Source organism: Rhyacophila brunnea, unplaced genomic scaffold (assembly GCF_057557595.1).
Source record: "Rhyacophila brunnea isolate RB1 unplaced genomic scaffold, BYU_Rbru_1.0 scaffold_6, whole genome shotgun sequence".
Taxonomy (NCBI): domain Eukaryota; kingdom Metazoa; phylum Arthropoda; class Insecta; order Trichoptera; family Rhyacophilidae; genus Rhyacophila; species Rhyacophila brunnea.
In genome coordinates this window covers 17234248-18387680 of record NW_028233276.1, presented here as the reverse complement: position 1 = coordinate 18387680, position 1153433 = coordinate 17234248, and the positions used below count along the sequence as shown (strand labels likewise).

Genomic DNA, 1153433 nt, shown 5'->3' with positions numbered 1-1153433 from the left:
ATAAAAATAATCAATTTTTAAATTTTATAGGTTTTTGACATTTTTGTTGAATACGGTTTATTAGAATATTTGCCACATAGATATTATTTTATTTCATTTAAAACCTTTGTATGAGCTTTTCTATATTATCACGGGGTCCCCCAGGGTTCTCCAGAAATTGGGTATCACTGTTGGATGGATACTATCAACTTTACTATAAACAGATATTGTCAATGTCCATTTAAATGGATATAGTATGTTATTGTATGTGTATCATCAATATATAAGGTATGCCAAATAAATACTTATCGAGGAGCGGACACGACAGCCCTTGGTGATTGAAGTAATTATTATGAAGAGTCGCTTTACGTGGCTGGGGCATGTGCTCCGGATGCCGCCAGAGATTGCTACAATATAGATCTACCCGCTTCGATGGACTGAGGGATATGACGCGAACCGTGCATTGTGCATCTATGCCCCGATGCTGGGACGTGACAGGGTGAAAAAAAGAAAAAAGAGAAGAAATACTATTACTATTCTATTTAGAGACTTTAAATTATATTCCGCTTTCGAATGTATGAAAGCACACCTACATTGTTTTTATTTTACTACCAAAATAAATTACATTGACATTTTATACAAAACCGACGGCGTAATATATTTTCAGGAAATTTATAGCTTTTATAGGGCAACACTGCGAACAACACACGAAGCGCTGCAGTCTTTCCGACCGCCGTTACTCAGGATAGCGCCGATAATTTTCGGGGAAACCCATTCGACTGAGAGTTTCACTTAACGTGATATATCCTTAATTTCAACCCGCCAAAGGGGTAAAAGTTGGCGGTAATTTTGGAGCAGTGTTCACTGGACAACCCAATTTTAAAAATAGCCACTTGCACTACACGTACAAAAATAAAACTGGCACACAAGAAAAATCAATTATTTGAACATCATCTATATTTTAATTAACTATTTCTTTTATTCAACGAATAATTCACAAGATTTTAAGAATGTACCATTCTAATTATTGAACATACATAATTTTGAAAACACTCATGAGAAAATATAGCCAATAGAAAAAATCTTTTTTGGAAAAAGTAAGACACCCGGCAGGAATCGAACCTGCGTTTCTTGGGTATCGCGCCCTGTGCATTAATACTATGCTATGACTGCCATGCTTAACTGCCGTAACTCAATTTGGAGAGCGCTTATGAGCAGGTATTAAAAAGGTCAATAGTTAAAATGTGTCGCAATTAAGTATGGTAGTCGTAGCATAGTGGTAATGCACAGGGCGCGACACCCAAGAGACGCAGGTTTGATTCGTGCTGGGTGTCTTACTTTTTTCAAAAAAGATTTTTTCTATTGGCTATATTTTCTTATGAGTGTTTTCAAAATTATGTATGATCATCTATATTGTTATCAATTAGGTTCACTATATAGCAAAAATGGGGTTTACAAAAGTATATTATTATCGTATTCCTCGTACATATATATATATATTTAGTATGTATCATTATTAAAATATTGTAAAATGATATATTTATTATTTATAGATGTTATAAATATTATCATGTTTGAAAGAATGTCTATGCTACGAGGATGCTACACCATAAATTATGCAATATGTGAGTAGAGCGGGTAGACAAGTTAGGGCTAAGATACACGACATTGCAAGTTGCCGCGTTGACGGATAGATAATGCATGGCAAGGCAAAACCAAACTGATCTGGTATCTGCGCCGTATGTTTTAATCATTTTAATCATTAAGTGAAAGTGGCAGAATGTTGAAGACATTCCCTGCAGCAAAACGCTATCAGTCGTTGTAATTCCATAAAACGTCAACACATCCATGAACTTGGTTTTTTTAAATCCTAAAGATGTAACTTCCACCCTATCCTGAGAGAAGTAGAGGACAGTGAGTTTTTAAGAGTCTTAATCGCTCAGAAGAGTACTGCACTTTAGTTCACGATTTACAGTCATGAGGGAACGACCAAGTAGAAGAGAGAATGATTTCATGTGAAAGCGTAAAATTCATGTCAACTTCGAAACTTCAGATATCAAAACTTTGTGCTCGCTATTTGCCAAAGCTTTTGAGACGGAAATAATATAATTTAAGCTAATTTTAAACATATAATGGCATACTTTGTGACTATGGATGGAACTTGTATTCACCACACATTATTAACATAAAATTGAACTACGATTGAGTTCAGTGACGTCTCGTGGGGGTAAGCGGATTGAGCTTCGCTTGAGGGCGGCAAATCGAGAAGAATCATTAAGTATATATATAGAAATAGGTACCTAAACTTAGTAATCACGGAAATATCTCTCCATTAAAAAAAATCAGCTCACTGGTTGGAAACAAAATGTATTAATTAACATAGAATGTTTAACCGGAGTGTATTTTTTGACGGGTTTGCGATGTCTAGTTTACTTCCGTTGTCTTTGGACGTCACATCCTTGATGACCAGCAATGACACGTGCAGATTTGAGAATTATAGTTAAATTATAGGTAGGTATATACTTACCTAATTATTTTATCCAAATATTTTTGTCAGTCACTCGTGAGTTTTGAAAGTTGTCAGGTAGGTGCATATTTAAATGTATCTGAAAACCGTGGACTCGCAATATTGTCTTTTGAAGTAGAGATGGCATTTAAATTAGACCTATATATTTTGTTAGTAATGTATACATATAATACATTTCTTAGATATTGGAGTCATGGTAGGATGAAAAAAAATATTTTATAAAATATGGGGTGGCATTTTGGCGCTGCCTAGGGGCGGCATTTTGTCTAGGGACGTCACTGATTGAGTTGATAAGATTCATACAATTAATAATGATTGTCTTAACTACAATTTATTAACGTATCGAAGCAGGTTGTGTTGTGACTTCATAAAAAACCTGGTTATGAAGTTAAAGATATTAATCAAAGATATTATAAATATAAAAAAATGAAACGTCGCCAGAATATAAAATAAACCTCAATGAATCACTGAGCTTTAAAAGTGCTACGTTCAAGTTTCTTTGCGGTAAGTAGCGAGAGAAAAAGGTTTTCTAATAAATTAGCGAATCGAATTTCGTAAATCGTCTCGGGAAATCCAATTACCCTATCAAAAAGTACAAGATAGAATGGTTGGAAGAACTTTTAACTGTGCATTGTAAATACGCAGGTACCTTACTGATTGCACAATTAATAGTTGAATCCAAGGGTATCCAACCCTTAAAGGCAAGGGAGCAGGCTCTTAACTGTAACTAGGTGGGGTTATATTAATTGTTTATAGTACATATTACGCTATATTTACAAATTGAATTGGTAACCATAAAAGTATTATATGTATAATGTTGATTCATTGAAAGATAGAAGATAATCGCCTTATATAAAAGAGGGAGTGATATAAATATTTTGTATTACAGCACTTGATATTGGTTCCTAGGGATTGCAATACCGAATGAATATATCAATACCGGTATTTCGGTATTTCTTAACGAATACCGGTATTCGTCAAACCAGTAGCGCACCCAGGGGGGGGGCCAAGGGGCCTTGGCCCCCCCCAAAAACATTGAAATTGAAAGCCAATAGATTAGACAAATAAAAACACGGCAAAAAAAATATTTGAAATTCTCCAGCACCCTCTAGAAAAATTTCTTAGATTTTAATTTCTAACACAAAAATTTCGAAACACTAATGTCGGGTTGTTTTAGAAACTCAATCTCTAATTGAAATGTCAAAAAATTCTCGGTGTCCATCCGAATTCCGGAGTGGTGTACACCGAGTGCAATAGACAAAAGTCCGATAAACGAGAAATTAGGCTGTGTTCTGTTGGGTAGGTTTGTGCACCTATAAGTTAAATGCAATAATACTTTTTTTCCATTTTCAATTAATATTTTGGAACTTCACTATTAAAAAACCCAAAATCGACGATAAAAATTCGGCGAAAAGTACGACTACACCCACCACCATGGGCTGACAGGGCTATAGCCTGGAGGCCCGGGCTTAAGAGGGCCCTGCGTGGCGGCTCGTCTAATTGTGAGATAAACACACACCAGAAATTTGTTATATCATAAAAAAAAAATCACATGTGGCGCTATATATACTACTTCATCAAAATTAACATAAAAAATATGAAGTATGATGAAAATAATATGATATACGTAACTACATGATAATAATTCACGTGTATCATTTTATATTACAATTATTTTTAGTGTTTCTAGAAAAATAAAAATGTTTATTTATCCAATATCGATGGGTCGAATGAAACTTGGCTACCACAAGAGGGGGTCGTGACCAGTGGTCTATAGTATGATAACGATCGATAATATGATATGAGGTCCGACAAATCAAGAATTCAAGGGAATTATTTAACAATATAGATAAATCCACGGAATACCATTTGGGAACATGTAACATGCATGATAAAAAATAAAGTATGAGGCGGCTTCTATTTGGAACAGCTGAACCCACGCCGGGAAGCAACTCCCTTGGCGTGGATTCCCAGACTCACAGGAGTCTGGAGTTAGGCTTGCACGTTTCCTTCAACCTTTGAGGTGCCCCCGTCCAACAGGGTTGGACGCCAGCTAGCTTTTCTTTGGGAGAGAAACAGCTGCAAAAGACCATGTGTTTACTGGGACTCTAGGTTGATAAGTGAAAGAGGTTTCAAAGTATGTCGCTGAAATGCGGTTACATTTAATGAGAGATTATTTCAGCGATGGTTTACAAAAAGATTATAAAGAAGTGGGACGGAGGCCCTCACAGGAGCGTCTCCGTCACCAGCAAATGGCACTAACCTAGACACAATTTATAATTACATATTTACATGCACCGAGCCCTCCTTAACGTCCTTCCATTCCCAAGTCCAAGGGGTGTATTCCCGGGTGAAGATGACACCAACACTTTACCCTTCGACACGGGTATGGAAATATGCCATCCATTGTTGAAGCGTGTGCTCCTAACACGACCGCGTTGCGCGGCACGAGCGCGTCCGCCCGGTAGAACGTTTGGAACCAGAAGAAGGAAGTTGCCTCCCACGCACTTGTGTTCTCGCCCCCGCCGCTACGTCCCCCCCACCTTGTCTGCTCCGGCCGTTGATTATTTGCAGCCAGCATGAGTTTGGTGTTGCCAGTTAAGAAAGTATATTTATGGTTTCTTTAGGTGACGAGTTCATCGCGTTACATCACCCGCTTGGTCAGGAAGAAATTGAGTCATGGGTGTCAATTTCCTGCCAGGGGCGTTCTCCGCTTCTTGGTGATGAGAAGTTTGTGCAGTAAGGTGGGACGGTCGGGGCAGGTGACGAAACTGCTGACGGCGGAGCTGCTGACGGCGATCCAGCGCGGACCCTCTTGTGTGCGGGTGAAGTGCGCGCCAACGTCTCCTCGTCGCTCCTTGCTCCCTTCATCCATCCTTCTGGGGGGGTTACCTTGCATCACATAGAAGCCTTTTTAAGAAATATAGTTTTGCACAGTACAAATTTTACAAATTAAAGTATCTGTCAACAATATGACTATTGTTCGGTAATCAAATTACAGTTTTTGACGGAACTCATCCTTGATGAGGACGTCGGCTACTTGGCTGATTACATTTCTTACAATCTTCTCCATTGAGAAGTTGTTTCCTAATTGACAGACAGTTGGACCTCTGTCTCCCCACGCGGGCCTTGCATGTAAGCATGTCGCAAGGGCAGGAATGATAGGTTTATCGGTGCTGTCTAGGCACGCTTACGACTATCTAGTGTGGTGGGGCTCTTCAGACCTCCTCCACTTCTATGGTATCCTGACCGATGCCAGACCTAGATGTAGCTTCAGTTTCCCATTCTAAAAGGAGTCTATCCTTCTTGAACTGGTACTTTTTGAGTTTGCCGCTGCTTCCTCCCACAGCTCAAAGCAAACCGATTGCTAATGCAACTTATTCTCAGCGCTTGAGAAGCTAATTCTCAGCGCTCCTTCTTCCGCGTCTGAGGTATGCCATTTCGGGCTCCCTCATGTTGACGTCTAAATTGCTTCTGGAGTGACCAACGTACGATGTCGTGACGCGAGCTTCTCCAAGCTCATCTTGTTTACTATCTGAATCTGAAAATGGATGGTTTACTAGACCATCGGATGCTTATCGTGGCAATTAAGCGGTGACGATAAGTGTGGTATTCTGAAAGACATATGCACAAGTGATGTAGCTTGAAGGGGAATCGCGTGAAGCGGGCCCGGACCTCTCTCTGAAAATGAATTTATTATACAAGAAAATACCATTCATTGCCACGTTGGCTTATTGAACTACTATTAAAATAATAAATTTCTGTTTGGGCGCGCAGAAGTTTGTATCTATCATGAATCTATAACCTATAAACTTCGATCAGCGTTGTCTAGCCGTGGTGTTGATAAAAACCAGAGCTCTATCTTCATCAGTACTCTATCCTTGTGTGTGGTGTGTGCTTATAATCTAGTTTATATTCTACTCCACTCTGGTTCCCACCAGACCACAACAGACAATCTGAGAGTTGCTCATGTCCCTTTAAGGCATATGCCCCCTTGTCGCTGCTTAAAACTATAGTGATCTTACTCTAGTGCGCCAAGGTGACAGATGTCCAAGGGCAACATGAAGCTGTAGGGAATTTACTCAGCGATTAGCCAGATCCACCACACCACGGCTCATCTCCAAATCTGCATTTGCCTATAATGTTAAATTTTGTGACGTGTTGAGTCACACATCTTGTTGACCGGTCTTTATGCCGAGTCGTTTTTTCCGAAAATTATTAATTCTAAATGCTTCCAGCTTATGCGGAATAAGTAACCACAAGCGTTCATATGTATTAGACAATATGAATTACTAAGCTATTAAGAGTTGGTTCTTGAGGTCCCCACTTGAGTTTGCTTGGTCGCGCACCCTAAAAATTTGATAGAATGGACTTTTCCAGTACCTTCCTATCAACAGTCATATCACAGCGCCAGGACACACTGCTTTTCCCAGCTGGATTGACCCTCTCCCAATTACACGACTCACAACACAGAGTCCGGTGTGTAATTAGAGAATTGACCAAACAAACAGAGCAAGTGAGACTAGACCTCTCAGTTGTTTTTCTCACAGCTGCCAAGCTCTTATACTAAATGCTTTAATTAAGCTATATTTACAAGTTTACAACATCTTAGTGTCCTTCATAGCGATTTCATCTGTATCGTGAGATCGGGTGTACATCTCTGGTACAGATCTCGTTGCGTGTTCGCAACATCAAGGTTACATTGTTGGAAGAGACACACTCTTTCTACGGAGTTGTGTCGTAAATTCCATATGCATGACTTACATGCAAGCTCTACGTTTACAATAGTTGGGAAACATTACAAAGAGGTCAACTTAACTTTCATCTGGTATTCACAGCACAGGCTGTTACGCAGCACGTCTCAGACCAGCAGGAGTTCAAGCGTATTTCATGGCCGCAATGGTGCTCATTACTTGCTGTCTATCCCCTGTGGATCTCTACGTTACTGCTAGCACACGAAATCATCGTCCAGATGTAACATTATGTTGAATACAGCAATTCTGAAATTGATAACAAACTTTTGTATGCAAAACAAACAACATTTCTTACATTAGTTAAGCTTATCTTGTTACGTAGAAACGCAACTATAGTATTTCTTAACAATAATATGAGAATTCATTTTTTATAAAAAATAGAATCTTATACATTTTCATCGTGCATACCGCACAATAATTTTCACATAGTGAGTACAGTTTTTCCATGGTATTCCCATCAGGTATGGATGTCTTTGAACAGACATATTTGTGCTCTTCCCATATTGAAAGAATTTACATTTTGCTTATAAATTACTAGCAAGTATGATCATTTTGTGATTCAAGTGTACTTGTTAAGACATAAATATGGATTTTAACCATAGTTTGTGTGGCACAGACCGCTACATTATTTTTGTAAGTACCATGACCAGGTGATGATGGTACGTTCGCAGTTGCATTTTAACTACATTGTTAAATGCTAAATTATAGTAAATTTAAATTATATTGTTAAATACTAAGGGGACGGCACATGTTACCCTATTTAATAATAACTAAATCCCGGTAAGGTAGATCCTTCATCGATACGATGCAGAACGCCATATTGCGGGTGTCTCTCAGTGAAACATAATGAATGCCGTGTACCTTGGAGGGGTACATAACTTTGTAAGTTGCAAGACAACCATTCGTGTCATTCCTTTACTGATGTTCCAAGAGACGAGACAGCTTTGGTGCTATCATGTAAAACATGAAAGTTTGAACACTTATTTAACTATACTTATTATCGAAATGACAACACAGTACATAGAAGGCGCTTGATGTTACCATCCAGCTTGTGTCGAACGCAGAGGAAACTGTTGTTCGAATTCGGTACAGACATGTGTACTTAGTGCGAAGGATAGGTTATATGCTATCGCTGTGCAATATGATCGTACGAGTACTTCGTTCACTATACTTATATTGAAGTGACAATACAGTATGTAAACAAAGACCGCTAGATGTGTACATATAGCATGTGTCAAACACAGAGGAATCTGTGGTATGACCATCACCCCTTTCGCCAAATGACGAAGAAGAGCATGAATGTCCTCTCTTGGAGTTCGTGGGCACGGATATACATTGCTTGGAGCTTACAAGGCTACTTGAACAAATGCAATTTTCCAGGATTAGACGCAGAGCGACGTCCGTTGTCTGGGAATCATAGGTGATTCGAGGCAGTTGGGAGTGCAACCACAGAACTCTGCAAGGAACGGGGTGGTCAAACTAGACACATATGACATGTCAGGGAAGAAGATAGACTGTAGAAAAGGGGTTCACATCCACCTACCATGTGAAGTGCCCGTGAAAATGCACAGACGGCTAACATGGAGACCTTATGTGTTATAACACGATAACGGTTCCGTTAGTATGTTACTTACAATGGTGCGATCAAAACGCACTTTACTTAATTTATGGATGTTTATGCCTATGGGACAACACACACAAAAACTTAAGTAAATAAACATGTAAGTAAAATTAATACAGACTTTGAGACATCAAGAAGATTCTCTCAGTAGGTGGAATAATATCCTAGCAACACTTGATGTGCGCTTGGAAATATTATTAAGGACTACTTGCACTGAAACGACGTGCAAATTTGCATTTGTTAGTGGTTAGTAGTGATGTACCTAGTGACACTACTAGATTTTCATGCTTCCTGCATGTGAAATCTGTGTTACGCTAGAAATGAGGAATAGACAAGTCTTTTTGAAACAATGAAGACCAAATCGATGCTTGTTTATGTAAGGTCTCACCAGTTGTGCTGCTGGCTGTCTGCTTTTAGCACACTTGACTGGCTCGAGAAGACGAGTGGACAAAGTCAGCGACAAGTTAACGGGAGTGTGTAATCATTAATTGCACCTCCTGAACATTGTGTTTCGCGACGAGTGTCAACTTGAATGAGAAGTATTGGACTTGGGACTCGCATTGTCAATTACCATAAATGTTAAATCGATCCATGGTGAATTGACCCGAGTTACGTAAGTAAGAAGAAAGAGATTGAATTGCGCACTGTGACTTTGGTGATGTTCGCGCACACCGTAGGCAGGCACAAAGTGACGCAAGTCGAAACCCCAAGTTGTATATATGAGACTGTTCCTCTGCAGCAAACAGAGAGCAGTAATACACCCCTTCAACACATTACTTGCCTTGGAATGTGATAGTGACCATGGAGCAAAAGATGAAAAATGAAAACTGCGTTTAGTGAGATTTCCGTTTTCATCGAAATCTCACACAACTCCGCAACCTCACTTGAGCGAAAGTTTGCTCACCTATCGAATTCCTTCCAACGCCAACAACCGCTATTCTCCGTGTGAACGCAATGGTCAATGTAGTTGGACCAAGGTTTCACTGTACTTAACTTAGCGACAAAATCTTATGTTAAAAGACTTATGTCAAAATATACTAGGCTTGTGTATATGACAAGGCACACTATGAAGTAATATATCTAACGATGATGTTGGACGAGACAATTACTAACTAATATTTGGCGATGTCCTTTATGTGAAATCGACCTAACGGCTTACCATTCAGATCACCTAATTCATAAACCAACGGAGAGATCTTAGTTAAAACTATATTTTCCACGTACCGTTGCGCGAGCTTGGTACTGAAATAATTTGCAGCATCTGAGAGTTTGAAGTTCCTCCTCCAGACCCTCTGACCTACGATGAGTTCAGTATCTTTCCTTCTGAGATTATACCTTCTGGCGTTCGATTGAAAATTTTCCAAAAGCTGAGCTTGGACGATTTCGAAGACGAACGGCAAGTTCTGTATGCGATCAACATACTGCGCACAGTCTGCTGCCGCGGGGAGAACTGAGTCTTTGGCCTTGAGATAGTCTTTTGGAAGATGAAAACGACCATCCAAGATTATCTCTCGACCATGCATGAGGAAAAAGGGGGAGTACTTGGTTGCTAAGTTTACAGATGCGTTTATCGCAGTCTGCACGCTTTGAAGATATTGCGACCAGAGTCTCTGATCCTTTCCTACGAGGATTGCCAGTGAGGTACCCACTGTCTGGTTATATCTCTCAACTGTGTTGCTTTGCGGAGAGTACACCGCATTAAGGAACAATTTGGGAATAGAATACTTTTTAGTGAACGCCTTGAATTCCTTGGATATGAATTGACGCCCATTGTCCGATAGAATACTGTTAGGTACTCCATGTTTAAGAAAGATCTCCTGTTCAATGAATTTTATGATAGGTGTTGCTGTGGCTTTTCTAAGTGGGTGTAACCACACATATTTAGAAAAGACGTCGACAACTGAAAGAATATGCATGTATCCCTCCTTTGATTTTGGTAGGGGCCCTATCAAATCAATCGACAACGATTGCATCGGGCGGTCGACTTCCTTCGGATTCGACATAAGTCCCGCCGGTGCACTAGTTGTGTGTTTATATGCTTTGCATATAGCACAACTCTTAATGAATAATTTAATATCTCTGTAAATCCCTGGCCAATAGAACAGTGAGGAAATGCGCTTGAAAGTTTTGAATGTGCCAAAATGCACAGAAGCGTTTCCACTATGAAACTCAGAGATCAGTTTTGTTCTATCCGCGCCCTTGACGCACTCTTTCCAATTAGAGTCATCAAGGGGCAGATCTCCTGCCTTGAACCTGAGTAGTTTATCTCCCTCAAATTTGAATCTCGGGAATTTTTCTGGGTGAGACTTCACGTTATTGACTAAGTTCTCGAACCAAAGGTCCGGTGGGTCTGCAGTGTTGCTAGCACTAACAGATGAAATTACGACTGGATTTCTTGATAATACATCAGGGACGGTGTTAAGCCTTCCTGGACGATGTTTTATTGAGAAGTCATATTGTGAAAGTCTCGCTGCCCAGCGAGCGAGCCTACCCTGTGGGCTTTCGAGCGTCGTTAACCATTTTAAACTAGCGTGGTCAGTGATCACCGTAAACTTATTTCCCTCTAGGTATCTCCTAAAATGAAATATACTGTCTAAAATAGCTAGTAGTTCTAGTTCAGTGGTTGTGTAGTTGCGTTGAGGCTTTGTTAAGGTGCGAGAGTAAAATGCAATCGGGTGCTCGCCATCAGAAAATTCCTGCGTGAGGACCGATCCTAGCCCTAGGTTAGAAGCATCACAATGTAAAGTGAACGGACTAGCGAAATCAGGACATGCCAAGACTGGGGCTGAGGTCAGTGCGAGTTTGAGTGCCTCAAACGACGCCTGAGCCTCATCTGACCAAGTGAACGCGGAAGCTCCCTTGCGCACACTTGTCAAGCCTGTCAAAGGACTCGCTACCTTGGCAAAGTTGTCTATAAACCTCCTATAATATGAACACAGTCCTAAAAACGATTTCACGTCCCGAGAATTCTTGGGAACGGGAAAGTTCCTGACGCTGTCAAGTTTCACTGGATCACAGTGTAATCCCTCCTCATTTACTACATAACCTAGGTATTTTAGTTCTTTTCTGCAAAATTCTGATTTAGAGAAATTTATAGTCATGCCTGATTGTTTAAACTTTTCAAAAACGCGATCTAGTAACTTCATGTGGCTATCAAAGTCTTCAGATATCACTATCACGTCGTCAATATAACAGAAAACCTTGGCCTCGAATTCCGGGCCGAACAAACTGTCAGACAATCTTTGTAACTCCGCGCTCGAGTTTTTGGTGCCAAACGGCATGACGACAAATTCGAACAAACCTCTGCGCGGAACCACAAAAGCCGTCTTTTCGCAAGAGTCCTCCGTTAGAGGAATCTGCCAAAAGGCTTTCGACAAGTCTATTGATGAAATAAATCTTGCGTCTCTTAAATTATCTAATATCTGCGAAATATAAGGCAACGGATAACTGTCTGGGACTGTGATCGCGTTCAGTTTGCGCGAATCCAAACAAAATCTCCCGGTGCCATCTTTTTTTGGCACGATTAAGATCGGATTGCTCCACGCGGAACGTGATCTCCTGACTACTCCAAGCTTAAGCATATCGTCTAGCTCATTCTCTAAAGTAGCCTGTTTTGCAGGGGAAAGCGGATAATAGCGTTGTTTGATTGGGCCCCCATTGGTTACAATGCGGTGCTGAATCAAGTGGGTCCTCCCCAAGCCACAACGTTCGAAGGAAATCGACTCAAATTTTTCTTTAACCGAGGCTAGCTGACTGTGTTCTACTTCTGAAAAGTTAGTTGAATTTTTTGATGTGATAGAATTTATTTTAAACGAGTCATGATTACGATTCTTGTTAAGATAGACTATTTCTGGTGCTATGTTGAACAACTTCCAAAAGTCGATGCCCAGAATGACATCGGGTTGGAGGTTAGGTATTACGGTAAAGTATACAGTTTTCGTTTCGTGGCCTACTTTAACTGGTATTTTTAAAGCGCCGAATGCGGGCTGGACTGTACCATCCACTGATTCAATCGAAATTCTAGACTTGTATAACTTAAATCCTTTCTCGAGCAAGGTGGCGGCAGCATCCTTACTCAAGCAGGAAAGAGAGGCACCGGAATCTAATAGACCCCGTGCCCCAATACCTCCTAACCAAAACTTCAAAAAAGGTCTCTCATCCACATACTCTTTTTTGCAAATAGGAGCGACTAACTTATCGTTCCTAAAAAAATATTTTGTATAGTTAACTATATCTATCCACTCTCTTTTACGTACTTGTTTGGACGGTCTGAGAGAATGGATGGCTACTCGTTTTTTGACGAGCCGCTGTGCTTGCTGGAAGTGCATGCGTGCTGGCTCCTGATAGACTGTTTGTCATCACTACCAATTCTCACTGACTTCGGTGAATGCGTGTCACTGCAACACGCGGCATGCTCGTTGCAACTGGAATTGTTGCGCGATTTGCTGAGCGGTTTACAGTGACGTGCGTTATGCTTATGTTTCTGAAACCGGTCAGAACTAATTCTGATCTTATCATTAACCGAAGTCGAAGGATGAGCGTGTATTGCCGTAACTTCGCGTTCTGAAGGGTTGGTCGAAATGAAAGAGATTGGAGCCAACTTTGATCTCTCAATGTCGCTACAAACTCTTACTAACTCAGTGAACGTCTTGGGCTTTTGCAGGCTGACACCTGTGCGAATGCGTTCTACCATTCTGCTCGTAATTATTTCCATTAGATCACTAACAGAGTATGCAGGTCTCAATCTACCCGCTAGCAATCTCATATCAAGTATGAAATCGCAGGCTGGTTCCTGCTCTTTTTGCCTTTTAATTAACATACTCTCTACCAATGCGGCGCCGACCGTCGGCCCTTCGAATTGTAAATACAAAGCTGATTTTAACTCCTGCCATGTATTTACTTCGCTTTCCACCAAGCGGAACCAACCCAAAGCTCTACCCTGTAATATCTCTGAAAAGTACACCATCATTGTAGTGAATGATAGCCCACGATTTCTCATAATGTCCTCGACTCTTATGACAAAGTCGTGAACTGGTGTAGAACCGTCATATTTAATGTGCATTGAATTTAGCACTTTGTAATTAATAGCAGGTTTTATTTCTACTATTTGAGAAAATGACGAGAGTGATTCGAGATCCTCAGCTTTTTCCTCAAGCGGTCCGGGACATAGCTTACTATTCCATATCTCCGCCTGCTCCTGCATTTGCGAGAGCTTTTTACTGGGTTGAATACCCCTGGCTTCTAGCGCTGACCTCAGGGTGTTCGCCTTGCAGCTTTCCCTGATGCCAATTGCAACGTTGTTAACGTTCGACCAAACCATCTTGAGAAGGCGAAATACGACTAAACGAGTAATCTTATACTAAATGAAAGATGACGCGGATGTCTACATCCATACCATAATTTAATTGCTAGCTGTGTACTAGCTATCACATATCTTTTTACGGGATATGAGTATTATTTGTTGCTATACTAAAACGTAAATGCACCAAGCCACAACGAACAACCACCGACCTATACACTGATCGAAACTGTGTAAACAAACTGGCACACAATTTACAGAGAAATACAATAATAATTATCCTGAAATAATTTCATTGTAAAATTATTCTAATCCTACCCATGACTAAACATAGCATGACGTAACTACAATGACATCACCCAATTCTTAACCGAATATTCTGGAATGACCCGCACTACAAATATTAAAACACTCGAAATTAATTACGGCACGGCGCTGTGAAGTTTTGTGAAAAGAAAAAACATTCCTTCGCGAGTCGATGTTGTTTTTGCCTTGTTTTGGCAAGAGGTGAGCGCTCGTGAATTTTGTAACAAAAAGTTGTTACGAAATTACGATTTCCACTGAAATTGTTATTTGGATCGAACCAAAAAATAAATTTTACCATTAATCTGAGGACGCACAAGATATGCTATGTGACCAAATGGAAACAATAGTCTGACTATCTTGTAAGTTTTCATTCAAGCTAATCTTTTTATAGACGAGAATTCATTTAAGTAATTGCAGGAAGACTTAGCTTTGATTGAGAACGTCGAACATCGTCGTGAACTGGAAGGCCACGTGACTTCTACGTCTTATCCAACATCCTTCAGAAGCGACTTCACGTTCCTCCAACGTGAAAAATCCTAGAGTGCCTCCTGGGTGTATGGCAGGGAATGAAAATAAAGACGTCCTCTCCGTCGTCTTTCACCATTAGTCTCAAGTTTCCTGACTTGATTATGATGATTGATATCCACGAACATGTGCTTTTCAATAAATTCTATAACAGTATATTGGAAGGCACAACATGTTAATTATACAAAAGCGCGTTAAATGATTAACGCAAAAGTTATAAGTGTGCATGGATTGCACAGATAAACGTGGATGTGAGGCGGATGTTGGATTCTAACCAACCATCCATGCGGGTAGAAAGCGGATATGCTCCCTCAAAAACTTCACACTAGTTCACAGCCGACAACGTGTCGTCATTTATTTGATAGTATCAAATAAATAAAAATTAATTTCCACAATGCAGAAACGTTTTCAAAACCACACTAATGTTACTATTATCAATACTAAAACTGAGTAAAGTTAACTAAGTTACTATGGCAGAGCGCAAGTAATGTGCGTCCTGCTATTGTGAATGTTCAACGAGAAGTTCCCGCATCTTTTTCAAGAATGCGCGCAGTCGCTCACTTCTGGTATACCCAACCACAAATGTTCCGTGATTATAGAACATTCCAGAACCGCTCGGCTAACTAGACAAAATGCACTACGGAAGAAATACATACAAATATAACATATAATATGATTGAATGCTGGTGACAAAAACTCTCGCAAGGCACAGGAAACATGAAACCAACTTCACCGTCCAAATCGCGTTGGAGGCGCCAATGTAACGTATTAAGATAAAAAAATAAAGTATGAGGCGGCTTCTATTTGGAACAGCTGAACCCACGCCGGGAAGCAACTCCCTTGGCGTGGATTCCCAGACTCACAGGAGTCTGGAGTTAGGCTTGCACGTTTCCTTCAACCTTTGAGGTGCCCCCGTCCAACAGGGTTGGACGCCAGCTAGCTTTTCTTTGGGAGAGAAACAGCTGCAAAAGACCATGTGTTTACTGGGACTCTAGGTTGATAAGTGAAAGAGGTTTCAAAGTATGTCGCTGAAATGCGGTTACATTTAATGAGAGATTATTTCAGCGATGGTTTACAAAAAGATTATAAAGAAGTGGGACGGAGGCCCTCACAGGAGCGTCTCCGTCACCAGCAAATGGCACTAACCTAGACACAATTTATAATTACATATTTACATGCACCGAGCCCTCCTTAACGTCCTTCCATTCCCAAGTCCAAGGGGTGTATTCCCGGGTGAAGATGACACCAACACTTTACCCTTCGACACGGGTATGGAAATATGCCATCCATTGTTGAAGCGTGTGCTCCTAACACGACCGCGTTGCGCGGCACGAGCGCGTCCGCCCGGTAGAACGTTTGGAACCAGAAGAAGGAAGTTGCCTCCCACGCACTTGTGTTCTCGCCCCCGCCGCTACGTCCCCCCCACCTTGTCTGCTCCGGCCGTTGATTATTTGCAGCCAGCATGAGTTTGGTGTTGCCAGTTAAGAAAGTATATTTATGGTTTCTTTAGGTGACGAGTTCATCGCGTTACAAACACTACTGTAGAACATCACATTCCCCTAAACCCTGGTGATAGGTAAGGGGGCCCGCCAAACATTCATGATGTGGGGGCCATGCCCACCACAGTCGGTGGTGGTGTAAATTAAAAAAAAAAAACATTTTTTCGGTGGAATTCAGCATAAATATTGTGTCTCTTAACCGGTGCACCGCTGGCTTGTTGCATGTGCACCGCGAAAATAATGATAAAAGCAGAAAAATCCGCGAAATAGCGAAAACCGAAAAAGTCCTTCGTGAAATTATGAAAGACGATGAAAGATCTAATGTGATTTCGATGTTGCCGAATCGATCGCACGCGTCTAAAATCTAAAATATCATGGAGGAATTTGTATGGATGGTGCTCCGTCAATGTTAGGCTCATTTAAAGGATTTGTTACCCTCGCAAAGACAAGAAATCCTAACATTATATCTACGCACTGTTTTATTTACACAGGGAATCTATAGTTTCGAAAACATTACAGCAGTGCTAAAACCTGTACTAGACCAATATTTCATCTAATCCAGACCTTTAAAAACAGGCATTTTAAAAAAAAAAACTTTGCATTTCTATGGAAGCTAAGTACGATTGTTTGCTTTTTCACACTGAAGTGAGGTGGTTACAGTGGCGCACCCAGGGGGGGGGGGCAAAGGGCCCTGACACCCCCCAAACATGAAAATTATCTGAATGATTTTAACCATTGAAATTGAAAGCCAATAAGCATTTGGGCTTAGACAAATAAAAACACTGGCAAAAAAAACACAAAAATTTCGAAACACTAATGTCAGGTTTTTTTAGAAACCCAATCCCTAATGGAACTGTCAAAAAATTCTCGGTGTCCACCCGAATTCCGGAGTGGTGTAGGTCATGGCTGAGGAGGGCTGACAAGGCTCTAGCCTGGGGGCCCAGGCTGTGGGGGGCCCGGCGTGTCGGGTTGACCAGATAAACACACATAATAAATTAGCTTTAATAGTAAAAAAAGTCGCCTGCGGCGCTAATATACTTCTTGGCCATGAACATTTCCAATTACTTATATAATTGTGCAATATATTTTTTGATTATTATGTGTCGATACTCGACAGCTCCATTATTAAAGTGGATGTATTGAAAATCGCCAATAATTCTTATGTATAAGTACCTTTAATTTGAACTAAAACACAATTTGAAAAACGTTAATGTAGTGTTTCACACTGCCTTTAATCTTAACGGTAGGTAGGGGGCCCGCCAAGCCTAGCATCAGGGCCCGTTTCAGGATGTGGGGACCATGGTGTAGGTACACCGAGTGCAATAGACAACGAGAAATTAGGCTGTTTTACATTCTCCTCCTTGGGCCCCCCCCAATATTAAATCCTGGGTGCGCCACTGCGTCAAACATATAATAGAAACAAAGAAGTGCTTATCAATAAATATAACTATTAAAATCTATTTCATACACTATTTTATCGCAACCTGAAGTACCTACCTAGATTTATTCTGTTGAAAGTTGTAAATATGCATAAATCATAATATTTTAGAACTGCTAATTTTTACAAAAGTCCGGGTACAGAAAAATCTTTCTACGAGTTATAGAATAATTGGAAATATTTGACACAAATGTTTTCTTTTTCTAAATATGTCAATTCACGATAATTCTATAAGTATATATTTTCAGGGATTTTGTTTTAATTTTATTTAATTTTTGTCGATTTCAGTCGATATATTTTGAGTTTTGGCAGAATAAAACTTATAAACTAAATTTAATATACAATATAGCAATAAAAATATTGAAAAATAACATTACATTCATTTTTAAAAAACGTATACGTGTATGCTTTCTTTATACCGAAAATACCGGTATTTTGAATTTTTGAAACCGGTATTTCGGTATCGATAAATAATTGAATACCGGTTGAAATATCGGTATTGCAATCCCTAAATGATCGTAATTAATCTATATAAAGTGTATAATCTATTTTCTGAGTTAGTAAAATTGAATGAATTTTTGCAAACATAAAAAAAACTCGATAAATCAATATTCAATTAACCTTCAAAATTAATAGTATAGACAATTCAGCTGAAACGGGAAATAAATTAATAATACAATCCATTTCCACCATGAATTGACAGTTAACACAACACAATAAAAGAAAAAGAAATAGTTTTAGTACATGATTAATAAACGTTCATCGTACAATAATATATCTACAAACAAACACATTCAAAAAGATATTTTTTTTAAATGTTACAGAGCATTATGAAATGTTTGAAATGAGAGGAAATGTGATACATGACAATTTGTATGTACGATCTAATTATATGTTTATTTTTAATCTGTTGTCTTCGTCGTATTCACAATGCCTTTTTGGCAACGTGAAATGCGGTAACAACTCAAAAGATTGGGGTCACGTGGCATAACAAAAGCCTTTTCTTTAACATGTTTAGTTTTTATTAAATACACTTTATTCAAGACGAATTCAAACACACTGTAAGTAGTACAAAATAGATCATATGATAAACATATATTGTTTATTGTAAGAATTATCTTCGTAAATTGGCAGGTGATTAATTTTAATGTCGTACAATCAAAGCTTATAGGAATGCTTTTTAGAGAAATGCTGTACTCAATTTAAGGCGCATACTGAGTAACATTTTCCAGTGCACATAATTAACATGCCTGAAGCTAGACCGTAAATGAAATTATAAAGCCCTGCTCCAAGAAAGATTATTTTATATGTTACGAAATATAGTGTATATAGTATTTATACAGGATGCATGACAAGTTTGGATTATACCTAAAGGAATTGACTCGTATGTACTGAAATTTATTATATCATGATAGTATTTTTTGTAAATATAAAATTAAATGCATTGTTGTTTACAATTTAACATGTTAATTAATTTAAAATCATAAATAGCTGACCAATTTGACGTAACATGTCTCTGATAATATTATATTGAATGTTTTCTAATATAAAAGCTTCTAAATTCAAAATCGTCAGAAAAAACATACGATTGAAGAAAATCTAAATTATTTTAATTGTCTCAAACCTGTATCTGCAATTATTGGTTGATAACAATTTCAATCAACAGGCAATTTCGATGGAATTATTATTGATTTTATATTGTAAACTGAATTTTCGAAAGCAGCGTAGAACGAATATTATGTTTTATGTAAACTCGTAGCAAACCAACAACGCACGGTAATGTTGGTTTTGGATCACACTGAAATCTTAAATACTTAATGCATTTTCGTTAAAAAAAAATGGAATATAGTCCCTCTGTGAACAAGAATATCATTATAGCTTTCCCTCCACGGATTGTTTAATATAATATTTTACGTACAAAAAATAGGTTCTACATTATTTAAAAGCACCTATAGTATTTTATTATTTATATTATAAAGTACATATGGTATTATATATATATATATATGTTACGCCGAATGTGCGAAATTGACTATTACATGAGATGGACAAAATTTTGCCTAAAACATGAAAATGCAAGCCCGTTGCCTTATTCATGAATAAGACAAAATATCTGGCGAGTGCGTGAATTCGGCAGTAATTATTCTGCCTAGTTCATGCATTGGACACATTAGATAGTAGCGCTGCGGTGGTATTTTTTGCAACTAACTAAATGTGTCAAATGCTCGTGCATTGGTCAAAATGTACGTATATTATCTATGGTCAAAATAGATGGTCGCGCTCCGTTGGTGTTTTTTGCAACTAATCAAACTAACCAAATGTGTCAAATGTCATTGATTATAATATTATAAAAATATACCAATCAATAACTACAATGACGTTCATATCCATTTACTATGCGCAAAAAAAATCTAGAACTATAATATGATAACGGAAGAATTTTATTGAAAGGTATTTTCGCGATTTGATTCGTGCTTGGGTATCAATCGTGCAATGGTCGATTGTATGTTTGTGATAGTTTGTTGATACTTGTTAGCTAACCTCAAAATGGACATTCAGTTGAATAATTCAGAATTACAAAACCAAACCTAACCTAACCTAATAATAATTATATTATATTATGTCCAATTATAACTAATAAAACCATCCGTATTAAATTTACTTTTTCTACTGTCATGTTGACAGTTTAAGAATTCCATACCCTGGCGAATTCACGTACTCGGCAGAAAATTTACCCAATTCATGAATAAGGCAACAAGCTTGACTATTACATGAATTAGCCAAAATTTTGCCCATTTCATGTATTAGTCAATTTCGCACATTCGGCGTAACATATATATATATATTAATTCTGTCATTCATCCTGTAGTTTAAATAAGCTTAGAAATGGCTAGAGCAATTTTGTATACGTTATAATGTCCTCGCCTCTCGAGTCTTTATGGCGAAAGCAAAAGGGAAAATGTGTAAATTGTGATGCCAACTTCAACATGCCCTCCTCTGTGATGTATTATTTTCTTTGAACATTTACTAAGAAGAGCAAGTTTTCTTTTAGAGTTAGTCCAACAACGTAGGTACACCCTCTCCCTGTTAATTTGTATTAAATTTTCCATTGCCAGTGTTGCAAGTTGCTCGTTCTCTCAGTGCCCAAGTACTGCCAACAAAATAATAATTAATGTTAAACTTTTTTTATACGCGGCAATAAAGTTTTGCCCCGTGAAAACTTTTTAGGAGTATCATATTGCAGTGTTTATCTGAGTACAATGAACAGGATCGTAATTCAAGCGAATTTGTTTTTACAGCGAATTGTAAATTTAATAGACAATAATAATGGTATAATTTTATCTTCAAAAGTTCCTACCAGTGTGTTTTTATTATTTATTACAACCAACTATTACTTTATGCGGTGAATTTATTATCTCTATATATATAAAAATCTCGTGTCACGATGTTTGTGGTCGAACTCCTCCGAAATGGCTCAACGGATTTTTATGAATTTTTTTATGTATATTTGTTAGGTATGAGAATAGGTCAACAAGTATATTTCATACCGCTAGGTGATTAGGGTATCTCTATCCAGAAAAATTTTCTTTTATTTTTTTGACAATTTTTTTTGTATTTTTTTTATTATTTGGCATAAAAAAATACCTATAACCCCAAATTTTCACCTTCCTACCCCCACCCTCCCATTTTTTAATCGCGATTTTATTATTTTTGTATGAACAAATTTAACCGTCGTTCGTATTTCAAACAGAACGAAATTATTTATGTTGTTGAATGACAGATGGCGCTACGTCCGAGAAGAATTCAAGAGAAGCGTCGCATCATTTTGACATTTCATTCGGCATACCACGACGCAGTGCGTGCAAAATTTTGTACGATTTATTTTATTTATCTATTTTTATGTGCGTGTATTACAGTGCACAATGCCAGCAAGACGCAAGGGGGGCCATTTGGGCTATAGAACGAATAAAGCAACAAACATGCGAAATAGTAGAGCAGAAAGAACAGACGAACACATCCAACAAGACAATAAAACCGTGCGTGTAAGCATGTCGCAATTGCGTGCATCTCAATCACAAGAGGCACGAGCTGAACGAAATCAACAACGACAATTGAAACGGAGCCAAGCGCGCCGGTTCGTAGTTAACACACGCAGAGCAAATGACCGACAACGCCAACAAGTACACCGAACATTTACATCCGCTTCGTTCCTTCGTCACGCATTCAAGTACGAGCCAGATATTGAATATTCCGCTCATCCGAAAGTGCTGATTGGTGCTATGGACAAAGAATTTCCCCATTGTCATGCGCTCAAATTCAAACATGAGTCAGGCGGGATGTGTTGCGCATCAGGAAAAGTGCAACTACCAGAAATTGAGATACCACCAGAACCATTGAACGGCTTGCTCATCGGCACGGTTCCAGATTCAAACCTGTTCCTGAAGTCCATTCGCACATTCAATTCATGCTTCCAAATGACTTCGTCCGGAGCAACAGAAATAGTTCACAATACTGCGGCAAATGGTCAACAATTCCATTCTACGTTCAAAATCAAAGGCCAAGTATACCACAAAGTAGGCTCATTGCTGCCAATGCCAAACGAACCACATACATTTTTACAAATCTACTTCATGGGCGCGGCCGGTGAGGACATCAATCATGTGGATGCACGTTGCGGCTACAATAGCCTCAATTCGCCTAATGCCAGGCGCATCGTCGGCGAACTGGACGCCCTGTTGAATGAGCACAGTGAATTATTGAAATTCTTCAAAGCACACATGCACGAATTGCAAAGTGACAATCACGCTATTGTCATCAATCCTCATAAAACACCAGCTGAAGAGCACGTACGTCGATTCAATGCGACTGTTGTTGACGACATTGCTGGAATCATGGTTGGCGACCGCACATCGACGCGAGAAATCGTGATTCGAAGAAGAAACAATAATCTGGAGTTCATCGCTGACACACACCATTCATAGGACGCTCTACAATATCCGCTAATTTTCTGGAAGGGACAAGACGGATATTGCATAAACCATAAACAACGAGATCCTGTCACAGGTAATTCATTCATTATGAACATCATTACTCATTTTGAATTGAGAAAATGAATGGTTGATGTTTTTTTGTTTTTATCGGCGGTCATCGTCTACAGCGCTCTATTCCTCTTTCTGTCATAGATCCCATCCCCACACACTTACGATACATTCGTTATTTTTTATTTAACAACCAAAATATTCACCAGAAATAATTTATATGGCAGAACAACGTTTGCCGGGTCAGCTAGTATATAATAAAATGCTGTGGATATACTTGCGGCTTCTCACGTGAGTAAGTCTTTTGAGCTGTTGGGTTTAGCTTAAATCAGTATTTCTCAAACTTGCACCATACTAGTACCCCTTTAGAAATAGATTATATAGTTTATCCGGTGTACCTCACGTTTATGATAAATTTTTATACGGTTGGAAATATCTGATGTGCAAATCAGTAATAATTACAAGATAAAAAGAACTTTTTATATACAACGTTTTTAAATTTTCTGTTGAATCATAGTAACTTGACTTGAGTAGCTTAAACAATCAAAAAAAATGTATTTGATAGAAATAATACTGAAATGTCATTTTGATACTCATATTGATTTCCATAGTAACGCACGTACATATTAATAATTTAGTTGTTAGGACCCTAGCAACCAATAATAGTGGATTGGATTACGGATTTCTTCCGAAATAACTTTTCATACAAAACAGAATTAACTGAAAATGAATTTAATTCTACTTAAAATGGCTAAAAGTATTAAAAAAATGCATTGGCATCGTGTTCTGGTATATTCTAAAAGTTTCAAATGTCTAGCTAGTCGGGAAGTTAGTTAAAATCGATTGCAAGATTTGTGCCGAATAAACAACCACCGGACAAATAAGAATACGACCTAATATAAACGTTGTAAAAAAGTACTGACACCCCTTCAAATCTTTGAAACAAAAAATACGACCACCAAAAAATTACGTTTTGCTTTGCCTCGGATTTGTAGACAACACAAACGAAGACCCCTCCAAACTAACCCACCCCGCATCATACTCAGTCTTAATCGAGCGTATCACGAGGCTCGACATTTGGATGTGAGGCATCAGCAGTTGTTTACGTTGGGATTTAAAGACCCTTCTGATGTGGGGAGGACTAATCGTCAGGTGGGTGACACTAAGATGAGTATGTGCAGCGAATATACATACAATGAGGTACATAATATTGTGTGATAGCTGCCTATGTTGCGTTGACCACTATACTATATGTGTCTTATCTAATTGCGACAAATAAAACTCTCTGAAGCGATTTTGTATTTTAAATCAAAGAATAAATTACCTTAATTACTAACCGGTGTCAGGATGACTCCAAATTTTTATAACGTTACACTTGCTAATAATTGAATAAAGATTTTTTTTTATTCAATGACTAATTCAATAAGTTTTAAGTATGGAACATTCTTTTTAATTGAACCTGCTGGGTGTCTAATTTTTTTCAAAAAGGTTTTTTCTAGTGGTTATATGTTTCTAAGAAGTGTTTTCAAATTATGTTTGTTCAATAAAGGAATGTTCCATTTTTAAATGATGAGAATTTTTCGTTGAATAAAAAAAATAGTTTATTACATCCAAAGAATTTGAAGATTATAAAATAACGGTGGAAACTTGAGCGAATACTGAATTAAAAATATTTTAAATTTACTACTACTTTCATTATCCTGTTTTTAGTAGATAAATAAAGAATACTTAATTTTAATAAACTGTATATAAATGTAACATTCTATATATTGAACATGCACAATTTGAAAATATCTCATATTTATCTACTAGAAAAAATCCATTTTAGAAAAAAATACGACACTACGAATTTATAAATAATACAATATAATAAGTTATGTAACCTATAACTACTGGTTTTTTTTTTTAAAAGATTTTTTCTAGTAGTTATATGTATGCATGTGATGTTTTAAAATGATGTATGTTCAATATTATGGAATGTTATATTCTCAAATCTTGTGTCTTATTCATTAAATAAAATAAATGGTTTATTAAATTATTAGCAAGCTTAGTAACTTCTTTATAAAAACTAAATAATGAAGCGATCGGTGATGTTGGTTAGTAATTAAGGTATTAATTGATATCAACCTTAATTTAATATACAAAAACAAATAGCCAACATAAATTATAATGCATTTTGATAAGTATTTCATGACAAATTGTAACAACTACTACGTCTTACTTACTTAATCGCCATAGTTAAGTAAGATACCCGTAGATGGAAAAGCACACTAGCACAAATCCAGCGGTTATAAGTTCAAGTTCCTTCGGATGTCGTATTTTTTTTAAGATTTTTTGTAGTGATTATTAGAGGTGGGAAAACTGGTCGATTTTGAAGACTAAGTATACTTACTACCAGTATAAAAAAATACATAGTATCAAAAATTGTTCCAAAATACTTACCAGTATTTGGAATACTATATAGAGCGTTTGGCGTGCGTATGCGACATAAGTCTCATACTCTACTGGAACTAAAACTTAACTCCATAATAATATTAGTATTTGAAATATCGGCTTCAATAGAATCGCTAAAAATACACTGAGCTGGGCTCTTCGAAATGTCCCATTTATTATAAAATTTTAAACACATTTTAAATTTATGAGTTGTTTTTATGTTACTCGTATGTTATAATATTCTTGTTAACATAAAATTAATAATAATGATTTTTTTTATTTTAAACTGCCATCACCTCACCACATTTCTGAGGGAATATGCTGCTACAGAAAATGTATGACCTATTGTTTATACATAAAATGATGACGTCATTCGAATGCATAGACTAATATATTAAAATATAATTATTGTATTCAAGTAGGTATATCTCACTCGCACGCATTTAATGTCAATAGAATTAAAAGTCTACCAACTAGCCAGCGACTCGCGTTTTTTGGAACAAGTTTATTGGGCCTCACGTACTGAGTTACTGAGTATGGGTAGTTTCATCCGATACTTGAGTACACAAACTGGTGACAGTATTTCCAACTCACCTCTAGTGGTTATATGCATGAGATGTTTTCAAATTATGTATGTTCAATATTTAATTCAATTACTATAAACTATTGAAAGTGAATTACTATGACTATTTAAATTCCATCAAGTACCTTCGGTCGACAGTATTAATATTGAAAGTGAGTATAGTTTTCGTCTTTCTTCAGAAGACATTGCTATATTTTGATCCATCGGCTTTGCTATCAAATTACACTCTCAAAACATCACATATATTGTGATTATATCTCGAATCATAATTAACTCAAATTATTTAATAAATAATAAATCTAATCTTACTTAGGCATAAGGCATAAAGCCCACCAAAAAAGCGCTCGACGCGCTCACTACTGAGTAGGCCCCCTCCCACCCGCGCATTACCCTTCACCTATGTAATAAGGGGCCCAAGAAGCACAAACTAATTATTATTACAGCGTCTCTCATAACAAAGCAATAAAAATATTATATTATTTCTCGGGGCTTGTAATTAAAATCGGACACGAAATAACTAAACAAAGAGTACACTGTTCTTATATAATGGCTTCTCGCCCGTCTTATCGACGACGCTTCGAGGAGCGTGATTTTGCTTGCCGTGTTCAATGAATAGACTACGTTGTATTTTCGTTAATTCGTATCGCTGAGAAGCGAAAAACGGTGACTAATGGGGCAGGCGGGCACAAGGCGTCGTCAAATCCAGTGTGCGCTGGCGAATTTGATTACGTTGTATTTCCGATGATTTACGCGCCACTTGTAGAAATTTTGCGCGAGCGCCCCACTCGCTGCGTCAATAGGCTTTATGCCTTAGAGTTAGAACTGGATGATTATTATTATAAAACATGAGAATATCTCTTATTCAAGATGACTACGGCATGTCGAATATCCGGAATATCGTGTATGAATTCAAAAATCTATAAGATTGTACTTGTTTGACAAGATGTTTCTGAAATAATCGGTTACTGAAAAATAATTACATAGTTTATCGAAATGGCCTCTCATAAAAATGTAGTGGAATTCAATATTTAACGGTATCCTCACATACGCACTCCAGTCACGTATTGTCCTAAAAGCATCATCAAAATTAGATACACATTGACGGAACTTTTGAGAGGTATAATGCATTACTTCGTATTCACAAAGAAGCCAGATCTAGGTATATAAAAAAAATGAAAGCATGATATTATGTCCTCCAAGTTTGCATGTTTTTTTTATCCATTTCGTACGTTATCCCCTGCAAGCTACATCATCGGTGTTGATTTTGACAATCTGTCAATTGTCTGTCATTGCTCTGAACAGGGGTGTAGTATTATTTATGAACCTGTGTTGTTTATTTATAATGCTTTCGTGGGGCCCAACAACTCAAACCTTGTCAGCAAAAGCCAGTCGAACTGCATGCATTGCGATATAGAAGCTGATCCCAATTCTATTTTCATCAACAGTCAGCGCAGTATCGAATTGTTGCGTACGTCAATAAATAGCTGATTTTAATTTATCGAATATTCATTTAATCCACTAATCCATTTAATCCAGAATATTATTCGATGGTAGCATACATCAATAAATAGCTGATCGCAAGTTATTATCCTTTCGCCATGCCTCGGACCGCTGACACCTCTCTTACATTATTTAATCTTATACAAACTGTACTTATATGACTCTGCCATTCTTGGTAGTATTAACCTGTGTGTTCCTGATCTCAAGCATCGCAAGCATCAGTATTGTTTGTTCTCCCAAGGTACAAAACTATCCTGCCATTGGTGATATCAATTAAGAGGTTACGTGTAAATTGTACGTAAAACATTTCACCGCGGCATAGTTTGCCGTGAGCTTTCTTATCGGAAAGAGATGACTGTATACTATATGATCTCCAATTTTATTAGATTCATAATTTATATTCAGGATTTTGGCAAAATTCATGAATTCAAGAATGAAAACCTAACGTAACATAACCTAACGAATAATCCAGTATATCGGCTATTTTCAAAATTCGTTTGCAGCTGGCTTCTTTTAAAGTGTAAACCGTCAAGAACCGTGTTTTATTTAGAAACGAATTTTATCTCAGTACCTACTATACGACCCAAAGAGGTTAGACGGTCTTTAACATACGGCCAAATTATATTTCCGATACAACATTTCACGGTGAAGTGTGTGTGGTACGGCGAACTGCATACGTACAAGTTTCCGGACACGCTATTAGGAGGGCATTAATTCTTTTTAACAAAATCGCATCGGATATTGATATATTCCATCTACGCCAGGATGAGAACAGGTGGGACTTGTTTTATAAATTCTTAAAATAGGGTTCACTTGGCTCATTCGGTGTACAGATGGCCAAATCATCAGGTCATGAAGTCTAGGCAAAGAAGAGAGATATTATAGATATAGGCAATACTTTAAGCAATAAACAAATATTTCGAAATAATAGCTAATGCACTTCAATTTAATTATTAATATAGAAAGAAAGTTTTAAAAAAACCCCACAATGTATGAAGGAGTATGTAGGGAGAGGAAAATAAAAATGTAAGAATATATATACATAGTGTTCGTCGGTCATTAAACTTTACGATAGCTTTTTTCGCAGGGGAAAATCGAAGGAGAGGATTACTACAGGCCCTAAAACTCCAACCCAATTCCCTTTAAACCTACAAGCGTAACATAACGGAAACATAATCTCTCCCGGGAACAAAGCATACGAAAAACATCGACTTAAATTGGTGTTACTTAAATACGATTTAAAAATGGTTCGTTTATTAGACACCTTCGAGGTGGTTTAAGTAATGCACTTAACAAGAATTTTAATTGTTTCAAAGCACACTTTTCCGCTGCCATTTTTCTAAGCGAGAAATAAATAAATGTCAATTTAGAGGGAATGGGAAGATTTGCTGACTTGAAAATGCCAATTGGATAACGGACATCTGGGCGCTGCACGGATTATAGAAATTCGCGGAGAACCAACAGGTAGGCGAGTCTAATATAACGTATCTATCTATATTTCATAGTAAAGCAAAGTAAATTGCTTAAGCAGAGACTCGTATTGATGTTGTATTATCACCAACGTGCCAATGTAAATACCATTGGCAATATGGCAACGTGTCGGACTTGTTTTATTCAATGTGTATTTGGACCCAAACTATGAACCTAATAAGTTGAACAAGTGGCTAACATTCATTTATTGTAAAAACAAAAAAATGTAATAGAATGTCAAAAAAAGCCCATACGGTAAAAATGATATAGCTAACTATTTTACGACAACATCTTCTTGGCTACGTGAAGGAAAGCTCTGTTGTCGACTAAATGGGAGGAGCTTGTTAGTTTATAATGAAAGTGCGGTTAAAAATGGGAGGAGCATGTTAGTTCACAGTTTTAACACGTTGCCTAGAAGATGTTGTCATAGAGTAACATTGTGTATATACCGTCAATTTTTAACGAAACATCAAATTATTATGTATATACCAATAATAAAATTGGTGTATCTGTCTGTCTGTCCATTTGTTTTGGTTATGATTTTAAAACTACTGATGAGACCTGTTAGTACAGCTTATAGACTACGTTGTTGGCACAATTTAATACGTTTAGTACACTTTTATCTCGATTCTCGATATCTCAAACAATATTCACGAAACTAACGTACTTGAAATAATATGATGCGACGCTCCTAGAAATTGAACAAATCGTTGGCTTAGTGCAAACATATTGTATGTTTTGAGAAAATCGAATTTTAAGATTTGAAATGCTTGAGAAACGGGAACATTATCTATTTGAATGATATAATATCTTCTCAAAAATATCCTATTTGGATGTACAATATTTTTACAGCGTGAAGATACGATGCATACGAACGTTTTGTCTATGTTAACTTAAATTCAGTAAAAACTGTACATAAAATATCTTTGCACTAACCATAGATTAATAGTGTATCAATAATTTGCAACAGTATGAGATAAAGCGCGTACCTAGAAATCGAATATTACGAACCGGTCTATTTCTTCATTGTGTATGTCTTTCTACTTTTTCTTTCCGTGTTTATATGGGAAATCGCTTTATAACTGAATAAGTATCATCATAATCATGAGCAAGCAACCTCTATCAATATATTGCCGGATGAAGGTCTACCCAAATTTTCTCGATGCTTCTTAACGGCCCACATGCTCAGCGTAGGTCAAAATGGAAAATTATGCTATTTTCAAAGCATGATCCTGGGCATTCCTTAAACTTTGTAAATAATCTATGTGTATCATTTTGAAGCCTTATTATCCATTATATTTATTTTAAACATTTGATGACTGCATAAAGTATTTTTATTACATAAAATAGTATTCTTTTAAACCTCTCGCTCTAATGTTTTAGAATATAGTCATATTTCAGTCCGTCCATGTGCAGTGGTGTTAAGATTTTTTAGATTTATCAATTTTTAAACGCATTTACAAAACCATTAGTAAAATTAATGTTAACATTGTATAGTGACATATTTACGATAAAAAATTATATTTTATAATCTTTGTGATCCCAAATTTGACAAGAATTAGGTATTTTATTATTCAAAAAATGGGCAAGATTTACACATTTGAAGATAATTCTAATGATATTGATTGTAAACTATGTTTTTGACCATTCAAATGTAATAAACATTGTACGAATAATGTTTGCTTTATAATAATTATTGACCTAAGAATAAGGTAGTATTTTTTTGAAATACGCCATTTCTATTGGCATTTTCCAGTGGTTAAGCTACAACATACGGCCGTAGCCATAAATTGACAAATGATAAATGCGCGTGTTTAATTTAACGACCAAATCAGAGACTTCTATTAAATTAGTTATCTATGGACTATGTGGTGAAAAGTATCGATGTATATAATTTACTTAAATTTGCTTAAGAACGCTATTTTATTTTCACTGGTACAAAAAAAATGTAGAGCTGCAGGATTGCTTAATGGTGTCTTTATTACCAGTTTCTTAATGAATACCGTATGTAATGTCTACACTACTTTACTTCCGTTTTGTTTTTTTCCCTCCCCATTTGTCGTTCAACCGAAAGAAATAGATTTATGGTAACACTCTGTTGTTAGAGTGTTAGACAAAAGAAAAATGCTACGGAAAGCCATAAAAGATAGTCTCCATATAAAATGGCTTAATGCGCTGCGGTAAATCAAACAATGTTTATATTATAGCCGATTTTATAGAATCTACTTAAATAATATGTTTTATCTATATTATGATTTAATTATTAATAAAAGCTTTTTTTGGAGACCTCGTATATTAATATGAATCGTCATTTTAAATAAGTAGATAAGTTAAACTACAAAGAAATCAACAATTATTATTCGGGTGGCATTTTATTTATCTTTTAAGTTAAAGCACTTTTAACAATATTCAAGGAAAATTATACTATTTTTATTGAGCGATGTTACTTATCCGACTGACTTTCTTTTAGGTATGCTTATATACTGTAGCTTAAAATTTAGAAGGGATATTTGGCTACATATTTTCTCCAACTTATACGTGGCGTAATGGAAACTCTAGCATTCTTGGTGGTGTGGACTTGTGTGTCTCTGATAGTTATCTAATGAATTGAGGGTATTCGTTGTTTTTTCTCCCAAGGTGTAGAACTAACCTGCCATTAGTAACCAAAAGTAGCCAATTGATAGAGCAATAACTATGTTTAATCAAATCGCATCAGATATTGTTATATTCCACTTACATGAGAGTGAATTTAGGTGGACGTTGTTTTATAAGTTTTGAGATAGGGTCTTTCAACCTAGTTCACTTGTAGGTGCTTCCATGTAGGTACTTTCATTTTTACCACGTTTTTATTAGCTCGTATTCTTGTTTGTCCGGTACAAATTTTTTCTTGTGTGTCCAGTATAATTTTTTTCTTGTTTGTCCAAGATTAGTATTGGACGATTGAAGATTTTTAACTAACTTCCCGACTAGCTAGACATTTGAAACTTTTAGAATATATCAGAACACGACGACAATGCATTCTTTTAATACTTTTGGCCATCTTTAAGCAGAATTGAATTCATTTTCAGTTAATTCTGTTTTGAATGAAAAGTTATTATTGTTGGTTGCTAAGGGGGTCTTAGCAACTAAATTATTAATATATACGTGCGTTACTATGGAAATCAATATGAAATGACAAAATGATATTTCAGTATTCTATATTTATTCAGTATTTCTATCAAGTATAATAAAAAGTTTTTATTAATACATAGAATTGTCAAGTCTATAACGATTATTATTATATTATATTATAACACTGCAGTTGAAACAACAAGTGAAACAATATGAAAATATTAGTCGTGTGTTTTAATACGAGTATAATATAATGTGCCTATCCAAAATCAAAATCAGTAATAACTAGTAACTAGTAAAAATAGATTGTATTATAAAAAACTACACACTAACCCTTTTCAACAATAGATACTATTTTCAGCATTGATCACTCCATTATTATTTATAGTATTTCCGAAACAATTAGTCCACGGAAATGCTAAATTGAATGATAGTAGGCATAAACCCCACCAAGAAAGCGCTCGGTGCGCTCACTACTGAGAAGGCCCCCTCCCACCCGCGCATTACCCTTCACCTATGTAATAAGGGGCTCAAGCAGCACAAAATAATTATTATTATCAGCGTCTCTCATAACAAAGCAATAAAAATATTATTAAATTTCTCAGGGCTTGTAATTAAAATCGGACACGCAATAACTAAACAAATAGTTCGCTGTTCTTAAATAATGGCTTCTCGCCCGTCGCATCGACGACGTTTCGAGGAGCGTGATTTTGCTCGCCGTTTTCAATGAATGGACTACGTTGTATTTTCGTTAAATCGTATCGCCGAGAAGCCAAAAAACGATGACTCATGGAGCAGGCGGGCATAATGCGTCGTCAAATCCAGTGTGCGCTGGCGTATTTGATTACGTTGTATTTTCGTTGATTTACGCGCCACTTGTGAAATTTTGCGCGAGAGCCCCACTTGCTGCGTTAAGTGGGTTTTACGCCGTAGTGTTCACGTATTATGCATATTCACTATCAAACATAATACGCGGGAAAATTATGTATTTAATTAAACTTATTATATTTTACTAATATAATAATTTCCAATATTGTGCGAACCACAATGTCACAAGTCAAATGCTTTTGGTATACAAATTTACCTGCGTACCTTTTCAAAACATTCGCACATCACCAAGTAAGCTACAGTTTGGTTGATAGGTGTTATCGTAATTAACTAATTATGTCATCATCATTAGCTGGGGTTGATTTATTACTGATGAAAACCTCTACTAGCTCCTTCCATTCCACGCCAAACTTGAGGAGTACGTAGACACTCAGCGGATAGTATGACAAGAAATTATAACTACTTGGTATTTGATGAGACGCCCAGTTTCAGTATTAACTTTATCACTGCCAGCCAATTTTTACTAGGTAGACACTCTGTAAGCCAGCAATTTTTGGAATAAAATAAATCCCTTAAAACTTATGAAATAGGAACAGAATGATAAATATTTGTAAAAACTTACCAAATCAGTATGTTTCTCGAGTTTATTGTGAATATTTTCACATTAAAATGATAAATATTGTTTTGAAAATATACACAAACAGTAAGTTTATTCAGAAGTTATGGAGTTTACAAGAACGCACGAGTTAACTCGTCCATGGCCTGGTGCGACATACATACTTTGACGAGTTAACTCGGCCTTGGCAGTGCTTAGTGTGTCTGGCATTATGTTTCCTATCAGAATATTTTTTTTTCACTTTAGTTAAATATTCCTATCAAATCAAACCATATTAGTAGTAGGTACTATACTTTGATCTTAGTCTTGAGGCCGAGAAGTGATTTCATTTGTATATAACTTGACAAGACCCCAATCGACTTATTTTCTGTTATAAAGCGGTTACATAGCCAGCCCGCCAATTGTCAGCCAGCCGCGAGTCTAGCGGGTTCTCCAACCCAAATTAGATTATCACGTCTCCATTTTAGTTTTCCTTTTGTCGTTGCGATCCAATCCAACATGTCCGTTGATTAATCAAAGCTTTCCCGCGTTTGGCATTCTGACATTTTCCGTTTCACCTGTCGCCCCTAAAAGCCGCAACGTGTCACGGCGCATCGAGCAAATTACTTTTTTCTCCCATAGTATTGCATTGATTACGTCACATTTTTTCTCATTAGCTCTAAAGTTCGGCGTTTATCTTGGCTACTCACGAGGGTTTTTAACAGTTTTTTTATCGATAAGTAGGTATATATTAGCCACTCTGTCGCTTACTAAATTTATCGGGTATATTTCAAGAATTGCAAACTTCAACTTTTGTATGCAAAAGTTTAATAGATAGTTGTATAATATACTTAATTTATCTAAAATCTACTGAATGAAAAAAATATTCCATTACTAGGTTGTTTAGCGGTGTTCGAATAGATTACGCGATAATTAGAATAACAACACAAACATGGAGCCTCTAAAACAAACGCCCTGTACCACACGAGGTCTTAATCGAGCGTATCACGTGACCGTACGTTTGATGTGAAGCATCAGCAGTTGTTTACGTCACGGGCATGTCTCAGGAGCAGGATGTCCAAGACTGAGGTCGCCACGCTATCAAGTAAGCTTTGATTGAGTTTACTGAAAGACGTAATTTAATAAAAGCGCCACGGGAGAGAAAGGCATTGAGACTTAATTTAAAATAAATGAATTTAATGATATATTATTTGATACAAAAAATAAAGCTAAAACAATACGGAAAAATAAAACTATGCGAAGAGATCTTCACGTCCGCAATAAAAAGCCACACATTTTAAAAATGCAATATAATTGGCCTTTGTGGCAACCAGGTCGGACATCCCGATGTGTCTAACAGCAGGTTGGACCGACTTGAGCTTCTCTTCTCTCTCGGAGCATATTCTTGGACATTCCCAGAGGATATGGTTTGCATCCCGTAGTTCTCCACCACGTAGACATGTTGGGCGGGTAAGTAATCCACGGTCACAGAGCTTGGCAGTGAACCTACCGTCGCCTGACAGAAACTGACTGGTGCAGTGGTCAGGAGTAAATTTGGTTATCTCCAATCGCCATTGTATAATATTCGGAAAGAACAAGTATGTGTACCTGCCCTTGGTATAAGCATCCCACTTTCACTACCAGGTCTTTGACGCCGCATCCAGCGTGACGGATTGTCCACTTCCTCATAGATACTTTTTCAGCTTCAAAGTTTGGAGGCAGGGCAAGGTGAAAGTCACCAACAATGGCCTTCTCACCTTTGAGGAGTATCGTGGATGCACCACGTACCTGTATGTGCAAGTCAAGAGGAAGATTTCCGACTAGGACAGGGAGCGCGTCCGTGAAAGTTGTGAGGTAGGTCTTTGAATTTGAACAGTTTTATAGATGACATATATGATACATACACTTATACGTTTAATTCTAATTTTTAATCATCAATTGAATTTTGTGTCATTTATTTTATTTGTTATTTAATTTTGACTCATAGTTTCGTTTATATTCGTTTGTCCATCAAGTGGTTATATTGTTAATTTTTATTGTAAATTTTATAAATGAATTATTAATCAAATTTTATTGTGATATTAAATATTGACGAATCGTAAATATTTGTTTGTTTATGGTATATTGAAATGTTATTGTAAGTGCTTAATTATGCTTATTACTTCATATTTTGTTTTGTGTTATGTTAATACTTTAGAATATTTTGTGTACCTACCTAGTGTCCTTAATGGTGTTGTATGAGATATTAATATTCAATCTCATTCATTTAAATTTAATTGTTAGTGATAAAGTATTATTGGACGGATAAGGCAATGTATTGGTAGATTATTTGTGTCGCCTTATGAATTTGTTTGGGTAAATATATACCTGTTTTATAAATATTATTCAGTTGAAAATGTTCCTCTGATGTGGACAAAACCGGTCCAGATTTATTAAATAATAAAAATTGAATAAGTACTAAAAAAAATTATGTTTTTTTAAATTAATCAATAATTATACATTTGATCTGATGACCATTGTGGATATAGACATACAATTCTGACATTTTTCAAAATACTGGAGTTATGTAAGCGACTTGACTTGGCGCTAAATCTGAGTTTAAATGCTTTAATCAAATGCGAGACGATTCCGCATACGTTGTCCATATTATAGTCGAGGGTTCGCGATAATTGTGTTGAACTTGCACAATCATGGACCTCATTTCATTAAATATAGCCTAACTGAAGAACCAAGACCATTAATATGGCAGTGTTGTCATTAACTCATTGAAACATCTAATTTCATGAAATCTACAATTAATTTGTCGATTCGGCTATCTGTCACTGCGATGGCGCATGCGACGCCCAGTATGTACAGTGGCTCGAATCTCGTCGATTATGTCGGTATAATTAAGTAGAACGTGTACCGTTTCGTCGGTCGCTCTTATAACCCTTTGCGCACCACGGCTCATTATCGAAATAACTTATGTCAGCGGAAGCGGAAGGGTTAAGCATTGGATTGATGACGTCACAAAAACAATGACCGGCTGGGGCGAAATAATTGGCGCCTATCAAAATAAATAATTCAGGCGATGAATAAAAGGGGATGAAATTTGATCTTTATGCAAACGTTTTTGTAATATTTATGACCACACATTGAATTTAATGATATACTGTGAACTGGAATTTCCAAACGAAAAGAACGTAAATTTATTAGGATTTTGAATAATGTCACCTATGATGCCGTTGGTCGCGGGTTTGATCACGGGTTTTATCAAACAAAATGGTCATTGCTTTGTCATATGGCATGTGTTTTTGATACAGTAACCCATCTAGACCCAGGACCCAAATGGGCTGGGTTGGGCTGGAACCAGTGACGTCCCTAGGCAATGTGCCGCCCTTAAGCAGACTTAGATTGCCATCACCTTTAATTTTTACAACGTTTTTCTTAGCTCATATTCTTATTTGTCCGGTGGTTCTTTGTCCGGTACAAATCTTGCAATCGATTTTTAACTAACTTTCCGACTAGCTAGATATTTGAAACTTTTAGAATATTTAAGAAGACGATGCCAATGCATTTTTTTTAATACTTTTACTCATTTTTAAACAGAATTGAATTCATTTTCAGTTAATTCTGTTTCGTATGAAAAGTTATTTCGACACCATTATTGGATGCTAGAGGTCTGGGGTGCTAGCAACTGAATTATTAATATATACGTGCGTTACTATGGAAATCAATATGACATGTCAAACTGACATTTCAGTATTATTTCTAACAAGCACACATTTTTTTGATCGTTTAAGCTAGTCAAGTCAAGTGTATATGATTCAACAGAAAATTTAAAAACGTTGTATACAAAAAGTTTTTATCTTGTAATTATTTAGTCTCAAATTGTATACAAAATTGTTAGGAGCATACCTACATAGTATCACGATATTATCACCATAACCTCCACATCCTCAAGCGGGCCCCCAACCTATCACTAACGTTAAGGGCAGTTTAATGTTCCACAGTAGTATTCCCCAAATGCTATTCCGAGGAACTCTACGATTCCGTGTAAAATAAAGGGTATTTCGCGTGTTTTTAGCGATTTTTGGGATTTTTAAGTAAATCCACTTGAATTGTTGGCACTCGGCATCAGGCCATGAAGCACTGATCGCCACCCCCTTTTGTCATAGTCAACTACAGTAAAAATGAAACAATGATCCGGTTCATCGATTGTATATGTACGTATACGTATGAATACGCGGTCATCGGCTGCCGCATTTATCACGGCTCCCCATACGCACGCACACTATCGACCGACCGCATTATTGTTTCGTTTTTACTGTAACATGCGACCATATTGGATAAATAGTCAGGAAACATATTATAAATAATCATAAAATAAAAATCTACGCAGGCGACTTCTTTTTACTATTAGAGGAAATTTGTAATGTGTTTATCTCACGTCTCTTACGGTATCTCACTGGTCGATCCGCCACTTCGGGCTCTCTTAGGCCCGGCCCCCAGGTTAGAGTCCTGTCAGCCCTCTTTATTGGAGATATGATTATCATCTATTGAGGATTAGAGAATTTCTATTAAATATACTCTCAAACAGCGGCGGTTTTAGGTACATGGTCTGAAGCGTTAAGTAGTTTAGAGCCCCCTTATGATTTAAAAAAAAACTAAGATGCTGGTACTTTCTAATTAGGTGACCTCATATCCGCTTCATGAAAAAAAAACACTACTTTCAAAAGTTTTAATGATCATATTCTTTCCTTCGTTTGTCGCCCCTAAGCAATGCATGACCTGCCTATCCCCACGGGTCTTTGGTGGCTGTGACCTAAATGGACCAACAACCATTCTTTATAAATAGTATATAACTTCTACCTTTCCCTCTGTATCCTGTGTAGATAGAACCATATTATACTTTGTTTAGGAAGTGAACATGGTAACTTTCATACAATATGATCAATTTTCTTGAATACCAATACTATACCAACTACAAAAACTTCATAGAGTTTGGACTATAATAACAGTGAGAAGTAGTCTTATGATTTTTCCTTGATGGCGATTCTCGAACGATATTAGTATGGTTCAATTGGTAGTTGCAGAAAAAATAAATAAATAAGCTGTACGTTGGTGCATTGAAACATGATGAAAATAAATTATTATTAACATAAATGTCACCATTTCGGGAGAATAATTTTCATGATTTAAAGTTCCATTATTACATACGTAGCAATGTGAGTTTTTTTTATTATGTATTAATTAATTAAACAATATTATCCTCTTATAACAAATTAAAGTTTCGGGTTTTCAATTATGGAAATTACCGATTAAATGAATCGTTTTTTTAATATTTTAATTAGATTAAATTGAAGTTGTTTAAGTATTCTTAAAGGCTAGTCAAGACCTACGTACTGTTATGTCCTTCATGGAAGAAGGCAAAGGAATCAGGTGGCTTCGGTTGTCATGAACCTGATGTGGTGTGATGGTGTTATCCTCCCTTCGTCTCTTTACAAAAAGCTGGATTTCTGTGCAACTCCTGAGAAGTATTTACAGCTGTCAGGTGATTTACCTTCAAGGATATATTTAGACTAGATGGCAAGAAGATGATCGGGAAACAATAAGCTTTCGCGAAAGTTAAAAAATTAAAGTTTATTCAACGGAAATGCATATACATATACATAACACAGAGGACAAGATATACGCGTTACAAAGAATTAAAAATAATAAACGAATGGCGCGAGGTGTGTATCCCTTTTTATACATTCTGGTGATATCATATTAATTAGTTTATTGACGTCTTGTGTGTGTTATCCGGGCGTGGGTCCATAGTACTGTGACCGTCTTATGACCTACACTTTGTGTTTGTCAAGATGGCTATTGGTTATTAACCCTTATTAACTTACAAAGTTTGATAAGTGTAACATACTCTGTAACTTGGGAGCTCCTATGACAATACGATATCTCCCAGCAAGATTATAACTATTGTTAAAAATACCCATGTTTTTTTTGTATTCACTAAAAATCTACTAACAAAAATAATTGTCGGAAGAATTGTACTCTTCTAGAAAGGAGCAACCACTAATCTCGTGGAGTGTTATTTTGATTAAAGCGCATATTTTTGATGGAGACTATTATATACACTCTAACTATATGATTTGATAGCAAAGTTTACAAGCATTTTTTATGGCGAAAATTTACAAACATTTATATAGATAGGTACCTACTTACTTATTTGTTTTCAGGAAAGTCTATGTAGGTCTGTTATTAACTTTATTTATCATACGTAATATTTATGTAAAAAAAAAAAAAAAAAATTATTTGATACAATATTCTTTATACAAAAATATGTTTCAAATATAGCGTCTAAAATAGGTATGTTGGCGAATTTCCACATACACTTCCGCCGTACCTTGTTTTAGAATAAAAAATGTATATTAGTCCACAGGGACTTCCCGGTATAGATTATACTTCCAAGGATGCCCACAGTCAAGCTTAACCCTTCGCAGGTCACAGCCCATCTCGCGAATTGAACTGCCCGCCTGGGATGGGTAGGCAAGGGGTTAACTTGCGGCGCGAATGAATGGATGGCGTTGCAGTGGTTTGTTACGTTAACGGGTTAACGTGGCCATATCGCCGTGACCTCTTAAAGCCATGCTTTAGTCCTTTAGTGATTCGATAAAAATCAGCGAAAACCTCAGCCCATTGAGGCCATATTCCTAAGCGTAGGTACTTACTGTAACCGACAAAATTCACTCTTTGGTAGACCAAAAACTCTTCGTCGGTTTTTTTGTTATTTTTTGCCGTAAAACATTTTATAATAATAGCCGTGTTTAGATTTTCGCCTAATCTATATTTGTCCATTCTTCTCCGTGCCGACTACAATTATTATAGCAGTGAATAATACATCTCTTGAAAATTAAGAAGTGTGCCTATACTATAAAAAAATAGCTATTAAAAATATGTAAAACTTATCAATTCCGGCCATGTCAAAATCACCTAAGACTTTCAAACTTTCACTATCTAAAATATTTAATATATCGTGAAACACTCACTACACGAGTACACGCTAATGAGCACACCACTCTTTATAAAGCTGTAACGATGTCTAATAATATTTTTTATTTAATTGTATCTTACAGGTTCACAATTCCAAGGCCCAAGACTAACTGCTACACAAAACCAAGAAAACCACCAGAAGTGGTAGAAGGATGAAAAGGTATGGATGTTTACAAGGACCGAAAAAATAAAATTTCTGCTACAGTCAACTTTAAGGTTTCTTTTTTTTCAACCGTTCCTAACGTAAATAGTTACAGCATTGAAATAACTATAAAAAATATCGCACAATATTTAACTTGTCGGAATGACGTTTTTCGTAAAACTTAAAAATAATGTCTCGAGAAAGAAAAGAAGCAATAGATCAATCTAGAATTTTTGAGAATCATATACTTAAGTAATTCTTTATTTTCAAATTCTCGAAAATCTAACCACACAAAAACACAAGCTCAAGAGTTAAGACCCAAACGCGTATTTTGAAAGTTCAACGCCTATTAAAAATACTATGTTTGGTAAGAAAAACTCTCATTTGGAAAATTTGCAGCCAATGGATTAAATAATAGCTAACCACAATAAAAAGATTTTGTAATTAATATTACTCAGTGTTTGTAATACAAAAATATCAATACAGTCCTTTTTGAATTATAATCGTATAATCTCTTTTGAACTATTCGTAAATCGCCTACATATTAGTACCTACGAATGAAAGTTCGTTATCGTTATGTACAATTGCCACAAGTCACGGAAAAGCTCATTGTGACTTTTCACGCGAGTCGAAAGCTGCTGAAACTAGCGAAACGTTGGGGTGGTTTAATCGTCATTTCCACGGCAGTGTGGTTTCGCCACTCGGTCAGCAAGCACGTGTTTCGCATCGCTCATTTCCCGCCAACCCGATGTTACGATCGCTTCCCGATTTAAATAGACTACTCCGAGTTGTGTTTGTGATCAATTATTGACAATTTTCGTGAGAGACTGTGTTGACTGTGGACATTTATCAACAAACTAAAAAGGTATCGAAAGAATATAATTCAGAATAATGAACGTACGCTCGTGAATTGGCGGCCAAATCGATGAAAAGGTAAATAATATATTATATTATGCTTTTTATTAGTTTACATAAGTTTCATAACGTATTCCTAAGTATTGGTAAATCTACAAATTTAATTTAGGCAAACAATATAATGCTTTTACTTATATACATATATAAATGTACTTATTATATTTATTATTGTATACAATTTTAGGACCATAAAGTTTTATTCAATTATTGATTAAATTATACTTACACTATTTATTTTTATTTACTTATTATATTAACACTATAATAATATGTAATACGTATATCACAAAATTTAAAAACATAGCATTCTCAATTAATGTTTTATTGTCTTAATATTCCGATAAAAATATATAAAGTTTTGTGGAATAAGTATTACATATTATGGTGTTTTAATTTAAAATTATACAACGTATTTCTTAATATGTGACAGTCAACAATATTGTTAATAGACCTAGATTCAGGTTAAATATATTTTTATAAAAAACCAGTCACCGAAACCTACTAAATACTAAACACTAAACACTAATGAAATATTTGTTTTATTTATCGAACCGAATTTAAAATTTTGAAATTAACGTTAAAAATAATCAAACAAAACTTATAATGTCTAGGCATATATATCAACGTGCTTTTCATCAGTAAATAGAGACAATCTTTCCTAGATAGGTTTAAAAGACAATGTGTCAATACTTACTGATATAAAATACGTTTCACTTAGTATTATAATGAAATACCTACGAATCTGTGTTTTTATAATGTTTCTAATCATAATAATATATTATTATATTTACCAATGTGTGTATTTACTTTGCCAGATATCTGTATAGCAATAATAATTTTGATATCAAGTTCTTTTTTTGTTTTTAATGATCCAACGTTTTGTTTAGATAATATTTTAAGCTAATTTAAACACTTTGTTTTTGTTATTTTGGAGATAAAAATACATCTTACGTTGAATCAGCCATTCTCAACCACCGACCACGACACTCTGGTGTATAGCCGTCAGTTTTGCGAATTGAATATTATAAATATGACAACGTGGATTATTTGCGATAGTATATTATTTGCACCGCAGGGATATTACGAATTATTTCGCGGCTAGAGAACTAATTAATTATCAATATTATTGACATGCTCCATTATTTTAAAATCACATATTTATTTTTTATACGCATATTTACCCATATGTACTTATCGCCATTATGGATGATACTAGTATAGTCATATTTCGCTTTATATGCTAATGAGTTATTTAATTTATTAGAATAACAATAAATAATACCTAACTTCATAGTAAGGATAATCGATGTATACTGAATGTATACCGACTCCCGTCGGAAAATTTTTGTGCTAAATTACCTAAAAAATAAAATATTAAAGCTAATGAGGGCTTAATAAATATATAATTTTAGATATTGATTCACATATTATCAGTTGGACTGTAAATCCTTTGTTGATGTGTCATAAGAACCTGAAGAATTGTGACCACTTGAACCTTACACCAACAATGAATGAAGTATGAATTGATTTAAAGAACCATGCAAATCTGTCATCTTTGGGTATCAAAAGCCGCAGATGCTTTCAAAAATTGCACCTGAGAAAGCGATCCAAAATTGGTTTGTAACAACATATCTTTGAGACCAAGTATTTTTTACTTTCAAGAACTTAAAAACTATGTGCAAAAATCACCTGAATATCAAAGAGAGTAACCAAATATTGCTTTGACATCAAAAAACCTCAATTTTTATGTTGTTTCAAAAATGAAACAAGATAAATTCTCTGGTGAAAACAATTTTTTTTATTAAAGATACATAATTTAGAGACATCTCAAAAATACAACCACTAAAAAAATCTTGAAAAAAATAATATGGCGCCTGAGAGAATTCAATTCATCCGATTTCGGCCAATATGCTTTACCAAAGCCATGCAATTGAAGTGCTTTGCAAAGTTCGCTAATATTATTAGCCACTGGCTTTTGGAGCTTAACTCAAGGAACTAATAGTAGATACTTACCTTGATTACTTGATATAATTTAATTTGATTTGTTATGCTTTTTGTGTCCGCCTATTATTGGTATTATCACATAATTTTGAAGTTATACTCCTTTTGGCGCGTTTGAGAAATCAGATCAGAGTGTATTTTTGGCGTGTGACACGTAACACATAATTAATTTTTTCACACGAAATAAACGCACTCGATTGGATTCAACCCACTGATTGTTCGGTTATCAGCCGAACGCACTACCATTATGCCACAGTATGATACTGCAATCGTGATGATTATACAGCATAATCTTATACTTAGTTTAGAATTGTTCCGTTGCCTAGCCAGCGAATTTATTATTGTCGGCCATTTGCAATTCCTTACGTTAACAAACGATTAAACGTCAGTTAGTAATATACGTTAAAGTGTATAGAAATAAACCAACCGCGTTAAAATAAGCGGTCCTTTTTCTTGAGTGTGAAATTTAACAAGATAATTAAGAGCTAGTCAAAGAATCTAGTTTATCACAAGTTTTGTTACGCCAAAGAAGTATAACTTCTAACGCGCGTACATACGTACACACACCGATTTTTTTATTGTATTCATTTGTATCCTATGTGATTGATCCTGTTGGTTGATAAATTTAAAAAAAAAAAAAACTTGCCAGTATCAGGATCTCTCCAAATATTAGTTCTGTCGTACTTGCACTTGCTAGTAACTCAATGAACTATTTTTTTATTCAACGAAAAATTCACAAGATTTAAGAATGTAATGTTTTTGATTGAACATAGATAATTTCGTATATATAATAAAACAACTCAGAAAAATACGCATTAGAAAAAAGGATATTTCTGAGGTGAATGAAGAACGTTAAATTCCAAAGTATTGTGAAATATTTGGTGAATAAAAAAATAGCCTATGAAAATCTTTAGTTGCATAATATGGATTTTATTAATTTTGCCCACTGTATGCTATTTTTATTTAGCATAATATATTTTACAAAAACTAGAATTAAGATTGCAAGGAGTGCCTTTCTCAAAATGAGATGCCTCCTTAGCAATCAAGACCTTAACCTAGATATGAGACTGCGAATGATTCTTTGTTATATTCTCTCAATTCTTTGATACGGTATAAAAATATAAGCTATACCAAGAGATGTCACGGATAATTCAAGCTTTCGAGATGTGGCTATATAGACGCATCTTTAAAATTTCTTGGACTGACCGGGTGACAAACTTTGAAGTACTCAATCGAATGGGAAAGCACCGAGAAGTTTTGTGTAGTATTAAAATCAGGAAACTACAGTACCTCGGCTACATTATGAGAGGACAAAAGTATAGCATTCCCCAACTTGTCATTCAAAGAAAGATCAACGGTAAGCTTAGCAGAGGACGACGATGCATTTCGAGGCTTAAGCCGTTATTAGTAAGAGTGTAGCTCCACTGAACTATTCCAAAGATCACCCTGATGGCGGCCGGCCTCCGCTACATGATGGCATGTTAAGAAAATCGTTTCCGTTTATTCATATTTATAACTATTCATAAATGTAATATCAAATGGTTTTTTTCCCAATTTTGTGGACTTAAAAACATATTTTCAATTCAACTCTAGGGGATAATGTCATTGTAAATAAATATATTTTGGGATAATACCCAAAAAAGTTCCCCAACTCCTGGTGTATACGAAGTCTCGCATAAATATTCCGTTATATAGCATTAAATTTTAGCTTAATAATCATATGCTATCTTATAAGATAAGTTACTGAGCTTATTCATACCTTCTCAGTTAGTGCAGAATTTAGGAGAATGAAAGGGTAAAGAGAAACAAGGTGTGAGATAGTAGTTAACATAGATAACAGATGCCTACTCACTTTGCTTATATACCCGGTATCAATTAAATAGGAAAACTAGAACACAGGGCTACCCAACAAATATACATTAATGTATTTCGTCCAAAGAGATTGAATTACTATACTAGCGGGATAATGATTACAATCGAAACTGGAAATGGAAGCGGAAGAGGAAACGATTCCTGGAACCCTGAGAGTCCCTTCATTATTTTGAATTAGGAACCAAAACGAGAATCAAAGTTCACTAATGTCAAAGTTAGTTATTTTAAAACAATATGCTAATAGTATAAAATACTAAAATATACCAAAATACTAAAATAGTAAAAAAAACACCCACGGTGGCCGCGCGGTTTAAGCATTGGACTATCACGCCGTGGGTCTCAGGTTCGAATCCTGGATCTGGCAAGTACACATATTGTTTTTCAATTTGTGTGTGAGTCAGGGTATGGACCTAATAGGTTGAGCAAGTGGCTGACATCCATTTCTCGTAAAAAACAAAATCTGTTAATACAAACCTATTCTGTGGAGGTCCTATTAGGATCAAACATGGTCGAAAAAAAAACTAAATAAGTATGAAACCCATTCATTTATGTACGAAAAAATATATAAATACTTGTTAATTAATAGGAATGCTGGTATCTACGATTTAGGGACATGCCCCATGTAAAATAACAGAAAAATATTTTCAAAAGTCCTCTTATAAAGTTGGTATGTACCTAATCCTATCATTTTATTACCACTGGCCAGAAAAAAGTTTTCCGTACCTACGTACAAGTATTGTATTCATAATTAATGAACTCTTTAAAATGGCCAGAATTCAGAATATCTTTTATCACCTTCTAATAAATAATTTCCATGCTATTCAAAATGTTCCCCATTATTTTGCACGTACATACAATTTAATTAATCATTATTTTTCAGTGCGCAATGCAAATGACAGCGACGCTATTTTCATTAATGTTGTACATCTATTATTATTGACGTCAAAATAATGTTTTAAAATTAGAATTCTGCAGAAGATCCGTGTGCATTTCTGGTTTATTTTAGGAAACCGTTAAATTATACAGGATATTGTGTAAAATAAAAATAAAATAAAATAAATTATAACATAATACAATATGCATATTTTATTTATTTACTAATGTTGTTAAATAAATAAAAATTAAGGGTAAGTATATGATAGTATTTCAACGATCTTGAATAAAAACCTATTTATATAATTTAAAAAACTCAGTGAAATATATAATTATTAGAAAAAAACTATTAGAAAAAACAACAGGACACGATCTCTCGTTCACTAGATCCTACTAGTTCAATTTTCTCTACCAACTAAGCTATGTGCATCCTATCTAATTACGAATAAATTATCTAGTAGTTTTTATATTTTTATGAAGCACTTCACAAATTGCGTTAATCTTGGCAGTCGACTTATATGTATTAAGTATTACAAATCAAAGTATCAATAATTACTTTCATTACTAACCGGTGTCAGGATCTCTCCAAAATCTAGTTATAACGTACTTGCACTTACTAATAATTTAATCAACTATTTTTTTATTCAACGAATACACTACACGATTTGAGAATGTAAGATTCTTTATTGAATATACATAATTTGAAAACACATGGAAATATGTATATGTTACGCCGAATGTGCGAAATTGAATATTACATGAAATGGGTAAAATTTTGCCTAAATCCTGAAAAATGCAAGCCCTTTGCCTTATTCATGAATTAGACAAAATATCTGAAGAGTGCGTGAATTCGGCAGTAATTTTTCTGCGTAGTTCATGTATTGGACAAATTAGATAGTAGCGCTACGGTGGTATTTTTTGCAACTAAACTAAATGTATCAAATGCTCACGCATTGGTCAAAATGTACATTTATTATCTATGGTCATCCTCATCTATCCGGTGGTGTTTTTTGCAACTAATCAAACAAAACAAATGTGTCAAATGTCATTGATTGTAATATAAAAATATACCAATCAATAACTACAATGACGTTCATATCCATTTACCATGCGCAAAAAAAAATCTAGAACTATAATATGATAACGGAAGAATTTTATTGAAAAGTATTTTCGCGATTTATCAATCGTGTAATGGTCGATTGAATGTTTGTGATAGTTTGTTGACACTTGATAGCTAACCTCAAAATGGACATTCAGTTGAATAATTTAATTCAGAATAACAAAACCTAACCTCAGCTAACCTAACCTAATAATAATAATATTATATTATGTCCAATTATAACTAATAAAACCATCCGTATTAAATTTACTTTTTCTTCTGTCATGTTGACAGTTCAATAATTCCATACCCTGGCGAATTCATGTACTCAGCAGAAAATTTACCTAATTCAAGAATAAGGCAACAGGCTTGACTATTACATGAATTAGCCAAATTTTTTCCCATTTCATGTAAGAGTCAATTTCGCACATTCGGTGTAACATATACATTAATTAAACAAACGAAATCAATCCCATTAATATCTGAAAAGCTTTAAAAATACGTTAAATTTTCTTAACACCACAAGAAAAATATCTGTAAGTATTTGGATATCGGAAATTACAGAAAACCTGTTTGAATTTTCAACAAAAATACTCGTCGGTACAGTATATTGATTGGTACGTGTACCCAAGTCATGTCTAACCAGATGTGAAGCAATTCCGTCGGCACATTCGAAGCCTCTGATATTGCTAACAATGTTACTGGGCTATTTTTTGTGTATATATTTTGTATGTAGGCTGCGGCATCCCAAAATTCCTGGGATCAATTCATGGCTGATTTTCCAACCTGATATTCTATGATAAAAGGATATCCGGTTGGAATTTGTTCGGGAACGTGAAAACGTAAGCAAAAAGAGTTTTCAGGAAAACAAACGTAGTTTTCACTCGATGAAATTATGGAGGTCCTGTTTTCATAAGGATTTTTTATCAAACGTTGGACCGGGAATTGCGGTGAATTTAAAGAATATCTTCTCGCAATTCGAATTCGAATAGTCATTTTGAATATTTCGTATTCAAAGTAGGACGTTTTTTTTCATTTGGGCATATATGTATGTACTACATAGATTTAGAAAACATGGTTTTATGTTAGCTGGAGTATGTCTTATATAATATAAATACATATATATCGTATAGTATCAGTGGCGAAGGGCGCCTGTTGAAGGTAGGTAGGCTGTGGTAGATAATTGAAAAAACGTACAAGGCCAACAAAACTTTTTATCTTTTCGTAATAAACATATAAATACAGATAAAAGTGACTAAACAATGAACTCTATCTGCATTGTAATAATTCAATTTCTAAACTGTGTTAATTTGTATACGTAAATTTTGTTTTTACGTTAATTTTAAATGAAATAAGTATAATAATTCAATTTTATAGAATATTTCTAAAGAGAACTGAACTAAAATTGAACTCTACCCACGTTATCATCGTGGGTCTCATGTTCTAATTCTGGGTCTGGAAAATTCACAAATGATTTGTGTTTTGTTCTAATAGATTGGGCAAGTGACTAACATCCAGTTCTAGTAAAAACACAAATCTGTTAATACAACCCCCACCCTATGGAGGCCATTATGCTTCACTTAAGATCGAACTTGATACCTTTGTAAGGGTGATTCTTACAGATTTTGAAATATTTGTATGGAATAGTGTATCATGTTGATATATCAATAATCTTTGTATGCGTGCAGTCTAAAAAAATGTACAAACAAAATATTTACACAATAATATTGTCACATCGGAGATTTTAACAGGTTGTCGATGATATATATTATATATCGCCACATTAGTTCTAACCTATCGTGAGTTCATTTTATTAGTTTCGGGTTAATCAAGTTTGAAGATCGGATCCAAATATACGCGGAAGGGTTGAATTCCGGGTAGCAAAGACTTAGGCCGATTGATAATAAATATATAACAATGTCTAAACTGAAGAGACGCCAAAACTACAGAAATTTGTGATAACTGGTTCCGTAAGGCCTATCGTAAACAAATGATAAAATTATTTCATTTATATCAATACCTACACATTTTGTTTTTATTGATATTTATAATTTTTCTTAATGATGATAGTTCGTTCAAAAAACTCATTTTAGCGTTGTAACACTAATGCATGGCGTTTTTATCACACCCCGTTTTCAGATGATCATAATATGTGCGATTTGTGTGAATCTTGTTACAACTGAATCTATCACAATGACTCGCAAATAATTTAATCAATAGTATTAGTGACCTAATAATATCAGCATTCCATTCATATAAAAATGCGTGCTATTCATAAAAAAAGTTTTTTTTTCAACATTTATAATTTTACTGAGAACGGTTGTTCGGATCAATATTTTAAGATTACATAATATTAGTTTTTAATAAAATGAACGGAGGGCAATGACTAAAACAATCTGGAATCTTAAAAATTAGTAACCCTTTTTTAGTTTCATTTGCATTTAATTTGGTCTCTATCTTCATAGATGACGGGTTTTTTCGACATTGTTAGTTAAGGGGATTGTTTTCATTTTTTCGCTGTCTTATTTATGTCTTTTATGTTTCAAATGACTTATACAATATGTTACTATTAGTCAATTATTTAAAGTATTTTTGACTGATAGAATAATATTCAAACTAATTCATTTTATATTTTAAAAGATGGTATAATAATTTTCAGTATAAGAAACTTCTTATTGAATCTTTAAAATAATAAATGTTATAAAAATTTAATAAAAAAGAAAACATGAAATTATGGTGGGTTATGACGATAATATAAAATGATTGAAGAAAGGCAATTGAATTGTTTAAACAGTAGATATAGCCCGCAATTTTGACCGCGTTAAATACTGAAGTAAAATAGACATATAGGTATATAGAATAACGAAATAGACCGATTCGACTTATTTTTTTTAAAAATCAATTAGATAAACAACAGTTAGATCTTGACCTGCGCCCCATCTCACACTGCTGCTATCTGACCACTTTACCTATCTGAAATTCAATTTTATTATTAGCTCTAACTTTGTGTGGTCGACAATGGTTGGATGTAGGGGCATACTACTCTGTCTGCACCTCAGCTCACCACTCTATCACTGCTATCTGACCACTTTACCTACTCATGAAATAACTACGATAGGCCACGAGGCCTAATGACAGTAGTGTAGTTAGTAATAGAAGTGAAACAATCACAAACACCCAAAGCTTGAGAAAATCACAAAAGCATATTACTCTGACCTCACCGGGATTGGAATCCGGAGTCCTCGTATGAAAGGCCAACGCCGTACAGATTTTTGAGATATAAATATGAAACTATATTAAATTGGTACCAAACATGTAGTATTTTGTGCTCAGGTATTATGGAAATAGTTAAAACGTCATTCAAAGTCAAAGATCCACTAAACATCCACTCTAATTTTATTATATATTTTTTTGTGATTTTACCGAGGCTTCGACTGCGACTCGCTGTCATATCGCCTCTTCTCTTCTAGAAGGGGATCCGTCGATCAGGTCCTCACTCCTATTCTGTTAAATAACTTTACACTTTTGCCTAGCTCTTCCGTCTTACCCACCGCCAGGACACCCTTCAATTTGTCGACATTCTCATAGATATCCGCAATTCCCAGCTGTACTCTGTGAAGTTCATATTTAGGGCATTGTAGTGCTATATGTAAAATGTCCTCTAAAACATGACATTCATCACAGAGTTGCGATTCGCTTCTTCCCACGAGGACATCAAATATTTTGCCCATTGTGTGCCCTGTTCTTAGCTTCAGTATTAACAATTTTATTGTATTTATAGATACATACTTAGATAATAAATAAAACGAATATATTATTAATTTAATTATATTCTTTACAATATAATATTAGTATTATGTTATGTTGAAAATTTGCATCTAAAGTAACATGGAAAAATATGGCAAGGCGTTTTTACATGTTTCTTTTCAGACTTTCTCGCTGTAGTGTGACTTTTCGTATTCGAAACTAATCTAAATTTTGTCCGTGTTTTTTTACACAATGACGTCAGACATTAAAAGCGTGTGTTTGGCTCATTATTTTTATGGCACCGTCGTAATTGCGGCCCGGTTAGGTTTTACCGTGTTACAGGCTATTCCGCGAATGGATTCCCATCACTGCATTTACCCCCATATTAAACTACCCAAAACAAATAAATATATTAATGAATAACAATGCAGCATTTGTATTGTCACAGTGTATTTATTTTTGGTTTATATTTGATAAAAAATATTATGATATACATTTTTTGAATAAGGTTTTCCAAATACTATCAGAATCACTCCGTGAAACGTAGTTTACCGGGTAACCGTGGCACACGCACCCGGCACGGTCGGCCCGGTCTATTACGCTCTGAACAAAGGACGTTTTTTACCACCGCCATTAAGTCATTTGATAGATATCCGTGGAGAGCTTCAGTATTTCACTGCATTAGCTAATTGCCATTTTGATTTCCAAGATGGTGGCGTGTATTAATTATTTTCTAGATAACTGACCCGGTTAAACCTTTTTAACTTATTGTGGACATTACAAATTATAAGTTTAAGACGTTCACAACATGACATTTAGAAACAAAGATATATAAAACAGTATTACATAAAAAAGAGATAGATCAGTAGATAAATTAGATAGATACAAGGAAGTACACCAGATGAGTTAAGCAGACCCTATTTTAAGAATTTATAAAACAACGTCCACCATTGATAATATACGTAAAGTAAGTACTTTAAGTGAAAGTAGCACACAGTTGTATTATAAATAAGGTTTTCGAACGTACGTGAGTTCTATTATGCAGCACCGATTTTATTTAACGTAGATGACGCAATTGATTCGGTATAAACTTTAAAGGAGGCTCTACACACTTCAAACCAGTCATACAATTATTAAATTATACCAAAATCTTATAAATTGGCGTATTTCTCACAAATTGTATTAAATATAATATTTTTAGTTATACACGGTGAGATTCAAGGAGGGATCTATATTTTTGAAGTTATACTTCTTTAGGTGCGTTTGGAAAATCAGATCAGAGTGTATTTTTGGCGTGTGACATGTAACACATATTTTTTTTTTCACATAAAAATAAACGCACTCGATTAGATTCGAACCACCGATAGTTCGGTGATCAGCCGAACGCACTATCTTTACGCCACAGTATGATACTCCAATCGTGACGATTATATCGTATAATATTATAGTTTAGAATTGTTCCGTTGCCTAGGCAGCAAATTTATTATTGTCGGCCATTTGCACTTTGCAATTTGCAACGTCATAGTGGCAGTTGTTACTTTAAAAATAAAAACAACGATAAATAATTATATAATTTAGTAATATAAGTTAAAGTGTATAGAAATAAGCCAAGCGCGTTCCAATAAGCGGTCCTTTTTCTTGAGTGTGTAATTTAACAAAGAAGTTGTGTAAAAAAGTGTGTAATTTAATTAAGAGCTAGTCGAAGAATCCACGTTATCACAAGTTTTATTTTTGTTTTGTTACGCCAAAGAAGTATAACTTCTAACGCGCGTACATAAGTACACAGACCGATTTTTTTTATTTAATTGGTAGTTTATTGGAGATATTAAATTATTATACGATGTTAACCCTTAATTGCATGATGTTTCAGTAACAAACTGTATTATTCTTTATATTTTTTGTGTGGATGAAATTTTATTTTAAAATTTGCAGCTATCTGTAGTGAACTAAGTGTACTGACGAAATAGATATAGTCTTTATTCACAGGTGCCACTTTTTATTTAATAATACAATGGTCGATCAGAAATAAGTGATACATACATTAAAGTGTTTCCATCATGTATGGTTAGGTTAGGTTAGGTTAGGTTAGTTAAGGGATGTATTTGAACATTATGACATGATACAAGAATAATAATTTAGAAGTGCCATTATAACCACGGATATTTTTTTTATCGGGACACGGAATTTGATATTATGCTGAAAAAAATGGCATCAAAATGACAATACGTAATATATAATAGGTATATAAGTTTCCCACAAAGTTTACAGATTGTTTATGGTTCGACTAATTCAAAATTATTCATTTTTTACCTTTACCTCCTGCCCTTAAAACGCTCATACATAATTCTAAGTCAATAATCGTATTATTTTCTTAATAAAGAGTCTCAAGTTTACTTTATGAATAATCACAAAACAATTTACATATTCAAGAAAAATAATATTGAAATTGCTTTCACTCGATTTACTTGTACATATCAACAACAACAAAAAATACAGAACATGACTTGCCCTTTAGCCTGTTATAACAACCTGACGTAAACAGACTAAAATCAAATTATAAAGGAGTTTGCTTTGAAGTTTCCTCCACTTATTTTTTTATAAAAAATATCTAACATATTTTCTACATATTATTCTTATGTATGGAAAATTAATCTATTGAAGTCGAGTGGATTTCGACAGGCAATTTAAATTTCTTACGAATAAAAGCTATTTATATAACAACTATTATATATCGTTAATAATGTTTACATCATTGAAATGAAATATTTAAATTTCTTCTTTACTGGCAAGTATTTATTTTTATATTCCCACTAATATCACTCATTACTCGTGTATCTTCAAGATGGGCTATCTCAGGATGTATGTGATATTTCATGATGCTGTATATCCTTGAGTTAACTTGAGTTTATAATTATTTATATATTTTATTAATTGAACTTTCCTGTTGCTTGAAACATTAATTTTCATCGTACTTCTTCATGTACTTACTTACTTCACCATTCATAATATGGGCCATGGGCCTCAACAGAGTGGAGATTGTATTAACAGATTACGAGAAATGGATGTTAGCCATTTGCTCAACCTATTAGGACACTTAATCCCGCTCGGCCATCGTGGGCGTCATAGTGGGCTTATGTAATAGTTTTATATTTTTATTGTTAGTAATTGCCTGCGGGGATTTCTGTAAAGCAGATGACGCAATTAATTCGTCAGAGGATTTAAAAAGGGTCTCGAAATATTTGAAACCAGTCATACAATTATTAAATTATAACAAAGTCTTCCTTAAAAAAAGATGCGTATTTCCCTCACACTGAGTAGGTATACAATTTATCCATGCATAACAACTTCTCTGCAACTAACATAACACATATCTATAACACAGCATAGCTAATCGGAATAGTAGATGGTTGGGCCAATTATGGTCGCATGCATTATGTCTTCCCACCAACCTCAAATCCGCAATTATTGTCACAAGACCAAGCGACCATCAGTCACGGGTCATGATCGACCGTGTTGACAGATAAGTTTAGTTACTTATAGACAGCTGACGTACGAGGCCGCGTTAACTACAGAATGATTAATCCAAAACGCATCTGTTTGAAATTCGTTGCGCTAAATCTGATACGGTTTGAGCGAACGTCGTTCATCCCAACCATTCGAATACCCCAAACCCAATTGAAACCGTGAGAGTAACATTCCGAACCGTCCGTTTACCAGTGAGTGAATGCGTGAACACCGAACCAGCTCCAGCGCGCTCTAGCCATCTTAACACAAAAGGTCAGTGTCTGGCATCCTGTTGAACCCCCCCTGGATCCGTAATCCACCAACCAGCGTCTTCAAATTACAGTCCACTGCAAAAAGCGCCACCAGTACACAATAAAATAAATCACTAATATTATTATTATCTTATCACTGTCGTGTTAATAATAATATTTCGTTTGAGTTAATTGCTAGCTACCTACCTGTTAAGTTAAGTGTAGGCCTATATACGAAAAAGAATTGCAAAACGAACAATTTTTATACAAATATAAGATAGTTGGAATATATTTTTTTTTATCGTAGGGACCTCAAAATCCTTTAGTGTGTCGGATTTTCGGGGCCCCTGATCCTCGTAATTGCGTATTTATTTTGTCTACGGCATGTTATTGTCTTTTCTAATAATAATTATTGCATACTCTGCACTATGTATGGAGCATTGGCTTATCGTTGTCACTCCATAATACTGCTCCCTTTTGCTGAAACGACCCTCAAACGATGACTTATTACGACATATCAAGACTGTAATAAAATAATAGCTATTCTAGGCTATTCTAGCATTCATTCATTAGTCAATTTAAATAAACCAAATAAACAAAAAAATATTCAATACTATCAATTCGTTAGTAATTGCTTTCTGCTTTAAAAAATATTAAAATATAAATAATGGAATAATTTTTGTTATCGTAATATAATATACGCTGTTATAAAAACAAAAACATTGGTCTATGTATCTAAACTTCAATCTCAAATTGAGGATAGGAATAAAGAAAATATTTTTTTTAATTAAAAAGTTCGGTTACAAGATAGTAAAAAAACTAACTCTGTATAAACATAGCTGCCTATTTAACATGGTTAAAAAGTTTTTATCCATTTCATTATTTTTAACCGTCGAAAAAGGAAAACTTCATTTTTTTTAGTAAGTATATTAAATAGAAAATATTTTCGTGTATTTTTCTCGTTTTTTTTTTTTGTTAAAAAAGATACCAAATTTTGGGGGAAGTATTATTAATAGATGAGCTCTTTACAGTGTTCTAGATTTTCCAGATGAGCGAGCAATTTTTTCATAGATTAACCTCTAATTTTGTCAAAACAATTTCGGGAAAACGTTTCGCAATATTAGTTTCTATTAAAAGAAAAACTATTTTCCCTTTTCATTTAATTTCCTATTTATTGTTATTAAATATATTTGTATATGTATATTATATCCTGGCTGTTTTATCGTTGGGTGGCTTATTAGATATTATATATTCTTTTTAATGGTCAGTTTTACACAGAAAATTTAAGAGTATTTTGATCTATTAAAGCTTTTTTAATCAGTGAGCTTTTAAAAGCATGCTTTAAATAAACTTTTCAATTCAGTGCTCACCTAAGCCTCGGAAATCTGGACAACAACACAGAGAAATGAACGACCCCTAAATATTATTGAAAGAAAAATTCTCAGGCGTATCTAATTGCTTATTAAGGATGGCATCACTTAGTCTTAGAGCAATGTATACAATGTTTTAAACGTTATATTATAGGTAAATAATAATACAGTGGTGTGGTGCCATAGGGCATTGGCATTGTTTGCTACAAGGCATGTTTTAATGCTAGCAAACAATACTACTACAATTATTGCAAATCGCTTTTTTGGGAGGTACCCATGGTACCTCAGTAGAATAATATACCTATATATCTACGTAAATTTCCAGCGGATATCAGGCTGTAAGTCATATGCACCATATGAACAAACCGACAAAAAGAATAATATCGTGCAATCTAATTATACACGGGAGAAGAGTCAGGTATATTATATTAAAACTCGCTATTAGTGACTGCAGTATGTATGTATATTGAAAAGCGTTGACTTTACTTTTGATATAAACCGGTAAAGAAAATTATTAGAGGAAGCTAGAGACCTACACTGACTTTAAACAAGTACAATAAACTGATGTTTTGCTCGGTTTGCCGTAAATGAACTTATACAGTCGTAATCAATATTTTTAAAACTTCAGTAACTTCTCAATTTCAATGCCAATACTCTCCAATTATTTTTTCCTAACATTTTTCTATAAGCCATGACTATTACGAGTCAGTCCAACTTCGAGGTTATTTTTCTGATTACTTTCGAAATAAGTAAATTTTAGGTTTACGGGGTGAGTTTGGTTACCCGATCTCCTCTATTATTTGGCTTACCAGAATTCACCACGAGGAAGTGGATGTATAAATTGGTTGAAAGAAACTATTACAGACTAGGTATATCCATACAGACAGTCCATTGTGGACCTCGGGAGAAATAACACGTATATTGCACAGTTTTACAAAGTTGTTCAGCGTTGCAACACACATGTTCATAAATTAGCATTACATATCGGCCAATAACGTCGTAAGTCCCAGGCTCGAATCATTAGTGTGTACACATTTTTTTTTCAATTTGTATCTGAGTCAGAGTATGGACATTTGTGATAAAAACAAAATCTGTTAATAAAAAACCTCTACTCTGTCGAGGCCCATATGATCTTATCAGGGCTCGAAATGGACCGCAGCGCACCGGAGCACCGTGCCGGTTCACGAAGTCCACAAAATTATCGCTCCGTCTCGTAGAAAAAATAATTTATATCATATAACAATAAATCTTACACACTTTTTTATAATCTATATATATTATAATTAGATATGTACCTAACAATTTTGGTATTTTCGGAAAATTATTGAGCGCTCCGGTTCGTAAAATTTCCCATTTCGAGCGCTGGATCTTATTGAGATCGGACATGGTCGGAAAAGCAAAAAACAGATTTATTGGAAGATTTCACAAGACATTCTTGCCATTTGGATAACTTCGTTAATTATTAATTGGAAAAATAATACTTTTACATGGCAATAAAATATTTTCCTTGGTAGTAGTAAAAACATTATCAACTTTATGGGGGACTTTAGGAAATCAATTTTTACACATGGGCTTCGTTTTTAAATTACGCATCAAACATTTCCTAAAAATTTAAACTATTACGATATTTTTTCGTCCATTATTGAATGGTCTATGTGCATGTGGGCGAAACCCGAGAGATGCAGGTTCGATTCCTGCTGGATGTCTTACTTTTTTCAAAAAAGATTTTTTCTTTATTTGTTATAATATATTTTCTCAGAAGTGTTTTCAAAATTATGTATGTTCAATAGTAAATAGAGTTTATTTCATTGTTATTATACAACTAACTTGTTTATTAGAACAAACTACTGGCATGTTCAGTGTGTTGTATTTTAATAATAACTACGTGGTCTTGTTGTAATGTTTTAATTGCTTCAGTTGAAATTTATTCGTCGTCATAATTTTGGTGCATGTTTTGAACTACGAATTTTAATGAACCTTCTGCATGCGATTGAAACAAATCTACGTTTTGCAACCCGCAATGTTGTGTGTGTAAACGGATAATCAGAATTAAATTCAATCTACTGCGAATCCAATTATTATTTCAATGTTTGTGAAAGCTCAAACTAAAATCTAGTTTCACTCGTTTGAAACAACAGTGCCTGCAAATAATTGATATTGATGATTGTAAACAAAACGACCTCTAATAAACATATTATTCGAATTTAAATTTCGAATGCTACTGCAGTAGTGATAGTGGTGTATGAATTTTTTTTTATTGACCAGTTCACATTTGCTGTACACACAAGCCTGTGAAAAAAATATGCATGGCAAAAATGTTATTAAAATCCTTATTCTATAGAGATGGAACATTTATTACAGTGATATTTAAATCATGTGTCGTGGCACGCTGGCTGTTTGAAATAAAATTTCAAGATAATCTTAGTACCGATGGTATTCAAACGGTGGCATCGCAAGCTGTTTGAAAAATTTAATAATTTCAAATAATCAGCGGCGCTCGTGGTGCAGTGGGTAAGGCACTGGCCTTCCGCCTGAGCGTTCTGGGTTCGATTCCCGGTCAGGACACAATATTTATGCGTTTTTCTCAAAGCCTGGGTGTTTTTGATTGTCCAAAATTACTAACAACCACCTTGTACGAAAAAGCAAGGACATGGTTATTAATAATTCTAAAAAAAAAAAATTCAAATAATCATAATACAATACAATGATGCACAACCAGAACGATAGCTGATTATAGTGTTGTATTAATTTGTGACTTTTTTCCATTTTTTTCTTCTTTCGATAAAAAATTGTTATAAAATAACACTTATCTTATCGTAACAACTGCTTTCATAAAAACTTTCATGAAGGTAATTTGGAGAAGTCTATATGGCGTATTCTGGATCTGACAAAAAATAAGGCAGTTGAAGTGACGACCTGCGTGGCTATGAGGTCATGCGTTGTTTAGAGGTGACGAATTTTGCCTACTGCACTACTGATTTGCGTATGGGTTATTATGCATATTAAGATTTTTTTTGTGTTTCCGTTTAAAATAGCGAATAATGGTGCTTTAAAAATACTTAAAGGCGACATTTTTTCTATGTAAGTCACTAGGTAGCTGTGTCAATATTGACTAATGAGAAACTGCATTGGAACATAGCAGGTCTCAACCATCCCATTTAATTGTGTTGTTTTAGGGCGCCGTGAAAAAATCTTTACACATGAAGATCACCACAAAATAGTACAGTTTGAAACCACTGCTTAAAATAATGCGCTAATGCACGATCACAATAATAGAAATAATTTTTGCACCAAAGTTAGTGAGCTCAAATGCTATCTTTCACGATGTAAAAAATGTTTTTGAACTTCTCTGCTTAGCAACTGGTTTCAACAATACTTTTAAAAATATAATATGGAGAAGTTTACATGGATTTAAGATATAAGAGAAATATAAGTAGGTCCAGCAAAGTTCGGTGTGAAAAAGCAAGTTATGCGTTGCTTGGGGCGATACATTTTAAGAGGGCAGAACATGTAAAAAGGGGGGAATACGAATCTGTGGAGTTGACCAAATTTTTGCATGGACGCTAACGAATTGTGTATGATTAAGGATTTATATAATATGTGTATGTACGCTCGAATCTCACTTAAAATTTGTTTAATCTATTAAAAGTGTTTTTCTAATAAAAATATTTTAAGGCTTTATCAAATTATATATTATCTAGGGTGCTAAATCACTAGGGCTTTGGGGATGTTATGGCGGAATTGAGTTATTTATGGTATTAAATTACTCAGAATGTCATCTTCACAAATTATTTAAAAGTGCCTTATATTTTTATTATATAACTAAATCAATAAAACTCTTTTTTCAAAATGCAAATTACTCTGTTAAAAATATACAATTATTAACTATTAATTCAACAAAAAAATATGGTACTGTTCAGTTATCAGAAATACAGCGGAAAACACATTTTGAAAATACCCGATAAACTGGATTATTTGTTAGGTTAACCTAACCAAACCTAACCTAAACTAACCCAAACTAGCAAATAATCCAATAAATCGAGTATTTTCAAAATGTTTTTTTCCGCTGTATTCCTGATAAACGAACAGTACCGAAAATATTTATCTTTTGTAACTTTTTATTTTTAGCTCCAGTTTGAATTTTCGTAGCTGGTTTCTTAATGTGCATTTTAATAATAAAAAACGGAAAATGTTGATGGCGTATATAGGATAAAGTGCTGTCATTTAAAATTCAAATATAATAAAAGCATTTGTTGTTGTCATCTTCTTCCGAAACATTAACAAACTCACCAAGAGAGTTTTTTTTTTAAACTTATCTCTACGTTTTACTTCTTAACTTGTGTCCCTTTTCCACTCGTTGGGTCAATTATTATTGTAGGAAGTACACATTAGCTTAGAAAAGCAAGCGTTTACATTATCTCTGCTGTACAATACAATGGTATACGCATTAGCTTTACGTTTAACCGTGAGCTAAACCTGTAATAGAAAGTTGGATTATATTCAAAGTTGTTATCTTCTAACGTGTCCAGTTAAAATTTTACAAGTTAAAAGTTAATTTTTTTTTCAGTGTAACTTGACGCTACAAGGGTACATATTATAATATTGTCATCTGCAGCTTCCTCACCATTTGTGAGATCATCAAAGTATCTATACTTGTTCAAAGTATCATTAGATTTCATTACCCGCCTGGCATCATTCTATATAACCACGTCGCGTGTCACTTTTCTACTCCGTTCGCTCCAGACGGGTTCACAACAGTATTTCAAACTTTTATCGGTAACAAGACGGAGTAAGAAAAAATGATATTTGTCAGGAATAAACGCTATATATTTTCAGCCGTTAATAAGATATAGCTAAAAAACTAAAAATCTTTCACGATTTTCTAAGATGGCGGCCATAAAACAGCATCTATGAGCGTTGATTTCTGTTATGTTATTACTGAAGACTAGCTCTATGCATAATATGGAAAACATCCCCTTTAGACAAATTATTTGCAGGGGTCGTTTTCACCTAATACGACTTGACTATTAAATGGGATGTAAATGACACCTAGACTGATTCTACCGTCAAAATTGAACAGCATAAACTCATAGTTTTATCAAAATTGAGTTTTGAAGCAAGGCTTTTGTTTTATGTAATTTTACAATACTGCTTACCAAAATACACAAAAAACATTTAGAAACGGTGCCACGGCTTTTTTAATTCAATAGCGATAGCTTTTTTAATCGATTAAACAAAATAAATTATATTATTTCACTGTATTCACATTTTTTTTTAAATTGTTATAAAGTTTAATTAGCCATATCAAATCCCATTAATTTAGTAATGCATTTGCACAACTATGACAGAATTTTTAAATCTAAACTTTATAACGATTTTACTACCTTCTAATCAATTAATTAAGATTCGTTATTTTGAAAAGAACATAACAGTTATCAATACTATCTCTCTTGTACGCAGTTCACTGTCAATAGTATTTTCATATATTATTATATATTATAAAAAACATATTATTTTCTTCGTATCTGGATATTTCCTGCAAGCAAACTTATATGATGCCATGAAGTAAATTTTATTTTATACATAATTTAAAAATCGAACGATCCTTTTCTAATACGGACTTGAAAAAGTTTTTTTTATGATCATACGATAAGCTTCTTTGCTTTTAGTTTTAGTCTCTATATCCCCTCAAAGATGAAGCTCAGACTAATCACGTAAAGTCGTTAAGATAGATTAGCTTGTGATTTGCTCTCAGATAAAAACTTGTTTTCAAAAATACATTTTTTTGCTGAGTCGTAGAACCATGATATAGCGCTATAAACTATGCTTCTTTATTTATATAACAACCGTATTACGTATAAATATATACGAAGAAATTAATCGACTGTCAAAATTAGACAGAAAGTAACACCCGATTTAATCTGACTAGATGAGATTGTAGTGTTCTTTGTGTGGGTTATCACTTTGGGAGTCGTCGATGTATCGTAGGTTGTGTGTTGAGGATGATAATGAAGAAGTCAAAGATGTATGCAGGAGCGAATTTTATGCAGGCGTAACGGTTGGTACAGTAGTATGTTACAGCAGTTATGTTACAATACTAAACTTATGACAGGTACGGATCCGAGGTCCGCATCTCTGTACAATCAGACGTTGGGCGAAGCGATATAGAGACTGCGATGGTAACAGACTGGAAACGTATATTCGAGTGACATTTTGATAAATCATTATTCGTAATTTATACAGTCGAAAGTAATACCTACACATTATATTCTAGTATATAATTATATTGAACGAGTCAGCGGTTTAGATGGCGGTAGCTGTGAATTTTATTTATTATTACAGTCACAATATAATATGATATTATAGGAATGGATATTAGACTAATTTTCCATTGCGATACCGTATTTCATATCGCCAATCAACCTGCTAACTCAGGTAAAGAGTTGTTTACCGGAATATGAGTCCGGAATTTATTATTGCGGTCGAATAATTTGATACATTAAAAATATATATTTGATCACTAATATACTGACAGCTACAAGATTAAAAAAATGTTAGGCCTACCAAATCGGAAAATCTGGAAGGCCTTTAAAAATGAAACCAATATACACAAAAATGCTCTATTTATACTGAGTCACTGTGTAAAAATATGCTACGCAAAACTTTCATGAACATACCGAAGTTTATGTTATAATAAAACTTACCCAAGAACATTTCCATAAAAATAATCTAACCATAAAAAAGAACGACAATGTAATATGGAAAATATTTTCGCTTATGGAAGTATATTGCAAGGATGGCGTCGGTTAGAAAAACGCTTGCGAGAGTGTACGTAATTTTCTGATACCTCAAAATCTCGCAAAATCACGAGAACAAGGAAATATGGTCGCGAGCTATTCTCGGTTGGATGAACTCTTATTTATTTTGTTCCCAACAGAGTATTCCATGTAATTTGAGAATGCATTTATTTTGTTTGCATGTTTTGCATTTAAGCAACAAAGGCAAAGGGTGCCGTGGTGTATGCATATAAAACTCAAATTGTAAGATGCTTTTTACGTATGACTTTTTACTGTGTTGCAGTTGAATTCACGGCATTAAATTTAGCAGTTTTCAATTTTTTTTTTTTAATTTTCAATTTTAATTTATTTTACATTACAGATTTACATTACAGATTTCTTCCGAACTTTTCATACAAAACAGAATTAACTGAAAATGAATTCAATTCTACTTAAAGATGGCTAAAAGTATTAAAAGAATGCATTGGCATCGTGTTCTGATATATTTTAAAAGTTTCAAATATCTAGGGAAGTTAGTTAAAAATCGATTGCCAGATTTGTACTCGATAAACAAACACCGGACAAATAAGAATACGACCTAATAAAAACGTTGTAAAAAGTGGCGGGTTTATTAATTTAAATTTATTTTGAAATAAGAACATGCGTTATTGTGCCCGGTTAAAACATGTGCGAATAGGTTATTAGAAAATGAGTGAGTGTAAAGGAAATACATAGAGTAGGTACTTTAATAACTTCTAAAGTAGGTGACAACAAGATGGAAAACTAGTTTTTTAATTTCAATAATTATGACATTAATGTAGACATAAAATACGATAATTTTATTTCTGCGATTTCCATCGATTCATTAGATTAGGGTTTAATATAAATCATCTGTAAGAGTGTCAACCTATCCGGCACACAGTAATTGAATCTAAAAAAATAAAAGCTTATATTGTCTATAAACTATTCGAAACATAATGCAATTAGGCTATTTTTAATTACTTCATCTTTACGTGTAGTATTACATTATAAGTACCATGTAATAAAAGTAAACAAAAAAAATATTTCGAGACATTTGTACCGTGGAGGCCGTCTGCTTTGAGGACAGTGACTAAGATTGGTCGTCGTTTGACTGATAAAACAGGTGAGTTCTGTTTAACTTAGTACCTACTTGAGACAGCGAATAAGCATAGAAATCCAAAGAGGTAATGCAGTCGCTGTTTTAAATACTCTTGATGTATTTTATATACTTGAAGAAACCTAGTAGTAATAGTTTTATAATTATTTATTGGTTTCTTTATATATGTGCTAATATCGTGTAATTTCACAGATTTTGTCACTTATTTTTTTATTATTATTATTTCTCTATATAATTTTAACGTAATATATATAATAATATGTAACTGTCTGTTTGCAATACAACAAAATTACTATTGTTTGTTATTTTTTGTGTCTCATGGCTTTTCACCAAAACCCAAATAAAGTTAATAATAATAAAAAACTTATTCGTTTTGCTCTTCTCAGCTATTTTCAATTAGGTAAACATTTTTAATGTAACTATACAATTTTAACAAATTGAGGTGTTTTCCCAGTAGTGCTTACATGAAACTTTATAGTTTATTCACAATTATTATGGGATTGGTAAAACAGTTCCCTAGGTGCCTGCCTATTCACGTAGCGCCCCAAATGCAAAATATCAACCAACTTTCAGAAACATACCGGAGTTTATTTTAGAATTGGGTGCATACTGTTAGCACTTAGTTCAACCAAAAGCGAAAACAAAAGACCTCGTTAAAATTAATTTTAGGACTGTTTATCTTTAGAGGACACTTGCCTGGCTTTCAAAGATTTTATTTTGTACCTTAATTTGTCCTACGTAAAATACCGGATTAACATTCTCTCCGGTAGAGATATTAGCATCTGTTTCAGTGATTCCAAACCTTTTTTGTTTGGCACAATGACACAATTGACACATTTTTTAAATCTCACATAACTCTTACCTAGCTGACACCTTGTTATGGTGCAGAGAGGTAAATTTCAAAAGTACTAATTTTAATATCATAATTTGTCTAAATTTAATTATTTTTACTGCGATATTAAACAGAATATGCAAAAAAAATCTTTGAAATGCTCAATACATAACTACAAACTCACAGTCTATTGCTCCAGAGGCGATATTTTTTGACATTTCCACGGATTTTAGTGTAAAATTTTCTTTTATTCATTTTCCTTTCTTAAATATTCGTTTATTAGCAATATGGGGATAAACAACTCAATCCGTATCAGCATATTGATCGGCGATATTAAATAACCAAACGCAATAACAAATTCCTTAATATCCATTTCCTGTAGTGTCCAATTATGGAAAACTCAGTAAATAGTTTACTGCAATTATAATTTCCGCATATCCGTTTTTCTACATAGTCAGCTATATCCGATGATGCAAACTCCATATAAAATAGTTGACACAATTATAATAGTTATTTGCTAAATATATATGTTTAGATATTATTTTGATTGTGAGTACGTCGATAAATAGCGCATCAATTATTGATTGAAAAGTAATTCGATTATTAGTTCCCGGTAGAAACACATCGCACCGTATTATATTGTACCGATTGTACCCCTGTACTTATGTAACAGTAAATAAATTTTCGCTTCTCCATCATCACGAGCAACCACGACTGTCTTTCATCTGCATCACCTATGCACAGACGAAGTAGTTACCTACAGCAATGTACGACCTGCATACCCGAATGGAATGTCACTGTTGGTAGATTTAATTAGTAGAGATAAATTAACCAAATTAAAAAAATATATTAAAAGGGTATATTCACTACACCTCGGATACACGAGTTATCCAAGCATATTTCTTTATTGTCATGTTATTAAACAAAGCATACTTATATAATACTTCGCAATAAATTAACTTTGTGTAAATATTGTGTTATAAATTTAATATTAAACACCGTTATACAAACAAAAGGAAGAGTACATAAGAGCTGTTGTTCCTCCATTCCTTGTTACTATAAAAATTCTACTCTCACTATTTCAATCGATTGATATTTAATCAAGCTAAAGTTTCAAAATACCTACTCCTTTGTTTAAAAATAGATCACAGTAGGTACACCATTTATATTCTATTACGATAAATCCTTAGTACATTTGATCGGAAGCTTTTGAAAATTCTCGTGGACCCGGTTGGGAATCAATGCTCTGTTACACGTCTATAAAAAGTTTTTCAGAATAAATCCAACATTACATTTGAATACCTAATTGTACATATAAAAAAGACTAAATACCTGCCCTAAATTTAAATGCCTGACATGAATTTATTACCATGAACAATGGGTTTTTCAGTGTACCTCGTCATTAATTTTCAATTCACATATACCTACACCATCCCTATTAATATTCACTTGAAGTTCGTCACGTACACACTTATATATTTTTATATTCTTACGTGTTATCTGTCATGCATATTAAATGTAATTTAAATACGTGAAAATATTCGTTTTAAATATTAATTTTTCATCCCTCTGTGATTGTTATTTCATCATTTTTTTTTTAAATTAATAATATAATAATATTAATTTAATAACATCTATTTCAATAAGAACTGACAATAAGCGAATTTATAGAACAGCCTCTTTCATATTATGTTATAAAAATAAAAATAAAAAATAAAAAAGCCTTTTTATTTCTTACAAACAAAAGTAAATGACAGTTAATTGACTATATCTAATGAATATATAATATATAACCTATGAATATATATTATGTATATATATATATATATATATATATATATATATATATATATCTATCTATGATTAAATTATCTACTTATTTTCTAGTTTATATAAAATTAATTATTATTATTTTTGTATAATACATATATACTTACCTTTATTAATATTTTTTTATTTTGTATATAATACTATTAGATAATGTTTATAAATTAGACAGAGGTATGTAATTAGTTTGTTTGGTTTGTAAGAACCCCTCTTCGGGTGAAGGCCTCCTCTAAAGAGTCCCACTGGACTTTTTTGGCTATTTGTAGCCAATTTGGGCTCGCTGATTTTACGATGTCTTGCCATCTCGCATGGGGTCTTCCTCTATAGCGTTTCCCTTTTGGGCCGTTCCATGAAGTAATTATTTTTGTCCACCTCTCATCTTGTAGTCGCGCTACATGACCCGCCTATTTCCATTTAAGTGTTAGAGCATGGATTAGAGCGTCTGTGGCTTTTGAAATATTTCTTATATTTGTGTGTCTTATTTTTTGTCTTTTGTTGATATTTAGCATACTACGTTCCATACCGCGTTGGCAGCTGGTGATTTTGTTCTTTACTATGCTAGAGTATCTCCAGGTCTGACTAGGTTAAGCATGGTAGGAGACATGAGTTCATCACTTTAGTTTTTATGTTTGCTGTCATATCGCCTTTAAATATTTCTTTTAAGCTCCAGTATTTATTCCAAGAACTTTGTATTCTTCTTTCTAATTCCAACTCATTGTTTTTTCTATCGAAACAAATTTGTTTCCCATTATGTTTCATATTATGTTACTTATAGAAAATTGTTTATTAATCCAGTATTTTTTTTATTGTCATACGTATGACTCGGTTACATGTAAGTTGTACGTATGCAGTTCATCGTAGCACACTTATTCGTGCGCCGCAGTATGTGAAACATGAGTTCGTATAACATTTTATCAAATGACGAGTTCTTCGTTGAACATTTCACCGTGGAATAAATTTGTACGTATCTTACAAAATGCGGCGATAGTTTGCAAATAGTACTGTTCCAATTAGATTAACCCTAACCTAACCTAACCTAGTAAAGACATCTCCACATGTTGTAGCATACGTACAAATATACTCCACGGTGAGATGTTCAACGAAGAACTCGTCATTTGATTAAATGTTACACGAACTCATGTTACCCGTACTGCGGCGCACGAATAAGTGTCCTGCGGTGAACTGTTTACGTACAAATTTCCGGATACGGTATGACTCATACATGTTGAGCAAAACGCTTCTTCACAAATTTTACATACAGTTTTAATCAATAATGTATCATATTATATCAGTACTACATTTTCTGGATTTTCATGAGTTTAAAAATATAATAGAAATTTTGCCATTATTATTTGATATCGACTAGTTGCCTTTCTTCCATAAACATAGTAGGAATAATTACATTCACTATCAAAAAATGCACGATGGTATTTAAAAACAATGGTATGTATCCATGCTTGTCACCAATACGAAAATACATATTATATTATATATTACCATTACAAAAAAATCACACAAACTCACACTAATACTGATAGCCTATCAGTTATCTACACTGGTTCAAATTGAGTAACGATGACTGTTGTCCATGCGACGGCAAAATATAACGGTGTGACATGTTATTAACTATTTCCCATTATTAGGCGGCGCTTTTTAGTGGAATGTAAGAAGAAGATGATTTGAATGCTGTGGTAAAGGGAGTTATACAGGGATTCATTCCAGGCGCTAACATTTAATGCTGATAATGCGGGCGCGCTGGGCTGGCTACATGTTTCCAAATTAACCCACTAGTACTACCATTCTCACAGTCACACTGTCTTGATGATGAGTTTATGATAGATGGTAGACGCGACGTTCGCTTAAACCCTAACAGATTTAGCGGTAATGAAGGTCGAACGATAATTTCTTCATGAGTCACCCTGTGTCACGGCGATCGAAAGGTTAAGAATTTATATTGGATTAGAGCCCGCATAATTGGCCCACACAATGAGCGATGGGCTCTCGGAGCTTTGTGCAGACAACATAATTACGAAATTGACCTACAAAAACTTCAAAAAATATTAAATAACACAAGAACACTACGCAAAAAATCTAATTCTGGCCATTAAAGATCAAAGGGGGACATGCTCAGCGTAGGTCAAAATGGAGCTTTTGTTCTATTTTCAAAGCATGATCCTGGACATACCTTAAACGTGGTAGATAATCTATTTATATTATTTTGAAGCCTTATTATTTTTTATATTTATTTTAAACATTTGATGACTACATAAAGTATTTTTATTACATAAAATAGTATTCTTTTAAACCTCTCGCTCTAATGTTTTAGAATATAGTCATATTATTTCAGTACATAACTGTGCAGTGGTGTTAAGATTTTTTACATTTATTAATTTTTAAACGCATTTATAAAACCATTAGTATAATTTATGACGAGATAATTTTTGTAAAATATTTACGATAAAAAATTATATTGATAATCTCTGCGATCCCAAATTTGACAAATAAGCCATATATTGACAAAAAAATGATTTGAAAATAAGCCATAAATTGACAAACTATAATTGAAGTAGGGAGTAAAATGATGTTTGAACATGTACCGTTTAAAAAAAAAAAGATTTTTTTTTCGGTTAGGCACATATTTAAACACGCGCGTTAACATAATTTTACTCCCTACTATTGATAATCTCTGTGATCCCAAATTTGACAAGAATTAGGCATTTAATTATTCAAAAATGGGCAAGATTAACACATTTGAAGATATTTCTAAAGATAATCATTAAAAGCTATGTCTTTGACCATTCAAGTGTGATAAACATCCTACGAATAATGATTGCTTTATAATAATTATTGAACTAAGAATAAGGTAGTGTTTTTTTGAAATACGCCATTTCTTTTGTCATCCCCCAGTGGTTAAGCTACAATATACGGCCGTAGCCATAAATTGATAAACTTAAATTGAAGTAGGGAGTAAAATTATGTTAACGCGCGTGTTTGAACATGTACCTAACCGAAAAAAAATCTTTTTTTCATGACATCAATATAAAAAATATAATATATATTGCAATCTGATACATTAAGATTTGGAGAGATAATAATATAATATATTATCAACACTAATATTATATTACTTATATTTTCTATACGATCCGCGCACGACCCGGTATATTATTTCTTTGACCCAGTACTTATAGGTTCGCGATTCACCAACTAGAAAATTCGGAAAGTTATTTGACCGACCACATAAATTTGTTAGCGACCGTATTTTTGATCGAAAGTTTTAATTGTCGGTTATAGCGGGTTACCGAACCATGCGATAGCTATTTTTGATTTTAAGCTGAAACAATCATATCGCCGTGGATTTATTGCTGTTGTGGTGAACGTAATTCAATGCAGGAGGTTCATAGCTGTTTTAGATTCATTGTGAAGATAATGGTGTATTTATATTATTTACAATGGCAGAATGTTAATAGTTACTAAGTGAATGAGAATCCAAAATAAATACGACTATTTAGCATTGACGATTTGTTTGTTTACACCAAAAAACATTTATTGAATTTCAGTAAGTAGTTATATCTAGTACAATAAATTTCAAGTAATTTTTATAAAAGCTTTCTGGTATCCGTTAAATTCTTTGAGCTTTCGATTCGCAAATTAGTAATTTTATGAGATTAAAAAAAGTCTAGAGTTAGAGTCTGAAACTCTAAGAGTCTAAGTAGAGTGTTTTCCAATCAAAATATTCTAATCTAAATAAGTACCTACAAAACCTAAAAAGTTTTGAATTATATAATATACAGTAGCTTTTAATAATAATGGGGAGGTTGCCAAATTGTTTATGTTGATGTGATTTTTGTACGCACGTTGTCTACACCAATATTGCCAGTATGAGCAAATTCGGCTGATGTGTAACTAACGAGGACGACTTTTGTCTATGAAATGATAAATACAAATGTGTTTTTATGTTAATTTTATCAAAAATAAAAAAAGTTTCATTTCAACCAAGCGTCACGCACTTATTTTCACTTAAAAGATAGTCGTAAGTTACCAGTGGCGAAGGGTGACTTTTTGAAAGAGGTAGGCTGTGGTAGTAACCATGCATGTCAGATATATTTGCGGGAAATAAGAAGATAACCCAATATGAATAGGTACGCTAAAACGTAGAAATTTCAAAAGCTTAATTGGTTTGTTATAATTAGTTCATAAAACTAAGCAATTAGCTTGAATTACTTATGTATTTTCCTAAACATTTATAAACGTAACATACGCTTAAAATATATTACCTATCATGTATGAAAATATCCGTTGTTGTATATGTATTATGTTCCATAACAATTTATAATTTGACCCGTAAAACTAGACATTTTAAAATACTTCTATATTTAAAACACAGACTTAGGTAGGTACAATATCAGATATCTAAATTGTCTAACGAGTGAACTAATGAATTAATAAAAATCACGAGATAAATTATTTTATATTTTTATCAATACATATTTATGTGATTTAATGGCATAGAAATTATTTTTTTAAATTATCTTTTTATTAATTATTTTGAATAAATGCGCTCTCGCGACGCAAGCGCTAACGAAACAGCTTGCACATTTGTATGCGGGACGCCAGACATTTTGAAATTATGAGAAAAAAACTTCATATTGAAAAACCCGTCGATTAACGCAAAAATAATCCTATACAATATGTGAAGTGAAACGCGGCGTGTTTTATTTTTTTAAACTTTCAAGAGATGCCATAGATGGTGCTTATTGAAATATGGGAAAAGATCGTAAAATTATGACAATTAAACGATAAATGTCTTTGGGGCATATTGAATATATTATTATTTGTGATTATATAAATAGTTAATATGAAAATAAAACTATTTTTCTTAAGAAGGTAGGCTTTAAATAATCGCCTAGTATGGAGTCTTCGCCACTGTGAGTTACCTACCAACATATATTTGCGAAATTTGCAAAAAAAATCGCCAAACAAATATGAAGCCTAAGAAAAGAAATATTTAAACGCCAATGATAGTTATAATGAGTCTGTACTCTATAATTATAGTCTATCTATGAGTAGTATGAATCACTATGAGTAAAAAATTAATGATAATTTGACTTTTCAATTTTAAATAATTCGACGGATTAGTACACAATATGAATATATTATATTATCATATGCTCAGTTTTTGTTTGTATTGTTATACACAAAACACCCGCATGCATCATACTCTTATGCCGTATAACTATTGTACGTCCAAATAGAGTATTATTTACAATAATACTGTCTTATGTAAGTGGATAACGTAGCATTGTCCAATCGAATCAAATCATTCATCGTTTGGGCCCCGCATCAGTTGAAGTACGGCCTTATTGTGGAGACAGTCCTTTACTTTCTTCTGTATGGATATTATCCGTGGCTCTATCTGACTGACTTTCTCTTAGGTATAAAGTGTAGCTTAAAATTTAGAAGGGATCTTTATTTAGCTACATATTTTTTCAGACTTACACTTGGCGTAAAAGTGAACTCTGCCATTCTTGGTGGTGTTGGCTTATGTGTCTCTGATAATTACCTTAAGAATCGAGGGCATCCGTTGTTTGTTCTCCCAAGGTGCAGAACTAACCTGCCATTAGTAATGCCAATTGGGAGGGCAATAACCATGTTTAATAAAATTGCTTCGGTGCACGTTGTTTTATAAGTTTTTAAGATATGGTCTATCAAAGTTCACTCTGTGTGCTTCCGTCTACTTTTGTAATTTTATTTTATTTCTTATTTTATTACTTATTATATTATTAACTCACATTTCTCTGTATTTTTATTTTTAAAATTGTTAACACTTATTTTATGTCATGTCGTGATCGCTTTAAATTTGTAATTTGTTATGTTCATTATATTATGTAAAATAAATAAATTTGAATTTGAATTAGAATTAGAATTCAAATATGCATACATTATATTCTGTGATATGAATCAGTCGATTTACAAGTAGTAAATTTAGATGACAGTTCAGCTATTCGTTTCAATAATTTGCATATTAAATAGTGGGCCAGATTATATTAGAAGCAAAATCTTCCGTACTCACATCTCAACGATATTTAATCTGGCCAAAATTAATGTGCGCAATTATTCAAATTGGCCATGTCCAAAAGAGATTCAAATATAAGACCGTGCTGAAAGTTTACTCAGACATTCTATTTCAGAACTACTCGTGACAGTCCTAACTCATACGTTTCTGCAAAAAGTACCCAGGAATAATAATTTCCTAAGAGTAATTGCTGCTTGAAATTCTACCTGGAAATAATATATGACTCGGGAGCGTGTAACCATCCCTTACCTACTGCTGCACAGGTGGGTCTATAAAAAGCATTTTTTATTAAGAGTAAAATGTTTATCGTCCAAATTCTATCAAAGATTTTATTTTATGGTAAAATTTAGGAAGCATTATCATCATATTTATAAACGCCCATAAATTTTCTGTCTAAAGAATATCTTAGATTATTTCTAGTGATAGATATAAGGATTATTTGATAACAGTTATTAGTGTTAGCACATAAAGTAAAAATAAACGTTTGAAGACACTTTTTGGAAACTCTCATATATATCTTTGGAATTATTTTAAAGTATTATATTGGATAAAATATTTCACCGTGGTACAGTTCACCGTGAGGTTTCTTATCGTTTTCAAATTTCATTAGATTCAATATGAACATTAATTCAATTTTCATAGCATATTTTGGAAAAATTCATGAATTCAAGAATAAAAACCAAACCTAACCTAAACTAACAAATTATTCAGTATATCGGTTATTTTCGAATTTTTTTTGTTGCTGGCTTCCTGTAAATTGTAAGCCGACAAGAACCGTGTTTTATTTAGACATGAGTTTTATGTCAGTAGTATACGACCCAAAGAGGTTGGGTGGTCTTTAATATACGGCCATATATTTCCGATACAACATTTTACGGTAAAGTGTGATACGGGAAACTGCATACGTGCAAGTTTCCGGATACGAAATATTATGAGCTACATTGTGTATGAGGGAGTACAAATTTTGTATACTCGGGATCTAACCTGAACATGTTAAAAACAGCTTTTTAGTAGGAAATAAATGCGTGCATCAATAGGTTGTGAAATACGATTTATTAAACAAACTTTTATAATATGTATACAAAATGTTAAATATAAAAACCCATGAGACCAGTAGTCACTGAATGCAGTAAAGCTTAGTTTAATATTGAAAGATAAGAATTAGTTGTATTTTAGAGATAAAATATCGCATTAAATCATCGGACGCTCACTTGAAAGTAAAGCCTGCAGAATTAATATAAACCATGAGCTGGATTACTTTTGTGCTGAGGTGCCAAAAAACTGAAAAAAATCTGATAACACGTGATGTGCCAAGACATTTAAAAAAACAGGATTTTTATCAGTTTTCCACCAACAAAAAATCCATAAATATTTTATTATTTTTAGACCTCTTTTTTTATTTTTTAACCATTTAAAACCATTTATAAATTCTGTAGAAGACAGATCCCCTTGCGGCGACTCCTTTGGGCAGATCGTGTATCAAGGATGAAAGACACCCAACTACCCAAGAGGCTGATCTTTGATAGACCGAAAGAGAAAATAAGGCTCGGGAAACTTAGACTCTGCTGATTGATGTTTATAAAAAAGCGAATGCAATCAAGGCCTGAACAAAAACGATGCATGAGTGCGAGTGAGAAAGTATTCGGCACCCTTACAATCTCTGCGACACGCGCTAGAGTAAGATAAAAGGTCTACATAAATCTGTGAGCTAGTTTCCAAAAGTATCGCCATCAAATCGGGGCGAAACACTTCACATAGCGTCGATAACTTGCGAGCTCGAGTTGCTAAAATTGATATTTTTTATGTTAAACATAAAGTCAATGGTAAATAGTTTTAGTTAATTAAGTAGAAAAGATGGTTCTGTGTCTTAAAATGTGGTAGCCGTACTGATAAGCAAGAAGATGGTATTACGTTTCATAGGTAAGTTGATACATGTTCGTGATAATTTATTTGTATTTTATTATATATTTTAATATCAGTGACCTAGTGCTTCTTTAAAATAACTTAACTTATGGATATATTTACCTAATGGTTGCATTTTGACCGCTTAAAAATACTATATAACGTAAAAAAATAGAAAATTATAGTTTAATTCTGAGAGTCTAGTGCAAGCACTTTGGGCGAGCTCTAGCGAAATGATCTATGGTCTCGAACATTTGTAGACGAATGCGTTCGCTCGCCCACAAACCAAACGCAAGGCACGCGGCTTCATTTAGCAATGCAACGGGTGGCGTCTAGATGTATATATAGTCTAAGAATGCAATAAAGGGAGCTTGCATCTGCCAGAGATGCTTGAAGACAAATTTTGGAGACGGCCGTGGCTTACATTGGGTTGTTTGTAGTGCCGATGATGAATGAATCGTTATAATATTATTACATAATATAAGTAAAAAATTCTTTTAGTTTGCCTACTATTATTAGTTACTAGGTGAAAACTCCATGCAAGAATGTACGAAAAAATATCTAAATATTTCTCAAACGTGCATAAAGAAAGTGCTTTATATATTATATAACAGTAATATTTTCACAATTAATAATTATTGAAGTCATCCAAATGACCAGAGTATGTTCCAAAATAAAATGTTTCCCAATATTTCAAGGAAATTTAATTAATAGTTTAATTAATTACTATTTTTCAGCATTTAATGCGAATGATATCAATCTAATTTTCATTTGTTTTGTTCATCTACCATCGATTTAAATATAACGTCTTTTTTAATTCGAACTGAGCATGTAAGATTATAACGATTATACAATTATTATGTAATAATATATAAGTGTATTGCAATGCATACAATATAAATCCACTCGAAATTTAAATAAACTAACCGTTATATTACTAATAGATTAACTTTTAATGTCAACTGACTATGTACGCAATGTAATAAATTGGTTTCAGTATTTCTCCTAAAAGGCAGTAAAAGCATTTTATGGCTATCATAATATCAGTGACTATCCATTCGTATGATTTTAAAGGTACAAGTATACATTTTCATCAAATTTATGGACTTTTTACTACTTATGTAAGGACATTAAAAATTTATGGCTAACGACATCTAACCATTTTTGTGACCAATTTCATATATATTTATTTACACATTATTAACATTCGCAATTTTACAAGTTTCTAACGCCTTTTGTACATGATTGATGGTATAATAAATATAGTAAGTTATCATTTTTTATCGTAAAACCGAAATAATCCAACCCACGCATTTTCAAAAAAGACGCTAATATTCTATGCACAAAAAGTTTTTTTAATAAATACAAAAAAAATACAACTAGAAATTTTATATTCGGCATATTAACCAACATTCAAAAAATTCAACTCCTTCCATGATAATTTTCAAAGAACAAAAAATATTAAAAAAATGCAATGCGTTTTTTTTCAGATCCATCGCTGTCTGAGCGTGGACGATGTCTGATGATTAGGTAAGTAATGGGTAAATTGGATACAAATGAATGTAGAAAATATTTAATTGTTCTATTGTCACCCCATTTCTAACTATTTTTAAGGTGATAATTATGTTTTTTATAATTGCTATCAGTCTCGCTTCAGGAGGCTTTGTCATATTTTTCAATGGGCTTAATAGTTAAGTCTTTATTATCCGGAATTCTATTCCTACATATATTCCAAAAAATGCATCGATTTATATTCAATCTTTATACTAAAATAACCCAAAACGAATACATTATAGCTATAGCAAAATATAACTGATATGGAGAAATTTAAAAACAGATGCATTGAACCATTGTTTACTTGGTATAATTCTATCTCAAGGTAACTGAGAGTAACGAGTTTAGCAAATATGTACTGTAATTTAATAAGGGAGTCCCCTAGAGTCATAACTCATATTTTGCAATTTCGTCATTTTTGAGTTAAATATACCATGTGATTCTAAAGCCATTATCAGCATATATTTATAAATAAAAATAGTTGGTTATCAAAAGTCACTTTAAGCCATGTGAAAATCGTTGACAAAGTTGACTGTTGGTGTCATAACTCACATTTTTCAATTAATAATGTGAGTTCTATTACCAAAGACTTTCTAACCAACCATTCAAGATATAAATCAACCCATTCACTTATTAATATTTAAGGGAGTTCAATACTTTTCTTCTAATTATCACAGAAACAGTGATCTGGTGGTTTTTTTGCGATTATATCAAAATTCGATTTTTGGAATATGCGAGTTATGGCTCTAAGTAATTCATATTTTAGGTACATATGTATCTAAAAACATAAAACATATTTTAAATCTATATCTATACATATATAGATAAGTATATACGAATGAACATTAAAGATTTTAAATTCAAAAATATAAGTTTTTCTAGAAAATAAAAATGTGTATATCTAGATTTTTTTATTTATAATCGATTGGAGCTGTCAAGCCACAGCTCGGGTTAATAAAAAATCATATTCCCAATGAACAAACATTGTATATAGTTTTTTTTAATTGTGAGTTTGTTTTTAGTTATATAAATCTTTACTAAAATAAAAACGAATCGACTAATTAAAATGAAAATTACAATCACCCTCAAAACGGTACAATCTCACGTAACAAATAACATTTCTATTTTTATATTATTATTATTATTATCATCTAAAATAAAAACCTTAATAAAGAAATATAAAGGTATCTGTAGAATTGATATTGAAATTTAGATAATCCTGGAGATTAAAAATAACATAAAATATGACGTACCTACCTGCCTTTGTGTAATATTGTTTTTTTATTAATAAATCTTTGTGTATAATTTTATTCAAACGAATAATAATAAAATATAAATTACCATTTCCTTTGTAAGACGAGATAAACTAAAAATTCGGTAATGCGTAATGGCGTGGAACTTGTAAATCGTGGTTTTCCTAACCTATATTCTGCTTCAACCATTGCAATGAAATAATGTGTTCGCGTCACGTACTTGGCGACCCCTCTAACACATAAAATAGTAGATTATGAAAGTTAGCTCGGCAGAAATAAATGAGACCGTTATGTTATGATGTTATGTTACATAAGCCGTATTTATAGTATTTATTTAGTTAATTCTGTATAACGTATTATTATATAATACAGCACGCGGAAAATTTACGTCTGCTGACACAGACGAAAAACTAAATTAAATTTTACTTTTTTACTTAAGTTGGCCGGCTGCACAACTGTCCTCCAGAATCACTATCCCGAGCTCTATCTCTCCAGTCGGTCACGCTCAGCATCTTTCTTCACGCCATTCGCTATCTTCTTCGGGGGTGGTTATGGGGTTTCTTCATAAACTTTATGGAGAGCTCTAGGTCAATCACATCCTATATTTTAATTTCGATAATTTGTTAAAGCAACACTTTATTTACTTTACGGTTGCTGCATTATTCATGAATTAGTACAAAGAAAAATCTACAGGTCTAATTTGTTTTATTGACCTTTAACTATAATTAATCAAGATTCTAAAAACACCCTAAAATTTGTATTATTAAACGTTATTTATTACTATAAACAGTGGTAAATATACAATTGTTGTTGTGTGATGCCATATTTGATGCACATCAATATTTCTGTTCCGCCAAAACATGGATCTGTGATTATCTTTCGGTATTATTTTTAACGTTTTATTCGCAATGTTAAGGATAAGATAAAAATTGTGCAGTTTATTTTAAAAAAAATCTTTACTGACATTTGTTCTGTTTTGTACTGTTCATATATATATAGCCACACGAGTATCGAGTGATTTACGCGGATGGCCGGCTGACTCAAGATCAAAGCAATCCATACTGTATGCTTACTACTACTACGCCTTATTAAAAAGGTTTAAATACTACGTTATTATAAAAAAATCCTGTTTACTACGGCCTCAGTAGTGCAATGGTAGCGCCGTCACTGTCAACTGAAAGGCTCATGGTTCGAGACCGAGCATGGGCGATTTTTATGTGCCATATTCACTCTACCGCACCTAAAAAAATAAATGAAATTTTCGGTAACTGGACAAAACAGAACATGACAAAACAGAACACGACAAAACAGAACAGTGACAAAACAGAACAGCCAGGGGAAAAATGAAACATTAATTTTTGTGGAATCTATTTAGGTTAGGTTAGGTCATTGTTGTACTTAGTCACCCAATCATTTTGAACATAATATTATATTGATTAAGATCATATGTGTCACTAGATTTCAAAATCAGCCAAGTCCATAAGAGATGAATATGAGAAAAACAGCTTTTTGTTTTCTCAAATACACAGTCACAAGGGTAAAAGTTTATATTATTTCGAGTATGGAATATTTAAAATTAATAAATTCCACATTTTGATAATACAGAAATGTTAGAAAGCAGTAGTTCTTCAGCAATTCACAAAAAAGTCAAAAATACCTAAATGTGGACTTGGCTGATTTTGAAATGTAGCACACATATATCCTAAGCTTGCCGACAACACCGAGCTATGTCCCGTTTATTTGAGGCTTTCTAGCGATTAGGAATGCAGAATTTAGGTATATAATTTGATTTATTATGGCGTATTGAAAGTCTGTGCTATTAAAAATCTATCAACATAATAGAGATAGGACAATTTAAACATTAAATCATATTTATATTTTTCCTAAAAGGTCATAGTTATATTTATCGTTGTTTTATTTTATCACTGTTCTGTTTTGTCATGGAACCGAAATTTTCAATGGTTTTGAAACAAAGTTTTTATTAATTCTAATTTTGTTTATGGTGCAGAAAGATGTTTTAGATAACAAACCCATCTTCATAACTGAGATTACCTACATAAAAGTAGTAAAATAATTTTGATATTGATTGAGGGTACAGGTGGAAACAAATTCGTTTTGTATCTTTATGTGAATTGACAAAATCATTGTTTGAAAACCATTTTACCACGTAAAAAGCAGTTAAGTTTTATAATTGTTCCTCGTAAGAGTAAATATGTTTTTGCACCCTGGTCCGTTACATAATCAGAGTATGTTCTGGTATCCATGGAATTATTTATAAAGCCCACTCACATTTTTCCTATCAATCAATGACAGCCAAGCAACGGTGTAATGCATGGCGTGAAGGTCTGATTGATATGTCTCACGTACGCGTGACATATTATGTTTGCGTCTAATGTGGAAGAACTTTAGCAGGTGGAAAGCATTTCGGCCTCAAAATTATGACAAATCTAACCGATATATCATTTTAGTTATCATAAACATTGTTTCATGTAATAGATAGTTAAATACCTGGAGTAAAACATTGATTTAGTTAGACAATTAAAATTTTAATGATTTTTTGTATTAACTAATTATTATTTCGGCAATGTCTAAGGTCGGTATTATACAATGGAAAATCTTTGATGTTTAATAGCATTTATTTAGAGAGCATTCTTTTATAAGAAAGGAGAAACATATTCAAAGTAAAATATACATAAAAATGGCTTTCTACTTTGAAACGAGCTGTCAATGTAATGGAAAAATACTCTTTATCATAGATTAATCTTTGATGGAAGATAATATCGTGCTATTTAATACTTTTTATGACATACATATTTAATAAAATTCAGACTATAAAACTGTAAAAGATTCAATATAATATTCTTCATAAAAGGTTTGATGCCGGCCTATTGGCCAGTTTATAAATGCACGATTTGGATAAATATAAATCAATCGATATATTCGATATATTGATTTATATGTGTAGTAAGTATATACTATTGTATTATTATTTCAAATGTATCGTCATTAATAAATAAATAATTTTTATTTGTACATTGTATGTTTTATCCTGTACTTTTTTTAAAATATCAATGCGGAACCGAAAATAAAGATATAAATCTACATTGTTTGGAAATGTCCCCTTTATGAAAGATACCCATTGAAAAAGACTTCAAAATTATCAATTGCCACTTAATTTTGAGAGAATGTAACCTACAACTATTATAAATTATAATACTAAATGGTTAAAGCTAACCTGTACTATGTACCTACCCATAGTGAATAATACCTATGTAGTTTTGTTTTTATAATCATTAATCTAATATAAATGTAATAACAGTGTATAAATGTACACCCAAAAAAGCTTCATTTGAGACTTCGTAACTTTTTATAAATTTTGCATATTTGGTAGTTTTACTGTCAGTTTTGCATTTACTGTTCCAATTACTGTTATGTCATAGTACTGAATAATTAAATAAATAATGGCTCTCGCTAGCTTTCCTGACTACCAAAATTTTTTTCTGAATGTATGTAAGTATTTTTTTAAAAGCATATCCTACTCGTAATATATAATATACTATATCATTATACAGTTTTTGGTAAATAATTACTTAGGTTAGAATATAAATACAAGGGCACCTGTAGAATTATGTAAAGGTCAGGTACTGGGAGACATACAAATAATAGTGAAAAACGGAAACAAATAAAACCGACATAGGTAGTGATTTTTTTTTTGAAAGTTCTTCAGATATAAACAGTATTTTTACTACCCTTATAATATTTACTTCAACTAGGCCATATATACATAATATTATAATATTTTTTTAAACAGTTCATTACTTTTTTGACTAAGTATTACAATTAGGTGCACAATGTGCTAATCTGATGGCAATTATATTGATCAATTCTGAATTAAATAACCTAATAGTATTATGCTAAGTTGACAATGACGCATTGCGCAAAATGACGTCCTCATCTATAGTATGACTTATTTTGAATGAGCGTATAATATAGTTTATGGTAGGAACCTAGGTAAAAAGTAAATGGTCATATTTACCCCTAAACGGAGCATATGGGTCTCAGAGTGTGTGGCGGTTATATTAACAAACTTTTTGCGAGGAATAGTTATTAACCATTGCGACCTTGTGCTGGATAAAATACACATATTATGTATTTTTTGACTAGCCAAGGGTTCGGACTCGCGACATATAGATTCAGAGATGGCCAACTAGGATTATTGATTCGATGAGTAATGATTTCTCAGGTCATATATTTCCATTTTCTGACGTGTTTGGCCCCTTTGAAACGTTAGTAATTTCGTGTACGAAAATTTGTACGTATGCAGTCAGTGGTTCACCTTGAGATTTTGTATCGGAAATAAATGGCCATATAGTATTGAGATCAAAAAATGTCTAAATATAACATTTAAAAATACATAATAAAAACCACCACAAAGCAAAAACAGAAGAAAATAGGTGGGTAAGTAAATTATAAATACAATCATAATATCATATAATTTATATGAAGCAAGTATCAAGTAGTACCTGTCAAATGTCTGATAATAATAGCGTTATTATCAGATATTTGATACTAATCAATATCAAATTACTGACCAAATAAAATTGGAACATTACTGTCTGAAATGTCCACGAACAACACGTATTTTTTATTTCAATGTTATACGGCCATATCTTTCCGATAAGATAGCTCACGGTGAACTGTGCTATGCAAAAATATAATTCGTACAATGAACATGTTGTGATTTATTTTTTTATTTCGCAATGTAAGCAAACATATAAATTACTGTTAAATTATGAACATATTTGTCTAAAATTGGGTACCTATATAATACAGTTTTCAATGTAGGTACTTTACTTAGATAGACAGTATATTCAGATAACTTTATTTATCATCATCATTATCAGCCTAAATCGATTCACTGCTGGATGGAGGTCTGCTCATAACTCATTCTACTCTTCTCAGTCACTAGTTCTTTGCTACTACGTACATCGGTCACGTTAGTTTGAAACTTTATATTAATTATAGCAATTAAGTACATGGAATATTATTTCCTTTAGACATATAATGTAAATGTTTTTAACAAACAATATTAATGTTGCATTCAAAAATTTTCAAATGAGAAGATAGAGTTTGAAATCAGCTGCATAACATTTCTCTTTCCAAACTCATTTTTAGTAAGCATAGCACTTTTTAACACGACTTTTTAAGCAATAAAATATCATTATTTAATTTAAATGAACAACCACGTGAAAATGTAAAAAGACAACAGTACGTAAATAGGGAACCAATACAAGTCTCAAACAGCAGGCCACCATTGTTTCGTTTGTAAACAAAGTATGCAATGCTGCCAACGAATAGTTACCAATTTAACCATACTAAAAACACAAATACAATATTTTGCACACCTCGCTTTATTTTAGTAGTTGAAATCTCTTCGTAATAAAACTGAACAAACCTGCAAATAAATTTATTGACATCATAAAAATACTGACCAAATATTTAAATACTTTTCAAATAATAAAAATATTGACTTTTTTTCAAATACTGACCAAAAAATAAAAATACTGCCAAAGTAATAATGAGCCGAAAAAAATCTCTCTGACTTTTTTCTTCTCAGAAATGCGATACGATTCGCATATAGCACAGCGTACGGAAAGCTCTTTTGCATAGCCGAGATAATCAAGTGCTAAGATGCTGAGATATTCAGTTATGTCCGTGGACTACAAAAGGACCCTCAGAAGTTCAGTAAATAATTCATATTCCACATAAAGTCTGCGAACAAAATATGCATGTGGCATTCCAAACAGGTTGTCCCATATGGCGTGGCTCATTTGCATTTATATGGGTTTTCTCCGACGCCATTATTTGTTTCGGAAAAAATACGTTTGCATTGTGCTTTGTAGTTTCTTGTTGAATCTGTACAACAATGTAAGACTAATAATAATATTTCTACATTGTATGTATATTCAAATTTTTCATGTTTTAACCGAGGTCGAAATGGAAAATTTCACGTACATAGTGGAACTCCTCAAATTATTTTTCCATCTACATCATTTAATTGCACATGTTATCCAGTTATGAATAGTTTTAATATTTTTAAACCTTTTTAACAGTTTTATAAATAAAATATTAAAATATTGCAAAACATCAGATGTATATTGGAAACCATGTAATAAACCAGATTTTTTTATCTGAGTTATCTATCATGAACTGAGATTTACATTCAATGAAATTCCTTATATGGCGGATTTAAATACCGCTGGCTAAATGATGTTGACACAGTATCATATGTGAATCAGGGGCAAGCAGGTACGTAAATGGCTGACTACTGACTCTAGTTTAAAATAATGCTAGATATTATGGTCTGTCTTCCAAATAAAATGAATTAATAACACAATCACTGCTAACCTTTTAATTACTAAATTTAAATAACACGTTAATTATATCGAATGGCCAACTACTCCAAACGCGCTAGTCGCGGTGTTAGCACTAAATGAGTTAACTACGTTTTAAATAAAGTGTCCTAAATAATTTTCTTCACACCTTCCTATTTCACTAGTAAATATAACATGAGTAAGTTAGTGTTTTAACACAATCACTGCTGACTTTTTAATTACGTTTTAATTACCACATTTAAATAACACGTAAATGATATCTAATGACCAACTGCTCCAAACGCGCCAGTCTCGGAGTTAGCACTAAATGAGTTAAACGAAGACATTGGCAGCCCGCCCCTACGTTTCAAATAATTTTGATAAAACGAGAACAATAAAGAATAAGAGAAATCTTTTAGTCCTTTTATAACCAAAATAAATTGAGTTATTTTAATAAAAATCATGAAATTCAAGCCGATATTAGCAGAATTAAAAACATAATGAGCGAAATCTTAAATATTAAGAACATTTTATTCTGGTAATTGTTCATGGAAAGACAATGTATCCACTTTACCATGAATCGGAATGATATAAATGCAATATTTACGAAGTGGTACATGTCCAATATATTATATTTCGAGCCCCGTATATTCTAATATTCATATTTTTATGATGTAACTATTCAGTATTGCGCTGGTTTGAAACATTTCATTCAAATATGGAATACTCTATTAGAAATAATAATAGCTCTAATAAATAGTTCCATTTTGAATTAGTACAACAGTAAGTAGGTATATATACCACTGATTGCCACATTGTATGTTCGAAATTTGAAGTTTTCATTATGGTAAATTAATGAATTTCATGTTTCATTGAATTCTAATGACAATGTCTGTGATAAAGTGAGTATAATTTCATTCCAAATTCGAAATGGTTTGAGTACCTCTTGAGTGACTTGAGTGTCCAACAATCTAGGTAAAATGTTTTAACAAATAAAATGATGTACTTATTCATGAAATACTACCTACATACTATGATTATCGTCGACATATTCGTACTTTAAAGAAAATATTTAGCGTCTATTTATACGAATATTTCTAGGTGTAACGACATTAATGATGTTAATTGAAATAAAATAACATATAATGTATTCATATTAATTATATGCATTGTGTATATGTTGGTGTATTCTATACTTATTGACCGCTAAAGTGATAAGGTGATAAATATTATCAAACTTAGGGTAGGTTTGTATCAAAGTATTAGCACTAATAACAAACAACTTATTGTAATTGTTACAATAAGTGCTAATACGTTGATACAAATTTACCCGAAGTTTGATAATATTTATCACTTTATCACTTTACGGGTCGATAAGTATAGAATAGACCCACTGGACTCCCATTTTAGTATATTTTAATTAATTATAGAAGTGTCGACTGGGGTTTTCAATCCGGGATTTGTCGGGATATTTCTGGATTTCTTGATTCCAAGATCCCTGAATATCGGGTTTAAATTTTATATGACGTTTATCTAAATACCTATCTGCATTTTTATCGTAAACGCAATAGTGGAATGGCAATGGAGAACATTAAGTATATAGAAGAATTATTTGTGAACTGCTTGATTGAAAGGTTTGATATCAACTAATCATTACATCTAATACAATATAATACTATAAGCTCGAGTGATGAGTATTAAATATTTTCTGAGATCGTTATTTTATGTTGATAGATGTTTCTTTAAGGAGTACTAAATGACCACAGGGATGCCCTAAAACCTGATGGATAGACGAACTCATAACATTTACTGAATGTACGTAAAGTGAATAGTAGAAGAAGCTAGAGGAGGCCTTCACTCAGGAGTGGATAATTTGTGGCATTTTTATTTAATTCTGATATTATTAAAATGATCCACTCCAATTTTACTAATTAATGAAAAAAACGCCTGGCATCAAAGTAATTCACACTTCTTTGACATTTAGATTTAATTTTAATATTATAATAGGTTCATGTTAATACAATAGAATAATACTTATTACCAAAAGCCATATTTTCGATTTCACGGTCTATAAATTTACTACGTAGTCTGTTATAATCCCATATTAATAATTTCAATGCTGCCCAATGAATTATAATGGTTATCGTGATTCAGCGGTGAATTTTCGAATAAAATTTTGAACGTAACAATTCATTATTAAATTACAGAATTGAATGTAAAGATATTATCGGTGGTAATAGAAAAATAGTTATGATTCTGGATTGTGTGAAACGTCCTTGGTTCGAAGCCTGGCCAAATCAATAAAATTATATATTTTGGTGGCGCTTTTAGCAGTGGACTGTAATTTGAAGGTGATGCTGGATTGGTGGATTACGGATCTGGGGGTGAGGGATTTACACAGGATGTCAGACACTGACCTTTATGTTTAGAGGGCTGGCGCGCGCTGGGGCCGTTTCGGTGTTCACCCACTCACGCACTGGTAAACGGACGGTACACTTTGGATGGATGATGTATTATGAGCTTGATGAATGATGATGATAAGTTCAGGATGGATGATGTAGATGCGACGTTCACTCAAACCGTAACAGATTTAGTACAACGATGGTCAAACATATGCGTTTTGAGTCACTCGGTAGTTAACGACGGCTCGTTTGTATCGTATCAGATATAGCGCGATAGCTTTAGTAAACCTACGTGCTCAGCTATCTTGTAGTAACTGAATGTTCTTCGCAATTACAGTCGATTTATGACCCGTAACTGTCGTTCACTTGGTCTTGTGTCAATAATAAATAAGGGGATTTGAAGAGGTGGGGAGTAAGGTTGACGGCCACCATAATCGACCCAAACATATTTTTTTGTTCAAATAATTTAATCACAGTGAACAATCTCCTTCTTAGTATCCTACTGAACAGATGGAGATAAAAAGGTTTTACGTGACACTGATGAGGGAACTTTAAGGGGCCAAAAATGCACAGTGCACGATATAAAACATCATTGACTCAAAACGACCAATGAACGGCCCCGATTGTCTCACGAGTAGTTATAAATTATATACGCATACAATATATGCGAATTTAGGGAAAAGCCTACCCTATATGGTAAATCAATAGTTAGACTTAAGTGAATGGCAATCTTAATTAAGGCGTTGTTAAGTTTCGTCCAATTCAATGATGTGCAACATTCTTTGTATGTAAAGGCCAGAATAAAAGGAAAACTACAAAGCATCGGATTGAAAGAAATCATCATCCTGTTAAGTTAAACTCTACCTACGGCATCTATTGTAAAATAAATTAGTAATTAATCTAATTATTTTATTGTTGAATTCGAAAATGGAAAGTCAAAGAGCGCCGTAGGAAAAAAAACTATCCGGTAGCTCTCCCAATTTCTTATTGTAACTTTTTAGAAATAACACTAACTATTAATACAATTGACCGAAGGTAATTGATGGAATTTGAATTTAAATTCTAATCAACTTGAGTTTTATACTATTCCATTTGAGTCATTTTTGCAACCAGGTTTCTTCAGGAACTTTGCACACTTACCAATGGCAAATACACATAAGCGGCTCTCATGGTGGCCATTCATCCGGGAGCTCTGTGTTCGATTCCCGGTAAGGACACAATATATTTATGTGATTTTCTCAAAGCCTGGGTGTTTGTGATTGTTCGAAATTACTAACAACCACCTTGTCCGAAAAAGCAAAGACATGGTTATTAACATACAAAAATGACAAATACACACCGACAATGAATATTCCGATGCAGCATGTCTAAAATACAAGACTGTGTGAACGAACGACACTAATGATTCTCATAATTATGACCGTTAAGTCAAGCGCATTCGACAACCACTCGTGGATATGACAACTCGCAATAACTTGTTGGTGAAGGAACACCTTAGTTTTACATGGAGACCAGGTGTTTGAGTAAAGGGAATGTACCCGAAAAGTGTTGGACTCCTCGGTTTGAAATGACGACAAGCATAAGGCGGGGTAAATGTGGCGGTCAGTATCACCTACTGAATTTTGTTAACCCGGCCTTCATAAAAATCAATAAAAGTAATATAGACATTCTTTCAAAATTGACCCCCCCTCAAACCAGAGCAGATACAATAATTGCATTTTTTAAACATGAGCAAAACAAACCCATACACCACGGTCCACAAACGAATGGATGTTGAAACATTTTGTAATCTAACTGTGTAAGCCACCAAAACTAAGTCGCCTCGCACATCGGAACTCGTGTCGCCTAAAACGCGTCGAATACGTCGATGTGACGTCATCGTTAGTTAACGAAACAACATAACACGCGTTGCCAAATTTAATGGAGCTTCGCAGATTGATCGAATGCAACTGTTTCGTCTGAAAAAAACATCTGGCTGTTGCATTCGACATGTTGCATCCTTCTCGGGCACCGACTTGACTTAATTTTGATATTCTTAGGTTATGGGGCTCCCTGCGTTTACGCGCTGATCCCCTTCATCTCTGGGACGTAATCTCTGGTATAGGTTTCGCTGAATTTACGTGTGCGATTTTAATCCGGATCTTGAGGAGATCCGTGTGAGGTTTTTGTCCTCTTCAATGCAAATGGTGTTGTTGTAAAAAGGATTTTAGGTAAAAAAGAGAAATTCTTGAAATTTCCCTCCATCATTCAAACTTGAGCCACCGCCTGGGCCACCGCAATCATCGTCCGTACCGTTCACCCACTCGCCGATAACCCGCCGCCACAGACCCTCCGGCACCTTGACATCAGTTCCGACGACTTCGGGGTAGGAGGAGTTTTGAGTTTGGCTTCAGGGCATTACCCCGGACATCTTGGGTCAGGACACGAGGCGAAGTTCGTCTTTTGAGTGTCAACCAAGCCAGTCGTCAACCAGGCCAGTTCCATGGGCGACCACCACACCAGCTCCAAGCAAAGTAGCTCCAAGTGAAGTCGAAGAAGGAAAGAAAAACAATAACGATACCTCGATATCTTACTTTGATACCATTCGGGACTTTACGCCCTTTGTTTGCTCATCAAAATTTGAGCCGCGGTGGGGTGAGACACTCCGGGCCAAAAACCCTGCCGCTGTGAGTATGATCTGCAAGGGAAGTAATGGTTATGGTCCGAATCTTGGATTCCTTGGTGGATCTTGTTTGCTCCGCTCTAGTCTTCTGGTCGCTGTAGAGGCCCTTGCACGCTCGACTCTGGTTTTGAGGACGGCTTGTGGTCTGAGTTGGACGGGTGTCTCTTGGTAGCTTGGGACTGAAAACAGAGAGGCAGCTTTGGATCTGGAATCAAAAAAGACTATTAGTACTGTTATCTTTTTCGTCGCCGTATCTGTTTCTTCTTGGTGGTTTTATCCTGGTATCTCCTGAGTATTGTCCTGGGTCTGACGTGTTCTATGAATGTATTTTCGTCGTAGTCTTTTAAATTTCTAATGGTCGCGTTTGGGTGGTTTTCCATCGACGCAAAGAATTTTGTAGCTAGTTTTTTTATATGCTCTTCTAGAGTATCGACTTCGAGGTCTCTGTGCAGGGTTGTGCCTTGGACAAAGAACGGAGCGCCTGTGATTGTCCTTAAGATTACGTTTTCGTTGAACTAATTGAAGTTTCTGAGTGAGATTCGGGCTACCGTGTGCCCATATGGAACACGCGTACGTCATTATCGGTCTAATCATTGCTGCATATAAAAGCAGTTTGCCTCTCATTGAGACTTTGCTGCGGCTTCCCAGCATTGGGCCTAATCTGGCTTTGACTAATCTAGCTTCTCTATCCTCTGCGTTGATGTGTTTTAAGAAGGAGAGATTTTTATCTAAATGTAGTCCTAGGTATTTAACTGATTTTGACCATGGGATTAACTTCTTATTCATGACGAGGTTTTCCCTGCATTTGCAGAGTTTATCGTGTCTATGGCGGAATATGATTGCTGCGCTTTTGTCGGTATTTATTTTGATGCGCCACTTGTCGCACCATTTAGCTATTTCGTTGGCGGCTAACTGAACTAGTTTCGTGGCATGGTTGTGTTGGATCGATCTAGCTAATATCGCGGTATCGTCTGCATACTGTGCGACTATGCAGGATCTTGCGGAATTGTTTGTTGGGATGGGTATGTCTCTGGTATATAGATTATAAAGTATGGGCGCTAATACAGATCGTTGAGGGACTCCTGCTTTGGTGAACCTAATGGAGGATTTGGTTCCATGGTATTTTACTGAAAATTGTCTTCTGGTTAGGAAAGAGTTTAGGATTTTGATCATCGGTAGGTATACTTCTGCTCTGGAGAGTTTGATGATTAATCCCTCGATCCACACCTTGTCGAAGGCCTTCGCTATGTCCAGGAACAGTCCTATGGTGAATTTGTGATGATTGAGTGCATCTTTAATGTACTCTGTGGTATGTAATAGCTGGTGGATCGTGGAGTGGCCTTTTCTAAAACTACGCTGCTTGTCTGGTATGAGTTTTTTCTCATCTATGATGATTTGCAATCTTGATTTTATGGCTCTCTCTAGTATTTTACTCATCGTGGGGAGTAAGCTGTGAGAGGGTCGAAGTCACAAAGAAACACCTACGAATTGGTCATTCCTATACCGGCTCGCCGATCACTGCATTGAAATATCAATACGTTTCAAAGGCTATGCGCGACTGCGCTAGATAGATGTGCGAGGTTGTGTCATGCAACACTGGCCAGCCGGTCTCGGAAGTTTTGATTTATGGCTCTCAGGCATACGAGGCGAGTTGTTATGTGCGAGCCGGCTTAGTTATGATATAATGACTTGTATATTGTGGCCGACATTTCACCATGGCCATATGAGGAGGAAAACATTACCCAAATACTACTAATAAGTCTCACCTCCGTTTCCCGCAAACATTACTATCTCTGCCACGTCCTTACAAACGCTCTGACGTGTTTGTTAATAAATATAATTTGTATTGCAGTCAGCGTATTAAATGATTCGTCAGTATAGTACCCATTCAGCATTGAAAATGAGTGATGCGTATTACCCTATATGCTACGTCTAGTAGTAATAATAATACAGAAATGCGCATTGCGCAAGGTATATTTAAATATAACCAAACATATAATTAATTACCTTCAGAGTTTAAAAAAATCCCAAGGGACATATTTTATTTCGGTGAAATTACTTGGCCCGAATGGTTGGGTCGGGTAATCGGATTAAAGAAAATGTAAATTTATAAAGCAATCGAAAATGGTAAGCTGTGTTGTTCCTTGTAATATGAATTCGTTATCCGTACATCCGAATCGTAAATCGAAATGGCTATATTCTCGCTATTTTTATCTCAACCCCTATTTTCGTTTGTTAAATCATTTATATCCTTCAACAGCATATGTCTATCCAGCGATGGATAAAAAGCTTTCTTAACCATTATTCGTGAAATTTAATACAAGTAGAATATAACGTTGGTCAGGACTTTATCAGTACCTAGTTATAATTCCGGGGTTTCTTTCCTGTAGCCATTAACCATGATAATATAATATAATATTATGTGTATATAGCAGGGATGGCAAACCTTTTTATGTACGCGTGCCAAAATTTCCCAAATATTATTTTTTGACTGTCTGACGTGCCGAGCAGTTTTTCAAGTAGTTCGAGCAGAAAAAAATAGTTATAAGAATTCTATTAAAAAGTTCAAAAAATATAAGCAATTAAGTTATTGAGTATTATTACTATAATACCTACTTTTTTTGGTTCTTTACGTACAAATTGACGCAAAATTTTCTCGAACCAGATGAGGCATCATGTGGTCTCAAAGATTGTAAGATGATTGTAAATCGATCAAAATCAGAGGTTCGCGATACGGCTTACCCTGTCTAACTGATACATTATTGATTAAAATTGTATGTAAAATTTGTGAAGAAGCATTTTGCTCAACATGTATGAGTCATACATATGACAATAAAAAAATACTCAATTAATAAATAATTTTATATAAGTAACATAATATGAGAGAGACTGTTCGATAAATTTGATTATTGTCAGTTCTTATTAAAATAAATGTTATTTAAAAATAATTACAAGATAAAAAGAACTTTTTATATACAGGTTTGTGACAATTAACAGAATTTAGATTTCCTTCAATCGTATATTTTTTCTGGCGATTTTGAATTTAGAAGCTTTTATATTAGAAAACATTCAATATAATATTATCAGAGACATGTTTCGTCAAATTGGTCAGCTATTTATGATTTAAAATAATTACAAGATAAAATAACTTTTTATATAGGTACCACGTTTTTTAAATTTCCGTTGAATCATATAAACTTGACAATTCTATGTATTAATAATTTATGACAAATAAGGCAATTGTCAACACATCATTTTTTTGCTATTTTGCAACAAACAAAAAAATATAGAATACTGAAATGTCATTTTGATTTCCATAGTAACGCACGTATATATTAATAATTTAGTTTCTAGGACCACCCCCTTAGCAACTAATAATAGTGGATTGGATTACGGATTTCTTCTGAAATAACTTTTCATACAAAACTGAATTAACTGAAAATGAATTCAATTCTACTTAAATATGGCTAAAAGTATTAAAGGAATGCATTGGCATCGTGTTCTGATATATTCTAAAAGTTTCAAATGTTTAGCTAATCGGGAAGTTAGTTAAAAATCGATTGCAATATGTGTACTGGATAAACAACCACAGGACAAACAAGAATACGAGCTATGAAAAACGTGGTAAAAATGAGCCCCTTTCGTTTGTAGTGTGTAAGCCAAATTTTACTAAATTATTTACAAGTTACGTATTAATAATTGATATATTCTAATAATCATTGTCCGGCTTTTGAGCTTTGAGAATCGATGTCTCCGCTGAATCTCGAATCATCGATTTCGTGAGCGGACACGGTAGCCCTCGGTGATTGAGGTAATCAAGAAGAGACGCTTCACGTGGCTGGGACATGTACTCTGTATGCCGCTTAATAATAAGACACTTCGTACACTTATGGCACAATCTCAAAGGTTTCGTCGCCGTGGCCGGCCTTTCTTCACCCGGTGCTAAAAAAGTGATCCACGCGCATCAAGTCTGGCTTGGAAGGAGGCGCGAGAGTTGGCGATGGGGTGAGAAACGTGGCGCGAACTTGTTCTTGCGTTATGCCCACAATACGGAGGCGTGACAGGAAGATAGATATGATAATAATATTATTATTCCAATTTTATGAAATAATAAAACTAAAACCGAACCGAAAAAAACACCATACCAATTTATTCCCTACCGCACCGAGTAGCTAATATTTTATTATTTTCAAATTGTCGCTCTTCATCACCGAGGACTGTTTTTGGCACCCACGTCTCTGTCACTCGCTGAAAGGTATTTTTTATGAGAGTTTCGAATCTTGGTAAATGCGGTACATCTAATCATTACACCTAATTGTCCACACACTAAGTTCACTTACAAGCCCGTATGTCAACCGAATCAAATTTACAGGAATCACAATAAAAAATGAAGATCATAACAATGTTGCATCCGCGTAATGCTTGTTTTCTATTAAACAAAATCCTTTTAATTTTGGATTCTGAAAAAATTCTTCCCGTTAAACCTCGTGACTGTACTGGGAAAGAAACAAGCGTAACGAGATTAAGCACTAGCAATAATTCAAGATTTTTCTTTTGTTTTTTTTCTCGGTGCACGGATGTAAACACCATTTTCGTATACATAATTATTATGTTGCGAGAACTGTATCCTGATTTTCAGATTCGTTCATTCTCTTTCCGGATTCCTTTTCACTTATTTGGTGTAGCATATTCTCTGGAGCGTACTGCTTTTTATTTACAAGACATATTTTTACTCCTTCCATTTCGGTTAGCACAGGAAAAGATCTACTTACTGCAGTCTGCAAACAGTAAAATTAAACAAAAGATTTTTCTACGCTAGGGTTAAAAGTAGGGTTTGCAGTCCCGGATTCTTGGAATTGAATATAATCGATCACTAGTTTTAATTAACTCTTTATAAATTCATGTTCTCATTGTTTATGGTGTATTAATTACATTCGTATTTGCATGTTTACTTGTTATATTTTTATATGGATAGAATTATTCTATATTTAAAATATTATACCTAAACGTTAAAAACACACAAAAAATCTGATTTTTAAAATAATTTATCATCATTCGGAATCAGGATTGAAAAAACAAATACCAAAATATTTTTTAGGTTAAAGGTTTAATACAAGAATATTGATTGCATATTTATGATTAAACTGTCTTAACGTTATTAAGGATATAAGTCCAGCTGAGGCATGGTCTAAAAAGATCGTGTCTAGGCGATGCTTGCATTGTGCAAATGATGCGAGCCGAACGAAAATTTGTCATAAAAATTCAACATGCGTCCTTTTATTGTTATGCTTATTATTATATTCGTAATAATAATAGTATATTCATTGACACGTTTTCTTTTTCAAGTACATGCGGAACGTTTTTTAGTCATCTTTACACGATTTAAGAATATATTCCTCCGACGCCATCACAAAACAAATTGACGTGCGAACAGGTCGACTATCGCTCTCCGACTAGCAACTCAGCCGAAATTACGTCCCACATACTGTTGAAAATTATTTGCAGTTTCACTTACGTATGCTCTTAATAAATATTACATACTTATCTACTAGAATAATGTCTGAAGTTAAATTGTATTACTACTTCATCTTAGAGCTAATGAAGGAGATGAAGGAGAACCTCAACGAGATCAAACCATGGACCTCCGGTATGAGAAGCCAGGGCCTTCCATATTGGATTGCGAGGACCGCACCTCACCATGTATGGTGAGTCAAACGACCTGACTTTTTATTAAGATTTAGTGTTTCTAATGGACTGGACACACTGTTTGCAAGCATAGCAGCTACTTTTAAGGGATTTATAGTCTTAAGGCCTGCAAGAAAACAGAGTGTTATTGAATTTGATGGTTGGATGAAGTAGAGAAAGAGAGAGAGAGAGAAAAGGGCTAAAGAAATGAGGCCTGGAGTCATGCCCCATTCCGGGTTGTAGAATTATGGTGATTTTAATAATAGTCTACATTAGTATTTTTTATATATAGCATATAGGTATAATATAAATGTCTCATCCTTATATTATATTGTTATGTATTTTCAGTGGCGAATTTAGGGGCACGGTTTCCCGAGGCACCAACTAATTGTGAGGTCATATACGACATAAACTGAAATAAAAACCATTAGTTCCAACTTCAACGTAGCTACTAAAACATCAATATGTGTATGTATCTCTTTCTCTTTCCTAGAATATCATGCTGCAAATAAAAATAGTTATTAGTGTACTGAGGAGATGTGGTTTATTTTTTGTATACAAGTGTGTATTTGTTTAAGTGCTTATATTATTGACCCTGTGCGTATTGGTGGTTGGCTGGTTGCAGAAATTTTATTATGGTTAAACCACAGAACCTAATACCGATAGGCTATATTCAATACGCCGCATGTTGATGCAGTGTTTTGAATGTGTGAGTGTCCTACGAAAAATGAAGCACGCATTATGCAGCTGCAATAGTGTGTGTAATACACCAACATTAAATGAGCGTAAATGCATAAACTGAGAGCAGTTTTCAGTATTCGACGTAAAACGTATTCTTGACACGTGTGTAAGATTAGCCCGGATTCTTCCTTACTCGTTATGTATTTCAGTTCCCTGGGTTAAACCTACGTAAATTGTAAAAAATACAGATCTCTTCAAGATGTTGGTATAATTTAATAATTGTTTTTAATGTTTTGTTTAATTAATTAAGTTAAGTTAATTGTACTGTTTTGAAGCCCCATTTTAAATCTTCTGACGAATAGATTACGTCAACTGTGTCAAATAGATATTCAAGACAAAATTATTCGCCAATTATTACAATGTCGCATAAGTGTAATTAGGTAAATAAATTAAGAGAAAATAGTATCGGCCAAAGTTAAACTGATGCTCTAATGAGTCTAATGTTACCCGGCTAAGTATCAGATACTTACCCCAAAGTTATTTTTCGTCTCTGGTCTAGTCTAGTCAAACAATGCGGTAGCCAATTGTAACGATAGCGAACTCGAAATCAGGCTGTTGGCTTAAAACGAGCTTCCGTGAATAATAGCCGCTGAGAGAGGAGTTAATACTGTGTAAATGAGGCAGGTCTTTGATATCCGTATTGTTTGCTATCTTAGACTCGGAGGAATGGTTGTGGAAATTGGGTTGTCCCCAACAAAGAGAGAGAGAGATTGCAGACCTCGGGTGAGGCGCATAAATTTTGCACAACTTGTTCTTTAAAACGTATTTCTTCGTTTGAATTTACCAACTAACAGAAAGTGATCTTGCGTTTAAAATATAGTACCTATTTTATTTGATGTAAGTGTAAGAATATTCCTACAAATTCAAATTGTAAGTAAACTCATTTTTAATTATTACAATATCTTTCTTCGTTTAATTTACTTCTATTATATACAGTGGTTCCCAACAGCGTGCCCGCAACACGAAAGGAAAAAAATGATACTATAAATTATATTAAATTCTACAGTTTGTTTTATCAACTCAATTGTTAATTTTTAAATGCTTATACAATTTTGAATGTTGTATTATATATATTATTATATGAAAAAATGTGTTTAACATTATAGCAAGAATATTAAAATGTATGTTGACATGTGATAAATGGGCCCGGTATTAAAGCTAAGACACACGGAACTGCAAGTTGCCGCATTCGCGCTGCGTTGACGGACACTAGGTCGGTTTGATTTTGTTAGATGTCTATCCATCAAGACAGCATAAACGCCATAGTTTGCAGCACCGAGTATCTTACCCCTTAGGGTGACTGTACCGAATGGCCCCAATCGGATTCACTCCTTACGTGACTTCGAACGTCGCAATAAAAAAACAAAACAAAACAAAAGATAATACAAGTGTTGTTGTTTTAAATAGTTTAAAATTTAAATCCTCTGTGGAGTAGTAGAATAATAGAATTCTTGATAAAAATTGAAAATATCTTCAACGTATTTTTAATAAAACTATTGAGGACCACTATCATAAAAAAATATATTTTAAACGAGCAGGTGTGTCTGTTTTTATTATACGAATTCTTGCAATTTGATATGTCAATTTTATTCAGTGGAGAAGCTAGGTACATAATATTAAAATGGAAAAATATCATCTTGATTAGTTAGGTTAGGTTAGGTTAGGTATAAAAATGTTTGATAACTTGTTATAAGTAATATAAAAATAATGAATATTTTACAAAAAATAGTAAAACCCGAATTCACGCAAACAGCTTTATAAATTATGCCGCCGCATAGCACAGTCTGTCAATATGACCTCTACTTTTATATAAAAGCGAAAATGGTATTAGTTTTCATTCATAAAAACTACTAATTAACTATTTCCATATTATAAACTAGCAAGTTATATTATCTGTCTAGAAACGAATATAGCATATATATTTTTTTGAAGTAGGGACGGAACATAACTAATAATATACTTCTTATCAACTGTGACAAAAATGTAAAAAATCGTGAAAGTTCTGTAAAACCATATCAACAGAGGCCTACGTTGGCAATGGCAAATACTTATGTAGCATCTTGAATGGATGAAGATACGAGTGCCAAGTTTGTGCAAACTTAAACTTTGCCAAGTTAAGTCTCGGTGGCTTGAAAGCCTCTCTGTTTGCCAGACTTTTCGTTGGATCGTTTGAATTGCATATTACGGCTGTAATGCATAATAATATTCAGCGCCTCTAACTTAAGACAAAAAAGTTTTTATACTGAGATTAATGCAGTGATTTCTTTAATGCCATCGCGTTGTAATTAGCGCATTTAGGTACGTATACAGATGACATGACGCCGTAACAAAAATCTTATCAGTTGATTTTTGGAAAAATATGTTGCCATTTTAATGCAAATTGTGTTAATCTTTTTATCGTATTTATAATAATTAGTATGAATGAGTCATAACTGACCAGTTGCACAATGTGTATTGTTTGAAGTGACCTTTAAGATAAAGTAAATCCCGCTAATCTGTGACAAATTATCGACAAACAAAATAAAAATCAAATGAAATGGGCGGGATCCACCGAGTGATATTTCGATTAGCAAACGCACATGCTTTACGATTGCGTAATTCTGACTAACGAGTAAGTGATAATTTTTATTTATATCATTTTCCTACACCCATTATGTATAAGAAAACTATTATTTTAGACGCAACCCAATAAATCATTAATATGTAAACATCTCATGGCACTAGAAACACACTAGAGAAAATCATGTTGTAGAAGAATAATTACAAGATAAAAAGAACTTTTTATATACAACGTTTTTAAATTCTGTTGAACCATATAAACTTGACTTGACTAGCTTAAACGGTCAAAAAATGTGTACTTGACATGTCATATTGATTTCCATAGTAACGCACGTATATATTAATAATTTTGTTGCTAAGACTCCAGACCCTAGCAACCAATAATGGTGTCGAAATAACTTTTCATACAAAACAGAATTAACTGAAAATGAATTCAATTCTACTTAAAAATGACTAAAAGTATTAAAAAAATGCATGCATCGTGTTCTGATATATTCTAAAAGTTTGAAATGTCTAGCTAGTCGGGAAGTTAGTTAAAAATCGATTGCAAGATTTGTACCGGACAAATAAGAATACGAGCTAAGAAAAACGCTGTAAAAAAATACGACACCCGACGGGACTAGTTTTAGTAGATTAGGACTAGTCTTAGTAAATTATGTATATTAAATATTATAGAATGTTACATTCTAAAATCTTGTGTCTTATTCGTTGAATAATAAAAAAATTTGTTTTTAAAACAATAAATCATTGATTATTCAAAAATTTTTAGTTTGCGTTACTATTAACAGCTGCTAATATAAAATTCTTAAGTTTATACGAGTATTTCCATTACATTCCAATTTTTATTTGAACAGATCAATGAGACTGATTAATTACAGCCACTGTTTTTTTACGTGGAACTGGTTAGTATCGATCAGTTCGCTGTCGCTGAAAGCTTTTTTAAGTGGTGGTATTAAGTTAGACTTTGCGGGGTTAAAAGCTCATAAGTGAAATATCATTCCGTGTCACACGCACACCGCTAAAAAGCTCTGACAGAATATTCGAAGCCTACTTTCCAGAATCTACGTACTGTGATTTATCAATACCATTATGTATAGGGTCTATCGATTATTTCGTCAGGGGCCACTTCTGTGAGGGTCTGACCCCTTTTTTTTGTCAACATTGCTAACTTTACGGCAGCACAGAAGACTTATCTAATGGAATTATTTGAATACAACTCACTTTGAAGGTTCAAAGCAATAATGCTATTCAACTGCTTTCTGCCAGTTTCTTTCAGGACATTTTCATAATAGAAAAAGTGATGCCAAAGCCCCACGCTGGCATAGTTGGCAGATCAATTATCTCTGAAACGTGTGTGTGGATTCAATCTCATGTATGGTCAGTGGCGGGTTTATGGAATTGAAGGCTCGGAGCTCTGATTGGTTTTAATAATAAAAATCATAAACCATACATTCCAACTATCAATGTACCTAGTAAAATATCAATATATCTTCTTCCTAGATTTAAATCCGTGATTAAAAATAATTATTATTGCATATGACAGTTTTCTTTTCTGTCACGTCCGTGTGAAAGATCGAGGTCTCATCTCGAAAAATTTTGAGAGTAATCAAAAAAGGCCAATCAATCTCAAAATCTCAATTCTCATTTCTCCAGAAATCACCAATAAGAATTTCAAGAAATCGTTACTAAGCAAAACTGCCGCCCGTAACTGGAATCTTAAAAAACAACGGAATATTTCAAGAAAATTTGATAACTCGGTAAAAAAAAAAGCCTCGACCAGCGTTGCCAACTTGACAGCCCTACATAAGCTCTGCGAATTTATCATGTTGCATATTATACAATGTATCCAAATTTTTTGCCAACCGTGACTCTGAATGCATTTTTTTAAATTCGCCAGTGTACATCGGCCACAATTGTATGAATTTTCTAATGAAAAAAAATGTGACCGAGAGAAATAAAAAAAAACTAATAAAAATCGGCAAGAAGAGATGATTTCCTAATAATGTTGATTTCTCAAGAATCTTGAGAATTCTTGAGAAATAAATTTTTCTTAATTTCGAAAAATCTCGAATCTCGTGAAATCCACAAGTTCTAACGGTGTAGTTGGTTGCAATTAACGGACAGAGCATCACCTGCTCCGCAGTTTCCTATATGCCTGTTTCGCGGTTTGAAGGATAATCGAAGTATCCCCACTTGTTTATATTGGTTTTTGGGTCTAGTGAAGATGACAATGATAACACATAATAATGTTAGTGGTTCATTTTTAGGTAGAAATACGTATCTGCTCGGGTGGTTATGTAAAATATGGGCCGTTTTGATGTTAGTTACAGGATTTTTTTATGCCATGGGTAATATTTTATACTAAAGTTGTGAAAAATCTGTTTAAGATTATCTTATACTTTAATAATTGTGTGACTGGTTTGAACTCTTTCAAACCCTCCTTTAAATTGACTGATAAATCGATTGCGTCATTTGCGCTATACAATAAGAACGCAAATAATAATTAACTATTTTTATAAACTCCCGTTTTGTGCCTCTTTTTCTCTCCACCCATAAGAACAAACGCACTGATATATTACTATTCATGGCAATGTTTACTTTACAAAAAAAACACGTACCGTTCATTAATACTTTCATATGTGGTGCATACTAGTATTCTTCTTCCTCTCTGGCAGTATAGCCCGAGGTGGATCTTCGCTTTTCTCCTTCAGCTCGCAAATCTCCCTATAGGTAATTAAATGATCGAAATCTTCCTGCACTTTGTTTTCTTTTTGACGATTCTATGTGAGTCCATCCATATAATATTATGTCACGTGACCGGCCAATCGCAAACTTTGGGCATTGATAAATTTTACGTAATCAAGTGCATATGAGAGTTTGTATAGACCAACTTCTACATCAAGTATTCAACGTCACAACTCATGCATCTGCATGCGCTGACACTGTTACGCCACGTGTTTTTTTTGCGCTGATACTATTACGTCACGTGCTCTTTGCGTATTGACTTATCATAGCAGATACTCAGGCACTAACTATTGAGCGAAGTCGAAAGCTTTCTTTTCTGTTTCTCCTCCTCATAATATTTTTACATTTTACAAATTTTGCTCTTCATCTCCTTCGCCCGCAAAGCTTTGGGCATTCCAGTGGCGAAGGGTGACTTTTTAAAAGAGGTAGGCTGTGGGAGTAACCATGCTTGTCAGATATATTTGCGGGAAATAAGAAGATAACCCAATATTACTACTGATGAATAGGTACGCTAAAACGAAGAAATTTCTAGAAGCTTAATTGGTTTGTTATAATTACTTCATAAAAATAAGCAATTAGTTTTTTCCTAAGCATTTATAAACGTAACATACGCTCAAAATATATTACCTATCATCTATGAAAATATCCGTTGTTGTATATATATTATGTTCCATAACAATTTATAATTTAACCCGTAAAACTAGACATTTTAAAATACTTCTATATTTAAAACACAGACTTAGGTAGGTACAATATCAGATATCTAAATTGTCTAATGAGTGAACTAATAAATAAATAAAAATCACGAGATAAATTATTTTATATTTTTAGCAACAATCAATACATGTCATATTTATGTGATTGAATCCCATAGAAATTATTTTTTAAATTATCTTCTTATTAATTATTTTGAATAAATGTGCTCTCGCGACGTATGCGCTAACGAAACAGCTTGTACATTTGTATGTGGGACGCCAGACATTTTTAAATAATGAGAAAAAACTTCATATTGAAAAACTCGTTTATTCACGCGAAAATAATCCTATACAATATGTGAAGCGAAACGCGGTGTGTTCTATTTTTTTAAACTTTCGAGAGATGCCATAGATGGTGCTTATTGAAATATGGGAAAAGATCGTAAAATTATGACAAAAATATGATATATATGTCTTTGGGCATATTGAATATATTATTATTTGTGATTATATAAATACGTCAACATGAAAATAAAAATTATTTTTCTTAAGAAGGTAGGCTTTAAATAATCGCCTAGTATGGAGTCTTCGCCACTGAGGCATTCTAATGTTAATAAAACTCCACACAATATCAAACATATACCAAATGAATAGTGCGGGTAATGTATTGCCGATGATAGTAAGTGCGGGGTAGTATTTTAGTTCCAGAAACGACCGTGATTACGTAGAAGACTCGATATAAAAGTTGCAATGTAGAACTACGAATCCTAAAACAAATAATCCTTGGAGATACGGAACCCATATTCCTTTCACAAACGTCGTAAATATTAACTATTGTATTTTATTTTACAAAAATACACAAGATTTACATATTTTTTTATTTGATGCTTGGGAATAAATGTAGGTATTAATTTCTTTTATAGTGTTAACACTGCTACCTGTCAATTCATGGTGGAACTGAATTGTATTGTTTGATTAATTATTTAACTAAATAAATAATTAATCAAATAATACTCGTAGTAGGTATTAATATTGTATCAAATATGTGGACAATCCAGATATAGTACCTATGTGTATAATTAATATTATTTGAATTTAAATTAGTATGAAAAACCAATCATTTTGACAGATAATTAATATAATATGGTTTGCGTTGCGCTGCGCTGCGTTGCTGCATCAATCATTAATTTCCCTGTCAAATTTAAAACCATTAATTTCAACCCTGGTATTAAATTATCGAATATTTTAAAAATATGTGTATTTTCTTTCTCGTATAAAGTCGGTTTGACAGGAAATATGGGAGTCTATGACACTTTACGATCGATACGAGATACGTACTCTATAATTATTATGTTGGTAGCATTTACATGATCGATTCGTCTCTACAACTTTATATATCGTAGGGAACACGATACCTACAAAAAAGACATTTTATAGTTTCTGGAATTTAATAAACTATATAGAGGCTTAACCAAATAATATAAATTAATTAAATACTTATATTTATTTTTTAATTAGTGCTGATTCAGTATGTTCAGTAAATTAATTTAATATTTAGGAATTTAGTTCTGTACAATTTCGTTCGAGTTAATCTTTCGGCATCTTTAGGCGCTCAAAAATGGCAAATGCACATTGATACAGAATACGATTAATTCTTATTTATAATACAACAAATTAATATAATAAAATAACGTGACATCGTTAACAATAAGTAATGAACCAAGACTTAGTTAAGTTAGTATAAGAAGTAAATTGAAGTCTTTGTAAATACTGTGTGTTTGGGTCAATTATGGTGGCTCTAATCCCATATTCCTAACCTACCTCCTACAGGCTCGTACAATCATTCTTTGTGCGCCAGGCACGCTATTAATAAGGCATTCATTGTTTAAGTTTATTGGCATAAAAATTGGTTTTGTAAATGCATTTAAAAATTATAAAAGAAAAAAATCTTAACACCACTGCACATTTATGTACTGAAATATGAATATATTCTAAAACATTAGAGCAAGAGGTTTAAAATAATACTATTTTAAGTAATAAAAATACATTATGCAGTCATCAAATATTTAAAATAAATATAAAGGATAATAAGGCTTCAAAATTATATAAATAGATTATCTACAACCTTTAAGGAATGTCCAGGATCATGCTTTGAAAATAGAAAAAAAGCTGCATTTTGACCTACGCTGAGCATGTCCCCCCAATTTTTTTTTCATATAATATATGGTATTTTAGTTTAGCAGGCACCTATGTAAAATCTTATATTGGGATGTAGAGAACAGATTCGTGGGCAATCGCTAGTTAATTACTTATATAATTATCAATGTTTTGTTTATTTTATTGTACAGCTATACCCTGACCAACGCTACCCTAACTTACCCTAACTCGGAGTTACGCGATTATTTATCCGACACTTCAGACCCAGTTCCACCAGAAGAGCACATGACAATTGCAAGCTTGGCAGAAGGTTTCAGCTCAATTGAAAAGGACTTACAAATTTTAGAAAAAATAGACTCCAACGAAGAACGCATTATAGCTACAAATCAAGGAATAAAAAAATACTAGCTTGCTACGAAGAAATTCTGCATGAAAAAAAAGGATGCATTGTGTCGTCAGATGAATTTGTTAGATTTTATAAAACCATAGACATCGAAATAAGTTTTTTACGTAATTCATTATTTTTTTTAATATGTACAAAGAACTACAATTTTATTAAATATTTTTCTTCTAGTTAAGAAACACTAGTTAGTTCAAAATGCGTTTTCCGCTGTATCCGCTTTAACCGAACAGTACCAATTTATATGTATATACATATATGTAAGGTTGTACAGCGACTTACGCGAATTTGACCTAAATGATTTTTGTCAGACGCACCTATCGTGTATCTTCGGGGACTGTACACCATTGTGGGACACCCACGATGGTCCCGCGGCTTAAACGTCGACCTAGTCGTGGGTCACAGGTTCGAATCCTGGTACTGACAAGTACACATATTGTTTTTCAATTTGTGTTTGGAGTTAAAGTTTGGACCTAATAGTTTGCGCAAGTGGCTGACATCCATTTCTCGTAAAAACAAAATCTCTTAATTCAAACCTCTACTCTCTGGAGGCCCATATAGTCTTATTAGGATCGGGACATGGTCGGAAAAAATGGCACTAGGTATTGTGCATTGTGGCCAGCTTTTTACAATTATTGTTATTTTGGTTCAATAAATAATGTGTAAAAAATCTTTACACGTACAGTGATACTCGGCCGAGTTGTCCATCGATCTATATTTTACACGATATAAAACTATTTTTTTCCTCTAGTATTTGCAAGATTGGATAACTCTCACGTATGCCTATATAGGTTTTAGGCATACAATTTATTTTGATGCATCGAAAATCATTGTGGAGCGGAAATACGAAACGAAAATTGGTGTGAGAAACCTTTGTCAGGAGCTGAGAGGAATAATATTTTTTCCATGCAAAAAAACAATCCCAGACAGTTTTAACGATAAACCAGAACCCACGTCTTGGTTTATTCTGACAGCTCGGATACATAAGAAATCGTATATTTTGTAAGGTTATCGGCATTATATAGTCAAAGCATTCTTTCGGAGATTCAGTCCATCGAAAATATACTTATTTATAAAAGAAAAAATATCTAAATAGGTATAGAGTCCAGTGGTTTTAAAAGTGGGGACAATTGTTTCGCTGGAAGACTCAAAGGAGGCGTTGGTGGGTGTGCTCACATTCTCAAAATATGTAAAGACTACACATCAAACCCCACACATGTGTCGATCTGACTCATTTTATGTAATTTAGAGTCATCAATTCATGAGTGATGTTGATTAGCTGGCATTTCTACCAGTATGGCTGTAAAATGTTCACACCTTCTACTTCTAGGCTGGTATATGAAAACAACTCCATTACATGGTTTTCACCAGTATGTGTTAATTTATGTATTTTGAAGTTGGTAGTTTGTGTAAGAACAAGCTCATTTTAATGAGATTAAATTAAATTAATTAATTATCTTCAATTTTCACCTACTTTATCGAAAATTAATGAAAAAATCATTTTATATATATTTTTTTCCAATAATTGTTATTTACTATGGTAGATGACCTCCACGCAAGTGAAAATATTAACTGTAAAAGCCATTCTACGCGAGCAAAGAAAACGCCACTATTCAACCACTATCGACCGCGTCATCAAACAAAACCAAAGGTTTGTAATAATTATCCTGTATACATAAACATTTTATTGGTCGCGAGAGAATGCGTTCGGAAGGGAGGCTGCGGTCGGAACGCCTCAGGAGGCGATAGTAAGCGGTTATCTCGTTATACGATCAGTCACAGTTGGTAGCCGGTAACCAGCAGTACTTTACACGTTCATGTAGAATGGCCCTGACAACATTAGAAGCAAGTCACTTTGTATTACGAATTATTGATGGGCTAATCATTAACTTCCCAATCAAGTAGTCCAATATGTAGTTTTATCTAGTTATTGATTCAATAACTAAAAATGTATCTTAAACAGCTTATTTTTAACCTAGCAAATTTTTCTACAGTGTAATTATTTTAAATCAAATGAAATCTACTTTTAAACCTACTAAAATACTTCAAATATATGGAAATTTTAGTTTCACATGTCTACATATTTTATAATATTCACGTCTGTTGATGTTTGCTACACCAAATTCGTTTAGCATGTTTTGACTCTGTATCTTACATATTGACTAGGACGTAGGGAATCAAAATGAAATGTCTATACATTTCATTTTAGACGTGTGTTTGGAATACATCAAATAATATATTAGTCAGTCATCAATCAACCACTAGGAGAAGAATCAATCATATACTAAAAAATCAAAAAGTTTTTTTTAACCGTGAATTTCATAATCCACAGATTTTTACCTCTGTTGTTTCTGCGATCTTTTCTCACAAACTAACAAACAAAATATTATATTGTAATAACTATTTTACATTACAACGTTTTTCTTAGCTCGTATTCTTATTTGTCCGGTGGTTGTTTGTTTGGTACAAATCTTGCAATCGATTGTTAGCTAACTTCCCGACTAGCTAGACATTTTAAACGTTTAGAATATATCAGAACACGATGCCAATGCATTTTTTTAATACTTTTAGCAATCTTTAAGTATAATTGAATTCATTTTCAGTTAATTCTGTTTTGTATGAAAAGTTATTTCGACACCATTATTGGTTGCTAGGGTCTGGGGTCCTAGCAACTAAATTATTAATATATACGTGCGTTACTATGGAAATCAATATGACATGTCAAAATGACATTTCAGTATTATTTCTATCAAGTATAAATTTTTTTGATCGTTTAAGCTAGTCAAGTCAAGTTTATATGATTCAACAGAAAATTTAAAAACGTTGTACTTATATAAAAAGTTCTTTTTATCTTGTAATTATTTTAAATATTTTTACATGGTTTTGTCTGTTTCGCCGATTTCACACAGCATATAATATGATTTATATTATGTAATGTATATGAAAGTGTACACGTTGCCACTATAGTAGCGTTGCTGGTGTTGCGTTGGCAAAAATAACGATTCTCTGATAAATATGACTTTCAAAGATGTGTGGGAATCTTGACATGTTAAAAGAAGTAAAAGAAAAACTACATGGCAGAAAAGTTTCGAGTAACGAAAAGAAAATTCGTAATAGCGATTCACTGGAAAACAATGGATGGTATGATAGACATAATATTATTTAAAGTGGATTAAATTTAAAGAGTTTCAGACAGTTTTAAAGTTAAAACAATGTTACGTCCAAGTTTCAATGTAGGTAAGTACTTCTTTCAACTGTCAACTTTATAATTATTATATTCTGTTGTAGTATGAGGAATCAAAATATTCAATCGATACATTTTTCAAAAAATATACATTATAAACGGTTTAAAAGAAAAGGTTTCCTAAAATATTTTTTGTCATTTTAATGTAGGTACCTATATTTAACAATGGGTATGTATTTCAATAAAAAAAACAATCAAACACAGTTAAGACGGCTGAGATATTCTTTAATTACGAATAATCTATTCTCATGATATACATGATTCATAAAACAAACTTGTGTGCTTGAAGTTGCAATAAAATGAAATCTGGGTCGCTTAATCAAACTACTAAATTATAGTGCTAAATGTAAACAGGTAATTTAGAATTTCAGTGCGTTTATAGTACGGCTTAGACAAGTGAACCAACGGCCAACTTGCCGTTAACAATCACCATAGAAGAGGTTTTTTTCTTGTCATCATTGGCTGAATTTTATGGTAACATGTAAATTGTACGTATGCAGTTTGCTATATAATAGTTCACCGTGAACTGTCGTACGTTAAACAGATGTCCCGATAGCATTGAGTTAAAAATGGTGCGTTGTTGGTGAAGCATTTCAGAAGCACCTACTTGTCATTCAGAAGTATATAATATAATTAATATATTATATGATTTTATTTCTAGTTTACTCAATTATCTTTTTTCCTTTGTGGTCCGGTGGTTTTTATTACGTATTTTTAAGTCTTTTATTTAGACACAAATTTGATCTCAAAACTATACGACCATCTATTTCTGATACAGCAGCTTAAAGTTGAACGGCATACTTACAATTTTCCGGACACAAATGTTTATAAGAAGAAGAACGCTGGTAGAAGAGAGGTAAGAGAGATGAATGGAGAAAAGGAGAGAGAGAAAGAGAGGAACTCCACATAAAGTTCGTAAAAAGCTATATGAGCTATTTAACAAATTTTGTGCGCTGTTTATTTAGCAATCGAACCATTTTCATTTAGACATTTTGGCCAAAATAAATCAACGACTGATTGATTGTTTCCTAACATAATGCAAAAGTAAACAATAATTGAAGCATTTAAACGAGAAAATAAACAGCCTCGTCCAATTTATTATTGGAAATATCAACAAACTGAGACATTTTTTCTTCTCCCAATAAATTATAATCGAACTGTGGTTGTTTTAAAAATATTAAAATTCATCCTACGTTTAAAGTAAACTAATAACGAAGATAACCGATGCATCATAAATTTAGAAGAAATTTATTTCATTTTGAAAATTATTATAAATTATTAATTAATTGCATAAATTTCACTTCAATAAATAAGTTTAAAATGTATATAATATATTGAATATTGATTAATAAAAATCATAACATAACAATAAACGTTGGTTTGAAAGATGGCTTGATAAACTTTAGGGTTACACAGAATATACGTAGAGGGATTAATTTATCAAAACCATCATGACAATTCACATAAGGCACAACAGCTCAAATCGAATGGATTTTTATTGTTCGAATTTGCCGAAGTTGTAATTTGAAAAAAATAAATAAAAAAACATTCCATTTATTTGAAAATTTGAAATCCACGTTGTTCTGCTGAGATTAAATTTATTAATTGCATTAAAATAAATTAAGACGGGAAAATTCTTTTCTGCGTGTATTGTATAGAAATATTATTTTCGTTTTTATAACAACATTTTTACAGATTATTTTACATTTGTCCAAAGCGGTATCGTTTACATTTCTGCGTATTTTTTTAAAATAATATTGTACCTATTTTAGATTTGTTGCATAAAATATATGTTTTTGGATTAGGCGCGCACACAAGGAGGGGTGGGGTTCGGGTCCTTACCCCCTTTCTTACCAGGAATGACAAAAGTACACACTGTTTTGGTGAATGGTATATTACTTCTTATTCGTCGGGGCCTCATGACCTTATGATGATTTGGTTGGCTCTCTCTCGGCATTTTATGACACGAAGGTCTGTGCTAAATTCTGACATGGCATGTATAAAAGATAAGACACAAACGGACATTATTATCGTTGGAGTACACGCATTCGACAACGACTTGTGGATGCGACAGGTCCCAATAACTTATAGATGGGATGGAATTTATAAGTAGATATAACATTTAAGCAAAAAAGGACTTCTAGTCTAACAAGTGACTTTTGTAGGTTCATTTCAAAAGAACTTCACACTTCCACTATAATTTCAGATTCACATAATCAGTTGATTATGCCTACATATGGTTATATAATTATGAAGATGTTGGCAAAATAAGTCTTGAATACTTAAATTATAGAATTAGACAGTGTACGTACAATTAAATTCGACTTCAATTTGACATTCCACTCATCTCATATATTGCCGTATCAAAGCAGATATTTGCATAAAAACACTAGTTATACATAACTGTGAAAAGACACTCTTTCAGAAACAATATGAATACAGCTAACTGCACTATCTATATTGATCATTATTAGTAAGATGAATATTCGCGTAAAATACAGAGAAATGCGTACGTAAGTTATATGAATAAAGAAATATATGTACTTCAAATCAGAACGTGAGCCACCATTTTGTTTTAAGGGCTGACATTCTAATATAAAGAAGAGAAATAATGAACTTGTTACCAATACAACCGAACGTATAATTATTGTTCGATTCAAAAATCGAACTACCTTCAAAATTCCTAACACGGAATAGCATATTATAAGACTCCTTCTATCTATAGTTCAAATTCTTCGTGTGCAACCCTTTTTTATAAATAATTAATCTATGTAGATAATAAGTAAGTAAAAATCATGTATCATTATAATATAAAGATATATATTTAAATATTTGCGGGAATAATTGTTCGGTAAGAATTGTGGTAACGTTCAATTGTTTGTAAATTAAATAGCATTGCAATTTATAGTTTAAGAACATGCTCCGAGCCACTTAAATGTCACTAATATATTATGTAGATATGCCCTATTAAGATTTTGTGTAGACTGACCATAAATTCTTGGCAACATTATTTCTATAGCCCTCTTCGCACATTTCTGGGTTACTTTTCAGATAAAGCATAATATATTGAACAATAAATGGGTAAAACCCTTTAAGAAGGCTAAAAGAGTTGAAGAATTCACTTATCTATATAGAGAGCTGTCGAAAGTAAGCGATGTAGGGATACAGTCCAAAATCCCAGCGTGTTTATCTTGGTACTTACACCTGACATCAATCAGTCACGGTCCAACAAACATCGCCGATATATTACTGTAACGATGGTCTGGGGATCGCGTGCCACGGGATTTTGGACTCAACGAAAACTTAAACAATACTCATGCAAAGTTCTGCATAATTATTCCGGCACAGCGCCGCTAAATGTGTCTGACTTTCGGGTCAGTCTGTATCTGTATTATGTATTTGAAATGTAAATTTTAACTGCAGTGTGCATTGATATCGTATGCTGTATATGTAACTAGAACTAGAGGTATAGAATTGTCATTCCGGGTCATTGATACCATTGCGATACCAACCACGTCGTATGATACGAGTATTTATTAATTGAACGAGGCAGAATTATATTATCTTCTTCTTGATATTATTCGTTCCCTCATGGCTGATATTAAAAAAACCGTTCTATGGTATTAAATTGAATAATGAAGTCTTAAAAGCAAGCGAGATCTCAATAATTTACATAAAATGTGGTTTAGAGAGTTAATCTATTCCCTCACGGATATGGAAAATATTTTCTTTTGGCAGCGCAAAATCAGATATTCAGTTCCCCATAAAACAGGCCCCCCCATAAAACACTCCACGTTTAAAGTCGCATAAACATATCCCAAACATCTGCGGACATTTTATATAACAGACCTTTTCCGCGGGAGATTTTCACAAAAGGAACACTTTTGTTTTTTTTGTTCTCCCATTCTTTCGACGAATAACAAAAGATCTTTGATTTCGTCAGCGTTTTTACTTCGCACTTTTGGCGGGAAAAGAAACGTCTTAAATTTTTATTCCTCTTCATCACTGCGGGATAAAAAGAATTTATCTCTTTTTTTAGTTGTAACTATGTCCTATCTACAAATAATATGTAAGTATATTTTATATTTTAAATAAAAAGCTATTATTTAATATTACGGTTTATTTTTCGCCTAGTATAATCGAACTGTCATAACACGACGGAGTACCACTAAACTACATAATGTATGTAATAAATCACTTTAGCGGCCTTGTGTATAGAATAGACCCCCAGTGGGTTGGCGGCTATCGAGTATAGTTTATCATATTTGTGTATTGAGGTATTATAATTGTTACAATAAGTTATCCGTCTAAACTGTCAAAACTTTAAAAGTTAACACAGCCAAGAGATGGGGTGTTAAAACAGCACTTTTGACAGTTTGTTTAGACGGTTAACTTAACAATTAATCGCCTCAATACATAAATATGATAAACTACCGTCGATAGCAGCCAATAACCACGTTTTGTATAGCTTCGCACTCAGCAAGAAGCAATAGCTTCGCATCTGGGGTTAACCTACTCCTTGATGAAAGCCTCCACTAGCTCCTTCCACTCTTGATCGGGTTTTAGGGTAATGCTCATTGTGTGCCAATATATTATGTGTATCGACTTTTGAATTATCCAGCGGCTTACCTGTTCGTCAAGCGACATTTTTCTCCTTTTGGCTTTTATATTCTTACACTACAACAGGCATCAGACCCAACGACAGTAGTGTAGTGAAACATTAGTGTAGTTAGTATTAGAAGAGAAACAATCACAAACACCCAGGCTTTGAGAAAATCACTCCAGACTTACGCACTGGATTATCAGTGGCGTTCAGGTCCTACAAGTCCGGAAAGTGTTTGATGCGAATCCATCTGGGCGGAGGAGTGTTGCGAGACCCAAATTTCCGTAGTTGGATGACGTGGTCCAGGATGCACAAGGGTTGCGGAGAATAGACTAGATTCAGTAAGACGATCGTAGGCTGCTGTGCCACGATTAATGATGATGATGACTATAATATCGGTAAGTGGAACCATTATTAATCAATCGAAATGTAGGTCACAACAATATGTCTGGCTTTGTAATTATTTTGTTTAGCATACATGCATAAACAAACTAATATTCGATCTCATTTACGGTTTGTATACAGAATCATTTATCAAATATTATTTGATATTCATAGATTAACCCCCATACAGTGCCTTTGGCTTCTGATAAATATTTCAGGGAATTCTATTTATACTCTGTCGGCTTGTCTGGAGATTTGGCTCGATGTAACCTCTCCAATGCGCCTGTATAGTATAGAATATATGCCTCATTCCCTGAGCTGCCGAATTCATGCCACTTCAACTTTCAATAACGGCATACACCATAATACAATGAATCACTCTTATGTGTGTATATTGGAGAAGAAATGATGATCAATGAATCGTTTTTTTTTTTTTATATTATTAAACACATATCCAAAAGAGCGTTTTCTTAAGACAGGGATTCCCAACCCCGTGACCGTGGGATTTTATGTGCGCCCGCCACTATTCGACCTCAACAGAATTTTTAAAATTTTAATTTTATTTTGATATTTTATAAATATCTAATTCGAACGTATTTTTGAAGTTATACTTCTTTAGGCGCGTTTGGAAAATCAGATCAGAGTATATTTTTGGCGTGTGACATGTACCTAACACATAATTTATTTTTTCACACAAAAATAAACGCACTAGATTGGATTCGAACCACTGATTGTTCGGTTATCAGCCGAACGCACTACCATTACGCCACAGCATGATACTCCAATAGTGACGATTATACAGTATATTATTATAGTTTAAAATTGTTCCGTTGCCTAGGCAGCGAATTTATTATTATCGGCAATTTGCAATTCCTTACGTAAACAAACTATTAAACGTCATAGTGGCAGTTGTTACTTTAAAAATAAAAACAACGATAAATAATTATATAATTTAATAAGTTAAAGTGTATAGAAATAAACCAACGGCCATCCAATAAGCGGTCCTTTTCTTGAGTGTGTAATTTAACGAGATAATTAAGAGCTAGTCGAAAAATCTAGGTTATCACAAGTTTTGTTTTTGTTTTGTTACGCCAAAGAAGCATAACTTCTAACGCGCATAAATACACAAACCGATTTTTTTCTGCAGAGGGGGCAAGACAGTAATTTTAACTATGACCTCTCATTTTTTACTTCACTTCACTTCTCTTCGTTTGTCATTGTGATTGCGATTGCCGCGCCAATCGAATCGGATCGGAACTGTAATCTATTCCACAATAATTCCTCTGCTTTCTTGAGCATCTTAATGATTGTTCACAACATGAATATCATCATACTCTCTTCATTATGAGGCACTGGCCAATGAAATGTAATGCCAAAGATCACACTTACTTTGAGATTGCCATATATTTAACATTTACTTTGTATGTATGAAGCAACCATGATGTGTATTCATTTTACAGAATATAAACAATAATTTTTATATTTTAAAATCATTTTTTTGTGTAAGTATAATTTATTATGTCCAACTATAAATTTGCTTTGAAAAAACATGTGGTGCCCGCCGCCCTGCCGATATTTTAAAATGTGCTCTACGGTACAAAAAGGTTGGAAAACTGTCTAAGATCATTGAATAGGCGGATAAAATCATCGCCACTCATGCTCATTGTTAATTGTAACTTGAACATGTGCCACTTTCTACAGTTTTAACGTTCCAGTAGATCGACTCCTCTGCAGACTTATCCATTTCAACTTGTGACACTCGGTATGCAGATACATAGGGCGCTTAACGTCAGCGGACAGCAGAGCCAGTTCAAAAAGATTTTTTTCCCATCCTTTATTTCTTTCTTTCTTCTTTAAGCACTACGGTGTATGGTTGTAGCATCAGTCCCGTGCGACTCCGTTTTGGTACGGAATGAGTACTTAAAATCACTTCCTTTCAGACACGTTTATAGTGTCATTGAAGGCGGCCGGGCATATCCACGGCTGTACATACATGACGGGTGGTGGTGGAAACAAAGTAATGCTTTTTTAAAAAATGTCCACCTTACACGTCTGTTATCAGCACAATAATCATCTTTTTACCTTTTCTACTTCGTTGTTTATCTTACTGTATACCTTGTCTTATTTTATATACATAATAATAGGTACCTCAATTATATATATTATATTAGGGAGAGATTTCACACAAACACCACAATTACTACGTAACATCTAGATTACTCTGAATATAATTTAGAGTTGTTTTTGCGATATTCTGCAGAATGTGTGGGTATGATATCATATAGGAAGGAAACGATACAAAACATTGCCTATAACGATAGTTAATAAATAGTAGAATAGGTACTTGTCAATTTTAGATACAACGCCATATACCTACCTATATATTATAAAATAATAATCTTCAATACTTCCTTCTTCAATCCAGTATTTTAAACGTCCCAATTTCGTCTGAAGGTTTAGAGCAGGGTTTTTTAACCTTTTGAACCCGAACGACCGACCCAGATTCAGGTTATAATTTTACTTTAATAAAAAACGAAAGGATAAATTAAATTACACATGGGTACAGATAGTCCTAAAATAAATGTTGTATTTGAATAATAACGTTAAATCTTATTAATGTGAATCAAGTTTTATATGTACCTATGTATATATTATTGGCTGCACTATTGGTCATCTTCAAGCAGCGATTTGTTTAGTCTAAAATTTGGTTTTAATTATGGTTTAGAAACTGCGAAACGAACGATCCTCGAACATCTTTAAAAGAAACAATATACACATCTATAGGCCAATTAGAGACGGCGACAATAGAAGGAGAAGATGCAATACTGATCCCTATAATATGTACAATGAGTGCAGTGCAGTTCAATAAATTAAGACTGCGACTGAGGAAAGATTAATATTGAAATATGTTGCAGAAAAAAAGGCAGGCCATAAATTTGTTGGATAGATTGAGCCGTCAATGACGGCCAGTGTGAATGGTGGAGGTATGCTGTTAAGATCCGACATAAAATAGTACATACTTAAGTTCGTCATCCATACGTATTTGTTTTCATTGAACTAAGACTACAATATGTGGATAGTGTTTGTTAGTTTTTAAAATTTAATTAAACCTTGCCTCAAGTCATAGTAGATAATAGTGAAATAGCATTCTATAAAATATCAAATATTATGCCATTAAACCATACATCATTTTAGATATTTTATAGTACTATGTTATATCGATTATGGTTTAGGTAGGCCTTAATGAATTAAAAAAAACTAACTAACACAAGCTGTAATAAGTGTAATCTTAATTCAACGAAAACAAATAGTACCTATGATTAAAAAACTCTGCACAATTTTGTCGGATCACCCATACCATACCTAAACTATTATGGTTTGGCTTAGGCAGGGTTTAATTGAATTTCAAAAACTAACCAGGATCATCTGAAAATTGTTTTCTTAATTCAATAAAAGCCAATAAGTATGACTCTCAAAGTTTAGTGTGCACCTACCTCCACCCCTCACCACTGTTACCTACTTTAACTAACTGAACTGTAAAGTGGCCGCTTTGGAATTCAGCGGTCGAAATGGACTGGAACGCACCGGATCGCAGTTCGTGAAATCCTCGAGATTATCACTCCGTCTCGTGGAAAAACAAAAGTTGCATTACAATTCGTGAATTAATAAAAAGTAATATAATAATTTAAATATTTAAATATAATTTTTAAAGTTTATACGAAACTTATCGGAATCATATTAAAAAATAATATTTATGACGTGACGTAAACCTCAATATTGTTATCTACCTTGCCGATTATGCCCAAATCTCGCATGACACAAAACTGGCCCAATAAACCGTCTAATCTTGGCTGGTATATAACAAAAAATCCAATACATACACTATTTTTATATAATACTTTCATAAAATTCATCTTAATCATCATTATTAGTCTGAATCTATCCAGTGCTGGATGAAGGCCTCTTCAAGCTGCTTCCACTTCTCTCGGTCCTTTGCATTGCGTTGCCACGTACTTCCGCAGAACTTTATCATTTAATCGATCCAGCGGCCTCTAGGTCTACCTTGCGGACGTTTTGTACTTCTTGGATACCACTGCATGACTAGATTTGTCCAACGATTGTCTCTTCTTTGAGCTATTTGTCCAGCCCATCTCCATTTAAGGCTTTTAATAAACTCTATTACATCGCAAACCCTTGTCTGCTGATATATTAATATTTTGTAATTGTGATCTTTGACGTCACAATTACAAAATAAAAGGATTTCTAGATTAAAGGTAAAGTAAGGTAGTTAGTTCAATAGTTAATAAATCATGAGCATGAGACCAGAGAAATAAGGGCCGTAAAGTTACCTGATCTTTTCCAAGCCGAATTCCACATTTCTTCGGAAATCTCGCAACTGACAACTGTAAATTTAATTAAAAAACAATGGATTACACGGCAGAAAGCTCGCGCAATCCATGGTTTAAGATATACTTAATAAATTTTTGGACACCACACGATCTTAAGACCGTGAAAGATAATAAATATTTAACAGTGTGGAATATAGAATTGGGAACAATAAATAAAAGAGCGATTTATAGAAACTATATTATCGCAAAGACAATAATTTAAAAATACATTAAAAAGTTATTAAGCGGCTCGATACTGAAATTTGAAATACTAACTTTAAATACAAGCAGCTAAGTTTGAAACAAAACATAGGAATAATGGTGAATCAAATAATAGTTTTAAAATACCCAAATTGGAACGATCAGAGGCTCCAGACACGGCACGGCGGCTGCATCGTGCTCCGTTAAGTGACGTTCATGATTAATGTTGGGTAAACTCAAACGGAGCACGACTGTACTAGACGGCAGACAGGATCAAAAAGCTCAGTTGCTTCTCTCACACCTCGCGACCTCCGTTGCAGCCGAAAATTCCATTAGCGACATCTGTCTAATCGCGTACGTTCTATCGACGTGACCATAGATAATGATCGGGGTTGCCAGCGGTATCAAATTTAGTTATGTTAAAAAATGAACATAACACTGCTTCCTTATCCACTCATTCCTCTTCTTGTCCTTTCGCGTTATGCCCAGCATGCACCTCTCCATACCATGTTGTGCTACTCTAAGTTTCTGGATCTCTCTTTTACTTAGGGTCCATGTTTCACACGCATATGTGATCACGGGAAGCACACACTGCTTGAACACCTTGCTTTTTTTGTAAAATTATTACATAAATATGCTAATATTTTCGGAAAATTATCGAGCGCTCCGATTCGTAAAATTGTCCATTTGGAACGCTGCTTTGAATAGAGACAAGCAGTGATGGTTATTTCATAGGACCACATGAGCACGTAAATCTCCAAGCAAAAATACAATAATATTAATACTATTAATTGACCTAAGGTACTTGATGGAATTTGAATTTAAATTCTAATGGATTTAAGTTTTGATACAAATATTACATTGTCGTTATATAATAGCACGTACTTTCTTTAAGTGTTTTTTTTTATTTTTGCAAGCTTATTTTAGTATATAATAGTATTTTTTTAATATTTTGTAAGGTGTGCAATGCGCCATGTCCTAGGATTTTTCTGGGACATAACATGATTGTTTTTTCTTTCTAGATCAAGAAATCAAAGGAAATTTGTAATGGCTAAGAAAAATGCCTTTTTGAATTGCTCATTTGAATTTGGCCAGGGCCTTGCAAAAACCCTGGAAAAATTTATATAGCGTAAGGTAGTGATTCTGATGAATATTTCGTCGTATTCATTGGAAACAGCTGAGAACTACGATTTATAGCCGAGTTTCTCCCGTGGAAAAAGCAATGGGGACATAACATGATTGCATATTATTAATATGAAACGAATATCACTCACATTGTATGCGGGACAATAATTGTAATCGTGGTACTTAATTTATTATTAATATTAATTTTTTGAAAAATATTTAAATATTTTTTCGACCATTCAGAAAATAATGTGAACCCCCAATTGTAAGGCTGCCACTGGGGATAGGTGTAAGAAGGAGGAAACCAGGACTCACCCCAGGTTGTCGCGCTTCTAATTATGACTATATGTATTTGAAATTATGATTGCTGTATGTAATATAATTATTATTGCTTATATTGGATAACATAATAATGAACAAAACCACAGTAGCGTAGATGGATTCCATAATTAAATTATGATCACAAACCACTATACATCGCTTATATTCTGTAATGTAATAATGATTGGGCCAACTTGTGCGCCGCATGTTTTACGGAAATAGGATTTCTGATTCCAAACCATAACCACCGCTGACAACAAAAAGCCGGGCTGTATATAAAATGGTTAAGATAGGTGTCGTCGCAAAACACACCTGTGACATAAATCGAACCCAGACCTTCACGGAGTCGCGTCGACTCGCATCGTGTCATATCGTGTAGTGTCGCTCGCCTGTCCAAAGGGGTAAAGAAAACCCTCCGTAGTAACCGACCTGAGCGGCATACGAATTGCCGCATTATAAAAAAAGTCACGCTACCATATGCGATCACTCATTCGAGTCACATATGAAAACGTATGTCGGTAGTTTGAGTTTTGTGACTATTTGGTCTCTCAAAACTCAGTAATACTATGATACTGTGTGTCTATTCTCCATGTGTTTTGGTTCAATATTATTTAAATATATATATATGTGTGTGTGTGTGTATGCAAGGCAAGCCTACGAGACAGAAGTAAAACTTGTCTTAAAAGTACCAGCCATAGTAAATTGCATAATATAAATGTGTTTTAATGCAATTGGTAAATCGTTTCTTTTATTCAAATGAATAATTCACAAGATTTTGTGAATGTAACATTCCATATATTGAACATACATAACTTGAAAAACACCGCAGATATGTACCCACTAGAAAAAAATATATTTGAAAAAAATACGAAACTCGACGGGATTTGAACCAGTATAACCATTGGTGTCGCGCCAATCTGTATAATAACCAATTATGCTTCGAGCCTCCTATCTAATGACGACAATTTAAACTAGTAGGTCATACATGAAATGCTTATCAAAGTGCGTTATTATTGACTATCGATTTTTGTGTATTAAGACTGTATTACACTGTATTACAGATTTTTGTTTTACGACAAATTAATGTTAGTCACTTGCTCAACATAAGGTCGTGAACAACATATAAATTTTTGCCAGACCCCGGGACTCGAACCTGGGATTCACGACACTATAAGCCTGACGCGTAACCATTGTAGTGTTGTGGGTACACACGAATACTTTTAATGAAAATTTAATAATTTATTGATTTGCGTCTACAGAAACAAACAGTTTTCTCTATATATGGATTTAGAAAATATATCATTCACTCGATGCCCGAAATGGCTCAATTAGTGGTGAAAGTGCTTGCTTACTAATTGAATAATCTACGGATCATGACTTCGTTTACAGTCATAATATAGCATGACAACGATGCATGGATACCACCATTTACATATATATCGATGGCGTGAAAAGACGCCTTTACTCGAGCACAATCAAGACGTAGGCTGTTTTCCCACGATGACTCCACTGAGAAATTCATCTATCTCCTCTCTAAAAAAATCATGTCACATATTTTGAACGTAATGCTATATTCGAGTTTCAAGGGGGTGTAAAAAATATTGCTGTACCTACAATAAAATGCCGAGGAAGTTGTAAAAAATTGGTAACATATTGTGTTGAAATGCTTATATTCTGTATTTCGTTCTTTATCCGATAATTTATTTAAAATACATGACGATAAATTGGGTGAAATGATCAGGCCGATTGACAAAAGGCAGAAAAGTATTCATACCGAATGGAAATTTTACCGATGAAGCTGGCTGACACGGTAATTTGTACGAATTTGAGATATGTCGATATATTTGAAGAAAATTGTGTTACATAATATGATTTGTTAGAATAAACTATTTAACTGGCAATTAATTTCAAATAAATATTTGATGATAATTACAGTAGGCATTTAGTTATTCTAAAACATGATTTATAATCATAAGAAAATAATATTTATACTTAAGTAATATTTAAAATCGTTTACAACAATTGTATTTTCTCATATTAAAAAAAATAAATGTTACACATTTCAAAATTCGAACAAATTACGGGTCGACAAAGATCTGATCAATGAAAATTCTATTCTATTCGGAAAATTCTCATTCGTTCAACTATTACAATATGTAACCATTTCGTTCGGTATGATGTCCTTTATTAAAAATTCCATTGTCCAAAAATTCAATGACGAATGAAATGTGCTACTTTATGACGATAAAGGTCATGAAAAGTTTAAAACAGTCGTATGATTACGTGTACTCACGAACATCTGTTCGGAAAAACATCAGAATATATCAAAGTACGATAAGGCTCGTCATCATCACAAAAAAGAATGTTTTAACATTTTGATTTGGTTACTTAATCTTCCTTAAAAGCCTATGTGATTCATCGTTATAATGATAAGTATATAAAAAATCTAGACTGTAAACTTATCAATGTATTTATTAAAAATACATCTCAGAGTACACTATTTCATATTGATTTCCATAGTAACGCACGTATATATTATTAATTTAGTTGCTAGGACCCCTTTAGCAACCAATAATAGTGCTTTACTTTTTACGATTTTTTTCCGAAATAACTTTCCATATAAAACCGAATTAACTGAAAATGAATTCAATTCTGCTTAAAGATGGCTAAAAGTATTAAAAGAATGCATTGTCGTCGTGTTCTGATATATTCTAAAAGTTTCAAATGTCTAGCTAGTCGGGAAGTTAGTTAAAAATCTTCAGCCGCCCAATACAAATCTTGGACAAACAAGAAAAAATGTGTACTGGACAAACAAGAATACGAGCTAATAAAAACAGTGCCCTTAAGTGCTCGGCCGTAGTCATTTGGCGGGCGCGGCGCGGCGGCGTCTTGCAAAACTCAAACGTATAACCGTGTGTATTATGCCCCAAAAAAGACACTGTCTACAAACATTTTACACACGGTTATACGTTTGAGTTTCGCAAGACGCCGCCGCGCCGCCCCCGAGCGACCACTACGTTCTTGCACTAATACTTCGCCGACGCACCTGGCGCGTAATGACCAGGCGACCGATCGATGTAATTAGAAAATCATATCATGACAATAATCATGGCCGACCACTAAGGCACATAATATTATAAAAAACATAAATCATGACATAGTGAAATCCATAGATAATGACATACATACCGTGCATGCGAAAGTAAGACGAAAAAACTCCCCTAACTCTGTATAAAAACCTGATATATATAATATAATAAAATTGATGTAAAATAAAATAAGTCGTAAAACGTATGGTATTTATTAAAAAAGGGGAGGTCCCTTTCTTTTTAAACCGAGTGATTATGTAATTCAGCATCAAAAGCCAGATCCCTGTCGAAATGATTTTAATATGAGTAAAACGCTATGCCCTTTTACGGGCAGTATGTACCTATATCGGATTGAAAATGCTCTCGTGTTTTACGGTTTAGCACGCCTCATAGAAAATGTACATGGTAGATTTATTATACGAAAGCTGAGCGATAGTATATAATTTATTATAATAGTAATATATGCCATTTTGGTAATTGAATATTTTACCTTCATATTACTGTGTTTCGTTTCCGTGTAACATTTATTATTAATAATTGAAGAATTTTTAATACGGTACCTTAGTAACAAAAAAACCCACGATGGCCGGGTAGTAGTGTCCTGTTCTGAAGCGGTAGAATACTCATGCTTGTTTTCAGTACGTGTTTAGATTCAAAACATGTTAGGTATATTACACACAATCACTGCTAACCTTTTAATTTTTTTTTCGACCATGTCCGATCCTAATAGGATCATATGGGCCTCCACAGAGTAGAGGTTTGTATTAACAGATTTTGTTTTTTACGAGAAAATGGATGTCAGCCACTTGCTCAACCTATTAGGTCCATACCATGACTCACACACAAATTGAAAAACAATATGCGTACTTGCCAGACCCAGGATTCGAACCTGAGACCCACGCGTGATAGTCCAACGCTTAAGCCGCGCGGCCACCGTGGGTGTAACCTTTAAAAAAACCCTTTAATTACCACATTTAAATAACACGCTAATTATATCTAATGGCCAACGACTCCAAACGCGCCAGTCGCGGTGTTAGCACTAAATGAGTTAATAGCGATAGGTACATAATCGTCACTGTTCTGGCAGAAGACACTAATTCGAAAAAATTACATATTGAGTTAGTTATACCAAAATGTTCCTTATTTCAAACTTTACCGTCTAGAAACCTTTTTAATAAATAAACAGTCTTTATTTTAAAGTCATCCTTTTTATGATTACTTAATAAACTCACATGACAGACCATTTCAGACATTTTAACAACTTCAAAGTCAAATTACTCAAAACTAGTATTCTCCAGTTAGTGTGTTCTGCCAGAACAGAGACGATATTATCGACTGCTTAATCTGTAAACCGGCTAACTCTATTTAGGCAAATTGTTCAGGAAGGAGAAAGAACTTAATAATTTAACTATCGAGCGGAATTTAACAACTCTAAATAAAATACACTTGGAATTTTTTTGTTTTACAAATAAGTTACATTATGAATTATTACTCTATTTTAGATTCCCTTTTATATATGAAGAAAATTTATATAAAGAGAAGAATTTTACGATTTACGATTTGACACCTGCAGTTATCTATTTTGTATGAAAAGCGATAACGCATTTATTTATATGTTTAGGAGTTTCAAATTTTGTGTGAGACTAGAAAACGTCACGCTATGTAACAAAATGCCATCAAAATTTCATTGTTGGTCAAAAGTGCAGTTGGCTGGTTGCATATTAAGCAGTCGATATGTTAAATAAATTACTAACAACCATTTTCATAAAAAAACAAAAAAAAAAAAAAAAAAAAAAACAACTACTGGCGAGTAACTTTTGTGGTTCGTATCTAGGTAATAATAATAGATGATATTTATATATGTGATTAAGGTATTGATAATAGGTGACCTTGATTACAAGCCAGCGTCAGGTCTCCTAATTTTAGTCTATAATTCAGAATGTTATATTATTTAATAGGTAAAATATGTCATAATTTTTATAATACTTTGTGAAGAAAATAAATAAAAATTACAACATTTCTTTGACCTCTGTCAGATTTTCACTAAAAATTATTTGTTTTATTTGGAGGGGGCGGCACTTTTAAGGTGGGTAGCACCCAAGCGGCAGCCACCCTTGGCTCGTCTCTGAATTACCATCTGCCACGACTTCAAGCCAGTAATTCATGATTGTAGACCACATAAGGAATGTATTTCATGTAAATCTCATGGACTATTATTTAATTACATAACATTTTTCAAAACCATTAAATGCATATTACTCATTTTTATAAAAATACAATTTAAACTAAAAATCAACACTTTAGTTTGGTTTGGTTGTATTCTGAATCTTTTGGAGATTATTTTTAAAGATTATGTTATGCATAATCTTTTCACCCTCAGTGAAAGCAGGTTTATTTATGCTGGCCTTAACTGTCGGAGGGTGGCGGATGCTTTCGACAGATAACACGTTATTGAATTTTATTTAATATATGTCGTGATATCATAGAAAGGACAGCGACGCCAGATTTCCGTTTTATTTTAGAGTTGCCCAGTGGCGCGAAAATCAAATTTAGGAATAAATTCTCTCAAAATTAAGTTGAAAATATACACAATGATCGATCTATCTATATACCTATATATAGTTATTCATACGTCTGATTATTATTGTTTTTAGATTGTTAGTACTACTTTACACCTTTTAGAAAGATGTTACGTCATTTGATTTGAATCTAAACACGTGCAAAACAATGGCTAGATAGAGCGGGTCAGGGCGTGACCTTGACAAGTATATTGCGTGCCCACAAACGGAGGAGGGGTCTGGACCCCCAACCGGAAACGTAAAAATACAAATTATTGACTAAAGATAACTAACTCGACTGATTTGGCTGACGAATAACCTTTTGAACGGGTTGGCCCCACTTCTCTAGGCATTCAACGACACCCAAAGCCTGTGGCCACTGGAAGACACACATACATTTCTGCGACTATCTGGAACATCTGATAATTGCTTTAATATTCCGGTGCGACATGTCGGAAAGACAAAACAGCGCAGACGATACAAATGGGCACTAACGACCAAACAAATATTACTGTTTAACCACGCATATTCGGTAATCACAATGCAGGCCAATTATTGGTAGACTCATAGTTCGGAATGGTTATGGGAAATGTCGTAATGTTTATGGCTATGGGAAATATGTAGGGTCCATGGTGGTTGAAGCGACGAGACGCTTAAGTAGTACTCGGGGTAAATGTGACACCTGCTAGATTATGTTAACACTTACCCCCTCCCGCCGCCTTAAAAATCAATAAAAATATAGTACCCCCCCCCCCCCTTAAACTATTTTTTCCATGTGCGCGCCTGTTTTCTATGAAAAATTAATTAAAGATGGTGATATTGTCGCGTCTATAAAACGTCGCCTATGCGCCGACGCTCAACCGGTGGTGCCATCGTAGCAGTGTTGTGCGTGAAGGGTTTGGGTCGAAATCCCGAAGGCTGGAATCCCGAATGCTAAAATACCGAATGGCCGAAATTCCAAAAGCCTAAATCCTGAAAGACGAAATCCTGAATGCCGAAATCCCGAATGGCCGGAATCCCGAAAAATAAAAAAATACAAACAGTAATAATTCTCAACAACTACCAACTCGAAAAGCAAAAAATACTACTTTTTATAAAAAAAAAATACGGGCTCATTAGAAATGATATGCGAACACTACTCTAATAAATTTGCGTGTGTAAAAAAAGTGTTCAGGTTAGCAGACAACAAACGTTGCTTACACTAAAAAGGCGATGTAGTATTACCACAGACACAACATTTCTTCCTTGGGGTGCTAATTTGTATATTATTTATGGTCACTACACCTGTTTGCCACATTGCTGATATCTTATTGGTTCATTTGACCCACCTCCCGCACTTTCTTATTACCCGCCTGAACAGTGACGTCCCGTGGTTGTAGGCAGATTGAGCGTCACTTGGAGGCGGCAGTCACTCGAAGGGCGGCAAATCGAGGAGAATCATTTGGTACCTATATATGGAAATATCTACCTAAACTTAGTAACAACGAGAATATCTTTCCATTAAAAATTTTAGCTCACTGTCTGGTTGGAAACAAAATGTATTAATTAGCATAAAAGGTTTAACGGGACTGTAACTTTTTTATCGGGTTTGCGGTATCTAGTTTACTTCCGTTGTTTTTCGGCGTCCTTGGTGACCATAACCGACAAGTGACTTATTAACCAGTGCGCACGGAAGTTGCGTTATCGAAGAGTCGCTCCGTCATTATGTCGATTATCGATTTAATATTGCTTAAACCTTTTAGATCTCAGGCTAAAAATATCATTAATATTGCCGAGTATAAAGAAGACAGCCACTGTATTACCAACAACGTGAGAAAAATCCCTACATTTGGTGAAAAAATATTTATAAATTTAATTTTGTATATTTAAGTGGTAGGTACTTATATATTTTGTAAGTAGTGTATCCATACAACACATTTCTTAGATATTGGAGTCATGAAAGGATGATAAAAATACTGTATAAAAATGGGGCGGCATTTTGGCTCTGCCTAGTGGCGGCATTTTATCTAGGGACATCACTGCGCCTGAACGATGGAACCTTATTCACAACGTGGAGTAATTTTCAAATTTTATCGGTCGATTTGATAAGAACATTTTAACTTGCTCTACGCCACTGATATTAGTATAAGCGAAAATATTTTTTGTATCTACCTACATTAAATCAAAAAACCTCCAAGGGAAGTCTTTTTGAATAAAAAAAAAACCTCTTACGATGAGTTTATATTGTGATTTGACTGAAGTAATAAAATTAGATGTCACTTGTAGAGATATAAAAGATTAAATTTATTGAATCTGTATTTACGGCTCCCGAGTGGTTATAAAATATATTTGTTTGTAGATTTCATAACATAATAATATTTTGGTTTACTACTTACTGTACATTAATAAAATAATTACAAGATAAAAAGAACATTTTATATACCACGTTTTTAAATTTTCTGCTGAATCATATAAACTTGACAATTCTATGTATTAATAAAAACTTTTTATTGTGCTTTATAGAAATACTGAATAAATATAGAATACTGAAATGTCATTTTGACATTTAGTATTGATTTCCATAGTAACGCACGTATATATTAATGATTTAGTTGCTAGGACCCCTTTAGCAACCAACAATAATAACTTTCCATACAAAACAAAATGAACTGAAAGTGAATTCAATTCTGCTTAAAAATGGCTGAAAGTATTAATCGAATGCATTGTCGTCGTGTTCTGGTATATTCTAAAAGTTTCAAATGTCTAGCTAGTCGAGAAGTTAGTTAAAAATCTTCAATCGTCCAATACAAATCTTGGACAAACAAGAAAAAATTTATACTGGACACACAAGAAAAAATATGTACGGGACAAACAAGAATACGAGCTAATTAAAACGTGGTAAAAAATGAAAGGACGTGTTTAAGTATCCTTATAATATGTTTAATAAATATTTGTTAAGTGTCGTGCTAAAACGATTTGAAATTTTTTTGCTCTCACAACACCATTACGACGATCTTCGCTGTATCGTTTGCAATCCTGAAGATGTCGGCGGAGTTGCATTTGCACAGATGACAGACAGGGATTCTTATATTATGAAATAGTAAATTTGTTTTTTCTTTTATTCAATAATAATCTAGAGTGTAGACCACTGTATTCAATCTAAATACTGTGACCAGTGTAAAATACTATATAAGTATAAAAAAATATTCTACGTTAGCAGTCCGCGAAATATTTCTCTTATTTTCACCGGTCCGCAGGTATCAAAAAGTTGGGAAACACCTAGACTCTAGACCAGGGAATGGTGTAATTTTATCCTGTCATAATATGGCTGAGCTACTATTTTTCCATGTGTAGATACTACTCAGATCTTCTGGGTGTTTTTCTATTGATTTGAGGACGTTAACTTTAGTTATCCCAACAATCCAAAGAATTTTGAAGAACAACACTGATACTCTAGATCCGGCATGTCCAACTTCGAGTGGGCTAAACTGTGATACCACACTCGAGCTTCAGCATTTTTTCTAGTTGAAAAAACGTATTTTATTTGGGTGATGGCAGTCACATCACCATCCATCCATACCATCACAAAGACATATTAAATATCCCATTCGCCATGAAAATGATAATAATTGGTCTTTTTAAGCACCCGTTGCACCAATCGTCAAATTATTCTACTACTGTCTAAGGAGCTTACTGCATGACGGTAAGGGTAACTACGTATCAGTTTAAAACGATAGGATTCGCATCATCTCCTGCAGCAGACCGTGAGTGATGCAATACGAATTAAGTAATCCAATAAGGTCCCGACGCGACGGCATGGTTTATTTAAAACTACAACTAAATGTATAGGCTTTTTAACTTTTCACAACTCAATTCCTATTATTCCCATCCGGCGATCTATGCGTTGGATATGCCTACTTTAGATTTCTAAGATGATCACGATGACTTATTTATATACCACAATTTATACCGTGATACTTCCACTCTCGCAATCAGCGGATCAGAGAATCGTGTTTGTACTCATATGACGTAGGTGTATATTATCAAGAAAGTCATGTTTACGTAAATAATTTGTTTTTTTTTTAATATAAGTATTATCGTAGTAATTATATTATTTTATTTTGACAATGTACCAAGATGACGTCATTCTTTATTAACCTCCGCCTTTAGTATGTTTTTTTTTTATTTTCGGGGATAACATTGCGTGACGACTTTTCTACTATCGATTGTTTTCATTTATATTTTTTGACCTCCCTAAAATTTCACCTTTTCCGCCAAACACAATGGCTTGTTTGACTTTTTTGCCGTTATCTTTACTTTGTGTTCTTTTTTCAATTACGATAATTATAAGAATACCAATAAAATAGATTGTGTATTACAGAAAATTCCAAAAATAAAATAATTTGATTTTTATTGAAAGAAATAACAATTCATTTTTAAATTTTAATTCAATGTTTGTTAAATATTTTCCACAATTAAAAAAAACGTGATAACGTAAAAGGTGATCATAGCCATAGCCACCCCCTTGTACCTTGGACCTATCAGTTTGGTGCAGCATTTTCATATATTGGGAACTTTTATGAATAGAAAGTAATAGTGGAAATTCTATCAAATTTCCCCTATAAATCCAGTAAACTCTATTAATAGTTTTTTTTTCTTTTTTGACCAGTCTGTATTAATTTGTTTAAGAAACAATGAAATGTATATAAATAGTTCTGGCAAAGATTCATTACTAGCTGATTTTGAAGATACATACCTTAATAAAATATTTTCCACAATTAAAAAAAACCGAGACTGATTTCAACTTATGTTCGTCATTATCAGTTTATATCAATCATCATCATGTATGGCACAAAAACCCTTGGTGGGTCTTGGCCTTCTTCAAAAACTTCCTCCATCATGGACGATCCAGCGCCGACACTTTCCAATTGCTTTGACCTAGCATTTTTAAATCTCCCGTGGCACAGTCTAGGTCTTCTCTTGCCATCAGGGACTGCGTACATAGCTCGCCTAACTGGTATATCATCCGGCATTCTATGCACATGGCCGATCCAGCGTAGTCTCTGCATATGCCACGTGACCTTTCGCCCCCACAAAGTGTCAATCAAAAAACATAATAACAATTCTGTTAGTATTTCTTTGTGTTTTCATCACGAAATAATACTAAAAAATCAATAATAAAAACAATTTGTTATCATCTACTTTATAAACCTTTGTAAGTAATCAATTACTTATACTATTTAAATTATATAAATGCTAAAAGTGATTTAGAATTAAAAGAAAATAACATTTTTTTTCACACTGCAACTGTCACTCATAGTCACTCATACATCACAGATAAAAAAGAGTTTTAACCATAATTATTGGTCATTTTGGTATTGGATATTTTTTTTATAAATAGGCTAGATTTTTGAAGTTCTAATATTATAGTAGATTAGGCTATTGGTTTCAAAGTCGGTTATTTCCAGTTGTATTTTTTAATCTTTATTGATTCTGGTTCTCATCGTAGGTAATTTTCATCATATACATCTTCATAAACTATCAAATTAGTTTGTCAGGAAAATAGTATTTAATCAGAAGTTTATTTTAAGGTGTGTTACATTCATCAGCTGTCATTTTTTTTAATATTATTCGACAACTTCATAAGTTTTTATTACCTTAAGTAACTTTTAGGTCATTTGGTTTCTTTATTAGCTTTTTCTAATTATAATTATTTACAAATGATAATATGTTTGTGAACGATATTCTATTTTTGCGATTATCTCAAATTAGCGAAATATAGAAGTAACCGAGTTTGAAACTAATATCATGACTATATTAATAAAATTAACCATTTACCTCTCATGTGAGGGAATCTTGAAGAACATTTTCTGTTTTTATCGCGCTTAGAATTGATAATATCTAATACCTTAACCTTAATATCTTAACCTTTTTCGGTTGGAGAATCCCTTAAAATGTTTTATAAAATCACGCAAAACCCCTGACACACAGGTTCGATAAGGGTAAAAAAGAAACGATAAATATTTATAGCTTATAGGTTACAAGCAAATATTCTGCAATGACTTTATAATAATCAAATTATTGTTTTTTAAGTAAACATTTTCAATCGTCATGCCAATAACTATTAACCATGTTAAGCTTTTCAAAATGCTTATGATCACGTGAAAAGCATTAATATTGATGTAGCAATCACACCTTTTAGCATTAAAATGAGTATTACACTTTAATATGTATGTTTTGTTGTCAGCAATAGAGCGATAATATTTTTCAGCATTTCTTCAATCATAACTAAATCAGTATGATCTATTTTGATGTGTTAATTGCGACGATGTCGCTTGTAATATATGTACTGAATTTGTATAAATTGGAAAAACAATGCCTGAATCGTCACTCACACATCAAGTCCATCACGAGATGCACTACTATCATCACTCCACTAGAATCAAGTCTCTCAGTTCATTAATATAATCAATATTTTGATCCCATCGATCTTACTAGTACATCATTACCCGCGATTATAATCTCACGTTATCATCCTTATTATTGTATTCAGTGTGTTATTGTATCGATCAATAAGCCCTCCTTTCAAAACATCCACGCAACAACGACCTTATATCTCCTCCACCTTCATCTACCGCAAAATTGATGTTTTTATGCAAGCATGCAGCTTCATCTTGGTTGTGAATGACTGGTTTAATATCATTTTATACCCGTATTTGAACCTTTTAAACGTTTATAGTATGCCCATTATATTAAAAAGTAAATATACGAGTAGGTACTTTAATATTAATCTCAAAGAAATACGAACTGCCAACTTCTTTTATGTCAAATATATTATTAACTTTCCCCAAATTGTTTTCATGATTTCCACATGCAACAGACAGGAACAAATTATCCAATAAGATTTGATCATAAGCTTTGTAAAAAATACATAGAATAAAGCATTTGCTCTTTCATAACAAACGGCATGAAATGCCCCTGGATACAGCTCGCGGCTCACATCATAATGGAAATGTATTTTTGTAATGTTTTTTTCTTCCACGGAAACACTAAGCACACGCGGTCGCGGGGGTAGGTTCAAAAAGTCGAGAAAATGGCTTCTAGAAGAATATATATTTTATTTATAAGGGTTTGGCCTCTAGCTTCCTTTGAAGAATGCTATTGCAGTAACATATTATTTTTTTTTTTGAGAACGTATTTTATATTTATGTTTGGAAGGTCCAAGTTAACGTACCAAAACAACTCTTCTTTGAGTGCGTCTACTTGTTTTATTTGACATGGATCAATTTGAATACCTAAACGTTTCGAATTAATTTTTTATGCTTTTCATACAGCTAAGGTAGGGTCTAAAATATTTATAATACACTGTCACGATTGCGACTATGTACAATAAGAATTCTTGAGCACTTCTTTGAGATTCTCAATTCTGTATATAAGCGGTTCTAAGGGAGTTAAAGATGATCATAGCCACCCCCTTGTACCTTGGACCTATCAGTTTGGTGCAGCATTTTCATATATTGGGAACTTTTATGAATAGATAGTAATAGTGGAAATTCTATCAAATTTCCCCTACAAATCCCATAAACTCTATTAAGAGATTTCTCTTTTTTGACCAGTTTGTGTTAATTTGTTTAAGAAACAATGAAATGTAGATAAATAGTAGTGGCAAAGATTCATTACTAGCTGATTATGAAGATACATACCTTAAGAAAAATAAATTGTATATTTAATTATATCACTTAATTCGTACAACTACTTCTTAAAAAGTAACTAATACCATCTATTTTCATTATTCTATGATACTATTCTACGTTGACAAAGAAATCTGTACACTACACTGTAGATATTCATTAATATGTAACTAGTAGTAATGCAACTGAAGCGCTTCTCAAATTTTGCTAATATTTGTGGTTTGAATCAAGGTGCCAATAATAGGTACTTTCATTGGTTGCTGGCCGGCGACAGAATATCTCCAAATTTTAGTCTTAAGGTACTTGCACTTAATAAACTATCCTGTTTTCAAAGAATTAATCACAATATTTAAGAATGAAATATTATTTATTGAAAATTGAGAATTGTGTGTTCAATTAAGAATATTACATTCTTATATCTTAAAAATGTAGTTTTTTTTATTTATTTCATGAATATTTTATACCTAACGCTGAATGAAATATTGCCCTTCGAATGCAAAGTAACTAACTCTATAGAACATTTAGCTAGTAAACTATTATTTTAGATTCCTTGAGTTAGTTAAATTACACTTGATAATAGTCAAATAGTTTAATTCAGGTATAATTACGCGAAGCTAACTGTGAAGCAACGGTCAAGAATTGCGCATTGCGAAAGGTATGTAGATAGCGAAGAACCCGACCACTGGACCACAAAGCTCTTCATCATGTGAATAAAACATTTTATTTCATACGTTCACCATCTGTATGCTTTTTTGTAAAGACCCCGTAATATGATTTATACTTTCCTTGTGTTCTCCATTGTGCTTTCTTGGCAAACATTCTTTAGTTTTGCTTAGAAAATAATAAGCGTGCTTTTTTCGGAAAATCTTTCAACTAATAGTCGCATTTAATCTTCTTTCTTACTTTTGGTTTATTTCGTGAAACCCATAAAACATTATTAGAGCAAAACTTTCTAACGAAGTTTTCGGCGCGTGTAAGTAGATAATTAATTATTTTGTTTCCATTTATACCTATCATTTCTCAGAAAAGTAAATAACAATATTAACTAAATGTATAAGCTTCAGTGAAACGCAAAAAAACACAGGACTTACAGACACTTTCTCTTATAGGAAACATCTAATACAGCCCTGGCCAAGACGTTGAATATAGTGAATTATGGTAAAAATTGTTATTTGAAACATCATAACGATTGCCTAAATTCTTAAATTGTCATATTATTGTCGATCATTTCGTAACTAGGGGACAACCTTCACAAAATATAGAGTTTAATGCCATTTTATACACAATTTCATGTTCTCCTAATTTTGAAGCCAGCAATGTGCACGAGTCTTCTGAGCAATTCAAAAGCATGGAAAAGATAAATATCGGAAGGGTTTAGATCACACCCTTAACCATTTGGGACCATTAATTATTAAATGTGGAAATAATACTTTTAGGTACATATCGACTATTGAAAGGGAAAAAGACGTAATCCACAAAAATGAAATTTTACTGGAGGCACAAATATGTTTTTATTATGGTTTTCGGTCAAAGTTAAGATATAAAATATTCATAAACTTGAAGCGTATAATAAATAATAATTTGGTTTTTATCATGATATTAATTATTGAGCTAATTAAAGAAAAACCAACATAAATGATAGTTAAGTCTTTTTTACCACTTCACTTACTATTTTGTTTTAAATTACAAGCTAAATTTAAATAATAATTCGGTATTTGCACATTACATCCTTTAGACATAACGTATAGTTAGACATATACAATGTCATTATCCAATAAAAACTATTGTGAAAAAATGAGGGTTGCATCCTTTTTGCATTTTATGCTAGGCACGTTGCACGATAAAGAGACACGCCTATCTTTTTCTATTACATAAGGCATTTTCTCAATTATGGATGAAGTTTCTAATAATTGATAAGAATTTAGATTTTTCATACATGCTTGTATTTACTTTCCACCAGGTCCACTGTAATGGTATATAATAAATGGAGCTAACTTACACTGTTTTATTTTTTGTATAAAACTCTTAAAAATGGAAAAGTATAATTAATAATAATAATGCATTATTTATTTATTCAGGTCACAAGATTTGATAATGTATGATATTTCATTGACTACCCTGATGATATCCTTCTCTCCATATCAGATCAATATATACCTATATTGAGCACACATAACTTGAAAACACCTCAGATATTATATACCCATTAGAAAAAATCACATTTGAAAAAATACGATGCTCGACGGAATCCCGTCCCATTATTTTTCAAGTGTGAAAGTCTGAAGTGTTTTCAAGTTATGTATGTTCAATATAATATGGAATGTGACATTCTCAAATCTTATGAATTGTTTGTTGAATAAAAGAAATGGTTTATTAAAAACATACCTATATATTTACCAAAACCATACATATCTAAAATCTTCATCGATAATGTCATCATTAAAAACCGTCAAACTAACAAGTCTTTCCAAATTCAAAAAACGTTCAATATCTGGCGGCGGGAAAAGAAAAACGAACGTTTCGGTTTTAGTTTGCGGAATAAAAGTAAAGCTCGCGCTCAAACGAGACTGTTTCCGTTCTTCGAAGGTTAACGAGCCTGTGGCGTGATGCCTCGACCGGAAAACATTATATACGCACCCGCGGAATTATTGATGGTCTCGATCCCTTTACGAGCTTCGTGTTATTCTGTTATATCATAGCGATGGATGACTGGATCCTCGTCATTTTTTGTTGTTAAGATTACGTATACACTTTTACTAACATAATCATGTGATACTAGTCTAGTAGTATCTTTCCTTTTTTGTGCCATCAGAGGTCGGCTGTCATTAGCACAATCTTCACTTTATTGATTACAACCCGAAACATACCAATTACAAAGATTCATATAAAAAATGCATACATCTGTAGCTATACCGTTGATCACAATTAACTGGGGGTGGTATATGTTTGCCTTATCGCAATGTAGCCAATATATTGCAGTGTTTTAGTTTAGTCCAGTGCTCAATTCCTTCGTTGGATAGAAAAAGATTACCATGTTGAGGTATCTGCTAAAGTTGTGTCTCAATTTCAGAATTTCGTGGCTTGCGATCTCTATTCTTGTTTTAATTATTTAAAACTGATCTCTTTTAATATTATAGGTCGCCAGATATTTATAGTAACTAGCTGAGCCAGCTGGCTCTCGCCAGTCTGTCTCGCTAGGTCTTGCAGACAGCTTTTCGTCATGATGACATGGTGTTGGATTTTAATATAATTTTAAAGTATGTATAGTTGTCCCTTCGGGATGGATTTTCATTCACGTCAGACAGTTTGACATTTCGCTGATTTGTCAGTTTTACGATTTGCATGTCGTCACTGCCAATACAAATTTGGAGTCATATGCGTAGTCTATTCTGGAGTCTGGCCTTCACAATATCGTCTGACACCACTTCAGGCTGCTAGGCCTAGCAGAACAGCTGTCAATCGCCGATTGCTACCAATGACATTTTAATTTTAATACAATATATTATTATGTGTAGGTATGTGCATTTAAATATGATAAATAATTATACATCTCATTCATTCGAATATACAGCAATATTATATGATAATCATAAAAAGCGATCAAATATATCCAAATATTAATCTCTTTTGGGACCCATTTACATAATAGAAAAAGGTTAGCAGCATAAAAAACAAATTTAAACATTGTTTTGTTTCATTGTCTGTAAAAAAATAAATGCTTGCAGCCATAGAATAATATTAATTAAAAAAACAAATTTTGAATACAAAATTAACCTTAAATAATATAGTTTCCCGGTGCGGGACATTCATATCGAGACAAATGTTGATAAATAATAAAGCAATACATATTATATCTGAGAGGAATCGACCAATTCTGATAAGAATAGGGATTTATAAAACCTAAAAATGTGGAATCAGCTTGAAGAGGCCTTCATCCATCAGTGGATTCATACAGGTTGATGACGATATTGACGATATAAATGGGTAGGTATATAAAATCACAAATTAAAAAAAATATAGCAGTTTATATGACTAAGAAGAGTAGAATTAGGTTGGGATAACCTTCATCCAGCAGTGGATTGATCTTGGTGGATGATGATAATGACGATATTATGAATATAGGTAAATATAATATCAGCAATTTTGATAAATTTAGCAATTCATATGACCGACAGTAATTCAAACAACTTAAGAGAGGCCTTCATCCACCGGTGGATTGATTCAGGCTCATAATGATAATGGAAATATAAATATATATAATATCACCGATTTTAATAAATACAGCAATTCAAATGACATAAAGGAGTAGAATCAGGCTTGGGAGGCCATTATCCAGCAGTAGATGGGTTCAGGTCAATGATGATAAGGACGATAGAAATAGGTATAATATAGTAGTAGAATCAGGTTGCGGAACCCTCCATCCAGCAGTGGATTGATTCTGGTTGATGATGATGACGATATGAATATGTAGATAAATGTAATATCACCGATTTTGATAAATACAGAAATTCATACCTCAGAAAGGAGTAGAATCAGGGTAAGGAGGTCTTTATTAAGCAGTGGATTGGTTCAGGTCGATGATGATGATGATGACGATATGAATATGTAAATAAATATAATACCACCGATTTTGATAAATACAGAAATTCATATGACAGAAAGGAGTAGAATCAGGCTAGCGAGGTCTTTATTAAGCAGTGGATTAGTTCAGGTCAATGATGATGATGATGACGATATGAATATGTAGATAAATATAATATCTCCGATTTTGATAAATACAGCAATTCATATGACAGAAAGGAGTAGAATCAAGCTAGGGAGGTCTTTATTAAGCAGTGGATTGGTTCAGGTCGATGATGATGATGATGACGATATGAATATGTAGATAAATATAATATCACCGATTTTGAGAAATACAGCAATTCATATGACAGAAAGGAGTAGAATCAGGCTAGGGAGGTCTTTATTAAGTAGTGGATTAATCCTGGTTGATGATGATGATGATGATGATATGAATATGCTGATAAATATAATATCACCGATTTTTATAAATACAGGGATTCATATGACAGAACGGAGTAAAATCAGGCTAGGGAGGTCTTTATTAGGCAGTGTATTGGTTCAGGTCGGTGTGATGATGATGATGATGATGATGATGACAATATGAATATGTAGAAAAATATATTGTAACCGATTTTGATAAATACAGAAATTCATATGACAAAAAGGAGTAGAATCAGTCTATGGAGGTCTTTATTAAGCAGAGGATTGGTTCAGGTCGATGATGATGATGATGACGATATGAATATGTAGATAAATATAATATCTCCGATTTTGATAAATACAGCAATTCATATGACAGAAAGGAGTAGAATCAAGCTAGGGAGGTCTTTATTAAGCAGTAGATTGGTTCAGGTCAATGATGATGATGATGACGATAAGAATATGTAAATAAATATATTATCACCGATTTTGAGAAATACAGCAATTCATATGACTGAAAGGAGTAGAATCAGGCTAGGGAGGTCTTTATTAAGTAGTGGATTAATCCTGGTTGATGATGATGATGATGATATGAATATGTTGATAAATATAATATCACCGATTTTTATAAATACAGGGATTCATATGACAGAACGGAGTAAAATCAGGCTAGGGAGGTCTTTATTAAGCAGTGTATTGGTTCAGGTCGGTGTGATGATGATGATGATGATGACGATATGAATATGTAGAAAAATATATTATAACCGATTTTGATAAATACAGAAATTCATATGACAAAAAGGAGTAGAATCAGTCTATGGAGGTCTTTATTAAGCAGAGGATTGATCCTGGTTGATGATGATGATGATAACAATATGAATTTGTAGATAAATATAGTATCACTGATTTTGATAAATAGAGCAATTCATATGACAGAAAGGGGTAGATTCGGGCTAGGGCAATCCAGCAGTGGATTGGTTCAAGTCGATGATGATAAGATGGATAGAAATATGTATAATATCACAAATTCGTTAAACCAATAGTAGTAGAATCAGGTTGCGGAACTCTTCATCCAGCAGTGGATTGATACTGGTTGATGATGATGATGATTATGATGACGATATGAATATGTAGATAAGTAGCATTAGAAATTCAATACTGTCAAGAATACAATCAACGTAGAGAGGCCTTCATCCAGCAGTGGATTTATTGAGGCTCGTGATAATAATGGCATTATATATAGATAGGTAGATAATAATATAATATCACTAATTTTGATAAATATAACAATTCATGCGTAAGTATGGAGTAGAATAAGGCTGAGGAGGCCTTCATCCAGCAATAGATAGGTCAAGATTGATGATGATAGGGACGATAAAAATAGGTAGATATTATACAATATCACACATTTTGATGACTATAACAATTCGTATTAATTTCTTGTATTGTTTGCAATGGCAACTTTGTTAGTTTAATATGACTATCTGATGTATGGAAATTAGTAGCCTAGGTAATTATTCAATAAAAAAAGATTGAGTGAACAGCCACAAAGTTTTTAAAAAAATCAAATTTGGAATATCACGTTATCTATGAAATGGCCGCCAGTGGCGTACACCGCTGTCAAAAGATATTATACGTAGTAAATTGTACCAAGATTATGGTTTTTTCACCGGAAAAAAGTGCGCCAATGCCTACATTACGATATTTGAATAAAAATAATCGAATCCGTTTGTCAAATAAAGGATTAGAAGGTCTTAAGCGACGAAGACGTCATTCTGCTGTATGTTAAAAGAAGTATGGCGAATTGTATACGCTATATGAGAAAATATCAGTTATAAACGTCACGTACCTGTAAAATCATTAAAAATTTCTGAAATGTGGTCAATTCAAACGGTAGATGAATCGGTAGCGCACATTTTGAAGTGAAGATGTAAAAATAACAATAAAATGTCGCTTAAATGAGCTGTTAGTGAATTTTCCAAAATCTCTTAGGATAATAATATATAGGAGACTAGCTGAGCCAGCTGGCTCTCGCCAGTCTGTCTCGCTAGGTCTTGCAAACAGCTTTTCGTCATAGTGACTTGGTGTTGGGTTTTGATATAATAATTGTAAAGCGTGTATAGACGGCGCCATAGTTTTCCCTTCGGGATGGATTATCATTCACGTCAGACAGTTGAAAATTTAGCTGATTTGTCAGTTTTACGATCTGCATGTCGTCACTGCCAATACAAATTTGGAGTCATGTGCGTAGTCTATTCTGGAGTCTGGCCTTCTCAATATCGTCTGACACCATTTCAGGCTGCTAGGCCTAGCAGAACAGCTGGCAATCGCCGATTGCTACCAATGACATATTAATTTTAATACAATATATGTGTAGGTATGTGCATTTAAATATGATAAATAATTATACATCTCAATCGTCATAAATCAATCGGATCATAAATAGCGATCCAATATAACGCGAATATTAATCTCTTTCGGGTCCCATTTACATAATAGAAAAAGGTTAGCAGCATAAAAAATAAATTTAAACATTATTTTGTTTCATTGTCTATAAAAAATAAATGCTCGGAGCCATAGAATAATATTTTAAAAATCATATTTTGATTTAAAAATTAACCTTTAACAATATAGTTTCCCGGTGCGTGACATTCATATCGAGACAAATGTTGATTAATAATGAAGCAATACATATTATATCTGATAAAAATAGGAATTTATAAGACCTAAAGATGTGGAATCAGCTTAAAGAGGCCTTCATCCAGCAGTGGATTGATACAGGTTGATGACGATAATGACAAAATAAATGGGTAGGTATATAAAATCACAAATTTAAAAAAATATTGCAGTTTATATGACCAAGAAGAGTAGAATTAGGTTGGGATATTCTTCATCCAGCAGTGGATTAATCTTGGTTGATGATGATAATGACGATATTATGAATGGGTAAATATAATATCAGCAACTTTGATAAATATAGCAATTCATATGACTGACAGAAATTCAAACAACTTAGAGAGGCCTTCATCCACCAGTGGATTGATTCAGGCTCATAATGATAATGGAAATATAAATATATATAATATAATATCACCGATTTGGATAAATACAGCAATTCAAATGACAGAAAGGAGTAGAATCAGGCTTGGGAGGCCATTATCCAGCAGTAGATGGGTTCAGGTCAATGATGATAAGGACGATAGAAATAGGTATAATATAGTAGTAGAATCAGGTTGCGGAACCCTTCATCCAGCAGTGGATTGATCCTGGTTGATGATGATGACGATATGAATATGTAGATAAATGTAATATCACCGATTTTGATAAATACAGAAACTCATATCACAGAAAGGAGTAGAATCATGCTAAGGAGGTCTTCATTAAGCAGTGGATTGGTTCAGGTCGATGATGATGATGATGACGATATGAATATATAAATAAATATAATATCACCGATTTTGATAAATACAATTCATATGACAGAAAGGAGTAGAATCAGGCTAGCGAGGTCTTTATTAAGCAGTGGATTGGTTCAGGTCGATGATGATGATGATGATGATGATGATGATGATAATGATGATGATGACGATATGAATATGTAGATAAATATAATATCACCGATTTTGATAAATACAGCAATTCATATGACAGAAAGGAGTAGAATCAGGCTAGGGAGGTCTTTAATAAGCAGTGGATTGGTTCAGGTCGATGATGATGATGATGATGACGATATGAATATGTAGATAAATATAATATCACCGATTTTGATAAATACAGCAATTCATATGACAGAAAGGAGTAAAATCAGGCTAGGGAGGTCTTTAATAAGCAGTGGATTGGTTTAGGTCGATGATGATGATGATGATAATGACGATATGAATATGTAGATAAATATAATATCACCGATTTTGATAAATACAGAAATTCATATGACAGAAAGGAGTAGAATCAGGCTAGGAAGGTCTTTATTAAGCAGTGGATTAATCCTGGTTGTTGATGATGATGATGATGATATTAATATGCAGATAAAATATATAATATCACCAATTTTTATAAATACAGGGATTCATATGACATAACGGAGTAAAATCAGGCTAGAAAGGTCTTTATTAAGCAGTGTATTGGTTCAGGTCGATGTGATGATGATGATGATGATGACGATATGGATATGTAGATAAATATAATATAACCGATTTTGATAAATACAGAAATTCAAATAACAGAAAGGAGTAGATTCGGGCTAGGGAGGCCATTATCCAGCAGTGGATTGGTTCAAGTCGATGATGATAAGATGGATAGAAATATGTATAATATCACAAATTCGTTAAACCAATAGTAGTAGAATCAGGTTGCGGAACTCTTCATCCAGCAGTGGATTGATCCTGGGTGATGATGATGATTATTATGCTGACGATGTGAATATGTAGATAAATAACATTAGAAATTCAAAACTGTCAATAATACAATCAACGTGGAGAGGCCTTCATCCAGCAGTGGATTTATTGAGGCTGGTGATAATAATGGCATTATATATAGATAGGTAGATAATAATATAATATCACTGATTTTGATAAATATAACAATTCATGTGTAAGTAAGGAGTCTAATAAGGCTGAGGAGGCCTTCATCCAGCAGTGGATAGGTCAAGATTTATGATGATAGGGACGATAAAAATAGGTAGATATTATACAATATGACTCATTTTGATAACTATAACAATTCGTATTAATTTCTTTCATTGTTTGCAATGGCAACTTTGTTAGTTTAATATGACTATATTGTGATCTAAGGAAATTAGTAGCTTAGGTAATTATTCAATAAAAAAAATAGTGCGTAACAGCCACAAAGAAGTATTTAAAAAAATAAAATTTGGAATATCATGTTATCTATGAAATGGCGGACAGTGGCGCACGCTCCTGTCAAAAGATATTATACGTAGTGAATTGTACCAGGATTATAGTTTTTTCACCGGAAAAAAGTGCGCCAATGCCTACATTACGATATTTGAATAAAAATAATCGAATTCGTTTGTCAAATAAAGGATTAGAAGGTCTTAAGCGACGAAGACGTCATTCTGTGGGTCGTAAACAGTAAATATGGCTATTGCATACGATGTGTAAGAAAATATCGGATATAAACGTCACGTACATGTAAAATCATGGAAAATTTCTGAAATGTGTTCAATTCAATCGGTAGATGAATCGGTAGCGCACATTTCGAAGTGAAGATGTAAAAATAACAATAAAATGTCGCTTAAATGAGCTGTTGGTGTATTTTCCAAAATCTCTTAGGATAATAATATATAGGAGATAATTATTCAAGTATTCATTTGGTTGGATATTAAGAAATTCACGTGTTTCGTGGCTATTTACAATTTATTGATCTTTATTTTTGGTCAACAATATTGATTGTGTTTTTACCTTCAGACACCACCAGGGAAAAATGGTCCCTAAAACAGTTTTTTGTTTCTACAATATTTTTAAATTGATTAAATGTTTTAACATTATCGTTTATATTTTGTTATTGTCTATTTATGCATTTATTGGGCATTTTCGAACGCATTTTTCAGACAAGTATTTTTTACTAGTTCCATGCAAATCTTGTTTGAACCATAGGTGAGTGATAAAAAATGCTGTATAGATTCTTTTATGTGAAGAAAATAATTATCACTTGTTAGAAAGTTCACTAAAATGTCAAAACATTGCAACATTATAAATTACAAAGACAAACATAAATGAGTTAAATTATTAAAACTAAAAATACAGACTTAATACTATTCAAAACACGAGGAGATAAATGTAAAAAAATAATAAGTGAAAAGATAGATTATAATATTGTTATCGTGATGATATTGATATGATCATTGTACAAAAACGGTTAAAAACTGAACTACTAAACGTCAAAATTATATAATTTCTATCATTAGTTTATTGGCATAATAATCTTGATTGTTCTTATTTTAAAATTATAATTATAACAATCGACGATGATAAAAAAAACATTACTATATGATGGCAATACATATAAATTATTACCGTCTTCACTAAGTGAAGCATATTGCTTACGAGATTATATGAAAGTAAGACTTGAGTCCTTACGCGTTTTTAGAAGCGTCATAATCGCTTCAAAAACCACCGGCATACGCGTGAGCCTAAAACTAATAATTAATAAGCATAAAACAGACTGAATTTTATTTACGAAGAGAATATAATTTTTCTATTGTTAACAATACAAACAACCCCATGCCTCTTATTCGACTCTTGTATTCTGATGGTGCTACTTTACGGCAGAGAATCATGGCACCGTATATGCTGAGCTTCGAGAACAAATGCCAGCGACAATAAATTAATACTGGCTGTGCGGTATGAATTTAAGAGTTATAAGCTGATAAGAGAGCAAACCAAGCAACCTCTCATCGTGCCGAGAGTAAGGAGGCGACATTGGACCTGGCTTGGCCACGCGCTGCCGACGCCTAAAGAGAACTTCAATCTGGCTTACCTATTCTTCAACCCAACTGGATTCCGTCATCCTGAAGAGTGCTAAATACTAGCTACAGAGTGTATACAAAGGAGCTATGGGATGCTGTCATGACCTGGAATGGTGCAAGAAGACTGGCGAGCGATAGGGAATTATTGAGGCACCGCACGGTCCCCATATTCTGTAGCCAATGGGCGGATATGGCCGAAAAATTTGTAATACTCTTTAGTCTTCATCAAAATAATGTAATATCTACCCCAAAATACGAAAAATATTTTTATTAGACCAATGTTTCGTTCTTATTATATAATTGGTATTAATTGATATTATCAACCTTATAATCTAGATTGGCATGACCCATTTTAGTTTTTTTGTTATTAGTTCTCTACTGAGTACGTGGTCATAGCGTTGGACTATCATGCCGTGGGTCCCAGGTTCGAATCCTGGGTCTGGCTAGTACACATATTGTTTTTCAATATGTGTGTGAGTCAGGGTATGGACCTAATAGGTTGAGCAAGTGGCTGACATCCATTTCTCGTAAAAAAAATCTGTTAATACAAACCTCTTGTCTGTGGAGGCCCATATGATCCTATTAGGATCGGACATGGTCGAAAAAAAAAAAAAAAAAAAAAAAAAAATATTATATTATATTATATTATATTATATTATATTATATTATATTATATTATATTATATTATATTATATTATATTATATTATATTATATTATATTATATTATATTATATTATATTATATTATATTATATTATATTATATTATATTATATTATATTATATTATATTATATTATATTATATTATATTATATTATATTATATTATATTATATTATATTATATTATATTATATTATATTATATTATATTATATTATATTATATTATATTATATTATATTATATTATATTATATTATATTATATTATATTATATTATATTATATTATATTATATTATATTATATTATATTATATTATATTATATTATATTATATTATATTATATTATATTATATTATATTATATTATATTATATTATATTATATTATATTATATTATATTATATTATATTATATTATATTATATTATATTATATTATATTATATTATATTATATTATATTATATTATATTATATTATATTATATTATATTATATTATATTATATTATATTATATTATATTATATTATATTATATTATATTATATTATATTATATTATATTATATTATATTATATTATATTATATTATATTATATTATATTATATTATATTATATTATATTATATTATATTATATTATATTATATTATATTATATTATATTATATTATATTATATTATATTATATTATATTATATTATATTATATTATATTATATTATATTATATTATATTATATTATATTATATTATATTATATTATGACTTTTGAGAAAATATCGTTAGTCCCACATAGCCGGATCGCTAAAACTTCTTCGAACTTTTTATAAGATATTTTCAAATAAGAATTATAAGAAATATTTTAGCTATTTACGAGTATGTTGGTTGCAAGGTGTTTTTAAACATTTCTAGATAATACAATACAATACTTGTACTGTTGTAGAATTAATTCATATTTTTATATTACGGCTGTCAGATGGACAAACCTTTATTTATTGTGAAAATGAGCCACTCTATAGTTTGGTTCCATTGAAACAATTTCACCACAAAACGACAGGTACACCAAGCTCAGTAATCGAAAAGTATCGCATATAGGTCATATTGGGTCAGGTCGAAGATCTGAGTGTAGAGGAGAAAACTGGCACAGGTTTCACAATGACAAAGCAAATGATTAAAGTCCCAGAACTAGCTTAATCTTAAATACACAGATTAAATATTATTTATTAGCAATGACAAAATAAATAAGGCATAATCAATATTTATATATATAACATCTTCTTTTCCTTACCATATAAGCACTATAAGCCCATGGGCTATTCGTTGTTTCTCTTTTATTCTCTTCTGTTTCCAGCATTCTCAGATCTCCCCCTTCACTCTATCAATTCAGTGGAGCTGTGGTCCTCTCATCTAGGTGTTAATTTCGGATTACTATGCAATAAAACCTTCAAAAAAGTGATATAATTATAAGTAAACCATTCTTAAATACAGATTTCTCTGAAATTCAACGCATGTCCAAACATGCAAATATTACTATCAAATTAAAATGTAGTTTGCGTAGTTCACATGTTGCGTGTTACCACTTTTCGAGACCAAAGTCACTACTTCTGGTGATAGGTTAAAAAAAAAACACCCTGAAAACATCAAGTCCATACTTGCTGTTTGTCAGTGCATTTTCACATGTTTTATATCTGCGGTGGAATACAAAAAAAAATACTTGTTAAATTTACTTTGTTTTGAATTTTATTTATTTCAGATAATTATAGTAAAATTGAAAAAAGAAAAATTAATTAATTAGAAGAAATTATAAATACACGACATGAAAATATAAAGAGGTAAGTAACAGCAGATATTAACAATATTTATATAAGGGCGTAAACAGAAAAGTAAATTTAAAAAAATCATTAAAAAAGTATATGGCTGAGCCTAAGTAGACCCTTATTTAAGAATATAACAACGTCTACAAACTCACCAAATAGAAGTGGAATATATCAATATCCGAAGCGATTTGGTTGAACACAGTTATTGGCCTGCCAAATAGTATTATCAATGGCAGGTTAGTTCCGCACATCGCACAATTGACACTCCCACTGTGTTTATACATTGTTTATTTTGTTTGTATGTATGTACTAGACTTTACCTTTACACGGTTTACTTATTATTCTGTTCCTTAGTTAAACTTACCTTCCATAGGTGAGGCAATCAGTGTACGTCGATAATTTTATTGTAATAAAACCACAACATCAAACGATTAAGTCGGTGCTCGTGGCCATTTTTATTTTTTTATTAGTGCCACCATAGGGTTGTCATATCGAAAGAAAAAAACATCGCTAGTTGGTATTTATATCGTATCGAATGAAAATTATCGATTCTTGCAAGTATTAATACCGATGTATCAATACTCGTTAAATATAGCAAAAAATCAGGAATGTATTTTAAAATACATTTTTATAAATATTTTCAGCCGGGGTCGATCCACTGCTGGATGAAGGCCTCCCCCAGCTCCCTCCACTCTTCTCGGTTCCTTGCTTTTCTCTGCCACCTACTTTACCAAACCTGACAAGTTCGTCAATCCAGCGGGTTTTGGGGCGCCCCTGTCGCCGCTTAGTGCCCCTCGGGTACCACTGAATGACTGTATTTGTCCAGCGGTTGTCCGTTCGCCGTGCGATATGTCCGGCCCACCGCCATTTCATCAATTTGATGGCTTCTGTCACATCTCTCACTCTTGTTTGCTTTCTTATCCATTGGTTTCTTCCATGCCACGTTGCGCAACTCCATTTTTTAAATAGTTATTTAACAAATTTTGAGGGATAATTCATTAATTAGGTACATTTTGAAATTGTCTGATATCATCTTATTCCTAAATAGGTACATATATTTCGTTATGCGTTAAAATGGTATTACATACCAAACTATGGTGGGATATTTGAATAAAACAGTTGTCAAAATATTAACCTCAAAATAATATATTTATTAATCGATTATTAATTACGATATCTATATTTATTGGAAAACAAGGAACAAAGAATACGAAAAAAAAACACATACCTACATCATGGCCGCCACATCCTGATGCGGGCTCCCATGTAAGAATCTTTGGCACCCTCCTCTACTTATCGCTAAGGTTAAAGACAATGTGACGCTCTACAGTAGCGTTTTCCAAATGATGATCGAGGTAAAATTAAGGGTATTCGGTATATTTAAGCGAATGTTTGTATAGTTAATACATCCACTTGAATTATGGAGTTGTCGAGTATTGACACACAATAATCAAAAATTAAATCTCATAACCACATATTTTAAAATATTAATATTCTTGAAGTAAAATAGTGATTTTTTTACCGTTAGAGAAAATTGGTAATGTGTGTTTATTTCATTTATATAGTCGACCCGCCACGCCAAATTTCCTCTTAGCCAGTGCCCTCAGGCTAGAGCCTTGTCAGCCCTTCCCTTGTAGGGGACATGATCTACCTACATAATATTATTACAATATACTCCATCTGGTGCAAAAATGAAAAGAAAATTTTCTGAAAAATTGTACATATTAAATACTACATGGTGGGAAACTAATCTGCATTTAAATATAACAACTAGAGAAAGGGCTATCTTATGATCTGATATTGACAAAAAGTACTGATTCTAGTATCGTCTCGGAAGAAAAGTACTGATACTATTTTGAAGGCCCTAGCGCCATACATAGCATGCCAACGACCACAGTTCGTTCGATAAAATGTTCTTTGTACAAATACACGACACGTGATAAATACTGAATATATTGCTTTTAAACTGTTTCGACATTCAATTTTCTACTTTTTTTGTTGCTTTTTAATGAAATGATTCATTTGTGTCGAACCCATTCAATTCCGAGCAGTTTCCTTCACGTTTTTCTTTGTGGTAAACTTTTTAATTAAATTACGCCATGTTCAACTAAAATGAAATTAAAAAGCCATCAGTAGTTCGTATCAGCTGAATATCAACGACGTGAATATTACTTACATATTATTGTCTTTTTCGAGCACAAAAGCGGCATGTCCGTTTTGATATATGGATAAATACATACGTCTCATTTAATTACTAGGGACAGATATGTTTCATTGTATTATTACGACATGGGTATAACACTGCAACATAGATGCTATAGAATAGAGTACCTATAGATCAGTGATTTTCAACCAGGTTCCGCGGAACTATAAAGAAAGGTAAATACTATGACCCTGTTAAATAATCAAATCAAGTCAAATCAAATCAAATCAAATTTATTTATTTTACATATAATGAACATAACAAATTACAAATTCAAAGCGTTCACGACATGACATAAAATAAGTGTTAACAATTTTTAAAATAAAAATACTGAGAGATGTGACTTAATAATACAATAAGTAATAAATAAGAAACAAAATAAGAAAAGAAATAAAATAAAGCAACTCAAATAAAAGTAGATAGAAAAGCACACAGGGTGGACTATCGATAGACCCTATCTTAAAAACTTATAAAACAACGTCCAACTAAATTCACTCGAACGTAAGTGGAATATATCAATATCCAAAGCAATTTCATTATAACATGGTTATTGCCCTCCCAATTGGCATCACTAATGGCAGATTAGTTCTGCACCTTGGAAGACAATCAACGGATGCCCTCGATTCCTAAGGTAATTATCAGAGACACACAAGCCAACACCACCAAGAATGGCAGAGTTCACATTTACGCCGCGTATAAGTCTGAAAAAATATGTAGCTAAATAAAGATCTCTTCTAAATTTTAAGCCACAGTATGTAAGCATACCTAAGAGAAAGTCAGTCGGATAAAGTCCCGGATAAAGTATTTTAATCGTATTAAATAAGAAATTTCTACCAAGCGAGAGTTTCACTTTCAAGAGTAAAATTTTTAGCAACAATGAGATGAAAGAATAAAAAATGACGAATTGAGTGGCTAGTAGTGAACATCGCCACCTACTACGCACTGTTTGTTTTTATGAAAGCATTTAAAATATGTACGATAACGTTATAGTTATATACCCATATCAAAATATGATTCAAAATGTTTAAATAACTCGTGTTCTCTATTTTTATTTTTTCAAAGATGTTAATTATTATCATTTACGCCAGTAACGTTCTGTGCATATAATTAGATAGATAATGTTTTTTTTAAGGGAAGCACAATTTAAAGGGGTAGTAAATTAAGAAAGAAATGCGAATAATACAACTGTTCAGAGTAGACTCCATTGAGATGACCAAAATTTTGCCTGCGACTCCAACATTATTAAATTTGTATAATTATGATGTGTACCTGATGTGATTTTTTTAAATTGCTTTTCATTGGAAAAATAATAAAATGCAGAGTAAGTAATCACAGAAATTTTGAACACAAATAGTAAGGTAAGGGGCGGCAATTTGAGTGTGTTAATGGGTGGCAATTTGCTTAGGTATGCCACTGCTTACTGATTTAAACGATTTTTTATGCCTTACCCAGGTAGGGGTTCCCCGAGATTTTAGAAAATGCTCCAACTGTTCCGTCAACCAAAAACGGTTGAAAATCACTGGATATGATGAAAATAATTCAATTAAAAACGTGTATAATTAAATGGACATTATGACCTTAATGCTCCAATTTTTTATATATAAAATAGAATTAAATTCAAATAGAGCGCTTATGCATTTTCTAAAGGTGGAAAGATATTTCATTTGCCGCAGTGGCGAAGAATACCTGTAGGAGGGAAATAGGACGGTCACAATCAAATTACATTAAGTTGAATTTTGTTTATTAAGTAGTTTTATCACAATTATTATTTACTGAACATACAAAATATCACTGGCGCCTCAGTCATACATATTTGTTTTCATTGAATTAAGACTTCAATATGCAGATAGTATCGATTAGTTATTAAATTTAATTAAAAAATGCGTAGACCAAGCCATTATTAGATAATAGTCAAAAAATTCTCATATATCTATAAAATATCTAAAACTATACATAATGTTGGATATTTTATAGATAGAATAATATTTTTAGTTTTATAGTTTGGTGAGGATGTGTAATATATATTTTTAATCCAACGAAAACGAATAAGTATGAATGAAAAAATGTGCACAATTTTATCGTATCGCCCAAAGTATACCATAACTATTATGGTTTAGCTTAGGCAGGGTTTAATTGATTTTTAAAAAGCAGCCAACACCATCTATTAATAAAATTGTAGTCTTAGTTCAATAAAAACAAATACATATGACTGACAAAATTTAGTGTGCACTATTTATATCGGATCTTATTAGCCTACCTCCACCCTTCGCCTCTGTAAAATATATATTATACCAGCTCCGGGATCAAACTTGGGTTCAGGCTACGCTTCTTTGACTACACGTTTATTCACCAAGTTACAGAGGTATTTCTAAATGCGCGAAAAAAAAATATATATATATTCGTATACAAAAACAAAGCTTGACAAAAATCATTGTTTGCCCAGCCGCTGAAACAACCCGCAGCCCACGGGTTCATAGACGGCGGGTCTATCAACTGACCTACCGTAGGCTACCCTACCAGGGTGGGAAGTTATATTAACTGACTTTTGTATAAGGAATAGTTATTACACGTTCTCACCATTCATTGAACCATTGCGTTTATTCCCGCACATCCACGACCTACGGCTCTAGAGTCTGTATTCTATAAACTGGCGTACACATCACACGGAAAACATCGTGCTATCGCATTCAACTGTAGCAAGTTTTAAATGGGAGGGAACGAGATGGATGCTGAATCGGGGGAAACCAGCACGACAACTTATAGAAGACAGACTCTAGCAATAATTATGCCACCACGGATGCATTTTATAAAAAGTTTTCCTATAATAATTTTGTACACAAAATCATTTCGCATCTTTTATAATTACTTATATTGGTGATAGTTTTAGATAAGTATAATATGAAAAAGTACTTATGCAAAACAGTTTAATGCTTCAATTTGTCTAACATTTTTTCAATACATTGGGTTATATGTACAATGTTTTTGATCAAGATTAATGGCCTTGTTTCTAAATATTACAACGACAAGGTACAATATTAATCGAATTCAAAAAAGAAATGACGTTTTATTACTCAATTGAAAGGAGATAAACCATCTGGCTCCCGGATATAAGATTCTAATCATTGTAGGAGAATAAAGCTTCTGAAGAATTCGTGATGAAAATTTTCATACATCACTGTAATAACAACAAAATTCGCTCCTGATCACATCAATGCCACACTGTATTAGTATATGTTTCTGGAAATTAGTAAACATGCAGATGGCTGTACCACAGTTCACCGTAAGTGGTTCTGTCTGAAATAGAAAGCCGTATAATGTTGATATCAAATTCATGTCTAAATAAAACACTTAAAAACCGGAATATAAGGGAAAGACAAAAAACGTAAGTAAATTATAAATACATTCACATCTTATATGTATATAAACATACTCTGAATGATTCAAAAGTAGGTTTTCAAATAGGTACTTGTATGTGTCAAGTCGTCGTACCTATCAAATATCAATATTTATAATGCATCTAATAAAATTAGAACATAACTGTCTGCAATGATCGAAGAACAATAATAAGTAATTTTGATATCTCAATACTATACAGCCATCTCTTTTCGGTACAACAGCTCACGGTGATCTGTGATACGGCAAAATGTAATACATACAATTTACATGTAACCATTAGTATGGCCGCCTATCTGAGTATAAGTTGTCATTGTATTCTCTCAACCCTTCAACCCGTATTCAGGAGTGTGTAGAGTAATCGGGGGGTAAATTTTGACAAAGTTAACAAACGATCATAGAACATTACGATATTATTCTACCAAATTTGAAGAATCCTCATAGCGATAGTCGTATTCTGGAACAACGAAGAAGTTGAACTAAAAAAAAAAGAGTTTAATACACTATAATATTAAAACGCACTACAGAAAGTATGAAGTCAAGTTGGTAAACAGATAAACAGATATTAATATCGCTAAATTAAAATGTCATATTACCTAACGCAAGCAATTGGATACCACTTTTTTTCTAATCATTATTTGTGTGCAGTTATACACGATTTGTCAGTTAAATAGTAATCCCAAAGTATTGTATTATTGACTGTTTCTCTACCCATCGTGATGGATTGTTTTTTTCATACGCCCTACATTTGGCAAATAAATTTGGCAAAAAAAAATGGCATATAAGTGAAGTTCTCTTCGAATTAATCTGCATTTCAAAGATACTTATAGCTAACTTAATCAGTCGATCTGGGGGGGGGGGTCCTTTTTTGCTTCACTTTCGTATGTTTATTAAGCTCTATTTAGAATAAGGTTTTGTTCAACATTCTTGTGGCAATAAATCAAAGCGATTGGGGATATGCCAGTGTTTTCGATATTAATTAGTATTTTACAAAATATAATATTCCAATATGTATTTAACATAATATATTTGGAAAGTAAAATGTCGTTTGTTGAAGATAGAACAAGGAAAAACTTAACATTGGTAGTTTTCTTTTGAGAGCTCTATAAATAGGATAGCTCATAATATGAACCGCCGAAGATGACCTGCTATTCTAACTTAACTCCAAAATCACGTCCGCTCATAACCGTGTTAACTGTCAGAGCGATATAGAGTACGACAATTACATATTGAAAATTGCGATGCAGCAATTTTAAATTTACCGCGAGCTATCAAGTGTCTCATTGAGTATGCCTAAGTAAACCGCAACATATTTTTAATACGTAATACTTGATATTCTAATTAAATGTATTTGGAATCAAGTAAGAGACAGTCCCGTGTGTTGCGCGCTTATCAATGTTTTACCATTCATTTTAGATAAACGCCTTGTATATAAAATTGCCGGAAACATGTACCGTGTTTAACTAATTAGAATAGCCCTACAGGAAGTGGATCCCCTGTGTGAAAAATGTGTAATTTAACCTACTTTGCGACGACTGCTCTCAAACAAGTGTATTTCCTTATTTTCGTGATGTTATATTTTGAATATTTTGTTAGACAATTAGGTATGTATCTAACTCAAAATCGAGTATCAAATAAAACTCTAAAACGTAAAATTATTATCGTACCTTACTTGAATGCCATGTTGTTGAAACACTAGCGATAAAAATGTGTTTGTTGAAAACAAAGGTTGTGATTACAAGCGAAAGTTTTCAGTTCGATCAATATCAATAAACGTAGGTCAACAACACAATATCACAGAAAATTTGGGTCAATATTGGCTAAAATAAATTTGTATTTACTCATCATTCTTTACCTATACATAATGTGTGCTTTGGTATTTTAGTGGATACACAAATCGTAAAATAATCGGTACTACATCGGCAACGCAGTAGACAAAATTACTTTGGAATGTAAAACATTCCGTTTATTAAAACTATCCTTCTGGGCAGAGAGCCACGACGGATGATTTTGAGGATGAGTGTGCTGAAGTAACAACAACAAAACTATCACGTAAATAGTTTGGCAAGTTCACGGACGGTTTGTTTAGTTAGACAGAGATGTCGACAATAATAATTACCTTTTATACCGAATCTAATATCGGTATGATCACAATAATTAAAGCTCGGTTTGATATATATACACATTTTTATTCTTTTTTATAATATTATCGCTGTATTAAATAAAAATTAATAAACAAAATTACAATATATATTTTAAATATGGAATCTTTTAATGAATTCCCATTTTGGAACGTTTTTTTTAAATTGTGAGTATACCTTTGACTTGAAATGAAAACACATAATTTTTCTTTTTTACAATTTACAGTGCTTTTCTTAGGTCGTATTCTTATTTGTCCGGTGGTTGTTTGTCCTTTTAGCCATCTTTAAGTAGAATTGAATTCATTTTTTATTAATTCTGTTTTGTATGAAAAGTTATTTCGATACCATTATTGATTGCTAGGGGGTCCTAGCAACCAAATTATTAAATAATATATACGTGCGTTACTATGTAAATCAACATGAAATGAAATTTCATTATTCAGTATTTCTATCAAGTACAATTTTTTTTGATCGTTTAAGCTAGTCAAGTCAAGTTTATATGATTCAACAGAAAATTTAAAAACGTTGTATTTAAAAAGTTCTTTTTATCTTGTAATTATTATGTTTTTAGATACATATTATTGATTAGGTAATAAAAACAAATTAAAATATAAATTATTAGTGTGGCGGTCAACGGTTCCTTGATAACCAAGCAGTGTCAGCAAAATCCTGACATACTAATAGTTCTGAAAGTTATATTATTTATTTATTCACATGCCGTCAGCAGTTTCCAATAATACTGACTCAGTCAGAAACGCCGACAATAACATTGTTCATCATATATATTTTGTTGCAAACAAATTTCACACAATCGAAATAGTATAGTCCGTATTCTTTATGCTGTGCATTGTGTCATCGCGTTCGACTGTTGCAAGTTTTCCATGGGAGGGAACGAGAGGGAATGCAGTGTTAAGATGCTGAAGCAGGGGGAAACCGCACGCCAGCATAAAGAATACGGACTCTACTTAGGTACAGTAAGCACTTTTTACCTCAGCAATATTATAATAAAAATGCATTAATTTTCTCATCGAAGGCCTGGGATACTCAGTGTAAGCATTTTCAATCGTGATGAGTTTCAATAAAAGCCTATCACGATTGAACAAATATCTCACTCCGCATTTTATCATGATAGAGCTGTCCACTGTATTACCGACCGCGCATCGAATAAATATGTACGTCACTGTTATTTTTTATCTTTTTACCTATGCAAACTGTACTTGTCAAGTCAAAAATAAACTCTCCATCTTCGCCAGCAACAACAAGTCTTTATACTCTTCACTCATCTCCTCATGGCCAAATTAGTATATTGTCTCAAATTGCCAACTTTGTTTTTTATGCGCTGGGTAGTTTTGGTAGACATTCACCTCAAATACAAGATTTTAAATTAGCTGTTCTGTCATTGATTGAACCTCGGTTTCTATTTTTTAAACGAAACGCGAAAGGTACAACAAAAATATTCATTTAGTTAACCACACAAATAAACTATTTTGCTTTCCTTACTGATGTATATTCGTGTCGGTTATGCTATAAGTACATTTCCGTTATTTTCACGTGGTATTATGATGTTAAAACGTTTCCGTGGAAACCACGCAGAGTCTTATGGTCACCGTCATTTACGAATACTTGGCGCAGGCATTTATCAAACTACTTTGACGTAAGTACCAACTGTTTGTCACGCAGGCTTATTTTGTCTTTGTTTCAGGTTTGATACAACACGACGCATAGCTATAGGAAAAGTTTAATACCGAGAAAAGGCCGCATGCAATAGGACAAACTGCTCGTAGACCGCTTGCCTCAAATCAATGCTGTCCAATACCACATAGGTAAGTTTGTAACTCAATAATATATTACTTTACACGTGAAGGTTTTTGTAGATTTTATTATATTATTTAACGTTTGTAATGATCTCAAATATATAGTTTTATATTTGGCTACCTTCGCTACCTTCGCTAGCTCCTTCCACTCTTCTGAGTACCTAGTTCTTCAATGGCCCTTATATCCACCAAACTTTATGGCGTCCTTGTAGTCGCTTACTCGTACCATTCTTAGTGGTATTAAGTTGTGTGTCCCTGATAACTATTTTAAAAATTGGGAGCATCAGTTGTTTGTTCTCTCAAGGTGCAGAACTAACCTGCCATTGGTGATGCCAATTGGGAGGGCAATAACTCTGTTCAACCAAATTGCTTCGGATGTTGATATATTCCACCTGCGTGAGATTGAGTATAGGAAGGTGTTGTTTCATAAATTCTTAAAATGGAGTCTACTTCGTACAGCATTCGGTGTGCTTCCATGCTTAATAATTAATATTTTTTTATGTTTGTACCTTTTACTTTACTTTTCATACTGTTTTTGTGATGATGTATATATTTATTTATTCTTTACACTGTTTATAACTATTTATTTGTTTTTAAATTTCATGTTGTGAATGTCTTAAATCGATAATTTGTAATGGTCATGATATGTAAAAAAATAAATAAATTTGAATTTGTCCATCGGTTGTGCATTCGCCGAGCAACATGTCCAACCCATTGCCATTTCATCTATTTGGCGATCTCTATCACATCGCGTACGCTTGTCTACTTCCTTATCCATTACTTATGGTCCTTTTGTGGTATACCCAACGTGCACCATTCCATGCCACGTTCCGATACTATTTGTATTTTTTTTGGATTTCTCTTACACCGACGATCCATGTTTCACATGCAAACATGACAACTGGTAGTACACACTGGTTAAACACTTCACCCTTAAGACACAATGGGAAGATGACACTATTCAGATGCGTGACACAGCAATGCATAATTATATATACAGGTAAAAAGCTTTAAAAAAACCACTGTATAATATTTGAGACGTTTATAGTATGTACATACTTACGTCTAAGAAAGGAGCACGCGCGCTGACAACTCAAAAAACTATTAAGAAGCCAGTGTTTTATCTAACCTACCATTTTAATCATTGTCAGCTTCGATCAATCCACTGCTGAATGAAGACCTCTCCAATATATCCTCTTATATATATTCCTCTTGGTTCTGTGATTTACGTGGCCGCATACATCCGCAGAATTTAACTATCTCATGAATTCAGCATCTTCTATGTTTGTCTTTCGGATGTTTTTTCGGACTTTGGGTACCACTGGATGACTAGATTTATGCAGCGATTGTCTCTTTTATATGTGCCTTGACCATTGTTTCAATACGTATAATATTATAGTGATCACTATGTTCTTAAAAGTTAATTTATATTTACTTGAATCAAGTGAACGGTATCATACTATGATCCCTACGTTTGCCGCTTTTACTATAAATGTTGGTTAGTTTTGAATGAAACATGCAAATATTTATATAACGAACACCCATTATTTAGATTTAGAACACATAACATTGCACGTATATAAGTAATTAACAAGCAATATGTCCAAACAAACAGAAAATTCCTTTTTGTTTACAAAAATATTACTAATGTAGATAATATTATTGTTTCTACATGTACCAATTACCCATACTAAAAACGTCAATATAATAATATAAAAGTTCGTATTAATTCATATATTATTATATTGATTCAATTTCTTTAGTTAGCTGAATATTTAATCATATATGTATGTATATACATAATATATTAGGACGTAATAAAATATATATTATATAAACTATTATACGCAAGTTATATAATTTATTATAGCGAGTAACGTTTTATTTAGTCCAGCGTTTCCCAAATGGGTTCCACAAAAGAAAAAAAATTATGCAGAGCTTGTTTACTAAACTACTTTTGTAATTATTGTAATCCACAATTACTTGGTTACCGGAAGCTATTAAATGATGCGCAAACCTGGTTACACTCTGTATTCTCAGTGAAACTCTCCAAGCAAAGTCATCAATATAGGTAAATTAATGTAGTAATCCCAATATGGTTACATGCGCTGTACACACACTAAAAAGTCGTGTATTTTAATCACCTGCATTGAAAAAACGGTCAACACTACTTGAATCAACCGTGGAATAGGATTTAGGTTTTTACTTAGGTACATACTTCTAAATATATTGTTCCACATTTACAGGAACTAAGAAATAGGATATAGCAATAAATAAAATAATTACAAGATAAAAAGAACTTTTTATATACAACGTTTTTAAATTTTCTGTTGAATTATTATGCTCAATATGCTCATACTTGTACTTGATATGAAGTGAATAAAAAACAAACAAATACAGAATACTGAAATGTCATTTTGATTTCCATAGTAACGCACGTAAATATTAATAATTTAGTTGCTAGGACCACCCCCTTAGCAATCAATAATAGTGGATTGGATTACGAATTTCTTCCGAAATAACTTTTCATACAAAATTAGCTGAAAATGAATTCAATTCTACTTTAAGATGGCTAAAAGTATTAAAAGAATGCATTGGCATCGTATTCTGATATATTCTAAAAGTTTCAAATATCTATCTAGTCGGGAAGTTAGTTAAAAATCGATTGCAAGATTTGTACCGGACAAACAGCCACCGGACAAATAAGAATACGAATCCTCGTCATCTTCCAGAAAAAAATAACTTACAATTTAAAGGTGTTTGACCTTGAAACGATAATCAATTATTTCACCCGTATTTTATGAGTTTCGAAATATATAGGTACTTATACAAAATTTAAAAGGGTCCTGTGAATAAATTCAATTGGGAAACACAGCACTACTCTAATCTATTCTAGCGTAAACCAGGCAAATCGTGAAATACCGTAATTAAACGCTTAACTTTACTGTATGATGGATAACGCCCTAAGTCCTAAGCACATTTTAAGCTATAACATATTAGTTAAATGCTACATAACTAATTGCTGGAGCTATAATGGTTAATGTTTGATGTGCTTAAATGCTATGTTAAAATAATTAATATATTCAGCTGTAATTGCCAATTCGGTAGGCGAACTGGTTCAAAAAAAATTATTCTATAAATTCCATTCACATATAGCAACACTATAATTATGTTATTATTAAATGTCATTCAATAGGTATGTTATTCTTTTTATGAAAGCTGGAATTTAAATTACAGACACCTAGTAACATTTATCTCCGGTACCAATTATAAACTAACTTGTAAAACAGTTGTAGCATTTTGAATATAGAAAAATTTATCGTGTTGCACAGTCAAATAATCAAAAACTGCTGTTTTTATAATACTCGATAATCGAATAATATTTTTAGATGGATTACTCGGTTATTCGGTTACAAAAAACTGTTTAAAAGAAATATATACATAAAAATACAATACATAATAATATTAACAAATTTGCAGGAAATAAGTAGCATTATACTTAATATTTTTACGTGTGTTTTTTGTGTGTAACCAAGGGGTCCGTAAACGAGCATCAAAAATTGCGGATTGCCGATGCTATTGCCAAAAAAAATGGGGAAACTATTGCCGGTTGCTGGGAAATGTATCGCCCGACATCAGTATCGGTAAAGTGAGGCCGATGTATTTTGTGCGTACACGTGACTTGAGGTAAAGCAACAGTGGCCATCTGCAGCATTCTATCATCCTAAATAATGAAAAGAATGATTTGGATCCTGTCCTACTTAAATCAACGTGAAACAATAAGTAATATAAGCCAAGAATTAGTTCTTGATAATTATTTATTTCAAAACTTTACAAGAATGTCAAAAATTTACTTTGAGTAGGTATTTGTTGAATATAATAATTAGTGCAAAGAAAATTAAAGTAGATTCACCGAATACTACAACATACTGCCTCTACGATTTTTGACAACTTTACTGGAGACTCGCACAGGTGTTAAATTTATTTATTCGGGATATTAAACTCTTCAATTCTTCATATTATTCTATATCCAGAAGTTGTGCAGCTTTGACGGTTGCCATTTTCATTTGTGAAATAAGTACTGGTAAGATTACAACTAAACATTCTGAAGTATTTGCTATTTTTAATATATGCCATATGCATAAACGTTAGTCTATGAATGCATCAACATTAGATTGATATAGAACAATAAATTCTTTTAACTATCCACGACTAATATAATAAAGCTCACCAGGCTTAGTAAGGTTTAGTAGCTTTCGTAAAAGCTCTTACGTGGATCGATTTACGTAGTATGACGTACTAATAAGCAGGTACCGTTTTGGTTAATCAACATGAACTTAGCTACGATCTGCTAACTACCCAACCGTATTGTCACGCGATCGCTGACGTATTGTTGTCACATATAAAAACCTACAGCCAGAACAGAGAGTGATTGGAGTAATAATTGTATTATTATAATATGGCCTGAATAAAATGACTATCGTACCCGTGCCGGACTTCCCAGAAGAAGAACATAGACATTATATTAAGTAATTATAAAACAATGCCTCGTGGAAAGATGATTATTTTTAACATCAATAGTCAATAGTAATGTAAAATACTGAGAAATATAAACAAAACAACAGATTACAAGCCACGCGAACGCAAGCTGCCATTTTGCTTTTGGTGCTGCTAATATAATAAGAAAATAATCAACTTGTTACCAATACAACCACACATAAAATCGCTTTGTTTCAAAAATCGAACTGTCTTCAAAATTCTTTACACGGAATGTATAAGACTCCTTCTGTCTATAGTCGAAGGGCCGTATGTATAAGATTACCAAATTCTTTATAAGCTATTTAACCGTTGTTCCACCATATAGCGTATAGCACTGTCTGTGACGTAAGCAATCTGACGTCACGCGTCATTCAAAATGGCTGCTTCATCTGTCACTTTCAAATGTCATTTTAATAATACATTCATTACAACAAACGTTTGCTTGAGGCCCTCGTTCATTTTGTAGACTCTGTAAAACATTTGCGAACTTTAAAAACAGTTCCTACTCGTGCTGTTTACAAAATACGTACCTATAATTTTAATCCGCAGTCTATAATCTAGATAGTAGGTAACTGATACAATGCCTCATATTTCGCTTACAAAATGCAGTATTATTACACTGGTAACATCAATAGTGTCATACGGTGATTGGTATAAATGATAATATTATACAGAGATCATTACATATTATTAATTAAATCCATTTGCATTTCTATCATTTATTTTTATTCTGTTTTGACATCTCTTAATAGAAGGGATTGAAGTGAAGTTAGTCATAATATATATGTATTGCAACCAAATGGAAATGTTTACTGGCAATATTCTATCCTTTCGTACAGTAGAATTATAAAATAAATGTGATAAAATAACTGATAAATTATTTAAAGTTCATAATAATTATTCATGTATAATTATTAAATTTATATGGTACCGTTCGCACACTTTCAGACAAATTTACAATTTCAAAATTTTAAATTAATGGTCGGGGAATGAAATTTTATAAGTTTGAAATTATTTGGACGCTATGACACATTATGACGTCACATCGTGACGTCGCTAAACAATGAATTACATTTGCACTCATACGTACAAATGAGCAGTATTTAGCCTATAAAGTATTTGGGAATCTCATGCATACGACCCTTAATGATTTGGTTTATTTCACAATAATGTATTAATTGAACTGGTAATGTCTCAATATAATAATAGCGAGAAAGGTCTTTTGTTAATTCAATAGATTTCTGTGAATTATTAACAAAATTTTGTCTGTCGCTATTGCGTTCATCCTATCAGCAGACTAGTTCACCTGTTCTGCAGTTTTTGAGAAATTAATAGTGAGTAGGTATGAGTCCATTCATAAAAAAATCTATTGTCATAGAGCGAGCACGAGTCTCGCGACGACGAAAATCGCTTTGAAAAATTATTGTGAACGTGGAGAAGTTCTGACATTCTATAACTAAACCATAACTGGGTCAGAATGAGAGGAATTGTTGTGAAGGGGTTTACTAGGGGTTAACATATCAAAAGAATTCCACTTCAGTGATAACATAAGCGCATGAACTAGTATAGTGTAAAATATGTCAAATAATAAATACTTTGAGTATTTATATCCAAACAGTTTGAGTCTAACATAATTCTTATAAAATATTAACCTTAAAACATTATTGATAAAATGAATGGACTTTATAATGTTTGAGACTTTTACGGTTGTTTGTATCTCTGCAACAAGCCCGAAAAGTCGAGGAAAAAATGAGGAAGACAAAAACGATGTGGAAATTTACAAATATATTATGAGTGGACGGTATAGATTTGATGGAGTGGCATGAATGAGGAACCATTAATAGAAAAATTATTAATTTTATCAAAATCGTCATAATTATATTATTTGAAATATGTCGCTAGAACAAAATTAACGTTAACGAAGAGTTCATTGTTTTTTAACTTATAAATAAGTCATTTGACTAAAAAATAATGTTTAAATATAGTACTTCGTAATATATGTACATTTATTTTATTGTTACTCGTAGGCACAAAATTCCAGCAAGCTATTAGCATCAGCTATACTATAGCTATCAGCATTAAGCAAATATTGTGAAATATTATAGCTTTTTAATGAGGTTTATAAGTTGTATAAGCCACATGCAATATGCGTATTTTTAAAGCTAGGTGCATATTAAAAAAATGATAGATCGGGCAATAAAAACGTTAAGTTGACAATTATGATGGCTTGCTTATAGCCGTTATTTTCCATTGTTTTGACATACATCTTTCGCTTTTATAATAAGTACGAGTATGTTTAGACTCTGTCTAGTCGACAATGTTTTCTTTGGGTATTGTTAATTTTCACCACAACTAATATAAAACGTATGACCAATTAATTAACCGAAAACCATCACTGTGATATACTATGAGATAGAATAGTATTCAGAACGAATGGAATTTTCATTGACAAAAATATTGTTCAAGCAGTAATTTTTGTATGAATTTTATAAATTGATCATTTATGTTGACTGTGTCTTATAATATAGATATATTCCATGGCGTACCTATCCGGAAACGTGTACGTATGCAGTTCGCCGTATCACACTTCACCGTCAAATGTTTTATCGGAAATATATGACCAACTATTAAGACTGTCCAACCTCTTTGGGTCCTATAGTACTGACATAAAATTCATGTCAAAATAAAATACGGTTCTTGTCGGTTTACACTTTACAAGAAGCCAGCAGCAAATAAATTTTGAAAATAGCCGATATACTGGATTATTTGTTAGGTAAGGTTAGGTTTTCATTCTTGAATTCATGAATTTTGCCAAAATCAGCTATGAAAATAAAATTGAATTAATGTTCATATTGAATCTAATAAAATTGGAGACTGTATGGTATCCGGTCATCTTTTTCCGATAAGAATGCTCACGGCGAACTGTGCCACGGTGAAATGTTTTAAGTAAACTTACGTGTAATGTAACCATTCCATGGAGATAGGCTAGATGTAGGTATAAATAACTTAAATTCTCAGGATACACTAATGTAGAAAGAGGAAGAAGGAACGATCACGAATAATGATTATTGTCATGCATTCATTGGATCTAAATACATGGTATTGAAAAATAACCTTAATTCATTAAAGTTGAGCCGTTCTGGGACTAAAATCCAGAATTTGCTGTGTAATAGTTTGCTACTTTTTGTCAATTGTGTTCAATCAGAAGCAAACAAACAAAGTTGTTCGGATTAAAATAACAATGGCTAAATGATATTATTATTTTGATAAAACTCCGACAAAAATAACGGAAAACAATTAGATTTTTTCCATTCACGTTATTACTGGCTCACGAAAACAAAACAAAAATGGGTAAGCAACTGATTTAACCACCAATAAAAAAATGGTAGCCAGATTTATTTTTAATTCAGATGCTTACATAAGTATTGATTTTTCGTGCCGAAAACATTTCTTTTCATTTGACCTTTGGCGTATAGGAGTGTTGTATTTCTCCAAAAAGATCGGTTTTAGTGATGCAGGTTTTGCTTTTCAGCCTCTTCATTTTAGATGTATGTATAGGAATATCTTCTCATATATCACACATGCAACTCACCAATCATATATTGATATACATATAGGTTGAAGATTCTGGTATATATAACTAAAGAGTTTTGTGGTTAATACTTTGTACAATAATTTAGCCATTTTTTTTTTAAATTGAAATACTTAACGCAAATGATGACAATTATTCATAAAAGTTGTATAATAATATAACCCAACATAACGACTACTGTATATCTTCTTCATCCTTTAGGTCGGATATATAGATACCTACCATGCGGTTCCTCCAAGAATAACTGTTTTTCCAAATCCTGCTAGCATCGGAAAACTCCGCATACATATAATATGCATACAAAAAACATAAAACGACTACAGGGTTGCACTATAATATCAAAATAAAGAGTGGAAAGCCTTCTTTCAGCAGTAAATCCACCCTGATTGATGATGATTTGTTTATTCAGAAATCAGGATTACAACATAACAATGTTTGACCAATGTACCACAATAATAATATATAGTAAAATACAAATTATACAATAATATTTTTGAAAGAAACCACGAAATAAACAAAAGATGGCTTAATTACTAATGGCATGATATGAAAAAGCCGAGTAATAGAGAAGAAATTAAATGACTAAATAACACTACACTTAATTCAATTTTCAATTTTTAACGGAAAACTTTGTATTAATTAAAATAAAGCATTTTTTTATCACGGCCGACCCTAATAGGACCGACCATATGGACCTCAATAGAGTAGCGGCTTGTATTGTCAGATTTTTATTTTTACAAAAAAATGATGTTAGCTACTGCTCACTCTATCAGATCCATACTCTGACTCCAAACACAAATTAAAAAACAATATGTGTATTTGCCACACGCATAATTCGAACTTGGGACCCCACGACACTATAATCCGACGCGTAAGCTGCTCGGACATCGTGGGACTGTATTTAGTAATTAATATCTAAATAATTGTAAAAACCGATACCTATTAGGTCCATACTCTAACTCAAGGGGTTCTTAACCTTTTTGCGGGAGCGGGCGCATTTGAGATTTGGGATAATAGTGACGGGCGCACATGGGATTTCTAAAAATTCGTCAAAACATTAACCAACTTAAAATCGTTCGATTTTAAGATAATGTCGTTTTGAATATCAAAAATTTCTTCTTAAATTTTTGGTGTGTCTTTTTGAAGAATATCTGCTATGGAATTACCAATTTTAGTAATGTCTGTATTGAAAATATTTAAAAAAAAATGTAGTATTCGATAATGAAAAATTGCTGGAATCTATTTTAGATGAGTAGGAATAAATAATTTTACGTCAAAAATATTTTCAACAATCACTTTTTTCATCCTTGGAAATGTACAAGAGAATTTTTCGAAAGTATGTTTATCCAAAACTAAATTTTAGCTTTGAAGGCTTTTATAGAATTAATCATTTTCCTATATATTTATTTTTGCCTGAAGTTCATGATTTAAATTGTTTTATTTTTCACATAATGTCAAAAACGCCAAGATCATCAGCCAATGATTGTTATCTAATTGTTCTAATATTTGATCTTTTGAAATGAAAAATTTTTTAATTTCAAATCTCAAAAATTTGGTTATTTTGTTGCGATTTCAATATTTTTTTTTTATCAAAAAATATTTTTTTTCGTTTTTTAATACTTTGCTGGGGGCGCACAAAAATGGCTTCGAGGGCGCACATGCGCCCGCGGGCACGCGGTTAAGAACCCCTGCTCTAACTCATACACAAATTGAAAAACAATTATACTTGTCAGACCAGGATTCGAACCTGGGACCCACGATGTTATAGGCCGACGCTTAAGTCGCGCGGCCATCGTGGGTGTATATAGTAATTACTTTCTAAATAATTGTAAAAACCGATACAAAATATACAACATAACAGCTATTTTAAACTAAAAAAAAATTATTCAAGATTATTATTTTTATATTGAAACTAAAAAATTCTCTGTTACAAAATAATTCAATTAAATTTACCTAGCATTTCTGAAAACATTTACATAATCGTATTCAGGTACAGCGTATAATGACTATTAAAATCAATATGAACTAAATGCAATCAGTATAATACACCAGCATAAGTTGTCCACTGAGTGAGAACGCCACGTCATGTTAACATTTGACATATCATTCGATACTTTGTATACTGTGATGAGCTTATTTCTAAATTAGAACACCGGTCAATTTATGATTATATATCATTCTATTAATTTCTATACCATATAATATTGTGTTTTTTTAATTAATACAATGTCTTTCCATCACGGAATTTCACCACTTCAATGAGTAATTAATTAATACGTCCACAAAATTTTAATAATTACGAAAAATTAGATCAATCTTAATGGGATGAAACATCTCATTTATCCTGCGATGAGATAAATAATTATTTATTATATTATACTATACTCTTTGAATTTCCCACACAATTACTGATGCAATTAATATTTTAAAGCGTTTTTTTTAATATAAAATACGAAATATATTACCCAGCTATAAGTATTCGGTATAATTAACGAAACCCACCCCTGATTTCTTTTGTTTTCGAGTAGGCATTATCAACAAAGTGGTATATTAGCGTTCGCGAGGATGATTGATGATGACAGCCACTCGAATCAAAACTGAAAGCCCAAAGTACTTTTTGCGACGGACCGGATATCGAATAAAGTTCACCGTTCATTAGTCGAGCAATATATTATTACCTATCTAAAGCTCTGGGTATGACGCTACCCTTCTATGTCGCTGGTGTGCTTTACCTAATGATGATAATTACGATAAGGAGTTAATTTTAGATACCGTAAAGTGGGTGGTTAGTATTATGTACATTGTACTAATTTTGACTACAGATTTTAATTTGTTTGTCGAAATATATGTTACACTGTAGTTAATTTTGTACAGTTATTATCTAGCAATTAAATACGTTTAAAACTATCGCTTCAAAATGGTCTATTGATTACTGTGGGTTCGGTGATTAAAGCACACAAATATATGTACATATAGAATAATAGCGCCTGTACACGTGCATGGATTTACTTCACAGTCGCAATAATAACTGTTTATACGTCAAAGTGCCGACTGTGTCTCCAATTTCATTCTTCAAGCGTAAGCGAGACATGATGTTGTCATTGTAAGGTTCGGATAGGTTCGTAGATAATCGGTAAATTTCAAAATTTTCTGTGCGGTGTAGTTCGTATTTCCACCGACAGTTCGAAACTATCGTTCAACTGTGCATGCGCACCCATTATGAAATTGCCTGATTAAGGAATCGAAGCGATAAGTCAATTCAGTCGAATTTACTAAAAAAAATCAATCACACAGATAAAGTATCATTTTATTAAATATTTAGACACTTCTTATCCTTGTAGCACAACCTCAAGGATTCCGTCGCCGTGGCCAGCCCTCACTCACCCTACAGTGGTGCTATAAAAGCGATCTACACACTGTGTGTCTGGCATAGAGGGAGGCACGAGAGTTAGTGATGGACCAAATACCGACCGACGTACCAAGGACCAAGTACCAAGACCGTATCGCAAATTTGCACTTGCCCTATGCCCTAATGCTGAGGCGTGAAAAGGTGAAAGAAGAAGAAGAAAAAGACATTAAAAATATGGTTATAGTGGAGCAATTTAACCTTAAACATGTGCAGATGATATTTCTTGTAGTACACCGGAATTACGCAGGGCAAATGAGATTATTGTTATCAAGCCTATGATAACGCTTTATCTCGCACGACTATGTCTTATTTTCTGTCAAAACTACCAAACTTTACACTAATATGGTATGTAATAAAAATCCCTTTCAATCTTCATTCCAAGAAAATGGTGCGTACCAAAAAGTCATTGCAGTAAAATTTCATGAAGCAGACATTTTGAAAAATGTGGTTTTACAGTGTGAAGCAATCACGGCAGTTTCTATAATTTTAGGTATTAAGAACTTGCAAGTGTCAACACACCATCGACAGCCATTTTATATTGAATGAGGTTGACCACTGTAGTGCTATTTACACCATTATAAATAATACAGGCCAACGGACTAACAACGTTGACAGGTTTAAATATTTTGCTGTATTTTTTTGACTTGCTTGAGGCACTTAGACCATAGTTGAAGTTATTGGCGTTAGTATGTAGAACATTTTTCTATAAAAATGTCAGTTTTTTTGTTTTTGGTACTTAGCGCCTTAATTAATACACGTATTCACATATTATACATGCGTGTTGTTCATACATACTAAGATAATAGTTAAGTACCTACTAATTGTAGTAGACTAGCTCTTAATTATCTTGTTAAATTACACACTCAAGAAAAAGGACCGCTTATTGTAACGCCGTTGGTTTATTTCTATACACTTTAACTTATATTACTAAATTATATAATTATTTATCGTTGTTTTTATTTTTAAAGTAACAACTGCCACTATGACGTTTAATAGTTTGTTTACGTAAGGAATTGGAATGGCCGACAATAATAAATTCGCTGCCTAGGCAACGGAACAATTCTAGACTATAATATTATACTTTATAATCTTCACGATTGGAGTATCATACTGTGGCGTAATGGTGCTGCGCTCGGCTGATAACCGAACAATCGTGGTTCGAATCCAATCGAGTGCGATTTTTTTCGTATGAAAAAATAAATTATGTGTTACATGTCACACGCAAAAATACACTCTGGTCTGATTTTCCAAACGCGCCTAAAGAAGTATAACTTCAAAATAATTCTCCAGTTACTATTCACAATACAATATTGTAGTTGATACGGAAGCAGGCAACTGATAATCAATGAAACGCGAATAATTGTTTAATATTTAATTTATTCTGGTGCAATTTAATCCCTGGTGGTACAGTGTATACACTGTATACCCACTTTCAGATATAAGAATCTAAAGCAGCGAATCCCAACCAAACGCCGAGAGAATTAGCGAAAACTTGCTCGATATGTTTTTATTGCGACAGCGATTACAACAATTTAATTAACGCAAAATTTACAAACCATTATAATACAATCAATAATGTTTATCTGAAAAAAACAAGACAGAATCATTATTTAGTGGTCAAATAAATGGAATAATCTGCAACATCTAAATTATTGTATGTTTTATTAATGTATTTTAAATCTGATTACATGCCGAGATCGAGGCTAAACTAATTCCGGGAAGTCAGGCCATATATTCGTCGCCTGAGAACTGTAGTGGGATATCTAAAAGAAACGTCTTTTTTATCTGCTTACATTGATATATTACTAGATGAGGAGTTCCCATACAAATGTAATTTTAAAAATGTACCACAAAAGAATATATTACGAATATCGTCTTATAATATTTCCTTGTAGGTATAATGCGTTAAGACCGTTAACATGGATTCCCGAATTTCACCCGTATTGCCCTGGCAGTAAAACTAAATTTTCGTTCTTGGAATAGTGACCCTAAGGGTGCTGCAACCCAAAGCTTGCAAGCTACCAAAAATTGTCTGAGCGGACAGAGCAAGTTGTCATGCGCTGACTATTAGTTAGAGTAAGATGCAAGCTAGATCGGGCTTACTCATAATTATTGCCAGGTCGTTTTCGAGACAAATATTAAGTGAGCTTATATCGAGTTAAGTCCGCTGATATTAACACAGTAAGTTTTAACACTGGCCGAGTCGCTGAAAATCGGGCGTCATTTTAAGAAGCATATGATTCATCCAGTAGTATATCAATGTCTGCTTATAAAATTCATTATTTTTCATAGTGTTGTGTGCTGTATTGAGATATTAATTGGTCTTACTGGTAAAACTTATTTGTATGGGAAATATACCACTATAACATTGAATAAAAAATTTCACTATGTTAAATGTTAAACTGGAGTAACAGACATGTCTTACTATAGCACTCAAACAATTTAATAAAAATATGTTACTGACAAAATATATGGTCGTATGCCTTCGGATTTTCTTTAAATATTTCCTTTATAAATATATGAAATGATCAGCAAGTTGTAAGAATATAAAAAAATGATTTTTTTCTTTTATTTTGTTAACTGTCAATTCATGGTGGAACTGCATTGTATTGTTGTTTTAATTTAATAAAACGCATTTTTTTTTGTAGTACTTATTCCACTTTTAATCAATAAATTAGGACCGGTTTCTTCCACCTCAGAGGGACATTTTCAATTTTTTTTTTGATCGTCAATATCTCAATATTATGTCCCACTACAGTTTTCAGGTGACGTATGTCCGGCCGTGCCAACTTATGTCGTGCCGTAAATGGTGAATATTCGGCAGTTATCTGGACTCGGTCAAAGGGACATGCACTCTAGACCTGTATAGACATTTATTATTATTACTGATTAATGTTATTTCAACTGTAATCGAGTATTTGTCAGCAATTTTCAATAAACATAGGTCCGCTCTAGTCTTGTAGGATCTGTCTCCGCTCTATGTCTCACTGTATATCTCACTGTATCCTGGTAATAAAAAGATGCCATAACGCATCAGAAGTTACCTGAAAATGGGCAATTTAGTATGTGAACCTTGTCAAAATAGTTATAATGAATTAGCATAGTATGAGTTCCCCGAGATTTTCCAAAGTATTTCAAGGGTTCCTCCAAACAAAAACGATTGAGATTCACTGATCTGAGGTAATGAATGAGAGTTGGTAGTCTTATTAAAAACGAAAGTACGCCGTAATATTTTTTTACGACTTAGACATTTCCATCTTTTATTACCCCCGTCTATTTTTATTTTTCCGCAATTTGAATTTTCAAAGTATATTTGAGAGTCAATAATAACGTTCATTAGGGGAGAATAAACGGTATGAAATAACAAGAGCAAAGGAAAATGAGAATTCCGCTTAATGAGTTTTTATATTTTAAGAAAGCTTAATGGCATCATCTTTATTAGCGCACGCCACTGTGCGACATTCATAACTTTCCAAAGAAAAACCAGTGCATTATTATTATTATTTAAAAATTCCAAGAAATTTACGTTAATTACCTTTTTCTACCTCGTGGTCTTGCATTAGAGAGACATATTTTCGAATTAAGAGTACCACTTTATAAACTTTAGCGTTGTTTTTGCCATTTTAATGAGCAATCCCAAGAGTTTTATGCCGTCATTAGTCTTCGCTTATTATTTAGGAATAAAATAAATTCTTCAATTAAAATTTTAATTGGTTCAGAATTTTTCTTCGCAGATTATGACTTATGCGACGGTCATTAGTCGTTCTGTCTATTCAGTAAAATTTATGTTTTACTATCAAAAGCAGTGATGAATAAACTTTATCCGTTTTCTTATTGTTCGCAATTTTTAGGGCGATCTTATGGTCGTTTAGTTCAATTTGAGTACCACGGTTATGTACACGTTGAGCGACATGTCCAGTGTTGCCAACTGTCGTTGACAAAAACATCCTAGACGGGGTACGAAAATAAACTATTTGGCAGGAAAAAACGCTAGATTTCGTGAAAATAAAATTGCAAGTAAATTTACTTATTCTACCACGAACAAAGTCATTACATTTCTATTCGTGTATCGAAAGAAAGTGTAAAAATTGAAAAAGTCAATATATTATATACGTGTAAAAACCACATTTTAACAGAATTATTTATTTCAAAATCGACAACAAATGCCTATAGGTATAAGAGTTTCGTTTCATTTCATTCCGATAATCGTCAAACTGATGTCACATAGGTATCTAAGCACACATTAAATTATATTATATAATTTCACTATATGACCATGAATGGTTCTATCGCTTCAACTGTTATATTATGTTGTTTTATTTCTCACGATACTAAAATAGGTACCAACCTACCTGCATTAAGAAGGTATCTGATAGTCAGAAATTTTATGCGCATGAAAATAAATAAACTAAATATGTAGCGTATTTTCAGCATATTTAAAGCTGTTGGAGGCATCAAAAAATACTAGTAAAAACGCTACACGCCAGATGCGTTTTATGCAAGCTAGATCTGGCAATAAAAATGCTAAATTGGCAACGCTGGACATGTCTGACCCATTGCCTTTACATCAACATGGTGACCTTACGCTTTTCGCTTACTCATGTCTGTAATTTTTTTATGATTTTTCCATACTACTTTGGGCTACTATCTAGGGGCTCAAAAAATATGTTAAATCATTTTTAACCAGATTTTCTGTATATATAGGTACTGCAGTAATATGCATAAATAGTCTTGTGACCAAGCACGCATAAGCATTATGTGAGGACAGACACTGCACCATTGCCTGCTCCAAAATTTTCGCATATTATATCAATTAGGTATATTATAAATATTACAGAACAATAAACTTAAAATAAAATCTACTCGCTAGTAAGCCACGCACACGGTGGGGTGATAACATTACTAAAGATGCCAACCAGCTGCTAAAAATCAGGAACTGGAAAAGACGTGTGGAGGACCGTTCCGGCTGGAGGACGGCGGTGGAGGAGGCTAGGGCTCGACTTGAGCTGTATCGAAGAAGAAGAAGAAGAAAATCTAGTCGAAGTAAATATTTGGACATTTTGTAACTTTTTTTTCGTAAATTCCATTCACCGGCCCATGGGTTGTATACCACTGATCCAAAGGCGTACAAACTAAGAAAAAAGTTTGCTAAGTACATTTTTTATAAATATGTATAAATTAATGTATTATTTATATTGAGATTTTTTATTTAAACAATAATAATATCATTAATTTCCTAATATGTATTCTCGAAAAATCACAAGTTTGACGTTGACCGTTGTTACGTTTGCGATAATTATATTTATAGAGGTCATCATCATGTATGGTATTTCAACCCTTGGCAGATCTTTACCTCATTAAAAAAACTTTTTCCAATTTGGACGATCCAGCGCCGACACATGCTTTGACAATTTAAGCATTTTAAAATCTTCTGTGGCGTAGTCCAGCCATCTCAATTTCGGCCGTCCAGATCTTTTCTTGCCCTCTGGGGTTGCGTACATAGCCCACCTTGCTGGTATATCCTCCGGCATTCTATGCACGTGGCCGATCTAGCGAAGTCTCTAAATTTTCATATACCATGTAATCTTTTAGCTTCCATACAGTATATACCGTTCCTCATCATACCTTGACCGCTAAATTCCACATTCTTTAAACCCCAAAGATTATTCTCCAAACGCCCCTCTCAAAGATATCCATATTTTTCTCATCGTGTTTATTGAGTGCCCAGCATTCTGATTCATTCGTTAATACTGGGCCACACAAGAGATTTTTATATAGGGTTGTTTTGGTTTTCTTTGGAAGTGTCTTGTTCTTCAGAAGCCTTTGGAGACCTAAATAGCACCTGTTAACGAATGTGATCCGGCGATTTATTTCGTCGCTTGTGTTGTTAGTAGGGAGCGGATTTATATGAATCAAAAACACGATTATATGCATGCACGTATGCACTTAATATCAATAAAAGATGCAATAAAACCGAAGAAATATTCAGCTAAAATTTACATTTTTTGTGGGAAAAAATCACCCAATATTACTGACAAAAAATCGAATAACTAGTTAATAATTAATTGAATAATAAATGCAATGTAAACCAAACATAACTTAAAAAACAAAAACGACACACTTAACTATTCATAAATACTATTTTCTGTTTTTTGCCCGAAAAAAAATTACAATATTTCTTTTAATATTATGCTCTGGCATAAAATTTTTCCGCATAGGTTTATGTCAGTATCTTGTTTATATGTGGAAAACGACCTCTCAACGTCCACAGAGGTGACTGGACAAACTTTAAATAAAAGTTCCCGAGTTTTTTCTGATAAATCCACAGCTGAGATGGCATTTAAAATGCAAGTGCATCTATCTACAATCATCTAGCTACAACTATCTGCCTTCCTAACTTAGTTATATTTCGATAAAATAATTTAAAAAATGTCAAATTATAAATTCAGAAGCTCTAAAATATGCATTTATTTATGAAATATGCACTAATGTCTCAAATATGCTCTAACGTTTAAAATATGCATTTATATGCAAAATAAAATTTAATTTTTGTATTCTGTGTCTTTCCAAACAGATTTCTGTGCAACTCTCATAGCTGTGAATACACCCTAACAAAACATGCACTAGCAAAAGATTTGTGTTATGGCCTACGAAGAAGACAAAAATAAAATAAAACTGACAAATTAATTCTCAAATTAAGTCATTAAACCGTTCATGATCAATATAATTTGGCTTTTTAACAACAACTATTTAAAATACCTAATATAATAGGGCTACACGTAAATTGTACGTAAAAAATTTCACCGTGGCACAGTTCTCCGTGAGCTTTCTTATCGGAAAGAGATGACCGTATACTATACGGTCTCCAATTTTATTATATTCAATATGAAAATTTTGGCAAAATTCATGAATTCAAGAATGAAAACCTAACCTAACCTAACAAATAATCCAGTATATCGGCAATTTTCAAAAATTGTTTGCTGCTGGCTTCCTGTAAAGTGTAAACCGACAAAAACCGTGTTTTACTTAGACGCAAATTTTATGTCAGTGCTATACGACCCAAAGAGGTTGGACGGTCTTTAATATACGGCCATATATTGCTGATACAATATTTCACGGTGAAGTGTGATATGGCAAACCGCATACGTACAAGTTTCCGGACGCGATATAATAGTAACAAGCCGTCTGCAAGACCTAGCGAGACAGACTGGCAAACGCCAGCTGGCTCTGCTAGTAGTAATAAAATCTTTTAAGTTTCAAAACTGGAAGACAATTAATCCATTAGAATATAATTCTAAATTTAAAAAAACAACTGGTACAACTGAAACCTCCTTGTTAGTATGCATAATATAAGTGCAACACTTACACTGGGTAAGTGATTTCCATATAAGAATCAAATTCAATTAAACAACAACAAAAAATGATAGATCGGTATTATCAATTAGTATTCGCGTAAATAGCCCGATAAAGCGATATATAATATAACACGTGAATGTTTTACGCCTTCAGGCATTTCAATCACTGTCAAAAATATACATAGAGCTTTATTTGATTGGGAAATTGAGAAATTACATTTATTACGGACATCACAATATGTCGGTGTGTGGCGCAAAATGTCAGCTTGATTTATGTTTTAGGATAACCCATCTCATAATACTATGACAGCGAAAGATTCAGGGTCAATTAATCCCAACCTCACAACCGGAGATATCAGGTTTGAATCGCATCAACAGCTTTTAACGCAAATTCAAAACCGAGAAGATAATAGCACACAATCTTGAGGTACTACGATCAAAATGGCGGTTAAAATAACAGCGTCTTTGGATAATATAATCCTTGCGTTAAGTAAACTTGAAGAATGTAGGCATTTGACAGGTAAATAAATACCGCAACGTTGTTATATTCAAATACACAGGAGCTTTCCATAGAATATGATATATTTTAATGAAAGCAATATCGCTGTTGTCAACCTGAATCAATACTCTACAATGTGATTCTATTTCTCTCGATCATGTTCATCGCATTACTTGGTAATTCGTCAGATCTTCAGATACACTATGTGTTAAGTTTATCTCAGCCAGTGTTGCTTCTTCGATGTATGTGTCCTGCTTAAAGTATGTAATATAATTTATTACATCAAATAACTTTGTTTGTTCCGTTATCCGTGCATGTCTGCCACTCGTTCTTTCTTCTATTACCTTACCGCGGCTTGTTGCGTCCAAAGTAGGACCTCTGCATTTTTTCGGTGACCGGACAAAACAGTTCACGACAAAGCAGAACAGCCAGGGAAAAAATGAAACGTTAATTTTTGTGAAATCTATTTATTATCTATTTGTGGAATCTATTTTAAACGAAATACAATATACTTCTACATCAATATTTAATATTTAAAAAAAAAACAATTTTTAAGTGAAATCATCAAGGTATAATAATATATACTTTCATTTTTTTTACAATACCGTTATTTTGAAAATAATGCATTTTTTTAATATATAGTGTAGGTATATAAAATCACTGCATGTTGGCCATTCGGCGTAAATACCTCAATTTATTAAACTGATTATTTCGTTGTACCTAGTCACCCAATCATTTTGAACATATTATATTGATTAAGATGAGATATCCTAAGCTTGCCAGCAACACCGATTTATGTTTATTTGAGGCTTTCTAGCGATTAGTAATGCGGAAATTAGGTATAGGTACAATTTGATTTATTATGGCGTATTGAAAATCTGTGCTATTAAAAATCTATCAACATATAGGACAATATCAATATTAAATTTATATTTTTCCTGAAAGGTCATAGTGATACTAATCGTTGTTCTGTTTCGTCATGTTCTGCTTTGGCATGTTCTGTTTTGTCATGTTCTTATTGCGTTTATCTTATATCATGTAATGTCTTGATTCGTATGGATACGACAGAAGAAGATGAAATCCCTTACATAAAGAATCTCTTAGCGTAAACATTACTTATGATATATCTCTAGCATTTTAGATAAATCTAGGGTGATATCAAAACGTATTTTGCAAGCCAGCACAACTAAATGATTGCCATCTTAGCGCCGGTAAAGATAATGAAATTTTTGAAGAAATACACTACTTACATACAATATTATGTAAATAGAATAGAAGAATAGAAGAAGAGAAAGAAGAAGAATAGAAGTAAATATCCATAGAATAATTTATTATTACTTTTTAGTTAATGTATATTATAGTGTTTGGTAATATAAATATTGTCATTTTATTGTGTGTAAAATTCTATAAATACACATCAACGAACTTTTTATTTACAGACTCAATTGCAGAAAACTTTAATATATCCGCCAAACGATCAAACATATCGCGCACTGTCAAACATTGCACAACTCTGATATTGCGATCTCACTACTTATGTGATATTTTGCAAAATCATATATTATGAACACAGCAAAGCTTTATATATATGTACACGGTGATAAGCGCCAACGGAAGCTTTTAGATTATGGTCTTGAACAGTAATTTTGCAAGGGGGTCGCACGTATTTTTTAAATATGTATACAGATGATGCCAACGTATTCGCCCGAAAATCTCGATAAAATCCGAAATTTTCGTGCGGCTTTGTGTGAAAACATTAACAATGTGTTTCACGTAAGCCGGAATTATTTCGTCCGCATAGCTTTTTGTAGTAAGGTATGATGGTTTCCATTTCGAGATAATATTCTCGAGATAATAATTGCAAGGAATGTATATACCTACCTACTTAATGTGTTTTGTGATAAATAACAATTGTATTATTAGTTTAAATAAAAAGAAAATTTTATTGTACTGATTCCATTTTTATTAAATATAACTGGACCGGTTTCGTCCGCCTCAGAGGAACATTTTCAACTGAACTGACAGTTAATACAATAAAAGAAAAAGAAATAATAATAATTGTCTAATAAAAATATATTTTCCCCAAGCAGTAGAATGGTGCATTCAAGTCACTCTCAATACTAATACGCTAAGGGTGGCTGTCGTCCAGATGCCTATCCAAAAATTTCGCCCCCTACAATTACAAATATATTTTTAACGGCAACATAAAAGAAATAAAAAAAATATTTACTTTAAAATACTCATTTTATTTTCATATAAAAAGTAATTATCACATTTAACAAACATTGTTTTGTACGTATTCAACGGTATCAATGAAAATTGCTACGCAGGCGACGTTTTTTTACAATCCACGAAAACATGTCGAAGAAAAAAATTCCCAATCTAACTTGATAACTAATGACTTTCACTTACCTGTATATAGCAGTGACGAAGACTTCATACTAGGCGATTATTTAAAAGCTATATTCTTAAGAAAAATATTTTTATTTGCCTATAACTTGATTATGTTATATTCTACAACAATAATATAATTTGCCAACAACATCTGTCGTATATGTAGGAATGTATTATAAATCGACTGCTGACTAGGCGGACATGTATCTAGCCCTACTGAGCCAATAGTATTGGTACTAATGTATGGCAGAAACCAACACAATCATACAATGACTTCAAGTAATTTGTTACATTTCACGCACATAAGACATACAAACAATTATACACGTAATGTAAAAAAACACATAAACATAACGTCAAAACTAGTGTCATTATATAACGTGACCTAAGGCTTTTTGTATAAAACCTAACAGGCCCTTAATTTTCTATATACCTACCTAAATACATTTCAGCGCGGCTGACTCTCGTAATAACCAATTCTCCAGGTCGAGTTCGAATTGCGGTTGGGAAGTATTTAGCGCCTCTACACTTGCATGGACTTACTGGCACAAATAGTGTGCATTTTAGACTATCGCAATAATAACTGTTTACACGCATTGCTATTTGACCGGTGGTAAAAATTTGTAAACGTCAAAAATGCTTTACGCGGTGTAGTTCGTTTTTTTCCGGCAAGTGCGCCACGTGCGCCACTACCGTTCTACTGCGGAGGCGTAGATATCTCACAAATTGAAATCCACATGATCACATCCACATGAAAATTGAGAAGCTTCTGAACTCTTTTGATCCACGCATGCAATCGTGCAACTTGCATGATAATACGTACTGTCAGCAGTAAATCCACGCACGTGTCGTTTACACGGGTATTACTTTTTAAAAATGTATATTTTAGTGGCTGTTGTCTTTTTTTCGTCTATTATGTATAATATTATTATATAATATTTTTTATTCAGTAAAATATTTAACATGAACAGAAAACTCAAGAACCTACTGTAAATATGGCAGTCCTAGGACTTCTTTTCAGTTAACTAACACATACTACCTACCTTCAACTAGCACCCTTTTCCACTGGCATATGGGTACACTTATAACTACCTACTGATTTTTATGTATCACACTGTGTGATTAATCACTTTATTTTTCAATGTTTATGTATTTACTTATTTAAAAACAAAACATTGTGTAAATAATAAATCAGAATTCAGGACGTTCACAACATGAAATTTAAATTGAAAAATAACTGATTCTAATCAAATGAGTTAAATAAAAATACATAGTAAATATCACCCTCAAAAGAGAGAAGAAAATAAAAACATAAACAAACAAAATAGATTTTCAAAGACAGCATTACACCGCACATCACTGAAAATTTCGCTGGAGAACGCATTTACTTCTATCGTACTAAACGCTAATGATTCCTGATAAGCCTGACATGAGGAAATATTATGTCTGATCCAGAAGAGGTCATGTGGGTAATTGATGGTTACATATTATTACAAATTCAAATTATTTAGGAAATTGGAAACCATCCCCTGTGAGAGAAGGCAAAAATGTTTAAAAGCAGAAGTGACATCGAGCTTCAAGAGAGTGAAAAGCATGCTCGCTTTTGAAGAAAAGAAAAGCAATCGAAAAACAATCGATTGACGAATTATCGTTAGAAAAGTAGTTAAACGTATTAAAATAAATGTTCTGTTATATACATACTGTATGCTCCTATTATCATCAGTCGAGTCGAGGGCATGCGTGTAGAGTTTCTTTAGCCCCACGCGAACGAATCCCTTTATGTTGGTCTGAACACCGACAAGTGAGTGATTCGCCAAGAGCTGGCTTGAAGTTAGTACGTGCACATACCTACATACAAGCTGCAAATACTGCCGCGATTCACTGTCAATGTTAAACGAATGATTATGATATTATTTTGAAAATAATCACAATAAATAATATGATAGAATTGAGTACCTACGTAATATAATTGTAAGGCTGTTATATTATTTTATCGTAATAAAAATATAACAGGATCTTAAATAACTCTAGGTAAAAGCTTCTTTTTGGTTATTTACAAGAATAAACATGGAATTTTGCTGAATGCTTGAGGTATACATTTTCATTTCGTGATACGGCAGCTATTTCTAACTTTCGGTTGGTTAGTCAACTGGTAGATCGCGAGCTGAATACATAACATGGTTTTTCTTTTTCTATAAAAACAAAATACAGTAAAACCTTGATGTAATGATCTAATTCTGACGAGGGGGTGTTCGTTATATAGCCGAAATTATATTATGTAATAAAGTAGATTTCCGAATGCGTAAGTATGTTAAAAAATGATAAATTAGCTAGTTTACTTGCATTTAACTACTTATATGTTTTTAACTAAGCAAATAAACAATTGTTGACAACTGAATCAGTTACTATGTGCAGTATTGTGTAATTACGTTTATGCACCGAACCTTTGTCCGTAAAATAAAGGTTGTATTATTATTCATATTTGAAAACTTTTAATGCATTTTGTACTATGTACAATTTTTACAATAATAATAAATTTTGATTTCAATTCTTCTTTTATGCTACCTCTAACGGACGTTCATCTTTGATTTATTGCTGGCTACCCGGAAAACTTCGGAGGAGCTTAAGCCATGAAATACGGTACAGTCCTACAAACTTATCTGAAGAATTGATAGTCGAAAACTACCTAATCAAGACTCGCAACTGAACAGAATCCGACATTCGAATGACGTTTTCGAAATGGCGTCCATATGGTAGTTCGTAGTTCCATCTTCGATCGTTCTTCAGATAAGTTATAGGACTATATCTTCTTCTACCGTGTATGCAGCTAATTTTTCCGTCGCTAGTGAACTGGGGACTGCTGAACTTTTGTGCTTTAATAATTTGCCCGAGATATCGTTTAGTTCTAGTTAATGCTACGTACACAATTTTTCACTTCTTTCGCATTCATTTAACGATATCAACATATTTTGTCAACCCATCAGTCTGAGATCTTGATGATACAACATTAAATCCAAATCTTGTAGTCTTCTGTGATTCTCTGTGATGTCAACATTATAACCAAACTTAGTATTTATCAATATATAAAAAAATCTGCATTAAAACTCATGGATACGTTTGATTTTTAGGTTTCTACTGTTTTAATGTTTATAATTTAAGTTCTGTCACCGTCATCAATCATGATAAGTGATTATATTGAGATGCACGTCGCGTACTGTCACGCTGTCACGGTGACAAATTTAGTCTATGGTTTCGTCATTTTGCAGAATATTCTGAACGACCACCACCTGTGTGCCAGATCTAATCTATTAGTATTTTGAATTATTATTCATTAATCATGCTAATTTCAATTAATTACCCTACACTGCATGACATTTTCTTTTTGAACGAAAAAAATATTTGTGTTGTGATGATAAAAACCATGGAAAAAATATTTAAAAAATATATATGAACTTTTTGTATTTTTTTTATTCAAATAAACAATATGATGCCAAATGGCATCTGCATGCAATAAGGTGAAGAACATTTTTTCTATTTTTTAAAGATATGAAAATTTTCCAAACAGTTTTTATTTTGTCCTCCCTTGGTCATTCAATGCTCGTTTTCTGAAATTCATTCTGGAAAAGAAATTAGAAATTGAGAACCAAATCATTACTGAAGTACACGCAAAAATCGTCAATGCATGATGATCCCAAATGGCATCACAAACATTTTACGAATTATTTCTCTATATCTAATATTCAGCATTAAGATGATAATAGAATCATAAAGTGCATACCTGAATGTATCACGAAATAATATTTTTTTTATGTTCTTGAATGGACTTTCTTTGGCTAAAAATCATTTATTTGAAACAGGTTAATTTCATGTACAACCGCTTTCACTTCCGTTAGAGTTTATTTTAAGTTTTTATTTGAACATTTTCAATTACTTATATAATTGTGCAATATATTTTTTGATTATTATGTGTCGATACTCGACAGATCCATTATTTAAGTAGATGTATTAAAAATCGCCAATAATTCACTGTATAAGTACCCTTAATTTGAACTAAAACACAATTTGAAAAACGTTAATGTAGTGTTTTACACTGCCTTTAATATTAGCGGTAGGTAGGGGGCCACCAAATATCTTAGCCTGAGGGCCCGTTTTAGGATGTGGGGATCATGGTGTAGGTACACCGAGTGCAATAGACCGATAAACGAGAAATTAGGCTGTGAAGAAGAAAAAGAGCATATAGGATTAATTTACATTCTCCTCCTTGCCCCCCCCCCCCCAATATTAAATCCTGGGTGCGCCACTGAGTGTAGGGTTAACAGTTTCTACGTTTTCGTATGTTAAAATGACTTGCGCTATTATATCCATAGATAATATTTTGAACAAAACCCAACCTGTAGACCACAGGTAATAGACAGCATTCTTATAGAAAATACATAGTGTCATCCGCTAAAAATTAAAAAAATAAGGGATTTTGACATGAGTCGAAAATGTGTAGGCATGTATAAAATGATAAAAAAACGTACATTGAATCATGCAAGTGCTGATGCAGTGCGGTACAACGTGAGGTGACCTTAATGCGTCGTTTTGTGTTGTAAGTCGACGCACAACTTATGATGGGGATAATTTGACCTAAACATTCCGCGTTTAATTTGTAGGTACCTATCAAAGTCTTTAATATTATGAATTTACAATTATAGTGTGTATAAATAACCGTTATTTATTTTTAATGAAGATAAAATGTTAAGCATTTCTGAAAGATATCATTCAATTATCTCGTTTTAATTCGCCGAATACCATTGTTTTATTTTTCTAAAAGTATGTATTGCCGGAGGGAAAAAATAATTGGGCTTTTAGATTATGTCTGCCGTTCTGAAAAGAAAAAAGAAGCTTCGTAGCCCAATTTATTATTTATTATAATGGAAAACATTCTTTCATACTTAATAATTGTATGAATACAATAACTATGTTAGATTATGTAGATATTATATTCCAGTGGCGGAGATTGCCGTGTCTATGAAAGTAAACGATTTTAGCAAAAAAATACTTGACACTAATCAATGTGTTATTTTCATCTTCTTCTCTCACGCTACTATCATAACGCTACATCCATGGCTTCCCGGTTATCTAGCAGATGAATAAAAATATCAACGTCTTACAATGACGCAATCGGAGACAATGGGAATCGCAAAAATAGTGTTAGAGAAAAAAATAAACAGTGAACAAAATAATATGTTATATTATTATGTTTATTTATTTATTTATTTAAGAATACAAAACATTGTGGACATAACAAATCTAAATTCAAGACGTACATAACATGAGATTTACATTATAAGTCAAACATTACCCTCACAAGATAGAAGAAGAGAATATAGGAAAAAAAATATAATAACAATAATAATAATACCAAATAAAATCAAATAAAATCAAAACATACTAAGTACAATTTAATACAGAAAAATATATTTTTTGAAAATAAAAAAACATTCAATTGTATACAGAAAAATACAGTTTCAAAAACAAAATACAAGTACATCATTGAAAATGTCTATGTCTTTAGGGAGCGCATTTACTAATCTGGCACCCGTTCCTAATGGTGCCTGATAGGCTTGACACGAGGAAACGGTTCTAATCCAGAATAAATCATGGCAACGACCACGTAGGTAATTGACCGACGCATGTAAATTCAAATTCATTAGGACACCAGGATTGGAAACCATCCCTCGCGATAACAGGCAAAAGTGTTTCAAGAGCAGAAGAGACCGACGAGATTGAGAGAGAGTGAAAAGTAAGCATGCCTTGTAGAAAAGCAGTCGGAAAATAATCATTTGACGAATTATCGAAAGGAAAATAGTTAAATGTCTTAAAATAAAGACACCGCAGAAATTTCTTCTGGACGCGTTCTAAAATAAGCTTATAGGAAACCTCATAAGGACACCAGATAATCGACCCATATTCAAGATTGCCACGCACTAATGAGACGTAGAGTGTACGTAATACATTTGGATTCTTGAATAGTTGAATGAATCCTAGAAGCTTACTCGCACGTATGTATACCTTTTATGTATACCTATATATTGATGAAATTTAAAATGATGTTAGTAGTTTAGTTATTAGTTAGATGTTATTATTGTAGATAACCGCTTTGTGTATGGAATTGCTTCCGTGTTAATTTGGACCCATAAAAATAACGGAAACGTGCTTAAGTGTGAACTGTTAATAATAGCAGTACCAAATATTGCTTTATTCTCAAATATAATACGGCGACGATTACAACAATGTTCTTTTATGTGATTCGTATAATGTTAATTTCTAAAATGAGAAAATACACTGTATCAAAATGACACAATTATACGTTTTTTTCTAAAAAATCTACATATTATCTAGACCAGTGCCTCCCTTTTTAAAAAAAATCTAATCTTGGCACCACCCCCCCCCCCCTATTATTTCATTAAATACATTTTACACAAAGTGCTTTTTTTACTAAACGTGATCGATATATGGATTTCATTACATCTAATGCAGAAAATTCCGTTTTGCATAAATATGATGTTACTAATGGTAACAGTGCCTACTTGCATTGCTTGTATCACACAGACGGATATATTGTAAAAGGTTAGTGTTCTACAAATGAAACAGCGCCGAAGGCGACTTTTTTTACTAATAGAATGGATTTGTGGTGTGTGTTTATCTCACTTAACTGGTCGATCCGCAATGCCGGTCCCCCAGGCTGGAGCCCTGTCAGTCCCCATCTTGTCCATAGTATAGAAATGAGGTACTATAATAAAATTAGTCTCCATAACTTCATACAGGTTTGCAAACAAACTAACTTTTATAGGACTGTTTTTTATGTATTTTATAATTAGCTGCCGTGTTATGAAGTATGCACTTGCAAACTGCAAACCTGTGGCTACATTATTGTGTTAAACTTTTCGCGCCTCCCTTTGCAACAGTCCGCGCCTTCACAGGGAGGCGCGCCCCCCAGTTTGGAAATCGCTGATCTAGACTAACATCGCAAAGATAACCCATATTCCTAATTTTCGACCTTTACATAGCACTCCGGTCCTTAAGCTTTTACATATTTTTTTTTCTGTTTTGCAAACCGTTAAATTTTTAGATTTATTTATTACAAACGAAATAAGTACCTACATAGTCAAATATACCTGTTGAAATTGAAATTTCTTATAAAATAAATCAAATAAATGCTCTGTGTAATATGTTTGGTATTATTGGCCTTTTGGGAATGATACACGTCTGTGAGATATAAAATATAATATTTATCTATGGAAGTTCTTCGAAACTGCTCTGGCTTTATGTATGGTTGTGTACATTACTCACATATATATATATATATATATATATATATATATATATATATATATATATATATATTATACCAATCGCACTTTGTTTAATTAATAACGTGCTATTTGCAATATTTGTAGGTAAATAAATAAATGTTATATTTAGATACCCACTAAATGTGTGTATTTTGTCCGATTTTCTCAGAATATAGATTCCGGAAAGTGAAGGTATAATATTACTAATCAGAGTTTAGTAGTGTTGTACGGTTAAATCAGACTACTATTATTATTATCCAAAATTAGTATTTAAAGATTTCACCTTCTTAAAATTTATTGGATTCAATTAATTGACAATTGTAAAATCAGATATTTAACTACATAACTTATCACTCTTATCACATCAGTATGGCTTCTGAAACAAGAGTCTTGCAATAACTTTACTATATGCTCAATATATAGGTCGAATACTGCACATGCATCTATTGTTATATGCGTGGAATCCTCTCACGGGCTCGGGTCACCGTAATAATATTAAGGGATATAATAATCTGTATAATATGGTATATGGCAGATGTTCCACAAAAACATCATAAACTATCGATTTTATGATGTGAATAATTACAATTCATATTATTATTACACCCTATAAAATATTGTGGGAATATAGCTAGTTCTTAAAATTTCACAATAAATTAAGTCTAATCAGTACTTAATCTAAAAGGTATCCCTTATTTATTTAAGTATATCAAAACATCCCTTGCTATATTTAACAATATAACATAATACTGTGGGAATTCGATAAGTCGTAAATTTACTTATTTATTTCTGTCTTATATCTAATAATAGTAGTACCGATAATTAAAATATGTGAACAGGTCGATTTCCGAGGATTTTTTCGCTGACAGCGGCCGTATTCGTAATTTTACAACATTTCATTTTTGGATACTCTGTGATCTATGTTTAAAACATAATAAGAGATTTTACATAAATTGAGTATTTTGAATAGACTTTCAAAACTACCAAAACTTCACCGACACGCAGAGCCCTCGTCAATGTGAAACATTTGGTACTCTTAATTTGGTCTGTCCATCTGGAGCGAGCACTGTCTCCTCCAGTTCGAACAACCTTCAATCCGACCCAATATTTCTAATTTCAACTTCGAACAGAATAGCATGCTAATAAGTATGCGATTTAGTTTAAGGCTATACTTCAGCTGGGGCACGGTCTAAAACGATCGTGACTGCGCGACGCGAAGAATGTACAAACGACGCAAACATAATTTGTGATAAAAATTCAACATGCGTCCATTTAGTGTTATGTTTATTGTTCTATTTGTAATAATAATAATGTATTTATTGACATGTTTTCTTTTTCAAGTAAATGTGTAACGTTTTTTAGTCATCATAGAATTAATTCCCCGGACGCCATCACAAAACAAATTGACGTGTTCACAGCACGCTTTCGCTCTCCGATTGTCAGGCAATCCGAAATTTCATCGCACCTATAGTTGAAAATTATTTTCCGTTTCACTGAAGTATGCTCTTAAATGCATATTTAACTTTTCAAAATTTGCCCATTAGTAAAATTACCGTCTGAATTGATTATTTTTTAATTATGTATAGTAATATAATAAATAAATAGATAAATAACGTGACGATATTTTTGGTTGTAATCTAGTGTGAACAAATGGAATAACCAGCGCTCGGAATGGACCGGAACACACTGGAGCGCAGCTTCTGTTCGTTAAACCTCCGAGATTGTCACTCCGTTTCGTGTAAAAATTAAATATTGCAGTAGGGTTCGTGAATTATTAAAAAGGGGTAAATTAAATTAAATTAATATATAGTTTATACGAAACTTATCAGAATCATAGTAAAAAAAAAACAATATTAATGACGTGACATAAATCTCAATTTTGGTTTGTGGCGCCGACAACATGGTGGCATAATCTTAAAGTTACTCAATTTGTCCGTCTGAGCGTGGCAGGTTGATTTCTATATAATACACACAATTAATTAACCCATTACATAAGTAAATATGTAATTATTTTCGTTAAATTATCGAGCGCTCCTGTTCGTAAAATCTTCCATTTCGAGCGCTGCATAAGCCATAAGATACCAAAACTATTCAACTATACCAGTGGTTGGCAAACTCATTAGTCAACAGAGCCAAATATCAACAGTACAAGATTGAGATTTCTTTTAAGAGCCAAATTTCGTAAACTTAAACTATATAGGTAGGTACACTGTTTATTAGCTTAATAAACTTTAATTAAAGTTTTAAGTATTAATTAAATTATAGGTAGGTATCTACACTGAATAAACTTGATATCATACTTAATATTGATCTTATTTATCGATAAAAATCAAATTGTAATTAAGGTATCCATAAAATTAAATTATGACAATGACTGACAAACACTTAATGTGAACAATGGCCTTGCATCTCCTTGGAAATTTTGGGTAAGTCAGGTTTTATATTGTTGTTTTTAATTTTAGGCACGATCCCAGATTCCCATCAATAAGACGACTAATTCTTAATTTACGCTTGACAAAGGTACATGCTTGAAAAATATTGTTCGCATGAATATGTAGAACCGAAAAGGGAAAGAACAGCAAATTTAATGCTAATTTTTTCAACTGATCTTATGAAACAGAGCCGCATTCAAGGGGTCAAAGAGCCACATGCGGCTCGCGAGCCGCGGTTTGCCGACCACTGAAACCAAATAAATCATACAAAATGTTTGGATACATATTACAAAAGACTTGCACATTGGATGTTCTACCATTTTCCACAAATACGCGGCAATCTTTCCGATAAATCAGCGTATAAACTAAAAATGTTCCGACAAAATATAGGATAGGTACGCAATAAAAGTAAAAAAACCTTCAAACAAATCTTGATTCATGAAACACTGTTTATCATGTTGTTCCATTTTCAATATTACCCCCTTGGGAGGAAACGCATTTGGTAAAAAAAACATCCAAACGATGGAGAAGGAAAGTTTACACTGATATATTAAGTTAATATCTTTTTCTGAGAAATAATAATTAATCAATGGCACTTTCCAGTAACGGAATTTCGTTAGTTTGTTTATAATACTTGCTTAAGCTGGCGTTATAGATCACTGGGGTCCATGACCGACTGCACAACCATCTTCTAGGAATCTCTATCCCTCTCTCTCCCTCTCTTGTCAGTCTAACAGAGAGCTCTCTGGGTTTAAACCGTACAGATGCGCGATCTTTGGCTTTCTTTAACCGGTCCAAGTACTCTTCTGAGAATTTTGTTTTCGAATACTTGGATAACCTTCTCTTAATTACTTACTAACTTCATCCTGTCACGCACCAGCATTAGACCATAGGACAAGCAAAAGTTTGCGCCACTTCCCTTAAGGCGATGTCTTTGCCTAAATAACACATATAATGTAACTTTTACGCCATCTATTTATATTTAAAGGCATCTACCATGAATTTCTAAAAATCTGTTACTAAAAACTTTGGTCAATTCCAACCAGATGGCAGTAAGTTACCATAATAAGTAATTATAAATAAGTTGCCAGTGGAATGGAATTCTAGATGAAAAAAATTGCTAGACAAAAATTCATTTACATATTATTTAAGAATATAATAATATATTCTAATATAACCTCTTGAGACCCGATGGATCACCAGCCATCGAAAAAAATATTTCTTTGATTTTCTCCAACTCGCCATCTCGCCACTCCAACTCATTCGCCAACTCTCGCGCTTCCCGCCATGTCAGACCTGCAGCGTGTAGATCGCTTTTGCAGCACCACTGCAGGTTGAATTAAGGCCTGTATAACCTATAAGGTACATACTCTGACTCCAAACACACATTTAAAAACAATACGTGTATATGCCAGACCCAGGATTATAACCTGAGGACCCACGTAATTATAAGCCGATGTATTATCCGCTCAGCCATCGCGGGAGGGAAATACTAACTACCAAGTAAATAAACACAGGATCTCTTTAAGAGATAGCACATTTTTTTTGCAATTTAACTAACGTTAATGCAATTTCTTCAAAACAACATCAGATAACATTGTCTCGCCTTAATATGACAGAGAATAATTTAATTTTTGGAGGTTGCAAAAGACAAAACTAGTCTCAGAGATAAAGAAATCGCGCAAATGTAATATTAAGGAAGCCGTCTGCTTTAGAACCCCTGTGGGTTACTTTAAACAGAAGCTTAAAACCATACTTGGCTTAGATTTAATCAAATTATGCAATACACGAGTGTGTACACAGTTTGCAGGTATGGTGAAATATCAACAGTAGAATTTTGCATAAATACCGATACAAAATATTCTTAGATATAAGTTTACAATAAGTAAATTGTATGACTGACCAAATTCTAACAGTATTATGTTATATTATAGCAAGGGATGTTTTGATATAAATAAATAAGGGATACCTTTAAGATTAAGTATTGATTAAACTAGATTTATTGTGTAATTTTAATGATTAACTAAATTCCCACAATATTGTAGAGGGTTGTATGTTCATATCATTAAATCGATAGTTATGATGTTTTTGTGAGACATCTGGTATTCCCCTACACATATTATTATATCTCTAGATATTCTCCACTTGATTGACTCTTGTCCGTGATAACATATATATCAAGTACGATAAATCTCTATACAATATTCGATCTATAAAATAAGCATCTAGTGAATGTAAAAAGGAACTATTATTTCAGATTCCATACTGATAAGTTATGTACCTATGTTAAATACCTGATTATGTTACAATTGTCAGATTAAATGAATCCAATAAAGTACTTTCATAAGCTAAAAATTCGTCAATTACTAATAAGTATTTGCTAATTATAGCAGCCTGGTTAAGCCGTGCTATAACAATACTATCAATTACTACCTATTCACTTCCACGAAAATTATTAATTAACCGATATTTTTGGAATAAAATAGATCACTTTTAAAATACTAAATACGCTAAATTTGTGAGAACTTGCCAAATTAATAGGTTCCTCGAGTTTTTTTTTACATTTCCACACTAATATGATAAATATAATTTTGAAAATATACACGAACAGACAGTAACTATAAAAATCCATTTTAGAGGGTATATGCATGAGATGTTTTCAAATTATGTATATACAATCATAAAGAAATCATGGAAAAAAAACTTGGAATTAAAAATTAATTTCATTTGTACGTCTCAATTTATTGTTTGCAGTAGTCGATTTCCCATGAAACGAGTCTTCTTTCTAAAACATAATTTAAATACCATGGAAATAAAATCAAAAGAGCTATACTATCTATAACCCGAAAAATATTAAACCACCGTCTCTTAAACATACTGTCTTTCGAGTTACATGTTTTTAGCAAAATTTTATATAAAATATATCCTATAGTTTTCTCTAATCTTTTACCAGTTCAGTATTTCTGGGATTAAAAATTCTACACGGAAGAGTTATAACTAAATTGCCTTTAAAAAGTAACATAAATAAAATATTATTTTTTTATCTCATAACAGCAAAATATTGTTACGTTATGTACTTTTAGAGCTAATATAACTTTGCTTAATCTTTGTAATATTCAGGAAATCTGCAGTTTACAAGGCGAACGGCCCGGAAGTTTACCCCATTCAAGTTAGTTATCCCTGAAAGTGGGCATATAAAGGTAAACTGGAAACTTTTTATACACATTTCAGGCAAGATGTTTTGATGGCACTCAATAGTAAGGATACGTTCAAAAGGAAATTGTGTTCAGCAAAAGAAACTACATTAAGTAGGTAGTTATTTAATAAATGGGAGGGACCCCCTTAATCGGCAGAGGGCTTCTTTTTTAGAAAATATTTTTGTAAATAAACAATACTAGATAGGTATACATTTTTTAAGTTAAACTTCTTTACAATCGGTAGGTGACTACAGCAAATTTTCTAGTACTTAGGTCTTAGTTCAATCGGTGATAAAAAAATCACCATGTCAAAGGATTCTAAGAACGAAAAATAAAGTATCAGGGAAGTCTGATATACAAAGATATAAAAAATAAAAGGATGGCACTGTTATTAAATGCACTTTGTTTCAAAAGTTTCTTTTATCAGTTTAAATTACCTCATTGATATGTATGTACGCCGGATACACTGACACTCAGTAGACTAAATAAAATTATATAAGTATAAATTGTATATGGTATCGCAAAAATTCTTATTTATAAAAATCAATAAACCATTTATATACACACTTTAATGATACCGATTGATAACTAGAATAACTCTCAAAGCCACGATGCGTGAAGTAAAAGCTCCATGTTATTGGCATGATAATTATTGAACATACATATTTTTTGAAAACACTTCTGAGAAAATATATTATAACCATTAGAATTTTTTTTTGAAAGGAATTGAACCTGCATCTCTCGGGTTTCGCGCCCACACACATAGACAACTATGCTAAAGGTACCATACTTAATTACGACAAATTTTAACTAATGACTCTTATAATACTCTCTGAAGCGTTTTTTTTAATTGAGCTACTATTGGCTAATGGCTTTTGTATTTTCAATAACGTATATGTTTCTGATGACTGTATTTAAATATAGAACGACAACAATATTTGAATTTGGTTCTTTTTACAATGTGCTTATTTAATATTAATTTTAAGAAGTTTCAAAAATATGTAGATGGTTGATTTTCTATGTCAGTATAGGTATCTGATAACCTGATTTTCATTGTTTATTGTTTAATATTCGTTTAGAATTCGGAAGCTTGTTAAAAATAAATTCTTGTGGCACACAGTATACATTATCATTATTACAAAATCACTGCACCTTACTAATTTCCTTTTAATCGAACCTGCGTAGTAATTTTGCCCGAGGGGTTTTCCGCCTAGACAGGAATTCAGGAAAATTCTCAACACACTAGGAATTCCGACAAAATAATATTGAATTTTCATCTATTATTAGTCGCATCAAATATTCGTTAGTGCCCTCTCTCTGGAAACTACACAGAAGCGAGATGCTGAATAATTTACGTCACTTTTCAGTGACATGAGTCGGATAATATCTGAAACAGACTTTCATCAAATTTTTATACAGGATTCATGGCGCACGTTGGAACTGGTAGGTATTAAAAATACACAAGTTTTACCTTTGCGCTGGCATTGTTAAGCTTTGTCCAGTTTCGTATTTATTCAGATGTTTGAATTATAAGTCGGAAACACTTTTTAACGTTTTTTCAAATTTGGAATGGCAGACTATTTTGAATAGGAAATTGTTTGGTTTGAATTATTCATATTTATTTAAGGGGGGACATGCTCGTCGAAGGTCAAAATTGCGTTTTTATTGTATTTTCAAACCATGATCCTGGACACTCCTTAAACGTTGTAGATAATCTATTTATATAATTTTGAAGCCTTATTATCCTTTATAGTTATTTTAAACATTTGATGACTGCATAAAGTATTTTTGTTACATAAAATAGTATTCTTTTAGACCTCTCGCTCTAATGTTTTAGAATATAGTCATATTTCGGTGCATAACTGTGCAGTGGTGTTAAGATTTTTTACATTTATTAATTTTTGAACGCATTTATAAAACCATTAGCATAATTTATTACGAGATAATTTTTGTAAAATATTCACGATAAAAAATTATATTGATAATCTCTGTGATCCCAAATTTGACAAGAATTAGGCATTTTATTATTCAAAAAATCGGCAAGATTAACACATTTGAAGATGATTCTAAAGATATTTATTATAAGCTATGTCTTTGACCATTCAAGTGTGATAAACATCTTATGAATAATGATTGCTTTATAATAATTATTGACCTAAGAATAAGGTAGTGCTTTTTTGAAATACGCCATTTCTTTTGTCATTCCCTAGTGGTTAAGCTACAACATACGGCCGTAGCCATAAATTGACAAACTATAATTAAAGTAGGGAGTAAAATTATGTTAACGCGCGTGTTTGAACATGTACCTAACCGAATTTTTTTAAATTTTTTTTTAAACGGTACATGTTCAAACACGCGCGTCAATATCATTTTACTCCCTACTTCAATTATAGTTTGTCAATTTATGGCTACGGCCGTATGTTGTAGCTTAACCACTGAGGAATGACAAAAGAAATGGCGTATTTCAAAAAAACACTACCTTATTCTTAGGTCAATAATTATTATAAAGCAATCATTATTCATAAGATGTTTATCACACTTGAATGGTCAAAGACATAGCTTATAATAAATATCTTTAGAATCATCTTCAAATGTGTTAATCTTGCCGATTTTTTGAATAATAAAATGCCTAATTCTTGTCAAATTTGGGATCACAGAGATTATCAATATAATTTTTTATCGTGAATATTTTACAAAAATTATCTCGTAATAAATTATGTTAATGGTTTTATAAATGCGTTCAAAAATTAATAAATGTAAAAAATCTTAACACCACTGCACAGTTATGCACCGAAATATGACTATATTCTAAAACATTAGAGCGAGAGGTCTAAAAGAATACTATTTTATGTAACAAAAATACTTTATGCAGTCATCAAATGTTTACAATAACTATAAAGGATATTAAGGCTTCAAAATTATATAAATAGATTATCTACAACGTTTAAGGAGTGTCCAGGATCATGGTTTGAAAATACAATAAAAACTCAATTTTGACCTTCGACGAGCATGTCCCCCCATATTGTTAAAATTATGTTACTCAAGATAAGTATTATTTTTTTTGTTTTTCCGTCTCTTTACTCCATGTTATTACCACGTATTTCTTAGCTCGTATTCTTGTTTGTCCGGCGGTTGTTTATCCAGTACAAATCTTGCAATCGATTTTTAACTAACTTTCCGACTAGCTAGACATTTGAAACTTTTAGAAATTATCAGAACACGATGCCAATCAATTATTTTAATACCTTTAGCCATCTTTAAATAGAATTGAATTCAGTTTCAGTTAATTCTGTTTTGTGTGAAAAGTTATTTCGGAAGAAATCCATAATCCAATCCACTATTATTGGTTGCTAAGTGGGTGGTCCTAGCAACTAAATTATTAATATATACGTGCGTTACTATGGAAATCAAAATGACATTTCAGTATTCTATATTTGTTTGTTTTTTATTTACTTCATATCAAGTACAAGTTTGAGCATATTGAGCATAATAATTCAACAGAAAATTTAAAAACGTTGTATATAAAAAGTTCTTTTTATCTTGTAATTATTTTTTTTACGTTTACACAGTATTTAGTCCAAAGATAAAATAATATTCTACAATATGTTGTAAAATAGTTATATTGTGCAAACTTTGTAGAATTTCTACATTGACAATGTGACCACTTTTCGGTTTGAGGCTTTATAAACAACGTATTCATCTCGCGAAGGCTTGTCGCAACCCCACTGACCGCGTGCGTATACCAGTTTCTAGTCAAATTGTTGATACTGCGCACCCTGCCTAAAAAATGAGGGTGAACTTTTATGAGATAAATACATCATCACTAATATTATGATTACCTAGGTAACAGTGGCAAGGGGCTGAGGTAGGCTGTAAAGATGTGACATAAATCGTGCACACAAAACTTTGTCAGTCATACGTATTTGTTTCCTTTGAACGAATAATACAATTTGACGATGGTGCTGGTTAGTTTTTAAAATTCAATTAAACCCTGCCTAAACCAAACTATAATAGTTTAGGCTTTATGCTATGAGAGATCCGACAAAAATAGCGTACACCTTTTCTGTCATACTTATTTGTTTTCTTTGAATTATTAAGATTACATAATATTACGGATGGTATTATTTTTTTAAATTTAATTATAATATGCAAAACCATAATATTAATCATTTGTTTTAATGTAAATCTCATGTTGTGTACGTCTTGAATTTAGATTTGTTATGTCCATAATGTTTTGTTTTCTTAAATAAATAATCAAAAAAAATATCGTTATGTCTATAAAATATCCAAAATTATACATGGTTTAACGGCATAACAGTATATATCTTTTAGATTAACGAATATTCTTTGACTATTGTCTATTTTCTATATTACTATGGCTTGGATTGGGCAGGGCGAATTTAAAAAAACTTATGAACACTATCTAAACATTGTAGTCTTGGTTAAATGAATACAAATACGTTTGACTGACAAAGTTTAGTGTGCACTATGTATGTCCGATATTAACAGCCTACCCCCACCCTTCGCCACTGCTAAGTACTATAAGTATAAGAAGACATAAGTTCGGACAACGAAGTAAATATAAGTACATACCTATTTATTTTTAATTCATTATCTCGTATAGTGACACATTATTAATGATAAAAAAACATGAACACTGTGGCGAATCGAACATAACAAATAAACACCGGGTCGGTACTCAAACACTTCTCAGAAATATTATGAATCATGTGAATAAAGAAAAATATTTTTATTATCTTAGGAACAACCGAAAACTAGTAAAATATAAGTAAAAATACGAGAGAAGCGATTAGTCAGTTCAATTTATTCAATTATAAAAAATGTATTAATCTATTAGTCTCTTCAATTTTTTTTTTGTCTATCGATAATCGTTGTAATTGCTGTTATCCGTTATTATATTAAACTATGTTTTTATTCGTTGGAAAATTCACAATATTTAAGAATGTAACATTCTTTTATTGAACATACATAACCACTAGAAATATATAATCACTAGAAAAAATATAGTGTTTTCAAATTATTCATGTTCATTAAAACATATTCTTTAGAGGAGTGGTTTAGGATATTTAAAAACTGCAACCCGGCACGTATATACAATTATTTATAAAGTACTATACCACTGCATATACACCTATGATTTCCCCACATACATCCGTTCACGAGCCCATGCTCTATCTGAAATATACAATGGCGTAATCGCATGAGAAGTGTCCCAAGAACTTCAGCATCAATTGGCTCCGCGTCGCCAAAGCATGTGATGTAGACTGACGTTCCGCAACACCTAAAACGAGGGTCTTCAAACAATATTATGATCCCTACGGTGACATATATTGTTGAAAGGACCCTGACATCCGGTATAACGCACAAATTTAGATTATCACGCAAAGGGTTAAAATTTAAATTAAATCAAAAGGGAACTATACTTCCATCAAATGACAGCCGATGACGAAGATATGTTCTAGAATGGATCTATTTCTACTAGTAACTACACAATCAAAAGAGCCACTAAACTGAGTTCGATTGAAGGTACAGGACCGCAAGTAACATAAAGAAATATGAGATGAGCAATGGACGTCTGCATACTGAAGAAGACGACTGAAATTTGGCTGGCAATACTAATATTATAATAATTATATTCGCTTAAATGCTGTATTATGATATTAAAATTACATTTTAATATAAACAAAACTAATGATACTCGAATATTATGACTTATATATGATAGAATCATGAATAAATGAAATATTACGGTCTCAGCTTTTACATTACAATATAAACTGAATTATTCGGTATAATCAGTAGGTAATCTCAATTTGAAATCAAATTGCTTACGACTAAAATACACACGTAAATGTTTTAATATTCTCATGATATCAATGATACCAATAATTCAGTTCATTATCTTAAAATCTAATGGGTTACGAGGCAAAATTAAACAACGTTATTATTATGTTATTAGATGATTAGATTAGAGTATATTTATTATATAATACTTACTATACATACATACTCGTTCTGGTAACCCACAACTAAATTTGTAACAAGAAAATATTTTCTACAGTAGATCTAGAGTAGCTGAAATCATTAAAAGAAACTTGAGTGAGTGTCAAAAAAAATCTGTTGGGTTAAAGCCCACATACCTATCAATGTGTAAAATATTTTGATTGTGTTTAAGACGTGGTTTTTCATCAGAAATTTTTACACAATTGGGAATACTAACTTTAAGTCAGACATGTAAAGTGACGTTAAAATGAAACGCTATCTGTTAATACAAATTGACAATTAATTTTAATTTTTGTGATTATTAAATATAAAAGAATATGTAGACATTTAGATAATAATATTATTATACTATCATAAAATATATAGATAGCAATCAGTCAGTCACACATTCTAAAATGTTGCGAATTCTCTAATAAAACTTAAAAACTCCAATGAAAATTTTACCAAATATACTCGTATTTTATTATTACGTAAATAGTTTAAAGTACAAATGAAATTAAATGTATAATGTCATCATGCGCGACAGATAGGTCTATATCGTTTATAAGGCCTTGACGGCCTTAACATAATTATAGTTGTTGACCTATCTGTGCACGTATAATTTTGTCAAAATAATGTATACAGTGATTTTAGTAATTTTCGTTTGTGTTTTTACATGTCGAGAAAAGTATTTTGAAAACATATCTGTAACCATGAGGATCATATTAATCAAAATATAGTTTTATGTTTAATTTTTAAACGATGACCATACAAAAATACTTTTTTTATGATACATATTAGGGGAAAAGATAAGGTGTCATAATTACTAAGTATACCTCTTTCATACAGTCTACAGATTATTTGGATTTACCTACATAGTTCTTCATTATCCACCGATAAACAGCACCTACATCTTTAGTGTAGGTTAGAAATCAATCGTCAGCGTTGGAAAAAAAATCTAGAAGCTTACAAAAGCTGATATATTTTTTTTATCTTCATTCTATAATATTAAAATACATTAAAATTACTGATCCCAATGCTTAAGAGCATAACAATACCCAGTGACGTCCCGTGGAGTAGGCAGATCATACGTTTCATAAAGGCGGCACATTGAAAATTAATACAAATATTACAACTTTTGAGAGCAGTGGCGGTTTTCCACGATGCCACAATCGACATCTTCCTCAAAAAGCAATAAGCATAAAATCCATACAGTATAATTATTATGGTTGCATTACAATACCCATTTAAATACATACATTTATAGCATATTTTAAAAATGGTGCACCTAAGCTTGTCAGCGCCACAAATCTTCACTATTTGAGAGTATGTGTCGTGGAAACGCTCCAATTTTCAGTATATGCTGTGTATGCCATGGTGTATTTTTATATGTTTAACATCCCATCGGGTCATCCGAAATGATCACCACAAAGACAAGATCTACGATATTGCGACATATTGCGAACGTAAAGATTTGTTCACATCGTTTTAAACATATATATTATTATAGCTTTGGTTTTTGTACTATAGATTTATTAATTAAAATCTTTTCTTTTTGTTAGGTCACTGTGCTCCCCTCTCTCCCATGGACACTCCCAAAGCACATTTGAGTGCGTCAGTCTTGGGTATCTGCTTCTGAGACATTTCCAAATGTAAAAAACTACTGATGCTTCACATTCAAACGATATGCCTTATGATATGCTCGATTAAGACCGAGTACGGTGTGGGATGGATTGGTTTGTAGGGGTCTATGTTTGTGTTGTTTAAGATAGCTTAAAATAAATGATTAAGTACATAACGAATTTGTGACTAATAAACATGAATGAAAATGGACGGGGCGGCATTCTGAGTACGCTTATGGGCCGCTCTTTGCCTAGGGACGTCACTGTCAAAACCATTGCTTTCTTTAACAGAACGCCGAAGTAAGAAATAAAATTTGGAAGTTTTACAACATTCAGTACATTATAAAAGATTCTTTACTGTCTAAAATACAAACTTGGAATTTTTCATGCGAATAAAGACAATGCTTCTGTTCACGTCTACAAACTAAAGATAAACTTTCTTTTTGTTATGTCTGCTAAACAATTAAAAATCACTTAAAATGGTTTGTTCAGTAAACTAACCATGACAAAGACTTTGATCTATACTTGACGAAATCATGACGTATCATAACGCTTGATGTAAAATCTAGAATAAATTCAGAACGGTTGAATTATTGAATTGGGCGTCTGTCTCAGAAACAAAAAAAATGCAAGTTGATTTTTCAGATTTTGATCGGACCCAATAAAAACTGATGATCAACAACTACTCCTCGTAAAAAAAGTCTGTTAATACGACCTCCACTCTGTAACGACCTATGTTATTATAAAGAGCGAAAAAGATAATTCACTGAATTGGTAACAATAGAAAAAAATATATTCTCTGCTTTAGCAGTACATATTATTTGTAATAAAAAACAGAAAACCGGCTTGCTTTGACATTTTTCTTTGGTTATTTACTAAACTTATGTATTCTAATTTGCAGTTTGTGTGATTGTTTGTCTAAATGCAATAATGCAAGGAGTTTTTATCTCAGAGTACAAGGATGAGGTTTATTACAGAGAATGAGAAATAACTTTCAGTTAATGTTGTCATTACCCTTAGAAAACCTTTCTTAGCTTCGCTCTACATATTTAAGGTCCGCTTTCATTGATGAAACCCATTTACAATCATCTATACCGTATCCGTTATCGGATTTCAGCGATGATATTCGTTATCTGTTACCTGTCTATCACTCAGTGGCGAAGGGTGGAGATATGTTGTATATGGTTGTAAGATTTGACATAAATAGTGCACACTAAGCTTGGTCAGTCATACTTATTTGTTTTCATTGAATATTAATACAAATTGCAAATGGTATTGGTTAATATTTAAAATTCAATTAAACCTGGTGTAAACCAAAAGTATGACTGGCAAAGTTTAGTGTACACTATTTATGTCGGATATCCAAAGCCTACATCCACCTTTCGTCACTGAGTGTCACTGCTTCAGATACCGATGGAGTGCTGAGCGTATCCGGAAATTTTTACGTAAACAGTTCACCGCAGGACACTTATTCGTGCACCGCAGTACGTGAAACATGAGTTCGTGTAACATTTAATCAAATGACGAGTTCTTCGTTTGTACATTTCACCGTGGAGTATATTTGTACGTATGCTACAACATGTGACGAATTTTATGAGATATCTTTACTAGGTTAGGTTAGGTTAGGGTTAATTTAATTGGAACAGTACTATTTGCAAACTATCGCCGCATTTTGTAAGATACGTACAAATGTATTCCACGGTAAAATGTCCAACTCGTCATTTGGTAAAATGTTATACGAACTCATGTTTCACGTACTGCGGCGTAGTATAAGTGTCCAACGATGAACTGCATGCGTACAACTTACATTTAACCAGTGCTGAGACCACACCACTCTCTGAGATTCATAAGTTGGTATGTTTTTTTTTGTGCCGAGCCCAGGCTAACCAGAAATCCTACATTTATGCAGAAGTTAATAGCGCTAGGGATGTTGCATGGCCATTCGTCTGTATGCCGACATCTCGATAGTCTCAAGATTCCTGAGGATTGTAGCTGTGTTGTTTCTGTGAGTGTTCCGGCCTCCTACTTATAGTAGGACCGAAAATACATAAAAAATAAGCAGTTTATCATTCTCATGCTAATTCTCCACAGCGGTGCGTTTAGTGACGTAGAGACCCGGCGCATTGACCGATTTTCAGGAAGGAAAAATTCACGCCCACGGAATCCACCATCAAAGATGTAGGTATATAATATACGCAATTTCTTCCTTAATTTACTGTCATTAAACAACGCATAATCTGCCTATTCCTCCTACAGGACGTAACTGTAGTTTAACATTGATGAATGGTAGTCTGTAAAATCAAAATCGATATTATTTATATTAAAAAAATGTGAGAAATATGCATCTTTTTTTATTTTGATATAATTTAATAATTTTACGACTGTTTTCAACTATTTAGAGATCACCTTTCATTGCGAATCGATTGTTTTTTTTTTTATTAAGCTTCGAAGTCTCAATTGAGTCTTATTTAGCTTTTCTTTTTAACATACACTATTAATACATATTATTACAATACTTACTCATACAGTTATTACAATGCTAATTTACAGGAGAGGAAAAAAAAAGAAAAAGAACAAAAACAGTTTAAGCTTGTAGGCCACACTCACTCAGAAACATTTGGACACACTGGAACGCCTTTTTGCGTCATTTGTATTAAAGAAAATCGACGGTGATTCCCAAGACTTAGTTCATGGTTACTATTACGTATTTTCTTCAGACATGTAAAAGTAAACCCCACTCTGGCCTTCTAGCATTTCAGTTCAATAGTCTAGTCGTAGTTGAAACATAAATATACTTACATTATTTTATCTTGTAATAAAAATTGTGACTTAGTTTAAACTTCTGTATAAATAAAATAAAAATACATAATATTTTACTTTGGGTTTACTAATACTTTAGTGTTGCAAGCTTAACATGCTATTAGTATGTACTGTGTGTAAATATTGTTACCTAATGCTTAGTATGTATAATGCCGAATCGCTAAAATGTAACTAAAGCAATAGCTTTTACGAGGAATAGGTTAAAAGAGCATTATTTTGACTTGTCAACATCGATATTACACATTGTCATAAAATAAACAAACTTGGCTTTCAAGCACGAAAGCACCGCATATAGGGATGGTTTGACATGGCTTAATAACTACTATAATGTACGCGTATGTTAGTATCAATAGTTGTTACTCATTAGTTTAACATATTATAGAATAGGCTTTTAGCCAAGTTTACTGATCAATAATAACAACATACTTGTATTAGACAACAATAATAATAACATACTTGTATTAGATAGATAGATTAGGAAAATAGTTGACAATATAAGAAACAAACGAAGGTAAAGGCATGTTTACACGTGGCGGTATTAGTGTGAGTAATGATTACAATGTTTTGCACTAAGCCGGTGTAAACTATCCATTAGAAATATTTGATAAATTTATTACTGCGTGTAGACCAGTTTTGCCAACTTTAGAACTGTCATAAACAAAAAATCAATGTTTTTTTTTAAATCTACAACCTATCTACTTATAATCCTCGTCTGAGCTATGTAGGGAGCTGAAATTTTCCAGGAATATAGCCCTCAATCTTTGTATTGATAAAGCGATCCAAGCGAGTAGATGCCGTTTATATGACGGTCCAGGCATTATTTAGATATTTACGTAATTTTACATTGCTTGCCCTATATTGTATGTAATATTGTAAATCAAAAAATATAAACCATATATAATAAATATTTCTTTAATCACAAAAAAACACTTTTCTAAAAAATCGAATACGAATTTAATAGCAGCGGCAACAATCAATGAATTATTCGACTACGATGATCGTCCAAACTAAATATAAAATAAATATTGGGGAGTCATCCGTCTACGACGTCACACTTTAAAGGGAGAAGGTGATTTGATATAATGTGATGATTTATGATAAATAGTGTAGGGGGAAGGATTATATTATGCAATGTAACGTCACACAACCAACCAATTTGTGATTATTTTTTAATTCAATAAAATTAGATAATTTAGACGGGGATGACAAGCAAATGTAACTGTGGGGTTGGGGAAGATAAAAAATACTCGTGTTGCATCTTTTATGGACGACCCCTTATCAGAGTGCAATCGAAAAATGTAATGCTTACTTGTCGCCGTGTGTTTTATCGTCGAAAAAAGATAACAAACAAGTCTTGCTGCTAAAATCAAATGAAAATATTAAATTACATTATTTTGTTTTTATGCCCGTACAAATACAGTGAAATCGCGTTATTTTTAATTGGAAAATCTTTTTCAGAATTGTTTGTTATGTTATGTTTACTTATTTTTTTTTATAGAATCGTTGTATTTTTTTTTTGTTAATCTGTTTATATTTGAGAATTATCCGAAAAAGTGGATTTATATCTTTATCATCTTTGTCTTCATATTATAGTTATGGCTATGTAGGAGGTATTTCCAATGGAGTCGATGACGATCGACCGAACGATAACGGGATGGATTTTCGTCGATCTCACACTAAGCCCAGATAAATAAAATAATTGATCCGTGACAGTGTAAAAAGCACGTATACTTACTAACATTCGTTTGTAATTTAAAATGGTTTTATTAAAATTTTAACGGAGACTCATTTAGTCGTTTTCAAACTAACCACGAGGAGGTACACGTTTCTTCTTACCGTCATACCAAAGAAGAACTAATTGGAATAGTTTCTGTAGATCAGGAAACATTAATTTAATTATTTTTATTCTAAAAAGGTTCGATATACCATTAGATAACCTTGTTCATGCAACAAAAGTCATGATAGGTTAGGTTAAAGGATTTATTATCCTTTTCCGAATCTAGTAAACGGTAGAAACTTGTTCGAAAAGAGTTTCGGTGACTTCTAAATCCGATTTGGACATTAAAGAAATTCTAGTTACTATCAGTGAAAATTACACATTTAACAATAATAATAATTTTGAAAATTCGATCCTAGACAAAAAATAAATCTAATTTGTTTCGGTAAAACTTATTTTTGTTAATCTGAATTTTCATATATAAAAATGACGAAGTATAAGCAATTTTCTAAGCAATGGATACTTTCAGGAATCCCTGAAGCTGACCTTCACCCAGTATTTGCAGGATATCCAACACTCGCTGAGCAAAATTCAGACCCCTGCTTAACTCATTTATTGCTAACCCCGCGACTGGCGCGTTTGGAGTACTTGGCCATATAATTAACGTGTTATTTAAATGTGATAATTAAAAGGTAATTAAAAGGTCAGCAGTGATTGTGTTAAACATCAAAATATGTTACATTTACTTTACAATTAAAAATAACATGCAAAAAATACGTAAATTTTTAGGCAAATAATCTGTGTTTTTAATCTGACTTTAGTCTCAAAAACGCTATATCTAATGCCATATTATTTTTCTTCAAAATGGTAGATCTGACAAAAATACGTTGGCCATGCTTAGTACTATTAATGCAGTCAGAACTTTCTTGCAATACCGATACGAGTATCAATACTTATATTTCAATCCTGATGCCATACATAAGTAGTGGGTATACTTGGGCACTTTTAGACATCACTAGCCGCGGGTTCGTGCCGTAATGAAATTGATTTTATAACTGAGGCGTAGAGTTACAAAATCCGCTCTGGGCGATTTTTCAAAAAAAATAGTTATGAATGTACGCAGGAACTCTTTCGTAAGACCTATCTTCTGTTCTAGGTGAAAGTTTTAAATTCCTCTCTGTTTCTTCAAAAAATCAAAATAAATATCGAGGAGACTGACTAAACCCGCTCTTAAAATAAATTTGTTCTGGTAAAACCCTCTCTGCGTAACCGGCCAATCAGACGCCGCGATTTAAATAATGACTCTTCACGAAACCTTTAATCTCCATACAAACCGTCAAACCGTTTTCTCGTGCGCGTCATAATTTTGCTTCAATTATTTTACTATTTTTTACTTTTAATAATGAATGTTTCAATAGTTAGTGTGACGGAATCTCAACAAGAACAATCAAGGAAGCGTTTGAAAAATTCAGCTGCTTGGAAATGTAGCCTGTTACGCCAAGAAACGTATTTAAAAATTGACTATATTTTGCTGTATTGTCATGAATAACCCAGTGGTGGCTCATATTATTTTCTAGTTTTACGTATATTTTTTGTTGTCATTTATATTTAATATTCTGTGTGATATAATAAAATATCATAAGGTTCTTACACGTTTTTATCACTATTTGGTTTGTGTCAAAAATATAATTAAAGGAAAACTATTTTCTGTCAGAGAAATGCTTTTTGTTTGATAATTTGTACTATACAAATGATAGATTTAGTAGGTTATGTTACGTTAGGTTAGTTTTTTCATCTCCCTTGATAAAAAATTACATTTCTTATCATTATCTCCACGGGACAAGTTTTTTTCGTCATAAAATTGTATCATTCGTTAATATGAACGATAATGAATTTTAATTCAAATATGTTTATTAATTTGTAGATTAGCTTAGTTGTAATAACGACACATAGTTAACAATGCTGTGCTATCTTGTAGAAATACCGTTACTTTTATAATACGTTTTTGCAATAAATTTCAGAAATTCTACGTTTACTATTATTTGTATATAAAAAGTAGCAGGAACAACAGAATATAGGTAATAAATATTTATGTGGGAAAATAAGTAAGCTCATACTTCGCGACTTTTGTTTATCGGATTTGGTTTCTGAATTAAATGATATAAAATATCTAATATACCTAAGTAGATTATGAATAATATAGCTTAAAAATATTATCATTTTATTTTTAAATTTAATAAATAGGTTGGTAGTTAATGGTGGGTTTCCCACAGACATGGAATTTGGGGACACAGGTAATACAGGGATTAGCTAGGTAAAGGCCGGTACTTAAGTCCGCTGGGTTTTTTTATTTATGCTATTGATATTATTAAAAAAATAGTTATTGTTATTTCAAATTATCTTATAATTACCTTTTAAGGGTTTAAAAATATCTTTCTGATTCAAAATATGGTCATTAATATTAAAATTATTAAGAATTATTAGGGCACTTATATAATGATAAAAGATTAGTAACCTATTAAACAAATAATTTGCATGGTATGTAGGTAATAACTAATTATCTCCAGAAAAAGTAACATTTTTTGATAATGGTTTTTTTTGTTTATTATAGAATAAAAGTAAGTACATGACATTAACATATTAAAATTAAAAAGTTTCACAAAGGCAATTTGACATAGTAAAAAGTAGGCAATATTCAACTAAATTAAAAATTTTAAATCTAAAAAAAATATTTTCAAGAAAAGGAAATACCACTATTTTTAAAAAATATTACATACCAATATAACAGCTAAATATGTAGGTACAATGCGAAAAATATACAGCTACCATTAGGTAAGAATGGCTACAAAATATTTTCTAGAAAAATTAAATTCGAAAATATATTACATAATTAAAATAAATACGGACCGCTACTAAACTATCATCTCCTGTTGACAATGTACCATTGTGCGACAAACTCCGCTCTTTTTAAAAAATTCCGCGTCGAACGCCGCTCTGTCAGGTAGAGACTGACAAAGACCGCTCTTGGGATAATTAAAATGCATTTATTTGAATAAATACAGCTTATACATTGGATTTGACATTTTATTATACTTTTCCGTGTGTAACGGAATAAATATATTATCTAAAATTACACTTAAATCATCATGATATGCCCAAAACAGTTTTTCGTCATTTACTCAAAACTCAAAAAAGTCTCTAGAGCGGGTTTTGTAACTCTACGCCTCAACTCTCGTCGCTCTAAAATATCACCAAACATAGTCGCAGTGTGTACGCACATTAATAAACATAGGCAAATGTTAATGTTCAAACACGAGGGGTTATTCGATTCGACAGTTTGTATTGAAGGATTAAATGATGGAAAACCCTTTCAGGCGGGCGGCGCCATGAATAATTTCGGTGGTACACTTGTTCCCACCACATGCCGTCGCGGGTCTGCTGCTGTGTTGATCCATGAAATATAAATTAACCCTTTCATGAATGTTGCTAGTTGGCTTTATTAACCATTCAAATATTTAATAAATTTTACTGTTAGACGTAGAAATAGTTATTCAGCACTACGTCGACTGCTACGTGTACGACAGGTCACAGGTTAGGTGTTCATTGCACGGAGTATATGAACATGCATTGGGACTAAACTTTTAGCCGGCTCTCACATCAAAAAGCGCCTCACCTACAACGTGTCGAATACGTCGATGTGGCGTCATCGTTATTCACAAAGCACACATTGCCAAATGGAGCTCCGCAGATTGGTCGAATGCGACTGTTTAGTTTGAAAAAAACATCTGCTGTTGCAATCGACAAGTTGCATGCTTCTCGGGCTCCGAGTCTAAGACGCCAGGTCGCATACAAACACATACGAATTAGTCATTCCTATACCGGCTCGCCGATCACCGCATCCAAATATCTATACGTTTCGAAGGTTACATGCGACGGTCGCTAGCTAGATTTGCGCGGTCTTCATATGCAGCACCGGATCGCCGTTTTTTTATATTTAAGTACCTGTTTTAGCGGTTATGTTATAATAATTATATGACTGCCTTAAACTATTTCGACGCCCTTTTTAATATTTCGATGAACCAATTGCGTCATCTGTGTCGATCTCCGATTTGGACATAAGTAATGGATGTCCTTACAGATGCTCCCGATTTCTAAGATAATTATCGGAGACACACAAGTCAATACTACCAAGAATGGCAGAGTTTCCATTTACGCCGCGTATAAGATGGAAAAATATGTGTATTTAAATAAAAATCTCTTCTAAACTTAAAGCTACAGTTGTATGTGAGTATACCTAAGAGAAAGTCAGTCGACCCACGGATAATATCCATATAGCCGAAAGTAAAGGAGTCTCAAAAATGTTTTCTGAACCCTCTCCACCACAAGTCGCTACTTCAACTGATGCGGGACCCAGACAATATACCCACTTTTAAGTCTTATTCTAACTAAGGAGTTATAAAGAATTTTTTATACCGTAACATCCGAAAAGACCCGGGAAGTACGCAAGACAAAGCCTTAAATTTGTAACACCTCTTTAGCCATATAACCACTAAACATTAGTTTACTGTCAAACGTGATGCCAAGATCCAATAATTAACGAGTACTATCTTGATTTTTTTCCAGATACTTAAACGTCATATCGTGATATATCCTCATGTTTTTAAAATAGTATATTGCAGTAGCGAAGGGTGGAGATAGGATGTTAAGATCCGCCATAAATAGTGCACATTAAACTTTGTTAGTCATACGTATTTTTTGTTTTTATTGTACTAAGACTACAATTTACAGACAATGTTGGTTAGTTTTTAAAAATCAATTAAACCCTGCCTAAAGCAAACCACAATAGTTTTGGTATACTTTTAAAATTGTGCATACTTTTTCATTCATACTTATTTGTTTTCGTTGGACTAAGAATACATATTACACATATTATTGGTTCATTTTTTTTAAATTCATTAACCCTGCCTAAACAAAACTATAATAGATAAAAAAATATTATTCTATCCATAAAATATCTTAAGTTATATATGATTCAATTGCATAATTTTAGATAATTTTATTTATATACTTATACTAACTCGAGTTTTTTTGACTATTATTTATAATGGCATGGTTTCGCAGGGTTTAATTGAATTTTAAAAACAAACTAACGCTATCTATAAATTGCAGTCTTATGTCAATGAAAACAAATAGGTATGACTGACAAAGTTTATTGAGTAATATTTATGGCTGATCTTAACAGCCTACCTCCACTCCACCCTTCGCCACTGTTATGTTGTTGATTTACATAAAATGGTAGATGAGTGAATACGTCACAAATGTTGGGTTTTCAAAAAATAACCAGAGTAAAATATTTACAGAAATAAATAATTTTTACAGTTGATTTTTAAACCTCCTATATTTATATAATGTAAACTAACAAGTCTGAAAACGTAACGCGTATTTTGAATTCTAATTACATTGATGGTATTTCGAGCATGCGGTAGTGGTTGACGGAAGAATTTCGACGGCTTGGCGAGTAAAACATCAAACCTATTTGTCAAATCCCGTTCGTCGGGATTTTAGACCGCAAACTCGAGGTAATCCTCGCGCAAAAAATATCGACGATCTTAAAACCCTAGTGTACGTGTCAATGGATCAGGAGGATAAGATCTACCTATAAAGGTCTGTGGCACTACAAAAATAATAATATATAAGAAAGTATGGCGGGTAAAAATGATTATTGTCGAACAAGAACTTCTTAGCCACGTGTAAAAACTGTGAACTAACAAGCCTCTCCTGTGCAGTTAATCGCACTTCCGTTTTCAAATGGGGAACGCCCCCAAATTTCTCATTTCATTTTACGCTTCCGTGGTGTACGGATCTATCAATAATTTACGTATTTTGATGCTTTTTATAACAAAAATTTCTAAAACTATCAGGAGTGATGTTAGAATTATTATCAGTAAACTTTTGGTTTATTTCGAAGAAGAAAAGGTGTTACATCTAAAAAGAGAGCTAATACATTATTTAAATACGCGTTGCCGCCATGACAAATACGTCACTGAGAAGTCTTATATATGCGACTACAGCGACTTCCTGTCATCGACGAGATCTTGTTGTCGGAGAGTACAGGGAGCTCTACATATTGTTGATAGAATGAGTCCGGCTGGTGACATTGCAATTAAATGTATTAATTTTAAATTTATTTCAGTCCAGTCGGTTTTCGGAGTGTTGAGATAATTTAATAGAAAAGGTCGCGTGACGTGTTTTGCAGGATTCATCAGGATTGAAAAGATCTCTTCGCCGGGTTTAATATGGACCTGTCACTTTTCGTCCGCCATACATACTAAAATATAAATGAGCTTTGAAAGTCACTGGTTTATGCGCGGAGACTTTCAATGACACAGCACCATACCGAAGCTTTAATATCGTCAGCAAATAATTGAGAAGCGAGTGCATTATGAATTTTATTCACCACGTTATTAATTATCACAGCTAAAGCTTTCTATAGCCAGACATCCGTTCTAAATTGCGAGTAGTAAGTTAGTTATTTATAGTTACAATGCAACGCGGTCAACTGCTTGCATTAAAATTCTCTAAACAATATTATTTTCTTTCGTATTAATTATAATGTTTTGTATGAAATTGTATTATAATCATTTACTAAAGATAATTTACTCAATTATTTATTTGAAATATAATCAATAACTAGTAAATACAACATGATTTGAGTGACCCCATTTCCATCCGCCATGTATATGCAGCCACTGTTTTTCTACGGGACTGATGTACTTAGTTCTTAAAGAAAGAGTCTTAGAAAATCTTGAATAAAAAAAAGAATCTTGACTTGCTCTGCCGTCATTTATCTTTAATGACATGAAGTGTCCTCTGTACCCGTTTACTGAAACTCTGCCGAAACAGAGGAGTAAGGAGTTGAAAGTGATGAGTCGAATGAGGGATCGGAATCATTCCGCCTTCCAAGTTGGCGTTACCAATCGAGCCTGTGTGTCGACGGACCCTGGCAAACAATTCCACTCGGTCGGATCCCATCAGCGGGCAGTCTCAGAGGACGTGTTCAGCGTGTGCATTCCGCCCCATGTCCTATCAAACGAAAACCGTGCAGCTTAGCTGCGAAGTCACCATGGCCGGTCAGGAACTGGCTTATCCAATGTGTTGGTCTTAGTTGTCTCATATGAAGCCTGTGGGACACATCTGGGAAAAAACACATACGTTTGTCGTCCCTTGGTCGGTGCCGACCACCTCGACTGCCATATATCAAGTGCTATCTTGTAGACTAACGTGCTGACAGTATGCCTGTAAAATACGTCTTCAGATCTTGGCGGAAGCTTGGTGGTGTTGATCCTTCTCAAGAGGAGGGTAATCGGAATTCGCTATTTCGCGCTGCATTCTGACTTAGAGCGTTCGTGTTATAAATTATAACCATACATACACTCTTCTGTCTTTCGTTTATCCGACACAGGTGACAGCTTCTTGACTCTGATGGAGTATTTCCTGGAAGTGTTTTCTGTTATGGGCCGCATGGAAAGGCTTCAAGACCAAACCAATGCATGTAAAATATGTTGCTCACGCAGAACAATAAAATTAGTATTCCCTCTATCGGCATCCTTATATTTTCCTTTCCTAGTTTATAATTTATACTTCTGACTATCAGCAGTACGATTTATTTGTATTCACAATTTTGACTAGGATTCTTTCAGCAGTTCTCCCAAATGTCCAAGTTTTCCACCCATCCAAATTATTTAACACTCTAAACCCTTTTTGTATTAAGGTTAAGGGTGAATGTTAAAAAACACTTTAAACTTCATCCGATAATATGTAAATTGTATGTAATACATTTCGCCGTAGCACAGCTCACAGGGAACTGTCTTAACGGAAAGAGATGGCATATAGCACTAATAGCAAAAAATAACGTGTTCTTTATGAATGATTGCAGGCAGAAATAATTTGATTCTGATTATTGAATTATTGATTCAGTAAGAATATTAATTTGATATTGATTGGTATCAAAAATCTGATAATAAAGTTCTTATTATTATCACTATTATCAGATATTTGATAGGTACTTACGAGCACCAACCAGAATTTTATACACATACTTAAATAATATATACTATATGATTGTATTTCTAATTTATTTATTTATTAAGTATATATAAGTATTTTATTTAGACATGAATTTTGTCTCAATACTATACGACCATCTGTTTCCGATACAATGCTGACAAATTATCGCGACAAACATCTCGACCCACGGAACTATTCGCGTATTCGAACATGGATATAATAAACATAAATTTAAACAAAAATCATTTGTCGCGGATGCAACCATTTTTTGTAACCCTCGGGGAAAGTTTAGATAAAGCTGCTGGAATGCCCACATTGGATTTGGTTCAGACACATATTTACGTGGAAGCTTAAAGCCAGGAAGCTCGTCCAGCGGATTGTCAATTAAATGTTAGCTCCGCACGCGATATGCTAGCCAGTCAGTCGCCAGGCATCCTCCTGCTTACTCTTAGTCTGAGGCAGCACTTCTCCTACACTTCAGAAAGGACTTCTCCAGCGAAAGCGCTTCATTGATGGAGACGTTATGTCAGCATAGAGTAGGAGTATTTCGTTGTTTAACTAAGTTTTACTAAGTTTCAACATCCATCACACCTTAAAATAAAGTAGTAAACTTGTAAAATAAAATAAGTTCTATCTATCTGAAGATAATAATACTAAGAAATATTCCCCCGCTATTTATCTTTGAGCTTTTCTTTAAAAAGCTTAGATTTTCTTAAAAGTTTTAATTAGTGTTGGACGGGTTATTACTTGGCTTCTAAGAAATAAGTTTGTTTGATAACTTAGTAAATCTTAGAAATAAATTTATTATGAAAGATGTTAAAGTGGCATTGTTTAAAAAATGTAATTAATCGGCCCTTTTTAAACTTTTGCAATAGGTTATTTTTTTTTGATTGTTCAAAAATAATCAGACCATTTTTAACTTAAACTTTCATTTATTTTCGTAACGTCTTCTATCAAAGTTAGGCGACCATCTTGCAGTATGTATACTGTCCTGGGCCGTGTCCGGAAACTTGTACGTATGCAGTTCGCCGTATCACACTTCACCGTGAAGTTTTGTATCGAAAATATATGGCCGTATATTAAGACCGTCCAACCTCTTTGGGTCGTATAGTACTGACATAAAATTCATGTCTAAATTAAACACGGTTCTTATCGGTTTACTCTTTACAGGAAGCCAGCAGCAAACCAATTTTGAAAATATCTGATATACTGGATTATTTGTTAGGCTAGGTTAGGTTAGGTTAGGTTTTCATTCTTGAATTCATAAATTTTGCCAAAATCAGCTATGAAAATTGAATTAATGTTCATATCGAATCTAATAGAATTGAAGATTTCTTTCCGGTAAGAAAGCTCACGGCGAATTGTACAACGGTAAAATGTTTTACGTACAATTTACATGTAACCGTCCTGGGCCAGTGTAGATTCCAAACATCTTGAACATTTAGCTACTTACTGAGGTTGCGTAGCAAAGAGCATCTCTGTCTACATACGTTTCTTCCACCCTATAACATATCCTGAATTATGAGTTGGAGTAAATAGTATTTCCCATTTTTTACTTAGCGCACGAAATAAGTATTGATTGTATTATTTGTTTTCACTAACGTCATTCATTTCTAATATAACTTGATTATACGGTATTTTTTATTCTAAATGTCACATTGTTAACGTCTTCAAAACGACGTCTTGAATTAATAATTAATAATGTAGGTACCCACTCAAAATGAGTTAAATTAAATAAACTATAAGTACCCATTTGATATTATTTATATAATGGACATATTATAAACCATAACATTATAATATAACGACATATCTACGATGCCCACTGAGACATTTCTTTGTTACGTTTTCACCAAATACACACTACAACACTAACGATAGTTGGACTGTTGGGTATAATAGTTGGAACGTCGTCTTTTTTGTGAGAGATAGTTTTAAACTGTCGCACGAATTTATCCCTAGACAATAATATAGGTACAGAGGTCCAGAGTTTCTCTGCCAATCTCTCTCTAGTAAAATCCTTTTAATATCTTGTTTCACTACCTAAAACTTATTTTCTTTTTACTCAAACATCTCCATTGAACTACGAGGGTGGGTCAATAAGTCCTTAGAAAAGCCGACAGGTGGCGCGACTAGTACTGTAAGCGGTTTGTTTTCATGCAGCGGCACTACCGATTCAGTATGCTGCGAAGTTTCAATCAGATTGGTCGGGTTGTTGTGTGTTTCTCGTACATTTAAAAAAAAAATTTGCTTGTGGAAAATGGAAAAATGGAAAATGGAGAAAATTGAGTTTAGAGCTGTTATTAAACATTTTAATATAAAAGGGTTAACAGCAAAGGAAATAAAAAATGAGTTGGATTTAGTTCACGGCATATCTGCTCCTTCACTTGCAACTATTTATAACTGGTTAAATGAATTTAAACGTGGTCGTACATCAACAAAGGATGAACCACGCTCAGGACGTCCTGTAGAGGTGACTACACCAGAAATGATCAATAAAATCCACGATATGGTGTTAAGTGACCGAAGATTAAAGTTGAGTGAGATAATTGAGGTTACAGGGATCTCAAAAGATAGCGTCATTTCTATTTTACATGACAAATTGGGCATGAAAAATATTTCTGCAAGATGGGTGCCGCGTTTGCTCACAGTAGACAATAAACGCAATAGGGTGGTGGCCTCTAAAACCCTGTTGTCGCTCATGCAACGCAATCCGGATGAATTTTTTCGTCGCTTTGTGACTGTAGATGAAACATGGATACACCACTATACTCCCGAGACGAAAGAACGGTCAAAGCAGTGGATTGCGAAAGGCGAACCATGTCCAAAGAAGGCGAAAACCGTAAAATCAGCTGGTAAGGTTATGGCTACTGTATTTTGGGATGCACGTGGAAATATTTTCGTTGACTATTTGGAAAAAGGAAAAACAATAACAGGGAATTATTATGCATCTTTATTGGACCAGCTAAAAAACAAAATTGAAGAAAAACGGCCTCATTTAAACAGGAAAAAAATCCTCTTTCATCAGGACAATGCCCGTGTTCACACATGTTTACGATCAATGGCTAAAATTGAAGAATTGAAGTTCGAATTGGTCGACCACCCACCGTATTCGCCAGATTTAGCCCCCAGTGACTTTTTCCTTTTCCCAAACTTAAAAAAATGGCTAAGTGGACAACGTTTTTTTTTCAAATGAAGAAGTCATCGATCGGACAAATGCTTATTTTGAGGACCTTCCGAAAACTTATTTTTCTGACGGTTTAAAAAAAATTGAGAAACGTCTAACCAAGTGTATTGAGCTCCAAGGAGATTATGTTGAGAAATAAAAAAAAAATACAAAAATAAAAACTGTTTTAATGCTTTTTTCTAAGGAATTATTGACCCACCCTCGTATCAAGACTTGATACTTATTTATAAATGTATACTGTATACTACCCTGCATACACATATAAGTACATATTATGAAAAATATAAAAGAAAAACTTGACAACTTACTAGTTACTGAATTTTCTTATTCGATTCGAATTATTTGTTTTTCAATAATTTTGATATGGGTTGGTGACTAAATAAAAATAATATGGTCCGTGTTATAAAGCAAATACTGTTATAATATACTGTCACATTATTGATTGCTTACACCTTACACACTTATCGGGATGTTCTCAATTTACGTCTTTTGCATAGAAACATAAGCTTAAAACATTAATGAAAGGTGACTTTGGCAAATAAAGCTTAGAGGGCAGAATGTGAATTTATTTACCTTCAGTTTTTATAACCGTCTTGTCAGCTCCACGATTTACATAGAAGGTTTTTTTGTCTTTGAAATTGTCATTTTTAATACTAGTGTAAGTTGAATACATGTGAATCAATTTTAACGACCCACGTTTTGCATTTTGCCATCTTCAAGCACTGTGTATATATATGATAAATCTACAATTAGCACACAGCATATTATTGTATTCTAGGCTCTGATCATATAATACTAAATTACTAAAAAATATTTAAAAAAAAAAAATACATTATTGTCCAGCATTGATGAATAGATTATTACCACGTTTTTATTAGCTCGTATTCTTGTTTGTTCGGTACAGATTTTTTCTTGTGCAGTACAAATTTTTTCTTGTTTGTCCAAGATTTTTAACTAACTTTCCGACTAGCTAGACATTTGAAACTTTTAGAATATATCAGAACACGATGACAGTGCATTCTTTTAATACTTTTGGCCACCTTTAAGCAGAATTGAATTCATTTTCAGTTAATTTTGTTTGTTTCAGAAAAAAATCGTTAAAAGTAATATTTACTATTCACTATTATTGGTTGCTAAGTGGGTCCTAGTAACTAAATTATTAATATATACGTTCGTTACTATGGAAATCAATATGAAATGTCAAAATGACATTTCTGTATTCTATAATATTTATTCAGTATTTCTATCAAGTACAATAAAAAGTTTTTATTAATACATAGAATTGTCAAGTTTATATGATTCAACAGAAAATTTTAAATCGTGGTATATAAAAAGTTATTTTTATCTTGTAATTATTTTTACAAATTAAGTTATTTATTGTTTGTAGGTATATTGTTAAAAATAAAACCGGATCCCTAAAACTGATTCACATGGAATATTTCATAACTTACATAAGTAGTAGGTAGATAACTCGCGTATAGATACAGTCGATAGCGTAGCTATATTGGAGTGACAGCCGTTACAGTTTGTCGTAGAGGTAGCTACGTCTGCTGTGTTAAAAAAGCGTGACAGTTCATATCCCGAGATAATTAACTGTCTGAATACGATACAGCAAATTTATCACTTTTTCATTGATTTTGGAGTTAAGTGATATGTTAGAATAGCCCTGTTGTGATCCTAACTAACGCAGATAGCTCTTTGATCAATTCTGTATCTTCTGCTTCTTCCACCCTGTCACGTCCCAACATTGGGGCATAGGGCAAGCACAAGTTGGCGCCAGTCGGAGTAGCTTCGCATTCGCAAACTCTGTTGTCAGTATGTATGCCTCAATGTATCTCTTTCGACGATTTTAAATTAATGTGAATAGCGAATTCATTGCTCCTTAGCATAATGAGTGTCATCCACAGCCCATAGTCTGTGAGACTAGTCGGGAAATGGAGTGCTGTGGGCCACATTTTCATTTTATTATTCTCAGAAGTCACGACAGTGATGTTGGATTCTGGTGTGAACATATTACCCGTGATGGTTGAAGTCATTTTGATTCGTCTTATAGCTGTAAGGCCGGAACAACCGGTTGACTATCTAAATGTAAAAAGTCGCATGCGGCGTTATTTTCCTTAAAATATATTAACATTTTAAAATACGTGGTTATTAAATGCAATTTAATAATATGATTTGGTGAATGATAATTCACGTGTAGAATTTGGGAAACGCCACTGTATAGCATCACACTGTCTTTAACTTTGGCGATAGATAGGGGGTCCGCCAAAGATCCTGGTCTGGGGATCGGCTTCAGGATGTGGGGGCCATGTTGGTGATATAATGTCGCGATTATCTCAAGCGGCATTTGCTTAACTTCATAAAGTCTACATCGTTCTGCAGCAGTGAGTGGCACCTTTTTACTGTCATTAGAGTCAACTATTTCCTGTATGACAGATTTTCGTTTATCCTCATCCAACATCTAACCCAAATGGCTGCCCTTGTCTAATGTGTAAGGCAATGGCTTCCCATCTGAAGGCTCGGGGTTTGATTACCGGCAATATTTCAATACTGATATATGATTTTCTCAAAGCCGGGGTATTTATGTGATTGTGCCACTGCCCACTACTGTTTTACTACTATAATTAAACCTCATCATGGTAGTGTTAACTGTTTAGTTTAGTTTAGTAACATACCGTTTAAAAAAAATAAAAAAAAATTCGGTTAGGTACATGTTCAAACACGCGCGTTAACATCGTTTTACTCCCTACTTCAATTATAGTTTGTCAATTTATGGCTACGGCCGTATGTTGTAGCTTAACCCCTGGGGAATGCCAAAAGAAATGGCGTATTTCAAAAAAAACTACCTTATTCTTAGGTCAATAATTATTATAAAGCAATCATTATTCGTAGGATGTTTATTACACTTGAATGGTCAAAGACATAGCTTATAATAAGTATTTTTTTTAAATAAATATAAAGGATAATAAGGCTTCAAAATTATATAAATATATTATCTACAACGTTTAAGGAATGTCCAGGATCGTGCTTTGAAAATGCAATAAAAGCTCCATTTTGACCTACGCTGAGCATGTCCCCCCTTAAACAACTCAATAATATGATTTATTGCGTACATATAATGGATCAAATAATATACTTACCTACTGACCTATCACAAAAACGTAATCAGCTATGTATACCAACATTAGTTTACAATATTGATTTTATTTTATCTACGAAATAATACTGTCGAAAAACCTCTGCAACACTGTACAGTGTACAGTAGGCATGTATCTACTAATATAGGTCGGCAATTAACCTACATAGAACAATAGAGTCAATATTTACTGATAGTATTTTTTTTTGCCGCGCCAGCTAACAAACTTTCAAGATCGTTTAAAGTCATTGGGGCAATGGTGCGATAAAAAATCGCTTCTTTTTTGTATGTACACACGTCGTAATTACGATAGTTTCGTTTTATACTGTCAATGAATCAATAAGCGGTCATAAGAACTGACAGTGTCATAACTACGAAGGTCCAGAGCGAAGGAGCCTGAAATTGGATTTACAATTAATATAACAATATTACTTAACGTACACCTATTAAAATACATGATTTTTTTTAGAATCGATAGTGTACTATAAATTAATAGATTTTGACGTTAAATTTGCCTTAACTAGGACTTTCAGATAAGAGTTAGGTATAATTATAATCATATCGCTTATTCTTTTATTTCTCTATCACAAAGAAATATCTACTTACTCGATTTTTCTTTAATCGTGAAAATGGTCCTCTTTTGGGCAATCATTGCGCTCATCGTTAAACTATTCTCCGCTATGCAAAGAGCCTGTTTAACGCGCATGGCTCTGGTGGTAGGCCGTGAGTGATGCAATACGAATTAAGTTATACTCGTACGACGAGTGTACGTGACTTTTGCGTAGGCTGGTTAAGGAAATAAAAATACGAATGGTTAATGCCACTCTTTCAAAATCACAATAAAACCATATTTTTTTTTACTAATTTACATACATTTTATACAGGTGGAAAAATTTACGAATCGGAGCGCTCGACAGTTTTCTGAAGATATTTATTTACATTATGTATTTCATAAAAAATAAATGTGTTAGATTTTCTAATATATTGCCTATCTAGCTCGGACGTCAAATTATTTTTTCCACGAGACGGAGCGATAATTTTACCGATTTCACTTCGGTCCATTTCAAGCGCTGATTTTATATTTTCGCTGCTCAATTCTTATGGCCTATGGGCCGGTGCGTTCGACAAAAATCCATCCAGCGATTAATGCGTAGGACATACCTGATATAAATAAATGATTTTTGGTTATGATAACAAATATATTCAATTTATGAAATCGGTAGGTACTTAGTTATTTTTTTTTAAATTTTGAATGATCATCATTTTAAATATATTGTACCTACCTATATTTTATTGTACAGCTGAACAAAAAAATATATAAAATTATTTGTATTATTCTTTCCCACTGCTCATAAAATCTCATATATAAAGTAACATATTATTCTACCAATAAATTATTAAAAACATTTATTTAATTTGTATCAGAGCCTAATTTTGACATTAGGGCGACATTGTACGTACACAGGTAGCTGTCACCATAGATAGCAGATATACCTATAAATAAATAAAATATGCACTTTAGGCACCCCTCGGATATAAATGGTGGAATAATAATACAGGCAATCAAATATTTAACATTTTATAAACTATTATTAGACTTAATAATTACAACGCATTTCCAAAAAACCCTTAAATAGATCTGATTCCTGTTTAAATTTATTGCTATTCCTTTGTTTTATATCGCCAAATATAATCGTTCGAATAATGTTAAATTGTGACTTTTCCCCCGCAATATTATGAATAACTTTTTAAATGGCGTCGCATTTAAAAATTTATAAATCAAACAGCAACCGGATTCGCCGGCGAAACTTTCCCGAAATGAGCTATAAAAAGCGGCAACGGCTTTCATAAAATTCATGATGGCGAAGAAATTTAAACTTTTGCAATAAAACCTGTGAAAAAACTTGCTTATTTCAATTCACCGTCTCAGGAAGAGAACGGTTTCAGTTATCTCAGATCTTAATATCCAGCAATTACTTTCTTTTAAAGCACGATATTACTTCGTTATCTTATTATATAAGTAGCATAACTTTTGAATGCCACTTCTATGGTATTTTTTTTCTTCCCAGCTAAATATTCACATTATTAACTTAAAATATTACTAACAAAATGTGTTACATACCTACTTTATATTACATTATTTCATTTGACAATTTTGGAATCACGAAAGATAGAACACCATACAACCCAAATGGAATTTTTATCGATAAACTCTCAACCAAAGTGATACTCTTGTAATATTGTCCCAGAAGAATAAATAAAATACCAAATATTAGTCGAAAGAAACGACATAGTGCAATTTATCAACAACTTAAACTATATAGACTAAATTAGAAAAAAAGGTTTTTGTTGCATTTTTAATAGCAATCAAAATAGCTTAAAATATCTCCTCTATTTCTTAAAGTTTTGGAAAATGTTACTTACATTTGAATGAGAACATGAAATCCATTTTGACACAACATTAAATGTTGAAATATCAAGATACATCAATACCCTAACATTGTCACAAACTTTTATCATTAACTCAATCCTACCATAATCATTATAATTATTGTTTATTTATTAATAACGATAATAATATATGTTACTATTGTAGAGGAAATTGTGGATTTTTTTTATTCCTCTTCTCAATTAACTGGTTGGATGGCTTCGCCGTAAAGACATTTATGCTAGGGGCAGATTTGTACAACAAGACGATAAGTTCATTTTGTCTTCCATCATTTACTAGGGACTCAGTGGCACGCGAATGTTTTATAATGAAGACAAAAAAATCTTTAAATTAATTAAATAATAATTTTAAAAAAAACACAAATAGATAATAATATACTTATATGATAATATTAAAAAATAATAACGACAGCAATGCGTATTTTTTTCGGTTTTATCAATAAAAATAAACCTTATGAAATTTATCGGCAGTCATTCAAATACAACAGCTGCTTGTTTTTTGCTTCAAACATAATCGCTAAAAATGGAAAACCATTCAGTGATAGGGAATATAATATGAAAGAAGCGTGGTTAAAATGTTCCCACAATCTCTTTAAATCAAATTTTGAAAACAAGTAAAAAATATTCAAAGAAAAAAGTTATGCATTCGGATATAAAATGGTGAAAGATAGAATTGCAAGAACTCAATTGTAATTTTTAAACTTTTTAATAGAATTCTTAAAAACAATTTTTTTCCTATGATAAACTACTCGGCAGAAAACAGTCGAAAAATAATATTTGGGAAATTTCTGCACGCGTACGTAAAAAGTTCGCCAACCCTGTACTAGGTCAATCAAACACTGTAATAATTAAATAGTTTTTTTATTATCGTCATGCTGTGTGAATGTGTGTATGGCGAGAACACGTGACAGAAGTGAAATGGTTTTTTTTCTCTCCCAGTCCTCGGGCATGATGTCAATTGTCAACTACTTTTAGGAGTTGTATTATTCTTAGGAGACGCATTCGTACGTTTCCTTTCGCGAGCTTCTTTCGATCATTGTGCGGATGATTTCACCATAATTGAGTATGTGAAAGTCAATAGTCAACACAAAACATTACTTTACATGGCTAAATGTAGTCTTACTGTCGAACTACAAAAATGTATACATACAACAACACTGCAGCAACAGAAAAACACAAAATAAAACTGTATAATATGTATTTCATTTTGAAGGTTTTTGTATTAAACTTTACGTTACATATTACGTTTTCACATGTTTGTCTAAATTTGATAAATTTAATATCGTTTCGGCTGAGAGTGACACCGTTTTGAATTATACTAGATTCCCAGAAGAAGAAGCTTTGACAAGCGAAAGCGGATGCTGTGGTGTGCAAAGCTCTGAAGACAGTTTCCGTGGAAAAATTTCCATATAAATATGGCGCTTGTTAAAGTGTAGAATATACCACTTTTATTATGAATGCACGTATGCACTTTTGGCATAGTAAAAATAATGTGATATGGTTGAGTGGCGGCACTCGTGGATGTATTTGAGAGGGAAGTAAAATTTTACTATGCACGTCATCTAGTGAAGGAATCATGAAGCAAGCAAGTAAATACGATTTACTGAAAAAATGATCTTTTACGATATTTAAGTGCTCATCAAAAGAGTATAGCGGAAAGACGGCAAAAGTAGGTACCAATTACAATTAACATGCAAATTAATTAACAATTTGTTAATTTCGTAACAGTTATAATATTTACATAGGTAGCCGTTTATATTTCGGGAATTGGCAACACTGGTGTTGCTAGGTGCAATTTGACTTCTGTATTTTGAAGTCACACCCACGGTGGCCGCGCGGCATAAGCGTTGGACTATAAAGCCGTGGGTCTCAGGTTCGAATCCTGGGTCTGGCAAGTACACATATTGTTTTTCAATTTGTGTGTGTCAGGGTATGGACCTAATAGGTTGAGCAAGTGGCTGAGATCCATTTCTCGTAAAAAACAAAATCTGTCAATACAAAACCTCCACTCTGTGGAGGCCCATATGATCCTATCAGGATCGGACATGGTCGGAATAATTTTGAAGTTTGATATTTTTAACGAAAAAAGTACTCAGAAAGTTTTAACAAACGGACGCTTTTTGTTTTTTTTTTTAATTCATTTGAAAAATTTGTCTCGGCCAAAAAATGGAATTCACTCGTGAAAATTTTCGTGCGACTATTTTTCACAACTCTAGACGTGGATTATCGCAAGAACAGTACATCGCTGAACTTAATGCTTTATATGGCGATCAAGCACCATCAAAAACTACGGTATATTGCTGGTTTAATGAATTTTATCGTGGCCGTCATTTGCTCACAGACGAGCCGCATGAAGGTCGTCAAAAATCGGTTGTTTCTCCAGAAAACATCGATGCTGTGCATGAACTGATAATGCAAGATCGTCATGTGACATACCCTGAGATTGAGGCATCCCTGAGAATTAGTAACACCAGCATGTATATGATTTTGCATGAACATTTAGACGTGAAGGAGCTATGTTCGCGTTGGATCCCCGCATAATTTGGCAATCGCATAAAAAAGGCGCGTGTCAATTGGTGCAAGGAAATGCTCAAAAAATACGATCGAGGTGCTTCAAAAAACGTTTACAAGATTTTTATAGGTGACGAATCTTGGATCTATACGTATGAGCCCAAAAGTAAATAGCAGTCGACCGATGGGTCTACCAAAATGAGCCTAAACCAACAAGAGTTGCTCGCGCTCTAAGCACTTCGAAGCAAATGGTCGCCTGTTTTTTCGGAAAAACGGGCCATGTCGCAACTGTGCCTTTAGAGAATTGTAAAACAGTCCATTCTGAATGGTACACAAACATTTGTTTGGCAGAAGTTTTTGGTGAAATAAGGAAAAGCAACCGTCGGCGTCAAATCATCCTTCATTAAGACAATGCGAGCTCTCACACATCGGCTCAAACATTAAATTTATGGGTCATCCGCCGTACAGCCTTGATTTGGCACCAAATGATTCCTTTTTATTCCCGACAGAAAAGGTGGTTGATGCATTCAAAAACCGTATTTTGGGGTTACCTTCTGCAAAGTGGCAAAAATGCTTTCCAGATTGGTTCAAACGCATGGAAAATTGTATAAATTATCGTGGAGGATATTTTTAAAAACAATAAAATTGTTTTCATTTATAAAAAATCGTTTTTGTTTGTTATTCCCGAAATATAAACGCCTACCCTCGTACAAGCAGTACCAAACCTATTAATTTTATTAAAAAATATAGGACTAGCAAATCGCCATCTTCTAATACCAAATTGGACAATTATGTTATAGGTATATGTAATCAATTCATTAGTCTGACAGATGAACTCATTTCACTTGTTTCGAATTTTAACGGCCCACGTGCTCAGCGTAGGTCAAAATGGAGCTTTTATGGTATTTTCAGAGCATAACCCTGGACATTCCTTAAACGTTGTAGATAATCTATTAAATAGATTTTATATAAGTTTAATAATTTTATATAATTATCTTCAAATGTGTTAATCGTGCCCATTTTTTTGAATAATAAAATGCCTAATTCTTGTCAAATTTTGGATCACAAAGATTATAAAATATACATTTTTATCGTAAATATGTCACTATATAATGTTAACATTAATTTTACTAATGGTTTTGTAAATGCGTTTAAAAATTAATAAATCTAAAAAATCTTAACACCACTGCACATGGATGTACTGAAATATGACTATATTCTAAAACATTTGAGAGAGAGGTTTAAAAGAATACTCTTTTATGTAATAAAATACGTTATGCAGTCATCAAACCTTTAAAATAAATATAAAGGATAATAAGGCTTCAAAATTATTTAAATAGACTATCTACAACGTTTATGGAATATCCAGAGTTATGCTATGAAAATACCATAAAAGCTCCATTTTGACCTACGCTGAGCATGTGGGCCCTTAAACTCGTTCGTCTCCCTTGACAACAAACACCTTCTTTAATAATATTATCGTCCCTTGATACTTTGTGACGTTTTTAGGTCTTAATTTTCTTTCCATCACACGGTGTTATGCAATCGCAACTAAATATATTTTATTAAAATATGTAAATACCGTGATATTTTTAATGGCATGACAAAGTTACGACTTTATTTTATTATTGGCATATTTTATAATCTCATCGTACCGTGGTCCGAGCTTAAAAGCTCTCAAATTGTCCCAACAATGCTAGGAGATGAAAATTTGAGTGGATAGCAGGCTGCATTGTGCACAAACATGATTACGTTGGCCCATTGTGTGTCTACCAAAGAGTGTAAACTTTTGTGCCGAACAAAGCTGAAAATTTATCAGCTTGATTGCCTATTTTGTGTGAAAATTAAAGTAGTAACAACAGCTCGATAAAAGTGAAGGTATTCGCCTTGAAAAGTGATAAACATTGACGCTATTGTTATGGGTTTGCTAATATTAAAAACTATGTTTATAATACAGTTTATCTATTTTGATCTACTATTTTACAGCATATAATCGCACAAAAATCGTATAAAGTTTCGAGTTAAGGGGGATCCTTAAACCAGCAGAGGCACCTAGCGGAAAAATACGAAGCTTGCAATTTGAGACATTTTTTTGATAATTTACAATTTCAACTGTAATAAAAAAGATATCAAGTTACACATTTATATTTTTATAAAAATCGATGTTTTTTAAAATAACAAATATTAAAACGATGAATTAGTCAAAAATCTACAAGGTGAAAAATTGAAAACTTAATAAACTAAATTTTAATAATAAATATGACCATAAATATAATGTAATAATAACGTTAGACGTGGCATAAATATTATGTAACAAATTCACATTTTTTTTACAATAATTGTAAGTTTATCTTTGACTTAAAAAAAATCTTTTTAATGTTTTCAGATAGGTACATATTTATTAATTAATACAGTTGAAAGTGTAAATTATCAAAAAATGTCTCAAATTGCAAGCTTCGTATTTTTCCGCTAGGTGCCTCTGCTGGCATGCCTCTCCCCCTTAAGAACGCAATATAAATTAATTAATTAACCCTTCGCCTTTTGAGAAAGGAAACTATAAAAATAAACCATTTAATTTAGTAAGTGATATCATTTCAAATTTCTGTTTAGTCTACCTAATAACTACATCACATTTTTGTGGTTTAATGGACCTTGTTTATAGGGTGCGCCATGGCAATTTTTTTAAATTATTTATTTATTTTATTTTAACACTACAGTAGGTCATGAGGCCCAATGACAGTAGTGTAGTGACACAGCAGTATAATCATTAATATAAGGTGAAACAATCACACATATTCAGGCTTTTGGAAAATAAATATATCATCACGACTTCACCGGGATAGAAACCCGGAGCCCCTGTGTGAAAGGCCAGGGTCTTAAAGCTGCAATTACATTACTATCACGTCACGTACTGTCACATGCTGGTACGGCGACAAATTTAGTCTACGGTTTCGTCATTCCGCAGAATATTTTTAATGATCACTATCTCTATAAATTCAACGATGGAGAGTGCCAACTCGTATTAAGTAGTATTTTGAATTATTATTCATTAACCATGTTAATTTCAATTAATCAATTTCTACGTGTGCGTACGTGAAAATTACATGCGGTATTATATCCGTAGATAATACTTTGAACATAACCCAACAGCAGACCACATTTATAATAGTTAGTAATTTAATAGAAAATCCACAGAGAAAACCACTAAAAACAAAGATCACGTGATTTTGACATGAGTCGAAAATGTGTAGACATGTATAAAATGATAAAATTGAGTCATGCGGATGTCGGTGAAGCGCGGTTAACGTGAGGTGACCTCGTTGTTGTTCTGACGATTTCGGCAGATTTTGCCAACTGGCAATATGTGCTACGGGATTTTAAATACCAAAACAACGACATTACATACTTTTTTCCCGTAGTGGCTACCAACCAAATTGATCAAACGATACTGGAACATCTAAATGGCTTATGATAGTTATACGACAAAGAAGATAAAAAGTACTTCGAGTGACTCGTAGTCAAATTGGATATTCTTAATATTGACATAAGCGAGTTCACAGTCGTCCTTCATAAAAAATAGCCTGAAAACGAACAAGCCCCGCCAGAACGGGGGCTTTACCCTCGGTAGCGTGACAGGCGATCAATGGCGTGAGACCTGCCGGGCTTTATGCAATTTTAATGGCGGATCGACACAATGGCGGCGACCGTGACGTCACAATGCCAAATCTAATTAATATGATATGAGAGAAAGGATCCATCACGGTGGGTCCCATACAGCGTGCTCACGTATTTCTAACATTTCATCCAGGGTCACTCGGGATCATTTTCAGTTGATAGTATCTATTTGGTAAGCGAAATCGATTATAAACTAATAATAGATAAACATACATTATTTGAAAATATCTCAGATATATACCTCCTAGAAAAGATCTTTAGAAAAGGTACTCGAACCTGTATCCACTGAATTATCACCATTGTGCTTTACTGCTTGAGTGGCGTATATCCTATCTAATTACGCAGGGCTCGAAATGGAACGGAACGCACCGGAGCGCCGTTCCGGCTCGTGAAATTTGTAAAATTATCGCTCCGTCTCGCGGAAAAAATATGTTGACCGTCTGAGCTAGATAGGGCATAGAATAGAAAATCTGACACACTTATTTTTATAAAATACACATACGATTTGATGACTTTGACTCAGAAAATTTGTCGAGCGCTCCGGTTCGTAAACTTTTCCATTTCGAGCGCTGTAATTACGACGAAATTGACTAGTAGTTTTTACATCTTGAAACGCTTAACAAATTGTACTAATTTTTGGTAATTGGCTTTTGCGTTTAAAATCAAGATACATTACTTACCAATTATTGGTGTCAGCTATTAATTGTCATGGTGTCATTGCTAATACCTAATTTAATAAACAATTTTATTTTATTCCACGAATACCTAATTCACAAGATGTGAAAATGTAACATTCTTTTTATTGAATATACTTACCTAAGTGTTTTCAAATTATGTAAGTACTAGAAAAAGACTCTTCTAGATGTCTGAATACTAGGATCATGATCCACATTATAAAACCATGTGTTTTCATTAAAATTAATGCTACAAAAAATGCAAGGACATCGAAACTAAAAAAATATAACTCCTGGCACCCTCTATAAATCAAGGTAGTAATATTACAAATAGATACTTACCTATATCTATTAACCATGTACCTATTGACAGAATGTAAAACACTTCAAATAGTGTATCTGTTAGGAATTATTCAAATAAATATTGGGGTCGCCACCGACAACGAACGTAAAAGATGTGTGTTTGAAATTACATATTAATATAATCCCAATTTCTTTTATTTTGTTAACTGTCAATTCATGGTGGAACTGCATTGTATTGTTGTTTTTATTTAATAAAACGCAATTTTTTTTATAGTACTTATTCCACTTTTAATTAACATATTAGGACCGGTTTCGTCCGCCTCAGTGGGAAGTTGAAAATGTCCCACTGAGGCAGACGAAACCGGTCCTAATATATTAATTAAAAGTGGAATAAGTACTATAAAAAAAATGCGTTTTATTAAATAAAAACAACAATATAATCCCACTCGACCCAAGATTTTTTTTAGGATTTTTTATAATACTATATAGGTATCTGAGGTTTCTCAAAATTATGTAGGTATTTTCAGTAATTAGTAAGTACACACTCACTTCTTGCTCGGCGGTTTTACGCTCATTCCAACATGTCTCAACGTGTGTACCATCTGGCTCGATGGTTTTTTGTTCGAGACCGAGAAAATTGCCCGATTAGAAAAAAATTCAAGGTCCGTAATTCTTTTTCGATGCAGTTTGAGTGAGGGAGTGAGGACGCACCGGCAAGGCTCGTGTGGCCTCGCTCTCACTCGTGGTCGAAGTCGTGGCGGTGCGACGGTGGCCTCACAGCGTCTTGTGTCGAGTTGCGCAACGACGAGCATGCTTCCAAGTCAACATGCTCGATCGAGCAAAACCGTCGAGCAAGAACGTGCGTGGGTACTAGGCTTATGGTTACGAAAAATAAATCAGTAAAACCTCTAAATTATCAAAAACTAAAACACAACTTATTATCCACTTTGCCCGAACTGTCCAGGCAAAGGGGAAATGAATTAATTCAACATAACATTCAATACAAAAATAACACTCGTGGACACATCTTAGCACCAGGTTGAACACTGTCTTCCCATTAAATTAAGCCTACGCTTATATTTTTCCTGTAACGTTTGCCTAATGCATTTTGAGGTAACCCCTTTTACCCCCACCGAGGAATTATTTACTCACAACACCGGCTCTACGGAAAGCTACGATATTTTATACTGCGCTCTGAAAGTGCTTAGTTTTCAACGAGACCCTTACAAGAATGGTTTGGTAACACCTTATAAGCCCACTTAATAATACCCAGCTACCAAATAACTACAATACGTAGGTATACAAAATTCAGTATGAACTGAAATTATAACAATATCATGGTAAATTTCTTTGTGCCTACTTTATTACACTTTATCGTATTTTTCGTATTATTAACCTATTATTTTACGCGATTATTGTTTATAATTAACTTTGTTTGGGTGCTTCTTGAGTGTTAGGTTAGCCAAGTTTAGTCCCTAGAAAGTTTTCGTAAAAAATTAACTCTTACATCGATCGAAGAAAATTATATTCCTAAAACTTAATATTGATAGTTCTGGCCGAAATTTGCGAAATGAATGTTTTTTTAAATTTGCGTTGATTATTGAATGAGCGAATAGGTACTTTACAAATTACAAGGTAAACGCTCGGACCGGTTATCTCAGAGCATAAAATGACCGCTAGAACGTAGTTATCGAGGTCTATTTCCCCCACCCGTCTCGCCTCGAGGGTCCGATTGGTTTAAACCTAAATTTACCGTTAGGGGACTCTCCTGGGATATGGCGATGTTTATTTCTTTAAAAATTATAAACGATTCTAATGTTGATTATTTTTTTTTTATAGATCTAATGCTAAATACAGATTTAATGTTAATATTAGACAAGTGATTTAACCTTGTTGTTAAATTATGCAATAAGCACTAGCACTGACATTTACTGTGGCAAAATGTCGGTCAAAAAGGCCTTGTCCACATGGCGCGATTTGACTCGCGGGCATTCCAGGTACAGGTGACCTCATTGAGCCGTCCACATGCACTATGCGCCGTATTGCGGCGAGACACGCGTCATCTGGATAAAGCAATGTTGAAAACACCGTCTCTTACTATGTTTAATCCTAAAATGAACACTGTATTAGCACTGCAGGCGAAATTGTCTTAACCTACCAAAATTAACTAACTTGTACAAAAGCTATTTGGTAGACCTTTATAGGCTTGTTATAGGTGTTTATACACCCATATAACAATATTATATTACCTATAACTCAACACAGAGCTGTAATAATTAAGGGCGGACATGCTCAGCGTAGGTCAAAATGGAGCTTTTATTGTATTTTCAAAGCATGATCCTGGACATTTCTTAAACGTTGTAGATAATCTATTTATATAATTTTGAATCCTTATTATCCTTTATATTTATTTTAAACATTTGATGACTGCATAAAGTATTTTTATTACATAAAATAGTATCCTTTTAAACCTCTTGCTCTAATGTTTTAGAATATTGTCATATTTCAGTAAGTACATGCATGTGCAGTGGTGTTAAGATTTTTTCCATTTATTAATTTTTAAACGCATTTATAAAACCACTCGTATAATTTATGTCGACATTATAATAGTGAAATATTTACGATAAAAAATTATATTGATAATCTCTGTGATCCCAAATTTGACAAGAATTAGGCATTATATTATTCAAAAAATGGGCAAGATTTACACATTTGAAGATAATTCTAAAGATACTAATTATAAGCTATGTCTTTGATCGTTCAAGTGTGATAAACATCCTACGAATAATGATTGCTTTATAATAATTATTGACCTAAGAATAAGATAGTGTTTAATCTACAACGTTTAATAAATGTCCAGGATCATGCTTTGAAAATGCAATAAAAGCTCTATTTTGACCTACGCTGAGCATGTCGCACCTTAAGCAAGTGCAGATTTTACATGTTATAAAATTGAACAATGCTTAATAGAGGACGACGCTCATTACTGACAACTAGATTCCTCAATTTAAATTTCTTCACTCCTTGCTGATATAACAACCTCAACATTTTCCGCTAGTTTTTGCGAATTATCGAAAACCTTCTCAAATGACTCGCTAAACTCTACTACACCTATGTTTTCCCTTATAATTTATTGGGCTGTCTAACATTTTTTTAAATTTTATTTACAATCTTCTTGGATTATTTCTCTTGTATTTTTATACGTCTCACTTCAAGGTACCAATTTAAAATCAATCAAACAGAATATTCTGTCCCATCGAACAATGAATAGACGATCAAACGGACAGCGATAAAGTTGAGAATATAAACAACTACGCGAGACCCTGAAGAATTACACATCTATTGTGTGTTACTCAAGCGAAAGGGTATCAACTGGCAACCCTAATAATATTCCGTAAATTTCAAAGGGCGGTAAAATAGGCGGGCGGGTGGTGGAACCGGATAATGCGCGAATTCGGGCGCCCCCGAATGTCCCAATTAAAAGCTCGGAAATAATTTACAACTTGACGGACAATCAAACTCAACTCGCGGAGGTGTTCCGATTTATTGAACGGACGCTGTGGGAATTTTATCCACTTAACAGTTTATATAAGTCAATCTCATGGTATAAAAAATCGGCTTCTCTCAAATTTGCTAGGTACCTACATAGTACATATTATGTAGTTACCAATTCCTATACAAAATTAAAATATCTCTTTTCATTTCAATAATTTCATAACGGGTTTTTCAATAAATTATTTACCTAACCAAATATTTCCTTATAATATAGGTACCTACACACTACGATAGACGAATTATTATACATTCCATCATTTTATTACCACGTTTTTATTAGCTCGTATTCTTGTTTGTCCAGTACAAATTTTTTCTTGTTTGTCCAAGATTTGTATTGGACGATTGAAGATTTTTAACTAAGTTCCCGACTAGCTGGACATTTGAAACTTTTAGAATATATCAGAACAATACTTTTAGCCATTTTTAAGCAGAATTGAATTCATTTTCAGTTAGTTCTGTTTTGTATGGAAGGTTATTTCGAAAAAAATTCGTAAAAAGTAAAACACTATTATTGGTTGCTAAGGGGGTCCTAGCAACTAAATTATTAATATAGGTATACGTGCGTTACTATGGAAATCAATATGAAATGTCAGAATGACATTTCAGTATTCTATATTTATATGATTCGTTGAAAAGTTCTTTTTATCTTGTAATTATTTCGTTATGAATTCCTTAAAAATATATTTTTCAGAAAATTAATAATATAAGACCGATTCCAAACCATTCGCATTAGATAATCATTATGTGAACAGCGCTCGAAATGGGATATTTTACGAACCGGAGCGCCCGATAATTTTACGAAAATATTATCATAGTTCTCTAATAGTCTGTGTATTTTATAAAAATAAGTGTGTAAGATTTTTTGTCATATGGCTTTCTAGCTCAGACGCTCAAATTAATATGTCCACGAGACGGAGCGATAATTTTGAGGATTTTATGAACCGGGCCGGCGCTCCGGTCATTTCGAGCCCTGTTCACGTCTACATTTTTGTTTATTAGTTTTATGAATTATAATCAAATTTTGAATATATTACGTAATATGAATTTTATAAAGACCTATATACCTTCTTAAAATAGATACCTCCCTATCTAGTAGTTTTGTATTTACGACTTCAATAACATCAATAGTGTAAACTTCCATATTCGCTCATAATCGGAACATATTATGAACCTCCACATGGTGGAAGTTATAAGAATGGATATAAGCCACTCGCATTAGGTTCTTGCGCTGGATAAAACACATGTCGGAAAAACGCCTTTTTTATTAAACCTATGGCTTCATCGACGGCCACTCTATCAAAATTTAAAATAAGAGTGTAATAATACCATACCTAAGCTTCACGGTGAAATTGTTGGTACAGCGATCATATCTAAATCCAGACAAAGATTCGTGCTATTTTTGTATTTGATCCAGTACAAGAACCCAATGGGTTGCGTTAATGGCCTCAACACTGTGATATGGCTGTCCACATGCTTCACTTATTAAAAAACCAACATGCTTAATACATATAACAAATACTGTCAGATTAACACGTTTTGTTTTCCTCTTTGCAGATAAACCATTACTGAAGAATGGATACTAAAGACCCGTCCAAAGACAAGCATAAAACAATGAACAAAGAAACACCCAAAGAACTACATCCTGGAGTTTTGGGAACAGTTAGGATATCCAAAAGCGACGAAGCAGTAACCAATACGGCATCTGTTTCCAAAAACAATAGTATAAAATCAGAAAAAGATGTAAGATTTGCTATCACGCCAATCCTATCTATAGAGCCTGAAAAATCATTTGAGAAGGAAACAAAAAGCAACAATAAAGAAAATAAACATTCAGAACGAGGACTAGAAAAAGACACTAAAAGTAATAAAGAAATAAAACTATCCAAAGCACTGGACGGTTCAAAAGATGGAATCGATAGACAAGATTCAAGACTAAGCGTAGGATCTCCAAAGGTACCCAGAAAATATTTTACCAATTGGAGACAGGCGTGTGATAAGACAAAAGATAGAACTAAGGAACTTCTGAAAAGGTGGAGGACGCTTCCCGAAAGCGACGGCCCGATGGAGGATTTAGATCTTGAAATTGAACTGCACGAAGATAAGGAAGCGACAAAAGGACATGGATGGAGTGTTCACGTCTGGAGTAAGTTTCACAATTAAATTCCAACTCAAATTAATATATCTACCACAAATACAGAAATTGGTACCTGTGACTAGCAATATTAGGATGGAGTACCAACTCTGCTAAAAAACAAACTACTTATATCTTCATTGTTTGAGTATTTTTTTTCTTTCCAGAATAATAATTGGCCGTAAATTAAGTTTTTTATAATAATTACTAAAATAGTTAAAAATAATTTCTTTTTTATAGTGGGTGTAACCAAAAAGAAAATATAGGGTGAGCCAACAAATCCTTTGACAAAAAAAAACCTTTCTTGACATTCACAGCAACTTGGGTAAACCGATACAGCATCGACGGTGGCGATGGTGGAGATTCGGGTGACGAAGAAGATCTTCCGGAATCTCTCAGCCAACTTCAGCTGGATAAGATGACGCTGTTTTTCACGGAATTACTCGACTTGGACCATGATGATTTAGTCAGTGAACAGGACTTCGAACACTTTTGCGAGGTACATAATATGGCATTATTTTTTCCCTTAAACTTGACAACCAAAAATAGATTTGATTTTAAAAGCTCACAGTATTTTTCACAGACGGTCAAATTATTTTTCGAGCCCTGAATCACATAAAGTATTTCACAAAAGCAACTATGCCGAAATAACTATAACACTTCTAATAAAGAATTACTCGAGTGTAAAGTGAAATCAACGAGTGGGTGGTGGAGAGGGACAAATTCAAAAGAAAACCAACGGCTACTCACATACAGCATACATAAAATGCACAAAGTTATGGCACCTCTGATCAGGGTAGATCATTTAGGTGTGCCTATAGGTGGAACACCCACGATGGCCGCGTGGCCTATAACATCGTGGGTTCCAGGTTCGAATCCTGGGTCGGGCAAGTACACATTGTTTTTCAATTTATGTATAAGTCAAAATATCGTCTCTGTTCTGGCAGAACACACTAACTGGAGAATACTAGTTTTGAGTAATTTGACTTTGAAGTTGTTAAAATGTTTGAAATGGTCTATCGTGTGAGTTTATTAAGTAATCGTAAAAGGGATGACTTTAAAATAAAGACTGTTTATTTATTAAGAAGGTTTCCAGACGGTTAGTGTCTTCTGCCAGAACAGTGACGATATGGCACTAATAGGTTGAGCAAGTGGCTGACATCCATTTCTCTTAAAAACAAGATCTGTTAATACAAACCTCTACTCTGTGGAGGCCCATATGGTCTTATTAGGATCGGACATGGTCGAATATAATAATAATATATATGCTGAATTGTGTTATTTTATGACAGTATAACAATCAAAAAAATAGTGGAATTGTGTACCTAGTGGTTTCAATTGGGAATACAACTGTCCAATTCCTACAAGTAGCCATAAAGGATCTATTGCGTGTTGTAGTTCTCATTTGTCTTTTTTTTCCACAGAAATTGGCGCATTTTGCTGACTGGTCAACCAATTCGCCTGAATTCAATATTTTACTGGAAGTAAAATATGAGTTTATAGAGAACTTTATAAATCCCCTGCCTGCTCAGTAAGTGGTAAATAATTTCAAATGCACTTAATCCTGTATTCACCATCACCAGACTTTGACAGTTCACAGCGTCGAGATTATGAACACCTACATAGACTAAGGTTTGCAAACATGAGATCGGTACCTATCTAACGAATCCCATAATCCGGGGATTGAGCTGAATCAAATACTAACAGCCTAGTATATGTAAATCATTCTACAGTGGCACCAAGGGAACAGAAAAAGCGACTTGTAGTTGTAGTGGTATTGTTTGTTAGCATTAAGCCAGGCATTGCAGCAAGCAATTCCAATACATACGCGTAACACCTATGGTGCCACTGTAGAATGATTTACCAATACTACTGCTTATGTGGTCTCGAACCTGCTATTTAGAATCTAGTAAATTTAATAATATGATGTAGGTATATGCTTCATCACTTTGCACTCCGGCTCTAGGATGAAAATAATGTACTTAATATATTCTAAAAATATTTTTTTCACATATATTATTATCTGTCTATTTATTTATTACTACATAATTATATTAATACAAGTAAATATCATTTTAATCTAATTTTATGCGAGGTAATCAGGCAAAGAGGCGTATCAGTATAGTAAAGATTGCAAAAAAGTGGAAAGTTATGAAACGTATCTTTACTTAGGTACATAAAAGTGAAATATTATTATTCTATATAACTGTTGATCACTAATAGGTTAATAGGTTAATAAAATTTAGCTTGCCCACTTCACAAGCAAACAATGACAGTAAATGTTTTGTATTGAAAATATTCTGCCAATAGAATTAGGTTAAATTTTAAAAAAAAAATTAGCATCAATATCAGGACAATGCGTGACAAAAAATTATATACATTATATTTCTCAAAATACCTCTTACGATTTCAAAATAACCGATTCTATTCCTTTGAATAGGTATAAAGACAAGGCGTATTGGAGAAGGTTATCGTCAGGGCTGCCACCAGAGACGGTTGATTGTGAATTATGGTTGGCACGATGGCCACTTTTGCTGCCGGCATGTGGACGGTTTCAGCGACTGCCACTATTCCTGCAATACTTCTGCAAAATACTGTTCGGCGTTATGAACCAAAGCGGTAATAACATAATACATTCTGCATGTGAAAGCAAAAGGGAGACAAGGTCAAATAATGCATATACATAATATTATGTGTAAGTCCGGTCATGCATAGATAATCGTTTTGCCTGGGACATGGTCATAAATCAGAACCACAGGCAATGTTGCAACTCTCTTCCACACACGCAAGCGGGACTTCCTGTGGCAGTACATTAAGTTACATGTGTTTTGTGAGTAAAAACAAAATCACTTTGACAAATTCGACATGTTGCAGTCGAGACAAGTTTCTATGTGTGATCATGCTAAAGGAGAAAAGAGACAACTCGAATCAACGCCACTGAAGTAGTACCTTTCTGATAGAAAAGTAGAAATTCACATAGAAAGTTATCCAAAAGTTCTCTAAAAATCTTTTGGCTCTTCTGAATAGTAACTAATAATTTTAAACTTATCTTTCTTGTCCTTTCATAAATGTTACTTTTACTAAACATGGACAATTGTAAAATCCAACTCAATAACAGCTATATTAATAACGTTATTATAATTAATAATTATTTTAAATCAACTGAGGATCTTAAATGTAATAAAACAGCAAACCATATTATAATTTACCTTATATTAATAAGTGATGTAATTGGTGGTTTTATTCTTGCAATTAAACATCCAAAAAGACCTGGATTTAATTCCCACTTGATTCATTATAATTATTATGTTGATTTCAAAATTAACTTGTATGTACTAGAAACATACATAATATTATGTAAATAGTTTCATTTATTTACACTTGTTCCTAAGTCCTGAAGACTAATTTTGAAAATGGAATTTGTTTATAGGATCAGGCAAAATCAGCCGGCAGGAGTTGAGAGCTTTCTACATGTCAGTCGTGGGAATATCCTCTTTGAGATGTGATGAGATCATGGATACAGCTTACAACTTATTAACTAGCGTAAGTAATAAGTGATAATTTATGAAATAACATGACGTAAACACAACAATATAACAAGTTCAACAACACTCTTGCATTCTATTAAAATATTTATCGTTCCTATGGTAAATTGAATGATTAATAACAATTCGACGGGTAAGGTTTTTCAAATTTACGCAGTTGCTGCAATAAGAATCTTACATTCTTAAATCTTGTGTACCTATACTAAAATAATAATATGCTAACGTTGTACATAAACAAAACTAAAATATAACGTTGCAATAAACTGAAAAACTAACATTCATTTTGTTCATTGTTGCAAAAAATAATTTACATAGTTAACTCTGCTCGGTAAGGAATCCAATCCCGAGCCAAAATTCTGATCCCGGGATTTCGGGATTACAATTTGACAATCCCGGGATTGGCATTTTTTTCCATTGTTAATATAAAATTTTTATATTTACAAATAACATTGATAAAATCAGTCAAAAATACATCTAGTATAATTGATACTATTTGAAACATTTATTGTTAATATTGTATATGGGCATTTTCGCCAAAGTTTGTACATGTTTGAAATTTGGGTAATATTATTTTTTCACTCAAATTAACCATTTTTATATAGCTAGCAGATTCCTTGTTCTATTGCTGAATTGATGATAGCAATTTTTCAGCAAAATATTGATTAATACAATATTTATATCATTTTTATTATGAAATTGGGCATAATAAGTTTCCGTTCCGTGACTACGAAACTTAGCTTTTAAAACATGAATGAAACACTTTTTATCACTTAAAAGAGCTCTATTAGATTAAAAAAACCATACACTTCAAAATAAAACTACAAATAGTCAAAAAATATTATTGAATTTTAATTCTTGGGCACATTTCGTTCCCCTCCGTTACCCTATGTCTATAATGGCAGAGCATTTTTCCTTTAGTATTTGAAAAAACCAATCAATGTTCGTTCTGCTATTTTTTTAAAGACAATAATCACTTTTACTAAATTTTATTGGAAAAATAAATAAGTTTCGTTATTTAATAATCAAATGAAAAATAGTTAACGTTCAACTTTTTTGGGGACATTTTCGGAATGGAACGAAATGGTAACGGAGTGTAATTTGTAAAGCTTAAGTTACATGTTACTATAAAAACAAATTTTTGTTTTATGAAATTTATTTGAATTTTTTGATAGACAGATAAATATTCAACGTGCGTCAAAATAACAAAACAAATCAAACTTAATCACTAAAATAGACATATTTTATAATAAATTTCACAATACTTGTAAAATAAGGTAGGTAATAATTTTGACACACTATACATTACCATAACTTTATTTGGCATTTATATTATTTGTAACTCAGATAAAAAATATTTTTAAGCAAATTAACAATATATGAAAAAAAAAATCAGCAAGGGATTCAGACGCGAGTTCCTAGCGCGGCACGGAGTATATAACTTTTACGAAAATAATTATAGTCAAACTCGGTTATTACGATCTCGGACATAGCGAGATCTCGGATGTAATAACGAAACATTTGTTGACAATTGGTTTATGATTTTCGCCATACATTTAATTTTTTCACTGTTATAACGAGCAACTTATCGGATATACCGAGCTAAAATACTGTTAATGTGTCGACCGTTTTAAAACATTTCGACCCTAAGCAATAAAATCCGATTGGACAGGATGCCGCCGGGGTCGGATTACGTTTATGACACTAGTAAAGTGTCTAAGTACCTACCTTATTGGTGTTTCACCGACAATAATAAAAAAGTATCCACGCATATGGTTGAAAAATCCAAGGTTTGTGAAGTCCGTAGGTACCTACCAGCGTTAATTACAATAAACAACTTCTTTTGTAGTTTATGAATGCCATGCTCGTTTCGGGGATTTTTACGATGGTTTCCAAATTTTTTATTTTCGACTTTTTGTGTAATGTGACATGCTCATTTAAAAATACCTATTCTCTGATATAACGAGTAACGCTTATAACAATCAAATTCAGTCGGTCCCATCTTCCTCGTAATAACCAAGTTCGACTGTATGTTGTCTTGAAATTTACTTGTATTCATCAACATAAAATGTAGCTATACAGGTTGATTGTAATCAAGACGTACTTTTCTGACATTTCGCGAATACCTACAGTTCCAGGTATTAAATCTAATAGGGTACACATTTCTGTTAAACGTGACAAAAAAATACTTTTTCATACATTTTTATAAATTTCTATGCCTAAAATGTATGGAGAAGTTTTAAAATTTTGGTGGCGTATAACAGAAAGAGTATGACAGAGCCAGTGCCTGTCTCGCAATTATTTCAGTCTGGTGTTTTTTCTTTTCCTTCTGTTGTTTTTTTTTATCTCCATACTTTTATGTGCGCTATTTTTGCGTATTCAGACATATCACATACTTTTTTAATCTTTATTATATTATTATATTATAGTCAGGTTATTTTCTATATTTTTTAATGAAAATATTTTTGTTTTTCATACGAACAGACAAAATAAATTTTTTTATAATCTATGAAGAACTAAACACACACTGTAAACCCAACTTTATGCATGCCATTTCGTTACTTTTACATTCCACATATACGTTACCACCAATATAGTTTCGGAATGGAAGTAACGGATTCTGTTTCAGAAGTGTTTGAAGCCAAAATTTAGCTTAGTTTTATTGTTAAACCTGCGATATGTTTTATTATATCTGTAGTATGAAAGATAAGCTCCATATGTGTAGTATGTGAAATAGAAATATGTGTTTTCTTACCTTATAAATCGTGGTAACAGTAGTGGAACTTCTTAAATGACCAACCCAGAAAGCAACCTGTTCCGATAGCGATACCGACACACACCAACAATTTAAAGTGTACATGGCGATCAGTGTTATACAAAAATGTTGCTAATTAAAAAAAAAACATATTTATAGTGAAAATTTTTCGCCTTCATGCTAAAATCGTGGTAACGGAATGTGGAGTTCCACTTTTTCAAATATCCTGGGACACACTTTAAACGTGATTTTTTTTCAATATTGGTACAAATTTACGAAAAAACTATATATTTTCCAAAAATATATAATGTAAGCTGTTGAAAACACTACGAATTTAATTTTACACACTCAAAATTAATGACGAAATCAGACTTTGTTTATTTGAATTTATGGGTGGGACATGGTAAAATCGCACTACCTTTCGATCTAAATAATCAATTAAAAATATATACAGGTCAGATAGTTGTATTTAACTGATTGAATAGAGTAAATTAATAAATTTGCATGTTAAAAGTACATAACTTTCCAACATTTTATAATATAATAACTATGAAAAAATCAATCAAAGTCATGGGACATGCCAAAAACGCAATGTACAAACTTTGGCGAAAATGCCCATATGTTCAATCTTGGAAATACATAAGTTTAATGGATTAAATAATATTGTAATATAAATAATGTGAATTTAATATGAGATTGCTGTTTCTGATAGTAAAGAATTCATGAATGGGTTAGCGAGATTTAAAATAGTAAAACAAATTATGGTGTACTTATGGCCTTTCCGCTTCATAAATCTAATTAATCAGCCAAATATGAAACTGCCGTAAACCGTATGAGATCATGGTGGAATTACTTTGTTAATAGTGCGAAGCATTGTTTTTTTCCAATCTTTCCCATTTTCATTAATTTATGTGAAAAAATAAAATGAAGCGGCAACTTATACATGGGTATAAATCAAACTTCATTCAAACTCAGTTTATTTCTAATGTAGTTATTTGTTAAAAGTATTTTTTCTGTTATATTTTCGTTTTTATTTTATTTTCTATAAAAATTGATAAAAAAATCAATCCCGAAAGTTTCGGGATTATGTTTACCAATCCCGGGATTATCGGAGTATCGAAAACAGTTCGGGATCCCGGGATTGGAATCCCTAGTCTTTACTGATTATGTAAAATTTGGCGATAACTATCAAATAATCTAATCATGACTCGTGGCATCAAATAATAATCAAAATAAATGTGGGGCAAAAAGTGTATTATTAAAAATTGATCAAGATATAACGAATTCACACCCGCCAGAGTCGCGATGAACGAAGATTACCTGTATTGAAAAAATATGTTGATCGGTGGTTACTCAGTGGAAGACATTCGGCCATAGACTCTAACACTGATAAAAGGAATCGAGACAATTTGCCTGACGAGAATTGGACTGAACTTTTGAAATCACCATTGCTACCACAAAGGGCGGGCTGACAGGGCTCTAGCCTGGGGGATCGACTAGATAAGTGAGATAAACGCACATCACAAATTTGCTCTAATCGTAAAAAAATCGCCTGCGGCGCTAATTTCCTTCAAGCGTATTAACATTTTAAAATATGTGTTTGTGTAATTGCATTTTTTGGTTAATGATTGTTAATACACTGAATACCCTTAATTTTACCTCGAACACCATTTAAAAAACACTACTATATAGTGTCACACTGCCTTTAACTTTAGTGATAGGTAGGTAACATTCTTGAATCTTGTGTATCATCGGTATTGAATAAAGTAATATATTAAGTAAAGTTTTAAGTTTACGTCAACTACGTAATCGTACCATTGAGTAAGTGAGTATCCAGATTGTTACAAAACAAACTAATAATATTTTTCTTAATCCACAGAATGAACGGTTACCATTGACCTTTGAAACGTACAAGCGTTGCTATTGCAACTGGCTGTGCGGAAAGAACCCAAACGGACCCGGCCAATGGGCGGTCGTACCTCCGCGGGGCCCCCTCTGCAGGGAGCCCTTTCCCGTCGACTACAGCGCTCTGAACACCGATCCGGCGCATCTCGAAAAATATACTCCAAATAATAAATCTAATCGCCACTCGGTAATTGTTTAACAATGAAAAATGTGGGGATAGATCGCTGACAACTCTTGAACAGTGGATATCAATGTGATGACAAATGTGAGATTTTCAATTACATTTAAAATAAGTTTAATTAAGATTAAAGGTTGTCTCACAACGATATCATGAAAAATTATATACATATAAAATTCTAAGATATATCAAACATATAACTTCTGAAAGTGACATTTGAAGATAATCAACAGTTCCTAACAGTCCAATTCTTCAACAAGTCAATCAAAATTCAATGAGGTAATCCTAACAGCTTTTCAGACCACGATCAATACTTCTTCCAATGTACCTTTCGCTCAATAATTTTCTCTCTGGCAAGACATAATGCATCATTTCACTCCCTCTCATTTGTTCAAATAATAATAATTGTATAATTCCCACCATGTATAACCTCTTCCAACAGTGTCGAAGGCTGTCAACTTGTTCTTTCACCTTTTCTCTTGAACTGATAATGTTTTTCTTTGCTGAGACATTATTTCAACAGGCATATACAAAAAAAAATAACACCAAACAACACACTTACATACATGCATCTGGAATTCATCACAATGATGTCAAGCATATTGAATGTACCTATCCAAATAAATTGTATTTTTGAATATAATATGATTTTAATTTAATTTTGAATATTTCAGACATAAATTGCGAGAAATATAAACGTAAAACAAGGAATTAAATATACTAAAATAAAAGAGGTCTGCAGCAACCACACGCAAATAGTAGAAAAATGTGAATTTCAGGTACTTACATAAAATCGGGGTTCTTTTTTTTTTAAATTAATTTATTACAAAACACCCTTGCTTTTTCTACTGTATTAAGTTTATCAAATTCTCATTTTTGAATTATTTATGAAGTATAGGTAAACATCAGATAATCTTTGCCACTATGATAAAATATGGTAATGTATATTTCACTTTCACGCCCAAAACCAAGGGCCACAAGTTCTTGAATAATAAATAAAAGTGTTAATTGCTATCATCACTAGCACGGAAGCCGAGGCGGGTCACTAAAACCCATCCTGAGTGAACGGTGTCGTAACCGCTAACCGATCAGCAATTATCCGAACCAATCTGTTGCGTAGGTGCCATGCTGTGGTTGCAGTAGTGTTTCTATCTCTCTACTAAAAACACCAATTTTAATAGCTGCATATTGAACTCTTATGAATTTTGAACCCAACAGCAACTAAAACAATTAATTGCATACTACTAAATCAGCATGTATTTTAAAGAAAGAAATTCAAAAACCATTAAAAATGCTAAAGGAAAAAGAAAATAAATAAAAACAATGTGAAATTGAGACATGCAAGGTGATTTACTAGTTAACCTTATCACTGCCAGCCAATTTTTACTAGGTGGACACTTGTAGGCCAGCTATTTTTGGAAAAAAATAAAGCCCTTAAAAAATATGAAATAGGAACAGGATGATAAATATTTGTGAAAACTTACCAAATCAACATATTTCTCGAGTTTATCGTGAATATTTTCACACTAAAATGATAAATATTGTTTACAAAATATACACAAATAGTTAATTTATTTCGACAGACCTCCATTACTACTTGATTAAAATATTATACTGATTAGGAATAACAACCCAGGACAGGAGTCACGAAATCCTAAAATTCTAACATTTTAAATCCCTGGATTGTATGATGAAAAAAGTGAACACGATGCAAACCCAAATAGGAGGAATATAATATACATCTCAATTTCATATTTTTTACTTCTCTCCTTTTTCCTTGAGACCACAGAATTTAGTGTGTCAATTAAAACAGCACAACTTTTAGAATGGCAATTTATTTATAATAACCAATACCCATCGCAAGACAATTCTCGTGAAACGAACTGCTTATTTCCGTATGAGACAGCCTTTAATTGGTAACTATATTATATACTACTACAATTATTATTGCACTAAATTTAGATAATAAAATATAGAAGTAAACAATTGAGCTTCATAGATTTTATAGTACTTACCTATTATGAAATGGCCATAATATTAAATTATTACAATGCATTTAGATACTTTAGTCGCAAAAGAATAATATAGATAATGTTATTTAATAGAAGAAATAATATTGAAATTGTTAATATTCTGGGTAACCTTAGATAGCAATGCACCAAATACATGCAAACTGAAGCCATTTTGTACCGGAAAAGGGAGTAATCAGTTGACTCCCCGCCAAGATACCTGTTTAAAAAGATTCGGCTATGGTTAAAGTATTCAACAAATATAAAGTTTTTATAGCAAGATAGTTAACATAATTCAAAATTCGTTGTTTCTTGATTAATTCGAAATTCCTGGTTAATTCAATAACTGAAAATTCGATATTGACAACATTCTTCTTTTATAGATGGAGCCTAAACATATAAAATGATTCTTGTGTAACCTGTATATTTGTTGCATATAAAAATGTCACTTACAACAAACTGGAACTAGGAACAGTGATTTTCGCAGGGAAATCACCTCTGTATGGAAAAAAATTCAACATCCTTGAGTAAAATTAACTAAGTGTTAGATTTTACCGAAATCGTATATTAACATACATTTTTGTAATCGGTAACTCGATTTCTATTCAAAATCTCTACAGCCATTGATTTAAAATCAATGATTTATTCTGTCACATGAATATGAAAATTAATTTATATGAATATAAAAAATGCAATTTTAAACAATAGTTATTAACGATAAGTTAGAATTCATAGAATTCAATGTAAATACTCACATAGAGCTTATACGTAACTAATTTTTCACTCCGTAATTAATATTTGTAATATTGTATCACGTAAATATTTCATGATTTGTGCATATCAAAATTTAACACTTAAATCACTGCCAATATCGATGTTAAAAAATATATAATACTTCTATGACAAGAGATATTGCTTCTGGTGCACGAATAATCAAAAATTTATGCCACAGAATTATTATTACGAACAAACCTTTAATTTATATTATTAAAATATATCTAAAAGACTGTTATATTTTAAGATGTTTATGGGAGTAAAATTATAATGCTTACTGTTACATTTAACTGACATGTCTTTGTTTTTTTCTTGGATATATTTAATTTATTTCAAATTTTAAAACATATTTGTACGGCAATCGTGTGATATTAAAAATTATATTACTATACAAAAATAGGCAGCTATTCATTTTTACAGCTAACAATAATATTCTTCAAAGAAAATCAAATTAAATATTGTCCATTTCAGAAAATTTTATTTCATGAGTATTAATTTTAGTAAACCATTTCTTTTAGTCAACGAATAATTCACAAGATTTGAGAATGTTACATTCCATATAATATAAAACATACATAACATGAAAACACCTCAGATATAATATACCTGCTAGAAAAATTCAGATTTGCAAAAATAAGACGCCGTACGGAATTTGAACCAGTATATCCACGGGTATCACGTCAATATGCTTTAACCAATTATGCTACAGGCCTCCTACTTAATTACGATAATTAAAACTTGTAGGTCCTATAATAAATTATACGAGTACGGATATACGGGTTCATATCTTGTCGGGCGTAATTTTTTTTTCAAATGTGATTTTTTCTAGTAGGCATATAAATATATCTGAGGTGTTTTCAAGTTGCGTATGTTCAATATTAATTTTAGTTTGTGGATGACTGGTTGTTCATTTAATGAATAAAACTATATGAAAACATTTTGGAATAGGGTAATAAATAATTATAATATTTGCAAGAATTCAGAGAGTAATAATTCTACAGACGTTTTACTTATAGATTATATTTAACATTCATAGTTTTACTTTTACCTTGATGAGCTTAACTCTACTAAGTCAATCAAACTTCACATTCATATCTCTTCATAACGGTAGGATTATCATAATTCAGCTTTTTGCTACCTATCGCAAACATTTAATATGTCGAGTAGTTTGGCAAATAAACAAGTTTAGCTGCAAGTCTGTAAATATTTCATGACTTGGTTTTTTTTAATGTCTACCAATCAATGCAAAAACTTATTAAAGTAGTGCTTCGGTATAAAGTAAACAAATACACATAAGAGATTCCTATTTAGCTGGCACCAGTGTGAATTTAGCAATTAGACTTCATAACAATATAAAAACAGGTTACTCACTGTTACCAACTTACTTTCAAATAAAACCTAACACAAAAGAAAGTTTTGGATTGCGGATTCGATCCACTACAAATAACGTTCCATCTGACTGCTTATATGCAATAGATTTGTCAGCTTTGTGACATGACCCCTTCTGCCACATTTATTTTCCTATCATTACTTTCTTCACAGTTGTGCCGGCTAAACAGCAGTGGCGAAGGGTGGAGGTAGACTGTGGACATCCAATATAAATAGTGCACACTCAACTTGGTCAATCACATAATTTAAATATTTTTAATCTATTATGGTTTGGTTTAAACAGGGTTTAATTGAATATTAAAAATTAATCAATACCATCTGAGATTTGTATTCTTAGGCCTTGTCCACATGGCGCGTTTTGACTTGCGCGCATTCCAGACACATGTGACCTCATTGTGCCGTCCATACGCACTCACGCCGTGACGACTATCGCGCGCGGTCGAGGTACAGGTGACCTCATTGAGGTGTCCACATATACTCGCAGCGATACACACGCCATGTGGATAAGGCCTTATGAAAACAAATAAATATGACTGACAAAGTTTAGCTTGCACTATTTATGTTGGATCTCCACAGTCTACATCCACCCTTCGCCACTGTTAAACAGTCACTTCTTAAAAAAAAGAATAGTGCATGAAAACGTCAAACCTATATGGAATAATCATCTATTCAAATACTTTTAGATTGTCATAAGCATAAGAGCCTTTTCAGATGGGACACAGGTGTCGCGCTCGTACATAATATAGGAGGCCTTTGTAATATGTTTATGAATGCCCCAGAACTAATGAGTCAACGCATAATTTCGCGTTATAAATTAGAACATAAAACTGGCTGCGGTAATAAAAACAAGTGTATCGGCGGCCTGAGAATGTAGCGGCCGACGGAAAAGTGTACCGGGCACGCGTTGACTCATTAGCTCTGGGGCGTTCATAAACATAATACAAAGGCCCCTTTATTCGAATACAAAGGCCTCCTATTTTATATCGAGCGCGACACCAGTGTCCTGTCTGAAACGGTCCTAAGTCTAGTCCGTTAATGACAAAACTTCTATTTACTTTTGCAATAAATAGATGACTAATATTATAGACCCTTGACAATACATATAAAGTTTTCACAATTTCGTAATATTATGTCATTGCAAAATGTAAAAGAGCTTGCATATTATATCGTGAATTAAATTTAACTTCATTGGGTCCATTGTAGTGATTATTGGTGTAATCAGTTCGATTTTCATTATCGGTGTAATTAATAATTAATTGTTTTGTTGGCACGATTATGCAACATTCTAAATTTGTGATATGTGTAGATTGACAATTTGCACTTTTGTAATAAAAAAAAAACAAATATTTATAAAAGTTCTTACACGATATTATATAATATTATGTATGTTACGATATTGTATATTTTAAAACACTGAATAAATTAAATAAAACCATTTTTGTTATTTCTTAATGTTTATTAAAAAAAAAAAACTCCAAACACATAAGAAGTGTTTTATTTCATTATGTACCATGTTTCCAGTAATTTTATATTGCTTATTTGTGAAAAACATCTAAATATGCACTGTAAAAATCTATTGTGTGTTAATAATATAGACAGACATGAAAAATGCCAAAATTGAGATGACATAGAGTTGCCAAACACAAAACTTTCTAGAGGCGGGTCCGATTCATAACTGTAATTTTTCAATTCACAAATAATGCAAGCCAATGCCAATGTACACTATACAGTAAGGCCTAAAATATTAATGAAATTAAACGAATAATAGAAATACCTTTTATTGCGATTTCTCCAATGTTGCAATAATAATAATACATAATAATGTATATGAGAAAAATAATTTTTGTAAGGTATGTGAATTCATTTCTTCCCAAGTACAAGAAGTCGGGGCGGGTCTAATTTGTATATTCTATCTATGACCACAGTGTTTATATCGCTGTTAACATCTATCTTCATAAATTATAATTAACAAACTCAGACGATAATTAAGTACTCGTCACTTGAACATCATATTAGTCAGTCAAAATGAAACCTTTGAATTAAGCAGTTCAAAATTTACCTCTCAATTAAATAGTTGTTCCACACATATTGTGTTTGTTCTAATATGACATAAAACCATTAAATATTAAATTCACATATTTATAACTAAATTAATATTATTGAAATATACAGTACACTCTCAGTAATCCGCCGTTATTTTTACTAGTTGAAAGCACAAAATTAAGCTCTATAATTTAACGGTATTCGATTATCAAATTCAGTAGTCCGCCGCGTATAAGTATACAACGCAGATGAGACGGTTTAGACGGGCGAAGAAAGTAATGTACCAGGGAAGAAAGTACCCAAGGACCGCATCACAATTATGCCGTGCTCCAATGCAACCGGGACATACAAACTGAAGCTTTTGGTCATAGGGAAAGCCAGGAATCCTAAGCCTAGAATATCTGCCTCACTGAACAACTGGTTGTGTCAAGTGATTTACTGTTTAATATTTAGTTAATAAACTTGGTTTATAAATATGTATAATTTAGTAAATACTTGATTTTGATTATAAATAAAACCGTAATTTGCTGGTACAAATTTCTCAAAAAAAAAAAAATTTTACAAAATACCTGTTTTAATTTTTAGCATATTTTGTATATATGCACTATAATCCGCCGCTTCCACTAATTGGACACTTGTCTGGTTTTTGGGGTGGCGGATTACTGAGAGAGTACTGTATACATTTTCAAAATATAATACAGTGTAAAAGTGCACAATAAAACCTTTATAAACAGTTCTGTCTATCAATCAATTAAGCATTCACATAATATCAATGAATAAACAGCCTTCAGAGGATAAAATTATTAATAATACGACACATCGAACTGTCTTACTCTTTCTTGTTTTCTACCTGAACTATCGATCATACAATACGATTCATAAAAGTATGAAAAATACAATGAAGGCTTTGGAAACAAAAATGGAATTTTGCTTTTCATAAAATCTTGTCAATTCAACAAAAATGTATAATTTCTTTCTTATATGTGTAATATCTTCCAAACAAAGTATTCTAAAATTTCTATAATAAAAAATAGCATTTTAGAATAGTTTTTTTCAGAAGATATACCTAAAAGAAAGAAAAATACGACATTTTTAATGACTTCCAAAATTTTACGACAATGGAAACTGTTGATTTTGTTTCCAGGCCCCTCAAATATAACCCACATTAAAGTTATTATTTTTCACAATACAATGTGGTACACTATTAGTGTAATTTAAGAGGATTTTTCTTGTCTAGTCCAAACATATCATTTATTATATTTTTGCATACATTTTACTACATTATCAACTGATTTCCGATCAGTAATATATATAGATTCACTTTTCCCGTCACCCATATTTAAAGAATGAATTGGCAATTTAAACTCAGCTTTAAAAGATCCGTGAATTTCCATGGCACCAGTATCTAAAATCTTATCAATGTTATTTAAAGCAACTCCAGCACCGGGCATTATAATTATCCTATTGGATGCTACCTTCATCAATTTCTTGATCAATTCACATGCAGAATCGGAAGCAGCAGATGTTTGTTGACCGCTCGTTAATATTCTTTCAAAACCTAATGATATAACAGTTTCTAAAGCATCAATTGGATTGGCACAAACATCGAAAGCTCTATGGAAAGTCACAGGAAAGGGAAACGCACATTGGACAATGCGTTCACAGGTTACTATATCAATTTCTCCATCGGACGTGAGTGCACCGAAGACAAATCCCTGAACCCCAGTACATTTCAACGCCTTGATATCTTCAAGGATCACCTGTATTTCATTTTCCGTGTAAATGAAATCTGAACCAGGCCGACATCTCACCATGGTGTAGAGAGAAATATCGGGGACCTGGAAGTAAAAAATGTTTGTTTGTATGTATTTGTTCTTGCCATTTCCTTTACTCTCTCTTTCTCTCTCTCCCTTATTGTGGAAGTACAATAATTGTTAAAAAAAATAATCGACAATTGAAAACTAGTTAGTATTAATAAAAATAAGTATCAAGAATTGAAAAAAAAGGGACATCGTGAAACTTAGTGCCTATCCCAGACCCTAAAAAATTAATTTAACAGTCTGTGATAGAAAATAATGCAAAGAATTTTTGCACAAAGTATCTATGGGAAAATGAATCATGAATGGAACACCAAACCATTGGTAAATTCTGTAAGGCGCAAAGACTACAATGGACGAGTCACGTTGAGAGAATGCCTTATGACAACGCACCAATGATCCTGACTGTGTGGGTGAGGATTGAAGAAGACCGAAGACCTGGAAACTAGAGAGGACTAGTGAGGGATAGGAGTCAGAGGAGGAGGTCACATCCCACACTGGGATGTAGCAACGGGAAAGAAGAAGATGTACCAACAACTATAAGTTATAACTTGAATATGTAATACTATATATGCCTCTGAGTATCCTGAAAATCTTTAAAATCCATTGAATACATAAGGCCAATAATGCAGTGTATCAGAGAAAAAGTTTAAAACCAGCATTCCAACATTTTGGTACATAGAGCTGAATTTAATATAAGTATTCAATTGTCAAAAACATAAAAAAACCAGACAATTTCACAAGCTAATTAAAAAAATATATTATATACCTATTCACTGCAATATAAAAGAAAATTAATTATCACTATAACATTACAAAACAGCCATTATTGTACTATTTTTTTATTTAACGAATAATGCACAAGATTTAAAAATGTAACATTCTATACTGAACATAATTCAGAAACGTCTCACAAACACATCTATTAGAAGATATACCGTATTGGCCATTATATTTCACCATAAATAACATGGATTAATTCTGATTGAAGCATCTTTTATTTTATATTTAATGAAATTTAAACCCAAATGAATCAGTAATGCGTCAATTACATTGAGCTACTTTACAAGCTGCTTGTTGGCGAATTTACAATCTGCCTGTAAAGTCGCCCAGTGTCATCATTGAACAAGCTAACAAACAGATTGTAAACAATCTATCGAGAAAAGTTGAATGTCAGTCAACTTTACACGCTACACGCCGGCGAGTGGGCCTACTGAGTCTGCGCAGTCGCAACCTCCCGCTAAAAAAACGAACTACGTTCTGTCAAAATAGTCATCATCACAATCGCAGTAGCTGAATCGCCCACTATTAAATTCGCCAACAAACAGCTCGTAAAGTAGCTCAATGTAATTGACACTTCAGAAAGAAGTTTTATCTTTTATATAAACTTAATCTTAAATGAACTGGTTTAAAAGCTGGAATTTAAACATATCTTAATTTTTCGTCAACGCTCAATTTTCCTTAAACCGAAAACATAGAACAAATTGAATAAATAAAAACTTATCTACATGAACGTTGGTTAACTTTGGCATCTCAATGATTTGTTGAGAGACAGTGGAATGTAAATAAAAAAAATAATACAAATATAATAAACAATAAATTCTTACTAACATTAGCTCTTATGACAGACACAAGTCCTATAGTAGGCGTAAGACCCCCTTCAGACAGAGCACTGCAAACTTCGAGACGTCCAGCCCCTCCTCCTACAGCATTCAACGCAGATTCTATGCTATCTATACACACTTCCAAAATCCTGGAAAGAAATCAATTCAAATTTAATCTTGATAGAACAGACAAAAATACTCTAACAATAATAAATTACTCAACGACTTCATGATTTTGTTATATTAGAATAATACAGCAAAATAATAACTACTGTGTGCACTGTTTGGTGTCAATGTGCATAATATATTAAGTATAATAACTTTCACTAATAATTCAGACAAAAAAAGCTTGATGATATCTAAACTAATAAAATAACACTCGCCTATCCTGTGTCAAACTCATGTTAATGCGTAAATATACAATATTTTATTAACTGTAAGTATATATTGGCTTTTAGTTTTATAACTATTAGGCTAATTTAAATTCGTGAAAACAAAAGTTTCAATATCACAACATAATAAATTGGATTTTTTTAATTTTTTAAACTAGCTGTCAACTGTCAAACTTTATTTTGACGTACCATTGATTGTACCTACCAACTTCGTACTGTTCATAGAAGCACTTTATTATTGTGTTTCGCTATTTTCATTTAAAAAATATTATATTGGATATATTATTACATTGTAATTGGGTATTCAACAGCGAAACAATAATACATCATAAATCATAACACATAAAAATGTCTACATAACAAAGAGATTGGACGAACACCGCAGGGCACCGTCTAATTCAGTGATTCTTAACCTGTGCACCGTCAGCTTGTTGCAAGTGCACCGCGAAAAAAAATATGATATCAGCAGAAAAATCCGCGAAATAAAACCGAAAAAGTCCTTCGCGAAATTATGAAAACGTCGAAAGATCTAACGTGATTATGATTTTATCGAATCTATCGTACGCGTCTTCTAGAATACCCCGCCAGATTATTGCTGAGGAAATTATTTCCGCTATAACTAAACATTTAACTTTATTATTTCAATTAATATAGAAACTTAAATATGACTGGATACGAAATCCATTTGTTACGATTAATACATCGAGTGGTGAATTTTCGTACCAAGAAGAGAAAGAATTGGTTACCTCGTTACGGACCGTAAAATAAAATTTTCTGAAATAACTATGGAGGAATTTTGGATTTCTGTGTAAGACGAATATCCAGGGGCCCGATGTTAGAACTTGCGAGTGCCAGCTGCCCGGTCGACATGACGTCATATGACATCATTGTGACGTACTACCGGAGTGATAATAGCGCTCGAGAATATAACGCTACTCCGACAGCGGCGCTATTCATTGTCACCATACACATATAGGTGTTTCATCGTAATAATATCTACGGTGGGCACTGCGAGCGGGCGGCATGCTTCGAGCGTGTATTGGCTGACGTCACAATTACGTCATGTCGTCTGGTGCCACACGAGTCGATAGTTAGGAAATCGCGGTGCAGCTCTCTACATGAGACCACTGAAAATCTTGTTACAATTTTCAACATCATATTTGTGTGAGCTCGATTTCTCAACAATAACTATTATTCGCTATTGACTCTGAAGTCCCTTGAGAAACTAAGAAACGAAGAATTGAATTGTACCTATCACATTAATTGAGTTTCACTTCAAATAAATTCCGTTCTGTTAACAGTTTCATATTATGTATACTTATCTCTTTTCTTTGACTGTTATGTGATCTGTTTAATCTATAATAAAAGTTATGTCTGCATATTTTCTTTGTTTTCTGAGCGTTTGATTTTGGTGCACCGCAATTTTTTTCTTATGATCAAAAGTGCACCGTGACTTCGAAAAGGTGAAAAGCCACTGGTCTAATCTCTGCTACCTAGAAGTGGTCATATTTTCATTGACTTAACTCCCGATAACTAAAATTTTATTGTAACAATTAATCACTTTATTATTGTTTATTTTCAATTATGTGTAATTTGCTACTTTGTGTTTTTAAAATAAAATTACTTCCCTACCCATTTCCCTACCTATAAATAAAATCGGAAATTTTCGAACAGTTGCGTCATCACAAAAGTCACCTCATAATAATTCATCTGAAGTTAGCAGAGTTCGCGCCGTAAACAAACAGCTGCTGGATCTGTGTTTGTAATTTGAGCCTACTCTAGACGAGTATGCACACTTGCGTAATCGTACATGCATACAACCTTCACCAATACTGTTACATACAAAGTCATGCGTGTTCGTATGCTATTTGACAAGTTGTAACTAGAGTATTATCAAAATAACTCCTGCATTTACAGGTGTTTCGTTTGTTAAAAATTGAAAAAGTTAATAAAATATAACATATAAAGTCCAGTCTGCCGTATAAATCAGACAGTAAAAAGTTGATATGACTGAAAATAACGTTGAAAGTTTCAAAAACCATGGGGTTATTTGGAGCTAGCCACTTTAAGAGAATCTTGGCTTCAATATTTTTAACCTCAGTGATAACAAGTGCATCAAACACTGATGGCGAATTAAAGAAATTGCCTTTCTGTGAACCGAGTCATGCGACGGATCCGAATCCCAGTAAAAAGTGAGCGTGTTATGTTTTCATTGAATCCCTTTGCAAATCGTCACTAACCGGCCGAAGAACCTTAAATATAAATAAACAACAGCAAAAATAGTGACTCATACATACGCTTTCATTTTTCTTTTCTTTTTTATGAAGGTATTCGCATATTTACGTAAAGTGTGCCATTATAATATAGAGATTTCTATGTATGTTTCTGTAGTTAAAATAAAAATTTATATTTTTCCACTATGTAAATAATAAAATATAACTTAAGATTTTTATTTTGGAGGTCATAATAAAAATTGATTCATTAAAATCGATGAGGAATAGACCCTCAGACTCCAATATTCTCACCTTCAGACATAGATGTTGCAGGAATTAACCTTTCGTCTCAACATTCATAATATTATCTAATTTTTCCTGTCTTCGAAAATATTATTATCGATAGACTAGACTGATAAGTTTACTCGTATTAAAAGTACTTAGTCTCGTTTTTTCCATCGTTCACATTTAGAAATATTGAGTGGATTCAGTCATGAAACTGAGATCCATCTACCCATGCAGTCGATCACCTTTAAATAACCCTGGATTTGGATGTCTTGTAGATCAAATCATGCGGGACCCTAGACTTACTTCAATATTAAATACTGTGTGATATCAGAATCGTTGATAAAGCTTTTTATCAATCCTCACTTCTGTGGTCAGTGAGAAGTATTCTTGAATTGTTTTGTTAATAATTAAGAAGTATAAAATTATGAAAGTTTACTGCTACGCTGATGATAAATGATAAAATAAGTGGGTATAAATACAGTATCATACTTACAATGTAAAAATATCATACATATTCAGTAGTCATACAATGCGTAAGACACTGGCTTCTCATACCGTATGTTGTGAGTTCAACTCCCGGTGAGATCACAACACATCTGTGTGATTTTCTCAAAAATGGGTGTTCCTGTGATTGTTTCACTAATACTACTACACTACTGTATTTGGGTCTATAGTGTTAAAAATAATAGAAAAAAAAAGGAAAAATACCATATGGTTTTTTGTAGTAAAATGTTGTTGAAAAATGATCCGAAAGGATTAGTTTCAAAACATAGAAATAAGTCAATACCTAACGACTTAATTATTTCTCGGTTACGGTAGATTGTGCTAGGTTTTGGATTATTATTAGGTCTCAAATGATCACAAGCTCAAAAACAGTTATTACTACTACACAAATTGGTATATTGCATCAAAGAATGTTATTGATTTAACTAACCAGGACATTAAAAAGTAAAACTGTCATTTGCTATCTACATATGTATGAATCCTGCGACCACCACAATTACATGTGCCGCGTAGAAATTGGCTCTTTCACGCTCTTATATATAGAGGTCGCCCGTACGGGGGATACTGTCTTAGATTCAATTCAAATTTGTTAATATAACATGAAGGGATTGATTTTTTCTTTAGCCTGGTATTCATCAGTACCCTGGACGGCAAGGTAACGGCTCTGAATACAAAAGATGGATCAGAACGATGGAGCTTACCTACCGGAGTACCACTTCTTTCTTCCAGTATACATCGATTGGAGGTAAGATTACAAATTTCTTTATATTTAGTCAACCCTTGAAAATTCCACTTACCTCCGCATTACTTGCAAGTAGGTAGTAACCTAACCTAACCTAACAAAAGTCTCCTGGTGAGAAATATAATGAAGTGCCTAGTAAGTGTGTAAATTTAAATAGTATACGCCTCATATTTCGATTGCATATGCACATTTTAATGTATTCACAGTATTAAAATGTTGTCAGTGTGTATTTGTTCACATAAACGTAATATCACTGCAACATGACGGTTGCCAACATGCCATCGCCGTGCTATGAGTGCTGTTTTGCTACTTTTGTTATAACATAGTACACGGGGTAGAAGGTAGACTTCAGAGATAGGCAGCTATCAATTTGTGTTTATTTCACTCTTGGCATACCAGAGATTTCCATTAAAATATTTTTTAGACCATCAAACATAAATGTGAGTCAAAACAAATTTTGCACCTTCAGCAAATTTGGCTCGTATGTAGGATTCAAGGCGTGGCACCGAACTTCAAATTACCATGGTAGCGCAAGTTATTAATTATCTTCGAATGCGATACGGTAACCTGTTCGCAATAAATGAAGATTTTCAATTGTATATTTCATTTAAATGATTACCATTTATTTCAATATGCAACATTAATCATTTTCTACAAATTCCTTGGCTTTTTACCTAAGATTAGCAGTGGGGAACCTATGGTACGCATGCCGTATCTGGCATGCGGATGAATTCTTGTGGCAAGTGAACGAATTCTAGAACCGTATAAAACCTAGTTTCAGAAAAGTTACAGGAAAAAGCTAAGAAAAATTGTTAAATATTTGGCAGACAACCTAAAAAAAACATGTTGACTGATTGGAAAGAATTTCTCAAATTTCTGGGTAACATATTTGGTGATATCAGCCATAAGAAGACACTCACGACAATTTAGATTCTAGACTGAGTTAAAAAATTAGGTACCGGAAGAGGAAGAAAAAAAACTCTCAACTCTGATTGTGAATGGAATTTTGTAAAATCCTAGGTTAAAAAAGCTCTTGACCTGATTTAAAAATAATTACAAGATAAAAAGAACTTTTTATATACAACGTTTTTAAATTTTCTGTTGAATTATTATGCTCAATCCGCCGTGGTGCAGTTGGTAAGGCACTCGCCTTCCACCCGAGAGTTCCTGGGTTCGATTCCCGGTCATGACAAAAACATTTATGTGTTTTTCTCAAAGCCTGGGTGTTTGTGATTGTTCAAAAATTACTAACAACCACCTTGTACGAAAAAGCAAGGACATGGTTATTAATAATTCTAAAAAAAAAAAAAAAAATATGCTCAATCTTGTACTTCATATGAAGTAAATAAAAAACAAATATAGAATACTGAAATGTCATTTTGACATTTCATTTTGATTTCCATAGTTACGCACGTATATATTAATAATTTAGTTGCTAGGACCACCCCCTTAGCAACCAATAATAGTCTTACTTTTTACGGATTTTTTTGAAATAACTTTCCATACAAAACAGAATTAACTGAAAATTAATTCAATTCTGCTTAAAGATGGCTAAAAGTATTAAAAGAATGCATTGGCATCGTGTTCTGATATATTCTAAAAGTTTCAAATGTCTAGCTAGTCGGGAAGTTAGTTAAAAATCGATTGCAATATTTGTACTGGACAAACAACCACCGGACAAACAAGAATACGAGCTAATAAAAACGTTGTAATAAAAAATGCTGTTTGTAATTTTTAAGAAATCCTAAACATGCCACTCGTTATCTTATCACAGATACATTTTTAGTTCTTTTTTGGCCTATAAGCATTAAAAGGTTCACCATCGCCACCCTAGGACCTTTCTGTGCCTGCCACAGTCATGGTAAGCATACTTTGTAGTGACATTTCAAGGCTTGCCACTGAGAATTTTGTAGTGATGAAGACATTGTACACATCCTCCAGTGGAAGTCAAACAAATAACACAGTCAGCTGAAGACGCACACTAGTTTTCATATGCCTCAAGAATTCTATCACAATTTAGATTGCTATATTATTTCTCTTCGTTCAATATTACATGCCTTATGTTTATTAGTAATTTTTATTACCTCCTACATTCACAGGCACATTATTAGTCATGTGCTAAAGCTATCAACATTTATTTTTTATCAGAAACCGTAACCATACTAGGTACATACTGTTAGTAGCATAAAAATGAATTCATTTAAGTACACACACATAAAATAAAATAGTTTGTGCGTGGGAGATGAAAACAATATTTACTATATCACATATAATTTTATTACTACATGCTACGTAACGATTTTTGAAGTCATGCATGTATTTTTCTTATATTATTTTTTATCACACTTTAAATACGCAAATAAATAATAAAGCTTATCTATGTTTTAATGTTATCTAGGTTAATTCATGATTCAATTAACATCCAGATGTGCAGTTTTTTAACAGAACAATTAATAATATACTCAGGGGGTTCATCCTTACGTGTTGCATTCTGTGGTCACAGGTGGCTAGATCACTGTGCAGTCGTAGTCACCATTGTAATGAAAATATTTATGCTAATCAAACGACCCAAATAAAAATATTTCCAACTAGGCTTTAAAGTAACACAGCGTTGACAATTGAAATATTTATCAAATAATTTTGCATTATGTGTTCAAATTTAGAACAATGTTTTTCAACTGCAAAGTCATTACAGATTAGTCAAAATAAAATTAAGGTCATAAACATTCTTTTTTTTATTATTCTATACCGTGGATACAAAAGGTTTATAAATATTAAATTGAAAATACATTATTTTGAAAAACAACTTACCTATTAGAAAATATCCTAGAAAAAAGGTTTGACCGAGTAGGACTCAATTCACATCTTTCACTTTCCAAGTGAGTGCTCTAACCTTTAATTTATCAATCCATCTAGGATCTAGGAGTTTGAATACCTTAGGTAATATGTAGTAAGGTCATTTCCTCAGTTTAATCATAAATTTGATCGTTTTATATTGGCAAAGATTGGAACACCTCAAATGACACAAATATCAGATTTAAATCGCATGAGTCACGGGTGAATTTGAACATTTTGATACATACTTGTATAAATTATACTCATGGAAGCTACAAAAAAATGCATGTTTTTTTTCAATTTGTGTTTGAGATCCAATACAAGGACCCAAAATAAACGTAGCAATGTGTAGATTTTGATACCTGTCAGTCATCAGATCGAAATGATTTTTGTTGACATGGAAATAAAGAAGGAATCATGAATTCTAAACACAGAACACAGTCACAGCAGAACACCACAATTTTACTTATGCTGTTTTTATATCTAGCTCCCAAATTTTTACAATTTAAGGTGCATATTTGGTTTACACACAAGTATCTCTAATGGTGGCCCTGAATATAACCCCCGTTTCAGACAGGACACTGGTGTCGGGCTCGTATAGAATAAAGAGGCCTTTGTATTTGAATAAAGGGGCTTTTGTAACATGTTTATGAACGCCCCAGAGCTAATGAGTCAACGCGTGTCCGGTCGGTACACTTTTCCGTCGGCCGCAACATTCTCAAGCCGCTGATACACTTGTTTTTATTACCGCAGCCAGTTCTAATTTATAACGCGAAATGATGCGTTGACTCATTGGCTCTGGAGCATTCATAAACATAATACAAAGGCCCCTTTATTCGAATACAAAGGCCTCCTATAATATATACGACCGTGACACCGGTGTCCCGTCTGAAACGGGGGTTAATATTTGCATTATTTCCAAAAATTGTATTTTGCGCAAAGAACAGTTTCATCTGTTAAGATATTTTCACATATGATATTATATTAACTATATATTTAATAATGGAAAGTGTTATAGCAGTGTAATTAATACACACTGATCTGAAAAAAATGCTCTACTTGTTTAATACCCACTCATATCTCTTTTAAAATGAATGAATTTAATCAGTTACTAAGCAGACACACCTTCCTAATCAATTATTATTCATCTATATTATTTCGAAATATTGTAATAATGAATAATACAATCTCCAAAATACAAATACATAACCCCTTTATCTTAATTTAATAAATATAATAATAATTAATATCAGACAAAGGTGGTAAATTCTTTTATCTGTCAGGTCAAAAGGATTTGATTAGCTTAGTGCAAATTACCAATCATCGCTATAACAAAAATAAACAAATTAATTTTCTAGATTCTTCTGATGACATTGTCATCATCATGAATTGCTTTATGGTTTTGTGAGGGTCTTTACCTTCTCTGACATCCCCCTCCTTCGTGCTACTTTGTTCACTGCTAACCAGTTAATTACCCTATTTAATTATAACATTAATTGCTATGCGCTAGGTGCGTTGTGCGCGTTGAACGACCTAAATATTACAAACAATTTATTTTGTTTTAGCTCAGCAACGGTGGACAGTGGGTAAGACTGGTGCCGTCTCTGGGCGGATCGCTTTACAGATTCAGTGGAGACTCTCTGGAGCCGCTTCCACTGTCGGCTGACCAGCTGTTGTCATCGTCGCACAAGTATTCTGATGATCTTGTCATTGCGGGTGAGTTTCATAGTTATTATATTGTCATGATTTATTCTACAGCATGGACACTTAATCGTTGGCATTTGGTCTTTAAACTAACTAATTATGTATCCTGAGTATAGTTGATAGTTTAGCATGACAAAAAATAATACGACAACATAGATTCTGGTGATCGAAAGTGCTACCATTTTTTTAAATTCCGATTATCTGACATACGAGTATTACAAACTGTAGGATATAAATTGAATAAATCAGTGGCGCACCCAGGGGGGGTCCAAGGGGCCCTGGCACCCCCCAAAAATGAAAATTATCAGAATGATTTTAAACATTGAAATTGAAAGCCAATAAACTATACCTTGGGGCTTAGACAAATAAAAACACAGCAAAAAAATGTTTTTAGCTTTTTAGGGTTGACCAGATAAGTGAGATAAACACACATCATAAATTAGCTTTATTAGTAAAAAAAACTCGCCTGCGGCACCATTATACTTCATGACCATAAACATTTTCAATTAATTACATAATTGTGCAATATATTTTTTGATTATTATGTGTCGAGTATCGACAGCTCCATTATTAAAGTAGATGTATTAAAAATCGCCAATAATTCACTGTATAAGTACCCTTAATTTGAACTAAAACACAATTTGAAAAACGTTATTGTAGTGTTTCACACTGCCTTTAATCTTAGCGGTAGGTAGGGGGCCCGCCAAATATCCTAGCCTGAGTGCCCGTTTCAGGATGTGGGGACCATGGCGTAGGTACACCGAGTGCAATAGACAAAAGACCGATAAACGAGAAATTAGGCTGTGAAGAAGAAAAAGAGCCTATAGGACTAATTTACATTCTCCTCCTTGAGCCCCCCCCCTATATTAAATCCTGGGTGCGCCACTGGAATAAATTATAAATCAACAGATACATAACGTAAACTTTAAATGATTTAATGGTTGCTTTATCAATGGCTTATTTGAATAAATGCACTGATCATGGATACAGTGTCCCTAGCATTTGGACATACTACTTCAATTACAACTATTACAATACTACGTCAGTTAATATGCATGCATGCAAAAAAATGTCAAATTGGTTTTAATAAGCGCGAAGTTCAATAGTTTTGACAAAAAACATTATGACACAGTTTGAGCAATGTGACCGAAAGAAACCGATGCTATGGGCTTCACGTAAGAGCAGTCGGAAATAGTATTGGTAGCAATAATCAAATACACCTGTGTAAGAAATCGCAAGGCGTTTCTTTTCAAGGTTAAGTTGTTCCACTATAGGTAATAATACATTTCTAATCTGTCAGTCTTTCGTATCTACGTAGATAATCGCTGCTTTGTCTGAAACGAGTAAACGACATTCAATACTGTGTTTATTTGATTTCTGTTTACATTATGTGTTATGCGCCTGAAGATCAACTACACAAGGGATAAGACCATGGCCCCCACAAAGGGGGGGCTGACAGGGCTCCAGCCTGGGGGCCCGGCATGACGGTTCGAACAGTTGTGAGATAAATACACACCAGAAATTCGCTATATTATAAATAAAATCGCCTGCGGCACTATACTACTTCATCAAAATTAAAATATATGTAGTTAGTTTTGCAATACAATTTGATGTGATATGATGATTGATATAAATAACTACATGATAATTCACGTGTATCATTTTATATTACAATTATTTTTAGTGAATAATAAAAATCGTTATTTATCCAATTTCGAAGGCGAATGCTACTTGACTACCAAAAGAGATGGTCGCGACCAATGGTTCATAATATGATACCGACAGATAATAATTATGATATGAGTGCCGATAAATCAATAATTCAAGGGGATTTATTTAAAATATAGAAAATCGCTTAAATACACGGAATACCTTTTTGGGGAACACTACTGTAGAACATCACATTGTCCTTAACCATGGCGATAGGTAGGGGGGGGGGGGGCAAACATGCTGGCCTAGGGGCCCGCTTCAGGATGTGGGGGCCATGGATAAGACTACTTATTTACAGGGTTGTTATAAGGAATAAAGCATGAGACGCCATACTTCTTATTCAAACCCCCCTATTAATTTATGCAATTAGATGGACAGATTCTGATTTAACATTATATTTAATGCAGCCATGACATGTTAAACTTATATAATAGATAATCCGGGATTTCTTCGACAGGTGGCAAAGAAACTGCATCATTGGGTGTCTCAACAAGAAGTGGGCAGTTGGTGTATGAATGTTCACTAAACGGATGTGTCAACACAACCGATTGGAGCTCTAAAGAATCTGGCGGAGGCTTAACGCAAGAAAAACATCCTGTAGATGAACCCGGAGAACTGTTACTCATTAGGCGAATCACGCAGACTGTCCGTGCTGTGGAACCGAGATCAGGGCAAGAGAGGTTATATTATAATTTATTTGAAATCAATTACACATTAATAGTTATTTGCAATTGCTAAAATCATTATCATAATAATAGGTATATATATATATTTAAAAAATCTAATAGAAGTATTATTTAAAATATCTGAATATTGGAATGTATTTAAATATTTACCAGAAAATATTATATACAGCAATTTCTTTATTTAGGTGGAACTTCAGTGTCGGTCAGCATGAACTGTCATTGCAGCCATTCGAAGGCTGTATTCTTCCCACATCTCCGATTGAGAGCAGCGAACCGGAACTAATATTCAAAGTGGTTGTCCCCGAAGGAATCGTTTGTGCATTCGACAAGTCAGCTCCAAACGTTGTCCTGTGGAAACACAAGGTAAAATTCCATCGATGAGAATTATTGTAACATAATATATATACCACGCAATAACCCATTGAATTGGGTATGTATTGCCGTTTATTGAATGGCCCTTTGACTGTTTCTAATTACAGTGCTATAGAACAGGTATGTCCAACTTACAAAAATGCATTATATTTAGCAATACTTTCACCATCACAAAGAAAAACGCAATCTCCCATTTGTCGTAGAAATGATAAGTTATGGTCTTCTTTTGGGCACTCGCTCTACTCTCACGGGCTTCTTCATGGTTAATTGGAAATGCCTTTCACATAAGCTGGCTAAAATAAAAATAGGAAAGGAACAATCCCAAATCTCTAGAAATTAATTATCTGAAATTTCGAGAATTCTCATTTGAATACGGCAAAAACAAGCTGATTGCATTTTTTTCATTTTTGAGATTTAAATGCCAATTTCTTCAACACAGGAAGTGCTCAAGAATGGTATCATTAAAACTACCAAAATCGATTTCATTGCTTCATAAATGAAGGGAGAAGAAAGTGTAGTCAAGGCAAAAATCAGCTCATTTTGTATGAAACACGAAAACAAAGGATATGTTTTTATTACTTTTTTCACTTATATTATATTTCAGAATAAATGAGAAATCAATATATAAATGCTTTTACTTAATATTAAACCCATTTTCCAAACAATAATGATTTCATTCTTCTTTTTGCTCTCCTGTACAATTATCATTTTGTCGATGAGCCTGTTTTTGCCGTGTACCCTTCATTGTCACTCGGACAAGCTGCTGAATGCAACCGGAATTTAAAAAGTCAATGGGATTTCTCGGTAACAAAAAAGCTTTTGACTTTCTTTTGAACGGAATTTCTTGCCAGAAGAGCTAAAAAAAGATCTCAATGAAAAAACATTCGGCAAGAAGAGGTAATTTCGTAATACTAATGATTTCTCGGAAAATCAAAAACCCAATCACCATTCCTGAGAAAACAAATATTTTTGATTTTGAGATTTCTCAAATCTCGATAAAAGAAAAAAATCAATAGATCACAAGCTCCAATAACAACTAAATGTACACGCTTTTTACATTTTCATATCTCAATTCCTATGGGTCTATGTTACGATCGTCGTGTTGGACATACCTGCTATAAAAGAAAGTTTTTGCTGTAAATATCCTATCCAATGAAAGAGTATAAAATGTAATATTGAATTTTCATTACAGTTAGACGCACCTGTGGTGGGCGCATGGAAGTCAGATGGAGGACATTTAAACCCTCTTGACCTCTTTGGAGTCGCTCACATCCCCTCCGCTGCAAATGGTGACCCCAATATTCCTCGTCCCATTAACCCGGCTGTTTACATTGGCATGCATGATCGTCAGGTAAACACAAAATTTATTTGGCGCTTGATTATTTGAGGCAATCTATTTTCAAAAACATGTACATAAATAATACTTTCATCATCTATGTATGTATCATTTTTTTTGCACAATATGTAACGATCTATAACTTACAGAAGCTGATTGATTAAAGTGATTACTAATGAATGTTCATTAATCCAATTATATTTTGTTTATATTTATTTCAACAAAGAATTTATAAACACATATTGTTCTAATTTAAATATGTAACAAATACGATGGAAAATAGAATCTTACCGACCATTTACACTTGAGACACAAAAACGTTTACCACAAATATTTAATTGTGGATATATCGGTATTTGGAAATAAGACGTCTCATTTAGTACTAGCGAAAGGTGGAGGTGGGCTGTTAAGATCCAACATAAATAGTGCACACTAAACTTTGTCAATCAAACGTATTTATTTTCATTAAACTAAGTGATAGTGTTTGTTAATTTTTAAAATTCAAATGAACACTGCCTAATTCAAGCTAATACAAGATAATAGTCAAAAAATACTTTATAGATATAGATTTTTATCGATTATGGTTTGGTTGGGTAGGGCTTAATGAATTTTAAAAACAAACCAACACCATCTGTAATGTGTATTCTTAATTCAACGAAAACAAACAAGTATGACTGAAAAGGTGTGCACTCTTTTTGTCGGATCGCCCATAGCATACCTAAACTATTATGGTTTGGTTAGGCAGGGTTTACTTGAATTTTAAAATCTTACCAGCACAATCTGCAAATTGTATTATTCGTTCAATAAAAACAAATAAGGATGCCTGACAAAGTTTAGTGTGCACTATTTATGTCGAATCTTAACAGCCTATCTCCACCCCTCGTCTCTGTCATTTAGTAACGTGCATGAATTTTATTATGGGTTTTCTAATTATGAAATCAACGATAAAACAAAAATAATACGTAGTCAAAAGATCAGCTATAGTTATCGAAATTAATTTGTTATTCATATTGAAAAATAAAAATATATGATAATGTACATACGGTTTTAATCATAATTGACAATTTTATTACAACTTCCTGACTTTTTTGTGATTAAAACATTTTTAACGATCAATTACAGACCATCCAATTCACTAGACAAATAGGCTGACAAAATCCACTCTTATTTCAAAATGATCGCTTCATTTTGTGATTATCTAACTGCTAGCTGCCTTCACACTACCCCATGCTCTAAGAAATTTAGTATTCATTGGATTTACTATACTTAATTCCAGCTTTACGTCCAAGAGTCAGTGAGAATGCAAGCCCTCGTGAGATCTCAGGCAAACGCTCGACCGGCCTTGGGCACGGGAGGCAATGGAAAAGAGTCTACTCTTATCATTCCATGGAAGCCGATACCTGCAAGGTCTCCGCCCGATTGGGACAAGGTGGATTCCGACACTGCGCTCTTGAATGTTAATGAAGGAGACCACACCACTACGGCTATCTCTGTTCTCTACGCTTCGGAATATGTGAATGGTTAGTACGTGTTAAATTTATAATTAATGTCTTTCTCATTAGTTCTGTTATTATTTTTATTTAGTACTTGCATTTGCGATAATTATCTTTGGTCGATGAAGAATGATATATCGATTGATCAATGCAGTGAATACGATAAGTGTGATGCAATTTCTATAATGAATTGTGTTCAGAATAATTTAACCACGGAACGTGTATTTACAATTTATTAAAAACACTTTTACTAACCATTAAATTTTTTAAATTTCTATTATTAACTCTTAAACTATAATTATTATTCAATTTATAATGCGCATTTTTCATACTTTCACTATTGTACATACATATTGACATCAATTTAAAAATATTTCAGTAATTTTCAGTAACATTTTTGATCGCAGGATATAATGTTGCCATGTTAGTCAATTATATTACTATCTTAGGGTTTAGTATCTCTCATTCCATTTTCATCTATACATAGCTTTTGTCCACAGAACAGATAATAAATAGAATACCGATAGGCTATATTCAATACGCCGCATGTTGATGCAGGCTTTTGAATGTGTGAGTGTCCTACGAAAATGAAGCACGCATTATGAACGTGCAATAGTGTGTGTAATACACCAACATTAAATGAGCATAAATGCATAAACCGAGAGCAGTTTTCAGTATTCGACATAAAACGTATTCTTGACACATGTGTAAGTTTAACACGGATTCTTCCTTACTCGAGTCGGTTACCTGCTATCGCCTTACCCGTTATGTATTTCAGTTCCCATTATTTCTGAGTTCCCTGCTTTTGTCATTATTTAGATTTACATAATGTCGACATTCGCATCAGTCCAATAATTATTGGGATGAAAAATTATTGATAATTAAAACATTTTTAACATTTCTCATTTACAGTCAGGCCAATTCACTAGACGAATAGGCTTATCCTATTAACTCTCAATTACGAAATCATCACTTCATTTGGTGATAAAATATCTGTAAACTGCCTTCAAAATATGTCTCAATGTTCTAAGAAATGTAGTACATATGTACTCATTTCATTGGATTTAACAATTTTAATTAAAACTGTACATCCGTGAGATCATAGACTACGTGTGCGGTGAACCATCACACAATGAAGCAGACATCTCACACCGTGAGGAGAGATTAATTGTTATTACATCGTTAATTATAAATTTTAAACAACCAACATTATTCAACATCTTAAACCGTGTCCAAAGTGTTTCATCAAGCAATACATTGCAGGCAATGGATACTTCCTTTTCACCAAGGAGGATCGCAAGACACTCGAGGGACCGACATGCGTGGACAATTCCACTGATTCTCACACAGAGGCGGACCCTGGCGATAAAAAGCTTCAGCAACGGACTCATAACCTGCTATTGGATGGATCTAACGAAAGCGAGGAGTACGATTTTGAGAATGCTAATATTAACATCTTTGTTGTCTCCTTTCTCTACTGGTGGTAAGTAGTGTTATAATTTTCGATGTGATTTTTAGTGATTTTGAGCTGCTTATATTATCCAAACGTCAGGTCGGGTCCATGGGTCAGCAAACCCATTTCTATTTATCTTATTAGTAGAGCTGGGTTTCAAACAATTGTAAACTACTTACATATTAAATTTGGTTACATGTAAATTGTACGTATTACATTTCAACGTAGCACAGTTGGCCGTGAGCTTTCTAATCCGAAAAAGATGACCGTTCATCTCTATAGCAATCAAATGAAAAAAATACGCGTTGTTTGTGGATCATTGAAAACAATAATATTCCAATTTAAACCTAACCTAACAAATAATCCAGTATGTCAGTTATTTTCAAAATTTGTTTGCCGCTGGCTTCCTGTAAACCGACAAGAACCATGTTTTATTTAGACATAAATTTTATTTCAGTACTATATGACCCAAAGAGGTTGGACAGTCTTTAATATACGACCATATATTTCCGATACAACATTTCACGGTGAAGTGTGATACGGCAAACTGCATACGTACAAATTTCCGGACACGATTAAATTTGTGAAACTTGTTTATTTTCTTGTTGTCTAAGTATGTACATAAATGTCATTGAGTTTGACTCGTGGCCTGCAGAACTTAAAACATATACTGTTTGGCCCTTTAGAAAAAATAATTGCAGACCCATGCTTAATAATTTTATATCATAAGAAATAGTTTTGCAGTATATAAATATATTATTTAACTATGATATTAATAACAGAACACACTTTGGTCTATCAAGACAACTAAAGTCCCTGTACTTGCTACGTCATGCTCACCATAATGAACCAGAAAGAGAGCCAAAAAGTTCACTGGACAGATGGAGGTATCAATCCCATATACTCGGTATCCAAACAGGAAAGCGACTACTTTAGATATAGTTACGATAGGGAAAGTTGATAAAGAAGCTAAGACCCACCCTTGGGTTGCCATGCTCTGATGATAATTATTAGTAACACAATGTGATCATTTCAGGAGAGAGGTTGCCGCAATAGCTGTTGGAACCGCCGTATTGGTTATAATCGCATCGCACATGTTCTGGAAAAGTATACCACCCCGGGAGGTCATACATAGAGTAAGTAAATCACCCATAAAATTTTTCTAATAAATATATAATTTTGAAAAATCTAAAAACCGAAGATAACAATCAGTGACATGTTGCTTCGTATATAATGTCCAAAAAAGTTTGCGGACCCCTGATATAATAGGTATTTCAAGTACGATTTTAATCACTGAAGGTATTTTCATTTATTAGAACAGACTTAACATTTGACAGGGCACATTTATTTGATAGTTATATAAGATTATGGAATTGATTTTATCTTATTGAAAGGAGCTTGAGATTATAACAATATGCTTTGTAGTCCCAAAAACATGCCTGGGATCAAGGCCTGAACAAAAACGATGCATGAGTGCGAGTGAGAAAGTATTCGGCACCCTTACAATCTTTGCGACACGCGCTAGAGTAAGATAAAAGGTCTACACATGTGTTAGTTAGTTTCCAACAATGTCGCTGGCAAATCGTGGTGAAACGCTTCAGAAAGCGTCCATAACCGCGAGCTCGTGTTGCTATAATAATTGCTGTTTTTTGTGGTAAACATAAAGTCAGTGGTAAATATGTTTAGTTAATTAAGTAGAAAATATGGTTCTGTGTGTTGTCTTAAAATGTGGTAGCCGTACTGATAAGCAAGAAGATGGTATTACGTTTCATAGGTAAGTTGATACATGTTCGTGATAATTTATTTGTATATTATTATATATTTTAATATCAAGTGACCTAGTGTTTTTTTTCGAAATAACTTTAATTATGCATATCTTTATCTAATGGTTGCATTTTCACTGCTTAACAATACTATATAATGTAAAAAAATAGAAAATTATATTTTAATGTTGAACGTCTAGTGCGAGCACTTTGGGCGAGCACTAGCGAAATGATTATTCATAGGCGTCCGCAAAAAGTGGGCATGTGGTTAAAGTTGAAGTAACAAAAAACTGAAAAAAAATATTAGTAAAGATTACCTATAGTAGGCAATCATTTTATTGTTTTGCTAAAGAAATGGAATTTAGTATACATGTTGAAAAACTCCCGAGGAATAATCGATTTAGTGCCCTGTTTGTTAACATTTTTGCTTCGTGATTTCCTAAATGTAATTAGTTTATGAATGTTATTGTAATGTTGCTCCCTAATGGATTACAGATTCCCAAAATATGAACCAAAAAGGCAGAATTGGATAAATCAAATACATCGTGTCAATCCTTCCAGCTGGGCTCCGACTTCCAGTAGTTGTATTTGTTCCAAACATTTCGAAGCAGCATATCTTAAAAGAACGAAAAAAAGGGTATGCTTAACGTATGACGCATTGCCCACGCAATTTGAAGGATGCACGTCCTTCAACTTGTGTTTTAATAATCTGAATTTTTCAAAGTGATTTTCTTTGATCCATATTTTGTATTCGATTTGCTATTGTGCATGTCTATTTATATACTCTGTAGGTTTATATTTTTACATGATGTGATTTCATACCTTTGAATTATTGATACTTGTAAATTAATATGATAATTTGTTAATTTTAATGTAAGTACCATATTATTATGATAATTAAATAATAATACATTTTGAAGTTTCTGTATTTATTATATTGAAGATATCCACCAATGAATATTAATAATTTTAATAATATTCCGTTTCTCCCGCACGCCTATGGTCTCGAACGTTTGTATACGCATATGTCCACTCACTCACACAACCAAACACACGGCACGCAGCTTCACTTACCAAGGCAATGTGAAGCGTCTATCTGTATGTATTGTCTAAGCCTGGGATAGTTATATTTTAAATTGGATCCTTGCTCAAACATTGATCTCTATCAGGTAGAAAAAGACCAAAAACGGTTGCGTTGTCTGCTGCTCGACAGCTTTTACGAAAATTAAACTATCTGTCCTTTGATCAGTCGATCACACTAATACATCGGTTCACACATCTTACCGATGTTACGATGGTAACAGTACATATTATAGCTCGACAGCTTTAATCTAAGTAAAATAATGTTTCCGACAATTTGGCTCATTCATGATGCATGGCTTCATTATTTGCAGGAGTTGGTGTATGTGGAGCGACATGTTGAAGTTTATCCTCAGCACAGTGGCAGCGGTGGCTCCTCCGCCCACACTTCGGAGAGCACGCCCTCCATTTTTAAAAGTCGCCTGGACGACTTCACACCTGTTCAGTGTCTCGGCAAGGGAGGCTTCGGCATTGTATTTGAAGTTAAGAATAAAATTGACGAGCGCAGCTATGCCATTAAGCGAATTAAACTTCCGAACAAGTAAGTGTTATATTATTATTTTTCTCAACTTCTGGGTATTTCTTTTAAGGCATTAATTTCTCTCACATAAAATTTGTAAAAATCACTCTTATTGCAATATAAATAGAATTCATTTTTCAAGTACTCTCGATTGGAAATTTACAAATGGAAAACTTGAATTGTAGATCAATGTAATGCTTCAGTTCTTCTATTGTTTTTATTAATTTTGTATATTTCTATCACAGCAAGTGTGGCTTTTTAAATATTTTTAGTAGTTCTTGACCTTGCAAGAAACTTTTTATTGAAACTGTGGGAGAATTGCCTATGTTTCCATGGCTATTATGACATTTTATATCTGATAATCAAAATATAAAGGTACTAATAAACACAATGACGATCTGGTATATATATGCCATTCCGTTTACACATAAGCGAATATATGTCAAAAATTATATGAAGAGGCGTGGGCGTAGAATCTATGACACCCGTATATGCCAATCCGTTTACACACGATGCTGTAAAATCTATTGTGTCACATATTTGCCACTGATAAATTCTACCAACATCACGTTTGACAGACATTATGGTTGGTACGCTTTCGAAAAAAAATATATTAGTCTATGAGTATTCGCGAACGTCAATCTGTCAAATGAAATATGATCAAAATACATCAGTTGCATATCAGTTGGCTTGCTAGGTTATAGGTAGTGAGATTTGAATCTACCTATACTTATTAACTATTTTGTTCTTGTCCACATCGTATTATAATGCCAGCGAATGTAGGAAACTCATGGATGCTATGTACCATAATTTAATAAGAAAACAACAAGTTATCATGTACCTATATAAATTTCGTACCTACACTTGTCGTGTGATGATTTCGATGGGTGATTATTAAAGGTTGAGCCTATGAGCCCCTTATTTGGCAATAACATTCCGTTCCAAATCCTGAACTATTTCAACCCATGCAACATTTATTTTAACTCTGTTTTCATAGTCAGATTGTGCGCAATCCCACAATAGTGGACTAGTTTCCATGATTCTTATTAAATAAATAACAGCGTCATCTGTCCATTCCGCCACGATTTTGCGAACTCATTTATCAGTTTTATCCATTTCATTACTGTTTATATAATAATTATTACCGGGTACCTGTGTCTATTGTCAAGATGACATTCGAAATGAAAGACAGAAAAAACACTTCCCGCGCGATCTATGACCCATAAACAATAATATATGACAACACAGACAAGGAACGAGTGTCACACAAAATTATCAAGGTGTTTACACTTAGCCGAAAAACTATGACATTGAAAGCTGTCATAAATCGTTTGACATATATATGACATCGTATTTACACATTGTGACACAGGACGCCAACATAAGAAACGGGTTTTTCGGCATATATATACCCGATCGTCATTGAGTCTATTTTCACCATAAGACAATTACATATATAACAATTGTTTGACTTGCTTTTCAGGATTGAATCTAGAGATCGAGTATTACGTGAAGTAAAGGCGCTGGCTGCTCTAGATCACAAAAATATTGTCCGATATTTCAATGCTTGGCAGGAAACACCACCGATTGGATGGGAAGATCCCATGGAAAGGTAAATTATTTTGATTACTGTCCCTTTGCACTTAGTATAAATATATACCACATGAGCGTGAAGTTCGATAGTTTTGATAGAAAATATGAAGTAGTTAGGCTTCATGAAAGAGCAGTTGGAAATAATAATGGTAACTCGAGGTGGAAAAACTGGTTGATTTTGAAGACTAAGTATACTTACTACCAATATAAAAAAATACTTGGTATCAAAACTTGTTCCAAAATACTTTGGAATTTGGTATTTGGAATATTATATAGAGCGTTTGGCGTGCATATACGACACAAGTCTCATACTCAACTGGAACTAAAACCATATTATTCTTAACTTAACTCCATATTATTATTTCAAATATCGGCTTCAATAGAATCGCTAAAAATACACTGAGCTTGGCTTTTTGAAATGTCCCATTTATTATAAAACTTTAAACACATTTTAAATTTATCAGTTGTTTTTCTGAACACTCAAAATCTCAGTAATAGTATGTAATAGAGTAATCTCAAATAATAAAAAATCGGGAGCGGCTTACGGCTTGGAATGTGCTGCGACACAAAATTCATGACGTATTGTTCATGCATAAGATTATGTCATTCGAATGCATAGGCCATAGACTAATAAATTAAAATATACTTGTATTCAAGAGCTATCTAACTCTCTCGCTCGCGTGCATTTAATGTCAATAATGTTGAAAGTCTACCAACTAGCGAGCGACTCGGATGATATCATCACAAGTTTTTTGGAACAAGTCTATTGGGCCACACATACTGAGTACCTATGGGTAGTTTCATCCGAGACTTGAGTACACAAACTGGTGACAGTATTTCCAACTCACCTCTAATGGTAACAATAATTAAATTTACCCCATATAATTCGTACTCACTAGAAGAAATCGCAATCTATACAATTTAAAGGGTAAGTTGTTTCACTATAGGTACAGGTTTGACTGGTGTGATTTGTGTCACAGTATTTCTGTTTCATTGACAAACTATAACAACACCATTATAATAAGCCATATGCATTAATGAATTAATCAATGAAAATGCTTATTTCATTTGAGTTTCTAATCATTTGCAATGATGTATCTCCATCAGTTTGATGATTATGTTTTGTGAATCCCAAATACACGCACTCACAACTGCCATATATTTGTGTATGTAACATATGTTTGCTAAAAGTCAATTTTAAAATTTTTAGGGAGTGGAAATCTGGTCACGAATTTACTGATACATTCTCAAGACATCCTTCAACCAACGCCAACATGATGGCCTCAGTGCAGACAGTGCCCCAAAACAAAGGCGACAACGTTTGCATTAACATTGCACCAGAACTAACAATCAACAAGTGTTACGATGCTTTAGAATATGACAAGAACAAAGCAAGATTAAGAGACTTGGACATCAATCGACAGAGATCATACAGCATGAGCGATTCCTTCAGTGTGTTCTCTAAAAAATCCACACAATCCATAGAGATTACTGATTTTGCCAATGTAAATGAATTAAGTCTTCGTAATGTAGATAATGACGACGACGACGACTCGTATATTATGTTTGAACACTCGGAAAACCACAACGAATCCAATGCGGAGAATAACCAAAGTATTAACCGTGAAAGTATCATTTCCATATCTGACTCTGACTTTCAGCAGAACCCCAATTTGGATGTCTCTCACTGTAATAAGTCGCCTAAAGTAAATGGCGCTCAGATGGTCTGCATTGATGAGTCGCAGATTTGTGCAAAAGTCAAAAAAGGCCATAGGAGGAATCTGTCACTCGATCTACAGTCTGCGTCGCAAATGAATATGTCACCGAGATTCAAACAGGGCTGGCAGCCCCGCGATAATGTTTTCCTCTACATTCAAATGGAGCTGTGTCAACGTGAAAGTTTGAGTCACTGGTTAAAGAACAATCTTTGTCCAGACCACCGGAAAAAACAGGTATATTTAATAGTGAAATAAGAGTATAATTGTTTATATTGCATATAAAGCATCTGTTTACATATTTACAACAGATAAGTTACATAATTATGTGGTCAAAATCTAACAAAAAAATATGTACACATTCTATGTCTAATTTCATACAATTACATTATATGTTTATCTTGGTTTATCTGTCTGTCTGTAATGCATAAACTGTCTCTCTCTGACGCACGTAAATTTGTTATTTAATTATTATTGATTAATATTTATTTAGTTATTTAATCTCGACAAAGAATAATTATGAAAATATTCATTATTGTCAAATAATATTTTATTATTTTTATATTTTCACAGGTTGTGAACATATTTGAACAGATAGTCCATGCCGTTGAATATGTGCACCTGCAGGGCTTCATCCACAGAGATCTGAAACCGAGTAACATATTCTTCTCTACCGACGGCACGGTGAAGGTGGGGGACTTTGGTTTGGTGACTGCGATGGCTGATCCTCTGTCGTCTGAAGAAAACCAGGCCAGGAGTCCAGTATTCGGCGAGTCGGCGCATTCTATCATCACAACAGCTAACCAAAAACGGACACAGCTTGTCGGTAAGGATTTTCAATACCAGTTATTAAAAAAATGTGTTTGGTCAGTGAATATTTATTCAAAGGACTATAATTAACGGTGACATTTTTAATTTGAACAGGAACATACTTGTACATGTCACCGGAGCAATCCCGAGGTGAATCTCATGGCTTCAAAGTGGACATCTGGTCCCTGGGCTTGGTCCTTTTCGAGCTACTGATTCCGTTCAGCACCGACATGGAGAGGGTAACCACACTCAAAGGATTGAGGGAATCTCGCTTTCCTAATGGATTCGAAAAGCAATTTCCTCAAGAAGTGAGTTGTAGAGTTCAGTTAGTAAACCTGATTACATTTCTGTTTTTTGGCTAAAGTCAAAGAGGATAAGGCCATTCCTAAAGCAGTTCATTTGACCTTCTTGAATACTTGATGGCAATTACACAAAGTTTTTATTATGGTTGAATTGGTTGCTATAGAAAAATTAATATTTTATGTACAGGAAAACCTCGTTAATGTTCGTGTATTGTGTTCGTACACAGTTAATTCGAAATTCAATGTAAATCTATCAGATACGGAAACAATGTAACAAAATTGCCACATAAAAATATTTTCCCCAAAATTTTACTGTTATATGCCATACATTTTATATTTCATATTTAGAGTTTTTCTATCGATTTCGAGCGTGGTTTTACTGTATATATCCTGGTACCTATTTATAAGCCTTAAGGAAAATGCCAGCACACTAGGACTCTAGGACATTAAGACTAGGACTGTAAATGTGGAGATGTTTTTATCCAGAGGGCCGGACAGACCTTGTGATACTTTCAGGGCCCACAACGGCGTATTTAGATTTATCTAGCCTTTTTTTGTTAATAATTCTACTTTATCTTAGTTATTTATGTTGACAGATGTTTCGGGAAAATGCATCATCTTCAACAGTCGACATGAGACATGGGGCATTAGCATTCTTATTCCATGACAAAAATAATATGTCTATTTCATGTATATTTTGTTTATTTTTAGCATTCTCTGCTGAATCTTATGCTGTCCATAGAGCCTGGTCGTCGCCCGAGCACTTTTGGCGTGCGAGCTCGAGCCCCGCTTCTTCATCACACCGACCCTCGCCACCATTTTTGTCTTCCATCTCGCTCGGCAAGCAGTTCCTTCTCGTCAATATAAAACACCATCACCTGTCATCCAATACCCACCTCCTAGTGTTTGTGATTAAATTTAATTATCTTGTTAGTAGAATTCGTTGTACACCGATATTTATGGCTAAATCCATTTGATAAATGTTAACTTTATCAAAGAACCCTAGGAACTCCACATTAATTCAAAATCTACTACACTTATAGGAAACCATAATTGAGCATAATTGAGACGTCTCTATTTTTAAAAAAACCGGTAAGTCCACTATTCAATTTTTGTGGTAAACAACAATTTAGTACACCCGATCCTCTTTTTGCACAGGGAATACATACCAAAGACTACCTTGCAAAAAAAAACTGTGTAAAAAAAGATAAAAATGGTAGATAGGTTCCATTACTAATCAACTCAAAATACGAAATTCTTAAACTCAAAAATAAATTAAATTTTATTTATTATTTATATATAAAAGTATTTATACATAAAAATACATAGTTTTCGACTGAAATTAAATTTAGCATAGAGAAATATATTCATTCAGTGTCGCTACTTGACAATAAACGTGCCCGTTTACTGCTGTTTTTCGCTGGCAAAAAATCACTCTCATCGCTGGAAATATTTAATGACGCTGACGCCGAAGCACGCGGCCTGTCTCTTGTATCGAACCCGAAGTGACTGTCTAGTGGCGCCATGTATGTATGTCTGGGCGACATCCGGTGACAACATATGTATGCACCAGTGGCGTGCAGTCCACTGCAACGCAATTTTTTTGATAAATATGTACATATAGGTATACATATTTTTATTCTTTTTGGTTTTAAAATCAGTGTAAATAAAAAATGATGAGTCCTTTTTTTAAACCGTGCAAAAATAGGATCCGGTGTACTTCAAGCCTAAATGATTAATACGCCCGTTTTTTATAATCCAATAAACCAATTTTTTGCAAAAAATATAAACAATACAATTACAGATAATATCTGCATTTATTTGTATTTTAAATATATCCATACTTCACATTAATTTATCATATAGGACAGGGATGGCGAACCTATGACCCGCGGGTCAGACACTGACCCACGCAGGTTTTTTGACTTTAACGCTTTCGCTGCTGAATAGATAATGAGATTTTAATTGCCCCCTTTAAAATGCACGTTAATTACATCGATTGGCCGCCTGGTCATTACGCACCGTGTGCGTCTTCCGCGTCCAAAGTATTAAATGACCCACGTGTTGATTTTTATAAACTTATTTTTTATATCATAAAAGAGAGAACAGACAATCAAAAATATTAAAAACAAAAAGTATTTATATCTAATGTCGAATTTATAAAAAAATATTTCCATGTGGACATTGGCTAGCTAATTTTCTATCGTATCACTGCACTGTGTATGAGGTGTAAACATATTTGGAAATATGTGATATAGGATAAGCTTTTATCTAAACTCACATCGATTTGGTGTGTACACAATTTCTCACAGTTTGTAAATTATTGAAGGCCGTTCATTAGTCAGCGTATTGGTATTAATCGGTATGCAGCCAATCAGATGCCAGATTTTATATCGCAATGATGCAGTTGACGTATGTCAATATGTAAGTTTTCGTTAGATTTAAATCATATTATGTGGACTTATCAGTTTTTTGGAAATAAACATCTCATATTATTTATACATACATCCAAATGTTTATTGTCACATCTTACTGGATCCATTTTTATGTAAATGTTCCTGTTTTGATTAAGTATTTGATTCCAGTTTGTGTGTTCATGTTGTTTATTAACTTTTAACATTCGTCAGTGTTTTGTAAAAAGGGCGAATTAACCAAAACGCTATTTTACAGGAGGATGGTTTTTAACTTTTGACATTTATTTATTAATTACCTGTGGATGATTATAAATGTCTAACAAGTTTTTAATAAAGCTTAGAAAGAATACTGTCTTTATGATAGGCTTTATAATAATGTCACATTCGGTTTTTATTCATAACACTGAGTGGATATTCGCCCTTTCGATTATCGTTTTTAAGTACTTTCCTGTGAAGATATAAAATCGTCGTTTTTACACAACAAAGCTAGTGTGGTACATATTGTTTTTTCATTAGAATCTCAATTTCATCAAAATGGTTGGTTCGCCCTTTTTACAAAACACCGACGATTATTGTACTTAATTATCTTTAGTTTGTAGCGTTTAGAGGTGTGTTCGTTTAACAAGCCGTGGTATAGGACATATCTCTAAACGCTACTTCCAGTGATCGCTAACTGAAAAATTATCAGCCACTTACATACACAGTCTGCATCGGATTGGATCTAATGGAATCTAAATGAAGGGTTACTTTAGGGTTTCTCTTGACATAAATTAGAAAGGCCATCTTCAATTTTTTAGTCATAATAATCACAGTTAATTATATTTGTAAAAAAAGTAAACTAATTTTATTACTATTACACATTACGAAATGTTTACTGCTTGTTTTGTCTCTAGCTGGTCGATTTCCATCAGCATAAGAAGAGCATACATTTTGTTTTCAAACAGTTTCCTGTAACATAAAACTCACTAGTTAAGCTTATATGCCGCACATAAATGTGAACGATATCTGTCCGATATTGTAGCACTTCAACCAGTGATTCCCAACCAAGTTAGTGTGTCAGGGGTTCTGCGAGGATTCTCAAAAACTTGAGAGAAAATACAAAGTTAAATATATATTTTTTTAATAGTGTAAAATAAAAATTTAATATGACCTATTTTTACAGTGTAGCATTTTAAAACTTATGTTTGGTTAGTATGACATCATAGTTTATTACCATTGAAGTAGTGAAGGTCATAGTACCAAGGAATGTGGACTTTAGTTAGTAATAAATCTAACCTCTGTTTCTTTTATTACTTACCATCAATGCATTTAAAATTTGCATGCTAACATTATAATATGTATTTATTTTTATAGTTGTGTAATGAAGGAATAAAAAACATAAGAATTCAGTTGTCAGTAATGAATATTGCAACCAACTGTTTTTGTTTCAATCGAGCATTTAAAATTGGCATTACGGTTACAACACAGTACATATTGATTTATTGTTAAATATGTTATAATTTCCATTAGTTTTGGACAATAAAGCCGGCAATAAATTATATATTTTTTTTTCAAAAGTATTAGTTATAATTTACTAACTCTACTGGTAGTGACCGTCTGTGCAGTTTTCAGGTCATGCATTGCTTAGCGGCGGCAAATTGAGGATGGAATGCGAATATTACTTGTCTTCAGAGTAGAATTCTCCAAAATATTTTTTTTTTCGCATAACACATTTTCTTTGCGTGTATCCATATAAGATAGCCATGCAGAAGTAATTAAATGTATTTGGTAATGAATTTACAAACTGAGATTAAAAGTAGGTAGGCATTTTAAGTGTGCCTGAGGGTGAATTTTTACCTGTGTATGACACTCGACTACTATATTAATCTATTTTGCAATTAAGCAACACGTAGTTATGTCAGCTAAATAAAAAAGGGTTAGGAATCACTGACTTTAACATGAGTGGCCTATTTATGGCTTGACCAACGTCCTAGCGAGGACAAAGGCCTCCGTTTCGATGATGATGCATGCCACTTTATGGATAAGATTTTCTGGTTTCCATAGAAGATGTAAAACCATGTATGTATATATTTGGAATTTACATAGTATTACTTTGTTTATCGTTAGTTTTACTATTATTTTTTTGTCATAATATGTTAAAAATGCATCTTTACTAGTCTTGTAAATTTTTGTCTGTTTTTGATGTAGGCTCTAATTTTAGACAATAAATTTGCTACAAGAAGTTCTAATTGTTATTTCAACTACTTTATGGCCAATTGCTAACACCACCAAAATCTGTGATTTAATGGAAGTTAGAAAAACAAACAACTTATTTATTTAGTGTGGCTAATTTGGCATTAACATGTTGCATTTGGCCAGTAAACTTTAATTTGTCTATGATAATTTGTCTATGATAATTTGCATTTTCAGACACTGAATATCTACCTAAATTAAATTGGATTCATTGATTTCTGTTTGGTTATAAACTAAAATCATTCGGATTCTTTCATTTATGCCTGCTGTTTACATTTTGAACAGTTACATTTGCTATGCAATTTTGTAATATCTTTCAATAAAATTATAAGACAGCATCGATACATTTTTATACAGTCAGAAGTCAATTTATAGATACATGACGTGTGTATAGGATGTGTGGTGTGTAATCGAAATGTGACTCATTTTTAAATACATTTGAATTTTATTTGTTAAGGTATGTTATTAAGTATTTAAGATTTATAGCAATAATCCTATGTTAATGATATTGAAATGAAACCATTCCATAAATGGTTTGCAATGAATTCATGGCTTGGTCTCAGCTGGGTCCATGACGAATGTTCATTTACACTTTACAGAATCGACAGCTTCCACAATATTCATAATTAATACTGGTAGTGAGAGTTTTGATTTGTAAAGATTTTAGACATTACATTGTAAACCATTGTGTGGGTGAATTATGGACCCATGTGTTATTTTTGTTTTACTTTTATGACTGAAAATTGTGCATAGTCAGCGATCTAGATATATCTTTTTGAAGATTTTTTTGTAAATATATTATAATGTTAATGAATGATTGTAAATGAAAATTATTTTAGTAACGAACGGTCACTTGTAAAAAACATTACGTGGCTATGCAAAAATACGAAATGTTATAAACAAGCTGTGAATTTAAAATAAACAAGAATAATATTATGAATATTTTCGAAAAGTTTTTTTATTTACACCCTTCAGTTACCCCATTTCAATGATTAAGGAAAATAATGTGGTAGGCAGCAAGCACATGAACTAAGCATACACTATTCTATATCTCTATATAGGTACGGTATGAAAATTATAATAACATAATAATAATATACAGATTATACACCATATCCATGGGTTTTTTTTTATTAATAATAACCACACCCTTGCTTTTTCGTACAAGGTGGTTGGGTGGGTTAGTTGCATTGATGTGGGGCTAATTAGGTTCTTCCATTTATACTTTTAATTTTCTTTATGGCCAGGATTAAATATTTTGTATAGTGTTCTTGTGTTGTTCTATTGCTTAGTACTTCGTGAGGCTTTTGGAGGTCAATTTCATGATTATGCTGTCTATACCGAGTCCTGAGAGTCCATCGCTCCCTTTCTAGTATAGGGCAGTCATTGATGACATGCCACACAGTTTGAGATGTGTTGCCGTCACATGGACAACAGTCATCATCCCTCAATTTAAATCATTTTAGATAAACTCGCGACGCTCCGTGGCCTGTTAGTATCTGTGTGAGTTTGTGTGATATTTTTATGTTTTTGGCAAGAGTGATGGCAGAGTTTATGTTTGGAATAAATTTCTGTGTTATTGATCCTGTGGCGGATGTTATGTATCTGTGGTTCCACAGCTCTATTGTGTCTTCGTTTAACTTTTATTTTGCGTAACTTAAGAGGGAAGTGTGTGTAGTTTGAAGGTCTTTTATCTGTTGTGGCTTGTTTAGCGTATTTATCAGCTTCCTCGTTTACGGCTATCCCTGTGTGACTTCTTATCCAGAAGAATCTAGGGTTTATTCCTATCATTCGAAGCTGTGTTGATGATAGTGTTAAAATGTCCCTTACTAGTGGGTGTGTGGATGATGGGTTTTGGAGATCTACCAGATTGGATTGGCTATCTGAGAATATGTTAACATAGTTCTGTGGCTATTTGGCAGAAACAGATATGTCGATTTTTGGTGTTTTGAGGTTTAAATGCAGATTTGTTCTTCTATCTCTATATTTTTATTTGCCAAAATCAGATATGGCTTATCTCTTCTACTGACTTCATAATCAACGAAACAAGTTTCAGATATGTTTAAAATTAAGCAAGTCATATTTGCCAAAACAAGATATGGTACCATATCTGCTTCTGGCAAAATAATAAGTATTGAATATAATCAATGTATTCTATTTGCCAAAACAAGATATGGCTGCTGTTTTGGTAGTTACTGTTTTTTGGAGGAACAGTTTTTTTATTATAATGTCTTATAATAACTGAAATTGACAACTCTGATATTCTATCCTCAACATGGCGCAGTGAAAATGCAGTACTAGATGAGCAAGCCACAGAACACGCGATTCCAATGTCTGTGTCGCAAGCAGATCATGATATTCAAATTACCGAATCTCAACAAAACTTTGCCTCGTCGGATGACGAACCCCTTGCTCAACAGATTAGAAGAAATTCTGCTAACAGCTCTTATAATCCGTGTACATCTACATCTCAAAGCACGAATTCATCTCAAGAAAAAATCAAGAATAAAAGAAGGTACATGAAGAACTTGAAAGACTGCGGCAAAGAGTATAAAACTCGTGGTGGTGTGGCTAAACCTGAAAAGCTGTTTATTCCATTAGAGTCCTGTTGCCGTTATAAATGTTTTAGCATGCTTAGTGAAAACAATCAGAAGGATATGTTCGCAAAAATTCTGGGAATGAATAGTAAAGACACGGCTGACCAATTCCTCGCAGACAACATTACCAATAATGACAAATTAATAGAGAGGAAAGGAAAAGGCAAAGGTGGTCAAGTAAAAGAATGCATGATTACAGCTATTTATAAAGTAAATTTAGTAAAAGTTTGCAAGAAGATGTTTCAGAATGTTTTTGGCGTATCCCGAAATAAAATTGATGTCGCAATTGTGAAAAAACGCAGCTCGGAAACAGGAATTATAGATGGTGACCAAAGAGGGCGTCACGAACCACACAATAAAAATAACATTGAAGAAATTGAAGTAACTAATCATATTAACAGGTTTACAAAATACCAAAGTCACTACTCCCGAAGACATACGAAGACATCTCCGCAACTTAATATTGCAAAGATGTATGATATGTATAAAAATGAACGGACTTCTCAACAGAAAATACCTTTTACATATTCTAAATATGCTTCAATTTTTCGTGAACTAGGCTACAAATTTAAAAGTCCTAGTATAGACACTTGTAAAGTATGTGATACATATAACATTCAGATTAAGTGTGCAAATTATTTAGAAAGGAAAGCTGAACTCAATGAAAAAAAAACGAACACTTGGCTAAGGCTGATGAATCATATAAGAAGAAAGAACACGACAAATTGTTATCTAAAACTAGTCAGTCCACTCGAATGCTAGTTTTTGATTTGCAATAATGCCTGCCAACGCCTTCCCTGAATACCAACATAGTGTACTATAAAATCCAACTGTGGACTTATAATTTTACAATTAGAGATTGTAAAACAGATACCGCAAGCTGTTACATGTGGCATGAAGGGATTGCTGGTCAGGGATCTGATCAAATAGCATCGTGCTTCGTACAGCATTTGCAGAATCTTCAAGAAACAGTAACTAATATAGTAGCCTATTCAGACTCCTGTCCAGGGCAAAACAAAAACATAAACTTTTCTTCAGCATTGTCTTATTTTGTCAGTGAATCTGAACACGTGCATTCTATAGACCATAAATTCTTGTAAGTGGGACACACCAAAATGGAATGCGACACGGATCATGCCCGCATAGAAAAAGCTAAAAAATCTATTGAACTTATCATTAACATCCCACAAGACTGGTACCAATTTGTACGAACTGTACGAGGCAAACATCCGTTTAATGTGGTAGAAATGTCAGCAGAAACTTTTCTCTCTTATTCAGACTTACTGAAAACCACTTTCATTAAGAAGTTAAAATGTGTTGAAGGGCAACCGATCAATTGGCACAGTATAAAGTGGCTACGGTATGAAAAACAAGTCGGTGATATAAAATTCAAATACTCTCTGAATGATGAGGAGCCCTTCAGAACAATGCAGTTATTAAGGAATTCCAGAGGGCTTCCACATATTCCTATAATACCGAGTACTCATATGGCACCTGCTCCAACAAATCCTCAAAAAAAGAAGGACTTACTGAGCATGATGTATTTGATAGATCCCGTGTATCATACTTTCTATAATTTACTTGAAACGCAACCTTCTGTACCCAATTATGGTGATGCTGAAACCAGCGAAGACGATTAAAACCTGGATGTTATTTTTAAGCTACCTGTAACTTTAAAATAATAATATGCCTAACCTAGATATGTGTGAGATATGGTACATTATTTTTAAAATTGAATTTGCCAAAACCTGATATGTTCTTTAAAGTGATTTTTAAGAAAAACTGTACTATTTTAATACAAATGCTTATAATTAATTAAAACTCAGTTCATGTCTTCATAATATTACATTAACTTTCTGTCATAATTAAATACATAGGATTTATCACAAGACACACAACATTCAAATTGCTCCCCTGAAAAGTAGGTGAAATGGTCATATCTGCTTCTGCCAAATAGCCACAGAGTTGTATCTGTGGAACTTTAATCTTTTCAGTGTCCACTCGAGAGATTCTCTCTGATAGCCAATATTTCTGCTTGTAAAACAGTGCAGTAGCTTTCGAGCTTAAATTTTCGGGGGGTTATTAATGTTCCATTTTCGTAGGCTACAAAAGCTGCCCCTACTTTGTCATCGATTAGACTGCCATCTGTGTAGATCTCCAATCCTGTGATGTGGTATTTTGTTTTAGTGTCTTCGTCAACTGTTCCTATGTGTTCTATATTTTCTAGATGTCTGATACCAGGGTGTGGAAGTTGTGTGTAGTGTATTTTGTTTTCGTATGTTCTGTATGTAGGTAAGTGTCGGGGAAGTATGTGGCTTGTTTTAACTTGGTATATTCCTGTAAGTTCTTGTATTTGTATATCTATTGGCACTATGCCTGCCAGGACTTATGTTAGTGATATTGTGCGATATCCCTTGCAAATTGATATTGCAAAAGGTCTTTCCGCGGAATTCAGTCATTTTTGGATCGATTTTCTTTGAGTTGCTTTATTCCAGACAGATGCCGCGTAAGTTAAGGTTGGCTCCTCAGCTCCATGATATATAATTTTTAAAACTTCAGGTGATGCCCCCCAAGTGGCTCTAGCTGTTTTTTAAAAGAATTTTCCCATTTGAGCTGCTTTTTTACATAATATGAGCTCCTCATATTATGAGGAGCTCATTATCAAACACGGCCAAGTCAAGTTTTGGCCGATGTTCATTTTTTGATTGATTCCGGTAGGGAACTTCAATGCCCACAATTCAATATATATTTCAGTATCAAATTCGGACTAACAGTGTATTAAAATCAACTTAAAATGTGCTCTTGTGGTAAGTGTCGATTGTATGTTGCTGGCATTCGTTTTTTTTGTTATTTTGTATAGCGAAGACCATGCTGTCATTGGCATCTGAGATTCATAAAATAATTTGGCGCTTTTAATTTCTGTTTCCTCAATGGCCGTTTTATATGCTTCTCTTTTGTCAACGTAGTCAGTGAGCTTTTGTTGGCACATGATGTCACTTGAGTTCTGTAATTTCCATTTTGATCTGAGAGTTATTCTTTTCATTTTTGTTAATTCAGCGTTCCACCAGATTGGATTTTTCCTGATTTCATGTTGCGTTTTTTGTGGGAGTATTTTATGGCATGCGTTCAGGAGTTGTACGTATGTTTTCAAGGTACTGTTTATCTATGTTAAGCTCGCCCATGGTTTCGATTCAGTTATTTTTCTCCAGTCGGTTTCCTCATTTGTTATAAAAATGCGTGTTGAGTCGGTCATGGGTGAGAGTACACTAATTGTATTATTCCAAGTAAAGGTGATTGGATTGTGGTCTGAGATGGGATTGTGTTGGTTTTCTACTGTCCAGTTAGCAATTTTGTGTGTTGTGTTTGGTGAAGAGATAGTGATATCAATATGAGATTTTAAATGTTTCCCGTTCAGCCACATGCTGTAAGTTGGAACTGATCCTTCATTACATACGTGCCACCCAATGCTGACTAGGCAACAGAACTGATAACCTCTTCGCCTCTTTTGTCATTTTTCGGGCTCCCCCACTAGCTGCTTTTTGCATTGAAATCTCCTCCTATTATATTCGCCTTTATCTTTTCCTAATTTTTTAATTTTTTGAAGTATTGCCAATATTGAGGATGGTGGTGGTATATAAATATCCATGGGTTATAACTCCCCAATGTTGGGAATAAAATTCTTTAGGGTGGTTTTATCTATTTATAACATAGAAACACTTTGGGCCTACGTTGGTTGGCAGTTATAGTATGTTATAGTGTCTATAAAATAGAAACACTTCCGTCTTAGTATTTATTTGGAGTTCACAGAGATTTATCAACAATAACAGATAATACTTCAAACGGTACACGGAAACAGATTAACAAGATAATATGACTTGCTCAACCAAAATAACCAGATGAACTTGCCAAAGGATTAGTTCAGTTCAGGTAGGTAACACATTTGAACACGTATCATAGAAATGAATCTCGATAGTGTAAGGTGCTTAGTCTCAAAATAAATGACCTGTATGATCAAGAGGGTCCGAGCTAATCAGACTAAACTGACTGGCTGTAAGAGATATCAATTACGGAGTCAACATAGACTTAAATCCTCATCCGTCTACATAGTTCTTGCAGCGTCCAATCAATGGACAGCGCCATCTATGGGTTGATTTCGAAGTCACACCGCTAAACATAGAGTTAAATCCTAATCTGTCTACATTGTGCTTGCAGCGTCCAGTCAATGGGCAGCGCCATCCATGGGTCTCTTTTCGAAGTCATGCCGCTATAATTCTTATATATTTTCATGCAAAGCAGTTACATGTATGAATCCTGTTTCACATATTGACAGGTGTGTGCTAATGTGACAAGCTAATTTATTTATAATAAGGTATTCATGAATTGTTTTGAAGTAAAAAGAATAAACAACAAGACATAATGATATCCAATTGCTGTCAAATTAAAAGTTTTCAGTGTGGAGTGATTAATGTATGAACATTAAGTATATATATTATACAATATTCTGCTACAAATGTTCAAATTCACCAAATGCTTTTACCATTGATATTACAAATAATATCTGAAATGCGTCCTCGAGTTGTCCAAAAATTAATATTATCAGTAGAAAATCTAGAAGAGGAACGTGAAAAGGACCAGAATAAACCAAACGAAATATCTAAAGAAACGTGGGCATTGGGGAAAAAAATCCTCGCAATGATTTTCACTATTGCCATAACAGAACTGGGAAAAAATACTTTGATAATCTATCATTTAACTTAAAAATATTCATGATGATAAGATCAGTGAATCAAAAGAATATGAAAATACTAATTGAAAATTATATTTTTTAAATTATGAAATTCCTTAAAATTTGTAATGATTTCTAAGAAATTATGTCTCAATATTGCTTTATAATTATTACTTATACCTGTTTTTGCATCACACAAAAATCAATATGGTAATAATGATTTTTTCAAATGCCAAATATTTACATTTTACTATTGCATGCATGTTTTTATTACATTTGTCTTCAATAACTACTACTTACTTAATTTAAAAAAAACTTCAAATAATATAGGTAGGTAGGTAATTTTTACAAAGACATTTTAATAATGTTGACATATTGTTCTAATTTTGAATGGTAAAATTACAACATGAAAACAAATGATTGGTTATCACATTTTTTCTTGTAAGACTTTTCCTGTTATTGGAATAAAATTAATAAACGAATAATTTAGACAATCAAATTAATAAAAAATTAAATTATGGAGAAATTGGATCAAAACACAATGAAAAATATTGATGAAAAACTTCCAAAAGTAACGCAATTTTGTGATACATGTGGTGGAAAGCCAAACGAAAAGAAAAAAGGAAAAACTGCAAATAATGCGATCAAGAAACGAAAAGCAAAGAAGCAGAATCCTGCAAAGAAAATTAAAAAAGCAACGTCCAAGAAACGTAAAGGGAAAAAAAAGTAACTACAATAAGATACATCCTTGAGAAGATTTTTTGTGATAAATTTTCGGTAAAATATTCCGAATTATTTGAAGTGTATTTAAAATGTGATACTTAATTTCTTAGTGAAATACCAAATTTATTTCAAAACCACCAATAAATAACCATTATTAAAACCACATTCAAATATGCATTTAACTTTATTTTTCTTGGAGTAATCTTACAGAAAAATATATTAAATAATAATAAATTATGAGAAAAACAAAATATAGCATTGTTACAAGAGAATCATCTTCACTTTTCAATAGTTGCCTCGAATTCATCAATTTTCTCCTGGAGAGGCATAAGATGTTGCCACATCAACGTCTCGTGCATCGCAGCCATTTCCACAGACATGGTTGAAGCTTTCACTAAAACAAATATAGATTTAACAATAATATTTAATGCCCACCAAAATCATATTGTAACATTTTACAAAAAATGTATAATCGTATATGCCACTATTATCACTGAGTCTTAATAAATATTAACACAACACATACTTAGAGGTAAATAAACCCTGGATACCATTGCATACATGGATGTACAGACCTACAAACTTATCCGTTAAATGGCCAAAAATGGAACTACGAACTACCATAGGACGCCATTTTTTAAATATCATTCGAATCTCAGATTTTGTCCAGTTACGAGTCATTATTGGGTAGTTTTTGACAGTGGCTCCCCATCCCATTCTTCAGATAAGTTTGTAGGTCTGTACATGGCTTTACCTATATATATTTTCTCCACTTACCTCAACCTATACCAAACCTAACAAAAAAGCAAAAAGTCTTAACACCTGTGGCATATCTCTGAGATATAGCATTTATAAAAGACTACAACTAATAAAAACACTATATTATCAAGATATACAGTGATATACACAGACTGAATTAATGTCATTTTCATCAGGAAAAAAATGTCAACACTCACTTTGCATCATCGATGTCCTATCAATTATATCCTGAATAGTGACATTGCATGTATCGAGAACTCGATTAAGTTCATTGTAAAAGTTTGGATCGTCACACTTCATCGATTCCATTATTCGGACTTGTATTTTAAAAGAAATTGTACCTAGTTGGCAGTTTCCAGATCAAACGTTTTCGTTTAGCGCTCAAAAGTGTCTGAATGTACAAGGTGTTCGTAAATGCACTGAGCGAATTTATGGCTACTGTGTAACTGACATGCAAATATAATATAATTATTTACCATTGTGTCTCATAAACTAAAATTAAAATTTATCATAATTAAATATTATATAATATAGAACACTATTTTTTTAAATTAAATATATATTCAAAAACATTCCATTTATTAAAAAATCTTGTATTGCCAAAAATATATTGTGGTATAGCCTGAATCCTGATGTAGCCATAAAACAGTGTTCCAATCGTACTATAATTATAGTATTTATTTTGTACTATTATCGTCTGCGAACTATGTCCGATATAAAACAGGTATAGTAGTACGCCGAAAATACATTTTGAGGAATCGGAAAAAGTTGCCAATAGAAGAAAAACAACGCCAAAATAATCCGTGAGAAGCAAAAAAATAAATAATCCCCATGTCTAAAAAAAAGGTGACGTTAATTACTTAACACAGCGATTTCCAATCTGGGGCGCGGAGTGTTGCAAAGGGAGGCGCAAAAAGTTTAACACAATTAATGTAGCCACATGTTTGCAGTTTGCAAATGCATAGTTTATAAAACGGCCGCTAGTTATAAACTATACAAAAAACAGTCATATAAAAGGTTGTTTGCAAACCTTTCTGCAAATATGGAGACTAATTTTATAATCTCTCACTTCTATACTATTGTGAAGCGCAATGGCTATCTCGTAAAAATGAAATAAAAGGGTCAAATTAATCATGATGTTGAAATTTGAAGGAATTTGGTTTAGGAACGACAATTTTGTTGTTAAACTTGTCTATTTGGTTTGAATTTTTAAAAAAAAGAGTGAATAAATCAATCCAAGGACCATTAATGTATTCACTGATTTAAAACGACAAAGTGAAGGCATTCATAAAAAATTGGAGCTTAGGAAATCAAAAAAAAGTTCGCCATGTCTCCACTTTGACAAAATGATTTCTACGTCAGATATATTGAAGCAAACAAAAATCTATTTACCGAGTTCTTGGTTAGTTTGCTAATGCACTTTTCACATTATTTTATTAATAGCAAAAATTGTGGTTGAAAAATCCTGACCCGGGGCGTTCGCTTCAGGATGTGGGGTCCATGATAGAATCCATTTGTCAATAAACAAAGATGAATATGGATTGACTACTATTGAAATTGATTGTGCTCATAAACAAGCACATTCGTCAAAAATTAATGTAATATAAGTAGTAAAACCTTGTTTATTTTTTTTTAATTTTTGTATTCGTAAGCAGGTAGGTACATTGTTGACTATTTAAAAAGGTGTCTGTATTATTTAATGAAATGAGGGGGGGAGGCGCCTAGATTAGATTCTTTTAAAAGGTAGTAACATAAAGTTTGGATACCACTGACTTAACATTTGAATTTTGTCTAAAAAAAACAAAACGTTAATTACCCTTCTTGGATATTTTCTCTAAAAAAAAACAAGAAGTTAATAACACCAGGTTTAATTTTTTGAAAATGCAGAAAATTATTGGTCACTCAACGCGTACTATATTTTTGGTCGAAATACTATAATTTTGAAGGCACTGTACTATAATTCCACTTTCAAAATATGGTAGTACTATAAATCGAAACGAACTGTCAGATACTGAAATTAATGCATTTAGGATAGGGATTTAAAAGCAATTTAAAATTTACCCCTGTAACATTGTATTGAAGCTTCAAAATGCCTACTTATGAATTAAACGTGATGATAAAAAGCTTAACTCGTGTACGTAGTGTATAACAATATAATAGTTCCAAGTGTTTCTTTAAAGATGTTTAATTTGAGGTTATGTAATTTCATCTGCCCTTTTTTAGCCGGAGGTGGTTTCTGCGCTTAAAAGATCCGCTGAAGCAATATTCAAAAGAAATGGGCTCATCAGGACAATTGAAAATTTAGGACACAGACCAATGCCATACAAAACGAGCAAACACGGAACTCGACACTCAGAAGCAAACTATTTCTTGATAAAATTTGAATCCCCTTCTCAAGCCATCAGCGACCTTAATGAAGAATATGCTAGAGACATTGACATCATTCGAACTAGGTGTTACAAAGTAGACGATAAAAATGAGGTTCACAATTGCACACTGAGCAATGAAATTCTGCCTCCAGCATACAGGACTGAGGTTCAAAATATGGTGGCAATGAGTAAAAATCAGAAGAATCGGTACACCTACAATTTCAAATACAACTCTGGGCTAGATTATTATCCATTCCAAAAATAGAGCAGTCATTTATGTAATTGGTTTGTAATATTACTATTCTTTGTTATTAAAAAATTGTGTTTGGTAGTTTTTAATATTTTTACTTGACTCATTGTTATCCTCTAGCATTCTCCATCAACCAAACGTTTTTTAACCTTTGTGATTAACGAATCTGACAATCATGCTGCGTTTGAAGGCACTGGAAACAAAAACAGCAATTCTATTTTCGTAAAATCTTGGCAAGTTATGTATAACTTATTTTGTATATGTTTATCTTCAAAACAATGTACCACTTGTAAGTTTATTTATAAAATCTATCGTGATCCGTTTCTTGGCATTAATGATAGTATTTCTTTGAAATTGATAAGTCTGAAATGCCACAGGACGACTTTGTTTCACCCAAACAGACTTCAAGACCTAGAATGATCAGAAACATCCGTTTGTTTACACGCAAAATATGGTTAACTTTTAAATTATACTCCAGAGAGCAACTTCTCAAGTGTGCCTTGGCATTTTTTTGATTTACAGGAAGCTGGTTTGAGACTTTTTTTTTACAAAACTAGGTTTTGAAATAGGAATTTGTGATTTTTGTGTACATCAGTAAGTATAAGTAAAGACCACATATGTGTTGTTCATCTTAAGGTTATACTTCAGCTGAGGCATTGTCTAAAAAGATCGTGACTACGCGACGCTTAGATTGTGCTAACGACGCGTGCAGAACAAAACATAATTTGTCATAAAAATTCAACATGCGTCCATTTAATGTTATGTGTATTGTTATATTAGTAATAATAATAGTATATTCATTGATATGTTTTCTTTTCAAGCACACGCGTAACGTTTTTTAGTCATCTTTACACGATTTAAGAATATATTCCTCCGACGCCATCACAAAATAAATCGACGTGCTCACACCTCGCTGTCGGTCTCCGATTGGCGACGAGTGCGAAATTTCGTTTCACCTACTGTTGAAAATTGTTTGCTGTTTCACTTATGTATGGTCTTAATAACATATGAAAGTGACTATAAAATAAGTACAAGACTCAATAATATAATATTAGAAGTAGTTGATGTATGATCATCACTTAAGATAATATATCTAAAAATGATTTTTCTGCACCGAAGAAAATATGCTAATCAATAAATATAGTGGAACAAAGTATGCACGAATTACACAGGGCGAATTTGATTATTGTAACGGTTTCATTTCCTGACTAAGGTCTCGGTCAAACTTTATGCCAATCAGTGGCGGCCGGTGATTTTTTGGATTGTAACTTTTGAGGGTGCGCTGGAAACTTACCTTATTGAAAAATGAAATCAATTCGGCGTTGTTTTTGATTTGACAAAACGTTATTAACATTTGGGAAATTACCTGTATATTTTTAATAAAATATGATGCGAGTTACTTAAATCTTTATTGGATTAGTTTTAAGAAACGATTGTATATCTTATAGTAGATAAATACCTCTTACTTTTAACGGAAGCCATCTTATTCTATATAAGTACATTAGGTATCTTTAGCAATTTGTACATTGTATGAATAATGATTATTATGAAACTGCACTTTGTGAAGTAGTATTAAGATTTATTAGCTTATCACTAGAATTCATGAATTAATAATTTTCTATATTATAAATAACCGAAATCATTTCGTGTTTAGTCCACACACAGGATAATGAAATATTAATTTTCCAGAAATGCGGTAGGTAGCAAAATTATTTTTATCTTCACTGATTTAAATTGGAGTACACATAAATCAAAATATCTTTCCGACATTGTATTTCTCACCGATTTTAAATTTAGAAAATAATGATTTCTTTTGTTTTTAGTTTTACAGGCATTTTACATACGAGATTGCTAAATATGATACTGAACATAATTTGATCGTGAACAGTAAGCTGCAGCGTATATAATAACAAACCATAATTCAAATCTGTAATTGCTCTCTACTCAGACCAATATGATGTCATTTTACCCAGTCGGCGCACGATATTCTGGAACTTACGCATGGCGAAGATGATTAGCACGGTTTAAGTTGTTTTAAGCTTTGGGTTCATTTTAAGTAAACAAAATATATTGCCGGGGTGCAAATGATTTCAGTGAGGATGACGTATACGGTACATAGTGCCTGTATTATTGCCTATTGGCAACATGGGCACATCGGTTTATGGTTTGCATTACAATAAGTGAGTGATAATATTAAAAACCTATGAAGAAAATATATGATTTACGATGTTGAACAATGTTTCATAGCAATGCAAGCAGTGCAGTGCACTTGTATGATGTTACACCAGCCGCCGCTGATGCCAATGTGGCATGTTTGTTTATATAGTATGGGGACATGAAAAAAGCCAATTTGTACCAGAAGTCTTATTCTAGAAACACATCACGTGAGCTCACGGTAAGTTCGTGCTACAGTCGAAAAGTGTGCAATGTTGCTTTACTTGGTAATTAAAATGTTATCAGACTGATGTTTCCATCTCGTAGCAAATTTTGATATAAAAACAAATAATGTTAGCAAAATCCGCAAAAAGGTATCAAAACCATACCTAGTAACACCTCCAGCAGCACGAGGACGGGATCGTAGCTTTCCTCAGTTGACAAACCTCATCTTTAGTTCGGCTAGCTCAGTTATGTGCGTCCGGAATGGTGTTAAAATTAGTCTTCTCGGGATAATGAGTGGTATAAATGATGTCCCTTGGTGTTATATTATTGGCGTTTATTTGCATAAGAGTTTTTACAAAGTTGCAATCGTTTTATGATACTATTTCGTAATTGAATTTGTCAAGTGAGTAGCTCAGAGCTTATCTAGTTCGAAGCTAACTGCCACGCTACGGGGTTCTCTTTCAAAGTTCTTCCGAACCCATGCCGACTCACGACAGAACTCCCGTGATTGGCCAAATCCGATCGGATGATCTTTTGATTTGGCGAATCACGAAGTGGCCTTCAGCGCCGGCGCGCGACGAGTTCAGCATTGCGCAATGCGCGGCCGAATTATAATATTTAAATTCTTATTACTAGTACATTTTTTTTTTATTTAGTCTTAAAATTATTGCTGTCGTCCATCATCGTTTACACTTTAAATGTAGTGATGTGATTTTCACACACCGGGCGTAGGCCTTTACCTACGAATAAGACATTTAAGTAGTTGAGCAAGGAATCAGATTAGGTGCTTTATGAAGCCGTTTCTAAAGGTTAGGGTTACATTTCGGCTTATAATTGAAGACACAAGTGGATGAAGAAGTTATGTTACAAAATCAAAGTTTTGAGTAAATTGAGGTCAAAGTTTTTTTGATGTATTTTTTTCAGTTGAGGATAATTTAACTAGTGATGTATTCAAGTGGTAAGTAAGGATCACACAATTTTACTAACGTCAGAAATAGTTTATTAAAATCTTCAAATGTGTAATTTATTTATAAAAACGTGTACATGACACCTACATCCACTAGAGAAAATAACAAAATAAAACTAAAACTAAAAAAAATAAAGTAATATGCCATTCCTTCATCCCTTGCCGTAATGCCAGACCAATGAGTATTTTAAGATGTTTGATACATGCATATGAAAGATAGGTACATAACACCTGAATCCACGCAATAAAAAGACTTTGTCATAAAATGTAACATAACACCTTCATCCACTTGTGTCTTCAATTGCTAAATGATTATCTCACACCTGGAGAAGCCCGTGTATAACAGGGATGTATCATAAGGCCACACCACTAACCTGACACATGAAAATTTACATATTTTCGAGTCACATAATATCTTTGATTTCAGTGGTTTGGAAGGAAGCTACAAATGACAGGTTATTGATTATATTTTTGTAGATTGTCAGTTTTTATTATTGAATGTTCTGGTGGTTCTAGCACGTGAGCTCACAAGACGTGATAGTGTTTCTAGTATTATATCCATTCCGTATTAGGAATTTTGAAAACGGTTCGATATTCAAATCAAAAGATTGTAACGTGTGGTTGTTTTTGTAACAAGTTCATTATTTTCTTCCTCTATTGGCAGTGCTGAAAACAAAATGGCGGTCCGTGTTTTGGTTTGAAGCATGTTGCTTTGTTTACATAACCTACGTATGGATTTCTCAGTTTTGCATAATTATTCATTTAAAAAAGTTATCAATGTTGATATTGTTTTTGGCTGCAACCTACATAAAATTGACAAGGGAGTATCTTTCCATAGGTAAATTTCCCCCAACAGGCAATACGTGAGTTGCGTGAAATGTCAAATTGAAGTAGAATCCTACGATGGCCAGTTACTGCGTTGGCTTATAATGTCGTTTGTGTTATTTTTTTGAAACTGAGACAGTGGCCAAAATCCGCTTTTCATATAAACAAAAATCGACCTCCATCAAGATTGGAGATGGCAAAGTACCTACCTAATTGGTGATTTCGCCGACAATATTGAAAAAGTATATGCGTATATGATTGAAATAAGTAAAAAATCCAAGATTTGTGAAGTCAGTAGGTACCTACCAGCGTTCATTACAATAAGCAACTTCTATTGTAGTTTATGAATACCGTGCTTGTTTCGAGGAAAAATTCTAATTGTGTATTTTCATTTGAAATGCGACTTTTAGTGTTATGTGACCGCTCATTTAAAACTACCTATTCTTTGATATAACGAGTAACGCTTATAACGAGCAAATTCAGTCGGTCCCATCTTCCTCGTAATAACCAAGTTCGACTGTATATGAGATTTTTCAAGCTTGGGTGTTTCTGTGATGTGTTCATTGCATTACCATAATTGATGCTCTCGTGGTCATGTTGTATTATTAAAAAAAATGTATAAGCTTCTTCAGGGAGGTTTACAGTAAGGGGTTGAAATAATAATACAAGTTTTTAAGTAATTATTAAATACTTTATTGTAAGAATGAATGCAGAGGAGGAATGTAATGGAGGCTCACGGAAGAATGATTGGTTCACTTATAACTGCATCAATGGAATCGTACATATTTATAATTCTCTATAGAAATAACTAGGTAACAAATTTTCACAACAATCTTAAATGTCTACAATTACATTTTTTTTTTATTTTTGGAAATAACTATGTATTGGTCTTCTGAGAAAAATCTATTTCACAGTTAATTTAGCACCAAACTATCCGTTTTATTCTTTGTTTCATTTCATTTTTTTTATTCTCTAACGTGTAATTGAAATGTAAATAATTCAGCAGAATAAAACTATACAAAATATTGTAAATTTAAGCTTAAAATCTAAAACATTTGACATGGAATGCATTTCTCAATGCAATTGGCACAGAGCTGTTTACAATAAAATAATATCTTGTTCCAAAATAACAAAAAAATAAATAAATAGATAAGATAAATATGTCAACAAAAAAAGATGAATGGTCGAATTGACATCTCCCCTCAAACCCAAAAAAATAATTATAATTTATAAAATGACTGAAAATTGTTTCGATAAATTATCATTAAGTATATAATACACGGAAAAGCTCTCAAGATGTTATGTTAACATTAATAATGATCGATGACAGTTGATGCGTGATTTACATGTGTCTTGTGTTGCCGAAGTTGATCCCGCTTTGGGTGGCACCCTTGTTCGAGCCGTACTGGAGTGAGATAACGCCTTCCCCTGCGCGCTTCTGTTCCTCGGTGAAGTTGCGGACATTCTTGTCAGCCTCTTTGGGTCCGATGGATGGTTTCCCATAGTTTCCAGCCTGCAACAATTAAACAGATATTTTAGTAAACTTAATATAATACATAAAAAAAGAGAATGAATAACTAATAAGCATTTCGAATAATTGCTAGTGGACAATGGATTTTTGAATAATTGATGGGGTAATGGAATAAGACGATGAGCGTGTTACCATTTTTATAATGAATACAAATTATGCTTTGGAATACTTGGACCGCATTTTACAATTTAAAAACTGACTAATAGAGTAACCATTAAAATATTAACTAATCAATTTGTCTTGTGCAGTTTTCACTGTCAATTAAAAAATGGCAACAATTTTGATCAAGTAACATTGCCGTGTTTGTCACAGATTGTCATTCCATTTTCATCTATGCATAGCATTTTGATCAGTTTGGCTTGAGATTAAAATTAATGTTGCTTCATGATGTATATCATATACTACACATAATAAATTTGTATAAACACACATTTGTACTAATAACCATAGTCACAGGACACAAGTTAGTGAAAAAAATCGATGGAATGAGATAAATTATTCTCAGAGATATCAAACAAAAGTAATTTAAAACACTCTTTTGTTCAATTAACAATTATTATTTGATAGTTGGGCTAGTCCTGCATTAAGGTAGGTAGCGAAATACATAAATAAAGCAACTATTTTCATAAAAACTAATAAGTCTACATACAGTTAAAATCTAAAATGAATACGAATTTACGCTAAGTATATAATTTTACACAATGTAATGACTAAAGCAAAACATAAATGAATGTTTAAAACTTCATGACCAACAGAATTCGATAAATTAAAGAGACGAAAACAAATGCTGATATATCTGATTTTATTTTGCTCATATTTATTGCAAATAAGGATTGATTGGTATATTGTTCTATTTTTAAAATACTAAACAATGGAAAAAAAAAGAATCCAAACATTTTTTTTAAAACCAATCATTACACCTGAAACATAAAAATGTAATTTACCACAAAAATATGAGACCTCCCCTGTAACACAACACTGTATATCGATTTTGGGCAGTTCTGAGTTATGAATGGCACACCTCTCCTTGGGCATTGAATGATGTATTGAACAACCATATAAGTACATTCATTAAAAACATTATTTAAATAGATTTTTAAGTTTCTGTCTTTTTTTTCTATGATGAATAAGGTTTTGACCATTGGGGTGATTATACAGTGTTATTGCAGGGATATAATCTTTTTTGTATGTAGACCAACCACTAAAAATAATCTAAAAAATAAAATAAAAATGTTATTTGCATTTCTTCTTTTTGCTACAAAATGTTCTTTTCATTTTCCCAACATTTTGTTAAAATCGATATACAGTGTTGTTGCAGGGGAGGTCTCATATTGAAATGTGGACACAATTGTTTTTAGAAATAGACGCCTCACATAGACTGATTAAAAGTATGACCAACACGTTTTAATAATATATTATAAAACATTTTATTAATTTGCTAATGACATTACAAAGATTGAGTATACAGGTATTCCTTGACATACGACCTCTCGACATTGTGTACTTACGACTGAAAATGAGTTATTAATTGATTTTTGCATATAAAAATGACCAAAAAGTTGTTTCAAAGAGATAATTTTAATATTTTGTAAGAAACCCGACTGACGACCAAAGCGTCGAAGTCTAAGGTTACCTGTGTACACAATGATTTGTATATTTTTAAAAATGCCTACAATAAATGATATTAAGACAGACGAGGGAACACAACTAGGTGATGGGTCACTAAATTTCAAAACCCGCTATAACACTTTTTTGAAATAATTAAGATATATATATATCGACTGTGTTTAGGAAAAAGGGCGTAACCTTGATTTTTTGAAAAGTGCTTTTATTAGATATTAACAATATATACAACTAAATACACATTCTATAAAAAGGAAGTAAGCTGCAAATGCCGAATTATTATCTAAATTCAGGGTTTAATTGAGATTAATTAAGTTTTAATTTAAGGAAAAAGCATTTACCCTCAATTTTAATGACTTTTCTGTAATAACTTCTTTAATTATTATTAGATCGAAAATATATTACACCAAATTATCAATCATCATGCACCCAATGTCTGTGCCTAATTTTTAAAAAATATTAAACTAAAATTATTCAAAAAACGTTTTTTGCACCTCCTGTTTGTTTTTTTAAATGTAAATTTGTTATGTGTGGGTTACGCCCTTTTTCCTAAACACGGTCGATATGTAAGTATATCAATGGATTCATTATTAAAATCTCTACACGAAAATTTTATCGCCTCTTTCAAAATCTGCTATGATTGAATGTCACTTATGAAACAAAATCAATGCGTCTATCAATTCCCTCTATAACACTACTGTAAGATTCAAAAACCCTTTTTAGTTCAAAAAGTTTTTATTGATTTTCTAAAAATAATGAAAAAATGTTATGGCAGGTTTTAAAATTTAGCGACACATCCTCTTTCTTCGATTTCATTCACCCAACACTATTTACGATATTATTTTTTGAGAATGGTGTCTTTAATACTTTGGACGCGGAAGACGCACGCGGTGCGTAATGACCAGGCGGCCGATCGATGTAATTAACGTGCATTTTAAAGGGGGCAATTAAAATCTCATTATCTATTCAGCAGCGAAAGCGTTAACAAGCCCAAGAGTTAAAATAGGAAAAAAGCAAACGCCATGATATGTAGACAATATAACCATGAAATTAGACTCAAACAAAATAAAACCGTGCATATAATATAAATGTAATATTTACCACGCACTGAAGGTGTTTTTGGTATATGGCGGGGCGTGCTCCAACTAATTATTACAATTATTTCAACATACCTTTCTGCCAAGAGATTGCAGGCAAATGACAACCGAGTTGAGATTTTGACGCTCCCATAAGTCCACTGTCTGGAAGGTTTCCTGAGGCGGGACTCCAAGGTTTTTGGCAGTATCTAAGAAGGCGTTAATGTTTTCCATGCATTTAAAGGCCATTGTTGATTGGTTAATTTTTTTGACTGATCCAGCTTGAATCGTGTTTACCAATCTGTAAATAAAAAAAAAATAGGGTCAACAAACTGAAAGATTATGTCACTTCACTGTACACATTCTATTTACTCTCTCGCCACACATAGAAAATAATAAGAAAATGACCATTACCGAACAACATACATCTCACTACATTTCCTGAAGAAGAGTATGGCATCAATAATTGTTTCTTTTTAATGTATGATATCGGATTCAAATAGTAATTTGTATTTAGGTTGAGCTGTTTTGAACCTTTGACAGGATAATAATTAAATTTTAAAGGGGACAAATACAGAGTCTAAACTACTCAAGGTATTGCTTGAAGAGGTGTTTATCTAGTAGAACTCCATTATAATGTGATGTAGATGTATTCTGTGAGTAAAACTGTTATCTGTGGTTATCTAACATAGTCCCACGATGGCCGCGCGGTTTAAGCGTTGTGAGTCCTAGGTTCGAATTCTGGGTCTGGCAAGTTCACAATTATATTTAAATTTGTGTATGAGTCAGAGTATGGACCTAATAGGTTGAGCAAGTGGCTGAAATCCATTTCTTGTAAAAACTTAAATCTGTTAATACAAACCTCCACCACGTGGAGCCCCATATGATCTTATTAGATCAGACAAACAAAAAGAAGTGGTTATCTAAAAGGCTGTTGGTACTTGTGTTTCACCCAAAGTTCAAACTCGTGCTTTGGGTGAGATTGGGCTTGCTCAGTACAATTTATTTTACATTGATACATTTATTACTTCAAATAAAGTCGGTAAAATGAAATTAATTAAATATCGTCACTGTTCTGGCAGAAGACACTAATTCGAAAAAATGACATATTGAGTTAGTTGTACCAAAATGTTCCTTATTTCAAACTTTACCGTCTCGAAACCTTCTTAATAAATAAACATTATTTTAAAGTCATCCTTTTTACGATTACTTAATAAACTCACATGATAGACCATTTCAAACATTTTAACAACTTCAAAGTCAAATTACTCAAAACTAGTATTCTCCAGTTAGTGTGTTCTGCCAGAACAGAGACGATATTATGTATTTGTGTTTGTTACAGAATACTATATTCTGTATATTCTGTAACAAATGCGGTGGCGAAGGGTGGGAGTAGGCTGTAAAGATTCGACATAATTGTGCACACTAAACTTTGCAGTTAAACATATGTTTACATTGAACTAAAACTACAATGTGTAGATAATGTTTATTAGTTTTTAAAATTCAATTAAACCCTGCTTAATCTAAGCTATAGTAGATAATAGTCAAAAAATATTTATTTATCTATAAAATATCTAAAATTACACCAGATTAAACCATACATAATTTGAGATATTGTATAGATAGAAGAATATTTATTTTTTTATTATGGTTTATGAAAGGCAGGGCTTAATAGATTATAAAAAAAATAACCAACACCATGACGTGTAATAATAATATGTATTATTAATTCAATGAAAACAAATAAGTATGACTGAAAAAGTGTGCACTATTTTTATCTGATCACCCATAGCATACCTAAACTATTATGGTTTGGTTTAATTGAATTTTAAAATCTAACCAGCACCATCTGCAAATTGTATTCTTAGTTCAATGAAAACAAACAAGCATATTAGTCTATGCAAACAAGTATGACAGACAAAGTTTAGTGTGCACTATTTATGTCGAATCCAGCCTACCTCCACCCCTCGCCATTGCTTCAATCACAATATCAACAATTACATGGAATTAAAAATATTTAGCTAGTAGATAGTTGAGGAATTTCTAAAGTAAATTTCAACAAGAGATAAGAACCATAAAATCATTTACTTGATGCATTACAATTATTTACTGTGGCACATTCAATAAGCTTTCTCAAATAAACTTGACTGCAAATTTAATGTCATTATGATTGACAGATTGGACAATTCAAGGCAATCACTATAGATGTCAGGAGTACAGCAGCACAAAAAAATGTCATTTAAGAACCAACTTTCTTCAAATGCTATCTATTATAATTTGTGCTCATTTAAAGGTCAAATGGGTTACCTACGTAGTCCTTTGTTTGTTTATTATATTTGCAAGTGGAATTAATAGGCCATTAACACAGTGGCCAACTATAAAGCATTGGCAATCGCAGCAGTATTACCGCAACTGTTAGAATATTACTAGATGCATAGCTACATAATATTATTTACTTTTATGCTCCCCTTCGCCATTTTCCAACCAAGGCAAATGTATGGAGAGCGACATACGTGTTGTGTGGGATATGTATGGCTGACAAATGTATGCCGTACTTCAATACAGTGTCGGCGATTCTAGATGTATCAAAGGGTGCCAACATTCACGATGCTTGGCCTAATGTGAAAAAGGGCTTTACAGCCATACAAATTATTGTCTAATTGTCTATAGCAGCGGTCGGCACCCCAAATGCATTGGCGTGCCACAAAACAGGTAATTCAAAGTACTGGACATTCGGCGTGCCACTGAAATAAAACTATTAAATCTATTGTAAGATACGCTACATAAAAACATCATAAAAATTACAATGTTATTTAAACATTAGTGACTCCCTTGAGGCTCAATTTTGGAAGCTAATACCTCAATATTTGGTTCACAGTTTGAAGTTTTTAATTTCATGCACATTTCCGAATTTTCTTCAGTTAAGTTTAGTTAAGCACTAAATGAGTTAACTAAATATTAAACAGTACATCACTTGACACAACCAGTTGTTCAGTGAGGCAGATATTCTTGAATGGCTTAGGATTCCTGGCTTTCCCTATGACCAAAAGCTTCAGTTTGTGTGTCCCAGTTGCATTGGAGCACAACATAATTGTGATGCGGTCCTTGGGCACTTTCCTCCGTGGTACATTACTTTCTTTGCGATGAACATACGTTTTACGAAGGAGAAGTTTCCAAAATAAACCCATCTCATCTGCGTTGTATACTTGCATGTGGCGGACTACTGAATTTGACAATCAAATACCTAACGGAGAATTATAGTTGTTGTCGGATAACCGAGTGGCGGATTACTGAGAGTGTATTGTATTACCAACTGAATAAAGTTACCAACGATTCTCACATACCTAAGGTTGATAATTTTGTGTTATTAAAGTTAATGATTAAATCAGCTGCAAGTTCTTTCTTTCGACCATGTCCGATCCCAATAGGATCATATGGGCCTCCACGGAGTGGAGATGTATATTAACAGATTATATTTTTATGAGAAATGGATGTCAGCCACTTGCTCAACCTATTAGGTCCATACTCTGACTCATACACAAATTGAAAAATAATATGTGTACTTGCCAGACCCAGGATTCGAACCTGGGACCCTCGACACTATAGACCGGCGCTTAATCCACGCGGCCATCGTGGGTGTTACTTCACATTTAGCAAGCTTCAGACATATACTGATGTTTAATTGCCAGGGCAGCACTGGGATAAAAATGCCTTTCGTTGCAAAGCCAAAAGGGTGTAAATAATAATTTGAACCTTTACAATACAAAAATTAGAACTGTATTGGTTTCGTGATTCACAAACGACCCTACCAAAAAATAGTTCTAACTTTATCAGGAAATAAGCCATAACGCACTTTTGGGACACTGAAAATGAAATTCTAAATAATCTAACCCCCTAAATGGCGCATTTTCTCTACATCCCTTACGATCTTTTTGGCTTAGCAACCTTGATATTGTAAGTTTGGTTACGTAAGTATGTCATAGTTTCCGTACCGGCAGAGAAGAGTTCCGTCCTTGAGAACGTCATAGAAGTTATCCATCTCTCCGGAGATGTTTTCAGGTTCTCCTGTGATGGCTTTTATCCATTCTAGACATTCCTGTGCCAATTCTTCGCTGTATTTGCTGTTGATCTGAAACCAAAGAGAAAATATAACTGTTAAAAAGGTATTTTACCTCCCAGACCACAAACAACCAAAAGAAAACTTTACACCATATTCCATCCAGACAGTGGAAAGATACAACAATACTTAAGTATACTTTTTTGCAATAACATCAGTAAATATTCGTTTCAGATAGTTTGAAATTCAAAAAATTAAAACAACGAACAAACTCTATACAAAATTGCAGCGATTCTTGTACGAAAAAGAAATAAGACCAGTTGTCATGTATGACTCGGAAATATGGTGCACAACCAAAAACATGGAAAGAGTACTGGGCTTATTTGAGCAGTAGCTTCGGACTCATCAGCGACACACAGTCGGAGTAACGTATAACGAGCTGTACGCTTAGTATGGGAGCATACACATCATACAATCAATCATGTATCATAATATATCATTAGAAAGAAGAAGAAGAATTCTATAATATCAGCATATCGTCACCGTTTTAGCAAAACCATCTATGTGCACTTTCTCAAATTGTGCAGGAGAAGGATAAAACTGAATAAAAAAATAATGTTACATGTAAACATTAAAATTATGAAGAATGCTTTATTATAATCAGAAAATGGTCTAAGATTATTATTTTGTTTACAAAAATCTTTTATTTTTAATACAAAAATAATAAAAATACAGTTTGTGATGTCACATAAGTTGTTTTGACCGTTTTGTAAATACACATAGCTTAATTTATTCATCAAAATGTGAATAATAATAAATTCATGAAAAACTGTTACATAAATAATAGTTGAAATATACATAGTGCGTTAGTGATAAATTGCAATATCATTTTATTAATTATTAATGCAATAGTGAGATGATATTATATTTATAAGTTCGTTTACTTTCTATTAGCAGGTTTAAATGTTAGGTTATCGTAGAAATAGTGGTGATCTTTCTCTATTACACTTTTTAATTCCTGAAGAAGTATGTATTTCGACTGCGATATTGGCAATGATTCATTATATATATTACAAAGGCAGTCAAACGGTTGCACTGATAAAGTTGAGTTTATAAAAGATTGTTCCATCTGGTAGATACTGTAACATTTTAATATCATATACAACAGGATCTCCGATTCGTTTTCCTGGTCTGATTGAACTTAATCCAGATTTAATCTTATCCATAATTCTTAAAAATTTTAAATCAATGACATTAATTTTATAAGGTTGTTTTGGTCTTGCTAGCCGCATACGTGCTATATAATCAGATGGTGAATATATTGAAGGCTTAAAATACTTTTCTTAGGTGGCATGTGCACTATCGGCCTCTATCATGGTGTGGCCTTTTTCCAGAAAAAGCTGTTGAATCTCGATGTTTTTTCTCTCTAAAGATATAACTTAGAGCAGTAGCGAATAATTTATTTCGGTTTTGATATCCACACCCATCCGATATTAGAATTATTTCATTGTATTGTCCTGCTTTCGATGAGATGAGACAAATTCATTAGAAGATACATTATGAAGAATGTATATGGTGAAATTGTGTAGTTGCAGCTTTTGTTTATAATACATTTGTGCCTGTGTTTTGGACATAGCAGCACACTTTGGAGATCCATTGTGATTACTAACCGTCCAGTAATACTCCTGGTACTCTCCTTCATTTCATTTTTGGTCTTCAAGCATCTTTTTTTTTTTTTAATAATGTGGCTATTGTATTTCATTTCTGAAACATTCTTCATTTTATAACTACAGCAGATGGCAGTGATGGCACACTGATCTTTACCTGGGTGGTCGATACTGATTTTTTGGTGGTAAATATACTGGAGTATATTCTGCTGCTTTATGACCATTTTCCAGAGACCATTTTTTATATTCATCATGCATTTGTATTTTGGATCGGAAACACGATTCCACATACACCCTGGAGGTATTTTCTCTGCAATAATGGCTGGGAACTTTGGAATTAGATCCAACCATAATGTAACATTTTTCCACAAATCTCTCTGTTTTGATTTTTGGTTGCACTACCAATTATTTATCTTCAGTCAGATTCTTATTACCTGTCATTGTTGCTTTCAATTGGTCACTGTCATTGAGACGTTTGTAGTTGTTTATCCAACTTTTAAATTAATTCTCGCCTATACCCTATTGACCATGTAGGCATCTTCCAGAAATTATTGAATATTTCCGGTCTCTCTTTTTGAGAAAGCATCTTTCAAACCGTCGTGCAAGACCATAATGCATAGCATATAACATAGAAACAAAGTATGTGTAGCCAAACTGTAAAAAAACATTACACTCTCGATATCAAAATACCATATATATGTTACTATAATATACACATAGTTGTTTTTGTGAACCGTGGTTTTTGAACCTTACACATATCTGTTTTTTATTTTTTGAAATAACTTCGGAGCGAGTTTACCCTACACATAGATCATTTTACTGGCCTATAGAGAAAAAAATAAGGAATGACTTGGTATTTAAAAGTCATTTTTGATAAAAGTGACACATAGATGGTTTTGCTAAAACGGTGACGATATTCAATAAAAAAATCTTTGACCAAAAAGGGAGTTATGTGTTTTACAAGATACACTGATAAAACTTGTCACATTCCGAACTGTTTAGTAAACATTTTTTTAATGAAAATGAATGTTTGAAAAGGTCCCACAATTACATAAATTCTGTACCATGAGAAAATCTCCTAAAGTAGCGACCTAACATGAGTTGACATTACACACTAAATCTCGGAAGAAAAAATACAAATTAAGCTATTGGAATTTATTTTAGCTGTGGACTAAGCTACCAACATAGCTCAATAAAATTATATTTTATGGTACCTATTATAAAGTATGACTAATTTTATTAGTTTGACAATTTTTTTCTATACATACCTACAGCTTATCTGTCTTATCACAAAACATTGGTTACTAATCAGTTTTCAGTAATCTCAATACCTGAGGAATGACTTATCATTCCGATAGGTGATAACAATACATAGTTTTTAGTATACTTACACTAAATGGAAAAACCAATTCATATTTATCACACTCATTGGATTCTATGTTTTTCTCTAAAGCTACATTATTTATTGACTACTAAAATTGTGTAAAAATACTAATTTAATGGTATAAATGCATTTTGTTGAAATATGTTGAGTGTATGGGTGTAAATATGAAGAACATTGGTGAATTTTTATCCTTTTTTGTATATTATGTAGATTGTGAGTTATGAAACCAGATTCCTGATAATAATATGCGAGTAGTAATAATTTATATAAGTATTTCAAAATCATGTGACACCATTAAAATATTAATATGAAAAAACCAAAAAAAAATACCTCAGGAGTTATTTTTGTTTACTTACCTGGTTGCAAATTATTGCAAAAATGCATTGTTGTAAAAATGCAATTGGATGATTCATCTGTATTACATATTTCGAAAAGTGAACTACGTGTAGGCTGATTTTATGAACAAGCGAATAAAAATATTATAATAATTTTATTACAGACCTACAAAACTTATCTGAAGAATGGGATAGGGGGAGCCACTATCGAAAACTACCCTATTAAGACTCGTAACTGGAAAAAATCTGACATTCGAATGACATTTTCAAAATGGCGTCCTATGGCAGTTTGTATTTCCATTTTTGGCATTCTTTAGATAAGTTTGTAGGTCTGTTAGAAGGCGAAAATAAAATACAAACCTAGGTACCTACAAAATAGATACATGATTTTTTTTTCAAATGGAACGAAGTAATAGAAATCTACATTACCTACTGACATTTAAAAGTAAATTTCTAATGGATAATAATAATAAAATGAGATTGTGATCGAGCACAGGGTTGATAGGTATATTTTGTCAGAACTTCGCATTGTTTTAAAAGTATTGTATGTACAATCAATAATAAATTATGTCATAATCGTCACATACAAGACAAAATGATTTAAATAAACTTTTGAATACATTATATTATTTTATCACCATAAAAAAAACAAATGGCTTTTGGCTGAGTATTTTTACTTTAGGAATCTGTTTTTTAATTTTATTTTTTCATTAAACTGTGCACTTAAAAATACCACAACATAAAACGACCACAAACACACATAACAGCAAAGAAGATAACGAAAACAATGCCCCCATTTGAAATGGGTTTAAAATTTACATACGTTTTCCCTGTATTTGGCCATTTTATTAATTTTCACAGAGCCAAACTTAAAAAAAAAGGTCAGATCGAACGAATAACGAAATCCCAACTGGGAATCAGCCCGAACAAACACAGGTTAAGTAGAAGACATTAATAATTATTGTTTATAATCTCTCATATAATCTGTTATTTTTTTATCTCGGTAATCCACTTCACATAAAATAATTAATTGCATAGCTGATAATGTGGCAATATATTTGTAGATAATGCGGTTATTTTAGCAAGAAGACAAGTCTAGAGAACGATATTACAAAATTACACATAAATTTAGTGAAATACTTGCTTACGTAGTATGTACTAAATTCACGAAATTTAATAACGATCAGGACCGGTTTCATTATTAAATTATGTGGAAAAAGAACTATAATATTACCACACTTATTGTGTTATCTTTAGACTTTCCATTAAGACATTTGATACCATTGCAAATAAATAAAACGATTGTTCTCTCTCTTTCACGATGAGAGTATTAGCTATCCATAAACAATAAAATACTATATACCAATGTCGAACAATTCGTGGAGGGATGCGACAATGATGTTCGTGAAGTGACAAGCAATTTTGTGGGTACTAAAGATCTACCATCGTAAGTTGGCAGCCGGTCGAATTTGAAACTAAAATTGTCTATCGAGGATAAATTTGTTACAAATGCCATTTAATTTTACAACATGTTTCTCGAATTATGGATTGCATAATATTTGTACAGAAATCTACTACCAATAAAAAATTATAAATTATCATTTTTTTGTTAGTTATGGTCATATTCTCCATGTCATACTAGCGCCCTCGCTGAAATGCCAATTTATGATGGTAGATCTATAACATAACGTGACATGTAATAATGGAATATAATAATAATTAGAATGTTATCAGATTCATGTGAGTTTAGAAGCGAATTTACGTATCCGACTATTTTATAAGTACAAACATAATAATTATAATATTTTTTTATTACACAATTTATCTGAATAATAAAAGATAACAACTTAACGAAAATTTAATCAATTATTATGAAACATTAATTTGCTGAAAAAAATGATAATGACGTGATGATATCAATTCCATAAATCTTGCCTGTTTCGTAAAATAACGTTTTACGATCAATTATAGGTTATGTTACGTCATTATCATTGATGATAATTACACATACATTATAATTAATTACATTTATACACATATTAATTATATTGATATCATATTATTATAATACTGTCTTTTATATAGATATCTAATATGCTGGGGAAACAATGTGTTGCCACAACCGAATCATGGCACTTACATTTGGGAGAACCAAAACAAAAGTTAACGAGTAATATTATTATGTATTAAATACGTTTCCGAACAAATTCTTTTGAACGACATTTTTGCAACAATAATTACAGTATCGAAACTTTCTTCCGACACTATACAATACTATAATAATATATCGATAAGAGGTCATCACGCCCTAATAATAACGTAACGTGATGTTTTGTGACAAATAAGTTTTAGAAAATATGACGGCACAAGTGGTAGGATATTGATTATATTGATAATTAAATAAAACACAATGCATTTCCACCATGTATTTGACATCGAACACCGTAAAAGAAAAAAAAACATTGATTATAATATTACCAAGTATGCCGAATCTCTTTCAAGCTTTCCGAGGTTTCCATATTATAAAAAACAATTTACATTAAGTTAAGGCTATACATCAGTGAAACGGCAAATAATTTTCAACTATAGGCGCGACGAGATTTTGGACTCGCTGCCATTCGGAGAGAGGACGTCGAGCTGGGAACACGTCAATTTGTTTCGTGGTGGCGACGGGGCTATTAATTCTTAAATCGTGTAAAGATGACTAAAAACGTTACCCATTTACTTTAAAAAGAAAACATATGAATGCATATATTATTATTGTTACTAATCGAACATTAAATGTACGCATTTTGGATTTATATGACAAATTATATTTCGTCTGGCATGCGTCATTTGCACCCGCGACCCGCAATCCGCGCATGCCTAGCCACGATCTTTTTAGACTGTGCCTCAACTGAGGTATATCCTTAAACACATGCTATTTGTTATGCAAACAAATATTATGTAGAAGTAGATATCTACCTACATCCCCAGGTGAGAGTTTGTATGAAAATTGGAAGTCCTTTTTTAAAATGTTTATGCTCCATCTCTATAGAAAAGGGTTTTCTTCAATATCTTTGCGTAGGTGCCTGTTAGCGATACATTATATCTATAGAATAGTTAGATTCTTGAGAAGCAATTTAAAATACATTGATATCAATAAAAACGTTGTGGTCTGAATAAATAAATGAACACTATTTATTTTTATCTTATCAAAATATTAGTCTTATCAATTCTAGCATAATATAATATAGGAAAATGCACGATGCCTAGTTTGTTACACAGACGTCACGCCCAAATTACCAATAAAAAGATAAAATGGAGTGCGGTTGAAAAATGAAGTTCTGTATTTAAAAATAATATAAAATTCTTGGAAGATGGCCGGACACCGCGGTGATGTCATGGCAAAAATGTTTGCTCATTTTGTAGAGCCCTCAAAGTCAGACAGAGGATGGAAGTATGTATGGATGTACCAACATGTACCTAGATACCTATATTATCTGTACGAATGTACGATGTGTAGGCATTTGATACATTTTCATATGCGGTTTTGCCTGTTTCGATTAACCATACCCTTAAATAATTACAAGATAAAAATAACTTTTTATATACTTACATTAAATTTTCTGTTGAATCATATAAACTTGACTTGACTAGTTTAACGATCAAAAAAAATTGTACTTGATAGAAATAATACTGAAATGTCATATTGATTTCCATAGTAACGCAAGTATATATAATAATAATTTAGTTGCTAGGACCCCAGCCCCTAGCAACCAATAATGGTGTCGAAATAACTTTTCATACAAAACAGAATTAACTGAAAATGAGTTCAATTCTACTTAAAGATGTGTAAAAGTATTAAAGAGTTTCAAATGTCTAGCTAGTCGGAAATTTAGTTAAAAATCGATTGCAAGATTTGTACCGGACAAATAAGAATGCGAGCTAAGAAAACGTTGTAAAAAATATTACATAATAATAATTAGTCAATAATAGTCTATTGAATAAAACAAACAATGTCTTCCCAATTTGCATATTACCCTGCTAATTAAAAAATATTTTTCGTTTTGGTGAATTGACAACCCAAGTTTTAAATTACATTTTCTCTTATAATTAAAATTATTGAATTGTTTTACATCATATGTAAGAGAAACGATAGGGGCATTTCACTAAAACCAAAAAACACTGTGTACTATTTTGAATACAAAACTTAAATCCATTAGAATTTAAATTAAAATTCCATCACGTATCTTCAGTCGATAGTATTAATACTGTCTTTTTAACTAGCAGAGCACTATATAAATGCCTTCGATATTTTGGCGAAAAGGGCAAAAATATGGTGCTGGTGGCTGATGCTGAGTCTCATGGCGACACGACTTAACGATTCCATAATTCCAGATTCGACAGACTCTCCTCGGTTTGCCTTTGTCGGATTCTTCAAGTTTTCATACAGTCCGCAGAGAGTCGTGATATTTGGTCAGGAGGACGAAAAAGAGATTCCTCCAAATGAACGAATCATTGTGTTCTTTTTGTGTATGTGTTTTTTTACTGATGCAGACCCTGCATGCCGCTGAATGGCAAGATGGGAGGCGGTAGAGCGTCGTAGTGAATGAAGGCTATAAGGCGGCCAAATCATCCGGGTAACGTCCTCATCATGAGGTCCCGACGAACAATAAGTTATAATGCAAAAGATTGTGAAGTGAAAAGGTTGGGATTCACTGATACAATTATTAAGATTTAAAAAATGAATACCCCTTTGGTTGTGGCTTGCATAATATTGCATCGTGGTCACCAACACGAGGAGTGCGACAAGAGTGGGAGCGAGATGCAGCAACTCGTATGTAGGGCAGCATTGTCTTCGAAACCAGCCTTCGGAGAAACCTGTCCGAAGGTGGAGGAGAGGCGGAGAAGGGAACTCTCCACTGCACTCCACGGAAAAAATACTTCGACACAATAGGCAATCAGACACTCAATGTAGGTATTAGTAGTGAAAGAAAAGAATATAATATTTATATATGACAACGAGTAAATTTGTCAATGTTGTAGGTTTGTGATTGGTATGGAGATGATTAATTTATTGAATATGGTAAGAAATAAACTATACAATATGCTTAGATGTCTACACTCTACAGATACCTATGTGACTTATATTATGTACCTAGTTGTTGTACAAAAATGTTACATTACAATAGTAGTAAGTTCTGCCAGATAAACATCAGTGAAATCAAATAATTAAAAAGAGAATATTATTATTACTTCATCCACGTACCTTATAACAAAAATTAGAAACAGTTTCCATCCACAATAAATGTTGATTTTTATTTTAATTAGTCCATGGAATTGGCAGAACCATGTTTAATTCACAGAGGGGTTATTTTTAGTATTTACAATCCGTATAGTCTTGTATGACCATAGTCGTTATTTTATTGTATTACATTTTGAGTCTTCTCATAGGGTCAAATTAAAACTGCAATATTATTTAAACTACATTGAGTCAGATGGGAATATAAGTATATAACACTCCGGAATCCCTCTTCCCGACCAGGCCCGGCACGCCACGGCCCTCAGAGCCAATCCTTATCCTTTGCCGACTTCCCTTACACGGGCCCAATTGGCGACGCGGACCTGATTGCAACAGAGGCCAATTTTGCGGCATTTGAAAAATTTGCAGCGTCGTATGGGGAGCGGGATAATCCCGACTCCTCCGTAGAATCAGACTAAAATCTTAAAAGACAGAGCGCATCACGCCGGCGGCCGGCAGAGCTGGACCTCACTTTCTTTCTACAGTCAGTCTTAAGTACCGAGGTGCATGGTTGCAAATAATCGGTCCCGTTCGGGACGAAATGTGAGCAATTAAATATTCATTATGTCGCAATTAGGGATTCCAATCCCGGGATCCCGAGCTATTTTCGATACCTATGAATCCCGGGATTGATAAACATAATCCCGGGATTTCAGGATTGATTTTTTTATCAATTTTTATGGAAAATAAAATATAAGCGAAAATATAACAGAAAAACTACTTTTAATAAAAAATAACTACATTAGAAATAAACTGAGTTTGAATGAAGTTTGATTAATACCCATGTGTAGGTTGCCGATTCATTTTATTTTTTCACATAAATTATTAAAAATGAGAAAGATTGGAAAAAAACAATACTTCGCACTTTTAACAAAGTAATTCCACCATGATATCATACGTTTTACGGCAGTTTTATATTTGGCTGACTAATTAGATTTATGAAGCGGAAAGGCCATAAGTACGCCATGATTATTTGCTTTACTATTTTAAATCTCGCTAATCCATTCATTATGTCTTTACTATCAGAAACAGCAATCTCATATTAAATTCACATTATTATTTATATTACAATATTATTTACTCCATTAAACTTGTGTCTTTCCAAGATTGAACGTATACAATATTAACAATAAATGTCTTAAATAGTATAAATTATACTAGATTTATTTTTGACCGATTTTATCAATGTTATTTGTAAATATAAAAATTTTATATTAACAATCGAAAAAAATGCACAATCCCGGGACCAGTCCAGGGATTGTCAAATTGTAATCCCGAAATCCCGGGATCAGAATTTTGGCTCGGGATTGGATTCCCTAGTCGCAATACAGCGCTGTGGAAGGCAGCCGTGCATAATCTACGGCTGTACAGACACGGCGGGTGGTGGAGGGTGTATTGCCACTCCGTATATCCACATTTGCATACATTTTATTAAAATACACTAAGTGTCCACCAGTCAATCACTGTATTAAGATAAGTAGGTATGTTCACAATGATTAGAGTACCATCAATGTACCTTCCAAATCCATTATTTTGAGTTCCGTACTCGTACCTATAAATAGTCCAACACTACCTACCATTTATCTATAATATTATCCTAAATCAAATCTGATTGTGTGCAGAGATAATAAAGAATACTACCACGTTTTCAGTTTCTGCAAAAAAAAAAAAAATCTTTACAATCCAGGGAACAAATAATGGGAACTGAAATAATACCTAACGCGTGTGGAGAAGCAGGCAATCGATCTCGAGTGCGGAAAAATACGGGATAAACTGAAACACGTGTCAAGAATACGTCATACGTCGAATACTGACAATTGCTCTCGCTTATGCATTGACGCTCATTCAGTATTGAAGGTGGCAACACACACTTGACTATTGCACGTCCATAATGCGTGGCTAATTTTCGTAGGACACCACGGCAAACATTCAAAACCTTGCGTCAAAATGTAGTATATTGGAATATAGACTATCGGAATTACATTTTTGTTAATCTGTTCTGTGATACAATCAAACGCACGTCGCATCTTTCATGGTAGTTATGTATTCCACCAAAGCCTTTAGTGGACGTCTTAAAATTCGACAATCATCTGCGATCGTTACCGTCAAACGTTGAATCATGTGGAATTACCTGACTTACATTGTATGACTTGGAGAAATATACTTACCCAGTTTTTAGTTGTAATTATTACAAAAAAGTATATTACCATAATATAAATATGTATAGATAATTAGCAATGGTAGCTATATTACAGACAGTAATTAATTATTCCGAGGAATTTAAGGTTTAGGTATGTCATTAATCTATATCAGGGATGGCGAACCTATGGCACGCGAATGTTTTGTGTTGAAGAGAAAAAATTAGATTTTTAATTTAAAAGATAGATATTTTTTTTACAAAAAGTTTTACAAATACCGATATATATGGTACTTATAATATTTAAAATACGTATTTTCTTCGTTTTTAATAATATTTATCAATCGATGCGCAAACGAAAACGATGAAATTCATGCATAAATGACAGATCGCATTGTATAAAAAATAACAGGCAGCTGATACTCTTGAAGAATAAGCATTATAATTAATTTAAATTGCATAGATGGGTCTTTAGGCTTTATGCGTCACACATACTAATATTATAGAACTGACCTCATCAGGCGGCGGCATAAGCCGTGTCGCAAACCTCCGATTTTGATCGATTTACAATCATTTTACAATGCGTGAGACAACTGTAGCGAGAGGATGCCTCATCTGATCCGAGAAATTTTGACGTCAATTTTTGCGTAAAGAACCAAACTAAGTAGGTATTATTATATTACAATGTTCAAGAACTCAATTGCTTATAATCTTTCACCTTTTTTTAATATAATTCTTATAACTATTTTTTCATTTTTTTCCAGCTCGAACTACTCGAAAAACTGTTCGGCACGTCAGAGTCAAAAAATTATATTCGGGAAATTTTGGCACGTGTACATAAAAAGGTTCGCCATCCCTGAGCTATAATATTATCTCGGAACCAAGGCTGTGAACACAGCAGTTATTTTTGACTTTGTAAACGAGCGGATGGCCGATCCTGTCGCGGGTTTGAAATTTAAATAAAACCGGTGATTCGTCTGATAAACCCGACCCTAAAAAGGTGACTAACCTTTCAGTTCTAGAACATGCTCTGACTCCAAGTAACTTTCGACCAGTGAGTCGACACTAGGTGCAATAGGGTGGGCCGTGAATGTATATTATCAGGCTGTTTCAATCAATTTAAGGATGAAGGCCTCCTCGAGTTCTCTCATGATCTTCGTTGCAACGTAATTCTGCTGAACCTTAATATCTCGAAGAGGCCCTTCTTACATCTATACCACTAGATTATCGCATTCGTTTCGTCTAGTGACTGTCGGACCCATCTAATCCATTTGAAGATTTTGGCATACTTACGTTGCATGATCCCTTTTCTGTCTCTCCGCATGATGCCCAACATGCATCTTTCCATGGCCCGTTATGAAACTCTTAATTTCAGAATTCCTCTGTTCCTAAGAGACCTATTCCACATGGATACGTGAAGACTGTAATAATTATATTATGCAATTGCCAAGTGTATTTAACAAATAATAGCTGTGGTGTGGGGGCTGACCCAGACGGACCACTTTCTGCTGTCGATACGAACTACCGCAAAAGTGCGGTAGCGTAATGCAATACACTGAACGTTTGGTCCCTTCAATAATCAGCCCTACACGAAAAACACGGAAACGATCGTATTTCGAGATCGATACGATAGCAAATTACAGTCCGTGTGGAGCAGGTTTTGTATAACCACACATATATTGACTCTGTAGGTATTTTAAAATAACTTCAACGTAAAGAGTTCTCTATTGCTTTACTAGGCGTAAAAAGTCAGAATTTAGGCGGTTTTTAAGTACATTCTACAGTGGCACCATGGGCGATTCGCATGTGTGTTGGATACTACAGTGCCCATTTTAATGCTAGCAAACAATGCCACTACAACTGCGAATGGCTTTTGCCGTACACACGGTACCGCTGTAGAATGATTCCAATCTACACGTAGGTACCTGTAACTAACTATTACTAATCTATATCAGTAACTTACTAATGGATGCAAGCAGATCAAGAATAAATGAGACTTCCTAAACAACCCTGTTCGCACGCATGTACACACATATTCGTAAACAGATGAATAAATACTACATTTTACTTTATTCCAAATTCTCATTTATGTATTCTGTTTTCATGTCTACTTTAATATTGAAACTTCCAATGTAAGTACTTGTAAGTAAATGATCTATGTTTAATTATTATGATTTGTGAGATATAAAAACGGAAGCATTACATTTTAAAATGTATGTACGTTAGTTTAAATAAAAAGCCATCGTCTTCTAATTGCAACGTCATAGTGAAGGTAATATACCGTAACCCAATTACAGTGAGATAAAATTATTAAATAAAAATGGCGAAACACGAGACATTACAGGAGGAAATTAATAACAAAAAAAATGTAATTAAATACGCTGTAAAAATACACACACACATTATAAAACTCACACATGGTTGCTCAAATATGAAGATCCGCCCGAAAATAACACGTAAATAGGTTTGCGAAAAAAATAATGCAGAATCAAGACAATTTTTTACTTAATAGTTTTAGATGACTCCGGTCAAACGGAAACCTGCTTTACCCCAAAAAGAACGAGTCCGGAAACGGAACCGTATTTGTTTCAAATGTTATTTCGGCGGTTGGTAGTTGCTTAATTGTGTTGCCCGTCGAACAAATGGCGTTGGGATTAACATAATTTTAGTAAGTAATTACTGTAAACATGACTAACTACATTTTTAAAACGTCAGTAATTTAGCCATTATAAATGCCTAAATAGAGAGAACAGTTTGTTAGATTCAGTCTAATTGTTTGTACAGAGTAGTTTTTGGTGATTAGAATGAATGATTATCTTTTTTCAGTTCGTACCCAACTACGTCGATAATTGAAATAATATGTTGAACATATACAAAGCAAACGCCTTCAAATCTTTAACGCACCATATTTACTCAAGAATTAATGCAAATACATATTAAATTATCATGGCATTTGAAGGAGAGACACGTAGGTGAAACTAGCCCTAACATTCATTTATTACAAAATAAAATGCAAAAAGGTTGCGATAGAAAAACCAAAAAACTGGTACAGTTCAGGCTTACGTGTACAAGCAAATTTTTCGCAGATAACCCATCATTTCTGACTATGCGATTTTTTGTGTCAGAAAATTTGAGGGTTTTTTAAGGTTTATTCTATTGCATTAGATTTTTTAAAGAACTTGGACTATACTGAGAAGAATTCACATGAACTTTTTATAGTACATCACTTATACAAGTTTATAGACAATAGGAAAAAAAGGAATATTATTTGTTTTCAGACCATTGAAACATAGTGACCTTTTTTTACATTTAGGTATGATCTTGGCTCCCACATCCTGAAGCGGGCCCCCAGGCTAGGGTTTTTGGCGCCCCCCTACCTATCGCTATAGATAAAGGCAGTGTGACGCTCTACAGTAGTGATTTCCAAATGGTGTACGCGGTTAAATTAATGTTTATATTTAGTGTATTTTTGTATATTTTAATACATCCATTTGAATTATGGAGTTGTCGAGTATCGGTACACAATTAAAAATTGTATCGTAAAACCACATAATCTTAAATAATAATATTATTGAAGAAAACGGGCGACTTTTTTATTACTATTAGAGAGACTTTGTGATGTGTGTTTATATCACGTATCTGGTCGACTCGCCACGCGCGGGCCCTTCCTGAGCCCGGGCCCCAAGGCTAGAGCCCTGTCAGCCCCCCCCTTTGTGGGGGGCATGGGTATGATAATGTACGCACGATGATAATGATTGTTATTTGTGACTTATTGTGATCGTCCATGTATGTCTAAATAATAGTTTTACATTATTTATAAATATAACGCTAATGTAATCAGCTTTTTTTTATCTCAGTGCATTTCTGTCTAAAAATCTCACGAGCATAAAAATGCAGTGTTTATGAAATGACTTGTATACAATTGAGGTAATCACTAGTTTTTTAGTAACCTCTTTTCAGTTTTTCTTTCATATAATTCTTTCGATACAGTATACCTACATAATAATAATATTATTCACAGCCTTTAGGTATTCAACGTCTTTCGAGATGTAAAATTTGCGAAACTATCGTCCGACTTGCAACATGTAGCAGGTGTTGTTGCTAGTGGTAAAAATGTAAACTTACCGATAAGCCTTGCTTGTGTTAATTAAATTGTTTAAACGAGTTTTTAAACCATAGTTTAGAACTCACAGGTCCTCAATCAATTCGGTTCAGGTTCATAACGTTCCAATTTCAAAATTTCGTTTCCGTCCTGGGTAAACAAAAACATGTTCGGAGCACTTTTCAAATCTCCATCTATCTCAACTATCTCAAAAAATAGAACGATCATTGTTAGAGTGGGTACTATTTTGTCTCTAGCTCGGATGCATGCGAATGTACTTAAAATATTATTTGGGAGTTAATAACACACCATGAACCTCATGTCTGCTACCGTGAACAATAAATTAAAATTAATTGACGTAGCTATTAGTTTATATATATGAAAAAAATCAGCGCATCGCCATTTATCAAATATCGGTCTATTGAACACGATGACACAATGATTGCTTGCTTGATCCAATTAAAAAATCTAATAATAACAAAACTCAAACATACAAAATAGTGAAAGATCGAACCTGTTTTCTATGCGTGAAAACGACGTTCAACAAAATGATTATATTTTACATAATTATCAATCACCCAGTGACGAAGGCACAATACTAAACTTGACATCCATCGTAACTTATAAAAAAATTGAACACGACTATACACATAATTGCAATGCAGCTGCGACTAATAATGTAATGAAGTATTGAAATTACAATGTGATAAACTAGTGACATCTTTAAATAGTACTTATACAATTATTTATCATTGCACTGTAATCGTAACAAATATTTGTATGAAGATAACTAGCGCCGCATTTAGAAAAAAGATTTCGAAAGTTTATTTTTTTTTACAAATAATATTAAAGATAAGCCGAATATTCATTGCAATGATTATGTCTTAATGATAAAACCGTTCATGTAGTAGATATGTAAATTTGTGGAAATAGGTAGGTACAAACAATAAATAATAAGCCCAAGCCCAACGTTTCATTTTACTCTGAAAATGTATGGTTATCGGGAGTTAAAATTATCATAATGAAGTAGGAGGCCAGCAGCTTAATTGGTTAATGCTTATTGGCGCGATACCAGTGGATGTACGGGTTCAAATCCCGTCGGGCGTCGTATTTTTTTCAAATGTGAATTTTTCTAGTAGGTGTTTACAAGTTATGTATGTTCTCATGACTATTGTCAGATTCCTAGTATTTGAACGAATGTAAAAATTAAAAATGAGCATTACCACAATGAATAATATGGGAAAACGGAGAGAGCCTTCATTGAATCAATGGGTGTCGATTATTAGTTGGTTATTATAGTTTGATTTAATGGCTGAGGGTTTTAGTTATGTATGTTTCAAAAGAAAGTCAACGTGATACATACGTCGATAAGGAAAGGCCTGAACGCATTAAACAGATTTCTATGTCTAAGAGACTTTGCCCTTGAATTATCATCACAATATCATCGATACACCCACGGCCTCACTACTATCTAGCAAGAATATGGATGGCCAACCAATGAAATAGAAGATTAATTATTTTATTCTTACCACGATAATGACTATAATGAATGATGAGCCATGAATAATCATTGCGATGACTTTTAGACTAAAATTAATTGGAAATTTCTAGGTCGCTAGTTGTAGGGGGAGACAGCACCTATGCCAAACTCTAGTCAAAGATATTGTATAAATTATAATACAGACTAAATTGAAGGCATAAGTAAATATTTATCTTCTTCTTTCTGGCACCACAACTCTACGTGAGGCTTGGCCTCCTCCAGCATCTGCCTCTATCCACGTATGTGCAAAGCCGATTCGTTTGTGACCGTTTCGTAGTTCTTGAGTTTGTCCAGCGATTATCCACTCGAGAGACATGTCCAGTTTTCAATTACAGCCGTTTGACGTTTGCTTCTACGAGTGTCGGTTTCTTTTGTAACCTGTACTCTTTATGTCCAACATTGATTGACCTTTCCATGGCAAGTTGTTTTAGTCTTATTTTTTTTAACTCTATTAGTTACTTATTGGGGATCCATGTTTCGCATGCATTGCATACGTCAGCACTGGTATGTTTTGTTAATGTCACTAAAACAGGTCACGATACCCAATTACAGTACCTAGTGTAGGTAGTGAAACAAAATAGTATACCCAGAGAAAATGTACGCTGTGACCTCACCAACACCGAACCCTCGTACGAGAAGCCAGCGTCTTACGCATCGGACTACAAGAGTCATCCGTCGTGGTTTGTAATTGTATGATAAAAGAAGAGCACTAAAAAATCCACGATAAATATAATATTCTTAGATTATATTTTAAGTCTATGACGATTTCTACGACCCGGAATCAACTCAATTTATCCACTCCATTCACTGGACCGTAGCACACACACACACATCGTGTGACATTCCATCCATCCAGCGACGTCGTGGTCTTCCAAAACACTCTGTCTTCCCAGAGGGTGCAAAATGTGATTATCTGTAAAGGTTTGCACACGTTTGAATACCAATGTTGAATTTTGATTAATCTGACAATGTCTGCTCAATGCTCATCATACCTAGATATTGTAAAAAAGAACACAGATTATTCCAAATCTTCGAAACATAGTCATTCGACCTAATTTTAATTAGATTGATTTCTCCCTGTTGGCTAGACTCAGTTAGAGGTTGGCGATGTATGTATCCTTGTCTGGCAAACCGCTTCCCGCTCTGAGAAGCACATTCCACGAGGGTCACCACCTTGCCGTGTAGTCTTACTGTAGTAGTGCTGTCGACGGTTCGCCGCTTTATCAGAGGTATACATTTATAACTATCAACGCTAACTACAACAATGGGTGACTCAGGTACTTTGACCGATAACGTACATATTGGAAAAAATCCCTTCCTGTGACAGCAGCACTAAGAAGTAAATCCAAAGTTAACCAAAGTTATGTCACGCCATTAAAAAACACCCTGATCTAGGGCGATATGCATAGAATGACATTAATCATTAACCACTAATTAAATTGTATTTCGGGTAATTAGCGTTCAGTGTTCAGAGTGTGACCGCGCATCTAGCGTACGATAATACGCTCACCTGCAGATGTCACAGTTGTGATAACCAAACCAAAAAAAAAATAATTAACAGTTTTTATGTCGTTTACTTGATTCTGATACATGAATATTAATTTGAGTACCTATCGATTATAATACGCAAACACAAATGACTGGCGGTAGTAAATACGTATTACTATGTAAACAGATGCCATCTTAATAGACGAACTAGTGTCATGTCATAAAAAATATACGTATGAGAAGACACTTAGTTATAATGTGTCAACAAATCAACCATTGAATAATTATTTCAAGTTTATAATATTATTAATTTAAACTTAATCATTGAATTCATACCACTTTTTTTAATAATAATGCAAAAAAATATATTGCAGAACGCGATGTTGCCTTGCTAATTAAAAATGTACGCTTTTCCCAATCTATTTTGAGACGTTACATGACGTTCGATGTAATTTCGATACAACGTAACGTCGATATTCTATGCATCTCGGCCATAAAGAAAACACAAGTGAGCTTGAAAACCTTATTTCGTTTCTAGGAGGTATCTAAAAATGTAAATAACTATGTACATAGTAGAAATTTGATGATATGTAGGTACAATTCAATGACTGTGTCGAAACAGAGCCACACCCAGATACTTATAATGCAAAGCGGTATTTAAAATATTAATTCTCACGTGAAATGAACATATATTTCGACAATCTATTTTGATAAAAAAAATATCGCTATCAATCAATGATTGTTCGTTGATAAGTAAGAACTTAGGTACTTACTTATTAGGAGCAAATTAATTGAGTTATGTCATCATTACATTATTCATGCCAAATTTGACATTGGATTGCCATAATATGGTGTTGCCAATTTAAAAAAAATATAATCTGACCTCCATCTCCACCAAGGAAGTAGGTACCCCATGGTATATTTTTTTTTATTCATAATTTATTTTACTGAGAGATTCAGCGTTCAGGTATTTACTTGGTAATCCATGACGATAGAATCACATTTATCAGAACTATGAAGAATTATGTAGAAAATAACACACGTGTTTCGTTATCATAGAAAAAGTGTGTACTTTCAATATCAAGTGACAATATAAATATTATAATGTACCTATTTATTTACAGGCACATACTTACCTATGTTTTTCTAATCCTTATCAGAGTGTTATTCGAGTAATATTCTACGATTATGAAATATTTACTCACCTACACGATAAAAAAAACATTTTAAACTGTGTTTGAAACTGTTTATAAAAGGTGTATTATTTTGTTCATTTTTTTTTAATTATTAATAACTATGTCCCTGCTGTTTCATACAAGGTACAACAAAAATGTTTCGTAATTTTGAATAATCACAAACACCCAGGTTTTGAGGAAATCACATATTATAATATATTGTGTCTTCACCAGGTCCAACCCAGAGCTCCCCGGATGGAAGGCCAGCGCCTTACTGCACCACGAGAACCGCCTTTGTACATGATATTATTTCAGATTAATCCTAGTTGATGGAGCCTCATTTTTCAGTCATACAGCTAAGTTACACTCACTCAACATCACACTAGCAACTAGACAAGATAAATTAAAAAAATATAATATAATATTATTGAAGTGATTGATTGAAGCAACTAAATTAAATTGTATACAATATGTTGTATGTATTTTTTTATATTTAGTAATTTACATTTTAATAGCTACTTACTAGTTGTGTTATGGGCCTTGTATTCGTTGGCAATATTCCGCAAGCTCGTAAAGAAATAATATGTTCATTGAATATCGTTTTAAATCACGAAACAATGAAATTATTAAAACCGATTAAATCTTACAAGAGTGATTTGATCAAACAGACAGAAATGGCGGCAGAGCGAGTAACATTTTTTAATAATTTTGGCAAAGGTTAACGGACAGATAATTCCTGCTTAGCTATTCATAACTCAACCAGCCATGAATGGATTACTTGAGTCTGTGGCCAAATAAGAAAATAATACAACCTCTTCTATCCACACAAACAAAATGATGTCTACGCATGAAAGTAATAACACAAAATAATACGTTCTTATCAAATCAATCTAAAATAATATCTATGCATATTGACTGCACAGTTCATCCCCAAATCTGTGAAATTGTGTGGTGAGTTTATGACATTATGTATTAGGTATATTATAAGCAATGCACAATTTTTTATTGGAGGCACATTTCATTTCATTATTTCAAAATACGTTCTCCAAATTAGTTTTGATTTTTAATTAGCATTCTTTTGTTTAGCCAATTTTCCGATGACATTGTGTTTCTCTCTAGAATTTTGTCACACAAAAAGAATGTCATTGTTTAGTTAGCTAAGTATTAAAATGATGTCATTATAGATTCGCATAATTATATTAAAATTTTAATAGAAGAGGATAAATTTTCACATAATATAAAAAAAAATCCAATCAGGATAAAAACAAAAACAATATTACCAACCGATAATTTCTTCTCAAATGATACACCTTTGAATTGTTTATTTATTTGTGATAAAATAATAGTTTAGTCATAATTGTAATAAAATAATTTTTCAAAAATGATTTAAAATAAAATAGTGCTTCACCACCCACGTTTTTAAAACATTACATTCGACAAATGAATGCCATTAAATTTCACAGTGGAGAGGTTTTTAATTGCCAATGTGCTTTTTAAAAGCCGAAGGGAACCGCAAATTTAATATGCAACACCGCATTTTGTATGAATGCATGTATAATGTAGGATATTATTATTATTCACGATTACGTCATGTTGCCAGGTGATTCTCGAAATATCTCTATGTTGGCACCTGCAGTCATTTTTAATGTCAAAATATATCAATGTAAAATACTAAATAATACATAATTGGTATTATCAATAGATAATAATTGATTATAAGCCCAACGATTTATTAAAAAAACGGGCACCGACTGCCACAAAATTTATTTTTGGGTAGGTGGGGTAGGTACATAACAACACGAGATTTATCACACACGAAATGTCATTGGCAGCTTCATAAAAGATAAAAATAATTATACAAAGTATAATTAATATACATTGCGTTAATTAGTTATGATTTTTCAAAATTAACAGAATCAGAAACATTGAAAAGCTATTGCATAGCCCGTCCGCAGGGGAAATTATGCGACACTAATAATATTATCAATCTACAACACGTGGAAGTGGAACATGTATGCCAAATTTCAGCTTTCCACTTAATATTTTACTGTCCTGAACTGGATGACTGAATTTCGAGTCATTGTATTATTTTTATTAGATCCTGTTTTCAAACAGCCAGTGTGAAAAGTCCAACCACTTTACAGTTGTATAATATTTTGTAATGACTTTGTGATATTATATGCTTTGGGAATCACACTGTACACTAAGACCCGTTTCACACGGGACACCTGGAGAGATTCCGAATTTACACATAACTGATGGGTGCGTTCAGACGGGGACACACACGAGTGTCGCGTCCATTTATATGTAAATGCGGAATCTCGCCACGCCGGTAGCGCCACACAGATGTTCCGTGTGAAACGGGTCTTACTGTATACTTGTATATATTATTTATAAGTCTGAGCCATTCAAGTATGTATTTTTCGTTGTTTTTCGACGACACTACGCCTTAATTTGTCGCCGTTCATGACATGCATGTACCGTGTGGAGACTATATTATGGATGTCATGTGTACTTTTGCAATAAAAATGCGCAGGTACCTATGCAGCTACGTATGTAACCGGCTTATGGAAATATTTAGGTAAAAGTATGTTGTATGAACGCTAACTGTTGTAAACCAACCATAAAACGTCAGCTTTAGCGGAAGACATTGCATGCCTATTTAATATTTTTGTAGGTACGAAAAACATCTTAAATCATGAGTTCTATTCTTGAATCGAGTAAATGAACTGTCATAACACACCAAGATCGAGAATTTCAAATATACTTTCCCACGAAACTGTCACATAGGCACAAAATATTACAAATCACAAAATTTTTCGAGTATACTTCATCAATCGATTTGAGAAGCCCTGTTCAGACTGAAGATTGTCCTTGACGCCGACAGTTCGAGATAATAATGCCGGTTGCAAAAAAATATAACGCAGCCTATGTCGAATTGTTGGCTCACCGGCACAACAGGTAGAACAAAATAATCTGATGAGAACATACGTACCGATACGCGAGAGCGGGAAAATCTCAAACGCGTCGCTCGCAACATATTCGAAAGACGGCCATTTGCAAAACGACTTACGTCTTCTATTTTTGAAATTCGAAACGTCGAATGGAATCGAGTGTCAAACAATATTGTAAATACATACATGATTTTTTGTTTCTGGAAGATAATCTATGGTTTGACCAAAAATAATCAATACAAGACAATGAATTCGAACAATAAATTTAATTTAATATCGACAGGCATCTTCAACCATTAGTAGGCTTTATTGAGATAAAATGACATAAGTATATAATGTTGAATCATGCTCAAAAATATTGTTTAATAAAAGTCATCTCGGCGATAGACTAACTTCCCGAACATTCGAACGGATGTGGAAATAAAACTAATTTCGCTCATGAGAAAACAATACCTTGTATACCACAAAATACAAGATGAAAAAACTCTCTATAGTCACTATAAATGCATACAAATTCTTAATTTTTTGTATTTAACTATCAAGATTAATAGTAGAACACGAAAACTACGTGATAAATTCAGCGCTCGAAATGGACCGGAACGCACCGGATCGCAGCTCCTGTTCTTATTCTGCAGTGTCTCGTGAAAAATTTAATATTGCATCACGGTTCGTGAATCATTTAAAAATACGAAAACTGTCGGAATCATAGTAAAATACAATATTTATTACGTGACGTTAGCCTTGATCATTATACCATAATCTTGTATGCCACGAGTTTAAAGACAGTTACTTCATTTTATGGTCAGAGCTTGGTATTTATATTACATAATACTAGTAGGTACATAGGTACTTAAATATGTAAATATTTTCAGAAAATTATCGAGCGCTCCGGTTCGTAAAATCTACCATTTCGACCGCTGGATAAATTTGATGGAATCATAGAGATTATATAGATTTTTTCATCTCATGTATAATTAGTGTCATGTGGCATACGAGTTATTGTTTTCTAATGAGCTTTATGTAGGTATCCATTGTGCTCAGTGTTGCTAGGTATACTAGTTTATTATTGATTACCTATATATCGTTAATAAATAGTCAAACGAACGTATTGACACTACAATTGGTTATAATTATTATAAATTATATATGAACTATCATACTTTATTAATGGTCAGTTATTATTTATTATTATAAAGAATACTATATTAATGTATAACGTTTTACTTGTGTTCTAAAAAGTACGTAAGAAATAAGATAAATTATGTAATATTCTAAGACTTGATATTATCAATCATTCAGAGTAAAGTTATACTGTTGTGTTCATTACCATGTCGTGGGTTTAAATTTTAAATCTTCACGATTCTTCGGTTTGTTACCAATCCATTTCAATAATAATTTCTATGGTCTTCTGAGAATATCATTCGTGGACTTGTTAACTACATAACTAACGATATATTATTAATGTTTGTAATGAATTAATTATTATTGTTTGGTTCGAAGAACGCATTACCCGCAGAGACAATAGCTGTAGTAATTATATTTTAAAAACAATTAACTGCGAGTTGAATTTAACAAATTCTGTACTGTGAACTGCTACGTCACAAAATGCAACGGGAAAATAAATTGTACCTTCACACGCCCCGCATGTAGCATGTAGCATGTGAGTACGTAATTATTGGATAAAAAATGTTAAATTGAATTAAAAATAAATTTTATAACGTCTCAAATTGCTTTGATAAGAAAATGGGTAAATTTGATTTACCCATTTTCCATGTGGTAGCTTTTAACTAATTTTGCATAGGTTTGACGCGTACATCGTTTTTGATATTTATTAAGGCAATCGGGGTAGTTTATTGATTGACAATGTGTCGGGCCATTGATATGAAGCGGTTTGAAGCTAATTAGGTTATATATCGTTAAGGTACAGGCAGTGGGTCAAAACTAAAATTGAGAATAAAGCCATGACCGAGCTTGTTGTCACGGCTGTTAAATAAGAAACTCGACTATAAAACTAGTAGAATGGTAAGAGCATTGATTTACCATTTACTTTATGACATAGGCCTTTAAAAAGGATATATTTGACGCGTACACAATTTCTGACAGTTCGTAAGGTATTCAGGGTAATTCATTGGTCGGCGATTAGTTTTAGACGGAATGCAGTCAATGAGGTATCGACTGATTAGTATGAAGTAGTTTTCAGACACTTAGATTTTATATCAACGAGCGCAGCGGAAAAAAAACAAAAGACAGTCAGCCATTGAAAATTCAAATTACTAATAATATGTAAATTTAATTTGAAAATAGATATGTACCTATGTGATAAGTGATAAGACTGATAAGAGTATATTCCAGCATCTTACTATAATTATTTGAAACTCATGAAGTTTATCGGTAAAACAGTTTTCTATAGGTACATGAGAAGATAATAGTGCGACTCTTGTATTTTATCTATGAATGTGACATTGTGAGTTAATTGGGCGCCAACGATACTAACCATATTATTTAAAATGACGTTTTAATGAATGTTTGTTGAATCGAAAAAGGTTGAACAAGTTAAAATATAATCAGAATTGTACAAACAAACTAATTAGAGGATCCTAATATTCCCACATTATTAAGGTGCGGGTATAAGAAACAACTCAACCGATCCACCGCGATATGCCAATGGGTCAGATGACCTCACAAAGCAATGCTAAGATTTTATATTGGCACCGATAAATTCTATAGAAAGTGTCAATTTGTAATAGGTACAATAATCAAATTAAAAATCACAAAACCACTTGCAATTTCATATCGTTTTGCCACGACATCTCAGTAGGACAGGTATTGGAGATGTAGGTAATACGCTAGCGAAGAGAACGAGTTATACCAGAATATTGCGTAGACACCAGGAATTCGCGAGGTGACTAGGTTATTTGGTAGTTACTTATATACAAATGTGATGAATTAAATGAAGATAACGCGAAGTTAAGTCGATAAACCTCACTGTTTTGGCGGTAGTTTATGATTTAAATGATTAATATGGCTTCACAATGAAAACATTCGTTAAATCATTACATCTTATTAACGTGTAGGGATGTGGTATCAAATGAAAAAGTCTCGATATTTTGTGCCAATCATACTTAAAAGTAAAGTATCGATGGCAGTATGGTACCTATTGAAGGATTTTGATTTTGTGTGTTTATATTATAATGATTAATCTTGAAACGATGTAAAAGTATCTTATTATGATTCGAAAACTAAACGTTATACCTAGAAACAGATCATCTAAAAAAGTCACAAGTAACAGCGTACTATGGCGAGGATTTTTAGGCTGACACGTCACCGATGAGAAAGTTTATAAGTTTTACCATAAAACGCCATAAGAGCTACATATTTCGGCCATATTTTTCACAAAGGGAAATAATTATGTTTTAGTGTAACTAATAGTACGTACAATGAAATATAGAGGACAGCTGAGGCGTCAGTAGAAAGATATTCTCTCGGTTACTCAACTCTGTGAGTAGCTCAATGTCCAACGATGAAATTCCACGACTGGTGTACTTGACAATTATTAATGTTTGTTACTTGTGGATATTAGGGAAATGGATGTAGGTATCCTTTAAGCACGAATATTGCACAGATCCATCAGTCTTGGAAACACTTGTACTAATGCACAATACAACAATGGAAGGATTAAGCCGTAGGACATCGTAAAAGTAAACTTACAAGCGTTTGTACCATCGGCGTCGTAGTTAAAGCGGTTCTAAGAATTTCTTCAGCGGAATATTGCCTTGCACCAGCATTATTATCAAGTTGTAAGCGACAGTGCACACGTAGCAATTATAGACCCGTAATCAATCTTCCAATATATAGTTTAAGCTTCCAATTGTTTTACAAACCTGTGTCGTTCATAATGATACACAGAGATAACGGTCCACCGAAATAATTTCGCAATGCAGGTACGTCTGTACCAGGGAATGTTTATTGTTACTACCTGAAACTAAATCTCAAAATATGATAAGTATAGACATTTATGTAAAGCCAAGATATAAGAGGCGCATTTCGACTGATGATTAATGATATGAGATTTTTCAACAGGTTTACTAAGTTTTATAATTCCATGAATTGGTTTTGCTTTCAGGTAGATTCATTAATTCAAAGCTCATTCACAGTATTCGGTGAAGCTGTATGCTGGTGTAAATAATTGGACATAACTAACATACTAACGGTTGTAAGGATTTTTAGAAGAGTCTAGTGATGATCTGGTGACCATATGCTCCATACATTCACGCTTATTGTCTTCAATCTCACAGCCTATTCATATATAACTACATACTATGTAAATTATGAAATTAGAACCATCAATGAAAAAAATGAGCATAATCGGATATGGAAATGATCATATTTATGTAACTTAAATTCAAATTGATTAATATATATGCATGTTATAGTATCTACACATTACAAATTAAAGACGTTCACAACATAACAAACACAGAAATATAAGCAATATTAGTAAAAGAGTAAGTACATGGAAATACACCGAATAACATATTTCAAGAATATATAAACCTTCTCACGTAGGTGGAATATATTAAAATTCCAAGCAATTTGGTTGAACAGAGTTATTGCCCTTCCAATTAGAATTACCAGTGGCGTGTTAGTTCTGCACCTTGGGAGAACAAACAACTTATGATACCGATTTCTAATATAGTTCTCAGGGACACACGTCAGGTTAATACTACCAATAATGGAAGAGTTCTCATTAACACTGCGTAAAAGTCGGAAAAAATACCTGGCCAACAATATAGATATCTTCTAACGTTTAGACAAAAATGTAAGTATACCTAAGAGAAAGTCCGGTGGACAAAACCACGGATAGTATCCATACAACCTCGAGTAAAAGTCTCAAAAATTTCTTTTGAACTCGCTCCACCATAAGGTCGTGTTTCAACAGATGCGGGGTCCAAACAATCGACCCACTCCCAAGCCGTCTTCTAACTAGGAAATTAAGTATAAAGAATGTTTAATACAGTAATATCTGAAAAGACCCGGGAAGTACGAAGAAGAAGCCCAAGCGCCTTTTTACAAAATGATAGCCATATTACCACTAAACGACAGTTCACTGTCAAACGTAATGCCAAGATTGCATTCATCAATATTCAATAAGTATGTTACGACTGCCCCAATCTAATATATTATTATCTATACCAAGCGGGAGCTGACAACAATCATTAAAGGTGACCAACATCCAAGAAGAGTTATACGTCATCGGCGAACAACAAAAACATACCATTTTTTATCTATATGTTGACATAATGCGAACGAAACCGGCTCTGATCGCTATCGTATTAACTATATACCTAATAACTATATTTTTGTGCCATTGTGATTAACCAACGTTAACGTTTTTTTGAGTGAGAGTTCTCTGTGAGTGTACTGTACACATTGAGAATTTATATTATAATAATATTTAAACACATTTATTAATTTGATATCATATCATTTTACGGCTCGTTATTATCGCAAAATATTTCCTAATGGGGAGGTCTTATAATATGTAGAAATCAGACAGATTTCAAATTCATGTTCTGGAAAAATCTAATCTTCAATAATTCTGACTAACAACGGTCCAATGCTCAACACTGGTCCTTCCAACTTCATATATCTAGTAATTCTGAGAAGCATTCTCAACCAGAGAAGTATAAAAAATAACACTTAAAAATCAATTAAGCATTTGAGTCAGAAATGACAAGATATTTTTTCGAAGTGGCCAGAGAGGCTTTGAATTAAATATAACAGCAAGCGAGTTTGGCAGAGCATTTTTTCGAATGGCATGGCTAGTCATGTACCATAGATTTGTGGCATATGGACAGATTAAAACTGAAAAAAAAGCACGAAAAATGTTACACTTAGAATTGATTCACAGCTATTATAAATACGTGACGAGATAATTATTTCTCAAATTTAATTGAAATCGTATTGAGGACAGTAATCCTAAAACGGTACTTATTCATTTTTAAAGATTTAAAATAAATGATTATTAAAGTTACAAAACTCACAAAATTGTAGATAAATTAAATACACACCTTCTAGCTAGATGAATCATGTACCTACATATTTAAAAATAAATAAAAAACACACATAACAATTACATTTAGAAAGAACTGGTTCTAATCACACGAATTAACTTAAAATACAAAGCAAACTACCCTCAGAGAGAGAAATAAAATAAAAACAAAAATAATGTTATACTTAAACAAACAGTAAAATGAAATTTTATAAACAAAATATACACCGAATTACATTTTTTAATACTTAATTATTTAGTTTAGCACCCCTTTTAAAACTAGGAAGCACAAAAATAATGGGAAGAGCGTAACAGAAGGTACAATTCTCGAGCGTGGATAAATTGGTATAAATTTATCGTACCTATGTGTTAAAAATATGTACTTATAATATTTTCATTTATGTTTGTCACGAAACGCAAGGCACATTCAATATCGGTAATATTTAAGGACATTCAAAGGGCTTTAAATCTCTTGCGTTTAATGGCGACAAGCTTTTGTGGTTAAAACTATGTATTTACACACTCCTTATATTAATAATGATAATATTAGTTGAATACCATGACTATTCGTCAAATTAATTCATATATTCAACCACTGTCATCTTCCGGAACTTAATTGAACTATTTTTGTTTAAATGATAATACAAAAACATACATAATACGTATCTGATATGAAATCAATTATCGCTATCACAAAAATATTTAATTTACCGATTTCAAAATAATAATTAAATTCAATTTATGATCAGTTATCAGACCGAATAAACTGATAAAATTAATAACCGTAAAACTTGATTGATTGATAAATAATAAAATTATGCAATCGATAAACACTGACTAGGTTATAATGTTGTATAGTAATAAATTACCCAATATCAATAAAAAAAACATTACTATTTAACCTAGGTACCAACCTATAAATCTCAGTTAAAATTTCTAACTACATACATATGCAATATTTTAAGAGATACGAATGTTTTACTGTAATTCTAATTACTTACTACTACAATATTCAAATTTATAAAGTAGGGACCCCAAAGCGTAATATCAAACGTTATTAAATTTGGTCTGAAACTAGTGGTCCATTGAAATACCTACGTAATAAGGGTCGACCAGATAAATGAGATAAACACACATTCTTAGATTATAGAAAAATCACACATCTTAAACTTGCTCTAATTTATAATCGCAATTTCTGTAGTGTGTTGATACTCGATAACTCCATAACTCGATGTTTTAAAAAATCGCTAAAAATACACTGAATTTTATTTGACCTTGAACACCATTTGAAAAACACCACTGTAGTGCGACATACTGCCTTTAACCTTAGCGATGGGTAGGGGGGAGCGCCAAAGGTTCAGGATGTGGGGGCCATGGTAATAACTATTGGTTTGAGATGTAATGGTGATTAGGTATTCATTTTCTTTAATATCACAGAAATTTTTAATAATTTATTGAATACGTTTATGAATATAATCCGCACATGCAAATAAACGTGAGGCAATAATTGTCCAAGTACGATTTAAGACGATAGACAATTACGATGAGTTTCTGGACAGTTTTTTTTTGTTTTTGTAAATATATATTTTTAATACATATTTGTATTAATACTATAATATTTGTATAGAAAAAGTATGACACTTCACGCAAATTAAATAACATAACATGTGTTGCAGATAAATTACCTGTAAGATCCTAATGCATATGCATGGCGTTAAATAATATTACATTAATTATTATAAAATTAATTTCGTCACATTGCAGAACGAATATAATCACGAACGGCTGTTGAACAAATCTGTGTAGATCTGATGCCACACAGCCGACCATGTGTTATGCGACCTATAAAACCATTTATGGTCTTCCCATGACAATATGGCATAATCAGACACAGAAAGATGGCTATCCGACTGGAATATAATCTTTTTCCAATATGTATTTTTTAACGTCTCATTTATGGACTCCCAAAACGGATGGCGTTTGTAGATAATTTTATATAAAAAAAAATAGAGTGGCCCTCGCTGCAAATGGTGGACTTAGGCAAAGGTAACACAATATTATAAATGGACATCAATAAAATGTGTCGTTCACTCACTAAAATCGTGAGACGAAAATTTACGTTTTTTTTTATATTTAAGTACACAAACTCCCTAAAATGTATGTTCACTATTGTCCAATAAATTCACTAATGCCGAATATCTTTATTTAAGAAAATGTCCTATGATCAATGCTGACAAGGAGTGCATTTGGACGTATGCATAAAATATTCAACATTGATCTATCACTACTCCAAAGTCTTAAATGTTTTCCAGTAAGTACCATCATATTGGTGCTCAGTATGAACCTTAAATTCAACAATGTTCAAAACCAAGAGCAATATATCGCGGTATGTTGAGATGCATGTTGAGATACATGTTGACAGCAACGCGAAAAGATCGAAAGATAATTAAATTAGTAAGGGAGCAAACAGCGGTGTTGGACATAATATGATGCGTTAATATCTCGAAGTGGAGATGGGTAGGCCACATCGCTCAGAGAATAGACCAGTGTTGGATAAATCTTATCATTGATTGGTACCTAAGAAACATTACAATAGTTAAAAGGCAACGAGGGGCTTACTGGATCGATGGGATAATCAAGTTCTACGTGGAAAAGAAAGTTTAAAGAATGAGAAGAGTCGAAACAACAAGAAGAGGCCTTCATCCAACAGTGGATCGAGAGTGGCTGATATGGTAATCATTCTTTATCCGACTTGATTGATAATTTAAGATTTACCTCTTGTGTCCAGATATAAAAATCATCTCTTCCAGGAAATTATTTTTATGTGTACACACACTAATCGGTGATAATTATTATCATCAGTCATTTTTTGTGGTACCATACGGGATTTCGTTTTAATAAGTAAGAAGATCCTTTTAGTGTCTATGGACAAAGCTGAGTTTATCCATTTGCTAAATGCGACGATGATCTGAGATTCTAAGAAATGTGACGAAACGAATAATTTATTCTATATGCGTTTATTTGCAGTGAAAGTAAATTGAAAAATGAGCAGTGAATAATCGCCTCCATCCACGGTCGCATTTTGATTTTGTGTTACAATGAAGTATAAATCACGTAGAAAGTGAGGGACGCCTCTTCAAGAGACAAGAATTATTAAACATTACGTTAAAATAAATTGTAGATTTTACAATTAGGAAGTTTATTACAATTGGATGGTATTGTGCATGTACATACTAAACTAACTAAACTGATTTAACTCTCTCAAAATAGGTACCATAATAAAACATTGGAATAAAACAAAATGCCAAATCAAATAAAATTAAAACTTGTTCGTCAATGTACAATAATTTAAAGATCGTTTCATTTGTAGATAACGATAAAATGCTCCCTTGAAAGACGACAACAATCTTTCATAATATTTTTGATTAAGATTTGACTAGATAGGAAGGAATCTTTGCTTTGTATGTAATGTTATCTAATCGTATACAACGGATTGGCCAAATCAAAACAGATAGTAATAGATATTGTGGTTCGGTCCGCTTTTCGTAAACTTGAAAATGTAAATATCACTCCATTATTCGAAATTTAAAATATTGTGACTAGAATCAGACACTGTCGTATATTATTTTAGCAGAGTTTTGTCTATGACTGAATCGGTAATAAGTATTACGCAGAAACCTGTAACAAATGAATCGATGCAAAAAAATGCAAGCAAAGTGTATTTGAAGAAAAAACTGGCTGCACACCATAATTTGGAATAGGCGTCTTGGAGCGCAATAATTCACAAAAAAATAAAACAAGATAAAATGCCAAAGCCCACGCTTTTATATTATAATAAAAAAGAGTTCAACAATTTTAATTATGTACTCAATTCCAAAGCTGTATTAAGTTTAGTATTATCAGCCCACGAAAACGAGTACAGAAATTTAAATAACGATTAATAATGAATAGGAAAACATGATGTAGGAATAAATTAGAATAATAAATCGGCTTCGATGATGACTCGTGTATCAAAGAAAGTGCACGTTATACATAATAAATAGAATTAAAGTATTTTATAAAATGTTGGCCAATGCCAATTTGATCATATTTTCCCAACATTTTAGTAAAATTCAGTATCTGACAGACTATGTTCTTACGTTCTTAGTAAATAGGAGGCGGTATAGCTAGATCGGATAGGAGAAAATAAATAGAAAATGAAGATATAGGTACAAAAGCCCCGCCCCGCCTGAAGGTTTTCACACATTGAATGCGCGTGAAAAACTTGAATGCATAATATTATGATACAGACTAACTATCGAAAATAAGATATTCTTCAACACGTAAGTCTATCCCATATTTCTCCTCGCTGGAGAATTAAATCTTCTTACAGTCCCTACCAGAAGGCAATCCATTTCTGATTATTTGTGTGACTATTTGTTGTCGACAAATCTCCTGAATATTAAGAATAAAATTAATATTTACGGTTCGTCTACAATCTACATAAATTGTATTAGGTAAACAGAATGACTTAACAATGATAAAAACTAATACAAAATACACAGTTCAAATAAATTACTCGAACAAAATATTATACTTTAAATAGTTAATTGATGTATTTTATTAGGTAAGATGCGGTATATGTTAATAGAAGTGTTTCTTAAATTTTGACGGAAAATATCCTCTATATCTGTGTCTCCGTTGGAGGTATAAACAAACTGCAGTTTTGGGAAACGACATTTTACTTAAGTTGTCCCTAATATCATGATTTTTCACGGAAGAAACTAAAATCTACCATTTTTGATTCACAATAAAACACAGTATTAAGTCCAATTCAAACGAAGAGGTTTTCTTTTGCTGTTTCCAATCTAATATCATCATGATTTATGACATTGACTCCAATATATTATACAGTACTTTTTGGTTCATCATACATCATAATTCGTGTGCATCTGGCATTGCAGATCTTTCATACAAAATAATGATATGCATTAAGATTAATTGATTCTCTCGTGACGCGTCGACTTGGTATTATTAATTTAAATAATATACAACCAGACAGACAGCGGAAGCAAAGCGTCTGGACTCTGGAAAACAATAACGACATCCTCAAATCAAACCTACTCAACCATGACAGGAAGTTCAAGAACACAACATAAAGCACGCATTATTAAAGTAGTCGAGTTAGATTTATGGAATACGAAAGAATCAATTATTTTAAACGACTAAATGCAACGTTGATTCTATGGAGTGTGCGTGTGTGTATACATGTAAAACATTGTCTGCACAAATGTTTTCGACCTCCGCACAGAAAAATATTGTATAAAGTAGTATGTGATACCAGATTTTTCTTTTGCCTATATACTAAACAGTGACAATTTTATTAACTACACCAGGGATTCACAACCCGTGTCCGCAGACCGATTTGTGTGCGCCCGCCACTATTCTACCGCCATAGATATTTTAAATTTAAATTTTATTTTGTCGAGTTTGATGAATACTTATTTAATAAATATGTAATTCAAACGTATTTGCCTGCATAAATCGACATGCTTATCTACCATCGAGAGAATGGTCTCCTTTTTTATGAATCCTTTTACTTTCCAAATAATTATAATGGAAATAGCTGCATACATTGCATAGCATGTTCAAGTGAAGGCAGAAGAACTAGAGCTACAAATTTTGGACCTTCAGAATGATATTATGCTAAAATATTGTATTTATATTATTAGATAAGAAGTTCTGGAATACAGTGGACAGAAAAAAGTTTCCATTTTTTAAAAAAAAGCGGCATATAAGATGAAATATTTTTTTCCGTTGTGAATAATTCGCACCGTGAGTGTAAAACCAAGGCATATGCATTTTTTTCAATTTCCAGATTAAATGCAAAACAACTGCAAAAGTCGTGAACTTGATAATGTAAAAGTGAATTAACTGAAAGAACATGCAATATAATGTAGATATAAACCAAATATCATGTTTTTTTTAGAAACTCTATTTCTCCTAACACAACGAAGACTTCAAACCCTAATATATCCAAACTATGTCTTTTGCAGATGCCTTGGTTTTACACTCACGGTGCGAATTGTTTTCAAACATCAAAATAAAGATCTTGACTCACCGATGAGCATCTTTATGATTGTTAACTAACATTCATCATACTCACCTAATTATGAATCACTGGCCAATGAAATGCAATGCCAAAGATCACACTGGCTTTGAGATTGATATTATAAGTTTTATACGTTTACTTTGTATGTATGAGACAACCATGACGTGTATTCATTTTACTGAAGATGTACAGTAATTCTGATATTTTAAAATTATTTTTTTTGTGTACTTTTATTATTCTTTACATCCAGCTATAAATTTTATTTGCAAATTTTACTCCCTGTATGCCCCCTCCCTATATCTATTTATGGTCCGCACAAATAAAAGAAAAATAAAAGGAAACGTTCGTAACATGTAATATGTGCGAAAACACTCGTCGAAAGAAAATTGGCCAAAACCATTAGGCCGTTCTCAAATTGCAGAAAACCATTCAAGCCGAATTTAATTTTGATCGACGTTGCCTAAGTCGTAATTTATACGAATTATAAAAATCAACAGTTTTTATTTGAAAACAGCAAGGGGTTATAAATTCTGACATACAAAGCGATACATGAATGAACACCAATCTAAAACACAATTAATTATAGTAATCAAAATCTTGGAATGTAATATTATTAATTAAATTTAATTACAATCTCACAAACTCCTAGCCAAATAAAGCTGAATTATAAAATCTAGGAATTCGGAATGTGATATAATTCTTTAAAATTTTATATTTCCCAAAAAAACAAGCTTGAAATGCACATGGGTCTTCTGCGCAGTTCGAATTTTAAAAACATTATTTTGAAATCGATGGCAAATGGATAAAACAAATGAAAATGGAGTTGCTGTCATTCGCACTACTCGCTGAAAAAATAGTGTTAAATTATACGTGAAGATTATTTATTATATTGTTGTGGCTCCTTAAAATAATAGGGAACATTTTTCAAAGCACGGCACATATCTATTGGCTTTAAAAGTCCTGCCCATTTGAATGATTTGAGAGGACTCAAGCAATCTTTTTTATATTATTTTACACGAGGCACGTTCCTAAATTATAAATGCCAGCATAAAATTCCTAATAATTAACAAGGATTTACTTAAGATATTTTTTCGTATATGATTGGATGTGCTTTTAAGTTAGAACTTTTAGTAATGTTAACACAAAGCTTTCACCAAATGTTTGAAAGACAAAGATTGTCTATTGTTTCCTTTATGTTTTTTTTTAATATGCTAATACAATATGATACAGGCTAGAATAATACAAATAGATCCCCGAAATTCATATAAATTAAGTTTGCCATAAATTTGTAAGAGCGAAGAACAAAGGGCTGATAAGCACATAATGAAATGTAATAATATGATGCCTTCAGTCTTTAGCGAATCAATCATCCGCTAAATGATAAATAATTTTTAATTCTGTAATATTGTTACTTTTATTATTTTGACGATTCAATAGACGCAACCCGATGAAACAAAAATAGTACCTAATATTTACGTATTGTTAATACTAATATATTTACAAATAACATTACCATATAAATCGACAACCATCGCTGTGCGTCCAACAACATTCACAACTTAATTTCCGGACGTCCAGAGGCAGATAACTAAATCTTTAATGTGACAAAAATGCAGCATGAATATTAATGACTGCTTGACACGGGTAGTGCATTTCAATTTCTGTTTATTTTCGGTAAATACTAAAAAAACTTATTTATATACCTGTAACCGCTTATAGAAAAGATATTATTACTAAATACTCGTACCTACCTGTAGAATGGACAGTAGGTACATCTAAAAATATTTGACAGAAAATAATATGACGTATTTTGGAGCGACGCCGAGTGAGAGAAGACGATGCAATAGCCTACATGAAAGAGCAGTCGGAAATAATAATGGTAACAATACTTATTATATTTATCCCATGTAATTCGTGCGCAATAGAAGAAATCGCAATCTGCGCAATTTCAATGCTAAGTTGTTCCACTATTTATAGCTATATAGGAGTATATAACTAACTAAATCTTTGCGGGCGGTCGGTCCTACTCCTAGGTATATATCAAAAGAATTTAGTAGCATTTATAATATAGTATGTACAAATTTTAACGTTACGCATCACAACGTTATGACAAAATATATGTGACATGTTATATAATATATACTTATATGGCACGCCGGTGAGCATGACATGCATATGAAATGAAAATAATGATAAACGTCACGAAGTCAGGAAATTTACAATAATTAACGACCGTGACAGTTTTTAAACGAAACAATGCATATTATAATGAAACACTTTTCATTGTGTTGTTCTATTAGTAGATGTGTTTACAGTTTTAGAGTAAACTCTTCACAATATCCTGAAATCACGAGAGCATAGATTTATTAAAACTATTTGCACTACAAACACATTGAAATAAGACATTAATTTCGTGGTATTCTTATTAAAATTATTGCAAAATACGTTATACGAGCAACATGAGAATTGTGAGTAGGGTTGCCAACCGTCCCAGATTGGAAATCCCTATCCAGGATTCCGGTTGCATCAGCTGCTGCTGAGCGGATAGCGAATACATAGCCATCGTTAATACGTTGCTTTCGATCGAGATAAAGGGAAGATTATTCTGATATTTATAAGTTTTTCGGACATAAAACAAGAAGTTTGCGTTTTAACCGGAATGCTACATATTTTTGCCTGTGACGGTTAGTCGTTTAAGAGTAGACAATAATGTGAAATTATAGAATGGTTTTCTTATTTTGGGATATACCTATATCCCGGAATTGTCTAAAACATATTATTCAATAGCTGTGGAAATAATATCATGCTGATTTACATATTATTTCAAGCTAAATTAATTAATTACAAACACTATCGTAAGAAAAGATATTCCTTCTTCGCTCGGGCTTGTTTTTATAATACAATCCATAATACTACATTATAAAAATTAGTAGAACCGTTTTTTGGGCGGGAGGCTAGACGTATTTAAAATGTTATGGTAGATACGGATGCCGAGAGTCTCGTGTATGGCCTAACGAACTGATGATTCCATAATCAATGAACTGCAGATTCGAGACAGACTCTCGTCGGATTGCCTTCGCCCCACTCTCCATTTAGATATGTGGTATTCGGTCAGACCGAAATTAGGAAACGACGAGGAAGTGCTCCTCGAGATGATGGCCTAATTCTAATAAAATCAAGAATGCCACGTGTTTTCCTCTGATACATCACCTGCATACCGCTGAATGCCAAGAGAGACGGAGATCCCGACGACGAAATAGGACATATGTGATCAAAGTTGAGTGAATTTATGTAATAGGTCAAGAGACGTAATGCAATTTGGTCACATAATGTCGATAGAAGACGATACCAAGAGAGTAAGTATTCACGGGTAAATCTGACATACCTACATCAGAACTCGAATCAACAGATAGGCGTTCTATTTTCTATGACAAAATAATATACTAAATTCAAGATACAAACAATAAAATTAACAAACGTTGTTTTGGAGGAGACATATTTCTACTTTAAAATTAAATCAGGCGATACGATCCACCACCATACTTAGGTACGCAAGTCTTTCGAAAATTGATAAAAAAAATTTACGTCACAGTATCCATTTTAAAATAGGTATATTTTGCTTTCGTGGCATTTTTCCGAGTTATCATAAGTAGGGAGCGGACTTATATGTAACAAAAAACATGATTATATTATGCATGCACGTATGCACTTAAAATCAATAAAATATGCACTAAAGCCGAAGAAATATGCAGTTAAAAATTGACATTTTTTGTGGGAAAAAATTGTAAATACCCACCTTGCCAAATATTACTGATAAAAAATCCAATAACTAGTTAATAATTTTTAAACATAATATGATAGCAGAACAATAAAACACAAATAATGTATATACAGTTAATCAATTACAATTTTCAAAACAGTTTTTCACAAGTACAAATAATTGAATAATAAATGCAATGTAAACCAAACATAACTTAAAAAACAAAAACGACATAATATGTACTTCACTACTCCTAAATACTATTTTCTGTTTTTTTCCCGAAAAAAAAATTAATATTTTTTTCAATATGCTTTGGCACTAAATTTTTCTGCATAGGTATCGTCAGTAGGTGATTGGGCAAACTTTAAATAAAATTGCCCGAGTTGACTTCACTTTTTCTGATAAATCCACAGCTCAGAGATGGCATTATAAACGCAAGTGCATCTAAACTATCTACCTTCCTAACTTAGCTATATTTCGATAAAATAGTTAAAAAAAAAACTAAAATTATAAATTCAAAAGCTCCAAAGTATGCATTTATTTATGAAATATGCAACTAATGTCTCAAATATGCTCTAACGAGTCTAACGTCTCAAAAATGCATTTATATGCACAATAAAATTTTAGTTTCGGATTCTGTGTCTTTCAAAACAAATTTCTGTGCAACTCTCATAGCTGTGCATACACCCTAACAAAACATGCACTAGCATATAAATCCGGGCCCTAATCATAAGATATAGAAGTATAGACCTATGTCTGCTGAATTTTATTAAGTACCTACCTATGTTCGCTTAGAAATGAGAAATCTTACAAAAATAAAATAGTAAACTACCCATCAATATAGGTATATGTAAATAAGTATTATAACTTACTAAACATAATAGGTACATAATAAATGTAGAAATACGGCAAAATGACAACAGATAAGTCTAATCGTTTGGGGCTACGTCATAAAATAGCCAAATAAATATCCGTCCAAGATGAATATTGACAAATCATGGCATCATTCTTTAAATAATATAATGACTATTATTTATCATCGGAGTCATTAGGTATGTTTTCCATGTTTCTATCAATGTTCAAATGAGGTGTATTATTTGACATAACCGTACCTATCAGTAACAAACATGGCAAAATGTATTAATATTATTGCGGTTTGATGTTTTCTTTATGTGTGTTTATATAAGATGTGTGTGAATTATAAAAATTACGTTAAAAAAATCACATGAAAAGCATTTTGATACAATTATTATTTTTGTAAAATTTAATAGGAATATTTCAAAACAGATGATTTCAAATTAATGATAAGTTGTCACATAGATATTACGTAATTCCATCTCAAGCTTATTTGAACATTTAAACATTAACAAATCGTTCCAAGATAATTAATAGGTATATTACTTTCAAACAATGTATATAAAAGATTAATGTGTCGTTAAAGTAATAAATTCATTTAGGTTAAATACCTCATTGGTATATTATGAAAATGTAGGTATGGTCACATCATAAAAAATAGTTACCCAATATGATTATACTTGTATCTATCTAATGTGTAATAACACTAATAACCATCCATAGCGACTATGTATATTTATAATATAATTTTGCAGTATGAGATTCGGTGTATTTTGGTAAATACGAATTTACTGACTAATGTGTCAAAATATGAGAGTGTTATAGCACAGATCAAGCGACTTACAAAAGAAATGGGTAATGGTTTTCAAATGCCAGTAACACATGTAACGTAAATTAATTAGGTGCATTATGTTGCTTACTAGAATCTAGTCCTGTCTTACTATAATCAATCTGATGGCCCCCATAACAAGGTCCAAACAGGATTTTAGACTGGGGGCCCGGGCACGGCATGGCGGGTCGAGTAGTTAAGAGAGATAAACACACGGCGAAGTGATGCATGTTACTTGGCTACCACAAAAGGAGGTCGCGAACAGTGCTTTATGTTATGATGACGAGTGCAGACAACTCACTAATTCGAGTGGATTTATTTAAAAATACAAAAAATCGCTAAAACTACACATGTACTCTCTATTTTAAAATCTGGGATTCCGCGGAATACCATTTGGGGATCACTCTGTAGAACATCACACTGTTCTTAACCTGTATGGATATGTAGCGTGGAGGAGCGCCAAACATCCTGGCCCGGGGCCCGCTAGGTTGTGGGGCCCATGGTCTACTACAGTGGGGTTGTATACGTGCGAGACGCTTCGTAATGAAATCAATTTTATTACCTATATATATATATGGCAATTTTATCTAACTATCATTATACGTAAATGTTTTTTAATATTACTTATGTTGCATATAATTGCTGATTATTATTACGTTATAACTACCTAATTTATTGTAAATTTTGGCTACATATTGACAGTCAAAGTGTAATCTGTAAACGCACATTTTCCATGACATCACATTTTAATTTATAATTGAGTGGTTTCGCTAATCGACTTCCGCACCAGTGATAGTGATGGTCATCCGCCACTGGCATTCCGTTAATTATGACAACATTTTAATACCCATCCAGTGAAGTAGTGTATTATTTTAATATTATTATTTATTATAAAATCAAAAAGTACGGATAAAATATAGGTGCATTGCCCTTAAATGTTTCTTTGATAACAGTGGAAGACGCGTTCAATGAAGAATGGTGCCTTCAGACATCCCATTTTTTTTATTGTCTAAGCAGTTTTGCGAACGGAAATTAGTACGCAATGCGAAAGACGTAAAAAAATTCGCACCGAAACGTCCGATGACTTCCGATTAATAAATTATGATTTCGAGGCATAGAAATTCATAGCAAAGCCTCATGATATCATTATTAGAGGGTAATGGCCTGTAGGTTGTGTTCAAAATGTTAAAATTATATAAGGTAGCACTATATTATATTGATTATTAATTTTTTTGTATGTTCATACCTTAGTGTCAGAGATTCCCAAACTCATGGCCTACAGCCTCCCTTCTGAAAAATATACCCAACGCCTATTACAAAAATCAATCTTCTTTGCAGTGACAAATTTGCGTACATCTTATAGGTAGGTAAGTCTATATTTCTATCTACAGAACATTGTAAAGAAAGCTGTTGTAAGTGTCCTATGCATAAAATTAGGACAACGAAACAGAAGTAGGTAATAATCAGAAAAAAATTAAGAATAACATAAAACATATGAGAATGAACCTGGTGCGCTGCCACTAATTTAATAATTTTCAGTTCTATTTTTGTGAGTAGCACATATTCCTGCCGACACGCTCGCCTTTTAACATTAATTAACCGAATATCGGTATAACTTGCATTTTGTTATTTAGGATAATTAGTAATCACTACATATTAAAGCAGGAATCAGGAATCATACCAACCAAAGTCTTGGGAATGTGCTTCTGGGATACTCTCAGCACAACTTTGAAGGGCGCCTAACGTTCGTTACGTCATGGAGTATGCCTGCCATGCCCCCCACATCTTCCACCAGGCACAAGGCCAGGATATTTGGCGGCCCCCCTACCTATCGCAGTTTGACACTCTTCAAAAGCGTTCTCCAAATGGTATTCCAGGTAAAATTAAGAGCAATTAGTGTATTTTTATCGATTTCTTGCTCACCCATTCAAATTATGGTTGTCGAATATCGACACACAATAATTAAAAAATGTATCACACAACTACATAATTAAAAAATATTAATACTCTTGAAGGCAAATAGTTCCGCAGGTTATTTTTTTTATCGTTAGAGCAAATTTGTGATGTGTGTTTAACTTCACAGAACCAGGGCCCCCAGGTTAGAACCCTGTCACCCCCCCCCCCCCCCCTTGTGGGGGCCTTGGCGCCTACATAGCGGGTGTGAAGAGAAAACCAAGTAATCACCACGAATTATACTGTTTTTCATAATTTTCTTCTGCTTTCTTTTTGCTTCCAGCTCCGATTTCTTCCGAAGCTACCACCGTCTTTGATCACTCCAACGCAGTGTTGCCATGTCTACTGAAATTTCAGTAGATCTACTGAAATTTTGGTCAGGAAAAGAAGAAATTATGATATTTGTGATGGATAAAAGTCACTTTTTACATGGTTTTTTAAAATTCACTTTTGAGATTATGTCAATATGCACGCTTTTATAGGTAAATCATTCTACAGTGACACCATAGGCGATTCGCACGTGTATTTAATTGCTTGCGACAATGCCTGTTTCAATGCTAGCAAATAATACCACTACAACTGCAAGCCGCATTTGCCGTACCCATGGTGCCTCTGTAAAACGATTTACCTATACCAAACACAATCGTTGAATTTCATACAATTTTGTCCTACTGATATTTTGAAGAAAAAATCAAAAAATCTACTGAATTTTGAAAATTTTAGTTAGTAACACTGCTCCAACGTCCCCTAGGAAGCGGTTTCGCCCATTTTGAAATACACTGCCTTGGACTTGTGAACTGTTGAACTCCCAGAACAGATATAATATCATCCTACCACTGTTCTCAGTAAGTCCTATCAGTAATTCTTAGGATATGACTGACTAGAAATATGCGTATGTAATTTCTAATCTACATAATATGTAGTTTATCCGATTTATGGGTTGCAAGTACTTAATACTTAAAAACTTACTGTTCCCTTAATCCATTGATAATGCTATCAATGTATTACCTGTTGGAAGATTATAGTAGGTGCATGTATGCTGCTCACAGCTCGTTTACCTGCAAGTAAAAAATAAAATATTATTAATAATATATATAATTAAACACGTCTAATTGGATTCAGGTGAAGCAAAGATGAGACGATGTTATCATAATTGGAGCTAAGCTCAAACTACACTGACATACCGAGTCGCGCTCTCCCGATCGTCTGCCACGATTGCACCCGACCAGCGATATATTGAACTTATATGAACCTTATGAAGTTTAAAATGACCCCCGACTTTCAGCGACTCAGCCCAGTGGCGAAACTGAGGCTAAGGCCACATACGCAGGTGCCTTGCTTGGTGGCTACGTCAGTGCTAGGTGACATATCCTAGCGAACGAACGCACACTATTCTATCGCAATGGCCACACTGCACGCTTCGCGCCTCGCTACGTGATTAAGAGTCTCCCGGCAAACAAACGTGTTGGTTATTTTTATTGCGTCACCTAGTGATTTTGCCAGTCAGTGGATATTGCAAGATAGCGGATGTTTCATCAGTATGACATACGTCAAACACCGTATATTTTGAGGTTATGAATAATGACGCATGGGATGAATTGACATTATGCACCCAACAAGATCGAATTTGCGACTTTCGAAATTTTAAACTTCAATTCTCTGTGAGAAGTAGCTTTCTGGTTAGTTTTGAGAGTGACATATCGTCGTTGACTTCCAAATGTCAAATGAATTTGTACCTAAGCACGTAGCGTGCAATGTGGCAGTAGTGTTTTTAGTAGACAAGCATGGCATCTAGCTCAGGACTAGCGAAGCGCCTGCCAATGTGGCCGAAGCCTTACTGTTTAAATGTCAACGTACTTCACTCAATATGCGCTCAATTTATATTATCCTGGCAATAGGTATTGCACGAGTACGACCTATCGTCCTATCCTATCCTATCCTAAAAATCAATCTTCCATCTTACCTACTCTAACTTATGTCAGCTCCGACGACAACTTTCTTTGTTCGCTCCCACACGCATTTTTCGTTGCACTATCTATCCATACACGGAAATAAAATTTTACAGCTTTTGCAATACAGGTGATATTCGGGAACTCATGACAACGGTGTTAACGCATTATAAGAATCAGATGATCTTCGTAAAAGAGATAGCTATATCTTGCTGTTCTGTCATTGGTACAGTTTCAAGTTAAATATTAGGTATACCAATGCACCCGACCGTCCCGACCGTGAAATGTCTTTTTATATCGTACCGTGGAGTCGTGGTCAAAGTGGAATAATTTCCATTTTTCGCGCATAACTCAATCGACGATCGGTGACAGTTGGGTTGAGGATGACAGAGAACATCAACATACAGTACCTAATCATCGACCCAACAGCACAGTCTGTTCTAATTAATGTATTACGGTGTAATTCTTGCCATTTTTCAATAAACACGTAAGATTTTGTTTCCTTGATTCGCCCTAACAGTACCTACACCAATTTCCAGTACAGTGATTTCCCATCTTATTTGGATGGAGGAAACGTGTATTTAATATTTTGTAAAATCTTAGAAAACCACTCCTACCTGCGCATCTATTCTATACACAAGGATGCTATCGGCAACTATCGAGAGTAGTTTATCATAATTATCTATTGAGTCGGCTGATTGTTATAATAAGTTAACCGTCTGAACTGTCAAAAAGTGCTATGTTTTAACAGCACCTTTTTTAGAGTGTAAGATGGGTTAATTTATGTTTATATTTTTTAATAAATAGTTATTATTAAACTGGCGCTAGGGGCCGTTCAGGTCCATGGCCGACTGCACAACGTTTCTCCAGGCATCTCTGTCCAGCGCTCTCTCTTCCCAGTTGACTATCCCCAGCCTTTCCGCATCCCTTTGAATGTTGTCCGCCCATCTCCGTCGAGGGCGGCCAAGAGGTCGAGTGCCAGCTGGTGTGCCTTTGTAAATCCTATAGAGAGTTCTAGATCTTTCAGATCGTACAACGTGGCCCGCCCATCTGAGCCTTCTTGACCTCAGAATATTAGTGATTCTAGGTTGGTATCGGTCGAAGAGCTCAGCGTTTGTGCGGATGCGCCACCGGTGGTTCTCATTGACGGGTCCAAGTATTCTCCGGAGGATTCTGTTTTCAAACACTTGGAGCGCCTTTTCTTGTTTTTCTGTTAAACCCCACGTTTCACATCCATACATGACGATTGGCTTGATGACCACGTTATACACCCGGAATTTCGTTTTGATGGACAGCATTTTGGACCTGAACAGACGACTCAGCGCGAAGTACGCTGCATTTCCACTTCTCAGTCGGTCAGAGAGCTCTAGGGATATTTCATTTTTAGAGGTAATGTTGGAGCCCAAGTACTTGAAGAGAGAGGTTCTCTCGAACGAGGAGTTTCTTATTCCAATGTTTCCAGAGGGTTCAATGCCTCCTGTCATTTTCAAATACTTGGTCTTTCCCACATTTACTCGTAGGTTCAACCTTTTCGCTGTGTCCTCCAGAGGAGTGAAAATATCTCTGACTTCTTCTTCAGATTCTCCGAGCACCACCAAATCATCTGCGTAGCCCAATATTTTTTATTTTATGGGACCCATTCAGGGTAACTCCACCTTCTGCTTTCAGAGCTTCTCTAACGGCTTTCTCTAAAGCTAAGTTGAGCAGCATGGGTGATAAGGAGTCGCCATGATAATATATTAGTAAAGTTAAAGTTTCAGTTATAGATTACGTTAATTAAGACTTAAAATATATTTTACTCAGTTACAAAAAAATGTGGCAAGATGCAACGGCGCCAACTTGTAAATTCTCACGGAACCACGCTGGAAATCACTGGACCATGTCAGAACGATCTATCAACAGTGTCTTATTAAATGTACATAATGGCACGAAATCAATACAATTTTCAGAGCTCTCGAGTGCAAAAGCACTATTGGACGTAATCTGTATCAAATTACATAGACGACATTACGTTATAGGTTTTATACGCATGGAATAAAAGATGCGATAAAATAAATGTTTACGCCGGCCATCGATTTATATTTCAGTAGCGTTCAGCACGTAATGCCCATACCAATCGCGATGTTGTGTGATACAAAATAGTTATAAAACGCAATTTTGTATACGATATGTACTACAAAATGGGTCATGTGCTAAGTGCTTTTGATGATAATGCGTAATGTTGTGACGCAGTCTTTCAATTAACTGAATTAACGCACATGGTTAAAAATAATTACATATTACACTAGGAGTAAAGTTGTCATTAATTAACAGAACTAAATACAATGTAAAGAATGAAAAGTTAGTGAATAGTAACGTATTTTTGAAACTTGGAGCAGGACCGCCGCGAAAGGTGTACCCTGCAAAAAATGCCGCCCAAGATAATAAAATAATATTATAGTCTACCAATCAGTGTTGCCATCTTTTCAAAGTGGAATTATAGTACAGAGCCTCCAAAATTATAGTATTTGGGGGAAAAAATATATAGTACGCGTTGTCATCTGTTGAAAATGTATAGGATTTTTGTTACTCAGAAAAAAGAAATAACGGAGAATTTGAGAAACTCTGAGACCCCTTTTTATTTAGGTACCTCTTCCAATCTAAAATGCTTAAAGAATTCAAGAAATTTCATTTTAAAGCAAAGTCAAGGGATTTTTTACGTTTTTCGAGCAATTTTTTTTCCAAGTTCTCCAAATCTTATATTGCAAAATTATAGTACCTACTTTGCACCAATTTATCGAACGGAAATATCTAATGTTTAGTACTTTTTACATATTTTTCCGATATTCAAAATTATAGTATTTTGGGCGTACTATACCTGTTTTATATCGTACATAGTACGCAGCCGAAGATTATAGTACAAATACTACAATTATAGTACGGTTGGCAACTCCGCTACCGATAAAAAGCAATCGTAAATTACCAAACGTTAATATCGTGTAATTAAACATTTAAAATGTTATTTACATTCAGACTGGCGTTATGTATCACAAGTGTCGTTTCACAAAATCAAATACGCTCAAGTTGCCTCAGTATATTATGATAGATTAAATTATAAAAGCGCATTTTAGTTAAAGGCTACGTAGATGAGAACTTATCCGAAATTAATGATTACGTATAAATAACTCATGTACACCGTCGAACCAAGGGGCTGCCCACAGAACAGATAATAAATAGAATACCGATAAGCAATATTCATTTCGCCGCATGGTGAAGCAGGCTTTTGAATGTGTGAGTGTCCTACGAAAATGAAGCACGCATTATGCACGTGCAATAGTGTGTGTAATACACCAACATTAAATGAGCGTAAATGCATAAACCGAGAGCAGTTTTTAGTATTCGACGTAAAACGTATTCTTAACACGTGTGTAAGTTTAACCCGGATTCTTCCTTACTCGAGTCGGTTACCTGCTATCGCCTTACCCGTTGTGTATTTCAGTTCCCATTATTTCTGAGTTCCCTGGGGCTGCCGTTGCAGACAAATTCAAGAGGTACCCTGCCTTCGCCCCTTCGGGCGGCCGCCCCACACATTGTAAATAAATATGCGGTGCCTGCCTTCGAGAAAACCAAAGAGACATTAAGTAACACAGGTGTAACTCCGCTGATACGTGAGCGTACCCATTAGATTAGTGGCTGCTACAAGTTCTACAGTCCAGGTGTGACCGTTCCACAGCGACGAGGGTTTTAGGCAGTAGATATTATGTGCTGCCGTCTGCGATCAAAGCGACGGTTTACATTAGATAAATTATGTATATATTGTATGAATAAGATCCTACGTCGATCGCACCAGTTCAAGAAATGCATTCCGCGGTGTGTGGCCGCCTTCTTATCAGACTATATCTCCGAAGCCTTCAATCAGTATGTACATATCAACCCTTCCTAACATACGGGGCATAAACTATAACCCTCAAAACAAACCTCTGACAAACCAAAGGTAGCCAAAGTGCTAACCAAAAGAGGGGTGACGTAAAGAAATATGATCTACCTAAGAAAATGCAGCAAAGATTATCTAACATACGACATTTAATTAATAAACGACGATTAGGAACCAGAAACACAAAATATCTCAAAGATGTACCTATATATAAAAAAAACATTCGAAAACAGAATTGGGTTACGCATGTAGATTTATGTAAATCATTCATAAAGCCGAGCGGCACTCCTCTATTTGCAAATGTGCGTTAATATAGTTTTTATATGTTGCATACACTGCATGATAATAAGGGTGTGTTTGTTGGTTGAATCAAATGGGCAGAAGTCACGAGCTTGTTTGCTTGACAATAACGAATACCTACGGAGGGCAGGCTCGTGGAACTCGTCTAGGTAGAGGGCATGCTATTCGCATGTTAGCATCCCCATGCGACAAGTGTATACTTACCTATATATATTTGTAACATGATAACAACAGAACAGAATCTGAGTTCCCTGGTGATAACCGACCCATAACTTTATACTTCCAAAACTAAGAACACCTTAAACTTTGATCAATGTGCAATATTAATATTGTACATAGTGTTATGAATGTTATGATCACAAAACGATGTTATGCAGAGGGAGAGGGTACTCTCTATTGAGACGAGAAAACATAAATAATGTAATTGGGTACGATTTGAACTTTGTTGGTTGAGTAATAGGTACAAGATATTGGGAATTACACCTACGTACAAAATTTAATACCTGAGGCAGCATATTATTCGTCCCTATCAAATAATATTCATTTTATACGCGGCTACAACACACCTAGTGTAATAAATTAATTTCCATTCAACAAAACGAAGACGTGTGCGTTTCTGGGAAGTACGCAGAGGCAACACGAACACACCTGCCACGACTTCCTGTGGAGAGACTTTTGTACACAAACCACCTGTATTCACAATATTTCGACGGCTATAAAATAGCCTTTTACAGTTTATTACAATGCATTACAAGACTATGTCAATATCACGGGTTGATTTCGTTACACACCGAAGACGTGCTGGAAGTGTTTTTTAATGGGTACCAAAGCAATGAAAATAAAACGTTGAATTTCACTTAAAAAACAATAATTTAGGGTAAAGTATGCTAAGGGAGTATTAACGGAAACACAATATTGTGACAAAGTTTGCAAAAACAATCATAGGTTCAGAAGATACTACGAATATTAAATATGCATATACCTAGATATATGAAACTTCAAGACACTCTGGTCTATGATGTGAGAATTATATATCAAATTAATTTATTCATAAGACATTGCGGTTGATTTAATGCATTTTTATATGAGTAATAATTAGTTTACACATTTAAATTAACATAATAATTTAGGACTTATCACAAAAAATGCTATGTAAATATTTTCTTCTTTATCAGTGTTTTCATAAGCTCTTGAGAACAAACAAAAAATGTTAACATCAGAGGAAGAGTCATCGCACTATATTTTTTGTCTGGTTATTGATCATACATAACCAATATAATAATGTATGACATCATCCAGATGTACTCAACACAGCATTTCAAAGACAGGTCTTGCTGTAGGTAGACTGTAGAGTCTACAGTGTATACGTAAGGTATAGATACAACTACCTGTTTTATTCGGAACCAGAAATTGATGTCAGTTTCGTCTTATGGTGTATGTATATGTTACGCCGAATGTGCGAAATTGAATATTACATGAAATGGGCAAAATTTTGACTAAATCATGAAAAATGCAAGCCCGTTACCTTATTCATGAATTAGACAAAATATCTGGAGAGTGCGTGAATTCGGCAGTTATTTTTCTGTCTAGTTCATGTATTGGACAAATTAGATAGTAGCGCTACGGTGGTATTTTTTGCAACTAAACTAAATGTGTGAAATGCTCGTGGATTGGTCAAAATATACGTATATTGTCTATGGTCAAAATAGATGGTCGCGCTCCGGTGGTATTTTTTGCTACTAATCAAACTAAACAAATGTGTTAAATGTCATTATGGATTATAATATAAAAATATACCAATCAATAACTGCAAAGACGTTCATATCCATTTACTATGCGCAAAAAAATCTAGAACTATAATATGATAACGGAAGAATTTTATTGAAAAGTATTTTCGTGTTTTGATTCGTGCTTGGTCGATTGAATGTTTGTGATAGTTTGTTGACACTTGATAGCTAACCTCAAAATGGACATTCAGTTGAATACTTCAATTCAAGATTACAAAACCTAACCTAACCTAACCTAATAATAATAATAATATTATATTATGTCCAATTATAACTAATAAAACCATCCGTATTAAATTTACTTTCTCTTCTGTCATGTTGACAGTTCAAGAATTGCATACCCTGGCGAATTCATGTACTCAGCAGAAAATTTACCTAATTCATGAATAAGGTAACAGGCTTGACTATTACATGAATTAGCCAAAATTTTGCTCATTTCATGTAAAAGTCAATTACGCACATTCGGTGTAACATATATAATAAGACCAAAAGTTATAACTTATAACTAACGGTTATTATAGCTAGACGCTAATTTATCGTGGACAATAAACAATCACTAAACATGGATCTATGAGGTATTGGTAGATTTAAGAGTAAGGATTGATATTTCATCAATCTTGATGAACTAGCCAAATGCAATATAGAATATTAATTATTTAATAATAGACGCATATTTTGCCATCTGCCGTAGAATGGGGTTAGTTGATTAGTAATTCTCAACCACTTTTGCTTGACAGAACCCTTGGGAGGATTTATAGAAACTCGAGGAACCCCTACCTGACCTATAAATATTAAGGTCAAGATAGGAAAATTATAAAATAAGTATACCTTGATGTAAAACAGTATGCAGTGATATACGAAAGTGCAAACACGCTGTCTTTTAATGTTTTACGAGATTTTTCGTCTCAAAACAAATAGGATATTAGCAATGCATGCGAAAATTCTGATGGAATAGTAATTTAACATACTTGAAGCTATTGTGAATGCCAACAAAACATACCAGCGCATCTATTCAATAAACAAGGCTGCTATCGGCGGCTATCGAGGGTAGTTTATCATATTTGCGCGAAAAGCGTAAAAAGCAAGTGACGTATAGGCCCCCTGCGCCGTGCACGCATCGCACGGCTTTTTGCAGTGTGCTCCGCCATTAATATCGATAAACTTTTCAATATGTAACTAATTATGTTGAACTAATGTGCTGTATGTGCCGCTCTATATCATCGAGCAAATTCGCCCAGATTTGTATCAAATCACCTCGATTACACGATCCATTAGTTACACCGTGTGTGATTCTGCATTTACGAGTAGTAAATTTTATTATCACTTTGTTGATATGTGGCAGTTTATTTACGCTTCGCCGAACTTCAAATCATCACAGTGTGTTCGTTTACCATGAATACAATGACAATGAAATGCCCGAGGTAGACGAACGAAAAAGATGATATTATATTTTCCATACAAAATCGGATTATATGGAAGTTCTACGCCGTAAGACCCAGGCCTAAAGACATAGGGAAACAAGAAAGAACTCACGTTTATCATTTCGATCACACATCACTTCTACAGCATAGCATGCGAGCAAGCCTCTAGGATTCGTCATGAAACAAGCCAAGTCATTCAAGAATCCAACTGTTTTACGTACACTCTATGTGTCGTTAGGACGGAGTATGGCCCCACTATCTAGAGTCCTTATGAGGTTTCCTATTAGCTTGTTTTAGAGCGTGTTCAGAAAAAATTCTTCGTCATCTTTATTTAAAAGTTTATAATTATTTTCCTTTTGACACCTTCTCAAACGGGTATTTTCGCACTAACTTTCTTCAGGGCATGCTCGCCTTTATTCTCTTGAAGCTCGTAGGTCACTTCTGCTCTTAAAGCATTTTTCCCTGCTCTCACGTGGTATCGTTTTCAATCTCGATATTCCAGACAATTTGAATTTTTACGCACCCGTCAATTACATGCGTGGTCGCAGCCATGATCTATTTAAGGTTCATAAACAACTGATTACTCCAGGTAGAAAATGCGAAGCGATTGAGTTGGCTGTTGTCCGATAACTTTTGCCTCACATTATTCATTGAAAGTGAAAGGCGCAAATTTTAAACAAAAATCAAACTCCTCTGCTTTGTCAATTAATAACGATCACAACAATACATCGGTTCACAAGTGTTACCGATGTATTATTATTTATTACGACAGTAACCATGTACAATGATATTAGAATACACATAGGTACAACCAATATTCTGTCACAATTATAAATGGGTACTAGGTTTTCCAATCCCGGGGAATAATGCTGGATATCACTCGGAGCAATACCATAAACAATATGGGTTGTCTATAATAAATTGTTATCACACCGCACTGACACGTCTTCCTTGATTCCAAAATGCATCCGATTAGCATCAAGAAAGACGTGATAACTGTGTTACTTGGGCAACTCGCGGTTAACGCAGTCATGGGCAGCAGTGTTAAAAAATATCAAGCCTGATCGTTAGTTAACTTCTCGGGATAAATACGACATCATATTTATTACTTTTTTTTAGCTTTGAAATGTCTTCGGCTAAGAACACTGTCAGGTGCCGAGATAATATTTTTTTCTGATCGCGAGGAACGCGGAGATAAACAGTTTCATCGCAGGAAGTCAGAATAATTTACCGATTTATATATATATATATATATATTTAGAATTATTAATAACAATAACCTTGCTAAGCTTTTTCGTACAAGGTGGTTGTTAGTATTTTGAACAATCACAAACACCCAGGCTTTGAGAAAATTACATAAATATTGTGTTCTGACCGGAATCGAAACCAGAACTCTTGGGTGGAAGGCAAGCGCCTTACGCACTGCGCCAAGAGAGCCGCCTTACCGATTCATATTAAAATAGTTTTGGTTTTGGTTAAAATTATTTTTAGGTTTCTGATGGGAAATTTTGGCATTCATTTAGGGTATTTTATAAGACAAGGTAGATTTGGTATTAGTACATTCACGAAACCTCTGACACGTTATGACCTACAAAACTATTTCACTAATCACTCGTTTTGCATAAACAATGAAAAATGCAACAGCACGACTATGCAGTTAATTTATATGTCGCAATAATATTATAATGTACATTAACATTACAAATAAGGACCGCGTATATTTTATTGCAGTGTGTAATAATAATTATGCTAACATGTTTGCTCAAACTAAATTCAATTTAAAACTGCATGACGCAAGTCGCACAAGAATGCAATTTTACTGATAAAAATATTATGAGTCACAGTAGCATATGAAGTACATTTCAATTATTGTATTATTATTATATTTTATTATAATATCACACTGTATGCACTTCTTCCTCTGTCATATTCGACCGTATGCCTAGTAAACTTAAAGCCAGTGGGAACCAATTGTCGGTACAAGGGATGGCCGATGGTACAGAGGTTCCAGAACTTGGAAGACTCCCTACTAGATACACGGTTAAGTTGGATTCGAACGGCAGAGGTCCAGAAGAAATGAAGATAAATGGGAGACGCATTGGATGCAGTGTATGTCCAAGTGGGTGGCTAAAGGAGAATATTTGGAAAACTACTGTAATAATAAAATCGATCGTCTTCCTTACAAATTATTAACATTTCTATCTTATACCATGAATGTAGACGTGAATATTTTATTTTCTTATATATAAATGTCTGCCAATTGTGTAATATTATTATGGACACCCAACACGTAGCACGCGCACAGAAAAATGGTATGGGAAGGGTCCATTCCGGAAAAATATCCAAACTTAATAATTTATTATCGATTTTTAAGCCACGGGAGAGGGCATTGTTGACAAAATCTAACAGGCACTGACTTTGTCATTTACCCCGTTTACTAGGTACTTATAGCATCACGTCGCTTGAACCGCGAATCCTTGCAATTTTACGGGTACATTCCCCATACACAAACACTATCAATATACATCTGGCGTGCAGGTTAGTGTGAATCTAACGATCATAATATTGTAAACATCGTTAGCGTCCGTTTGTATCGTCCGCGCTGTCTTGTATTTCAGACATGCAGCGTCAGAATATTAAAGCAAGCACAGACCGTTGCTTCGTTTCATGAGTGCCATGGGTCTTCTACCGACACAGACTTTGCGTATCGTAGAATGCCGAGGGGAGTAGGCCAACTCGCTGAGATTGGCTGTTTGCAGTGACGTCCCGTGGGGGTAGGCAGATTGAGCGTCGCTTGTGGGCGGCAGTTACTAGAAGGGCGGCAAATCGAGGAGACTTATTTGGTACTTATATATAGAAATAGCTACATAAACTTAGTAATAACGAAAATATCTTTCCATTAAAAAAAATCAGCTCACTGGTTGGAAACAAAGTGTATTAATTAACATAAAAGATTTAAGAGGACTGTAATTTTTTGTCGGGGTTGTGATGTCTAGTTTACTTCCGTTGCCCTTCGACGTCCTTGGTGATCAGAAACCACGCGTGCAGATTTGCGAATACTAAATTACAGTCTGACTTATTAACCAGACGTGTTGGCCGTCAAAACTAAAGATGCAGCGGATGCATTTATATGTTTTTTTAGTAATGTAACCATGTAACACATTTCTTAGATATTGGAGTCATGATAGGATGATAAAAATACTGTATAAAAAAATGGGGCGGCATTTTGGAGCTGTCTATGGGCGGCATTTTGTCTAGGGACGTCACTGGCTGTTATCAGTGTCAGCGAAATCATCCCGAGTATCGATCCTCAGTCATGAGACCCTAATGAAGAAGTAAAATACTCCGTTGACATCGGAACTGAACCCCACCTCTGTGTACGCGCACGCCCAACATATCCAAGCGTTTTGCGTACATTGTTGTAATGTTCATAAGGGTAGAAAATTCGTATCCACAAAATATAGCACAGACTTATATTTATTTGTATTATGTAATTGTGTATTTTATGTATCATGGGTTGGTTGGGTGCCCGTGCTTATAAATATACTGTTATAGGTATTAGTTTATCGAATGTGAAACCATTCGAATTGGCAATGAAAACGAATTAGGTACTGCATTGTTGCCATCGCTTGAAAAATATTTACATTTCTCTCTCAAGTCCACAAACGATTTTAGGGCTAGTCACCCGCAGCTGCAAAATTATTATTCAAATATCCATAGACAAAAAAAATCTTCATTAAAATATTTTGAATCCGACAGTATGTACAACATAATAATAATTACGGTAACCACATTCCTTGTGAAATATTTCGAGTTCAATCACTCCAAGCATGCCCGGATAAAATAATCCAACAAATTGTGTCAGCTCGTCGCGCATTCCGTCAAGTCTTTCTTGGTCAGCCGGTCATATTTTTGGCATGGCGGCCATATTTTGACGGATTACGGAACGGGACCTGACAACAAGGAAGGCATATCAGAAGCATTGATCGAAAAGCAGTGCTTCTAATAAATCAATAAACTTGCTAGGTTACCTCTTCAATATCTATGTATTTCTGGATACAAAATAAAGGCGAGAAAGAGCTGCATTACATTATGATCCCCTACTTTAGGGATCAACTTCTTCTATATGACGTACCTACACACATTTGAAAAATCCTTAAAAATTCAAACGAGTGGGACATGAACCCACAACCATACTGTGTAAAGTGCTCTTCATTATTTTCCACCAAATAATAATCACTTGCGCTATCTCTCATTTCGTCAATAATCGCATCGAGATTTAAGTTTTTTTACATCAAGGTAAATAACATCATTTAATATATTATTATGTATGTATGTACTAACTTATGACTTAATTTTTATCTGGCTGCACTAGGGGTCGTCCATATATGACGTCACATACTAATGGGATGAGGGGTAGTAGAAAATGTGACATCATAAAACGAACAAAATATATGTAAATCATGTTTATAAAATATTCCGGTATGAAATTATACCGACGTTTATGACAAAAAACAAATTAAATGATTTAAAGGGGTAAATATTATGTTGTTGCGAAATTTGACAATACGGAGGGAAGGAGGTCAAAATACATACATTTCATGTTCCCATACTATTAGAATTTCTATCGATTGTCCACGTTTATGATCTGTAATGGTATTTAATTAATAATACTTGAACCCCTATCTAAATTACGTCATAGGTACCTATTCAATTTCAGTGTAATGCACTGACTGAATATTTTTTTAACCTCAGTCAAAAATGAGTTTATAAGTTGTTGGTTTTGTGGAGTCATATTCTAAACAAAATTATCTCCATAAACATGACTTTTTTGTCCCAAATCATCACACATATTAGATCACTCCCTACCTCAGCACGTGACGGACGACACCATCACGTCTTCGGGATACCTTAATTTGAAACGCTGTTCTAATTATTTTTTTCCATTTTTGGATTAAAGTTGTAATATTTATTTATAATAAACTTATAGTCCATCATGGGTAGGTACGACTAGTTTCACCATATCGAAACGATAAGGTAGAATGACAATATACACAAATTGTAAACGAATACATATTATGCACCTAGGTATCTATTAAAATTATTACGTTATTCATTAGTAGATAATATTATAGAGGAGAGTGGCTGAGTAAGCCCCGTCCAAATAAGGATGTGGTTTGGTTATCGTGGAAGCGGTCAGGAAAAAACCGGTCACCGAACAAAAAAGTACCTCCTTCCACTTCTCGCATACTTTGATAGGTGCTCATACAAAACATACCTATACATTACCTACGTGATGTTAAATATTCACACAGCATTATAGGATAAGTATTTAGTGGAGATTATTAATGTTAATTATTAAACAAATTTAATGCTGAAAGTTATTGAATCTGCAGTAAATCTATAAAGTGTGAATCGTCCCATAGCTGCTGGCAACCTCAACAAGGAAGGCATTTACGTAGTATAAAATAATACATCAGCTCATAAAATTAATACTATCAACCGAAGGTACTTGATGAAATTTGAATTTACATTCTAATTGATTTAAGTTTTGTACTATTCCATATGATTTGTTTTTTGCGACCCGGGTATCGCCTTTCAAATGCAATTGTAATAGTACAAAACTTAATCAATTAGAATTTATACAATAAATATTAAAATAATATGTAAGTAAGTTGTATTATAGGACACATACGTCCACTTCAAAGCAGGCTGTGATTTACTATCCAATATCTGGTATCAAAACTAATGTTAACACAACTAGTGTTACATTTAGGCAAGGGTACCAACAGTAAACTTGTCTTTCAGTCTTACACCAACAGAAAGAAAAAATACTCAATGTCCCAATTAGTTGCATTGGCATTTTCGAATCAATTTCCCATTAGTATCATCAGTTTGTTTGGAGAGAAGGTAGAAAATGTTGAAAATCTAATTCCAAGCACCTGGTTAATTAAACCAGTTGTAAAATCACCCTAGTTGTGATGAGACGCTACGTAGGTCGGTGTTTCTGACAAAGCCGTACCATCGTACACCCCAGTGGCGAAGGGTGGAGGAATGCTGTTAAGATCCGCCATAAATAGTGCACATTAATCTTTGTTAATCATATGTATTTGTTTTTATTGAACTAAGACTACAATTTACAGAATATGGTATCGGTTAGCTTTTATGTGTGATTGAATTCACCTGGGCATACAAATACGAATACCTGGGCATACAAATATTCTATAAGTTGGCATCTATGGATAGCAATATGTCAGTGTTTGTCATTTAAATATTCTATAAGAATAATCGTGGTACATTCGTGTATAAAACACATTCCATTAAATGCGTTTATTAACCTGATGTGACAGAGGTTTTTAACCCTTTGCATTGTACTTTAAATAATTCACTGTTTCACGTTACCATCACGTGACCTGAGGCTGTAGATATTTACGCCTAACATGCCCTGCGATGTTGGCATTGCAGAGTCGCGGTTGGGCATTACTTTTTTATTTAAGTTTCTGTTGTCTTTTTCATGTAATGTCTATTATAAAAACTTAATATTATATTATGATTGTTCAGTAAAATACTGAAGACGAACAAAATTCAAATTCAAGTAGATTGGTACTGTAAATGTGGTTCTCTTTTATTCAGTTATCTACCACAGCCTACTTACCTTCAACAGGCACCCTTCACCACCGATAGACAGACTCTACCTAGATTATACATTATATAGATCGTAAATGATTTCAATTAGATACCCACACTCACAAATAAGTCTACCTTCGTGCAGGCTATAATGTGACCAATATGGTAATAAAATAAATTAATAAAGTGTCGTTATTTATAGACGAGCAATTTCATATCAGCTGGACCATAGAGTATTATTTAATATCGGAAACATTGTGGGTGGTTATTGTACAATCATAATCAAATTGACACGCAACACACGCGGCGTTATGCGATATTAAATAATTATGAATAGGTATGTGTACAATGTAAATGCGATATCACTCTGTGACCGATATGAAATTATGCCACTTTGTCAATCTCCCGTTCAAGGTCGTGTCAATTTTTATTAAATCACAGTTTAATTGTGCCTGTGTGACAATAACAGATTTTCATACCTATCTTGTGTATAAACAAAGTGCTATAAATTTATTTCAGTCATTGAGTAAATTTCACACCATATCAAGAGCCTGACACAATAAAAGGCTTATTGTTTATCTCTCAACATACATCACTTACATCGGCATGTCCAATGCGCATTGATGTGGGATAGATGTTGGTCAATGGCACCAAATACCGATAGGAATTGGATCGTGAAAACGTTGTAAGCATGTAGGTGCACTAAGTAGGAATATACCTAGTATGATTTTATTTACGTAAAAATCGTTTTCAAATTAACTAAGAGGATGGCCGCGTGACCTCATCTTTCACTTGATTCGTATTGGATCACTCATGGTCTGCAGTAGGAGTGAGAGAAGGAGAAGATGTGAATCACCGCGCTTTAAACTGATGCATAGTTCCCCCTTGCGTTCGCGCAGTAGGTTCTTTGCACAGTAGAATAGTAGTTTAAGTTTAGTCCAACGAGTGCCCAAAAAGAGACAAAAACGTAACATTCTTATCTTACGACGAATGGGAAACTTGAGTATCTCAGTGACCTTAGTCAAATAAAGAACTTCTTAATATGTTTAATTTCGTCTGCATATTTCGATACATGTTGGAATTGTAGACACATCCGAAAAGTGGGGATTGTTTTTTTTTTCATGGCAGCTTTTGTTTTCAGGAAAACAGCTTCGTTTGCTTTTGAATATTCGATGTTGTGAAACACGTAATAAAAATAAAGAACAAGGGAAAGAAATAAACCCGTGTCAGCCACAGGTAATTGAATTTGTCCCAAGGTTCCGAGGCACTAAAATATTGATGGCGAATTGGGGATATAGGTATGTAACCCACACAGCGGAATATAATAAATGCAAGCGTAGTGGGGAGAGAATGTGCACAATATAAAAATATAGATAGGTAGGTACCTACTTATCAACATAGTTATATTACATATTATAAATAAGAAAATAAGAAATATAATATAAATACATAGGTACTAGGTACCTACGCAATTTAAAATAAGAATAATAAAAAAAGAGAACACGTGTGGTGGAAAAATATCTACAAATGTAAAGATTAAGGCATAGAATAGGTACCCAATCATAAATCATAAATCAATGTTAATAGGTACTTAGATTAAATTTAATTTAATATTAGATTAAAGATTACAAAGCATGCATGCTTGCCAATGTTGACTGAATTTTAAATACCTAACCTGTTGGATTTTTTTCAGTGTTTGATCAGCTAATTGTCCAGATTGTGATAGATGTGGGTTCAGTCCTATTCGGTTCCGTTTATCGTAAGAATTTTCTTATACGCATGTTTCTGGTGTAGTTCCAATTTATGTGTGTTCAATGAAGACATAATTGAACTTTATGTTTATGCCGATTGCGCCATCGTCCTCCAGTGGGTCTATTCTATACTTATCGACCGCTAAAGTGATAAAGTGATAAATATTATCAAACTTAGGGTAGGTTTGTATCAAAATATTAGCACTTATTGTAACAATTACACGAAGCTGGTTTTTATTGTTGCAATAAGTGCTATATTTTAACAGCACCTATCTTGCTGCTGTTAAAATATCGCACTTATTGCAACAATAAAAACCAGCTTCGTGTAATTGTTACAATAAGTGCTAATATTTTGATACAAACCTACCCTAAGTTTGATACTATTTATTACTTTAGTGTTCGATAAGTATAGAATAGATCCACAGGTCTCTATCCCGAACTCCCTCTCTCTACAGTCGGTCACTCTCAGCCTCCTTGCATCCCTCTTGACGTTATCCGCCCATCTCCTCCAGGGGCAGCCCAGGGGTTTTTTGATAAACTTTACGGAGAGCATCTAACAACGTGACCGGCCAATCTGAGTCTTCGCGCCCCCAACACATTGATTCTATTGGGCTTGAGTTAAAGATTAAATTATAAAGTTACGAAACAAGGTAACCTAACCTAAAATAGAACGAATTGTGTACCTACATTCAGTTGTTTTTCTAGTCAATGAGAGTCGTCATACATTATTATCCAGTATTCCTAAATTACTCTTTAAAGGCCATTTAATTGACACTTCTGCGAGCTTCCGGATTCCCATCGTCCTTGCCACATTGCCATTCATCACTGAGCAGTAAGAAAACGACTAAATAAGTATTGCAGTTAGGTGTCCAGGATGTTTAAGACGTTATATTATGCATTTTTGCAATTTTGCAGATTCCCCATGAATATAGTATGAATGAGGGAAAAATCTGGATACTATCGTAATATGCTCATTCTGGAGCAGATGTGTTAAGTACAATACGCTGCATGGAAGAGTACCTAGTACCTATGTCGTTTGTATATAAGTCACGATTTCATACCATTTTCATACTGATTTATACAGTCAAAATACGACGATTGCATCTACTGTCGGACCGACGCTTTGAGAGAAAGTGAGCACGGATTATTATAAAATATGGCCGAATCTCGAGTGGACTGCTAAAGAGTTGACCAAAGAAGGCAAGACCCGCGACCTCGCGAACATATGCGATGTTGACTCACGGCACACACTCACACCGGCAAACCGAGCACGGCACAATGGCACCAACACCATCGCAGAACTCCGTGCAGACGAATGGACGTTGAGGTGACTGCCGATTATGGAATTCAAAATGGATGCCGAAATCCGCGGGAATACTTTTACCTTCGCGAAATTTAAAACTTTTTGAAACACTTTTTTATCTTGATTTTTGACAACAGGTTTTTTAACAGGCTGGGGTGGTTATTTTTTTATCAGAATGTTTTTGTATTTGGGGTCACTGCTAAAAATATTCTTACGAAAACTCTTAGATATGTAAGTACCTACGTATTATGAAGCATTCGTACCTGCAACTAATGATTCAACTTGGTTCTATAAGGTGCTTTTAGACGTCAGTTCTGTTGCCAGTTCAGTTCGGAATCGGCGGTGTATATTTACGTATTTTTTATCTATGTAGGTACTAAAAATGAATATTATTTTTATAATTACTTTCTGAACAATATTATATTGGTTGGTGTAATGCAGTATGTAGCTATATTTAAAGAAATTATTATATTTCAATGAAAATTAGAAAAGTAATACTTAAGTACTTATTAAAAATATGGCAACATACTAATTTAGACGTCAATTTAACTGGCAACTCTAAAAACGGATACGATAGCTGATAGAAAATCCATCCTGCTTGTCTCTGTTTTGGTTTCAGTCGGCCGCTTCAGTTTTGCATTTAAACGTCAGTTTAACTGAGAGCTCGACAGAAACGGAGATTGATTGGATACTGCAAAACTGATCCTTTAAAAGCACGTTTAGCGCGAAAGTAAGATTGGACCAAATAACTGAAAAATCATAGAAGGTAAAGTTTGAAATAAAATTGTGATTTCCAGCCACACAATGACTGTACATAGTAACTTTTTAAATAAAGGCTGATTAACATGTTGAAATTGTGTATTTTTTTCTGGTCAGTTTGATAGAGGTTGCGCTTGCTTCCGGAGATAAATAAAAGTAATTATAAATACATTGCTATTGACAATACATTATTCAGCAATCAATTAAGTAGTCGTGTAAGGGAATCTATTAAAACGACGAGAAAGCAGATAAATTTGCATATTCATTGGCTAAGTAAACAACTGTTACAAATGGAAATTAAATGTCCAAGGCATTGCCCTTCATTACAATGTAAAGTTACGACTAATTGATACGGATGATTCATTGTTGGTAAAGAATAAATAATATGAATTATTTCATAATTAAGTGTACAAATTAGTCGTTCTATGGCTTTTTAACATTTCAAATAATGAAGTCTCCATTTAAAACAGGATGGTAAACAAAAGCTGTTAAAAGATTTACGCAATCTTTTTACTGATGTTACTAATAATAAATTAACAAAACAATAAAGTGTATTTAACTAGACAACATAAGCAAGCATGGCGTTTTTAAAGTTCGGGTGGGTTCGCAAGTTTTCGATCAGTTACGAAAACGGCAGCCAGTATTACACGTAGCATATCGTTAAAATTACTTTCAATATAAATTATTAAATTACTTACAGTATAAATCGCGCATTACTATGACATCTCATCTGATTCACTGGTCTGTTCTGAAATAAATCATCGCTGTCATCTGACTCCGCACCAATGTTTATTATAAAGTTTCCCAAGTGTGTGCTAAATCCTTGTAAGCATTTTCGATTTTTATATCGTGCTCACAGCATTTTTTCATTTATTCGGAGTGTATCGATCAAAAATGTTATGTTACGTTATATCTATCGATTTTTTCTTCTCGCATTACTCTCTGAATGGTGCTAATAGGTATGCCAGTTACATCGTTTGCCGATTTAACAATAATTTCTCGTGCTAGCTTTGTAAAGGTTTTTTAATTGAGATGGGGTATTCATTATGAAACTGTAAAATATACTATTGTATGGTGTAAAACAGACTTTGCACATATCGTCGGTGTTTTGTAAAAAGGGCGAATTAACCAAAATGCTACTTTACAGGAGGAACATTTTTAACTTTTGACATTTATTTGTTTTTTACCTGTTGATGGTTATAAATATCTAACAACTTTATAATAAAGCTTAGAAAGAATACTGTCATTATAATAGGTATTATTATATAATATTTTAAAAGGCCTAATATGTCACATTTGCTTTTTATTTCATAATTTTAATTAATTTAATTTTAGTCGATTATCGTTTTTAAGTACTCTTCTGTGGAGATAAAAATTCGCCGTTTTTACACAACAAAGCTAGTGGGGTACATATTGTATTTTCATTGAAATTTCGATTTCGCTAAAATGGTTGATTCGCCCTTTTTACAAAACACCGACGATATAGACGCAGCGTTTAGACACCTACTCTATGCGCACGAAAGTAAGTGTGCTTCTGCGCAGGTTCATGCCCAAGTTGTTTAGCTAGAATAATCACAGTTTTAGCAATCGAGTGGACACTTGCAATGTAAAGATATACTAACTATGAATTATTATTAGTCGACGGGTTTGGGGAGATCATATTATAAATATTATAATATAATTAATAATCTAAAATAGATATTGGCAAAGCAGCCTAGGCCTTAAAAGACCGGGCCAAAATTACAGCAATACAATAATTGAAGATAATAATACAACGTAGTGTCTAAAATTAATATAAGTACTTTATTAATTTGTTACATTTTCTCCAACTCAATTAATGAGAAGTTACTTTACTTTTGTAACAAAAAAAACTCGTCGAAACGGTGGTTTTATAACTGATTGGTTGAATCGAACGTTTTATGTTAATGCAACCATCAGATGCATGCGTCACGTTAAAAGTAGCAACAATCCACTTTTGAAATTAATTCACATTTCATTGATACCATATGCGCCAGAACAAACATTTCCATTACAAGCAAACTAACGCTGAAGGAATTTAGATTAAAAGCATGTCTGGGAAATTTATCATATCTGGCTGCTAAGTGTCTTACAACGTTCACGATTTACTGGGTCAATATTTTTCGACGCCTGATGGTACATGTAATAAATAGTATAACCACCACTTCCACAAGATGAACAGTAATTACAATTTTTAATTATTTAACACTAAGATAATAAGTAGATACTTATAACATATACAGATAAATTTTAGAACACATTCAACTGATAAAACTAGCTCGGTTTGAGTGATGTTGTTTTTAGTTTAAAATTTCGAATCTACTTTAATCCGACGGCTATGATTTGAGACATTTTAGAATAAATTAATTACTGAAGAAAGAATAATATGATGAAAAACCCGTGGTCTATACCTATCAGTGGCGAAGGGGTTCGCTGTGGAGAACTGACATACATAGTTGCGAACGAAACTTTGACAGTCATATTTAGGTACCTACATATTTATTTTCATTGAACTAAGAATACAAATTTGCTTATGGTGCTGGTTAATTTTTAAAATTCAATTATACTCTAATAATAATATATATTAGATATTCTTCTATAAAATATCTAAAATATGCCATTAAATCGATTATGGTTTGATTAGGCAGGGTTAAATCGATTAAAAAAAACATCTGCAATTATTTGTATTCTTAGTTAAATGAAAACAATAATAATTAAGTATGACTGACAAAGTGTGCATTATTTTTGTCGTATCTCCACAGCCTATTACTATTATTATGGTTTGGTCTAGACGAGGTTTAATTGAATATTAAAAACAAACCAATACCATCTGTAATTATTATTTGTAGTATTAGTTATTAGAAAACAAAATGAGTATGACTGACATAGTTAAGTATGCACTATTTATATCAAATCTCCACAGCCAACCTCCACCCATCGTCACTTGCAGTCTCTATAATATAGATGGAGCCAAAGTATATTAAATGGAGGGAAAAAAACCCCGGTCCATTGATTAGTTTAGCTATAAGTGACTTCGCATCGCAGGTTCATATTATGAAGAGAGCTCCACACTTTCACTATGAGGATCCTTTGAAAATTTCCATGGCGTATGCAAGGTAAGTATGTCACACTATATTTGGTTGAAAATCCTGTAATTTAACAGAGTACAACACAATGTATATAAAAAAGTAGTAGCCAGAAATGTCAACATGGCAAGTTAAGTGCCCATACGCACTTGCGGCAGGCCGCCTATCGTTTTTTGTATGCCGGCTAACCGCAGCGGCCTGCCGTATATCGCACTTTGCATACAAAAAACGATAGGCGGCCTGCCGCAAGTGCGTATGGGCACTAATATTATTATTACTTATGTGAGAATGCGTTCAATTACCATAATACTCATATTATAAATAGTGTATGTAAACTAATTATGTTTTACAATAATTCTTTGTGAAAAACAGATAGATATTAAATTTTTATTTAGACAAATAGAGGTATTATGTGGTGTTGGTTGAGTAAAAAATATCATGGATTCACACAAGCCTTCTTCGAGACCATAAAAATATGTTTTAAATCATGGTAAAAAATATTTTTTTAATACAAATAAAAACATTTTATTAAAATTAAAAACACAAAATTAATCACTCGGACCTTTACCGAAAACCGTAAAACTGTCTTTTTTTATTTTACTTGAACCGGAACAAAAACCGAAACGGAAAAAAAACGGTTCGAAGCCGCATAGCTCGATCGTAGATTAAAACAAATCAATAACTATTTCAAAGTATTCGTAATAACTAATATAATACATGTAAGGTAGGTAATAGATATTTATTTTTGATAAACGATTTTATTGATAACAGTGATATGGTTTGGCGCCCACATTGTGTTGATATTAGTCTCATTATCAAAGTAGGTATTTACTTGATTAGTTATATTTTATATTATTTTATTACTTATATTATTTTCATGTATCAAAATCAAAGTATCAAAAAAGTGAATCTTGATTATATTTTGATAAATACGTACCTACATAAAGTGTCTGCATATAATATATTATAATAACCAACAACTTTAATCACTAATACACCAAGGTAAGAAAGACGTGATAACGTATCAAAAGTTTGACATCAATAATCTAATCTCAATAAATTGTATTTTCGATACATAGGTTCTGTAAATTAGTTAGAAATAAACCAAAGTAATTAAATAGTTATTTTTGTATTTCGAATAGCACTGAATGTTGGTGTTGCCAACATTCAAAATTAAAAGAAGAAATTTTCCATGGGGCTGGGTCTTGTAACTTATCTCAAGAGTATGTAAAGTAAAGCATTGGGTCCGTAAATTTCAGTCCGAACAGCTGTTGTGTCCTAAACCCGAATAACCATTTCTGGGATTAATCATTAATTCAGTTATAGGTACATATACAAGAATGTCTGGGACACAGTAAAACTACAATAACTATAGCTAAATAATTATATTTAACTAAATAATATATGAACACCTAAGTTTCTATAATCTAAGCACCTAAGTATTTCCTTCAATAGTCAAGTTTTGAATTGATAATAAAATTAAGCATTTGTACACCATTATCTTATAAAAAGGATTTTATCGTTGTTTCCGTATTGAACGTTCGAGGGAACGAATTGAGAATTCGCCGAATCGAATTGAGGGTATTATTATAATACCGTTGATAAAAAATATTAAAAATAAATCGCACGGAAATCTGATTTTGTTGTGTTTGTGTATTTTTAACACTACAACAGACCACGAGGCACATAAATATATTGTGACTGTCACCGGAATCGAACCGGAGCCCTTGGGTGAAAAGCCCGAATTTATCGAGGGGAAAAATTGAAAGTCAGAGCTAAAAACTGCTCTCGACTTTGCTTTTGGGTGGATTGCTTGTTCTAGAAACGCTGAGGATGACCCATGCATAATTTTGGATGGGGGCCCAATATCACTAGCTACGCCACTGACTGCGTACAATGTATTCGTTTTGCACCAGACTAAGAAAAATGAAATAAGGTACGAATTCCATTCGATGCGATATTGTTTTCTTCGAATATGACAGACGATTTATTTTCCAAAGATCTCTACTGCAGACGTTGCGATGCATCATCGTAATGAATTTACGATCTTTGCACGTCTGACGGGCGAAGGTCACCGAGCTCCGAGTATGGCAAAATTATACGAGTACCTACACAAATCTTGACACAATTATTGCAATCGTGTCAAGATTCGCCGTAAAAAAGATATCGATCGATTTTATTCGAGCACAATAATTGATGCAAGTAGGTACCTTCGTCATTATGCATTAATCACATAATAATATTTCGATTCAAATTGACATATACAATAATTATGAACATACATTTTATGACAGCGTTCCATTTTCGAATGGACTTAGCCATATTAGGAAGAAGTTTTTGGTGGAGTAAAAATAACGCTTGTGACATCTAGCGAGTACTTATCTGAACCCAATTAAATTGCAATGATCAATAAAAGATGTCATCGATAAAATTGTGTACATACTACCTACCTATCGTATTTATAATGTGTATTTTATGAAAATTAAACAGCGTTTCGAATTAATTTCTAAATCCCTGATATTATTCGCAGGTGGTAAAATTCGCTACAATTGTAAACGAGTCAGCTGGAATGGGACCATGTACCTAACAACTGCCCATGCATTACGCACAATATATTATTAAATGTTGCTATTCTCACAATGAAACTGAGAATACTTACAAAATAATAATTATTAATTTGAAATATTATTATCATGAGCATTACTTAAAATTTAACAGACAGCGAAATGCGATTCTCACGAGGTCATGTAACGTGATAAAATTCAACACAAAAGATTTTGCATGCTTACAAGTACGTAGGTAGGTACCTAACAAGTTTAGTTTCAGAATGAAATTTTATCAAAACCGGTATAAAAGATGAATCAAGTAAACTTGGCATCGCTTTTTGTATTGAAGAAAATAATTCATGCAACGATTGAATAATTAATTATTCTACATGACATTCGTTGCAATACTTCAGCTGGGGCACGTTCTCTAAAACGATCGTGACTATGCGACGCGAAGATTGTACTAACGACGCGTGCAGAACAAAACATAATTTGTCATAAAAATTCAACATTCGTCCATTTAATGTTATGTTTATTGTTCTATTAGTAATAATAATAATATATTCATTGACATGTTTTTTTTTCTTCAAGTAAATGGTTAACGTTTTTTAGTTATCTTTACAGGATTTAAGAATTAATTCCCCCGACGCCATCACAAAACAAATTGACGTGTTCACAACTCGACTATCGCTCTCCGATTGGCAGCGAGTCCGAAGTTTCACTGAAGTATGCTCTTAATAATAATAACAATACTATTCGACATGTCACCGACTTACAATGTTTGACAAAATGTATCATTTTTCAAATCGCATGCCACCAAAATATAATTAAGTATAAGCAACTAATACAACATCATGTAAAGGCACTCACAGGCTCGCGCACAGAAAAATAATTTGGGGGGGTACATAGTCAATTTTATTCATTTTTAATTCGGCGGAAGGGGCGGGGTTAAGAATATGAAGCAAGTGTGAGGTGATACTAACTTCTACATTCACTCCGCCTACTATCTATAGCTTCTCGTCGCTTCAAACGCAGAATATCGCACGTTCCCCATACCCATACACACCACAATTTGAGTCAAGCGATAAACACATAAGATGCAAGTTTAGTATAACTAAGGAGTTATTGCGAACAGTTGCATCTACAAGTGGTTATCGAATGCGCGTGGCGAATGAGTTATTATTTATTATTATGATCATTAGTGTCCGTTTGTGTTGTCCGCCCTGTATATAGCTTTAAACATGCCGCACTGGAATATCAAAGCAAGCATGGGTGTTCCAGATAGTTGCACCAATTTATGAGTGCCGCGGGTCTTCCAGTGGCCACATATATTGCGTGTCGTAGAATGCCGAGAGGAGTGGGAAAAAGAGGTTAATTTGAAAGTAGTAGTAAATGTGTATGACATTTATAGCTCGAAGAAGACGATCACTGGACAAGTCTAGGCATACCTACTGGCTCGACGAGATGGTTACGTTCTGCGAAAAAACAAACCAAACTGCAAACCAAAGCACAAGATAATAAAATAATGAAGTCAGCTTAGAGCGGCTTTCACAGGACTGATCCATGCTGATGATGAATTCGATATGTTATTTGGCATGTTGATGTTGTAAGTATTGATTTTTAATTTAGCCAACGCGAGCAATTACCTTCAGAAGACACAAATTGGGAAGGTTTGTATCTATTCAAATTGGTAAGAACAATGCAGAAAATTCGTTGGGCTATTATAAGTGCTAATTTGTATACATATTATGGTGTTTTATTTTAATTAATACAATGTATTTCAACCAAGAATTGACAGTTTGCTAAGAAAGTTATCGTTCAAAAAAGTGATGCGAAATATAACCCATGATTATTTTTAAATTGGGTTCCCGAAACTATAATATTTATTAGTTAGCACATCCGTCAATGACACACGATACCTTCAACAGATCAACAAAAGGAAACGTGTCCACGCGTCGTTTTCATATTTCAAATATGTGAAGGAATTCCAACTAAATTTTTGGATTAGATAGTATGTACCTATCACTATTATCAACAAACAATAATAATTGTCTAGAATGCTTTACGTGCTTTTAGACAATTATTTTAATAATATAGAAATAGGCAATACGTGTCAAACGAAAATATTTGTTTAGCTTTGTGCATTATCAACAGACTTATAATAAATACTTAGATGATAATATTATTATCACTCACTTTTTTGTTGTTTTCAAGGCGGCAGTCAAAAATGCAAATATTTCAAATTTTATAAAATAGATATAGGTACCTACGCAGAGTTGAACATACGAAAATTCAATATGTAAAATAAAAATACATAGGTACAATTATATTACAATATCTTGGTAAGGTAATTACGCCAAGACTTCGAATATTTATATGCACTTATAATTTTCATTCCGTTGATTCAGCGATTATAAACATTTTCTACGATAATATATTGACACAAAAAATGCATAACAAAAATTAAAAAACAAAAGTGATGAATACGTCATCACCGAGTGATATATTGGGGTGTACCTATTATTTAAAGAAGCAAAAGTCTCACGAATTCAACGTTGAATACCTACCCACCATGAAAAACTATTTATTTGTGTGTCATATAATTGTTTATTAGCTTAAATATAACGAACTACATAAAGTATGATCAACTCTCGTCGAAAAAAAATCGACAATTAAAAAAAAAATTGAGACATCATATATAACATCGTCCATGAAAAATATCTCTATAGGGTATAAGATGATAAACACCTTGTTTTTAGCTCTGCCGGTAAAAAATTGAACTAATTTAAATAAATTAAATAATTTAATAAACATTTCGGGAAATCCCGGATCTCAAAAATTTTTTCTCGGGATTTCTTTATTATCAAATATTAATTGAAAAAACGATTTTCTATATGAAAAAAGTGGACAGAAAACACAAAACTTTCAAGGCTGATAGGGGCATTTAACACAATTAAGCCAACGTCGACTCAAAATGAGCGCATTTTTTGCAACATCGGGGAATTTTGTGTCTCAAAAGCGTACGCGATTGTCAGACGCAGCGATTGACAGTCTGTGTTTTTTGAAATTCTATTTTAATACTTAAGTAATGTTTTGATTTATTTTTGTTTTCCTACTTCTGTTTTGTTTGTCTTCTTACATAAATAAAAGAAAACATATTTTTTTGGAAATTGTCTCTTTTTAGACTGATTTTAGGATATTTTTTTTTTTTAATTTCCCGATTTCTCGGGAATTCTCGAGAATTCTTTTCCGGAAATCCCGAATCTCGAGAATTCAAAACTTCATCATTTCGGGAAATCCCGAATCTCGAGATTGAGATTTTCTCGGGAAATACTCAACTCAAGTCATGACGATTTGAGAGGGAACGCGTTTCATAGCTGAATCGTCACTGATGCAGCCGATACACGACTGTTTTATGTGCGTATTAGCACCATTATTAAAAGTACCTACATAGTGGAGTATCTATTTTATTTGGTCGGCAAATTAGACGCTGTCATGACGGATTGTGGCGATCATGCCATGACATCTGCTAGTGACAGCTGGACAAGCGATTATTTGGAAGCGACCTCAGAGACTAGTCGAGAGGTTAAACACACAGCTGCTAGGTGTCTCGAGTCTCGACATCGACTAGAATGATTAACTCCATAAAAGGTGTAAAATCACCAATCAAGTATCAGGTTACTCGAAACACCGTAATACTTAATTAAATGAAGGTATCATAAACATTAGGGGGTTTGAAAATGAACAACAATGTTTTATTTGAGTTTTTTGCTTTACAGTGATGCAGCGTTGCCATGTCTACTGAATTTTCAGTAGATTTACTGAATCTACTGATATTTTCTGAAATCTACTGATATTTCTTCATTTCACAAAATTCCCACCAGCCGGGAAAAAAACTAGCCATTTTTGAAAACTTGCGAATCTGCGGCTCGCGGCGAAATTTTTTCTCCTAAAAAAACGAGCCGACTATGAAAATCTGGGAACCTGCGGCCCGCGACGAAATATTTTTCCTAAAAAAAACAAGCCGACTATGAAAAATTGGGAACCTGCGGCCCGCGGCGAATTTTTTTTCCTAAAACAGAAATCTACTGATATTTTGTCGAATCTACTGAATTTTTTTTACACATTCTACTGAAATTAAAAATTTTGACTTGGCAACACTGCAGTGATGTTAGAAAAAATACCGCATTTATGATCAAAATACTGAAATTTCATTTAAAGTTTTTTATCACTTTCGTTGCAAAGTTTATCAGTACCAGTATAATTAATAATACATTATAATATTACTTAGTATACTTTGTGTCAATATAGGTATATGAGAGTGTGTATCCTTCAAAACCAGAAGTACAAGACATACCTATATACCTCCCAATCAAAGATGACCTATTAAAGAACCTAAGTAGGTACGTAATTACCGGTCTGTAGACTGTAGCACGTGAGGACTCTGATACAAAAAAGGAGTTCATAATGAAATGGTTACCTAGTAATACAAAGTACCGACTTTTATATTGACTTGACAATTAGTGTGGAGTTCTTGAATTTAGATTTGTTATGTCCATAATGTTTTGTTTTCTTAAATAAACAAATTATACTTAGATAAGTACCGTATGTATCTAGATGATTTCAATGGATGGCGAGAATAAGGTAAAATTCTCCTAATAAATAAAGATGTACATAATTGGCACAACTGTGTCAAGAATATATTAATAATTAATCAAATTGTACATTATAAAGCAGTGATATCCAATGGGGATAAATAAATCATTCGTTGATTAGGGGCGGAACATTCTAAGCAGCAAAAAATTACGGAAGAGATGAGAGTACGTTCTGTAGAGATAAACATTATTTCGCCTGCGGCACTAACTAATCGAATCTAATAAACGCTTTCGAAAGTGTGTGTGAATGTCATCGCATTTGTATAAAAGGCGAACATAGAGTAGGTATGTACTTAATGAATTAAAATATATTTTCCCACTTAAATAATATTAAGGTATGTCAAGTAGTTTTGAGATTGCCACTGCATAAAATAGTAATAATTAGGAATAGGTTAATGATGACTTCGTGGTTAAAAAATTCTATAACACATGAATTTAAAATTCTTTCATACGGAAAATATTATTTTTCTATTAAAAAGGGAATAATTAATTATTTACACAACTACCTTACGTAGGTATATTATCAAAAAATAGTTTTATTAAGTATTGGCTCAATGTGCTAACTAAGTATTGTACATAATATGTATTAGGTATTATACAGACAACTTATTCTAAGAAAATTACTTAGGTAGGTTTAAAACATATATGAAAGTAATCAATCAAAATCAATCCATACATAAAATAAAAAATCTTCAGCCATTGGTATTAAAAAATTTCGAAATACACCTTGAAGGCGATAAAAGATTATCGATCACCTACCATGTCGTGTTTTTTTATATATTTCTTTTTTTAAATCTCGCGTCTTATGAATAAATGTAACAGGGGTCACCAACGTTTTCCATGTAGCTTATAGTGATGCTAGGCAGTGGCGCACCCAGGGGGGGGGGGCAAGGGGCCCTGGCACCCCCCAAAAATGAAAATTATCAGAATGATTTTAAACATTGAAATTGAAAGCCAATAAACTATATCTTTGAGCTAAGACAAATAAAAACACGGCAAAAAAATGATTTGTATTAATTCTCCAGCACCCTTTTTAGAAAAAAATCTTAGATTTTAATTTCTAACACAAAAATTTCGAAACACTAATGTCAGGTTTTTTTAGAAACCCAATCCCTAATGGAACTGTCAAAAAATTCTCGGTGTCCACCCAAATTCCGGAGTGGTGTAGGTCATGGCTGGGGAGGGCTGATAGGGCTCTAGCCTGGGGGCCCGGCGTGTCGGGTTGACCAGATAAGTGAGATAAACACACATCATAAATTAGCTTTAATAGTAAAAAAAGTCGCCTGCGGCGCTATTATACTTCATGACCATGAACATTTTCAATTACGAATATAATTGTGCAATATATTTTTTGATTATTATGTGTCGATACTCGACAGCTCCATTATTAAAGTAGATGTATTAAAAATCACCAATAATTCACTGTATAAGTACCTTTAATTTGAACTAAAACACAATTTGAAAAACGTTAATGTAGTGTTTCACACTGCCTTTAATCTTAGCGGTAGGTAGGGTGCCCCCAAATATCCTAGCCTGAGGGCCCGTTTCAGGATGTGGGGACCATGGTGTAGGTACACCGAGTGCAATAGACAATAGACCGATAAACGATAAATTAGGCTGTGAAGAAGATAAAGAGCCTATAGGACTAATTTACATTCTCCTCCTTGGCCCCCCCAATATTAAATCCTGGGTGCGCCACTGATGCTAGGTATAATAAATATTGTTTCCATAGTCACATTATTATACTATTAAGATAGAAATAGGCTAGTATAAACTTATACAAAAAATTCGGAGAACAGAGGGTAGGTCGCTTTAAAAAAATAATTACTGAACTCCCTCAGAACTTTACTAATAAAACTATTGATCGTAGTAGGTATGTTTTATTTGGTGTATATTTTCAACATCCATAGGTATTTTTTTTAAACTAAATAACAGAGGAAAATCAGGCTACGTTGTGAAGTATTTTTCCTACTTAGGTAAGTACATGTAAAATAGTATTCGTAAGCATTGGTAACATAATATTTTACATATTTCATAGCTTCTCGATATATTATGTATTAGAGTTTGTATTGGATTATTTAGTTTTAAATCAATATACATAACTAAGTTGCACAGGACAGAAGAAAATATTAGGAACGGGTTTACCATAACCGGTACAACCTAAATCTCGGAAATAGGTCAAGTTACGACCTACCGGAACGCAGCCTCCCGAAAACATTACAAATCGATAAGTAACACGAGATTTATATATGGTATAATTTTACCTTTCTTTGCGCTTCGGCAGCGAATCCCGATTTAGCAGCTCTGTTGTTTGCCATTTTTAAAGTTGGTTGATATTTTTTCACAAAATAACAATATAAACACTTGCACTGAACTCGCACACAACCAAACCTCTTTGATGTTCTAACACGAATGACATCAGCGCGCCGGATTTTTGACAGTTAACTCCCGCTTTGTCATTTTTCAAAATAAATTGCGCGCGCAGCGAGACTCGAGAGGCTTTTTGGGTTACCACTACCAGCAACAGACAAGGCTGCGCTGCGCGCCGCACGGCAACAAAAAACTGCAAACTTTTTTTCGGAAAAAAATCGTGCCTGAGACAATTAATTTACAAATAAACCACAAAGAAAGTTTGTCATCTTCAAAAATGTAAAAAAACATCAGTAAATTTCGTAATGAAAGCAATTTTATACAAAAATTATTTTAGTAGGTATTCAAAATAGTTATGGGGATTCATTAACTAAAAAGAGTGTTCATGTTCTATACATGATATCTGTAACCTGTAACAGATCTTGCTAGATTTTAGTGTGTAACAATGGATGGAGCTAGGAGCTAGCCGGTTTGATGATTGCAAAGTCCATTTAATATTATAGTTACATAGGTTACCTTCATTTTATTTTGAAATAAATAAATAACGGAAAATATAATAAGTATTACAAAACAAAACATCATCTTTATATTATATTGTTTTCAGAACTAGCTTATTAATTTCTTTACATAGGATAGTATAATATATGGATTATTTTATTGAATACAATACGTGTATTATGGACTCCTCATCTAGGTCTTTACGCACTTCTCCAGTAGTCAACGGAACTAAAGAACTTTTCGTATTTTCTTACTTTATTTCATCACTAGGTTCTTAAATAAATTGTTTGATGGAAGACATGCCATTTGAATTGTCTACAGTTATCACAAAACTGTGGAGTTTTAGTTTTCCTTCAGTAGGCATTGACTAGGTACCTACCTACCTACACAGAATTAATTTATTATATTTTGTCATGTATACCAACATTGCACATAATATTTCCATTGCATCTTCAACGTTGGATAAACTCGAAACAAATGGGTATATCACACTTTGTCAGGAAGTTTGGTGATCATGATTTTTTATGAAATAAATAACATTATAATATTCAACTGTATTTATAAAATTAGATTAGAAAATTTAAAAATGGTAAATCGATGGCAAAATAAATTCTATAGACTAGGTATGTATGCTGTAAAAACTTTGTATTTTCAATTTTAATTTATATTTTTTGTTTATGTAGTAACTATGTACACTGACTTTCAATAATTATTATAATGCAAAATGCATTAAATACCTTCATCTTAATTTATTGAATTGGACATGTTAGCAGAATAGGATGAGAAGATTCCTTTCTCTTTTAGGGATAATCTGCCACCATTATTTTGTGACCAATTGCTATAAAGTGCAAAGAAACGAATACAAATTTACAATATGCACTCTTATTGCAATATAGGTCTTTTCGACCAGACATTGTTGTTGTGAGTATTCCTACAATCCCTTCAAGCGAGACTATATTATAAGGGTTGAAAAACTAGGGCATTTTCAATTTTCAAATGCGGTATCCATTATCTCTGAAGGGGGATGCTTATACCAGCAGAGGCACCTAGCGGAAAAATACGAAGCTTGCAATTTGACATTTTTTAAATATTTACAATTTCAACAAAGAAGTATCTGAAAACATTAAGAAAAATATTTTTTTTTAACTTAGAATTGTAAAAAAATGTTATAAAATCATAAAATGTGAATTTGTCACAGGACCACATCTTATTACATTATATTTTATGGTTATATTTATTATTAAAATTTAGTTTATTAAGTTTTCAATTTTTTCTCCTACAGATTTTTGACTGTAGTTTGCAAAGTTGTTTTAAGAAAGTTTATCTTTGACTTAAAAAAAAATATTTTTTCTTTTTAAGGTATACTTCAGCCGAGGCATAGGCTAAAAAGATTGTGACTATGCGACGCGCGGATTGTGCAAATGACGCGTGCCGAACACACCATAATTTGTCATAAAAATTCAACATGCGTCCATTTAATGTTATGTTTATATTAGTAATAATAATAATGTATTCATTGATATGTTTTCTTTTTCAAGTACATGGGTAACGTTTTTTTGTCATCTATGACATAAGAATATATTCCTCCTAAGCCCTCACAAAACAAATTGATGTGCTCACACCTTGACTATCGCTCTCCGACGAGTGCGAAATTTCGTCCCACCTATTGTTGAAAATTATTTTCCGTTTCACTTATGTATGCTCTTAATGTTTTCAGATACATATTTATTAATTAATACAGTTGAAATTGTAAATTAACAAAAAAATGTCTCAAATTGCAAGCTTCGTATTTTTCCGCTAGGTGCCTCTGCTGGTATAAGCATCCACCTTAAGTGTCAATATAGGTATCGTAATTTAATTGGCAAGATGTAACATTTTCCTTATCGCTTTTTTCATAATATACTCCCGTAATGTCCCGTGTGTATAGCCAGGTCAAGCAGCACATTCTGAAGGGCGAAATCAAGAAGATATTGAATAGTATGTATAACTTTTGAGAGTCGAATCAGTGAATAATGTATACACAGGTTTTCAAACTGTGTCACTGACTGTGCAATCTTAATGATCCACAGACACAATAATAGATAAATCAATCAAATTTATTTATGTGGAATATTTGTTATTTTGATGTACTGCATGTGAAAACTACTTAGGTATTATTTTGTGATTTTTATCATATTGCAAACCACAATTCATTCAATCGTATGACAGCATTGTGCATGCAAGCCCCCTAATAAATATGTCTAAATATTTTATTTTAAATTGTTATTAAGACTCTAAGTCGGAGTAAAGTGGTTGGTTTAAGGGGTGCAATTATTTAAAAAAAACTCAACAGGGCAGGGGGGAATTATACTTAGAAGGTTAATTAGAGTAGAAAAGATAAACAATTTGTAACAATAAATCTTACATTTTTTATGACTTCTTCTAATGCGTCAATTACATTGAGCCACTTTATGAGCTGTTTGTTGGCGAATTTAATAGCGGGCGATTCAGCTACTGCGATTGTGATGATGACACACAAAACTTTCCATTCGCTGAGAAGCCACAAGCCAGCGACTATTTTGACAGAACATAGTTCGTTTTTTTACCGGGAGGTTGCTACTGCGCTCTACTGCGCACACGCCGGCGTGTAGCGTGTAAAGTTGACCGGCTTTCAACTTGTTTACAATCTGCTTGCTAGCTTGTTCAATGATGACACTGGGTGACTTTACAGGCAGATTGTAAATTCGCCAACAAGCAGCTCGTAAAGTAGCTCAATGTAATTGACGCATAACGTAGTCTAATAAGAATAGTATTATGTACAATGCTTTTCCCAGTCAAATCGGTGTGGTGATTTCGACATCATAAGTAAGATGTCTATCTTTTAGTTCTGCATTACGCTACTAGTCTTATATAGAATATATTGTCTGGTTATAGTTTTAGGAAGGGCATACAATGATAAACAAACGGGTGAATTTTAATAATTCTTTATTACAGGCATTTTTATACAATAAAGATAACATTGAAATTAAAAATTGAATAGACCTTAAAGAGTTGAAAACATGATAATAAATAAGATTCATATAATTCGTTACACATACTAACAATGAATGTTAACTGTAAGTCAATTTAAGAATAAAAAAAGAAAATAAAAAAATGCATTTCACCTAAAATGAAATAAAAGTGCGCATGACAATAATGTCGCCGCACTGTAAATGTTCAACCGCTGACTTATCTCATTTCCATAACGTACATTTAAATATTTTATAATATATTTATAACTGAATTTAAGCAGCAGAAAGTTGACTAGCAAGCTTAATTCTGAAGATCCCGTGGACCGATACCATTCAATGTGTTTTATTTTACAAATAAGATAACAACATAACCAAGCCAAATTCATTTTATCGGAATTTGTCGGATTCGTATGCATGCATTACTCGCTTGGTCGTTTTGAATTTCAGAACCGTAAGACATATGACTATTAAGGCAAGAATATATTCCAGCCAGACCTGTACACCTATGCATATTGTCCTGATTCTTAATCAATTAATCATTACTTTCATATTCACCTTTAAGCTAAAAATGCGTAGGTATTACGATTTTTTATATGTTACATATATTTTTTAATTTCACCACTAAAATGCCTAATATATTTAATTTGGGATAAAATTAGTTAAATATTATGCTTGTGTCTAATATATTTTTTAAGGTAATGTGACACTGAACTTAGTAATAAATTTTAACGATAGAAAAAGATAAATTTCTTGTATTAATCAGTTTGTGCACTCGTATTGTTTTACTTTTAGCCAACCAAGTAAACATCTCCTAAGTCAGATTAGTGTGTTAGAATGATTTCGGCATCACATTAAAGGGATGCGAACCATTTTTATACTAATAAGTCTCCTTTACTCTTCTTTTCCAGTCAACACGAAAGGCTTTCACAGCAGTGACACATCTGGAAACAAAACAAATAACAATTAAGAACAGCAATCTGTGATCATCGTGGTATGGATCAAATGGAATTTTTTAAATTGGTCTACGAATGAAAAGCAGTAACGCCCCTAGGCAAAGTGCCAACCTTAAGCAGACTTAGAATGCCATGCCTTTCCATTTTTAGTTTCAATTATCCCTACTATCCACATAGCTATTTGATTATTTATTTTCAGCTATGGTAAACCAGAAATCTTTAAAATTGACATAAACACCATCTGTTGAGAATTAAGAGCATTTCCACAAAACCTACTCTCAAACAGTGATAGTGTTATGTAAGAAGAGGTCTGTGGCGCTGACAGGCTTGGAGGCACCCTGGTGAAAATTTTGCCTGAGCAATAAACCGTCATTACAATATTTATTACAATACAGCAGTAGTTATGTTATCAGGATATTTTAAGCTTTGTTGTTTTTTAAACTTTAATATGTCGATTCATCTAATAAAGCGACAAAATCATCCGCTTCAATAAATCATCCACTGCTCTCAAAAATAGTGATATTTGTATTCATTCCTTCTTTCGCCACTCTTTATAATGTACCGCACCAATGCAACACATGACTTGTTCACTCCTACGGCACATCATTGATAAAATAGTTCTTTATAATGATGACGGAACAAAGAACTATGACCTAATGTGAGATGATTTATTTATCAAGAACAGCGAGGGGGGGGGGGGGGGTTGGTGTTTAATCTAGACAATTTTTTTGATCAATCGCCATAAACTGAACTATTCATGTACCTACATAATATATTTTTTTCATAATAAATATAGTTGTGAAAATGAATATATCTTATAAGTAGATATTATTTATTTACCAAATCACATTTATAATAATATATACTGTATTGAATACAATTTGCAATAAATATAAGTTCCTAAGAGTAAATTCCTCAGCTTTCAAAGAAATTGTGTCATTTTACAGCGAGCAAATATCAAATTGGTAATCATGTAAAAAGTTACTCCTGGGACACTCTCAGCACAACATTGACGGGCACCTAATATTCGTTATGCCACAGCATATGCTTGCACAACGGGTGTGTAGAGGTAGCGAATGGTGGAGTGGAATACTCCACGGTGTAGAAGTTCATATTCTGTTCCGCTTGGGAGTAAAATATTTAATTTACTTTACTATTTTACTAATTTAATCATACCTCTGTTTTCCTGGTTATCTTGGAATGATGTGATGAAGGGGGAGTTATTAGTCTGATTGGAATTAACAGAGTCCTCATTGATTATGCTCTTGGTTATTGTATCTACCGACAAGTCAATAATTTGGTTGGTATTATTGCCGTCGCTCTGTTGCATTTGCGATCCACCGTTTGTGTTCACGTCTATCAAAAATGGATTGTTACTATTGGCAGTGTTCAATATGTCCAAATCTGATATGTCCAAGAGATTATTTGTCACATTATTTTGTTTCCTGTAAAAGAATTAAACATAACATGATTATTGATATCATGTAGCATTTTTATGATGCAAAGGCGCACCCCCACTTTTCAACACAAAGTGCCCGAAAATGTTCTGAGCAATAAGTTGAAATGAGACAGTTTTACAATGTACTTATGTATTTCTACCATGTAACTCAACTTCTATTTTCTGGCCGACATGTGAAAATGGTGATCTCTTGAACTAAAAATCCCCATACTCCTTCACATATTACGCTATGCTCAAATCCTCATCCTTTAATATTGCATACAGTGGTCTGATATACCAGCCAAAATATAGAAGTCGCACTACGCTGTGCTATCAGATCACTATCACACTATGACAAATGATCCACAGCCTTGGTAATGGGGATGTGCCTTCAGAAAATAAAATAACTATACAATTTAATTGGACAACGTAATACGTTCATAGATCAAAGAAACGTTTTTTTAAATTGAGGTAATAAACTTTGGATCTTTGTATGACTTATGCCGAATGTCTTTTTGATCTTGTGATATGTTCCTGAGTAGAATGGCACTTCATTCAAAACTTGTTAACTTCTTATTCGGTTTATTAATTATTTTGATTCTTTTACCAGCAGATGGCATTTATACCTCATTTTTTAGATCAATTAATAAATAACGCAGTCCAATTCTCACTACATTTTACTATTTATCTGTCAAAAATATTTTTGTATACATTTCATGACTAACAAATTAAGTCGGCCTGGATTAATCTCTAATTAAAGTGTCTAATAACAAAAATTGATAAGTACCAAATTATGGTCTATCTATAACTTCTAAAACACTACAAAATCACACAAAAAAAATGTTTAAACTTCCAGTATTATTTTTCATTGATTAATTGCAATAAGGGGTAATTCAGCTAATAGAAATATGCATATTGTTCTAGTTTGATAAATAAAACATGATAGAAAAAAGAAATTAACGCTAATACCAACCAGCTACACTGACAAACAAAAATGTAATTTCCCATTAATATTGAATAGTTCTTCAGTTTTTGTTATTAGACGCCATAAAAGCTAAGACATTTTATTAAAATTGACTGACCATTATTAACTACTAATAATTTAATTAATATACATTTGTAAAGTACATGCAGATATTAACTGGGAAACAGAACATAACATTTTCTATTGATTTATGAGACTTTGAAATGGCCAGAGATATTTTGCATATTTATTTCAAAGTGACATGCTGCACTAAATCTTTTACTTCACTTTTATAATGTGATAAATCAACTCTAACTAGGTATTATAAATATATAATTTGAAAAATATAATATGTATTATTACAATAAATATACCTATAATACGTACAGTGTTTGCTATTAAATTTTTACAAAATGTTTATGACGGAACATGAACATTCATAAAGGAGAAATTATTTTATATATTAATTAGAATAAATCTTAGTAATGAAATATAATAAATACCATCACCTATCAAATATATAAATTTTAAATAAAATATCTACATGCCACTGTATAGGGGAAATAATAATATATTGTAATAAATTTCAATAATAGTATTTATACCTTTGCAACAGCTATTTTTTTATAAAATATAAAATTTGTCTTCAAGCCATATAATTTAAATTAATGGGCCATTTAGCGCTCTACTAAATATTTGTGAAATTGTGTTGTTCAAAAATGGACACTGATTTTACACCTAATGAAAATAAATAAGGCTGATTATTTCCTTCCTTATAACTATTTTAATATTCTTCATGATTCTGGTTAGGATAAGGTTATTTTTTCATTGAGTGTAAATTCATTAAATGCCAAATCTATAGTGGAACAACTTCACCTTGTGTAGTATTGAGTGTATTTTAAACTATCGCGATAATAAGTGCTGACTGTCTCTCCAATCTCATTCTTCAAGAGTAAGCGAAACGCAATGTTGTCATTGTATGGTGCTATTTGACAGGTCGTGAAAATCAGTAAATGTCAAAATGAGTCTCTGCGTGGTGTAGTTAATTTTTTTGCGGTAGATTCGCAAGTATCAATCTACTGCCACAGGCGCAGATATCGCACAGTCCAATAATTGTCGTGTGAAAATTCAAACGCTTCTGAACTTTTTTGATCCATGTATGCAATCTTACAACTTGCACGATAATACGTGTTTACACATGCATTTTTTTGTAATAGTTGTGATAATATGTACTGCCAGCAGTAAATCCATGCAAACTGGGTACAATAATTACATAAATAAATGTAATTATTGTTACGTTTATTATTTCCGAAGGAGCCTATTGCATTGTTATATAATCTAACTACGTCTTATCTTCAGTCAAAACTATCGAATTTCACACTTATCTGGTATGTTTATAGCCACTTTTGATGGTAAAATAGTATTAAACCGTACAAAATCAGTCAATTTTATTGTACTTTATTCTTTTTACAAAGTCAATGTGCTTTAGGTAATTTTATTTTGCCATTCATTATTCTAATTATTTACTTATACACACACAAAACAAAACATTCAATTTCCAGTTTTAAATGGGGTTCGCAGTTTTTTGTAATTATCTCAAAATTGCGGTTCATGGAGGTAACTGACATCATCACCAATACTGTGGATGGCGTGAACATGTTAAAAAGTCTAGAAACATCAATTCTCAGAGAAGCTATTAATATGTTTTTTTTTTTAAATTTTAGTAAAATGTTTGTAAATTCTTAACAAACTAAAATTTAAAAACATTCCTGATTTGCCAGAGAAAACCAACATAACAAATAGCTGCCCTGAGAATAGATGTTTTACAGGCCCATAGGCACTTGCGGCAGGCCGCCTTGGGGCCTTACCGCCAATCGTTTTTTGTATGCAAAGTTCCTACACCATACGCACGACATCTTGGCGGTTTGGCTACCGCGGCGGTTGTCATGCACAGAGCGGCCCGTCCGCGGTCTGCTGCACCGCGGAGTGCTACACACTATGCGGTTAGTCAGCGGCTGACAGCATGAGTGATCACACGTAGTGTTTTTGTTAAAAACTTATTTCGACACGGAAAAATTGATGCACAATGTAGAAAAGCGACCTTGCATATTATGGAACATGAAATGTGCCGAATATTTAAATTAAAAATTCTTTTTATTTTTTAAATGAGAACTAATAAACGAGAAGAATTATAGTAAAGCAGGGGTTCCTAAATGAAGGCCTAAATATTTTATTTTTGAAATTAATATTAAATGAGTGTACAATACGGTGAATAAAACATTTAAATCTCTGATGAGTTTTATTTTATAACAATTCTCAGTTGATTTGCCCCTCCTTCAAGTGTCCTAGTTCCAAAACTGTTCAGACAATTATTTATAATTTGATCTATCTGGGTTCTCAAACATCCGGAGCTCACCAACATAACTCCAAGATAAGTCACATTCATTTCGAAACTGACTGTGGCTAGCCGCGAACGTAACTGCGTCCCTGCGGTCAGCCGTCTTGCGGATAACCGCTAGTGCGTATGAGCCCTTAGACTTATCAACATATTCATGCCATACACGGAAATAACCTTAAATCACTATTTTTCCATTATAAAACGGAGCATGTTCAAAATTTATATTAATTGGTACCTATAAACATCAGCGTGAAGTCTGATAGTTTTGACGGAAAATATGACATTGTTAGAGTGAGAGAACGTTGCAATAGACTACATGTAAAAGCATTCGGAAATAATAAAAGTAATTCGTGCGCAGTAGAAGAAATGGCAATCTGCGCAATTTCAAGGTTAAGTTGTTTCACTGCAGTAACTTTTTGATAACTTGTGATTATTGATGATAAACTATTTACCGAATGTGCGATAGTTCAGTAGAGCTCTAAAACGCCTTAATATAATGTTGGAATAAAAATAACAGTATTGAGAAGGTATCAATCAATATTAGGGAACACTATATAAATGTATATTTTGGCGAATAAACATTCAGCTTATAGAAAAATCGAAATGATAAACGTACATAGGAATACATAATATTCTACATAGGTCTAGAATTACTAACCAATACAAATATAAAGGGTTATAATATATTAGAAAGAGATAAAACATTATAAACTATTCAGTAAGAGGGCTCATCAGAAAGAAAAGAATGTCAGGTACTTATCATTACAATATTATGTACTATATTAAAGCTTAAATAAATAAAAGTGGTACAATACATTATAAAAGAAAAATAATGTCATTATGGGAGAATGAATAGATAAATATTTTTGCAGGGGATACATGCAAACAGCATGTTGCCGCTAACAACATTCTACAACGTTCTAGAATTGTCTTTACACACTTCATTCACATTCTAAAAATGTTGAATTGTACCTACATTTGGTACGATTGCAGTAGTTATTTAACTTATCGAAAAGCTAAGGAGTAAACACATCAAAATATCTATCGCTTAATCTACGACATTAAATTATTTGACGAGAATGTAAGTAATGTATTGTAATTTCAGTATTTTATAGATAATTCTCGTCCACAATGACGTAGGTTAGCCTGTTGCGCATCCTAACGGTGGGTTACAGGCTCAATTCCTTAAGAAAATTCACATACCATTTTTCCAGTCAAATGTGTTTTTGAATTCGGGGCAGAGGGGCCCCAGGGAGGAGCAAATGGCAGATAATCAATGCTCGTAAAATTGATAAATCTACACTAGAAATCTTTTATCTTTGGCAATTGTATGCATACATATTGCTTGTATTCCATAAATGGTAAAGATGTGGTGATTTTTTATTTCTTTAATTCAATATTGAATTAGGATAAACCAATATATGTAGCATGTCATGTAATGTATTATAAACAATTATTCTTTGTTTTGATTTTACCATTTTACTGTGATCACTTTGTTTGAAAATATCCTCGGTCGATATTAACTTAATATTGTAAGAGATTTGATTTTTGGCGCACTCTCACATGTAGATTTTTATCATTTAAAACTGTATGTTGAATTGAACAGAGTTGAGGTCCTTTCAACTTTTAGTCGATTCAACAATTAATCATTATTTGAGTCACCGTTGCCTAGAATAACCAAGGTGATAACAACTCACATCAGCATGTCAAACTTGTTTTAACTTGCATATGATTGATTGATTGTCGTGCGTGACAACAGAGTGTTGTTAAAAATGATATTTACAAACTAACAAATCCATTTGCCGCCATTTTTATTACGACTATTGATTCAACTTAAATCGATATGTGGGAACATTCCTATTAATTTTTTTTTCAATATTTAACATGAAGTTGAGTGACATAAATACACATGAGAACGCGGCACTAGGTGTAATGTTAATCATATGATGTAAAAAGCTACACAACATACAGATTATATTAATATGAATTATATTCACAATACTCATTTTTCTGGTTAATCACATCCAGTTAATATTGTGAATGATACTTTAAATAGATAGGAAGTACCCAATGTGATATTCTGGATATGATAGAATTTTTGTAATGCTTTAACGATTGGGCATGGAAATGAAATAAGAAAGCAGTTGTAAGAAGAGCAATAAAACTTGAATTTCCACAAAAGCTAAGAGGTGATTAGTAACAAACCGTGAAAAAGAAACATCACTATGTTTTATAAATTGGTATATCTGATTAATGCAATTTAATTACCAGATAACTATTGCTCCTAAAGTTATTTTGAGTTTGTGATTTTAAATCATTTTACCCATGTTAGAGCAATAATTAAATAGTTTTTATTAATCTGTATTACAAAATGTCCAACTCGATTAGACGTCTTCTGCAATGTTAATCCTGAGTGTTTGCTATCTATGAATGATGTTTTAATGATAGACTTTATAAAGTAAATGGTTTTGGTTTATTTTTAGAAAATATTTATTTCAGACATTCATGCTAAATGTCAAATAATCAAGAACAAATCAATACAAATATTCTTTTGTAGCTATACATTTATATAGAGAATTACAGGCAATTATAACTAAAAAAATCGTGAAATATAAAATCGAATCGTATATTGGAAACAGTAAAAATCAACAATGTTCACAAACAAATTTGAGCCATCCATAACACAAATGTATTTTAGTATATTTACATGCTGTTATATAAATTACATCTAATTGTAAATACACATTTGTGTAGTAAAGTAATGATAATATACTTCTTTGAATGGACACTTCATTTTATAAGCTATCAACTATAATAATATAATATACATATATAGCGCAGAGAGATTGCAACAATTAGTAAATGTAATAGAAAAAAATTTAGTCGTAATAACAATATGGGTGAATTATATAAAGAGGATAGCAAATAAGATGGATACAAAAAAACACCACAAAATGGTTATCGTTTGTGCAGACTTTCTACCAAATGTGATATAGATGGAAGTACATAATTATTACGCATGTTATAGAGTTATAGACAATATGTCTAAAGAGTTTCTTCTATTTATAGCATAATATACATTGTAATTTTTATGAATAACTAATATCAATAATTCAACAACTCATATCATTTATTGACTGGTAAGAATAAATTTCGTATTACATTAAGAGCATACAGTGAAAACGCAAATAATTTTCAGCAATAGGTGGGACGTAATTTCGGCCGCGTTGCCAGTCGGAGAGCGATAGTCAACCTGTTAGCACGTCAATTTGTTTCGTGATAGCGTCGGAGGAATTAATTCTTAAATCGTGTAAAGATGACTAAAAATGTTATGTATTTACTCGAAAAACAAAATGAATATATTATTATTATTACTTAAATAACAATAAACATAACATTAAATGGACGCATGTTGAATTTTTATAACAAATTATGTTTTGTTCGTCACGCGTCGTTTGCACAATCTGCGCGTCGTGTAGTCACGATCGTTTTATACCGTGCCTCAGCTGAAGTATGGCCTTAATGGCAATTAAGTACCTATGCAATATTTTTTTTTCATCTTTTACATATTTTATATTGAATATTTGCATATCATTTTAAATTTTGTAATTCAATATCCAAAAACGTGTTTGGTAACGTGACTTGAATTCTGATGATTTTTTCAGTTTACGAAGTCATATAATAATATGTTAAGAGTATATTTATTTGTCCGAGGGAAACCAATCGAATATATTGTTGTTAAACTATCAATATGTTATTATTACAGACGGATGATTCGAATATGTACCATAGTTAAAAAATTAAATTAGCAGTTAGAAAAGATTTCAAATGGTATAATATAATACTCAAACTATAATAATATCGAAGCACCGATAATGATAACACTATGCTTTTTACAATTTGTATCAATTTAGAATAATATTGAAAGAAAAGCATCATTAGTATGTAAACAATATTATTGGCTTTTTAGTAAGTTTATTTATACCTAATATGAGAATGAATAATAGTAATATTTATTATATTGCTATAGTAATGTAGTTGTACGATAACCACAACCGGCTCCACAAGGACTGCAATTTGTGGTCGATACAGTTGTAAAATACACTCGACGAACTGTGATTGCTATACAAATTCTCTCAGAGTGTATATATGTATGAGGGTTTACTTTATTCGATCACATTCTATGGTATATAGTTGAATTGACTGCCGCACCTGAGACTGTCTTTCTTAACATTTAAACGAATCAACAGCACCAAGTAAGTGTGTGTTCCAACAATCACACCCCCGCAACTAAACCGCCACAAGTCCAAAATTACGTGCTTTGAGAGTACAACATTTTATATTCTATCATTCGTAGTACATGTAGGTAGTGAAAATTTCATATCTCTAAGTCATCAAATGCAAATCAAAAATTCGTTAAATATCTAAATAAATTTCGAAAGCACAGTACAAAATGTGAAAGGTAAAAACTTCAAAGATGATTTTCTGTGACGTTTTTTGGATTGTAGCAGTTTAGTTGCGGGGTACGATATGTTAATAAATATTTAAAACAAGCAACATCGCATGTGAAATTTATTTTGCATGCGTTTATTGTAGCGTATTAAAGCTTAGCACAGTACGCCACGCAGGCAGGAGCGGCAGATAAAGTGTTAAATTTATTAGATTTTGATCATAATATACCCATTGAAAGGCTAGGTATTATTTAAAAATGTTTCATTGAAATTTTTATCCCCTCAATATGTACAAGCCGACGGTTGATCCTTAGCATTAGCCTCGCATGGGAACGATAGTTACCACCACAAAATTCAGTCCGTGCAGTGCTCTGAGATCATTACATTGATTCTAAAGTATCAATATAACCGTCAAAAATAATTTAATTACATGAATCAAATTAAAAAAAAAAGAATACAAAGAGAAAGTGGCATGTAGAAAGAAAATGAAAAATAAATAATATGAGACAAACACTTGTTAGTATTACCATTACCGAGTGGCGGTAAAGGAATACAAGACTAATAATAAATAGGTATGTGATAATTCTAATAAGGCATTTTCACTACAATAATTTATTGGTACCGACTTACTCAGCCAATAAATAATTAATTCATCAATATAATTTAACCAAAATTATTATATTGTGATGATTATAAATAATTTTGATAACGTCAAAGCTCTTTTTTATTATCTATTTAATCTACAAATTTGATAACTAACAATAACGAATATTCAACGAAACAAACATAGATGAGTATGTATTGGTAGAAAAATTAATCATTGTAATGGAATTCAATACGACAGGTGTAAATGCCAGTTTCATAAAGGGAAACAACTCAGATACGAATGATAAAACTCACAATGGTTGAATGCATTTGTATGAATGACAATATCGATAGAGAGAAATTATGACTTTTTTTTATACAAACAGTAAATTTAAAATGCATTTCCTGCATTCATTGGTTTTTCAGTTCCATAATGTGTGATTAAAACCAAAATATTTAAATAGCTCGAATGCATTGGCGGCGCGCGCAACAATCGATATAAATTAAATACACCTCGTTTAGAAATATTATTTCCAATACAAATTGAGTATGAGGTAAAATCTCCAGATTTAATTTCTGACAATAGCAGAAAAGAATGCACACTGCGGATTTCAATTGTCAAAATTGGCAAAGCTAAATAATTAAACATTCCGAGTAAAAACTTCAGAAATGATCGTCTTATGTGATATTGAATTTTAATTTTAAATACATTATAATTTAAAGTAATTGAGAATAGTAATTAGTATACTTTAAGATTATGGAAGAATTTATTAAATATGTGAACGAATCTCGGTTGACTTTTCTATGTGAAGCAGAATATTAAAAATTAATAAGACAGATAGACATATTCTATTATAATATTAGGTATATTCTAAGTAATTTACATATTATTTGAAAGAAAATTTTCTCAATAAGTTAACCCATTGAAGACAGATTTAAAAGGGGAAAAAATGGACAAGAGTTTAATAAAACTGCTACAACTAATTTTTTTTAAATTAATTAATTTCAATATTTAAAAAAAATGATGAATTATTGAAACATTTTAATTTATAATAGTCTTTTCGAATATGCAGGTAAATTAAATTTGTAGGGTTTTAAGAGATATCTCAACATAAAAATACGCCGATTGTCCAGAACTGCTTGTACAACAGCAGTGTAAAATTGGCGCCAATTCACGAGTGGAGAACTACAAGAGTTTGTCCTTGGCGAAATAAAAGTAACAATGAGGCAGCTTAGCATAATACTTGATTGTTGGGTTTGTTTGGGAACACCTTGTGGTATTAGGCTCGCTAATTGTCTCCAATGGGTTAAAAGAGAGTTGCAACAGAAATTAACAAAGAAGCATAGTTTTATTAATTTTACATTATGTCTTTATATCAAACTTTATCATTTGGCATTACTAACATGTTGAAATATATTTAGATATCGGAGAGAGAATACAATATGCAAGGAATTGTTGAAAGTTGTTGGAAATGGTTATCCACATAAATTCTGAAATATATTTATAGTACCATGTGGGAAATGACTATCTTTGACGGAAGGCCTAAGAAAAGAAAAAAAGACAGTTTTTATTGTAATAGTGTTATTTTCATAACAAAGTTGACATAATAATGATGAAGAATTTTTTGTTTACCTGTTTTACCGTTGGTAGTGCCAAAATCAAAAATAGTTGAAGATCAATATAACATAGAAAGGGTACAAGAATTTAATAATAATATATTATGTATGTAGTGAGTATTGAAGTTTTTTAATTTTTTTTGTTAGATATACATTTGAAAACCTTAAGCCACCAGGGTGAAATCAAATTTAACATGCGACTGCTACAAACATTTTATTATGTACAAAAGCTACATCTTATCAAAAAACATTTTCTTCATAGAAAACGATTTAAAATCTGACACATGATTTCGAAAACGAATATAAAAACTCAACGAAAATAAATGCAGCTATGTAAAAAATATCCAAATACAAATGCCATAGTACATACATTAATTAATAATAGTGGCTGCGCAAATGATATTGTCAATTATTATTATCAAGACATAACCTCTACTATAAAAGCGAGATTTGAAACATTTAAAAATTGCCATAACGAAAGCGGTAACTTGCCATGCTAAATTTATTATCATGCTTGTCAGTTTAAGATAGAAATACGAAAATTTCAACTTTTCTAAAAGCAATCGCATGTAAAATTTGAATGCATAAGTATAAAGTGCTCTATATTATATCTTGCCCGTCTCATATAAAAACCATCCTCCGTTCACCAACGTTGTCCCTGCGTATATACAACTCATAGTTAACAATCGACATATACTTACACTGCGTTATCGAGTGCCACACTGTTAAATTGGTTCTCACTAGAATTTATAAAATTATTCAGTTCATTGATTTGATTTTTACTGTGGCCATTCTGCACGGCATAGCTATTATTGGACTGGCTCAGTTCCGTGTCCTCCTTCTTGGGTAAGTCCCCATTGGAGGCGACGGGTGTGCCGTTTTGGAAGGGATTCAACCCGTTCCCCGTGACCATTTCCACTTCTGCGGGCTTGGGTGAAAAACTCTGAGGGGGTTGCGATTGTGGGAGTGCCGTCACCGCTTGATTGTGCGGCGCGGTGTGATTGAGGAGGTCTTCTTCTCTCTGTCTGACGGAGAGTTCGTACGAGGATTCAATGTCTACGCCGTCTGAGCCTTCTGCCAATTGCCTAGTTTCTTCCTCATTCAATTTAGCTTCTAATTTTTGTTCCACGTCTTCTAGACTTTTGTTTTCTTCTGTGGGGCTCTTATCCCCGTCCTGAAATTATACATCAATATATTTATTACATTATAAATAGCACACAAGTGGTACATATCAAAATAGTTTGGCCTAATACTAAATAAGACATGCTGTCATATTATTTTATCATTAATTTTAATGGTACAATGTCTCTTGAAAAATATGATATAAAACTTTAAATATAACCACTATATATGTTATTCCTAGAATGAAGAACTGTTATCATTATTCATGCATTTAATAAAAACATATGTTAATTATTATACTCCGAATTCCATCTATTCTGAAGGATATATAGGCACTCGGCATTATGCGTAGGGTGCATACTTGGGTTCTTTGGTCATATTGCCCAGAGCTGTGCCTAAAATTTGGAGAACCTGGTAGTCACTGGCAAAAGTACATTCAGTATACATGTAATGATTCTGAGTCGCTAGAGTGACTATATGAATGACGCCACAAATTTCTCTCTACCAATGGTTTCCAAAGATACCTACAGGAAAGATCGCCGAGGGTAACGGAACTGTGAAAGTTAATGGAAACACCTGGTAACCACAAGGAGTAAAAATGGTACCTTTTTCTGTTTAGCTTGTCGGGTTCTGAGCATGATGGCTTCAACCCTTTTTCGTCTGGCCTCTCGCTCTTCTTCTTCCCTCCTCAACCTTTGTGCTGTGTCCCGCCTCTGGCGCTCCGCTTCTTCTCTGGCGCGAGCTTCAGCGATGTCTCTCTCTGCCTTTGCTCGTACCTCAGCTTCACGACGCTGATTTTCTTCTTCTGTACGACGCTGAGCCTCCTAAATAAAATGTAACAACACTTTCGTAATTTTTATGTCTCAGTTGCAAAAACTGACCGTTAACCAGATTCAGTAAAAGAAAAGAAAAATGATGTAAACTTGCAATGACAGTAAGTGACTGCGTTCGACACAATAGTAAGTGACACCAAGTAACCTACCTAGCCTGAAGATTTCAGAAAACATCAATTACGCTCATTTTATTTTAAATATTATTGTTGTATTCAAATTTCTGAATCATTATTATTTTTCATAAGTGCAGCAATTTGTATCTTAAATTATAATTTTTTCCAAAACCAATAGGAAAAATTTCATGATATAACCGTTTTATTTGGTGAAACTCACAAGAATAGCCTGTTGAAGTCTTTCTTCTTCCGCTTGTCGCTGGAGTTCAGAAAGTCGAAGAGTCTCCTCTTCGAGTCGTCGCTGACGTTCATCTTCCTGACGCTGTCTCTCCACCTCTTCTTCGGCTTCACGCTCCAGCCTAAACACAAAACATTATCCCATTCGGTCAAAATAATGAATAATTCTCAGTATTATGTTAGGTTAGGTTATCACACTAATGTTGATTTCTGTATAAGTTATAATAAATTATTGATAACTGTAATTAATTTATTGTTCAATCAGTGGGTCTATTCTATACCTATCGAACACTAACTTGATAAATAGTATCAAACTTAGGGTAGGTTTGTATCAAAATATTAGCACTTATTGTAACAATTACACGAAGCTGGTTTTTATTGTTGCAATAAGTGCGATATTTTAACAGCAGCAAGATAGGTGCTGTTAAAATATAGCACTTATTGCAACAATAAAAAACAACTTCGTGTAATTGTTACAATAAGTGCTAATATTTTGATACAAACCTACCCTAAGTTTGATAATATTTATCACTTTATCACTTTAGCGGTCGATAAGCATAGAATAGACCCACAGTTCAAGTTTATTTTTGAGTTGAAGAATGCTTGAAATGTAAATTTCAATTCTGTCATAATAATTGTTTTGAGCTAACAAAAAATATACCTTAATCTTTCCTTTTCGGCTTGTCTTTCAGCTTCTTCGCGTGCAAACTTTCTTCTTTCAGCTAAGGCTGCTTTAGCTCCTTCTTCGGTTGTGATCATTCCGCGACTTCGAGCCATCATAGAACCTGGGGAAGGTTGAAAGAAAAAAAAATGAAATATTGTTCAACTGAAAGTTACAATTTTTCACTCCCTTTCCATTGTTATCAGTTATAATGTGTAATTTTCTTGTATGGAATAGTATAGTACAGTACCTGTCATATCTGCCCCTTCTAAAGGATCAGTGGCGGCTTGGAGAACGTCGGGCACCTTGGATTCTTCTTTTACGTTAACCTCGACAGTCTCTTCTTTCATTTTCATGTTCTTCATTGCTTTAATGATGACAGGTTCCGACGACGATCCATTTGTGTCTTTCGGCTCATTCTTTTCAATCATTTTTTCACTACTTTCAACTAGTTTTTTAGAAGTAGCACTGTCGTCACCGGAAACAGTGACAGTCTCAGTCACGACCGTGGAGACTTGTTGTGGCCCATCGTTGATCATTGAGCTCGTTGTGACGGTTTTGGTCTCGGTTTCCTTTTCACCGTCATCATCTTTGGTAACTTGTTTGACGGTCTCAGTGACGAGCGTCGATGTGATGACGTCCTGCCCGCTGCTGCTCTCCGAGGTGGAGGTTTCCGAGACAACTTGCTGAGTTTGCGACACGACTGTCTGGGTCTCCGTGACCTCTCCCCCTTCTTTGATGGTTTGGACGGTGGTGGTTTCGAGGATCTCTTCCAGGTTGTACGGCGGGAAATCGTTGCCGGGCGATTGTAGAGGAGTGGCTCGAGGGGTCACACGCGGTGATGCCTGCAAATTAAAGCCTTTTTAGAATGGTCCAACTCAATTATTGTGTATGTTTATAATAAGTTTTCTAAAACCATCAATATATGTACCGAATGCTTCAAAAGTAAAATCGACTTCACATGATAATATTTTAATGCTAACATAATTATTAAATTACTGTAGTAACAGTAAGTACTTTTAATTTTTTTCATTTTGTTAACACAAATGCTACCAAAAAATCTGTTTATTAATAATTTGATGTTTTCGTTAATCAATATTATATTGAATACCTACATCCAAACAATGAAAATACTTACGCTACAGGTAAAGTAAATTGATATCTGAAGACATGAACGACGATCAGGAGCCAAACTCACTTAAATAAATGCACAATGGAAATCAGTTTGCAAATACCTTAACAGATCCTGCCTTGTGAGTCCTGCGCGGGACTTCAGGTTTGTCAGAAGTGGGAGTGGGGGGTTGAGCACCCTTCTTTGCTCCCGTAGCGGCAGAGTGGACTCGAGGCAGAGGCGGCTTTTCTGCTCGTACGCCAATTGGTTTGCCATCAACGCCCACTGCGTCTTGAACAAAACACGTCATGTTTTAATAATTGCACATAAAAAACCGTAGGAGCTTAAATTACTTAGGAAAATCACCAACCCTTCAAGTCTTTATGGTTTCTGCTGGAATTTTACAACCAATTCCAACCGGTGCTTCCAACAGTCGATATCTAATACTAAAACTTTTGTCTTGAAAATAATAATTGAAAGATGTTTAGGTACCAATATTTGTTTTTTTGGAATTCTTTAGAAAAGCGAATACACGTTTTTACTTTATTATAACAGGTGCAATTATTAATTATTATTTGACATTAAAAAAAGTGACAGTCAAACTATTTACGTCTTTTACTGGGTAGGTGTTGAATCCATCTCATATTTTAACCCAAAGAATACAAAACTTTCAAATCGATCAGGCTTGAAGTCGAGACGTTCCACATACTAGAGTCTAACCTCAGAGTCATAATATAAAGAGAGTGTGTATTGTTCAGCTATATGAAGCTGTGTTTCTTGCGTATAACGCATAGTAGAACCCCAGTTTTATTATCATTAACTATGAAACGTTATACCGTCATGTTGCTTTTCAGTACGGCTACCAAATTTAAACACAACATAGTTAACCATATTTTCTATAAATTAACTAAAAATAATTACCACTAACTTTATATTTAACACAAAAACAATAAATTTCAGCAATACATGCTCGCAATTTTTGAATGAATGGAGTCAAAATATATTTAATTCAGCCGTAGAAATTCTATTTAACTTAACACATATTGCGGAGAATATAAGCGTGCCGAATGCTTTCTCACTCGCACTTCTGGTTCAGGCCTTGAGTCTAACAAACCAGGTATGGTGGCTGAGATACTATCATTAGAATCATCAATTACAAAAATGCAACTCACTATTTTTAACGTGTGGGGGTGTTGTGACTCCGGTACCGGCGATGGATGCGGGCCGGGGACGGCGAGGAGTGGCGCGGGGACGGCGATTGACGGAGAGCGCCCCGGCCACCGACGATGTCATGGCGCTGTTGTTCACCGAAGCCGACGAAAGAGAACTGCCCGGCCGGGACGGGCTGCCCGGAGTCACTTCGCCTGATCGTAGACCTGACACTGCAATTCATTATTCGATTAGATACATTATTATTATTCAATTACAACAATATCACGACTGTGATATTTTCTGCCAAATTTAAAGAAGCATAATATTATGTTGATAATATCTTTTGAATTGGCGAAAACATTTTAGATTTAATAATATAATTTATCTTACTTTAACCGTGGAGGAACAGAAAACTAATATTGTGGGTATTTATTTACACACCAAATTACATTCACCCCCCTATAATAGTTTTATTCGATTTTTTGAAGCAATTTACATTACCAAATTAGTATTGTAATTGAACTGTTGTTAACAATGTGGAACTTCATTATAATGGTTTTTGCTAACTCTACAATTTTTGAGTTAATGATATTGAAAGCTGTTTCAGGCTACAAACCCAATCTTACGACGATCTATCGTTAACAGTTATTAAAATATGGTCTTTAAATATATAATATGCATAATAATATTTCCCCATGAACTTCTAAAGGGTATTTTCACTACATTGGGCAAATTCAATTGGGTAATGATTAATTGATTATTATTGAATTACTACTCAATCATTAGGACATTTCTTATTGATCAATCGAACAGATATAAATGCATTGCACCGGAATTAACTATTCACAATCATGTTCGATGACTACATTGTTTTTTCATTATGCTTGCTTTAAAATTGTCAAAAATATACGTACTGAAAAATAGACTTCTTTGTGTTAGAGAAAAAGATGTGACTGAATTATACAATTTGAAGAATGAAGAAAGTAATTCTAAAATGTGAGGAATTTGTTATTAACATTGCTGTATGTTACAGTATTTATAGTTTTACTCCTCCACCATGACCGATTGTTTGAGCGCTGTCAAATATTAAATGTAAATAAAGATAAGGATGTAATATTTGCATGAAATAAAAATAATGTTGTGAATGTAAATATTGTTTCAAAATATATTCTGTTTATTACAGAATGTCAATTTAGATACGTTCAGGGAGATTGTACAAATAAATAAGTCTTCATATAAAATTTTATTATATATCATAAATTCGGGTATAATTAAGAGTCCAGTCAAGTTAATTTTTTTAAAAATTACAAACAGTTTGTCTGATAGAACTGGCCAACAATCAAACAGTCAAATTCAGTTAATCCATGGTAATATAGAATAATGCCAGAGTAAAAATTTAAGAAAAAGAGGATTTATGGTATAAATAATAATTATGGTATTACTGATCCAAACCTTCACCATTTTTTTTCAACCTGTAAAAGCAATAAATGTAAATGATTCCAGATATTTGATAGAAGATGATTTGAAGAGAAACTGAATAGTTTTAAATAAAGTAACATAAAATACTTATTGTAAAATGTCTGGCAAAATGTGACTGGGAGTATTACATTAATTATCAAAGAGATTCCAAAAGATTGAATTTAATCATTAATTTAAATCTAATTGCAAGTCGGGACAAGTGAAAAAATAATTAACAGTTTTTCTGAGAATATTTAACATGAAGACTCAGGTAATAATTAATTTGTAGTGATCAAATATCTGGAATAGAAATATAATAAAGACACCTTACCTTTTAGCAGCCGATAGCGAGTACCCCACACCTTTAGAAATTGCGTCTCGGTCGTGACTAGGTTACAAAGTAAAGTGAAGAAAAGATACTTACTGTGCGTTACTTAGGTGCTTAAGTAGATGTTGTTATCATTACTAAAGTCAGTCGATAGAGCAGTTAGTTTGATATATAAATATGAGATACAAAATGAGATGCTTGTTATGTTAGAAAGTTATCAGTAAGGTAATGGATATGAAAATTGATCATTGATGTGGGAAGTATTTCTTGAATATTAATATTATATTTGACATATGTTAAATTAGCGTTAATAAGAAATAGCATGATTTAATATTTCTATGAATTAAGATTGAGATGCAAAGAATGTCACCAATTACTAAATAAGAAGCGTTTAGTGTAATGTCCGCGTGCTGCTTGCATATAACAATAAGCGCACAAGACGAGTAACCTGCAAAACGATGCATCGATTTATTTAATTAACCGCTGATAAGGCACATAAGGAATATTTGAATAATCACCAAGCAATCAAAATTTATAAATTGGCAACAATTTTGATTTTTAACGCGACGTTGCCTCACTAATTAGGTTTTTCGCAGCTGTTATTTTATTATGTAGGTACAGTTTTTAACCTTTTTACTGCCGGTGAGTGTATGTATGGCGTACCTTGCACGCCGCGAATTTTATTGCAAAAAATAAAAAATTTTAATCAATTTACGTTGCAAGAGGTAAAAACAAATTCTGTTTCAATTCTGAGTATGTGACGATATTCCCAATATATGTCGTTGTGTGCTCAACATATTTGTATGTTTAAAATAATTGATTTACGTTAGAAAATCCCGTTCAAAGCGGGACGTCCAAAGATGTCATTTTTGTATGATCGGCGTTCCATTCACGGAAAAGTTTGCATCTTAGGACGTCATTGGCAGCCATCCAGTTAAGGCAGGGGAGGGCAAACTGTGGCCCGCCATCATTAATTGTACTTCTAATTACGAATAACTTTTTTATAATTTTTTAAAAAATATTGACAATAGACTAAAATTTGTTTAGCAATAGTACGCGATCAATGTTCAATAGATATTGATAGTGTACCGACAGAGCTACAACTTGAGATTATTGATCTGCAGTGTGACACTGATTTAAGAGAATTGCATCGTCGTGAAGAAATCTCCAAATTTTACAATGCCCCTTAATTCAGACAGATTCGACTAACTTAAAGATTATGCTAGAAAAATGTTCGTTATTTTTGGATCAACCTATAGGTATATGTGAGCAAACATTTTCGATCATAAACCTCAATAAAAATTCTTTACGATCAAATATCTCCGATGCCCATTTACGAGCAGTTTTGAGAATATCAACTACAAAATTAACACCTAAATTTAAAAAAACAGTTTCATTCTTCCCATTAATTTTTTTGTAATGTATATTTTTCGTGATAATGAATAGTGTATATCTAAAAATGGTATTTTACTTGCGGCCCGCCGCTCATTTTGAATTCTTGAATTTGGCCCTCCATCCAAAAAGTTTGCCCCCCCCTGGGTTAAGGGTACTTTGATTTAACGTAACTAGACAATTCTATGCATCTCAGCATAAGTGGATATATATTTTCAGTGAAGTTATTAGCTAATTAATGAAGAAAGAGTTAATTGTGAAATGTATAAAAATTGGGAGCATAGAATATCTACAGTGCTTCAATTATTAGAAATAATGTTAGTTGTGAAGTCTAAATAAATATTATAAATTCCAGCTTAAATTATACTATTCAAATTTATTACATAACTAAGTTTTGTTTATTAAAATACTGAGTAAAACTTAACAATAATATTCTTGAAATAATTTATTGATAAACTGAAAGCCTTGCGCACAAAGAAATACAATGAAGATTCAATTATGAATGTAAAAAAATATTGCGGTTGCTATGTTTAAGTTATAAGACAAATTTAGAGACGATAATTAAGAAGCTGCTTGACAAAACAAAATTGAAAGAATATAAAAGCTCTTGTTAGAACAATCATTACAAGCATAATTTAGCAACATTATAGCAATATTAATTATAGAAAAATAAAATATCAAATACAAAAAAAGAAAGCAAAAACATTGAATTTCATTGAATTTCAAAGTACAATAATTTTTATGAACATTGTGGGAGGAATCGAACCTACCATCAAAATAAATGATTTTTATATTAAATAATCCAATGAACGTCCCTGCAACAAAGGAAGTTGTTGGAAATGATATAGTTTTTGATGATTTCTTTTATAATAAATCTACGGAATGAATTTATATTTCATTTGGTAAATACAATTTCATCGTGAATTAGTGCCGAACATGTTCGAGTTGAATGAGCCGAATGAATACAATCACCAAGTGTGCATGGCATCACATGCGACGGAAGTGAAATTCATAAAATCTATTTGATATAGTAGACTCTTGCTGGCAAGCAATTTTTAGAAGGTTTTTATTCTTCGAAGGCGCATTTCCATGTGTTTTTGACGATTTTATAGCTGGAACATTATTTTGCATGGAGACATTTAGTTTTACTGGTGTCTGAGGGTGCCATACAGGTTGTAATCAACATGAATTGCATTACACATGTGTGTCTGAACGGGAATTCTGACAGTAATCTTGAGTTGTGTATTGTCAAATGTTTATATTCGTTTTTCATGATGCTATTTTTCTGTACACGTCAACCAGTTTTACTCTAGTGCAAATTTAATGTACTATGTATAAAAAAATTCTTCAAGAAGTATTTATACGTAAGATTTGAGTGTATGATGAGAATATAATAATATAATGTCTTAAAAATCCAGTGACAAGTGTAAACAAATAAAATTTGGCCCATTGATATTTAATTACTTACAGGGAACACACAAATAATGGGAAGTGGGTTGCCTTTTGGGTGAGACTGTAACTAGATTTAATTCTCGAGTGTGGAGAAATATTGAATATATATGTGTTAAAGAATTTGTTATTTTCAATAATGGTAATATTTGAGAACATTCAGGAGGACTTTGTATGTCTTGTATTTTGTGGCCTGACTGCTATTGAGTCATACATACACCGAATCTAGCGTCAAAGCATTGATCCATGTCGACTGGTTTTTGCATTTCTATCTATTAATCTGTTTTGTGGTTATTTAGTTATTGCAAATATTTACTATGTAATGGTTTATAATTTATACTCATATCGCCACATCTATATTGAAATTCATAGAAAAGGTGATGTCACCTGAATAGGTTGATGCATTAAGCTTTAGGGACAAGAACATCTCCGACACAAACCCCCGACGAAACATATTGAAAGCCAAATGAAATGTATGAAACTAACCTGCGGCAGCGTTGAGTTGATGAGATGCGGCAGCGGAGGCGGCGTGCGGAGGTCGAGAGTGCTTACGGGGCGGGGGAGACGGGGCATTGTGCCCGCTCAGAGTGGCCCCTTGGGTCAAATTGCCCATGGAGCGATGCGCCTTGCTCATCCCGGCCAAGTTGCCGGCGGACCGGTGCCTGGGCGGCCTGGAAGGCGCGCTAGGTTGAACCGCAGGCATGGTGAAGGGGATTATTTTCCTGGGGCGGGCCAGCTGGTCGAGGCGGGTCATTGAGTACGCCCTACCTGGGGAGCGGGGGGTGCCGATGGCAGCCGAGGCGATGCGGTGGCCGGCCGGCAGGGTAGGCACCAGGTCTGTCCGTCGTCTCGCCACGCCGCGTGACCACGAGCTCGAGTCTCCCGCGTTTCCGTCTTCTGCAATCACGGACGGTTCTGCGTGAGCAAGGTTGAACATCATCAAACAATGCATATTAAATAATAACACTCCCTAAATATATAATTCGTACTTAAAACTCAGATGCAAGAAGTAAACTGTTAAATTGATATAAAAAACACAGGAAATTGAATAAATAATGTAATATGTAATTATGACATTACAACTATGTAATATGATGGGATGCAAATACTAATATTAAAATAATTACATATTTTTCTTAACTAAACAAATATTTAGAAAACTATTCATTTATTAATAGTTAATAATATTTCATAAAAAAATGGATTTGTTGTATTATATATTTTTTGATAGAAAATCTGCCTTAACTGATTTCAATTTATAGCAAAATACACATAATAAATAAAAATATTCTCTTAAAAAAAGTCACATGAATCAAAAGGTTAACTTAATTTAACTAGTGCAATCAAATGAAAATTTTAGACCCAAAGAATCCATATTGAACATTAATTAGTCCATAGTTCCTAAATATGTGTGCAGTGTGCGCTTAAAAGTATAACGTAACCTTACATAGAAAATAAACTGAGAATCTTGTGCAAGATATCTAATGTATGTACAAAATTAAACCTTATGCCATTGAAAAGTATTTAAAATAAATCGTTTAACAAAAAATCTTCTGGAATAGAATTAGAAAGTGTCATAATCATTACCTACTTTAAATATGTAGGTAAGTAAGTATTTTTTTTGAACCAACATACTATTAGTGAAAACAATAAACTCCATGCCAAGTTATACAAAATATAATTATTAGGCATCTCTGATTAAATACCAAAGTTAGTTGAATATTCACTGTTCATTCCATGAATTTTTTTAATCATATTCAAGAACTAATTTGTAATGTTGATGACTTAGTGGAAGAAGGAATCACATAAAACTTTACATTGTAGCTAAATTAATAATTGTATAAAATTATTTATTTCAATCTATTTTAGGACTTTTGTGTGCAATGCATGCCAAAATGGTTGCATGTTAGGTAAAGAATGTTTGAATTAATCCGTCTAAGTATTTGTATTTTTACCTGATTTCCCATTATATATTTTTTTATAATATATTACACAAATTTAGCAACATAATCAGCAGCCACCTTTCCATTCACGGCAGCAAATGTCAGAACACTGTATGTAATGTGAATGGAGATCTACATAAAAGAGTGGGAAAGATTTCTATTTCCCTAAATAACCATAAAGTCGTGGGTCCCAGGTTCGAATACTGGGTCTGGCAAATACACATTTCATTTTTCAATGTGTGTTTGGAGTCGGAGTATAGACCGAACAGGCTGAGCAAGTAGTAAACATCCATTTCTTGTCGAAACAAAAATTTGTTAACACAAACCTCCACTCTGTGGAGGTCCATTTCTTATGATCGGACAGTCAAACAAAAAAAAAAAAACCATCAAGACATGTTTGGCCACTAGATAATAATATAGCAGTCATACAATAGTGGGTGACATAAAAAGCCGATTGCAAAATAAAATTGGACACCATACATGTTAGGGATCGTCCATATATGACAAGTAAAAATATAATGTAATTTAGACAGGAGGGGGGGGGGGGTAAAGATTTTTTAACATGACGATGTGGGGGAAGGGGCCATCAAGAAGTACCGAAAATTGTGAGATGTCATATATGGACTAACCCTCATGTTAATACATGATACATAATATAAAACAAAAGAGACACAATATTAATTTAATAGATCTGAAAATATGTAAAAAGAAATTATAATATGAGAAAATTATATGTAAATATGTTAGCTACTTGTGAGAAAGTAGAAGCAGTCTCTCATCACCGTGGAAAGACTGATATGAGAATGATATAGGAATAAACAGACAAGATACAGTGAATATTACACCAATAATATGCTACTCAAACAATACGGATAAGTAAGACACAAAAGCGGTAAGTTGAAGATGAGAAGTGAGCAGCCTCCATTCCATTTCCATGCCAAAGATACAGCCTGATTGTCGATGCAAGACACAAAACGACGAATTCAGTAGTCAACGAACGAAGCGGCAGGCACTGTGATCCAACAATCAATCTTTACAAAGCACATCGTGTCTTATATTACCTACTGATGAGGAATCGACTTTGCTTCAAATGATTCTTTGATTAATTAATAAAACATACTAACTTGTTTTGTATACCTGGGAAATCATAATTACAAAAAAAAACTTGTCAATCATTTTCATAAAATGTTCAAATGAAAAAATACTGCATGAAAAAATTATTATAAATACAGTCATTGCTAGAAAATTTTAAAACCACACATAATATAATGTTAACAAAATGGGATTGATTCTTATTAAAAAATCATCATTTTGAAATAACATGTCATAGAGTAAATCTTATATTATATACACACTTTGACACAATTTTCGCCAAGTTATAATGGCCAGCTTTGTAATTAAATCAAACTGCAAAATGTATTTTCAAAATGAGATTAATTTGAAAAAGTATTTAAAACCAAAAAATAAGAATATCAGTTCAGTAAAACAAGGCCCGATGAAAATCGATCATCTTTGTGTTTAATATTTACTTGTAATGGTGGTTCAATAATATTATGATCATTTATTTTTTTTTATTTTTTAATATTTCATGAAAATTTTTCAAAACATTTTTTACAAAAATGAGATTATTAAAATGAAGTATTCTTCAAAATTAACATTTTCCGATATGCATTACTACAACATGCTCAACAATTCCCCATACCGAATTGTATGGGATAAAAGTTGTTTGACAAAATATTGAATCCATCAGTCAATAAATATGACACCATGCACCCACAAAATGACGGTCTCCTCGAGAGTAAGCCTAGTAGTAGTATATTAATTCCCGCGGATGCAATCAACGAGCCAAGCGAGAGTGACCACAGCATCCCATCTCACCATAACCTCCCATCATCGGCTGCTGATAGAAGAAAACCTGGCGACCAGCTCTGTCGTCGGCCGGCACCGGCTCGTTCCAGTGAAACACATCATAGATGGATGACGACACGCGGAAATCTGCAACGATTGTTTTTGCAACAAACAACGCCCGGGTAACATGCCATTTCGGTGGTCCGTTTCATACGTTCACTTATCATTACGGGCTTAGCTACTGACAATAACCAAGCGGGGTATGTAACAAAAATTTGATGTCATGCACGGTAAGGTAATGTTTGAAAGTATTTTTACTCTGTGCATATTGTGTGGTGGCACAATAACATCGAATGCAATATTTCAATGCGAAGCCAAACTGAACTTTATAAATAATCATAAAAGGCAAAGTATTACAACCAGAAAAAAATATTTGCAAAAAAGGAAAAAAAAAATAGAAAAGAAAGAAAAAATACACTGAAATGGATTCATTTTTTCAGTACCTAGTAAGTTTGTAGTGAGTAATCTTATGATGTAAGTAAGGTGAAGCTGATGTTTCTTCAAATGGAATTTATTAATCATTTTTGCAATGGCATGGAGTTAGTTAGCAATAAATGAACAACATGATTTTGTTAATACTAATTCTGAAATGTGAATCTGCCGGAAAAAAGTATAATTTTCCTAAAATCATTTAACCACAAAGCGGTGTTAGAAACAAATGTAATAATGATGTGTTTTGCATAATTTTGATGACCTTTATATTCTTAATCAATTTCCTGGTATCATGAATTTAATATTAAACAAAACTTTCATTTAATGTGTTTAAGTTATCCAACAAATAAAAAGAATTGTCAAAAATAAAAAAAGGATTTGTGATTTATTGAATGTTTTCAAAATGAATACAAACTGAACAGCAAAGAAATAATAAAAATAAAACAAGAAAATGAAGTCAAAGTTGTGAACAGTGACACTACCAAAGTACAACACATGTAATGAGGTGGTTTCTACTCAAATGCAAAGTGTAGATGCAATAAGACCTAGGATGATTAAAGCCGGTTATTCTATCTTACCATCTCCGGGTTGTCGGTCCAGACCGCTGGCGGAAGTGGCTCTCTTCTTGTTGGGATCAAGTTCTCGTTCGGAGGACCGTCTCGATAGCGGTAGCGCTGCGAACATCACATTTGATGTTGAAGTGGCCCTGGAAAATAGAAGCAAACTCTTGTGAGGTAGACTGCAATGTTAAGGTATGCCAAATTTGAATAACCATTAATTTACAATTATTATTTCCAACTAATCATAAGTTATCATCAACATAATCACAACTAATCATAGCTAAGTTTGCCATATTATGTCCAGACATAGTCAGGATTGTCCGGACATAGTAACCCTGTGTGGAAAGAATTTTTCTCAAACATAAGACAAGATACAAGACTGCGGTCAAATAGGGTTTTTGATAGAAAAAGCAATGAGAACTTCTCTGTATTTGATTATAAAATAGTTACAAGAGGAATGGGCAAAATATTTTTTAAAATAAGAATGCGTTTTTAATTCTAAGATAGTTTCAAGTTCTTGAATGTGCTGATTCTAAGTATCACAGAGTGTGCAGCAAGTAACAACTTTGTCAGCATAATAGATATTAGGGGGACTAGGACGATTAGGTGCCGGGATAACTGGGCGCTACGCAATCAAATGAAATTCGAAAATTAACAGACGTTCGTGAATTATAGATACTTACTTTAAAAATATATATTTAATATTATCATTTATATTTAAAGTATTATTTAATACTTGGTGAGAATTTAAATATACACATGTAAATAATGATTTAATTGTGCATATGTTTAAGTTCCAATGAGAAGAGAGTTCTTTTATTTTTATATACAGCATGTGGTATGATAATTCTCAATCCCGCAATAAAAACATTATGTCAAAATGAATTAAAAACACTAAGTAGTGATAGAAACTGATTAAAATTCCTTATCTACTTTCTGTGTAAAATCGTTACCAACATCTTTTTATTTCATTCAACAGTACGGCGCCCAATTGTCCTGGTGTCCAGTTATCACATTCTCATATCAGGGTTCTCACCGCAAGTCATTATTTTGCAACAAGCACGAAAATTCGAAGAACAGAGGAATAATAACCCGCTGTGACAACAAAAAAATCTATCTACAAACAACCTTGAAAGTCTCAAACATTATATAGAACATGATTCATGATTTGAGGAAAAAGTCATATGGCTAACAAACCTGCGGTGTCCCCAGAAGGTGCCACCGGTATCGGCGGGCTCGAGCATGCGAGGCGTAGAGGATCCGAAGGCAAAGACTGCGGCAGCGGGAGCCCCGCCGCGTTTGCGCACCTCGAGACGCGCATCGCGTTCCGAATTGCGCCGCAGGATAGCCTCCCGCCGCTCGCGCTCCGCTTCCCAGATGGCTCGCTTGCGCTCCTCCACCTGCGTGCGTCGATCGTTGTCTCGATGCCTCATCTCGTCAATGCGCCTGCGACGCTCGTCCTCCTTCTGCTCGCGGAATCGCTGTGCCGCGAGCGCTTGTGCGCGAAGCTCCTCCAGCTTACGCTGCCGCTCGCCCTGGTTGCGTTCGCGCACCAGACGCGCTCGGTCGTCGCGCTCACGTCCCTGCGCTGATGTGGCGCCGCCCTCGCGGGATCCTGCATAACATGAATAAAAAAATGTTTAAAACTTTATTTTGTAAAAAATGTTACTTGCAGTCGATTCCATTGAAAGTAATTAATTAGCATGACATAATATCGACCTACACAACGGCATTCTTATACAGTAGAACCTTGATTATCGGGACCTTGATTATCCGGATTATTTTCATTAAAAGACAAATTGGATATAATCGATGCTTTGAAACGCGGTGACTCGGGACGTTATCTATCTAATAAATATGGTGTCGGAACGTCAACTATCCCGGATATAAGTGAAACTATTTTGAAGTTTACTAATCGTTTAATGTCAGAAGATGGAAGCTCAGAGAGGAAAGTTATGATAAAATTAGGAAATAAAGAAGTTAAAGAGTGTATTTTAATGTGGTTCAGACGTAAGAGTCACATCGGTAATACAACCGATGGATCAGGGTGTAATAGAAACATTCAAACGTTTATATAGAAAACATATGCTTCGACGATTATTGCCAGCAGACGAAAATAATGAAGAAACAGTTATCAGCTTCTACAAGAAAATAAATTTAAAAGATTGTTGCCACATGGCAGCAGATAGTTGGAATTCTTTAGATGTGTCAACTTTGAAAAAATCATGGAACAAAATTTTGAAAAGACCATTAGTAAGTTCCAGTAACGCGGTAGCACCTGCTGGAAAAACATGAAGCTTGCAATTTGAGATTTTTTTTTGAAAATTGTTAATTTCAACTGTATTGATTAATAAATATGTATCTGAAAACATTAAAAAGAAATATATTTTTTATTTTAAGTCAAAGATAAACTTACAATTGTAAAAAATGTAATAAAATGTGAATTTGTTGAATCGGACCGCACCCTATTATTACATATATTTTATGGTCATATTTATTATTAAAATTTAGTTTATTAAGTTTTCTAAGCATCACCTAAGAGATTTTTGACTAATTAATAGTTTTAATATTTTTTATATCTATTTTAAAAAACATCGATTTTTATAAAAAATATAAATGTGTATAGCTTGAAATCCTTTTTATTTATATCAAATTTTATTTATGTATGGTCCAAATATTGAAGCTTGATTGTATTAAATTTGTAAATTGGCTATCATCAATACATGCAAAAATAATACAGAGGTAACAAAATCCTATAAAACTAAGAAATTAAGGAGGTATAGGACATACAAGAAAGTTTATTCAATCTGTGATTTGAAATGTTGTTTATTTATCATATAGGTACTTATTAAGACTAAATGAAAACGCAATATTAAATAATCAATGTGTACCTATAATATTATTATTAATTATTAAATTAGGTCACGGTTACAAAACTGCATATAATGAGAAGTAAGCCGTTAGGTACTAAAACTTTTGGCGTGCAAAGATTCGAAAAAAAAACACGATCCCTTAATCGTAAATACTCATTCAAAATGCAACACGGAACAGAAAAAAACATGCATTTCAAAAACCAGGTCAACTTTTAATTTGGCTTACAAAGAATTAACCTATCAATAGCAATTTCATGCTTGCAGAAAGCGGAAAAGTAAAAACATGCGAAATTCTCACATGCAACCAACTCGGCCGCTTTCCTTTCAGAAGGCTGCTTTTATGAACACAGATTCACGAAAATAAAAATAAAATAAACATGTCCGCTTTGCGCGAAATAATGAAAATATCTGACGCGGCATTAAATGCGCTAAAAAAACTTATCTGCCGACATCCGCGAATTTAATATTATTTTCAAAATAACAAAACAAAAACGAATGAATGAAATTCGCGTAGGCCGTACACGGAAAAGCTTTTTGGGAAAAATTTACAGTAACAGCAAAATGATATAATATTATGTACGCAGACCCGTTCACACGAATGACAACCGCACAATAAAATAATATGTCAGTAAAAGGAAGAATGACGTATATCAAATATAAAGCGGGAAAACTGTTTAACAATATAGCATTGTACTCATAACATATTATTTTTTACCTAAAGAACCAAGTGCGAGCCTTTTGTTGGAAAATATGGGTGTTGTCCTTTCAGTTACAGAAGTTTCAGTTTTACGGTATGTAGGTATTTAAAAAAACATTCACAAAATTTAAATTTTTTTTAACTAATACTTACAAAAAAAAAGTTTTTTATGTCTGTCGTGATACCTACACATATCACATGCTGAGACCAATAATTAATTGTGCAAGTGAAATGGCGTATTTCCACGAACACTCTCGACGAGCAATCGTCAATCATAAATAAAATTTATACACAACGTAGACGAAAAAAAAATATTTTGGTCCATTTGGTCTCTGCAGTCTTTTCTCATTTTTTTTATTTTTAAATTTCAATAGTTAAATTACTTAAACCATAGACGGATCGATTGCTCAAATGATATGAGCACTGACGTACACAGTGAAAATGAGAGTTTGAATCCCACTCTGTCCAACCTTTTTGTAAGATTTTTTCTAATAGGTATTTGAGGTTTTTAAAATTCACGTATATTATTAAATTTAATAATCTAACTTTCATAAATCTTCTGTATACTCCGTATTGATGAAAAAATAAAATATACAGTCAATGTCATCAAAAATTATCGGAAATATCATGGTTTTGGCAGAGTTTATGAAAGTAATAAAATACTGAAATTCTGAAGATATTTATTATAACACAATGTACCTATTGAGTATTTATAATCCAAGTCCCTCCCTATTACATAATGAGGCCGTGCAGTTGCGTGTCATGTCTTATCTTAACTCAAATCACACGTGAGGAATCCCTCGATCCATTTAGCCAAAACCAGAACATATCCACCTATCAAGAGTAAGAATCCATTCTTGCTAGGGGAGGGGGGTAATGATAAACAATGGAAATCTAAAAAAAATGTGTAGTGTACATTGATACACACAATATTGAAGTACGCACACATACAATAACATGCTGACGAATATAAAACATGCCAGAACAAATAATATTTCGTCTTAAAATCAGCGATGTTAAGGTTGCCTTAAAACAAGCCAGCACGTGTTGGTGTATAGATTACATCGAAGCAGTAACAAAATTCAATATCATTCTACGAAATTGGATTTGAATAAATATTTCATCTTCTTGTGTACGAGTATCTTGAAATATTTTCCGCTGCGCGACTTGAGCGTGTAATACTATTTTTTTAGAATTTTCGTCATGTTTCCTTTCGATAGCGAACAATTTCTACACTGATAATAACATTATTTCGTAACATAGGATGTGAGACATTTCATTAAAGTACCTATATGCCTAAATCGTAAAAAAAATATTCCAATTTGAATTACCCACCGATGTTATAAATGAAAGGAAGAATTCATGTTAATCTAACGTTAGGCACTAGGTATATATAAATAACTGAGGATTAAATGAGTATACGTAATATATTTTTACATAACCAAGGCACACCTATAAGCGTGGAATAAGATTAAAAACATGTAACTGATATGTATGGAAAGGTTTGACGTTGTGTATAACATTTTATTATTTTTATAGCAACGTATATAACGTGAATGTTTTGACCTGATTTGTCCTCTTTAACATATGTATGAATAAACATGATGAAATACCTATCAATTTTTCTTGGTATATTATCGTGCAATAATGAATTATTTGTGAATAAAACTGAGCACTTTTTTGTGTATTGAGCAATTTTAATAAAACCATGTTCCTATGAAAACACAATTTCGTTCGCTCATTATATCAACGAGTTAAATATCATTATAAGCTGTTGATCCAATATTTATTACACTGAATTATAACTCTACGGATTCTCTTAAGTTGAGACTGTTGAGAATTTGAAAGAAAATGATTTGCACACAAATCATGCCCTCTTAAAATGAAAACATAATAGTGGATTTAGGCATGCATAATAGATTTGATATCGACAATACTCAATTGTGCGCAGGAGTTGTGAATGAAAAATTTCGTATCGAGAATTTTCGGAAAATTATCAGAAAAAGCCAATCCCGAATTTTGAGGCTAGGCTGATCTGCCAACCGCAATCGGAATTTAAAAATTTCGGCAGTAAAAAAGTTTGATTTTTTTTTTAAACCTGAACAGAATTTATTAAATTTTACCCTGAAATTTTTGGCCGGATGATCTAAAAAAAAAGCTCCCGACTTTGATTCTGAATGGAATTTCTGGAATGGAAACATTTTTTTTTGAAGGAAAGGGAAGGAAAAAAAAGTTTTTTTTAAATATAGTAATGTCGTAAACGCATGTCACATAAATTAATTAATGAAAACGATATAAACTTTCTGCCTGTTAAAAAAATACGACGTAAAGAGGTGGTACTCAATTCTCATTCTAATACGTCGCGAAGATGAGAATAATATCGAAAACAAATGTATTTTAAATCCATTAGAATTTAAATTCAAATTCCATCAAGTACCTTCGGTCGATAATATTAAATGTATTTTATTTTAAAATGTAACGCACGCCATAATATTGTTCCTATTCAAAGGCTAGGGGAGATATTCAACCATACTGCTAGCCTTCCCTCGATTTATTTCAACGTGTAACTGTGTGTACTTGAATTTGAGATGTTTTAGAATGGATGTAAAATCTATAAGTACATAAATAAAAATATAATGACCAGCTGGTAACTTGTCTCACGGTAAAATCTCGCTTCGCTGGAAGAAGTCGAAGTTAGGTACCTAAACAGTCAGTACAATATTGCCCTGGCAATTTGCAATTGACGAAGGACCCGACATTTACATTTTGGAGCATTAGTGGGTGTAGGTATGGCGATGCAAATTTCACGCATATCAAAAAAGCCTCAGCACGCCCAGGCAGTAATCATAATATGGATAAAATATGGGCCCAAGGTTGCGACTTCTTTTCATTCGAAGGATCCTTTGATAGAGCAATAATTATATTCACCTATGAATCAAAATATTTAATAACATGCAAAGCAAAATACAATCTCTGACACGACTTTGTATATAAAATACAAACATAACGACTGACAATATTATTAATACAAACAGGACGATTATCGTCTGTATTTAGTAAGTATTTTTAAAACAATTGCATATTGTTCTTTTCGCCATTTTGGATAATCTATCTGAATTTATTCTGAAGACTACTGCACTGAGTCCTCCATCGCTATAATAGTAATAAATTAAATATACCTACCACATATAATATAATATAATATGTAGTATGGTAATGAATTAGGATATGACATGACATGCTGCCGCCTCAGTTTTCTCCGTTTACCCGCGCTATCCCGCTGCCAGTCAAATATTATTATTATATCCATTTAATAAATATATAGAATACTTTTTTTGTCGTACTGGTAATTAATCCCATCGATTTCATAAAATTGTTTTTGCATATTTGCATAAGACCAAACTGCACTTTTTACAGATTCCCGGAGTTGTATTGGCTATGTAACAGGTTACGGGCTGACCGACTGAATGTAGCTAATGAGTCCTACATTAAACGCATAAACTGGCATATTAAACAATCTCTCGATTAAAATTGGCTGGGCTCCGTGCTTGATAATAGTAACATATTTTTTAAATAGCCTGGTCTTGAGCCGATTCATGAACCAAAAAATCTGTTTGGTGGACAGTCGACAATAATAATTAATTATATTTGCAGTCGCTACCAATTGACCATTCCTCTAGAAGCGAGGCGGGATTGTATAACGTCCAACGGGTATTTTTCTGACAATTTATAAAACAAAAGAGCCCTGTATATGGTTAAAATACATATTATTATGTAGTTCATAGACAGACAAATCTTTTCTAGCATTGTGTTTTTATTTTATATTATGCTGTACTGGGGAACAAACGTGGCGCTGAATTGTGATTACTGATTATATTCGACCTATTCGCAATTGATGAAGATTTTGGATTGCATATTTCATTCAAATCATTACCATTAATTCTAATATGCAACAATCATCATTTTCTACATGCATTTTACTATATTGAATTCGAAGTATGAACAATAACTAGAACTACCATCGAAGTTTACAGTGTTGAGTCACGTTATAATATTATCACGTTATGAATGTAATAGTGGGCATCGGAGCAAAAAAAAAATGCGCAAAAAACTAACAACTTAATAAAAAGAAGTAGGTATTAAATAAACGATATTAACCCTTTGAAAGCAATTCCAAACATTTTTTTTATATCAGAATAGCAAGGAATGAAGCTGTCAAGTTAAATGGGACAAAAGCATGCACGATTGGATAGGAATATAGTCATGCAAATTCTGTGACAAGAACGATCAAAAATACCGATGTAAATGATTCGGAATACGATAGAATATAAAAGGTAAAACTTTTAAAAATTCATACAATAATAATATGCAAAAGAAAGGGAAAATAATTCGTAGACGATATTCAATCAATTAAAACAAAGAAATATGACAATATTTTGACATCACGAGAAATAATTTAAACAAAACAAAAACGAACACAAAACACGGCAAACAAAAAACAGAAAATAACCATAAAGGATGTTGATATATAACACAGTAGGTTAGTATAAAATAAAATGCATTTCGCGTATACTCCGTGTACACACGTCATGACGTCCATACCATTATTGGCATGGTACGAGACGAGAATAATAATTGAAAACATCGAACACTAAACGGAAAATGACTAAATAATAATGGAACCACAGATGACCTACCATTTAACAAAAGAATGAGAGATCGATGTGATTATTTTATCGTGTGGGATAATACGAGAAAACTAATAGTCTTCATATAATTTGTATAACATAACTAATACAATGAGCATAAGGAGAATAATGTGCTTTGTGACGATAATATCGACAAAATTCAATAAATTAATATTGTATTGTTAACTATTTCATTTTATTCAACGAATAATTCACAAGATTTAAGAATGTACCATTCTAATTATTGAACATACATTATTTTGAAAAACACTTTCTGAGAAAATATATTATAACCAATAGAAAAAATCTTTTTTGAAAAAAGTAAGCCACCCCGGCAGGGAATCGAACCCTGCATCTCCCGGGTTATTAAAACATTACTATAGATTAATATAAATATTTATATGAATATAATAAAACGACACATCCATGACAATAATACAATAGCTCTAGCTGGGGTCTTCGGCTAATGTAATCCTCATTTTTTAATGAAAAATGAAATGAAAAAAAATATGAAGTAACATAATAACGAAATTCATATTTACCCATTTAAAAACCGAACTTTCAAAATTTATATTACATGATAAGTCACAATGTTTTTGATTAAAGAACTAAAATTATTGAAAATGCATTATGATGTGCACCAGTTCAGTAGCTCTAAATGACATAATTGAAATGGTTATTAACCTTGACATACCCAAGGTATTGCAATAATTACGTCAAGCTTTGACATTTCATCATCGATCGTTTTCCAGTATTTTTTCTCACTGAGTCCGGTTTAGACGGATTATAATTCAGTGGCGAGAGATGGAGGTAAGCTGTTAAGATTCGACATAAATTGTGAACACTAAACTTTGTTAGTCATATTTATTTGTTTTCATTGAACTAACAATATAATTTTCAGATGATACTGGTTACTTTTTAAAATTCAATTAAACCCTGCCTAAACCGAAACATAATAGTTTTTTTTTGTCAACAGTCAATTCATGGTGGAACTGCATTGTATTGTTGTTTAATTTAATAAAAAGCATTTTTTTTGTAGTACTTATTCCACTTTAAATCAATAAATTAGGACCGGTTTCGTCCGCCTCAGAGGGACATTTTCAACTGCGTTGATTATCTATAAACGAATATTTTTTGTCTATTATCTACTATGGCTTGGATTAGGCAGGGTTTAGTTGAATTTTAAAAACTGACAAACACTATCTGCACATTATAATTTTAGTTCAATGAAAACAAATACTAATGGATTTAAATTCAAATTCCACCAAGTACCCTCAATTGAGTTAAAAAGTTTAGTATGCACTGCTTACGTCGGATCTTAACATCCTACCTCCACCCGTTGCCACTGGATCATATAAATACTCTTTCAATCGTTGTACGGTTGATTTCGCCATAATTGAGTTAAACTCAATATTCAATAGAAAACATTATTTCGCATGGTTTTACTGGCGTATCTTGACAAGAGTTTCCAAAATTATTCGAGAATAGCTCGTTTTCGTTCGCGTGTAAAAGAGTTTGAATCCATCACAAGATATAAAATAAAACAAAATCACTCCTATCATAGATATAGAAAAACAATATTGAATATAATTGATTATTTGTGTTTTTATGCACCTGGTTCCCCGGTTCCGTTATCAGCAGTGGTCGTCTCCAGCTGCAGTGAGAGGTGAGCGCCTGACGTCGGATCAATGGGTGCATCGAGGTGATCGAGTGATGATCAGATGGTTGTGATGATCACACCACGCGATGGCATCGGGGGTGAAATATGGAGAGAAAAGAGAAAGTGCATGTTACGAATAGGTTTATAAATCACACATATTATTTTTTTAACACAATGTGCGATCGAAGAACAACATAACAGGAGAGTTAGGATCAAGGAAAAACAACAGAAATGGAAAGACTATTTTGCTAGTAAAATATAAAGGGAGTTTCAATATATGTAAAAATTATGTTATTAATAATTTTTCTCAACGTTTCTCAACTAGATGATTTCATGTCTTTAATATCGTCATTTATGCAATATGTACATTATGTATTATGAGTTTGAAATTACTTGATAATAATAATACAAATTATATTAAACTCTAGAATTGGTTTATAGGTCGATAGTATTTCGGTCACCACACTATTACCAAGATTACACAGATACACTATTTGTCTCTTCGTTAGTATTTAGTAGAAAGGCGGTCTCCTCATATCTTTCATATCATTTCGTCCTAGACTTCGTTTACCTTTATAGTTTTAATAATAGTGTGACAACTTAACTAGCTATCGACTAATAAATGAACTTGTAGAATATTATATAATTCATATTATCATTTTGTACAGCATACAGGTTTTAAGCTAGTTATTTCTTAAATATGCACACACTCACTGAAATTTGTACTCTCACTTCCGGTTAAATTTTATAATTATTTATGTTGAAAGCTTTTCTAACATAAATCATTCAGAACTGATTTTAGCTTTGTAACTGGTGATTTTATAATGCAGTCCAAATAATTAGTTTGAATGACGATTCGAACTAATTACTAGAACCTAACCATTAAACATAATACCTGAAGAGTTAACAAGGGATGATGATAATTGGAGAATTGCTATTTTCAAACAATGTTTTCACAATTTTCTATGCAGGCGGAATATATAAACTTTCCTACAAGTGGAAGACCAAACAATAGACTTATTACAATAATGGGCTGTAAATAATACAAACCATTGAAGCTTTATTAGTGGAGTGGACATAAATAGATGCTAAGGCAGGAAGGATATACACGGTAACCGATACACACATTGGTATAACATAATACAATTGGCAAATTTAAGACAGGCAAGATGCGAGTGCCTCCGGTCTATAATATCGTATTTCCAATAACTAAATCTCGGCGAGGAGTAATCATATTTTGATTTCAAATGCTTTCCATTTTTTTTTTTAAATTTTGTTAGCAAGTAGTGCAAATGATTGAATGATACACCGGAATAAAATAATTACGCAAAAACGAGAAGGTATTAAATTAATAACAGGTTTTAATTACAGGAGTAATAAAAGCGGAATTCACAATTAAAAACAATACAAAAAGTGCAATATTGCTAATTAGTGCGATTCGTTCAGTTCTTTTTTAATAAGCGGCAAGCTATTACTATAAAAAACCCGTTATATTTTCAGTGTTTTAATTGGGATTAAAAGAACAATTAAAACTCATGCTTTTCTGATTCGAAGCGAACAAAAAAAAATGATGGATGTTTGAATTTTTAAATAATTAAAAAAACGGCGTTGCGTACTTAACCCGCGATTTGGGTAAATAAATAATAAATTAGCACTATCGTGTCGTTGATTATTCAAAACAGCAATGAATTTCTAAATAATAATCTAAGTACACGAAATAATTCAAAGTTGCAATTAAGACTTTGCCAGCTGTCGGGACACGGTTCGGAAAGCATTCTACACCATAAAAGAAAATTGACTTAAAAATTAAAATTAATTATTACAGAAGCAATAAAACATCGCGAAGAGTGTTAAAACTATTCTTTACGATGCTTATAATTACGTCTTTTGATATGATATGTCTGGCGCAACCAAATAAAGATCTAAAAACTATTTCCGGTACGTATGAAAATCATAATAAATTACACATCAGATTAAGATAATCAAAATAGAAAGTCCAGAGACTAGTCCAGTCTTGATGAATTAGTTCGCGATGATAAACGAGTTATATTAATAATTAATTGCAATGCTGATACAATATTATTTATTAGTATTACACACGTTTCGAAGCACATAGATATACTATGTACCTGGGTAAGTATTTATTAATGATTAAAAATAAAATTATAAAATTCACTTGGTATTCGTCGAATATAAAACTATCTCTCTCTCGAAAGCACAGTACTGCACCACGTATGAATACGTAATTTAATGTTTCGAGAAATTTTAATGGGAGTGAGGAGAAAATACTATTTGGAATGTTGTCACTGTCATTTATGGAGATGCCCATTTGTGCGAAAGTCTACTGTCAGTTTTGACTACCGTGAAATTAGCTGCACACAGCTTCATACATCATATTTTATATAAAATATCGATGGTTATAGCTGTATGCTGTATTTATATGAATTTTTAGAATGTAATGGATAAAAAAATATAAATGATCACGAATATCACCAAATAAACAACGCTGAATTGAAAAGATTTAAAAAATCGTGATTAAGCATTGAATAGTTGTCCACTCATGTTATACAGCGTACAATTATCTCTGGGGAAGGGTAGCCTCTATAACCAGTACTGGGCCTAGGCCACAGGTTGGGTGGGTTTATATCAGCGGTATGGCAGGAAAACTGAATCATCTCCGACAGCCAATATAAACATCTGATAGATAGATAAAGGCACTCGAAGTATCAAAATTTGTTTAATTTAGTTAGTATACCTACATTCACAAATATAAGTGGGTGCCAACAATGTTCATTTCCGTAAATTAAAACGCCAATTATAATAATCTAATAATTTACGTATTAGTAGATAGGTATATCATGCATTTAAATAACGCATAACATATTATGGCGCGTCAACGGTACTAGTTGAATAGGGCAAATCAAAAAATCACTCAGTTATTTTCAGATGCAATTCAAATCATTGTTAGTAGTTTTGAGTAAAAGGATTAACACAATACCCATAGTATAGGATGCAGTTAAAAATACAATAACGTAATATTCATTATTCTTAGCGTATAGGTATAACATAATATTATATTATCTAAAGAATATGATTGGAGGTATAACTCAAAATATGCAAGTAATATAATAATAATAACAAATTAATTAATGTGCTGATTGATTACAAGGGCGTGTTTTTGAATTGCTTCCGCACACAATATCTGTAGAATGTATTTTATTCCAATATGTCGTGTAATTGAGTGTTTTATGAAAAAAATCTTAATTATAATAATATATTGGTCATCGTTTAATAATATAATAATAAAAAAATATAAACATAGTACGTCCATCAATATTTATTTCACTTATGTTAATTATAATAATATACGTACATAATGTATTAATCAAATATATTGTTTCATATAAATAAACTATATTCTACGCTTATATAACAGCAATAATATAATAAACAATAGGTAAATAATCGTAGTGATAAAAATATAATTTCAATCGATTTCATTCGGAATTCCATTCCATGCTGTTGTCATCGTACGTGTTTCAATTGATACCTGAATCATCATCATAGTCACAAAAGTCGAACAGTTCACTGTCCGTTTCCTGGCCAATGTGGGCGAACCAGTGGAGAGTGTGCCCCATCGATTTCGGCCTTTCACGCCCTGCAGGATTAAAGAAAACATTTCGTATTCGATTCATAAAACTAGGCACAAGTAGAGGTATCGCGATTCAAATAGTGCGTTTATACATCAACATCACACAACGTGAAGCAATATCAAAATGTATAGCAAAATGAAACCACATATTATTTAACGTAATTTTGTATACCCATCATTAACCACAATAAAATCATTATGACATAAAAATGTGCTCAAGTATCATACTCACTTTTATTGTGTTCAACTGTCAATTTTCGGTGGAAAGACACTGATAACGTGATAACCTGATAACAGTGATAACTGATAACAATTTAAATAAAACACACTATTGACTACACAATACCTACTTATTTCTTATTAATTAACTATTACGACCGCTTTCGTCGGCATTAATATGATTCTCAGTTGAGAATGACTTACTAAAATGGATGAAATCAGTTCTAAGCGTTATTAAATTATGTAGAATAATTAGTTTTTCTAATTTATATTTTACATTACACGTTGATATTGTAGAAGTAATAAAACTATGTAGCTTTCTTAGTACATATATAAATCATAACAAACCGGCCAATCTTTAAAATGCATGGATACAGTGTATGTAGATATTCTGGAATCATTCTACAGTGGCAGATAGATGTGTTGGTAATGTCATATTTCAACGCTAGCAAATAATGCCCATCAAACTGCGAATGTCTTTTGTTGTAGGTACCTATTATGGTGTCACTGTAATTAATGATTCCAGTCTATTTTACAAGATATGATAGTAGGTATGTAAAAGTATCCGAAAATATGAAATGATTAAGTTAGATAGTTTCGTTCGGTTTCTTTCGGGATGATAGAATTTTAAAGAATGGTGCAAGCTACTATTGTAGTAATATCGATAGATCTGGCGACAGACTAAACGAGATTATAAGTAGATAAGTAAATCCGTTTTCAATGGAAAACGGAGGATATGAATCCAAACACAATGTGTAAAGTTATATAGGTCTAGACATACTATTTTTATGATGAATCGTTATTTGCCATTTAAACATGTCCTATGAATCCAAATAGACACCGCGACCTAAGTATAAAGAATATTTGAATTTGGCAAGATGAAAATATCGAAACATTCAATATATTTTAATATCAGCATGAGTGGGAAAAATACATAGTTATTTTTCAGAAGCCGCATAAAATAATTTACTAAGAACGGTTTTAACTGACGAAGTTAATGAGTCAACATTCTATATTATAAGATAAGCAAATTACTGCGAAAATTTTGTAAATAAGGCGATTAAACTTAGGAAACGTCGACTAAGGGATTTTTCTGTGTCGGTTCGTATGTGTGAAACTGTGTTGCTTGCCAACGAAAGGCTCAGTTAGGTACGCGAAAGAATAAAGTTAATCAACTGAATATAATCCGCTCATTTAAAAAAGAAAATCCCAATTTCCAATGACTTAACAGGAACAGGAAATCATTAATTTCAAGCCGTATGAACCGTAGAGAAGATAATACATAGAGTGAAATATAGCGTATTTATATTATGAAAAAAATAAGTGTGACAATAATATTGGGGGGTTGAATATTATATTATAATACCTTGTTGTTTTCACTATATCACTGCATACATTTTTTATATACTTGATTAACTGTAGTGCGTAATTAAATGAACAATACGTAATGACAGAACTGTTTCAAGCATGTGGCTATTTTATAATATTAAAATTGGTTTCGTCAGCCAAAACATTTTCAACTTTTGAAAATGTTAGTGTTTTAAATTAATAAATATCCTCGAATATTTTAAAGGTATACAAAATAATTAAAATCTGATAAAAAAAATCTATTACCACTTAGAGCTGAAGCCGAGAGAAGTAAACGATACTGAGCAGTCGCATTGACGGACTAAGTTCAACCTTATTGGATAAGTATCCTGCTTACCATACCTACATTCACGCCTTATGCCGGGTCCACACTGGCAACATGTCGCGCGACAACCTCGTTAAATTTTACGATAATTATCATACTTATCGTAAAATTTAACGAGGTTGTCGCGCGACATGTTGCCAGTGTGGACCCGGCATTACAATTTACTATACGTTATATTTTATAATACGAATCGATATAATGTGACAAAAGCTTCAGTATACCAGTAGAGAAGACTCATTACTATGCGATTATTTAGATTTAGGGACTACGAGAATTTATTAGCCACTAAAACGTAATGAGCATTAGAAAAAATAATATTCAGATGCAATTAAGCAGTAAATTGTCAATTACTGCAGACTATACTTACACGCTTTCAACAACAGGTAACCCAAACACTGTTCTACGTCTGAAACAAATACGCCGATGACGTCATAAATATAATTCAAGTTGTATGGTAGAGACACGTTAGCTAAAAAGCCTTTATCTAGTTTGGTGGATCAAAAGATTTATAATATGTTTTGTTGTAAAATATAATACCTATGTTTAGTAAATAATTATAAGTAAGCTTACTGATAAAACAACGTTTAATTTTAAGTCCCATAAGTACATTTGTGATCGTCCCCTAACACGTTTTTTTTTCGGTTACTAAAGTAGTAATAGTACAATATAACTACATTATACAATACACCTAAATAATATACCTAAATAAGTTGTTTGTAAATTTATGTTGTGATAACAGAATGTGAAAAGTAACGACAAACTACCTACTGAAAATCTTTTGTGATACTTAGAAACAAAAAAAAAACACGTTATTAGTTTAAGAAAGAAAGAGCTTCGACTGCATTCGCGGGGCACAAAAGAAGTTTCCAAGTGAAGCGATTAAGGAGTACTTAGTTTGGTGATTATTTTTTTTACTCTGGTCGTAAAGAAAAGAGAGGTGGAAGCGCTACAAGCAGTAATTAAGCCGACACGAATGCTGGATGGAACTGGGCTAAACAAACACTCACTCTGTCCAACCACTATTTTGCAATTCAGTGATCCATTCACAGACAGGGGTTGTTTTTTATAGGGCACTAATATTCACTACCTTTAAATTTATAGCCGACACATAAACATCATCACCATCTTTGCCACTATCGATCCACTCAAACACTGGACGAATCTCTTTTTGCTGCCACAATTATTCTCGATTATTAGTTTCTAATGCATCTAGGATTTCATTTTTATGGCGGTGATTTTAGAGCGATTTGGCCCACCTTCACGTCGAACTTCAAAGTATCGACGCATTGTATTTTTTTTTAATAATGCAATACCTATTTTAAACTTAACATACTTATATAATTTGGAATCACCGCAGAAACATACTTATCAAAAAAAAAATCATGAAAAAATATGGCGCCCGACAGTACTCGAATCTGCATCTATCTATATTCTATCGGATTCCGGCCTTTGTACTTGGCCACATGCCAGTCGCTAATGTCAGCAAAATTTGTAAATAGTTTCAGTTGCATGACTATTAGTTATTTTCGTCGTAAGTCGGTAGGGTGCAGGTGGCTTAATTGGTAACGGAATCCGGTGGATGCGGGTTCGATTCCTGTCCGGTACCATATTTTTTATGAAGACCTTTTCTAATAATGTTTCTGAGGTATGCATCCTAATGACTATATAACTAATATTGTGTACCTCAACAAATCAGTAGATAAGAACCATCTAAATTCTAAATGGACGAAACTCCTTATCGTTATTATTATAATATGGATGAAATAGGATATATTTTGTATTGTATTTGATCTACTAGTTTTTGTGTAAAGGTAATTTATTGTTGAGTGAGATTGAATTACGTGCCATATAAAAATGCAGCGTTTGCGCTGGCTCGGATACGTACATAAATAATGCCAGATATATCAGAAAATCAATATGTATGCATCCCCTGAGGATAAAAGAATACCTCGACAGCCGATGTTGGGACGGCTGGACTGGGCCACAAGAGACTTCAAGACGCTTGGATAAAATAATTGGAAAACAGCAACCGGTGCTCTATCCTCATCCTCTGAGACGAAGAAAGTTTCAAGAGAATCGGAAAACTCGTCAAGGCTAACGAAGAATGACGATGGAAATTTAAAAGAATCTTGAACTATAAATCGTTCATAGATGAATACGAAACGACGAGAAGCTATAAATATTAGGAGGGGTAAGAATGTAAATGTGGCACCTGCTTGATTTTATTAACCCCGCTTTCTCCTTCCCTGTCGCGCTAAAACCAATAATAGATCATGGATATTTTTACGAAATGCCTCCCCCCCACCCAAACATTATTCTGTGCTACAACTACAGATAACTGGTGAGAACGAGTGTTTTTATTTTTATTAGTTTCTTTATTAAACACAACAACAGGTCGTGAAGCCCAATAATAGTGGTAAAACTCCCAGGCATGAGGAATTTACATATTAGATTATGTAAATATATTTTGACGTCACCAAGAATCGAACCCAGAACTTCGGGATGGAAGGCCAGCGCCTTACGCACTGCACGCAAACTTGCCGATAACTGGCATATAATAATAATATGTATATAACATTCATTCTGTTCAGAAAGATTATATTTTAATATCAACATTGGATTGTAATTCACAGTCATTAAATTGGAAAGCTTGACATTGAAATGATCATTATTTTTCTCACGAACCTAAGTAATGAGTCACTACTGATTAATCATTTTGTGTCAGAAATCAATGTTTAATGCTACGAGAATTGAACATCCCAGGGCGGAGCTTTTTTGTTTGCAGAGCTACTGCGTAGCACTCAACAGTCGCGCGGCAGAGGTCGGAGCTCATTAGTGTCGTGTTCACGAGCGAGCTTTTGTGTTAAAGCTCACCAACTAAAGCCGAGTGGATACGAGGTAGGCTGTTGTGAGAATTGCGAGTGAGAAACCACTCCCAACTCTCAGATACTACGAAAACATTATATCGTCGGCAAACTAGTCAAAATACAGACGCGGAGAATTATGGGATCCGAAGTGAAAATATTGACAAAAGGGCGGTAGGTACAATTTTACATTTGAACGAATCTTTGAAGAATACCATTTTCACTCCCTTCTTCGTGACGACTGGGGATCATGACCCGGTTGATTTGGCTGCAGGGCAGCAACTTTTTATTCTCCATCTAACATCAGTGTTCCTTCCATATCGTCACTGTACAGGCCTATTGTCGTAAACCTCAAATATCACATTGTTCAGGAAGTGAAAAAAACTGTGGGCATTGGATTTATTTATTATTTTATATAATATATATTTATTATTTTATATATAATATATTTATTATTTTATATATAATATTTCATTACAAATTGAGTGGCTTACTATGTACCTGTGGCTTACGTTTAGAGAGGGTTATATCATTTGGCTAGAATATTTTTTGTCAAGTTACAAATGGCTTAAAAAATAATTTTGAGTTATTTTGATATGAAATAATTTTATGGGATTTATGATACTTGGCCAGTTCGTGTAAGAGTATGCAATAAGTCCATTACCATCAAAATGTTACTTTGGTGAAAAGTGAGGGTTACGGCAATTGGCCTGTACAGTAAGGAATAATATTATATGAACATTAATCGAAAGAATTTCTAAGAAATGAAAAACTACATTTTAATAGGGGCAATATAAGTGCTGCACCGGTTCAAGTTGCTAGTTAGTGCGTGTAACTACATATATATATATATTACTAATGTAAAATAAGAGATATTAATGCAACGAGTCGTATTATAAGATAGGTAAGTTAATAAGAGAGATTTTTACGCTATTAAAAAAATTCAACATGAATTACACAGCAAACCTATAGAAATTTTAAAGTGTCTCATTAATTACAACATCATCTGGTGTAATACGTAGTAAGTAATGCTGCGACACTAGTGGCATGATTCGAACCAAACGGAGCGGTGTGTTATGGTTGGAACGGAATGGAGATTAACGAAGTGGCGAAAAGTGCCGCGTGGAAAATAAAGCTATGAAAGGGATACGGGAGGTTATTAATGTTTACACGCATCCAGATATATATTATACCCTATTATACGATGCTTGATAAAATGCCAATATTTCATGCTGTCATATCAAAGGGCAAAGCTTTCTATAGTGATTGATTGTGATTCAACTAAATGCCGGATAGGCATTCGCGGTGAACTTTTCTATTCACATATATGAGAGACTAGCGGAAAAAATTATTTCGTCGATATATTAAACGCATGAATTTAGTTATGTTTCACGTATTCCGCTCTACAGTAGGGGTGATCATATTGTATCAGACAAATAGATATAAATGTTATTAGAAGGATCTTAAAAAGATGTTTAGAACTGTATTTTTAATGCTAGAAAATAGTCAATATTAAAACAGGCATGATCTGTTATATATCTAGACAATTTTTTTCATAATTATATCCGTTACTTCACTTTCTCCAAACCCCATCTGGCCGCAATTACAACCTCATTTCTATACAGTCCACTAGATTCTACCATCCATTTTGCCACCAATACAAATACTATTATACTATTTGATACTGCAAATTGATAAACAAATGTATTTAGCCAGGAGCGGATATAATCAAACAGCACTTTGTAAAATTCAATAAAACTCTGAACAAACTTTCATTCGCAATCAGTCGCAGGCCTTCCTGTTTTCCTGCGAATGCCTAACTTTAACTCAGAACTGAATTATTTGGACGTTCTCGACGGAAATAACAATCACAAGAGTTAATGACAATATTATTGCAATACGAATAACAATAACACTGGATATGATCGGTTGTTTTATATTCAAGGATCTTTATAATATTTCCACCAACAGAAAAATAAAGCGATTTATTTGAAATAAAGCTCAACAAAACCACGCCAATAACAACATAACAACTAAGTACATGTAGTTCTTGAAACTATAAGGAACTATATCGTGCTTTCCCAATAAAGCTACCGTTTAAACTAATTTCTTGACATGCGTTAAATGTGTTCAAATCCCACTCGGCCCAAAAAAAATCTAGGTATTTTCTGTGGATTTTCCAGGTTATGTATTTTCAATCCTAATTATTACATTCCTAAAACTTCTGAATCGTTCAATCTAGAATAAAAAAAAATATTAAAAGCTTTAATATTTACTCTAAAGTACCTACTCATTCATTCAATCGCCAAGTAACAAAAATGAACAAATTACTCTTCCCGAATTCTCAAACAGATAAGAAACTCCCACCTCGTTACGCGAATTTATGCTTATGAAGATGTGTGGTGTTTATAAAACATTACCGATGAATGTTGGAATTTGGTAAAATCGATCAGGTACATTCTTAAAATATATTCATAAATGTTGTGATCAAGGTGTATTTTCTGTTCAAACGAAACTATTGGACAAAAGAACAAAAAGATTCATTAAATTTTTGTTTATTAAAAAAATATATTTAAGGGTTGCGATATGAAACAATAGAACAATCAGTAAGAAAAATCGTGGCGAAACTATGATAATATAGTGAAAAATACAAACGCTGATAATACACAGACGTTGTAAATGATTAATACTGATAATAACTGAACCTATTAAATGTACCAAAATAATTTTATTCAATACACATGTGCACTAAGGAATATAAAAAAACAAGTTTTACCCGTTCACTACAGGGTATGAACTCTATAACCCATAGTGAGGTGCCTGGTCTAGATTAAAAAAAGTAAAACAATGAGTGGGAAAATTCGGCATAAAAAAGGACAGTTTATGCTAAGATATCCAGTCTGTATACGTAATATCTTCTAAGGATAATGTAGGTAAGTTTTAAGAAGAGTTAGTGGGGGGAAACTGCCTCGGATTCGCATTATATTGAAATTCTTTGAAGAAACTACGCAGGGCCAAGTGGCGTAAATCTGCTAAGAACGACGATGGGCGAAAACACTTTAAAAGTCAAACATGTGATGTTAAATTTGCGATACATCAAAGGCGAGCATTATACAAAATTTTCGGTCCCATTATAAAGAGACCCTTCCTTTGGTTTAATAAAAATTTCTCTCAATAATTCGTAAAGAAATCTTGAAAAGATATTTGCCAAAGCTAAATTTAATATGATATAAGTTAGTATGGAGAATTATTTATTATATACCATATCTCAAATCAAATCTAAGCATAGATACACACAAAAAGACATGCGTAGACGTAGTCTAAATATATGAAAATTAAGTTGGAAAGAAGGTTACTAATCCTACAATTATTTCATATTATATCTATTTTAATACCCCTATGATGTTATGCTTTATTGACTATCAGAAGGCATTCGACTGCGTAAGATGGAACTGTATGTGGAAGGTACTTCTGGAAATGGGAGTTCCATCACACCTTACCTGTCCCATCAAAAAATTATATAACGATAGCCACACAAAGGTAAGAGTAAATAGTGCGTTTTCTGAGAGTTTCCGAACCGAGAAGGGACTTCGTCAGGGATGTGTTTTATCTCCCCAGTTATTCAATATATATGGATAGCATATAATGCGAAGAGCCCTAGATCATTGGCAAGGCGGAATAACAATTGGTGGCCAGAAAATAAATAACTTAAGATTCGCAGATGATACCACACTAATCGCTGCTGATGAAAGAGAACTCACAGAGCTGCTACACCGGGTAGAGGAAGAGAGTCGCAAATACGGCCTCCTTATTAATAGGAATAATACCAAGTTAATGGTTTGTTGATCGGGCCAACCTTCTACCAACACCAAGTACACTCCAAAACCTCGAAACAGTCGACGAGTTTGTATATCTTGGATCGACCATCAGTGGAAAGGGCGGACGAAGAAGGCGCACACAGATTGCAAAAAATGGGATGACACGCCTTACCACTATGTGGAAGGATCGGGGAATTTCGATTGCGGCTTCTGCAAACATTAGTGTTCTCGATATTTCTATACGGAGTCGAGTCGTGGACCCTGAAGGCAAGAGAACGGAAGGCAATTGATGCCTTTGAGATGTGGTGTTGGCGCCGAATGCTTCGAATTTCATGGACGGAGCACATGACGAACCAGTCAATCATCCAGAGACTGAAGATAAAGGAACGGCTCTTGACGATATGTCTGAGAAGAATTTTGCATTTTTGGACATATTGTCAGGCGCGGACCGGACAACCTAGAGAGACTGGTAGTTTTGGGTAGCCTCCAGGGAAGGCGAAGCAGAGGAAGAGCGTCTGCGTGATGGAGCGACCAAGTGAAAGATCTGACTGGGGGCACTATCCATTCTGCCCTGAGAGAAGCGGAAGATCGAGAAGGATGGAAAGTCTTGGTCGCTCAAAGGATGGCGAAATTTAAATGTGGTCACGATCCTCAGCCATGAGTGCACGACCAAGAAGAAGAAGAATATATATAGTATCGCTCGCACCGTGTGAAGACCGTAAGCATTTCAAAATAATTTTAGATTGACTGTATTCCATTAATTTGTACATATATATATATTATATATTTGTCACTTCGAATACGAAATACGGTCGACTTGTCCCAAAACGCAAATATTCACATTAAAATGCAAATATAGATATAACTGCAGATCAAAGGACACATCTTGTCAATTAATTTACATAGATCGACAAACCGAACCGATAAAATATTTATATGAATAAAAAATGTTAAAAAGTCGTACATAATATCAACAAGATGAAGATAAACATGAGTTATATCCAGCCATCTTCGAAAATATCGTTCCAATTCGACCACAGTAAAAAAAAAAATGTGAAAATTCCATCGAGTATCGTAATAAAAATTATACTCAAAATTGACCGAGCGGCTTACCAGTCGGCTTATAATGTCGTGGGTCCCAGGTTCGAATCCTGGGTCTAGCAAATACAAATATTGTTTTTCGATTTGTTTTGGAATCAGAGTATGGACCTAATAGGAAAAGGAAGTGACTAACATCCATTTCTCGTAAAAACAAGACATCTGTTAATACAAACCTACATTCTGTGGATGCACGTACGACCTTATTAAGATCGGACATGGTCAAAAAGAAAAAAAAGATCGTAATAGAAAAAGTTTAAAAGACTCATCTAGTTATAGTCGAAGCTCTCGCATATAAACATTCAACAAAATATCTGCCACACCGTTATAAAAAAAGAATGTCGACGTCTCCAGTGTAATTCGTTCGCTAACTACCGAAACTAATTTGGCACGGACACTTCATTTGTTAGGAAAGTTATATGACTTTTGTTTTCCACTGGCAATACTGTTAGCTTAGTAAAGTTTCACTGCAGGAATGCTTTCAAAGAATCGACGTAATACTGTGATACTGCAAATAAATTAATGAAAACATTTTGAACAGAACACTACACAGCATATTAATAAGTATAAATTGTACGTAATAATTAACAAATATTATAACATGAAGGTCCAAAAACACAATTAACTAATTAAGACTATGGTTATTTTATATACAAACTTGAAAGGGTTTAAGATATGATAGGAACAATTGTGTAATCACGAAGTGAAATTTTAAATGAAAGAATATTTTTTGTTTAAATGTAAACTGTATAAAAGCAGACAACGTTTAGTTTGGAGAGAACATAACCATTGTGGGGTAATTGTCAATTTTTCTTGATGGAAAGACATTCTTAATAAATTTAATATAGTATCTGTTACACATAAATTAATAACAACCAAAGGTAGTTTCGTCCCGTTAGAATAAAATTTATTTGACATAAAAACACAATCAATCAATCATCTTTATTAAATTAAATAGAATAATCAGGTACCAACTAGGTCGAGTCTAGTACTACCAATGACATTAATATGGACGAAGCATCTGGAAAAAAAATGCTCACTTTTTTGTCGGGTCTGCCGAATGGCATTATCTGTTCTAACGCCATTACAATAAAGGTGATATTGCTATAAATTCCCAATGCTTTTTGTCGGGTCTGCCGCATGGTTCGGTTCGAACGGGTTCGCTCAAATGTACATTGATACTAGAAAAACTGTTCTAACGCCATTACAATAAAGGTGATATTGCTATGAATTTCCGATGCGTGATATCGCATAATGGATATTGCGTGACATCTACCTATGCACATGCAAATGTTGCTATGGGCGAATTTACTTGCTAGCTACTGTACTGAGTGCGTCGTCCATTAATAATGTCATTGAGTATTACTAAACCAATAAAGGGTAGCTGACAATTGCAACTCCACAGGAGAGTAATTTGAAAAAAAGAATTTTATCGTCGCAAATTTTGAACTTGTAACTTTGTCAAAAAAAGGGTTGCTAAAGATGACATTCCTAAATAACACATTTTCGCCAAAATGTCCAAGACGTCTTTTAGACCTAAGCTCGATAGATTGGGTTTTATTGTAATTTATAAGATTACTATAATATATTCATATTCAAGGAAACTTTATCTTTAACAGTAAGTACGTACGCATGGATAATTAATTCTATAAGGCATTAACAAACTCAGGCGTTTCTCTTTTAACTTAAATTAACTCCTCCGTTATAATTCTTAGCGCGCCATTTATGTCGGTGATTTATTGACAATGCCGAAAGTTAAGTTATATCGCATTTCCACTAGAAAAGCGAAAAACAATCCGGAATAGGATGCGAGAAAAAAGCGTTTGAAGAAAAATATTAATCTCATTTCCGGTTCATACAGAGATAAGTAAATATGAAAGTGGATTTTGCCATGATTTTAGTGAGTGGGGCTAAAGGTAATAACAGTAGGTAATTGGTTGTTTTCTTACAAATTTGTACTTAGGATTTTAAGAAGCACATTATTATATTTAAATTATTATAATTTATTGTTTATACTGGTAACACTGGCATTACATTACAACTATAGATTTCTCACATGCGGCCAAACGTGTTAATTTCGATTAATATTGTGCAGTATAGAATAATATAATATTATTTATCACAATTGTATACCTAGTAGTTGGTACTTTAAAAAAATGTTTACTATCCGAATGGGAATAGTTGGAGAAATTCAATTCGATACGGGATATCTGGGACTCTCGACTGTACTTGGTTAAATTTCGCCTATTAGACGCTTTCATTATCACGGTGCTGCTTTACGGAGTCGTGGCGTTCAAGATCCTTGAACTGGGTGCGCGGTGGGTGATGAGGAGGAGAAGCCTGTCATCAGGCTGGGAGTGAAGTGGTCACGTCGGACCCGGCTGCTGTGGATGTCTCAAAAGAATTGTAACCAGGCACGCCTGTTCTTAAAGCCAACGGGATTTTCGCGTCCTAAAAAGCTGCTGAATACAGAGTGTAGAAGGCGAAACTACTAGATCATCTGGGAAGAAGACTGGCGAGCGACAGAGATTCTTCACGACGCAGTGTGGTGTCCATATATAATCCAACTACAACTCGGCATGGTCGAAGAAGAAGAACTGCCCTTTTCACGTTACATAATTCCTTTTCAAGCACAAACTCACAAGTAAAATGTTTGTAAAAGTAAATAATATGTGATTTAACAAACAACTCAACAAGTGAGCTTAATATACATACGTGTCGTATTTTCAATATGTGATGAATACTAAGTGATTTTAAAAGCTTAAAGTTAAATATTGATTTAAATTCATATACTTACAATATAACCCATTGTAATTAAAACAACATATTATACATGAAGATTGTTTATTTGTTTATTCCGTCAATGTAGACTGCTTATTCAAATTCGGTTATAACAAATAGATAATTTGGAATAGATAGTATTAGTAGGTATTGAAATTGTCTAACATGGCGCAAGACATGTGTGACACAAATAAAACATATTACCGGAAGAACATCGATATCTGGGGAATTAATCGGGAGAAAGATAACTAATCGGCGGACAGTCGACCGGCCCGAAAGTGACTCGGGAGGGCAATCCGCAAATAGGCAATCATTTCTGCCCGATCGCTCCGAATGCGATATCACAGAGTGAGGCAATGGGAACTCGGGAAATGGATTACGACTGAGTTAGGTGCACGCCGGCAGTAAGCACGACCCCTCTGAGGACTTTCAGCGAGGCGGAAACGAAACCGCCATCTTAAGTGCCTTCCGAGATAAATTTTATCGCATAAAAGTGCGCGAGTGATAAAAACTGAATGCGTGAGACCGACGTTAGAATATGCATTAAAAAAGATAAATCGTTATTATATTGTGAAGTAAAAACATACTAGCACTCCTGCGGGTTGAAATGTTTACAAGAAAGTGTTTTAAAATAGGTTTATATAATATCTACAAAATGTTACATCTGATCATATCTCCAATATACCTAAATCTAATAGTATCATCATGAACTGTTGGCTATTTTGTTTGAAATGTTGTAATTTGTTGATAAGTTTAATAAAATGCGTTCTCTTCTGACATGATTTGTGGACTATGACTAAACTTTTGCTATTTATTGGATATATTAGCATTATTAGTTTACTTAGATCGTTCTAAGGATGAGGTTGTGGCTTCAACATATAACCAGTAAATTTAAAAAAAAACCTTCGGTGTATTGATGCAGTTACCACTCATTTCTGCCACTATGCCATGCCTACTGTGTTTATAACATTATATATTACTAATTCTATGAATGTGCATAATGTGACGGAATTAATAGATTGCCGATACCAAATCAACGTAAGTAAATACTATATTGCAGACAACGAACATTGATTAATAAAAATAATATGTTACAAATAATATAACATGCGAATTTATGTGTAGGGCTTAAATGTTTTTAACCTCACATTTCATGCCTCGAAAAAGGGTTCAGTCAATAACCATTCCGCTATAATAGGAGAGAACTTAATCCACAGATTAAACGGTACAGAAAATATGATAACATAATTGCGACATCGAAATTAAAATAGGTAGGTAGCAGTAATATTATAGATGTATAACATAAGGTCGTTGTGTCAAGAAATAAATTTAATACAGGTATATCTTCGATATAGCTAGAGTTACTTATTGGATAACCAGACAATACGTATGGAAATTTACCATCCTGAGAAAGGATAATAATTGAAAGCCGCCAACGTGGGAACAATTCAATCTAACGGGAATTTCCATACGACGACCGATCAAAGGGTGAAAGTGAATCGAATCGGTTCGCCCCCGAGGAGACGAGACGTCAAAGGCTTTGGAGTGTATACAATGCCTAAAATTGGATGGAATAAGGAGGTGTAGGCAGGTATCGATTCGTCCCGTAAAGGAGTCGGTGCTTTAATTAATGGTTCAATTTATACGAATATTGAAAATGAATGGCGTCAATTCGATGTTTTAGTATTGTACGTAATCCCCAATCATTTACCATAGTTTTACATAATAATTATTAAAATAATGATTATAATGAGTTATACCCAGTGGCGGTTTGTGGATAAGATATTTGGGGGTGCTGCGTTTGATTAAAAATAAAAGTTTATTTGGATTATGTTTTACTATTAAAATTAAATATAAATAATTAATTATATTAATAATTAAAATAAAGAACTTTGCATAAATTGCTTGCAGAAATAAATTTTAACAATGTTAATAAATCATTATAGCTATATTTCTTCCCTCGCTGGGGAGCGCGTGCTCACGCGCGACGCCGCAACGGGGAAATACTGAAATCGGACTGTCTGTCCCGCAGTACCGAATAGGCTTCCATTTGGGAGCACCGCTGCCCGCGCCCTCCTTCGCCCATTCGAGAATATTCTATTGAAATCAATCGGTACTAAAAAATTGGTGCAAAATCAAGTACCTACGGCGGTGTATGATAATATTGTTGGATGTATCGATGCGCGGGCGTGCTGATTACACGCTTAATAATATTGATATTTTCATATAATATACATAAATTTATGTATATTACAATATTAGAGTTGTCTCAATTTGCTTGGGGGTGCTGGAGTACCGCAGTGCATATGGACGAGCCGCCACTGGTTTATACCTAATAACAAAATATCGTAAATCACAGATGGGAAGATTTGAATGATAGCCTGCGATTTATGAAGGCGAACTTTCAAGGAGATCAGACTCAGAGAATATCAGATTCACTACAAATCGGAATGGTTCACACTATGGCAATATTGTAGTTTTAATGTGCCTACTTAACATTTTTTATAAACTATAATATGAAAGCAGTGATTGACAAAATTTTGTGAACACATGAGGTAGTAAAAGGTAAGAAATGCGTTAGACACGGTCTCTATCCACTATTGATAAGAGGAGATGTTGATTATGTCATTTACGGACGGTAATAGGATGGACCGGTTAAATTGATAAGATGCAATGGACCTAGAGGTCTCCACAAGATCCCTGGGCAGCCCCAGTTGCAGATGGCCGGATAACGTTAAGAGGCTGTGTGAGACCGACTGGAGAAAACTCAGGACAACACACTTGAAGGGCGGTTGAGAGAATATGGCGAAAAGTAACCGTGTGGAAAATGTGCACATATTTAAATATTTGAGATGTGAATTCTGACCATAATGATTTCCCGCGGGACCGATGAATAGATAATTTTGATCTTTCGAGCTAACGAAGTGGACACAAGCCCTCGGCGGGTGTGTGGTCATTTTAATTAATTAAATAGTGACGTCACGGCGGCAGCATCAGGTAAATTGCTCCGGTCAGCCTTTCGGAAGTTTTCGCAAAATTAAATTTAAATTTTCAAAACCCACCCGGGGTCGCCGTAGGGATATAGTTATTTACGTTTAACGATCAAAGTGCTTGGCACGGAATTAAAGTCATTCCAGAGAAACCACGAAGCAAAATAGGTGAATGAAAAAAACCTTTAATGGATTACGTAAACATAAATAATTGATTGCAATAAAGGTAGAGGCAATTGGGTACGGTGTATCCCACTGAAATCCAGCCGCACGAGGTTAGTCAAGTTAAAATACAAATTATCTGTTTGACGTTATGGCGAAAGGAACTAACCAACCACACTTTACCTCAGCTTAACAGCCAAGCAGAGTTAAATTTATACTATAAAATATATAGAATTATTATCGATTCAGCGTTTTATGGAAGTTAAACAACATGTGTATTATTAAGGCTATACTTCACCTGAGGCATGGTCTAAAAACATCGTTACTACGCGACGCGCATATTGTGAAAACGAAGCGTGATCATTTAATGTTATGTTCATTATTATATTAGTAATAATAATAATATATTCATTGACATGTTTTTTTTTTCGAGTAAATGCGTAACGTTTTTTAGCAATCTTTACACGATTTAATAATATATTCCTCCAACGCCATCACGAAACAAATTGACGTGCTCACAGCTCAACTATCGCTCTTCGATTGGCAACGAGTGCGAAATTACGTCCCACCTATTGTTGAAAATTATTTTCCGTTTCACTGATGTATGCTCTTAAAAGAAACACACCATGACAGCGAACACTAAACTCAAAACTTGATCATAATAGCATATAGCGCAACGTCGCATGGGAGGGTGCATGTTGGGCATAACACGTAAAGATCGCAGAATAAACCAATTCATAAGGAAGCAGACAAGAGAACGCGATGTGATAGAGGTCGCTAAACAGATAAAATGGCAATGGGCTGCCATGTCGCTCGGCGAGTGGATATACTGGTGGACAAATGCCCTCAACGGGCACTGAACGCCCACAGGGACGCCCTAAAATCCGCTGGATAGACGAACTCGTAAAGTTCGGTGGTTAATTAGTGAAATAATTGGGCCCATCGGGCCGGACCGTCCGACCTAGTGGCGATAAAATCCAACTATAAATGCGTCGTCTTATTGCGGACGCAAAGATCTCTTCGCATATTATGTAGTTTAGTATGTCCGTATTGTTTTTTACATATGTAAATTAATTAGAATCATTTATTTTTGTCGATTCTCCGTGCTCCTCTCTCCTATGGGCATTTTTAATGGAATGTCTCTGTAAACTCAGTTAAAGCACACTTGGGTGAAAGGCGACCTCAGTCTTGGGCATCCTGAGACATTCCCTGACGTAAACAACTGGTGCTGCTTCACATCCAAACGTAGAGCCTCGTCATACGCTCGATTAAGACCGAGTGTGGTGCGGGGCGAGTTGGTATGGAGGGAACTATTAGGTAGTGAAATAATTTAAAAAGAAATTGCGGTTGAAAGTTGGAAAGTGACACTATAAAAGTAGGTACCTATAAAGAGTATAAAGTAATGAAAGGAAAAAGAATATTATGTACAAAGAAAAAATGAAAGATATTTTGAATATCTCATTGTCATATCTTTCTACTTGTTCGCAATTAAAGTGGGGTGAATTTTCCTCCCGAATGAAATGAGTCTCAAATAAACCAGTAGGTATACATACGATGGTGTCCCTGCCGCGTCATCTCGATTCACGGAGCGAGATTACTCAGCTCGCCTCTACAGGCGGGGAGGGCTTTATCGGTCGCTGATAAGGAAAATGGGAATACGAGAGGGATCGCAAGACGAGAAATGCGGAGAAAAGTTAATTTATAAGGTGGCCGTGAGAAATTAGTACGAAGAGACGGAGTGGATATTCCCACGAAGGAGAAAATATTATTTGAGTTAATGTAGATTTAATGTCTGTGAGAGTTTTCCACAATATATTCAAAATAATTTAACAGGTATAAGCAATTATTTTGTTTTATTCAACGATGTATATATGTGACATTAAACATACATAATTAAAAACAACTTTACAAACATGTATATGAGAAATATGAGAAATATGTGTGGAATCCTACAGCTAACTTTAATATAATTTAATAATAAGATTATAGTTACTAGATTCGTAACGATGTTGCCTGGCTAGTTGGCCAATGGTTGAAACTATTTTAGTAGTCGAATTAATGGTAATATAAAATTAGTATTCAGTCACTCAAACATGACAGTTATAAGGCATTACTTGTAGCCGCCATCTTCGGCAACTTTTTCGGCAGTTCAGTATTGTGTATGTATAGGGTATGAAATATTTGCTGTTGTATTTGAATGTATGTCTATATGCGTACCTACAATAATAATTGACACTGTCTATCCTATCACAGACATTCATATATAATATATCATAAGGTGAAAGCTTTGGCTTTGATATAAATAAACCACGTATCTTGTTCGCAATGTCAATATATGTATTATGAATAAACAATATATCATGAAACAAATTATGATTCAGGAGTTAACTAAGTAATACAGTACACCTTAAATAATTGTGGAAATTATCAGTTTGGTTAAATCAAAGAATATCTTGGAATATTTGCAGGTTATTCAGACGCGAGCGGCATTCAGTTTACAGAATAGGAGTAAGTGAAAAAAATGTTCAATGCTTATGTAAATAGAAAAATAATCTCAGAGTGCCCAATTTAATCTTAACGTGATAATTCAGTGTGGGTACATAAAAGCGGCAACTATGGTCCTGAGGGACCACATTTGTTAGCTAAGCGCGGTTTCTAACTGTGAATTCTTTTACACGGCACGTTGGCACGAAAATAAAAAATAAATAAAACAACAAAATAATGCGGAAATTCGGAGCGGCAAGCGAAAACAAACTTAAATAATTAGACAGGAATTTGGTAAAAAGAAAATTTATCTCTTTCGCTTTATATAAAAAGGTGTACGTTAACGAAATTAAAAAAAAAAGTGGAGGACAAAGGATAAAATTTCGTTATTGTTTGTGGATATTTTACAACGGAGGAAACTTCCAAGGGTGGAACGGGATGTTTATATAAATGATAAGATGAACAATAGATGCCGTATGACATTTAAAAATTTTGCTTAATAAGTACTAACGCCAAGACGTTAAAAAATAGCCAAGTAAAGAAAGTACGTACATTTAAAAAAATATTATAGCCAGCAAATCTGCAAGTAATCGAATGCTTAAAAAAATACTTTCGAATGAATACTTGGTGGATTTTAAATTCCAAGTGATACAAGTTCTGTAATCCATAGGAATCGGGTTAGCGACACGTATTTCACCGTTCGCCATCTTCAACTGTAATAAAGATATGATATACCTAGAATTCTTCTTTTTTTCTTCTTTCGACCATGTCCGATCCTAATAGGATCATATGGGCCTTCACAGAGTAGAGGTTTGTATTGACAGATTTTGTTTTTTTACGAGAAATGGATGTCAGCCACTTGCTCAACCTATTAGGTCCATACCCTGACACACACAAATTGAAAAACAATATGTGTACTTGCCAGACCCAGGATTCGAACCTGGGACCGACGGCATTATAGTCCAATGCTTAAGCCGCGCGGTCACCGTGGGCCTAGAATTAAGAATGTAAAATGCTATATTGGATATCATCACCATCATCAGCTGGAGTCGATTCACTGCTGGATGAAGGCCATAGCTCATTTTAATCTTCTCGGTCTCTAGTTATTCGCTGCCACGTACACCCACCGAACAGTATGAATAATTCGCCTATCCAGCGGATTTAAGGGCGTCCTTGTAATCGTTAAGAGTCCCTTGGGTACCGCTAGATGACAACACATGTCTAGCGGCTAACCACTGGCCGAGCGACATGTCTAGCCCATACACTTGAATAATTCTCCTACAGTGGAACCATGGGTATATGTATACAGTGAAACCATGGGTATATATGTATACAGCAAAACCAGAACAGTAGCGTTACAACTGCGAATAAATTTTGCCGCAACGATGGCACCACTATAAAATAATTCTAGCATACTAGCATACATGATTTGGAAAATACTAAAGAACGTAAAAAAATCTTGAACCAAATGGGGTTCGAACTTAAATCCATCACATCCACGAGCTGTCTTCAAAAATTTTTTGATATGAATGCAGGTACTTGAGTCTGTAATACCAATTTTCAATGGATATTTTTTTACAACTTACTTATTCACCGGTTTCACCTTAGAATTACATGATAGCAAGTATCACATTTTCAATTTCAGCATTGAGATTAAATGATAACCCGTTATGGATTCAACGACACGTAACATAAAGTAAAAAGAGGGATTGGATCTTAGAAGTAAAATGTTATCAATCGCTATTCACCTTTGTTGGCGGAGGCCGGGCGACTCTGCCTTTGGTTGGCGTCCACTGGAGCGGCGCCCGCTGAAACAAAACGCAAAACATTCTCTTAGTAAAACAAAACACGAGATTTATGTTAGACACCCTCGACTTAAACTACTTGGAAGTGGACACCGCCTACGACGTTAGAGGTGAAATAAAAACGTAGAGGGTCTACGGTCGTCGGCGTAGATCCGCTACACGTCGCGTAGCACTGTGAATAATTATTGTCAGGAGCAAGTTTCAAGCCTGCAGAACGTTTATTCGAACAGGTATTAGTCACTAAAATATTAATTATTTACATAGTAATGCATATCGCTATAAAACAGATGACAAGTTTACACAGTAAAGACGATTTGAAACAATCAGTAATATTGTAAAGCATCACATAATATGTCAGGATCATTTATACTTGATAATGTCGGCAACGCAGAGAGAAGTATTTGGAAATATACTCAATGCTATATATAAATTCTGGAGGCAAAAATAATTTTAACTACTCAAATACAATACGCGTGGTTATGTGTGGAGCGTGATCGACGTTTGTTCGTGCCCGTTTAACCTTTAAACTAGTAAATATCTATGTAGTACAAGCTCTCGTATTCATCAGACCAGCGTGACAAATGTATCCGGCTGACAAGGGTCTGCAGACTCCTTAAGCCCTGACAGACACGATAATATATCATGACGAAGAAGACGAATGTTAAAATTCAACGTTCGCCACGGTAATACGTATATTAAACATAAGCAAACCATTATAACATGGAATTAATCTTTGCGCTGATATTAATTTCACCGCAAATAATTTATGCTATTTTAAGCAGTAGCGACGACGTTACCAACAATTAATTACCGTTTAATGAAAAATAATATCTATTCACGAGCATTTAACATATAGGTACTGTACATTAATTAGTATCTCTAATATATATGTAGATGACGCCGTATTTCGTGGCTTAAGAACCTCCGTAGTTGGTACGAGTGAAACTTCAACGAATGTTTCGGGTATCCGAAAACAGAACGAAGATCGTCCTGATGATGGCTGACATATGGGTAAGAAGATATTTTAATCCAACCCCATGAAGAGCGGCGCCTATAAAATTATAAAACTCTCAAATCGAACAAGTTGTTTTATCGGTTTAAACATTTATATAAAAAACCATGACACATTTTTGTAGCAGGCAAGTATCAAAGCAGTGTGACATTGTATTTATCACTCAAGGGGGGAGCGATGATCCTAAAGAATAGTATGATAAGTTAGCTACCAATTTTAAAGTACGATTTAGCACCATATATGATCCCATAATTTAGTCACTAGCCAAAAAAAAAACCAAGTGCAGTGTGATATTTTGTATCTATAATTGAATATGCATAGTTTAAATTTATTATGTATTTATCTATAGTCGATTTCGCAATCATTATCAATTGGTAGTTTATATTAATTTTAATATCTACTAAATTACCGTAAAACAGTCCGAATGTGCACTAGTCTTTTCGGTTATTTACCTCTAAACAGCAGGGACTATTCACCACTGATCTCGAGTGGTATGAAAATAATCGTAGTTTAGTTTGCGAGTATTTCGACAACTTCTCTTGAAAGTTTTATATGAGAAAGTTGATCCGAGATTAAGGCACCTACCTCTATCATCGTTAAGCTTAAAGCGCCCTCTCGACTTAACCCGAATACTTGAATACTTTACGAAATTACTTCATTCAGAGGCGGTGTATTATTTTTGCTCTACCTACTCACTATACGGGCGATAAAATGTAGTTAATGAGATATGCAAGAAAAGTTTTCTAATGTAACGAACGAAAAATGTTACAAATAAGGAAAATCCGCTCCTATACGATACGTAGCTATTCAATAAAATTGAATATGGAGATATTTAATCACATTTATTTAATAAGGATTGGTAGCAAAAATTATTCTTTAATTGGGCACAACGATGCCGAATGAGAAACCCGACTTCATATAATAGATTCTTATGAAATAGTACAAACATTTCATCAAATAAATTTATATTGAAATATTTTTTTTATATCAATAGATTAATATACAATTACAATATAATGCTGCTAATTTTTTATAGGTTATAGAAGTTAATAATTCCGTAATTATTTCAATGGATTTTAATAAATGTTATGTCGACAAAACTGTCAACAGTATAAATTAATTGTGGGCTTCATAAGTTCCAGTATATTACAATCTTTTGTGGTCGCGTTAAGCCCTCAGAATGCCTAAAACAATACAGCGACAAAAATATGGCAAACCCACGAGTGTTTTCAAAATGGCAGCCGAAATATTCACAGAGAGGGCGCAAAGTAATTGTTTTTAACGGCCGAATCTTTTGTTCGTTCCGTTTTTAAATGGCGAATGTTCCGGCCGTTACTCTGGCGGGCGGCATTAAGAGATAATTCCTTGTCCGCGCGGGTCTCCGGTCCCCCATCTCAGACCCAAACAAACACTCGGCGCGGGCGAGAGGGCGTTTATTGTTGAAGTTGTCCCACGGAGGCATTTGAGACACTTTGAGACCTGCTGTCCGAATTTACAACACGTGGCCGCTCGTTTATTAAAATGCAGATTAAACCAAATAGCCACTAGAATGCGTAAATGTTAAGTAAACAATACAATAAAGATACAAAATAACGCGAGGATAATATTCACCCATCCCTTTTGTTTCTTCATTTGAATTATTCTCAAAATACGGCATTAAAAATAATATATTGTACCAATTAAAAATAATCCGCCTCCTTAATCCTGGGAATATTGTTGGACAAAATAGTATTATAAGATAATCGTCTATTAGCTGAAATAAACAATACAATCACGAAAATACCAATTGTTATCACGGCGCTAAGAAAGTTTTGAACGCCCCTACAAGCTCGATGCCACGTTTTTAATTTGTTGATATTTGACGACACTTGTACGTTAATTTATAATATTAAATGGTGTCAAAGTAACGTGATGTTACACATAATGTGTCTTCAAGACATCTGGAGGTCAGACTATGATATCAAGAGCAGATTTAAAAGGCAAGAAGAACCTTAAAACACGAAACATTTATTCTTCAATCAAAACATAAACCTGGACACCCGACGCGTGACGATTAGGTTCTACAGTATATCCGTATTGGTATAAGGAGCCGAAACCTGCACGCTTAAGAAAGGGACCACCAGAAGACTAGATACTTCCAAGATGTGGCTGTATCCGCCGTCCGATGGTAACTTCTTGGGTTGATCCCGTCAACACTTGCAACATGATAAATAAATAGCCAGCCACTTGGATTTACTTTACCATTTTAACTGGATTTCAGACAACTAAAAATGATTATTAATTTAATGTTATTATAACAAATCTTGAACTTCAAACGAGACTAGAACGACAGATTTTGTATAACGAGGGGTACAACAATCTTCCAACAGTTGTCAGTAAATTACAAAATTACTGTGCTTTGACTCTGACGTAGAGACTATGAATGTCAATGGTAAAATTATTGCAGATCAGATTATTCCATTAGGCAAATTCGCCGATTACGCAGGACTGTGAAAACAAAATCATTATATGGACAATTTACCAACCAATTGAAAACACATAAAAAAAGTTAAATCGTTTATTAACAAGAATAACACAAGATATATGTATTGGAAAAGTCTTGTGAATAATTTATGAGATAATAGTTCTGGGAGAATAAACTGTGGCTGAAAAACACGATAGTCAATTTACAGTCGCTTTGAAATCATATTCGCGCATACGTAAGGATTGAAAGCGATCCAGGAATATTATGCTCATAAAAAATAATATTGTGGTAGGTATCTAACAAAATAACAATTGAAATATTTCATAACTCAATCATCATTGCAAACATTACAGAATTTAATTTTATAAGAATACGCCTGGATAAAACAATGTTTAATTGCGGTATATGACAGATACGGGTTGTAAAGTTTGCTACAAAGTAACTAGTGCTAAATTATTGTAGAATTAATCTTAGTAACCTTTACTTTCATATACTTATTTAGGTTATGTCTACATCAAGATCGTCTGTATATTATTTATTTAGAACATGGTACTAAATTGCGAAATACCATGGTAGAGATAGTTATTGATTATTTTCGAATGGAATGCGATAACTTGATTAAATTAAAGTAGCCAAGAATTGCATATTTCGTTCAAATTATTACCATTTATTTCAATATGCAATAATCATCATTTTCTACAAACCACCATATTGCATTTAAAGTATGAGAAATAACTAGCACTACCATCGAAATTTATAGTTTCGTGCCACGGCCTGTGTGAGCCTTGCATCCATATATAGGTTTTATTCCACGTCTAGTTGTATAATTTAATTTAATGATTAATCTTATTATTATTACTTTCGCATATACTGGGAAGGTTTGATTTAACGTCTTTTATCACGATGTAGTAATTTTAAACGAGTAGCGATACTCTCTGCCAAAATAACAAACGTCAATCCTAGGCTGCGAAATGGTTTCCAAGAATTTTCGTCGAGATAAATTTCTCGGGCTCTTCAAATTATACGGCCCCGTAAAAGTATGGGCCGTATAACGATATCTTTGTGTGTGGAAAAATCAGACGAGCGTGGCAAGTAAGCGTTAACACGACGGCGTGTAACGTATGGAACGGTCCTCGTAAAATTTATCGCAGTAGAGATTTCAGCGGATGTCATAAAACGAAAAAAAAGTGGGGTGATACAAAGATGTCTATAGTTTCTGTGAGAATACTCCAAGAGCAACGATGTACTGTTTCAATATATTATAGATATCCTGAAATATGCATTCATGTTATACTGAATAGGTACATCAGAGACATAAACAAATCTGTGTAAATATACCGAGGACATCAATCTGAAGAACAGGCTGTTACAAAGACTTCACCGAGCGGTAGGTTTGATCACGACTGTTGATGATAATGAAATTACTTACTGTACGATTTATTGCATTTGAATTAATACAACGTCGTTCGTCAATAATTAATACTTTGAACGCTGAAGACGCACCTGGCGCGTAATGACCAGGCGGCCGATCGATGTAATTAACGTGCATGTTAAAGGTGGTAATTAAAAAATCATTATCTAGTCAGCAGCGAATCTGTTTTAAAATAATCTCTATCCACTAATAATTGACAGCTAACACCATCAAAATTAATACAAAGTTTAATTAAAATTTTATATAAACTATATATCCGTCGACAAACAAAAGCAACATGGTGTAACCCACCAATTAGGGTAAATTTACATTTTTGTTGATTCGAACAAGGAATTTAAATATACACACTGTGTAAAATATCAGAATGTTTTGGCGAATAGTTTTCTTTCAAATAAAAAGAAATGTCATTATTCTATGTAAGTATATAAGACCAAAAACTAATTGCAAAATGTCATAATATTATGTCTTCCTCGCGAGATATAGATAATTTTGTATTGGAATATTTTGAACATTTTCACTTGGTTTGCGTTATATACTGCAAAAAATGTACAGAATAAACAAATATTCACAGCTTCATTATAAATTCCATTACATACAGAATTGTGGGTTACGTCATATTACTGTTTGTCGAACGATATGTAATTATTTAAGGCACGAAGTCAACAACCGTTTGACATAATATTTGAAATAGTGGATGTCATGTCACACTGGAAATAAAATGAGAAATCAATAAGCTGACACGATGTGTTGTCAATCGTGCCAATAGCTTTGAAATAGAAATTCCGATTGTAATCACTTTCATTCACATTACTGGGCCATAAATAGTATGTCGCGTTGTACGAGCAGCCAATAACCCCAGAAGGTGGGGGAGAAAAAAGCGCGACGAGACCCTATGCGGCAATACCGTAAGCAAACTACCGACACACGATATAAGGGGTAGGGTGTAACTCGTAATGGAAACAAAACAAATCCGCCAATCCGGTCGTGTGGTGTGATAAAAAAGCCGTTTATGACATATCAATGAGGCGGAGGCGTATAGGAGGAAATGTAACACAACATCTTATTTAGAATGTCAGGTAGAATACCGATCCGAAATATGATAGAAATTGCAATCTACAAATAGAATTCCTAAATATAACCCCGGAAATCTAAAATTCAATTCTTAACGTAAAATTTTACTGTGTACAGCTTCATCCCGCAAGCTACATTGTACAGGTTTATTTGAGTAGCCATTGTACATCACACATAGAAATGCATTATAATTTTCCCACTGAAATGACAAATATATAACGACTAACAATCATTATTTTATCTACTTCAGCAGGATAACTTTGACAGATGAAAGCGATTTAAAAAAAAAAGATTCAATCCAATGCATATGCATGTCGTCCACTTCTACTGAAATGACACTAACCCATTTGAAAAAAAATGCAAACGATTGAAAATGCATTAAAAATTTTTTCAAGGCTCAATAATCTGCGATTCCATTATTCGACATGTACGCCGGCGTTGTAAGAACAGCAGGCTTGATGTGAGCCTTTCATGCATTTTCTTTGATAGTCCCCACAAAGCGGGCATTCTAAATTCACTAATTTTAGCGCGCGCATTATTTTCTTTCATACAGAGGTAAATAAATTAACGAACGCCCCTCGAATGAATGTCAACAGTATTAATTGATTCTAATGGATTTAAGTTGTGTACTATTCCATTTCAATGGAGTAGTACCAAACTTTAATCCATTAAAATTTAAATTAAAATCAAGTACCTTCGGCCGATAGTATTAATTGATGTGTAACTATTAAAAAGTGTTCCTAATTTCTCTTTTCTTCTGCGGCCGTTTAATTTAAGCACTTCTCCTACTGAAATTTGACTAAAGATGACAAAAACGTGTCGACGTGTCGTGTCGTATTTTCAAAAGTGGTTAACTCAAATTACTGGCAATGGTAAATCACTAATAAATAAAGAGTGTTTGACATTATGTGATTTTCAGAAACCGCCAAATGTAAGATCAAATGGCTTCAAAGCCTACTAAATATGGGACTGGTTTCAAATTCAGTATGTTTCTTTTCAAACAGCGTCAAAACCATTTCAACCAATCACGTCATCGAAAAGGCAGACATCATTTAGCTCTAGATCATGGGTGGCCAACCCGCGGGCCGCATGCGGCCCACTGGGTGTCAACTTGTGGCGCGTGGAGCAGTGAGAAAATAAAAATAATAATAAATCAAATGCTACTGCTAGATGTGCTAATTTCGCAAATTGGGATCAAATATTGGCTCAAGATTTTAAAAAGCACCGTGTGCTTTTTGCTGCATTTGCAACGCCATTCTCCGTAGACGTAAATTTATTACCGGGAAATTTACAAATGGAACATTGTGAAATATGTTGCGATGAACAGTTAAAGGAGAAATTCCATCAGGTTGGTTTGGAAGAGTTTTACAAAACATATTTGGACAAGGAGAAATATCCTGCATTTTACAAACATGTTCTAATGATGACTTCGCTATTTGGAAACACTTACACGTGTGAATAGCTTTTTAGTCGGATGAAGCATACCAAATCCCGAGTGAGAACACGAATCACTGATGTGCATTTGGAAAACTGTTTGCACGTAGGAACAACCTCACTCGATATTGATGCACTTAGTTCTGCCACACAAAATCAAACTTCTCACTAAAATTTCTTATTTTTATAATATTTTGTTTATTTTTTTATTATTTAAAAAAGTCTAATTTAATAAATATGTTTGATTCTCATTTATGTTTTACTTTATTAATAAGTATATATTTCTTTTTTGTTTTGTATAATAAAAAAAATCGGTTGTGCGGCCCGGAAGGAAATCTCATTTTTAGAATCTGGCCCGGCTGCTGAAAAGGTTGGCCACCCATGCTCTAGATGCTTTACAGTTTTGTTGCTAGTAAACACATACCTTAGGAAGGAGTGAAAATATCGTATTTTCTCATTTCGCCAAAAAGTGGATTTAACCACTTTTGAAAATATCCTCCTGATATAAAACTGCAAGAACAAAGTTGCCAAAAATAAAGCGCGTTGAATATAATGGTGATAGTACCGTGAACCGTGCAGCCAACCGGGTTTAGGGATCCCAAATTCACCCGGATGCCTTCGGGTCTAATCTGTCCCAGTGTCTGTCGACTAGAACCGACCGCATTTCGACAAATATTAGGCGATAATACCCGGGCGCGTTATAAATTTCGGCGCCGCGATTGCGTCTGACAGGTGAGCGCCGGTTCGGGAAACACTCCCTTCGAGATAATCGCGCCACTACCCTGGTTCATATTATTATTACAAGACGTGGGAAAGGACGCCGTTATAATATAGCACTTCAGCGTTTCTCAACCGGAGATAATGCAAGTACCAAAAAAGGATTGTCGTGATTATATATAACTATGGGTACATTATATCCATTATAAACTATGATTAATTGAAAAATATTTTGCTACATAAGAGTAATTTTAATAATAAGATAAGATCCAGTAACGATTTTTTTATTAAATAATGTTTTAAATACGTATTAATTAATTAAAACACTTCCAACGGATTAAATATAAAATGTATTGGTATAGTTTTGATTTAAAATTTATTTTGTAGGTATCTTAAAATTCTGATTTATTGTTGTACTTGTCTACGATCGTAGGTACATAATGCGCAGGACCTCGAATTTTATATAACTGCAAATAATCACGTCATTTTTTGAAGCAACTAGATTTTTTACAAGGCGTTGCGTTCGACATACTGCGATAACACGAAAAAGATTGAGGAATACTGTAGTACATGGTTGATTTTGGACAAAGGGAGCCAACGTCCTTGAGAGAGCATTTATGTTTTCTCAGCTGTTTGGGTCTGTGAGTGGCTTTTACTCGTTCCAAAGGGTTAGGTCATATTTATGTTGGAATAGATAATTCAAGTGACTGGAATATACGTAATATATCTAATATGCAAAAGTTCTAATCTAGGTGTATAAAGCTCTGGGCCGTGCGGAAAGCTAATGTGTTTAGGAAAAAGCTGGGCGACACTTCTCTCTAACTCAATTATAATTTAAATTAAGCCAACAATTTAATTTATAAATATGTAGGAAAGGTGTTAATTAATTATTAACATTATAAATCGCCACCCGTTATTTAAATAAGTAATTAATATCACCAGTTTCTATGACAATCCAAAGTTAGGTAAATTATGAATATGAAATGGTATACCTACTTAAATTAATAAAAATACATATCTGCCAACGTAGTCTACTTAAATTAATAAAAATACATATCTGCCAACGTAGTACGTATTAGCTTTTTGTTACTAAGTACAATTTTTAACTTTGCCTTTACGTGCTCTTTTCTCTCATGGGTACTCTTAACTTCATAAAAGTCATGTAAATGCAGTCAAAAGACATGAAGAATGGTATTGGGTAACTGCACCTGAGACATTCCCAGTAATAAAAATGATACTTCACAGCCAAATGTCCCTACATGATACGCCCGATTAAGACTGGATATGGTGCGGGTCGGGTGTGGTTTGGTGAGCATAAACTTCAATGTTACGACTGGGGGTGGCGAATCCAATAATTAACAAGAACCTGACGGCGGGGTGGGTAAAATAATAAAATTATATAAATTTACGTATAGGTAGGTGCGCCGGCACATATTGCACAAAAGGGTAAGAAACGAATGACGTATGACGTGCACGATGCGATCTCAGGTAAGCGGCAAGTCAATACAATGGAATCATCACCCCCCTGCTCAACAATTGATTTTTAACTGAAGCCGATGAGTACCGTGTGCCCTTCTTAGAATTTTGGGTATGCCAACATTCGATTGAGCAGGAATTTAGTTATAGCATCTTGACAATAGTACAAAAATGATAAAACTATTGACCCTTAATACATTGTAGGATTCTACAATGGATACTTAATTCAATATTGTAAAGTGCAGAGATTGCGCTAGATATGTCACGTACGCAAAATGCCAAAAGCAGGGAACTCAGAAATAATGGGAACGGGAATACCTAATGGGTGTGGAGTAACAGACAACCGATTTCGAGTGTGGAAGAATATGGGATAAACTTAGACATGTGTCAAAAATACGCTTGTCTCTCGTTCTGACAACTGCTCTCGGTTTATGCACTGACGCTCATTCAGTATGTGTGTATTTGAAGGTAGCAAAACACTATATTGCACATCTATAATGTGTGGTTCATTTTCGTAGGACACTTAACACATTCAAAACCTTGCGTCAAAATGTAGTGTATTGGAGTATATCGGAATTCTATTTATTCATCTGTTCTGTGGCTGAAGGAGTACCAGCAAGGTGGGATATGTCCTACGAGGGTAAACGAATACCTGGATGGCTAAGACTAAGATGGCTGGACTGCCACAAGACATATAAGACTCGTGGCGACAGTAATTATTAAGAAGCGATGGTACTGGAGGAGATTATTAGCCGTCAAAGGATGTAGAGCAAACATTTATTTATAATGCTTGTAGGTACAATAGATAATACAGGCGTAAACGTATAATGATGCATTCGATGCTATACGGTAGTTCTTCAGTGTAAAAACAAAATTTAGCAGCAAAAAACTAGTGTCCCAAGACAATGGAAGTCCAAGTGATTTAAATAACTATTATCATCTTCTCAGTAGGACAAACTTTGTAAGTAAAATTTCAATTCGATCTGTCGATGCTTCTACGTCGACGACGGAATGTCGTAACTTGTAACTGTTTGCCCAGCCGGCAGAGGAAACAATCGTAAGTCAATATTTGTATTTGTCAAAGCTTTGACCTTACGATAGTTCAGCTTATAGCGAATGACGTAGGTCGTAGGTTATGTGCGGGATTGCTGTTTCGATTAAGCGAAGCCAATAGAATTCGGCAAACGCGTCTAGCGAAATGTTCAATTTACACAGTAAAGTGTAAAGTCAAATAGAGCTTTATAGCGAATTAAAGTTCGACATAATATATTAAGTATAGAAGAAAACGTTAGCATTAAACGCAGTGGCGGAGGAATGATATAAAGCAGAGGTTTTTAAAGTGTACGCCATGGGGCGTCACACGATATTTGTATTATTTTAATAATCACAGGCAATCTTAATTCAATGGGATGATGTCTTGATATACCTACTTATACGTATGGATACGTGGCTGTTTTCTTCTGTCGATATTACAATCTATTGTATAATTCACAATGAAGCACTCGCATTATTTAAGCTCTCACATGAGTGAGGTCAGGTGCAAGAAGCCAGTCATATGCTGATCTGACCTCGTATCGGGTTCATAGGTAATGGAGACGACCTGCTGAAGGCGAATGGCAATGTGATCTTCGCTGCTATATATTTTTTTTGACCATGTCCGATCCTAATAGGATCATATGGGCCTGCACAGAGTAGAGGTTAGTATTAACAGAATTTGTTTTTACGAGAAATGGATGTCAGCCACTTGCTCAACCTATTAGGCATAAAGCCCATTGACGCAGCGAGTGCGGCGCTCGCGCAAAATTTCTACAAGTGGCGCGTAAATCATCAAAAATACAACGTAATCAAATACGCCAGCGCCCACTGGACTTGACGATGCCTTGCGACCCGCCTGCCGCATGAGTCACCGTTTTTCGCTTCTCGGCGATACGATTTAATGAAAATACAAAGAAGTCCATTCATTGAACACGGCTACCAAAATTACGCTGCTCGAGGCGTCGTCGATCGACGGGCGAAAAGCAATTATTTAATAACAGGGAACTCTTTGTTCCGTGTCCTATATTTCGCTGGTTGAATAATGTCGTCGTAAATATTAATTACAAGCCCCGAATAATAATTAATTGCGCTGTAATAATAATTATTTTGTGCTGCTTGGGCCGCTTATTACATAGGTGAAGGGTAATGCGCGGCGAGAGACGTGTGATTATGGTTATGAATAAACACTTCATACGCCGACTTCGCCCGCTCGACGCGTTCTATGGGTACCATCGCTTAGGTCCATACCCTGACTCACAGAAATTGAAAAACAATATGTGTACTTGCCAGACCCAGGATTCGAACCTGGGACCCACGGCGTGACAGTCCAACGCTTAAGCCGCGCGGCCACCGTGGGTGTTAGAATATTTTAGAGAGAAATAACATGATTCATTCGTCAAGCGGGTACCTAAGTATTTAGTATAGTCTTGTAGTGAAAGTGGAAAATTTTATAAATATGAAAAATAAACCGAAATTAGTGAACTGCAATGAATGTTGTTTTCTCTCACGATATAAAAATGTTTTTGATTTTTTTTAATTATTAGCGTAAAATAGAGTAGGTACGTAAATATATAATAATTATTAAAATGATTAATTGCTTCCGCTGCTGCTGTAGAATATTGCGGTAGAGAAATTAGCAAAACAAGTTTTGTACCATTCAAAATGAAACAAAGTGTTGAATAAATTTGATGTAGGTACAAATGGACGATAATTAGACCAAACGAATTAGAGTCCGATGATATTTCAACTAAATCAACGAGTGAATGCAAATGAAAACTTCCACAAAGCTATGCGGAGTGCATAAAACTGCTTACTGTATTTACGTAATGGTACTCTCATTTATTGAAAAATACATAAAAACGTATAAAGCAATCGCGACACAAAATGACATAATCTGTAAAAAATCACTGAGGTCGAAAAAGTCAATTTGTTCCACAAATTTGAATAGGTACACCTATGCTAAAAGTGAGTGATTATTGTGTTTAACTGAGCACTAGATAATGAAACAATTGAATGGACTACAACCAGAGAATACAAAAATAATGGGAAGTGGGTTGCCTTCTGGGTGAACCAGTAACAACTTTAAATCTTGAGTGTGGAAAAGTATGTGATAGTCTTTAACACGTGTTAAAGAATATGTTATTATCAATTGATATATTAATATTTTGTAGTTGTGATCCTTATCGTCACAACTACAAAATAAAAGAGAAAGTCGACAGGTAGGATGGAAAATAAAGTATAGAGTTAAAGAGAGCATGAGACATAAGCAAGGGCCATGGGTTACCTGCATCCTTTTCAAGCTGAACAATAATTACTTCCGTAACCTCGCAACTGACAACTGTAAAAATTAAATTAGAATACAAAAGGAATTGCACGGCTGAAGGCACGTGCAATCTATGGTTAAAAGATGTACCTGGGCGCCACACGGTCTTGATACCGTGAAAGATTATAATTATATAGCAGTGTGGAAGAAAGGGGGAATAATAAATGAAAGAGCAATTTATGTACTTGACCGAAACTATATTATAGCAAAAACAAGAATATTACATTAAAAGGTTATTAAGGAAATACTATAATAAAGGCAAGCAGCTAAGTTTTAAAAGAATCATTGGAAGATAAGTGAATCAAATAATAATAGTTTTAAAATACCAAACTTGGAACGACACAGAGGCCTCAAGCACTGCGGCTGCAATCGTGCTGCTTTAAGTGACGTCCATTATAAATGTTGGGTAAAACCAAAGCAGAGCACGACTATACTGGATGACAGACAGAATCAAAAAGCCTTGTTGCTTCTTTCACACCTCGCGACGTCCGTTGCGGCCGGAAATTCTATCAGCGACATCTGTGCAATGGCGTACGCTCCATGGCGTGACCATAAATATTCGTCGTGGTTGTCAGAGGTATGAATGTTAGTTATGTTCATTTTGAACATAACACAATAGTTACATCTGTATCACAATATGCATTAAAATTATGAATGAAAACGAAAACGAAACGCCCATTCAATATTCGTCATATTTGAGGACACTCGGCGCGCTGTGTAATATGATCGCCATTTAGTAATAAACCGAATCCAGCTTCAAAGCCCTGGTCCATGAGGAATGGCTATTACATTATTCATTATACTATGATTATGGTAGTACCAAGCTCTAGTTTGGGTTAATTCATGATTCATTATTGTGGACTTCAATAAGGATTTACGATTCTCATAAAATACATATAAAAATGCTGAGTCTGATGGAGACATAACGAGGGGAAAGACGCTAGAGAGTTGTTGCTGGTGGACGAGTGGACTGCAGCTGCGGAGAACCGAGTGTCTTGAACATGGTTCAATTTCGGTCGTAAGTAGAGTCATCGAAGAAGAAAAATTATAAACATCAGTTTCATGTATTTTCGCGTACAATTTAAAGATTTAAACACATCTCATCAATCTCATTATGGACTAATAAATAAAGGGATGCACCGAATTAAACACGATGCCAGCCATCATGTATATTAAAAATAGAAGAAGAAAAAAACTAGATCAAGGTGGCGGAGTTGCTCGCCAAGGCGTAAGAAACGTGACAAAAGTTAGTTTGCTTTTTAATGTAATTAATTTCATTGTAGACGTAGATGCTGGAAGATTTCCAGACTTATTACAGACAATGTATTTGTGAGCTATGAGAGACTTATTTCAACCAATATATTAAGTATTATAGTTTTTGTTCATACTGGACTACAAATTATGCAGGTTCAACAGAAACTTTCACGAGAAACGATCGTTAGCCACCCGTTAGCTTACTAGGGATCAAACATACGTGGAAAAAGTATGATGTTAACTTTGTCACCCGTGACCATGGAAGGCACTCTACCACTAGGTATTCCATTGTGGGCACCAAATCTTACTGAGATCGACACATTATGAATTACCATAAGATAATTTTCGTAAAACATCGTTCAATTTATATACAAATTTAAATATGGAAAACATTGCATTTCAAAATATACAGAATACGACCTACGTAGATAGATGCTTAGATTCCTAACAGTGAGGATTATTATTGTCCCTTTATTAACACGAAGGACAAATCGCGTCTACATTTAATATAAAATAAATATACAATTGAGTATATATGTATTTTATTTATAATGCGGAAACTACAGAGCATGAATTTATCAAAAAGGGCAACGGATACCCGTGTCACAGACATGCAAAAAAATCTGGTTCATCCAAGCAAAAGTTTACCTAATTTTGAAATTGGCACAGTGGCATTACATTACTATTTGTCCTACAAATGGGACGCGAGGAAACTCGTTACAACGCGAACTCGTCTGATGAAATCCGCTCGGGGCTTCGCTGGCGAGTGCGACGGGGTGGAGCCGCCCTTGACACCTGACCTTTCCACCCTCCCAACGCTCAAACCTGATGCAAATTGCCAGGCGTTGCGCCAACACCGCGCCAACACCGCGCGAAACACCTAGGCCTTATAACATTCAGTCACAAGCTATTTGTTACACTTCACCGAGACGAAATCGGACAAAACAATACGCAAATGGTACACGGTAAAAATTATTAAAAAAAATGTAGAAACTACTAATCGAGCGGTTCTCAGCCTTCCTTGTTTAAATACCCCTTGAAAAATTTTGTAAAATCTCGTGTAGCCTCTGCTTGATTGATTCGATATGGGTAACACAATATACATATTTTAACGGTACATCTGCCTTAAACCTCATTAAAAGCTACGTGAGAAACTAGACTTCCTTAGACACCTTCCAATTTAGGTTAGACCATTTCTGCAAGCTTTTACAAATTATTGTCGCGGACAAAATAAAGCCAAGGCTTAGGTAGTTTCTTAAAAACTATCAGCTAAAAACCATAGTTATCATAATATGCTTGTTCATTGACTTAAGACTTTCCGGTGGAATTAAGGAACAGCGTTTATCGTTGTCTCATATTATGTAAGTATTTTTTTTTTATTTGGGTTTATCCAAATGAATGAATGAATGAATTTGAAATTTGCATTTAAAGACAGTATGTTTATATTATATATTATAATGTTAAAACCTTTTGCATAGTTATTTATACTACATCAATAATTTGATACGGATGTTGGCTGTATCGTGAGGAGGTATCACGCAGCATATTATTAATTTGCCTGTTAACAGTTTTGAGTTCATCTCTAAAATCTTATCGACAAAATTGCTTACATAACAAAGGAATTATTAAGAAACAGTTGCAAATGTTTGAATTAAAATTATATTCAAAGAAAATACATCAGTATTCAGCGTGTATTTAATGAAATACAAGAAACCTGCCGTAATAAGAAATTTCCGTGAAATTCGCACGATTGTAAGTGGGTTTATAAACTTACTACTGGTGTGTAGACGCTTGATTAATTGTACGCTAACCGAAATTCAACATACCTAAAATAGTTGTAGATGTTAAGTGAAATTTATGTAAACATAACGTTTAAAGTGAAACCTCCTATATTTCGTAGCTAATATAATATAAATAAGGTAACACGTATGAATGTCTTGATGATGACACGTAGTCGTTTACTGAACAAAGTAATACGCATTCTTCAGACGCTATCAGTAAATTTACGAATTTCTTTTATTTTGTTAGCTGTCAATTCATGGTGGAACTGCATTGTATTGTTGTTTTTATTTAATAAAACGCAATTTTTTTATAGTACTTATTCCACTTTAATTAATATATTAGGACCGATTTCGTCCGCCTCAGTGGGACATTTTCAACTGAATATATTTTTTTAAAACAATATTTATCAAACAAAATTCAAAGCGATATAAATTGTTATAATAAAAACAACAAATTTACGAATTAACAAAAGGTATGTATTAGAAATATTATATATAATTAAATTACATAATAATAATATCTACTACACTATTGATTTTCAGCGGGTTTACTTTACCTTAACGGGTAGAAGTATTCACTTTTTCATACATATTATATATATTTCGTCAACACCTATAGCCATTTCTTTTAGCACGTCATTTGCCGAAACGAATGTTCTATCACTGATTCATGATGAAAGCATCTATAAATAATAAAACACTATAGGTGGTGCTTTTAAATAATGGAGAACCTATTTTTTTTGTCCATAAAATATTATATTAATCAATCCGTGGAGGGAAAGCAATAATGATATTTGTGTTCAGGAAGTGATTGGCTAAATTATAACACCATAAACTATTGTTTAATATTATAATTCGTGTTCGAATAACCGCAAATCAAAGATTTAAGTAGGTACAAAATTATTTATTTTTAATGTTATAACTGCTATAAGTTAGGTCGTGCAGCTGTGCTACACTTCAACAAATAATTTTAATTAACTATTTTTTTTATTCAACAAATAATTTAAAAGATAAGAATGTCACATTCTAATTATTGAACATACATAATTTTGAAAACACTTAAAAAATGAAAAATATATAACCAGAAGAAACCTGCTTTAATTATATGATATATTATGGAGGTTCGTTAGCTCAAAAAAGATTGCTGAGACTTGATTAAATTAGCTGCAAATAAATACGCATTGCAAAATAAGTTATAACAAATTTCATTAATTAATATCGCATGCGCCCCCAATGGTTGGCTTTAAGTAAACGTAAAACTATTTTTTGAGCATTATTAGAACAGTTCGATAAATAATCCATTATAAAAGAACGTCAAAACAAGCCATTGTCTTTCAATGCGTCAACTTAGGAGTATTAATGATTCAGTAACTACCAATTTAACCACGCTAAAAATAGGTTTAAATTTTAAATGAATTTTTCGTGCATATTATAAAAATTTTCAGGTAAAGTATCCGTTGGTCCATTTTTGCTTAATCGGTATACGAAACAAAATTCACACGCTTATGTGGCACATCATGAAAATAGAGTAGGTACTTTAAAACTTACGCCATCATAGGTGAAACCAATAAAGCGTATCAGGCACAAGCTGCGGTTAAGTGAAAATATATTAGGAGCTGAATTACCATAATTACAAAAACGACCGAGCAAATTTCCCAGAAAAAAATATAAGTAGGTACTACACACAAAATGGTAAGTAGAAAATGTTCGATCCTCTATCGAGATTTTTGCTCTCCGTAAAACAGCGAAGGGGTTGCATAAATCTCGCCAAAAAAAGGATAGCCCGTGGGAACGTCGTGGATACTTTAGTTTTACGTGACATAAACTTGAGGAGTCAAACGTTTATTTTGGGACCGTTTAAAAAAGTTAACATTTTACTGCCACACGTTTGGTTACAAATGACGCTGTGAAAGTGTCCTAGATGTAGGATGGATAAGTATTAAATTTACCAGCGGCTGTTGGATGAAGGTAAACTATGCGTGAACACAATATTATGTAATAACAATGCACATTAATATTATGAATACTCTTACATAGTAACGAGGGACAATTATTTAATCGTGTTAATTATGATCAATCCGAAAACGGTAGACGTTCAGATTAAACGAGGGAGTTACATTATTTGTATAGAAAATTCTTTCTAATGTTCACACGTGGGCTTTATAAAAAATAGATGAGAGGAATCTGGATATCTTTAAAAGTAAGATATTCAGAAGGGTCTTCAGAACAGGATGATCCCCTTTCTTCTGACACACTCCGTTCGGCATGTCTTAAAGATGGAGACACTTAAACGACCCAAGACGCTTAAGAAAAAATAGATCATGTAGCATCTCTGACGCTACAGTGATGTGGAAGGAACTTGCAGCATACATAATAAAGTGGAGATGTTTCCTGAAATGGGTATTGGCCACTGTAGTGTCAATGACTACAATGATTATAACTTGAATACATTATCATTAACGACTGATTTTGTACCGAACACATAAACGTTCCAGAGGTATATTGCAGATATAAAATTTTGAATTTCAAAAAATCGCCCTTCCAAACTTAAAAGGCCGTTCGGGCGGAGAATTTATTTAGCATTCCGGTTACCGGCAGTAAGCCAGAGAGGATCGTTCATATTTTACGGTTTGTGTAATTTTGCAAGACCCGCGGCGGGCTGATTTATAAAGGGAAGTTATAGGTGAGATTAAATTACATTAACGTTACGACATCATAAAAGCGTACTCCAAATATCGTATAACTGCTTTATACTCTTCGTCAAGAAAATGATTATGTACCACTTGAGAACATAATGCGCCGCAAGAAAAGCCCGCGATATATAGGTATGATTGCTAAAGCTTACTGCAACGGAATTCTTTAAAATCCTATTTGATTTAATTAACCAGAAGGAATTCCAGAAGCGTCAAAAAAGCGTAAAAACGGAAATTGTGCAAATAATAATATTAATTGCAATTATATGTATGAGGAAATTAAGGAAGTGAAAAAGTACCTACATCAAAACATAAGCCGGAGGCCCCCAAAAGATGTTTGACGCGACATTATATTTTTAGAAACCTCTAAAAAATTGATAACCAAATCTAATTTGGCGGCTCTCGTGGTGCGGTACCTACGTAAGCCGCTCGCTTTCAATCCAGGAGCCCTGGGTTCGATCCCGGTAAGGACACAATTATGTATGTAGTTTTTTTTGAAGCCTGGGTGTTTGTAATTGTTTAAAACTACTAACAACCACCTTGTACGAAAAAGCAAGGACATGGTAATTAATAATTTTAATACTTATATTTATATGTAGTTATTTACAAAACTATTTTTATCCGTATGTAAACGCTTTATTTATGGAGATTGGGAGAAAACTTGAAGTTCTGTGAGTTTTGGAGATTTAGGCTAGCTTACTGACATTAAATATGCATGCAATCTTCGGAATAGCACATACCTAATCAATAATTTCAAATGGAAAGCATCGATAGTTATTTTTTTATATTTAAGGTGAAAGTTTAACTAACTAACGATGTCTATCAATGTTTATACAATGTCGCTTAGTTGATTTATATACAGATTATAATACCACAGTTACTAATGCATTTATATGAGTACACGTGTTTGCAAATTAGGACACATGATAAACGAAGGTGTATAAAAAGAAGGGATATTCTTTCATATTTTTTCCCTATAATATTTGTGTTTTGCAGGCAAGGAACGAATAACACATTCGCAGAGCCTGGTGATAATAAGAGCAAAGTGAAAAGCACACACACATACATACACGCTTAAGAAAAAAAAACAGAGAAAGTTTCGAATGTTTTTTGCCGCCCTGAGAAGTGTGATTCGTGGGGCGCAAAAAAAGAAAAAAACTTGTCGGCGAAGAAATAAAGGAGGCCCGGCGGGAAAGAAAATTCCATGCGCGGAATCACGATGAGGCGGGCGCAAACCGATAAAACAATGCTGCAATACTTTTTTTAGAGCACTCAATTCTCGTTCCGGCCCTGTATAGGTCGTTTCGAAAAAAGGTCGGGTCATTCCTTTCCGTCAAAAATACAACTTTCATTATTTTTTTCATATCGATTTGCTATACATTGTGTACACTCGAATATCATATGGGATAACTAGGTACGCCATATTTCCATTGAGTTAGAAGTAGGTACCGTAACCAACTATTTACGACGTTAAGCAGACATGTGTCATCTGTATATAGTATTTATGGTAAATTCCTTGAGTCTGACTATAGACCGTGATTATCTGTGCAGGAGGAATTTTGGTCAGTTCACAAAAAATCCCGAGAGCAGCTGGTAATTATGTATGCTGTATGCTCCAATCCCAACGTAAAGTGCATTCTCGCATACAAATAAAGAATACAATAATTAATATTCAATGTTTGCAGTCTTGTCGGAAAATTAAGGCACTCTCAACAATCACAGGTCCGACAATGGCTTTGAATGTGACACCACATTCTTTTGACACACGATGTCGTGAACAATTAATTTATTGCTGTATAGTTAACAGTTTTTTATTTATACTATATCAAATGATCTAAATAAATATGTTCTGTAAAACTTAACATCTCAACCACACTTATATTATTTAATCCCCCCCCGTATTCCCTTCATTTATTCAGAGACCTGATTCCATAAGGAGGTTTGTTAGTACCTACCTACTCAATAAGAAGGAAATTCGCGCAAGATATTCTGGGTATAAAAATTGCCCTAATTTATTTTGAACTGATACGACGAAATAATGAGAAGAATCTAAATTTTACGGCCATTGTTTGGCGAAATATGTATCGATCCCAGAAGTAAGGTGAGTTATGTGAAAATCGGCTCTCGATTTGAAATTATGTCAAAAAAGGCGCATCAAATAACTTCAGCAATATTGTGGCACTAAAATCTTGGCTGGGTTTTGTAAAGATAACACACTTATTTACATATTCGTTCAACCATGACCTGGAACAAAAACGAACTGGAAAAAAAGTGAATTTGCCATGTGGGATTTCAACCCCCGGAACCACGAAATCATAAAAGAATCGAATATCACGCTACTCGTCAAACGCGGAAACTACGTTCATCACAACAGAAGTCAACGGTGAAGAAAAACGGCAAAAATGGCACAATTTAGCTTCCTCTCTCGCGCATAGAAAACAGAAGTTTGTAAACAATCGAGGTATGTTTCTACTTTCTATATCTTCTCCCAACTCACGATAATAATAGCGATTTTAAAATAATGTTATAATGGATGAAACACACTATTGACTTGGCTAACTATCCAATATAAAGCCGAAGGAAGCAATTAAGAGATGTTTGGGAAAGGATGCAGATATCGGGGGCCTTTATTATCAACACTGAAAAACGAGGCATCCCTACCGTAAACGAAAACACCCGCTCGTAATTGCGTATGTATTGTAGTGGAGGGAAAATAAAATACCCTTCACGGAGGAATAGATTAAAAATAACAAAAGCGTTTAGGCGGGCTTTGGAGCTGCGGCAAACATCCGTTTACCGATAAATAGAACAATTAAAAATTTACCAGCCTCTGCTCAGCCACGAGGTACGAACGGAGTAGGTATAAGGAAATTGTGCGGAAGCAATAAATTTACGTATATTTATTTATCGTAAATGCGGCACACGTACGATCAAATTTTGTTAGATAACATTTAAAATATAGTCGAGAAGGCTTTGTTTTACGACAATGAAATAGCGGATGATCTGATATCGGAAGCTGGTCATTCAGGGATACCATATGAATGGATCCTAGAATGCCAATGTCCATAAAGAAAATATGCCTAAGCACGCAGATAGATTTTCACCACAACACAACCCCGAAATAAAGAGGAATGGAGTACAAATATTCTACCTTCCCAATGCGCTGCTTTGTCGAGCCGGCTCTGAGCAGAAGTGACCTCAATCATTGACGCTCAGAATTTCTTAACCATATTATGGGCGCAAACTCTGCTATGAGTGTGTTCAGAATGCAATAATAATACACAGTAAAATGCTTCAAATTTTACGACAAAAAGTAAAGCTGCGACTTGCAGGTATCTTTGAAAACGTTGAGGAACCGAAATTACCCTGGTTTTGAAGAAGACGGTACAGAACAACGTATTCCGTCCACGAATTGAAAAATTGAAATGTGTAGCTTTGAAAGAGGACTATGTTTAAATAAAGACGTTAAAAAAGTATTTTATTTTCATTCCTAGTATTTTTTCAAATATCCATGTACAGCGACGAAGCCACACAAAATACACTACGGTGTATTTATTATATAAAATAAAAATACCCAACAATTGGATAAACAAAAATTTCGCCAAGCGGTCGAAATCACCTTCATACGTTTCTCCGCCAGGCGGTGTTAGCAAAAAGAAAACTGTCGTGAAAATAACACTCCAGGACCTCTGAGTGAGAGCCGTTAAGGACTTTTCCGAGTAGTTTATGACCGAGCCTAATACAGAAAAGTATTTTTTTAATGCCGGGTTCCCACCACGTGAAAAAACGTAAAAGTAAAATGCCTAAAGTGAGCTGAAAATGTGTTTTTGTGGATGCGTAGATACTATTTATATTGCCTACCGGCATGAACACAATCATTATATTATAGTATTGTGTAAATTATTGAATTGATGACCTTATTTTTTATACCCTAAAGTTTAGGGAATAACTAAACAGCGAGCAAGCATAGTTAATACCATTGGGCAAATGGAAGAGAAATAATAAAACATAATAAATTCATTAAAGCTCTTTATGATCGTATAAATGGAATCAATATATAATATATATTGGTGTCACTTAAAAGTCTATGTCAGAGGGCGTAGCCTGCCCTAATAATAATAAAATTATATACAGGGTAGATGAAGGAAGATGCACACATGGCCGTCTTTTGAATATAAGAAAGATTAAGCTAATAGTCATTGATTGAGTTATTATTACTCTTCTACTACTGAGATCTAGCAATAGTGGAAGAGTTTGTATAACTACCTGATTAGAATTTCGCAGACAAATCATATAATAAACCAATAGGGTAATCCACAGGTTCGAATTTTGGGAATGGTTGTCGGCATTGTGTCCAAGATGGAATCTGAAAGTTTTCGGGAATCGGGCATATTTCAGGCATATTGAAAATCTTAAAGGTTGGTGGTTCTGGATTTTCAGCAAAGGCGAATACATCACATCGATCGTATCATAAATCACATCGGCACAGTATTTCCGCGCACCAAGAAATATAGGTTAACCAAAAATGACTATTTATAATTCACTATTACCTGTACAAACCTTTTCAACGCGCAATGTATACCTGACTAATTGTTGAATAAACTTTTCAATAAATGTCATCCAAGCACTATTCAACCGAACAATATATATCGGGAAAATCGAGTATGTCCTATATCTTCACTTTTGCATTAGTGACGAGAGTGATGTCGAGCCTCAATCATGACACAATAACGGAGAAGAGGGGGGTAGAAGTTCATATTCTAATGGGTTCCAAATAGGGATTGTCAATTAACATTAAAGTAACACTTGCAATATGTAAGTTTATTATTAAACATGTTAGAAATTATTTTTTTGAATATGAGCTGCTCTATTCCACCTTAATCCGTATTCCCTGCGGTCGAATAGTTACACCGGCAAACGAAGACTTTTTCAGGCAACTCGGCCGTTCGCTATTTTTCACCGAGACGTGAGAAATATATTCAAGGACCGCGGGGCGTGTAATTGAAACGAAACTCGGTTTACACGCTGCGGAGCATGACGTTGCATGCTTTCTTCGATACGCGAAGTGTTAAAAATACCTACAAGCTGTCAAAATATTCGAAGCGGACTGTACATTAATATGTATGAAATTATTTTATTTACAACATTTAAAATGTGTTGTGCGTGGCTATTATTTAGCGTGACTTGTGCTTTTCAGATTGACAACAATATGTGCGGCGGCCGCTTGCGAAAGTGATATTTCATAGTAGCAATTATAAAATATATTCAATAATAAATTTGAGAACCTTCCCTAATTACAGTAGGTATTGTGGAGAAATTTTGAATAGTCTGTCATGATTTTGATGACCACGAACCATACTGGTGGATCTAATTCAGTGTTTCCCGACCGTACTGAGAATATTGGAATTTCATGCAAGAAAATTAGGGGGAGCCAAGTAGGGGTGGGGTGGTCATGGGTGTTTCAAGGGTTCCGCCGAACAAATCCACTGGTCTAATCATATCGAGCTAGGTATTCTTCTTTTACGTTTTTTTATCCAAGAAATGAAAACCGTTATGTACTGAATATTTTTACATGTACAATAATTTCCTGATACATTGTAAAATATGAAAATGCATTTTTTTATAAAATATAAAAACTGTTTGTAATATGGGGAAACGTGAACAGTAACGGGTGGGCAAAAAATACTTAAACATAATATATAAATAGAGAAAGAAATGTAGATAGATACATATACATATTATTATGATCGATTCATTGGTGATTGTAAGCTTTGTATGGGTAGACGTAAAGCATCTGACACGGTATTAACCAATGACATTAATATATGGACGAATCATCTGGAAAAGAAAATGACACTCACTTTATTGTCGGGTCTGCCGAATGGCATAATCTGTTCTAACACCATTACAATAAAGGTGATATTGCTATAAATTCCAGATGCTTTTTGTTGGGTCTGCCGAAAGTTTCGGCTCGAACGGGTTCGCTCAAATGAACATTGACATTAGAAACACTGCTCTGACGCAATCACAATAAAGGTCATATTGCTATAAATTCCCGATGCGTGATATCGCGTAATGGAATTGCGTGACGTCTTCGTAAACATGCGAATGCGCGAGTTTACTTGCTAGCTACTGTATTGAATGCGTCGTCCATTTAATAATGTCATTGGTATTAACACATTATTAATTTAATTGTTTCTTTTCAAAGCAGCACATTAATTGAGGCTATACTTCAGCTGGGGCACGGTCTAAAACGATCGTGACTGCGCGACGCGAAGAATGTGCAAACGAAGTGTGCAGAACAAAACATAATTTGTAATAAAAATTCAACATGCGTCCATTTAATGTTATGTTTATTGTTCTATTTGTAATAATAATAATACCTATATTCATTGACATGTTTTCTTTTTCAAGTAAATGAGTAACGTTTTTTAGTCATCTTCACTGGATTTAAGAATTAATTCCCCCGACGCCATCACAAAACAAATTGACGTGTTCACAGCTCGACTTTCGCTCTCCGATTGACAGCCAGTCCGAAATTTCGTCGCACCTATAGTTGAAAATTATTTGCCGTTTCACTGAAGTATGCTCTTAACTATTGAAGAAAGAAAATAATAATTTTGGTAACACATAACTTAGTTACGCAACTCCTGTAAGCGGATTAATGTCCAAAGAGTTGGTGATTTGATACGATTGACACAAAAGAGGGAGATTTACTGCAATTTGGTCTCCAAACTTCATTGGAATGCCATTATAACATAATATATCATTACGACATTAAAAAGAGCCGTTTCATATTGCGGTATAAATCGCAAACTCACACAGAACTTTGTGTGAGGCAGGTAACGAATCAGAAAGAGGTGAAGGACATTTATTTAACGTAGGTTCAAAAATAAAACAAACGAGACAAACCAAAAGGGGTTTAGTTCAATAAATTCAACAGGTTTAAAGCACACAATCTGTTGAAGTGGTATACAGAGACGTAGGGGCACACTGCTGAGGCGCTCGGAGATAGAATAGGTAGACGGATGGGTGTGTTCGGAGTTCGGATAGGTCGCAAGTAGCGTCGGCCAAATTGAGACACGTAGCGTAGCACCGTCTCTACGCTTACGTGATGCAAACTAATTCAACTAAACCGGCCCAAACAAACTAGCTCTACGGAGTGTGTGTTGGATCATTGCTACCACAACAACCTTTACGACTACGCAAATCGGATTTAAAATTACCCGTAGGTATGTAGGTCTACGTTACCGTCTACGATAGAGATAAAATTATAATATAATATAAGGTTATTTACCTTACAAGAAGATTTAAATATTTCTTAATTTCCACTCCAATTAATTGTTTTATATATTATTCGATACAACCCTAAAAAGTTGACGTCCAAAAATTAAAATACCTCCTACCAATCCTTTCCCATGGGATACAAAGAAGTTACTGGGCTAAAGTCTTCTTTAAAAAATATTGAAAACATTATAAAATGTAGTTGATTATATAAATCAATTTCTGCATCTATTCGAGCGGTATATTAAAACATGTGTTACAAATGGCAAATGTACGACTAAATCAATAAAAATGCATGGAGCAATTACGATGATTAAAAAACTTTATACCTAATACCTATACTATATTTAATTACATCTAGATTGCAACGTAGCACGGAATGCGTATTTCTCTCAAAGTTGAACAACAAACATGAGATGTTTACACGATGTAATTACATTAATTGAAAATTAAGGATGGTTTGTGTTATTACCTACACGCCATTGAAGTATATTTCCAACACTCAGTCATGAAATTTTCTTTAAATCATTCGTAGTATTACATATTTTTACAATCTTCTCGTCTACGGCCGTAATATTCATCTCACTAACCCAATTACGCTGATAGCCGCGGCTAATCGCGAATTCACCTGGCACTGGGGGCCTAAAATTCTCCTTTCTTGATGCGATTGCTAATATAATCACTCGTTGAGTTGGCCTGGGGGCCTCAATCGCCGTTTCTGCAGATTCCCCAAACAATTTGTTATCTTACATCCCGAATATCAAATTAGTTGGTCCGAATTTTATTATAGGAACAGATCAATTAAATTGTAAGCTGTTAATATTTTAGTATTAGCAAACGACTTCAGCGGAGATACCAGAATTGCCTATTCAAACATAATGATACCATAAAAAATACAGAATAATTACTTATGTAGATAACCCGGTACCATTGCATAATAAATAGTAAGTTAGAGACAAACTGGTCAAATTAAAGGTATCCGTAATTTAACTGAACCATAGTGATGAAATTAACTTAAAAGTTACACTCACAACGGAGGAAACTGCCTGTTTCATATAAATCTCGAAACAAAAAACAGCTGTTATTTTATGGTTTCCCCCGCCTCACCTTTGCGGGCCGTTACCGTGGCATTACAAATGTGAAGCACTCTTCAACGCTGTGCTGTTGGTAAGACTCTAGGCGTGAACGACGTGCACTCGTATGCAGGATTACTGGTGTGATTAACCATTTTGTCACATCCAGGAAAAAACAACACATACTGTGTCGCAGCAAACTGGAAGCATACAGTTGTGCTAGGCGCATCCATATGAAGTTCTACATAAGACCCTGGATGTAAACAATGTGTAAGATTTATATTTTAATTCATACTATCACTTCAATTATTATATTCTATCTGTCTGACTGAAGGTCAGATACAGTTGAATAGCCGACACACTGCCAGTAGTCCCAGTGAATGCGATTGGCATGCAGACATTTGCCACATACGTATGTGTAGACCAAACTCAGAGAACGACTGTAGAAGGTGAACATTCTAACTAAAAAAATCCTTTAACATACTGTATGGGGATCGTGCTTTCCTTCGTATCATCTACTAGTTTCGAAAACCTATTAAGGTGTCCGTAAAAAGTAAGTAGGGGCAGAAAGATTTTCTAAACATTGTATACCAACATAAAATTAACCTAAAACGTAGATTTATATAGAAGTTAAACTAGTTGTGTAACTCGTGAATCCTTGACAATGTTCGAATTGACACACAATTGTTATTCTCGAAAATACAGAATAAAATTAAGTACATGAAAAGACTTCCGAAATCCACAGACAGCACAATCTTCTTATCGCAGTTTCTTATTTGTCCAATTTCCCAGAAAGTTTTCCTTAGGGTTACGTTTGCTTAACAATGGTTCTTTATTTCTCGCAATCACGTGGTTGTATGGCTTTACACAACACAAACCTGATTTTACAGGTTGTAAGTAAATATAATGCTTAACTTGCAAATAACACCAAAACAGTTGTAGGGAAGAACGCTATAAGCCGTCTCGTTTTCGAATAGTTTTAATGAAACGCAATTTAACGAACAAACCAACCTAAAAAGCGTACATTGTTTTATCTCGTTTCATTATTAAATTTCGGCACATTTATTTTGGTTACCCTATGTAGCTACACTACGGTTTCCGGGTTCGATTCCCAATCAGGTCATAATAAATATTGATTAAAATAAAACACAATATGTATTACTTATTCTACATAATTTAATAATAATAAGGACCGGTTTCGTCCGCTTCAATGGGAGACATCGTCAAAATATACAATAGCTACTAAATAAAATTGTTTGTTGAAAAATACATAAATTAAATTTACCTATTAATTTAACTGGCGTTTAGGTAGTAGAACTCCATTGTAATAGTTTTGAAAGAAAGTTATTTTAGTTCATTATACTTGAACTGACTCATTTATGTCGATAAGTGTTTCTGGCTAGATATACCTATACCGTTCTTCGGAACGGTCGACTGAAAATAATGTTGAAGATGGATTTATAGCCCGAAACAGCAGTCAGCGTAAATGAATCAAATAACAAAAATAACTTTGTTTTTAAACCTTTAAATTTACATAGCTTTTCATTGCCAAAAAACGTTGGTATAATCGTCGACACTGTCAATCTTTTGACACTGTCATTTCACACAAGTTATTTTCTGACACTGACTGATGTCATACATTTATAGCACTACGATCTGGACTAGCAATTTTTCTCCGCGGTTTAATTATATATAATGCCTCGCTATTTTTTTGGGCTAAATGAGGTATGAATAAAAACTTTACAAAGCAAAATTCACATTACTGTTTCGGGTAGCAGACGACAAAAAAAGAGTCTTAATGGTGGCCCACCACCGATAGGGGATAGCACAAGAAGAATAAGAAAGAAATGACTTCATGCAATCTATATGTCTATGTAAAAACTAACTTCCTGATCATGCAGAGATATTTCAACTAGCACGTAATGTGGCATTATTAACGTTCACAAAATAAAATAAAAGCAGGGTTTTATTAGGTTTTCTTGGGATCGAATTATCTCGGGATCGAGGAGAAAAAAACAGACATCGCTGTCAGCCGTGAGTCTCGAATTTTGTTTGCGGTTCAGCGGGCCGTCGGTTATTTATATTGTTAAATCATGGAATGAACGAACGGCGAATTGCAAATCCGCTGGGACCTAACCGGAATAGGATAAACCCTTTAAAGCTTCCAGTCGGCGTTCTTCGGAATACTCCGTACCTATACACGCATTGCGCCCACTATAACGAGGACAGTCTAAGCATAAGCATTTCATTGTATGTCAGCTTATTTTCATATTAATTTTAATACTCTATCTAATAACAGCGATAATAATAAGAATAAAATCTGCGTTCGACTATTTAATTAGAATACGGATATATTACATTAATTCAGATTAATATTTACTTGGTAGACATTCATTTGATAAAATGATATTTTAACTAAATTATACTAAATTCTACAGGTTGGTTCATTAGGCGATAGCTATATCGTTTGTCATTCTATTAACAAGCCTACCTTCATATTATTCTTGAAAATGGTATGCTAATCAAAATGTCTAGGTATTGTTTAATAAAACAAACTGAAGAATTTAGTATAATTTTGATTAAGAATCGCATATATCATGTGTTGTCGCATTGATGAAATATGTGTACTCCAAATGAATCGATATTAATGATCCGGGTTTCTCCTTTCCGTTGATAATTAAATATACACATTTTCTTACTTCTTCGTTGTAACCGTAAGGCGTCGTGCACATAGAATCGGGCTTGCGGGGCGCTCTATCGATGCGATATTCAATGTGAATCATCGAAAATACAACGTAATCAAATACGCCAGCGCACACTGGATTTGACGACGCATTGTGCCCGCCTGCCCCATAATTCATCGTTTTTGGCTTCTCAGCGATACGAATTAACGAAAATACAACGTAGTCCATTCATTGAACACGGCAAGCAAAATCACGCTTCGGAAGCGTCGTCGATAGACGGGCGAGAAGGCATTATTTAATAACAGTGAACTCTTTGTTTAGTTATTGCGTGTCCAATATTTCGCTGGTAGAATGATGTCATCGTGAATATTAATTACAAGCCTCGAGAAATTTAATAATATTTTTTTTGTTTTGTTATGAGAGACGCTGATAATAATAATTATTTTGAGCCCCTTATTACATAGGTGAAGGGTAATGCGCGGGTGGGAGGGGGCCTACTTCGCAGAGAGCGCACCGAGCGCCGCTTTGTTGGGCTTTATGCCTAATAACTGAGAATCGAAATCGTTTCAGAATAGGCAACATTCAAATCAAGTACCTTGGATAATATTAATTTTATTGATAAAGGAAATATAATAATATTCTTCATTGTCAATTAAGTATTCTAGGTGAGAATTGTGTACCTACATACCAAGGTATTCAAAGACTCGAAATAAACGACGGTTGTCGAAAATACGTCTAGACTAGGGATTCCAATCCCGGGATCCCGAGCTATTTTCGATACCTATGAATCCCGGGATTGACAAACATAATCCCGAAACTTTCGGGATTGATTTTTTTATCAATTTTTATGGAAAATAATATAAAAACGAAAATATAACAGAAAAAATACTTTTAATAACAAATAACTACATTAGAAATAAACTGAGTTTGAATGATGTTTGATTTATACCCATGTGTAAGTTGCCGATTCATTTTATTTTTTCACATAAATTAATACAAATGAGAAAGATTGGAAAAAACAATGCTTCGCACTATTAACAAAGTAATCCCACCATGATCTCATACGTTTTACGGCAGTTTCATATTTGGCTGACTAATTAGAATTATGAAGCGGAAAGGCCATAAGCACACCATGATTTGCTTTACTATTTTAAATCTCGCTAACCCATTCATTAAGTCTTTACTATCAGAAACAGCAATCTCGTATTAAATTCACATTATTATTTATATTACAATATTATTTACTCCATTAAACTTTTGTATTTCCAATATTGAACGTATACATTAACAATAAATGTCTTATATGGTATAAATTATACTAGATTTATTTTTAACCGATTTTATCAATGTTATTTGTAAATATAAAATTTTTATATTATTAAAAATGAAAAAAAATGCCAATCCCGGGACTGGCAATCTCAAATTGTAATCCCGAAATCCCGGGATCAGAATTTTGGCTCGGGATTGGATTCCCTAGTCTAGACGCACTAAGATTTTTTTTGACATACCTACATATAACACATCGGTAGCAGTGGATAGGATAGCCGATAGAGAGACCACAGAAAGAGTCGCGATGGATCACTAGTTCAAATTTTGCTGATCGCGTCGGTAAATTTCAAATATTCATTATGATTTTTAAACTACGTATTATGGAGTCAATAAATATTAATAAACGGCTAATAACAACCATTTATTCTAAACGGTAGCTGAGCCAACACACATATTGAAAAACATGCGTTCAGGAATCCACGTGCCATGGATTTAGGAAGCCATTTTATCAATAATTGCTCCACTGTCACCGCAGATAAAATAAAGCTCAGTGTTTTCAATTACAGATATAATATAATAGTAAGTTTTATCGTTGTAGGCGACAGTATTTTCATGGAAATATAATTTAAATTCACGCATTTCCACTGATGAAAAAGCATAAATTTTCACGAAGTTGTTTTAAAGTTTGCGTAAGCTGTAAATATAATGGAAACGAATCAAATATTGATTGTGGGGAGTAGGTGGTACTTTACAGTAAGCTCGTATTCAAGCATACTAGGGAGTCTTAGTCAAACACCCGTTCTTTCCACTAACCTAACAACATTGTTGGTGAAAACCCAATTAAAATATTCTATTTCCAAGTCAAAATAAAAATATGTAGTTATTCTACTTATAATTTAAAACAAATGTCATGATGCATATATCTATATCTTCCAAAACCTGCCAAAAACAATTATAAAAAAACATTCAAAACTTCAGAAACCAATTAATTAAAAAAGATCGTCAATATTTACGATGTCCAATTAAATTTTCCTTAAAGGGCTTATAGACAAATAAAAAGGGCATATTATTCTAATTTTAAAAATAAATACAGTAGGAATTTACATTGGATAGAAACACAGCGACGTCGTTTTACATAAATATTAAATCACGGACTTATCGGTATTTGAAAATCGATGCCCTATTTACTATAAATAATAATTGTAAGATGGTATTCACAAATAACGTAAGTCAGGAATTAGTTGCCACTGAACACACTGAACTGCCACAAGGCTGCTAGCAGAATCCAGGAATTAATTACATTTTTGGAAATAAATATCTGAAAAACTAAGAAGCCTGAGAAGAGGAACTAGTGGAAAACACTGTGGGAATCTTTCATGTAGATAGAGTATACGCATTATAAATTTTCACTTTTTACTAGACTGATACACCTCTTTGCCCGATTACCTCGCATAAAATTAGATCAAATGATATTTACTTGTATTAATATAATGTAGTAATAAGAAAATAAATAAATAATAAATGTAAAAAAAATATTTTTAGAATATATTACACTATTGTCATCCCAAAGCCGGAGTGTAAAATTACGAAGTGGAAACTCAAGTATAAAAATCTCTCACCTATGGAGTTTTGAATATGAGATTTTCTCATCTTACAGTGGGTATTTTTTACGACTTTCTGTGTCAGCATTGCAAGGCATTATTGTCGGCAATCAAATAATAGTTCGATACACAATATATAACCAACAAAAATAGTATACTGATTTTCCGAAAACCATTTTATTTTGTGTTGATTTATTTGGTATGTCATCAATATAATATTCTGGTACAAACGATTGACAATTTTTGCTATATTAATCAAATACGTATCGTACTAATAAATATAAGTTATTTCAAAATTATTCGTATATTTTAATATAAGTACCTATCTGAAGATGAGGTAGGTATAACATGTTAAATTCGAACGTTCAGTAAGTGTGAAGACGGTTACTTACGATCGACGAAGAGCTGAAGACCAACTGTGCAAGCACTGCCTGTAAATATTGTATGGCGTTTGATTCAAGTGTCGGGGCACGTACCGCGCCCAGGTCGAAGATCTACAGGTGGAGATGAGGCACGTTGGAATGGATCGGGAGGAATTATTGAAGGCCAATTACTGTAAAAGTTTTCACTATTCCGCAGAGTAGGATCGCACGGACGCTGAGCTTAAATTTTAACGTATTCAACCCATTATTGAAGGGATAACGTATGTATTATTCGAAAGGTGAAACATAATTGCTATGCGATTGATCGTAGATTACAAATAAGACGTGCGTATTGAAATGGTAATTTATAATTTCACAGGGATAGTTTGAAGTGATATTCCAAAAAATGTACATTTTGTACGAAATTTTATTTAAAAATAATCACGTTAAAACTTTAAAGTTTCACTATTTATTTTATACCATTGTGTTTACAATAGAGAGTACATAGTCAAAGTTTTATAATAATATGAAATATAAATTGTTCTTCAATACATTTAAATATTTAGTTACTTAAACTACCCCACAAGCAAAACACAGCAAATCTCATTGGCTATAATAATATATAATATGCTGAAGAGATTTTATTTCACCGTTCTGTTGATTCGGAACATCCATTTGCAATTTAGACATTAAAAACAAATACGCCCGGCTGTCCTAAATAATATATCAAATTACGTGCGAGACAGGTAAACACACTATGTTCGCCTAGATAAGTAAGTGATGAGCAACCCACAATCCTCGACACATGCACGTGCGAAAATATATATTTGAAAGAGGTCTACGCCTATAAACATTGCTATCATTGCTGCCAACCGTGATCGGAAAACTATACCACAGTGGGTCTATTCTACACTCATCGACCGCTAAAGTGATAAAATGATAAAAAATATTATCACTTTATCACATTTTATGTACTGAGGTATTATAATTGTTACAATAAGTTAGCCGTCTAAACAGTCAAAACTGTCTATCTCGCTCTAAAGTTAACAAAGCCAGTGGGTCTATTCTATGCTTATCGACCGCTAAAGTGATAAAGTGAAAAATATTATCAAACTTAGGGTAGGTTTGTATCAAAATATTAGCACTTATTGTAACAATTACACGAAGCCGGTTTTTATTGTTGCAATAAGTGCTATATTTTAACAGCACCTATCTTGCTGCTGTTGAAATATCGCACTTATTGCAACAATAAAAACCGGCTTCGTGTAATTGTTACAATAAGTGCTAATATTTTGATACAAACCTACCCTAAGTTTGATACTATTTATCAATTTAGTGTTCGATAAGCATAGAATAGACCCACAGGAGAGGTGCTGTTAAAACATAGGACTTATTGTAATTGTTACAATAAGTGCTAATATTTCGATACAAACCTACCCTAGATAGCTGCCGAAAAGCAGTGTTGTGTATAGAATAGACACACTGATGGGGTAACAAAATAAGATACTCGTAATTGAAAGAAAACATGCCAGATTTTCTAGAAAAAAATTAGAAACAAACATTTTAATAAATAAATTATATTATATTATCATCATTGATTCCATGAGAATACATGGAATTTTATAGAGAATTTATTGTAGTGTTAGCTAAATTTAACGGCATAGATACATATTTTGCAAAATAGAAGCATTCAAATTGATAGATCTGGCAAGAAAACGCTAAGTTTGCAACGCTGATGGTTATGAAATTAAGCGTAAGTTGACCTTAAATTATATGTAATAAGTATCAAAGTATATTAGGGTTTATTTCAATTAATACAACGTCCTTCACCGTCACGAATTAACTGTCAAAACCATGATAGTGTATAACTTATAACTTCTTAGTATATATTATTTAGTCAACAAAAGTTTTGAATAGCATGTATATGTGTGACATAGTTACAAAGAATAGTTTAACGAACAACTAAAAATAATATAACTTTCGTTTCTGTCAATTATACCGGTGACATAGTCTAGTAATATAATATATAAACATTCTAAATAAGCAGAGGTACACTTGATCGAGAGAGGCACTATATTACCACACGTGCCAACGTATCAAACGTAAACAGAGAGAGACAGCTCGGCGGAAATAGCTGAAACATTTGAGAGGGCGTCACGGCGGTCCTGCGACCGGAAGCGACGCCATATCGAATGACCGGACGGGGTCGCCGAGGCAAAGCGGCTAATCAATATTATCATTGGGACCGTATCTGTGCTTCGATGACAGATGTGGGTTACGGATTTGGTCTGCTCAACATTGATGTTTCTATAATAATCATGTAACTGAGCTGATTGATATTCAATTGCTGGCTTCCTCGATATGTTCTATCAAACCATATTAAATATTGTGCAGTGTCCACAATAATTTCAGTATGGTAAAACGTGTACGGTGAAATGAAGCACTATTTTTAATTGAAAACTTCTAAATGTAAGTATTTAATATTAAAACTCGTTCGCAATCGTTGTATTATGGCTAACAATTTATGGAATTAATCCAACAAATAACTCTTTTATCAGCGTCGAGAGTCACTATTAAAAAGAAGAATAGTTCAAAGTAAGCCACATGATCAAAAATAATGTAGCACTAGTATTTTTTCAGAAAGTAACAAAACCCTGTAATAACCTTTTCAGAAACATTATACTTGGAGATTTTAAACGCCACATTGTTTCGTAGACATAATGCCACATAATTATTACAAAATTACATTTAATAGATTATTATAAACAATATATTACTATGATCTTAAACATTAAATCTGCATTATACTTGTATCCATAATTTATCTATTTAAACCCGTCGGATTGTCGAATTCATGATGCTGATGCAGGTGGCAGTGAAAAGCTAGTGACCGAGAAGAGTGGAATGAGCTAGTGTTTGCCTTCATCCAGAAGTGAATTAACGCAGGATAATAATTGATGGTGACAATTCAAGAGAAGACGGCGTTTCGTAAAGAATAATTTGTCAATCGAAAATATAAGACGTAAAGAAGGTTCAACAAAGAACCATTCAATAGCCAATTTTGAGAGTCAAATAAGCAATAAAAAGAGAGATATCATTTGATAAATCTTATAAATTTAATATAGGTAGATTGAAGGTGGAAAAAATAATACAACTAAAAATGAAAATATAAATATAAAAGGAGGCTTTGGTGAAATATAGTGATTATGTTGATATAACTTAAAGGCTCAGAAGAGGTGGGAAAACCGTTTTTATTTCGACGACGGCATTTGTACGCGAGAGAGCGGAATTCCAAATAAATAATAACCAACTGAAATATGAAAGGGCTCGACGGGGAGTATCCAAGGTATACATAGAAAAATATGAAATCGTTAAGTCCCGGGGGATTTCTAAGGAAGAGTATGAAACGAAATTCATAGAGACCGACTGGCTATAAAAGCAGGTAGACGCCGGAGCCAGCCGATGGATTGAATTTTGATTTAAGACATCCTTTAGATTCAGAATATATTGGAAAAGATCGTGCACTTCCAGGACTAGTGTAACTGACTTTTGTAAATACATACCAGTACCGCAAGATGGTGTAATCGATTTCCATATATAAATCATTCTAAATAATTTCATGTATCCAATAGAAACAATTTGTTCAATTAGCGACAGTTATAATATGATTAGAGCGCTTGAATAGAATCCTCAAAATGACCTCCAATTCTGCCTAAATCATAAAGATAATGTTTCACATAATATACATCATATGAAATTTGGACCCTTGACGATAGATAATTCTACTAACTACTAAGATGCATGATGAGCATAACGCGGAGAGACCACAAAATAAATCAATGTAATGTGATAGAGGTTACCAGAAACTGATGAATGGTAATTAGCCCATAAATGTGCTCGGCGAGTGGATGACCGCTGGACAAATCAGTCACACATTGGTACTCAATTGCGCCCTAAATTCTATTGGATCGACAAACTGATAAGTTCTGCGGATATAAGTGGCGGCGAAAAACCAGGGACCGAGAAGAGTGGCAAGAAGTAGAAGAAGCCTTCATTTAGCAATGGATCGACCTAGGCTGATGATAATTGTAGGTGCATGAGAGCTGTCGCTAGTTATCGCGATGATTTAAATTCGGAATACACATTATATAAAAAATTACTATTCTACACTAATTAATGTGGTCCTTGTGTGTTATAATTAGGTATGTTAAATATAAAATATTTAAATATCTCTTAATTATTTATAAGGTACCTAAACGCTAAACAATCATTTAATAACGAGTCTTGGCCAGTGTTTAGTTTAGAACATTGTCAATGAAATTACTATTGAAAATTACTTAAAGAGTACTTTAGATAATTTATTAAATATATGTATACTGCTCGGTTCTGCATGGAAGCAAGTTCGGAAGGTTGATATTCTCGCTGTCAAATAATGTAACTACTTAAAAACGTATCAAAAGTTGAACATAAAGTAAACTGGAGCGTATCCTCGAGCGGCAAGAGACAGAGTAAAGAGAGCATAGATTGTCAGTGAAATACTAAAATACGACATAATATGGATATTTTCACATTATAGCACTACCTAATCTAGTACCTGCTAATATAATAACATTGTGTATAATTTGTATCAGAATACGAAATTATATTAAATTCTACATACATATTTATTAGTCGATCAGTTGTCACAATATTAACAGGACATGCTTTGTAAAATGGACTTTCTATCAAGTAAATGCTCACTGAATTAACAAGAATTGACGTGTATGTTGTGAAAGTCTTAAAATCAGCTTCAATTTTCCGTATATGTTTTTATGGCATTGTCAACTTGTGTGCGCAGCCTTTAATGTTCTTGCTCATGTAAAACACTGAATTTGAATAATGAATTTAAAAAAAAAATAGGGTAAAACGAGTCAAACTGGACACCATTATATTCAGTATTCATCATTCGCGCATTTACCGTGTCTCTCAAGTCTAAATGAGTTTTCCATTATTCATTAGTAAAGGCCGGATCTTTCGAGTCTTTAACCGTCAACCCATAAAAAAACACATTAAAATGGTGGACGAATCCAATATCCTAAGGAGACTTTTGCCCAAATGATTCTTAGTATGGATTTCTACAATTAGTCGGTTGTTTTTTCTGGCAGCTCAGGTGCGATGATAATTATTGTAATTAAAATAATCGTCTTGCCAATATTATAATGCGAAGTGTGGCCACTTCAAACGAATTCAAATTCGCAAATCGCAATTAAAAAGATCGCATTACAAAATTGATGTTTTGTTTTGTTGCAGGTAAGTAATGGTAAACCATTTTTATAAACTGCGTGTAGAATATGTTTCTCATAATTAAATATCGAATAGCTTTTGCGTACCTACCATTAATATAAATACAAATATTGAAAGATTTTGTCCGCTGACCCGTTTTATGTTCTAAATGTATCATATTGATACCTATTAGTATTACCAAGTGACAATACCGATATCGCAAAAGTACCTACATATCTTTTATTTTGTTAACTGTTAATTCATGGTGGAACTGCATTGTATAATTGTTTAATTTAATAAAACGCAATTTTTTGTAGTACTTGTACCACTTTTAATCAATAAATTAGGACCGGTTTCGTCCGCCTCAGAGGGAAATGAGTTCAGCCTTTATGCCTTCAGTTGAAAATGTCCCTCTGAGGCGGACGAAATCGGTCCTAATTTATTGATTAAAAATGGAATAAGTACTACAAAAAAATGCGTTTTATTAAATTAAACAACAATACCTACATATCGATAAAAAAGTCATATACTTATTTATTTATTTAGATATTTAAGTATTTTGAGGATGCTCTGCCCAATCTGGTCTATTTGATTATAAACTATTGACATTGAAGAATTTCATCAAATTGATCGTAAGAAATTTCCTCTTCAAAATACCAGTGGCGTACGGTCTATAGAATACATATGTAGATGCGAGACATCCCTGGAAATATTCGTTTGAATAATTAAAATACCTACTATTATAATATTGTGTATTGCATAAGCCGTAATTGCATTTTTCTAAAAGGTTTGCAGTATAATATTACTTCAGATTTTCACTTATTGAATAGGTTTATTATAAATATTACGTATTACGTTAATATATTTAGATTTAGAATATTCCAGAGCTACTAATCCGCAATGCCACACACTAAACTACTCACCGTGATTAAATTAGTTATAAGACCTTGAGTAGATAAAATGCATGTTACAGACCTACAAACTTATCTGAAGAATGGGATGGGGGAGCCATTGTTGAAAACTACCCAATCAAGACTCGTAATTGGACAAAATCTGACATTTTTCAAATTTTGACCAATTTTCAAAATGGCGTCCTATGGTAGTTCGTAGTTCCATTTTTGGCCATTCTACAGGTAAGTTTGTAGGTGTGTAACGTTAAAGAAAAGTCCCGCCGTCCCATTTAATACTTCAGATTTTCACTTAGTGATTGTATTGCGTTAATATTTATTGTTGTTTAATTAAAAAAACGCATTTTTTTGTAGTACTTATTCCACTTTTAATCAATAAATTAGGACCGGTTTCGTTCGCATCAGAGGGATATTTTCAACTGAACAAGGGAAGATTCAGTTGAAAATGTCCCTCTGAGGCGGACGAAACCGGTCCTAATTTATTGATTAAAAGTGGAATATGTACTACAAAAAAAAATGGAGCCATTGTCGAAAACTACCCAATCAAGACTAGTAACTGGACAAAATCTGACATTCGAATGAAATTTTCAAAATGGCGTCCTATGGTAATTCGTAGTTCCATTTTGGCAATTCTACAGGTAAGTTTGTAGGTGTGTAATGTTAAAAAAAGTCCCGCCATCCCATTTAATTCATTGTACGCTAAAGGCGCGCCGATTAGGTGGCCATTCGACATAATTAGCATTATATTTAAATGTTGTTATTAAAAAGTAATTATCTGATATATGATTATATTATGTATTTGATTTAAATACTTACATATTATAAAGTGTAAAGAACTATTCATCACATAAAACGACTGGTACCTAGATACATATTTCATTAAAACACTTTATAATATGTACTTTCGTACTTTTTCCACATTTATTCCATAATGTTGATATTCAACCGATTTTATCCTAATGGACATTTTCAATTGAATAACAGTACAAAATATAGGTAGGTACATATTATTGCATAAAAAGTCAATTAAGTATAGAGGACGTGGGAGTCGATTGTTTACTTGAACTAACTTGTTGGTGATATTTGTCCTTATTTATTAAATGACTGGTTTATATACATTAAGAAATAGCGTAACTTCAAAACTGTGAAAAATTTGCTGTGTTTAAAATTCACCTGCCGTAGGTGTATGTATCAAAAAAGGTTCCCGACCAATGACAAAAACTTGAAGACGATTTTATTGCTTTTGTCGCATGATACGTACAAGAAACCCACAACTTAAAAATGAATTATTTTCCATACGATAGTATGTATCATCATCAGCTGTAGTATATACCAATATTGTATATAAATTTATGTTTACATTTTAGATATAATAGTGCAACCATCTATAATACCGTGGATTTACAAGAATAAAATTACAAAGCAAAGGATAATCTTTGCAATGTGCTTTTAAAACAATATGAACGGCAGGTTTACATAGGTCGTAAGTGCATTTGCTAGTCACGCAGCCTTCGCTATCGAGGCTTGATAATTATATATTATATACTTACACAATATTATATATGTGACATATTAGTTGTTATTTTTAAGTTAATAAGTCAAAAGAATAATATCAACTAAGATTTAATAACAATAAACAAAAATGCAAAATGTACAAAGTGTTTAAAAGTACCTTATATACCTTCTAGAGGAAAGTGGTATAATGGTCCCTATATCTAACGGGTACGAGTGGCAAAAATATTAATCAATAAATTCTAATTGATTTATGTTTTGTACTAGGTATTCTATTAGTCATTATTTACGACCGGGTTATGCCTTCTGGCTTCTTCGTGCACTATGCGCATCACCGATCGTAAATGCACATTGACATAATAAAAGATTGTTAAAACCTTCTTACCTATTAGTAAAGGATCAAGTAAAAAACAAATTTTGATTATCTGAAGTGTTTGTGAAAACCCGTAATGAATATATTACATACTATTAATACATTCAATAGGTAAGCCCGTTAAAACGTCATTTCCCGTAAACAATGGAACCAGCTAATGTGAAATATCACGAAATATACCTACTCACTAAATAAAAACAAATAAACAATTTTAAGCTATAATCCATAATCGCCAAAACTGAAGTGATCTCGGATTTTAAGAAAATACGTAGATCAGTTAACAAACGCGCAGGTTAAGTTTTTTTTGTTTTTTCTACCATATTACTATAACATCAAATTATAGTTTCATGTGTGAACTCCCAGATTGGATAAAGCAATGAACTATTAGAACCAAGGTCAACTTGTTAAGGCAAATGGTAGGCACTGCAACTGTGTTATACCTATTTATATCTAATATTTTCTTGATAAAATAATTTATTATCAATGGTATTAGGTACTATATATACACAATGTATCAATGTCGACTAATTATGATTGTATCATTTTGATAACTTCCGAAATAAATAATTATATCGGGTTTATATATTTCATTGAAATAATACTATGATATATAATTTATAGTATTAGGGAGTAGCAATTAACAGAAAACGCATGTACTTACATATTTTGCATGATGAATATAAAGTGTTTGAAAATGGCCTATAAAAATGTCAAAAAAAACATTACAACATCAGTACCTACCTATATATTAAAATTGAATATCTCAATATGTCCAACCACTTGCTTGAAACACAAAAGTACGATTTGAAGTATCTTTCGTACGAAACTTTTTCTAAAGGGTTTCATTAACCGCGTAGGTCCGATATTCCCCATTTTACCTATCCATAAATCCATATAATATAATAATATGTTTTCATATTATATATTTTCGTAGTATCAACATAATATACGAAATCATTCAGATTTGGTACGATTTTAATAATACACTAGCTGTCAGGTCCTTCTCATTATGGGAGCAAGTGTGATTTGTTATTTGATAGTGAAAATAAAAGTAGTTTAGTAGAAATTTTAAACTTTGATTTCAATAATAGGTATATAAAAAGTGGAATATTATTAAATATTATAGATATTACTATTAACAACTAATTCTTCCACTCTATACGTAAGCGCTTCATTAATTTCTCTAAATAGTATAGTATATCTAATAATAGCAGCGTTTCTATATAATTAAGTATCGATAAAGTCTCTTGCACATATTATCAATATCATTTATTTCATATTTCATTGTACCTACTACATCGTACAACTTATTTTTCTGAAAAACATAGGTTCCATAAATTATTAACGCATTTTTTAATTAAAAAATGTTCTAATATTCGAGTCCGTCCCAAAAAAAAAAGGACTCCAGATGTCCGGTGTCTATTCATTAGGCTCGATTGAATTGGTACACACGTCTCGCAATGTGTTTTTATAGCCGCGAGTTCCGCAGCGTCGATGAGAATTAATAATGTTGCAATAAAACGTCTGGGTGTTAATTTTTAATTAAGCACCTCGATGAGATGTTTAACTCTCCGGAACATTCTACGACATGGAATAAACATGCTAATCAAGTCGTTTGTTTACCTGTAGCAAATAATATCATCAAAGCACACCATAATTAACCGACCAATTAATATATTACCATTTCGCCAAATTTAGTAAACATTACCTACACATCGAGTTAACTTATATTTAACGGATATAATAAAGAAATGCATCATACACATTATTCGTTTCACCCAAAGAATTTGGACCATTTATATAGAAGGAGCAATATACGCCAAAAACTTTATAAACTACATATTAAATCAACCATCACAATAAAAAAATACAACAAACAAATTATGAATAGTTGAAGTGTTTGTAAAAACCCCCTATCACTAATAATAGAATAGGCATATACACCGTCAAAACCATAATAATAGATCATTAAATAATAATCAATAATACTACTACATTCTAGAGGTGTAAAAGCGTTAATACTGGGAAAACAATGACAAATGGGAAAGGTGATAAAGTTTTTATCTACTTTATTGTATTAATATATTATATAAGTTAGAATTATTTGTATTCGTTGTCAGTATGTATTTAGTTTTTGGTGAGTGCCGAAAAGCGAAACCCGGGTCGCAAAAAACGACTCAAATGGAATAGTAAAAAACATAAATCCATTAGAATCTTTGGTTCTATCTATGTTTCAGATTGTCATAATATGAAAAAGGAGGGGAATCAATATTGAAATCAATAATTAATGACAGAGGTCGTCCACATACGACATCACGCCATAAAAGAGGGAGACAATCGACAAAACATAAACTGATTTTTTTCTAAGAACGATAACATACTGAATTCGATAATTTTTAACGAATATGGGGGTAAATTTTTGTGATTGTGACAATGATGATAGGGGAGTTAAAAGTACCTAAGTAATATTGTGTGACGTCATTATTAATGGACGACCCATTAAGTACATTTCGCTTCATGGCAGCTTAGTGAGCATAGCAGGGAAATATATTTAAAATTATTCCGAAAAGCAAGTGCTGGGCAAAATTGCAAAATTAAAAAATATATTCCATTGTTCAGCTTCTGTATGATCTTTGAATAACTTAATCCCTATATTCTCAGATTTGCTCGCCCTCCGCGGGTTGTGTGTGTGTGGTAAACCAAAAAGGGGCATTATAATTAAATTGGAAAAGGAGAACGTGTCATCCTTTTGGATACCATACGGTAACCCTACCCAAGTTCCACCCTATGCGAAGCAAATCAAAAGATAACGTTACGTATGAGAGCTTATAATGATAATGTAATTTAGTTTTCAACATAATATTATGAACGTTATCAATGCTTACTGCCACTGAGATTTAAGACTTACGAACAGAAAAAAAACACCAAGTACCCACTAAGTATGTTAATTTTTTTATTTCATTAAAAAGAACACAGATAAAAAATTGTGCTCGTTATTTCCCGGGAACACAAAAATATTACCTACTGGGTGTGCTTCAAGAAGGTACCTAAGTATAATTCTCAACTGTGGAGAAATATTCAATAAACTCAAGCAGGTGTTAAAGAATATTATGTTATTTTCAATGGTTTCGTCTGCATCATGTGTATTAAAGTTTGGCCCGTAAATAACCATAAGGCCATTCCTGGAACTTCGTATTTCTTTCATTTTACTCCCTGGCCGTCATTGCATCGTCCAAAATCGTGGTCTATGTCAACTGACTTTCGCATTTCTATATTATTAATACGATATGTGGGTATTTCTTTGTATACTTATTTCCATCAAGAAAATATAACAGTACAAAAATGAATTTTGTGAAATTATGGGGCCTATGGTGTGATCGATCAAAATCAATCTCTCTGCTATGGTGCAGATCATTCATTATGAGGGTCTTAGCAGGTTCTTTCCGGAAGCTCCCAATACAACTTTAAAAACGCGTCACCCTCACGCTAAACGCCCGAAACGATTTGACGAGGCGGACGGAACATTTATGTACCTAACTAGAATATGATTCCATTAATCATAATGTATCACACCGAAAGATACGCAATAACAAATAGTCAATTTTTGTACTATTGTATAAGTAAGTATTTTATTTTCCTATACATACATAAATTATGTCTCAGTTGTGATTGATGTGGGCTGCATACACATATTATTAACGTTATACGTATCACTAATCACTTTCTGCATTAAAAAACCATATACCACCTGCCAGTGTTAAAAATATGCACTAGGCATGCGATGGCATGCCTGCGCCGAAATGCAGTACTTAAGTCGCTTCGAACAGCGCAGCGCATACAAAAAGGCTCGTTCACTTACCGGAATGGACTTGCCGTTTTGTTGCGTGAGGTGATATCATATCGCAGTATGAACGAATAATGGCGATCGTTGCTATTAATAATACACGAGAAAAAACCTAAAATGTATAAAAAGACAAGACTGCAGTATACCTGAACCACATAACGTTTCGAGTGGAATGGCAATTGAATAGATCGCGTGATGATTTTATATTCGCAATATTTTGTATGGAATACCTGTTCGCAATGTGGTTAGTTATTTTGACTAAAATGTAAAATGAGCTTATATTTTGACAGAATGAAAAGCTAATTAATGCAATTTAAATGAAAGTAATATTGAGTTTGCTGTCAAATATTATATTTATAATTAAGTAAGTCAAATTGAAAATCTTAAAAAAAAAACCTATCAATAAGTCTAGAGTTACTTTGTTGTTGATAGACAGACAAACCCTAGATTTTCAGTCTCGCCCTTCTCAGGCTTCCGACCAGTGCGGGTTGTTGATTCCAATACCGCTGACTAAAATCTACAGTGATTTTATGTGTTTATTTAGCCCCGAAAGCAGTATACGATTAACCGGCATAATTACACGTAATGGGTTTGTTTTGTTGTATGGCGCGGCGGTGTCTCGAAATGATTTGATGATGGATTTCAATGATAATAATTGTAGCCACTAAAAATAAATATAACCAAATATATAAATATCTCCCGGTTCAGTGGGTTAATAATATAATAACTAAACCCGGGCTCGAGCGTGAAAGGTTAACTAATGCTTGACAAATTAATAACACTGTGAATAGGTAGGTACTTAACTTTTTTCTGTTCTTGTACAATTTAAGAACAATGAACATTAAGTAGCTTACCTAACTCTGTTCGAGAAGCAAGCCTAGAATAATTGTGAATTATGCTTACACAGCATAGTAATTAATAAATTCAAATTGAAATAGCGACATGCAAAATCGCTTAAATATAAAGCACTGACTTAACTTAACGAATTCATTGGTTAAAATAGTTAAAACTGTTTCAATGTTAGCCAAAACGGTAGATCGCGAGTAATGATACCATTCAAGAACCTAACGAACTGTAAAGTAATAATTTTTCACGCGACTCAATTCCTTGCCAAATGGGTAGGGCAATAGTTATTCAGGAGGAATAATTGATGACATCATCATCTATTAATTCCGCTCCATTGTCTGAGGATAATAATTAATTGATTAACGCTCCGTGCAGTTGCGCTGAATTCGAAGTGTCCGATTATATTATTAAATTCGCAGTCGTAATTATTATTCGCGGCACAGAGAGCAGGAACAGAGCCGGAGGACGTGATTAATGGAAACCGGTAAACATCGACATGATAGACTAGTCAAATTAAAAACAGTATAGTATATAGCGAGCTATAATATAGATGAATAAAATGCACAATATGCCATATTGAGTTGTATTAACAAAACGCCTGTCTACAGCATACATTTATAAAATGAAATTAGTGTATACCTACTGCCGAATATGGTATTTGACGAAATATCGCCTCATTTAAATACATAATCATATGTTCATTTCGCCTCCAACTTTTAATCGATTCGAATAAATCAAATTAGATTTTAAAAACATACTTATACAAAACTGGACATACAGCATTTGCACTAACCCATCGATATGACATGACACTCCAAAGGGCTAGGGCAGTCTTAGTTATTAGTTATTAGTATAACATTAAATACAGTATTGTCAACTGTAATAAGGTCTTTACACTCACTACCTGATGACTCGATATCCCAACGGCGACCTCCTGAATCATGAGAAAATAGATCCACTTCACTTACCTGTAAGAAGAGAGAAAACATACATTAATAAAACACATTTTTGTATTACATAAGTAGATGTATCTCGAGCGAAGACCGTGCATTATGCATTTTAATTAGCCAGTTGAATGCACAAACATGACTGACTGTACATGTGAATATTAAATCATTTGAAGCGCCTAGTTTCAAAGGCCCCTAAAACGGTTTTTGAATATTTTTGAGTTAGATATGTATTTAGATGGAAATTTTTGTTACCTATATTATGGCCAAATATTGAACTTTATAAAACGCCAAAAACCGTTAATACGTATGATCAAAAATTAGGGTAAATTTCAAAACCCGCTAAAATGGGTGGGTGTGCGTTTCAAATACACCTAAAATGCAAAGCCAAAATACTCTTTGGAATGTAACGAATTAAAAAATAAATACTTACACAAAGTTCACAGATTTAATAGATATGATTTTTTCTCATTTTTTCAGTTTTAGGGGCTTTTGAAACTAGGCGCTTCATTTATTCACTGGCGGCAGGTTGCCAATGGCAGAATACACATTAACAACATAACTATTATACACAATATTCTGTACGACTGAGTAAAACATGAAATCATTACGTTATGGCTTGGGATATAAATATTTTTTTTCCTACAAATTAGTATTGTTTTTGACACTAAACCGAATGTGTTATGGATCTTGTAGCTAGATACAATTAAAATTGTTTCGATGTCAAACATGATTATACGTTCCTACCGACTAGGGAATCCAATCTCGAGCCAAAATTCTGATCCCGGGATTTCGGGATTACAATTTGACAATCCCGGGATCCCGGGACTGGTCCCGGGATTGGGATTTTATCCATAGTTAATATATTTTTTTATATTTACAAATAACATTGATAAAATAGGTCAAAAATAAATCTATTATAATTTAAACTATTTAAGACATTTTTATTGTTAATATTGTGTACGTTCAATCTTGAAAATACATAAGTTTAATGGAGTAAATAATATTGTAATATAAATAATAATGTGAATTTAATATGAGATTGCTGTTTCTGACAGCAAAGACTTAATGAATGGGTTAGCGAGATTTAAAATAGTAAAGCAAATCGTGGTGTATGGGCTTTCCGCTTCATAAACCTAATTAGTCAGCCTAATATGAAACTGCCGTAAAACGTATGAGATCATGGTGGAATTACTTTGTTAAAATTGCGAAGCATTGTTTTTTTCCAATCTTTCTCATTTTTATTAATTTATGTGAAAAAATAAAATGAATCGGCAACTTCCATATGGGTATAAATAAAACTTCATTCAAACTCAGCTTATTTCTAATTTAGTTATTTGTTATTAAAAGTATTTTTTCTGTTATATTTTCGTTTTAATTTTGTTTTTCCATAAAAAATGATTAAAAAATCAATCCCCAAATCTTCGGGATTATGTTTACCAATCCCGGGATTCATAGGTATCGAAAATAGCTCGGGATACCGGGATTGGAATCCCTACTACTGACTATAGCGCAACGATAGATGTACTGATAACACAAATCTAGGTCATAAGTAGTAAATCTCCGATCAAAAATTCTGCAAAAGACAAAATTTGAGAGAAAAATATTGAACTAGGTATGTAGTAAATAAAACGAGACGATCGACCAGTGGGTAAATCTTTGCCCAACACCAACCCAACAGCACAACAAAAAAAATTACGAATTTTAGCACAACGGGCTGTTCTATACTGTTCTTCCATCCCCAGGTGTCTCGGACATGGAAAGATATAGTCATACGTTATTCGTCAACGAGCCCCTAATCGCCGCCGATGCAACTCTCAAAAACCGAGACCTTTCGCGCAAAGTCTGCGTACACGCCGATATTTTATTAATAATTCGAAACTTCCTACAGGTTAAGTCTTTAAACTCAGTGGGTAACGAAAATAAAACAGTGTTTCATCCCCGACGAAAAAAAGTGCCCGTAACATCTTGATAAGTATTAAATAAAATTTTAATTCGGTTACTGCTGTCATAAAGACATCACTGTCCTAAAAATAATATATACCTAATATTGAATTGCTCCGAATCCGTGATTTTGACAAATCAAAACAACCCCACTGACATGAACCTCTCAATATCATGAACCACTCAATATCAATACATAAAAAAATCCAAATCTATAAAAATAAAAGTCCAACTAGGGTGTGGAATAAATGCTGCCCTATCGAGGTTATTTCCATACCGCGTAAACGTAAACAATAACAATTCGGATAAATTATTAATGCCCACAGTCGCCGTAAGATAAATGTGTGGAGCACATTTCGAGAGTCGATAACACAATGAAACAATAAAGCATTTATAATGAAACAAAAGCAAACAATAATGACGTGTTTGCAGGGGCCAAATAATAATCCGTTATTTCACCCTCGCGAGCCACTTTACCGTTAAAAGCGTTTTAGGCCGGCTCTGGTGCGGCGTAAATCAAACTATGATTAAAATAAAATTTATTTAGGGATCTACAGTTCAAACGGGAAAAAGCAGTCATTGCCATTAAGAACCTGCCAGTGATATGATACGAAATGGTTATTTGAATTGCCCACTTGGATAGTAGAATATACCGGAAGTAATTCATTCTACGTATTTCTAGAAACCCTCAACAGGTTCGAATATTAGGTACAGCTTTAAATTAATGTTATGGTAGTTACTCAAAGATAGTTTACAATGATATGTTGCCTGAAACTATAGGGTAGTTGTTATTGTGTTAATTGGTTTTTAGGCTTTCACTTAGTATCCTTCCGTCCTTGAAGGTGTATGAATTATTGGAACTCTAAGTGGGTCGATTTTTTTTAGACATAGACGTTCAGTAAAACAGACGTGCAGAGATGTACAGTAGCAAACAATGGTATGGAAAGTGTATACCGGGCATAATGCAAGAGGACATCAAAGTAAATATTTTGTTAATGGAACTTAAATAGAAACATGTAGGACACATAGCTAAAAAAATAGACAACTTTATTCAAGTCAATAAATGGTAGCTAATGAGTCCGAAAAGTAGCACGGAAACAGCCGCTTTGACGTGCAAGGTAGGTACAAAGCAACGCAACTGAACGTACCGAGAGCTATGAGATCAGCTTAGAGAGGCCTTCATACAGCAGTAGATCGATCCAGTCCGATGATGACAACAAAAACCTTATAACCAGTTTAAAATAAATGGCCAATCTCGTTTGATATTATTTACTATTCGTTATTAATGTGTATTATTTGCGTAAGTTAATTAGCATACAATGTCAAGTTATCTTTTATAACTCAGATGGTTCTCATAAAGTAGGTATTCCTAATCTTGATACAAGGATCGTATCTAATAAGTAATTCAACAGTTATTTTTATTGAATACGATATTGTATATTCATATACGTATTTTCGGAAAAGGAAAATAAATGAATTCTTTTTCCGTATATATTTTGTGCATGTTTTGAAAACACCAGCTGCATTCCTGGCACAGAAAATTCTAAGCTCATAAGCTTATTTTACTGAAGAAAGAATATATCATTTTTTATAAAGAAAATTGTGCATCTGCGTCACGTTTGAAAATATTTTTATGTCGCGATTAAATTTAATTTATCCCAGATGAACGATATTGCTGCCTGCCAGATAATACTTAGTTTACAGTATACAATCTATGAAAGAACTTTGGCCCCATCTGTGAGGATCGAGCAGAATTGAAGTCTGATTGAGTAGGTCAAAGTCCACACGGGGATGTAGTCAGAAAAGAAGAAGTTTATAGTATCTACTTTCACGGTACACGAATCCGAAATATATCGGCGATAAATTATGGAATTGCGGTGACAATAGGTTTACTTTTGAAATTAATTCCATTGCCTAAAATAATTCTAGGTCAAATGACAGTATAATAAATGAAATAGCAGTCCCACCATTTCTGTATTAAACTGATTCGTTTAATTTTCAGCTGAAAATTTCAGATGGACATTTTCAGTCGAAAATGGCACAAAAATTGGCTTTAGAAGTTAAGGTGACGCATCAGTGAAACGCCAAATAATTTTCAACTGTACGCGCGACGAAATTTTGTACTCGCTTCGCATTCATTGAGAGAACGTCGAGTCAGACATACGTCACTTTGCTGCGTGATGGCGACGGGCCAATTAATTCTAAAATCGTGTAAAGATGACTAAAAACGTTACCCATTTACTTTAAAAAGAAAACATGTCAATGAATATATTATTATTGTTACTAATAGAATAATAAACAGAACATAAAATGGACGTATGTTGGATTTATATGAGAAATAATATTTCGTTTGACAGGCGTCTTTTGCACCCGCGACCCGCGATCCGCACATCGCCTAGCAACGATCTTTTTAGACCGTGCCTCAACTAATGCATGGCCTTAATGCATTTTAAATTAGAGCTTTGTTGAAAAAAATACGCAGATATGCCACGATGTTCAATTCTTGTTTTGTATGATCATGATCATAGTCGACAAACTTCATATTGTGATACCAAAATGATTAGAGATGCAGTTTTCGAAATTTGTTCAATTTCTAAAAAAAAAATCCTCATTGATTCGGTAAGCATACAATTGTGCTATTGCTATGCAATTTAAAAAGCAATATATTTGATTAACACAAGCTAATTTGAGCATAAATCAAATGAAAACCACTACATAATTAACTTGTATCGAAGACAAAAGGAACCTACATAATTATTTTTATTTTGAAGCCGAGAAGAGCTCGATATTTTGATTCGTCTATAACATTGTATACGAGACAGTACCGACATTATGAATGACCGCTTTTTTAATTTAAACAAATCCTCTTAATTTTAACAAAGTACCTTCTTAACAAGCCTGTGTATATTTTAGCACACATTGAGAGGATTAATTTTAATCCGTATTACTAATAAACTTAGTTGACGTCCGTCGCTTAATCCATTCAGTACGAAATGTGAAATGGCCGTAGACGCGACAAAGATTTGCGTTGCGGCCGCAGCGAGCTACAATATTGCCGGAAGAGGCTTTCACGGGAAAAACAATGGCTGCAATTTATCTGGTGGCCTACCAATCTACTACCCAGCCGCTACCACGGACAATTACAAAGGCAATGAAATTCGGGCTGCGGAATGATTTTGAATAATCACAAAAATGAAGAGGATTATTTTACGAGAAACCCCTTTATAAAGTGAGGCTTTTTTCCGGCGCTAGAAATTTTTGCTTATCGCGACTGCTGAGTCGGCGGCGCGCGATTGTGAATTCCGCAAAAGGAAAAGGGCGAATTATTTCCAACCCGGAAAGTGCAGTTTTCTACACGCTTTCAGAGCTTTTTTTGGGAATCATTTTTAGCTTTACCGAGAAAACTGTGTGCTGTTTTTATATGAAGAATGCGAACATATATACAGTGGCAAATCATTCTCTTTTGTAATGCTCAGTCGAAGCGTTGATATTTTTGGAACTTTAAATGTCATTTTGACCAGTTCTGAATGAGAATAATTATGAGTAATAATTATTATACATAGTATTTTATTTTATTAATACAATGCCTTTCAACCAAGAAATGACAGATCAAATAATTAATGTAATTACTAGACAAGATAAAAATAAAAAATGGGTCTAAATCTTTCCATATTATGATACATATAATATCTAAAACAAACCACTCATAAGTTAGAGTTTTCTTGATAACTGTATAAAAACCAAAATAAATATTGACTCAACCAAATACAATATAACCAAAGCAATGTTCCACAATTACCAATATCATACAGAAACACGTTGATATAGATCGGTAAATTATAAAGAATTGTCAATTTGCAATCGGTTTGAAAAAGACGCTGAGAAAATCGCATTTATATAACAGGGCAGGCATAATTTACAGTACATTAAATAATGAATGAATATTTTAATTTCCATAATAATGTAAAAACTGATTGACATAATAATTATGCCTCTTGTTCTTGGCTACAAACAATGAAATGCAACTTTGATTAGGTAGTTAGTTAGCATGCATACATTTCCGGTATACAAAAAAAAAAAAACTATTAAAAACGATACATTCTGCAGCCGCATGCAGTTAAGCGATTTTCGTGGGACGGCCGCGAAGGGCGGCGGATCGAAACGGCTTTGCACACCGTCCGCCTACCATCGCAGCCGCCGCACTGCGGAAACTCACATGTCCAGGTGACGGAGGCCTCGTGCAAACCGGCCAGGTAAGTATATTCCACTTTCGGTGGCAAAGCACACCACGACGCTCGAGATATGTTCCGGCAATAAATCGACTCACCTTGCCCCTCGTTGTAAGACTGCATAATTTTACACGGCGAAACCTTTGCAAATACGGGCACGGTTTCGATATTAAAGAAATCGATTTACTGCCGTTCCCGGAAATTTTGTGGTACACAAGTGCGAAGTAATTTCATTTTTGGTCCCATAACGCCCACGACGGCTTATAATGTCGTGGGGCCCGGGTCTGGCAAAATTCCCACGTTGTTTTTCACTGTGTGTTTGGCGCCATAACACGGACCAAATAGGTTGAGCAACTAGCACTTTGTGGAGGCCAATATCATATGATTATTTTAGGGTTGGGCATGGTAATGTAGTATGATAAAATTATGAGACTATGCGTGTTCATATATTTCCCTCGCCCCGACCAAATAATGCCAGTAAAAATTATATATTAGAAAAAGCTGAACTGACGAAAACTGTCTTGAATGCGAAGTGTGTAAGAACACAAGCAGAATATTGACGACTTAAAACATATAAAATCATTTAAATGCGATATTTGTTCTCTTACATGTCCGACCCGTCATGTCTTCATTACATATACGTAAACTGACTAATACAGGTTTACTTTATTAATACATGATTTGAGCAGCCAAGCGCCCTTATTCCCGTTCAGCGTCCCTCATGATGATGTCCCACATATTGATTTATATGCTATTCGAATTCGAACCACCCAAGATATATTCATTATTTTAAATTTATTTTATATATTTTTATAAATTTATGTATTTAAAAAGCATTGACAATATAGTTGTCAACGATGTCGTGTTCATTATCTAATATTATTGATGTCAATACAGAAATTAAAACATGCGTGAGTATGTACATCTCGATAAAAATACGGGACAGATTTTTTTTAATCCCTTGAATGTATCCTAGCATTCATTGTTATGAAAACATTCCGCGTTCCCGCGAATATCAGACACTCCGGTGCATGCGCTTTAATTAAAATCCTCTCAGCCAGTAGAAAAAAAGATGTGTGCCACTAACCCGGAACAATAAAAGGCCTCATTCAAACACCGGGAAAATCCAACAGAGGCTATATCGCATAGCGGGTAATCCTGAAAAATATATGACCACAACTGCGGCAAAAAAAAAAACGGATAAGGACTCACACAATAATCTCCCACAGCATAAAATGATAACACACCAGAGTGCATTGAACGGAGGGGTTTTCCACGCTAATAGGAAAACTATATCCATTTTAATATACAGTATATTAAAATATCAACAGAACATACCTGCACATAATAGTTCGAATGTTCATTTTTATGATCAAAAAAATCGAATCAAGTTAAAGTTTTGTTTGAAATAGGTAATAACAAATTTGTACTTATAATAGTTGTCGAAACATTTTTCGCGACACACCTGAGTTATTCTTGCGACACGTTGGTTGAGAAACATCGCTTTAAACCAGGGGGGGGCAAACTGCGGCACGCGGGCCGCATGTGGCCCGCCGGGTATTTTTTTGCGGCCCGCCATCATTAATTAATTGTACTTCTGATTATGAATAACTTTTTTAAAAAATATTGACAATAGATTAAAATTTGAAGAATTTGTTGATTCGTAAATGCATTATCTCAGTACGTCTTCCTTGCGTCTCGTCTTATACTATGTAACCACTATTTTCTACGTTGAACATCGATTGGGAATGGATAGAAAGACATTTCGAATTGTAATCTCGCTCTGGATGTACATTTCGGAACACATCAGTGATGAACGATGGCGTGAACTTATTTTCTAATATCGCATTTTCTGACCTGTCAACACTCGCCATTACTCGATGCCACAATAGGCTGAAGCTTATAAACAATTGGTAGGAATAGTAGGTCTTTACAAGTTTAGACTTGTCAAGCTTCAAGTCGACCAAATCCCGATACAGTCATCCTGCAGTTGATTATTTCACGTTGAGTTGGTGGTTCGTGTTTGCATTAGTAGGGATACGAATAATATTTACACCCTTTTATAAAATGAATAAAAAACGAAAAATTGCCGATGAGCATCGCGTGTTCAATGAAGAGTGGAAAACGAAATATTTTTTTGCTGACGTAAATAAAATGGCTATTTGTCTTATTTGCCAGGAGAGTGTATCAGTGATGAAAGAGTACAATGTTAAAAGGCATTTCATATCTAAACATAGCGAATATGGTGCTAATTTAACTCGGGAAGCAAAAAGGATAAAAGCTGATGGATTGATAAAAAAATTAACCAGTCAACAGAATGTGTTTATCCGACAAAAAAATGAAGAAGAAGCTACTACAGAGGCAGGTTTTGTTATTTCACATATAATTGCAAAAAGCAACAAACCGTTTTGTGATGGAGACTATATTAAAGAGTGTATGATTGAAGCTTGTGAAATTATATGCCCTGATATTAAAAACAAATTTGAGAAGATAAGCTTATCTCGGCGAACCGTAGTAAGAAGAATTGAAGATATCGATAAAAATTTAAACGAGCAATTACAATCAATACTAGAATCGATAACATGGTACTCGATAGCTCTCGACGAAAGCAACGATCGAAAGGATACCGCACAGTTATTGATTTTCATACGTGGATGTACCTCTACATTTGAAATTTATGAAAAGCTTCTTTCGATGGAATCTCTTAAAGGCCAAACAACAGGAGCCGATATATTTGAAAAAGTTGAAAATTGTTTAACAAAATATAATTTACCATGGAACAAGATGGTAAGCGTAACAACTGATGGAGCACCAAGTTTGACGGGTAAAAATATAGGAGCGTTAAAGAAAATTCAGGATAAAATTTGCGAAAACTATCCTGATTATAATTTAATTACAATTCATTGTATTATACATCAACAAATATTGTGTAAAAATGTTTTAAAAATTGAACACGTCACATCTTGCATTATAAAACTCGTAAATTTAATACGATCGAGGGGCCTGAACCACAGACAATTCATTAGTTTTCTTGAAGATATGGAGTCTGAGTATACAGATATTCCTTATCAGTCAAATTCGTTGGCTTAGCTTGGGAAAAATGCTTCGGAGGGTTTGGGATATAAAAGATATTATTTTATTTTTGGAAATGAAGAATATTACGGATTTTCCCGAATTAACTGATAATGACTGGATTTGTGATTTTGCATTTTCTCTAGACATCGTGACACATTTAAATACGTTTAACTCCGCGTTGCAAGGAAAAAAAATATATGCCCATGATATGTTAAAAAGTTTAAATGGATTTCTATTAAAACTGAAGTTATTCCTTCGACAAATATCGAATAACAACGTGGACCACTTTCCAACTTTGAAGTTGCTGAATATACCAGAATATAAATTTGAAGAATATGGTAAAATTATTAAAGCTCTGAATGACGATTTCTCACAAAGATTTGGTGACTTCCGAAAAATTGAGACAAGTCTAGCAATAGTACGCGATCCATTTTCAATAGATATTGATAGTGTACCGACAGAGCTACAACTTGAGATTATTGATCTGCAGTGTGACACTGATTTAAGAGAATTGCATCGTCGTGAAGAAATCTCCAAATTTTACAATGCCCTTAATTCAGAAAAATTCGACCAACTTAAAGACTATGCAAGAAAAATGTTCGTTATTTTTGGATCAACCTATATATGTGAACAAACATTTTCGATCATGAACCACAATAAAAATTCTTTACGATCAAATATCTCCGATGCCCATTTACTAGCAGTTTTGAGAATATCAACTACAAAATTAACACCTCAATTTAAAAAAATGTTAAAACATATACAACAGTTTCATTTTTCTCATTAATTTTTTTCGTGATAATAAATAGTGTAAGTGTAAATAGTGTAATAACAAAGAGTGCAGCACATCGTACCCTTGTGGCACAGCCTCAAGGGCTGGCCCTCCCTCACCCTGCAGCGGTGCTACAAAAGCGACCTAGGTGCTGCAGGTCTGACATGGCGGGAGGCGCAGGAGTTGGCGATGGACCGAGGGAAGTGGCGCCAACTTGTGCTTGCTCTATGCCCCAATGTTGGGACGTGACAGGCTGGAAGAAGAAGATATCTAAAAATGGTATTTTACTTGCGGCCCGCCGCTCATTTTGAATTATTGAATTTGGCCCTCCATCCAAAAAGTTTGCCCCCCCCTGCTTTAAACGGTACTAATAATATATTTAAATCAATTCACGTTAGTTAGCAATGACTAATTACTAACTAACTTATATACATTTTACAAAACATCAATGCCAAAAGACATTAATTAGTAGATTATTAGACAATATTAACCAGTGATTTGTAACTTACAATGGTGAAGTACATTATTATATACGAGCGAAAATCAATGATATCGGTTGAACCACAATAGGAGTATAAATATCATTATTAACGGGAAAGACCTTTTACCATGACCGCATAAAACCTAGTTCAGGTAATATGTATTTCTTTTTTATGGCATTAACTGACAATACTTGTAGAAATATATTGTATTAATAAAATAAAACAATACATATAAGTATATTATAATACTAGTTCCGTTTATTTTAATACTCGTCCGCTTCAAAGGGACATTATCAACGGGTAAAGAATGTACTACAATGATAACTAACAAATTTGCAAAAAGCAAAATTATTTTGAAGGTATATTTTTTTTTCTAAGGAATTCGCAATTAAAAGATAAATAAAATAAATTAAGACGTGTTAGTTGCGATGGCCAGATATATCAGATCAGATATTAAGATTTTATTTATTGTATATTTTTTGTATGAAAATTACACACATCAAAGTACATAATAATAATTTACGAAGACCGTGAACGAAGTGACCAAACAGTCCATATAAATCGATACAATCATATTTCCTCAATATAATATGTATTCAGGACACGGAACATTGTAATGTAATAACGTATAGACATATTTCGATAAATGAGATACCAATTTACATTCCTACACGAAGGGATGGCATGGAAAATTTTTAGCTTAAAATTAAAATAAAATGTATCCAATATAAAAAAGCTAATGCCCGTGTGAGTCGGCAAAAGATAGATGATTGATGGCTGCCGAAAAAAGTTAATTATCAAAAAAATATCTACAAGGGCTCGTAGTATACTTTACTTTGTTTTTTTCCCCTCCATTTTCCCAAAAAACAACACATCCGTTTGAGCCATCATATTGTAGCGGCGGCACACTTTCTCTCGCGACTAATCGAATTCTGTTTCCCTCCGCCAAGGTAAGCACGCAGCAATGGCAGGAGGGAAATGTGAACTTTCGCAAATCCGGCCTTATTAATGAGGGCACGTTTCGGCAAAGGTCTCGCTCCCTCTTTATATTCGACATTTCGCCCCGCGGATCTTGTCACTAGAGAACTAAATTAGTCAACTTTGGTAAATAGGAAAACTATCGCAGATTCAACGTAAAAGGCTACACTCCGTAAGGGTCATAAACGAGGTTATTAACATTTTTATAGCAGACCAACAGTACGAAGCAAAGCTATATAATACAATATTATCGTACCAGCAACGTAATTTTTTATGCGAATTAAAGTACCACTTGTACAAGTGAATTTCATATTTTTATTTAAGGGGGGACATGCTCGTCGAAGGTCAAAATTGAGTTTTTATTGTATATTCAAACCATGATCCTGGACACTCCTTAAACGTTGTAGATGATCTATTTATATAATTTTGAAGCCTTATTATCCTTTATAGTTATTTTAAACATTTGATGACTGCATGAAGTATTTTTGTTACATAAAATAGTATTCTTTTAAACCTCTCGCTCTAATGTTTTAGAATATAGTCATATTTCGGTACATAACTGTGCAGTGGTGTTAAGATTTTTTACATTTATTAATTTTTAAACGCATTTATAAAACTATTAGCATAACTTATTACGAGATAATTTTTGTAAAATATTCACGATAAAAAATTATTTTGATAATCTCTGTGATCCCAAATTTGACAAGAATTAGGCATTTTATTATTCAAAAAATCGGCAAGATTAACACATTTCAAGATGATTCTAAAGATATTTATTATAAGCTATGTCTTTGACCATTCAAGTGTGATAAAAATCTTATGAATAATGATTGCTTTATAAGAATTATTGACCTAAGAATAAGGTAGTGTTTTTTTGAAATACGCCATTTCTTTTGTCATTCCCTAGTGGTTAAGCTGCAACATACGGCCGTAGCCATAAATTGACAAACTATAATTGAAGTAGGGAGTAAAATGATATTGACGTGCGTGTTTGAACATGTACCGTTTAAAAAAAAATTTAAAAAAATTCGGTTAGGTACATGTTCAAACACGCGCGTTAACATAATTTTACTCCCTACTTTAATTATAGTTTGTAATTTTATGGCTACGGCCGTATGTTGTAGCTTAACCACTAGGGAATGACAAAAGAAATGGCGTATTTCAAAAAAACACTACCTTATTCTTAGGTCAATAATTCTTATAAAGCAATCATTATTCATAAGATTTTTATCACACTTGAATGGTCAAAGACATAGCTTATAATAAATATCTTTAGAATCATCTTCAAATGTGTTAATCTTGCCGATTTTTTGAATAATAAAATGCCTAATTCTTGTCAAATTTGGGATCACAGAGATTATCAAAATATTTTTTTATCGTGAATATTTTACAAAAATTATCTCGTAATAAATTATACTAATGGTTTTATAAATGCGTTTAAAAATTAATAAATGTAAAAAATCTTAACACCACTGCACAGTTCTGTACCGAAATATGACTATATTCTAAAACATTAGAGCGAGAGGTTTAAAAGAATACTATTTTATGTAACAAAAATACTTCATGCAGTCATTAAATGTTTAAAATAAATATAAAGGATAATAAGGCTTCAAAATTATATAAATAGATTATCTACAACGTATAAGGAGTGTCCAGGATCATGGTTTGAAAATACAATAAAAACTCAATTTTGACCTTCGACGAGCATGTCCCCCCTTAAGAGAAACTCGATTGACTTAGGATTACAACGTATGAAGATTATGGAGTACAATGAAATTTAAAGGATTCTGGTTACACTTGGGAAGGTATACGAGATAATAACAGAGTATTTTTTATTTATTGTCAGGTTGGCAGGACCAATAATAATTCAGAAAAACAATGCATTTATTACCAGCAGGGTAGATAAGGAAATTTATGTTTATCTTATTTCAATACGAACAAATGTGGGGTATCTACATTTTACATAAGTAGGAGAAATTTCAAAGGAAAACGGCAGATGTATGAGAATATAATAGTTTTGGTCTGTTACTCTAGGTCTAGACAGTCAATGATAAAAGGTACACAGAAAATCTTCTCAAAATACGAAGTAAATTCTGCAGATAGGTACCACCTAAATACACATATATACGAAATGTAAAGCAAATTCATAACGAAAACATTGTGACAGACATAAGGTTTCATAAGCACATATCACATGAATATACGATAAAGTAATAAACATGATATCAATATAGGAATATCCATTTATGTAGTAGGATTTCATTGTGAACATGGCCGCCATTGTGGGCCACTTACGGAAGATAATTCCCATTCTAGTCACACAACGTAACGTCGATTAAAAGCATACATAAATATACGGCGAAATAAAAACAACGAAGCCAGAAAACGAAGTCTGTAATAAATCTGAGTGCCTAGACTTGCACGGCCAGAAAATCCAAGTGGCTGCCAAATCCACCAAAGCCAGACGGCTGGCTAGAAAGGCAAAGGAAAACCAGAATCACAGACCTCGCCGAGGGACCGATAAAAACCACACGAGAAACACTACGCGAGGAGTACCTATATTCATTTATATTCGTACTATCACGAATACAATATACGTGCTAACTGATTTTTAACTTGTGATAACCATTGATAATTTTCGAATGTTCAAACCATATTATGATTTTAATTGAATAAATAAAATAATTTAAATAGCTATTACACAATAACAATTTTTGGCCAAATCTAGTCATCCAGTGGTAGCAAACAGATAGAAAACGTTCTGCGAAAGTACCTGACAACACAATAATTGCAAGTGGGCAATAAGAATGTCACATTATTTGAAACCTAGAATTGAACTGAAATCTAAAATTAGTGTATGGAACAGCGTCCAGTCTAATGATGATATTATATTCACAGAAAATTAAAATATTACTAAAAATAATCACACTTTTTTGATAATTATGGTATTGTGTATTTTCAGTAGCAATATCATGAAGTCCATGAGCAATTATGATATTTATATAATGAAAATGCCGAAAATGGAAAATAACTTGAGCAAAATAAAAGTTTATACCAGTTTATTTGGAAAATATTTTCCTCCGACGGTGTTTATACAAAATTTATCGAAATCCCGAAATTTGAACGAGAAATTCAACAGATGCTCGCTTATGAAAACAGTAATAATAATTTCAAACGGCGATACCCATTTTCATAAGAATTCAAGGAGCGAGATGAGCCCGTCACCTTGAACACAGTCTCATGAATAATTCACATGCACATAATGGACGTTCATTTTAAATGTGTGTACGACTGAATTATTAATTGGGACATCTATTTGTAGTCCATTTCAATATCCTACGAGCCAAACTCGTCAGTGGAAATACACAAACACATAGTGTACCGATACCGTTTAATACGATACTGCTACGGTCGCTCATATATACATTCGTATTTAACAGTCTCAATTATGAGTAAATTAATCCACATTTCCAACTGAATATTTTATCTACTATCCCAACCGTTGCCTGATTACTGAAGACAGTGGTCTGAGCAGACCTCATTCCGCTTATAATTATCCCTGGACTGATTCCTTCACAATGTTATCGTTTACGCTACCAATTATGAACGCCGTGTATCCAGCAGACAATCCCCCCCCCAGCCCGCCAATCAGACTATCATGGCAATATTCAAAGCCTTTCGCCTGTCCGTTGCATAAATAATAATATGTAACTATAAGTAAGTAGGTACCTATACAGTTTATGGATGTACATATATCTATTTTTTATATTTGATTTACTTTCATTAATGCGGTGATATCAAGTAATTTCGATTATAGTTTTTCTGTGATTATCGCTCATTCAGATAATTACAATATTTTCTATGTGCAAAGTTTTGGCGGAATTAAAAAGAAATAATGAAAGAAAAGTCTTCACAGTTCAACTATAATATATTATAATTATGTATGTGTTGTACCTACCAATGTCGACTATATTCCGGCCGTAGCACTAGTTAATGATTATCCTCGAATGCAAAGCGGTAACCTGTTCGCAATAAATGGAGATTGTCGATAGCATATTTTTTTTCAAATTTTCACTATTTACAATCAACAGGTCGCACACATTTTATTCGAAGTATGAACAATAACTAGCACTACCATTAAATTTTACAGTATCGTGTTACGGCCTGACTATTATAATAGTGGGCATTGTTTTGTACTTCTACAGTAATGGGATGTAGTGATTGATATTAAAAAAAGGTTCGATACATATTCAATTACTGGATAGCAAACACAATACGCAATGATTCTATGACATTTTTTTGCAGACTAAAAGGGACATATTGTTATTATAGTTTTAGAAAGAGATTTGGAATTCCGAATGCTCTGTAACGCGAAAAAGACGGTGTTTATCACGCCTTTCGACAGGCGGAATGAAAATAAGTGGCGGGCGAGGCGCTAAAAACCGAAGCAAACAACGTAGCCGGCGTCGCGACACCGTCCGAAAAATCGTGTATTTCATCGTTAAATATAACCATCCAGATTGGGGGTGATTCATCGAATCGGATGGGTGTGTCGCAACAATTTAGAGGCACGACGACATTGTGGCATTTGCCCGCCCGTCCTGCGGCCCCGTATCGGTTTACTTCAAATGAAGAAAGAGCGGTTGATAATGGAGAAAAATGCCCCAAGGAATTCCGACGACAGCTTTGCGAACGTCGTCTCATGTAACGGAGAAGATATTATGTTTATTGTATTTCCAGCTATTTCGCTTAAACTGAAGAATATTTGACATGACTTACACGATTTCGCAGGATAAACAAAACAGATTTTTCTGAACTAGTTGAATTTTTGAATAATAAAAAAATATACACAAAACGTTTACATAATATCATTTTAATGTATTAATAATTATAAACTTCAAATGAATAGTGCGTTCATTCCTAAGAGAGATCGAAGCATAAAGTATGTTCATTATTTTTACATTGATCTTCGTCGGGACACGATATGATGAAAAACGCCAAGTGGTTGAAGTGGCAATGGGCCAGACGTATTGCTCGGCGAATTGATAACCGCTAGGAAAATATAGTTATACATCGGTTTTCCCGGCACTAACGTAGGCCTGCCTAAGCGGTCACTTACTAGACGTAATTACATCACAGTATGATGTATTCAGAGCTGTGAGCAGGACATACGATTATCGTCGTTCAACTATTCAGTGTTGAGCAGTGATCTCCTACAGGTAGTCAAAACAAAAGACATTATTTCTACAATTATATAACCATCCGTTAAATATTTATTATAAGAGATTGTCATGGTTTAAAAATGCTCCATAGATTCAAGACTGTAAGACCAAGTACACTTAGTAATATTATTCATTCATTCAAAAGACATGTTAAACCCTGATTATGATGAGGACACATACCATCTCTGCAGTACGAGATAGCAGCGCACGCCCTACGCAGCGTCTCCCGGCAAAGCTCCGAGAACATATCAGAGGGTGGTGGAGGGCAAGGGCGGGCCTTTCGGAGGCGGCAGGCCCGCCCTCATCGCGCCCTCGCCCAATTCCTCGCGCGACGAATCAAACAATCGAATCCCGCCAATTCGCATTAAAATCACTCACAAGGGCAACAAAAAACACAACACTAGTGGATTATTCGCATGTTTACTATACACTGTTAATTTTGTAATCATCGTATACTTATTATTCTTTATATTCACGGATTCCATAAAGACCAAATCGCATCTGGGTTCTTTTAAAAGTATATATTATTACCATGTTTTTTTATACTAAATTCGACGGGTAAATAATTCAGCACTCGCATTTAGTGGTATGCATGTTTTCATATGATGTAATAAATTGCACTTTTCTCTATTGAGGGTTAAGTCTCGAATTCATTGTATACTTTGGCACTTAAACTGACCCGCATATCACAGTATGCAAATGTTTGTCGCACATTTCGTTGACACAAAAATATTTGCACATGAATATCCGCATTTGATATAATGTCACTAACACATAAATTCTAACATCGATTATATTAAGAGTATAATTAATAAAGAATAAGTGTCAATAACATATATAGAAACAATTTTGTAACGTCACAATTTATTCCGTGGAGTTTTCCGCGACCAAATTACGAAACTACTCACTGAAATGCAAGCTTAAGTGTGCTCTGACAGAAGTTCAAAACGTCTTTCTGCTTTGAAAGTTTCAACTATAATATTGTGCAGTCATGGAACTTTAGTTAGGTACCGCATGACTCCAAACTTTGAGGCTTACCAAATAATGTATGCGATCTGAATAATATGCCCCCTGCACGGTATGTACAAATTTCTCGACTCAATAACTAACCTTCGCCATGATATACAGAATAGAACTTCAGCGAGGATTAGAGACGTCGTTACTAAAACATTATAAACAACAACCATAAATTTGACCAACCACTACAGAGTTAACTTACGGTGGGTACCGTATAATTAATTTTATATTTGAATTGCAGTCTGAAATAATTACCATTACTTGGTGTTTTCGGAGAGATTCTACTAAGATGTAATTTATGACAATTTGTAAAATTGACCTATCACTTGGTAACTATTCAATACATTATTATTTATAGTTTACACCTTACGATCCTTCAGTATTAGGTAGAATGAACTAGATAACATTTTATCACCACTTAGAAAATAATCGTTACTTCATTAATATAATATATTATTATATGACACATTTTTGTAACGTTGTTGCACGCAAGCTCTAAAACATGCATTTGGAATTCTTTGAAAAAAATAAAAATATAAACAGCAATAACGTATCAATGAACAACATTTTAAATTCTAATTCCTCCCCACTTTTTTACGTGGATTTTTTAAACACTGTCTGTAATAATAGCATAAACTCAAACGTAAAATGTTGATAGTAAGTACATAATACTATATAAAGCTTACTATTTGAATGAAACTCGATATATTATGGCGAATCTATGTTTACCTCATTAACCATGAAAAGGTTAGATAGCATTACAATTAATAATTGATATACAAACATCCAAACCCGCAATAACTATCCTACGTAAAATGGCCTAATACAAAACACATTCATTCGATAGAATAGCGGGTAAATTGAAACCTAAACATTTTTGGTGGATTAATATAAGTCTTCTATATTTTAATCTGATTTAAGATCAAAAATGTTGTATAAATCGCGTCAATCAAATATGATTGCCGACTTATTTCCCGCTAATGTACGTAGTGACAAAAAAAAGTATGTAAAATATAATTGGACGAGGTAACGATAAATTGTCCTTCAAATAAATGACAAAATACTACACATTACGAGTAAAAATAGCACGTAACGAAATTCGCTAATAATTGCCGCTTTCCACGACACTTTCCATGCCTTTAATCGTTATCGCTGAACGAAGGCTACCGGTCTACCGGGCTACCCACATCAATTACCATCGCCTAGGCCCCAGAGCACGGCCACGTGAAATATATAGCCGAGCAAATAATGTTGCTTAATTATTTCCAAGTGTTTCGTTTCGATTATAAAACTGACAGGTATAAATCGCTCAAAAGCCGCGTGAAATGTACACAAACGGACTCGAGTTCATCGCCTTACAAATAATAATTATGCGAGGGAATTTTCTCGGGGGGTGGGTTGATGTATTTGATGCTGCCACGCGAGCGAAACCCGCCGAATGGAATTCGCCGGTTTACGCACGTGAAATTATAACACAGTGAAACACGCGCCCGAAACGTAGCCAAATAATTTACACTCCATACGCATACCTTACGGCAAGCATTGTAATAGCATAGGACAATTGAAAATTGAAGCGATTCGAACTCAATTTTATGTGAAAGCGAGACAATTTAGCGACTGTAAATTACGCTTTTCAATGATACGAGTATAAATGTCACGCCAATACTGCTAATGAACGACATTCACGAGTGAAATAATCAAAGTTCTACTTTACGAACTGCCAAACTCAATCCGAAGACTACATGAATAAAACAGTAAATAAATGAAACTTTACCAAATAAACAAGTTAGTTATCGAAGTTTCGTAAAAAGTCCTAATAAGGGAAAGAGGTGGTTTAGTTTGAGAACTCTGTGTATCATGATAGCTTTTCTCTCACAAATATATATTTGTTTTCATTTAATTTTTGAGAAGGAAATTTAAAAAAGCCAATTAAGCTTAAGAATATTAGGTTATCATATCACTAGAATCTATCAAATATACAGCCGTTATTAGTATGTATTGCATATGGATAAGTTACGCATGACAAATATCCTGACATCTGGAAAGCCGAAACAAGATGCATGGAGTAGGATTTTACGATCATACCCGCATGCCGTCCAAAATTGGATGGCAGCGGCTTTGAATAAACCTGGATGCTAGCGGAGACAAAGCGGAGACAGGAAGAATATTAATAATTATATCAATAATGATCGCCTACGTTAAAACACTACAATACAAACTGCAATACGTTTGAGTTTAGTGTTTGATATTTTCCGAAACAAGCGAGCCAAAAAAAAGGTTTTTCCTAGTTTAGAATTTTTACGCACGAACTACGAGGGCCGTAGAGTGGTTTTCACTTTCATTCGATGCGACAGATTTTTAAATATATCCCTCACTAATAAGGGGTACTTACTTATTCACGCTACGCGCTATCAAATATAATACTTCACATTACGTTTGCTCGACTTATTTTTATTTCGTCAAATTAATCCGCCTAAATACCGTGATAATAAGATTACAGCCACAATTCAAAACAAAGGAATATTTCCAACACAATGCATGTCTTTATAATCACATTAGCAAAATATTAGTTGAATATAAGTATAAATACACAGTATGCAATATTTCATAGTAATATTTGACACGTTTAATTAATTGTAGTTCACAAGTATTAGTAAAAGCTCTCGTTTTGATTATTTTGATACATAATTAGGTTGACAATTCATTATACAAAATTAATATCTTAATAAAATATTTGCACCTGGTATTTTACGCCAGGGTTTAAACGCAGGTAATTTTTATTATATACTAGTCACCCACCATGTGTGGAGACCCTATCTACCTACTATTATAGTAATGCATTTTTAATTAGGAAATTTTCTGGGAACATTGTAATTCAATTAGTGTTCTTCAATTAATTTTCTGTTGATTTGATTTACTGATGATTTACTGTAGGTACTACTTAAAAATAATGGACAGTTGATAATTATTAAACGAAATTACATTATTATAATTTACTAATTAATATCACAACGTTTACGGAAAATATTCACCAACTGAGGGTGCTCGTGGGTAATAGATATCAAAATTAGAAGATACCAATCGAGCTTACAGATTTGAATTTCAGAATTTCCAGTCCCACGTAAAAAGATTTTTTTGTTATAATTCAATGTTTGTGGGGGGCGCACAAAATTGTGTTTTTGATAATTGATTTGCAAATGCAAATAACACGTTAATTATAAAATTAATTAAAAGGGACCGCAAAGCCTAACAGAAATTACTATTAAACTGGTGGACAAGATAAGTAGACTAAACGACCCTAAATAATATTTGAGAGCTTAACACGGCTGATTCTTTTTTTACTGTAAATTTTAAAATTTTCTATCAATAATAAGAAAAAAATCACCATCACTAATTCGCAGTCAAAACACGTCAACCCTAATACTGACACGTAGCTTCAAACTAAGTTTCAAAGAATATAAAAAAGACGTAGAGGTGTGCTACGATTCAAAATATAGAACGAGTGGAATGTAAATACGACCTCTACGGGAGTAGTAATATTCGAAGATATTATTTTAAATGTACGTCATGCGAAATAGCGATGTGTGCCGCTTGTCATAATAGTAATTGTAATAACTGTCACGTTAGAAGACGGCCGCGCGGCGTGGGAACAATTATTGGTTTACAATAAGTCGTAGAGGGTGCCACGTGACGTCTACGGCGCGACCGGCCGCTACGCTTCCGCCCGACAGACTGGCGTAGAGATCGCCGAGTCTCCACGCGGCGCTGTTGCCATTCGATACCGGGATATAGCGGGACGAATTAAAAGAAACATATTCAAGTTTTAATTTGTTATTTTAATAATAAGTTACCACAAAGTATTTCGCGTACAATAAACTTATGTTAAAGAATGCACCAAGGAATACATATGTGCTTGCGGGTGTTCAAAAATCCTATTTTTTTTTTAATGTATGACAACCTAATGGACAAGTTAAGTTGCAGGTAACCTTATTAAATTTCACGATAATTATCATAATTTAAATGACGATAAATTATTTTTATTGAAATGTTGCCAGCAACATTCGTGTATCATCAAATCCTCGTGCTGGCCACGCTAGAATATAATATTTGGAATAATATTAATGAGGATATAAGCAGGCTCTCATCGCGTTAAGAGTGAAGAGGCGACGTTCGCCCTGTCTCGGCCATGTGCTGCGGATGCCTCGAAAGAATTTCAACCTAACTCGCCTATTGCTAGATTAAATATAATATAATGTACAGAGTGGATGAGGCGGAGGAGCTACGTGATCCAATTTCAGCGTTATTTTTACTGACAATAATTAATGATCACCTAATGGTACAAATAAAATATTTAAACAAAACACGAAAAATACAACATTTATAATAACGTTAAAAATACAATTAAAATTTAGGTATCCTTACTAGATAGTAGAAGACAAAATGACTTAAAAGGTAGAAACGAACCAGGCGTCAGTATTTTCACATTTATATTTTATTAATATGACTTAAACAGTACAACAGGCCATAAGATCCAACCGACAGTAGTTTATTTACTGTTATTATTTACTAAAATAATTAATAGTAGAGTACATATACGTTTTATAACTTTGCGCTTTTTTGTACTTTTTACTATACTGATACGCATCTTTGCCTGATTACCTCACATAAAATTAGATCAAATGATATTCACTTGTATTCATATATGTAGTAATAAATATATAATATATATGTATAAAAAATAGTTTTAGAATATATTACATCATTTTAATCATAGAGCTGGAGTGCAAAGTTATGAAGCGTATACTCTAGAAACAGTGAAATAATTACAGACTAAAAAGTGTGACATATTCCTAGGATAATAAGTATCAGATTGTTCCAATTTCAAAAAGGGCTGGCATGGTTTACTGACGAAGGTTGGATGGGAATGCAGCCGGCGTGAAGGGGTGGAGGGGGCATCGATCAGCTGAGCGGGAGATACCCTCTACGCCGGGCGACCTACGCCAACCATGCGCTACGCCGGTCTCCCGCTACGACGCTACGGCGGGCAGGCGAGAGGAAAAAGTGATTGATTTTAGATGAATCTGACCGCGATCGGATTTTTAAATGTAACATTGTTTAGATTAAAATAATTTTTATTGTTGTGATCATATTAATAATGTGTTACACCTATAATTAATTGTGTCAGTGGAAATGAATAATTATTGGGGAAGTACCTACAGTTCATTTTGAAGAACGTAGATCGTCAAAAAGTGAATGTTGGCTAGATCAATAAAACATAAATGTTTGGTACACCTTTGTGAAATGTCTAATGAATATTCTGTCCTTGCGAAGAAAGTGACTTCAAATGCTTCTATGCAAATAAGTGTATCCAAAATGATTTGACAAAAAATATATCCGTGTAACCATGTCGTAAACTATGTAAACTGTGGAAAACTTGTTTATAAGGTGGCAACGCCAGGGGATATGCCAATTTTTATTCTAGTTTGTTGATGTTGGCACTATTTATTGATAATAAAAAAAAACATATCGTCGGCTTAACTAGAAAACTGCTTATCTACGTATTTGGTCGAAAAAAAGTTGAGAACGCCATTTTGTAGAGAATTTTGTACGTCATCGAACTGCAAACTACGTATAATTAAAAAAAATATGGCATTTGCACAATCTTCGCTTAAGAAAAATGCGTAACTTCTAACATCATATTAGTGACAAGAAAAGTGCGTATCTGCTTTCATTCGCTCTAAGTTTGGCGAGCAGCGAGCAACGTTCCTGTTCAGACTAGTTCAATTGCTCAAATTTGGTGTTTTTAAACGAATCTTCACATTATTCGAGGTATGTTATGTCATTATAATATCATTAAATATTAAGTTTATATAAAAAAGTGCTGTTTACATGTTTAAAATGAACTTTAAATTCACTGTGGTAGATACCTACTTTTCTCATAAGAGTGTGTCAGTAGATACGCAGTTTGCGGGCGTTTGTAATACGATTAATATGATATTATTATTTTTGTTGATCCCATTTCTTGTACTAAAACATAATTACTGACACTACAAAAGTATAGAAAATAATTTACAGTTTGATAATAAATATTATTATGGTTATTTACTTGTTTTATTAAAATTCACGGAAGGGGTTAGTGACACATTGAATTTTTATGTTACAGAAATCAACCATGTCGTCGTTAAGAGCCCATAAAATTATAAATGCCCTTAAAAATTACGTCGTCAATGATGATGGTCTCACAAAGAAAATTGAACAAGTGGAGACAAGGACTGTAAATACAATTGATTCAAACAATCTTGAATTAGGTGAAATTTGCATTTTGGTAGCACAGGTGGAAAATGGTTATGAAGAAAAGACAACTCATTGTTTGAGCAAGCGGAGACTCAAAACTACATCCAAATGGAGTCAAATAACATTTTAGAGACAACTCATTGTTTGATTGAGCAAGTGGAGACTCAAAACTACATCCAAATGGATTCGAATAACAATTCGCTAGACGATGTGTTAGTCTTTGCAGAGCAGGTGGAAGGAATACATACAAAAAATGAGGTACAGATTAATGCTAGTCTGTCAACTGAAGATAACACAGTTGATAAACGAAGATCTCAAACGGGTCAGATGGATAAAAACCAATGGGCAATCGCAAAAAAGAGAGAAAAGGGTGAATCTTACAAAGGAAAAAAGAAAATAAATGGAAAATGGCAGTATGGCATCAGCAAAGAGAAAAGAACACTGAAAGAAAGGTGTAATTGCAGTTCCACAAAGAAAGATCGCTCTGTTATAAAATGTCAGTCGATATCAGAAGAGAGGAGAGTTATTTTTAATGATTTTTTGGAAGTTATCTTGCGCAGAAAAGAAAGTGTTGGTTAATACGCTTGTAACAGTTAACGCAACAAATAGAAAAACCAGTACGAAAAAAGCATCAAGAAGATCAACTTCCACTGTGCTATCCTTAAAATGCAGAAATAGATATGTCAGAGTGTGCAAGAAACTATTTTTGTAAAAATTTTATATATACTTAAACATTTTAATAAAATATTATTCTTCCCTAAGTTAATAGTTCAAACTTATTTTCCTATGATTATACTTGGTAGGAGAAAAGCTTGCTATGTAGGTACTTCTTTCAGCTTGTTATATCATGCTGTTACATTCATTGTGTGTTGATAATTGGGTAATATTAGTATCCTCACACTAAATTTGCATACTTAAAATAAGTTACGCAAACTGCGTATCTCCAAATTTTATGTTGGTAAGGAAAAGAGAATAATACGTATCTGCATTTTTTGTGTTTTTTGGGAGACAGGTTGAAATTTTTCCTAATATTTGAATGCCAAATCAACAAAACTTATTATTTACGTAACATATGTAAAATTCACAACATGATATTGGTTACAACTGATTTTATTCAGTTTTTATGCTCTCCTGAACATTTTGCTAAACTGTAGATAAGCAGTTTTCTAGTTAAGCCGACGATATGTATTTTTAATAATAGGAACCTAATGCCGTGTCCACACTGGCAACCTCATTAAATTTTATGATAATTATCGTAAAATCTAACGAGTGTTTATTAATACACAGTATTGAATAAAAAACAATAATTATATTGATATATTTAAAAAATATATACACGTATATACACGTATATACACCACATACTATATAGGATATTCTTTATAAACTACAAGATTATACCACCTTTTAATTATGTATATCGATAGATGCTGGACTTGAGATACGTAAACCATTATAAGGATGGCAGAGGTACCGTAATGCTGGGCAATATAAGAAATGATTCGCGAGACGACACTATTACCATTAAACATGTTAATATATTATGTATTATGAAAAGCTATAATTCATTATTGAAACCTGAAAAAATTTATGTTACATAAACAAGACGAAATATGTTGTCTAATTATAGTTAGTCAATGAACTGAATGTTATTATGGCAATACATTCACTACTGGAATATAATTTATTTCGGCGAACATTGCAACTAATTCAATTACAAACTGCCGGATACAAAACAATTTCATAAACATTGTAGACATAATAATTAAATATTTAAAGCCGATTCAAGCCTTTCGAATTAATATTACCGCGCATGGAAAATTTCAGTAAGTAATTAATGTACATAGGTAAATACAAAAAAGGTGTCTGCTATCGTTAAATGATTAAAAGGAAATGAAACTAGGCGAAAACGACTTAATTGATTTCCCAGGGTGGCAAAAACGCCTAAGAATGCCTCCATCAAACGAAGGTATTTTTAATTCATTTACTTGAATACTCATCAGTCATTGACATGTTTTAATAATATGTAATCTTTTATATAGTTCATTAATACAGTAATTGAAAAGACGATTATACAATTAAATAAATGATAACGAATATTGGTGCCTATTTAAATAATTAAATTCTTGTATAGTGTGATTAGACGTCCACGATGGCCGATCGGCTGAAGCGTCGGCCTATAACGTCTTGGGTCCCAGATTCAAATCTTGGATCTGGCATACACATATTAATATTTTTCAATTTGTTTGAGTCAGAGTATGGGCCTAGTAGGTTTAGCAATTGGCTAAGATCGATTTCTCGTAAAAACAAAAATCTGTTAATACAAACCTCCACTTTGTAGTGGCCCATATTATGATCTTATCCATCGGAGATGGCCAAAAAAAATATAGTGTGATTACACTGAATAGAAGCTATACACTTTTATATGGGTCGCATTTATATTATATTTGCACATTGAGGTAGGTGATCATGAAAATTAACGTCAAATAACAAGACGGACATAAAATTGTATTGTGTAGATTTTGTATAAAATAACAATATAGTTTTGTCCAATAAATTATACAGGTATGTATCTCTATATTACCTTTATCCCTATTCATTGGTATTCCACTTTCATCAAAAATAATACCAACCGATGATAGTAAGTTTTTAAAAAATAATCACACTCTCGCTATTCAACGCGACGCCGGGAACAATGGTAAAATAATAAAATATGCAGGCTCTCTCGCTGATGTAATAATATGTGGGTGCGTTGTTTTTCGACTAACGAGCGAACGCCTCGAAGCAGAAGCGAAGTGAAATATTCAGCGCTCTTCTCGATTTTTCTTAGCGGCGCAAATTACTAGCAGCGCATTCCGGTTAGCCATGTCGCCCTAACAAAGATCTCTTTCAGGCCATCCATCCATTCACTAGCGCCTGTCTCTGAGCGTCCCACATTCGCAGTGCAAGAAAAGAGACACAGAGATGCAGCGGGAAAACCATTTCCCTCGCGCATAATAGACGTAGGACTTATGTGTGACGTAGGAATAAGTAGAAGTCGGTTTCAAAGGAGTTGCATTTTACATTATCAACGAGAAAGATAAATGCCATGATACTACATAGTAATATTCATTTTTCGTTTGCATAATCAACTACATTGTAAATAAATTGTACTCTTCCAGTATATTCCGGCATAACACACAGGAATCGAAAAAAAAGTCATATATCTCGAAGTATCAATAATTGCTGGACAGATCTTATCATTTAGTGGTAACCGAGACATTAAAACACCTAGAAAACGACTAATAACTCGTTGGTTCGACGAGATAATCAATTTTTTGCGGAAATACGCGTCAACGAAAGCCGAAGAACCGAGAACAGTGGAGACAATAAAAAGAGGCATTCGTCCAGTACTGGGTGAAGTGACCGTATGATGAATAGGCAACATTATGATTTCCTGGAAGTGCTAACCTTTGCTGGCTGCGTGGAACAGATAACTCATCAACCGAACAGTTTCCAGTTCGGTGTATATGGGCCAAATTATCGTCCTTTTAATTTCATCTCCCATTATGATTTGTAGGACTTTGAACTTTTTGCTGGGTACGTCATACGTGCCAGGAAGTAGTCAATTATTGTTTTATTGCAAACTGCTAACTGAGACAGCTGACTTTTCAATTATTTTTACACCTACAATTAATTCGCTTCGTTTTTACACCAGCAACCTGCTCTTTATATTACATACAGACATCTTACGAAAATTTGGATCAATGACATTATTGACTTTGTAATATCTTTCAATATATGAGTAGTTTCCTTTCTGCATGTCATCAAATTCCGTTTAATAAGAGGAAAATGCAAATCAATTGAGATATATTTCGTTTATAGTAAAAATGACAGCCTTCACATAAAATAATAACTATATCATGAAAAACATCATGGTTAAGTAAAACGTATTATTATGTCATCATAAAATTGTACGATAATACAGTTCCCGATTTAAAAAAAAAATAGAAGATTAATTTATATAGGTACCACATGATATGGGGACGGATAACAACTTGTAAACTGAAGGCATGTGTTTTTAAGTAGGTATTATGTGAAAGTAAGCCACGGGGACCCGGGATGATCGAGACATAAAGACCGGAAGTAGTGGGAAGGCTGCGTTTTACGACGCGACGACGCTCGTAACTTGCCCGACATCAAAAACACGAGAACATTACCCACTTTGCGAATGGGTTCTGTGTCAGTGGCGAATACTCACAACTATAATATTAATTTCGTACATTGTGACATTAATGATTGGATGAACGCAATTCAAACATCAGAACGTAATATCACCTTAATGGCTTAATATAATCTAATTGCCGATCGACGTTCTCAGACGAATGAGAAATGTCCGACAAGGTGTGCGTAGTATCACACCAATACAAAAACGATACCTTGATCACACTATGCAAAAAATCTATACATTATTAATTATTCAACAATCTGGTACTATTAAGTATGTACTTATTAAATTCGTAAATTACAAAAATCTTAGTTCCAATATTAATCGGACGATCAAATAAATAATCCTAGGCCAAGACGCCCGCCTGTTGGGCTAATGAAGTCGAAAATGCGACCGGATCTTCATCGGTGTCGGAAACCCAGTCCAGGGATAACCGGATGAGTAGTATGCGCAGAAATGGAATTATTTATATTCTGCAAAACTAAACTAGCTAAACTGCAAATGATAATGGTAAGATATAGAATGACGTCATAATATTTTTTGTTGTTTATATAAGGTTAAATTAACTGTTATATGTGTTATAGTATTCTATTTGTAAAAATTAAAAATATCTACGTTGATATAGGTATTCGGAAGTTACCAACTATTTAAAGACACCAATGGCATGTCAGAAATGAATACAATTTAATATGTACGCACATTACTTTTCAGAAAGGCAATTTAGAACGCAAATCAACGCTGTCTTTTAGTTTTAAAACAACTTTTGTTGAATACTTTGGTGTAAGTAACTATCAATTCTTGACCTACGCCCTCAATTAATACATGTATCATATCGTCGCCCTCAAGGAAGAACTCACCAAATACAGTTTTAGCTCAAAATGAGTTATTTATACAGAAAATCTTGCAATTTTTAACTCTATCTTAGAAAAAATCAGCAAAATTCTATCTATAGGTTTTATGTTAAAAATTACAAAAACAAAAAATTCACCAACTACACCAGATATTTGTGTTACGGAAAAAGTCAGGAAAAAGGTTACATTTTTAATGTAATATACATAAACATAAAAATAACCAATCAAACAAAAAAAACCGTTTCCTTCTATGTATTTTCGTTTTCTAATGAGAGCAATTTAAAATTTTCAAAAAGTTTAAAAGTCGATTATCTCAGGATTTTACTTTTGTTGGTTGGTGAGTTCTTCCTTGAGGGCGACGATATGTAAAAAAAAAATATATGAAAAAATAAAATGGTATAATAATATTCTATAAGTACATCTTTTTCCATTCAGAGAGAAGTTTGAACATATGAGAATTTAATCGAACAGTGTCACATTACAGTTTACTACATACCTTATTGAGAATGGCCTCTGCAACGAGTCAAGGACAAAAACCTCAAAAGAGAGAAGTAAGGAAGAAGGTACACGACAGAAAACAAAATATGATGAGATTGATAAGATGTGTATCATATTAATATTAGATAATATTTATATACCTCAGGGGTAGAGTGTATTAGTGTGTACATGCAAAAACTCAGTCCGGTAAAATAAATAATACTTGCTTCCAAATATAGTATTGCACCTATTTGAAGAATTTTACATCGACATTAAGATATGTGTGTTATAATTTTATGATAATAAGGGTAACTGATGTTATTAAACATAGTTCCGGCGTGCCACACAAGCAACATTTTATGTTGCGCTTTGTATACAATTCTCTGCCTGTCAATGTAAAAATGAAAAAACACGAATTTATTAAATTTCAAATTGTTTCTATTTATATAGAAAATAATGTAGACGTATCAAATCAATGTCTGGAAGATGAAGTGTTTGCGTTAAGAGCAATACCCATTATTAAATACCACCTTTAACCTCTAAAGCCGACCAAACTTCTTTATCATTAATATATTCGATAGAACGATAAAACCTGATGTCAAAATATATAACAACTCAAAAACCCAAATTTGTCAGAAGCGACACTTTTCCTACGAGGTCCAAATTTTTTTTTTATGGCAAAACAGAAATTTTAAGAGAAAACACCGATCAATCAACAATATAAATAAAGCCTTCCAATATAGCCGAGCTACATTTTTGTGACAGCTCATAATGTTGGAAAATCTCTTGCTACGCCAAACTTTTAGAGAGACAAGTCTCCATCGTTTAAAATTTTGCGTCGCTTGTATCTCGATAGGTACATTAAGGACAGAATATAGAAAGAAAGGGAAATAATGGCGCAGTTAACTGTATAGACAGATTCACACGTAAAGTGTAATGGCGAGATATTTTCCTTCTTTTCCCCGATAACCGCTGTCATCCGCACAAAGGGCGCGAGAAGAGAATAGGTGGGAATGGAGAACAAGGCATCTCTTACGTGGATAAGAGATATTCACTCCATCAATCATCTCGCGAAGAATGATCACTGTTATGAAAGGACCATAAAACTAAGGCGAAGGTAGTTTGAACAAAAAACTTTAAATTCGAACATTACTTATTTGACGACACGGTGAGAACATTGTGTTAGTAATTTGTACAAAACAGTAGAGCGGTAAAAAGTGTTTTACCAGCATCAATTTAATTTACGAAAAAAAGTAAAGAACAGATAACTTATCAGAAAACTTCTATAAAAATCTATGATTTGCAGTAGAATATTATAGAATTCTCGATATAAATAAAGTCCCTTCATTTGGTCATTTGGGATTAGAGTTGGGTTTCGGGAGTTTCCCGACGGGAATTCTCGAAAAATTTCGAGATTTTCCATCCCGAATCTCGAGAATTGATATTTTTAACATTTCGGGAAATCCTGGATCTCGAGAATCTTTTCTTGGGATTCCTTTATTATCAAATATTAATTGAAAAAAAAAAACGATTTTCTATATGAAAAATAGTGGACAGAAAACAGAAAACGTTCAAACACTGATCGGGGCATTTAACACAATTAAGCTAACGTCGACTCAAAATGAGCGCAATTTTTCAACATCAGGGAATTTTGTGTCCCAAAAGCATACGCGATTGTCAGACTCAGCGACAGTCTGTGTTTTTTGAAATTACATTTTAATAAGTAGTTTTAAATTATTTTTGTTTTCCTACTTCTATTTTGTTTGTCTTCTTACATAAATAAAAAAAAATATTTTTTTTTGGAATTTGTCTGTTTTTACACTGATTTTAGGAGTTTTACAATTAAATTTCCCGATATCTCGAGAATTCTTTTCTGGAAATCTCAAGAATTCAATATTTCATCATTTCGGGAAATCCCGAATCTCGACATTGAGACTTTCTCAGGAAATACCCAACTCTATTTGGGATTGTAGGATTGGAAGTGTGATGCAGGATTTAAAAAAAATGTTGAATTTGGAAAAGCGAATACAGTTTAAAGCAATCGAAATGTTTAATTCAAATGGTACAGCGTACGTATAAAAGTAGGCACGTTTTCAAATATTAATATGTTTGTCAAAACGTTTAAAACATTCAGCAGATACTTGGTAATTCATGACATAAAATTACATTGCATTCACCACATATAACGATTGATTTAACTGCATACTATGCATGATAAAGCTCATCATACGAGCGAAACACGTAAAGTAACTTCAGTGTGACAGTCTATTTTATTGTTCTGCAATCCAGTATACGTCGGATAATCGTACTCTACTCTGTACTTATTAGATTTTCATTCGAACAAGTAAATTTCGGTAATTATAAAGTATGTAAGTTACACAAATATACGGCATTGGAAATGGGTCGGCCACGCGCTACATAGGTCGCAAGGGTCCATACTATACTCCGAGGCGCCGCGTGTTGTCAATAAATATATGGATAAAGTAAAGACGCTTTAAAATTTTCGCACATTTATTGCAAGGAAACCTGTAACCGTGTTTATTTAGGTATTTACAAGGACTGCAACTGGGTGTAATTATTGTATTATCCATTCCGAAAATGTGTTCTAAAAGTATTAAACAGCGAAGAATTCAAAACACGGACTAAAATGACAAACAATTATTATTTCAACGCCAGTAGGTAGTAGATATATTTCCAAATTAAACTAAATTAATTTTTACTAGATAACCTGCAAAGCTCGATTATATTTAAATTCCTCGGTTGAAATACAGTCAAGGTTTCTATTTCCTACAAAACCGGAGAAAAGAAAATTTTGAAACTATACGACACCAATTTGGCAGGGATGTTGATAAATCACATGTCAGCAACCGAACGAGTATGCGATTGAATATCGAAAAATTATGAGGGTAACATTAAACTAGGCTTTTAGACAAAGCACAAAAGCTTCCGCTGAATTATCGCGCCATTTAATATAATTGAAACAGGCTATACGTAGGTGAAGATACTGCAACGATTCCGTAAAGAAAGCAAAAATCGGTTCATGCTTTCGATGGGGTATAAACTAATACATACAAAAATGAATGTTACATTGTGATAATTGATGATCCAATTCACTAAACTCGCTTTAAATCGATGCGATTGCCTTTCGCAAAAGAGTCAATTAGCCATGCGATGAAGATAAACCACATCGATACAAATAATTCTGACCAGTTTTGCCAACTTAACTAAAATTGCCAGACAAGGTAACGATAATTTTAATATTTAATTTATCGGTACGAATACGAAAGGAAAGCATGTTAATTACCAAGAAAATCTTGTGCAATATGCTAAGTTGGCAACGCTGATTCTGATATTATCTACATATATATTATTATTACCAATACATACCTAATTAACTGTAACTATAACTGTCATATCGCCTCTTCTCATCTGGAAGAAGATCCACCGATCATGCCCTCACTCCAATTCAGTTAAAGAACTTTACAATTCTGCCAAGCTCTTCCGTCTTACCCACCGCCAGGGCACCTTTCAATTCGTCGACAATCTCAAGATATCTGCAATTCGCAGCTGTACTCTGTCTGTGTCGTTCATATTTAGGGCATTGTACTGCTATATTATGTAGAATGTCCCCCAAAACATCAAATTCATCGAGAGCTTCGAATCGCTTCTTGCCATGAGGACATCAAAATTTTACCCATTGTGTGTCCTGTTCTTAGCCTCGCTATCAGCTTAAGCTCATTTCTCTTCAAATGAGACTCTACAAACCAGAGCACCGAACGTGGGGATGATAGAATGGATTTACTCCATTTCCCCTTTTCTAGGGATGCCCTGTGGTGAGTAAGTAGTTATTCTACATACTTAAACAACCGTCAGGAATGGTTTCATTTATATATTGCATTTTATTTTATTTAATACAATGTTACCATCAAAAAAATCTTATTAACTTAAATTCAAACTATATCAAATACTCTCACTGTATTATTTAACTCAAGTTTATTTTTGTATTAAATTATTTTTTAGTCATACCGCCCCGATTGTGATGATTTGAAGTCCCATCTGTTAAATCATTAAAAAAAATCGCGATTGAGTTGTCATAATAATGTGTTTGTAGTAAGTACTTGATAGAACAAAATGAAATATTTGACCTAGCTGGAAATCGATACAAGGACATTTCACGGAATCACAACCCAGCCCCATATACCTACATACGTTAACTTGATTTCAAATATATATTTTCGGAGAATTTCTTTTCCAATACTTACACAACATAAAAAAAATATCACGACCGTAGCAGCCAGTCTCCGATGTACAATAATATTGTCTAAGCGAAAAAATAGCAAAACTCCTCTTGGATTGTGTGTTTAGGCACATTAGCCAAATAAAGCCGAGGCACATCTGTTGAGATACTTGATGGGATGAAACCATCCGAGAGCTTTCACAACGACGCTGCGGCGTCAAGGGACCGCCAGTACAAAGAGACGCTAAGATAGGAATAACTTGACGTCATTTCGAAAGTTTATCGCGAGCTTCTGAGATGAACGCTTTGCGAATGAAAGGTTGTCAGCATGATATCACTGAAAATAGAATTGCTACTATAGAAAATTTTATTATGTTATATTTTATATGGTTCTTGATCTGTTATTTTTTTGTGATGGGAATTAATGAGGCCAATATTCAATTAATAATTACAAGTGTAATATACATATCACGGCAGAACCGTATGTGCTTACAGATGAAAATTCAGTCATTTTCCCCTTCCAACAAGCTATACACAGGGTCATTATATTTATCGAGCTGCCAAAGAGATGTGTTGTCAAATGATATAATTTAACTCTAATAGATAATTGCTATGCTACTGAGTAACTTGCTAATGTATTATTCTCCAATAGGCCAGAGTTATGTTTGATCCAGCGTATTGAGCTTATGAAAGAAACGTCGTAATTCCATGTGAATTTATATGCAGGTGAACTGTTTTCCAATTCTTCCAAAGCAACTATGTATGTATAATCTCAATTTTTGTTTGACGAATTGGAAGACTAAATTTGTATCAAAAAACAAAACTTACTGTAGGTAGGTACTCAAAGTTCAAATTATAATATAATAATTATTGTAGAAAACTGTTTTCCGCTAATGAGGGTATTTTAAACTAATCAGTTTTAAATTCTAATCGATTAAGGTTATGGTATGTTATATAGGAATCGCTTTGTGTAACATGGGTCTCATCTAGGGTATTATTATTGTCACCATTATCATCATCAGCCTAATCAGCCATTCGTCCGAATCCCACAGGTTGCTTTGCCAGAAACTTCCATAGCACTACCTTACTCACTCCTTCCAGCGGCCTCATTCGGGCGGTTTCTACCTCTTGGGACACTATATTTGTCCAGCGATTATATCTTCACAGTTTAGATAAAATGCCCCGTCCATTTCGCATATTTTTTTTACCCTTACGCATTATACACAGCATGCCCCACTTTTACTGACGGTTTATGAAAAAAAATATTACTGCTTATGTTAAATAATTGGATTCATCTAGAATTGGTATTCTATTATTGACAGTCAACATGTAAAGTGGATAGGAATCTAAGCAGTTTTTATTCTATCACACCGACTGCCTTACTCGTGGGGTGGCATCATTTACTTATTTAAATAATATGAACGACATAGGTACAGGTAAACTCAATTAAGAAAATAGGATCCATTATAATATTCGGATATTACCATTTCAAATGAATACCGAAAATTCTCAACCATCCCGCAAAAGTTCAAAATAATTTGGCATGAGCTTTCACACGAGAAATTCGAGGAAGGTCTCGTTCCGCATAAAAGTGTGAGAAGGCAGGCCCATTGAAAACTTTCCAATTAAATTACGATAAAACTTTCGGTCGAGGTTCCAAATAAAAGTGTGTGTATGCTTACTAAAATTTATCAAAAAACTTTTCGGTTAATTTCAGCGAACTCTCTAACCATCGATACGACGGAGGGAACTCCGGCGTATTCTTTTCCAAAATAGCGAAACAATATTATTTTTAGTACCTTTTTTATAAGTTTGACTCACAAATACTTGTATTTTCGTAATAATATAGACTAGTGAATGGCGAAGTGGCAACATTCAAATATTGGCACGGATAACACAGGATTCTCGTGTACCCAATTGTTATTAAAACACAAAACCAAAAATACATATACATAATCTTCAGGTAAGCCTAGCTATTTCCTATCACTAAATAGATAAGACGCGGAAGGCAGAACAACAGTATTACAATATTGAATTAATATAATATTAATCTAGTATCGTACATTCATATTTAAGAAAGCTGATTATTATAATGTATGATTAATTACTTTAGTTAACAAGATTCAGAATCAAATACAAGACATGATCACGACCGTTACCTACTTACTAGAGATTTTTTACGTACCATGATTCGCTTACGATTTCGATTCCTAGGTAAGATAAGATGCACACCCACAATTTATTTTTCAAGGCTTGTGTTTATTTTCATGTTAAGTGATGTTGGTACCTATATATATAAAACAATAATTTATTGCTATGAATATACCATCATAAATCACCCGGTGTTACCATGATGAGACTAGTACTCATTCATCACGGTATAAAAAAAATGAATGTGGAATTCCATTTTACAAGAAATGAAAATATAAATAATATAAAATTCTACAGGTTTAAAAAAAGGGGAGGGGGGTTCGATAACTATTTCGGTTGTAACACCATTATCAAGACTATTCAGATAGACCGTTTGCCTTTGCTTAAATACCATACGTATAGATAGATACAGAATACATTTTCTTATTCGTTCCAACAATATTATGACTGTGTAACATCAATACTTTGAAAACCTTAAGTGAGTTTTTAATGGATATCAAAATTTACAAAATTTATCGAAAGTACAATGTTCGAGTGTACACTGTACATGAAACCCCCCCTTAAAGAAAACAGAATTTAATATAAATTCTTGTAACAGATGTTACGTAAGTATTCCACATAATTAAATAACTATCTGGAGCGGTTTCGTCTGCTTAACATAACCTTCTCAACTAGTATGAATTTTGCTGAATTCCTTCAATAAGAATAAAGGACAATCAAAAAAATTACATGAGATATTATATTATTATCCTTAATTTCGAGGAAAATTCGAACTGAGATTTATCGTTCTCATAAATAAATTGAAAAGTGCCACACTCGAAATACATTATAAAATAGATATACTTATATATATATATATATATATATATAACAGATTGATAAACACCTGCAGACAAGTTGATAATATGTAATATTTAAGCAAGATCGCTTGGCGTAATAACACGATTACATCCATAGATTTCAGGAATTCAGGATTGCACGATAATACAATCTCTAATCCATTCGATAGTCAGTAGAGACAATATTCCTCCCTGAGCAGCTATATCCAACGTAAGTGTGGTTGGCAAGTGCTTATGAGAACACCGAGCATTTCCGAGCACAATATACATACGTACCAACTTAAATATTATTGATATACCTACAAGATACAGCGTTAGCGGAAATTGTTATTTTGCGCAAAGGGAATTAGATTTTCTTTCTATGGGTACTAAAACACACGGGGAGAAGAATTAAATCCAAATTGGATATAAGACTGGTGTCTGTATATCTATTATAATATAATATCTCATATAGGCTATGGCGCATCTATGTCATTGTCATATGAGGATGCGTTATAATTTGTACCTATCAGTATTGCCAAATACAACATAGACAAAAATATGTCAGACAGAACAAGAAAATAAGATAAATTGGCAAAAATATGCTAGATATTTTTAACATTAAATTCACGAGGGGAGAAGAATAAATTACTAGTCAATCAACAAAAAGTACTAAAATTAATTTACATAATTAGGTATATCTTATAAATTAAAAAAGCAACTTTCATGATTTTCACGCAAATTTTATCCGACCACAGTGTTAACGCAAGGTTTTTTTTTAACATGAGTTCAACAATGATTTCAATTTTGCATACCGAATCATTTCACCCGACGATTGCCGTTCAACCAGACCAATTTACATTATTTTAGACGCTATGTGCGGAGTAGAGTTATGATCGAACTGCAGTGAAAATATTACTATGCAGGCAAAACAAACATTGCATATTACATAATTTGGAATTGTCTCAGATGCATATTTGTTAGGAAATATTGGCAAGAAACGGCCGCTTAATTAGGAAAGCTTGAAAAACATATTTAATTAAAATTTATTTTGTAGAAAAAACAGACTTCAAATGCAAATCATTGCCAGTGAAAAAATAAACATAAACCATTAGGACTTCAAGCTGCGACTTTCTGATTACTAAAATATATATCATGATTTGTTAATTTGAGCATCACTAATCACAGAAAATAAAGGCTGGGACAAAAATACAGACAGATAACTAACTACAGCTAAGTAAATATTGATGTTTTATGGTAATAATCTGCCCTTCAACATTTTTCATTCTTCTAATGGATTTAAGTTTTTTAATATTCGCAAAAAATGACTCAAATGAAATAGTACAAAACTTAAATCAATTAGAATTTAAATTCAAAATCCAACAAGTACCTACCTTCGGTCGATAATATTAATATTTTTCATTATGTTTATAATGCAGGAAATGGGTAATCGATCAGTAAATAAGTATCAGTTATATAATATTATAATATGCCAATAGTTGTCAATACACACCAGTCACTCGCAGCGTAAATATACGCTACGTCGTATACTCGTACACGTAGAGGATTTATTTATTCCACAGAACTGTCAATCCCTTACCTATCGCTCCATTGACGGTTATGTTAACTTGAATGCGAGAGATTTGCATGCGCCGTGGTAGGTTCCTTGCATGGTGCAATATAGAGATTTGAGCTAGCTATCTCAATGGTACAAACGAGCATTATGATATCGGGGCGTGTTCATTGTGAATTCGTGCCATAATCGATAGGCATGATTGTGTGAATTAGAATTAAAACTAGGCTAACGAACGGTACGAAATCTGATAAGATACGGTAGAATGTAGATGATTCTATTACACATTTTGATGAATTCATTCCTTTCATTTAGCAAAATTGATGCATGAAAGAAATATGAGTATCTATATATTATTAATTCAAATATGTACCTAGTGAAAATTGGTTGAATTTATGTTCTCGTAGTACAATATATAGATTATACATACGCGTTGCCGACTGAAAGTAGGCTGGTCACGTCTCATGGATGATAGATACCGAACCACCCCAGATGCTAATCCTTAATAGATCGGAGAGGAAAAGGAGGGTGGAAAGACCTAGACTGCGGTAGTTGGTCTGTATACGAAGAGACAGCAAGCTAAAGCAGTGGAAGGGGATTGCGTCAGACAGAAGGGAGTGAAGACATTTCCTGAATGCGGTTAAGACCCACACCGAATTATGATAGTTATGATGATAGGAATATAAGTTATCAGTTTTTGAGTTGAGATCATTTTCGTTTCCAACAATATTATCAAGTACATAAAAATATTTTTCATTTTGTTCATAAATATATACTTATTATAAAGCGAACTTTCTTACTAGTAGGTCTTTCTTCTTTCATAGTGTCAACTTTACTGTCAATTTATTCTCGGTAGAAATGCACTGTAATAATTAAAATTAAACACAATAATGTGAACTACAAATTCCACTTATTTTAATATGTGTTAGTCAGGACCGGTTTCGTCCGCCTTAAAGGGACATTTCTAACTGGGAAGGTAAAATCTGTAGGTATGTGTACATATTTCAAGTACCGACAAAAAATATTTGTATTTAATAATCAATACATTGGTAAATTCTTAAAAAAAAACGAATAGGGAAGAATCAAAGTCGTCAAAATTAAACCGACACAGTTTGTAAATAAGTACAGTGAATTTCATATAAAATTCAATCAGGGTGAATCAGGGTCTTTACTAATTTCGGACATTTATTAAATATTACAGATAATAAATTGTATTTTAACCTTTCAATAACCCTATATTATAGCAAAATTGTAATATTGGGTTTAAAATCTGTAAAAATAATTGTATTCAGTACATACTTATATAATATCTACCTTACGGAATATGGGCTGAAAGTAAATAGGCACCCAGTGCGAATATTTGCGAACCCCGTTAATACAATTAACACAGTGGCATCTGCATTATTCACGGCGTCAATAACGAAGGATTATAATAAAATTATCGATTCGTTTCCGCTTCATCAAGTCACTCGTGAACAGGGATTCCAATCCCGGGATCCCGAGCTATTTTCGATACCTATGAATCCCAGGATTGTTTTTTTTTTATCAATTTTTATAGAAAATAAAATAAAAACGAAAATATAACAGAAAAATACTTTTAATAACAAATAATTACATTAGAAATAAACTGAGTTTGAATGAAGTTTGATTTATACCCATGTGTGAGTTGCCGATTCATTTTATTTTTTCACATAAATTAATAAAAATGAGAAAGATTGGAAAAAAGCAATGGCTTCGCACTATTAACAAAGTAATTCCACCATTTTCTCATACGTTTTACGGCAGTTTCATATTTGACTGACTAATTAGATTTGTGAAGCGGAAAAGCCATAAGTACACCATGATTTGCTTTACTATTTTAAATCTTGCTAACCCATTCATTAAGTCTTTACTATCGGAAACAGCAATCTCATATTAAATTCACACTATTTATATTACAATATTATTTACTCCATTAAATTTATGTATTTCCAAGATAGAACGTATACAATATTAAAAATAAATGTCTTAAATAGTATAAATTATACTAGATTTTGGTAAATATAAAAATTTTATAATAACAATAAAAAAAATGCCTATCCCGGGATTGTCAAATTGTAATCCCGAAATCCCGGGATCAGAATTTTGGCTCGAAATTGGATTCCCTACTCATGACAATAATAATTGACACGCCGATCCACCAAACAACATGCCAATCACAATCGGAATAATTAACATCAACTAGGATCAATAATTAATTCGAAACGTGATTGCTTGAATGTTAGTTAGTGAGCTATTCGGAATTATAAACACGCTTTCAGGGCGATAAAATTTTCATGCGTTTACGAGGCTTGATTTTAAATACGGGCAGCACAGCCTGTGTTGGCGAGTTTCTTTTTTAATGTTTTCCAGGCAACAAGTGAAATAATTTAAAATACGGAAACCGTAAAATGTTAATGTGAGTGAGGACAGAGGCACAAAGCATTTGATTTCGAGGAAATAACATACCTAAATATGTCAAGAAAACTTTTTATAAGTCCTAAAATAATCGCGCGAGCATTTGAATCTAAATTTACTATAAAGTCCCACCATTTTTGAGATATTACTGTACTTTCGTATCCTGTTTTTATACATCTAACGTCTGTTGAAACAGTGTAACAGAGGGCACACTCGAGAATGATATTGGAAGGAGAATATCAATGGAAAAAATCCCAAAGATGTCCAAGACTTAGACGAGAGGCAAAAAAAAAACGACCACTATGCGTCTAGTAAGATCTCTTCTTGCCTTCCCAATTTCTCTCGTGAATGGGCAAACGACCCAACGATTCCATAATCAGCAAACTTCAGATACAAGACAAGACTCTTTTCGATTTGCTTTCGCCGAAGTACTTTCGACAATATTGCCAACAGGGAGGATGACAATATGAAAAAATTCGCGGGATGGACGCGTTAAATCAAGAATGTCACGGGTTTTCCATTGACAGTTCCGTTGAATTCCGACGGAGATGGAGCCAAGCTGTGGAAAGGGGTGTTAAGACGCCAATCAACGCAATAAACACATGTATTTTAAAATCAATGCGAATCTGGCATGCCAAAATCTTGGTTAAATACAGACACGACATTCATTGGAAATCTAGCGAAAACGCATAATTAAATTTTACTGATTTAAATCGGTAATCAATCATTTTTTGGCAGTAATAAAACGCCAATGCATCCATTAACCATTAACTGTTTGCGGACCGCAAAGGGTAGGTACAAGACATATCGCCGTTAATGGGTTAAATACAAATTTTGTTTACGAATCTGATAAAATCTTAATGTTTTATTTGATAGTGAAGATCCAGGTTATTGTTATATCCTTAGCTACTCAGAATCACACAATGTTCACATATCAGAATGTAATTTTACTTATATATTGTATATTCAATGGAACAATGCTTGTGTGCCCATTATTTCGAATTTATGTCACTGAAAACCTAGTCTATATTATAACAAGCTATTAATTATTTTCGATTTCATTTACAATATCGAATAGTTTAAAGTAGCTGTAAAAGTGACCTGGATGTTCCATGTTCAGGGATGTCTGGTGCATGGCACAATGTTTATCACTTCAGCTGCAAACAATAATCCAATTAAGTTGTCAGTGAGGTGCATGCGCAGCAAATGTCATACGTGCTGTGCTCTGAATTGTGATGTGACGTTGGCTGGATACAGCCTCGCCCATAATATTAGTATGGCAGCTGCATGGTTGTGCATGGAGATCGCGCCACACTACGATCAAATAGACGTCAGTCGTCACACAATGTCAAGCGGAAAGAAACTGAATGCACAACGCTTACTACATTCAGCTCGCCGTATATTTTCATCGTACTAAATTCACCATCGTTTTATAGACAATCGACATACGACACGACTGACATTTATAATCATTTATAATAGACATGTATTTAAAAATGTGAACCCAAACAAAAAGTTGCGAAATACAATATTCATGTAAATTAGGTGTAATCGATTTATAATATATTTCTATTCTGAATAAATCTATTAATATATTCCATAACTATACAGTCTTCCTACACAAACGTTTAAATAATTAAAACTTTGGTAGGTAGAGGTAGGTACTCAGGATTGTATATATTTTACGGAATTCGTGATTCAAAAGACATAATGTCATAAACTGTGTATTGTTGTATCAGAACTAATTTCATGTGAAATGAATTTTATTAAAATGCGCACTACAAGGCAACTAATAAATAACCAAACACACTGTCACAGTAAAACAAATAACATTTTTATGATTCATTTGAAAATTGTCTGGTGATTAGAGTTTATAAGCAATGATTAATGTTGTGAAAAACCAAGATGATAAGGCAAGCTCTTTGATCATCATTTTTAATTACTCACAAGAGGTTGAACAGGAGGTCGAAGAGACGTGCATACCTATATATATATATCTGTAAACACTTCAGTTCCGATTCAGTAATATACTAGATATAATAAATGACAAAGTAGAAAATGTAAAATACATTTACGGAAGCTCTTTCACGACAGAACTAGATATTTATGTATATAATATGTGTGTACAAGAAAAATATTGCTTTCATTGTAAATGAACAAAGTGTCTACAAATAACTGTTTTTAGAGTTGGAATTTTCAATTTCTATAAATAATTCAGGAGCGGAGAAACGCGCTCGACGTTATAATATTATATCCACGCGTACAAAAACGGAATTCCACCGTGTTTAAAGAAGACCAAAATTAATCTCGTTGTTTACAAATTAGTTTGATCTAGTTTTTAGGTAGTTCTTATTCTTACGTAGAATGACCGACCCTATATTTGAAGTCAATTAATTAAAACAAATTTTTAAATCAATATTATATATAATCAATCAATATATAATCAAATTTCGGGATGAATGAAACAGTACAGTTGTTATATGTATTTAAACCTTAAGAATAAACAATACATGTTAGATGTAAGACAATGAAGCAAACATGCGTACGATGTGTGCGATTGTCATATCGCTCGGTGAATAGCCAACCGAAGAATACTGTCTACCAGTAGTAGTACCTAGTAGGGAAGTCTGCAGAAGATTTATTCTGGCGATGAGCCAAGATGAAGGGGTTTCGTTATAGTTTGTTCGTTCATCAAAGCTTCCGTTGTGGATAATAACTATGAGGAAATGATGTGCATTTGCACTATTATATTGCGCTGTATTAAACAATTGTTAATAATCGAGCCGTTGATTCAATTTATGTCCATAGGACAAGTAAGACACCAAAAATCTAAGTGATCGATACTGTCTTTTAAGAGCGTAGTCAAAGACAATACAATTCGTAAGCCTGTGGTTTCAAAAGGCAATACGTTTAACTTTTGCTTTCAACTTTTAAGATTCTATTTATACGGCTTTTAATAATGCAGGAAACTCCCGCCCGACTTCCGGCTGTCGCATATTGAAATAAAGCCGGTTCACTTTGAAATATATTACAGGACTGTTGGCTACACACTCAGCAAAGTTATTCCCTTCGCTACAAAGTGCGTCGTATAATGAAGGCAATTTATAATTCAAGAAGAAAATAGTGTAAGTATATTATTGTATATAAGAACAATTTTCCTTCAACGCGACCACAAATATAAGGAACAAATTTAAAACGAGGAATAATAAAGTGGTTGTCAAATGCAGATACATGTCACGCGAGATAAAGTGAGTCGCTCTTAAAACTTGCAGTAATGACTTGAAGTTTAGTGACAGTTGTTATAATATAAAACCCTACCGTTAAAATATTTGTCGCAAAGCAGTATTCATTACAAAAATAGAAAATCTGCGATGTGCTTGACAGTAAAAGATAATAATATTTACTTTTACTTTTAATAATAACGTAGCAAAAACGAGTTATTTCGTTATGAAATATCTCTTGAAAATTATGAACATTGAGACATAACTACCATCATCGCCATCATCCAGGGTCGACCCAATCGAAATGCTGGATACACGCCTCATTTAGCTTCTCCCAGATTTCTAACTACTTAGATTTACACTGTCACGAATTTATGATTGATTTATTTAATTCACCCTTTAAATGGTCTTGTGGTGTTACTATAATTATACAATGGTCATTCACGCTGAGCGTGTTCAGCGTATTGTAATTCAGCAGTTTGGCTACACATTATATCACTATAACTCCAGTGACTAGTCTTACTATAGTTTGTGATCAAACATTTGTCTATTGCTTAGCCAACCTCTTCTTATCCAAATATTTCAATGCCAAAAAACGAAATATAGTTATTCGTAAATACCTAAATGAAAAACATCAAGTATATACCAGGGCCTATATAAGCAGGCCGCGACACCGAATGGCAAGTTCCAATGATAGTTGTAGCCATTGCTGTGGTAACCTGTCCGCAGTAAATGAAGATTTTCGATTGCATATTTTGTTCATATTAATAAACGTAGGTACCTATTACATTTTTTTAAATATGAAACAATCATCATTTTCTACAAACAGTTTACCATATTACATTCAAAGTATTGAGCAATAACAGGCACTTTGATAAAAATTCAGTTTTGTGCCGCGGCCTGAATATCGTGGGCCTTGCCTTGAGTACATACAAATTTTCAAAGTATACATAACAACAGAACACGCAATGTACAATGTACCTTATTTAATTTTTCTCTCGGCATACTTGATGTATTTGAAAACTTTTAAAGTATAACATTATTTTACCCACCGAGATCATATGTCGACATAAATCTTAAATTTATAAAATAGAATGAACGAAAAAAAACAATACTTCCAAACATAATCTTAACAAACCTCATAAATTTCATAAAAGTTCCTTGAGTAACCTCAGACGACAGAGACGATTATGAAAGTTTCCGAGAAACGAAGAACCTACATACGTTAAAACTTTCGCGAGAAAATCGATCGAAGTTTTAAAGACAGTTTTAAGAAAACAAAAAAGGCTATGGGACGCTATCTACTTTTACCTGAAATAAGATAATTCTTAATTATTTAAAGTTTTTAAAGATTCGGTATAAACAGTCGACTTTACTTACCCACAATATAAATATTTTTTGCATGAGAATTTACGTCTTATAACGCTTCCCAAATTTCTATTATTGCAACTAGAAATAATAATAAAAAAAAATACGTTCTTTTCAAAACAACCAACCCTTTCCTGTAAAGGATCAAAACATTAGAAGATTATGAAGATATAACGAACAATACACACTGCTCATTGAATAAATATGTACGATTATGACCACAGAAAATGTAAACAAAGAGAACAACGGTACATTTAAAATATATACGTCAATGAAGGCTTTTTTGTGCAATGCATCAGTGTCGACATAACAAATTAACATGAGAGTGTGACATTTTTTATTGAATTTAGAGTCGTCGTCAAAAAAACCTGATTTCTTATATGAAAAAAAATGTACACTACTAAAATGTCGTACTTCCACTATTGCGGGGCCCAAACTAACGACCCACTCTCTAATAAAATTGAGTAAATTAACTTGCAAGAAACACACAATTATAAATTCTACATTATTTATTTTTAACAATTTGTAAATAAATAGAGTCTAGTTATTATTTACGTGACATTATCCCTACATATATAAATTTGGTAAAGAAAGAAAATGATTAATTGGTGTTTGTCTTGTTGAAGGAAATTCAGGCCACACCGGTCGCATTAGATACCTTGCTATGATAACATTTAATAAGCATGGCTTCATATAATGTAGATAGGTAAATATCAATTCTAATTTCAGAATTTATTCAAAGCAGTTTACGGTTTAAATCCCTTTTTAGCAATAAATAGGTAGTGATGCGAAAATTAACTCCGAACCTTCAATTATTTGAATTGAACAGTTATATTAAACACTGAACTGCAAATGTTGTGATACAAGTACATATCAGTTTCGCAGAAATAATTACTTTTGAAATAATATAGCAGACTCACGGTTATCTAAGGCAAAAGTCCATAGATAATGCAACGTGCCTTCTCTCGGATCGAAAGATGCCTAAGGGAGACAAACAAGATAGATTCTTTCTTCGGCGGAAACTTTACTACATTATTGAGGTTATTGCTATTCGCTCGACGTCAAATACTACTTTCAAACGGGAAATGGATCACTGCGGAGTAAATTGGATAGGGGAAGGGTTGTGAGCCAGTTTGTGTTTTTTTTTTTACAGTAGGTATTAAAAAAAGTGCCGTGAAAATTGTGCGTCTCTATCATGAAATCACTAGTTTATATTACTTTAACTGCACTAACCATTCATTCTTATATTTATCTCTGAAATGATAAATTTAGAAATACAATCCCCACGCCATTTCTTATATGTACAACGGGGAACATGACATAGGTACTGAAAATATTGTGTATTTAAATTTACTGTATGTAATACTAGAGTTAGTATCACAATGTGCAAGACAACCCGGAAGAGGTAAGGCATCTTAACCGATGAGATTGTCCCATGTGATATTACTATGCTGGTCCGCTAATCGAAATCATATACAATGTATAGGACTTGCTGAAGGCTAATGACAAGATGATCTCCGCTGCGATGTTTTGGAGAGAAATGACATGCTTCTGGACACATTCATATGAAGGCAGTGTAATATTGTATGTGTTTGTATCAGTTTAAAAGAAAATATCTGTAAAAATAAAACGTTTGGTGGGTTAAGGAGTGTTAAGGACAATGAATAAATTGTCTATTATTATTAAACACACTCATCCTCAAATTGCATTATTCGTTTGCTAAAAGGTAACCAAGTCATACTATACTACTCATAGATTATACTACTCATAAATTTACATTACCTTACCTTAGGAACCACCTACTTATCAATGTATGAAAAATATAGAAAAATCATTTGAATACCAAATTTGTGTATTATCAAAAGTCTATTACCTACCAGTGGCGAAGGGAGGAGGTAGGCTGTAAAGATTCCACATAAATAGTGCAGACTAAGCTTTGTCAGTAAAACGTACGTATTTGTTTTTATTGAACTAAGACTAAAATGAATAGGTGGTGTTTGTCAGTTTTTTAAATTCAATTAAACCCTGCCTAAGGTCATAGTAGATAATTATAAGTATGATTGAAAAATGTCGGATCGGACATACTACCTATATTACCTACTAGGGTTGTAATTGATTTTTTAACCAGCACTATCTATACATTTATTGTATTCTTAGTTCAATGACAACGAATAAGTATGACTGACAAAGTTTAGTGTTTACTAATTATGTTGAATATTATAAGCCTACCTCCACCCCTTGCCAGTGATATCTACCTATATACACACGACAAAACCGTCTTAAAAATAGTAATTATTACACTTTGTAAGTACCTATAATATAAGGCAAAAATAAACATACACAATATTAACATATATTATTATAGTAGAGTATGTGTCGGACATATCACGATGCCAATAAATTCCATAATATAAATATCCATGCCACACATTTCTGCCGCGGAAGCACTACACCTCGAGGATAGTGGAATGTCGCCTACAAGTACGACAAAATATATTGCGGTAAGCATATTATCTGAAGTAGCTATTTCTCATTTTTTTTTCTTCCATTTCTCCGTTCGGAGTGACCTACTATAACGCGACGGTGTGATATAAAAATGATATTGGGCAAAAAAAAACACGCCAGCTATGGAATATATCAGGACGAAATCAGCACGCGGGTAATATAATATGACATTTATCGAGATAACAACGGCATTTTATTGAAACGTACATATCATAATATGCAAATAGTCGTCGAAATATTATAATATAAATATGACAACAGACAACATACCCACAGCAAAATGTATCATAATAATAGGGAAGTATTTTATCATTGGAATTGTACATTTTTGCTTTTAATTCACGTTAATTACTAATTGAATACCCACTTATATTATTTCAGATCATTATTTACGCCTGAACACTGACTCCTTAAGTCTGATTCACTCGCTCGAAAATCCAAATTTCAGCATCAAAACTAATGACTACATTCATAATATTAGAACCAACATTTCCAAATTTAGCAATAGTAACGAACACGGTACAAATATACAGATATACTGGATTCCAGCACATAAAGGAATTAATGGCAATGAAATTGCTGATCAATTGGCAAAAAAATCCGTAAAATACCCATCAGAAAATATAAGAATTCCATACACAGATTTTAAAACCCAGTTTAAACAAACAATGAGCGAAAATGACGGTAAATATTTAGAAAATCTTGGGAAAGAAAAGAAAAGGGAACACACTACCTACTATCAAAATTATTATAGTAGATCTCCTAAAAATTGTTTTAGTAAATATTATAAAATAAAGCGAGATGTAATAGTGACAATAGCTAGAAGCAGGACAGGGCATTACAGTCTCAACGAATCATTGTACAAAATTAAAGTGGTAGATAGCCCTCAGTGTCAGTGTGGGCATCCCACTCAAGATCTTAACCACATTGTCTGGCAATGTGATGCCTATGACCAGGAGAGAGAGGTGTTAATGAATAAATTGGGAAAATGCAGGTTATTCGCTTCTTTCACGATTAATTCGTTTCTGGCAAAACCAAATATTTCAGTTATGAAAATTGTACATGAATTTGTAATGTAATGTAACGTACGTTACAAATGTAACGTACAAATGTCTAGTGTGTAGTGTAACAAAAATGTAATTCTGTATTATTAATAATGTAACTATTTATGTAAGTAGTTAAAAAGGTGTATGTATACTTTTATAAACCATTGTAAAGCAGAATAGCCTTCCATTCAGAGAAGAGCTCAATTGCTTCCAAATAAAGAAAAAAAAAATACGCCTGAACTAATTTTCTGTTCGATCAAAATCAACAAATTCCGAGACTCAAATATATGGGAGGATACTTTCTTTCTTCAGGTCTTGTTTTATGTATAGTATAGCAAGCATAAGTGCTTCAAAACTAACTAATGCATGACAGTTAAACACATAAGTACATTTTAAACAATGCCAAGAAAAACCAAATACGGCATAGACAAAAAGCTTTCAATTTATCTAGCTGAAGAGAGTAATGTAAACATATAAGTTAATAATGATCAGGACCCGTTTAGTTTGCTTCAATACTGACAATCCCAAATGAGCACAACATGGTGTTTTAGAGAATTGAAAGTTAACACATTAAAGTGTTTATCACTGACTTTCTAACGATAGAAAATTAATATTCTTTGATACGGTAGCCATTATTTGAAAATGATAAAAATGAAATTGGAAGCTTATTTTTGAGATTTTGTTCTGATTATATGCGATTCTACGATCGTCCATGGTTCGTTGTATAAAAAAATCTGTCTTCAAACAAAACAAACTGGTAATTTAACCATTAAGGAGAAACTAACTATTAATTCAAATAAACTACTATGTATATTATTATTTTTTATTAATTAATGAATATATACAAGGTTTAAGAATGTTACATTCGTTATAATAGAAAAAGAACAACAACGAAAGATGTAAGTTAGAGTCCAACTATGTTTTTGAATTTTTTAATATGTAGAAAATTATCAGTTTAGTCCATTTATTATAATCAGTTGAAAGTTGGTGAAACCGGTCCCAATCACTATGGCTTAAATATTGTATAATTTGTGTTTTAAATTATTTTATTTCTTAAATCAATTGATGATAAAAGAGACTATCACCAATCGTTGTCTAACGTCATTTTCATGTATTTATTCTCAGCGTCCACAGCAGAAGATTTATTCAAAAACTCTGACCTTCGTCCTATGACCCACGCAATAGAAAAGACGTAATTCAAAAAGAAGACACTGCAGTTAAGAGGTGTGACCTTTAATAAAATACTCTCAAATATAAAATAATGGCTAGGCTCGTATTTAATGGAGTTGCTGAGAATGATGGGTAAGTATGATTCTGTCCAAGAAACAATATGCCCGAAAAGCGAACAATCACGTAAAGTAATTGCTTTTAGCCGAGAGCGAACGGGTGGGTAATTAATTTAGCGCTCCGCCCGCTGGATTTGTCTGTTTGCTCAAACGGAAAGATAATAAATATCACCTGTCCATAATGGAAGCTAAATATAGATATCTCCTATCGCTTTGGAAACTGAGAAAACAATAAATTAAAAAATGCCATACCGCTCTTGTAGAATGTAAAGCGATTAACGGTAAGCTTGCATACTATACAAAACAAAATATTTACTTATATGTACTTTTTAATTTTCAATTGGTTCATTGTGTCACTCGGAAAGATACTAAAGACATTATTATTTTACTTCAGCCTGCGAGATCTCGTTGATATTGAATTTCAGTAGGTAAGGCTTCACATGGAAACGTGTGCTGAGCTTTGCATTTAGAAACACTAATTGCACACTCAGTCATCAGAGTACCCCTATGGGCCCTACTTAACCATATTCCTGAAAGATAGAAACACGAGTCAGTCGCCATACAAAAGACTTTGAAGGCAATTTTGGTTAATATGATGATAATAATTGTAAACAACAAAAACAAAGCCCTCAACAACGAACAATGTCCTTACATATTAACAATATCGAATGCACGTTTAGTTTACATGACAAACTTTAATGAAATATTGAAAAACGATATTCTTTACCGCGTGTTTAAAGCTTATCCCATTTTTATTACAGCCACATCCAGAAGGCAACTCTTTGGTTTCGAGTGTGCCCCCACACGGTTATCAATTGGCATATCGAGGGCATTGCTTGTTGAGCACTCGAGACTGCGGACCTTACTCATTCCGCGAAACACCCAGAATACTTAGATTCGCTTCCTATGCGGACAATCAGTCCCCTTCGGGTAAGGCGGTCAGAGGTGCGGTTGTAGGCATAAATCTACTACTGGATGTAATTAAGTCATGTTTTGCACTGTCTTTGCAGGGACTGCAGTTTGTAGTTGGACAAAGGGAAGGGCGATTCTAAAACTATCGCTCTGGCCGGGCATTATGCTTAACAATTAACATTTGATACGGGCAGACATATATATATATATATATATACACATAAAACGTGAATAAGCATATCGGACAGTCAACTCGATTTGAGCTGACTCGATGATTTTTCACTGACAGATACCTAATATTAATGACATCGGATGCGCTTTCGATTTTGTGAAATGTGTCCGTAGACCACGAAAAGTTACATAGATAATTTAGAACAGAAACATACATAATTACACCGAATCACAAAATGTTAATAAAGGTATTATCCCAATATTTTCGTCCGATTACACCAGTAATTTCCAGTCGGTGTTCCGTCTGAATGTGCAAAAGTTTGCGAACCAAAGTACAACCGCACACAAATTTTACTAATTAAATAAATTATTATTACAGACTATATTATATATGTGATCCGCTATTAATAAAATCTTCCAAAAAATTAGTTGGTTACTTATTTGCGAATGTATTCAACAAATAGCTAATTAACACAAAATTATTTTAAATATTTCTAAAATATTTTTTTGCAAGCATACGTAGAGGCCATGCACTTATACCTACCATTTTGTTGACTTAACGTAAAAAGGTTAGGAATCACTGTCTCGTAGACGTAGAATTGCCAAAATGGTACAGCCTCATTATTTGACAGTCTGTGTTTACACCGGTAACAAATTATGTGTGTACAGCAAAGTGTTATAAAATATCGAACCTAGTTAGAGTTTAGTCCAAGCGTGCCAATAGCGTGAAAGTAATAAACGTGTTAAGGGGGTTCAAAACTTTGACATGAATATAAAAATCCGATCATGTAATTAAATAACACTGAATAATTTAGTTATGTGTATAAAATTTTTCGTGAAATATGCATCATATTAAAATTCCGCCGTACACTTCCAAATTAGTCGCCATAAATTACGAAAGCTGTCAGCAGAAACGAAAAGCTTTCTTAAACGAGAACGCGACGTTTCCGGTTCCCGAAAAGAAATATAGGCACTAGCGACATCTTTGGAGAGAGTTATCAGGCTGCGTGATTTAGAAAGGAAGCGGAACTATCGCCGGCCGGAAACGATGCGAATGTGCAATCATACAAGACAATGGAAATATACTCGTATAATATAATTTGGCGAATTGATATTAAATTTAAACATTTGAAACGCACGCGCCTCAGAGGAAACAAGGAGGATTTTATATCGGCCATTAACCGCTTGCAGCACGTTCAGATTGGACATTGAGATAGGATATATTTTGCGAAGTATTCATTTCCTAATGTGAGCGCACGAAGGAAATTTTTAATACTACTTATGCAAAAATGAATACTTTAAAATTCAATATGGACCTAATGTTGCTGTTATTATTATTAATAACGTAAGAACTCTTTTAAAACAAATAAACGTAACTCAATAATACGTGATTAGGAGATAAATGGCTTTAAAATTTTAGATGTATTTCTGAAAATATACCAATCAGCGATGGAAAATATACAATTAAACCATTGATTGACATATTATTTAACGGTTGTTTGTTTGTAAAGCAAGAAAATGTGTCAAAATTATCTTAAAAATGAGATTGGTAAAAGATTACAATAAAGTCTTTTATAAAAATAATACTAATATGCATTACTTACAGAGCGACGTCATTGTAGATTGTAGGAATGATAAACCAAAGCAATTAGGACGAAATTTCAGGGAAGATTTTCGTGTCACTTACCTAGAAGAGAAAGAAAGCAAAATATTAGAGAAATTACAATTGAAAAAACTAATCCTATTTTTATAATATGAACAAGTTAACTAGGTTAACGTGAAAGCGACATAAAACTAATATTAGTTTTCCTGATTAGGGTAAGGTCAGCTGGAAACACATACATATTTCAACGGACGCATAAAATAACGCTAATCAGTGCGTAATATTCAAACGTCAGTGAAGCGTGAAGGCTGTTCACAAAATAAATTGTACTGTTCCTGTGTGTTAGCATCGAGAGATGATAATAGCAATTGCCAACATTTACTAATACAAATATTAATCAAAATAAAACACAATGCAGGTGATAGAAGTACCTATAATCATCATCATCATCATCATCATCAGCCTGAATCTATCCACTGCTGGATGAAGGCCTCTTCAAGTTGCTTCCACTTCTCTCGGTCCTGTGCATTGCGTTGCCACGTACTTCCGCAGAACTTTATCATTTCATCGATCCAGCGGCGTTTTGTACTTCTTGGATACCACTGGATGACTAGATTTGTCCAACGATTGTCTCTTCTTCGAGCTATGTGTCCAGCCCATCTCCATTTAAGGCTTTTAATAAACTCTATTACATCGCAAACCCTTGTCTGCTTCCTTATCCACTCATTCCTCTTTTTGTCCTTTCGCGTTATGCCCAGCATGCACCTCTCCATACCACGTTGTGCTACTCTGAGTTTCTGGATCTCTCTTTTACTTAGGGTCCATGTTTCACACGCATGTCATCACGGGAAGCACACACTGGTTGAACACTTTGCGCTTTAGGCACAGTGGAAGGTCACTTTTGAAGATATTATTCAGGCGGCCAAAAGCACTCCAGCCTAGCTTTACTCTGCGAACAATTTCATCAAATATACATCCATCTATAGACACTTGTTGTCCCAGATAGATGTAGCTTTTCACCTGTTCGAGCTGAGTGCCATTGATGAGGATCTCTTTTTGGCCTGCAAAGCAGTTGAACATGACTTTCGTCTTTGTTACATTTATTTTCAAACCTACTTTGTTGCTTACTTCAGCGAGTTCCTGCATTATGTTTTGGAGGTCTTCTGAGTCTTGCGAGAAAATTACTATGTCATCGGCAAAGCGCAGATGACTCAGGTATTCTCCATTTATGGGGATCCCTTTGTCATTCCAGTCAAGTTGCGAGAATAAGTCTTCAAGGGTAGCTGTAAATAGTTTAGGTGAGATTGTATCACCTTGTCGGACTCCTTTGCTGATAGGAAATCTGCGCGATGGTTTATGGAGATTTACAGATGCTGTTGCGCTACTGTATATATTATTGAAAATATTTATATAGCGCCCAGGGATTCCTTGTTTTCTGAGTGCGTCGAGTATAGAACATTTCTTTATCGAATCAAACTTCTCATAGTCTATAAAACCCATGCATAGTGGCAGTTTGTATTCCTGGCACCTCTCTATGATTTCTCTGACGACTTGGATATGGTCTATAGTGCTGTATCCTCCTCTAAATCCGGCTTGTTCTCTCGGTTGGTTCTCGTCTAGTACATTTTGCAGACGGTTTGAGAGAATTTTTGTGAACGTCTTGTAGAGAATAGGGAGTAGACCTATAATATGTAGGTATATAATCCATCTACCAAATATCTACTGAGTTATAATATTATGTTTATAAATTACTAGATATAATATCATGTATCGATTTTTTTTAGAAAAAAAATATCCATTATATCGTATACACCCCATATAACAATTATTTAATACTATCTCACATAATATACTCACATTAGCTTTCTTACATATTTCATACTTGAAATATGTTACAGGTATGTTATAAAATTATCATTATCACCATGTGACTGCTTAAACCACTTGAAATATTTACTACATTACTTATGTGTTTTTTATAATTATTAGTGTGCTTTTTTTTAAAATTTGTGTAAACTATCATTTTTTAGTGGGACGATTGTAGTACTTATTCCACGTAATTTAGTAATAATCAGGACCGGTTTCTTCAGCTTCAATGCGACATAATATAACATAATTATTACAGGACGTACCGATACTTCAATAATGTTAAACGTAAAATTGAAGACATTGGCAATAAAGTGAAATCAATTAATGTGGTGGGTCTCAGCTCCCATATTGTTGTTTAATTTTTAAAGTAAATCAAGTGGCTAACATCCATTTCTCGTAAAAAATCTGTTAATACAAACCTCCACTGTTTTAAAAATTTGTTATTATCTGTAATAGGTATTGAATAATATCAGTTGAAGATGTCCCATTGAAGCGAACGGTCCTGTATATTCTTAAACTATGCAAAATAAGTACCTACTGCATATGTTTTATTTAAACAAATTAATTAGTATGTCTTCCCGCAAATAATTGGCAATTAACATCAATGAATTAAATACCTACAGTACTACAATATAATTATGGTGAACTCCCCTGATGAAAATTTATTCTAAGAAAATCTAATGAATGTATGTAGGTAAGTACATACAATAAGTATGTACCTATTTCAGTTTGGTAACATGGATAATAATATAAACGTAAATTATGCCTAATGTCGAATCATTGTTGAAAAGGCAATCGTAATGAAAAAAAATACACAACTTTTATTTCTGCTGGCACCTTCACTGCTAACTTTCACTACTATTAATTGCAATTCACATTTTTATATTGAAAAGGAGTCGCTTGGGTGGTTTGGGGTGGATTTAAAATAAAATAAAATTTCCGCTCACCCCAAATACAATCATTACATACGAACAACATAACGAGATTTGAATATATGTATTACATATTACAATAATCGAATATTCGCACACAGTATGTGCGTACATCACACCAATTCAATGCGGCCTCATCACAAGTTAGCAGAGTTGACTTGACAAGTCTCTTGTGAACAATAAATATTGTAATACAAAATAATGTAAAACATACATCAATAAATGATTATCATACTAGGAGTGTCGCGCAATTCGCACCAGACACAAGCGACGAAGTACTTTCAAATTGTAAACGTCTTCCCACACGCGTTCGCGAGACAGCACAAAATAGTGACACACTTCGTCCCACGCGCTTTTCAAGATGTTTTACTACTAGTAATAACAAACTTGTCATACTATCAAATTTCCATACGATGCCTTGCTATTCACTCAATATGCGCTTTCGTTTGTAAAGCTTTTATTCCTTTAAATGTTGCATACAATTATGAATGTAATAAAACAAAGCTGCCGCAGAGAAACACACGGTTCAAATTAACATCTACTTAACTCTTATAATATAAAGTTTTTTGTTGGATATAAATTATATTGACACTAGCTCGATGGGCCATGTATGGAGAGTCCTTCATTATGGGATGTGAATGGTGAATGGAGGGAAATAAACATAAAATAATAATAACTACAGAATTTCGTGTGAATAAGCACGAGAAAATGTTATAGAATATGAAAATAATCTATTCTATACACAAGACTACTTTCGGCCGCTAAAACAGCTATAGGTAGAGTTGGGTTTCGGGAATTTCCCGACGGGAAGTCTCGAGAAATTTTCGAGATTTTCAATCCCGAATCTCGAGAATTGAGATTTTTAACATTTCGGGAAATCCCGGATCCCGAGAATCTTTTCTCGAGATTCGGGATTTCTTTATTATCAAATATTAATTGAAAAAACGATTTTTTTATATGAAAAAATTACACAGAACATAAAACGTTCAAAGACTGATCGGGGCATTTAACACGATTAAGCCAACTTCAACTCAAAATGAGCGCAATTTTGCAACATCAGGTAATTTTGTGTCTCAAAAACGTACGCGATTGTCAGACGTAGCGATTGAGTCTTTGAAATCTGTCTGTTTTTTACACTGATTTTTTAATTTTTTTACAGGTTTTTTTTTTTTAATTTCCCGATATCTCGAGAATTATTTTCTGGAAATCCCGAATCTCGAGATTGAAATTTTCTCGGGAAATATCGAACTCTAGCTATGGGTAGAGGGTAGGAAAGTATCAAAATATTAGCACTTATTCTATACACAAGACTGCTTTCGGCCCGCTACGGCAGCTAAATAGGGTAGGAAAGTATCGAAATATAATAAACACTTATTGTATCAATTACACTAAGTTAGCCGTCTAACTATTTTGCTCTGAAGTTTATCATAACCAAGAGAGGTGTTATTAAAACAAATCACTTAATGCAACAATTACAACTAACGTATTTTAATTGTTACAATAGATGCGCTGGAGATTTATTGAATTGTTGTATTATCCTAGAATCCGTTTGAGGCTCATATCAAATTCAGACGACAAGACAGAGAGCTTTTTTACGTCCGCTAGCAATAATTAATTTAACTAAGTATTTACAAAAATTTCACATAGCCACGGCCAAAACAGCAAAATGTAAGTCGCTTTCGGTGGAAAAAAATGCAGGATCTAAAGCCATGGGCCAGATATAGTTATTTAAAACGTGGTAGACCTGGCAAACAACTTATTATTTGTACGACGCGTCGACGCATAAAAGCGCAATGTGACGAAGTCGCCTTATAAGCTAGTACCGGTTGTAGCCGTGATGTCATTCGCAGCCTGATGCCAGATATAGGCATGATCTTACGCGATTTCCACTTCCACATTTACAACGACTATTGAATCTTGAACAAGCAAGGACGACCACATATCTGCCAATTCGGTTGAACGAGGAAAGATATTTGCGTTTCGTATTGAACGGATGGTTAACATGATAATGAAATGACGTTTATGTTTACACCTGTACAGGTGAATGGATACATAATATACTACTTGAGGGGCTGCGAATCACTTAATTATACCAAGCAAATGTTTAAATTAAAAACAATAATAATTTAAAAACTAAGACTATTTGTTGTTTAGGACGTTTAGGTGATTATGTTGTATAATATCAATTAAGTAAAAATCGGATCATGAATCCATGACCCAAAAAGTCGCTTCACCGCCAAATAGAAAACTAGGACGGTACGACTACGACGTCGGTATGTAATGTATTGTGTACATCACTATGATGGTTCAACGCCAGACATCAGATGTTTGTATGGGTTTTAGTAACATACCTATAATAGGTTAAAACAGGCAAAATTTAATGACCATACCTTGCAAATAACATAGATTTCTTTAAATTTTAATTGATAGTCTTGTACTACTTACTCTATAGAACAGTGGCGAGTTTAGTGACGTAGAGGCCCGACGTTTTGAGGCCGCCTACGATAAAAAAATGAACAATCTAATTTTTGTTAACTGTTTGTATCTAGGTACCTAATTAATTAACCTATTTTTACTTTTAATCAAGGGCTATTAGAACCCCTACTTTTATTGTGAAATATCTATTTTACACCTAGTTTATAAGAAATGTGCATTTTTTAAATTTCAATATAAGTTTATAACTGAGTGGTAAGTTTTATTTAACTCTTATACATTTTCTAACGAATCGGTTGTGTCATGTTGAGTTAGGGAAACGTGCCTCTGGCAAAGAAGTCGGATTTTGCAACCCGGATTCACCTTCGGGAATCTTTACGCTCTGTGTACATTATCTAGCTATGGTATTTATATACGTAACTGTGGAAAGTTACTGTTTAGGTAGGTATATAGATGATAAATTAACTTGACCTAATATGTTGAGCAAGTAGATAAAATCCTCTTATCGTAAAAAAATATATCAACAAACTTCTTCGTGAGACGGCCGAGATTTACACCAGAGCCAATGAAAAAGGTTAATAATTAAAAGTATCGGAAATTACATAATCCGTATATAAAGTAATTTTGAACCACCTCCAGTGATAAAAATCCTCGAACCAAGGAACACAAAAATAAGAGGTGTGGGTAACCTCCTCGACGTGGTTGCATGAAGGTGGAATTCTCGAGTATGGAGAAATATGGGATAAACTTAGACACGTGTTAAAAATATGTAATTATGCCTATCATAATATGCATTAAGTTTGTCATGTAAAAGTGCACATTCAATATTTGTGATAATATTTTAAAACATTCTGGCGGCCTTTGTATTACTTGCGGTTATGGCCTGACAGACATCAAGTCGTAAACCAAAACTTCCTTCAAAGTTTTGATCTATGGGGATTTGCTTTCACATTTCTATCTTATTAATATGTTTGAACACTGGCTAGTAGGTATAATGCACTCCTGTATGCATGTACAGATTTTGAACGTCAGTCCAAAGCGATAACAAAATGCACTCCAATAAACTTTCGTTACATACCTACTATTTGAGTAAAATAAACGGGAGAAGCCACGGGGTGAATGAAACTATCACACAGACTTATCTATGATACATAGGTTGTATAATAATATACTGTAGTGTACGTACTGGCTAGATGTATCTGTTTGGTTGAAAAAAATGCGACCCGCAGATACGACTGAATCCAAACTGCCCCACATAGATACGACAGACGACAATGCATTTGATTGTATTCGTGGTGGTGAATTACTGTGTTACGTTTTGCATTGCAACGGTTAGAGTTATATGCATTTTTAATGCATTGTTTGATAAGCAATGGGTGATCAAAAATATGTTGCAGGGTCATCAATTATATTTCGTTAATTATAATAATTAATATTAATTTACAAAAATAGTGCAATGAGTGCGAAAATACGACCGAAAACTTTCAGTACAATCAATAATACATTATTGTCTCAGCCATTTGTTTAAGTCGAAGAATGACAAAGGAAGAGTGCGGTAGATCACTGCCAGTTTTTATACTTAAAGTTGGACACACCTGGTGTATACTAAGTCTGTGTCTAAGTAAGGTGAGAAGGTGAGGTTCGATCGATTAAATGTGATGAAACAATGTCCCGTCGAGTAAAATTGGGGAGAATGATTTAAAAAGAAATTAATTACGGTAGTATTAGATTATATTACCAAATATCAGTTTAGTAGCGTAGAACCTATATTATTATGTAAATCGAAATTGAGTCACGAAAATAGTTGGATGTATAAAATAATATACTAACATATAAAATGCCTAAAACTTATAAGTAGTGTTGGACAAAATGTTGTCCAAAAAACATTTTATTACGGGAAATTCTATCGGTTGCAAAATAATAATAAGTAGTACCTACTTATATGAGGATTCAAGAAAAAGAAACTTAAAAAGTAGAAAGTTTTTACGACGCATAACAAGTTAAGCAAAGCCCACACTGAATCTGTAATGAAACAAAAAAAATAGGCGTTGTTTATGACCGTGCTGAAATGAATTAAATACCTACATTGAAATAATTAGGTGGTATTTGCCAGCAGCGTTTCAAAGGACCGCCAACATAATGATATGATTAATTGATGAACAGTTAATATTTATTACTATCATTTTATGTTTTTCTTTTGTATGACCAAATATTTCATTTCGCGAATACAATTTATGAACAGTCCCGTGAATAAGTTGATATCCACAGAATATGACAAAATAAATAATACATTCCCTCGAGAATTTGTTAAAATTATTTCTCTGTTTAGATATGACGCCGTACGACCTTTCGAAACCGGTCAGAATTTTTATGTAATATATATCATGACCGGTTGTTATTTTGGTGCGAATTCATACCGTGAATACAGAATCGACAATATTTAGTAGGTACCTACTTATAATAATATTATGAAATGCTCTCACATGACATGCGACAGATATTAATATTTTTCAAAAAAATGTTGGGTTAATAAAAACAACACTCAATAGCGACAGATCTCCAATGAATATTTTGGACGGACGGAGAATTATTTAATTCGTTAACAAAAAACATAACAATATTAGTTTATAATATGTTAATCATTGGTCGAGAAAACAAAAATTGTCTGTGCTTTACTGAAAAAAACTGATCGTGTAAGTGGGACACTGATTGAAAGAAATTAAATATTTAAGTACTGTGCGAAAACATCTTGGCTACGCTTCTAGGCGCTGTTGTCTAATAAATGGGAAGAGCTTGTTAGTTTATAATGGAAGTGCGGTTAAAAATGGGCGGAGCATGTTAGTTCACAGTTTTAACACGTAGCCAAGAAGATGTTTTCGCACTATAAGTATGTAGTGTAATAATTGTTTATTGATTCGGCATCTACTCCAATAAAAACGCGATACAGTCAAATGTAAAAAATACTCATCCAATACATTTATATCATGGGCGATTTACTGCGGCCGACCACGTTTAGTGGATAAAAATGTATGTACTACGAACATTGCGGGTTGAGAGATGAAAAAAAACCTACACAATGTGATTTCGTATGAAATACTATTGCCCCATGTGCGATGCACATGTATTTTGTAGCGCTACGCCGGGAGTGCATTTTGCCGATAAATAAAATAAGCCAACTGAACGAAACGACCATAATATAGTGGTTTCCCGACGCGACGTCGCGTTAGGCTTCGGAAAAAATAATTAGGATTGACAAGTTCGGTGCATTGTATAATAATTACGTTTTATAATAAACCTTTAATACTCCGGAGATTTTAAGTTTACGTGGTAGCAACAATGAATTTATACACAATGATCATATTATAAGTTAAAATGGGACGTGAGATAATGCCGTCCTATACGTAAACTTAGACAAGTCTTTTTGGGTAGTCTTAATAATGGTGATACAACCGAAATATCAAATACTTGGAAAATATCCTGTAGAATTTACCTAATATAATGTTGTAAAATGTAATTCTACTAAGTACCGTACCTAAATGCTGATTCAATTAATAATTTGAAGTTATGTCTCAAATTTATTGAGACGGTACTTCAGTGAAACGGCAAATAATTTTCAACTAAAGGTGCGACGAAATTTCGGACTGGCTGGCAATCGGAGAGCGAAAGTGGAGCTGTGAACACGTCAATTTGTTTTGTGATGGCGACGGGGGAATAAATTTTTAAATCGTGTAAAGATGACTAAAAAACGTTACCCATTTACTTGAAAAAGAAAACATGTCGATGAATATATCATTATTATTATTAGTAATAGGACAATAAACATAACATTAAATGGACGCATGTTGACTTTTTATGACAAATTAAGTTTTGTTCTGCACGCGTCATTTGCACAATCTTCGCGTCGCGTAGTCACGATCGTTTTCAACCGTGCTCCAGTTGAAGTATAGCCTTAAGTACTACTTAAATAAAACTATATACGTCATGTTAAATATATGAATAGCAGTATACTGCAATGCTTAAAATACCTAGATTATGGGGGGGGGGCAGTAAATGTTTCAAAGGGTGGAAACAGTAATCCAACACAAACTCTAGTGAGTATGTGTATTTAGGAAATAGTTTAAAGTTTCATATTTTCTTAAAAATATTTATCAGTATCATTGTCGCAGATTAGTGTTTGGGTTTGATGAACACGGTGTTATTTTTCCAGTATATAAATCGATCGTGCTAAATTTGTTAACACGTGACAAATGCAAAATCCTAAAAATACGATTTTAGGGCAAGTGTAACGAACACGAACCAGCCTAAAAATAGCCAAACACGTTGTACGGCAAGGCGACGTTGATATCGGTTGAAAATTTTCACCATGGATGTCTTCTTATGCGGGCGGAATCGGTGCGCTCGAATAATTTGTCCGCCCAAGACTGAGCGAACGCAGATGGGAGAGGATGGGCGAAAGACGGGCGCGGTTGCATATGCTCCACCAAGCAGACGGTTCTGGATCGCATCACATTTAAAGACCAACCAAGCCGTGAAATAATGTACACTCCAATAGAAATAGCCCGAAGAATATAGGTATTTCAAATATACGAAAAAAACAAGTAAGTACATATAATTAGCAGAAGTACCTACAGTAAGTATCTCCTATATATTATTATCCTAAGAGATTTTGGAAAATACGTCAACTTTTTTATTTAAACACCGTTTTGTTGATTATTAAAGGAATTCACTTCAATTTTTAGAGTCCCGAATCTACTTCCATTTGAATCGGGCACAAATTTGATATAACTCGACACTATCACAGATAATATCGTTTTTAAATCGCGTTTTACATCCGTCACCATACATTTTCGCATCTTGCTAGCCATCTACGGCAAATTGATTATATTGTCACTTAATACTTTTTATATAATCAATATTGCAAAATATCTAAATTAATATTCCACAAAATTATTCAAATCTGTAAGTAGCACATTGGCGTACGAAGAAATTTAACAAAAAATAAATGGATATTTCCTCACTAATTATTACGAAAATATAATCTAAAACCATGTCACTGCTTTTTATCTGTCAAACTAAAAGACTTAGATTGTCATTTGTTTTCATTCGAAAAACAAGTTCATTTGACGTATCAGATTTCAAATTTAGAATTTGCAGGAATAAGTAATCGAAAAAATGTGACATTTCTATTTGCACCCATAAATAATCAATTTCAATCAAGACATTTATTGTAAGATGAAGATAATTTTAATAATTCCATCAATAAATTGAATAATTTCAGACTTAATAAATAAGAAACTAGATTATATAGGTACATATTACGCTCTTCTCAATATTATAGTAAGTCGACTGTGATCTGACAATAGTATCTATCTGCAGTTTTGGCAAATTCTAGGTTATTGGTGGATTTTGTACAAAATGGTGACGGATCGAATGGAAATATTGTTCTACAAAAAAAATCCTAAAATGCTCAAATTTGACGTGGAAAATAGTGTCTATCTGCATCGAAGTGTCTAGAAACTAAAAAGAAATATTATCTATCTGCGTGATTTATTTTATTATGACATTACAATTTTCATACATCTTTAAATGACTGTTTTAGTACTAATATTAAATCATTTCACTTGAAAAATAAAAATAATACTGATACCGACAAAAACAGTTTTTTGAACCCCCTGAAAAATTGACTATAAATGTCAGATAGATACTATTGTCAGATCAACGTCGAAGTATCACACACTTCCATATAAAATAGATAGGTAGTTATCGTGATTCAGTAATAATTGTATTATTTTTACATTTCGTTGGTAAATGAAATTCATGTGACGTTTAATACAAGTAATTAAACATTAATAATGTTTAGGTATATATTTTATAATAATAATTACATATAAAATTACAGTAACCTTTCTTCTTCTTTTATATCATTAGTAACTATTAATATTAATAAAAATTAAATTGCAATAATGTTTCTTTTGATAATGATATTATGCATGTTGTTTGCTATTTCATCTTTTATTTCTTCTAAGTGAAATATATATTTATAGTCAAATATAGTCGATTATGACCTTTATACGACACAATTAGGTACAATAAGTAAGTACCTACCTGTTTCTTTTTCCATTTTTGTACATGATAAAAATAATATTTTTTTTATTTCCCCACAAAGATAATTTGTTGAATAATAATTTTAGCATGTTGAAATTTATTCATTAGTATACGAGTATTAAGAACTTACGAATTTTAAAATAAAGTACTTACCATTTTTGCTCTTAAGCAAAGCATATGGACACACCCCTTCAGAGTGGTAATTACGAGTATCTTAAAAGACTTATTATAAGAAATAGTGGGTGCAATCTAAGGTAATCCCATTGAATAAATAAAACGTATTATATCGCAATAATCTAAATGTATGAAAAATAAGACTATCCTGCAGTGGCGATGGGTGGAGGTAGGGTGGATCCACCATAGATAGTACAGACTAAACGTTGTTAGTTATACGTATTTATTTACATTGAACTAAGACTACAATTTACAGATAGTGTTCTCATTCATTCATATTTATTTTAGTTAAACTATGAACATACATTACACGTCATGTTGTTGGTTAGTTTTTTAAATTCAATTAAACCCTGGGAAACCAAGCCATAATACGCATCTGTCTATAAAATATTTAAAATTATGCCATTAAATCATACATCATTTTGGATATTTAATAGATAGAATAATATTTTAACTACTATTGTTTGGTTTAGGCAGGGTTTAATGAATTATAAAAAACTAACCAACAACATGACGTGTGATGTATGTTCTTAGTTTAACGAAAATAAATAAGAATGAATGAGAAAGTGCAATATATAAACATATTAGGTATATTCTATTAAAATGTCAGTAGTAGCGATCGGCGATTGCCAGCTGTTCTGCTAGGCCTATCAGTCTGAAGTGGTGTCAGACGATATTTTAAAGGCCAGACTCCAGAATAGACTACGCATATGACCCCGAATTTATATTGGTAGTGACGACTTGCAAATCGTAAAACTGACAAATCAGCGAAATATCAAACTGTCTGAGGTGAATGAAAATCTATGACGAAGGGAAAATTATGGCGCCGCCTATGCATACTTCACAATTATATTAATATCGAATACCGCCAAGCCGTCTGCAAGACCTAGCGAGACAGACTGGCGAGAGCCAGCTGGCTCAGCTAGTCTCCTATATATTATTATCCTAAGAGATTTTGGAAAACGCACCGACTTTTTTATTTAAACACCGTTTTGTTGATTATTAAAGGAATTTACTTCAATTTTTGCAGTCCCAAATCTGTTTCCATTTGAATCGGGCACAATCTGATAAAACGCGACACAATCACAGATAATATCGTTTTTAAATAGCGTTTTATATCCGTCACCATGCATTTTCGCTACTTTACTGTCTATCTACCGCAAATTGATTATAATGTCGCTTAATACTGTCTGTTTAATCGAAATTTCACAAATCTAAATTAATATTCCACAAAATTATTCAAATCTGTAAGTAGCACATTGGCGTATTCTTGAGTTATAACACAAAATAAATACATATTTCCTCACTAATTATTACGAAAATATATTCTAAAACCATGTCACTGCTTTTTATCTGTCAAACTAATAGACTGATGATTGTCATTTGTTTTCTTTTGCGAATGCTTTCATTTGATGTGTCAGAATTCAAATTTAGAATTTGCAGAATTTATCGAAAAAATGTGACATTTCTATTAGCATGTTAAATAATCATTTTCAATCAAGACCTTTTTATTGTAAGATGAGTTTTCTATTAATTAATAACAAATTTGATATTTTTAAATACTTCTTTGTGGCTGTTCACGAACTCTTTTTTATTGAATACTACTAATTTCCATAGATATAATCATATTAAGTTGCCATTGCAAACAATGAAAGAAATTAATACGAATTGTTATAGTTAACAAAATGTGTGATATTGTATAATATCTACCTATTTTTATCATCCTTATCATTATCAATCTTGACCTATCCACTGCTGGATGAAGGCCTCCTCAGCCTTATTCTACTCCTTACTTACACATGGATTATTATATTAATCAAAATCAGTGATATTATACTATCTACCTATCTATATTTATAATAACATTATTATCACGAGCCTAATTAAATCCACTGCTGGATGAAGGCCTCTCTACGTTGATTGCATTCTTGACAGTATTGAATTTCATAATCATCATCATCAATCCACTGCTGGATGAAGGGTTCCGAAACGTGATTCTACTACTATCGGTTTAACGAATTTGTGTATTATACCTATTTCTATCATCCTCATCATCATCGACCTGAACTAATCCACTGCTGGATAAAGGCCTCCCATGCCTGATTCTACTCCTTAAAGTCATTTGAATTGCTGTATTTATCAAAATCGGTATTTCCGCTGAACTTTCGACTCAGTGGGTTTAAGGGCGGTTATATTCACAAAATATAGTAGTGTAACTTAGTGTACCACCGCACATAGCGTTGGTGTGACATTTTCGGTAGGTAGAATCTTATATAAGTATCATTAAATTCATTTATTTCTGTTAAGTCTCGGTGCCCTTTTCTCCCATGGTACTTTATATTAAATTACGTCTATCGGTAAACTCAGTCAAAGCTTACTTGAAAGCATGGCGATCTCAGTCTTGGGATCTGCTCCTGAGACATTCCCAGGCGTAAACGACTGCTGATGCTTCGCATCCAAACGTAAAGCCTTGTGATACGCTCAATTAAAACCGAGTGTGGTGCGGGGTGGGTTGGTTTGGAGAGTCCATGTTTGTGTTGTCGCATGCAACAAAATTCACCCCGTGACGCCATTGTTCCGGCATGGTCTGTGTGCGCGGAAGAGAGTTGTATTGTAACATTGGTAGCGGTTCTGAATTTTGACTATGTCCCAGGCGAGACGATTTTCTATATGCGAGCGGACTAAGAAACATGTATCAAAGAAGTATTGACATTCGATGTACAAAAAACACAAAGACACGCATCTCGCGAAAGTTGTCAGGAATTTCCGCTTTCGCATAACATTACCATAATAATATGACCGGCTATTAAATAACAAACTAACATACTTCCAAGATCACATGACCATGCAAAGCAGTTACCACAAGTAGTTAGAAACCAGTTGTATCGATCAGTTGCGAAAGTGTTTTCCCAAATATGCCAATCCAGTAATAGGTACCGCAACATGTCTTAATCGGTGTATACATAATATGCAAGTTGGAGCTAAAACTTGTTATGATTTGTACGGTAGATAATAATATGAAAACGAGTACAGCCACTCGATATCCATAATAGTATGTGGGTGGATTCACAATAAGGTGAAAATTATGGAGCCCGATAAGGGTATTGTTATTGGTTTGGTAAGTCCCAGGTCTACAAACGAGTCAGATAGACCTTGGTGAATTCCGTTCCTTTTCAGACTTCGTACATATTGACTGATACAAAGGCGTTGAGAAAACATGCACATTAGCACGAAACGTAGGTACTAATAAAATTACAATCACGTAAATGAACAATACAATAAGTGAGATTAGATGGAAATAAACGTCAGTTGAATGGGCAGGGTAGACTACGTACATATTTTCCTCACTACTTCATATACTTTTATAATAAAATGTTCATGGCACGTACCAGCATACTCCTTAAACTGTAAACGTCTTGAATTAACAATTATTATTGAAATGTTTAATACTTAACACCTATTTATTTTATAAACCCAATGCTAAATGTATGACAAGCAACTAAAACAGTGATAGTAGCACATTTTTGTGAATAATACGAACACTTTACATAATAATATAAGAATATTTTTTGATAACATTCATTTAAAAAAAAACTCCGTTGGATAAAATATGCAGTCATACAGTGATATTCAAATGGCACTAAACGACATCAATAGTCGCTGGTCCGTCGTACTTAAGAAGTTTTGTGGAAACAAATGGTAGCGAATAACTAGAGAAAGAGAGTAGAAGGAGTTAAATAAAGACCCCACCACAATGCCGATAAATATGAATACTCAGTTGGGCCAGCCCCCAGAAAGAACTCCGTCACCAAGGCCACCCCCGGAAGAGATGGGTGGGCAACGTCAAGAAAGACGAGAGAGGCTGAGTGTGACGACTGGACGACGGTTGTGCAGTCGACCACAGACATGAATGGTCTGTAGCGTCAGCTAAAGTTACCTAAGTGATGCTACGCGAAAATATTTGGATATTCAATGCATTTGGACTGCTCTCTAGAAATAAATTCATAATAATAATAAAAACAATAATAATATATATATATTGTACTTATAAAAATTCATCATATTAAAATTTAGTTTTAATAATGAAAATCACGAAACAATTTAATATAAAATTAGGTATTCATAAACAGCTTTAGGTACTATAAGTAATAATTACGTACAGAAAGATGTCACCTGAATTTGGAAAGACTCAAATAACACATAATAATTGTGGTGTGATCACAGGCTTGTCTGCTAGCTCACGAAATGAGACATGTTATGTTTCCGCGCGGAATGCCGTCGAATCACGATGTGATGATAGGTGGATATTTCTTCGCAGAAGTGAGAAGATTATGTTATTTATACGTTTTAATATGGGCAAGGTGACTTTGGCAAGGCCGGACACTTGTTCTTTTGTTTGTACCGCTAATATGGCAACATACTATTATAAACACACATAAGGCGCTCAGTAATCTATACCTAGAATATTGCTAGAAGGCTACACGATGTTTGCGTAGGTGCTTGTAAGGTACTCACTCACTCTATATTTCATTAAAATATTCGAAAGTTATTTCCCTTTCGTCATCGGATTGTTCAATTACAAATTTGAAAAACGATTAAGGATTCACAGAAGTCCACATACCTACCACAGTTTTTTTTAAATTTCCGTTATTTCAAAAGTTTAAAAAAAAACAATTAGTTTAAGTCCGTTTACTATAACTACTAGTATTAAAGTCATAACATTATACAATGTAACATAATCACAAAATAGAAAGAAAACGTAACATACAATATTAATTTATTCCAACACTATGTACCTAAAATTATTGAATTACCTGAAATATATTATTACCGCGTTATTTTTCTTAATCGGGGTCTCGTGACTGAGGATCATGACTTGAATGATTTCGCCATCAGCTGACAGTCTTCTCCACGGCTTGGTTCAATCCCTTTCATTCCACCGTGTAAGTTAATGCTAACCACAAGCTAAATATATCGAGTGCGATGTATCAACTAGTACTAGGGTTTGGAATCCCGGAATAACGTTCAATTATTTACTTATCCTGAAATTTCGGAATTCAAAATACTGGAAACCCTGGATTGAATTGTTATTTTGTTTTTGTAAGATATTGTGAATTTTTGTAAAGTATATAATAAGGTTTAAAAAAACTTATTCAATTGCAAAGTTAAATTGTGTATGGAAAAATATTGTAATATTGGGAAATATTAACATGTTTACAAGTAAAGTTGACGATATTACTTATATTATGGTAATCATATTATGGATTGTTCGTTAAAGATTTGTCCGTAGAAGGTAGTATTTATTTTCATGGAATCAATCACTATTTTTATATAACTATAAAAATCTGTAAATTAAAATAAACTTACGAAATTTAATGTCTCATACTTTGTTTTCAAATACTTATGGGGATGGAGAGGAAATTGACAAAATTCCACGTTTTTGTTAATCCCGGGAACTAGAATAGGTACATACTTATATTTTCGAAATCCCGAGATTGTAATCCCTCATTTCACCGTAACATTGAAACACTCTGAACATTTTTCTCAAATGTAGCGATTGTGTGGTGATTAAAAATGTGATATAAAACAATTCGTGATAAGAGACTGTAGTCAACGTTAAGCCGCGTATATAATAATGAAAAATAAATAGACTAGTTTCACACAGTCATAAATATTATGATGCTGCACACGTTTCTTATAAGTTAATTGACTATTGCTATTACGGAATAGATTGTAACCTTCAGTAATTGGAGGGGAACTTTCAAGACAATTGAAAAAGCATAATTATTATTGCCCAACATTCCAAATCGACAGAGAACTATTAACGTCTAATTGAATAGTAACATTGAAAATAAATAAACGACATTTGAAGGAAATAAGGGCCCCAACAAACATAATATAACAGTTTACGTCGGACCATTGAGTTTAACACAGTGCATGCGAGTGTAAGATGCAAGGTGCGTAGGTATATCGTAACGTAAAAAGGGAAGCTCCCGACAAACCTGTGGATGGCGTGCAGAAGAGTGTGTAAGATTCCTATTTTGACATATTATACCTACTGCCGATGGACCTGGTTAAGAAGAGATTTCCCCTCACGCCGTACGACGCCGAAACTCGACGTATAATTATTTTTTCTTGTGAAAACCAAGGCTTGACCAGCTCTCCCCTTTCTACCGACTTATGCAAACACCCCGAGAATCTGATTAGCATCCTGCGATTTACCACATAAGCATGCGTATGATTATATTAATGATTTCAGAACATATAGCATTTATTCTGCTAACTATCGTATTTTCTTAACTTTTTAATCATATGTTTGCCAACGATAGTTAGCAACGCTGATTACTAACCGCAAGATATGTGAAGAATGCGGTGTGCGTTGCGGGACCAAAGTGCGTAGAAAAGAAACTGAAAGCAAATATGCCAGGGGCGTACCGTCGCAGCGCGCAATGTTTCGCTTCGGTCACAATTCGGAATTAAATGCAATTAAATGCATCGCTTCGCGTTCATTTGCCGTGAAAGAAGATAAATTGCGCGGAGCGGCCGTATAAGATAATGTAAAATGAATCCGGCAGCACACACACCAATCACCGCCCGCAAGTGATTCGCTAACAAGGAGAAAGCCAACACCATTATAATCATCGTAAATAATGAATTAAAGCCGAGAATATAAATGCTAAGTGACTGTATTAATACATACTCAATTAATTATAAGAACAAAAAACTAGCGAAAGAAAAACAAAGAATAAAATACCTCACTTTCAAAGAGCATACCAGCGCAATCAAAATACAATCGCTCAAAATACCTGAGAGGTACCAATATTATAATAATAAAATTAGTGTTACGTTATCCAACAAGTTATAGGTAATAGTGTGATTAGTTTAGTGATGCAGTACCTACTAAAAATTTAAAAAAAAATCATTGTAAACGTTTGTCCTGACGAAATCATATTCCGATTATGTTTCCCAGATTGCGTGTTTTTCGTCCATCACGTTTATGATGTAAAGAAAATGCAGAATTTCATCATTAAAGCAATGGTGAGATTTAAGTTACCATGAAATGGGGCTAATAATAGATACAAGACAAGAAGTTAAATTACCGTGTTGTACACAACACAATATATTAGCATACATAACACATACTGAAAAGTAAGTGATTTTGGCCAGACTCGAGCTTCGAGCCTGCATCAACGACTTCAGGGACAGCCGCTCTGCTACTACTCCGCCACCAACCTAACGCACAAAATAAAGATCTACAATGAGTATAATTCAGTGCACGGTTCAGGGTAACGGTATTTTATCTAAATTCTACCTCGGCTATTACTGAAACCAGAAATCACAAACTATCTTACTCACCATCTTGGAATCTAACTTTTCTCCGCCTGATGGCCGGTTCAGGCTGGTCTAGAGCCCCAAGGTTCTCCCTGGAGAGTGAGGATATCAGAATCCCGCGCAGCTGCAGCAGGGTGCTCTGCGGGATCCTCGGCTCCTGCTCGAAGTCCGCCCCCATCCTTTTCGACGCATCAAATTGCGATAAAATGCAGTTTGATATCCTTTATCGTCTTGGGTCACAGTAATCCGTTACGACGCAATTATCATATGCGTAAGGCGAATTTTCGCAGAACACAACGAAAACTATCGGTTTACGATCACTTGACTTCCTTAGATTGGATTCATTCTTATCAGTTGAAACGATGTTAACAGATACACAAAGGCAGAGATACAACTATTTACATCTTGTTATCACTACTATAATGCATAAAAATTAATCAAAAACTAGTCAAAGTTTACAATCAATGCAGGATTTGTTCGCCGAGATAGAAATGATACCTGTATAATAAGAATAGGATTCGTTTAAACATGTCCCTATTATTTATAAAAATTTACACTGTTTGTGAGAAGGCAACACAAGCATACGTCAAATCTCCGAATACCACAATACGTGCGCAAGAATCAATAAAACCAGTTATGTTTTAGTAAAACTTGTTTTGATCTGAGCATTATAGAATATAATTTATAATTAAATTGAGTGTAGTAATTTGATTAAAATATCGTGCCGGATGTGCGAGCGGTAACGTTTTCACTACACCTATGATAAAGCGTCGATTATGTTGAAATAAAATGAATAATGTATCCACCAATCAGTCAATAAATTCCGATTTATTCAAACCAGAATAGAAAATATCCTAAACACAGTCACGTCATGTTAGAAATAAAACTATAAATAAACGTCTTATTAGAATGTATTCGTTTGACGCAATTTCCTTCGAATACCGCACTCAAAACCGCATAGGTACATACAGTTTTCTTTTGACATTTTCATATTATTTGACATTCACGTAACAATACAACGCAAAAACGCCCGAAATAATACTTTGTTTTGGAAGGAGAAAATTACACTTACAACCAATTTGATCAATAAGTATCACCCAACGAATGGTACGAAACTATGCACTTTCGGTTTCTGAATGCCATAGTTTATCTACAATACACATAGAAATAATGTAACCTCACACGAAATACACTGCAGCTCGAACTCCAACAACAATTTATTAGAAAGATGAAAGGGCAATTTGTATGTAGTTTAGAAACTAAAATAATATGTAATATAAAACACTTTGAAATTAATAACAAAAATTCATATCGGCACGGAACTGTTTTGGGAAATCGCTTTATTCAAACACGAATATGAAAGCTTTGAGGGAAATGAATACGTTTTGAACAACTTACTTTGATGGATTGTTTATGTATCAAGTAACCGATTTGCCTAATAAATTGCCTTCTATAATAATATATAATAAAGAAAAAACAAACACGTATGTAACATGTTATTCAATAAATAATTTAAACTGTTTTATCGAATTGTTAGTTTTTGATAAAACAGAAAATTAGTATATACATGTCGATTTTACGATTATGTAGATATGACGCACCCGGACAATCACCAAAAGATTACAAAATATTATCCAATTGCGTAATGCCCAACATGTACCTATATCAACATGAGTAATAATTCGGATTAGCGCGTCTGCCTTATAACTTTGAAAAATAATAATGAACACTAGTTAACAGTCAATTAAATGAGTTATACCGATGGACTTTGCTTTGTATCCATTTCCCAATATACGAAAATTCAAATATAAGACTTGCGGCCAAAAAGGAATACCGGTCGAAAAAATAATAGTTCACGAAAACGAGGTAAAAAAATATATGGCACTCCTTCCTAAAAACAATCTTTTAACTATAATCACGTAAGTAATGTATACTAATTCGATTGTAGAGAAACCATCGAAGGTGATAACGTGGGGAATTGACTATTAAATTTATAAGCCAAGTGTTAATAGTAATCGTTACAAATTTAACCAAGATTGAAGTAAGCTCGTATACGTTGTTCTTAACTGCGAGATGTGTGTATCTCTTATCGTAAAGGAATGATAATACAATGTTGTAACGTTCGCCGGCCGACTAACAACAATAAACTGAACAAGTTGTCACACTGAACGGAGTTTGCTTGTATGGAAGGACCCTTTACTCACTAGCGGAGCTGTTAATGACATCAGGGAACTTCAACGATCCACCCCGAAGCTATTAACATTTGTATAAATTATCATTTTATTGAAGCGTTTGTGAATAATACGTACGGGCATACGATTAACCCGTATACTGAGATAATTTGTAACGCAGATATTTATGAATAACTGACAGAAGTTAGACAGAATATCAGAATAGTGTTTGACCGAAGATATGTGAGGAATATCAGTGTTATTTGTAATGCAGCCTGTATTGTTTTTAATTATTCAGTTTTAGAAAAATGTCATCGGGTAATAGAATTATTTTAGGAATTTTACTTATCTGTATCATAGCAATATTTTACACGACGATAAGCCTCCCCTCTAATTATTCCCGGGACACGGCATATTGACATTTCTCTTATGGCATCTGCCTACTCGGGGTTCTTTTTCGCTGCGTGATCATTCTCGTCCCACGGTAAAAAAAAATAACAGTACCATCGATTTAATGTTAACAAACAGGATAACGTTTAGTAATTTCTGAGTTTTGTTTCGCCCACGGTGGCCGCGCGGCTTAAGCGTTGAACTATCACGCCGTGGGTCCCAGGTTCGAATCCTGGGTCTGGCAAGTACACGTATTGTTTTTCAATTTGTGTGTGAGTCAGGGTATGGACCTAATAGGTTGAGCAAGTGGCTGCCATCCATTTCTCATGAAAAACAAAATCTATTAATACAAACCTCTACCCTGTGGAGGCCCATATGATCCAATTAGGATCGGACATGGTCGAAAAAAACTGTATATCTTGTTTGTATCAAGTCTTCGCTGTAATTAGGTACAAGTCCCCTCTTTCTAGAGGCAGTGCCGGGGGTGGGGTGTCATTCAAAAAGCCAGATCCATATTTAAATTGTTAGATGTACAATCAATCATCAAGGCTAATTAAGTATGTATAACATGACAGGAATGTAAGTAATGAATGCATTGACTTTGAATTAACTCTTTAAATTTAAAATAATGTTTAACCTTCCCAAAAAAATCCCTTGCGCTGTAATTAAGCCATAACTAAACAAAGTTGAACGGATTAAAAAAAAAAACTAAACGTGGTAACTGTGTTTATCTGACAATGTTCAAAGTTAATTTAATTGAAACAAGTTCTACACGTCTGGTTAACCTTACAGTATACGAATAACAGTTTGTGGTGTAATTGTGATCGTGTGAGAGTGTGTGAAAGAAGCGGGAGATAAGATAAAACAGCTGGGCGGAAGGGAGCGATGGTATTTTAAAATATCTCTCACATATAACATTATTTATTTTATACTCTATTCTCAGTGCAGGCATTATACGTAATATAATGCGGTCTCGATTTTCACAATAAAGTAACTCGTATTTACTGAGGATCATACTCTATAGTCATTACTCATTATATATAACAGATTAATTAATTGGCTGCTCATTATATGTATATATTATTTACTAATCGCAGTAGCATTGCATAATATTAAATACCCGCATTAAACAATAGCATTATAATTAATATATTAGAAAGAGAGTGTGGAATAAGGTCATGTACGAAACAATATCCTGCTATTAAAACGGATGTTTCAAATCAAAATTCCTAAAAACCACGAACGAATTTGTAATCATCGAGCAATGCAAACAAAATTAGGCAACAATTTTAAGAAAAGAAATCACTTTTAATGTGTTAATTAAAAATGCTTATATTTCGTATTAATTAATGTAACATGTAACTGTCAAGTTATAACTGCCTGGTTTGACTAATAAATTTAATTAGCAATAGAATTAACCGCTTTACGTACTGTAAAATTAATTTTCAGACAACTCCTTGTGTGTGTATGTCTACACATAAGTTAAACTATACATATGCACACATTTATGAGATTGAGAGGAATATTACAATTTAGGAAACATTCATAATATGGCATATGTGGATATTTTGGTGTTATATTATTTAAACTGGAAAACAATTACCACCTGTCAATATTCTTGTGTGTGGCAATATGCTAGTACTGCACTAAAAACATCTGACAAGCTATTATACTTTTGTTTCCTATAATTTGTTTCATTTAATTTGGGAGAAGATACAATGCTGAGCTCTACGGTTCAATAAATAAAAATTGGGAGACTGCGCTGGCTATGTGGTGCGCAACGCAAGAATGGCAATGAACAGATGCCAAGTGAAGCAGAAGAAGAGAGAGGGAAAACATATTTGGCTACATGGAGATGGGTAACTACCGTCGTACAATTAGGGGTAGGTACTACACTAGAAAGCGGTCTATATATGGACAAACACAAGTTGAGAATTGTTGGAGAAAGTCTATAGCTACAGAAAGCAAAAGCGAAAGATTAGTAAAACATACGTGATTTTAACAAATTAGTGCTTTGTGGGTCAACTGATAGTTAATTAAGTATATAGCAATATAATCGATAGTATACCAAATGCGAAGGGTGGGAAGTAGGAACCATCTCCGGTACGAGGAGTAAAACAACATCGTTATCAATTAAAATTGTATGGAAACCGCTAGGTACAGTATTCAGCGGAGCAATGGGGCAAATTTAGCCGGGGTGTATCGTAAACATTGTTTAAGGCTTTTGCAGCGCCCTCTCCTGCCCATTATCTGCACTGCAATGCGATGCTTTTAAGCTTACCGCTTACCGGAAAATGATTATGCAACATTATACAACAAAAGCGTGTATAGATTTTATATTAAGGAATATGCATTATGGATGGAAAGGAAGGCAGAGTTTCACTATACACATGTGTGCTGTACCGAGGGTGGTAAACTAAAAGGCTGCAAGGGGGAATTTGCAAGATTACAGGAGAGAAATATGAAATGACAATAATTATTTTTTGCTTTATCAACCTCGATATTATAATGAATTGATATTTGAAGTGCGAAAATTACAGTCCGATTATAGCCCGGAATAGCTATCAACGTGAATGAAGTTAAAGTAGAATTAACAAAAGTAATTTTGTTTCAGAACTATTATAATCGGGTCCTACCGTGTAAACGCGAGTTCAATTAATAAACTGCTGATTGGTAACATACTAATTCGTAAGATATTGTATCAAAACATGAATCTACTGGAATTTTAAAAATATATAGGTACATTATTCTGTAGATTTCCGCAGTAAGTACTAGATAAATGTCCTACATTTCCGTTATGCCCACATGTAAATTTAATGTATAGTACGGCTAATGCGATAGCTAAATTTACATAATAATTGGACGAATTTTGAATAGACATATTTTTATTGATCAAAGTATTCATCATTTGCTTATACCATTATTGGGAAATAATTAGAAATCATGAGTAAGAATGTGCATTTGGCATTTAAATATCAAATCAGCTGACACGAATATTTAAAAAAAAAAATATAAGTATTCAATATGTTAGTACATTAAAAATAATTTATATAATTGAAAATATCGTCATTGAAATTGCAACAGAAATAATATTACGCAATCAATGTCAGCAAAAATACGTATAATTTATTAAGAAATCAAATGGCAGAATAAAATTATTAAAATATTTGAATTAATAATAGTTAGCATGTATTAATAATTTAATGTCTAGCAAATCCAAAATGATGATTGCAAATAATACGAGAGTTCGCCGAAAACTTGAATTTTATAATTACAAGAGTAAACGGTTTGAAAATATTTTTTGTGTTTTTAGTATTTAGAGACGTCAAAAGAAATACGGTTACTTTTCGAACGATAATTCGATTACTTTTTATTAGATTCGATATCTCAGCAATCCCTTTCTTGAGATATGAAATCTCTAATCGATAGCTGTACGGCATACAGGTCACAGGCGGTATTTTACGTAATATTACAAAATCGGAGTGAGGTCGCACCCATCCAACGAAAATTGACTATGGGCGGACAGATTCAAATTTTGCCCACTATTAACAGGTTACCGATAAACCATTCGTGATTGATCGTTTATTAGGCCTGACGAATCGGATTTATTGAAAATCTATAATGATGTGGGCAATCGATTGCTTTACAATATGAAATACGCATCTAATAAAATCAGTTAATATTGTTAGATATAAATGATTGATTTTATCATCTACCCACCACGTCTGAGGATAACATAATTTTACAGGCATAAAATATAAGCCAGCTTGCACATCAAAACTCGTCTAGTCTGCAACGTGTCGAATACGTCGATGTGACGTCATCGTTATTCACAAAACACACCAAAATGTAGCTCCGCAGAGTGGTCGAATGTGACTTTTTAGTATGAAAAAAAAAACATCTAGTGCTGCTAACAACAAACCGAATCCGTATTGGACTGCGAGTCGAAGACGCCAGAACGCATACGCACACCTACGAATTGGTCATTCCTTTACCGGCTTGCCGGTCGCAGCATCCAAAATAATATAGATACGTTTCGAGAGGTTAACACGCGACTGTCGCTAGGTCGCGGTCTTCATATTACGGGACATCGAAACGACGTTCCTAGAAAGTTTGATTTATAGCTGTGCGGCAGATGAGGCTAGTTTAGATGTGACAGCCAGCTAAAACAATAAAATGACAAAAATCTGCAGTTTAATGTAAATGAACACGGCGTGATCTTAGATTATGTTAAACACGATAAAACATTTTTGCTCGAATTAGTAACTTCTCTACGTGGATTTAGTACCTGTATGGAATTTCAAGACAGTGCGTTCGCAAAGTTACGCATACATGAATTAACCGTGATAGCATACAAATTTCTTTCAGTTTACGTGGGAGTATAGTGTTACAAAATATCTTATCTAACTACGTAACTTTCCGAGTGAGGTGAACACAAACTCTAAAATAAACTGCTATAACTATTAATACTTCGAAAAAGCTACCGCAGTAAAAACCACACGTGGAAAATTATAATCAAAAAACTTTTCTAGTTTATGTGCTCGACATGAAAAGTTATGGAAGAAACTGATATGCATACATCGGTAACAATAAAGATAACTAAACAACACTAGGTATAAAGTGTAAATTAAAAAAAAAACGATTTAATATAATTATATAGTTTAAGGAGGAAATACTATTATTGAAAATTACCAATACCACATTCGCGACTTAAACATCTACTTGTAAGATAAGTGCGAATAAATGAAGGTAGATTTTGCGAATTGATCATACACAAATGCGCAAAGCACATGGGAAGCAGCATGGCGAGATGCGGAGATCCCGGCGTTCATAAAATATAATAATACAAAAATTAACTATGCCAGATGAGAACGATCAAGTTTATATTTCAAGTCGTGTTTTCATCAGTGGGTCTATTGTTGTTTAATAAATTGACAGAAACGGCCTGCCGCCATACGAGTAAATGAGCATGAGACAATTAAAATCTGCACATAATAGTATTGATAATGCAATCGATTTAAAAAAAAAAATACCTACAATTAATATTATGATATTGTGAAATGGAATATGGAATGAATATTAGAAATATAAAAAAACGGATTTAGGAATTTCACGACCACTGCATTAGAGGGTTGTGCCGATATGTTTATTATTTATAATGCTGAGTTATACGGCGACAAAAAGTAAATGGCTCGCACGGGAGGGTGTAATAAAATTCCAATAAACGTAAAATAAACAGAAATATTATTTCCCTATTGAATCGCCAGTGTGATAAGACTAATAAAAGTTTGCCTCGGCCTCAGTTCAATTATTACAAAACATAATATTATACTGCTACGCAACAATTGAAAAATAAGTAATAGCTAGTGGAGCTATCGATTATATAGAAATGTTCGATGTTAGTCGAAGTTTTTAACCATTAGTCATGATAAAGATAATGCCAATAGTGACTCGAATAGTGTGAAAATATTGGCTATTGTTTGTGATAAGGTATTCGTATAACGTAAAATGTATTCTTCGTACGTTTTTAGTGGAAATTTATCGTAGGTAGAAATACAAAAGTGATTAAATTAAATTTTCTTGGGTATGTTATGTAATTCAACAGAATATAGTTTTTAGTATTTATTCCACGTTTATTTAAAAAATCAATACATAGCAATTTCATTAGTAAGAAATGGCGTAGCTCCGTGGTGTTTCAAGTTAGTATGTAGGTACGCTTTACACCAAGAATAACAACAGCAGAATAAATCAATTGTACGTAAGTAACATATAACCAGGATGCGTTAAGTTAAGTTAGGATGAGGCGGTTTGATCGCAGGACAGCTGAGAGACCCAAAGTCTGATGATTGAATGGCGTGGCATAGGATCCGGATCCCGGATCGAATGAGGATAGACCAAATGGGGACGACTCGAAACCAGAACTGTTGTGTCAAGAATAATATTATGTAAAAGTAAATAAACAGTTCAGTGTTGCCAACAGTCAGTCATACAAATAAATACTAGATAACAGAAAATAATTCTAGATTTTCTCAAAATGTCCATCACAAAAACTACGATTGAAGAAACAATGTATTGTTTCAAAACTGGTAAACAAGTCCATACCTACAACTAAAAATTAATACATGTACGAAATTCGGTTATCATTTATATTATTGAATCAAATTGGATGCAACTGTTTTTTTTTTATTAAAAGGCTTAAATCTACTGTATTAACCTGCAGTATCGGAAAATGCTGAGATTGAACGCTATATACGTGAGATGTACATCTTTCAAGCTATGCCTATTTAAAAATGGTAGATCTGGCAAGAAAAACACCCGAGTTTGCAACGTTGTAAAGTTATGTACCTATCAATTTATTTTATTAACAGATTTTCAGAAAAATGAACATTTTTATATGCAAAACTTTAGAGACATTCATTTCCTAATCACCTGATATGAAATTAAATTTATTTATTACGGCAATATCACATATGTATCTACATTAAAACTGGATATATGAGGTGATATAAAATTAGACTTCCTCCCAATTAGATCAGTGTAAACATTGCGGTCGACATGCCGCATAAAAAAACCGCAAAAATGTACAAAGGTAGTAGACCAACAAAATGTCGGGTAATGTCTTGAGGTATCGCGGTCCAGTTCGCGATAACGACTCACTTACGGCGCAACATCTCAAGGCCGCTGACCACAATATCCTAATCAAACAAAACTGCATCATTATAATGCCTTTCATTCTCAATCAATTCCGCGGTCTATTATATCGTATGGACTCCGAACGAGGGACCCGTCTCTTTCACAATACCACTTAGGTACATATTATTAGTTAAACCAATAGCAAACATTGTTTCAACATAATATTATTATACTTAACAGACCTTTCTGTGAATTCTTCAGCTGAGGCAGCTTCACTACGTTAAATCGCTGATTGGATTATCATTATTTATCAAGATGTGTTTTTATCATTCTCACATACTCATATTTGGAGATCGTTACACGGATAATAACTATTGGCAGCCTTGACGATTATTATATATTTAGTCAAGGCTCGAAACGTCGGGGTAAACTGACGATAAAACACGCGGCGATAACCTAATCATCATATAATATTATTATACAACCGAGAACCGTGAAAGTCTCAGCCAAGGCATACTAATTAACGACAATTTTTGTTGTTAACTCCCGTTCATAGCAGCAATTGAGTTTCACATTTGTGAGAAAAACTATCTCGAGCATGAAATAAAAAGGGATATTATGGTTATGTTGATATCTGTATTATTATGTAGGTAGTGTTGACATATTTTCATATGCTTATTACTTTATTATAATAGTACAAAGGAATGAAAACTATAGTATTTCTGACAAAACTATAGTACACTGAACATTAAATCCTTCAAAAGTAATTTAGCATATTTAGCGAAAATTTATAGCACAATTTCCAGGTTTAAGTTTATCATTTAATCAAAATTTTACTATAATTATAGTAAGTACATATCAACTGTTATTCACACTGGTACTTACATTTAGGGTATTTGTAAAATACTAAGTAAGTAATATAAAATTACAGCAAATACATTAATTATAGAAGACTGTTTATGTCTGTTAAAAACGTATGATAGTAATTATAACATGTGTAATTAACTTAATACCTTATCAATTCATCACACGTCACTTAATGGTACAGAAAAAAACAACAAGAAGCCAGCAGCATTTGACTTGAGCCGACAGCCGACCGGATTCATCAAATTTTGAAACAGATTCTATAGTTTAACAAAAGACTTAATATAAGAAGCGATAGAACATATTAAATATTCTTGAAAAAAACAGACCATTCACCGGTTTAATCGTGGATCCTGAAAAAGGCTTTGATAATCTGCTCTGCACATACTATTCATCTGGAGAATGCATACGGGATTTCTCGCAAAATTGTCACCATAATTAAATCAAATTCCAGTAGATTGCAGTATGCACTGAAGTTTCATTTGTTTGTAGTAATGGAATTCATTAAGAATTCGGAATGTGAGTCAGGTGATATTCGAATGAGACGAGTATGTTAATATCATTTCTGCAAAGATGGTTTTATTTCGTTGTACGAAGTTGTTTAGCTATGCCAATCGTGCCAAGGTGATAATGTTAGAGCTACGCCTACTGAGTAGGCATAGATAAGCATAACTCGGAATGTGGCTCTCCGTACCTAATCGTTAATCAATAATGTGAATAAAATATTCCGTGGACATTTAAAACATATTTGGTAATAAACGAAAACGCGTAACTGGAGTGAGAGATACGAGCGATTTAGCTAACATCGATATATCTGTTAACAATATCTTATTATAATATTAAAATGTATCGATTATTATGATAAACACAATAAACACAGTGATGTAAAGATTACGAATCGTACATGTGGCGCAAATGCGTAAAATATTTATTTTACGCAAGAAAAAAAAAGATTAAAAAAAATGAATATGTATATACAAATAACTGCCTAATAATTAATGTTAGCCTTAATTTTAATAATCCCGGCTTAAAGAAAACATATTTGAACAGCTGGAAATTAAAATAGGAACTAAATAAATTATTAATGAAAAACTAATAATACACACGATAATTATCTTGATAATTAAAATTGTACGTCATGTGGTTATAATTTAAATTGTTTATTTATTAGTAACAGGAAATAGCTAAGGGCACGAAATACTACAGTTTATTCAATTTAATACAACGTTTTCCAACAATATTGAAAACACTTTTAGCGAAAAAAATGTGTTACAATTGTTCAAATAAAGCAGTTGAATTAAGGACCGACCTACATGAAACACGGTCTCGTAAGTCCAGTTAACCATGAGCGTTAAATATTTGATTAAGATAACCCCAATATTTGTAAATTTCAAATAAAAAAATTTGACGGTGGGTGTCAAGGCAAAATTTCAAGAAATATCTATTTATACGAGACTGGATTTAGTTACTTACCTATGCATAATAATTGTGACTATGTTAATATTGTTTGATTTCAAGCGCCCAGTGTGTGCGGCGAAAATTTTCCAATGCCAATTTTTGAATGAAAAAAAAACTAGTATGTTTGCTTTGTCAAGCAGCTGCCAATAGATAACGCGATTAATTCATTTATTATTTATACTGATTTATTCTCCGCATTAAGCTGTAAGGAACTCGTAAACCCACTTGATAATTAAACGTTTTGTATTCAGTTTAAGGAGATATGTTATTATTTACTATTCCGCATTGAAGTGTAGTGACGAGGTTATAAAATATATAATGTCTACTTACTATAAGATTTCAAACATCAAGATTTCATTAATATTAACGAAAAAAACCCAAAACAAAAGGGTATTTTCTATTTTGGTTACACGTACCTAGCTTCTGTGTGTAATTTATTTGTATATCTGATTAATTATTACTTAGTTGCTTTGTATACCTAATTATTATTCTTTCTGGTAAATTTAAGATTTTTAAGAAGCTTTACATTAAATTGCGAAAAAAATATTGTCTGTGGTCTTCGTAAATTAAAATGCAAGACTGATAACAATTATCCATTAAAAGAATACAATCTCGACTAGGTATTTCTCTGCCAACCGAGAAAAGAAACCGCAACAATAATCTTTATAAAACTAACCACTGTATGTATTATAATTATAGGGTTGACCAAACGAAAGAACCAACAGAAACGTAATAAATAATAGTAAAACTGGAGATATATTTAGAAATTACTAATTATTCACATACTTATCACAAATTGATCGAAGACCAATAATTCATTCAATTCGTTTAAAACATAATCAATTAAGCGTTTTTATCAAACTTTAGGGGGCGGTCTTGACCCTGAACCGCCCCTGTGTAAGTGTTACGACCGATGGTAATTTTCGTCAATTCTATAATGCTACGTGTGCCATTTTATGTATTGCCATCTCAGACAGAAGAGAAACAATGGGCATTCATAATAATGCAAAGTCAATAACAAGTGATGACGTTAGAATAGCGAGCAAAAACCTCATTGAAAACCAATCAACACTGTCGCTCGGATATCATCTAAAAACTTGTACAAATCCAATGGATGCGAATATATGCACTGTCAATTCAAAAAAAACACCACACTCAATTTATTCCCACTGCACAAAACTAAACAACATTTTTGGCAAAAAAAAAACAATAATCACAAAAACTTGTTCACTTTGTAAAGAATTTTCGAATGACGTGATATCAAAAAAATCTTTAAGTAATTTGTTATAAATGAGACTTGTTTGAGAATAGTTAATTTAGTGATGTCACATTCTTAAATAATAGCAAATATAATTAAGCCCATCACGGATTTTACTTCAAACAGGAGTATTATAATATCAACGTGCACGTATATTATATATTTTTGTTTAAATGTATACGTCAACTTTTCGAGTAGAATTTGATACTTTGAAAAAACCGGATTCACTGCAATAATCACGAAATTTAATAACGTGACCAAGCAGTCGGACAATCTACGCAATTCTGACCACTGACAATGAATTCAAAAACGAAACAAAAACAAAAAAGATTCTACATAAATATCACATTACAGCATCCATACACAGCGGAGCACGGTACTAAAACACAGCATTACAATTTATTAAAAAAACAAACGAAAAAAACTAAAATTTTTGACGTGACGTGAAATGAAAAACAACAATATTACAATAACTGGTCCGGGGGCGCGCGCAAATCAACAACAGCTGATCTCGATCTCCACGAAATTAAAAGAGGAAAGGCGCGTGCGTCGGAGCGCCACGAAGGTTAGGTTAGTAAATAGGGGAAGAGCGCGAAAGAGGAGGCGCTCGCTCGGCTGGGAACGGTCCTGTTCCGACAGAAGCGATGCCAAACTGACGCGCCGCGTGAATTGCGGCTCGCCGAACGCCCGCCGCCCGTCTCGATACAAGTTTGTTGATTGTTGCTCAGGTGGGGAAGTACAGGTAAACTGTCGGCTGCTATGCACAATTAAAAAAAAAACTCGACGAGTATAATAAGATCCAACATATATACGTTGATTAGCACTACCCCTTTATTTAGTAAGAGTAATACGTAAGAAATTAGAAATCACCGGTCCACCTAGTTAACTCGGACTATGTCTTAAAATGTATAATCCTAATCAATATTAGACGATCGTGATAAGAGATAAATGGCTACAAAATTTCTGACGTAAATTGCTCATAAACATCTGAAAATACATTAATAAAGAGTTGAAATTAGATAAAATTAAAATAGTTATTAATCAAAATTAACCAACATACATCTAAAGCTTGACATGTTGTGCCACAGTCGATGCATTCATTCAGTTCACCGATTATGGATTATACGTTAGTATTGTTTATTTCTTTTTTATTTATTTAACGTAGGTACATTTATTGACATTTGCAAATTATATTAAATTTTAAATATTTCCATTGTTTATGAGAAATGACTTCTTAATACGTTTACTGAGTGTATTGGTTTTTATATTTACTCCTATTTAGTAATAAAGTTTTTACGTTCATTTATTGTACCTATTCATTTGTTATAATACGAGAATTAACTGTATTCGTTGTCAGTGTGCATTCAACATTGGAGAGTGCGCATAGTGCATGAAGATGTCAAAAAGCGAACCCGGGTGGCAAAAAACGACTCAAATGGAATACTTATCATAAATCAAATATAAATACTTTTTTTTACGGAACTCTTGGTCGATAGTACTTATTAATTTTCTTAATTAACGTGATGCAATAATGATGAATACTGGTATAGTCCGCATTGAAGAACATTGGCGACAGCTATTTACACAAAAACATTACTGGTAAGCAGTAGGTATTGTAAAACATTTCACCCCGCAGCAGGGAGAACGACAAACTGGAAAAACTCAAGGTGGACGGAGCAAATCGAGAATTCCACTGAGCATCCACTGACACAAGCCATGCATACAGCTGAATGCCGAGATAGACCCGACGACCTAATTATCCGCGTCTCGATCCTCAGTCATTAGGCAAGACAAAGAGGAATAAGCAAGATAATATTTGATAAAGTTTAACTTAATAATATGACAATTTTATTATCATGAATTATACGTGGCTTAAGCACCGGTGTATAGTGTCGAGGGTCCCAGGTTCGAATCCTGGGTCTGGCAAGTACCTACACATATTGTTTTTCAATTTGTGTATGAGTCAGAGAATGGACCTATTAGGTTGAGCAAGTGGCTGACATCCATTTCTCGTAAAAATAAAATCTGTTAATACAAACCTCCACTATGTGGAGGCCCATATGATCCTATTAGGATCGGACATGGTCGAAAGAAAAGAAATATTAAATCTTTAAAACGGATTAATTATTTTATTGAAATTGATTACAAAATTCATAAAAGCTAATGTTAGTGGAGTTTAATGTCATAACTACGTTAAATTTATTCTCGGAAATGTCTATGGAAAGCACTTACGCTTAGTGATTGAGCAAGAATGTAATATACCCCTTTCACACCCCCGAGTAATCAGCCTAATATCCGAGGTGTTCCAGACTCACACAATATGTAAATATTATGTAATGATGTACATGCGCTACTACTAAACTTGCACGCACCTATAGATGTTAGTAGCCTACCAGATTCTCACACGTGAATTAGTATTTAGGTTTTATTCCTAACGAGTTTCATACAATGGCTACCACTTCGTATTGATAATAAAAATTAGAGGGATATGATATGACTGTACGGCAGGGAGGAAAGTAAGTCCATGACGTTTGATTTCGCATTGGCGTATTGTCACAAGACAGTGTATTTAGAAGGGAAAAAAATAGAATCAGAACTAATCATTCCCAGATTTAATTATTTATTTTAAATTTCACCAAATAGCCAAAAGATACTAAGCCCAGGTGTCGAAATCCGATATACCTATATGAAGTAGTAAAAACACTATTTACCAATTAGAATTTAATCACAAAAGTCATGAGACAACAATGTTTTCGGTATCCATATTGTCTATATGTACGCTATGATGAAAATAATTAAGGGCTTGCGCAGACAGAGAGCGGTCGGAGTTCTGCGTTCAACCGACCGTTGACCGCTAACGTTCAGGGACAGCAGACAAGTGGCGGTCAACAATAAGCGTTCCATTTGTTTACAAACGTTGTACTGACACAAGCGCTGCATAATGCGAGACCGCTATATTCCGACTGCGAGTGGAAGTGAGAAAGCACCGCTGTTGCGTACTCACTCCCCCGTGTGGTTTCGCTCTATGTTGTGTGACTGCTCAAATTCCTATGACGGGACTGGACGGGAGGTACGGCGTTCTTTGTAATTCCGGGCATAGAACTCCAGAACTCTAGCGTTCCAATTGACCGGCGCGGTCTGACCGCCGGCTGTGTACCCATACAGTATGAAGTCCATACAGTACAAAGAACGCCGAACTCCGAACGCGGAACGCAGACCGCCTGACCGCGCTCTGTCTGCGCAAGCCCTAAAGTATTTAGGCTGTCAGCAGTCTTCCTCATTAGGCAACATCTTTTTCCGAAAACCAACCTCCAAGAAATATGTTAAATTATCAATATAAATCATTTTCCACTGAATGCACAGTTACGATATAAAAGTGCATAATTAAAAATGCTTCCATTAAAACGAAAGCAGATAATAGATAATTACAATTGTAAATATATTACTAAAACAGTGATAATCTTTCAATCAACGTTATGACGTAATTCTTTTTTTAAAAATTTACCCTCTTCAAAACTTTCATTTTACGTCTTCGATATTAAAAACTACTCAATGGGAAAAAAACATTAATACCAAATTCTGATATCCTCAAAATTATTGAAGTAAAACCAGATAAAGATAGACTAAAAGCCTTAATAGTAATGTTACCAATCAAATACTATTTTTTTTAATTGTCGTACATATGACATGTTTGGTCGTAACATTCTGCGAACGACATATTATGACTATAAATACCGTTAAGTCATTCGTATTCAGAAATAACTTTTTGAATCAAAAAGTTTCCACAAAAAAATACAAGGGGAAGCCGGCGTCGCGGTGAAAAAAAATGTTCCCGACACGAATATCAAATAAGTCTACCCCTAACGACATTGCCAGTGACACCGAATTCGAAATTGAGAGTGACAGCATTGTGTGTTATCGGAAAAACGAACACATATTTATCCGTAAAATTACTTTTCTACACCTATACCTGTACCATGTGCAATCCTAAGATCATAATATGGACCTCCAAAAAGTGGAGACTGTGTCAACAGTTTTTTTTTACAAGAAAATGATGTTGGACTCTTGCTGAACATATTAGGTCCAAACACACATTGAAAAACAGAGTGTGAATTTTGCCAGACCCAGTATTCGAACCTCGAGACCTTCGATAGTATAAGCCGATGCGGTAACCGCTCGCCCATTACTTTTAGAAGTACTTAAAGTAGGGATACACATACATCATTTTTTCTATCATTCATTTAAAAAACGATGTAGTGACAATGATTTAAGAGGAGTTTTCAAATCATTCATGAAATTCGGGATTTATTGATATAAACATGTACTTTTTTTACATACTAGTACCTAGTTGAGAGACCGTTCAAAACATAGATAATGTATACAATTCATAGTTTTTATTTTCTCCGAGTCAAATTGTTTAAACGGCCATTCGTGTACTAATTAGCTGTTGTGGTCTCAATGTTTGAATTGTTTTTTTTAAAACAGTTCACAACTCCGTTATTTTATGGCTAATTTTTATATTAAAAATTACACAAATTTCACTATACTTTCACTTTCGCTTAATGGGATATTTTAAAATGAATCACAAATAATTAATTGGGCAAAGCAATCCCAGCTTATTTTTGTCAAGGGCTTTTGATTTTCTTCGCTCTACGTTCGGACAAAAGGTACTTACGTCATCAGTATTTTTTAGTTGTTCAAAATCGATTTGAAACACTATATAGGTAAAATAGAAATAATTTCACGTTTGGCGTAAATTGGCTTTGGGTTGTTTTACATATCATTCGAATTTCCTAAATAAATAAAATAATAATTTGGTAATGGAAATGTATTAGGTACGTATGTATGTATTAGTGTGAAAGTTGATATTTTCGACTTTTCGACAGAATTATACTCAAAAATCTATTATGGTATCTACTATCTACCACAGAACGGACTAATAAGATAGAAATGCGAAAGTCAGTCGGCATAGATAAATCAAGATTTTGCAGGTGGAATTTGAATACCTCTGTTAAAACGTAGTTATAAGAAATTAATCGCATGCATTACATAAAGATCGATAGACTAGTCCCACTCGGTCCAATGTTTTTTCTCTGATAAGTACGTTTTTGAAGTTTTTCAAAATACGTTTATTTCCAGTTTTTATTTGTGACAGGCCTTAAATCGCAAGGAATACAAAGCCCGCCGAATGTCCTCAAATATTATCATAATTGAATGCGCGTTTCGTTTACATGTCAAACTTTAACACGGGTTTAGGTAACCTTCTTATAGCGACAACCAAACTATTACCTAATCCACTTGCCTTATTTTCGTATTTTCTGGTATGAACTCTTTCTACAGTAGGTACACTTCTTCGCGATATCGTAACTATGTGTAAATTACTATGTCCGTACGGCCTCACAGCAGGTACTATATTATATGGTGGACCATGGATTGAATTTATACAGCCAACAATAATAATTACTATATGATTCGACAATGATTGGGCAGAGAAAACGTTAAAACAATATAATATACAAATAGGCACATATATAAATAAAATAACGTATTCCACATACTTAAATCTCCAGTATTGTATTGAATACTAAAGACTAAGTAGGAACATAAATAGGTAATCTAGTATTTTATCTGTCAATGTTATATAGTAGAAACTTGCAACTAACACGATCACGATCTATGAAAGTAGCTGCTTATGATTGAAAAGAGTAATATAGTCGGTGATTGTACCACTAATATAATGTAAGATAATCGGGCCAATAGTTGTAGGTCACCGCAAGAACACAATTACATCTTAACTAACATCTATACTATTGATCTGGAAAGACTATTCTAACCTAAACGAATGGTTGTTTCACACGTCCATTGATAACACATAACATGTATAAGACATTAGACACACTCCGCATACACATTGGCACGGAAAAGAATATTGTTATTAGAAACTTGGTCTGATTGATTGCATTCAATTATGTAAGTCCATTTTAAATGAGTTCAGTTCAAAACTGTATCAAACATTTTTCTTTAGTCTGTAGATAATTTGGCTTTCTCATTACAATCAGTCAATTGCAATATTTTTTTAACAATATTTATATATTTACCTATTTATAAAAAAAAAACTTATGTTTTCCATTGCGTTTTTTACACATTTTTTAAATGTATTTCGTGAAATATATTTTTAAATATTTTTTCAAAGATCAACTACTTACTGAGGTCAATTTTAATTTTACTTCACTCACTGAATATTAATTATGTTTCATTCACGTTGTAAACTTTAATAACTATGTGTATAAATAATCAATATTCGAGATAATAGTAATATATAGTTCAGAAAATGGTAGATCACAGCTCTGCTGGAGCTGGATCGATGGAGTGAGACGTGACGCGGTGGTGTTGCTTGGCGTACAGGACAGTCTGAAGACTGCTGAAGATCGAGAGGAATTGAGGAGAATTGATTAAAGACAATATTCGATCTGCGCTAACATCGAAAGGAAGGGAATAATGAAGGAAGTAGTGTCCATGACAACAAAAAACACTAATAATTATTCCAGTTCCAGTCATGAGTCTAACAAAATGAAATAATGTTATTGTACAGAAACTCAGTAACACCCTTAGACAAATTTAAAATTCCACCTCTGCCGTTATTTTTACTAAACCGAGCCAATTAGTCTTTCAATACAATCTCATCGGGATGATAGTTTTGGGTCAGTTATTCTATCATTTACCGTAGTATTTGCGTCTGACAAAAGAAATCGACTCGTTGTTGATTCATTAATTCTAAATAGATATCATATATTATGCGTTATCCAAGGACTTAGAATATATTTCAACATTTAGTAGGACGCAGATGATTAAATTCAGTAAGCTGAATTTATTAACCGAAAAAATAATCGGCAAATTATTCTTTCTTGAATTTCCCGTCCCTATATGACGTCACTGGTGAAACTGGAAGTAAACTAATTTAACTCATCATGTTATCTGAAGCAGTTAGATCGAAAGTATTAAGGGCGGAACGTCCTCAGCGTGGGTCAAAATGGAGCTTTTATTCTATTTTCAAAGCATGATCCTGGACATTCCTTTAACGATGTAGATAATCTATTTATATAATTTTGAAGCCTTATTATCCTTTATATTTATTTTAAACATTTGATGCATAAAGTATTTTTATTACACAAAATAGAATTCTTTTAAACCTCTCGCTCTAATGTTTTAGAATATAGTCATATTTCAGTACATAAATGTGCAGTGGTGTTAAGATTTTTTACATTTATTAATTTTTAAACGCATTTATAAAACCATCAGTAAAATTTATGTCGACATTATTATAGTGAAATATTTACGATAAAAAATTATATTGATAATCTCTGTGATCCCAAATTTGACAAGAATTAGGCATTTTATTATTCAAAAAATAGGCAAGATTAACACATTTGAAGATAATTCTAAAGATACTAATTATAAGCTATGTCTTTGACCATTCAAGTGTGATAAACATCCTACGAATAATGATTGCTTTATAATAATTATTGACCTAAGAATAAGGTAGTGTTTTTTTGAAATACGTCATTTCTTTTGGCATTCCCCAGTGGTTAAGCTACAACATACGGCTGTAGCCATAAATTGACAAACTATAACTGAAGTAGGGAGTAAGAACATGTTAACGCGCGTGTTTGAACATGTACCTAACCGAAAAAAAACTTTTTTTTTTAAACGGTAGGTACATAATAACATTAAATTGACCGCCTGTTAAAAATTCTAAATAATACATCGGATTCAAACTTTTCGTCAAAAAGAAGTTGCCACACCTGAAATGTAAATTATATGAAGATTCCTCCGTCACTTAATATTCAATCAAGAATATGTATGTACGTCTCCGCCAGGTTAACTCATCATACATTATTACGTTAGTGAAGTTTCGGAATGAATGTTTCAACATGCCATCGCAGCGTAGAAAATGATAAGTGTTATTATTGGGACTCGATGAATTTGCATAATTTCGCATTAATATATTCAAAGATTTCTAATGGACAGAGTCCAACATACGACGCGAGTATGAAACAAGTTTGTACACAATTCAGTGAACGAGAGATGTGTTTTACAAGCAAATACATATCATGATACCATGTTAAACAACAATAAAAAAGTCAAATATTATTACTTTAAATTTGGTTGAAGAAATCAGAAAGTAAAAAAAAAATATGCCAAGAGATATCTTTGGACATTGAATCAGTAGAATTAACTATGGTTACGGTGTCGTTTAAAAATATGATGTAGAGTTGTAACATTTAATTATGAATTTACCATTTACGATCACAAATCGATCGCGCCTTATTTAACATAAGTTACATTCTAATGGAGTTAAGTTTAAGTTTTGTAGTTAGTTTCTTTTGAAAGAATATTGTAGAGGAAGGAAAGATTCTTATGAAATTGTGGCCACGACGAAATCACTATGGAACGGTGTTAATGTGATTTGAAAGTAACGATACCAACACCTAAATGAGTCACCTACATACAATGCCAGAAGAATCTGACACAATTAACTTATTTGTGTTTATCGCAGTTTTTTTTGACAAGTATAATATAAACTAAACGGCGACAATTCCAACAAGAACCGAGACTCTAGTGGTACTTCCAGTCAAAGTTGTCGCAGTCTACACTATAATTTGTGATATTAAAATCATGAATGTAATAAATAATTGTGTGAAATAGTATGTGGATATTTTTTCCAACGCCTACTGTTTCATTGGAAGCAGCATGACTAAATTTAATTATTGTAACGTTACATGATCTTATAAATACTATTTTAATGTAATTTAATATTTCTATATATTTGTTGTTGGCATCACGTGAAACACGTCATATTTCAGAATAACTGTACTCCTTACTCTGCCATTAATGAGGCAATCAATGCGTCAGAGTCGTGCATCAATAGAATTTTTTTTGACTGCATTTTAACTATTTTAATGATACTAGGATGTTGTTTGTACGCTGATCTCCCACGCACAACCTTCTTGGAACAGTGTCAGGTGTTTGGATTCGTTGAACCTACAATGAAATACAATTATATGGCTTGTCCTGTACTAAACTCGAGACCTACGCCTGCTTGTATCCTTAAAGTGATAATGCCAAGGTCTGGCGGAAGGAGTCTCTAATTGTTATTGTTGTGATTGATTTTTTGTCTCGCCGCTTGTGTGAAGTTACCAATGATAATTAATTAATTAACCATAAACTATTGATGGCATACCAATATCAATAATAAACAATATTATATTATTTTAAATACCTATTCGTATTTCGTTGAAAAGTATGTTCTTATGTCTCGTAGGATAACGCACAAATTAAAAACAATAAACTAAGATTTCGTAAATTGATTTTTCCGGCAGTATGTAAAATTTTACAGAAAATGTGTTGTAGAAACTAAGTAAGTACCTAAAGTATCATATCTTTCAGAATCAATTCACCGTTTGAGCATGTTCATAAAAGAAATCTGTACTTCCTAAAACCAAAAAAACAAAAGTCTATAGCCATCAATCAAGCGGCTGAAAAATCTTTGATAGCGTTTTCCCGAAAGTGCTCTGTTTGGACAGCTACATGGTGCATATATTATTCGACTATTATAGGTACCTACTATTGTGGAATCATATCAGGTTTTTTAAGATTTGTTATTGATATGATATACTTAACTATAATAAAATATACATATTCAAATCAAACTGACATTCGTATAAATACATTTCCACCAGCAATCACACATGTGTAACTTATTTGCATACGTACGCACTACGTACCAATGGCGTGCGATGTCTTTTGAAATCAAGCATGCTCTACAAAAATATGTGACTATATTGAAATAACAAGTGTGATATGATAATATACTCTACTGAATACTTGATAACGGATTTTCAAAACAAAATGTAGGTATGTAGTAGTTCTGACATTAGTTCCTTATGAAGTTATATTATGTTGACAACGCTGCCTTGAAATAATGGGCAAATCATGAAAAAGATACTACCAAACAGTAAGTACCGCACTACAACATAATTTCTCTCAAATGAAGCAATACTGAACAGCCTATGTTATGCCACAGTTATTAAAATTATTTATTGGTTTGAAAGATACCTACTTATACTACCATTATGAATATCTTGAAATAATTAAGGAGTACGCTGCATACACAGCATGGTGATTTAATGTGAAATCTTCCGTTGCAGCTCTGTTCACAACTGGATGCAAATAGGTAAGGGTTGTAACGGTGCAAACCTCGCACTATTATAAACTCTCAAATGCAGAAGACTGAACTTTTTTAATGATGTACCTACCCTACTGCAACTCTTGGAAACTCGACGGTATCGCGACTCTCGTCTGCTCTCATCATTTATTCATTTATCGTAAAAAATAGTAATATATTTTTATTATGGCATCAACGATATCAGATATTTCATTAGTATCAATATGTACGAGTGTGTATGTAGTAAAAAAAAAAGTGAAATAAACTAAACATAAGACCTAAAGGTTAAACATACAATACGCATGTTCTGTTGATTTTGACGCAGATAGAAGTTAGAATTTAAAAAAACAAAAAACGGCTGGGCTTTCACCATTCCCATCATGTACCTACTAAAAATTATTATACCGAGGAAGATTTAGCATTCAGAATAATAATTTTCAAAGCACATTGGTAAGACAGGCCAATTTTAGTTTAACAAGTAAAAGTGACAGAATATACTACCGGAAAATAAATAAAGTCTTATTTAAATATAATAAAATTACTTACCTTGTTGGAATGACGGAAACTCGATATTTTATTAACCTTGTGTATACGGAAAAGCAGAAGTACATATTATTATGGCATTGTTTTACTTTATAAAAATACGAATAATCATCCACAGTACTTTTGTATGTATAAGTATAACCAATAAGTTAATAACAAGAATAACACGCACGCATTATTCTTGTTTCAGAGTTATTGTGTCATTAAAATTATAAGCGTAAATGCAATTTACCACGATCTAATGATTGTGCGTTTTCTTTTTAAATTATCATTATAAGTAACTGACAAGATAAATATAAATACGTCGGTTGAATAAAAAACGAAAAGAAGAAACCGCTATGCACGATAATCTATTTTTTTATAAAATCTTTATAAATATTATTTTACTTAACATTCGGATTAATAAAATATCGAATACTATGTGTAGCAGAGTATGGTGTTGGCAGATTCGCTCAGGTTTACATAGATCACTCACCTGTGAATAGATAGAAAAACAAAATAAATATCAGGTAATTAAAAGTGAAAATAAAATATATTATTGTAAAAAATATAAGTGACAGCATAATGATACGTATGAGAGTAATAATTACGCGATCTAATAGTGGCATGCATCTGCCGGAAAGATGAAACTTACACGCAAATAACGAACTATTAATATACGGAAGTCTACACATTTCCTTAAACTATTCTAGATCGATGGTATAACTTTTAATTCATCACAAAAGAATGCCAGAGTCTAAGGCAGATGCGTGATTCCTTGATGACGGCTGTGTTCACGAATAACGCTTAACGTGGCTGAGATATGAACTCCAGATGCCTTTGAGAGTACGACAATCCTTCTTTGTCGTATGTTCTAAGTCCTTGTGTCAGAGCTGTATGGATTCTGGCCCTGTGGTTGACTTGCAGTGTTGCAACAAAAAATGAGATGGAATTGGTTTAAGATTAGATACATGTGGCGCGAGACAACGCTGGACGAACAGAAACGGCATAATTATGTGTTCTACATATTAATATGAATGACCCCCAATAAGCACTGGGGCCCTGACCGCCCCCGGGGCGGCCAAAATGCACATTGCATAGGCTATGTATGACCAATTGGAAGGACGGCTTCGCACAGGTCATCCATCTGTAGTCAGGCCGCGGCACTAAATAGTGAGTTCCGATCATTAGTTATTGCTTAATTTCAAATGCAATGCGGTAACATTAGAAATCCGTCAATAATAGTTGAAAATGTATTACATAGATATCATTTGTTCAATATTAAATATTCATCATTACCTACAAACAGATTACCATATTGCATTCGAACTTCGAAATATAAGCAATATAATGCCGGTTCCACACTGGCAACATGTCGCGCGACAACCTCGTTAAATTTTACGATAATTATCACAATTGCTCAAGAAGTTTTACGATAATTATCATACTTATCGTAAAATTTAATGAGGGTGTCGCGCGACATGTTTCCAGTGTGGACCCAGCATAAGTATCGTGCCGCGTGCGGCGGAAAAATGATAGTTAAGTCGTTTTTCCCAAGTCACTTCCTACCTTTTTTTTAAAAATTGCTAGCTAAATTTAGATAATAAATCGGCATTTGCAGCTTATGCCCTCGTTGTTATGCAATAAAACCTATTTTGAAAAAAACTGAGGCTTTCGCCCTTTCTGCAGTCGATATTGAATTACTTACTTCCAATAACACCAGCATTGCTGTGGGTACAAAACATCATTGCGACATGAGAGATCGGTCAATCAAACAACGGCCAAATGAGTCGTTTAATGCGAGACGTAATTGTGAGGCACACAGGCATATTGGTGTATTGCACGTCTGTAATTATGCGATTATCAACCGACTAACTAGATGCCCGCCCACAAACAAATCCGCCTACCTGGCCTCCTGCCTCGCAATTGCCGCCTACGTACACAACACGTAATAAGTACGTACTGGATAACTAACCAACAACGCTTCAGGTATAATGTGTATTAAAAGTTTCTCCTATTTGGTGCATACTGTTTAACTTCAGATTGGAGACAACGTGTTAAATCAACTCAAGAATAAAAAATCGTATAAATGACGACAACACGGTTGCTATCAGTGACAGTCGATGACATTTTCATTATCTATTTCAACTGATTTGGCTTATAAAGCGTTGGAAATTGTATACTTACTTTAATGCACTGTTTACAGAAACAACACAATATAAATACTTTAATTCTAGAAATCGTCCAGGCATTAGAATTAGAACATTTTATAATACTTGAGTAAATTCGTTACTTAATAAACTATATTTTCACGATATTTTAATATGTTGGTTTTTTTACCACGTTCGATTCTAAGAAGATCATATATATGGGCGTCCATATGGTGGAGGTTGTATTAAAAGGTTTTTGTTTTTACGAGAAGTGGACGTTAGTCACTTGGTCAAGTTATACGGTCCATATGTGTATTTTTTCCCGACCCGGGATTCGAAACACGACAGTATAGGCGGACACGTTACCGCTTGGACATCATAGGCGATATTTTTTTCAGTACTAACATAAACAATACGTAGCAGTGGTCTGTGCTAGTAGTCTGTTTACCATTGGCGAATGCATGGTGGTGCAGAGTGCATTAAGATGCCGAAAGGCGAAACTAGGGTCAGTAAAGACGATTCAAATGGGAAAATTTCTGAATATATTTCGATGATTTTTCCTAAATTAGTTGTTTAATTAATTAAATGTCAGTTTGTGTATCTGTTAATAGTAGATATCCAATAGTCTATTTATATATCTACATATAAATCGTACATAAATTCTTTCAGTTTTTTTAACAATTTCTGTGTGTGAAATATTGATTTTGGCATAGCATTTTCTTTAGAATCTAAAGACATCTGTTAAGGTTACATCATGTAACCCATCTGCATATAAATCTACCATGAATACAAGCGCATACATAAAACATGTTAATAAGTTGTAACGTGTAACATTCAAACGTCTTTGTATATTAACGTCTATTCACTGTCAGCAGTGTCAGCTGTATTGGTTATTGTCGATGCACACATGTCGATACACTGTACGGTTTCCATATTTAGAAAATACAAGAGTTAATACCTCTCACAGAGCGGCATGTGATGAGTATCTTGAACATACAGTAGATATTTATCTATTATGAATTTATCGAATATGCATTAGTTGATAGTGGGCAGTTTAAGACGTTGGCGTAATCTTCATGGAACGATAATGGAAGGAAACGTGCAGAATACACGTGAGTATTCAAGCAATGGGTAATATAACCAAACAACAATGTGTGTATTTGAAGATAAACAAGTCACATTATTACAAAGATAAGAAACAATGATACTATGTATAATATACACATTTCGATAGCGTACGATTGATATACAAATAATAGCAAATTCGTATGTAAAATGCCATTATGAATAATATCAATCTCGAAAGGCCTTTGTATTCATTGTGTTCCGACTTTGATTGATGGAATCCATGAGAGTATTTTAAGCATCCGATTCATTGTAAATAAATAATATAAGTAGACGACCATTAACGATGGCTTAGATGTCAATAAGGTTATAATATAATATATCATTCAAAATCTTAGTTCGCCACTGAATACAATTACAGTTTTCCAGTGAATTTAGGGTAGGTAATATACATATTACATAGTATGTGTGGAACTGCGAAATGTAATAAAGTCGTAATAAAAACATGTTAAAAACATCCTTATTGTCCCGATGATTTTTTACAATATCGATAATCTTGTTTTGTAAAAAATAGTGCTGGTATCGCATTTGCCCCACTCTCATGGAAAATATGATATGATAGTTGAGACAAATTGTATGGATTAAATATTATAATATGTATTTCCAAGCCAGCACAAAAATATAACGCTTAGTAGAGTAGGTATACGCTTTACAACTTTGCACTTTTTACTACACCGATACGCCTCTTCGCCTGATTAACACGCATAAAATTAGATCAAATGATATTCACTTAAATTAATATAAGTACCCAGTAATACATACATAAATAGATAATATGTATACTTATGTAAAAAAATATTTGTAGAATATATTATAGGTACCATTGTCATCCTAGAGACGGAGTGCAAAGTTAAGTCAAGTTAAGTTAACTTGTCGGAAGGCGTGTGGCACTGGCTGAATATTAATAAATATAACGGACGGGTAGAGGAGCCCGCGCATCGGTCTAACCCTAACCGTTGTCTATCTCATTGATTTGAAAAATTCAAATCGTATCAGCATATTTCATCGTTCTGAATATCTGCCGACTATTTATTTTTGTATTTCACGCCATCGAAGTCGTATTGTAACGGCTCAACGCGGTAGCAGAATCGATAAACAAATTGTACAATACATAAAAACGGCGACCAAGTGTTCCTCCCACCGGCTAACCAATGAGTACGACTATCTCGGTACATGTTAGCGAAATTTTGACAAATATATATATAAAAAATACTCAAAGTACAATCATTCTCCATATATTTACAGCGTCCAAATCTTATAAACAAAACAAACAGTAAACATAACGCGCTCAATAATTCATACAAAGACAATACGCACAGCGTCCCATTTGTCAAATGAAACAGTAAGTTTTCCCACGACGGGCAAAGAATTGGGCACACTTTGCAATTCAGCTCTTAGGGAAGGTCCCGGGGGAGGCGTTGGCATGTAACATGCAATGCTGGCGCGAGAGGACATCGGTAGATCGCCCAGGGGAGACAGGGCGGGACGGGATGCCTCGCAGAAAAATCGAAAAGTAGTCCCGGGCAATAAAATCCGTGATTTATGAAAAATTTACACATAAAACGACGGGGAAACTTTGCACGATTTCACGATTATTGACTTTTCATATCTCACGAACACGACTGCGGCTTCGGAATAAAAATAACATAGTGCCATTTATTTTATTTCACGACAACTTTACAAAGTCTGGCAGTAAATATACTTCTAAAAATGGACATTTGCATAAAGTGGTGTTTTAATTATTTAACTTGAAGAAAGTATATAATTTAAGTTATTGATATTAGTCTTATACCTAAATTAATTAAATTAACACATTTTCGGAATTCTATTTAACAGAATTAATTATAATTCTACAAATTGGTTAAACCTGGTAGCACATTTAGATAACATATTAACCATATACCAAGATACATTTTGTTTCATACCAACGCTTAAATATACATGTGTATTTACTAATAATAATAAAAATCTAGATGAAAAATAAGTAAGAGTTATAAATAAAGCATAATATACGCCAATATAAATGATAATGGTCCCCACAAGGGGGGGGGGAGTTGATAGAGCTCTAGACCAGAATATTTGGTACATTTTTTTGTTAAAAAAATGCACTTTGGAAAATATTTTTTTGATATTGCAACCATGACTTTCTGAAAAATTTACTGTTGCCATTCCCATCATAATATTTAGTTGAATAGGGCCGATTTAGCGCTGTCATTTAGTGAAAAAAAGATATCGTTTTGATATAACAAATTGTGGAGATTTAAGATTAAAATTAGTATCTCACATAAAAACTCTTTGCAGCTGACATCAAGCACAAGAATTGCAATAATTTTCTTCCGAGTTGTGCATCTAATTATAACGTACTTACGAAAGTTAAATTAAAAATAGTATTGCCTATGTGATTTTTTTATTTGAAACAATTCATTTTTTCAGAATTTGTTAGTTAACTATTGAATTTTGATAGGGGGAGATTTTTGAAGCATTTAAGTGGGGCATGGCACAAATAAGGTTGGGAAACACTAGAGAACATCGTGAGTCTAGACTGTGGGCACGGCGTGGCGGCTCGACCAGCTAAGTTTAAATTTTACTTACCTATATATAAACATTAAAAAATAGGTGGTTGTTTGATGCAATTTGATGTGATATTATGATGACTGATGTACCTGAATGATAATTCAAGTGTAGAATTTTATTTTATAATTATGTGTAGTGAATTTCCTAATAAAAAGGCTATTTATCTAATATAGCGAAGAGTGACATATTATTGGCTACCACAAATGGATGCCGCGATTAGTCCTCCATAATATGAAAGCGAGTGCCGACAGCCGAAGAATTCAAGTGGACCTATTGAAAAATACAAAAAATCACTGAAAAAACCTTAATTTTACCTCGCGTAACCATTGGGTTTCGCAAAATACTATTTGGGAAACGCTGCTTTAGAGCATCACTGTCCGCAAACCTTATCGATAGGGAGCTTTAAAGATTGAGGTATAAGCACAATAACCATGATTTGATACAGGAAAAGAGTGGACAATGAAAATGCTACATATTCGGATACTTCTTATTGACGAGTACGTTGACACCTACAGATGACAGTCGGCACGTGAGGTGTATATGAGTGAAAGCGGGGATCAATTCGCAACATCTGGTGGTCGAGTTGGCGGCGCGCTTTACCATTAAGCATCAGAAAGTTGGTTAATCTTCATAATATGCGTAGGTGCCTAATGCCGGGTCCACACTGGCAACATGTCGCGCGACAACCTCGTTAAATTTTACGATAAGTATGATAATTATCGTAAAATTTCTTAAGCAATTATGATAATTGTTGTAAAATTTAACGAGGTTGTCGCGCGACATGTTGCCAATGTGGAACCGGCATAATATTCGCAATCTGAGTATAAAAATCCTGGCAATATAACTACTACTGTGTAATGCCGGGTCCACACCGAAAACAAGTCGCGCGACAACTCTTTAAATTTTACGATAAGCATGATAATTATCGTAAAATTTCTTAAGCAATTATGATAATTATCGTAAAATTTAACGAGGTTGTCGCGCGACATGTTGCCAGTGTGGACCCGGCATAAGGTACACCTACTACCTACTCATTCAGCGATTGTCTCTTCTTTATTTTTCTGTTATACCTACCCGGCATAACTTTTCCAACCATTCTGTGCTTCTCAGAAGTTCCCGAACCTCTTCTTTACTAAGGGTCCATAATGTTTCGCATGTTCATTTTTGTTCAGTTGTCGCGCGACTTGTTGCCGGTGTGGCCCCACTTTAATACACTAACTTGTCAACAAATAGTGATCGCCACAATCTGATTTCAATGAAAGTAATTAATTGCGTTTAAAATTGATTTTAAAACATTCAAACATACTATGTGTGTGTATTTAATCAATATTTACACTATCCACTTATGTATACTTACTATTCTAGCCAGCTGTCAATAATAGTGCAGTGGAAGACGAAATATAAAAGAGGTGGTGTTACTATGTATTGAATAATATTGTCTTCATAATATCTGATATTCTTCATAAAAGACAATCTCTACTATATTCTGTACAATATCAATATTTTAACACAAACTGTTTGCTGAGGAAACTGCGCGCATATAGAAAATTGCCTACATTGGGTACTTGCTTCACATTGCTATGCAAAGACGAAATTTAATTGCATATTTGCAACGCTTATGAAAAGGATTCTCGCTCGACTAACAAAAAGAGCACTCAAGACCTTCGGATATTTTTCGTCCGACGTCATTCGCCGCTAGGTGAAAATTAAATTAGCAATTTCCTCGCTTTACCTTGCAGATTAGGAGCGAACAGAATACGAACGCTTGTATTCTAATGGCAACGGTACAAATACACATTCGCTGAATAAATAACAATTATGCACTCTTGAGATAAAACATGGTAATAATAATAATATTTACTGCAATATGAAGTACTGTACATACACAAGTTGACAACACAATGAAAACAGCAACACGGCTCGACTTACACATTACGACAACAAAGTAATAAAAAGTATTATCCCTTTAGCGCAATAACCGAGTTAAACAATGTATGATAAAATACATAAAATTAATATAATACATATTTTATAAGGTTGTCAACTTTTGTGTGTACTGTATCATGTTTTATACGATAAAACACATAACTACAAAGGCTCACGCAGATACCTAAAACAATCAATTCCTCAACAGCAATAACAATAATAATATTTGTCTGCATTCTCCACAATAATTATTTGATTTATAGGCATAGCATTTCTCCGTAGTCAATGCCACTGATCCAACGATATTAATAATTTCACACAATGGAAATGATTAGTGCTTCGGTTCGACAGAATGAAATATGTAATTAATATTACGTTCAACCCACCCAACATTCGGAAAGCATGAGAATCTATATTCTGTAATCGGTCTGAATCCATTATTAAGCCACAACATCGACTACTACAGCGTTTCCCGAAGTGTGGTACGAGAAGTACCTACGCGATTGCTTTTGATTTCGGAATAATATAATAATTCATACCTGTTACACGAGCTGAAACTCAAACCATATAATATATACCTAGCTAGGGAAACACCGGTCTAATAGTTGTTTACTAACTATGTAGGTAGGTATAGTATTTATTAATTGTCTAAGCACAAACATTTACTTCCGTACATGAAGTTTGATGGACATTCTAAAATGTAAGCTTATGAAATCGGAAATACAGTACTTACAATAGTTTGGTTTAAACCAGCTGAACTATGTGCCCACAACCAGCAATTAAAGGATTACGATGCTAATGCCAGTTATTGATTATGTTCGAATGTAATGCGGTAACCTGTTCGCAATAAATGAATATTTTCGATTGCATATTTCGTTAAAATTATTATTCGTCTTTTTCTTCGGCCATATCCGACCCTTAGTTGGAGCATATGGACACCACGAGGCGGCTCCAAGAATCCCTGTCGCTCGCCAGTTTTCTTGCATCGTTCCATGTAAAACCAGCATCCCGTAGCTCCGCCGTATACATTCCATAGACAGTATTCAGCGGTCTTCCAGGACGCCGGAATCCGGTCGGCATTTGGTTTTGACCGAGTACAATCGCTAGACCCAGCATTGAGTTGAATGTTGCTCCAGCCATTCCCATTCGGATAGCGAGCGCTCTCTGCCTCAAAATTATTACCTTCCATTTACATTTATTTAAATGTTTGCCATAATATTGCATTCGATGTATAAGCAATACCTAGCACTACCATATATGTTTACAGTTTCATGTCACGGTCCGACTATTATAGCGGGCCTTACGTTATTAGTTGCTGTTTTGCACATTTGACTAATTAAATACATACTTGCAAAATTAATGTTATTGCCAATAAATGATAATAATATTATTGGTGTGAAAACGTCATATTTCCCTAATTGGCACGAATGCTGAAATTATTATGAATTGTACAGAGGTCAACAACGCAACGTAAATAATAATATATGAGCGGTAACTGGCGCAACCAAACGTAACAATGGCTAGAAAAAAAATAAACGATCATTCTAATTTTCATATGAATTTGGTCTAATTAGAAGTTAATTGAGGCAATCTATCACTCATTTATTTGAATAATAACTGTTTACGACATTGAGATAAAATTGTAGACGTGACCGCATTTTGTCTAGAGTCCACGCGCACACGATAACACTTGGTAGACGACTACGGCCACCAGTGATTATAACTGCAAGCCAGGTGTCTAGACATGAGGAACGTTGGCGGATTAATCATGATATGAAATCCTACAACGGAGAGGCGCGGTAAGGTAGTGTGCGGAATAATAGCAGAAGTCAGTGGCACCGACAAGGTTTGATATTGCTCGCTCTCACAGCGAGTACGCTAAGCAGCGTGTGATTTCCACCGGTGGCTGTGTAACGTAACGTAATTCACCTTATTGTCTCTCTCGGACAGTAGCCGTTCTGAAGTGTCTATTCTAAGATGTGAAATGTTGTAACAGACAGTTACTGGCTCAATGTTATATGGGTAATGTTAATCTAAATATGTCAATTTAAAGTGGATGGAAAGAATATTATTCATTTATGTAGGATTTAAAATTCCGATGAATTTATGTAAATACTTACCAATAATCAATAGCAATTAGAATCACCTACTAGGTATATTAAAAAGAAACATTAAAAGCCATCATCGATGTGCTTGGATTGAAACACTGCTGTATTATTATCGATGCAATTCTCACATCTATATGTCATGATGGCCATGTTATTATCATTGGCACATGCATTCATTGTTGGGCCGCATAAAAACAATAACTCAAAAAATACATATTACGATGTGCGTAGCGACATCTCTGATTTAATAGTAAAACTGTAAATGCATATTTTATAAATTATTTCTATGATTAAGGTGATGTCTCTAGGTAAAGTTGTTATCGAAAAATAGCTAGAAAAGTTTATTAATCGGTAAATATATATTCAAAAGTAATGAGAAAAATAAAATAAAAAATTAAGATGTATCGTGGAGTTCTATATACCAAAAATACGTGTCAAATTCGGTACATTTCTATCGGGTGGTAAGAATGAATGACATAAGATTTATCATCAAAATTACGATAAAAATGTACGTAAATCTATTACCTAGGGAAACGCTAAACGTTAATTGGAATTTATTATATCCTTATATCTTTTTTTTCAAATTTAAAAAACATCGATTTAGAGGTTAGAAAGCATGCAATTAAAATCGAAACATCTCGGTTCAGAGTTAATTTATCGCAAAAAACGATTAGCGTTTCTATTAAAAATATTATTTAATAATTTTTAGGCTAGTTATTTAAATTTAATCTTGTATTTTTGTATATTAACGAATCGATTGTAAATAAAATGAATATTTGACAAGACTTTATCGACATATGCTGCTAACGCGGAAATAAATCGAACTATTTTTGAAACAGTGCTTGCATAGATTAAAAAATACATACACACACACATACATTGAAAATAAAGGTTCGCCAGGTACGAAGACAAAAACTGTGTTAATTCTGCTGTCAATAATTTTTGTTTGCGATATTGGAGCATATGTCAATGGACTACATATATCAACCTCCACTTTCTGAAATAGTGTTGTGTAATTATTTCAGATATTTATTACTGTTTTGACGTACCTACCTTTTATAAAGCGATTTTAAAATAAATATAGTTTCATAATAATATAAAGAAAGCATACGAGCGAAAATGCCTAAGATACTTCTGACACACATCAAATTTAATCTTTGTCTAGTAACTGTACAATTTATCCATATTTATGTTAAGTGTTTAAAATGTTATAAGTAAAAAAAAATCGTCTATTCACGTGGTAGTCGCGAAAATTATGAACAATATACAATGTTAAAAATAATAAGAATTGTTAAAATTTCTAGTCACAATATTATTCAAAGACAAATTAACCCGATCAAAACAGCCTCGACAAACTTCCACTTCACTAACTTTTGTTCTATATGTTTATCCTGGATACAGCGGCAAACACATTTTGAAAATAGCCGATATACTGGATTATTTGATAGTTTGGGTTAGTTTAAGTTAGATTAGGTAATCCTAACAAATAATCCAGTATATAGGCTATTTTCAAAATGTCTTTGCCGCTGTATCCAGGATAACCGACTTGTACCCTAATTTTAATTACATACATACTATTGTACTATATTTGGGCCATCAAACGTTCAATCCTGTCTACGGCCTTAAAATTATTATCTACGTGCCTATATAACTGTATGCCGTCCTGTCAAAAAGTGGAGGTTGATAATTTAGTATGTAGAAAATAGAAGTTATTATTAGTCTCCATAAAATATAGGGTAAACAATTCAGTGAATGAACACATAAGAGGTGAATTTGAAAATAAATTAAATTAAAAACGATTAAATGAACTAAGAAAATTATAACAATAGGTAGGTACAATAAATTGTGTATAACCGTGGTATTACTAATTTTATGCCGTGATGCTTTGATAGTTGAACTTTTCATAATATTTGGATCACTATTTAGTTGCTCATTTATCTGCTACATCATAAAGTCGTAAATATTGTTTTTTTATGAAGCAATCATAAATACAAAAAATTAAGATCTACTTTTCAATCATAGTAGATACCTAGGAATATGGTATAGGTGTTGATAATTTTTAATTATTTATTCGAGATCTTCAGGGAATTACAAAAGTCCACACCTAGAAACCACTGGGCCAATAAGGTTTCTTTTTATATCTCCAAATCCATTTCACTTACACATTTATAGGTAAAATAAATAAAACTATCTTTTATTTTATCTTGCACTGTTCTTTAAAATCGACATTAGATTTTTTCAAAGAAATAACGTTCTGTCTTTTTCTTAGAATATTATGTAATCAGTGGTGCACTTACTTCAAATTCTAAATTTTTTTCTTACGTTTTACAATTTTTTTTTTAATTTGTCACTTATTTTGTCCTTGGGTTTGCTTATCAAGATTTGTTCGCATGTTTATTTACGTTTTTTCTTACCTCCAACTTCTTTTTTATTCAATTCGTTGCGTGTCTTACTTTATTCTTATCTCAGATATAGTTAGTTAGTTAATACAAACCGTCCACTCTGTGGAGGCCCATATGAACCCATTAGGATCGGACATGGTTGAAACGAAATGAATTGGGATGTCTATATAATATCGACATTGTCATAATTATAACTACAGTCGAACTCGGTTATTACAATCTCGGACATAGCGAGATCTCGGATGTAATGAGGAAACAGTCGTTGACATTTGGTATATGATTTTCTCCGTACATTTTTATTCACTGTTATAACGAGATACTTATCGGATATACCGAGCTAAAATACTGGTAATGTGTTGATCGTTTAAAGACATTTCGACCCTAAGCAATAAAATCCGATCGGACAGGATGCCGCCGGGGACAGATTACGTTTATGACACTAGTTAAGTGTCTAATTGTTGTTTTCGCCGACAATAAAAATACCTATTCTCTGATATAACGAGTACCGCTTATAACGAGCACATTCAGCCGGTCCAACCTTCCTAGTAATAACCAAGTACAACTGTATATTCCTTATTTTGTTTAATAATAATTCGAATGGCATTTGTTTTGCTATTCATTTCATATCATTCTTTTATTCCACCTCTAGTAGAAATTCGATGTAATTGTCAATTGTACAAGATTAAACTCAATCTTATAAACATTTGTACTTAAATGTTCATTTACTACTATAAATGAATTTTACTGTAGAAAAATATTTATATTAATTCGTATTGACAACGTAAAAAAATCTGGTTCATTGACTGGACAGGATACCCTTGTATTGCCACTGTAAAAAAAACTACGGTAAACAAAATGTAAAAATCATAAACACTTTAAATCAAATCAAATAGATATGTTAGAATTGTAAATATTTTATGGGGAAAATATTAATTGTAAATATTTTTACATAGGTAAGTAAATATATAATAAATTTAAATGCATTTTTATCAAGCTTATGATTTTTAATATCTGGCGACACACAATATTTTATTTTATATTTTATCGCCATCTGGTTGCGATCGACGAAAGTTTTTAGTAACACATTTTTAGAAATTCATGGTAGATGCCTGTAGATGCCTTTAGATGGCGTTGAAGTCACATTTGATCGTAAATTGAGGCAAAGAATTCGCCTTGAATAAAACCAAAATAATGAAAACTATTTCAAAAAAGTCAAAGCCGTTTGATAATAAAATAAATATTTGTAATTTAGAAAAACAAAACAAAAATATTTTGTAAAATCAGAATTTATTTAGCCACCTATCGGCAGGTAGCTAAAGCTATTTAACGTAGTTGCTTCATAATAATTTGGTTTGCATCTTGAATAGTTCCCGAGGAAAAGCGGAAATAGAAAATTATTATCACGACGAATAAATACAACGTACGTACCAAAATCAACGACATCTGGACAAACTGATATAAATCACAATGTTACGGATTAGAATGCGAGTAACATAGTTTTATTTAATACTTTGAATATTACGTTATTAAAATAGTGTTAATGTTATACAAAAATTGGACATTTAAATTGTGAACGTAGTAAAAAAAAAAAACATTATTTTGTTATTATACATTTGTGCCGTATACGAGAACTGATTACTTTGACCGAGCGAACTATCGTTAATAATTCAATATTCGGAAAATGTTGTCTACATAGAGTTTTTGGATTTTTTTTTAATCCGACTAAAAGGTTTTAAAAAATATCGAAGTTAAATTATGGATAGCAAAACTTTTTATCATCTATTATTATGATCATCTACAACTCATTTGATATGTAATATAAATCCATAAAATAAAATAAATATTTGTAAGTACCCACCTACTGGAGGTACATAGGGGCAGAAAAAAGCTTGCAATTTAATATGTAGTCTGTTGATAAGTATTGACATTTTAGAAGATTAAAATTAAAGTGAAAGATAAGCTTGCAGATGTAAAAAATTATAAAATGTTCACTCATTAAGGATCTCATTTTATTATTACATAATATTATTATATTGTTATGTTTATCATTAAAATGCAGTTTATTTAGATTTTCCAAGACATTAAAGATTTTTGAATAATTAATATGTTTAATGTATTTAATTAAAAAAAAAACATTATTTCGTCATTTAACTTAAAATTACTTTTACTTATATCGTATCTAGTTTCCCGTGGTCACAAAAATAAAAAAAACATAAAGGGAGAACATGCAATAAACGCAAATCCCTTCAATTCGAATAATGACTCGTTTTATATAAATAATTCGGCAAGGGCGTAGAGTCGTCAAACTTCGGACAGATCATCGACATTGTACCTGAACGAACATAAAACGACAAAGTCTTCTGCTGTTTGAATTGTCCAAAGAGTAAGTACATGCCCGTGCATAACTTTACAGCACAGTTCCTATCATGACAGGATGAAAATATTCTCGCTCTGTTGTAATCTGTGTAAAGCAAAATAAAATTGACGTGCGGGAATCTGTCGCTTTCTTGAGTCCAGTGTTTCTCAAGCGGAGCGCAGGTACACTGCTAGTAGGTTTACAATGGTTTAATAACACATGTATTTGCACGTATTATCTACAATTCTACATATTACATACATAACTTCTGGTCTATAGAATCAATTTGATTTTGCTATTATATCTCGCGTAACCTGACTACTTAATTTGTGAAGATTGTTCATGTTAGCTACCTATATCATAAATTGTCAACGTTTTTAACTTCGGATAAAGACTAAAAGCTAAGCCTTTTCCAAGCAAGCGTCATTTTTCCTAAGCAAAACATATCTAATATTTAAATATGTACGAGTAATAAAAAAGCACCGGCTGTAAATAAATCAAAAACACAACTACAAAATGTTTACGTTTAATGTAGAAATGCTCTATATGCCATTTAATTGTGCTTTAAAGGTACAATATGGAAAAAAGTCGCTGTAGCAAGAAAAGATCCAATAAACCGAACGAAATTTAAGTCAATTCGCCTTTTTACACATGACCAGCGCTGATGTTTTGTATAAAAATGGTTGTAGGCAGTACTTCCTTCCGAGTCCCGTGATTCATTTCATCGCTCAATTATTGGAGGCAATTACCAAAATGGATCATACATGTAAAATCAAACTGAAGAAAATCTATAATATAGGTACACAAAAAGATTAATGTAAACTTTCAAGCATAAAGTAAAATAAGAAATAAAAGCGACTTTATGAAAGGAAATTATTGCACAGGATTTCTAGTTTTGACTGACTATACACACTCAAAACTGTCATTTTGAACAACTCTTAATGTTCCAGACAACCAAACCCGTCCGCCGATCTTTCACACCTGTCGTTACCCAAGATCGTGTGTATTAACTGTTGTGATTAAGAGATGAAAGAGAGGATGGACTACAAGGGCAAAAAACAATCTAATCGAAAAAGAGCATTATCAACATTAATGGTAATCACCAATTATATTAAACCTGGTGCGCGATGGCAAAAATGTTGATATTCGCCGGCCTAGACGTCGCACAATAGACGCGAGCCGCGCGCATGCCGCCTCAGATTCAGATGGAATGCCTTCTCATACCACAATTTAACAAAAGGTGTGATTTACGACGTGCGTCAGTACAGCGCCACGCTTCGCCTATTATTCGCTGTGAACACTATCGCTACACCTACCCGCTAAGTGTTTCGGGATGACATAACATTAATGGCTGTGTCAACTCGACTACCTAATAATTTGTCAACTGACAAATTGATATTGTGTTACAGATCAATGGCAACATAGAATGCACGTCGAAAACAATCATTCATCAGTTTGTAAGGGGTATGAATCAATTAGATTAGACATCTAGGCTTTCGGATAACGAATGCTATACCGCAACGCCCTGGTAAGTAAAAAAAACAGTGTTTTTGATTTTACTGAAATGAGAACCCAATTTCTAACCTGTTTGCCCGCATTCATTATTCACGTAACACGTTAAACATCTTTTGAGATCAATAGGTTTAAATTTACACCCCTTTTCACAAGCTTTTAAGAATTCTCGCAAAACCCCATTGCTCTAATAAATTGTGTGCACTATTCAATGAATAAAAATAGTTTTATGTAATGAAGGGATTGAGGTCCGAAAGACCCTAAATTAATATTGCTAGAATGTATGTGATTTTTAGTTTGAAAGAAACAGCGAAGTTTGAAATCATAATATTATTAAGTACTATCAATACGCCATAGTATAGCTGTTGCAAGCGAACGGTAAGGTCACTGCAGCAATTATTTCACGGTTAAAACGGTCAGTGCCCCAAAGAGACGTTAAATCGACAAATCATTGTTGCGGTTGCATTCTGCAAGAAGATTGACGAGATCAAACGGAATATGTGCAGCAATGCATTCACGTTGCAAATCTACACAACATATTATAACACAATCATCTAAAATTAATATGCATTTGATTTATTTTTCATACTGCAGGATTCAGTTCAATAACGTTTTAGTATAATGGTTTAGAAACGGTGCAGAAATATACCTATTCGAAAAATGTTTTTGTGGACAGATTAACAGAATATTTTTTATGAAGAATAGTTTTTAGTTATGTGTTTAATCCATTTGCCGAGTCGGCACTGAATCAAATACATAAATAAAAAAATAATGCATTTTTGATCAGGTTTGAAACCGGGACCCAAGATTTCATATTTACACAAAGACGGCCACGTTAATATGAACGCTGTTTACCATTAATCATTAGTAATAATTTTTATACATACATGTTAAATAAACTGATTAAAAACGAAGAATATTTACACATAAAACTTACAATTTTTCGAGTAAAATGGTGGAAATATAAAAGCGTAAAAAAATGATAACTTCTTCGTTTCCCGGTAATATATTGACATCTCAAAGTTTTAACACAAAAATGGCAACACGATCAATCAAACCACAACGGAGAAACAGCTGCTGGCTGAGCGAAAACGTAGAAATAGGATAGAATGATAAATTATATGCAAAAAATATCTGCTATTTATCCTATGTAACGGATATGCGAAGCATGCTGACAAAAGGCAGTATGAACGCCTGTCATAAAATAAAATAAATAAGGTAGACATTGCTATTAAACAACAATGACATTAATCCGCGCGATATGACGTGATGCGCTCGTTTCGTTTCGGGGCATCATTGATTGGTCTGCCTGAGAGATACAATGATGGTGAAGTCGTCTGATGGTGAGTTATTTGTAGGCGTGCCTGGACCGGCTTGAAGAAAAAACGTTACTAATTTATTCAGATTGTAAACAATGGACGAGGAGAATCTACGCGACATATTATTATGATTTATGTGCGGAATAAAACCGGCTAACCTTCGAGACAGAGTTTAGGCGCATCAGGAAGATGATCTGTTCAAAGGTAACCTCGTTGTCGTTGCCATCACTGCTGAGGATGGTGACTGCTTTCAAATACCCTAGTTATCTCCAGCGATCTCAGCATTTCACATAGCTGAAGACATTAAGAGACCAGTAACCTCCCTCCCTCAGTAATCATTATAGATTTATAATATAAAATTGGTGGTTATAGAGATATGGACATTTCTTATAAAAGTAATTGGCCAATTTATAATCGTTACATGGTTCCATTATTTACGAGTAATGAAAATTTAATGCGCTAACTCGGCTAACTGAATGTATTAACGATGACTATGAAGAGTATCTAATGTATCTTACGGGGTTTTACCATTGATTTACAAACACTTACAATATTAAAAAAATGTTTTTGATACTAACTTGATCCTTTACTTTACTTGGTAGAAAATAATTTATTATATAAGCGGGTATTTAGTGTGCATTTACGTGAGTGTGCATCAGTGTTGTCATCTTTTTCTATGTTGATTATAGTACCAAAGGATAAAAATTATACTATTTCTGAAAAAAACTATAGTACTGGAACATTTTTCGTCTCGAATCCTTCAAAATTATAGTATTTTTGGTATATTTACCTAAAATTATAGTATTTCACATTTTTCGCGGATTCAAAATTACAGTATTGTACTATAATTATAGTACGGTTGGCAACACTGGTGTGCGTGGTGCCGAAAGGCGAAACCCGGGTCGCAAAAGACGACTCAAATGGAATAGTACCAAACTTAAATCTAGAATTTAAATTCAAATTCCCTCAAGTACTCTCGGTTTCAATTTATGATAGCTTTCTGCTGTAGGTATAGAATCTATATTTTTTTTAAATTAACAGGATATAGTAACTGCTTAGTTTTTTCAGACTTGTATTCAAGAAGATGTTCAAAAACCGAAATCTGACAGACAACTCCTAATCTAATATTGACATTTAAAAAATCAAGCAGATTCAATTTTAATACTAAAATCCCAAAAGACGGACGAAAAACTTTCTACACTAATGGAAAACATTTAATATTAAAGACTGAACATTACAGAGATAAATACGCTACACAGCGCGGCATGGAAAAACGGTCCAAGTATAATGAATTTGATGTGAATTTTCCGGACTGGAAAATCTTGTAGGGGGCGAAAAAAGTCAAATAATAAAGCTTGACATTTATAATGGTGGCCCATGCACAGCCTTTGTGTAAGCAATCCCGCGAGCAAAAATGCAGAAGCTCGCCCGGCCCCCTATTATCGTTGGAAGGCGGCCAAGAAGGTCGCGGAAAACGGCCCCACATAGATAACCGACGATGGGATTACTTCGCGGAAGCGGGGCAGAAATAATGCACGAATGTATCGCGGTTGGCGTCGCAGTCGTAGATATCACCGTCGACGCTGTATCGTAATTTCGTATCTGTTTTGTATTGCGTAATACTTCAGAAGCAGCCAATAACGGAGGGAATTAATAGATATCGGATACAAAAGGGAGCGTATTATTCGGATCGGAATCAATCATGGGAACTTAAGCGGAATTTATAGATTATATATTATGTAGAATTAGGGGGTATCACATAACTATTTAGGTACGATTTGTATACAATACAAAAATACAACGAAATCATATCTCGTTTAAAATGACTGATTGTCGGACAAAGAAATAATAAATTGTATTGATAATATCAAACATTATTAGGTATATAAGAGAGGGCATTCAAGTTCATCGATTTGAAATAAAAACAAAATATTGTACTATTAGCTATAAAAAATCTGCGTACTTCAACCATATTTTCCGCAATTAGACGTGTGATTTATTCAAACTCATAATATGGGGAAAGGTTTAAGGGCAGAAGGAGATTATCTTGGTTATCCAACTTCCGTAAGTAGCTCAAGATCCAAGGCGTTGGGGATCTGATACCACTGGTGTGCATGTACTGCATGTTGGTCGCTGACCTTCGATAGCAGAAGGCACCAAAAGAAGAAGGATCTCAAATGGCTGAACTGATAACTGACACTAAATATATCATCATTTCGTAAAGCTAGTCATATTTATGGTATACATGGCATTTCAGCATTTCGTGACTTTCTTCGTGATCTATACCAGTATGGGTCCGCCAAACTATCATGAACATCAACAGAGTGATCTCACCGGTCGGGGCGGACCTCCAATAGGGGATGCCACAAGAATTCATGACGAGTGATTCATGAGATTGAAGTTATTAGAACCAAGTCAATTCTTGCCAATAAGAGAGGAGTAATTAAACTAGAACATACTCTGTGAAATAAGTAATACATATTATTAGTATAATTGACCGGATTACCTACCAAATTGTCATCTATTGACTTATTGACAAAACTTTTAATGCAGTCATGTTAGAAAAGTACCTATCATACCACATTTTCAGATCGTTGGTAAGTAGATACTTCTTTTATCGACTAAAAAATATTGATTAGAAAACAACGATTTATCCGGCGGTCGCGCTATGACGCCATTCGTGCTGGTTAACAACTGGTGTTTTCGTGTCCATTTGTGTCTGTTTGCAACAGCAAAATTTTTAGAACCATCAAATGGATTGGCAACTGTAACCACTTCGCACGGTTTGGTGGATTCGCCTCACAGATTGTCTGGAATAATGTCAAGACATACTCGATAAGGCGATTCCATCGACTGCAATAAAGCAGTATTCATCAAGAGTCTCCCTTCATAAAGGAGCGTGCTGGCAAAAGTATCATACTAAAAATATATTTATATATATATATTTTGTAAGCATTTCAGTATAACACCATATAATGATGGGAGGGTTTTTAATTTTTTTGGCGGTATTGTATGTAAATGTCCCTGTTGCATTATAATACATATATACCGACATAACCAGCGTCAATGATAAACAAAAGTTACTTTTGCTTTTTGGTCATGTTGCTTGCTGCATTATGCAGTCCAATTTAAATCAATCTGGCTAATTCTAATCCTAATATCATTCCGAATCGGCAATATAAAAATGTCCAGAAACAGCCGCTATTTTTACGATTACCCACGCACCTAAATCACAATTCAAACCACCGACAGCATAATTCAACGAAATATATCACCAGTTCGCTTATCCGACACACTGCGAAATTAAGTCGTAGAATAATTGAAACGGAATTGATTTATGCCCGCCGGCGAAGAGAGGACTATCGGATTTCGCTCGGGAACAAAACAAAAACGGAAAAGGCTCGATACACGGCCAGGGTGCCCGACCGCGCCGGGCGGGTCGGCCGAACGGTGAAAGCTGCGGAGCGATATGAAATCTACATATCGGGAAAATCGAACTAGGAAGCCAGAATACGCTGTCCACTGACCGCACGTAAAGGGGCACATTACATAAATCGAAACAAACGATTGTATCAGTGCAAAATGGATAAATGAACCAAGAATTATTAATCATTGTAAATGCCTACTTAATAAAATACAGAGGGGATAATTACCATTTGTAACAAGGCGTTACAAATGTTGTGATTTGTCTTTGTACCTCCCGGATGTTACAGTATTACATATTACTTTTTTTATATTTTGATACCAGGACGGACTTATAGAGGAGAAGGTACAGAAGAATGTATTCATAAAATCATCGGTATTCTCATAGAAACATATAAATGTCGTTGGAAGAAGAATTCTACTTACGTTGTAAATTTACATTTGATATATTCTGCCAACATGGCAATATTACTCACATTTAGCCGAGGAGTTTGCGAATTTCTCTCTCACTTAACTCATAGTTTGTAGAAATGTACTCACCTGAAACAAAAAAAAAACAGGTACATTAGACACAAGGAAGCAAAAATACTAGTATTATTTATCATACATAGAACTTGTTTTATGACAGCAAGACTTCCAAATCGTATAAGAATAATGACGCTTTCCAAGCAATCTACCCAACAGCTAATAAAAGAATTAGGTATATATTATTGTAACATGTTTTAATGTTAATGCTTTAATATCGACGAAATCTCTGCTGATATATTTTTCCAATAACTTTCTCAGAAATTTTGAGGCATAATCCAACCGGGATCCTGGAGAGGGACTTCTATTTCGGGACGATGAGAGGTGGTTGGTAGCCGACAATGGGGTTGATACCTACGTCGGGGATTAACCGTTTGGAAATCGCAAAAAGCTTTCCCTCTCAGTAGTTTGAAGCACATAATAAATAGCTGCCCATCTACCTAATAAATAATGATTACAATATGAAATTGGAACAAAAACCGTTTTTAGGTAGGTATACGTCTACAACAATCGATAGACTTTCATGATAATTAATTACGTCGGAGGCCACCGATTTGAATATTAAATGGCGTAGAACGGCGGTCCCCAACCGTTTGAAAATAGATGGCGTTAATAAAGTTTGAAAAATGTAAACCTATGAGGAATTGAAATCGGTGGGGGTGACCGAAGCAAATGCCCATTATCAACTAATAGATGTACTTAAAATTTATTATAATTTCACCAGGATTTGGCATTTAAATTTATTACTTATTAATAGCGGGTCTTTTCCTAAATGATTTCCAATCAAGATGAAAAATATGAACTACTACAATGTAATAAGCATTTCTATTTAGAGGTTGAAATTAGACAGGAAGACAAGAAAACATTATGCCTCGGGCGTACCATGGATCTTGAAAACAAGAGCAGGTGTAGTTAGTATGACACTAGGGTTATGGTACTTTACGGGGAATGGCAGAAACACGACATTTCCATTACGGTCGGGTCCACATTTATTTTAATACTAATTTACATCAAAGCACATTTATATGGTAATTATAAACGGTTACGGGATTTATTTTCACGTATTGGCAGGGCGGGGCTCAAGATTACAAAACGCTCTCTCGGCCAAGTTGGTAAAATTATATTTTGACTGGAATCTTGTCCGTGTTTAGCAATGACATCAGGACTCTCATCCTGTTAAATATATTAAATATCCTGATATCCTCAAAGTATATGTTATTCACTTTCGCCATGGCAGGGCGTCTTGCGAAAACGGCGCGAATTTCAATCAAAAATCAAACATCCATAGACTTCTAGATTTACATGCCTCTGGCTGTTTCCTTATCTAATTATTTCGTTTTTTCTCCTTACGCGTTATGAAAATCATATACCCTTCCATACTACACTGCACTACTCCAAATTTATGCACCACTTGTGATTACGGAGAGTATGCACTGGTTGAACACTGCGTTTTAGGCACAATGGTGGGTCACTTTTGAATACATTTTCAAGCGGCCGGAAGCATTATTTTAGGTTGACTAGATAAAATATCAATTCAAATGAATGATTCTGTCATTTAATTTACACACTTTCTTATAAAGCTCTTGTGCTTTTTATCAATCTCGGTATTCCGCTGTCCGAATAAGCCTTACCAAATTATTGTTTTCTTTCTGGCTATGTGGTAGAGATACTAATTTCCCACTTGAAATTCCGAAGTCTTATGTCTTTCTTTTATAATCCAAGTCGCAACACCTTGAAGAACGAGTGAGAAGATATTGACCAGGCGAACGTTGGTCTATTTTGATATGGCACTACTTTTACATAATATATCATTTTACTGTTTGAGATGCCCATTCTACGATTAATCTCGTTTTCGCAACCACCAGTGTTTGCAATGCAAGAGCCAAGATAAATAAAATCACCAACCAACTTTGATGTACGTCGTTATTCACAACTGACTGATTTGATTTATAATCACGATTTTAGTTCCGTGTAAACTACACACGCAAGTTGGAAAAAATCATCAAATTTAGAAAATCGGTAAATAAGATAAGATCTATCATTATATTATAAATTCAATTAATGCAAACACGCATCCGTGGCACTTAAACCGAACATTCGATGAAAGAATATGATAATTCGGATATTTTGTTTGAGCACATGCGTTAAGAGTTCATCTTGAATTACTAATTAAACGCCACCCGAAAAAAAACATGTAAAAATCAGGTTTTGAAGAATTTTTAAACACACTAAAAATGAGAAAGTGCACGTTAGTTTCGTCAAGTGGGCAACTTATGGAATTTATTTTTGTCAAAACGAAGTGACAGGTCAACGTCGTGGTTAGCGGTTTCCATGTCGGGTCGTGAGCTTTTAAATAATTCCTGCTGCCATCTCGACAGCTGAAACTGAATATCGCATTACAAAATAAATTATTGTCAGTCATAATCATAATAAACTGTGACATGATCACACGATCAAAACGAATTTACTGCGGTCAAGTCGACACGACATAAATATTAGTTAAGTCATTGAAAGTTATCTTATCTACCTAAGACGGATTACTTTGCAACTAAAATAAAGTCTGTAAAACAAAGTTGAAGAACACGTTTTCTATAAGTATAACTATTGCGGAGTCAAAAGATACAAATGATTACCAAGACTACTATTTAATTAGCTACAAATTAATTCGCATTGCAAATACATTTGTAATAAACTTTTCATTGTTATCGTCTGCATTCATCAAAAAACGCAAGCAATGGATGCAACATAATTTTAAATTCACTCAACTCGAATAAAATCCATAGTTCTTTATGTTTATAATAAAATAGATTCGACTATTTCGACCACAAAACATGTTCAACTTGTATGCAATGTGACGTTCAGGATCAATTCAAATTCGTTATTCTTCTATGAAGTTGAAAAATCAAAACCAAGTAGAAGAACTATCGGTAGATATTTACTAAATTAAATAGTTATTACTCACGTCAGTCGCATAGGCATAAATGATTTTTTGAAGGCTGAAGTCTAGAAATATAGATGTGATACATTTTACAAAATACTTCCAGATATATTATAGTAAGTTTTGCCACAAAATTTGTTTTTAAGTCGTTTTCACATCAATGCCCATATTAAAGCAGTGGAGGGTTTTTTGCAGTTTTCTCTAGTGCCTATCATAAAAAAGTGACATATCTGTGTGATGCTATACGTCACAAATGTAGCCATAACCGCATGTGAAAGGATTTATATTCAGTAGAATTTATCATGTGTCCAACTAACGACATCGATTAATGTGAAAAAACACCATCATACTCGTGCGACGTGAAAATCAATAGGCCGGCAAACAGTGCGTCTCGCACATGACGGATATGAAAAAAAAGCTACTCTGAAACGGTTTGGACTATTTGAAAGGCATTATTATTAGTACGTATACGTTGTAAGAGGGATCGAGTTATGAGCGTATACAACCACTTATTGACGTAATACTAGGGTGAACGGCCGCAGTTCTAATTTTATTCATACATGGGAAATTACAAAAAAAGTCATAACGATGATGGAAAATAGTAATATAATACAGCTGATTCAAAATGACAAAAACTGTGACTTATTGTTCTATGAAATGAAATGATTGTCCAACATAAAATTTAATCAGAGTTCTTATTGTATCGTGTTCGAACGAGATACGTCTAAACTTTTTCGGTTCACGTCTTGGCCACTGCTACGGCCTCGTCCCGTAATATGTTATTATTTATTAACATATTGTCGTCAATTGATGGTAGATGTAGACGCCAGAAGCACCACACCATCACGTGCTCACGGTTTCCTCAGCGCTACAATCGCAGTTTCTAGGAGCATGTAAGTATGGGGAAAGCCTGCACGTGGCACCCCCTGCACAGCGACCTTACAAATAAAATCCTCCCGAAACAAATTGGGTTCACTTGATGAAATATTAAGATATTTTATATTTTTTTAATTAACGTTAACCTACACCAATCTTAGTGTGTGCTGATTATATTCAGTCACGCAAACAGAATTTGCATCCGTATGCGATTTCTATTTTCATATTGAATTGGGTAAAAACCTTAGTACTACATTACTCGGATTCGAATATTAACAAACGAAGACTTGATTACTGCAAAGTATGTTCACAAAAAGTAGGTACCTATCTACTTATCAATACAATTTTTAGAAATATTAGGGGTATTCCGGAACCACTTGAACATAACGAATCTGTAAATAAAATATTTGGTGAATCTATAAAATAAAATTAAGTTTGGTGTACTTAATGACTTTATGTGAACATATTTCATGTAACGACAATAATATTATACACTTGATTTGTTTTGTTATAATATATAGAATCATAATGTATTGAAAACGTTTTCAAACATTCCGAGGCCGACGCAAAATACATGTTAAAAATTATAATTATATTAAATTATAAATAACCAAGATTATCAAAATCGCCGGGTTCGGCAATGCAAACATTAATTTAAAAGGTGACAATACGAGACAGGCTTGGCTGATGTGATCTCGAAAAGTAGATCGACAGCACTCGTGGTTTTTCATTTCCGGAAAATCGTCCAAGACGTGAACGTATCGATAGTGTCATAGAGTTACAATTTAAGGATACAGCATGTTTGGAGCACTGGACCTCTCCCTCAAATGTAATATATTGTCATGGCACATAATATATATATAATAATTGTCGTCGTACTCGTGAACCGAATCTCAAATCCCTGGGTATACGAGAAATAGGCGAAAGACTTTTTGAGCTAAACAAAACAAAGTAAAAAAAACGTTACAAATTTTAGGTTATCTTTTAATATTATGTATACATCATTCAATTTGTGAAGAATAAAAAACGTTCGTGTTCAAATATAATGATTAAATGTAACGTTCACAAGAACAGCAAAAAGATTCGTTTACTGGCGCGAGATAACTTAAACAATACAAAAAGAAATGTGTGAATTCTTTAAAAAATAACAGATTTTATCTCACATAAACTAAACAAATTAGAGGTAAACGAAAAGCCACTGAGTCAACTAAAAAAAACAACGTACTAAACAGGCGTTACCTGCAGTGATAATATTCCCAGCGCGCAAGTCGTATTTTATTTTTCTACGCTCCGTTAAATTTCACTTACCCAATAAAATAATGAAAATTAAAAAAGAAAATCCCGCGCTGAAAATTCTTACACATTCTTACTTTCGTTAAAGTTTCGAGAGACTTACCCGCTTACTTAATAGTGGGGCAATCGCATAAATCTCGTGCCCATTTGATCGAGTTTGATTTTGTAAAATGTGACGCAGCATCACGACCACGTTTGTACGACTATACTTGACTTTAGCAATGGCCATATTACACCAGATGATACAATTGTTACATTTTGTCCGACACGTATTACGTAGATTATTAATATCAATTCGAATTTAAATATAATCATTACGAGTTATAATTTTAATACGTTTATAAAGAAACATATAATTTAATATGTAATTGAGATATTTGCATTTACAAATAAATATAGTGTGTTACAAGGAAGCAGTGAGATGAAACATACTTTTATAAAGAAATTATAAAACCACGTCCACCACAAGTCAGCCGTGCTAAGTAAAAAGACAGTGTTTTTGTTTCTAGTGAATTGAGAACCCAAGTTTTAAACTACCCTTTATCTTATATTACCTATGTAAAATAATTAGATTGTTTTGATATAATCTCTAAATAGACACCGTCTATTGTATGATTATCTCAAAGCAATCAAATAATTGTACATAATACAAGAGAAAATGTAGTTTAAAACTTGAATTTTCATTTCACTAAAATGAAAAACACTATCTTTTTACTTAGCAGGGCAGAACTTCGGAATTGAAATAATATATCAAATATAGCTATTGCCCAGCCAATAAGCTTCACCAAATCACAGATTAGCACCAAGAGAACAAGAAAAAATTTCAGACAACAAATAATGGCAGATGCCACTGATGCACGAGCTATGTTTTCCAATTAGACGGTTCGTAATGCAGTGTAACAAATTGAATAAAACGACAATTTTATTTTGAAAGCAACCTCAATCAGATTTGAAAAATAAGTCCAATGTGGTGGCGAGTTAGTTGCATATGTAATGAGGTTGCTAATATCTATAAGTAACCTTCGATAGGAGAACAACGTGAAGCCGGATGCACATCTGTTTCCGCACTTCCCTTAGTTAAGACAGTTAATAGGATCCGTTTCTTATGCCTATTATTTGGTAATAAATGTAGACCGTGCATGAAAAACGTTACCGGCGATAGACTGTATCGCTCACCTAATTAAAATCATTATAATTTTAAAAAGGTAATCAACTACTTATTTTTGTTGAAATTCGTAGATCTGCAAAGTTATTTTCAAAACATTTATTCATCCGATCGATTGGTAATTCATATAAATTTATAAACTTATAAAATAAATGTGCCATAATAAATAAATATCAACATTTCAATTATACAAATAGGAAACTCATGTGAAATATAATACTAAAATACTGCAATCCCGATAACAAGAATCTGGTATTCTATCGTTCGGTGTAATACGACCACAGTTCAAATCGGCCTACCGACCCGCTCTAGGTTTGCACTACTTACGAAATTTACATACATAATAATGTAAGTTTAATAAGTAGCTTCGATTATGTTGAACTAGACCAGTCTTTCTCAAAGTGGGCGATAACGCCCCCTTGTGGGCGCTGGAGGATTTCAGGGTGGCAGTAGAAGGCTCAAAGAAAATTAGGGGGCGTTAAGGAAATCCAGAGGGTTGACGGCAGACAAATTCTATCTATAAAAATCCGACGGAATCTAGACACGACACCACTTGAGATGCGATTTACTACTCGAATGCTTGAGTCCCGTATAGACGATTAAATTAGAGTCGCTTACGCATGTAATAATGTGGATGCAGCTTTATATTTCGTATGTACGTAGTCCATGGTTATTATATATTATTATATAAAATTGTCCGTGATTTCAGATATTTTTTTTCATACAAAAATGTAGCGCCTGATATTAACAAACTCGTCGAAATGCATCACATCCATCCTTAATTCTAGATGTTTTAAATTCAAAGCCTTCTTTTAATGTTGATAAAAATACTTCTAAATATGATTAAGTATGAGTTTTATTTCCTCTCATTGAAACATTCTCTGATCTCAGAAATACGATATGGGTCACACCCTATCTATCCTATCCAGTATCCATATAATAATGCATGTGTAAAAAATATATTTGCAATAACTGTTTTTAAGATACGCAACAGACGGTAATGTAAAAAGGTAAGTTAAAAATATGAGGGGCAGTAGATTTTTTTTAAATCTCAAAGTGGGCGGTGGTCGAAATAAGTTTGAGAACCTGTGAACTAGACGTTGACAAATTTATTGGATAATAATGAATGACATTGTGAAATTGAATAATAAATTTATTGCATAAATTAATTTTGCAATTGCGGCTGCAATATTTTTAAGCGGTATTATTAAATCATTCGGTAGTTGCTTAGTGACTTGTTTTTACTTCAGCAAGCTTAGTAGGTTAAATAATATGACAGTGTAGTCAAAATCGTATGATGTTATGTTAAATACACTTTATGGTGATAACACTGATTACTGTCTTCGGAAGATTGTTGTACAGACATACCAACATTTAAAACAAACTATGTAAGTATATGATTTGCAACCTGAGACGTACCAAAAGTAAAACGAAAAACAACCTTAAATTGAAACATCACATACACGGAAAGATAAATAGATACTAACATAATTGTAACATATGGTAACATAATTGAAATACCAGATCACAGAATAATGTGTTATTACATGATCATGTCTTCCGTGCTTTATTTAGAAAAAAAATCTATGGTAAATTACGGTTATAACTATTTTTACCACGTTTTTATTAGCTCGTATTCTTGTTCCCCGACCATGTCCGATCCTGATAGGATCATATGGGCCTCCACAGAGTGGAGGTTTGTATTGACAGATTTTGTTTTTTTACGAGAAATGGATGTCAGCCACTTGCTCAACCTATTAGGTCCATACCCTGACACACACAAATTGAAAAACAATATGTGTACTTGCCAGACCCAGGATTCGAACCTGGGACCCACGGCTTTATAGTCCAACGCTTATGCCGCGCGGCCACTGTTCAGTCCAGTAAATTTTTTTCTTGTTTTTTTATAACTAACTTCCCGACTAGCTAGACATTTAAAACTTTTAGAATATATCAGAACACGATAACAATGCATTCTTTTAATACTTTTAGCCAACTTTACGCAGACTTGAATTCAATTTCAGTTAATTCTTTTTTGTATGGAAAGTTATTTCGGAAAAAAATCGTAAAAAGTAAAACACTATTATTGGTTGCTAAGGGGGTCCTAGCAACTAAATTATTAATATATACGTGCGTTACTATGGAAATCAATATGAAATGTCAAAATGACATTTCAGAATTCTATATTTATTCAGTATTTTTATCAAGTACAAAAAAAAAGTATTTATTAATACATAGAATTGTCAAGTTTATATGATTCAACAGAAAATTTAAAAACGTGGTATACCTATAAAAAGTTATTTTTATCTTGTAATTATTATTAATTGATTTTACCTGTGGGTTTTGCATTTATTTTCCCGCATCAATTACCAGTTATTAATAAAATAATAAGAACTAGGTATAATAATAAGACTCGGAGAAGAGTGAAACGAGCTAGGGGAGGCCTTCAACAAGCAATAGAACTGCCCCGGCTGATAATGATAATAATCAATTAAAATAAAACGCTATCGGTTATATAATTTAAAATAGATAGTTTTTAAAGACCTCACAAACACTATTAGAAAAAAATCCCTGTGGGGTCAGTGCTTCTTTACCGTTATCGGTCATGCAAATTATTTCTAATGAAACACCCCAGGTAGTGTAGTTACCTGGGGTGTTTCAAATGGAATCGCTTGTCACGGTGTACGAAGGGAAGTAAGTATATAAATTATATTTAATAAAACAATCCTTACATTCCACATAATTTATATATAATGATAATGTTCAGTTTCGTAAGTACTAATGTTCAGTTCACCTTCTATAATTTCGATGCACATTGTAAAAAAAATGTATACGCAAAAGAAACCGGTTGTGATAGATTCATATTCATCTAAGTATATTAGTAATTAATTGTTTTTGTATACCATTTTTTTTTTACTTTACTGTGTATTATGGCTAATTGGATCTCTCTTTTACTTAGGGTCCATGTTTCACACGCATATGTGATCACGGGAAGCACACACTGGTTGAACACTTTCCGCTTTAGGCACAGTGGAAGGTCACTTTTGAATACATTATTCAGGCGGCCAAAAGCACTCCAGCCTAGCTTTACTCTGCGAACAATTTCATCAAATATACATCCATCTATAGACACTTGTTGTCCCAGATAGGTGTAGCTTTTCACCTGTTCGAGCTGAGTGCCATTGATGAGGATCTCTTTTTGGCCTTTCAGGCTGATGATGATGATAATGATGGCTAATTGGTAAATCACCATTATGTAAAAATGTTGTTTTTCTGATAAGTATATAAATATACCTACTGTGTACATATACGTTTATTCACTTATTAAACTCTTAGAACGTAGAAATGTGACACTCCATTAATGTGGTGTTGCAATACCTAAAAGTTGCGTAACAAATACTTCTGAACAATGTAAAGGATGATGCGTAACTTTAGAAATTTAGCTGTGGTGTTCATTGTTTAGATATACCTAATTACTTACTTTTGTTCGTTAAAATGGTACAGCGAGATAATGAGAAAATATATTATTTACCTCGGAAACATTTCCCAGGGCGAATTATCCTTTCTTTTTCCAGTCATGATTCAGTACAAGCAGTAAAATTAATTGTTTTTGAAAATGAATATGAGCACGCATTTTCTTTGGAATAAGCACTGGAACGTACACATGCATTCAATCTTAACGACCGCTCGACGTCCAACATTTTCATTCGGTAACATACAAAAATGTATGAAATTTTCGGGCTTCGAATGCTTGGCTGGGTTGAATACGGGTATAACTACCACACGGGGGCAAGTATTACCTAATTGGCAGCACGTGGCGGAGGTGAATTACACGATACGGATTATTATAATAGTAATTAGTTATTTGCTTTTATAAATGACTTAGAAACAATCTTCCTGCAATGTACCTACCGTAATGTTTCATGAAATTGCGAGAAATATTTTGATATAACGTAGTAATAAATTTTTTTCACTTCAATTTCAATTTTACAAAAAAATATTCTGAAGCAGTCAAAAAACGCATTGAAAAGAGAGAATTAAATTACATATTTTTAATGAAACACTATTATAACGATGCCATTAATAATGAAGTAATTTTTGGGTAGTAGGGATCAGTGGTGAAGGGTGGAGGGCGTATCTATAAAATATCTAAAATTGTGTCAATAAACCATGCATAATTTTAGATAGTTAGAGATAGAATATTTTTATCGATTATAGTTTGGTTCCATAAACCATCGCGCAGATTTCCTATCAGCAAAGGTGTCCGACAAGGTGATACAATCTCATCTAAACTATTTACAGATCCAAAAACGTAGAGTAACACAGTGCGGTACGGAGAGGTGCATGCTGGGCATAACGCGAAAGGACAAAAAGAGGAATGAGTGGATAAGTAAGCAAACGAGGGTTTGCGATGTGATAAGAGTTCATTAAACGCCTTAAATGGAGAAGGGCTGGACACATTGCTAGAAGAAGAGACAATCGTTGGACGAATTGAGTCATCCAGTGGTATCCAAGAGGTACAAAACGTCCACAAGGTAGACCTAGAGGCCAGGGCGCTGGATCGATGAAATGATGAAGTTCTGCGGAAGTACGTGGCAACGCAACGCACAGGACCGAGAGAAGTGAAAGCAACTTGAAGGGGACTTCATCCAACAGTGGATAGATTCAGGCTGATGATGATGATGATGAGGACAGTTTGGTTGGGGCAGGACTTAAATGAATTTTAAAATACTAACCAGCATACCTACTAAGCATACTAAGCATACCTAAACTATTATGGTTTAATTGTTAAATTAAATATAAATTTAAAAAAAAAAGTTAAATTGAATTTTAATAACTAACCAGTATCATCTGAAATTTGTATTTTTAGTTTGTTCAAGTATGACTGACAAAGTTTAGTGCGCACCATTTATGTCGGAATTTTCACAGCCTACCTGCATCCGTCGTCACTAGTAGGGATATAATAACAATATAATAATAATTGACGAAATAACAAAACTAACGATAAGCAGTGAAAATCGTTCGTCTTTTAATTTATTGGTTAACTCTTAATACACACATATTACCAATTAACACGAATTAAGCGTTCGGAGGTAAGTTTTATTATGAGTAAAAAACAATAAATAATAAAAGTAGTCTATGCGCCGCTACGTCAGTTAACTAAATCGACAGCCTGTCTTTTAATGTCTCTCTTTTCTGTCGTTCACTCTTTACTGAGGTTCGTGAACACCCTGTTTAGTTTTGTTGACAGCTGGGCTATGAACCCGTTTTCGGAACGGTCAACTAATACGACTAGATGCTTGTTTTAGGTACTACATGCTCTGGGTTAACACATTAAAAGAGCAATATGTGAATTTTACCAGACATGGAATTCGCACCCGAGACCCACGATTGTATAAGACGATGCGTTGCCACTAGACCACATATAAAGCGATATAAACAGTGATGAGCAGTGTCCTTAGTGGAGTAGGGGTAGAACGTTCAAATCTAAAGCCATAGGACATGAATGTGGCTAAAATACATACAAAAATTTTCACAGTTCAAGGGCACGATAGGTCAACAACCATTGCTAGCCAAAAGGCGTGTTAAAATAACGTGCATTTTGAGACGTCTGATATGCTCCGACTGGAGCGAATATTGTAGTAAAAAAAATACATTTACTATAGAGCATCACGATTTTTTAAATTGTGCGGTTGTAATTTAACTAAAAACACCTGCTAAAACTACTTGTCGCACGTCAACAATGTGTGTAGTGATTAATTGCACGAAAATGAACGAGGCGAGTCTTTTCGATATCGAGCGCTCTCCGAGCGAACGTGTAAATTAAAAGTCATGTTCCTTTGAAAGGCCTGCCTGGCCTGCCAAACAAAGCCGCGAGCTTTCGAAGCTTCGCTATTGTGCGCCGTCCATCAACATCGCGACGCCTTGACTACTGCTAGCGTAAACAAAGGCGTCGTGTATCAACAATCAGCGCTGGAAAGCGCCACCTACCCGAAAAGTTGCTATTGCCTATCTGTTATGGCTATTTTAAAATCTGGTACCTATGTAATGCAAACGAAAATATTGACGTAATCAGTAATGGATGCAGATGTACAACAGTAAAGGCGATAATTTTGTTGGAATGCCGATTCTAAAATGTTGTGCAACAGTAAGAACGACAACTTTTATAATACATTAATTTCCTAATCACGACTTCAAGAAAGTAACATAAACTTGTGAAAAAAAAGAAACAATAAACCTAACATTGATTAAAATCAATTTACAAAAAAGTACATATTTCATTTAACTACTACTTTTTAATCTATGAACATATTCTATATTATACTGTTTAGTACCAAGTCTATATAACCATGAGATGACCTAATTACACTAGGGAGCATGAATAAAATACAGTTTGGTTTGATGCACTAACTATATTGCTAATAGCTTCATTCACTATTCAAAAATAGTTATTTTTAAATTAAAAAAAAAAACGAATTAACAATAGCTACGAAAATTCACCTAGTTTTGTTAATCCATATTTAAATAAAGTAATCTGAAACAAACGAAAAGCCAAAAGGTATAACACGTGGTGATAGACCAAACACCATTAAAAAATAACACATATGCATGATAGTGTCAGGAAATATGTATATTCAAAATGTAGGTACTGTACTGTTTCACACGTTCACATTTCATAATAGTTGTTTTAATTGTAATTGAATATAATTTGATGTTTTTAAAATATGATTTTAAATTTAGGCATTATACTCACCCCTATGTTATAGAATTATAGATATACGTTGTAGTACCGAACTGAGAACCAAGTTATTGGTTTGTTTATTTTTCTATAACAAACTTTGCCCAAGAGTTATTTTCGTGGATCTTTCCTGCGGCTACGAAGCTGTACATTTTTTTATACATATTCGTGGATGTCTGTGAGTGGGCCAAGGACCACGATAATAGCGTATCAGGCTGCGTATTGGTCGGAAATCAAATATGTGGCGACACAATTCGACAGGCCATGCACGCGAACCGCGCGTTATCGGCGCGGATTCGACAATTTCTTCTGCACTGTTTACCATGACAATAATAACATGCTATTTCATGAATGATCCGAACAACTCAAGCAAGACAATGTCTACGCAATAACGATTGGATACTTTGTATCTGTATTCTAGCTAGATAATAAATGTACGTGCATGTTTATCTCAATTTCACCACAATACTTATTATCATAGGTACGTGTAGAAAATGTCTATATAACACATGGATAATTTACATGAAAGTATAAGTATATTAGGAAGGAATATTCGTCCTGAAGTGTTCCAATCGTATCTGTCGGTACCATTTCTACCACTATATGACTTAATTATTAAAAACGGTATTGTTCGACCTGTTAAGGACATAATATATGTCTTTATTGGTGTTAATTATCAATTCTTGGTGGAAAGACACTACAGTAATTTAAATAAAACACAAAATAATACAGTACTTATTCTTCCACTAATCATCCAATAATAATCCGGACCGGTTTTGTTCGCTTCAATAGGACATTGTTATCAGTTGACCGCGTTAAATAGTAAACCGACTAAGATATAGCTGCACACCGTAATACCTATGGAATTTTTTCGGACGAGATTTCATATTTACTATATTTATGAACTGTCTGTAAAATGTATGTTTGTATTCGCGCGACACTAGATAGAGCAATAGACACTCATCAACCGACATTACAGAAAAGTTTCCGAATAAATGTAATTTTAATTTTATTATAAAAATAACCATTCGATACCCCACCCCAGTTCAACAGGGGAACAACTCATAAAACCTTGTTCCAAGATAATGGCGTTTGAATTTTTTGCAGTAATTGTCATTTTAATTTTAAAGCCTTGATTTCGTTGAGAGTGTATGTTTTTTATATTTAATTTAATGGAATTCATAAATGTACAATGAAATTATACATTTTAATAAGGAATTAACCAATAAATTTGATTATATAACAGAATTACTAATTAATCTCAGAAAGGGTTGTTCGATTTTATGACACATTGAAGACATTGTTGACTATTTTTTTTGCTGAAGATAATAGGTAAGAGAAGATAAGACTTTTCTACATCGAATGGCATTCTTAACTCAAAACCTTTAAATTATGAGTTAATCCCCTATTGAACTGTGGTATCGAATTATATCCACAAACAAAACAGTTAATTACCGGTGGAAAGATAAAAAATAATCTTCAATAGATTAGAAAAAACTGAAACAGAGGGTAGTAAAATCAATAATACAGGTTTTAATTGATAATCCTGTGTTACCATATCATATTGGAGTATTTATTATATAATACATTTGCAAAACAAGCTCTAAACTGTCAGTCATGTAAAAGAATGGATTCGAATGTATTTGAAATGGAAAGCATAATTAATTATCTATGTCTGTCAATGGAAGATTGAACAATTTGTCAAACAGTTGTGTATAGTTTAGAATGGGAAATTGGAATAAAAAAGTCGATGTCTCAATGATATGGAGACTTAAGCTAGTCTGAGGTATGTACTATGATGCTTAACGAGAATTGTTTGCAGGCCACTTTTGATCAAATTAATTAAAAATAAATTTAAGACGAAATCAGACATCCATCATAACCTGCATTTAATATTTGTACGGTTCGATTAAAAATATCACCAGTAAGCCAGATGTAATTCAACCACAAAACTTTGCATATGTTGAGCCAAATATTTTATGAATAGGTACGTGAAAAAATTTTTTTTATCGCATTTTTTGATTTTTGATTCAACCGTGCTTTGTTAATAAAATTTATATACATAATATATATATATATCCAGTATTTTACATTGTGTGTGTAAAACCGCTAAACAAAATAAATGCGAAGATTCGCCATCAAATCTACAAGGAATATGACGGGTACGGTATGTAGGTATCATTTATGTATTTTTTTATTAGACCGGAGTTCTATATTAAGGGGGGAATACACCCTTCATGACGGTCGTAAGGCAATTCTTGCCGTATAAATAAATCGTTTGCGGAGAGATATAACGCGGATTTAGCGTGTGGGGCACAATAAAGAAATGCTGGGGAAGCATAACGAAATTGATTTACTCAAATACCAAATTGCCGCTTTAAGTGGAATTCGCCCGAAGAGTAAACGGTCTTAAAATATATCCCGGTGTCGATATAAAAGGCATTAATACGATCAATTCATATTTAGTGTTAGATACACAAAAGAGAAGAGGTTCAAAAACTAAAACCCGGAAGAAAAGATTAACTGTTCGGAAAAACCGAGCAGACCGAAAAATAAATAATTGGAAGCAAACTAAAGTGTTACACATTACTAAGTAGAAAGGCATTGAAGTGAGTCAAAGACTATTGAGTATTGGTGGAAAAATCTCAGCATCCAGTGGTACACTAGACATTTTTTTTATTTTGTTAACTGTCAATTCATGGTGGAACTGCATTGTATTGTTGTTTTTATTAAATAAAAACAACAGTACACTAGACATAATATAATTGTTATTTATTTTTATTGACCATGCCCTTTCTTTTTCGTACAAGGTGATTGTTAGTAATTGTAACAATCACAAACACCCAGACTTTGAGAAAATCGGATAAATATATTGTCTCCTCGCCTGAAATCAAAACCGGAGCCACTAGGTGGAAGATCAGCGCCTTACGCACAGCACTACGAGAGCCGCACACAATACATATTAAAGAGCACACAGCAGTCAGATTTTGCCGAAATCAGTTACGAACAAATTGCGTACAATTTAGTCTCATAATTTCCAAAACCAATTTGAATACATTCTTGTCAGTAATTCGAAATAACTAAAACCATTCCAGCCAGTATTCCATCAACATTAAGCGGTTCAAAAATTATGAAAGTGTTAATTTTGACTTAGGATCCACTAGTTTACGCGTACAGATTTTCATCTGAAATCAAGTGGCAATATATATGATTTAATTTGATAACTAAAATACTAATTATTTCAACCAGCATGAATATATAACATGTACACACGCATCATAGTAGTAAATCCTGCGATAAAACTCCTGATAATTACATAGCCATTACCGGTTTAGCTTCCGCGTCACGTCATTATAAAATCGGGCGGTAAGATTTTAATTTAGGGCACGCGTGCCGACGGTCTGCGACAGCCATTCTAGTTGTTCAAGTTTAGGCAGGCAGGTAGGTACGTGTAAAAGTGTTCTCGCCGAATAAGGGCAGGTTATTTCTTCTTAAGGAGTGAAATAATAACAGGTAGGCGCCTCTGCTTTATACTAGATATGCGGGTCATATGAGTAGAGATTAACAAAGTGTTTACTTTAGGTTACAAATAAATAAATCAATTCAAAGTAAATATAATACGGTTTCGTCCGCCTCAACGTTACAACCAAAGCATAAAACTGATATGAAGCGGACGTAACCGGTCGTGACTGTTATTAAATCGTATAGTATATATTATTGTGTTATACCTATTTCAATTAATATAATGAATGTCTTTCCACTAAGTATTGACAATAAAACTATGATCGCAAGTAAATTTTTGTGATTTCACAGTAAATAGGAAGTACCTACTCACCGAGGAAAAAATGTCCGGAAAATGCATCTCAATTCATTTTTTTTTAGTTATTTTAACATATTATTACATAATATGTATATTATACACAATATATTTAGATTTTAATGTACATAAGGAAGTTATAAGGTAAATATTACAGTATATAAGAATATTGAAAAATCCACAGTGCATTCATTAATCAGCTCCTATTTATAAAAATAAAAAAATGTGGCCATGCTCGAAGTCGGGATGGCCACAGTACGAATGCGATAATCATTTAATACGCGAGGGATAGGTATAAGACGTGCGAAAGGCTGCCACAGATGTATGCTGGATTAACGAAATAGGATGATTTGACGGACTTCGTGGCAGTGAAGAAGAAGAATCCGTGGAGAGTGGCGAGATCTTAGGCTCCATATTTTTAGGATGATTCGGCGCCGGGACAACTGGGCACCACGCAATCGAATGAAATTCTAAATTTAAAATATATCTACATTTAACATTAATATTTAAATTATAATTAGTATTCAATATTAGGCGAGAATTTAAATACGCACACGTAAATAATGATTCAATTGTGCATATGTTTAAGTTCCAACGAGAAGAGAGTATGTACCTACTTCTATTTTTATATAAAGCCTCAGGCAAGATAATTTTGAATTCGCGATAAAAAAACATTATGTTTAAAGTAAAATGAAATAGAACTACTAAGTAGTAGATATAAACTGAATAACTGATTAAAATTTCTCGTCTATCTGTATAAGATCGTAACGAACGTCTATTTATTTCAGTCGACAGTGTGGCGCCCAATTGTCCCATTCCCGATCGACACAGGTTGATGATATAATATATCCGACGCCAATAGTATATTCACGTTAGGTTATAAATAAATAAGGTATTGCAGGTAGCCCCATCTCTAATCTACATACATAATCATAATATTCATGTATAATTAATTCAACTGTTTGTTTTCTGTACGAACACGAAATGTCAAAATCATAAGCCGGGAGTAAATTGTAATCAAAATTTTATAAAAGTTAACCTTTCTTTTTCCCCAAAGGCGCGCAATCTAGTTTCGGTACGAACAATGCGAATTTTAAATTGGTTAAAACAGTTTTTCAAATCAAACCTACGCTGCAAACGCTGGGACCAACGAATCCCGAAAGGTGCAGAAGTTTGAGTCAACATATTCCGATTTATTATTGAAACACGAAATAGGAAAAAAAGAACCCTTTAACTACAGTCGGTATAACTATAATTTTAGATGCATTACCTCTACGAATGACATAGCAAATGGACCTGATAGTTGGCCAACGCAATATAGCAAAATATATTAAATACTAAAATATATAAAGTTCGACATAACCAAGTGAGAATTTAACAATAAAATAAAAAGACAAGTCACAATCCTCCACACGGGAGGGTGGGGTACAAAAACAAAGAACAATCCATGAATGTCAAATCTAGATAATATGGTACCAGGGCTTCGAACCGGAACCGAAACGAGAACCAGAAAAATCGTTATTTTTAACGGAACGAAGACCGGAACCGAACCGGAAAAATATCGGTTTTTTCGGTACGGTACATGTTCAAACACGCGCGTCAACATGATCTTCTGTTACACACTGCAGTATTATTTTAGTCAGTAGTATTTTTTAGAAATATGGCTACGGACGTGTGGTGCAGCATAACCATTGGTTTCGGAGCTTGGTGCCGGGCTGTCATACATGAACCATAAAATGTTCTTAACTATTGTAATTATTTTTTAATACAAATAAGAAGAGCCGAACTATCAGAAAACCGGAAAATCTTTTTTTTTTAACGAAAACCGGAACCGAACCGATATATTATATTGTTTTACTTGAACCGGAACGAAAACCGAAAGGGAAAAAAATAACGGTTCAAAGCCCTGTTTGGTACCAATCTATTTGGGAAAAACTAACAAAAATGAGTAGCCATTAGAACCGAAGAGACACTAGAGCCGTGTTAAAAATGTTAAAATCGCTCCTTATCGCTCGGCCGGGCAGCATCGATCAGTGTCAGGCGGTGCGGACGTGTCAACGCTTTTAATTGATGTTAAAAGGTAAAATGTAATCGCTTCGGGTTTTCGAGACTTGACATCTCTTGACGCGCCGTCGGGCGAATGAATATGAGGAAGGAAGATAAGGCCACAAACAAAAGGGAGGCGACCGGTTGAAATGTCGATGAGCTTTCGAGACGGGAAAGCCGTCCGCGGTGATTTTACAATGTACCAACATTGATTAGGGTCGCGATTATTTTGATGAAACAATGAGAGAGACGTGTGATATTTTGTGAACTGTCGTAGCTTAAAATTAATTTGGGTGGCAATTATTTTGATGAACACGTTACGAAGTTATAAAGTGACCTGTCGTCTCTTTTTGTAATCGAATTATAAAAGCAAATAAATGTTTTATAACATTTTATAACTCGACAGAACTCTTGCAGCTTCCGTCTAGTCATTACGTTAGTTAAATTGAATATACACCAGATTTAAGAATGTGAAATAATTTTGATCTTTTGATCTCACACTAGGACAAAATAAATGTCAATTATTCCTAATAACTACGCTATTTGAGTGTTTTAAACTGCGTCAAGGAATGGCAACCCACTTCTTAATTTAATTGACGGTAACGAATGATATTACTAACTCGTGATGAATAATAGCTGGCGCAGGAGTTATTTAAATATATTTATTTTTCAGAGGTTTTTCAAAAATTAGGAAGTTGTTATATATTTCATAATAACATTAGAATACATATATGTAAATAAAATTTTTGTATCATAAAAACAATGCATCTAAATTGTTTGGATGCTCATCAGTCATCACATATTATATAGATAATGATAAAAAATGTCCAATACTTGAGGCGATCCTACCTAATTTCCTACATACACAGTAAGAATCGTTTATCTCCATCAGTTATAAATTTACCATAGGTAGATTTACATAGAGCCTGAAGGTGCGGAAAGGCAAAATCAGATTCCGATGCAATATTTAAAATCTCGCACCAATTAGGAGTTTATTCATGGTGCACTGAATAACGATTGAACTATTCAACGCCATTTTGTATTCGTGTCAATATCACATCACTACCAAAAATATCTTTTACCGTTACACCTATCTATGCAATAAATTATATATTTGAATAAGGTATATTTAGACATTAAATATAAAAGAGCAGAGGTATCTAGGAAGGAATAATATTTGTGTTATTAATATGGCAAATTGTGCAGCCCTGTTCGTAGTTTGGAGGGTATACGTCTTTGAAAGAGGCCGTACCTATTCAAGAGTTGAAGCCTGCCCACACGGCGGTGTTTTCCTTTGAGGGTCAACAGCGTAACCTCCAAAGTTGAAGGTCAATGAGGGATTGCTGAGTAATTCATTGGATACTGAAGGGTTCCGATCGTGAAATGATTTTTGAACAAAATAAGCTCTTTCTGATAACGTATAGACACATCGGTAGATCTGTGTAAACTTGAAGATGAGCTGTCTGTGACTTAAAATTACTTGGTGGTCATGAAGTACCCTTAAATCTAAAACTAATTAAGGTTGGGCCGAAATGAGGAATAATTTATTAAACATATCATACATTGTCATGTTGATAAATTTAGGCAATATTGTACTATTTATTATAACGGTTTAACAGGCTCCATTATCTAGTTTAATATTCATTGAAATCATAACACAATCGCCGCAAAACACATGTTCAATTATAATATGCTATTATACGTCTCGTGCCAATGTATGCGAGAGGAAGCTGAGATGCGGATGTTTACAGCTGAACACCTGAATGTACATATGTATATGTATTAAATTACTTCTTGGCAGAGTCGTCCTGTGTGCACGTATGGGTGCACCGAGAAGCTTTACCGGAATATTTTTTGGGTCAACAACTTAACAGCTTACACTGCCAAGCACAAAACTACTACGCCCATCTGTTATGATCAATATTTCTCAAACGCAACAAAGTAAAGAGCCCGAAAATAATCATAGTACTTAATACAAAGTGTATAATGGGTATCCAAAACATTTTTTTTATTCAAAGAGACATATTCAAATTTTATATTCCAAGATTAATAATTTACCGTGCTTGAAGTTGTGTGTTAAATTAATATGATCTTTTTCAGCTTCAGTCGCGATATGATAACCTGTCTACTGATACGTATGATTTTGTCACTATTTCATTATATTATGTTATGTCATTGACGATCTGCCACCACACAATTGAATAAATGAATATTTATATACATTCTTACCAACGATTTAAATGAATCTGATCAAAATTTAAAATATCTAGAATATTGCGGTAACTATTTTATGAACTTCGTATTAGTTAGCATTAAATGGATTATTCTAGAAATAACCACACCCTCAGCAACAGATTTGTAATCACTGACTGAACGAAACATTTACTAGCAATTTACATAGCCAATACACTCCCAGTACGCCTGAAGCTTAATCATCAATCTAAGTGCCCGACGATGATTGAAAGTATCCATGTATTTAAATACGAATCCAGATATTTTCTTTACAGTACATTCGGGTTTAGTAATTAATACATTCGAAAATAATATGGTATTAAAATACGATAATCCACTACCACTAGCATCATAATAGATTACATTGCCAAACATGAATATTTTGAGTCTTAATCAAATTACAAGTGGAAAGCTGATACTTTTCGTTAGAGTTTCAACTTTCAATTTCCATAACTTGGTAACTACTTAAACCGATAAAAAATGTACAGATCAATTTTATAAAACTAATCACAAATACTATCAATGTAATCTTTACCAATGCTGCAATTGAACAAAGACCAAAAACATAATATAGTAATCTCCCATTGAGATTGTCAGGATTATCTGCTGTGTCATTTATATAAACCGACTACGATGAAGAAATTAATAATTTTAAAATTAACCCTCAGTACCTATATAAAGGTGTCATCCAAACGAATCAGTCCGTACAGTACACGAACGACGGCAAGTAAATCAATCTAAGTCGATATAACGTGTGGATGGGTTAAAATATGTATGTTTCGTTATTTGTAGCGTGCCATTACACCACCGATCGACAATCTTCGCCTCGAATCAAGCTCTGGAACTGGATTGGATGATTTGGAAGGTGAATACATTTCCAGTCTCGGCCGTCGAATCATCACACGCAGCTAGGCATGTACCTACACGTAGTCGTTTCGACGCGACAGCAACACAACACGAGATGCAGTGAGAGAGATGCACCAGACAGACACAAAGACCGGTAATTTATTCGTCTGCGTGGACCTGGGATCGAGCCAGCTTATTTAGCCTGTCGTGGGCGGCAGACAAATCCTCGAATTGTTGTTTTATTATCTTACTCACGCCGACCGTGTCAATTGAAATTTCATAAAAGCACAATAAACTAAATAATAGTATTCCCTAAGAAGTCACGCATAATTTCGAGGGTATACTGACAGAAAGCATAAACTCATTAAAACAAGTTCTGAGATAATCGCAAAGAGGACTTTTTTTTTTTTTTTTCAAAGTGTTCTCCCACGTAGATTTTTTTATGATTTAAAAACATTTTTTCTACATTATAAAGACTAACCTTTATGGCAAACACAATATACGACATGTTACAAAAGTCCTGTATTTTGTATACGCAGAACGCATTAGGTCATTATCATGCTTTCTATCAGAATAAAAAATAACAATATGATTTAATAATGTTTCTATTTTCTCACCATTATATCCTATGCCTTTGTGCGTTTTACCAGGACGTAGAGCGTAAAATTGTATACCTTTTGGCATTTAAAACAGAAAAATAGCAAAATCTGAAATAATGCGTTCTGTCAGTATACCCTCGATTTTATTCGTGTTATTTTTTAATTACGATTGTAGCTCCACACAACTAACCGCACCGGTTAGCAGAAAAAATAGGATCGCTATTCAGTGCACATAACTAAATAACTATGATAAAATATCATGTATTACAACAAAATAAAAGCTGAATTTCTTGAAAAATTATGAAAGTATATTAGCTATAACCATATAAAAACGAAGAGCAGTTAGTATCAGGTTATAGGTCGTGTATAATGTAGCAAACATGCTACATTATATACGACCAATATTGAATGTGTAACATATCGGAACCAAACTGGGTTTACTAATAAATGCTGTTGTTTACAGTTGACAAACAATTTCATTAATTATGTGTTTTAATATAATAATCAACTCCCATACATGTATGTGCAGATTCTTTTAACAATATGGCAATATATCAGTACATTATTCGTTATTACTCGAAATTTACAATAAATTTCATGTTATTTTTAATATTTAATATAGAATATAATATTTTAGTGGCTTAAAACGGGTGAAGAAATAAAGAATATTTTGGGGAGGCTAAGTATTAAGAAAAACAAAGCACCGACAAACGACATGTGAAATTCAAAGTCGCAATTTTTACTAAAATCCTACGGTAGAGTAGAGGCTTTGAAATTGTGGGCGCCAGTTTCGCGTCTGGGAAAAATAACATGTTGTTTTGTTGTTTGTGTGATCCAAGTGTGAGTAAAGACCAACGGGTTGAGAGTTTGCACATAAAACTTGGTTAATAGAACCCGCACTCTGTGAAGGCCTATGTACTCAGCTTAAGGGCGTGAATGATAAAAAAATATTAAGTTAATTGTATTCAATTTATTCACTGGAACGAGACGTTCGATAATCTAGGTCCTGTCAAAAGAACACCCTTGTTTAATATTAATCTCTTAAGACTAGTTTGAGCTCAGCACTCCATCACTGTTAAAGTAGCAACCGACAGGGAAAAGGTGGTCAAAATATCGTTTAAAAGGGAGTGACTTATGCCTCCATTTTAAACATCTGTCACATTCGCCACTTTGTGATGTTACGACATTTCCTGTTTTCATAAAAATCCTACTGAAACATTTCAGGAATGCACAGAGAAACATAAATTAGAAAATAATTCTTGTATAATAATTAATCATTCTTTATAATGTAGTATTTATTATTAACGGATAATTTGGTAGTTGATTTAATGCACTATTTGACGGAGTCGTAATTTTTTAGACGGCATTTTAAAATACACTGTGTGGAAGCCACGATGTTTCGTTTGACAGCAAACAAGCACGGTGACTTTCCCTACAGATAACAACTCATAGTTGCAGTTTTAGCGTTATCTTATCAATAAGTTATTATTTACTTACGCGCTGAAATAGTAAGTAAATGCATCGACGTTCGAGATAGACATTGATAACTTACCTGAAACAAACAAAAAAAATGTTAGTGGAATATATTTAACTTGCCAGTTAATAAAGTAGGTAATGAAGGTAATCGAGATAATTTTTATTGGCACCAATCGTTTGTAAGGCAAACTACAATGAGAATAAATAATTCGTCTCATTTCCATACTTTTTCAAGACTGGCTCATAACTATATAAAATATCGAAACCGTGCATAACCATAGACATAGTAAGTGAATGTACTTATCGAATATATAACATTTATTAAAGTATGAATTCTAAATATGACGTAATCTCAAAATTACATACCTAATTATAATATAATATGTAGATTGATTCGTGATTCGCGAATTATTATCCTAATGTCGATGTAAGTAAGTAGGTATAGGTACAACCTGTACCCATCGACATACATAATCAGAATGTGAAAAATCTATAGACCGCTCGTAAACAATTCTGTGCATATATGTATATCTGGATATCCTCATATTAATGTCAATCTTTGAAAAATATATTATACATACAGATAATGCATTGCAAATCTGCGTTCATATCTAGCGTTCATTGCCGCACATGAATTCGAAAATACTTAATGACATGTAGTTGAAGAGCAATTGGAAATTTGCATTCATGCTTTGGCCTATTCTGTTGTCGTGTCTGGTTTAATGTTCAGATTGTGTATTCAAGTGTGTGATAAAAATCCACAATAATTTAACAAATATACCGAATTAAGTGACGATAGGTATTTTGGCTAACAATATAATATAATAAACGATTTGGCGAGGCCTAAGTACCTAACTAACGTAGGTATAATCACCAAATCTTTAATTTTACTCACTCTGATAAAATGCTTCAGTGAAATAAAATAGACCAGAGAGATCTTCATTTTACAGTCAAGCAAGAAGAAAATGTTATATCATCTATGTATTTTTTTTCGGCCAGTCCGAAATACTGTTAGTTGAGAGTCCACGGTGAAAACTAACGACGAGATAAAAATAAGTGATACAAACGACCAGAGCGGTTCTGAGGGACACAATGTTATCCATGATTTACTGCGGCCACCGTATCTGGTGACACTTTCATCCAATTAAAAACGAGAGACCCGCTGCGGACCGCAGATAGCGAAAGGTGTGGATTGGATAAGATTTTATAATAACAAAACTGTATGTTTTTTTACAACTTCAAAAGTTTAACAGAAAAGAGTAATTTATATAAAAAAAAATACTATCCCCTAGAAGTGTCAATCGCATTACTAACTATTTTAATAATCAATCGTTTTAATGCTGTTTTAGTTTTTGTTCATGGCACAAATAGGAAGGTATTTATATAAGTAAAAAATAAGATGAATTAGCGAACCCTACGGTTTTGAAGAATTGGACACGTATGGGCATTTTCGCCAAAGTTTGTACATGTTTGAAATTTGGGTAATATTATTTTTTCACTCAAATTAACCATTTTTATATAGCTAGCAGATTCCTTGTTCTATTGCTGAATTGGTGATAGCAATTTTTCAGCAAAATATTGATTAATACAATATTTATATCATTTTTATTATGAAATTGGGCATAATAAGTTTCCGTTCCGTGACTACGAAACTTAGCTTTTAAAACATGAATGAAACACTTTTTATCACTTAAAAGAGCTCTATTAGATTAAAAAAACCATACACTTCAAAATAAAACTACAAATAGTCAAAAAATATTATTGAATTTTAATTCTTGGGCACATTTCGTTCCCCTCCGTTACCCTATGTCTATAATGGCAGAGCATTTTTCCTTTAGTATTTGAAAAAACCAATCAATGTTCGTTCTGCTATTTTTTTAAAGACAATAATCACTTTTACTAAATTTTATTGGAAAAATAAATAAGTTTCGTTATTTAATAATCAAATGAAAAATAGTTAACGTTCAACTTTTTTGGGGACATTTTCGGAATGGAACGAAATGGTAACGGAGTGTAATTTGTAAAGCTTAAGTTACATGTTACCATAAAAACAAATTTTTGTTTTATGAAATTTATTTGAATTTTTTGATAGACAGATAAATATTCAACGTGCGTCAAAATAACAAAACAAATCAAACTTAATCACTAAAATAGACATATTTTATAATAAATTTCACAATACTTGTAAAATAAGGTAGGTAATAATTTTGACACACTATACATTACCATAACTTTATTTGGCATTTATATTATTTGTAACTCAGATAAAAAATATTTTTAAGCAAATTAACAATATATGAAAAAAAAAATCAGCAAGGGATTCAGACGCGAGTTCCTAGCGCGGCACGGAGTATATAACTTTTACGAAAATAATTATAGTCAAACTCGGTTATTACGATCTCTGACATAGCGAGATCTCGGATGTAATAACGAAACATTTGTTGACAATTGGTTTATGATTTTCGCCATACATTTAATTCTTTCACTGTTATAACGAGCAACTTATCGGATATACCGAGCTAAAATACTGTTAATGTGTCGACCGTTTTAAAACATTTCGACCCTAAGCAATAAAATCCGATTGGACAGGATGCCGCCGGGGTCGGATTACGTTTATGACACTAGTAAAGTGTCTAAGTACCTACCTTATTGGTGTTTCACCGACAATAATAAAAAAGTATCCACGCATATGGTTGAAAAATCCAAGGTTTGTGAAGTCCGTAGGTACCTACCAGCGTTAATTACAATAAACAACTTCTTTTGTAGTTTATGAATGCCATGCTCGTTTCGGGGATTTTTACGATGGTTTCCAAATTTTTTATTTTCGGCTTTTTGTGTAATGTGACATGCTCATTTAAAAATACCTATTCTCTGATATAACGAGTAACGCTTATAACAAGCAAATTCAGTCGGTCCCATCTTCCTCGTAATAACCAAGTTCGACTTTATGTTGTCTTGAAATTTAATTGTATTCATCAACATAAAATGTAGCTATACAGGTTGATTGTAATCAAGACGTACTTTTCTGACATTTCGTGAATACCTACAGTTCTAGGTATTAAATCTAATCGAGTACACATTTCTGTTAAACGTGACAAAAAAATACTTTTTCATACATTTTTATAAATTTCTATGCCTAAAATGTATGGAGAAGTTTTAAAATTTTGGTGGCGTATAACAGAAAGAGTATGACAGAGCCAGTGCCTGTCTCGCAATTATTTCAGTCTGGTGTTTTTTCTTTTCCTTCTGTTGTTTTTTTTTATCTCCATACTTTTATGTGCGCTATTTTTGCGTATTCAGACATATCACATACTTTTTTAATCTTTATTATATTATTATATTATAGTCAGGTTATTTTTTATATTTTTTAATGAAAATATTTTTGTTTTTCATACGAACAGACAAAATAATTTTTTTTATAATCTATGAAGAACTAAACACACACTGTAAACCCAACTTTATGCATGCCATTTCGTTACTTTTACATTCCACATATACGTTACCACCAATATAGTTTCGGAGTGGAAGTAACGGATTCTGTTTCAGAAGTGTTTGAAGCCAAAATTTAGCTTAGTTTTATTGTTAAACCTGCGATATGTTTTATTATATCTGTAGTATGAAAGATAAGCTCCATATGTGTAGTATGTGAAATAGAAATATGTGTTTTCTTACCTTATAAATCGTGGTAACAGTAGTGGAACTTCTTAAATGACCAACCCAGAAAGCAACCTGTTCCGATAGCGATACCGACACACACCAACAATTTAAAGTGTACATGGCGATCAGTGTTATACAAAAATGTTGCTACATTAAAAAAAAACATATTTATAGTGAAAATTTTTCGCCTTCATGCTAAAATCGTGGTAACGGAATGTGGAGTTCCACTTTTTCAAATATCCTGGGACACACTTTAAACGTGATTTTTTTTCAATATTGGTACAAATTTACGAAAAAACTATATATTTTCCAAAAATATATAATGTAAGCTGTTGAAAACACTACGAATTTAATTTTACACACTCAAAATTAATGACGAAATCAGACTTTGTTTATTTGAATTTATGGGTGGGACATGGTAAAAACGCACTACCTTTCGATCTAAATAATCAATTAAAAATATATACAGGTCAGATAGTTGTATTTAACTGATTGAATAGAGTAAATTAATAAATTTGCATGTTAAAAGTACATAACTTTCCAACATTTTATAATATAATAACTATGAAAAAATCAATCAAAGTCATGGGACATGCCAAAAACGCAATGTACAAACTTTGGCGAAAATGCCCGTATACACAATGAAGAAAATAAACTAATTCTATTTTTTTATAAACTATTGTTTTTCATTACTTACCACAGTACTGATGTCACCAAATGTAGTTATAATAATGTAATCTATAAATTATAAAAGTTTCATCAATATATGGGTCTCGTAGTTTTTTTGAGTCAGGTATAACGGAATACACAAAACAATCTATCTTGTGTACTTAGGTAGGTATCATATAAAATAAAACAAAAGCTCTTAACAGAATTTATATTGATCAACATTTTTTTATCCAGCGAATAATTCGAAAATCTTTTTGAAAAAAACCCTGCGAGATTCGGATTTTTTCAGGGGTTATCATATTATTATATTTCTCTGCGCTTTCAAATTATGTATGTATAATATAATATATTGAATGGGTGGAACATTTTCAACAATAATAACAATTTTGAGATGATAAAAAGACAGGTACCTTACGGCACATTAAAATTGCATAATTGGAATGAATCGTCATTGCTAAAATTGCCATTTCAAAAACCTTATGATGAGTTAAAACAAGCTATCGACATTGATTCTAACGGATTTTTTTACATGTTGTAGAAAACCGCTTTAGTGAAAAAAAAAATGGAAGAAAAGAAAGACATTGCTTGGGGAAACAAAACCATTACTTTAATCTGGGTTGCGGCTTAAAAATGTTAAGAAACCTTAATGTAAATCTTCAAAACGCTGATCAAAAGGAAGATATTTCGAAATTATAGACGGCCACTTCGCCACCAAATAGATAAATATAAAATTTCTAATATAATACTATAAAATAAATATAAAATTTGGTATCAATCCTTACTAGACCCTATACGCCTGAAAGACAAATATTATATCGCACTAGACATCGATTCGTCCATCAGTGATAGATGTAGACAAACTGATAAATGGGCGTTAGGCATGTCACTCGTCAAATGGATATCTGTTGAAGCCATATACCAGTGAATAATGGGCACAAAACGCGAAAGAAAATCGAGAAAGTATCAACAAAAAACCAAGGACCGTCCAGCATTGAATCGGCCCTAACTGATGATAGAAGACTAGCAAAACCTCTAAATATGATAGATCCTTCAGTTCGGTATATGACTATCAGTGGCTGGAGGATAACAGAGAGGAGAGAAAAAATATTAGGATTTTATATCAGTACATATTTATAATGAGTAATAACTACTGAAATATTTTATGATTTACTTTAAATGAATATATTATAATCATACATAAACATGTAAGTACAGCATTGCTATATCTGTTTCGTTAAAAAGTAGGCTATAAACAAGAATTGTAATCTTTCACTTCAAGTTCATTGTGGATGTCAAAATAATCCAAGAAATATACGGAAGTCTTTAATCACTATGCCAATAACGCAGTAGCTTTTAAATCTTTAAAAAAATGTACACAGGTTATCCACTTATACTATATAGAATGAAAAAATTATAATTAGTCAGCATTTAATAATATCGAGACAAGTCCTTGTAAATTACATGCGGATGTTCTCATTTGCATTTAAATACTTTCAGCTATGGCTATGATCGAGCTAATAAAAAAAAGATGTTTTGCAATAGATGGCTTTGCCTACATGAAAAACGCTTATCGGGTCACAAGGCTTTGAAATATTTAGATTTAATAATAATTTAACACTCTCGGCTTATTACATCACACAAATATTCGTGCATTATTTTATCGCAATCAGCTTTTAATTTTAGATACCTCCACAATGTTAGAAATTTTACATCAATTTTAGATTGCATTGTCAGTGAAACACGTGATGGTACTTTTTATATTATATTTATTTATGGTTGATTAAATTTAATAAAGAAGTAATTTTAGCTTTGGTGCGTGTACTTTCTATCGAGGCCTGCAATGGACAAAGTCATGACTGAGTTGAACCTGAGCAGGATGCTATAGATAGAGTTGGGTATTTCCCGAGAAAATCTCAATCTCGAGATTCTGGTAAAATGATGAAATTTTGGATTCTCGAGATTCGGGATTTCCAGAAAAGAATTCTCGAGGATTCTCGATATTGGGGAATTAAAAAAACACCTGTAAAAATCCTAACATCAGTGTAAAAACAGACAAATTCGAAAAAATATGATATTACTTATTAAAATAGAATTTCAAAAAACACAACTGTCAATCGCTGCGTCTGACAATCGCGTACGCTTTTGAGACACAAAATTCCTCTATGTTGCAAAAATTGCGCTCATTTTGAGTCACCGTTGGCTTCATTGCGATGCCCCGATCAGTCTTTGAACGTTTTGAGTTTCCTGTCGACTCTTTTCATATAGAAAATCGTTTTTTCTCTTAATATTTGATAATAAAGAAATCCTGAATCCCGAGAAAAGATTCTCGATATCCGGGATTTCCCGAAATATTAAAAATTTCAATTCCCGTCGGGAAATTCCTGAAACCCAACTCTAGCTATAGGTATATTATACAAGAATGGGCTGAATTTCTAAAAAAACGTTTGCGCATAAAAAATAACCAGTAATAGTAGTAATCTGTATTTTAGATTTTGCAAAATAAATGTGCTGAAGATAACTCCATATCTTTACATTTCAATTCATATGTATTTAAATTTAACCAAAACACACAGAAATAATTGTTTTTACTTTCACTTTGCAAGTACAAATTAAAAGAAATCATCTTTGTAAATAATTAATAATGTTAACCGCCATGTCCAGGTCTGACAAAAAAAAACTAAAAATTTCTTTCTCTTTTCAATGCCTACTTTACCAAGAATGTTCGAAATAGTTCCGTACTAAATTAAGTAAATACGTGAGTACTTGCATATTGCATGAAAGAATCTTGGGTGAATGAACGGGTGAAATAAAATTAAATTATGTAGGTTATGTCCAGCTTGCAGTGATGTAAGATAATATAACGAAATGCATTGCGATATAATGCAATTATGAAAAATTACACGTGATAAGTCAACTGCATTAATCTGGCTTCTTGCAATGGCACTTTGTAATAATTTTATTAACAGTAAAAGGACAAATGTACATTGTGAGTGTATATATTAGAATAATGGAAACGAGCGATACAAAATTCTAAGAAGAGACGATCGCTGGAGAAATCAAAAGGAAACCCGGAAAAAAACGGAAACCAAAAGGTAGAAAACGTTCCAAAGGTACATCAATTGAAAGGCTGCTGGATGGACGAGGTGAATCAACCAGAGCGTTGGAGCGGAGCTCGGAGCAGGAGCACGGGGCAGTGGATCAATGGGTTTTACCCGGAGTACGGACAATCTGTAGTGCTTCGGAGGTTTTTGTTTATTATTACATTTTCGTCCTAAAAATCGATTTAAAATATTATATTTGACACTTTGCAACACTGGAATAATTTGAAATACGACAACACTGTCGAGTGATAAATAACCTCACGTTTTTCACAGCAGAGGCAGATAACGAAAGACGATTTGCTGTCGGTTTTTGTTAAATATAGTTAATAAGGAAAAGTACGATTAATAAACCTTATTTCAAAACTACTTATTTTTTTTATTTTTTAACATTTGTAAACTTACATAATATAATATTATGTAAGTACCTATTAAAACTCAAAAAAGGTCCGCTCCAACCCTCTGGTATCAACCTAGTTTAATAATAATAGTACTTAATAAAATAACTTCAACATTTGTTATTTATGTGACAGCTATTTCAGCTTGCCATTTAAAATAAAATTCAATTGATTGTAATTAAAAATAATAATTGTAAAATGGAAATGCCTCAATTAATGAAATTCAAATCGTTCTGGACCCAATTTACAACTATTTTCACACGATATTATTTATTATAACAACCGTTGGTGAAATTTTTACATCATGAATAGTTATTGTTATGTTTTCTGATGCTAGGACAATTTTCTCGAAGCGTGGTAAAAGTGACGGTAAAATTCTGGACTGTGGAATTTAAATAGAACGTACAAGATAAGGGATACCTAGTTGATAATGCTAGTTCAATGTTTTGGTATCTATGGAATTCAAAACGAACAAACCAATCCACTATGACCCACACAACACTCATTATAATGCAATTTAGTTGCCATCAATAGTGCGTCCTGTCGATATATTATACGTCTGAGGATTTATTTAGTGACCGAAGATTTTGTTAATGACTAGACTTTAGCGGACAATATTGTTATGCTAGTTAGCTAGTATGTTATTTTCTGATTTTTTCACCATGGATTCTTTGTAACTAAGAATTTGCCATCATTGTGTCGAATTCATTCTTCGAGGCAGTAGATATGAACAGATTTTTAGTAATACCTAGAGTGGAATCACTCTGGGGGACTACCCAGGCTAATGATTCTCCAATTTATTATATTGCCTTATATAAAGGTCTGTATAACTTCGTATTTACTTCCTATCAATACGAGCTCATAATACTTACTCCACCATGGTTCTCTTCAGTAGTTCTTCAGGTGTTTCAGAACGCTTCCACCTCAGATTCTATTCACTACACTCAAGGTAATACGGTAGCTCTTATGTTTAATGATTGGCTTTAATGCTATGTAAATTTGCACAAGGCTCATTTGTAATTCAAGATTTTGATTTAATGCTAGAATCAAATTTTGTATTTTAGGAATGATCAGGATTTTTGGTACAATACTGTTCACTCGGAACCAACCACACCGTATTGACATGCATCGCTCAACTTTGGGAAATCATCCTAGAAGGATTGGTTACGCCTGGGGCAGACACCCAAGCTATCGATAGCGTATCAGAAGAAAACCTAAATGCCGGTATAATTTTCTGAACAGTTCCACGACTAAGGTCCCTGTCCCTAGCCCTACGTCAAGAAGTATATAATCAAGACGACATTTATATGTTTGTCTCATTTTATTATTAAAAACAAAAAAAAGCCATTCTACGCAAGAAAGAAATGTTTGAAATCTGTACAAGTATCTGAAAAATTGTACTTTTTGTTTACGAAAAAATACTATTTTCAAATCAATTATTAGCTGCCCGGGGCCGCGGGTTGGGCTATCTTCAAACAAAACCCTGCAAACTGCAAACATATTTTTTAATTGTTTGACTTTTAAAAAAGCCAACGAATATTTTTTGAATATATAACATAACAAAAAATTTGATTACGAAACAGCGTGTAGGTATATTTAATTCAAATTGTGCCTATGAAAATACTGCAAAAATCTACACTGTACTCGCGAAATTAATAAAAAAAATCAACTGTAATTATTACAAACATTGGTGATTAGAATGTAAAATCACGTATGATTTATAGTGCTACGTCCAACCAGACACGGCATTAGTTAAAGCATTCTTAATGACACCGAAACGTATACAGCACATTAGTTTGCTTCCTTTTATAAGAAGCACGGAAGTTTTAATGATATGTTTGATTGATGATTTCGATTGATATTACTGTCAGAATATTCGAATATGAATAACATAGAGGAGATAATATTAGAATATTATTTTACAGGCGACAATCACAATGAACGACAAAAAAACTGGAACCGTTACAAAAGAACCGCTACGATTTCATCGCAATACGATAATTATGTGTAGGTACATTAAATCATTTTTTTTATTCGCCGTGTGCTAAAATTAAAAGCGAGGGCGACAAACTTGCGCTGTGAATGTTTATCTAGAAGGCAAAAGCAACCGATCACAGAATAATAATTGATTGCAAATATAATACAATTATATACATGAAATCATTTACATAACATTCTAGGTAAGCGTTTGGTGTATTTCGAAATGTATGACATACTAAATATATATTTGCATTCATATTCGGGGAATGTGTGTCCGTAACGTTCTCCCCTTTCAACTGCCGCTATAAAATCATAGCGAATCGCTAACAATCAAGTCCCATTACGTTAGTACCTACGATTAGAAAAATTTACCGCAGTTTGAAAAAAAAATATTGGCTGAGAAAAACTAAGCTTTTTTTACATTCGATGACAAGTTACGTAGCCATGAGTCCTCCCTACGCTTTTGCTGCCTTTTGCCTTCTCCTGCATTATACGTTGGAATAACTCGTACTTCTCATAATATATTAATAATAAATATTCTAATTACATATTATTCGATTCATTTCCTTGACGTCAAAGTCATACACAAACACAAGATATTCTTCTCTCTCAATCTTCACAAGCAAGCATACTTAGGCACTAATAAGATCGCTAGTACAAAAGATCTACGTCTTCATTTCGTGTGAATACGAAAAAATATGCAATTTGAAATAAGTGAAATGATCGTTAGACAAAACAAACTTAATAGTATCATGTTTATAATTTATTGTGTTAGGAAAATTAATCTCGTTTTGAAATCAAATTTAATGTAAGACTGAAATGGCAGTGCACCATAACCATCACTATCAAATTATACCATCAATCAAAAGATCAAAATTAATGTGTTTTTTCTTCTTCTGAAACGTGATGTTACAGAAATCAACAACGCATGGGATTACTGATATTGCGATAAAAGCGAATTCACACAATATAGGTTAGGTATTATAAGTTTTGGATGGCTTATTGAACGAACAATATTTTAAAGAGGCCAAAAGCATTGACTGGCACGTAAAATGAATTTCCATTTCTAGTGGTGTAGAAAAAAATTGTAAAGAAACGAATGCTTTAAATAAAAAGTTTGTTTGAAGAACAAAACATCAAGATTCAAGAAGAAACATCATTGACTCAGGAATATGAAGAGAAGAACAACCAATGCCTTTGATAACGAATAAAAGTGATTAGATTCCGGAGCTACGCGATGTTGGCATTATCCGCGAAGAAACTAGAAGAATGTGCGAGCAATGTGGATACATTGCTTAGGGAATATGGTAGAAAAGAAAGAACACTAAATTGCTAAGAACGATGGAGAAAATCATGAAGCGTATGCTATTTATTTTGCGTTTCGTATGAAATATGACGATATAACCAGAGCTCGATTTACAGCTAGTTATGTGTGCGAGAGGTAAACTACGGTACCTAAGTCCAAATTTGGTAAAATAGCATTAACACTAAAGTCTTATTTGTCCCTAATAACAAAGACAACCCCCGCCCCGTTTCGAGCATTAAAAAAACACTAAAAACATATTTTTAAACTAAAAGATCAACAAAAAAGAGCATAATTTATAACATAAAAAAGTATGTCGGTTCCTTAAATCTTATCTATAAAAATACAATATATTATGTAATACGCTTAAAATTTAGATGGCCGTGAGTATTTAATACAAATCGAAGGAAGAAAAATATTAAAACTTAACCATTTGTTAAAAAATATAAAATTAACAATTTCGTACTTTGCGTTCGAAAAATTATATATTCATTAATCAAAAGTAATAAAATGTTGGCCAATGGTGTCCCCGTAAATTCTTGTCAATCTAGAGAAAAAATACTTTATAACCATTTGTAAATAATTTTATCTTTCTTGTATTGGCGCTCTTGTCAATTAGAAGGTCCTGCGAATATATTCAATACATAATACTGCTTTCGGTCGCTACGGCAGCTATCTAGGGTAGGTTTGTATCGAAGTATTAGCACTTATTGTAACAATTACAATAAGTTAGCCGTCTAAACAGTCTAAACTGTCTATCTCGCTTTAAAATTTAGTATAGCCAAGAGAGGTGCTGTTAAAACATAGCACGTATTGTAAGTGTTAATTGTACCCTAGATAGCTACCTTCGCGGCCGAAAGCAGTCTTGTGTATAGAATAGATGCGCTGTCTAATATTTGCCCTATGTTAAATCCAAAGAGTTATAAATATTAAGAAATATTATCGCTCTGAAATAGCAAATGACACCTGGAGACAAGTGTAAATGCGATTTAAAATAATAATCGACTTGCGAATAGAGCATGCAATTACCTTTTAAGCCGCGAAATAAAAATATTATTGCCAATACATAATAATATAATGTGCGGTGCAAATCGTTGCCGATCGCAGCGCTAACGTGATAATGTGTTGTAAATAAAAACATAATATACCTACGTAACATGCAAAAAACAGAAAACTGATTAGCCAGTCGTATGGAATATACGCCAAGAAATAGAATGTCGAAACCCCTGACGCCTCAGGGCAGAATAAATGGATTTGTTATTGGCTATTACACAACAGCTAATCAGTTACCGAGTTACTTGGCAGTTTAAGTAAAAAAATGTCTAATGAAAATGAAAGAAGTAACGACACGGAAAACAAAAACGGTTAATTATTGTTCTATCAATTGGACCCTAACTAAATCAAGTGTGTAAGTCATTGTGTGACACGTTAACTATAATACTATAATAGCCAGACATTCAGTAGTATCTAAAAATGTACAAAACGTCCGCAAGATCTAGAGGTCGCTGGATCGACGGCATGTGTACTTCTTCGGTACTACGTGACAATCGTGGAATCAGCTGGGAGAGATATGACAAACATATAATTTCTATAAAATAAAGGTTTCGTCGTAGAATCACGACAATCAATGAAATCCGTAATCGCCTGTCAATTTATGTTAAGAAGGGCATAATATATTATGTTACTCTTTCAAGTACGAAAACTAGTATTGTTTATTTAAACATTTTTTATACATTCAAATACATAATACAAAAAACATATAATTATATTTCAAATCGAATGCATGCAATGCCAACAACATCAAATTCAAAATGCACAAATTACTTCCGCCCTAGATAAGTTGTTTTTTTTTTTTGTAATATATATATATATATGTAAATATATTTATGAAAATTACAATGTATGTTCAATATATCAGCTGTCTTCTTTGACATAAAAAAAACTCCAATTAAGATTGCAGTATTTTTTTAAAATAGAAAATCAATGTTTCACCCTAGTGAACAATGAATCTATTGAAAGTGAGAGTTTTTTTTACCCTACATGACAAGTATGTATTAAATATTCAACTTTTTCACTGACAAAATTTTCCATCTGGGAGCTACTAAGAGAAGGTAAAGTGACCAAAGGGAGAAAAACATATTTGGTAGGTATAAGCAAAATAAAACCAAATTATCACAATTCAAATATATAGGTATCAGTATCGCTACAACATAAAAAGACCACGTGCCATTCAATAACATTCATCGTCAAATAAACGAATGGCGAAGAACAAAAACAATGGCTGTTAAAAAAGGCTCTTAGATCAAGATAAATTAAATGCATTTATTATGACAGTCATATAATATAATATGATATTAACGCATTGTCTATCCGTACACAAGTACCTACTTATAAAATAGAGAAGACCTTCCTTCGCATTATACGTAGGTATAATACTTAAACAAGGTGGCATTAGTTAGAAAGTCGCTTTGTTGATAACCAAATGCCAAGAGTCGACCTATCGATTAGTTAAGGGCGCCATGATAGTCGAAGCCTGTCGCCACTCCAGTGCTGGAGGTTTCGCAGTAGGTGACATTTAGAGACGACTGCAGTCTTATGAACGTTATGGTAATCATCGATGTCGAGGCCCCGGGACCTTCGCTTATCTATGAATAGATAGGAATTCCACGCCTTGTGCGGAAAATTGCGAAACATTGCATGTTTCTGCGTTTCGCATTTCATATGCGACGATAAAAAATCGCAACACGAACTAAGAACTTAATGTGGTAATGGTAAGGGTGTGTAATGGTATAGATAATAATATTTTAAAAAAAAAGTACAATGCACAAACTAGCTACTGCATAATAGCCATAGTATATAGATAATAATGCAAGTAATTTCAAGATACTAATTGAATTGTATTTGAATCGTTTTTAGTGGTAATCGGTTTTTCCTTTCGAAAAAAGTGTGATAATTATTTTACTGTATTACCTACTAATAACCCGTCATTGTCTCTTTTTGGATGTATTGGACTATATGCAATAAAATTGCCGACTGTCAATAACTGATATTACAATAAATCAGCTTTCCTATTTAAAATAACAAAATCTCTCGATGTAGGCACCTACGATAGAAATGGCATACATTTTTTTAAGTGTTACTTAAATAATATTCTTGTTATTATACTATGTATGTATAATGGTATAGTGGTGTATGTCATACACCATGATAAAAATCCGTTTGTTATGCTCTATTTTTTAGTTTTTATGTATAGACTGTAATCGCGTAATTTTGGAATGACGAACATTTTGAACTGAACTCAATGACTATCACAATCGTTTGTGAAGTGACATTATTTACATTTACATTATATCACGAAATTCATTAGTGAAAGACGAGAATCAAAGATGATCCATATTCCGTAATATAAAATCGGACCATACCTTTAACATAATACGACGATGAATATAAAATATTGAAATTTACCTAGAAACAAACGGCTGCCCCACTTCAAATGCATAAATATAAAATGCTTTGACGCGTTTCCTTTGGCATTCATTTTCAGCGGGAAAACCGGCGCCAGGCGCACTTAAGACATGATGCGCTTTTGTGTGAAACACGAGGAGAGCTCTTTCATGGAAGTAAATGCATCCAAAATGCTCCAATGGGAAGCTGCGCAGTGTATGACATACATATTACTTATATTCACCTCACTTCACGGTGGATGGGCTGGAATGGATTTCACTGCATAGACGAAGATTCCGGTACAGTGGATATTCTGTTTCAATGAAAAAGAACATTGTCCATTAGCTTCTACGAGTAATGTCATTCTTTATACGTGATGCAGGTCGCTGGAATGTCAAGCTATACCGACGTGAAAGCGCAGGAAATTTGCTGCTGTTGTATTACAATGTTGTAGGTCAAAATTATATCCATAGGTATATCTAACATTGATCATATATAGGCTTAGGATTTTAATATTTTATTAAGAGGTATTTAAATATTTTTTTTGGCCCCACAACATAATATCAAAAATATCTATCTATTTCAGACAATTTTGAAACATTTAAGCCTTATTTGTAAATATATATATATTATATAAATATTTTTGGATAGTTACATATTTTAGGTTTAAGCACATATGTTCACATAAACACAAAATTAATTAACACAATAACACTAGTAAACACAATTGAAATGTTAGAATCATCTACAAAGTCACTAGTGGAGCAAATTAATATTTTAAACAATACTGCTGCTAAAATTATAAAATGTTCCTGGACCAATTGGAATAAAAATAAGTACAAAATTAAATAGTGTTTTAAATAAAAATACTTGACTACAAACGCTGCAGAATATTAAAGCTGTTTTGGAAAATCCATCAGATGCCTCGGTTGTTTCAATTGTTTTAACTTCAGAAATAGTATCATTTACATACGCAATAATAACAGCTGTAGAAGTGGAAAGAAGTTTTTCCATGTATAAAAAGTTGCTAGGATCAAATCGTCAAAGATTCACCTTCGAAAAATTGAACCAATATTTTATTATTTATTGTAATAAATAGTTTTCTGTTTGTGAATAAATAATAAATTAAACTCTTGAAATATATAATGATTTATTGTAATAGGTAATTACTTAAATTTTAGCACATTTTTGTTTTTTAGCACATAATTATGAAATTTTAATAACATATTTTCCAATTATATCTACATATTTTAGGGACCTATTATTCATTTTTTAGCACCTAAAATCCTAAGCCTAGTCATATATAATATTAATATGTATGTCGTTCTTCACTCATTCGAGCTAAATGCAATAATTGACGATATGACTTCCATGACAGAAACATTATGGACCCTTAGTAAAGAAGAGGTTCGGGAACTTCTGAGAAGCACAGAATGGTTGGAAAAGTTATTCCGGGTAGGTATAACGGAAAAATAAAGAAGAGACAATCGCTGAATGAGTAGGTAGTAGGTGTACCTTACGCCGGGTCCACACTGGCAACATGTCGCGCGACAACCTCGTTAAATTTTACGATAATTATCATAATTGCTTAAGAAATTTTACAATAATTATCATACTTATCGTAAAATTTAACGAGGTTGTCACGCGACATGTTGCCAGTGTGGACCCGGAATTAGAGATAGATGAAACGTCCGAGTGCGCCATACTCGACGAGAGAGTGAATATCTCGACAATCCCGCCAATATATAATATTTAAAAGAATCCGAGTATTATTTGGAATCGATATTTTTCCATCGATACGTTGGCCCTAGGTATACAAAATAAAAATCATGAAATGTTTTGATAGAAAATACTATACGACGTTGTATAAGCACACTGCGTACTGAAGTAAGAAAATAGTTTCTAGATCAAACGAATAAAATAGGAACTCGTATATACGCGATATTTTAATTGAAATCTACAACGAAATCTTAGACATATCACACTATTATCAGGCATATTAAAAACTATAACTAAAATTTAAAACGTTCTTGGATTACATGAAAAAAAATCAACAAAAAATATTTCACGATAACACCCTAATAATAAATAAATTTATCTTCCTAATTAATCTAATGCCGTAAAACTTTGAGATTTACTGCATGATAGTACCATAATTCTTTTAGAAGTTATATACAATTTTTCGAAACGTATATATGAATACGAGGGTGGGTCAATAATTCCTTAGAAAAAAGCATTAAAACAGTTTTTATTTTTGTATTTTTTTTTTATTTCTCAACATAATCTCATTGGAGCTCAATACACTTGGTTAGACGTTTCTCATTTTTTTTTAAACCGTCAGAAAAATAAGTTTTCGGAAGGTCCTCAAAATAAGCATTTGTCCGATCGATGACTTCTTCATTTGAAAAAAAACGTTGTCCACTTAGCCATTTTTTTAAGTTTGGGAAAAGGAAAAAGTCACTGGGGGCTAAATCTGGCGAATACGGTGGGTGGTCGACCAATTCGAACTTCAATTCTTCAATTTTAGCCATTGATCGTAAACATGTGTGAACACGGGCATTGTCCTGATGAAAGAGGATTTTTTTCCTGTTTAAATGAGGCCGTTTTTCTTCAATTTTGTTTTTTAGCTGGTCCAATAAAGATGCATAATAATCCCCTGTTATTGTTTTTCCTTTTTCCAAATAGTCAACGAAAATAATTCCACGTGCATCCCAAAATACAGTAGCCATAACCTTACCAGCTGATTTTACGGTTTTCGCCTTCTTTGGACATGGTTCACCTTTCGCAATCCACTGCTTTGACTGTTCTTTCGTCTCGGGAGTATAGTGGTGTATCCATGTTTCATCTACAGTCACAAAGCGACGAAAAAATTCATCCGGATTGCGTTGCATGAGCGACAGCAGGGCTTTAGAGGCCACCACCCTATTGCGTTTATTGTCGACTGTGAGCAAACGCGGCACCCATCTTGCAGAAATTTTTTTCATGCCCAATTTGTCATGTAAAATAGAAATGACGCTACCTTTTGAGATCCCTGTAACCTCAATTATCTCACTCAACTTTAATCTTCGGTCACTTAACACCATATCGTGGATTTTATTGATCATTTCTGGTGTAGTCACCTCTACAGGACGTCCTGAGCGTGGTTCATCCTTTGTTGATGTACGACCACGTTTAAATTCATTTAACCAGTTATAAATAGTTGCAAGTGAAGGAGCAGATATGCCGTGAACTAAATCCAACTCATTTTTTATTTCCTTTGCTGTTAACCCTTTTATATTAAAATGTTTAATAACAGCTCTAAACTCAATTTTCTCCATTTTCCATTTTTCCAACACAAACACACAACAACCCGACCAATCTGATTGAAACTTCGCAGCATACTGAATCGGTAGTGCCGCTGCATGAAAACAAACCGCTTACAGTACTAGTCGCGCCACCTGTCGGCTTTTCTAAGGACTTATTGACCCACCCTCGTATTAAGATTTTATGATATTTTTTGCTTTACCTCACAAGGACTGTTGTAATCCGAGCGACCTCTTACTTTACACATTAAAATGACGGTATACAACTCAAAACACAATCATTATATTATTACTAGCATAATAAATGCATATTTCTACAGGTTCGTGTGTTCATATATTGTAATTATCTTCTTCTTGGCCGTTCCTGTGCGAATAATGGCTGAAGATCATGATCACCCTAAATACAGTGATCTTCTAAGCGACCAAGACTCTCCACCCCTAACAATCCTCCGCCTCCCTCAATGCAATGGAAGCTGCTCTCAGTAAGCTTCTTCACTTGTTCGGTCCAGCACATCGACGCTGTTCCTCTGCTCCACCTTCCCTCCCTGGAAGCTACTCAAAACCACAAGTCTCTCCAAATTATCAGGCCCGTGCCGAACAATGTGTCAAAAAAACTGCAGAATGCGTCTCAGACACGTCAAGAATTGTTCCTTTACATGGAGTCTCTGGATAATTCACTGGTTCACCTGTGTTCTGTCCAAGAAACACGAAGCAATCGGCGCCAATATCATATTTCGAAGGAATCATCGCTCATGACTCGTACGATAAGTATAATTTTCGTGGAAATTGAAATTAATTCGCCTTCATATTTCTTTATCACATTTACCTTTTTATTTATTTATTTATTTATAAAAAGAGTATTACGGCATTACAGCTATTGGCCAATGCGCCATAATACTTAATAAATACAAATGTATAAAAATATCTTAATTACAAATAACAATAAAAAGACAGCATGTGTAAATATTAATGAAATATGATAATTTATACAATTATAAATTTAGCCTATTTAATACGTCCACAAACATTATATAGTTAATAAAAAACAAATCAACCTTTATGGTGCCATCAAATAAGCTAATTGCACCATACACAGCATCATGAAACATAACATCTGTCCTGCGACGAGGTATCTTGAAGACCGTGGAGCTACGAGTGATATTGGTGGGAACATGAAAATTAATATTTGCCAGTATATACGGATTGTAAATGAACCCACGAAGAAGTAAAAAGAAATGCTTTAAAAGAACAACCACTCTTCGGGTAGACAGGGATTGCATTGATAGCATACCCAGAAGAAAACGAGTCGGGAAATTCATTTTATTGTCATTATCATAAGGAAAGAATCCGTATGTTCTTAAGTAGAGAAATCTAAGAAATCTATTGTGGACTCGATCCATCTTCCCCAGATATACAAACTTTTCCACTGTTTCCAATGTGTACTTGGTGCGGGTAAAAAGTTAGCCCCATCAATAAATATTTGTCTTATTCCTATCAACAAGAAGGTTGTATTTATGATTCTTTTCCTCTATCTGGGGTAGCACTTTTGTGAATAATCTTTCATCAGCAGTGATTAGCGTATATGCATCATTAAGTCAACCGAGCCGCGGCGGAATGCGAGTTGGAAACCATTAGAACAAGAGACTCGACAGTAGGGAATCAAAATATATCAGTAAGTTGTTTCTAGACGGTACCCCCACTTCAGTGAAACGGCAAATAATTTTCAACTATAGGTGCGACGAAATTTCGGACTGGCTGGCAATCGGAGAGCGAAAGTCGAGCTGTGAACACGTCAATTTGTTTTGTGATGGCGACGGGGAAATAATTCTTAAATCGTGTAAAGATGACTAAAAAACGTTACCAATTTACTTGAAAAAGAAAACATATCAATGAATATATCGTCTCTGTTCTGGCAGAACACACTAACTGGAGAATACTAGTTTTGAGTAATTTGACTTTGAAGTTGTTAAAATGTTTGAAATCATCTATAATGTGAGTTTATTAAGTAATCGTAAAAAGGATGACTAAAATAAAGACCGTTTATTTATTAAGAAGGTTTCCAGACGGTAAAGTTTGAAATAAAGAACATTTAGGTATAACTAACTCAATATGTCATTTATTCGAATTAGTGTCTTCTGCCAGAACAGTGACGATATTATTATTAGTAGTAATAGAACAATAAACATAACATTAAATGAACGCATGTTGACTTTTTATGACAAATTATGTTTTGTTCTGCACGCGTCATTTGAACGATCTTCGCGTCGCGTAGTCACGATCGTTTTAGACCGTGCCCCCAGCTGAAGTATAGCCTTAACACATTTGAAAAACACGACGACGTATTTGAACAATTCTCAAGATCATGGAGCACACTGTTCCTCATCAAGAACTAGGACATAACTAAAATGTATCGATACAGGGCTAAGTAAAATCATGTACCACAGTGGTGCGAAGACGCCCGTGTTTTACCAGTATGTATAATTTTTCTGACCTTTACGTTCCAATAAGTTACCATAAAGGGTGTACCATAAATTATTAAAGCCGCGTGCACGAAAGAAAGTAAAGTAGGTGGCGCCGGATTAGGTTAGCGACGGACGTGTTACGTAGCGGCCCGCGTCGGCAGGGCAAAAAGTCGTAATGAACGGTTAGTTGAGTTATTGCGGAAATGCCCGCCGGAGCGCGGCAATGTGAAAAATATTGCGCGCGGAAAATAATAAGGCATCGCGCTGCTGGTGCCGCGCTGTGGCTACGCAATATTCGGTGTACGCGTGCGGCGGCGCTGTTTTCGAGTGGATGGCTTGAAAAAATACAACACTGATTGGGTAGAGCAGTATTTCCCAAACTGATAACATTCTCTAACCCCGTTTCAGATATAGCTTTTACCAACGAGCCCCACTTTTGTCAGGTTAGATGCAACGGATCTACACCTTAAAGGCCCACATGCCCAATGTAATAACGTAAAATTAGATCGAGAGGTTTAAAAGAATACTATTTTATGTAATAAAAATACTTTATGCAGTCATCAAATGTTTAAAATAAATATAAACGATAATAATTCTTCAAAATCAAATAAATAGATTATCTACAATGTTTAATGAATGTCCAGGCTTATGCTCTGAAAATACCATAAAAGCTCCATTTTGACCTACGTTGGGGATGTGGGCCCTTAATGCTTCGTTGTATGTACTCATCTGCAGCCGCGTAACACTGGGTGAGAGTAGCGATACCATTAAATATATGCAAAACTGAGAAACGCAAGTGTCACAATAAACAAATAATTATAATACACATAATTCAAGAAAATATAGTAGGGAGTAGTATAGTAGAAGAAAAACCCTAATTTAAAGAGGCTTAGACCGGATGGGTGCTTTCACCATTAAACTATCGATCGAATTATTTCTTCTTCGAGGTTCTTTAAATAATATCACCGTTCAGGATGGAGGCAATCTGCTTTGCGATCAATTAAGATAAATGACGTAAGTAACTTAATCGCAGTAGCGAAGGGTGGAGGTAGGCTATTAAATAAATAGTGCACATTAAACTTTGTTAGTCATACGTATTTGTTTTTATTGAACTAAGCTACAATTTACAGATGTAATAGATGTAGTGAAAACAAATACGCATATGACTGACAAAGTCTAACGTGCACTATTTATGATGGATCTAAACAGCCTAGCCTATCTCCACCCTTCGCCACTGCTTAATCGTAATAGACATCTGGCGCTAGCCTAATTTTGAAAAATGATTTTTCAAATTTTAAACTGAATGCACATAAGGCTTGAAATAGTAAAGATTTATTTTATTAGATACATTTAGAGAAAACATAATACAATATGCTCTATTTTGAAAAATGCCACGCGCATTATTCAATTCTGCCATTCATGTTAGTTCGGTTAATTTATCGATTAAATCTCTGCGTCTGACCCATAGATTTCTCGATATGGTTTATAAAGACACTCAGTATACCTCGGCCTTTGGGATCACATCCCGGAGACGGGGGACAGCATCAGGAGAGATAGGTACAGAGGCTTTTCGGGACGTAGGTGGGCGATTGTAGGGTCAGTATACAATAGCTACAACTCATGACAAACATAATTATGTAAAATATTTGAAGAGGGTGTTTTCATTGTGTAATGATAAAGAGTATATTATCTAGGTTAAAAAATTGTTTAACATAAATATAAGACATACGGAGAGCAATTATTATTAATACTGTAAAAGGCCTTCCATGTAAATTCTAATGAATCACGTATATATACAAAAAAAAAGTTTAACAGCATTCCATTTCAAATAATAGGCATACCAGGTGTTTGGGAAACACTGGAGTAGAGAATGAAGCCCGTTGAAAAATGTAGTGCTAACTGAACACCTCATTAGTTATGTTTCAGAATGTAGAAAGAAAGACATACGTATCACGCTTACATAGATGTAAAGTGATAAATAATTTTAATACTATACTATCCAAAACGGAAAAAATTGCCACAAAAACAATACATTACCGGTACGTACAGAAAAAGAAAAAACGCATCAAGTGGCGGAGACAGTGTTTTTGGTAAATGAATGTACAACGCGAACTGACATTTAAAAAAATGGAGAATGTTTCAAATCATCAAACACACAAAAGAAAGGGTGGTATTTTCAGCTTAATCGTATTACTTAATTGTATTCTGTATTATTTTATTATAAAGGCACATAACTTGTGGCATATAATATATCAAGAGTGTATATATTTCGCTAACGGATATTGAACGCAGAATTGTAAGACATAAAATAATTATATTATCTTCTTTCATTGGTTAGATAACGTGAGAAAAGGAAATATAGATAGACTTTAAAATAATTATTGAAATTTTTTGTCAGAACAATAGAAAAGCTTTCGCAATCAAAAATATGTATATGACGTAATTTAGGAATCCCAAGATAAATGTTTATTTTGCCGACGTGTGCCTTAAACCTTACCCCCAATCTAATACCAAAAATATTTTGCAATAAATAACTGAAAAATATAATACAAAATGCTTCGTGCCTTCGTAAATGTAAGTTAATTAAGCTGTATATTTGAGTAATCAAATTATTCGCACGAGTTAAAAATAGTTGGCGAAATTTGTTTAAAACGTGCTGGTCTGGTTTTCTGATCAACAAATTTTTACGATATCGACTAGTCATAAACTCATAAGGAAGGCATCCAAAACCGCATCAAGCACACGTTTCAGTTTTATAAACAGATTTTAACTTCAAAGAATCTCATGACTGATAAAAGAAAACTCGAAAAATGTGTATCTAAGAGCAATTTGCAAACCTTCATGATTGAGTAGATAGTGATCTAAGATATTATTTTTTTTAGAATTAATAGCCATGTCCTTGTTTTACAAACACCCAGGCTTTGAAAAATACACATAAATATTGTGTCCTCATCGGGTATCGAACCCAGAACTTTCGGGTGGAAGGCCAGCTCCTTACGCACTGCACCACGAGAGCCACCGATCTAAGATATTATTCACAACGAAGTAAATCGAATACGTTTAAACATGTGTTCACAAACATGTATCAAAAAATCAAGTTGAACGCCGAAAAAACGATTAAGTTGTTTTGTCAATTAATTACTAACTGCCATTTCGTAATAAAACTGTATTATAATTTATTTAAACCTTGTTAATATTGCTATTTTTGAAACGTAATTGATTACATGTGTTTCAACCCATCCCGAGAACGAGCAATATAACAGAATAATACAGCGTATTCAATTCAGGGCAAATTAATTGTCAACTTAAAATAAATGCATTTTTGTAACCAAACCAAAATGTTTTGGGCAATCCAACAGCAATGAAGTATAGGTTATTATTTCCGTAAATTTTTATTCATCCAAACTAAGACGCCATTATGAAATTGCTAAAAAATCCTAAAAATGCAAAAATACTTACACAGCTGACGAAGTGAACTTCACATACCTATACGAAACGATGTTATGACCCAGCCGATGGAAAAGCACGTCATGTTTTCAAAGACGCATTGGATTAAAAGCCCCTTACTGAAATTCTTTGAGTGATACTGAAAATAATCAACGCATACCTAGTACCCTTTAATAGGGTATTCGCCCCTCCATGCATGATTGTAATTGGTTATGGATCCTGTAGACTCTAATAAGTAATAAGTTACCGAAGGATGGCGAATACCTTGTAAAAGTCAACCGATAACCAAAACAACAGAAATACCATTCGAATGATTTAGCAAGATGATTAATGTGACAAACAAAAAATAATCGTGATTAAGTCGTACTATTTCTGGTAAAGTAACGTTTTTGTAAAATGTAATGCTAATGGCGGTGAAAATAAAACGAAGGTTAAATTAATATAACGTAGATTTGACAAAACTCATTTTTGTGTCACACGGCCGTGAATGGTAATTGCTTGGTAAAAATTGTACCCAGAGACAATAAGCGTGGCTAACATGAAAAATATATGAGGGTACTTCAATATTGCGTTTTACGTCATACCACCAAATTGTAAAAATCTGTATGCGAAAGAAAAATTTAAAGAGACTATAAACACTGTTTATTATTGTGAATTTCTATTTCCGGGTGGAATTTATTAATTCAGTGGCATTGATTTTACTCACCCCCTTTCTTCACTACACACACACAAACAATGTATGTATTATATTCAGTTTTGAAACATATCTCCAAATTCTTTTCCCACATAAAATTTTTAATATAATACGACACCAGTATATTTTTTGAAATGTAAATTGTTTTAAATTTTATTACACAAAAGTTTTTTAGAAACAGAGATAAAATTCAATATATACGACAACACTGCCACCTATGTCCCCTAAGGCTGACATTCAACCCTGTTTTCCATCAATCGTAAGCACTAATGGTGTTTCAGCGTAGACTATACAGAAAGATTATTGGCCCAATCTGTGAAAATCTAGTAAGGTGGCTCCGGTGTAATCACAAACTGTAAAGTGTCTGCAATGAGTTGGATATCGCAAAGTTTAAACAATCCAAAGACTTCGCTGGGCCGTGGACGGGACACATACAAATAATGAATTAAGGATCGCCGTCGGATCACCCAACGCCCATAAAGTCAGAGCAACGATGAAGCGTGGGGAGACAACGACAGGTGGAAGTAGGCCTTCAGAGGCCCGATTCAATGAAAAGTTGACGGAAAAATCCGGGGCCCATCCCGAGCGAAGGGCCATTAATAATGATATTTAACCAATTGTAAAAAGGTGTTACAAATTTTGGGCTTCGTCTTACATACTTTCCGTCTATATTCGGATATTACGGTAGGTATTAAAAATTCTTTATAATTATAAATAAAAAAAATATTGTTTGGACACCGCATCAGTTGAAGTACGGGCATACAATGGAGAGGGTTCAGAATAAATTCTTGAGACTCCTTTAAATGAGGATATATAGATACTATCCATAGCTTTATCTGACTGATTTCACCTAGGTGTATACTGTATAGTCTAAAACTCAAAAGAGATTTATAAATGGTTACACACTTTTTCCAACTCAAACAGGAGTTAACTGTGTACTCTGTCATTTTTGGTAATGTTGACCTGTGTGCTCTGACAACTATCTTACAAATAAGGAACATTCGTTGTTTGTTATCGCAAGATGCATAACTAACCTGCCATTGGTAATGCCAATTGGGTGAGCAATAACTATGTACAACCAAACTGTTTGGGATATTGATATATGTCACATATCTACGTAAGGATAATTTTAGGTAGACGATGTTTAACAAATTCTTAAAACTAACTCAATCATTATGCTGTTTTTATAATATCTACTGTTTAAATATTATCTATCCTCTAAGATTTAAATACTATTGCTTTGTCTTTTCATTGCCATGCTGAGAACGCTTTTAATGAGAAAATTGTAAAGTTCACCGAATGTAAATAAATTAATTTTCATTTGTGATTGAATAAAGCAATTAATTAATAGCATACAATAAAAATGTTTATAATATTGTATCGTTTACTATATAGAAAGCAAAGCAATGACTTGCTTATAAAATGTACCATTACGAACTATCGTTCAAGAAGTGTACTTGTGTAGTGTGCTGTATACTATGTGCGAATTGCAAAGTAATAAAATCACTCACGCACTTTTCTTCCGTGTTAGAAAGCACTTATAATGAGTATACGTTCACTCGACTAACAATAAATATTATTATAAAATAGCAAATAACACAGTTATAGATACCTATGTTTGCATCATTATAATGCAATCATAGTCACTGTAATAGGATTAACTCAGCTTCAATAACTTATTACATATTGTCAAGTGACATAACCTAGCAAAAAATGTACATTGATGAAAAATAATATGTAATGTTGTTCAACTTCAAATATTTTGGATATCTGATTACATAATATAACATTTAACGAAGTAGCGAAGGGTGGAGGTAGGCTGTTAAGATCCGATATAAATAGTGCACGCTAAACATTGTCAGTCAAAAGTATTCGTTTTCCATAAGGCTGCAATATGTAGATAGTGTTTGTTAGTTTTTAAAATTCAATTAAACCCTGCCTAATCCGAGCCATAGTAGACAAGAGTCAAAAGATATTCATTTATCTATAAAATATAAAAATTCATGCGATTAAATCATACATGATTTTAGTTATTTTATAGATAGAAGTATATTTTTATCTATTATGGTTTGGAAGAGGCAGGGCTTAATGAATTTTAAAAAACTAACCAACACGATCTATTGCACTATTTTTGTCGTATCGTCCATAGCATACCTAAACTATTATGGTTTGGTTAGTCAGGGTTTAATTAAATTTTAAAGACTAACTAGCAAAAGCTGTAAATTTTATTATTAGTTCAATGAAAACAAATATGTATGACTGACAAAGTTTAGTTACTGATATAACGACAAGCGGGATGCAGAGAGGCCGAATGTGACTGACTGGAGAGAGAGAGAGCTAAGCAAGGATCTCAGAAATAATGGGAACTGAAATACCTAACGGCCTAACGGGTAATGAGAAGCAGGCAACCGATCTCGAGTGAGGAAGAATACGGGATAAATTTAAACACGTGTCAAGAATACGTCATACGTCGAATACTGACAACTGCTCTCGGTTTATGCGTTGACGCTCATTGTATACTGGTGTATTACACACTATTACACGTCTATAATGAGTGGTTCATTTTCGTAGGACACTCACACATTCAAAATCATGCGTCAATATTTACTGTATTGGTACCCATATAGCATATCGGAAATCTATGTATTATCTGTCCTGTGGAGCTAGGCATAGTATGTTACACATCAGCGATATTCACCAACCTTGTATCTTAAAATATAATATACAAACGAAAATATGTTTACCCCACTCCAAAACTATCTAATTAACTAGTTGATAAATGAATGTGTGCAAATTATTATTAAAACACAATAATATTCTACCAAGACTATAAAAAAATAATTGGTTACGATCTAGCTAGATGGATATGTTATTGAAATAATGGGTAGCTTTCAACCGTAATTATTAATTCGTAGAATATGCAGGCAATTATTAATAGACCGGTAAGTGCATTTAATTAACAATCACAAGCAAATGTTACAGTAGCCGAGTCGAAGTTATCATTAGTGATATGAAATGCTGTCGATATATATTTTTTTATTAATTAAAGGTGTGGAATCGGAATAAACTGGGCTAGGCAATAATGAACACTTGCGTAAATATATGTGCTAATGTGAATATTACCAATTTTGTACCAAGTGGGGAATATTGTATTCGATAAGTATATAAGTCATATAATATCGTCTCTGTTCTGGCAGAACACACTAACTGGAAAATATTAGTTTTGAGTAATTTGACTTTGAAGTTGTTAAAATGTTTGAAATAATGGTCTATCATGTGAGTTTATTAAGTAATCGTAAAAAAGATGACTTTCAAATAAAAACTGTTTATTTATTAAGGTTTCCAGGCGGTAAAGTTTAAAATAAGGAACATTTTGGTACCAACTCAATATGTCATTTTTTTCGAATTAGTGTCTTCTGCCAGAACAGTGACGATATGTCATAATATCTACTGGTTACATGTAAATTGTACGCAAAACATTTCACCATGGCACAGTTTGCCGTGACCGTGACCGTATGGCGTATACTATACGGTCTCCAATTTCGTTAGATTCAATATGAACATTAATTGAATTTTCATAGATGATTTTGGCAAAATTCATGAATTATTTAAGAATGAAAACCTAACCTAACCTAGCCTAACAAATAATCCAGTATATCGGCTATTTTCAAAATTTATTTGCTGCTGGCTTCCTGTAAAGTGTAAGCTGACAAGAACCGTGTTTTATTTATTTATGAATTATTGTAAGTATGTCAGTACTATACGACACAAAGAGGATGGACGGTCTTTAGTATACGGCAGAGGGGGGCAAACTGCGGCCCGCGGGCCGCATGTGGCCCGCCGGGTATTTTTTTGCGGCCCGCCATCATTAATTGTACTTCTGATTACGAATAACTTTTTTATAATTAAAAAAAAATAATATTGATATAGATTAAAATTTGTTTAGCAATAGTACGCGATCCATTTTCAATAGATATTGATAGTGTACCGACAGAGCTACAACTTGAGATTATTGATCTGCAGTTTGACACTGATTTAAGAGAATTGCATCGTCGTGAAGAAATCTCCAAATTTTACAATGCCCTTAATTCAGACAAATTCGACCAACTTAAAGATTATGCAAGAAAAATGTTCGTTATTTTTGGATCAACCTATACATGTGAACAAACATTTTCGATCATGAACCTCAATAAAAATTCTTAACGATCAAATATCTCCGATGCCCATTTACAAGCAGTTTTGAGAATATCAACGACAAAATTAACACCTGAATTTAAAAAAATGTACAACAGTTTCATTCTTCTCATTATTTTTTTTGTAATGTTTATTTTTCGTGATAATAAATAGTGTATATCTAAAAATGGTATTTTACTTGCGGCCCGCCGCTCATTTTGAATTCTTAAATTTGGCCCTCCATCCAAAAAGTTTGCCCCCCCCTGGTATACGGCAATATATTTCCAATACAACATTTCACGGTAAAGTGTGAAACGGCGAACTGCATACGTACAAGTTTCCGGACACGATATCTACTACTTTTTTTCTGTAGCTGTCTTATTGCAATAATATAGATTGGGAATAAATAATATAAGTCCTGAGCATTTTAAAGAATATGTTATACGTGTGATTAATTATTATCGTTTGGTTTAGATATTACGAATTAGCCGGATAACAAACGAAGAAGTCTTAATTTACTAATTGAACTGGCGTGGCGTTATGTTGGTGTAAATAATAATGTTAAGAAACAAAGTTTTCATTGGTTTGATAATTTTTGAATTGATCACGTTTGATGCCTGTTTCGGGTATCACATCCACGTTAAGATCGATAATATAATTAATTATATAGTGTATTATTCTTTTATTGTGTTAACTTTACTGTCAATGCTTTGTGGAAATGCATTGTATTGATAAGAAGACAATTAGGTAGAGACTGCCAAAAAGTGTTACATACGTTGAAATCCGTAGACATCTGAAAATCAAAGTGTTATCTCGGAAATAAAAAATAGCACTGCTGAGGCCAGTCTTTACATATAGATTAGAACGTTGGGTCATTAACATCAAGTCTGAAAATGGTCATCTGATTCATTTCAAACGAAAGATCCTGGGAGTGATATTTGGAGCCAAGAATGAAGACGGGGTGTGGCGCATATACGTCACAACGGCGAAGTCTACGAGAAGTTTGGGGAACTCAACATTATAAATTCCCTGGTCATATTCAAGGCCGACTAGTCCGAAAAGCTTTTGATGCGAAACCAGCCGCCTAGACGGAGAAATGTTGGAAAACGTGAACTGTGGTGGTCGAATGGCGTGGCCCACGATTCACGAGCGGTCGGTATTCCGAATTAGAAGATGATTGAAGACGATCAACCAGATTAGGGAAGATGACTTGAGGCCAGAGCCCATTCCGAGCTCATAATTAAAAAAACGACCATGACCGGTTTCTTCCCCCTTAAAGAAGTATACTGTCACGTGTTACAAAAATACATTTTAAAGATATAACAATATTAAAACAATTTAAATTCAACAGCACTTAAGCGGACACAAAAGTATTAGAATTGACAACGCACCCCTAATTAGACGGAACCGGTTGATATTCCATTATTTAGTTTTAAATACCCGTTTCATTTCATTAATTTATTTATATTTAAGAAATAGCATCTCCCCTGTGTCTCTCAGACTTAAGTCGAAAGGTGATGATAATTAATGTATCTAAGAAAATTGATTATTATCCAGGATGGCGCCAATTAGCGTATCAACCTGTTGACTAAACATTTATCGTTATTAACGTAAGTTTTATTTATTTATAAGTGAGAAAAAAAAATCTTTTGTGGTTTTTTTGCCAATACATACATAGGACTATCGATTACTAGAAAAGAAGCTATTCGGTATCCACATGGACATTACAATATGGTGAAGATGAAGAATATTTAATCTAAAGTTGGAAATAGATTTACGAGTCAGTCATGGATATGTACAGTATTCATGCACAGGCCACCCCGAATACAAAATATTGTACAACGTTGTACGAGAGTTCGTTTGACGGGTGAACCTTGAAATAAAAATAAGGCTCGAAATAAACGTAGCATATTACGGGATATTTTACGATGACATCGCCATATGGTAGGAAACCGGTAGCTGATTCGACGGCGGCCATTTTTCATAAAGGTCCGCACGATATCTCCTACAGTAAGTTGTTGGCGTTTGTTTTTATTTTATATTATTTTATTTTAATCCCACGTACAAACAAATTGTTATCGTCAAAATGAAAAGGCAAGGTTTTACGGTGTCACAATAAAAATTGAATCGAAAACGGTATGTTTAAAAAAGAACAGAAGCCGGCTTATAACTTATAGCACAAGGCTTGCTTGAGAGTGAAAACGGAAACGTTAAAATGATACTGAATTTAAAAAACATTTACCCATTCAATAAGATATTTATTACCTTGTAGAATTCAGCATATTTTCAAAAAAATATTTTACGGATAATTATAAAAAAGGTATACGTTTCAATCTAATTATGTTATTGACTGACACCAGTTAATATATTAACATCATTAAATCAATATCTCGCATCGATTTCGTTTATTTCGACGTGTACAAAAATTATTCCTGTAGAACACTCACGTTTTAGTAGCATCACAGTGAACTCATTCGTCTACTTCTACTTGATCTCTTAAAAAATGTACTCACCTGAAAAGAAAAAAAAATAATTAGAAAAGAAGTCAGAAATATTACCATAATTTATTTTACAATGCACAATATACACAATGTATTATTACTAAGTTACATTGTAAATACAAGGAAAAATCGAAGGCGTTTATAATTGATTCGTTGTCAGTATGTATGCCTTTCCTTAAATTACTTTCTGGATGGGAATTAGCACGGTATGAAAAGTAAGCAGTACCTATATTTCACTTAATTGAAAGATTTGGGAGGGTGCCGGAGTCACACATAAAGAATGGAAGTCAGACTTAATGTATTCGTGCAATCAAATTTGTTTCGTGAAAAGAGAATGACAGCATAATAGCAATATCCTGCAAGTATAGTCGGGTTAATACTATGATATCTATGATAGTATAGTAGTGTCACAAGAGCTGTAGTAAAATATGCACATTGGGCATAAAGTATAGGCTTTAATCGAACCAGAGTGGTAAATATGCTGAACATTGGAGATGGCCAGGTAATATCTAGTGGAATTCAGACAAATTTATATATCTACCGGATACACCACACCATTCCATACAATATCTAACCAAAAATACTGTGTCCGTTAAACATCTGTAAAAATCACTCTTATTGCAAAGTAGGCAGAGTTCACTTTTGAGGGCATACAATACGTATTTATAAGATGAAAATCTGACGATTGGATAGACTCATTGGGGAGAAAAAAAATGTATAATGACGAACTAACACAAATTAAAGCTGTTCGTAAATTGACCCGTATTACAATACAGATGGCGTTTATTTTTTCGTAACTTTATGATACCAACTGCTTAATCTGAAAACCGGCTAACTCCATTTGGGAAAATTGTTCAGGAAGAAGAAAAAACTTAATAATTTAACTATCGAGCGGAATTTAATAATTCCAAAAATACACGTGGATTTTTTTTACAAATAAGCTGCACTATTAATTATTAATACAAGACTATTTTAGCTTCCCTTTTATATATGCAGCGGAATTGTTCCATTTACGATATTGAAAATTAGGCACCTGTAGTTGGCTGTTATGTGTGTGAAGAACGGCAACGCATTTATTTATAGATTTAGGAGTTTGAAATTTTGTGAGCATAGAAAACATGCTTTGTAACAAAATGCCATCAAAATCTCATTTTTGGTCAAAAGTGCAGTTAGCTGGTTTACAGATTAAGCAGTCGATATGTAGGTTTGGTGCAAATGTGTACCCAGAATCGGCTAAATATTGAAAATGGTGCCGTGAATGGGAGAAGGTGCTTGGAAGGAACGTGACTTATTTATCTCCAATCCTAGACGTAGATCTTGGTAGAAAAGCAACATTTCCTACAACTAAAATTATTTTTACCCATTTCGTTGCTATCTCGCAAGTAAACAAGATAAAGTACAATTACCAAAAAAACCTACAAGGTTTCAAAACCATTGAACAAAATAAACTATTTGGCCTGTAAAAATAACTATTATTTTGAACGTTTGAGAATGATCGGAAATTATAGACCTGCTGTATAGGTAATTCACCGAATAAGCGTAACAAGGTAACAACAATACAACCGTTGTCATAAATTTTATATAAAAAACTCCAGTTTTGATTAAAATGTGGTATATTAAATCAAGCATAAAACCGAGACCGATATGATTTTTAAACACAAATAACGATAATAATAAGACGGCATACTTTGACTTGGTCCACCTCGTTGACACCACAACCGTTTACTTTGTGATACTAAGACAATAACCAGCAACAAACAATGTTATTTTACAAACAATAAATTATCATATTAGACGTGTTTTTAATAGAACGATTAAATCGAACAACAACATAATTTGCATTTATTTTGATTCGGAAAGTCGGGTTTCTTTAAACGTTAACAATTTTCTTACGGTTCGGTATCAAAAAGTGTACAAAATCCAAACCAGACAAGGTGGATTACGAGCAGAGCAACGACAAGGAAAGCGTTCCGTATTGTTTTTTTCTGTCTTTAAATAATATCGTTCGTATTTTTAGTCTATAGTTAAAAATTAATAACAGAAGACAATAAGCAAATGATCTAATAAGCTGCGAAGCTGAAACAATCCATATTGCGTGATATTAATTAACTATGGCAGTAAAATGGAAGTTTCCACTAGCTTACCGCCTATGATTATGTTCTCTATGATTTTATTAAAATGGATCACTAAGACGGTTTTCTAAGCTATATTAATATGAGTAATGAATAATATAATCTTGTCTGTAGTAATTAAATTACAAATTATTAGCAGGTACCTACCTACAAGCAAACTTAAAAATTTACGAAATCCTGAAGCCATCTATGCAGCAGAGCTGGATTTTAATAATTACAAAAAATCGAAAATACGTCAGGTATGCAGTACATAACGCGGAATACCTCCATGAATAGTACTTGTGACACTGGCTTATTGATAAAGCGCATTTGGCGTGCGATAAATGTTCATTCGAATCCCACTTCAATTCAATTCAATTCAACCATGTCCGATCCTAATAGGATCCTATGGGCCTCCACAAAGTAGAGGTATGTATTAACTGATTTTGTTTTTTTTTTACGAGAAATGGATGTCAGCCACTTGCTCAACCTATTAGGTCCATACCCTGACTCACACACAAATTGAAAAACAATACGGGTACTTGCCAGACCCAGGATTCGAACATAGGACCCACGGCGTTATTGTCCAACGCTTAAGCCGCGCGGCCACCATGGGATGATCCGAATCCCACTTGGACTATGATAACTGATAACTATTTCGAAGAATTTTCTAATTGGTGAGGCTTTAATAAGTTGTGTATTTTCGAGCAAGTACAAATTCAGTCACTGGAAATAAAACTTCATTGTTGTAGGTGTCCTTACTACTACACCGCGATATCACTACTTGAACATTACAAGGCTATAATATTATGTTGTTTTTTTGTCAATGTAAAGAAAATTATTAAAATATTGACTACTAAAACTTGAATCATTGGAAAAGGGATTCATATAAATTTTTCAATTTTATATTTTCCAGTGTCAGATAAACGTTGATTTATGACTCAGTATACAGTTTATAACGTTACGACCTGGCAACCTAAAAATCATAAAAACGTTACATACCTACAACCTTGTAAAATGTAATATGTGAGTAGCTGGAAAGGTAAAAAAAACATTAAATTTATGAATTTATTTTGGTGTGTACTTATTGCCTTTTTCTAATATTGGTAATATTAACGATAGAGAGACTTTTCATCGAGCAAAAATAAGAAAATACGCAAACAAATTGCATGACATGTAACTAACGAATCGTTTTCTACTCACTAGTCCATTAAATTAAGTGTTAATTCCAATGAGGTTTGCACTTTATTTCGCGTCATCTAATTTGACTGTATACCGCTTAATATCAATAGGCATACCAATTAAACCTATGTATATAGATTTAGCAGAAAGCCCATCACACGCACATAATTTGAAACATACCTTAGAAGTAATTTACAAACAAATATTTGTACTGATTCCTCCCAATGTACTTTACCAATTAGGCAGCTGATCATAATATGTATATATTATGGTAAATCAATGGCTATCCCCAAATGTTTTTTATTGTCTCTAGATTTCCTTTAAACTATGTATTGGTTTCAACGTAACTAGGTCCTATTAGTTCACTTACCACCTGAACATGATATAATTTAACACTTCGAAGTATTTGCATACATGTAACAAAACTGCAAAAAAACAAAGAATCATAAATTATCATTGTGTCAGAAGTTTTCAATGAACGTGAACAACTCATAATGCTTTGTGAAGAGCATTCTATCCTGACAACGCCGGCGACCATGCGTTCTTTATTTTAGAGATAATATCTACGTGACGTACTAATTTCGTCCTAAACGCGTCTGTTCGATCAACATGTACGGAAAAAAACTTTTTAATGTGTATTATATAGCCGTTACACATTAGCGTTTTTTAGAAACGCCACAGACGCCTGTCACACATGCCGGCTTCCTTTTTACATACATTTAAAATTTAGATGGTACGCAAACATACATACTTAAAGAAAAAATGACGCCACTTCTCAAAGTTCACGGTATTCAGGCGTTTTTTCACTTCTAAAAAGCGACAATGTGTAAGAAGACTTAATGTACGCAAAGTATACGTCCGAGTATTACACGTATGCGAAACGCATAATAATTGGTTTTATGAATGAACGAAAGATGACTTTATCATTTGTATAGGTACATGCCTTACTGTATTTATAGCATAGGTACATATTACAGAAAACTCAAAAACTCTGTTATCATTAATCTAATTAAGTGCTAAGATACACGTCGTCACTGAAAGACATTAGTGATACTTTGGTAAATTTTCCATCGTCTATATTATATTAGATCAGAGGACAGAAGCTTTCCATGTTGGAATGCCGCATTCATCCATCTGTAATCTAATATGGCTTCATATTTTTTTTCTACATACGGGTATTCTACGGCATTTTCCTTTAACCTCAATTGAATCCTTTTAGCATCAAAAGGTGGTTTATAAACTTCACATACTGAGAGTTCAATTAATTATATATGTAGTTATTTATATACCTTGATGAATATCGTCACTGTTCTGGCAGAAGACACTAATTCGAAAAAATGACATATTGAGTTAGTACCAAAATGTTCCTTATTTCAAACTTTACCGTCTGAAAACCTTCTTAATAAATAAACAGTCTTTATCTTAAAGTCATCCTTTTTACGATTATTTAATAAACTCACATGATAGACCATTATTCCAAACCTTTTAACAACTTCAAAGTCAAACTACTCAAAATTAGTATTCTCCAGTTAGTGTGTTCTGCCAGAACAGAGACGATATTATATAGCTGAGATTCTCATTTGAGTGCGATACTGTATGGAATAAGTATCTACCACATATGCTGTGTTTTGATATACGCATGCAGTAAATTTTCCGTGAATCATATACCTAAATGTAATAAATATTAAGAATGTTGTGTTTCATTTTATATCGGTAACATATGGCCACATCAACTGACTACTACCTTGGGATGAGTTTTGCACGGTTCGTTCTGCGATTCAGCGGACCTCGTTAGAGGCGAACTAATTGGAGAGTGCAGGCAGGCAGCAGTTAGCCGAAACGAAGCCAAGGGGCACATCGCGACTGCTCGCGGATCGTGATTGGACAATTCGAAGCAATTTGCAAATGAGGCGAGCCGTTTCGTAACCGGCAATCATCTTCGTGACTTCAAAACACAGCTGCGACTGTCTCCGATCGATAACTAAATTTCGTACACGGGCTTTGAAAAGTATACATTGAAACAATAGCAAAGAAAGACATTGAAAATTGGATCAAAATATCAAAACCGCCCGCGATCAATAGCTAACTGTTGGAACGCCTCTTCATACGCAGCGAATATTATCGCGCGACTTTATTCTGTCAAGCGGTGAACAGTGGAGTGCGGAACTCTACGGCAGATTTCACATTACACGTCGCCGTATAATGGTCCCGTGATAATATTCGCCGCGTATGAAACGGATGTAAGGGTTTCGAAAATATTACTAATTCATAGAGTAGAGATAATCATCGTTACACAAAAAGTTAAGAATTAGTGCCTTCGAATTTTAAATGGTGAAGCAATACAGCATGAGAGCCTGGCAGCGTTTCTCCAATATTATTTTGATTATTACCTACGTTTGCATAAGAAAGTAACAAACACATATGGCGGACAAGATACATATAGAAATCAAAAAATAAGTAGTATCAATCAAAATCACGACAAACGTAACTCACGTAACCCTTTAATCGCCTAATAAGATACGTCAGTAGAGTATAATTTTCGTATCGATACTCTCTCTTTCAATCAGGAAATCGATCAGTATGGTCGCGTGTCATTTAACTCGACGTTATAATGGGCAGCACTTCAATAATGTAAAAATATAATTTGAATTCCTGTATGGCAGATTTTGAAAAACACTAATACTTATTATGGTTTGAAAAGGCTACGTCAATATAACCTCCCTCCACTCTACGGGGGTCATATGAAAATGGTAATTAACTTTTTAGTTCCACATCTCTATATGATATTATTAAACGTATGATTATTTTTATTTATGCATAGTCAAGACTCAAGAGTCAAGACGATACACTAGTCCGAAAACAAATTAGGTACATAACGATTTGTTAAACAGTCTAGGTCGTACAATTTTGCGATGTAATCAAAACAACGTTCCTCTAGACCACGCGTCGCTACTTCTGATGAAACCTTATTTTTTCATATTAACTATTGGTTGTCAGTATTTTTGCACATCTGAGGCGAAATATAAAAAAAAATTAAATTTGTATCAAACCTTCTTATACAAATGTTTGGAAACAGTTTCTATACAATATTCATTTGTTCACCGACATAATAATATTATGTATTTTGGTCTGGACTAGATGATCAAGATCCAACCGGATAAAATAATATAATATGTCACATCATAATGAACCATGGGTTGGCATTAGTTAGATATCAATATCAAAGCAATATTAATCTTATATGACGAATAGGTACTGTAAGAGATTAACAATAATTCCGGTAGGTAGCATAAGACCAACTGACTTACTTACTCACAAAGCATATCAAACTAAAGCTTATTATTGTTAAAACATGTATGTGACAGGTTAACAAAAATAATACTAGGTACATTAATTAAGCGTTTCATGCTTTTTGTGAAAATGAGTAGAGGCTCACACAGTATCAAGTATTCAATGAGAAACAATGAGCGCAAATTAATTATTAGAATGTGTTTAATTAAACAAAACATTAATCTTTCATAATTGAATGAAAGAACGCGGGGGATCGGTTAATAATATAGGTTTATCTATTCATTGTTGCCGTGTTAATTGTTACGCGTATCGTAAATTAATGTGAAATAAAATTCGCAATAGTAATTCGCTAAAATGTTTTTGATGGCCGACAAGCAATTCCGGTTTGCATAAATTATAGAATTAGAGCAACACATACCAGATAATCTACCTAGTTCGCATGGTGTATGTACGTCCATAATTTAATAGTAAAACATATTAAACGGGAGAAATTTGCCTGATCATTGACTTTCCATGCATAGTAACCGCGATTCAAGCCAACAGTATTTTCAATTTCATGAAACAGATGTTTCAAGGATAATTATCTTGGTTGCCTAAAACAGACGAGAAAACACAGAACTGTAGACAAACTCACATTTGACTATCACCGTTAAAATTAAAATTACATTCTATATATTAATATTATAGTAGTATATATAAAAATATTAGGTTATTTATAATACATAAACTGTATAAATATCTAATACCAATTACGAGATTACATTAGTAATCATTTTACTATGTCGTCAAATACTAAAAACAAATAGAAAAAAATTGGTTTCATTGGAAATATAAATTCCTCGGATATATGTCACGTCGTGGACCAGAGAATCTGAAAAATCTTTTGGGTACGTGTAGCCTTCAGTGAAGACGAAGCAAAGAAATAGCGTTGATGCGCTGTAAAGACTGAGTGAAAGAGATCAGGTACTGGATGCAACCTTGCACTGTGAGAAGCGGAGGAGGGGGGCGGGGGGGGGGGGTGTCACGGTCGAGATAAAGATGACTGCATTTCAAAGTGGTCATGATCCTCAGCTATAAGGGCGAGACCGAAAAAAGACGAAGAATAATAAATTACGTGTGTAAAAAAATCGGATCTAGCCTATTGCCACGTATATACTTCGTATTAAAGACCACCCCTACACCGAATCGAAACTATACATTGTTATAGGATAAATAATATTATTTAGGTTCGATATTCTATGGTCAAAACAACTGCAAAGATGTTGGTCAATGATTGGTTTAGTATTATTAGGTTTCAAACAAGTATTTACAGTAAAAATGAACCATTAATTACATAAACAAGTTACTCACGTTCCAAACAAAAGACAAACGAAACCAATCAAAAAATGCCTTCAACTGTGTAAACTCATTTCTATTCACAGTTATGCATTTACGCGTAATATACGCTACGGCACCGCAAGCATTGTCGTTTTGGTTTTGCGGGTGGCACGATGGCTGGTGAAAAACTACTCTACGAAGAGGCGACCGCAGGAGCAACCACTGCACGATCCGTTCAGAAGAAAAAAACATCCACAGGAAAAAGCAAACGGTGAAATTTACTATAACGGAGTTATCTCATACGGTTTGATTTTTATAATGTGACCGTGCAGAGAAAACTAAGCGAGCGTAATTTAACCGCGGGGACATGGTTTGGCGGGCACGGTCCGTTGATTCGATAAGTGGTGAGGAAAATAATAATTTACAATACAACCACAGCGCTGTGCTATGCGTTTAATTCGCGCACATACAGTAATGTGATTAAGAGAGTCAACAGTAATTTATCAAATCATATTAAATTAAAATGTGGCGCGCTGTATATGAATTTAGTTACACAGCGATTTCTTTCATCGTCTCTCAGTGAATCGTTTGAGTTAATAAAGGATTATCTAAGATTTGAAACGTTTCATGGCGGCAGCGTCCAAACTAAATGATTCGACCTTAGTACATAATAGTCAACTAATTGTCGGCAGACCGCCAAATCTTCCACGCCACTAGACCGACCAGTGGTCTCGAAGTCTTACCTCAGTGGGCAACGCGAATTCGTCTCGCACAATTTGCGCTAAGCTGTAAACATAGTCAGCGAAAAGACGAATTTATTTGAACGTATTTTCTTTACTTACCTAAATATTAAATTTAAAAAGAACAAATGTGTTAATATTTAAAATATGTGGTTAATAAGCTAATCAACCCTGAAAGACAGCGTGACAGACCGGACTGAAGGCAGGAACGTAGTTAAGGGATCCGCGAGACTCAAACGCATCGTCGAATTTACTACCATATTGAAACAGTGCAAGTGACAATACTCTGTAATAACGGTGACGATTACTTCTTACTAGGCGATAACTTAAAGCATCCTCCTTTTAAGAAAAAAAATAAATGTTATATTACATTGTACCAGTAGGTAATAGACTAAAGAGCCATCAAAGCGTAATATAATTTAATAAATAGTTGACGCAATATAATGCACCTATAAATGCGCTGCGTGGCATGTATGGATATTGTGTCGTTCGTTAAAATGCACGTTGTAAAAGATCAATTAATATGCATGCGTTCAAAGGCTGTAATAATCAGCAGGTACATAAATCTATCATCATGCTTCGAATAGAATATCGTGACTTCAAGCAAATAATTAAAAATCAAACTTGTCAAAAAAAAATCTTGATACTAAAAAAAAACAAAATTAAATTTTTATGTCTTAAATCGTATGGTATACTTGAATAAATTTTAAAAACCAACACCGTATATGTTCTTAATTCAACCATATAATTGTAAGATTACATTACTGTATGCATACATACACGAATGTCATCGTAGATTTTCGGAGTGAAGCCCAATAATAGTGGTAAAAGTCCCAGGCTTGAGGAGTTTACAATTAGATTATGTAAATATATTTTGACCTCACCGGGAATCGAACCCATAACTCCGGGATGGAAGGCCAGCGCCTTACACACTGCGCCAGTAGATGCATTTGTCAGTCGTTGTATCATATTAGTGGTGAATCCTACCCATGCATATATTTTAAATATTTAAATTGAGAAAAATCAAGCATGCGAGTGCAAGGTACTATTTAAGTAAAGTTGAGCTGATACCAATTTTTCCACCTAAGGATTTACGTAAAATTCGACAACAACATCCGGTCGCAATAGTTTGCGTTTACTCGATGTCAATCGGGCGCCGATTTGTCTGTGTAGTATGGTTTCAGCCTTGTGTTATTGATTCCCCGATGCACTTTCACTCGCGGACGGGCGATACCGATTATAATTATTGTATTATCGACGCTGATTGACCATTCCGCGAAAACGTGCGCAGCTGGCTGATGGAGATGTAGATGCTCGACAGCTGATAGCTCTATTAAGATTTATTATAAGATCATAACCGATACTTTCATAAAAAACGCGACTCAATTACTCAGTTAATGACTTTATACTTCACAACGGACTTATCTTAGCTTTCTTCGTCACAAAAATAGAAGATATTTATCAGTCAGTAGTAGGGAAGCCTCAATCCTAAGTCATTATTTAACGCCTACATTGACTGGTCAAAATGACATTTTTTTAATCATAATATATTATATTTTAGTTATAACAGACATAAATACCAGAATTACAGAGATCCATCTACCAAACTAATGAGTCTGTAATTGTAAAAAATATTTGCTGCACTTTGGAGAATTATGAAAGATCATTTGATTTAATACACAATAACAATAGTTCAGATTAAACTGAACACACATTCGCACCCTAATAAATACCGAGTCACTGATCAATATTTAAGCGTGTATTGATATTCTTTTAGTTTCCTATAACCTTTTATTTTCTGTCCAGTAGGCCAGTCGTCGACACTACCAAGGCAAAAGGCATAAACAAAAAGAAATCAAAAAAATATCGTGTTTGTTTTATCTAAATTTCTATTACTTGTATATTTAACATTAATTTTCGACAATATTAATACTAGAGTGGGAAAAGTTTAAGTCGATGTGCGGTGGTTTGAAGAACAAGAATACCCCTCCTCTCGCGTTTCAGTATTCATTCCCCTCACCTTGGAAGCATTTGACGTTTCTTATAAGTGCACGGTATCAGTCATTTAGACGTGTTACTAATGCAAAAGTTTTGAAAAGTGGCAGCAGAAAGATTATAAGTCATCTTATCTCCTACTGTGAAGAGAAAAACGACATAATAAGCGCATTCGGCTCTTCAACAACGTTATTGAAAGAGTTGCCGCATGACAACTACAAAACACACTTGAAATTTTAATGTTGCCATATAAAATTTATCTTAAGTTATTGGGAAAAAATGTATATCATTGTATTTGAAATTTTCAAAAATATATACCTATTTAAGGAAGTGGGAAATAATATCTTTCAATCCTGGCAATAGGTACTCTCAATACTTCGAAATCTAAAATAATACGAGCGCCGCCGCCAGGCCTCACGTTAAACTGTTCGGTCCCTTAAATGTAAAATAACTTTACACCGCCGGAATTAACAAGTATGAACGCACATATTATAATATATTATTTGAATTGGCGATTACGTGGTGGAGCTCCATTATAATAGTGTTAAGACAGGTTTTTTGTTAATTCTACTATAAAAACTATCAAGAAAACCTTGTTGTAAAACCACACATATATTAATTACTAGGTATATACGTACTGATTTGGAAAAATGCACAATTTATTGTAAAGATTATAGATAGATACACTTATATTCATTATTATAAATATCGTAGATAATGCGACTCATACTTGATACAAATTATGGAGATAGTTTATATAGGATTTGATACACATAGTATTAAGTCAAACAATTTATACGCTTTCATCATACTTATATCAGGTTTTATGAACGAGAAAAATCAGGTTTCAATATTATTATAAATTACGGGACATATGATGACTGTTATTATGTATGACATACCGCTTGGTAATATAATATAAGTCTATGAATATTTAGTATTAAAAACACGGCTGTGAGTCAAATTAATAATATATACGTATGGTGCCGCTGAGAAGTACGTAGAAAGTCGCTTTCGTCGTTGGCCAGTTGGTCGGATGGTGCAGGCATTGCAACTGGTCTCACCAGACCGGAAGGTCTTCTCCTCACGTCTTCTTCTGCGAGGAAGTGGAACATGCGACAAGCCTACTCTCAACAGCACATAGATATGAACCGAGAAACGCATTAATTTATTGAAATATGTATGCACATAAACTTTAATACTTTGTGCAATGAAATATTGAAACGAGCTATTTATAAATATATAAATAAGTAATGAATTAGTACACGCTATTTTAATGTATTTTGATAGTAATGATAACACACATTTGATCCAATTAACAGCGTTTTCTGGACCTTTCTTTTCCTGGGGGGATCAGACGAGTTGCACATTGGCGTTATATTATGCACAATGGGAAGTCACTAATCAATACATTATTAGAGGCATTCGAAGCTTTTAAATACATACTTTACTAAAATATCAGCTATTCCTGATACAAATTCATTTGTCTTAATAAGTTGTATTAAATATTTCAGTTAAAATCTAATACACCTACCCATTGGGGGCGTTTGGGATACATACTGACATGTTTAATTCCAGAATCTCTCGTCCAAGTGACAACAGAAAACGAGATTTAATCTTATGCGTTTTATTGACTTGTGTAAACACTGAATGAATATCAATTGACATAATGAATATAAAAGTAAATTTAAGTTAATACGGTTTCCAAAAATACTAAATCGGCAGTAGAGCATTAATGTTGAATGGTGATGTAATGGGACCTATCTCTTTTTGTACATAAATACTTACGGAGAAACAAATCATTTATTTTCGTAGTATTGATAATAGTGTAACATCCGAAATAGCTATCGACTAATAAACCGATCTGTATAATTATTTATACAGATCATTATACATTTAGATCAATTCACATGTCAAAGTTTTGGCGTAAAAGCCAAAGTTAGTTATTTAATAAAACCTTTAATCCCAAATAGTTAATACGTTACGGAAGTGACATAGGTAGTAGGTACCTATCACTACTGCCGTAAAAATCTATAAGAATAATACAAAACATGTAACAAAAACGAATTACAATATGTACATAGGGTGTGGCGTGGGAACTATTTACATTACCGAAGGTTAACGAGAACAATTTTTTTAGCGAACTAAATGAAAATGATTATAATCATTAACTGACTAGTAACTTAGTTACATAATATAAAGTAGGTAGGTACTTTCACTTAAAATAAAGCCTAATCTCTGTAAGAAAAGTTTTGTTTTTTTTTCAGGTTTCAAAACATTTACTTTCGAGAGAAAATCGTATGAAAATCCGAAAAGTTAACAAGAAATCCATGCGTTTGACAGGGAAAAAATAAAAAAAAAATGTTTAAAAGGTTCTCGGAACTAATGGACTCGTGCAGAAATCGGCAATGTTTTATTTAAACACGTCGAGTCAAACGTAACACTAGAATTCTTTACAAAATAGTTTTAACAAAAATAGTAAACAAATATATAGCGGCGGAAAACTTAGATCAGTGTTTTGTCATGATAGTTTCATTTCTTTCTGTTAGTAATAACTACCTACCACCACTTCGGAATGTTACAATTATTGCGTATCTGTTTGCAACACAACAAGTGTATTTATTGTATTGCGTGGAAAAACTCGAACCACATTAGCGATTTTTTTTTAATTTAAGTTTCCGGAAGTAGTAGGTACTGCAGTCAATAAAATTGCTCACACAGTATGAAGAGAAAACAATAATTCTAAGAGGCTTAACACCGGTGGACACATTTTAACGATCGCATTTGAAGAGGGAGTTCGCCGTCTCGGTGGTCTCCGTCCATGCGAATAAGTTCAATTTCAGCTACGCGGATAGGGTAATGTAGGGATATAACGAGGATATTTAAAAGGAGTCACTATTCTCAGCGGTGAGGGAGCAGGCAGTAGACGATGAAGTTATCAACACATGGCGGAGGAGACGTCAACGCATTTACTTGCTGATATTATTTTTGCATGATTAATGATATTTTCTATAATTTTATAGTTAATCTATCGAAACGGAACAAGATAAAAAGAACGTTTTATATAATAATATATACAACGTTTTTAATTTTCTGTTGAACCATATAAACTTGACTTGACTAGCTTAAACGATCAAAAAAAATTTGCTTGACATGTCATATTGATTTCCATAGTAACGCACGTATATATTAATAATTTAGTTGCTAGGACCCCAGCCCCTAACAACCAATAATGGTGTCGAAATACCTTTTCATACAAAACAGAATTAACTGAAAATGAATTCAATAAATTCTACTTAAAGATGGCTAAAAGTATTAAAAAAATGCATTGGCACCGTATTCTGATATATTCTAAAAGTTTCAAATGTCTAGCTAGTCGGAAAGTTAGTTAAAAATCGATTGCAAGATTTGTACCGGACAAATAAGAATACGACCTAAGAAAACCGTTGTAAAAAGGTGCGAATAATCCGCTGGATTTTAGGGCACATCTGGAGAGTGGAGCTACACAAGCGTATACGCCAGTTAAGTAAACGGTGATGAAATCCATTCCAGAAAATACAAAAACAATGTGATTCTTTTTACGAATTTCGATATAGCCGATCTTTTTCACTACGCGCGTTCTCCACGTATACGAAACTTTTGAACACCACGCAGCAGCTCCAAGAATACCTGTCGCTCGCTAGTCTTCTAGCATTGTATTCAACGGTTTTATATTACGCTGGAAGACAATCCTGGCCGTGTGAAAACCTTATTGTGGCATTCGTAGCATGTAGTCGAACCAGATTAACATAGTATCTTCCTTAGATGTTACAGCAGAATGCATGATTTCCTCTTTTATCTATTTGTTTCTCAGAGTGTTTGCGAAGCCCAGTATTATTTTCCTACAGTTTTCGTAGGCTGCAAGGACTCGATACCGTGTTAACGGAAGCATTATTGTTTCGATGATTCTTTATAGATACTTTATTTAACTATCATGAAAAAAAACATGACAACATTTTATAGCCGTCATGCTCAATCTATCCACGCGCGAAACATTATTTATTACTGCCGTCGCCAAGTTTACGGTTCCCTGGAGAGCAAGAGTTTTAAACCCTAGTAATACGGATGAAAAATGTTTGTAATGGACGTGGGTAGAAAATTTCACTACTAAACCTTTGAGCATGTATGGGAATTCGTAAGGCCGTGTATTAACACACAAAGGAAACAAATGAAAATCATAATAAAAAAAATAATCTGAATGGAATGGGGACGATTAGTCAGCGGTTTCAATAATACGTTGGCAGTGCGTTGTGAAACATTCGTTAAATTTTTTTATATAATTCAAGAAAAATATAAGAAAATTTATTATTCCCGTTTTCATTTTGGAAACAATTTATCCTTCTCGCGTAGATTACTATAAATGAAATGTCCAAAAGTAATAAATGAAAATAACAAAAGAAATAATAATTCATATTCATAAAAAACAAAAAAAAAGATGAAAGAAACGTTCGATTTTCTTTTTAGACAAAACAGGTATGTCAAACCAGCCACTGACATTCATAAAATCCTTCGTTACCCGACAACAATGACAGGACAATTTGATAAATTGCAAAATAAATTAAGCAGGTGCGAGTACCTACCTGTAACATCTATTTTTTAGGCGTTAGGTATTATTGTTAGTTTGAAATTTCTGACATTGAATGACAATTTTTAAAATTTAAGTTGAAACTTTTTTTGTGTAATTCATTTTTATTATTTTTCACGTTTTTAAGTATTAACACACGTCTCAAAGTTATACTAGGACCGTCCAAGGACTTCACTAAGAATAACGAATAGTTAAGTATATAGAATTCCTAGTTTCACTAACTACAATGCTCAAATTATACGAAACGACTAGGTCACTTTGGACCAGTCTCGTCAGTCTCGGGCGAAAAAGGTAAGTAGTTTATATTCTTACCCGACCCGATTCGACGAATATGATAATATTATGAAGACAGCCGCGGACCACGGTAAGCCACTTACTTCAGCGCATGTTTCGCGCTTTATATAATCACTAAAGTTATTCACCAATATTTTAAGAAAAAAATAAAGGGATACATTGGTATGACCGAGTTACAAACACTCTAGTTTGTGAGCTGACACGTCAGCCATCTCACAATATAATGGGAGACGCGAGACATGGAGATGAACTAAGGAAAACTGCGCAACCCTCAGCTTGCCATATTATGCTCTGCTGCTGGAGCGTAATAGGGTGAGGTAAGTAACCAATAAGATGAACTTTAAAAACTATTTACTTGTTCAAACATAAACTCTTAATAGTGTATGGAAACCAATCATAACCAGTGTCGAGATGATCCAATGAAGCCTGGTAGGTATCTGAATTGTAGTGTGTAGTTTTTGATAATATATAGACATTTGTAACATTTTATAGACATATTGACAACTCTAGATGAGGTAAATTAATGGTTTTTCACGAATTAAAAATCTGGTACCAGCAGTATTTTTTTCTGTATTTAGTTTTATTAATGTCCAAAATGGGTTTTTTTTTTTGATTTACCATGTAAAAACATTTTTTTTATATTTATAATTGTGTTTGTTATTTTTATTAAGAGCTTAGAGTCAGTGCAATTTATCATTGTAGGACGGAAAAAAAAGAATTTTAACGTGGATATAGGTACTTTTTTCCAAATTTAGACTTAACGTAGTTTTACGTCTCGCATACAGAAATTATAGTAAGTATCATCATTTTTTAAATGTTTAATTATATAAAAGTCTAACTCACAAAAAGAGATTTCGATAGACGTCCTAAATACTTATATAAAGATGAACTTTTGAAGTGCATTTAGAATTTACAGCTACAGTATATTATAATAGAGATAAAACGTTTTAAATGTCCATAAACAAAAACTACAAAATTCGCAAATACTTTGAATGGACTATCAATCGGACACGTAATGTCTCCGAAGTAAAAAAAAAATACTCGATCGTCGATAATTCGGATAGCAAAGTTTATCGACACTGGACGGACGAAAAATATTCAGGTTTTTGTATGAAAATAATCCACACAACAGGTTTGGAGTGGTGCGGTTTTTAATATCCCGGTTTCGATCGATAAAAACTAACACAACCGTTATAACGCCACAATAAAAATCTAATGTGAACATCTATATATTATTCTATAATCGAACGGTTTACGACAAAGATGTACATAATTCGTAGGCGAATGAGCTAATTATTGATCTCGAACGAAACGCCAACCGGACATTCCATTACTTATTGATTTATCTGCGGAGTGCAATTAAAATTGTGCAAAATCGTCTTCGCTGTTTTATAGATAATAATATACCAATGTAAGACCTATACAATATAATAATACAAGTATAGTAAACCTAGTGGGGGGCTGGTGGGTTAACATAGTGAGAAAAAGATACTATAACTGAACACATAAAACTGGAAAAGATACTTAAAGTCCTGTATTGCATTTGATCTATATAATATTATAGTCCATGCGAAGAATATTCAAGTAGGCACTGGTTATGATCCGTAAATTCACAATGATAATATGGTTTTGCTATCATGAATCCTATAATATTCTACATACATAGTGTTCAATATATTCAATAATGATCGGGACCGGATTCGTTCGCTTCAATAGCACATTCTCAACTGACAAAACAACCAACAGCTGCGTATACTAACAAATTTAAAGGTTTATTGAATTGATTTGACTTATTTTTAAATAGAGGTGTTAATATAATATTGTATTTAATTACCGTCAATATCTTTGATAAGTACAATTGTCTTAAATTTGTTGGCATAATATATAAACACTAGCTGTATTATTGTACATTTTAATCACTTGAAAACGCTGTCTTGTGGACTGTCACGGATGTGACAGAAAAACAGAGAACACGTATAACACGTACAAATAGGTAACACATTGTAGTAGAACCTTCAATAATAAAAACTGACAGCGTACAAAAACATTGCGTCAATTACCCGTCAATTGTAGTTCCCTTCCAAACTACTAAAAAAGACACGAGAGACCACGTGACTCGAAAATGTACAAGTTTGCGGAGAATATGAATATGACGATAGTCGTGTAGCGTGATTCGCGTGAGGAGTGTGTTTCTGACACATTTAAATACCAAGTAAATTTTACTTAGTAAAACATTGCATACTTTTTAACCGTAGCGCGAGCTTACCCATGAGCTCACGTGAGTGTTAATAATATGTTTATAACTTAAGACACTAAAGGCATAGGATACAAGAAACTGTTCACGAATTAGATAATTTATTTTTGCTTACAATAATTATTTATTCATATTAATATTCGTGTTTCAAATTGTATTTATCTCATTACATTTATAAAACAGAAAAAATAACCAAATAACACACCCAGTAGTATTGATCAGTGGTTTTTTTTTTAAACCAGCTTAGACAAGCTGACTCCTATACAAGTTTTTATTTAATAGCTATCATTCAGTGTCATAATATAATTAAACTTTTTACAGCCTCCAGATATCTGCCTCTATTTATCAATCGGGGTTAATAGCAACAAAAAAATACAATGGTGACTCACCTACAAGAATGTCTATTCTTCGACCTGTTATTGAACTCTGTATTAATTTCTCCGTTTGATTCGGAGATCATAGCAGGAAATCTGTCACGACAGGAAAGACATCAACCAAACTTTCATTCCTTTGTTTATGTATTACATACCACATGTTTAGGATATCAACAGACATTAACCCAAAATGTTTATTCAAAAAATAAATTAATAATGATGTTCTGTAGAAAGTCACTGTAAGTACAATTCAACTCAAATTATCCTAGTTGTTACATTATCTACTATTACATAAAAAAGATGAGCAAACATCAGCAACTTTTTATATTATGCTTTAGTATAATTCGACGTGGTGACTATATCTATTGTCACACCCTTAAAAGTGTCGACCATTTAGGGAAATCTCTTTAGAAACAATAATAGGCCGGAATCGTTATAGGGCAGACTCATAATAATATGAGCAGAGTTGATTACGATACATATCAATTTCTAGTACTTAATCACAAATTCGAGAACTTTGCTTAGAAACATTTTAAACCTTAATATATATAAATTCTTCTAATACATTAATTCTAGAAGCAAACCTAATAAAACTTTCATCACCATAATAAACCTTAGATAAAATAATTAATACTCACGGTTAATAACAATAAGTAAATGATTTGTTTATAATATTTCCACGCCGGTCTTAGGAAGAAAATATCGGATGTTCTTGCCGGCAGATAGTGTTAGTAGATCAATAATCTAATAATTATAATATTATACTTATAACTCTCTGACACATGGCACCAGATGTGCGACTTTTTCGAGAAGGAGAACAACAAACAATTATCTTGCAAATAAATCTCGCAGTTTCTCTCAAACCATCCGATGTTTATATCACTCCGACGTCACAAACAGCAACATATGATGCCCTCAGACGCCCAACCGAGCGAGAGGGAATGCCTACATAATAACCTATCAGTTTCCATCGGGGGTGATACTATATTATATTAAATTTAGGGAGGTCAAAAAACATGGGTGTTTTACTATTCGAGATAATGTGCCTAAGTTGAAGAATTCATCTGTTCACGTCATCATTTTGCGCGTGTAGCGGAGGATTGGGGACTCCGTATATGGTCAGGGGCAAAATCATGAATTTAGTGGTCGTGAAATTAGATAGTCGAATTAATACATGAAAACACAATCCATACAACTAAAGTTAGAAAATCGTCGATTACCAGCGATTAGTGCAGGATCCCATAGACTTTTCGTACACATAATATGCGGAACGCATTCTGACAATAATTGGAATAGGTTTTAGGGGTCACCGAGATATATAATGTTGATGTTGCCAGGCGATATTAGTGGTCAATTTTTTTTTTATTGATGTTTTAATTTTTTTTCTTATAACCCACCAAAAATTGTTCTGAATTCTTCAATAAAACCAAGACCGAATCAGGAATTGATTGAAAATGTAATAATTGTACCATGCCATCGGCATGGTCGTAGAACGGTTCGTCCCATTTGAAAAAATTAAAATAACGGGTAGTGCAATGTGATAAAAATTATCGATTCTTAGGATCCTCCATGGCTTAAATTATTTTATATAGTAGCATGTTTGTATAGAATCACCCAGATTGGTTAATCACCTAACTGCCGTACATTATCATGTAGTTATAAGAAATCGGCTTTGACATGTATATCATTGTGCAAATGTGTAAGTAGTGTTTGTAAAAACTATGATCATGATACTTTACTTAAAGCAGTTTGAACACTTGACTTGTTGTTTCTTTTTTTTTTAATAAACATGTGTACTTAGTGTTTTTAGTGGTTATCGTTATTTAATTTATTCACCTACCTATATATGCAACCTACACTGTTTCTGGATTAACCATAATACTAAAACTAATGTCATATGCATAGATATAGTAGAGAAACCAATCTGGGTGATTTTATACAAAAATGCTAATAAATAAAATAATTTAAGCCATGGAGGATCCTAAGAATCGATAATTTTGATCACATTGCACTACCCGCTATTTTTATTTTTTCAAATGGAACGAACCGTTCTACGACCATGCCGATGGCATGGTACAATTATTGCATTTTCAATCAATCCTTGATTTGGTCTCGGTTTTATTGAAGAATTCAGAACAATTTTTGGTGGGTTATAAGAAAAAAAATTAAAACCTCAATAAAAAAAAATTGACCACTAATATCGCCTGGCAACATCGACATTATATATCTTGGTGACCCCTAAAACCTATTCCAATTGTCAGAATGCGTTCCGCATATTATGTATACGAGAAGTCTATGGGATCCTGCACAGATGTAGTATGAGTCAAGTTTGTTATTTAATATACATATTAGAGATCGCATTCTCGGCTGATTGGGTTATCACCACCTACCGAGATTCCGATTTCGTTACGGATTCCTCTCTCGATTGAGATGATTAGACCAAATATTATTCAATGTATATAACATGATAATATACCCGAGAAGTGACTCGAAACATCACTAAATAGTAGGTATAGTAAGATTTTCAGTCTATATTAATACATTCTTAGTTTGCTGTCTAACTTTTGCAACAGGTTAGGTTTATTTAACATACAAACACTTTTCTGTTATATTGTCATTATTAACGCCGATATAGATATTGCAATATTAGTTATACAATAAGAATAAGCTGTCATCAGATGACTTAGGCATAAAGCCTACCAAAAAAGCGTTCGGTGCGCTCATTACTGAGTAGGCCCCCTCCCACCCGCGCATTACCCTTCACCTTTGTAATAAGAGGCTCTAGGAGCACAAAATAATTATTATTATCAGCGTCTCTCATAACAAAGCAATAAAAATATTATTAAACTTCTCGGGGCTTGTAATTAATATCAGACACGCAATAACTAAACAAAGAGTTCACTGTTCTTAAATAATGGCTTCTCGCCCGTCTATCGACGACGCTTCGAGGAGCGTGATTTTGCTTGCCGTGTTCAATGAATGGACTACGTTGTATTTTCGTTAAGTCGTATCGCTGAGAAGCCAAAAAACGGTGACTCATGGGGCAGGCGGGCACAATGCGTCGTCAAATCCAGTGTGCGCTGGCGTATTTGATTACGTTGTATTTTCGATGATTTACACGCCACGTGTGAAATTTTGCGCGAGAGCCCCACTCGCTCCGTTAAGTGGGTTTTACGCCTTACGGTTATCTTTAGTTCGTTATAAATAGGGTAATTAAGAAAACAAAATCCAAAACAACTTAAATTATAACATAATGAAAAGAACAGTGCTTTAAGGCAACAAGCGTAGCGAGTCAAATGGCTACCTAATAATCTAATGATATCAAACAAAAAATGCGTTTGAAGAATGAAATGAAAATCATACATTGAACTACGCGAAGCAACTGTATTCCACAAGCGAGCTTTTGCGTTTGTTCACTGGTTACTTGGTACAATCAAAAGGTAGCAAACACAGCCATTCGAGATGGTAGCAACACGGCCAGCACAATGAAATAACAACCGGCCGGTAATAGGCACAGTAAGCGCTTATTAAATGCCATTATTACGAAGGAAGATACTATTAAAATCTACATCGTTGTAACTAATCATTTCGTAATATATAATCATAGTTTCTATTACACGAATACGTACTTATTACACAATCTACATATTGTATTTTAATAAATAATAATAATAGTTCAACGAATTGAGCTGATAATGTCTCTTTAAGCGGATGAAATTGCTATAAATGCTACGTTTTTATTGGGGCGACATTTTTTTAGGCGTGAAAAAAAAACTCCCACGGTAGGCCACGGTCAGTCTCTAACCACCAACATTTCGGTTGTCAACCAATCGCGCGGCATGATACACCATGAAGACCGTGGCGTATAAGTACACAGAACTACCTGCCAATGTGTATAAAAATGGACCAGGTGGATTGCTTTGATTTCGAGTCGACCGGCCAACCGCGTAAATCGCACGACTCATGGAAATTCCAAAAACAACCAAAAAAAAAACATCGATTAACACTTAAATTAGACAAGTCATAATACATACTTCCATATGTTAAATATCTTTTATATAATATAGGTACAGGTATATCACGAAGACTGTAACTGATAAGAGTGATAAGTAACTAACTAACTTGGTACTTTTGGAGAAACCTTAGTGGAAGTGAATATGGTATGGATTACATTAAGAGTCCGTGCACGGTTACCATATTATTATATTGATGTTCGTTTTTTTTTATTAATACAACGCCTTTCCTTCTCACCACGAACAACATTGCCAATCAACACCATACAATTATTATTGCTGTCAAACTATTTTAATAGTATTTTTTTTGGGAATGAATGCATTACCTTGGGAAAGATGTGCATGCATTATATTCTTAAATCATATTATTATACATCGCAGCTGCAAGATGCACGTTCAACATAAACCAACGGCATATTTTGATTTTAAACTGTCATCGTTCAGCGCTACCAAGCCACAGCACGTGCATACATATTATTTCTTATTGAAATTCTTTATAAGATGCCGAAACGGAGATTATTTATTGTACAAGAGGGTTACTCTCTTCAAACAGTTGGGAGTCGAGACGAGAGAAGATACACAACATGGACGAATAAATATAATGATAATCCTGAACAAACAAAACACCATGGCTTCAGAGACCGTCGAAAACGTAGGTATCAAAATAATGTTGAAATCAGTCTTAAATCTTGCATAGAATTAAAAAAAAAAAATTACTTATTCCCAAGTACAAAAAAGTCAATAATAAAATTTGGTTAATATAGAACGATAGCTATTTATAATTAAGTTAGTAATATAATGTATCTTAATTAATTACAAACCAGCTCGCCTTTCGTTCAGCGGAATGTGAAACACCCCGGATAGTGTCTTCAAAGCTAGTTAGGATTTCGCGACAGACAGGTTGGAAACACTGTCTTCAAGGATACGAGAACTCATCCTAACAGCGAATGGTGTGAATTCGTATTCTACTGCCTCGAACTTTTTTAGAATATTTAGTGGACAATATGTATATTATTGAGGTTTTTTAAATTATGTATGCCACCATTTTATTTCATATTGTAAAATCCTTCTACTCTATTCGCAAGTACAAGATCATAGATAACTACGGACCTATTAATGGTGGAATTTGAAACACCTGTGGGTCTATTCTATACTTATCGAACACTAAATTGATAAATAGTATCAAACTTAGGGTAGGTTTGTATTAAAATATTAGCACTTATTGTAACAATTACACGAAGCCGGTTTTTATTGTTGCAATAAGTGCGATATTTTAACAGCAGCAAGATAGGTGCTGTTAAAATATAGCACTTATTGCAACAATAAAAACCGGCTTCGTGTAATTGTTACAATAAGTGCTAATATTTTGATACAAACCTACCCTAAGTTTGATAATATTTTTCACTTTATCACTTTAGCGGTCGATAAGCATAGAATAGACCCACTGATCAACAGTTTTAATGATAAGAGCAATAGCCCGGACAGCGAAAGATGTGAGTTCTATGTATGTATTTTCAATTATCAGAATCTTGCAACATGGGTAGGATTGAATAAAACAACATAATATGAAAAAAGGAAACACTAAATAACACAACTTACAAATCTTACAATATCTACGCAGTTGTTAAATAGGTCGTCAGAGGCTTTGGAAAGAAAGTTCAAAAAGATTGCCCGCGAGATTCAAAGAAGCGCGGACGGCGGAGACAATAATAAAGAACGACCGATTTGTATGTTATTTCATTACGAACCGGCGTCGTGACGCCAAAGAAAGCGTAACCGATTTGTAATTTCTTTCCGAGATGTTCTATTATAATATGGCTGCGATTGTAATGAATCATTTATATATCTGTTTTAAGCTATATCTAAGCGGACACAAAAGGAGTGAGACGTTAGTTTGGTATAGTGTTGCCAACTGTACTATAATTATAGTACAATACTATAGTTTTGATTCTTCAAAAAATGTAAAATACTATAATTTTACGCCAAATATGCCAAAATACTATAATTTTAAAGGATTTAAGCCGAAAAATGTTCCTGTATTATATTTTTTACAGAAATACTATAATTGTTACACCTTTGTACTATAATCAGCATAGAAAAAGATGGCAACACTGGTTTGGTAATACAGATCGAGCAACAAACAATTATCATGAATTATTCGTAATTCGCTATGTGAATACACAATGTTATTTAATATTAAATAGAGGACGACAGTCAGCATGACAATAGAATCTAACATCTGCGAAGAATGGTTGAAGACAGTACAGTACAGCATCTCTCGCTCGGAGCTATAATCCCTAGCACTGAACATGGAAAGCATTCAATAGAATAAAAAGCATGTCAGCGAGCACCTGAGACAATATCGAGGGTTTAATGTTGTAAATATTGTAACTACAAAATGTTAACAATATATAAAGCCCATCGAAGGATGCGGCTACAACAGTCTAAAAACTTGTTACTTAATTTAATCAACACTCCAGTGAATAACTTCCAGCTTCCAATATATTTGTGTGAATAACTAAATTTTTCGTCATATTTTAAAATTGGAACACTGCAGTAGATATTGTGTGCGCATTCCGCGGTACCACAGTTAGAAATATCGTGTTTTATTTAGAGGCAAATCTAGTAGGTAATGATCACAAACAGTAGCGGGTTTAGGAACGTGTACACAATGACTGATTTTGAGTTTCCGCAAGATAAAGAATAAAATAAAAACGATACATACATTCCAACTATTTTATATATGTACAACTTACCTTAATTCGTGCAATAAAACAAAATACAAACCCATTTATACAATATGTACCTCGTAAAAATATCAATGTAAGTATCTTTTTCCTAGAATCATATCATGTAACTAAAAACAATAATTATTTCTATAGAAGATAATAATATTATGTCTGAGTTGTTGTGTTACGAGTCCCTTTAATGTTAGTTGCAAGTTATATTTTATACTCAATTTGTCAGAAATCAAATCTTTTTAAGACTTCTCTATAATTGCATAGATTGAAAGGTATCGAGGCCCCTTTTAAATCACCCGACGAATCGATTGCATCGTCTGCGTCAAATAAATACTGATGGACATAAAACAATACATAAATGATTGTACATGACAGTAAACGGCTGTGTGGAAAGCTATCGCTCAAAAGGTGATATAAATCATGTCAGCAAGTACTACACCGTCATTGTTTTTAAGTATTCTTATTCTCATGGCTGTTTTGAAATGTATATTTGATAACAATACGTGATGGGATGAGTGATGCGACAAAACAATGGTCATCTCGTACGTAGGTACTCACCAGTGTCCGAGTGATATAATTATGCCGTTCTATTCATGTCGCACACTGACCCGCGAGAGAATGTGAAAATTACGCAACGGTATTAATTTAAAACACGTGCGTTCCTTTGACAGACCGACATTATTATTGTTTCAACTGTCACTGTGATTAGTGTTACGGTATATTCCACCGTTTCCGCGAACAGACGGAGCATATAGACCACGCGCCAACCCTCGAAAATTCAACCTTAAGGTTTAGGCTACGCGCACACTTGCACGCGCTACGGCTTGCGACAAGTCATATCGATAGATTTGATTTTATGGACAATGGCAGTTGATGAATTAATAATAAAAGAGAAACAATCACAAATACCCAAGCTTTGAGAAAATCGCATAAATATATTGTGACCTCACCGAGATCGAATCCGGATCTCCAGAATGAAAGACCAGCGCCTTACGAACTGGAATATGAGGAGCATTCCACCAGTAGTTACCTTTGACAAATCAGGAAGTATCTAAGCATGAGGAAAGGTGCACCACGAAGCGCGATACCGTAATACACGAGATACGACTGTTGCACAGTCGCGATGGCTAGTTGTGGAGTTTATAATCTCCATAGCGAATGATATCCAGTAGACTCACACTATGAAGGCTAAGCGGACGTTCCATATAAACAATACGACAAATGTACGTAGTCCGCAGCATGTGATTACCTTTCGGTGATTTTGGTCAGTGGTCGTCTACGAACACTTTTAATGACCTAAAAGTGCTATAAACACAAATATTATACACTGATAGTCGACCGACCTACCGTGGAAGTGCAGTCTACGTGCAATGGGGCACCATAATATTTTCTTTGTCGGTTCTATGAGTGGACACCACCTTAAATATGAACCAGATTATTTAAATTTACCAGACTTAATTTACCTCGGACTGTGCATTTGTTGGACTGATAAAATCATCTTCTCTAGAGATAACGACGTAACTGATGTTAAAATGTTAAACATTCCGATATATTTTAAACGGCGTTATATGACAACGAATTAATTCTCTATTGAAATTAAAAGTATCAATAAATCAGAACATAATATGAAAGACATAAGACGCTCGAAATTTAAAAAATGAGTTTGTTCTTACAAAATAACATAATTGACCGTTCAGCGGGTAAAATTTGAACAAATTGATTTGCGTGGGCAAACAAATACTAAAGATTCATGACGATCGTTGGACAGGTAACAAAACAACGCATTCAGCATGACAAGATTTATATCGAACCAAAAAATGAAATAATTTATCACTAGATACGTTGCGTCGATGGTATGATTTAGATATATATTATATTATTTTCGGCTGTTAGGATTTATTGATTCTTCTTTTATCCGAATAAACAGAGAAATTCCTCGACACTCGTAAATATTTGAAAGAAATTCGTGTCAGAAGTAAAACAAACAAATAAAAATAATTCATGGAGCCTTTCTCCTTGACGGTACATAAAATATTCACGTAGGTTCAGAGTGTTTTCCTTTCAGTGTATCTAAGTACCTACAAAGCTTTCTCGGAAGACGGTTTATATAGTGTGTCTAGTGATAATGAAATAATATAACTCGAATAATCCGAAGTACACAATCTCAATAAAACGTACACTATTTATATAACAATCTTAAAAAAAAAACCAATAATTCAGATAACAGATAGAATGGTAAAGATTAGTTCAATATTATTGATAGATATTTAAAAACAAACTAGCCTTACAGTGAAAGAGATGAAATCAAAAGGCAAAAATGTTCCAAGCTAAAAGAAAATCATTGTAATTTAATCGAACGGTTCGATCATATTCTCATACTACGTTAAATAAAGATCCATTATAAGTAGTTACGTGTAGACGACATATAATTAGTCAATTTTAAATAAACAATGATCATAGATGAGGCTTGACATCTCATTGCTTCGTTGTGGCTCAGAATGATGGGCATTATGATGCCGCATTTTTATTTAATTCTGAATTTATCAAAAATGCAAAGACTGGACAATGTCTACCGAACGAGCTCTCGATTAAGAGAATTATAATTTGATGTACCTAATTATAATAATAATTCCACTTCGTTCCCTTGTGGCACGAATTCCGGTATCGTGGCCGACCCCCGTCTCATCCTGAGGAGTTGCCACAATGCCGGAGATCTGGCGTAGCAACAGGCAGAGGCGTGGCCAAAATATTTTGCATACCAGACTTTTTTTTGGAATATATCAGAATGTATGATGGAACGTATCGGAGAAAATGCTAAATAAAATAATAAATAAAGCTCACTTATTTTGTTTATTCGACAATGAAATTAGGCGAAAAATTGCGATATCTATGAACATGATGACCTGTCTCACTCGAGTTATGTAAAAACGTCAGCATCACAACAACCACGAAAAAAGTTTCGCCAAAGAGCTGATATTCTCAATTTATACAGTATCGAAACCTCCTGGAGAGAGTATCTGATAAGGAGGGAATCGATGCATTCGAGATGTGATGTTAGCGTAAGATGCTCCTCAATCGGTGTATGACCATGCGCACCATACTGGAAGAGTTTACCATCAAAAAACGTCTCCCATATACATGCACTACCACGTAGGGAAGGGATGTGATTACTGGTGAAATCGATGACTGATCTAACAATAGCTGAAGATACCATGTCAGCGCAGAATCGCTTCAATTGAAAGAAAATTGTTGGCACAACGTGTGATTTCAGTGATCTGAAAACATTGAATTTGGATTCGATAATGTATAGTATGAAGTATCGAAGAATTTAAACGATCAGTCAAAAAAAATACATTAACAGCGACAAGAAAATCAAATTAGTCTCATTATTCGCAATGCATAAATCACGTCTTAAATACGACACGGCCGCCGTACCCAGCACGTAATTTTGTATTGAATTTCTTATCAAGTGCTACGAATACAAAAGAATAATATGTCCGTTACCGTGTATCGGTCTCACCAGCAAACACCTGTTGTTCGTGCGGCCTTTGAAAAATGAAGCGTGAAAATCAGAGTCGCCCACGCGGCCACCTCCAAATAGGATTACGACCTCGATCAGTCGATCACCAACCGTCATACTTTGCGCCTTATAAGGTATCCATGTTATTATATTGGACCTACCTGTAATATTTAATTTTACACTCGTCTTTCCACGTCGACAGCAATCCCTTTCACACTTCTATGAAATGCAATTAATAAGCTATGGACAGAGTTCACAAATAAATTAATAATACATTACTTCATTAATTATAAAACGCAGTAAAAATAAAAACCAATAAAAATATGATTATTATAACTGAATAATTTATAATAAACTAAGATGAAAACTATATAAAAACTAATGGATGTAAGTCATTTACTATTCGATTTACATGACTCCATCAAGTACCTTCGGTCGATAGTATTAATACTATATAAAAGCATTGAAAACTAATAATCTATGTAATTTCTTCTATAGTATCACCAGGGAACTCAGAAATAATGGGAACTGAAATACTTAACGTGTGTGGAGTATCAGGCAACCGATCTAGAGTGTGGAAGAATATGGGATAAACATGTGTAAAGAATACGCTTGTCTTTCGTTCTGACAACTGCTCTCGGTGTATGCGCTGACGCTCATTCAATATTCGTGTATTTGAAAGTTTCAACACACACTATTGCACGTCTATAACGTGTGATTTATTATGGTAGGACACTCATGCATTAAAAACCCTGTTTCAAAATGTAGTGTATTCAGGAATAGCCTATCAGAATTCTATTTATTAATATGTTCTGTGAGTATCACTGTCAGAATGGGAAAATTCGGGGTCAGTTGATGCATTTGTTGGTCGACTGCAACTATTGTAACTTGTAAGACAACATTAATTATACGACGCACGCTGTATTCAGAAACATCAAAATATAATCTAATAAAGCAGAGAGGGGTAGACCCATATTAGACAATGTCCTGGAATTTGGTCAACATCCTTTGATGAAAAATGGCGTCAATCGAAGACGGAGAAGGGTGCAGGTAACAGCATGTACTATGTAGGTACCAACTTCAAGACAAGAAAAATTTGTTAAAATTATTAAAACTTTCTTACAAATTTGAATAATGAACCATTAATTAAAGCAGGTGTTCTAAAACATTTAATTTAACTCTCAAAAACTCTCCGAAACGTTAAGAAGACTTATCACGAGTAGTAATAAGTTTTAAAAGTACCTGAGGGTCAAAAACGAAAGTCGAAAGATGTTAAAAACGAAAAATTATTATGGGAAAATTAAGTGGAAACAAAATATATTATTTTATACACAATTCTCTTGAAAAGGATGTCAAACTCATGAGGTTATTAGGCTATGAACAAAGAAAATATGTAATATTATCCAACAACATTTCTGAATGAAAAACACGTTTCACCAGTCAAGTCATACGAAAGAATTCAATATTATTATTATTTCCGCTGAATTTATAATTTATTCAATAGGATAACATTATTTCCATTATAGAAGTAAATATATTGGAATATATTAGATCGATACATTATAGTGTTTATTCGCGGAATTATGCACTAATCGTGATGTTAAAAGGTATATCATCGAGCAATTATTGTAGGTAAGTATGAAACCTGGGAAACGAAACGAGAATGGTAAAATGCAATGTCTTTTACGTTCTCGTTTACGTAGTGGAGGATTGACACAAACAGAAAACTTGTATCTTACGAAATGCGGGTGTACAAACGCATGCTTCGCATCAGAGTCGAGAGTTTGGTTGTCGGCGAAGAAAAGGGTAAAAACCAAAGCCAGAATTAGAAATACATATAGTATAGTTCTCTTGATCCCAACACGTGGCATCCTGAGAGGTCTCAAATCTATATCTTCATTATAGGGAAGATATTCGATAAGCGAGGCCCTGGCAGAAGGTGCTGGTTCAATACCACCGGAGACTGGAGACAGGGACACAGAAATAAGAAGTATGGATATTGGATAGATTCCTCCTAGATGAAAAGTATACGAATATACACAGGTATCAGTGGCGTGCGGTCCATAAATGGTGTAGATGCGGCGCATGCCAAGATATTCATATAATAGTAAAAGTATCTACGAAATCAATAAATAAATTCAATGATATACTAAAAGCCTGGTACTGTTCCCTATGAGAGCAAATGTACTGTGGGGTGGTGACTAGATCGTATGTTTTCATACTGTGCAAATTGTATGATTACAGCGACAGCGCCAATACTTTCATTTATTTTGAAAATCTGTCCATCAGTTAGTCAATTGAAATAATGTATTTCAAAATTGGAATATCCGACATGACAAAAAATGCATTAGGTATCTCAAAATACCACTTGTAATTTCGATATAGGCATATGCTTTTTATGATCATGCCCAATCTCGAAAGACACCGCACGCCACTGACAGGTGTGTATGTATATATATATATATATTATATTGAGGACGCGAAGATTCAGTTAAGCCTGTCACGTAGTTGGAATCGATGTATTTAGATTTGTCCATGAGGATTATGAAGACACTCCAGGAGGAAATGGGCGGACAGCGACAGAGTTTGTGACCGTCTGGAATGAGAAAGATCGGGATAGATACCCTGGTATCGTCATGTGGTCGGCCATAGACCTAAATGTAGTGTTGACATGTAGTGCCAACTCAAGTAATAGATATTGTACGTAGTTATAATACTTTTTAATCGATTTAGGAAGAAAACGAGCTGTACCTACTTATTTGTTATAATATTCAATTTATCGATATAATTTGATGAACACGTGTGGATTATTTAAAGATGAAACTGAAAAGGGTAAAATAATATTTAAAATACATATGTGAAGACGTCTGATCGAAATATCAAAGCGTATCAGAAACAGGAGACGTCCTCCCACGCATGACTTCAGAAAACGCGACGGAAATAAAACAATATCAATACATTCGGAATCGGATAGAGTGAGTCGCATCAGAGCCACGCGAAAAAATCGACCACCGCAGAAAGAAAACACGCCACACGTTAGCACATTACCGTTAGTATGTTGTATAAATCCGAACAGGTAAGACGAATCCGCTCCATTACAAAACCTGATTGATTCGTTACAACCGTTTTGGGTGAATGCGAGATCACCGTCAGATATTGCAGAGATGCACAACTGACTTTCTAAATTCATTCTTCCCGACATTTGGAATTTCACCGGATAGAAAGAACATATTATTTACATGAGCGGTTTCAACGTAGAATACGTTTCTTGACATGACGTAATTCAAAAAATGGTAATACAGCGGTGACATGCGGAGGTGTCATCTTTGTTGTCAGCATCTAAACAAACAGTAATTCAATCTTTGGTGTAGTCGCCGGAGTGCATATGTGGTGTGGGGTGGTTGGTTTGCCAAACCCCATTTATCTCCCAGCCAGACAGCAGAGTTGCCGAGGCTGCACAGTTGTAGCTTTTGGCAAGCACATTTCAATTCTTTCCATACAGAGCGTGGTATAACTATTGATCATATTATGCAGTAGCTACGCTCCGAGGTTAGTAGGTATTTGTGCATTGGTACAACAATAGATTCAAATGTATATGGTTGCAGGGCGAGAGAGATAGGATAATATTATTAACCAAAATGCTTTTTGAACATTTTTCTAATAACATAAAAAAAACTAATTTCTAATATATATTTTTCGTGTTTTAATAATTATTTCAAACAGTTATGACGTATCCAATAAGTATACTTAATTGAAATTGTTCACTACCACTGGAAACCTAGGAGTTAATCAAGTTAGTTAGATTCTATTATGGATAAATATTATTATTGTCGTTCTCACAGTGAGGTCAAACAATTTACAACTTGTTGAAAACACTACACAGATCCACACAACAGGTGTTATACAATCTGGTTTTAAAAAAGGTAAATTATCGATTGCGAATCACTACTCCATTTCAGTGATTACGAACATGGGTTCCGCGACAATTCGCAAAAGCTACGTAAACTTACGTAACTAAACTACATAACAGCATGTCAGCTAGAAAAATAAAAATTATTGACGTTTTCACGTCACATTAAAATAATGAAGAATTTTAAAAGTTTCGCGATTAAACGGATTGAATAAAAAAATACATAGGTACAAGATGTGTGTTATACATATGATACAGTGAACATGATTGTCATTTATTTACTTACCTCTAATTAAAACATTCATATGTGTCAGAAAAGTAGAGGTTCTCCAGCCAAAAAATGGTTGGGATTGATGTCTATACTTATATGCAATTATGAATCGAACATGTCTTATTAATTACATACAAAAATAAGATATAATAACAATGGGGAAAATATGATTAAAGAATTGTTTATAATTTAAATATTGGGGATTATTAAACGAATATCAGTAAAAAAAAAAAAAAAAAAACGTTGAGTAAATCGACAAATTATACGAATCTGTGTAATTGTGAAACTGTGAAAATTGAAGTCGGGTTCAGATGATACATTATTCCTATATCTACAAATAAAAAAAAACTATTAATATTGTTTTTAATCTTTATATATTTTAAGGGGTTTAAGATGAGCCAAAACTTTCATATTAGACGCATTGCTATGAGACTAATCTAATATATAAAAATTAATATTTGTGTGTTTGTTTGTTCGTATTTAATGCGCAGCCATACCGTTCATCCGATTGCAATAAAACTTTGTAAACTTATTGCTTGCACTTGCGGGAAGAGTATAGGCTATACTAATATATAAAAATGAATGTCTGTCTGTCTGTGTGTCTGTCCCGTATGCGTTCCTATACCATTCATCCGATTGCAATGAAATTTTGGTAAGTGGTTGCATGCACACCCATGAAGGTTTCTGAATTAGAAAAATCATCATCTTCTTCTTCTTCTTCATTATATTTTCTTTTATTCGTATGGTTCCTATACCATTCATCCGATTGCAATGAAATTTTGGTAAGTGGTTGTATGTACACCCATAAAGGTTTCTAAATTAGAAAAATCATCATCTTCTTCTTCTTCTTCATTCTATCTTCTTTTATTCGTATGGTCCCTATACCATTCATCCGATTGCAATGAAACCTTCGTCAGTTGTTGTGGTAACACCCTCAATGGTTTTTGAATTAGTACAACCATCTTCTTCTTCTTCTTCTATTCTATATTCTTCTATTCGTATGCGTTCCTATTCCATTCATCCGATTGCAATAAAATTTTCGTCAGTAATTGTGCCAACACCCGCGAAGGTTTCTGAATTAGTACAACCATCTTCTTCTTCTTCTTTTTCTTCTTCTTCATTCTATCTTCTTTTATTCGTATGGTCCCTATACCATTCATCCGATTGCGATGAAACCTTCGTCAGTTGTTGTGGTAACACCCGCAATGGTTTTTGAATTAGTACAATTATCTTCTTCTTCTTCTTCTTCTATTCGTATGCGTTTCTATTCCATTCATCCGATTGCAATAAAATTTTCGTCAGTAATTGTGTCAACACCCGCGAAGGTTTCTGAATTAGTACAACCATCTTCTTCTTCTATTCTATCTTCTATTCGTATGCGTTCCTATACCATTCATCCGATTGCAATGAAATTTTGATCAAGTGTTGTGCTCACGCCGCAAAGGTTTCTGAATTGTTACAACTATTTTCTTTTTCTTCTATTCTATCTTCTTCTATTTGTATGCGTTCTTATATCATTCATCCAATTGCGATGAAATTTTGACCAGTTGTTGTGCGCACGCCCGCGAAGGTTTCTGAATTAGTACAACCATCTTCTTCTTCTTCTATTCGTATGCGTTCCTATACCATTCATCCGATTGCAATGAAAATTTGACTAAGTGTTGTGTTCACGCCCGCAAAGGTTTCTGAATTGATACAACCATTTTCTTCTTCTTTTTCTTCTATTCGTATGCGTTCTTATACCATTCATCTAATTGCGATTAAATTTTGACCAGTTGTTGTACGCAAGCCCGCAAAGGTTTTTGAATTAGTACAACTGCCTTCTTCTTCTTCTTCTATTCGTATGCGTTCCTATACCATTCATCCGTTTTTTTGGATCCATCCGGAACTTTGGTGAGTTGTCGTGCGCACGCCTGCAAAGGTTTCTGAATTAGTACAACCATCATCTTCTTCTTCTATTCGAATGCCTACCTACACCATTCATCCGATTTCAATGAAACTTTGGTGAGTTGTCGTGCGCATGCCCACGAAGATTTCTGAATTAGAAAATCATCTTCTACTTCTATTCGTATGCGTTCCTATATCATTCATCCGATTGCAATGACATTTTGATCAAGTGTTGTGCCCTTGCCCGCGAAGGTTTTTGAATTAGTACAACCATCTTCTTCTTCTTCTATTCGTATGCGTTCCTATACCATTAATCCGAATGCAATGAAACTTTGGTGAGTTGTCATGCGCGTGCCCACGAAGATTTCTGATTTAGAAAATCATCTTCTTCTACTATTCGTATGCGTTCCTATACCATTCATCCGATTGCGATGAAACTTTTGTCAGTTGTTGTGCGCACACCTGCGAAGGTGTCTAAATTATTATTATATAAAATACAAAGTTTGTTGTTTGTTTGTTCCATCCAATTTTGATTTTTTTTTTACTACATATTAATAACATTAATAACGTTTTCATATTTTGGATTCGATTTTAATTTAGTGTTCTTATGTTTGACCTTTACTCCTATTAGAATTATTTTCATATTGCCATATTGTATTACAAAGATATTTTAATATTAAAAAAATAATTACCTATTATTATTTTTCAAATATCTAAGATAAATATAACCACGAAGCGACCCTGTGCGAAGCCGGGTACTTCAGCTAGTACTTAATATTAATAAATTAATTAATTATACACAAAAATGTGTTTGTTTTTGGCGCACCGTATTGCCTGACGAGAACTGCCACATGAGGTCACAAAGGACATGGAAAAAGGAATGAGTTTGGAGGACGATTAATTCGGAACGAACCGGAATACCTAGAACTAAAAACAATATGAAGAAGTGATGATCAGATGACTAGAATATTTTATGATTTGCCCGTTTGCAAGACGTAACCCATCATGGTTACCAAAACGCGGTTGGGAAGAATCTAGCCGAATCTCTTGGACGCACACGGCAGAAAAAATACACATGGAGTTTCATACGAAATAGTTACGCACGATTGTATCCTTTTTCAAGCATAAATACGACTATGTGTTGGTGCGAAAACTGCTCTACATTTAACTTATATATTGTCATTTGCACTCCTTTATATTATACAAATAGATTAAAGGCGACGTCGCGTATTTAGGTTTATAATATCATTGTCAAGAGTATAAAAATCCACATTTGTTACACAAATATTGATCGAGGCAAATAATATTTTTGTCATGGAAATAAAATAATATTAAAACCCCATCCTCCAACGAGTCCAACGAAAATACGCTCGGAGAACTGAGATATCGCCTAGTTCTAGTACAATTCCGTAATATATTAACAAAAGTATTTTATGTCGACTTTCGTAGGCACTCTTTTCAGTAACCATAAAGAGCCAGCTTCGTGCAGAATTTCATTTTCCGATGACAGAAATAGCTCGCGATATGACTTCATAGGCACGCCGGACAGTGTGTGCTTCGCCTTCCGAATAAAATTGAACACACCCAGATGTGGTAACTGTCAACACAATAACAATATTATATACCTCATCGTGGGTAATTCAAACCATTCCAAATTAGCCACAGTTTATACGCGGCAGCCGGTGGACAACAGCGAAACTACACAGCTTGGCGGATAATGGCAATTCGCGCAAATAATCGAATATGAATACAATAATTGGATAAAGCAATATGACTGGGACAAAATATTAGATATGAATTTAAAAAAATATATATCGTCAAACGGGTGAAACACCAATGGACTGGATACATAGAAACGATAAATAAGATTAGAATGAAAATATATTTTAAAAAAATATTTTAATTAAGTAACAATGTTAGATGCGCAATTCAATAAACAGATTTTTGTTTTTACGAGAAATTAATATTAGTGACTTGCTCAACCTACCAAGTCTAAACACACATTGCAAAACAACACATATTTTCATTAGAATAATCCCTACAAAATCTTGGAGTTCTATTGATTTTCACGAAGTACCTACACATTTTCTGAAAACCACAGAAACTGCACATCTACCACGCGACATCAATTCGTGTAATATTGCACATTAAAAACTTAGCAAATAGTTTTCTCATTGGAAAAAAACGATTTAAATCTTCCATTCAACATAATATCCTAAATTATTCCGGATTCATGAAAAATTTTCATTTGCCAACAATTCTGCCCAGGCCACGGCACAATATTGTGATTTCCTATGGAAGTTCTATTTTTATTTTTTTAGAATTATTAATAACCATGTCCTAGCTTTTTCGTACAAGGTGGGTTAGTAATTTTTGAACAATCACAAACACCCAGGCTTTGAGAAAAACACATAAATATTGTGTCCTCATCGGGAATCGAACCCAGAACTCTCGGGTGGAAGGCCAGCGCGTTACGCACTGCACCGCCTTTCTAGTTATTGCTTAACTTCGAATGCAATGCGGTAACCTGTTCGCAGTAAATAATTATTTTAGATTACATATTATCATTTCGTTCATACTAATTAACGTATTACCACCGACCATTTTTATTTCATTGTGAAACAGCTATCATTTATACAAACAGTTTACCATGTTGCAAATATAAGTAATAACTAACACTACGGTCGAAATTCAGTTTGGTACCGCAGCCTGACTATAGAAGGCTAAATACCGTCATCAAGTATATAGCACAATACGACCTAAGGACCTAGGGCAGGGCAAGGCATCATCCAGCAGTGAAGAACACCCGCTTGCGACGATGTTGATTGGAAAAACCATCTGAATTCCATCATCTGCTGGTGGATTCTAGGAACTTCAAAGATGAGTAAGACAAGACACAAACGGCCACGCAGCATAGCCAAAATCATCAATACTCAAAATAAATTCCCACGTGCGTTGTGAAAACGGATTGACGTAGGCATCGGATTATAAATTCTTGAAAATAATTTGAATTTAATTACTACCTGGCGGCATCTTAGTCACTTACTAAAAATAGACACAGAATTGTAGCAGAGTTCCGAAATGTATCGTTCATGTGAAACAGATCATTTGAAGCGTAGTAGAGCTTTATAATAAAAAAAAATAGGACGTTATCAAAAAAACACTGTTTTATAAGAAACTGAGCCTAAATATAATACAAAAATTAAACTTTAACGTTAAAAAATTTTAACGAAGCAATGATAATAAATTCGCTGCAACTCATTTCGAAATTCAGATTCATTTTTAGCAAACACAACACTATTGAGATCTAATATTTATTTTACGTGACTACGCTAAGATTTAAAAGAATACTCCCGCATTACAGGCGTGAATCAAGTTTTTAAAGAATAAACAATCGTTATTTAGGTTTTTGATTATCTATTCACACTCATGGGCTTGACACATAAGCTCGAAGAAGAAATAATATCTGGAAAGCTCCCGTGGCAGGCACTCAAGAGGTGTAAAACGTTCGAGCGGTAAACCCAGGTGGAATGGAAGCAAAAAATTAATTTTGCATTTTTGAGTATTTAATTTTTTTATTTCAATATGACGTCAAAAAGTAAAAGAATAAGTGAAATCTCCATTCCCGCACAAATGTATAGCGAATATTATTTTTTTGTGCAGAAACTATAGTTCCAGCAGCGTTTATGCTTTCAAAATCCATTTGAATAAATGGTTAAATTTTAGATGTAAACGCATTGTTTAGAATCGCAATTAATTATTATTGTGATACAACAAGCTCATAATATTATGAATCTCTAGTCATATCGCGAGTGGAGAACAAAAGTAACAATGAGGCAGCTTAGAATACTACTTCATTTTTGGGTTTGTTTTTTCAAAGACAAACACTTAGAACCTTGTAGTATTAGGTTCGCGATATTTCAAGCTCTTTCAAAAAAAAAATATGTCGACTCCCCACAATGAGGAGATATCTAAACATAATTTAAAAAATACATACCTATTAAAATATTCATCAGAAACACGCTACCTAGGACAAAGTCTCATGTCATAATTAGTAATTTTATTCACACTGATGGTGCGGAATAAACAGTATTACGGTTGAAACGTCCAATGTATCTCTTCAAAACAAACGTATTTTCCTATTCAATTAAATGCACGAAATAACCGCAAACAGCAGCACGTGAAAAAACACCGGCGCACCTACGACTTGGCATTGAGGGGGGCAGGCAGAGCAGGGGATGAGAGTAGACGAAACAAATTGCCGTGATCTCATGGCAAGCGAAGCGAGGGGAGAGGTTAGAGTGAACAGGACAAGGGGTGACCCGACCGACAGACGCCAATAATAATACGCCGAGAAAAGATGCAGTGAAAGAGGTTTTTCTCTATATAACGGGGGGAAACCAAATAATAGCGGCATGGTAACTTTTCTTATGAAACTTCGTGCCATGGTATCTAAAATCGTATCGGCAAATAACTCAGTAAGAACATATTATATCCTAATGCTTGAAGCATTTAATGAATGGTAAAGAAAGAATTTTAAGACAATACATACATTACAAAATACAGGCCGTAAAATATTACGAGTCAATTGCCAACACTAGTTGAAAATTTACCGAATATTTATTTTACTTTACACATAATGTTATTTATTAATATAATTAAAGATATGTATTTATAAGGTTAGTAGAATGCTTACAATGCAATGCAAGTTTACAGATATCATGTTTAGCTCATGTTTAGCTCCCAAAGATACCCACAACTATTTATGATCGACCTTCACACGACATAATACACCCTTACACACGTACACATAGCATGATCTGCATGTATGATTTCTCCACACAACGTGGTGAAAGCAGAATATTGGGTACATATTTTATAGAAATATTTACATGTATGTATACATGTACAAATTATTACAAAAAGTGTTTTTGTAATATTGTAGAAAGAAAAATTGGTACCGGGTCACGATGGCGACCGAAAACCAAAAAACGAGAATGTCACTATATCCACCTCCAGCACCGTCGATTGAAGATACTTAATGGAAATTGAATACTAAATTAATTCAAATTGATGATAGTATTGGACGTTCTATTGTATTCGGATTAGAATGTATATTAAGTTTATCGCGAGTTAACAGATATAGATGTATGGAATTAACATAATTAAGACTGACTTATCTCCATTATTTAAATATAAGTAAATAACCCATTGTCCTTAAATTGGCCGACCACGCCACTGTTCCAAAGTCAAGTAGCAGTCTCATTTAGAGGCAAGACAAATTGACGACAATTTTTGCGAATTACAGCAATTTTAATAATGGCATAGTTGTTTTCCTTTAGTTCAGTATGACACTGATCGTGCTGGGTACATTTAGCAATATTCCGAAAAAAATCCTTGAGGCGTCTAAACAATTTTTTACCTAACTTCACTTTTTTTTAATAATTTGTCTTAATAGGCAGTTCTACCGAATTGCTGCGAATGGAATATGTGTCTTTGAGAGATCTATTAAGTTTCTTCTCAATTTGTATAATATGTAATATGCATCTGAGACTTGCTCAGAAAAGGCAAGGGAAAACAGAGACTAAACGCATTCAAAATGTGGTGCTGGACGATGAACAACCTCCCTCAAGATGGACGGGTTGAATCGGGGCCTACGTGAAATGTGACGGCGCCAAGCCGCGGAGAAGGCTGCACAACGTCATGAACACAATCAACCTGGTCACGATCCTGTCATGTGGTATCGATGTAGAAGAAAGAATATTCATATTATCATAGATATTCGTCTTTAAGGAAGAAAATCCAGTGACCCGAAAACGAGTGTTCAAATAATACAAAAGTCCCGTATTACATAGTACACACTGATTCTCCTGATGCTACTAATTTCCGGGTTAGTTCAGTTCAGCCGAATGTAGTCCCACCTTTACACGATGACGATATAAATGTATGTACTTATACTTATGCCAAATTAAGAGAACGATTTCATTAATAATAGACAGAAGAATGTGTTTTGCAAAAAAAATGTACAGAAGTCATACAATAGAATGTATTTAAATGCGTAAGTAATTTTTAATTATCTAGTAGTGCAAGTTAATTAGTTACCTTGAAACGAGTCTAAACAACAAGTCGAAACGGAAACCCTCGGGCCGATAAAATCAACATTAGATCACTCACCTGAAACAAACAGAAAACAAAATAAATTAATAACAGGCATTTCAATTTGCAATTGGCACGGGCATATTGTAAAACAAATTAAGCAAAATGATGTTAGAAAACAAACAAGTAGGTACTATAAGTTAATTACATAGTCAGCTTTATCATGTAGTTGAGTAAAAACGAGCCGTCAATCCATGCGCAATATTATTGTGATTTAATGACAATTAATGGGCGTGTTTTAAAAATGACATTTGAAAGTGCGACAAAGGAGCAAATTATAGATACAGAGTTTATTAAATTCGTGAAAATATGAAATGCTATATTGATACGAAGGTATTTGGGTAAACACGCGTATCGTATCACCGTTGCGTATCGGTTTAAACGAGCAAACGTTGCACAGTTGTATCAAAGTGTACTACATAAGGGGCTCGGTCAGCCATTTATCGATATATCGGAATGGTACGTAACTGTAACAAGCCAGTATGGTACAGACGACAGATACACAGTGACTGAAAACTGACACTGTTGCATCGTGTCACTTGATCTAATGTCGTATCTACAGTCTCCAGACACTACCGCGTGTGTAGTAGACACGCTCGGCCCCCCTCGTGTATCAAATAGTATTAGAAAAAATCTCGAGGGTGGATCTGGCATAACGATGCCTTAACACCGGTCTTAAAGAGTGTGTCCAATATGCACTTCGCTAGTGATAACCTCAAATACCTCTGGACGAAACTCAACACACGTAGATACTATTCCTAAAGCGAAGCTAAGTTGTATCAATACTTTCAATTATCATATTATGATTACAGTAATATGATGATAATACGTGATTATAATAATGGAATTATCATTATTAGATGCAACAAATATATACATACCGGGTTCTATGTGTAAGTTGTATCAGGCGGACAAATATTTTTGATCAGTGCCATCTTCGTAATAATATATGGCGATGCAGTATCGAGTTATATGACTAAGTATTTTTTATATAAATCTTATTAGAAGGTATACAATATTTACTGCTGAATTGAAATACGTTTAAACTCACTGATGTCATGAATTTAAATGTAAGTAGTTGTTTGAATTTTTTTCGCTAGTCGGATCTCAGAATTCATGAAACGTTGCCGAGGCAGTTTACAGACTATTTGTGTTTTAATAACTGCGCCGCAAGATCAAATAAAGTTTTCTCATACATAAACATGGTTTTTTTTAAAAAAAGGTTGTATTTTCTAAGTACAAAAATACAATTGTATGCTTTGCGGAAAATGTCACAGTTCACAGCGGGCGGACATCGTGAACTTGGGCGCTGGAAAATATAAGTTCCTAGAAAATCGCTTTCGGATCCGGCACAGAAAAAACTGTCGCCGAATAAACTTCGTGAAAATAAATAACATTGTTAAGCTCGACAGTGTGAAGTATTATTACATATTATAAGAAAAGGAAGATTCACTAACTGAAGAGCATAAGAAGAAGTAAACAGAACTTTTAACAAGTGCTCAATCTATAACATCTACTTTAGCAACGATTGTAAAGATATTTTCTCCAAACACTCTAATCAATAATATCAAAAAGGAGAGGGTACAAGTTATAGATAAAACAATAACTAGAAGAGCTACTAATATTGTAAGTATATCACAACTACGTGCGTCATTTCGGCGTGTAGGTGTATTTGCAAAGATCGGTTTAAATTTAAAATGCGAACGCCGATCGGTACATGCCAACATATTTTTGTTGAGTACCTATTGAAAAATGGTCAACCGACAACACACCTTTGACATATCTGAATTAATAAGACATATTTTTTTCATAATGAAATTATGAAACCATTGGCTTATGAGGATATTGACCGTCTCACGAAGAGGTTTCATTTATAAACATATTTTTTACGAGGAACTACAATGCCGTATGCAAATTTGCGGGTTATCAATATGAATAAAATGCGTCTGGTAAAATAGCATGTATTTATTCCCAATTTGTATATAATATGCTTGCGAGATTTAGATGGTAGAGCAGGTAGAGGCAAGAAATAGGTTGAGACTTAGATGTACTCAAAATTCGGTGCCGGTGTCGGATGCCAAGAGTCTCGTGAATGGCCAAACTTACAAATAATTTATCATCGCTAAACTTTAAACAGATTAGAAATACTCTACTAAGCGTTCCTTCGCCAGACCCAGTTTTTTGGGTCATATAGCCCGCAGAACATGATAAAAAAACAAGTGGTATTTGGTCAGGTCAAAGGAACAAAGGGACGAGGAAGTGTTCCCAAAAATGAACAAACCAAATCAAGAATGGCAGGGGTTTTCCACCCACACAGACATTGCTTACCACTAACTTCCTAGAGGGGTGAAGTAAAACTGTAGAGAATGATGTCCGAAGGCCTAAACATACGATTTACGATCATCAGTCATTTAGTTAAAACGAATAAGAATTTGCCAAATGCAGTATTCAAATGGGTTCAACGTAATGGTTTCAGAAACAGTCACTCTGCTACTCGTTTTCATTATGAAGTTCACTATATGCATAGGTAGAGTAGTTAATAGTTTGACATCCGAAATACCAACCGCCCAATAAAACAGTGTATAGATTTTACTATAGCATACTCATGTTGCCCACTATACATCTGAGTTATCTGCAATGTAGTACAAATAATATACAATCTTATTTTATCGGTGAACCTCTTCTTACAAATGGCACGAATAAACGAAATAAATGCCATAATTATTTTGAAACTGGGTACATTTTTCTTTAAAAAAGATGAAGAAATTAATAAAAAAAAGGAAGATGTGTACGTACACGGTCTGGCTTTGAAAAATACATTATTGGGGTAAAGCACCACATCCAGAGTGGATGGACGTCTTATATTATGTCGGTGAGGGTTCGCGACGGATTCATGAATCCCCAGAGGCCATAGGGGTACGGGAGACTTAGACTGTGTAAGAGGGTTGTTTTACACAAGGTAAAGAGTAGTCTGTATATAACAAGAATGCTTATAATTCTGTGTCTACAGTCGGCCGCTTGAATCAGTAAGCAAGTTTAGAATGCAACAGTATCACAACAATGACTTGACTTGACTGAATGTCCTTAATATTATATCGATTAAATTGAAATATAATTATGACATTAAGTACAACTACATTATAATGTTGAATGAATGTTTGCTAATTCTACATTTTGTAAGCTCGTAATTAATTATCTACTACAGCTGTTGCAGTTCATAACTAGGGAATCCAATCCCGAGCCAAAATTCTGATCCCGGGATTTCGGGATTACAATTTGACAATCCCGGGATCCCGGGACTGGTCCCGGGATTGGGATTTTTTTCCATTGTTAATATAAAATTTTTATATTTACAAATAACATTGATAAAATCGGTCAAAAATAAATCTAGTATAATTTATACTATTTAAGACATTTATTGTTAATATTGTATACGTTAAATCTTGGAAATACACAAGTTTAATGGAGTAAATAATATTGTAATATAAATAATAATGTGAATTTAATATGAGATTGCTATTTCTGATAGTAAAGACATAATGAATAGATCAGCGAGATTTAAAATAGTAAAGCAAATAATCATGGCGTACTTATGGCCTTTCCGCTTCATAAATCTAATTAGTCAACCAAATATGAAACTGCCGTAAAACGTATGATATCATGGTGGAATTACTTTGTTAAAAGTGCGAAGCATTGTTTTTTTACCAATCTTTCTCATTTTTAATAATCAATGTGAAAAAATAAAATGAATCGGCAACCTACACATCAAACTTCATTCAAACTCAGTTTATTTCTAATGTAGTTATTTTGTATTAAAAGTATTTTTTCTGTTATATTTTCCATAAAAATTGATAAAAAAATCAATCCCGAAATCCCGGGATTATGTTTATCAATCCCGGGATTCATAGGTATCGAAAATAGCTTGGGATCCCGGGATTGGATTCCCTATTCATAACCCATCACTAGAACGGTTAGTCACAAACTTAAGTCTAGAAAAACATGAACATGTGATAATATGTCGTATGTTTTTAAAATGGGCTTAAAAGATTTACATAATAATATATTGTACTTTAATAGAAAGCTATATTCTCAGAAAAGTACTTCTTTCAATATGACATTGCAGTGAATACTTACAAATATAAACATAGGTTATATGGCCCCGGAAACGATGTTAATAATTTTAAAGTAGTCTTCAAGGAAATGCAATTCATCAATATACTATTATATATCTATATGGATGTAATACACATGCAATACAATGATGCAACACATTCCAATGTACCGTGTATCAACTCCGTGGAGGCATGTTTCGTGCATTCGTTTTAAATGTCAAATTTTTCACGATGTACCTATCTCATGACTTAAACCACCTCGGTGTGAACAGATTTAAGAATAATATAATAATATTTAACGTCACATTTAATTAGTGTTTAATTTACTACTAACACAGAAGTCAAGGTCTTTGTGATTTAATCGCTCTAGCTTCAACTAGTAGTCGGAGTTAATTTGTATTTATTCTAATTATTAACCAAATGTTACACGGGTGATGTGTGTCAAAATCGAAATGAATATGTCTGGAGACCAGAAATGGAAAAGTGTAGTGTTACTACGAAAATCGAAGCCCTGTCGCTGATTTCATATTATCTTCCGATTTTGATCCTTAACAGATCAATAACTGCATTTGAATTATTCAACCTTTATCTTTATTTGAGTACTTTTAAAATAATAAGGCTAGTACAACTTTCTACTAGGTATCTGTATGTATAATAAGCCAGTCGTTAAGTTTAATTTTTAAAGTGTAACAATTTTATTGGTCAAGTTTGTATAACATATTAATTATAGTATTTGCTTGTCTTGGATAAATACCTGTGTAAGAAATAATTTAAAAAAAAAAACAAATTCAGATTCACAAAAACAGACTCGTTGATACCTACACACCAACCAGTAACAACGTTAGGCATGTCAAACTGGTGGCCGGACAATTGTTTTTATTACTGTGTATATTACCTATATCGAAAACATTGTAAAAGTAAAAAAGTAAGCTAATAGATGGATGTGTGCGCGAAGAAAAATAACTGATATGCAAAAACGACAATATACCATTAATAAAATATATGAATGTATTATAATTATACCATTCGATAAGACTCGGAAATCTAAAAAGAAAATACCCGATGCTGAAATACACAAAAAATCCAAATATATCAGAAACGGAAAAGTTTGGTAGGCATGGAAATCTAGTATCTATCTAAAACATGTTCGACGAGTACGGCAGTATAAGATATGTTGGTTTTAAGTTGTAATCAATGAACGTTGTCTGGAAATAGAGTAAGTACGGCCATTTAATCGTAAATGGACCTCATATAAAATGGGTGAAAATCGGAAAAGCTCTACATTAAATGTAACGGTCATAAAAACATAGCAAGGAAACCTCGAGCTATGAAATAAATAACCGTAAAAATGAGCGTATACTTGACACGGAAAAGTATTTTGAATTAATAAAAGAGATAGCAAGTAGGTACCTACATAACTTTCACGCGTCGCTTCAAACTATCTTGTTTTGGCGTGACAAATAAGGGCAAGACGAAATGTTATCGTGAATGGAGAACAAACATCATGACGGAGAATAAATATTGAGATGTAATCTTATCTGTCGTGGAATGGGAGGCTATACGCATTTCTTTTATAATGCGAGCAAAAGGCGTGAATTACATTATATATTATATTTGACAATAGACAGAGAGAACAATGATAATATGAAAACAAAACTATGCTTGCGCCCGACTAGCTTAAAAGTTTTGCCATTTGCACAGCCAAATAGAACGAAGTGTTCATAAAAATGTTTACATCGACAAAACTATTTGTGACATCGTATGAAAATAATGACTTAACATTTTTTTCAAAGAGACATTATAATAGAATGAGATGATTACATTTATATTTATTACTTACATTATTAACCTACATACATTAGTTTGTCTTCCACATACTATAACATCAGGCTTACTAACAATTTTTCCAAACCGGGAAAACATAAACAATTCATCCACACAATTTACAAAAAAATGATATTCTTCATTTAAAACATTAGTGAAAATGTACACGATTTTAAATGTTAAAAACAAAACCAATTATTTCAGCTTCGTTTTTGTACTGTTTTTCTTGTGACTGGCACAACAACAATGGGAAACCAAATAGCAAACTGGCCGGGATTTCGGGACCCATCATCAAACCGGGACAATCCCGGATAAATCTTAGCGTTTGGCAATCCTACTTAAAAACTTCATTTGATTCGTCTAACTCTAATAAATAATTGTATAGCAATGGATTTGTTTCGATGCAAGATTTTGTACAGATAGATATTCAGGAGTCTAATCCTGACTTTCAAACATAGGGAAAATGAAAATACTGTTAAGTAGGTATATGAATATATATAAACTTTCTATACTTCCTACTATTCATTAATAATAACGGATACCGGAGGAATAACGGGAGAACCAGGCAGAGTGAAGGACTCTGGTTGAAGCGGACGAAGTCCACCCAAGACTGAAACACCAGAGAAGTAGCCATGTACATACCGTACAAATTTTAATGTTTATGGACATTTCGTGTTAAAGTAATAATGGAAATAAACTAAAATATTTGATATTTGAAAATGTATGTAATATACATCATTCGCTCACCAGTTGCCACAGATTAATATGCTTACAAATGCCATATCGTTATCCAAGTATATAAATATAATACCTTTAGATTTGCTTTATTGTGCCGTTTATTGCGATTTAACATGGCAGAACCAAATATATATAACCATGCTAATATTCGTTCGTTCGCGAAAAATAAATACAACCCGTACAGATCGGCTAGTTGTTCATTCTTGTTGACCTAATATAGTTTTTTTTATCTGACATAAAAAAAAACTCGCAAAAGTGCGTGTCAAACCGGATTACACACAGAGTTACATAACCACTCGTGACAAAAGTCCATTTTATCTTGAAAATTAAAACATCGAAAAGGTATGGGGTAAGTAAGGCATAGTCAGACGACTTCACAATCCGAAAAAAGTACTCAGAATTCCACGAATACTAATGACTATTATTTATACAACACTCGTCGAAATTCTGATATAGGACAGCTTTTAATGATAATACGATCGCTTTTAAAACTTCAAGGGAAGTGTTAATTTCGTACAAGTAGCTACTTTAAATACATGTAATATCTCCTGACTATTGTAGCCAGTTTATCACTGTGCAGATCAGAGTAATAAATGTGTATCATTATAATCATTTCAACCACACTTGATGGACCGCTGGATGAAAGGCTCTCCTTTCTGTCTCCACTCTTATGTACGATCCTACGTACTTCTGCTAATCTTAATTTTCTGAATTGATCTAGTGGACTTTTAGTCACCCCTTAGGGGTGTTAATGTCTTATGTGCCAATGGACGATGTGATCTAGGTACTCAGTGCTAGTCTGTTTTTAAACGGTTTTCCCATGCCCATCTCCACTCCAGGTCTTTAAGCACCTTGACACCGTATTTCCTGTTCGATCACTTTACCCACCATGTATCTCTTCACACCATGTTACTCTTAGTCTTTAAAAATCTATGGAAGATTAGTATTACGCACCCATAGGTTAGTGGTTAGTGAAGTAGGTTTTGAAGAACTCATTATTATACTATACCTACATACGCATTAAGACTAAATTCATTCAGGGAAGCCGTATGTAAATTGTAAATACGTTTACTGTCTAAAACTCTAAAAGATATGCATAATTTCCGCCTTTTAGATAAGCATACTAGATTGCAAATGAGGCATGATTTTACAGTGTCAAAGGATGCTGAAAACATAAATTCTGAGAATGTCCGGATATTAAACAAGTGAGAAATCGTTGAAGTCCAAAATAGTTCAATCAAAATTCAGACTATGTAACTGTATAAGATGTAATAATGAATAAAAATAAAACTCTGTTGTGTTGGTTATACCTTAAAACTCAATGAAACAAACACTTTGGTGAGATAACTCTCTAAAAATATTGTGATAGTCGTATTGAATGATAATATTAAAAAGCAAAGGTTTGGGGAATCTACAGTTCTATATTAACTTGATTGGATGATGCTTTCAAGCTGCCATGTATTCCGTATCCGGAAAACAGTGGAGACCCCCAAACAAACATTTAATTAATGAATTGTTATTTTTTCGATGGACCGTTTCAGTGTTTTTAAATATTTTCATAAGTAACGACCCATTAAGTGTATTTTAATCACAGATCAAGTTTCTACCGGCAGCTGAGGCTAATTGCAATATCAATTAACGGCCATTAGTAAAGCAACTAGACAAAATAAGTACATATAACAATAGTTAAATTAATTTTGTTTGCAATTGTACTTTAGGTATTAACTGAAAACTGTGGATAAAGCATTAATTTGCCAGCAATACATTATGGCTTATGCATTAGTAGTAAATGGCAATACCAATTAATTCACAGCAATATTTCTACCTAATAAATTTCTAAAACTTGTGTTTTAATTTATATTTAATAATTAAAATGTTTTGAGTTGCGTTATATTTTTTCTGAAGATCTCAGATGCAAGTGCTTGCATATTTTAAATACGAAACATACACTAATACAGACGTGGGCAAATGCAGCTCTTCGTTGGGTTAAGTGCGGCACTCAATATCTCTTGATAAAAATATAGGTATTTTCTTTCTCCATTATACTTGTATTTTCGCGAGTTTCCCTTTCTAAACGTTGTAAGTGACAAGATGCGCATATTAAATTTGAATTCGTGTATTTAATACTACGCGAGAACGTGACTATGGCGTGGCTCTTTATAGGTATATAATATGAAAATCCAGAATGTGGCTCTCGTTGATACACTAATATGATACGACTGACATTAAACATACTTACTTATACTACTATATACATACACTTAATTAGATCACTTTCTTCGTCCTGGAGCGGGATTTTATTTCACTATAACCACCACCTATTACAATTGCACCATAAAGCTTTATGTGTACTCGTTTCGTAATGATCATTTCTGCATAGCGCTGATCAATTAGTATCCTTGAAATCGGCCCCATGACCTTTCTTACAGCAGCATAATATTGCGTTTTTTCACGGATTAGCACCGCGCAAGCAGTTGAAACAAAACGTGCCTGGTTCAATGCCCACATGCCTACGTACATCTGATTTTTTATTACCTGAGATAAATAATAGTCGAGATATTACGCCGCCATCAATCTGCTACCATACAAGTTAACCAGATTCTTTAGATATTGTTGATTAGGTTTCATAAAATTCTCAAAGACCGACATTTCCTGTGATATCAATTTCAAGTCAGTTTACGTTCGACTTATTGTGAATGTAATTCGTTACAATGACACTAAACCGCGTAGGCAAATTTAATGATAGTTAGTAGTACTCATTCATTGATCCGATATATCAAACAAGACGCAAAACAAATATGTTAATCTGTTCAATTTATTTTCTATGTAATTAACCATATAATAACTAAACTCGGTCTTACGGATCAGCAGCAGTATTTTAAGACTACTGACACAACACTATCGGTGTTGCAAACCGTAAAACAATAATTATAATATCATACTATAATATTTAAACCCCAGCTAAAATGTACAAAGTTTAATATAAATAATATAAATTTACGTTAATTAAAAAAAAAAAAAAAATATTTTGGAAGGACATATTATTGATACTTCAACCATGGTTCTTTCTTCTGAATTATGTACTTAAAATGAATTCTACACCTGTTTAAGATATTGTACTTATACTAATGCAATATAAAATATGGCAACAATACGCAGTATCCCTATTCGCCCATCCGCGGCTTCCCCACTGATCGCTACCCTCCTAAACTGTCCACGTCCTGCGAGAAACATAACTTCCCCGTCACCATAATTAAGAGTTAGTATTTTTGCGCATATTTTCCATCCACGAGGAATAAGCAAAAACAAAAAAAACATGATTTGATAAGATTTTAAACATAATGTTTATTTGTTTATGGGAAGATGTATGTTAGTACCTATGTCTGGACTAGGATTCACACAACCCTGACATCTTCCAGCATGTTCAACGATCCTACTAAAAATATATGTGATATCATCAATTTAAAAGCGGTGTAGGTATCGCGACAGCATACTGATGGAGTAAGTAAGCTTTTGAATGGCGTGCCGTCGCCGGTAATTGCAGGAGGGCAATTAATTCGCGGCGACCAGCCACTCCCGCCCTCGCGAAAGAGTTCATTCCGCTAATGGAACTTGACTACGTCCTCCGTACATACAGAGAGAACTACGCTGTACTTTTACGTATAAGTAAATAATATCAAATGCTCGCAATATACTCGCAGAATAAAAAAGAAATCAAATTCGAGCAGGGTTTCCAAAATTCGAGTGTGGATTGTAACTGGACGGCAGGCATGTCATGTTAGCCAATCGCATCGAAATAAGTACAATGTAAAAAACGTATAGTTACCACATTCAGTTATAATGTAATTATTAAACATACATAATTTTGAAAACTGAGAAAATATATTATAACCAATAGAAAAAATCTTTTTTGACACCCAGCAGGAATCGAACCTGCAACTTTCGAGTTTCGTGCCCATGCACATAGACCACTATGCTATAGGCGCCATACTTAATTGCGACAAATTTTAACTAATGGCACTTAATACTCTCTGAAGCGCTTTCCAAATTGAGTTACTATTGGCGATCGGCTTTTGTACTTTAAATCAAATCAAAATATAATTATTACAAAAAATATATAATCATCAGCAACCAGGGTAGATAAACTGCTGGACGAATGGATGAATACATCCCCTAGCTGCTTCCACTCTTCGCTGCATTAACCGAACTTGATGAGTTCGTCGATTCAGCGGTTTTAGGGCTGTATTGAAGAATTGACTGTGAAAATATTATTAAAAAGAACAAAACTTCACAGAACCAACCAAGCTCCACATTATGTGTCTATTTTTAAAATCATTCTAATCAAAAATCAACTCACTCAAATTTAAATTGCAATTGCTTTTTTGTTCTTCTTGCACCTATCGCGTAATCTGAAGAGTTACCCAATAGTTATAAAACAAAAAAATACATGATGCAGTTTTAATGGTTGGACACTAGCCCATGGATGATGTAGGTACATCACGTGATAAGGCACATACATTTACAGATACAAAGGGTAGAATGCTTCATCTCAAATACACACGAGTATAATACAGCTATGGTATTGACAGAAAGCAAAATATTGGCGCAAGATTAAGACGTGTTCTTAATCGATAATATTCTCCCGGACACGCCTTGTATAGAAATACATTTTTAGTACCACGTAATTATTATATAATACAGCTATGCTATTGGCAGACAGCATCGTAATAATATTAAATGCTAAACAATATAAAAACAAAAAAAAACAATCACCCAGTTCACCCCCCCCCCCCCTATTTGGAACAGTGTTTTTCAGATTCAGTATTTGCTTTATCAGCGCAAGATTAAGAAGTGTTCTTAATCGATAATCTTCTCCCATACACGCCTTGTAGCGAGAGAAATAAACCTTGTTCCGACGCGCGACGTCACGAACTTTAAATCGTCTCGAAAACTTTGTAATCATTACTGTGTCAATAAAATAGTTTCACTAAAAACAGTGTTCATCCTACAATCCCCTTTTACCAAAAACACTCCACCCCTTTTGCCAGCGTGTCCCCAATGTTCATCCCAATTCATCCAGATTCCAGAGTAAGAGGACGGCGGTATGTTACTACGTATAAAAGTCATGAATGTAGGTACTTACTTACACAAAAAGGTATTTTTGTTGTTGATAATAATAGCTGTAACATAAGAGGGAAGTATCCGATACCCTCTGAGGTAATTTCACCGAAGCGTAGGTAGTAGATACCTACACTTACTAAATTGCTACAGCCTACTAAGTCATAAGTTATGAGAAAGCTGGAATTTATCAAAAATTTATTGCCGTACTAAAATGCCAGGGCGAGCAAAGGCATCCATAAAATTTCCAATATTTATCCCCGATAACCGCAAGAACCGGCTTAATGCTTATACAGATATCGAATTTTAGAAACATTGTTCTTCAACTTGATTTGTGCGTGGGATTATTTGAAAGATGTTAATATGTTAACGAAAAATATCCTCGATAATAGCCTTTAGTTGGAACAATAAAACTGCGCGGTTAACCCACAAACATTCGAGTACAGTTATGTTGACCTGTTTATCCTGATAAAATATGCTGTCTGCTATCGACCTTTATCGATACATTCTCTTCTGTCACCAATGGCTTCGTTGATAAAATCAATTATAATTTAGCAAAAGAAAAACCTCGACGGTCTATATGTCCGATGTCGGCTTCAAACTAGTATATATACAAACATATTTTTCGAACCCGTAAACTTAAACCACACGAGTTATAAAAAGTAGTAATAACATAACGCTTTCAATTATCACACAATATGCAATTCGTAATTATCCACAACTGCATCAATATCGAGAATATAAATATAGCTCGCAAAAAAACTTTCGAAGGAAGCTTATGCGTATTGTTAAACGAAGGTTGGCGATCATTAATTTAATCTCCCGTCTTACCGGAGCAACTACATTTTCTAGTCCTTGGTTCCGGAGTTTTCTGAAATTGGGATAGGGCTCCTCGGCAATCATCGACGTCGGCGGTGAGCGGGCCGTGAAAAATTGGCTCAAACCAGTTTTCCTGAACTACCCGGACTATAATTTATCCTAACACAATAATGGTTCAGCCAAAATTCAATTTCCAAAAACACCCAAGTACCACAACTAATCGTACAATCTCTCAAAAGTGAATATGTATGTTTATATTGATACACGTCATGAATTCTAGTTTTTGTCACGTCACAAGGAATGAGATTCCTGCGAATTTTCAAAACGTTTTCTTTGAATTAATACATCGTTACTAAATTATTCGTTATTGTGGTCTCGCTTCACTCAATGCTTGAGAAAAAAATCTGTAATTCTGCGCCATACAGGAGAATATAGAGATAGCATCATCCTTCACTCTTCAGTTAACCACGTCCTCTTTCCAAATTAAAATCGTTCATCAAAAACACGATATCAATAAAATAACAAAATATAAATATTGTATAAATTTTAGTGAGTAGTCTTGTTTTTGAGTCGTTTGAAGTCAAACTTTGTTTCAAAACCAAGACAATAATAATATTATGTAGTCGTCATTTAAACGACAACGTAACATGTGCCTTCACGAAAGCGAACAATTGAAAACAATAATTAAAGACTGAACTCTAAATTTGGTTGGCAAGGTCCGCCATTATGAATAGATGATAAAAAAAACGAATACGTTTGAATAGAACATTAACCATAACATTCAGCCTTGATTGTTCCTCAAAAGGAAAAAGCCAGCTAGGATACCTATGCCCAATTCGAATCGTTTAGATTCTTATCACGGCTGTGCGAAGATACGACAAAAATATTCTGCGTCGGAAACTGGTGAATACCCGACGATAGGCATCGCAATATTTTTAACCAGCGGCGGACGTCCGCCAATTGGGCAAGCAATTATTAGAGACGCATCCGTATATGGTCTACACACCGTACGATTACTTATTTGCTGATGCTTATCTTAAGTCAACAACGTCTAGCCAGTACATGGACATATAAAATAATATTATCCCAGAGTTTGTTCACCGACACCTGTTGTTTGATCATAACAAACTGCAGGTAAATACTGCAAAGGAAAAACTTAATTGGTTAGTTACTGAAATACTTCTAGAATTTATATATGTACGTATATTACATCACCTTTATTTGGTGCACTGCACTAAACGTTCAATGCACACTTGTCGTTTTATAACAGCTATCTTCGACTCTTGCCTGTTTAACCAAAATACAGTAAAGATTATTCGTTATCTTCACTTTTTAACCAGACGTTTCTTATTTCTAGAACTGGTATTGCGATTTCATCGTACAACTTTCGATATAAAACAGCGCCACGAGAAGGTCATCTAATAATCAATCATCGAAGAATTTGAGAGTCAAAAGAGAGATCACGTGAAAGAGTATTCGTGTCTTAAAAAAATATGCAATTATAACGTAATTATTATTTCTAAATAACAACACACGAATACTGTCTCATAATATATATATAACATATCATATTTCTTTACAAATCTTCTTCTTCGTTTCGTTCCGGAGGCTGACTGTCGTCTTCGTCAAGTCAGCATATTCGATAACTGACGATACAATACGAGAAACTTAAGTAGGATGCATAAACTCATACTATCGCCCGATGGTGCATCATTTTTATCAGTGCATTCCTTCAAATACGCCACCTGCACGTCTGTACACATTTTCCACTACTCTACAAATTGATGCCATAACAAGGTCACATATAAAAAACTGAATAGTAAAGTCACATCACACATAAAGACACATCAGAATAGATCAGACGCATAAACAATCAGTATTATTTTAATGTAGGTAGAGCTAATTTAATAAAGTCATTTGGTAACGAAAGGCCAATGGGTTTATTTCACAAGGCGGCTATCGACGGTACTTTATCATATTTATGTATTGAGGTGCTTAATTGTTACAATAAGTTAACCGTCTACACTCTAAACCAGTGGTGCACAAGCTTTTTGAAAGAAGGGCAAATTTATCCATTTTCTAATCTTTCACGGTGAAGTGTTGAAAAATAATGATATATTATACTAGATAAGATATACATGTTATGTTTTATTTTTAATTTAATAGTTACATAATTTTATCAGCAACTTCAATCACTCTCCACTCCGCATTACGTGCATATTTGCACGAAGAAAATTAGTTCAGACACGATTAATTTGCTAGAAAACAATAAAATTACATAAAGAACTTTAGACGCACTATACATACATAATTATGTACACAAACAAATGTTTCATAATCGAACTGTATTTTTTCTGCTAAGACAAGCGATTTTTTAATATCATTTCACAAACGTCGAGCACTGACAAAATTCCTTGAGAACTAACACTAAAATGCGCGTTTTGAAAACAATAATCTAAAAATAGACTGTACCTGCACCACAGACGGCGTGACTTATTGTAAAAAGATGAATTTCGGTCGCAAATCTATACCCGTGAAAATATATACATAATAAATAATAAAAAAAATAACATTAAGTTTTCTATCAGTGACGATTCAGATTATATACCGTTGCTACTGCATAATTTGTTCAATATCGAACACAGATTTTTATCATATTCAATGAAAAATTTGGTGATGAAGTACTTATACGTATGAATGTACTTGTTATTTTGGGCCGCAACAAATGCCATTTCGGGGCACATGCGACATACCACTGCTCTAAACAGTCAAAGAGTGCTATGTTTTAACAGCCCCTCTCTTGGCTGTTAACTTTTAGAGCGAGATAGACAGCTTTAAAAATTTAGACGGCTAACTTATTGTAACAATTATAATATGATTCGATGTCTCCGTCAAAAACCAATTCGATAGTGTCTTCAACAACACATGAACCCGGACGTCAGACACGTTGTCGCAACCTTACACAATAATCATAGATTATTTTATGTTATTATAATCTTGGTGAACCCTAACCTGGTGTGACCTCGGTAAATAGCTTCACACCTAAAGCACCTATTGTGATAAAATAAAATATCGTATAGCGTGCGAGGGGTACGTAAAAAATGGCGTCAAAAAGTCAAACGTGCGAGCACACACTACAGGTACGCGGCCGCAAATTAATTAAAGGCTAACAGTTGGAATACCTCCTTTCACGGAGCCGCTCTACAATAATTTCATATAATAAATAACAAAAAAGAGAAAAATCGTTCGGTTATTCTAGATGTAGATTTTAACTGGAAGAGTGCGATCTCTTCAATACGTTTCTGTGGCGAAATCTGAATAACATACACTGCGTCGGTTTAAAAAAAAATCCGTGATTTAAATAACTTTATGCGTGATTCTTTTGGATTGTAATTCAATTGAATGGCCGACTTTAATAATTATAAATGTAAAATCGGAATATTTTTATGTTATTATGATGCTAATAACAATCCACTTAATTACTGGATAAATACGAATGTATATTAATTAAACCTACGTTAAATTAAAAACACTACATACGGGTTTTAATCATCACCAATTAATAACCATTTGCGTTAGGTAAAATGTGTTAATATGAAGTTAACGCCTACTTAACATTACAGTAACTAGACGGATCAGATATACGTACATAAAGGCGAGTCAATAATATCATAACATACTATTAACGAGGATTGGTTGTTAGTCACTCACTCAAGCCAAAAACGCAGATTGATAAAAACTTTAATCTGCATATTTATATAAATGCAGAATTTGCGTTTCAGAGAGTATTGTAAGAGCCATTAGTTAAAATGTGTCCCAATAAGATAGTACGCCTATAGCAGGGATGGCGATTTTACGTACGCGTGCCAAAATTTGCCAAATAATATTTTTCGACTGTCTGACGTCCCAAATAGTTTTTTTATGGCGAATTTTTTTTTCATGTTTTCTAAAAAAATAGTTTTTAAGGATTCTATTAAAAAGGTTAGACAATTACAATTGAGTAATTGATATCCTATCTTTCACCGTAATTCTTTCTAGCCGAAGGCATATCTTCACAGATACTTTGATTTGGGTCGGGAGCATTTAGTGAGGAGCTTTACCCAATCACTCTATTTAGTCATTAGTCTTATGGCAAGAGTTTCATAAGCTATTGCAGTACTATTCTTATTTAAGGTTGAGAAGAAGCAGATCCTATGAATGAATTTGTCACGTTACGGGCTCTAAATTCAGAATGTTTTCCTTGCATGAAAGCATAGTGGTGGCTTGCTTTTATTCTTTGAATATTTTTTTCCATGTTTTCAAATTACTTACTTAGTAAATAACTTAGTTAGAGATCGTGGAAGCATTTACCACTCTTCTTTCATATTATATTCTCCATCACTGAGCGGTTTTCCATTTTTGGAGATTATGTACGAGGTAAAATAACAAGCAGTTATTATATTTGAATGACTGCCGATAATTAATTTCATAGGGTTTGTTGATTGTATATTTTTATTTTTAATTCTTCGATCCTAAGGACCGACCTATGCAATCGTATATTCACAATAAACATAATGGTTAATCTTTAAAATGATTTGCCTGCAATTTTTTATACAATGCGATTTGTAAATATGTATGCATGAATTTCGTTGTTTCCGTTTGCGCATCGATTGGTACCCAAACATAATATGAAAAAAGGAAGAAAATACGCAAGCTGCCATCATTATTTTTTAATATTATAATATATAAGTAAGTACCTAAGTATATATTTATTTGTAAAACTTTTTATATATTTTTTTAAATATATGTATATAAAATAGTATTTTTCTTTTCTCTTCAAAGTGAAACATTCGCGTGCCATGCAAAATCATCTCGCGTGCCACTGGCGGCACACGTGCCATAGGTTCGCTATCCCTGGCCTATAGCATTGTGGTCGATGTCCGTGGGCGCGAATCCCGAGAGACGCAGGTTCGATTCCTCTGCTGGGTGTCATATTTTTTTCTATAGTTATATAATTATTTTCTCAGAAGTGTTTTCGAATTATGTACTTATGTTTAATAAAAGGAGTGTTAAATTCATAAATCTTGTGAATTATTCGTTAAATAAAAAAATAGTTAATTAAAATAATTAATACACAATATCCGTCATAACAAGTCATTAAAGACGAAATAAATATTGTAAGAATTAACTAACATGAACGCCTTTATTAGGATGATATTATGACAGATATGATTAGAATAAGACGTTCAGTTGGTGTATTTGACAAACAGTATTGATCTCTGGGTGTAATTCTCTGTCAGATGTTAGCAACCAAAACGAAGTACGTCTCCTTACCTTGGCCCAGTCAACCATGCTAATATTTTAATTAGGTAGGTATTTTAAGTTCCGCAAATTAATTTAGTTTTTTATAAATATACAATTAATATTATATTGTCTGTAAAATACAAAAATATAATGAACTATCTGTTAGAATTCATTTTTATTTATTCATAGTTAGTAGGGGGTGGTGAATATTCCAACGTGTTAAAGAAAACGATCTCCACGTCTGAGGCAATTAATATAAGGCGCCTGAGATCGAAAAATTTCAATTGTCGTATTCTGTCTCTAAGGCAAAGATTTATCACTATCGAGAGTCGACGACATTTTAAATGCGTGAAAACAATACAATGCCAAGAAACGGATTGATTGATATAAATTGTTTCGTCGAAAAACAATCCAGAGGGAAGGTGAATTTATTTTTTCAACTACAATTCCAAAATTCCGTAACAATTTATCTCGTTTTTCAAATTGTATTTAAATTACTAATATTATGTTTTACAGTGATTCTTAAGGACCTCACAATTTGTGACACGAATGACTCGGCTACTATTATAGCCTTCCCGAGGCTTGGCTTCGCCCCTCTCGACATTTAGCGATAGCGCATGAACGAAACATAAATATAGTTTATCGAAAAGAGTTGCTGGAGCTAGGGAAAGCATTCACCCAGCAGTCGGGTGACCTCCGGCTGGTGACGAAGCCTGAATATGGCACGATAATAGCAGGGCCAGGAAATTTTGAAGAGCAAATTTTACTACAAAATATATGTACTATATACGATAATTCTTCTATTACACACATTTGCTAATAAAATAATTGTAGGTATTTAATTATTGTACTACACTATTACATAAATATATTAAAGATCTCTTTATGGTACAGCGAATATATGTTTATACCTACATAACAAATATAGAAGAATCATAATATTGAGTGGATGATCCCATAATACGTTAAATAGATAAGTACACAAATACATTTTCAATGTCTCAAATAATGATCGACCCACCGCACCAACTGGCTTCTACATTTACGAAGGATTGACAAGTGAGTGGGTCAAATGATGCGTTCGGTGATTCATTGTCGGCAGACAACCTAAATACATAAGTTCTACATTACAACCAGAACACCTATGTTATTACTTCAAGCAGTTTCATCGGCTGCGAGTAGCACTCCGCTAAAAACGCAACCAATGGCAGTTAAAATTGCTTCAATAGATTCAACGTTTACTCTGTGGTAATTCATAATAATTTATAAATAGTGTTGGTCGGATTCACCACTAATAAAAACACGTGTCATAAAAGAATTTTATATATTGCGAACAGAACAGATTACATAAATTGAATATCGCTGTTCACTTTGAGAGCTGAGTAAATAAAATACAACTGTATATTAATTTGATACATTCAACTCAATCTGCAGAATACAGTCAGTGTGAGTGCAATGCCCATTTCACTTGTGCATGTATAATGCGAAATTATCCGACGATTGCCTCAATATGCCGGTGACTCATTGCAATCTGCAGAACGTTTACAAGACGCACACTTTGGCATTCGGTTCGTAAAGATTTTCTCCGCCGGTAATAGTGGGGTGTTCAGATATCCGCTTCCTTTTCCTCGGCGCGGTACAGAATCTACAAAAGATTTCCCGGCAATTATAAAACGAATCGATTGTGATTAGTGACCCACATTAATATTACGGAAGCAAACATAGCCTATTGAATAGCACTTTGTTGTATTTCGCGTAGTGTTTCAAATTACACTATCCAACACGTACACCATGCCCAATATAAAACAGGGAATCGTAATAATAAGACAATCTTATATAAACCATTTTTTTATTCAACGAATAATTCACAAGATTTTGCGAATGTAAAATTCCGTATATAAAACAGGGAATCGTAATAATAAGACAATCTTATATAAACCATTTTTTTATTCAACGAATAATTCACAAGATTTTGCGAATGTAACATTCCGTATATTGAACAAACATAACTTGTCAAAATCATATTTTGAAGGGAAAAAATACGATGCTCGATGGGATTTGAACCCGTATAACCACTGGTATCGCGCCAACTGTGCATTAACAAATCATGCTACGAGCTTCCTATCTAATTACGTCAATTTAAACTAGTAAGTCCTACATGAAATGCTTATCAAATCACGTTATTATTGACTATCGGTTTTTGTGTATTAAATCAAGGAATATTAAGTAATTTAACCGACGCCCGGCTCTCACCAAATATTTTTTCTAGTGGGTATATATCTGAGGTGGTTTCAAGTTATGTATCTACAATCTTATATAATAGAACATATTATAATACCAAAACTACTACTATTTAGAAGACCAAACCATTGTCAAAACAACTAAAATACGTCGAGTAAAATCTCATCATCACAATTTGTACATAATATTACGTATCTGCTACTTGGACGGTAAACGCAATAGACTGGACACACTTTAAATGTGATGCTGGGAGTCAGATGCCAGAGTCTCGTGGGCGGCCCAACGGATAAACGAGTCCGCAGATTCTCTACATTGGAGATATACTGTTGTCGATTTGCTTGCACTAGACTCAAATATGTGATGTAAACACGCCCAGTATTTGGTAAGGCAGAAAGTGGACGAACCACATCAAGAGTTCCACGAGTTTTCCACCAAGGTATGACTTACGCCAAAATATCCGAGTTACGATCCTCAGTCATCATCGGTACCGCGACGAAGAAGAATTTGATTGCTCAACTATTTTCAAAGAAGGCAAAACATCTAGCTGGTAGCTAGCTAACCGATCGTATTTAATTATTCAATTAACTTATTTCGTAAGAATTATTCATTTTACAGAAATTGAGCAACATTGACAAAATGTTGTTAGTTTAAAATGCTAAAATACCGACATGCCACGGCATAATGGTTACACGCATAAAATAAAATACACAATTAAGTAAAGCAAAAGTCTATAAGAGATTCGCTTCGCACTCAATAAGTAATCGAGTTTTTATAATGGAGATAAAAACAAACTCAACAATAATAAGAAACGCTGCAACTGTTACGGTAAAATGCAGTGGCCATTCTATTTACAATAAAAAAATATTATGTCTTAAAAAGACCCTCGTGAAGTAATAAAAAGATTTTTACATCAATGCAATTATTATTGTACTCGTATCATGAAATTAACTGAAGTAAGTTTACGATGATTTGCAAATATAAAAATAATGAAGATGTTGAGAAAACACAATCAAAATTATGCGATGTTTTTGTTGTAACTACAAAAAAATGTAAATGTTTTACGACGCAAAAATTTCATTAGTTTTTTTTGTGTAATGGGTACGATTCATATTAATTTTCTGGGTATGGCAGAATTGCGTTGCGAAAAAACGCGATTACATCGTGTTCATTTGCAATGTAGGTTATTTTTACAAATTATTATTATTTAACTAAATTGAAACTGCGATAATAATAAAACAAATTGTAAGCATAAATACGACAAATATTTTTCACTATGATTAGAGAGAATCTTATGAGGTTTTAGTATTACAAAGTTCTATGTCCATTCTCTAACGTTATTGTTGAATACATTAACATAATATATAAAAATTAATGCGATCTAGAATTTAGACATACAGAGAGAACATTAACTAAATAATGATGAAAAACTGATTAAGGCAAATTTTACAATCTCTCCGATTTACCAATTACTTACTATAAAAACGATAAAACATAAATATTTAATCCAAATAATTAAATTTACATTATCACTTAAAATCAATCCATGTTGTATTTTATATAACAAAAAGAATTGCTAAAGGAAATAAGTTTATAATTATTTCATCCCATATAATTATTCTTTTAAGACACGTGTTTCGCTCCCACTGTTAGGCCCGTTTCAGACGGGACACCGGTGTCGCGCTCGTATATAATATAGGAGGTTTTTGTATTCGAATAAAGGGGTCTTTGTATTTATGAATGCCCCAGAGCTAATGAGTCAACGCGTGTCTCCGGTATACTTTTCCGTCGGCCGGTACATTCTCAAGCCACCGGTGTCCCGTCTGAAACGGGCCTTAGTGTTAAATAGCAAGAAACTCTCTTTTTTTCTAAATTATCATAAATGCGGAATCTGCTCGAAAGATCCGCTAACATTTTACGGATGTAGGTGTATAGTATTAACTTAAACAAACACAATTGAATAATTATTAGAATTGTTTTTTCCGCTTCAATGATACATCGTAATCAAAATATACAATCATACAGCTATTTAAAGACAGTCATTTATTGAAGATACCACTAAAGAAAAGTAGGTGTATATACTTTTTAAACATTTGTATGTGTACCTACTTTGTATACAGAAACATATAGTTGAATTTGAAATATAAGGAAACCAAGAAAATAATATAATAAATAAAACCAGCGATGCAGTACAAAGTACGATGTTTCTCTGCAGTCAGGTGTTAATGTGTAATAAATACCTTGCCTAAAGTGAATGTAAATTGAGTGACTAAGAAAGAGCTCACAGTTCTATATTATTAAATATTCTATTATATGCAATATTGTATGCACAATAATGATTACCGCGTCGGTATCTTTTCTGCATTTGGGTGTAGCATATGGAATATGATTAGTTGACTCATTGTGTCATGCAAGAAATAATCAACGAGATATTAACATTTAAATTACCTACCTGTATTAAACATTTTTTTTTACAACGGGATCTCAAGGATTTTAAAAGAAAATGTATCGTATTGATTGAAAGTAACTGAAATATTTTATAGATAATTATTTCCTGTATGCAATAAAAAAAGGCTTTCGTATAAAAACGAAGGACGTGGAAATATAATTTATAGCAGATAAAATACGTAGCAGTGGCTAGGGGTGGAGGTAGGCTGTTAGGATTCGACATAAATAGTAAGTTCTGGAAAATTCATTACTCCTGCCTAAACCAAACCATAATCAATAACAAACTTCTTCTATTTATTTGAAATGATGTATGTTTTCCGATATCTTATAGATAAACGATTATTTTTATTTATCTACTATAGCTTGGATTATGCAGGGTTTAATTGCATTTTAAATCCAACAAACACTATTTACACATTGTAGGTCTTAGTTGTCAGATCTTGACAGCCTACTTCCACCCTTCGCCACCAATACTTAGGAATTGAAGCTTCATCGCTATAATCAGCTAGGTTTCGTCCACTGTTATATAAAGGCGTTCTCACAGCTCCTCCTACCCATAATTGCCGTTAGAATTTATTAACCAATTTGTTCAATGCACCTGTTTTTGGTCGCTTTTTCCCATTCGATATTCAAATTTAATTTTAACTTGGGTGAACATTACAAAACACAAGATCAAGGCATTGACAACATGATATGGATGATAATTAAATTAGTGTGATAAAAATATACCTACCTACATGATAGTATAAATAGGTTGTGGTCTACGATCCTAAGTCAAAACTTTTAGTGACTGACCGCACTTTTCCGCTGGTATTATTCAAATTAAATTACCGTATCATATTTGGTTGAGGACACTAAGGCGCCAAATTAAACAGAACACCTGTCTATAAACTATCGCAAAGAAGTATGTACTTCTTTTACTTTTGGACACTCATCGCAGTAATCGTCAAACTATATTCCCTACTAACTGTTAAAAGAGCTTTCTCCGCAACGGTAAGGGAAAACTATGCCTCAGGTCATGGCGAGACAATTCACATATTTTCTTTCTCTTACTCCTGCAGCAGACCATGAGTTATGTACCCAAGTCGAATCAATGGGTACGAGGTCACGTGAGTTTTGAAGGAAATAAAATTAGAAATGATTAATGCTTCCCCTTCAAAACTTGAACAAAACCATATTATAATAAAACTTAACGTGGATACATAGGTGCTTTTTATCTTTTCACGATCTAATTCCTATGGTGCCATCCACCAAAATCCATCACGCGATCGACGCGTTGGACATGCCTGATATAAGATAAAAGGAAAATATACGACAAAGAGACAATCGTTGGACAAAAGTCATCCAGTGGTATCCAAGAGGTACAAAACGTCCGCAAGGTAGACCTAGAGGCCGCTGGATCGATGAAATGATAAAATTCTGCGGAAGTACGTGGCAACGCAATGCAAAGGACTGAGAGAAGTGGAAGCAGCTTGAAGAGGCCTTCATCCAGCAGTGGATAGATTCAGGCTGACGATGATACATTGTAAGCTAAATAACCCCTACATTTGAAGAAATGTGATATTAAAAACAGCGTCTACCTGGACTGAACTTCACGCAAGTGGAATATATTGTTCTCGTAATTAGTATCACCAATAATAGGTTAGGTACTTCAGTTTCATTAGATATGCCCGGTGGTCTCCTCTGGCCCATTGCTATTTCAGTATCTATCAGATCTATTTACTGTAAATTATTTTAGTCATTATTTAAAGTGTAATTTTGTGCGAAAAATATAAAGTAATAATGAAGGATTAATGCTTTCTGAGTAGCAAATTTGGGTGTAACCACAAATTCAATAGCTTTCGACATTTCGATCTGTATCTAGAGCAGGGGGGGGGAAAACTGCGGCCCGCGGGCCGCATGTGGCCCGCCGGGTATTTTTTTGCGGCCCGCCATCATTAATTGTACTTCTGATTACGAATAACTTTTTTATAATTTTTTAAGAAATATTGACAATAGATTAAAATTTGAAGAATTTGTTGTTTCGTAAATGTGTTATCTCAGTAGGTACGTCTTCCTTGCGTCTCGTCTCACACTATGTAACCAATATTTTCGACGTTGAACATCGTGACATATTTAAATACTTTTAACTCCGCGTTGCAAGGAAAAAAAAATATATGCCCATGATATGGTAAAAAGTTTGATTGGATTTCAATTAAAACTCAAGTTAATCCTTCGACAAATATCGAATAACAACGTGGACCACTTTCTAACTTTGAAGTTGCTGAATATACCAGAATATAAATTTGAATAATATGGTAAAATTATTAAAGCTCTGAATGACGATTTTTCACAAAGATTTGGTGACTTCCAAAAAATTGAGACAAGTTTAGCAATAGTACGCAATCCATTTTCAATAGATATTGATAGTGTACCGCATGGCCCCCACAAGGGGGGAGCTGACAGGGCTCTAGCCTAGGGGCCCGGGCTCAGGGGGGGCCCAGCGTGACGGGTCGACCAGATAAATGAGATAAACACACATCTTAATTTTGCTCTAATAGCAAAAAAAAGTCGCCTGCGGCGCTAGCTTACTTCTAACTTATTACCATTTTAAAACATATAGTTGTTGGGACGTGTTGAGAAATACTGTGTTAAAAAATCGCTAAATTACACTGAATTTTATTTGACCTCGAACACCATTTGAAAAACAATACTGGAGAGCGTCAGACTGCCTTTAACCATAGCGATAGGTAGGGGGCCCGCCCAAGACCCTGGCTTCGGGGCCCGCGTCAAGATGTGGGGGGCATGGTGTACCGACAGAGCTACAACTTAAGATTATTGATCTGCAGTGTGACACTGATTTAAGAGAATTGCATCGTCGTGAAGAAATCTCCAAATTTTACAAAGCCCTTAATTCAGACAAATTCGACCAACTTAAAGATTATGCAAGAAAAATGTTCGTTATTTTTGGATCAACCTATATATGTGAACAAACATTTTCGATCATGAACCTCAATAAAAATTCTTTACGATCAAATATCTCCGATGCCCATTTACAAGCAGTTTTGAGAATATCAACTACAAAATTAACACCTGAATTTAAAAAATGTTAAAAAAAACAGTTTCGTTCTTCTAATTAATTTTTTTGTAATGTTTATTTTTCGTGATAATAAATAGTGTATATCTAAAAATGGTATTTTACTTGCGGCCCGCCACTCATTTTGAATTCTTGAATTTGGCCCTCCATCCAAAAAGTTTGCCCCCCCCTGATCTAGAGCATTGTTTGTGAACATTAGAAAGATAAATTATTATTATGACCCAGCTGTAGGTACGACATCATCGAAACACTGTATGGAGCCACACCTTTACAGTGTAATCTGTTTGGGTAATTATTGCGTTTTAGACACGCAAACATGTCGAATTGATAACACTAATGCCTAATTAATTGTTGAGATAAAATACCACACTATTAAGAAATGACTTTTTTTTAAATTCGAGTAGGTACCTATTGACGTGGGTACCGTGCATAAAACCAATATATTTAGATAATCGCTAAAAATGCATCATGCAACGATAAGAATGTAATTTACCTGAAAGTAATCTTGTGTCAGACAATAATAGAATGAATCTATAGTGCAATGATATTAAGACTAGTGATATGTTTGATAAAAAATAGCTAATTGTGATAAATACATCACATTAATCACTTTACGGATTCTGGCGGTTCATTATGTAAAAAAGTTAACCGTCTGAACTGTCAAAAGGAGATATCTCTTAATAGCCCTTCTCTTGGCAGTGCTAACTTTAAGAACGAGACAGAGTAGGTACGTCAATTTTACATATTGAGAATTGAGACGCAAGATCTGACTGTTTTGCTGCAATCGCAATGACATGACTAATAAAATAATTGTAGGTTATGTTGATAATATGCCTGACGTGTCAATACAAAATTCTTGTGTTCGGTCTTACCCGCTTGGGTTCGGCAGCACGAACATATCCGAATTTGACCGACATGTCTACCAACCTAAATTTTCGCCATATTACGAATTAGAGATAGTTGCCGATAACCATTTAGTGTATAGAATACCTTCCGTGCTAATTTGGAACAATGAAAATAACGGAAACGTGATACAGTGATAACCGTTAAGAATAGACCTGCTGGAACACTCGCAGTGCAACTTTAAAAGGCGCTTCTCGTTTATTATACTACGGTATACTCCCGAAAGTATGTATACATGAGGCGGGTGGTAGAGGGAAAGCACGTGGTAGAGAAATAACAAATAATTATTAATCACATACAAATTGATTAATCATTTATTGACGGCCATTATAATCTAAACACGAAGTACTTCGATAAGCAACATTAATCGAAGGTAAATAAAGAACGTGTCAGGCAGTAAGTATACTAAAGAAAGATCGGTGTTAAACCATCACACAAGTTACGTCTTACGTCAGACGTGAAATGAAGTGGGCCGGACGTGGCTTGGACGTCTCTCACCGGTGATGATAGGTTGATGGACTTACTAAAAGTTTATTTGACCGTAGGTTCAGAACTTCAAAGGCACGTAGAATAATAGGAAAACTTCTAAGGCGCGTTAGGTAAATGTTATCAAATCAACGCCGGTCTAGACTCAAGAGACTGTAGCCAGAGGCAAAACATAACAGCATAAGGTAAAATGCATGAGACTTATAAATACCAATATTTTAATATTAATGATACTAAATTCCGGAAAGAGTTTTTTTATACCTACCTATTTATATTATTTTTATTTGAGTATTTTTGTTAACAACCAAGATAACAAAATGTATATAATGTACTAGTGACTAATTCAATCAAACATTGCGTATACACTTAAGTATAAATAATATGTTTCTTTGACCATGTCCGATCCGATCTTAAGAAGATCATATTAATGGGGCTCGACAGAGTGGATATTATGTTATTATACCAAAACACTTTATGGAAGCGACACATATCAAATCATAAGAAATTATAAAAATCCGTTACAACTGTTTCATAAACGTGAATCATCGTGAATGGATGATTTTAATAAATTACTTGTGGCTGTGTTTTTTCAATTAAATGTCATTATACGTATTGGAAACGAAAAAAGTGTGGTAATACAGCAATATCAAACAGCTAATTTAAAAAAAGTCGATTATTTATGATTTGAAGCAAGATTAGCAAATCTGAGAACGTCTTGCGCAGCCTGTCTACTCAGAGTACCATGTAACACCGCATAGCATTGATTAATAAAAGACTATAAGAGTTGTACATTACAGGTTTCTGATAGGTATATGCGACCAAAGGTGTCCATTTCCCATATTGTTGACACCGTCCAACCACAGGTGTTTGCAGCCGCTAATCGACATTCGACCGTCCGGTCTGGTATCCAGGATTCCCCTCGGCGGTTAGGCAGTGGTCATTCTTGCTACGTAACCTGTCCATCAGAGTTTACTAAGTTTAACGAATGCGGATATACGTCATTATCTTGTGTAGCTCCAAGTTATGTCGACTATACCAATATTCTCCTTCTAGTATGGCCCCATAACACATCGATCGCACGCTCTCAGCAAGGGCGATGATGAGCCGTAGGTCAGTATTCGTCGGACGAACGTCTTGTACGTATTCAGAGTTCCGACGGGAGAGGATAAAAGACGTTCGCTGATTTTGTAAACCAAAGACCCGTTTGCTGTATTGAATACATTGCTACATTATTGAAAAGGCGGTTAAAAATAATAACCACGAAACGATATTATTTATTGGTTAATTTTTACAACCCCGGTAGACAGGGAATTTAAAATACATCTTACGTCACCTCTGTCAGTCACCATAAGCTTTGTAAGCTCGCGCTATCGCTTCTGGCTCCGGTAAAAGGCTTTGCTTGTTGGTTGCGTTGCGAAGCGACATTCAATATTGTCTAAATAAGAGCGCGAATTCTGTCAAAAAGGATTGACTTGACAATCGCTCACCCCCCAACTTCTTGAGATGAATCCAAACACAATAAATTTATTCACAATTCGTGAAGGCTGTCAACACTGTTAAATGCAGATTTTTTACCAACACAACTTCAAATAAAATAATAACACTTAAAAGTTCAACATTAAAAAACTTTTATTTGTAACATAAAACTAAGTAATATACTTAATTGAGTGGGAAGGTTTACTTATCAGTTGAATACAAATAATATTGTTGTCGAAGGCAATAAAACGAAGAATGGGGGAGAAAAGAGAATACTGCAACCCAATGACATTATTAATGGACAACGCACTCAGTAAAGTAGCTAGCAAGTGAATTCGCGCATAGCGACATTCGCACATGTATAGGTAAACGTCACGCAATTTCCATTATGCGATTCACGCATCGGGAATTTATAGCAATATCAACTTTATTGTAATGGCGTTAGAACAGTGTTTCTAGTGTCAATGTTCATTTGAGCGAAACCGAACCATTCGGCAGACCTGACAAAAAGCATCGTGAATTTATAGCAATATCACCTTTATTGCAAATGGCGTTAGAACAGATTATGCCATTCGGCAGACCCGACAAAAAAGTGAATGTCGTTTTTTCTTCCAGATGCTTCGTCCATATTAATGTCATTGACTGCATCTCGATAAAAGATCGCTTCAAACACTGGGGTCCGCCCCGTTTTGTTATGTTATAAGTAATATGTTTTAAATTAAACTTTAGTCAATTGGTTTAAAATAAAATGGTACATACCTACAATATGACAAGCAACAATGACCATGTCAGTACATTTATTGACGGCCTTCGGTAATGACGACTAAAAAACGAATCGCATAGACATATTATTATGTTCCATAAGTAAAATGGGATTTCAAGTACTCTGCGTTTGCAAACCATATGTATTCGGGAGAGAAATCAAACACTAAACAAATGCAAACCAGTAACCTCACTACCACCTGTAGACATTCGCACATTCGAATTATTTCACAATAATTATAGTCTCGAGTCTCAACGTTTGAAGATTATGTTGAACCCGAAATGGATAAGTAAGTATCATTATTATAATATGAAGCATGGACCTTAAATTCAAAAGTTGTTAAAATTTTGAAGGTAACAGAACATGGCATGGAAAGATATAAACACAGAACATATTAATTCTGTGTTCCCTTGATACCACAAGTTACACATAACGCGCAGGAATCGAGAGATACGTAAATGAATAACGTAGCAAACAACGGTATTGGATACAATACAACGCATATAGACCTCAAAGTGGATATGGGAGGATCACCGCTTGAAGAACATAATATCATCACAGGACAAATCGCAGACGGTAGACTGGAATCATTCTACAGTGGCACGACGAGTATGGACAACAAAAGCCATTCGGAGTTGTATTAGTTTTATTTGCTGGCATTGAAATAATCATTGTAGAAAACAATACAAATACTACAAATCGCTACGATTCCAATATATCTAAAAGATATTAAAATACCTAAAGGGGAACCAAAGACCCCGCTGATATTCAAGTTTAGCGGACGTACGTGGGAACGAAAGACTATAAACCGAGAAACGTATAGACAGCAAAGAGGGACATTTATACAGTACATAGCTTAGTTAGATGATATGAGATGAGACATATAAATAAATAATCTTCAGATACATAATTCTCCGGTTGTTTAGAGTAGGTCTATTAAATTTACAAACTCATGCACAAGTTAAAACAATATCCGCGTGAAACACGACACCGGGAGGAGAAAGAACCAATGAGTTTCCGAGGCAAATTTAAATTTAACTCTTTCAGCTGCATCTTGAAATTAATCAGACAGTTTTACAAATGTCAAAACGCTGCTCGCTCCTACAGAAGAACGCCGAACGACGTCACGCGGCAGATCAGGTAAACTCATTCAATAATGAAAATAAATAACATTATTAGAATTTAAATTCAAATTCCATCAAGTACCATCAGTCGATGATATTAATATTATTAATATTTCTTCTCAATTTAGATTCGCAGTTATCTATAATACAAATGTAATATGTAAATGCAGAACTCGCTTCTGATGCCAATTGAAAATATTTAGATATATTTTTCATATTCAAATGCAATGATGCCCTCTACTCAGGCTGCGATGCATCGTAGTCTTTTACGATGAATGTAATACAGTAAAATGTTAAGATAGCGTAGTTATTACGTAATACCTGCTTGGATCAGTAGCTTAATGCTATGAGTCGTCACCCGAGAAACGAATTCAAATCCCACTCGATTAAAAAACACCCTATGTTTTTTCGGACATGTATGTTTTGAAGTTTTCCCCAATTATGCATTGAGAAATCAACGAAATTTCAACACATTTTATTAAGTTCCGTGAACAATTTCCAGATATTTTAATATTATAATACTTAATACCTATGTATTGTTGTTTTTATTAATAAAACGCATTTTTTTTTTGTAGTACTTATTCCACTTTTAATCAAGAGATTAGGACCGGTTTCGTCCGCCTCAGAGGGACATTTTCAACGAAACCGGTCCTAATCTTTGATTAAAAGTGGAATAAGTATTACAAAAAAAATTGCGTTTTATTAAATAAAAACAACAATACAATGCAGTTCCACCATGAATTGACAGTTAACAAAATAAAAGAAAAAAACTTAATACCTACACTACATACTCATAATATAACTTCAAATTATCACGCATACATCGATAATCTTTAGTTCCGCATAAATAAAAATCTTCGTGATATTATTCTCCACGAACGTCACACGTTATTCACCAAAAAGTTTAATATAATATTATTTAATTAAACTCCATGTAACAAACTAACCTACGTGAAGATACACCTCACCGTGAACTTTCACCAAACGACCAAATATGATAATGTCATGTTACATTTGTAATCCCTGAACATAAAGAAAGACCTACACTCACAATAGACATAATATATAAACATAATAAGACGGACGCCAAGAAGTTTCTCCGTCGAATCTCGACTTTACTCGCCTGCAGCTCCTTGCACAAACATACTACGATAGAATCTAGATGGATACTATGCTGTATTGTTGTATGTTCTCTACAATAATTTATATTTATTGTAAAGACACGTGATCTATTATACCGACCATTTGAGATCCTGATGATTAAACTAATAAGTACAAATTACGTAATATTATACTAAAAATGACTTCAGATCACCACTAAACAATATATGCGTTTCAGAGGATTCAGACAAATAACTGCTTTATATTGATAAGCATTTTATTCCTGATATTATTTGTAAGTTTAGGTCCTACTTATTTTTATTCAAACACTAAAGGTAAAAATAAACATAAATAAATAACTTTATCTTTCTTGGAATAGTAATAATGGATCATTTTATAACAATACCACATTTTACAATGATAAAAACAGATAAGTAAATCCATTGTTTAACTTTGTTTAGCTAATATTAAATAACTTATTATTTATTTACAGCAATTAGTTAATGCATTAAATTCGAGTATAAGTTTAGTACTAAGTAAATGTACGATCGTAACTGGCCATCGCGCGCCACCGTTGAGTCCTAATAGATTTTCTAAGACTAAACATTTAATTTCAGATATAGACTATTTATAATACTCATTATAATACCATTATAGACGAAGACTGATGAAACAACAGTGATGCATCCACGAAAGCTTAGCACCTTCGAAATAATACACACCTACTTTAAAAAACGTAAAAAAACCTGTGATATAAAAAAAATAGTTCCAATAAGTTGTATCTAGTTATAGGTAGCATCTTCTCTGTCCAGTTGGCTGAGTCAGAGTATGGTGGCGATACTAGAATGAGTCAGACGAAGGTGAGCAAACTTTTCAGCCGGGGGCACCAGGTAAACACTAATTTGACGAAGAAACTTCATAATCTAATAACAATATAATAGTATGTATCTACTGCGGCCGGCCGAGATAAACTTAATGCGAATACAGCTTTTCTAGAGAAGTTAATAGCAACGTTGTCTTGCCCCTGGTGTAATATAAGGCAATATTAATGTTAATATAACTAATTAAACATAATTTAAACAAACATACGTTAATTATATACACACACTAGAGAAACCCACACTCGGATACATCATCCGGCCAGATAGATATACATATACACCAAAGTTTACACAATTCAAAAAACATGTATTACATTGTGTAGTGATTTTAATACAGATTTTAATCAGTGAAAAATATTATCTTTTCCGAATAATATAAGAATTCTGATCAAATGTAATGAGCGCATTTAATTCAGTAGGCAAGTAAAAATAAACGTGTCACTATACATGTTTACTGTTATCTACAGACAAATAAACACAAGTAAAAATTGCTTATCAATTCCATATACCTTCGTCGAAATTAAGAGTTCCGTGATAACCGTTTAAACATAGATAATTATTATTAGTACCTGAAACTAGGTAAGTAGATTTTCAAGATATCTTGAATACAAAGTCCAGGAAACATTAATGCTTTCAATAATAGTATGTAATTAGCGTACAACTTAGTAATGTTATTACTATTAGCCATTAAACTAATCGTGTAATTTATTAGATAATTCAATTGTAGTACGAAAATTATAGCAGTTTATAATTAATAGCACGCAGAAAAAAACTCCACTTGCTAGGGTCAGACTAATTTCTCCGGAATTGTTTTATAGATAACTACTAGGTACCTAGGTATGGTTATTTTTTTCAAGTGTCAGTATTCCGCCAGCGTAGTATCACAACGTTCAAAGTATCGTTATTTGACCATTACTTCATTGTTACTTTTGTTCTCCAAAAAATCGACCACGAGATTTACCGCAAATATACCCAAAATACTATTATTTTTACACCTTTGTACCCATAATCAGCATAGAAAAAGATGGCAACACTGATTAAGTCTATTTGTACTCAATTAAGATATTTACCTGCTCCACGTGTGGTATAAAATTATTAGTTAATTCGTCCCAAATAAATGTAAGTAATTCAAATGGCTATGAATACAATACAATAATAAATACACTATCAGAAAGTGTTTTTTTCAAAATAATATATGTTAAATACACTATGTTCACCAACCAAAATGTAACTTAGAACCAATATTAATGTCACCGATTTCATTATCAAATATATTTGGGAGGTTCTTTTAGTAGCATTCTATAATACTTACAAAGCCAAACGTTTCCTTTAGGCCCGGTCTGCAGCAGCTGCACGCTGAAGTCCAGCCCAGCGAGGTCCTGCCTCAGCTGGGTGTCGTCCATCCCCAAAACTCGACCAGGAAGAAGGAAAAGGTGATCTATGCCCTCTTGGGGGCCAGCTCGACCTCGTGCGGCCAACATTGTAATATCAACAGAGAATACTCTTAAAAATTAATACAGTCACCCACTGTCCACTTTTGACACAAGTATCCCAAAGTATTTGAGATCACGTTTACCAACTGAGTAGAAGAGTAAATTGAATTTACTTTAATTAGTGTACCAACTTTTTTGCTTCATATACACAATACTATTTTCTTTTCCAATCGTTAAATAATAATGCATTATGTTTTTGTTTATTATTTGACCAGCTGTACACGTCTTCTCTATTTGCACACGCAGTCATTAATTTTCCTTGAAGATTATAAATAAACATAATATATAAGCACACAATACGATTTGTTATTGACTTTCTAACGCACTTACAATAATACAATTCAGCGGCTGTAATTGGTCAACGACAAAAAAGTGTTTTCTTTGATGAGTACTTTCATAGCGTCCCAATTGATGCTGTGATGTACACATACATATTCATTCGAGAAAACTAATTACTGAGATAGCTGGTGACTATTCTGTTCCTAGTGTGCACTTATAAAAAAAGTTTTAATAATAGACTCCAGTCAATTCGTTGTGTACATCAAAAAATACCCTATTAATAATATTACGATTATAATCGATGTATTCAAACACCACAAAAAAACAACTCTATACATATTAGAGAGTTACAGAGATATTTTAATAATTTATATATTTAATTTAAATATGATAGGTACCTACGGCAATTTCGTTTATAACAATTATTGTATTTCAATAGACCGATGAGTATAATTATTTACAATCTCTTTAAATGTGGTGATATATTAAAAAATATATCATTATATAGAGAGAAATCGTTTTAGACTTCAGGGCATACATTATTTAAGTCGAATTCTCCAGAAGCTTTGCATAACTTTGAATAGATTTTAAATGCAGCGTTGGACTAGAAAACCGACAAAAGCTAAATTTCCGAAAATATAAAAGTTCTTTTCAAAAAGAAACGTTGGCAGTTTAATTTCAATTAATACGCATGTCCGCGGTGGAAGTCGGCGCTTTCAAAAAAGCTCTCGTATCTTTTCAATTTCGTGCGTAAATTAATAATATTACTATTCGGGCACACGTGTGAAATAAAAAAAAAAACTCAAACGAAGTTTATCAGAGCTTCCAGCGATCGGATATAATTCAAAGGGATTTAAAGCGTGTGTTATCAGACTTAGCAGTGATAAATTATCGAGATTTTAAACTACTTCCCACGTTTTTGCACAGGTTATAATAGCTGCAAATATCTAAGATAAATGATAAGAAAAAATCCTGGAGTGCAATTGATAAAACACAATACGATAAACAAACACTTCCCATTTTGTATTAAATTCCATTGCCGTGTCGCAATGAATGAAGTCATATTAAGATGTATAAAAAAAATCCTTAAATGTATAGCTAAACACGACTCTTATCAATAACCCTACTAAATAAAAATACAACTGATTAACAAAAATCAATGAATTGTTTACCATTCATTCATAATCATTAAAATTAAATTATCGTGTTGCTTTGAAACTAAATTGCATTGTGTACTATATAGCTTTCACTAGTATTATAAATATAGACTTTGTCCGAAAAAATCTAGGCCCTCCTAAAGGGATCAACAATATTTGTTATATATAACTTAAAAACAAAATAATTAGGACTCATTTGTTCATTGATACGATACTAGGTAGATAATAGTAGTAGGTGGGTACTAAATTCCAATTGAAACACCAGAGATAGTCATTTGGGTGGTTCAATATAAACACGAAGCAAGTATAAAGTAGGAAAAAATATTATTTTAAGATTTCTGTGGATAGTAAGTAACAGATTCTTAGAATATGTGTTTATTTAGAAATAAAAATAAAGAAAGATGTTCAAGCATTTATAATCAGTATTAACATTAACACATTAACATAAATATATGCCACTGCGAAGCACTGCTGTAGGATACACTCGAGGGAATATGGTGAAAAGGGGAATCTTCGATGACGATCCCTTTACGTCCAGAGGAATACAAATCATGGATCAACACGGTTTCACACAAGCTATGCCTACTAAAATGCAATTACAACGAGATCCTTTAAACTAAGAAAAATGATGTTGCTGTGACAAATTAAAGACATCTGAAGAACTTAAAATTATGTTTGTCCAATACTAATAAATGTATGAACGCGAAACATAGTAAAACGAAGAATAACACAACACAGCAGGCAGATACGCATATTGGGCATAACGCGCAAATATCAAAAAAATAAATAAACTGCTAAAAGAGCCAACAAAAGTAGTGGACGTAATAAAGTCTAACAGAAGCACGTGTCAACGAAATTCTAAGAAACACAAATAGTGGGGACAGTAAAGAGAGGCTTTCATCCAGTAGTCACTGTAGTGGATCGAGAGTTACTGAGATGAATGGTGCATGAAATGATAATAATAATGGACTTGATCCATTAATATTTCAAAGTCTACGCTCAGCAGTAGCAAAGCACACAAATGTAAAGACATTAAATTTATTTACACAAAACAACAGTTCGATTTCGTATAAAATATCAACCGAAATGATATCGTGATTTTTTCAGATCGCCGAAAATCACGTCGACTGCAAATTTGACGCGGTCCAACGGGCCGGGGTTTGTACACAGTAATAGTGCATTTTTTATGCAAGTGGTCGGAGCCGGACGGCGTCTCTCGCAACGCGTTTTTGTCACTTTGACAACACTAGGCAAAGGAGCTGTCACAACAGAAGCAGCAGAAGAAAAAAAACGAACAAAAGTAACAGTCTCGTTGCGCAACGCGGTTGAAAAGGAAAATTGGGTTATCTGACAACACCTCGAATGCATAACATAACCTAAACTTCGAGTTGATTATATTAAAAATGAAAATTATATTGGATATTCTTTACAAGACGACAAGTCAATTTCTAAATTTATTTTCTCATCAAGTAACCATTTAATGGTAAAAAAAAACATGACAGCTATATGAAGCACTGATAAACTGGAAAATTCTTGATGATGCCATGACCACTGATGATAAGTAAACTGTGTAGTCTTAAAAACAAACATGTATGTATACTAATAAAATTATAGACTGGGCACTAACGCCTCGGAAAGATCGTAGGCAGTTAGATCCTACGAAACGTAATGTGTTTTAAATAATAAATTGTTTCCAGGAGAATGGTACTTTGTCGGTTCTGCCCACGATAGGTGCAACTGCACTAGTGTGGGGTGTGCATGTTGTATACATGCAGATGCACTTTGCACTGCGCGGAGACGTCGATTGCATCTATCTTACGTCATCGGTAAATTACTGCGACTGTGTGGTGCTTCCTATGACCTATGTATATTACATTATATCAGAGATAGACAATCTGAGTAGTAAGTTTGCATTGAAAATATTATCGATTATCATTAAAAGCTTTGGACGGTTAAGCCACACAACGATGTTTGACATTTACAAGGAAACAAGGAATCAACGCGGATTATTCAAGCACCAATAAAATGATAACAATTGGTAAAACGTTTAAAATAAATAATAGGAAATTTAACCAGCCAAAATATAGATGTATAAGGTATTTACTTTTAGAGAGTTTTTAATTGCACGCATGCGTACATATTTGAGAGAACACACGATTTCAAAGTCAATTAGCCATCCAAGTAACCATCGCGAAAAATTCACTCGATCTATAAAAGAATAACGCGGTTCAAACGATAGTAACGCTTACAATTAATAATATGTTTTAAATGTTGCAGGTAGGTTATAATGCTATGTGGATTAGTTGTACCTACCATTATTTGAAATTGGTATGTTGACAATGACCCTACCTTGTAAACTAGTCCAATCGGACGAAACCGATCCAAATCTTTGAGTACTTACTGGGTATGTTAAGTTATATTATATATTATCTACCTATGCCTTCCTCTAATGCCTTCCGAAAATCAAGAGAAATACAGTGACTAGACGCATTTGAAATGAGTCTAACATCATCGAGTTTGACAGTCGAGACAGACTATCCAGATGTTTGGTACATATAATCTCTGTAGATGGAATAACACATGGAATTTGGTCAGGTCGAATGTAAGAAAAGACCATACTCCTTCAGATAAACAGACAAAATATTACATTATTATGTAATATGTATGGATACTTTCATTTCAAAAAATTATAATAAAAACTACTGGAACCAACAATACTTCGAGCAACACTGAGATAAACCCCCCAAAACCAACCCGCACCGCACCGCATCCGTTCTAAATCAGGCGTATCACGAGGCCAGCATTTGTTTATGCCTGTAAATGTATCAGGAGCAGTTACCGAAGACTGATTTCACTGAGGTGACATGTTTTTAAGTTAAGAGTACCCATGGAAGAGAGGAGCACGGACAAAATTGAATAATAAAATATAAATAAAAAGAACAAAAGATCTAAATGAAGAGATCTTAACGTTTATGGCGAACAGGCCGGACGGTCCCGATGGACCCAACAGCTGGTACTTTCGAGCAATTTATTGTGTTCGATGGTTTACCCAACTACGCAAACAGAAAATAAGGAATTGTTGCTAAGCTTCTACATTCGGTGAATTTTCCGGCCGTGCGGGCATTGCGAACCAAGTCTCGCGAGATCAATTTATCTCCACGATGTGTCTCTTATTACATCACACGAGCGACGAAAATGCGCGACGCGTGCCACAAACCACACAACATAGCCGTTGTAATAAATACAGTATAAAAAAAATAGAAAACGCACGGACGTCGTTATTATTTTACCATCAGACGGATAACGGTCGGACTAATCTGATCGAAAACGCCGGACATTCGGCACGGCGATGCATCATCCTTTTGGACCGGTCGGCCAACGAATCGAAAAGTATAATTGATGCGACGGAACGCGTGGTGCTTCCATACAAGATAAACGCTGGGTAAATTCACACATTTCGCGTAAATTAGACACATCGCTAACGACACATTAAACGTATAATCAGCGTAATAATCACTAAAGTTTAGATTACGGATAATGATAGTAATTCGAGTTGGCAATTTCACCGGCATTATAAGAATATTTTGTGTTATTTTCGGTATAACTGACTGCAATTCGCGCAGAGTTTGGCGAGTAGTACCAACCTATAAACAAAATAACGATGCTATACACATAATACGTGTGGTGCTTGGGTCAAACTATAAACCTAACATGATAAAATCGACATTGAAAATAACATTTTAATATTCCTGTTAGACGCAACTAACTATACATAAATTAAATTGAATTGAATACATTCGTGCCAATCTAAAAAAACGTTATTTGCAATATATTATTTACTTAGATTACATACTTATTACTTAGATTAATATAATTTACGGTTAATGTTGAGACTAGTTAAATTTTAATCATTCCAAGACATTGAGCGTTTACTTAGTGATGATGATTTATAAAATGAGTTTACTGCTCGGTATTAACCATATATAAATATTATTTTATTACCTACACGTATTTCAATTTTTCTTGTGTAGCATGTATTTTATATTGATTTTAACAGCTTGATCTTTAACTGTAAGCTCAAATGTAAAACCGAAAAATCATCTTTAAGAAATGATTTTTAAAGTTTATTTTCGTAATGCCATTCATTGATTTGGAAAATCTTGATTGTCAAACAAACTGGACATAATCCCACCTACCCACTGTATTTATGTATGATTACGAATTATCGCGCGAAAAAGGCGTCATTTAATTGTACCATAACACAATCAAAATATCGGTCCATTCAGCAGTGCTTCCCAAAGTTACAGTATGCGAGCACCTGTTTTGAAACACCTACCAATTTAACCGAGGTAACACATCTTAGCCGCTCATTGCGTTCAGTGAGTAATTATCAATACATTATTAACGAATGAATATTTTGAGTAAAACAATTAAACTGTATGACCCTTAAAATCCTTCTGAGATATCTATGAACAGGGGCACACAGCACATTTGATAATATATAACCGCAATAATGTGGACTATAGTTAATTTAAAACCGTCAACACTCTAAACAGCATGGTACCATTTGAAATCCTTTTCCGTGTATATCACCACAGTTACGCATATCACAATTTAGGAAACACTGGCAATTGTATCACAATTTACAAGAATTCAGTAATCGGAATATGGTGTATCAAAATACTACGCTGATTCATAATAATCCACATAGTACCAAAGTACCAACACAATTAGCGATAAATCTAAATAAAAAATCCTTGCACTAGCGTATTATTAAATTTGTCACTGTCATCAGATGACAACACAATTATAAGTAATTCTAAGTATAAACATAACAAAATATTAAGTACTGCATGTACAATTAGACTTGTTAAGTTTCGAAACAGTATCGTTTTATTGCAATGCATAGTTGTACGCATTCCTAAGTAATTATTATGAACACTAAAAAAAGGAAGCGCCAAAAAGAGTTGGATTTTAAAATTCCGGTTGACATAGATAAAGGCGTCAAAAACAACATGTAAAATAAAACTAAATATTCAAAATTTTACTTGTATTTAAATTGAATACAGTAGGTAGTAACCAATGACGTTTAATACTTGATATTATCTATTTGTATCGTATTGTGTGATTATGTCTCTTCGTATGTGGATACGTTCAAATTATTCTGAAATTAAGACTGTCATTCGTGACACGTTCATTTACCGCATTACGATTTTCCGGCGCTATTTCAGGCTCGCGAGAAAGTCGGAAAATGCACGGCGTATACACAACAACAACGCGACGTGGTGAGTAACGCGATGCCCTGATGCGTTCACGGCGAAGGCTGCCGGTCGACTGACGGGCGACAGCGGAGGGACGGGAGGAGGCGGGTGCCAGCTGACTGGGCCTCCCACCCTCCCCCCCGCATGGAAACTAAGGCGAAGGCTCGATATGAGTGAACCGGTCATCCTCAAAAGTGCGAAATTGAGATGATTTCGTGTTTTACAAATTCGAGTTTTATACTACATAATATTATTATTAGGTAAATCATTTCTCGCTAACATTTTTGATATCCATATTTCAGGATAATGCAAATACTGTCACTTTATCGTTTCCTGTCTAGAAGATTATAAGCTTAATATTATTTATAACAATTCATTCTTCATGTGTTGACGATTAAACTACTACAATTGTCATGAATTAAAAAAGGGTTGGGAAAAATTTTCATTTCCCACATTCATGTATGAAACAGTGTTCAAACCAGAGCCGATGGAGCGGAGCTGGGAGCAGGAGCACGGAGCATGGGCTTTTACCCGGAGCAGGAGTGGAGCCGGAGCACCGACAATTTGTAGTAATCCACTGCTCCGAATGTTTTTTCTTTATTATTAAATTTTCGTCTTAATTTCCTTTCGTCCAATGAAAATAGTATATTTTGACACTTTGCAACACTGGAATTATTTGAAATATGGCCACACAACCGAGTAATAAAAAACCTCACTTTTTTGACAGAAGAGGCAAATAATGAGAGACGATTTTCTGTCGGAATTTTTGTTGATTGTTTGATTATTTTAAAACTACTTTTATTTTTATTTTTTCAACATTTGTATACATATAATTCTTATTAAAACTTTTTACCCGGAGCGGAGCAACTCAAAAATGGTCCGCTCCAACGTTCTGGTTCAAACATCCAACTGATTTGTGTAAAAAGTTATAATTTTGGTAATTTGGATTTTATATGCCATAAATGAATGGTATTATTTTCATATAAACAAATTGAATTTGAATGTTTTGGCATGGCCTGTTCTCCTTTAAACATTAAAAATAGTAAATACGCAGGAATAATGAATTATGACAGAATAATATCTCATTAAATTGACAAAATTATGAAAATATATATTATATTCATAGAATTTGCAGGCACACTTGGTCACCATTGCAATTTGTATTCGTTCAATTGTGTACATCGATTATAACATTACATCAACTCGAAAGTAAATGTGTGTACAAATACTAGACAACGACGTCCATGAGAACAAAAAAATGTGTCGTAAAGAAATTTGTAGGTGAAATCATTATGACTTACCACAAAATAAGCGCTGTCTATTTTCTTAATAATATAACGTAAATACACGTGTAAAATAAGAGTTTCTTGAATTAATCGAAACCTTAAAAGGTACTTGGTACACAAACAGATAACGTAATAAAATGATTTTTCTATTGTAGCAAATCACTGGGAGAGTTACTTGCTGGTAAGCATTATTTTGTTGTCACGATCTGCGGAGTCTATGAGATAATGCCACACGGCATACCCCGGGGGAACCAGCTACCGTTTACAAGCCGCAAGCATAATAATTGCCGTTACAAAACAGAGCGACTTCTGTACAAAGGATGCACAATACAAAATGGAGACATGACATTGTGTCACTTGTTCAAATGAAGCAAATCAGCGCAGTGAAATTGGACACATACATTTGTAGGTGAACTTGCTGCGTGCCAATCGAATTGAGAAAAATCGTGAAACACAATACACATGGGCCTTTGCAGCCATCATAACATTAATAATACACAAAAAAAACTGCAAGTAATTTGAATAATGCAAAGGCTTTTTTTGAACAGATAATTTTCCTAGAATATTGTGTTTAATTGGTTCTAATTCTTAGGTATCACAAACATAGCTGTAAAATGTCCAGTTGACGATGATAATATGCGCAGTGGAGAAAACTGGTCATGAAAATCGTTCAATTATGTGGAATGAGTACCTAATATAATATAAAAAATTGTGTATTACTTAAATTAATACCTAAGATTATTAAAATTTTCGAGAAAAATCAGTTGCGAATATTGTCTTCGTTGCGGTCACCAGGAAAACTCATTTGTTAACTCAAGCGATCGAGAACATAATTGTACACCGCAGAATAATATAATTAATCTTTTCTTCAGGAGACACGGAAGAAGTTGGGTAGAGGAATATTACTATGGGATATCACTGTGGACATTGCAGTAATTATTCAATGAAATAGTTGAATGATGAAGAATTGAATTACTATTTACATTGTAAAGAAATGATTTTTCAAAGATATCTTTAACCAAATTTCAACTAGCAATTAGTGAACTACATTATAATGGAGCAAGTGCGCATTACAGCCAAATAAGAAAACATCAGCTGAAAGGGATTTTTTTATAATTACCAAGATTTTAAAGTTAAAAGGTTTTTAAATAACATTTAAAAACGATTCTACACTACATTCAAGTTCGAAGTAAAAATCCAATCAGCGAATTAATTAACAAAGAAGCAGCGTAGCAAATAATAAAAATATTCCCCAAACAGAAAAAGTGAAACACTTTCGTCAAAATTTAAATCAAAACATAATGATTAATAAAGAATGTACGTTCGTCGATACGGCGTATTGCTCCGATTTGTAGGCATGACTGATAAATTAGCACTTACAAAAATCAAACTATTGCCCCGCCATTGTTTAAATAAAATGTTTTTTCTACAGGGAAATTCCATTTCCAGCACAGAGCGACCGCTTTAAACTTTCTCTCCGTAGAGTAAACATGGAAACTTTTTAGTATCGAGGTAAAAATATATATATTCGGCGAAATTTTATATACGGCTGCCATAAAAACGTCATTTTTAGCCGGCGTTATGATCAAAGTTTGCGGGTTTAAAACACTCACCGCATTCGTTTCGACTTTTACATTCATTTCCATAAGTGAGAACTAAGTACCCATAAATCGTACGCTAACTATATTACGTCATACATTTACATTAACCGACGTCCAAATTTTTTTTAGTAATTTTATAAAATATTCCATTTATCACAATTTGAAAGTAAATATTATTTAAAAAATGTTAACCAAAGAGTTTGAACTAGAGAAGAATTAAATTATAAAAATCATATTTAACAATACCCACATCAATCATGTAAACATAGATCCTATAATTTTATCATGAAAAAAATCTACATGTACGAAATACGTGCATAAATAACACTAAAAACAATATGGATAAATCATTAAATGATATTTATTTTATGATGTGTAGATAACGTATTAAGAACTCTAATAATGCCAAAACCCCTAAAAAGGCACTTCTAAAGGAAATTAAAAAATACATTTATATTGATTCTCATACGTTTCAAATAAAATCAATTAAATCATTATCATATTATTATGAAGAATCGATTGAAAATTTTATTGAATGAAGACATAAAAATAGATTGTCACAGCTAACCCCTAGTTTGGACTATAAGTCTTACAATTGTTAATTACAATTATTCTTGTTAATGATTCTTCTACGTTTACTGATATTGAATTAGTAGTCACAGAAAAACATAATATAGGTACTATACATTGGCGACATAAGATTTCAGCAATTAAATTGTTAATATACATATACATATTTAAACTTAGGGTATGTCGATAATCGATATATTTGGCTCCCTATATGTACTGATACCGAGAAGAATGGGTGGAGAACTCACATGTATGCTGGCAGCGTTCTTCACGAGTATCACCTTGATTGAGGGTTGTGTGGACATCAGGACATATAATTCAAGATAAAACACGTCTTTGATTTGACAATTTCCCAGCGCAGGGACGTTTAATTACATTAACTTTTCAGACATTGGTTGGATTACATTATTAATTACACTTAAAGGAGTCTTAGATTTAGCTATCGCACAGTCACTATGTGGGAGCACGTGTTTGAACACATTAGCCAAACTGGCGCGAAGGCGTTTTATCGAGGACGCGACGCGTGTTTTTGAGGTGGTTATAGGGATTATTATTAACACAATAACGGGGAAAGAGATTCACTAATTTATCATATTGAGACAAGCGTGGCCAGGCCTAGACACCTACCACTCTCCCGGGAGAATTTGTACTGCCTGCAATTATCTCCGACGGATCTATGGGTGATGAGACAGGAGGGAGGGGCAAAGGGATGAAACAAAAATTACGGTAAATTTTTGTTTGTCTCTCGGCAAGTTACCATTTCCTAGTAGCTGGGCTTAGGTACTCGCCCTTTTTGCCGCTGTTGAAATGTGCCGTGATGATGTTATTTCGTAAATCAGGGGTGGTGAACCCTAATTAGAAGGCGTTTGATTAGGTTGCGGATTTGTGATTTGAAACTGCGGGCCAGGGGTTTTTTCGTCTGGTGACAAAACCACCCTGCCGTCTTTTGTTTCAAATTTCATATGTGCAACCACGTAATGTGAATGGAGCGTGTATTGATAAAACAAAGAAAATTTCGCTAATAAATCGCGGGGGTTTTGAATGGTTCACGTCGGTAACACATTGATAAGGTTTTCATGGGGCACGTTTTGTGGTTATGGGGTGATGTCGTCGAGGTTTCTAGTTCGTCTTGCGAGATACCCTCAGCAAGTGCCAACGGTCCTGGAGGGGTAGCCGGTTTCGGTAGGGTGTCGTCACATGATCGGCTTCTTCGGACTGCTGCAGTGGTCGGGGCTGGGTTGCCTATTCAGGGGTAGGCGGAGGGTTGCGGAGATCAGGTGTCGTTCGGCGGGAGGTGCAATTTGGACGTGTGCTCGGGTCCGGCGACGCCGTCGCAAGATTGACGCGGGGATGCGAAGACAGGGCTGAGTTCTCGTGCTAGGGGTCGTCGGGCAGAGGGGGGCGACCTTGACAGGCAGGTTATACCCTGGACTTTTCCAGGACCTCCGGTGTCGGTGGTCCCCGGCAGCTGCCAGTAGACGGGGTGGCTGCAGCATCGTAGGAACGTCCGTTCTGTGAGAACCCACGTTCGTGGCATTTTCGGGTTTCGTTGCACTGATTTCTCATCATGGACATTAACGTCGTTTTAATTTTTGGCGGCTCGCAATATTTTTTTCTTAAAACACTGTGTATTAGGTTGAACGCCCCTGGTTTTGATTTTTATCTTGTTTGGTTTACGCGCGAATTTGTTGTTGCTGGGTTTGTCTCGTAATTTTCACTTTGTTTTAACGGTAGCGTGGGCGAAATATATTTTTGTTTAGGGTTTTTTTTAATAGGGCGCCAGAGAATTTATTTTTATTTATAAAATTCACAAAACTATGGGTTTGATGTCACACACTTGAGTATCTCAGGGTCGTGGTTCCCGAAGTCGCATTGACTTCGTTCGCCTCACGCATGGACGACAGAATGATACCGAGAAGAATAGGCGGAGAACTCACATGTATGCTGGCAGCGTTCTTCACGAGTATCACCTTGATTGAGGGTTGTGTGGACATCAGGACATATAATTCAAGATAAAACACGTCTTTGATTTGACAATTTCCCTGCGCAGGGACGTTTAATTACATTAACTTTTCAGACATTGGTTGGATTACATTATTAATTACACTTAAAGGAGTCTTAGATTTAGCTATCGCACAGTCACTATGTGGGAGCACGTGTTTGAACACATTAGCCAAACTGGCGCGAAGGCGTTTTATCGAGGACGCGACGCGTGGTTTTGAGGTGGTTATAGGGATTATTATTAACACAATAACGGGGAAAGAGATTCACTAATTTATCATATTGAGACAAGCGTGGCCAGGCCACGCCGAGCGCGTGGTCCTAGACACCTACCACTCTCCCGGGAGAATTTGTACTGCCTGCAATTATCTCCGACGGATCTATGGGTGATGAGACAGGAGGGAGGGGCAAAGGGATGAAACAAAAATTACGGTAAATTTTTGTTTGTCTCTCGGCAAGTTACCATTTCCTAGTAGCTGGGCTTAGGTACTCGCCCTTTTTGCCGCTGTTGAAATGTGCCGTGATGATGTTATTTCGTAAATCAGGGGTGGTGAACCCTAATTAGAAGGCGTTTGATTAGGTTGCGGATTTGTGATTTGAAACTGCGGGCCAGGGGTTTTTTCGTCTGGTGACAGTACATACAATAGTAATTGGCGTGGTCTGTCCTTTCCTAAACAGTTGCAAAGTATGTCTTTGTTTTGACCATGCTACGTGTTCAATATACTAAAACAGTCTTTCTCAAAGTGGGCGATAACGCCCCCTTGTGGGCACTGGAGGCTTTCAGGGGGGCAGTAGAAGGCTCAAGGAAAATTAGGGGGCGTTAAGGAAATCTAGAGGGGCGACGGCAGATAAATTATATCTATAAAAATCCGATGGAATCTCTATAGTCAAGAATGGCTACCATTTCCTCTCATTGACACATTCTTTGATCTTAGAAATATGATATGGGTCACACCCTATCTATCCTTCCATATAATAATGTATGTTTAAAAATTATATTTGCAATAACTGTTTTTAAGATACACAACAGATGGTAATGTAAAAAGGTAAGTTAAAAAATATGGGGGGCACCAGATTTTTCTTAAATCTCAAATTGGGCGGTAAGTTTGAGAACCTGTGTACTAAATAATATAATTAATAAAGCAATACCATACATTCAGAATAAATTCTAAGTCCTAGTGGTTATTTTAGCAACATTTAATATTTTATGGGATTTACTGATTACGTGAATGTAAAACTGTTGCGTCTTGGTAGTTTATATTTCAGCATTCATAATATTATACTTGCTTCGATTTACTAAATTCTGTATTTACAATAATGAAAACTAAATAAACGTATAAACATTATACTATAATAATCGATATATTACAGAATTCTAATATGTACATATAGTTAGTTATCTACGATCTCTACCGGACAAATGAAAAGAACCCACTCTTTTTTATATAAAAAAAGGAAAAGTATGCAACCATTAACCCCCCTCCCCCGAACCGCGCAAAGCAACATTTAAATTATACCAAATATTTGGTAATAAAATAACAAGCGAGACAATATCATTAATGACTAAATAATTTACTGTGTATTCCAAATTACGCACGAAAATAACAATAGAGTTCTGCCTATAATGCCAGAACTACCTAAACGCAACATATTTAATAATTGGCGATTACGAATCTATTTAGTTACGCAAGAGACAGGAGAACAATGGACAGCGAGCATAATAATAATGCGATCTTGCAATATTTTCCGGAAAGGATGCCAAAAAGTATGTGCGTTCTTTAGGAAACAGTATATTTTTACTGGCCATACAGGTACAAGGTCAAAATAAAAAATAATTGTGGAAAATGCCTGTCATTTATCTATTCTTTATCGTATCAATCCGACCAAAATTCAATAAAAACATGTCTTGGTTACTGACAGGGAGGTATGGATAATATACATTAAGAGACAGTGAGATGCATGTTGGGCATAATGCACATGGATCGAAAAATAAATTAATGGGTGAGAAAGCAAACAAGATTTCGGCGTAATACAAAACTGAAAGACTCAAAGGTTAAGATGGACACGTCTCATCATCCGGTGGCAAAGCAGAGGTCCTAGTCCACGGGATCGATGAGATAATCAAGTTTAGTGGGAGAACGTGGCAATAAAAAATAAAAGACCGGAAGAACAAAGACAAGCAGATGCCTTCATCCAGAAATGGGTCCCATGGTGATTGACATTAAAATATAATATATTATATAATATATACTAACGCGCAAGGAGACTAAGAGAATTTTATAAGGGTACATCATTAAATACATTTATAATCGAAAATAATATATTCTAGTAAAATGTTCATACATATAGATAGTATCACAGGAAAATTCTAAAAAGGTATTACCAGCCTACTTAGGAAGATACAAAAGGCTTTTAGGAGAGAGCTTAGAAATAAATACGTGTGTTAATATATACCTGTATGTAAATATCTTATAATTCACACGAGATTTAACATTTTTGGAAGTGTAAAATAGAATTTACGAAAACACTTCATGAAGCGATACATCTAATAGAAATTCAAACGTATTTTATAACGCCAGTATCCATACTATCTATAATAAAGACAACATAACCTTCAAAGTGTTAATATAATGAAAAGTTTTTTGAACGAGTTGGATGAACAATGAGCTTCACCATTATAGATGTCCAAAGCTCGATGGATTCCGCCCCCCAAAAGGTCAAGACCTACGCAGGGGTGTACAAACCCAAAAGGATCAGTTTAGAGTTTACCCTGTATTAAGATTCAAGGATTATTATTACCTAATAAATGATTTATTATTATTTTTGTGATGGGTGCTGATGTTACATAATAAATGATTTATATGGCAATAATATTGTAATAGAAATCATTATAATAATAAAATAACGATCGATATGTTCAAGAACCAAAGATTCCCAGTTTGAATTGACACAAACAGAGGAAGAGAGTTCACTTTGATGTGATTATTGTGATATATTGGGATTATAGAAACCAAAGCTCCCAAAGTCTATCCTAACTTGCTAGATACGGTAAGTGGAAGTGAGAGATAATAATAGTTACCCGCATATAAGGTACGTCAGGGAAGTAAGGGTGAACTTTTCAAAACTAGTAAATTCACGAATAGGCGACGATGGTATAAAACACACTCTCACAGTGTCATTCTTCAACATAAATAACGTATAATATTTAACATACATAATTTTAAAAACACTCATAAGAAAATATAGCCAAAAAATCTTTTTGAAAAAAGTAAGACACCAACCTGCATCTCTCAGGTTTCGCGCTCACGCACATATACCACTATGCTAAAGGTACCATACTTAATTACGATAAATTTTAACTAATGGCTCTTATAGTACTCTCTGAAGCGCTTTCTAAATTAAGCTACTATTGGCTATCGGCTTTTGTATTTTAAATCAATTTAGCCGAGGACACCGAGGCGTTTCAGATTAAATAATGTCTTGTCTTTCACCAGGTAAATTGAGTAAGTGTTGGGTCTTATTTTGGAGCGAAGGTAAGAGGACACTTCGCCTCAGTTTAAAGGGCGAGGAATCACACATTCACGAATCAAAACTATAGGACGCGGTCACACCGGTTTCTTTATGGTCAATTTAAAAACAAACTTCTAGTAATCTGATTAATGAAATTAAAAAAAAAAGATATGTTTAATGTTTACTCTCCAAGATTCCCATGAAATCATTTAATATTACAACTGAATATATACGCATTTTACATTTCTACAACTCAATTCCTATGAGCCTGTGGAGCGATCGCCCAAAATCAATCCCGCAATCGACGCGTTGGACATGCCTGGTGTATAAAGTAAATTTAAACCACCGCGAAAACAACGTGACGATTATACAATAATGCGTATCATCTGAAATCCCGTTTTTACTGTTAAACTGTACGAAGAACTAATTTTAAATTACACTAATATTATTCCAATCAAAGAGTTTGCAGTTTTACGTGATATCAAGACGGCAAAAACGGAGAATAAAAAAAGCAAATTATATTTGCTTTAACTTAAAACATAGAAAAAAGACTAGCTACGTGATTAAAAAGTTAAAAAAAATACCGCTGCAAATAACAGAAAGAAAACATCATGAGTAATGAATGTCAATAAGACAAATAAATTTATGTACCTACGCTTTGGCGGAATTTTGTGGCGGGGTAAAGTCATAGACCATAAATTGGTAGACATTGGTAATATAAATAAATAATCAATACTTCTCGTTTGACAACAATCGGTTTAAATAGTGGTTAAATTATGTAAACTACATGTGTAGGAACAGGAACAGCGAAAAGATTTTTTTATTTACTATACCTTAAAATTACGTCAGATTATTCTAGTCCACTGTGTAATCATTCTCTAACAGTTAGATATCTACTTGTGTGTGTATAAGATTTTAAATTCAGAGTAGGTCAATCGATAATTCAGATTTATTCAACTGTTCCGACTAAAACTATTCGTATCAATTATGGGAATACCACAACAAGAAATCTAACTATGTATATTCTGTTATTATTTAAAATAATACAAAATATCTAGTACTTTATTCCAGTCAGTTTAATAATAATAAGGACCGGTTAGGACTACACATGATTGTGTTTTATTTTAATTAATACAATATCTCTCCACCATCAATTGACAGTTAACACCATTAAAGAGAAAATAGAAGAAAAAAATATACTTATATTTTGTTATAAAATATAGGTAATATTTTGAAATAATATATTGGGTTATGTTTCAATTAAAGCAATGTGTTTCCACCAAGAATTGACAATTATTAATAACACCATTAAAGTGAACCATTACCTTACTTTTCAAAAGCATACCTACTTAACCAAACTGTTTCGTCGGGTACATAATATACTATTTTTGTGGGGTTTACAATCTTGTCAACAGCTTAAACTTGTAATCTGCGATGCTCCTTTCATGTAAATAAATAAATAGCAATTAAAGAACTTACCAAACAGTAAACAACCCTTTTGTGTTGAACATTTTCGAAACCCGTTTAAGCATTAACGGTAGGTATGAACTATCCCACCACCTCTCACCCTACAAAGGTGCTACATGAGTGATCTACCCCATACTAATGAGTTGACATGGAAGAAAGCGCGAGAAATTGTGTTATATACGGATTTTAAGTTTTGTCTTATAATTCGAAGCGGTACTATTATCGTGGGCTATATGTTTCTACATTTAACGATACTATTGGTTTAACGCCACCGTCAAAAGACTCAATTCGTAATCGTTTGTGTTGTAGCCACAGAAGCTAACACAATTAACGATGGTGTATCTATACTGGCCTTAATAGCAAACAAAAGCTGAAAATAGATTATATTAAACACAATCTATTAAGGTTGAATACATATGTCAAAATCTCGACAATATATTATACATGTCAAAATTATCCAGACAAAGTATCGGAGGCATCTGATTGGTTCAACCATTTTGACAGATTTTATACTGATGTTAATTTTGCCTATTATGTCAGCGGTGGCGAACCTACGTGTACCACACCTAGCAAGCGGGCGAATTCTTGTGACACACGAAAGAATTATTGTAGAACGATCTTAATCCTCCAAACATCAAAAACAGGTTTAAAATTTACAGGAAAAGGCAAAAAAATCCCATGCAAAATATTTGGCTGACTACTGTTCGTCGACTGATTAGGAATGCAATTTCAAAAATTCCAGATTAAAAAATTTAACGATAAGAGTCAAAAGAAGATACTGCGATTTAGATTGTGGAATGAACTAATTTAAAAAAAATCCTTTGGCACACCACGCGTTATCACCAACCATTTTAGTAGTTTGGCAAATAATCATAAAAGCCATCCCTAGTCTATGCGAAGTATACGTGAATCATTAGGTTGAAATCTAAACCCAAACCGAATATAACCTAACTGATATTCAGAGATTTCGACATCAAGGAATATTGAGTGTCTGTATTTTGATATGTTAACGTTTCGACCGATATCCGAATATTATGTTAAGTCTATAATAATCAAAACAGCGTGGAAACTTCAGTAGTCCTTCGTTCTACGCACAAACTCTGCGGAGCGGAAAAATCGGCAGCTCAGTCATCATCAAAATGAATGCGAGTTTAATTGTGGCGAACAATAGAATAGTACAAGATGCCTTGCATTGAATTACCCTGACCATCGCATTTGGAAGAGAAGACAATCTAACATAATGCAAGGCTAATAATGTTTGCGGTTTAGGTACGAGGTCGGTCATCGCCGCTTGTCCATTCCAACTCATGAGGAAGTCAAAAATTAGGAACGAATCACATAGAAGTCAACTATAGATATGATCGTTGATCGTGATAAGTGAAATGATAACAATGATAAGTTGGTTTAATAACGGTATGCTTACTAAGTATTAATATACAGTAATAACGTGAAAAGATTTAATTGAAATAATTTACGCATTACTATAAATCATTTATGAAACTGCGAGTAGACCTCATTCATGTATTATTTACTACTCTAATTTATTAGTAAACCAACGTGACGCGCATTAGTTTAATTACAGAATAAGTTTTCTTGAATATATTATCTACTTGGCCTTGATAATATTTCACCTGATATGTAACACAAACAATCGTGAACACCAAAAATATAATTTAATTGAGCATTTTAATTAACTGAAAAGTGTAATTTTTAAATCGTCGATAACAGCTGTGGGTTACTGAACGTCAAGCAATGCAATGCTATTTAATTATGTACTAGAAATCAATGGTCTCCATAATTTCGTTCGATTTGGCATTAGGTAGGTAGGTATGTGTAATTTTCATACGTTGTTACAAAACCTATGATTTACGAAAAATCTTATTTTTTCTGCAAATAACGTATTATTAAATTTTCAGGTTAAATATGCATACTTCCCTACATAAAAATACAAAATAAGAAATGTAATCAATCACGCATGATTATTGATATTCTCCAATATTGCTAAAAATGAATATCATATTTCGTATTCCAAAGGGTTACCTTTTCACGGTCTGATCGAAGACTTACCTACATACATGAATTCGCAATTTTAATATTAAACTACATATTATGCAGTTATGCCTAAAATGTTTTAGATTTTACTTATCTATAATATAGTATTTTTCGATGTTATTATTAAAACAGGCGAAACGGCAAAAACTAAAATTTTGAACATAATAAATTCTCCGTGATGAAATGCACTTTTTGGTCGATCTGTTTGAATTTCCGTGCACCAGATTCGATTTAGCAATAAAACCAATTTATCAAAAACGTTAGTTAGACGTGAAATGACTAGTTTTTATACTCAGCAGGGAGTTTCCCGGTATATTGCACCGAACACATCGTCTTACGATGTTCTAAAAGATCCTTAGACTTTTAAAAATCCATTCTATTCTATTCATGATGATTTAAACATGGCCAGTAAACGAATACTTCTGAACTAAAGAGAGTTGATTGAAGTTTTTGATTCCCATTCTGCAGCGTTTTTAGTATGGTTGAATATAAAGACAAATTAATTATTGTATTATGTACGTTGACGCATAAAACATAGCGGCTATAAAATATTGTGTATCTTCGGCGGGTGTTTTCGGTGTTATATAATTATTTACGTAGGTACTTAATTACACATACAACCAAGTAGTGTCGTGAAGACGATGGATTGAGGAGGCCATGGCTTTATTTTGGAGGAATGAATTGTGTTGAAATGTTTGCAGTTTTTAACATATGCATGCGATAATAGTGTAAAGTTTCCTACAAATTGTTTAAACGCATAAAAAAACACTTGTGACGATACACAGTTTTCCTAATCATGTTTAACTGTAAGTCGGCGTACCAGCCAATAAGAAATACCGGGTGCAGAAGCTTTTTTTATAAATAGGTGCACCTAATGCAATTAGCGTCATTATGCACGCGTACTTATACAAATGTCTCATTGTCATTGGAAGCAATTACATGATTCGCAATTTCCGCCATTGTCTTTTCTTTCCTGGCGAAAAACGTAAAATACTTGTACACCAAGCCGGGCGTACGAATAATTTTATTTATTATGCACGTGATCGTGCGGAAGGTTTAATTTTAATACTTTAATAGATACGGACAAAAATGCGATACTTTCACATACAATATTACAATAAGAATGTATGCAATGCAAGAACACTAAAAAACAGAATTCATACTATCAACCAAGGCTAGGCTGTACAACGGAAAATAATTTCACTTGCGTATTACCGGTAACACGCTTACATGACACCCAAATACATTGTCATTCGAGTTCTTACTTTGAAACGTGGCTGTATCGACGTACCATAATCATGGGCCAACTGATGAGGTTTTGCGGACAGAGCGGTATGATTTACTCCCATTCACAATGCAGGGAAAGATTGTAACAGAAGCGTAGGTAGATAGATGATGTCTGGGCGACATTTGTATCATCATTATGGTACATAAATCATGCATTGCTGTGAGGCAGCAGATTCCAAACGGTGGCAAACAAAGGAAATAATAATATATAATAATAGAACATGGCAATTTAAAGAAAATGATGTCCGATTATGAACCAGTAAAAATATTGTCTTAAGTATGTATATAGAAGTATTTCTTAGTATCGTTTTGAACATGGGTTCATAGCCCGAAACTGTCAACATAAATAATTCAATAATTATCGTATAATTAACAAAATACTTACAATGGAGTTCTACCGCGAAAACAATCCAATTAATAAACAATATCTATTTGTGTTCAGAAATTTACTTCCCGTCCATTTGCTTAATAATTTCTGCGGGTGGGAGAGAAAGATATCGGTCCGATAAAAATGTTGTGATCACTTAATAAAAAGATCGGACACACGAATTAAATAGAAGACACAAAAACGGTGAAAGTGCCAATTAATTACGAAAAATGCCGTAATTAAGTTATAATAGCGACGTTTACGCCGCTGACCGCTTGAAAGATGACCAAATACAGCGTGTTTCAAATTGAAGTGTCCTGTACAACCGGCACAAGTAGATTGAATTTTTTTTATGAAGACGGAAGTCGTATCCAAAGACTTCATTTTTTTGCAAACAGCTTTCCATCCTGCCAAAAATCTATTTACTTCATATTGGAACAACGAAATAGATACCAATGCAATGGTTCAATAAAAATCGTGTAAATAGCACTTTCCTCCGAATAGGTATATTTAAAGGCAGTAGGAGACATCAAACATTGACTTCTAATGCATAAACCAGACGAGATAATGTTTTCCACCATTTTGTAAAGATTTATTTCGCAGCTACTTGCATGTGTTACCTGTCGAATATTTCGCGCGTATTTTTTGACATATCGTCAGTTGAAAGCTTAACATTTAAAACAATGGATCGTTTCTCCACTGCACAACACATCAAAATCGTACACTCATATTACGAAATTGGCTAATCTTCGGGAGAATTCAGTAAAAATCATCGCCCACCTAAGGCCTGTATTCGCAAGCTGATTAAAAATTTGAAGATACCTACGTGTAGTGTTTTGGATCGCCTGACACCTGTACATGTTCGTCCTGCCCGTTCACGCTAAAACATTGGTACCTACTGTAGGTACGTGAATGTTTAGCCGAATAACCAAAAATGTAGATTCCAAGAAGATCGTAGCAACTTGCATAAAAACCTTCACCTACACCCGTACAAGATCCAACTCCCGCAAGAACAAAAGACAATAGACCACCAATGGATTGCAGATTGGGTCTTGGAAGGGCAGGCAAACCGATGATGATGTTTCAAGGAAAATAATTTTCAGTGATGAGGCACATTGTCACATTAATAAGTAAAACTGTCGTATTAGGGGCGAGGAAATCCTACAAGTGATTCAAGAGAGGTCATTACATGCGTCGAAAATTAATGTTTTGTGAGGTTTTTGTGCAGGAGGCGTCATAGGTCCTTAACTTGAAAACACCTCAGATATATACCTACTAGAAAAAAATACATTTGAAAAAATACAACGCCCGACGGGATTTGAAGTCGTATATCCACTGGTATCGCGCCTATATGCTTTAACCAATTAAGCTACGAGCCTCCTACTTAAGTACGATAATTTTAACTAGTAGGTCCTACATGAAATGCTTATCAAATTGCGTTATTTTTGAATATCGGTTTTTGTTTTAAATCAAGGAATCATTAATTGACTTTATTACTAACCGAAGCTCGGTTCTCGCCAAACATTTAGTTATAACATCTACTTGAACTTGCTAACAATTTTTTAATGAACAATTTCTTTTATTCAACGAATAATTCACAAGCTTTTTTCTAGTAGGTATGTTCAATATATAGAATGTTACATTCTCAAATCTTGTTAATTTTATTATTCGTTGAATAAAAGAAATGGTTAATTAAATAATTAGCATAATATTATACAGTTATAACAGAATTCCCAATAATAATATATCGTCGTATGAAACACCCAGTAATCGAATAAACCAAATATTATATTAAAGATGAGTATGCACCTTACACTCAAATCGTATATTTAATAAAAAATAATTAATAATTGCAAGTGGGTTAATTGGCTTCGTATGGCGCCCATCTCGCCGGCGATAGGAAAGTTCCACACTCTCGGTGCGTATCGTCCAACCATACGTTCGACTTTCACAGCCAATTATCGGTATTATTAGTAATAAAAAGAGGAATTTGAAAAGAAATTAAAGATTCATCTCTTGATCACTTTGGATTGCAATGATAACAAAGAGGTCTGAAATAAATAACACGACTGTGCTGCTATAAACTTCTTTGGTAATTTAATTTCAAATAAATGGTAAGTCTTTATAAAAAAATGATACTATTTAAAATACGCGTATCATCATTTTAAACGAATCGTAAATTGAATACCATTTATTGCACTCGTACCTAAAGATAATAATAAATAGTTCACAGAGTGACAGAAAGAGTGAACAAGGAAATTCTTTTGCTAAAAAAGAAAGAGAAAGACACATAATTCTCACACAAATAAACTAATCTTCCATTGACTACAGTGCAACATTTTGCACCGATAGAGAATCCTTTGATAAAATTATTCATTATTGGACTGATTTGGACGTAACAATATCACAGATTTTGTAGCATCTTTAGGAAAACGACTGAAGTATTTTATCTTACAGATTAAATGGTTTAGATCAAGGCCCATTAAAGTTAGACCGTGAGACGAAACTGTAAATTTAGATCGTGGTGCTAGTTATTGCTCGTACTACATGGTAAATTATTTGTAAAACATGATGCTTGTTTCATATTGAAATGTATGGTAACATTGAACATTGGAAAATCTTCTTTTACTGCAAACAGGCTACGTCATTGTATACGAAAATTATCAATAACTAGCACTACAATCGCAACTCACAATTCAGTGCCCCAACCTGTCTATAGTCGGAGTTGGCTTTAGATGTGAGTTTTCCGAAGAAACATTAAGATATCATAAAGAATACATAACGAAAACTCGAACTCTATTGGTCATAAATCTTGGTAAATGACAAAATATGCACAGTTTTAGTGAAGCATATAGATTTATAGATAGATAGATGATGGAAGATAGAGGCCAAAACATCGGGAATAAGACACCTGGCTGAAGAATCTACGTCAGTGACGTTACTTTAGAGCAGAGGTATGGACAGATATGGACGTCGCCATTGCGCCTAACCTTTGCACGAGCAGCATTAAGGCTATACTTCAATTGAGGCATGGTCTAAAAAGATAGTGGCTAGGCGATGCGCTGATTGTGCAAATGACGCGTGCCAAACTAAATATAATTTGTCATAAAAATCCAACATGCGTCCATTTAACGTTATGTTTATTGTTATATTACTAATAATAATAGTATATTCATTGACATGTTTTCTTTTTTAAGTACATACGTAAAGTTTTTTAGTCATCTTTACAGATTTAAGAATATTTTCATCTGACGCCATGACAAAACAAATCGACGTGCGCACACTTCGACTGTCGGTCTCCGATTGGCGAGTCCAGGCGACGAGTGAGAAATTTCGTCGCACCTACTGTTGAAAATTATTTCCCGTTTTACTGAAGTACGCTCTTAAGAAAAACGAAAATATTTTTCGACACACCTAGAAATTAATGAAGACACACCAATGTGTCGCGACACAGCAGTTGAGAACGACTATTTTAGAGCATACATGAATAAGATGGAGATCAAAACAACGATATCTAATATTCGCTAGGAAGACGGCACATAAAGTAGTGTATTTACACACATATTAATTTATTACTAATAATAATAAAGATAGAAGAACATATTGTAATAGTATTTTATATCTCTTTCATTTAAATGAGGACAAGTAATTTTTCGGTCTTGTCATACAAAATTCATTAACAAAACAAGTAATAAAATTGAACTCTTGATATTATATGAAGATGCCTCATTCAGATATTAGGTATAATGGTCTAACGACGTCGAAGAAATCAGTACGCTAATTTTAACCATTCAAATTAAATTGAAAACGGGCGGGAGAATGGGTCCTGTATAAAAACGACATTTCTTTAGATTTATAGACAGATTTTATATACATTATTTTAGATTCATTTAAATTAACAAATGACTTTCAAGAAACGACTAGACGCCTTTCGCGTACGTTTCAGAATTCAGATATGCCTTTAAAAATGGGACCATCCATCTGCCATTGAAATAATTTTAAAGAAAAAACCACATCGTCAATATCATTTATTATCACAACAGACTAAATAAAATCACACGTTCAAAAACAGGTTAAACGATTTTATTTGGTACTCTCTCGATTTTATGATACAGTAAAATAAGTATAAAACAAATAAATTTAATATAAAATGCACGAGGATAATAAGTATTGCAAAAATATCAATGACCGACGAGTTTCTTCAATTTTAACTTAAATCCAAGAAATTCACTAATTCAATAATAATTTACAGTAAAAATAAGTAGGAAATCCATTTATTTTTTAACTTACACGGTAAATGGCATCACGTTTTCAATTATTGATTCAAATACTAAAGTAAAAGAGAGTGCTTTTCAAATACTCAGTATCTACCTACAATAATAATTCAAGTTCACCCAAGTGTACGGACGTTGGGTGCAACGAAATTTTACAAAACATTAAAAAATAACAGAACATTTTCTAATGGATATTTATTTATCAATCATTAGGTACCCAAATATATTTTAAAATATAATATTAACTTATTAATAAAATGTTATTTCCATTTGTTGTGTGCAAAAATTTTATATCATTACCTTATGTTTATATTCCTTGAAGACACTAACATCATAATCAAAAAGGAGTATCAGTGATTCAAATGCTGCTTACCTGGAAATAAAGAAGAAGAAAAATTAATTGATTTGTTTAAAAAAAAAATAACAACACGTTAAAATACTATTAATATTTGGAAACGCCTTATGTTATATTATCTAAGTTATATGGAACATAGACATGACTTTTCACTTCAGACTTACTAAGAAGACACCGTGCATTAAAATATGTCTGGTGCAGTAGTATTCCAGGTCACACCAGGAAATCGGTAACACGTCTTGACTCGATCATAAAATCTTAGAAGAATAAATAAATAAAAAAAGTCGTTGCCTTTGATTTCTACTATGTAGATTTAGTTTGACAACAGAATGTCGCCAACTTAGCCGAAGATTTCATTATCATTATTTATGGAAGGTATTATAAATTATGGCATATTTTTCTCTGTATAATCATATCAACCAGATGATACGCTAGCCGAATAATTCCGAGGTTTTTTGTACCGTATAATATTAAAAATGTAGGTATGGAACAATGAAAAGAAATTTGAAGTAAGAAAGAATACATTACTTGAAAATTTTATGAGAAGCCCTTAGCATACATTCAATTAATCAAAGTTCATGTCAGAATTTATAAGTGCGAAAATAAAAATAAACGCGATGGTATCCAGCCCATAAGAAAGTTATTTTTAAATACGACTAATAAAATAGGTAACGTATTATGTATGCTGACAATAAAAATATTCTGTTGCATATTATGCTACCGCAGTCTTCAATGAACTATTATTACGGGAAATGTGGAAGGCGTGAGAAACGATAATTAAGTATTCAAGCGGTGTGTTGGCAATTCAAGTCATCATCACATGTCAAGCGGCTAGTTACAGAAGGTGACAGCCGCTCATCATGCGTGCATGACAACTTACTGCAAAAAGTGCAGTTTTAGAAAACAACAGCGAATTATTATTTATTATTCACGACGATGCTCATATTGTATGATTATCAAGTGCAGATTCATTTAACCGACCGACAACAAGTGTTTAAACAAGAGAGACTATTAATATCACGAAGGATGTAATACAATATATAGATTCGTTTTGGCAATTTTCAGATATGAAATTAAATTGTATTATACTGCCGGACAAATTTACCATTATTCAACTAAGTAACACCAATCTTGAGCAAAATAACGAACCCACGCGAATCGTTGCGGATTTAAAAAAAATATATTTATATTGTATTAGTGTAAATATGTTGATAAGCACTATGCTGACATCAAAATATAATAGCAATTTTTACAAATCTATCAAACACGAATATAAGACGTATATATTATACTACTATATTATTAACACTGTATTCACGAAAAATAAAATAATTATGTTCAACTGAAGGTAACTTATACAACAAGACTAGCTACGTTTATCGATTAAATATTGTCAAGTATTACAGAATAACCCACCAAAAAAATAAACATAAATTTATTAGAAAGCTTAGATTTTTAATGAATTTGTTGTCGAGAATCGATTGAAAAAATGTGCGTAATAATGAGGAAGTGTACCCTAATTGCCGGTAACATCAATGCCACTCAGACGTCAGTACTACATTTGACATTTACCGCAACAATTACAACGCTTTTATCAATCGGTCCCAAAATTAACGCGATCCCATTTTTTGATCGATTTCCTTTCCGAAGTGGAACGAAGGGCTTAGTGCGCCAGATAGAATGAAAAAAATCTACGCTTGGTCCAATCAACGAGAAAAGTTTGTCGTTTTTCACTGTTAATTGCAAGTTTGGCGTGCGGGCGTTACGCGTAGCGTATTTCCAATTTACATCACTGCCGTGACTGGACAAAACTGAGAAGAAAGCGATAGGTATTCTATATTACAGTGATGGGGAAACATAACCCGGCTTATGCAATAATTGCTACGGCAGAACTACGGGCACTAAATAAGCATTGAACAATGAAGTTTCCTTAGTTATTAATTACACAATGACAATTTCATTGCAATAATGAATAATTAAAAATACACGTTTCAGTTCACCGAAGATCGCAGGTATTTTCAGGTGTTAAATCTCTTGGCATCCTAATTTTTACATGTCGAGACTTGAGATGATGGAGGCTAGAAGACAAACTGGATGCTGAAGATGGATGTTGAGAATACCAGTGGCGAATAGTGACGCGTAGGTAGGTTATGGGAGTCGTAGTGCATAGGTAGGTACTTGTCAATCATATTAAATTATACTTATAATAATATCGTACAATAAATTATGAAAATAGATATGTATCGGTTAGTTTTTGAAATGTAATTAAACCCTGGATCAAATCAATCTGCATCAGATGTGCGTAACTTAAAAATATATATATATATAATTATAAACTAACTATGATTGGTTTACCTCGACGAGAGTGAATAAAACAACCACATACCAATGTAATCTATAAAGTTTGCAGGTTTCATAAATATTGATGCACTGTGTATGTATGTGTATGTAGCTTTTTAGTTAACCGAACAAACAGACAGACAGCATTCCTAATTTTTTTTTTATATACAATAGTTTAGTACATATGTAATATATATATAAAAAAACAAGAGACTTATAAGAGTTATATTATAATTATAAGTTATGTTATAACGACCTAACAAATAAAAATAGATATTATGATATAATAGCAAAGTACGATCGAGTACATTTTCAATGGAAATATTGTAATCAATAATCATTGTTGTGTAATCCTACACAATTATATTACAGTACTTATAATTATAATTGAAGAGCATTATTTCATTACGTATGAAAGGTATTGATAATAAGTTCACCATCGCTGCGCAGGGCTCATCGTCAAGGGTAATTAGCGATTTCTTAAGATGATGTTGCGTACGGAATATTCACTTTGATTTCGATCACAAAACCGTTAATCTAAGTTTTTTACAAGTTAGCGCTGGCACACTGCACCATTTTCCGAAATTAACACTAGCCTCATCATACATTATCACGTTATTTTTTGTTCTTTATTTAAGTACACCACTTTGCAATCGGATACATCATATTCTACGTCAATTTATTGCGGCATTGAAATTTTTAAAACAGAAAAAAAAACTAATTTCGAAGACCAACGTGAAGTTATAATAACGCAGCGCAAAAAAAACCTCTCAGAAGTAAAATTGCGCCAAAATTCTAAGAAACAGCAATATTCAAATATGATATGGCTTTTTTGCGTTAACTTTGTTGTAAAGACTTGTCGTCATCATCAACTCGTAGTGTGCCTGACAGAATTCCCTGAATTTACAATGTGGTTCATTCGCCTTACTATCATCCATCATCATAATAACTAACATAAACGTCCACCCAAACTCTATGAAATAGTCTTCTACCAACTTGAAATTCTATAATTCGATGGGTAAGGATATTATAATTGCATTATGAAATGTGCTTTCATCAAAGATTTTGATAAACTTGTGCTTAGACGAAGTCGTATTAAAACCAGAACTAGGCCAAGCAATGGTGAATAGAGGTTGTGATCGGACACTTTTTTTATCACAGTTATTGAGAAATAATAAGAAAAGTTGAATCTCATGTCTCGAGAATTTTTAAGATTCTCATTTCTCGAAAAATCGTTAACGATAATTTGAGATTTTTTTTCACCAAGAATAAGTATCTATATTAAAACAAATTTGAGTTTCAACAAATGACATTTAACCTTGACCTCCCGGGCGGATCCGTTACGAAAAATCGCACAGACGTAACGAAAAATCAAGTCACAAAAGTAGTGCGGCCGCGAGACTCCTGTCGACCGTCAACGGCGCTTCGGGAATGACGTGTAAACCCGCGTCCCGTAATTTATTTTATTTTCTTCCAAATTTGGACAACCAGCATTCAGATAATCAGTGGGCAAAGCATGATCCATGTTTTTTATCTTTAAATTATCGATTTTGATTTTGGACCGGTTTCATCCACCTCAAAGGTCCTGGCTAATATTAAAATAAGTGAAACTAGTACTACATACTTATTGTGTTTTATTTTAATTTATTATGTGTCTAAATATTATAATAGTTCCTAAGTTCAATATATTCCTATTTTCTAATGGTTTGTCCATTATAAGGTTAGTATTTTGAAAACTTGATTTAAAAATCGTATATTATGAAATCTGATTGGAAGTTTCCAATGTCGTTACAAATGGGAACTTAGAGAAATCTTACATCACGAGCAGCGCCTGCAATATAGACATGTGCAGTTTTCCCCGCCGATGTAGATCGCTAATTGAACACGTACAATCCATAACCGCCGTACAATGTGTGCGTCCCGTCCCGTATGCACATTTGTGCAAGGTGAATCGCGAACAGACCACTCCGTTCGCACAGCTATTGATTTTCAATGCTTTCACTCGGCAAAGGAAACTTGACTCACACCGCAGGCTTAGCAACGCAAGTGATTTAGATCGATAAGACAATGGACGATCAGCGATTACCTTCTCGGACTTTCATCTAAGCCCCAAACAAATATAATCACTACTCAGTATTCGACGCAAATTACTATTAAAATTATGATTACGTTTATTAGATCGTATTAATTATTACTGTTTATTTTTTTAATTAATGTTTTAATTAGCAATTAAAGATTAGATTGATTGCTCGACGTATTTTATTAATACTGTTTAAGCCACCGAGTACGCCTGTTCCACATTTTTTTTTAAATTTGACTTTTACTTTTTTCCATTACCCAAAGGCCTGCTAAACGTTTACTATACTGTCGACTGAGGATACTAGATGGAATTCGAATTTAAATTCTAATCGATTTATTAATTGTTTTTATTACGTTTACAAAATGCGTAAGACTATGAGATAAAAATTAAGTTCATTCATTTTTTCATAATTGTACATTTTTTACAATTACGCCTAGTGTATCAATAATATGATAATCATATCGGTACCCATGTTGTAACATAATTTTCAATATTTAAAGTAAAATACTGAAGAAATGTGGAATATAAGTAATTGAAAAATTGACACATTCTATAAAAAAAATTGTATTCAGTCAGAAGTCAATCGCAGTATACAAGTCTTCTAACAAACTGTTCACCGATGCCCAGAAAGTCTGGAAAGCTAATTGGCCAGGTAAAAAAGGGTACGATTTCACTGGGAAACCGAAAACATTCTTCCACAATGAGTAAAAATGGAGAAGCTGATCGAGATCCAGTATTCCAGAGTGATAATAATTCTACAGTCATGACAAGGGAGAAAAATATATGTATATGTAGGTACCTATAAAACAAAAAAACTTACACGGTAATACAGATAAACATAAAAAATAGAACTGAGATGACGTATTCTTAGCATTGCTAAATAGTAAATAGGTAAGTACACCAAAACTTACTAGAGCGGTCATTAGTATCTACAATTTTACAAATAGGGCACATACGGTAAAAACGGTGTAGGTAAGTACCAATATTTATTTGTCAATTCACAAATTTTATTTCGATTATTACCTCGATTGAGCTATGTGCGGCAATCAATTTATCGTGTGCGCGCGCACTAGTACGTACAATAATAAGATAGTAACGAGGAGATTTTAAGCAAGTATTTTAGCTTTCGTAATATTGATAAAGTAGTTAAAATTTAATCTTTTAGCGACCATTGATAGGTCACCCTACCAGGCTGCGGGATTTTTATTTACTTCCTAATATGTCATACGTTGACATTTTACATTAAGGAGTAGAAATGGAACGATTTCACTCATTCATATCCTTATTGAAAGCCGTCGATTGCTTATCGCTCTGTGATTTTTCATTCTGTGGCGATAGACAGACATTACGAAAGTACTTCAAATCTGACAAGATTAAAATGGATTTCAACGCATCGTCGCAAAGGTCACCTTAATTTACGTACGTTACGATCCTGGACGGGCAGCCAATTTTTTATATGCGCTCCCTTAAATTGATAACGACGTCTAAATAAAATGGGTCCTCTTTACCTGAAATACTATATTATTATCGGCATTACGTAGGCCCCTCGTTGCCCGTTGTTCGTTATCGAATACCGTTCCACTCGACGAAGTGTTCATTAAAATTGTGCTATTAATTGAGGAGCGGGCAGGCAGACAAGCACATTAAGTCGGAAGTGTGCCGCGGACGGGTCAACAGTCTCTCGCACTTTTGCAAATAAATTTATTTGCACTAATAACAAGTGGGCGAAAAAACGCTTTGTCCGAAAAACAACCAATTAAGAAGAGATCTCTAATTAATGTATTCAACTATTGTAACAAATCGCCCACCCAATATGGATACATGCCCATTCACAAATTTTAAATACAAATGAGAATATATATTAATTAAAATATAATTCAAACTTAGTACAATATAACAATCCGCGGATATATCATTAGCGTCAATTTTAGAGTGAAATAATAAAGCGTTTGGTGTAATACGAGGGTGGGTCAATAATTTCTTAGAAAAAAGCATTAAAACAGTTTTTATTTTTGTATTTTTTTTTTATTTCTCAACATAATCTCCTTGGAGCTCAATACACTTGGTTAGACGTTTCTCAATTTTTTTTAAACCGTCAGAAAAATAAGTTTTCGGAAGGTCCTCAAAATAAGCATTTGTCCGATCGATGACTTCTTCATTTGAAAAAAAACCTTGTCCACTTAGCCATTTTTTTAAGTTTGGGAAAAGGAAAAAGTCACTGGCGGCTAAATCTGGCGAATACGGTGGGTGGTCGACCAATTCGAACTTCAATTCTTCAATTTTAGCCATTGATCGTAAACATGTGTGAACACGGGCATTGTTCTGATGAAAGAGGATTTTTTTCCTGTTTAAATGAGGCCATTTTTCTTCAATTTCGTTTTTTAGCTGGTCCAATACAGATGCATAATAATCCCCTGTTATTGTTTTTCCTTTTTCCAAATAGTCAACGAAAATAATTTCACGTGCATCCCAAAATACAGTAGCCATAACCTTACCAGCTGATTTTACGGTTTTCGCCTTCTTTGGACATGGTTTGTCTTCGCAATCCACTGCTTTGACTGTTCTTTCGTCTCGGGAGTATAGTGGTGTATCCATGTTTCATCTACAGTCACAAAGCGACGAAAAAATTCATCCGGATTGCGTTGCATGAGCGACAACAGGGCTTTAGAGGCCACCACCCTATTGCGTTTATTGTCGACTGTGAGCAAACGCGGCACCCATCTTGCAGAAATATTTTTCATGCCCAATTTGTCATGTAAAATAGAAATGACGCTACCTTTTGAGATCCCTGTAACCTCAATTATCTCACTCAACTTTAATCTTCGGTCACTTAACACCATATCGTGGATTTTATTGATCATATCTGGTGTAGTCACCTCTACAGGACGTCCTGAGCGTGGTTCATCCTTTGTTGATGTACGACCACGTTTAAATTCATTTAACCAGTTATAAATAGTTGCAAGTGAAGGAGCAGATATGCCGTGAACTAAATCCAACTCATTTTTTATTTCCTTTGCTGTTAACCCTTTTATATTAAAATGTTTAATAACAGCTCTAAACTCAATTTTCTCCATTTTCCATTTTCCACAAGCAATTTTTTTTTTAAATGTACGAAAAACACACAACAACCCGACCAATCTGATTGAAACTTCGCAGCATACTGAATCGGTAGTGCCGCTGCATGAAAACAAGCCGCTTACAGTACTAGTCGCGCCACTTGTCGGCTTTTCTAAGGACTTATTGACCCACCCTCGTATCTTCGATAGTACATGGAATTGGAGGAGACTATTTTTAATTGCTCCACTCCGACATCAAAATATATATAAAAGAAAAATCGAATTAATGTTTTTAAAAAAATGCGGGCAGCAAGCGGCTCTTAGCAATTCCATTGCCCAAACTCCAAGCAGGGCAACGGTAATATCGATTTATAAAAGATTCTCTCCACCATCAGACATATTTCAAAATCTGCCAGACGCCCTTGCGAGTCCCAAGTCCTTGGCAACATGCAATAGTATGCTTGATTTCTATAATGGACGACAGGTCTAAAACCGAGGATCTAGCAGACTCAAGAATCTCTTCGCTTTCCACCGACATATTATAGTGAGAAATTAAACCCCCATTTGATATCAGTTGAGATCTTCCAAATGATTACATTATTAGTTCATAGTATATTAACGTTACTGTTTCTACTATGTTCTAAGAGGGTTATTTCAACATAAATATATTATCTGAATTCAAGAGAACACGTAAAATGTAAATATTATAAATAAATATGTTGTTATATCAAAAGTATTATAGTGTAATACATATTTGAGGACTGCTATGAAAACAACATAATGTAAATTTATAGAATAATATTAAATTAGGTAGGACTTTCACGATTCTGCCACGTCATTACTTCCCTGCCTATTATATTGCGTATCTTCTATGAACATTCGCTGTTTAGATTTAACTAACAGCTTTTCAACATAATTACGACTGGAAACAATCATAACAGTTGGTTTTCAGTATCTTGGGTTTGCCACTTTGCAAAATGGACAATCGCCATCTGCCAAGGACCCTCGTTTCATTAAAACAATGTTATCCCGGCTAGATTCTGTGAATCACTTTCCGTACTCGGGAAACTTTGAGGAAACTTTCAAGATAATAATATATCATCTTGGAATTATTATTATAAACTTCGCTGAAACGCAAAGAATAATTATTAGAGACATGTTTTCGCACAATCTATAGCCTGGCACGGTTTGTAAATATCTTATAGTACCTACTAACAATCGAAATATTAAATTAAAGCTAAAATATGAGAAATCGAACCTGAGCGAAATATAATAGATTCATTAAATAAGTAGGTACGGTACATACACAATTTGTCTAAATAAACGGGTTTTCAAACAAAATAAAAACTTCTGCCAACACACAATATACGAGATAGATAGGCGATAATTATACGGCCATGACGGCCCAGTGATTACGCGACAGTCGTATAATGTCGTGGATCCCAGGGTCGAACAACGGGTGTATCGAACATAGAAAACAATAAAGTTTCTGTCAAAATACTGAAGAAACCGCGGCGTTTTTTATACATAGTGTATTGTTGTAATATTAAAACTAAGTATACTACTGCAAAAATTATTGCAATTTACCGTGTGTATTTTACAAGTATTGCTCGTCGAGATTTTATCATGGGGAATCGGGAATCATTCCGCGGCTAGTGGATAGCATTAAACAGTAAATTACACACGAACACATTTCGTTCTTGAAATAAGTTTCTCGGAGAAAACCGAAGTTCGCGAATAATAATATATTAGGTTCGTGACGCCTCCCTGCGCAGCCCTGTTAATAATTCAAACGATGAGATAAATTAGGGAATAAAATACGTTTTAAAATGAGCACATTTCTCACAAATTTTGCCGGTCGCGAGTGAGAAAATTCCTATACATTTTCGGCAATATAACATATGGAAATCTGTCCTCCTTTGCCGTTAGAATATTTTATTCCAACAAAGTGTACATTTTCCACTTTGGAACATCTGTGAAATGCCATTTCCTCGAACGACAGTCCATATAAAAATAGTCATAAATCGAATTTTACGTCTTGTAAAGTGTATACGTAAACGCAAACCTATGAGATGCGAACGCGATTTTTCCGATATCTATTTGTTAATATGGAGTGGTGTAATTTTATTAGGCTATTCGACTGAATCAGCCAGCACCAGTAAACATACTTAGACCAAATTGATTTTCTACAATAACTTTTATATACATTGATTATTCATCGTAGGCACTATAACCCAAAATGCCTGTATCCAGGAAAGGTCTCCACCCCTCTCTGTCTGAAGCAAGTTTCCTCCACTCGCTTGGTCTTGGGAATGCTATCTCTCTTTCTTCACAGTCCAACCACCGCAGTTTATTATAGACTTATAGAGGATACCTTTGAGTAAATACTGCCATGCTAAGTAAAAAGACTCTGATTTCACTAAAATGAAAATACTGTATATTTTCTTAGCAGGGCAGAATAGGTGTCTTCCCATATTAAGACACGGCCTGGCCAACCGAGTTTTACGAGTTATGCGTGAACCTGAGACATAAATTCGTCACTTTATCTAATCCGTAGCTATTGATCATAAACGAGTTTTGACAGACTTTTACCCGCACTTTATCTTGACTTAATTGATCGTCCGAGAGTACATCATTGGCAGGCCTTTACCCTTACATTATGACAAACGCCCTTTTATCTATATCATCGCACAAAGCGAAATTATAAAATAGGTACATCCTACTAAATTTAAAAACTAACACCTAACCACGATAATATAATCATAATAGCATTTTTACTTGTGTACCTACCTATATTTCAAAATTATTAATCCAGCACATAAACAGCAGTAAAAATTGCAAGAAATTTAATTCTATTGCAGTAAAATGTATTTATAAAAAAAACTGCCTTATCTGAAATCAGTTTTTTCATTAGGTACGTTTGTAACATTAGTAGGAAATAAATTCCTATTCGATTTACACAAGCCAAAAGGTTAGTGTGTTACATTAGTGTGGAATACTGCAGAACAATGCAGATATGTGGAACATTTTCAATTTAATCCTGACGCTTCCTGAAACTTTTTCTTGTTTCCGATAGGTTGTCTAACATCGTCAAATATAAATAACCTACAAATAACACACTAAAATATGACATTACAAATAAAAATAATATATGGGTACAGGACAGGTATGTTTTATTTACATGGACTTACAATAATGTACGAAGTATTTGAAAAATAAAAAGGATATAATTTTGTGTTAGGTATGATAACATAGATTGAAAAAATAACCTACAATGCAATAATGGCGATTATTGCAAATCCTATTAGGCCGCATTTTATTGTCAAAATACATAATATGTAACTAAAAATAAATTCTTGCAAATTCGAGTTCGTCTGACTCCTGTGGGTCTATTCTATGCTTATCGACCGCTAAAGTGATAAAGTGAAAAATATTATCAAACTTAGGGTAGGTTTGTATCAAATTATTAGCACTTATTGTAACAATTACACGAAGCCGGTTTTTATTGTTGCAATAAGTGCTATATTTTAACAGCACCTATCTTGCTGCTGTTAAAATATCGCACTTATTGCAACAATAAAAACCGGCTTCGTGTAATTGTTACAATAAGTGCTAATATTTTGATACAAACCTACCCTAAGTTTGATACTATTTATCAATTTAGTGTTCGATAAGTATAGAATAGACCCACAGATGTAAGTCGGTGTAGGTATCTGTATTAAACTTTGGGGAGTAACTATAAAAAAATGAAATTGCTATTGTACATGAATTAATCATTTGTCGTTAGAGTTGCTTTTTCATAACTTTGCACTCCGGCTCTAGGATGAAAATGATGTAATATATTCTACAATTTTTTTTACATATATAATTTATTTGTTTTCTTATTCCTACATATATCAATACAAGTAAATATCATTTGATCTAATTTTATGCGAGGTAATCAGGCAAACTGGCGTATCAGTTCAGAAAAGGGTCCAAAAAAGGTGCAAAGTTATAAAACGTATACGTCTATCGCCATAATAATGATTAATCGTATCCAGAAAATTGCACGTATGCAGTTCACCGTGAGATATTGTATCAGAAACCGGTGGCCGCATAGCATTGAGATCAAATTCGTATCTAAATAAAACACTACAAATAATACGTAATAAAAACCACCGGAGTACAATGGAAGAAAATAGGTAGAAAAGTAAATTAGAAATAGATACAATCATATCGTATTATGTATATAAAATTTTGAATGATTCAACAATAAGTTAGCAAGTAGGTGCTCTTAAGAATCAAGTCGTACCGTTCAAATATGTAATTAATGTTCTTATGCAATGTAATAAAATTGGAACATTAGGTACTACTACTGTCTACAGTTATCCACGAACGCGTCATTTAATGATCTCAATGCTATACGGTAATCTCTTTCCGGTACGAAGGCTCACGGTGAACGGAAATTTAATACATACAATGTACATGTAACCTTGATTTATCTTATTGAACTAGGTTTGAGAACAAGTTATGTTTCTCGTTTTGTGTAACGTAAAATATCATAATGCTACAATATTCTTAAGTCAACCGATTGTCTGGTTCTCCATCACTGAACAAATGCAGGCATTACACTGTGGTCTGTGATACGTATGCGATGCGATACCTATTAATGGAGTCGTGACTGGTTTCCTATTGAATTCATGAGCCTATGCGAATTTCTATCAATCATCGTTGAATATTTTTTTTTCATTGAACACCTGCTTGCACTCGTTAAATACATTATACAGATATTAATAATATAATATGTGTACGGATCGTAATACTAGGAAGACATTTTTGTCTTCTCGGCTATCTAAAACAGCAGGCGACTAACAAGGCCATCAAAGAAAACAATCGTTTAATAAGTTCAAATTCATTAGTAGAATTTGAAAGGGAGTGTGGTATGAATGTACGAGTAGATGAAATTGTTTGAAACACAAAGTGACACCAAAACTGTCACACAGCAACTTCACCAGTAAATACAAGGTTTGTACCTATGTAAAATCGTCATGTGGCCCGGCGTGGTGGGTCGACGAGCCCATTGAGATAAACACACATGAATTTTCTCCGATAGTAAAAAAAAAGTCGACTGTGGGGAATTTCCCTTCAAGTATGACATTTAAAAATACATATGTGGTTGATGACATTATGACTGATATAATTAAATGACAATTCTAATGAAGAATTATATTTTATATGTAACTATTTTTAGTGTGTTTCCTGGTTATGAAAAATAGCTATTTGACCAATATGGCAAAGGGTCGCATATTACGTGGCTACTACAAAAAGGGGTCGCGATCAGTGCTTCATAATATGATGTCGAGTGCCGTCAATTCAATAATCTAAGTGGGTTTATTTAATAATACAAAAGACGCAAAAAAACATACACAGAATAATCTTAGTTTACCTCGCAGAACCGTGAGGCTCCACGGATTACCATTTGGAAAACGCTGCCCGAAAATCCTAACCTGGGGGGGGGCTTTAGGATATGGGGGTAATGGGTGTGTGATAATACGTTGAAATTACGATACCTTTCAACCGATACTTCGGTATCTATACGATATCATTCGCGATTAAATAGACACTATATAGATATTTTTGATATTTACCTAGAATTATTGTCTGTGCAAATTTTGAATAACGTTTGAGCGACAATTACGGAGCTAAATATCAGCTGAAAGACAGTTGGTTGATAGCGCCAACTAGAAATTCGAAATGCTTGGATACTTACTGAGATTTCGGAATAAATTTTAATATGATTTTTGAGAAAAACACATGTATTCGTATTCCTCAAACAAATAAGTTATATTTAAAGAAAATTTGTAATTTATAAATTTAAAAAAAAACATCTCAGTACAATAGGTATAATAAATCTGCTAACTTTGTGGAAGGGTAGTAAAAATACCTATTCGTAATTATCTACCATGAAAGTGGTAGGTACTAAATATCTTTTTTTAGTTTAAATTCATATAATCATGTCGGTATGATACAGTTAAAAAATGGAAAAAATTCACTTGTGTTTACGGGATTACAAAAATATTAATTCCGAGGTTTAAAGTTTATTTAAATTGTACCTACAATTTACATTGTTGCATATTTCTTGAGTTACGAAGGAATTTATAAAGCACACTGAGGCCATGTCATTTTTACCATGAAATACACATTTTTCAACATTAAACACAAGGGTGCGGAATATTTAAAAGGAAATTATGAACGTTTTACATTTTCCCCGTTTAATCACTGGAGGGGTAGTAGGTAGTACAACCCGGTAGAGCGAGCAGACGTAAACACGAGACACGTAATGTTTCAAAGCGAACCAGATCCGCCACGAGCGGGCAGAGGCTGTTTGGTAGTAAGTTAGCAGCGTCATGTTGGAACAAGCGAGAGCCATCAAATATTCATCTCGACATATTCCAGCGTGGAAGCGGGTTACCCAGTGGAAAGCCAGCCAGCCGCCTGCCTGTCTCGCTGTTGGACATGTCGGGTTACACTCATAACAGCATGCCCGCTACAATAACATTATTATCAAGACTTTCTCGGGAGAGCTTTGGAAAGGTTTCAAGGACGGCTGTTAAACGCTATTCGGATTAGTGTAACTGAAAGCCTTTCCGGAGCTTTATAATTTATGCATAATGATTATGCGTGGTTGAATCCTTGACACTTGTATACAAGTTGCGAATATATTAAAAGGATACAAGTGAAAATTTTTGAAAAATCACAATATTTTGAGTTGTCATAACAAGCATCGTTATTGTCTATTTAGTGGAAGCCAGCAGCAAAGAAATTTTGAAAATAACCGATATGCTGGATACGCTAGGTTACGTTAGGTTATCATTCTTGAATTGTTCACGAATTTTGCCGAAATCGGCAATGAAAATTGCCGCTGTTCCCGCCTGGCTTCCCGTAAAGATACATGTACCCAAACATCTTATAAATAGAATTAATATTAATCATTTTATATATTTATTAATTACTTAGGTGCTATTTTATAATCCATCAGATATAAAATAGTAAACGTATTCGTGGAAATATCAAATAAATAAAAACGATAATCGTCATGTTTATATACGTAATTATTGACAAAAGCTTTTTTGTTTTCTTAGTCACTTCGAAATTATAGGTACTGTAGGCCTCCGAATCCTCGGCTAGCTCCGGGCCTGGAGTGGAGGTACATTCGAATGTCGGAAGAACAGGTAGGCACAATATTATAGCCAAATAAAAAGAACTATTCACTGTATCAAGTCAATTTATTAGGTTCCGCGACCACCAAAAGTTATAAAGTTCGAATTATGAAAGTCGGAAACCACAAAATATTAAAAAAAAAGTCTTATTTATTATATAATAACTAATTATATAAACCAACACATTTATTATTTAATTATTTAAGAACTAATTTATTTTTTTTTTATCGGTAGTCGAGATTACGCGAGCACGGGGCACTGTGTCGAAAAGGTTGGAAACCCGGTCCAATAAAACAAAAATTATAACGCGGATGAAATGGCTAAGTCGCTGTCTGACACTTCGCCCAACTGTCAGATTGCCAGTAGGTATAGGGGAGTAGGTATCAACCGGTAGGTATTATGGACCTCGGCGAGTACCTCCCCTCAAGTCCCTCGAAGACTTGTATGGCGAAATGTGAGAAAAAATATACCGCCGACCGTCGCAGGTTCGGGGTAGTGAGAGCAGAAAACGACTGATGCTGGATTCTAAAATCACGGGTTTTTATACAGATCTGACCGATTTCATCCCCTTGTCCAACGTTTCGGGGGGTGCGAAAATCTGTAACGGTTTCACTATGAAGATTGGCGGAAATCGTGCCGTGGCCGATTATCCGCAACATCCATGTGAAAACCGGTTACGCCAAATTATAGGTCTTAGGCGGCACCTCCTGATGGGCGGAACCGCCCTCGCGTCACTTACGTTTTTCTGGTACCTCCTGGTACTGAGAGTACGTACCTTCAGAAGCAGTAGCGCCTTGTTTCCGGCCCAGCCAAGCGAAAAATGTCCGTACGAAGGAGTGCCTGGTATCGGCGGATTCGTTGTCAAATCGCCTATCGATACAGCACACCCCCCGCGTGGTGACACTCCTCATGGCTGAGGGAGGGCCGTCACAGAGGCGGCCGGCCCCGTGGGCTCTAGCGGCGTGACGGTGCCTCTCACTCAGAAACAAGGGCACTCCTGAGTTAGCCTGGATGGTAAGGCTTCACATGCCAGTGGTCAAATTGGCATATTCGTGGCACCAAGCCTACGATAGCGCATACCAATCCTTCGGCCAACTACCGTTGGAGGGCCAATCTTTGAGGCACTCCGACGGCCTGAATACCTCCTCGACGTTGGTCTCAGAATATGAAATCGGTAGGTCATTAATTTATTTATAACATGAAAGTTTAATATTAATTGATATCTAGAGGGAACGTTACTTAAATTGAATATATCTGCGTGCCTGTCGCGCAATCTTTCCTACCTTAACATCTAATACAGCTCGGTGTCGCCACCGGCACATACTTACGACTAGTTGACGGATGTTATTCCGTCAACCAGACATATAGGCAGCAATAATTGTTTAGTACATACTCATACTTCGCCGATCAAAGATTTCCCGCGCCTTATTCCAGTACGCGGTCTCCTTGATCGACCAAAATCATCGATCCGGTTCTCCCGTCGCGCGTGAGCGTGACGCCGTCATATACGCGAGCGAGAGGGGCTCTGTCTCTGCAGAGTGGCAAATCGGATCGCGAAATCGGTTTCAAACACGTACGACAGAGACGCCGTCGTACGTCAGAGCAGGAAAGCTGCCGGAATACCGATTCGGAAACGCCGCGCGCGGAACAGCCGTAGCTATTACAAATCGAATTTTAGTATGGAAATTGATTACGCGGGATCGTGATTGAAATCGGATCGATGGTTGCCCTACGTGTTGCTATACTTTGTGATTGCACATATGTGCAAATGGAAGTTTTCGCAACAGGACCTATGAGCATATGTTAACAATCATTGCGCCTCGTACGTGCGATGCGTGGTGACATCGAGCTATTACAATACAACTTAATTACCTTATTTACTATGTACTATAACGCCCATCCATAAGTCTCCTTTTATTATTCTCATTAGTCCTTGCATGTTGTTACATTATTTTATCTATTACATCACAATTTATATTTCATATTTACACTTACAATTCAGATCATATTTTCCATCCTATTTAATTTAATTATCCCCTTATCTAAACATATTTAATTCAAATTTTTATCCTATACTTTATTACCTATTACCTATACTCATGGTCAGTGACCGACTTATTCATCCGCAGTTCACCCTGAGAAGTCGTGGGACCTGTCAGAGCAAACTGCGGGACTTATACACATGAAATATGTCGCATGCTTTTGTTCGGCCTTGCCGGGGTCGTCATCCTTACGCCGGTGGCGCATTGACTACCAGGGTCAGACCGAGCGGCTGGGGAGCACTACTCCTTATGGGAGCGCCCCCCACAGGGGCGGAAAAATCAGTGCGTGACAAATCCCCCCAACCAAAGCAAAACCACCGCCAGGATCTGACCTCAACTAGCCACCGGCCCCCCCTCGGCTCCGCCTCACGAAACAAAACATGCTCAAAAAAAAAATAATGATAAAACGTACAAAAGAAAATACCTAAAATAATTCGTAACACTACGGCATGCACATGACAGTGAGGGGTAATTATGTTTTATATTTATTATTTGCCCAGAGTCGGGTGCAAGAATATGGGAGAAGAAAAACAAAGAGAAATTTTATACAATGCAATTATGGATTAGAGAATAATTCATTCCCGGGCTGCTGGTGACGAAATAGTCTGCCTGTTACCCTCCTGACGAGGAGTGTTGGTCAGGACAAGAGCTTAAGGAAGCATCCTTCCCCCAGTCCTTCGTCAGGGTTGGGCGTACAGGTTTCCCGGTGTGAGCCAGGCAGCCCGTTCTGGGACCTACAGATCATACGCCAGGGAGGTTCCCCCGGTCGTATCCTCGACGTCAGACGTACATATAGGGGTTTATTTACAACACAAGCGAAAAAAAGAAAGGACAAGAATTATACATGCGTGTTAGGGTTTAGTAACAAGACAAAGAAAACAAAAGAATTAATCGCCGTTCCGCTTCCTCCATTCCGACGTGGTGGAACCCAACGTATACCCGTGTGAGCACTCCGCTACCCCGGGCCTCGGTCCCCTTTCTGCGCGCGGTGTCTTTGCTGTCACGTCACGTAAGTGCTTTCAGTTGGAGAGCTTTACTGGGCGAAGGCGTGCACTCCTTCGTCCCATAGCTATTTGCCTTACGTGCGTGACTCTTCTTGCGCGCATCAGGATAGCGGTAGTAAACCACGGCGTATAGCTCGGGACTCCTACCGTACGTCTGCGGACGCCGGGAGAACGGACCCTTTTTGGCGCCGTTTCCCCGTGCGTCCCGCCAAGCGGAACTCTCGTCTGGGAGGCCTTGACCTGAAAGGGGCGTCGTCTAAGACGTCGTCCAACGCGTCCTTTCGGTCTCCGAGGCTCCTGCCGACACCGGGCACCATGGTGCCGTCGTCAGCTTCTGGGTTTTCTGGAGACGCCGGTCTTGGCGACGAGCGTCCCCTCGTATCGTACCCCATCTCCTCTGGGCGATACTCCCCGGATGGCGCGGGGTCGATTATGCCATCCACGCCATCCCCTCCTTGGGTTTCCCCAATCTCATCGTCCGTTTCGAAGTCGACTCCTCGCACTTCGTCTTCCGCTGTTGGGATATGCGACGGTCCGACCGGTTCGGTACCGTCACCCAAGCTCGCGGAAGTGACGTCCGGTGGCGCTGGGGGCGTCACCAAATCGTCTGCCCTCTCGTCAGTTACCTCGGCTCCCGTGGCCACAGGAGGCAGATAACGTCGGAGTTGATCGACGTGGAATTTATAGGGCCTGCCACGTCGATTCACAAAGTATTGTGTTTGACCAACTTTCATTATGACCGTGTGTGGTCCACTCCATTTTGCATCTAGGCCGGCGCATGCGCCTGGCCTCTTCTTCGGGTGCTCCTTCGTATACACCCGGTCACCTGTCTCGAACGTCAGCGGACCGGTGGTCGGCTCGGTACCTCGCCTTCTGAAGTACGCCGCTTGGTTGGCCGATACCGCCGCGTTCATCTCTTCCCTATCTAACCGGACCTCATCGTCGAGTTCTGTCCGCAGTGGGTTGCTGAAGTGTCCCGGTCGGCAGATCGGGAACCCCCATAGCACTTCCGCGGGCGAAAACCCAGTCGCGGCGTTCCTCCGGCATCGGAGATCGTACATAATGTCCGGAACGTGCAGATCCCATTTGTCATGGTCATTGCTCGCTAGACGGACACGGAGACCCTTTTTGATCTCCTGGTTTCGGCGTTCGGTGGGGTTACAGCGCGGCATATAAATCGCCGTTGTCCAATGCTTTATTCCCCATTTTTCCAAAGCCATACGCCACCTGGGATGATCAAATTGAGTCCCGTTATCCGTCAGAATCGCTCGCGGATAACCATAACGTTTCAGGATCTGATTTTCCACATATGGTAAGATCGCCGACACCGTCGCGGATCGCATCACGAAGGCTTCCACCCATCGGGAGAACATGTCAGTCATCACAAGCAAATATTTGTTGCGACGACTGGTCGTTGGGTATGGTCCCATCAAATCTAACGCCAGGATCTCCCATGGCCTCACTGCTTCCATATGCGACGTCTGAGGTGCCGGAGGTTGCGGGGCAGCCCTCTTCCGAGTGGCGCACACCTCGCAACTACGGACGTATCTTTCGACGTCACGCCGTCTCTTCTTCCAGTGATACCACTCCTTTATAGAGCGGTCGGTTTCCGCGGCACCTGGGTGCCCGCTCTGGTCGTGGTATACTCTCATCACGTCTTCCCTTGTGCCGGCTGGTACGACTAGCTGCGGATCCATCCGACTGCTAATCCTTACCAGCATTCCGTCCCTTACGGCTAGTCCGGCGGGTCGTCTTCCCGCATTGTCGGGAGAATTGAAAAGCGCGACTGTCGCCATAATGCGTGGGTCGGTCTTCTGCTTCTCAATTACTTCCTCCCGGATGTTTACCATGATAAGCAACATCGCCGTAGCTTCCGGTCGTCTCGTCGGTGCCTCAATACGGGCGCATTCCTCTTCCGGACTAAGAGTAGCACCCGCTGGTCCTTGCGGAAATCTTGAGAGGTGATCGGCTAGATGGTTCTCACTGCCGGGGCAGTGTTCGATCTCGAAATTGTATTCCGAGAGCAGAATCGCCCACCTAGCGAGCTTACCCTTCTGGTTCTTGGCGGTGTTCAACCACGTCAACGCCTGGTTGTCCGTTATCAATTTAAACTTTCTGTCTTCCAAGTAGCCGCGGTATTTGGTTATACCCCATACGGCGGCCATGGCTTCCAGTTCGTTAATATGATAACGAGCTTCAGTTTCGTTGACGCGCTTGCTCGCATAGGAGATGACATCGCGCCCGCCATCGTCCCGTGGTTGGAACAATACGGCCGCGATGCCATGTCCACTGGCGTCCGTCTGGAGGCAGAAGGGCCTCTCAAAATCGGGTCTAGCCAATCTCAAAGGCTGCTTTAAAGCGTCCTTTATTCGACGAAAGGCGACCTCCGCTTCGTCGTCCCACCGAAATCGCACAGTTGTGCGAAGCAGCTTCGTCAGCGGTACCGCCATCTCAGCAAAACGCGGCACGTATTCTCTGAGCCAGTTACACAGGCCCAGAAAAGCGCGCACATCTCGCCTCGTTTTTGGCACCGCAGCCGATTCCACTTCAGCAAGGTGGTGTTCCTGGGGCTCATTACCCGTCTCCGTGATATGATGACCCAGGTAATCCACAGCTTGCCTTCCAATCTGGCATTTCTTCGGGGCGACCCGCAATTCGTGGAATTGCAATCTTTCGAACACGAGCCTCAAGTGCTGCGCGTGCTCTTCCCAATTATTGCTGTACACAATAATATCGTCGAGGTAGACGAGGCAGATTTTGTTCACCAAACCAATCAGGACCTCTTGCGACATCAGGCGCTGAAATGCTCCCACAGCCTGCTTCAACCCGAATGGGAGGACGCGGAACTGGTAGCAGCCGCCGTCAGCTGTCGCAAAGGCCGTCAAAGGTTTGGTTTCTGGATGTAACTTGAGCTGCCAGTAACCATGGCGGAGATCCAGTGAACTGAATACCTTAGCGGTTCCTAGGTCCTTCAAGGTCTCTAGGATTAACGGTAGCGTAGTCGCCTCGTCCTCCGTCTGCGAATTCAGCCGCCGATAATCCACACAAAACCTTGTAGAACCGTCCTTCTTCGGTACCAGTACCACTGGGCTCAGATATGGACTGGAGCTCGGTTCAATCACTCCGTCTGCCATCATCTGCTCGACGTCTTCCTGTATCTGGCGTTTCTTTTGCTCCGACTGACGGAAGGGACCAAGACGGAACGGAGTGGGGTTCTTCAGGAAGACCCTCACTTCCGTTGTTCGACACAAGGGGCCGGTCTCTGCAAAACGGTCCGCGTAGTCCTCCAAGACTTTCGTCAAGGCGACGCGGGCCGAATCGGGGATTCCGGGCGCTAGTTCCGCTGTCTGAATCGGACCACCCGGTAAGGGCTTCCGAAGGGTCCTGCTGTACAGCGTCTGTCGCAGGTCGTCACCGTAGTGGATGCAGCGGCGCTTCATGTCGACCACCGCCTGCTGCGCCTCCAGCCAATCCAGTCCGATTAAAAATGGGACATGTAGGTCCTTGACTAGGAGTGCCTGCACCACTATCGGGCTATCCCGTAGGAAGCCCTTTACGGTGACAACCCCTTCGGTACGCAGTGATCCCCCCCCCGGCCGTAACTAAAGATTGTGGTTTCCCACGCGGCACTATTTCCTGGAGGAATAGATCACTACGCAGCAAAGTGTGCGTCGCTCCCGTGTCAACGACGGCATCATACTCTTTCTCGTCTCCTTCTATGCGGAAAGGCAGTGTGAGAAGGTGGCCACCCCTTAAAATGGGAGTGGCCCCCCCCCAGACACTGTATACCCCCGCTGATGCTTCGTCGCCGACTACGGTGGCGTTCCGCACTGCCGACTCGCCATCGAACAGCTTCGCGTCGTCGCCGGTAGTTGTATTTACACTATCTATATTACACGTTTTATTTACAGGGTCATCACTTTTTACAGCACTTATATTATCAACACTTACACTAGCTATATCACACTCAACATTATAACATACATCGTTAATTAAAATACACTTATCACTATTTATTTTACACTTACGATTACTGGTGGCGGTATATGAATTATCGTTACTGACTTTAGGTTTTAGGCGGCCAGTCTCAGCCTTGCAATTCAAACTACGGGTTAAATACGATGTGCCAGAATCAGCTCTAAAACTACTGGGGTTAGTTAACACAGAGGGGCCGCCGCCAACTTTGACGCGACCCGAGCTACTTACCGTTCCGGTTGAGCTCTGCGTGGCTCGTGTGTTGCTGGAGCCTCGCCGGTCGCGTTCACTCGAGACGGACATTCGACACTTACCCTGTCCGTCGTCCACCTCCGTGTTGCTAACATAACCTAATTTTCCTAATTCTATCTTATTATAAAAGGTCATCGACCTGACATGGCCATTATTGTAACCGGGAGGTGGTGTCCCCCACCGGTTTGACCCGAGGGTCTCGGGGTTCGGGCTCCTTACGTCCCGAACGGAATGGCACATGGTACCAGTGTGCGTACTCGACGCGTTCGCTTCAGGACCCATACTGATGCTGCAGGCATCTGGCAGTGATGCGCCCACATCAGTACCGGTATCAACGACCACTGGTTGTGCTCCCCCCTGGGTAACTGGAACCTGATCAATGTTAACATAATATGTACATAAATTTACGCTACTGGGACCAGATTCAGTCTTATTTGGCACGATGCTACAATTATTGTCTACATTATTATTTTCACTAACACGGTCATTGTTCGATACCGGTTGTGCCTTCGAATCACGAACTATGCCTCGCGTAGGCGTGAGGGGTACGTCTCTACACTTGGCACGGTTCACAATTCGGCTGGGCCCGTTCGGCCGACGTCCTCCTTTGAGCCGACAACGGGCCGTCGGCGGCGGGGTGCGCCCTCAGTCCTGGCGGGACTGCTCCTGACGACGCGGCTCGGGCTCAGCTTGGCGTTGGCCGCTGGCTGCGCGGCGATCGCCACGGTTGCCGCCGCCTCTTCCTCGCCCGCTGTACCCGCCTCGGTTGGTGGGTTCCTGGCGCCTTGGCGCCTCCTCTTCATCGCGGACATCTCGCTGCGCCACGGGCTTCTGATCGGCACGTGTCCGATCTCTCCAGTTGTCGGCGGCCTGCGGCTTCTTAGGTTCGCTGTCGCCACGGCCACACAGGATGCATGGCGGCGGCGGCTGCTTGGACGACGACTGGTACGCCTGGCGTCTTCCCGCGGGCTCGCCAGGCAGCGGGTGGAGTGTTTTGGCTACGGCTAGCAGCTGTGCCATCGTCCTCCACTGTATGCGATCCACTCGGATCTGATCCGCTTCCGTAAGGAGGAAGTGAAACGTCTGTGCCATCACTTCCGGCTTCATATCCGGCATTAGGATTGCGGCGAGTTCTGACTTCTGCCGCAGGAATGGGTATGGGGCCATCTCTGGCCTCTGGCGTCTCACCATGAGGTCGATCCTTTGTCGCTGCCGGCGAGCAAAGGATTCGAAATGGAGGACGCCGTCCTCCTTGAAGGCTTCCCACGAATCGGCGGGATCGAAGTCTCGTCCCCAGGCTTTCGCTTCCCCCTCCAGGCGGCGTATAGCCTCGGACACCCGGCAGCTGGGCGGGCATTTGGAGGCTTTAAAATACACCTCGCACTCCTCCACAAAGGTGAGGAACCGCTGTCTTGGGTCCCCCGTGAACTGGGTCTTGAGTTCCGGCTTCGGCGCATATGGTCTTTGGTCGTCGTCATCCGTGGCCTCTCGTCGCGGCCGGCCACTTTCCACGGTGATATCCGTCCGCGGGCTGTCCTCCGGAAAGATTTGGGCGTCCTGAAAATCAGGCACGCCGAAGACGTCCGACGGACCACTGACGGCTGGCTCTTCCGCTGGGCGAGGCATGGTTACTAGTGTTTCCTCGCTGTCGGTAGATTCCGCTCGGCGTGCTTTGGACCGCGTGTGCATGCGAGCCGTCGAGCCGTTCGTAATTTGCAGCGATTTTTAATGCACGGCGTAGAGATTATTTTTAGTTTTACATCAAAAATCCTCTAAGTCTTTTTTTTCAAAAAATTTTATAAGTGTTTTTTTTTTTTTTTGTTCTTACACGAAGAATTTTTATAAGTATTTATTCAACAAAATTTTTCAAAGTGTTTCTGTTTTTACACGAAAATTTTTATAAGTGTTTATTCAACAAAATTTTTCAAAGTGTTTTTGTTTTTACACGAAAATTTTTTTATAAGTATTTATTCAACAAAATTTTTCAAAGTGTTTCTGTTTTTACACGAAAATTTTTATAAGTGTTTATTCAACAAAATTTTTCAAAGTGTTTCTGTTTTTACGCGAAAATTTTTATAAGTATTTATTCAACAAAATTTTTCAAAGTGTTTTTTGGTGTTTACACGAAGATTTTTTATTTTTCTTCGAAATTTTACAAGTCTTTTTATTTTTGTTAAAATTTTCACAAGTGTTTTTATTTTTCTTCGAAATTTTACAAGTCTTTATTTTTGTTAAAAAAATTTCACAAGTGTTTTTTTTTTTATTTTTCTTCGAAATTTTACAAGTCTTTTTATTTTTGTTAAAATTTTCACAAGTCTTTTTATTTTTGTTAAAAATTTCACAAGTGTTTTTAATCTTCTTCAAAATTTTTACTAAGTATTGGCTTTTCGCAAAAATTTTATAAGTGTTTTTAAGTTTTTTTTTAAAATTTTGCTAAGTATTTTTTTTTTTAAGTTTTTATTTTATATTATATAGTTCATATTAATGTCAAAGTTCCTTTTTGCACTACACTGCTCTTCCAGTGAGCTTGATGTTGTATAACACAGTTAAAAATCGTACTCACTATTTATTTCTATATTTGTGATGCTGTAGAGGATCTCAGGGTCTGGGATCCGGCCAGGTTTATGCGACCTGGACAGCACCATTAAGTTGGGCGCCACGATGTAGGCCTCCGAATCCTCGGCTAGCTCCGGGCCTGGAGTGGAGGTACATTCGAATGTCGGAAGAACAGGTAGGCACAATATTATAGCCAAATAAAAAGAACTATTCACTGTATCAAGTCAATTTATTAGGTTCCGCGACCACCAAAAGTTATAAAGTTCGAATTATGAAAGTCGGAAACCACAAAATATTAAAAAAAAAGTCTTATTTATTATATAATAACTAATTATATAAACCAACACATTTATTATTTAATTATTTAAGAACTAATTTATTTTTTTTTTATCGGTAGTCGAGATTACGCGAGCACGGGGCACTGTGTCGAAAAGGTTGGAAACCCGGTCCAATAAAACAAAAATTATAACGCGGATGAAATGGCTAAGTCGCTGTCTGACACTTCGCCCAACTGTCAGATTGCCAGTAGGTATAGGGGAGTAGGTATCAACCGGTAGGTATTATGGACCTCGGCGAGTACCTCCCCTCAAGTCCCTCGAAGACTTGTATGGCGAAATGTGAGAAAAAATATACCGCCGACCGTCGCAGGTTCGGGGTAGTGAGAGCAGAAAACGACTGATGCTGGATTCTAAAATCACGGGTTTTTATACAGATCTGACCGATTTCATCCCCTTGTCCAACGTTTCGGGGGGTGCGAAAATCTGTAACGGTTTCACTATGAAGATTGGCGGAAATCGTGCCGTGGCCGATTATCCGCAACATCCATGTGAAAACCGGTTACGCCAAATTATAGGTCTTAGGCGGCACCTCCTGATGGGCGGAACCGCCCTCGCGTCACTTACGTTTTTCTGGTACCTCCTGGTACTGAGAGTACGTACCTTCAGAAGCAGTAGCGCCTTGTTTCCGGCCCAGCCAAGCGAAAAATGTCCGTACGAAGGAGTGCCTGGTATCGGCGGATTCGTTGTCAAATCGCCTATCGATACAGCACACCCCCCGCGTGGTGACACTCCTCATGGCTGAGGGAGGGCCGTCACAGAGGCGGCCGGCCCCGTGGGCTCTAGCGGCGTGACGGTGCCTCTCACTCAGAAACAAGGGCACTCCTGAGTTAGCCTGGATGGTAAGGCTTCACATGCCAGTGGTCAAATTGGCATATTCGTGGCACCAAGCCTACGATAGCGCATACCAATCCTTCGGCCAACTACCGTTGGAGGGCCAATCTTTGAGGCACTCCGACGGCCTGAATACCTCCTCGACGTTGGTCTCAGAATATGAAATCGGTAGGTCATTAATTTATTTATAACATGAAAGTTTAATATTAATTGATATCTAGAGGGAACGTTACTTAAATTGAATATATCTGCGTGCCTGTCGCGCAATCTTTCCTACCTTAACATCTAATACAGCTCGGTGTCGCCACCGGCACATACTTACGACTAGTTGACGGATGTTATTCCGTCAACCAGACATATAGGCAGCAATAATTGTTTAGTACATACTCATACTTCGCCGATCAAAGATTTCCCGCGCCTTATTCCAGTACGCGGTCTCCTTGATCGACCAAAATCATCGATCCGGTTCTCCCGTCGCGCGTGAGCGTGACGCCGTCATATACGCGAGCGAGAGGGGCTCTGTCTCTGCAGAGTGGCAAATCGGATCGCGAAATCGGTTTCAAACACGTACGACAGAGACGCCGTCGTACGTCAGAGCAGGAAAGCTGCCGGAATACCGATTCGGAAACGCCGCGCGCGGAACAGCCGTAGCTATTACAAATCGAATTTTAGTATGGAAATTGATTACGCGGGATCGTGATTGAAATCGGATCGATGGTTGCCCTACGTGTTGCTATACTTTGTGATTGCACATATGTGCAAATGGAAGTTTTCGCAACAGGACCTATGAGCATATGTTAACAATCATTGCGCCTCGTACGTGCGATGCGTGGTGACATCGAGCTATTACAATACAACTTAATTACCTTATTTACTATGTACTATAACGCCCATCCATAAGTCTCCTTTTATTATTCTCATTAGTCCTTGCATGTTGTTACATTATTTTATCTATTACATCACAATTTATATTTCATATTTACACTTACAATTCAGATCATATTTTCCATCCTATTTAATTTAATTATCCCCTTATCTAAACATATTTAATTCAAATTTTTATCCTATACTTTATTACCTATTACCTATACTCATGGTCAGTGACCGACTTATTCATCCGCAGTTCACCCTGAGAAGTCGTGGGACCTGTCAGAGCAAACTGCGGGACTTATACACATGAAATATGTCGCATGCTTTTGTTCGGCCTTGCCGGGGTCGTCATCCTTACGCCGGTGGCGCATTGACTACCAGGGTCAGACCGAGCGGCTGGGGAGCACTACTCCTTATGGGAGCGCCCCCCACAGGGGCGGAAAAATCAGTGCGTGACAGTACCTACCTACTTATAATTCTGGGACTATTTTAAAGTGGGTATAGAATCGCGTATGCCTTTGCAGTTGTGACGTTCGACAGAGAGATAGGATTCTGACCGGCAATTAGTATTTTTTTTTTTTTAAATTGAATTTGTAATACATAAAAATATGATTTAAAAGTATATGCTGGCATTCAAAGTCTACATATTATACCTATATACTTAGCTCGCAAAGATATTTTTGGTATATGGGTAATTGTCATATAGTACTCTTTTTAGTACCCACTCTAGATTAGTAGGTACTAAATAATGTATATCATTCAATTTGTACGTTTGATTAAGTAGATAACAGTTATTTTAGATGTCTTCTAGTATAAGACATACCATTCAATAACATAATGGCAAAGGAATTTATTCATGGGCTGGGCCTAGTAGTTTTACTGTATCTAGTAATTTAATTAAAATCTTAAGGTTATCTATATATTTCAATGAAACTTTATTTGGTTATAGATTTAACAGTATTTTGATGTAAGGAATTCAAAAATAAATGTAATGGAATTTATATTCCATTATGAAGCTATTAGCTTTTGTAGGTAGATGCTTTTTACATGTTACAATGGTCCTCAGTGGGTTCCTTATCAAAAAAAAACCTATGAATACCTACGGAAATATATACCGGAAATAGTATCTAATTTAATAAATGTATATCTATTGACATAGAAAATGAAATTCGCTTGAGCGATTTACGAAAATAATTTAGAAAAAATAACTTTTATAATATAATAAATACTCACATATATTTTCAACCAATTGTGTACTAACCAACTTGCTTACTAACATAATCGACAAAATATTATGATTCACCATTTTCATCGTGGACTCTGGAGAATTACGAAATTGCGAATTTATTGAAAATGTATTCGAAAATTATTCCTCTTGTATAATTTTGCTTTGCTGGACTTCCAGTTGGCATTAATAATTCATGGAGCAAAGTAGACCATGATAATGGGTGGTATTCCGAAAATATTCCGATTAATATAGGTAAGTACTTATATGTAAAAAATCAAGCAAAATATTAAAAGTGCTGAAATTAATCGAGTAATATGTACAACCACTTTAACAATGTTAATTTAATTTAAATATACCTAATATTATTTTATTTAAAATAAGAACCAACATTTATTTATTATAAAAAGGGCGGCGTAGAGCGCAATCTCGCCGTAAAATTTTAAAACTACACATGTAACCAAGACGCAAACCAAATTTACTTGCTCGCTAGATAGCTGACGCTATCGTCTCTCAGATGTCGTACACACAATTACACGATGAAATACAATTATCGAAATGGTGAAATGATAAATAATTACATGCATAGTGTTAATAATTAATACCTCAAGCAAAATATTTTTTCTGAAGAATAATATTTGTTATAAAGTTTTAAAATATTGGGACATAACGAATGTATTTTTTAGTAACCAGACGAACAGGTAAGGAATGAATGAAAATCACAAGTGCAATAGACTAAGGCAGTGTTTCCCAATTAGTAAGTCGCGAGGATTCGTTAGTCACATCTTTGATCATCGAAAACTGTCGTGTTTTTGTGCATATTAAAGTGTGTCGCTAACACAGAAAAGTTGAAAAACACTGGACTAAATGAAAACGTCCGATTATTAGAATTTGCAACCCAAGTATGTATCTCGAATCCCGGGATGGTTTATATCCATTATCGGCATTTAGGGATTATGACAAAATACATATACTTACATTTTTTTTAAATCAATAAAGTGTAACAAAAATAACGATTAGGGAAGGTTATAAATAAAATATACCTCATTTTTATATAATTTCTTCTCGACTTCTCGAATTTTGTGAAATTTCTTTTTTTGTTGCTATTCATATAATTTATATTGGTACCTACCAGAAGATATTGAACAGAATGGGCAGCAAATTCACATGTAGGTATTTATTAGGGGTATACCAGGATTAAAATAACACTAATCCCCCGAATTGAAAATTATATTCGAGATTCCAATCATTTTCCAATATATTGTTCACATTTATCTAGTTAATATGATTAAAATTTTAAATATATACACCTAGTCAGGCTGCACGATATGACAAAGTTTCCCATCACACATAACAAAATGTCAACCTTGAACCTCGCATGCTTAAAATGTAATCTACGAGGTGGATTAAAAAAAACACGACTAAATCCACGGTAAAACATACCTACGGATAAAAATATAATTAAAACCCATTGGTGTCCGGTGTCGCGATAATATGGTGACAAAGCCACCAAGCAGTGAGCCGAAATATATTATATTATGCTTGCTATTCAGTGCATAAAAATGGGAATCGCAGATAACGGTTCCTCATTTTGGCTGGCCGACGAGACCGTGTGCGATAATTTTAATGAGACTTCTCATCTCGTTCGTTCTGAGGTGAAATTCGCGCGTCCTTATCGGCCGAGAGATATCGGATTCCGTTCGTTTGACGTAATTCATATAATTAGTCGAGGTTTAATTATTAGATGATAATCTCCATGTTGGCTACAGACTGCACAGCATAGAAAAAGATAACAAGTGCACGAAAAATTCCATACAAGAGAGAATAAAACTGCATTTAATTATGTGAATATAATACAGTCATGTGGAAGCCAGTAAATCAGTATGTAAGTGGCAGTGAAGCATTATTGTTAAACGTTTACCGACTTATAAAAAATAGTTTAAATATGTAGGAACTTACGAGATATTATATATATATATATAGATTACGAAAAATCTATATTATTATTATAAAAATAAAAGCTAAAATCTGAACCACACGTCAGTTCTGTTTCTCGTATACCACAGACACTTTCGGTGCACAGCTGCTACTGTAGTGACAACACATTCTATTAACATTTTGGAGACAGTCCGATATGGATATCCATGAAATATTTTTTTTAAATAAACTATTCCTCGTGCCGTTTTCAAATAAAAAAAAGTAATAATGGAAGTTAATCATTATATTATTGTCGTTTGGCTAGGACTGCTAGGAGGTGGATCATGGAAGATGGCGTGGGTATATGTTTCTGTTCTATACTTAATAAAGCTTACTGTGTGAAGGAAACACGTGTCGGATTTTAAAAAAAATGTATAAGTGGTGAATACTACTAGATAAATATGATATAATAATCATGTTGTGAACACCGGATAACATAATGAAAATACGTTGATCACGATTTACGTCTGTTAGGTGTGTACTTGTTATTTATTCTGTCTCTTATAACAATGTTTCTCAACCGGTGATCCGCGAATTTTTGACGTCCAAATGCCCATGCTAAAAACTCAAATAAATTAATGGTTTTAAGTGACCAAATCAACCGCTATTTCGTTGGGGGTCCGAAAACCGTTTCTCTTATTTCCATTGGTCCGCAGGTGTTAAAAGGTTGAGAAACACTGCTCCATACCCTAGTGGCACAACTTCAATGGTTCCGTCACCGTGGCCAGCCGTACCCTACAACGGTGCTACAAAAGCGATCTACGAGCTGCAGGTCTGACATGGCGGGAGGCGCGAGAGTTGGCGATGGACCGATGGAAGTGGCGCCAACCTGTGCTTGCCCTATACATTTTAGAGATGTACTTTGCATTTTGTTTTTGAAAGTTTATTTTATTGTATAAAATTGTTTTTTTATTTATTTATAATGATATACGCATCGCATATACCTCCGTTCGATAAGCAGTATTCCCCGCTGCATTAAATTAAGAATTTATGTAGTAGTTTTCTAATAATAGACCTTGCAATAAGTCTATTATGAACATGCGCTTAAACGATTTATAAAAGGCTTTTAAAAGTGGGATTAGACGCAAGAATACAAGACAAGGCGCAAACGATTACAGAAGACGATGAATCGAAGGGCAAGAATGCGCGATGAAGGAAACCAAAGAAGTACGCCGAGAACTTGACAGCTAATAAATACTACGACGGATGACAATAGCTACGTCCCCATTTAGTCACTTCAACGCCGACTTCCTCTTCAACTTTTAAATTCTGGTTTTACACCGAGAAGTTTTGTGCATGCGCAAAGGAGATGAATCCGTTTTACTGTCTACATTCGTTCATCACAGCTTACACTTCGTTAAGTCATAGATTATACATCGAAATAGATTCGCAGGTGATGAATAAAATTATTCACGGTAATACAGCGCCACCACGGAGCGTACGGGAAACGAGTGTAAAATGTTAAAAGAAAACAGTAAAATTTAGAATAACAAATACTTAATTATATTAATTATTTTTTTAAACTTATTATCACAATCATATTTGTAATAAATGAGCATACTTGAGTGTGTCCTAACGACAAACCAGTCATGGAACTAGTTTAGTGCCATCTATCGGTGCACTTTGTATTAAATTAATGATATTTATTCTTGTATGGATATTCACCCTCGAAATTAAAATATTCTATGCCAAAACGTCATGCGAATAATTCTGATTGTCAAAATAAATATTACAATAATTATACTAGGTATATTGTAATTACATCAATTTAAGTTGAAGAGATTTAAATTTAATGATATAATATATTTTCTGACTACTGTTCGGAATAATGAGGGCAACAGAATCGAATGAAAACGTCCTTTTTCAGAACTTGACACGGATGTCAAAGGCAAAATGGATGTCAGCCACTTGCTCAAACTATTAGGTCTTACCCTGACTCACACACAAATTGAAAAACAATATGTGTACTTGCCAGACCCAGGATTTGAACCTGGGACCCACGGCATAATAGTCTAACGCTTAAGCCGTGCGGCCACCGTGGGCGTTATACATAATACGACACATCAATACTACAATATGTCATTGAATAGGTACCTACAATAACTAGATAATATTATATTCGATACAACACAACAGTGACTCGTATGAGAACCACGAGGGTTCATTTTTGCTGTAGCCCCAGCTCAACTCATTGTTGTTTCCTTAGTCTTGTGGAGCTCTTTTGAAAAATACGAACTCAAGCTCTCAATTTTATTTTTAACCCCTATTATCGACATGCCATTTGACTCATGTCTCATATGCAAACCACGAGGGTTCATGCTTGTTGTCAGCCACAGCGCCACTCTTTGTTTCCTTTGTTTTATGGTACTCCTTGGAAAAGTAGAACCGTAAACATTTTATTTTTACCCCTAAAACTGACATTCCAAATTTTCCTGCCAATAACATGTAGGCATCATTGCGCTTCAGTTTGTTCGTATAGTCTTTATGGTTATATGCCATAATGCGCAATGTGCCCCTACTCTCAATAAAATCTATTGTAATCATTTCAGTCGACATTTTGCAAAAAATCGTAATATTCCAATACTAAAATGCATCCAATATGATCAAATAGACTCAAATAAATACATTTATTGACAACGCAACTGACAGCCAAATGCACGAACGACCCGAATCTTACCGAAAAAATACGAAGCTGCTGGGGTGTTGAATAGAAATCCAAGCCGGTCGGATCGCAGTGCGTTAGTACTTTCATCACAAAATGGCGGCCATTTTCGAACCGATTTCAAGGTCGACGACGCATGCCCTGAGTTCAATTCGTGAGACGTATGGAAAAGTCCCGAGTGTAGACCCGGCTAATGACAAATGGAAAATCGAAACATAATTGACAAGTTGCTTACACCGTTTCTCCAAAGCCGTCGACTGATTGTGCAATATGATAATATTATATTATCAATATGATCAATACCGTAAGTATTTAATAGATCGTAAAGTATCATCAGCACTACAACCCAATACCCCAGGAGTTAAATGTAAATTCTACATATTACATCCCACCTTACCACTGTTCACCGTGAGCTGTCGTACCGGATAGAGATAGCTGCATAACATTGAGATCATAAAGTAACGCATTGTTCCAATTTTATTAGATTCTATTAGAACATGAATTAATTGATGTTGACTTCTTGAATCATTCATAATGTTATAAGTATAAACATAACCTATAGTCCTATACGATATGATTTTATTTCCCATTTACTTACCTAACCTAACTAGCTGTATTACGTGCTTTATTTAGACATGGATTTGATCTCGATACTGGACGGCCATCAATTTCCATACAACAGCGCACGATGAACTGTAATACATTCAACTGCACACGTACGATTTTCCAGACGTATCCTCTCCCTTATGTATGCCGCAAGTATTATACTGCCTCTCCACATATACTCCAACTAGCGCGGTCAAGAACCAGAAAACCACATTATGATAGGACAAAAGTACTTACAGCATCCACCAACTTGATATCCAAGGAAAGATCAACGGTATGCGTAGAAGTGGACGATGCCGCATTCTGTGACTTAAGAACCTCCGTGATTGGTACGAGAGCAGCTCTACCGAACTGATTCGGGTAGCAAATTATAAAGCAAAGATCGCCCTGATGGTGGCACGATAAGAATAAGATCATATTTCTTAGGTACATGTAGGGATTGCAATACCGGTATTTCAGTATTCATCAATACCGAAATACCGGTTTTAAACATCCAAAATACCGAAATTTTCAGTATTAAGAAACTACACTCGATTGCGTTTTTGACGATGAATTTAATATTATTCCTTCATTATTTTGTACTGTAGGTATTTCCTATTCAATTGAGTGTATAAGTTATATGCTAATAAAATGCAAAATATATACTGAATCTAACATAGGCGAAATAACAATAAAACACAATTCATTCAATATACTTACCCATTTATAAAATTGGCTCGATAAATTAACATACTGATATTATTTCGAAATAAAAAACATCTGTGGAAAATGTTTCATTATTCTATAATAACATTATTGATGATTGTACCTACAAGTGTTGAATTGAAGAAGCTTTTCCTGCAGCCGCGCTTATTTACACTTAATGAACTAGCCTTTTTGACGGTTTTAGTTGAAATTATCAATATATTCTAATTATTTGTAAATATCACCAATTCTACAATATTAAGATTAATACATATTTTTAAATGTCACCATAATAAAAGAAGGCATGTAGGTTTTTTTCTATAAAATGAAAATTTGAAGAGATTGTAATACCTATATTTACCGATAAGTACTTATATTTTAACGAATACCGGTATTCAATAAGAAATACCGAAAAACCGGTAGTGATATTTTCATTCGGTTTTGCAATCCCTAGGTACGTGGGGTAATTGAAAAAATATTGATCATTTTTACAAACGTTTATATTATTATGTCATCTCCCAAACATGTCGAAGTTAAGCAACAACATCAAAGCGTGGAAAAAATGGTTTTGATTTATACTGGTCTAGTTCTACCTTCCCACACGTGTGTGTATGATTAATTCAATCAATTTATGCAGAGAAGCGATAAAAAAAAATAAAAGCAGGTACCTACTGACTAACTTCTAACGCTAAGTTCATGTAATGCGCGTAAAAACGGGTCTGCCATAGCTCTCGATTTGGTAGCGGCAAGCGCATCTCAACTATTTATTCCGATGGCCTTTTTCCATTTCGATGCCGACTAATGATAATTATTACAGAAACCCGGAAAGTTAATGAAATTATTTACCTGTATCATTTAATAAAGAAACACTATAAATGTATCGATTTTGGGGTTCTCAAATAAACTCAGGGGTACACGGGGAGCGATTAATTGTATTGCTATCGAAAGATATAATAATGTGTATCAGGATTCTGTAAATACCCTTAGTAAATTGTAAGGGCACGTCATCAACATTATATATATTTAGTGTACGTACTATTATATTTCACATATAACTTCCCTATGCTCAAGAAGTTTGTAGCATTACGATGTTTTTAATAAATAGGGTGTTCAACCAGCAACCAACATTAATATTGACCTACATAATAAAATAATATCTATTGCACATGTACTTACAGTAATAATTGAGAGATATAAACCCCCTTGCATAATTAATTGGTTTAATGTCTTACAGTAATTTATATTCCCTTGATTAGCTACCCTACCCTCTTAAACACTGTCGCTACTGCTCGTAGTTTTCCACACATTTCTTCACTCCAGAATCCGTAAACCACACTTTAATAAGAACATCCAATTACTTAAAATTATTGATTCTGGTCTGTTGAATTTCCTTTCAATTCCATTATATTATTCATTTTTTGTTGGGCAAATAAGTGTGACCAGCAACGAAGTTTTGATTAAACACCATGTCACCGTAGAGAGGCGTCTATACAGCACCGGGATTAGTTTCGCCTCCAAAACACCCATAAAATACGTCTTGCTGTCCACTACTTCAATGGGTGAAATATCCCCAGTTTAGAACCTGTGAAGTACATCCAGGTGTTTAGGGGATGGCTCGATGTGGCAGTGTATTCAAACAGCGCTCACATGGTTGTATGAATTTGTACAGCTAATTGACTTTTGATTATTAAAATACCGTTCCTAATGGGGTTTTTCGAATCCAAAGACTTGTCGAATGACAATGAAATAATGCTTAATAGCGCCCGTACACTGCCATTGGATTTACTGCCAGCAATAGTACGTATATCGCATAGCAAGGAAATGTACTGTATGCATGTATTATCCTGCAGTTGTCAATATTGCATGTATGAGTCTTGCATGAAAGCTTCTGACTTACTCACTGTCTATGTATATTATATATGAACCACCTATTCTTTAATTCAATATCAGAGTAAACAGGCGACATCTCAAACAACATTGCCAAAAAATAATAAAAACATTGACGAAGATGATAATGAAAGTTCTTGGTGGGGTGAAGCGAATCAATAGTTATCGAACCTGCGGCAAATACCACTTTCCACGCTCGGCCAATTAGGAAAGACAAGCCGAGATGGCAATACAAGATTGATTGCGTCATCCTGAGATATGCATAATGAAAACCAGTATTCTCGAAGCGATAACCTATCATTTTCCGCATGGACTCTGTCGACAACAATGGCGACCTATTCCCGGGACGATGCCTGGCGCCGGGAGTAAGCTTTATTTCACTTTAATTTGACATATCTACCAGCTTTCAGCATCCTTTGACCGTTCTCCGAGTGATATATCATTAATGTGCCAAAATATTATGGCCATAAATATTAGATATTACCTGCCGGCATTTGCGGTGCTACATTTACTGCTCCATAAAGAATGGATTTTTACAACATGTCCCACTCCCATACGCCGCATGTCACACCCAAAATGTGGAGGTAGATATTTTAAAATATGTGTTAGGAGTTTTGCATATTACTCTTGTTAATATTTTTGTGCCTGATAAGTAATAAATATGTAAGAAATCGGGAGCATTATTTGTTTGTTCCCTAAAGATGCATAACTAAACTGTCATCGGTGATGTATGTTAAGAAAAAACTGTGTTCAACAAAAAAACTTCGGATTTCGATGACTTTCTATATACTACCGTAAGGGTGAGTTTAGACTTATAAACTTTAGGAAATACCTATATCATTTGTATTTATCACACAGCTTTTCATTATTTTGCAAATCTTCATTGAGACCATGTTGCGAACTTTTAATTTGTAATGTTCACGTATTTTTTTCTTATAGTTTGTTAACTGCCAATTCATGGTGGAACTACATTGTATTGTTGTTTAATTTAATAAAACGCATTTTTTGTAGTATCTACTTATTCCACTTTTTTTTAAGTGGAATAAGTAACTACAAAAAAAATGCGTTTGTGAATGCATTTTTACTTCAAATTACTTGAAACTTTTTCATAATTATGTGGTATGTGTTCCGACACATTGGGTATTGATTAAAACACTCTAATAAACATTGATTTATATTTTATGTAAAATGCCACTATTAACGGTATCGTAGGACCAAATGGGATAAAAATTGAAAAACATGGATGTAGTTTTTAATTTTGAAAAGCGTTTATGTTTAGATAAATTTTAGAGTGGGCAAGGAAAAATACACCGCGCATTGATCAATATTATCGGCCGTTGAAATGTTTATTATTTCATTAAATAATATACTAACAGTTGTCATACATCATTCATTTTTAGGTTATGTAATTCGATCTACAAACGCATAAACACCTCTGCCCACTACTGCTCAGTGTTGATAATACTACTCAATGCAATAATAATACATAAATGGGGGGCGAGGACCATACTAAATAAAGTGAGTGGTGCGTGCTCGTGTTTATTTTGCTACTATTTATAGCGCGTGGCGCAGGAAGACAGGATGGACCTCCCCAGAGTGACAGACAGTCACAGCTATTAAATACACAACTAAAAAATACGTCATGCACCATCCAAATCTGGAACAAATGACGCGTTGCAGTTAACTTTTAATTCGACTGACAATCAAAATGGATTTTATATTTCAGTACTGCATTGAATAGCTTTAATCAAGCGCGTTTTCGATGGAAAACGGTGACGGGTCAAAAATCCATATCTTGAGCGTCATTGGATTCCTATGTGACTAGTTCAACCTACCATCTGAGACGTTATAGTTTAAATGTCGGGTGCCCTACTCGCTCGAAAGAAAATATAATGATACTTACAATAAATGTAAAATAGGCAAGCAAATGACATGAAATATTATATTTTAAAATTACTGTTTTCTTAAATCTACCTACCTACATAATCATCAGACGGTATCATTCCACTGGTGGATGAAGGTAGTGATATTTCGTTAAACAGCGACCTCTAAGTGTATCTACGTTTAGGAAATTTTCGGAGTCTTGTATACCTACTATACGTAAAACATTTCACCGTAGCACAGTTCGCCGTGAGCTTTCTTATCGGAAAGAGATGACCGTATAGTATACTCTAATTTTATTAGATTCAATATGAACATGAATTCAATTTTCATAGCTGATTTTGGCAAAATTTATGAATTCAAGAATGAAAACCTAACCCAACAAATAATCCAGTATATCGGCTATTTTCAAAATTTGTTCCTGTGCTCCAATTTGTTGCTTCCTGTAAACCGACAAAAACCGTGTTTTATTTAGACATGAATTTTATGTCGGTACTATACGACCCAAAGGGGTTGGGCGGTCTTTAATGTACGGCCATATATTTCCGATACAATATTTCATGGTGAAGTGTGATACGGCGAACTGCATACGTACAAGTTTCCGGACACGCTACTGGATATGTCTCTTCTTTGGGCCATTTGTCCATATAATGTAATGATTATAATCCAAGCGATTAAAAATGGAACGATATATAAAAAAAGAAGAATGGCTATGTTAACTAAATATTTTTTGAATTTGCGCGTAATCGAGAGCACCGGTAAATCCATTCAAACTGTAAAACTTACCTATGACCTTCACCTTATCCTACCGAACTGGACATTATTGCGTCGCCTATAAGTTGATTTTGGTGTGCAAAGGATGGTGGACAATGATATAACAATCATGCACAATATGGATCCCCTCAATGTTAAAAAAAAATCTCGCCTGCAGCGATTATTATTTAAAAAAATCATATCCCTACCAGAAATTAAAGAGTATAAATATTTTTTCAATCATATAAATTTTGCAAATGAAAGCCGTAATGTATGTAAGTCTGGAAGACAAAAATAATGATAGAACCGCTTTCCTGAGCCAAAATGGATTCTCATCAATGGCATTCAAATCGAATGAGTTAACAACTACTCGTACGTCTATCGTGTACAATAATTGAGTGCTCGAGTAGTATCATCAAAAGTGATCTCCCATGTTTTCTTAGGCATAAAGTGATCAACAGATGTGTGTGAAACATTGACATTCTGATATAAGAGAAATCTAAAAATCGCGAGTAGCGCAACATGGCGTAGAAAGGGGCATGTTGGGCATAACGCGGGAAGACCACAAAAGAACCCAATGGATAAGGGAGTAGACAATAAAACGCCAAGTAGATGAAATAGAAATTGCCTGGACATGTCGCTCAGTGAGTGGACGACCGCTGGACAGTGCACTGGTAGGTACCCAAGGGCCACAATAAATTCAGTTGGTGTACTAGGTGATGCCTTCATCCAGCAGTGGACCGAGCTCAATGGTAATACGTATTCAATAAAAAATATACACGCAATCCGAGACTGGGTCAAATTAATCAACCCACAAAACAAGGCAATGAATTGCCCACACGCTCGTTATCTTATCCGGACTGGCCGGTGATAGGATTCCTAAATTTATAGGAAAACTTGGCAGAAGCTTGGCAACGATATGGTAGTGTAGTATAGCCGCTCCGAGTTTAATATTGAATAAAGCCATCAATACTACTAATATTTTTTCGTTATATCTTAAGGGGGGACATGCTCGTCGAAGGTCAAAATTGAGTTTTTATTGTATTTTCAAACCATTATCCTGGACACTCCTTAAACGTTGTAGATAATCTATTTATATAATTTTGAAGCCTTATTATCCTTTATAGTTATTTTAAACATTTGATGACTGCATAAAGTATTTTTGTTACATAAAATAGTATTCTTTGAAACCTCTCGCTCTAATGTTTTAGAATATAGTCATATTTCGGTACATAACTGTGCAGTGGTGTTAAGATTTTTTACATTTATTAATTTTTAAACGCATTTATAAAACCATTAGTATAATTTATTACGAGATAATTTTTGTAAAATATTCACGATAAAAAATTATATTGATAATCTCTGTGATCCCAAATTTGACAAGAATTAGGCATTTTATTATTCAAAAAATCGGCAAGATTAACACATTTGAAGATGATTCTAAAGATTTTTATTATAAGCTATGTCCTTGACCATTCAAGTGTGATAAACATCTTATGAATAATGATTGCTTTATAATAATTATTGACCTAAGAATAAGGTAGTGTTTTTTTGAAATACGCCATTTCTTTTGGCATTCCCCAGTGGTTAAGCTACAACATACGGCCGTAACCATAAATTGACAAACTATAATTAAAGTAGGGAGTAAAATTATGTTAACGCGCGTTTTTGAACATGTACCTAACCGATTTTTTTTTATTTTTTTTTTAAACGATACATGTTCAAACACGCGCGTCAATATCATTTTACTCCCTACTTCAATTATAGTTTGTCAATTTATGGCTACGGCCGTATGTTGTAGCTTAACCACTGGGGAATGACAAAAAAAATGGCGTATTTCAAAAAAACACTACCTTATTCTTAGGTCAATAATTATTATAAAGCAATCATTATTCATAAGATGTTTATCACACTTGAATGGTCAAGGACATAGCTTATAATAAAAATCTTTAGAATCATCTTCAAATGTGTTAATCTTGCCGATTTTTTGAATAATAAAATGCCTAATTCTTGTCAAATTTGGGATCACAGAGATTATCAATATAATTTTTTATCGTGAATATTTTACAAAAATTATCTCGTAATAAATTATACTAATGGTTTTGTTAATGCGTTTAAAAATTAATAAATGTAAAAAATCTTAACACCACTGCACAGTTATGTACCGAAATATGACTATATTCTAAAACATTAGAGCGAGAGGTTTCAAAGAATACTATTTTATGTAACAAAAATACTTTATGCAGTCATCAAATGTTTAAAATAACTATAAAGGATAATAAGGCTTCAAAATTATATAAATAGATTATCTACAACGTTTAAGAAGTGTCCAGGATAATGGTTTGAAAATACAATAAAAACTCAATTTTGACCTTCGACGAGCATGTCCCCCCTTAAAGAATATAGAAATATATGTTTTGCATTTCTCCAAAAACATACGGATACAATACGAGCTAGTATACGTTGCGTCTTCATGACACACTTTCATTCCACGTGTCGCATCCACTCAATGACATTAATATGGACGAAGCATCTTGAAAAAAAAATGACACTATTTTGTCGGGTCTGCCGAATGGCATAATCTGTTCTAACGCCATTACAGTAAAGGTGATATTGCTATAAATTCCCGGTGTTTTTTGTCGGTCTGCCGAATGGTTCGGTTCGAACGGGTTCGCTCAAATGAACATTGATACTAGAAACACTGTTCTAACGCCATTACAATAAAGGTGATATTGCTATAAATTCCCGATGCGTGATATCGCATAATGGAAATTGCGTGACGTCTACCTATAAATCATGTGCGAATGTCGCTATGCGCGAATTTACTTGCTAGCTACTGTAGTGAGTGCGTTGTCCATTAATAATGTCATTCATTGCATCCACTATACTCTACGTGTTAATCATAAACATGCGTAAACTAACCTAACCCAACAGTTGAGCATTACACGAAGTAGTAAGTATCTAGATTAAAAACGATCCGTAATAAAAATTCAATAAATACGACAGACCATCATTTATCGATGGATTAATCAACTATAAGCCTAGTCGTAACACTGTCATGTAAAATAGATATCAATAATTATTATAACAGTTTGAAGGTGTACTATTGGCCTAGTGTCTCCTTCACAAGTATCAGTGCCGAAATTTAGGTTTAATCAGTGGGTAATGAATGCCATATTATTATTAATTATATATTATACTATAGTGGGGGGTAAAAATTAGCTATGTGACATGATAAAATTCCAAATGAACTGAATTTCTCGCTGTCTAAGTATATTATTCTTCTCTCGCAATGAATGATTCTACAGTGAAGCTCAAATACAAAACAAGTAAAGAATCACCATGAAAGCCTTTCGCAACACATAGCGAAATAAGTTGATCGATGATAATTAATTAACGGTTTAGGCAGATACGTTTCCCGGAGCATAGATCGATTGAAAACGAGAGAACTTTTATTATGCCAATTGCACTGAATGGCAGATTAGTAAAATAAGTTATTTTATGAAAAAAATAACCATGACTTATTCCGACCACTTATTTAAAAGCATTTCTGTATAGAAACACTACATCTGTACAATTACTTAATCTGAGTGTAAATAAAATCGACTTCTTCGAAAAAGACGAAAAAAAGTGAATTAGAGGAAGATTGAAAACAATAGCCAGACTTGAAAGCAATATGGTTTCGTTGCAAGTCACCGAATATGTTTACCGATGTCAATACCGGAGCAACGAATGACAACTTATTGCTTGATCTACGGTGGGGTCGGAAGGTCATCGGGATACCAATTATACGAATGACTGTTCCCCAGATCAGGGCCGCCGGATATTATTTTGGCGCCCTTGTAGCCTGTACCAATGAGGATAGGAACCTGACGTCTGCATTCAGATACCATGTGAAGGGCAGATTATTTAAGTATTTTTTATTAAATCATATATTATATTATCATGATTTTTAAATAATGTTAACATATTATTTATCTCACAAAAATTAGGTAGGTACTCGAGGTGAATGCAGAGAACACTATTATTGATAGGGTTGCCAAATTGTGACCGACTTGAAAGGTCTATTGGAATTATAAATAAGCCCATCTCCGTATATCTAACGTAGAAGTTGTCTGATAATTAAAATATTATTCTTCACATTTTCCAATTTAATTGCATTCTCAATTATTGTCGCCCACTGAATTTTGACATTTTTTGGCGTTATTTCACCACTGCCTAAATACTGATTCGTCGGATGTTGGGCATTCACTTATTACATAATCAACCAACCATGTTTTGCAGAATATGGAATAAATAATAATGAAACAACGAAAACAGTATTAATAATATTTTCAACAATTAACAGTACGGGCAGGGTAATTGCATTGCCTTGGACAATCCAGACGTATAGCAAACATATACTTAGGACGTATGCCATAATATCTAACGTAAGATATATGATTATGTAATTAATTAAACCTCTCTCTTCAAGTACTTGGGCTCCAACATTACCTCTAAAAATGAAATGTCCCTAGAGCTCTCTGACCGACTGAGAAGTGGAAATGCAGCGTACTTCGCGCTGAGTCGTCTGTTCAGGTCCAAAATGCTGTCCATCAAAACGAAATTCCGGGTGTATAACGTGGTCATCAAGCCAATCGTCATGTATGGATGTGAAACGTGGGGTTTAACAGAAAAACAAGAAAAGGCGCTCCAAGTGTTTGAAAACAGAATCCTCCGGAGAATACTTGGACCCGTCAATGAGAACCACCGGTGGCGCATCCGCACAAACGCTGAGCTCTTCGACCGATACCAACCTAGAATCACTAATATTCTGAGGTCAAGAAGGCTCAGATGGGCGGGCCACGTTGTACGATCTGAACGATCTAGAACTCTCTATAGGATTTACAAAGGCACACCAGCTGGCACTCGACCTCTTGGCCGCCCTCGACGGAGATGGGCGGACAACATTCAAAGGGATGCGGAAAGGCTGGGGATAGTCAACTGGGAAGAGAGAGCGCTGGACAGAGATGCCTGGAAAAACGTTGTGCAGTCGGCCATGGACCTGAACGGCCCCTAGCGCCAGTTTAATAATAAAATAATTAATTAAAAATCTATATAAAAACGCATTTCCTTCCGCCACCTGCACACTTTCGGTCGTGCACCGTCACGTAACAAACGAGACGGATTCCAGGAGCTTCTTCTAGGAGCATGGCTAGTTGATTTCTCTTAGTTGTAGTCTTATAGATAGAATAAGCATATTAAAATCTTAATTCTGCAGTGTCATATGCTCCGAAGTTCAGTCCTTATGTGACATTTCTTCCACGGGAAAACTACAAACAATACAGCTGTAAACCTCAGTTTGGAGAGAACCGTTCTTATTTCCCAATGAATACGACAAAATATTCATCAGAATCACCACCGCATTGCGCTACAAAGAATTTTCCAGAGTTTTGCAAGACTGTTTCATATACCCGGCCGAATTCAAATAAGCAATACCCGATGCGGATAGTGGAATTGTTTTCAATAAGGTTGTTTTCTCAGACTGAACATTTTTCTTTTAAATCAGCATCAATTAGAGTAGTTTGCGTGCCAAAGTGCTTAAAAAAACCTAGACAATAAACGTGTGCATGAGTCCTTGTTTGAACACTCGTCTCATAATGCCAATTTAATTATCAGATTCGGGGTCCTCCAGAATCTAGCGCCTTATTATGACATGCTATTTAGCCCGTGCTTCTAAACCGCTCCTGCCACAGATACGATGGCGCATCAAACGACCGTTTTATCACATTATCAGCGTGACCGATATAGTCAACCGTTTTGTTGTTTATCACCGGTGACCTAGAGAAGTCAAAGATCGACAACGATACTTGTCTCGTCTAGTCCGGCTTGTTCCATCTCCATTTTGGGAGAAACAGTGACGTTCTAACACGAACATGAGATTTGACATAGATTGTATATTTTCACCAAACAAAGATTATGGCGGTAAGTTGGTTATGGACCATCCTTGCGGTTTTCTTTACAAAGTGTCAAAAAGTTATCTAAAACCAGTGACTTACCATTTACTGTAATATACAAGATAAGGTTTTTCTATGTTTACGTAAGTTTGACATTTTGCAAGGCAATCGGTGGCGGTTATTCGTCGGTCTAGTTTTATTAAGAGCGTAACTTCAGTGAAACGGCAAATAATTTTCAACAGTAGGTGCGATGAAATTTCACATTGGTCGCCAATCGGAGACCGACAGTAGACGTGTGCGCACGTCGATTTGTTTTGTCATGGCGTCGGATGAAAATATTCTTAAATAGTGTAAAGAAAACTAAAAAACTTTACGTATGTATTAAAAAAAGAAAACATGTCAATGAATATACAAGTATCATTAGTAATATAACAATAAACATAACATTAAATGGACGCATGTTGGATTTTTATGACAAATTATATTTCGTTCGGCACGCGTCATTTTCACAATCCGCGCATCGCCTAGCCACGATCTTTTTAGACCATGCCTCAACTGAAGTATAGCCTCAAGCGGTATGCAACCAATGAAGTGTCAGCCAATTGGTACACAGCGGTTTGCAGTCAATGAGCTTTTATAATTATAGCTAAGGTGCAGGTAAGTCAACATTGAGAATAGGGTATGTACGATTTTTCCGCACACGTGGTTTTTCCGTCAACGCAGTGGCAAAAATCAAGCCTCGTAAAATATTGACAACGATTACAAAATTTCATAATACCTACTACAAAGATGTGCTTTTACTTTTAAAATAAATAACCCTTAGTTGTGATGAGGAAATAAATTGATCCTGTAATATTTTATACATATATTATGAAAAATAAGAATGTAAATATGTATACTGAAACAAGATATTATTATTGTACTCTATTCACAAAATTCACAGAATAGTGTCATCGGCCAGTTACACATGTAGGTTTTATAAAAACCATAAAAACGTGTCGAATATTCATATTTTTTTTGTATTATAAAACTATAGAAAACAAATTCCCAACCTTAACTCCATTTTGACAAAAAAAATATGATTTAGGGCTATTGCTTTTATGAGGGCAGTGTTTTTCAACCGGGTCCCCGAGGGAAGCACGCTAGCTGAATAAGAGTAACATCATGTTTTATAAAAATAAAAATAAATCTTTTCGAAAAAAAAGAGTAGGTATGATCCAGTCTTTATCTGGACACGTATAGAATCGACGTACGTTCGCTTCAGCGTAACTCGAAAAATATTGATACACGATATTGGGAAATAAAATATTCCGTGACAAAGTTCACAATGACAATTTGCAGAATTATCACCTACGAGACGTCATTTTCGATAAACGTGCATCTCTTGGCAGACGATAACTTGGTGCGCAAAATATATACACATTTAGACGCAATAGTCTAGCATAGCCAATGACATTATTAATGGACGACGCACTCAATACAGTAGCTAGCAAGTAAATTCGCGCATTCGCATGTATAGGTAGACATCACGCAATTTCCATTGTGCGATATCACGCATCGGGAATTTATAGCAATATGACCTTTATTGTAATGGCGTTAGAGCAATGTTTCTAATGTCAATGTTCATTTGAGCGAACCCGTTCGAACCGAACCATCCGGCAGACCCAACAAAAAGCATCAGGAATTTATAGCAATATCACCTTTATTGTAATGGCGTTAGAACAGATTATGCCAATCGGCAGACCCGACAATAAAGTGAGTGTCATTTTCTTTTCCAGATGATTCGTCCATATTTTAATGTCATTGAGCATAGCTCAGTCAATAATAATATTACATTGGATAGTTAGGTGCGCGATTTCTACAACAGGTATATGTTTTTCCTCGCGTGTGTAGCAAGGTGTCATATGAAAACAATTATTGATGTGACAAAATCCGGCAAAATCTCTGGTACACATGTACGTACACGGTCAGTCTGAAGCTCGTTGTCTGACTGGATTTGTGGAAAGAACAACCGTAAATATCGAAGGCTTTCCGTAATCTCGTAAAAGTTATGAGATGAGTGGTATCAATCTGATGAACCCATTGAATAAATATTTAAAAGGAGAAAATTGTGGACCAACAGCCAGATTATATTTGACAAAGGGTTTACTACAACTGCTTTAACTGTTTTATTACCTACCTACTTGTTTAATTTTGATATTTTTCATAACTTTGTATATATTTGTATTTCTCTTTTTCTTCTTCTTGGTTGTACACTCATGGCTGAGGATCGTGACCACTTTTTAATTTTGCCATCCTTTTAAAATGTATAGGTAAATTAGGAGGATATCTAGCAAACTAAATTCTTTAAATTAAACTTCTTCATAACTAAAAAAAAAATATGAAGTTATACCAAAGATATTGAATACCTTCCCAGATACAGCCTTCTATGACTTATTTACAAATAAAAATCGCTATGAACGCAATTTCAGTTAGTTTGACCTATTTGCCATTTTTGCATGCCTAACAATATATTATTATGCTCCTTTCTCTTTACAGAGTTTGTATGAAAATTAGTGGTCATCTCCTTTTGCCATCACTTTCATACGTTTAGTCTTCATATTATAATATTGCTAAAAGAACGTTTCCTTCAACATCTACGATTTATACACATTTTTAATTTTAAAGAAAAATAATGTTTTTTTAAATTAAATGTAAGATACATGAAAACTATGAAATATTCAAAAGTCTCTTATATTATTATAATACCTTCAAGAGAACTTACATAATAACTATAAAATAATAATATGTAACAATACGATGAGAAACTGTAACAAGCAAACATGTTCTAATGCTAATTTTGTTTAATTGTAAACTTTACGTATTAATTAATTAAAAGACAAAAAAATGTAAAATATCATTAAATTGTGTTAAATTGTAGTAATAGTAGCATGTTTCAAATTCTGCCGCTAGATACTATTAAGTAGGTTAAGCATTCACCTAAAATAAAAATCATGTTTTTAGTCAAACATCGCATTAAAATTAATTCCAGGATTACAATTTCGGATTATGGGTTTAAAGAATCGATCACCATCCCCCAAGACCAGACCAACACCCTTATTTTAATGTATGTATTTATAGTATCCATTCCAAATCAAAAAGACGTGTGGCAGTTAATAACAACTCGTTTGTCTACATTGATTAGCTAGCACCCATTAGGAATTTATTACCCTTTAACTCGAGCAGACAGACGGGCCTGTTAAATAGGTTCGCTTAATTGAGTGCACTTAGAAAGAGATAAGTCAAGATATAACTCTCATCTAAACTAAATTGCACCCATCCAATGATCAGAAATTATAATATTATTAATGAGCTAACTTATAACCCACGATACGAATGTCTATAAATATTCATAGCTTGTATAAATCTGGACCTGAGAGATGGTGTGATGAAAGTGTAGAACGCTACTTTTCAGCAGATGGGAAAATGGAGTACTATGCTCATATACCATTAATGTGTATTTTTTTAAATTATGTTGACAATGTCCGATTGAAGCGAACGACACCGGTCCTGATTATTATTAAACATATGGTCGCTTTTTTAATTTATCTGTATCTTGTAATACCGATAAAATATATAGCAATATTTATCGCCAAATAAGCGACTGACGAAAGAAGACAAAGTCGAAAATCAATGTGCCTTATGAAAAATTGCATTTAACTTCCGTTTACTCTAGAATACGACAAAATTAGTACAGTGAAGCAGCTTAACCTAGATCATGCGCAGATGCGTTTTTTTCTAGTACGCAGCAATTAGACGGGACGAAAATGATAATGAAGTCACCAGAAAATACAACGTGGAAGAATCCCAATTCGCCAGAGTTACGGTTGCTCTTATCGATCGTACGTATACCAAACCCAGCGCCTCTCCGACTATGTGCCAAAACAATGTTGAAGAAAGCCGTCATATCAGATAAAGCATAAATACTCTAAAATTATAAATGTGAAATTGAACATGATTAAGGCTAATGATGCAATTAGCTGCAAGTTATATTGCATTGCCGATTGAATTGTAAGACGATATACTATGAGATTTATTTGGCAGGGCTGCACTGAAACCAACACATTCTCGGGATTGAATATTCTGTCCAAAATTGTAATCCTAAGTAGATATCTAATAATTATGATAAAAAATGAAATACCCGATGGCAAATTTAACAGTTAGGATGGTAGGAGTAGCTTCTACTGAATGAATACTATGAAATAATATAGGCTTCTTTTAACCATTGTTTTCGATATTGTCACGTTCATCCTTATAATGTCCATGATGCGGCTATGTAGGATGGTCATTTGGCACGGAAACCAGCGACACAGTCCAAATAAAAGCATAAATTGCGGTGAGTTTGGCACTGCAATAATAATAATTGTGATATACCCACCGATTACATAGGGCCATCCATAATATCGTCACCGTTTTAGCAAAACCATCTATGTGCACTTTCTCAAATTGTGCAGGAGAAGGATAAAACTGAATAAAAAAATAATGTTACATTTAAACATTAAAATTATGAAGAATGCTTTATTATAATCAGAAAATGGTCTAAGATTATTATTTTGTTTACAAAAATCTTTTATTTTTAATACAAAAATAATAAAAATACAGTTTGTGATGTCACATAAGTTGTTTTGACCGTTTTGTAAATACACATAGTTTAATTTATTCATCAAAATGTGAATAATAATAAATTCATGAAAAACTGTTACATAAATAATAGTTGAAATATACATAGTGCGTTAGTGATAAATTGCAATATCATTTTATTAATTATTAATGCAATAGTGAGATGATATTATATTTATAAGTTCGTTTACTTTCTATTAGCAGGTTTAAATGTTAGGTTATCGTAGAAATAGTGGTGATCTTTCTCTATTACACTTTTTAATTCCTGAAGATGTATGTATTTCGACTGTGATATTGGCAATGATTCATTATATATATTATAAAAGCTGTTGAATCTCGATGTTTTTTCTCTCTAAAGATATAACTTAGAGCAGTAGCGAATAATTTATTTCGGTTTTGATATCCACACCCATCCGATATTAGAATTATTTCATTGTATTGTCCTGCTTTCGATGAGATGAGACAAATTCATTAGAAGATACATTATGAAGAATGTATATGGTGAAATTGTGTAGTTGCAGCTTTTGTTTATAATACATTTGTGCCTGTGTTTTGGACATAGCAGCACACTTTGGAGATCCATTGTGATTACTAACCGTCCAGTAATACTTCTGGTACTCTCCTTCATTTCATTTTTGGTCTTCTAGCATCTTTTTTTTTTTTAATAATGTGGCTATTGTATTCCATTTCTGAAACATTCTTCATTTTATAACTACAGCAGATGGCAGTGATGGCACACTGATCTTTACGTGGTTGGTGGATACTGATTTTTTGGTGGTAAATATACTGGAGTATATTCAGCTGCTTTATGACCATTTTCCAGAGACCATTTTTTATATTCATCATGCATTTGTATTTTGGATCGGAAACACGATTCCACATACACCCTGGAGGTATTTTCTCTGCAATAATGGGTGGGAACTTTGGAATTAGATCCAACCATAATGTAACATTTTTCCACAAATCTCTCCGTTTTGATTTTTGGTTGCACTACCAATTATTTATCTTCAGTCAGATTCTTATTACTTGTCATTGTTGCTTTCAATTGGCCACTGTCATCGAGGCGTTTGTAGTTGTTTATCCAACTTTTAAATTAATTCTCGCCTATACCCTATTGACCATGTAGGCATCTTCCAGAAATTATTGAATATTTCCTGTCTCTCTTTTTGAGAAAGCATCTTTCAAACCGTCGTGCAAGACCATAATGCATAGCATATAACATAGAAACAAACAATGTGTAGCCAAACTGTAAAAAAACATTACACTCTCGATATCAAAATACCATCTTACTTATATGTTACTATAATATACACATAGTTGTTTTTGTGAACCGTGGTTTTTGAACCTTACACATAGCTGTTTTTTATTTTTTGAAATAACTTCGGAGCGAGTTTACCCAACACATAGATCATTTTACTGGCCTATAGAGAAAAAAATAAGGAATGACGTGGTATTTAAAAGTCATTTTTGATAAAAGTGACACATAGATGGTTTTGCTAAAACGGTGACGATATATACTTCGTTAGCAGTATGACGGAATTCTTTTAATAAAACTGTCTCGATATACCGTTATTATGACACCGTAACGAACATAATTATTATATGATAGAATATAGATGCATTGTCGAATTAACAAGTGGTATTGATACTAGTAAAAGTATTTGACTACGGCCCACTTTTAAGTTCAAATCGAAATCTCCGAAGTGGTTCCTATGCTCTCCATCAATATTTTGAAATTATAAGTGTCAAAAAAAATCATGTATGCATGGGTCTGGGCATGGGAAGTGATGAGTGATGACGCCGAACTGGGCGCCAGGATAACTAAACGGCGGGACAACTGGAAAATGGACATCTGGGGGCCGCACAAATATATGAAAATCACGTACATGCGTAACATCTTCCAACAGAAAGTAGACAAGTAACTCTAATTTAAAATTACGTCTAACAAAGGCTACATATAAATAAAGGGCGTTCGATCTAAATTCATCATCATGGTAATGCAGTCTTATTTGAATCAGTAACTCAACGCTATACGAATAATATAATAAGACATTGCAACGCCTACATCTGTGGAGATTCTTGAAAACGTTTGCAGAAGCAATTACGACGGTCGCTCTAAATAGCGAAAATGTCTACAAGTACTCGCTAGCGACAATCTTTAAAAATGTATTTATCATGCTAATTATTCATCCATGCAAACATCGCATTCATATAGTGTGACTGTGAGTTATATAGCTCTACGCACACAAAAGTTGTATGTAAACATGACGTATTCATATAGGTTACTTTATTCGCAATAATCATAGTATGTGTATACAAGTATACAAATGAGTAAATAGCAAGACTGTAAATGCAGTGTTTGAAAATAAATACAACTTTAATACACACCACACAAAATACGTTCTTAAAAGAAATCAGGCTTTAAATTATACATTAGGTTATACTTAACCAATAATTAACACGGAGAGTTGAGGCTTTCGAGATATCGCTGTATGTATTGGTAGAGATAATATGCTCAAAATTCCTTGGACTAATACAATGACAAATGTTGTAATCCTCAAACGTGTGGGAAAATTCCGAGTTAGGGCGCAGACACACGGTATTGCAGTCAACGATTCGATTCCAGTTGCATCCTATTAGTATCACCAATTGGATAAAACAAATCCAAATTGTGATTCTAATCGGATGCCATTAGAATCAAATAAGACCCTGTGTCAACTCACGTCTACGCACGTCCACTGCAATACCGTGTGTCTGCAGCCTTATGCGTGGAATCTAAACCATAAACCTAAAGTAGGTACCTAGGCCACGTTATGAGAGGACTAAATTGCAGCGTCCCCTATTCCAAGGAGTCAACGATAAACGTGTAGCAGACACCGCATTTAGTGCCTTAAGAACCTTCTTGAGTGCAGGCTCCACCGAACTTTTCCGGTAGCAGACAATAAAGCAAAGATTATCCGTGGTCGATCTACGATAGGGGATGGCACACGGAGAATAATTATTATTAGTTTCATAGTAATTATACTTAAGCGTGGTTGCACTAGTTCTAATTTCAATACGTATGCATGCGTATGCCTACTAAACAACTGAGATGTCTATTCAACAAATTGTATTTTAAGTTCTACCACATTGAGTCATTTTTTGCGACATGAACACTGTCACAGAATATAATTGGAATTTACATGTATACCAAGTTGGTATTACCCATCGTTACTACATTGAAAAGGCCTATACAAATCGTACTGTGATTGGTATTATCAAAGGTTGAACGTTTTGAAGATGTGGCGGTGCTGGAAAAAAGTCGATGGACGACCAAGCGCACGAACGCTTCTATCCTGAAGAAACTGGCACTGCACATCAATGATTTTATGCTTAAGGCATAAAGCCCACCAAACAAGCGTTCGGTGCGCTCACTACTGAGTAGGCCCCCTCCCACCCGCGCATTACCCTTCACCTATGTAATAAGGGGCTCAAGGAGCACAAAATAATTATTATTATCGGCGTCTCTCATAACAAAGCATTATTAAATTTCTCGGGGCTTGTAATTAATATCGGACACGCAATAACTAAACAAAGAGTTCACTGTTCTTAAATAATGGCTTCTCGCCCGTCTATCGACGACGCTTCGAGGAGCGTGATTTTGCTTGCCGTGTTCAATGAATGGACTACGTTGTATTTTCGTTAATTCGTATCGCTGAGAAGCCAAAAAACGGTGACTCATGGGGCGGGCGGGCACAATGCGTCGTCAAATCCAGTGAGCGCTGGCGTATTTGATTACGTTGTATTTTCGATGATTCACATAGAAAATGCGCGAGCGCCCCGCAAGCCTGCTTTAGTGGACTTTATGCCTAAGACGTATATTATGTACTCTGTCTCTCTAGTCATATTACTCGCAGGAACAGAATAAGCTAGTAGTCACCAGAAAATATAACACGGAAGAATCCTAACTCGCCAAAGTTACTAGGCGAAGAACGCCACAGTAATTTGATTAATTTTAGTCTTAGTTAAATATAACACGAAATTTATAAATTATTTCTTTTATTCAACAATTCTAGTAGGTATATATATCTGAAGTATTTTCAAGTTATGTATGTTCAATAACACGATATAGTGTGTGGGTGAGAAAAAGTCGCAGCGGACTAATGTAAGATACGGAATACAGTACGGATGCATCTCGACAGGTTTTTACGACGATTGACTATTATCCATTCGCCAAGTCCATTTTGCGTCAAGTCCTGGAGCTGAACACACATTTTGATTGAATAAATAATTTATCCTAGCCGCGGGGTGTAGAGCCTGCGACGACGCACCGACCGGGAATTGAAGATGGTAACTGCGAAAGCACAACCTAGAGATGAAAATGACATTGACATAGTGAAGGTACAGCGAGGAAATTATTCAGGGTTCATTCGTCGTAGGTAATGGAACAAATTCCGGCTGCCACGTGTGCTCTCTGAATACATAATGGGGCCGGTCGATCGCTGTTGTTACGCGGTTAAGTATTGAGTACCATAGTGAGTCTCGTGAGAGTATTATGCAACGGATATTGATCTTGTGACTCTTTTGCCTCTTTTTCTCTTACCAGGGCCGCCTTAGTAAATTTTAATTAACTGATACAACTAATTTTGTAAAATTTACATTAGGTATTTACTTTTATTATGAGTATGTAGCGAGGCCCACTATAACCAGGCCGTGACACGATACTGTAAACTCCGATGGTAGTTTTAGTTATACTTGAATACAACATAGGCTAACTATATAAAATTATGATTGTTGCATATTAAAATATTATAATGAGATAATTTTAACAAAAATCCAGGTTACCACAATGTATTCGAAGATAATGAATCACTTCAGTGCCACGGCTTGAATATAGTCGGCATGGTATGTACATAATATTATTGTCATGTACCCACTCAGAGGTTTCAGAGAAAACACGACCGCGGGTCAACTGATATTTATGAGCTCACTCCCATTCAAAAATCGAAATTATGAAGAGAAAGATACAAAACGCCAGTTTTTATTCATGGTAAAAACATATAATATTATTTATTTAGATACAAAATATATTTACGGAAACGTTTCCGCAGTTTCCCACAAGAAAATTTAAACAAAAGTACATGCAATCCTCCACCCCCTTTCTGATGAGGCCTGCATGTACCTATACCTGTAGATGGCAAGGGCCCACGTCCCATATAAAGGTCGAATATGATAAATCTGAGGTATAGGGAGCTAACCCTAAACAATATGTAGACGTATTATCTTCTACCAAAAAATCTATTAGTACTATTTAACAGGGGCGAAGACTCCATACTAGGCGATTATTTAAAGCTTACCTTTTTAAGGAAAATATTTTTAATTGCATATTGACATATTTATATAATCACTTGATTATTACATAATATTCCAAAAAAATAATTTTATTTGACAACGAGAGATGTCGTATAATATGTAGGAATATATTACACACATATTACAAAACAATCTGCAAAGGTTTAAAAAATATACCACAGCGTGCCATCTGTCTTGACGTAAATAAATGTCGGATTATGTGTGAAGGAATTGTGATTTTTTTCGTATGAACTTTACGTCACGTAACCTCAGTTGTATGAAATATGGTAGACTCCTATCGTAGAACCTAAAATCTTCGCGGATAATATTGTTCTCATGACTGCACAATAATTAATAAGTAATTAGATAATTTAAAAAAAAATCTATGGCGTTTAATCGAATATTAATAAATATAGACTGTTTTTAAAAATAAAATTTATGTAATGAATTTTGATGTGTATAAACGTTTTGAAAAATACGTAATTTAAACTAATCGCTCAATTTTATGGCGTCAGTGAGTTTTTGAAGTTTCATTGAATTAGTGTGTCGTTGTCATTAGTAGTAATATCGTATTATCTTCTTATTTCTCGAAAGTATAACTGACAAATGTGCTCTTTTTCTCCGATCTCTACAGCCTACCTCTTTCCAAAAGTCACCCTTCGCCACTGCTATAAAATAGTATTACGTTAACCACCGTCGTTCTAAATTTGAATTGCTAGATTATTATTATGAATGTTCATTTGACATTACGAAGTAAAATATATTCGGTAAAACTTTCTATTTGAGTTTTCAAATGAATTTTAATTTTGAATCAATAATTATAACATTAAAGATACTAACGCAACCTGTGCAATTTGGCGCCTACAATCTAGGCAATTCGCCCAAGTCCTCGAGGTGCTCCTGCCTCTCACACCAGCGAGACCAGCTCTGGCAAACCGCAAATCGTTCGCGGCGAGACGGTCTCAGGGAGCGACGATAATAATAATTGATGCGGTAAATAGCAACGGAGCACAAGACAATCGGCCTGGTGCATCTTTGAAGTTAACAGTATCGGCAGCTCTATCTCAATTCACCAATGGAATAGAACACTAAAAGATACTGCATCAGTAATGAAACCATGAGTTGAGTGACCACACACGACAACATACAGACGCAGGTTACCTACTCTACTTATAAACAAATTAATCGTAGGTACCTACTACTTATTATTATATACTTTCATACATAATTATTATCTTTTAATCTACAAATCAACACTGTTGACCTCCACGGTGACTCGAATTCTATAATATAGTATTTTTTGCTAGTGTTATTACTTGGTGGAAAAACATAATATTAGAGATGGTTATGTGTAAATTGTACGTCTTACATTATGTCGCAACACAGGTCACCGTGAGCTATCTTACCGGAAAGAGACGGCCGTATATCACTGAGATTAAAAAATAACGCTTTGTCGTAGAGTATAAAATAACTGATAATAACACAATCAGTATTATCAGATATTTGATAGATACCTACAAGCACCTACCATAATTTTATAATAAATACATAGGATACTGTTGTATTTCTAATTTACTTACCTACCTAACGTATCTGTATTTCTCTTGTATTACGGTGGTTTTAAGTATTTTATATAAACAGAATTTAATCTGAATATTATTCGGCCATATATTTTCGATACAACAGCTCACGGTGAACTGCGATACGTCAAAATCCTTACATACAGATTTCCGGACACACGCTGGTATCGGCTCTCCACCAGCAAAAAAAAATGATATGTAAAAAATATAATAGTATTTTCAGATTTAATTAGGCCGTAAAACATATCATCTTTATTGGTTCTTAGGAACGCTCGAAATGGAAAATTTTACGAACCGGAGCGCTCGATAATTTTACAAAAATATTAACAAAGTCATCTAATTTTATGTGTAGGTATTTTATACTTTAAGCTAAGTGTATTAGATTTCTTGTTATATAATATCCTATCTAGCTGAGACGGTTACATTAATTTGTCCACGAGACGTAGCGATAATTGTGGGGATTTTATGAACCGGAACGTCGCTCCGGTCCATTTCGAGGACTGGTTATTAGTGTAAAAATGTGTTGTGATGATTTCAACGTATTTCTGAATAGAGAATAATAGTATAAAACCAAATGTCGCAACAGAAAAATCTAGGAGTGGTTTTGATACGGCAGTGTGGAAAATCAATTTAATTATACTCGACGCATTAATTAAGTATTCGATAAACAAAACAAAAAAAAAATGCAGATCGATAGATATAACTGTGAAGGAGGGTACACAGTAAACGAAATAAAAAAATATCGAACGATTAGATAAAATATTCCATTTGTATTGAATTGTGTACTGAAAAACATTACGTTTGCATAAGTAATGACACCGAGAAACCAATTCATATCATATTGTCATGTCATACTAGGAATGTAATATAGAATACTTGTTGTCGGCATTGTTCCGAAAGATTGTATCGACACTTATAATTACCATATTGAAAGAATTTATCAGCGTGGTATTGATTTATTATCAAGTATTTTAATAAATTTAGTGCCTACCTTACAAACTACCTAAATACTTCGTACCTACTAGAGATGGGAAAATTGATCGATTTTGAAGACTAAGTATACTTACTACCAGTATAAAAAAATACTTAGTATATAAACTTGTTCCAAAATACTTACTAGTATTTGGAATACTATATAGATCGTTTGGCGTGCGTATGCGACGAAAGTTTCATACTCAACTGAAACTAAAACCAACTCCATATTATTAGTATTTTGAAATACGTAGCGGCTCAGGGAACTCAAGACTGTGTATCGGCTTCAATATAATCGCTAAAAATACGCTGAGCTCCGCTTGTCGAAAAGTCCCATTTAATATAAAATTTTAAAATTATGAGTTGTTTTTCTGTTAGGTTACAAAATTATTGTTAACATAAATGAATAACAGTGATTTTTTTTTAAATTTCAAACATGTTTTGAGCGGTATATAATGCCGGGTCCACACTGGCAACATGTCGCGTGACAGTCTCGTTAAATTTTACGATAAGTATGATAATTATCGTAAAATTTCTTAAGCAATTATGATAAGTATCGTAAAATTTAACGAGGTTGTCGCGCGACATGTTACCAGTGTGGACCCGGCATAACAAGCCTAAGCCTGTGCGTCATCTCACCACTGTGCTGCGACACAAAATTTATCACCTATTATTCATACATTCGAACGCAATAGACTAATAAATTAAAATATACCTATATTCAAGTGCTATTTCGTTCGTGCGCATTTAACGTCAATAGTGTTGAAAGTCTACCAACTGGCGAGTCCACAGAACAGCGACTCGCGATGATATCATCACAAGTTTTTTGGAATAAGTTTATTGGGCCACAAATACTTAGTATGGGTAATTTCATCCGAAACTTGAGTACCTACACAAACTGGTGACAGTATTTTCAACTCACCTCTAGTACCTACCCATACGTACCGTATCAAAACCTAAATATCGAAATATATAGGTACCAAAAGATTTCACAATATTGACAAAAGAGAGTGTCGATAATGTATTGACATCCACAATCCATATACATGCTAAAATACCATAAGCAGGCTTGATAAAAAACCCAGATCTGTATATTTTTATCAAAATATAGGTTTTATTAAAGTGTATGCAACAACTTTGTGAAAATCAATTTAAATCCAATACCCTCAACCGATTTATTTATAAGCTTAAGGGCACACATGCTTACCTAGAGTTTCTGTTTTTTCATTTAAAGTTGAACTATGACATTGAATACTAGGTATGATTTTTAAAGTGAAAGTGATATTATGTTACATCTCTTTTACGCATGCTAATATGATTAAAAAGTTTTTCTTTCTCTTTCTGTCACATTCGAATTTGATTACCAAAGTTTAAACATTTACTATGCGTATTAGCTGACGTGCTTCGTCGTTTACAAATTATAACATGAATTTAAAAAATATATGTATTTATAATATTAAATATATTTTATAATGTACACAGATTTTTTTAACAACTATATTATATATACTTTTATTTATTTGTCGCATATTCAAAATGTTCTTGCTATATTAAAATCTTTTTTTTAGCCGGCCAAGTAAATCCGTATTTTTGGCCATAGACTAATAGAAAAAACTCTCTGCTGTCAGATTATGTTGATAGCAAATTGCAAGATACCTAACGAAGGAATTGTGTTTTATATCAGGAATAAGAAACACTATCTGTAAGTACAATATTATGTTATTTATTACTGTAGTAGTATTCTGTGTGTTTTGCATATATTATTCAAGTGTTAATTTATTGTTTTCTTAGTCTACACATACTTTCAATGTTTCATAATTCCGACTACTTTTTTTGAGGTTAGTTGCGTGGTTAGTTTGGAGGTTATTGCGAGAATGCCTGTGATTTCATATTTATTTGTTTGATATAATCTAAGGCGTTCTAGTTGTTATTAAACATGTTACCTACCTGATTACTTTATTTTAGTTAATCAATCTTTTTTGATGCTTTGTATTATCACTAATCCGTTTTAATTACCATTCTTCAAACAGTCGCACACTATAAAAGATTAAAAATCACACTATTAACAGTTCATATGTTATGTTTTTTGCAGATGGAGAAAATGTCTACCGAGATCTTTGCTTGTCGACGGTTTCATATGAATAAGATGGAATGAAATAAATCTTTTAATTAATAATGAAATAAATCCGACTTTCGGCGTAGGATTCGAACATGGCGTGATTTATGACGTCGACCATCAAGCATATACACCCATTTTATAGATTTAATAGTACAATTACACAAGGTAAATATAAAGTGACTAATGTTTAAAAAATAAAACAATTTTATAAAAACATTTTTGCACTAAATTTATTATCGATAATGATATAAAAGTTGCTAAATTGATTCATAATATTCTAAAATATAATATAATTTTGCATATCAGTTACTTGTATCATATCAGGTATGTCATTTGGTAGAGCTTACTCTCCAAGTCTTTTCTTTTTCATCCTCAATATCACTTTGATATTAGAAACATTGTCTTTCTAACACCATTTCAAAGACTTTAAGTTTTCTAGATGCTGTATATTAATTCTTCTCTTCGGCTATATCTGCATCTTAGTTGCAGCATATGGATACAATGCGGCGCCTCCAAGAATCTCTGTCACTCTAGTTTTTTTGCATCGTTCCAGGTCATACTAGCAGCCCGTAACTCCGCCAGATATGCTATATAGATAGTATTTAGCGGCCATCCAGGACGCCGGAATCCGGTTGGCTTGAAGAACAGGCAAACCAGATTGGGATTCTCTTCAGGCACTCGCAGCACGTGGCCGGGCCAGGTACAAAGTTGCGTATTCACTCTCAACGTGATGCGAGGCTATTTGGTGCGTTCTTTTATCTCCCGTTACTTCTAAAATTACCGCACACCCAGTATCCGTCGTAAACATCTGTTCTCGAAGCTCAGTATACGGTTGCTCGGAGCCTTTGTAAGGTGCCATGACATAAAAACTAGTAAGATATTTAAAATAGCTGCTAGAATGAATACATTGTTGAAAGGAAATGAAAACTGATAATATGATATATCAATTAATTTGTCCATCTGAAGTTGTAGATATCAGTTAATAATTATGTGTTATACCAGTAATTAAATGCTGACTTCAAATGAAAATTGACTATTAAATATTGAAATAATATATTACCAGTTTTGATTTTTTTAAGTACTATACTATATCCATGGTTCATATTACAATGTCATAGTAAAACTTAGAAGAATAAAATATGTCGTAAGACGAAATCAATCTTGGGGTTTTAATATAAGTTAAATAAATAGTACACAGCTAATTTGTTATTACTTTGAATACATGCCATGTCTTTACATCAATAAAAAACAGAAAAACAATTTAATAATGTATAAATATTTATATAAGACTTAACAACGTCTAGTTAGACATCTAGTTAGACACGATGACCTCCATTTAATTTCCTCTTATTTTAAAATTCACCAAGATATATCCTAATAAGTAGGTAAGTATATTACATTTGTACATATAATAAGTAAATCAAGTACTTAACATAAATAATTATACTGTAAAATTAAATTACAATTGAAGCAGTATATATGGACCCCACAGAGTAATTAACAATATAATAATTTATATAATTATATCGGGTATATACTATATTGACACATTTTAATGAAGTCTATTTTTCTTGGTACCTACGTTCAATGATAAATGTTGTTTTATATTGTAACATAAACAATGGTAATATGCATTGATCTTTCTGATTTTTAAACTGTGATATCTATTTTATATATCTATTGATTTCTATGTTTATTATTGATACATTATTTATTTCAAATACAATAATTTCAAAACTAACAGTAAATAATATATAGAAAGCGTCATGTTGTTTAGTTGGAACATCTACTAGGAAATTCCATCCAATCCAAATTCAATTTTTACCAGGTGGGTACTTGTAGGTCAGTTATTTTTGGAATAAAACGAATCCCTTAAAAAATATGAAATAAGAATAGAATGATAAATATTTGTGAAAATTTACCAAATCAACATGTTTAACGTGAATATTTTCACACTAAAATGATAAATATTGTTAAGAAAATATACACAAACAGTTCATTCAGAAGTTATGACGTTTAAAAGATCCCGCGAGTTAACTCGTGCGTGGCACTGATCAGTTATGAGGTGATATCAGTTATAATCATTTATGAGGAATGGTTATAAGCCATTGGCACAACCAATTTGGTTTTTGACCTTGAGAACAAAATGTACTTTTTACACGGAACCAAAACTCACGGCTGCAGAGACGAATGCTTATACAAAATATGGCGCAGTGGAATCGCCAGCAAGATCTGCAGGTATCATTATTTAGATGTAAGTATACATATTATTTTGAATTTCATAAAATTACACTCGTTCTGGGTGTCTCGTAACAGTAAACTATATTAGTAAATTAGATATATCTTGATGAACTATAAAATAGTGATGTAATATAGACTTGTTGAAAATATATTAAGCATAATAAAATTTAAAATAAAAATTTAGAAATTCAGCCTTTCTGGTTCTCTAATATTCATAGATCTACTGGTTCTGGGATCTACTATTTCTGGCAGTAGACAATTCATATAAAAGTGATATATCTTTTTTTCAATCTTTTCAATCCAAAATGTCTCGTCTTTTTTGATTAATTCTATTTTAACAGGAAAATTATGTCCCGTCCAAACTCCAAATATACAGACATCTTTCTTAGTAATATGAAGCTGCCCCTGAATCTGGAAGTACCAATTATTATTATTAAACTGGCGCTAGGGGCCGTTCAGGTCCATGGCCGACTGCACAACGTTTTTCCAGGCATCTCTGTCCAGCGCTCTCTCTTCCCAGTTGACTATCCCCAGCCTTTCCGCATCCCTTTGAATGTTGTCCGCCCATCTCCGTCGAGGGCGGCCAAGAGGTCGAGTGCCAGCTGGTGTGCCTTTGTAAATCTTATAGAGAGTTCTAGATCGTTCAGATCGTACAACGTGGCCCGCCCATCTGAGCCTTCTTGACCTCAGAATATTAGTGATTCTAGGTTGGTATCGGTCGAAGAGCTCAGCGTTTGTGCGGATGCGCCACCGGTGGTTCTCATTGACGGGTCCAAGTATTCTCCGGAGGATTCTGTTTTCAAACACTTGGAGCGCCTTTTCTTGTTTTTCTGTTAAACCCCACGTTTCACATCCATACATGACGATTGGCTTGATGACCACGTTATACACCCGGAATTTCGTTTTGATGGACAGCATTTTGGACCTGAACAGACGACTCAGCGCGAAGTACGCTGCATTTCCACTTCTCAGTCGGTCAGAGAGCTCTAGGGACATTTCATTTTTAGAGGTAATGTTGGAGCTCAAGTACTTGAAGAGAGAGGTTCTCTCGAACGAGGAGTTTCTTATTCCAATGTTTCCAGAGGGTTCAATGCCTCTTGTCATTTTCAAATACTTGGTCTTTCCCACATTTACTCGTAGATTCAACCTTTTCGCTGTGTCCTCCAGAGGAGTGAAAATATCTCTGACTTCTTCTTCAGATTCTCGGAAGTACCAATCGTGATTTTTATCTATTACCATATTCCTGTCTTTATCTACTTTCCAAAATTTAATTTTTTTCTGTACAATAGCTTCATCTGCACTTATTCCAGCAGCTGAGAAAGGACATTTTATTTCAATAATTGTATCATCATCGCTGATGCCATCTGGCGTTGCACCGATAAAATCATACACATCATCGATAAACAATCCACATCTCTCAATCTTAATCCGTTCTTGTACACTAAGCTGTTGTAAAGCTATTGATTCATTTTCTTTACCATATTTTACCGCTTTCACGTTGGCTAATGATTGGCTTTATAATAAACGTTTTACCAAAGGCCCAAATTTTGTATTTTCTCGCCGCTTACACACCTTACCAAAAACAGAGGCAGTAAGAAGGTTTCGTCGCCTTTCTAGCCATTCTGCACATTCAGATTGTAATACGGTGCGTCTTTCTATATCCCTCCTCTCATAGTTTGTCAGTTTGAGTTTTTTCAAAAAAGTTTCTTTTAACAATTGATATTGATTTTTGTCCATATCAGGTTTTTGGCAACTCTCTCCATAATCTGGATTAGATAAAGGAACAGTATGTATTGGTTTTCGCCAAGATTTTCCTATTTTTTTTTTATTTATTTTCAACCTTCTTGATTCTAAGCGATTTATGAAGGCTTTTGGGCTATTTTTATAAACTTGTTTTTGAATTGTGCAATGTAACTTATTTGTATTAAATGCGATTACCGCCGCTGCACATCGTCCCATGTACGATTGTCTTTGAGAGTAGTTAATTCTCTTGCCGCCTACAAATTTTGCAATCATGTTATTAAAAGATTCTGAAATATTAGTAGAAAAATTATAAATTAAACTTTTTGAATTTAGCACCAAACGAGAATTATATATCATTAATTGAGAAAATAGACTGCATTCTTTTAATGCTGGTACATAATTTACATCAAGCATGTCCTCTGTATTTGGTTCATTTGTACAAAAATATGGTAGACAAGAAGTATGGTCTCCAAAAACATGGTGCGGTCCATTAAATAAATCTTTTTTCAGAGCGATAACCTTTTCTTCGAAAGTACTATCTTGTAGTTTTCTATACTTGATTGCACCTATGACGGCTTTCCGCAGACGTCTTTTTCTTGACGCAATGATTTTTCTTACATTCAAGGGATATCTTGTGTCTTTGGTTAATGCCTCTATTTTGCCACAATAATTTCTAATTAAATGGTTTTTACATTCAACTTTCTCGACAGTTACATTCGGATAAGGGTGACAATCAAGAATTTTTTTGTATGTGCTGGAATCTCCATCAGCAATCAATTTTGAATAAATCAATCCATGTGTATTAATAGATTCTTTAAAGCCTTCTAATATTGCTGTAGATTCCATTCCACCTGACGGACCGGTATAATTTAAAAAGCATTTATGTTGTTGAGCAGGGATATTTTTATTTTTAGCTTTGGCGCACAAATCGCAATATTTATTTTTCACTGACATGTACAAAATCTTTCCGGTTCTTTGACCAATGATCGTGGCAGCGCCAGATGCTGCGGAATAATTGCATCTGTATGAACGTTTCGACCAACAGCCGTCTGCAACAACTGATATCATGGGAATACCAGAAGAATCGACGTCACCATTTTCGATTGCAAGTTGTCGCTCTTCTTTCGCAGCGTTTTCCATACTCTTATTTTTGGTTTCTTCAAACCACTCGTACACCTTCTGTTGACTCTTTCTGTATGTTCTTGCTGTAATCGATGGTACGTCAATTGCTGAACACATTTCTTCCAGATTTGAAAATCCACTGCCGATACTGATTATACTGGATACAAATGCGTCACACAGATTCATTTTGTTTTTGTTCATTTCAGTGGTATATAATTTTAATTTTTTACCACAAAGTTTACATTGAATAAAAAATGTACTACTAAAGTTATCCCGATTTTCCCCAAAAATTTCTAAATGTGATAAATTACAATTAAATGGAGAATCATGGTGGCTAATTAATTGAAGTTGTTGGAAAAAATATGAAAAGTCTATAATTCTACGGCCTTCTACACGGAATTTAGGGCTTGAATCTTCAATTTCATTTTCTATAATAAATTCTTCGTGTTCGTGTTCAAATGTGGGATGAAATTCTGGTTCAGGTAGTATGCTTTGAGGATTTCCATGCTCAGGCATAGTCTTCGGCAATATATCAATACTATAATACATTCAAAAATATTAGTTTAGTAGATAGTTAACAGAAAACAAAATGTATAGCTGCTATTAATTATTGTACCAGATTATAATTTTTGTCACAGACACACTAATTTCGAATAAGACATGGCACAAACATAATATAAAAATGATATAAGTACAAATGATCATTATACTTAATTGTGTGTATTAATAAGTAATACGCAAAACTTCCTTTTGCAAGATAAATAAATATTGTGAACCAAAATTTTCTGTGAAATGTGGTTTTTTCAACTATGTATAATTATGTCAAATTATAAAATAATAATTTCAAACCTTTGTGTTTTTAATGTATTAATATTTCCATCTTTTCTCCTACGTCTTTTTTTGGAACTTCCAGCCATCGGATAGTGAGTTCGTGGCATTTTTTGTAAGTACAATCGATATAAATAATTGTGATAATATTGTTAGGTACCTATGTCAAAAACCGAGGATGAAAATTTCGCATTCCCGCTGAAATAAATGACGTTCATAGTATTACCAGGCTAAACTTTCGAAATTAAAGTTAGTTTTAAAAAAAAAAATTACATTGGAAAATATTATGTAAGTACAGGCATCCATTATTATGTTATTTGATGAAAGTATTCTTTAAAATCATCTGTATTATTATAATCTCGCAAATTCATAATTTAGTAAAAGTTAAATTTTCTGTAATATAAACATCAGTAGGTACCTAACCTATGTTGATTCATAATTTTGGCTAAGTAAAAAATATAGATATTTTTACTTCGCGATGTGTTTGGGGTGTTCTAAATTATGTAAGTATGTTTAATAACAAATGTGAAATTCGTAAAACCTCATGTGTATTATTTATTAAATAAAAATAGTAAAACTAATAGTAGATACAAATGGTGAAAAACTTCATTCTCTTATTTACTAAAATATCAATTCAATAATATTTTAGTAGATATGGCAATACTGGACGACCCGATATATGTCACTGAAATAAAATAAAATCTATCACAATTTATAAAATACATACCTACTACAATCATAATTATTTTGAATGTAGAGGGAGATAGTTATAGAAAGGGACAGAAAACTGATTGCTATGTTGCAATATTAGGCAAAATAGATTGCAACAGTGTTAAAAATTATAATGTATGATTTAGTATGACATAACGTAGAATTGACGCAAATACAAATTTCTTCAGATTTTTTTTTGTTTTGTCCTCAAATGTCAAAATATGTTTTCCTTTTGAATAATATGTTCGAATTTGTGTTTGTTTCGCCTATTTTTGTGTTCAATTTGTAGCATTCACTTTTATAAACATATTTTTGTACAATACTTGTGTGTTGGCGTATTTTTTTGGTCATATAAAGTTAAAATAATACCAGCTAAAGATTCCATACATCATACACCAATTCGCAGGTGGGTCTGGCGGATATCAAGATGGTCGAATATTTCGTGGAAACAGTTGTTTTAAAAAGGTCTCTATTTAGTATTATAAATTTATAACTAACAAGATATTTCATCATTTATTCAATGATTAATGATAAACCTTCTGATACGTAGCTTTATATTATTTCGTATGTCTATAATTGTAGCATATTTAAATAACAAAATGTCCACTCGCTTCCATTAGATTTAGAACCAATAGAAACTGCAAATATTATAATTATACTGAATATATTTTACTACATTATGTTTTATAACATTACAACTATCTATAATAAATCGTTTGAGATAATAATTAAGGGAAAAATTTGTCATCATCACAGCCTATTAATGTCACAAAAATATGGCTTCGTTCTCAATTATCACGTTTCACGGTTTCAAAGAATATTATTTTACGTCATAAAAATACTTTATGTAGTAAAGTTATCAAATGTTTTACATAAATATTTGACGATGAATAAGCTTCATAATGATATAAATAGTTTTTCTACAAATCTTACGTACTATTCAGGCTTAACCTCTGAAAATACCAGAAAATAGCTGACATGGAACACCTTCCCCCTTAAGGGATATAATATGACGATATTATGCAATGATTTGTGACGAAATAAGTCAGAGGAGTTGTAGAAAATGGGTTGTTACATAACAAAACCATCTAAATATAAACATCCTTTTGAAGAATAAAAAAATCCGCGAGAAGTATGTACTTACTGACATCCATCACTTACGTTTTTTTTTAAATTGAATATGGCTCATAAATATGACGTAATTTAGATAGAGGGTAAACGATTTTGTGATTTGGGGGGTTTAAAAAAGTATCGAAAATCATGAGGTCATTTATGGAGGACCCCTAACACTGATTTTCATGGCCAAAAAAATGTATAGGAATGAAAATTAAAACAAAATGTACAATGCGTAATCCGCAATAATTAATATCATCGGGGAGCAGTGATGCCAACCGTACTATAATTATTTATAGTACAATACTATAATTTTAATTCCGCGAAAAATGTAAAATACTACAATTTTACGCCAAATATACCTAAATACTATAATTTTAAAGGATTCCAGACGAAAAATGTTCCTGTACTATACATTTATCAGAAATACTATAATTTTTACGCTTTTGTACTATAATCAGCATAGAAAAATATGGCAACACTGTCGGGGAGTCACTTTGATTAAAATTAGAGTAAATTTAATTGAATAAAACTGCTACAGATAGTTATTAAAATATATAAATTTACTGCTATATTCTTACGCCAAGAATTGTCAGTTAAATGGTAATGTTAGCCATGTTTAATTCTATAATTAAATTCAGTGTTAATAAGGGTAAGCGGTTGTCATTAAATACAACCGTATTATAAAACAAACAAGAAACATATTATAATTAATTCATATTAATAACAATAACTATTAGTGTTTTATTCTATAATAAAATTAATACTTGACCTGAAATATACATTACGTAACGAGCAGATGCAATAAGAACGTAATACAGAATTGCTGTTATTACAACGTGTAGAACAAACCACAAATTACACTTCGAATTGTATTTAAAATTCAAATTAATGCAACAACTGGGAACATTGCAAAGATATCTACATAGATGTCGCTCAATTGAAGTAAATAATAAATTAGAAGTTGTACAAGTATTGTGTATATTCAGCACAAAGCGTTCAAAAAAGTAATAACCACCAGCATTACCGCCAATCGTGCAAACGTGTAGGTAAAAGTAGAAGCAATGGAAATTGAAACAAAATTATCCAAAGAGGACGGCCGATCGATTCGCGGGCCGTGCAAAAATAGATAATACAGCGTGGAGGAGTGTTTTCCACTCCCCGAGGAGCCAAACGGCAAGCTTTTAAAACATCCACAAAGAAAGCCATTCAATATAATTCGGAGCCATTATCCGCTTTTTGTGTTATTTTACCTTCAATAATAGATCCTAGGGGCCAATCGGCCGAGTTTATTCGCCGGCAACACCACATATTGTAATACCAATAAGGGAATGATTATTTATTCAAACGAAATGAAAACGCATTGATTATACAAGAAGTCTACGATATTTTGCTTTTTTATATTACGAACACATATGAATACAGCAACGCTTCATTATATTTCACACCTGGTTTATGTATAGTTATAGTACAATGATAAACAAAGGTTCCAATTTGACAGTTGGATATTTTTTTTTTGTTTGTGGAGTACGGGCGGAGGACACGGACGGCTACGCTTATCACCCTGACCCGCTCTAGGCGGCGGCGCTTGTGGTTAGTCTGCGAAACATTTTCCAGACGGTCTGGCGCGCGCGCGGCTCTGCCCGCGTTGCTGTGTGGGTGCGATGACGTTCGGAAAATAGTGTGAGTGTGTGTTGACGTGTCGGGCAGGGGCGCCAACCCCGAAGATGGAAAACGTGAATGGTGCGCGCGCAACCGCTGCGATTCGTTTTGTTTTTTTTTCATTCCATATTTGAATCTGACGTCTACGAAATTTACAAACCTTACACCATCCTGACACAACTGTCATAACGCTGCAAAAGGTGCAGCGTGCATTAAATAGACCTCTAAACAAAGGACACAATCCATAAGAAAATCAATGCACAAACGTTTTTCACAGACACGTCTGAACATTTTTAGAGCGATGTAATAAAAATGTTAAATGGTCTCTATTGGACGGATTTAATAGTATTTTTAGTCAAAGGGAAACACCATATTAATAATTAATATACATATTGACATAATATAACTTCACGGATGAACACATGACATCACCGTACCTACAACTTTCTCTACTTACCGAAAATTTCCTTCGCTGAAAAATAAACAGAAACACTTCAAACTGACAGATTGCCGAACATTTCGAATTAGTTTCTCATTAACTAGGCCACATACCAAATGATATTTTTAAGAACCACAATCACGGAATATAGTATGTATCTCAATAAATTAAATTGAAAATATGAGAAAATAAATTCGTATGCGACCGCCAAGAAAGACAGCGCATAAAAAATAATAATAGATAAAATTGAATACCAAACCAATATCAAATGTCTCGCAGTGGCAGGTAGGTATTTCTACATTATGTACCCATCTGTCCAAACACACAATAATTATTCACAATTAACGTCATAAAACGCAAATATGAATTATTCTCAATGCTGCGTTGTTAAATATAAGAAACAAAGAACTGCAGATCATATTATTATTATTATGTATAAATCAACGGAAAACATTAAAAACTGATCATTGACCATTAAACAAAAAGATTGACAACCGAGTTTTTTATAAAAAATTAACGATTTGACATTTTTACATCATTATTCAATACACGCATTTCTCTCAAATAGTAAGCTTTACAAAAACTATACGTGTCAAAATTTAAGTTTTGAGTCTTTATAATGTAATAATTATTGTCAACGAATTATCGTGTTGGCATTTTTTCGATTAACAGCGTCCTTACTGTACCTACACGGATTTTCACACGACGCAAAAGTCTAAAATCTAAATTGAAGTCGGCGGCTCTGACTATAAGAAACGGGAGGGAGCCCTATCGAAGTTCAACATAAGTATGCCCTTAGCTACGTTAGGTGCGACGACACCCTACCGTAAAACAAAGTCGACAGAATACATGCATTCAACAGGCGGCATTTGGTTTTAACCGTGTACCGCTCGCCGTCAGTCTCAATCCGTTTTTGAGTTAAAAGTTACTTAAGACATTCCCTGTTCTGTCCGTCGCTGATCAGAAAGAACGTATTGATTCCCTGGACCACGGGAAACGAATTGTTATGCAGTCGTATCGATTGGCTTGTCGAATAGTAGAATGTAATCAGTGTAGGTAGTCTAGGGCCCACTGTGGGCGTGACAGCTATATAATAATATATTGTATTGGTATTGAATTCCTTGGTAAGGATATTATATCCGAAGAGGCTCATAATCGATATTTTCTCATAAAAATAGCATCCACGGGGCTACTTACTTATTTCTTTATTTAATATATGATTTTTAATTCCACGACGTTTAAATATATGTAGGTACGAGGGTGGGTCAATAATTTCTTAGAAAAAAGCATTAAAACAGTTTTTATTTTTGTATTTTTTTTTTATTTCTCAACATAATCTCCTTGGAGCTCAATACACTTGGTAAGACGTTTCTCAATTTTTTTTAAACCGTCAGAAAAATAAGTTTTCGGAAGGTCCTCAAAATAAGCATTTGTCCGATCGATGACTTCTTCATTTGAAAAAAAACGTTGTCCACTTAGCCATTTTTTTAAGTTTGGGAAAAGGAAAAAGTCACTGGGGGCTAAATCTGGCGAATACGGTGGGTGGTCGACCAATTCGAACTTCAATTCTTCAATTTTAGCCATTGATCGTAAACATGTGTGAACACGGGCATTGTCCTGTTGAAAGAGGATTTTTTTCCTGTTTAAATGAGGCCGTTTTTCTTCAATTTTGTTTTTTAGCTGGTCCAATAAAGATGCATAATAATCCCCTGTTATTGTTTTTCCTTTTTCCAAATAGTCAACGAAAATAATTTCACGTGCATCCCAAAATACAGTAGCCATAACCTTACCAGCTGATTTTACGGTTTTCGCCTTCTTTGGACATGGTTTGCCTTCGCAATCCACTGCTTTGACTGTTCTTTCGTCTCGGGAGTATAGTGGTGTATCCATGTTTCATCCACAGTCACAAAGCGACGAAAAAAATCATCCGGATTGCGTTGCATGAGCGACAACAGGGCTTTAGAGGCCACCACCCTATTGCGTTTATTGTCGACTGTGAGCAAACGCGGCACCCATCTTGCAGAAATATTTTTCATGCCCAATTTGTCATGTAAAATAGAAATGACGCTACCTTTTGAGATCCCTGTAACCTCAATTATCTCACTCAACTTTAATCTTCGGTCACTTAACACCATTTCGTGGATTTTATTGATCATTTCTGGTGTAGTCACCTCTACAGGACGTCCTGAGCGTGGTTCATCCTTTGTTGATGTACGACCACGTTTAAATTCATTTAACCAGTTATAAATAGTTGAAAGTGAAGGAGCAGATATGCCGTGAACTAAATCCAACTCATTTTTTATTTCCTTTGCTGTTAACCCTTTTATATTAAAATGTTTAATAACAGCTCTAAACTCAATTTTCCATTTTTCCATTTTCCACAAGCAAATTTTTTTTTTAAATGTACGAGAAACACACAACAACCCGACCAATCTGATTGAAACTTCGCAGCATACTGAATCGGTAGTGCCGCTGCATGAAAACAAACCGCTTACAGTACTAGTCGCGCCACCTGTCGGCTTTTCTAAGGACTTATTGACCCACCCTCGTACATAATATAATATGTTTACACTGTGCAATTAGTTGGCGGTTCTTTCCTATCAAGTTAAATAAAAAAAATCCCCTCCGTGGCAAAATATTAAACACCGGAACGGCAAAAATGGCCAGTCGTTTTTGTCTATAACTTAAGTTGCGCACGGTGGAGAAAAAAATATATGCAAATATCGAGGAATGTACCGTGTTACATTGTATGCAAAAACTGGTAAATTAATAGCTGCGTGCCCGCCAGACTGAGTAATTTCAACGTCGAAGAACGCCGCCGATATATTAATTCATAGTTTAATTAGAATGTGAATCAACCCGACTGGATGGTGTGTATATGTAGTGTGGAGAAAAATGATAAATACTTAATTAATTAATTAAGTAAATGCGTGATTTAAAATGTGCCGGCCTAAAAGGGTTGGGTTTAGAGCAGTGGTACGTAAGTGGATCTCTGCGGGTCACTTAGGCTATTTTGGTGCTCCTAAAAGCTAAGTGTCTTAAAAATATTGTCTATGTGACGATTTCATCATTTTTTATGAATTAGTAGTAAGTATCATACAACGGCTGGGACCGGGTATATATCGTTAAGGCTCAGCGGGTCTGCAATATTAGGATTGATTAATATATAAGATGTTTAAAAAGTAACTTTTTAGCAGAATTTACAATCCACCTTTAATTAAGTTGGTAATTTTTCAATTATGTATCATGCGAGCAAAGTAGGCTTCAAAGCACTTTTTCTACCCCCGTTACACAGTTTTGACAGTATTATTTTGTAGTAGGCATTACGTAAACTCAAACAACAACTTTGATAGTTACTCATATCGTCAAATATTTTTTTGTATGTGGTGAATACCAAATAATACATCCATACAACCATACATACACACATACAAATACGTAAAACTCCTCACTGCTATTGCTTACCATTAGTCCCCCCGCCTACGTTGGACACGAATCATCTCGTACCGTGAGCTTTGAACTGTTTCGATAGGTACTCGCTTGCTGCATGAAGCTGTTTCTGTGAAGAGAACTCACTAAATTCTAAAAAAAAACTTGTCTATTGAGAGCTACCTCAACCTGAGTTGAACAATGTGTTTTGATTTGACTAAAAGAAATATTTGTGATACAAAGGCAGCAAATAACCTTTCGCACTGACTACTCTTAAAGTGTGTACTCTTCTTAACCTAGCTATAGAAAAATATCAATACTTATTAACCAGAAATTCAAAATAAATACATTTCTGATCCCCAGATATACAAAGGATTTTTTATGAAGACGCTTAAAATATTAAATATTTTAAAGAAATGGTTTTAAAATTATGTGCACCACTGAATAAAATAAAAATAAATTGCTTTCGGTACAAATTGTGTGCTTAGGTTTTGGGAAATTCTTTACTTTTCAGAATGCTTTCACATTAAACCACGTAGTTTCCATGTTCGCAGATAACTATACAACAGTATACCCACTTGTAAAAAATGTAAAGAATTCGTATGTATCTGCTGTAACAGACTAGTCAATTCATGATTCAAAATTGTTATTCGTACCGACGGTGGATATTATTATAGTGCATACTATAATGCGCTGGAAACTGGGTGCCCATAAATGGAACGAAGTGGGCGTACTAAATTTAGGAGATACAATAAACTCACGAAAGACAAAAGAAGGTCACACATTATTATAAATTAAGACAATTTAATTTAAATAAAGGATGGAATAATTTAATAAATTTCACCGCTGCTGCACGAATATTAATATAATTTTGAATAGCAAATAAACAAAGACTCATTTAGAGACGAGTGATCGATTTTTCTTTTCTTCTCGAGAGACTCAGCATTAACTTTGGGGCCAATAAACAATACTGTATAATGGGGGTAGGAAACGAGCCATTAAGCCTACTTTATTCACAAGATACAGAATTCAATAATTACTATCTTTAATAAAGGTGGAATGTAAAATTCTGAATAATTGATAGTATACGAGACTTACACGTGTTTCGCTCAAATTGAAATCTTTGACAAGTATAAGAATCGAAATTAGTTGAATCCGCGTGACTATTTTCTGCGTATTGAGAAGCAGATTGTTTTGTTAATAATTTATATTACAAAAAACCGGTCAATGCGTTTTAATTCTGGCTGTATTTTGCATCAGTGAAATTTTCTTGGTGCATTTGTATAAAGCTTTTGTGCAAAAGGAGCCTGGTTACCTTCAGCATAACTACATACTCAATTGCGTGAAATGGGTGGCAATTTTTCATGGGAAAATCATGAGTAAATAGAGAGCAATTATGGTTTTAAAATATTATTAACATTTTAATTTATTTATAGGAATTCAAATTGATTAATTTCTTACTTTATTCGTGCGACAAAGAATTTTGAAATTACCATCTTATTAACAAAGTTACGATCATTTTCGATTAGATATTAAAAAAATTTGAAAAAAAAACATCTTTTAGGTATCCAATATTATGTTTAGCCCAGGGCTCGAAACAGACCAGAACGCACCGGAGCGTTATTCCTGTTCGTGAAATTCTAAAAGATACCGTTTCGGCTCGTGGCTTCTTTGAAAATTGCGTTCCGTTTCATGTTATTGAGATAATATTGCATGTAGGTATGTAGTTTTTAAAGTTGTAAGAACTGATTCGTGGGAAAAAATCGTCTGCGGCGCTGACAAAATGTGTATGGTATTTATTAATGATTAGTCTTACAAGGTCTATAATATAATTTAGGCAGTTTGGACTTCAGACGTATTTACAAAAAGGGCTAAAGGGGCTACAAGTCCAGGACCTTAAATTAGTAGGTCCCCGGAACCTGAAAAATAATTTGAAATCACAAAAGAACCTTGCAGCAAAAGAATACACAAATGTACGAGTTTCTAGAATTTTGAAGATAAGAGCCCAATTCTAAGAAAATTGACGAAAAATAAGTTATTTTGCAAAAATGAGTAGTTACCCATTTAAAAAAAAACTACATTTTAATGTTGTATTGGGGGGGGGGTAATATGTATTAGCGCAGAGCCCCTTCAAGTATAAATGAAACCCTGATTATTAGGCATATCGCCCTTATGATATCCGAAAAATATTAAACATAATTTGATATTTTTGAATGATTATTCAGCGCTTCGGTTCGTAAGATTTTCTATTTCGAGCACTGGTTTAACCCTTGTATTGAAAGTCCGTTCGGTTTATATTATCAGTATTCGTACCATGTGCGGTAGAGGTGAGTTGGAAATACTGTCACCAGTTTGTGTACTTAAGTTTCGGATGAAACTATCCATACTAAGTATTTGTGGCCCAATAAACTTGTTTCAAGAAACTTGAAACGTATTAGATGTTCGAATTCGAACGCATTTGATGATGTCATCGCAGTGACTTGCCCCGCGCCGAGTCGCGTCTAGCAGTGACTCGCGTAATGCTGGTTGACTTTCAACGCTATTGATATTAAATGCGCGCGAGCGAGATATCACGATACACGTATGTCTAGCCGTGATATTATACTCAACTGTCATTGTTCTCCCTTTCTCCTCTGTTGTAAAGTTGGTATAGTGAAGGACAGAAATGGTCATTCGTTTTATAGTATACTATTTGAGTTCGCCTTAGTTTTGAGTTTTAAGAGTTTTTGGTTTCAGTTGAGTATGAGACTTTATCGAGTTCCGTAGTTCGACGCATGGTATGTGACTCGCCGTCCGCTAGATAGTTTGTAGTCTTGCTACGTATGAAATCATCACACCTCGGCGTCGCGACTCGCGTATGTTTAGTATGCGACTGGGTTTAGTTTTAGATTCAGTTGAGTAAGATATTTACATCGAGTTGACGTCAGTTGCAAGCCGGAATAGCAGCGTTCTTATAACGCTAACTGACTACGCGTTTATCTGGTTTTGTCACGTCGAGTTTCTCGATTTTTTAGTGTTATAATTGGAACTTATAAACATAAACTGAATTCAAATTGTATGCGTGATTGTATAAATGGATAATAATTATATTATACTTAATAAACAATTTGTGTAAAAATGGCTACTAAAAGGTTAAGTTTCGTGTGGAATCGTTCCAAAGAAATAGTTACAAATTATGCCATCTGTAATGTTTGTAAAATAAAAAATTCATACAAGTCAATGTCAAATTTGAAGAAACTTTTATAGCGCAAGCACCCAACTATTCATATTGAATTTGCCAGGCAAAATATAGCTCCACCTGTAAATTAAAATGCTTTACAGATAAATGAAACCAGTGCTTTTAATGCTCCAGTATTTTCTACTGAAACAGGAGTGACTAGTGCAATAGTTCCAGTTATACCTGTCTCGAAAATGGGACTTTCCGAAAAGCGGATGTATTTTTAACGATTCTATTATAGCCGATATTTCAAATACTAGTAAGTATTTTGGAACAAGTTTCGATACTAAGTATTTTTTAATACTGGTAGTAAGTATACTTAGTCTTCAAAATCGACCAGTTTTCCCACCTCTAATGTGCGGTCTTCGAACAATTAAAACATTTATAAATTATAAGCCCTACAGCTAAAAAGGCCGTATCATTCACGTAAAACTAATTAATACCTTATGACTTAATTAAAGAATTAGCTGATTTTCTGTTTCAATAGATGGTCTATGAGATTATTTACATCAACGTCCTAAACATTACCAACTGGCAGAAGTAACGCGAAGGTTTAAGCATATCGATAATCAATAATATGATATATGTACGAACTTACGTAATTTTACAAGACTTCACACCCTGTGTCTATCTATTCATATAGGAACTAAAATGGATGATTCATCGCTATGAGAAGACGAAAAAATTAAATATCTATTGAGGTAAAACTTTCTAATATTCAACTCGATAAATAGCGCGTACGACATAGAATCAAAATATAAAATATCAGCATTTGTTGGCGAAACATTATTATCTTAAAAATCACTTATGTTATTTTTTTAATTAACGCTTAGTGGACGTTTTATGGTAAAGAACGAGAAGTAAAATTGCGAAGCATGCGTTTATTGCGTAAGTAGTAAGCGAAGAAATATCAGTTTCCTATAAATTCGGTTGAAATTATACGAAATATGATAAATACGACTTGTTTATATTAAATTTGATTATCTATGGAAATATAATACCAGTTTTCCGCGACATGTAGATTGGAAAATCACTAGATTGGTTGAACGATAAACATTTAAGACGCTTAAAATACATATTGGTAGGTGAATATCATATTGTTATCTTGTGGACAGGTTACATTTTTGGATGAAATGGATCTAAATCTCACGAAGGAAGTAGTAGTATAGATTCCTGGATGACGGTTGTCCAATCAACCATCACCCTGAACGGACTTACGTAAGCATATAAATATATTGTATACCAAGATCCCCCAACGGATGACTGGCAAAATGTCAGCTTTTCGTTGGATTGCGTGTTCAAATCCCACGTTTGTAAAATCCACATTACGATTTTGAATTCAGAACGTGGTCTTGATAGTTTGAGCAAATGTAAAATAACGATTTCGCATTAAGATAAATCTGTTGATAAACCTCCTCGTTAAACGGTCAAGAATTTCATTGAAGTGTAGAGCAAATGAAACATAAAGAAGAGAAAAATAGTTACCTATCAATAAAGTACTGATCCAAACAAAGTCACAACATTTAAAGACCAAAAGGATCTAAAGTTACGTTATGAAACGTCACTTGTTTCAACTGACGGATATGTTTTCACTGTGTAGTTTGTAGTTCATTCAATAAACGTTAAAGTCATCAAATTTATCAGTCAAATCAAATCCCACAAAATCGGAAATTCACACGAAATAACTATTGTTTCTTGACAACATAACAGCGCACGTATCCGTAATAATTTCGCAAGTCCTATTTCAAAGATTAAAAGCTTCCGACAGATCTGAATACAGCCGTTATTCAAAACGATGAATGAAACAATGAAGCGATAAACTATTGGCCCAAATAAAAACGTCACAGATGATCGGGCCCACAACCGATGAATATTGAAGCCTTGCGATCGACATTGAATGACAATGACGCCTGGCGATGTATTATTTTAAAATTGAATGCCCGTGAAGGAAAATAAAAATAATAATTAATGCGACTGCACATAATTAACAATACACATTGTTATCTTATCATTATTATCGCAGAGAAATGTAAACAAAAGAAAACAGAGAGATAATAAATTAGACTGATAAAAAACGTTTTAGCAAGTTTTAATAGAACTGCCGATATTGGAGCTTCCGGCTAAAATTGCATCATTAAGGGCACACATGCTTACCTAGAGTTTCTGTTTTTTCATTTAAAGTTGAACAATGACATTGAATACTAGGTATGATTTTTAAAGTGCAAGTGATATTATGTTACATCTCTTTTACGCATGCTAATATGATTAAAAAGTTATTCTTTCTCTTTCTGTCACATTCGAATTTGATTACCGAAGTTTAAACATTTACTATGCGTATTAGCTGACGTGCTTCGTCGTTTACAAATTATAACATAAATTTAAAAAATATATGTATTTATAATATTAAATATATTTTATAATGTACACAGATTTTTTTAACAACTATATTATATATACTTTTATTTATTTGTCGCATATTTAAAATGTTCTTGCTATATTAAAATCTTTTTTTTAGCCGGCCAAATAAATCCGTATTTTTGGCCATAGACTAATATAAAAATCTCTCTCCTGTCAAATATTATGTTTGCAAATTGCAAGGTACCTAAAACAATTGTGTTTTATATCAGGAATAAGAAACACTATCTGTAAGTACAATATTATGTTATTTATTACTATCGTAGTATTCTGTGTGTTTTGCATATATTATTCAAGTGTTTATTTATTGTTTTCTTAGTCTATACATACTTTCAATGTTTCATAATTCCGACGTAATACAATCCTTTTTTTGAGGTTAGTTACATTCATTCCAGAATTATATAAAACCTGTGATTTCATATATATTTGTTTGATATAATCTAAGGCGTTCTAGTTGTTATTAAACATGTTACCTACCTGATTACTTTATTTTAGTTAATCAATCTTTTTTGATGCTTTGTATTATCACTACTCCGTTTTAATTACCACTCTTCAAACAGTCGCCAACTATAAAAGATTAAAAATCACACTATTAACAGTTCCTATGTTATGTTTTTTGCAGATGGAGAAAATGTCTACCGAGATCTTTGCTTGTCGACGGTTTCATATGAATAAGATGGAATGAAATAAATCTTTTAATTAATAATGAAATAAATCCGACTTTCGGCGTAGGATTCGAACATGGCGTGATTTATGACGTCGACCATCAAGCATATACACCCATTTTATAGATTTAATAGTACAATTACACAAGGTAAATATAAAGTGACTAATGTTTAAAAAATAAAACAATTTTATAAAAACATTTTTGCACTAAATTTATTATCGATAATGATATAAAAGTTGCTATTTTGATTCGTAATATAAAATATAATATAATTATGCATATCAGTTACTTGTATCATATTAGGTATGTCATTTGGTAGAGCTTACTCTCCAAGTCTTGTCTTTTTCAGCCTCAATATCACTTTGATATTAGAAAAATTGTCTTTCCAACACCAATGAAAGGTGCATGTATCTATACACACACATTTCAAAGGCTTTAAGTTTTCTAGATGCTGTATATTACTTCTTCTCTTCGGCTATATCCGCATCTTAGTTGCAGCATATGGATACAATGCGGCGCCTCCAAGAATCTCTGTCACTCTAGTTTTTTTGCATCGTTCCAGGTCATACTAGCAGCCCGTAACTCTGCCAGATATGCTATATAGATAGTGTTTAGCGGCCATCCAGAACGCCGGAATCCGGTTGGCTTGAAGAACAGGCAAACCAGATTGGGATTCTCTTCAGGCACCCGCAGCACGTGGCCGGGCCAGGTACAAAGTTGCGTATTCACTCTCAGCGTGATGGGAGGCTATTTGGTGCGTTCTTTTATCTCCCGTTACTTCTAAAATTACCGCACACCCAGTATCCGTCGTAAACATCTGTTCTCGAAGCTCAGTATACGGTTGCTCGGAGCCTTTGTAAGGTGCCATGACATAAAAACTAGTAAGATATTCAAAATAACTGCTAGAATGAATACATTGTTGAAAGGAAATGAAAACTGATAATATGATATATCAATTAATTTGTCCATCTGAAGTTGTAGATAACAGTTAATAATTATGTGTTATACCAGTAATTAAATGCTGACTTCAAATGAAAATTGACAATTAAATATTGAAATAATATATTACCAGTTTTGATTTTTTTAAGTACTATACTATATCCATGGTTCATATTACAATGTCATAGTAAAACTTAGAAGAATAAAATATGTCGCAAGACGAAATCAATCTTGGGGTTTTAATATAAGTTAAATAAATAGTACACAGCTAATTTGCTATTACTTTGAATACATGCCATGTCTTTACATCAATAAAAAACAGAAAAACAATTTAATAATGTATAAATATTTATATAAGACTTAGCAACGGCTGACACGATGAGCTCCATTTAATTTCCTCTTATTTTAAAATTCACCAAGATATATCCTAATAAGTAGGTAAGTATATTACATTTGTACATATAATAAGTAAGTCAAGTACTTAACATAAATAATTATACTGTAAAATTAAATTACAATTGAAGCAGTATATATGGACCCCACAGAGTAATTAACAATATAATAATTTATATAATTATATCGGGTATATACTATATTGACACATTTTAATGAAGTCTATTTTTCTTGGTACCTACGTTCAATGATAAATGTTGTTTTATATTGTAACATAAACAATGGTAATATGCATTGATCTTTCTGATTTTTAAACTGTGATATCTATTTTATATATCTATTGATTTCTATGTGTATAATTGATACATTATTTATTTCAAATACAATACAATTTAAAAACTAACAGTAAATAATATAGAAAGCGTCATGTTGTTCAGTTGGAATTTCTACTAGGAAATTCCATCCAATCCAAATCCAATTTTTACTAGGTGGGTACTTGTAGGTCAGCTATTTTTGGAATAAAATGAATCCCTTAAAAAACATGAAATAAGAATAGAATGATAAATATTTGTGAAAATTTACCAAATCAACATGTTTAACGTGAATATTTTCACACTAAACTGATAAATATTGTTAAGAAAATATACACAAACAGTTCATTCAGAAGTTATGACGTTTAAAAGATCCCGCGAGTTAACTCGTGCGTGGCACTGATCAGTTATGAGGTGATATCAGTTATAATCATTTATGAGGAATGGTTATAAGCCATTGGCACAACCAATTTGGTTTTTGACCTTGAGAACAAAATGTACTTTTTACACGGGACCAAACTCCACGGCTGCAGAGACGAATGCTTATACAAAATATGGCACAGTGGAATCGCCAGCAAGATCTGTAGGTATCATTATTTAGATGTAAGTATACATATTATTTTGAATTTCATAAAATTACACTTGTTCTGGGTGTCTCGCAACAGTAAACTATATTAGTAAATTAGATATATCTTGATGAACTATAAAATAGTGATGTAATAAAGACTTGTTGAAAATATATTAAGTATAATAAAATTTAGAAATTTAGCCATTCTGGTTCTCTAATATTCATAGATCTACTGGTTCTGGGATCTACTATTTCTGGCAGTAGACAATTCATATAAAAGTGATATATCTTTTTTTCAATCCAAAATGTCTCGTCTTTTTTGATTAATTCTATTTTAACAGGAAAATTATGTCCCGTCCAAATTCCAAATAAACAGACATCTTTCTTAGTAATATGAAGCTGCCCCTGAATCTGGAAGTACCAATCGTGATTTTTATCTATTACCATATTCCTGTCTTTATCTACTTTCCAAAATTTAATTTTTTTCTGTACAATAGCTTCATCTGCACTTATTCCAGCAGCTGAGAAAGGACATTTTATTTCAATAATTGTATCATCATCGCTGATGCCATCTGGCGTTGCACCGATAAAATCATACACATCATCGATAAACAATCCACATCTCTCAATCTTAATTCGTTCTTGTACACTAAGCTGTTGTAAAGCTATTGATTCATTTTCTTTACCATATTTTACCGCTTTCACGTTGGCTAATGATTGGCTATATAATAAACGTTTTACCAAAGGCCCAAATTTTGTATTTTCTCGCCGCTTACACACCTTTCCAAAAACAGAGGCAGTAAGAAGGTTTCGTCGCCTTTCTAGCCATTCTGCACATTCAGATTGTAATACAGTGCGTCTTTCTATATCCCTCCTCTCATAGTTTGTCAGTTTGAGTTTTTTCAAAAAAGTTTCTTTTAACAATTGATATTGATTTTTGTCCATATCAGGTTTTTGGCAACTCTCTCCATAATCTGGATTAGATAAAGGAACAGAATGTATTGGTTTTCGCCAAGGTTTTCCTATTTTTTTTTTATTTATTTTCAACCTTCTTGATTCTAAGCGATTTATGAAGGCTTTTGGGCTATTTTTATAAACTTGTTTTTGAATTGTGCAATGTAACTTATTTGTATTAAATGCGATTACCGCCGCTGCACATCGTCCCATGTACGATTGTCTTTGAGAGTAGTTAATTCTCTTGCCGCCTACAAATTTTGCAATCATGTTACGAGGGTGGGTCAATAAGTCCTTAGAAAAGCCGACAGGTGGCGCGACTAGTACTGCAAGCGGTTTGTTTTCATGCAGCGGCACTACCGATTCAGTATGCTGCGAAGTTTCAATCAGATTGGTCGGGTTGTTGTGTGTTTCTCGTACATTTAAAAAAAAATTTGCTTGTGGAAAATGGAAAAATGGAAAATTGAGTTTAGAGTTGTTATTAAACATTTTAATATAAAAGGGTTAACAGCAAAGGAAATAAAAAATGAGTTGGATTTAGTTCACGGCATATCTGCTCCTTCACTTGCAACTATTTATAACTGGTTAAATGAATTTCAACGTGGTCGTACATCAACAAAGGATGAACCATGCTCAGGACGTCCTGTAGAGGTGACTACACCAGAAATGATCAATAAAATCCACGATATGGTGTTAAGTGACCGAAGATTAAAGTTGAGTGAGATAATTGAGGTTACAGGGATCTCAAAAGGTAGCGTCATTTCTATTTTACATGACAAATTGGGCATGAAAAATATTTCTGCAAGATGGGTGCCGCGTTTGCTCACAGTCGACAATAAACGCAGTAGGGTGGTGGCCTCTAAAGCCCTGTTGTCGCTCATGCAACGCAATCCGGATGAATTTTTTCGTCGCTTTGTGACTGTAGATGAAACATGGATACACCATTATACTCCCGAGACGAAAGAACAGTCAAAGCAGTGGATTGCGAAGGCAAACCATGTCCAAAGAAGGCGAAAACCGTAAAATCAGCTGGTAAGGTTATGGCTACTGTATTTTGGGATGCACGTGAAATTATTTTCGTTGACTATTTGGAAAAAGGAAAAACAATAACAGGGGATTATTATGCATCTTTATTGGACCAGCTAAAAAACAAAATTGAAGAAAAACGGCCTCATTTAAACAGGAAAAAAATCCTCTTTCATCAGGACAATGCCCGTGTTCACACATGTTTACGATCAATGGCTAAAATTGAAGAATTGAAGTTCGAATTGGTCGACCACCCACCGTATTCGCCAGATTTAGCCTCCAGTGACTTTTTCCTTTTCCCAAACTTAAAAAAATGGCTAAGTGGACAACGTTTTTTTTCAAATGAAGAAGTCATCGATCGGACAAATGCTTATTTTGAGGACCTTCCGAAAACTTACTTTTCTGACGGTTTAAAAAAAATTGAGAAACGTCTAACCAAGTGTATTGAGCTCCAAGGAAATTATGTTGAGAAATAAAAAAAAAATACAAAAATAAAACCTGTTTTAATGCTTTTTTCTAAGGAATTATTGACCCACCCTCGTATTAAAAGATTCTGAAATATTAGTAGAAAAATTATAAATTAAACTTTTTGAATTTAGCACCAAACGAGAATTATATATCATTAATTGAGAAAATAGACTGCATTCTTTTAATGCTGGTACATAATTTACATCAAGCATGTCCTCTGTATTTGGTTCATTTGTACAAAAATATGGTAGACAAGAAGTATGGTCTCCAAAAACATGGTGCGGTCCATTAATTAAATCTTTTTTCAAAGCGATAACCTTTTCTTCGAAAGTACTATCTTGTAGTTTTCTATACTTGATTGCACCTATGACGGCTTTCCGCAGACGTCTTTTTCTTGACGCAATGATTTTTCTTACATTCAAGGGATATCTTGTGTCTTTGGTTAATGCCTCTATTTTGCCACAATAATTTCTAATTAAATGGTTTTTACATTCAACTTTCTCGACAGTTACATTCGGATAAGGGTGACAATCAAGAATTTTTTTGTATGTGCTGGAATCTCCATCAGCAATCAATTTTGAATAAATCAATCCATGTGTATTAATAGATTCTTTAAAGCCTTCTAATATTGCTGTAGATTCCATTCCAGCTGACGGACTGGTGTAATTTAAAAAGCATTTATGTTGTTGAGCAGGGATATTTTTATTTTTAGCTTTGGCGCACAAATCGCAATATTTATTTTTCACTGACATGTACAAAATCTTCCCGGTTCTTTGACCAATGATCGTGGCAGCGCCAGATGCTGCGGAATAATTGCATCTGTATGAACGTTTCGACCAACAGCCGTCTGCAACAACTGATATCATGGGAATACCAGAAGAATCGACGTCACCATTTTCGATTGCAAGTTGTCGCTCTTCTTTCGCAGCGTTTTCCATACTCTTATTTTTGGTTTCTTCAAACCACTCGTACACCTTCTGTTGACTATTTCTGTATGTTCTTGCTGTAATCGATGGTACATCAATTGCAGAACACATTTCTTCCAGATTTGAAAATCCACTGCCGATACTGATTATACTGGATACAAATGCGTCACACAGATTCATTTTGTTTTCGTTCATTTCAGTGGTATATAATTTTAATTTTTTACCACAAAGTTTACATTGGATAAAAAATGTACTACTAAAGTTTTCCCGATTTTCCCCAAAAATTTCTAAATGTGATAAATTACAATTAAATGGAGAATCATGGTGGCTAATTAATTGAAGTTGTTGGAAAAAATATGAAAAGTCTATAATTCTACGGCCTTCTACACGGAATTTAGGACTTGAATCTTCAATTTCATTTTCTATAATAAATTCTTCGTGTTCGTGTTCAAATGTGGGATGAAATTCTGGTTCAGGTAGTATGCTTTGAGGATTTCCATGCTCAGGCATAGTCTTCGGCAATATATCAATACTATAATACATTCAAAAATATTAGTTTAGTAGATAGTTAACAGAAAACAAAATGTATAGCTGGTATTAATTATTGTACCAGATTATAATTTTTGTCACAGACATACTAATTTCGAATAAGACGTGGCACAAACATAATATAAAAAAATATAAGTACAAATGATCATTGTACTTAATTGTGTGTATTAATAAGTAATACGCAAAACTTCCTTTTGCAAGATAAATAAATATTGTGAACCAAAATTTTCTGTGAAATGTGGTTTTTTCAACTATGTATGATTATGTCAAATTATAAAATAATAATTTCAAACCTTTGTGTTTTTAATGTATTAGTATTTCCATCTTTTCTCCTACGTCTTTTTTTGGAACTTCCAGCCATCGGATAGTGAGTTCGTGGCATTTTTTGTAAGTACAATCGATATAAATAATTGTGATAATATTGTTAGGTACCTATGTCAAAAACCGAGGATGAAAATTTCGCATTCCCGCTGAAATAAATGACGTTCATAGTATTGCCAGGCTAAACTTTCGAAATTAAAGTTAGTTTTTAAAAAAAAAATTACATTGGAACATATTATGTAAGTACAGGCATCCATTATTATGTTATTTGATGAAAGTATTCTTTAAAATCATCTGTATTATTATAATCTCGCAAATTCATAATTTAGTAAAAGTTAAATTTTCTGTAATATAAATATCAGTAGGTACCTAACCTAGGTAGATTCATAATTTGGCTAAGTAAAAAATATAGATATTTTTACTTCGCGATGTGTTTGAGGTGTTCTAAATTATGTAAGTATGTTTAATAACAAATGTGAAATTCGTAAAACCTCATGTGTATTATTTATTAAATAAAAATAGTAAAACTAATAGTAGATACAAATGGTGCAAAACTTCATTCAATTATTTACTAAAATATCAATCCAATAATATTTTAGTAGATATGGCAATACTGGACGACCTGATATATTTCACTGAAATAAAATAAAATCTATCACAATTTATAAAATACATACCTACTACAATCATAATTATTTTGAATGTAGAGGGAGATAGTTATCGAAAGGGACAGAAAACTGATTGCTATGTTGCAATATTAGGCAAAATAGATTGCAACAGTGTTAAAAATTATAATGTATGATTTAGTATGACATAACGTAGAATTGACGCAAATACAAATTTCTTCAGATTTTTTTTTGTTTTGTCCTCAAATGTCAAAATATGTTTTCCTTTTGAATAATTTGTCCGAATTTATGTTTGTATCACCTATTTTTGTGCTCAATTTGTAGCATTCACTTTTATAAACATATTTTTATACAATATTCGTGGATTGGCGTATTTTTTTGGTCATATGAAGTGAAAATAGCACCAGCTAAAGATTCCATACATCTAACGCCAAATTTGCAGGCGGTCTGACGTCCCATCGAGTTGGTCAAATATTTCGTGAAATGGTTGTTTTTAAAATGTATCTATTTAGTATTATAAATTTATATTTAACAAGATATTTCATCATTTATTCAATGATTAATGATAAAACTTCTGATACGTAGCTTTAGATTATTTGGAATGTCTATAATTATCGCATATTTTAATAACAAAATATCCAGTCGATTCCGTTAGATTTAGAGCCAACAGAAACTGCAAATATTATAATTATACTGAATATATTTTACTACATTATGTTTGATAACATTAAAACTATCTATAATAAACGGTTTGACATAATATTTAGTGGAAAAAACGGTTATCAACACAGTCCATTAATGTCACAAAAATATGGCCTCGTTGTCCATTATTACATTTCAAGGTTCCAAAGAATATTATTTTACGTCATAAAAATACTTTATGCAGTTATCAAATGTTTAACATAAATATTTGCCGATGAATAAGCTTCATAATTATATAAATAGTTTTTCTATAAATCTTACGTAAGATTCAGGCTTAACCTCCGAAAATACCAGAAAATAGCTGACATGGAACACCTTGCCCCTTAATATGGTCCGAAATAAATCATCTCTCTCGCGATAGCTGTAATTCATCGAGAAAAGAACATCTATATGTTTTTGTCAATTTTTGGCCGTTCCACGTCTTCGCTACCATTCATGCCTGTATGCTGTTTATCGTCCTCCAAATAAACGATTGTCTCCATGCACAAATTTGTTTAACATTACATTGTATAGGTCGAATCTCTCAAAACCATCTAGTCATTCTTTCCACCATAGACGGCTTTGGTATATCTTCTTAGATTTCAGTTGTAACTGCGGGGGTGCATCCATATAGCAGGTGTTATTCGTTATTGAAAATTTGTTAAAATTTTAGTGTGTACCTACTGCAGTACTGCACACCAGCGGTTAACATTTTCATAGCATTGTAATGACAATATATCGTCACTGTTCTGGCAGAAGACACAAATTCGAAAAAATGACATATTGAGTTAGTTATACCAAAATGTTCCTTATTTCAAACTTTACCGTCTAGAAACCTTCTTAATAAATAAAAAGTCTTTATTTTAAAGTCATCCTTTTTACGATTAATTAATAGACTCACATGATAGACCATTTCAAACATTTTAACAATTTCGAAGTCAAATTACTCAAAACTAGTATATTCTCCAGTTAGTGTGTTCTGCCAGAACAGAGACGATATTATATTGCATTGCGATAAATAAATAACATCATTCGAGAACAATACAACCATTTTTATTATTTACGATCACTAAGTCACACAGAATCCGAATCATTGCTTCAATATTGCCATGGTATGGAATTACGAGAACACGTTCGACAAAAAGGTGCATCATAAGGTATATGACCCCATATTAGGAGGTAAATAACGTATACGATATAACCTGGAGCTCTACGATCTCCTCCACATCTCCATATTCGTTAAACTTAGTTAATGGTTGGGCGGACCATGCAGTTAGAATGGAGAGTGCCCAGTCACCAAGGGGCACCCAGGTAACAGGTCGACGAAACTTTCGTAGTTGCGCGTTATCAACAAGGATGCCAGAACTTGGAACAGACACCTGGAGGACACCCGTATGTATAGACACTGGCCTAGGATAGGAAAAAAGAAATCTTTAGGGGGGGTGGGATGGAGTTACAAAAACGAACTGTGCAATATGCAAATAATGTGTAGATACCGCGCTGGACACCACTTCTAATATGCGATATATATATAGGTATATATGTGTTTTTAAAGCGTTTAAAAGTAGTCAGTTTTAAAAAATAAGGTGATTTTAGTAATCTTTTAAGACATATATCAATTTAATATAAGATAAAACTGAGAAGGTATGTAAGTATACAAACTAAACTAGCGAAAACCACACACAAAATTCAAATACTAGGTCACCGATCATCACAAAAAAATCAACATGCATTCTTAATCGATAGAGCAATAATATTTATTACGTAACCCACAAGCGTGAAAGTAATATTTCAGTTCAAATTTGTGCATAGGAAAAAATAAGGCGGAAGTAGTCCGATGCGAGAACAAATTAATGGCGTTAATAAATAATCCGCCGGATTTAATACAAAAATGACTGCATTGATTATAATATAGACCGGATGCTGAGAGATTTTCGTATACACAATAATAATGAGAAACGCAAATTCTTTAGTATACAGGAAAAGTCATGACAGTAGTCTCGGCTCCCACTCTTGATACGAGGGTGGGTCAATAAGTCCTTAGAAAAGCCGACAGGTGGCGCGACTAGTACTGCAAGCGGTTTGTTTTCATGCAGCGGCACTACCGATTCAGCATGCTGCGAAGTTTCAATCAGATTGGTCGGGTTGTTGTGTGTTTCTCGTACATTTTAAAAAAAAATTTGCTTGTGGAAAATGGAAAAATGGAAAATGGAGAAAATTGAGTTTAGAGTTGTGATTAAACATTTTAATATAAAAGGGTTAACAGCAAAGGAAATAAAAAATGAGTTGGATTTAGTTCACGGCATATCTGCTCCTTCACTTGCAACTATTTATAACTGGTTAAATGAATTTAAACGTGGTCGTACATCAACAAAGGATAAACCACGCTCAGGACGTCCTGTAGAGGTGACCAGAAATGATCAATAAAATCCACGATATGGTGTTAAGTGACCGAAGATTAAAGTTGAGTGAGATAATTGAGGTTACAGGGATCTCAAAAGGTAGCGTCATTTCTATTTTACATGACAAATTGGGCATGAAAAATATTTCTGCAAGATGGGTGCCGCGTTTGCTCACAGTCGACAATAAACGCAGTAGGGTGGTGGCCTCTAAAGCTCTGTTGTCGCTCATGCAACGCAATCCGGATGAATTTTTTCGTCGCTTTGTGACTGTAGATGAAACATGGATACACCACTATACTCCCGAGACGAAAGAACAGTCAAAGCAGTGGATTGCGAAGGTAAACCATGTCCAAAGAAGGCGAAAACCGTAAAATCAGCTGGTAAGGTTATGGCTACTGTATTTTGGGATGCGCGTGAAATTATTTTCGTTGACTATTTGGAAAAAGGAAAAAAAATAACAGGGGATTATTATGCATCTTTATTGGACCAGCTAAAAAACAAAATTGAAGAAAAACGGCCCCATTTAAACAGGAAAAAAATCCTCTTTCATCAGGACAATGCCCGTGTTCACACATGTTTACGATCAATGGCTAAAATTGAAGAATTGAAGTTCGAATTGGTCGACCACCCACCGTATTCGCCAGATTTAGCCCCCAGTGACTTTTTCCTTTTCCCAAACTTAAAAAAATGGCTAAGTGGACAACGTTTTTTTTCAAATGAAGAAGTCATCGATCGGACAAATGCTTATTTTGAGGACCTTCCGAAAACTTATTTTTCTGACGGTTTAAAAAAAATTGAGAAACGTCTAACCAAGTCTATTGAGCTCCAAGGAAATTATGTTGAGAAATAAAAAAAAAATACAAAAATAAAACCTGTTTTAATGCTTTTTTCTAAAGAATTATTGACCCACCCTCGTATTTTAAGGGCACCGCGTGCTCCCCCCAATTTTCTATGCACTTGCACATCTGATCTGTGTTAAATATGCGCTTATTACAGTATGTCAGCACCGTTTTTCTTCTTCGTGGGATTCCAATGACTGGGTATCATGACCCGAGACGTTGAGCACAAGCCTTTTCAACGACTCGGTTTTACCCATTTCGACATCCAGCGGCACTCGGAACATGATTCAGTTGAAAAGCCGGTAATAATTGGTCAACATAACAGTAAAATAATTTAAGGAAGATGCTCACAATTAGAAGAACGTGTGTGTACCCATCATGGCCCTCATATCATGAACTGGGCCCCCTGGCTAGGATCTTTGGCGGCCCCCACCTATCTATCGCTAAGGATAAAGGCAGTGTGATGCCCTATAGTAGCGTTTTCCAAATGGTGTACGCGGTAAAATTAAAAAAAAAAATAATGCGTATATTAATTTAGTGTTTTTTGTATCGTTTGATTCATCCATTGGAATTATGGAGCTGTCGAGTATCGATACACAATCAAAAATTTATCGTAGTTCTACATAATTTTAAATAATAACATTATTGAAGTAAACTACCGTATATTTACCGTGTGTTTATCTCACTTATCTGGTCGACTCGCCTTCAGGCTGGAGCCCTGTCACCCCCCCCCCCGTGGGGGCTATCGTAACCATCCTCAAAGTTAGAGTTAAATAATTCATTTCTTTTCATATAAGTCATTAATTAACTTTTGTTAAATCCTCACCTGTGAAATTATAATCTGCAGACAAAGATTAAGTATGAATTTGAAGACAAAGGAAAGCTAATGTACTAAATGCAGGCCTAGGCGCAAAGGTTGTCAAAACAGATTAGAGATGAATGGAGACTGTACGTAGAGCATCGGTATTTTATATCATCGATTCGCAGGCGACAGAGGGGTGGGCAACTCCGTCTGATGTTATTTTTATTATTTTGCGCCAGACAACGAGGTGATTGCACCGAAAATCCCGACGAGTCGATAGAGTCACGCCTATAACTAATAAATAGTAACAAAGATCGCCTGCAATGGAGCATCGGATTACTTTTTCGAACCACACAGTCGTCGTGGACGCACAATAGTCACTGCGTCTATAATTGAAAGTGACAGATGTAATCGAGTAGATATTCTTAATGACAGATTGTTATTGAATGCGTTTCGATAAAAAGAAATACTGATAACGAGTGTCAAAAAACTATAATTTAAATATTGCATCGCAAAGACTCTTTTAATTAGATATTTTATACATTTAGTGATTAGTCAGTCATATACTAGAACTTAGGGGAAACGTGTCTTAGGATATCTGTCAATCAGAGACCGAAAACGATATTAGTAACTGAGATGCCTATTAGTATATGGTTTTCTAAATATTGTACGGATAATTATTGAATAATATGTTTGTAACAATTTCCGCTACCCTGAAAATAATTCACCCCCGGGGGGGGAGTTGTTACGATCGACTTGATAGTAATTTGCATTTTTAACGATATGAGAGGTTATTTTATGAAAAGTTTGTGAATTAATATAGTTGTTGGTGTTATTTTAACTTCGTGATTCGATGAAACATAAAAATATTAAAAACATTTTTCGTTTTTTGCAACAACACCCACCCACCCCGACCCCTACTAGATACGTTCCAACAACATATTACGCGAAACAAAATTATAGTACAAATAGTATAATTATTGTTGGTCAAACTGCAGTCATTTGATGAAAAACTTAAAAAAAATATAAGATTATTAGTAGGTAGATATTCACCAACGATATTTCTTGTTGGTTTTATATAATGAAGACAAGGCGAGATGTCGGAAACTAAAATTTATGTGATCGTTGTAATATTTTATTGATATAGATTATAGGACATAAGAAAATCTAAATGAATGAGTTAATTTAGAAAATGCATAAGTATGTTACACCTGCCCTAGAATGTTTTTAAATTAGTTACATTCTTAAAATTAAGTTCACTATTACTTGGTATGTGGAATACTACACACACTATGAAATATAATATAATTAATATACAAGACTCATTTTGATTAACCAAGCAAGGTTAATTATTACGACGGGGTTATAAGATTGAACTAATATAAATCAAATTTATGTTGTAAGTACGTTATGTTATTGATTATATTATTATGTGTACCGTGTATCATATTCCGTATAAATCAATCGATCTTCCCAACGCCGATCGATATACGGGTGATATATCTGTGTTGTACAGGAAAAACTGTAGAGAGAATTTAGATACTACGTTTGGTAGAATTCCATTTTTCAATAGTAGGTATAATATTATTAAATTCCACAGATTAAATTTTATAATCAAGAGATACTTCGGTCGTAGCACCATTATCAAGACAACCAAATGTATAATAATTTTATATTATTAATAGTTGGTAAGGCAAAAATGTTAACTTGACATTTATAGTACTTTTTAAGTAAGAAACTTTTTAATGTATCTGTAATGCCGGGTCCACACCGAAAACAAGTCGCGCGACAACTCGTTAAATTTTACGATAAGCATGATAATTATCGTAACATTTCTTAAGCAATTATGATAATTATCGTAAAATTTAACGAGTTGTCGCGCGACTTGTTGCCGGTGTGGCCGCACTTTTAGAGTACACACACAAGTTGACAACATTATACAAATGGCAACTCGACTCTCCCCTCCCATTAAATCTCGAAAAGAACGAATGCGATCGTTTATAGCGCAAAAACCCATTATAAGTGACGGTTAAATAAATTCTAACAATACTAATAAATGTTTTACAGATTTGTCAACCTTTTCTCCATATACCATCATCACACATAAACACTTTACCCAAAGCGAAAAGCCAATAATCACAAAAATAAAAATTACATAACATTTGAAGCGCCCGATATATTTAAATTTCATTTGAAATGTGTACTGTCACTATTCTACCAAATACAGTTATTACTACAATATAATAAAACAAAAACATTAATGATTAAAAATTGCCACAGTAGCGAAGCGGCTGGTAAAGTGTTAAGAAGATAACAAAAGACACTCAATAATTATCATATATAGTATAATATTATATACACATAGTGACATAATCGCACGACAATAGAAAGATGAACCTATCTAGCGTTGTATAATATAGTTTCAAAACAATACACGAGAGAATTATAATCAATTAATTACCTCTCATAATCAGCAATTTCTTCCCACTGACGAATGCCGAGTCTAATGCAGAAACGAGATAGCGAAGAACTCTAAGCATGCAGATAAATGCATATCTCAACAAGAACACTAAAATATTCGAGCAAAGGTGTTTCAATGTCATCGCAGCACACACACAGTCACACAAACATTATTATCAATTACACAAAACAAAATGTAATTGTGTCTTTACAATTAGAATCAAAGCGACGAGCGGGCAGTAATGAGAAATTGCGGCAAATAATAATTCACTACGATGAGCCTACGAGTGTCATAGTTTTTATTTATTAATGAATGGCTGAAATGGTCGGAGATGTGCGTGCCTCACACGATAAAAGTATAGATAATATTATATTATAATAAAATAATAAATCGAAAGTTAAATCATTTTACGGTGGCACCATGGGTACGACAAAGGAGATTTACAGTTGTAGTGGTTTGCTAGCTTTGAAACAGACATTCTAGCAAACAATGTCCAATACACTTGCGTATAGCATATTATGGTGCTATCATAGAATGACCCACCTCTACACATCTCCAAAGGGAACGACGACAACCATGCGGGGTCAAAATGGGGAACAAGACAAGGAGATGTCAGGTTCTTCCATAAATTCTGTACAGAAAACCCTCAGGATCGAGATGACAGAGTTATACATGAAACGTGGGAACATTGTGGATGAGTTAGTGTACAATATTAGGTAATATGTCCAATTGTTTTATAAGAAAACCGAATTTAAAAGTTTTGAATTGATAGACAATCGACGCGTGAAATGGTTATATCATTATGTATTTGAATGATACAATATTATCTTCTCAAATACCGCACAATAAAGGTATATCAAAGACGGGAGTTTTGTGTAATAAGTAAATTTACCCATCGATGGCACCAGTCTCAGGAAATAAAAACTAGAATTGGGATCGCAAGGAGCGCTTTTCTCAAAATGAGACGCCTCCTTAGCAATCGAGATCTTAACTTAGGTCTGAGACTGCGTATGGTACGTTGTTATGTTCTCTCAATTCTTTTATATGGTATGGAAGTATGGACGCTAAACCAAGAGATGTCACGGAGACTTGAAGCTTTCGAAATGTGGCTGTATAGACGCATCCTTAAAATTACTTGGACTGACCGGGTGACAAATGTTGAAGTTCTCAATCGAATGGGAAAAGACCGAGAAGTTCTACGTAGTATCAAAACCAGGAAACTACAGTACCTCAGCCACATTATGAGAGGACAAAAATACAGCATTCCCCAACTTGTCATTCAAGGAAAGATCAATGGGAAGCGTAGCAGAGGACGGCGCCGCATTTCGTGGCTTAAGAACCTCCGTGATTGGTACGAGTGCAGCTCCACCGAACTGTTCCGGGTAGCAGACGACAAAGATAAGATCGCCTAGATGGTGGCCGACCTCCGCTAGGGGATGGCACAATAAGAAGAAGACTCATCGATATTGCCCTCGGCACTGGCGACCACTCAGTAATCAGTATAAAGTGATAATTTCGTTTGTACCTTGACTCCAAAAATTAAAGACCAAAATTATCTAAGAATAAAACCTGCAAGGCAAGTGAGACGAATAGCCCGAATTTGTGTTGTATTCAATACGTAGATACGTATTGAAATTATAACGCGAGAAACCATTGGCACCTTTAAATACCATCAAACTTTAAAGTGTGTAATCGTAACTTAATGTAAATGAACATGAACATAGCAATTAGCGCCTCACTTTGGAGTAATAAGAACGATTTAGCTTATATACAAAAACATATTTAAAAAACGAACGTAATTTATATAAGATCGTTCGCTTTTATAGGTAGAAATAACGCAGAGTATGGTCGCATTTTAGTTTTCCTCCGCGCGTAGCGTCTTATTAAAGCGACTTGGGTGCCATAAGAAAGCTCGCATGTTCTTATAAATATGACACAAATGACAAAAAGGAAGGCCTAAAAATTATGCTGCCAGGAATAACTTTATGCGCGTGGTTAGCGGCTTGAACGACGAAAAGTTAAATCTAACTAGTAGGTATGTATACAAATGAATACCTAATTTTAATTTTAAAATAAAACTGGCAAAGTATACAAAGAGAATGCGACGATACAACCAATTAGGCGATTGCCATCTTGGTGCAAGTAACTAGAAAATATCAACGAGTTGTCAGTTTTAGTACTTCGTAATATTATAAGCTACATATTTCTTTTATTCAACAAATAATTTGCGAATGTAACATTCCATATATTAAACATAAATAATTTGAAAACATCGCATGCATATACCGACTATAAAAAGCTTTTTTAGAGAAAAAAAAAATACGACACCCGACGGAACTACAACAGTAACCGATGGATTCTCACCAGTGTACTTTTCCAATTACGCTACGGGCATTCTACTCAATTACGAGAGTTTTAACTAGTATGTAGTTCTAACGCGAAATTACGTTACAATGTTGGCTACCGGCATGTGACGTTTGCAAATTATGTATGCACAATACATAGAATGTTACATTCTCAAATCTTGTGAGTTGGAATACAAAGTATAGTTCAATAAATTATTATCAACTCTAAGTACGTTATAAAAACTTAATAGTGATCGGTTAGTAATTAAGGCACTTAATTGATTATTTTTAACATCATTTCTTTGTATAGGTACACATTTAGAAGACAACACTTCGCACCTATATTATTCATATAGGTACTTACTTACATACATCAATTTTTATTAACTTTTATATTAAATTTCTACTGCTATCTATGTATATGTCCATAGGTAAATGTTTCATTGTTGGTTAAATCCATGTTACATTCCACGGCCTAATATTGTCAATTCAATCTCAGCTTTGATTGTATTAGCACTCTTCCATTTTTTACATCTGTATTTTTTTCTCATTTGACAGTACTACCAGTTATCACAATTTAATTGTATCTTGCACTGAATTGTCGTGATATTGCGCAATAATCTGTATACATTGAAAGATATAACGCAACGAACTGTTAATTGATGTAATACATTGCACAGCCCCTCAACATGAAGTCCAACCCAAACGATCAATGATACGTCTTATTGTTCAGTAAGAACCATTTGGTACTGTACAAAATTACATATAGCAACTATTTCAAAATTTGTATAACGTCTGTAATCTAATCCGCGAGAAATGATCCATTGCGTTTGCAGTGATTACGCTATTACAGTAAGTATTACACTACGATTGATTTTCTCGTTTTTAAGTTTCCGGTTGGTGCATATCTGTGAGACTACAATTTTAACACTATTCTCATGAAATATATAAACAAACACAATTACTATTATAAAATTATGTATCAATAAACGTATTTTGATATTCAGATTTTGGGCTATATCAAGAAGAAGCTTAATAAACTTTTTTTTAGGTAGCAATTCTGGAACGTCTTTAGTGTATGTTGATAGTAGTAGTCTTTGAATATTGCAGATGACAGGCCAAGGAGCGCATATAGACATATTTACAAGGTGGCACTTTGTTTATATTATGTTTATATTGAAATGAAAAAATACGATTGACAAAATTGGTTTTCAATTCTATTAGCATTGTTATACGGCTATGAGTTTAACATACTTATGGGATAAGAAGGCAGGCAATATTACGCGATGTGATTGCTATAGGGCAGGGTTTGCGAACCATTTACGTACGCGTGCCAAAATTTCCTTGATATTATTTTTCGACTGTCTGACGTGCCGAACAGTTTTTCATAGTTATAATAATTCTATTTTAAAAAAATCAAAAAAACTGAGTTCTTGTGTATTACTAAGTTTGGTTCTTTGCGCACTTCTCTCGCGACAATGGTCTCAAGCATTGTAAATCGATCAAAATCAGCGGTTTCACCCGCCGCCTGTTGAGATCACTGCGATAATATGATGTATGACGGATTGAACCTAAGGGCCGACCTATGCAATCTTGTTGACTGCGGAGCATTTAAATACTATTTAACTACCGCATTTAAATAAATAACATGCTAATTATATCAAATGGCCAATTAATTAGTGTACAACAGGTGTACCGTCCGCGTGGAAAGGATTAAATTAAACGTAATGCTTATTATTGAAGTGTGTCTGCCTGCTATCTTTTATTATAGGTACAATGCGGTCTGTCATTTATGCATGAATTTCGTCGTTTCCGTTTGCGAATCGATTGGTAAAAATATTATTAAATTATATATTTAACTATTTATTATATTTTTTTCTCTTCAACACAAAACATTCGCGTGCCATGCAAAATCATCTCGCCATAGGTTCGCCATCACTGCTATAGGGTATAGTAGATAGGCCGATGTGATGAAATGTCAATCTGATGTGACATATCGCGTGGGGAGTGAATAACCGTTGGACAAAATGAAATCAAACAGTAGTCGCAATAGCCCAGTAGATCGACAAACTCATAAAAGCTAGGGAACGACGAAAAACTAAGGACCCAGACGATTGGAAAGAGCGTGTAGAGGATTTCGTCCAGCAGAAGATTGACCCAGGCTGATAATGATAACGACTCATATATTTCCGAAGATTTCACTCGCCTTAATTATCAAAATATAGGGAGCAGTTCGGACCCAAGTGTACACGTCTCGATTAGTCGGTTCAGTATCCGTCATTTTCGTGTTGTTTTTTCGCATTTACACGTCATTACTTTAACTGACAAGTGAATTGAAACGAAAACTGAAGTGATTTCGTAACGACATAGACCTCGACATCCTTTTTGCTAAAAACATATTCACTTAGCCTGTCACTCAGTGTTCATTTTAACGAATAACAAAGAGGCTTACACCTACTTAACGTGTTTTTTGTCCAAAACACATTTTCCTCTCCCATCCACAGACTGAATATAGTAATAAGACTGAAGAATTTAGGGTAACTGAATGTTGTAATATAAATAATTTTGAAACGTCCGAAAACATAAATACATAGAAGATATCCTAGAAAAAATATATAGGTACCTACCATGTAGAACACGAACCCCACATTCTTTAATCTTGCGTATATTCAGTATTGGATAAAAAAATATTAATGTTAATATTTATTATAATGGTTCGTTGCTTTTTAAAAAATATATTATATATAAATAATATATGGATCAATAAATTCGTTTTTGTGAACTTTAAAAGTTGACACGTTAGTTTAAGTAAATGTGTCAAACACATCCGACCCTCTCAGTAACACGAACTATTTTGTTATGTATAAAAAAGTTAATATTCAACGTGAAATAGGGTGAAATTATATCAAAGCTATTTTGAAAACTGTGTGTACCTACCTAACTTATGCTGTAGCCTCATCATACGGCGTGACTATATACATTTAGTATTATACCCCGTTTACACGTGCATGGATTTACTGCTGACAGTACGTATTATCGCCGCCACAATAAGAAAACACGTATTATCGTGCAAGTTGCAAGATTGCATGGTGTATGCGCACGCACAGTGGAACGATAGTGGCGAACCTGCCAGAAGAAATACGAACTATGCCGAACAGAATATTATGACATTTACCGATTATCTAAGAACCTGTCCGAACATGTCTATATATGTTAAATAGCAATATACGATGACAACATCGCGTCTCGTTTATGCTTGAGGAATGAGATTGGAGAGACAGTCAGCACGTTTACGTATAAACGGTTATTATCGCGAAAGATCAAAAGTGTGTATTTTGGTGCAAGTGAATCCATCCACGTGTACAGGCGCTATTACAATATTATTACAGTATACAGTTTTTTTCTCCGACACGATACCAAGTATCAATAGTTTTTCTTTCGTTATGTTATGACGGCCATATTTATAACCATGAACTGCATTCTTCAATCAATAACACGCGGAAATGATATGTAATATATTCGAGATTATAATCATCAATGCCCAAGTACATTGTGTACTATTAAAAGGCTTCGTTGACGTGCCGCTATCGATTACGTGTGAAAGTTTGGCTGCACACTTTGTGCCATCCACTCGACGTCCCGACCTTGCCGCCTTTATCAGGAAACTACAAATTAACTGCGTTAAAATTAACGCATAAATGCGGTGAGAGTTCCCAGTGAATGTGCTTTGTTTGTTTTTTGGCACACCTATAAAACTCACGCGCTCGCTGACAGCGACCAAAACCAGAATTGCCGGCCCGTCTAGCTAAGTTCTTTTCAAAAAGCCCTTCTTCTATGGCAGGGGTTCCCAACCCCGTGCCCACGGGCACCATGGCGCCCGCGGAACGATTCGTATGTGCCCGCCACTATTCGACAAAGACAGATTTTTCACGCTTGCCTGACATACGCAGTGCCGAAAAAACATAATGTTGAACAACACTTTCATGCCACTTTTGATGTGAATTATCCACTTAAATCTGAAGTAAGAAAGAAAAAAATATGTCAACTAAAATCAAGTCTAACTGCACAACAGACTGTTTTCACTAGACATGTGGAAAATTCTAAAAAGGCCACCATTGCTTCTTTCAAAATTTCTCACATGCTCGCAAAAATGAAGAAACTTTTCATTGATGGTGAGTTGTTTAAAAAACTATTTTTGACTGGTGCCGATTGTTTGTTTGATAGATTTTCTAACAAACGTGAGATTGTCTCAGCATTACAAGACTTACAGTTGTCAAATAACACCATCACAAGAAGAATACATGCAATTTCAACAGACATACAAACTCAGTTAAAGACTGCCTTGGAAATATGTGACTGGTTCTCGCTACAATTTGACGAGTCAACAGATATATCAGACACCGCATAGTTAGCAGTTATGGTGAGAATGGTATTTAGCAACTTCACAGTAAAAGAGGATATGTTGCAAATATTACCTATAAAAGGACAGACAAGGGGTGAGGATATTTATAATACATTCAGAACATACGCCAAGTCAATAAATATGCCTTTGCACAAGCTGTCTGCAATAACCACCGATGGGGCACCAGCAATGGTAGGTAAAAACAAAGGATTTATTGCCCTCTGCAAGAAGGATGAATCATTTTCAAACTTCCAAATGTCCTACCACTGTATTATCCACCAGGAAGCTCTGTGTTGTAAAATATTGCCATTTGAACACGTTATGAAAATAGTTACAAAAATAATCAATTCTATTCGAGCAGCTCCTTTGCAACACCCACTTTTCAAGGCCCAGTTGGAAGATACTGAAGATAAAAAAACATGATCTTATTCTGCATACTGAAGTACGTTGGCTCACTAAAGGAAAGGTTCTTACAAGATTTGTGAGTTTCATTGAAGAAATAAAAACATTTATAAACGATAAAAAGGAAAATTATGATGAACTAGCTGACTCTCGCTGGCTGATAGATTTGGGATTTCTCACAGACATCATGGAAAAATTGAATTCTTTAAATTTGGAATTGCAGGGGGAAGACAAAAACATAGCTGAAATGATAAGCTCTGTAAAGTAATTTAAACCTAAATTGGATTTGTTAATATCACATCTGCAGATCAATTCTCTCGTGCATTTCCCACATATGAATAAAATGCTAGGTAACAATGAATTAAACGGGTCATTATTTATTAAGCATCTTCAAGTGTTAAAAAAACAATTTGAAGAGAGATTTTTGCAGTTTACAGATATCGAGCCAATTGTTTCCTTCTGTATCAATCCTTTTACTTGCCAAATAAATGTAATGGAAATGGCCGCATGTATTGCAGATTTTGTTCAAGGTAAGACAGAAGAACTAGTGTTAGAAATTTTGGTGCTTAAGAATGATATTTTGCTTAAATCCTTAATATCAGAGGACTTTTGGAATACAGTGGACAGAGAAAAGTTCCCATTTTTGAAAAAAGCGGCATATAAAATTGAATCATTTTTCGGTTCGACATATTTATGCGAATCATTGTTTTCAAACATGAACTTATTAAAATCAAGATAAAGATCTCGACTCACCGATGAGCATCTTTATGATTGTTTGCTAACAGGATTATCGTCATACTCTCCTAATTATGAGGCACTGGTCAATGATATGCAATGTCAAAGATCACATTGACATATTGATATTCTATTTTTTTATAAAATGTTTTCTTTATAATATGTGTGTTTTTTGTTTACTTTGTTTACGTTTTATTATTTTGAAACATTTTTGTTTATTATTTATTAATAAATTATGAATATAAGAAAATAAATTATGGGAAAATGAGAAGTTATGGAAGGAGTTTGTCGATTAAAAATAGGTGGTGCCCGCCACCCTACCGATATTTTAGAATGTGCTCTAGAGTACATAAAGGTTGGGAACCCCTGTTCTATGGTCTGCTCTATGCGTATATTATAGTCCATCTATAGAGATGGTGTCAAAATATGTGAACAATAATATGTTTATTGATTACGATAACGTTCATCTTTAAATTAACTTCAGATTATTTCGTATTGCAGATCCATTTGTAGTAAATATATGTAATAAAATGTGTTGAAAGGAAATAATAAGCTCTGTTCAAACGTAGTTAAATGTGGTCAGATGGTGGAATGGTGAAAAGATGTTAGTTCCTCTCGCTTCAAATGCATGTTCTTCTAGGATGTTTTTGAGATATTAATGATATTATGTTACCTACTGTTATTTCTTGTTAGAAGATGCCAAATAATATATAACCAGGGTGAAGCTTCTCCAACCAATACGTAGATGTTTAATTAGTACACATGCATGTATGTCGATCTATATATAAGCAATCTAATTTGGTCCACTCCTAAATCTCAAATTCTCGGTATTTTCGTGTTAGGCCAAAATATTCATCATAATGCTTTCTTTTTCTAGTGCAAAGAGAGTTTTTTCAGCCACGTTTTTTGTAATTTTAGTATTATAATTACAATCAAATGCACACGATATTGTCCCCATATGCAAGCTAGATTAGAAATAAATAAGAAAAATGTCTTAGAAGTAGTCAAACACATTCTCGTTTGATAAAAAAAAATAGTTTACGCGTTGGAATAAAATATTAAAGAATAATTTCTCATCAAAACAGTAAAGACGTTTAAAAAAGAGAACAAAAATTGAATACTTGAATAGATAATTAATCGAGTCGAATGCCGGACATATCTCCGCGATATAAAATAAAATTATCCCGCCGGTCAGACGATTTAAATTAAGATTAGCCGGCCTATAAAAATAAATTGTCTAGTAATAGGATGATCGAAGCGAATAGGTGTCAAAAGAATCAGAATGAATGATAATACTAATACATTAAGACGAGCATGCTGCATGGGTGTCTTGTTAGAGATGTTTCATTGTCGTTATATTAAGACGAGCATGCTGCATGGGTGTCTTGTTAGAGATGTTTCATTGTCGTTATATTATTATGAGTAAAATAAAGATTTTCGTGTAGGTCAATTATTTGAAAAGAAACTCTTCGCTTGCTTATTTATTTAAAACTAGTATGAGTATTACACATTATTAATTCAAGACGTTTATAACATGACATTAAATTCAGACAAGTTTCAGTAGATCACTACCGAAGTGAGCCGGAGAGTTTATGGGCGTGCAACTACCTTTGTCAGCGAATGTGGTTTTGTTTTGTTTATTTAAGGCTGTATATACTTCACCTGGGGCACGGTCTAAAACGATCGGGACTACGCGACGCGAAGATTGTGCAAACGACGCGTGTAGAACAAAACACAATTTGTCACAGTAATTCAACATGCGTCCATTTAATGTTATGTTTATTGTTCTATTAGTAATAATAATATATTCATTGACATGTTTTCCTTTTCAAGTAAATGGGTAACGTTTTTAGTCATCTTTGCACGATTTAAGAATTAATTCCCCCGACGCCATCACAAAACAAATTGACGTGTTCACAGCTCGACTTTCGCTCTCCGATTGGCAGCGAGTCCGAAATGTCGCCGCACCTACAGTTGAAATTATTTGCCGTTTCACTGAAGTATGTTCTTAACGAATGAATAGGTTATTTATAAGATATAACGTAAAAGACCGGATCGGTAGGGATTTGAGGGAAGTATGCACATAAAATGGCCCCCAGAACGCACTTATCGAGGCCGGTTTATACTCACCCGCCGACCTTGATTTGGTCCACACAGGGGATAATTTTTTGTTTCGGAATGTTGAGTTCTTCACAAATGATTATAATATACACTTTTACATGAACATCGTTACCGATCGGTTAGCGACCTGCCTTACCGACGAATACAAAGTAGGTCAATGTAAAAAAGAACAATTATAAAGAAAACTGTACTAAAAATACAATGGAAAATAGTCCTAAACGAAAAAACAATAAAATATACAACACATCAATGTACATGTGAATGATCGCATTGATAAATCTCGTGGCCTTCACAATTGTTATTACACTAGGAAACAGTTTTTACCCAGAAGATGTCACACTACGCCCACGCAGGTAATTGACAGGTAATAATTTTAATGGTGAAGCTGTGGATGGTTTTGGAAAGACATTTGAAGCGGACAAAACCGGTCCTGGACGTTATTAAAGTGGGTAGGAAAAGTATTTTTCATTATACTTTATTTTAATTATTGGACAGGTGCATAAAAAATCAGAACCGCGGTACATGGAACAAGATAAAAAATATTCTAGAGCAGAGTGTCTGATGAATTACGAGCTTCAAGAGAGTGAAAGATGTGCATACAATGAAGAAAGATAGATGGACAACACTTGTTTGAAGAACTAATTATCGAAAGGAAAATGGTTGTTTATAACGATATGAAAATATCGTCTAGGTGCGCTATAAAACAGTCGAAGAAGGTTTTTCGACCAAAGAAAGATCAAGGCTGCGATTCAATTTCAACGAAAATAATGAGCGCAATTATTTTGTCTGTTTCGGTAATTCAATGCCTGACAATCCTTGTGAAAATTGAAACGAATAATAGGTTCTCATATTTCCAAATTGATTCGTCCAAACGTCAGATCGGTGTTATTAAAGCGTGACAAATTTTGACATGCCAGCCATTTTGAAAACAATGGCTACGCCCCCCTCGCGGGCGGGTACTGCGAACAAATTTACGAAGTGATTTAATTAATTTACTTTTGTAGGAATTTCATAAACAACGCATCGTGAATCGCAAACTATACCTACAGACTACAGAGTAGTGCAACATTTTTTTTTAATAATAATACAGTAACGACGCAACTAAATTAACGTATAAAGAATGTTCAAAATAGTACATAATTGTATCAGAAAAAACAAATGGATTAAATGAAATTATTCGTCCAATATGTAATCGTTACTAAAAATGTATTAAAACTGCCAACGCCAGCCACGCTGCGAAATATGAAAAATTCAGAAAATAATATTGAAAACCTCACAAAAAGAAACGCGTTACCGAAAATTTACGAGATATGTCGAATACCGTGTCCGGAAACTTGTACGTATGCAGTTCGCCGTATCACACTTCACCGTGAAATGTTGTATCGGAATTGTTGTATGGCCGTATATTGAAGAACGTCCAACCTCTTTGGGTCGTACCTATTGTACTGACATAAAATTCATGTCTAAATAAAACACGGTTCTTGTCGGTTCACACTTTACAGGAAATCAGCAGCAAACAAATTTTGAAAATAGCCGATATACTGGATTATTTGTTATGTTAGGTTAGGTTTTCATTCTTGAATAATTCATGAATTTTGCCAAAATCAGCCATGAAAAATGTTCATATTGAATCTAATACAATTGGAGACCGTATAGTAATACTTCATCTCTTTCCGATATAGAGCTCACAGTGAACTGTGCACTGGTAAAATATTTTACGTACAATTTACATGTAACCGTCGAATAAGCCCAGCGAATTGCCGCCCGTTAATGCATATGGCTGTGTAAAGTGCGCTAGAATTATTTTTTTGTTTATTTATAGTGTGCCAACTTCCAACAGGCAGTCATCGTCACTGCTACAAGATATGGAGAGACAGAAGTATAACAATCACCATAGATGTTATTATCACAAAACGAGCGAATTGCAACCCGTTATTGTATATGACAACCAACACAAACTGTCTTCAACTGCTTTCTGCGACAAATTATGGAGGTACTGAAGCATTACCATCATCCAAAAATTGTGGTATAAATACGGTGCTAGAGACGTATGCTGTAAATAGCTCTTGACAGCAAAATGAACAAATAAATAAAATGTAGATCACAGATATGCTCATGACAATTCCTTGGATGTATTCTCCAGTTTTCTGGGTACAACAAGAACGAACATAGAGAGGGTAATGCTGATACGTTGTTCAATGCTGTGAGGATAAGATCCAACACGATGGTACAACGCTAACCAAATCATTAGTGCCACATGCAGAACAAAATAGCATTGCTCAGAACCAAATTGGTTGAGTCTTCGCACAGCAGCGTGTTGGAAAAAATTATGTACACACACACGGCCCCGATCATTTGAGGAAGAAGAGATCATCAATCTCGAACTCAACAAGGAGGCAAAACGACCAGGAAGAAGAATACATTTTATTACAACTATAGATTACATTTATAGATGTAATATTCGAATGATAAATAAGTAAGACAAATTTTAATGTAGGTATCAGTGATCAGAATCGTGGAAACTAAACAGACAAGACTGAATCATATAGTACCTATAAGTAAATGAATTCGGCAAAATATGTAGGAGTCGCCCATTACCTATGATTGTATTATTATGATGACGTTGGATCTGCGACGAGGAATGATTCACCGGAGTGTGCAATCGGAAATGAAGTGACTAACCATGACAGGAAGACGGATCACTTTGTGATTTAAGATTTTTGCAACGTCGAAGTTATTATACGTACTAGTATGGACTTACTGAGTTGTAGAAATTGCTGAATACACTGGATTGATACTTGCTACTCACTTCACAGTCATACCAAGCTGATTGAACTGGACATACCTGAAATCAAAAGAAAATTGTAATTAGACAAAATAGTAATAGGAAAACGTTTAAAATTGTTTTCAGAATAATTTTACTATTAACATAATATTATACATACTGAGTGATACAGAGATAATTATAGTGGATTGATCATGCAAAAATGATAGACTTACTCTACGTATTAAGAAAAATAGCACACGTTAATTAAATTACTTTTTGACAATAATTTATATTATAAAACCCAATACAGGTTTCGTCTTACGACATTATCACACTGGTATCTTTTACGCGTAGCAAGTAAGCACATACTAATAAAATGATATTTTATTGCACATAACTCAAAACCGATATTTGTAAAAAGAAAAAAAAAAGTTATACTCCTAGATAGAACACGCGGCGTGCGAAATTTCGTGTGACAACAACAAGACAGATATAAATGATGATGAAATATAATAAGGTTACATTAGTCTTAGCGTTGTTCTATTTGACACCCCTGAGATGATCTTTGATTTTTAGCAAGTTGCGTACTGTTTGAAATTGGGGGAAAAAATATTACAAAATACGACAGAGAAAGTCATATAAATCAAAACGTCTAGACGAAAAATAATTACAACACATTTATAACAGTATTATCTCTCTGCACGTTTAGGTGTGCGCGTAAAAATGGTATCCATGTAAAAAAAAAGTTGTGCAACTTTTCCAATATCCCATGTGAGAAAGAAATGATAAAGATGCGGCGCAAATATTGAAGCTGGCGTGTAATGGATGTTTGGCTGGGTGCCAGCGCTATCGTTCTATCCTAATTCCTAAACTAATAAGCGCTGACGAAGCTGTGGTCCGGAGACCTACGAGAATTACATTTTCTCAGAATAAGAGTGGTTTTTAGGTGTCCCAAGAATTTTGGAAATTCGAAAAATATTTCTTTAACGTCTTCTGAGCTGTCAAATAATAAAAATCCTCTAGAAACATACATAATATAAGACGTATAAGATTTTTTGTTTCGTTCTGCGGGACAAATATTAGCATTTGCCTCTGAAGAAATATTTCAGTGCTTCTTTTTATAGGATCGTGGTCACTTGTTTTTTTTTTGTGGCATCACGTTCTCTACCAAGGAAAAGTTGTTAATTCGTAATTATTTTATAACCTAACATAACCTTCTAGATTCTGATTAACGATTTCTTGAGAAAATGTAAAAAAAAAATAAGTGGAAAATGACATCGATTTTTTACCTACCCTCATGACAATAATATCCCAGTAACGAAATGGGCTTATCGAATAAATTGCCAACTGAATTTAAGCTCATACCTTCAACAATTCGCCATAATTATGAGATCAATAACTTAAAATTTTTCAACATAAAAACACTCATATTTCAGCAATATGATACAAAATATAATTTGTAACGTATGTACCTATATAATTTTAAAATCGAATTCACCGGTTTCATCTACTTAGCGCATTGTCGTCATGTGGATGCAAATATATTTTAAGAAAATCGTGAAAACTATCTTAATATATTCTAGTTACCTATTTTAAGAAAGCAGTAGGTATATACTTTATTGATATATACTTCCGCGTCATGCCAAACATGGACCTCTGAATGCTACATTGCGCTACTGGTAATTTTTGGATTTCTCGTAGGTACCTACATTAAGTGTCCATGTTTCACATGCATTCATGAGCATTGGTAGCACATATTGGTTAACACTTAACGACACAATAGGAGACACCAAGCAGACAAGAGAATGTAATGCGATAGAGGTCGCTAAACAGTTGAATAATTGGCCAGGGGCAGGACAAGTCGCTCGGCGAGCGGACAACCTTTGGACAAATACTGTCATACAATAGTACCAAGGGAACAATGCACGGCCACAGGGCTCACAAAGTGACAGAATAATCGGGGTCCGAGAAGATTGGTAGGAGTTAAGGGAAGCCTTCATCCAGCAATGGATTCACCACAGCTAATACTCCCGATGATGATATGTATATCAGATGCAACCAGTACCAGACAGAGAAGAATCGGGGTCCGAGAAGATTGGTAGGAGTTAAGGGAAGCCTTCATCCAGCAATGGATTCACCACAGCTAATACTCCTGATGATGATATGTATATCAGATGCAACCAGTACCAGACAGAGAAGAATCGGGGTCCGAGAAGATTGGTAGGAGTTAAGGGAAGCCTTCATCCAGCAATGGATTCACCACAGCTAATACTTCTGATGATGATATTTATATCAGATGCAACCGGTACCATATCGAGAAAAGCCAATTCAAACACAATCGAAAAAGGGCAATAATTTATAATAAAACGATTTTATATATTGATTCTAAACATCCCACTGTCAAGAAATTTTCGATTTGATCAGTATACAAATAATTCAGCATGTCGTTTGCTCTACAAAAAAATGGTTTTTATTTTACATTACAGTAGGTCAGCCATCCAAAATATATAATTAATTGTATCAAACAAAAAAATACACCGAATGCGCCCTGTCACGGTCCGCGGGCCCCGGTTTGGCAGCGGCCGACAGATGCGAGGCTCCCACCGCTGTCACCGCGTACACTGTGACCAGTGTTCACCGCCAAACCGGTCATGGCCGCCGCGAAAATCTAAAACCACTGCCGGATCTTTCCGCAGTCCCCATCGCACACTACTGCGTTACATATCCGCGCAGGAGTATTTGCATATCGGTGCGATCGCACGTGCTACATAAAAAAAAACTCGTCACCTCAATTCTACCCAGTACGGTGAAAATTACTTTTTTGAAATGTTATCAGTTATCACAAATGTGTGTAGTTTTAATCTCTCTCTTGGATTCAATGTTCGAACTCAAAACTAATAATTGTAGTAACAACTAATTAGAAAAACGGTTACGCTGTTCCATGAATGATTTTGATCGCCATACATTCATTCACTGAACTGGTGTTTACTTTAAACTCTATTATAAAGGTGTAATGAATGCGAGGCCGACTATATCCAGACTGGAGCACTGAATTGCGAGTTACTATGGTAGTGCTAGTTATTGATTATTTTCGAATGCTATGCGGTTACCTCTTCGCAGTAAACGATGATTTTCGATTTCATCCATGATTTAATAATGTTACATTTTTTTTGGAATTACATCATTTCGTCACTGTTCTGGCAGAAAACACTAATTCGAAAAAAATACATATTGAGTTAGTACCAAAACGTTCCTTATTTCAAACTTTACCGTCTGGAATTCTTCTTAATAAATAAACAGTCTTTATTTTAAAGTCATCCTTTTTACGATTACTTAATAAACTCAGAGCGGAATGCAGAAACATTTGTCATAACTAAAATTTCCTTAGCAGAAAACACTGCAGAAACATTGTCCTTAGTTAAGATCATTTCTATTGAACATAATACCATAATATTTAAAAATTCTATTTCCTATAGTTTAGGTAAATTATTTTATAATTGTTAAACGATGACAAAAATATGACAACTGCATTTTATAAATGCAATAACTATAAATACATATTAATATTTAATTATAATACTCTTTATGTTTCCGTTATAAGTCATTATACGTGATTCCACAGGCACCGCAAGATATTTTTTTAACATGGTAACACTAGCGTCAAGTGTCATTCTATCATCTGGTATCTTGTATTTCTGCGGGCTAGCGTATAAAAGTAAAATAATATTCTGCAAGTACATGCCAAACGAATTAACACTACAACACTATATTGAGACACATTGTTAAATGAATTTTAGTGTACTGTTTTATAGACATGCGAATTTATTTTGACAGCAGCAGGCTGTCAGTGGTAAATGGTAATACAGAAGAGGGCGTATTCATAACAAAAGTAGTCTATGGTTAAGAATTCCTTAACTCTATACTCAGGATTGTCTATAGTTAAGCCATGCTTTTCGGCGACTTATCCTTAGGATCTAAATCTTAGATTGTGCATGCCGCTCTCACATGATAGACCATTATTTCAAACATTTTAACAACTTCAAAGTCAAATTACTCAAAACTAGTATTCTCCAGTTAGTGTATTCTGCCAGAACAGAGACGATTTGCAAGACGGGTAGATATTAACAACGACCACTAGATGGCATTCAAAGTCAATTTTCGATTAAAACGGAGTTACACATTTTTCTAGTTTCAATGACGAATTGTGAAACACAATAATATACCTAGTACAACCAAACCCGGGTTTATTCCACGTTGAAACCGAAATTAAAAATATATTACAAATTGTATTTAGTGCATCAGTTGACAATGTTCCAGTTGCCCGACGAAACCGGTCATTATTGTTAGTAAAATGCTACATAATTATATTTAGCGTCATGTTATTTACCGGTATATAAAAGTTTTCTGAATATTATGTTTCGTATACTAAAACAGATGTTAACTCGAACTAAGTATACACATATTTTTCTTGTGACTATATGGCTATAGTCAACTTCTCATATAAATAATCGAATTAATCTGGAGGTCTCTGTGAATACTTTAAAGTGTAAATCAATCACAAAGTACATATTCTCAAATATCATTTGAAATATGCAGTTCATAGTCAATTGTGCGGCAGAGAACGAACACCGAAGAGGTGGACTGACCAAATAAAAAAAATATATTGGATAGCATTGCATTCACTGGCTTGCAGAGGATAGGGAAAATAATAGGCAGAATTCCGCAGTACCTACTCCAGAACGATCAAGATCCCATCAACGAGGAAGAAGTCATTATGTGGTTCATTTGTAATATGCGCTCGTCAGTTATATCGATTAAGACGAATTAATACACTATGTAATAAACAATATTTTAGAATGATACTAGTAAACAAGCTATGATTTACATCGTGATTTTGAAAACATAAACGAAGTATCTTGTTTGTTTTATTAGTTTTGCATAGAAACGAGTAAATATCAAGAAAAGATGATTTGTGAATTAATTACGGAGATATTGAATGGAAATTTCTGTGCAGATGATTCATAGCGAAGTTACATCACCTTGGATTATAATCTGACAATTAAAATACCTGCTTATTTTGTTGATAGATTTTTAAACGTCCATAAAATACATAATCGAAAAACAGGTTGGTGACGATTTTGTGAGCGGACCACGTAGAAAAATAATATATGCGAAAAAATAGTTTGTTCATATTAAATTAGCGCTAGATTATATTTACTACATGTAGGCGCGGTTTTCTGAAATATACAAAAATAGCAAGTCATGTGAATTCGTTTATAATGAAGTAGTGGATTTCAATCCGAGCTGTTTTGACTACGTTTTTCTCTTCCTTGGACAGGGGTCGAGTGAATTATCTTTAAATCAGTCAGTTTACTTTAATAATATTATTCATTTTGCGATATCTACAAGGTCCACATAACGCCAAACGTAAAACTGAATATTTAGCGGCAATGTTAAACGACCCTTGCATAAGGGTTGAAAGAAAAGACAGCAAAATTCGCTGTATTGCCTCAAAAGTGCAGACGAGATAAGCTGGGTTTAATTAAATTAATTAATTTACAATGGAATAATAAAGATTAATTTGAAACAGATCGTTGACAACTTTGCGAACATTTCTTGAACCGGTAATCACAACAACGGTGTGGTGTGTTGGGTTATCTTTATAATCTAACGTCGATTTATCACCATAAAACTTATATGGCGGAGCTTATGGACTTACACAATGACGTTAATGAGGATTGGTTTCCAAACAAACATTTAACAATCTAATTTATGATATTCGATGTTTCGGCATATTCAGACTCTGCTAATCATAATCGTAACCGGGGTCGATTCACTGTTGAAGGCCTACCCTAGTTCCCGCCACTCTTCTCGGTCCCTATTTATTCGCGTCCATCTACCGAAATTTTAAACTTTAGGAGTTTTTAGGGCGTCCATCCTTGTAATCGTTTAGTATCCCCCCCCCCCCGGCTCTGTCTGTATGTACCTAAATGTATACACCTGGCAAAGACAAGACAACCTACACACATATATCAGTGGCGGAGGGTGGAGGTAGGCTGTTAAGATTCGACATAAACAGTGCACACTAAACTTTGTCAGTCATACGTATTTGTTTTCAAACAACTAAAAGATTACAAATTGCAGATACCTAGTGTTGGTTAGTTTTTAAAATTCAATTAAATGCCGTGTAAATGAAGCCATAATAGACAGTACCTAGTCTAAAAATATTCGTCTATCCATAAGATATCAAAAATAATGCCGTTAAATCATACATAATTTTAGATATTTTATAGATAATTTTTGTCATCTATTATCGTTTGGCTGAAGACATGGCTTAATGATTTTTTTTACAACTAACCGACAGCATCTGCAATTTGCAATCTTAATTAAATGAAAATAAATAAATGTGGCTGAGAAAGTTTAGTGTGCACAGTTTCTGTCGGATCATAAAAGCCTACATCCACCCTTCACCGTTGACATTGTATATACATAGAGTATGAAGACACTATTAGGAAAAATTCTGCTCGCTAAAACCGATTCCTATCGAAAAGTACAAAACTCTCGTCAATCAATGGTTATTTTTTCTAAAGATTAAAAACTTTCATTTATTCTGTCTGACTGAATTCGTATATTAAACAGGTTGACGACGATTTCGCGAGCGCACCACGTTATAAGGCAGTATTATGCAAAACATCATTTTATACATGGTGAATTATTGCTAATACGCCCGAGATTTGAATTATTATAGCGGTGCCGAATATACGAAGGCAGGTCATACAGAGGCAGCGCAGCGAAGACTTATTGAGGAAATATAAAATACTGCTTCGACGAGGAGCAATGTACCTGTCGTGCCGTAGAAGGAATTGGACGATGATTTAACGTCCGACGTACTGAATACAAATTTGATATACCAAACTACAGGTTGAAATACAAATTTACGTGTACATAGTTATAACGACGGTTATGAATGTTATGAGAGATTATGACTCACTGAATATATTATGATGGCTGAGACTTCTCGTATTTTCATGAATGGAAATGCTAATTATTTTAATAATTTGATAAATGAAATTAATTTCAGGATATGATACAAATAAATCGGCCGAATATGTAATTACAAATAGAATGAAGATAAGCGACTGCTTTTACAACAAGCCTTGGGAACTAATCCAGATTGGATATACCTATCAATCAAATCTGCACCATAAATGGTTGAATGCATTATTGTGTACAATGATATACGTAGATAAATTCAGATTGAAAGCTTCGTGTGCGTTTAGTTGATACCATGACGGGTGTTTTTAATATAAAATAAATACATAATAGTAAATGATTATTTATTTCATTCATAATTATTAACCATAAAAACACAATATTTTGATAATGACGAGTACAAATAGAACACAAATGACTCTAGTCGTAAGAAATATCTACTTGGTGTTGGACTAGTACAGTGATGGCGAACCTATGGCACGCGAGATGATTTAGCATGCCACGAGAAATGTTTTATTTTGAGAGAGAAAAAACCTATACATAATTAAAAAATTAGTTTTTTTACAAAAAAGTTTTACAAATAAATATTTTTACAAGTCGACAGCCGTGCATGTTTTCTTCGGTTTTAACATTATTTTGACCTATAATATTATTTACCAATCGATGTGCAAACGGGAACGACGAAACCGATTTTGATTGATCTTATAATGCTTGAGACCACTGTAATGAGAGAATGCCCCATATGATCAGAGCAATTCTGATGTCAATTTGTGCGTAAATCCGAACTAAGTAATACAGTAACAAAAAAATCATTGTTACTCATAAAAACGGCTGTACCAAATAAGAAACCAAAACATGATGAATCTAGTAGTACCTAGTAATTCTGTCATAGTTTCAAAATTGGGAGACCGAAATGTATGACCACCATCTCTGAAAATTTTGAAAACAAGGATACAATTATTCAAAGAAAAAAAGATATGCCTTCGGCTAGAATCACGGGAATAGATGGAATCGCAAGAACTCAATTGTAATTTTTAAACTTTTTTAATAAAATTCTTGAAAACCATGTTATTCATTGTTTCCACATGAAAAAACTGCTCGACACGTCAGACAGTAGAAAAATAATATTTGGGAACACGCGTACCAACGTAAAAAGGTTCGCCAAACCTGGACTAGTACAACATAGTTGAACGTAAAAATGACATAATTGCTGACATGCTGCGTAGGTATTTGCCGACCTTGGGTTACTAAAAATAAACGCACTCAAATCAACACAGACCACATAACTTGTATGAATAAAAAATGCTACTAGAATACAATATACCTATCTAATGGACTTTTTCAAACGTGAAAGATGGATTTTTTGCATTAAATTCATAAATGGGTTTCCCAACTGCACATAACCACAGAGTATAATATTATATAAATCAAAGGTGGGTTACATCTTTTTCAATGGTAGCCGTACATGAGAAGTGAGAAATTAATTATCGGAAGAATGTTAAAAACGTACATACACATATGCAACCACACTGTTAAACGTGTGTTTTATTAATTAGACACCACCTGCTCAAGATTCAAACTAAAGGATGTCACAATAGTAAATCGGGAGCATTAGTGTTGTATTCCCTCAACGGATAGAGCTAACATGCCATTCATGGTGCCAATTGGGAGGTCGATATCTACGGTCAACGAAATCACTTCAACAACCGATATCTTCCACATACGAAAGGGTGTTTTGAAATGGACATTGTGTAATACAATTCTTACCATAGGATATGTTTAACCATCTCAGTGGATTATTTAATATTCCTGTTGTATTTATTTGTGACTATCATAACTTTATAAAAATTATTAATCAATTTAAATTTAAATCTCATCACACATCCTCGGTAGATAGTACGATTTTTTTAGTGTTTGAATAATTTATTATTAATTAATATTAATAAATTATTCATTAAAAAATCAAAATATTTCGAATGATATGCTGAAAATATCAAGTTGCACACACCCTCGGGAAAATCATGGCTGTAATATTTTGTATACGTCTTTCAATATAATGTTAAGTTCAATTTAAGTCAATCACTACAACCTTTCAGACGATCATATTGGGCACTGAATCGACGTGTGTAAAGTTGTACATGTCAGTTGGCGAGAGTCAACGAATCGTTGAGACTGTCAATGTAAATTGGCCGTAAGGATTCTTCAGAGTTAAGATGTGCGACTAAGTTCACAGAAACACAACACCAAGGTCACAGTCATACTGTCATCCTTACCTGGCAATTTATTATTCAAGATATGTTCTTTCAAAGCAATAAATTTAATATTGTCTATGAGCGGTAGACGTAAACAAGAGTCCACCTTGCGTCCGTCAGATTCAAGATTAATCTTTTATCGGAGGTCTTTGGGTCAAATAACTCATAAAATATACAATCTTCCATCACATCCCAGCGTTTGGCTACAAGAAATCACCGGCCGACCCCAATGTTGAACTCTACGACTAAATTCTTTGTATTTTGCTAGAAATATCAGTGGCTAGGACATTTTACAAGGAATAAAATCTGATGCAAGCTGTCAGTATCTATATGAGTACCTTGGTATCAAAGTGGGACAAACGCCACCTCCCACTAAATTCATGTTTTCATTGATTATGGTAGTGCAAGTGATGCTCTTTTCAAAAAATCCACTAAAAGTATCAAAAACGGTACTTTTCACAGAGATTTTTGGGTTTAAAGTTGGTATGTTATATGAAAAACATACACTTTTCACACATGTTTGTGAGTCTCCTGTAAAATTTTGTAAATGGCTTATGTCCCACTTTGATACCAAGGTACTCATATAGTCTACCACACGTAAGCTTGTATCAAATACCCACGCTCGATTACTTAGGGTAGGCTAAAAGTTTCACACGACAATACGCTGAATTGAAGAAAATGGGTTCGCACCTACACGACTACAAGTTTTTTTTTTATTTGAAGAAACAAAAGAATTACTAATATCGGGGTTGACTAATTTATTTATTTATACATATATTACAGTGATTGGCCAATGCGCCACACATATTATAAAAACGACTTAATTATAAATAACAACAAATATAACAAGAAAGTAGAAAAGAAAATAAATATGTGCTTATGGAGATATTTAAGTAACATGATAAATACAATTATAAATTTTACCTATTTAACACGTCCACAAACATCATTTATAGTAAATAAAAAATAAATCAACCTTGATGGTGCTATCAAATAAGTTAATCGCACGATACACAGCATCATAAAATAGAAGAGAAATAGAAATAGAGACAATAGAAGTTAAGTTAGTTCTCGGTACGAAATTAATACCAACTATATAAAATGTATTTAACATTTTCTGGAAAAGAGTTTGTTATTAAGAATTTACAATCGTATATTAACTTCACTTGGAATTCGATTTACCTACTGAACGTGGTCTCCGGTACACTAGTATTCGCTCAATCACCAGCACCTCAAAATATGCAAATAAATAAAATAAAACTGAAACTATTTAATTAAGCATTTTCCAACATATTTTCGCCGATATGTGTAGACAGGCGTAAGTTAACATATTATAATATATTGTCATTCTCTGGCCGATTTTATCTAATTACGATCGTGACATCAATAGCGAGGTATACCAAAATGTGAAATGATTTTCTTTGATTTCCGACCGGACTCGGGACGTGACGCGGCTCGTATACGAGCTGTGTCCAGCACATAAATACTTTTATGAATGAACTTTGAGAGTAAGAAAAATGTAAATTATTGGAAGGGGGTGGGATACGTTTCGAACAGCTGCTTGCAGTAAGTGAACATAAAGAGTGCTCTGATCAACGTCCACTATAACATATTATTGTGTCATCTTCCGCAATTTAGCATGGGAAACTAGCTTACTTTAATTCGTCAGTTTTATTAAAATTTAAAAAGAGTTTGAAAATTAACATTTTAAAATAGTGGAGTAATAAATTATTACTTTCGACAAATCAGTCGAGGTTGATCCGATTATTTAGAATTGCATACTATTATTATATCTCGCTATATATATATATAGCCACAAACTCAAAGTGATTATTTCAGCAGACCAACTGAAAGAGCTGACGGGGGCACCATCCATTCTGCTCTAAGAAAAGCGGAAGATCGAGAAGGATGGAAAGTCTTGGTCGCTCAAAGGATGGCGAAATTTAAATGTGGTCACGATCCTCAGCCATGAGTGCACGACCAAGAAGAGAGGTAAACCTGATAAAATGATTATTATTCCTCTTCTTGTTCCATCCCTTATCAGAGGTAGACCGCCACCTTGGCGATCCTAACTCTACCGTCTACTACCAGGAACATTTCGATGGAACTCCACTTGAAACAAGGCACGAAATGCAGCGTCGTCCTGTGCAACGTTTACCGTGTTTTTTTTTTAGATATTTAGATAACGAGTTGGGAAATGCTGTACTTTTCTGATTTTGTTACTTAGCAGAACTTCTTGGTCATTTCCCATTCGTTTACGGACGTGATTGAGTTGAGTGATACAAAGTGATTGACGATGTAAAAAAAACACCTGACACAGGACACAGACGAAGGAACATAAATGCGTCTTCTTACTCCATCGAGTCCGTGCAAGAAATATGTACAACTAAACTATAGGGTCGACTATTATGGACGTGGCTTTCAAAACGGCGTCGATGATACAGAAATATGGATCAATAGAATATGACATAATGTGTACCCCAGTCTTAAAATAAAACTTACAATAAAGCATATACGTGAATCAGGTGTGTTTGATGTTATAGTAAATATCCATAATATACAATTAATTTAAATAAAAGTAAACCGTAAACATTAAATATTTATTAATTACTAAATCAGGAACCGATAGTATTGGCTGTATGGCAATGATCAGTTTGACTCGTTATCGATATAAATAATATATTCTCACGGTTCGGTAGTATCTATGCAAAGAAAAATAATAGATAGACCCATTATAGCAAAACCATTTTGACTATGGTTAGTCATAATAGGTAGTACGCAAATATCTTCTAATGTTCATCAATATATCATCAATAGTTCAGTTATATTATTAGGTAAAAATCACCTGGAAATAATTTCCTTATAGCTCAGTAGCCTTTACAAGACGATAAACAATATTCGTATTAAATATGTGTATTTCTTAACGTTAACTTTCATTAGACACATTTTAGATATTTTCAATTCCTAACATTTTTGTCTGGCGAAACCCCTACTTGGCTGCGACACATTACGACCCAGGGTGATAAATTACAAAATGGTCATGCTATGCAGTAGACATACATAAGATTTGACCATAAACAGACTCGAAGTGCCCATCCCTACTATTTATGTGTTAAATTGTATCTAAATTCATTACCTACTCTCCCAGGCTCATTCCGCTATCTCAGACCCACGGATAACGGCATCTTTCCACACAACAACACAGCCCGACTATTCCTTAAGACATAGCCTGGTCAAATTACTCTACAAGGCGTACATATGTATGTAAGTACATAAAATAAGTAAGGGACATATTATTATGATTATATGTCAGCCTGGCAAAAATTCAACATATTATTATGATGCATGCAGTAAGGTAAATCACAATTCACAGCGTGACTAAAAAAAAACACCAATTCGTGCCATCGGTCATAAAAGTGAAAGACTCGAAAGTTCCAAGGGGATGTCGTGTCGTTTAAATATTCCTAATTGAAAGCGCGCATCGGATGCCGACGGCCGACTCATCGCGTGGCAGACGTTCACACCGCCGCCCGATGAACGACGAGATATCGAACATTGAAGTGATCGTGCGAGCATTGATTGAAGAGGCCGCGTTTCAACAATGCATGGAGGCGTTTGAATGAAATAATTATCCCTAGCGTGATGACTGGTGGCGCCCAAACATTCCGCGACTGAAATTAAATCAGCCACACTTCTCCGATCGTGTTATAGATAATTACTATTCGGAAATCGTCATATTTATACTTCATTCTTCCTTCCAATGGCAATAGCTGTCTGAAGCAGTTTCTAACCAGTGCTGCACGTTAAGCATCTTCAACACGTTCCTCCTCACTCGCATTCGTATGCTCCCTCTTTATATTGCCAAGTAAGACGAATGCCTGCGGTCAACATTCCGTAGGGAATGACATAAACCTTTGTGTGGCCCATGGCCGGCAAATGTTTGCCGTACTTCTATGCAGTGTGGGTATTTCAGCACGCATCAAACGACGCACACATTCGCCTTGCTTGGCCCATTGTGAAGGGAACATTAAAGCCTAATACAAACCCATAGGTTAGGAAGCGTAAGTAGAAAAGGTAAACAATTTGCGTTCTAATAAGAATATTACTAAAATTCTGACCGAGAGGAACATAATAATAATATTATTTTTATCTCAATCAACCTAGCTCATACAATTTAAATTACGACTATTAGTAATAGTTTTAATATTTTTAATATCTATTTTAAAAAACATCGATTTTTATAAAAAATATAAATGTGTATAACTTAAAATCCTTTTTATTTATATAGTATTAAGTTATACACATTTATATTTTTTAAAATAGATATTAAAAATATTAAAACTATGAATTAGTCAAAAATCTCTTAGGTGATGCTTAGAAAACTTAATAAACTAAATTTTAATAATAAATATGACCATATATGATGTAATAATAGGGTGCGGTCCGATTCTACAATTTCACATTTTATTACATTTTTTACAATTGTAAGTTTATCTTTGACTTAAAATAAAAAATATTTATCTCTTAAATGTTTTCAGATACATATTCATTAATTAATAAAGTTGAAGTTGTAAATTATCAAAAAAAAATCTCAAATTGCAAGCTTCGTATTTTTCCGCTAGGTACCTCTTTAAAAACGGCTCAGGAAAGGCCTTCACCTTAACTGACAATAAAAATGGTTGCGCGGACAATTGCACGCCCGGGCAGTTGGCGGTTTGGTTAATGGCCAATGGTCGCACGCACAACAGACCGCTTGGAAACAATAATATTATTGTACACGGTGCGTACGAAATGCAAAAGTAAAGGAATTTCAGGAAAAAATTTTCCGAGAATTATTCAAATCCAGGAGCTATGTAAATCTTTCAAATACCTACTGTCCGTACAGCCTGTTTTCAAAAGGTTTATTGTCCATGTATTACAATGCAATTAACTGCATTTACAGCATGTGCCATTAAATAAACAGATATCAATAAATTGTAAATTCCAACTGATTGAATAATCGACTTAAAATATATGACCGAATGGATAAAAGCGTGTGACTAACAACCAACCCTAGCTTGTTAGCTGCCACGCAATGGAGCAAAATGGTGATATACGTAGGTACAATAGTATAGGTACCTAAATCCGTCTTTCTGGAAAAGTAACTACATACAATGATAATATCATGTATTTGTATATAGATAAATAACTACGTCATGCCTAAGTATTAATAAATTGTGTAAACTAATAAAATTAATCCAACACATCTTTCTGGAACCACATAAACGCCCATTACGAGTTAGTTCTGGGCATGTCTGATAATAGCAGGCAAGTAAGTAAGATGGCTTAGTTATTTCTAAAAATATGTAAAATTGACGGTCGAGACGACGCACAAGGGCCCTTAGCGTCACATTCACCAGTCGGTTCCGAATTAACTCCATGCCCGCCCTACGAATATTTATAGCGTCCTGCATGCCGAGGATAGGTAGATGCAAGATCGTGCAGCGAATGCACCGAAATACCACAATACCAGATCTCTCCCAAGGCTTGGTTGGGAGCCTCAGCCTGAAGAAACGATTCCACAGTCGGGCAACTTTGTCGCCAATCTGCGCGTGTGGCGAATTATTTTATTATCGGCCGTGATTGTCACGAAAGTGTGGCGCTTTCGATATTGCCATAATAGAATGAGTAGGTACATCACACAACACGATTCATCTGCAATGAAATAAATTAGCGTGCATTATGTAAAAAAAAAATACATCATTACTCATTAGACGTTCACTCTACCTGCACTAAACGTACGTTTACAGAAACCAACTAAGTAGACTTATTTGATAAAACCTAAAATCCTCAATTTTAACCATAGATAATAGATATAGTAAATTAATAGATGGAGTATTTATAAACAGAAATTCTACGAAATAGTTGCCCAAGTTAATTAAGCTAATTTTAGAGTCATAATTGCTGAGAGCTTCGGAACATTATCGCGATTTTTTTTTCAAAACGGTCGATTTCTCAGACTACTGTGTCGGTCAATGCAATCTGCATACTAAAATGTGCCTAATTTTCAATAGATATATTATGCCAGTAGTGGCCAAACCGTGGCGCACCGCCATGGCGCATTGGATGATTGCATGTGGCGCATTGCATCTTTGCGCCTGGTGAAAGAACCTATTATTTGACAACTGGCTATTTGATTTGGCATTTTTAGTTGATATTACTAGCCATCTCATTGATCTAAATTGAACACTACAAGGCAAGAATAAATTATTTCCTAGCTTAATAAATAGCATCTCAGTTCATTTAAAATTAAATTAGATTTCATGTCTCAGTTAAAAAATGAGGATTTGAGTCAATTTCCACACTTGAAAGAGCAGAATGGATGTGCTGTATGATAATAGCAATTTGACCAAATATATTGAAAAAATCTAGATATTGTAAGGGTCATTTGAAAGTAGTTTTCATGATTTTGCTAAAGAAGAAAACTGCATGCTCGCATTTATAAACCCATTTTCACTTGGTGAACAAAATGTAATGCAGATGCCTAGTAACATAAAAATAGAACTGATAGATTTAAAAACAAATTCATCGTTGAAAATGAAATTTGATGAGCTTTTTGCAGATCAAAATGCTTCTGACATAATTAATTTCTGGCGTTCATTACCCTGTGAACATTTCCCAGAGCTAAGAAAACAAGCATTTTCTTCCATGAAATTGATTAAAACCAAAACAAGGTCGAGAATAACTGATTCAAATTTGAAGAATTCTCTGCTGCTCTTAGTAACAAATTTAACACCAAACATTGAAAGACTAGCGAAATCCAAACGCTCAAAAGCTTTCAGTGCTCCACCCCGCTCAGAGCTCTCTCTATCTCTCTCTCTCATCACATCCAACAACTGTGGTCCAAAGTTATCTTCAACAAACGAGACTCTCCGGCAGCTGTAGCACCATCAGCGGGGTCCACGACAGCGATCACTCTCTCGTCCAAGAGATAATTTCTGACTATTGTAGATTGGTGCTCCAATAAACGTGTGTTTTTTGAACTGGCATAAATTTAATTGCGCGATTGAGTTACTCCTTTGCCTTCCCTAAGCGAAGCAGATCCTACCTCATATCCCTATTTCCCCAACCGTGAACGTAAGAGGATAGAAAAGGTGCTTGAGTTGTATGGCGCATCTGAACAAGTCTGTGAAGCGAATTGGCGCATGGTATGCAAAAGATTGGCCAATCCTGTATTATGCTCTGTGATTTAACATTTCAGGAACAGACAGTGATCTTCTGTGTTTACTCTTATTTTTGATTTTACATTCGGTTACGTTTATTTTATAAATCATATTTGTTCGTCTCACGTACTTTATAATATATTGATGTGTGTACTTTTAAAATTAATTTAGAACTTTTTTGTAAGATCCGAAAAAGGTTGCCCACCCTGCACTATAATATGACTGCATCCAATCTTGAATAGTCACGGAATAAATCACAATTAAATCGGTATTAATATCATGTATGTAAGGTGGATTAAGTTGCATCGCAATTGAATATCCTGAATCCTGATCAAGTATGTAAACCTGGCTGTACAAGTATCACAGGAATTTCCGGCGGGCACGACGCGTTAATAAGACCGAAGCGACGTCATTGGGAAGCAAAAATAGAAGCTCCCCGTCTTTTATCATACAATAATATAATTCCAGTCTTCCAGCAATTCCTCTTAGATTTTCTAAACATATCTCAAACGAGAATGTACAGTTCGATATGAATGTTCTGATTATAATAATTTAATTATTAATCTCTTGATTAAATCTAATTTTAGATAGGTACGCACAACGGTGGTTTATGAATATGCACGTATTTTTAGAACAGTGCTTTATGAATGGGCCTGCATATTTACCAAGGCGTGAAATAAAAAAAATAATAACTTCCATATTAATGTTTTATCAAAATACGTACAAATATTCATCAATACGAATCGTTCTCTCAACGCTACCTGGATTCTTTTCTTCGGTTACAATGAGACGTGCTAACTGAGCAAAGCATGAGCCTAGCCCATTCCAGGATAAATATGTATAAATTTTGTATATCGCCGCAGGTGGAAAAACATGTGCAGAAATATTATCAAATATGTAAGTGTGAATATCTTTGGGGGTATTGCGGTGCCGCGATGCAACAAGAACGATCTACTCATTGCAGGGTTGACACGACAAGCGCTAGATCTAAAAAATGCCGCGACTTTATGCTGGGCAGGACAATGACAGAGTTAAATAATGAATTAGTAAAGTAAGTAACAAGTAGGTACACTTCCCATCAGAGTAAATAGCCAATAATAACATTACCATTATATATTGGCTACGGACTAATCTCGGATAAATAAATCTACGCCCCTGCTTCCGCTACTGCTTACAACGCTATAAAATCGTAGTCAATAAAATGACGGTTCTAGTGTAGTTTAGAGCTTTGTATATAAAATCTAAGATGCACCGGGATTTTCGATTACGGAAACTGACTTTAATATAACAATTTGACTGACAAAAAGTATTTAAGTGACAAAACGGTGTTTGGAGACATGCCTACATTCAATTAGCTTAACCGACTCTGGCTAGATCCCGCTGTCCCCAACTATCAATCAGGTTATGTATTTATTTAATTGAATTTAAAAATCGGACAAGATTAAGTGAACCGAAGCCGGCGTCTTCCTACGAGATTAGTTGACACGTTTTCATTGGTGATTGAACCAATTAAAATAGTTATCACACATTGCATCAGATAAATCAAATTACTGACATAATATGCAGTACTAATATAAGTGTATCAGAAGATATTAGGTATAAAAATAACAATAGGTATTGAATTTTATCTCCTGAATGTTAAAATTATAGTTATCGTGATAGATTTTTGGATTTGGACCGCGTGTTTTTCCTACTTATTTTCTCGACATTTCGAGCTCCAGAAACCGAACATGAATAATAATGACTGGCGAGGGATTTTTACCTGTAAGTATAAGTAAACATCAATGATGAGTTATCTGATTAAAGTTTTACTGTGTTTTATCGTTGTTATTATTTTACCTAATTATCATATGCCATGAAACATCCAACGTGAGAAAAGCGTTGGCATATTATACCAGGAGCAACTTTCAATTTAATTATCCTATAGTATGTGATGCGCAGTTCATAAATAATTCATCTTGGCAGTAAATTTTGTAAGAAAAAAATCTGCGCATTGCACAAATATTCATCATTGCTAGCGTAGATGAATGAACTCATGACAAATACATACAACAACGTAATGACATTAATCCTACGAGAAATGAGTCCGTGAAGAATGGGTAAAATAAAATCAAAACCAAAAATATTGTATCGAATACCTACTACATTCTACAATAATTCAGTGTGCAGAGTATATTTAGAACATCTATGGTGCAGAGCTTGAAAAGATTTCTGCGGAAAAGCGTATACGCGAACGTTCAGCAGGACACGGATTCGCATAGAAAATCTTAATATTAAAGTGGACACTAGACTAGACCAAGTAGATCAACGCGAATATCCAACAATCTCGTTTACTGCAATGTCAGTTGAGTTCACTTTTCAACTACGCACATATGCATATGCGCTGTCAAATACTTAATACATATGCGAATACGTTTTTAGAATAGGACAGTAATGCTGTAAATAAAATTTCAATGCAATTGCAATTCATTTTCAACCACATTTATGTGTTTCCGAAATAATGTAATTTATGTGAGATAGGATACTTACGAGGGGCTTTTTGTAAATATATTAAAATGGAAGAAACTGAACAGAAATCAATTGAAAGCAACATAACCACGTTTGACTCTTCCTAGTTTGTCAAGCAAACAGTGCCGTAAATTGCGTTGGGTCTTGACCACATGACACGATGATTACTTACTGACTAAATAAATAGAGTTGTATAATTATTGCACGCGCGTCGCACAGGGTGCATCCTGTCCGAACTTCGTGACAACAAACAGAAGTCGTTTGACAACACAGCTAATGAAGAGGCTGACTAAATAAAGGTGAGAAAGCTATTTGTGTCCCTGTCAGATAACACTGAACGGCGTTCTGTATATATAAGATATATTTTATAACTACGGTACTAAACATTATTGCACGCACATATCTACTGCAAAAAAAAAGTAAAACATATATTGAAATAAATTTTCGTTGACTTGCATATCCGTAAAACGCGGAAATCCCCACCGATGGAGAAAGAATTTAAAAGAAAATATTTCCGTTTAGTAAAAAATAAATAAATAACATTATTATTATTCGAGCAGCTAGCTATGCGTTTGTGTCGGTTAATCCTCGGCAAAAATGTAGAGGCCGTTCGAGGACGTTGCTGCCCACGTGCCCGATCCGCCGGCCAACGCCCGAGAAAACGCATCATAACATGCAACTGCAGTGGTGTGGTCAATTGGGGGAAAATTAAAGAAACGCAAAGGATAATGTCGACGGTGTAAATTACACAATCAGTATGGATATTCGACAGCCAATCAAAATAAATAATATTTAGAAAAACTACATTTGGCATCTAGTGGAGTTTTTGTGTTTCTTTCAGCGGGTAAGGGCCAAAAAACACGGCAACGCATGTCTTACTTGATTCCAAATTCACACAAATGTAATTGCAGTAAGTAAGATCTGCATTGTCGTGTATTTGGCCGTTATGGGGCGTGTTGAAATGACGTTGTTTCACCAGCTTTTGGCTACCTGTCACAATTGCACACTACAGCCGCAGCTACTGGCATTTTTTTTGATTTCTCGTACATTAAGAGTCCATGCTTCACATGCATACATGAGCGTTGCTATCACATACTGTTTGAACACTTTACGCTTAAGAGCATACATAATTGAAACGGCATATAATTTTCAACAATAGGTGGGACTAAATTTAGCATTCGTCACCAATCGCCGAGAGGCATTCGAGGTGAGAGCACGTCGATTTTTTGTGATGGCGTCGTAAGAATATATTCTTATATCGTGGAAAGATGACTAAAAAACGTTATGCCTGTACTCAAAAAAGAAAACATGTCAATTATTACTAATATAACAATAAACATAACACTAAATGGACGCATGTTGAATTTTTACGACAACTTATGTACCGTTCGGCAGCGTCATTAGCACAATCCGCGCGTCGCATAGTTACGATCTTTTCAGACAATGCCTCAGCTGAGGTATAGTCTTAAGAGACCGTGGGAGGTCACTTTTGAAAATACTATTCAGGCGTCCAAATACACTCCATGCCAGATGGCCAGACTAACTAATAAACCTACTAAATAGAACGGATTTAACTACAAGCGAGCATTTTTATTCGTATTCATCTCCGCCACTGGACGCGAGCCAATACCCAAAAAGAGAACGCGAAAATGGCATCCGCGGATAAGGGACCCATACGAAGAGATAAGAATGAAAAAAGGCAAGAGGTAGATTGCTAGGTATGTCATCGGGCGTGCGAACGTTGCGCTCCCTGGGAACCGGTCCAAGGGCAAGGTAACGAAGCAAACGCCCCCCTCGCCAGAGGCGATTACACACCACTGCATACTCTTCTTGATATTGCGGGATAAACATTTCTTTGACGTTTAGACAATTCAACAATGCCTAAGTATTTTATAAATAGTCCAGATTATGCGAGATCTGAAGATAAATATGCAGATTAATTTGGACGAAGGGAAGCAGCATATTATGATCCGTTTTTTTTTCAGTGACCAATTTTGACCATAATTTTGTAGATGCTGCTAGGATACAATAATTTTACGTATTCATTGTACATGTTGAATTCTGTTAAGGTGATACATCAGTGAAACGGCAAATAATTTTCAAGGCGCGACGAATTTTTGGACTCGCTCGCATTCTGAGAGAGAACGTCGAGCTGGAAACACGTCACTTTGTCTCGTGATGGCGACGGGCGTATTAAATCTTAAATCGTGTAAAGATGACTAAAAACGTTACCCAATTACTTTAAAAAGAAAACATGTCAATGAATATACTATTATTGTTACTAATAGAACATACGTTAAAGTGCCCACCACCACCCATCATATATGCACAACCGTGGATATGCACAGCCGCTTTCTATGACGCTTTAAACGTGTCTGAAAGATTTTAAGTGCTCATTCCGTCCCGAGACGGAGCCGCACGGGACTGATGCTGCAACCATGCACCGTAGTGCTTAAAGAAGAAAGTTAAGAAAGAAAATGTTTGTTTTTGGACTGGCTCTGCTGTCCGCTGACGTTAAGCGCTTTGTGTACCCGTATACTGAGTGTCACGAATTGAAATGGATGAGTCTAAATAAGCAGAACATAAAATGGACGTATGTTGGATTTAAATGACAAATTATATTTCGTTTGGCATGCGTCATTTGCACCCGCGACCCGCAATCCGCGCATCGCCTAGTCACGATCTTTTTAGACCGTGCCTCAACTGAGGTACAAAATCATTGCCACATTTATAAACTTCATTCTGAATCCATGACAATATAATATTATAATTCAGTTAGTTCGCTACACTTTGACCCCACACTACAATTTAAATGTAACTCAACAAAAACTATGTGTCCTATTCATAATATTTGAGAATATAACATTCTAATATTGAACATACATAATTTAAAAGTAGGATGCCCGTTGCTTTATTGATAAAGCACATTGGCGCGAATCCAGTGGTTAGAGGTTCGGGTGTCGTTTTTTTGTGTGTATATAATGAGAATTTTTCATGAGTATGTTCATCCATGTGCATATTCGGTCAAATAAATAATAGTGGTATAAATTAGGCGTTCCAGGTAGAAAATGATAATTGTCCGAACTCAATATATTTGCTGGTAGCATTGATCAATCAGAAAGTTTTCCCATCTGAAGTAAAACCATATGAAATAATACAGCACCGAGTGTCTTCAGTGCATTATACCGATTATACGACTACACTCGCATAGACTGACTCAAACATTGACAAAGCATCGCGTGCTAATCCAGTAGGCAGACAAATTTATCAGATTACATACTATACGGCTTACCACGTATGGGAATAGAATAAATCATATCAAATTGCTTCCTAGTAAAACACTATTAAAGTAGCATGCTACCCCTGTGTTCATAAATGTTTAGAAAAGTGTTAATGAGATTTAACTATCGCTCGTTGCTAATAAAAAAAATGTATTCGCTTATCTAAATAAAATTAATATTTACCTCAGTGGGTTGACAAAATCTGGTCAGTCAAACTGTAGTTGAATTGTTCCCAATGCCAAGTTGTGTAATAAAAAAACACTTACAATTTACACGTATAAATGAATTGTTTACTTGAACTTCGGACTCCATACTCAGTGTTATGAGTCCTTTTTACTTATTAATTCCATCTTCCCGGCAAGATGCCTGCAATCGATAAATGGACTTGCTATCCTAAAGACCTGTTATAAAATCAAGAATTCTGATTAATACTGGGGGGATGCTACTAGGTCTAGAAACTAATAGAAGCACAGCGTGGTATTTGAGAGGTACATGCTGCGCATAACGCGAAGGGCCAAAAACCTGAATGATGGGGCAAGTAAACAAACAAGGATACGTAGGTATGCGATTTTATAGTTAAACAACATACTATTATTATGTGGCTATTAATTTCAAAGTCAGCAATGTCTATTCTCATATTATTCTTCTTGAATCTGATTTTGTAAGTACTTTTCCATCATATGTATATTTAGAAAGTATAAAAAACAGTTGTGTTTATTAGTTAAATAGAAATAAACCGTGGTTTGATTGCAAAGTCGCCTAGTACTTATTTATATCATAAGCAGTCATATTTATGATTTAATATCGATTTTATACATGATTTTTTTTTCTAATTGTTACGAATATTTTTGCAAAAAGTAAATATTCTTTTTGTAGTCCTAAATTTATGCTTCACGATTTTTGCGATTATCTCAAAATGGCGCAATATGGAAGTTACCAAATTTGAAACGAACAGCCTCATATTATTATGTTATCATTACAACGTTTTTCTTAGCTCGTATTCTTATTTGTCCGGTGGTTCTTTGTCTGGTGCAAATCTTGCAATCGATTTTTAACTAACTTCCCGACTAGCTAGACATTTGAAACTTTTAGAATATATCAGAACACGATGCCAATGCATTCTTTTTTTACCACGTTTTTCTTAGCTCGTATTCTTGTACTCTTACTCGTACTCTTTAAGTAGAATTGAATTCATTTTCAGTTAATTTTGTTTTGTATGAAAAGTTATTTCGACACCATTATTGGTTGCTAGGGGAGGGGTCTGGGGTCCTAGCAACTAAATTATTAATATATACGTGCGTTACTATGGAAATCAATATGACATGTCAAAATGACATTTCAGTATTATTGCTATCAAGTACAATTTTTTTTTGATCGTTTAAGCTAGTCAAGTCAAGTTTACATGATTCAACAGAAAATTTAAAAACGTTGTATATAAAAAGTTCTTTTCATCTTGTAATTATTTTTTTATTTCAATCCAGTGCCTACTTTCTGCCAGTCCGGAATGCTAACCTAAGTTCGCAGCATTCAAAATGTCGACAGCGATTTAAGCAATCTGAAAAATATACAGTTGATTGATAGTTTCACAAAATTCCGCCCAATCACAAGGTGTGACGTAACTCTATGCAAATAGCTGAAGAGTCCGGTGAATGATCCGTAGCTATTAACCTATTACTGTCATCGATGTCGGTCTTTGGAATACAACGAGAGTGCTCCGAGCGCAGTCCGTGACGTGACCGGCGAGTTGTGTAGTCAAGAGTCACGGGAAGTGAGCAGAATCACATCACAATGATGATGCTCTGCGATGATGATGATTGAAAGCGGCCAGCAAGGTTACACTAAATTCGTCACCGAGACTGCAAAGCCGCCACGCAAAAAATACCTACTGTCAAACCGCCCAAAACAATGGCGAGAGGTTCTATCGGCCAGTGGCGGAACTGAGGCACCTGCGACCGCGCGAGTCATTGTGCGGGGGCGGTGGAAACTGAGACACGTCAGACCGTCGAGAAATTGTGGGCGATTTAAAAAAAAATATAATAGAAATCGTACTATACTTAAATACCAGAAATATTGACGATACTGTGATGTTGCGCTAATCGCTCAGAGACCATTTTCACAAAGTCGGTCAAAAAAGGTTGTCACTGAGGCTTACGTGACCCTGCAGTAAGAGATAAGTTGAATGGGACTAAAAATAAAAATCCACAAAGCCAATAAATCAACACTGCTCAGGGTCACCTCACATACTAAACTAGAGGTGGGGATCTTGCGACGTATTGTTGCGGTTTTTTAATGAATCCAAATTTTACAAAATAAGTGCATTTTTTAAATTATTTTTTTTATTCTATACTTATTGAAAAAAAAGCAAAGATTAAGAATGTACAAATTCTTCTTATTGAAAATAAGTCAATAGTGTCGTCTTGAAATACCTCAGAAAACACACATTAGAATAAAAATATGCTACGTGGGAATCGAATCTCTCGAATCACACCCGGTGAAAATTGCAATACATATAAGCGCATGAGACAGTCAGATCAGTAGATCAGTGGATAGAATAGTCAACCGGATAGTGAAAAGATGTGAGGTTCCCCCTCCACTTTGCCTAACTAATTTTCTATGACTTATTTCTAACGTGATGTATTTTAAAAGTAAATGTATTTTAAGTATTTTTTTTTATTAATATGCTGTTATTCGCATACAAATGACATGACACGATAGCAAAAAAGCCATTGTATATCAGATGGAATTTTGTGAACTTAATAACTCTCTATCTATGGAATGATTTTCGATCAGATCAAACAAGGTGTCCATATTTTACAATATACAAGGACGATTATAGACGTGGATCAACAGAAAATACTACTCCATCACGCATCATTATAATTCTTTCCATCTATTAAAATGAGTTTTCACACAACAGAAATGATATTATAGTTAACCCAATCGAATAAAAAAAATCATTGAAAAAACGTAGTAACCTGACGGTTACCCGAAAATCATAAAACGAATCGCGTCGCCGGAGAAAAATATCTTGATTTATTTCTATCAAAAAGTGCATTTTCATTGCAACAAAGGGAGAAGGCGACTATAGTTACGCCACTGTGTCTGGCAATGGACGATGATGGATAGTATTCAAAGCAAACAATGAATTTGAAAAACAAAACTATTGAGGCCATCGCGCTCGTTTTTAATGGGCTGATGATGCGAAGATCACGTCATGTTGTCAACACACCTGTGCTACTTACTGAATTAACTTCATACCTGCGCGTATTCTGAAATACGCTAATTCCGATGGGTACGCCATCATATTATATCACGTAGACACGTGTTATTCAAAAATTATGTAAATTAATGGGAAATGGAATGAATCGTGGCTTCGCATCCAGCTTTTAAAAGTTTAGACAAAAAGATTTTTTCTGCAACACAAATCTCTAAGACGTAAATACAATAAGATGCGTGGAAACTGGATGGGATTACTGAAAAAAAAACAAATTTGCTAATAGCATTGCTCGAGTAAAAACTAAAAAAACAGACGCAAGGATTCAATTGAGGGATAGGAAATTGCAAGGGCTGGTTCAATTTTTGTTTTGTGGAAACAGGATATAAAATGCGTTATTCATAGTGCGTCTTTGAGTAATTTAAGCTTAATACAGTTTATATCTTACGGGCGCGGAGATCACGTGGCGGATCTAGAGCTCTCCTATAAGTAGGCTTAGGTACCATACGTCCCGGTTTGACCGGGATTGTCCCGGTTTCACACATTGGTCACGGCGTCCCGGCCGGTTTAGCATTTTGTCCCGGCTGTTGTTCCGAGTATGAATGATTGTCAATAATAAATTGTCATGATTGGGGCCGTAGTAGCGTATATGTGATGGGATAGCGGGAAAGGGTGCTTCGAGAGAGGAGTACGACTGGAACAGTCAATAAATAAATAAAATAACTTAAATTTCTGCTGCAGCAGACCTTCTGAATTCTTCTTTTGTACATACTTTTAATAGGTAATAAAAGAATTTTTGGTAGTTAAATTAATTGTTCCTTTGCCCAATACCCCGTTCCTGTCCCGGTTTAGAGTTTCATAATTATGGTAAGCCTATCCATAAGGTTTATGAAGAAACCCCAGTAAGCGCTGGGAGATGGGCGGACAACATCATAAGGGATCCAGTAAGACTGTTTGACCGACTGGAGAGAGCCCTGAATGTTGGAATGGTCTGTAACGCAGATTTATTTCTTATAAAGTCAAATATTAATGGTACCTATGACATTTCAAATGATGGGCAGAATGGGTGTGCATAACAAAACCAATCAATGAATGTATAATCCTAGGGGCGGCAGGTTATATGAAAGTATGGTGAAGCCGGCTTGTATGACGAAAAAGTATGGTGGGGCGGGCTGGTAATCAATTTGTGGCAAAATTTGAACGTTAACTTTATATCGTCACCGTTCAGGCAAAAGTCACCAACCCTAAAAACATAGTTTTGAGATATCGCAATTTGAAAGTTTGAAAATGCAGGAAAAATCAAATTTTAATGTTTTTAAGGTTTTATCTACATTCAATTATTTTCTCACGTCTTCTTAATAATTTCTTTAAGGTACTTTTACTTTTTAATGCTAATTAAAACATCTGGAAGGTTTTAAAGGAGGCAAGGTAGCTCAAATTATGGTTTGGTGACTTTTGCTTGTTAATAATCTGAACAATGTTAGCCAAAAGAAGCATCAGTAAAACTCACCATCCATAGTATAGTGACTTTTGCTTGTATATTTATAACGAAGGATTTTTTTTTTATAGAGTCAATAATGTCTATTCACCTATAATGACTTTTGCTTGTTAAGATTTTATCGAAAGTCATTTAGTGAAAAACAAATAATTCGGATTTAAGCAAAATTTTACTAACTAATGTACCGAGGTGAGTTTTGCATCTTAAAGAACATAATTTTACGCTTCGGGTGACATACTCAACTCAAAACTGCCATTTTCAGGGTTGGTGACTTTTGCCTGAACGGTGACGATATTATATGGGTACGTTATAATGACCAAAGTAAATCCTCTGTGATGCCCTGAATTTTTTTTATCGCGTCGCTATTTTCGTAAGTTATTGGCTATTGTTGGCTTGCTTCATTCAGCTGTATGAGAAAGCTGATTCCTTGCCCCTCTTTAATTTAATACCTCTATGGTATAATCCGCTGAATGACCTATACTCGGACAGAGATTAACATAGAAAATCTAAATATTAAGTGAACACATTTGTAGAATAGGTCGGCCAAGGACATGGACGCGAAGTTGCCTTATGTGTAAGGTGTACCCATGTGTACCTTATGGCAATGTACGAAAGTCAATTTTTCAACCACATTCATTTATATGAACAAACCCAGATGTCTACGAGCAAGGTCCTTTGTGAGGACCATATTATTCTTCAAATGCCTGCGTCAGTTAGTTACTCAATGATCCAGCCCTCAGGATAACCAAATTTGGACGTACATATTAATTAAGGCGTATCTAGACAATGGGTTTGAAGTGCATCGAAGCGCGCCTCTTTTAAATACATGCAAATTCAGATAAATACAAATTCTGTAGTACCTGTATAGAAAGGTGACCTATGCCGACCTGAGTACACTAAAACATTAAATCTTTCTACCACTACTTTCTCAATATCATTGAGATACATAGGTACATACATTGTGTACTAGTTATTTTATAAACTGAAACGGGTCTCTTGAAATAGGTAGAACCTTCAATCGAGGACTTTTAAAGTGACGTGTGTAATTGGATATAAACTAGCGAAAAGCCTCGGCAATAAATAAATCTAACGGTTGGCGCGAAACGGGCACGAGGAAAAGCCCTTATTTGGAAGAATGTTGCATTAACCTCAGTTGAACGTTTTCCGCAAAATACTTACGAATTGAAATGTTTATTTGATAGAAGAATGCTATGGAGATATTGTATAATAAACTGACATCTTTACAACCACTAGGACATGGGAAATGAATGCAGTTATAGAAAATTTATTGCAGAATCATTTTAGAACACGATCTTGGTGTGTTGTAGGAATATTTTGTCATTTTTATATTATACCCATTTTTGACGGCAAGCATCTGAAAGCACTCGTAGAACATTAATTACCACGTCGGTCGATAAAAAGAACTGATTAGCTGCTAACCACATTTTGGGTGTGATCCATTTGAATACCTAAAGGAGGATTTTTAGCATGTACCTACCTATAACTGGCCGCCATTAACTAATTAATTAGGTAATTAATCAATTTAACATTATAAACGAATGACAGATGAGTGATGAACAAAAGTTATTTTAACAAATTTAAAACTGTGTTAATGACCCCAGTAACAGCGAAAACTCTTTTGTATCATGTTTCGTAAAGCACAATTTACATTTGAACAAAAACTATTTTAAAATGTACTTATATTATATATATATATATATATATGAATTGAACTAACATTTACGTGGTTATGGTGGTTTTGTAACAAAGTTATTTTTGTTTTATGTATGTTATACAGTTAGACCGTTCCGAAGATGGGTTTATAGCCCGTAACAGCTGTCAACGTAAATGACTCAGATAAAGTAGTAGTAACAAAAATAACTTTGTATTAAATCCATTGCATTTAAAAGATTGGCATATTAATCTTGTTACACAGTTAGACGTATTTATATTTCCAACTTTTAAAATTTTAAATTCGTTTTCCGAACGAAATAACAAAACCAAATCTGGGGCTCTGGTAGATCTAAACTAAATTAAAAGTGGCAACCGTATATATTGTACATCTATTTTTATTTCGCTGGAAACCATTGCAAATAAAGTATTATTGATTTTGCACAATAATTTTGTGTAAAACCGTGCAATATGTTGGCCGCTTCGCATGTTTGTATGGTTAAATACGAACGTTTAAAAGCGGCAATTTTATAATCGTTTATAAAACCTAATCATATTTTTCTATGAATTTCTCGATTTTACGTTATCACATTTCTCATTCATAATAATCACAATTGAGTAATTTCCATTTATAGAGTTGCGATAAAGATTCACACGAATTTAGGTGTGAACATTATTATAAAATTTGTAAAGATAACACTTTTTTTTTTAAATCCTAACGTATATCAAAACAGCGTCATATAATGTATAGTGAAATTTCCTTCGCTATACATACTATACCGCAACAAACAGTAAATACACGAACTCTTCACATAATAAGCAAAATGTATGTACGCCAGATTAAAACGTAAGACATATAAAGAAAGTGGGCAAACCATTGCCGGTTAATAATAACATAAAGTCCGCCGGTTGCAAGAGCCACGTAAAATAAAAATAATACAACCAGAGGATAACTTCTCTGAACACAATTTACTCATCAAACACAGAAGACATTTTGTTGAATGAGTACAAGATAAACAAAATTATATACATGTACTAGCTGACCAGGCAAACGTTGTTCTGCCACATAAATTATTTCTAGTGAATATTTTGGTTGTTAAATAAAAAGTAACGAATGTATCGTAAGTGTGTGGGGATGGGATCTATAACAGAAAGAGGAATAGAGCACTGTAGACGATGACCGCCGATAAAAACAAAAAAACATCAACCATTCATTTTCTCAATTCAAAATGAGTAATGATGTTCATAATGAATGAATTACCTGTGACAGGATCTCGTTGTTTAATGTTTATGCAATATCCGTCTTGTCCTTTCCAGAAAATTAGCGGATATTGGAGAGCGTCGTATGAACGGTGTGTGTCAGCGATGAACTCCAGATTATTGTTTCTTCTTCGAATCACGATTTTTCGCGTCGATGTGCGGTCGCCAACCATGATTCCAGCAATGTCGTCAACAACAGTCGCATTGAATCGACGTTCGTGCTCTCCAGCTGGTGTTTTATCAGGATTGATGACAATAGCGTGATTGTCACTTTGCAATTCGTGCATGTGTGCTTTGAAGAATTTCAATAATTCATTGTGCTCATTCAACAGGGCGTCCAGTTCGCCGACGATGCGCCTGGCATTAGGCGAATTGAGGCTATTGTAGCCGCAACGTGCATCCACATGATTGATGTCCTCACCGCCGCGCCGCGCCCATGAAGTAGATTTGTAAAAATGTATGTGGTTCGTTTGGCATTAGCAGCAATGAGCCTACTTTGTGGTATACTTGACCTTTGATTTTGAACGTAGAATGGAATTGTTGACCATTTGCCGCAGTATTGTGAACTCTTTCTGTTGCTCCGGACGAAGTCATTTGGAAGCATGAATTGAATGTGCGAATGGACTTCAGGAACAGGTTTGAATCTGGAACCGTGCCAATGAGCAAGCTGTTCAATGGTTCTGGTGGTATCTCAATTTCTGGTAGTTGCACTTTTCCTGATGCGCAACACATTCCGGCTGACTCATGTTTGAATTTGAGCGCATGACAATGGGGACATTCTTTGTCCATAGCACCAATCAGCATCATCATCGGATGAGCGGAATATTCAATATCTGGCTCGTACTCGAATGCGAGACGAAGGAACGAAGCGGATGTAAATGTTCGATGTACTTGTTGGCGTTGTCGGTCATTTGCTCTGCGTGTGTTAACTACGAACCGGCGCGCTTGGCTCCGTTCCAATTGTCGTTGTTGATTTCGTTCAGCTCGTGCCTCTTGTGATTGAGATGCACGCAATTGCGACATGCTTACACGCACGTTTATGTTATCTTGTTGGATTCGTTCGTCTGTTCTTTCTACTCTACTATTTCGCATGTTTGTTGCTTTATTCGTTCGACGGCCCAAATGGCCCCCCTTGCGTCTTGCTGGCATTGTGCACTGTAATACATGCACATAAAAATAGATAAATTAAAATAATTCGTACAAAATTTTGCACGCACTGCGTTGTGATTTGCCGAATTAAATGTCAAAATGACGCGACGCTTCTCTTGAATTCTTCTCGGACGTAGTGCCATCTGTCATTCAACCGCATAAATAATTTCGTTCTGTTTGAAATACGAACGACGGTTAAATTTGTTTATACAAAAATAATAAAATCGCGATTAAAAAATGGGAGGATGGGGGTAGGAAAGTAAAAATTTGAGGTTATAGGTATTTTTTTATGCCAAATAATAAAAAAAATACAAAAAAAAATTGTCAAAAAAATAAAAGAAATTTTTTCTGGATAGAGATACCCTAATCACCTAGCGGTATGAAATATACTTGTTGACCTATTCTCATACCTAACAAATATACATAAAAAAATTCATAAAAATCGGTCGAGCCATTTCGGAGGAGTTCGACCACAAACATCGTGACACGAGATTTTTATATATATAGATATATTTCGTTGTGAATGGCGTACTCTGCGGGTTTATTGACAAAAATTGTACTCCCACGTGAGTAGTTTCCATTACACTATTAGTTACTAGCGGGATTACAGCAGTGCGGAAGTTTCATAATGTATGTTTTCGAAAGATTCTGGAAGTCTTACAAACATAACATTATTAAAGGTGTGCTCAAATAGATCAGCTGGCATAAATAAAATAATCTTAACTAGTTTGTGAATAATAAATAAATACTATTTATATTACATACCAGAATTCGAAATGAACCGGAGCGCTGTTCCGGTTCGTTAAATCTCAGAGGTTATCGCTTCGCATCGTGGAAAAAATAATTTGACCGTTTGAACTAGTTTCGCCATATAACACAAACTCAAACACACTTATTTTTATAAACTTAGATAAATATGTTAATTTTTTCGAAAATTTATCAAACACTCCGGTAGGTCCTACGTAAAATTTTCCATTTCGAGTGCTGTATATTACGTAATAATTCTGGCTTCTGTCTGTCCGTTTCCGTTCGTTTGATAGGGACCAATCTGAAACGTCAACCTCACGGTAGGTTTGCAGATATAGGTATAAAAAAAAGTTGGCGTCGGCGATTTACTTATCGAAATAATTGAAATTCAAAATTTCACTATTCTATGTACATAGGTAGGTATATGTCAAAAGGAACAAAATATTTTTTTATTAATTAAAAGAAACGCCTGCCAAATATTAAAAAAATAAATCACATCCAAGCACTTCGTTCGTTCAGTTCGTTACTAAATTATTGTTATCTCTTTTAGTGGAAACTTATTTTTCTCCTATTCTTATGAATAAGATGACATACTGCCTGACATTTTATATATCTTAACGTTATCCTATTATAAATTATTGTCAAATTTTTAAACAATCATGTTGACATTAAGAACTGCATCCAGCAGCGGAACGTAATTATTTGGACCCGCTCTCTTGACGGGCAAGCTTTTAACAAGCTTTTAGCAAGTATTTAGACTATAATCATTGTAGATTCCTAGTTAGCCTACCGTCGTAACTCGTAGCCCTACTCCACCGTAAGGTCAAAGGTCCAACTAAATAAAAAAATCTAGAGAGCCGATGTCGAAAGAAATTGCTAGAAATTAAACGTAAAAGATCCAACGGTAATCTAAGATGTTGTGAATAACAAATTTCAATTTGATTTCGGGGTTTAGCTTGTGGTTTCTAGAATATTAGGAGAAAGTTCTTATTAAAAATAATGTAATCTCATTTCGAAGGTGACCAGACCTTTTAAGTAAAACGAAGTTATGCGAAGCATATCATCCTGCCAAAGGACGAGGAAAATTATATATAAAAAAACGCCTGTAGCCTGAAATAATTTTTAGGATATTCTTTGATGTATGTATGGCTTTGATGATATTGTTATATTATGTTAAACTAATAAGATCGATAAGTACGCAAATTACTCATTGATAGCAGAGGTTGATTAAGTATATTTAAATATTTCAATATTATCGTTAGAAAGAGAAACTAAATGGCAAATTCTAACGTTGTAAATATCGTTACTATTCCATTCATTGTGCGTCAGATATATAATTTAATTTAAATCTACGGTCATGTATAGCCTATTTTAGACTCGTGCATAAATTATGAATACAAACGACACGATGCGGTAACAAACATTGCCTTTAAGGCATCTTGTGCATAATATCAATAATGGTATCTCGACAAATATAAATATAAATAATTACAAGATAAAAAGAACTTTTTATGTACAACGTTTTTAAATTTTCTGTTGAATCATAATATAAACTTGACTTGACTAGCTTAAACGATCAAAAAAATTGTACTTGATAGAAATAATACTGAAATGTCATATTGATCTCCATAGTAACGCACGTATATATTAATATTAATAATTTAGTTACTAGGACCCACTTAGCAACCAATAATAGTTTTAGTTTTTACGGATTTCTTCCGAAATAACTTTTCATACAAAACAGAATTAACTGAAAATGAAATCAATTCTACTTAAAGATGGCTAAAAGTATTAAAAAATGCATTGGCATCGTGTTCTGATATATTCTAAAAGTTTCAAATGTCTAGCTTGTCGGGAAGTTAGTTAAAAATCGATTGCAAGATTTGTACCGGACAAACAACCACCGGACAAATAAGAATACGAGCTAAGAAAAACGTTGTAAAAATTTGTACGTATTTAATGATAACAAGAACTTCTTGTCCACGTGATAAAACTGTTAACTACCAAGCCCTTCCTGTGTAGTTAATCGCATTTCCGTTTTCAAATGAGGAACGCCCCCAAATTTATCATTTCATTTTACGCTTCCGCGGTGTACAGATTTATTAATTTAAGCAGTTATGTAGATGCTTTTTATAATAAAAATATGTCTAAAACGATCAGAAGTGTTGTTAGAATTATTATTAGTAAAATTTTGGCTTATTGCGAAGAAGTAGTCGCATCTAAAAAGATAGCCGATACATTATTTAAACACGCGTTTCCGCCATGACAGTTACGTCAATGAGAAGTTTTCTATATGTGACTACAGCGATTACCTGTTATCGACGAGATCTTGTTGTCGGACAGTACTCATTCATATTTTAAAATATATTAGCGTATAGTAAGATAAAAAATATACGGTTACCCCTTTCATAACATTATTTACAGCGCCAGACATTAATAAGACAATAACTCTAAAGTTAAAATAATATTTACATGTCAACTCTGTTGCTTTTATAAACTTAATATATGACAGTAAAGTTATTATGATATTACGAAAAACTTATTGTTTGTAGTGCATTGTGTGAATTTTCTTATCTGAATATTGTGGATTGATGCAAAAAACGGTTGGGAAGCACTCCTTTTTTCAATATTTTGAATAATTCGTGGCATGTGTGTCATACACAAAATGCACCAATTATCGTTGATTTTTTTATCGATTAACAATGCCATAAACATGACGATTTGTCTCTAGCTATTTCGGTTGGAAACAACGCGGACAAGACTTCGAGGATCTGTATGGTTGTAAATAATTCCTATTGTGAAAACAAGAATTAAAATAATATTTCTGAGAGCATCCTAAGAAATGGGTAATATGAGAACACTCAAAAAAAGAAAAAATAAATATCTAGAGATATCTACTTATTTATTAAAACGTTTTAGGGGGGATGCAGGATTCTTACGAGTAGTATGTATGGAGAGCTACATTTTGTTGTACAAATGCGAACAAAATAAATGGAAATATCTCCGTAATAATTTAGCTCTCTCATATTTTATAAATATGAAAGCATACCCGAGAGAGGACAGCGGCGTGAAAAGTTTAGGAACTTCTACTGTAGGTTAATGAACCTGTACATCATTAAATAATGATTATTACACAGTCTAATGTTGTATGCAACATTGCGAATTAGAATATTAAGCAACAAGCCATTATCGAGCGAATTAATAATTAATGTGTTGCCAATATGAAAAAGCATATTATTTAACAATGAAAATATGACATGTCCAGTATCGATTAAAACAATAGTATCGACTATTCGAACTAACGTAATCAAAATTACGAGTGTTGAGATTTTAGAGTTATCTCATCTCCACCCGTCGTGTATATGCACGGCCGCTTTCCATGACGCTATAAACGTGTCAGAATGAAATAATTTTGGTGCCACACTTCCTTGTCCCGAAACGAAGCTTCACGGGACCGAAGTAGCAACCATGCACGTTGGTGTTTAAAGAAAATTTAGATAATAAAAAAGAATCTTGACTTGCTCTGCCATCATTTATTTGTATTGGCATGAAGTGTCTCATGTACCAGTCTGCCGAAACAGAGGAGTCAGGAGTTGAAAGTGATGAATCTAAGGAGGGGTCGGAATTATTCCCTCAAATTCCCTTCCCATCATTCAAATCCCTCAAAGTTGGCCTTGGTTGATATCAAGTCGGCGTGGCGAATTGGGCCCGTGTGTTGACGACTCCGCTCGGTCGGATCCCATCAGGGGGCAGTTCCAGACGACGTGTTACAAGTGTTGAGCTGTGTGTCCTTAATAATCGAACTATAATGCATTAAACATACATAATTCTGAAAAAAAAATTCTGAGAAAATATATTATAACCAATAGAAAAAATCTTTTTGAAAAAAGTAAGCCGGGGATCGAACCCTGCATCTCCAAAAAATCCACCACGAGAAATCCACGACGTCGGTTAGTAATTGAAGTAATATGTATCTACTTTGATTTAATAAACAAAAATCGATTGCCAAAGTAGCTTGATTTGGAAGAGCGCTGATGAGTAAAATCTCGAGAAACCCCTACCTAGCTGCTGACACAATATAATCATTAGATTTGACACGGTTTAAAAAAAGGGAATTTTAAGGGGAAAATAAACATTGTGTATATAATTAGTGCATATATTATGTGTGTGCTTTACTTCACCTTCCCTTGCTCTACCACTGACTGCTGTGACGCGGTTCAATCGGCGTGTCCGTTCTATAAACATGGATTAAATTCTTTCATGATGACAAAATACCTAGTCCTGATCTAGCCTTAGTCACCGAACCGTAGTATCAGTTGCATGTAAAATCGTACTGTGTCGCAGCGCCGCTTCCAACAGAAATAGACGTCGTCGGCGTCGGAATGACGAGGCGAATTGGTGGGTAGGCGAGAAGAAAAATATACTATACGAAATGCAGCGTCCGGATGCGTCGCGACGGTGCAGCGTGCAGCGACGCCCGAGAACGCAAGTTCCTTTGTTGAGACTAGTTAAGGACGGAAAGCGCTAAATTTGCGTGTCATTTATGTACCGATACTCATTAATAAATTCGATCACTGGTTTTCAGTTAATGTAACAAAAAATGCTATCAAAATAAAAGTGAATAAACAAATTTCCTAGTGTGTGCCTAAAGTAGTTTAAATTATTTTTGTAATACATGTGATTGGTATTGATTCAAAATTGTATCGCGAAACCAACACAATGACAATTTCAGCAGATTTAGGTTAGAATTAAACTAAGCTTTTCAGCACTCATTGCTGTTATAAAATATATATGTTTAGTTTTATCAAGGCACATGTACGCACAAATAGAACAGTTGGCAGCGAATAAAATATGTCAAAATATTGCCATAAAATAGTGTAATGGTTTCTTGAACCAAGTTTAACCCTTAAAATGCATGATTTTTCCGATTTAGATTTAAAAAATATATATATATATTCATATGCTGTGGGGAAAATAATAAAAAAAATATTTTTTAGACAAATTTTATAGAAAAACAGTTTGTATTCATATCAATATGCATTTAGCTCATAAAACGGAATGTTAGTTAACAAGAAATAGGAAAATTCAAAGACTTATATTTATAATGTTAATACTATCGACGGAAGGTACTTGATGGAATTTGAATTTAAATTCTAATGGATTTAAGTTTTGTACTATTCCATTTGAGTCGTTATTTACGTCCCGGGTTTTGCCTTTCGGCATCTTCAGGCACTATGTACACTCACCAAAAGGCAAATACAAAATGACATCACTACATCTATACCGCGATCACTATACATTTGTATTATCAGACACTACCCTTTCAAGGTAAGGTAAGGTATGCTGAGAAAGCGAATGGAGACAAGTATTTGGTGAAACTGCTGCGTCGACAACTCATCCAGAAAGCGGAATTCTTCCAATGATATGCACAAACTATCAAATTTTAATCAGTACAAACTGTCATGGAAAAGTTTTATTAAGTTAGTTTTAACAGTCACCCTCCTCGGACCCAGGGAATTAGAATACTAATATTCTATACTTAATATTATTACTACGAGTCTTCGGTAGTTAGAAAGTCTAAGGGAGGCCGTACTGCTAATGGATTTATGAATTATTTCGTTGGCTATAACTAGTGTAATGCCCCGTTCACCGCGTACGTAGTAGCCTTAGCCAAATACGATCAATTCATAATCCGGCTGAAAACTCATTGTGACCTGAATATCAGAACATAGCACAATATATGGGCGTGCTTACATTTCCCGACAACGGTGTTTTATCGATTTTTCCTCGACCGGCAGAAACGAGGCGGCATTTGGGAGCGGTTCACAGCACTGCCTCCTGCGAGTGCGGCCCGCGTGTCGAAATAGCCCTACTTGTGGTCATATTACACCGATTAAACTTGCCCTGAAGACGATACACCGATACTTACATAGTGTATAGGTACATAGATCCATTGATGTAGTAATGCTTATACGACATCGTGTGTATTCCGTAAACATTAAATTTATAAATCTATCGACATCCCAGATGAGACATAACGTAGACAGCTTACTAGTGATTGACTGGAGAAGGAGTCTGCTTGAGGCGGCCAAGGTCCACCCCTACCCAGTGCTGTCGTTACGAAGAAAGAAGAAGGCATCTCGTAAAAGAGTATGACAATCGGTTGGTTGCAACTCATGTTTGCACTTTCGGAACCCAGAATACGAAAAAAATGTCACTATTTTACATACCTATAAATGTATAAAAACATTTTAAATTTCAAAATTCAATTTAGTATCTATCAATGTTTGGTGAAAATCATCATCAGCTCTAATTATTAGCAAGTTCAAGTAAGTTACAACAGAAAATATTGTAGTGATCCGTGACGTCGGTTAGTAATTAAAAGTAATAAATACTTTAATTTAGAATACAAAAACCGATCGCCTACCGTAACTCAATTTGGAGAGCGCTTATGAGCAGGTATTAAAAAGGCTAATAGTTAAAATTTGTCGCAATTAAGCATGGCAGTCGTAGCATAGTGGTAATGCACAGGGCGCAATACCCAAGAGACGCAGGTTCGATTCCTGCCGGGTGTCTTACTTTTTTCAACAAAGATTTTTTCTATTGGGTATGTTTTCAAAATTATGTATGTAAAAGAGCTTGGGAAGTAGAATACATGACGAAGATTTGGGGTAACGTTAGATTAAACTAATGTTTGTTGAGGCAGGATTAATTTATTTAGTTTTGCACAGGGTATACATGCGCCACATTCAAAGCGGAAAGGAAGCGAAAAACTCTTAATTTTTAAACTCGTAATTTGACTCATCGTTATATGCGCCGTGCACAATACTATAGCGAGAGAAATATAATCAACTCTCTACTACAAAGTACACCAATAATGTCTGTAGCAGTAGAATAAACGTCAAAAGTTTTATTTAACGGATGGACGCAGTTTACAACGTTTCACTGAAAACGTAGTAGGTCTAGGACAGTTAACGAAGTCGGAAGGCCGAAATAAATGACATCGCGGACCGCAGGTGACGCATCACTTATTTACTTCATTTACTGAATTATCGAAATGAATCAATTCATGCAATAGACTCGAAGGCGATATTTGTGAGTTTGTGAATCGCCCGATCGGGTCTTTCAGTGTAATACACGGATTATACTCCTCGGCAAATCGCCTGCCCAGATCGTTAGTTATTAGAAAGTTCCTCGTCACCTGTCATCGAACGCCTTGTCATTTGACGGCAAACAGTCGTGGGAGGCAGTTCGATGGATATCTAATATATTATTAAATTTAATATTACGTACTAATCGACGACTGTTACGACACCGTACAGGCACAAGCGCAATGGTAAAGATGATGCACCAAACCGACGAAACCTCGTTCGGTTTTAATGCATTTAACTTTAACATAAGTGTCTTCAACGTAGGTATCGTCCAATGACACAAGTGTATATACGTAGCGGTTTAAAACGCTTTATATTTTCTAAAACTGCCTTTATTGGTTTTTAAAGTATGTTTCCTCATATTTCATTAATAACATCACTAATAATAGTAGGTACCATTGATTTCTAACCTTACCCCATATTTCATTTCTAACGTCAAAATCTATAAACTAATATAAAGTTCTAAAATATTTTTGGTGTATATAACTACATATTTCGGTTGGAACACCATTAACAAGACCAGTAGCAGTTTTGGCCAAGTCGCCGGTGTTGTCAGATTTATCTAAAACGGAGGCCTGATATATAAATGTATTATCGAACATCGAAGACCACCCCGGAATGCCACTAAAGAAGAAATTACTTTTTACTATACCTACGACTAGTATATAGGTCCAGCCAAGAAATCGTATTGCAGCTACAATAAAACGCTGTCAACAATCCCTACCTAGCTTGAAAACTTAGGTTATATGTATTTTATTTTGAAGAAGTTGTACACTATGCCTGTATATTATCATCTTCTCTATAGCCCCCAGCGGACGATATAAAAGAGAAGAATGCGCCACGTTATGTCCACTTGCAAACAAAGAACGCGGAGAGGACACAGTTTTTCAATTTTGCATACATAGATGTCAGACTCACTCAGTATAAACGCTATATTATAGAGTTTGTTGGCTAGGTACTGATTGAATATGCAACGGGAGGCGATGGACGAAGATTCACAATGCAAAACAGACGAATAATATATTATTTTGCGCGCACAGCGGGATCGGAACCGCGAGCATCCGGGTGCAAACGTGATGATTTTACGAGTCGAGCACCTACCTACATATTATATATATACTGAAACCTAGTCATAAGTGAGACGAGGATAAAATCGATGAATTAAAAATGCTGTGGGTATAATACATCAAATTGATATGTCACTCTGTGCCTTACTTAGGGTAAGAATTTCTAATGTAAACAGTTGCTTTCCACATTGTGGTTGGGAAGACTATTAACAAGTATCATTTGAGAGAAAACAATCACACCGAATGATACGTAATTAGACATACACAGGTCAAGGCCGCGGCACTAGCTCGCGAGATCCGATCGTAGTGCTACTTGTTTCTGATATTTCTATCAATTGATGATTTTCCAATTGCATACTTCGTCGGTGCCTAAGTACTAATTGAGGCGCTTATTAACAAAAAACCGTCTAAAATTCAATATTAATGGAAAATTACGTTGTCATGTGTCAAACGTAACTAGTTTAATTTAAACGATAGTTTTTTCCTATCTTATTTTATCTTAAACACCCTATTAGCAATACAATTATGAATAATAAAATCGGAGGTGTCAGCATCCATTATCATTAGGGAATCCAATCCCGAGCCAAAATTCTGATCCCGGGATTTCGGGATTACAATTTGACAATCCCGGGATCCCGGGACTGGTCCCGGGATTGGCATTTTTTCCCATTGTTAATATAAAATGTTTATATTTACAAATAACATCGATAAAATCGGTTAAAAATAAATCTAGTATAATTTATACCATTTAAGACATTTATTGTTAATATTGTATACGTTCAATCTTCGAAATACACAAGTTTAATGGAGTAAATAATATTGTAATATAAATAATAATGTGAATTTAATATGAGATTGCTGTTTCTGATAATAAAGACATAATGAATGGATTAGCAAGATTTAAAATGGTAAAGCAAATAGTCATGGCGTACTTATGGCCTTTCCGCTTCATAAATCTAATTAGTCAGCCAAACATGAAACTGCCGTAAAACGTATGATATCATGGTGGAATTACTTTGTTAAAAGTGCGAAGCATTGTTTTTTTCAACCTACACATGGGTATAAATCAAATTTCATTCAAACTCAGTTTATTTTTAATGTAGTTATTTGTTATTAAAAGTATTTTTTCTGTTATATTTTCGCTTTTATTTTATTTTCCATAAAAATTGATAAAAAAATCAATCCCGAAATCCCGGGATTATGTTTATCAATCCCGGGATTCATAGGTATCGAAAATAGCTCGGGATCCCGGGATTGGAATCCCTAATTATCATCACTTTCTTTAAATAATCGGTTTCTGTAAATCGTTTGGTATTCAAATATTTTTGTCGTGTGATTCTGGGGCATGTTAGAAGTTATAAACCATCTCACATAGAATATGAAAGTTTTAAATTTTTGATAACTTTTGACCATGTGGACTTATAGATTTTTTATTATTAGACGCCACGATTAATGTACATATTAGCATTTTTTTCAATAGGAAATAATCATTTCCTACAAAGAGTTTACCGTAATGCATTCGAAGCAAAAGCAATAACTGGCACTACGATGTAAATACACAATTCTGTGACGCGGCCTTGACACAGGTACCTACTCGCATGTCGGTACATAATACCCCAAAGCCGACTACTATACTCAGGCCGTGGCACTAAATTATTGATTGATAACCTTCGAATGCAATAATGTAACATGTTCGCAATAAATAAATATTGTCGATTGCATATTTCGTTCAATTTATTACATACCATTTACCTATTTCAATATGTAACAGTTAACCATGTTACATTTGAATCATTTATGAGCAATAACTAGCACTACCATCAAAAATATTTACAGTTTCGTGCCACGGCCTGAATATATACTACCCGTAGAATGTCATTTTTCAATGTCCGACAATGAAATTTACCTTTTGGCAACAAGTTACAAAATAGATATCTTGATACACTATTCACGATGCACCAATAGAACAAGCAGTACATATACGTAAAATATAAGAGATTTGAGACATGCTGAAATAAGAATAATATTTAACACAATTCTTGTCATAAGCAATTCGAGAGAAGGCGTACGTATTATATTATTAGGTACATAACCACAAAATCGTAACAGGTTTTTTGACACATTAATAATATAAGTCATAACAAAAAATGATTATATTTCCAGAAGCCAATTACACATTTGAGGATGTTAGGTTCAAAGTCAGTAACATCCATATTCCGCCATTTTGAGATAATCGAACCCTTTTCGGTAGCGAATCATGGCAGTTTACGAAGGCTCACAGCGACCGTACACTGAGCCTCGAGAACAGATGTTTGTGACGGATACTGGGTAGGTATAACTTTAGGAGTATAGGATTTTGGCAAACATCATTTTGATGAGAATAAGGGACCCAATAATGCATGTCCTCAGGAAAAACCAAGCCGGGTTTCTGCCTGGTCGAGCGTGTGCAGACCAAATCCACAACCTTCGATGTCTTCTCCAGCAGAGCCATGAGCTGAACAGTCCGATGGCTTGCTGCTTTGTGGATTATGAGAAGGCTTTCGACAGTCCGCACCGCCCCTCCCTCTGGATGATACTGGGAGCATACGAGATCCCTCCCAAGATCATTGCCATAATCAAAAGCCTGCACGAGAATAGCGAATGCTGTGTCAGAATTGGAGACACTGTCACGGAATGGTTTGGGGTCACGACCGGAGTCAGACAGGGTTGTGTCCTTGCACCGTTTCTCTTTATCATTCTCTTTGACATTCTCATACTACGGAAGTCAATACCACCCGACCGAGGCATACCTGTTACCCCCACGGTGAAGCTATGCGACCTGGAATACGCCGATGACGCTGTCCTATTCGACAACTCAATCGAGGGCATTCAAGAGACAATCGACAGGTTGCATAACAACTCCTCTCGCGTTGGTTTGAAAATCAACGCGAAGAAAACCAACGTCTTGTGCAATAGCACCTGTCCTGATCCAGATTTCCCTCTGATTAGCGATGGACAAAACATCGAGAGCGTCGACAGCTTCAAGTACCCGGGGGTACACATCACGGGAGATGGCATTTTGCAGATAGAGCTCGCTATCCGAATGGGAATGGCTGGAGCAACATTCAACTCGATGCGAAATGTCTGGGACTCACGATTGTACTCGGTCAAAACCAAATGCCGCCTATTCGACGCTTGCATTCTGACAGTGCTGCTTTATGGTAGCGAATCATGGCACCTTACGAAGGCTCAGAGCAACCGTATACTGAGCTTCGGAGACAGATGTTTGCGACGAATACTGGGTGTGCGTATGACTTTAGGAGCAACGAGGAGATAAGAGAACGCACCAAGCAGCTTCTCATCACGCTGAAAGTGAAGAGGCGACGTTGGACCTGGCTCGGCCACGTGCTGCGGATGCCAGAAGAGAACTTTAACCTGGCTTGCCTGTTCTTCAAGCCGACCGGATTCCGGCGACCTGGAAGGCCGCTAAATACAATCTACAGAGTGTATACGGCGGAGCTACAGGATGCTGGTTTGACCTGGAACGAAGCAAGAAGACTGCGAGCGACAGAGATTCTTGGAGGCGCCGTGTGGTTTTCATATGATCCGACTAATAGGCGGAACCGGCCGAAGAAGAACAAACCGAGCTGGATTTGATATTTAGAGATATGATGGAAAAGTACTTACAGAATCAGATTTAAGAAAAATATATTTAAAAAAAAAAAATTAAAATGGAGGTTACCGACTTTGAAATTAACAGTCTCGTTTGGTTGTTTTCTTTGTTTAATATAAATACATAGCCAAAACCAAACATTTCACTTTATCATTTATTAATAATATAGTATCTGTATGGTCAATGAAGTTTTTTTGCGGCGTACAAACAAGAATTACTATGTATGAAATTTAACAGGTGTAGGTATTTGAAACTGAATAGAAAAAAATCATTTATCTCCGCTTATAAATGTAAAAAAACACAGTATGTGTGCTCTGTTGTCGAGAACCAGAATGCTGCAAGTCATACGGTGAGTATTAATGACTCAATTCAAGGATATTCTTATTACAAGACACGGTTTACAATCATTATATAATGAAAAATAAGACAATAATAATACAACCTCACAACTTATTAAAAAAAAAACACATACGAGTGGCCGGAAAATTTGAGGCCATAGTAATTCTTCACAGAAAACTGCATTTAATGTGGATAGGTCGTTAAGATTCTGACAGTATCAATGATGTGGTTACGTTACGAAAAGATGTTAGAAATCAGCGTAATTTAACTGTGTTTACAGTAGGTATTCAAGGTAGTAAATATTATTAAAAAATATATATTAGTCATTTTCTTGTTGTAACGATTCCATGATATAAGATTAACTATTTCCTGAGCTGTGTCGAATGTAATCATTTGAGAGAAATGCATTTTTAATACTGTTATTATTTATACAAAAAAAATGCAAATAATTTAATAAGAACCGGGACCGGTTTCGTCCGCTCCAAGACTAAATTCTTCGGTTGAGAATGCCCTACTTACCGGACGAGACTGGTCCTGATCTTTATTAAAGTAGGTGGAATGTGTATAGAGTAGCATAGACTTATAGAGTAAAATAATATGTTGGTTTGTTTTAATTAATACGTGTATTTCCATTCAGAGTTAACAGTAAACACGATTAATAATATTCTCTTAAAAATTACGTGTACATTCACTTGGGAGTCAGTGTTGGCAACCGTACTACAAGTATAGGATTGCACCTACTAGAATTTTCGTTCAGGGCAAAATGTAAAACAAGTTAAAGTTGTATTATAATTGTACGCATATAAAAACTAAAAGTTTGAATAATTAAATATGAAAAATATACGTGTACAACATAGTTTCATTTTCAAAATACTTATTAGGTACTTATCATTTTACTCACTTTAAGTAATCTAATAATCAATTATATAATTATTTGAAAAAACTCCACACTGTGGAGTCCGGAATAAGTTGTCTAATACCAGAAAAAATACATTTGAAAATATTAATAGGGTGGTTAGTATTTGGCACACAAGGTAAAAAAAAAACAAGATGGGTAAGACCTCCCAATATTATAATCAAGACATCCATAATATTACCTATCTGAAACGTGCCTAGTTGAAAAGTGCATTAGATGTTGGAATAATATAAAGAAAATACACTATTAATTGCTTTGGTGTTTTGCTCTGAAGCGCTGGCCAAAATATAAGACCACGATCATTAAATACCTGAACTGAGATTGACGAATGGCCTTGACAAAATAAAGGCTTTTAAAATCAGTTCCGCGGTCTGGTGTCAGAAGAAATTCATTTTAACCAATACCGTAAAATGGGGTGACATTAGACACTTTTCACCCGTTTATCTCCTATTGTGACGTATGGATTAACAGTTGTTTTTATTATCTTTCTGCGGATTAATGATAAAAAATCTTTGGATGAATTTTAATATGTATATTTAACGTGAATTGAGATTAATAGGGTTGAAAAGGGGTGGTTAGATACATGGTTAATAATGCAAATTGAATTGTTTTCAATTGTTTTGCATAGAGACGCCTGTGCAAACAAAAATCACACAAGGTCCACCTTTCATTTTGGGCTCAGCCGCATCATAGAGATTATAAATACAATCTCATTACCTAATTGAAAACCACTCCGTACTAATCAGGCGACACCTCATTAGCTGCATATCGCCTAATATGAAACAACAATAGGGTCGACCAATAAACGACCCCGATTGCCTTAGGAATAGTCAAAAATAAACTGTCAAAAAACATAATGTGCGAATTTAACTAAAACCCTATCCTATAAGGTAAATTCTGATCTTACACAAAGTAAAAACCAACTATCCATATTCCATACGAAGTCTTTTAGGTTTTGATATACCTACTCATTATTGAGAATTCTGGTTTAACTTTTCAATATAAGATGGCCTTCGACATGGTCTCTATCGATCCCATTTCATCGATATAATTTTTAGTGCAAAATGTTGAATAAGTCACCCACGGTGACGTAGTTGGAAGTCAGTATATGGTGCCGTGGGTCACCGATCCCATCACGCGAGTGGCATAAGCACATGTTATTTTTCAATATGTGTCTAAATCCAGAAAAGGTACCCATTAGGTTGGACAAATAACCTACATCGTAAATGTGTGTGATTTGAACTTGAAATGTTTAAAGCAATCGGCGGAGTTATTTTTTTCACTTTTTCGTGTCAAATAATACGGTTACGGCCCTTTCATTAGAATCAGCCAGATTCACTCTACCAACGATTTCGCTGTACCTAGTGTAAAAAAACTTTTTTTTTTTAAAGTCTGTTATTGCGTATAAGGGATTGCCCATAAACGACGTCATATTTTTCACTCCCACAAGTCCCACACTTTACTGTACCCTCCCCGCATTCTTTAAAAAAGAAATTTGTTTTAAATATCAATTTCAGTACCTATAAGTATTCTATTATATTCTCAGAAAAAATGAGTTTTTAATGAGTAAGTGACGTCACATGTTATACAACCCCCCTTCCCCTTTAGTCATAAAATTCTCACATTATATCAGACCCCTTTCCTTGTGGTGTGAATCATGATATGGACGACCTCGAACCTCAACGCAATGAGGCTCACATTCTCACCTTAGTGGCCAATATGACAATTTACGTTTACTTACTTTTAAATTAGTACAAAGTAATTATTGTGAGGTGAGTTAAACAATATGGCCCGTTTCAGACGGGACACCGGTGTCGCGCTCGTATATAATAAGGAGGTCTTTGTATTCGAATAAAAGGTCCTTTGTATTATGTTTATGAACGCCCCGAGCTAATGAGTCAAAGCGTGTCCGGTACACTTTTCCGTCGGCCGCTACATTCACAAGCCGCTGATACACATGTTTTAATGACCGCAGCCAGTTTTATGTTCTAATTTATATCGCGAAATTATGCGTTGACTCATTAGCTCTGGGCGTTCATAAACATAATACAAAGGCCCCTTTATTCGAATACAAAGACCTCCTTATTATATACGAGCGCGACACCGGTGTCCCGTCTGAAACGGGGGTATGACTAGAGATAAAACACCGGAAGAATAAGAACAAATATAATTATGTAGGGAAAGGTGGGATAAAACTTATCAATACATAATAAACCTTGTTTGTTTTTAAAACCAGTAATTACTATATCGTACTTTCAATTGCCGGGTATTAACTAAACTGAGTAGATCCACAACTAGATGAAAGCCTACCCTAGCTCCTTGTACTCTTAGTTCCTAGTTACTCGCTGAAATGTAGGTACATACGATTAATTATAACGAGTTCGTCGATACCACGAGTTTTAAGGCGTGACTGTAGTAGATTATTCACCCTTGTATACCACTGTATGACTGAATTTGTCCAGTGTAGAGGTTGCGATCGACAAATCTCATCTCGAGAAATAATCAGAAAATATGAATCTCGAATCTAATCGAAAAATAATTTTCTGAAATTTTTAAAAATCTCATTTCTCGAGAAGTCATCAAATGAGATTTCGAGAATTTTCCAATCTAGAGCAATGAAAAAAGGACAGGATTGACAAAACTTAGTTACGCAGTCATCCACTCCATTACAGTCACTATAAACAAACACTGCACCGTGTTGTCTGGTCCGGCCCGTGCATCGAAATTATTGATATCCACTGGCCACAGGAAATCTCCGGTATCTCGAAAGGCCGAGATGAATGATCTCTTGCAGCGGTTCGTCCATCTCGCTCGAGTCGTGCCGGCAAATTTGAGACGGTGGCGACAATGCGTGATGGGGTAGCGATTACGTGATCGGACAGACCATTCGCGAATCGACATAGGTATGAAGGTTAACTGAATGCTAGGTATGTTACCGTTTGGCACAACCCACAGACACGTCGGCACCAAAATATTACAATATTAAAAGACAGACACGATATGTTTTGCTTAGCGCGAAATCTACGAAATGCTGCAAAACTGAGTAAAATTTAACTCTGCACATAATGCTACCCACTAGTCCGAAATGCAACTGTATGTAATACGCAGATATTGTAACCAGATATCTGAAATCCAAAATGAAAAGGTTTTTTCAGATTAAATAAATATAATCAAAGAAATCATAATATACTTGGGTACATTTTTAAAAACCGAGCTCATAAATAAAGTAGATTTTTACTGTACCACGGTGGGAGAACTTCACTCTGAATGTCTTCTCAATATCCCCGAATAATTATTAATTTATAAAGCTCAAAACCACAGAAAAGAAATTTATCTTGCCGATGTTCTGTAAATATGCCTGTAAATGAACTATAGGTATTATCCATTTGCGTCGGACTACAAAAAAAGACATTTATATCAGAGCATATTACTTAAATGTTCGGAAACAGTTTTTATACCTACTATTTTCGAACTGTTTGTATACAATGTTCATTTGTTCACGATCCGATATAAGTATCGATCACAGAACGGACTGATTGAAAGTTCTACCTAAACAACTATGAATTTTATTACGCCAAAATTAAAATAATATAATAAACCAGTAGGTACAAAATATCCCCTCTAAGCTACTCGAATAATATAACATGATTATTTTTACAATCGGCGATCGCCCAATCAATACAGCTCAGAATATAAATAATAATATATTATGTACATACCTACCTACTTAAATTAAATTTGTGTGACGTCACAACTATAAAGCAATCCAAAATATTATACTAAGATCCAATCTATCGTCGAATAACAACATTGTGGTAAACATGGCACTATTTACTTAAAAACCGTATTAAATTATTAATAACAATACACTAATTAGGTAAGGAATAATGTTATTCTTTCAGGGAATCTAAATGGTGTCTGCGTTTGGAATAAAATAGATTTTTTTTTAATACAAAGGTAGTGGAAACGCCATGTTGTTCTATATTGCAAGTGTGTTCTATATTGCACCTAATGATGTGGGTGCTCGTTTATGCCATTACTAAGTATCGCATAGGGAACTAAATTAATGCAAATTCTGGTAAAGATATAGGTATATAGATATATAACCACTAATGATCATACGTCGAGATAAGGCATGCCGTTAGCATTGATAGCAACACGTTGATTCGATGAGTCATGAGGAAGTAATAGATTAATATAATAACACAAATTTAATAATATCGTGAAACAATAACATATGCAAGTAAGTACAGTATGCATTTATTTGTACAAATAACACGAAGAGTAGGGTACATGATATTATATTATAATATAATAATTTTATTACACTAAATTAATTAAAATTTAATGGAAATCAATTAACATCGATGAATAAAGACTTCAATTTATGGCTGCATTGGTGTGGTTGGTTTATGTGAAATCTACGAGTTGGTCTTCTCCTTAGTGCTTATGTTTAGTAGGTCAACTGTTTGATCGCACATGCAGCGTAAATCGACAGAAAATAAAAATTATATACTTATTATGTAGATACTTTTAATCTATGTTAAGTATATCTATGGTATTAAATATGGTACATAATAATTGATTATAAACGAATCTATATGCACTATCACGTGTAGGGACAAAACGTAATTAATTCTAGAAGATTGGTCAAATGCATTATCATCCTCAGAGATTGAACAACCTGCATGCTTTGATCACCCCCCCCCCCCCCTCCCCGCAAACAATGGAAAAAATCGGATTGTCAATATTTTGACTAGAATCCTAGCTATCTTTAATGCCTAGTGAGTAAATAATGTATCTTTGGTTCGTTTTAACTTATCTTTTACCACGTTCGATTTTAAGAAGATCATATATTATGGGCTTCCACAGAGTGGAGACTTGGAGAGTGGAGATTGCTTTGACAGATTTTTAATGGATGTTAGCCACGTGCTCAATCCATTACGTACATACTCTCGATTCAAACACGGGACCCACGACATTATAGGCAGACGCGATACAATTCGGCCATCGTGGGTGTTCGTTTATTTAAATTGATATAAAGAATACGCCACATACCTATACCCACATAATATTATGAATATTATTATTATTTACAATTGGCAAGAAAATAATAATATTGTTTAAATAAAATTGTTAAGATTTGAGCTTTGTCCACTTGAGTCATTTTCTGTGTACCTACCCGGTTTCGCCTTTCGTCATTAAAGAAATCAGTTAGAATTTAAATTCAAATTCCACCGAACACATTCAATCGATCGTATTAATAATATAAACCTATAAGTTGTCAATTAATTAAACCCCAACGACAATTCATTAAATAGGTACATTTAATGAATAAAAAATATATTGTCTCTTTTATTTACAATCCGTGAACTTTGAAGAGACGTATGTATATCCTGTGATTATAGTGGTGTTTTTGCAGAAAAATATAATATAATGTTCCTACGTCCCACAAACACATACAAAATAATGACAGTTTGCCAACAGCTGGCATGAATTTTAAGACATGGCCCCCTGGAAGTCACGGTAGGCTGGCTTCATAACGGCCGGACACAACAATTCATCCGAAGAATAAAATTATTAACTACATGCCTGCCCGTCTTCAATTTTGACTAATCGAACATTATAAAAGCATTTCTTACCAAAAACGTTTCTTCTGCATCATTTATTATTACCATGAATAAATTGAATGATTATCAAGATAGAATAAATCTATTGATTGCACTGTGGTAAAAAAAATGCAGCACGTGTCTATGGTAACTGGTAAAGGGTAAACTGTCAAACTTGACAAAATGACAAGGGTGACATTCCATTTTTTAAATTGGCTGATTTTTTAAATACACACACTTACCTAATATTTTCAGGTGAAATGCCTACTATTATACCTATATAGCACACTATTGACATACCTATCTATTAGTTAAAAGGTAAGATTTGGACGCAAGTACACGATAAAAACTTGCGTCGTTTTTACCATTAAATAACACATTATTCACACTTTACGTCGTCATTGCGACATAAATAGATATTTACGAATGCATTTGTAATAAAAATGATCCAGAACAATAATTAATACTAATCACACAATTATGTTCATAATATTTTCCAAAAGCAGATCACAAAGCATCATCGCAGAACACTGCCGACAAAACAATAAAGTGACATAAAAGAAGAGATTTTTGTTCCCAAGTCGCCAAATGAATAAATTGATAAACGGTAAACGATAAAACAATAATTCACCAGAAATCACAAAATAGTGTCGGGTGAATATTAAATATTGCAGACCCATGGAAGGATTACATACTTTGTCATGAGGATTTATTTAACATCGGTATTACCTATATAAATGACAGACAGACGCATTTGTGTGTGGAAATAGTCGACTATAATTTTGTTTTCTTTGGCCTGGATTAATTTTTCATGCAATCAATCAATAACTCAAATAAAAACACATACACATTCAAATTGTAAACATCCACGATCAGCTGACGTAGTTAGTGCTCGAACCGTTCACTTCTAATTTGAGGCATTTAGGAGCACATAAATTTATTTTAACACGGCCAATCATAGAAATGAGGTTATATTGCAATTAAATGATTCTGTCAAAGAATGCATCAATGTGTAAATGTGAAAGAATATAATGAATATTACTAAAAATAGCAGCATATGTCAAACTCAACCAATGTGTACATAGTAAAAAAGTACGTAACACAAAAAACTATGCCCATCCCATGCGAAGCAAGGACGTATCGCAAACCTCCGATCATACGACAGTCTGACAACGAATACCGATTCAAAAGATTATATGTGTAAATATTCACAGCACACATAGATCTCCACTGCACGTGCCTATTCATGTGCGGATTGAGATAACTTCATAATAAATCACTTTAATAAATTTTAATAATAAAGCCAATAAAAGGTTGACGGTTCGATGACTGTTGTTCTGGAATACGTATTTCAATTTTACAAAAAGTAATGCCGGTGTTGAATTCTAAATTTAAGATAGCACATGAATAAACACATCAAACACGAACTAGCATATGAAAAAATCAAGATAAATTAAAGCTTTACCTGATATTTCAGCGGGGCTATCAATACCACCGACGTTGTCAGCCATGTTGCTCACTCAGTCATTTGCACTGAACTTAGCCACATAACTGAAAATACGATTCATGCTAGACAACAATGAGGAACAAAATATTTCGTAATAAAAAGGCATTATGTATTACTAAAATAATTTGGTACATAACAAAAAAATGAAGACATACCTACCTACATAGATCATCAAATAAGTGAGTTTGTATTGCTTTCAATAACATAACAAGTAGTAAATTAATGTTATTAGTATAGTTCAATTTCTTATGAAAGCAAAGATCCAAGTAAATCCTATCTAGTCATTTTTTAAATTAATCGTATAACCATTGGCAATAAAGTTTCTAAAGTGCTAGAAATAAAGCAATTCTTTCTTTTGAATTATATTCCACAAAGGTACCTATAAGTAGGTACCTACCATCGTTTTGTCGAAAATACTAATATTTTTTTTTTAATTCGTAGGGATGACAGTAGTGTCTATGGTTGAGTCGGCAACTTCTCGTTGAATCGTGAATTTTGACATTTTGTGTAGGTACCTACCTATAACATCGAGTAATAATTATTAGCTGTCAAAATGACAGCTGAAAGTGAACAAAATATAAGAACTTTTTTGTTTTCGTTTCCAACTTGTGCAGACAAAGAGAAGTTTTATGAATTAGAAATCCCTTTGAATATACCTTTTTCAGGATGTACGAAAGAATTTACGCAGAGAATTATATCCGCCTTCAATATTCCAGTTTTTTTAGAAGATGGTATGTGTCCACCCCTCAGATTAACCAAGCCCACCCATTACATTTTTTATTTGATAGATTTTTGGGGGCTTTGAACTCGCTTAAGAATCAAGTATACTTCATTGTGAAAATCAATTAACGTCAATGATGCCTTTTGTTACTTAACCTATTTCGTATATTACTTAATATTTAAGCGACATGACCTAAAGTGTATTTTGTTTTATAGAATTATATGAAGCCTTGAATTCATTCGTGAAGAAAGAGAGCCAAGAATTTTCAAACAACCGAGATGATCAGTTAATTGAAAAGGCCCGATCGGGCGAAATAGATGTCGAACAGGTCATAAAAAATTGGGAGAAGTGCTACAAAGATCAGACATTGGAGTACGCCGAGCAAAAAGGAGCCTCGGATGAGGAAGTATTTGCTGCTGCTTATCACAGACTGGTTCATTCTCCAGCCTTGGAAGCCATTTTGCAAGTTGAAAGCTCCTATGCTCGATCTGTGCAAGAAGTAATTCACCAACGGGATGAAGATATAAATAAACTTACCAATAAGTGAGTAAATTAAATCATGTAATTCAGCATTTTCGAGTGTTGTGTTCCAAATCACTTATTTATACCCTTTTTACCCTCAATTATTTTTGTGTTCCCTTATTATTACACTTTTATTAATCGCTGAGCTCTTCAATATTCAACAATAGGATTCATTCAGTTTGATGTCAATACTTTGTTTTGAAAAGAATATTATTTTCAATGTTCATTGATCATTTATGTACATGTAGATTTTCAAAATGTTAACTATAGTATTTCCCGAGCCATTATCAGTGCGCCAATTGAGAAGATTAGATTGTTTATAAAAAGCTTTAAAACCATTATTGTAACCCAATATTATATTTGATGTACTTTCCTTCACAGTCAAACTTCAGAAATGGAAGGGAAAATGCGTCTCTTGAATACATTCACAACGGAGAGTGAAATTAATGAATTGGTCGGTAAGCATTTCGAAGAGCAGAGTATGGTGATTGGCAGATGGGGATCGCAGCTGGATGCTCTGCAACAAGCTCAGCGAGCTGAATACAGATCATGGCTAATGACCATCCTTGAAGATCATCAGACAAATTCTGCTATACGGACCCCCAGGTAGTCATCCATTTCATTATTAATCGTTGACCATTTTTTTTTTTATTTCACTATCAGTAAATGCTACACACGCACTATGTGATTATGACCAGATACAAGTACAGTACGTACAAATACTGATTTTCATAATTTAATACAAAATCGTGCTATTCAACATGCCTTTGCAAGTTGCGGCCAATGCTTAATTTACGGCCTTAGATGCGAATGTTGTCAGTGTTAACAGGATTGTCATACATCCCCATTTATTTATCTAGATTTGATTACACTAATTGTACATCCGGGGAGATTTTGTTAATTTTCATAGTTGCTGTTACTGTTTGGTCATTCGGAAAATGTATTCATACTATTTTCCTTTCATTATATAATTAACCTTATCTCCATATCAGGTAATTAGGAGATAAATGGCTCTAAAATTATTGATACTTACAAAATGCTCATATTTCTGCTATTAATAAAGTGATGAAATAATTATTTATTGATCTGGACTGATTTTGTTTGCTTAGAATGGTATTATTTATACACAATGAGTTTTCAAGAACTAGGACCATCATATCTCGGTGGCGTAGATTTATACATGAAAGTGTAGGGGGTCGGTAGTTCCCCAGATCACCATTATGACGGTATCCAAGATATGATGATAAGGCTATAAATACGAACGAAATCCCAACCTCATCTCCATTTTGACAATAATCTGAGTTAAGGGGGGACATGCTCAGCGTAGGTCAAAATGGAGCTTTTTTCTATTTTCAAAGCATGATCCTGGACATACCTTAAACGTTGTAGATAATCTATTTATATAATTTTGAAGCCTTATTATCCTTTATATTTATTTTAAACATTTGATGACTGTATAAAGTATTTTTATTACATAAAGTAGTATTCTTTTAAACCTCTCGCTCTAATGTTTTAGAATATAGTCATATTTCAGTACATAACTGTGCAGTGGTGTTAAGATTTTTTACATTTATTAATTTTTAAACGCATTTATAAAACCATCAGTATAATTTATATCGACATTATTATAGTGAAATATTTACGATAACAAATTATATTGATAATCTCTGTGATCCCAAATTTGACAAGAATTGGGCATTTTATTATTCAAAAAATGGGCAAGATTAACACATTTGAAGATATTTCTAAAGATACTCATTATAAGCTATGTCTTTGACCATTAAAGTGTGATAAACATCCTACGAATAATGATTTATTTATAATAATTATTGACCTAAGAATAAGGTAGTATTTTTTTACGGTACAGTACGGTACACGTTAACATCATTTTACTCTCTACTTCAATTATAGTTTGTCAATTTATGACGACGGCCGTATGTTGTAGCTTAACCACTGGGTAATGCCAAAAGAAATGACGTATTTCAAAAAAACACTACCTTATTCTTAGGTCAATAATTATTATAAAGTAATCATTATTCGTTGATGGATGTAGAGGATGTAGATGTAGAGGACAATGCAATATAATTTATCACTTATTAGATAACGAATGATGTCTAAAATGCAGGTATAATAAACAATATAATATGTTTTTGCTACTTTTTTACTGTATTGTAATTTGACTTTCTACTTGTAGAAATTCGCCACTAAATCAATTCGGAAATTCTGATGTTCAGCAGAGTGCACCGCCTAAAATTGCCTCGCATCCTGAGCGTATGCTGGAAGAAAGTTTCACCATCCATCTTGGTTCACAGCTCAAACAGATGCACAACATCCGAATAATGTCAGCTGACATCATGAAATTTTGCAAAGTCAAGCAACTTGATAACAGGTTTGTTCTATCGTTCCTGTAAAGTTATCTGTAAATTTGTATTTATGTCATCATCTGCTTAATTTTGGTTGGTATTAAAAAAAATCGCTGTTATTTTTACTAGTTGAAAGCGCAAAATCAAGCTTTATAAATCGCCGGTATTCGATTGTCAAATTCAATAGTCCGCCACGTACAAGTATACAACGCAGATGAGACGGTTTTATTTTGGAAACTTCTCTTTCGTAAAACATACGTTCATCACGAAGAAAGTAATGTATCTACCAGGAAGGAAAGTGCCCAAGGACCGCATCACAATTATGTTGTGCTCCAATGCAACCGAGATACACAAAATTAAACTTTTGGTCATAAGGAAAGCCAGGTATCCTAAGCCATTCAAGAATATCTGCCTCACTGAACAACTGGTTGTGTCAAGTGATTAACTATAATATGTATTTAGTTTATAAATATGTATAATTTAGTAAATATTTGATTTTAATTATAAATTAACCATAATTTGCTAGTACAAATTTCTCAAAAAAACTATTTTTACGAAATACCAGTTTTAATTTTTACCATATTTACCTATGCACTATAATCCGCTGCTTTCAATAATTCGAGACTTGTCTGTTTTTTGGGGTGGCGGATAACTCAGTGCGTACTGTAATTATTTATTTAGCGATCGTTCTTTAAGTGACATTTAAGTGCAGTGCAGTTTTGGAAAGTTATTACAATAATTGAAATATGACAAAATACAATATAGTACTATAATAACGCCATAACGATTAGCACCGCTTTCATCCGGTTAAAGCTGTAATGCACAACCTTTATCAGTTGGGTCACTTTATCTATTTTCTAATTATTCATGGGGGCGGGATCATACGAGGTACAAGAGTTATGGATAATATTATATTTTATAATTACAATTTGACACGTCATATTCATCGCTGTAGGCTTTATCGAGGGCAATATTACTCTGCATCACTGCATATGTCAATGATATCTATTGCAGCATAATAAAATTCATTAGTTTCGAATAAAATTATTTTTCAATTTTTCATTGAAGACCTAGTCTAGATAATTATTCGGCAATTCTATGATTTTTTTGCAATTGCAATATTTCAGAGGGCTATAATTAATGGCATGGAGCAGTGACGAAGAGTGTAGGAGTGTGCTGTGGAGATCCGACATAAGTAGTGCACACTAAACCTTGACAGTCTTAAGTATTTGTTTTCATAAAACTAAGAATACAAATTGGAGATGGTGTTGGCTAGTTTTTATAATTTAATTAAACCGTGCCTAAGCCATATCATCATCAGCCGGGGTCAATCCAGTGCTGGATGAAGGCCTCCCCAAGCTTCTTCCAACTCTCTCGGTCCTTGTCATTCGCTGCCATGTATTTCCGCCGAACTTTATGAGTTCGTCAATCCAGCGGCTTTTAGGGCGACCCTGTGGCCGTTTCGTGCCCCTTGGGTACCATTGGATGACGGCATTTGTCCAGCGGCCGTCCTTTCGGCGAGCAATGTGCCCCGCCCATCTCCATTTCAGCTGTTTGGCAACGTCTATTACATCGCGTACTGCTTCCTAACTCATTCGTTTCTCTTACTGTCCTCTCGAGTGATGCCCAACATACACCTCTCTATGCCTCGCTGTGCGTCTCTTAGCCTTTGGACATCTCTCGTGTTGAGGGTCCACGTCTCGCAGCCATACGTGAGCACGGGCAGCACACATTGGTTGAACACCCTACGCTTAAGACATAATGGTAGGTCATTCTTGAAGGTACTATTCAGACGTCCGAAAGTACTCCATCCCAGCTTTGTTCAAACCATATAATAGATAAATATTCTTCAATCTATGATAGGCAGGGCTTAATTGATTTTTTAAAACTAAACAATGTAACTTGTATAATTATGTAATTCAATGAATATAAGTATGGCTGACATCCACTATATTTGTCAGATCTCCACAGCCTACCTCCACCCTTCCTCACTAGCGTGGAGGGCCACGGTTCGTCCACCTCTGGCGAAAAGGAATATTGTCAACTAAAAGTCATCATTATCTTACTATATCTTTGCAGACATAATATTACTTAGCATAATAAGTATCTGCTTTTTATTCGGGTCAATTTTATAATAAATGCTAAATCAGTAAGTATGAGAAAATTGTTAGTACATGTTTGAGTTTGTTTAACTTGATATCTTTTTCTGTCAGAATTATGGATGCCCCAAGAAGATTACAGACTGCATTGGGTCTGTACTCGGGAGACTTGTGCGGCCTTGTTGTGTTGACGGACACGCCTCCCCCGCATTATACAGGATTGGCAAAACAAATTGAGAAAGCCTGCCAACAGAGCACAGAGTTTCATTTCCCCCAAATGGATGATCAGCTGGAGAAGATTATTGAAGATGTGAAAGAACCGGTAATTATGTTATGCTTGCCTCATTCATTTGCAGGCCGGATACCTGGGCTACAATATTTTTTGCTTACATAACTAGAAATTGAAACATTGAAAATGATTTTCGTAGCTAATATACATATTATATACATATCAGCGCTCGAAATGGAAAGTTTACGAACCAGAACGCTACACAGTTTTCTGAAGATATTTATACAGTTATCAAATTGCACCGTGAGTGTAAAGCCAACGTATCTGCAAATTTTTCAATTTCGAGATTAAATGCAAAACAACTGCACAAGTCGTGAACCTGATCATGTAAAAGTGAAGTAACTGAAAGAACATGCAATATAATGTAGATATAAACCAAATATTATGTTTTTTTTTTAGAAAATCTATTTTTTCTGACAAAACGAAGACTTCAAACCCTAATATATCCAAAATATGTCTTTTGCAGATGCGTTGGTTTTACACTCACGGTGCGAAATGTTATGTGTATTTCATAAAAATATGTGTGTTAGATTTTCTATTATATGGCCTATCTAGCTCAGACGGTCAAATTATTTTTTCCAAGAGATGGAGCGATTATTTTACCGATTTCACGAATAGGAATGGCGCTCCTGTCCATTTCGATCCCTGATACATGTATATAATATATAAGAAATTAAAGAAATAAACATGCTACATAATAGTACTATTTTTTGTAACAGGCTACGTATGCATTTTACAAATAGGTATACATATTATTTTGAAATTATTTTAACTTTGAAATATTGTATGTAAACTTCAATTATCCGAGTTTTATTTCCATCCTAAGTTTTGTATAAACAGCAGACAAAAAATAAGCAAGGAAAAGAATAGTTATTTTGAAGACAAAACTCATTTTTCAATAGAATGCTTTAGGAATGAATACACATACATTTCGTAATTATTCTATTTCATTTATTTTGAATTTGTTACCATTACTAATTAAACTCTTTTTATTATTAGGTCATATCAAGAAATGTCCAACGTATAAAAAATTTGGCTGAATCTGGACATCCGGAGGGATCATCAAATCGGAAAACTAAAGAAAGCAAATATCTTCAAACTGGAGACATTTACATTACCAAGCATTCAAATTTGGCGGATGTTCACATACTATTCCATTTAATAGCGGATGACTCCTCCCTTAGATCTAGTTAGTATGCAGTACTGTATTATACAACTTTCATCACCTCAAATTTACTCAAAATATTTATCCCTTTAGAGTTTACGTCAACATCAATTTTCCTTTACAGATGATATAAATTCTCGACATCCAGCAATACTCGGCCTTAGAAATATCTTAAAAACTGCCTGTTCGAATGATGTGACTACATTGACTTTACCAGTACTTTTACGGCACGATATGTCAGAGGTAGGTAATTATAATGTTGAGTTTACAACTGTCGAATACGTCATAATAATGTGTTGAATGAAATTTTTTAAATACACTTATAAAATCAAACCTTAGATTGCGATGTGATCCAAAGCACTCGTATGTCAAAGCGAATTTCCTGAGACGCTTAATGGCGAACGATCGGAACAAAAGAGAAAAAAAGATGAAAAAGAAATAATGGAAACTCTTATGATTCGTTCTAAAACCCATAAATACCAGTGGCGAGGGGTGACTTTTGGAAAGAGGTAGGCTGTGAAGAAAGCACACTTGTTAGATATATTTACAAGAAATAAGAAGATAATCTGACATTACTACTGATCAATAGGTACCCAATTAGTTTGAATTATGTATTTTCTTAAACTTTATAAACGCAAGATACGCTCAAGATATATTGTCATCTTTGAAAAAATCTATTGTTGTGTTTCTTTTCCATAACAATTTATAATTTAACCCGTTAAGCTAGACATCTTAAAATACTTCTTATTTAAAACACAAACTTAGGTTAAACATCAGATTTCAACTGGCATAACTGACTGAATTAATTGTCTTAGTCTATGAATGAACTACCTAACTGATAAATAAAAATCGCAAGATCAATATTTATTTATTGTGATTGAATCCCATAGAAACTATTTTTTTAAATTATCTTCTTATTAATTATTTTGAATAAATGTGCACTTACGTACCTAATATGTAGGGGCTCCTTAAAAAGGCTACATATTTATATTGGCCGCCCCAGACGTCTTCAAATTATGAGAAACAAACTTCATATAAAAAATACTTTCGAATTCACGCGAACATAATCCATAATGTGAAGCGAAACGAGATGTCACTTATTTTATTAAACTTTCGAGACATGCCGTAAATGGTGCTTATTGAAATAGGGGAAAAGATCTTCAAATTATTATGACAATTATGTGATAGATGTCGTTGGCACTGGATTCACAAGCATATGAGGTATATTTATCTCTTTCATGGCGCCATACATGTAATTGATTTGTGTTAATTGTATAATAGTGTAAATGGAGGTTCTAAACTCTATACATAGTTGTTTTCCAAAATTTGTCAAAGGGCGAAAATTTGGTTTGATCTATTTTTGTAAGACTGTATTTAGAAAAATTATACCTCTATAATTTGTGCAGGTCGTGAATCTCCTTTTTCATGGAGTGGACATATAATTCCGAGGTTGCATTCTTTCAGCATATTTTCTTGTGTCCATATTTTTATATTATTTCATGCATGCAATCTATGAACTCCTTTCCTCCAAACTTGAACAATTCGGATTAAAGATTGCCTATTCTTGGTAATTGGTTGTTTTTTAACATGTGTATAGGAGAATACACTTAAAATCTAGTGATGGTTCCTCATTGCAAATAGGAGGAGCTATTGTTTCTCTTTCACTAGTCATATTAATATACTATTTTTATTACGACATTTGAACTCGTTTACTGAACAAACAATGCATTGATAAGTTGGTAAACTGCACAGATATTAACACTGCCAAGTTGACATTTTTGATTTGCAATCTCAAGCAATGACTGCCATTTTATATTCATTGTGTTATTATTACTTATTCACATGCAGTTTCTATAGCGGGCTGCTTATCTACTCATCGTGACAGATTGTCATTTCATACAGCCTGGAAATTGGCAAATATCTTCTAGTAAAGGTGTGATATACTCTTCAAATGAGCCTGCAGTGCGAAGTCATTTGTAAGCCATCCTAATTAGTAGATCAGGGGTCCATGTTTTCACTTCCCTTTCACACATTTAGGCTCCATCTACATATTTGTGTGCAAAAGGAAGAAAGCGTTAAATCTTAAATTGCTACTTTTCAGGACAGCCAAAAGAAGATTAATTTTTAGACCATTTTGTATGGGAACTCCAATGTTTCTGTATGGCATGTAGTAATTTCTATTCCAATGACGTCTTTAAAGCTAAATTACATATCTCAGTTTCATACATCTTATTCACTTAATGGAGATTATTTTAGTTTTTATCAATTATTTCAATATACATAATTTTTTATGAATTGATTTATTATATCTTGTCTTTGATTTAGGAAATGACAGTAGCATGGTGTGCTAAGAGAGCAGAGTTGGTGCTGAAGTGCGTCAAAGGATTTATGATAGAAATGGCCTCCTGGGGAGGTTCTGAGTTGAAAAATATTCAATTCCTGGTTCCGCAGGGCATCTCCGAAGAAGTCTTCACCACCTTAGCCGCCATGCTGCCCAGTATCTTCAGGGTCTCCAATCCGCTTAAGTTTAAGGCTAATTCTCAAAATCAATAATATACATTTCCAAACCACTATTATCGTTAAAATAATATCTCTTGAAGCTGTAAATCTTCAATTTTTAGGTTACACTTATAATTTTGAAATAAATTATTTACTGAGATTTGCTTATGAACAATTGTATATGTTTTGTTTAACCTTCAGGAATCTCCTATGTTTATTTTATAATGAAATTATTTATAATATTGATATTTCTACCAAATAATGTAAATATACCTACATACGTAATGAATTATCATAATAAAATTACTTTATATTATTATGTTGTTTATTTTTGTACCATTATAATTTGTGTGTTCATTTTTAAAAAATATTTTGATCAAGCAAACCATAAACCATGAATAATATTCAAAAAGACTATTTTTGTCATCACAAGACGGTGTGAGCCCACTTTGCCGAAACGCTAACCAATATCTCGTTTAAATCTTGGTATGTACACAAATCGAGATAACTACACTACACTATGTGTAAGTATTTTTCACTCAAAGGCTATTTATCAGAATACATATTGTTAATTTTTGCGGGAATTTCAAATATATTTGTTATTTAAATTAGTGCTATTTGCTATAATGGTTTTTTAGAAAGGATGTGGAAGTTATTGTTAACAAACAAGGCAGCCTTCGTAGTCCGATGTGGAAGGCGCTGACCTTTCATCTGTGGCTCTGGGTTCGATCCCCGATTAGGTCACAATATATTAATGTATGTGATTATCTCAAAACCTGGATTTTTGTAAATAAGTTTCACTTCTATTACTATATGCACTATTGTTTCACTAGACTACTCTTAGTGAAACTCATGGTCTGTTGTTGTGTCCAAAAACATATACATATATTATTACATAACAGTGGCGAAGAGTGACTTGGAAAGAGGTAGGCTGTGTATTTTCCTTAACATTTTAAACATCAAAAATCATTACATAGATAAAATTTTTAATTTTTAAAAACAATCTATATTATGTGATTGAAAGCCGTAGAAATTATTTTTTTTATACGCAAAGATTTTAGGGTTACGCATCAGAACCTATCGTCTTCTATACACTGGGATAGACATGCTGAGGTCACGTGCCAGTCCATAAAAAAAAACATCACAATTCCCGGCAAATTTGTTGAAGACATGGCTGTGGCGTATTTTTTTAAACCTTTAACAGGTGTTCTGTAATCTGTATTTCTTTAATTATAATACTTATTTATACCTACTTTTCTACATGCACAACAGATGTCGTTGGCGAATTAAATATCTTTAAAAAATATACATATGTGATTATATTATTTATGTCAATAATGTAATTAAAAATTATTTTTCTTAAGGTAGGCTTTAAATAATCGCCTAGTATGGAGTCTTCGCCACTGTTACATACTTATATAATATTCATTTTTTTCTAATTGAATAAAATAAAAATCTTGTTTATCATTCAATATATTTATTATATTAAGGACTGTAAATGTGTCGTGTTAATATTATAAAATTTGTAAAAAAATGTTTTATTTAAAGGTAAAACATCCTATAGAAAAATACATGACGTGCTGGAATATTAAGCAACAAATTCCATAATACTACAGATTTATTAACAGAGAATAATAACACATAATAATATATCACAAAAACAATATGAAAATTAATATAAATGCAATGTCATCAATTAATCTTGTATAGAAAATTGAGTTATATAGAATCCACCACCACATTTCTAGAAATTATAAAGAATCCATACCACCTATTTATTTATTTATATTAATTATGTGACTCATGATAAAAAGATAATGTCAAATATGAGTGCAGTGTCCATTTTAAAAGGTTGGGTTCAATCAACATAACCCGGCTTTCATCAAATGCAATCAAACTTCAATTAACAGTAAGGGGTATGTTTAAAGGTATTTGTTAGATGAGCTATCACAGATAACCAGTACAATGTCATTTATTCGGGATAAATATTCACAGGTAGGTATAACAAATTTAAAAATGCTTTATGGAATACGTATCAATACATAGTCGAGGAACTGTAATCTCTGTGCAGCCGGTTGGTCGCTTTCAGTGTTGCCAGTTAGTTGCAGCCCAAAATTTCCCATATTGGGCGAAGAAATCTTTCACTAAATCAACAGAAGGAATTATTTTGTCGTTTGCCGATAGCAATGGCCTTAACAATAATTAAGGTGTGCGATCCAATTTTTAATGTGTTTATTATCTATGGTCGCTATCGCAGAATATTAAGATGGCACCTGTTGCATCGTTGTGCCCCTCCCGCTCTTCAAACCTTATCTATGTGTACAATAATATTATAATAAGTATTACATTTACTTTGTGAATCTAAGAACACTTTTGCAAAAAAATAATTATGCACGCTGATGACAATAGAAACAAAGACATAGTGGTGCGCAGTTGGATTTTTTTAAAAGTTAGAACGGCAGACTAGCCCTCCCCCTCTGACATTAGTGTCTTTTATAATATTAAATTTTATACTAAAGGAATAAGAAGGCGAGAAGCTGAATACTCAACAATAGTATGTGCAAATTGAATAAATCAAGGCAATCGATGAAATAATATGTCCTGCGACTGACTTCATTATAAAAATATGTAATCTTTAAAGTTTGGTTATCGCGCAGCAACTTATTTCACACTGGAGGTCTCCGGTTTGAAAGGATCCCAGTCGTTCAAGCCCACCAAGTTGCACGATACATTCCAAAGAGTTTCAGCCATCTCCGGATTCTGAGCTGCTTTACTTGGCGTTACAATAGCACAATCACTGAAAAAACAATACATATTTTGTAATTATTAGAAATACAAATAATTATTTATCAGTACTTATTCCAAAGTACCACCAAGTGTCTATAGATGGATGTATATTTGATGAAATTGTTCGCAGAGTAAAGTTAGGCTGGAGTGCTTTTGGCCGCCTGAATAATGTCTTCAAAAGTGACCTTCCACTGTGCCTAAAGCGCAAAGTGTTCAACCAGTGTGTGCTTCCCGTAATCACATATGCGTGTGAAACATGGACCCTAAGTAAAAGAGATCCAGAAACTTACGAGTAGCACAATGTGGTATGGAGAGGTGCATGCTGGGCATAACGCAAAAGGACAAAAAGAGGATGACAGGATAAGGAAGCAGACAAGGGTTTGCGATGAGATAGAGTTCATTAAAAGCCTCAAATGGAGATGGACTGGACACGTAGCTCGAAGAACAGACAATCGTTGGACAGACAAATTTAGTCATCCAGTGGTATACAAGAGGTACAAAACATCCGCAAGGTAGACCTAGATGCCGCTGGATCGATGAAATGAAAAAGTTCTGCGGAAGTACGTGGCAACGCAATGCACAGGACTGAGAGAAGTAGAAACAGCCTGAAGAGGCCTTCATCCAGCAGTGGATAGAATCAGGCTGATGATGATAATGATTCCAAAAATATTATATTACACCCAAGGCTTTACATTACCGAATTTAATATAATAATTGTGGAATAAGTACTTCTGACCGACTGCTCTTAGATGAAGCCTATTGCATCGTTTTCTCTTGCTCTAACCACATCATATTATCTATCAAAACTATCGATACCCTGTAAACTATAGATTATTGGAAAGTGAATGATAGATACCTGTAATACAGTCCAGTGTCATTAGCAGTTTTCTCATCAACGGCGCAATATATGCTAGTCTGAGCGCCAGATTCTGGATTTTTAGCAAATATTGACATCGGTTTCATCAAATAACTTAGTCCTGTGAAATAGGTTTCATCCAAATGTCGGCCAAGTTCGGTATTAATCATTCCAGGATGGAGTGAGTACGTTGTCACACCTTCAATATTGTGTGCCTAGAAGTTAAAATCAAAATTTATCAAGACAGTGAGACATTAGTGAACACGACAGGGTGATATACAAAAGTTCTAATTCTAACAAAAAACGAGAGCGATCTGTAATTTAATACGTGCATTTCAGTTATCACATAAAATGGAACTTAGACAATTTTGATGATTGTAAACATTTTTTTTTAAATTAGAGTTGATACAAATTCAGTAGTTTTGAAGGCAGTTCGATTTTCGAATTGAATGATTGTACGCGTGGTTGCGTTGGTAACAAGTTCATTATTTTCTTCTTCTATTAGCAGTTCATGATCTGCTCTGAATATGTGCATGCGCCATTTATAAATAAATAACCTACGTACGCATTTCTCAGTGTTTTATGTATTCATCTTAAAAATAATGGTCACTGTATTGCTTTTGGCTGCCTACATAAAATTGACGAGGGAGTATCTTTCCACAGGCATTTATAGCTAAATTTTATATTCAAATATCTGCGTTGATACAGTACTTAATAATATAATGTGTGAAATGTCAAATTGAAATCGAATTTAATTATATAATATCCAATCATATGAATTTAAGTGCCTTGAAGGCTCATTTTGCGAATATCAACACATATAATTGTGTATGTAATTAACAAATTGGATGAATCTGAAATTATATTGGGATGTCATTGCAGAAGTTCTATTCAGTCTTCTTTTTTAATTCATATATCACTACCTGAAAGCAACCGTGAGTCAGAGAAAATGTTGATTTTGAGATAAGTATGCCGATCGATTGCTGAGAGCTATACGTACATAATGAATAACTAAGATTTTTTTTTAAATGTAATACCCCATTTAAAAGAAAAATGCCACTGTTGTATTTATTAAAATTGTCATGTAACCTTAAAGCAACAGTAGGATAACTGACATAACCCACTATTAACAATGGTATACAAAAATATCTCACCATTATTATCTATTTCTATTATAAACCGTAAAAAATACAAAGCATATAATAATATGTAATTAACTATATCATCTTTATGGCACAAATATTAAAGTTCAATTATTAGTAGTTTTGACTTATCCCACTGTTGCTTTCAGGTAGCGATATTTAGGCTCCATTTCTATAGGTCTTTAAGACTTTTCCAATACTTTATGCAGGGTTATTTTAAGACCTGGCCAAAATACTACATTATTATATGTATATAATATATTATTGTATGTATACATCAGTATTATCTTTCTCAATAGTTGAGACCTCTCCTGCAACAACACTGTATATCGATTCTAACAAATGTTGGTGAAATGAAAATAACGTTTCAAAGCAAAAAGAAGTATGTACCTAATGCAAATAAAAATAAATAATTGATTATGTTTAGTGGTCTACATAAAAAAAAGAATGATATCCCTGCAATAACACTGTGTTACCCCAGTGGTCAAAACCTTGTACATCATTTCTTACTATGCAAAAAAAAGACGGCAACTTAAAAATTGATTTAAACAATGTTTTTAATTAATGTATGTATATGGTTGTTCAATACATCGTTCGATGCCCAAGGAGATAATATACAACATCGTGGCATTCATAACTCAGAACTGCCCAAAATCGATATACTTACAGTGTTGTTGCAGGAAGGTCTCAGTTTATAATATAATTTATAGCAGAATTTGTGTTTATCACTCTAATCTATAAATGATATCTCACAACGCTTACCAGCGCAAGGATTCAATAAGGGTAATGATCATTCTCCGTAAAATAAAATCTGTTAATGGCAATTTACTTTTTTTTTTACCTTTAATTTGTTAGCCAATTCCCAGGAAAATAAGACGTTGGCCAATTTGCTCTGAGAGTAGGCACCGATCGCACTGTATGTTCGCGACTCATACTGCAAGTCATCAAAATTAAGGGTTCCCGTCCCCACTGCAAAACATATTCATTGTTTTAGAAACCCATGAGTAAAATTTTAAAAGTAATTTAAAAAAAATATTATGAAACAATCCCTTGAAGAATGGCTAAATATTTTCCCATCGTGAAATTTAATTTAATGATTGTTGCATTAAATTAATGTAAGCAAATTGAATTGTATGTAAAATGGCAATCAATACTCGCTAGGTAGCTAGGTAAGACAACCAAAAAAAAAAAATATTTTTTTAAAAACGGTAAATGTTCAAACATGTGCGTTACCATGATCTTACTCCCTACTTCATTTATCGTTTGTCAATTTATGGCTACGACCGTATGTTGTAGCTTAACCACTGAGAAATGCCAATAGAAATGGCGTATTTCAAAAAAATACTACCTTATTCTTAGGTCAATAATTATTATAAAGAAATCATTATTCGTAGGATGTTTTTCACATTTGAATGGTCAAAGACATAGCTTATAATCAGTATCTTTAGAATTATCTTCAAATGTGTTAATCGTGCCCATTTTTTGAATAATAAAATGCCTAATTCTTGTCAAGTTTGGGATCACAAAGATTATAAAATATAATTTTTTATCGTAAATATGTCACTATATAATGTTAACATTAATTTTACTAATGGTTTTGTAAATGTGTTTAAAAATTATTAAATCTAAAAAATCTTAACACCACTGCACATGGGTGTACTGAAATATGACTATATTCTAAAACATTAGAGTGAGAGGTTTAAAAGAATACTATTTTATGTAATAAATATGCTTTATGCAGTCATCAAATGTTTAAAATAAATATAAAGGATAATAAGGCTTCAAAATTATATAAATAGATTATCTACAACGTTTAAGGAATGTCCAGGGTTATGCTCTGAAAATACCATAAAAGCTCCATTTTGACCTACGCTGAGCATGTGGGCCGGGTCCTTAACCTGGCACTCGCGGGCTATTGTAGTATGACGAATTCACTCTCCGCGGTGACGGTTTTTGTTTAATTTAACTTCTGTGTTTCATAATAAAAATGGTAATAAAAAATGAGTTTTATGGCTCTTTAGGCGCCTAGACATGTTCAGATTATTTTACAACATTAAAAAACCGTAATAAATCACGTCATAATGTCAAAAATATCCGAAGAAATTAATTCTATACAAAGACTCACCATTTAGAAGATTTCCGCCATTTTGTTTTATGTATATGGAGCACTGCAAGGCTTGTATTTTGTTATTCGTCACGCTCGTGCTTGACGTGAGTATAGAAACACTTCACAAATGGTAATAAAATCACACATAATGTTTTTTCCCTGAGTAGGGTCGTAAATATAGCACAATAATTTTAGACTAAACAAACTTTTAGGCAGACACTTAAACAGCTATTAAATATTATTACTGAGTTACATATTTATTTTTACTTTTCACATTTAAAATTGTTTTGAAGAGTGGTAGATTTTATAACACGGACTGAGACATAAAGCCACATTGCAAATACAACACATATATCTAGATAGAGATGTTTTTTTTTTATTAATTTTTGAATTTCCGCACACATGACAGCGTCTTCTGGGCTTTTTATTATTTGCCGTGGGCGGAATGTGTTCCGGCAAATGATCTGTTAAAGTTCTAGGTAACAACCTCAATGGATTTTCACTAGTCGATGGTCTGGGTTGTGGAGTTTTCGTGATTTTCACAGCGTACTTAGCAACTAATTGTTTTATCACGACTAACTGAAATTCTCCTAAAGTTTTTTTACTACCAGTAACAGATTTATACATATAGAATGAATTTAATAAATAGAGGTCAATCATGTGAAATGCTACTTTTTTGTACCATTTCACAGATTTCCTCATGCACGACAAGCTGCTGAGCATCATGTCGGCCTTGTCGACAGTCCCCATATTTTTATTATACTCTAAGATGCACTTTGGCTTCATAATGGGTTCTCCGGTTCTAAAATTAGTTTTACCGGTTGGACCGAAGGAGTCATCGTGCATGGTTGTAAGCATGTGGACATCTCTTCTGTCACACCATTTGAGAGCCAACAGTGGGCTTTTTGACTTTGCCTCTGTCTCCCCCTTTTTCAGCTTTTTGAAGCATGGCATTTCTTTGCGATTCTTACGTACAGTCCCACAAGCATTGGTTTTATTTTCATGGAGGTGTTTGAATAACTGTGGACCGGTGTACCAGTTATCGCACCACAACGAATGCCCTTTGCCCAGATACTCGGTCAGCAGCGTTGTCACAACAGCTCCGGAAATTCCAAAGTTTTGGCTATCCACTATGTCTGTCCCGTCACCACAATAAATAATAAAATCTAAAATATAACCCGTCATAACGTCACACAGCACGAACATTTTGATACCGAAACGATGACGCTTCGATGGAATAAATTGTTTAAAAATAAGTCTCCCTTTAAAAACAATAATGCTCTCATCGATACAGAGATTTTGATGCGGAATCATCGTGTCTTTGAAAATTTTGCGTGTATGCTCTAAAAGTAACCTAATTTTATTTAGTCTATCTGAGGTAACACTTGTTGGATCGGAAAAATGGAGCATTTGGAGCAATAACTCATATCGGTCTCTAGGCATTGTCTGACCGAAAATGGGTGCACTTAAAAAACAATCCGTACTCCAGTGTTCTTCTAGTGACAAATGTTTGTTTCGTGTCATGAGCATTGACACCGCAAAAAATGCATATAATTCTGATACAGTTGTATCGATCCAATTATGAGAACGTGATTTTGGTCCAAGTTCTTGAGTATTATATTGATAGTGAAAAAAAATGTTTGTTTGTTGGACTACCTTCAACATTATATCACGGTTTAAAAAATGTTCAAAAAAAAGACACTCAGGCGAAGTCTCAGTCAAATCGCTGTTTGCTATGCCGGATTGAAAATCATCAAACTCATACACGATCGGGACATGGGGTCCGGATGTCCATGTTCTCAAGTGTTCAATTGGCTCTTCTGATATATCTACATCACTGAGGTCAGATGGTTCCAATTCTTCTTCAGACATTTCGTAATCGGAGTCCAATTCCTCACTTAAACCAGCCATATTGAAGTTTGAAAAAAGTTTTCAACCAAACACTCACACGATAAAAAAGGTAAAATAGTCCAAAAAAATATAGTCAAAACACCTTATAACAGTTTAATACACATGAATGGAATAGTTAAAAACACATAAACAATAACACAGACAAAATATTTATAATAAAATTCACACAATACAATAGATCGCGTAAAATACGTAATATTTTGTACGGAAAAACGACAAGAGCGATTCCTTGCACAGTCCTCTCACAACAGTGATATTACGCATACTGCGCAAACGCAGTAAAGTGGCGCGATGTTTCAAGCCAAAATTAAATGAGCGTAGATTGACGGCCTGTCGAAGGCATGTCAAACATCGAAGTTTTAGTATTGTAACATAATTTATTTGACAATATTATATATATGTCACCGTTGGTAATGAAATAAGGCAAATTATGGTAGAGATTTCAAAATCATGCGTCATGTATATTCTACATAATCGACCGGCGCATTTTTGCGTACAACATTGGCGACAGAAGCGCTGTAGCCCCGTAGTTTTGCGCAATTTCGCGTACTACTTTCGTGACAGAAGCGGGCGCCGGGTTAATGCACATGAGTTTTACAGAATAGAAGAATTATTCTACAGATTTGATTTACGAAATAAAGATTTGATTTATGGATGTTTTTTAATAAGAAAAAATAAAATAGGCAGTTGGCAGGACAACAGCGACTCAGACAACATACACTTTGATATAGACGACTTTTCAAAAACAAAAATTTCCATTAAAAGGGAGTAGTACACCATTTCGGTCATATATCATCCATTGTCTGGTAACAAAAATCAAACGAAGAAAAGTCCAACAGAATAAATTAATTTTGCAGTTGTCTCATTCTCCCATTTTGAATTACAATCAATAATGTAGGATACATACTGAAAAATTATATAAAAATTGTGTAAAATACTTACATTTATGTCCCATTGAAGACACATTTACAATCCTGGCCGGAGTAGACTTAATTATGCGCGGTAGCAACAACAAGGTGAAGAGAAAGTGTCCCAAATGATTTGTGCCGAATTGAGTTTCGAAACCGTCTTCGGTTTTCCCTTTTGGACACATCATAACTCCAGCGTTATTCACAAGAATGTTAATTTGTTTTTCTGTCGCCAATATTTGTTTAGCGCACTCCCTGACCGAAGCCAATGAATTCAAATCTAACTGGACTGATGCGAGTGTACCGAGGCCTTCCAGCTTCTCACATTTTTTTTTAATTTCTTCAAGGGCGACATTGGCCTTTTCGGAATTCCGACAAGCCAATATGACCCTACCTCCTAAAACATGACAAACCAAATTAATAAATATAATCATAAAACTCAATCATCTCTATAAATAGTGTTTTTATGTATTGTTTAGTCAAATGTTTCTTTTCAATATAGGTATACATATAATCAAAAAATTTAATTCCAGATTAACAAAATCTATGTTCAGAAATTTGCATCTGTTTCACAAGACCAATCTAGCAAATCAAGCAAGCATACTTAAGGGTGATATGACAACACATTTTTATTTTAAATAATTACTTTGCACAGTTTCAGTACTCTCTCAGTAATCTGCCACCCCGAAAACCAGACAAGCGGCTTACTGTAGTGCATACATACAAAATATGGTAAAAATTAAAACCGGTATTTCGTAAAAATAGTTTTTTTGAGAAATTTGTACTAGCAAATTACGGTTTATTGATAATCAAAATCAAGTACATATTTACTAAATTATACATATTTATAAACTAAGTTTATTAAGGCTATACTTCAGCTGAGGCATGGTCTAAAAAGATCGTGACTAGGCGATGCGCTGATTGTGCAAATTACGCGGGCCGAATGAAATATAATTTGTCATAAAAATTCAACATGCATCCTTTTAATGTTATGTTTATATTCGTAATAATAATAGTATATTCATTGACATGTTTTCTTTTTCAAGTACATGCGGAACGTACGAGCGTAGTCATCTTTACACGATTTAAGAATATATTCCTCCGATGCCATCACAAAACAAATTGACGTGCTCACACCTTGACTGTCAGTCTCTGATTGGCGACGACTGCGAAATTACGTTCCACATACCTACTTATTAAACAGTAAATCACTTGACACAACCAGTTGTTCAGTGAGGCAGATATTCTTGAATGGCTTAGGATTCCTGGCTTTCTCTATGACCAAAAACCTTATTTCGTGTGTCCCGGTTGCATTGGAGCACGGCATGATTGTGATGCGGTCCTTGGGCACTTTCCTCCCTGGTACATTACTTTCTTTGTGATGAACGTACGTTTTACGAAGGAGTAGTTTCCAAAATAAACCCGTCACATCTGCGTTGTACCTATGCTTGTAAGCGGCGGACTACTGGATTTGAAAATCGAATACAGGTGAATTATAGAGCTTGACTTTGTATTTTCAACTAGTAAAAATAACGGCGGATTATAGTAGTTCTCGGATAAACCAGCGGCAGATTACCGAGTGTGTACTGTATCTAAAATATTAAAATGATTTAAAAAAACTTGCATTATAAACTTGCAATTTTGAAAAAAACTATAAAACGTGCGTTTGTTTTTTTGGAAAATTGATTTTTATTAGTAGGTCCCTACATTGTATTTTAATTTGAATATTTTTATTAACTATTTCTTTTATTCAACGAATAATTCACAAGATTTAAGAATGTACCATTCTAATTATTGAAAATACATAATTCTGAAAACACTCTTTCTTCTTCTCTTATCTTTTTCGAAAAAAGTATGACACCTGGCAGGAATCGAACCTGTGTCTCTTGGGTATCGCGCCCTGTGCATTAGGCGCGCACAGTATCTTTAAATATTAAATTAAATATAAAAATTACCAGTAAATTTAAATTTTACAATAGACACAAAAACTGCCCTGTAAGCACAAACGCGAAGGTATAATTCTAAACAACAGGTAATAAAGGGCTCGTCATCATTGGTTATATGAGATAGAAACAATCTGATTTCTACATAAATTGGACGTATTACGGTCCTATTAAAATGAGTCAAGCTAGATCGGAGGTTTCAATTAATTATATTTAAATTGTGGTTCATCGAGCGTTCAAAATATGCGCTGTAATATAAATCAATAGAGAATATAAAAAAAAATACTTTGATAAGACAGAACCAATATTATTTCAAAGGTTTTAATCAGCTCAACGACGATATGTGCCGAAGAAATGTCTTATGACTGTACATTTAAAAAAAAAATTTAATTTTTAGAATATAAGAATAAAATACCTATTTGTGAAAATGAAGGTTTTTTAAATTTCAGGATAGATTATTTTAATCTTTCTGACAAATACCATTAGGCCGCCACAGACGAACAGTTTTCGTAACAGGTTGAACATGCCAGTTAATACGTAATGGCGGCCATACAGTTATCTTTGGCAGATAATCTGCTGCGCCCATAGACGGACAGTTTTCGACATGCCAGATGAGTGCCAGGTTCAAACTGCCAGCGACCCCCACTCCCGTGTTTTTGTAAAACTGTTGAATTTCGACTCGCCGAAACTTCTCGGGTGACGTTAGATGTTGATAACGTTAAGTAGAATATACCGCACGATACAACTGCGGCTGGTGTTGCTTGTTATAAAATACAAATTCATTTATTATTAATAATGTAATAATATTATGTACGCGGAGATCGCAAATATTATATTTTATTTATTTTTACGAGGGTAAAACAAAGTTATAGTTATTTATGTAAACATAATATTATTTTATACAATATAATTCTGTGGCTATTTGGCAGAAGCAGATATGGACGTTTTACCTATTTTTCAGGGGAGCAATTTGAATGTTGTGTGTCTGGTGATAAATACTGTGTAATTAATTTATTATGAAGGAAAGTTAATGTAATATTATTAAGAAATTATCTGAGTTTTAATCAATTGTAAGCATTTTTATTTAAATAGCACAGTTTTTCTAAAAAATCACATTAAAGAACATATCAGGTTTTGGCAAATTCAATATTAAAAATAATGTACCATATCTCACACATATCTAGGTTAGGCATATTATTATACATTATTATAGGTGGCTTAAAAATAACAATATACATGTTATCCATGCATAATCGTCTTCGCTGGTTTCAGCATCACCACTATTGGGTACAGAAGGTTGGGTTTCAAGTGAATTATAGAAAGTATGATACGCGGGATCTATCAAATACATCATGCTCAGTAAGTCCTTCTTTTTTTGAGGATTTATTCGGGCAGGTGCCATATGAGTCCTCGGTATTTTAGGAATATGTAGACGCCCTCTAGAATTCCGTAATAACTTCATTGTTCTGAAGGGCTTTTCATCATTCAGAGAGTATTTGAATTTTATATCAGCGAGTAGTTTTTCATACAGTAGTCACTTTATACTGTGCCAATTGATCAGTTGCCCTTCAACACACTTTGACTTCTTAATGAAAGTAGTTTTCAGTAACTCCGAATAAGAGAGAAAAGTTTCTGCTGACATTTCCACCGCATTAAACGGATTTTGGCCTCGTACAGTTCGTACAAATTGGATTGGTCTTGTGGGATGTTAAGTTCAATAGATTTTTTAGCTTTTTCGATGCAGGCATGATCCGTGTCATATTCCATTCTGGTGTGTCCCACTTCCGAAAAATTGTGGTCTGTAGAATGCACGTGTTCAGATTCACTGACATACTAAGACAATGCTGAAGAAAAGTTTATGTTTTTGTTTTGCCTTGGACAGGAGTCTGAATAGGCTAGGTACTATATTAGTTACTGTTTCTGAAAGATTCTGGAAATGCTGTACGAAGCACAATGCTATTTGATCAGATCCCCAACCAGTAATCCCTTCATGCCACATGTAACAGCTTGCGGTATCTGTTTTACAATCTCTAATTGTAAAATTATAAGTCCACACTTGCTTTTTATAGTAGGTAAATACACTATGTTGATATTCAGGGAAGGTGTGGGCAGGCATTGTTGCAAATCAAAAACTAGCCTTTGAGTGAACTGACTAGTTTTTGATAACATTTTGTTATGTACTTTCTTCTTATATGATTCATCAGCCTTAGCCAAGTGTTCGTTTTTTTCATCAAGTTCAGCTTTCTTTTCTAAATCGTTTGCACACTTAATCTGATTATCACATACTTTAACGTGTCTATACTAGGACTTTTAAATTTGTAGCCTAGTTCACGAAAAAATTAAGCATATTTAGAATATGTAAAAGGTTTTTTCTGTTGAGAAGTCTGGTTGTTTTTATACAGATCATACATTTTTTCAATATTAAGTTGCGAATATAAATAAAGCTTGCGTGTATTGCTTCGGGAGTAGCGACTTTGGTATTTCGGAAACCTGTTAATATGATTAATTACTTCAATTTTTTTCAATGTTTTTATTATTGTATGGTCCTCTTCAGTCACCGTCTATGATTCCTGTTTCCGAGCTGCGTTTTGTCAATAAATTTTATTTCAGGATAAGCCAAAAACACTCTGAAACATCTTCTTGCAAAATTTTACTGAATAAATAAAAAAAATATTCCAAAATCCATATAGTACCTACCAAAACCATATCTTGTTTTGACAAATATGACTTGCTTAATTTTAAACATATCTGAAACTTGTTTCATTGATTATGAAGTCAGTAGAAGAGATAAGCCATATCTGATTTTGGCAAATAAAAATATACACATCGAAGAACAAATCTGTATTTAAACCTCAAAACACCAAAAATCGTACATTTATCTGCTTCTGCCAAATAGACACAGAATTAATATAAATGTTAAAATTTTAGAGAGCATTATAAATATTAAGTTATTGTGAAAATATAGACTAATAACTTAGTATTCAAATTTTATTTATTGTATGTAGTGAATATTACAAATTATTAATTTAAGACGTTCACAACATAAATTAATATACCTAATTGTGAATGACAATGTCGGTAAATCTAAATAAAATTTACGTATATATTTTAATAATATCATAGTAATTAATTATTATACTGATGATTCATGTAAATATAATTTTGTGGCATGTTTAAATATTTTATGGTATATAAAATCAATACCTATATAAATATTACCGTATTCTAAAAATATGACCAAATAGATAAATACTGACTCATATGTCCATTAAAGGGAATAATTTATTCAAAAGAAAAGATTATGGTTCATATTTTATATTTACACGAATGTGTATAATATTGTTTCGGTGAATCGATAAAATACAGAATCCACTAGCGAAATCATGATTTATTTTACCAATGTCATTGGTGTGTATTTTATGTCAATTTGTTTCTAATAAAAACAATTATAATCATAATAAATTCAAAGTAAAATTATTCGTGTACCTATCAATATTGTTCAAGTATACCCTACTACCCCTATGTATTATCTCCGCGAACTTAACCTCCATAGTTTTTGACACTTGCTCTGCCACAGACAATAACCATACGTATATGGGCACATCTGTTGACCGTTTGACAGATTTAAATGGGGTAGTTAAACTGATCTGTGGTGTGCCCACTAACGTACAGTTATTGAACAGTTATTGTCTGTGCCATGTTCAACCTGCTACTCAAACTGTACGTGTATGGGAAGCTTAAGGGATCAACTGAAAATGGTTGTAATTGACACTATGACCTACTTACACTCACCATAAGAGAACTTCAATCATGTGGTTTCAATCTACGGCACGAATTCAAAGGATTGAATAAATGGCTTACAACCTTATTCTTATAAGTGTTTCGTGGAGGCATCATCGGATGAACAATGTACAAATTGAACATTTCACAACTTATAGAAATAAACAGGTTGTTTGGGATGGATCAATAAAATTATTATATTACATACCTACCTCTTTTATAAAAGTCCAAAACAGTCTCCTTTCCGATGCCTGTGTTAGATCCCGTGACAATTGCTGTCTTCCCTACAAGACGGGCTTGGCTGAGACACTTTCCAGCAAAGAATGGCATCTTTATAGTAGGTATCAAATATATTCTTACTAAAAATATATAGAAAATTTAATACTCAAATGGAATAAAACAAAGCTCAAGTCAATTAGAATAAAAATATAAATACAAATTGAAAAGAATACTGTGGTGTTAATTTAATTTCAAATTATCAAAAAAATACTTGAATTTCATCAGAATATCAAATACGAGTAAGTATACTTCCACATGAATGTGTATGTAATAAATTATCACTTCGTAAAGGACAATAGTGATGCCCATGCAAATACCGGTCAATCACTTACTAAGAATTGCAATGCCTGTTAATTTCGACTTTAGGAGAAAATTATTACTTTTACATACTACTACCATTTGAAATCGTAAATGAATTATTTATACTCACCAGTGTGGTTATTGAATGGTGCTGTTCGTCTTAAAAAAACTTAAATAAAGTTTTAAGTCAGCTATTGAGTGCGAAGGAAGGAGTGTTAATTTGACGTAACCTATGGACCCTGTCCCTTTGGTTAATTTGACTATTTGACAGCCACAGACTCAGTGTTGCTATCTCACCGAATTGTAGTCATAGACAAGGATATAATTATAGTACACGGTCCAAGAAAATTATAGTACCTACCTAAAGCCGCGTTAACACGGTCCAAGTACGATCCAAGTAGACTTGGATAGGAATAATTAGTATGAAGATGTCTCATCCAAGTGACAGCTTCATACTATTTATTCCTATCCAAGTTAACTTGGATGAGTAGGACGCGGTCCAAGTAACTTGGATATGAATAATTAGTATGAAGATGTCACATACGAGTGCACTTGGATAGGAATAAATAGTATGAAGCTGTCACTTGGATGAGATATCTTCATACTAATTATTCCTATCCAAGTAGACTTGGATCGTACCGGGATTAAAACATGTGGGCGGACACATTTTGGTAGGTGTGCGCGCGCACACGCACACACATAACAGGGAACAAACCGTTTAAAAAAAATCGGTTAGGTACATGTTCAAACACGCGCGTTAACATGATCTTACTCCCTACTTCAGTTTTAGTTTGTCAATTTATGGCTACGGCCGTATGTTGTAACTTAACTACTGGGGAATGCCAAAAGAAATGGCGTATTTCAAAAAAAACACTACCTTATTCTTAGGTCAATAATTATTATAAAGCAATCATTATTCGTAGGAATTATCTTCAAATGTGTTAATCTTGCCCATTTTTTGAATAATAAAATGCCTAATTCTTGTCAAATTTGGGATCACAGAGATTATCAATAAATAATTTTTTATCGTAAATATTTCACTAAGTATAATAATGTCGACATAAATTATACTAATGGTTTTATAAATGCGTTTAAAAATTAATAAATGTAAAAAATCTTAACACCACTGCACATGTATGTACTGAAATATGACTATATTCTAAAACATTAGAGCGTGAGGTTTAAAAGAATACTATTTTATATAATAAAAATACTTTATGCCGTCATCAAATGTTTAAAATAAATATAAAGGATAATATGGCTTCAAAATTATATAAATAGATTATCTACAACGCATAAAGAATGTCCAGGATCATGCTTTTAAAATGCAATAAAAGCTCCATTTTGACCTACGCTGAGCATGTCCCCCCTTAAGATTTGAAGCTTGGTTCTCTGTTCCCGCAAGCCATCAAACATTCCCTGACCATCAGAAGTCGTTTGGTCTGAAGCTTTAAAACACTTCGGGCGATATGTCAAAGTGATAACACTGATAACTGTCCAGACAGGACGTAACATAAAAACTATATAGGAATGAACGTTTATTATATTTCGTATTTGTCATTTTCTCGGCATATTGGGTTACCGATGAACATTATAATATTTTAAGGATTAAGAAAAATAGAGATGATAAACAAGCATTCTTCGGCATTTATAATATAATATCGTTATTAATATTTTAGACATTTACACAGTAGGAGTTCAGTTGAATTAGGTTTATTATAGTTATTATTTATTTTATAGATATATCACAGTTCCGCAGAAATAATTTATTAATATATATTATTGTTAAGTGTGTGTTTATTGACCTGCCCAAAAGCTTTGGCTAAAAGGTATCTTAGAGTAACTATGCCATCAAAGTTTTCGCCTGCGGTGCCAATACAATATTTGCTCATTTAGTGCCAACACAGAGACTGGCGCGTTTGGAGCAATTGGCCATTGTATATAATTAACGTGTTATTTAAATGTGGTAATTGAAAGGTCAGCAGTGATTCTGTCAGATCAGATTCAGATAAAAACAGATTTAAAATCTTGTAAATAGTATGATATGGCGTTTTTGTCTACTTAAAGAAAGTTAAGCATTACCTTACCTCTGCCATTGCCTACTTCTCTCTGCAAGTCTATTTAATATTTTTTTTATATCTGGGACTTCATATTATGTTGTCGACAAGGTTTCTTTGAGTTTCTAGAAAATGTCCAAAGGGTTCGGCCAATCAACAAAGGTTGGGAATCGAATTCGTGAATTGTAAACGAATGGCATACAGAAACATAACCACAAATCCCAACACCGAATCACACAGTCAACATAGATAGTTACATTGCATGATCGAGGGGATGGATGGCAGTAGGTTCTCCAGGAAAGGTTTGTAAAATTCGGGATTCAATGCTGCCTGCTGATGCCTAGTAGGTAGTGTTGGGAATAGTGGATTGTTTTGAGGATCCCAAATAAGCAACTTAGTTTTAACATACGATTAACTTTATTTATATTCAACTGCATGAATATTATTATACAGAATTATTATAACAGATTACATTTTTAATGCGCGCGTTACAATCAACCGAAGAGAACTAACTAGTATCACGCCGCACAAACAGGTGCGGCGTAAGAGGGGGTATCTAGCAGCGTCGCGCCGCGACGGCTATATGTTAACACGTACTTCTTTATTAATTATATTATTTAATTATATTGTTATATTATTCTATTAGACGGCTATCTCTCAACAGGTAGCTTTGTAACATAAAATCACTGAATTTTGTCTCTAGATATTACCATATTGTCATCTTTCTTTGAATTGTAACCAAATATATGAATAAACGTCAAATATTGTTTTCAAATATATAGATAATAAATATATTAAGGGGGGGCTGAAGAGCTCGATATTCAATCATAATTTAGTATAAAAAGGACCTCGGCGTCGTAAGCACGTTAATTTAAATCGATCTTTTCGCAAAAATCACTAATCATCGGAGGTTTTATTTCAAGAAACATTATTATTATTATTGATATTGTCGGCCGCCAAACATTATTATTTTATAAACACCTGCACGTTGTCCGTCTGCTGATCAGAAAATAGGGCTGTCAAAATAATAAATATGAATTAATATTTTTAAAATGTTAATTTCATCATAGTTTTTAATCAAACCTGTGCAAGTACATACTGATAACTTGGGTGGATTTCGTAGCAAACATACTATTGAATACATACGGGTATATTATTATTATAACCCAATTCAAATTGAACATAGGTTGATACTCAAATACTATTATAGTATGTTTAGGATTTCGATAAAATAATACGATGGTATATAATCCATATCAATTATTTGAAAACATTACATTCGCATGTACATATATAGTGTACAGATCAGATAACTGTTTACTTTGCAAGATAACATCAAAATGTCTATATACTTATCTAAATGACGAATGACATTCATGAGTGAGCACGGCTGAAAGCTTGGAAATGTGTTTTTTTATATTTCAAAATCTTTTAATTGTGTATTATTTTATTAAAGATTCAAGGCCAACTTCATATAACTAATAAAAAATACTGTTTGTTTCTACAAATAAAAAAAGACAGGAACAAACAAATCGCGGCAATCAGAAAGGCCAGCAAATATGGCCGACAATGCGTGATACACAAACATAAAATACACACAATTACAAACACATTCGAAGTTTGCCGCACACGTACAGACCACGTGATATTTGTTTACGCAAAATCGTCGCTTTTCAAAATGGCGAATTTGATTGCCAGATTTTACTGCAATGAATCTGTATGTTCCTTCTTGTCTTTTTTTATTCGTAGGTTTGTTTACTATGTACACCGAGAAATTTCCATTTATAAAATCGGAAACGATTTTTACAGAAGAGTTTTGGAATATAATGCAACCAAAACTGGAAAAAATTCTATCATGGGTGTTGACTTCCTGAATTAGTTAACACCAGGTCCATGCCACTACGTGAACCACAGTGGATATTAAGCCATTTCCACACTGGCAACAAGTTGCTGGCAACCTCATTAAATTTTACGATACTTACCATTTTTGCTTAAGAAATTTTACGATAGTTATCGTAAAATCTAACGAGGTTTCCAACAACTTGTTGCCAGTGTGGACCCGGCATTAGATGCACAAAACTTAAATAATCTATATTATAAATAAAAATTTTAAATTATAAATATTTATGATTTATGTCTTCGATGACAGCCCTGATGAAATAAATATGAAATATGAGTCGATCGAGTCGTGTATAAGTTTATTGAGACAAACAACTTTGACGCGACCTTTTTATATTAACTAATAGACCAGAATCTGGTCTACTAGTTAATATAAATATATATATATATAAATCAAAGAGATTGGACTCCAATCTCTTTGATATAAATAGATGACCACATGTAAAAAAATCATATTTTCAAATCTCAAGGCCAATTCTGTAGAACGTCCCCTTAATATGGATCAGTTTCAATCACTTGTGTTTGAATATCATTGACGGTCTCTGCTTTGATGGGATCCCAATTTTCCAAACCAACGAGTTTACAAGAGACTTTCCAAAACTGTTCAGCACTTTCTTTGTTTCGGGCTTCTTTGCTCGGTTTGACAGGAACACAATCACTGAAAGCATAGGCTAATATACTAGATAGGAAGGTATTTAAAAAAAAATAAGTGTGTTGGATTTTTTGTCATATTATGTCCTATCTAGGTCAGAGGGTCAAATTAGTTTTTCTAAGTTATAATTTTGACAATTTCACGAACCGGAACGGCGCTCCGATGCACTCATGTCCATTTCGAACACTGATTAGTTAGTATTGATTAAACACACCTGTAATATAGTCCAGATTCATTTTTTTGCTTTCTCATCCACAGCACAAAATATACTTGTCTGTGCACCAGATTCCAGAGTTTTGCTGAATAATCTCATTGACATCCACAATAGTCGCATCCCCGAGAAATAGGTATCGTCCAAATGTTTAAAGAGCTCGGTGGCAATTACTCCAGGGTGCAGGGAATACGTCGTTACCACACGTCACCTTCGATATTGTGTTCCTATAAGACATAAGTTTTACAAAATCCTGATTTATGCATCCCAGGCATAGCCTTCACAAAGGGGGCTGGCAGAGCTCTAATCTAAGAGGGCCCGGCATGGCGGTTCGACCAGTTGAGTGAAATAAACACACACACCACAAATTTGCTCCAATGAATATAATTTCACTTAATGAATATTAGTATTTCAAAAATGTTATGATGATTTCACGTATACAATTATTATATTTAAAATTATTTTCAGTGTGTGTTCTTAACTAATGAATATTGCTATTTATCCAATATGACGAAGGGCCACATCAGTGGCGCACCCAGGATTTAATATTGGGGGGGGGCAAGGAGGAGAATGTAAATTAGTCCCATAGACTCTTTTTCTTCTTCACAGCTTAATTTCTCGTTTATCGGTCTTTTGTTTATTGCACTCGATGTACATATACCATGGTCCCCACATCCTGATACGGGCCCTCAGGCTAGGATATTTGGCAGCCCCCCTACCTACCGCTAAGATTAAATGCAGTGTGAAACACTACATTAACGTTTTTCAAATTGTAGTTTAGTTCAAATTAAGGGTACTTATACAGTGAATTATTGGCGATTTTTAATACATCTACTTTTATAATGGAGCTGTCGAGTATCGACACATAATAATCAAAAAATATATTGCACAATTATATAAGTAATTGAAAATGTTCATGGCCATGAAGTGTAATAGCGCCGCAGGCGACTTTTTTACTATTAAAGCTAATTTATGATGTGTGTTTATCTCACTTATCTGGTCAACCCGACACGCCGGGCCCCCACAGCCCGGGCCCCCAGGCTAGAGCCCTGTCAGCCCTCCCCAGCTATGACCTACACCACTCCGGAATTCGGGTGGCCACCGAGAATTTTTTGACAGTTCCCTTAGGTATTGGGTTTATAAAAAAACCTGACATTAGTGTTTCGAAATTTTTGTGTTAGAAATTAAAATCTAAGATTTTTTTCTAAAAAGGGTGCTGGAGAATTATTACAAATCATTTTTTTTGCCGTGTTTTTATTTGTCTAATCTATTGGCTTTCAATTTCAATGTTTTTGGGGGGGGGGCAAGGCCCCTTGCCCCCCCCCCCTGGGTGCGCCACTGGGCCACATATCACATATTACTTGGCTACCACAACGGGGTGCTACATGTTGTGATGCCGAGTGCCGACAACTCAACAATTCAATTGAATTTATATAAAAATACAAAACATTGCTAAAAATACACGGAATACCCTTCATTTTACCTCGCGGAACCCTGGAGTTCTGCGGAATACTATTTGGGGAACAGTACTGTAGAACATTATACCGCCCTTAGCGATAGGTTGGGGCACCTGCCAAACATCATGGCCTGGGGCCCCGCTTCAGGATGTAGGGGCATGTTCCGTGTATCCATCACATCCATCAATCATGAATTGCATAAGTATATTATATTAGTATGTAAATCCTCCTTTAAAGACGGATATAAAATTATTTCTTTAAAATTTTTGCAATCAAAGATTTCGATAATAAAATCGCATTTTTTCGTATTATTCTTTGTCTTCGCTATTACGGTAAAATGTTTTATCTTATTTGGATTTCCCGTATCTTTCATTTGCTCCCATTATTATATCAAACTCATTTTTGACCATCACTACAATGATGCTACTTAGTTTTTTTTAAACGTACTTACTATTAATTTATCCGAGAGCTTTTTGGCAAATAAAACATTTCCAAGTTTGCTTTGTGAATATGCTCCAATAGCACTATAGGGTCGATTTTCGTACATCAAATCATCAAAATTTATTGACCCATCTGTGAAGAAAACATTTTTGTGTATTGTCAAGAAAACTAAGTATGCACTGAAAACTAGGGATTGCAATCTCAGATAAAATTGTATATTATTCACTTTCAATATCTAGATTTGTATTTTCTCCATCCGGATCTCGAATGAACGAAAAAACCCAATCAAATTTTGTTAGCTTTTTTCAGTACTTATGTGTGTATTCGTACAGGAGTAAAATAAATGCAAGTTAATGGGGTACATGCTCAAGCGTACGTCAAAATAGAGCGTTTATGCTATTTCCAATGCATGATCCTGGATATTCCTTAAACGTTGTAGATAATCTATTTACATAATTTTTAAGCCTTATTATCCTTTATATTTATTTTAAACATTTGATGACTGCATAAATTATTTTTATTACATAACATAGTATTCTTTTAAACCTCTCGCTTTAATGTTTTAGAATATAGTCATATTTCAGTACTTCCATGTGAAGTGGTGTTAAAATTTTTTATATTTATTAATTTTTAAAATCATTTATAAAACCATTAGTAAAATTTATGTCGACATTATTATAGTGAAATATTTACAATAAAAAATTATAGTGATAATCTCTGTGATCCTAAATTTGACAAGAATTAGGCATTTTGTTATTCAAAAAATGGGCAAGATTTACACATTTAAAGATACTTTTAAAAATACTAATTATAAGCTATGTGTTTGACATGAAAAAAATCGGTTAGGTACATGTTCAAACACGCGCGTTAACATGGTCTTACTCCCTACTTCATTTATCGTTTGTCAATTTATGGCTACGGCCGTATGTTGTAGCTTAGCCACTGGGAAATGCCAATAGAAATGGCGTATTTCAAAAAAATACTACCTTATTTTTAGGTCAATAATTATTATAAAGCAAACATTATTCGTAGAATGTTTATCACATTTGAATGGTCAAAGACATAGATTAAAATCAGTGACTTTAAAATTATCTTTAAATGTGTAAATCTTCCCCATTTTTTGAATAATAAAATGCCTAATTCTTGTCAAATTTGGGATCACAGGACACAGAGATTATCAATATAATTTTTTATTGTAAACATTTCATTATAATAATGTCGACATAAATTTTACTAATGGTTTTATAAATGCTTTTAAAAATTAATAAATATAAAAAATCTTAACACCACTTTACATGGACGTACTGATATATGACTATATTCTAAAACATTAGAGCGAGAGGTTTAAAAGAATACTATGTTATGTAATAAAAATACTTCATGCTGTCATCAAATGTTTAAAATAAATATAAAGGATAATAAGGCTTCAAAATTATATAAATAGATTATCTACAACGTTTAAGGAAAGTGCAGGATCATGCTTTGAAAATAGCATAAAAGCTCCATTTTGACGTACGCTGAGCATGTGGACCGTTAACGAAACAAAATTTTACATGTTACATAATATTTACAATAATTTGAGACAAAATTTTATTATAAAGCAATCTTTACCCTATACACACAAAACGTGGCATATAGTGGAAAAAGGTTTTTTCGTAAATTACGAAATTATAAGGACTTAAATCAGATTTCCTGTAGATTTTGATAATTATTATTGCTATTTTGAAACTGGTCAGTTACTTTAAGGTTTCTTTCTTTAGTCGACAATATAATATGCGATTTTTTGTATAATAATACTAATCAAAATGCCTAGGGTTCTAGAATTTCAGTCAATAAATTGGAATTGCAAACACCACTCGTAATCCCGAGGTCATTTCAGCACCAACCATAGAATATAATGATATTCCCTGGCTCTTGTCCTGACACAGCCATTTGATGGGCAGCAACAAACTTTCAAACATTATGCTGGGTCCACACTGGCAACCTCGTTAGATTTTACGATAATTATGATAATTATCGTCAAATTTAATGAGGTTGCCAGTGTGGACACGGCATTATTGATACCAACAGACAAAAAAGTAAACACCGCATAATAATATGTACAGGGGATGTTTTACAATCATTAGCTATTTGCTGATTTAGTCAAGGAATAAAGTTTCCGCAAATAAAATAATAATTGCGAAAATCATAATTACCTACATGCATGGCACCTGGATGATACAATGACTATTCTAGCAGGAGCAGATTTGATAATCAGAGGAAGTAACAGCAGAGTTAAAAGAAAATGTCCCAAATGATTGGTTCCAAGCTGAGTTTCAAACCAATCTTCAGTTTTCCCTTTGGACACATTATACCCCTAAAAATCTGTCACCATGAATAATTAGGAACCTAAAATTTAGAAAGTATGCCTACTCATCAATTATTATTGGACATTGGATCATCAACGTCTGATCACAAAAATAATACAATACTATGAATGTCATGTGCAAACTTTTCAACAAGACTGTTTTAATAATCATATTATGTAATATTAATATACTTAGGTACGAATTACTCATTTGGACCCTTTTGCGTTTTATTGCAAAGCTACTGAGCTTTTCAGAAAATTTCGGATCGGATATATTATAAACCTGCATTGTTTGATAAGAGGATCGCATGCATTATGCTGTATGACCCAGACAATGGAAGTGTTCATTCGTAGGGCTGATCCTAGCAAATTCAAGGCCCGATTGGAGCAGTGAGCCAGCCCTCTAAGTATAGTATTTTCCTCTCGAAAATGGATGTGAGGGTTGAGGATGGGAGGGGCTATTTTAAAATCATATTTATTAATATCTGTATTATAGCAACTTACAGGCTATTTTGACAATATATCAAAACTATTTACTACCTCATCAAGATGATATTTTTTTGCCTTTTAACTGTAAATGATTCAATAACAAGTTTAACTATGTACTAGATTCTTCATTAACAATAATTTTTAACAGTTGTAGTTGCAAAACAGCAAAATAGGTACCTACTGCTCGTTTTATTCGTCAAACTCTAACAATATTGTATTGTGTTTCATTTCACATGGTTCTTGATCTTTCCCGAAAATTCTAAGAGATTATAGGTAACTGCACAAGGGCACGTAGGTACTCAAATATTTGATTAAAATTAAAACCAACTTCAATCTAGTATTTTTCATTGCGACACCCAAAGTCACGTAGCGCGCGAGGTGCTCAGAATACGAGGCGCTATTGGACCCGATCGGTTTAATCAGACCGGGTCTGATTCGAGTCACTCTCATTGGATGTGTCGACAAACTGAAATGTGATGATATACGTACTTACTTCGAATTTACGCAACTTGTAAATAATCTAAAAGTTGTGAAAATGCATTTTTTTTTATTTAAAAACAAAATCGAGTACCCCCCGCTAAACTGCGATGAAACACAATGTAGTTACACGGCTGGCAAATAACGTAATATTTTGCGGCACACCGATTGGACAGTTCTGAGTTTTTGACATACTAGAATACTTTTTATTGACATCTTGCCGGAAACCATCATAGGTATGCTTAATCTAAAATCGAGCCATAAAAAAATTAGCCTGCTAATAATATAATATGTAATACTATTGCGTAATAATTAAGTCGGTAAATAATCTCAACGTGCTGTTATCAGCTGTCCGTGTGCCCTACGAAGGTTTTATTTTTGGGGCCTTAATTTTTATTTTGCAAACAATAAAAATACGTAAAATTTGAAATAAAAATTATTTGAAAATGAAGGCTTTAGAAACAAGGCGGTCTATATTTGGTCAAAAAATTGTCAACTTTAATAATTATGAATAAATTTTGCTATTGGAAAAAATATCTAAAAAGCCAATTTTCATCATGAATTGATTTTTTATTCCGTCACCCATTATTTGGTTTTTTGGCACCTGAGTATAAAAATGTTCACCATTTTTATTCTATCGTATGGAAAAGAGTGGATTTTTCAAGCGCTGACTGATCTTTTCTGGCATTACAGCCCGGGCCTCTGCCCTGTATTCCGCTTTACTTCTCCAGTCTATCATTCCTAGCTCTTGCAAGTTTCTCTGTATCCCATCAAGCTACTCGAAGTCGTGGTCTTCCTGCACCCTGCGTTCCTTCTGTATCACTAGGTGCGAGGCATTTAGTCCGTGCCTTTTCATACATACGTGTCACGTGGCTAGCCCACCACATACATTGGGTTTCTGATAAACCTAACTACGTTAGCAGCGCTCGAAACGGACCGGAGAGAACCGTAACGCAGTTCTGCTTCGTGAAATCTTTGAGGATTGCGAGGCGTCTAGTAAAATCTTCGAGCCTCGTCAGAATATTTAATATTTTGTTTCGGTTCAGATCGAGTTGAAATTGAAAAGCATATTTTTTTCCCTCTCCAATAATATTCATTGACATTTATTTGTGTATGTATAATAATTTATTATTAATGTTTATTTTTAATTTATTTTATTGTGTTACCTAACTGTCAATGGTGGAAATGGATTGTATTATTGATTTAATTTAATGAAACACATTTTTTTGTACTTATTCCACTTTTTATTAAAATGTATTAAATTATTAATAATTTAAATCAATAATAAGTTTATTTTTAGTAATTACACAATTTTGTAAATATGTATTATTATATGTTTTTATGTTAACAATGATTGCTGTAACATAAGCGTAGATTTTAAAAATATTATGGAAAGGTACATTATGTAAAAACTAAGAGGTACAAAGCTTTATATTTTAGATATAACCAACACATTTTGGAAAATTATCAAGCGTTCCGTTTCGATTCATTTTTTATTTTTAACACTGCGTTTGGCCGCATCAAAAAGGTTATCATTCTCTAAATATACTAATAAAATTCTCAAATTTCTCGAGAATCTCATTTCAAATATCTCAAGAAATGGGCATCTTGAGTTTTCATAAAGGATAATCAAGGTTTCTTCAGCGCTTGAAATGGAAAAGTTTACGAACCGGAGCGCTCGTCAGTTTTCTGAAGATATTTATATAGTTATCAATTCTTATGTGTATGTCATAAAAATAAGTGTGTTGGATTTTCTATTATATGGCCAATCTTGCTCAAACAGTGAAATTATTTTGCCACCAGACGGAGCAATAATTTTACCGATTTCACAAACAGGAACGGCGCTCCGGTGCTCTCCGGTCCATTTCAAGTCCTTGGTTTCTTATTATTTCTCGAGAATTCTTGAGAAATGAATTCTTAATCACAGCCTCTACTCGTCTATGCCTGTACTAGACAAAAATCATGGCTGATCATCACTCCTAGTGATGACCCCATAATATATGACCCGCAGTCGTAATTGTATTATTGTTTTAGTGGCATTGATATTATTGAGGTAGACCTAGCGGCAGTTGTCATGGCAACCGTCCCGGACGCTGGTGCTGCAGCGACGCATGCGCGCTGCGCCCTCATCTCTAGCGAGGGAGTCTGCAAGACACAATCCCATCCGTCTCACCCCACACTTTAGTCACTTTCAGACACAACACGCGGACACCGAGCATCTGGAAGAACGCGTCCACAAAATGGGAAAACACTGCCAGTGAAAAGCGTCGCATTGAACCCCCGTGAAACGGTAGCTCAGTAAACATATCGAGGGCTAATCAAGCCGTAGCCCTGGAAAATTCAGAAACCTCTTCCATCGGCGTCGCTAGCATTGCCGGGTCTACGGCGAGCATCAGGTGTGTACTTTCATCAATTATTTATCGAAAATGTCTTTATTATTTGTGACAGTATCACACGCACTACGCAAATTATGTAACAAGCCGAAATTATGAAATATAACCTATCTATACAATAAAATATTACTAGAATGCGTAATGGAAAGATTGTACTACGCCAACGTTGCGTAGCCCAGGCACACATATTATGCACAAAGGGAAAATTATGTATACCTATTCCTAAAATATGTTTGTCTGCCTTAGAATGATTATTTTAATTTTTGTTTTTAACTTTGCTGTAAATGTGGTGAAAAAAACAATCCAAGGTCACTCATGTCGCATCGCGTAGTCTATTTGGCCTTGGGACCTTAGGTCAGGGACGAACGTGTTCTACGCTAGTAGTAAAGCACCGTTCTATTCCCTGGGCGAGATTTTATACTTATTTTACAATTCGGCACTGATATTTCACAATATTTTCCCTCGTTTCGCAATATAAAAATGTATGTTTGTACAAGGTTACATTATTTTACTAATGAGTTGGTATTAGGTATGCACCCTTGTTTCGGTTTAAAAACTAATAACTTAGTAATATGTAAGTACCCGAGATGTTCAAAAGCCCTAATCACTTAGATATATTAAATTAGATAATTCAGTGTAACTTAAAACTAGATTAAAATAATAAATATCACAAAAATCATTAACGAAATCTTCCTAAAAACTCAACAAAAAAAACCTAAACATATTGGTTTTATTGGATAAATAGATACTAGTAGGTATGTACCTGTACTTACAGTTTTAATCTTATGTACGTAAACCATACACATATTAAATTAATTTACTGGCATTTAATTGCATTGTTTTTCCCCCAAAAAAAGTCAATCACCTGGGAAAGTAGAATTAGTAAGTGTGAAATATTTTTAGTTACCTCGGCTTACGTATTATAATTTTTAAATTTCCGATTTTGTTGTATTCTTTATTATTATGTTCAATTTAATTGCGTATTGTTATGTTCTATGAAAAAATACCAAATCATGACATTAACTTATTTAATATATTATAATGAGGCAATTTTACCTAAATGCGCACTATATAGTATCCCATTTTGGTATCATCTGACTTTTCGAAATTACCTCCGAACTAAACTTGGATGACGTGAAATTTTCATGGTTCATGGATAGTTCCTTAATAATATAACTTTCAATGTTTCAGCTATTATTTATTGTGCAGTGGGTATGCTTGAATTAGTATAATATGTAGGTATACGTCATTCTAATACGAAATTTTCAATTTGATCAATAATCTCTAATAACGTAAATTTTAAAAGGAAATGCCTTATTTGAATAGCCGCGTAAAGAAAATTCTGCGTATTGTCAAGCCTTTTCCAGCGCTAAGTTGCCAAGCACAAATTCTATTTACCTCAAAGTCACAAAATACGAACAGAAAAAATAGAATTGATTGACTACAAATGGTTGTATGCAAACTATATGATTTATTAAAAGAATATTTAACATATTTTATTGTAGGTATATTGGTTTCAGTTTGATATGGATTTAGAAATAAATATTTTTTTTTTCAATAAAAATCATTTACCCCAAGCATAATAATAATCTGGCAATACCAAGATAAATGCTAACCAATGAAAACACTATTTTATGTCAACAAAATCTAGATTTCAAATGTCATAAAATGACTAACTGGGTGGGTTTCCAAATGAGTTTATTTGCATTGTGTTCGTAAAAATTCTATTATTGCATTAATACATCATATGTGTAAATAATAGTTATACCGGAATTTTATTAATAATGATAAATTGGCTCTCACAATTTAAAAACTCTAATATAACCTCTAAAATTTTCAATGTCTACATAGCGATGAAAATATTCCGGGAATCGGTGTAATTTTTATAACGTGTGACTGTTTTTACCAGTCCGTTATAGAATCAATTGATCAATAATTGCTTACTTGCTATTATTATATTTCTCCTTTTTCATACACATTATTTTACTGTCATTACAATTTTATTAATATAGGTGGTACCTAATAATAATAGAGTGCCACTTTTTCGGATCAAATTATTTTAAGTGATTAAACAACGAGAAAACTATATGTACAGCTAACATAATAATTTTATAATAATAATTCAACCCTTTTTGACAGAAAACACTAGCTCAGGAAAATGGCGTTTTATGTTTTTGACATTAAATTCATTACAGATTGGCCTTTGTAAAGACAGACTTAGTCCAAATTTACAAAATATAGTCTGACAGAAAACACTAACCTGAGTTAGTGTATTTTTCCTGGTGAAAATTTATACAATATGGCCTGGCAGAAAACACTAACTTGAATTAGTGCACTTTCATTGTCAATAATTTATTTTCTTTTACGTTTAATCACATCATAAAACAGAATCTATGGTGATGTACACTTGCACAACATTTTCTTAATTTGGCTTAGATATTAAGTATATTTTAACCACTTAGTATTCTTTCTAATGCCAGCACTGTTTGGTACTTATGGTAATAAAACATTTAGTTTAGTTGGACACTAAAGAGAAAAATTATTTTTAATTTGTATTCTAGAGGTGATGTCCCCCCGAAAACGTTGGAATTTGTCGGAAAGCCCAGTGAACCACTGCAGGAAAGTACTCTGGATACAACAATGTCTTTCTACGCCAGGTTCCTGGTGCATCATCCGTGCATAATCTTATTCGTGGTCACAGTATTCGCCGTAGTATTGACAGTTCTGCCGCTGGTCACAAGGAAGCTGCCTGACTTCACCGACCCGACCATGGTAATTTTTATATTTCAAAGTTTTTAGTTCATTCAAAAAAAATTATAGCCTTCCACCTAATGCTGTAATAATCTGATGAGCTATAATATAAAATTTTCATTAAAGAATTGATTGTAATATACCTATATTCATCGTCATCATCATCATCAGCTTGGATCAGTCCACTGTTGGATGAAGGCCTCTCCATGCTGATTCAATTCATCACGTGTTGCCACATACTTCAACACAACTTTACTATATTGTTTATACATAATTCAAAAACCTCACAGAAACATGAGTTTGAGAAATTTTTTGAAAAAATGGTGTCGCACATGGTGTCCATTGAATTGTGGCCAATGTACCGCTACTAATTTAGCCACCTGCACCCTGCACCTGAAAAAAATAGTAGATTGTATTAGCGGGTATGATGTAATTGCGATACAAGGTGGGAGTGTGGAATAACAGAAAGACGATAGACTGGCACTGACCTCGGAGATCTACTGAAAGCCCCATGCATGGATCTCCACATGTGTATAAGAACTTGAACTTGTTATGCGAAATAGATGTTTAGCATTAGAGGTCGTACCTTGTCATAGTTTTTGACACACGGCTTCGTGAACATTCTGTTTTAAATTGACTTGACACTTAACTTTTACACCATGGAATTTGCTCAAAAAACTATTTTTATTTATTAAAATAATTTTATTATTCTCACACTTACGAGTATTTTATTACTAGTCTTGTTTGTTTGCTACAGTTTCATCAGTGTTGTAGTGCTAAATAAAGAATTGCCAGTATACAGTCGATTTTCTTTTTAACTTAAAAATAACGAAGCATACTCTGTGTTCATAGGATTCAAAATTCTGTCTGACAACATATTATCATATAATGCAATTATACTCCTGCACAGTTTGTGTTTTTAGATAATTATTGAAATTGTAATGGGTTTCATTCTATTTTAAGTACAATTTGCGTTTATTTCAATTTTGTACATCTCAGGCATTTTTTTGTAAGACCGATGAGTATTGCCCTTTATATGTGAAATGCCGACGTGTCTCATCTCTGAAACGTGGTGCCCCACCTCTGAGGCGTCATGCCCCACCGTGGGAAACACTGATATAATGAGAAGTGTTCGAATAAGTTCTGGAACCATGTTCTCGATCCAACCCTGTAACAACACTAAATTACGAATAGTTTAATCAATCAGAAGCCTGACAACCCAGGGTGGGTCCAGGGTTCCTCTGAGAACTCTACATGTCACTATCCATTGTGGACAATTCCAGTTTGCTACCCCAGGTATACGGCAGTCATTAGTAGCTCCCTCTAGCCACTGAATTATTAGCCTGCCTCGAAGCGTTGTTGAACACAGGCTATATGAGGGTCTTGTAAAGTATATAATATAATTATAGCAGAATGTAAATATTGAAACTTTGTGTCTTTCTATTGCAGGGTTTTGAAACACGTGGCACGGTAATCGCAGAGCGCTTAATATCGTGGAATAATTTAATCGAAGAGAGTCGTCCGTCAGGATCACTCGCCGTAAATCCTAAAGACATACTTGACGAGGCTCAATATATGAAATCACGAAATCGTTCCGTATACAAGCAAAAGACGAGAAATGGCAAAAAGAAGGGCTTCAAAGATCCGATCACCAAAATTAAAAAAATGAAGCAGATGAAGAATGCGAATAGTCTTAATAAAATATTGTATACGGAATTCCCAAGCAATTCTTCCGGGAAGTACGATATGAATTCTTCAATGGACGAGCACGAACATTGGGGCTATGGAAAAAACTTGACTTATTTATCGCAGGAAAACACTGACGGTCGTATGGAGTACACTCGTAACCAATGGGTGTCGTTGAAAAATCTCGAGTTTCCAACGTCGTTTGCGCATAGGAATTTATCGTCAAGTGATGGTTTCTTTTGTGGAGTACCCAGTAAGAACTATGCATTTTAATTTAATTAAGTACAGAAAAACTGGTCTTATATTCCAATAATGGAAAATAAAGATGAATTTGACTCACATATACAGGCGGTCCTCGACTTTCGTACATAATTGGTTCCTGAAAATGTGTACGAATGTTGAATGTACAAAATTAAAACAATGTAAAAAAAGCATTGAAAAGTGTATTTTAAAATATTTTGTACAATGACGAAATAAATTCGTTTGCATCATCTTAATCTGCACTGGCAGCTTCTCCAGTGAATTTAATTCCACGTAAAGAATACCTCAGTTTAAATTTGTCGAACCGGCCTTTACTTGCTTGAAATTCTGTGTGTGCAATCTTCATGCAAACAAAAAGCCTTAGCTTGAATCAGATTTTTTGATTTTTATCATCAATTCATGATAGCAAACATCTCTCCATTTCATCCATCACTATGCCGTGTCTTTTGGAAACAATCTTTCAAGATATATTTCCATCGTAGACCGGCTTATGTCGTACGAACAGCCAATTGAAGCAAACGATTCGCCGCTTTCAGAACGTCTAACTATTTCTATCTTTGTCTCAATTCTATGACGAGAATCCTTAATTTCTTTTTGTCGGTATAAACACTGTAGTTTATAAATTTTTAAGGGTGAAATATTTCAGAGAGCGTAGGAGAGGGGAGCGACTCCATGCAACCATATAGTTTTTGCATTATCGTCAAAGATTTCATTTTTAAGAAATGTATGAAAGTAAAACGTACGAAAGTCGAGGACCACCTATATGCTATTTCAATTGCATCCTGAAAAAAATCGAATTACCAATTGAAATTTGTATGTAGCTAATAAATTGAAAAGTAACCCTTCTTTATTATATGAAACAGCTCAAAAACTAATCTTAAATCTATCATCATTATCATCAGCCGGAGTCGATCCATTGCTGGATGAAGACCTTCCCTAGCTCCTTTCCTCCCTCCTCCCTCCAGCTCCTCTTCTCAGTCCTTAGTTCTTCGCTGTCACATACATCCACTGAACTTTATGAGTTCATCTATCCCGAGGGTTTCAGGGTGTCCCTGTGGTTGTTCAGTGCCCCTTGGGTACCACTATATGACGGCATTTGTCCAGCAGTTATCCATTTGCCGAGCAGCATGTCCAGTCTATTGCCACTTCAACTGCTTAGCGACCTATATCAGGTCCTGTACTCTTGTCTGCTTCCTTATCCATCAGTTTCTTCTGTGATCTTTCCGCGTTATGACGAACATGCACCTTTCCTAAATGAATATATAATGATTAATAATGATGAAAAAAAAAAATATCTGACAGTAATGAGTGATTTTATTAGTTTTAATAATGATATAATAATATACACGTAGAGTTTTTATGAAACTCATCTTGTAATATTAAAAGTTCAAGCTATGGAGTTTATAGTATGCCAATATTTTGTGTTTTAAAAACACGTGATTAACCGACTAAATGTTTACGATTGCAGTGGCGGATTATGCACATTTGGTATTCAAGAGTAAAGATGGAACTTCACTGCTGTCGGTTGAAAATATGCGCAGTCTGTGTGTCTTGCAGAATCAGCTGGTGGACATTGGAGGGTCAGCGTACACGTCGCGCTGCGAGCGCTCTCGCCCGCCTGACCTGAGGTGCTGTCTTCCGTGGAGTCTGCCCAATTACGTGGCTCTTCTCTCGAACACCTCATCATGCATGGACATTTCAGTAATCATTTTTATCTCTGCTATAACGCACTTCTTTTTTTGTAAACCACCTGACTTGTTTGACCAGTATATCTTGTCTGTCAAAATTATCAACTAGCTACGCTCTCCAACGCCTCCAAGTATAGCATATTAATTATTGCGTTCAATTAATATCTATTGGTAAATGACTGATAATAAAAATATTTATTGTTTGAAAACTAATTTCATTAGAGTTATTTTTCCCACAATAATGACAACACTGTACTGAAATAGACATGGCACGGTAGTAGGACAGTAATTTTGATTGATTCTTTTGTCATCTTTCTCAATATATTATATTAAAATGTAATTTATAAAAATTTACCCCTTTATAAAAAATTGTAACAGCTTTGGACACAAACATTACTTTTTTTAATATATATTAGAATTAAATTATATTATATTATATTAAACATATATATATTGGAAAAATATTTGGACCAAATGGGACTTGAACCCATAACTATCGCAATCCGGTCTATGTGCTTTACTGATTAAGCTACCGATGCGATCACTATCACACTGAAATTGCAATAATATACAAATTTGTGCAATTGGTGTGCTATTTCAAATTCGGTTAATATTGATGTTTGTAATTTGAATTAACACTTTAATTCCTAGGCATCGTCAGGATATCTCCAAATTTTAGTTTTTAACTTTCACAGCACCCAGATTGTGATGGTTGTGCGTACAAGTCCCATTCGGTGCAAATATTTTTCTCATAAGTATGTTTTTGGTAAGTTACAAAAAATCATGTATACATACATATTCAATAATGAACATTCTTAAATCTTGTGTATTATTTACAGGAGAATGATATCGCTGGCGTATTAAGTTTATTATCACACTGCTCTGCTTATTTTCACTCTTTGAAATTGGCTACTGATTGTGAAGCAGAACATTGTACAGCACCTGCGATTTGCTACAAGTACAACGCTGTCTTCAATATACTCTCATATATAGTGGATGCTGACTTCCTACCGCCCAATGTAAGCATTATTTTTTTTATCTATCCATACAGACTATTTGAGTTCCTCCTTATCACCAACACGCTTTGATTGGCTCAGGAATGTCTTGCTCATGCCCAGTCTATTGATATTCATTGTTTTGACTGGACCTTACAACTATAATAGAGTAATGTTACAAGAATGGTATATTCAATGCTGGGATAACTAATACAGTAAAACCTCGTTAATAAGAACACGGATAATTCGAAATTCGGCCTAATTCGAAATTTTCGCGAAAAAAAAGTCCCTTGAACATTATTTTCATATAAAACCATATCTTTAATTCGAATTTCGGAATTCGAAATTATTTCAGGCATATAAAAATATTCTATAAATCGTAATAACTATTTCATGAGCCAGTCATTGAAAATTGTGAGAAACTTTTCTTAAAACACCATAAATTACTTCTTTTAAGAAGGTAATAAAAATAATCCTGACATTTTATGACATATTAAGACACATGGAACCGGAAATTTGGTTGGTACATTGATGATCGTAAACGATATTAATGAAAATCAAAATTATTTTTTTTTAAATTTTAATATTTTTCCCCCATACATTTCATAATTAATTTGATTTTTTTTCGATTTTTGGTCCCGTAGAATTCGTATTAACGAGGTTTTACTGTACCATATTTTCGCATGTCGATCTTTGTTGCTCAACTTTATGATGAATGTTGAAAAAGAAATTGATTGGAATATTCCCACTGTTAAGTTGATTGTCGAGAGATTGAAGAGTGATTGTCGTAATCAATGTGGCGTCAAGTGAAACAAACAAGTTTGATGTGTCAATGTGAGTTGTTATCATCTCAGTTACCCTAGGTAACTTGCTAAGTAACCAGTTGACTCGAATGATGATTCACTGTTGAATCCACTATAAGTAGAAAGAACGACAGTTAGTTGAACAACAAAAATCGATATGTGAGAATGTTGTATTGGGTCTAGGACGATTTGGCACCGCGAACTGGCCTCCGGTAATAATGTTCTAACATTATTATTAATATTTGTTGTAAATATAAATAAGTATCCATGTATAGACAATAAATTAATTGATTATGCACATATTTAAGTTTTAGCGAGGGAAGAATTATTTTCTTTTAATAAACATCATAAGGTATAATAATTTTTCTCAATCTATATTAAAAATGTGTCAAGCGCAAAATGTATAAGGTACGACTACTGAGAAGATAGAAGCATATTAAACTGACTTGCTTATTTACTCCAACAAATCGTAACGTACGTCTATTCCTTTGCGCATTTAATTCAACTGTGCGGCGTCCAATCCTCCCGGAGGCCAATTGGGTCGGCGTCGAATTGGGTCGGCGTCCAATTGGGCCGGCGTCCGATTGTACCGGCGGCCAATTACCGGAGGCCAATCGGCGGAGGCCAGTTCGCGGTGCCAAATCGTCCCATTCCCATTTTATTAGGTATAGAGCATCACACCACGATAATGTAAAATAGCGCTACCATGTGCTTATGCTCTCAGGTTGAAGTATCAGGGTAGACGAAGTAAGTTTTTACCTACTAGATATATATTTCACCTTGTTATACTTTTAAATTTCAGTTTATTTAACATACATGATTTTACCATTATTATAGTTCATAAAAATGCACTAGTTTCATGTTCTGTATATGGTCAGAGTGTATACGGCAGAGCTAAGGGCTCGTGTGGTGTTCATATGCTCCAACTGAGGGGCGGATATGGTTGAAGAGAAAAAAAAGAATGTTTCATGCTATCCCACAAAGCATAAATCATTCTTTTATATTATAGTGATGAATTCCATAAGGCGGATTGTAGTCCTTTCTTATATTTCTGAAATAATCCTAACTGGACCAAGACAAATTATTTATAAATCTTCGATAATATTCTTTTCATTATTTTATTTATTCAGATAATTTTTTATCTATTTTTTGATTCCAGAACAACACGGTCGTGCATGTCCACTCGTCAATGATTTTTCTGCCACTTCCCTGCAGCGCTTCTATTTTACCATACTATCATCTGATTGAAGATGTCACATTTGAGTACAATAATGTGTCTCTTGTGGCAATGGACCTCGGTAAATAATATATAAAAATTATTAAATTTTTACACAATACCTCAGAAACATACTCTTCATCAAACATTAGACAAATATTCATACTGAATAGGACTTGCACGATGGCTGTATGGACACATCCAAGACAGGAGATAATTACAGGGAGGACATTATACCAAGGACAGATTAACAGTAAACATAGCAAAGGACGACATCGCATTTCTTTGACAGCTGCACCAAACTGTTCCGGATAGCAGATGATAGAGTAAAACTGTCCAACCTCTGATAAGGGATGGTACGAGAATTAGACAGACTTAAACCCACCACCTTTACAATCTGAGCACTGTCCTTACCAATTAAACTGTCGATGCAATGAATAATAATCATAATGAAATTTCCTAACAATATGCAACCGAGGTGTTGCTTCAAATTACAATAATTCCGATGGTCGTGGGTCCCATTTAATACAAATATTTTTCTAAACCTTTTTAATGGGTATGTTTGTGAGGTTTTTCAAATTGTGTATTAAAATAGTTTATTATTAAATTTATAAAGTTTATTTGTGTTTTGCAGTTGTGCTTTAAAATAATAAAACTGTAAAAACATACCGTACTTAAAAATACTTGACACACTATGTATACCTGAGAACATATCACTCAGTAAAAAGATGATTTCATTTATTTTGTTTGTCAAGTTTACCTTCGAAACTGTGTCGGTTTATCTTGTAAACATCGTAATTTTTTCAGTATAAACTCTCCAATTTTCATTTAACATGTAATTTCAAAATTAACAAGCTCTATACAAAATGACGATTTCTATTATTAACAAGGTTTGCAGTTTTCGTTGTAACGACACGATTTATGAGGTTTTTTAGGTGATTTTTGAAATGATTAGACATATTACGAGTGTAAGAATCTAACACTGGTAGATAATTGATATTTATATTAACATATTCAATAAAAATGTGATTTTTGACCAAAGTGGGATTTACGATTTTTACATGATAGTCTGACGAATATGTTGTGTGCAGTTTGGTTACTATCGAACGTAAGACGGACATATTTACGATTCCACCCTTCTGACTGACACTGCTTTGTTATTGCAGGGGTGAAGAATGCAGTGTTTGATGCGTGGCTTGTCCACGATACCTGGTTAGTGGGTCTGGGCGGCCTGTTTGTGATTGGTAGCATGTGGCTGTATTCCGGATCGTTCTTCCTGACTCTCACCACCTGCTTGGCCATTGTCTATTCCATTGGCATCTCTTACTTCCTCTACACGGTTGTCTTCAACCTCAAATTCTTTCCGTTCATGAATCTTCTCTCCGTTGTGGTTGCCGTTGGTTTGTGCTTTTTTATACAAATTATTTAATCAAGCATTGTCACTGCGCCGCCATTTGCCGTATAAACATCGTAAATTAAGAATTTGGTGTATCTTTGGAAGCTAAGCCTGAATAAGGCGTAAATTTTGTGAGAAAGATGAAGGTATATAATATCATTATGATAATCTGTCTTTTCTCATTCTAGGTAGCAATAATTCATAATGACATAAAATATATCAATACATACCATGAGAATATTATTTTTGAAATTGAGAATACAGCAATATTTTCTTTCATAATAATATATCTGTGCTTAGGTATAGCACTTCTTCAATTTAATCAACATTTTTTATAGCATTTATTTTACGTGAAAGATGGGACGTTGGGATAGTAATAAATTAATCTATCATAAAATATATTATATATCATGGCATACAGACCCCAAAATGTCACAATTTCTCTAAAATTACTTGCCAATTGCGAACTCAAATGGAAAGTTTTGTCGAATATATGTATTTTACAAAAGTATGATAAACGTTAAATTATGTAAATGTATAATGTGCATCTTGACAAAAGGATGATTTGAAAAAGTAAACCACAGAAATCTCCTGAAACGAAATATGGGTGTATTATCATTTTTAGAATGACAAAGATTAAAATAATAGTCTCTTAATATTCGATTCTGATTCCTAGGATGAGAAAAGATGTGACATCATGATAACACATACGTTTTTCCTTTAATACCCCCAGATTTTTCTGGCTTTGATCCAAAATATACTCCCAATTTCTTAATTTTGTAACTTTATACAGCACATGCGGTGCGGTCTTAATTTAATAATACTGGGAACCCATCATGCAATTCAGTCAGTGATTTATTTTATTAGTATGATGTAGAATAACAATGCTATTTACTTTTAATTACCAATGGATGCTTATTCTAATGAAGTAATGAAGCACTAGTAAACTTAACCTAGCTTTATACGCATTTTCAGTTGATTGTAGTGCAAATTCAATATATGAAACTGGTCCGAATAATTCTGTAGTGTTCGGCTAAAACTACATAAGTCGAAAATATTACTTCACAGGAGAACACTTTATAAGGAAAGAATAAAATATAACCAATGTTTAAATGTTGCTCTAACATAAATACAACTAAAATACATAGTTACGTGAAAGGTTTGGTCCCAACTTCAAAAACAATTGCAGCAGAGGCAAAAAACATACTGACTTTTAATGAATGCGATATTCATTTTTAATCATTATAAGAATAGTTTAAAATCTTTAATCAGCATGGTAATATTAACCATCCCACATATAATTTGGCTGTTTTTATCGGCCAATGGTAACATATTCCCCACAATGGAAAAATCGTTCTCACATAGTTTTTCAGAAGTTTTTTTACCATAAGGCGGCCATATACGTACAGTTTTCGTAAGAGGTTGAACATGCCAGTTAATACGTAATGGCGGCCATACAGTTATCTTTGGTAGATAATCTGATGCGCCCATAGACGGACACTTTTCGACCTGTCAGATGTGTGCCATGTTCAAACTGCCAGCGACCCCCCACTCCCGTGTTTTTGTAAAACTGTTGGAATTTCAACTAGCCGAAAGTTTTCGGGTGATGTTAGATGTTGGTAACGTAAAGTAGAATATACCGCACGATACAATTGCGGCTGGTGTTGCTTGTTATAAAATACAAATTCATTTATTATTAAAAATGTAATAATATTATGTACGCGGAGATCGCAAATATTATATTTTATTTATTTTTACGAGAGTAAAACAAAGTAGGTAATAGTTATTTATGTAAACATATTATTTTATACAATATAATATAAATGTTAAAATTTTAGAGAGCATTATAAATATTAAGTTATTGTGAAAATATAGACTAATAACTCAGTACTCAAATTTTATTTATTGTATGTAGTGAATATTAAAAATTATTAATTTAAGACGTTTACAACATAAATTAATATACGTAATTGTGAATGACAATGTCGCTTAATCTAAATAAAATTTACGTATATATTTTAATAATATCATAGTAATTAATTATTATACTGATGATTGATGTAAATATAATTTTGTGGCATGTTTAAATTTATTGTATATAAAATCAATACCTTTATAAATATTACCGTTTTCTTACTTAATTAATACTGTCCATTAAAGGGAATAATTTATTCAAAAGAAAAGATTATATTTTACATTTACACGAATGTGTATAATATTGTTTCGGTGAATCGATAAAATACACAATCCACTAGCGAAATCATGATTTATTTTACCAACGTCATAGGTGTGTATTTTATGTCAATTTGTTTCTAATAAAAACAATTATAACCATAATAAATTCAAAGTAAAATAAATTATTCGTGCATCAATATCATTCAAGTATACTGTACCTAAAACTAATTGAAACAATACCCCTGTGTAATATCTCCGCGAACCTAACCTCCATAGTTTTTGACACTTGCTCTGCCACAGACAATAACTGTACGTATATGGGCACGTCTGTTGACAGTTCGACAGATTTAAATGGGGTAGTTAAACTGATCTGTGGTGTGGCCACTAACGTACAGTTATTGAACAGTTATTGTCTGTGCCATGTTCAACCTGTTACGAAAACTGTACGTATATGGCCACCTTAGTGCATATAGTTCATATTTTAATAAAGGATATATTTCAGTGAAATAAATTATAATTATTGCTGTAATAACTTCCTGTGGTTCATGCTGTAGGATTCATAACATTTTTTCCACTCTCCTGTAAAAGTTTTACAAACAAACGCATTGAAAGCACCATGGCAATAAGTAAATAAATATATGCCAAACTTCAAACTAGTCCTATTTGAAATGCTTTAATATTTGTGGTGATTCAAGCGTAAATGGTTGGTTTTAACGTTAGTTTCTGTTTTACATTGTATTTTAATTTGTAATTATTACGATATGTTCATTTTTATTAGGCGATAAATTCTTTGCAGTTAATATAATCAGCGTCATTTTATTTATGCCATATTTCACATCGATTGTTACAACTTAAAATTGACTAATTGGTCATGTATACACATATAAACATACTACATAAGCGTGAAGTTTGACAGTTTTCACAGAAAATATGGCATAGGTAGTTAGATTGACACCGAGCAAAAGAAAACGATGTACACCCGATCCTCTTTTTGCACAGCAGATACGTACCAAAGACTACCGTGTAAAAAAAGATAAGGTGCACATACAAAAATAGTAGATAAGTTCCATTACTTACAATCAACTCAAAAAACAAAATTCTTGAACTCAAATAAATCGAATTTATTTATTATTGATACATAAAAATATGTATAAGTACATAAAAATACATAGTTTTTGATTTAAATTAAATTTAGCAAAGAGAAATATATTTATTCAGTTTTGCTACTTGACAATAAACGTGCCCGTTTACCGCTATTTTTCGCTGACGAAAAATCACTCATCGCTAGAAATATTTAATGACGCTGACGCTGAAACACGCGGCGCGTCTCTCGTATCGAACCCAAAGTGACTGACTAGTGGCGCTATGTATGTACGTATGTATGTCTGGGCGGCATCCGGTGACAACATATGTATGCACCAACGGCGAGCGGTCCATTGCAACGCAAATTTTTATAAATAAGTAATACTTATTTTTATTCTTTTTAGTTTTTTTTAAAACGTGTTAAAGCAAAAAAATCAGTGTAAATAAAAAATAATCGGTACTTTTTTAAACCGTGTTATTTCGAAACTGTGCAAAAAAACCCGTGCAAAAAGAGGATCGGGTGTATTACCCTTTATGTAAGAGCAGTCAGAAATAATAATGGTAACAATAATTTAATTTAATTTATGTAGTTCGTGCGCAGTAGAATAAATCGCAATTTCAAGGTTTAGTTGTTCCACTATAGCAATATGTACTATCAAATGTTTTTTAATACACACTTTTGACAAAAATCGACTTATGTGGTTTTAGATGAACACAGAATTATTGATAAAAATGTGGAGCAGTACCTATATAATATTATTATGTATTTAAATTTTATTATTTTCTTGTTCAATAATAATTTATTTCCAGTACTTATTATCAAAAATAATATTTTGAACATCAGCTCGAAAGCACGTTAATCAGTGTCACAAGATATTTTTTTTTATCTCACCAAGAATCTTTCAATTCTTATTTTATTCGCCAACGAAGAATGTTAAATATTTGGACTTTTAATTGTTTATTTGAATATGTATGAAATATCTATAATATAATTATTATCTATCTTTGAAGTTATTCTATTTTTTTCCACTTTGATTCTCATTTAATTTATTCACTATATTTTATTTTACATACTTCTATATGAAAATGTGGTTTTTACCTCAAAAAAAATATTCTAATTTCCCATATAATGTATCTACAGTTGACTATATGAAAGGTGGCTCTTAATAAGGCATTTGTATTATTTAAAATTAAATTAGTACATGAACATAATTTAAATTTTAATTCAAAATGTTTAATCAAAATAATTGCAATCACTTGTATTTCGAATTAACAATTATTTAAATTCATATGAATGTCTTATCAAGAGCTTTTCACATAGTCTGCTGTGGAACACCATTATGTTACACAAAGTATCATGGCATGTACATTTTGCAGGAATCGGTGCCGATGACATGTTTATATTTGTAAAAGTGTGGCAAGGGCGAAAAGACGTGTCTATAGACGGTCTGACCAGCACCAGTCTGGGCCTGAACCCCAATCAATTGGAGGAGATGATGACTGACACGCTACATCATGCCACACTTACTATGTTTGTCACGAGCCTCACGACAGCGGCCGCATTCTATGCTTCTTTTATTAGTAATATCACGGCCATTAATTGTTTCAGGTAATTACCACCGTTCTGCTGTAGTGCAAAATCTTTACGGTGATAGGCGGCAGCTTGAAGAACTAGATCCCCTCCTCTCGCGTTTCAGTACTTACAATACTTCGAAATCGAAAACCATAGACAAGAAACAACACGAGCGCGCCGCCAGGTCTCACGTTAAAGATTTCGCAGTCTATTTTTCAAATTCATAAGTTATATATTTTGTTAATTTATTTTTTACACTTTAGATTCTAGACCCGTATTTCTCAACCTTTTTACACCTGCGGATCACTGAAAATAGGAGAAATCTTTTGCGGACCACTAACACAGAAATAAAAAATATTATTTATATGGTAACGCATAATAATGTCTGATCGCGATTGATTTCGTCAAGTACATTCACTAATCTATTTTAAGGACTAAAACACAAACACTTGCAGGTGCACGGGCTTTGAAGATATTATTGCAATTTTTAGCATAGCAACTGTAGAAAGAAAAAAGGATGTAACCCTCGGTTTTTTCAAAATAGGTTTTATTGGATAACAACATTGCACATGACTAAATACACGTGTCCAAAAATGTAAGCTGCAAATACCGAATTATTACCTAAATTTAGCTTTTAACTTTAAAAAAAAGTTGGAAATGATGTGGAAAAAAGACTTAACCATCATATACGTTGGTTTTTCTGTAATTAACTCAATTAATATCAGATTGGGAATATACCAACCAAATTATTAATTATCATGCGCTTCAAGTGTATGTATATGTTATATTTTAACTTTGACAGAAAACCATAGCAAAAACGTTTTTGTGCCTCCTATAAAATTTGATTTGTGTGGATTACGTCATTTTTCCTTTCAACAGTCGATATGCATTTGGAAACAAATTCTGCAGACCACCGGTTGAGAAACACTGGTTTAGACCACTGTGTCAGACTTGTACCTACCACTTACATTCATTATGTCATACTCCAATCTATTATCTGCTCATAGACAGCATGTTGTGAAGTTATCTTAACTGACTATATTAAATAAAGGATTCTTTATTAACTGTGTACAAGAGGTGTGTGAAGAATACACAAATACCCATCCCTTGGATCCATATACTACTTGTGAACTATTAACCGTTACAACTTCTATGTCGAGCTAGACCTGATATTACATAGCGAAATTATAATAATATATAAGCCAACCGTATCCAATTGCACAGTAAATGGTGTAATACAATTAGCCGGCAGAAATAATAATTATGAATTGCACGTCAAATGGTTCCCCTTATGTAAACAATACTCAGTCTAACAATAGTATCCAATGACATTAATATGGACGATGCATCTGGAAAGAAAAATGAGACTCACTTTTTTGTCGGGTCTGCCGAATGGCATAATCTGTTCTAACGCCATTACAATAAAGGTGATATTGCTATAAATTCCCGATGCTTTGTGTCGGGTCTGCCGAATGGTTAGGTTCGAACGGGTTCGCTCAAATGAAGATTGACACTAGAAACACTGTTCTAACACCATTAGAATAAAGGTGATATTGCTATAAATTCCCGATGCGTGATGTCGCATAATGGAAATTGCGTGACGTCTACCTGTACATGTGCGAATGTCGCTATGCGTGAATTTATTCGCTAACTACTGTATTGAGTGCGTTGTCCATTAATAATGTCATTGATAGTATCCCATCTGTGACACATTTAATATTGTGATAATTATTTAGATTTCTTTTGTGTTACATGATGAATAAAGGTAAATAAACCTATTGTATAAAAGAAAAATATGTCACAAATGAAAGAAGAATTTCCATAATTTATGAGTTTTTTATTTTTTTTTTTTAAATTTTATCCCTCAGCTTTGCAATTATGAATTTATAACCTGCTTACTTAATTCTGATACCATTTTTATCCTTAAATCCTTTATATATTTATCTAGGCTCTCACTGTGTATTCCTCCTCCTTCTCTCATCATTTTCGGGTCGTTGCAGACACTATCCTTAAGAGATAATATGGTAGAGAATTATATTGTTACAGCAGAGACGACAGGCTATGTTTTAAATCGTCATAGCTTCCAGATCTTTAATTAATATCCAATGTCCGATCTGGAACTCTAGTCTTTACCAAAATTTGCTGTCAGCTTTCCCTAACATTTTCAATACAATTGAAGCGGCGTTCAAATTCATGCACCTAACAGTACACTTTACCATATTATCTTTTGAGAAAGGACTCTGCAATGAGACCAAAACGTCAATGAAAAAAGGAGAAGGAGATACACATGATAACGTTAAAAAACAAAATACATTATTATTGGAATTATTAACGTTTTTCTATTTTGTTTTAGTGTTTTTACTGGAACATTGGTGATGGTAAATTTTTTACTAATGATAACCTGGCTGCCTGCCAGTGTAGTTGTCATGGAAACGTGCTGTAATTCTTTGAAGGTAATGCAATATTATAATTTACTCATGTAAAAAAAATTTTCTTCTCATTCGAGCGCCTTCTCCTGACGGAGATTGGTAATCATCAGACCTTTGTAAGAAATTATGAACTGATAGTATGCTACATTTGTACCTTGAATAGTCACACGTTCAACCATCATAAACATGCAATGTTGCTTAACTTTAGCGTCTAAATGGGAACTAGTTTAATCATCATCCTATTTCCTAGTTTCGATTTTCATTCAACAGTATTTCTATTAGCAATCTTGCCTGATTAGAGTGTCAAAACCGTCTTCAATTCGAACATTATTGTGTTTAATTTTCAATAAGATACGATACGAATTAGGATGGCATATAGCTGGAATATACACACTGTCCCACTTTCTCTCGCACAGCGCATGGTATGTAATATCAATATAACACGGTGTAACATTTTATGTCAGTGACATTTTAATTTTAACGATTTATACTTTTGATTTATAATGTTCTTGAGCGGTATTCTGATAATTACATCAATCAAGAAAAAACAAGCTATTAATGGTCAGCGTCATGAATTCATAATAATTATATTACGTAACTAGCTGATAAAATATGTAAAATACGTATCTTTGACGTATGTTACATAATATGCCAAAAGACAAAGACAATATCCGATTCAGTTATCTGAGTTCTTACTGTATTCTTTTTTTTTTCAGAATAAAAGTTGGGAGGTTAAAATTAGACCAATGCGGCAAGCCATGGAAGAAACCTGGAGTATGATGAATCGATTTCTCGTTGTTAGTGTAATCAAATTAAGATGGTTTTGGTTGTTTTCGTTAGGTATGTTTTGAAAACCTTATAATTTAGCATATTTTCTATTCATATCTTCCTATCTCCCACCAAATTTTTCGCTGCGGCAACATAGCTTTTGAGGTACAAAACAAATGTCGAATTGGTGTGACATTTAATATTTTCAACATGAAATAGTTGCGAAAAACATTAATTTACACTATACAATTTTTAACATAGTGATAATATTGAAAACGTGAAATGTGCAAATACCATTTCTTCCTATGGATGTTATTGTCAACAGCATTTATATTATTTCTGTTCAGATTCTCTCACTCAGCCCCCTCCTGCTTTTTCGTGTTACCAGCTCAAACTGTCAAACATGTACAAAGTAGTTCATTTATACATTTATGGTTACTAATTTAAAACTGTGTGTTTTTAGGTACGATATCAATACTGAGTGCTGTAGTCATAGTGTATTATCCTGGTCTAAAGCTGCCCGATTCAAGAAGCTTTCAATTATTTCACTCGTATCAACTATTCGAGCAGTACGATTTATTGTATAAGGATAATTATTGGTTCGAGAGATCTAATAAAGTGAGTATAGCAAAGTGTGATTAAGAGCATACATCAGTGAAACGGCAAATAATTTTCAACAGTAGGTGCGACGAAATTTCGCACTTGTCGTCAATCGGAGACCAAGAGTGAGGTGTGCGCACGTCAGTTTGTTTTGTCATGGCGTCGGATGAATATATTCTTAAATCGTGTAAAGATGACTAAAAAACTTTACGTATGTACTTGAAAAAGAAAACATGTCAATGAATATACTATTATTATTAGTAATATAACATTAAATGGACGCATGTTGAATTTTTATAACAAATCATATTTAGTTCGCCACGCGTCATTTGCACAATCCGCGCATCGCCTAGCCACGATCTTTTTAGACAATGCCTCAACTGAAGTATAGCCTTAAAACAAATAATAATTGCATGCTAGCATATAGAGCAGTGTTTTTCAACCTTGTTTGGTTGGCTGAACCCTTGGAGCGTTTTGTAAAATCTTGGGGAACACCTACTTATTCAGATGATATTAAGATCCAAACTTATTACAAGGTTACAAAAGGGACGTGTAAATCAGTAAAAAATGAAATACCTTAGCTAAGTGCCATCAATATGCAGACTCAGATTGCCACATTTTACTTTCTACATTAATTTTTTCTGCAACTAATGTTTCACAGCATTCAAAGAATATTTGTGGATGTATGTTATATTTTGTCACCCCCTCAGAATCTTCCTTAATTTTTCTACCCACTTATTATGCCCCTAAATAACGCAAGAATACATCATTATCCATGATACTTGTTCTCCTTACGGGTCATAGGCGAGCAATAAATTTGGCCCTGGTTGTGCATCACTGGCTTATACCATGATTTAAAGCTAAAGTCTAACTATACCAGAAAGACTATTCAATTGGAATTTGAAAGAACTCTGGTTGCCTAGTTTGCCAATGTTGTTTCATAATTTTTTTATAAATGTTTGGACTATAACTTTTTATTATGGTCAAATTGGATTGCCATTTAAAGATAAATATTCTGTGGATTGGTGCATTGAAAGCATTAAAAGACGGTGGCTATAAAATGTTTATAGTCACCATTTATGCTGGCATATTTTAACGTTTTGTATTTAAAATGGTTATTGCATGTAATAATTAATTCAGCAATATCATCCATTCATAACAAATTCAAGTGTTAGGGTTTATCTCGGCAATATTTGCCCATTTAAAAAATTATTTCATCGACTGATTGAGCGAATTTAAAATTGCATTCAAAATGGCAGAATGGCATTTAATGCTCGCAGCTTTTAACAGATGTTGGGGTTAACAAGGTCACGTTTGTTTCAAATGGATGTACATACTACACGACATGACTTACAAATAATAATCTAATCATTATTGTTGGTAGCCTTTTTTTCTTAGGCTCGCATCTATATTGAGGTTTTTCACTATAATTATGTGTCTTTTGGTGTACATGTAAAAGAAATAATGTTCTGTTTTTCAGGAATGGGGCAGTGGAAGTAAGCTACCTCTGCGGTGGGTGTGGGGAGTGATTCCAGTGGACAATGGAAACTCGATGGACCCCGCCTCGCACGGCTCCCTCCTCCTGGATCCTACCTTCAATATGTCCGACCCCGACTCGCAGATGTGGCTACTACACTTCTGCACCAGGCTCAAGGGTCAGCCGTTCTACCAGTCTACCCTCGGCCCGCTGCTGCCTAATTGTTTCATCGAAAACTTTGTCACTTGGATGAGCAGAAGGTAATATTTTATCTTCAATTAAGTTACTGATAGATCAAATAAACTAGTCGATGAATTATGGCCAAAAATTATTTCAAAACAAATCTTAGATAATAAGGTAGCAATTTGGTTTTGGGAAGTCCTAAAAAACCAATATATTGGAGTTCTCTCATTTTTGTGATTTATTTTTTATTTAATATTGTAAAATATACATGTTAAAAGATTCTGTATGTTTATTATTTTTAATTTCAGATGCTTAGATGAAATCGATGGAATAGATCGAACTCCGTGCTGTGAAGCTTCTCAGTTTCCGTACTCGGAGGTGGTATTTGAACTGTGCATAGTGCAAGCCATCTCGGCGCTGTACCAGACCCCCAGAGAGTATTTCATGCCGGGAGTGGCGGGCCCCAAGTTCTCCAAAGGCGCGGGACGGGACGGTCCGCCAAAGATGGTGGCACTGGTCGTCGAATTTGAGAGTGACCGTTCCTTCTCCATGTCGTACGAGATAATGCACGATTTCTTCGAACGTGTGGAGAATTGGACGCAGACAGAGATGTCGAAGGCGCCTGCCGGCATGGCCAATGGGTTCTTCACATCGGAGTTGGAATTTTACGATCTCCAGCGGACGTTAGCACGAGGCACTCTCACAGCCATCGGAGTGTCTATGGCGGTGGCCCTGGCCGCAGTCTTGGCGGCCACTCTCAACGTGCCCATTGGCCTCTATGCGATAGCCGCCGCGACCCTCTCCATCTGCGTTACGGTCGGATGCTTGGTGCTGTTAGGGTGGAGTTTGAATGTGCTGGAGAGTCTGGCGGTGTCGACGGCCATCGGGCTGGCTGTGGACTTCAGCCTGCACGTGGGGTTAGCATACCGGCATGCTGAGGGTCCCAGAGAGGCGAGGGCAGCCAGGGCACTGTCGGCTGCTGCTCCTCCCACCGCCATGGCCGCCCTGACGACGGGAGCAGCCGGAGCCTTAATGCTGCCAGCCCGGGTCCTGCCCTACACTCGAATCGGCCTCTTTTTGGTGGTCGTCATGACTATAAGCTGGATCTACGCAACATTCTTCCTCGGGTCACTGCTGCGGGTGGCCGGGCCGGGCCGCCAGTTCGGGCAGTTTCGGTATCCGCGGCTCACTCGCAAGCGGACCACCGGGTCGAGTGCGAGCAGCGTGACGAGGCGAGACCCTGGTGAGGCGGTCCGAAATGCCCGGCCTGCTTGCCCTCCTCGCCCGGGCGAAGGGCACGAGTTGCAGCAGTTGGCGCGCGGTGGACGCTCGCCCCGCCCTCCCGCACACGACCAGAGCCCTTCCGCCGCCAGCGCCATCACCATCATCCTTGCCGATGATACCGACTGTCATAAATGAAACCCTCTCCTGAATACTAGCCCCTTATATTTTCTGGCCCATCCGACACCCCACTTGACTTATATTACTATTATTAATTCCAACTTCAAATACTTTTCTACGCACTTGTGAAATTTGCAACGACATTTTAACTTATTAAAGCCAGGAACACATTTATAGTGCACCACACATAGATTTTGAAGACATCTGCTCTGAAGACAGAATGCTTACGCGACCCAATCCAATAAATTGGTTTCTGTATTTTCATGCTACAGGACCGTGTCAATGGGCGCCCTTGTGTGATGACTGCAGTCACTGAAACTTTTCACTGTTTCTGTATGGTTGCGTGAGACATGTATGCACATAAAATAAGAAACGCGTCACATTGTGTGGAATAACTATGTCTCTGCCTTATAAAATATTCTGGATCACAAATAAGATCATCTGGCCAGGTTTTACTGATTTGACAATAGATGCCATCGGTGCCGTAAAGCGATGAGTTTTTTTTACGGTATACTGAATTATTGACTATTGTATTTTCATGCAGTTTGATATGAGACTTTCACTTTGAAAATGAATAGACATGCTCTGTCAACGTATACATACCGAAACATTAAATAATAGAATTGCTCAATAAAATAGAGAGCTTACGACACTCTTCCCGTGGATAGTTTTCCATCACTGTCAAAAAATCGGAAAAGAGTGAATTCAAAGCAATATGTAGACTACTTTAACTTATTGACTTGAATATTGAAATGATATCCAGTACTCTAGGATTCTGGTGTTTTCAGCTATTAACTTGTATATCTATTAGATTTCATAGATGGATGCCACAAACATTATAATTGATACATTACAAAGTCATGCATAATAATTTCAATGAGAAGTTTTAACTTTTATCATGCCACAAAGGATTGTTCAACGGTGTATGTTAATAGCTGAATTTCGCACCATGTATGTATGTATGAGTTTTTGTATTTTTGCAACTGCCTGTTTTTACAACAGTTTAAATTGCGCAGATAATTTGCCGGCCATCAATTATTGTATTTAACATTATTATGTTTTCGTTTCCACTTTGAGTACACAACTCATCTATAGAAAATAATGATTTAATTCCCTTATATCCCATAGTTAGTTCTCCCTCGGGTAATCCTACTGTCTTATTTTTATTGGAGTAAATATATGATGAAATACTATGGCATCATCACAATGTAACATCAATAATATTTAGGAAAAATATGTATTAGTAAATGTACTGTGATACTTATTTTCTCTGACTGTTTAAATTTAATATTTTTGCATTAATTATTAAACTTTCTAATGCTCAAAACTTCAGTTCGTCTTTCTCTGAAGTGCCAAATTTAAATTTAATGTAATATCAAAGTTGTACAGTAACGTTGTACGATTTGACTGTTAATGTAAATAGAAATGAGATGTAGATTAGTAATTTAGTGTGCTATTTTTAAGAGATACAATACTTAATTATTAATAGATGGAAAAATTATCATAGAGTATGAGATATAAAATATTTTTTTATATTTCCTCCCGAAACATAGTCACGTTTTGATAGTTACGACTGCTACGTGTAATAATAATAATTAAAACTATGAATGTAATGATGAAGATAATTATGTACGTTCTGTATTTGGCATATATTTTATGACGGAAGAAATATATAGAATAATATTAGTTTATTTTCTTTTTATAGTGAATACGTATGATTAAGGTCAGTAAACCGCCCAATGTTAAAATGTTTTAATGGTTGATTCTCTTTAAAGAAAGTTACCTTGGGATAAGGCTTAATATTTTGATCTTTTTGCCAACTTACAAAAAGAAGCAATTGTTTCCTTTATACATAGCTAATATGTGTCTGATTTTTGATTATTTTGTAGGAACATTCTTTGTGCGAAAGAAAAGTGGCGATAAGTCTTATAAATTTAAAAATTAATTGATTATACTAAATGTACCATTATTATACATATATTGTTTCAATGAAATGAGAAAAGGGATGAATCGAATCAATGGACATTGTAATTCCCATACAATATGGTCCTAAAATCAATTTTCTCTTGGCTTTCCTGAAAAGTAGTGATTTTAGGCATCGTTTTTTTCTTTTCGCACACAGATATTATAACTAACTCACTTACAGAATATAAAAGTATTGTAATGGTAAAAATCTATTTATGCATCCATGCTATTAAAATAAACAAGTGTATTTTAATTTAAAAATAGATGCATCTATGGGGGAAAAGGAAAAAGTTAATTGTTATGAAAGACTAGTTTTATGTATCTGTTATACGATGTTTCTCCCAAAACTGTTCTGTTAAATTGACAAAGCTTAAATGGATTTTTTTCATAATTTTACCAATGGCAATGTTTTCTCTCCCATCTGTTATGAAACCATACAACAAAATAAATCCATGGGTCACTGCACAAATAATGTGAAGTGCCAAGTTTCAAATCCCCCTAAAACGGTTTTTTTAAATTTTTTGAGTTAGATATGTATTTAGATGGATATTTTTGTTACCTGTATGATGGCCAAAGATTGAAATTTAAAAAACGCCAAAAACCGTCAATACGTATGATCAAAAATTAGGGTAAATTTCAAAACCCGCTAAAATGATTGGGTGTACTTTTCAAATACATACCTCTAAAATGGAAAGCTAACTCTTACTCTACTCTTTAACGAATTAAAAAATGAATACATAAAGTTCACAGATTTAATAGATGAGTTTTTCTAATTTTTCTCAAAACTGCCTAAAATCGTTTTAGAGGCTTTTGAAACTAGGCTCCAGTTTTTCATGTTTTGAGAACTCAGAATGGATATAATATTATGTATTTGAATGAGACAGTATCTTCTCAATAAGCTAACCTTCTTTTATGTACAATATTTTTATAGCATAAAGGTATAATGCAGATGGGTGTTTTGTGTATAATAACCATATTTCTATAAAAACTAGACATACAAATGCAATAGCCCATTGAAATAACCATGTCCATTGTAAGAAGTAGTGTCATGAACATCCAGTGTGGAGGTATCTTGACATACCAATAACAAATTGGTTGTAAGCCACATGTTCACCCCATGGATCTTATATAGGATATCAAAACCACATGTTGGAAAGCAACCGTAAACTATTAATTAACTTTTTTTTAACCTTTATTACTTTAGTAGTAAAATTCCAGACACTGGTCTGGCTCTACGTCCTGGAGTCAAGCTTGCCCACCTCAAGCAGACTTCACTATTCTCCACCAGCCAACCACTCCTAGCACTCTGTAGGCCATCAAGTCAGTATGTTATGGTATTCCTGCCCTCCGTTTTCCTTCTGGGCCATTAAACGTGAGTCGCTTTACCGGTGCTTGTTCATCCATGAGACCATGATAACGATCTTCGATTTATCTACGTAGGTAAACTTTCGTCTTTCATTATAATCTAGAGGACTACAGGTGCCTGCCTATAAGACTATTATAGCACCTGTTGGCACTTATGGTCATTTAGTCAAGATTCCAGACATATTTTTTAAATGTAATACAATGTCTAGTTTTAAATTGGAATACACTGCTTGTCGATAACTTCATACTTGGTATTCTAACTGTAGCCAAAAATATCTATCCACACTTATATTTAGGCACCAAACAGCTTATCTTTTGGTTATGTTTATAACTTTTAATTAAATTTTTGACTGCCCCAAGCTCGAGTACGATCCAATTACTCAATAAATTGAGAAATTGTGACCCATGTATTCCATGTTGATTTTTATAAATAAAACATTGTGACGCATTCTTCAATACCAATTCATTCTCTTTCTACTTAATAGTTTGTTTATGGCATACTCAAGCATTGCTACAAACTTGTATAAAATCTCAACTTGTATCTTTTTTACAATTTTCAAATGGTTTATTTTATTTTACTTTGTGTGTTTTTTTCCAATGATAACTTGGATATTACCTAATAATTGTAATAGTATATATTTGTTGTATCGCATGTACATTTATTTACTGTTATTATTATATGTCATTCTCATTTATATCTGAAACTATATAAATTGTTATCGGTGCAAGCGCCGTTTATAAATGAACAAACAAATAATATTTACTATTCACCATGCCGACTTATGGAATTCTTATCGTATGACTGAAGAAATTACCATATTAAATTGTTACAAAATATTGTAATTTAGGACAAATTACCACAATATATTGATACAATAAGCAGGCATATTCCACAAACGTTTTGTGTGTCTGAAATACAAAATTTATACGCTTTTATGGATAAGTTGATTTATTTTGTATAATATGTATTACGTACAATAATTATAGCATCTGTGTGTTATTTAATGTCATAATAAGTATAGCGACTCGAAATGTAAGGGCTAACAAGTGTCTTTCACACAATACTCAAATATGACGAGTTATATCGAAGGTGCACATGATAGAAAAATAGTAGAAAAATACTAGTTTCTTATATTTGAGGAGGAAAGTAATTAAATAAATACTAAATATACCTAGTATTATAAGTACTAAATAAATATGTAAAATATATTACAAAAATGGACATGGATTTACAATTCATTGTGACTATTTGTATTTTATTGTGATTGACTGTGAACTGTAATATTTTATCTTATATATATTTTTTTTCGTAATTATTATTCGCCCGTTGATAATAGAAACAATATTTTGTTTTTATTGTGATATTTTTCTCTCATGATAAAATTCAAGATAGATTGCAAAAGCGAACACAATTGGATTGCAAAAATTGCCTTTAAGTGTAAGTAACCAACTGACAGGACATGGAAATTTTTCTCTCATTTTTACACTGCCAGTACCCCGTTTACACAGGCATGGATTTACAGCTGACAGTACGTATTATCGCGACCATAACAAAAAAATACACGCGTAAACACGTATTATAAGTGCAAATTGAAAGATTGCATGCATGGATCAAAAAAGTTCAGAAGCTTCTGAATTTTCAAGGGACAATTGGACTGTGCGATATCTGCGTCTGCGCAGTAGAAGGATATAGTGGTGAACCGGGAAAAAACGAGCTATAAAACGTAGACTCATTTTAAGGTTAGCCGATTTTCACGACTGTCAAATAGTACCATAAAATGACAACATCGCGTCTCGCTTACTCTTGAAGAATGAGATTGGCGAGACAGTCGGCACTTTCACGTGTAAACAGTTATTATCGTGATAGTTTAAAATACACACTATAGATGCAAGAAAATCCATGCAGGTGTACAGGTGCTATAAGACATAAATTATATATCTATGCATAGATAAAAACAGCAGTAAAGTATGATTGCATTTCTGCATTTCACTAAAGCATGATTGACACATTTTTTTTAGATATATGTATCATGAGTCATAACTCTCACTATAAATTCTCGCCATGGAATAACAACACTTTTAATTATTTTACTATTATAAATTTTTATAGCTAGTTTTTGACAATTTTTCTGGATTACCTTATAGTTTTGTCGAAAGGTATCATCTCTGTCCACCGTTTAGTTTTAATATTTTTGTGATATAACACTATGAATATTTTCAGTAACTATTTATTGTTGTTATTATAGTAATATGTATAAAGTTGTATTATATTTTGATATAACTACTTTTTATGTTGATAGTATTGTAAAATAAATGTTTTTTTTTTATGAATAAAGACAATAGTCCAAATCTGTAGGTGACTTAAATACAAAAAATATATTATCATTACATAGATAAAACCGGCTTTCACAAATTAAGATTAATAACATAACTATCCTATCACTGGCATAAAACCAGATATAGTTACAGTATTTTAATTCCTGACAGTAAATAGAAACATTTCTTCCAAACTGAACTGTGTGCCAAATGATACAAATTATGACTATTGATTGATTTTGATATTAAAATTAAATCAGCCTTTGCTACTATCTTTCGGTGCCAAAAATATTGTAGAAATTTTGACAGGCTTTCATATCTTTCGTAGATACATTCATAATTTATGTTTTAGTCCCTTTACCTTATTTTGTTTACAAAAAATAATATAACAATTTATTTTTTATGTGATTCTTCATTGTGCGCATTTTACTTTTAATGTTTACAAATGTGTTTAATTTCTTTTGGTTGTTCCTGTAAAATAACATTAACTACAAAAATAAAACAAATTTGTAATAATATTTGTTTCTTTTTATTCCATTACCTACCCTATATCCAGTGATTGAAGTGGATAATGAAAAATAATAAAAATCGTTTTAAAAAAATTGTATTACTTTAAAATAAATACAACAATGTATGTAGGTAGGTACTAAACTGTTCAATACGTTTGCTTCGAAAACTAGAAGTCTACTGACACCCGAAGAAAAAATCTACAGGCATAAACTACAGTGCAATACCAAGAAATATGTATAATTTTCTTCAAAAAAATTTTCATATTTTGCAATGATACTTACATTTGGGTAGATCCTTAAAAGCGGGGACAGATTTGCACTTGAAGGGGCCCGTGCCGAATGGGTCGTGGCCCTCAAATCAAAACATTACTTTTTTCAAAATTTATAAAAAAAATCTCAGGTGGATACTTCAAGTATCATCTAAAAAAAAATACCTTTTACTCTGCCAACCTTTTTTTACCTGTATTGCTTACTGGGGAATGTTTCGTGGCACATGGCTTAAAAGCCCCCAAAAATTAAATATGCGTCATGAATGTATAGTGGCACTGGCTCAAATATCGTAATAATTAATAATTTTGAAAACAATTAAAAAATACATGTTATTTTTTTAAAATATGTTTATTTAATCCATTTATTTTTGTCATCAATTTCGAATCCCCCTCCCATAGAATGAAATATGCTGGAACCGCACGATTGGGATGTGGTCCACGAGATTCTCGCTGTGTTAACAACAGATGAATTTGTTTCAAATAAATAATAACAATTTCTTCATGTGATGACATATGGTGCCACCCTTTATTATTATTCTTCGTAACACATAATTTTGAAAAACCTCAAATAAACCAACATACAAAAACTCCTAGATAAAAAGTTGGACCGAGTGGGACTTGATTTCACATCCTTCACTTTATGGGTGAGTGCTCTCATCTTTAAGCTATCGATTCATGTATGATTAATGCGACTTATTACATTTACATAATACTCCACCATGCTCTATACTAAGATGATCATATGAACCTACACAGAGTGCAGGTTGTCTTAATAGATTTTTGTTTTTATGAGAAATGGATATCAGCCACTAAACTTGCTGAACCTATTAGGTCCATACTCTGGATCCACATTTTGAATTTTTCGGGACCCACACATTATAAACTGACACATTACCACTCTGTTGTCGTGAGTTTTAACTGAATTATTTCAAACTTCTGAGTCCTGTGGGTCTATTCTATACTTATCGAACACTAAATTGATAAATAGTATCAAACTTAGGGTAGGTTTGTATAAAAATATTAGCACTTATTGTAACAATTACACGAAGCTGGTTTTTATTGTTGCAATAAATGCGATATTTTAACAGCAGCAAGATAGGTGCTGTTAAAATATAGCACTTATTGCAACAATAAAAACCAGCTTCGTGTAATTGTTACAATAAGTGTTAATATTTTGATACAAACCTACCCTAAGTTTGATAATATTTATCACTTTATCACTTTAGCGGTCGATAAGCATAGAATAGACCCACTGGTCCAACTATTTTTATAGGATTTTTTTATAATAGGTATGTTTCTGATTCAACATTAAACCTTGTGTATATTATGTAGGTAAGTATTGAATAAAAAAAAACATTTTTTGGTGTCATTTTCTGCCGTGACAAAATTGCACCACATCTCCTGTACACATTATTTATAGTTAACATTGCCCCTGTTCGTTACCTGGCTCTCATATCAAAACTTGCCTTGTTCGCCGCGACCAAGTTCCAAGATGTGCGAACCATCGTTGCGTGTGACAAACGCGCACGTCTACTAGTGACACTCGTGTCTCGAAACGTCAAAATAATATACTCTGGCCAGACGCCATTACACAAATATGTCATCAGACGCTGAAACATCGATTGTAATGTATTGGTACCTACTGCAGAAATTAAAGTAGTAGGCGTAAATATAGGATTCATCCGTTAATTATTAGGCATAATATCCATGCACAGTGCATCATTTTATCTCAGCAGAATTCATCTAACAGACAAGCGCGCGCGCACTGACGTCTAGATACAGAAAATGGCCGCATTGAGTGTTTTGCGCAAGCGCTGGCTGGCATATTCTCGACACTCGCGACATGCAACATGTTAGAAGAGTTGATAGTCGACCTGTCGCATTTGTTGTTCAGTCGCATTTGACAAATTCGACATGAGGCGAATTCTAATGTGAGAGCCAGCTTAAGATTGTAAATGATTCATTGCTCTCTAATTACGCTGTCATTTTTTGTTATATTGTTTAATTACGTAATAAGACAGCCAATTGTAAATATTAAAAACCTTTTATTTAAATAATAAATCACATGTCGATATGGACTAAACAACTTAGATAAAATTATCTTCTCGTAATTTTGAATATTATGTTATATTTTATACTTTAAAATTATCATAGGACATCAATTAAATAATTTAAAATATGTACCTACTTACTATAATGTACTAAATAACATGAAGAGAGAAAGAGTGAGTCAATTTGGCGTTTCTAATACCAATCTTCGGTTACCATCGACTAATTAAGTGCAGGTGTGAGATTACATGACGTACAATACAAAGAAAGCTCAGTTGATAGAAACAATTTCGAATTATTGATTTATTTATTTAATTCTCGGCAATGTATATCGTCATTCTATCTTGTAAAACTAGTAAATTCCATTTCGGTAAAAAAAAAAATATTGTATCACTAGTACGAACCCACAGTGGCATAATTGGTAGAGCGGCCGTCTCGGATGCAGCTGGATACAAAACAATGCACGTTGTTTCTATCAATGTGCGTTTGACCCATTACAGGACCCCAATGGGTTGGGCGAATACCTTTAATATAACTTCCACTCTGTTCCACACACGTAATCATAATTCGTATCTGTATAACGAACAAATTGGCAACTTTTAAAATTTTAGACTGTCTTTACTGTCTCCTAAAAAAAAGTGTTTTGGATTTACATGATAGACTGACGATATGTAATTAATTATATTTGAAATATTCATTCGGTTATGGATACTCTAAATTTAAGGTGTCAATTATATTATACGGAATGAACACTTCTAGCATATTAAAATATTAATAGTAACGAATGCACAGATTAGCCCGATAATATTCATCAAAATAGTTTATAATTAAATATTATGTACAGACATTTATGTAAAGGTTAGTTATAAAAATCAACAATCAGTAACAATGGTATGGGAAAAATGTATTCAAGCTGCAATTAAACAAAAACGTTCAACCAACAAGCTTATACTTTTGAGTCTCTCAATTAAGGCTTTCAAATATTATTTCTAAATACTATGCAGTAGTTATGCATTTAAAATATAAAATAAAGTCACAAATTTACACACAATACCAAAACATGTGTAATGTATAATTATAACACTGTCACACAATTTCAGTTCATACATATTTGTAAACTGTAGGAATTCATGCAAATTAATTCAATTACACGGCTTAATGAATGAAATAAAACTAAAATTAGTGCTTGATTTGTGCATAACTTGAATTATATTTAATTCAATAAATGAAAGTATCAGGTACAAACATTAACATGCCGGACAGATATTAAAGGTAGGGCTTTTTCTGGCATCAAGAATAAAAATATTCATTCATTCTGATACAGAATGTATGCATTATCTAAAACTTCATGCCATAGAGCTGACTTGCATAGTAATGAAGGCAATATGTATGCCTATAATCTCAATCTCTCTTGCATCAAACTTCTTAGGCATTCTGACTCAGAGATACTTAGAGGAGACGTGACTGGTTTAGTGACTGAAACCAAAAACTGGTCAGTAAGTGATGCTTCGTACTCTTTAGTGATTGAAATTACAAACTATTAAACTGAAACATTCAGCGTGAATATTCAGACAGCCTATAATTACACAAGCAGGGGTATTCTTCACTTCTATTATCTTGGATGGCTTTCAGTGCGTGTTGCCCAGTGCAGCTCTAGTGATAAATAACAAACACAGTCATATAAATCGGTAATTTAAATTTCAGTTGTGTCTTCCTTGAGTAGCTCTGTAGTTGAATGCCTTTTGAGTTGGGAAACGTTTATTATTGAAATAAGTATGTAACAATTTAAAGGCTTCACTTTACTTTAGAAACCTTTGCGTAGTGTATAATACTTTGCTGTATGAACTAATTTTTTTAAAATGAGAGTTCCAAGGTATTTAGATAGAATGTCGATAAGACGAGAAAGGTAATCAATTCATCTGTATAAAATCGGTGGTAGGAATATCGTTTTATGAAAAGCGGGGTATAAAAAATTAAGGTGGCACAAATGTATATAAATAAATAAGTTTATTTGAATAACCGAAGTTTAGTCTTGCAACATCAACATAGTCGGGCTCATATTATATTATAACATAACAAGAGACATATATTCACAGGTCTTAGAACAAATCAACTAACATTTAAATGGTTATTTGACAATATATCAATATGTTTAAATATTATCTAATAGTCCATTTCAGAGATCAACGGACACTTTAATCAATATGAGAGTCCGAATCTGACAGAAACGATCTATTAAATACATATCTTCATGAGATAAATCCAATCGATACGTCACCATTTAAAAACATTCATTATTCACCGATTATAATCCCCTGCGGCTGTAAAAAGTTTAGCAAATTTTATATTTAAGAAAGTGAGTATTTTAAAATTTAATATAGATATTTTTATAAAATATTATATAAACATTTCAAAGTTACGACTTCATAAACATCGGATAATTAAATGAGAAATTCATTTGCGAAAGGGAAGATATGTAAATGAATAACTGTTTTTAAACGATAAATACTTGTCGGTATGCGATCGGAGATGGCAGTTTGAATAGTGACAGATTTCCTAGGAGTCTAGTAACGTGAGCGGAGTGGGACTTAAACGAGCTCTAGCCTCTTCATTTCCTTGAGCAGTTCCTGTCCCATCTTGGCGGGCGAAGGGGTGACGATGACTCCGGCAGCTCTTAGAGCGTCGATCTTGTCTTGTGCGCCTCCTCGTCCTCCGGAGATGATGGCACCGGCGTGGCCCATTCTTCTGCCGGGCGGGGCCGACAGACCGGCAATGAAGGACACCACTGGCTTAGCTTTGATTCCCTAAACAGAATAAGAACACTGCTGTATTTCATTTCTTCAGAGAAAACTTGTCAGGGATAATATTATTGACTTATAATATTTACAGCTATGAGATTTATTGAATTGCCGTTTTTTTTTTTATATTTAACATACTAACCATCCATTGAAAATAATAGAAAAATTAAATATATCAAAATCTAAAAAATATTTATATTTTTGTAGTATAACCGGATTTATGCCACACGTGCGTTTATGCTTTCTACAAATGAGCGTGTATACAGGCTGTACTTTACACTCGCTAGACTAGCCCCGGTCGGTCGTTTTAAATAAAAAAAATAATATATTGTACACGATATACTGCCATCTCTTGTAATCATGGAGACATTCTTAACCGATACACAAGTCTTTATGATATTATACCTACTTTTAATATATTTCTATATAATGATGTTCAAGTTTTATTTTTTCATAGAAATTTGTGGCCCGGCGGGTACCACCATTCTAATATCTCCTGGCATTTAAAGAATTAATTGAATCAAAATAACTAAAAAATATATATTCAATAGAAAACCCACAGAAAAAAGTGGTTAGTTTTTACAACCGAATGAATGTATTTCTGAATTGTTAGTCGACCACAGATAGATATTAATTATCATAATAATATACATATTTGACAGCCAACAGTAAAAAAATGTATCTAAAAAAATGATGAATAGTAAAAAGTCCATTGCCACTCCCCAGGATTATTTTTTTGGATTGAAAATTCTTTTTATCCCATATTTAGAATGTATGAATGTAACAAACTATGTTAGCCCATTCAATTCTACAAAACTTTAAAACAATTAATTTATTCACAAAGATGCAATCACACATTAAAATACAATGGAATATTCTACAACTAATAAATGATATTATTTTGAAAACCTATTGATAAAATTTAGAACACAAATGCCAATAAGCATGATGGGTTATTAATACAAATAATTTCAATCTGTCTATTATATAATATAAATAATCACCAATGACATTATGATCCTATTTCCCTTCATAATTGTGCAAAATCTTTAAAGATGGATGTCATATTCTTGCCAACAAGTGTTGTAATATAAAATAAAAACGATATATTAAATAGTAATATACAAATATTATTTCACTTTATGAATAAGTAGCCTTATAATACAAGATATTGTTTGAGATGTTTCCCAAGGATGTTTCACATTAAAATTGCAGGAATACTTGTAATTTCGTATGAATAAATTAGTATCTTTCGCTTCAATTTCAACTTTGATTCAATAAATTAAACTATGATTGATTTCTTGCAAGTAGTTGAGACGATACTATGACATAAAATAGAAACATCACCAGTAATAATTTTTCGAAAATAGTCTGGATAAGATTTTTTAAATGTATGTAATGAACCATTCGCATCAAAACGGATGCATAAAAATCAATTGTATAATATGGACACTACTTGTTCCAAGACATTTTCTCATGTCGTAATAATTCTCATGTTGCAATAAATATTTCAAGTATTCCTACAGCTAGAGAAACGGTGCCAATATCCCATTGCCCAAAGATATTGCAAGCAAATATCTTTTATATAATATAGTAAGTGCATTTTAGAATTACATAAGATCATTATTGAGTATTTTATGGCAGGCTTACAGATGCTTTAGGAAAAAGGATATTGATGCTGGAAATAACCATAATAAAGCTAGATAAGTATGACGTATATTGTAATGAGTTATCCAATTATACATAAACAGTGAAGGAAGTTTCCATATGGAATATAATACGTAAGACCGAGTCGTGTATCATAATAATGCGAGATAAGTAGAGACATATTTGATTGGCAGGCAGCGCAGCGATAAAACATTCAAAACCAAGTGAAATGAAATTAAGAGTTTGATGATGAAGAGCAAATCAATTTTAATTCTCTACAAAACCTTTATTCTGGAGTGTAAATAATAAGAATCTGCGTGTTATTCCACCTGTTGGGACAACGACTAACCTTGCGACCATAACCCTGTAGAAAAAGTAAAATTTCATGTCAATAGCCACCACCAAATTACAAAGTATGAAGAAATTTATAAAAACACAATAAATCGGTAATCAATATGGCAGAAGGGACCATCTGTCATTTTTGAGAATGTTCAGGAGAGCAAAAATAAGATTTCAATTTGCTCTAGTAAACAAAATAATCGAGTGATATACATAACATTTTAGTACTGTTTAACCTGTTGGAGTGTTATTTGTTTAGTTTAAGGAAAAAAATAATCATATGTATTCGGTTTAACCGACATATTTGACAATATATTGCAAATGGCCCCCTTTTGCCATCAAAATGTTGCAATTTTGTCAGATGTCTGATTTTGCCTTGTTCAGATTGGTAGTAAAAAAATTAATTTTTTCCATTATTGTGAGATTGTGTATTTAAATCGATATTTTGTAGGTTGTAGAATATATCTATACCAGCGGTTCTGCCACAGTAGCTGCACAAACCCACCAGAGCACACGCTATTTTCAATTCCGAGCTATACTAAATATTGTTCATAAGGTGGATATTTGATGGTCCGCATGTGATGTATAATGTGCCATCTGTAAAAATCCTCAGAAGTTTCTATGGCAGAAGTGCCAACTGGCATATAGTATATTTTTTTTTTAAATTTCCATTAACATATTATATAATAAACAACTAAGACACACTCAATACTCTAACTCAGTGAAAACAAATAAGTAAAACTGACAACGTGTACACAATTTTTGTCAGATCTAAACAGACTACCTCCACTATGATGGTTTGGATTAGGCAGGGTTTGATTGAATTTTAAAAACTAACCAGCAGTTTTATATAAATTTCTCATTCATCTTATAAATGAAGTATGTCACTATGTATGTACATCGCGTTCAATGTATTAGTTACCATTTTGAATATCTCCCCATTAACCACTTGAACAAACCAAAACTAAGCTCTATGTCAATTAATATACCACAATAATTCACTCTTAGTTAAACAAAAAAAAAACAAATTCTTTGCTACTGTTGGATGGACTTACAGAGTTGTGTTTGATGAGATATTCAGCCGCTTGTTCCTCTGCTACTCCGCCAATTTCTCCGATGAAGATGATTCCGTGAGTCTCGGGATCGTTCAGGAAGACTTCTAGGCAGTCGATGAAATCCGTTCCATTGAATGGATCGCCGCCAATTCCGACACACAATGTCTGTCCTAGACCTACCTAATGAATAAACGGTCGATATTAAAAATATAGATATAATTTATTTTGTAAAATACATCGACTCACTTTTATATATCTTCAGCAGGGTTTGCATGAGTGCCTTAGTGCGTAATCGTAATATATCAAAAGAAGCAATTAAATACATGAATGTTTCAATGAAATGAATTTATTAAGCTTTTATTTAATTCATAATCAATTTTGATACTGACATTTGTCTTATGCACTCTGATCTGTAATAATACTTTGAATTAATTATGACTGCTTATTTTGATTTCATATTGTTGTGTCCATCCTCTCACCACTGGTAGAAAGTGGAAATATCAGGGTGATTTGTTCCTATGTAAAATCACTATATCACTGCTACTACTATAAACATACCACATAGCGTGAAGTTTGATAGTTTTGACAGAACGCATGACATAGTTAAAGCAACGCCGACCGAGAGAAAACAATGTAATATGTTCCATGTAAAAGATGTCGGAAATAATAAATAAGCTCATGTTCAATAATTACCTCAGTGGTTTGCTGAACAGCCTCATACGTGAGTGTACCAGACCTTGAAACTACGCCCACCTTTCCCTTCTTGTGAATGTGTCCGGGCATGATTCCAATTTTGCACTGTTCCGGGGCAATAATACCGGGACAGTTGGGACCTACTAATCTTGAAACGTTCTGTCGTAGAAGCTTGTGCTTCACGCGTACCATGTCCTGAAATTTCAAGAATTATTATTATCAATATTAATTTTTAAAACAATAAATTTAATATGTACTATTTTTTTATAAAATAGCTAGTTCCTCATTACTTTTAATTACTTCGACTATAATCAAAAGTCATGATCAAACAGTCAAAGCTATTCTATTTTATAATGCCATCTAACTTATTAAATGTATCTGAAAAGGATCACAGAACCATGTGTATAGATAGATAAACTTACATGTTGTGGGATACCCTCAGTGATGCATACAATGAGTGGCATCTGAGCATCAATGGCCTCGATAATGGCGTTAGCTGCCGCAGGAGGGGGAACATAAATAACTGACGCATCAGCGCCTGTGGCGTTGCGGGCATCCGCGACGCTGTTGAAGACCGGCAGTTCCAAGTGGGTCTTGCCTCCCTTGCCAGGAGACACACCTCCCACCACTTTGGTGCCATATTCAATGGCCTGCTTCATATGGAAAGTTGCCTGCTTTCCAGTGAAACCCTAGGAAAATAGATTTCAGTTATCAGTCAGTTATAATTTACGTTATGCCAATATACCAATATCTACGTAAGACACAAAAAGTATTAAGTTTTCAGTTAAATTTTAAGATCATCTCTGTACTGTGTAGTCTCTATCTCTATGCTCACTTGCAAACGGCAATTATCATCTTCATAAATTGCTATAATTCAGCTAGTTATGGTTGTGTTTTATCCTTTAGAGAGTATCTGCGTCAGATTCAATACCTAATATTTATATGACATTAATGTTACAAGAGACTTAATTTTAAGCAGTAAAAAATATATTGCTGAGAAGTACACATTGAAAAGGTTGCAGTACATATTTCTTAACAATGTTATTTATGTAGATATATAAATTATATTAGTTCTTACCTGACATATCACTTTGGTGTTAGCCGTCAGCTTAAGATTCTTGCGAGTCTGGTTGTACTGTGAGTTGTACCGCACGTTCGTGAGGAAAAGGCCATCTGTAATAAACATTAAAAATTAAGAATCACCTTGAAACCGGCCACTAACTAGTGTTCTTTATATAGAAATATATATCAGAAACCCAAACAAAGTTGCACACATATCTGCACTCACAGATGTGATTATTAATCGAGTCAAAATACTCAATGTACACCAGAAAGAAACAGGCATTTTATAATGGCACTTACGAAAATAAGAAATATGTGGAAATATCGGCAACATTCATCAATTAGAAATATATCAATGCACAGCAGTTCAATTGTTGGAAGGATATTTCCTATACTGAAATATCATTTCACTATGATCGTCGTCATTGCCATTTTCATGCTATTATGGGATCCAACAGCTGCTGCAAACATGGGATTCCGGATAAACGAAAGTAAAACAAAATACATGCCAGTTCTCTACAGTGCAACACATGATAATAACACTTTTATCATTGACGGTGATGCTTTCGAAACTGTGTATTCATACACAAACAGTAATAAGACGGGCGACGACATAAAATGCCGGATCACCCTCGCCAACAGGTGCTATTTTGGTCTCCAAAAGCTTTTAAAGAACAAAGCACTCTCGAGAAAAACCAAAACAACCTTATATAAAACTCTCCTGCGCCCGGTATTAACATATGGATCAGAATGCTGGGCACTCAGCAAACAGGATGAGAGAAGTTAGTATAGATATCTTTGAGAGGTGAGTTTTTAGAAGAATCTTTGGGGCTGTTCAAGGTGGCATTTAGAGGTCAAAGTATAATGAGGAACTATACACACTTTATGGGGGCGAAAAGATCACGTGGCATATGAAAATGCAGAGACTACGCTGGATCGGCCACGTGCGTAGAATGCCGGAGGCTATACATTATATACCCAACCCCTGATGGCAAGAGAAGACCTGGACGGCCGAAACTGAGATGACTGGACTGTGCCACGGGAGATTTTAAAATACTCAGTCAAAGCAATTAGAGTGTTGGCGCTGGATCGTCCAGGATGGAGGAAGTTTTCAGACGTTCAGAGTTCACGAAAGGTTGTAGTGCCATAAATGATGATGGGATCCATCAGGCCAGCAACTAAAAGCGATTGGTGCACTATGCGGAATCCGCACAATACTACACACTTCATCAACATGCATGCTGACCATGTCCGACTACATTTGTTTCAAGCGTCAACATATGATGTTTTCCAACCAACAATGATATCAAGGTTGTGTGCATTGTTACATGTGTTTTGTGAATGCCAACAAAATCACACCGACAAAGTTGATATAGTGCAGTCGTATATTGTCGAGTTTATCTACGCGACCCACCTTAGACTTTTCTATTCAACATGGAATAAATATTACATTGTTGGATACTAAAAAAAAGCTGACAAATTACTCAGAAGCTGTCAGGAGGGGCATTATCCAGAAAATTACATATTTTACCAAAACGTGACAAAAAGAACATAAAAAATTATGAGGTTTTTGCTAATGTTCTTGATGGGAAGATTTCACGTGTCATTTTAGAGCCGGTCCACACTAACCACAAGGAAAGCCTGCAAAAGCCTGCTGAAAGAAAACTTAAGCCTGCAAAACTTAAGCTCAAGTAGCCACATTTTTTTGTTGTTGTTTGCAGCGTGTACGCGCCAATCTAGGATTTTTTAACCATGACAAAGCAAACTTCAATAATTTTTACAAATACAATACAACCGTCATAGACACAATTCCAGTTCCACAAGTCATGTAGGTATATAAATATGTACTACATAAAATAGCGTGGTCAAAAAAATGTACAGCATCTGACTACAATTTCATTAAGCAATAAGTACTCGTTAGCCAAAACAAATATGCATTGATTATTTTGATCTGAATTACATACATTCAAATGAATGCATCGTAAATTTAGTTTGGTAAAGGGGTAATGGTGCCGCAAATGACCTTTTATAACTTTCTTTTTAGACAAAACCCAACCTAACCTAACCTAACCCAACACAATTGTGTGATAATGATGCATCGAAATTTATGAAAATATCAAACTTTATATTAATAATAATTATAGGATCGAAAAAAATCTCCGGCGACAGAAATAATTGTCTACTAAACTATTAAGGTAAAAACTAAACCGAAACCTAACCAACCTATTTATTTTTGAGTTACAGCAAGTTGTGCTAGGGTTTGGTTTGGTTTTTTTGGACTCAAAAAACCTTGATCACAAAACCAGTATTGAGTATGGTACTTTAGTTTTATTAATAAGCATAAAAATCTATCCAGATTTTTTCTTAAAAGCACTTTTGATAATAGTAACAACATTACATAAATTATTATACGTGAGTTATTATACTGTTTTGAAATGCTGTACTTATGTTTTCTAAAGTAAACATTGCAAATGAATCTTAATTGACGAAATTGAATAATAGCCCGAAATAATATTTTGTGGTGGGAAATGATTTCATACCAAGCTTTTACAATGCCGTACATTATTAAAAAGACGTTTTTTTTAATCTACTTTCAGTCAATTAACTATACCTAGGTACTAGCAAAGATTATTTTTGACAGAAGGCATGAAAATATTGAAAATTAAATTTAGTTGGGCACAAGGAGGCGATGTCAACATTTAATAGCACTAATTAATTATATAGGGAATATAAACAATGAATAATACATTCTTATTGTCAACATGTCAAATTGATAACAAAATTGACGGACGAGAACTCCCTTTCAATTGACGAAAATGTTGAATCAATTGAACTTTGCACATTGGGAAAATAATATTGGGTGAACGTAAAGATAAAGGCGGGCTGAAACGACGACCTTTGCGCAATTGCATACAATAGAACACAATATAAAAACGATATTGACTGATGTAAGTAATAAAAAAACTCATAACACAATGTAATACATCGGGAACATTCAAGTTAATAATAACCTGTGAAATGGGATGGAGACCATGACCCAGACAAATGTAGAAAAGAACAATCAATACATAACATTAGAAAACTACTGACATTCCGATGGTTTGACCGTTTAACGTTCAGGTAAGTGTAGTAAATAAAATGTCATGTTATTTTTGTTCTAAGCTACATTATGTTTGACAATTCCGCGGTATGAATGAAGATAAAATGAAAGTAAAAGATTATTAAAAATTGTTTTCAAATTAGGCCTGAGTGGCGGCTTATTTCAGCATCAACCGGAGCATAATTTCACATGATCACTGTATTATTCCAATAACAATGATTACATAATTAATGAAATATAAAATACCTTTAGCGCGGGTGAGGAACCTGACGGCAGCAGCCATTTTTAATCTGCTGTAATAAAAAAGTTACGTACTTGTCAGTTTAACCAACTTTATTAGTCTATGGTAGGATATGGGCCAACAGGCAGCCAACTTGTCAAAATTATAAAATTATGAATTTGTATGATAAAAAAATATATGGTAATAGTTGTACCGATTAAAAAAAGAAAATAAATATTTGCGTTTAATATAATTTCATTTATTATATAAATGATAATTTCACCATTATTAAGTTATCAACATCAACGATCTTCTCACCATATTTAGCTAAAAATACTAGGGAATAAAAAAATGCTTTTGTTGAATTTAAATGTGTGTGATAAAAACATATTATTATTATGTCGTACCTACTTGAAAGTATTGGAAAATTTATACGATAAAACATGTTCTGTACCTAACAAAAGAAAACGCTTGGAAAGCGTTGAATACTTATCATAGTAGTTAGGAGCAAAGTGACGGTTTTAATAGTAGATGTTGAACAGAAATTGCTCAACCGATTCTTTATGTCCAAAAGCAACATGTGAATTTTTCCAGACCTGAAATTCGTACCCGGGAGTTACGACACTATAATCTGACACATCACCGCTCGGTAACTTTACTGAGGAAACATACAATTATATTTGGTGGGTAAATGTTTAACTAATAAGATTATTTACAATAATTAACTTTGGTGCACAATGACAGGCGCGCATACAATGGGAGGGAGGTTATATTTTTTCGAATTTTACCGAGCATGGGAAACGTATAAGTATACGTATATCTCTTTGACGTATACCGACAAACAATGTGGTCATATTTGAAAGAAAATTTGTATTGTTTTATCGAAAATAGTTAGGTACTATCTATCATATTGTGAAATATTGTTTGTATAAAAGCACGCAAAATTGTACAACGTGGACTGTCCAAACTATATTTAATTTGACTTACAAATAAATGCTTCTGCACGTGTTTTAATTGTATATCGGTGAAGGCTTCCAAACTATGGTTTGATCGTGGACCTGGTACCTTCCTGTATGTATATTTCTTTAGAGAGGGGACTCCAAATAGGGTAAGAATAGACTAGAATCGACTGCAATAATAATAGAATAGAATAGATATAGAGATAGAATATACTCGAAATAGACATGGTGAGACCGGTGGATTAAACAATACATTTTGTTCCATGTAATAATAATTATTATATTATGTTTTTGCATTTATTTTTTCCTACCACATTAGATTCATACCAGATCGATCATGAATCTTTATTTTTGTTGTTGATTTTGGCGCCCCATTCTAAGATGGCGCCCTGTCCGGGTGCACTGCTCGCACTACCCCTTTTTTAAATGTATATATAGGTAATAGTAACTAGTGTACCTACATGTCAATGTTATTTTTTGCAATGAGGTGAGTTAACAGTAATTCACCACACAATTTCTCATGGATATACAAAATCGTCCTCATTCCCCACACGAATTTGAATTCTGAGTGACATTTGATTTTTATTACAGTTGTACAAAATACGAATAGGTATTGCATCTTTTGAGAGCAGTGGTGGTTTTCCGTGAACCAAACCATTCATCATCAGTCGTTTTGTTAGAAAGCACTGACATCTTGGTTTGAAAAATAATGGAAGCATAAAAAAATCAACTATCATATTTTTGTATTGTATTATTCAATGGCAGTGTATCACACAGGCAACATTTTCACAAAGGAGCCTCCAAAGCTGTACGAGTCTCAGACTTCCAGGCACTTAAAAACATCGCTGCTTGAGAGTAGGTATGTTTCGTGGAAGCAGTCATGGCCCCCACAAAGGGGGGCTGACAGGGCTCTAGCCTGGATGCCTGGGCTTAAGGGGGGCCCAGTTAAGTGAGATAAACAGACGCCACAAATTTGTTCTAATAGTAAGAAACTCGCCTGCGGCGCTATTTGACTGCAAAATATTGACATTTAAAAATATGTGGCTGTGCGATGCAATCTGATGAGGTATGAATATAAAAAGGACAATTATTCACTCTTATTTTTTTATAATAATGTGTATTTCCTGACTAATACAAATGGCTATTTATACAATATAGCGAATTGGTTGCATGTTACTTTATTGACACGATCAGTGCTTTATAATATGATATCGAGTGCTGACGTCTCAATAATTCAAGTGGATTTATTGAAAAATATAATAAAAGTACATGGAACATCCTAGGTATACCTCACAGAACCATGGGGATCCGCGGAATACCATTTGGGGAACTCTACTGTAGAACATCAAACTTCACTTAACCTTGGCGATAGGTAGGGGGCCCGCTTCAGGATGTGGAGGGCATGGCAGCAGTAGGATGTGTATGTCAACATCAATATTTTAGAAATTGACAAAGATACCTATGATTTGATTCATATTGTTGTCGAAGAACCTATAGTTTTAAAATATTATTACCAGTTTATGGCCTGGACATTGCAATAGAAACTCGGCGAACCTTGGAAAATTTTTATCATGGTTGCTCATGTAAATTATGGAAAGCGTATAGGAATGCACTTTTAGTCAAACAAAGTGACTAATCTGAAACCAGGTGTGCAAAAATCAGTAGACAACCTTTGAACATTTTCAGGCTCTAGTGAACATGAATTTTCTATGAACTGTTATGTATTATACAGAGTTGCACCGAGTAGTGGGCTAAAATAACTTACGATTTCGTGGCACTGGGAATAATAAAAATATCGAAGAAAATCTATATCGAACGGTTTACAATCGTTGATTTAATTAAGTCATAATATAAAATTTAAAAAAAATATATAGTGACTACTTAATTCAAGTAGGTAACTAAATAACCGATATGATTGGCTTCATTTTGTCAATTTTGTCAATTAATCACCTGCGAATTTATTATCAGTCCAGCGCAACTAATTCTATACACAAGACTGCTTTCGGCCGCTACATCAGCTATCTAGGGTAGATTTGTATCGAAGGATTAGCACTTATTGTAACAAATACAATAAGTTAGCCGTATCTAAAAAGTCAAATCTGTTTCTCTCGCTCTAAAATTGAGCACAGCCAAGAGAGGTGCTGTTAAAACATAGCACTTTTTGTAACAATTACAACTAACTTATTGTAATTGTTACAATAAGCGCTAATACTTCGATACAAACCTACCCTAAATAGCTCCCGTAGCGGCCGATAGCAGTCTTGTGTATAAAATAGATGCGCTGATGGTCATTGAATAATTATGATAAAGACGTAATAGTTAGTATTCATTTTGTTTTAAATTTATTTACTACCCATGTCACTTTGTTGATGGAGTGGCTATGTAACTTATGCTGTAATAATCACAATTTATAGTCACACTACCAGTAGGTGCCTAAATTGGTAACAATACAAAATTAGCAAATGAATAATATATAGGTATTATAATATATTTATTCAACAAATAATTCACAAGATCTAACAATGTAACATTCTTTTGTAAGACATAATTTGAAAACACCTTAGAGAAGTATTTTTGAAAAATAATACGACGCTCAGCGGGATTCGATCCCGAGCCCTGGGATTCGTGCCGACGTGCGTTACCAACGCTCTGAATACAATTTAGAAAGCGCTTCAGAGAGAATTGTAAAAACTACTAGTTAATTACGTTGCAATAAGACAGGATACACACAGCTTAAGTGGTAGACCACATGGGCGCGAATCCCAGGGGCGAGTGTTAGAATCCAGCTGGGCGTCGAATTTTCTCAAAAATATTTTTTCTGGTGGGTTCTATATTTCACTGAGATGTTTTCAAATGTTGAGTAATATATTATTATAGACGGAATATACCGACGTTTTAATATTTTTTCCGCCAAATCTTCCCCCGGGAGCAAAAAATATGAACCCACAATTTGGATGAATCTTGATGATAGGTCCACGTTATAATTACAATCTACCTCATAGTTTCCCAAAAAAAAAAAATGACAAAATATGTATATAATATATAACTATAGATATGTACATATTAGTGGACGCATTCACATTCGGGTCTTGGTAAGTGGGTGAGTAAAAATATGAAATTTCACATAAATATACTTACTAGTTAGATTATTATTGGGTTATTAGTATCTAACCATCCCAAAAAAATTATAAATAAAAACTGATCTTAGGGATGAGCTTAGTGCTGTTCTATCAATTATACCATATCAGGGTATATAGGTATTATGTTTTATTATTGCATACTTGCTCTTCAACACCCCCTACTGCACCTGTGGTCAGAAACGTCCCCCAGCGGGTCTATTCTATACACAAGGCTGCTTTCGGTCCGGTACGGCAGCCAAATAGGGTAGGAAAGTATCGAATTATTAACAAGCACAGCACGTCTCTTAGCTATGATAAATTTTAGACCGAGATAGACAGTTTTGACAGTTCAGACGGTTAACTTATTGTAATTGTTACAATAAGACAAGTGTTAAAATTCGATACTTTCCTACCCTATTTAGCTGCCTTAGCGGAAAAGCAGGCTTGTGTATAGAATAGACCCGCAGATCCCTCCAGCGTCCACGTGGTGGTGATAGTGCCCACTATTAGGCGTCTACTATTATTCTACCCCTATATGTAAGAAACTCCCTGACAATAGTGGTGGTGATCCCCTCTATCCAAAACAGTATCATAATAAGTGTTAATACGTGCATCTATATTGTATTCCCTATAAAAATACATGGGGCCAAGGCCTGAACAAAAACGATGCATAAGTGCGAGTGAGAAAGTATTCCTCACCCTTATAATCTCTCCGACACACGCTATAGTAAAATAAAAGGTTTACAGATGCGTGAGATAGTTTACTATGGTGTCGCCGCCAAATCTTAGTTTGTTGTTTAACTAAGCGTCGATAACCTGCGAGCGCGTGTTGCTAAAATTATTTTTTTTTGTGTTAAACATAAAGTCAGTGGTAAATATTTTTAGTTAATTTAGTAGAAAAGATGGTCTGTGTGTTGTATTAAAATGTGGTAGCCGTACTGATACGCAAGAAGATGGTATTACGTTTCATAGGTAAGTTGATACATGTTCGTGATAATTTATTTGTATATTATTATATATTGTAATATCAAGTGACCGTGTTTCTTTAAAAATAACTTAAATTATGAATATTTTTACCTAATGGTTGCATTGTGACCGCTTAAAAATACTATATAACGTAAAAAAAAGAAAATTATATTTTAATTCTGATTGTCTAGTGCGAGCACTTTGGGCGAGCACTAGCGAAATGGTCTATGGTCTCAAACATTTGTATACGAATGCATTCGCTCGCCCACAAACCAAACGCACGGCACGCAGCTTCATTTAGCAATGCAATGGGTGGCGTCTAGACTCTAGATGTGTCTATGGTCTAAGCCTGGGGCCCATAATACCTTGGCGGACACTGGCGATATTTGAGAACGGAAATAATTGAAGGTCTTTCACGAATTTACAGTTGGCCACCGCATTTATTACGTTTTTATGCGTGTAAAATGTGCAGACACTTAGCCTAAAATTGAATATCCACATCACAGGCAATAGTATGCATATTAATATATTTATCTAGGTTTGAATTGCATTCAACTTTCATTTCGCAATGATAATAATAATATTATATGTTTGTAGGTACTCAAATGGGACACATAATATTAAGTACTTATAACAAGGAGTAGTACCTAATATATCTTTTTTTTACCAGAACAGAGAATTCCGATAGGCTATATTCAATACACTACATTTTGACGCAGGGTTTTGAATGTATGAGTGTCCTACGACAATGAATGAACATTATGGACGTGTAATACATAGTGTTTGTAATACACCAATATCAAAAATGAGCGTCAATGCATAAACCGAGAGCAGTGTTGTCAGTATTCGACGTATGACGTATTCTTGACACATGTTTAAGTTTATCCCGCATTCTTCCGCACTCGAGATCGGTTGCCTGCTACTTTTTACCCGTTAGGTATTTCAGTTCCCATTATTTCTGAGTTCCCTGTTAGTAACCATGTCAGTGCTTTTTCGTGCAAGGTGGTTAGTAATTTTGAACAATTACAAACACACAGGCTTTGAGAAAATCACATAAATATATTGTGTCCTCACTGGAATCGAACCCAGAGCTCCCGGATGGAAGGCCAGCGTCTTAGGCACTGCACCACGAGAGATTGATGTTGTTACCTAAATAGTTATATATAATAATTATATAAGACCATGTCCGATCTTAATAGGACCATATGGGACTCACGGAGTGGAAGTTTGTATTAACAGATTTTTGTTTTTTTTACGAGAAATGGATGATAGCCACTCGCTCAACCTGTTAGGTCCATACTCTGACTCCAAAAACAAATTGAAAAACAATATGTGTATTTTTCAGACTCCAGACCCAGGATTCGAGCCTACGACATTATAATCCGACCCTCAAGCCGCTCGGCCAACGTGGGCGTCACTAATAATAAAATTAAAAGTGTCTGATTTCAAAATATTTGCTTTTTGATCAGCGAACAAAACACAAGCTACAGTTTTTTGTCTGTCTGTCTATTAGAACTTAAAAACTACTGAACCGATATTGATGAACCTTGCACAGTTTATAGACTACATTGGTGGTAGTAAAGGTTCTTAAGTTAATTATACAACGGACTAAATAAAACACTTACAGCAATAATTCAGCACGAGTAGATAAAGTGGTCGGATAGTAGCGGTGGAGTGGTGAGGTGACATGCGGGTAGAGGAAACTGCGCCTACATCCAACCGCTGTCAGTAGTGCGGGTTTAACCTGGGTTAATAATAAATCGAATCACTAGTACCTAAGTGTTAGTGGTCAGATAGCAGCAATGGATTCGACAAAAATCACATCGAATCAGCGTACTGATTCATTATGTAGGTATACCTACCTATCTCTTTCAGCCATCTTTAAGTAGAATTGAATTCATTTTCAGTTAATTCTGTTTTGTATGCAAAGTTATTTCGGTAATCCAATCCACTATTATTGATTGCTATGGGGTCTGGGGGGTCCTAGCAACTAAATTATTAATAAATATAATATACGTGCGTTACTATGGAAATCAATATGAAATGTCAAAATGACATTTCAGTATTATTTATATCAAGTACACATTTTTTTGATTGTTTAAGCTAGTTAAGTCATGTTTATATGATTCAACAGAAAATTTAAAAACGTTGTATATAAAAAGTTCTTTTTATCTTGTAATTATAATATAAATGATTTAGTATAGTAGTAGAATCAGCGCTGTCAGCACAAAACTAATGAATATTTAAAAAAAATCACTCAATGTATTTCAAGAGAGAGGTTCCACCTTCCTGAAGTTGAATGTCGCAGGAAGTGATAAGCGGTTGCAGGAAAATGTAAGAACCCTTCTGCGAAAGCACATAGATGCAGGTTAATCAACGGGGGAATACGCGGTGCGTCACTCTGGCAAGAAGAATGTACTTATACAGTGAACATTCAGTGGGGCGTCTACCTACTTCTTCTTCCTCGTTGTCCCACTTATGACTTAGGAACACGATCACCTGAATACTGCCGAATTCTGGAGCAGCTTTCTCCATCTGCGAGCCAAGTCTCTCGGCAAGACGCCCTCTGCCCCATTAACCTGACACACTGCCCAAAATAATAAAATCTTAGTCCTGGGACATTTTATGTTATACCGTGGGGTTTTGAACAAAGAAATTGAATGACTTCCTATAAAATAATTCAATTATATATAGGTATAATATGAGGCATGACCCCCACATCCTGAAGCGGGCCCCCAGGCTAGGATCTTTGGCGGGCCCCCTACCTATCGTTGAGGATAACGGCAGTATGACGCTCTAAAGTAGCGTTTTCCAAATGGTGTACGCAGTAAAATTAATGTGAATAAAATTAATTAAGTGTTTTTTGTATATTTTAATAAGTACACCCATTTGAATTATGGAATTTATTGTCGACTATACACAATTAAAAATTCTATCGTATAACCACATAATTGAAGGAAAATAGCAACGTAGGCGACTTTTTTACTATTAGAGCAAATTTGTGATGTGTGTTTATCTCACTTATCTGGTCGACTCGCCACGATGGGCCCCTCCTGAGCCCAGGCCCCCAGGCTAGAGCCCTGTCTGATATGAGGCACCAAGGCCAAATGGCCTTTTATCCTCGTCATCTGTAGTAATCGCGTTTGTATATTATATTGTATTAACGAAGAGCGCATGGCTCTTCGTCGTGGGTCTGATGGAAAAAAAATAATGAAAAAGAACTGGGAAAAATAGGGGGTATACAGTGGTTTCTCCTTCGAATTGACTGAGTCAGCACTGCGGAATATTTTATTTTTTATATCTATGTAGGTGGAGAGGGAACCAAATGGCCTCTTTTCTTTGTCTCCTACTGTAGAGGAAAATTATAGACTAAGAAGACCTTAAGAGCAGTATCGCTTGTGGTCTCGAAAATTCGGTGGGATGGCTGGATCGTAATTGTTGAGATCTTTGATCGACTGGTTTGGGAAGTCTGCTTTCATGGAACTGTAGAATTTTTTAGAAAGTTTCAAGCCGTGGTCGTAAATGGTTTCTACGTTTAAGTCTCTATGAAGAGTGGTATTGCGTACAAACCATGGGGCATCTGTGATTGTTCTAAGAGATTAGTTTTGTATAGTCTGTAGCGTTTTAAAACGTTTTGTAGGATTAGCACAGCCCCAGACGGGGGCAGCATATTATTATGTCATAATGGGACGGGTGATCGCAGTATAGAGAAGAAGTTTGCTTCTAAGAGCGAGCTTGCTTTTTCTACCTATCATAGGGCCTAGTTTGGCGTTCGTGATTTGAGCTAGGCGCTTTTTGATTTCCAAAAAAATGTTTATTAAATGTTAGATGTTTGTCTAAAGTTAAGACTACCTACCTGAAATACATGCCTTATGTACTCTACAATCATGTTTTACGGGGTGTTTTACCTGAAATCGTGGCAGATGTCCTGTGTGACGTATTGGATTTAAGTAGGCGACCGCTCCATACATTTATAAGAAAAATCAATCATAACTCCTTTCACAAAAGTTCTTTTACAACTTTGTGCTGAAACTTTTTTGTTTGGAATAAAAAAAAAACAAAAAATATCACATATTTCTTGATATCTTTTATTGTTAAGTTTTTTTGAACACTTTAATGGTTTTTAAAACGTTGATCGAAAATAAATAATTTGAACCATACTGACATATATATTTCCAACAAAGTTTACAGATTATTTCCGTCAAAAAACAACAATTCTCATGGCAGTTATTAATTTGAAGTTTGGTTTTCTGTGGTAAATAAGATTATAGTTATGTTTTTGTATGTTTTTAAATTCCTAACAAACTAAAAATTAAAAACATCCATAATGCTTGGTAACACAGAAAACCGAACTTAAATAATTACAAGATAAAAAGAACTTTTTTATATACTTACCACGTTTTTAAATTTTCTGTTGAATCACATAAACTTGATAATTCTATGTATTAATAATTTAGGACAAATAGGCAATTGTCAACAAATCATTTTTTTGCTATTTTGCAACAAACAAACAAATATAGAATACTAAAATGTCATTTGATTTCCATAGTAACGCACGTATATATTAATAATTTAGTTTCTTGGACCACCCTCTTAGCGACCAATAATAGTGGTAACCGGTAACGTTTTTATTAGCTCGTATTCTTGTTTGTCCGGTGGTTGTTTGTCCAGTACAAATCTTGCAATCGATTTTTAACTAACTTCCCGATTAGCTAGACATTTGAAACTTTTAGAATATATCAGAACACGATGCCAATGCATTCTTTTAATATTTTAGCCATCTTTAAGCAGAGTAAAAATCCGTAAAAAGTAAAACACTATTATTGGTTGCTAGGGGGTCTGGGGTCCTAGCAACTAAATTATTATTATATACGTGCGTTACTATGGAAATCAATATGAAATGTCAAAATGACATTTCAGTATTCTATATTTATTTTGTATAAATTTCTATCAAGTAAAAATTCTTTTGATCGTTTAAGTTAGTCAAGTCAAGTTTATATGATTTCAAGAAAGTTCTTTTTATCTTGTAATTATTTTTAAATTAAGCAACATTGAATGATCACGTAAAATATTTGTATATTATTGTACACCTAAGTCATTATAAAACTGAGAATAAAATCATTTTTAGTAGATTGGATGTCCATGGTCTTCAGGCAACAGATATATGATAGGTACCTAGGACTAGGTACCATATTCGGTAAACTTTCCAGTGGAGTTTTCAATTGACCTTTCATCTTTAGAGTCGTTCTGGGCCTCGGTAAACAGTGTGTCCGGAGAATCGGAGAACGCGGGTAATTAAAAAGCAGTAGTTATATTCCTCATTTCTCAATCATCTCATCGTCAGCACATCAATTCTACCACATCTTAGAGCCTAGATCTTAAAAACATATGTTATAATTATTATCATCCCGAAATAATATTTCATATCGGCGTAAATCATTTTATCGCGGCATAAATATACATTGTGGTCATTACGATTATCAGTCATGAGGGAAGATGAAGATTAAGTTTTACATCTATTATAATATACGCATTGTTCTGCCTATCACGTAATCATCCATATATAATATAATTACTGACTAATATCGTGGGTCTGGCAAGTACACATATTGTTTTTCAATATGTGTGTGAGTCAGGGTATGGACCTAATAGGTTGAGCAAGTGGCTGACATCCATTTCTCGTAAAAAAAATCTGTTAATACAAACCTCTACTCTGTGGAGGCCCATATGACCTTATTAGGATCGGCATGGTCGAAAAAAAAAATATCACAACTGCTACGGACAGACGTGCTGCCTGCTACGGCGTAGGCCGTAGGCGTAGACCAACCACTGCATCCAATCAATCGAATACTTACAAAGAAAACTATTTTAATATGTATGTAGATCAATACATTGTGTAGTTTGTGTGTTTTCCAGTAAATATAAATAGCTTACCAATCTAGGTAGGTGGGTACTTAATAAATCACTAGTATGATAATAATATGATTCATTGATTTTAACCGTAATATTGAAATATAAACTAAGAATGGTGTATAACCATTAATAAGATACTAATTACTAAAACAAGATATAACCGTCGAATTTTACCGGACCGGAACGTAATTCGGGTTATCTAATAGTTGGGTAATATTATAATAATCCTGTTCTTTAATAAATAAATAAAAAAATTGATTAAAAGTGCACGTGTTATTGTTTGATCTAATTTTGGTGCAAGGCGTATTTCTATTTGTGCGGTATTAATCTTTAGTTACTCGTGCATCTATTGTTATCACACAAAGACAGTTTCTTTCCCGGAAAATTGCTAAATTCATAAAAATTAGTGAACTCAACTTTTATTACAAATAATTGCAACCGTCGGCGCGAAATCTGCATGCCGTCCTCCAAATAACAGGGCCGATAATAATAAAAGAAACATATTTATTGTGTACTTAGAATTATAAGCGGGGAAAGGAAATTTCTCAATTTATCTTACACTGTTGAAGGAATTTCTCAATGTCGCTAGATCATGCTCGATTCTGTTTGCATGTTGCGAAAACAGCCTCTTGTCAATGGCGTTGAAACGAGATCAATCTTATTCAGAGACGTATGCAATATAAATAGACAACAATCGGCAGAACTTATCAGTATCAATCAGATCGTAGAGCAATAAACAATTCCCAATATGGCTAGGTTTATAACAGCAGTATTGGTCGCTGCTATAGCGGCTTGCAGCGCAGAATCTCACCACAAAGTTGAAAAGATGTACATGTCCAGGACAATGGGATCAGATCTTAGCCCGTCTGCAACAGGATACATCTTCCGCAGCGACAGTACTGGACCTGCCAGTTACGTTCAGCTCGGAGCCGGAGCTGTCCACAAGCACTTAAACGCATTCCCTAACGTGGGAGCTCAACAACCCAGTGCTGCCCCCTACTCGGCTGGTTTGGGCTCATACGGATTTGCAGCTGCCAAGCCGCAATCGCCTGTTCATCAAGCTGGAAAATATTACACCGCACCTGTGGCTTCATCGTACAATGGCTACGCTCCAGCATCCAATTTGGCTGCTAATATTGGCGTCTTACCGAAGAATAGCTACGGCCAACTTCTCCAACAAGCTCCTGCCCCGAAGAAGGCTTCAGAAGAAAGTGACGAAAGTGATGAAAGCGGAGATGAAGAATCTGACGGTGGAAAGTTTTCATCTGAATCCAGTGATGATGATTCCGGCGATTTCGCTGGCTACGCAGGAGGCTTCGATTACAGTGGGGATAATTTTGGTAAAAGTGTCGGTGGACATCCTAACTACGCCGCTGAATTCGAGGCCGATACAGGATACGGATCAGCCGGTTTCGGAAGTGCAGGAAAATCTGGTGACGATGGATCATATGCCGCTGATTATGGACATGCTAACTCAGGACACGGTGGCGGCCATCATGGTTCCTCATTCAAACATGGCGGTGGAAAATCTTACGGTTCAGACGGTCATTCTACCCACGGAGAAAAGGGCGATAAAGGATATAAGTCAGCTAGCCATTTCGACAAAGGTGAACACGGCAAGCACTTCAAGGACGGCCACAAAGGACATTACAGTGATGCTGGAGGTCACAAGTCAGGACACCACGACAGCGCCGACCATTATGGCCATAAGCATGAAGCAGCCAAGGATTACAAAGGAGGCAGCTTTGGTGAGAAAAAGGGACACAAGAAGGGATCTAAAACCACTGGATTCCACAACGTCTACCACAAGGATGAATTCAAGAAAGACCATGACTTTTACGATGATGCTCACAAAAGCGGACACTTCGACAAACACAATGGATTCGGAGCCAACCATCACTCATCTCACGGAGGACATTCTAAGGGTGATAAGCATGATTCAGCGCATCATCAGGATCATTTTGGCAAAAGCGGTCACCATCACAAGGGGCAAGCTTATGATCACGATCAGGGTCACGCTTCTAAAGCAGGACACCAGGGTCATTACAACCATTTCAGTGACTTCGGGAAGAAGGGAGGACATTCCGATGGAAGTGAACACGGATTCGTACAAAAGCACTAAATTATTATTGATGTTCAGTTTTATTTTTATCTCTTTCTGGTTGCCTTTATTGATGTTTGTTATACATATTCGTTGCTTGACACGTTTTTGATTAATGTTAGATTTATACTGTAAATAAAAGATTATTTAATAAATTATACATTGTTGTTTTCTTTCTATCTATTGTTACGAATGAAGTAAAATATGTACCTAAGCATTCAGTGTGCTTTTTTTTAAAACCATCTCCGATCGTAAGACGATCATAATATTATGGACATCCGCAGAAAGGAGGTTGTATTAAAAGATTTGTGTTTTCACGAGAGTTAATGGATGTTAATCACTTTGCTCAATCTATCAGTTCCATACTCTGGAACCCGGGATCGGTATGGTTATCCGATAAAGAAAATGAACCACATCAGTAATAGTTTTCCAAAATCAAAGTAATGATTACAATATTATTACTATGTGTATGCAACTATAGATACTATTTTAGAGTATTAATGAGTGTGATGTTTTTGATTAAGTATAATATATATTACTATACTTATAATATACTTGTAATTAAATTTTATAACGTAGGTATATATTTTGTAATACAATAAAAATAGGTACTTATAAACAAACTATTTTAAATAAATTTATGATACATAGAGTGGAGTAAACTAACATTTTTGTATTGATTATTATAATAATATTAAAACCTTCAATATATTTTAATATTTTACATGAAGGATAGGTACTTAATTATTATTTTACGAAAAAAATATTTATAAGATGCCAAAACTAATTTCATTCCATTTATGGGGCAAATGCCGAATTTTTAAGATGAATAATTTACAATATTTAAGAAGATAAATAGGTACCTACTAATAACATTTATATTTATTATTATTGTTATGTCATAATATCAATACCTATTATAGTTGACTGTGAAGCACCCAATTGTCTCGCTAGGTTTGAAAATAGATTTGACAGGATTGGGTATAGACGTGGAGTTGTTATGAGAGACTTTATCTGGCCGTTGAGAGAGTGACCCAGGCTGTCGATGATATTTTAAATGACGTACTTACCGTATCTTTAGGTACCTTCACCTATTACAATAATTAATAGTCTTTTATATTAAATATTGATAAAACTGTAGCCATTCATGAACCTACGTAATTTGTCACTTTTGGCTATGGTGAGAGCAATTTATATTTAATTTATTTGATAGAAAATTATAATTAGATACGACAGAGACAACGACGGAATTTATTGATGATGATCTTGTCAAAAGAGGTTGATGAATCAACGTTGGTCAAAAGGTACTAATCTCGTATGTAGCAGTGAGAAAGAAAAACCACTGCATATTTGTTTCTAAATAAAAATGAATGTTCTCGGGAGTTTTCTTGGATTACTTACTTAATATAAACACGTAATTTACTTTTGATACATACCTTTACTGTCACTATGCTCGCAGTTAGATTTAAGTTAATTTTGTCGGCTGTCGTTTTTGTGTGCATATTATTTGCCGAAGCCATACGTACGAATAATTTCCTATAATTTGAACGCTCCAATTGCACCGAGAATTTTAATTGCATGAGTGAAAAAAGCATTAGCGACCGACAATGTCATCACAAAGAATTATATTTTCGATAAGATTGAGTAATATTTCCTCTTGGCGTGACCGATTAGTATCCGAGACTGACTCTAAAACCGTGGGCTGCATGGTGAATTATAATAATTTATGTTAAAATCATTGAATGCATGTTGTCGATTTTACCAATGTTTTTGTCTCATTGACGTACTATATTGACGCAGTGTGTGTTACTGTGTTCAACATAAAGGGGTCTTCATAAATGACCACGTTCATATAATTATTATAAACTGAGTGTACACGAAGCCGTTAACAATTCTATCTAAAACAAATATATACGTACATACCCTACAAACCCTACCTATTTTTTACACGAGCCAATTCCACAATCAGAGTTCATTAATGTATATCTCAGTGTTGCAGCGCTCGAAATGGAAAAGTTTACGAACCGGAGCGCACGACAGTTTTCTGAAGAACAATACATAGTTAGCATAGTTAGAAGACATAGTTATCAATTTTTTTGTGTATTTCATAAAAATAAGTATGTTAGATTTTCTATTATATGGCCTATCCAGCTCAGACGGTCAAATTATTTTTTCCACGAGACGGAGCTATAATTTTACGATTTCAGGAACAGGAACGGCGCTCCGGTGCGCTCCGGTCCATTTCGAACCCTGCAGTGTTGTCATATTGTGCTAATGCCCAAGCAGCTGAACAGCCAATGTTTATTGTAAAAGTAATACGTATTATGGTATGTTGAGATTGTGATAGAGAAATCTTGTCTCGATAATTCTCGAGTAATAGATTTTATGAAATTTTGAGAATGCGAATGAGATTCTCAATAAATCTAGAAATTATTACTAGGCCAATGTGCCGACCGCACCCGGAATTTTATAATTTCACCGTTAAAAAAAGCCTGAAATCCTAAAAAACTCTCGATCTTGATTCCGAACGATATTTTTTTAAATATACAGATTTTTTGGCCGGGAGAGCTAAAAAACACGACTTTGATTCTGAGCAGAAAATACAAAATCTTTCGGTGAAACATTTTTCTTACTGAAAAGCCTAAACAAATAAACAAATTCTCCGCAAAAAGAGGTGATTTCACAATAATGGCGATTTCTCGACAATCTCGAGAATTCTCAAGAGATCAAAAAAACTAATCGCGATTTCTCGAGAAACCAAATAATATTGATTTCGAGGATTCTCAAATCCCAAGAAATGAAAAAGGTTGAGAAATCAGAAGCCATGTAGGTACTTAGTTAAAAACCTATACTGCAATAAAGCTGGATTTTATAGATGTCGTTGACCCATTCTTTAAAGTTCAAACTATTCAAGTGTTGAGATTTTGTATGGCAGGGTGTGTCGTCAATCGTGTATTGTACTTATATCAATGCTTTGTATGTATCATTATAATTACTTAAATTACTACTTATTTGGAAGTACCAATTTTAATTTAAAAAGTTAAACAAAACAAAAATTTGATTTAAAATTTTTCTCTAGCAATGTTTATTTCAGTAAATTATGAATTGCGCTACTAAACGAAGCACACGAATCTCCATAGAATGAACGTTAATCAATGTAGTTTTTACGAGGAACAGTTGTTAGCCATTTGCCCTACCGCCATCACCCATTGGTTGCATGCTCTCGATCAAACACAAATTGAAAACATCATGTATTTTTGACGGATGCGGAGTTCCAACCCGTATCAACAGTATCTGAGATATAAATTCTGGCAAATGCAAAATAAATTAAAAAGGGGAAAATGACGATCATTCGGGTGCCTACATAATATGTTTTAAACTAAAGGCTCTAGGTACATATACTTAAACGTATGTACGAATGTACGTATATAAAACAATCAATACCCACCCGTTGATATAAAACTCACACAATATACAACATTTTAAAAGGCCTTATCCAAAAACATATTAGGAACCGCTGGAGGAGAATAGGTAGGTAAATAAGTACTAGGTACATAGATAGTATTAACATTTCTATAATATATCACCGCAACATTTTGAAATATTAGTAGAATTGCATATTGGCATATAAAAATATATAAAATATGATAACGTGACTATAATATTAATTGGGGAAATGAAATAATTCATGCATACCCATTTATTTTATTGTGGTATTATTTTTACTATCTGCGACATGTTTGCTTCGGTTTATAATTTCTACAGTTGAGAAAGATTCCTAACTATTATAAATAATTAGAACGCCTTTTTATATCGTTTTGCTTTATTACTAAGTATTTTTAATCACTTAGATTGTCCACAATTATTAGTATCAAAAATTTAGTTTAACATTATTGAGTTACCTTGGAAACAGTAAACATCTTAAATCCACAGTATTATCTCGGAGCATAACCAAAATACAAAGTACCTTCTGCTGAGTCCAGGTCCTCACATATTGTTCAAAATGTTGGGTCATCGATTTTTGTGTATATAATGGAGTTTGTAAAGTCTCTTCTAGATTGGTCTCATTCCATATGCAGCAATTTTGATTATTAACAAACCTGATAAGCCAAAAGTGAACCTCATCGCTGAACGCAATTTTCCAAAAAATAAAACAACGGGTCAGCTTCCAACTGCTCTAAAGACCAATCGGCGAAATAACGACTCATTTGATCGTCTCGTGGCTTCAATTCCTGCACCAGCAGGATCTTATACGGGTGTGAGTAGGCATGATGATTTTCCAGAATATACTGCACTATTGAAGTTAAGCGCCCTCCACTGAAACCCGCCCCGCACCGCACAATCGGGCGTATCGCGGGATCCTACAATTGGTGATGTGAAGCATCTGAAACAATTGAACTTGGAGTGTCCTGGGAGAAGATGCCAAAGACTTAGGTTGCTGTCAAAAAGTGAGCAAAGTATCATAGCTTGGTTGGACAGTTAATCCTGTCGTAAGTTCGTTCTTCCAAGTAAACCTGCCACTGAGGCCGTATGTCACAAGCTATATGTACCACAGGTTAAAATTAATAAAATTAATTAGGTACCTTCTGATAATAAAAATATGTAGGTGACATGACATTTTCAAGGGCTCTCTTTGGCACATTTTCACGCCTCCTGTGCTTCGCTCCTGTGAACTCAAATACCACTGTTGTTTATTGGCGTACATATAGATTAGTTTGATTAGTATAGTGACCCAGTGACGTCCCGTGGGGGTAAGCAGGCCATGCATTGCATAGAGGCGGCATATTATAAAGGGCGGCGAATGAAGGAACGGATACAAATATTACAACTTTTGAGAGCAGGGGCGGTTTCCCTTGAAGCATGCGATGCGGCTACTGTTTTCAAAAGTATCGACATCTTACTTTAAAAATGATCGAAGCATTATAGATCCTGACTACAAAACTATTGTTGTATCGTCATTCCCATTGTAATATCTTACATATTGTAATGACGGTTTACCGCACATGCAACATTTTCACAAGGATGTCTCCAAACCTGTCAGTGCCACCTACACGTACCTAACACCGCCACTGTTTGCGAGTAGGTTTTGTGGTAATGGTTTAATTCTCAGCAGATGGTGTGTATGTCAATGTTATTTGTCTGTTTTTTAACATACCTGACCGAAAATAAAATACCTAATATAATATATAAGAAGGTACCTAACGCATTTGCACACAATTTGAAGCGGCACTTTCCCTAGGGACGTCACTGTTATTAGGGGCCGTCCATATATGACGTCACACCCTAAGGGTGAGGGGGTTTGATATAATGTGATGATTTGTGACGAAGGGGGTGGGTGGGGTCAGAGAAAATGAGACGTCACAAAGTAAACAAAAAATATAAAAGGATCTGAAAACAGAATATTGGGGATCTTAAGGGTAAATATTTAAAAGCAAGCGGGAAGATTTTCTGAATAAATACTTAGATGCAGCTGTGGGTACAGGATAGAAATAAATCCAGAAATGGATAAAGAAAGACTAAAATAAATATAAATTAGAAGGTGTAGAAAATCACGCATAGGTTTGTCTATCTGAAACATGAGGCAAGTCTCGTTAATTGAGTCGTAAAGCTTTAGCCATGGATGCGTCGGAAAAGCGGTAATAAAATGAAAATTCGCCTTGACATTATAATATGCGTACAAATTCAATCAACCGTTATTTTGAAATCCGCTATTGCCATCTCGAAGTAGCCGCCTTCGACGTCGCCTAACCGGCGAGTGAGCCGTTGACATTCGATTCGTCACACATCTTGAGCTGGCGAAAGCCGATTCAGCTGGACCTCTTGCAAAACCGACCTTATTGTAAATGCTCAGTGACCCGCAACACCATGAGTAAAACAAAAGAGCCTTGTACCCCCGCTCGGCACGTCCCAAATTCCTCATAACCATCTATGAATTATAAATTATATAAATATGAGAGAATTGCCTAATACCTTCATTCAGTATTCAATATTACGAAACATTGGTTGACATCTCCAATTAAATAATCAATTATTAAAACGTTAAAATGGTGAAAGATTGTCTGGGGGTAGCATCGTGTGTGGTGTTGTTTTTATTTGGTGCATCAATTAGTTCGTTTCCTCAGGGGGGACCCTACCTTTATACAGAGTATGATGCTGATCACCAAGCAGCCCTTGAAGGGATTGACAGTGTTGCGGATGATGGTGCATCCGACTTTGAAAAGGGTGGTGGTAGTAACTTTGACGACGTTTACTACTCCGCAGCTGGTGAAAAGGGAAATAACGGATACAATAAATATGACGGTTTCGAAAAAGGATATTTAGGACGCCATGGAGCCGATGGAAAGAAAAGCCATTATAATGACCAAGGAGCACGTAGGGCCGGACATACTGACCAATCCAACTATTACACGGATAAACATGCTATCGCGAAAGGATCAAAAGGCGGAGACTTCGCTGTGAGTAACAGTTTTAATAAAGGATCCAAAACGACAGGTTTCCACAACGTCCACCACAAAGAGGAGTACAAGAAGAACCGCAAGTTCTACGACGAAGCCCAGAAGAGTGGACATTACAACCGATATGGAGACTTTGGTGCAGCTCTTTTAGCGGCCGCAGGTGGGTCTGCGAACGGAAAACGTTACGATCAAGGATATCGGGATGCTAACTATGGTAAGCAAGGATTCGCAGAACGGGGGGCTCTATATAATGATTTGAAGCAGTATGCTGCTGCAAATGGGTATGGAGGATATTATGGTAATCGAGACGATTATGCACGAAGGGGTGGAGCACAGCAAGGGCAAGCTAATGGATATTCGTATTAAATTGAATGAAAAAGACGTATCTGTGTTATTTTGACAACGCTTTGAAATTAACATTTTTTAAAAAGAAATTATCTTTTTATTTTTTTATTGTGAAACAGGACTACCGACACCTAGCGACGTATACAAATGTTATCTTATCATCTTTATAAGATGGTGATGGTCCAAATAATTAGATTGCCAGACTTTTGCATATTGTTATTAATTACCTGCGAATTCAAAATTATTATTATTAATTATTAAAAACTATTGCACATAGCTACTAACTGCTTAGATAGGTACCTAAAAGTGCTTTAATTTCAAGGAGTTGTCAGATTTATTTTTGTCATTATTTATGTTGTACCTACCTATTTATTTTAGGAATATTTTATTATGCATTGAATTTTATTTTGTAATTGACTTTAATTAAGAAAATAAACAATTGAAAAAATATCATGAGATTATGTTTTACTTTTATAACAATATACCTATCGGCAATAAATAAATATCTATAGAAAATGGTGAGATGAGGAAGTCAATAATTTCAAAATCTGAAAAATCTGAGCGCCACTGACTTCCTGTTGGAATAATATTATTTTATGAATAACCACGTTATTATTATGTAACTCACCTGCTATTATATTTATATATTCATATATGACATATATTATTACATATAATATACATTGTATTTGTTTACGTAGCCTGTACAGGATTTATGATTTTGATCTTGCGTATCCTGGGCCCAAAACCTGTTAGGATTAAATCGGACGAACAGGAAGAATAAAACAGTTTGCAGCGGTTAGTGTCTACGGTCACAAAAAGTGAATTGTCACACATTCTCGTGTGACACACAGACCTAACCACTACAAACTGTTTGCTCTCCTCCTGTTTATCCGATTTAATCCCAACACTTCCGCATTTACCGTGCCTACTACTTAAAGCTTTTCGTCGCTACGAAACACGTTTCCAGGTATATTCCTCCTACGAAGATACTCTGTACTTTGAGTCAGCGATGAACACCTTGGCTGCAGCTATAGCTACGGTTGCTCACTTACGAGATTGTGACCTGTTTCATCCACGAGCAACTATCGAAAATGGGTGGCCTAACGATCATAATTATTAGGATCATTAGTGTCAGTGTGTGTCATCAGCGCTGCCTTATCTTTCGACAACCCGCATGCCTCAAATGGTGGCACTAATTATTCATGACTATGTCGTAGAATGCTGAAAGTAGAAGGGCCATCCCGTGAAGACAGCTGTTCGACAAACAGATCAAGAAGAAGTAATATTACTTTCTAATTTATATATTTTTTTGTGGGAGAGGGTCCGAGCCCAACCCCACCGATGTGTACGCGCCTGAATATCTAAGAATACCAGCCCCTATTTAGATGCTTATGAGTCGTATGACATACATAATATGAATACTAGTAACAGTTCACAATTTCAATTATTATTGCATGAATATTAAATGTTAAAAATACAATAAACCAAAAAACCATAATAGCTTTGATGCCAATGTTAGTAATGATCCTTGCCTATTTTAGAAAACCAGCTTTCACCCTCAAATGAGAAAAAGTTTTCGTTTTCCAACCAGATCGTTATTAAAGAAAATAAAATATTCACGTAATACCTATATTATATAGGTGCCTAGATTAGTGGTCAAGTGGAAATTAAAAAGATTTTTACATAATCACCTAATTGGGTTTTTAGTAAAGTTATTAGGATATAACTTATCCAGACGATTTGATGGAAATATCCAGGAAAACATCATGGTGAATGAAGATATATAATATTTCCCAGTCTACTGATAATCTTCGTCCTTTCTAAGGCTATCAATATTCAATGTTGTTTCAGAGTTTATAAAAAAACTGTTTCATACCTATCACAATATGTTGGGTATAAAACAGACCGCAAACAAAATATTATCATGTCAACACAATATTAATTATTAAACCACCAACAAAAATACTTGCAATTAAAACTTTATAACAGTGATGAAATCAGCAGGGACAAAATGATTTTCACGTAGCCCAAAAACCTTCAAATGGTTGAATGTTACCACACCACCATTTAAGTATTTATTTATACGTTTATAATGAAGTGGAAAATTCAAAAAAAAAAAAACATGCGCCCAACATGGGAGTCGTTCATGCGAGAAAATAATTTATTCAATTTCGGACACATGACTTTATGACATGAATAATTTTGCAATATCGACCATTTATTTGCCTGTATGTTTTTAGACGTATTATTTGCCATTAAATAATAACAAAAGTATAATGACATCATTATTTTTATTTCCAAATCAGTTTCAATCACCAGAAATTGGGTTCGATCACCTTTATTTTGAAGTCAAAAATCTTTTATCGTGAAAAATAAAGTAAGGTAAGTATTTGATTTGCAAAATGGTGTACCTACTTACCTATACATATTATAAAACAACTTATTTTCAAAATGTTTATTTCGATGCTGAAAATATTTCTTATAATCGCAAAAATAGTATTATTAATTATTATAAAAAGTCTGCCATAATTCAGTTGCGTAACTAGAAATATTAATTGAGCCCCTATACAAAGATCATGCAAGGCCTCCCTCAGTACAAAATCTAAAACTTTTTTCCATCAAGAATACGAGTCTAGCTTTCCAACTTCATCGATAGTTAGTCCATAGTTCGCCAGTCATAGATATAGATAGGTATATTCTAAATTATTTGGCTAGAAGTCGACTTTGTATTCAATTGAAGTTATAATAGGTTACAAACAATACTGGCTAAAGCCGCTTTGACACGGTCCAAGTACGATTCAAGTACCGAGGACCGGTACCGAGTACCAAGGACCGAGTGCCATCCAAGCGCACTCGTATGCAGTGACGTCCCTAGACAAAATGCCGCCCATAGGCAGCGCCAAAATGGCGCCCCATTTGTTTATACAGTATTTTTTTTATCATCGTTTCATGACTCCAATATATAAGAAATGTGTTGTATGGATCCATTACTAACAAAATATATACCTACCACTAAAACATACAAAAATAAATTTAGATATAAAAAGCGAATAAATATAATATACCTACGTTAGATATATACCTAAATCTGAGTCTGAAGTTCTATTTGGTTGATGTTTCTGACACATTTGGTTTGTACCATATATCAATACACAGATTTATTGTGTTCACATCATTTTTTCTATGCTATTATTGTACAACATCTAAACAAAATAATATTTAATATATACATATTTTTAATCATAAATTAGTCTCAAGACCATTAAAATAAAAAAACTTCCCTGGCCTTTTTTTGTTGCAAAGTCAGTAACTATATCAATCAAATCTGATGAATTTTTAGTGGAAAGATATTTCCATTATTACTAAGTTTAGGTGGGTATTTCTATATATTAATTATATCTAATAATTTTATTCTTCTTAATTTTCCGCCCTTTGGGTAACTGCCGCCCCCAAGCGACGCTCAAGCTGCCTACCCCCCTGCTCGTATGAGACAGCTTCATACAAATTACTCCTATCCAAACCAACTTGGATGAGTAGGACGCGGTCCGAGTACCTTGGATAGGAATAATTAGTATGAAGCTGTCGCTTGGATGGCACTTGGTCCAAGTGTACTTGGATCGTACTTGGACCGTATCAACGCGGCTTTAGAGGAGCAGTTTTTAAACATAGCCACTTAAAAGTACCTACTTATAATAATAACTATGGGATTATCCTGAACCATGTCTGCCGCTATAAAAATCCCTACTAAGCATCGAAAAAAATGTTTGACACTACGGCTGCGAGTGAAAAATCATAAAATCAACATTTTTATGGAAAGAACATAATAAATAATTTCTTTGAGAATCAGAAAATATTCAAATATCCCGCTTTTAAGATAATGATAATGTAGGAAATCTTTTAACCACTGAGATCATTGCATTGTTAGGAATCTGCGTTATCATGGTGTTTGGCATATCAGCTGTCCTTTGGTTGATTATACGGCGCAATAAACAATATTATCTCTGTCGCCTTTTCACTCGTATCAACTGTGTCACTGAGAAAGAGTTGGCAGATACGCCTATTTTTCGTTATATTATTCGTATCGAGACAGATATATGTATCTCTTTTTTTCTACTGGGCGGCAAGATACCGATGAAAAGGACACAGCATCCCCAAAATTCAGACACCACAATGACAGCGTACTTGCGTACAATCCAGAATCCTGTTGTAGGTTGATTAACCGAGGGTCAAATATTTTGCGTGATGTTATTGTGCACTCTGATTAAAATAAATTGCGAAACAAAATAAATGAAGTCTAGAAGTGTCGGCTTTGTGAATCCTAATGAGTACGGAAGAACCTCTGTTGAGTTTAGATTTGGAATCGAAGACCCAGTTTCCCGTGAGTCAAGTTGATGACAGCGTGGTGTCCTTGTCCAGCAGCACGGAGGAGATCTGTCTCGTTCCAGACGTCGGATTTGACAGCGCAGTGGATTCTCCAGGGATAAACAGAGAGTCGCAACCCCTTCTCGGGGGTCGCGGCGATCTCGATATCTCATTCAACCAATTCATCGGTAAACAAATTGCGTTTCCTGTGCTATTATTTGTGTGACAGGTGCTCTACTAACACTCTTGTCACTCCTGCGTTCTTGTGAGTTAATTATTATGGTTTTACGAGACCGCGTAACAAACACGTCCCGCCGTGTGGGTTTCCGTTCTATGTAATCAATCGTACGGCTTCCTACTTTCTACATACCTGTCCGATTGGCGATTATAACTAATTTGCAACCGTGTAGTTTTCGCCAGGTTTGTGAAGTGCATTGTTGTGTCTTTCGTGGCAAACGTTAAATATTTGATTACGGGTTGTTTAAACATATGTTATAGAACCTAAATGCAGTTGTGAGCTGCAGACGTCGACTTTTCATCTAAATATGGATAAATTGGAATTAGATTTGAGTGTGTCGAAAAATTCTGTCAACATTTCCCATCAAGGTACTGACGATCGTATCTGCATATACGACGGTGAATATTTAAATCCAATCGCAGAATTGAAAGGTATAGTCTTACTGATTATTGATATTATTTGGACAAAGTGCACAATTTCTTTATTTTCGTGCATTTTTTGTTAATATGTTCATTCTTTGACAGCTACTGGGTAACATGTTACATTTTTTTTACTGCTGATTGAGACATTACCTTGGTAATCACTAATCACTAATATCAATAATCAATTTTATACATTAGTAGGTTTAATTACATATTATTTAATTAATGACACATTGTTTAATAGTAATTCCTATAACAGTCATCATAAGAGTCATAATTGCTTATATATTTAGCTTGCTATGTTGTGAAAGCTAGTACCTACTTTTATGATTTCAAAACATGTTGTTTACTTATTATTAAAGACTTCCATAATATACAGTAGGTACTTACACTATGTTAAAATGGCGGTTTTAATTTTTTTTTTTATAACAAGAAGCCAAAGAAGGATGCGCAAAAGTCATATATAGGTACCTATATCTACATATTTGAAACAATTATTACTTATGCGTCAATGACATTGAGCTACTTCACAAGCTGTTTGTTGGCGAATTTAAAAGCGGGCGATTTAGCTACTGTGATTGTGATGATGACACACAAAACTTTCCATTCGCTGAGAAGCCAACAAGCTAGCGACTATTTTGACAGAACGTAGTTCGTTTTTTTACCGGGAGGTCGCTACTATGCTCTTCTGCGCAGATGCAGTAGGCCTACACGCCCGCGTGTAAAGTTGACTGGCTTTCAACTTTTCTCGGTAGATTGTTAGTTTGTTCGATGATGACACTGGGCGACTTTACAGGCAGATTGTAAATTCACCAACAAGCAGCTCGTAAAGGAGCTCAATGTCATTGACGCTTTAACTGTCAAAATAAAAAATCTTGATAGGTGTAGATTTTTGTCGTTGCGTGTTCTCTAACTACAGTAGAATCCGGATTGTACAAAACAAATAATTTCAACAGACATAAATAGCAGTATTATTGTGCCATCATTAAACGGTACCTAAGTTAGATATAGTCAATAGGCAGCTTCGCCATAGATAATATTATATGTAAAAGCCTCGCGAGGCAAAATGCTCAGTCAGTACGCGACTCGCCCGAGGCAAACGCACGCGCCGCCTTGCCGAGCATTGCCGCGACCGATCAAATCGTTGTCGGTTTATCGATGCACAAAGGTGCTGCGTGTGGCTGTCTCGCGTAACGTTAATTTTTGTTGCGATTCTTGTGAAGCAAACGCCCGAGGCAGCCTCGCAAGGCTAAGTACGCGGCTATTGCCTTGAAAGGATGTGATTCAGGTTGTTTTTTGTCTAATAAATATAGCATCGGGGTACCTCAATGACCTCAAATGTAAAAAAAAATATGGTGGAAATTTACTTATTGTTCGTCCAATCAGTCAGCTGTCAGCTGAGGATAGCAGCTCAGAGCGTAAAGTTACGAAATAATCATAATATAAAGAAGTTCAAGGGTGTATTTTCATGCGGTTCTTTCCCGGCTAAACTTTAGTGTCAAGATGTGAAAACACTACAGCGAGGTATGAAACCAGTTCAACACGCAAACAGACTCCCGCTATTTCTTATTGGGTAATCAAAGAATCCCAGATGTTTTAAAAATATTAGAAGTCTTTTAATTTTATATGGATCATCGGTAAAATTTCTTTCATCAAATGTTTCATCTATAGGTGATACTACCAATGGATCAGAGTGTAATAGAATTATTTAAGTGCCTAATTTGAAAACAGACACTTCGATAACAGACGGAAATAATGAAGATCTATTATCAGTATCCAAAACCAAATATACCTATTAAAGAATTGAACAGAAAAAAACATTAACACAAACACAATGAAACAACATTTTGAAAAGACCATTCATAAATTCCAGTTTCTCTTGATTATCTGAATTTTCGTTGTCCGGTTGATCTGGAACCCCGTTAGATCCGGAACCCCGTTAGATCCGGATAATCGAAGTTCTACTGTATTTCATTGATATGGAGAACTTATTGAAGTTAATCATCATATATTATAATTGCTTTGTTGCATAATATCTACAAAATCTGTAAAAGCTTACAAGCACTTCCTGGAAATGTACTCTGCTGCAGGCCGTAACGGAAATAATTCCAGTCTAGTGTCTTATGTCCGCATCTAGGGCAAACCTTTCTTTCCTATTTGACACCATCCTCTATAAATAACAACTTGGGGACAGTTTTTTTCATATTTAACATCATCCCTCTGATGATGTAATAAGCCATTAGGACTTGTACAATATTGTGCAAATGATTTGTGTGTGTGTAATGTGCACTACTGGTTTCAATTATTTGCATTAGTCATCCATGTTGAAATCCGTCCTTGTATTCGAAATCGTTTTCATAAACAAACGAATAAATAAACTTCAGCTACGTGTAATGGGAGGTAATGCAAAATTTTATTTATATATTACATTGTTTAATAACATTCATTTTTTTTTGTTAGTTCTGTCACGGTAGACTTCATTTCACTGAGTGATTCCAATCGCTCATACTTTCATTCATGTTGAATTTTATATTCATGTAATTCACTTGCAATAATTGGATTTCTCATATAATATTTGAATAACGTTATTATTAATTTAACATATAGTTGACTTGATTTATCAAGATAAATGTGAAAATATGTTCCCTTAATAGTCAATATCCCGGTTAATCCTAGGTGTTAAAGAACATATTTAAAACAATGTAATTAATCGTAATTCATAGGTACCCGACTTCATGCATTTTTAACGTATTCAAACATTCAGTTTACACTTTTACAGACTATGTACAATTGGGGATACACGAGAAGACTCTTGTAAAAATACAAAAATAATATATTGACTCACTTAGCATGATATCTTACAAATGGATAATATTTTTTGTTCCCATTTTTTTCCATTATGGTTAATATGCTGTCAAGTTAAACAATTATTCTGATCGTAATAATGCATCGAAATACCTTGGTTGTAACAATAATTAGGTATATTTATATCAACTTGTACCGAAACTTAAACATTCATATTATAATTCAAATGTAACTATAACTGTCGGTGACAAGATCGATACACCATGTCAACTTTATGTACACTATATAGGTAGCCAAATACACCCAAACTGTCATTATTTAGAATATGTGAATGAACAATCACAAAAATTGTTTAATGTGCCAACATTTTTTTTTTGACCATCCTAATAAAATCATATGGGCCTCCACAGAGTGGAGGTTTGTGTTAACAGATTTTGTTTTTTTTTTTTACGAGAAATGGACGTCAGCCACTTGCTTAACTTATTAACTTATTATAAAATTGAAAAACAATATGAGTACTTGCCAGACCTAGGGTTCGATCCTGGAACACAACATTATAGACTGACGCTTAAGCCGCGTGGCCATCGTGGGAAACATACAGAATATCAATTTTACTGTGGCAATGCAGAATAGTCATTGAGTGTTGTCATACTGAATGTTAATAAACCACTCTCCTGTTATAGTGCAAACTCTTTGGTGCAACATATTTAATTGACTCGTGACATATTAAGGAACGAGCCAATTGTGTCGATGCTTATCTCGGTCTAAAACAGCTTAGCAAAAACTCTGCTGCCACGATAGGGGCAAGTTAATTTGTGCAGATTCAACGCCTGTTGTAATTGAATCAATCAAAATGGCATTTTATGAATAAACTTTCATCTATTTAAAGATATCTATGCAGCAATGGATGAGTGGTAGCTTGTCTGAAAGTAGTCCTTTATAAATACCTACGAGCTGTTTATTTGCTTCCAGAGCATGAGCAAATGGTTTACAACTATTTCTTGTAAAAACAATCATGAAACCTCTTCAGTGGGCGGCCTTGTTGAGACAATGAAGGTGGTAAGATAATATAGTAATGAAGTGTGTACTTTTCAGATGACCCAGAGTTCAGCGATCTGGTATGGCAGGCGGAGGTGGCCATCGACAATGGAATTTACCCGGAGAGGATTTACCAAGGATCCAGTGGCTCCTACTTTGTCAAAAATCCATCTGGCGTGAGTTTCCATTTCGAATATTACTATTCCAATATTAACAACTGTTCATAATAAGTAGATGTTTACTAACAATCATCGTTATTACCAGCGGGTACTTAATTATGATTGCCTATCTGTATCCTCAAGTATGAAAATTACTTTTTTTAAATATTAAATTTACCTGACCCTTACTTTATACTGTTTTTTATTGACATTGGTGTAACAACAATGCATTATTGCCAACAGAAATAATACTAATGCACATATTGCCTAATTATCCCAATTAAAAATAATTGTAAAGTATTTATTTAGGTTTTTTTGCTTGTCATTATATCAATTGAGATTTTCGTTAATTGTTGTGCTATACCTACCAGTGATTCACAAGGTCATTAAGATTCCACAAAAACTTTAAGACATATCACATAAGTGTGAAGTTCGATAAATTTGATAGAAAATATATTATAATATAAAAATAAATTATATAAACAAAAATATAACATATTGAAGCGATGCTGAGCGAGAGAAAACTATGTAATAGGCTTCATGTAAGAGTGGTCGGAAATAGTATTAGTAACAACAATTAAATTCTCTCGTACTAATTCGTGCACAATAGAAGAAATAATAATCTGTGCAATTTCAAGGCTAAATTGTTCCACTATAATCAGCCAACACCTCATTGGCTGCATACCGCCTAACATCAACGAACATCCCAGCCATTGATTGGTAAATTTTTCTTATGATAAGCTTGGTTAGATATTACTTTATAAACATTGGAGGCATTAGGCCCGAAAAAGTGGTAGGTCAATTTTGAATATATTATTTTAATTTGCCTTTTCGTTGTATACTTAAAAGACGTATTGCAAATTGGCTGTTTATACATTATAGAATAAGTGCTAGAAATTATTATAGGTAGGTACTTACCCTTCAAAAAAATGTCCATTTTTCACATCGCTAACCCATCTTTAACCGAAATTGCACATAACACGTTATAATTTTTTGTAAATTAAGTCCACTTTTCTTTCTATGCAGAAATCTATGTATTTTCTGTGCAAAAATCATCAATCACACGATTATAAAAATTGTCTCTTTTCCCACATATTAAATTACCGAATTAAACATTTTAAATTTAAGTGTCAGTTCAAACAAATAAACCGTCACGATAAACAATGCCACAATATCACTAAATAAATCACTAAAAACCAAACTTTGTGTGTATTTATATAATAACTGTACCTAATACTATTTACATAAGATTAAAACAATCAAACACATTTTTTTAATACTCCGTTGAACACCTTGTGGCATATGCAACTGATAGAATAGGTAACATACTGTGTCGGCGTGATAGGTACGAGTCAGTCGACGTTATATCTGTTTCATTTGACACATTGAAAATGTATATCTGTTTCATATCGGGCAATGACCGAATATCGCGACATGTTGCGACAAAATGTGAAGAAAGATTATGGCAAACGTTGTGCTTTCTTTCCGTCTCACATATGAAAAATGAGAGAGAAAGAAATATTTTATTTCGGCGTATCACCAATTGACCGCACTAAGTTAGCGAACGTGAGACAAATTGTGTGTATGGGAATTATACACACATGTACATTAGCGTGTTCTCGCGTTGTCGTATTAGACGATAATTATAAGTATATATGACATTTTACATATTATGTAGGTCGTAAGATATTTATTTTTGGAGGGTCATTGACCATTTGACCTAAAGGGCCAGCCGCCATTGCTTATAAGTATTACTGATTATTGAAGAGAGCGTGCTTTAATCAGGAGGGGTATTTTTGTATCAGCAAGAAATGAAGGAATAATTGAGAAATTTGTTTGTCAGTGATGAAAACTGCCGCCTACTTTGCAGTGTTCCTTTTTGTTTCTGTCTAAATGTTTAGTGTTTTGTCAAATTTACACGTTAGCGTTACAGTGCAATATTGATTTACTGCTATTTATTGTTGTGCGTTTAATTTACAACCATGAGTTACGAACAACGTGAAAATATCTAAAAAGTATTTGTTAGTTATCATTTATTAACCGTACTGGCAGTGATGTCTCATGAGGGTAGGCAGAACATGCGTTGCTTGTGGGCGGCAAATTAAGGAATGTGATGGTATTGTAACTGTATCGAAGGTCGATTTGACATAAAAAATTTTCAAGGAAACATTTTATTTTCTACAAAAATTATGTTAAATTTAAATAAAAATAAAATAATAATATAAATTAATTAAAATCCAAAATTCTCTCCTAATGATGAAAATAATCATTAAATATTATGTAATAATAACATGCAAGTGTTCAGTTAAAACACATTTAATAAACGATTTTTTTCATTTTAATGTTGTTAATTTAATTTAATCACTAATCCCATAGTAGCCTATACTACCGATTGAGATAGCCACACAGAAATATTAAAATGTTGTTATATAAAATTTCAGACTAAAAACAGCAGAAATAGTTTACAGGATACATAGCTAAGGGTTCCCCGAAGTTTTAGTTTCAAGGGCTTCGGCAATTAATAAGGTTGGTTTTAATAACAGTTATGCCTTATTAATAGCATTCATCATCAGAATAGCAATCTTCTCATAGCTATAAATCAAGACTACCTAAAATCTTCTTTTGAATTCAATAAAGCATAAGTTAATGATAATAATTAAAAATATATATTTGTTTATCTTTATTTATTGACCTAAGATAAAAGTTATTAATTTCTTTGTGATTACATCTAATTATTTATACCTGTAGTTTTGATCTTTAGACAGGTCAACAATTGTTACTGATAATAATTAAGATAATAATAATAATTAAAATAATATGTATGATTACGCACAGAATGCAGACACAATTTTTATCAATTGGCACTATATATTATATTGTTAAATGTATATAATTGTTTCTAACATATCACTTAACATCCAAAAATATAACAATATACTAAATATATAACATTTATCACTTTATGTATTCAGGCAGTTAATTATTACAATAAGTTAACAGTCTGAACTATCAAAAAGTGCTATCTTTTAACAGTCTCTCTCTTGGCTGTGTTAACTTTTAGAGCGAGATAGAGTAAGTCAATTTTACAAATTGAGAATTGAGATCCAAGATACGAGTGTTGTGAAGCATAATTACGTCACGGCCGCTATCTTAATTTATAGTTTCAAATCAAATATTCCAGTCAAATATCGAGTGGCTAGTAGTAACATATTTATTTTACTACATGCTGCAATCGCAATGACATGACTGATAAAATTGTAGGTTATGCTGGTATTTTTGACGTTTCAATACAAGATTTTGGTGTTCGGGTGGATATGCCAGCATGAACATACCCGAATTTGACTGACATGTCTACCAACCTAATTTTTCGCCGTATTACGGATTTACCAATTTTTTGAGATAATCGTCGATAGCAGATGATAACCACTTTGTGTTTGGAATGGCTTCCGTGTTAATTTGGACCAATGAAAATAACGGAAATATGATTAAGTGTTAATTGTTCGTAATTGCTGCGCAGAACCATCCATATTAAAAAAAGAAAAATGCGAATGGGACTCGAACTCACAATCCAGGCGCGCTGCGGTTTAACATTTAAGCTATTGATGCAATCACCAATCAAGTCAAAATTTCCCACAATATGCAACTTAACTTTTATTATATTATGTTTAATTTGACTATCACTAGCAAAAAGAATTTTATTGATGGCATGTATTCAATTTAAAACAAACAATTAGTACTATAAATATTGAAGTGTCATTTTTCATAAACAATTTCAATATTGGTTCTACTTCCTGTGCCATACCCAAGTTTATAAACATTATAATTTTGCTTCACTTGTTTAGTGGGGGTGTAATTTAATCTACGTACTTCCTTTGCTGTGACTCATTTACATAAATGAACTTGTCGTCGCAGATAGCAGTGTGGATATTTTATATTGTATTTTGTGATGTTGACTGAAATAACTAAAGTCTACTAGTTTACTAGAATAAACCGATCTATTTGGATTTAATGATAATGTTATTACAATATTTAATGTCAGTCATGAAATATTCAGAGCTAAAAATGAAACTGGAACCGAACCCTGAGAACCCCTTAATTATTTTGGAACCGGGACCTGAAAACTTGATTTCAAATCTTGAGAATTCCTTAAAAATGACAGGGTTTCAGAGGTTCCATTATTCTATTATGTGTTATGCTGTTATTCCAAAATATAGAAATTAATATGTTATTTTTATATTAATATGGTTGAAAGCCTATTATAAATTATAGTAACCACATCTTCTCATAAACATATCCTGAAAAATAGCATAAACACCTACTTTTTGAGTTTTTTAATTGGAAGTAAATTATACATTTTTTTTTCGACCATGTCCGATCCTAATAAGATCATATGGGCCATATGGGTTTGTATTAACAGATTTTGTTTTTACAAGAAATGGATGTCAGCCACTTGCTCAACCTATTAGGTCCATACTCTGACTCACACACAAACTGAAAAACAATTTTATGTACTTGCCACCCCCAGGAGCCATTGTGGGTGTGTAAATATATACATAATCGAACCTGGAACCGGGTTCCAATTTTTTGACTTGATGGAACCTAACCCGGAACCAAAACATAAAAAAAATTGGGGGTTCTAACATTCATTTATATTAAGTGGAAAAATACATCTAATTATTGAAACAAAATATTATACATGTTTTCAGTAATAAAAATCGTAACATACAGATTTTTGGGCCACCTTGTATATAGACCTCATTCTTTTGTAGGTTACTTACAGATTGCCACAAGTTTGTTGAATAAAACAAAAAACCTGCATTTTCTTATCGCACAGTTCAGCATAATAATTTTAATTGATTTGCAATCTGTGAAATGGCCAGAGAAATTATAGGTATATTGGTGTCATAACTAGTTGTGGAAATTGTACATTCAGCATGTCAGCATTCGATTTGTAATACGGCTCTATTATTTTTGTCTCATTACTCATAACACAAATAAAAAAATTACAATACATTTTACTTCTGCAGCATAAAAAGATTAGAGTGGGGAATGACAACCAACCGATCGTCCACACATGTTTTTTTTCATCCCGTAAATTTTGAACTATTTCAATAATAAATTTTGTATAATTAAGATATTATCAATTTGGTGTGAGTTACCAGTGGTATTTTTGGGATTACATCATAATCAAATATTGAAGAATGTATTTTCATTAGATAATGACTAACAATTTGATTGATAGTTACTAAAAAGATTTAAAGGATAAATCAGGTACCTACGCAGAGAAGGTGTAAGCACATAGTTACATTCACGAACTAACATTTTCTGCCATGAGTTTTAAAAGAATAAATTTTCTTCTTGATTGACTAAAGAACATCTGCATGCTTCAATTTGAATGTATACTTCACTTATTAAAGTGAATATAATATTATAATAGACGAATAAGGCACACAATCACTCGCCAAATCGGAAAAAGTTGTATTAGATACTTTGGTTAAGGGGAACCAGTGATTAGGATGGCTAAGCCTGTATTGGAGCACTACTTCATTTAACATTGTAACATTATTATGATTAGAAACATGACATGTCGTTTCTGGAACTTTCTGTTACTAATGCTAAGTTATCTAAGCTATTTCGGTATATAAATGGATCAAATTATTATTGCTATCATCAATAAAATGTAATGGAGCTATACAGAAACTAACCACGCCGAAGCTAAAAAATAAAAATTCTAAATCAGATCAGTAAGTGTTTCAAAAAGCTATCAAATTATTACACTCTTAAGCGTCATTTAGACCAAGCGAGCGAATGTTTGTTCTTCCCCCGCTCCATCGAAATTCTTATGCTCACTCAACAAAAAGCGTTTACGTCAAGAAAATTTCGCTGGAGTGGTGAAAGAACAACCATTCGCTAGCTTGGTCTAAATGCGGCTTGTGTGTACGGTAAAAATATAAATAACATTGTTCTGTGTCTATCAAATTCTGTGCGTGAAAGGAAAAAGGAGACAAGTTTTAAAAATTAGTGAATTGTACCAAATTAACCATAATTCATACATGTGTGAATGAGTAAAAGAACAAGTTGATTCAACGTGTCTGAATTTCAAACAGAAACATATTAAAACGTTAAAATTATTAATGAACAAAATGTTATTTTAGATATATCTCCGTTTTCCTATTGTATGCACGATTTTATTATTCGGGTACAATTCCTATTATAAGTTCAAACCAAAGATATCGAAGAATTACCTTTTCGGCCATAAGGAGCCTTTTGTAGTTTCACTATCTCAAAATCGTTTAAGCGAGTCACTCTGTTGAAGTGTCATTTTTCTATGCAACAAAAGTGTCATTTTTTGGCCCACTTTTATATGTTCAGGCTCCATTTCTATAGCAGAAGGTTTTGTTCAATATCGTCGGTTCAAACAATATAACTATTGCTCTAAATCGCCCTGCAAGTTGTCAATCCTAAGCTTGTCAGACTGTGTTTGAGCATACATTAATAATTGTTCAGGTGTTTGGGGTTCTATCATTGTTAAGTTTGAATGACGGACTTGGTAAACACCGCACAAATTTGCATTACTAATAATTTCATACGCCCAGCAGCTGGTAAATTTTATTGTCATTCCATTAATATCAGGTATTCATTTCAAGGCACTGGGTTGACCCCCACAAGATTTCTTTTTAATTTTTTGTTTAAGCATTAATCATTGTGAGTTAGATTTCTACTTTGAGATTAAGCAGTTACTATTGCATGTATTTGTAGTATTAAAACTCCTAAATAAATGAGATTTACATTTTTTTATTATTGTTGAAGTGAAATTGCAATATCTAATAAAAGTGCACCAGTAAAAAAGTTGAGTAAATCAACTTCAAAGTTAAAAATGCAATTTTAAATTCTGCATAACTGTTTGCAAACATTCTGTAAATGTAACTAATATCCTCAAATACTTTACTTTTCATACAATGCAGATCAAGGTTTTAATCCCGTTTTATATATAAATAGATATGTAGGTGGTGGTGTGAAAACTACTCCTAATTTTTAATTATGTTATATGTACTAGTTAAATCCTCGGCACCTCTTATTGCCGTGTTAGCAGGTATATGTTGGCATTAACATGACTCATTAGCGAGCTTTGCATTCATATTCAAAATAAAATTGCTAATACGATGAAGCCTTACAACAGTACATTATTATTGATCATGATTCTTTGTTGCTCTTTACTATAATAATTGCTCAGGTCAGGACTCTATACAGCATATTATTTCATTATATATGTATAGAACTGACAAAAACGGTACTCAATTTGGTATTAAGGCTGTTACTATTAAAATATAATATATTATTCCTATTGATAAAATCAATACAATAAGTATATGAAATCGATAATGAATGAAATACTCACGGAAAACACAGAATGTGTATATTTTAAATAAATACACGTAACATAAACCTGAAATCAAGTCGTGTACTAGTAGTGGTAGCTTTGAAAATCGTAAGTAAGCTCACCCACGTATTGTATGAGTGTGCGACACTTTCTCTCTAAGGAATTGTAGACATTTTTTTATTGGATGACACTAATATCTATCACACACTTTAAAGTGAGTATTACAAATAAATAATTTAAAGAAAGAACTCTTGTCACTATTAAAATCATATAGACGTTGAATATGGACAAATTTGCAATTCGAATATTGCTTTTAATAAAAAAAATTTTTACATCCTCTTGATATATTGACAGGTACATAATGTTGCCATTGTAATAATGTATCGACAAGGCTTGTAAACAGATGCATTGTTGTGATCAGGGATTTAATGATCTAAACATACCTCTTTAATTTTATAAAGTTGAATCTGACAGCCCGACTGAAAAAAATAGAATTATAGCCAGCCCAACCATAATTTTGCTGTACTGCGTCAAGGGAAACTATTCTAACTCTCTAGTTCTAGTTCAGTTCTAGAGAGTTGGATTTAGAACTCTAAATCCTGAGTCTAAAATTCTAAAATATACTGTTCATTATATTTACTACTCATCCCATCTTAAAGAGATCCTAACTCCCAGTATCTGTCGTTGTTCAAAAGTGACCGTAAGGCATAAGGTATCAATGTGTATATTATCATGTATTATTTGTTTGATTTTTAATCAACTGGTTTGTTTGCTCTTCGGTGCATGTGACCTGTTGATTATATTTTGTAAAATCTAGTTATTATACTGTTATATTATAATATTGTCTGCATTTAAGGACAACCATTAAAACAATATTCACATTATTCTGATAGCATCACGCATTTCATTATTTTTAATTTGTTCTATATTTTATTTGTTGAAGCCGAAACATATTTTTTAGCCACACAAGGTACATACTTACATCTTTAGGCTAAAATTTATACATGGGGCAATGCCATTTTTATTGATTGGATTTACAACCTTATTTATTTTGTGTGCATTTTATTAACATATACCGCATGCATAGTTCATATCGCTTATTTAAATAAGTGAGCTTATGCACTAGTAAGCCGATTTTCGGATGCATAAGAATTAACGCATAAAGATAAACAGGTGGCAGCAAACATGGAAACGAGAGTAACAACTTTCATATAATTATCTATTCTAAACAGAAATCAAATAAATATAGCTTTGAATGTTGCTTACTTGTTTCCGACAAAGCAAAATTATTTTCAGTATGTACTGTGCATCTACGCAAATACAAAAGACTATTACATTATTTAAATGGTGAAACTAGATTGACTTATATTGATACATGCGTCTGTCTATTGTTAGTGTTGCAATATTTGCAATTCAGAAAATATTGTCCAAATACTAGGGACACTTACTTGTATCAGCTGTGAGTGTATTTAGTCAAAAAACCGCTAATAAATCAACTAATTATTTTTTTAAAATTTATATTAAGTAACTATTAATTTTTAATTATTCGATTTGTATTGTGCAGTTTTCATACACACTAACCATTTGATAATATTATAATAATGTACGGTAAATCATTACTTTACAAAATAGCAACGATATTGACTATTTCCATAAAATGTCATCTATGTAATTTGTTAATTTTACATAACATCTACATTCTGTGTATAAGGCCCTAAAGCAATAAATATACATTCAAATTTATTTATTTACATATTTGAACATTACAAATTACATTGGGATTTTGGGGTTGATTTTGAATATTATAAGTTACCAACTGTTGATTTTATCAAACCACTGTATACTGAATTTCAATAGTTATATTGGTTGAATCATTTATTGTAATTTGGTTTATAATTTATTCATAATAATCATTTTAATACAGTCACAGTCTTGTGATAGTGTCATGACTCATGACTGAGAATAATCTATATTATTGGGTATGTTACGTAAATGATTTCATTTTCACGTGCTATGCACATTTCATAATATTTATGAATATCATGTGAATGATAGTTGTTAACACAAAATCTCATTGAGCCTATAGTTTACCCATAATGATTATTTTAAAAGATTTTGTGTTTATGGATGAAATTTAAGGTTCTGAAAAAATACTTTGTATTCACTAGATTAATTGTACTGTAGCATACTGAAGTGTCCTCCAAGAGTGTCGTCAATTTTTTAAAAGTTTAACTTATAAACGGCATAAAATAAACATTACACATCTAGCAATTTTCAATGAAATTGTTTGGCAGCTTATCTACACATGTATTAGTTTAGCATGATGATCGGCCGCTTTTACGTTTCTAGCATCATAAGTAATTGATTTGTTCTTGCGCTCCCAGTCGACTGATGCGAGTCGTAATTTCTTTATAGGGATCATTATGTCTAATAATTAATATGTGTTGATGGATATCAAACGCCATAAAGTCCACATATTGAAAAAAATTACTTTTGATATACGTTTAATAGAGTATGCAAATCTGCACATTATGGTATACTGCAAACCCCCAAAAGTCCACTGTTTACGTATGAAATCACGTTTCGAAAGATCAATATTTTTTCAAACCACCTTAAGTCCACAAGCTAAAGGTGAACGATGGCACCTATCATTTTCCTTAATTTCTAAACAATTATAACATAAAATGGATGTAGAAGTAGATTTTGTGGATCCAGACAAAGCCAGAGAGAGGTCGAGCACCGAAGCTAAGAAGAAAAATCCTTGTAGCCATCGTGGGTATTAGATTCAATTATCTTACAATATCTCACATGTTACAACCATTTGTATTACAAGATATGATAAAACTGCATTTTTCTCAGTTTGACATTCAGTGGACTTTACGACGTTTGATATGTGTCAACACATATACAAATGCTTGGTGTGCCATTCGGAATATTACAGACGGTCAAGAGATTTGTGAACACACACTAAATTTTAATTTGATTACGTAGCACATCCGTTGAAGAAAATCCTTCTCTGCAGATAGTGTATGAAAGCGGAGCCGTAAAAAAGTTACTTTTATATTTGCTATGGTGTTACTAATGCACTTTTACTGTCAACTCGTGTAAACTCTACTCAGCGTTAAAGTAACTTAGTGGCTAGCGCGACTGGTGAGTACTAATGATTAGTACTAAGCCCGTGTAAACAAGCCCTAATGGTAAAAGTCTTTTCGCACCGCATGTTGATGTGTAGCAAGATTCACACCTTTGCTCTGAGATTTATTCTCCAGGGGTGTATTGAGATAAAAATATACCTTGTAATAAATATTATTGTAAGCCTAAAAGAGTTGTTTTTATACAATGAAACGTCATCATCGAGAGATGTGTAGGTGTCAAAAGCGCAGTGTTCGCATTCATATGCATAATAGTCTACTTTACCACATTATCTCTTGATGGCTTTTGCAATAAACCCAAAATGTTGAGAAAAGATGAAGAATAGAACAGTTCAAAACAAAATATACTAACAAAAATATCCAAGCAGTTTTAGCGCTTGGCCACGGGACGGCAGCGGCTTGCGCAACTCAAACGTATAACCATATGTGATATACCCAAAAAAGACACTGTCTACGAACATTTAACACACGGTTATACGTTTGAGTTGCGCAAGTCGCCACCGCGCGTCGAACACTACGTTCTTGCACTAAACATACATAATTTGAAAACATCTCAGAAACACATACCTAGGCAATTGGAAAATTATTTTTGAAAAAAAATACAATGCTAAATAGGACTCGTTTTGGTTCTCGACAGGTTGGGTCCGGCTTCATATTTTTTTCAAGATTTTTCTATTGGGTATCAAATTGTGTATGTTAAATAATATGGTTTTTTAATTAAGCAACCAGAGCAAGACGTCAGTAGCAGGCTGCCATTTTCTCTTTTTATTTACAGGCCATTAATAATGTTGCCAATGCAGAGAATATTCATTGTTCTATTGTTAACAATTCAGCCATACTAAAAATGTAAATGCTATGAAGCATTGTTTATTATAAAAATATTATATTGCTACTTCTATTATAGAAATTGAATCCCTTGAGCATCACCAATTAAATGCTGAATCAATTTTCATTTCAGAAACCAATAGGCGTATTCAAACCAAAAGATGAAGAGCCGTATGGCCGTTTAAATCCAAAATGGACGAAATGGATGCACAAGTTATGTTGCCCTTGCTGCTTTGGAAGGGCGTGCCTCATACCCAACCAGGGATACCTCTCAGAGGCGGGGGCCAGCCTTGTCGACACCAAACTTGGACTCCGAGTCGTGCCAAAAACAAGGGTATGTCCGAAAAACAATCTTTATACATAGCATGAATGAAGCAGGTACATTTATTATGAATAACCTGTAAACTTTGCCGACAATGTGGTTTGTTTACATGTCAAAAATTGTCTTATAATTTAAATAACGATTATGACAAAAATAGTGACATTTGTATAATGCTGCAACAATTGATTTAATATGTGTCAAGTGTGCATATTTAAAATGTAATAGTGTTATTGAACTAAAAACAGATATCTATTCTGTTTTAGATAAGCCAACAATGCTGTTGGAAAGTAAAAATGATATGTACAATGTATACTTTACGTAAGTATGTAGGATACTTGAATGTATTTGTGTTTGATATTCAAATCAAAAATTTCAGGCTTAATGATACCCTCAACCATGCGGACGTTTAGAATGATTTGATCACTGAATAGATACAATGAGGTTAGCTTTTAAACGGAGTCACGATCCTCGACAGTGGTGATAAATACGACAACAATGAATGTTTTGAATAAAGAGTAATTTATGTTCTTGTTTAAATAATCTTCCGTGCCCGGAGATTAATTATTAATAGTATTGATTGTGTAATGTACACATTATTGTGTTTGTACGCTTGTGTTATTGTAATTTGAATGAATTATATTTTGCAGGTTGTCAAATTAGTTTCTGAAACATTCAACTATATGCGAATTGACAGACAGAAAGCTCGGGTGAAAAGAGCTATCATAGAGCAGTTTCCTAATATGAGATTACGATTTAATAGAATGGGGCTTCCACCTAAGGTAAGCATTTTTCTTTATTTTATTTTATTCAAATATTGAAATGTTTCCTTATTATGGTTTCCTTGTGGTAGATTTAATAGTAATTGACTGAAGATAACAATTATCGGCTTAATATAATATATATATTGGGTTGTATTATATTTGTATTGGTGCAATTGGTGGTTTGCATCGATTGATATCTATTCTGTTGTATAATTAAAGATTTGTCTGTAGGGGTTGCAAAGATGGCAAAATAGAATATATTTAGACTTAAAATGACAGTGCTAAGAGATCTTACAGAGAAACCCATAAAGTGGTGGTAATCATGACATACTTGGCGAAGTGAAACTTTTTTTTAAATGTGGACAGCGATTTTTGATGATTCTCGAAATATGATGAAAAACCGTCAGCCAAGATCGAAAAACAAAAACACCCACGTTAGCCTCGAACCGCCAACTTTTCGGTTGATAGCTGAGTGAATTACCAATTGAACCAGAGGCAAATGTGAAAATTTTAGAGAACTCACAACTACTTGGCAAGATGGATAAGATAGCTTTGATTTCAAGTTGGCAAATTTTAACAATAACGAAACAGAAATCAGGCGGCTGACACTTAAATTTAATACATCATGCATTAGAAACATAAAGACAATCCATATATAATTCATATTCCCCATTTTGGTAATTTTGTCGTTTAAATATACAATATGTCACAAAGAAAATATAACTTTTTGCTTTATTTACATGATAACTAAGTACAAAATATAGTTCTTTTTTAATTTTTGTCTGTCCATTTGTTCTGTTATAAATCAAAAACTACTGAATCAATTGATGGAACTTGCATAACTTGGTGCTGATTTTGTAGTTTCATCTTGATAACTCGAAAGATTCCGATGATACATGATAAAAAAAAATTGTAGGTAAAATGGTCAGATTGCAGCGGTAGAGTGATGCGGGGAAGTGCAAGTAAAGGAGTGCCTATATATAACTGTTGTCAATCGCGCGGGCTGGGTATTCGTAGAAATTTTACATAAAAAAATCAAATAGGTCTATTTCTTCATTGTGACATAATAATATGTAAGTCGATATTTCAACATTATTCATTGTGGTAAAAAGAAATTATTAAATTAAATTTTTCAACTCGTGGCTCTTCCAGTTTTCATCACGGCGCGTGTTCTGTGTTTTGTGAATATATTACAGCCATAGTAAAATTGTGTTTATAAACCTGTTCCTTATCTGTGGTTAGTATGACCATTAACATTGAATCCATTTACTTGAATACCAAATGAAACCAATAAAGTGAACACCTTTGCAATGTTGACTCACTGCCTGAATTATCTACCAATACAGGTGTTTATTTTTCTATAATCACTGATTTGATCAACAGCCTAATAATATGTAAATAAATTATATTTAATATTACAGTTGAAAATAGTTCCATAGAATTAGCTATTGTATAGGAAATAGGATTAACTTTTCAACCTAATCATCTTATTGTCTTGATTTATCTGTAACACATGAGAGAAAACATATGTAAAATATAGGAGAGAGCGAGACAGTTAGAAGACTTGATCCAGTGCAAGGACCAATGAATTGGGTGAATGAGTAACAATGAATCTTTGTAAAAAAAAAGTGTGTTGATACCTGCTAACATCTGTTTCCACTCGGTGGAGGTCCATATTATGTTTGACGTAGGAGCTAACATACCTAGCAATTTACTTTTATTTATATAAATAGCCGGGGGAAATTATAGATGGGATTTGACATACTCTCTCTTGCTCTAAAAGTTTACATAGCCGTGAGAGGGGGTGTTAAAAGATAGCACTTTGGACAGTTAACTTCTCGTGATAATTAACTGCCTGAATACATAAAGTGGTAAATGTATTATTATCACTTTTTTTCAATCGCAGGTTGGTAATTAAAAGTGGAAGAATGACAGATAAGGCTTAGTTGGACTTGTAAGACATTGATAGTACGTTTTCATTCAACCTCCAATCTTGTATATTTATCTCATTAATTTAAGACAAAAATGCATGGTTCATTGTCTTGTTTCTCATTCGTGACTATCAAATACCATTCCTCTAAAAAACAGTTGTTAATGTAACATTTTCTGTTGAGCCCCATACTTTCTGTTTAAAAACAAAAAAGGTACTTACATAATCAACTAAGCAGATAAGACTTGCCAAGTTTTAATTATTTAATTTTAATTTTCAGTCTGGTTCCTTCCAACTCTTCGTAGACGGGTACAAAGACGCCGATTACTGGCTGCGCAGGTTCGAACAGGAACCCCTCCCGACGCGGATGGCTCAAAAATTCCAGCTGCAGTTCGAGAGGCTGGTCGTGCTAGACTACATCATCAGGAACACGGATCGGGGGAATGACAACTGGCTCATCAAATACCAGCAGCCAAGCGTCGTTCCGCAGAGTCAGGCCAACGGGACAGGACAGTTGGCTGCAAACAGTATAGCCAGGGTAGAGATGAGCGAAACCACTGTGAGTTACTATCCACTTCAAATCAATTTTATTAATATCTTCAAACTGTTGTTTCAAGAAAATTTAATTCAACACAATCTTCAACTCTTAACCTTCGCTCTATCTCATTTTCAATAGACTAACAAAGGCATTTAAAAAAAACCTTCTGTACAAGATCTAAACATATGATAATGAAACTGAAAATAAGACTCCTAAGCGATGGTGCCCACAGACGCGTCGGGCGCGCGAAGTCGGCGAATGCAGTGTTTATTCATAACCATAATCACACGTCTCTTCCCGCGCATTACCCTTCACCTATGTTATAAGCGGCCCAAGCAGCACAAAATAAATATTATTACAGCGCCTCTCATAACAAAGCAATAAAAATATTATATTATTTCGGGGCTTGTAATTAAAATTTACGACGACATTCTTCAACCAGCGATAAACTGAACACGCAATAAAATAAAACAATGACTTCTCTGTAATTAAATAATTGCTTTCCGCCCGTCGATCGACAATGCCTCGCGCAGCGTGTTTTTGCTCGCTGTGGTCAATGAATGGACTCCATTGTATTTTCTTTCATTCGTATCGCCGAGAAGCGGTGATTCGCGAAAAAACGATGATTCATGCGGCGCGCGCGTATAATGCGTCGCCATATCCAGTGGGCGCTGGCGTATTTGATTATGTTGTATTTTCAATGATTTATGCGCCACTTGTAGAAATTTTGCGCGAGTGCGGCGCCTGACGCGTTCTGTGGGCACCATCGCTTAGACTAATGATTAAATTAGCTGCAAGTTATTTTGCATGCAAGATTCATTTGTTGCAAACTATCAAAAACCGCAAGCATTTTAATACAATTTTTTAGATACGCTCTTCAGTCGATTTCATAAATTATAATACCATATTGCCAAGATTAAACCTAAAACAAGAATTTATTAAGAATGGATGATATTGTTTTGTTAATCACTGACTACATCAGATCTACACTGATCATTTCGCGTGTGAAATATGTTAGACTTGTACTAAAACTAAATCATTCATTTTATAATTAAAATGTACTTAACTATCCTTAAAATTAACATGTGTCATACGTACATAATAATGAAACATTAAAAGGCTGCCAAAGATAGCTATTATAAACAAGATTTTGTAGCTAAAGTAAAATAATGGTAATTTTGATATGGCTGGCTACTAAACCCAGCCAAAAAACATTGAGGATTCGCTATCAAGTGTTTTAATATCGAAACTTCATAAGACTTAATCTAGTTATAATATGAATGGTTTCCTGGCTGTCATACTTAATTAAAAATGACTGACCTTATTTAATATGCAGGGAATCAATAAAATGCATAAATGTAATATCTCTTATCTCTAATATTAATGACAATTTGCCAGTACATATTAAAAATATTGTTTTGTGCAATCAATATTACTGGTTATCTCAATATATCTGTTGGTTTAGCCATATCAATCATCATATTACTATCTGTTAGGATTTTTTTATGTATGCATTTTGATTGTAACATTTTCAATTTTACAGTAATTACATTAAATTCTCAATTATGTATCTGGGGGCAGATGAATCAACGAGGACCAGAACCTCATCATAAAGTGTTCCCGTTTGGGGTTCTCATGATTCAGAATCAAAGGTTCCATGATAATTAAGGGGTTCTCAGGGCTCCAGAGGTCATTTGAAGGTCTAATCGGTGTGAATGCTTTCTAGAAATCAAAAAGACATTTCTCACTTTTATTTCTTCAATGTTTCAATGCAATTTGATATAGAATAAATCTAGTTTCCTTTTAATAATTCAGTGTCTACCTTTTATTCGTTTATCTATCTCTCTTCTCTCCATCATTATCTTGGATAATTGAGAGTCTGCTGAACTTGAAATGGATTTATTTAATTATTATGAATATACTATTTCTTTTATTCAACGAATAAATCATAAGATCGACACCTTGTACGTAAAAGTACGTAACTGCGTTTTTGGCTATTTTGACTTGATTGCCTTTTATTAAATAATTTTAAAGATAATACAACAATAATAATCGAATAAAAACTTAAAAATTAACATTGTGGTATTAAAATTTATTAAAATCGTACTACTGAAAACTACCATTTTGCAGTTACGGCTTTATACGTAGGAGGTGTCGAGATTTGAGAATGTGACATTCTTTATATTGAACAAACATAATTTGAAAACAACTCGGATATATACACCTTGATATATTTAAAACACAAAAATCGATAGCTAAACATAACGCAATTTGATGAGCATTTCATGTAAGAACTGCTAGTAAATTCCGTCGTAATTATATGGGATGCCTGTAGTATTGATAAAGTGCATTGGCGCGAATCCAGTGGTTGCAGGTTCAAGTCCCGTCAGGCGTCATATTTAAAAAAAACAAAAATTCTTCTAGGTATATTATCTGAGGTGTTTTCAAATTATGTATATCGAGAGTTAAGAAATGACACCTCGTAAGTGACAAAATAACAACTTTACAGGAGAGAGAAAAAACCTCACCTGCACACTATTTGATATTACAAATCAATGTTTTTGTCATCTATAGTGGAATGTATGTATGTAGTATGAGGGTTACTTATATGCAGCTGACAGGTGGCTATCGGCAAACAAAGTGATGCATTAACGAGTGATCGTTTAGATACATAGTAGATGCAAGATATTATTAAGAATTTTCAGCTTTCGTCGGTAGTTGCCAATACTACAAATTACAAATTAATGTATTATCAATAATGCAAAAAACCTACTTTGAACAAAATGTCACTTACGAGGTATCATTTCTTAACCCTCAATATCATGAATATATTAATTCATTATTGGAATAGCTCTACGTAATATTATTTGACATTGATGACAGATTATTTTGTCAATAGATTTGTTGCTATATGAGAGTAATCTGTGTTTGAAAAGATATTCTCTGTTTTATTAACATTACAGAAATAATAATAATTCAAATTATGTAAATAATCATCACGTCTTATGTTTGTAGGATTGGAACCTAGTACAGCTCCCCGAAATCTGTATAGCGGCGATAGACAATGGCTTAGCATTTCCCTTCAAACACCCCGACTCCTGGAGAGCATACCCTTACCATTGGGCGTGGCTGCCGCAAGCTAAACATCCTTTTAGTAATGAAACCAGGTAAACATGTTATATGATAATTATTGTAGTAACAAAAGGACATATTTCCATCCTTCATAATAAATGTCCTAGGGGGCTTCATAATCCTATTATCTTATGTATCTATAATATTGTCTTCGATTGCCTTTTTTATGTTATTAATACTCAGCATAATTACACGAATTACTATTTCAATCAATCTTGAACGCTTCCTTTTTATTTCAGAGAATTAGTTTTACCTCTACTCTCCGATATGAACTTCGTTCAAGAACTCTGTGATGAATTGTTTCTTCTATTTAAGGTAATTCATAATTTATTATTGTTGCCGCCATATTCAAATATGAATACATAATAATATGTATGTAATATTTAATTTTTTTGTGTCATTGTTATTTTTGCACACCTGCGCAGCTATTCTTAACAGTTAGCACTTTAGCACAATTCCGTTATTTTCATTGGTCCAAATTAACACGGAAGGCATTCCATACACAAGGCGGTTATCTAAAATAATTGGTAAATTTGTAATACCGGGAAAATTTAGGTTGGTAGACATGTCGGTCAAATTCAGGATGTTCGTGGTGGCGGATGCGCCCGAACCCAAAAATTTTGTATTGAAATGTCAAACATATCAACTTAACCTACAATTTTATTAGTCATCTCATTGCGATTGCAGCATGCAGTAAAACAAATATTATGTTATTACTAGCTGCTACTGGTCACTCGATATTTGACAGCTCTCGGGGAACTATAAATTAAGACGGCAGCCGTGACATAATTATTTTTCAAAATATACGTATCTTGTATCTCAATTCTCAATATGTAAAATTGACATACTCTATCTCGCTCTAAAGGTTATGTCAGCCAAGAGAGGGGCTGTTAAAAGATAGTACTTTTTGACAGTTCAGACTGTTAACTTATTGTAATAATTAAATGCCTGAATATGTAAAATGATAAATGTGATATATTAATCACATAGCTCTTTTTGAATTTTAAGTGATATGTTAGAATAGTCTCGCTGATGTTATTATCTGTAAAGTTGACCGATTTTCAAAAAAATAACTGTGTTCATTTCTCTCTACCGCTTTTGTTTCTGCCACCAAATACCATTGTTTAAATATTATAATAACACCAAACGCGTTGAAGAAAACCTTTTTCCACGTGAGACAGTGCCCAAATGTGAAGGTTAAGCTGAAACCACTTTTTTGTACAGCTATAATATACTAATAACTGAAAAATAAAATATTTAGGAATCTGCGTCACTTGAAATCACGGTAAAAGAAAGGTTAAAAACTTTGATTAATAACTGAGGTCTTTTAATCACTATCAAGTGACGGTAATAAAAATAGTTAATAATATAAATATTTCTAGTTGTAGTCCAAACTCTTTACTAAAATATTGTGGTATTGTTACAGCATGATAAGGGCTTCGACAAGCGGCTGTTTGAGAAGCAAATGTCTGTGATGAGAGGTCAGATATTGAACTTGACGCAGGCTCTCAAGGACGGAAAGAGTCCTGTTCAGTTAGTACAGATGCCAGCTGTGATTGTTGAACGGTAAATAATCCACACATCTTTTCTATTCTTCAATACATACTAAAACCATGGAAGTCTGTTGACACACGTGGGTAATGCACACGCATTGGACCCGCCACTAACATAATCTGAACTCAGAAATGCCAATAAAGTTGAATTCAATCTTGCGCACTCAGTTGCGGCTTTAACTAAAAGCGACTCGCATGCTATGAATAATAGGTATTATTTGTGTGGTAGCAGTGACTTCTTAAACTATACACTTTAGCGACATGCATCTTTTTTTCAAATGAACAATGTTGCATCGATGGTGTGTGCGGTGATATATTAAGTCTCATGTGTTATGTCAATCGTAACTAAATCACATACACAAAGTCTATGAGTTGCAGTCGCACTGACTTTTTTGAGCTAAAACTGATTTTTATCATAGTACACTGTAAATCAGCTGCCTAAGTACAACAGTAATCAATATATCATTGATAAAGGAATATCTTCTTAAAATTCTTTTTTAAAGTTTGTGTTTATGGATCAAAGTTTTATTTATGTTTATAATGTGGTACTATTGCTTGCCTAACACTGAATAGTAAATTACTATTTTTTATTTTAAACAGATTTTTAGATATTTTATAGTATATTGTTAAACATTCGCACGACCCATTGAACTAACATGTAATTTTTACCATGCGGAAATCCAACCTCTGCACCCATGGCTTCAGAGATGGCCACTCTACCAATTATTATGGTATTGTAGGGAATCATCAATAGGGGTTAATAAATGGTTCACTTTTAGGTTATATTGGGGGGTACATAGTCTCATCGGATATAGAGAATAAACATAAATGTACACAGTGTGTATTTGTAATGTTATTGATAATATTTTTTGTTATATAAATGTGTATATTATAATTTTACCATTAATAAATAAATGGATGCTGTAGCGAATTCAAACAGCCAAGTCAATATCACTCATGTATCCTTAAGAAAATCATGAAATTAATGAAAGTCTACAGAACTGTGGAAGTCGTAAGACTTTGACTGGAAGTACTTATTGTTATTGAGTATTTTATCTGTTTCAGATCAAAAGGCAACGTGTCAACGCCGCGTTTCTTTTCGTTCAGCGACACGTTCACGCAACGCTTTCAAAACAAAAGTCCCTTCTTCTCTTGGTGTTAGTCAGCCACACTAGAGTTTAGGTAAGCCAAGAATAACTATTCTTTGTGACAGTTAATAATTAATGCATTATATATATTTAATAATTTTTAAGGATTAATATATTTTAATATTACATAAATTTGCAACAATAATTTGTGACAACTATATTAAAACTCATGATGGCCGTAGTAAATTACTAAAAATTTTAATTTGCTATTTTTATTTTTATCTCGTTATGATAAGTTGCGTCGTGGGTCCCAGGCTCGAATCCTGGTTCTGGTAAATACACACATTGTTTTTTAATTTGTGTTTGGAGTCAAAGTATAGACCCAATAGGTTGAGCAAGAAGCTAACATCCATTTCCTCATCAAACCTCTACATTGTGGCGGCCAATATGATCCTATTAGGATCGGACATCATCAAAAAATGAATAAATTTGTATTGTAAGTTCATCAATTTTGCTGTCCACTGATGTGAAGTCCAGATATTCGGAGATTGCATTAAGGTGCACTATACTGCCTCATGAGGGTTCTACAATGAAAAACGGCAATAAAACTGTCTAATATCTGTAGTATAATTTCTGAAAAAAGTATTATAAAATGTTATATATTTATTAGTCTACAAACAACATTTAAAAATATTTTTTTTATACATTATACCTATATGAACGAAACGAGACATTTTTAATGACTTGTCAAAATTTCACTCACATTTTTTAATCAACAGTTATTTGTTATCTATAGTTTCACAATGCTGTTTATAAAAAAAAAAATATTTGGCATGTTTCCATGATCTTAGAAAGACATATCTCTATTAACTCATTGGAGATAATCGGCTCCAATTTGACGCCGCTATTGACCAAGTGATTCTGGACAATCAGCATCACTTCGACGCTGCTTGTCCTTGGTAAAAATGTTTTATTTTTTACTTTTAGATATTTTTTATAACCCTATAAATTTACCTATATATTTTAAAAGATTTAAATTGAAGTGTTTCAATACCTACACAAGTTTTGAAAAAATATTTAAATTAATCATATAATATAAAAGTTGTAGCAGGTTTAGTAAACTCTTGTTAAATTTATTACAACATTTAATATGGCCCACTGTTGGCCCACTTTTTCTCCCGTCCTGTCTGTCTCCAATGGGTTAATAATGGTTGTCAATAGCTGTGCCATCCTAAGGAAAAAAGCACACTGGAAGTGGAAATAATTTATAAGCAGTTTGTTTAAACATGCATAAATTAATAATTATATTGTCTTGCCTTTCAGAGAATCCTGATTCCACGAAGTAAACTAACTGACCATACATAGTTTGTAGTTAATTAATAAACTAAAAACATAGATAAACATTCAATGCAATTTGTAACGGCCAGTGTTGCCTATTATTTATTAATCAACGAGGTGATATATACCATGTGTTTTAATTTTAATATTGTGTTCACATTATTTTTAACTTCCCACACTAAGTTTTAGTGCTGTTTTTTTAATTTGTTTTTTGCAGCAATATCATTATTGTTATGGATATTAAACAAAAAATTCTAGTAGTTAATTTTAAAATTGGTCAAATTCACTTTTTGACAAAAGTGAGAAAATGTAATATTTTCATTCCTCCTTCCTAAAAGCAACAAAACAAACACGTGATCTCTTTGATCACATTTATAATGTATGGCGTAAGCAAATAATGCCTTTGCTAGGTAGGACATGAATGATTCAAATGGATTGATGCTGTTTGAAAATAAACCTGCTGGATTTATCAACTATTGAAAATTGTTCCACAGTTTGATAACCGGTTATATGCCTTCAGTGAGTTTTCTCACTAATAAAACAAAAAAAAATCTTGGAGTTGACTGGTTTTGAAAATTACCTTTCTGATATGCTAATTTTATAATTTAAAAGCACATTTATACTGCGAGAAGTAAGAGCTATTATAATGGTCTTTAGTCAAAATGCAGAATATGTAGAAGCCAGGTGTTGTTTGAGCTTCTAATGCTATGCAAGGAGCATCAAATGTAATTTTATTCGACGTGTACAATAATTGTTTCTGGTAATACAGAATTGGTTCGCATTTGCATTATGTACATTATCAGTAATGTTCAAGTATCGATCAATATCCTGGCTTTTGACAAACATCATAGGAAAGTATTTATGTAATCATTATTCTAAACAATTTATACTTTGCTAGTAATTGTATTTTAAACAAACCAATTATAATACATTAATGATATTGTTCAGAAGAAAATAATATTTAGTTATTCTTTAATTTTTTTTTCTTTGTTTCAAATTTGATCCGCCGATGTATTTTATTCGTTATAACAGTTAGATTACTGTTTTCAATATCTATATAAGGTGTTTCGTTCCAAAAACCGACAAATCCGCATATTATGTTCAGAATTTAACAACAAAATCTATATATAATCTATATGTAATTTCACAGAATAATGATAATAACTAACTTCTAAAAACCGTTGAAAGCATATATGAAAAAAAATAATTTAAAAATTACTGAAACCGATAAGTGGAAAAAGATTCAAAACATCGTTAAATCGCCAGTAAATGACGTCACACAAATCACCTTTAGTTATAATATTGTCAGAAGATAATTAGTTTAAATTTTCTACAACAACTCACCTATCCCTTCGTCACACAATATTAGACCTAAGGGTGAGTTTAAATTTAAACTTCATAGTGTATGGATAACCTTTTGCCACATATTAAATTGTGGATTTATGGGTATTTGGAAATATACATCATATATTCTATTTCGATACCTCCTACATAAATGGTCGGAACTTGTCTATTTTGACTTCATTGACTTTCATTAAACAATTTTAAAGATAATAAAACAATGATATCGAAAAAAAAAAAACAAATATTCAATCAATATTTATCAATCAATCAAAAAATTACGATTCCACCATTTAAATTAACGTTGTGGTGTCATTAAAATTTATCAAAATCGTACTACTGAAAAGTTACCATTTTGCAGTTCCGACCTTATACATAGGATTGTTGTTTTTATTTAATAAAACGCAATTTTTTATAGTACTTATTCCACTTTTAAAAGTGGAATAAGTACTATAAAAAATTGCGTTTTATTAAATAAAAACAACAATACAATGCAGTTCCACCATGAATTGACAGTTAACAAAATAAAGGAAATTATACATAGGAGGTGTCGATTTATTTCATTTGAAGCAATGTTTATTTGTTTTTGTTTTTATTGATTGATTCAATGAACTTTGTCGACCATCTTTAAGAATACATGTTCACGATTTATAATAATATTAAAAATTAATAACAAAAAGTGTCTACCAATAGTGAAACTAGTTATTAATAATTAAGGGATCGTTTATAAGAAAAACATTTTTGTAATACCCATAACATTGTCATACTACTTAGGTACTCCTTATTGAGAAGTTTATAATTTTGGCTCAATTGCACTTTTTTTTAAATTAGCTTTAAATGCAAGAAGGTTAAATATTTTGAGCCTATAGAACAAATGATATTTATTTTAATCAAAAATTAATGGACATAATTATGTGATCACAGAGATGTGAAATGCTAAATGTATATATGGAGATGCAGTGCTATGGTCGTGTACTCCATTTACAGACGTGACATGAGCCGGTATAGAAATATGTCAAGTAAAATAGAAGAATAGTTTCGGCGTCTGAATTTTCATCGATTGCTGAGTGGGACATGTAAAATTACTCATTTTAATTTTTCTCATAAATGGAACATATGAAAATGAGCCAAAAATGGAACAAACTCTGAAATTACTTCTATATTTCTTTGCATACAAAAATGGTAAACATCAAACTGTAATATGCTGCAGTGATTATTATATGGAAAATATAGACGACTCGATCTGGAAGTATTGATCTTAACACGGTATGTAATGGCTGTGATAAAATCAACATTTAGTGTCAGAATGTTCCTCTTGTTCTGAATCACTCGGATGCCACGACTATTCTTATGTATACATATTATTTGACATCTAATAATGTACTGCATGTCTTATATTTTACTAATGTTAATCTAATACAATTTGACTAAAGATGTTAATTTTTGAAGACAATATTGTTAATTATAATATTATTATCTATATATGCATTGATAACAATTAAATTTTGCGATATGAATAAATTGATTCACAAAATATATTAAAAACATCTCATAACACAACATTTATTAAAAATCACAATTTTGCCACATCTATGAATAATCATAAAAACATGTGGCAGTAGAATAAATAATTGAGGATAAAAAAATATTCATAATTTAATTCCTACATACACATACACGTTGGTAGTATTCAATATGAATGGTGTTGCAAGTAGGTACTAAAATTCTTATAATGTTTTCATTATAATTTTTTCTCCAAAAGTTTCTTTGCACCTTCTCTACTGTGAATTAAATTAGTATGAAATATTGTTTAGTTGAATTAATGTTATTGTAATTTTAATGCCACTATTTACTAGTCAAATGAAATGACACATTATAATATTTAAAAACATGTTTCTTGAAATAAATATCTAAAGCGGTGGTAACCTTCAATCTTCCATAGAATATGGCGATTTCTCTTTCGTGTTGACTCTACATATTTTTTTTATTAAATTGTAGTCTGTCCATAATATTTGATTTTTTTTACTAATCTAATCGCTTTCTTGTGTATATATAAAATTTCTGTTTTAAAATTTAATAACTGCATAATTTTAAAACACACCGTAAATAAAAAATTACATTGAACACGTAAATAAAGTCGGATCAACAAAAACAAAATTTACTTGGAAAAAAATATTACATACAGGCGGCCCTCGACTTTCGCACGTTATTGGTACCTGAAAATGTGTTTGAATGTTGTATGTTCAAAAGTAGAGCAGTGTAACAAAAACATCAAAAAGTATACTTTAAATATTTATTTATTAATTGGAATAATAAAGTTAACGAGGCGTATTAGCAATCAGGTATTTTCTTTTAAACTTATCAAGAGATAGTTGAATACCACCCTTTACGTATTCGAGAAGGTGACGAGGAGCATAAGAGAGAGGATCGATTGGACTGCATGGAAGTGCACAGTTTTTGCATTATCAAGAAAAATTTTAATTTCAAGAAATGTACGAAATAGTGAATTGTGCGAAAGTAGAACGTTCGAAATTCGAGGACCGCCTGTACATTTTTTGTTGCTTACAATAATTGCACAGTTGTGAAATGTATTACGGAATAAGTAAACATGGGAATACAAGAAAAAACAATAGAAATACATTCATACTTAAATTGTATGTGTCACGAAGAGCGGAAAAATACTTGGACGGTGCCTTTGGTAGTCTACCATATATTATATTAAAGAATATTATCAAATATATTATTTTGTAAAGAAAATTATTTGCATAGCTTACAACGCTGAAATGATTAGAATCCAAAATAAATGATCTGTCAATATAATTCCTAGAAAGACTTTTATATCTGTTTAATAAAAGTAATTTAAAAGAGGCAAGAATATACATCAATGCCCTGCGTTAAAGGTTCGCATCGAGTGCCGTTGCACAGATTTCAGAGTAAGTGAAGATATGTTGATCTTTAATACCAATTTTCTCAGTTTTGCAAAAACATTGATTAAACTATAATGCTGAAAAACAGTATCTCACTTTCCATTTTCATTCTGTGAACAGACATGTCATATTACATTCATAATTGAGGACAACCTCATAAACCTATACATATTAAAAAAATTCTAGAAAAGAAAATTAACCAATATCAATAATAAATAGCAAACCAGGCAATCGGCTTTATCAATAATTATGTTACTGACTCAAATACTTTACGTTCAAATATTTTAAAAATTATGCGTATGAAATGTTATTTCAAATTCCATAAATATTTGAAACTTGAATTAATACTGATCTAATTATAACTGTCATAATATCATAACTGCAATGTTACAGATGAACTATTATTGAAAATGTTCAGGAGAATTGAAAAACTTTGTTTCTGTGCAAACTTATTTTCACATAATTCTTTATAATATATGAAATTATGATAGCAAAGTTCTTTGTCTGTCTATGATGTGGTTCATCCGTGGTATTGATTTAAGCCGATAGATATCAAGAAAACTATTAGTCAATTCTGAAATTTTCACGAATCAAAAAGTAAAAGATGATCTGTTTGATTATTATTTATAGCTTTATTGTGAAGTCTCGCAAATGATATATTTTAATGTTTATCAGTTTTTGGTCATCTTTTTGCTCTACTTATCAATGATCACTTAATTATTTATTGTCAGTGAATATATAACATATTATGTATTATATTTCGGCTAGTCATGGCACCAAGAATATTAATAAAGTCTGAATTTAATTACAGTTAATATCCATAAAAGTTGGCTTATTTTATACATGTTCTGAAGCTTAGTTAGGATTGATTTATTTGATACCATTATATTTTGGACTAAATATTATATAGAAAAATAAATAAATTCTTTTCATTAGAAAACCTTTGAAATTTGTTTAACATCATCCATGAAAAACAACCGTATCTAATATTATATCATAATAATGCAACAGCTTACTAAAAATAATAAAATGCTTTTCTTTAGGTATGTTACTTTCAAAAGCATGTCTAAATCGTTTTATATTTCCGATGAATTATTAAAAAATATGCCTTTAAAAATAAGTGGGAAGTTTGTGGACAGATAAGAGAATGATTTGATGAAAGGAAATATTAGGACCAAAGGAGTTATCTATATAGACAGACGAGTATGTAGTTCTGTTCTGTTTTTAGTCAGAGGACATTATCAATAAAATATGAATACCCTCGTGTAGTGCCAAATATATTTTATGCCTTCAATATCATGACAAAATTACAGAATCATATCTATATTTCTTTTAAATTTAATATACTATAAATAGTATTATTTTCATTGTAAAATCTGGAATTTGTTTTTAAAAAAAAGCCTATGGTATAACAGTGATTGCTGCATAGGAATAGAATTTTTTCAACTCAGTGGGGAATGTTAAACTCTACATTTTCATTGTTTAGTCAAAGGAAGTGTTTTTTTTTTTAATAAATTATTTAAATACACTTATTGGAGAGCTTGCTGGCAAGCCGAAGGTTAAATTGAGTTTTTAATTAATTGGCAGAACTACTGCTGGTCTATGCATGTAAATAGTAATACATATTATTATATTTCAGAACCATTTTATCGATCGTATAGATTTTTTTTAGTTTTCCTAAAGTTTATTTTGATATAAACAATTTGAAATCTGTCTAAAAAATTCTCTACCGAGGCATAATAATTGTATATATAATAAATAGTATAAATTTAAAAAATATCACATAATTTTTAAGGATTATACCTACCTACCTGTTGGTTATCGTACATTATAAAGTAATTATATGCACATTTTGTAAATTATGTTTTTTCATAAATATATCCTTCAATAATACCAGATGTCTTTTTACTAAATACATAATTATTATTATGAAGCGTCTCCGTCTATTTTCAAAGTTCAAAAATGGTAAAAATCTATCAATAAATAAATAAATTCATATTCACTGTGTAATTTCATGCGATATTATATAAGGAAAAAAATGATGACTGATGATGACAAGGGACTTGGATTTGAATCACATGTTTTTTTCAATCTGTGTTTGAACCCAGAGCACGGACTTAATAGGTTGAGCAAGCCAACATAAATATCTAATAAAACAAAAATCTGTTTTGAAACCTCCTTGTGGGGCGGGCAAGATTTACATCGGATTGAAGAATGAGGCAGTCCTATTGACCATGTGTGTCTTAATTTATCAATAAGATGATTTAACAGTCTTTTCAATTTGAGAACCACAGAGTCACATTTATATTATGTATATCCTTTGACACCATTTACCAAATTATTATTTCAATTGAAAATGCTATCAGTTGGAAAAGCAAAAACATTACTACGGCGACTAAAATGTGTCCAGTGAGATCTCTTGTTTACCCATTTTGTATACAGTAAAACCTCATTAATACGAATTCCATGGGACTGAAATTGAAAAAAAATTCGAATTACGAATTATATAATGTATAGGGGAAAATAAAAAAATTTTGAATTTTTTATTTTCATTTATTTCTTTTACGGTCAGAGATGTGCCCACGAAATTTCCGATTCCGTGTGTGTTAATGGGTCATAAAATGTCAGGATTATTTATATTACTTTCTTAAAATAAGTAATTTATGATGTTTTAAGAAAAATCTGTAATAATTTTCAATGACTGGCTCATGAAATAGTGTACTTTATTACGATTTATTGAATATTTTTTTTTTTTGCGAAAATTTCGAATTACGGCGAATTTCGAATTATCCGTGTTCTTATTGACGAGGTTTTACTGTAAATGCTTATTTGATTAAATTATTGTTTATTCAATTGATACTAGACAAGAAGCATATAATATTCATAATTTGTAACGGTGCTTGAACCTGCATCTATCACGTTCCAGTTTGCTTTACCATTTAAGCAAATAGTGTGATACCAATTACAGGGAACTTTCCTAATGACTATGAGTCTGAGATGTTATCTCGCATCCCATTAATATTGGTGACCATCTTTAGTAATTTTGGATTAAGGGATTAACAATGCAAACTTTGATTTGTGTTAACGGAATTTGAACATTAAATAAAACAGTTTCAATGTATGACATTATATTTCTTGAAGGGGGGGATTAAATAAATTATTTCAAATTACACAGCCAAGTCAAATTGAATTAAAATAACTAGGAATGTAACCGCCGATCCCACCATCTGAAATCAAATCAATTATATACGAATGGTTTTTTTACCGCCATGAAAATTATAGTAACATTAAATAAGTAGGTAAGTGCCCCAAGTAGTCTAGTTAATAGAGCAGCTGTCTCGGAAGCCATGGATCGCGGGTTTGATCCTGTGACATTGTTTTTATTAAAAAGTATTGATATGGGACATGTTAGATTATGTTACAGGATATGAGGTTATCGAATCGAGACACAGATTTTCTGTTTCCAATGTTTATTATCCAATCCCAATAGAAATTTACAACATTTGGAGAAGTCGGGTAAATTGATTGGCCATGGCAAGTTATGCTGCGTATTGTCGGTAAGTAAGTACTAATATAAGAGACAGAAACCCAACAACAAGCTCTAGTTTAAAGCCGCAATGGAATTACCACCTGCCGATGTCAGTGTGCTGTCTGCCACGCGGAGAAATGATACGCGTGCTGAAAATGCCACTCCTAACTTGATACCTGGTATTAATTTTCATATTTACTAATCAACTAAAATATTCAAATAATCGACTAAACACAGTTTAATAACAAAAAAGAAATACAACAAACAACTTGAATAGCTTCCAATCATTGATTGCACCCTAGATGTCCCTCAAAAGGTAAATTACTCTTGCAAGCCCCTTACGGCATCGACAACTACTATATTATCTTTTTGGCGACTACCTACCTACCCGAATAAACCACTGTTTTTTTTGTCAATATATTTTCTGCTTCCTGTGATTCGAAACCTTTGAATCACGGAGACATTCCATACTAAAAACAGTGGCGGAAATTTGGTGTAGAGCGGAAAAAATTGGTGATTGTCATCTGTGCCATCAGTTAAGCAATTCGTATTAAAGTGCAAATGTGAGTGAAATGACTTGGTGCTTAAGGTGATTCATCAGTGAAACGGCAAATAATTTTCAACCATAGGCGCGACGAAATTTTGCACTCGCTCCCATTCGGAGAGAGAATGTAGAGCCGGAAACACGTCATTTTGCTTTGTGATGGCGATGGCCGTAATAATTCTTAAATCGTGTAAAGATGACTTAAAACGTTACCCATTTACTTTAAAAAGAAAACATGTCAATGAATATATTATTATTGTTACTGATAAAACAATAAACAGAACATTAAATGGACACATGTTGGATTTATAAGACAAATTATATTTGGTTTGACATGCCTCGTTTGCACCCGCAATCCGCGCATCGCCTAGCGACGATCTTTTTAGACCGTGTCTCAACTGAGGTATGGCCTTAACTCAAAACGAGGAAAATAAATTAGCTGTCTTCAAACGCAAAATACTCTAAAATCTTTGAACCCTCTATTCTATTATTAAGTCCAGCTTACTATCTTGCTGAACACATGCTTTACAAGCAATTCTTAATATCTGCTCACGTATACCTCAGAAACCAGGACATTAACTGTGCGAAGTGAACAAGCATTTTTACAAGAAAAATTTCTTGCCATATTTATGAGCCAATCAGGGATAGCAACTGGTAGAAATTATACGAGAGCTGACCTCTAACAGTCTATATGATGATTGCGAAGCTTAATTTAATAATAATTGTAGAAGAAAGCACTACGCTGGTTAGGTTATGTGCACCATATGAATGACAATGAACCAGCAAAGAGAGTAATGTCAAGCCATTCAATAGGACGCCAAAAAAGAGGCAGGCCAAATACTTGCAAATTGTAAAATAGCTACTATGAATAGAGACAGGTAAAGAGGTTGTAAAAGGAAAAATGGTCCCATCGAGCTGATAATCTTTTTGTTTCTGTTCTAAGTTATGTTTTATCAAAATATATTTTCTTTGAAACACATTATGCTTACCGTTGTTAGAAGTTTCTGATCGATAATGAAGAATCCAGCCGCCGTTATTGGTTTTGGAAGGTCCAAGATCTGCATTGTGAACAGCTTTGCCTGGAAACATGTAACACATATCAATACTTTATTGAAACAGAAACGTAATAGTTATACTTTATTACGAGGGTGGGTCAATAAGTCCTTAGAAAAGCCGACAGGTGGCGCGACTAGTACTGTAAGCGGTTTGTTTTCATGCAGCGGCACTACCGATTCAGTATGCTGCGAAGTTTCAATCAGATTGGTCGGGTTGTTGTGTGTTTCTCGTACATTTAAAAAAAAAAATTGCTTGTGGAAAATGGAAAAATGGAAAATTGAGAAAATTGAGTTTAGAGCTGTTATTAAACATTTTAATATAAAAGGGTTAACAGCAAAGGAAATAAAAAATGAGTTGGATTTAGTTCACGGCATATCTGCTCCTTCACTTGCAACTATTTATAACTGGTTAAATGAATTTAAACGTGGTCGTACATCAACAAAGGATGAACCACGCTCAGGACGTCCTGTAGAGGTGACTACACCAGAAATGATCAACAAAATCCACGATATGGTGTTAAGTGACCAAAGATTAAAGTTGAGTGAGATAATTGAGGTTACAGGGATCTCAAAAGGTAGCGTCATTTCTATTTTACATGACAAATTGGGCATGAAAAATATTTCTGCAAGATGGGTGCCGCGTTTGCTCACAGTCGACAATAAACGCAATAGGGTGGTGGCCTCTAAAGCCCTGTTGTCGCTCATGCAACGCAATCCGGATGAATTTTTTCGTCGCTTTGTGACTGTAGATGAAACATGGATACACCACTATACTCCCGAGACGAAAGAACAGTCAAAGCAGTGGATTGCGAAGACAAACCATGTCCAAAGAAGGCGAAAACCGTAAAATCAGCTGGTAAGGTTATGGCTACTGTATTTTGGGATGCACGTGAAATTATTTTCGTTGACTATTTGGAAAAAGGAAAAACAATAACAGGGGATTATTATGCATCTTTATTGGACCACCTAAAAAACGAAATTGAAGAAAAACGGCATCATTTAAACAGGAAAAAAATCCTCTTTCATCAGGACAATGCCCGTGTTCACACATGTTTACGATCAATGGCTAAAATTGAAGAATTGAAGTTCGAATTGGTCGACCACCCACCGTATTCGCCAGATTTAGCCCCCAGTGACTTTTTCCTTTTCCCAAACTTAAAAAAATGGCTAAGTGGACAACGTTTTTTTTCAAATGAAGAAGTCATTGATCGGACAAATGCTTATTTTGAGGACCTTCCGAAAACTTATTTTTCTGACGGTTTAAAAAAAATTGAGAAACGTCTAACCAAGTGTATTGAGCTCCAAGGAGATTATGTTGAGAAATAAAAAAAAAATACAAAAATAAAAACTGTTTTAATGCTTTTTTCTAAGGAATTATTGACCCACCCTCGTATCATGTATTGAGCAGTTAGACACATTTGGTGTACCCTGTTTTTGCTTGCCAAGTAATCAATCAAAATACGTACAACCAGGATTTAATATATTGTGACATCACTGGGAATTGGATACGGAGCACCCGGATGATAAACTAATGTATTGGTTGACAAGAGCCAATATGATAATATAAAAATGATAAAAACTGCAGGGGGACAGAATTTGTAAGTGGGGGAGTCTCTTGGCATTTCTACATCCGTCACCACTTCATCTAACTATTACGACAATAATTTGTAGCCTTCAATTAATTAATTTGTTGTGAAGGGTGCAACAACCCACTCTACGTAAAGTTAAAATTATTTTACTGTATGTATAGTATTTGATAAAGTACTAACTACATTAGTAATGTCTCCATCATCAGTCTTTGATATTATCCTGAACAATACCAAAGCAGTGTGCTTTGCCTGAAATAATAATATAAAATTAAAATTGGATATAATTGTGCCTAATCGATTTATAGGTCTTTCTATGTTAAAGATTTTGATTATTTGACACAATACCTGTCTGAAACAACTGTCACACACAAAACTGAGTCCGATAACAATGGACGACATCAATATCAAAACTGATATCGCGTGACTGACATCTAGGATTTGGATTTTTCCAGTTGTGCGGAGAATACCACTACACCAGAAGTACCTACGGAAAATATTAGGAATAATTATGCAGGACATTCTTCCTCCCATAATTAAACTATTAACTACCAGAACTGTCCTTAGGTAACTATAAAATTTAAATATGAAAATGGACTCGTTAGCCGAAATAGTTAACCGGTTCTATGCCTTCAGCGAGTTATCTCGCTCTATGAGGCCCCGATCGATAGGCCGCACATACAAATGAGTTATCTCGTCCGACTTTAAACTCAAATTACTAGCCACTGTCGATTGATTTGCATAATCTAAAAAATTAAACACAGTGACTCTGTTTGAATAATTATTATGACATACTAAGCCATAAATTATCAGTATTACAGCGATTGTATAACTAAACAACTTAGAAACAGGCCTGCGGAGAAGCACAAGTACTTTCGTGCGTATATAGTAGGTGTGTAAATGCTGCGCCTGTGTGTGAAAATTCTGTTTTACAATAGTACGATACAATAGTATATTTACAGTTTTACAATGAATACCCCATCTCGATCGGAGTATTACAATGGACCTTTACCAAGACAGGCACGAGAAATTATTGTTTTTAATGTGACAGAATATTTAAAAGTGATGAAAAAACAGTACAATTATAACGATAGGTAGATGCATATTTTTATAGAAATCGATTTTCACAGTATGCGTTTTATAACAACTTTACTAAAAATACCAATTATTAAGTCATTATTTGAAAATTATAAAAAAATGTGATCGGGTCATCCATATATTTAATATGTATACTGTTCACTTCTACTTATTAAGTCATAATTTGTGTTCTCCTAATTATTTAATTAATAAATACCTGCAGCAATATAATCAGTTAATGTGGGTTTAATGATTTATTTCTTTCCATACTCAATAATTACCCAATATTAATTAACCTAACTATCATAATAATAACTGTACCTCAGAGGCAGACGGATGCAAATCCAAATACCCAATTGTTCAGGAGAGCCAAAAAACAATTTTTATTTTAAACGAATACTCATAACTTCTAAGAAAATATACATAGAATGATCATTATTTTTTTTATTCTAATTCAATTAAAGTACTTCTGGAATATGTAAGAAAGGAATAAATATAATACAATTTTATATCTAAAAAAAATTAAATAAAAAACGTAGTGTGGATTTGCATCCTTCTGCCTCTAAACATATTTTGTTAATGTGGATTTGTATCTTATTTACCTAGCCAAAATAAAACAATTTATAAGTTAAAAAAATTTATAGGTATAAATATAACAAAACAAAACACATTTTTTTTTTAAATTTTTATTATGTCATCATCATCATCACCAGCCTGAATCTATTCACTGCTGGATGAAGGCCTCGCTAATCTCCAAGCTGATTTCACTTCTCTCGTTCCTGTGCGTTGCGTTGCCAAGTTTTTCCGCAGAACTTTATCATTTCATCGATCCAGCGGCGGCCTCTAGGTCTACCTTGCGGATGTTATTTACCTCTTGGATACCACTGGATGACTAAATTTGTCCAACGATTGTCCTTTCTTCGAGCCATGTTCCAGCCCATTTCCATGTGAGGTTTTTAGCAAAATCTATCACATCATTAATCCTTGTCTGTTATCCACTCATTCTTATCCACTCATTCCTTTTTTTGTCCTTTTGCCTTATGCCCAGCATGCACCTTTCCATACCACGTTGTGCTACTCTAAGTTTCTGGATCTCTCTTTTACTTAGGCTCAATGTTTCACACGCATGTGATTACGGGAAGTACACACTGGTTGAACACTTTGCACTTTAGGCATTTTCGAAGAAATTATTCAGGCGGCCAAGAGCACTCCAGCCTAGCTTTACTCTGCGAACAATTTCATCAAATATACATCCATCTATAGACACTTATTGTGCCAGATAGATGTAGTTTTTCACCTGTTCGAGCTGAATGCCATTGATGAGGATCTCTTTTAGGCCCGCAAAGCAGTTGAACATGACTTTATTCTATGATACATTTATTTTCAAGCCTACTTTGTTGCTTACTCCAGCGAGGTACTGGATTCTGCTTTGGAGGCCTTCTGAGTCTTGCAAACTACTATTTATTGTTGGACTCCTTTGCTGATAGGAAATGCGCGATTTTTTATGGAGATGATGTTGCACTACTGTATATATTATTGAAAATATTTATATAGCGCCCGGGGATTCCTTGATTTCTGAGTGCATCGAGTATTGAAAATTTCTTTATGGAATCGAACGCTTTCTCATAGTCTATAAAACCCATGGATAGCGGCAGCTTGTATTCCTGTTACCGCTCTGATTTCTCTGATGACTTGGATAATATGGTCCATAGTGCTGTATCCTCCTCTAAAGCTCGTTCTCCTGGCTGGTTCTCGTCTAGTACATATTGCAGACGGTTTGAGAGAATTTTATCTTAGTGGATTATTGGATTTGCATCCTTCTGCTTCTAAGGTAGGTATGGCATTTGCATCTTTATGCTATGCATATCTTGGACTAGGACCTTCATCTCTCTGCCACTAATAGATAAAGCCTTTAGCATGACGATTCTTAAAAAAACTCATTTTCCCCAAAAACGGAGTTGCATCCGTCTGCCTCTGAGGTATAGAATTAATAATTAAGAGGTGAAATTATTTTAATTTATTTTTTTATTGTTAATTATTGAATAATAATTTATTGGGCTTCTAAGTGAATTACTGAGAATAAAATTGTTATAAATTAAAAACTTAATTTCACTGGATTGGTTTTCTCAAAAAATGAAAACACAAAAAATTTTCTACACGCGACTAAAGCGACTTTCGATTATCACCGAGATCTTGTTGTGGACAGTAGTTTAATAATGTATTCATATTGAAAGTAACTTTGACGATTTTCTACGTGTAATATGGTCTGTTTCGTTCGTAGACAGTCGTGTACTGGCAGAAAATAGCCGAACACAACCGAACATCAAAATGTTCACTGTTATGTTGTCGGATTATAGTAAGAGCTTCGCTCTATATTCAACGTGCGTCATAAGAAATCTGCGGCCGGTCAGACACTGCCATAGTAATATCGTGAGGCATAGAAAAGGTTAGACATGAATGGGTATTTCCAATATTATGTACCTTTCTTAAAAAAAATATTTAGAGCCCATACGCACCTGCCGCCTATCGTTTTTTGTATGCAAAGTGCCTACACGGTATGAGCCCATACGCACTTTGCATACAAAAAACGATAGGCGGCAGGCCGCTGCGGCTAGCCGCGATGCGGCCTGCCGCAAGTGCGTATGGGCACTTAAAGTTTTAAAAGTGCTTAACTTCAAATAATTTGCATCAATTAAAAAAAGGTCGTCTACACAAAGAAATGGCATATAAAGGCAAGATAATTCACCAAGGATCAGTAAAACGTATGCCTCTTTGTTAAAAAAACCAGATGTTAATTTTTTTCCAGATGAAGGCACATAAAACGTGAAATCCAGGCACGTAAAATAGGGGATTCATTTATATGTTAATACCAATTTCACCAATGTTTACGTGATTAGGTAGGTACTTTAAAGTAAATACTTGCATTTGTGTGAAAATGGAGCTGTAACAGACTCCCATTATGAATAATATTGGTAGTGAATACATAGAATGAAATTTTTCCATTAAAATGCAAAGGTTGTAGTGGATTCTTTTTGTGTCCATTATTGTTTTAACCTGAGTCTTCCTGTAAAGAAATAAATAGTAAATAAGTAAATTGATACTGTATTCAAATATCAAACTACAGTACAAGTACAGTTACTATACTAATCAATATAAATCTTAATGTTATATCGTCGTCAGTGTAGGTGCAATTCCGAGGTGGAACAAATTTAAAAATAATATGTGTTTGAACTTGACAAGACAAGATGCAGTTGAAAATTTTTGAGTTTGACCTCAAATCCGTCACTTTAGGACTAAGAAACGTATCTCATTTTTCTCTACTCTACAGGAGACACCAAACACAAGAAATTTTACATTTCACTGACATTAACAAGAAAGTGTTTTAAGGAGATACGTCATATTGAGCTGTCTTTGTAAGAATAAATAGGTAATTATTTTAAACACAGCGACGTCTAGTAAAGATGCCTCGAAGGTAATTCATATCAGAATGTATTTAAATTTTCAGTGGGGTGTATGTTTAGTAATTCGGTCAATAGATGTATATATAAAATCGCAACTTTTGATGTGATCGCCTTTAATTAACTTATTATGTGATTTTATGCCCAGTATCTCAACGTATGTAACTCAAAATCGCTAAAAATTAAGATAGGTTTCGTACCACAAAATCTATCTCTAAACTGAAAACAAATCAAATCAGATGATAATTATAGAAAATTTAAGGTTTGGCCGTCATCTTAGAAGTTAGGGGCTCTCGCTTCAAAATAACGCTTAGGATATGGCGTGTCATCATGCCAAAGTTCATGCTTTTATAAAAAAGTGCACAACTCATTGAATTAGAAATGGTAATTAGCAAAAATGGTATCGTTTGTGTTTTATAGTGTGGCCGACATATCATGGGCATGAAGTGTGAAAAAGCAAAAGCAGCGGACAGAGACGTGCAATTGTGCATGAAATGGAGGGAGGATTTGTAGTAAGTGGGAGCCTGTACGTGGAAATCTGTATGAAAGAGAGGCTGGGATTGTTTTGTTCCCTAGGTAGGTACTACAATTAAATAAAATTTACCGTAAATCAATCTTTGGATCCACAGCGTACTCTGAGCTATACTTCAACATCTGAATGTCCAATACAGCTCTCAAAATTTGATTGTTTATCAATGAGAACCGTTGCTTCACCATTGAGAGATGTACATAAATAGTACATGATGATATAGACAATATAATATTGTGTACAACGTACAATAGCGTGAACGTAATCCTAAAAATGGATATATCACTTTCCCAATATGCCCAATAGTCTAATATTGTAATACACAATATGAGAAAATATAATGCTATCACAAAATTTAATATAGATCTTTTAGTATCTCTGTAATGTGGATACACTCCCAGCATTTTGAGAGAGTTGTCTATGCTTCGTAGTCGGTACAGTATTCTTTTGTACTCGGATTGTATTACGATTTCATTGATGTAGATAATTATCATCGTTAAAACGCTGCTGTAAATCCTCGCGTGTATGACAATCTGAAATAATAAAAAATATTTATTACCATTGGGATATAGAATAATGAAACATTAAATCAAATATTCAAATAAGACAGGAACACCATCTGCAATTTGTATCTTTAGTTCAATAAAAACAAATTAGTATGACTGACAAAGTGTCCAATATTTTTGTCGAATCTCCACAGCCTACTCTACTCTATTTAATATTATAGTTTTTTTTTTAATAAATGGTTGTTAGCCTTTTCATTAATGTTTGGGTTTATGCACGCCACTTTATAGAGTGGGTGTGACAGCTATGCTTCAATCAGGTAGTATTCACTTCTGTTGTACGAAATCGATGAGGATGTTAGAGAGAAACAGAGCAAGGATACAATCTTATCTAACTCGTATCATGTATATTATCACTATACAGTATAACACTTGTTAATTTCTCACGATATTAATATGGCAGTATCTGACAGGCAGCAGATTTTTAATGACACACATTGAATGTAGAGCGAAGCTCTCACTGAAATCGCTGTAATATCGATAATCTGTGGCTTAGTATTTCATAATAATTATTCAAACAGATGTCACTGTGTGCTTAATTTTTTAGATTATGCAAATTAATCGTCAGTGGCTAGTAATTTGAGTTTAAAATCGGACGAGATAACTCACGAAATTTGTTTGTGTGGCCTGTCAATCACGGTCTCATAGAGTGAAAAAACTCACAGAAGGCTGGTTAAGGGGGTACATGCTCGTTGTAGGTCAAAATTGAGTTTTTTTTGTATTTTCAAACCATGATCCTGGACATTCCTTAAACATTGTAGATAATCTATTTATATAATTTTGAAGCCTTATTATCCTTTATATTTATTTTAAATATTTGATGACTGCATAAAGTATTTTTGTTACATAAAATAGTATTCTTTTAAACCTCTCGCTCTAATGTTTTAGAATATAGTCATATTTCGGTACATCCATGTGCAGTGGTATTAATATTTTTTAGATTCATTATTTTTTAAACGCATTTACAAAACCATTAGTAAAATTAATGTTAACATTATATAGTGACATATTTACGATAAAAAATTATATTTAATAATCTTTGTGATCCCAAATTTAACAAAAATTAGGCATTTTATTATTAAAAAATTGGCACGATTAACACATTTGAAGATAATTCTAAAGATACTAATTATAAGCTATGTCTTTGACCATTCAAGTGTGATAAATATTTTACGAATAATGATTGCTTTATAATAATTATTGACCTAAGAATAAGGTAGTGTTTTTTTGAAATACGCCATTTGTTTTGTCATCCCCCAGTGGTTAAGCTACAACATACGGCCGTAGCCATAAATTGACAAACTATAATTGAAGTAGAGAGTAAAATTATATTAAAGCAATCAATATTCGTAGGATGTTTATCACACTTGAATGGTCAAAGACATAGCTTATAATTAGTATCTGTAGAATTATCTTCAAATGTGTTAATCTTGCCGATCTTTTGAATAATAAAATGCCTAATTCTTGTAAAATTTGGGATCAGAGAGATTATCAATATAATTTTTTATCGTAAATATTTTACTAAAATTATCTCGTCATTAATTATACTAATGGTTTTATAAATGCGTTTAAAAATTAATAAACGTTAAAAATCTTAACACCACTGCACATTCATGTACCGAAATATGACTATATTCTAAAACATTAGAGCGAGAGGTTTAAAAGAATACTATTTTATGTGATAAAAATACTTTATGCAGTAATCAAATGATTAAAATAAATATAAAGGATAATAAAGCTTCAAAATTATATAAATAGATTATCTACAACGTTTAATAAATGTCCAGGATCATGGTTTGAAAATACAAAAAAAAACTCAATTTTGACCTACGACAAGCATGTCCCCCCTTAAGGCAGATATGCATTGTTATCATGTAACGTAAGCATATATGAGTTCACAGTAAGCTCGCGCCACAAACAGAGGGTGCTAAGTCATTTTAGTAATGTATCGTAATGTAGTGTAAGTCACTACTATTACGTCGCACTGCTCACGATTTACACATTTGCGAGTAATCATGTATTTTAGGTATTTATGTTTTTAGTATTTTGGAAGGGAGCTGTGAATGACAGGTTATTGACACAATGTTTTTATAGGTTGTGAGTTATTATTATTTAATTTACTGATGGTTCTAGCAATGAGTTCACTTAACGTGATAACAATCTGTTTCTGGCCTTAAACAGACATATTATGAAAAATAATATTCCATATGATATAGGTACTTACATCGACTATAATATTTGAAATGTTCAACGGGTAATAGTGCATTGCAATAAATGCCAGAACCAAATAGACAACTGCAACTAAACATGTTGTAATAGCTCCCCAGAAAGATGTTTCAACTTGGCCAGAATTAATTTTATATGGCGACAGACCGAGACACTTTTTAGCGTAATATAATGGTAGTAACGCATCAAATAGATCTGACATAATATTTTAAATGGACTATGTCTAAATAGAAAGTACTATGTAGTTGCCAACTTCAAATCTCAATCAGATTGAAAATTTGTTTTTAAAAAATAAATACAACTTTATTAATTACACAGGAGTTTGCTGTGGTTAATATTTGTTAAGATATTAATTAACAGATAAGTAGGTACCTAATTAATTTATTATTAGCTATTTAAAAACTTTAGCAAAATTGAATCAAATATCTCACTATAATACAGTTCTACAATATTCTGAATCGAAATAGAGTAATAATTTGATAAAAATGTAACTAAAAATTAGGTGCCCTGTGGTGTCCATTTGCATCAACTAAAGGACAGCATGGTCGAAAAAACATTAAGTTATAGTTCCAATTAATATACAATTATTTGATTAGATCGGCAGTCAATTTGCAAGATTAATTATTGAAAATCAATAAAGCAATCAGCCAATCTAATCAATCAATCATCTTGCAGTTTTTGCAATGTTTTGAGCTCCTGCACTTTGAATAATTGATTAAATAATATACGTAATTATTTCCTACGTTATCTTACACCATCGCTCAATTATTATTTTGTGATTGATGGATGCTTGCATGCAACTCGTTAATTTATAAGTATGACTCATTACATTGATCATTAATATTATTATCGTTAAATATTCTGGATAACACACTAATTTCTTGTCTAAACGTCGCTTTATTGATTTTGTATTAAACACTTTCACTTAGGCGGCTCTCGCGGTGCAGTGGGTAAGGCGCTGGCCTTCCACCCGAGAGTTCTGGGTTCGATCCCGGTCATGACAAAAACATTTATGTGTTTTTCTCAAAGCCTGTGTGTTTGTGATTGTTCAAAATTACTAACAACCACCTTGTACGAAAAAGCAAGGACATGGTTATTAATAATTCTAAAAAAAAAAAACACTTTCACTTCGATTTATGCACTCCTGAAATATTTTCTATTTGAATTGGACAATTTCAGGTATATACCACGCTCAAAATTTATATTTCTATACAGGCCTTACTTCTTGTTATACATTGTTATTTACTCAAATAATATATTCCACACAAACTCCTCATAATATATAGATCGATATCCAGTTCAAGTTAGGAATATTTTTTATTTATATTAGCTAATATACAAATAAGTATTTTGATAAATAAAACCACTATAAATCACTGATGCATTTATATTATTCGCCTAATTAACCAAAAAAATATTTTATAAAATAATAAAATCTTATTAATTCTTCTACATATTATAATAAATATACCCTAAACGAAGTATAAGGCCCCTTACGCACTGTCGACAGGTCTCTGGCATCCAGAAAGTATGACCGGTCGCCGCAACTACGTGCATAAATGCTGATTTCCTTTCTTATGCTTGTGGTTGCTGTTTACTTGGTTGCCGGTGACTGGTCAACAGTGCGTAAGGAGACTAATGAAAGCCTTAGGGGACTGCATGCGGTAGTGTCGGGCTCGAAAGATGTACAGCTGGCTTAGGTAATATAATTGAATTCAACTTTTAATTACAGCTGTTTTAACTTTAACCACGATGGCCAAGCGGTAATGGTTTGTAGTGGTGAACAATAAAGTGACAGATCTCATTTTGGAATCCCAGGTCTAGTAAGTTCACAATGTGTATTTAGATCTTGATCATGGTTTGGTTAAAATTTTGTATATACCCGATCCTCTTTTTGCACGGTTTTGAAATAACTGGTTTAAAAATAAGTACCAATTATTTTTTATTTACACTGATTTTTTTGCTTTAACACGGTTTAAAAAAACTAAAAAGAATAAAACCACGTATGTATGTACATATTTTTATCAAAAAATTGCATTGAAATAAATGGACCGCACGCCATATATGATGTTACCGGATGCCGCCCAGCCATACATATGTACATACATGGTTTCACTAGTCAGTCACTTCGGGTTCGATACGAGAGACGCGCCGCGTGCTTTGGTGTCAGCGTCATTAAATATTTCCAGCGATGAGAGTGATTTTTTGCCAGCGAAAAACAACAGTAAACGGGCACATTTATTGTCAAGTAGCTAGCGACACTGAATAAATATATTTCTCATGCTAAATTTAATTTAAATCGAAAACTATGTATTTTTTTCCGACCATATCCGATCCTAATAGGATCATATGGGCCTCCACAGAGTAGAGGCTTGTATTAACAGATATTGTTTTTACGAGAAATGGATGTCAGGCACTTACTCAACCTATTAGGTCCATACCCTGACTCACACACAGATTGAAAAACAATATGTGTACTTGCCAGACCCAGGATTCGAACCTGGGACCCACGCGTTATAGTCCAACGCTTAAACCGCGCGGCCACCATTTTTATGTAAGTATAAATATTTTTATGTTCAATATTTTTATGTATAAATAATAAATATATTCGATTTATTTTTGAGTTCAAGAATTTCGTATTTTGAGTTGATTAAATAATGGAACCTATCTACCATTTTTGTATGGGCACCTTATCTTTTTTTACACGGTTTTGTTTTGCATGGTAGTCTTTGGTACGTGTCCCCCGTGCAAAAAGAGGAGTGGATGTATTTGCTAAGAAACCTCTTTGTTAGGCCACCAAATCAAAATAAAAAATATCTTAGATATATAAAAGGACAGGTTAAAAATATTAAATCACTTTGCTTTTTTTGTCTTATTTATTGCCCCACAAGAACTTCTTGTCAACATGTTAAGCCTGTGAATTAACAATCTCCTCCATTATTAACAAACACATTTCCGATTTCAAATGAGGCCCCCAAATTTATCATTTCATTTTACGCTCCCATGGTGTATGGATCTATCCATTTTGCAAATTTGAAGCTTTGCATAATAAACATAGGTATGTCTAAAACGATCAGGAGTAATGTTAGAATTATTATATGTAAACTTATGGTTTATTGCGAAGAAGAAAAAAATCACATCTAATAGGAAAGCCGATACATTATTTAAACACGCCTCTAGCACGCGTTGCCGCCATGACAGGTACTTCACTGAGAAGTCTTCTATATGTGACTACAGCGACTTCCTGTAATCGCCGATTTCTTATTGTCAAATAGTACATTATATATTTTTCAATACTTTCTTTAAGTAGTTAGTCTTGCATTTTAAGAAATTATTATACGCGCTGACTTCTAATCTACATTATCATCCTATTCGTTTTGTTTTATCAATGTAATTAATACTACAATATTTAAACGATGGGTACTGTTCGGTTATCAGGAATATAGCAGAAAACACATTTTGAAAATAGCCGATAAACTGGATTATTTGTTAGGTTAATGACATGACCCGGCTCGCGGCTAGCTCTTAAATGTGGCCGGGCTGTCACTAAGGATGCAGAGGATGAACTGGGGAGGTGTGGTTCTCCCTTGTAGTAATACAACTTTTGATTCCCCAAATAAAACTCTCAGTTGGTGTGATACCGAATTTATTCAGGTTCTAGTTCACGGTTTCACAATAAAGTTGTTTGTCATTGTTCTCGCAATTAAATCTCATTAAAGTGTCAGTAAACTATTTATTCGTTCGCTATAGAATCTCTGTGAAATCTTTCACAAGTTTCTAAAAAGTCACACCTAACTCAGGGAATGTATACGCAGATGTTCTTTGAATATTTTTATTTCACGAAATATTTTCTCGTAAGAAAAATTATAATTTATCCTTTAGACACATAGTATTGGGTTTATAAAAAGAATAGAATTTATTTTATTGTTGTTTACAAATTTGTTTACAAAATTTATTTATGTTTACAGCATGTTTACAAATATTTATTTGTGTTTACAAACTTGTTTACAAAAGGTTTGTTTATGTTTACAAACTTGTTCACAATTGTTTATTTATATTGACAAATTTATTTACTAAAATTTGTTTTTATAATTATTGTTTACTTAATAAAGTTTCAAAAATTTATTTTATAATCCCGAAATAATTTCTAAAATTTATTATTACAAACTGAATTTATTAATTTGTTTTTATCAAACAATTCGATTGCGTAATTTATTCCGATTACGTCACCTCGTACGATACGTAATGAAAAAGAAAATTACTCCGCGGCACACGTCACTACCGACAGATACGTGGTATTCGCGTTACGTTTCGCCCGCCGATGGGGTCTTACTGTACGTATATTTCACGAATGCTACTGAGAACCATGTCTCGCAAACTGCAGAGAGGACTGCTGCTCTGTTGAAGATCGCTGGTGAATAGTGTAGAAAACTAATGAATATACGGAAAAAAAGTGTCACCTTTTATACCCTCAGGATAGAGGTTTAATAGGAAACAGTCCGTAAAGGAAGGAAGATCTATCTCTTTCTCTCATGAGATAAATTTACGTATATCTCCCGTTCCTGACAACTTTCTAATAGAGATAACTTCCACTTTAGTCGGGTTGAATTTACTCTACTTTATTTTTGCAAAATTAAGTTTCAATAGGGGTGTTTTAAACACCCTCTAGAACATGTTTCTTAATTGCGCAGTTACGATGACGTAACCAAAATAGTTGATTTTGTATAATTTTACGTGTTCAAACGAAGGGGAAAGTTTTTAGCTTTCCAACGAGGTATCGGAATAGGTATTTACGTACTAGATAAGGGGATGGCAGTCTTTAAATTTAAAATGACAGAACGAAAGGGTTACACCCACGTCCTGGTCTTTTCCACCACTCTAGGTTATTTTAGGCCAATAGAATTTTACTAAGTTTTAATAAAACGGTTTGGTCCCTCTGAGACTTTCTCATTCGATAATTACCTTTCGGGCAAATATTATTACGTAAAAATACTATAATATCACACTTAACATTTACACGTAAGTATATAAATGTTTGATTTTAACAAGATGTTAATTATGAGTAACTACCAATTTATTCAATCTTTCATAGTAGCTTTTTCATAGCAATTTAAATACAATCTTTAATCTATTTTTATCTCGCGACGCAAAACAGCTGAGCTGCGTATTCGACCGAGACAGATTTTCTTCAAAGTTCAAGGTCGCGCGTTATTCTGTGTTTTACGATGCGATACTTCATTATTTTATTTACCTAGGACGCGATTGAGATTTATTATTGTTTATGGGCAGAAACCCATTTATACCATGGTCTCAAGTTTTTCTAATAGTTACTTTTATAATATTTATTATAGTTAGCGAGTTATAGTATGACTAAAGTCTATAATTAATAATTACGCGTCTATAAACATAGGTACGCGTTTATAATATTTTTATAATGATAGTTTGCTTCTATCTTGTTTCAATAAAATTAGTGTTAAAATTCGTTGCTCATAATTATACAGTACATAAATTTATAAATGTTAAATTTTCTTTTTCAATTTTCATACATTTCTATTACTCATATAAGAATTATTCAAGCATGTACTTGTCAAATTTTACGTAAACAATTTCTCTCATAATTTATTTTCTAAGTTTAATGGACATTATCCGGCAATCTATATTCAAAAATAGATCGCGGTCGAAATACACGACGTGACATTTCGAGGCCTGTGATCACAGTGTTACAATTACACTCGATCAGTCTCGATTTTCTGAAGCGAAACTTTCACGTAAAATTTTTATTACATTTACAAAAGAAAAGGTTAACAACATACATTTACTTTCTACTACTAAACGATTACGCTACTGGTTACCTGTTCATGGTCTTTTTGACCATTCCATTTCTGCTCCTTCCATAGTTTAGAACCATGGGACTTATATATCCTGTTTGTACTTTGTCGTGAGGTTGTCGCACGGCTATTGAGAAGTAGAATTGACTATTAGGCTAGATTTTTATAGTTATGTCGTTAAACCATACTCTGCCACAAACACTAACTGAAGGTCGGCGTTTTTGTTCGTGTCATTAACCTAACCAAACCTAAACTAATCCAAACTAACAAATAGTCCAGTATATCGGGTATTTTCAAAATGTGTTTTCCGCTGTATTCCTGATAACCGAACAGTACCAAACAATGTTAAACAATAAAAATGATGTTTTTTCACCTTTTCTATGCCTCTCGATATTACTCTGGCAGTATCTGACAAGTCGCAGATTTTTTACAACACAATTGAATGTAGAGTGAAATCACTGTAATATTGATAATTTCTGGCTTAGTATTTCATAATTATTCAAACAGATGTCACTGTGTGATTAATTTTTTAGATTATGCAAATCAATTGACAGTGGCTAGTAATCTGAGTTTAAAGTCGGATGAGGATAAATCGTGAAATTTGTATGTGCGGCCTGTCGATCACGGCCTCATAGTGTGAGAGAACTTGCTGAAGGCATAGAAGTAGTTGCAATTTCAAAAATATAATATAATAGTTCATTTTAGATCTAAGCCGTTTATTTACCATATAGGATAGGCTTTTAGCTAATTTCGCATAGGTTTTAAACATTCACAACAATTTCTCAGAGTTTGTAAGACAATTGGGGCTATATGCGGTAGGCAGTCAATGAGGTGCCGGCTAATTAGTATCGAGCAGTTTTCAGCCAATGAGAATTTTGCCAGTGAGCCCAAAGAGAACATTTTCGTATATAAGGGCTTCTCCATTCGCACAGTGAAAAAATCAAACCGCATTGATCTAAACTTAAACGGTAGCAGCCAAGTCAAACTGAATTAAAATAACCAAAAATGTTACTGTCGATCCCACCATCTGAAATAAAAAAAATTAGACTCATTACATTAAATAGAATAAACTGTCAATCTACATAGTGATACCTACACCTGTGGGCAGTGGCGTGGGTATAAAATTATAGCCCTATGTAAAAATCATGCAAGGGCCCCAGGGAACACAGAATTAGAATCAGACTATTAGATTATATCAGAATCATTAGAATGACGCTCATTCACTATTGGTGTATTTGAAGGTTGCAACACACACTATTGCACGTGTATAATGTGTGTTTGTTATGTTCGTAGGACACTCACACATTCAAAACCCTGCTTCAGAATGTAGTGTATTGGGGTATAGCCTATCTGAATTCTATATCTTAATCTGTTCTGTGATATATGAAAGATTTTTTTAACTTTTCTTCCAAATTTTATTTCAGATTTCCGTATGGTTTAATGTTAATTCTAAATATATTTTTACGTCAAACATCTTTTACATTTTGATATACACAGAGAGGTCATCGCCCTGTTTGTGTTAACCATATTTATTCACAGTGTTCTGTAACTATTTTGACTAGAAAAGTGAATACAGGAGGACCTCGACTTTCGCACATAATTGGTTCCTGAAAAGATGTGCGAATGTTGAATGTTCGAAAGTAGAGGGAAGTAAAAAAAAATTAAATTGTGTGTATTTTGAAATATTTATTTATCAAGTAAATATAAGATGTTTAAAAGACATGTTTAAGTGGAGATTGCAGGTGTTTCCCTTAAAAAGTTATCAAGAGTTAACTCTTTGCCACTCTTCTTTTTCTTATTTTAAATGGTAAATCATTAACTTTACAATATTGCTTAACTGCTGGCACGAAATGTAAAGTGAACCAATCTTTTAATATTAACGCAGTAAGCCCAGGCTTTTTTATTTGATTACTGTAAGCAATTCTTTATCCTTCCCTTTCAATACTCTGGGATTTTCTGGTTGATAAATTAACATTGGCATCAATTTTAAATCACCAGCCAAGTTTCCACCAAGAAGCAATGTCAATCGGTTTTTAGAAGGCTTATGCCCTGGTGCAACTGATTCTTCCTTAGATAGGAATGTACGACTAGGCATTTTTTTCCAAAATAAACCTGTGTCATCTACATTAAATATTTGGCTAGAGGAATATTCTCCATCTTCAATAATTTTGGATAGTGAGGAAATAAATTCTTTTGCAGCATCTTTATCCGCATCAGCCGATTTTCCAGTGAATTTAATATAAACCAACTGTTACTTGCTTGAAAAATCGTGTTAGAATCTTCTTTTTCTAGCCTTCCAATCTTTGTACAAACTAAGAACCTTCGCTTGAATAATTGAAATATTCAGAGTGACATCTTTTTGATGTTGGTCGTCGATCCATGATGACAAATATTTTTCCATTTCATCCATAACTATGCCGTGTCCTTTAGAAACAACCTTTAAAGATAATATATTTCCACAATTTTGAACGTATTCCTTAATTTTATTTTTATTTTTCAAAATTGAACATATCGTAGTAGACCTGTTTGTATCATACGAACATCCGATTGAAGCAAAAGATTCACCGCAATCAGAACGTCATGTGAAGTTTATAAGTCCTTGATTTCTTTTTGTTCGTATCAACACTGCAGTTTTTCCGTTTCTCACTCATGTTTATAAATTATTAGGGTGAAATATTTCAAATGAAGAAAATTAGCAAAACGCACAACCTGACACGCCCGCACGCGCTTCTGCGCAAGCCACCTATCCTAGCTAACTCACAAGCAAAGTGACGGGTGCGAGCAGGATGCAAGTGACGCAAGAAATTCACTTGCTTGTGAGCGAGCGAGAAGGGGATATCTAAACCCCACGACCAGCGCGACGTTTTCAAAAAACGATTTTTTTTTGAAATGTGCGAAATAGCAAATTGTGCGGAAGTCGAACGTTCGTAAGTCGAGGTCCGCCTGTATTATGTATTTTGTAAGGTAAGGAATGTGCTTACACGCTAAAAAACATGTACCTACCTAGGTACAAAAAATCAAATTTTGGATGTATATTGTAAAGAGTTCTTGTATGATGATAGACATGAAAAAAGACCAAAACACATTGAGTTGTTTTTTTGAGTAATTTTACAGATATTGTTTTATAATGAAAATAATTACAAGATAAAAAGAACTTTTTATATACAACGTTTTTAAATTCTGTTGAACCATATAAACTTGACTTGACTAGCTTAAACGATCAAAAAAATTGTACTTGATATGTCATATTGATTTCCATAGTAACGCACGTATATATTATTAATTTAGTTGCTAGGACCCCAGAGCCCTAGCAACCAATAATGGTGTCGAAATAACTTTTCATACAAAACAGAATTAACTGAAAATGAATTTAATTCTACTTAAAGATGGCTAAAAGTATTTAAAAAATGTGTTGGCATCGTGTTCTGATATATTCTAAAAGTTTCAAATGTCTAGCTAGTCGGGAAGTTAGTTAAAAATGGATTGCAAGATTTGTACTGGACAAAGAACCACCAGACAAATAAGAATACGAGCTAAGAAAAACGTTGTAAAATAACATAAGTACCTTGTTTTAAATGTGAGGTACATACTTAATTTTTTATCTGCGATTCTTTAAAAACTAAGAACAAACACTAGCCCCGTTTAAAACACTCTCTCAAGGGACCCCCAAAATGAAAATATGATGGACATAACTCCTGCCTTGAGATAGATTTGAAGAAGACGAAGAAAGTTCAGAACTATAGAGATATCACTCATAATGTTGTGCTGTTTTGCACTTTTTACTACATTGATTCGCCTTTTTGCCTAATTACCTCGCAAAAATTAGGTCACTTGTATTAATATATGTAGTATCTAATAAGAAAATAAATAGATAAACTATGTAAAAAATATTTTTAGAATATATTATATCATTTTCATCCTAGAGCCGGAGTGCAAAGTTATGAAGCATGTACTATACCTTTGTTAAAAGTTTTCTGTCGATTGTAAAGAAGCCAGCTGCTGTGATTGGCTTTGGAAGGCTCAAGAGCTGCATCGTGAACAACTTCGCCTGTCAAGATATAAATGAATTATCAACTTTATCAACCAATTTTCAAAGCGGTGGTAGTGATGACACAGATGAACACAGGTAGTGTAAGTTAGATAAAATTTCTTCCCGTGTGCAAGAATCAAGTGGGGCTAATTTGTATATTATCTATGAACACATTGGTATCTTCGTCGGTAACTTTATAATTTCTGTTCATTCCACAATAATATTCAAACTCAGTATGAAGACATAGGCATACAATATTTTTTTTGCTGTTGGGAAAACAATTGGACAGTACAATTCATCATTTACATATTATTGGCAATAATACATGCACTGGATAAATATTTATATCTTCAAACATAGATGGCACCACCGATTGCCACAGACTAGATAATATTTTAATAAGTTTATTTTAGCATTTACTGATTTTATTGGAAACAATGAAACAAATTTTAATTTGATTTTTACAAAATGACCTAATATTTAAAACCCATGTGAATGCCTTCATGTCACAATTATTGGTTTACCATTTACACTTGAAACACCAAATGTCGTTTAGTACAAAAATTTAAATGTGGACTTATTTATCGTTACTTATTTGAAAATGGACGCCTCATATAAATAAATTCCTAACAATAAACCAATGGACCATAGATGTGATTCATCATCATCTCAGCTGCTCTCTGCAGCTATATATCTGTTGGATAAAAGGCTCTCCTTGCTGTCTCCACTTTTCTTGGTCTTTATCTTGGTTGCCATGTACTAAACATTATTATCTCATATCTCTGCTGTCAAACATTATTGCCTAATAAGTAATTTTACATTATCAAATAGTGTACCGCATTAATGATGTCCTCGTCATGAGTCTTTGATATTATCCTGAACAATACCAAGGCTGTACTTTTTGCCTGAAATAATAAATTGAAGAAGTGAAGTTAAAAAGGTTACTAAGGCTAAAACTGAAAATTATTTCACATTGCAGATACATTTGTAGCAAAAAACACACTTTTGTGATCTGAGATTTATTTGTCTGGGCTATGCTGAGATAAAAACCTTGATCTTTGAGATCAAAGAGATACGTGGTTTAAATGAGAACTCTGCCAATCCTGCTAGTGTTCATCTGTATCACTGATAATTAATTATCTAAGAAATCAGTACCATCAGTTGTTTGTTCTCTCAAGGTGCAGAATTAACCTGTCATTGATGATGCCAATGAGGGGAGGCAATAACCTTGTTCAACCAAATTGCCTCGGGTATTAAATTTTCATGAATTTAAGTGAATAAAGTCTCCCTCTATATATATATATTTTATGAAACCACTTTTTAGCTGTTTACCTCCTTTTCTGTTTACTCTTTTGTTAAATTGTGATTGTCTTGAATTTGTAATGTTCCCTTGTATAAATCTGTGATAAATGAATGAAAAAATAAATAGTAACCAAAATATTTTTGACATTATAGATTTATAACCAGCCATATTGTGTTTTATGTATTGTTTAACAATAATCACTGAAGAACACTATTTTTGATTGACAAGTGGAGTGACCCTGTCCCACAGCTTTAGAGATGGTTATTCTGGCACTACATCACTCGGGGCACACTAAAAACCCTCTTTGAGATACATAAAATAATACCTCTTTGAAACACTTATCACATATCGAAGTCAGTCCAACAAGATTACTCAACATCATGATTAAAACTGTGGTTGAGTGAATGACTGTTATGATTTTAAAATCTTCATTCGAATAGTGGCGGATATCTGTAAACCAGAAGTACCTGTAAAAAATTAAGTACCTATATAAGCTAGATAAATACATTTCAATCTTGGATATAAGACACCATCTTAGATCTAAGACGTTATAAAAACATCTATTAAGTCATGATACTAAAGTATACTGCATACGTACAATTCCCCGTGCACGCTAGTACATATCAAGAAAAACACTTATCATTGGCTCTACCACAGAACTGATAAATAAATAGGAATATTCATCACCATGGACCAAGGTTTTGAAGCTGGGTACATTATGACGGTCAAGCTGTAAAACCCAAGTATAACAAAGTGTGCCAACTACCTTCAATATCGAATGCACGTTACATTTACTTGACAAACTTTAAGAGCGTTAGGCTGCGCGCACACGGCAAAGCGAAGTTTCGGATTCATCCGCCAAACGACGTTTGCGTTTTATTTGCGTTTTATTTGCGAGCCGATTGCGTTTTAAATGCGTTTCAAATGCGTCCATATTTCGACAATGCTGTCCAAGAGAAAACACGGTTTTCAAGGGGATTCATAAACGCCTTTTTTTGAAACTGCACCCTGCTGCGAGAGTATTTATCTTTCATTACAGTGGCGTACAAGGGTAAATAAATCAATATAAAATCAGTACGTAATATTGCATTATACCTACATTTATTTTCCCACTATTGCTTCTTTTGGAGCTGGACTGTTTTATATCGAAAGCGTTTTGAAAATTACCTATTGTTGAGCCTATTATATACCATCATCATCAATACTATCGACCGAGGGTACTTGATGGAGTTTGAATTTAAATTCTAATTGATTTAAGTTTTGTACTATTATTATTTATTAATACAATAAAAAAAGATTATAAGTTAATACACGAAGAAAGGGTAAAAACCTTATTACCTAGATACCTACTAAGTAAATGATGAAGTATAAAAACATAATATTTTGAATAATTTGAATATTTGCAGTGTTTCTAAAAAAAACCCGTTGTAAATACGATTAATACATTCGGTAGGTAAGCGTATTAAAATGTCATTTCTCGTAAACAATAGTTTTCTCGTTGTGCAATATGTTGGGAGTTTAATAATATTAACTAATGAGAGATGTCACCAACTGTAACTACTCACTAAATAAAAAAAAAAACGAATAAACAATGTTAAGGTATAGTTCGTAATATGCAAATTTAAATAATTTTTGATGAATACCTATATACCTATACCGAAAATATTTATATAAGTACCTATAGATACGTATTGAATTACCCACCTACCTATTCATATTATATGAAATACATATTTAAAATAACACCATTCTTTTGGGAAGAATACAAGTAGGTATGCATTTGGTTATATTCGATATTAAATAAGTATGTATCTTTAATAGAATCATGCCTCCTTTTTAGTAGTAGAATCTTTATGTAGGTATCGAATCTATAAAATATTTTTATTAAATTTAATCTGTTTTTAAGCGTGAAGGCTCGCCATAACTATAAGGTAAACTAAACCATTATTATTTATTTTGTAGTAAGTATGTACTTCTTTAATTATTTTTTTTATTAGTTGACACTTTTATCTTCTATAGATACACTAAAATGGAAACGGGTGCCAATAATAACATATTGAAGTGAGAATAATGAATACCTTCCTACTACTATCGATAGGTATGTTCCTGTATACTTGTGTAGGTACATGTATATTTATATTAATTATTGTTTTCGTGTTATAATATATTATTTGCGATTAATTGATAACAAAATTTAGATAATTTATCTATTCACCCGCTACAGTAAAATCTATAAAATATTTTAATTAAATTATATCTGTTGCTCTACATTGCATGAACGCCACTGAAGCAATGGAGTAATTAATTATGTCATACAATACGTGCCATGAATATACTACCTACCACATGTTCTTTTAAATCTTCCCATTTAGGCCAGGACCGAACTTTTGAAAGCTGAAATTTATGGGGGCGCGTATTAAGAAATATTACTGATTAACCACATAATTATGTTCAGAAAGGCCTAATAAATTTTATTTACCAATGACAAACTCATGACCGGATGAGTGGGTATTTTTCATTAAAAACTTGGGTATAATGTAAAGGTTTAAGCCTACGCAATCTGCACCTAGCACATTGTCATATATAATAATATGAAGAATGTTAAATCTCAGTCGGTTCCATGACAAAACAGGACAGTGACAAAACAGAACATGACAAAACAGAACACCTGGAGAAAACCTGGCTGTTCTGTTTTATCATGTTCTGTATTGTTATTGTTGTCGAAGTCATGATGAATTGTTTGCAACCAGAAAGATTCACTTGAATGATTAATGCTTATTTGGACTATGTCTGCATTTGCGTATAGCTAACAAAAATCCGCATGAAAGTAATTAAAAATAATTTCTACACTATGAAAATATCATCAAATTAAAAAACGCTTTCGATATAATATAACAGAATTCTATTCCAAATCAAGCAATAGTGGAAAAAATAAATATAGGTAAAATGGTAAAAAATAAATACTTAATAATTATGTAGGTAATGTTTACATATTATATTTTTATATTTTATTTATCTTAGTTCGCCACTGGCGACAAAAAAAGGTTTTTTTTAATTCTTCGGATAGTGCAATAAATAAATTCTTACATAATAACACTAACGGTGAAAACAAAAAGTACTAATATCCATAATAGCTATAAGTTGGCGAACACAATACGGCACATATTGTATGACATAATTTATTACTTAAAAATTAAAAAAATCTTCCTTCTTTCTTAATTAGTGTCATCAAGAATTTCACAGTGGCGTTAATGCAATGGGGAAAACAGATATAATTTAATTAAAATATTTTATAGGTTTTTTGTATATAATTTGTTAGAACAATGTAATATATTATTATACCTATTGTATCTTTTATTAAATAAACATTTAAAACATATTATTCATAAACATTTGAAATATCTCCCCTTAAAATCTGTTCATATTTCCAATAGAATATTATTGCTTAGAATTCAATACATTCTACATTCTACAGCACGTGAATCAGATAACTTAGGTTCTAGAGAGACTAGTGGGTTAAGATTGCCTCCAGAAAAATCTTACTGGGGGCAATCTTTGTTCTGTCTAAGAGAAACTGAGCATCGTGAGGAGTGGAAAGTCTTAGTCGCTCAGAAGATTAATATTATTTCATGATGGTCACGATCCTCAGCCATGAGGGAATGACCGAGAAGAGAGAGAAGAAGAGCATTACCTACATATTATAATGGGAGAAAATAAAATATAGATACCTACTTACATAGTTATTGTTTATTAATAAATAGTATTACAAGTCTTTATAAGTATTAATATTAAAATTGAATAATTTGCAATAGTTAGGTACATTGCTATCTTAATATTCAATATATATGTCTCAATTAATTTATCGATATATTTCATCCATGTTTCTTATAGTCAGTCTTTGGTAAATTTTCATAATATTAAAAGCTCAAAGCATAATGGAAGTGCATCTGATAGATCCGTTCAAAGTGGTTCATGCATCTCATCATCAAATTATATTATTGTTTCACAGAAAGTGATTGCTGCTGTGCTCGACGCTAAGCCGGTTTCAGGACTTGCCTATCAGGCGACCAAAGGCTACAGAAGATATTCCGAACAACGTAACGTCAAAATCAATACTGCAGTAGTAGTAGTTGTAATGCCATGATCCACCTGCGACGATAGTTATTCTTGCTATCTCATTTTCACGATATATCACGTGGCACAACAGCCATAAATACACATCTAGAAAAGGGTAGGTAATTATTTTGTATTAGAGGGAGGTCATTTATTATTCCTTTATAATATTCAGATTATTATATTAGATTATATTCAAATATTTAATATATAAACTGGGGTTTTCTTCTAAAATTCGTACACTACAGTGAAATTAAATACAGTGGCTAAGACTTCTTCTGTTTATTTAGAGTATTTTAGACCATACCTTAAAATAAATTTTATAATACATTATAATATTATCAGTGACATCTACTAGTATATTATCGTAACAAATCGCCCTAGAGTGTGAAGGCTTTTGATTATTAGCCTTCGAGCAAATCTGCGCCGTTAAATAATATTTAATTTGAAATATTTTGTGTCCTAATGTTTTTTGTTAATGGTTTAATTATTTTTTTAAAAACATTAGTGTACTTATACGAATTCATTAGTAGTTATATGATAAATACCTACCAACGCACTATGATCCCCATAGTCTACCTACTTGCAGAAGTCACTATTCGCCACTGGATACACCAACACCTGCAGACCCAAACACATTAAATAAGGCCTTCTGTACATAAATTGACATAGAAAAGGGTTACTAAGACTAATTATTAAATTAACTGCAAGCCATTTTGCGTTTCAGATTCATTTGTAGTAAAAATCACACTTTTGGGTGCCATTAATTACTATATATTGACCGTTTGAAAACGTGGTTGACTTTTACCGTAACCAAACCTAAAACATATAGGATCTAATGCAAAAGGTAACTGTAACTACTTGTAAATAGATTGATTCCGTAAATTATTATAGAAAAATAGGCAGGCAACCAACCAATATTTTATCGTTTACAAAGCCTCGCGAGTATTAATTTTTTTTTTTCAATATTCGATGCATGGCAGAGTTATTTTGCGAATACCATCTCTTGGCATCACGTTTAATAGTAAGCTATCATTTGTAAAAAGGAACTACAACTGTTAGGCTTCGTCTGTCGTACCTACTTCCCAGGTCTTTTCGGATGTTATGGTATTTAGAATATTTAGATTAACAATCTCAAAAATCGCGAATGACATGTACCTACAAACGATTTTAATACATTCAGCACTAGTTTTGACTCTTAATAATAACAACAACTATAGAAAGGGTTTATGAACTATTAATATCACATTAAAAGACGTGATGGAGATTCCACAACATTTTCAGTGTGGTTGAACTAGTTGCCATATAAAGTTTAAAACTAAAATAAGTTTATATCCACCGTTTTTCGCAACAACTTTGACGTTTCGGTAGTATGTTTGTAGGTACATGTCATTCGCGATTTTTGAGATTGTTAATCTAAATATTCTAAATACCATAACATCCGAAAAGACCTGGGAAGTAGGTACGACAGACGAAGCCTAACAGTTGTAGTTCCTTTTTACAAATGATAGCTTACTATTAAACGTGATGCCAAGAGATGGTATTCGCAAAATAACTCTGCCATGCATCGAATATTGAAAAAAAAAAATTAATACTCGCGAGGCTTTGTAAACGATAAAATATTGGTTGGTTGCCTGCCTATTTTTCTATAATAATTTACGGAATCAATCTATTTACAAGTAGTTACAGTTACCTTTTGCATTAGATCCTATATGTTTTAGGTTTGGTTACGGTAAAAGTCAACCACGTTTTCAAACGGTCAATATATAGTAATTAATGGCACCCAAAAGTGTGATTTTTACTACAAATGAATCTGAAACGCAAAATGGCTTGCAGTTAATTTAATAATTAGTCTTAGTAACCCTTTTCTATGTCAATTTATGTACAGAAGGCCTTATTTAATGTGTTTGGGTCTGCAGGTGTTGGTGTATCCAGTGGCGAATAGTGACTTCTGCAAGTAGGTAGACTATGGGGATCATAGTGCGTTGGTAGGTATTTATCATATGACTACTAATGAATTCGTATAAGTACACTAATGTTTTTAAAAAAATAATTAAACCATTAACAAAAAACATTAGGACACAAAATATTTCAAATTAAATATTATTTAACGGCGCAGATTTGCTCGAAGGCTAATAATCAAAAGCCTTCACACTCTAGGGCGATTTGTTACGATAATATACTAGTAGATGTCACTGATAATATTATAATGTATTATAAAATTTATTTTAAGGTATGGTCTAAAATACTCTAAATAAACAGAAGAAGTCTTAGCCACTGTATTTAATTTCACTGTAGTGTACGAATTTTAGAAGAAAACCCCAGTTTATATATTAAATATTTGAATATAATCTAATATAATAATCTGAATATTATAAAGGAATAATAAATGACCTCCCTCTAATACAAAATAATTACCTACCCTTTTCTAGATGTGTATTTATGGCTGTTGTGCCACGTGATATATCGTGAAAATGAGATAGCAAGAATAACTATCGTCGCAGGTGGATCATGGCATTACAACTACTACTACTGCAGTATTGATTTTGACGTTACGTTGTTCGGAATATCTTCTGTAGCCTTTGGTCGCCTGATAGGCAAGTCCTGAAACCGGCTTAGCGTCGAGCACAGCAGCAATCATTTTCTGTGAAACAATAATATAATTTGATGATGAGATGCATGAACCACTTTGAACGGATCTATCAGATGCACTTCCATTATGCTTTGAGCTTTTAATATTATGAAAATTTACCAAAGACTGACTATAAGAAACATGGATGAAATATATCGATAAATTAATTGAGACATATATATTGAATATTAAGATAGCAATGTACCTAACTATTGCAAATTATTCAATTTTAATATTAATACTTATAAAGACTTGTAATACTATTTATTAATAAACAATAACTATGTAAGTAGGTATCTATATTTTATTTTCTCCCATTATAATATGTAGGTAATGCTCTTCTTCTCTCTCTTCTCGGTCATTCCCTCATGGCTGAGGATCGTGACCATCATGAAATAATATTAATCTTCTGAGCGACTAAGACTTTCCACTCCTCACGATGCTCAGTTTCTCTTAGACAGAACAAAGATTGCCCCCAGTAAGATTTTTCTGGAGGCAATCTTAACCCACTAGTCTCTCTAGAACCTAAGTTATCTGATTCACGTGCTGTAGAATGTAGAATGTATTGAATTCTAAGCAATAATATTCTATTGGAAATATGAACAGATTTTAAGGGGAGATATTTCAAATGTTTATGAATAATATGTTTTAAATGTTTATTTAATAAAAGATACAATAGGTATAATAATATATTACATTGTTCTAACAAATTATATACAAAAAACCTATAAAATATTTTAATTAAATTATATCTGTTTTCCCCATTGCATTAACGCCACTGTGAAATTCTTGATGACACTAATTAAGAAAGAAGGAAGATTTTTTTAATTTTTAAGTAATAAATTATGTCATACAATATGTGCCGTATTGTGTTCGCCAACTTATAGCTATTATGGATATTAGTACTTTTTGTTTTCACCGTTAGTGTTATTATGTAAGAATTTATTTATTGCACTATCCGAAGAATTAAAAAAAACCTTTTTTTGTCGCCAGTGGCGAACTAAGATAAATAAAATATAAAAATATAATATGTAAACATTACCTACATAATTATTAAGTATTTATTTTTTACCATTTTACCTATATTTATTTTTTCCACTATTGCTTGATTTGGAATAGAATTCTGTTATATTATATCGAAAGCGTTTTTTAATTTGATGATATTTTCATAGTGTAGAAATTATTTTTAATTACTTTCATGCGGATTTTTGTTAGCTATACGCAAATGCAGACATAGTCCAAATAAGCATTAATCATTCAAGTGAATCTTTCTGGTTGCAAACAATTCATCATGACTTCGACAACAATAACAATACAGAACATGATAAAACAGAACAGCCAGGTTTTCTCCAGGTGTTCTGTTTTGTCATGTTCTGTTTTGTCACTGTCCTGTTTTGTCATGGAACCGACTGAGATTTAACATTCTTCATATTATTATATATGACAATGTGCTAGGTGCAGATTGCGTAGGCTTAAACCTTTACATTATACCCAAGTTTTTAATGAAAAATACCCACTCATCCGGTCATGAGTTTGTCATTGGTAAATAAAATTTATTAGGCCTTTCTGAACATAATTATGTGGTTAATCAGTAATATTTCTTAATACGCGCCCCCATAAATTTCAGCTTTCAAAAGTTCGGTCCTGGCCTAAATGGGAAGATTTAAAAGAACATGTGGTAGGTAGTATATTCATGGCACGTATTGTATGACATAATTAATTACTCCATTGCTTCAGTGGCGTTCATGCAATGTAGAGCAACAGATATAATTTAATTAAAATATTTTATAGATTTTACTGTAGCGGGTGAATAGATAAATTATCTAAATTTTGTTATCAATTAATCGCAAATAATATATTATAACACGAAAACAATAATTAATATAAATATACATGTACCTACACAAGTATACAGGAACATACCTATCGATAGTAGTAGGAAGGTATTCATTATTCTCACTTCAATATGTTATTATTGGCACCCGTTTCCATTTTAGTGTATCTATAGAAGATAAAAGTGTCAACTAATAAAAAAAATAATTAAAGAAGTACATACTTACTACAAAATAAATAATAATGGTTTAGTTTACCTTATAGTTATGGCGAGCCTTCACGCTTAAAAACAGATTAAATTTAATAAAAATATTTTATAGATTCGATACCTACATAAAGATTCTACTACTAAAAAGGAGGCATGATTCTATTAAAGATACATACTTATTTAATATCGAATATAACCAAATGCATACCTACTTGTATTCTTCCCAAAAGAATGGTGTTATTTTAAATATGTATTTCATATAATATGAATAGGTAGGTGGGTAATTCAATACGTATCTATAGGTACTTATATAAATATTTTCGGTATAGGTATATAGGTATTCATCAAAAATTATTTAAATTTGCATATTACGAACTATACCTTAACATTGTTTATTCGTTTTTTTTTTTATTTAGTGAGTAGTTACAGTTGGTGACATCTCTCATTAGTTAATATTATTAAACTCCCAACATATTGCACAACGAGAAAACTATTGTTTACGAGAAATGACATTTTAATACGCTTACCTACCGAATGTATTAATCGTATTTACAACGGGTTTTTTTTAGAAACACTGCAAATATTCAAATTATTCAAAATATTATGTTTTTATACTTCATCATTTACTTAGTAGGTATCTAGGTAATAAGGTTTTTACCCTTTCTTCGTGTATTAACTTATAATCTTTTTTTATTGTATTAATAAATAATAATAGTACAAAACTTAAATCAATTAGAATTTAAATTCAAACTCCATCAAGTACCCTCGGTCGATAGTATTGATGATGATGGTATATAATAGGCTCAACAATAGGTAATTTTCAAAACGCTTTCGATATAAAACAGTCCAGCTCCAAAAGAAGCAATAGTGGGAAAATAAATGTAGGTATAATGCAATATTACGTACTGATTTTATATTGATTTATTTACCCTTGTACGCCACTGTAATGAAAGATAAATACTCTCGCAGCAGGGTGCAGTTTCAAAAAAAGGCGTTTATGAATCCCCTTGAAAACCGTGTTTTCTCTTGGACAGCATTGTCGAAATATGGACGCATTTGAAACGCATTTAAAACGCAATCGGCTCGCAAATAAAACGCAAATAAAACGCAAACGTCGTTTGGCGGATGAATCCGAAACTTCGCTTTGCCGTGTGCGCGCAGCCTTAGATCCATTTGCAAATGTTGATTATTCTAATATTTTCTGGGTGACCACTCGTCCAAAATTGGTGATTTTGAAGGAGACTGACAATTATTATATTCTTTTATTTGGTCGCAAATCGCAAACCAAATGAATACAACTTTTCGTTACATACAGTGTAATATCACCTATCTCACTTGAGTCAGGAAACTTATGGCCTGACAAAATATTATGATAAAATGTTTCCTATGAAAACAACGTATCTGGCATATCATATTATTAAAGTAGAACAGTGTACAAATTAGCTTATAATAATAAATAACATGCAAAATATATAGGTTGTAATGTTCATTGCTAAGCAGGCTCGCACATCAAAACTCCTCTCATCTGCAACGTGTCGAATATGTCGATGTGACATCATCGTTAATCACAAAACACACTTTGTCAAATGGAGATCCGCAATGTTTATGTCGGATCTTACAGCCTACTTCCACCCTTCGCCACTGCTGTATAGATACGTACATTTGTGTAAAAACGACGCTGTGACAGACTACCAATATGAATAGTATCGACAGCGAATAAATTCTACACAGTTTGTCCATCACCATGCATAGATTATAGTGAATTCTTTTTGATTTCATGATGATTTCCACTTGCGTCTTCCTGTAAAGGATTTCCACTGAATTTAACAAATAAATCAACATTTCCATTCCAGACAATAGAGTAAAATTATAAGTGTATGCACCAGTGGCATGCACAGAATCAGTAAGAAAATCGAAAACGAGTTACCCACAAGCTATCTCAACAGATGTTTTTATGAGGGCTAATAGAGATCATTTATCAATTGTGTCCATGTGCTGAACCCAAAAACAAAACAAAAATGTATTTAGTTCAGTAACCGGATTCACACTAGTGACCCCTAGTTGAAGCTCCACTACAGGTGCATAATAATTCTTTTTATTTTGACCATGTCCGATCCTAATAGGCTCATATAAACAGATTTTGTTTTTACGAGAAATGAATGTTAGCTACTTGCTCAAGCAATTAGGTCCATACTCTGACTTCAAACATAAATTGAAAAACAATATGTAAATTTGCTAGACCCAGGATTCGAACCTGGGACTCATCCACAACATTATAAGCGGCTCATTAATTATAATCTTTGAAAACCCTTTCACTTCTAACACGTATCTGTTTTTCCTGAGGTTTTGTATTTTCAACAATACGAATCTATCTTAAATCTTGCGTATATTCGGTATCAAATAAAAAATTAATAACAATTATTCACAACAATAATATTTACCATAAATCAATCTTTGGATCTATTGCATACTCTGAACTATACTTTAACTTTAGAAAGTCCAACACTGCACCCAAAACCTGATTATTTAGTATAGAAAACCTCTGTTTTAATAAATAAATGTATATGCAAATTTTGCATGATGACATTGTGAGTATAACATTTGGCATTATGTAGACCATAGTGAACATAATTCTAAATATTGTTATTTTATTTGGATCCCAATATGCATAATAGTCCAATAGTACGTCATACACTAAGAAACAATAGACATTTATCACCACAATTAACAGGGATCTCTTAGTTTCTGCATAGTATGTGGAAGCTCCAAGTTTTTGGAGCAAATTATCAATGGATTTTAGTTGGTTCAGTATCTGTTTATTGTCAGATTGTGTAATAATTGCATTGATATAGATCATCACCACAGCAAAAATGGTAGAATAGACCCTCGCATGAACGACTATCTGAAATAAACAATATAATTTGATGAATTTAATTGGGATTTTTATTTACTTTGGGGTAAATAGAAGTATACAATCGTCACATACTTTTTTTTTCAATATGACTGCCCTACCCTACCTACAGTACTGTGCCAATGCCCTACATTACATTACTTATCTTTCTGTAGCCTTGCATTAGAGCAGGTTTCATAGCTTATTAGCGCCTGTACACGTGTATCGATTTACTAGCAGCAATAGTGTGTATTTTAAACTATCGTAGTTTCTGTATATACCTATTAGATTTATAGTGCCTGTACTCATGCAAGGATTTACTTGCACCAATAGTGTGTACTCTAACGTGATAATAACTGTTTACACGTAAAAGTGCTGACTGTCTCGCCAATCTCATTCTTCAAGAGTAAGCGAGACGCGATGTTGTCATTTTATAGTACTATTTAACAGGTAGTGAAAATCAGTTAACCTCAAAATGAATCTGCACAGTGTAGTTCGTTTTTTTGCCGGCAGAATCGCCACTATCATTCTACTGCGCAAGCGCAGATCGAAAAAATCCCTACTGACCAAAATTCAGAAGCTTCTGAATTTTATGATTCATGCATGAAATCTTGCAACTTGCACAACAATACGTGTTTTCACATGCATTTTCGTGTTGTGGCCGCGATAATATGTACTGTCAGCAGTAAATCCATGCATGTGTAAACAGGACACGGTATATCACCATAAATACTTTAATGAAATAGATAGAATATCCAGGGCTAAAGGAACCATCATAGCCCAGGTCCCCTAAATTGATAAGGTCCCCGGGGTCTGAAAAAAAAAATTAAAACGTTTATGAAAAATTTTAAGGCATACAAGGCAGCGTGAGCCATGCAAATGAATTTACAGGGTCATTGACAAAATTAGGTACCTGCTATCAACAAAACTAGAATAAACGTTCACTAAACATATTTCTGTATATTAGAAGTTTCCATAGCGTTCAGATATTATGACACACAAAAAATATTGCATGCAAAAAACATTTGTGGAAAAATGTAAAAAATCTAATAAAAATATTTAACATTTTGTAAAATGCTCTTTTAATAAGTTGTTTTTCTGGGTCTCTAAATATAAATATATATCATATTGTTTAAGCTTAAATTCAACCCTGAGAATAATTAATAACATTGAAATTCGAAATCTAGCCTCCATAATTTATTATAAATCTAAAAGTGTAGCCTGACAGAAAAATTAATAAACTTGAAATTAATATAGATTAATTATTAGATTCTAATGTAAGGTGTAAAAAATACTTACATTTACAATCACATTTGTTAACGACACTGGGAAATTGAGCAGGGAAAGATAGGTAACCACTAAATATAAAATAGTTGCAAAGCAAGTTCCAATAGATCCAAATAAAGATGTTTCGAAGTGGCCAGAAACAATCTTATACGATGACAAACCGAGACACTTTGTGCCGTAATATATTGGCAATAAGACATCTAATAGATCAGACATATTATTTTACTCACTAAAGAAACAACAACAATGTTGAACTGAAAATGTGTAGGTATGGCAACTCGCAGTTGTTCAAGAGCTGTGGCAAACATTTTGCACATGAGTCTACGAAAATATATTATTTATATTCTTACTTGTATATTTAGTATTTGTGAAGTTGCATTGTATCTCGTGAAAGTGTATTAAATATTGTCAGCAATTAAAATTTTCATAAGCATGAAACTAGTTTTGAGTTGGAATTGCAATACCGGGATTTCAAAACCGGTATCCCAGTATTTTTCGATACCGAAATACCGGTTTTAAAAATCAGACAATACCAATATATTAGGCATTGAAAATGGAAACAAAATGTATTTATTAACATAAAAGGATTACATAACAGGACTGTATTTTTTTGTCGGGTTACACAATGTCTGGTTTACCTCCGTGGCCCTGCATCGTCCTTGGTGACCACCAATGACACGTCATATAAAATATTAATATTTTAAAGATTCATGTATATTATATTATATTGGAAGTTACTTCTGTTTTTTTTCAATTATTTTACAAATACTGTTATTAATACCGGTATTCAATAGGAAATACTGAAATTGGTATTTTCATTCGGTATTGCAATCCCTAGTTTTTAGTATATTATAATAATTTATTGTGGAATAAGTACATACTGATAAAACTTATAACATTTAAGGTGTTATTTCAAACAGAAATAATTAATTATTATTTTAATTCCTTGCAACTTTTATTTTTGGTACGCATTTCCACAATTATATTTATAACAAGACCGTTTTTGTCCTTAGGACATTCTCAATAAATTGGTCTGATACAATATCTTTCCACCAAGAAACTAATAACAGTGAAAAATAATTAATGATATTTAGATGATAGAAATAAATTCAATGTTAGTGGCACACAATATTTTGATACCTACAGCATGTGCACATTACCATTTTCACTTCTAAGAGAAGAATCCATAGTTTGGAGAATATATTATTAAGACATTTTTTTACATTGTTAGCCATTAACAGTATCCATTGGATTCTCATCATCAGATTAAATTCACTTGAAAAAACAATATGCATTTTTTGCCATGGTTTCCCACTTTAGTTTACAAGTACTGTACTTACTACGTACTATACTGTAACAGTACAGTATAGTACTGTACAGGTGTGTTTATATTAATTTTAGTTTATCTCATAGCAAATAAATCGGTGTGTGTAGTTATGGACGCGCATTAGAAGTTATACTTCTTTGGCGTAACAAAACAAAAACAAAACTTGTGATAAACTAGATTTTTTGACTAGCTTTTAATTATCTTGTTAAATTACACACTCAAGAAAAGGGACCGCTTATTGGAACGCCGTTGGTTTATTTTTATACACTTTAACTTATATTACTAACTGACGTTTAATCGTTTGTTTACGTAAGGAATTGCAAATGGCCGACAATAATAAATTTGCTGCCTAGGCAACGGAACAATTCTAAACTATAATATTATACTGTATAATCGTCACGATTGCAGTATAATACTGTGGCGTAAAAGTAGTGCGTTCGGCTGATAACCGAACAATCAGTGGTTCGAATCCAATCGAGTGCGTTTTTTTTCGTGTGAAAAAATAAATTATGTGTCACACGCCAAAAATACACTGATCTGATTTCCCAAACGCGCCAAAAGAAGTATAACTTCAAAAACAATTGTGCAGTTCGAATACTTAGTATACAGTCAAGAGGTAAGTACATAAAGAATTTTACATTCTTAAATCTTGTGAATTATTTGTCGAATAAAAAAAATATTGTATAAATCTACATGGCAGTTTTCTAAGATTTTAATAATTTCAGCCAATCTCAGTTCAATGTGACAGCCAAAATGATAGATTCGCTTACTTCGGTGACTGTTTACTATAATCATTAACGCAGCATGCCGTCCTTCTTTTATCATGAACATTACATACGGAATCAATCATTATAAAACGTGAAAAGAGGATAGCTGTATCTAGTTTGTTTCTAAGACAGGCATACCCATCGTAATTAATATTTTTAGAGCACCGTGAAAAAATCTTCTCATACTAAGGGCTCCGTTAGAACCAATTAGTTATATACCCAAAGAACATACATGATTCATAAAATTTCTGATAGATTTAATAGGATTATTATAAAAATTATTATTAAAATAAGCATTAACATAAACCACAAAATATATTATTTCAGTTTTGAATTCCTGGAATTATAATCAAAATCCATACTAGATACTTTATTATCAATCAACACTTCATTTATTATGTGTAGTTAATGAAATGCAAGTAGTAAGTTGCATGTTAAACCCTTTGGATGCTACACAACGATATATCGTTGTTTTTATAATGGCCAGGAATACTAACACCAATCGTTGTTTTGCTTTTGATGTCTGAAATCTTAAGTTAATTTGGGAACATACTACTGCACCAGTAGTACGAAATTTTTTTTTATCTATTTAGTTTTATTGTTGTGTAATATAACCCAATTGATATATTATGTTTTGTGACTGGGTAGGTTTAAAAATGATAACTATTGTATTTTTTTTCATCGCATCAGCATTTTTGTAATAAAAACATTAATTTCAAATACAAATTTCAGTTTACAACATAAACGTATTTCAATTTTGTCAAATTCTTGGCGGAAGGACATTGTTTTATTTTATTTTATACATTTGAAACAGTGGGAAAAATCTCAATAGTCTAAACCTAACGATAGCTGCCAAGTCAATCTGAAAAAAATAACCAAAAATGTTACTGTCGCTCCCACCATTCAAAAATTTAGACACGTTACATAAATAGGATTTATTATATTACGATCGATTTTTATTAATATTTTATTGGTCCCACTTATTTTTACATGTGAAAGGTCATGGAGTGGAATTAACTGAAAAAATAGCAGACACCTACTTTTTGAGTTTTGAAATTGGAAGTAAAATATACATTTTTTTCAACCATGTCCGATCCTAATGATCTTATGGGCCTCCACAGAGTGGAGGTTGTATTAACAGATTTTTATTTTTACGAGAAATGAATGTTAGCCACTTGCTCAAACTATTAGGTCCTTAATTGAAAACCAACATGTGAATGTTTGCCAAACCTGGGATTCAAACCCACATACTTGCGTAAATATAGCCCTTAAGTATGGAATTATGTCTGTAGCTGGCTTTAGAAATATTAATTTACTAAGTATGTAAGTTTATATTCATTATGACTAATGGTTTTGTTTTTAGATTGCGATCATTAATATCACTTTCATTCAGGGCTTATATTCAAACATTTTTTCTTCACCCCTAAATTTATAATATGAGGAGTAGGAAATGTGTTATCCTAAACAAACCCTCCTCTTCATCTTACTAACATTGGGAGGATCTAGATAGGAGTCATACGAATTTCGTATTTAAAAATTTGAAGACAGTTTGATTTTCAAATCGAACAATTTGAAAGAGCGGTTGTATCAGTAACAAGTTCATTATTTTCTTCTTCTATTGGCAGCCCCAAAATCCACCAGACACCAACAGACTCGACTGAAATTAAATTACAAGTGCACATATTTATAAAAATTGAATGTTTTGATAGTTGGTGTTCACAAATTGACCAATCGGATCGGAGTTTCCACAGAGTGTATGAGCAAGATGCAATGTTAGTGTCGATTTGTAAACCTGTCAGAGAAGAGATTCGAATCCATGACCCAGAGCTTCGACGAATTTTCATTAATTCACAGTGAATGTGCGTTACCTTGAGAGTTTTTCAAAAAGTGCCATTGCTAACTTGTTTACTGACATATTTGAAACACAAGATTTTAAAGCTAAGTATCACAGTCTCTGTCCATTGCACAAGGAAACAGTTACCAAAAAAAATCAATTTGATATAATAAAAAGCCTCATTAGTGAGGTATTCATGAGTCCTTCCAATTCTGTACTTGATTCTCCTCCAGTTGTTCGTCAGTTCTCCAGGGCTCAAGTGAGTGAATTGCCGACACCAAGGAAGATCCGGTGGCATTCTTTCTCTTTTACTATTAATGATACCAATCACGTCCAGTTTCTCCAAGCTGTCACCTTCCCTTTGGTGATAACATTGTTAAATCATGGATGATTTAACTTCATAACCATAATATATTTGTATAAGAAACCATAATGTTTTTTGTCTCTCCTGTAAAGTAGCGTTTTTGAAGTTACGCAATTTTCTAGTTTCAAATGATGAATTATCTGATATCAACAGAAATACGGCAATCTTTTATTTTCGATTTGAAATAATTCATTGATGAAAATAGATTTTTTCTGTCATGTTTAACCAACGATAGTGAAAATAGCGGTTAGGAAATGAATTTCATTCTTTTAAAACTGCATTCTGCAATAATATTACCTTTTTATTCACAGGCTTGACATATCAATAGAAAATATTATTCAAATTGTTGTTATCTATAAGAACGGCAATAAGGCAAGCCAGTGTTGCCAGTTGAAGTAGGTTTTATTTAAAAAGTCAGTAGATTTTAGATAAATTAAGTACAAAATTACCACTGTTAGGTCTATTCTATACTATCGACCGCTAAAGTGATAAATATTATCAAAGTATCACTTATTGTAACAATTACAATAAGTTGGTTGTAATTGTTGCAATAAGTGCTATATTTTAACAGCACCTCTCTTGGCTGTGATAAAATTTAGAGCGAGATAGACAGTTTTGACTGTTTAGACGGCTAACTTATTGCAACAATTATAATACCTCAATACAAATATGTAATAAATACTATAACTTTATCACTTTAGCGGTCGATAGTCGCCTTATGTATAGAATAGACCCGCATACGTCTGTATACAAAATTCGAACTTTATCTGTGTGTCATAAAAAAATGGTCCGCGTATTGTTCGCCATCCCTGAAGAAGGTATAGGATAAAAATGAAAATAACTCTTTATTTTTTAGGAAAGGGTTTATTTTTCTTTATGATTTCATTACTAATTGTGAGATGTAAAAAATATATTTATTGATTTAAAAAAAGTAATGGCACATACTTCCTTCTAATCTACATTATACAATCTGTTTTGGCACTAACTAATAAAGCTTCTTATTCTAGTACACATGGGCGGACAAAAGGAATACAATCATCAACGTAATTACGACATATAACATATTATTATGTATGTATTATGATAATATATTGTAAAATATGTATTAAAAGATGGATTTGAAAGGAAGTAGTAGTACTGTATGTCATTAGCCAATACAATAATATAATTTGGAAATGACAATAAATTTGGTGACTACGTTTTTTTGAGTTTTGATTCATCGTAAATGAAAGATCGTAAAGTATCAAAAGTTGACTGAATTTCAGGGCGGTCACGATCTTCAGCCATGATGGAACGACCAAGAAGAATGAAAAATTTAACAATTTTCAATAATTAAACTGTAACTATTGCAACCTATCGTTAAATTGAATATTCACAAAAATTTTGTTTATTGTATTATCAATAATAGGGCACACATGCATGAATTTATTATCGCGAATATGACTATGAACCATAGACAGTATTTATTGAATTAATGCAACAATATTAGTTATAAAGTAACAAGAAGTTATAACAAAATAAGTAAAAGTCGGAGCGGTGCCAAGGGAGAGAAACTGATGCAATAGGCTTGGTGTAAGTAAAGTCATGAATAGATAATCAAATTCGCTCTCTGCAATTCGTGTTTTCACATATATTTTTATTGTGTCAATCGAATTGCTAGCAATAAATCTACACATGTGTAAAATCCATATTAATCTAATCAGACAAATCCATTTTTAATTATGGCTCAATATATTTCTACAATGTATAATGAAGAGCTTTTTAAAAAATATAATTTAAGTTTTTTGTAAATATAATTTGACATGTATAAATTTTGCAAAATTGCAACATCTAAATAACATGATGGCAAACTTAACAAATTCAATAAGTATTTAAAAATGACATAGAAATAGAATAACAAGGAATAAAGATGAGTAATTTGTAATCAGTTAAATGGCACACAATCCATCATTAATTACCATAGAGAAAATATTTCATTTGATAATATGGAAGGAATATAACAAAATGTATAAAAGAACAATCTATGTAGTAATAGGAGGTATTTAAAAAAATCCATCCTTATTATTTCACATTTTAACTCTCACAAACAAAATGGAAGCAAGAAAAGACCTCTGTTGTGACAAAATTTAAATTTTACAGAACCGACAAAATAATTGAGGCTATTAGTTTCAAAGTCGGCAACCACCATTTTTACTATTTTTTATATTTTTCTTGATTTTGTAAGTACTTTTCCATTGGATGTATATATGAGTAGCTAGATATCAAAGAAGGCCAAATGCCATTTTTAACGAAATGTATATTTTAATTGATTATTGTGGTGCAAGTGATGCCTTTTCAAAAAATCCACCAAAAGTATCGAAAACGGTAGTTTCATAGATTTTTGAGTTTAAAGCTGGTATGTTATATGAAAAAACGGACACTTTACACACATGTTTGTGTGTCTCCTATAAAATTTTGTAAATCGCGTTGGCCTACTTTGATATCAAGCTACTCATATAATATGTACATAAAATATCAAATCCAGCTGTTAGTTGGTTAAATCAAATTAAACTGGAGGTTGATTGCAATGTCATTAATATTCATCAGCCGCTATTTTTTATGTTCTATTACTAACTTAACACATGATTTTTATTAATTTTTATGACATTAAGGAGATTTTATTTCGCCGTTTGTTTTTTATTTAATTTTTTACCTATATGTTTGCAGTTCTAAATGTGCTTGACGATTTTTGTTATTATCTCAAAATGGTGGAATATGGAGATTACCGACTTTGAAGCTGACAGCCTCAATTACAACAATGAAGGTCAACTGTGAATAATTTGATTTATCTAAATAACAGATATTGAGGGGTTCATCATGACCGAGTGTTGGTAATAGTTTCAATTGATGATTATTATGGTCTTATTATGAGACATGTTAAACCAGAGATTTCTATAATTAATGTTATATATTAATTATCTAGTCTATAATTAATTATAATTCAGAAAACCATTTTGACAAAAATGTCACAACAGAGGTTTTAACACTTCGATAAACGTATTTCATCAATTGCTTTTATTTCCCCCATTCTCTTAAACGTTTTTACCTTTTCATATATTCTCAACTAAAATATAACTCATAATAGTAACAATTGTGCACTATATATTTTGATCTATAAAATGGCTTCATGTATAAATTATTGTAACCAAATACAATAAACTTCTTTTTCCATCAATAGCAATGCAAAGGCATTAAAAAAATCTTATCTTCAACTGTGATGAAACTTAAATGACAGCTCTAGAAAAATCATTAATACACCACGTACCTATAAACCATTTTGAACACGTGCAAGAAGGACACTTAAAGCATATCGGGTTATTTAGCTGTCTATTTGAGTATACATACTGTAGCAAATATATTTTAAAATAAACAATTGACAGTACAAGAAATTCTCTACAATAAATTTCATTCGAATAACATTAGTCAATTTTGTTCATTTTTGTACTGATGTATTTTTTATATCGACTCAAAACACATTCACTGGGAAAGTTTAAAGTTAAAAATACAGATAAAATCTGAAATAAAGCCATTTTATTTTTTTTCTATATTGTGGTGACTTAGTTTCATGATGATGATCACTGATAAGTTTATAAGTTTTGAGTAACCCAGTTGTTTCTGTGCAATTTTCAGAAAATATCTGAATTCAAATAAAATTTTGCTGCTCAGACTTTGAAATAATTACGAAAGTACCTAAGTAATACATTTAAAAAAATGTCAAATAAATGAACACATAAAATTCCCTTAAAGCAAGCGATATTGCAAATATTAAAAAGTAGATGACTAACAAAATATAGTATACTTAATAATATTGTAAAACAATTAAAATGGCGAGTGCGTGAACGCTCTTAAATATGGCAACACAAATTAATATCGTACATAAATATAGACCGACAACTATATCTTGAGGTAGCGCTAATGTTGCAATCTAAGTATTGCGAGCTATGCTCCAAACCACCGTACCTCAAGTTATAGTTGTCAGTATTTACAATATCTTTTGTATATCATCTTGTTTTTCAAAGTCTTCGATTGCATTTTATTAAATAGGATAATTCATTAGGTACATTAATTCTACGTGTGTCCGCAATGGACACAAATTTTTTACAATACGTTGTCAAAAGGACAGAATATCCACACTTCACAATTGTAATTAATTAGAGTTACCACGTGATGTTTTTTTTTTATCAGACATATCCACTTTTCAGACCACGAATGTTTCTCACATACACGAGAACATTTGAGTTTACACACAAATTTAATGTATTTCACGTATTTCTTATTTTGGCAAGCGCGGTGGATAGTCTTCATACTTCATATTAAAATTAAAAAAAAACAACAAACCCAAATGTTATGATTCATTCAATGCGATAATTTAAATGTGTTTATTATAGTAAACACAGATCTATTATGTCCAATGAGTTAAATAAGAAAAAAAATACATACTTTATGAAACCCAGGCATGGCAACCCTAAATATCTTCCAATATTAAAGGTATTTTTCATTACCTAAAAATTATTAGACAACACAATTTCCAAAATTAATCGAAATTGGAAAATGGATGAAAAACTTAAATAGGGGTTGGATATATTGTAATACTAAGTCAATTAATAATTAGTATTGATTGTGTGCGGTTGTTAATCGGATATTTTGAGTTCAGCCAGTTCCTTTTCTTCGTCCACTTCATCTTCATCATCGGAGCCGTGCACCGACGCTGCGGGTGTGGTTGCCCCTGAAAAGTACAATCGCATAATATAATTTAAAATGATTGAAATTCTTCAAACAGGAACTGGTCAAAATTATATTTGTACTCAGTCTGGTTTAGGACAGAAGTTAGCCAGAATAAACATGCTGTTCCGCTGTGACATTTCCCTTGCGCAATTGCTTTTGAAATTTTTGTAGAGTAAAATGGGTATCTAATATCAACATTGGTCAGTATGGTGTAGTATTTTACAAGCATTGGTGCTATTTTTATTTCAACAGCTTTTATCTTTTATTTTAAGTGTTCATGCGTTGTGTTCTGATAATGTCATCAAAGAAGAAAAAAACAATTTATCTAAGGACAGTGTCGTGAATTTACTTTAATTAAGTACTTGATTGATTGATTTATGAATATTATATTTATGTCAAATATATAAATGCATTTTTTTTCATTTACTCTACAAGCCGGTGTGGATCTTGGCAGCCTCACGAAGAAGATTGCAACGTTTTTTTCTTGACGAGAAATGGATGTTTTCCACTTGCTCAACTTATTAGGCCCATGCTCCAGGTTACAAATTGAAAAACAGTATGTGAATTTTGCCAGATCCGGGAATCGAACCGTGACTTACCAAACGGATATGTTGCCACTCTCCCAACGCAGGTGTTGTTAATACAATGTCAAAAGACAGGGACAGCATGTCCAATTTAACTAATTGACATCTTACAGAGGATAGATTTAGAAGTTTTGAATTTGGTCAAATGTAAACACTAGTAATTTATTTTTAACTACAATTGACCCGAACAACACATTTGCAATTGCCTACTCTTCGTACTGATTCAACTTCCAGTTCTTTTTTTCTACCAAAGCGTGAAGACATCAAGTGATGCAAAAAAAACTATTGTCCCACCAAGCACAAAAGCATATAGAAATAATTGTGTTAAATATGTATTGCATAATGAGATAAATACAAAACAATATAATATGTTATATTAAATTACAGGTGCTAACACAAAATGATAATTGAACCTACTAATCTGTGAAATATCAATATACAAAATCATACACAAGAAGGAAAAATGCAGTGATAATTTTTTTAGTTGTGATCGTTTCTTTGATGAAACCTACACATAAATATAATTCATAAAATAACTATTAGCTACATAAACATTTTGACCTCTTCTTAACCAGTAAGTATGCTTCTAAGCCACAAAAACTCAAAAAACTAATTCTTATATAATAACCACAAAACCGTGGCAAAGAAAGCCTATCTGCCGTGATTGAATCTGCAAAGCGGGCGGCAGGAATTTTGGCTGCGGAAGACGTCACTGCCACTTTGATGCTCACCTCCTGCGGGCGGAGGAACACTTCCGGCCAGTCTTGCGAGTAGTCCGTCGATCTGTTCATAAATCGTCTCGCTTAGACTTCCCAATACACCGCCGCCAACGCAAGGCTGTTGCTCCTTGTTGGCTGCGGAGCAGGGACATTTTGACGCGTCAAAGTTTATCTCGATGCCGCCGTCGTCTCCCGTGTCCACCATCTTGTGCACCAGATGGCAGCGGGCCGCTACGATGTTTGAAACGATGCGGATCTCCTCCTTATCCGTCAAGGATTGAATGACTTGGACGATATCATCCCCGGTTAATTCTTTTTGAATATTAATTTTCGAATTCGACTTTACTAGCTCATTAGTTGTACTGTTGCCTTCCGGTGTTGCCATTTGGTCTCCTAACTCGGCATCTTTATAATGTGATGTTTCATTGTCGTTTTCAGTGCTTTTCGGCTTGACATGGTCGTGCCTTTGTGAAGTTTCAAGGATGCTAGCGTAAACTATCAACGGTAAAACAAATATATTCTAATAAAGATTGTTTTCGGCTTTACAGCTAAATTATTAATATCAATATGTTAACTCCATAGAAATAATAATTATAACTAAATGATTATGAAATGAAATGAATTACGGTACATACATAAAACTTAGATTTCGATTAGATTTAGAAATAGATTGTTTAGCTCCAAAGTTTTTCAGAAATAAATAAAGAAGTTACAGATCTACTCTTAGTCTATGGAATAAAAGTTGTGTTGATGGTGGTGTATTATATAATTATGTCACGTAAGTTAGCATGGAACATTGATTAATGTTTTCATCTCACTATTAAAATATATGTTGTGGATTCTGGGTCTGGTGAATACACATCGTTTTTTAATGTGTGTTTGGAATCAGAGTATGGACCTAATAGGTTGAGCAAGTGGTTAAAATCCATTTCTCGTAAAAACAAAAATCTGTTACTACAAACTTTCACTCATTGAAGGTCCATAATATGATCTTCTTAGGATTGGACATGGTGGAAAAAAAAAATTACCTGTGTCAGATATATTTTTATGAAAGGTGTTTAGTTGCCACCCGTGGTCTCTGTCTCAAAAGCCATAGGGTGCCTAATTTGTCAGAATGAGATCGTCTAATTCTACATTATTATATTAATTATAATGCTGGGTGAAACTTACGCAACAATAAGAACATAATATTACTTACTATAAAGAGTAAAATCACTTTTTATTGTAACTGTTCATATTATATTCTATCACCATTTAGACATTGAATCCAGCATAGAGTAAATAAAAAAGGTCTGTACTAACGTGAATGGGATGGGCTGGGGGGTTCAGAGATGGGTCTCGGGTAGCTGAACCTTCCGTCTAACACCTGCTCCACTTCATCCACATAGTCTGGGTAGACTGCTCGTAACGCACGGACCCTCGCTTGACGGTAGAACTGGAACAAAAGATACATATTAACTGAATGTATGCCACAAGCACGTTTACACGGTCTACAATTCCAATTCAAATAAAAACATGACTTAAAGTGTATGTCGGAATTTGGAAAAAAGGTATTCCAATGAATATTTTTCCCAGCACCAAAATAATGAAAAGAAATTATCGATAACTATTATATAAAAATTAAGATTCAAGCAACTACATTATATCGTGCATTTAATGGCAGTTAATTTGTGACTAATGCATGGCGTTAAATATCTATAAATTTTGAATGTACTCACGATTCCCAAATTTCTCCAATCCATAAGATCTGAGAGACGTTCTGTCCTATTTCTTTGAATAATTCTCTGCCTGCGGTTCAATCTGATAAACAATAAAAGGAATTATTGATCAACTGTTTCTTTTCACTCACTGCAGTATGTATTATGTGCCAGAGGTGGCACATAAACGATTTACAAATTCAATTTTTTTTTGCATAGTATTTCCGGACTCGTTAAGTTACTAATAATTAATTGTTATATTTATTTTTATCTCGTCATGATAAGCTGCATCTTTGGTAATTAATCATGGTTTCAATCAAATAATGAAATAAAAGTACTATAATTTGTCACTCACACATCAGAATAACATGTAAGTTGATAACCAAACACTGTTTGACTACATTTATTGTATTCTACATTTTGACATCCTGACGGTTGAAAATAATATTTGAGATTTTGGCACATGCACATAAAAAGGTTTGCTAACCCTGGTATATAATTATTTCTTATTCAATTCAAGGTGCTGTCTAGGGAAAGTTTGGACTAAAATAGAGGGACCCAATACATAATATTTTTTGTATTACTTGATTCCAAGATATTTTAGTATAGGTATGTAGTTAAATCGGTAATTGTATCCGTGTCAGCAGCACTGAAAAAACATTGTTTGTAAATAAAACGCAAATGGCGACTTGCTGTTGTTTCATATGTACTGTTATTTTTAAAATTTCAATTGTTCATCTAAATATGATTGTTTAAAAAACTTCTTTTAGACTTGTGACACTAATGGAAGGCATTTTTATCACAGTGCAGCACTGCCAAGTAAGCCTTATAGCACAAGTGTGAAGCTTCCTACAAATTACCCTACAATTCGAAATAACTTGCAGCTAATTTAACCATTAGCCTTAGTAACTTTAGGATAAGTGTTACTGTCAGATAAGGCTCAAACTCCACCTATTTTTGTTGCTATGAACACTGATGTAAAGAGTAATCAATGTATATTGATGTATGTACCTCGGTCAAACAGAAACAGTATCTCACCTTGCAAAATCGTACATATACTGTGCCAACTGTTGGACTGAGGCTTCTAAAGAAATGTATCTGCGGTCTACGACGTAGATACCATAAGACATGGGGTCCGCTATGTGCTCTTGCATGAAGCATCCGAAACCTAGAAAGAAACATTAAATAATGATATCAAAAAAACTATAAAATACGATGGAAGTTTTCCAAGTACAGGAGGACCTCGACTTTCGCATATAATTGGTTCCTGAAAGTGTGTGTGAATGTTAAATGTTCGAAAGTAAAGGGAAGTAAAAAAAAAATTTAAATTGTGCGTATTTTAAAATATTTATTTATCAAGTAAAAAATATAAGATGTTTAAGAGGCGTTTAAGAGACATGTTTAAGTGGGGTTTGCGGGTGTTTCCCTTAAAAAGTTACTAAGAGTTAACTGTTTACCACTCTTCTTTATCTTATTTTAAATAAAATATTTTAAATGGTAAATTATTAACTTTACGATATTGCTTAACTGCTGGCAGTGAACCAATCTTTAAATATTAACCCAGTAAACCCAGGCTTTTTTATTTCATTTCTAAATAACTGGAAGCAATTCTTAATCTTTCCCTTTCAATGCTCTGGGATTTTCTGGTTGATAAATAATTAACATTGGCATCAATTTTAAATCACCAGCTATGTTTCCACCAAGAAGCAATGTCAATCAGTTTTTAGAAAGTTTATGCCCAGGGGCAACTGATTCTTCCTTAGATATGAATGTACGACTAGGAATTTTTTCCAAAATAAACCTGTCTCATCTACATTAAATATTTGGCTAGAGAAATATTCTCCATCTTCAATAATTTTGGATAATGAGGAAATAAATTCTTTTGCAGCATCTTTATCCGTATCAGCCGATTCTTCAGTGAATTTAATATAAACCAACCATTACTTGCTGGAAAAATTGTGTTAGAATCTTCTTTTAATCTAGCCTTCCAATTTTTGTGCAAACTAAGAGCCTTCGCTTGAATAATTGAAATACTCAGAGGGACATCTTTTTGATGTTGGTCATCGATCCATGATGACAAATATTTTTTCATTTCATCCATAACTATGCCGTGTCTTTGAGAAACAATCTTTAAAGATATGTTATCACAACATCGGCTCTCGTGGTGCAGTGGGTAAGGCGCTCGCCTTCCACCCGAGAGTTCCTGGGTTCGATTCCCGGTCATGACAAAAACATTTATGTGTTTTTCTCAAAGCCTGGGTGTTTGTGATTGTTCAAAAATTACTAACAACCACCTTGTACGAAAAAGCAAGGATATGGTTATTAATAATTCTAAAAAAAAAAAAAAAAAAACATATCGTAGACCTGTTTGTATCATACGAACGTCCGATTGATGCAAAAGATTCACCGCTATCAGAACATCTAATAATTTCCATCTTTGTCTCGATCGTGTGAAGTTTATGAGTGCTTGATTTCTTTTTGTTCGTATCAACACTGCAGTTTTTCCGTTTTTCACTCACTAAACCTTTCCTAGCTAGCTCACAAGCAAAGTGAAGGGTGTGAGCAGGATACAAGTGATGCAAGAAATGCACTTGCTTGTGTGCGAGGAAGAGGAGGATATTACCCCACAGCGCGACGTTTTAAAAAACGATTTTTTTAAATGTGCGAAATAGAGAATTGTGCGAGAGTCAAACGTTCGAAAGTCGAGGTCCGCCTATAATTATTTGCTGATTGTATTTACTGCCATATAATTTTTATATGTTCAAATAACGCTTAAGGCGTTAATAATTTACTGTTGACCTCGGTTGTTGAATAGGACATTTGTCGAGCCGGACATTTATCGATTGGATCAGATGGTCAGTGAGTCAACAAATCAGCTTGTCTAATTTAACCATAAAGCTATAAAATATCTCCATATCGTTAGGTATGTAGTGCGTTTCAAAATTCGGTCCAGCAAAACTAGTAATAGTGTACCTTATCAAGAGATGTAAAAGAGCAAAATATGCTTACCTGAAAGGTTGGTTGTGATGCTAGGAATTCCCATGACGGTACATTCAGCAGGAGTGTAGCCCCAGGGTTCATAGTAAGAGGGGAACACCCCCAAGTGACATCCTCTCACAAACTCCTCGTACTCTAAGCCGAGGAGCGGATTAGTGGAGGAGAGGAACTCAGGGTGGAAAATTACTTTCACTCTGTCGTTGATGGTATTGAACAGCTCACATCTGCGCACTGACGTAAGGACAGGATCGTTCCAGTCGTCGACCTAAAATAGTGTACATTGTTTTTAAACGATACACCCGAGATAGTTGGATAGACATACCAATGGTCATTGGTTATGTCAAATTATAATAAGTACATATGGTAATTACAAGATAGGTACACAATTTTTGTGTGAGGTTTTTCTTTTCCATTTGGTCAATTCAAACTAGTGTAATAACGATAGTATTTGATAAATGGGTATGTATATTATAATAAATTTACCATTTCTCGATTCACAGGGAAAATTCCAACTCTCCTAACGAAAATTATCGGTTTCATCGGTCTTGCCATACGATTTTCAATATTTTAACCCCCCCCCCATCCCTCTCTCAAACTTTTAAGCACCTTACACATTAAGTATATCATATTTTTGAATTCCCATTCATTAAAAATTCACCCTTTCAGTGTGTATAATGTTGTTATGGTATATTTTATTCCTAGAAAACATGAACTATTTATATTTTGCTGGTTTGATGATCGCACACATAGATCAGATAGGCTATAACCCGGGTTTGGAAAGTGTGAGTGTCCAAGAAAATGAAACACACACTATAGACGTGCAATAGTGTGTGTTGCAACCTTCAAATACACCAATATTAAATGAGCGTCAGTGCATAAACAGAGAGCAGTTGTCAGAAGGAAGGACAATAGAATGACGTATTCTTGGCACGCATTTAAGTTTATCCCAATTCTTCCACATTCGAGATCGGTTGCCTATTACTTCACACCCGTTAGGTATATCAGTACCCATTAATTCTGTGTTACCTGATGTCACATTTTCTACACCCCCCTTCACCGTAAATCATTCTATTATATCAGAGAACCCCTCCCACACTTAGGGCATGATATATGGACAACGATTGACTCAAGACCACAGATATACATAGATTTTGCCAAATCAAAATGTCAAACTTATTACGGTTTTAATTTCCATGACAATTAATCGTGGGCGGTGATTCATTTAATTTTTCAACTGACAGCACTGTGAAATAAAATCATTGGACGCGAATGAAAACATAAATTTTATATTCAATTTAAACTTACAACGTTGTGCGTAGTGACGGGCGGTAAGCCATCTCTTTGCATTGCGTAGATACAACGTTTCAATCTAACTGTGTCTTCCTTCTGTAGGAGGGCGGTGGGTTCAGGCAAATGGCCGCTAAAAATTGTAAAAGAGTAAAATCAATTAACACTAGGTGGTGATTCTTTATATATTTAGTATATTAGTAAATTATTCTCAACATGTACGCGTGATTGAATGTTAGAGTTGAGGGCCTCGGTAGTAAATAATCTTACTGATTTTCCATAGCAACCAAATTGGAAGAAATAATAAGAGAAAACACCATTGATCCCTTATTTACAATAAATATCAAAAGAAGAAACCCAAGTTTTTAGGGAAATCAGTAGACTGTATAGATAAATCAAACAGTGGCACCATGGATACGGCAAAATAACGTTTGTTAGTATTGAAACAGGCATTGAGCCAACAATATTAATATACATGCGAATCGCCCATAGTGCCACTGTGGTCTACTGATATACTTATATCTTTGCTAAACATTTGTCCCCTGACATTATTTACTTATCAATAAATCAACTGCAATAATTTAAAATAATTTAGAGATAATATTTAGAAATAAATGAAACTAATAGACTCACATTATAAACTCCTCATCTCCATAGAAGAAAGTTTTTAATTCCTCAATTTTTTAATCACTTTAAACTACACTATTTCAACAAAATTTGCATAATCTAATAAACTTGGCACTTAGAATATGAAACAATACATAATAGGTAGAGGAATGGATTTTTATTAAGATTTACCTGAGGCATGTATCGTACATCCGTTTCCCGACTTTGGACTGAATTTCGTTGATGGTGTCTCTCAAACTCTTCGTGACCGCGTGCCCTCGTAAACTCTCCACATTGAAGTTGTTTGTTTTGGTCGGGAAAATCAGGAAAGCTACCACCGTTACATCGGGATGGGTATTCTGAAACATACAATTATAATTAATTAATTAATTAGGGAAATGAGTATTTAATTATATAGGTATTATAGAAAGTTTCGAGATGTTTCAAGCTAGTAATCTATAGAAAGATAAAATGATGACTAGATATTTGAATAGGATAACGGAGGCCAGCGACAAGTACAACTTTAAATTTTAAACAATGAAAAGACCAGATACATGAATAGGTATATGCAAGTACGCTGTAGATGATAAAATGTACTAAGTAAATTAAGTATCCTTGGAAAGAGCACATTGCATCATATCGTCCGTATACTGGCAAATGACTTTAAGTCGAAAATTGACCGTTTTGACCTAATAATGCAGTTTGGTAGATTATATCACGCTCTATCGTCTGAAAAAACAAGCTTTGGTAGATTCCTATCCATTTATACGTAATATTGAAATGTCACTATGAATTAAGTCAATATTGATCATATTATTTCTGGAAAAATACTGTATATGACTAAACGTCATTTGACACACACTAAAATGAATATCAATACTGGAAAAACACTTCAAACTAACTTAGGATTAATTGTCTGTACATATTAAATATTTCGTAGTGTATTCTATTTCTGGACAAAAACTTCAAACATACTTGCAGCTATTTGCCAGTACAAACTTCACGCCTATCTGTACTTAGCGTGCTGTTGGCACTATTGCAATCAATGCTCATACTATTTTGACAGCTCCGTTTACGCGCCCACATTTTTTTCTACGTTATTAATCATTTTCTTATTTCTTTCATCTATTTTTATTCTATCAAATCAAAATGTATCAATCAAGGTCTGATAAAATCATGAGTTTGTGCGAGCAGCAAAATAAAATACCAACAAATAAAGCAGGTATGTGTATCAATAATTTCTAACCTCAAAATAAATCATTAATACAAGTATTCTGTTTCCTACTTGTCCTTTATTGTGTATATTTTGACTAATTATTCATTAGATATTGTGTTTACAAATATTTACACGTAGTATAATTATTTGGATACAGTTCGGGTCTATGGAGAAAACCTTATTTAACGGATATTCTTTAAATTTTCAGAAACTGAACCGATACATGAGGTTGACTTGGAGAAGATTCCTATAATATTATGCGACGCAGGATTTGAATACCATGATTTGGATAGCCAACAACAAATTCCACAGGAAAAAGAAATAGGTAAGTCACTAACTATTTGTGATTAATAGACTAGGTTAGATAATGACCCATAGAATTATAATACATTGAAATTATTTCACTATCGTAAAATTGAATTATACTAAGTATATGCAAACTCAATTAATTAATTAACTCTCTTTGTGAGTTAAACTTAATTAATCAATAAAATTGTATATGGATATTATTTATTTTAAAATAATTAGTGACATTAAAAGTGCTCACCATGCGCTACATATTATTATAATAAGACATACACAGAAAATGTCTTGCAATACGGGCTGAAGTGATTTTTTAGTTATAGTTATATATTTATATAGTTATATAAGTAGTTAGTATATGACGTAATGTTAAATGGTTGATTTTAATTATTTACAGAAATTACACAAGACGTTGCATTGGACAATAATATAATCATAGAATACAGAGAAGAAAGCGACATGGACGAAGATCAAATAAAGCTGGCAGATGAGATTGGAAATATTGTTGCCGATGAAGATTTTTTACTGTCTCCACCTATGATTTTGCCTGTTTCACCATCCACAGGAGTTGAAAATAATTGTCCTAATCCTATGGATAACGAACTGCAAGAAGTTGCACCCCAGGATCTATCTGCACGACATACCCGTTGGAAGACATGTAATCCTGCAGGATGGAAGCGAAACATTCAAAAAGAAAAAAGGGACAACTGTCTACCTTACGAAAACAGAAAAGGCAACATGAAAGTAGCAAAACTCCCGAAGATTATTGATTGCTCTTTGTGCAGATTTAAATGTTGTGATCATTTTACACCGGAAGATCGTCAACATATTTGTGGGATTTACTGGGGCTTGAGAAATCATGAAAGGAAAAGAGATTTTATTTTAAGAAATGTGGAGTCCAGCAGTCCAAAATACCGTAAACAGAACACTGTAACAGGTAAACAACGTAAAGATGCAAAAGCATATTACTTATATAAGACCGGCCAAATTAGGCAAAGAGTTTGCCAAAACTTTTTTATAAAGACGATATGCATCTCTAACACAGTTATAAAAAATGCTTTCAAAACAGAAGGTGACCAAGGCGTATTTATAGGGATGGATATGAGAGGACGCAAAAGCCCATCAAATAAAACTAAACAGGAGGACATTCAATTTGTAAAGGGTCATATTGAAAGATACCCAAAAATGGAAAGCCACTATACCAGAGCATCTTCAACGAGGGAATATCTGGATAGTGGTTTGTCCATTTCCAAAATGTACGATCAGTACATAGTGTACTGCGAAGAAAACAATAAAGTCCCGGTGAGTTCAATAACTTATAGGCGAACTTTTAGCCTTAATTATAATTTAAGTTTTTTTAAACCTAAAAAGGATCAGTGCGTCAATTGCATTCGGTATTCTCAAGCCTCTAGTGAGGAAAAAATCATACTGGAATCAGAGTATCGAATGCACATTGAACGGAAAATGGCAGCTGAACTATCAAAGTCATCGGACAAAAACATTTCAATCAACAACGCAAAATACATTACAGTAACTTTTGACCTGCAGAAAGTCCTACAAATACCATCATCAAGAGCTTCACTGGCATATTATATGCGGAAGCTTAATATGTTTAATTTAACCATATATGAAGGTGCTCCTCCAAATAGAGGATTTTGCTATGCATGGAGTGAAGTAGACGGAAAGAGGGGAGCTTGTGAAATCGGATCATGTTTGGCCATCTATATAAGAAATGAAGTGCCACTAACAGCAACTAACTTGGTGCTGTATTCCGATACATGTGGAGGCCAAAATCGCAATATTCATATAGCAGCTCTCCTGTTACACCTGGTGCAAACCACACATTTAAGTGTGATCGAACATAAATTTTTAGAGAGTGGGCATACATACATGGAAGTCGATAGCATGCACAGTGCTATCGAGTATAAGAAAAAATTTATGGACGTGTTCAGTGTGCAGGATTGGCTGAACATTTTCAAAATGAGCCGTGTGGCACGGAAGTCTAAGAATGTTAATAAAAATCCCTATCATGTAAAACAATTGACATTCAACGACATGCTCGACTTGAAGACATTATCGAAAAAAATTATCAAAAATAAAAATGTTGACGAAGACAAAGATAAAGTCCACTGGCTCAAAGTGAAATGTTTTAAATATGAAAAAACTTCGCCAGGAACAATCTTTTACCGCTACGATTATTCAAGTGAATACAAAAAAATTGATATATTTGGTAATCGTAGAGGTCGAAGAAGTGTTCTACCACTTGAAGACATACCAAACGCTTACGCTTCCCAGTTACACATTTCCAATGAGAAAAAAAAAGATTTATTGACAATGTGTAGCAAAAACATTATTCCTCCAGAGCTTCATCCCTGGTATCAAAGTTTGCCCAGCTCTTCGTTAATTGATACTGTACCAGAGCCCTCAGAATTCGATTCTGACGTAGAAAATTAGTTAAAGATGTACCTATGTATAGATTTCTCCCTTTGATCATTCATATTAGAGTATTTAAAATGTTTGTGTAATTATTGATTATAAATAATTATGTTAATGCAATAGTGTTATTATTAAGTCTGTTCTGTTATTGATAAAATTATAACATAGCAATATCAACTGATAAAATGAATACATTAGTTAATAAAACGTTGAACTGCACATTTAGAATTGATCATAATAAATCATAAGTATGTATTTTCGTTAATTAAGTTAGGATGTATTTTCATTAATTAAGTTTATGTTAAGGTAGAACTCATTTTAAATTGGTTACTTTGTATTTTTTTTATTTATAAATTTCTCCTGTCGACAAATTGATATCCAAATATTTGAAATGTTTGTGTAATTAATTATTGATTATAAATTATGTTAATGCATAAGTGTTATTATTAAGTCTGTTATTGATAAAATTAAAACATAGCAATATCAACTGATAAAATGAATACATTAGTTAATAAAACGTTGAACTGCACATTTAGAATTGATCATAATAAATCATAAGAATGTATTTTCATTAATTAAGTTTATATTAATGTATAACTCATTTTAAATTGGTTACTTTGTATTTTGTTATTTTTAATTATTTTATTTATAGATTTTTCCTGTTGACAAATTGATATTCAAATATTTGAAATGTTTTTTCAATTATTGATTATAAATTTATTATGTAACTGTATACGTGTTCTTAAATCTGTCATTGATCAAATTAATTGATAAATTGAATCAATTTATTAATAAAATGTTTACCTGCACATTAAAAATTGATGATCTATTTTTTTAATAAATCATAATAATATAAGTATGTATTTTCATTCAAAATTGATAATATTAAACCATTTTATGTTTTAGTTCTCTGTATATGTCTTTTTGATAAATAAATAATTGATATTATGCAAAAAAATAAGTCTATTTTCATTAGAACCTATCCTCCAAACCATTTTTAATAGTAAAACATTACTTATGGTAGAAAAAAATCTCAATACAAACCCATTTTGTGTTCTGGCAAAAAACTCTAAGTGGTACCATTTTGCAAACAATTAACAAAAAATACCTATTATTACCATAAATAAGACTTAATATGAATATAATCATGATATTAAATCATTAATGAACTACAGGAAGTGTTTTTTTTTACTAATTGGAATTAAAGTGTATTTAACAGATAGCTTCAAACTTTAAAAATCGATTTTCTCAAAACAGTGTTTTTTGACTTAAAGCTTTTTGCCAGTATACCCACGATATACTCAGGTGAAAGTGAAATGCCGAGTTGAGAAGGCCAACGCCACTTTTATACAAATGAGGAAAATACTATGTACATAATCCTGATAATCAGCTTTACAAGAATAGTAAGATATTGTATCTTTTCGGTTGTACTGTACATAGTGAAGGACATGGACAGAAACAATGCTCAGACAACTTGATGCTTTTATAAATTCAGTGTGCTAAAACATGTTCTGTATCAACTAGAAGGACAAAGTCGCTAATGCCAAGGTGATGTCAACGATGAAGAACGCCAAAGAAGTAATAAAAACTAAAAATTAGTATACTTTGGCCACATCATGCAATATCCTGAGAAGTATCAACTTCTATACCATTTAAGGAAAGTTTTCCGGTAAGTGAGGCCCTGGGAGAAGAATCTGAGAGACTGATTTGAGGTCAGCACTTTATCCGTGTTCAAAGTAGCGGACAGACAGACAGGAGATAGCTAAGATCATTACCGATGTCTGATAACGGATGTGAGTGCGATAGAAATTATTTAAACAAAAAAATTACCTTTAAGTAGTGATTCAGTCTGGCTAGAGCTTCAATAAAGATGTCTGCTCCCTTATTGCCGAACTCATACCGACCAGCAATAAAAAAGTACAGCGTCTTATCCAGGTCAAAGTTAAAATGGCTGCAAAAAACAAAAATACAGTTACATTAAAACCTCGTTAATACGAATTCCACGGGACCGAAAATCGAAAAAAAAATTCAAATTACGAAATATGAAATGTATGAAGGAAAAAATACTAAAATTTTGATTTTCATTAATTTCATTTACGATCATAGATGTGCCAACCAAATTTCCGATACAATTCTTTCAAATTAAAATCTGTGCAAATATCAATCCATTTTTCTATTTTTCCAATTTGTCAACACAATTGTTTGGCATAGGTTCTCTAGTAAAACTATGTGAAAATCCAATAAACAATCAACAATTAAATACCTACAGCCCTGAAATATGTGAGTTATTGTTTATCTTTTGAGTGGAGTGCAGTTGTGCCACTGATATGTTAAGAGCGTACATAAGTGAAACGGCAAATAATTTTCAACTGTATGTAGAACGAAATTACGGCCGCATTGTCATTCGGAGAGCGATAGTCGAGGCGTCTGCACGTCGATTCGTTTTGTCATGGCGTCGGACGAAAATATTCTTAAATCGTGTAAAGATGACTAAAAAACTTTACGTATGTACTTAAAAAAGAAAACATGTCAATGAATATACTCTTATCATTACGAATATAATAATAAACATAACATAAAAAAGACACATATTGAACTTTTATGACAAATTATATTTCGGTTGGCTTCCGTCATTTGCACCCGCGACCCGTATTCCGTGCATCGCCTTGTCACGATCTTTTTAGACCATGCCTCAGCTGAGGTATAGCCTTAATGGTTCATAAAATGTCAGGATTATTTTTATTACCTTCATAAAATAAGCAATTTACATGGTTTAACAAAAGTCTGTCACAATTTTCAATGACTGGCTCATAAAATAGTGTACTTTATTACGATTTATTGAATAGTTTTATATGCCAGGACTCTGAAATCATTTCGTATTACGAAATTCGAATTAAAAGTATGGTTTTATATGGAAATAATATTCAAGGAACCTTTTTTTCGCGAAAATTTGGATTTACGGCGAATTTTGAATTCGTGTTCTTATTAACGAAGTTTTACTGTATTGTACAGCTTTATTCTTCATATAAGACCAAGCTAAGAATGGACAATGTACGATTTTGGTGGACAAGGGTGTCTCTAGTAGCAATAATAAAATAAAATCTAATTGTTCTTAATAATACTGTAGTATTCAGGATTATGAATAATGGCTTACCCATAGAAATGTCCTCTTACAAATTCGTGAATTTTTTCCTTGCTGAGAGCGTGTAAGTTTTGAAACTCGTGGAGGGCAGAAAATTTCTTCACATTCAGACCGTTTGGAGTGATGATATCCGGAATACGTTTCAACAGATGTTCAGCTTCATAACCTATAAAGAGATTTACAAAAATTTTAGCTCCTAATTTGGATAGCATCAAATAGTATTAAAATCTCTCACATATACAACAATAATTCAATAAACACTTGAGTTATTAGATAAGTATAATTCATCAGCATTTGATCCATCTTTGACAAAGCAACATGTAACTATAAGTATTAAAATATATTCAACAAGGCATGACCTAATTACAAAGTTTGCCTACACAAGATCATCATATATATATCAGTACTTCTTCTTCTATCGATGGTCGCCGACCAAATTACAGTATATCAGTGTCACTGATAGAAGTTACGTAGCCAAGAGAACCTCTTTCTACCTATGCCTCTGCTGCCCTCGACCTTTCCCGGCATCATGAGTTGGAGTAAATCATATATCTCATTGTGGAAAATATACCAGTAACATGTGCATATCCTGCACATTTACTATCTACAGCTTCAAGGTCAATTCTCGGTAACTGTCTCACCTGCCTGCTTTTCCATGTGGTTGCAGATAGTTATAAACAGAACAAGATTGTCTTACGCTTATTGAAAACATGACGTGTTATTAAAAATCTATACAACATATTATAGAGATACGATAGTTTCAATATTAATTGATATATTTTTCCTCTGTTCTGAATTTTCATAGTTTTGTTTCTTCATGTTCTGTTTATTCATTTATTTTTGTCCGGTTATCGTTGTAGATAAACCCTAGTTCACTTGGTCCTTTTCATAATAATTGCAACCAGCTCTAATTATAAAGGACAGCTCACTAGCTTTGTTAAGAAATCATCTATAAACTATACTTACAACGTAGCTGCCTAACACACTTGATCGTACGAAAATGATTTAAAATAATATTTGAGAAAAGAAAACGTACCTGTAATTTCCGAGACAGTGGTGAAGATGTGTGCCATATGGGTAGCTGCCCTTTCCATACAGTATCGGTGATATATCTGTCTCTTTCCTGCTTCCTCGTCCACTTTAAACTGAAAAGAGATGTCAATACTTGAATAAAATTAATAACTTAATTCATAAAGGCCAAATGCAGAGATGTCGACGTTATGTAAAACTAACTAAATATGAACACTAATAATAAATACAGTAAAACCTCGTTAATACGAATTCCATGGGACCGAAAATCGAAAATTCGAATTACGAATTATGGGGCAAAAATATTAAAATTTTGAAAAAAAAAAAATTTGATTTTCATTAATTTTGTTTCCGATCATAGATGTGCCTACCGAATTGGGTCATAAAATGTCAGGATTATTTTAATTACCTTAAAATAAGTAATTTTTGATTTTTTAAGAAAAGTCTGTCACAATTTTCAATGACTGGCTCATGAAATAGTGTACTTTATTACGATTTATTGAATATTTTTGTATGCCAGGGACTCTGAAATCATTTCGAATTACGAAATTCGAATTAAAGGTATGGTTTTATATGAAAATAATGTTCAAGGGACTTTTTTTCAGGAAAATTTCGAATTACGGCGAATTTCGAATTATCAGTGTTCTTACTAATGAGGTTTTATTGTAGCATGGCAACATAATTTTTGGCGATCGAAAATGCTGCCATTTTTAATAAATATGAAAGCCGTATAATATAAATTGTGTAATAATTAATTAATAGTTAATTTAAAGTTTAAATATTTCAATGGTCGCTTTATCGGTGGCTTATTTTAATAAATGTAGTTGATATAGTGTCCCTAGCATTCGGACAAAACTACTTTGGTCGAGTCATGCATGCAAAAAATATCAAACTGGTTTCAATATTGTAATAGTTACATTTTTAAATACTGCTAGTCTTTCATGTTTGCTTAGTTAATCGGCGCTGAATATAATTTTGCTTTTTTGAAATGAGTAAACAATGTTCAAAACTAAATTTACTTGATTTTTGCTTATAATACATATGTATTTAATTGACACCTGTCCAGTATAAGCTCACTTATTTATATAAATATGAGTAAACATAGGGCCAAAACTTACTTTATGCATATTGTTATAAAAATCAGTGTTGCCAGCACACAGATACCGTCCAAGTAATGTGGCATGCGTTGTGAATACTGTGGCAACATCTACATGGCGGGTTCTGGAATAATAAAATCATATAGGTATAATATTGGTAAGTATACCCATACTTGTTTGTACAAAAGGTTTGTACTATAACTACAGAAAATCTTATGAACCTTATATATTATATCATAATACATGATGGCAATTCCAATTATGATCATTCATTTAAATGTTCAAAAAAACCATTACTGGTATATTTGGTTGCCTATCTATAAACAGTAATTTATTGCCTCAGTCAATCCTTTCTACGACAGTTGGTACATTTGTGTTATGTTGTGAAAGTTTTAGTTCCGGTACAAGTCGAACATAATCTATTCGAAATCATCAATGTATTGTAATAATTAATAACAATACCATCCATTCTAATCACGAAATTGACTTCCAAACACCTCACGAAATACTAAACAACAAAACAACACGAGCACTACACAAAACATTTAATTCTGACTATAAAGAAACAATCGAGCAAATTTTTCAATATCACCATAAATGCGAATATTTAAATGACACTTAACTCTCTCGACGACCTTATACGAAAAAAAAAGGGCAGTTATTTAAAAAAATGAAAAAATACCATCCATTCATAACAAATACTAATTTCACAATTTATATTGACAATATCTATAGGTACATTAACAGATGTAGGCATCTACAATGTGAAATTACTTGCAGCTAATTCGATCTAGTGTTCTTCTTTTTAGCTTCAGTTTCATATGTTCAAGGAGGGAAGGCTTTCTTCAATGTTTTTATAAATTTATAAAAATTTTAACCTAGCAGTTAAAAAATAATTTGAAACTGAAATAGTAAACTAACCTTAAGGCTATGAGTCCCACACCGGCTTGCCATTCGTGAAAATGGGCCACGACTCTAGGAGGAGTATCACTCCAAGATTCTGCCGCTTGTCTGAACTGAAAAGATCAAATTTAGACAAATTATATTCATATAGACTACATTGCCTACTAACAATATAAAAACGTAAACGGCATTCAGCTTAATTTGCCTAACATTTTTGGATCACCTCACCTAAAAGGAATTCAAAATCACCAATAATATTTTTACCAACCTCTTGTATAAACTGGGCCACCATGTATCCCATGATGACCGCATCATTGGCCTCAATGTCCAAGTGGGGAATGCCCAAGTTGCAGGCGTCCCACAAATGCTGCTTGTATTCGTCTAGCCGCCATGCCCCCGACCCCACGTCGAATAATATTATTTGCGGGTTTCCATCGACCAGCCATGTTCCCGTGTGAACCTGTAACCATTAAAGACATGTTACACTCAAAGAATTCGACAATAACAAGAGGGAGTCTTTATTATTTAAATACTTGATGGCATTTCGTTTTCAGTATGGTTGACAATAGCCAAAGACAATATTTTGTAAGTCGCAGATTGGGATTGATTTTTTAAAAATTATCACTACAATCCGGTGAGAATCTTGGTTGCCTCCCGAGAAGTTTTATTCCCGGTATGTGCGTCTGTGATTGTTTCACTACTACACTACTATCATTTGGTCTCAAAACATGTAGTGCTAAAAGGAAGAAAAAACAAAAAGATTTATTTTTTCTTCTTGTTTTCATGAAAATGGTTGTTAGTCATTATCTCAACCCACGTCGATGTTCTAGATCCAAACACACAATGAAAAAGAACATGTGAATTTCCAGACGCAGCATATTTACATTGCTATTCTATTGTTAAATATTATATCAATTTTGAGACCTTGTAACCCTGTGCTCTCATTGCGTTAACAGCGATACTCAAAGGATTGTGGTCAGGGAAGTCTGCTTCTTCCACTTCTGTTCTGGCACTGTACTCCTTATAAGGACCTAAAGGCAAAAAATTAACAATTTTTTTACAAATTCAACACTGAATAGATGACATCCTTAAAACTATTCATCAGTCAGAAACTCCCAACAAACAACTGCATTGATTTTTATGAAGTTTTCTGGTTGTTAATTTGATGACTGCTATGCGAGTAGACAAGTAGAAGGCCAGATGCATAGATGCCATCGCTAAGTTAACCTAAGATAGATAGAAATGCATGACTTAGTTACACGATTTCTCGATACTGTAATCATTTAATATGCTAGTACCGCACTGTAAGCACCTGTCAAACTATTACAACAGTGTAATTTGTTTTCTTTCAAGACCCGATGAAATTCAACGATTCCTCCGATTTTTTAAATTCAGAATTTGTGTTTATACGTTTTCTCCCTATTTCGTTTTCTGAGTCATTACAGATAATGTCAGACAAATACAAATATTTATATACATCAAATTAGAATTCAGGACATTTAAATTTAAAAAGAACTCGTTCTAATCAAACGAGTTAAATAAAAATACATAATAACATTATTTTCAGAATAGAAAAAAAAACATAATGTTATACAATAAAATAATATTTCAAAAACAAAATACACAAAATGAAAGGGTCACTTCATCTGCTGTATTGTGTGCATTTATTCAATTAAACCACTGATATTACAACCATTAGATTATTTAAATTGAATTTATATTCGCACAATTTATATCCCTACGTCCAAATCCGCTTCAAGGATTCATCATATAAGACAATCTAAGCCATTCAAGATTCCAAATATATTATCGACAATGTCTGGTAATATATTATCGACAATGGCGACGTCAAATTGACGCCGCTTGGGGCCAATTTTGTTAATAATCGGTACTTGATACAACTTCGCGTTGTAGCAAATGAATAAACTAAATGGGTACTCTTTTTCTGTTAACGATATACTCATTTATTTTGACATCTGTCATTTCGCACCGTGAGTGTAAAACCAAGACATCTGCAAATTTTTCAATTTCGAGATTAAATGCAAAACAACTGCAAAAGTCGTGAACTTGATAATGTAAAAGTGAAGTAACTGAAAGACCATGCAATATAATGTAGATATAAACCAAATATTATGGTTTTTTTTTAGAAACTCTATTTCTTCTGACAAAACGAAGACTTCAAACCCTAAAATATCCAAAATATGTCTTATGCAGATGCCTTGGTTTTACACTCACGGTGCGATTTGTGTTTCTCAATTCTGCCATCAAATCTCGCAGTGCTGGCACTTATGCAACCAATTTTTGGTGCCTAAAACGCCCTTTAGATGAAAAAGACGATTTAGTTGTACAACATTTAGGATATTATTGTCTATGATCATCCCGGCCATAGAAAAATATCACTACACACTTTCTGATACTGACCAAATTGTGTAACAACGACCAACGAAATTCAAAGAAATATCCAGAGGGGTTTTAACGCTAAGTGTTCTGGTGCTTGCTCTCAAAGAAGAATGATAAGCCTAAAATTTGAATGATCCATTTCCAAGAGCAATGTTGAACTCCATCACCATCTCCCTTCATAATATTATATCATCTTCGACCACAGTGATATCATGATCTTGGACGTACATGTGAGAGTTTTGTGGATTTTATTGTATAAATAATATAACTTTACCTAGCAGCACATACTGTTCTCCCATCTCCTCCGTTGACATAAACGCCTTCGATCTTATCACAGTGTAGATGCCTCCAACTGTAAACAAAATTATTGTTACATTATTACCGTATATAGTAAAGACTATTATAACAAGATAGAACGACCTTACAAACTTTTAGTATAAAGTATAGCAATTGATTGCAATTCTGGAATGTTTTTACTGTGGTTGTATGTACAATAATTGACATAGTTTGTCCTTTCCCAGCGGGTCTATTCTATACAGTTATTCCGTGATAGACGAGGTTTTCTTCCAATGTCTTTAATTTTTGCATCATTATATAAATTGAACATACAAAAATTTGACACCACAAGTTGTCAAATACAAATTACAAAAGTAAAAATCACAAAGTGTGAAATTTACAAAGTGGAACAAGTTGCCTATGAAACTAGTTATATAGAGAGAACCGTCTCACTTATATAATGTAGTGCGTATTATGTTACGTGACACTTGATATCCTGTGTTTGTTATATTTTCTTTGAAGTCTCCGTAGATGACGCAGTGTCTGAGATGTTACAATGTTCTATGTATGGATTTAGTTTCAAATATTATATCAAAGGGATGTCTATGGCAGTATAAGATGGAGATTTTTGTATAGCCGTGAGCTTTTTCATGACAATGAATTCGTGTCATCATTTTTATTGCCCTTATTCCAATGGTATTAAATCGTTATTATCCAGCATTGTTGCATCTCTTAAGAAGAATAGGTAAAAGTAAATTAACATTTCCGTTCCAAGGTGGAGGTTATCTTAACACACTATTACGTGTAGTAGTTATGCATTCGTACAATACAATCACTTTGTTCCAATACCAATAATGTTTAATATTTCGGATTGGATTATCTCCTTTACAATTTTGAACAATGTGAGTTTATGGATTTTTCTTTTTGTCCATTCTTAGATGCTACCGCACCCACGGTTACAGAGTGGGTATCACGTCGGCTTATGATGTTGTGAGTTCTGAGTTTAAATACTGTGTCTGGCAAATGCACTTGTTGTTTTTCAATGTGTGTTTGGAGTCGGAGTACGGACCTAATAGGTTGAGCAAGTGGCTGACATCTATTTCTCATAAAAATGGAAATCTGTTAATACAACCTCAACCCTGTGGATGCCCATTTGATTTTACAAAATTGACAATAATTGACATTAATTGTTCGTAAGGGTATATTTACCGTGAACGAGATCTAAGTACATGATTAAATAAAAACAACATGTTAATTTCATTTAGCTACAAGATTTGAACTCAAAGATTTTAAAGTAGGCATCCTATCCTCTATTGTGGGCAGTAATGAATAATTAAGAATTAATAATTTTTTTTATGATTAATTTTGAAATCAGTTTACTTTCATACCTTTGTTGGCGGCCTCCCAGGCAACCTCAAACGTCCATCGGTTCTCCTGGTTGGCTGCATGGCCGCGGTCTAAGTAAGCTCTCAGCTCATGGCTGGAATCTACTCTGTAGAAGCGACGACTAGCTCGCTCCCGTGACATTTTTATCTGAAAACAATTTCAAAATTTGTGAAAGTATTAAATTCAGCACTATAACATGTAAACAGTTATTATCGCGAATGTTTAATTTACACACTATTGGTGCCAGTAAATCCATGCACGTGTACAGGCGCTATAATGTTGTAATACCTTAACTATATTATATTATCCAAAAGAGCCCCTAAAGTGCACAAATATAATATAACAAAACTATAAAATTTATTGATTGAGTAGTTAAGGTGCGTTAGGAGTGCGTTATATTCTTTACACATATTATCTAAATCTCAATGAATGTTTAGTATTAAAACAGAAGTTTGTTTTGTATAAGATGGAATCAAAATATTTATAATTTTCATGGAGAAAAACAAGTTATATTTATATTATTCATAATCTACAATTTCATAGTTCATGATTTCAATGCTGAATATTATGAAAATATTTGCTTGCTTCCCGAAGAGAATATTGTTATAAAATGAAAATAGAGTATCTACGTAATTAGAATCTTATCTTGGTTTAGCTATTACTAATTTATCAGCGGATCTATTCTATACACAAGGCTGCTATCGGTGGCTATCGACAGTAGTTTATCATATGTATGTATTGAGGCGGTTAATTGTCACAATAAGTTAACCGTCTGAACTGTCAGAGTGCTTTAACAGCACCTGTCTTGGCTGTGTAAATTTTTAAAGCGAGATTGGCAGTTTTGACAGTTTAGACTTATTGTAAAAATTATATTACCTCAATACATAAATATGATAAACTACCCTCGATAGCCGCCGATAGCTGCCTACAGCAGCCTCGTGTATAGAATAGATGCGCAGTAGGAGACAATTTATTAAAACTTGCCAAAATAAGTTTTACTATTGGATACCAAGTAAAATATTATACAAATCAAAAATAATATAATATTTATAACACACTTTCGATGACATCGAATATAAAAAACCATGATTGTTTTAATGTTAACAAATTTTGTGTTTTTTGATGTGATATTCCACCAGGTGCTGAGTGTCGCACACATACATTTGACTCGATGCCATTATAACTTAAGAACGCAAACAAAACTGCATTCCCCACAGACAAGATTTAATTCACAGAGTCGAAACATAAAAATATTATCAACTACCTGATAAACGTCATAGTACATCAGATGAAGAATCAGTAATTTTGTATTGGTGCAAATATGTCTAAATATTGGATACATTCAGCGATTTATAAATTTACCAATAAATGTTTCAATTGTTGGAAGTATATATCTCAAACTGAGATGTTATTTATGATCACTGGCCATTGTAATTTTCATGCTCTTCGCTATACAAGAGGCTGGCGCTGCATCCGCTTGAGTTGGTGGTGACTTTATACATTTCAGTGACATGCATGCATGCCTTCCTAATTTGATACAAGAGCCAACAGCCGTCTTTCCAATGAACAACATTGTGTCAACACTGTGTACTGCCATACATTATGTTACATGTGTTTTCTAATTCAACTAAATCACATACATAAAGTCGACGAGTTGCAGTTGTCCCTAGTTTGTATATATGACCCACCTTAAAATAAGCAATCAATATAAATGAATGAATATATTGTATCAGTTTATTGATCGGTCACCATGGTAATTATATCAATATTACATCATACAATATCATCAACGTGTTTGACTCTTGCAGATACTACAATAAGTGTCACTTATTCTGTCTGGCCTGCCTGTCATAATTATTTTGAAAAATATGTACTATCACCCCTGTATCAGTTATAGTCACCAATACAATCAATCAACTGACACGCAGTTTGTCGGTGAGTCCATCAGTGAGGTAGTTCAATGAAATTGAAGCTGAATTCATAAAATAATTCATATTTTAGCCATCCCTAGTTAGATAACAATATGAATAAATTTTGATAAGAAATGAACTCGCACACTATCAAGTTCATGGACGTAATCCGTAATTTAAAATTATACAGATTGTGTTTACTAAATTTGCTATTCATTGCAAAAATCGAGCAATGAGATAACATCATCAGACGTATCTACAACTATTTATTGTTTACTGATAATGGGGCGCCTATTACATAGCGATATTACTTTTCTACACATACAAACAATATTTATGGTCAATGTAAATGTCAATACTTCGGTCTTAGAAGCGTAAGCTTATCTATTTAGATAAGTCAGCTTAATCACTATTCAGCGGATTTTCAGACAAATAGTGACTTTTATTTTTATTCCGACAGCTAATCAGCATCACCCCGGATAAGAGAACCTCTCCTCAATGATGCACTTAGGGGCCGTCCATATATGACGTCACGCTCTAGGGGGGGAGGGGGTCTGATATAGTGTGATGATTAGTGACAAAGGTTAGTTACAAATTAGTGAAAAATGTATTGTCACAATATGTATATCGTCGATCGGGGATTTAAGAAGAAATATTAAAAAAAAAACATTATTTCTGTTTTTTAAAATGTGACATAATATAGACAGGGTGGTAAAAGGTTATGTGACGATGGGGGGGGTTAAAAATAGATAAATTCGTGTGACATCATATTTGGATGGCCTCTTATAATTATGTATAAGCAAAAAATAAAAATAAAAAAAATTCCGTTAAATGTAGATAATTATGTAAACAATAAATAAAAGAAGCATTGCAATATTTCATTATGATACTATAAGTACACAAAATTACAGTATTATCTAATTGACCTGTGTTTACGAAACTATTATGGATTGTCGATAGAAGGGCAAGTGGACACAAACATTTTGGAATTTTGTATAGGTACCTACCAAAAATTCGATTTGCAAACGTCAAATAGTGCATTTCTTTCAGTCGACATAATTGGACAATTTTAAAGGATATGGTCCGAATCTTGATTGATATTAAAGGGACAGTGCAGAGAGGATTTGGAGTGAAAAGAATTTAATTTGGCATTAAAAGCACCATTACCAGTGATAGATTGATATGTTCAGTGATCAATCGAAAATTAGGTGGCCATCGGAATTCGTAGATAAATAGTGAGTTGAGACTAATAACTCACTGGTTGAGGGATACAGGAGGCAAAACATTGAGACAAACTGACGACAGTCCAATAATTACTTTTTGTAAACAGAAATAGTAAATATAGTTTTGAACGAAGCAATATTTATTGACTAACAATTATCTACGCAAACACCAACAAAAAAGAATTCAATAATTTACAAGCATTTGCTATAATATTGTCGTTGGTAGTCAACAGATTTTGAAAAGTGACATATTGAATAATTAATGAATGGATACAATGATAATGTCGAAAATTTCTATAATGCCTACAAATTATGTTTGGAATACTTTAACTGCAGTGTGTCCGTTTATAGTTAAACCACTTATAAAGTACCTAACCATTAAATTATGTACCGTTTATAATTATTCTATTTATATTGTGTAAGTTTCACACTATTACTACTGTATTTCAATTAAATATTTTTTTTAAAATGGCAACCATTTTGATAACGGGAAACAACGTTGCTGTGTTATAGTCATAATTTTGGTAGCATATCTATGCATAGCTTTCATCGTCAGTTAGATTTACATAATGTTGGCATTCTATGCATAAGGACCTTCGTGACTAGATTATAATTATATATAGCTTGTAACAACCATGCCAAAACTGAGAGATTTATGTATTACATTAATTGGGAAATACTAGACGACCATTGTTTTGAGTCGCTGGTGAAATCCTTTCAATGCATCGCACTTTCATTTAGCATTACAGGATTACGCATCGATAGATAGTGGTTAACCCCTAGACAAATAATATCTTACAGGCACCAAATAGCTGCAGAGCAGAGAATTGATTTTGTTCGGTGGCAATATATAACAGTGATAAGATACGGACAGAAAGAAATTGAAAGTAGTATAGGAGCCTTTCATCCAGTAGTGGATCGACTCCGGCTGATGATGATTATAAATGATGGCAATAAACTGGACCAGTAGATAAAAAATATGTAAGACTGTTCAAGGGGCAGATAACCATAATGGTATCCAAAGGTTAGTAGGAGATTAATTGAGAATTAATGAAGAAGATAAATTCTATGGTGGATACTGTTAACCGGATATGTATGTCACAAGCGTGTTTACGCGTTCTACAAATCTGTGCATGCAAGGCCAGCCATCGAAAATGAGCGTGTATCACACTGTACTTTACACTCACTACACTAGCGCCGGTCGGTTGTTTTAAATAAATTAATATATTGTACACAATACTGCCATCTCTTGTAATCATGGTGACATTCTTAACCGATATACAAGTCTTTGTGATTTACTTTTAATATTTTTCTAAATAATGATGTTTCTAAGGTTTTATTTTGTTCATAGAAATTCGTGGCCCGCCAGGTACCATCATTTTAATACCTCCCGTCATTTTTAAATCCAATAAACAAGAACTTTAGACAGAGATACTTTTTTAAAATGAACGATTACAGCGTACAGTTTACAATATTAAAATATTTTAATTTAACTACGGAAATGTCAACGTTAGTCCGACGTCTCCGGTGAGAGGTCGGATCCTACTGTCCTGGTATGCATCTCATTATCCAATGCCTCCGGGTTAGGTAGCATGGCCTGATAGCATGTAGCAATGCCCTTGCGTTCTCAGAATCTTCTGTCAACTGACATTCGTATGAGTTGTACAATCCTTTATACCCCGTTTACGCGTTCAATACTACTGTCGATCAAGATCTTCTTGTCAACATGTTAAATCTGTGAACTAATAAAAGCCCCTCCTGTTTTTAACCGCACTTCGACTGCAACGACTTCCGGTTATCGACGAGTTGTCCATATGTTAAAACTGTGAACTAACAAGCCCCTCCTATTTAGTTAATCGCACTTTGACTACAGTGACTTCCGGTTATCGCCTAGATCTTTTTCTCGGCCAGTTCTGACAGTACGTATTATCGTGGCCATAACAAGAAAATGCACATGTAAACACGTATTACCGTGCAAGTTGCAAGATTTCATGCATGGATCAAAAAGTTCAGAAGCTTATGAATTTTCACGCTATAATTGGTACTTGCATGGCGGTGTGCATGATCAGCAGAACGATAGTGGTGAAAATGGCGAAAGAAATGCAAACCACACCGCACAGAACATTTTGACGTTTACCAATTATCTACGAACCTGTCCAAACCTTCAAATAGCACCAGACAATGACAACACCGCGTCTCGCTTACGCCTGAAGAATGACATATGAGACAGTCAGCACTTTTATGTGTAAACAGTTATTATCGTGATAGTTTAAAATATGCACGTGTACAGGTGGGCGCTATAAAGCTAATAGGTGTATACAGAAACATGGAATATAAAAAAAATATTAATTAATTGTAGCCAACTCCTAATTATTGGGCAGAGGGCAGTTCCGGCTTATTTCACGAAGTGGGGTCAACTGAGTGCATGTATTAACATTGTGGTATCGCCATGTCAATTTTTCAATGTTAATAGCGCCTGTACACGTGCATGGAATTACTGTCGGCAATCATGCTTATTTTAAACTACCATGACAATAACTGTTTACACGTAAAAGTGCTGACTGTCTCTCCAATCTCATTCTTCAAGAGTAAGCGAGACGCGAGGTTGTCATTTTATACTACTATCTGACAGGTCGTATTGAAAATCGGTTAAGCTTAATCTTACAATCTTACTTGAGCGTAATAAATCATCACAATTCGGAAGCTTCCAAACTTGTTTAATTTATGCACGCTATCTTGCCAACTGCAGGATAATATATGTTTCCCCATACATTTTCTTACTGTGCACAGTACATCCATGCACGTGTAAACGGGGTATAATATTGGTTTGTATAAATGAATACGCTTATTAATCCCGATTTCATTCGATAATGCTATTGACTGTGGTAATGAACTTTACACATTTGTCAATGCAACTTGGCAGCGGTGCAAAAATTAATTTGCTATTTATAGCCAACATAATCGTTCTTCATTCAATAAAATTATTCTTTCAATTCTACTTAGTGAGGATACTTGAACAGTACTTTAGTATTAAAAGGTATATAAATCAAAAAATCAAAATGTTGCTTACTTAAATATTATTGGTTGCTTGGTTTATTTTATGTGCATTATGATTTTTAAAATATGATAACTTTGTATTAGTGTCAAAACATCAAGGAAGTAAAAAATAGTTGTTACGAATACTGCCTTTTTATTACATCAAAAATTGATTTATAATATGAAATATCCGTGTATGGTGTGAATTATTTATTATAATTACAGATATTTTATTGAAATTGACTATTTTTCTGTATGGTTAAATTGATAACTATGGTAATATGTATTAATATTCTCTACACTGGTAACATTGAATTGTAAATAAAAAAAGAAAATGGCAGACTATTAATTGTCGACACATGCTTTGGTTACTTAAACCTACTGTAATTTCTGATTTTACATGGTTGTTCGTCTAAATCAGGCCTGGGCAAACTATGGCCCGCCAAGTATTTCTGTGGGGACCGCAAGCTACAATCGTATTTCTGAAAAAGGTTTACATTTTTGTACATTTTAATGCCTTTTTAAAAATAAAATTTGAATATACAATATGAATTGCACCGTCGAAAAGAAATCTGCAAATTTTACAACACTCTTAAATCAGACAAATTCAAACTTAAAGATTCTGCTCGAAAAATGTTAGGTACCTACTATATTAATTTTATATCTATATTTTTGGATCATTCTACATATTAAGTATCTGAACAAACATTTTCAATTATGAATATCAATAAAAACTCTTTAAGATCAAGAATCACCAATGAACATTTACAAGCAGTTTTAAGAATCTCAACTACAAAATTAACACCTGAAATTAAAAAAATGTTGAAAAATGTAAAACAGCTTCATTTTTGTCATTAAATTGTTGGCTATTAGAGAATCAGGTACAAGTCGGTTATGGGGAAGCCAGCGGCAAACACATTTTGAAAATAGCTGATATACTGGATTATTTGTTAGGTTGGGTTAGGTTAGGTTTTCATTCTTGAATTCATGAATTTTGCCAAAACCGTCTATGACAATTAGCGCGGTTCCCTCCTGGCTTCCCCATAAGCGACTTGTACCGAGAATCATTTATTGAAATTCCTTTTTCATGATAAAAAATAGTATTATACTTGCGGCCCATCGTTCATTTTATATTCATAGTGTGGCCCTTCGTCCAAAAAATTTGCCCAGGCCTAGTCTAAATACTCTAAATAATGGTGGTGCATTGCATCAAATTAACCTTTTTTTAGGAGTTTGGATTATAACAAGAACGATTCATATGAATTGTCTGTATTCCAATACTGGCGATTTTACAATGTTGAATTATATGGGTAAACGTAGAATAAAATAATATTCTGTATATTGGTGGATTAAAACATGGTGACTTATTTTGACATTTTGTTTTAATGTACGTATTACGTACGTACGTACGACATAGGTATTAATAAATTGTTAGATTGTATTTCATTGTGTAAAAAATATGTTTTAAGCTTGTAAAACTAATGCAAGGCTTTTTTATCTCAGTAATAATAATTTCAAAATGTGTAAGCCATGACTTAAAAAAAGTGTGACTCCTGTTTCTTCGTTGCGAAATCACTTGTAGCTATTTTAATCATTAGTCTTGGTAACCTTTTTTAACTTCACTTTCAAATCTACTTTTTTTTATACTACAACAGGTCACGAGGATATTTATTACAATACAATATAGTGAAACACATCACAGAAAAACACAGACAAAATCAAATATAAATGTATTGTGACCTCACCGGGTACCAAACATGGACTTCCTGGTGCGAGAAGCCAGTGTCTTACGCATTGAACTATGAGGGCTGCCAAATATAAATGGAAGGTTTTTCTTCAATAACTTTAGTTTTAATATTGCGAGTTTTTCAATCTCATTGGAGTTTTTCCAAAAAAAAATTGTGATCTGAATAAAACTTGAATTTTTTAAAGATATAAAATATTTGGGATATCACCGTGCATTTACCAGTTGCTTGGTCTGGTGTTTTAAAAACCATTACGGGATTCATTCTCAAGGGTGAGAAACAGGAGCACCACTCGATATACAGAGATATAAAAAATACTGTCAAATAATCGTAAACAGAACTTGTAAATTTTAAACTGTTTCAAAGTCTTATTTTCAATTCTTTTTGTTTTTATTGATGTATCTGAGGACAAGTTAAGCCAAAACATTTAAATGATACGAATGCTGTTTTGAAAATAATATGAATATTGTATACACCATGTCCATGGGCGCTGCTCCAAATGTTAGGATCAAAATGCTTATACTTAACTTTTTATACAATACAGTTACATGTTTGAATTATCTTTCATACATAAATATCTGATAAACTTATTCACTCCGAACTTATTCTTTAATTATATGTCACCTGTACTCATTTAATCTTCAGCTTCTTGATTCAACCCTATAATCCAGTAGCGAAGGGTGGAGGTAAGCTGTTAAGATCCGCCATAAATAGTGCACATTAAGCTTCATTAGTCATATATATGTATTTGTTTTTATTGAACTAAGACTACGAATTACAGATGGTATTGGTTAGTTTTTAAAATCAATTAAACCCTGCCTAAACCAAACCATAATAGTTTTGGTTTATTTTGGGCGATATGACAAAATTGTGCATACTTTTTCATTCATATTTATCTGTTTTCATTGGAATAAGAATATTACACATATTGTTGGTTCATTTTTTTAAATTCATTAAGCTCTACCTAAACGCCCTAAACCAAACTATGATAGATAAAAAATATTATTCATCCAAAGTTATGTATGATTTAATTGCATAATTTTAGATATTTTATAGACAGATGAGTATTTTTTGACTATAATGTATTATGGCATGGTTTTCGCAGGGTTTAATTAAAGTTTAAAAACTAACCAACACCATCTGTAAATTGTAGTCTCATTTCAATGAAAACAAATACTTACGTACCTTTGACTGACAAAGTTTAATGTGCACTATTTATGGCGGATCTTAACAGCCTACCTCCACCCTTCGCCACTGTTATAATTATCGGTATGGGTTTCTCTACTATTCTCATCTGACCAATCTCTCTATGGTCACATGTTATCATTATCATATCTCATCAGAACAATCTGTCAAATTCGATTATAATGAATTTTGTAAATTTTATGTAGATTAATTAATAAGGTGGTAAGTTGTATTATTTTGATAATAGGTATACCTAATTTAATAATAAGCGGATTACTTTCGTATAATACCAATATACTGTTATCAGCTTATGGCTATAGGTATGTATGTTTGACTGAAGGATTACTAACTTATTACCTACTTATCAATAAAAAAATACATAATACCTATTTCAAATGAAATTAATGATGGTTTTTAATTCAAAAAATTATTTTAGAAAATATTATTCCACCTTAGTTTAGTAAATGAACCACGCGTAAATAGAACCTATGTATTCTTTTTTTCAATTACGAGGGTGGGTCAATAAGTCCTTAGAAAAGCCGACAGGTGGCGCGACTAGTACTGTAAGCGGTTTGTTTTCATGCAGCGGCACTACCGATTCAGTATGCTGCGAAGTTTCAATCAGATTGGTCGGGTTGTTGTGTGTTTCTCGTACATTTAAAAAAAAATTTGCTTGTGGAAAATGGAAAAATGGAAAATTGAGTTTAGAGCTGTTATTAAACATTTTAATATAAAAGGGTTAACAGCAAAGGAAATAAAAAATGAGTTGGATTTAGTTCACGGCATATCTGCTCCTTCACTTGCAACTATTTATAACTGGTTAAATGAATTTAAACGTGGTCGTACATCAACAAAGGATGAACCACGCTCAGGACGGCCTGTAGAGGTGACTACACCAGAAATGATCAATAAAATCCACGATATGGTGTTAAGTGACCGAAGATTAAAGTTGAGTGAGATAATTGAGGTTACAGGGATCTCAAAAGGTAGCGTCATTTCTATTTTACATGACAAATTGGGCATGAAAAAAATTTCTGCAAGATGGGTGCCGCGTTTGCTCACAGTTGACAATAAACGCAATAGGGTGGTGGCCTCTAAAGCCCTGTTGTCGCTCATGCAACGCAATCCGGATGAATTTTTTCGTCGCTTTGTGACTGTAGATGAAACATGGATACACCACTATACTCCCGAGACGAAAGAAAGTCAAAGCAGTGGATTGCGAAAGGCGAACCATGTCCAAAGAAGGCGAAAACCGTAAAATCAGCTGGTAAGGTTATGGCTACTGTATTTTGGGATGCACGTGGAATTATTTTCGTTGACTTTTTGGAAAAAGGAAAAACAATAACAGGGGATTATTATGCATCTTTATTGGACCAGCTAAAAAACAAAATTGAAGAAAAACGGCCTCATTTAAACAGGAAAACAATCCTCTTTCATCAGGACAATGCCCGTGTTCACACATGTTTACGATCAATGGCTAAAATTGAAGAATTGAAGTTCGAATTGGTCGACCACCCACCGTATTCGCCAGATTTAGCCCCCAGTGACTTTTTCCTTTTCCCAAACTTAAAAAAATGGCTAAGTGGACAATGTTTTTTTTCAAATGAAGAAGTCATCGATCGGACAAATGCTTATTTTGAGGACCTTCCGAAAACTTATTTTTCTGACGGTTTAAAAAAAATTGAGAAACGTCTAACCAAGTGTATTGAGCTCCAAGGAGATTATGTTGAAAAATAAAAAAAAATACAAAAATAAAAACTGTTTTAATGCTTTTTTCTAAGGAATTATTGACCCACCCTCGTATTATGACTACGTATGCAAAACAACTGTTTAAATTTGGAAAAATTATTTTTACAAATTCATATTTATCAAAAATGTTGCTAACCTATAAACTCACAAGGGGCAGATTTTACAGTATAATTAGGATGGATTTTTATATACACAGGTAAGGTCGATTAGGATAAATAAAAAATAAATAATCATGGATACATACGAGATTAATTAATTTAACTAGTACCTACCTATCCAATTTTCGCCATCTTAGTTAAAATCAGTTAAAATCAAATTTGATGATTGTGAATTTACCATAAAAATAGGTAGGTTGGTACCTAAGTGATCACATAAACTACTATTGAAAAAAAGTCGATCGATACTCACCGATGTCCTATTGTGAATGACAACAAAATCACATCGACAAATGCGACATAGGTACTAGACGTTTTTCAATATGCGACCGGGTTAAATAATAATTAGCACTATGATCGACATTCGTAGTTTCATGCCGCGGCCTGAATATATAGAAGGCTTTGTTGCGCGCACATACTCCGATCGGGCCTCGCACTTTCTATAACTGTCTCTTATTTTGAAAGTCTCGAATTTACGAAATAAATAAAAAAAAATTAATTGATGTTAAAGCGATAAAAATTGAACTTTTCATACAAAAAATAATAAAACAATTAATTAGAGAAGTACAAAAATTCTTAACTAGATAAACACTATTAAGTAAAATATAATTACTTTATTGAATTAATATAAGAAAAATACATTTTCAATGCAGTAAGATTTATTATAAACTTTCATGTTATACCTACCTACCTATATATTTTTTATTGAAACGCAAAAGAAATTTAAAAATAACACGTTCCATAAATCGTTTTAGCCTGCTATAAAAATACATGAGTAGTATTCAAATTTGAAAAACAAGTTTAAAGCAACCACCACATGACAAGAAAGATTCCGATGTACCTTTCTACCTAGATACCCAGTCAATTAATACTTTGAAATGTTAATTTTGATCTAAATCAAAACAAAATGATCATTATAATAACGAATGGATGTCCGTTTTATTTAGAATATTGTCCCTGTTCAAAATCAAAATGTTATAGCGAGGCCCGCCGCGATTGCCTATAATAAATTATATTAATTCAAATTCGGAATTGGTAAACTTGATAGGTAGGTACATAAATAAATATTACACGTATTGATAACTTTGTGACATAAGAAGTTAGTGTTATTGGTAAAAAAAGGAAAACGATTAATCAGAGTGCACATGTATTTAATGTTACGTATTCATTACGTATTTACTTACGTTGTTTTAATATTTTAGCGGCCAAAACGTCAAATATCACAAGCAAACGCAGCACCGCACGACCGGCCCGCACTCGCAAATATCACTAGAGAGGCGCTTTCACATTTTACTTCATTTTATTTCACGTTCCCTATCGAAAGACTCAAAACTAGTGAACGAATGGGTTCGATTCAATTCAAGTCGAGATCTGAATCATTCTTCAGAGACGGTCATTGGAGTCGGCGTTGTATTCAACATTTATATAGAAAAATGGCTGCCAATGAATGAATATTGTTAAGTAAAACATGTGGTACATTATGGCCAAACGGTTACTGCAACGGGTTACAATTTCGAGGGTCCCAGGCTTGAATCCCGGGTCTAGCAAATTCACATTTTCAATGTGTGTTAAGACCAATGACATTAATATGGACGAAGCATCTAGAAAATAAAATGACACTCACTTTGTGTCGGGTCTGCCGGATGGCGAAATTCATATTTTAATATCGGTATCCTACGCTCAAATGAACATTCTGCTTGCAAGCGGTCTGGCGACACCGCTGGGTCTGCCCATACAAAATTTCTGACTGTCAGGTTTCGACTCCACCGTTATTATTGTGTTACAAAATGCCAATGTGCCTAGTTAAAAATTGTAAAAAAATCTACTAAACACTCCAAGAAAGATGGGATATCACTTTGCATGTGTTAGTATTATTTATTATTTATAAAATGCCATTTAAAGATATTGATGAATGTTTATTCAATGCAATTGAATGACAGGAACCATTGGACAGTCAGTCGCCTGTGATTCGCTGAGCTCACTGGCGTCTAATCTCCGAGAAGTCGTAAGTAACCGAGAATCTGTTTCTAACGCAATGAGTCATGACACTAATACGCCATTACAATAAAGGTTATATTGCTATACATTCTTGAAGCTTGTATCGCATAATCGAAACGGATACGTCAATGGTCACGTAACATCTACCTATACATCTGTGAATGACTTTCATGCACAATTTCTCGTGCGCGCCGGGTATGAAGTGAGTCGTCCATTTAATATGTCATTGGTTAAGACGCATAGTACCTATTGCATAGCTAACACCCATTTCTCATAAAAACAAAAATCTATTAATACAACTTCCACCCATATGATCTTCTTAGGATCTGACATGGTAAAAACGAAAAAAAAACCTGAAAAAAGACAAACCCAAATCCATCAAAGTAAAACTAAGTTGTTTGGCAGTGCATTAGTAAGTACGAGATCAAACACATGCCTCTGCGTCATAGAAAAGAATTTAAGATTACTTAATAGCAAACTATAAGCAGTTTCAGGTAGGCTGAGGTCTCTATTACTAAGCAGGATTCTTATTGACAGAAAGGCCCTATGGCCTATATTCTTTTATTTATTGAGATAATGATTGATACCATTTCTCATTGGACCTTGCAACTAACCACTAGTATTGAACTACGCATTCAATTGGTTGACTATAATACTGACATAATTAACATAAAACTTATAGGGAAATAATAATAATTATTATGTTTCAGCCTACGATGAATAATATCATACTAATTAATAAACAAAAATCTCAACTGACTCACTGAGACTAGTCTAGACGATTTTTTGGTACAAAAACAGTGATTGTGCCCATCTCTATCAAGATATATTATAATATTCTGTATGTTGTATGTCTGTATGTATGCCAGCTACAATATCGGACTTCCCTATCATGTATCAGAGAGAGATAGAGATATGCTTTTATAGCTTGCGCGAATGAAAAGCAGCAAAATGAAATACGAAGTTTGTGGTTATCAAACGTCAAACTTGTCCTCGGTAAAGGTCACCTTGTAAAGAAGGTGTTGTCGGTATTACAGGGATGGTAAATAAATAACAGCTGGATGTTACCGCCCATTTGAATTTATTTCACTAGTAAGCAGTTTTACAATATTATTATTAAATAATGAATAAGATATAGTTATTTATAATTATTGTTATGGTTAAAAAGATTAGATAATCACATTGAACTATGGCTTGGGCATATTCGCAATGACGTGCATTGCATATTCGTAGCAATCATTAATAGTATTTATTCTAACCAGACTCCTATAAGATTCTTATGCACCATTTAGTTAGGGACACTAGACACCGGTAAATACAATTATTATTTTTTGCGTATGGAATAGATACAGGGCTCGAAATGGACCGGAGCGCCGTTCCGGTTCATAAAATCCAAAAAGTTATCGCTCTGTCTCGTGGAAATATTCATTTAACCATATGCTATATAATAAACATTCTAACACACTTATTTTTATAAAATAAACATTCAATTAGATAACTATCTTAATATTTTTTTTAAATTGAGCGCTCCAGTTCGTAAAACAATATCCATTTCGAGCGCTGAATTAATATGTAGGTAATATAATTATTATCTTCATTAAAAATATATAAATAAGAAAAATGTACACAATACCTCATTTTGACTCCATACTGAGTGTACAAGTTGATAATTTTATTGTAATTATCGAATACCTAATACAATCACCTTTTCCAGATGGGTCTTTCAGCATGCAAGTAGGTATCTTAAGTATTTTAAAAAGATTTTTTTGCTAAGCATTCGCTCAACCTATTCTACCGGTGATTCCGAAAACATTTTAGCATGATTGTACTGCTAAATGTAAAAATAATAATATTCTCTATATTGGCAGCATTGTTATAAATAAAAAAGAATAATTTGCATTTGCTTTCATTACTTGGGTACCTACCTACTTACTAAGGACACGCCAAGCAGGGGGTGTAGGGGATTCACAGCACCAGGGAGCAGATCCGTATTAACCATAGGGCTAAAGGAGCCATAATCCAGGGCTCCCGAATTGGTAGGAGCCCAGAGCCCTAATAATAAATTTTAAAGACATGAAAAACTTTGAATATTAGCGATTTTGGTATAAAGTTCTCTTGTAATATTTTATTCTCAGTAAAAAGTGAGTTTATATTTCATTGGTGTGGTGACATCATATCACGATTTTTTTAACTTTAAATATTATAAGGAACAAATTTATAAAGTGCGAGAAATTTGTGACTTTTATCAGAATTAGAAGATTTAAGGAAATTAAATATTATGAAGGTCCTTTATGTTGATAGTTTCTTTGAAGTGAGGGATTGTTTCATATTTTATGATATTTAACAATAAAATTATATAAGAAACATCTGTTGTGAGTATGACCGCAAGCAATAGAATGGTTCATTCTAATAATCTTCAATACAATATGTTTCGATGACGTAGGTACTTTATAATATACATATATTTATTTTAAAAGGTGTCCTCTATGATTACCCCCCCCCCCCCTCTTTACACTGCGGGGTTTTCCGCAAACTAGTATCGCCACTTTCCTCTACTATGTACTACCAATCAATTTGCAGCTAATTAAAACATTGACCTTATAATGGAACAACTTAATCTTGAAATTGCGCACATTGCGATTTCTTCTACTGCGCACGAATTACCAGTGACGTCCCGTGGGGGTAGGCAGATTGAGCGTCGCTTGGGGGCGGCAGTTACTCGAAGGGCGGCAAATCGAGGAAAAATCATTTGGAATATATATAGAAAATAGCTACCTTAGTAATAACGAAAATATCTTTCGATTAAAAAATTTACATTACTGGTTTTGTCGGGTTCGCGATATCTAGTTTACTTCCGTTGCCCTTCGACGTCCTTGGTGACCAGAAACGACATGTGCAGATTAATCTGATATTTTGTGAGTATTGTATTGATACCGCCTAAACCATGGCATCCTCAGAGGATCCAAGGCCATGAGGCCTGAATCATCATTGGGCTGATTCATGCAAACATGAACAGATACCTACATTTCATCCAATTTTGACCAATATTGGAAGCAAGTTCCCAGCCATACAATGTACCTAGCACCTAGAATATCTGATTTGAGATTACTTTGAAAAAATATGTATTTGTACCTAGTTCAAATATTTCAAAATATGTAGCTAACAAGCAAAGAAATGCAGAAGGTAGTAATAATTCCAAGAAATTCACAGCCCCTTTCCAAAGCATGTACCTAGAAAAGGTCTGAAATATGAGACCTGAGGTACCTACTTACAAGCCAGGTACATATGCCAGAGGCTGTTTTTGTCATTTTTCAGAGATAGAATAATTGTGAATTGTTTGTTGGGTATTATTACTACCTACTCTGCCCTACCAGCCCCTATGAGGGTCATTCGGTTTTCGGACTCTCGAGCGTGAAGTCGGCTGTGGCGCCGCGGCCGTCGGCGTCTCCCGCCAATTCAAATTTTTTTTTTTTTTTTTTAAATATTTTGTACGCTGTACTTTACTGTATTTATATTCCGAACAATAAACGCCCTGTTTTCGCCTGTACTTTTCCGCGTTGTCAATCAACATAAACATGTCCCCGAAAGAAGAAGCAGACGATACCACCGTGACTCATTACATCATCAGGGGGGTCCAGCGATCATCTTAACCCCCCCCTTTCGGAGGTGACAGTATCAATACAACACATTTATTAGATATTGGACTCATGAAATGATGATAAAAATAATGTATAAAAAAATTCGCGCTGCCTAGGGGCGGCATTTTATCTGGGGACGTCACTGCGAATTACATAGGGTAAATTTAATTATTGGTACCGTTATTATGTCTAACTGCTCTTACATTAAGCCTATTGTTTCTTTCGGTTAGCGTCACTCTGAATACGTCACGTTTTCTGTCAAAACTATCAAATTTCACGCTAACGTGATATGTTTATAGTTTCAAAGTCGTCAACCTCCATTTTTTTGATTCTGTAAGTATATGACGGCACTGGATCGTCCAGGATGGGGGAAGTTTTTGAAGGAGGCCAAGACCCACCAAGGGTTGTAGTGCCATAAATGCTAAATGATGGTAAGTATGTGATGTATGACCATAAAAATAATTAAAAAACAGGGGTGCGTTTTCAATCACATTTTATTTACATCAAAACAAAAAATAATATTACCTACCTACAACAAATAATTTAAAACATCTAAATTTCATTTTAAGTTCACGTAGGTACAAAAGGTTTTTATAGTGGAAAATATTATTAAATATTTATTAGAAATTACAAAAAAGACGTCTGATAGCTAGCCATACATAGTTAATAACATTTTTGTGACAACATCTGAATAGGTATAATTAAAAATTAATTTAATAAAAAAAATGGTTTTGATAAGCAATGATAATCAACTTAAAACACATTTGATTGTAAAAATTGTAATTCATGAACACAGGAGAATGTAGAGTACATATTTATTTTATATTAAGTAAAATTGTCAATGGATTATTAACTACACAGCCATTTATCAAAAAAAAAAAAAGTTTGTAAACATAACAAAAATTATGATAAAAACTTAATATTATTTAGAAATATAATACATATTGCAAATAATTTTATTATAGTTAATTTTTAATACCACTTCAATTATATTTACTAGTAGATAATAATTACATATTGTTGAAATGTAAATGACTACCATTAAAAACAATTTTAAAATAAAATAAAAGCTCGAAGAGGACGTCTATAAAAGATAACAATAAAATTAAGTAATTAGCACATAAAAGGAAATGCGATAGCCATAAATGGTTTTTTTTTTATTCAGAAAAGATTGGTGATAAATTAATTGATATGCTGAGAAAATTCTTCAAGAAAAACAATCATTGGATTATCTAGAATTAAGCTATCCATATTATGCCTTCCAAAACCGGCCCGATAAATTGTATATTTACTTATTTTGTAGCATAATGGCAGTTGTTAGAAGGACAATACAATAATAATCATTATGACAAATTTACCATGTAATAGCCAAAACTTATTTTCATATTACAATTAGTACAGCAATCTATATTTCACTCAATGATAATGTAAAATAAACAATATTATTCATAAGAAACATAGATTTTAGGAGTCGTCCGTGAATAACATCACACCATTTTCCTTATGTTATGTCTTCCCCATCCCCATTGTCACACGACATAAGATCTTTTACCGTCCTGTCAAAATTACGTTACATTTTAACCCCATCTATTAAATTTAACCCTCATTCGTTAAAAAACACATCATTGAAAAATTATTGATTTCAGTACCTACATAATATGTAATATTTTATTCTGAAATGAAAAAAATGAGTTTATATTTTGTTGGTTTTGTGACATCATATTTTCAGCAAATCTCTTTTGTCACAAATTATCACATTATGTCAGACCCCCTCGTGCCCTTAAGATGTGACATCATATTGTACAGACAACCCCTTATAACGAATCTGATTGATACACATTGACCTTTATTAAAATAATGGATTTTGACATTTATTTGTCAGGCTACAACATTGTAAGACCAAAAAGTCTATAAAATAATATCCAAAATGGCTGATAAAAAAGGTGTAATATAAAAATAGCAGAACATTTTGAAATCACAAATTGTTTTCATTACAACATGTTACAAGTATCCCCAATTTTATTTAAAACTAGTTAGGAAAAATATGTAATAAATGATAGCACAAGTATTTAAAAAATAGGATTTAAAAGATCATCCATGACAACACTGTCATATTGCATAAAAATTTGGAGTACATTATCAAAATTTACAAAATACGACACATTCAATTTTTTTTTTACAAGAATCAATCTTTCTTTACATGCAATAATGTTGGGATAAAATAATTACACCCCATAATTTTGTTTTTGGGTCAATCAATTGTGATACATCTTCATTAAACAACTTGATATGACCTTCATATATCTCTCGAATGCACTCTTCAAATCTTGTTCTCTGAAAAATAATTTGGTACATTTTAATCAATATGTATTATCATTATCATTAAAAGTATTAGCTATGTAGAAGTAACCAATTATTTTAAAGTTAAACACATATATTACGAGTACAATCTTCTCTTTTATTATTTTATATTCAATCACATAAATATAAAATATATATTTATATATTCCCCATTATTATCTATGATTTTTTGCCATCTCTTCTTCACTGACATTTCAAAACGTTTTATTTTGAGGATATGCTCCATAAACAAATGATAATCTGATGGCACAATATCGGGTGAATATAATGGATGTGGTAAGACTTCCCAGTGGAGCTTCTTTATTTTTTCTTGCGTCTTTTGATTGATGAAATCTCGCACTATTATATTAAAGTATGACATGTTTCCTGCTGAGTTCCCTAGATATCTTTTCAATTTCATAAAGGTATATTTGTACTGTCGACCAAGCAGCCCTCAGTGTCAGCTAGTTTTTGTACGTTTAATCATGAATCCCGCTCAACCGGTGATTTTAATGCTTCGCTATCAAATTCAGCAGGACAACCAAATCATATACTCATAGATAACACAATGTTTTTTGTTATTGTGAATGAAAATAAAATAACATGCAATGACGTACGTGTCTTTTGAATTTTGGTAGTGTGCCCTTATGTTTTGGGATAAAATATATTTTATATAATTATTTACAACAATGAATCCTCCAAGACCTGAGTTAGAAATATACGACAGTAGAACATGTTTTCACACATGCTAGAGACTTTATTTATTGATGACCTTTAGATACCCACTGCTAATATTGAATAATAAATCATTGTATATACCTAAGAACATCCATCTGTAGTGCGCACTGTTCGTAGGCAATCAGCAATTGCTCCAAATCTGTGGATGACCAACCTCCGCCACGGAGAGGTTCTATACACCTGGAATAAAAATGTCAATATAATTACCGTTACAAACGACAGATTTCGGAGATATTAAATTTACCTATTCTTTGTTTGAAAATTTATACTTAAAAAAATGTAGAAAACACATATCATACTTTTCAACGAGATCCAAAAAGAGTGAACGCAACTCTCGTGCCCTGTGTAGATTGCAGGCCACGCCAATAAGACCTCTAGTGTATGATCTATAAAATTAAAAAATATAATTATAATATCTTGGATGCTGAGCCAAATATTTAATAATACAGTAATACCCCGAATTACACGAACTCGGAGTTACGCGGTTGAAGTATCCGACACATCAGACCCAGTTCCACCAGAAAAGCGCATGACAATTGCAAGCTCAAGAAGGTCTCAGCTCAATTGAAAAGGGTTTAAAAGATTTAGAAAAAATAGAAATAGCTACAAAGCAAGGAATAAAAAAATTATTAGCTTGCTACGAACAAATTCTGCGTGAAAAAAAGAAGGCATTGTGTCATCAGACGAATTTGTTAGATTTTATGAAACTATCGACATCGAAATAACTTTTTTTACGTAACTCATTTATTTTTTTAACATTGTATTAAATATTTTTCTTCTAAATCAGTGTTTTTGTTAGTCCTTAGTCCCAATTATATGTATTTATATGCAAAGTTGTATCCCGACTTACGCGAATTCGACTCAAGCGATTTTCATAATTTCGATTTAAGTAATTCAATTAAATTTTCGATTTACGCAATTAATTTTTTTATAAGAGAGAAAATCTAAATGTATACATACGATTGATGTATCTTGTAAATCCAAAACACTCATTTTTTTCCGGAGACAGTAATCAGTTGATTAAAATTTTCATTTTAAATAAAAGTAATAAAACGACAATTCCTGATATTTACGAGGTTTGCAATTTTTTCCGTTGTATGGATATAATTTATGAGGTTTGTGGAATTTTTAAAGCAGTTATGGATAGACATTCAATAATACTGGTGTATTCGATAAAAATCTGATTTTTGACGAAAATGATATTGACAAGATAAACCAACCATATGTAATTAATAATTTAATTACAACTAACAATAAGTACATTGATTGACATTTAATTAATTTAGTAAATAAAATCACCTGAAGTTTAATTCCAGTTCTTGGTAAGACTTCTCCAATAATTTTGGCCGCAATTTCATACAAACCAAGCTGAAAATAATAAATTATGTATGCATTAATCTTACGCATGAATGAAAACCTAGTCATTGCATAGAATTCTGTTGAAATTAATTCTTTAGTAAGTTTTTAGTTTGTAAATAATAATAGATTGTGTTTAAGTATTTTTTTAAATATTAGTTCATAATTTCCATACTGTTTATGCTCCTTTTCTTTGTCCAATAGAACACGTAAATCCCGCAAATCCAAAAGATATTCCCTATCCATTTCTGTATCGTAGAACTCTGGCCCCGTATAGCAGTAAGTCCAACCGGACATAATAACCTGAAACAATCATATTACTAACATATCAGGGATTAATACCAGGGTTTGCAATCCCGGGATTTTATTTACGGGATAAAATTCTTATCCCAGGATTGAAAATTTTCACCAGGATTGCAATCTCTAACTAGAACAATAAAACTTTGAAATAACAAAAGTGATCCATTAAGGCGAATTCTTTGCCTCAATTTACGATCAAATGTGACTTCAACGCCATCTAAAGGCATCTACAGGCATCTACCATGAATTTCTAAAAATGTGTTACTAAAAACTTTCGTCGATCGCAACCAGATGGCAATAAAATATAAAATAAAATATTGTGTGTCGCCACATATTAAAAATTATAAGCTTGATAAAAATGCATTTAAATTTATTATATATTTACTTACCTATGTAAAAATATTTACAATTAATATTTCCACATAAAATATTTACAATTCTAACATGTTGATTTGATTTAAAGTGTTTATGATTTTTACATTTTGTTTACCGTAGTTATTTTTACAGTGGCAATACAAGGGTATCCTGTCCAGTCAATGAACCAGATTTTTTTACGTTGTCAATACGAATTAATATAAATATTTTTCTACAGTAAAATTCATTTATAGTAGTAAATGAACATTTAAGTACAAATGTTTATAAGATTGAGTTTAATCTTGTACAATTGACAATTACATCGAATTTCTACTAGAGGTGGAATAAAAGAATGATATGAAATGAATAGCAAAACAAATGCCATTCGAATTATTATTAAACAAAATAAGGAATATACAGTTGTACTTGGTTATTACTAGGAAGGTTGGACCGGCTGAATGTGCTCGTTATAAGCGGTACTCGTTATATCAGAGAATAGGTATTTTTATTGTCGGCGAAAACAACAATTAGACACTTAACTAGTGTCATAAACGTAATCTGTCCCCGGCGGCATCCTGTCCGATCGGATTTTATTGCTTAGGGTCGAAATGTCTTTAAACGATCAACACATTACCAGTATTTTAGCTCGGTATATCCGATAAGTATCTCGTTATAACAGTGAATAAAAATGTATGGAGAATATCATATACCAAATGTCAACGACTGTTTCCTCATTACATCCGAGATCTCGCTATGTCCGAGATTGTAATAACCGAGTTCGACTGTAGTTATAATTATGACAATGTCGATATTATATAGACATCCCAATTCATTTCGTTTCAACCATGTCCGATCCTAATGGGTTCATATGGGCCTCCACAGAGTGGACGGTTTGTATTAACTAACTAACTATATCTGAGATAAGAATAAAGTAAGACACGCAACGAATTGAATAAAAAAGAAGTTGGAGGTAAGAAAAAACGTAAATAAACATGCGAACAAATCTTGATAAGCAAACCCAAGGACAAAATAAGTGACAAATTAAAAAAAAAATTGTAAAACGTAAGAAAAAAATTTAGAATTTGAAGTAAGTGCACCACTGATTACATAATATTCTAAGAAAAAGACAGAACGTTATTTCTTTGAAAAAATCTAATGTCGATTTTAAAGAACAGTGCAAGATAAAATGAAAGATAGTTTTATTTATTTTACCTATAAATGTGTAAGTGAAATGGATTTGGAGATATAAAAAGAAACCTTATTGGCCCAGTGATTTCTAGGTAATTCCCTGAAGATCTCGAATAAATAATTAAAAATTATCAACACCTATACCATATTCCTAGGTATCTACTATGATTGAAAAGTAGATCTTAATTTTTTGTATTTATGATTGCTTCATAAAAAAACAATATTTACGACTTTATGATGTAGCAGATAAATGAGCAACTAAATAGTGATCCAAATATTATGAAAAGTTCAACTATCAAAGCATCACGGCATAAAATTAGTAATACCACGGTTATACACAATTTATTGTACCTACCTATTGTTATAATTTTCTTAGTTCATTTAATCGTTTTTAATTTAATTTATTTTCAAATTCACCTCTTATGTGTTCATTCACTGAATTGTTTACCCTATATTTTATGGAGAATAATAATAACTTCTATTTTCTACATACTAAATTATCAACCTCCACTTTTTGACAGGACGGCATACAGTTATATAGGCACGTAGATAATAATTTTAAGGCCGTAGACAGGAATGAACGTTTGATGGCCCAAATATAGTATAATAGTATGTATGTAATTAAAGTTAGGGTACAAGTCGGTTATCCTGGATACAGCGGCAAAGACATTTTGAAAATAGCCTATATACTGGATTATTTGTTAGGATTACCTAATCTAACTTAAACTAACCCAAACTAACAAATAATCCAGTATATCAGCTATTTTCAAAATGTGTTTGCCGCTGTATCCAGGATAAACATATAGAACAAAAGTTAGTGAAGTGGAAGTTTGTCGAGGCTGTTTTGATCGGGTTAATTTGTCTTTGAATAATATTGTGACTAGAAATTTTAACAATTCTTATTATTTTTAACATTGTATATTGTTCATAATTTTTGCGACTACCACGTGAATAGACGATTTTTTTTTTACTTATAACATTTTAAACACTTAACATAAATATGGATAAATTGTACAGTTACTAGACAAAGATTAAATTTGATGTGTGTCAGAAGTATCTTAGGCATTTTCGCTCGTATGCTTTCTTTATATTATTATGAAACTATATTTATTTTTAAATCGCTTTATAAAAGGTAGGTACGTCAAAACAGTAATAAATATCTGAAATAATTACACAACACTATTTCAGAAAGTGGAGGTTGATATATGTAGTCCATTGACATATGCTCCAATATCGCAAACAAAAATTATTGACAGCAGAATTAACACAGTTTTTGTCTTCGTACCTGGCGAACCTTTATTTTCAATGTATGTGTGTGTGTATGTATTTTTTAATCTATGCAAGTACTGTTTCAAAAATAGTTCGATTTATTTCCGCGTTAGCAGCATATGTCGATAAAGTCTTGTCAAATATTCATTTTATTTACAATCGATTCGTTAATATACAAAAATACAAGATTAAATTTAAATAACTAGCCTAAAAATTAATAAATAATATTTTTAATAGAAACGCTAACCGTTTTTTGCGATAAATTATGTCTGAACCGAGATGTTTCGATTTTAATTGCATGCTTTCTAACCTCTAAATCGATGTTTTTTAAATTTGAAAAAAAAGATATAAGGATATAATAAATTCCAATTAACGTTTAGCGTTTCCCTAGGTAATAGATTTACGTACATTTTTATCGTAATTTTGATAATAAATCTTATGTCATTCATTCTTACCACCCGATAGAAATGTACCGAATTTGACACGTATTTTTGGTATTTAGAATTCCACGATACATCTTAATTTTTTATTTTATTTTTCTCATTACTTTTGAATATATATTTACCGATTAATAAACTTTTCTAGCTATTTTTCGATGACAACTTTACATAGAGACATCACCTTAAGAAATATAATATGACTTGTCAAGTAAAATTTGTATTGACGACTTCATCATTAATTAAATTATTAATAAAAATATTTTTGGTTCACCCATATATATTGTCACACCCTAAGTGGGGGGGGCTTCTGATAAAATGTGATGATGGGATGGTGGGGGGGGTCAAAAGTAAAAGTGATATCACAAAACCAACAAATTCATTTTTTAATGAGTTCAAAAAGGTATCATATTAAGTAAGATGGGGGGGGGGTAAACATTTGTCATGAAGTGGGAAGATGGGAAAGGAGGATCAAATAATTCCAAAAATCGTGTGACATCACTTATGGGTGACTTCTTTGACATAGCCCACAAATTTACCTGTGCGCAGTGGAAGAAGTCATTGAAGGTAAGGTACTGTAGTTTTCTTTTTGACGTTTCAAATCTCATACAACCGAAGAAGACTACGGCTGCATATCTCCTGTAATTAAAATTTTAACATGAAATAACATTGTTGTTCTACTTTTTATGTTTCATATTTTCATGCGAAAAACACCTCTCAGCATCCTTCATACCCCCTTTACACGTGTATGGATTTACTGCTGACAGTACATATTATCGCGGCCATAACAAGAAAATGCATGTGTACACACGTATTATCGTGCAAGTTGCAGGATTGCATGCATGGATCAAAAAATTTCAGAAGCTTCTGAATTTTCACGGGATAATTGGAACTTGCATGGCAGATGCTTATGCGTAGTAGCCGAAAAGCCGCAAATAATACAAACTACACCGTGCAGAATATTTTTGACGTTTACCAATTTTCACAACCTCTTTCCACAATATTGTCATCGCATGGTGCTATTTGTAGCACCATGTGATGACAACATTGTGTCTCACTTACGTTTGAAGAATGAGATTGGCGAGACAGTCAGCACTTTAACGTGTAAACAGTTATTATCGCGATAGTTTAAAGTACACACTATTGGTGCCAGTAAAGCCATGCATGTGTACATGCACTATTATACTGTAAACTAGTTTGTGTCCAAATAGGGTATTTGAGAAGACATTATTTCGTTTAAATACCTATATAATATGTACTTTTCCACATTTGTGCATTACATTAGCCCATTGACATGACTTTTACGAGATATGAGTCAAAACACTATTAATGTACAGGCCGTGGCACTGAATTATGAATTACGATGGTAGTGCTAGTTATTCATTATCTTTGAATGTAATGCGGTAATTTGTTCTCAATAAATGAAGATTTTCTATTGCATATGTCAGGGATGGCGAACCTATGGCACGCGAGATGATTTTACATGGCACACGAATGTTTCATTTTGAAGAGAAAAGAAATTACTATTTTATATATGGAAATTTAAAAAATGTTTTTTTTTATAAAAAAGTTTTACAAATAAATAAATACCTACTTAAGTACTTACTTAAGTAAATAATGACGACATAGCCATGCATATTTTCTTCAGTTTTTCATATTATGTTTAGGTACCAATCGATGCGCACACGGAAACGACGAAATGCATGCATAAACAATGTAAACTCGCATTGTATAAAAAAATGCAGGCAAATCATTTTCAAGAATAATCATTACGTTTAATGTAAATATACGATTGCATAGGGTCGGTCCTTAGGATCAGGGAATTAAAAATAAAAATATTCAATCAGCAAACCTTATGAAATTAATTATCGGCAGTCATTCAAATATATTAACAGCTTGTTATATTGCCTCAAACATTATCTCTAAAAATATAAAACCGCTCAGTGATGGAGAATATAATATGAAAGAAGAGTGGTTTAAATGCTTCCACGATCTCTTTGAGTAATTTGAAAACAAAAAATATTCAAAGAATAAAAGATATGCCTTCGGCTACAATACGGTGAAAGATAGAATATGAATAACTCAATTGTAATTTTGAAACCTTTTTAATAGAATTCTTAAGGTGACGCATCAGTGAAACGGCAAATAATTTTCAACTGTAGGCGCGACGAAATTTTGGGCTCGCTCGCATTCAGTGAGAGAACGTCGAGCTAGAAACACGTCACTTTGCTTCGTGATGGCGACGGGCCAATTAATTCTAAATCGTGTAAAGATGACTAAAAACGTTACCCATTTACTTTAAAAAGAAAACATGTCAATGAATATATTATTATTGTTACTAATAGAACAATAAACAGAACATAAAATGGACGTATGTTGGATTTATATGACAAATAATATTTCGTTTGACAGGCGTCATTTGCACCCGCGACCCGCAATCCGCGCATCGCCTAGCAACGATCTTTTTAGACCGTGCCTCAACTGATGTACGGCCTTAAAAACTATGTTTATAGAAAACTTTGTTTTCGCCTTAAAAACAGCTTGGCACATCAGACAGTCGACAAATATTATTTGGGAAATTTTGGAACGCATACGTAAAAAGGTTCGCCATCCCTGGCATATGTCATTCAAATTATAACCATGTATTTCAATATGCAACAAACATCAGTTTGTACACACAGTTTACCATATTCGAACTATGAGCTATAACTATCACTACCATCAAAGGCCTGACTATAATGGATCTTGGACCGTAAAGTGTGGCAATTTTTGGCGATTAACGCTGGGATTCTTGTTAAGCAAAACCTTTTGAAATCAAACAAAACTTACTTGGCTAACTGCGATGAAAGCAAAAAGTGCTGTCTGATATTGGCCTCTAGACTCCCAGGCAGATCTTCAACGGCCTTGTAGACCCTCTTGAGGTTTTGGTACTGGCGTCTGGCGGAACGGGCCAGCACGCCTCCTCGTTCAGCGGCCTCCTCGGCTTCACGTCGTTGTCGCCAGCTAAGTTTCTTCCCCAGGACCTCTCTTACCACAGCATCTTCTAGTGAGTAGTATCTAAACGAATTGGATCATAGCAAATAATTTTAATCATAGTTTGAAATATTTCTGTAAAGCAGAGGTTATTATACAAATTTAATTAACTATGTGTACCAATTTTTTTTTATGTGCAGTTGCGAGCCTGAATCCATGACCCACGGCTTTAGAGACAGCCACTCGACAAACCAGGCTACTATGGATGCAATTTATGTTTGATCCAGTGCGAGAACCCCATTGAATGAGCGAATGAATAAGAATCATTCCTCCTAAAAAAGTCTGCTAAGGTAAACACCACTCTGTGGAGGTTTATATGCTCTGCTTAGGAGTAGACTTAGTAATTTACTTTTAGCAATGACTTTAACTAATGAAAGGGGAGATAGAAGTCTAGTGAACTGTGTATTACAACACTTGACAGTTATAGTATGGTTACATTGGTAAGTATGGACATACGTTAAAGTGCCCACCACTACCCGTCATATATGCACAACCGTGGATATGCACGGCCGCTTTCTATGACGCTTTAAACGTGTCTGAAAGAAGTGATTTTAAGTGCTCATTCCGTCCCGAGACGGAGCCGCACGGGACTGATGCTGCAACCATGCACCGTAGTGCTTAAAGAAGAAAGTTAAGAAAGAAAATGTTTGTTTTTGGACTGGCTCTGCTGTCCGCTGACGTTAAGCGCTTGTATTGACAGTGACGTCCCGTGGGTGTAAGTAGGCCATGTGCTGCTTAAGGGCGGCAAATTAAGGAATGCATACTATCATTACCACTTTTGAAAGCAGTGGTGGTTTTCCATTTAGCGGATGATACTTCGTTACTTCATTAGAAATTACAAAGTCTTAGTTTAAAGAAATCACAAGCGGACCTCCAAACGTGTCAATGCGACAGTCCTCCACACACTTAAAATAATCGTTTGATAGTAGGTTTCCAATTTTATCCAAGATTTTTGTTGCATTTTGTCAGTTTAAGATAGTAAAATAGGTAGGTATGCATATAACAATTTTGCATATAATTTGATACTAAAAATGGAAGGGGACGGCATTCTAAGTCTATCTAAGGGCGGCACTTTGTCTAGGGACTAGTGTCTGTCTAGTCACTGAGTATGGACATACCATTATATCATGGCTGCAGACATCTCAGCAGCGATCTGTAGAAATAAAAATCCTTCCACTATGTAACGCACATATATAGGATCCCTGACCTCGTTTTTGTACTTCATACCACATATGTACAGCACTATGCAAAGGCAGCCATGACATATTTATTGTAGAATACATAAAAATTACTATTCTGTCCATTGACAGCATTGAATTTTTTGTAAATCAAAGAAGAAAGTAGCAGCCTACTGTTGACATTTCATTTTGGTTACACATTTACATACATACTGTTATTTGCAATTTTACCGGAACATAGTAATTGTTCAATATATTATAACAAACTTATTTTACTCTTTTCCCAACGTTATTTCTGCAAAGCCCCACTTCAACGCTTCAAAAATCTCCATGTCCCCCCTATCAAAATTGTATAGTTACCTAACTAATTCTGAAAAAAAAAAATGAATTGCTTCAAAAAAAAATTGCACATAGGCAATATTAGTTTTAATTTAACTTTCGTAAGTAAATATGTATATTACGTTGTACATGTACAACTCGGAAGAAGATTAGTGCGATCCTTGTGCTATGCTTCATCTTCAAATGATTTTCAAGATGACATTTTTGCCCCCCAAAACATTCAAATTGTGGGGCGTACGTTGGGAATCACTGTACCTACTAATGTAAAAATTATTAACAGCACTAAATTGTAAAAAAAAAATAATATGGTGGGCTCACTTTTCTATTAGCAGCTGACGGGTCTGTGGATCCAGTTGAAATGAAAGCTGCTCCGAGAGCTTTGGAGGTACCAGGAGAAGTCTCTCTAATAAAGAGAATGTTCTGAAAAAGATGAGCACTATTGAGACAATTGGCAAAACACATCAAGAGATCCATAAAGTAAACAACATTTATAATCCTTTGAAGAGACAAAATATTTGTAATGTGTGGTGAATACCATGTGAATATATTATAAACATATTAAATAGGTACCTAACTTTTATTATATCCAATAAATCAAAAAATATTTACTAAAAAATGAGAAGTCAAAAATGTTGTCAGAGGTAATTTTTGAACGAATCTTTTTTATTGTAGAATGGAATAGTTTGTCATTATTAGGATCGGAACATTCTGGGGAGGATCCTAGATTCCTCCTTGAACTCTATTCACATGTCCTTATCAAAAGTTACCATTTTCAAGATCGCTACACCAAGTACATGGCAGTCATTGATTAACTCTATATAAAAGGATATTGTCATGCACACAACCTAACCAGCCAATCGTAATTGATTGAACTACATTGGAATTTTTGTACAGTTCAGTATTGTATCGTTGCCATCCTTGATTGGACCATAAAAAATATTTAGGGCTCTTTCATTTTGCAGATAATATCCAGGTTTCCGAGAAAAATGTGACCACCGAGTTTATTGTGTAACAACTCCAAGCATATAGAGATTGCCAGCAAAGTCACCAAATCCAGCTAAGAATTAAGTGGTATGGTGGTCAGGAATGAGATGAGTCCTTTCGCCAGGAAAAACCAAATATGTGTGCCTGCCTTTCCTGAAGACGTTCCATCGGTCTACTAAGTTTTCATCACCGTATACAAAGTCATAAGACTAATGAAGTCTGGAGGCGGCGTCGAGTGAAAGTTACTGGCATTCAATTCCTCGTGTATTTGGAGCATTGTAGATTCCCCACATATCGGTACTAATTGAATTTAAAAGTGGAATTACTAACCTATAATGATCAAGAACATCGCTGGCGACAAGATCCAGTGGTGCACCAGTCTGACCAACAACTCCTCGCTTCTCCAGTGTCCCCACAGCCTCGCTTGCTGAAAACATTGCGATTGATAATATAATAAAAATAATATGTACATACCAGAAACAAATTAAGTGAAATAGTGTTATTTCTATGATAGACGAGTGGTAGCGTGTCCGTTTCTAAACCCGCGGCTTGCAGGTTCGATTCCAGCGTCTGGTAAATGGTATATTTTCAATGTGTGATCCTGAGCATGAACCCAACTGATTGAGTAAGTGGCCAACAACCGTTTCTCATGTAAAAATATTTGTCACAAAACCTCTGAGGATAATGTTACAAATACTAATACAACTTAATAAAACTTAACCCCAACACTACAAATTGTGGCCAACCTTCCTTCATCCCGTTCATCCGTTGAAACGGCAAAAGGTATGGTTATGGTGAAACCTTGTATTATATGGCCTAATAGGTTGATGTAAGTATTCATTTTGGGCAGCATCTTGGCTAATAACGTAAAAAATATTTTAATGAGAACCTCGTTAAAAGGTCATTAATTCGGAAATAGATTTTCCTAAGAATAAATAGATGGTTACATTATATTCAACCCACGATGGCCGCGCGGCTTAAGCGTTGGCCTATAGCATCGTGGGTCCCAGGTTCGAATCCTGGGTCTGGCAAGAACACATATTGTTTTTCAATTTGTGTGTCAGTGTGACCAAGTGGCTGACATCCATTTCTCGTAAAAATAAAATCTGTTAATACAAACCTCCACTCTGTGGATGCACATAATAATATGATCTTATTAGGATCGGACATGGTCGGAACATCATGTTAGTGATCCTTTTAACGTCATATTTGAAGACTTTGTCGTATTTTGGTAATCTACAGGTACGGACGAACTCGTAAGACGAATAACATTGATTATTTAGTGTAATGCCAATTGGATTGTTATAAGTACAATGGAAAAACTTATGTATAATTACAGTACATACCTATAAATACTGTTTTTAAAATCAATGTGTGAAACTATCATCACTACTACTTCAAAATAATGCAGATTTATTGCATGACCGACAAAAAGTATTATTACATTGTTATGTCATATATATCTAGGTACCTATAATATAATAAAATTATTGGCAATAATCGCTATTCTTGAACTATTTCGTAATCTCCGTAATGTCAACATACGTTATTTTTATAACTGAAAAGACATCATACGTTATTGTACGACGATTAATAAACTGCAAAAAATAATTGACGATATTAGGATGACAATAATTCATAATTGCGAAAGATTGGCAAATAAAATTGACAGTCCGACAAGCTGCAAACATAACCTAAAATAATAATGTTGACATTTTCTCATACTCACAAGAACAACCCTCGATCCATAGTTGGTATATTTCTGGATCCACTAATGTATAATTACTGATAAAAACGTCCACATCGGCATACATAGTTTAAAAATAAATAAATAGCTAAGCCTTCGTCAAAACATCGATTTTGACGTTTCGGTAATATGTGTTAAACTAATGTTGCCAGAAATCAGACACAATCATACTCTTGTATTAGTGTTACCATCTTTTTGTCACCAAATTATATTTTTAGTACGCGGTCCAACCAATTAGTATTTCGGAAAAAATTATGGTATGCGTTGTTCTGTTAAAAAATGTACTTTACAATATTTTTTTATTTATATAGGTAGCTCTTCTAAAACATCAAGGACACCGCTGCCCATTTTGACGCTGACATTAATTACACCGATAGGTATCTACCAATAAAAATGGGTGGGAATTAATCGCACATTGCAATAATCAAAATTCACAAAAAAAAAAAACTTTAACATTTGGATAGTAGTTTTCACATATTATATTAAATGATTTCACAAATAAATAGATGAAATCACATAAAATAGTTTGTTTCACCAAACAAAAATCATAAATCACTCATTGTAAAATATAAATTCACTCAATTTTGACAACTGCACACATTTGTAAAATTGTTT

General features: G+C 33.8%; 14 protein-coding genes, 3 long non-coding RNA genes and 1 pseudogene across 56 annotated transcripts; 9 read left to right on the top strand and 9 right to left on the bottom strand.

Annotated features, from left to right (window-relative positions):
* Window positions 1-41363: 41363 nt before the first annotated feature.
* Window positions 41364-241452, top strand: LOC147065338 (uncharacterized). 2 transcript variants are annotated; one of them, XR_015071738.1, is made up of 10 exons: window positions 41364-41611; window positions 76352-76391; window positions 155054-155174; window positions 231195-231783; window positions 232089-232270; window positions 233196-233302; window positions 234212-234390; window positions 235202-235314; window positions 239948-240238; window positions 240826-241452. XR_015071738.1 is itself a non-coding variant. In XM_085956466.1 (9 exons), exons 4-9 carry the CDS (start codon window positions 231213-231215, stop codon window positions 240170-240172), a joined length of 1377 nt encoding a protein of 458 aa, XP_085812592.1. In that variant the 5' UTR covers window positions 41364-41611; window positions 76352-76391; window positions 155054-155174; window positions 231195-231212; the 3' UTR covers window positions 240173-240682. The 2 variants fall into 2 exon arrangements, 1 of the variants encoding a protein (XP_085812592.1); XM_085956466.1 differs by lacking the exon at window positions 240826-241452 and having other exon boundaries at window positions 239948-240682.
* Window positions 241453-242215: 763 nt separating this feature from the next.
* LOC147065337 (copper homeostasis protein cutC homolog) lies at window positions 242216-250382 on the bottom strand. 2 transcript variants are annotated; one of them, XM_085956471.1, is made up of 4 exons: window positions 250171-250313; window positions 249795-249936; window positions 248127-248204; window positions 242216-242380 (listed from the first exon to the last, which is right to left on the bottom strand). In XM_085956471.1, the coding sequence occupies exons 1-4, from the start codon at window positions 250188-250190 to the stop codon at window positions 242357-242359; spliced, it is 264 nt and encodes an 87-aa protein (XP_085812597.1). In that variant the 5' UTR covers window positions 250191-250313; the 3' UTR covers window positions 242216-242356. The 2 variants fall into 2 exon arrangements, with proteins under 2 accessions (XP_085812597.1, XP_085812596.1); XM_085956470.1 differs by lacking the exon at window positions 242216-242380 and having other exon boundaries at window positions 245764-248204; window positions 250171-250382.
* Window positions 250383-252057: 1675 nt separating this feature from the next.
* LOC147065336 (eukaryotic translation initiation factor 2-alpha kinase-like) lies at window positions 252058-274564 on the top strand. The gene is made up of 15 exons (XM_085957332.1): window positions 252058-252371; window positions 253809-253929; window positions 258327-258477; window positions 260633-260855; window positions 261047-261224; window positions 262426-262584; window positions 263846-264089; window positions 265326-265545; window positions 266552-266651; window positions 268673-268899; window positions 270362-270490; window positions 271682-272423; window positions 272760-273012; window positions 273111-273304; window positions 274010-274564. Exons 1-15 carry the CDS (start codon window positions 252220-252222, stop codon window positions 274163-274165), a joined length of 3249 nt encoding a protein of 1082 aa, XP_085813458.1. The 5' UTR covers window positions 252058-252219; the 3' UTR covers window positions 274166-274564.
* An 11624-nt stretch (window positions 274565-286188) lies between these two features.
* On the bottom strand, window positions 286189-287123 carry LOC147065335 (uncharacterized). The gene is made up of 2 exons (XR_015071777.1): window positions 286947-287123; window positions 286189-286384 (listed from the first exon to the last, which is right to left on the bottom strand). It is a non-coding gene; the product is annotated as an uncharacterized LOC147065335 (long non-coding RNA).
* Window positions 287124-288733: 1610 nt separating this feature from the next.
* Window positions 288734-289457, top strand: mRpS6 (mitochondrial ribosomal protein S6). Its single transcript, XM_085956607.1, has 2 exons — window positions 288734-288883; window positions 288973-289457. The coding sequence occupies exons 1-2, from the start codon at window positions 288839-288841 to the stop codon at window positions 289381-289383; spliced, it is 456 nt and encodes a 151-aa protein (XP_085812733.1). The 5' UTR covers window positions 288734-288838; the 3' UTR covers window positions 289384-289457.
* Window positions 289458-294208: 4751 nt separating this feature from the next.
* Window positions 294209-375961, bottom strand: Chd64 (transgelin calponin-3). The gene is made up of 4 exons (XM_085956472.1): window positions 375812-375961; window positions 301762-301898; window positions 297866-298070; window positions 294209-295052 (listed from the first exon to the last, which is right to left on the bottom strand). Exons 1-4 carry the CDS (start codon window positions 375863-375865, stop codon window positions 294882-294884), a joined length of 567 nt encoding a protein of 188 aa, XP_085812598.1. The 5' UTR covers window positions 375866-375961; the 3' UTR covers window positions 294209-294881.
* Window positions 375962-379362: 3401 nt separating this feature from the next.
* Window positions 379363-915981, bottom strand: ens (MAP7 domain containing protein ensconsin). 35 transcript variants are annotated; one of them, XM_085956424.1, is made up of 17 exons: window positions 739669-739802; window positions 732850-733288; window positions 439938-439997; window positions 416383-416442; window positions 407708-408125; window positions 406529-406656; window positions 405489-405605; window positions 402154-402564; window positions 397061-397270; window positions 396013-396179; window positions 395028-395622; window positions 394778-394901; window positions 394100-394238; window positions 393539-393757; window positions 392513-392985; window positions 381535-381803; window positions 379363-380346 (listed from the first exon to the last, which is right to left on the bottom strand). In XM_085956424.1, exons 2-17 carry the CDS (start codon window positions 733016-733018, stop codon window positions 380330-380332), a joined length of 3576 nt encoding a protein of 1191 aa, XP_085812550.1. In that variant the 5' UTR covers window positions 733019-733288; window positions 739669-739802; the 3' UTR covers window positions 379363-380329. The 35 variants fall into 35 exon arrangements, with proteins under 35 accessions (XP_085812550.1, XP_085812551.1, XP_085812567.1 ...); XM_085956425.1 differs by having other exon boundaries at window positions 396013-396173; XM_085956441.1 differs by having other exon boundaries at window positions 402436-402564.
* On the top strand, window positions 816851-818546 carry LOC147065332 (uncharacterized). The gene is made up of 3 exons (XR_015071793.1): window positions 816851-816895; window positions 817286-817477; window positions 817866-818546. It is a non-coding gene; the product is annotated as an uncharacterized LOC147065332 (long non-coding RNA).
* On the top strand, window positions 836330-838067 carry LOC147065331 (uncharacterized). The gene is made up of 3 exons (XR_015071745.1): window positions 836330-836462; window positions 836855-837046; window positions 837462-838067. It is a non-coding gene; the product is annotated as an uncharacterized LOC147065331 (long non-coding RNA).
* Window positions 915982-916447: 466 nt separating the features above from the next.
* Window positions 916448-925925, top strand: LOC147065329 (FERRY endosomal RAB5 effector complex subunit 3). The gene is made up of 8 exons (XM_085956463.1): window positions 916448-916684; window positions 916890-917217; window positions 917578-917802; window positions 919391-919585; window positions 921773-921980; window positions 922947-923136; window positions 923237-923355; window positions 925438-925925. Exons 1-8 carry the CDS (start codon window positions 916507-916509, stop codon window positions 925663-925665), a joined length of 1671 nt encoding a protein of 556 aa, XP_085812589.1. The 5' UTR covers window positions 916448-916506; the 3' UTR covers window positions 925666-925925.
* A 1149-nt stretch (window positions 925926-927074) lies between these two features.
* On the bottom strand, window positions 927075-942230 carry LOC147065328 (retinol dehydrogenase 11-like). Its single transcript, XM_085956469.1, has 7 exons — window positions 942169-942230; window positions 941755-941912; window positions 941258-941404; window positions 935357-935719; window positions 931238-931365; window positions 929255-929469; window positions 927075-928408 (listed from the first exon to the last, which is right to left on the bottom strand). Exons 3-7 carry the CDS (start codon window positions 941373-941375, stop codon window positions 928273-928275), a joined length of 960 nt encoding a protein of 319 aa, XP_085812595.1. The 5' UTR covers window positions 941376-941404; window positions 941755-941912; window positions 942169-942230; the 3' UTR covers window positions 927075-928272.
* Window positions 942231-946072: 3842 nt separating this feature from the next.
* LOC147065327 (retinol dehydrogenase 12-like) lies at window positions 946073-950690 on the bottom strand (annotated as a pseudogene).
* Window positions 950691-953972: 3282 nt separating this feature from the next.
* Window positions 953973-978774, top strand: disp (RND transporter family member dispatched). Its single transcript, XM_085956513.1, has 13 exons — window positions 953973-954050; window positions 956609-956819; window positions 958248-958737; window positions 960214-960446; window positions 961273-961452; window positions 963391-963529; window positions 964614-964847; window positions 969479-969710; window positions 972028-972127; window positions 972820-972943; window positions 973335-973489; window positions 974952-975208; window positions 975440-978774. The coding sequence occupies exons 2-13, from the start codon at window positions 956688-956690 to the stop codon at window positions 976548-976550; spliced, it is 3387 nt and encodes a 1128-aa protein (XP_085812639.1). The 5' UTR covers window positions 953973-954050; window positions 956609-956687; the 3' UTR covers window positions 976551-978774.
* An 8221-nt stretch (window positions 978775-986995) lies between these two features.
* Window positions 986996-996062, bottom strand: Scsalpha1 (Succinyl-coenzyme A synthetase alpha subunit 1). Of its 2 annotated transcripts, XM_085956514.1 has the most exons (7): window positions 995946-996062; window positions 992616-992710; window positions 991960-992226; window positions 991538-991732; window positions 990845-991024; window positions 989800-989814; window positions 986996-987809 (listed from the first exon to the last, which is right to left on the bottom strand). In XM_085956514.1, the coding sequence occupies exons 1-7, from the start codon at window positions 995980-995982 to the stop codon at window positions 987594-987596; spliced, it is 1005 nt and encodes a 334-aa protein (XP_085812640.1). In that variant the 5' UTR covers window positions 995983-996062; the 3' UTR covers window positions 986996-987593. The 2 variants fall into 2 exon arrangements, with proteins under 2 accessions (XP_085812640.1, XP_085812641.1); XM_085956515.1 differs by lacking the exon at window positions 989800-989814.
* An 11562-nt stretch (window positions 996063-1007624) lies between these two features.
* Window positions 1007625-1008998, top strand: LOC147065324 (uncharacterized). The gene has a single exon (XM_085956967.1). It carries the CDS (start codon window positions 1007625-1007627, stop codon window positions 1008996-1008998), a length of 1374 nt encoding a protein of 457 aa, XP_085813093.1.
* A 10995-nt stretch (window positions 1008999-1019993) lies between these two features.
* Window positions 1019994-1050330, top strand: Pi4KIIalpha (phosphatidylinositol 4-kinase II alpha). 3 transcript variants are annotated; one of them, XR_015071737.1, is made up of 11 exons: window positions 1019994-1020330; window positions 1024703-1024821; window positions 1036295-1036495; window positions 1037131-1037262; window positions 1039455-1039733; window positions 1042728-1042879; window positions 1043084-1043159; window positions 1044271-1044410; window positions 1045463-1045579; window positions 1046809-1048547; window positions 1048709-1050330. XR_015071737.1 is itself a non-coding variant. In XM_085956464.1 (10 exons), the coding sequence occupies exons 1-9, from the start codon at window positions 1020102-1020104 to the stop codon at window positions 1045557-1045559; spliced, it is 1425 nt and encodes a 474-aa protein (XP_085812590.1). In that variant the 5' UTR covers window positions 1019994-1020101; the 3' UTR covers window positions 1045560-1045579; window positions 1046809-1048682. The 3 variants fall into 3 exon arrangements, 2 of the variants coding, with proteins under 2 accessions (XP_085812590.1, XP_085812591.1); XM_085956464.1 differs by lacking the exon at window positions 1048709-1050330 and having other exon boundaries at window positions 1046809-1048682; XM_085956465.1 differs by lacking the exon at window positions 1048709-1050330 and having other exon boundaries at window positions 1020237-1020811; window positions 1046809-1048682.
* Window positions 1050331-1094928: 44598 nt separating this feature from the next.
* Glys (glycogen [starch] synthase) lies at window positions 1094929-1133196 on the bottom strand. Its single transcript, XM_085956461.1, has 19 exons — window positions 1133104-1133196; window positions 1120919-1121063; window positions 1119529-1119606; window positions 1117779-1117885; window positions 1117123-1117314; window positions 1116873-1116967; window positions 1115973-1116075; window positions 1114862-1114970; window positions 1113838-1113991; window positions 1112514-1112634; window positions 1106921-1107087; window positions 1106141-1106255; window positions 1104848-1105100; window positions 1102877-1103006; window positions 1101860-1101941; window positions 1101444-1101576; window positions 1097782-1098839; window positions 1096685-1096842; window positions 1094929-1096624 (listed from the first exon to the last, which is right to left on the bottom strand). The coding sequence occupies exons 2-17, from the start codon at window positions 1121055-1121057 to the stop codon at window positions 1098745-1098747; spliced, it is 2073 nt and encodes a 690-aa protein (XP_085812587.1). The 5' UTR covers window positions 1121058-1121063; window positions 1133104-1133196; the 3' UTR covers window positions 1094929-1096624; window positions 1096685-1096842; window positions 1097782-1098744.
* Window positions 1133197-1138610: 5414 nt separating this feature from the next.
* On the bottom strand, window positions 1138611-1152959 carry Fibp (acidic fibroblast growth factor intracellular-binding protein). Its single transcript, XM_085956781.1, has 10 exons — window positions 1152801-1152959; window positions 1151402-1151498; window positions 1150406-1150507; window positions 1148367-1148594; window positions 1146077-1146176; window positions 1142165-1142292; window positions 1141933-1142001; window positions 1140933-1141019; window positions 1140715-1140813; window positions 1138611-1139889 (listed from the first exon to the last, which is right to left on the bottom strand). The coding sequence occupies exons 1-10, from the start codon at window positions 1152883-1152885 to the stop codon at window positions 1139811-1139813; spliced, it is 1074 nt and encodes a 357-aa protein (XP_085812907.1). The 5' UTR covers window positions 1152886-1152959; the 3' UTR covers window positions 1138611-1139810.
* Between the last annotated feature and the right edge of the window lie 474 nt (window positions 1152960-1153433).

Excerpts from the sequence above, each read along its gene's own strand:
- LOC147065337 (XM_085956470.1), bottom strand. The coding sequence starts at position 250,190 with ATGAGTTTGACACAGGATAG. Across the intron at positions 249,937-250,170 it reads ATGAGTTTGACACAGGATAG|GATTTTGGAAGTGTGTATAG; the intron begins GCGAGTGTTATT and ends ATTTCTTTCCAG. Across the intron at positions 248,205-249,794 it reads TGTCTGTCATAAGAGCTAAT|GTCCCCGATATTTCTCTCTA; the intron begins GTTAGTAAGAAT and ends TTTTACTTCCAG.
- Pi4KIIalpha (XM_085956464.1), top strand. The coding sequence starts at position 1,020,102 with ATGAGTACGGAAGAACCTCTGTTGAGTTTAGATTTGGAATCGAAGACC. Across the intron at positions 1,039,734-1,042,727 it reads TAGAGATGAGCGAAACCACT|GATTGGAACCTAGTACAGCT; the intron begins GTGAGTTACTAT and ends TTATGTTTGTAG. Across the intron at positions 1,042,880-1,043,083 it reads CCTTTTAGTAATGAAACCAG|AGAATTAGTTTTACCTCTAC; the intron begins GTAAACATGTTA and ends TTTTTATTTCAG.
- LOC147065328 (XM_085956469.1), bottom strand. The coding sequence starts at position 941,375 with ATGCCATTCTTTGCTGGAAAGTGTCTCAGCCAAGCCCGTCTTGTAGGG. Across the intron at positions 929,470-931,237 it reads AATTGGCTAACAAATTAAAG|GCACACAATATTGAAGGTGT; the intron begins GTAAAAAAAAAA and ends TTTAACTTCTAG. Across the intron at positions 928,409-929,254 it reads GACACTGGACTGTATTACAG|TGATTGTGCTATTGTAACGC; the intron begins GTATCTATCATT and ends TTGTTTTTTCAG.
- mRpS6 (XM_085956607.1), top strand. The coding sequence starts at position 288,839 with ATGCCTACTTATGAATTAAACGTGATGATAAAAAGCTTAACTCGT. Across the intron at positions 288,884-288,972 it reads TGATAAAAAGCTTAACTCGT|CCGGAGGTGGTTTCTGCGCT; the intron begins GTACGTAGTGTA and ends GCCCTTTTTTAG.
- LOC147065329 (XM_085956463.1), top strand. The coding sequence starts at position 916,507 with ATGACAGCTGAAAGTGAACAAAATATAAGAACTTTTTTGTTTTCGTTT. Across the intron at positions 917,218-917,577 it reads ATAAATAAACTTACCAATAA|TCAAACTTCAGAAATGGAAG; the intron begins GTGAGTAAATTA and ends TTTCCTTCACAG. Across the intron at positions 919,586-921,772 it reads GTCAAGCAACTTGATAACAG|AATTATGGATGCCCCAAGAA; the intron begins GTTTGTTCTATC and ends TTTTTCTGTCAG.
- Chd64 (XM_085956472.1), bottom strand. The coding sequence starts at position 375,865 with ATGGCAAACAACAGAGCTGCTAAATCGGGATTCGCTGCCGAAGCGCAA. Across the intron at positions 301,899-375,811 it reads CTGCCGAAGCGCAAAGAAAG|ATCAACAGCAAATACAGCGA; the intron begins GTAAAATTATAC and ends CTTTGGTTTCAG. Across the intron at positions 298,071-301,761 it reads GACGGAACTCTTCTCTGCCG|ATTGGTAAACACGATTCAAG; the intron begins GTACGGAAACTA and ends TTTTATTTACAG.
- LOC147065324 (XM_085956967.1), top strand. The coding sequence starts at position 1,007,625 with ATGGCTAGGTTTATAACAGCAGTATTGGTCGCTGCTATAGCGGCTTGC.
- ens (XM_085956424.1), bottom strand. The coding sequence starts at position 733,018 with ATGTTGGCCGCACGAGGTCGAGCTGGCCCCCAAGAGGGCATAGATCAC. Across the intron at positions 394,902-395,027 it reads AGAAGGGGCAGATATGACAG|GTTCTATGATGGCTCGAAGT; the intron begins GTACTGTACTAT and ends AACCTTCCCCAG. Across the intron at positions 381,804-392,512 it reads GTGGCACTCGATAACGCAGT|GAAACAAAATAATGTGACAA; the intron begins GTAAGTATATGT and ends ATTCTTTTACAG.
- disp (XM_085956513.1), top strand. The coding sequence starts at position 956,688 with ATGTCTTTCTACGCCAGGTTCCTGGTGCATCATCCGTGCATAATCTTA. Across the intron at positions 956,820-958,247 it reads ACTTCACCGACCCGACCATG|GGTTTTGAAACACGTGGCAC; the intron begins GTAATTTTTATA and ends TTTCTATTGCAG. Across the intron at positions 969,711-972,027 it reads ACGGCCATTAATTGTTTCAG|TGTTTTTACTGGAACATTGG; the intron begins GTAATTACCACC and ends ATTTTGTTTTAG.
- LOC147065338 (XM_085956466.1), top strand. The coding sequence starts at position 231,213 with ATGGATACTAAAGACCCGTCCAAAGACAAGCATAAAACAATGAACAAA. Across the intron at positions 231,784-232,088 it reads ATGGAGTGTTCACGTCTGGA|CAACTTGGGTAAACCGATAC; the intron begins GTAAGTTTCACA and ends TGACATTCACAG. Across the intron at positions 234,391-235,201 it reads CGGCGTTATGAACCAAAGCG|GATCAGGCAAAATCAGCCGG; the intron begins GTAATAACATAA and ends ATTTGTTTATAG.
- Fibp (XM_085956781.1), bottom strand. The coding sequence starts at position 1,152,885 with ATGTATGCCGATGTGGACGTTTTTATCAGTAATTATACATTAGTGGAT. Across the intron at positions 1,150,508-1,151,401 it reads GATGTTCTTGATCATTATAG|AACATTCTCTTTATTAGAGA; the intron begins GTTAGTAATTCC and ends CATCTTTTTCAG. Across the intron at positions 1,146,177-1,148,366 it reads CTTTCATCGCAGTTAGCCAA|GAGATATGCAGCCGTAGTCT; the intron begins GTAAGTTTTGTT and ends TTTTAATTACAG.
- Scsalpha1 (XM_085956514.1), bottom strand. The coding sequence starts at position 995,982 with ATGGCTGCTGCCGTCAGGTTCCTCACCCGCGCTAAAG. Across the intron at positions 992,711-995,945 it reads GTTCCTCACCCGCGCTAAAG|ATGGCCTTTTCCTCACGAAC; the intron begins GTATTTTATATT and ends TGTTTATTACAG. Across the intron at positions 991,733-991,959 it reads CTGAGGGTATCCCACAACAT|GACATGGTACGCGTGAAGCA; the intron begins GTAAGTTTATCT and ends TTGAAATTTCAG.
- Glys (XM_085956461.1), bottom strand. The coding sequence starts at position 1,121,057 with ATGTCACGGGAGCGAGCTAGTCGTCGCTTCTACAGAGTAGATTCCAGC. Across the intron at positions 1,106,256-1,106,920 it reads ATGTACGATACATGCCTCAG|CGGCCATTTGCCTGAACCCA; the intron begins GTAAATCTTAAT and ends TACAATTTTTAG. Across the intron at positions 1,101,577-1,101,859 it reads ATTGGAGAAATTTGGGAATC|TTCTACCGTCAAGCGAGGGT; the intron begins GTGAGTACATTC and ends CTTTTGTTCCAG.
- LOC147065336 (XM_085957332.1), top strand. The coding sequence starts at position 252,220 with ATGGGGTTATTTGGAGCTAGCCACTTTAAGAGAATCTTGGCTTCAATA. Across the intron at positions 260,856-261,046 it reads CCGAGATCAGGGCAAGAGAG|GTGGAACTTCAGTGTCGGTC; the intron begins GTTATATTATAA and ends TTCTTTATTTAG. Across the intron at positions 261,225-262,425 it reads TTGTCCTGTGGAAACACAAG|TTAGACGCACCTGTGGTGGG; the intron begins GTAAAATTCCAT and ends TTTTCATTACAG.